This window comes from Lissotriton vulgaris, chromosome 7 (assembly GCF_964263255.1).
Source record: "Lissotriton vulgaris chromosome 7, aLisVul1.2, whole genome shotgun sequence".
NCBI classification, from domain to species: domain Eukaryota; kingdom Metazoa; phylum Chordata; class Amphibia; order Caudata; family Salamandridae; genus Lissotriton; species Lissotriton vulgaris.
The window spans coordinates 852,182,543-853,327,542 of record NC_141695.1 but is presented as its reverse complement, the minus strand read 5'-3'; the positions used below and the strand labels follow the sequence as shown (position 1 = coordinate 853,327,542).

Below are 1,145,000 nucleotides of genomic sequence, written 5' to 3'. Positions count from 1 at the left end.
TATATAGTAGAGTATTTCCGTGTCCCTTTCTTTAGAGTAGGGCTTATGAATTTGAGTTAGGGGATAGATACATAAGTATTAATCATGATTTGCCTATTTGCTAACGTGTTAGGATATTTTCCATGGAGTTATGCATATTGCGGGCCCCGTAGGCCTTAAACGAGACAGACTCCATCTTGCCCTCTGCCTGGTAGCTCGAGAGGCCTTCTAGGTGAAGTGTAATGTTTTAGTTTCAAGCTGTTGTTCGCTTGGAGAGAACCCGCTCAGGCTGGCCCTTATCGAAGGAATGTATTTTTCTCCACTCCGAAGACACAACTTCAGGCCGGCCGGCTGGGAACGTGTCCTTGGTACGGGGAGGTACAAGAATTTGGTGGGCGGCAGGTTGCTGGCCGTAGCTTTCCATGAAGGAACAGGTTTTGATATTAGCGAAGGTGTTAGTTAGTCGACAGTCAGTCCGTAGGCGGCATCTAGCCGTTAGCATCTCTGCCATTAATCATTTCATGGCGGACAGTCGCCATCTTTGAAGTCCGAGAAAGATTTAAGACCGAAACTCTCTGAGAAAGACTGATGGAGAATTAGCGCGGAGCGCACTGAAACAGAGAGAGAGAGAGAGACGGTAGCTAATAACCAGCAAGGTTCCAGTGGCCTGGAGGGAAGCAGACGAGGTTGAGCCTAGCGGTGCAGACGTGTACTTGTGACGGCTGGGGTGTGACTGCGAGACGAGCCAGGACACAGAGACGAGAAGGGAACCTAGATGACTGCCGAGTCCCGACTTCACGTTAACAAGGTGATATCCGCCCTCTTTATGATAAGCGCGCATTCTAATCCTTACCTTTTCCTTTTCTTTGCATAATTCGTGTTGCATAGTATTGTGTTATATGTTATTGACAATAAATACCCTAGTTCTTAGTGAACGGATGTGTGCCGAGTATTCTTGTTCAATCTTGGTAAACGTGGCTTCTAGGTGGTTGGTGTTTATGTGAATGGATGAGTAACCCCAATCAGGTAAGTGGTGATCACATAAATAGGGAGCGAAGTGGACCTCTGATGCCAAGGATAAGGGGCACATTATACTATTTGGAAACCGTACTAAATTCTATTATTATAGTTTTATCCCAAGTAGACAAAGGAGAAATTATTCCGATAGGTACTCATAGGAATGTGGTCGTCGTTGATATACGGCGTTAGTGAGAGCGCTGGGGTGGATTACCAGCGTGTATACCCACAGGATTGTGGCTTGTGTAAGTGAGAGCGCCAGGGGGGATTACTGGCGTGTAGGTTTGCCGGATTGTAAACCGTTTGGAAAAGAGAGCATTGGGTTCTGCAGGCCCATGTGTAGACGCACCGGATTGTGTGTCATGTCTGCCCTGGGGTAGATCAGTCTGGGTCGGAGTGGCCGCGAGACTAACTGATGTGAATAAGATATAGTAGAAAACTTATGCATGTTTATTGCTATTTCCCCATCCTTAGGTACGACTTGTACATACATATATATATATATCTATATCCATTGTGAATACGTTCTAAGGAGGGAGGTGAGTACGTTTTGGCTGGGTTATAGGCGCCCCTAGGGGCTGATTCCATCTAAGCGGAAAATCCGGCCATTACATCTGGCGTCACGAACTGTTTACGAAGCCTGTGTGCGCTGTATTGTTTTGATCTTGTTGGTTTGCGCTCGGCTCGTACGTATAATATTTTGTGTATAATTGTGTATATAATTTTTGTGTGTCAATATGTTTGCGAAAAAATCTCCGTCGGTTTTTAAACTGCCTATTCAGATTCCCGGCTGGGAGTCTACGCCTTACGAGGCTTTGGCCCGTGAGTGGGCCGATTCTACTGGTTTGAGTGAAAATTGGTCTTCTTGTTTGGAGCAGGCGGAGCCTGCTGATGTGGTTTCGTGCTTGCAGAAAGCGCCAGTAGTGAAAGGTGATGAGCTTCCTATTTTAGGACGCAGAGGTTGGATTGTTCTTAATGCATACAGAATTCTTCATGAGAAGTTTGTTCAGTTGCAGAAGCTGTTCAAGGACATGGAAGGACAGTGTGTTGAGTTGCAAAATGCGCATACTCTTTTGCGCTGTCAAAATAAATTGCTTGCCGACAAACTTGAAACATATCAGACCATAGCCGAAAGAGCTGCGGTCCGCATTGCACGATATAAGTACAAACATCGCCGTGGTCGTGTATCTACACGGAAAGTGCGTCTGGTTGTAGCAAAAGCCGGAATGGACTGGAACCCTGATGAGTGGGATGGTAATATCTGGGATTCAAATGCTTCAGACTCCTCGGTTGAGGAGGGTGATAAGCGTGAATCTTCTCGCTCCGGACGTGATTGTAAATCTACCTCTTATACTGATACGGTTACTCACAGCGACCGTGCTCGTTCTTCCCATTCGGATGACGTATCTTGCCCCGATTGTTCTGCTAAATCTAAGATGCGGGCTTCCTCGGAAGCTCTTCCTGAGGTTTCTGCTCATCCCGTGTTTCGTCGTAAATTACAACAAGCTCCTGGTAATCCGGGTGGTGTTGCTCTGGATAGTATTGAAGACTTTACTCAACAGGAGGTTAGTGACATTTTACAACGATTTCGTCAACGGCCTGGTGAGGCCTTGCTTACTTGGATGGTGCGCCTTTATGAACTTGGCGCTGCCGGTATTATGCTTGATGCTGTTGATTGCTTGCGCTTTTGCTCTTTGAGTTCTGATTCCACTATTCAAGATCATTTTCGGAACTATAATGGTGCTGGTCAAATTACTCTGCTCCAGCTTGCGTCTGACGGCTGTAATCATAAATATCCTACTGAATCGGATTGGCCTGTTAATGACAAGCCATGGTACACTTTGCGCGATGCGTTGCAACGTTTGAAGGAGGAAGTCATGAAAACTGCTATCTTTCTTAGTACTTCTGACAGATTGCTGGATGGTCTTTTAACATCTTCTGTGCGTAATCGCATTATCCGTTCTTCGCCTGTTGCTTATAAGCAGGTCATGATGACTTTGTTGATTAATCAAACTGGCAATCCTTTGTCTACTGTGCTTGAATCTGTTCGTCAGCTTGGTGAGCTGGGTGAGTGGTTTAAACCTGAAAGACAATCTCGACCTGAGGGTCGTGCTGCTGGGGACTATAAGTTCTCTAGACGTGACATGTTTCTTGCTCTTATTGCTGATGGTGTCAAAAGGGAGGACATTGACGGTGAGCCTAACAATCGCTTATGGGATATGTTTCGTAAGCGTGGCTTGGATCGGAAGGAGGGTGCCCGTCGTGTGAGGAAGAATGAGTATGATCGTGGTTCTGATGACAGTGGTGATGAGTCGCCGTGTGGATTCTGATCGCCGTGATGATCGGCGTTATGAACGTGATGTGTCCCCTCATCGTGATTACGAGAGAGGGAGAGAGGGGGAAAAAGAAAGGGGGAGAGATGATCGTGCTTCTAACCGACATAGAGAGGAGAGGAGTTATTCCCCTGAAATGAAAAGAAGGGAGGATCGTAACAGATTTTCTGACCGTAATTCACAGTATTTTGAAAATGACAAAAATCCGTTTCGTAATGGAGACGGATATTAACATGACATTTTGATACCTAAGAAGACAGAGAGCATTTACCCTGATTTGTCCTGGTTGACAGAATGCAGGAAAAATGACTAGGAAATAGGTCAAGCTCCAGTACACAAGTGGGCTCACAGAGACAACAGACCCTATGTAGATATTGAGATTTTTTGGAAACATCGTAATATCCAAAGGGCCCAAGCACTAGTTGATACGGGAGCGGAGGCCACTTTAATTCATGGAAAATCAAAGAAATTTAATGGACAGTTTTTCACAATTACTGGTTTAGGTAGGAAAGAAACCCCCGCAGTACAAACTATACTTGAAATTAAAATTGGTAGGATTCCTCGTAGAGAATACTCTGTGTTAGTTGTACCACTTTTGGAATATATAATTGGAATTGATATTTTAAAAGGAATGACTTTGCATCTGGATGATGGTTGTTATCAGTTTGGAACTAGACAGTACATTTCGACCAGACCCGTACGGGTTGGCCGTTTGCGAATGCCCCCTATTAAAATTCCTTTAGCCACGAAGGTGGTTTCGCAGAAGCAGTATCGTATCCCAGGTGGTCATGAAGAAATTAATGCTACAATTCAGGATTTGGTTGACGCAGGAGTTATTACTCCGGTCACGTCTGCTTGGAATAACCCTGTCTGGCCCGTGCGCAAAAGTGATAATTCTTGGCGCATGACTGTTGATTATCGAGAATTGAATAAACATACACCTAAATTGGCTGTTGCAGTACCAGATATTGTCACTTTGATTCAGAGAATTCAAAAGCATCCGGGTACATGGTATGCTTCTATTGATATTGCTAATGCTTTCTTTTCAATTCCGATTGCCCCCGAGTGTCAGGAACAATTCAGTTTTACATGGAATGGACGTCAAATGACGTTCCGGAGTCTTCCTCAAGGTTATGTACACAGTCCCACGATCTGTCACCGGCTGGTGGCAGAGCATTTGTCTGAAGTGCCCGCTAATCCACAAGTACAGGTGTGTCATTATATTGATGACATTTTGATTCAAGGTGAGACGCAGGATCAGGTACAGTCCCATTTAGATCAGATCCTTGACTGTTTGCGAGCAAAAGGTTGAGAAATTAATCCTGATAAACTACAAGGTCCATCCCAAAATGTAAAATTTTTAGGAATTAATTGGCATGAAGGTCACAGAGAGGTGATCCCACAGGTGAAGCGAAAAATCCTTGATTTTGCAGTTCCAAGGAACAGGAAAGAGGCTCAATGTTTCATTGGTTTGTTTGGCTTTTGGCGTCAGCATATTCCCCATCTGAGTCAGATTTTGGCTCCATTATATCGAGTCACTCGTAAAAAGAATGCGTTTGAATGGGGTGAGTCTCAACAGAATGCTTTTAATTTGGCAAAAGAAGCGATTCAATATGCTTTGGATTTGTGGCCGGTGGGTGAAGGTGATGTGGACTTGAATGTGTCCGTGGAAGGTCTGTATGCCAATTGGAGTCTGTGGCAAAAGCAGGGCAGACAAAAGGTGCCATTAGGTTTTTGGACTAAAAGTTACCTGAGGCTGGTGAGCGTTACTCACCTTTTGAGAAACAACTACTTGCTTGTTACTGGGCTCTGGTGGATACCGAGCAATTGACCCTAGGCCATGCTGTGGTTTTGAGGCCTGAAATTCCCATTATGCAGTGGGTTTTGAGTTCGCCGAAATCTCATCGAATTGGACATGCTCAAGAGGCGAGCGTGATTAAATGGAAATGGTACATTCAGGACAGGGCACGTGTGGGTCCGAAAGGTGTGGCAGTTTTACATGAGCGAGTGGCGCAGGCGCCCTCCAATGAGACTGGAAGTGATTGTTCCGTACCTGTTGTGCAGGAATCTCCCGTTAAGTGGGGTAAATCATTTGATGATCTGTCCGCGGAGGATAGAAAACATGAGTGGTTTACGGATGGTTCAGCAAAATTCATCGGTGAGAAAAGACATTGGAAAGCTGTCTCCTATAATCCAATCACGCAAAAATTATTGAGTACAACTGGTGATGGTAAGAGTAGTCAATATGCTGAACTGTATGCAGTTTACCAAGTTTTGAAACAAGAAATGCCTGGCACATGTCATATTTTTACTGATTCCTGGTCCACTGCTAATGGACTAGCGCTGTGGTTACCAACATGGCATTCTCATAATTGGGAATTGCATTCAAAAGAACTGTGGGGAAAGGAATTATGGCAAGAAATTTGGGGGTTGCTCCCGCAGAGTACTGTAACAATCTTTCACGTGGATGCTCATACTCCGATAGACTCCCTTGATAAATTCTTTCATAATATTGCAGATGAGAAATCTAAAATTGCTGAGTCTGTGGTGGACATGCAAGATTCTGATTTGGCGGGACTGGCGAAATGGGCCCACCAGAAAGCTGGACATTTTGGAGAGAAAGCCACTAGCAGGTGGGCTGCCGATCGAGGAATTCATATTCCTTTTTCTTTGATTAAAGATGTCATTCTGCATTGTCCCATTTGCCAGCATTCTAGAAAGAAGCAGGTGCCTCAAATGGTTCGAGGCCAGTTACATCGAGGAAAATTGCCCGCTCAAATTTGGCAGATTGATTATATTGGCCCGCTCCCTATGAGCAGAAATTGTCAATATGTCTGTACAGTTGTTGATACTTATAGTGGCCTTTTGGTCGCGTTCCCTTGCAAGAACGCTACCCAAGTGAATACCATTAAGACCCTGGAGTTGCTTATTTTGTATTATGGTGTTCCATTCCAAATTCAATCTGATAACGCATCCCACTTTCGTGGAAGATTGGTACAGGGATTCTGTGTGGAAAATAACATTGATTGGGTGTTTCACATTCCATATTATCCACAGGCTTCGGGACTGATTGAGAGAATGAATGGTTTGTTAAAAGAACAATTGCGTAAATTGACGGATGACCATTATAAAAATTGGAGAGATGTGTTGTTTCAGGCATTATTAATTTTAAATAATCGCCCTGTGTTACATGCTGAATCCCCTTTGATGCGTTTGTTTCCTCCAAATGTTGATGTGAAACCTAATTCCTTGTCCAACACTGTCATGTATTGGGAAATTACCCCCGGTGCTCTGGCTCCATGTAGAGCGACCCCAGGTTCCGCAGGCCTAGACCTGCATGCTTTAAATGATGCAAATTTACAAGGAAAAGACCGTATCATTGTTGAAACTGGCATTGGTGTCTGTATACCTGCCGGTAGTTTTGGATTAATTGCCCCCAGATCAGGCCTTGCCCTGAAAGGTATTCAAGTGCTCGGAGGAATAATTGACAGTGACTATCAGGGAGAGATTAAGGTTCTCTTGCTTAACAGCAGTGAGACTGACTTATTGATCAAAAAGTCTGACCGTGTTGCTCAGTTACTGATTATGCCTGTCTTCAGTGGTGAGATCAAGAAAGGCTCTGCCCCAACATTGCTAACTGTGCGAGGACAAAAAGGCTTCGGATCGTCTGATCTTCCTGGAGCTAAAATATGGGTGCAATCGCCTAAAAATCCCCCTGAACAGGCTGATATTATTGCGACCAGTCATGACAACACCGTTTTGGTGATGAAGCCAGGGAAAGATAGCTGGGAAGCTGTCCCGGCTGATAAATGTTACCTACGAGAATGATTAAGGCCTGTGTTTGTGTTTTTTCAGATCATTCTCTGGACTGCTGCTGCAGGATGTGTCGCCGTTGGACTCCTTTTGGCCTGCTACGCCGGGAGAGGAGAGGATCCACCGACTTCGGTTGATTGGAAATCCCGAGTTCTGCGTTCTTTTTCTGCATGGTCCTCCTCTTCCAATTTCTGGATAACTTTGGCTAAGAGAGTGACGAACTCTCCACATTTCTGTCTTACCCCCATGAGGTCTGTGACTGACATTTTGGCGACCTGCCTGGTTGCCGTCCCAGCGTCTACTGAGACTTTACGGCATATTTTTAATATTTCGAATGCCCGACCAAATGTTATTCTGGGCGATTTCGCGGCCCATGAATTTTGTCCCTTATGTACTGCTCTTCCTGACCTCGATATCCCTATTCATTCCCAAATCACTACTTTCAACATTACCCCAGGTGATTTATGTTTTATAATGACATGTGATCCCAAAGCTATCACCGAATGTCTTAGGCTAAAGATACAGGCTGCAACTTCTTTTTCAGCTCATCAACGATTGCTGTGTTTAAAGAGACTTCCGAATTCGTGTGTTTCTGTTAAAAACAATATGACATGTAAACGTTTATTAGTTGCCCCTAGTTATTACCGTTCCATGATATTACCTTCTGGGTGGCTCTTTCCCTGCGGGAATTCGTCCTGGCCATATATTCCCGCAAATATTTCCGGTGGTCCATGTGCTATCACTAGATTGAGTTTATTAATGTTTTCTTCACATCCTAATTCACATTCCCGTATGGTCCGAGATTCAATGTCATTACATGAGGACTGTGATTCCTCCGTTCATCTTTACTCCAAATCGGAATATCTTGGTTTAGCTTTTTCTATTATTGGAGTCCCTGCATTGGCCGTTTATAATGCCAAAACAATCGGCAAGATGGCCTGCTGGATGGTTAAATCCATCAACCAAACTTCTACTGTTTTATCTGATCTGTTATTAGATGCCCAGGGTGAACGTAGAGCTATTTGACAGAATTGCGCTGCTATTGATTATCTTTTGTTAAAACATGGACACGAATGTTCTGATTTTGAGGGCCTATGTTGCTTTAATTTGTCCGACCATTCTAAATCAATCCAAGCCCATATTGACAAACTCCACGACTTGACTGCAGAAATTAGACAACACATAGATCAGGGTTTCTTTGACTGGCTCTTTAATTGGTTACCTGACTTGCATTCTTTACGACAGATTTTAGGGGGAGTTATCGTTGCCATTTGTGTTTTAATAGCTGTTTGTTGCTTTATTCAGTGCATTCCTTCCCTGCTCCAATTTTGTAGACTTAGCAAGAGACATAGGTCAGTTAATTTTGTTTCCTATTATTCTTCTACTGATGTGAGTTCTATATAGTTTGTGGTTAATAGACTGGAGTCAAGGGGTGTAATGTAATGGCTGACCTTTTCTGGCTCCTTTAAGAGGGAGAATGATGGAGAGTGACTCCAGCCTATCACCCCTATAGCATAGGGATTAGGACTATAGATAGGATCCCTGCTTTTTATATAGTAGAGTATTTCCGTGTCCCTTTCTTTAGAGTACGGCTTATGAATTTGAGTTAGGGGATAGATACATAAGTATTAATCATGATTTGCCTATTTGCTAACGTGTTAGGATATTTTCCATGGAGTTATGCATATTGCGGGCCCCGTAGGCCTTAAACGAGACAGACTCCATCTTGCCCTCTGCCTGGTAGCTCGAGAGGCCTTCTAGGTGAAGTGTAATGTTTTAGTTTCAAGCTGTTGTTCGCTTGGAGAGAACCGGCTCAGGCTGGCCCTTATCGAAGGAATGTATTTTTCTCCACTCCGAAGACACAACTTCAGGCCGGCCGGCTGGGAACGTGTCCTTGGTACGGGGAGGTACAAGAATTTGGTGGGCGGCAGGTTGCTGGCCGTAGCTTTCCATGAAGGAACAGGTTTTGATATTAGCGAAGGTGTTAGTTAGTCGACAGTCAGTCCGTAGGCGGCATCTAGCCGTTAGCATCTCTGCCATTAATCATTTCATGGCGGACAGTCGCCATCTTTGAAGTCCGAGAAAGATTTAAGACCGAAACTCTCTGAGAAAGACTGAAGGAGAATTAGCGCGGAGCGCACTGAAACAGAGAGAGAGAGAGAGAGACGGTAGCTAATAACCAGCAAGGTTCCAGTGGCCTGGAGGGAAGCAGACGAGGTTGAGCCTAGCGGTGCAGACGTGTACTTGTGACGGCTGAGGTGTGACTGCGAGACGAGCCAGGACACAGAGACGAGAAGGGAACCTAGATGACTGCCGAGTCCCGACTTCACGTTAACAAGGTGATATCCGCCCTCTTTATGATAAGCGCGCATTCTAATCCTTACCTTTTCCTTTTCTTTGCATAATTTGTGTTGCATAGTATTGTGTTATATGTTATTGACAATAAATACCCTAGTTCTTAGTGAACGGATGTGTGCCGAATATTCTTGTTCAATCTTGGTAAACGTGGCTTCTAGGTGGTTGGTGTTTATGTGAATGGATGAGTAACCCCAATCAGGTAAGTGGTGATCACATAAATAGGGAGCGAAGTGGACCTCTGATGCCAAGGATAAGGGGCACATTATACTATTTGGAAACCGTACTAAATTCTATTATTATAGTTTTATCCCAAGTAGACAAAGGAGAAATTATTCCGATAGGTACTCATAGGAATGTGGTCGTCGTTGATATACGGCGTTAGTGAGAGCGCTGGGGTCGATTACCAGCGTGTATACCCACAGGATTGTGGCTTGTGTAAGTGAGAGCGCCAGGGGGGATTACTGGCGTGTAGGTTTGCCGGATTGTAAACCGTTTGGAAAAGAGAGCATTGGGTTCTGCAGGCCCATGTGTAGACGCACCGGATTGTGTGTCATGTCTGCCCTGGGGTAGATCAGTCTGGGTCGGAGTGGCCGCGAGACTAACTGATGTGAATAAGATATAGTAGAAAACTTATGCATGTTTATTGCTATTTCCCCATCCTTAGGTACGACTTGTACATACACATATATATATATCTATATCCATTGTGAATACGTTCTAAGGAGGGAGGTGAGTACGTTTTGGCTGGGTTATAGGGGCCCCTAGGGGCTGATTCCATCTAAGCGGAAAATCCGGCCATTACAGGTGTTTGTGTAGTAAGGTGGGTTTTGGTACACCGCAATTCACTGAGGTCCTAAGTCTTTATGCATAGTTCTGTGTATGAGGAGAATTCCTGGAACAGTAGTTACAACAAAAAGGCTCATTAAAGGGATTGCACTTTGAATATGAATATAAAATAGAAGAATAGTTGATAATCACAGATAAGGAATGCAGTAATTAGATGTGTGTATGTGTGGATGATGTGTAGATTGAGTGGAAGATGAAAAACGTGAAAAATAAGAAAGGCTGGAGAGACGCAAACTACCCACTGCATTGTCAGTGAAGTGGATCTTTGAATTTCCAGGTCATTACACAGATAGGGTGTTGGATTCCGCAGTGGGAGCAAGAGAAACTAGTACAACAACTAAGGAAGAAAGCTAGTGCATAAAGTACACACAGTTCGGCAGATTTACAAGCTTGTGGGAAAAATGATGCAAAAGTGGCGCAATGGGCTTGCAAACCTGCCCCAGTGTGTGGTAGAAAAGACGCAAGAAAGGACGGAAGTGTGCAAATTAACCACTGCTATTCATGGGTAGTAGTTACCAAGGAGGCTGAATAAATGGCCTGCACTTTGAATTTGAATTAAAGAAGAATAATTGATAAGCTCAGCGAAGAATGGTAGCAAGTAGGTGTGTGTATTTGTGGTTGTTGTGTTGATTGAGTGGAAGATGACTAAGGTGAAAAATTAGAGAGGTTGCAGAGATGCAAACTTTCCATTTCTTTGTAAAGGAAGTGGGTGTTTAGTTTTCCAGTGCATATATGTATATTCACTGAAAAAAACATAGGTTTCAGCCATGTTATAGTTAGGAATTAGCATTTAAAAAACCTTGCAAATTCACTGAAAAAAACATAGCTTTGACACACGTTATAGTTAGGATTTAGCATTTAAAAAACCTTGGAAATTCACTGAAAAAACCATAGGTTTCATATATGTTATAGTTAGCTGGACATTTCACTCATACAAAACCTTTGAAATTCTCCCTTTACAGTTAGTTCAGCTAACTATAACTCACGTGCCCACAATGCACTGCTGATGACGTCACATATATAATCACTCATGACATGGTCAGTGACATCACTCATGACATCACTCATCACATCACTCATGACATCTCAAATGACATCACTGATGACATCATTCAGTGAACTTTTTTTTCTGAAATTTAAATATGTTTTTTATATGTGTATCACAAGGTCGATGGAAGAAGAAATAGATAAATAAATGTCTCGAAGGATTTTTTTTTGTAAAAATGATTGCATAACTGACTTATCAAGTGTATCTTAGTGAATACATGTATTAGCGAGTAATGTTTAAATATGTAAATATCTGTATCAGTGTCTCACTTTGTCTATAATTGGCTGCATGGGTTGGTGAGTAGCTACATGAGTGTCTATATGAGTTATTAGTTTTGAGTATCAGTATGAGTGTCTGTATCGTTTGGTGGTGAGTATTACTTAGCGCATAAATGCATGAATGTGTGACTAACTGTTTGTATGTGTTTTGAAGACAGCATATATGCAGGACTGTATGGGTGGATGAGTGTGTGTATGGGTGTGTTAGTGAGAGATTGACTGTCTCAATAGTATCTTTATGAGTAGCTACATATGCTTTAATTAGGGCTCCCGGTTTAATGGTATTTATTTTTTTGCCATTTCCATCTGTATTCATCCATGTTTATTTTTCGGGCACTTTTTCTGTATTTATCCACATTTATTTTTGCCACAAGCAAAAGATGACGCTACAGGTAATATTTTTCCACATGTATTTAAATTGACAATGCAACGCAAGGAGCTTGTAAATAAGCCCCAAACTGTGATCTCTGTCGAAGACCTGGAGGCAGGCAGGTCACAGCTCATGTTGGGTCATTAGACTCCTGTTTGGGGAGAAAGGAAGATTGCTGTTGGGTAGAACTTAACCCCCACTCTGTTCCTGTTTAAAAGATTTAAGCCTATTGGCTTGAATACCCATAATACAAACGTGCAGAGCTGTGTACAGTGTGATAATTCGTTTTTTGTTTAATACACGCCTGGCACTGCAGGTTGGCGCACACAGTGCACGTCACGCGTGACACGCTTTAGAATCATTTGTAATTATTTAATGCACATGCACTCTGTGTTGTTTAATGAAACATTTAATTTCGCTTCATGCAGCCTGTCTGTTGGAATGCAACAAACATTTTAAGATATTATGAAAGCGTTTAAAAAAATAAATAGGCGGGGGGAGGAGCCAAGCTAGCGACTGAGATGGCCGCATAGACGCTCGGCTCCGTGAGCCCTCTCACCCCGCGCATACATCCTGGCAACTATCCTGAGCCGTAACGGCATATTTAAGTAGGCGAAGGAAAACTTTCACTGACCGTTTGCTCCTGAGGCTTCTACGTGCGGCAGACCCGAAGAAATGTCCCCGACTGTTTGCGGCCCTCACTGAGCTGGGACCGGGGTATCGAGTGAGAAGAACAGCCGGCCGCGACTGTGACAACAGCGGCCATTGGAGGAGGTGAGGAGTCGGCCGGAGGGCACCGGAGGTTTGATGGGCCGATGGCGACAGTGACGACCCAGTCCATCTAGCGGAGTGCCTCGTGGGGATGCGTGGCAAAGCAGGATCGAGGGGAGTGCATGATATTTGGCCCCCTTTCCAGTGTTGTGTCCGGGCATAACTAAGGACTTCCCCCGGAATCGGCGGGCGGCTCCCGGGGAACGGCAGCCCTTTGGTGGCTCTTCTCTGGGAAACCTGCCTTGACTTTCTGGGTCCTCGCTGTGAATCCTGTTGCGCCCTGGTGTGGGGCCCGGTCCCGAGGTGCGGTGAAGAAGGACGAGGCCGGATCAGCTAAGATGGCGGCTGGCACCCTCTTACGCAGACCAGGGTTCAGGGGTCTGGCGGCACGAGAAAGAGCCCACGTCCAAAGATATATTGGCTGCTCTAACGACCCTGCATGCGACCCTGATCCGAAACGCCCGGGATCTGGGAAGAAGGATGGCCGCCATTGTTGTCCCGCCGTTCCACACGGGCACAGTTCGATCTCAAGGAAGTGCCGACGTGCCCGTCTCTATGTCAGAGAAGAGTGCTCCAGCTACGCCTAGGTTCGTGGAGACGCTGGAAGACCCGGCTCATGAGATCGCCTTGGACAGATCTGTAGTACATGTGAGTGACTCGTCGGGGCACATATCTAATCAGCGGCTGGGGAAACAACGCGGATCTATGTCTTGGGCTGCCCCGGCGACGTCTCAGGGCTCGCCGGATGGTGTGACTCTCTCTCCTTGGAGGGTGAGACTGTGTTCGGACTTGAGGATGTTTTCGGGGTCGATACCGACACAGACGGATTTCCGCCATACATATTCGGCTGGGTTTTGGTTGCTGAAGTCCCATGGCGTAATAACACGGCCCGGTCCGCCCGGATCACTTGGACTCTCCACGCCGCTCTGTATGCCGATTGATAAGTGGATGTATGTTGGTACTACTGATAGAAAAGGCCAGGGGTGATACCGTCTAGGATCCAGTGGACTTATTGATGGCTGACGGTGATTTGGGGGACACTCGGTGGGGATTTTATTGACGGTGCTATCGGTGATTAATGTTTTCCATGACTATTCTGATCTTGCTTTTAGGATGTTTACTGGGCACGGGGGTGGGGGGGGTGGGGGGGCTGGGTTGCAAGATCGAGGGCCCTTCTCCACTTTTTTCTTCTTTTCTTCCTTCTCCTCTTTTTCTATATTTCGGGTCTCTTATTTAGGGCGACAGGCACGCTGCTGGGGGGGTAGGCCGTGGCCTTCTGCAGGGGTGCAGGGTGGGGGTAGGGGGATGGGGTTTGTTAATTTGTCCGTTATTTGTTTCTATGGCCCTTTTGTCTTTCTTCCTTTTTGGTGTCGTCGTTTTTCATGTTTCCTACAGTATGTTTCGTTTTGAGGGGTGGGGTGCAGCTTTGCTACGGAACGGGTTTGTGTTCACATTTATCCTGACTCGTATACCTTACCCCCAATACTCCAATTGTATTTGCACTATTTGCGGATTTCCTGATTCATGCTTGTTATTGTAGGACCATGTATGACCGTATGGCATTGATTCTTAGATTTTTCTTTATTGTAAAATGAACCTTCATGAATCCTGAATTTCGGCCAGTACGCTTGAATACAAGTCATATCCTGGACACTTGCTAGACCCCAGTTTCCGGGCTGCTATATTTTCCCACATTGATTTGCTGTACTTACGACTTGACTAGCGGCCGGCCGGGGTGGTTGTAGGCCCTTGCTTGTATTTGCTTGAAGTAATAATAAAGGTTCCCCAAAAAATTAAAAAAAAAAAAAAAAAATGGCACGGTGTGTGATGTGCATAGTTAATTCTTAAAACGCAATTTTTTTAAGTGATTTTCCACACACAGAACGTCGTGTAAAATTTAGAACAAAATAGTGTCTCCCAGTTCACAAGCTCAAGAAACATTGAACCTCGACTTCTCTCTCCTCTTCTACCGCCTCCAACTCTCCCTCAACCACCACCCCTTGCTTCACAACTTCCATTCTCTCTCGAGGATTCCCCTCACATATCATATTGACAGGGCAATCTTGTTGAACCGCCGACAAAGCATTTTACCCAGTGCCCATCATGACCTGTGGAGCGTCTATGCTGTCGATCCCCCAGTGGATCTCTTTCCAGCTAGGCCATCACCCCCAAATCACACACCTACTTATACAAAGGGTTTCTGCTTTCCACAAGGTGTGTAGTGTAGTACTGGTCCGTCATATTATTTACAGTGCTAATCCGAGCACCTCACAATACGAGTCCTAGTAGAGCTAGTCACATATTGATTGCAGTCACATTACACACAAGCCAGTGACTGCTGCTCTCACGGATATCACACCACAGAACAGGGTAGCTGATGTACCCACACTAGTGGGAAAGTGATAAGCTGTAGAGGGACCACGAGATGGGAAGAACAGTTGTAGCTTGCCGTCTAGAAAGGTGGGAGGGTGCGCACTTTTAATATCCACGTGTTAAGTGTTGTTTTTTACACTTTTATGGTTGTCTTGTGGCCTTCTTTCACTGCATTTCTTCACAAAATGTTTTTGTGTTTCTTGGACACATTTTCTTTTCGAGCTTGATGGTACCGATGATGAGAACAGGGCAATCCTGGCGAGTACCTGCCAGGTTCCCGTAGGTGGTGCGCCCTTGAGGTGCCATCTCGCTCTCACACACTTTTTTTAGTTTTCTGGTGTTACTATTTTACACTCACTGTGTGTATTTGTGTTGTCTTGCAATTGGATGTTCACTGTCAGGGAATGGGCGATTCTTAAAGGAGGAACATCATTAGGATATACTGGCTACCCTGGTAACTAATGGATGGGGAGTAAGCTTTGCAAAGATTATGCAAAACACAGTATACCCTAAAAAGAGATGAATGTATAAATGCCTACTATGTCTAGGTCTTTTGTGTATTAGGTTACTGTGAGTGGAGGGCGACCTATGACTAGCTTTACCCTCTAAACTCCTTTGTGTTTTCAAGACTCATTTTTTGACCAAGATGGGGATAAACATAAACTAACGACTAGAAAAAATACATCATCCTCAAAGAAATCGGACATACGGAGCAAACTGAAACAATGGGAAAAACAAAGCAAAAAAGAAATCAATAAATGGTGGGAGTTATTGACATTGAAGAAACATCTGGAAGTGTGGAAAGTTCCCAGGGGACTGCATATATCTTCAATGCCAAGTCAACAAGATGTGACTAATGAATAACTCCAGGAATGGGGGGAGTATGTGCTAGACTCGTCCTTAGGTCTAATCAAGATTCTCGTTAAACAAATTGAGGTGGCACTCATAAAAAACAAAGAGGAGATACAAGAACTTGAAAAAGAACTGGCCATAATAGATATGAATCCAGAAGTGAAAAAATTAAAAGAAGATCTGGAAAGTTTTGTGGACAAACATGAGGAAGTGGTAAAATCGAGGAAGCAGGTGAAGTTCTAACAAGATAAAGATGACTACACACAACAACGCATATTTACTTATGCCAGGAAATTTGACATTTTTAAACAGGAAGGTCATATAGATATAGTGGCTCCAAGTTCAAGCAGCATGACATCCCTATCATTGACAGATGTAAGCGAGGGAGAACCGGAAACAAGTGGGGTTCAGTCTACTCTGAATTTTTTAGGGGACATGAGAATAGTCCTCCAACAAAGACATTGGGAACAAAATCGAAATTTCCAACAAAACCCAGGAGGAAGGGGGAGAGGACGCCATTGGGAGACAAAAAAACAACAAGAAGGGGAAAAAGGAGAAAGTGGCTCAGAAGAAAAAATAGGCACAAAAACAAGGAGCATGCGCCAACAAAAGAAGCCCCCACAATAAATGAAGAAGGAGACCTCAATGCAATGGTGATTGCCAATCTCTCCACACGTAATCTAACCGAGACTGAAATATCCTTACTGGAACACGAGATCAACTACAGTCCAATACAACAAATGGACTTAGCACAGACACAAATTGACATCTACAAATATGTCAGGAAAATTAAGCTCGCAAAAATCTTTCAAGAAAATAAAGAGATGGCTAATTATGCGAAAAAGAAAAAGAAGGAACAAAGTGTCAAACCATCTGAGACAAACTTAACAACAACGAATATGGATGCCTTATTAACATTGATTAATCTTGATAATGTGGAAGAAAGTGACCCTATCCCCGAAGAGGTAGCCTGTCCACAAAAAGGAGCAGGATTAAGTGGAAAAAGCCAACATCTCGATTCTATCCACAATTACCTCAAGGAAACAAAATTGACCTCTTCCAAGAGGTGGTAGTCCAAGATCTCTATAAAATGAAGAAAACTGAATTACGAGACAACTTATCAAGGAATGAAAGGAGTGCCCTAAAAAACTTAATGGAAGATAAGACCATAACCATTAAAATGGCCGATAAGGGGGGTAACATCGTGATATGGAATACTTGCGATTACGAATCTGAAGCACACTCCCAACTAAAAAATAGGGAATATTACCAAAAACAGGAGAAAAATCCAACTCAGGTATATCGGATAAGAAAGTTGAATATTGGCTCTCTAAAAATCTAGTAGACGAAGAGGAGAAACATTTTTTTAACAACGGATCATCCAGTCACAGTTACAATTTATTTCTTAACAAAACTACATAAAAATAAATTGAGACCACCAGGGAGACCTATTGTGTCTGCCAAAGGATCATTATTTGAACCAATTGCCTGCTATATAGATTTTTTCTTAATGCTATTTGTATTAAATTTCAGTTCCTACATCAGAGACACCACCGATCTTTTGAGACATCTCCAAGATCTTACATGGCAGGATTCGTATACGCTAGTAACAATGGATGTAATATCCTTAAATACGAGCATTGAAAATGACATTGGATTGCTGGCATGCAGTTTCTTCTTAAAAGAACACAACATACAGTTCAACCAACATAATTAAATGTTAATGGACATGATTGAAATGTGCTTAACCCAAAATGTGTTCCTATTTGGGGAAGAGATATATCAATAAACGAAAGGATGTACAATGGTCTTTTCCTTTAGTCCCGGATATGCTTGCCTCACAATGGGGTGGTGGGAGCAACAACTGGCATGGCACCCCAACAACGACCGATATGTAAACAAGACAGCAATGTGGTTGTGTTACATAGACAACCTTCTAATTGTGTGGGATGGGACAGCGGCAGAGTTCCATGAGTATTTCGAAATCGTGAACTCAACACAAGCTAATATTAACTTTCCCTACATAATTAGTAAAGAAAGGGTCGTTTGTCTGGACACTTAGATCTATGTCCGTGAAAATTAGTTGCATACAACTCTACATCGAAAGGCCACATCCACTAACGCAATGTTGCATGCGGACAGCTTCCACAAGGCAACAATAATTGATAATATCCCCTACAGGGAGTTCTTAAGGATCCGGAGGATCTGCTCAGAAAATGAAGAATGGTAAAAACAAAGTATGGATATAGCCAGAAATTTAAACAACGGGGATACAAAAATCACATTGTGGAAACAGAGCAGATCAGAAAACAAGAAAAGATACAATAAGAAGGAAAGCCATAGAAAATCAAGCATTCATACAATCAAAGGAAGATCCAGTTAGACTGATTTTAGATTTTTCCAATGAATCTAAACAAATTACAAAAATGTTGAGAACAAATTGGAAATTATTGCAGCTGTATCCAACAGTAGGAAAATTAATGGGCACTCACCCCAACAAAACATTTAGTCGGGCACGGAACCTAAAGGACAAGCTAATTCATAGCCATCTTCAAGGAACTGTAAAATCAAAAGGCTAAAACACAATGGCTAAAAACAAAAGGCTTCATAAAATGCTATAACTGTAAAGTCTGTCAGATAGCGAAGAATAAGACAGAAGTAAAACTGCCAGACAACACCATGTGGAAAATAAGAGACTTAATAACATGAAAGAGTCAGTATGTTGTGTACGCCATAGAATGTCCGTTCCCTTTGATGTACATCAGAAGTACTATATGTGAATTAAAGAAGAGGATACTAAAGCACGTTCGTGCAACAGTAAATGCAGATCGGAGTAAAGCCATTGCCAAACACATGGAAGTAGAACATAAAGGAGATTGGAAGCAATTAACTTTCTATGCCTTGGAATCGATCCCGCTGAATGTAAGAGACGGGGATCGTGTAAAGAAATTACGAAGGAGAGAATCAAGACAGATATTAAATTTCAGGACTCCTGTGCCGTATGGACTAAATCAAAGTGAGGATATATATGTCCATCTGTAAACCGGATGTTAGATTATGTTTTAAGGGTAAAATGGATATGTAAATGTTGAAACGTCAGTTCATATAATCATATAAGTAAATATTAGCACTACACATTATTCAAAATCTCAAACTCCAATCTACATGAAAAGAATGAGAATTCTCAGGAAAGGAATGAGGATATTATGAAGGCCCACTCGAGGGCTTAATTTAAAGCTATTGATTAAATTCCTAAAAAGAAAAAATATTCCTATAAAATTTCCAAAAATAGGTCAACCAGGGATCTTCTATCTTTTTTAAAATAAATCGATGTAAATTCTTAATGAAAGGAATGTAGGGACAAGAGGGTTGCATATTCCCGGGAACTAAATTCAAAATAAAGGCCCAAAAAAGTCTGAAATAAGTGAAAGTGAGAAAATATGCACTGGAAAAAGGGACAGCTATAACCAAGAGTTTAAAAAATAGGTTGCACAGTAAGAAATGTTAGCTAAGAATATACACGCGAGTAGAAGATATAACACACATATTTGGTTTCATACATGTATTAAAAGGAAACTCACAATTAGGGTTAGGTTAGAACAACATATCCCAGAATACAACACAAGGGTTCTTGGTTGAGAACAACGAGTCATAGGTCACCTGTTATTGTGAAAATAGATGAATTGGTTGTTTTTGAACTTGCCATTGTAACCGTGAACAAGTAAACGGTGTTTACAAAACGCGTCGGTTGTTCCTCAAACTGGATACCTTGTAAAAATAAACCAATTGGTGAAGTTTAAACTCTGCGAGTGCGGTTTCCTTAATCGCGTATTAGTGTGTATATATATATATATATATATATATATATATATATATATTGACTGAAAAAACCATAGGTTTCACACCAGTTATAGTTACCTGGAAATTTTACTGACATAAAACCATTGAAATTCCACGTTATAGTTAGTTGGACTCACTATAACTTGCGCGTGTAATGCTCTGCTGATGACGTCACATATTACATCACTCATGACATGGTCAGTGCCATCACTCATGACATCACTGATGACTCCATCCTTGTGACAGAGTGACAGACCTCCTTTCAGTGTAATGTAACCCTTGAAACACATATTCAAAAATAGAAACTAACATTTACAAAAAAGTGGAGATACCTATACCAGTTACAACAACCAATTCAGTAATTCCACCATTTATATACACATCCACTCATTCACCAACAGTTCTATATAGGCATTCATACATTCATACATACTGACTTATCATATGTAGTGAGACACCTTTACATTGCAACAAAACTATATCTTATGGTGAGCAGAGCATCACTTTACTTAATCGAGCTGCAGATAACCATCACTGCAGCAAGCAACCTTCATTTTTTTCTATTTTTTTGCTCCAGTTGAGCTGTTTGCAATTCCCTGTCTTTTGTTTCACCCCAGAAAAACTACAAAAAAATATAAAATTGTTCTGAAAATCCCTCCCTCAAAAAAAGTTCCAAAAAACAAAAAAAAATATAAAACATCAAAAAGAAAAAAAAACAGTTCTTTTCAGAACTACCTCCCATTTATATAAAATGACTTAAATTTTTAAACTCTGCCATTCTCTTTTCTCCCCGGTGCGCTCCCCGGTGTGCGTACCGGGCGCTCCCCCCGCGCAAATCGATTTTTTTTTTTTTGCCCAGCGGGACCCTTTTATAGCCCTCACATCAAACCTAGGGGGTCAGGGGGGGTCTACCCTGCCCCCTTATGGTCAATTCCCCCTTTGTTTTGGCCACCTCTTGTGTCTCGATCCTACCGAGACACAAGATGGCGGCCGCTCCGGACTGTTTCCAATGTTACCGGGGCGCGCTTATAGATATATATTTTTTTTTAACCTAAATTACTCAAAATCCACTGCAGCACATATCTTGAGACAAAGGCACATCGGGCTACCAGTCCCTACAATTTTGCCAAATTTGGTGTGTATCCATTCAGCCGTTCGGGCTAAAAGTGAGGTCGACCGCCCTATGGAACTTAACATGGAGAAAACGCGTTTTGGGACCCCCCTTTTATCTCGGCCCCCGCTTGATGCGTCCCCTCCAAACTTTCAGGGAAGGACCGGAGCTCGACGAGGCCATTTTGAGGAAATTTTCAGGCAGATTCGTCAACCGGCGCCAAAGTTATTCCAAATAGAATTTTGAGATTTAACATTGAAAAAAATCCTAACTATAACTACCTACTGGCGACCGCCAGTAGGTAATATATATATATATATATATATATATATATATATATATATATATATATATATATATATATATATATATATATATATATATATATATATATATATATATATATATATATATATATATATATATATGCAATCCACAATACTGCCAATAAGCACAGTCGCGCACTCAAGGGGATTCAGTTGAAAGTCTTTATTCACCGGAATTCGCTACGCGTTTCGACACACAAGGTGTCTTGATCACACGATATAGATATAGATATATCCTGAACAGCAACTCCAGCTACTTCCACCATATCGCGGCGGCGAAGACAGAGAAACTGACCACTTCTGTAGGCAAGATGATTTATTTTCAACCTTTCACATCCAGTGCAGCATTGGCAGATGACGCGTTTCGGGCCCGAGAGCCCTTGATCACATAAAGACTGACTGAATTATTGCCATTTTTAAATGCTGATTTGCATCCTGCTCAAATCACATGATCTGTTCAATAGTAGTCAAGATAGAAAACAGACTTACAGTGTTTTTGCTTGCAACCTTTAAGTTACAAACGTAATTGTCATTATAATTACAACATTTAGCAGCCATGCATTTATAAATATTAAATAAAATGTATCAAATGTTAAAAAGACAATGCTTATCCATTTTTACCTATAAGATAATATTACCACATAGTGCGCTCACTTATATTAGGTAAAAGAACCTCTCAATTCTTCTGAATCTAATTCATTGGAAACAAAATGTCAATAACATCAAATATCAACTGTTGCTGCTGACATTATAACCGGTTAAATCCGTTAACAAAAAAACATAGTAAAATATGCTTACAGCAAGATTACTAAATACATGATATTCAAGTATGAGCAGGATGTGCAAAGCCATGCATAGCAGCAATCAAAGTATGTGCAAAACGTGCTAGTTAAGATCTCAAATATAGGGAATTGTTTAAAGACCAAAATATGATTTAAATAGGAACATGTGCTATATTCAATCAAAGCAACATAAACTTCATATTATTTAAATGTTTAAAAAACTATTTAAAAATGGCTTAATCATATTGGCCCTAAGGTGCAAAAAAAGTGTTTCTTTGTTTTCTGATATTTAAAATCGGATCAAAATAGCATGATTTTTATGCATTAACTGACGAGAAATTACATTGCAGCTTACAACAAATGCCTCCAATACTTCACTTGTCTGTACAGAGTGTAACAGAGTCCAGGTAAAGACTTATATAGAAACACTAATAGGACCAGATGGACAAACTGCATGTTGGCTTTGAATTTACCATCACCGAACCGGACTGTCAGAGGAAGGTATACATGTCCTCAGAATTATTCAGTCCGTTCGGACATTTACTGTCGAATTTGAGGATGAGTTTAGTTTCAAGTCTCCTTAACAACAAATCTCTGTTGCCTCCTCTGCGTTGTTTAGGTACCGAGGCAACCACGTAATACTACAAACAGTTTAAGTTATTGTCGTGCACCTGTTTGAAGTGACGTGTCACCGGATAAGCGGGGTCACTATGTAAAATTGCACGCAGGTGTTACAAAATCCTCACGTGCACCTGTAGCCTGGTACTCCCCATATAATTCAAGCCACAGGAGCAGGTGACGACATATACTGCGAATTCTGTTTTACAGTTAAAACTTCCAACTATTTTATTCGCCGCAAAGCCAAAGGGTGTATAGTACTCCTTCTTGTTTACCCCAAATTTGCATGCTCTACAAGAAGAACATTTGTGGAAACCAGGAGTGGGTTTCAACCAGTTCGAATTCGTTCTAACTTCTGGACTAGATTGGTCCAGAATGGAGCCCATGTTTTTGCCTCTGCTAAAAGTTATAGTGGGTGTCGGTGGTAAACACATCCTCAGAATTGGATCTGTCAATACAATAGCCCAGTTTCTATTTACTGTGGACCTGATCTTCCGTTCATTTTCACTGTAGGTGGTTATTAATCTAGGACTTTGGTCAACTGGAGAGACAGCATTGGTCGAAGGAGGCTCATACGGCATGGCGTCATCTTCCTCCATTGTCGGTAGTAGACTTTCCCTCGTCCTTGTAGTGGCTTTGGACATAGCAGTTTTCAGCATCTTATCGGTGTAGCCACGGACCTTAAGACTCTGCAGCAATTCTGCTGCACATACATTAAAATCACTATCTACACTACAGATTCTTTTCAGGCGTAAAAGCTCCCCATAAGGGATGCTCGCAATCAGATGCTTAGGATGCGAGCTTGAGGCGTGAAGCGTTACATTCCCAGCTGTCGGCTTCCTAAATAAAGTAGTTTATACTTTATTGTTCTTAATGTATAATTTGACATCTAAGAATTCTATACTGGATTCATCTATATGAGATGTGAAATGGAGATTAAGATTGTTTGTATTGATCTTATTAGTAAAGTCTAATGCTTCTTTTCTACTTCCATCCCACACCATAAAGATGTTGTCAATATATCTGAGGAAGCATTTGATGTTATTGCCAAAGAATGTTTTATGATCTTTCTTCAACACCTGTTCCTCCCACCAGCCCACGTGCAAGCACTCATATATATATATATATATATATATATATATATATATAAACCTTTATTTACTTTGGATCCTCTGCATGCGTCTTCGCTTTCAGAAAAGCCCACTCTAAGTCACCTGCATCTTTCCTATAGTCTTTAGTATTGTATTTCTGCAAATTCCAAGCATCTCATTACAAAGGATTCAATCAAATGTTTACAATCACTACTTTTGGAAGAGTCATACCCTGCGCGCTAACAACACTTAATTTCTTCTAGCCTATCTCTTTATCCCAACAATCATTTGCAATAACTCACATTGCCCCCACTAATACGCACATAACCCCTTTTAATTTAATCTGCCACAAAGAAACTGAATCAATTGCACAGAATTGTTTCAATGAGAGAACATGACTAACCCCATTAGTCATCGGCAATCAATAACCAACAATAACCACCATATTAACCACTAATTTCAGTTCTGAAGCAGTGTGGTACTCGGCTAAATGCGCTTCAGTGCCTCGTCAAGGGTAATACGCGCAATAGAAATGGAATTACAATATAATTTAACTCCACAATGGGCAAACGGAGGAACGTAAATAAACATGCCTTCTAAAAGGGGACAACAAAAAAAGGTATTTATCTTGGCTGAGAGAGCAGGAAAAAAAAAGTGTGGTGTGCTGATGTGGTGCCCTTGTATTCTTTTATTGCTGCTAAGTGATGACAGTAATAAAGGGATATACATAAAACGTGTTCCGCCTTGTTTTTCTATAAAAGAATTGATTATACCCACAGAAGACAGAGTGTGCCTTAGAGACAGACTAAAGCAGCTCTGCAGAGGAGAGCACGCACTGTGCAAGAACGAGAAACAGACTATAGAGCACAGAGAGGGAGAGAGAAATAAAAGGCTTGATTTGGAGTTTGGTGGGCAGGATACTCATTGCAAGTGCAAGAGAGTACCGTCTCCACCAAAATTGTGGTCCTCCCATCTCATTTAGAGATGGGCGGACATTAAGTATGTCCTCAATGCACCCCCTTTGGCTCAGTCAACGTAGACCCCATTAAGTGTATAAATGGAATACTCTCTCCTATGGCTCAATAACAAAGGGGGCGGAAAAAGTAAAGAAATTACACAATCCGCCCTATTTGGGATAGATAATATAATACCTTTTTTTCTGTCTATCAAGGGACAGAAAAAAGACAATAATGACCTCCAGGCCCTGAGAGGAAACTCCCAATGATGGTATTTTACAAGTTGTTTGTAAAACAAACTCCCATTTTACTTGTTTGTTTTGGAAAACTAAAAAGTAAACAGTATTTTGGTTTAATTCGAGTTTTGTTTTTGTTGTTTTTCTAAAACAAAATCCCATTTTACTTGTTAAGTTCGAAAAACTAAAAAAAAAAGGAATAGCCTATCCTGGGAAAAGGGTAGGTTTAATTCACTACTGTGAGAGACTGCTTACTTGGATAAGTTGCTGGCCATGACAGCATGGATAGCCGCGTCGAAGTCAATAAAGCCTGTTAGCCAGCCTCTGTTTTTAGTGTAACGAAACTCTGGATATCCTCATTCATGCTTAGACCATTCTTATGACTATGTGCTCGCATTTTGTTTGTGTTATGTAATGAAAAGAGACTGGTTTAAACATAAACCACTAGTAACTAGTTTTAATAATTTAAGTAGATGTGCTTTGCTGATTATGGAGATGACACAAAGTTAGCATGGTACCTTGTAATTTCTGCGAAGCAGGAGGATAAAGGCTTAGTGGGTCTCTGCTATTAAGACCGGAAAAGTGCCTGAAAGCCCCTTACCTGCATGAGATTCCCCCTACATTCTTGCAGCGCTTACTTTGTTAGAAGAGCAAATGATAAAGCGACAACAATTTTTGGGGGATGTCTGTGTTAGTACAACCCACTGCAATCAATCAATCAATTTATAGAGCGCATGGCTACCCCAACGAGGCCTCCCAGGGCTGGTGGACAAGAGAGGAACTAAAAACTCAAGGCATAGAAAAGCCAGGTCTTAAGCATCTTCCTAAATTCTTCAAAAGAGTTACAGAGGCGAAGATGGAGGGGTAGAGAGTTCCATAGCTTGAGTCGTTACAACCTAAAGGACCTTCCACCTTGTCTAGACAGTCTAACTTTAGGAATAAAGGCGAGATTCTGTTCACTAGATCGAAGCATCCACTTAGGGATATAAATCCAAATCAGGAAGAGAATACATGATGGCCTAGCATGGTGCAAAGCTTTATAAACATAACAGGAAGCTTTGAATTTAAAACGTTTTGTTATTGGAAGCCAGTGCAAGAAATAAAGGTATTGAGCATCTGAGGCTCAGCGAGGAATATGGCATAGCAAACATGCTGCTCCGTTTTGAACAGTTTGTAAACACCTAAAACGGGTGTTCGTAGTTCTCAACTGAGCATGTTGCTATAATCTAGCCTGGAAATTACCAAGGCCTGCATGGTCGTTTTTTGGGATTCCAATGTTAAGAGCCATTGTATCATTCTGAGGCATCTTAGGAGGCCAAAGCAACAAGCAGCAACCTTAATGAAAACCTGTTCCATGGTTGATTTACCGTCCTGCCGCAAGAAACGGTCTTTAATTACCTGCTTAGGGGTAGACCAGTTGCCTAATTCCTCAGTCCAATAGTGAAGACCCCATAGCAAGTGTTGGTTATCCAGGACCAGTACTTATGTCTTGCTATCATTAAGCTTCAAGAAATTAAGCCTCATCCAGTCTGCCACATTGTTAAGACAGTTTTTAAAATTAGACGCAGTGCTGGACTCTGATGAAGATCAGAATATAACAATTTGCAAGTCATCAGTGTAGGAGTAGATCACCAGTCTATGGTTCGCACTAAGGACGCACATAAATATTGAACAATGAGGGCTTAGTGAGGAGGCCTGAGGGACTCCATAAGGTGGCTTGCACATCGAATATTTATGGGATTCAGCAATAACCTGGAAGGAGCATTCTTTCAGGAAAGATTGAAACCAGGCAAGAGATATATCTTGAATACCAGCAGCTGACAGCGGCCTTAGAAGAACCCTATGTGAGACAGTATCAAAAGCGGCGCTTACATCAAGAAGAATAAAGGCTGTGGTACCTCCCCAGTCTAGCTCTTGCCTTTACTCCAAACAAAGCAGACTCTGAACTATTTTCGAGCCTAAATCTTTATTGGGAGGAGTGGTGCAGAATGTTAAATTTGTATTTGTATTTATAGAACGTATTAGGCATCAAAGCGCTAACATTCGAAAAGCAACCCTCAAGAAGGGGGTAAGGCAGGAATGAGAGAACAGCCATGTCTTCAATTGTTTCTGGAATTCCATATGAGAGTCCATATTGGCTATCTGAGGGGGCAACGTATTCCAAAGTTTGGCCGCTGCTGTTGAGAAGGCACGACCTCCCCATCTAGCCTTCTGAAATTTGGGAATGACCACCCTCCTCAAATAAGAGGATCTCAGTTGTCGTACAATGCAATGCCAATGAAATGTAGGCCTTGGAGCAAGTGAACCTTGCTGGTGCATGGCTTTATGTTACATACAGAGGGCTTTAACATTTACTCTCTGTGGGATTAGTATACAGTGCAGGGAGCTAAGGTCCTCAATTACTGACAGCTGTTTCAGTATATTTAAGACCAGCCAGGGCACCACATTCTGGATCACCTGAAGTTCCGAAAGGAGAGATTTATTTGTGTTAAGATAAAGTACATTGCAGTAGTCAAGCCTGGATGTTACAGGAGCAATCAATACTGCAGCTTTAAGTTCAGAGGGAATGAAGGAAAATATTTTTCTCAACATCTTCATGATGTAGAAACAAGTGCTGGTCGTTCTGTTGACTTGTGAGTCAAAACCAAGCCTGTTGTCAAAAAAGATTCCTAACTTCTTTGCAGTGTTAACTGAGGTGGGAAGATGACTGCATGTCTCTGGCCATCACATACCTGACCACACAGAATCCTGGGCAGCAAAGATTAGAATCTCGGTCTTTTCTGCATTAAGATTCAGGTAATTCTCATTCAGCCAGCTGAATGTTCAGCTACTGATGTTTAACATACATTGCTTGAACCTTTCAGCCACAGCATGTTTGTCACCGTCCACTGAGACAATAATCTGAGTATCATCTGCATAAGATTGAACCCAGAAACCGAAAGAGCTCACTAGGGTTGCTAGTGGAGCCACACAGAGGTTGAACAGTGCTGGGCTAAGTGAAGAACCATGTTGGACTCCACATGGTAGTTGGATATGGGAGTCCTAAAATGACTGCAGCTAACTGTATGAGTTCTGTTGGAGAGGAAAGAGCTCAGTAAGGCCAATGTGGTGTCTCCTATCCCTGCCTGGCGCAATCTATGCACCAGGCAGGTAGGAGACACTGTGTCAAATGCTGTAGATAAATCCGATTTACAAAAGGGGGTGGTGATGAACAGAGTGTCTGAGTTAAACAGACCACTCTTACCCAGTCCAAAGATCAGGGCTTGATCCATCACCGTTATTTATCTCACTGTCCCATCCCAGCTCAGAACCTGGCTATATGCAAATCAGTCTGTCCCTGGCCCAGTGCATCATGGGAACAGGGCAGACTAAACTACCAAGCCAATTCTTCACCAGAAAGGAGACAAGCTACCGGGGACCGGTTTCTGGCATTTCAGCCTTCTTCGGCCCGGCTTGCTTGAATCCTGATGGAGCAGTGAGAAAGGGACTCATGTCTGAGTATACCCTGCCACACCTATAGTGGCCAAAAACGATTTACAAAAGGGGGTGGTGATGAACAGAGTGTCTGAGTTAAACAGACCACTCTTACCCAGTCCAAAGATCAGGGCTTGATCCATCACCGTTATTTATCTCACTGTCCCATCCCAGCTCAGAACCTGGCTATATGCAAATCAGTCTGTCCGTGGCCCAGTGCATCATGGGAACAGGGCAGACTAAACTACCAAGCCAATTCTTCACCAGAAAGGAGACAAGCTACCGGGGACCGGTTTCTGGCATTTCAGCCTTCTTCGGCCCGGCTTGCTTGAATCCTGATGGAGCAGTGAGAAAGGGACTCATGTCTGAGTATACCCTGCCACACCTATAGTGGCCAAAAACGATTTACAAAAGGGGGTGGTGATGAACAGAGTGTCTGAGTTAAACAGACCACTCTTACCCAGTCCAAAGATCAGGGCTTGATCCATCACCGTTATTTATCTCACTGTCCCATCCCAGCTCAGAACCTGGCTATATGCAAATCAGTCTGTCCCTGGCCCAGTGCATCATGGGAACAGGGCAGACTAAACTACCAAGCCAATTCTTCACCAGAAAGGAGACAAGCTACCGGGGACCGGTTTCTGGCATTTCAGCCTTCTTCGGCCCGGCTTGCTTGAATCCTGATGGAGCAGTGAGAAAGGGACTCATGTCTGAGTATACCCTGCCACACCTATAGTGGCCAAAAACGATTTACAAAAGGGGGTGGTGATGAACAGAGTGTCTGAGTTAAACAGACCACTCTTACCCAGTCCAAAGATCAGGGCTTGATCCATCACCGTTATTTATCTCACTGTCCCATCCCAGCTCAGAACCTGGCTATATGCAAATCAGTCTGTCCCTGGCCCAGTGCATCATGGGAACAGGGCAGACTAAACTACCAAGCCAATTCTTCACCAGAAAGGAGACAAGCTACCGGGGACCGGTTTCTGGCATTTCAGCCTTCTTCGGCCCGGCTTGCTTGAATCCTGATGGAGCAGTGAGAAAGGGACTCATGTCTGAGTATACCCTGCCACACCTATAGTGGCCAAAAACGATTTACAAAAGGGGGTGGTGATGAACAGAGTGTCTGAGTTAAACAGACCACTCTTACCCAGTCCAAAGATCAGGGCTTGATCCATCACCGTTATTTATCTCACTGTCCCATCCCAGCTCAGAACCTGGCTATATGCAAATCAGTCTGTCCCTGGCCCAGTGCATCATGGGAACAGGGCAGACTAAACTACCAAGCCAATTCTTCACCAGAAAGGAGACAAGCTACCGGGGACCGGTTTCTGGCATTTCAGCCTTCTTCGGCCCGGCTTGCTTGAATCCTGATGGAGCAGTGAGAAAGAGACTCATGTCTGAGTATACCCTGCCACACCTATAGTGGCCAAAAACGATTTACAAAAGGGGGTGGTGATGAACAGAGTGTCTGAGTTAAACAGACCACTCTTACCCAGTCCAAAGATCAGGGCTTGATCCATCACCGTTATTTATCTCACTGTCCCATCCCAGCTCAGAACCTGGCTATATGCAAATCAGTCTGTCCCTGGCCCAGTGCATCATGGGAACAGGGCAGACTAAACTACCAAGCCAATTCTTCACCAGAAAGGAGACAAGCTACCGGGGACCGGTTTCTGGCATTTCAGCCTTCTTCGGCCCGGCTTGCTTGAATCCTGATGGAGCAGTGAGAAAGGGACTCATGTCTGAGTATACCCTGCCACACCTATAGTGGCCAAAAACGATTTACAAAAGGGGGTGGTGATGAACAGAGTGTCTGAGTTAAACAGACCACTCTTACCCAGTCCAAAGATCAGGGCTTGATCCATCACCGTTATTTATCTCACTGTCCCATCCCAGCTCAGAACCTGGCTATATGCAAATCAGTCTGTCCCTGGCCCAGTGCATCATGGGAACAGGGCAGACTAAACTACCAAGCCAATTCTTCACCAGAAAGGAGACAAGCTACCGGGGACCGGTTTCTGGCATTTCAGCCTTCTTCGGCCCGGCTTGCTTGAATCCTGATGGAGCAGTGAGAAAGGGACTCATGTCTGAGTATACCCTGCCACACCTATAGTGGCCAAAAACGATTTACAAAAGGGGGTGGTGATGAACAGAGTGTCTGAGTTAAACAGACCACTCTTACCCAGTCCAAAGATCAGGGCTTGATCCATCACCGTTATTTATCTCACTGTCCCATCCCAGCTCAGAACCTGGCTATATGCAAATCAGTCTGTCCCTGGCCCAGTGCATCATGGGAACAGGGCAGACTAAACTACCAAGCCAATTCTTCACCAGAAAGGAGACAAGCTACCGGGGACCGGTTTCTGGCATTTCAGCCTTCTTCGGCCCGGCTTGCTTGAATCCTGATGGAGCAGTGAGAAAGGGACTCATGTCTGAGTATACCCTGCCACACCTATAGTGGCCAAAAACGATTTACAAAAGGGGGTGGTGATGAACAGAGTGTCTGAGCTAAACAGACCACTCTTACCCAGTCCAAAGATCAGGGCTTGATCCATCACCGTTATTTATCTCACTGTCCCATCCCAGCTCAGAACCTGGCTATATGCAAATCAGTCTGTCCCTGGCCCAGTGCATCATGGGAACAGGGCAGACTAAACTACCAAGCCAATTCTTCACCAGAAAGGAGACAAGCTACCGGGGACCGGTTTCTGGCATTTCAGCCTTCTTCGGCCCGGCTTGCTTGAATCCTGATGGAGCAGTGAGAAAGGGACTCATGTCTGAGTATACCCTGCCACACCTATAGTGGCCAAAAACGATTTACAAAAGGGGGTGGTGATGAACAGAGTGTCTGAGTTAAACAGACCACTCTTACCCAGTCCAAAGATCAGGGCTTGATCCATCACCGTTATTTATCTCACTGTCCCATCCCAGCTCAGAACCTGGCTATATGCAAATCAGTCTGTCCCTGGCCCAGTGCATCATGGGAACAGGGCAGACTAAACTACCAAGCCAATTCTTCACCAGAAAGGAGACAAGCTACCGGGGACCGGTTTCTGGCATTTCAGCCTTCTTCGGCCCGGCTTGCTTGAATCCTGATGGAGCAGTGAGAAAGGGACTCATGTCTGAGTATACCCTGCCACACCTATAGTGGCCAAAAACGATTTACAAAAGGGGGTGGTGATGAACAGAGTGTCTGAGTTAAACAGACCACTCTTACCCAGTCCAAAGATCAGGGCTTGATCCATCACCGTTATTTATCTCACTGTCCCATCCCAGCTCAGAACCTGGCTATATGCAAATCAGTCTGTCCCTGGCCCAGTGCATCATGGGAACAGGGCAGACTAAACTACCAAGCCAATTCTTCACCAGAAAGGAGACAAGCTACCGGGGACCGGTTTCTGGCATTTCAGCCTTCTTCGGCCCGGCTTGCTTGAATCCTGATGGAGCAGTGAGAAAGGGACTCATGTCTGAGTATACCCTGCCACACCTATAGTGGCCAAAAACGATTTACAAAAGGGGGTGGTGATGAACAGAGTGTCTGAGTTAAACAGACCACTCTTACCCAGTCCAAAGATCAGGGCTTGATCCATCACCGTTATTTATCTCACTGTCCCATCCCAGCTCAGAACCTGGCTATATGCAAATCAGTCTGTCCCTGGCCCAGTGCATCATGGGAACAGGGCAGACTAAACTACCAAGCCAATTCTTCACCAGAAAGGAGACAAGCTACCGGGGACCGGTTTCTGGCATTTCAGCCTTCTTCGGCCCGGCTTGCTTGAATCCTGATGGAGCAGTGAGAAAGGGACTCATGTCTGAGTATACCCTGCCACACCTATAGTGGCCAAAAACGATTTACAAAAGGGGGTGGTGATGAACAGAGTGTCTGAGTTAAACAGACCACTCTTACCCAGTCCAAAGATCAGGGCTTGATCCATCACCGTTATTTATCTCACTGTCCCATCCCAGCTCAGAACCTGGCTATATGCAAATCAGTCTGTCCCTGGCCCAGTGCATCATGGGAACAGGGCAGACTAAACTACCAAGCCAATTCTTCACCAGAAAGGAGACAAGCTACCGGGGACCGGTTTCTGGCATTTCAGCCTTCTTCGGCCCGGCTTGCTTGAATCCTGATGGAGCAGTGAGAAAGGGACTCATGTCTGAGTATACCCTGCCACACCTATAGTGGCCAAAAACGATTTACAAAAGGGGGTGGTGATGAACAGAGTGTCTGAGTTAAACAGACCACTCTTACCCAGTCCAAAGATCAGGGCTTGATCCATCACCGTTATTTATCTCACTGTCCCATCCCAGCTCAGAACCTGGCTATATGCAAATCAGTCTGTCCGTGGCCCAGTGCATCATGGGAACAGGGCAGACTAAACTACCAAGCCAATTCTTCACCAGAAAGGAGACAAGCTACCGGGGACCGGTTTCTGGCATTTAAGCCTTCTTCGGCCCGGCTTGCTTGAATCCTGATGGAGCAGTGAGAAAGGGACTCATGTCTGAGTATACCCTGCCACACCTATAGTGGCCAAAAACGATTTACAAAAGGGGGTGGTGATGAACAGAGTGTCTGAGTTAAACAGACCACTCTTACCCAGTCCAAAGATCAGGGCTTGATCCATCACCGTTATTTATCTCACTGTCCCATCCCAGCTCAGAACCTGGCTATATGCAAATCAGTCTGTCCCTGGCCCAGTGCATCATGGGAACAGGGCAGACTAAACTACCAAGCCAATTCTTCACCAGAAAGGAGACAAGCTACCGGGGACCGGTTTCTGGCATTTCAGCCTTCTTCGGCCCGGCTTGCTTGAATCCTGATGGAGCAGTGAGAAAGGGACTCATGTCTGAGTATACCCTGCCACACCTATAGTGGCCAAAAACGATTTACAAAAGGGGGTGGTGATGAACAGAGTGTCTGAGTTAAACAGATAAACAGATAAATCCAACATCACCAAAATGGCAGCATCACTGTGGTGTACTTGAGTCTGAATAATATCTGCGGCTCGACCAAAGCAGATTTTGTGCTGTGTCCACTACGGAAACCGGTTTGAGAAGGAGTTAAACGGTTATGTGTAGCAATGAATTCCATAAGAAGCGGATTCATGTATTTCTCTAATATTTTGGCTGGGGCAGGCAGCAGTGAGATGGGGTGGTGGTTTTTTAAATAATCTGATGCTCCATTTGGCTTTTTCTTTAAAGGAAGAGAATCACCCCTCCTTCCATAGCTGAGGCAATAGTCCTGTACTAATAACTCTATTCAGGACCTTTTCTAATCAGAGCAGGTGCCAATTGGAGAACTTTGGGGAGACAGGGATCCTCCAGGGATCCTGACTTTAGTTGCATTAGAAGATTTTAGTTTGTGTATGGGTTATGAGCGGAAAGGAATCTCAAAAATTCTCCGTCTCACTCAGGAGGTTAACCCCACCTTCAACCAAATACATTTCTGAAAACTTTTACACAATTTTTTCCTTAAAGTGGATTGCTATGTTACTGCAGACACTTTGAGAGTTTTTGAGAGATTGCTGAAAAGGAGAGTTAGATAACTCTTTCACTGTCTTAAAGAGCTCAATTGGAATATTGAAGGCCGCACATATTTTACCTGTACAATAAACAGATTTGGCCTCTGCAATAGCCCTTATGTAGGTGGCACTTGCATCATTACTTTTACTCCTCTCCTCCTAAGACAGGCTTGTCCTCCACCTATGTTCTTAACCCAGACAGTGTCTTCTTAGGGCCCTTAATTCCTCAGAAAAACAGGGTGCTGATGCTTTTGATCTTTGACACTCCTTCCGTTTTAATGGAGCAATCTTTTTTATTGCTGCACTAATCCGGGTTAGGATTCTGCTTGATATTCCTTTCCTCAAGTGACCTACTTAATGAAGCTTCTGGATTGGTGTTAGAAATTCTGTTCTAACTCTTATACAGGAATGGCTTACCGGGAGTGGCTCCTACTTTCCTCTATGGTTAAATTGTAAACATTATTAAACTATGGTCTTCCCAACTGAGCAGGAGAGTTTCTCCAACCTGAAGAATTTGAAACTATGCCATCAAGGGTGTGTCCAACCTTATGAGTGGGGGCATTCACCAGTTGAATGAATCCAAAGTTGTTCATAAGATCAAGGAAAGTTGCGACATCTTTGCACTCCTCCTCCAAATGTAAATTAAAATCACCTAAAATTACAAAATTATGGATGGTAATATGGGGTTCAATAATCTGATCGCATTTTGAAATGCATTGGGTGCGTGGACCTGGGTGGTGAACTCTCTGATTGTCTTTTAGTCCAAAATACGCCATTTCACAAATAACAATTAACTTCTGAATGAGCCAACAGCTGAGTGTTAATAGGTTTCTCCACAATGTTCCGAGGAAGGGGTAGCAAAGAGATGGGGCGGTAGTTGGCCCAATTAGATGCCTATAATTTGGGGGTTTGTTTGTAGCGGCAGAACTAAAGCATGTAGACACGGACGTATGACGTTACCACGCATACTTTTACCACGCATGCATTTACAAGCGGTTTTTACAACGCAAACCTTTACCACGCATTTTAGTTTGGGGTGCTGGATAGTGAAAAGTTTAATTTACTATTCCAACTCCAGCCCCCGTGGACACTAGGGAAGGTGTTGGATAGCAAATTAAACTTATTCCCTATCCTAGAGCGCCCCCCAGAGCAATGCGTGGTAATGGTCTGCGTTGTAAAAGCTGTGTTGTAATGGTAGTGCGTGGTAAAAGATTCGTTGTAAAGGTTGTATACCTGTACACACGCTTTAGAAACTATGTCATAGGCTAACTGTCTTCCTGGTCTGAAGCAGAAATACAGAAACCAAGTTGGAGCATATCCAGTTATCCACAATGGAATTATGTCAATCCAGAGATCCCTCCAGCTTGGGTATAGAATTTTGAAGATGAGAACATCAAACCAGTAATTAAGAAGGGGATGACATAGGGGTCTGGCCAGGTCACAGGGAATGGAGCTTGAGCAGCAAATAGATCAGAAAAGTTGGAAAATGTCTTATCTAATAGGTGGCCTGCTGCATGAGTTGAATCTTTAACAAGAAGATGAAAGTCCAAAGCTTTCAAACATTCAATAATAGTGATAGCAATATTACATTTATAATTATCAACATGAATGTTAAAGTCTCCTAAGACCATGAAATTAGCACAATTAATAATGTGGGGGAATAATGCCTTGGCCATCTGTGAATGTCAGCTCCCGCTGGGCCGGGAGGGTGATAGATTAAGGAGCTCAAAAACTTGAGGTTATTTGTGACACTTCAAGAAAAAAAATCTTTCACAGTCATCGATGGATAGATTAACAAGAGAAGACAAGAGAAATCTGACTCCTAAGCAATAGCAAGTCCCCCACCCCTTTTCTCGATGCAGCCCTGCCTAATTTTGCAGTATCCTGGCGGTAGGGCTAAAATAGTGTCAGGTGTGAGAGCTCATGGGGCCCGGTTTATGTAAGGAAATCCGAATCCGTTATGTGTTCTCATATTGGATCGCATATCTCTAAGTAGTGGCAAGCTAGATCATGACAATTGAGGCTGAGACAGCGTTAGATAGAGTGCTTCCTTCTAAACTTGTAACCCACACAAGATACAGTGTTAGAGTTCTCCGATACATTAAAACAAAAGTTGCAATGGCTACATCCCATAGCTGTCAAATGAGGGTCACAGATAGACCTGCAGATAGGTGTAGCTTGCTGCTGAAGGGAGCAGAGTTGTTCCCTTGACTAAATGATCTTACCTAAAAAAAGGTAGACAAGGATTCCTGGCCCTTAGCCTGTTCGGGCCGGCTCTGCTCTAGACAAATGCCACTGACACCTCCTATGTTAACCATATTACTATGTAAAGTATTCAAGTACTCCACTGACACTAAACGAGATTTGTGCAGCAACACAGTATACAAATACTTGTATTCCATTTTGTCAAAGGGTTGAATGACGATACAACACATACATTTACCACGTATGCCTTTACTATGCATCATTTACCGGGCAACGCCTTTACCAGGCATGGTAAGCTAATTAAAAGTAAGTTAAACCCACACACAAATATATGGTCCAGTCGAAGGCAATCGCCGAAACGCGTTGACCGTCCTCCTTGTCTGCACAAAGGTGTTGAAAGAACAATAAAAAAACTTACCTGAAAACGAATGTTGGACCCTGTTTGTGCTGTGGTGCTTCTGACCCTCTGGCTGCGAATTGGAGCTGGTTGGGTCCGTTCTTCGCTGAAGATGTATATATATATACACACATAATATATATATATATATACACATACATATATATACTTTTTATATATATATATATATATATATATATATATATATATATATATATATATATATATATATATATATATATATATATATATATATACACATGATATATATATATATACACGTACATACATATACATTATATATGTGTATGTATATATATAAAGATATATATTTATATATAAATATACCATGTAGTGCTGTAGATTCACATGCCGTGCATACGCCTGTACTCCTGCCATCCATTGTTGAGCTTGGATGTGTGCTTTTGTTCGAAGCAGTCTTTTTGAGTCTTGAGGTGTGGTGACTCCACCTATTGTAGGCAATGAACATGGGCATCGGCTCCATAGTCGGATTGGTTTTCCCGCCCTGAGAGCGAAGATGTAGATGGCACATAGAGATACAGAATTGAATGACCATAAGGTCAGAAATAAGATCAGGGTATCTACAACAAATGTCAGGTGGCCCAGGAGAGGGTGGGCGCATGTGTATCTACAGCACTTGATGTCACAAACAGATGCTTACAGGGTAAGTAACATTTTCTGTTCGTGCATGTGCAGCTGCAGATACACATGCTGTGGAGAGACTATAAAGCAGTCCACCCCAAATGTGATGGCCTACGGATGTTGTAGAAGATTGATATAGTGTGCGTAAGACAGCTTGGTCAACTCTAGCTTGTTGCCTAGCTAGCACATGCATACAGTAATGCTTAATAAAAGTGTGAGTAGTGGACCAAGTAGCTGCTTTACAGAAGACAGCTAGGGGTATGTTCCCTAAGAAGACTGTAGAAGCCCCTTTCTATGCGAGGGATGGGGTCTGGGAGGGAGAGGTAGGGATCTTTTAGCATACCAAGTTTGGATGCACTTGACAAGCCAACAGGCATGAGCTGCTTTTGAAATAGCATGCCCTTCCTGTGGTTTGGAGTAAGACACAAAGATTTGCGTTTCATAAAAAGGTTTTGTTCTATCCACATAATAAATTGATGCTCTTTTGACATCCAGAGCCTGCAAGCCGCGTTCTGAAACAGACTTCCGGATGGAAACAATACTGGCATATCATCCCTTTGATTGATATAAAACTGGAAACCTCCTTAGGAAGAAATTTGGTGCTGGTTCTAGGAACCACCCTATCTAGATGAACTTGGAAGGAAGGTTCCTCTAAGTTGAGAGCTTGCACCTCACTGGCTCGTCTGACGGAAGTGATAGCTACAAGGAAGGCTACATTCCGTGAAAGAAACTGAAGCGGGCATGAGCAAAGGGGCTCAAAAGGAGGGCCAACGAGCCTGGTTAGGATAATGTTAAGATTCCACAGTGAAGCAGGAGGCGTCCATGGTGGGATAACCCGTTTGAGGTCTTCCATGAAGGCTTTAATGACTGATATTCTGAAAAGCGAAGTTTGTGGCCTATTCTGTAGATAAGCAACCATAGCAGTCAAATGTAATTGAATGGAGGTGTAGGCAAGGCTTGAGTGTTGAAGACGAAGGAGGTAATAGACAATGTCTTGTAATGAAGGTGGGTGGGCATTGATATAGTTTGGAAGGCAATAGTGCATAAAGCGGCCGTGGCAAACGGATCTATGTGAGGAAACCCCCACCTCCGGAAGTAAAAGAGTAGGGTCTGGGGGTGGAATTCCCACTCATGGAATTTTTGATGCATCCTGTTGAGCAGGTCTTCAAGTTGTTGTCTAGACCAGGAATGTACTGTGTAACTAACTGCACCTTGTGATGTATCGCCCACTTACAGATACACTAGACTAGAACAGACAACTGGGGTGAGTGCGTTCTCTCCTTGCTTTTATAGGTAAAACATAGCCTGATGTTGTCTGTGCAGGCTAGAACGGCCTTGTTGTGAATGAGTAGAAGAGCAAACTGAATAGCTAGTAATTCCAGGTGATTGGTGCGGAAGCCCTGCTGCGGAAGCCCTGCTGTGTAGGTGTCCACAAGCCCTTTATTGGGTGATATTGGAGCTGCACCCTCCATCCAGTGGGTGAGGCATCAGTGGTCAATTTCACCTGTAGAACTGGGTCTAGAAAGGGCCGTCTCAGCACCAGGTTATTGTCAATCCTCCATTGCACAGACCGATGACTATGGACCCACATCAACAATAGATCCTCCCTTAGACCTTCTGCCTTAGACCACCGTGCTGCTAGGCACTGTTGTAAGGGATACATGTGTAACCTTGTAAGAGGAACTATCGTAATGTAAGATACCATCATGCCTAACAGACCAATTACTGTCCGTAGCGTTAACTAACAATCAGTCTTAAAAAGAGGTATCAGATTTTGAAAAGTGTGGACCCTTGCAAGAATTAAACAAGCCTTCCCTACTCTTAAGTCCAGTTAGCCCCAAGGACGGACTGTACCTGAAGGTAGGATATTTATTGTGAAACCCAACCTGAGTAGAAGGTCTATGGTTGTCTGCATGTGTGCCAGACATTGATGCTGTGTGGCACTCTTGATCAGCTAGTTGTCGAGGTAAGGGAACACATGGATGCCACCCCACCTGAAGTGAGCGGCTACCACTGCTAGACACTTGGGGAAGACTCTGGGGACTTTGGACCACAAAGGACACTAACTTGCACTGATAATGGTGTAATTCCCCACAAACCGCCGGAAACTTCGATGGGCAAAATGAATGGGAATATGGAAGTAGGCGTCCTTCAAGTTGAGGGCAGTGATGAAGTCGCTGGTAGCAACAGAGGAATGACATCCGGAATAGTGACCATGTGGAAATGTTCTGATAGGATGTATCTTTTGAGGGCTTGGAGGTTGTGTACAGGTCTGAGGGAGGCACATTTCTTGGAAATTAAGAAGTCCAGGGAGTAAACCCCTCTGCCGTGATGTGGAGGCAGCAATGGCTCTTTGGCCCCTTTGGCAAGTAGTGCGAGAACCTCTTCTCGGTGAAGATGTTGGTGTTCTGAGGATAACTTGTTTGTGCTGTAGGAAAGATGGGTGGTGTTTCGGTAAGTTCTAAACAATACCCCTCCGGTACCATTTCTAGAACCCACCAGTTGAAGGTAATTGCCTCCCATGGGGGCATAAACCCCTGTAGTCTGCCCCGACAGGTTTTGGATGGTCGGGGGAAAGAGAAGAGCATCACTGCTTTGAGGTGGTAGCTCCTTTGCCTCTAACTCTCTCATTAGTCCATTTATACCCCCCTCCCCCTCAGGAAACTCCATGAAGGGGTTTGCTGCTTTTGTCTGGTGTAGGAGGTGGAAGTCTCTGGGTCTGCATCTGCTTTGGCTGCACCACAGTAATGGGAGCGGCGAAAGAGGCCTTGGGCACTAGGTATCTGTAGTGCGCCCATGACTTTGGCCGTGTCAATATCCTTCTTTATTTTTTCAAGCGTCTCATTGGCCTTGGGGCTGAAAAGATGCTTGCTGTCGAAAGGTAATGTAAGGAGGTGTTATTGTATCTCTAGTTTGAAGCCCGAGATGCGCAGCCATGCATCTGGCTGCAAGAGGAAGCTAGAACTCATGCTCCATTTTGCAGTATTGTTCTAGGAGATGTTGGATAAACTATTCCATTTTATCCCATTGGGCTCCATCATACAGAGAGAGGGCAACACAATTGAATTAGTGATGTGCCACTGAGTGGATCACCCTGCAACATGCTTGCCAGCCGCAGCTCTTTTCTTTCTTGCCCGGTGGGGGGGGAGCATCTCCTATACCCTGTGCCTTAGCTCTTTTTCTGGCTGGGTGCCCCACCAGTGAATCAGGGGGGTAACTGACCTGTGATGGTCTGAGGGAGAAGGTATAAACTACTTATAAACTACTTATCGTACCGGGGTATGGTGACTCTGGCTTAGATGGGCTCCATGAAGATGTCTCAGTCAGGCAGAGAATGCCTTTCAGCATGGGAAGTTATTGGAGGGACTTCTGAGTGGGGGAGAGGTTTCTAGAAGGAAAACATCCTCCTCAGGGTGAACGTGTAGCTAAACCTTATGAAAAGCTGCTACCCTGTGAAGTACCTCATGGTAAGTGGCTGTTGTCATCAGGACGAGATGTCTGTCTGAGTACAAATCTGGGTCAGTGTCTACAGGGGGATCTATTTGGTAGTCATCCCAAGGGGCAGGCGCCTTGGGGTCAAATGAAGGGTCATATGGGTTATAAGGTGAATCTGCACTGTCACCACCCGCTGAATGGGAAGATCCTTGTGCGGAATGTGTTTGTGGATCCACAGACAACACAGGTGTGGGTAGGAATAGGAGGAGACAGAGGGGGAGGAGTAAGCGGAGAAAGAGAAGGAGGAGGAGGAGGATTAGAAGGACTAGGCTCTGATGGTGAGGTGCCTCTGTTGTGACGCCAAGGCTTTTTCGGCACCGTCTCCGAGGGAAGGTTGAGGGCCTCTTTGAAAGTGTCTCCTCTTGGGTAGGTAGAATCGATTAGCCATAATCTAGCCTGGGTCCGGCTGTATGTGAATTATCTGCTGCCCTGCGTTGAGCCATTCCTGAAGGCGTTGCAGGATGGGCTGGTCACTTTCCTCCGCTGATTGTCGGCATCCAGAATGCCCTGAGATGGATTTCAACTCGATCTGCACCAAACTGGTGCCAGACGTTGAGGGACTTGGCTTCGAAAAGAACTTCGGCCAAGAAGGTATTCAGGCTGTTGGGTCCGGTCCGGTAGTTCCGTGCCCCCCACGGCCATGAGGCAGTGGAGGCCTGAAGCCATCTGATGAGGCATGGGAGCTTTAGGATGGTGCCTCTGAAGGATGGGAGACAGTACTACTCACTGCAGTCCTCAGTAGAGGGTGTTGACCCGGCGGAGGTGCCCTTCGGTCTCGACATCAGACTCCGAATCACCATCCTCCATGATTATAGCATCAGCATCACGTGGCTGCTGAATGGCTACTTCCTCTTCTTCACTGAAAATGTCCAGAGTGTCCTCCACTCCTCTGCTCTATGTTATTGAAGCTGAGGCAATGAATTGTGCCCTGTTTGTTGCACAGAAATCTTTTCAGTAATCCGGACACAGCCCCAAGTTTCAAACTTCCTGCAAATCTGTCCTTGGAAACTTGGCATGGGAAGCTGGGCAGAACCATCAGTGACATTCTCAGCTGCTGAAGCGATGGGAGTCGTGAGGGGCAGTGCTCGAAAGAGGAGATTCAGTTGAACATGAGACAGCATCAAATCAATACCTGATGTTGGAGACAGAGGAACAATTGGATTGTTTGACCAACAAAAGACAGTGCCGAAGATATGGCGAGAACCCCTGGCGTCGACGCAGAGCTCCCGTAAACATGTCTGAACCCAACAGCAGAGAAAAACATGTGACTATGGAACCAATGCTCATGCGCCTTCGCTACAATTGGTGGAGTCACCACACCTTGTGACTTAAAAAGACTTCTTTGAACAAAAACAGCTTGCATACATCCAAGCTCAACACTACATGACAGGAGTATGCACAGCATTTGTATCTACAGCTACACAAACTATGAACATATACACAATATATATAGGTCGTTTCAGAAGCAAGGTCAGCAATCTCTGCAATAATATTCCAGCAATCCTCTCTGCCAAGAGCCAAAGGTTACTGACACTCTAGAGTTTAAAATATGTTTCATTTTATTTGTGTGCTACCATAACATGTTTTGGCTGCCCTGCAGACTTGATCACATTGAGAGGAGTCATCTTTACTACATGTTATAAAGTGCAAACACATTACCTCATAATGGGCAGTAACAACATACTTCAGAAATTGATCATGCTATTAATCACAATTTAAATAACATACACTGTATAAATCATTGGCACAGTATTTTTGTTAAGGATTAAGTAAAATACTGCACAAATGACACAACAAAAACTGCTTAACGGAATTGCACTAAATTTAATCTTGGCCCAGAAAGCGTGTTTTTTGTGATTTGTTGTGAAATCCGTCCAGTAGTTTTTGAAATATTAAGGTTTGAAAATATTTGTATATCTGGGCAAGTTAGGTGAATGGGTCAGTGACAAAATGTAAGTTTTGAACTAAAAAAACACAGTAATTCACCAGGTATTATTAGCAGAGCTAGCTATAACTTTCACCCCACCATGCACTGCCTATGACCTTAAATATTACATTATTCATTACATTTTCTATGACATCATTTATGGCACCACCGATGACATCTCAAATTACATCATTGAAGACATCATTGATGACAACACCCAAACTTCTTTTGCACACACTGCTCTATAAATGGGCATGACATTAGAGCTATGAAAGTAAGTGCAAAATAGCTCAAAATAATATGAAGCAAGATTACTGCTATCAAACATACAACCCTATAGATGAAGCAACCTTGTGTTATGTGCAATACCGACTTTATACCATACACTTCATGGGTAGCCAAGTTCATGTTGACTATCAACCACAGATAAAAAGGTAACCAGTACTGCACACAATGTTCAATCTGTATACAACTGTTCAGGAAAAAACAAGTTCCTCCAGATACTCAAGCCCTGTTACATAACTAATGCCTTAATCCTGACAGGCTTTAGCTGTATCAAACCCCTCACAGTTTCTGAACTTACATTGAGAAGTGAAGTGGAAATTAATAGAAAAGTGGGTACTGTGAACAGTATTTGCTCTATGGCGAGAGTTTACTCTGTACCACACTGATTGCAGACAGTGAAACTCTCATGAGAAATACACCACAGAGTATTAAAAAGTATGTACTAAGAACAGTTTACACTCTATGCAAATCTTGTTCAAAGAAAGACGATTCGAGTAAAATAACTAAGGTTGAAGGTGCTAAGGATAATGCTACCTGAACAATTCATACTGTTCTGAAAACTTTACAGATAACCCATCTTCTCAGGCAAAGCAAGCACATGTAAATAGGTTATGACCTGGTGCACACAGTCTTCTATATTATGTAGAAATGTTCATGCTGAGACATTTCTGCCTAATAACTCAAGGCTGCTTACAATACTTAGTATGTAGAACACAGAATCTTTGCCCTGTTGGAAACTTTTTCAGCAGAGACTAAAAACCTGCGTGAAACATGCTGAACACAAGTCGCCAACTGTCATCTGCACATAGAAATACTCTTCAATACAAAGATCAATACCTCTACACACCTATGATGCATTAGGTGCACATGCATTTTGCAAAAACTTACATCCATTAGCTGGACACAGGCTGAACAAAATTAGGTAGAAAAGTAATATGGTAGTTGTAAGAAACTAGGGGGCATATTACCAACAACTAGCGATATTTATCGCTAAATAGGCTTAGCGACAATTTTTCTATCGCCAAACATCGCCGGATTTCATCGCTGAGATAACGTGCTATTAGCACAGCAGCGATATTAGCACAGCAGCGATATTCACGCATTATCGCTAACAGGGTCTTAGCCATTATATCCACCTCCCATTGGATATAATGGCTAAGAACTAGTCTGAGCAGGCGTTAGATTTGGAGATAATCGTGCTTAGCGCGAATATATCCATCGCTACGCCTGCCTTGCTAATAGGCGATAGCGATGTTAGCGGCTGTTTTCAGTCGCTAACAGTTTGGGTACGCCCACTTTGCATGTCATTAGCGATAAATATCGCTGACATGCAAAGCGGGCCCCAAACCGCTCGCTATCGCCTCAAAGCTGTCGCTAACATCAGTTAGCGACAGCTTGCTAATAGGGCGATGTAATTATCGCCGCTTAGCGGCCGAAAACGGCCGCTAAAGCGGCGATAATGACATTTCACCAAGCTTTGTAATATGCCCCCAGGTCCTTATATAGTATACCAAAAAGAAGTATGATATATAAGGAGTCCAGGTATCCCTTATGAGTGGACAGAGGCTCGCTCCAGTAATTCCAAGGTGCTCTATCTAGGGTAGTGTGGTTGAGCAGCCTTATGCTTATCAGAGAGGAGTGTTAGATATTTGTTGCACACACAGATTCAGTTGATGATGCACACACTCAAACAGGAGATCCACACCAATTTAGAAAAATAACAGGTATTTTTATATTTTGAAAACAAGAACTTCATCCTCGCTGACACCCCCTGGATTTGCCGAACCAGCAGCGGAGGATGTTCCTTCGCATACCTGGCAGCCAAGGCATGGAACAGCCTACCCCTGCAACTCAGGACTGCCACATCGATCCAGCATTTCAGAAAATAACTCAAGACCCGGATGTTCGAATGAACAAACCACAGTACAGCAGCCAGCTTCTCCAGCCCCCTCAGACCTTCCCTGGTTATTTGCTGTGCTATATAAATGATTGATTGCAAAGAGGTAAGTACTTTTTCGTAATAGACTTTTTACAGTTTTAGCAATGTTAACCAGTGCATTTCTATCTGTAATGCTTTCCTACAAGAAAAAGAACATTCACTGCATGCATATGTTTGGAATACTTTTCCATGCCATCTCTTTCAGTCAGGAGGTGTAGAGTGACAAGAACCAAAGTTTCAACAGAAAATCGGTCTTATCTGCCCTGGTGAGTCCGGTTGCAGAGGTGATGGACAGTATGGAAGCCTTGCGCACTACGCGGTAGAAAGGAGAAGGGCACTTGGAAATAGGTTGCAAAGGGTGGCTTGGGGACATCTCTGGGAGCTCCCAACAAGGGGATGAGATCGTGAGGAGACTGAGAGTACGGGGGGAGAAGTCGGTTTCCCTAGTCCCAGGTGGGGGGGCTCAGGTGCAGAGTATTTGTACTTGGCTGGTCTTCGTGCGTCACGGCCAGCGAGGGGGACAAAAACAGGACAGATGGGACACTCTCAATCCTGGCCTCTACGGTGCTGACGTCTGTCGTTGGCTGGTCATCGGTGATGTTCAGGTGGGACTTTCAACAAGCTTTGGTCGCGGCAATGGTCCAGTACCCCGGAATTGGTACAGGAGGGCTTGTGGAGGTCCTGGCATCTTCAGGCTTCGCAGGAAAATGATTATGACCTCCTTGAGTGCACTAATGTCATTCTGGGTGGCTACTGCTAGGTGGACCCTGTGGACAGCAGCGTCTTTAAACCGGGCGCCGCAGTCAGTGCCAGCAGGCTGCAGCAGAGCAGCTCCCCTACTCCAAGTGAGATGCTGGCTGCTTGACCAAGTGCTGGCAACACTCTGGGGCTTTTGGAGGGTGCACAGCTGCAGGACAAGTCAGGTCTTTGTAATTGTCAAGTTTCTGTGCAGCAGGCAGGGTTTGCCACTAAACGTCCACAGCAGTCTTCTATTCTTGCGGGGATCCTCTTTTCAGGGTCCTCCTCTTCTTTGCAGTCAGGGGAATGTAAAGTTCTGGATTCAGAGGGCCCAACTGAATACTAAATTTAAGGGTGTTAGGGAAGGGAAAATTAGTGGCCAATGGGCTATATACCCTTGGGGTCACTACGCCCCGTATCTGACCCCTTCCTGTAGGAAGTGGGTATAGCCCTGTCCCAGTTTACTAAATTCTGCAATCACCAAGATGGGGGAATTTTCCTCAAATAGGGCACATCAGGCAGCTCACCTTAGGGGTGGGTCTGACCTGGGTGTGCTCCACACCTACTCGCATACTAGTTTCTCAACTGTCCTGGTGCCAAAGGGGCCTCCCACGTGGCCTGGTGCAAATGGGCCTCAGGGCAGGATGTGGCATCTCCCAGGTCTGGGAGATGATGGGGTTGCATATCAAAGGGGGTGGAGGCCTTTGAAGCCTCCGGCCTTGGTATGCTGATTGCTAGCTGTCCTGTTTGGAGGACGTGCAAACACCTCCTTCTAGAGCAGGCATTGTTCCTGACCTCTGAGAGTGGGGCTCTCACCTCCTAGGGGGTCACAAGTGTAGCTGTGGTGGTAAGCTGGACTGTACCAGTCAGCCAGCACACTTGTGGAATAGTAGTTTTCAAGGGATACTTCGAAGGTATCCTCTGGTTTCATGTATTAATAAATCCATAACTGGAATCAGTGTAGGTTCATTAAAAAGAGATGTTCTATACCAAACATCTTTGGGTTCAGTGAAGCCATCATGTAGCTGGGGAACGCGTGATCACCAGTGCCCAGTACATATACTTACGATGGCTTAACTATTCACTGGCGACATCTAAGAATCGACTTATACATAACAATAGCATATCTGTTCCTGCAGATATATCTACACATATAATATAAGTAGGGCTCCCGGTTTCATGGTATTTATTTTTTAACATTTCCATCTGTATTTATCCATATTTATTTTTGTCATCTTATCTGCATTTATCCACATTTATTTTTGTTGCAAGCAAAGGCAGATGCTGCAGCTAATATTTTTCCACATTTATGCACACTTGCACTCAGTTGTTATAGCTGTTTTTGAAATTGGAGCCTATGCTAAGTGCACTTCACATATCGGGAGCAAATGTGTTCTCTGACCTCTATGAAATGATGCATGAATTAGTGGTATTGATTTGGTCTCGTTTGCACAGCTGTATGAGAAAAAGTCAAAGCATTACTCCCTCTTTTACTTACATTTTATAAACCATCACAGAGAGTGTCTGCTTGAAGAATATCAGGTCATTCTTAGTGTGCGCTAGGAGACAACTTACCCCGTGAGACATTGTGAATCACCGAAATATCTAAAGAATCCTGCATATTTATCTGTACAGAATAATGGAGAATGGAGAATTCCTCAAATTAATGGATATTATGCAAAGCAAATATACCACACTATATAATTTTTTAGAATACCTTGTTTTATGTGATCTATAGAATAGCCGTTTTTTGCGTTTACAGCTCTTGAACTGAACTGCGACCCAAGTGGACCTGAGATTCTTGGCACCTTAACTCCACTGCTGATTTTACTGGGGTTGGACCCTTGTTGTTTGGCTGGTGCTTTTTTTGCGACCAAGGAATTTACTGTTTTGGACCACTGAAACAGGAGTTCTGGTCTCAGCCTACCAAATTGTTCAGAATGAACTTCGAGCCGAAGGTTGTTGAATCAGACAGCCAGACAAATCATAGCACAGCAAAGCTGCTACACAGTACACTCGTACAATCTCTATAAAAACCATGTGGTGAATACAAAGAGGTTCAAGTCCTGAGTGCTCCTAAACTAAAATCCAAAGAGATGCACCCAGGCGTTATGCTGATAGCTGTTGGAGGCCCCCGTGCCTAGCCCCCACTGACCTCCTTCACTCTCCCATACAACAAGAAACAAAAGGCTGCTGGGGCTGGAGACGATGTCCTGGGGTGTTTCCACTCCTCTTAATGGACATGGGCTGCTTGCACTGCCCAAACAATATAACTTGCTTGAGCACTGCAGTGAGGGGTGTTGCAGGGTCTCTGCAGACATGGCGCTCCCAGCTGCACTTGTTCACCCCTCTCCAGAGCGGCAGTTTAAGGCCAGCAGTTCCAGATTTCTTTTTGCAGTTCCTGTGCGCCTCAGACATGGATTTTACAGAGGAGCACAGAGTTTGCATAAACATTTGTTTTGTATGTATTTTTCTATATATAAATACAGACAAAAAACAAAAGGTTTTCCATCTGTATTTATATGCAAAATCTCAATTTAAACAGAAAACCGGGAGCCTTAGGTGTAATGCATCCTGCTTTAGGGCTGTAAGGCACGCTGTAGGAGTGGCTTACACATATTGCATGCAGTGTTTGCAGACATGGAACAGAGGAGGTGTGCCATGTCGTGTTTTTAGTTTTGTCTGCACCATATCAAGCAGCCTGCAATGGCAGTATGCATGAGTGTGGTGAGGGGTCTCTTAGGGTGGCCCAATACATGCTGCAGCCCTTAGGGACCCTCTTTAGTACCTACACACTAGGTATCAAGGTTACCATCTACTAGGGGCTCATAGGGTGCTAAAGGTATTACCAATTGAGGAACAATTGTACAGTTTTAGGGAAAGAGATTTGGCACTGGGTGGAAACCTGATTAGTAGCAACCCAGTACACATCTGTCAAAATTGCATAAATTAACGGGCAAAAAGGGGGGGAGAGGGTCACCATGTCAAAAAAGGGCACTTTCCTACTGTAGTTATCCCCCTCTATGTAAACTATAAACCAAACGAACACACTCATTGGATGATGTCATCAGTGATGTCATAAATGATATCACAGAACATATTGTGAGTGATGTAATATGTGAGGGCATAAGCATTGCACGGCAGGGGTGCAAGCTGTAGTTAGCTCTGCTAACTGTAACCAGTGAATTTCTGTGATTTTTTAGTTCACAACATTAATGCTCTCACTGGCATTCACCTAACTATAACATCACTTTAACTTTTGTTCTTTCAGTATATTTCTGAGGTTTTTGTTTAAAAAAGCTGACTTTTTTTTATTACACCTAACTATAAGGTTACTTGATGGTTACGGGGATTTCAGAGTATTCAGGCATTTATGAATATCTCGAAATGGTATGAGGGAGGATGCATCTTGGCAGGGCATTTGTACCACAATGGAAGCTTCCTGACTTTCGACGAGGCTCGGGATTACTTTCAGGTACCAGCAGGGCATTTCTTACAGTACGTGTACGGTCTGTGAGATGTGGACCACCTTCCCAGAGGAGCCACTGGAATTGCACATATTGGCAACACTGTTAGATCCCAGTTCTAGTAAGGCCCTGATATCCCGTATATACAAATCCCTTAAGGGAGACCGTTCAGTGGATTTATCAGTAGTCAGGAGAAAATGGGTTAAAGACTTACTCTTACCTCTGACTGACAGGGAATGGAAGAGAGCTCTGGAGCAGGTGGCTGAAGCAACAAATAATGCCAGATTCAAGCTTATCCAATTCAATTATTTGCATTGCACGTAACTGACCCCACAATGCCGTGCGCTGCTCACCCCCGCGGCTAGCCTCATCCTGTCCTCGATGCGGCACGCACCCTGCCACATTCCTTCATATGATATGGACTTGCACATGACTGTAGCAGTATTGGAACCAGATGGTATAGACTCTCCGTTCTGTTACAACGGAGTGAATGGAATTCTCTCTAAAGCAGTGTCTGTTGGGCTTATTCCCAACTCCAAAGAAGGGGACACATATACGTTTTACGTTTGCAATGTTAGGATTGGTTCTGGCAAAAAGACGAATTGCAATCAATTGGATCCGTTCAGCACCTCCTGCACCAGATAAATGGCGCTCAGATATGCCTGAATGGGGTGTGGTGGAAGAATGTTGCCTTAGGGCTGTGAGAGTTGCAGAAAATGCTAAAAGGGATCTGACTGAATGGGGACAGATGCTGATAGAAATGTCCTCGACGATAGCCCAGAGCCAAGACGTCTCTGAGCCCGCACAATCAATCACCCTTGACAGGTTGACACCTAGCATAGATAGTGCTAATGCCTCCTCCACACCTATGCCACATTAACATTGCCAGTTCGCCTGTCAATCTAGATAACGAGTGCTAGTACTGCTGTCCGCTGCTGGGGAGGGGGGATGTGGAGAGGGGTTTAATATTGTTGCTTTTTTATTGCGTCTCTATTAGGTTTGATATATATAAATATGTTAAAACACATTGCGATGTACAGTATATTACGAGGAGTGTGGAGCTGATGATGGGTAGCATGGATATTAGTAACACAAAAGTAGGACAGTTTTCCATGTAAAATGTGTGCTACATGTCAAAAATGTAATGCGATGCAATGTTGCTAATAAAACCAAGTTTTAAAAAAAACTAGAAGGATTCCTTTTTCAGTGAATATATATATATATATATATATTTATAATAATAATTGTAAAGCAATTTCTCCCCTTTTTTCATGAAAATAAATGTACTTTATTCCTTTAAGGAAGGGAGAACCATCCAATACCCCCCTTTTTCATTTTTTTCTTAATTTACATTTTTTTAATTTAGTGGTAAACCTCCCAAACCTCACCTTTTTTAACCTTAGCCCCCTGTACCCTTACTTATCCCCAAACCCCAAAACACCCCATGTGTGGTTAAAGCACCACATGTTAAATGATGTGTGGTAAAGACATTGTGTGGTAATGCCTGTGTCGGGAAGGCTGTTTCCTGTTTAAAATAAGCAGCATTCCACATTCATGCACAGACGGGGTGATCTTCAGTGGGTCTATATATGATGTGAGTAGCATGTCCAGTACTGTTTTTTGTTTGCATTCTAGTATTAATAGTGCAGTATTTCTATCAGAAAGCAAAGAACCAAAAACATGATTGGATAAGCAACTGACTAACAATAGGTCAACTTTAGATCCAGATTCCTGTGTGTTTTCGCTATAGTTCTAAACCTGGCATTGCCAGTGCCCTCCTGGCGAGCCAGCCCTATGCTGCTGAATGGTTCAGCAGGAGCAGGGGCGGCTCTAGGCTCATGGCGGCCCTGGGCAGGGAGCGTAGGTAGGGGGCCCCGTAAGAGGGGGTCTGGGCGGGGCGGAGCGCGTAGGCCAGTGAAGAGGGGGGGTCAGGGTGTTTGGAAGTGGAACAGAGCCCGAGGCCACCAAATCCCTGCCAGGGGCCGCCACTCAAATATGTATCCATCCTCAGAGGATTATTATATTAAGGATATATATTGGCATGGCGGCCCCGGGGTTTTGGCGGCCCTGTGCAGGTGCACAGCTTGCACATGCCTAAGGCTGCCCCTGGCAGGAGGCACAGCTCTGCACCACCCTGACCCACATCAGCTAATGGCAGACGAGCCAGCGGCTTTCCCGGTTTAGGATGAAGAGGCCTTGTGAGCGCTTCACGCCACTGACCCTTGCGGTGGTACCAGTGCGATTCTAGAATTACAAATGTGTGTGTGTAACAACAGGTAACGCTGCTCAGCAGTAGCAGCTCCTTCATGCAGTATGCATACCTATCCGGCTCTGCACCGTTAGTACAGCCATGAATCCAAGCAGCTCTATTAGGTAGAGGTGCTCTAAAATAAATCTCAAGGGTGGGTCCTGGAAAACACCCCCTCAAATTAAACATTGCCCCACTGCACCATTCCCACTGTACCCAAGTCTTACGTGATGAGCTGAGCGTTGTCATGTTTCTTGATAGACAGCAACTTCCGGCGCCAGGCAAGGAAAGACCAGAGAGTGGAGTAGGGGTTCTCGGTCACGTTGCACTTGTTGCCATCCGTCCAGATCTCGAGGCCCACCAGAGCCACTCGGACGTTCAGCGACTTGTAAAACTAAAAAGAGGGCAACACAAGAACAGAATATCATTGATGACGCCTAGGGAGGGGCGAGGCCAGGGATCGGGAGGTGTGGGGTGGAGGGCAGAACAAGAACACTGCAACAATCTCACCCTGGGTTTGTAAGGGGGGCCACCTTACGGGATGCGGTGCTTGCATGACCTTCAGATAAACAATACATGCCAAAGTAGCCACTTGTGCCGGTTTGTGTCTCTTTTGTAACGTAAACCGGCCCAGAATGTTAGCTACTCCCTTCTAAATAAGATTAAGGACAGATTAACAGCAGTTCCATCCAAATAAGCCACTATTTGTTATTTTCATAACTATCGGCTGTTATGCCTTTTTTGTTTTACACGAGGAACACAAGATGATGGGATGCCCAGAAAACTGCATAACACAAGATCAGCAGCCCCCTGGTAGCTCCATTGAGATGTCTTCGCGTATTACCACAAGTGCCTTATTCTGATGCTGCAGGTTTATGCTAAGTATTAAAGGCATAATAATAACGCCACTCAGCAGCATTCCTCGACGTACAATCATAGAGGACCAAGCAGTAGAAAATTCACAACAGAAGAACTGAGCCAGAAACATTCACAGGACAAGGCCTAGAACCAATAGGAATCAGCGCACGCTTTGGAGAGCGTTCACCTTATCATTGAACAGATTACAAACCAGGATAATTCCACTAATAACCGACCCATTCGATTGTGGCTGGAGGTGGTATTCTTGGGTTGGAGCAGGCATCTTTACTATGTAAAGCAGATTCTCATTTGGCAGAGTGGGCGGCTCTGCCCTAACCCCGGGGGGAGGCGGGCAAGCCCCAACAGCTCTGGCCCGCTGTGGGCAGGAAGTGTGAAGCTGGGAATAGACTTTCCAATTTCAGAGATTCCTCACATGCCAGAGGCCATATCTACAAGAAGAAGAGTGAGAGGAATTTATACACCACAAGGTCCCGGGCCGAAGCAGCTGTCCGTGGCTTTCAGGGTGCCCGGGCTGACCTGTTTCGGCCCCCATACTTCCAGTGTTGGACCAGCTGTTGCTTGGACTCAGGATTCGGCATGCTGGTCATGCAGCATGCAGCATAATGGTCAGAGCAAAGCATTCCGTTTCACTTACACTGACAACTGGGTATCTGACTGTTGCACGAAAAGAAAAAAATCAGTGAAAGCGGCTCAGAGCTGTAAATGCTAGGAAGCCATGTGACTGCCTGCACCACCTGATGCATCAGCCCCCAACCTCAAAACATGAGTTTCAGAAAGAAATACCTCTACTCACATGCTCCTGAATCTCAAAAAAGTCATGAGATATGCACAGAAGATATCTAGAGTACAAATGAAAGAGAGATAACCAGAGGGCTGCTGGACCCTATAAAGACTATCCCTAGGGAATCCGTTACCTCCACTTTCAGAAGGAAAATCCTCAAATGCTACTTGATGACAATCATGATGTGCAGTCAGAGAAGCAGAAGTTCCTGTTGGCGGGCTCAAAGCGGTGTGTGTCACAAGCAAGTAACCTTGACAGTGCTAGTTGGATTTATTGTTACTGATACAATGGTGCACACTGCAAGATAAATGGCCTTTTAGCACCCTGGGACAGAGAATCATACAAAGGCAACAGTAGGCTTTAACAATAAAAAGCACACTGACGTGCAGCTGGGAAGGTCATGCCACAGACGTATAGGTTCTCATCCGGTCCAGCAGAAGGTGTCTGGAACCACTCTAATATTCATTAAAAGGGAAGTCCCAAGATGTGGCGCCTCAGCTGCATATCTGCAATCTTCTTTGTTCTTAGCCAAGGCTTAGCAACCAAGAACAGTGTTGGGTGACTGGAATGAAGATTACGTATGGTTATATTTTATCATTCTGTTAATATACTACAGGGCCCTTAAGGCACCTGAAGGCTTGACAGAGTTGCGAAAATAAATCTCTTAACCATTGAAAATCAGTGCAGCCAAGCAGCTGTACTAAATGATTGTCCTCCAAATATATAGTGGCCATAATATGGTGTAGTTAGGAATATAAAGGTAAGTATAAAGTTACTGTTCTCGACTCACTATCTACACACCACATATTTGTTGAGTTAGGCCACGATTATACCCTGCTTCTCTGTAAGTGCAGTTCTGGTGGAGCAGAAAGGCGTGTTCAGTGTTCCTGCTCCAGTGGCAGCAGGTCTTGTACTGGGGCATGATCTCTACATTCAAGATGTCTCCCTCCTCTCTGCTTTGAAGTGCAGCATTCTCTAATAGGATAGTCCTTTCCTTAGACCTTCAAGAGAGACAAAGTTTTTATCTTTGGTACCTCAGGTGCCAGACTTTCCCTAACACAAAGTATGCCACATCCACATCCACTCTCAGTGGACTTCCGTCCAACCCACTAGGCCAATTGAAAGTTAGCACCAAACTTTTTGGAGGACTCAGACACTACAAACAGCCTTCCCGTCAGGTTCTCCATAATTCCACAGCAACCAATCTCCCAGAGAAGTCTCTTTCTCAGTTTGTGTTTTAGAAACCAGAGGATGTCTAGTAATTAGGGTGATTTTATTGGGCACAGGTCAGGCTTCCATGCTTTCAACATATACCACCAAAAGTGATTGCTCATCTGAGAAATATTAACCACATAAGTGGTGTCACCTTAGTGAGCCTTTTTGTTTTTTTAACTGAGTTTTATATAGCATGAGCTTGACCCAAAGGTATCTGGTATCTGAGCGCTTTACACGAGCATCAGTTGCGTTACATGAGGACACATTCATTTTTGTTAGACACAGGGAGATTAAGCGGTTTGCCCAGAATCACAGGATGTTACATATCCTTGCTGAGACTCGAACCCGGTTCCCCGGATTTGATGTCAACTGCCCTAGCCGTTAGGCCAACTCCTCTCCCAAGCCTATGCAAGGAGTCTACTCTACTGCATGTGAAAGGGTAGAGCATGTCCACAATTCTGGAATTGGATAATTCTGCAGCAGTTAAATGGGAGGTACCATGCAAGCAGCATCAAACAAATATGTTATTACAGAGCAGGATCCTAGATGCAAACAGTGAAACCACCACTCAGAGCATTAAAGGCAGTTCTGCTGCATGCCCATTTATGGTTCCTCTAACTGGAGATGGGACTAGGATCTTCAGCCAGGCCACAAGCCTTAAATGAACCCATCCCAGACTCACACTATCACCTATCCTTTATCACATCTACCTGTCTTAGTGGTTGATGTTTAAGGAAGGTCTCCTTTTGTACAACACCTTCAAACTGCCTGTAACTATGAGAGGTGTCTGCTAATGCCAGAGCCTGCTTTAGATCCATGCAATTTTGACTGGTGCGTTTGATAAAATGTAATTGAACTGTCCATTATTGTTCACAACCTTATAGGGAAATTCATGGCAGGAATGACCCATGTAAAATGAAATTTACATTACATTTAGCTTTCACCACTCCTAAAATGTTGAACGCACACTGTTCGCCACTAATTTCCCAAGATATTTTTCATGTATATGCTCCAAGCTCTCTGTAAAGTTATTCTGAATTAGAGATGGGTTAGATTAAAACTTCGCTTACGAATTTGCCCACAATTAGGAAACTCCACATCCTTTTTGGCCTCCCAAGTATGCTAATTTACTGAGGCAGAATGTCCCAGGTAAGACATCCTTCAGCAAAGAAATTTTGAGTGTGGATGCTGGACATTCACCACTGATGTAAGAGGTGTGGGAGAAAGGCCAGCTGATGTTTTTTGTAAATAACTTTTTATTGCACAAGGCTTGAATAATTTAGAAAATATACAAAGATGAGAGTCAGCCTACGATACAACTTTACACCCATATACTTTAAATCCCATCTAATTGATAGGATTTAAAGTTGGATTGTGAAATGTTGATTGAGTGTGCTTTATTATGAGCCTTAAAAAAATCCATATATATCCTTCACATAGAATAACATGGTGTGCACTGGAAATATGGAATTCAAAATATCGACATCGAAGTACAGTTTTTCTATACCTAACACCATATATATATATATATATATATATATATATATATATATATATATATATATATATATATATATTTTTTTTTTTTTTTTTACAAGGTACATAGATGTGGAGTTCGGAAAAATAAATCTATACTTCCTATATACATTTACCTTTCCATATTCAGTCCTTGATATTCTAGTCCCACGATATTCTGGGGGATGTTATTTAGTAGTACAACCCGTATTTGAGAAAAAAATGCATCTATAATGCATAGCTTTAATGTTTGGTCATAGCTTAGGGCCATACCCCTCTAAAAATATTCTTCTGGCTACGATCCTGGCAGTTAGCCCATGCCTGTTTTTCAAGGTCAAGAGCTTTCTTTATGCAAATATTTTGCTTCTCAGATCACATGCTGACCTGCTGGAACTGGCTTAGCCCAGACGAGGTAAGACTAGAATCTCCTTGCTCCTTTCAGTGGATGTAATTTCATCCTGGTACACACACTTGAGTATACAATGCTTTCTGCACTGAGCCAAATGGATGCAAGGGCAGGGGGGCAGGTGTAGAGAGAGAGATAGCACCACTGACAACCACTAAGCCTGTTCAACATCCTACAAAAGTAAAAACTATATACAATCAGGAGGGGCTTATATATAAATTCACTCAGGAGAAGACGTTAGGCTGTCTCCATATTGGAGTGCAGGTAAAATCACCTGCACTCAACAGCTTACTATCATCTGCTGCTAACCATTAGTTGTGTCATGGTCATGTTATGGGTAATAACACTAGAGATCCATGTTAAAAGGACTACCGCTTTGCATATACCACTATCACACAACAGTACTGTATGAATAAGGAACAGCAAAAATCATGCAGAATGCCTGTCAAGGTATTTGTGAAATGAGCCTCTTGTACAAGAAAACATACTGAGCCAGTCGGAATGAGACAATTAACAGCTGGATGACATGAACACTACATCAAAGACTTATGACCCTTCATCTTTATTGACTGATTATGGCATCCTCAACTGTGCACTGTATCAGTATACCAAAAAAACAGAGCTAATGGCCCTTGTTTAGCCTATTCACTGAAACTAACCAACATCTGGATTCACAATCTTTAGTGAGGGTGAGGGATTTTTGGGTTAAAAGTGATATATTTACAAGGCAAACACACCACAAATGGACTCACCTTGTCAATGTAGTTGGCAACTTCTACCATTTTCTGTTTTGTTCTCACAAGATCGTACTCATGTTTCTGAAACTGGAAAAGAGAGGCAGGTGAATAAGTGAGTAAGTCATTTGGCATTCCTGTTGGCCACAAAAAATTTTTTGGGTACACCACCGGCTCAAAGAGGGGGGTCAGTTGGTATAACCTCCCAAGAGACAGGTGATGGCCAATGGTGGTAGAGTGTCACAAACTACCCATCAATTTAGTTAGTGGGTGACTGATTTGCAGTGCTGTGAAAAAGGGTGTGTGAAAAAAGTGAGTGAAAGTATATAAAATTGGGTGAGGGAGCAGAAATAAGACAACTTTATTAGGTTCTATGCTCACTCCGCCAATGTAAAAAAAGCAGCATAGGTAGATTTAACAAATATCTACTCTGATATCAAGATGGTCAACATGTTTCAGCAATATACTAGGGACTATAGAGTCCATTGCTTTCATCAGGACCGGTGTATGTTGTAATGCTACTGCAAATAGTGAAGTGATGGATAAAAACAATGACTGAATATTCGCATTGCTGCAACATGAAAAAAGATCACCTGATGTTCTAGGTGTATTCCTTTGTTTGCAGAAGGTATATTCGTCACTACAAGACAAAAAGGGGGAAGACACAGACTAATACATGTAAAATGACCAAATACATATAGACTAAGCATCATGTTAGTATTACACATTGAGCTATAAATCATTGTTGATAATTTGATCACACATTGGTCTCACATTTACTACACATGTGGACATATAAATATGATGTTCTCATGTTGTTAAATTACTCCATCTTACCATTATAGTTAGAGCAAATAGCTCCACCCCGCCAGGCCACGGCTCAGGACACGAGGGATGTGTAATGTGTAATACTAACATGATGCTTAGTCTATATGTATGTGGTCATTTTACATGTATTAGTCTGTGTCTTCCCCCTTTTTGTCTTGTAGTGACGAATATACCTTCTGCAAACAAAGGAATACACCTAGAACATCAGGTGATCTTTTTTCATGTTGCAGCAATGCGAATATTCAGTCACTGTTTTTATCCATCACTTCACTATTTGCAGTAGCATTACAACATACACCGGTCCTGATGAATGCAATGGACTCTATAGTCCCTAGTATAATACTGAAACATGTTGACCATCTTGATATCAGAGTAGATATTTGTTAAATCTACCTATGCTGCTTTTTTAACATTGGCGGAGTGAGCATAGAACCTAATAAAGTTGTCTTATTTCTGCTCCCTCACCCAATTTTATATACTTTCACACACCCTTTCTCACAGCACTGCAAATCAGTCACCCACTAACTAAATTGATGGGTAGTTTGTGACACTCTACCACCATTGGCCATCACCTGTCTCTTGGGAGGTTATACCAACTGACCCCCCCTCTTTGAGCCGGTGGTGTACCAAAATTTTTTTTGTGGCCAACAGGAATGCCAAATGATGAAGGGCGGTTCCGTGTGGTGACTGATGGATATCCTGTGAGTGTTCACTGGTATCCACCAATATTCTTTATCACTGTTAGATGAGTTGACACTGTTCTGTTAGTTCAATGAACCACACATAGACCTTATAGACCCTCTGACACTTTTTGTTTTTCTGCACTTAGTTAGGGAATGTGTCTTTGTCTGGTCTTTAAAATCCCTCAGGCCCTCCTCCAACCTCTTTGTTCTTTCGTTAAGTGAGTAAGTTGCCTGGGCATAGACAGCAATAGGATTTAAAAGCTGACTGTTCCATGAGTGGGATCAGAGCAACACTGAAGTTACGGGAGTTGCTCAGCAAGCTCATGAGAAAGAATAGAAATTGTCAGGACACTATATTCAAAGGCAAATCACCAGGTTCTATGCACATCTACAGCTATACCATATACTTACACATATAAGCAGAGGTACCATATAGATACATACATAGGCAGCACTCTGCTGTCTTTTGGGCATGTTGGAGCTAAACATATGCCACATAAATAAATATAACGTTTGGGCGCAGGAGACTGTGAAATATGGAAAATAGTTCACAGTTCACACTGAAATATGAATTTCATCATTATATTTGCAGCCCCCAAGCCACACTGTATAGCTTTACCATTGCCAGGGCTATTAGGACTACTGCATAGAGGAGCAATTTATACAGCAAGGTTATCTAAAGTATAGAGGAAAAACAAAACTCTAGCAGTATTATTTTTATCCATTTAAGCTTCTAAGCTAGAAACTCTTGATGTCAATAGTTGATCAGGAAGAAAGGAAAGGTATAGTACAAATTTTAGGCTGTCGTTCTGTCCAATTTGGTGGATTACTCAAATTTACAGTTCTCCCCACAGCCTGTCATACAGGTAAGGAAGAGATGAAAATAGAAAAGGGCTTTCGCTCCCGCTCCACAACACCTGGTGCAGACCAAGAGACATTAGAAACAAATTCCAGCTTTGGCATAGATCCAAGTACAAGAGTAAATCCTTGTTAAGTGGCTCCCCCGAGTGATTACCCACACATTGCTCAAAAGCAGGCTCTTTTTCTCTTCCAATCCTCCCCTCAGGTTAAAGGAAGTGTCTATATGCCCCCACCTTTCCCCAGGGTGAGGGATATTTGATTTCCATCAAGACAGCTTTCAGCTGAAACCTTGTTAGTTGACATGCGGAATTGTCTAATAGCCAGGATGGGTGGTTGTGCTGCCCTCTGCGTAGTTTTTACCCTTTTGGTCTTCTGCCTTGCCAGTGGGTCCTACTCCCATCGCCTTGCCCAATGCTAATGGTGAAAGAGGTGGCTAATTCTTCCCTAGAAAGTGTGTTCTAAGTTAGCTCACAGCTGTGCCGGCAGCCTGTCTGCAACTGCAAACCAGGCATTGTCACAGCGGTCCCCTTCCAGGTTCCTCCTTCATCCTTAATAAAATGATGGTGAGGGATGACTGGCAAAGCTCGCAGTTGAAATGGTGCCGTGATCACAATTTAACCAGGGTGGCCGTTTACTGTACCAATCCTCCTTAATCCTCAATAAAAAATGAGTGTGAAAGAAAAGTAGGGCATGGAGCTGTGAACTGCCCCTGTATACTTTTATTTCATAAAAAAAATGAAATATCCATTGAGTGAGGCTGTGGAACGGAGGTAGAGAATCCTTCAAGATCTTGGGCAGGGAATAAAAACCCAAAGGAACAAACTAGAACAATATAACTTTACAAAAATAACGTTTTTTTTAGTCTTTCATATAGTATGAGAACCTTGGGAGCGAGTATGGAAAACATTTACAAATGCTTTAGAAGAGACGAACTATCCACTTTTGTTAACGTTGTTAATTCAGCGAACATTTTTTCATTTCTTCCAATGTTCCTGACAATCAGAAGAGATGTATAATATAGCTCTTCATTATTATATGTTTAATGCACTAGGAGTGTGAAAGGGGTCTGGGACAGCTAGCAGTTGGCCCAATGTGGTGTTCCCTGTTGCAAAGAGAACACCGAGAAAGCCATTTGATACCCTAATAAAACAATTTTTATTTTTTGAAAATGGGACAAATCACCTCATTCCTTTATTGCAATGTGTGACCATGGACATCCCTTTTAGAGCCTATGTGATTCCACTGCCACAAATTAGACCATTCCTGAGAGAGGAGATAGCCCCTCTTTATCAAGGTCTTGCCAGCTGCAGTGAGCTCCCGTAACAAGATGTGGGTGGAGCGGACCAACTGGATAGTGAAAAATAACACTTTCACCAGAAAGGTGTCATGCTCAAATTGGGTGGTGGTACTGGCTGCTGATTTCCCGCATGCCTAGACAGTGAGGCTGGATGGAGGCGGAGCCTCTCGGGTCTGAACTGGCAGAAGCCTACTCTCTTAGCCTCCCGGGGCTCAGGGGTCCCGAGGGAGGAAATCACAGACGGCTACCACCAGATAAGGGCTGCTGCAGGCAGCCGTACAGGTGGGGAGCTCCTAGGATTCCCAGTTTGACAAAGGGGTGTTCAGAGCCCGCAAAAGGTAATCCTAGAGATTATTATAGTCCTCTACCCTTGAAAATCCCCAAGTTCGACCCATCCACCGACTGGAGTGCACAAGGCTGTGCAAATTATTTTTTTTTATTTTTTTTTTTATTTGCATTTTAATGCGCACAGCTGCTCCAGCGAAGGAGCGTCCTGGCGCAGGGAAAGGAAAACACAACACAACACTAAGTCCAGTAACAAAAAAGCAGAACAGTAAAAGCAAGGAACATTTAAAACAGGAAGGTTTTCAGAGCCCTACGAAAAGATATTAGGTCGTTCGAGAGGCGGATTTCCAAGGGGAGCGCATTCCAGAGGGTTGCAGCTTTCACGCGGAAGGAGCGACCCCCCATCCGACTAAGTCTAAAACGGGGGACGACCACCAAGGACTGACCAAGGGATCGTAGAGAGCGGGTTGGAACATAGGGAGAGATCAGTGTATTGAGTATCCTGGGTGCCAACTCTCTCAGAATTTTAAAAACAAGGCAAAGAGCCTTGAATTGGATACGCTTGCTTATCGGGAGCCAGTGCAGGGACCGCAGAGTGTTAGAGGTAGGGCACGTTCGAGGCAGACCAACCACCGCCCTAGCCGCCGCGTTTTGGACTCGCTGTAAACGAAGAATCTCGGCTTGGTTCGCTCCTAAAAGGAGTGAACTGGCGTAATCCAACCGCGAGATGATCATTGCTTGAATGACCAGCTGTCTTGTAGGAGCATCAAAAAATCGCAGCAGGGGTCTTAGCCCGCGTAATACTCCAAAACAGCAGGCCGCCACTCTCTTCGTGTGAGTCACAAAGCTTAGCGTGTGGTCAAGCCATACTCCCAGATTCCTGAGTTCCAGGACGGGGGCCGGCGCTGATCCCAGCTCCGGAGGCCACCATTAGTCCCCCCAGTGGTCCGCTTCCCTTCCAACGATCATCACCTCTGTTTTTGTCGCGTTCAGTTGGAGACAGTTGTTTGTTCATCCAGCTGGCCACCTCTCTCAGTCCACTTCGACACCTGGGGGCATCCTGCTTGGCATCCCCGCTGATCGTAACCGCCAACTGAGTGTCATCAGCATAGGAGACCATGGTTAGGCCCCATTGCCTGACGACCTCAGCCAGCGGCTGCACGTACAGATTAAAAAGCGTGGGACTCAGCGAGGAGCCCTGAGGGACCCCCAGGTCCAAAGGATGGTACTTGGACTGAAATGGAGGGGTGGCAACGCAGAAGGAGCGATCACTGAGGAAGGAGCGGAACCACTGCAGAGCTGAACCACAAATGCCAATGTCCTGCAGGCGGTGTAGCAAGATGCGATGGGAAACAGTGTCAAAGGCAGCGCTCAGATCTAATAAAATAAGCGCTGCCGTTTGACCTGCATCGAGCACACTCCGCAAATGCTCAACCATTGCCAGAAGGGCCGTCTCAGTGCTGTGGCCAGCACGAAACCCATTCTGCGTGGGATCCAGGACATTCACTAGGAACTATAATGGGAAATGGGAACTATAATGGATTCCCTTCTCCCAGGATGAGCAGACAGTCAATTCATGTTGACGACAAGTCATGTGTTTTCTGATGGAGTGTCGGGTATCAGCATGGGGGTGCTGGAAAAGAGATTTGATGTGTGAAGTGGCGTCTTGAGACCCTCATGGGTGAGTAGCCCCTCTTTACAAACCTCTGATTGATTGATTCAATGGTACGCTTCCCTGCTCTCTCACCATGCTCTGGTTGCCTCCCATAGCTGAAAGATAATCCTTTGCAACTTAATGTGAATGCACGGGCGTCAGTGCTCCAGTTGGAGTAGCAAATGTGCATCTTTCCACTTAAAATGTTCCAGAGAATAGCAAGGAGGGAGAGAGATGGTGGCCTCCAACTTTTACCTTTCCGCCTTTCAAGTTGCGAAAACTGACAGAAGTCACACTAGTCATAGTAAAATGACTGGATGATTTTGCTATTGTGTATTGTGTATTGCAGCCGTCTAATGCCCAAGAAAATGTGTTGGTTAGGAATTCACCCTTAAAGTGATCCTGCACCGTATTCTGGATCATTAATGTTTTATCGCTCACAATTTAGGTTGATTTCTAGGTCTTCGGTTATGTATTCGTCATCCAGGTCTCTCTGCGCTCGTCATTCAATTGCATATCATTGTGACTGGGAAATGCTGGCACAAGGAGGTTAGCTGTATTTGAAGGTTCTTGATATGACATCATTAAATGCAGTATGCTGTATTACTACAGCATACTGCATTTAAATTTCTTTTTTTGCCAGCATTAAGTTTGTTGTGCTATAGTTAGGGTTACTCGCTTTACGGTGTCACAAGGAACTGCTGTATATGAGGTTTTTGCTCTACAATGTCAGTGACAATCACTGCAGAAATGGTCACTGTCTGTACAGTAAAAATAGAAATCGCTGTAAATAGGGTTTAAATAGGGTTTTCTTTACAGAATGACTAACGGTTGCTCAACATTTAGTTTATCTCTTTCGGACACCTAACAGGCCCACCTCTTCCCAACCTCCCCCTCCCGCCCCCCAAAAAAAGTTGCATATGTTTGAGAAACCATAACAAAAACAGATAAAAAGCAAAGAACATAATGAAATGAGGTTAGTGGAAAATTGAGGTGGTGTGGCAAAGCTTGCCCATAAATTCTGGCTTTTTCTTCTATCAACTTGATGTTTTATTGTAGTAGACACCCTAAGTACAACGAGTATGCCCAGACCCTGGTCTCGTGCTCACTGGGCTCAAGTTATACCTCACTGATGAGACTTAAATCAGGTCAAAACAGGTCTGGGATTGCTTGTGGTCACATCTGGAGGGAACTTTGCTTGATAGTTTGGGCTACACTGTTCCCACTGGAGCAGGACTGAGGCTGATGTGCAAAGGCAGGTCTCTGTCTAGAATGGCGCAGTGGGCGAAAAACAATGATCTGGAAAATGGTCCTAAGTAATCGCTAGTGGCTGAGATGAATTCAAGCATCCCTTCTGTCACCTTTTTGTTGTTTGTACGAATTCAACTGGCCAACAAGTCCAGCTCATGATAGAGCAGGCCCCTCTAAGAGCATCTTACTGATTGGCCATAGGAGTTAGTGAAAAACGCTGGGGCTTAGAAACATTAGTTCCCCAAGAATAGAAGTTTGGAAGGGGCAGGAGATAAAACCAATTTATTTCTGCACCTGTAGTTTGTAAGCAAATACAGTACTGGGACTACAGTCACCCTTTCTCAGTTTCAACAGGACTCCGGCTTCAGAGTATAGGACTCATACTAGACTAGAGACAGCAGAACCAGGAATCCAAGATAAATTGGATTTTCCCCATACTGAAGCCATATGGAGATATATAATTTAACTACAGTGACACCATGCAGTAGTGAAAGGCACTGAAGAATACAGGATAGCAGAGCGCAGATATTCCGGCGCTATTTGCACGCTCTCAAAAATGGGTTCTAGATCTATTTCAAGATAATTCCACACAGCTTGGAAAATACTATCCTCCCTTTATTTGAAGGCTTCGGAATACACGTTTAAAGGAAATGTGTGTTCTTTTTCTAATGGATTGTGAGATTTATTTACCTAAAATGCGTACAGTCTTATGCTTAATGATGAAGGGAAAGGAACTTTTGCAATGCTTCAACTGTGAAGATGATTGACTTTGCCCCAGTCTTTCTTTTCTCTAAGACTCGACCATTGATGTGGGTTGGAGAAGTGATATGACATAGAATCTACCACCAAAATGAATAAACCCTACACTCTATGTTAGATTTAGTGAACATTGAAGGTGGCTCTAGAATTGCGGACAATGTGAAATAAGTGAAATTGTGTAGAGAGAATGGCTGCTAAGGGTGTGTGATTGCAAATCTATTCTTTGGCCAGTATTCTAAAATATAAACTTTTGCCATGCCTAAAGCAATTGAGACATTTTAAAAGAGTGATGTTTACTTCTTGTGCTTCTGTCAACAAACATGTAGTTTTCAGGGCGCTGTACTGCCAACACATGACAGTTATTGATGGATGGGAATATCATTCTTACCTCAGCATAATCAGCCACCAGGTAAAGCTCCACATATTTCCAGTTGTCAAAATCCTCCCTTCTCACCTATAAGAAAGGAATTAAGATCAATTACTAAGATCACAGAATTTTGCATAGAGTGTGAGAACATCAAAAGTGAGGTATGCCTTAAAATAATACCCATCAATGGATGTCAATCATAACACATGGGGGTAAACAGGATAACACACATAGATGCTGGCAAGAACCATTAAATGGAACATTTTGAATGGGACTGATAAAAGGTAGGGAACATATAATCCCTCGAAAAAGTAATCATAAGGTAATTTGATTCATACAAGTAATTTCCATTGGAGAATTCTCCCCTCATGAATTACCAAAGCAATATTGCAATACTATGATGGTAATACTGCTGATGAGGCATGGCAGTTCTGGACAGGGAAAACTTACAACGTTCGTATGCTCAGCATACATTCCTTTGAATAAGGTGACTGGTTTGTTGCAATAGAGAAATACATCCTAGTTAATGAAAATACAGATAGGCCAACTTAACAGAGTGGTCAACGAGCATGAAAATGTGCCAATAGAGTTCAACCCATACAGGAAGCAATCCACAGAACACATGGAGAACCTCGCCCAGTGGGCAAGAAAGATACCAGGTTAGGCGGGACTTTCATCCAAATGCTCTTCAACGTCAATCTAACTTTGCCTACACCAAACTCCTACTTTCTTACCAATAAAGGTTGTGTCCCAGGTAGTCAATGACACACTTCACTTCACCTACAGAGGAGGCTCCTGCTTCCTTATGCTGCTGAACCGGGCAGCTTTTGTTACTGTTAAACATGAGACTCGCCTCCAGATGGTCCTTGCTCTATATCACTTGCAGGGTTACACGAGGCTCAACGTGCACCCATTCTCTTTAATAATTTTAATAATTACCAGTTCACCTGCTAACCCTAAGAGCCGTTATGGCCCTGTACACAAAAAATCTGGATTCAAGTAAAACTAGAAGATGACAACATCTTAACTGACAAAAAACACATCAAGGGTTGAAAACAAGAATGTGTCCTGATGCAGATATTAGAACTGTATTAAAAAACAGGGATCTTGCTGACTAAATGCGAGTAATCAACCATTATATATAAGTCACGATGTAGATGATACAGTTGTGCTGGACCAAATTTGGGGGTGGCCTCCAAAATACTTGCTTTGGGGAAATACTGTTGAATGAAAAGGCTGGTGTTCGACCATGACAAAACAAATATAGCAGCTCTAGCAAACCACACTAGCTCTAATTATGTATGGGAAACTCTGGAGAAACAAAATAAAATGCCTTGAAGATCTTGGGATCATATTTCAACCAAGGCACACCTTGGTTCAGTGGAATTTGTTTGAGGCAAGTGGTTCAACCAAGGCACTCCATGATGCACTGGAAAATAAGGGGCTCATTAGGATGGCGGACGGACCTGCATCCATCCGTCACCCCAGAGGAGGAGGGATCGTCCGCAGGGGCAGCAGCGGCCCCTCCGTGCAAATTAGGATGTGACCGTCACCCTGGCGGTCACATCCTGTATTTTTAACATTGCGGCGGGTGCTGCTTGAAGCAGCACACGCCGCAATGTTAAAAACACCATGTTTTCCTTTGCGTGCACGAAGCTGCAGGCACCGCATGGTGCCTGCCGCTTCATGAACGCAAAGTCAGGGGGTACCATAGGTACCCCCCAGAGCTTTTCTGCCGGGGTCGGAAGCCGACCGCGGCGGAAAAGCGGCAGACGGAAAAAAGATCCCCCAGCCATCCTAATCTGGCGGGGGTCTTTTTTCAGTCCGCAGCGGTTAAACTGCATCTCCGGGCCGGCGGTGGCTTCTGCCGGCCCGGAGGATGCGGATTAACCTCAATCCTAATGAGCCCCTAAGATTGTGGAACCAACAGTTGCATTTTATAAAATACACCGAGATCAGGCAGGTCTTCAATGAAGTAACTGATTCAAGTTATAAAAGCAAAGTTCCTGCCAACTTTATCCTATGGGCCGAAAGACTTCCTATGAGAACATTCCAGCTGGCTGCATGAAACAAAAAACAATTTAGTTAGCTCAGTGCTCCGACTTTCACGATCTATGAGCCAGGGCCAAATCCGATCGGAATTCAAGCTGCGAGAGCAACCTGTAATCCAGAACACGGCAATCCTTAAACATGGGTTCAGACTGCAGCATATTGATGAGGGAAATGAAATAGGTTTTAATGCGAGAATTTGAATCCTCTTTTTATGAAAAAGCAACACCATGACACAAAACAACAAACAGATAAAATACAGACGGCTTGGGAGCATGGTCAACCTTATTCGTGCTTTAAAGAATAAAAATAAAACAGAGTGCTGTATTATGGACTGCAAATGATCTGCCCCTCAGATCACACAGCAGTCTCTGTATATCTAGTTATGACTCCATACAACCCGATGCTTTCCAACATCTGGCCCTATCACTGGAGTTAAAACTGCAGTAACTCTGGGGCATATTAGCAAGGGCGTCTTCGCCGCTTTAGCTGCGCTTTTTGCAGCTAAAGCGGCGATATTTTAATCGCCCTATCAGCAACTTGTTGCTAACAGCTGTTAGCGACAGCTTTCTGGCGAAAGCGACTGAAGTGGGGCCCGGTTAGCATGTCAGCGATATTTATCGCTAATGACATGCAAAGTAGGCGTTCCTGACCAAAAGACCATGGAAACAGGGGCTAACAGGCCTAATGCCTATTAGCAGTGAGGACCCGGCCCCGGCTAACGATGAAAAAAGTTGCGCTAACCGGGGTTATCGCAGGAATTTTTACACCTGTTTAATTCCTGACTTAGCCATTGTCCTCAATGGGAGGTGATTCTAAGGCTGAATCCCCCCTGCCTATTAGCAAGCTTTACATTAGCGATTAAAATTTTATTGCCATTTCACTTGTATTTTTCGGTGGATTTTGCCGCTATCGCTGGATTTTCTATCGCATTGGGGCTACACGTTGGTAATAACGTGCTATCTCTGCAATAGGATCCAGCGATAGACGGCGATAAAACAATATGCGCTAAGCGCAATTTGCAATATTTATCGCACGCTCTTGCTAAGATGCCCCTCTGTTTCCATTTTGGGCTCTTTGACCTAGGTGAATTTCTGCAAATATGACATATAAATTAACAGCAAGAAGACAGTTGCCGTTTCTGTGGATGTAGATAAGAATGGTTGGCACATCTTATCTGTTGCTCTCCTACTTTCTCCATTGACGGCAAAATGGCTGATACCGCTTGTAAGTTTGCTCGGCCTCCAGTCGTGCAAGGACACGATTCTTTTATGTTTTAGCTGCCCTGATGGACGTTTATTGAGTGAGTTTGTGAAACTGGTGAAGATAATAATTATACACCTGGACCAGTTGGAGAGTAGATTATAGCGAATGCAGCGGGGTGTCATTTTCCAAGGGTATGTGAGCAACATATCCGGATGTATTGTAGAGGGGATTCGGAAGAGACATGACAATGTAAAAAGTTGTCTAGGCGCTTAAAAAAAGTTACTGTTTTTATTGCGGATTAGTTGGCAAGGTTTAAATTAACTGTCAATAAAAACATTACTTAAACTAAATCATCTGCTAGCCACTGAAGATAGTGCGGTCTATCAATTTATAAACCAGGGTGTTCTGCACATAATATTTGCTAAGTAAGAATTTGTTTCACTCTCAACCAATTCCGGTTGTCTTCAAATTAAATTCACCAAAAAAAAGGCACTGCCGCCAAAAAGCCAAACAATCGTGGCTATCTGACACAAACCTAGAGGGTTCACAAACACACATAAACTGTGATATCAGTAGAAAGCTACATTAAACAGACCATTGGCAAAGGACCACAGGACCAAGAAGACACAAACAACTTAATTCCAAACCTTTACTCCCCTAGACAAGTCTGCATCATTGTTTAACTTCTCATACTGTCCTTCATTGATAGCAGGACTGCCACGTCGATTGACTTCACACTTTCACTATCAAAGTCCCGCCCCTTGTTCACATATTACACTGGCTTCCATTGACAACTTATGCCAACTTTAAACGACTTTATTTTTGGTGAAGCCTTCAACACCAGCAAAACGAACTATGTATATATATATTTACAGGAACCTCCCTCCATATTTACATATATGTATGCATGTATGTAGCATTTCCATAGTGCAAATCTGGCTAAAAGGAGTAATGTACTGTGCCAAAGGCAAGGATACAAGTGCATCACAAAGTAGTATTCTTCAAAGAGGTGTGTCTTCAAAACTCCTGGGAGAATAATTGGACAAAGCCAGTTGCCTTGTGTTTTTCCCCTTACACTTCTTAGTTTCCAGTGATGGAGTCCATGTTATGGGTCCGCTGAGAACCAGACAGTGAGCTTGTTAGCCAGACAGATAGTCGGTGCAGGTCCTGATGACTTTGTAAATGATGCAGCTGGTTTTGAAGTTGGTGTGGAGTGGCAGCGGAAGCCAGTAGATTTCTTTCAGGATGGGGGTGAAGTGATCATATTTCTTCAGGGGCTGGATAAGAACTGCTGCAGCTTGTAGGATGCTCTTAACGGAGAAACTGTGGAGTTTGGAGGATTATGGAGAAAGGTGTTTCCACCAACCAGGTGCAAGAGGACAAGGCCCTGAACAGCAGTTCTGAAGTCTCTTTCTGGGAGAAACAGTTTCACTTTCGCAAGAGGAGAAAGCAGGTAGCAGGAAATGTTTGTTTTCCTTGCAATGTGTACCGTGAGAGTGTGAAGTTGGTGTCTATGGCAAATCCAAGTGTCTTGAATTTGGTTGAAAGGTGGGGTTCTAAGCTGTCAAGGTTCATGTGATTGAGCCAGTTGTGCACTACATCTTCCTTGTTGTTGTTGGCAACCAGGAATTCTGTCTGGGTCGGGTTAAGCTTTATTTAGGGACTGGACATACAGGCCTAGTTGAGGATTGAGAAAGTAGTGATTGAGGTAATGGATGTCTGGATTGGAGTACTTGTACATAGAGGAACAGGGGTTCTGTCTCAAGGGCATCCTGGCCAGAACCAAAGAGGTTATTCTCTTCTCTTTGTCTGTCCTTCACTGGGGACACCCAGGCAGTGGGACACCATGGGGAGTTCATTGAAGCAGGGAGAAGACTGGAAGTGATGTCATATCCTGAAGAGGCGGATGCTAGGAAAAACAGTGATGTCACTCCTTTTAGAGGTGGATGATAGAGTATGAAGACCACTTGTCTGGCTTCTTCTTTTAAATATGGTTTGGTAGGAAACTAGTGATGTCACTTCCTGAAGGAAGAAGTGTGTGCGTGGAAAAGGAGCAATGTCAATTTCTGAATGCTGGAAAATGCAACAATTTCACTTTCAGTGAAGAAGGATGATAGAGAATGAAGTCCACTTGCCTGGCTTCTTCTTTTAAAGATGGTCTGTGATGTCACTTCCTGAAGAGGTGAGGGCAGAAGTACTACTCTCTATTTTTGAGGTGTGCACACTTTTACTTGGACCTAAGGTGGTCCTATTCTTCAGTTCATCATTGTTCAATAAAAATCCATGAAAAAACGTTTTTTCTGAGGCATCTTCCAATGCAATATCTTTTATTTAATGATTTTTCTCATTAAACTCATATTTTCAAATATTTGCAGATTTCATTGTTTAAAGCATTTCACATCAACCCAATGCATTTCGGGTACAAACGGACCCTTCCTCGGGGGTCTCTATGGAAAAACAAAAAAACAATTTTGAGCCCAAAGCTGTGTTCACAAATGTATATAAACTAAATAATTGCATGGTGCAACGCGCTACACGATTTTAACTCAACATTTTAAAGATTTGTGTAGCATACAAATATATGCAAAGCAAACGTGGTTACCCCTCAATGATTTCAAGACTCTTGGTTGTGGATTAGTGCACATTGCGTACAATCAGTAAGAAAATATTTATAGTCTTACACTAGCAATAAATGATGACGATCCCAGCCTGACTCGATCATTCTGACAAACGAAATACATTTAAATAGTCTAAAGAAACTGTCTTTCAAGCATTTTCAGGTCGGAACGACTCGCGTTCCGTGTCAGTTACTTACAGAAATGCTCACTCGCGTACCGCTTCTCTTTTCCACCAATGCCGGTCTAGCTAAGATAGCGTGAATGATTCTTAGCTCTTATTTACATGCTCATTGGCTGGTTATGCGGTCACATGACCGCAATGGTTCAAAATATACGAAAATAATGCGAGCAGAGTTGTAATATTCCCGTATCACGCAAAACAAAAAAACATTAATACATTATAAAAATAGCTTCAAATACCTTAAAGAAAATGGTATACATAAACATTGTGTGACAAGTAACTATTATCACGGTAATGACGTGTCGGCCATGTTGGAATGGGATGTAACCAAGGTACACAATACATATTATCATGATGTTTAACATGTTGATCGTTTAGTAATCAGATGTAGCCACGGATCAACACTGTCAACCGAGGTCAATACAGGACAAGCAAAATGACTTCCTGTTAATTTATAAAAAACATGCTAATTCCAGTCTGTCATTGAGCCCATACGGTTGGAGGCTCCCCATCTTTTTTATCCAAAAATATTCTGCTCTTAGTCTCATTTTATGTGTGTCCATGTCTGGGCGTGTTTCAATCACCTCAAGTATGGTAAAGCGTAACTGAGAGATGTTATGTCCTGTTTCTGCCCAGTGTGCTGCCACTGTGGATTTCAAATTTTTTAGCCGAATGTTACTCTTATGTTCTGTTATTCTTATCTTAATTTTTCGTTCTGTTTGCCCAACGTATAATTTACCACAAGGGCATTTAATGCCATAAATCACACCTTTGGTGTCGCAAGTGCTTGAATGTTTTAATGGAATTATTTGCCCAGTTCTAGGATGTGTGAAGGACGACCCTGTTATTACATTGTTACAATGCGTACAGTTCTCACACTTTCGCATTCCTTTGTGGATTGTCTTGCTTTGATTCATTTCTTTCTTCTTCAGCAATTCTTTTAAATTTTTAGATCTGTTGTAGGCAAATGTTATGCGTTCTGCGAACAAAGGTTGAAGATCAGGTTCTTGAATAATGATAGGCCAATGTTTTCTCATGATATTAGTGATTTGAGGTGACTGCATAGAATGTTTTAGAACACACACTGTAAGTTTTTGGTTAGATTTGTCCTTTTTTGTCAATAAAGACTCTCTCGTCATGGCCATGACTTTGGTTTTTGACTCTTGTAGTAATTTATTTGGATATCCTCGTTTTTCAAATTTTTTGATCTGTCTGTCGATAGTGTCTGAAACCTCATTGGAATCCGATGTGATCCTTTTATAGCGGATGAACTGGGATATTGGTAAATGACTCTTGAGAGTATGATGATGAAAGCTCGAATAGTGTAATCTGCTGTTGCGGTCAGTTTCTTTCATATGTACATTCGTGCATATTTGACCCTGTTTTATAGAAACGTTTACATCCAAAAAAGATAGTTGATGCTGATCAATCTCATGTGTAAACTTAATTCTTTCATGTTTCAAGTTCAATGTCTCAATGTTTGCTTCCAGTTCTTCCTTCTTGCCTCTCCACATGATGAAAATATCATCTATATAGCGTACGACGGTGCTCCAGTATCTTTTACTACCGCATTCCTAAGTATTTTACAGAATGTTGAGATTCCAAAAAATGAAGAGATATGGCTTAGTTCAATTGATGTAACTGCACTGTACACCTCAATCCCTCACAACGAAGGATTAGAAGCAATGGAGTGGTGTCTACTACAGAATGAAATTGAGGGACCAGAAAAAATTTTTTTGATGGAAATCTTACATTTTGCGCTTTTTCACAGCTACTTGGAATGGGAACAAGAGTACTATGCACAATGCAGTGGGACCAGCATGGGCTTTGCTGGAGCACCGTCGTACGCGAATATTTTTATGTCCAAATTTGAGAGCGATCATATACTTGACAACCCAGATTGGAAAACAGGACTACTGGTCTATAAACGCTATATAGATGATATTTTCATCATGTGGAGAGGCAAGAAGGAAGAACTGGAAGCAAACATTGAGACATTGAACTTGAAACATGAAAGTATTAACTTTACACATGAGATTGATCAGCATCAACTATCTTTTTTGGATGTAAAAGTTTCTATAAAACAGGGTCAAATATGCACGAATGTACATATGAAAGAAACTGACCGCAACAGCGGATTACACTATTCGAGCTTTCATCATCATGCTCTCAAGAGTCATTTACCAATATCCCAGTTCATCCGCTATAAAAGGATCACATCGGATTCCAATGAGGTTTCAGACACTATCGACAGACAGATCAAAAAATTTGAAAAACGAGGATATCCAAATAAATTACTACAAGAGTCAAAAACCAAAGTCATGGCCATGACGAGAGAGTCTTTATTGACAAAAAAGGACAAATCTAACCAAAAACTTACAGTGTGTGTTCTAAAACATTCTATGCAGTCACCTCAAATCACTAATATCATGAGAAAACATTGGCCTATCATTATTCAAGAACCTGATCTTCAACCTTTGTTCGCAGAACGCATAACATTTGCCTACAACAGATCTAAAAATTTAAAAGAATTGCTGAAGAAGAAAGAAATGAATCAAAGCAAGACAATCCACAAAGGAATGCGAAAGTGTGAGAACTGTACGCATTGTAACAATGTAATAACAGGGTCGTCCTTCACACATCCTAGAACTGGGCAAATAATTCCATTAAAACATTCAAGCACTTGCGACACCAAAGGTGTGATTTATGGCATTAAATGCCCTTGTGGTAAATTATACGTTGGGCAAACAGAACGAAAAATTAAGATAAGAATAACAGAACATAAGAGTAACATTCGGCTAAAAATTTTGAAATCCACAGTGGCAGCACACTGGGCAGAAACAGGACATAACATCTCTCAGTTACGCTTTACCATACTTGAGGTGATTGAAACACGCCCAGACATGGACACACATAAAATGAGACTAAGAGCAGAATATTTTTGGATAAAAAAGATGGGGAGCCTCCAACCGTATGGGCTCAATGACAGACTGGAATTAGCATGTTTTTTATAAATTAACAGGAAGTCATTTTGCTTGTCCTGTATTGACCTCGGTTGACAGTGTTGATCCGTGGCTACATCTGATTACTAAACGATCAACATGTTAAATATCATGATAATATGTATTGTGTACCTTGGTTACATCCCATTCCAACATGGCCGACACGTCATTACCGTGATAATAGTTACTTGTCACACAATGTTTATGTATACCATTTTCTTTAAGGTATTTGAAGCTATTTTTATAATGTATTAATGTTTTTTTGTTTTGCGTGATACGGGAATATTACAACTCTGCTCGCATTATTTTCGTATATTTTGAACCATTGCGGTCATGTGACCGCATAACCAGCCAATGAGCATGTAAATAAGAGCTAAGAATCATTCACGCTATCTTAGCTAGACCGGCATTGGTGGAAAAGAGAAGCGGTACGCGAGTGAGCATTTCTGTAAGTAACTGACACGGAACGCGAGTCGTTCCGACCTGAAAATGCTTGAAAGACAGTTTCTTTAGACTATTTAAATGTATTTCGTTTGTCAGAATGATCGAGTCAGGCTGGGATCGTCATCATTTATTGCTAGTGTAAGACTATAAATATTTTCTTACTGATTGTACGCAATGTGCACTAATCCACAACCAAGAGTCTTGAAATCATTGAGGGGTAACCACGTTTGCTTTGCATATATTTGTATGCTACACAAATCTTTAAAATGTTGAGTTAAAATCGTGTAGCGCGTTGTACCATGCAATTATTTAGTTTATATGCATTTGTGAACACAGCTTTGGGCTCAAAATTGTTTTTTTGTTTTTCCATAGAGACCCCCGAGGAAGGGTCCGTTTGTACCCGAAATGCATTGGGTTGATGTGAAATGCTTTAAACAATGAAATCTGCAAATATTTGAAAATATGAGTTTAATGAGAAAAATCATTAAATAAAAGATATTGCATTGGAAGATGCCTCAGAAAAAACGTTTTTTCATGGATTTTTATTGAACAATGATGAACTGAAGAATAGGACCACCTTAGGTCCAAGTAAAAGTGTGCACACCTCAAAATAGAGTGTAGTACTTCTGCCCTCACCTATGTTGAATTAATAGACAGTGTTCCGAGACAAAACACTTCAAGAGGAAGTTGCACAACGTTAAGAACATTTCTAAATATAAGTTTAAAGTGGAACTACAAGAGTGCAACTGATGGACATATAAAGATTACTTCCTGAAGAGGTGCATGCTGGGAAATGCAATGATGTGGCTTCCTATGGAGGTGGATGACAGACTATGAAGTCTGCTTGTCGGCTTCTTCTTTTAAGGATTGTTTTAGTAGGAAACTAGTTATATCACTTCCTGAAGGGTATAGATGCTCTGAACTGTAGTGATCTTAGTTCCTAACATCTTGCCAACCATGCTTGTAAATTTGGGAGGTCAAAGATCAATACTACACGATCTCTCCAATCGACCCAGAAGTGCGGAAAACTGAAGTATTTTTGGACGCTGAAAAAGCATCTGATTCAGTTGAGTGGGGGTTCATGCTGGTGGTGTTACAGCAAATCTGGGTGGGAAACCTCTTTTTACAGTGCTCTATATGAGGTTGACTGCCCATATCTGTGTTAACGGCATAGTCACGAATGTCCTTGATATCACAAGGGGCACAAGGCAGGTCTTTCCTTTATCACCCCTATAGTATGTCCTGTTGGTTGAGCCACTGCCTGCAAACTGCATGAGTACCACCCACATCAGGGGATTCAGTTCCTGTATTACAATCTGATTATCTCTTCCCCTGCAGATGATACACTTCTCTATGTGCGAAATCCTGACCATAATTTATTGCCCATTCTCTGTGAGTTTGTGCTGTTTGGTGGGCCCTCTAGCTTTTATATTAATTGGGACAAATCTCTGATATTCCCACTCACCGTGGCCACTGTGCTAGTGCGGCTGGAGTACCGATTGCAGTGGATGACCAAACTCAGTGCAATACTTAGCTATACAGGTCCACACTGACTTGTCAGTGGTGTTGCTGGACAATTATGTCAGGGCCATTCAATGGCTTATGGAGGCTGCTGACCCATGGATCAGACTATGTCTTTCGCTCATTGGGTGCATTGCTATAACGAAGATGGTGGTGTTGCCCCGTTTCTTGTTCTTCTTTGTGCATATCCTGATCCTTGTACCAAGTGCAGTATTCCGTAACTAGCAGACACTTTTGGTGTGCTTGCCCTGGGCTGGGAAGAAACCGTGCATGCATGAGCTGAGACACGTTAACTCTCCCCTATGGAAGGACTAAACGCCCTGGATTTGGAGGCTTATTACAGAGCTGTGCAGTGTATGTTTGCCCATTACTGGCTGCACGGCCCGGTCGACCTTCATCATTTGTGGCTTGAGAGAGATGCTGCACCTCACTTTTGCTGGCTAGAAAGTTGTCTGATAAGCCAACACACCACTACAACACCACACCTTCTACTTGTTAAATACCATGGCATACTTGGGGAAGAGGCTTGCCAAGCTCCATTCTAAGCCTCTCTCCTTTATTGAACACTGTTGCCGATGGAGTGGTGCATGTGGTTTCCATTGGGGCAGGAGAGAGGGGCGGCGGGAGTACTGCAAGGGTTGCATCTGAGGCACACGAGTGACTTCTTTCAAGAAGGAGTATTACGCATCTGGGAGAAATCCAAGAAACTCTGTCGCTCCCTTGAGAAGACATGGAAAAAAGACCCAAACACCAGCACCAGGGACGCTTTCAAAAACGCGATCCGCATACACCACCAACTGATCCGAACCGCCAAGAAAGCCGCCTTCAAAGACCGACTTGATAACAACGCCCACAACAGCAAGGAATTATTCAACATCGTCAAAGAGTTTACCAACCCCAGTGCCAACTCCAACGACATCACTCCCTCTCAAGCCCTTTGCGACTCCCTAGCTTTGTTCTTCCACGACAAATAGCAGACATCCACAACAGCTTAGACAACCATCCTAGAGACCAACCCACCCTACCTTCTGCCTTACCCCAACCCCCCTTGAACATCCTTAATGACTGGAACCCAATCTCCACTGAGGACACAATCCGCCTGATGAACTCCATCCACTCAGGTTCCCCCACAGACCCATGCCCTCACCACAACTTCAACAAAGCTGACTCCGTCATCGCACCCCACCTCCGAGATGTCATCAACTGCTCCCTTAACTCCGCCACCTTCCCGGAAAGCTGGAAACACGCCGAACTCAGCGCCCTTCTGAAAAAACCCACAGCTGACCCCACCGAACTCAAAAACTACCGCCCCATCTCGCTCCTTCCATTCCCGGCCAAAGTCATCGAGAAAGCTGTCAACAACAAGCTCGCCGCCTTCCTCGAAACCAACAAATCCCTAGACTCCTCACAGTCTGGCTTCCGAGCCAAACACAGCACTGAGACCGCACTCATCGCAGCAACAGACGACATTCGAACTCTACTGGACAATGGAGACACAGTCGCCCTCATCCTCCTCGACCTCTCCGCAGCCTTCGACACAGTCTGTCATAGCACCCTGTTACAACGCCTCAGAAACATAGGAATCCAAGGAAAAGCACTGGAATGGATCACCTCGTTCCTTGCCGGAAGAACCCAGAGAGTCCGCCTCCCACCATTCAAGTCAGAGGCCACTGAAGTCATCTGCGGCGTGCCACAAGGATCTTCACTCAGCCCCACCCTCTTCAACGTATACATGAGCCCCCTCGCGGCCATCGCACGCCAACACAACCTCAACATCATCTCCTACGCTGATGACACTCAACTGATCCTCTCACTCACCAAAGACCCTAACACAGCCAAAACAAACTTACATAAAGGAATGAGAGAAGTAGCCGAGTGGATGAAGCTCAGCCGTCTGAAACTGAATTCCGACAAAACAGAAGTCCTTATCCTAGGTACCTCCCCCTCCGCCTGAGACGACTCGTGGTGGCCAGAGTCCCTTGGAAAAACACCCATCCCGACGGACCACGCACGGAACCTGGGCTTCATTCTGGACTCCTCACTCTCGATGACCAGACAGGTCAACGCCGTTTCCTCATCTTGCTTCAACATCCTTCGCATGCTCAAAAAAACATTTTGCTGGATCCCCACCGAAACTAGAAAAACGGTCACCCACGCACTGGTTACAAGCCGCTTGGACTACGGAAACACCCTATACGCCGGTACCACTGCAAAACTTCAGAAAAAAACTCCAACGCATCCAGAACGCATCAGCCAGACTCATACTAGACATTCCGCGTAAAGACCACATTTCTGGTCACCTGAAAAACCTCCACTGGCTCCCCGTCAATAAGAGAATAACATTCCGCCTCCTAACCCACGCACACAAAGCACTTTACGAACTTGGACCCGAATGCCTCAACACACGACTTTCGTTCTACACCCCCTCCCGCCAGCTACGCTCCTCCCACCAAGCCCTTGCTGCTGTACCTCGCATCAACAAAACCACCATGGGAGGAAGATCCTTCTCCTACCTGGCAGCAAAAACCTGGAACTCACTTCCCACTCACCTTCGCCTCACTCAGAACCACCTAGCATTCAGAAAGCAACTTAAAACCTGGATATTCGACAAGTAATTCCCCACCCTTCTCCAAGCGCCTTGAGACCCTCTGGGTATGTAGCGCGCTATATAAATCATTTGAATTGAATTGAATTGAATTGCACAGAAGGACATTCCCACCTTGATAGCTATGTTTCATTACTATAACTCGCAACATAGACTGCGTGTTGTATTAGGAGACAGTTTGCAGGAAAATATCTAGAGTTACCAGCCCTGACATATTTGCTGCGGACAGCGCCTCCCCAGTGCACCATTGCGCTGGGGAGTCGCTGCGTTTTCCCAAGACGTGCGGTGGCCGAGTGTGACTCTAGAATTAGATTGGATTAGCAAGAGGAGTTAGATATAATTATCAATAATAAACAGTGGACTTATTGCTGTTCTGTTGTCAAAACGATATCCATGAATAGCTGACACCAGCTAATACATGTTAAATATCTTAATCGAGTGTATTACACTCCAGCCTGCCTATTCCGCTATGGGTTGAGGGACAATTCATGCTACTTTTGAGGCAGAGAAAAAGGGGCAGGCTTTGCTCATGTGGCATGGTTCTGGCCAGGGATACAGCACCTTTGTTATACAATACTGGGAGAGTTTTGGGAAATAACGGTGAGTGTATTGAGCCATCTCCACTTTTGGTGCTGTGGGGCTACGACAGGGACAGCCCAAAGTCTGTACGACTTCTGGTGGATTGAGACTACTGCTTGCGAAGCATAAAATAGCAATACGATAGGCGAAGGGACCGCTGGCGACATTGCGGGAATGGCATGTGGACATGGCATATTGCAACACCCAGTCTGAAGCATATCATGACCGTATGCTGGTTCAAAGCCACCCGAAGGAAATCTGGAGACCCTATCAGACATACCTGGCTTGGACAGAGAATACTAAAAACCGACAGTGCTGGGGAGGGCGATGTGGCGATGGGTGAGGCAGCTTCGGATCGGGTGGTACAGACTCCTGTGCTGCTCATGGTATGAAGAGGATCTGTGGACTAGCCTGGAGCCGGTGTCAGTATGTGATGTCGGCCCTGCCCTCGCCCCAGAGTAGCTATAGTGGAAAAGGGTACCCAGTACCCCTGTCCCAGTAAAATGACCTGTAGATGTTCAGGGCCATTGAGTGTGCGTGGCTTCGCTTCAATTGTCATAGATATATTGTGCTGCAACCCTGAGTGTGTATTAAGTAGACATGTAATTTGAACTGCTTTAATGTGCTCTGTACATACAATGCTTATGACCCATATGCCATTGTACTTTGTATGGTTGTCAAAAATGAAAATAAAGCTTTTAAAAAATGAACACTAAATTTCAACATCACCTATCTGGAAATCTGGAGACAGAATAAGGAAAGGACTCAAAAGCAGACATTTTGTGCTTTCTCTTGAAAGATGTGCACTGATGTCTCCTCTATTTTTGGATGTGTTAGACGGGGACCCGGAGGGTCGGCCGAGTACAGGGGGAGAGGCCTCCGGTGAGGGCCGTCTCCGGCGATCGTACAGACAAGTAACTCCCCCCCCCCCCCACAAATGGACACCACACAAGGATGCGATCTGCACACTTTATATAGGATTCTTGAGGCAAGGTTATCAACGATACAGTGGGGGGGCAGGACACGAGGATCCTCCCAATTCTAGTCTCTGTGGGGTAAGGGGTAGCGGGACAGTCATGGTACCGGTCCGGTACAAGGGCGGCCAGAAGGAGCTCACAATCCTCGAGCTCAGGGGTCTGTAAGGTCGGGCCGCGGCAGCGCCAGCAGGCTAGGATGATAGTTCTCGGCAAGGAGGGCCGCGGCAGCGCCAGCAGGCTAGGATGATAGTTCTCGGCAAGAAGGGCCGCGGCAGCGCCAGCAGGCTAGGATGATAGTTCTCGGTAAGGAGGGCCGCGGCAGCGCCAGCAGGCTATGACGATGATTTCTTTGCAGAGGGGCCGCGGCAGCGCCAGCAGGCAAGAGCGATGATTCACAAGGATGGGCCGCGGCAGCGCCAGCAGGTCCAGACGAAGATGCACGTTGCAGAGGGCCGCGGCAGCGCCAGCAGGCTTCGGAGATGGCTCACAAGGCAAGGCTGCGGCAGCGCCAGCAGTCCGTCAGGGATGAGTTCTTCAAGGTGTCTCTCGACTCCAGGATACAAATGCCTTCCTGCTCTGGAGCTGCCCCAGTTATAGGTCTGGCCTCCTTTGATGTCTGGACCCTCGCGCTTGGAGGTCGGGAGGTCCGGGATGAGGGAGTCCAGACACCCAGCAGGGGGGTGGAGCCAGCGCCCGGGGAGACCGGGGGCGATCGGCACCTGGCGGGGGAGAGCCATCGACACTCCTTTCTCCCATTGACCTGCCAAGTGGTCTCTTCACCTCCTGGGTGGATGGTGGTGCCTCGATGTCGGGGCCTGGCCAGGCCCAGGGTTGGGGTCGCGTCGAGGCCACGCGGCCTCGTGATGCAGTGTCCAAAGATGGCGGCTGGGCCGGGGCAATGGTGCTGACGGGGGCCCGGGTCAGCCGATGCTGGGATGTTCGGGAGCAGGCGTCCCGTTGGGGACGGGTTGCGGGTTGCTTCGGTGGGTTGCCGGGATGGTTCTTTCTGGGGACACAGGGAGAGCCAGCATCCGGGCCTTATCATGCGGGGAGGGAGCGGGCCTTTCACGAGGCCTGTCCAACATGCGTCCCCCCCAGCTGAAGGCAGGGAGAGTCACCCATCCTCTTGGGTACTCTCCTCGCCAAGGCGGAAAAAGCGTGACAGGCCGTCCGCGTTGGCGTGGTCCTGGCCAGGACGATGCTCCACAGTGAAGTCCATCCCCTGCAAGGAGATGGACCATCGCAACAGTTTTGGGTTCTCCCCCCGCATCTGCATCAGCCATTGCAGGGGTCGGTGGTCTGTCTGTACCCTGAAATGGGTACCGAAGAGGTAGGGCCGGAGTTTCTTGAGGGCCCATACCACTGCGAAGGCCTCCCGCTCGATGGTGCTCCAGCGCTATTCTCCAGCCAGCAGGCGTCGGCTGATGAAGGCCACTGGCTGATCGACTCCCTCGGCGTTGAGTTGAGAGAGGACTGCCCCAACGCCATGATCTGAGGCGTCCGTCTGGACTATGAATTCCCGGCTGTAGTCGGGGGCCTGGAGCACGGGGGCGGTGCACATAGCGGTCTTCAACTTCTCGAAGGCCGCTTGACAGTCCGGAGTCCAGTTGACTGTTTTGGGGTTTTTCTTGGATGTGAGTTCTGTGAGGGGCCCCACAATGCTGCCATAGTCCTTTACAAACCGCCGGTAGTATCCGGTGAGCCCCAGGAAGGCTCGGACCTCAGTTTGGGTGACAGGTGGTTGCCAGGACTGGATGGCAGCGATCTTGAGCTGAAGGGGGGCCACCAGACCGCTCCCCACTTGGTGTCCGAGGTAGGTCACGGACCCCTGGCCAATCTGGCATTTGCTGGCTTTGATGGTGAGGCCGGCCTGCTGGAGGGCGTGCAGGACTTCTCAGAGGTGGTGAAGGTGGTCTGCCCAGTGGCGACTGTACACAGCAATATCGTCCAGGTAGGCGGCGCTGAATTCTTCGAGGCCCGCCAGTACCTGGTTCACGAGTCGTTGGAAGGTAGCTGGAGCGTTTTTCATGCCGAATGGCATCACTTTGAAGTGGTAGTGGCCATCCGGGGTAGAGAAGGCGGATCGTTCTTGGGCCCTTGGGGTGAGGCCGATTTGCCAGTAGCCCGCTGTTAGATCGAAGATGCTCAGGTAGCGGGCAGCCCCCATGCGGTCAACCAGCTCATCCGCCCGGGGGATGGGGTGAGCGTTGGTTCTGGTAACGGCTTTCAGGCCCCGATAGTCCACACAGAACCGGAGCTCGGGGGCAACGCCCGGGGCGGCAGCCTTGGGGACCAGTACGACTGGGCTGGCCCAGGGGCTGTCGGATGGCTCGATCACTCCTAGAGCCAGCATTTTGGTGACTTCGTTCTGGATGCAGGCGCGCACCCGATCTGGCACTCGGTACGCCCTGTGTCGAATAGGTGGACTATCCCCGGTGTCCACGTCGTGAAGGCACCAGGGGGTGACCCCGGGGGTGAAGGAGAACAGGTTTGCAAATTGTACCAGGAGAGCTCGACAGTCTTGGCGTTGCTCCGGGGACAAGGTATCGGAGAGTCTGACCCCTTCCACTGAGCCATCTTTTTCACGGGTCCTCAGTAGGTCAGGGAGGGGCTCGGAGTCTTCTTCCGTCCCACTATCTGTTGCCATCAGTAGGCTGAGTTCCGAGCGTACGAAGTGGGGTTTGAGTCTGTTGGCGTGGAGGACTCGTAGGGGGTTCCGGGAGGACTCCATGTCTATTAGGTAGGTGACAGGGCCCTTGCGCTCTATCACCTTGAAGGGTCCTGTCCATTTGTCCTGCAGGGCACAGGGTTCGACTGGAGACATCACCCAGACTTGTTGTCCTGGTTCGAACTCGATGGAGGAGGCATGCTGATCGTACCATTTCTTCATGTCCTCCTGACTGGCCTCAAGGTTGGCTTTGGCGAGTTCCCTGAATCGCCGGGTCTGGTTGCGAAGGGTCAGGAGATACTTATATACATCTGGAGGAGTCTTCTGGGTGGCCATCTCCCATCGTTCCTTGACCAGGCTGAAGGGGCCCCGGACGGGGTGTCCGTACAGGAGCTCAAAGGGACTGAAGCCGAGGGATTTCTGGGGAACTTCTCGATAGGCGAAGAGGAGGCGCGGGAGCAGCACGTCCCATTGGCGACGTAGGGGTTCTTCTAGGCCCATGATCATTCCCTTGAGAGTGCGGTTAAACCGCTCGACCAGTCCATTTCCTTGCGGGTGATAAGGGGTCGTGAATCTGTAGGTGACCTTGCACTGTTGCCAGAGAGACCTCATGTACTTCGAGATAAAGTTTGTGCCCCTGTCGCTGACGACTTCCCGGGGGAAGCCCACTCGAGAGAAGATCCCCATCAGGGCTCGGCCTACCACGGGCGCTGTCACGGTCCGAAGAGGAATGGCCTCGGGATAGCGGGTGGCGTGGTCCACCAGGACTAGGATGAACCGGTGCCCCTGTGCCGTTCGGGGGTCCAGGGGCCCCACAATATCTATTCCCACCCGTTCGAACGGGGTGGTGACAACGGGAAAGGGTTGCAAGGGTGCTTTGATCTTTCGGCCGCTCTTCCCGCTGGCCTGGCAGGTGGGGCAGGCCCGGCAGTGGTTGGAGACATCATTTCGCATTTTGGGCCAGTAGAAGTGAGTTACCAGGCGGTTGTACGTTTTGTCTTGCCCCAGGTGCCCAGCAAGGGGGACATCGTGTGCCAAGTTCAAAAGGAAGTCTCTGAAGCGGAGTGGCACCACCAGCACCCGACTGGCCCCCAGCTCAGCAATTCTTTGCTCACCGTAGAGCAGGTCATTGTCCCAATAAATCCAGTGGGTCCCTGAGGTGTCTCCTGCGCTCTGGGCGAGGGCTTGCTGCCGGAGTCCCTCGAGGGAGGGACATGTCCTCTGCTCCTGTCGGAATTGTTCCTGGGTGGGACCACCCTCTTGACGCCACTGGGCCAGTTCGGGAAGGTCCTGGAGTTGAACGGGCCCTTCTTCGTCTTGCTCTGGGGGATTGGCTCTTAGGGCGGCTCCCTCCGGGACGATCGGGGGAGGAGGTTCTGGCCATTCGGGTTCTTCGGGACTGGGGATGGCGCGGGCGGCCATGGACCGGGTCGTTATGCAGGCCCATTCAGGGAGGCCCAACATCCCCAGGTGCTCTCTTCTTTCGACGGCTGCCATGGGGGAACTTTCGAGGTCGTTCCCCAGGAGGCAGTCCACTGGTGCATCATCGCGGACAGTCACCTTCAGCATTCCGGACACTCCTCCCCACTCGAAGGGGACGCAGGCCATCCGACACAGGCTTTCTGAGTTGTCGGCCGACCGTACGGGGCAAAGGATGTTTGGCAGGATCTGGTCCGGGGTCACCAGATGACAGCGGACTGCGGTCACACTGGCCCCGGTGTCGCGGAGGGCTTCAGCCCGGCGCCCATTAATGTTGACCCACTGGCTGTATTTCTGCGTGTTGGCGGGCAGGGGGGCCCGCGGGATCATGTCTCTCTCCCCTAGGCAGACCAGGGACATGGCGACTGGTTCCCACTCGGGCTGGTTGGGCTCGTACTCCTCAGGGTATTCTAGGGTTTGCTCTTCCCCCAGGGCGGCGGCAGCGACCTGGCGGGGCATAGGGTTCTGGTTCTTCGGGCAGTTGGGATCATTGGCGTAGTGGCCGGGTCGCTGGCATCGGTGGCAAGTAACGTTGGCTCGAAACCCTGGACGCATCGGGGGGTTTCCCCTGCCGGCCGGGGGTGGGGCGTTGCTGGTGGGAGCCGCTGGGACTGCGTCTCTGCCCCGACCCTGGCCTCCTCCTCCCCCTCGGGGGCGATGGGGTCCTTGGTTGGTTCTGTTCGGTTCGCTGGGCCCGTTTCGGGCAACTCGGGTGCTTTCCCATCGGTCAGCTTCGGCGGCGAGTTGCCGGGGTTCAGTCAGTTTACTGTCGAGGAGGTGCTGCCTGAGCTCGACGAAGCAATTGTTAGAAAGATGCTCCCACACAATAAGGTCAAAGAGTTGCTCGTAAGTTGTCACCTTGCTGCCCTTGATCCACCCCTCGAATGCTCGGCTGAAAAAGTTCACGTACTCCACCCAAGTTGTACCCGGGATCCGTTTGCAGTCGCGGAACCGCTGGCGGTACATCTCGGGCGTGAGTCCGTATCGAGTGAGGAGGGCGGCTTTCATGTGGTCGTAGGATGTCATCTGATGGTCCGGGAGTTGCAGCAGGGCGTCTCGCCATTCGTTGACGAACCTCCCCCATAACCCGGCTCCCCAGTCGCTTCGGGGAATCCGGTGGGAGGTCATGGCTACCTCATAGGCTTTGAACCATTGCTGGATATCGTCGTTCCGGTAATACTCTTTGACGACATCCTTGGGGATGTGGACTTTAGGGTCTGTAGCGACAGGAGTGTTCGGACGCTCGGGAACCCCGAGATCTTTGTTCTGTTTCCGAAGCTCTATTTCTTTTAGGTTGCGCTCATGTTCGTAGGCTAGCTTATTCTCTTCTAACTCTCTCTGTCTTTGTTTCTCTTCCCGCTTCTCTCGGAGCCGCAAGTGTTCCAATGTTATTTTTTGTTCCGCCAATTTCAGTTCTCCATCTAAACGAAGTCGAGCCAGCTCCAATTCATGGAGCCTGCTTTTTTCCCGTTCTCGGATCTCCTCTGGGGAGAGACCCGATCTTCTTTCTTCCGTCGGAGTGGTGTTCGTTTCCGGTGCCTCAAGGCTTTGGTTTTGGGGTACGGCCGTACCCGTCTCTGCCCAAGATTCCAGGGCCTTTTTGAAGTCTTCTTTCGTGCACAGTCCTGTGGTAGCAATGCCTAGTTCTATGCAGAATTGCTTTAGTTCTCTGTGGTTGTACTCTTCTAGTTTCTCCATCTGGAATTTTTCTGTGGTTCCGCTCTCTTTTGTTGTCATTGTGGTTGTGTCGTGGGGTGAGTTACTCTCTGTACGATTACGCGTTGGTTCGGATCGCGCCGCTGGCCACCAATGTTAGACGGGGACCCGGAGGGTCGGCCGAGTACAGGGGGAGAGGCCTCCGGTGAGGGCCGTCTCCGGCGATTGTACAGACAAGTAACTTCCCCCCCCACAAATGGACACCACACAAGGATGCGATCTGCACACTTTCTATAGGATTCTTGAGGCAAGGTTATCAACGATACAGTGGGGGGGCAGGACACGAGGATCCTCCCAATTCTAGTCTCTGTGGGGTAAGGGGTAGCGGGACAGTCTTGGTACCGGTCCGGTACAAGGGCGGCCAGAAGGAGCTCACAATCCTCGAGCTCAGGGGTCTGTAAGGTCGGGCCGCGGCAGCGCCAGCAGGCTAGGATGATAGTTCTCGGCAAGGAGGGCCGCGGCAGCACCAGCAGGCTAGGATGATAGTTCTCGGCAAGAAGGGCCGCGGCAGCGCCAGCAGGCTAGGATGATAGTTCTCTGTAAGGAGGGCCGCGGCAGCGCCAGCAGGCTATGACGATGATTTCTTTGCAGAGGGGCCGCGGCAGCGCCAGCAGGCAAGAGCGATGATTCACAAGGATGGGCCGCGGCAGCGCCAGCAGGTCCAGACGAAGATGCACGTTGCAGAGGGCCGCGGCAGCGCCAGCAGGCTTCGGAGATGGCTCACAAGGCAAGGCTGCGGCAGCGCCAGCAGTCCGTCAGGGATGAGTTCTTCAAGGTGTCTCTCGACTCCAGGATACAACTGCCTTCCTGCTCTGGAGCTGCCCCAGTTATAGGTCTGGCCTCCTTTGATGTCCGGACCCTCGCGCTTGGAGGTCGGGAGGTCCGGGATGAGGGAGTCCAGACACCCAGCAGGGGGGTGGAGCCAGCGCCCGGGGAGACCGGGGGCGATCGGCACCTGGCGGGGGAGAGCCATCAACACTCTTTTCTCCCATTGACCTGCCAAGCGGTCTCTTCACCTCCTGGGTGGATGGTGGTGCCTCGATGTCGGGGCCTGGCCAGGCCCAGGGTTGGGGTCGCGTCGAGGCCACGCGGCCTCGTGATGCAGTGTCCAAAGATGGAGGCTGGGCCGGGGCAATGGTGCTGACGGGGGCCCGGGTCAGCCGATGCTGGGATGTTCGGGAGCAGGCGTCCCGTTGGGGACGGGTTGCGGGTTGCTTCGGTGGGTTGCCGGGATGGTTCTTTCTGGGGACACAGGGAGAGCCGGCGTCCGGGCCTTATCATGTGGGGAGGGAGCGGGCCTTTCACGAGGCCTGTCCAACAGGATGGAATGGTAGAAGTTGTGTTCCAGAAATTGCAGCCACTCTCACCACCTTCTAAGGACTCTCCTCAGTGGATGCCCCCTTACAACCACCAAATAATCTACCCAAACCTCACATTGATTGATTAACAAATGTGATCACAGAATAAGTGGAATATAAATTCTGCAACCTTTGAAATGTTCTGGCATGATCACAACTGTACATATGCCTCCTCATATCTTAAAACTTAAATAATCGACTTGCTAACCTTATTGGCTCCAAACCCATCTCCTGACTGGTCATCATTCTACTTGCTTTTCAATTACCTTAATACTTGCCTAGAAACCTTGGCGGTCTCCATTGATCCCGATATGTAGTAACACCACATCATTACGTCCTCAGTCGCTGCCAGTGAACAATAGCTTCCTAATATCAGAATATTATGTTAGCGCCTCCTCCACTATTAAATCATAGATACACAGTTAGCACATTGGACTATTTTAACAACATTCTAGAGCTGTAGTTCTTAATCAGTGGTCCAGGGACCCCTGGGGGTCCAAGAACCCTACTCAGTGGGTTCATTTTCTGCTTAGAAAATGAAATCTTGACAGATTAACAAAGTGTATATACATAAAGAAGCAAAATGTAAAGTTAAAAAACGTTAGAACATTCTGTAAATGTGAAGGAATTGGAAATTGCAGGCTAAAATGGAATTAGTATCCTTAGACTGATTTGTAGGGACAGTGCAAGTGCATCAAACAGACTATAGTATGGGTGGTGAGAGCACTATGTTGAATTTAAAAAAGGCTCCAAACTTCCCATTAAAATCAAAATACTGATGTTGTTGTTTTTGTGAATTAAATAAAATATTCCAACAGTTTTGTATTTGTTTGTTGCATGTTTGTTTCTGTATTTGTTATGCATTGCGGTTCAGATCATCAAAAATGCTTACACAGAGTCCCAGGCTTCCAGTTTTGACTCTGTGAGGGTCCCCTGATTCCTATAATGATTCAATTATGCTTCCAGTAATGATTAAGTGGGGACTACAGAAGTCAAAACGTTAAGAGCAACTGTATTAGAGGGCCACCCACATTCTCACCCCTCAATAAAGTTATCAATATTGCTACCCCTACAAGCTTCAACTTATCTTGCATACCAACCACCATTTTACACTTTCATGAAGCTAGATATCTATCAAGCACAGCTCACACTAAATACTTCTTGTCTTTGTTTTCAAAATCATCCATAAAAAAATGTATGTGGAGAGGTTGTTTAGTTTGTTTTACATACCTAGTGCCATCTCAGAAAAAGACGTGCATCTATTACTTTGCCTTTTTCTTAGTCCAAAGGCTAAAATATTGAGTGCTACAGAACAATACTATAAAAACTGACAACAATATTACATATTTCCTACCAAATATCATTTGTACTTTTTATATAAACCTATTGCACTTCCAAATAATCAATCAATAGTCGCAGTTCTGATATCCTAAATCCGGAGAGATGCATCATGGCTTATTCAATTAGGGCAGCAGCGTTATCCATTCTACTCTTGTAAGAGGAAAAAAAGTTGAGTTTAACCACATTTGTAACAGTCAAACTGCGATATGTTAATTTATGTAACAAGCTAGAATAAGCTAGTATTGGAAGTGAATAGGCCCGAAGCTCAGTGGGTAGTCACATTTTACCGAAGGTTAAAAGATGATCCAGTGGCATCCAGCTCAAATGGCACTTAAACTGAATATCTGTCAAGCATTAGTAGATGTAATGTTATAATTAAGTTATTGACTAGTGGAAAGGCAAAGAGGAAAAAAGAAAGAAAAAGTGTCCAAGATAAACAGCTGGATAATATACAAGTTGGAAATTTGGCCGCAAGACTATGGAAAGAGATATCCTGACTAATGAAAATAGGAGGGAATTAGAGGCCCTTGAGGTAAAAAAAGGAGAAAAAAGACAACAGGATATTGTGTGCTTATTTTGTTAATAATCTGACATTTTGAGTAAATGGGAGACATGGTGACCACAACTATATTTTGTTTATAGTCACGTACGCTACTTTGCTATCGAACAAACTGTTGATCATGGGATTGAATTGATGATGTAAACTGCATGATCAAATCATGTAGGGTTAGTTGAAAGATAATTACCTCAACAATATCAAGATTACAAGGATTTGTTTGATCAGAACGTAGGCAGGCATCTTGTCAGAATATCAGGCTGTTCTTCAGTCATAGGTCTCATTCCATGTACCACATGATATCTCCTATGTAGGAGATGCTTCCTTTGTAGCTCAGAATATTTCCTCTAGGTTTGAGTTTCTTTAAGGTAATCTAACTTCTCTCAGAAATTGGAGTAGGTAACCAACATAAAAAATTGAAAACAATGGTGCTACAAGGCACCCTTACTTTATCCCTGTAACAGATTGGAATCTCGGTGACGGTAGGCCCGCTTTGTCATAATGAACATGTACTGTTGAGCAGTAACACAACCTGTAGGAGTCGATGAAGGTATCGGCTCCTCAGAGAAAGAGCCATCAAAGGCATGTAGGTCTCGCAGTTGTGTAAGCAAAATTCAACCATGCTTTAAGTTGCATACTCCTGTGTAGCTCTATTCCTAGTACTAATTAGACACAGAAGTAGTTGTACATTTTTATATTTAAATAGGTGGAACCTGACATACTTCTTTACAGAAGGGTCTAATCAAAACAAATCTGCTTTCAATTTTTTTTAAATCCGTTTTAGAAGTACTACTTTCTTTTGTGCAGTGGATCAGTCACAAGCTCCTCAGATGACCAACAAGACCCCTCTAACATGTTGATAAAAAGAATGCAGCCTGCACCAAGACTGCGCCAGGACCCAAGCCGTTTGCAGTTAAAAACACTTAGAAGCCATTGCTGCCATTCCAAGGGGGATCTCAAGTTATGACTAGTTTTCCACTTAGAGTTCCTAGGAGTACCAGGGTCAGCTTGCAGATGGCAGGACAGTCTGGACTCCCTATAACGGACTTACAGCTCCTCGCTCCTGATACATAGCGTGGGAGTCCCTTGGCCATGACCTCTTTGGATGGATGTCCAGCCATCCTGCAACATAGCATGGTGGCTAAATCCTAAACGAATTTCCTCCCAATCCTAAATTCTTCGTTTTAGATAATTCCAAATGGCAGGGGAGTTTTGTTGAAGGTATCAGTCTTAGAAAAACTGCAATGGTGATAAAGGTTTCCTCACCTATTCATGACAGGAAATACATTTTTAACTATATTCTCTCCGTTCCTGTTGGGGATTAAAAGGTACTCTCAAAGGTAATTTGGTGTTTGTGACTCAACCCTCCCACAGGGACATCAAACACTCAGAATCAGATTATTGTTTGTATTTAGAAACTTGGCTTTTGTATGCAAAGGTTAAAAAGCACAGATATGCGGCCAACACATTATATACACATGAAAAAGGTGCCATAAAGTGGGAGGGAAAAGGGAGAGAAAACATCCTTAAAAAAGAAAAGAAGCAAAAAATTGTTTGCTTTACATTATGCGGCACGGCCAACGAATGACATGATGCTTCCTCGAAAATTGGGGAGGGGTGGACTAGAGGGGAGGAGGAGAGTCTTAACCTGCCATTGAAAGAGAAAATATCTATGTAAGAACAAAAGAGCAAAGTGAGGGATGACATCATGTTATTTCTCTGATAGTGTCCAGAGTGGGTGTGGGCGCATTCCTTTTTCCTTTTCCTGGAGGGTACTTTTCCGGGAAAGATACCTGGTCTGTCCTTGGGAAGTTTTTTCCCATTCTCACACTCACTTAATTAGGGAGGAACCACCTTGTAAGCAAGAAACTCATTGCAGGCTCCTGGGAAAGTAAGTGTGGTGGCTCAAGTGGCCATACCAGGCCATTTCAGGCCTGCAGATGTGAATTAAGCGTTCACCTCTGGATGCACTTCTCTTCAACGCATAATGCACTGCGGTCTTTCTTGCTGTTAATGCTAGCAGCTCATCAGGGAGGAGATGAGGGGAGTGCTTCCTTTGTGTTGCTTCTACAGTTGTGGTGGACTCGTTCAGTTCTCAGAATTCTGCCCCGTGGACAAATACGGAGCCAGTTTTACTTCAAAGAGGTTTTTAAGTTGTGTTAACATTCCTTCTTTGTGTTTCATTGCAAGTCTCAAGATGTTTACCACGCTGGAGGTGTGCTATGTCGAGCCTTACAGAGAAGAGTTGTTGATCCTCAAATGTTAAAAGTGCATCGTTTTTTAAGGGAACCCTTCTGCGTGTAACTTCTTGCTTGCATCTTACTTTGATTGTGGATCCCAGACAGGAGTATGGCTTTCTCCTTCTTTATCATTATTGCAAGTTGTCATGAATCAGAAGCCATAGGAGGGTGTTATCAACTTTTTCCAAAATACATAGCAGATTATTCGACAGGCATCAGCAGCGGTATTTACATCTTATTTTTGAGGCTGTCCTATGTCACTTCTCTCAGGATTTGAAGAAGGCAATCAACAGCAAATAAAAAAAACTGCTGCTACAAGGAACCTTTACTTTATCCTTGTATCAGTTTGGAATCTCCATGACGGTGGGCCGGCCTGCTTTGAAATGATGAACATGCACTGTGGAGCAGTGAAAGGATTCCGAAATCATGGGGAAAAGATTGGGATCCCTGCTAGCCATCCTCAACTTTCTCCATACTTGTTATCTTTGAATCAAGTTAAAAGCTTATGAAAATGTACGAGATGGTAGTGTAGTGATGGAGCCTCTTTCTAGTTGCTTATTTATTGATCAGAAATTGCCTGATTAATGGAGAAAATTCCTATGCCAAATCGGCCTTGCACAGATGAGGCAAACTTTTTATCCTGTTTTCATGCATTACCTTCATCCAGCATGAATCTATCTTAAAGAATGTTGTAATCTTGTCCAACCTGTCCTCACTTGTTGTGGATGCAACATCTCCTTTAGCATGGCCAGATAATTATTTTATCCCTTATTACTTTAATCTCCCTGTCCTACAGACTTTTAAATCAAATCAAGCACCACGGTATCGTCCCTGGCATGTAGTCTCGAACACAGTACTGAACATAACATGTCCTCAGTCAAGGTGACCACTCCAGTGATATAGACACAGCCATCACGAATTTTTAGTGTGACCTAAAATCACATTTTAACACAATTGCACCTCTGCAACCTACTAATAGGGAAAGAGTTTCGTCCTCAGCTTCATGGTTCTCTGCAGAACTAAAGAAGGAAAAATGCAAGTGCAAAAAACTTGAGAAGAACTGTCAATGTAATTTTTCAGAGGAGGATAAACGCAGCTATAAATATGCTTTGAAACAGTTTAGGAGAAACATCAGAAAAGCCAAACAAATTGAGGAGGCAAGAATGTTCAGCAGACCATATTTAAAATAGTAGACTCCTCCCTGAATCCGAAATCAAGTAAACAATGCATGTCTACTTTACAAATATTTGTTGATACTCTCTCCTGCTTTTTCCACAACAAAGTGTTTAAAATGTATTCGCAATTCAAAGATAGTCCGAATACTGATATCTACCAAAACCTCAAGACATCCGAACACAGGAAGTCTCTGGAGGTCTCAGAAAAGACTATTATACAATCCAGATCTGGCACCCCACTAGATGTCTGTCCACCACAGATAATGAAGGAGGAATGAGTGGTCTTAATCCCCAAATCAATAACTTGCTTAATCTTTACTTAGAAATCGGAACTGTACCCACAAAATGGAAAAAGCAATATACAGATGGCACACAACTAATGTTAGCCTTTAGCAACTTAGACAATTCTACTATAACCAATTTTCAAGTCTGCCTTTTGACAGAATGGATTTTCAAGAACTGCCGCTGCCTGAACTCAGATAAGTCAGAGATCTTTTGGAATCTGCTCTCCATTGGACATAGAAAGAATTTGGCGGTCTGTGCTTGAGGTTCCCCAGCCCCAAAAGCCTGGGCGTCAAAATAGACACCTCACTGTCCTTTAAACCACAAGTCACCGCCACGACTGGAACATGCTTTACATTACTGAAATCTCTCAGAAATATCTTAACATTTTTACCAGCAAAACTCACAAATGTATCACTCAAGCCCTAATAACATCCAGACTGGACTATGCAAATGTTCTGCTCCTTGGGGCCCCTCTAAGGCTTGTCCAGGTCCTGAATAGCCTAAAATATGGCAATTCGAAAGGGACTGAAAACACTTCACTGGCTTCCTATCAGCGAAAGACTTACATTTAAAGCACTCCTATTCACTTCTAGAGCTGTGAATTTGACAGGCCCAAGCTATATTCAGAACAAGGTCAAAAGATACCAGCCTCGCAAAAACTGACGGTCGGCCCACCAAAATCTCTCAGTCGTCCCCAGAATACACAAACCCAGAGCTGGAGACAGGGCCTTCTCCTGTCTGACACCTAAAGTATGGAACTCGCTTCCGAATTATCCTAGGAATATATCGACAGAGTCCATGTTTAAAAACTCATTGCTTTAAAGATCTGTGAAAGCGCCCTTGTCTCACTCTTAAACAGTATGACTAGCCTTCCGGCTTGATTACATCCGCATTTAGTGCTCCTACGGGAGCAGCGGTTGTGCTTTATAAAACCACGTCATTCAATCACTCATTCCAGTAAACGTTTTAGTTTCCAAATTGATGAGGTTTATTGGCTTATACGACCACATCATATTTTTTCATTTTGCTTTTTTGTAGGGACACTGTAATGCTACTTCTGCAAGAACTGGGAATATTACGTTTGAGAAACACAGCTGCAATACTTTTCTCGATTTATGGGCCACTAGATGGATTTTCATTAAAAAATGCATTTGGCATTCAGCTTTTTCTGTATTGAGTCAAGCCACAGCATTCCTTATGTATCTCTGTGAAACAGTTAAACACCTCTTCCTTCCTGTAATATGGGGGATTCGTCGACTGTTCAGGGAGTCAGGTAGAGTAGAACTGTCTTCCTCCTTCAGTAATGCTTCGACTTTCCAGAATACTTGGGGGTATTGTCAGTGATGCTGACACTAGGGGTGTGGGAGGTGCTGCAGCACCCCATAAAACTTGAAAGCGTTTAGCTGAGGAATGAAAAATAAAGGGTCCCTTTGAATATTTACTTTCTGGTAGCATTTGTTGAGTTTTGAAAGACTGACACATGTCCGCCATGACTTTATTGAGGTGACATAATTAGCCAGCACCCCCACTCTGTAAATTGTACCAGCAACACTGGGTAATGTACCATTCAACTTCCACTTGGTATTTTGGCTTCTATACAAAGGTGACATAACCCGCCATAACCCACTATTTAACAGAATTTCTTAAAGAGTCCACCTCAAAGCATTTCTAGCCTTATGAAACGCAGGTCTTATCTTATGCCAAGACAGAATGGTTTTTTTTTACGTCCTGGAGGCATTCTTTCTCAAATGACATCAAGGCATTAAACAGTCTCACAAGAGAAAGAGTGGTACTAAAAATTTTGATTTCCAGGGCCTGTAAATCAAATGCTGGTGGGCTTGCAGCACTGATTGTGCCACCCACAGAAGCAGCTTGTAAAATATGGCTCAGGCCTGCCATTGCAGAGCTTGTGTGCAGTTTGGGACTGGCATGTTGACTTGGCAAGTGCACCCACTTGCCAGTCCCTAAGCCTTCCCTTGTCTACATGTTTGTCACCCCTAAAGTAGGCCCAAGGGACACCTATGGGCAGGGTGAATTGTATGTGAATGGTTGGGCATGCCCTGGTGTGTGTGGCATGTCCTGCTAGTGAATTACAGACAATTTCGTTTTTCATTATTGCCAGGCTACCTGTTCCCATAGGCCAGAATGGGCAGTTTGATTATAACATCTTATAATCCTAACTGACCCATGGAACAAGGTCGAAATACGAGTTTAGTATGCCTGAACTCAGAATGTTAAAATACATCTTTTAGTATGGGTGATTTTTACATTCTGTGTTTGAAAATACCACTTTCAGAATGTAGGTATTTTCTTGCCTAATCATCCAGTATGCCTCCGCTGGGTTTGTGTACTACATGTCTGGTTTGTGAGTGACAGGGGGCTGGAGAAGACTTTGGCTCCAGCAGTCTGATGAGTCAGGGCTGGGCTAAGCAGGACCTGGGTTGAATAGAGAGTAGGGGGAGGAGATTTCTTTTCAGCTACCTGGGCCAGGTCTGCTTTCAACAATGCTGTCTCCACCTCCTGCCAGGAAGCTGCACAAGGGAGAACAGAACTGGTTTTGATTAGGTACAGTCACTCTCTGCCTTCAGAGAACAAAGGATTTAGTAGTATAAATATTGGGACCCAGACCCCAGAACTTTAGATCACTTCTGGGAATCAAGAAGAACCTTTTCCAAGGAGAAAAACCAAGAAGGCTGAAGGAGGAGACTGACCGTGTGCTGTTTGGGGTTGGTCTGCAGTGGTTACTTATTGCCAAGGAAAGGAGAAGAGGAACTTGTGTGTACTTAATCATCTAGAGGACGATCTCTAAGGGCTTGAAGCTGAGCTTGCCTCCTGTTCTGAAGTCTCAGGGGTATGAAGACTTCACCACCAGATCCCCTGAATTTCCTTACTGGGAATTCTACCTGCAGAGAGGTGCCTGATGCTGTTTTTGGGACCTCTAGAGACTGCGTGTCACTGGGAGCTGGAAGCGTGATGCAACGAGGAAGAAGCGTGGTGCCGCCGCAGCTGTTGCTGTCGCATCACCCAAGAAGTGTGCCGCCGCTGTTTGCCGACGCATCGCCGAATAAGCTTGTCGCATCGTCGGAGAAGCGTGTCGCCGCCGCAGAGGTTGTCGTTGCATCACCAGAGAAGCATGTCGCAGGGCCTGTTGCGGCTTAAAAGTCCACCGAGATCGCAGCACGGCTGTCAGGCGTGCATGTATCACATCCAAGTTGTTGCGTAGCATCAAAGATGCCATTTTGTCTCATCGCACCGGTTTATCGCATCGAGGCGCCATCTTGTCGCATCGTAACCGGAACGCAGTGAGAAACCAACGCATCACCTCCCCTGCGCTGCAGTAAGGAAGCGACGCATCACCTCCCCCGAAGCAAGGAACCAACACATTACCTTCCCTGCGACCCTTTTATTTGTTTTGCGTTACGCATCTAAGGGACTTTGAAAGTAAAGTGTCGCATTTACCATCTACATTGAACTAAGTTATTTCTAGTCATATTCTTGATATTGTGTTGTGGATTTTTTTCATTTGGGCTTGTGTTAGGTCTAGTAAAGATTACTTATTTTTCTAAACTGGTGTGGTGTCCACTTGTAGTGTTTTCAGTGCTTCTGAGATAAGCCTGTCTGTTCGTGCCAAGCTACCAAGGGGGTGAGCAGGGGTTATTTTAGGAGTGTATCCCCTTTTCCCTGACTAGAATCAAGGGTCCCTATTTGGACAAAGGTACAAATCATGGCAAACTAGAATCCCCCATTTCTAACAGTGAGTTAAACATATTATCGTCAATGTTATATACAAGCAGTATTTACATTCCTTTAGTAACAACACTGGCACCTCCACATAATCCCAACATCTATTTTAGTTGCTTATCTCAAGAGATAAGTGGAAGGGCAGTCACTCCCTTTAACACAAGTGTTACCATCAATGACAATCCCAATTATATCAACATTCGTAGGATATAATCAGCAATTAATGACATTTGGGGTTTTAAAGGATGTGGTGTCAATGTTTCGGTCATCAGAGCCCAATTCGGTCCATGAGGCTATCTTCAGGACTCAGCGTTGTGATACGAATCACTCCTGTAAATACTTTCTCCTTAAGCATCAATAGTAAATACCCAACTAACGTGTGAGTATCACAGATAGCAACTGTATAAGCATTGTCTCCTTCATATTACTTAACAGCCAGCCAACAGCAATGTTCGATCCCAGCGAGAGTTACAATTTACACACGCCGACTCGAGAGACTCTCAAGACGACATGTGTGAATTGTATCTCCCAGCATGTGTGAATTGTATCTCCCGCTTGGATAAGACATGGAGATGTTTTGACTTGATGCGACAGCTGCAGCGCCGACACCCTTGTTCAGTGATGCGACGACAGCGGCTTTGGCACCGACACTCTTCTCCGACGATGCGAGACGCTTCCGCTCGATGCGACAGCTGCAGCGGTGACACCCTTGTTCAGTAATACGATGACAGCAGCTGCGACGGTGGCACGCGTCTCCGTAGATGCAAGGTGCTTCTGTGGTGCAATGCGACTGCTACGGCAGCTACTGCGACAGCGACACGCTTCTTCGATGTTGCAATACATTTCTTGCCATGTGGTGCAATGCGACAGCTACAGCGGTGACATCCTCGATGCGACGGCAGCAGCTGCGACGGCGACACTCTTCTTCGTGAGTCGCGATTCCAGCTCGTTGCGACACGCAGTCCCTCAGAAGGCCCAAAACAGCTGCAGGCACTTCCAAAGAACTCTTGGGGAGCTCGTGGTTGAAGTCTATTGTCCCTGAGACTTCGGGAAAAAACAACAGGAGTATAACCCGTAGACCAGATTGAGATCTGGGTGTACATATGCATAAAACAACAATATCTCAATTGGATTCACTTGAGCAACAGATATATGTGCATGTACAAGACATTATAAAGGATCTGCCATAAAGGAAGAGAGACTCAAGACTTTTTAGTTTTTGCAACTGCATATTGCATCATATACTAAGGGACAATATTTACAAAACAGTCAAAAAGTTTAGAGAAACAGCACTTAAGGCATATAATGCGGTGGCAACCCAAGGGGGCTTTGTGCACTAAGTGGTAGTGAGACAAACTGTGACGGTGCGAGTGACATATGAGTGAGAAACAGCGATAGGTGCAGAAAGACAAAAATGCAAACACTATATACAAAATTGTTGGTTCCTCCTTGATGAATGGGTAATTGTAGTTAGTTTGGGAACCAAAGTGGGTAATGCGCCATGAGTTGCGCTGTGGTGCGGTTCGACGGCGTTTCTATCCTATTCATTTAGAATCTTCATTAGGATCGGGTTGCCGATTAACGGAAGTGAGGGTAAGTATAAGCCCAGGAACGAATCCCCGTTCTGGTGGGGACGTTGGTTATGTCGTCGTGTAGTAGGGAAGGTCAAGTAGCAGGATCCAAAGGGATATGAAAAAGGGGGGCGGGCACAAAAGCGGGGCCCCGTTAATGCCAGGATGACTATAAATTCGGCAGTATAATTAGAAGTGTGTCCAGTGGTTACGTCGGGGAATGCGTCTCATGCGAGGGTGGGAATAGGTTCGAGGATACACCCCCCGTCACGGTCGAAGCGAGACGGAGTGCGGGAAAATGTGGAGAGGCCGGTCTGGTTCAAGTTATTGGTGAGCCCGGTGGGTCTTAGGAGCGCGCTGAAAACGGAGCCCCGTATCCGGCGGGTATGCTGATTTAATTTAAGCAAGGGTCAGGGATTCCACTGTCTTCTCACGGTAAGGGCACCGTGAGGAAGTGCTGCGTGCCGACAGAGTCCGGCGGTCAGAGGGCGGCGTGGGATCTGTTCCAGCAGGAGGCAAGCTCTTCTCTCAAGCCCTTGGCGATCCTTCACAAGTTGACTAAAGCAAAGGTTTCTTCTTGTTGTCCAAAAGTCAACTAATTCTCTGGGGTTTGGGTCCCTTCTTTTATACACAGTTTTTCTTTGTTCTCTGAAGGCACAGAGGCCTTTGCCTAGTCCAAACCAGTTCTGGTCAATCCTGGAGCACTCTGTTGACATGACTCCTTCTTTCCTTTCACAGTGCAGGACAGAGACCTCAGACGCACCACAGGAAGTGGAGTCAGTATTGTGGAGGGAAGGCACAGCCCTATTCAGGTCCCAGGTGCAACTCCTCCCACCCATCTAGATGCAGATCCCTCTATTCACCACTGGGCTGACTCACCCTGTCTCCTGGAATCCCCCAGCTCCTGTCACTCAAAATCCAGACAAGGAATACACAACCTAGCAGAGGCAGGCTTGGATAGTTAGACAAGAAAATACCTACTTTCTAAAAGTAGTACTTTCAAACACAGAATGTTAAGACCAACTTCACGAAAATATGTATTTTATCATTCTGAGTTCAGGCATACTAAACTCGAATTTCTACCTAGTTCCCTGGGTCAGTTAGGATTATAAGATGTAATAATCAAACTGCCCATTCTGGCCTATCAGGAAAAGGTAGCCTTGCAATAATGAAAATGAAAATGGCTGTAATTCACTATTAGGACATGCCACACGCATCAGGGCTTGTCCTACCTTATACTTACAATGCACCCTGCCCTTGGGCCTACCATAGGGGTGCCTGTTATGAAGAAAAGGGAAGGTTTAGGGACTGGCACGTGGGTGCACTTGCCCAGTCATCATTGCAGTACCAGACTGCACACAGGCTTTGCAATGGCAAACGTTAGACACACTTTTACTGCTTCTGTGGGTGGCACAACCAGTGCTGCAAGCCCACCAGCAGCATTTGGATAACAAGCCCTAGGCACTCCTGGTGCACTGTACTTAGGGTCTGACAGGTAAACCAAACCAGCCAATCATGGAATCACTACTCTATACATCAATTTACAATAGGGAGATCATATGCACTTTAGCACTGATCAACAGTGGTAAAGTGCCCAGAGTCATAAAACCAACAAAAACAGGTCTGACAAAATACAGGAGGAAGGCAAAATTTCAGGGACGACCCTGCAAAAAGGGCCAAGTCCAACAGGACCTATATTAAACATGGAAATAAGTTCTGATGAAAATAATTCCTCAAGGAATATTGTTTTGGATGACTAGTATTGTACCTAGTTCCTTGGGGAAAATTGGGTTGCCCTATTTTGTTAGTAAAGTTGTAGACCCAACATTTTACAGGTCATTCATATAGAGAACTTCTGGAGGACCTTAGAAAACCTACTACCCCCCTCTTGTAGCACTGGGTATATACCACAAGAGGAATTGTCAAAGCCTATCAGACAAGTAAATTTACATTTCTCCCAGTGACTCATACATAATGTTTATTCATGTATTACTAGGCCTACAGGCCTGGAGTTACATGAATAAACCAGTAGCCATAGCATGCATCAAAGGGAGGCTTGTATAGCGAATCCTACAGGGTCTGCTATATATTACGTTGGCTCAGATACTATCTTGCATAATTTACGCATTTACATCTCTCAAAATGGCCTGGGGAGCCTGCCTCTCTTCAAGTCTTTGCATTCACACACACATGTTAATAAAAATTAACAAAAAGCTGGGAATGTGATTCTAACTCATATGTACACACACCGGAGAAGAGTTCGTTATGAGGTTATATATTTCTAAAAGAGATGAGTGAAATATGACTTTTAGGGGCAGAGTTGGTTTATGTCATCATCGCATGATGGTTTGGCTTGTGTAATGCTCTAGCAACTTTAGGCATTCTGTGGCGTGGTAGAAAGCACCAACTCTCTGCTAAACTACAAGGGTCTCAACTTCACAAACATCTCAGCTTCACAAACAGCATTTTTATCACAGCAGGTAGAATCTACATTGTGTAAAAAAAAGCATGTCCAAACACTAAGGACAACATATCTCCTCATTTTTGTCACATACAATCAATCAATCAATCAATCATATCATTTGTAAAGGGCACTACTCACCCGTGAGGGTCTCAAGGCGCTGGGGTGGGGAATGCTGTTACTGCTCGAAAAGCCAGGTCTTGAGGAGTTTTCTGAAGGTCAGCAGGTCTTGGGTCTGCCGTAGGTGGATGGGGAGGGTGTTCCAGGTCTTTGCGGCGAGGTGAGAGAACGATCTGCCGCCTGAGGTTGCTCTTCGGAAGCGGGGGACTTTAGCGAAGGCGAGGTCGGCGGAGCGGAGCTGGCGGGTGGGGGTGTAGAAGCTGAGTCGTCTGTTGAGGTACGTTGGTCCGGTGTTGTGGAGTGCCTTGTGTGCGTGGGTGAGGAGCTTGAAGGTTATCCTCTTGTTGACCGGGAGCCAGTGCAGGTCTCTCAGGTGGGGTGTGATGTGGCTGCGGCGAGGGATGTCGAGGATCAGGCGTACAGAGGCGTTCTGGATGCGTTGGAGTCGTCTCATGAGTTTGGCCGAGGCTCCTACGTAGAGGGCGTTTCCATAGTCCAACCTACTGCTGACAAGGGCCTGGGTGACTGTTCTTCTCGTTTCAGTGGGGATCCACTTGTAGATCCTACGGAGCATGCGGAGGGTGTTGAAGAAGCAGGAGGAGACGGCATTGACCTGTTTAGTCATGGAGAGAGTGGAGTCGAGGATGACCCCTAGGTTGCGTGCGTGGTCGGTGGGTGTTGGAGCGGTTCCCAGTTCGGTCGGCCACCAGGAGTCGTCCCAGGCCGAAGGGGTGGATCCGAGGATGAGGACCTCCATCTTGTCCGAGTTCAGCTTCAGTCGGCTGTTCCTCATCCATTCAGCAACGGCCTTCATTCCTTTGTGAAGGTTGGTTTTGGCGGTGTGGGGGTCCTTGGTGAGGGAGAGTATAAGTTGGGTGTCATCGGCGTAGGAGAGGATGTTGAGGTCGTGCCGATGGGTGACGTGGGTGAGCAGGACCATGTAGATGTTAAACAGAGTTGGGCCGAGGGATGAGCCCTGGGGTACTCCGCAGATTATCTTGGTGGCTTCGGAGCGGAAGGTGGACGCTCTGTGTTCTGGCGGAGAGGAAGAAGGTGGTCCAAACCAGGGCCTTCTCTTGGATCCCAGCGTTGTGGAGGCGTGTTCGTAGTGTGTGGTGACAGACCGTGTCAAAGGCGGCTGACAGGTCCAGGAGGATGAGGGCCGCTGTTTCTCCGTTGTCCAGCAGGGACTTGATGTCATCGGTGGCGGCGATGAGGGCAGTCTCGGTGCTGTGGTTGCTGCGGAACCCGGACTGGGAAGGGTCCAGGATGTTGTTCTCCTTGAGGTAGCGGGTCAGTTGTTTGTTGACAGTCTTCTTGATGACCTTTGCCGGGAACAGGAGCAGGGAGATGGGCCGGAAGTTCTTGAGGTCCTTGGGGTCTGTCTTTGGTTTCTTGAGTAAGGCGTTGATCTAGGCGTGCTTCCAGCTCTCAGGGAAGGTTGCTGTCTCGAAGGAGGTGTTAATGACTTTCCGGAGATGGGTTGCGATGGATGTGCTGGCTTTGTTGAAGATGAGGTGTGGACATGGATCTGACGGAGATCAGGAGTGGATGGTGTTCATGATTTTGATAGTGTAATCGTCATTGATGTTGGTCCAGTAGAGCAGGCGGTTCGTTCGGATGGTGGTCGTGGGGGCGGAGGTCTCAGTGGTTGTCGGGGCGGTCGTGGAGTTGAAACTGTTGTGGATGTCTGTGATCTTGCGGTGGAAGAAGGTGGCCAGCGAGTCGCACAGGTCTTGCGAGGGTGGGACGTCATTGGTGTTGGAGCTGGGGTTGGAGAGTTCCTTCACGATGTTGAAGAGCTCTTTGCAATTGTGCGCGTTGTTGTCTAGGCGGTCTTTGAAGGAGGACATTTTGGCGGATCTGATGAGCTGATGGTGTCTGCGGGTGGCATTCTTGTGGGTGGCATGGCTGTCTGGGGTTCGTTCACAGAGCCAGATCTTCTCCAGCTTTTGACAGGTTTGCTTGTAGACCCGGAGGTCTTCAGTGAACCAGCTGGCTTTCTTGTTGATATGATTGTTGGAGGGTTTCTTGATCGGGGCCTGGGTGTTGGCGCAGTCTTTGATCCACTGTCTGAGGTTGCGGGCGGCTGTGTCGGGGTCGGTATGGTCGGCGGGTGGGCTCTGGGCGAGGGTGGTGGAAAGCTGGTCTTCGGTGACTTTGCTCCAGCAGCGGTGAGGCATTTGTTGGGTGCGGTGGTGCGTGGTGGGTTTCTTGAAGGTGAAGTGGATGCAGTGGTGGTCGGTCCAGTGGAGTTCGGTGGTATGGTTGAAGGAGATGTGGGGGCTTGAGGAGAAGATGGGGTCAAGCGTGTGACCGGCGGAGAGGGTGGGTGTTGTGACGAGTTGTCTGAGTCGAGGTTGGCTAGGTTGTCGATCAGGGTGGTGGAGTTGGTGTCGTCATTGTTCTCGAGGTGGGGAGGTTGAGTCGAGTAGGTCCCAGAGTTCAACAACATGTTTTCGGGCGGAGCGGGTGTTGAGAAGGATGCATCTGAGGTGGTTGGGTTCTTTCCTGGTCGGCAGCATGGTGGGGCGGATGCTTGTGAAGCTGCAGTTCCGGCAGGTGAAAGCTCCGTGGGTGCGCTTCGGGCCGGCCAGGAAGCAAGTGTGTGATCGTCCGGTGTTGAGTGCGTGGAGGATTCTGGCATCGTAGCGGTGCCGGATGTCGTGGCGTTCGTGGTGTCCAGGGGTCCTGGCGCTGGGCGCAGTCCAGGCACGGACTGGCACAGACGGGTTTGCCTTAGGTGCGCCATATGAGGTGATGTGGGAGGGTGAAGCAGCTGGGAGGCGGGAGCGGGGTGGCGAATGGGATTGCAGGTGGGCGGGGCCGCAGTGACGCAGCGACGGGAAAAATGGGCGGGCCGTGGGAGAACTGGGCACAGGAAGGAAAAACAAGTTTAGGCAAGAAAACAAGTACAGGCACAAAGGAATAAAAACAAGTCTGGGCAAGAAAGCAAGTACAGGCACAGGGGAATAAAAACAAGTCTGGGCAAGAAAGCAAGTACAGGCACAGGGGAATAAAAACAAGTCTGGGCAAGAAAGCAAGTTAGGCACAGGGGGAGAATACATGATTAGGCAAAAACAATGCAGGCAGAGCCATGCAGCAGCGTGGGGAACTCGCAGCTGTAAAGCCTTTACAGAAAAAACCTTTAGCTGACCCGGCAACCCTTTCGAATCTCCGTCCCATTTAATTGATTCCAGCATTATTCAAACTGACGGAAGCATTTGTAAATAAACAACTTACCAAGATTTTAGAGGACAATGACATTTTGCATACCAATCAGTCAGGGCTCAGGGCCAAGCACTCAACGGAATCCACCCTCCTGTTCACGGTGGAGACCCTGCGGGTTGCCATGGACCAGGGGAAGAAAGCCGTCCTGATTTTAGTTGATTTATCGGCGGCTTTCGATACGGTCTTGCACTCCATATTGATTGACCGCCTAGTAAAATCAGGGATAGCAGGAGAGGTGTTGGCATGGCTGAAAAATGTTCTCAATCAAAGGCGGCAGGTTTTGCTCCGAAGAGAAAGTCTTGAAGACAGGGGTGCCGCAGGGCTCTAGTTTGAGCCCTGTACTTTTCAACCTGTATATGGTCCCCCTGATCGAACTTATTTCATCTTTTCGGATCAGCACAGTATCATATGCTGATGATACTCAGCTCATCCTAGTGCTGGACAGGGAGCTGCCTGGAGCCGAAGAAGAAAATCTTAAAAACTGCCTTGCCGCCACATTTGATTGGATGAGGAACAATCACCTTAAGTGTAATTCGGGCAAAAATGAAATTTTGCCGTTTGGGCATCAAAACCTGTTCTCACCCAAACAGTGGTGGCCGGAAGATGCAGAAGCTCCCCCCAACACCATTTCCATTGCCCGCAATCTGGGCATTAAGTTTGATGACTCCCTGTCATTTAAACAACAGGCGGTGACCGTGGCCGGCACGTGTTTTAACATCATTAGAGGTCTTAGAAATTTTTTTGACCTTCTTCCACTGGCAGTAAGGCAAATGGTGGCGGTTGCGCTTATTGGCGTAAATAACAAGGACCCCCTGTTAAGGCAACAGAATATGTTTGACAGGGAAAAAGACCAATGTGAAAAAAAGTTACAAATATAATATCACCAGGGAGACGACGGTAATTATGAAGCACACAAATTTTAAAAATGAAATAACAAAATGTTATATTTATTAGGTATATATACTCAAGCTAAAAAACATTAAAATTTATAGCACATAATAAAAGAAAATACAATATATAACCAATTCTAAACAATCAATATAATGCAAACAATCACACCCTTAATTCATAAAACAGTGGCGGACACTAGTAGTCCTCTTCAGAAGAGGACTACTAGTGTCCGCCACTGTTTTATGAATTAAGGGTGTGATTGTTTGCATTATATTGATTGTTTAGAATTGGTTATATATTGTATTTTCTTTTATTATGTGCTATAAATTTTAATGTTTTTTAGCTTGAGTATATATACCTAATAAATATAACATTTTCTTATTACATTTTTAAAATTTGTGTGCTTCATAATTACCGTCGTCTCCCTGGTGATATTATATTTGTAACTTTTTTTTTTTTTTTTTTTTTTTTTTCACATTGGCGGTTGCGCTTATAACATCAAGGCTTGATTACTGCAATAGCCTGTATGCGGGAGCAAATAAATCTGTGCTCCACAGGCTGCAGATGGTCCAGCACGCAGCCGCCCGCCTGGTACTTGGCTGGCCAAGGAAGTCGTCTGCCTCGGCCGCGCTCAACGCCCTTCATTGGCTGCCAATACACAAGCGCATCCTGTTTAAAATACTGATTATCACATTTAGGGCCTTCCATTTGCAAGGGCCTAAATACCTCTGAAAAGGGTTTAGATGTTATTTGCCATCACGGAGCCTTAGGTCCTCAAACCTGAATTTACTGGTGATCCCAAGATTCAAGCTTGTCACCAAGGGGGGAAAATCCCTTGTTGTGTTGGGATCTAAGGCGTGGAACAAGCTTCCACCACAACTCCGGCAAATCCCCGCGCAGAGAGCCAGTTTAGGAAAGCCCTGAAAAGCTGGATCTACAACCTTACGGATACAGCTTGTAAAACTCTAGTGTAAGTGCGCAGGTCCTCTGAACTTCAGCAGTCTGCCGGCCCGGCCCATCTGGCTACGGTACTCAGCGCCAAGATGCTCCTTGGAGTGATAGCCACACTATAAAAATGTGCCTTTACATTACATTACATTACATTACATTACATTACATTACCTGCCTGCGAGCAGGGTCATAGGTCACTGTTTTCTGGGATTGTATTATTTTTGCAGTTTAGTCCCGTTTTCTCTGAAACAACACATCGATCACCGAGCTGCTTTCAATAGGTTACGTTTTACTTATGAGCCCAAAGTATATTGAGACTTACAATTTTTAAAACAAACATAAACACGAGCACCCTTATTTTATGAAATTATGTGAATGGTAATCATCCCTACTTGGTAGAAAGGGACGTTTGAAACTACTATGCAAGACTCTATTTTATCTCAACCTAACCCAGACAGAAAACAGATTCTCACTCTGGCACACTGCCAAGAAACTGTAACGCAACAGACATCCAGTAAAATACTTGAGACGAGGAGGCTCAGTAATCGAAAGAGCATCCCAGGAATGACATAATTATGTATTGAGTACTCATTACACTTTCACAATTTCCACAATTCCCCCCATCTTAGAATCTATCAAACCATCAGAAATTCTTACTGCTGCTCAGCAAAGAAGATGGTCATGGTACTTTTCAGATAATGACTATGCAATGACCTCCATATATCAACAGAACATCAACATCAGCACACCTGTTTTATGGATTTTCTAGTTAATATGTCAGAGGGCAAAGTTCCCAAAATCAAGACTGCAGAGTTTCTCACTAAAACAGGAAATTCTTAGTGGCCTTTTGCGATGCCGGTCTTATAGCCTCTGACCCTACGCCGGAGGCTTTACGACCGACATCGGCTGTTTCAATTCTGACTGGCTGATATCGATACAGCCGGTTTGAATTGAAACTGGCCGGTCATTTCAGCTGGCTTCAGATGGGCTCAAGGAGCCAGTCGGCCAGTCATAACCAGCCCGTAATCCATATAGACAGTGATTTACGCCGTCTGAATTTCGATGCACGGTTTACAGCAGGGTTTCTATGTCGGCGTTTTGGACATGGAAACACTGTCAGAAAGCGTGTTTGGGGGCCCCTAACTGGGCCACCTTTGAATTTTGAATTTTGAATTTTAAAGTATTTATATAGCGCGGCGTACACCATGCGGTTTCTTGGCGCTTATAAGTACAGGCATAGATGGAACATATAAAAAGGACCGCTAAGCTGAAATGGGAGAGGAGTTACAAAAGAAAGACTTGAGAAAAGAGGAAGGTTTTAAGTAGCTTACGAAAAGGAAGATACTGGGTGGAGGATCTAAGGTGAATGGGAAGGGAGTTCCAAAACACCGGGGCCAAGGAAGAGAATTTAGCTCCACCCCATTTCTTGCGCTTGAAACGTGGTACCGTGGGTAAGCAAAGGGAAGATGAGCGCAATTCTCTGCAGGGCACGTATGGCTGTACCGCCGAGGAGATGAAGGTGGGAGCGAGACCCAAACGGGCCATGAAAGTCATGCATCCCAGTTTGAATAATGCTCGCTCACGAACCGGGAGCCAATGGAGTTCCTTTAGCAGAGGAGTGACACAGTGAAATCTAGGGAGAGAGTAGACTAGACGGGCCGCCTGGTTTTGTACCAATTGCAATCTCCGTAGACTATAGGCCGGGATGCCGTTATAGAGGGCATTCCCGTAGTCTAAACGGGAGATGACCAGAGCGGACAAGATAAGTTTACGTGCAGAAAAGGAAAAGAAACGGGAAACAGTGCGGATAGTGCGAAGAGTTAGGAAACAAGCGGAAACAACAGACCCGATCTGAGAATGGAGAGTGAGATGGTTATTGAGTTTAATGCCCAGAGTTTTAACGGAGGAAGAAGGAGAGGGAGGGGAACCTAAAGAAGGAGGCCAAAACAAAGAATTCCAGGGGCTGGATGAGCCCCCCTTCAAGACTAGCTCGGTCTTGTCCGGGTCTTTCCCTTGCAGCCTGTGGTTGGGGGCCAATCCCTGCACTTTATGGAAGGCACCTTGAGGTCCCTGCCATAGGGGACAGGGATTAACACAATCTCCCATTTCTCTATGGGAGCTTGTGTTACGGCCGGTTTACGGCCAGAACACAAGCTCCCATAGAGAAATGGGTTGGTGCGGTCACATCCTAATTAGGCTGTCCCGTTTCCGTCATGGTGTCGTTTGGAGAAAACTCCGACCAACACCGTAATTGGCCCCCTAGTATACGACAGTAGGCACAGCCATTTTCCAAATGACTGAAAGTCATCATGGAGTTCCGGCATGAACAGTGGCTATCTTGAAAACAAGCAAGTGTATAATAAATCTGCCGTGTTAGAGAACCACTTGATAAAGAAGATGTCACGCAGTCAGCAGCTGAGTATTTTTATATCTTCTGGATTACCAGAGGCTAATAACATTATTTGTTTGACTTACTTGAAATTACAAACGCCTCTTCACCTAATATTTTACAGTGCGCAGAAGGAAGGAGACTGGGGCAGAAAGGATAATTGGTAATGAGGATCCAAACCCAGTGTGAAAAGAGGCGCTCAGTTAGAGTTAGAGAGCAGGGGATGGCAAAAAAAGAGGAAAACATACAGATTGCAAGAGAAGGGAAAGAAATGGATAAAGAGAGATGGGAGAAGAGGAGGAACAGAGAAAAAGGGAGTCTGAGTGGAGGGGGGGGGGGGGGGGGGGGGGAGGAGTTCAAGCCCAGTGTTGCAAAAAGTTGAGAAATGTATTAAACTTGCTTTGGGGGAAAAAATTCTCCATAACAAGTTTTCTGCGCGTTTTCGCCTAGACCACATATTAATGAACGCTAAGCCTTTTGAAAGGGGTGATTGAAGATCTCCCATGCAGAGAGTATGCTAAAAGGGCAGGAGACGTGACTGAGATTTTTAAACAAAATTGATGATAAAAAATGTTGACTGAGACGTGAAGCATTGTCAGTTGTTTTCACTGTCAGCAATGGTGGGCTTTCTAGCAAGAAAGATACTGTTCCGAATAAATATTAATGAGACATCTCTTCTGAAAATAATCAGGTGCTCAGATAAAGAGGAATCATTGAAACTGTTACTGACACTGCCTCACTTCTTAGCAGGAACATTTAACAGACACACCCTGTGGCTGAAGAAATGAGCAATGCTTCTTAGCCATATTTTTTTTAATTCTGCATACAAGCCAACATTTGGAAACATGAAAGAGTGAGATAGTTTATAAAAAAAAATGTATTTATCCTATCGAGTAACACTGAAACAATTGTAGGCGGGAGACAGCTACAGTAAAGCCCTTTCTTGGCTTTAAAAATCAGGAGCCTCCCACCTGAAGCTGGTCTGTTAGTATGCAGAGTAAACCAAATTGTAAAGATAGGATGAATTTGTAGGTTATTGGAATTGGATATATAATAGCAGAGGAATTCAGGAGTCAAAAATTCTGAGTTAAGACACATGATTAAGTGACAGAATATACTTCTGAATACGGTTTTTAAACACTTCACTGAAATAAATAGGTGACTAGCTCATTTATTGCCAGAAGCTTTCAGTCCATCTTCCTCCCGTGTAGGATGCAGGGGTCAGCAAGGGTCTTGGGCGAGTATGAAAAAGGGAGCCAGAAGAAATACAGTGCGTCCAGGGCATTTCATTCAATTGCCACACCCTAGTGTCAGATGCCCTTTGTGGTTGTGCCTGACTATTATAAATGAATAGGGGACTTGCAAAGAGATTAGGTGATAGTGACAAATGGCAGCTGGAACTTGTTGAAGGACAACACTATACACTGAAAAGGACAAACTGCTCAACCCCAAGGCGCGCATAGGTATACGGTTTTATTATCAATGGATTGGGTACTGTACATGGTTAGGCCTAGCCCACAGGAAAACAATGCAGCTATGAACAAGGAAGGAGCACCTATATGCAAACAATGCTGCAACGGTTCCTTCTCTTAAACGTTTGTGCTAATCAATGCACAATTGGAAAGCCCAGTTAACTACAATTTGTTTACTAAAATGTGAGTCCTCATGGCACTGCTGCTCCAGTAAAACAGTTTCTATGGGTAAAAAACTAGACCCAGATTTACTAAAAAAAATATTTCAATGCAGGGCAGCAAGTACCTTTGCTGAACTGCGTTGCATGAATGGGAGAGAGCAGAACAGTGGTACATCTTAGTAGATATTAAGCTGTTCTGCCCTCCCCCTGTGCTGGCGCATTTTTGCTTGCTATGCACCAACGCTGACACCCCTTGCGCTATAGTGCAAGGGTGTCTGCATTGTAGTTAGCATTGTTTTTGTGCAAAAAGGGAAAAACGTGGAGAAATGAAAACATTTCTCCTGGTTGCGCTTGCCTCAAGGAGGGGTCAGATATTGTCCCAGATCCCTGTCCATAATTTCTTTTGGATAGGAATTTGTGTTAATACCCATGGGTAGGTTGCATGGGAGCGCTCAGCACCACCCATGGAACCTCCCCCTGATGCAAATCACAATTTACGTTGGATTGTAAATCCCACTAAACTTTGCATCAGGTGTGCATTAAGAAAGTAATGTAAACCCAACACAAAGTGTTTGTAAATCTTGGCCTTAGCATATACACAAACTCATGAATAGCATAGGTAACAACAAAAGGAAGTAAGAATAAAGATATAAGAACCTGGGTCCACACCGCCAATCAGGTAAGGGTCTGGATAAACCAAATCTCTGAGCAGACTGCTACGTCTGATCCATCACAACCAGCAGTGGGTAACGGATCAACCATACCAGCCTATGTTGTAGCAGCGATGAGCCTCTGGTCAGGTTTGCAGAAATGTACCAGCAAGAGGGTAATTCAGAAGTATCAAGTCACCTACAAACAGCAAGCAGGCACATGGTGACCAATATGGGTGAGGGCCAAGATCCTTCCCTTCCCAGAGTCCTCTCTCAATACAGATCGGTCTGTACATTGCTGTTGTAGTCAGCCTCCTAGGTAAAACACAGCCACTGCAAGAACAGCTTGAGCATCTTTCTCTATTTCGGGAGTTCAAGACAGAGCAAGAACCCTCATCATGAGGGCCTTATATAATCTCAGACCTTCAGTGGAGGTTGCAGGTGGTCTACCCAATCCACAGCAACATGTACCTTTCCTGTCTACTGGGGCCCTGAACCCATATCTGTGTTCTCGCCTGAAGTATGAAAGCTTATTCTTCAAAAACCCTCTCAGATGTGATCATTAGACCAGCTGATACCACAAACCAAAACAAGGTATTAGGCAACTCGTCCTTTCCATGCCCATGCACAGCTTCTTCAAGAGGCCTAGCTATCCATGGGCCCCCCTCTATGATGCTGGGTGGTAAAGTAAATCTGTTAGCTGCATAGGGACTATCGCTTCAGATAAAGAGCTCGGTGTCCCTGGACCAAGCTATGAACGGGCACCACAGCCATGGCACGCTTTAAAGTACCACAAGCAGACCAGACCCCAAGATGCCTCACAGCCTACCTTTGTTGTGCAATCAGATCTATTGTAGGTTGTGGTCGTTGTTGCTCCAGCCCAAAAGAGGCCTCCTGTTGCCTATAAGAGACCTCCCTTTCATAAGTTCACTCATTGATGCAAACACCAGTGTAAGTACTAAAGGAAAGAAACTATACATTGTCTTGATTTTTTTATTCAATGTGACTTTATCAAGTAGGTATCAGCCAATAATATCCATCATACTATGTCCAGGAACTAAAGAATTTACTACATGTAAAGACCTCTTCATCATACAAAGGTTTAAGACTAATTTCCGCTTGTTAATATTTTTGCACAATATTTTAACAGATTTTATATACTTTGCAACTGTTTGTTCATTTCTAACACCATGGGTTCCGTGATTATCCCAAAGCCTTTACCCCACTAGTTCTCTTGAAAGTTCTGTTTTTGTTAGATGACAATCCTGGATATTTGTGGAGAGATAGGAAAACAGTGCTACGTCTGTGGACAAACAACGATTTTGAGCATGCCGACTAGTGCTGAGTCCTGAAAAGAGGCTGGAAGGTACACACCTAAGATGAGGTATGAAGCTGGGAATGTGATATATGTATTGATGTTACAACACAAGATTAGAAGCCCTCAGTCTTACTAGGTACGGTTATGTGCAACACATATGTATGCCTTCTTCAGTGGTATAATGAGACATGGTGGAAACCAGGGTAAGCACCTGTTCCAATGCCTGAAACATCGGTGGAATATATGGGTGGGCCTTACTGAGCTGTATCTTGAGGGTAGATTAGAAGCTACAAAGGTTTCTTACCCGAAGATGCCCTGAGTTGGCGGCAGTAGTAATTCCACTGGTCCAGTTGTCAGGGACCGCCTGAGGATGCTGATGTCCACAAGTACCTCCAGGAATCTTGAAATGCTCTGCCCTGTAGATGATGTGCAGCCCTCGGTCCCCTGGTAGAGGCTCTATCAAGTAACTGAGGTTACTACTCAAGGAGATCAGACCCCTGCCACCAAGCACAGAGATCATCCAATTAGCAAACAAGAGATGACAACAAGAGCCAGAATGAGAGGTTAGCCAGTCAGTATACAAAAGGCAGCAAGAGATCAGTGATTCAGAAAACAAAAGACGGTTCCAGACAGCATACACCAGCGACTGAGAAACAAAATAAGGTACGACTCATTAATTGACCACCCGGCACACAAGATAGAGTACAGATAGAGAAAAGAGACAAACATGAAACAATAAAAATCAAAAAGAAAGATCACGCAACCAGCAAACAAGAGACTGTGCCAAAGAACAAGAAAGACACACTGAACAAGAGACAGTGAATTGCATTTGGGTGGTTTCAGCAAGAACTGGAGGATCTAGGCCAACCTCTTTCACGTGGTTGAAAGTAGCATCAACGGGTCTCCCTCTGACAACATCAGTCATTCCAAGAGATGCTTAACATTTCCTGGCTCTGAAAGAATGATGGGCAGTCCTTGGGCTAGCCCAAGATATCCATAGTGCCACAGAGACCGGCTGGCAGGATTATACTGTGTACTGCGCTGTGAAACTGTGTCCGATCATTGGTCTACACAGACAGTAGCACTGTGTCCCAGACGTGAGCCATGACATCCATCTGTGAGCATCTCTAAACCCTGAACTAAACAGAGACTGGTAGCTGACAGTATTAATAATTCCTCAATAGGAGGAGCTTCGCGGGCAACCAAGATGGCCGCGTGAGCTCGGAGCTCCGAAGACCTCCCGATCCTCCGCAATTATCCTGCCACCCATCCTGTCCTATTTTGTGGGAATCTATTGCTGAGCCGGTCCTGAAGCGGCGCCCGCTTTTGGAATGAAAATCCGACATTCCTGGACCTAGCTAGCTCGACGGTGCCCTGGTGGCTCCGCCTGTGTCATTGGGTGAACGTCGAGGGGTACAGCGGTGTCTTCCTGTGGACCTCCCTGCCTGCGCTTCGTCTTCCCGGCAAATGCCACCGGAACCTGAATTCTACTGCTGAGCGCCCTCCTCGGGTGACTTCGGTGTCTCTATCTCGCTTACTGAGTGCACACCACACGGCTTCTTCACCCCCTTGGACCACCCTGCCCGGGCGTGCCAACATGGCGGGCAGAGGGGACTCGGACAAAGGCAAGACTCAGAGAGTCAGCGGAAAACCGACCCAGTCCCAATCCACCATTCCAGAGCGATTCTCCCAGTCTAAGGGATCACCGGGACTGATGGGCCGCACTAAGGACCCGAGAAGGGACGAATCCCCGGATGACTCCGAAATCACGCTTCGGGATGTGATGGGTGCGATAACTGGGGTGAAGACGGAGATGCACACCCTCCACGAGGCATTGTCTAGCAAGGTTGACTCTCTGAAGATCGAGTTGAACCTCATCAGGACTGACCTCGGAAAGACCAATGACCGGGTGAAATCATTGGACCTCAAGACATCGAGCCTGGTCAATGATATGTCCGACATTCAAACCGAGGTCCGCGACTTAAAGATGGCGAATGGACTGCTGGCACGCCGACTGGACGAGTTTGAGGGTCGTGCGCGACGCCAAAACGTCCGCATCACCGGAGTACCGGAGAGGGCCGAGGAGGACTCGGCTGAACTCTTTGTTGAGGAACTTGTGGTCAAGAATCTAGCACCGGGGGGCTTGAGCAAGTTCTTCTCGGTGGAGAGGGCCCACAGGATACCGGGTGGGCCGCCGAAGTTGGGCGCTTCCCCTCGCCCCATTATTGCAAGACTTTTTAACTATAGGGACCGGGACGCTATCCTGCAGGCATCGAGGACCGCAGGCCCACTGCGCTTCCAGAACTCAGACGTCAACTTCTTCCCCGACTTTACTCAGGCTGTGCAGAAACGACGACAAAGCTTTGCTGGGGTAAAACGAAGGCTAAGAGACTTGGGAATGCGCTATTCCATGCTCTATCCGGCCAAACTCCGCATTGAACACAATCATCGGACTCTGTTTTTCGACTTCCCGGACGCGGCAGGAGATTGGCTTGATACCCTATCCCAGGAACGACCAGACCCGGCGGACCAGACGGAGGAGACCACCGGTGGAGCGGACTCTCAGGAATGATTGCCCAGACTTTAGACTTCCTGAAGGGGGGCGGCTGAGAAGGGCATCGGCTGAAGACATTGCTGCAATTGGTTTGAATATCTTTGTTAGTGATATGGGGGGTGACGGGAGGGGATAGGAGGCCTCCTTTCTCCTCTGTGGGACTTCTTGTAGATTAGTTAAGGGGCGACAGGCACACTGCTAGTTGGGGTGGCTCTTAGTCTAATGCAGGGGTGCAGGGTGGGGGCTAGTTGGGGTGTGTTTTTTCTACTTTCCTTCTTGTTTCACTCTCTGTTCTGGCTGAGGTCTCATTGGAATGATGTGATAACATTGTGGGCACCATTGCGGGTGGGGGGGAGGGGGCGGAACGTCCTTGATGATGGGGGGTAAACCTCTTAATTTGTTGAGTTGGAACGTCAACGGGTTAGGGGACCGAATTAAAAGGGGGATTGTATTGCAATTGCTCAAACGTTGTTCGCCCGATGTTGTTTTCCTGCAGGAGACCCATCTTGTGGGAAATGCGTGCAAGGCTTTGAATAGACGGGGATTCAAGATGGTGGCTCATTCGGGGTTCTCCACGGGATCCAGAGGGGTGGGCATCATGGTGCGCATGTCCCTCCTGTTGGAGGTGGAGTCTACACTTGTTGATGAGAGGGGCCGATATGTGGCGGAGGTGGGCAAATGGGAGGGACGCACTCTAGTTTTGGTTTCGGTTTATGTTCCCCCGGGGCTGCAGGAGACTACTTTTCGAGATCTGGGTAGCGCCATCTTAGATCTCCCTGAGGGATTGCTGATCGTGGGTGGGGACTTCAACTCTGTGGTATCGGGGGACTTAGATCGCTCCCCATCCAGAGACCTACGCGCCTCCCAGTCTTGGCTCCCAGACTTCCTGAGCTCCATGGGGATGATCGATTGCTGGCGTCTATTGCACCCTGCCCTGCGGCAGTATACCTTTCTCTCGGGTGCCCACGGCAGCCTGTCTCGTATCGACTACGTCCTCACCCCCGCAGCCCAGGCACAGTCTGTTTCCACCGCCCGTCTCTTGGCCAGGGGCATTTCGGATCACTCCCCGGTTTGGGTGTCCTTCGATTTTCGGATACCCGCGACCTCGCGAGTGGCTCCTATTAATCCTTGGTATTTTCGGGACCCAAAGACCAGGGATCTCCTAGCTAAATCTATAGAGCGGTACTTCACCGAGAATACCGGCTCGGTCGATTCTGCTGTCTCCCTATGGGAGGCCTTTAAAACTGTGCTTCGCGGCGAGGCCTTCTCTCTGATCGCGGAGGCCCGCAGACGGCGGGGTGAGGACGTGGTGCGGCTAGAGTCCGAACTCGCTGACTTAAACTCCCAGCTAGCTCTGGGGCCGACTCCTGAGCTAATACACGCCCTCTCCCTCAAACAGTCCGAACTCCGGGCCACTGCAACCGACGCGGCAAGGGCCTCGAGCAGGGAACAGCAGGGCAGGATTTATGATTCGGGAGACAAGGCCGGTAAGCTTTTGGCTTGGCTGGACAGACGAGAGCTCGCGTCTCGGGTGGTCCCGGAGATACTGGGTGATGATGGCCTGGTCCTCACGGACCCGGCCGCCATAGTTGGGTCCTTCGCGGAGTACTTTGAGGCGGTTTACACGTCTGCGACTTCCCTACCGGAATCTGCTTCGACTTCCCTTTTGGAAGGAATCGAGCTTCCTTGCCTCTCAGATGTCGAGCGGGAGGACATGGATCGAGACCCGACCGTGGACGAGGTGGCGCTGGCGATTCGATCGTTGCGCTCCGGCAAGGCGCCGGGGCCCAACGGCATTCCTGTTGAGCTGTACAAGCTCAAGGCCGACACGGTTGCCGCGCCCCTGCTGGATATGTTTCTTGAGGCCCGCGAGGCCGGAGAGCTCCCGCTCGACCAACGACTCGCCACCATCGTGGTGATACACAAGGAGGGGAAGCCACGTGATCTTTGCCGTTCGTATCGACCCATCTCGCTTTTAAACGCCGAACCCAAGATTCTGGCCAAGTTATTGGCCAACCGGCTGGTGGGGGTGATCTCGGACTTGGTTCATCCGGACCAGTCTGGATTCATACCACACCGCAACACGGCCCTTAATCTGCGACGACTCCACGCAGTTATGGCGCAGGCACACTTACTTACTGAGCCCACGGTACTCGCTTCGCTCGATTCCACTATGGCATTCGACTCGTTGGAGTGGAACTACCTATGGGCAGTGCTAGCCAAATTGGGGTTTGGACCCGCTTACATCGGCTGGGTCCAACTCCTGTACTCGGCCCCGCTGGCTAATGTGGCTGTTAATGGTCGGTTGTCAGCCTCCTTTGCACTGCACAGAGGCACCAGGCAGGGATGCCCGTTGTCACCACTCCTGTTCGCCTTGGCACTTGAGCCTTTGGCGGCGTGGATCAGGACACATCCCGATGTCGCTGGGATACCGTGGTCTCCGGGATTCGAAGACCGGGTGTCGCTCTATGCGGACGATATCCTCCTATATCTCACCTCCCCCTGCCGCTCGCTCATAGTAGTGTTTGATCTGCTGGGTACCTTTGGAACCTACTCGGGCCTGGTTATCAACTGGTCCAAGTCCTCACTGTATACGCTGTGTGGAGACACTCCGCGCCTCCCCCGTGGCTGCTCGATACAGATTGCCCAACAGGGCTTTAGGTACTTGGGTATCTACGTGTCGCGGGACTCCCGAGCACGGTACTCGCATAACTTGCTTCCGCCTCTGGCGCGGTTGCGCCGAGATGTGGAGGGCTGGAAAAAACTGCCGATTTCCCTGATGGGCAGGGCAGCGCTGTTCAAAATGATGGCGTTGCCACGATTCCTTTATGCACTACAAAATACCCAGGACCCCGTACCGGCCAAATATTTTGGGGAGGTCGAATCCTTGCAGCGAGCGCTATTGTGGGATGGTAGACCACGGATCTCTCTGGTTAAACTGACCATACCGTGCTATGACGGCGGCATAGCCCTACCTGACATACGGCGTTATTCCTGGGCGTCCCAACTCGCGGCAATCAATCATGGCCTCTATGGCCCGGCAGTCAGCCCAGGCTACGCCATGGACCGGTGGCTCATGAACGATAGGAACTATTACAGGGCGCTATATTCCAAGTCTCTGGATCGGAAGCTGACAGGTCCCACTAAAACGGTGGTGCATTTGTGGCGGGCGGTCACTAAAACTCTGGGCTGGCAGGGTAGGGTTACCATGGCCACTCCACTGTATGATTCTGACATGTTGGGGAAGCTGTGGCACACCAAAGGCTTTGACAGATGGGACACCATTGGTATATCGAAGGTGGGGGATGTGATGGCCGGGGGAAGGATCAAGCCTTTTGATGCACTGCAGTCTGAGTTCCAACTGGGGGCGACGGAATACTTCCGATATGCACAGCTTCGGCATGCCCTCTCTTCCCGCATTCCGGCGGGGGAGACGGTACCTGAATCGTCACCACTGGAAGACAGGGTGCTGGACGGCCATATGCCGGACAGCGCTATCTCCCTGACCTACAAGAAGCTCATTAATGTGCGTGCTGACCTGCTGATGCGGTTGAGGGAGCTCTGGGTGAACGATGGCATAGAGGTGGATGATGAGGAGTGGCAGTCGGCGGTCTCTTCCCCTAGGGAGGTGGCCATATCGGCGCGGCTCCGCCTTGTCCAGCTAAAGATATTACATAGAGTTTATGTCACGGGCCCCAGACTCATACACATGGGGCTCTCACTGGATGGTACATGCCGGAGAGGATGTGGGATGATTGCGACCTTCATGCACATTTTATGGGAGTGTCCTGAAGTGTCTCGATACTGGGTACGTGTGCACGAAGTGATGAAGGAAGTGACTGGTGTGGCTTTACCCGCAGAGGCCCGGCGCTGCCTACTCAACATTTGGGGCCCGAATGACTATACCGTTGCCCAGACCCGTTGGGTCACTCTGGGCAACATGATAGCCAAGAGAGACATTGCTCAGAGATGGGGCGCGCCAGCTCCTCCCTCGCTGGGTTTGTGGAAAACCAACATGGACTGGTGCATGCTGCGCGAAAAAACAGTATATGTGGCCAGGGGCAAACCGAGAATGTGGAGGTCTGTGTGGGGTGCTTGGAACTCATATCGAGGTGATATCTGTGCGCCCCCTGTGGTGGTAGACCCTGACGTCCATCTGTCTCCGTAGTGTCCCTTACCCGTGGTTCCACGCCGGTCATCCTGCTGTACTACTCCCCACACAACCTGTTGTCGCTAATTACATTGCAAACTGATTAGGGGGTGCAGCCCCTGATCTCTCCCCGTGATGCAAGTCCACCGTCTGTGATCCGTCCTCAGCCTAATTTCTTCTTTTCCTTTCTCTTTCTTCTCTCGTTCTTTTCTCCTCTTTACTTTATCCCTTGCGGCTCTTATTGTTTACCTGGTTTATTTATTCTTATGTTCTAACATACTTGAAAATTAAACCTGATTGCTTCTGCTTACCGTTTGGTACACAAATATAACTGCTACCTCAATGCTGCCTGGCCTCCGGGATGTATGGCTGAATAGCGGTGTACTTTTTTCTACAAATAAAGGTTTTCCAAAAAAAAAAATAATAATAATAATAATAATTCCTCAATACTTGGAATGAACAGCTGCAGGGACGGTATTGCTATGTGAGTCGGAGGTGGCTCTATAGACTTTGTGTGACTACCCTCTCTGTGGCACCAAGAGGGAATTAATGTTAGCTCTGTGGTACTCCAAGGCTACAAGGAGCTGAGTGGAAGTGAGTGGATGCTCTGTGGCGCTCAGTACGAGTGGATATGGCCACTTGGTACCCGAATGTGAATAGTCTATATCACTTTCACACTTAGTGCGTGTGGCTTGTGACTCAATGACACTTCGTTTCTGGCAACCTTGCTGTGAATGGCTATTGGCTCTGTGGCACATAGTGTGAATGACTGGTGAATTTTGCAACTTGTTGATAGTAGCCAGTTATTTCATCCCTTTCAACTTGCCCTCATATGGAAGCTGTTGTCATCCTCCTTGGACGTATCTTCAACCTCCAAAGAAGCGAAATGCATGCCAGATATATCAGTGAGATCACTCACCCACAAAACCATCCTCACTCTCTAAAAAATATTTAATTTCCATTGATTTCAATAGACTCAGCTTACAAAGCCACTCAAAGTCACCTTTCTTTGAGACTCAAAAGGTTTTGATGTATGTTTATGTTCCGCTTTAGTACTTAGTTTGACTCTGTGGCACTAGGTGTGACTAGCTGGGTGTTGTGTGTCAACTGGTTTGTAGAGACAGGCTAAGGCACTGAATGTTCGAGTCAGGCTCGAGCCCGATTAATCGGTCTGGCTCAGATTGAGGTCCTCATGGAACCTTGAACCCAAAACGAGCCGAGTTTTCACGGGAGATGATGCAGCCTAGTGGCTACAGCTGCTAACCATTAACAAGGGGAACCAGGTCCAAATCCGGCCTCGGCTCAGCATCCCGTGAAACCGGCCAAATCTTCCTGTACTGTGAAAAAAATGTGGTATGAAGTCTTAGTGTGCGGTGCAACACAATTATGTACCCGCCCAAGGTTCATGCTATGTAAAACTGTGAAAAATAAATGTGATTTCTACCCGTCACCCATGCTCTAGTCTCGCCCTCAAAGAATTAAGGACAAAGCATTAAAATTTAATGTCAGAAAGATATACCTTTGTAGTGGCTGAATTGCACAGCATGAAATGGAAAATCTGGGGTCAACTCCTGTTCCACCACTTGACCAAAGTGTGTGATCCAAGGCAAATACTTTTTTTCAATGAGATTCCTTTTTTGTTCATTATAACATATAAGAGCACCTTCAAATACTCAAGTTCAGGATTGTGCTGTACAAAAACCTCTTGTATTTAATAGCACACAAAGCTGCCCTATTGATAACAATAATGTAGGCCACATAAAGGGTACACGTGACACGTGACTTGCCTCTTAGTTCAGAAACAGCATTGTTATCAGGGTGGAGCAGAAATGTTTCTCAGTTCATGTTTAAAAACCCTAACTTTTTACAAATACTTCTAACATAACCTGATGTACTAAGGTGAAGACCTTCAATGTATTAAATACAGTTTTGTGAATTCTGAAGACATCCTTTCATAGTCTTACACAATCTTTGCTGCATGATTTACATTATAAATATTGTCAAGGCTCTGCTCTTGCAGGGGCTCTTACAGTCATTGTCGACCCTTGACTCCGCTCGCCCTGTTCTTTTGTTGGCTCTGTTGGTTTGAGCGTCTAGCAAGGATGAATGTAAAGCTTGTGGAGTAAAGGGGGTTCCCGCTGAAATACGCAACATGAGACCAGTAGGATAAACCCAGCCAAGTGCAGCCGTCAGCCAGGGGATTACTTCTCTCCACAGCTGGTCTGGCTCCATCCCAGCTTCCTTCCCAGTATCCGGCATCTGCAGCCACCGCACACGTGGAGTCTACTAACTAAGGTTGGATATTTGGCAGGAGAAATTCCCACTGGACGAGATCCAAAGATCTACTTTTCTGCAAGGGCCGTTGTGACGGTACTACTCCGGAGAAGAATTGTCAACCTTGGTGTCTGTTTTCAGAATGTATTGCATGGTCCCACAGGAGGCCTGTTTCCTGACAGCAACACTGGGCCACATTGGCTGACCTGGGATCTAAACACTGACAGAGGGAGTCAACAACCGCTAAACTCCCAACAATGTCAGAATGCACCATGTGCCAGCAACTACGGTAGAAGAAAAGAAGTCCGCTGAGATTCTTTGTATGGTCACTGTACTTCGATTGGTTGCTTTTTTTACAACAACGTTCACGATAACAATCTACGGGACACATACATGTACATTGTTGGAAGTTGCTTTTTTAGCTTCAACTGCCAAAGATGCACCTTTGGCTTGAACAAAACTTGGTTTGATCCTGTTAAGGCTTATGGTGGGGGATCAATATACTAAACATTGAATAGGAAGACACTCCAATTGCCATAAATCAAGAAATAAATAATATAATACACAAGGAATCGTAACAATGTGCATTTCAGAAATTGATTAGTTATTTAGTGTTCCAGAAACGGTCAAAATAAATGTACATAAATATATCACATGGAAAATGAACCACACAAAAATCAAAGTCGGTACAAATGTGAATTAGTATAGAGAGTTATTCAGTACTTATTAGGGTTTTCCTTCTTTTCAACAAATACATTTGGGAGGGGGGGGGATAGATGGGGTCTGCATTCTGATGGCCCACAAGACATTTCATAAAAAGTAATGTGCCTTCACTCGAAATTTTGGGGAAATATCCTATATTGATCACACACTCCAATAATCTATATGCCTGCCACTGATGCATCTCCACCTTTCTACAGATGGGATGCAAACATTTTATTGAGGCCATCCTTACGACATTAACCTATGTAAATGTGAACCCCAGCATAGTCAACTGATTCGAGAACACGTACGTGGAGTTGCATTGCTCTCCGTGTGCTGCCATGTAATACTTAAGCAGTCCTCTCCTGTATGCAGCCTCAATGAACTAATGACGATGATACTAAGCGTTCCTGTTGTTCTTTAAAGCGCCAGAGCAACATAAAAGGATTATGTCCAATGTGAAGGAGGTACAAACGCGTCAGTGGAAGATACAGAGATTAGAGAAATGTGTAATCAATACAGGACATTTCCCCTGTATGTCAAGTGAATGCGCATTATGTACATGAACTCTCTTGGAGACCATCAGGATGAAAACACCCCTTCACCTGGGAAGGCATGTATTGAAAAGATGGAAACCTCTAATAAGGACTGAATAACTCTCTATGCTAACTGAGGGGACATTGTTATCTCATGTTTGTACTGACTCTGAGTTTTTGTGTCAGTCATTTTGTGTCTTAATGTTATATGTCATGTACTCATGTTTGCAGTTCGTGGAGTGCCTAATAACTAATTAATTTGAAAAAACAAAAAGTAATTTATGAACGTGCATTGTTCCGATTCCTTGTGTACTATATTTATGCTTGATTTATGGCAATTGGGATGTCTTTCTATTCTGTTTTAGTAAGTTTCACCTTTAGCCACAAGAGCAGCCTCTGTGACCGCAGGAGGTTAGATCTGAACTCAGAGTCGTAGCCTGTGTAAGTGATTATCTGACTGATTGGTTGGTGGCGAGCATGTATATTGGTCTAGGCTAGTGGCAGAAGAAGAGAGTTGTGTGTTGTGAAGTACTGCCATCACAGACTGATAAGTCTCACGCAGCACTTCTAATCTCTGCTGCAGGCTCATCACAGAGGTACCAGGTCCCCTAACTCTACTGACACTGCCTGTGCGGACTAATGACCATGACTGGAGGTGGACTCCATTGAACAGTCTGAAAATGATCGCTCTAATTTGTTGAGCGAGTGGAAGAAGCATTTGGGTCAGAGCATGGTCTTATATCCTCGACACTTTCCAGTGTTCCAACCCCCTCCGTCAACTCTGCATTTCTTGTGGCTGGAGTTCCCTCTCTTGTCTTCACGTGAGAGTCCTCAGGTGGATGCTGACGCTCCCAACCCAAACCGTGGCACGAGCTAATTTCCTGCCCTGGATTTAACTATAGCAGGACAAAGCCTTAGCAATCCCTTTATAATACCTGTGCTTGAGCCTTACTCTACCTCTTGATTCATGCATCAGAATGTCCACAGTTGGAATTGGGTCCTCTGCCGGAAGGAGAAATCTTGTTGTTCTCATGATTTGTAGTGGGGGAGAGAGAGGGGGGTCTGAAGCATTGGAGCCTGTGAGACCAGGATCCAGATTCAAGTATATTTAGAACGACTGTGAACCCAGGGGACACATCACAGAAATGCATTGCTATGGAGGCGCCCGACCTTTGGGAAATTGATTTATTTTATCTGCATTCATCAGATTTCAGCAGTCCCTTTACCCTTAAAACTGAAGCTGCATTATAGGACTCAACTCTAACAGGCTTCCAACTTTGGGAACCAATTTAGAGCAAAATGGCTCCCTCTTCTGTCCCAAGAGAAGAAAAGAGACTTCAGCAGACGAGATCTCAGCAGGGGTTCAGTGGCGTTCAGAGTCTACGCTTCAAATCACGTTTCCAAACCACCTTCCAAAAGCAAAAAGCCTAGCTTGCAACTACATTTATAGATGGTCCTGCTAACCTTTCAACTTTTTTTTTAGAGTTTAAATTTTTAAATCTTAAAAACGTCTGCACCTGTTGAATCATTCACTAGGCCCAACAACTCGCAAGAAACAAACGAAACCTTCACTACGTTCACAAACACTCCCAACATTACTTTTATCTTTGTCTCCGGCTTTTAAATCTAGATCTGAAATGCGTCTCAGTCAAGCCGCCATGGTAATGAATCCAAGTCAACCTGTCTCCCCGGTCAGTCAGCGTCTCTTCCTCAATGTGTCTCTCACTAAGGTAGTAGTCACTCTACTCTCTCTGGTCGTTGTTTCTCTCTTTACGGTTCCGGTCAATCAGAATCTATTCTTTCTGCAGTCAGTCTGTCTCTGTGGTCAATCTCTTGTCCGTCAGTGTCTTGGACTAGTCAATGGGACATCTTACCGGAATCCTGAACACGCGCTGAGAACGACGTGCGAGTGCTTCCACCCTGAGACAGCCCCATGGTAATAGCAATGTTCCTGGAGAAGGAAACAAAAGACAACAATACATAGATGTCACTGTGTTTAGTATATGAGGCAATGTCTCATCTCAGGCATCGGGTGCTGTATGGAGCATATGGGCAATGTATCAATAAAGGGATAGAGGGTGATGGTTGGAACAACGGGGCATAGGAGACACTCTTTGGGGAAGGGTTTGAATGGCTCAACCAAGGCATAGAATGTGCCTGTGTAACAGAGGAACAATGAATGAATCCAGGCACACTAGGTGGTGTGTGTAACAGAGGGCACGGTATCAACCCAGACTTAGAAGGGGACTTGTGTAGGAGATGTAATGTGCAATGCATCAACTCATGCATAGAGGGCTCTATGAATAAATAGGGTAGGGCAAGTCATCAACTCGGGCATAATAGGTAATATGTGGAGCTGAAGAGGCAATGCTGTTCACCCAAGGGTAACTGGCTTTGTGTATGGCACAGAGGAAAAGAGTGAATCCAGGCTTAGAGGCCACATGTAGAGCAGAGTGGCAAAGTGTCAATCAAGACATAGAGGTCATCTGGAAAGCAGAAAGGCAATCCATCAAATAAAGCATAGGGTGCTGCGTGGAGTTAAAAGGGCAATGCATCAACCAAGGAACAGAAGGCCTTATATGACACAGTAGGGTAGTGCACCATCTAGACCATAGGCGATAGTTGGTGTACCAGAGGATTAGTGCATCAACTAAGGCATATTGAGTGCTGTGTAGGGAAGTAGGACAACGTACAAATGCGGACTGAGGGTGCTTGTTAATTGAACTAGGGGTGCGTGTATGTAGATGGGAAATACATGAATCTAAGCACTGAGGACGTTTTGTAGAGCAAAGTGAGTTGCATCAATTCAGCCATTCATGGAAGCGCACAGACGTCTTTCTGTGACAGGTATACACCTCAATTGACTTCAGAGAGTTTCAGGGATGATCATCCGTCTCCCTCTATCACTCTCTGGAGCCAAAGCCTTACTGGAGTGAACCCTGCTTGCCGATGTGCATGGTCAGCTCTGCTCTATGCCATTAAAAATGCCATTCTTCATCTGCCACCAGCACACAGAAGATGATGACATACAGGAGCATCCTACAATTCTACCAGCCCATATGTCACAGCTGGATCAACTCTCCATTGTGTGCACGAACAAGGGAGAATGTTTTATTGGTTATTAATCGAATGATTGGGTGGGACAGTGCTGGGGAGACTTCTATGGATGGTGTGACTGAGTCAATCATAACGGTGAATAGTTTTGGGAATGCTTCGGCTAATCAAAGTCTGGTTGATTAAGCCAGTGCTACAGTTTCTTAGTTGCTTTTCATGAGATCTGCTGGGTCTGTTTTGGCAATTCTATTTTAAAAGAGCTAGACAGAGTGAGCATTAGAGTTTCTTTCTCTGCACAGTGATGTGGGCAGGGCCATACGTGCACATTCTGTGGTTCTAAGGCTACTCACGGTGACTCTGAGTCAGTGCTCTACAATCTAAGGTTATTCTGGACAGGTTGGCTGTTCCATTGATATTCATTCTACCAGTGATTAAATCGGCTGGCCCATTGCTGGGAATGAGGCAATTTTAAGTGCACAGTCACACAAATGCTTCTTGGTGTTAAGAGCAATCAACAGCAATAAGGAGAAAATAATTGTTATGACGTCTTTAGCAGTCAAAATGTACCTTCAAGATCTTTCCAAAGCCTCTATGAAAGCTACTTGTCTAAGAGGCAAAGAATCAACCTCATTCCATAGCTGAGCAAAGGGCATAAAAATGTTGGCCAACCAACTGTGCATATTTAAATCAGAGAACAGAATGCAAAAATAACCACTACAGTGTGTGCAAGATGTTGCGTGGCTACATGATTTCAAAAGAACGCTTTAAAAATTATCCCCATGAACAGCTTAATCATCCTCGAAGTGGATTTGATTTTTGATCACAAGACAATGTACAGAATAACACATATCACAGACATGGTCACACTTGCAGAGTCTAAAGAAAAGTCTGACCCACAAATTTTCTCCCCTCAGGAAATGTTGGATGGTGTCACTGGGAAGTCCCAGAAAAAATCTCAACTGGTATAATCAAGTCCCGGCAGGATGGGGATTCTTGGAGTACTCACAGTAAGGTTTGCTAAACTTGTGTTGGGCAGTATTTGCACCTCACAATAGGTTAGCTGGGCCAGCATTGTTGATTCCACACACAGGGAATGGCTATTCTAATCATCGTGAGGTTGACAGAGTTTGAATTGAGGTTTCCTGTGCTGTTCCCAGTGATGCCGTCTGGGTCAGTGCGGAGCCTTTTTTGTCTCCTCGTTATTAAGTTGGGTGGGCCAAAGCTGTTAATTCATTTACTAATAAAATTGAGGCTGAATGAGTCATTGAATATTCTTTGCTACTAAAGATGATTCTAATCACAGATTAGACAATCTCTGACTACTTATACTGAGAGCGTCTGGGCCAGTGCTGAGCATTCTTCATGTATTTACAGTGGAGTTGGCCACGCCAATATTTGGCATTCTTTCACTAGTCGGGGGAGACTGACTGGGTCAGTACTGAACATTCTTGAAGCTCCAAATAAGGTTATTTGCCTTTTTTGGATTACCAGGCATATGCTCAGGAGTCAACAATGAGTGTGGCTAGAACACTGATTGAGATTTTCCTTATGAGGACCTTGGCTGTGGGAATTCTAGGACGACTCACAGTGAAGTTGACTGTTGGATATTCTTTCACTACTAACAGTGATGTTGAGAGGGCCAGTGCGGGAATTATTTGGCAACTTACAATGAGGTTGCCTGCACTATTGGTTGAGATATATTCACGGTCAAGTTGGTTAGGCCAGTATTTGTTATTGTCTGCCTTCTGTTAGAGTTTTGTGCATTTGATATTTTTGTGTATTATTAACAATGTGCAGAACATGGATTCATTTTCAAATGTATGTGTACCCACTGACATGGTACTATTGCATTTGAAACAAATTTGCTATGACTTGTTAAAGTGTGTTTTTCTGACTTATGTTAACTAGGTCTCAATTAGGCTCCAATGCCATCTTGTTCAAAATGGATGCTGAGTCCTCCATGTTCACTGTTCTTTATTTCTGCCGTACACAATTAAGCATGGTTGTGTTTGTTTATTTCCATTGAAGTTGTTCTTGAAGAAAACTTTCCAAAATAGACACTAATGTTGTATTTTTAAAGGCCGTTCCACTAGCTCACTGTACTGCATTGGTTCACAATAGTTTGTTGTTCTTGTAACTAGTTTGTCGTGTCCTGCAATCTCTGGATAACATTAGCATAGAGAGGGCAGAATAAATATTCATTTAGTGGGATAGTGCTTAGACGTTATTACGTTTCATAGAACAGTGCTCTGATTTGCTAAAAGTATAATTCTTTTGCTCACACCATGATGATTTTGCAGAAACTGATTTTCCAATGCAATAAAACTATATCTAAACCCCAGATTGTGGGGCTGAGTTGTTGACTGCCAAATAGTCTGATACCCAAAGTGTTCTTGAATTTTAAGTCAACAGGTTGGGAAATTGTTTCACTACTCAGTCAATAATGTTGATGTACTGTCCTTTCTTCATGATTGGCAGGTCTTCTTGCAGTGAGGGTGGCTAAGTTAGATTTGTAGATTCTTGGCTACTCACAGTGAGGTTGGCTGTCGCACCTTTGGATATTCTTTCACTATTCATAGTGAGAGTTGGCTGGGCCAGTATTGAGCATATTTTGACTTGTTTTGGTTCGATTTGCTGGACAGTGTTGGTCATTTTTTGACTTTGATCAGTAAGGTTGGTTGCCTGTGTCTGTAAGGGTGTTTCTTGCAAGTCATGGTAGAGATGACTGAGTCTGTGATAGGATTTTTTATCTACGCATTGAAAGGATGGTGGCCAAATGAGCAGCACTAGCTACTCACTAAGAAGTTTGTTATGCAAATGTTGGTTGTTTTGTAGCTTCTTTCAATGAGGTTTCCTGGGCCAGCTGCTCGGTGAGGAAATATTGAGCATTCTTTGGCTACTCACAGTGAGGTCAACTGAGCCAATGCTGGGCGTACTTGATTATACTACTTTTCATGAGGTTGGCTGGGGCAGTGTTGGTCATTTTTAGCTGCCACCAGTGAGATCTGGAAGGCTATTGTTGTCCATTCTTTGTCTACTCATTAGCTGAGAGAGTATTGGGGAGTGTGCTAACAATGGGGATGTCTGGGTAAGTGCTGGCAATTCTACTCACTGTGACGTTGGCAGAGTTATATCTGCTCTTACTTGGCTACACATAGGAAGGTTGGCCTGTCAGTGTTGGATATTTTGTGGCTGTTTATGGTGGATGGGACAGTGCTGGTGATTCTGTAGCTATTCAGAATGAGGTTGGAGTGTGTTTTGAGCATTTTTTGGGCTACAGTTGATGAGGCTAGCTGGGTCAAGCAGAGCTTTTTTGGCGACTGAGAATGAGGTTGGGGCAAATGTTAAGCATTCTTTAGATACCTACTGTGAGGATATCTTGGCATTGTTGCTCGCTGTTTCCTCCTCTGGGAGGTTGACTAGGCCTTTGATGGGCATTTGTGACTAGGGTGGCATAATCAGTGTTTTTAGGCTACTCACTGTGAGGTTGGCTGGCCTAACGATCGGGTTCCCACTTCTGCTGTAAAAGGTTTCGGTGTAATTTGGAGCCAGCAGCTGCCTGTTCAAAGAAGAAAGAAATAAAGTGGGTCAGAGTTCAACTCTCGCTTGAGACCAGCAAACAGACATGCTCCCAATTCATTATATTTCTGGTTGAAATTATGAAGATTCTGTACAATACACTGTCTTCTCTGCTATTCTGGCTACAATCTGCCAGGGAAGGTTAGTTACATCAATAATGCAGTACTCGTACATCCTTACTGTTCATTTTAATGCAGTGTGCTGTGGGAATTATGTGGGGTTAAGTGAGCTGATAGAGTAGGTCTGTAGTGGAGTTTATCAAATGACGTAAAATGACATTTTAGACATTTACTATAATCATGAAATTCTACTTTTGTGCTGCTATTGAACAAAAATTATGAAATTTGGATTATGATTATAGAATATTAATGCAATTAATTTTATATAACCTTTTTGTATAAATCTGGAAACCTATAAAAACAAATGTACAAAGCGTGCTTTGAGAGCCTGTCTATTCTGGGGTGGGGAATCTCTCAGCTGCGAGCCATTATATATTGAGATGCACTCTCCTGGGACAGGGCTGTGGCTGGAGACATTAATTCTGAAACACTGTTCAGGGGCACAAGTTGGCCCCCGTCTCTATTTTAAGACATATTCTGCTTCTAGAGATGCTGTGACTCGGGCCATCTATTCTGGGGCATGTTCTGCTGCGAGGCGCGCTCTATTCTGGTGCCCAGCCTATTCTGAAACACCATCTGAACTGAGGCACACCATCCTATGCCTTGTGGCTCTGCATATAATGGGGCACTGTTCATAGTGCATCTCCTTTGTCTGAGACACTAGCTGAACCGCGAATCTCGTGACGTCAAACTATGCCTACTCAAGTCCACAGCCAGAGTCGGGCTGGCGTACAGAGCAATCACGCAGTGCCCAGTGGGCTGGCCTGGGAGGTCAGTGTGTGGGCGGGTTCTTTGGCTGTTTGTGGGCCTGTTATATGGTCTGCTGGGCCACGTTTTTACTGCCGATTTACCTGATACTAAAATAAACATTTCCCACAGCAAGCTCAAACCAGCGTTAGAAGTGGGTGGGGACGGAAGGGCACGGCGTGCCCCTACTTCTTAAAATTATGTTAGTCCGTTCCCCTACTTCTTAGTTTTGAAAGAGCGTACCGGGGACTGTAAAATTGCCATACTTTAAAAGTACACCTTTTTTCACGCATGAGTGGTACAACGTGAATATTCAGAAGGCCTCTGCACTGCGCCCGACCTCCTCCCCTTCCCCGCTGGGTCTAATGGGCCTGCAAAGTGAGACTGAAAGGGCCATCAGTGTAGCATAGTGCGAAAACGGCTACTCTGATGGCCCTGCGGCTGCTGTGAGCCCGTGATCACACCTCATTTGTGAGGACGCTGCCAGCAAATTTACATACCAATTTAAAGCTGCTATTAGTTGGGTTTTGTGGCAGTGATATTCACAGTGTTTACGTTCATCAATGCCTACCAGACTGTTTCCCGGCAATCTCGGCCCGGAGGTGCACCGGGGCCGTTCTCACGCCACTTCTAGTTCTGTTGACAGTTGTCCTCCCCATACAGGCCCCGGTGTAACACACACCATTCCAAAGATGTTTGAGAAACCCAAGGGCACGAGTGGTTTTGCACCCATAACCAAACAAGTAAGCTCATATTTGGAAGCAGTATTTACACCACCTCCTGACCCATGTGCACATGATTTGGCAGATTTAATAATTACATGTACTAACAGATTCGCCCCCCTGCAAAGCCCCATTGAAAATGATGCCATCTGTGCAGACAAATCTTTTCCAACTCAAGCAATGACAGCCCCGGCGTTTGACCCCAGTATTTAGGAGTCTGTTAGTGATTTAAGAAAATATTCCAATGTTCTGAAGTCTATGATTGGTGACCTTATGGGGATGATGAAGGGCAGGAGCAGTGATAGGAGAGGTGACGGGGCAGGAGAGGTGACGGGGCAGGAGAGGTGATGGGCAGGAGAGGTGATGTGGCAGGAGCAGTGAACAGGACAGGAGCAGTGAACAGGACAGGAGCAGTGAACAGGACAGGAGCAGTGAACGGGGCAGGAGCGGTGAACGGGGCAGGAGCGGTGAACAGGGCAGGAGCGGGGCAGGAGAGGTGACGGGGCATGAGCTAGAGCAGTAACCGGGTGTGAGCGGTGAAAGGACAGCAGCGGTGAAAGGACAGGAGAAATGAACAGGGCAGGAGCAGTGAACGGGGCAGGAGCAGTGAACGGGGCAGCAGAAATGAACGGGGCAGCAGAAATGAAAGGGGCAGGAGCAGTGAACGGGGCAGGAGCAGTAAACGGGGCAGGAGCAGTGAACGGGGCAGGAGCAGCGACAGGGCAGGAGCAGCGACAGGGCAGGAGAAGTGACAGGGCAGGAGAGGAGACGTGGAAGGAGAGGCAACAGGGCAGGAGAGGTGACCGGGCACAAGAAGTGACGGGCAGGTGACATGACAGGCAGGTGAGGTGATGGGCAGGTGAGGTGACGGGGCAGGAGAGGTGACGGGGCAGGAGAGGTGACGGGGCAGGAGAGGTGACGGGGCATGAGCTAGAGCAGTAACCGGGTGTGAGCAGTGAAAAGACAGGAGCGGAGAAAGGACAGGAGCAGTGAAAGGACAGGAGCAGTGAAAGGACAGGAGCTGCAAACGGGGCAGGAGCAGTGTCGGAGCAGGAGCAGTGATGGGGCAGGAGAGGCGACAGGGCAGGAGAGGAGACGTGGAAGGAGAGGCAACAGGGCAGGAGAGGTGACTGGGCAGGTGACATGACAGGCAGGTGACATGACAGGCAGGTGACAAGACAGGCAGGTGACATGACGGGCAGGTGAGGTGATGGGCAGGTGAGGTGACGGGGCAGGAGAGGTGACGGGGCAGGAGAGGACACGGGGCAGGAGAGGTGACGAGGCAGGAGAGGTGACGAGGCAGAAGAGGTGACGGGGCATGAGCTAGAGCAGTAACCGGATGTGAGCGGTGAAAGGACAGGAGCGGTGAAAGGACAGGAGCGGTGAAAGGGCAGGAGCGGTGAAAGGGCAGGAGCGGTGAACGGGGCAGGAGCGGTGAACTGGGCAGGAGCGGTGAACGGGGCAGGAGCAGTGAAAGGGCAGGAGCGGTGAAAGGGCAGGAGCGGTGAACGGGGCAGGAGCGGTGAACGGGGCAGGAGCGGTGAACGGGGCAGGAGCAGTGAACGGGGCAGGAGCAGTGAACGGGGCAGGAGCAGTGAACGGGGCAGGAGCTGTGAACGGGGCAGGAGCAGTGAACGGGGCAGGAGCAGTGATGGGGCAGGAGCAGTGATGGGGCAGGAGAGGCGACAGGGCAGGAGAGGAGACGTGGAAGGAGAGGCAACAGGGCAGGAGAGGTGACCGGGCACAAGAAGTGACAGGCAGGTGACATGACAGGCAGGGGATGTGACGGGCAGGTGAGGTGATGCGCAGGAGAGGTGACAGGGCAGGAGAGGTGACGGGGCAGGAGAGGTGACGCGGCAGGAGAGGTGACGGGGCAGGAGAGGTGACGGGGCAGGAGCAGTGAACAGGACAGGAGCAGTGAACAGGACAGGAGCAGTGAACTGGGCAGGAGCAGTGAACGGGGCAGGAGCGGTGAGCGGGGCAGGAGCGGTGAACGGGGCAGGAGCGGTGAACAGGGCAGGAGCGGTGAACAGGGCAGGAGCGGTGAACAGGGCAGGAGCGGTGAGCGGGGCAGGAGCGGTGAACAGGGCAGGAGCGGTGAACAGGGCAGGAGCAGTGACGGGCAGGAGAAGTGACGGGCCAGTAGAAGTGACGGGCCAGGAGAAGGGAGGGGTCGGGGGAATTGACGAAGCAGGAGTGTTGATCGAGCATGAGCAGGAGTACTGACTGGACAGGAGCAGTGAAAGGGCAGGAGTAGGCGTTTCCCAGGGCGACTGGAAGGGTAGGGGGCCAGTTTAGTTTGGGGGGACCGGTTTTGTACAAGTGCAGGAGTTTTAAAAACACTGCAAAGTTATTTGTATATTCAGCAGGTTTCGGTCAACAATATAAGTGCCAAGATAACTTTGGTGATCAATGTACCTGCTGGAGGGAGATGGGAGCATGTTTTGTCTAGTGGCTATTTTACTCATCTAAGGTAGTGCAGAGGGGTAATATGCCTGCTGCAAAGAACATGTACCATGCATATCAAAGAGCAATATGTTATGTGTATAGTTCAGTGGGTACTGCTTTGTGTTCACTTCCCGAATGAAAGGACACTTGAATATATATGGCCTGGCAGTTCGGGCTGGACTGTTCACATTGGGCGCAGGATCAAGACTGATTTGCATATGGCTGGGTCCAAACTGGAATGGCATGGTGAGCAAGAAACGATGGATTTAAGCCCTGATCTCTGAACTGGGGTGAATGTATGACCTTGTTCTGCATTCTGTCCATCAATTGTTCTTTTTGCATTTGTCACCCCGAGTGGGACAGGTATGCTCAGACATGAGTCCCGTGCTGTCCATGCCATTGGAATCAAGATATCCTGGCTGATGAGGGCTGAAAGCCCGAAACCGGTCCTAGGATGCTTGTTTCCAGTCCAGGGAGGACCTGGCCTGGCAGTTCGGACTGGACTGTTCACATTGGGCGCAGAATCAAGACTGATTTGCATATGGCTGGGTCCAAACTGGAATGGCATGGTGAGCAAAAAACGATGGATTTAAGCCCCGATCTCTGAACTGGGGTGAATGTATGACCTTGTTCTGCATTCTGTCCATCAATTGTTCTTTTTGCATTTGTCACCCCGAGTGGGACGGGTATGCTCAGACATGAGTCCTGTGCTCTCCATGCCAATGGAATCAAGCTATCCTGGCTGATGAGGGCTGAAAGCCCGAAACCGGTCCTAGGATGCTTGTTTCCAGTCCAGGGAGGACCTGGCCTGGCAGTTCGGGCTACACTGTTCTCATTGGGCACAGGATCAAGACTGATTTGCATATGGCTGGGTCCAAACTGGAATCGCATGTGAGCAAATAAACAATGGATTTAGGCCCATCTCTCTGCACTGGGGTGAATGTATGATATTGCTCTGCATTCTGTCCACCAGTTGTTCTTTTTACAATATTATGATTGAGCAGCCAGCTGGCTGACATGAATATGAAGGAGCCTTTGTGGGTTTCTGTGAGTCTAGATTCTCCTGAAGAGTCCCTTTCTCTTCTGAGCCCTGCTTAACACATGTGTATAGGAGGAGCCCTGCATTCATGACCTCAATGTTTGAGACAAAAAATAATCATGGATTTCTGAACAATGAGAGTAAAAGCATTAAGGTAACATGTTGTTCCTGCTTATATTTCACATGCTTTACATAAACCTGTATTCCCTATGAGTATTTGCTTTTTCCTGAATTAAACCTCAAATAAACATATCCATTCTTTTAATTAAATAACGTTATAAGCTGTAACTGGTCAGTGAAATGCTAAACGTACTAAAAATTGGTATGTTTTGCTATTTCTAGCCACACCCCTGACTCCGCCCACTGATTCAATCTTCGGTTGTTCCCGCCCCCTGATTCTCCACCCACAGTTCCCCTACTTTTTTTTCCCCACTTCGACCACTGGCTCAAACCCATGCAGTATCCTATAACTAGCAAAAGCATCGCTTAATTTGAGCTGTGGTTTTTGGTGCTCAGCACCCGCACTTATGTCAGCACCAGTACCTGCCACATGGTATCTGCCACATGGTGGTGCTGTTTTTTTAATTCATAGATAAGCACAACAACTGTTGTTTATTAGTTCAATATAAATTAAAAATGACAAATACCTGCTGCCACATCCATCGTTTTAACTTTGGGGTCCTGAAATTGTCAGAATTTTAACTCTTGTAGGAGTGGGACTTCTTAGTTATGCTGCTACTGCAATTGCCAGGGGAAATGGGCAGTGCAAGCTGAAGTTACCTTCTGACTAGAGCTCTGGAACTTTTTTTTTAACAAGTTAAGCACTGTAATTGTACAGCATGTCTTTATAAGTTCAAAACTTCCCCTGTGTGTAAACATGGGCCACTTTTTTAGCGTTCTAATTCACTAATGGGGGGCACTTTTATTTAGGTTCCTGGACCTCTTTTCTGTTCCAGTCACCCTGTCCACAACTCTGAGTTGTTGAGAGTTTGTTCCGAGAGCTTTCAATAAACACCTGTCGGTTCAGAGACTGCGGATTTTAACGCGAGATACGCTGCTCTACTATACTATCTATTCGAAGTCTCTTTCTAATCAACAAGTGTGTCTCTGTTGTGATACACCCTGATACGGAGACACACACAGGCAACTTGCCTCTTAGCTCTCTGGCATGAAACCCCATGAAGCCTCTTCCAAGACTCGCTTCTTCGAGGGAACTCTGAGGCAACGAACATCTTCTTTTCTATTTTAAGAGGGCTGGGCTGGGCCTGGGTAACCCTGCTGCCGGTGACGCTGACGCACAGACGGAAGAGTGCTTGCCTGACCAACACAGGCTCGGTCGGGGTATAAACATAGCGGGTTTGCTGAAGAGAGTGGGACCACACACCGCTCTGGATACCAGAGCCAGGAGCGCCATAGAACGCTCGAGGAGCGCGCGCGAGCTTTAGTTTATTGCACATCCGCCACACGCCCGCACTTCGGCCTTAAGCCAAGACATTTCAGCAACATTTTGATCGCCGTTGGCTTACCCTGTTTCCTCTTCGGCGACATAGCGGGTCACCGCACAGAGGGTTTGGTCTGCAGAGCAGGAAACAGCCACCTTGGTAATTCCTCACTTCCCATCGTAGTTGATTTAATCAGTTTCTTTTTAGTACAACCAAAACAGGAGAGGACTTTCTGGCATTATTTCCGTGTGGGCTGCAAGCAAGGGGGCTGCTTTCAGAGCAGGTTGGGCTGCCATGACCATGACCCACCATGCCCTGCAGTGTTGGGTTGTTTTGCACGTTTGGTATAAGGGATGATTTTAGCGTCCAGCAGTCCGACCCTGACTACAGCTTTGTATAGCGTGGAGCATGCCCAAAAGGCAGAGAATGCAATTATTTGTTAGTTCTGCATATTACATGCTTCCACGGTTTTTATATAGTATATAGCAGATGTTACTAGTGCAAGAGCCCAGTGCTGCACATTTAATTTGAGGTCGATTCAGGAGGATAAATGGCGGAGTCTCCTCCCCTAGAAAAAAACCGGTGCCTGTGCACTCCGCTTGCACAGAGCTCTCTAAAGTAAGTGCATTAACCCACACAGCTATTCCAGCATCACAAATGGGCAGACTCCGAACCCATAGCAACGCCATTATTAGTGCAGAGAGGGCACTTCCACTGCCTCTGCTCTGCAGGGAGGGAGGCGTGCTTTATCCCGGGCTCAGTCATGTCAGCACAATGTCCTGATGTCATCAGTCACTCGACCCCCTTTCACGAAGATGGAGACCGAACATACTGCCCGTCAATGATGTTATCTCATTCACCCGCAGGCTCAATGAACAATGAATAACGTCATCCCTGCACTGCGCTAGTGCAAGCGTGGCTGCGACCGAGTGACCAAAGGCTGACCCTGTGAGCCGTGAGCTACGCCTACAACCAAGTTGGGGTACAACACTGACTTTGTGGGGTCTTATCTCCGGTATGCCCGAGTTTTTCAAAGGTCTTTAAAGACCATTTGCATATTTACATACCTTTGTGAACTGGTTACTGAGGCTTCGTTTTTTTTCTGATTCCAGTACCCCTTGGGCCCCCACTTTGCCTAATCCTTACATTTGTGTTTTACATTAACTGCTGTAGTGTGAGAATTCGTTTAATGAAAAGGAATATAAAGTAGGGTTGCCAAAGGAAAAATGCCAGCCACGTGTTGTATAAAGAGCCTGTAAAGACTTTGTCTTGACACTAAATAGGGTTATAAATAAAAAGTATGTATTCATTTGTAATGCGACTTCTCTGACTTTGCTCCCTTTAATTATCAGCCATGGATCATTCAGGCCGCCCTACAACACAATTAAAAGTGCTTTCTATTTATATTTTCTGTTCGAAGTATGCACAGATAAGTGCTGAAAAAGGGCTTTAGGTGACTGCTTATTTTTGTACATTCTGGAACATCAAAGTAATGAGCTGGCAACCCTAATCATAAGACTGGGAGTTTGTTGCAGGAACAGCACATTATTTATTTCCTTCCCCTTCGATCCCCAATTAATGCCATAATAGCAGGGCTTTAAGTCGGCCGGGTCCTGTCGGCGCTCAGCACCTGCAGTTCTTAGAAGCAGACTTTGAGACGGGTCCCTATCGGGCTCTCCATTTTCACCCTCAAACTCAGAAGGGAATTTTTTTTTTTAACTCTGCAGCAGTTCACTCTTTTGATGTGAATCTTATTTTTTTGTAGTTCTGTATTGCTAAACTCGAGGTTCTTTACATGAGCACCAACATGAACATCTTCATTTATTGTCTGGTAGGCACGTACGATTAAGTTATTTGCCCAGAAACACAGGATGTTAAGCCGGTGCTAAGACTCAAACCTGCTTCCTCAGCTCTAAAGGTGGTAGCTCTAGCCATTACGCCACAGACTCTTGCGCAAGAACTAAAGCATTTTCAATATTATATACAACGAAGCCATAGTTGTATGTATGCATGTAGTATATTACCTTATGCAACTAACAACCTTTGGCAAAGCCAATAGTCCTGGCTTGTTGTAGGTGTAATGTTACTTATGTGAAGGCAATAACAGAAGCAACAAAATACCAGTCGGGCAGCATATTATGCAGAGCGCAGATGTTTAGCATAAATGTTCTAAGCCACGTCCTTAATTATATCGGCCACGCCCCTCCTTGAGAGATCCCCCAGTTTTTCATCCCACTTAAAGCCCTGCATAATAGCAATATTTAACTTATATCTGAAACCATATGCGGCCGCCAGTAACATGCTGAGTTACTTCAAGTGTCTGGGAATGCACCCTGCATTCAGACAACTCACTCCTCATTCCCGCCCTTCACTTTCACGCTCACCCTGCACTCACAGTGATCACAATGCACTCACAATGATCACCATGCGCTCGCACCATTCACCAGCTCACCCTGCACTTACAGTGATCACTCTGCACTCACAATGCACTTGCACTGTTCACTCTGTACCTCACCCTGCAGTCACACGAGCACACTACAAATCCTGTACTCATGTGACACTTCACTCACCTGTCCCCCTCACTGCTCAATCTGCAATCTCTTTCAAACGAGCCCATCACTAACCATGCATTCATTCGTCCCACTCTGCACTTACATCAAACCCAAATTCATATGGTCACCTCACTCACCCCGCAGTCACTTCTCTTACCCTACACTCACACTGTTGCATAGCTCACTGTGCACTAACATGGACACTCCTGCCACCCACAAAGTGCAGAGGGTTAATGTGCCTGCCTGCTACAAAGAACGTGTACCATGCAGATCACAGAACTAAGGGTGAGTAAACTATGAGTATCGCTATGAAAAATAAAATGTTTGTCTTAAGGGTGTATCGAGAGATGAGGTGCATTGGTGGTGAGTGGCACTGAGGGAATTCATGGAGAAAAGGGAAATGGGGGAGGGGACACAAAAAAAGACTGTTGCACCATATGCGACCAGTGCTAGGGCCAGCCCTGGCTGGAAGTGTTAGCTCACCTTCCCCCCCCCCCCCCCCCCCCTTCCATGTTGCACCCCTGCTGCCTCTGCATCTGAAGCTCCGGGTGTAAGTGAGTTAGGAAGACCAAAAGCAGCCCTGCAAAGTTTCCTAGGCTCATGCGTGATGAGCTACTACTATCTAGTTTTTTTCTATGAATTATGGGATTTGTAGTCTTGTTTGTTCTACTATAAAACCAGGATTACAAGTCTCAGAATTCAAAGGTAAAAAGCTGCACTGGAGTAGCTTATCACACATGCAACTAAGAAACTTGAGATCCAAGCAAACGCACCCAGCAGCAAACACCAGCAGGTGGGTGCTTTGGAATCCTGGACCATTCCTGCACCAGACTGGCCTGCATGACGACACACCCTGTACCATCCTCTGGCCACGCTTGGCCGGACGCTTTTAAATAAACTCGGGTAGATGGCAACGGGTCTTCCGTCCGCACCACAGCCACGCGGGTGTTTCTTCATTATTATTCACTGGGGGCCTAAGCTAGGCCGCACATCGTGGGAACTCCCACTTACGACATGGGGGTGTGTCCCCATCGCACCCCGACTCCATCATGCTATGCCATGTGGGACAGGGCTGGCATTCATTCACAGGCAAAGTACCACAGAGGGACATACAATATGTGACTCACAAAATCAAGAAATCAGTCATATCTATTGTCAGAAAGACGCTGTTTACTGTATCTTTTCCACAAACAACAGCGTCTCCTATTGCCCTACAGAATGCAGGTGAACAAGGACGGCGTGTCAGTGGGAGAACGCCTCAAGACACGTGTCTACGCACAAAGGAAGCGTGCCTGCGGCGGTGATGAATTTCAAGAGGACGTCCAACCTCATTTGGCTAAAAGCCGCCCAGGTACCTCCCACCCCTCGTCAACCTCTCTACGTGCGGGCCTGGTCCTCGGCTGCGGCACTTATGAGAAAAGAAAAAGCCTCGGCCTAGCTCCCCGCGGCCGACTGAGGACATTAGCAGCTCTCGGGGTGGGTGGCGCCCTCCCCCCGCACGCCTATCGATCTCATTAGGCTGAAAGCATGGCAGGGGCTGGGGCGGTGAGCTCATCACTGGACTGCAGCCACCCGCGCGCACGCGGCACGCTCCCTCTCTCGCACTTGCCTCGCTCGCCACGCGACCCCGGGTCCCAGTCTGTCACCAATCTTGGCGCCGGCCCAGGAAGTCGGTGATGTAATCGCTACGGCTCCATCGAAAACTTCTACTTGCAAAAGTGTTTCTAGTAGATAGAACAAGGACTACAGATGCCACGTGAGCCTTTGCATCCAGTTAATTACACTACCACTAGGGACAACGAATACTAAATACATAAATACAAAAAAAAAAATCAACCAACTAGCTTACAAATCAGTTCTCGGTGTTTTAAATGGGCAGAGACTGTCCAGAGTACCCGCACCTCTTTAATTTAGAAGTGAGATTATTAGCACTTCTCAGCACTGCTGCAATAGACTAATTCCCGCAAAGGCCTTCCTCGCATACATCGTCACTAGCTCTAGTAGTTTAGCCTTATATGGGACCCATAGTAGCTGCCAAGTTCCCATATTGATCATGTGTGACATTTCCATGGTTTGTGTACAAGTATGAGTGACATTCAACTGCCAAAAGTGTGACACTTTCTCGCGAGCAAAACCAAGCAATGACATGCATGGAAAGAGAAAAATATCAGAAATTACACCCTTTTGAACATTGTGGAGTTCTAAAAATATTTTGAAACTGCAGCAAAACCCCTGAAAAGGAAGGATAACACTTGCTTTGAATTGAGCAATAAATGTCTACATTGTTTGCGGCAGCCTGCATTATAATATGTGTGATGCAATTTTTAAATAATGTGCATATTCACAGTTCTTTCAGTCACAGGCTAGACCTTGTAACACTATAAACGAGTCACTATTTCCCCATTCACCAAGCAGGACTCAGTTCAGTTTCTCTCAGGTTACACACAAAATCTCTTCAGTGTTAGGTGTCCGGGTTGTGGGTTGCTGGTTGGTTCTACCCTTCTTACTTAAAGCTGGAACAGGAGTGGTCTGCACTCCATAATGGGGAAACATCTAAAAATGGTTATCGTAATGGGCAATTTGGATACTGCTGAGGTTCTTAAACCTAAAACACGAACAGCGCAAATGAAGATAGCATCCACAGCAGCAAGAGCAGAGCACAGCCTAAAATCAGGTCATGGGTCAATAATCCTGTCAAGTCCTCTGAGTTCAGAGGAAGATATATTGGACAACGGAGCAGAAGCTGAACCTGCGGGGGCTGCTCAGGAAAATGTACCATAGGAGTTACTGGCATCCAAAGGAGGAATAAGGGAAGAATCTCCCTCACAAAATGAGATAACAAATCCCTGGCCAGAGAATAGTTGGGCGGCAGAGGTCGAAAAAAGGGGAAAGTAAAAAGGTTAAACAAAATTCACCATGTGGGGAGATGGATGAAGGTAACACCAGTTTAACCCAAGTCAAGTTGAAAGAGTACCCACTCTTTGCAAAAGGGAAAACCACATTCATCATGTCCCAGGTGCCTTCCCCTGGAGTCGAAACTGGGCCCCTTCTAGTTATACTGTCCCCTGTCCAGAGCCCTCGCAGATAGCACAGTCGCAAGAAGATGATATCTAGCAATCTTCCGCTGTCCAGAGCAAAACTATGATGGTTACACAGTATCAGCCTCAAGCAGTGGTCTTGGATATGGGGCAGAAAGATCAGGCGCAACTTGAACCAAATGGACCCCAAGAGATGCAATGTTTAAAACAGCAGCAAGGAGAGGAGGCGACTGTGTAGTGTGATATTGAGGCAGTGCTGAGCTTGATTCTCGATGAAATTAGAGAATTAAAAGTAACACAAGCAATTTAAATAGCATCTCTGTACCAAAGACTGTCTAAAATAGAAGAAGCAGTGGCCAGCTTCCGCGCAAGAATGCAGGAAGTTGAGTCAAGGATCTTGCAGCTTTAAGATTAGATGAATGTCATGCAACAAGTAAACCTAGCAAGGACTGAAAAATCTTCATTAGAAAATAAAATAGAGGCGTTAAAATATCATTCACTCCGCTCCAATCTACGTCTAATAGGAGTTCCGGAAGGGTGTGCAAGGGTACAAGTCCTTCAATGGGTCGAGACATTAATTGAAAAGAATGTTCTACTGGAATACTCAGGAGATCTCACAATTACGCGGGCACATAAGGTCCTGGCCCAACCACATCCAAACGCTAAGCCTTGAACAATTTTGGTAAATTTTGCGGATTTCCATATAAAAGAGCAGATCTTGACCAGAGCTATTCAAAAGAAACAATTCTCTACTGATGAAGTACCTTGCTGTTGTATGTTTCCTGATATGTAGGCGGTGGCAGCACGCAGGAGGAATGATTTTGTGAAGTTACTATACTTATTCAATGCTCAGGATGCACAGGCAGCAATTGCCTAACAATCTAAATTAAGGGTTTGGTAAAAGGAAAATGTAATGTGTTTGCTAAATTGAATGATGCCCAGGAGCTTTTGCAAAAGATTTCCAGTTAAATATGTGAAAAGAGTGCTGAAAGTGAAAACTGACAGTTATAATAAATGTGCAACAGTGGGGTCGAGGGGAGGACTAGTTCACCCTGGGCGCACCACCATGGCACCCAACAAGGGCGACTGCCATAGCAAAAGGGGCATTGTTGGTCATTCACCTCTCACATGGGTCTGGGAGGAGGGGGTGTATAGTGAGGGGGGAGCACGGTTAGTAAAAATGAGCAGAATCATAGGTTGCATCGTAATTTTGAGAAATAATGTTATTTCTTTTATTTATTTTTAAAGGAAAAAAGAAAGAGGATTCAAGTGGAAGAAGGGTACAGGGACAATGGGGTTTAGAGTTTTAATAATATTGTGTAATGTAAATGGGATGTCCAATAAGCAAAAGTATGGCGGTTTAATTAGGTGGCTAACTTCCTTTTCGCAATAAGTTTTGTTGCTTCAGAAGACCCATCTACAAACCAATACACCAATGCTTGTTATTCCTAAATACTACTCCAAGGAATATTTAGCATCAGCAGGGTAAGGGAGGTGGAAATCTATTTTGGGCAAGGAGTGACCTGGGAGAATATTCGATTTCAGAGGGATCCCACTGGTAGGTGGGTTTGGATTACAGCCAAGGTGAACTGTAATCCCTTCAATTTGGTGAATTAGTATGCCCTGGAAGTGGATGATCCCAAAACAAATTATACAGATTAATAAGCTGGCCATGGAAGCCACAGGCCCTATAATTATAATGGGGATTTTAACTTTATCCAGGACCTAGTAAAGGATACTTCAAATAAAACTAAAAAACAGCTGAAGGCATATACCAAATAAATATTGGATATAATGAAGCAGGATCAATAATTGATCAACCCGTGGCATAGCGCTCATCCAGGTCTTTCCCAATATACTTGCTTTTCTCATCGATATCAATCTGTTCCCTGCGTATAACTTTTTCTTATCTCCCATCCTCCTAATTGTCTAAGCTCAGAAATTTGGGCAAATTCATTTTCAGACCACTCACTGGTTGGTATTGACCTGGAAGTGGCGGTAAGGAGGAGGGTAAGGTCCAGGTGGCAGATGAATCGTCTCCGTCTTTCTAATCAGGAATGAGTAATAAGTACGAAAAAGGACATAAACATTTTTTTCTGATTAATGAAGGTACTGCATCTTTATTTCCAGTTTGGGGGGGGGGGGCTTTCAAGGCATCAGTGAGTGGCCAGATGGTGGTATTTTTGGCCTCACAAGCCAAGATCAGGCAGGCTCATGTATCTGAACTCCAATCAGCAGAAGATACTGCTCTCCAGAAGAAGAATTGGCTTATAGGGGCACCAATATCAGCAGATGTACAGCTGTCTAAAGCTAAGCGGGAGTTAAGATTTATTTTATTTTAGAGAGAATACAGAGCTCGTGGCAATAGCAGCAGCAAATATACGGGGAAAGCCACATGGTAAGGACATTTTTGGCCTGATCAACTAGAGTTAAACAGGAAGCAGCAATAGTTTCGGGGCTGCAGAAACGAGAGACAGGGAGAATAGTCTCTGAAAGGGATGAGACATCCCAATTATTTTTGCAGAATTAAAATAATTTATATATCACTAAATACGCTGCTTTAAAGAAGACTATACATAATTATTTTCAGTCTATCAAATTACCACAATTGACAAATACACAATTAGAGGGACTGGAAGAAGGTATTATTGCATTAGAAATCCAGCAGGCCTTGTGGAAAGGCATGTGGCAATGATGGCCTTCAAACAGAATTTTACAAAACCTTCTCTAAAGAATTAGCGCCTTTTTTGACCGAGCTTTTTCATTTTGTAAAAGAAGGGGGGGAAGAGTCCATCAATTTTTAAGGAATCAACAATTGTTAGTTTTGTAAAGAAAGGAAAAAAACTCTATGGATGTAAACTCATAGTGGCTGATTAGCTTATTAAACACCGATTATAAAATTTTAATGAAAATTTGGGCTAAAAATGGTATCACCAAGGTTACTCAGAAGGTAATTCATACGGATCGGACTGGGTTTGTGGCTGGTAGGCTGATGTCATCTAATGCCGGGTTCTTAGTTCATGCACTGGACGTTTTTTAATGTAAATCAGATGCCGGCACTGATCATGATGGTAAATGCTGAGAAAGCATTCAACCTGGTGAACTGAGATGCTCTTTTCTATGGCCTCAGGAGATTTGGCCTTCCTTCTCAGTTTATGATTATGCTTTACAATATGTATCAAGGGGCTCTGGCAAAGGAATTTATAAATACAAGTTTAGCCGGAATAGTTTAAATAAATAGGGGAATTCGACAGTGTTGTCCCTTGTCTCCTGTACTATTTACTTTTTGTAATCAAACCCCTGGCTTAGAGGATTAAGACTAACCTGGGTATAGTGCTGCCGATAGTGGGAATGTCTAACCTTAAACTATTTGCTGATGACATAATACTTACCTCCGGCCAGTAAACAAATCATTAGAATAATGGCAGAATTTGAGCAATTCTAATTGATTGGTGGATATTAAATTAACCATAATAAAACAAAATTGATTTTATTTATTACCCCTCCTAATATTTTTCCTTTAGGCTTTCAGCTGGAGACTTCAAATCCCAACCCAATTTATTATTTGGGGATAAATGTAACTTATCGTTATACAGAACTCCATGATGTGATGACGATCAAGATCAAAGATTTATTGGATAGTTGGTCACTTTTTCCTCTCACAATAATAGGGCAGGTCACATTGATAAAAAGGTTGATTTTTCTTTTTACCAATGTGCCGATTAAAATCAGAACGTCTTATTTGAAAGAATTGGAGGCACTTTTCCGACGCTTTGTATGGACTAAAATGTTTAGAGAGTTAAACTTTCTGTGCTCCAGCTAGATATTAACCAGGGGGGCTGGCACTGCCTCAGATACATAAATATTATGAAGCCTCTCTGATAGACATATTAGTTCGGTAAATAGATGCTAAGTGGTCTCAGCTTCTGGTAATTATAAAGACGACCAAAATAAAAAAAAAAACAAGGTCTAAAACAATCCAGAAATATTATTGGAGACTTCCAACATTTTATTCTGCAAAGGCTCATTCTGCAAGATATGAATATTTGAAACTCAGGGAATGCAAAGTTCTGGGCCTACAAATACCAAATAGCCATTTAAGGTTTTGGAATTCAAATGGCTTTAAAGACTTGTGAAATGTTTTGATAAGCGGAAATTGTATAACTTGGAAGGACCTTCAAGCTAGGTGTGGGGATAGGTGAAATTTCTTTTTTTTTTGGATATGAGCAGATTGCGCACCTAGTGAAACAAGCATTGGCATAGCCAAAAGGTCTCACATTTGGGACCTTATATGTGTTTAGACATGCAACAGTTGATGTTGTTGCACCAAGGATATTGTTCTGTAAAACTAAATACTTATAAGGTTCCAAAGGCGAGACCTATTAGCTATGCCAATGCTTGTTTTAAAAAAAAAACTTTCAGCCATGTTGTACATTAGCTGCTCTGCTGTACAACATGGCTAAACTGCACATATATACACAATGGCTATCCTATCCAAAAAAGTAGTTAAGTTATGTTTTACAGCAGCGCGGCTGCTATGCACCATGACTAAAAGTTTGAAAAAAAAGGGCTATGACGCGGCCGGCCAGAGCTGGGGGGAAAAGGGAGAGAAAGAATAGAAGAGCTGAAGGGAGAGAGTGTGAAGAGTCAGGGAGAGAACGAGAAATATAGAGGGGGAATACATGAGGGAAAGGAAGAGAAAAACACAAGGAGAGTAAATTTGACATAGTGAGGGAAGGTGCATGTGTCTGAGGCAAACAGAGAAATGCAAAGGGAGAGCGGAAGGCGAGTTAATGAAGATAAGGTCAGTGGCAAGGTGATCATTTTATAACATGCTTGTACACATGGCCACCTTACCCAGCTGTAGCAGAAAGACTGCGCCCAGGCTCGCGCCGCGGGGCGGGACCGAGCTCGAGCAGTAAGGGCCCCTTTCATGGCTGTGCCATGCATCTGCACTGCTTGCTTGGGCACACTAGTGACAGTGGTTTACGGCGTGGCGCTACATCTGAAGTAACGCATGCTTCCTGGGTCTCCTGCCAGCGCGCTGCACAGATTTCCATGCTCGCACACAGGCACGGATGAAGACATTACTGCAGGAGGCGCAGTGATGCAGTGAACCAGATCGGAGCGGGGCTTGTATCTCTTTAGCCGGGGAGTTATATAAGGAATTAGAGAGATATTGTTCGCCAACCCCCGGGAATTAACATCCACCAAAACACAACTGTTTGGTTGACAGAAGGCTCCCCCGAGTCCCATCAGCGCACAACAATGGGAAGAACATAAAAGGTATGGTGACAAGCATAACAGAGACCCATTCGAGGCCATTAAGTAGGATGGGGCACGGCGCGTGAGTGGCAGGTTTAAGAGGAGCAAAGGGATAAGAAGTGGAGGGGAAACGATTGAGTCAATTAGCACTGGCAAACAGTAACACCGGGGAAAAGGAAAAAGAACACAGCAGCCGCAGCTAGTAAACAAACCTACGCACATTATAACCATGATTTAGAAAAGCAGAAACTGCTTTATATTTTTATCATAGTTCCCTGGAATTCGACTAGTCCCAGAGGTAGTAAAACCCATTGTTACAGTACACAGTCTTTGATATACATAAAATACACTACAGCTGCGCTGTTCGCCATCACAAACCAAAGATGCGAGCTACAGAGAACACAGGCACCACCCAGCAAAGCCCTGCGAGGGGCAGGCTGATAGCACAGGCTTGGATGAAAACCGACACACCTACCGCACGTAATAAACACAAACAGAAACGTTTCACAATAACAATGACATGATAACGGAGGACCAACGAACGGGTGAAGCGTGCTAAGAATCGAATAGTTTTATTTGTATGACGCCATTGGGGGAGCTGGTGTTTATTCTGTAAAATGCCTACACCATGTCAATAAAAGAGAACAAACAAGTAAATCCATAGTCAACAAGGCAACAAGGCAACACCGCAAGGCAGCGCTTCACCCATGTGCACCGAGAGCCGTGCCAGGACCGATTGTAGTGCCAATTATAGTGAAAGGACCACGGGACAGAAGAATTATAAGCCCAGACCACGAAGAAGCACCCCTTTCTTCATCAGGCATTGTCTGTGATCTCCAAAATCCTATAAGTGAATGAAAAAGAATAATCATTCCGCTGTGAAGGGTTGAAGGCTCCTCTCCAGGAGTACACATCAGAATAAGTATTGAAGAACAAGCATTGGCCTGCACGGCCATGAAAGTGACGCGGCTGCGCGGCTGTGACAGTAAAAGTGATCGTGATAGCGATCGATCGGTGTAAGGGTGCCCTGCGAGCGATGCGCTTAATGAGCCATGATGAGAGAGGAAAGCCAGATGGCGCCTGTGTAAAAGCGTGTGGTGAGCTTCTTAAAGCCCCCATACTAAAAGTCTCGCCAGAGCACCACATACCCTGGCTCAGGCATGACCTAAAAATGGTTTTCTCAGTCTAGTGTAGTTTCTTCCCTGATAATGGCCGCTCTGTTTAGGTTAAAGCTAAGAGGGGTGGGGAATTGGTACAGATTATTGCGGGGCCAAGAGGTGTTCCACCTGGTGAAAAACTATTTGGAAAAGGGTATGCTGACAAAAACAACGTACTTTTTCTGAGGTCGAGTGGCATGCAATCTCGCAATTAGGCAAAAAGGCCCTAAGGGCCACAAACTTTAAGATAATGTCTTTTTTATTGGGCTGGATGGCATATTATACTCATAAGGCCCTTCAAAGAATGTATCTAGAATTGGAGGATCGCTGCTTTTGCTGCTAGCAGCTTGGGGTGGGTGACTGGGTACATACTTTTTTTTACCTGCCCCAGGGTTCAGCGGTTTTGAGAACAAATATTTGCAAAGAAGGATTGAATCAGAGGTGGGCGTAGCGCTCTTTGGCTTTTTTAGGCAGAGGCAACATTTGCTATGGGATAAAGGGGCTGATCCATTTATTGTCATTGCCCCTTTAGCCGCTTGATCTCTGATCCTGCAGAATTGGAAGACAACTAGAGTACCAATGTATCAAAAGTGACAAAATAAGATGAGACGAACAAAGAAGTTTGAGGAGGCATTTGCAAAAAGGGTAGGGGGAATTAAAAGATTCAATGCTACATGGCAGTTCATGGAGTGAATAGAAAATGCAGTAGCATAAGACCCAGTTAACAAAATTAAATACCCGTTTTTAAGGTCAGCCTGAAAATTACCAATATTTGTAAATAATTCGTATTTCATACTTGGTAGAAGGTTTTCGTTAACAGGTAGAGACTAGAATCAGGGCTGTTCCACCTTATTTAAATTGCTAAAAATGATTGTGTATAGTAAGTTTAAAATAGATATATCCTAGACATATTTGCACTTTGCCAAAAATAGATCAATGCCTTGCACTTTATTTAAGTATTGTATATTATGGGCATTAGGAATATTAGAATGACCTGAGGCACGGGGGCACTTTGTAGGGGGAGAAAAAAAAAGAGTATTTTCTAATTTTATTGTGTGCTAATCCACTTGAATTTATATTAGGAGTAAAAATCTAGATTAATGTTTAAATCAACCCAATGCCTTAATTAATGATGTATATTGTAGACAGGACTTAAAGGTACGTTTTGCACTTTATCGAAATATTGTGTACCGGAAATATAAAAATAAGCACATTCTAGGCACATTTGCACTTTATTTAAAATAGTTTAATGTTTTGCACATTCCTCAAATATCAAATAACACGGTCGCTAGGCTCATTAGAATATGTGTATTTTTAGACACATCTGAACTTTTTCGAAATGTCCCAATAGGGAAATATTCAGAACAACGCCGGCAGAGCCACTCTTGTCCCGACTACGTAAGCCCTACCACACATGCCTTACCCATGCATATGCTGCAGTAAACCTTACAGGTGTAAGAGTATTAGCTTGAGCACTCCTATAGGCAAAGTTAATTTCTGTGTTAAAGCACAAAATAAGTAATCAAAAGTAATGGGATGTATATTCTCTGAGTTTTAATTCAAAGTTCCGTCCAATGAATACATTGTAGTAGTAGCAGTACAATCACAGGTGTTGAGGTTTGGTCAATTCATCAATTCATCATTTCATGGGAATAACCCTCATGAAATGATGAATTGATGAATTGACCAAACCTCGACACCTGTGATTGTACTGTTACTACTACAATGTATTAATTGGACGGAACTTTGAATCATATGAGGAAATATGACTCGTCCTACTGATTGAATGAAAAATCAAAGAATACACATCCCATTACTTTTGATTACTTATTTTGTGCTTGAACACAGCAATTAACTTTGCCTATAGGAGTGCTCAAGATAATACCCTTACACCCGTAAGGTTTACTGCAGCTCTTTTTATTTGCGCCTCACTGGACAGGAGGTGACCTCCTTGAGCACCCTTACCATCTAGAATCGTCTACAGTTTATCTACATTGTTCAAATTGGAGTGCAGGTGTTTCATCTCTTTGTTTTAGCCGTGCATATGCCTTAACGACGTATATGCGTGGTTAAGGCAGTGCGTGGTCTAGCTGCTGCCTGCAGCTTGGTGGAAGCAGAAAGACGCCAGGAAGAGAGGACGCAGTGAGGTAAGTGGGGCTGTGTTTGGTGGGGTGTAGAGCGGGAATATCGACGGCAAAATATCGTGTTACATAAATATCGCCACAGAAATATCGACAACAAAAATATAGTTTGACCAGAATATCGACTGACAGGTAAATAATATCGATAACAATAATATAGTTGCAATAAATATCATTTACAAAAACATAGTTAACAAAAATATCGATTTTTTAATAATTATAAGTAATTTAGTGTTTTTAATGAGTATTGTTTGTTAATTTATTATATGTTGTAGCATTTTATTAGTTATTAATGTATTTTATGTTGAATTTAGTGTTATTAGTTCCGTAGCAGGTTGTGGGTTTATAGGGGAATAGGGTGGGAAGTAATTTAAATATATTAAAATAATTGATTAATTAAAGTGTTAATTTAATATAAAATGTTTAATAATTATAAGTTAATTAATTTCAATTAGTTAATTGAGAATTAATTATGTTAATTAATTATGTTAATTGTTTAATTAATTTTAGGTGTGTGTAGTGGACTTTTTAAGTGAAAATGTTGTGAAGTAATTACATTTTTATTGAATAATTAATAAGTTAATTATAAATGAATTAGAATTAAATAAATATTAATTGTAAAAGAGTAAATACATTTAAGTTTGTGTTGTGGTGTTTATAAGTGTATATGGTGTGAAAGCTGTCAATTAATTAATTAATTAATTAATTTGAAAATACATTAATAATCATTAATTAATTAGTAAATATTAAATGTAATTGATTAATTATTTTAGGCGTGTAGGTGTTTGTTAATAATAATATATTTAAATGTATTTATTGAATATCTTTATAATCTAAATTAAATTTTATACTAAATTTGATAGATGGTTTAGTATTATTTTTGAGTTCCAGCGCTTTCCCTACTGTTGTATCCTGTGGAGTGGGAATAGTAATTTTTATGCCTACGCTATCCAGCGCTTTCCCTACTGTTGCACCCTCTGGAGTGGGAATTGTAATTTTTACCCCTACGCTATCCAGCGCTTTCCCTACTGTTGCACTCATAGGAGTGGGAATAGTAATTTTTACCCCTACGCTATAAAACGTTTTCCCCACTGTTGCACCCTTTGGAGTGGGAATAGTAATTTTTACCCCTACGCTATCCAACGCTTTCCCTACTGTTGCACCCTTTGGAGTGGGAATAGTAATTTTTACCCCTACGCTATCCAGCGCTTTCCCTACTGTTGCACTCACTGGAGTGGGAATAGTAATTTTTACCCCTACGCTATCCAACGCTTTCCCTACAGTTGCACCCTTTGGAGTGGTAATAGTACATTTTACCCCTACGCTATCCAGCGTTTACCCTACTGTAGTACTCACTGGAGTGGGAATAGTCATTTTTACCCCTACGCTATCCAAAGCTTTCCGTACTGTTGCACCCTTTGGAGTGGGAATAGTAATTTTTACCCCTACGCTATCCAGCGTTTTCCCTACTGTAGTACTCACTGGAGTGGGAATAGTAAATTTTACCCCTACGCTATCCAACGCTTTCCCTACTGTTGCACCCTCTGGAGTGGGAATAGTAATTTTTACCCCTACGCTATCCAGCGCTTTCCCTACTGTTGTACTCAGTGGAGTGGGAATACTAATTTTTACCCCTACGCTATCCAACGCTTTCCCCACTGTTGCACCCTTTGGAGTGGAAATAGTAATTTTTACCCCTTCGCTATCAAATGTTTTAACTATTAATTTTATCATATTTTTATTAAATGTATGTATTTTTATTGTTATATACTTTTATATGTTAAATATATGTATATGTACACATTTATTAAGTTTAAAATGATTAAACTTAGTTAAATAGTTAAAATATAAAAGTAATGTAATGTATTTTGTTAATAATAGTTATATTTTTTAATTATTTAATTTAATTTATATTAATTAATAACGTCGATATTTTTTACATCTATATTTATTACATCGATATTTTTGAGTCGATATTTATGTACTTACCTGTTTAGGTATAGGGAGTCGATATTTTTGTAATCGATATTTATACAACTATATTTTTGTAAAGTATATTTTTGTTAACAATATTTTAACATGGAACCGTTTGGTGGGGGTAGTTTGTATTGGTTGGGGGTTGTTTTTAGGGTTGGGGTCAGTGTCGTTTACAGGGAGGGGGGCAGAGTCGTTTTCAGGGGGGTAGTTTTCAGGGCCTGGGGAATGTCAGGGTAGTGTTCCGGGCTGGGGGAGGGTCCGGTCGTTTTCTGGTCTGGGAGAGGGTCAGGGTAGTTTTCAGGGCTAGGTGGAGGGGGCCGTGGTTGCTTTCAAGGCTGGGGAGAGGGTCAGGGTAGTTTTCTGGGTTGTGGGAGGGTCAGGGTAGTTTTCAGGGCTGGGGAGGGTCGATAATTTTTTTAATTAGGGGTTAGGGTATTAGGCTTAAGGGCAATGGAAGGGGGTGGGGTGCTTTTAGGGACAGTGTGGGGGGGGGGGAAGGGGTCAGGGGACAGAGTTTTAGGCCTCAGGGCAGGGGGAGGAGAATGGGTAGTCAGGTTATAATTTAGGGCTATGGGGAGGGCGATTAGTTTTTTTAAGGGCTGGATGGGGTTGAGATAGTTTTTTTTAAATGGGGGTTAGGGTTTTAGTTCGAAGGGCAGTGGAAGGGGTTGGGATAGTTTTAGGGACAGCAAGGGGGTTTGAGGGGGCCGGGAAGTGTATATTAAGGGTTAGGGACAGTGTGGGGGTGGGAAGAGGTTGGGGTATTTGGACCACCAGGTGGGAAGGCAGGTAGGGGGATTTTAGTTTGGGGAGGGAGCCGCATCCATATACACTTATACCCCTTTACCATTCATGCCTTTATCATGAAATTGCGTGGTAAAGGAATGCTTGTTTAATATGCATTCATGGTTTGGACTGCGTGGTAGAGGCACGCATGGTTTAGCCATGCATGCCTCTACCATACAACTGACCATGGCCTACCCAGGGAGTGTGTTTATGAAACCCAATGGAACTGGAAGCCTAAAATAGAAGAGGATGGATACACGTTTGTAGAATGACCTGACGGTATAGTAAAAAGAGATGCTACATGGTTAGTGCCTGATTATGATAATGACAGCACAGGTTTTACTCTGTCAGGGCGACGGAGTAAAGTACTCCATCGCCCTGACAGAGTACTCTCTGGTAAATTTTGAAATGTCCGTAGTCTCATAGGACATCCCTAGCAAAGGAAGGAACTGCTGTCACAACAGTTCCTGGTAATGCATTGTAAATTAACATGACAAAGCTGTGTGGCAAACTTTCAATGTTTTTATTTTATTTTCCAAAACCAAAAATCCAAAGTGATATTTTGTGTTGGATAATAAAAAAAAAACAACAATGCCCGCTCGCTTTGGCAGTGTTCTCGCCTTGGCAAGATGACATTTTGCAATTTTCACTGCCCCTTACCACCAGGTATTACCTGGCGGCGATCAATAGTGAAAACTGGCAATGTGTTTGCCCACTCTAAATCAGGTGGGACAAATAGAAAAACCTCTGCCGGCCCTTACTCTTTTGGGCCGTCAGAGATGTATGTTTGCGGAAGAGACTCCGTAGTATCCATCGTCAACATACTAAACACCTGTCAAACTCTAAATGAGGCAGGTGACCTTTAGTTTGACGGAGAGAGTGCACCGTCAATATTGTACCAGAGTACCCCATCCGTCAAACTCTAAATCCGGGCCATTCGTGCTCTGCTCCCCAACCTACACAAAGAGATTAGAAACTTGGCAACCAAGACAATTTTTAGAATTGATACAGTTACGCATGAGTGCTTTGGGTTGCCCTATAAGGGAAAAAAACAGGTTATTGAGAATACAATTTTTATTCTGTGACTCATAGTAAATCTGAATAAAGTAGTACTCCACACATAATACAGGAAGTGGCTGTGAATAAGACACAACAAACCACCATGCCTTATAAAGGAAAGTAGGACCCTCTTTGATGTAAGTGGTCTTCTCTTGAATAAATCTTAATTGAATCAGTATGTGGGCTGCAGTGCAAAATATCAGTGGTCATCCCAGACTCATACCGTACAAATGTTTGGCGTGAGACTCTGCATTTTTAGATCTTGGCTGTGACAGCACATTTGCTGCATGCACTCTTGTTTACAAGAGATATTGTATACATTGAGGGCTTGAAGCCCGCCCAGTGCTTGAGATTTGTTTGCTTCGTTGTCTCTTTTACTTGCTGCCTTCTAACTGGAAGGTGTGTATCAACTTCACTTACTCCTCTTTTGATTGGAGCATGGAACAAGTACTGATTGCTTCATCTTGATTACTGTTTTCCATTGACTGTGATGTGATTGAGGTACTACTTTTATTTTTTCTTCTTCCTTGTCATCCTTGTTGTACCTCTTGATATCTGTAGCTATGTTTTACCATGCCACATGCACTTCAAAGAAGCTCTTTTCTCTTTTGAAATGAATCTTTAGTGTGATGACAGGTGTTTTCTGCTTCCAAATGTATTTTCATTAAGAAGTTGATATGGACACAATATTTTTTTCTTTTTCACACATCTTGTGATCAACTGCTTTGTTCAGAATCAGCGGGGAGTTGTGCAGTGACCTAACAAGCATTGGCAAAGCCACTAGGTTTCACCTTTTAGACTATTGGCTCTGCCATGGTCTTTTGTTCATACTGTTCAGCATGGGCATTGCTGACTTTGGCAAGGATGTGTAGTTGTGCTATGTAGTAGTGTGGCTGCTGTGCAGCATGGCTAAAAATAATAATAATAAAGGGCTATGATGCATCCAGCGCAAATTCAATTAAAAGAAAATGCAATAGGTGCTGCCAGGCAATCCATAGCTTTGTGTTGGAAGAAACATCACTCTCCCCCCAAGGCCACTTGGTTCATTCACTTGTGGCACGTTCTAGCCCTTGAATTGCTCACTGCACGTATCAACAATGCAGATGCCAAATTCACCCGGGTTAGGCAGCCCCTAATACAACATCTTTCTAGTATGGAATATCCTCGAGTGGTTCCCCTAGGCTATAAGCCCTACAGTTGTTTGATGACTACCTCAAACCTTATGAGAGGCCTCATTTCTCCCTTTGTGCCAGGACCGCCGCCCCCTCCAATCACAGGTTATCTTAATGGAGCTTCCCTAGCTCCCCCGCTTAGTCGAGCAAATTGATCCCCTCTTCTTCTGTTTCCCCTTTCCCCTTTCCTCTTCTTTCTTCTTGCTAAATGTGAGATATGTGCCCCTGGTGTTGCTCAATTTGACACATTGGGTTGCCTAGTGCACGAGCAAGGGGAGCAGACTATTCCACAAGTTGCTTTATATAAATCACCTGTGTCTGTGGATTAGAAACCTCCATACGATAGCAGCGCTGTCCAATGCCTCCCGTGTTTTTCTCGAACTGTGAGAAGAAGCCATGTAATTGGAACATGGTCAGTAGCATATAGTTGTGCTTCCCGATTTATTTCCTTCCTTTCCTTGGCAATGTGGGCTAGGATGTGAAGGTAACGACTCATTTAGTTCCATTTTATTCGAAATGCTTTGACATCCTACTTGACTGACAATGTTTTTTAATGTCTTTTTGGTGGGGCTACATAGGCTTCACTTGTGTGTTATGTTTTCAATCAACAGATTTGAATTAAAAAAATGCAATAGCCCTGGCCTAGTCTGAGTGGTTTTATAAAATTCGTTTTAACAGCACTGCAAAGCATCTCCTCTGCTGTTCAGCATGACTACAAAACATTGCCAATACCTCTCATATGCAAGCCCTATTGGCTTTGTCAATGCTTGTTTTAGATTGAAGTAGGATTCTTTGATGCTGCTGGATTCAAGGGATTCTCATCCCCGCCAACTACCACACATCAGGGGTTAAAACAGCACATTCTAATGATGATGTCAGCATCACCCCATTAAAATGCATTAGTCACCCATACAGAGCTCCCTGACTAGCTTTGCAGATTTACTCCCACATATTATTATTAATATTATGCTATACTGGGGGTAATAGTATGTTAGTGGATGGACAATTGTAAAGTGACGGCTTCTTGTTATAAAGAACGAATTTGCATTCATAAATCATATCGGTCGCAGGTGTAGGTTCAAGTTACACATTTAAATAGCTTTGTAAACTTGGGCCAGAGAGTCTGAAAGGCCATTTCTGCCAAGTATTTTCACTGCGCATCAAACTGCCAAGATATCAGCAGTTCTCTGAGGAATTTCCAAGTCATTTTGTACTCTAGGAAACCATCTACGTGCTTCATGTGATAAGATGGATTTAATGAGGCATAGTCAGCTGAGGGAATGTGACATACTTCGGAGCCGCTAAAGTGGTTCACAGAACTGCAGCGGTGACCTGCTTTCATAAATCTCCAAGATTTAACCAACCCTACTTGCTCATGTATCAGCTGCGCACACATTCTTAAAAAAATATATGCAATCGGCTGCATGCAGCATACATGCCTAGCTGCCAGTGGCCCAGAAAGGGGGCTAGGGACCCAATGCAAGCAAGGGAAATGGACCTTCCTGCTCCCAGGATCAGTAGTAAAAGATAGACATAACTGGGATGCAGTGTGCTTCCTCAAACCTGCTGCACCTGCTGCACCTGCTGCACTTACCTACACCTCTATAAACAAGCCCCATATGTGTTGTATGAGGCCTTTTGGAGATTCTTCCTGTTTTAAAGAGTCACACTGCACATGAACACGTTTATAGACTCAAACTTTAAAACTATAATTACCAGCATGCTGTTGGCTAAATTGGCATGTTGACACCGGCCCACTTTTTATTTATGTGCACACACAATATCTCTTAGATCACAGCATGTCCTATGTGATTCGGTTGGAAAACCTTTTTAAAGCAAAATGTCACTCCAATGTGATATCTGCACTTAATTTGCTCTCCAAACTACTGGGTACCTACTTAACGCATGTAGGTTTTCTATTCTACAAACAACCTAAAGCACAACTAGCCCTTTAACGTGAATAACGCAGGACATCTACGGAGCAGATCGCAGAAGTGACTGTCTGCTGTGATCAGCAGGAACTCAGAATTTAGGTCTCGGGTGGGTGTTGAATGTATACTGGAATGATTTATCTCATGACAGGCATTGGCATCTCTGTTGACAGGTCTGCCGCTGACATACACTGGGTTCTCTGCTTAAGTGACACAGGCCTTTCTCCTCAGGTGAACTCGGACAGATCAACCCTGTGCCAATACATGCCTGTTGCCCGAGCTCTAAGGGGCAGATTTATGTTAACTGGCGCATCCCAAGGGATGCGCCAGTTAACGTGCGCCACAGTGCGCCACAGCTACGCCACCCATGGTGCAAAAACGGCACAGATGCGTGACGCATCTGTGCCGGAAATGTGGCGCATTGCTGGAGTTGCGTCGCAAGCGCGACGCAGCTCCAGCAAGGCTCGGGGGTGCCCCATCTACGCAATGCTGCATCAAGACCTACGCCTGCTTCAAGCAGGCGCAGGGTTTTGACGCAGCATTGGCCAGAAAGTGACTGAGTGAAATCTCATAGATTTCACTCAGCCACTTTCAGGAGGCGTTCCTGCGCAGGAACGCCCCCCCTGCGCAGGAACGCCTCCCTATGGCGCAGGGGTTTACAACGTGACGCATCTCCTAGATGCGTCACGTTGTAAATAGGGCGCATTGTTTGCGCTGCAGTTGCGTCAAATAAAATGACGCAATTGCGGCGCAAGGCCATCATAAATCTGCCCCTAAGTGTTTGCTTTCTCAGGGATAACCCTGGCTGGCCCTGACCCACGTACAGAAGTGCCTGCTGGTTGGTACACCTGTCTCTTCATCGGCCATACAGTGACCTGTGTTCCCCTTAAAGGCACTAGCCTCTCTGCTCCTGTCACACAAGTGCACTCTTTCTCAATCAGGCACATGCACCTGCGCCCCTGTCGAACACTGACCTTTCTGTTCCTGTCATCCGTTGCTATATTTACTCCAGTTGAACACTCAACATCTATCGGACCTCGGTCATACTCTGCCTTCTTTGTTGGCAGACATGCCTCTATGTTCTACCCCTATCAGATAATAGCATTCCTGAACGATCATCCGTGGGGCTTCTGACAGCAACTGGGTGTTTTGCCCTGTCATATATTAGTCTCTCTCCCCTGTCAAGGTGTGGTCTCTCGGATTCTGTCAAAATTTGTATTCGCTCTGTCCATCAGGCATTAGCTTTCTAGCTGGCACACTAGTCTCAGCCAGTTGCACAGTGGCGTCTATTTCCATCAACCATTGGGGTCTGTCGAGCACTGTCAGCCTTTGTCAGCACTAGCTTTGTTGTCCTTAGCTCTGCCTCGTTGTCAGGCACAGGCCTCTTTCCTGGAAGACTTACTTGTTTTTCTCCAGCTCTAGAATCAGCTCCTTGCCCTCCACCGTCACCTTGAGTCGAGCACGGGATGCAAACTAAAAACAAGAAAATGAATAAATATCAATACCGGGTTGGTTAAACCAGCCTAAGACCCTCAATTTTCCCAGCCAGTGACATGTTCGGAGTGCGAGACAACATGAGGCGTTTACATCTCATAAACCCTCCCATCTTTCCACCATCAGGGAAAACAAGATCACTGTCAAGAAACAAGGAAAGATTACGGCCCCTCAAGGGGTGACGAACAAGGCTCAGAAGAACACCATTGAGCTTTTACACTCTTCAGGCTCGCGGGCTATCTACACAAGTCTAGGATCACAAGAGATCTAGCAGAAGACCAGAAATCACCAGGTTGCTGAGAGAAGTTGGCCTGATATGTGATGTCCACTATTCTAGTGGGCACCCTGTATCAGTCCAAACAACCCTTATGGTGATGGTTGTAAAGTCAACCTTATAGACCAGCTATCCTAGTGGTAGCATGGACAAAGCAGTCTTAGGCTAAAACATCAGAGAGCATGTGAAGCCAGCTGTATTATCCATATGTAACCCCTTGAATACCAAATGAAAGGACACCACACAGGTTATATATAAAATATATATGTATTTATTACTAACACAACCCCTCTGAACTCTTTATGAGGTCAGAGGCAAAAGCACATGAAAAGATACTTAGTTATCATACAATAAGTTGCACAAAATACAGTCGAGCCCTAGGGGCATTTCAAACCATATACTAAAATAGTGGTATAAGAACCACGTCACGAACAAGGGGTGGGCCTAGGGCCTAGGGAATCGCTAGGGCTACATTGAACTACCAAAGGTTAGGAATCAGGAGGCCCACGGGAAGCCTGTGCAGTGTCTTAACACACACGCGAGTTACCATAGGGATACAATGGGAACAAAAGAATTAGAAACTAGTTGATTTAGGACACTTCCGGATGGACTAGGAGAAAGCTACTGAAAACTAGGACACTTGGATAGTCAATACCCACAGGAGCACCAGAGTACTCGCGTTACCTCACACACAGGAGCCGGGTGCATAGGTGTCAATTTGTGTCGGGTTTCGTCGCTAAATCCTATGGAGACCTATGAAAAGATGCTGCAGGCGACCAGGAGAGAAGTGTACGGTTGGATCCAAGGGCGGATCAAGGATGAAGAGTACCTGAAAGCAGAGGGGACAGAGTCTGGGTCACTAGCTAGTGACCAGGAAGGAGCCAGGAAGGAACCAGGCGATGTCGTGAAGCAATCAGGTGATGTCGTGAAGCTTGTCTCTGCAGCTACGTGGACCAGGAGTTGTCGACGATAACTAGGAGCTGGATACGGACTGTCCCACAAAGGATCTCGCTGTCAGCCGTGTTGGCTTCCGGATTGGAGTCAACAAGCCTTGGCAAAGGCAACCCACGCAGGAATCGAAGATGGCTTCTGTTGCAGACCAGCAAGGTCTGGGGGGCTTCTCCTTTTCAGGGAAGCAAGGGCCAGCCTGGAGCAACCAGGCCAGCAGTGTAGATTTAAAGGTTCGTTGTCACAGAGGCCACTAGCCAATGGGCAAGTGACCGATCAGACGCTTCGAGCACAAAAACACTCGCAGGCCCCACGCGGCACTCGTGGAGTGTGGAGGGTTGTGCGTCTGTGTAGAAGGTGCTCGGGGCTAGGGCTTCTCAATCCCCAATGCACAACTTCGAGGGTGCCTTACAAGCTGCACAAGTAGCAATGAGCAAGTTTTTCAAGATGGCCGGTCCCACGTCTCTCGTCGCCTCCACGGGTCTCAGCTTTGGTGTGGCTGTGGATCGAGGTCAAAGATGTCTGGAAGTCTGGTTCTTGTCAGGCTCTGTGCTCGGGTTCCGGCGGGAGCGTCGACAAAGCAAACTGCTTTGACCACAAGGGAGATTCTTCAGTCTTCTAGTTGCAATAGAATGTCAAAGGTCCAGAGTTTCATTTCAAGTTTCAGTTCAGGATAAATCTAAAGTCTCTTGACTCTGCTCCTACATTTATACCGATTAAAGGGGCTGGATTACCTGCTAGGTCCCTCCTATGGGTGGGACAAGGGAAGGGGGTGGTTACACCCCTTTCCCTTTGTCCAGTTTCGCGCCAGAGCTGGGGCTGGAGTGCCCCAGCAACTGGTTTCAACCGGACTATGCATGGAGCACCTTGTGTGCCCAAGGCAGTGTCTCACTTCATTCAGCTTCCCTGCCCCAATACATTATGGCCTGTCTGGGGTGGTGCTAGCACCTCCCAAGACAGGAAACCTATTATCCAAGCGTCCCTCGCTGGAAGAACTCCCAGCAGCAGGAGGTCAGACTTGTGTCTGTGGCAGCAGCATCCATTTCGTGATGCTGAGGCTCTGGTTAACTTTAACCGGGATTAATAGGAACAACATGTCTTCTCCCTCTAGAAGGGTGGAATGCTACCCCCGTCGCCAGAACTGGCAAGGGGGTAGTATTCTAAAGCGTATAACACCTTACACGACATGTTTTGATAAAGCCAAACCAAAGTTAGCATTCAACCGCGAGGATGATAATGCACTTAAGAGTATATGGTATGGCTATATCATAGAACAGCTATAAGGACATGGTTCCAAAAGCTGCAGACAGGCTCAGCTCATGCTAGAGCCTCATCTCACATAAAACCAAGCACTCAGCCTTCAGGATTGTTAAGGCCTGCCAGAGGAGTGACTTACAGGTGCATATGTGTCTATATATATGGTTAGATATAGGAATACTCTATCTAAGCAAGGGGTGATTACACGATCTTGCCCCAGCTGAGTGATCAGCCAGTTGTGTCAATGTGGATGGCCAGCCAGGGGTGGCATAATACATGCTGCAGCCCCTGGCAGGCCTTGGATGCACCTATGCCCTGGGTACCTAAGGTACACTATACAGGGGCTCACAAAGGTGACCCAATTCTCAATTGGATATGTACCTAAAGTATATGGTATGAATTTAGAGAGAGAACAGCTGGGCTGTGGGTCTGATCAGCAGGCCCACAGCCACAGTAAAGTCGAAAAACCAGTAAAGCAAAGCAAAAAGTGGGGGTGACCATAGGAAGCAGACCCTACTCTCCTACAGTTGCATCAACCACTTCTGAGAAAAAAATCACTAACATAAGACACATTACCAAGAAAAACAGAAAAAACTCTAAGCATCCCCAGATCAAATAGTAGTGAACAGGCCCAGTTATAGATGTTACAAAAGATACATTTTCTTTCCAGGAGATTTCGCTTGACAAGGTCATGCACGTAATCAAACTTCTGCACTGTACCTCTTGCCCCCGTGTTCTTGGCCTACCAAATTTATTGAAGAGGATATAGAAGATATCACACTATTAATATGAAAACTAATTATGCAGCCCTTTCCGTCAGCAGCAGCCCGTGTAGGCAGCTGGCTCTTTATATAGTGGACCAAAACGAAGTACACTGTGTACACTGTGTAAAGAGTCCAGGCAAACCCTACTTGGTTTACAGAGGAACAAATGATATCCCAAATGCTCTCTTTTGTGGTAGTGTGGACGAGCAGCTAGGCATATCAGTGGATAGTGCTAACTATTTGTTGACACACAGGCAATAAATGAGACACACACTAGAATAAGGTTGTATGACACAGCCACACATTCATTTTCCAAGCGTTCCTTAACAATGCGGGTATAACAACAAAGGCGTCTGACCCACGCATTCCATTTACAATGCAAGTCATTACAATGGCTTGCCTTTGGGGGTGCTGGACTTTGGAATAGTAGAATTTACTACTCCAACTTTAGTCACCGCTATAACGACTTGCGTTATAAATGTAATGCGTGGTTCAGACGCATTTGTTATTCCACTCGCATTGCAAAGGCAACGCGTTGTTCGGCGTTTGTTCTATTTGCTGTTTCCCAAAGAATAAATCTGAGACCAAATTTGAAAAATAAGTTATATTTTTATATCAATTTTGATACCAAGAACTTTGATAGCAAGTAAGAACTTATTTAGATATTGAATTATGCAAGTAAGTAAAACAGTTACTTAAATGTGCCTTCATGTGCAATGCTATGCGAGAAAAGGCATAGATAGCTATACAGGCATTTATGGTTGGTTTCTGGGGGTCTCCTTTGGTTCGTAAGGTCATAGGGGGCCAAGGTCCAAAGTACTACCAGCAGTTTCTCGCTACCTGCCCTGGGGCATCCGGGTTGCAAGGTGCTAGTCACTTTGGCAGCTGTGCGCGCTATGCTGGTAAAGAGAAGGGGGCCACCTAGAAAAAGGTCGCATGGTGAGGGAATTGGGGACAAGTCCGGGAGCTTCCAATGGTTTCTCTGCACCATGGCAGTCTGTGTGTTGGTGCAGAGGGGTCCCTTTGGGTGGCACAATACATGCTACAGCCCTTAGGGATCTTCTTTAGCATCCTTGCCCAGGTACCGGGGATACCATTTACTAGAGACTACATGGGTGCTAAAAGTTTTACCACTTGAGGAACCAATGGCACAGTATTAGGGAAAGAGATCTGGCACTGGGCACCTGGATAGCAGGAACCCAGTGCACTTCTGTCAAAATTGCATCAAATACCAGGCAAAATGTGGGGGTAAACTGCCGATAGTTGCAGAGGAGTAATTGGCCCGTTCCCCACACTCGGAGGTTGCCGGCCATACACAGAACGCCTTTATACTACGAGGCTGATGTTTAAATACATAATAGCATGGAAAGATTGAAGACCGTTATAACATATTGAAAGAATACTGACCCCTCAAATTATACTTGGAATTTACATTTTAACATCCGTGAACTTAAGAAGGCCCACCGTTCTTGTATCTCGACTTACTGAATCTAGCCTTAGCCCTGAAGAAGTCTTTTGGTTACCATACCAGGACGAAACACGTGTTGGCGGCTAGTGTTTGTTCGTTTGAAGAGGATAGAAATAAACCAAGATGAAATGAGGACTAATCGTCTGATTTAATTGAATTGATGGACTCTAATACTTGGCTTGAAGCTCAGGATATACCCCTTGTTTTTCAAAATGTGGGGGTGACCATGTCAAAAAGGGGCTCTTTCCTACAAGAAGTACCTAAGGGGCTGAAAAAGATATAGGCAACCCATTTATTAAAAAAAAGACCTCAGGCAAAGATGATCAAAAGTTACCCATATATCCACTTTCAATAACATTTTTGAGAGATGGCCAATCTACAACTATAGGCATATGCGTAGGCTCATAAAGTTTTGCAGACAGACTGAGAAGACCTGGTACTGGAGAAAAAATGGCTGCTTCATAACAGGTGACATCCTGAGCACCACCAAGATCAAACTTATCACCACAACCTCTTTAGAGGTTTGTTATACCTCTACACAAATGTCTTGCAGTATCAATTGTTTTCCATAGCCAAAGCCCTATCGAGAGAAGAGTCATCTTCAAGATACTCACCTATGCCTACAAATGCCTACACAACACGGACCCCAGTACCTCAACGAAAGAGTCACTCTCCACGTACCCAAACGTAACCTCCGCTCCGCCAACCTCCTCCTCGCCAAAACCCCACACATCTGCAGAGCCAAAGCAGGGTGAAGATCCTTCTCATAAATCGCAGCCAAGACCTGGAACGAGCTTCCCGCTGACATCAGACGTGCCCCCTCCCTGAACACATTTAGGAAGGCTCTGAAGACGTGGCTTTTCAAATGAAACGGACCGGCTGACCTCCTCCCCCCTCAGCGCCTTGAGACCCTCACAGGTGAGTAGTGCGCTTACACGCTCCCTGATTGATTGATTGATTGATTGATTGAAAGCCCAACTATATCCACCACCTATGCTCACCTAAAGCTCTTGAAAACACAATCACCCCTGCTGTCACTAGAGAATATAGGAGCAATATTTGCTGACTGTAAAGCCTTTATATTTAAACCTGTGAAACTAATATCAAAAATATGCAAGTCCTCCAAAACTCTGAGGCTGTGATTGTAAAAGACACTCACCAAAGTAATCATATAAAGTCAGTCGAGAGAGAAATGGCCAGGCTCCTGTACAAGGCAGAACTACCATGAATTTGGCTGCCCCAGCATAAGCGAATCTTTCATGGAAAGATATGAGGAGGAACACATCCTCACTCAAGAACCATGGCAAACACATACCAAACTCATATTACAATAGTTAGACGATGTATTCATAATATGGAGTGGCTCTGAGAGAAAACTGACAGAAGCAATCACTGAACTCAACAGAAAAGATGATTGAATTCAATTTACATTAGAAATTCACCCAACCAAAATTACTTTTCTGGATGTGGAGATCACGAAAACAGACAAAGGTTTTAGCACCGACATTTATCTCAAAACCACGGATCGCAACAATCTCATGCACTACCACAGCTTCCATCAGGAAAACTTAAAGAGACACTTACCATCCTCCCAAATGCTTCGGATTAAAAGAATTGTACCATCACCTGAAAGCCCGAATATCAGGGACGAAGAAATGGCTACAAGATTCCAAAAAAGAGGGTACCCTCAAGAAGTACTCAATCAAGCTAAAAGTAGGTGTGCACAAAAAACTAGAAACGTTCTTTTACAGAAAACACCTAAAAAAGAGAACACCAGAAGGGTGATCGTTTCAAAACTTTCCACCAACAGTAAAGCTTACAAAGCAATTGTCAAACGACATTGGGCAATATTAGCACAAGAACATGAATTTAATGGAATCTTCAAATATGATCCTATTTTTGCGTATGAAAGGGGAAGAAATCTAGGAGAGATACTCAAAACTAAAAAAATGCAAATTGAAAATACACATAAAGGCACTACACCATGTCACAATTGCAGCAATGGTAATAATGTGATCAGAGGGACAACCATTACCTACCCAAGGAAAGGAACTCCAATAAAATAACAAGTCACAGCCACATGCGACACCGCCAATGTGGTGTACCTGTTAAAATGTCCCTGCGGGGTATGCTACGTGGCAAAAACCGAACGTAAAATCAAAACCAGGATTAATGAAAATAAGTCAAACATAAGACACAGGTCGATCAAATCTACTGTAGCCAGCCACTTTGTGGAAGTATCACATAACATCAGCCAGCTAATATTCACGATACTTGAGACAGTCTCAAAAATGGAAGGGTAAGATAACAATAAGACATTGTTACGAAGAAAAAATTATTGGATTTTTAGACTTGAAACACTCAAACCATTTGGAATGAATGACAGAGTGGAATATAGTTGTTACTTATAAACCTATATCTTACATAAGGACTACACAAGAAGTCCCTGACTGATCTCCCTGAATAATGTTTCATGACTTAAACACTATCGTTTTACGATTTAATCTGTGTCGTTTTTGCTTCTTTTATCAAAAAAAGTTCAATATATTGTATATCACATCGTGATTAAGTTTGCCATACACTTGTGTGAGAAGAGCAGTAATGCATGAATTATCACATTCACACTGACGAATATAGTTGGAACTATATATTGCAACATGGCGCACACTTCTGAAACATAGTCCTTTCACTATGTCCACCGTACTGGAAACAGCACGACTACCGTATATGAGTCCGTCATCATTTTCAACTCACATTGGCGCAGAGCAGGAAAACATACCACCGGTCCAGCATGACAACCTTCCCGAAGTAAGTGAATCGCTAAGCGCGTGAAGCGTTTTTAAATCATGCTTGTAACGTTAGTTAGAGATATAATTATCCACCCTAAAGCAGATCACGGCACAGACTCAGGTAACATATGCCGGAGGGGCACATTAACTAAGCAGAAAGATCATGCTCCCTATTAATGTTTTTCAATCAGCTACTATGCGGATAATTTACCACATCACAGAACTGTACCTATAAAAATGTCACCACCGCATGCTCACTTACACGGAGTATTTGATCGTATTGCGCGCAATGGAGAAGTCACCCACTTTAGCAACTATGAGGATTTTAAACATCACTTCATACATTTTTAGACACACATGCTCAATACCACGGAGCACACTCCTTTATAACGCACTACGATGACGATACAATTAGCAGTTTCACGGCCAGTCTCACTGAAAGGCACCTCGTAGGGACAGATTACGTCGATAAGAGTCACTTAGATGTCTCACCACATACCACCTCACTATGAAAATTGGCAACAATCACCAGAAGACCTGTATGACAATATCATGTTGATATATTTATGCATCCTCTTGTATTAAACAAAAATTTTGATTTATAGATGAATGTTTCCCTGATGAAGGCTGAAATCAGCCGAAATGCATTGGAAGGTGTACTAACATGCATTTAAATATGACAAGGATTTGCAAGAAAGTGTGAATAAGAACTCTACAACACGAAACTAAATGAATGAATGAAAAGAATAATCCAACAAAAAACTGAATAAGGATTGTTATTAACTGTATAAGCCCTGAGGGGTAGTAAGGGGTGACCAGGGGACGTTCCCCAATTCCTAGGGGCAAGCATTTTCTCTGAACTACTATGAAAACATTGACCTTATAGCATACGTATAGTACAGCATAATGAATATTTCAAAAATCAACTATATATTTATAATTCTGATAAGAGGTTTCTGAAATGTAAGAAAATACATATTCTCTTGAGGGAAGGAACTTTGAACTCTTGCTGACATCTGAGAAGTTGTCAAACCCTATTTAAGTTCAAGAAGGCCTTAAAGACATATTTATTTTAAGTGTGGCTTGGGCGTATCCAAACAACAATGTTCCTGGAGATAGATAGATAGATAGATATATAGATAGATAGATAGATAGATAGATAGATAGATAGATAGATAGATAGATAGATAGATAGATAGATAGATAGATAGATATGTTCTAGTTAGGTTCAGATTTTACACACACAAACCCATTGAAATTCAGCAGTTAGAGTTATCTCAAGTAACTATAACCAGTGCTTCGGCCATGCACAGTTATCTCATCAATAATTTTACAGCAAACGTTGCAGTGATATTATCAATGATGTTATAGAAGATGTCATGAGTGATGTAATATGTGGGAGAATTAGCAGTGCATGGCGAGCGCGCGAGCTATAGTTAACTTAGGGCACGAGTTATAGTTACTTGAGCTAACTCTAACTGTAACTGCTGAATTTCTATGTTTTTGTGTGTGTAAAATCCAAACTTAACTATAACGTTCCGTAACCTGTGTTTTTTTAGTGAATTTCTATTTTGTTTTAAAATTCTTTTTCCTGACTATAATATCCCTTTAACCTTTGTTTTTTTCAGTGAATTTCTATGGTTTTATAATGCTATTTTCTAACTATAGCGTCCATGTAACCTTTGGTTTATTCAGTGAATTTCTAGGGTTTGTTTAACATGAAGTAATATTTAATTTCCATATGTTAATCCAACTGCCACCATGCACAGCCTTTGGTCGTGCGCAGCGGATTGGCCGCAGGGCCTGCGGCCAAACCCATGCATTAACCAATCCAACGACATGCACGGCCTTCGGCTGTGTGCAGCAATTGGGCCACAAGGCCTGTATGCCAGCCCCCAAAAGGCAGCAAACCCAGGAGGGGGGGCACAGAGTCCCCATTCCCTGGGGCCCAGCCACTGTCTAAAGGGGAAGGGGGATGGCCCCCCTTCTCAGGCCGATTTCAGCTCAGGGGTCCCCATCCCCTAGGGCCTGGCCAACAAAGCCACACACTCACCCAGGGCACCTACCATATCCTAGTTAGGGGCCTCAGGAGGAGCCCCAAGGCCCCCGGGCCCTAGCCATCTCCCCCGCATCCAACATGACCTGGTGTTGCTCCTGCTCACAGTAAGCAGCTAAAAATACTGCTCCCTGTAGTCTGGAGCAATATTTAGATCTATTTCCCGAAACAGATCTGAAGTCCGCTCCCAGCTGACGGAAGCATTTTTAAAGCTCCCTCCAGGTGGAAAAGGACTTCGTGTTTGCTCTCACTTGGAGGGAGTTTTGACTTTTGTCCTGCCAAGCTAGAGCAAACATATGTTTTCATGCCCACGTAAGTGCAGGCAGGGAAGCCGCCAAGCCCCTGGGTGGGCACCCAGGGACATAGCAGGAGCTGGCTCTGGGGGATGGGGTCCCCAGGCTTTTAATAGCTCTAGGAGAGATCCCCTCCTTTTCTTATGGATGTCCTGGCCCCAGGGGAGGGGATGGGGTCCATGGGGCCATACGCATCCCGGGAAGGGGGGGCCGACCATTAGTTTTTAGGCTAGGTCCCAGGGGACGGGGTCCCAGGCCTGCGCAGACCTCCCTCCCCTTTTTAAAACTTGGCCCAGCCCTGAGGGAGGGGACTCCGGGACCAAATCGGCCCTGGAGGGGGGCCACTCAGCTCCCCTTCTCGTGTTATACTTTGACAGGGCCCCAGGGAAGGGGTCTCTGGGGCCAAAATCGGCCCATGAGGGGGGCTGCATATGCCACACTCCCCCTTAAATTGCAAAGTATTCTCCCCGGGACCAGCCCACCCAGGTGGCTTTCAAAAAAACAAGCGCAGGAGACCTCGCTTGTTTTTGCTTTTTAATTTTTGCCACAGATTTGCAGATCCACTGCAATTTTGTGGCACAAATTAAGGAAAACCAGCACCAGGCCTAGAGTATCAGGGTATTCCTACCCTGCCCTCCTGTGCTTTTTCGTGGTTGTTTTTTTTACTTGGGTTCAGTTTGAGTTCCAAGAAGACTGCCAACACTTCCTGGTTGAAGTGTTGACAGCCAATCCGATCTCACCAAGAGATCTGTCAGATCCGTGGAGGATTTGCGTCCCTAGATATCTATTAAAGAAAATGAAATTCTGTTCAGCGGTTCAGTCTGTAGTTGTGTTCAAAATCCCTATGGGAAACTGCATTAAGGAAATGCATTTAGGGACTGCCCCTTTTTCTCGGCGCCCACTTGACGAATCACCCAGACACTTTCCAGGGGAAGAGTGTGGCAAACTAATTTTGAAAATTTTGTCTACATTCGTCAAAAGTCGCTAAAGTTAGTAGCGAAACAAAAAATACTTTTCCTATAATAAGTAGGTTATAACTGCTGGGATAGATATGTTTATCTATATCTATATATCTATCTATATCTATATCTATATCTATATCTATATCTATATATATATCTATATATATATCTATATATATATCTATATATATATATATATATATATATATATATATATATATATATATATATATATATATATATATATCACCTGCTTCGCCTCTGAACAACCAGTTTCACTGGAATAGACGAACGCGAATCCACTTTATGGTGCAAAATGAATTTATTTGTTACCCTGCACCGGTATATATATATTGGGGAGCTTGTGGGACCTTCAAACACTGAGGGGAACTTTTATTTAGTAACGACACAAACAGACCCACATGGGTTTTGACATTTACAACTACCAGCCCCATGATGCACTGTTATGGCGTGAGTGATCTGCCGGCCCACAGGGGCATGACTATGATGTTCAATAAATTTGGGAATTGCTGGAAGATGTGTTTGGCCGTTTCATGACAGTTTGCCATGGAAGAAGGGCGCCAAGCCCGAAACACGTCACAAGGAACTGTCCAGTGGTTTGGAGGGCAGCAGCTCTCTTGTGACATTGCACCTTCAGCGAGTGCTTCCCAACGTAAGGCAAACTTTTTTCAATTATATATATATATATATATATATATATATATATATATATATATATATATATATATATATATATATATATATATATATATATATATATATATATGTATATATATATATATATATATATATATATATATATAATTATATATATATATATATATATATATTTATATATGCCACAGGACTCGATCCAAACCACCAAACCCCTCGTGAACCGGGTCTCCACGGAGAAAGAAACGAGAGCCGACCCAGGAATGCAGGTGAGAAATTAGTTGTTTAATTCAGTATTAGCGCAGCCTGCCAGCATAATGTTTCGGCCTGCCCAGAGGCCTTGGTCACAAAACGCCAAACCAGAAGCAAACATCTTTTTAAAGTGCACAGTGCAGTAGAAAGCTTACACATGATTGGTTTGTCATAACACACAACATAATAGTCAGTGAAAACAGACTTGCAAGTAAAATTAAAAGGAGCCCGATATAAATGCACAACACATTTGATATATGCACAGGACCAAACTAAATCAAAAGACACCATAAATGTATATCTAAAATCAATATATACATGAATACATTCATTATGTATCTAGCACCAACTTTTTTACTAGTGCAAAATGCAGGGCAAATGTGCAAACAACGCAAAAAACAGACATATCACCCAAGTGGGTTTACTATTCATGTGGTCAAACTATGTCAGACCCCCATGAGGATGGAGAATGTTTGCACACTAAAAAATGCCAATCAGTATGTATGTTTAAAACAAAAGGGAGAAGGAAGTAAAAAAAAACTATTTTTATAAAATGTCATACATGAAAGAATTCCTTGTTTAAAAGCAGGTCCTCCTAATACGATTTTAATGTCAGTGTGCAAAATGAAGCAATGTGCAATAAAGAGCTACCCAAATGACATACTTTGCAGGAATATCCCTGATGTATAATTATGGGGGCCTCCATGCCTAGCTGATGTTGTTGTGCAAAACATGTGCAAAATAGTGCAAAAAAGTGTGTACGTGTATAAATCGTTCATAAAGATAAAAACTCATATTTTATATATACAACCTAGATCAAAAACGGAACCTGAATAATGAGAGTAAATGGAGAGGCCACACACCAAGAGACTGCCCAGGGCCAGATGATCAACAGGGCACTGGGGAGGTTTGACTTGCTCATGATACTAATGTCATAATCTCAATGGTGAAGTGAAACTAAATACTGGGAACTACAGACATGTATAAGAATCTTCAGTCGCATTGAGGCCTAGGGGGGGTCTTACAATGCAATTCCACAATGTACTTAGTTTCCAGTGCTCGCAGAATTGCCTCCCTATTACCTCCCCTTCTCAGGGGGGGGAACAGTATCAATCACAAAGTACTGCAATAGCTGACTTTTGTTGTCATGTTTCTCTTTGAAATGTCGAGCGAGTGGGTAAGCGGCATCATTGGTGTTAATGACCCTGATGTGCTGGAGTATCCGTTTGTGGACCTGCAACTTGGTACTCCCAACATATTGCAGGCCACACGGACACTCCAGCACATAGACCGCGAACCCAGTCTTACAAGTCAACTGTTTGCCAATAGGTCGAGGAATGTCAGAGATGGTGTGGTAAACTTCGTTTTGCTAACTCCATGCTTACATGCTTTACAGATGACACATTTCCTGAAGCCCTTACTAGCGTGCAACCATGTACTGGGGGCTACCACCTCAGGACTTGATTTAACCAGAGCCTCGCTCATGGAACGTGCCTTTCTAAAAGCTATTGCTGGTTTGCATGTCATTAGGTCGCCGATGACCGGGTCATGGAGCACTAAGCTCCAATGTTTGTTGACAATTTTACGTAGAGCTTTGTGCTGTCTGTTGTAAGTCCAGATCAATCTGGTGGGCTGTTTTAAATCAGAGGACTTAACTGCCTGACTTTTCTTACAGACTAGAGCCTCTTTCCTCGAAATGGAATTAGCTTTTCTGATGGCATTGTCTATTGCAGTAGCAGTGTAGCCTCTCGCTAGAAATCTTGTTTTACTGGCCTCATGTGCTTGTTGGCATTGCAAATCAGTGCTGCAAATGCGTCTGATGCGCAGCATCTCCCCGTAGGGGATGCTACGTATCAGATGCGCCGGATGGTGACTTTTGGCATGCAGCACTGTATTGCCCGCCGTAGGTTTTCTGTACAAGATAGTCTCAAGTTTCCCATTGTTTACGACAATCTCCACGTCTAAAAAATAGGCATTCTTCTGGCTGATACCGGAAGTGAATGACAAGTTGAAAGCATTGTTGTTGATCTGCTCAATGAATTCAACAGCTTGTTGTTGAGAACCCCGCCATATCAAGAATATATCATCGATATATCTATACCAATGCACTATATGTTCAACACAGATGTCGTGATAAGTACCAAGGAGCACCTGCTTCTCCCAGTAGCCCATATGTAGGCAGGCATAAATGGGAGAAAAGCAGGCCCCCATGGCAACATGTAATTGTTGTTAAGGCAATAGGCAATCATGGCTAGCTGCATCTTATTGTGTTCTGAAATCTGTATTGGTCTGTTACACAGATAGTATTGGACCGCCCTCAGACCATCTAAATGGTGGATGCTGGTGTATAATGATGATACGTCCAAAGTTATTAGCCAGCAATCTGAGTCCCAAGTAACACTTGTGAGTTTCCTCAGGAAATCGCTAGAATCCTGTATGAAGTATAGCAGATTGCTAACAAATTCTTGAAGAAACAAATCTATGTACATGGTAGTGTTCTCCAGCAGGCCGTTGCGGGCAGAGATAATCGGTCTGCAAGGGGGTTTCTAGGGTTTTTATGAACCTTGCCAATAAGTACATGGGTTACCGGGTGTTCATTCTTAAGGAACTTAAATTCATCCTGGCTTAATAACCCTGAACTGCGCCATCCCATCAGATGTGAATAGAAATCCGCTTGAGCTGTCCTCACCAAGATAGCATCACACCGCTTGTAGCAAAGCGGATCATTTAACTGGAGGTGCGCTTCTTTCATATACAGTGCCCGAGGCCACAAAACAGCATTACCCTCTTTGTCCGACTGGCGGATTATGATGTTACTGTCCCCTTGCAGTTTCTTGACCAGATTGACATAGAGAGATATTTGTGTTTGTCTTTCAATGTTGCGACATACAAAGCTTTGATTTCCTTAATAGCCAATTCATGAAAAATTTCAATATTGTCATGTAGCATTAAGGGGGTAAAAGTAGGCCGAGGTTTAAAGTTGGTGTAACCTGGAGTGTCCAGAACTAAATGTTCTTCCACAAAGTCTGAGCTCTGATGTTCATTACGTTATCTCATATATATATATATATATATATATATATATATATATATATTCCTGTATAGCGCACTCTCAACACCAGCAACACTCTAGATCTGCCTGCTCACCTCAAATGTCTGGTTTGCTATCAAAGTCTTTAAGCATAGGATTAGCACAGTGCCAGCCACACCGAGGTAGAAGGGACAAAGTCTTTTGCCATTTCTACAGCAAAGTCTTTAAGCATAGGACTAGCACAGTGATGTCCATGCCGAGCTGTAAAATGACAATAGCCATTTACCACTCCAGGCACAGTATTACAGCTTTGAATTGGTAAAATACAAACCAAGCCAACTTGAAATGAGTAAAAACAACCCCTGACATATATATATATATATATATATATATATATATATATATATATATATATATATATATATATATATATATATATATATATATATATATATATATATATATATATATATATATATATATATATATATATATATATATATATATATATATATATATATATATATATATATATATATATATATTCACCCAAAAAGCACCCCTTTTGGAAGAACCAAGCTTGCAGGTAGGTAAATTTTCCGTGTTTATTGAGCAGGAAACAGCGCTGTGAAGGAGAGCAAAGTCCAATGAAATCTGTAAGCCTGACGCGTTTCATGCTGTTCTAGCATTTCCTCAGAGGCTTCTTTTTGCAACTCTGCGTGGAGCACCAGCCTAATTTTAACCTTTTACACCTGCCCTAGTGGGCGTTGGCTCACCCAGAGCCTTCTGGTATAGGTAGTGCCATGATATCGCTACAGTGAGCTGCTCCTTCGCATTGTCAATGTTCCAAAATGAAATACCCCAGTGGGTCTGGAAAATGTCTCACAAACTCAGCGCTGCTTATTCAAACCTGCCACACGACCTTCCTGCCCTTTGCACTGCTTGCCAAATAACTGCAGCAAGGTCCACTTTTCAGTAGCAGGGCTCCTTCACGACCGGGAATCGGCCGTTTAATATATATATATACAATAAAAAAACAAAGGTTGCAGGGACGTTATAGCTATGGTATGTTTTTACTCATACAAAACCAGAGAAATTCAGCCATTATAGTTATTAGTTACTAGAGTTAACCATAGCTTTTTGTTTTACTTGCTGTAATTTGACCCATCTTCATGAATTTTCCCCCAAAAAGTGTTAAAGTAGGTTCTGCTTGGCATGAAAAGTTTGGGGGTGATCCGCGCAGTGGGAACCGAGAAATAGGGCATGAAAAAAGGATGCATTAGTAATGATAAATCCCACCTCTATTTCTACTGGCGTAGTTCCATTGGCCTGGAAATGCGCGATGCCAAAGCCCTTCTTAAAAAAAACAATCTTGATCAGGCTAGTTTGGCCAACAACTGCCCCATCTCCCTTCTGCCCTGGGTGAGTAAGATTCTAGAAAGGCACATAAACACTACACTTGTAGCCTTCCTGGAATCTAATAATCTACTTCACCCCTCCCAGACTGGGTTCCGTCCCCAGCTTAGGACTGAGACCGCCCTTCTTGCAATGACAGAGGAAGCAAAAAGGAGTCTAGATCAAGGGGGCAATTATCCTTCTCAATCTCAGTGCCTCATTTGACACTGTTAACCATAATACACTGATTCTCAGACTCAGGAATCTGGGCATGTCCGGTTCTGCCGTAGCTTGGCAGCAGTCCTTTCTCAGTGAATGCTCCTTTAAGGTTTTTGAGGGAGATATTGTTTCTAACCAGCCGCCTCTCAGCTGTGGGGTTCCTCAGGGCTATGCCCTGAGCCCCACGCTGTTTAACACATACATGAGACCCTTGGCAGAGATTGTCCATCCATTTGGCATAAAAGTCATCACCTATATAGACAACACGCAGCTCGTAGTAGCGCCTAACCACCCCGAGGGCTCATCTAGCACCCGAGGCTGCTGCCTAGAGGAGGTTGCCAAGTGGATGGAACTCTCATGCCTTAAACTTAACGGGGACAAAACAAAGCTCATGCTCCTGGGCAACTCCCCCTCCTTCAATCCTGCATCACTTTGGCCCAACTGCCCAGGATCGGTCTCAGCCCCGAAAGACCAGGTTAACAGAAACGGTATCTGGCTCGACCGTTCCCTTACTTTTAATCATCAGGCAGCCAAGCTTTCAGCGACCTGCTTTGACCTACTAAGGATGCTTCGGAATTCCTTCCTCTCCTCCCCTCCCAGGCCAGAAAGATCATGGTCCAAGCTCTTATTCTCTCCTGCTTGGATTATGGGAATGCCTTATATCTGGGAGCTCCACAGTACACCATCAATAAGCTCCAGCTTATTCAAAACTGTGCCACCCGCATACTTCTCCTGATTCCACGCTGGCATTCTGCAAAACAAGCTCTAAGGAGCGTCCACTGACTGCCGATCAGGGAAAGGATTCAGTTTAAGGCCATGTGCCTGGCCCATAACGCCTTCTGGAAGAAAGGCCAACCCGTTCTCCAACCCTGATCACTCCTATCAACCTAGGAGAGACCTTCGTTCAACAGCCTCTTTCCTCTCCCTACAACCCAGAATAACGAGAGATAGATGTGGTGGATGCTCCTTTTCATATAATGCTGCCATCAGTTGGAATGCCCTTCCATTTCATCTGCGGAAAGAGCCCAATCTGCACATGTTCCGAAAGCTCTTAAAAACCTGTCTCTTTTAGATCTGTATTCATCTCTCACTGTTCTGTTTTCTGTACCCGTCTGCAGCACTGGGAGGCCTCCGGGTAGCCATTGTGTTTTATAAATGTCATTTCATTTCATTTCATTTCATAGGAACACATTGTATAACCTACAGCCCGAACCGCTTGACGAAATTACACCAAATCTGGTAGAAAGGTAGATGTTGTTATGCAGATTGTGCTTTTTGTTATTTGGAGCAAATCGGTTCAGTAGTTTTTGAGATATGTAAGGCAAAAATGATAGATATATCTCTGGTTGCAGATAGTTTGCAACAATTTTGTGATTATTCGTGAATGCACGCTCCAACAGGAATGCTCTGATTGGCTGGATGCTACCTGAACAGAAAGTTGCGGCTGCCTTTTTATCGTCCGGTAACAGTTCCTGGGGCTCAACATTTGTGTGAAAGCTAACATAAGGTGTCAGCTTGGAGATCTACCCCAGGTTTGAGAAATGGGTGTGTTAGTGACATAAGTTATGTGTCCAAAATAGATTTTTTTAATCATGCGCGATATTCGGGATGACACAGCATCCGCCAGTGCGGCCACGTCTACTATCACAGGGGCGTCGCAAATACTGCGACACCATTATGAATATTGATGGAATTATAAATATATGTGTACACTCTCCTGTCACTGTTACATACTCATGTACACACTCACAAACTCACTCAGACACATATACACCTATTCACATATCCACTCATACACTTATACATCCAGTCACATACCCACTTAGATACTGATGCACTCACTCGCATACTCATTCAGGTACCTATGCACCCACTTAAATACTTACTTGGAGAGTCATGCACCAATGTACAGACCCACTCAGACTCATGCACCTACTTAGAGACTCAGTCATAGACTCATGTGTACAGTCTCAAACTTTCTTGGAGACTCTTATACCCACTCACAGACCCATACAGGCACACACACTCAGTCATAGACCCTCTCAGAGACTTATGGACTCAGTCACTCACTCATACACTCAGAAACTCAGACACCTACTCACAATCTCACTCAGATATATACAAACCCATTCACTCGCCCAGTCAAGGCTTATGCATTCACTCACAGACCCACCCAGACACTCACTCTCCCTGTCACAGACCCACTTAGATACTCATGCATGCACCCATTCACTCACCTACTCAGAGACTTATGCTCTCACTCACAGACCCATTGTTATACTAATACACACACTCACAGATTCACTCCCTCATACATCCACTCACGGACCCACTCAAACCCCCATACAGTCACTCACACGGCTACTCATAGACCCACTTAGAGACCTATGCACCCAATTAGTTATACACTTGAAGACTGATGTACCCATACACAGTCGCACCACAGACCCACGCATCCACTGACAGAACCACTAAGATAATCATGCTGCAGGCATAGACCCACTGAGAGATTTATGCACTCACTTACAGATCCACTCAGACACTCATGCATCCACTCACTCACCAATTCAGACACCCCCTTAAACACTCATGTATCCACTTACAGATCCAGTCAGACAGTCATATACTTACAAATGCACAACGGCACTCATGCACATACTCACAGATTGAGTGAGAGACTGTTGGGTGTGTATTTGTAAGCACAAACCACTTTATACGAGACACCTTATAGCGCTATTTGCACATAATATACAACGTTAGTACTTGTTGCTCATGACTATACTCACATGGTATGCACACAACCTGTATATTGTAAGCACTAGTCACTTTATTGCGATATTTGCACTTTTTGCCTAAAATAGCCTAGCATAAGGGATTATATCTTGTAGACTGGCTGTGCTTATATAGGATATTACAAGAACTGTATAGCTTTGTAAACTGTGTTGCGAATTTTTACACATAAGTAATATACATAGATTGTTTTTAACAGTCTTTTCCCATGCTAACCATTATTGATTCTAAGAATGTTACGGAGGTTACAATTGTATATTTTATTTATGTTTTGCTTATATGGTTGTTATCATAAACCGAATAAAAGCTTTTGAACTGAACTGAGTGAGAGACTTACGCACCCAATCAGAGACCCATTCTGACACTGATGCACCCACTCATTGATGCAATGAGGCAGTCATGCAGTTTGTTACAGAAGCATTGATAGACTGATGCACCTTCTTACAGATTCACTCAAATACTTTTACAGGGAATGCAATGCTGACTGATACAGTGATGCATGCAGTTATAGATTACACTGAAAAAGTTATGCACTGTGTTGTAGAGATATTAAGGGAGTTGTACCTGCTATTATGCAGTCATTTAGATAGTAATATGTTTAGTCTGTTGGTTATAATCTATTTTGCAGTTATATGTTTTGAACGTGGTGGTGGCTATTGAATGTCTGCATTTGTTTTGTAATTTCGTGACTTATTTGCAGTGACCACAGCTACCAATATCATCGTGGCGCCTGGTGTCACTGCGAAAAAATTGAAAATTGGTTTAAATTATTGTTTTTATACTCTCTACAAAAATATGACTTTAAACAGTACAATAATAAACCCTAGTGTCTAACGTACTGTAAAATGCGTGCATATATGTGTTTTACACCTCTTAAAAAAGGAGCAATCGTCGCAGTTACCGAAGACATTGCGACTTTCGTCCTCATGGTGAAAACAGGAAGTAGGGTTCAAATACAGTTTTTAAAAATTTTATTACAAATATATGTGTACAAACATATTCTTTTAGTTAGTAATAAATGTATTGTAATAGTTAGAATGAATGGTTTAAGTTATAATTTTTTTATGTGATGGTGGTCGTTGAATGTTTGCATTTGTTTTGCGATTTCGTAACGTGATCGCGATCATCGCAATGTTGCTGCGAACTTCAATAATTCCCTCAAAAAACTGTTAACTAGAAAATGAGCAACATTGTGGGATCTTGGGCGGCTCTGACAAGGGTCTTTGTGTTGAGAGTGTGTGTAAGACAGCTACATATAAGACTGTATGCAAAGTTTCAGGTTGCCTAGAAACACCCGATACCCTTTGTCTGTAAAGTGAACTCTGTCACCTCTAGATCTTCCATATGTGGATCATACAATGTAATATGTATTTATATGTGTTATACACTTTACCAAAAACACGCGTTCATGGCGGTTACCAAAATCATTGTGACTTCGGGCAAAGCTGAGCAAAACATCAAGTAAAAGGCTTTTCATATAAAGGGTATATCAATACACAACTAGTGTCAAATGTTTAACTAAATATGTCTTAGTATGTGTCCCAGAGTTTTAAAAAAACACACGCACTACGCAAATACTGATGACGCCGCGGTCTACAGAGTCATCGCAAATATATACACCACATTGAAGAGGTTTTTTCACAAAACCATCACACAAACTAAAATATAAACTCTACATTACTAAGCAAATAGTGTCAGCTATTAAATAAAATCTGTCTATATATATGTGTGTAAGACTTCCTCAAAAACATGCACCTTTCACGACTTCACAGCGGGTATCGCAACATCGTTCCGAATATATTAAAAAAACTGCTATTAAACCACAGAAGAAAATACATGCTTATAAAAATACACCTTATAAAAACCTTCAAAATGTAATTAAAAATCAGGTTACATTAACGTTATAGTTGAGAAATAGAAGTTGAAAAACGTTAGAAAATCACTGAAAAAAGAAAGGTTACAGGGATGTTTTAAGTAGGAAATAGGCTTTAAAAAAAACCATTGAAATTCACTGAAAAAAACAGAGGTTACAGGGGCGTTATAGTTAGAAATTAGCATTTAAAAACCTTAGAAATTTACTGAAAAACACAAAGGTTACAGGGATGTTATAGTTGGGAAATGGAATTAAGAAAAACATATAAATACACTGAAGGAACCAAAGGTAGAGAGACGTTATAGTTAGGCTCAAGTTTCACTCATACAAAACCAGAGAAACTCAGCAGGCATAATTAGATGAGCTAACTATAATTCATGTCACCATAATGTACTGTTTACGACCTCACATATTAATCACTCATGACATGGTCAGTGACATGACTGATAACATCTCAAATTACATTACTGATGACATCATCCACAGAATCTCTGATGAACCCACTCACACCCCAATATACCTTTCATACACCCACTCCAATTTCCAGACTACCATTCTCAGATCCATTGACACACCCATACCAGTACTTACACACCCACTCATAGATTCATAGGTCAAAACACATCCACTCATGCACGTATTGTGAGAAGCTGGCTTGATATATAGTGGACAAAGAAGGTACAATGTTGGGACCAACAAGATCCAGGAGGCTCACCAACAACAGTGGAGTCAGGGCAGTCCCAACAATCAGGGGAGCCCACAGAATTCAAAGATGACCCTCCAGAGTACCAACAGGCAAATGCACTGGAGTCGCAAGAATACCTCGAGTAGCTCACCAAAGATGCAGGCACACGGTGCAAGTGATGTGGTGAGGACGAAGATCTTGGTCACAGGAGATGCTTGAGGTTGGGGCTACTTGGAGACCAAAGATATTGGTGGAAGGAAACCAACAAGCCTTTTCAACTGCAAGTCGACACGGTCATAGGGGTTTGGTTCCTGGAGCTCCAATGAGGGAACTGGCCTCAAACTTGATGAGAGGACAGGGCATGACTTGAGGGATGTGAAGAACCACCACCCATGTTGCTGAGCCTTTCGGAGTCCATGGGAGCCCAGGATCACCAGACCGGTCTGCTTAGTTGCTTAGACTCCTTCACTTCAAGGGAGATTCCTTCATGTGTCTTGGATGCCCACAGACCTTGGAAGGTTCCTGTATGGTGCACAGGCACCGAGTTTGCAGCAGGCGAGCAGGGCAACGAGATCAGGAGCAGCCAGAGCCTGCCCAGTTGCAGCCTTGATGCCCAGAGCAAAATCCAATAAAGTCCAGAGTGCCCAGATGGTTGCAGAAGTGGTATCTTAAATGAATCTTGTCCCATGACAAATCTAGGGAACCACCCTCAGGTAAGTCCTTAAGTACCCTAAGGAAAGGGTTTGGACGATTCAGGGTTCCCTTCCAGGAAAGGATCGGACAGTATTGAGGATACTCCCATGTTCTTTGTTTAGTTGCGCATCAGAGAGGGAGCCAACGGTTCCCTGAGCTGGTTTGAACTGGACTATGCAAGAAGGGCACCAAGTGTGCCCTTCAAGCAGACTGTGTGGCTCTAGCAAGTGCTCCGATCCAGACCCAATACACTAAACTCTATTGGGAGGAGGTTGCACCCCCGTGACAGGATACCTATTGTTTTGCCTTTCCGTGCTCGAGATTGGCTCAGCAGTAGGAGGGCAGAATCATGTCTCTGGTCGGCAGCACCATGTTGTGCTGTCCGGGTCTAGAAGACTGGTACTGGGAGCACTGAGGGCCTCCCAGAGGCGCTTTACAGTGCATGGAGTCATACCCCCACACTGTTGATTCCAACATGTTTAATACCAAACATGATAGAGTACGATACAGCCAGTTTCGAGATGGTCATGGCGTAATGACGCAGTGCCCCTCTATATGTTATATGACTGTCTCACAACCCGGGAGAATGGACTCCGTAGGCTGTAGGGGTGTCCTGCTCATGCAGAGGCACTCTCATACTTAGAACCGAGCACCCTGCCTTCAGGAATGGAAGGCCTGCCTTGGGGGTGACATAGTCTTTAAATGCATTCACCTTAGATATAGGGAAATCTATATCTTTCGTAAGTGGTGCTAGCATCAGCTTACACAGGCTGCAATGGCAGGCCTGGAGTGACAAATTGTGTGGTCTCCCATGGGTGGCATAATACATGCTTTATCCCAGGAGGGACCCCTGCTGTACCTATGCCCTGGGTACCTTAGTAACATATACTAGGGTCTGACAAGTGTACACAAGTGTCCAATCTGAGATGTACCTAGGTACTTACCATACCAATTTAGGGAGGAAAGCACAGAGACGGAGGTCCTGATTAGCAGGATCCCAGTCAGACTAGTCAGGAACAGCATAGCACCAGGCAAAAAGTGGGGGTAACCATGCAGAAGGATCCAACCTCCCTACATGCAAACAGCTACTCATACATCAACTCACTCACTAATACAGCCACTTATATATCCACTCATACACCCATACAGCCACTCACATACTGTCAGTCACCCATACAGCTACTCACACACCTACTCACTCCCCCATAGAGTCAATCACACAGCCACTTTCTCACCTATAAAGTTATACACACACCCAATCAATTATTCATACAGATACTAACGCATACTCACTCACCTATACTGTCAGTGACATGAGCACACACTCACCCATAGAGCCACTTTCACAATCACTTGCTCACACAGTCACTCATATACTCCAACACTCACCTATATTGCCTTTCATATATGCAGTTACTAATCCATATACCACTGACACATCCATTCACTCACCAGCACAATCATACACAGACTCAGTCACCTATACAGCTCCTCACAGACACATTCAGTAACCCATGCAGCCACTGACTCCCCCTCTCGCCCATTCATGCAGGCAGTAACACACCCCTTCACCCACCCACAAAGACATCCATACACCCATACAGGTACTCAGACAACCAATTAATCACTCATAAAGACATTCACATACCAACTCACCAACCCATACAGCCACTTAGACACCAACGGACAGACTGATATAGACATTCAAACAACCTAGTCACTCACCAATACATTCAATGAGACAACTAATCGCTCACTTATACCATCAGTCATGCACCCACTGAATCATCCTTACAGACACTCATACACCCACAGATTCATCAATATACCTTGGTACCTTATATATATTTAACACTAATAAACTTTTTTAAAACACTCACAGTCACTGGATGAATTTCTCTGATTTTGTATGAGTGAAACTTTAGCCTAACTATAACGTCTCTGTAACCCTTGTTTTTTTTCCGGTGAATTTCTAAGTATTTTCAAATTCCAATTAATAACTATATCATCCCCGTAACCTTTGTTTTTTTCAGTGAATATATTTATTATCTTGAGAATAGACCAATTTGGCTATTGCAGCACAGCAAAATGCTAATGAATATGGTGACTTTTTGTTTTAAAAATAACCTGTTTATGTTTCAAAACCTCATTTATCAGTGAATGCGCTGTGTTGCCATGGGAGACAGCTTATCCCCCAGTTTTGCCTGTCTACACATGGGCTGGTGGAAGGAGCTGGTTCTGAGGGGCACACATGGTACAACATTGAAGGGAAATGTAAAGCATTTGGCTACGTTTTATAGACAATTTATTTGTGATCTGGAAAAGGCACCAGGGCAAGTGCATTACATTTTGTCTCATCTACCAATAATAAAGAAATCAATTTGAATTTCAAAGCCACAGTTAGTGAAAACTTTGTAAACTTTTTAGATGTGCAGATCTACATTGAGAATGAAAAAATAGAAACGAAAGTACACTGCAAGGAAACAGCAGGCAACTCTGTGTTGCATGCTACAAGCTTTCATCCCAGGCATTTGATAGAAAGCATACCTTATGGGGAAATGCTTAGGCTGAAAAGAACAGCAACAGACGGGACTTAGAGATGGCCCAACAGGCAAGCAAACTGAGATTTCGAGCACGCGAGTACTCATTAAGAAGTGTAGAATCTGCCATAACCAAAACAAATAATTTAGATGAATCAGAATTGTTATTCAATACCCAATCTGGGATTAACAAGACTGGTCAACCTCTGTCCTTAGCCCCTAAAACAACAAAAAAAACTGAGTCAGCTAAGAATTATATTAGCTTTCAACAAACAGGACAAAGTGCTGAGAAACATCATTAGACGCAATTGGCCCACAGACATAAATGATCCTGTGATTGGCCACCTTCTTCATAAAAATCTCTCCATCACATACAGAAGGGCACCGTCCATGAGTAATTCCCTTGTGAAAAGTAGCCCTGAGATAGTGGATGGCTATACCTGGCTATCACAAAGAAAAGGCTTCTTTAACTCCATGGCTGCTAAGGGTTTTCCCCTCCTGTGCTGATCCTGGATGAACCCCATTGTTCATGACGAGCTCAGCTCGTCATGAGTGCAGCTCCGCTGTGCCTCATGACGAGCTAAGCTCGTCATGAGCATGGAAGGAGTTAAATGTAAAACTTGCAATGCATGCCAATACGGTGTAAATAAAGCGACATATACTACACTGTTTGGTGACAGAGATGGGAAGATCAATAAATCATTGACATGTAAAACAGACCATTTGATATATGTGCTAGAGTGTTCTTGTGGACTACACTATGTGGGCAGCACCAAGCTACAGGCCCACAAACGGATACTCCAGCACATACAGGCTATCACCAACCAGGACCTTCCGTACCCCGTGGCCTGTCATTTCAAGGAGAGGCACAGCAACCACCTTGAACATCTCAAATATTATTTGATTGATGCTGTTCCTTTAAACAGGAGAGGGGGTAACAGAGAGTGGGTTTTGAGAAAATTAGAGGCCCAATATATTTTGAAACTCGATTCCAAACATCCGGGGGTCTAAACATGACGGATGATCTGTTTACATGTCTCTAAAAGAGATCACTGATTATTATCAACTGCAGTAATAAAACCATGCTATAACAAGATAAAACACGGGGGACTATCAACTAATGGTCAAATCTGTAACTTGCCATGTGAGGGAATCATCTGACGTTGTTAGAATACATAGCAACTGTACATAAGATGTATTTAGACATTTATTATACACGGAGTTAAAAACAACATAGACTGCTAGACCTTCATTTTTATACACATAAGATCATTTTTAATAGCATTAGAGCACTTTAGACTGATACTAGCAGGTGAGGTATGCACTTACATAACATAGCACTTTGCACGAAAAGCACTTTAAGCAGTCAATTCAACAATATGTTGGGATTCAATATGATTAATAACATCGACGTGACTAGTGGTGCCCATAATGAATTTGAAGTAATTTTTACTTTATTGAAAGGGCATTTTAAGCATTAATTACCTGTACTGTATTCTTGTTGTTTAAAGTTTTATTCAACATGCATTTAAGCATTTTATGAAAACAGTAATCAGATTTGACAGCTACTTAATTATTATTAAAACCAACTCTGCCGCAGCAGTACTGTGAATACGAGGCAATCTGCATGTCTGTTGTCTATATATATGACTGTTTGAATAAGCACCTGTCACTTTAAAAAGGGTAAAACAGCGACTCAGCTTTTGTCATGTGATCAAGGCCCGCAAGGGCCGAAACGCATAATGGCTGACTGGAAATAAAACATAGATTTGCACATATGCTGCAGTCCGTGTCAGTTCCAGGAGTACTTAGCTATGTATGCATACATATACATATATACTTATGGTCATTGTGTGCGAGAAAGAAAATATATAAAGTTGCACACTTTTGACAGCATCTTGTTTCATGTAAAGCATGGTGTTCAAGTCTGTTTACCATGTCTTTGTTTTAGGTCACATGACTTCCCAACACTCGATTGGTGTATGGTGTTTTAAATTTGTTGGGTCACATGTAGCGTCACTCCAGTGAGCAAGGCGAATGAGTTTGCCGAAGCGCGTCTGGATTTTTGGAGCACTTGCAGTTCACTTATGCAATTTGGGAAAAATAAAATACCTGCTTTTCCAACGAACAAGAAAGTGTCCGTTCTCCGTTTTTGCGCAGCTGTGAATCTGGGAGTGTTGTTGATTTGATATATCACTTTGGTGATTCATATATATATATATATATATATATATATAAACAAACAACCTTTCACGGCTGTTCCTCGTCTCATATCACGGCGAGCCTGTGTGGGTGCCGGACACCCTTAATTTGCACGAACAAAGTTTCTCCCAATCCGAAGAACAGCACAGGCTACTTTCTGGATGCTTCAAAGTGTTTTTATTAGAGGCACGAAATCAGCAGCTCCCTACCGACGCGTTTCGCCACTAAGGCTTGGTCACGGTGAAAGTGATCAATGCAAAGTGCTATTTACATATTCAAACAAGATGCATGGAAAAAGGACTATAGTTGATCCACCCCGACCTGCTTTTGGTCGCCATCTTGGAGTGGTACAAATCAATAAATAAGCGTTTGTCACAATTTACATATTTAAACAATTTCAATCAAAGTATATCTTGCCCCAATGGGCTGAAACTGCGTGAAATGCCCATGAATTCATAAGGGTAAACTTGTCCATACGTGTATGCACTCCCGACCAACTTTGGCCGCCATCTTGGACTGATGTTTATTGCTACGCGTGCATAAATATCTTTTATACATGATTAAATAATATCAAACAAATTAAGTCTAGCCCCAGTGGGCTGATATTATGTCCATGAATTCATGAAAATAATCACATTCGAGTGATTATGTAGGTATTGCCCCAGTGGGCTAAACAATTGTGACAGTATTGATTCAACAAATTAGATCAATTTGATTCTTCCAGTTGTTTGTAGTCCTGTTATCCTATGTAAAAAGAAAATGTGTGTTTTAAAACCAAATATAACAAAATATTTACATGTTAAAACAAAAGATTGAGATATCAGACCAATTACATTTACATATATCATAGATGGACTGCAAGTTCCTCACTGCAATTCATCCCAATAGGATGTAGTGTCTCGAAATCGATAATGAATTTGGATTCCAAGATTCTCAACTGGTGCAGTCTATCACCCCCTCTTACATTCTCTTTGACTGCATCAAGTACCACATATTTCAGTAAGTTGTCATTTTGATTGTGGTGTGTCTTAAAATGTCGAGCAACAGGATATTGTTCGTTGTTATTCCTAATTGCTCGCTTGTGTTCCAATATCCTGATCTTGGCCCTGTGCTTGGTGCTTCCAATATAGAACTTCCCACAGGGACAGATAAGACAGTACACACAATATTCGGTATTGCATTCAAAGGGACCCATGATGGTGAATAATCTGGAACTATTGGGTACTTTAACTTTTTTACAGTTAGAACTTCCCTTACATGCTTTACATTTCATGCAGCATTCAAAACCAATGAGACTCGTGTGTTGTACTGCTTTTTTGGATGAGACCATGTTTTTACTCAGATCATCTTTCAAGGATTTCCCCTTACGAAAAGTAATCTGTGGGTATTCCCTCACATGTTTACTTAAAAAAGTATCTGTGGTTAGAATTGGCCAATTTTTTGTCAGTATTTTTCTCACTTTGTATGCTTGGCTGAGTATGTGGTAATAAACCTCACTGTCTCTTCTTCCTCATTCGTTGGTTTTTGTTTGGGGACTAGCAGATCAGTTCTTGCTACCTTATCAACTCTCTCAACAGCTTGTTGGATGTTTTTTTCAGAATATCCTCTTTCTTTGAAACGGTCTATCATTACGTGTTTTTCCGTTTCAAAGTCAATGCTGCTGCTGTTATTTCTTTTGGCTCTCAGTAATTCCCCATATGTGATGCTTTGAATGAGATTGTAAGGATGAGCACTGGTGGCAAATAATAGGCTATTTCCCGCAGTCTCTTTTCTGTGGAGGCTAGTAACTAGTTTGTTGTTTTTGACCTCCACTTGTGTGTCAAGAAAGATTACCTTCTCCTTACTGTTGTGTGATGTTAATTTAATGTTCATTTCATTGTTGTTAAGGCTAGCAATGTATCTCCTGGCACTTATTTCCTCTCCCTTCCAAATGCAGAAGATATCGTCTATGAAACGGATCCAAAGTATCATCCTTTCTCCCTGGTCACTTTGGCTGCTGGACACCTGCTCCTCCCACCAGCCCATGAATACATTCTTGTAGCTGGGGGCGAAGCAGGTGCCCATCGCCGTCCCTTGTGTCTGCCTGTACAGTTGGTCATTAAAATAGAAAAAATTATTAGTTAGGCAATAGTGTGTCATGTCAACCAACATTTCAGTATGTGTCAAAGTGTTGATTGATCTTGCCCTCAGGAAGTGTCTTATTGCAAGAATGCCAGTTTCATGCTTAATGGAAGTATACAAACTAGTCACATCCATGGTGATCAGAAGGTAGTCAGGTTCCCAAGCTAGATCATGAATCAGGTTCAAGAAATGCATTGTGTCTCTAAGATATGCAGGTAAAGACATTACAAAAGGTCTCAGGTAGTAGTCTATATACTTAGATGTTGTTTCCAATTGTGACCCCATAGAGGACACAATGGGTCTACCTGGTGGAACTAGTGGGTCTTTATGTAATTTTGGTAAAAGGTATAGGACCGGTGTTTTTGGATATTTACAGCTCAATCCCAAATTTTCACCCTTCTCCAAAATACCACTTTCATGCCCACTCAAAAGCATTTTATTGTATACAATTGGAAACAACATCTAAGTATATAGACTACTACCTGAGACCTTTTGTAATGTCTTTACCTGCATATCTTAGAGACACAATGCATTTCTTGAACCTGATTCATGATCTAGCTTGGGAACCTTACTACCTTCTGATCACCATGGATGTGACTAGTTTGTATACTTCCATTAAGCATGAAACTGGCATTCTTGCAATAAGACACTTCCTGAGGGCAAGATCAATCAACACTTTGACACATACTGAAATGTTGGTTGACATGACACACTATTGCCTAACTAATATTTTTTTCTATTTTAATGACCAACTGTACAGGCAGACACAAAGGACGGCGATGGGCACCTGCTTCGCCCCCAGCTACGCGAATTTATTCATGGGCTGGTGGGAGGAGCAGGTGTCCAGCAGCCAAAGTGACGAGGGAGAAAGGGTGATACTTTGGATCCGTTTCATAGACGATATCTTCTGCATTTGGAAGGGAGATGAAATAAGTGCCAGGAGATACATTGCTAGCCTTAACAACAATGAAATGAACATTAAATTAACATCACAGATCAGTAAGGAGAAGGTCATCTTTCTTGACACACAAGTGGAGGTAAAAAACAACAAACTAGTTACTAGCCTCCACAGAAAAGAGACTGCGGGAAATAGCCTATTATTTGCCACCAGTGCTCATCCTTACAATCTCATTCAAAGCATCCCATATGGGGAATTACTGAGAGCCAAAAGAAATAACAGCAGCAGCATTGACTTTGAAACGGAAAAACACGTAATAATACACCGTTTCAAAGAAAGATGATATTCTGAAAAAACCATCCAACAAGCTGTTGAGAGAGTTGATAAGGTAGCAAGAACTGATCTGCTAGTCCCCAAACAAAAACCAACGAATGAGGAAGAAGAGACAGTGAGGTTTATTACCACATACTCAGGCCAAGCATACAAAGTGAGAAAAATACTGACAAAAAATTGGCCAATTCTAACCACAGATACTTTTTTAAGTAAACATGTGAGGGAATACCCACAGATTACTTTTCGTAAGGGGACATTTTTGAAAGATGATCTGAGTAAAAACATGGTCTCATCCAAAAAAGCTGTACAACACAAGAGTCTCATTGGTTTTGAATGTTGCATGAAATGTAAAGCATGTAAGGGAAGTTCTAACTGTAAAAAAGTTAAAGTACCCAATAGTTCCAGATTATTCACCATCATGGGTCCCTTTGACTGCAATACCGAATATTGTGTGTACTGTCTTATCTGTCCCTGTGGGAAGTTCTATATTGGAAGCACCAAGCACAGGGCCAAGATCAGGATATTGGAACACAAGCGAGCAATTAGGAATGACAACGAACAATATCCTGTTGCTCGACATTTTAAGACACACCACAATCAAAATGACAACTTACTGAAATATGTGGTACTTGATGCAGTCAAAGAGAATGTAAGAGGGGGTGATAGACTGCACCAGTTGAGAATCTTGGAATCCAAATTCATTATCGATTTCGAGACACTACATCCTATTGGGATGAATTGCAGTGAGGAACTTGCAGTCCATCTATGATATATGTAAATGTAATTGGTCTGATATCTCAATCTTTTGTTTTAACATGTAAATATTTTGTTATATTTGGTTTTAAAACACACATTTTCTTTTTACATAGGATAACAGGACTACAAACAACTGGAAGAATCAAATTGATCTAATTTGTTGAATCAATACTGTCACAATTGTTTAGCCCACTGGGGCAATACCTACATAATCACTCGAATGTGATTATTTTCATGAATTCATGGACATAATATCAGCCCACTGGGGCTAGACTTAATTTGTTTGATATTATTTAATCATGTATAAAAGATATTTATGCACGCGTAGCAATAAACATCAGTCCAAGATGGCGGCCAAAGTTAGTCGGGAGTGCATACACGTATGGACAAGTTTACCCTTATGAATTCATGGGCATTTCACGCAGTTTCAGCCCACTGGGGCAAGATATACTTTGATTGAAATTGTTTAAATATGTAAATTGTGACAAACGCTTGTTTATTGATTTGTACCACTCCAAGATGGCGACCAAAAGCAGGTCGGGGTGGATCAACTATAGTCCTTTTTCCATGCATCTTGTTTGAATATGTAAATAGCACTTTGCATTGATCACTTTCACCGTGACCAAGCCTTAGTGGTGAAACGGGTCGGTAGGGAGCTGCTGATTTCGTGCCTCTAATAAAAACTCTTTGAAGCATCCAGAAAGTAGCCTGTGCTGTTCTTCGGATTGGGAGAAACTTTGTTCGTGCATATATATATATATATATGGATTGGATTGTGAGTCAATTTCAAACGTGAACTGACCCAGGAAAACTCTCTGCCTAAATGATGGAAGCCAGCCTTTCGAATCACGGGTCCGAGCAAGCGTCTTAAAACTCCAAACCAACATGGAACAAGAACGCCATGGGCAGACGCATGAAAGAAAAGGAAAAGAAACTTGAAACAAATCGGATGGAGAATACAAAAGGACTGGAATAAACACACAGTGCAAACAGGCGCTGACAAAATCAACAGCACAATGCTCTACCCACTGGAGGGTCGTAATTAAAAAACAGTTTCTTTTGGATCTGTAACGCCCTGAACGTCTCAGGATCGTTTAACAGACACGATAATGAGGACGCAACCACTTGTGAAGGGTTAGTTATTTTAATGAAGGCACAAATAATACAAAGAGTAAACAAAAGTTATAGTCACTGGAATCCTCCAGGCTAAGTACGTTACCAGCCCACAGCACGGATGGTCCTAACCGTCCTCTGCATATACGCCGATCCCGGCGTATGCCAACAGAGGGCAGAAATGAAATGGCCGACAATGCCAATCGGTAGGCTGTGAGGGGCACAAAGAGTGTTGGGGAGAATCGAGGAGTCCGGGAAACACCCAGCCGGGGTCTCTACCTGAAGGGAGCAGCCGCTCAACCTCTTCCTCAGACTGCACCGGGACGCGGAGTCACCTCCTGGTGATGCGTCACCGATACCCCAATCAAAAGCAAGAAGACTGAACCGAGAGCAGCCGCTCGATCGATCCTGTGGACTTCCGAGTCTGTAACGCGGCAAACACCTCCTGGTGTGCGTAACAGCTGGCAGTCCCTGTATCTCTGGTCGGGCTGGGAGATACGACTCCAACCAGCATAAGCGCCACTGCGCTTTGACTCAGCCGAGTCAAAAAGCGAAGCTCAATGGTTGACCGGTAGAGCTTCCGGGTCCTTCACAGGTGACGATGGGGCAAGACACGGCCCAGGGAGTAACGACTCGACCTACCTCCGTTCTTGCCTTACTGGAGCACCACTCCGGAACTCTGCTCTTCACGAAGCAGGTACGTCGGTGTAAACACAATATCCGACAGCGTTGTACCTCCCGGTTCCTCCCTTTATAGGGCGTGTTTTCCTTGAGTTATGTAACAGCTCTCCTGTTTACATAAGGGCGTGTTTTCCTTGAGTTATGTAACAGCTCTCCCGTTTACATAAGGGCGTGTTTTCCTTGAGTTATGTAACAGCTCTCCTGTTTACATAAGGGCGTGTTTTCCTTGAGTTATGTAACAGCTCTCCTGTTTACATAACCTCTCAACCGCTAAGCATCCTGGGATATGTAGTCCGTTTTCCTCCCCTCGCATGACAGGAATTCTTGACAGTACATCCTCCCTCTCAGCGGCTCCCCACGGGGCCAGCGCTGGCAGGAAAACGCCGATGGAACAAGGAGACCAACCGCGGAGCATGAACCCCTTCAGCCGGTTCCCATGATTGCTCCTCCGGGCCATAGCCTTTCCACGCAACCAGGTACCACAGCTTCCCCCTGCGCCATTTGGACGCCAGTATGCCCGACACTTCATACTCCACCTCCGACTCCACGCATACCGGCCTAGGTGTCCCAGACGGCTTGGAGGGTGCTGGTTTGAGCAATGATACATGAAAGACAGGGTGTATCCGCAATGACTGGGGCAAGCACACCTTCACGTTCACGGGACCCATACACTTGGTAATTCGATAGGGGCCCATGTACTTGGGATGGAACACACTGTTCTTTCGAAACCTCATGTTTCTTGTGGATATCCAGACGTAGTCTCCAGTGCGGTACAGTGGCCCGGGCCTTCTCTTTCTGTCTGCCGCAGCCTTGTATCTTCTCTTGGCCTCTATTAGGACAGCCCTTGAGCGCATCAACGTGTCTTTTATGTGTGCCACCCTGTCCGCTGTGGCGGGAATCCTGTCCTCTCTGAACGGATGTAGAAATGGCAAGAACCTGGGATGTTGGCCATAGTTGCTATAGAACGGAGATGACTGTGTGGAGCTGTGAGTGGCGTTGTTGTAGGCTATCTCTGCAACCCATAGCAAGTCGACCCATTCTTCCCTGCCCTGGTCCACAAAACATCGCAGATACTGTTTGAGCGTTTGGTTCAGGCGCTCGGTTTGGCCGTCCGTTTGAGGGTGGTAGCTGGTGGACAGGGCGGTCATAACATGCAGCGCAGTGCACCAAGTCTTCCAGAATTGCGCAGTAAACTGTGACCCCCGGTCCGACACGATCACCCCAGGTAATCCATGCAGTCGTACCACATTCTTTAGGAGTAGTGACGCCAATTCCCCGGCCGTAGGGACTCTCTTGCAGGGGATGAAGTGCCCCATTTTCGTCAAGTAATCCACCACCACCAGTATTGCCGTCATCCCCTGGTCTACCGGTAGGCCCACCACGAAGTCCAATGATATGCTATCCCATGGTCTATCCGGGGTTGGAAGTGGATGTAAGAGCCCTTGGGTTCGGCCATGGTCGGCCTTCATGGTAGCACACGTAGGACACTCCTGTCCCCACCTCCTGACATCCACTCTCATGGTTGGCCACCAGAAATGCCGTCCCATGCTAGCCACCGTTTTTTCAAAGCCCAAATGACCTGCGCATGGAGAGTCATGGCACCAGATGAATGCTTGTTTCCTTAGCCTAGGCGTGGGTATCAATAGGAACCTGCCCTTCAGGGGTATCCCGTCCTTCAGCTGCCATTCTCTGTGACTGAGGAGCCACCTCCGCCATGCGAATGACCTGATCCCTCTCTTTATTTCCCTCAGGAAAGTATCCGGTTGGATAACCCCCAATACCATCCTCGGGGAAATGATGGAATGCTCGGTCGCAGGCAATGGTTCCTTAACTGCAGATTGACGGGACAGGGCGTCCGCCTTCCGGTTTTCCGTCCCCGGCCGATATGTGATGCGGAAGTTGAACCCCGCAAAGAAGATCATCCACCGCAGCTGCCTGGGAGAAAGGTGTCACGTGGCCGTCATGAACTTTAGGTTCCGATGGTCCGTGTACACCGATACCACATGTCTTGCCCCCATCAACCAATGCCTCCATTCGGTGAAGGCGTCCTTGATTGCGAGAAGCTCCTTCTCCGCAATATGGTAGTTGCGTTCGGCGTCGTTGAGTTTGCGGGACATGTACGCAACGGGATGAAGCACCCCTGTGTCGTGGTTGCGTTGGGACAAGATAGCCCCCAGCGCCACATCCGATGCGTCCGCTTCCACCACGTAGGGGAGATCCGGATCGGGGTGAGCCAACACCGGCGCCTTACCAAAGGCGCTTTTCAGGGCCTCAAAGGCTGTGTTCGCTTCAGGGGACCAGACAAACTCCTTGGACTTCCTCAGTAGCTGTGCGATTGGGGCCACCAATCCTGAAAATCCATCTATAAACCGCCTGTAAAAGTTGGCGAAGCCAATGAAACTTTGGATGTCCTTCACGCTTTGGGGCACCGGCCATTCTTTCACCGCCTTGATCTTTCGTTCTGCCATCTCCTGTCCCTCCGGACTCAGCATCACTCCGAGGAATTCCACGGATGTGACGTGGAAGTCACACTTGCTGAGTTTACAAAACAGCATGTTTTCCCTCAGCTTTTGGAGCACAGCTTTGATGTGGTGTACGTGCTCCTCCACACTGGACGAATAGATGAGGATGTCGTCGATATATACGACCACGTAGATATCCAACTCCTCTCTGAATACCTCATTCAGAAAGTACTGAAAGGCTGCCGGGGCGTTGCACAGACCGAACGGCATGACGAGGTACTCAAAAAGGCCGAACCTGGTCTTAAAGGCGGTCTTCCACTCGTCTCCGTCCCTCATGCGTACCAGATGGTATGCCCCTTTCAAATCCAACTTGGTGTAGATACGAGCTTTCTTGACCTGTTCCAGAAGTACACTGATGAGAGGCAAGGGGTACCGATTTTTTATGGTTATCGCATTCAATGCCCTAAAGTCCACACAGGCTCTCAGCTCCCCATTAGCCTTCGGGATGAAGAAGAGTGGCGAGGCGGCCGGAGACTTGGACGGGCGGATGAATCCTAGCTTGAGGAGTTTATCCAGGTACCCCCGGAGATGCACGTTTTCAGGCTCCGTCAGGGCATACAGCCTGCCGCTGGGAACGCTGGCCCCTGGCACCAGGTCGATCTGGCAGTCAAACTGTCTATCTGGTGGTAGCACTTCCGCCTTCACCTCATCAAATACATCCTCAAAACTGTGATAAGCCTGGGGGAGAGCCACATCTTTTTCTGCCGCTGTAGCCACCGTCTGACTCCCGCTCTCATCTGCGTCAAGGGATTCCGGTCGTATTCCACAATGCAGGGTGCAATACGGTGACGTCATTTCGATGCGATGTGTTGGCCAATCCACAGAGGGGTTGTATTTCTGTAGCCACGGCAATCCCAATATGACGCCATATTGGGGCGCTCGGATGATGTTAAAATCGATTTGTTCCAAATGGTTCCTCCCATATCTCATCGGAAGGACCCCCGTGTGCTGCCCGATGGGCCCCGTCACCAATCGCCTTCCGTCTACAGCATAGACGTCTTCGGGTACAGCTTTGGGAAGAAGCACTAGCCCTAGCCTGCATGCCTCGTTGTGGTCCATAAACATGCCAGTGGCCCCTGAATCCACCATGGCCACAACGGGTATCCACTGGTCATGCACTCCCACGTGCACCGTGAGAAACAGGTGTTGTTGTCCCTTAGTGACCGAGTTGGAAAGTGAAGGGATGGATGAGTGACTCCGAGATGCCCCTTCTTTGGTCTGGGAGTCCTCTAGTTTTCCGCCGGTATGTCCACCACGGCTGTTACCGACCGGTTGGCCCGATAACGTGACGTCTTCGGTTTGGCAGGGCATTCACGTACGTAGTGGCCTTTTTTGCCACAATATAGGCACAATCCTTGTTTACGGCGTGACTCTTTCTCCGTGGCTGTGAGGCTCGCTCGTATTGCGCCGATGTCCGTGGGTTCTCCCTTGGATGCGGTGGAAGTTTCAGGACTTCCCACCGTCACATAGGATGGAAGGGATTTTCCTTTTCTCCCATGATCCCCCTTTCTTTCACTTAGCCTATGTTCCAGCCGTAATACCAGGTTGATAAGGCCCTCACATGTCTTGGGTTGAGGGTCAATATGAGCCACGGCGTCCTTGAGCTCATCGCACAGCCCTTGATGGAAGAGCGCCGTCTGTTTAGCAACAGGCCACTTGGTTTCCGCAACCAGCCTTCGGAACGCGTTGAGATACTGCACCAGGTCGTTGGATCCCTGTCTCAACTCGAGCATTTCACGGTCCGCCGTGTACGAGTCAGCCCTTCTGTCGAATACCTTCAGGAATTCCTCGCGAAAAGCACCCCAATCACATAAGATGGGGTCGTCCCTGCTCACCAGAGGTACGGCCCATTGTGCCGCGTTTCCAGCCAAATAGGAAATAAGGAAAGCCACACGAGCCTGACTCGTGGGGAACGCCTTTGGTTTGCATGATAAATGTAGCGCCACTTGTGTGAGGAATACCTGCACTGTGTTAGGATCCCCACTGTACCTCTCTGGTGTTGCCAAGGGGATGGCTACCGGCATTTCCACTACTACCGCAGGGGTCTGGTTCGTGAGGGAGGTGCTGGGCGTGAGCGGGTCCAATTGGATAGCATCCAGTCTGGCTTTTACATTGGCTGTTTCTTGCCTAGAGGCAGCCAATTCAACTTGCACGGTCGCTAAAGCAGCCAGCACATCATCAAGTGTTGCCATGTCTGTTATCGACCGGGAGACAGTTAGTGTTATTAAGGTCGGATATTTTGTAACGCCCTGAACGTCTCAGGATCGTTTAACAGACACGATAATGAGGACGCAACCACTTGTGAAGGGTTAGTTATTTTAATGAAGGCACAAATAATACAAAGAGTAAACAAAAGTTATAGTCACTGGAATCCTCCAGGCTAAGTACGTTACCAGCCCAGAGCACGGATGGTCCTAACCGTCCTCTGCATATACGCCGATCCCGGCGTATGCCAACAGAGGGCAGAAATGAAATGGCCGACAATGCCAATCGGTAGGCTGTGAGGGGCACAAAGAGTGTTGGGGAGAATCGAGGAGTCAGGGAAACACCCAGCCGGGGTCTCTACCTGAAGGGAGCAGCCGCTCAACCTCTTCCTCAGACTGCACCGGGACGCGGAGTCACCTCCTGGTGATGCGTCACCGATACCCCAATCAAAAGCAAGAAGACTGAACCGAGAGCAGCCGCTCGATCGATCCTGTGGACTTCCGAGTCTGTAACGCGGCAAACACCTCCTGGTGTGCGTTACAGCTGGCAGTGCCTGTATCTCTGGTCGGGCTGGGAGATACGACTCCAACCAGCATAAGCGCCACTGCGCTTTGACTCAGCCGAGTCAAAAAGCGAAGCTCAATGGTTGACCGGTACAGCTTCCGGGTCCTTCACAGGTGACGATGGGGCAAGACACGGCCCAGGGAGTAACGACTCGACCTACCTCCGTTCTTGCCTTACTGGAGCACCACTCCGGAACTCTGCTCTTCACGAAGCAGGTACGTCGGTGTAAACACAATATCCGACAGCGTTGTACCTCCCGGTTCCTCCCTTTATAGGGCGTGTTTTCCTTGAGTTATGTAACAGCTCTCCTGTTTACATAAGGGCGTGTTTTCCTTGAGTTATGTAACAGCTCTCCTGTTTACATAAGGGCGTGTTTTCCTTGAGTTATGTAACAGCTCTCCTGTTTACATCAATCAAAGACATTTATAGAGCGCGCTACATACCCGTAGGGTCTCAAGGCGCTGGGGGGGGGGGGGGGGGTGCCGCTACTGCTCGAACAGCCAGGTCTTCAGCTTCTTCCTGAAGGAGAGGTGGTCTTGGGTCAGGCGCAGGTCGGTCGGGAGGGAGTTCCAGGTCTTGGCGGCCAGGTAGGAGAAGGACCTTCCTCCTGTAGTCGCTCTTCGGATGCGGGGGACGTCGGCGAGGGCGTGGTTGGCTGATCGGAGGTGGCGTTTGGGAGCGTAGAAGTTGACTCGGCTGTTGAGGTAGCTCGGGCCTTGGTCGTGTAGGGCTTTGTGTGCGTGGGTGAGGAGGCGGAAGGTGATTCTTTTGTTGACGGGGAGTGGGATGTCGAGGATGAGTCTGGCTGAGGCGTTCTGGATCCGCTGGAGTCTCTTCTGGAGCTTGGCGGTGGTACCGGCGTAGAGGGCGTTGCCGTAGTCCAGTCGGCTGGTGACGAGGGCCTGGGTGACGGTCTTCCTGGTCTCGGTGGGGATCCACCAGAAGATCTTCCGTAGCATGCGAAGGATGTTGAAGCAGGCCGATGAGACGATGTTGACTTGCCTGGTCATGGAGAGGGAGGAGTCCAGGATGAAGCCCAGGTTGCGCGCATGGTCTGTCGGTTTGGGTGCGGTGCCCAGGGCGGGAGGCCACCAGGAGTCGTCCCAGGCGGAGGGTGAGGAGCCCAGGATGAGGACCTCCGTCTTGTCCGAGTTCAGTTTCAGGCGGCTGGTCGTCATCCACTCGGCTACCTCTTTCATCCCTTCGTGCAGGTTGGCTCTGGCGGCGGCGGGGTCGTTGGTCAGGGAGAGGATCAGCTGGGTGTCGTCGGCGTAGGAGATTATGTTGAGGTTGTGCTGGCGTGCGATGGCCGCGAGGGGGCTCATGTAGACGTTGAAGAGGGTGGGGCTCAGAGAGGATCCTTGAGGGACGCCGCAGATGACTTCGGTGGCCTCTGACTTGTACGGTGATAGACGGACTCTCTGTGTTCTTCCGTCGAGGAAGGAGATGATCCATTCCAGCGCCTTGTCCTGGATTCCGACGTTGCTGAGGCGCTGTACTAGGGTGCGGTGGCAGACAGTGTCGAATGCCGCGGAGAGGTCTAGGAGGATGAGGGCCGCTGTTTCTCCGTTGTCCATCAGGGCTCGGATGTCATCGGTGGCGGCGATGAGGGCGGTCTCGGTGCTGTGATTGGCTCGGAAGCCGGACTGTGAGGGGTCGAGGGATCCATTCGTCTCGAGGAAGGCTGCCATCTGCTTGTTGACGGTCTTCTCGATGACTTTGGCTGGAAACGGGAGGAGCGAGATGGGGCGGTAGTTCTTGAGTTCGGTGGGGTCCGCTGTGGGTTTCTTGAGAAGAGCGCTGAGTTCGGCGTGCTTCCAGCTCTCAGGGAAGGTGGCGGTGTCGAAGGATGTGTTGATGATGTCTCGCAGGTGGGGTGCGATGACAGCGGCAGCCTTGTTGAAGATGTGGTGAGGGCAGGGGTCAGTCGGTGATCCGGAGTGGATGGAGTTCATCGTGCGGATGGTGTCTTCGGTGCTGATCGGGGTCCAGGCGTGGAGGGTGGTGGTGGGGGGTGGCTGTTCGGTCTTGGTGTTCGTTGGTTGGTTGTTGAAGCTGTTGTGTATGTCCGCGATCTTGTTGTGGAAGTAGGAAGCGAGGGAGTTGCAGAGGTCTTGCGATGGGGTGATGTCGTTGTTTCCTGCGCTGGGGTTGGATAGCTCTTTCACGATGTTGAAGAGTTCTTTGCAGTTGTGTGCGTTGTTGTCCAGCCGGTCCTTGAAAGCAGTTTTCTTGGCGGCGCGGATCAGCTGGTGGTGCTTCCGGGTGGCCAGCTTGAAGGTGGTCCTGTTGTCTGGTGTAGGTTCCCTTCTCCAGACTTTCTCGAGGGCTCGGCAGTTCTTCTTGGAGCTCTTGAGTTCGTCGGTGAACCACGGGGCTTTCTTGCTGCCGGATCTGCTGGGCGGGGTTCTCAGCGGGGCGAGTTCGTCCGCGCAGTTGTTGATCCACTTCGTGAGGTTGTCGGCGGCCTGGCTGGGGTTCGCTGAGTTGGCGGGAGGGTGCTGGCTCAGGGAAGCGGCGAGCTGGTCTGCTGTGATCTTGTTCCAGCTTCTGCGGGCGGCCTGATGCTGGTGGTGGTGGGTCGTCGTTCTCTTGAAGGTGAAGTGGACGCAGCTGTGGTCCGTCCATTGAAGCTCTGTGGCGTGGCTGAAGTCGATGTCTGTGCTGGAGGAGAAGACTGCGTCGAGTGTGTGTCCGGCGAGGTGGGTGGGGGTGGACACCAGCTGCTTGAGTCCAAGATTGGCGAGGTTGTCGAGCAGGGTGCTGGTGTTGCGGTCGTTGTTGTTCTCCAGGTGGAAGTTGAGGTCCCCCAGGAGGATGTAGTCAGCGGAGGGGAGGGCGTGCGGGCTGACGAAGTCGGCGATGTCCTCGCTGAATTGGGTGCGTGGTCCCGGAGGTCGGTAGATCAGGGTGCCTCTGAGGGTGGTGTTCGGGTTGGTGTGAATCTGGAAATGCAGGTGTTCGGCGCTGGTCAGGGTGTTGTCGGTGCTGGTCGTGAGACGGATGGTGTTCCTGTGGATGATGGCGATGCCTCCTCCCATCTGGTTGGCGTTGCGGTCCCTCCGGACGATCTTGTAGCCCTCTGGGATAGCGATGGCGATGTCGGGAGCTGAAGAGGCGTTCATCCAGGTCTCCGTAAGGAAGGCAACGTCCGGGGCAGTGGTGTCTAGGAGGTTCCAGAGTTCGATGGCGTGTCTGTGGACGGAGCGGGTGTTGAGCAGGATGCACTTGAGGTGGGTGCTGCTGGTGTTCGACTTGGCGGGTGCTGGTGCGAGGCAGGTCCGGATGCAGGTGAACTTGCAGGCGTGGCAGCTGAAGGGTCCGTGGGTGCGTCGTGGTGTGGCTTGGTGGCACTCTGGGCGTCGGCCGGTGTTGAGTGCGCTGAGGGTGGCGGCTGAGTACGTCCTGCGGGTCGGTCGGGGTCTTCGGGGTCCAGGGGTTCTGGCACTGGGCGCGATCCAGGCGCGGACGGGCGTAGACGGGCTTACCTTTGGCGCGCCTTCGGCACACAATCGGCGCGCCCGCTGCGCGTGACCGCTGCGCGTTCGCACGGTCGCCATTTAAGGCGAAGTGCGCGGGTGGGCGGGGCAGCTGGGAGGCGGGAGCGGGGAGGGAACAGAAGGGAAAAAGGGGCGTGGTCAGCGGTGGTGGCGGGAAGCGGGGAGCGGGGAGGGAAGGCGGAGGGCGGCGAGGTAGGCGGGCAGACAGGAAGGAGAACGAGAATACGGGCAAAAGTGACCAAAATACAACAGGCACAAATGCTAAACAAGACACTGACACGGGGAGAAAATACTGAGAGAACAAGCACAAATGATTTACAAAAACAGAACAAAACAGACGGCTCAAATGCTAAACAAGACGCTAACACGGGAGGAAAATACTGAGAGAACAAGCACAAATGATTTTCAAAAACAGAACAAAACAGACGGCAGCGGCGTCAGCCGGCAACGAGGCAGGCAGCGAGGCAGAGGGCAAGGCGATGGGGCACACGCAGCAGCTGGTGGCCGTGCGGCGCGGGGGTGTCCCACAAGTGGGCGTGTTTTCCTTGAGTTATGTAACAGCTCTCCTGTTTACATAACCTCTCAACCGCTAAGCATCCTGGGATATGTAGTCCGTTTTCCTCCCCTCGCATGACAGGAATTCTTGACAGGATCACAGGCTCGAACAGGTGTCTCAAAATCAACAGGCAACAAGACAAAAGAACGGGAGAGACACAAAATAAAGGGAAAGCAACGCAAAATAAATCGGACTGTGAAACAAAATAAACGGGAAAAAGGCACAACCACAAGTCCCACAAGCCATTTCAAAACGGAAGTGATTCCTTAAAAGGATGCCATTGGAGGCAAACGAAATGATTTCAAAACATCGGACGGTGGTTGTTCTCAGAGCAAGGCTTACCTGTGAAGAAGTTCCATGTTGGAACGAAACATGTTGGGATTATGCCACAAGTTGCTGTTTTTCCATTAATAAAGGAGCAGAAGCAGAGTTTCCAGGTGTGACCAGCGTTTTTTTCCCTTTGGGAGTTAAACATTGTTGTAATATATATATATATATACGATCTGTGAACAAGGGCGGACGCCCGAAACGCGTAAGATCTGGTGGCCTTGAGCGCTTAATAAATCGTTTTCAGCCCATAACGAACGTTGGAGTGGCGTGGCTTTTCTTTTCCATCATTGCTGTGGCGGCTGCTGCGCTGGTTTGGTGAGAGAGCCTCATTTGTGCATATATATATATATATATATATATATATATATATATATATATATATATATATATATATATATATATATATATTCAAAAGGTTCACACCCACGTCTTTTGGTCAAACGATAGTGCAGAGTACGGACACCAATTCGCGTGTTCTTCAGTTTGTTTATTCAGCAATGACAAAACAGAAACAATGTCTCTCGACGCGTTTCGGGGCTCCTCCCCTTAGTCACGAGTATATATATATATATATATCCAGCCAAACAAAGTCGCTTTTGGATCCCTGCCGCTTCCAGTGGCGGGCCTCGGACGGGGTAGCGAATCCCTTATTATTAAAGCCAAACACTCTCCTAGTGTAAGAAAGAAATCCGGGCCACTTTTGAGTGTTGCAAAGCGTTTTATTTAAAGAAAACGGCTTTTCTCGACGCGTTTCGCAGGTGAAACCTGCTTTTTCACGAGAACGAGCAAACTGAGTTCAAAGCCATATATACACAGTCACTTAGTATTTGTGTCATACCAAAGGAAATAAACAACAGACTCAGCGATTTACCTATGGGCTGAGTTCAGCAAAATCACATTATGAACGCATTGCATATATTTTGAAAGACAGTATTATTTAAATTTGTATCATGTCATATTAGCCTGTTACGTGAAAAAAGAAAGAAGACTCCATTCACGGGAGCCTTTGAAATCTCATGTGCACTGCCAGTAAAAGTGCAGATCATCGGTATTATACAATGGTTTCGGCTAAAGATGCATCCCCCTGCGAGAGTGCACATTGCCGATGAGAGTACACGTCACCAGCATTCAACCGTGATTTCGGCCATACTCGCACCTCCGTGCGAGAGTGTTATTAACCATGCAACAATTCCTGCGTGATCTTTAGTGATGCTGGGACCATTGCCCCCCAGGGGGGAAATAATAAGAACCGCTGGTCAACACTTAGTGCCAATGTCAAACATGAGGGTGCCCATTTCAACGGCAGGTACAGCCCAAGTGGGCTAAAATTATCCAGTTCATAAACAACACACTCCAGCCCCAGTGGGCTTAGGAACACCACCAGTTCATATATTTGGCACCAAGCTTCAGGTTTCAACCGGCCAATTTCATATTCTATCAAGCAGTTCATTCAAACGTGAGGTAATTCATAATGTGCTGAACAGATTCCCAATTGTGTCATCACCACCTTCTGTGAACATAAATAAATATATCAATCAGTGACTTGCGTACAAAAAACATAACATTTCAGTTTGATAAAAACAGAGTTATTAAAAAACGACATGAATGGGGTTGCAATCATCAATTCTAGGTTCCAAGTCTACCCTAGATGCACAGTGAGTTCTTCATGTAAATTGTGACCACCCAGTTGGGTGGTCCTATACTTGATTATTGCCTAGCAATGGGGTATTGCTTATCCCCATGGGTGATAGCCCGCATGTGCTCAAGGACTCTTTTCTTGGCTTGGTGTTTGGTACTACCAATGTAGTAGAGCTGACATGGACATTTTAAGGCATATATCGCATGGTCAGTTAGACATGTAACATGTTTGGTGATCTTGAATTTGTCTGCGTCTCTGGAAAGTTGGACTTCTTTCAGGTTTTTGCTATTGCGGCAAGCCTTACATCTACCGCAAATGTAAAAACCTTGCACCAGATTCCTTTGACTGATATAGTTCGGTATAAGTGTGGAACAAAGGAGATCCTTAAGGGACTTAGGTCTCCTAAAGGTTAACTGAGGGTGCTCCGACAATTCTGGTGCTAGGTCTTTGTCCAGTTTAAGTACGTTCCAGAATCTATCAGTGCTTTTCTTACTTCCCTAGATTGGGTATGGAAATCTGTAATGTATCTAGTGGTCGTACTGGATTCGCAATCTTTAGTCTCCCTGTTTTTGGGTTCCAATAAACTGGCTCGGTCCCTGTTCTTTGTTGTGTTCAAAGCTTTGGAGATACATTTGTGGCTGTATCCTCTTTGTTTGAATCGTTCTCCCATGATGTGTGTCTCTTTGGTATAGTCGACCTCATTAGTACAGTTGCGTTTTGCTCTTAAAAATTCTCCCAAAGGAATTGAATAAATAAGATTGGATGGATGACAACTGTGAGCGTGAAGCAGGCTATTGCCCGCCGTGTCTTTCCTAAAAAGGGTAGTAGTCAGGGCATTATTCTTAATCCCAATTTTTAGATCCAGGAAGTCAATAGCAATCTGGCTAATGTGCCTGGTGAAGGACAGATTAAAGTCATTGTTGTTGAGGGTTTCTACAAAGTCTTTTGCCTCATCCTGACTCCCACTCCATATGATGAAAATACCATCGATATAGCGGAGCCATCTTACAACTTTGTTCAAGAATGTTGGGGACTGGTAGGCCACCCGCTCCTCCCACTGCCCCAGATAAAGACCAGCGAAGCAAGGCGCAAAGCAGCTGCCCATCGCGGTCCCCAACAGTTGATGGTAGATATTGCCATTGAACAAGAAAAAGATTTAAGTGAGACACAGAAATGCCATGTCCAGCAGCATTTCAGTGTGCAGTAAGTAGGAAATGGAACGTGCTTTAGGGAAATGCTTGCATGCTTCGATCCCTAGTTGGTGCGGGATACATGTGTATAGACTATTAACGTCTAGGGTCATGAGCAGCCAGCTAGGGTTCCAGGTGATATCGCTGCTTTTTTGTAAAAAATCGCCAGAATCTCTCAAATAAGAGGGTAACTTTTGTACCAGGGGCTGCAGGAAGAAATCCACATATCTGGAAGTGTTCTCCCAACAGCTGCCTCTAGAGGAAACAATAGGTCTCCCGGGGGTTCAGTCATACTTTTGTGCACTTTAGGTAACAGATAGAGGGCAGGTATCTTAGGGTGTCTATTAAGGAGAAAATTAAATTCTTCACGACTAATCAGGCCTCTCTCTCTCCAGTCATTGAGTTTATCTGAGTAAAGTGTGATACTGTTGTTGTAACTGGCTCTGCTACTTTTTTCGTATTTGGTGCAATCCCCTAGTTGAGATAATCCTTCATTTATATACATGTTACGCAGAAAGACAACCATGTTACCCCCTTTATCCGCTCTCTTAATGACTATATCTTTGTCATTACTAAGGGTCTTAATGGCATTAAATTGCATTTCAGTTAGATTGTATTTCACAAAATTCTTTTGTTTAGACAGTTTGTCAAATTCTTTTATCATGGCCCTTTCAAAAATGTCAATCGGTTCATTTACAATCTACGGAAGAAAGACAGATTTAGGCCTAAAGCCTGCATGATAATTCAAGTCAATTCGTACATCATCGTTGATAAGGTTAAGCAATGGGTTGTCGAGTGTGTTCAAGTCACCCCTCAGCTCATGGATTAGATGCAAGGTTTCAACATCTTCCCCCGTGATACTGGAGGGTTCTTGTGCCACTTCCTGAGTCTCAGTGTTAGATTTGGTGGCATACCATTTTTTTAAACGTAATTTTCTTGTAAAGTAAAAAAGGTCAATTCGACTTTGGATGTAGTCAAAGGAAGAAGTGGGACAAAAAGATAATCCCAAAGACAATACCTCTTTTTCTGCTTCGCTCAAATCCCTCGTGGATAAATTGATAATTGTCAGGGCATCCATTATTTCTCTTTCTTTTGGCCCCTTGTTCTGGATCCCACTGGGCTTGATATGTTGCTGAGGTTCAATGAGCTTGATTTTCCGGCGCCTCTCCCGCCTTGACCTCGTCCTTTTGGTCCTCCTGCGTTGGATTTGTTTTGCCCTGTCATTCTTCCTTGGGCCACCATCGCGAATTCCAATAAAATTTTGTCTTTTGGGCTTAGGAGCTCCGGATTCGGTATTCTCTGAGCACTGGTTCCCGCAGAGGAAGCACCTTCGTCTCTGGAATCACTTGTATTGGGTTGAATCGCTTGCGCCTCACTTGTGCTCTGAGGTAATACTCATACTGGTATTGTAGTGGCAGTGCGCAAATGATCGTATCTTTTGGCAAATGTCAACACTTGGCCGCGCTCATAATCGTTGCGGTCTCTGGTGAATTTGCTTTCCTTTTTGTCACGAATTTCCTTCTCCAGTTTTTCAAGTTTTGCGTCATATTTGGCCATCTCATTGTCAAAATCTTTATCATTCTCATACAGAGCTTTCAATTGGTTGGTTACGGCTTCAATTTCTTCTGCCAATTTCTCACAATGTTTTCTCGCATATTTAACAAGAATTTTCAGCATTCTCATCGAACAGCCATGACTATTCTCAGCCCATTCTTCAACCATGTCAGGGTCTGGATCTGCGAATGTGGGTGTCGTATAAATCCGCAATCCTCTAGGCACTCTGTTGACTTCGATGTATTTTTGGAGGGTGGTGGATTCCAACCATTTGTTCTGTTCGGTAACAAGGAGTTTCCAGGGAGTATTCCATAATCCCTGTTTGTTCGACTCGCTGCTTTTCTGATTACTGTTGCCAGAAGCATTCACGGTTGAGGGAGACCCCAGATCAGCGAAAATTTGATTAGCCGCCTCATTCCGTCGTTGATTTCTGTTCGATGCCATTTTCAGAAACAATAGTTCGTGATAAGTGCGGGGTAAGGTATGCACCCGCTCGCTGAGCTCTCAGGACCATTAACACTCTGTGCGTGTTATGTGTATCCAGCCACTTGCCCTTGATCTCGAAGACGCCTCGTAAAACACTTGTGATAAACGATTAATTAAACAGACTGCCGTGTGAGCATAACAGCCCGGCCCGTTGAAAATATAAAGTTCACTCACCAACTGCCGTTGTTTAGAAACAACAATGGTTCAGGAAACAATGTTCTTTTCAATGAGGTTCCGTCAGCCTGGCTTGTTGCAGTTCCGAAGATGTAATCTCATCAAAACTTAATGCATCAGTCTGTGAAATAGCGTCTCGTCGACACAATGTATCCGTGTTTCAGGGGCGCGCGGGGTTCCTGATATAGTAAATCCAGCCAAACAAAGTCGCTTTCGGATCCCTGCCGCTTCCAGCGGCGGGCCTCGGACGGGGTAGCAAATCCCTTTTTATTAAAGCCAAACACTCTCCTAGTGTAAGAAAGAAATCCGGGCCACTTTTGAGTGTTGCAAAGCGTTTTATTTAAAGAAAACGGCTTTTCTCGATAGAATATGAAATTGGCCGGTTGAAACCTGAAGCTTGGTGCCAAATATATGAACTGGTGGTGTTCCTAAGCCCACTGGGGCTGGAGTGTGTTGTTTATGAACTGGATAATTTTAGCCCACTTGGGCTGTACATGCCGTTGAAATGGGCACCCTCATGTTTGACATTGGCACTAAGTGTTGACCAGCGGTTCTTATTATTTCCCCACTGGGGGGCAATGGTCCCAGCATCACTAAAGATCATGCAGGAATTGTTGCATGGTTAATAACACTCTCGCACGGAGGTGCGAGTATGGCCGAAATCACGGTTGAATGCTGGTGACGTGTACTCTCATCGGCAATGTGCACTCTCGCAGGGGGATGCATCTTTAGCCGAAACCATTGTATAATACCGATGATCTGCACTTTTACTGGCAGTGCACATGAGATTTCAAAGGCTTCCGTGAATGGAGTCTTCTTTCTTTTTTCACGTAACAGGCTAATGTGACATGATACAAATTTAAATAACACTGTCTTTCAAAATATATGTAATGCGTTCATAATGAGATTTTGCTGAACTCAGCCCGTAGGTAAATCGCTGAGTCTGTTGTTTATTTCCTTTGGTATGACGCAAATACTAAGTGACTGTGTATATATGGCTTTGAACTCAGTTTGCTCGTTCTCGTGAAAAAGCAGGTTTCACCTGCGAAACGCGTCGAGAAAAGCCGTTTTCTTTAAATAAAACGCTTTGCAACACTCAAAAGTGGCCCGGATTTCTTTCTTACACTAGGAGAGTGTTTGGCTTTAACATATATATATATATATATATATATATATATATATATATATATATATATATATATATATATATATATATATATATATATATATATATATATCCGCTCTAAACTCCTACCGATCGGCTATGAACGCCGATCCAACGACGCAGGTACAGACCATAACAGCGCTTCAGGGTACTTTCAGAGGTGGTTTATTGCTCCCTTGTCACCAGCATGACGCGTTTCGGCTACGGCACGGTAGCCTTGATCACATGACCATAGGAACCAATAATTGTGCTTAAATACAGTGCATTTACAAAAGGGGGTGGTGATGAACAGAGTGTCTGAATTGAGCAGACCACTCTTACCCAGTCCAAAGATCAGGGCTTGATCCATCACCGTTATTTATCTCACTGCCCCATCCCAGCTCAGAACATGGCTATATGCAAATCAGTCTGTCCCTGGCCCAGTGCATCATGGGAACAGGGCAGACTAAACTACCAAGCCAATTCTTTACCAGAAAGGAGACAAGCTACCGGGGACCGGTTTCTGGCATTTCAGCCTCTTCGGCCCGGCTTGCTTGAATCCTGATGGAGCAGTGAGAAAGGGACTCATGTCTGAGTATACCCTGCCACACCTATAGTGGCCAAAATCGATTTACAAAAGGGGGTGGTGATGAACAGAGTGTCTGAATTGAGCAGACCACTCTTACCCAGTCCAAAGATCAGGGCTTGATCCATCACCGTTATTTATCTCACTGCCCCATCCCAGCTCAGAACATGGCTATATGCAAATCAGTCTGTCCCTGGCCCAGTGCATCATGGGAACAGGGCAGACTAAACTACCAAGCCAATTCTTTACCAGAAAGGAGACAAGCTACCGGGGACCGGTTTCTGGCATTTCAGCCTCTTCGGCCCGGCTTGCTTGAATCCTGATGGAGCAGTGAGAAAGGGACTCATGTCTGAGTATACCCTGCCACACCTATAGTGGCCAAAATCGATTTACAAAAGGGGGTGGTGATGAACAGAGTGTCTGAATTGAGCAGACCACTCTTACCCAGTCCAAAGATCAGGGCTTGATCCATCACCGTTATTTATCTCACTGCCCCATCCCAGCTCAGAACATGGCTATATGCAAATCAGTCTGTCCCTGGCCCAGTGCATCATGGGAACAGGGCAGACTAAACTACCAAGCCAATTCTTTACCAGAAAGGAGACAAGCTACCGGGGACCGGTTTCTGGCATTTCAGCCTCTTCGGCCCGGCTTGCTTGAATCCTGATGGAGCAGTGAGAAAGGGACTCATGTCTGAGTATACCCTGCCACACCTATAGTGGCCAAAATCGATTTACAAAAGGGGGTGGTGATGAACAGAGTGTCTGAATTGAGCAGACCACTCTTACCCAGTCCAAAGATCAGGGCTTGATCCATCACCGTTATTTATCTCACTGCCCCATCCCAGCTCAGAACATGGCTATATGCAAATCAGTCTGTCCCTGGCCCAGTGCATAATGGGAACAGGGCAGACTAAACTACCAAGCCAATTCTTTACCAGAAAGGAGACAAGCTACCGGGGACCGGTTTCTGGCATTTCAGCCTCTTCGGCCCGGCTTGCTTGAATCCTGATGGAGCAGTGAGAAAGGGACTCATGTCTGAGTATACCCTGCCACACCTATAGTGGCCAAAATCGATTTACAAAAGGGGGTGGTGATGAACAGAGTGTCTGAATTGAGCAGACCACTCTTACCCAGTCCAAAGATCAGGGCTTGATCCATCACCGTTATTTATCTCACTGCCCCATCCCAGCTCAGAACATGGCTATATGCAAATCAGTCTGTCCCTGGCCCAGTGCATCATGGGAACAGGGCAGACTAAACTACCAAGCCAATTCTTTACCAGAAAGGAGACAAGCTACCGGGGACCGGTTTCTGGCATTTCAGCCTCTTCGGCCCGGCTTGCTTGAATCCTGATGGAGCAGTGAGAAAGGGACTCATGTCTGAGTATACCCTGCCACACCTATAGTGGCCAAAATCGATTTACAAAAGGGGGTGGTGATGAACAGAGTGTCTGAATTGAGCAGACCACTCTTACCCAGTCCAAAGATCAGGGCTTGATCCATCACCGTTATTTATCTCACTGCCCCATCCCAGCTCAGAACATGGCTATATGCAAATCAGTCTGTCCCTGGCCCAGTGCATCATGGGAACAGGGCAGACTAAACTACCAAGCCAATTCTTTACCAGAAAGGAGACAAGCTACCGGGGACCGGTTTCTGGCATTTCAGCCTTTCGGCCCGGCTTGCTTGAATCCTGATGGAGCAGTGAGAAAGGGACTCATGTCTGAGTATACCCTGCCACACCTATAGTGGCCAAAATCGATTTACAAAAGGGGGTGGTGATGAACAGAGTGTCTGAATTGAGCAGACCACTCTTACCCAGTCCAAAGATCAGGGCTTGATCCATCACCGTTATTTATCTCACTGCCCCATCCCAGCTCAGAACATGGCTATATGCAAATCAGTCTGTCCCTGGCCCAGTGCATCATGGGAACAGGGCAGACTAAACTACCAAGCCAATTCTTTACCAGAAAGGAGACAAGCTACCGGGGACCGGTTTCTGGCATTTCAGCCTCTTCGGCCCGGCTTGCTTGAATCCTGATGGAGCAGTGAGAAAGGGACTCATGTCTGAGTATACCCTGCCACACCTATAGTGGCCAAAATCGATTTAACAAAAGGGGGTGGTGATGAACAGAGTGTCTGAATTGAGCAGACCACTCTTACCCAGTCCAAAGATCAGGGCTTGATCCATCACCGTTATTTATCTCACTGCCCCATCCCAGCTCAGAACATGGCTATATGCAAATCAGTCTGTCCCTGGCCCAGTGCATCATGGGAACAGGGCAGACTAAACTACCAAGCCAATTCTTTACCAGAAAGGAGACAAGCTACCGGGGACCGGTTTCTGGCATTTCAGCCTCTTCGGCCCGGCTTGCTTGAATCCTGATGGAGCAGTGAGAAAGGGACTCATGTCTGAGTATACCCTGCCACACCTATAGTGGCCAAAATCGATTTACAAAAGGGGGTGGTGATGAACAGAGTGTCTGAATTGAGCAGACCACTCTTACCCAGTCCAAAGATCAGGGCTTGATACATCACCGTTATTTATCTCACTGCCCCATCCCAGCTCAGAACATGGCTATATGCAAATCAGTCTGTCCCTGGCCCAGTGCATCATGGGAACAGGGCAGACTAAACTACCAAGCCAATTCTTTACCAGAAAGGAGACAAGCTACCGGGGACCGGTTTCTGGCATTTCAGCCTCTTCGGCCCGGCTTGCTTGAATCCTGATGGAGCAGTGAGAAAGGGACTCATGTCTGAGTATACCCTGCCACACCTATAGTGGCCAAAATCGATTTACAAAAGGGGGTGGTGATGAACAGAGTGTCTGAATTGAGCAGACCACTCTTACCCAGTCCAAAGATCAGGGCTTGATCCATCACCGTTATTTATCTCACTGCCCCATCCCAGCTCAGAACATGGCTATATGCAAATCAGTCTGTCCCTGGCCCAGTGCATCATAGCTTGTTTTCCTTCCCAGTGTAAGAATTGGCTTTTGTAGTTTGGTTTGCCCTGTTCCCATCATGCACTGAGACAGGAACAGACTAATTTGCATACAGCCAGGTTCTGAAACTGGGATGGTGCAGTGAGCTAAAAAACGGTGTTGGATCTAGCCCTGATCTCTTGACTGGGTGAGAGTATTCTGTTTAATTCAGAGACTCTGTCCCTCACCACCCTTGTTGTAAATATTTTTGTCCACCCTAAGCGTGGAAGGGTATACTCAGATGTGAGTCCCTTGCTCATTGCACCATCAGGATTCAAGCAAGCCGGGCCGAAGAGGCTGAAATGCCAGAAACCGGTCCCCGGTAGCTTGTTTCCTTCCCAGTGTAAGAATTGGCTTTTGTAGTTTGGTTTGCCCTGTTCCCATCATGCACTGGGACAGGAACAGACTAATTTGCATACAGCCAGGTTCTGAAACTGGGATGGTGCAGTGAGCTAAAAAACGGTGTTGGATCTAGCCCTGATCTCTTGACTGGGTGAGAGTATTCTGTTTAATTCAGAGACTCTGTCCCTCACCACCCCTTGTTGTAAATATTTTTGTCCACCCTAAGCGTGGAAGGGTATACTCAGATGTGAGTCCCTTGCTCATTGCACCATCAGGATTCAAGCAAGCCGGGCCGAAGAGGCTGAAATGCCAGAAACCGGTCCCCGGTAGCTTGTTTCCTTCCCAGTGTAAGAATTGGCTTTTGTAGTTTGGTTTGCCCTGTTCCCATCATGCACTGGGACAGGAACAGACTAATTTGCATACAGCCAGGTTCTGAAACTGGGATGGTGCAGTGAGCTAAAAAACGGTGTTGGATCTAGCCCTGATCCCTTGACTGGGTGAGAGTATTCTGTTTAATTCAGAGACTCTGTCCCTCACCACCCCTTGTTGTAAATATTTTTGTCCACCCTAAGCGTGGAAGGGTATACTCAGATGTGAGTCCCTTGCTCATTGCACCATCAGGATTCAAGCAAGCCGGGCCGAAGAGGCTGAAATGCCAGAAACCGGTCCCCGGTAGCTTGTTTCCTTCCCAGTGTAAGAATTGGCTTTTGTAGTTTGGTTTGCCCTGTTCCCATCATGCACTGGGACAGGAACAGACTAATTTGCATACAGCCAGGTTCTGAAACTGGGATGGTGCAGTGAGCTAAAAAACGGTGTTGGATCTAGCCCTGATCTCTTGACTGGGTGAGAGTATTCTGTTTAATTCAGAGACTCTGTCCCTCACCACCCCTTGTTGTAAATATTTTTGTCCACCCTAAGCGTGGAAGGGTATACTCAGATGTGAGTCCCTTGCTCATTGCACCATCAGGATTCAAGCAAGCCGGGCCGAAGAGGCTGAAATGCCAGAAACCGGTCCCCGGTAGCTTGTTTCCTTCCCAGTGTAAGAATTGGCTTTTGTAGTTTGGTTTGCCCTGTTCCCATCATGCACTGGGACAGGAACAGACTAATTTGCATACAGCCAGGTTCTGAAACTGGGATGGTGCAGTGAGCTAAAAAACGGTGTTGGATCTAGCCCTGATCTCTTGACTGGGTGAGAGTATTCTGTTTAATTCAGAGACTCTGTCCCTCACCACCCCTTGTTGTAAATATTTTTGTCCACCCTAAGCGTGGAAGGGTATACTCAGATGTGAGTCCCTTGCTCATTGCACCATCAGGATTCAAGCAAGCCGGGCCGAAGAGGCTGAAATGCCAGAAACCGGTCCCCGGTAGCTTGTTTTCCTTCCCAGTGTAAGAATTGGCTTTTGTAGTTTGGTTTGCCCTGTTCCCATCATGCACTGGGACAGGAACAGACTAATTTGCATACAGCCAGGTTCTGAAACTGGGATGGTGCAGTGAGCTAAAAAACGGTGTTGGATCTAGCCCTGATCTCTTGACTGGGTGAGAGTATTCTGTTTAATTCAGAGACTCTGTCCCTCACCACCCCTTGTTGTAAATATTTTTGTCCACCCTAAGCGTGGAAGGGTATACTCAGATGTGAGTCCCTTGCTCATTGCACCATCAGGATTCAAGCAAGCCGGGCCGAAGAGGCTGAAATGCCAGAAACCGGTCCCCGGTAGCTTGTTTCCTTCCCAGTGTAAGAATTGGCTTTTGTAGTTTGGTTTGCCCTGTTCCCATCATGCACTGGGACAGGAACAGACTAATTTGCATACAGCCAGGTTCTGAAACTGGGATGGTGCAGTGAGCTAAAAAACGGTGTTGGATCTAGCCCTGATCTCTTGACTGGGTGAGAGTATTCTGTTTAATTCAGAGACTCTGTCCCTCACCACCCCTTGTTGTAAATAAATACAGTGCAGGCACAGATTGAAAGAGCGTCAGCACAAATAGACATGAAAAACATACTTAAAATCAACTTCCGAGCATACAAATATTCAAGTAAACCAGGTATAATAAATAGATTTCATCTCATTAAAATAAATGGATCATCAATGTACATTTCATATAAGTATCGTACCTTGGCTAATACAACGGAAGTAGTAATAAAATGATCAAAAGTAGTTATATAAACAGTCTATTCATACAATGCCGACTCGAAAAAATTATCGATGAATCAATCTGAATAGGAAAGTGCATGTGCAAAAATAGTTATAAAGTGCAAAAACGTGTAAAGTGCAAAAATCCAAACCCTTAAATAGGAATACAGTTCAAAGATATAACAGACGCACTTGGGACGGCACGTTAGAACCCCTGTAATGGAGGGTTACATGACGTTAAAAGACCAAATGGTAACATAAATCACATTAATATACTATCACGGGGTATAATCAGAGTGGCCAATGGGATTTGAAAACATTATGGCATAGTGCCCTAATACTACACAGTATAGGCAAACATTATCCTCACAGGCAAAAAAATATTTTCTTTTCCAGAAATTGATAAACTACAGGATAACCTACTAGGGATGTATCTAAAAACAGTAGAAAAAATGTACCTCTATGATTATAAAAACAGGAGATTTACAGCACTCTGATGTTAAACTCAATTATAGAAAACACTGCAAATCTTCCCCTGTATTCATCCCATTAGGGATCCTGGTATCTAAAAGTAAAATATATTTACTTTCCAATTGTCTTAGGGTTTTTTCCCTATTGCCTCCCCTGATGTTCTTGGGTACTGCGTCAATGATAAAGTACTTGAGGTCATTTAAGTTCTTTTTGTGGACCAATTCAAAGTGGCGTGCCACCGGATAGTTTGCATCAGAGTTGACTATGGCTCTGAGATGCTGAAGGATACGGTTAAACGCCTGCAACTTGGTGCTACCAATGTACTTGAGTCCACAAGTACACTGGAGCACGTAAACCGCAAAATCAGTACGACAGGTGAAATGGTTCCTGATCTTAATGGGTTTTGAATCAAATGCTGAATGGTACTCACTGGTATTAATACCAAACTTGCATGCTCTGCAAGAAATGCATTTGAAAAAACCACATTTGTCTGATAACCAGTTAGATTTAGAAACTACCTCAGGACTAGATCTAACCAAAGCATCCCTCATAGAGGGTGCTCTTTTGAAAACAATGGAGGGTTCATCTGGTATCAGGGGAGCTAAACTGATATCGGTTTTGAGTAGCGGCCAGTGTTTTTTCAGTATCCCTCTCACCTTCCTCTCTTCACCATTAAAGGTAGTAATCAAACTGATATTATTGCTCGAATCTCCTTCCTCACTGTTACATGGAGATAGGGTGGAAATAACATTAAGTGAGGCCAGATACTCCTCTCTATTGAACTCAATTGCCCTGTTCTTAGCATCTAGTAACAGAGAGGCATCATAACCTCGGCTACAAAATCTCAAGAATGCTTCATTCTGACACCTCTCCAAATCAGCCTCTGAACTGCAGATCCTACGCATCCTCAGAAACTCCCCATACGGTATGCTTCTGATAAGATGGTTAGGATGCGAACTGCTTGCGTGCAGTATCGCATTGCCCGCTGTGGGTTTCCTATGAAGCCTGGTCTGCAGTGTACCTTCAGAGATGTAGATTTCTACATCGAGAAATTGAATCTGTTGGGTGCTGATTTGTGAGGTGAATTGTAAATTAAGTTGGTTATCATTAATTTTTCTCACAAGCTCTGCAGCCGGTTCCACTGTACCATTCCAAATCATGCAGATATCATCTATGAAGCGCCAAAAGTGCACAATACAATTGGGGAACAAATTATTAGTGAGTGTACCCATGAGGACATGCTCCTCCCACCACCCTACATGTAAACATGCGTAGGTAGGGGAGAAGCATGCTCCCATAGCCACTCCTCTCAACTGTTGCTAAATCTCTTTGTTAAACAAAAAGTAGTTGTTGTTCAAACACAGTTCCAACATTCTAAGTAGCATAGTGCTGTGTTGACTATAAGCAATGCTACGTTTCCCCAAATAATATTTGACAGCATTCAGTCCATCTACATGGGAAATACTGGTATAAAGGGAATTTATATCTAAGGCTATAAGCACAAACTCTTTTTCCCATTTAATACCATTGATTTTAGAAAGGAAATGTCCAGTGTCCTTAATGAAGGAGGGTAAGGCTTCCACATATTCATGCAAGAACTGATCCACATATCTGGAAATGGATTCCAATAAGCTCCCCTGGGCGGAGATAATAGGTCGCCCAGGAACAAGGGAGACTTGCTTATGAATCTTGGGGATTAAATAAAAGAAGGGTGTAACAGGGAAATCATTTTTCAAAAAAGCATGTTCTTGTTTGCTCAGTAAACCCTTGCGCTTCCATTGGTTAAGTTCCTTGTGAATGGTGTCTTTGAGACACGTAATGTCATAAAGATGCTTTTCTGCCTCATCCATATATAGATTCCGGGGCCAAATAACGGTATTTCCCCCCTTATCAGCCTTGTTGATTATTAGATTGGAGTTGCTTCTTAATTTCTTAATCAGATTGTTATACTGTTTTTCCATATATCTGATTCTTTTATTTCTGCGTGAAATAGAATATTGTAATCCTTTCAAATCCTCCACCACAATGTCACAAAATGCATCAATATTATCCTTGGGCATCACCGGATAAAAGGTCGAAGGTGGCTTGAACTTGGTTGTACATGGTCGATTCATAGGGATACCCATGTTCACTAAGTTTACCTGTGTGGTGCCAGTTTCAAACTCCTCTTCACGTGCCAGTTCATGTGCAACTCTAAGGGCTTTAGTATCGGAGATCTGGAACACATTTGAAGGGTGGGAATTGTCAATGATGTCAGCCGCCCGAACCTGTGCATTGGATAATTTAAAATGTTTCCTCGATTTGAGTTTGCGGATGAATTTGAAAACATCTACTCGTGTTTGCACATAGTTGAAAGAGTTTTTGGGACAATAAGAAAGGCCTAATGAGAGGAGCTGCATCTCCGCTTTAGATAAAGTAGTGTCCGAAAGATTAATCACAGTGTTATTATCAGAATAGCTGGTATCCAGATTTACAGTTGGTACTAACTCTTCTTCCACAATTTGATTCTCACCATCCCCAGGTTGGGGGGTAGGGACCAACAGAGTAATTACCACTTTTTCCTTTTCCCTCTGCCTCTCTTTACAAAGCCTCTGCCTCCTGAGTTTCCTCCTTGCACTGCGTTTTTTGTTGTTTGTTCTTCGTTTATTTTCCGCTGTTGTCGTGTCAGCGGTCGCAGTGTCTTGAATCTGTCCTCTACGAGAAAACCCAATTCTTCGGAGGGGGTATATTTAGTGGGTACTTTTCCTTGATTAGATAAACCAGCCTCTCCATCATCAGAGTCACAGCTACTGCCCGCTGAACTCAATTCAGTTTCCGATAAATCTACAACATGCTTATCTTTTGATGCAGAATCTGTGTTTTTTAGGTACCAAGGCCTGCCGCTTAGCATTATCAAATTTGCGAGCAAACGTGAATATCCTTCCCGTTTCATAGTCATTTTTATAACGTGCAAATTTGTATTGCTTTCTAGTACTGATTGTTTCTTGGTGTTTCACCAGCCTAGCATCTATTTCTTCTCTATAATTTTTGATGTAGTCCTGATTCACATCATCATCCAACTCTTTATTAAGTTCCTCAATTTCTTTAAGGATCTCATTGCGGTCAATTTCCGCATATTTAATTAGTAGACAGACCATATTCATGGAGGCATCCAAGTTCCCTGCAGCCCATTCTTTCAACATAAGGGGATTGGGGTTCTCAAAGGATGGTGCTATAAGAACCCTCAATCCCCTTGGAACACGTCCCACTTCCTTGTATTTTTCCAATGAACGTTTCTCCCACCATTTAGTGGTCTCAGTTCTTAGTAATTTCTCAAGTCTTTTCAATTTACTTTTCAAATCCGTGGCCACTTCCCCCGGTTTAGCCGTGATATTGCTGGTTTTAACTGCCGGTAAATTCACAAACATGGCGTCCGCCAATGCTTCCCGGTTCCGTAAAGCCTCTGCTGGGATTGACATCTTATCGGGGCAATAAACCTAATAACTCAAGCCAAGAAATACAAATGACCAACTTCTTGGTTAAATCGAATGATCGTAGCGCTAAAATCCTTTCTCCCGCTCAAATGGTATGGTATAACAGCAGCAACCACCCTTCGCCGGCTTACCCTACAGGTGTCTAGCGGCACTTCTTCGACGTCCTCCGACTTCTCTGAAATCCCGACAACGAAACCTTCCGGTGCTCAGACGAAGGGCTCAGCGTGAAACCAATGCGGGGGGCTGTATGCTCAACTACTCCTTCCAGGTCAATTGTTGCTTCGCTTCCGCGTCCGGCCGCATAGCACAACAGCCCATAGATGAAAGGAGGGTCTGTCAAGGCGGCAACGGTCGTAAACCACCCAATAGTAATCCGTTCCAAACTCCTACCGATCGGCTATGAACGCCGATCCAACGACGCAGGTACAGACCACAACAGCGCTTCAGGGTACTTTCAGAGGTGGTTTATTGCTCCCTTGTCACCAGCATGACGCGTTTCGGCTATGTCACGGTAGCCTTGATCACATGACCATAGGAACCAATAATTGTGCTTAAATACAGTGCAGGCACAGATTGAAAGAGCGTCAGCACAAATAGACATGAAAAACATACTTAAAATCAACTTCCGAGGATACAAATATTCAAGTAAACCAGGTATAATAAATAGATTTCATCTCATTAAAATAAATGGATCATCAATGTACATTTCATATAAATATCGTACCTTGGCTAATACAACGAAAGTAGTAATAAAATGACCAAAAGTAGTTATATAAACAGTCTAGTCATACAATGCCGACTCGAAAAAATTATCGATGAATCAATCTGAATAGGAAAGTGCATGTGCAAAAACAGTTATAAAGTGCAAAAATCCAAACCCTTAAATAGGAATACAGTTCAAAGATATAAGAGACGCACTTGGGACGGCACGTTAGAACCCCTGTAATGGAGGGTTACATGACGTTAAAAGACCAAATGGTAACATAAATCACATTAATATACTATCACGGGGTATAATCAGAGTGGCCAATGGGATTTGAAAACATTATATATATTTATGAACAGGAACTCCCCAGACGCCCACGGCGCCTCCAACTATTTGTTCAATTGGAAAATGACGAAGAGTGGAACCCGATTCTGGTGCCAAAACAAAGGTGCCTTTATTTGTGCAGATTAATGCTCAGCATGCCGCCATGACGCGTTTCGACTGTCTCAACAGTCTTGATCACATGATGTGAGTGCATTGTCACAGAAGAGGTATAAATAGTAAACACAGAGGGCGGACTGTTAGTTAACACCCTCCACATGTCATAGGTTTTTTGTCAAGGAAACAAAAGAAAGACTAAGGAAAAAAAATAGTTTTTCCCTTTTTCATCTAAAAATGAAACTCATAGTGACTTCTGTCTCAACATATTACACAATTTATACAATGTAATAAAATGTAATAAAAGTTGTGCAAAGTATTGCAATGGTCATAAATACACATATTAATAAATATATAAATATATGAATACCATAAAAGATATATTGATACAATTTCATTTGAGACCTTATGTTTCCTATTTAAAAGAAAACCTGTGCAATATACCCCAAGTGGGGACCTATAAAAAGTACATGTGCTAATTTCAGATGTAATCGTAGAAATACCTGAGAGTGTGACAAGGAGCAGCAATTGTAGCATAGTGCAAATTATATAAAAGTGCAAAGTGCCAATAATAAATGATTAAAACTTGCAATTTTAATTTTTAAAGTTTAAAAGGAGGAGCCCCTCCCTTTAATAGTTGATAACATAAAAGATGATGCCTAACCAGCATATAAATCGGTTGGCAGCCCATAAATAATAAAAGAGTGAGTACCATGTATCATTGAAAATCCTGTGTGATTTTTGTTTTTGTTATGTATAAATAGAATCACAGGCATGTGTAAAGGTCCTCGCTAGCGTTAAGACCCCTGGGGGTTCGACTATCTAATTCTAATATATAACGGGTCTCAAGCAACCGTAATAGTGCATCTCTGTTACCCCCTCGTTTCAGAGGCATCACACAGTCAATGATATAATACAGTAGATGTCTTGGGTCACTGTCATGTGTACTCTCAAAATGGCGTGCCACCGGATAAGACTGATCTTTAGTGCTAATGGCTCTTATGTGTTGCAATATCCGCTTGTGAGACGGCAGTCGGGTGCTCCCCACATACCAGAGCACACAAGGGCACTGCAACACATAAACCGCAAATTCTGTTTTGCAGGTGAGCTGTTTGGATATTTGTACAGGCGTATCTTTGAAAGGTGTCAGATATTGAGTTTTGCTGCAGCCATATTTGCAAGCTTTACAGCTTGAGCATTTTTTAAACCTTTCCTCAAAGACAAAAAGGTATCTAAAATTGTCTGCTCTAGATAGTTCTTGACCAATCGGTCCCTGAGACCCCATCCCCCAGGGCTGACATCAATATAAAGGGGAAGGGGAATCGTGGCACCCTTCGGAGCCTAAAAAAGCCCCAGAGACACCATCCCCCAAGGCCAAATAGGAATAAAAAGGGAAGGGGGCATACAGCCCCCTCTCAACCATTTTGAGTCCTGGGGTCCCCATCCCCCTGGGAACATCATTACAATTGGGAGGGGCACACAGCCCCCTACAGAGCCAGCATGGGCCCTGGGGTCCCCATCCCCCAGGCCGAACTTAAATTAAAAGCGGACTCGAGCCTGTAAATTCTTCCCCAAGGGCCAGCTCAATCACTGTGTCCTGTGGAGCCCACCCCTGGACACAGTAGTTTGTGGGTGCAGAGATTTTATATATATATATATATATATATATATATATATATATATATATATATATATATATATATATATATATATATATCCAACATAAGAGAGTCATCCCATTTAGGAGAGCCACACGCTGTAGGTTAATTCACGTTTTAATTGTAGGAGCTGTAAATACAGGATGGTGAAATCAATGCCAAAAGTTCGAAGGCCTGACGTGTTTCATGCTTTCTTGCATTTTATCAGAGGCCAAATGTTCATCTAGGCGTTGCACTACTTATGAACTCACGCCACATGCCCCAGTGGGCGTAGACTCACCCAGAGCCTTTTGGTCTTGGTAGTGCAGTCAGTATTACTCACATGAGTTGCAAACGCTGTGATGAAAATAACATTCAAAATAAATCCACAGTGGGTCTGGAAAAGTCACACTCATGCCGCATTTCAAGTAAAAATCCTGCAAAACGACCTCACAGCCCATTATGTCGCATGTAGGTTGACAGCGGCACTGGTCCACATTTTAAGGGCGGGACGCCCCCCCCCCCCCGCACTGGTCCACATTTCAAGGGCGGGCCCCCCCACGACCGGGACACGGCTGTCACAAATCCAACAAAAGAGAGTCATCCCATTTAGGAGAGCCACACGCTGTAGGTTAATTCACGTTTTAATTGCAGGAGCTGTAAATACAGGATGGTGAAATCAATGCCAAAAGTTCGAAGGCCTGACTCGTTTCATGCTGTCTCGGATTTCATCAGAGGCCAAATGTTCATCTAGGCGTTGCAGAGAAGGCACTACTTATGAACTCACGCCACATGCCCCAGTGGGCGTAGACTCACCCAGACACTTGTGGTCTTGGTAGTGCAGTCAGTATTACTTACTTGAGATGCAAACGCTGTGATGAAAATAACATTCAAAATAAATCCACAGTGGGTCTGGAAAAGTCACACTCATGCCGCATTTCAAGTAAAACTCCTGCAAAACGACCTCACAGCCCATTATGTCGCATGTAGGTTGACAGCGGCCCTGGTCCACATTTTAAGGGCGGCCCCCCCCCCACCCCCCTGCACTGGTCCACATTTCAAGGGCGGGCCCCCCCACGACCGGGACATGGCCGTCACAAATCCAACAAAAGAGAGTCATCCCATTTAGGAGAGTCACACGCTGTAGGTTAATTCACGTTTTAATTGCAGGAGCTGTAAATACAGGATGGTGAAATCAATGCCAAAAGTTCAAAGGCCTGACGCGTTTCATGCTGTCTCGCATTTCATCAGAGGCCAAATGTTCATCTAGGTGTTGCAGAGAAGGCACTACTTATGAACTCACACCACATGCCCCAGTGGGCGTAGACTCACCCAGAGCCTTGTGGTCTTGGTAGTGCAGTCAGTATTACTCACATGAGTTGCAAACGCTGTGATGAAAATAACATTCAAAATAAATCCACAGTGGGTCTGGAAAAGTCACACTCATGCCGCATTTCAAGGTAAAACTCCTACAAAACGACCTCACAGCCCATTATGTCGCATGTAGGTTGACAGCGGCACTGGTCCACATTTTAAGGGCGGGACGCCCCCCCCCCCCCCGCACTGGTCCACATTTCAAGGGCGGGCCCCCCCACGACCGGGACACGGCCGTCACAAATCCAACAAAAGAGAGTCATCCCATTTAGGAGAGTCACACGCTGTAGGTTAATTCACGTTTTAATTGCAGGAGCTGTAAATACAGGATGGTGAAATCAATGTCAAAAGTTCGAAGGCCTGACGCGTTTCATGCTGTCTCGCATTTCATCAGAGGCCAAATGTTCATCTAGGTGTTGCAGAGAAGGCACTACTTATGAACTCACGCCACATGCCCCAGTGGGCGTAGACTCACCCAGAGCCTTGTGGTCTTGGTAGTGCAGTCAGTATTACTCACATGAGTTGCAAACGCTGTGATGAAAATAACATTCAAAATAAATCCACAGTGGGTCTGGAAAAGTCACACTCATGCCGCATTTCAAGACAAAACTCCTGCAAAACGACCTCACAGCCCATTATGTCGCATGTAGGTTGACAGTGGCACTGGTCACGACCGGGACACGGCCGTCACAAATCCAACAAAAGAGAGTCATTCCATTTAGGAGAGCCACACGCTGTAGGTTAATTCACGTTTTAATTGCAGGAGCTGTAAATACAGGATGGTGAAATCAATGCCACTAAGAAAAGACACTGAACCTCAGACAAGACATGGAGAAGTATCACATTCTCCCCCTGCCAACCAATATTCTACCCTCCTTTCTTCACCCTACAAACTACTTATGCCACACTTACTTCAAAACAGCTCTCTGTACACTTTTACCACAGCCCCTGCACACATTTACAACATGCTCAGAACAGCCGGTAAATATATGTGCCAACCCCCACAGAAGAGGGAATATCATACTCAAGACCACCTGGTAAATTCAAGTCTGATTAACAATCCCCTAGACTTACAAGGGCAGAGGGAACAAGTGGGTGGCGGACTGTCGAGAACTGTACCCTCTCAGATATAGCAATATACTCCCAAACAATAAATTGAAATAATTTATAGGGGTTCATAGGGCGAGCCCTCACACACCAACCTAGATGCTATGCTTCAGTATGGGAGAAAATTACAAAAAACAATTTGATGGACAGAATGTAGATCAATGTCTTACATTCACCCCAGTACAATGATCTGGGCCTAAATCCATCGTTTTTGCACTCCACACCACCCTGGGTTAGATAATGGCTTTATGCAAATCAGCTCTGACCCTGTGCCCCATGGGAACAGTCCAGTCCGAACTACACAGCCATATCTTTCCCAGACCGGAATCAAGCATCCGAGGACCGGACCGGTTTCGGGCTAGCTTGACTCCAGTGGTGTGGAGGCTCTGGGACCCACGTCTGAGCTACCCCAGTACACTCAGGGAGAAAATTACAAAAAACAATTTGATGGACAGAATGTAGATCAATGTCTTACATTCACCCCATGCTTCAGTATGGGGCCACCCCATTTATCAGAAATGGATACAGTGATGAATGGGCTCCCTGATTTACAAGGAGTAGTTCTCTACAAAAAAGATGAGCGGTACAGGATCCAATGTAAAGGTTAAAAATCTAAGGCTCCTTCCAGAAATACTTCTTTCTTAAATGAGGGTCCAAGAGATTGTTAAAACACAAATTTGGCTATGTATGTGAACAATCTTTCCTCCGGCATGATGTAGGTCGACAGGTTTCAGCCAAAATGTGTCTCCCTGTGTTTCATCAGGACCAGGATCCCTAGTTCGATGTCGATTTCTCACTCATACAGCACCCATCAATCACTCCTTTTTGATTCATGCATTAAGTGCTGGATATACTTGTGTTTTTCTCGCCTTTTAAAAGGCAGTCCTGTAAAATATTAAATAAAATTACCAAATACAAAAAGTCAAAAAACAAAGAACATGTAGCGAGATACCTTAAGGCTGCATGCAATTGTTTTTGGTGCCTCCGCAAAATACATTTGAAGAGTACACAGCAAACAACTCAGAAAGTGGGTGTCAAATATCAAGTGTTTCAGGTTATAGCGCCTGAACACCACAGTTACTTTTACCCTATATTAAAGGGATATGTGCCCCATGGAGGTACACACAAGAGTAACCTTGTAGTCACACTCTGGTACCGCATCGTACTGGTAATTACTTGTGCACAATTTGCATCCTGCAAGTGCTGTGCAACTTTTAATTGGTGTCAAGGTGTGCGTTACTTAAGAGGCCTCCGATAGAGCATCATGAATAAAAAAAAAGAAATGACATCCAACATCATTTACAGATACACAGCAGGGGTAGTTCATCACACTTCAGCTTCAGCAAAAGGTTTCACCAGGATGCAATAGAGAGCTAGGGATATTGCATTGTATTGTATTGCCATTTACATTGCTCTTTTCTGATCCTTGATAAGTCCAAAGCCCAGATATGGGAGAAATGTTGTTTTGTTTTGTTTTCTTAATGCTCTGAAACCATTCGTAACAGTGGGCACTATTTAAACAGAAACTAAACATATATACTAAACATATATATATCTACTAAACATACATATATATATTCACTGAAAAAACCATAGGTTTCACACCAGTTATAGTTAGGTGGAAATTTTACTCGCATAAAACCATTGAAATTCCCACGTTATAGTTAGTTGGACTCACTATAACTTGCGCTTGCAATGCACTGCTGATGACTTCACATATTACATCACTCATGACATGGTCAGTGACATCACTCATGACATCACTGATGACATCTCAAATGACATCACTGATGACAACATCCTTGTGACAAAGTGGCAGACCTCCTATCAGCATAAAATAACCTTTGACACACTGTTAGACATGTCTGGCTTTTGGCGTAGTCCCTCCAATTTATTATTTATTTTGTCCCCTTTTTGCCCCTCATACCCTTAATAATTTTTGTGTCCACTAGTTTTTATAGGTGTTGGCCAAGGGGATAGGTGTTCTTTTGTCCCTCATAGTTTTTCACCTCAGGCCCAGAGGCCTGTTCTGTCAGGAAACTGCTGTAATTCACAAAATGGAGAGCCCTAACTGTTTCCAACTGCCACATCTTAGACAGCCCCATAGGATAACCTTAGGCCTTCCAGAACCTTCTGGACCCTACTGGACTCTGTGGGGGTTGTCTATAAAAGGGCAGGGGTTGGGAAGCCATTTTGTGTTGACCAGAGAGTGGAGGAGTGAGGCAGTGGTGAGAGGAGGAGGACGCACTGGGAGCAGTTAGTTTGTCCTTGTGACAGACAGCCACTACAGGGAGACGTTCCCCCTTCAACCCCTGACCAAACCCTCCCAACCACCTTCTTCTGCTGAAGAGATCGATCTACTTGTGGTGGAAGCCCCCTCTAAACCTTGGCCCCATTGATCCCTGTCGGGACGCTGTTGCTGGGAGACTTCCCTAATTTCCCTCTGGCAGTGCTTCACCTACCAGCGTTGTGGAGGAAGCAGCTTCAAGCCCGGTGTTGTGCCCTGTGTTTCCCTCGAAGCTCTGAGGGGGAGACGAGTGACTGCCGAGCCTTGGTGATCTGGGGGAGTGATCGTTCCGCTCTGGAGAGTGCTTCCTGTGGAGCCAGGTGAGGGGAGAGACTGCGGCATAGGAGCGGTGACAGCGCGGCGCCAAGCGGGAACACTAGTCCCTCGCGCCCGCGCTGCCTTGCTCTGTGGTTGTGGAGGCGGATCCAAGGAGGCGAGGCCCGCGGGAGGCGAGGCCTGCGGGAGGCGTGGCTGAGTAAGGAGTGCGTGTCTCTGAGGCGAGCCGCCTCGGTGAACAGGCGGCCTGAGACACAAAGCGGGAAGCGTCTAGGAGACGCGCAGGCCCAGTGGGAGGCCGACGAACCCCTTGAAACGACCCGGCGGGAGGCGGAGAAGCTCCCCTTTAGCGGAGTAGGCGGAAAGCGCCCTCGGCTCTTACCGCTACAGGAGCCCCTCGCCCAGCGCTGTACTGAGAGAGCGTGGCTGGACGGAGGGGATCGGCGGGGAAAGCGAACCGCCCAATAGAAGCTCTTCCTTTGCTTCTTTTTCCCCCTCTACCTCCAGCATTCCTGTCCAGCGTGACTAGAAGACCCACACTGAAGTAAGGAGAGTGGGGGTGTGGGAAATCAGAGGGCAGGGAGCCTCTACTGTCAGCATAGAGTCTCTGAAACAGGAGGGGATTTCCAGAAGCCTCACAGATTGTCATCAGGGATTACAGGCCACAGGAATCCAAAGAGCTTGGTAATAAGGTGTCAGAGGAGTGTTCCTAGCCATCTTACTGGGTGCCATCTTTGGGATTGACTGCTTGGAAGAACCCTACCTCGTTTTGACCTTGCCTGGGTGTCCCTAGCGTAACTGACGTTATTGATCTTCCCTACTCTAGTCAAATGCTCAGGAGTTGTACCCTCTTTACTGTAAAGTGTATGGAGCAGAGGGGTATTCGTGGAGGAAGTTAAAGAGGAAGTCTTCAGTGTGCAACTGTTCTGCTTCCCCCTCTTTATTGAACTGTAATGTATTGAAATTGTGATTCCTACTGAAGCTGAATATGTATTGAAATTGTGATTCCTACTGAAGCTGAATATATATTGAAATTGTACTGTTGATGCAAGTAATGTATTGATTTGGTAATCTGGAAAGTAATTTCATCTATTCTCAAAGCAAGCTGTAAAATACTAAACTGCATTTCTGAACCAAAGAGTAGAGCTATATTTTTATAAAGCAGTGCTTATTTTTCCACATTTTGGTGTAGCGTTATCTTTTTGGTGTGTTATTGCGTGGTTTTACTATTGGGTGGTTTGCAACCTTCACACTTGTGCCTCTGAAATGCATGTCTTGCCCTAGGCCAGGCTACTCCAGGTTCTAACAGTTTGGTGCCTAGCGGTGGGATACTGACTTGGTTGCAGCTACTCAATAGTAATTCAACGTAATACACTAAACCTACACCAGGAGTTTTCTCCTTGCGGCCCTCCTAATTTGTCTTTTTATTTTTCCAAATTTGTTCCTGGTGGTGGGTGGAGGTAGCTTTAGGTTGCCCTTGCAACTCTACAATTTCTGGTGTGTAATCTAGGTTTGCCTATCTCAAAATGGAGTTTGCCTTGGAAAACCTAGAGGTCTATTCTGTGGCTCAGCTGAAAGTGTTCTGCCAGCAAATGGGGGTATTTTTCAAGCATGGTGCCAGGAAGGGGGAGCTCCAGACCAGTCTCAGGGCTTGGGTGGAGGCACACCAAGAAAGGAAGGAGGAGGATGAAGGGGTAGACCAGGACACGGTGGTGGCGATAGATGGGTTATTCCACTCTGAGGGGGAAAACTTACTCCCAGGACCAGTGTCCTACTCCAGAAGGGGCAGTAGCGCCTCTGGGGGAAGCTTAACTGAAGCCGACCTCACTGATAGGAGGGAGAAAAGACAGTTGAGATGGGAGTTGGCTAAGTTGGAGCAGGAGAAGGAGGAGAGGAGGATGGCCCATGAGCTCAGGCTGAAGGAATTAGAACTTAGAAGACTGCAACCGGGGTCCTCTCCTGAAATGAATGGTGGCAGCAAGACAAAAGAGACAACCAGGGAGACCAGACCCTATTTGCCGAAAGACCTTACAGCTAGCTTCAGTCAGGGGGATGACATAGCTAAGTGGCTGGCTGCTTATGAGGTCTCTCTAAGAGCCCATGGGGTGCAGGAAAAGCACTGGGGGGGTGGTTTGTATAAATACATGCCTCCTGCTGGTCGGGACACCTTGCTGGCCCTGGAACCAGAGGAACAAACCAACTACCCCACCATGAAGCTGGCGTTGTTAAGGAAGTTTGGGCTTACCCCAGAAAGGTACCGTCAGAAGTTCAGGGGGAGCCACAAATTAAGCACCCAGAACTGGGTGGACTTCCTTGACTACGCCAGAAAGGCCTTAGAGGGTTGGGTCAAGGGCAGTGAGGTGAAAGATTATGAGGGGCTGTACGATCTATTTTTGAAAGAACACCTCCTCGAGAAATGTTTTCCCGAGCTGCGCCAACACCTGGTGGACAGCAAGCTGACCAATCCCCGGAAGCTTGCAGAGGAGGCGGACATCTGGGCAAGTACCCGGGTGTCCTCAAAGGGGACTGGAGGGGATTCTCAAAAAGCCGGACAGGGCGCCCCCCAGAAGAAGGAGGGGGGAGAGAAAAAGAAGGAGTTCTCTAAAGGTCCCCAAAATAATTTCCAAGGGAAGGGAGCAGGTTTCACCCCTAGGGCAAACCCGCCCAGAAACCCTAATCCTGGCCAAAGCCAGCAGCCAAGGGTTCTCCACTGTTTTGAATGTGGTGGTGTTGGACATTATAAGGGGGATGTCAGATGCCCAAAGAGACCACCCCCTCCCACCGGAGGAAAGTCACCGGGAGTAGCTAGTGTAGCGCTCGGGGAGGAGTTGCCCTTAGATAAGGGGGGTGAGTGGGCGGGTGTCACCTTAGTGTCCCTGGGAGAGCGGGAGATGGTTCCAAAGATCCAGGTGCCCCCAAATACTACAAAGTATGGGCAATGGGTCACCATCAATGGCCAGAGAGGGGAGGCTCTGAGAGATACAGGAGCCAGTATGACTATGGTGAGAAGTCAACTGGTGTCTCCAGAGCAGGTTGTTCCTAATATACTCCACCCCGCCGCGATGGCTGATGGCAGAATGGGCCACTATCCAGTGGCTGAGGTTCCCTTTGAGTGGGAGGGGGTTGCAGGTTCACTTCGAGTTGCCGTAAGCCTTGCCGTGCCAGTCGATTGTCTGTTGGGAAATGACATGGAACACAACACTTGGAGAGAGGTGGAATACCGGACACATTTTGCGATGCTGGGTACACCTGACTGGGCCTGTGCAAGCACACGGTCTGCGACTGCCCGGAGAGGGAGTTCGCCTGGGTTGGAGCCTGGAACAATGGCCCAACCCGCTGTTAAAAAGGGACAGACCCGGAGGCAGGGAGAGCCTGCTCTGGCTTCCACACCCCATATGACAGATCGGCCACCTGCGGTGGTGGACCAGGAGTCCGTGGAGGGGGAAGTAGACTCTCTGGAGGATTTACTCATCCCTGCTGAGTGGCATGTGGAGGGAGGTCCTACCAGAGAGGAATTCTGTAAGGGGCAGAGGGAGTGCCCCACCCTTGAGGGACTGAGGCGACAGGCTGAAGCCCAAGCAGCAGGTGATGTTACGGGACACTACCATATTTACTGGGAGGATGGACTCCTCTACAGTGAACCCAAGGTACCCTTGCCTGGTTCATCAAGGGCCTTGGTAGTCCCGCAACAATACCGAGCCTTTCTTTTGGAATTGGCTCATGCCATACCCCTGGCAGGACACTTAGGCCAGGACAAGACCTTTGCACGGCTTGTCCTCCACTTTTACTGGCCTCAGATGAAAGTGGCGTCCAACACTTACTGTCGGACATGTGTAACCTGCCAGGCCAGTGGGAAAACAGGGGTGAAGCTAAAGGCTCCCCTGGAACCACTTCCAGTCGTTAGCACACCCTTTGAGAGGGTGGGCATCGACATTGTAGGGCCTTTAGATCCACCAACAACAGCTGGTCACAGGTTTATCCTGGTTCTAGTGGATCATGCCACACGGTACCCAGAGGCAATTCCTCTGAGGACAGTCACTGCACCTGTAGTGGCGAGAGCCCTAATGGGGATCTTTACCCGAGTGGGATTTCCCAAGGAAGTTGTGTCCGACAGGGGGACCAACTTCATGTCAGCTTACATGCGGGCAATGTGGAAGGAGTGTGGAGTGACCTACCGGTTCACCACTCCTTATCACCCCCAGTCGAATGGACTGGTTGAGAGGTTTAATAAGACCTTGAAGGGCATGATCAGAAGTCTGCCCGAAAGCCTGCGGAGGAAATGGGACGTCCTCCTACCCTGTTTGCTCTTTTCCTACAGGGAAGTGCCACAGAAGGGAGTGGGCTTCAGCCCCTTTGAACTTCTGTATGGGCACCCTGTACGCGGTCCTCTCAGCCTGGTGAAGGATGGTTGGGAGAAGTCTCCCAGGAAACCCCCCCAGGATGTGGTGAGCTATATGCTGGCCTTCAGGAGCCAAATGGCGAAGTTGTGGAAGCAAGCTTCTGACAACTTGGAGGCCAGCCAGGCAGTCATGAAGGAGTGGTATGACCACAATGCTCACCAGGTGGAATTGGAGCCTGGCCAGAAAGTGTGGGTGATGGAGCCTGGAGAGCTTAGTGCCATCCAGGATCGCTGGACAGGCCCCTTTGAAGTGTTGGAGAAGAAGGGTAAGGCCACATACCTGGTGGACCTTAAGACCCCTCGACAGCCCCTACGGGTGCTGCATGCCAACCGTCTTAAACCCCACCATGAGAGGCCCGAAGTCATGTTGATGATGGTGACTGACGGGGAAGAGGAAGCGGAAAGCGAGCTTCTCCCAGATCTATTCTCGTCTCAAGAGAAGGATGGGTCAGTGGAGGGAGTGATTCTCTCTCCCACTCTAACTCCTGAGCAACGGGAGGACTGCCGCCAGATCCTGGAGCAGTACTCTACGTTGTTCTCCCTTGTCCCGGGAAGGACTCACCTGTGTACCCATGATGTGGACACAGGGGACAGCCCACCAGTGAAGTCGAAGACCTACCGGCTGTCCGACAAGGTGAAGGCTAGCATCCATGGAGAGGTTGCCAAGATGCTAGAGCTGGGAGTTATTGAACCTTCCAACAGCCCTTGGTCCAGTCCGGTGGTGCTCGTGCCAAAAGCCGCACCACCAGGCACCACACCCGAACTGAGGTTCTGTGTGGATTACCGACAACTGAACTCAGTGACAAAGACTGATGCTCATCCGATCCCTAGGGCGGATGAATTAATTGACCGGCTAGGAGCTGCCCAATATCTGAGTACCTTTGACCTCACCTCGGGGTACTAGCAGATCTCCTTGACAGATGAAGCAAGGGAAAGGTCAGCCTTCTCCAAGCCAGAGGGACACTTCCAGTTCTGTGTAATGCCCTTTGGGCTCAAGAACGCCCCTGCCACATTTCAGCGGCTGGTGAACCAGGTCCTCTCTGGAATGGAGAGTTTCTCTGCTGCTTACTTGGATGACATTGCTGTCTTCAGTAGCAGTTGGGAGGACCATTTGCAGCATTTGCAAGCAGTTCTCCAGGCCCTGAAACAAGCTGGATTGACAATCAAGGCCAGCAAATGTCAGATTGGGCAGGGGTCGGTTGTGTACCTTGGACACTTGGTGGGTAGGGGGACTGTGCAGCCCCTGCAGGCGAAGATTGAGGCAATCATGGCCTGGGAACCCCCCAAGACACAGACTGAGGTCCGAGCTTTCCTGGGCCTCACAGGTTACTACCGTCGCTTTGTGAAGGGGTATGGCACTATTGTAGCGCCCCTCACAGAGCTCACCTCGAAGAAACAACCTCGACGGGTAGTTTGGACGGGAGCTTGTCAGCAAGCTTTCGAGAAATTGAAGCAGGCGATGTGTGCGGCACCGGTCCTGAAGGCCCCAGACTTCTCCAAGGAGTTCATTGTCCAAACAGATGCATCAGAACATGGCATTGGGGCGGTATTATCGCAACTGAATGAAGAGGGCCTGGATCAGCCTGTAGTCTTCTTATCCAGGAGACTGCTTCCCCGGGAACAGAAGTGGAGTGCAATTGAGAGGGAAGCTTTTGCGGTGGTGTGGGCTCTGAAGAAGCTGCGGCCATACCTCTTTGGCTCGCACTTCCTGGTTCAGACTGACCACCGACCCCTTCGTTGGCTGATGCAAATGAAGGGGGAAAATCCCAAGCTGTTGAGGTGGTCCATCTCCCTACAGGGAATGGACTTCCGGGTGGAACATCGGCCTGGAGTGGACCACGCCAATGCAGACGGTCTCTCCAGGTATTTCCGCCTTAGTGATGAGGACTCCCAAGGGGTTGGGTAGTTCTCCCCACTTTCAGCTGGGGGGGACGCGTGTTAGACCTGTCTGGCTTTTGGCGTAGTCCCTCCAATTTATTATTTATTTTGTCCCCTTTTTGCCCCTCATACCCTTAATAATTTTTGTGTCCACTAGTTTTTATAGGTGTTGGCCAAGGGGATAGGTGTTCTTTTGTCCCTCATAGTTTTTCACCTCAGGCCCAGAGGCCTGTTCTGTCAGGAAACTGCTGTAATTCACAAAATGGAGAGCCCTAACTGTTTCCAACTGCCACATCTTAGACAGCCCCATAGGATAACCTTAGGCCTTCCAGAACCTTCTGGACCCTACTGGACTCTGTGGGGGTTGTCTATAAAAGGGCAGGGGTTGGGAAGCCATTTTGTGTTGACCAGAGAGTGGAGGAGTGAGGCAGTGGTGAGAGGAGGAGGACGCACTGGGAGCAGTTAGTTTGTCCTTGTGACAGACAGCCACTACAGGGAGACATTCCCCCTTCAACCCCTGACCAAACCCTCCCAACCACCTTCTTCTGCTGAAGAGATCGATCTACTTGTGGTGGAAGCCCCCTCTAAACCTTGGCCCCATTGATCCCTGTCGGGACGCTGTTGCTGGGAGACTTCCCTAATTTCCCTCTGGCAGTGCTTCACCTACCAGCGTTGTGGAGGAAGCAGCTTCAAGCCCGGTGTTGTGCCCTGTGTTTCCCTCGAAGCTCTGAGGGGGAGACGAGTGACTGCCGAGCCTTGGTGATCTGGGGGAGTGATCGTTCCGCTCTGGAGAGTGCTTCCTGTGGAGCCAGGTGAGGGGAGAGACTGCGGCATAGGAGCGGTGACAGCGCGGCGCCAAGCGGGAACACTAGTCCCTCGCGCCCGCGCTGCCTTGCTCTGTGGTTGTGGAGGCGGATCCAAGGAGGCGAGGCCCGCGGGAGGCGAGGCCTGCGGGAGGCGTGGCTGAGTAAGGAGTGCGTGTCTCTGAGGCGAGCCGCCTCGGTGAACAGGCGGCCTGAGACACAAAGCGGGAAGCGTCTAGGAGACGCGCAGGCCCAGTGGGAGGCCGACGAACCCCTTGAAACGACCCGGCGGGAGGCGGAGAAGCTCCCCTTTAGCGGAGTAGGCGGAAAGCGCCCTCGGCTCTTACCGCTACAGGAGCCCCTCGCCCAGCGCTGTACTGAGAGAGCGTGGCTGGACGGAGGGGATCGGCGGGGAAAGCGAACCGCCCAATAGAAGCTCTTCCTTTGCTTCTTTTTCCCCCTCTACCTCCAGCATTCCTGTCCAGCGTGACTAGAAGACCCACACTGAAGTAAGGAGAGTGGGGGTGTGGGAAATCAGAGGGCAGGGAGCCTCTACTGTCAGCATAGAGTCTCTGAAACAGGAGGGGATTTCCAGAAGCCTCACAGATTGTCATCAGGGATTACAGGCCACAGGAATCCAAAGAGCTTGGTAATAAGGTGTCAGAGGAGTGTTCCTAGCCATCTTACTGGGTGCCATCTTTGGCATTGACTGCTTGGAAGAACCCTACCTCGTTTTGACCTTGCCTGGGTGTCCCTAGCGTAACTGAGGTTATTGATCTTCCCTACTCTAGTCAAATGCTCAGGAGTTGTACCCTCTTTACTGTAAAGTGTATGGAGCAGAGGGGTATTCGTGGAGGAAGTTAAAGAGGAAGTCTTCAGTGTGCAACTGTTCTGCTTCCCCCTCTTTATTGAACTGTAATGTATTGAAATTGTGATTCCTACTGAAGCTGAATATGTATTGAAATTGTGATTCCTACTGAAGCTGAATATATATTGAAATTGTACTGTTGATGCAAGTAATGTATTGATTTGGTAATCTGGAAAGTAATTTCATCTATTCTCAAAGCAAGCTGTAAAATACTAAACTGCATTTCTGAACCAAAGAGTAGAGCTATATTTTTATAAAGCAGTGCTTATTTTTCCACATTTTGGTGTAGCGTTATCTTTTTGGTGTGTTATTGCGTGGTTTTACTATTGGGTGGTTTGCAACCTTCACACCTGTGCCTCTGAAATGCATGTCTTGCCCTAGGCCAGGCTACCCCAGGTTCTAACACACACACATTCAAAAATAGAAACTAACATTTTCTTAAAAAAGGAGAAACCAATACCAATTACAACAACTTATTAGGTAATTCCAACATCTACATACACATCCACTCATTCACCAACAGTTCTATATAGTCACTCATGCATGTACTTGCTCATCATATGTACTCATACACCTATACATCCTGTTACACACTAATACTCATCCATATAATTACTCACACACAAATTCACACATGCAAATAAACCATTTACTTGATTATACTGCTATATACACACCACTACACATACTTCTACAGAAACGGAAACATATTTACTCTCTTAAACAATCAATTATAAAAACACATACTCACTAACCCACCCATACACACAATCATCCACCCATACAGTCTTGCACACATGCTGTCTTCAAAATACATACAAATAGTGAGTCACTCATTCATGCATCTGTGCTCTAAGTAATATCCCCCACCGAACCATACAGACACTGATACTGATACTCAAAAAAACAACTAATAACCCATATACACACACATGTAGCTACTCACCAACCCATGCAGCCACGTATACACAAAGTGAGACACAGATACAGATATTTAAATATTTAAACATTACTCGCTAATATATGTATTCACTAAGATACATTTAATAAGTCAGTTAACCAATCAATTTTACACAAAAAAACATCCATTTAGACATTTATCCACACATTTATTCTTCCATCAACCTTTAGATATACATATATAAAAAATATATATTTTTCAGAAAGATACACATTCACTGGATGATGTCATCAGTGATGTCATTTGAGATGTCATCAGTGATGTCATGAGTGATGTCACTGACCATGTCATGAGTGATGTAATATGTGACGTCATCAGCAGTGCATTTCACGCGCAAGTTATAGTGAGTCCAACTAACTATAACGTGGGAATTTCAATGGTTTTATACGAGTAAAATTTCCACCTAACTATGACTGGTGTGAAACCTATGGTTTTTTCAGTGAATTTAATAGGTTTTTTAAATGCTAATTCCTAACTATAACTGGTGTGAAACCTATGTTTTTTTCAGTGAATATAATAGGTTTTTTAAATGCTAATTCCTAACTATAACTGGTGTGAAACCTATGGTTTTTTCAGTGAATATATATATGTATATATATGTATTTATATATATATATATATAGATATATATATATCAGTCACACAGTGCAGGAACCCTTTTGGAGAGAGACCACACACGAAATGGATTCAATGCCTTTTTATTTTCGTTAGCTTGCCAGCAGGTTTCCAGCATCAGTGTCAGCCAAACAGAATTTGCCAGACGCGTTTCGAGAGCGAAGCTCTCTTCCTCAATGGCACGGTTGCAGTCACACGAGAATGCTGTGAATAACGCACTATTTTTAAACAGTCCCCGCCCACTGGGCGTGTTTCATCACAGCAGCGTTTTATGGGATCTGTAGTGCCGGTATTTTCCCAGTGGATGCATTCTCTGTTCAATAAAACCCTGATAAAATCCAAGTGGAAAGGAGGACACACAAATGCGAGATTCCTGCTCCGCTTTGTAGCTGACGATAAGGTGACACGGAGGCCCCCCTGCAGGGCCCCTGGTCGGTTCGTGTCCATGTTGATCCTGGGTAGGTATCAGCGTTGGTTCTGCAAACGCAGCAGGTCTTTTCTCCACGACCGGGACGGCCGTCATAACATCAGTCACACAGTGCAGGAACCCTTTTGGAGAGAGACCACACACGAAATGGATTCAATGCCTTTTTATTTTCGTTAGCTTGCCAGCAGGTTTCCAGCATCAGTGTCAGCCAAACAGAATTTGCCAGACGCGTTTCGAGAGCGAAGCTCTCTTCCTCAATGGCACGGTTGCAGTCACACGAGAATGCTGTGAATAACGCACTATTTTTAAACAGTCCCCGCCCACTGGGCGTGTTTCATCACAGCAGCGTTTTATGGGATCTGTAGTGCCGGTATTTTCCCAGTGGATGCATTCTCTGTTCAATAAAACCCTGATAAAATCCAAGTGGAAAGGAGGACACACAAATGCGAGATTCCTGCTCCGCTTTGTAGCTGACGATAAGGTGACACGGAGGCCCCCCTGCAGGGCCCCTGGTCGGTTCGTGTCCATGTTGATCCTGGGTAGGTATCAGCGTTGGTTCTGCAAACGCAGCAGGTCTTTTCTCCACGACCGGGACGGCCGTCATAACATCAGTCACACAGTGCAGGAACCCTTTTGGAGAGAGACTGTGAGAAGTTGGCCCGATATGCAACGTTCGCTATTCTAGCGACCGCTATGTATCGTTCCAACGACCCTTATGGTGTTTGGTTGTAAGTCAACCTATAGACCAGCTATCCTAGTAGCGTGGATACGAGCAGTCTAAGGCTAAAGACTCGAGAGGGCGTGTTAAGCCAGCTGTTTACCACACATGTACCCCTTGAACACCCAGTGAAAGGACACCACACAAGTGTTATGAAAATAAACAGTATATTTATTAAGAATCACAACAGCCCTGTACTCTTTATGAGGACAGGGTACTAAGCACAAACCAAATCTCTTTAGCAAATACTTCAAGTGCACAATTAGGAACAAGTGTCCGAGGACACAGAAAGATTAAGGTCTCGGGCGGACCCGATAAGGCAAGTCGGAAGCGAGGGACTCGGGACCCTAGAGTAAGGAGGCTATGCAGGCACCGAAATGCCGAGTTACCTAGCCACGAGGGCTGCGGCTGCACAAGTCTTACAGGCGTCGGGGTCTTCGCTGACGAGCCAGGAGCCGGAAGAAAAGGAGTTGCTGGCCGGCGACCAGTGCTGAATAGTTCGTAGAGATCCAAGCCTGGATCGGAGATTGAAGAAACCTGAAAGCAGAGGGGACCAAGTTCGTACTACTAGCCAGTACTCAGAGGGTACCAGGAAGGCACCGGTTGGCCATCACCTCGACCAGGTGAGTGGGCGACGCTAGGCTCTGCAGTCTCACGGACCAGGAGGCGTTATCGGCGACCACGGTGGAGGTGCGAGCTGTCCCACGAAGGATGATGCTGTCGGCGTCGCTGGGCCCAGGATGGGGCAACAAGCCTTGGCAGTTCTCAGGGCCACGTGGTGGGCCTAAGATGGCGTCTTGAGTGGACCAGGAGGGTCCGGGGTGCTTCTCGCAAAGATGGAAGCAAGGGCCAGTCTGGAGCAACCAGACCAGCAGTACTGATTCTCGGTTGTCGTCACAGAAGGACACAAGCCAGCGGCTAGTGACCAGACAACGTGCTGAGCAGCGAGCAGAAGGGCCCCACGCAGATCGTGGAGATGCTGGGAGACTGCACTTCGGTGCTGGAGCGGCTCAGGGTCGGGGCTTCTCGGACCCCAGAGCACTCACCAGAGGGTTACCTCGATGGTCGTGCTGGTTTTAAGAGCGTGCAGGTTCTGATGATGGCCGGTCCCTCGAGGTCTCGTCGCACCCACGGATCACAGCTGAGCTGATGATGTGGGTAGAGGTCAGAGGTGCCAGGGAAGCCGGTTCTCGTCGAGCTGGGCCGTCGGATTCCTTGAGGAAGGACTTACAGCAAACCGCAGAGTTCTTAGTTGGTGCCCGCTGATGCAGGGTGACTACTCCTTAGTCACAAGGGAGAAATCTTGAGAAGAGTCTTGAATGTCCTTTCGTAGAAAGTAGTTCTTGAATCAAAGATGATCTAATTTGGAAGGGTCCCCGCTCCGGTCTTTATTCTAAAGAAAGGGGTGGGTACATGACTAGGTCCTGCCCTAAGGGTGGGACCAGGAAGGGGGCAGTTACACCCCTCTCCCCTGCCGGACTTTCCCCAGGCCAGGGCTGTCGCCCCTGGAACTGGTTCTAACCGGCAGATGCGTAGTGAGCACCGGGGTGCCACTCCGCAGTCACCTTCACGCCAAAAGCCCTACCTACCCAGAATACACAAACCCTGTCTGGGACGGTGCGAACACCGCCCTCGACAGGAAACCCTTTGTCCAAGTGCTCCTCGCTGGAAGGACTCCCAGCAGCAGGAGGTCAGACTCGTGTCTGTGGTGGCAGCATCCATTTTGTGGAGCTGAGGCTTCAGTTAACTTTAACCGGGGTTCACGGTTACGTGCATGTCGTGTCCCTCTAGAAGGGTGGGATGCTAACCTCATCGCCAGAATTGGTGAGAGGGCAGCACCCCGATTCGTATGACACCTTACTCGACATGCCTTGATAACGCGACACCGGAGTTACCGATGTGGTACGCGTTATCATGGAACAGCTATTGGGTCTTGATTCCGCAAGCTGCAACCGGGCTCGGCTCGGTCCTGAACCTAGCTCACACGAGCCCACGCACTCTGCCTTCAGGATTGTTAAGGCCTGCCATAGGAGTGACTGAGAGGAACTCGGGTGTCCATTGTATGGTTAGATATAGAGCTACTATACCTAAAGCGAAGGGTGGTTACACGGCTTCGCCCCAGCTGTCGTGCAGCCAGTTGTGTCAAATTTAGGAGGCCAGCCAGGGGTGGCATAATACATGCTTCAGCCCCTGGCGGCCCTGGGTACACCTATGCCCTGCGTTACGGGGTCTGATAAGGTGGCCCAGTACCAATTGGTAAATGCACCTAGGGTACATATCGTAATTTAGAAAGAGAACAGCCAGGCTGTGGGTCTGATTAGCAGGCCCACAGCCAGAGAAAGTCGTAAACCAGTGAAACAAAAGCAAAAAATCTGGGTGATCATAGGATTGCAGACCCTACTCTCCTACATGACCCCCCCCCAAACGTCGGAACAATAAGCTAACCTTGACCAGGTGAGTCTTCTTGTTCTAAGTGGAAATATCTGGAGAGCCCATCGGCATTGCCATGATCAGTACCAGGTCTATGTTCCACTGTAAAGTCCATCCCCTGTAGGGAAATGGACCACCTAAGCAGTTTGGGGTTTTCACCCTTCATCTGATTTAGCCACAAGAGGGGCTTATGGTCGGTCTGAATCTTGAAGTGAGTACCAAACAAGTATGGCCTCAGCTTCTTCAGGGCCCAAACCACAGCAAAGGCCTCCCTCTCAATAGCTGACCAATTCTTCTCTCTAGGGGTCAGCCTTCTGCTTATAAAAGCAATGGGCTGGTCTTGACCATCAAAATTCAGTTGAGAAAGAACAGCTCCCACACCCAACTCAGAAGCATCTGTTTGGACAATGAATGGCTTGGAGTAGTCCGGACTCTTGAGGATAGGCGCCGTGCACATGGCCTGCTTTAGGTCATCGAATGCTTTTTGACAGCTCGCTGTCCACTGAACCTTTTTTGGCATTTTCTTACTTGTCAGTTCGTTTAATGGTGTCACAATTGAACCATAGTTCCTGACAAACTTCCTATAGTAACCAGTCAGGCCCAAGAAAGCTCGAACCTGAGTCTGGGTGGTTGGAGGAGCCCAGTCCCTGATTGACTGTATCTTGCTCTCCAGTGGCTGAACCTGACCTCCACCTACAAGGTGGCCCAGGTATACAACCTGTGTCTGCCCTATCTGGCACTTGGTGGCCTTGATAGTGAGACCTGCTGCTTGCAGTGCCTCTAACGTCTTCCGCAGGTGGACCAGGTGATCCTCCCAGGTGGAGCTAAAGACAGCAATATCGTCAAGATACGCCGCACAGAAGTCATCCAGCCCAGTAAGGACTTGATTCACCAACCGTTGGAAGGTGGCAGGTGCATTTTTCAGACCAAAGGGCATCACCACGAACTGGTAATGCCCACCAGGGGTTGAAAATGCGGTTTTAGGCTTGGCGTCCTCAGCTAACCTGATTTGCCAATACCCAGCTGTCAGGTCAAACGTACTTAGGTAGTTGGCCGAAGCCAATCTATCGATAAGCTCGTCTGCCCTTGGTATTGGGTGGGCGTCAGTCTTAGTGACTGCATTGAGACCCCTGTAGTCTACGCAAAACCTCATCTCTCTCTTACCACCCTGGGTGTGAGGTTTCGGCACTAGAACTACGGGACTAGCCCAAGGGCTATCCGAGGGTTCAATGACTCCCAACTCCAACATTTTCTGCACTTCACTTTTGATGCAGTCTCTAACGTGATCAGGCTGCCTGTAGAGTTTACTCTTGACTGGCAAGCTGTCACCAGTGTCAACCTCATGGGTGCACCAATCGGTCTGACTGGGTGTTAGAGAAAACATATGCCTGAACGACTGAAGAACCTGTTTACAGTCGCTCTGTTGATGTTCGGAGAGGCTGCCACAAAAGACAACACCATCTACCGAGCCATCGTCAGGATTCGGGGAGAGGGTCACTCTCCTCTTCCTGTCCCTCATCTAGGGCCATGAGCAAACTCATGTCCTTCCTGTCAACATATGCTTTTAGCCTGTTGACATGAAGCACCCTGTGGGGGCTCCGGGGAGTTCCCAGGTCGACCAGGTAGGTGACCTCTCCCTTTTTCTCCAGGATGGTGTAGGGCCCGGACCATTTGTCCTTGAGTGCTGCTGGGGCCACTGGCTCCAACACCCACACCTTCTGTCCGGGCTGGTAAACAGTCAAGACAGCCTTTTGGTCATGCCAAGCTTTTTGGAGTTCTTGGCTGGCCTTAAGGTTTTCAGATGCCTTTTCCATGTACTCAGCCATCCGCGAGCGGAGGCCAAGCACATAGTCCACTATGTTGGTTGCAGGCTTTTTGAGAGGTCTCTCCCATCCTTCCTTCACCAAACACAGGGGTCCCCTTACAGGATGCCCGTACAGAAGTTCAAAAGGGCTGTAGCCAACCCCCTTCTGTGGGACTTCTCTGTAGGCGAACAAGAGGCAGGGGATCAGGACGTCCCATCTACGCCGAAGCTTTTCCGGTAGTCCATGAATCATCCCTTTTAGGGTCCTGTTGAATCTCTCAACAAGCCCATTGCATTGTGGATGATAGGGTGTAGTGAACTTGTAGTTAACACCACATTCCTTCCACATAGCAGTTATGTAGCTCGACATGAAGTTTGCACCTCTGTCGGAGACGACCTCCTTAGGGAAGCCCACTCTGGAGAACACTCCAACTAGGGCTCTTGCCACAACAGGTGCTGTAGTGGTCCTAAGGGGAATAGCTTCAGGATACCTGGTGGCATGATCCACTACCACCAGTATAAACTTGTGCCCTGAGGCTGTAGGTGGTTCCATGGGACCGACGATGTCGATCCCCACCCGTTCAAAGGGCACCCCCACCACAGGCATTGGTATAAGGGGGGCCTTTGTCGTGCCACCTGACTTACCACTGGCTTGGCAAGTGACACAGGAGCGGCAAAACTCCTTGGTATCCTCGTTCATGTGAGGCCAGTGAAAGTGTGAGACAAGCCTGTCCCACGTTTTCGTCTGGCCTAAGTGACCTGCTAAGGGAATCTCGTGGGCCAAGATAAGTAGGAAACCACGCTGAGACAAGGGTACAACCAGCCTCCTGGTCATGCCAGGCTTGGGGTCTCTTGACTCAGTGTACAGGAGTCCATCTTCCCAGTATACCTTGTGGGTACCTGTGGCGTTCCCAGCAGCCTCAGCAGCAGCCTGCTGTCTGAGGGGTTCAAGAGAAGGGCAGTCTAACTGGTCCTTCCCCAGGTCTTCCCTTGAGGGTCCCCCTGAACCCAAGAATTCAACTTGATCAAGTTCGAATTCCCTTGGCTCAGTTTCCCTCAATTCCTGTAGGTCAGCCTCCTCTGAGACTTGATCCTCGACCTGGGGCAAGGGGGAAGGCGCAGCCTTAACCCTACTGCTCTTTTTCTTGGGAGGTGTCTGGTCCGTTGTTCCAGGATCCAGCACCTGTTCAGTGGGGCATTTCCTGACCTGTGACCTAGTCACAGCGAACACATGTGCTGGCAAACCTAACATTTCCATGTGAGTCCGGTGCTCCACTTCTGACCATTGTGACGACTCCAAATCATTGCCCAACAAACAATCCACTGGGAGGTCTGGACTAACTACAACCTTCTTGTGGCCAGTTACCCCTCCCCAGGAGAAAGCTACAATTGCCATACTGTGATTGGTAGTGACATTGCTTGCATTGGTCACCAGGAATTCTGTACCTGGCATGATCTGTCCAGGGTCCACAAAGTTAGGCGTCACCATGGTGACGCTGGCACAAGTGTCCCTATAGGCCTGAGCCATCTTTCCATTTATGAAAGGCGTCTGTCGGTATTTGCCCAAAGTATTGGGGCTTACGTCAGGGGATACGTCTGCGTCCCCTGTACTGACAAGGACAGCCTGAGTGAGTGTGCCAACTAAGTTGTCACGCCCCTCAGAACCCAGGGTTAACCCTACTAAACCCTTGGGAGGCGCACTACCACTGCTGACTGTACTAGGGGGCACAGGTGCCTTAGGGGCTGCAGTGGCAGGAGTCTGCCCTCCTCCTTTCTTGGTGCACTCACTAAACCAGTGAGACTTACTTTTACAGTACTGGCACCATCTTTTGGATTGGCCTTCTTTCTTCTTTTGGGGAGCCTGACCCCCACCCTCTTTGGGTTGTTGGGGACCTGTCGAAGCCTTCTGGTCATTTTGTTCCCCTTTAGAATCTTTACCCTTCTGGTCTGCTTTCTTCTGACCACCTTGATTCTGGCCCTGGTTCTGTTTAACTCTTGTACGAACCCATCTGTCTGCCTTCTTTCCCAATTTTTGGGGAGAGGTCAGATCCGAGTCGACAAGATGCTGATGCAACAACTGGTTCTGACAATTGTTTAAAATTTGTTCTCTCATCATCAAATTATACAATCCTTGATAATCAGTAACCTTACTGCCCAGCAACCAGCCCTCAAAAGCCTTAGTGGCACAATCGACGAAATCAGACCAATCTTGAGACTGCGTTTTCTGGGTATCCCTGAACAGCACCCTGTACTGCTCAGTGGTTAGGCCGAACCCTTCAACGAGTGTATTTTTCAAGATTTGGTAATTGTTAGCATCCTCCACCCTTGTGGTGAGGAGCTTGTCTCTTCCTTTTCCTTCAAAGGAGAGCCACAAGATAGCTGCCCACTGACTCTGGGGAACACCCTGCACAGTGCAGGCCCTCTCCAAAGCAGTAATCCATTTGTGGATGTCGTCCCCTTGTTTAAAGGGGGGCACTATCTTACCAAGGTGTTTCGTATCGAAACTCTTTTCCCTATTACTAGGTACATTGCTGCCACCAGTGGGGACTGCCCCACTTAACTGTTGCTCTCTAGCAAAGGCAAGCCTTTCTTTGGCCAGGGCAAGTTCTTCCCTTTCGATCCTCAGATTGGCTGCCCTTTCCTTAGCTTCGTACACTCTCCTCTGAGGGGATGTCATCCCTCTTTGAGAAGAGTTGTGAGAGCCATTGGTTCGAAGGGATCCGCCAGAGTCTCTTGACAGAGATCGGGCTCGTCCATTCCCAATGTTAAGCTGACCTGATAGTGGCCCCAGGGGTCCCCCAGTACCGCTATCATGTTTGCTTAAGTTGGACCTGCTTAGTCTGACGACTTCTACCTGTCCCTTATCTGCCTCATCCCCAGAGAGATCCTCATCCTCATCCTCCTCCACATCCTCGTTCTCAGTTGCGAGGTGGATGAGGTCAGGATCGTCTCGGGTTCCCTCGAGGGGAGGCATGTCTCCTTCTGGATTAGAAGAGCTACGAAGTTTCTCAGCTCTCCTGGCATCATAAGTCTCCAAGAGACCAATCAGAAAGGACGTTGTGGGGTTAGACCCCTGCTGAATCTTCCTGGAGTGACACAGTCGTCTTAACTCCTTGAAGCTCAGCACAGTATATCCTGAAGGGATGACCTGTGGAGGGTCAACTGACACAAGGGGAGACCCAGAGTTTCCTCCTTTGTCCGACATACTGGTTCTAGTGTGGTGTAAGTGATGCACCTACCTACACTACGTGTTTACCTACTGTACCCTTGCTAAGAGTTGTAGCCAAGGTGTGCTAAGCCTTGAGGAGCTACAACAGCTGGTTCAGTAGAACTCAGAGTATTCTAAGCTTTTAGTTATATGTACTACCAGTACTTTGTGCGATCTTTCAACAAGATATTCTTAGGATACGTGTGGTAAAACAACAGCAAGCTCAAATCCCAACCGCTGCTCACCAATGTGAGAAGTTGGCCCGATATGCAACGTTCGCTATTCTAGCGACCGCTATGTATCGTTCCAACGACCCTTATGGTGTTTGGTTGTAAGTCAACCTATAGACCAGCTATCCTAGTAGCGTGGATACGAGCAGTCTAAGGCTAAAGACTCGAGAGGGCGTGTTAAGCCAGCTGTTTACCACACATGTACCCCTTGAACACCCAGTGAAAGGACACCACACAAGTGTTATGAAAATAAACAGTATATTTATTAAGAATCACAACAGCCCTGTACTCTTTATGAGGACAGGGTACTAAGCACAAACCAAATCTCTTTAGCAAATACTTCAAGTGCACAATTAGGAACAAGTGTCCGAGGACACGGAAAGATTAAGGTCTCGGGCGGACCCGATAAGGCAAGTCGGAAGCGAGGGACTCGGGACCCTAGAGTAAGGAGGCTATGCAGGCACCGAAATGCCGAGTTACCTAGCCACGAGGGCTGCGGCTGCACAAGTCTTACAGGCGTCGGGGTCTTCGCTGACGAGCCAGGAGCCGGAAGAAAAGGAGTTGCTGGCCGGCGACCAGTGCTGAATAGTTCGTAGAGATCCAAGCCTGGATCGGAGATTGAAGAAACCTGAAAGCAGAGGGGACCAAGTTCGTACTACTAGCCAGTAGTCAGAGGGTTCCAGGAAGGCACCGGTTGGCCATCACCTCGACCAGGTGAGTGGGCGACGCTAGGCTCTGCAGTCTCACGGACCAGGAGGCGTTATCGGCGACCACGGTGGAGGTGCGAGCTGTCCCACGAAGGATGATGCTGTCGGCGTCGCTGGGCCCAGGATGGGGCAACAAGCCTTGGCAGTTCTCAGGGCCACGTGGTGGGCCTAAGATGGCGTCTTGAGTGGACCAGGAGGGTCCGGGGTGCTTCTCGCAAAGATGGAAGCAAGGGCCAGTCTGGAGCAACCAGACCAGCAGTACTGATTCTCGGTTGTCGTCACAGAAGGACACAAGCCAGCGGCTAGTGACCAGACAACGTGCTGAGCAGCGAGCAGAAGGGCCCCACGCAGATCGTGGAGATGCTGGGAGACTGCACTTCGGTGCTGGAGCGGCTCAGGGTCGGGGCTTCTCGGACCCCAGAGCACTCACCAGAGGGTTACCTCGATGGTCGTGCTGGTTTTAAGAGCGTGCAGGTTCTGATGATGGCCGGTCCCTCGAGGTCTCGTCGCACCCACGGATCACAGCTGAGCTGATGATGTGGGTAGAGGTCAGAGGTGCCAGGGAAGCCGGTTCTCGTCGAGCTGGGCCGTCGGATTCCTTGAGGAAGGACTTACAGCAAACCGCAGAGTTCTTAGTTGGTGCCCGCTGATGCAGGGTGACTACTCCTTAGTCACAAGGGAGAAATCTTGAGAAGAGTCTTGAATGTCCTTTCGTAGAAAGTAGTTCTTGAATCAAAGATGATCTAATTTGGAAGGGTCCCCGCTCCGGTCTTTATTCTAAAGAAAGGGGTGGGTACATGACTAGGTCCTGCCCTAAGGGTGGGACCAGGAAGGGGCAGTTACACCCCTCTCCCCTGCCGGACTTTCCCCAGGCCAGGGCTGTCGCCCCTGGAACTGGTTCTAACCGGCAGATGCGTAGTGAGCACCGGGGTGCCACTCCGCAGTCACCTTCACGCCAAAAGCCCTACCTACCCAGAATACACAAACCCTGTCTGGGACGGTGCGAACACCGCCCTCGACAGGAAACCCTTTGTCCAAGTGCTCCTCGCTGGAAGGACTCCCAGCAGCAGGAGGTCAGACTCGTGTCTGTGGTGGCAGCATCCATTTTGTGGAGCTGAGGCTTCAGTTAACTTTAACCGGGGTTCACGGTTACGTGCATGTCGTGTCCCTCTAGAAGGGTGGGATGCTAACCTCATCGCCAGAATTGGTGAGAGGGCAGCACCCCGATTCGTATGACACCTTACTCGACATGCCTTGATAACGCGACACCGGAGTTACCGATGTGGTACGCGTTATCATGGAACAGCTATTGGGTCTTGATTCCGCAAGCTGCAACCGGGCTCGGCTCGGGCCTGAACCTAGCTCACACGAGCCCACGCACTCTGCCTTCAGGATTGTTAAGGCCTGCCATAGGAGTGACTGAGAGGAACTCGGGTGTCCATTGTATGGTTAGATATAGAGCTACTATACCTAAAGCGAAGGGTGGTTACACGGCTTCGCCCCAGCTGTCGTGCAGCCAGTTGTGTCAAATTTAGGAGGCCAGCCAGGGGTGGCATAATACATGCTTCAGCCCCTGGCGGCCCTGGGTACACCTATGCCCTGCGTTACGGGGTCTGATAAGGTGGCCCAGTACCAATTGGTAAATGCACCTAGGGTACATATCGTAATTTAGAAAGAGAACAGCCAGGCTGTGGGTCTGATTAGCAGGCCCACAGCCAGAGAAAGTCGTAAACCAGTGAAACAAAAGCAAAAAATCTGGGTGATCATAGGATTGCAGACCCTACTCTCCTACAGAGACCACACACGAAATGGATTCAATGCCTTTTTATTTTCGTTAGCTTGCCAGCAGGTTTCCAGCATCAGTGTCAGCCAAACAGAATTTGCCAGACGCGTTTCGAGAGCGAAGCTCTCTTCCTCAATGGCACGGTTGCAGTCACACGAGAATGCTGTGAATAACGCACTATTTTTAAACAGTCCCCGCCCACTGGGCGTGTTTCATCACAGCAGCGTTTTATGGGATCTGTAGTGCCGGTATTTTCCCAGTGGATGCATTCTCTGTTCAATAAAACCCTGATAAAATCCAAGTGGAAAGGAGGACACACAAATGCGAGATTCCTGCTCCGCTTTGTAGCTGACGATAAGGTGACACGGAGGCCCCCCTGCAGGGCCCCTGGTCGGTTCGTGTCCATGTTGATCCTGGGTAGGTATCAGCGTTGGTTCTGCAAACGCAGCAGGTCTTTTCTCCACGACCGGGACGGCCGTCATAACATCAGTCACACAGTGCAGGAACCCTTTTGGAGAGAGACCACACACGAAATGGATTCAATGCCTTTTTATTTTCGTTAGCTTGCCAGGAGGTTTCCAGCATCAGTGTCAGCCAAACAGAATTTGCCAGACGCGTTTCGAGAGCGAAGCTCTCTTCCTCAATGGCACGGTTGCAGTCACACGAGAATGCTGTGAATAACGCACTATTTTTAAACAGTCCCCGCCCACTGGGCGTGTTTCATCACAGCAGCGTTTTATGGGATCTGTAGTGCCGGTATTTTCCCAGTGGATGCATTCTCTGTTCAATAAAACCCTGATAAAATCCAAGTGGAAAGGAGGACACACAAATGCGAGATTCCTGCTCCGCTTTGTAGCTGACGATAAGGTGACACGGAGGCCCCCCTGCAGGGCCCCTGGTCGGTTCGTGTCCATGTTGATCCTGGGTAGGTATCAGCGTTGGTTCTGCAAACGCAGCAGGTCTTTTCTCCACGACCGGGACGGCCGTCATAACATCAGTCACACAGTGCAGGAACCCTTTTGGAGAGAGACCACACACGAAATGGATTCAATGCCTTTTTATTTTCGTTAGCTTGCCAGCAGGTTTCCAGCATCAGTGTCAGCCAAACAGAATTTGCCAGACGCGTTTCGAGAGCGAAGCTCTCTTCCTCAAAGGGTTCCTGCACTGTGTGACTGATGTTATGACGGCCGTCCCGGTCGTGGAGAAAAGACCTGCTGCGTTTGCAGAACCAACGCTGATACCTACCCAGGATCAACATGGACACGAACCGACCAGGGGCCCTGCAGGGGGGCCTCCGTGTCACCTTATCGTCAGCTACAAAGCGGAGCAGGAATCTCGCATTTGTGTGTCCTCCTTTCCACTTGGATTTTATCAGGGTTTTATTGAACAGAGAATGCATCCACTGGGAAAATACCGGCACTACAGATCCCATAAAACGCTGCTGTGATGAAACACGCCCAGTGGGCGGGGACTGTTTAAAAATAGTGCGTTATTCACAGCATTCTCGTGTGACTGCAACCGTGCCATTGAGGAAGAGAGCTTCGCTCTCGAAACGCGTCTGGCAAATTCTGTTTGGCTGACACTGATGCTGGAAACCTGCTGGCAAGCTAACGAAAATAAAAAGGCATTGAATCCATTTCGTGTGTGGTCTCTCTCCAAAAGGGTTCCTGCACTGTGTGACTGATATATATATATATATATATATAAAAAATTTCTATGGCAAAATGAAACCCCTCATTTTGTTCCTTTTCAAATTAAATGTATTAAGTGTTACCACTTTATTCCAATCAAGATGACTTCAGGTGAGCCATACTTTTGTCATAAGTAAGACTGTTAGCGCTCTAGTTGTTCTTTAGAACACTCTGGGTCATTCTGTCATTGGGCTATAGTTGGGCTACATCTGGCTGATATTTGGGCTACATTTGTTTTTTTTGTCTCTGGTGGCCATCTTTGGGCTACATTGGGCTACATTTGGGCTCTAACATAAATATAGCCCAATGTAGCCCAATATATATTTTTTCAAAGTTAATTTTCGTAAAAATCACTGGAGCACATATCTTGAGACATAGCAAAGGCACATCGGGCTACCAGTCCCTACAATTTTGCCAAGTTTGGTGGAAATCCATTCAGCCGTTCGGGCTAAAAGTGAGGTCGACCACCCTATGGAAATTAACATGGGGAAAACACGCTTTGGGACCCCCCTTTTATCTCGGCCCCCGCTTGACGAATCCCCCCGAAACTTTCAGGAAGGACCGGAGCTCCGCGAGGCAAATTTGAGGACATTTTCAGGCAGATTCGTCAACCGGCGCCAAAGTTATTCACAATAGAATTTTGAGATTTTGCATTGAAAAAAATCCTAACTATAACTACCTAGTAAGTTTTATATATATATATATATATATATATATATATATATATATATGTTGCCACACGAAGGTTTGTCCCTGAGAATGAAGCCCCTTAGCCACAGGTTTGGTTTCAGCATTTTATTGGACGCAGAGACAGCAGCCTGTCTGCCAAAACGTTGTCTTCCAAAGTGAAACGCCCGACGCGTTTCGTGCTTCCAGAGCACTTGTTCACGGGCCAAAGTCAATAAGCACACCCAGAGTCATTAATAAGCAGTGACGTGCGCCCCAGTGGGCGTGGCAGCAGGCACTGCCTGCTGGTTCACGTAGTTTATCCATAGTATCACTCCAGTGAGTTGCTCATAGGTTGCAAAAATAAACACCAATTAAATCCACAGTGGGTTGAAAACAAAAGTTCAGTGCTCGAAAGGCTGCGTAGTGATGCCTACATCCATGCTTCTGTGGCCCTTCAAAATGCGAGCGTAGTAAACACCAGCGAAGATCCTTTGCGAGGCGGGGCTTCGTTCGCGGCCGGACCCAGCCGCTTAAATGTTGCCACACGAAGGTTTGTCCCTGAGAATGAAGCCCCTTAGCCACAGGTTTGGTTTCAGCATTTTATTGGACGCAGAGACAGCAGCCTGTCTGCCAAAACGTTGTCTTCCAAAGTGAAACGCCCGACGCGTTTCGTGCTTCCAGAGCACTTGTTCACGGGCCAAAGTCAATAAGCACACCCAGAGTCATTAATAAGCAGTGACGTGCGCCCCAGTGGGCGTGGCAGCAGGCACTGCCTGCTGGTTCACGTAGTTTATCCATAGTATCACTCCAGTGAGTTGCTCATAGGTTGCAAAAATAAACACCAATTAAATCCACAGTGGGTTGAAAACAAAAGTTCAGTGCTCGAAAGGCTGCGTAGTGATGCCTACATCCATGCTTCTGTGGCCCTTCAAAATGCGAGCGTAGTAAACACCAGCGAAGATCCTTTGCGAGGCGGGGCTTCGTTCGCGGCCGGACCCAGCCGCTTAAATGTTGCCACACGAAGGTTTGTCCCTGAGAATGAAGCCCCTTAGCCACAGGTTTGGTTTCAGCATTTTATTGGACGCAGAGACAGCAGCCTGTCTGCCAAAACGTTGTCTTCCAAAGTGAAACGCCCGACGCGTTTCGTGCTTCCAGAGCACTTGTTCACGGGCCAAAGTCAATAAGCACACCCAGAGTCATTAATAAGCAGTGACGTGCGCCCCAGTGGGCGTGGCAGCAGGCACTGCCTGCTGGTTCACGTAGTTTATCCATAGTATCACTCCAGTGAGTTGCTCATAGGTTGCAAAAATAAACACCAATTAAATCCACAGTGGGTTGAAAACAAAAGTTCAGTGCTCGAAAGGCTGCGTAGTGATGCCTACATCCATGCTCCTGTGGCCCTTCAAAATGCGAGCGTAGTAAACACCAGCGAAGATCCTTTGCGAGGCGGGGCTTCGTTCGCGGCCGGACCCAGCCGCTTAAATGTTGCCACACGAAGGTTTGTCCCTGAGAATGAAGCCCCTTAGCCACAGGTTTGGTTTCAGCATTTTATTGGACGCAGAGACAGCAGCCTGTCTGCCAAAACGTTGTCTTCCAAAGTGAAACGCCCGACGCGTTTCGTGCTTCCAGAGCACTTGTTCACGGGCCAAAGTCAATAAGCACACCCAGAGTCATTAATAAGCAGTGACGTGCGCCCCAGTGGGCGTGGCAGCAGGCACTGCCTGCTGGTTCACGTAGTTTATCCATAGTATCACTCCAGTGAGTTGCTCATAGGTTGCAAAAATAAACACCAATTAAATCCACAGTGGGTTGAAAACAAAAGTTCAGTGCTCGAAAGGCTGCGTAGTGATGCCTACATCCATGCTTCTGTGGCCCTTCAAAATGCGAGCGTAGTAAACACCAGCGAAGATCCTTTGCGAGGCGGGGCTTCGTTCGCGGCCGGACCCAGCCGCTTAAATGTTGCCACACGAAGGTTTGTCCCTGAGAATGAAGCCCCTTAGCCACAGGTTTGGTTTCAGCATTTTATTGGACGCAGAGACAGCAGCCTGTCTGCCAAAACGTTGTCTTCCAAAGTGAAACGCCCGACGCGTTTCGTGCTTCCAGAGCACTTGTTCACGGGCCAAAGTCAATAAGCACACCCAGAGTCATTAATAAGCAGTGACGTGCGCCCCAGTGGGCGTGGCAGCAGGCACTGCCTGCTGGTTCACGTAGTTTATCCATAGTATCACTCCAGTGAGTTGCTCATAGGTTGCAAAAATAAACACCAATTAAATCCACAGTGGGTTGAAAACAAAAGTTCAGTGCTCGAAAGGCTGCGTAGTGATGCCTACATCCATGCTTCTGTGGCCCTTCAAAATGCGAGCGTAGTAAACACCAGCGAAGATCCTTTGCGAGGCGGGGCTTCGTTCGCGGCCGGACCCAGCCGCTTAAATGTTGCCACACGAAGGTTTGTCCCTGAGAATGAAGCCCCTTAGCCACAGGTTTGGTTTCAGCATTTTATTGGACGCAGAGACAGCAGCCTGTCTGCCAAAACGTTGTCTTCCAAAGTGAAACGCCCGACGCGTTTCGTGCTTCCAGAGCACTTGTTCACGGGCCAAAGTCAATAAGCACACCCAGAGTCATTAATAAGCAGTGACGTGCGCCCCAGTGGGCGTGGCAGCAGGCACTGCCTGCTGGTTCACGTAGATAAACTACGTTTTGGCAGACAGGCTGCTGTCTCTGCGTCCAATAAAATGCTGAAACCAAACCTGTGGCTAAGGGGCTTCATTCTCAGGGACAAACCTTCGTGTGGCAATATATATATATATATATATATATATATATATATATACACATACATACATACATACATACATACATACATACATACATACATATATATATATATATATTTATATATATATATTCTGTCATCAGGTTTTAGCAATTATCCTAAATAATGCCCCAACCCTCCAAAGGCTGTCCACTTTCCTGATCTCAAGTAATTGTTTACTTACGCTAAGTTAATTGTGGGTGCTGTGGGCCCTGTTGTACTGAGATGTTCATAGGGCTTTTCCTTCCATAGAGGCTGTTTGGGGTTGATTGTTTGGATGTACTCTTGGGCCTCGTAACTGCCAGAATCCGTAAGTTTGCACCTCCCAAGGGTAGATCCATTCATCTCTGTGCAGTTTGTTATTCCCATATTCTATGTGGTTTGGCCTGTATATTCACTGACCACTCCGTAGATGCCAGATATTGGCTAGTCTATCTTCATATATATTTCCTATACCCAAGAGTCAGCTCGGCTACACACTTTATGACACAGTTTCATCAGCTTTTGCACCTTGATGTGAGTATGAGGCACTATGTAAATACAACTACAACACAATACAGCATATTCAAAACCTACAGCACTGCAAGGCCGTAATAATGGAAATACAATGCTAGGCAAGTCTCTATTGACATACCTATTCTACCCTTCTATAAACATACAGACTTTACTTAGACTTTGATTCAAAGCTGTGTTTTACATTTCTATCCATGTGCAAATGGACGTTTGCACACGGGTCGTAATTCTGAGTTGTGCATCAGTACCAAACTCCACAACTTTCTCCTGACAGATTTCACCAGAAAATCCTGAGGAGATCTATGAAGATAAAATGCTAAGGCATAAATGCAAAACATACAGCAATTGGTAAACACTGATTCCATATGTAAGGCTTCAGTGGAAAAACTCAGGACAAGTTAATTATGTTATATGTGTGATAAATAGAAAAGCATTGGAGCATATTATCAAGGGCTTTATCTCCGCTTTTTTGGCTTTAAAAGCAAAGATAAAAATATCACCCTATCAACAGCAGGGTGCTAACATGCAAATTCGCATGTTAGCACCCTTTTCCACTACGCTTCCCTTTGCATCTCTAATGAGATGCAAAGTGGGCGTTCCAGAGCAAAATAATAGGAGAAATGTCGCTAAGCAACATTTCTCCTATTATCAAGCTTCACGCTAACCCTGTCAGAGACCAAAAAAGCAGCACTAACCACAGTTAACGCTGCTTTTTTATGTCTGCTTATTTTCAGACTTAGCCATGTAATCCAATGGGAGGTGGATTACATGGCTAAATTCGCCCTGCCCTATCAGCAAGGTTTCGCTGGTTGCAGTGTGATTATAGCTGGATTTCCACCGATAATCACACTTTTTACCAGCTAACGCATGGATTCCTATCACTTGGGAGATAAGCTTTGCTGATAGCACGCTATCTCTGTGATGGAATCCAGCGTTAGCCTGCGGTAATTATCCTCACGCTAAAAGCGCTAAGCAATAATTATCGCAGGACCTTGCTAATATGCCCCATTGTTCTTTAGCAAGAAGGACAGGCTGGAGGTAGGTTAGGCATATCTAGCTGAGGTCAGAGGAAGAGAAATAGCGCTGCAAACCCTCCAACTATGTATGTAAAATAGGGATCACTGACATAATATAGAATGACAAAATATAGACTTACCAAAATATAGTCACCAAAATATAGAATGCCAAAATATCGAATTCCTATCTACAAACAGGTAAGTACAAAAATATCGAATCCAAAATATAGTCTGTAAAAAATATAGTCAGTCAAAATATCGAATTTTTTTAAATGTCTTAAAAGTAATTTAAAATTAATGAAATATTAAATATAATTAACTAAAACATACTTAAAAATACTCAAATAACCTTAAAATTAAGATATAATTAATTTAAGTTATTAATAAAAAATTTACAATATTTTACCGTAGGATAGCAGGAGGGTAACATTTAATATTACAACTCCAGTGAGTGCAACAGTAGGGAAAGCGTTGGATAGCGTAGGGGTAAAAAATACTATTCCCACTCCAGTGAGTGCAACAGTAGGGAAAGCGTTGGATAGCGTAAGGGTAAAAATTACTATTCCCACTCCAGAGAGTGCAACAGTAGGGAAAACGTTGGATAGTGGGAGGGTAAAAAATACCATTCCCACTCCAGTGAGTGCAACAGTAGGGAAAGCGTTGGATAGCGTAGGGGTAAAAAATACTATTCCCACTCCAGAGAGTGCAACAGTAGGGAAGGCGTTGGATAGCATAGGGGTAAAAATTACTATTCCCACTCCAGAGAGTGCAACAGTAGGGAAAGCGTTGTATAGCATAAGGGTAAAAATTACTATTCCCACTCCAGCGAGTGCAACAGTAGGGAAAGCGTTGGATAGCGGGAGGGTAAAAATTACTATTCCAACTCCAGAGAGTGCAACAGTAGGGAAAGCGTTGGATAGCGTAGGGGTAAGAATTACTATTCCCACTCCAGAGAGTGCAACAGTAGGGAAAGCGTTGGATATTGGAAGGGTATAAATTACTATTTCCACTCCAGAGAGTACAACAGTAGGGAAAGCATTGGATGACGTAGGGGTAAAAATTACTATTCCCACTCCAGAGAGTGCAACAGTAGGGAAAGCGTTGGATAGCGTAGGGGTAAAAAATACTATTCCCACTCCAGAGAGTGCAACAGTAGGGAAAGCGTTGGATAGCGGGAGTGTGAAAATTACTATTCCCACTCTAGATAGTGCAACAGTAGGGAAAGCTTTGGATAGCATAGGGGTAAAAATTACTATTCCCACTCCAGAGAGAGCAACAGTAGGGAAAGCGTTGGATAGCATAGGGGTAAAAATTACTATTCCCACTCCAGAGAGTGCAACAGTAGGGAAAGCGTTGGATAGCGGGAGGGTGAAAATTACTATTCCCACTCCAGTGAGTTTAACAGTAGGGAAAGTAATGATTTAATATATTATTAAAAATAAATGAAATATCAATACCAATAAAACATTAATTGAAATGAATAACCAATGTAATATTATGTAATAATTAATTAGAAATACAACTACATATTAGTTATTAAAAATTAACAACCTATTCATAATTATTCAACAACGAATTAATTTTAAATAACAAAAACTAATTAATAATAAAAATTAATACCAATTAAAAACTTAACAGTAAATTAATTATCAATACACAAAAAGTATTTTTAATATATAATTAATTACAATTACATTACTTCCCACCCTATTCCCCTATAAACCCACATCCCACTACAGAAAATACATTAATACAATTATCATAATTATCAAATATTTAATTAATACAAAATAATTACCAAGTAATAAAAATTAATTGCCAATTAATAGAAATTAATTACCAATTAAAAATTAATTAACAATACATTTAAAATCAATACGAATAAATGAAAAAAAATATTTACTTTATTACAATTAAATTATTTCCCACCCTATTCCCCTATAAACCCACAACCCGCTACAGAAAATAAATTTAGAAAATTAACATAATTAACAATTAATCAATTAATACAAATTAATTGGCAATTAATACAAATTAATTACCAATTACAAAATAACAATAAATTCAAAATGAATACCAATAAATAAATAAAAATATTTAATTAATTACAATTAAATTACTTTCCACCCTATTCCCCTATAAACCCACAACCCGCTACAGAATTAAATTACGCAAAAATTAAATAAAACAAAATTCATTACTTAAAATACATTAAACATACATTACAAAAATTAATATACACTTTTCACACATATACTAACATACAAAACACTTTAAAAAAATTGATATTATTAAAAAATCAATATATTTAATGCCTATATTGTATATTTCGATATTTTGACTTCTATATTTTGAAAATCGATATTACTTACCTTAAATTCGATATTTTTAACCACTATATTGTGTCAATTCGATATTTTGTCCATTCTATATTTTTACTTCGATATTATGTCCATTCTATATTTTGGAATAGATATTATGACTGTTTACCGTAAAATAGATACCATTTTGCATTTAGCAAAACACAAATGTGTATGTACGCACACACACCATACTATGAATGCACAATAAAAATCTCAATATTACAGATTGTCTTTTACTGCTATTAAGATCTCTTTTGTTTTTTTACATTCTATTTCTCTGGCCTCCAACTCCTCCCGGGCTCTATTCTGGACAGTCTCTAATCCCACCAATCTAACCTGTGACAAAATGACTATTGTCTCTCCCAAGTTTGTGACTATTTGGCCGCTTTTTTCTATGAGAAGTCCAAGATCATTCATGACTGTATTGCCACTCTTCCAGTTTCGTACTGTATCATGCGGCATAATTACTATCCTGTGCCTTTTTCACTCCTATAACAGCTCTCCCAAAGATTAAGGAGGAGAGGTTTACTCCTTGGTTGCTCCCCTAAAGTCAGGCACCCGGATGTTGTATGTCCAGTCTGAACTCTAAATTGTTAGACCTGCTTTCACCTTCATCCTTAACACTGGGTTTCATCCGTCACTATCACTAGTGAAGGGAAGAAAGGGGTCCTCAAACCCCTTTTACAGAAGACAACTTGGGCCCTCGGACAGAAGCTTACTACAGGCTCATCTTTCTTTTGCCAGCAGTCATTAACATTGATGAGATTCCTGTCTCACCAGCTTTCTGTACATTTTAAAGCGCACCAGTTACTAAATGCTAGCCAAACGAATTTAAGACCTGGTTTAGGCACTGAGACTGCCCTTCTGGCTGTATTTAATGACAAGATAACAATTAAGGCATCTCCACCTGCCTCATCCTTGTGTCAATCTTTGTCCTGTTACCTCCAAGCGAGGATCTCGAAGAAAAATCTTCTTTTTATTGTGTGCCATGTGAAAGCTCGTGTCTTTAATGCTCCCATCCTTTCTGGTTTGAACTATTCCATTGCTTGCAACATTGGCCTTCCTGAGTCCGCAATCTACAAGCTTTAAGGCGTTCAGAATATGGCAGAATGACTTGTCAAAAAGTTCCTTGCCTTTTGTTACTTTCTTTATTTAGAATGCCGTCGGCCTTGGCAAAACAGAATACCAATCTGTTTAGGAAAGCTCTTAAAACTAATCTATTTTATTGATTGTTTTCATATGATTTCTGCTGCTGTTACTCAGCTCAGCACTTAGGTGCCTAAGGTGGTTTGTTGCACTCTTTAAGTTAGAACTCAGTTCATATCTTGGATATGTTTGTTTTTAATATATGTTTTTGGTGGGTGCCTACAGGCACTAAATACAGGACTGATGACAACTTTAGAATAAATTGAACCGAGATTATGGTTTGTGGCTCTTTCCTTTGGTTATGGGGTGTTGTCATCTGAAGTGTAGCTCGGGTGTCTGGCACCTCACCTATCTGTAGAGTGAGACAGCTCAACTATGTGAAGCCTGAAGACATAACTTATGTCTAACCAGTCGTTTCTCAGAGTGCATTGTAAGACATATATATCATGTTCTTTAATGCAGGGCTTGTGTAGTTATCTCCAGGATAGTGTCTATGCAGATGTAATCCACCAGTGCTTCCCTCATGCAGACAGTGCATCACGGCGTCCTGTCTCTTCATACTAGTGTAGTTTGTCAGCAAAATGCTTGAAAAACCTATGTCAGCTGTCACACTAAACCTGGATCTGTCAGAAGCAGCACAACTCTGATATTGTGTAGAACAGATTTTAAATGCAAAAGCAATGCACTGTAAAAACACTGCTTTGTGCGCAGCTTGTTCTAGTGTTACAATAACAAACTGGTAACCATGTTGTCTGCCTGGTGTCTCTCTTGTGCCCCATTCAACAACGTCCCTTTTGCTACCCAGGCTGCTTAATTGCTACAATTAGTAGAGACACTTAGGAACAAACATTATAGAGAGTATGTTCATTCTTCTCAAAGGAATTTTGGAGAAATTTGTAACTAATTTGGCATTGTATAGTGCACATGCCTACCTGTGGGAAGGAACAACAACGTTGATATTTTAGTGGATTTTACACTTTATGTGCTGGTGGCTTCAGAATAGAATTGATGGCATGTGTTTTGTTATTATATACTACTAAGAGGTATGATTTCAGTTTCTGTGGGAGTGACCTCTTTGCCAGATATTGTCCATAAACCACACGTTCCATGTGTTCTGGAAATTGAAGGGATAGTTGCATTCTTTGTGTGCTAGTACCATTTGCTGCAAAGTTATGTAAAGGCAACTACATTTTCGCCAGTTCTTTAGGCCTGGTGGCTTCCTGCATTCATCTCATATGATAACTGCTCACTGTGGAACACAATTTTGCTAGTTAATTTTGATTAGAATAGTGCAGTTTCCTGGCATAGTAATTACCAGGCAGTAATATTGCCAACTGATTGACACTTGCTCATGCAATCGCAGGAGTAATGGAAGATGCATTAGGAATGAAGCCTGTGACTTGCCGCTTCCACATCCTGCAATCAGGGGCATTAACTCATTAATCTCAGTACTGAGACCTGGACGTGTGCGGCCTCAAAGAAGCATATGTTGCAACGTCCCAATGAGCAAACTGAAAATGTACCTTTTTGGCCAGCAGTGCCTTTCTGAAGATGCAATTAAAAAAATATATTTCATGAACTAATTGTCATTTCACAGAAGGAATCTTGAGAGTATTAACAAAAAGATGCATTGTCTAGAAACAGGTTTGCTAAAATTAGCTTGAAAGGAGTTTGTATTGAAATCAATAGATGCTGCTTTTTTCTGTAAAGTCATTCATTGCCTTTTTGAAGCATTAAAAAATTATTTCATGAACTAATTGTCATGTCACAGAAGGAATTTTGAGAGTATTAACAAAACGGGTCATTGTCTAGAAACATCTGTGCTAAAATTGGCTTAAAAGTGGTTTGTATTGAAATCAGTAGAAGCTACTTTTTGCTGTTAAATCATTCACTTGCCTTTTTAAAGCTCTTGGTCAGTAGCCAGCCTATTAAACGAGTCAGTAGCTTAAGAAGCGTAAAATCCACTAAAATGTTTGTTGTTATGGTATCGGGTGTGACCGACATGTGCACAATGTATGCCTATTTTCATGTAGTGGATCCAATGATTGCTCACACACTGCAACGGCTTCCATCAAACTAGGCCTCGGTTGTGTGCTTGCGGGACTCCTTTCTGCTTGAAAGACACCAGGCGGAACTTCCGGAAACGACGAACAGCTGTTATCCGTCAGGGATGCTAAATCGATTTCCAAGCAACCTGCATCACTCCTGGCTACAGGCCCTCACGGGACCTTCGGGGAGCGAGGGGCGGTACCAGCGGGCACACACGGTCCCCGATCGCTATGCCAATGCCATCTAATTCGCTATTCTAGGAATAATGAAAAACTGGCTGTGGAGGAAGAGCCAGTCTCCTTCATGTACCCTTCAGAGCTGGGGTCGGCTAAGGGCAGAAAAGGTGGGGTATTCGTTCCAAAGGGGGCGCTTTTCGCGAAATTCCGATAGCCTACGCGCAATTACGCCTGCAGCAGGCAATGTGTATCTTTTCGGACTTTTTTTTAACCTTCACATATTTTGTGTGCTATGAAAATCGAGAATGTAGCTGAGCAGTTAGAATTTCGGTCACGCGTACTTAAGGCGGCAACAGGGCATCTGTCTCGAGAAATGAGCCCATCTCAACGAGCGATAAAAGTAACTAATAAAGGAACAGAGAGGAAATGCTGGTTACCAAACACAAGGTCGCCATCGCTGCTCGTGTCACCAAAATACAGGTTTTCAGGTCTGGGCTTTTCCGGAAACAAGTGATCAGGTGTGTGGAAATTCAATAGACTTAGACTATGACCTCAACTCCCACAAGACGGAGGTTGTCACATTACTTGTAAGGGCTGAGAACGCGGAGTCCAAACCAAATGGACCAATGTGTCCACCCTGTCTGTGCCTCTTTGGGTAGAGTCCATTCTACCTAAAGTTAAGGGCTGTTACCCTTAACCCTCTCGGGCTAAAATAACGCGGCATGTTTGGTATATAGCTGCCCGAAGCGTCCGCATAATTCACCCGAGAGCCTCGACCACCCACCAAATAGTGCACAGGGACGATTTAAGAATATCCGGAGTCCAGGAAAAGATAGCTTCATATGGCAGCGCTTGGTTTATTTTGTAAAGCGCTTAAATGGTTATGTGAATATGTTAACCCCTCTGTAGGGCTAAATGACTTGCTGAATTCGGGAAATCTCGATATGCATCACCGGCGCCCTGAGACCCAGAGTGGCAGAGAGCCTCTGCTGAAACATCCGGTGCCAAATTACAGCGCTCAAGCAGAAATAAAACAGACGCTCACCAGAGCCGCGCACGGACTCCGGCATCCCACACATATAAACACAACCTCCCCATCACACTGCTGGGCCCGAGTCAAGACCAGCCATCTCTACACCCCTCACGCTTTACCAATGCTTGTTGGACCCTCTCTCTCACCGTCTCGTGCTCTGCTCGCCCAGGAAGCGCCGAAGCCAGCCAGGAAGGCGCTGTCACTTCTTGGAGATAATTCCCCTGACGGCCGAGAACACGTGCGTCTCCAAAGGTTTCTCCTGGAAGACAAGGGCGTCAGCATGAAGGAAAGACACGGCGTGATGCCGAGACGAGAGGGTGCAGCGGGGAGAGACTGGCCCTGCCCGAACCACTCCTTAGACTGCACCGGTCCCGGTGAGGTCATTGTACAGAACATTGCCATGCAGCCCATAACGCCCCTATCCCCAGTCACCCTATGCTTACCTCTGTGCCCTGATACAGCGGAGGCCAATGTGATCGCCAAAAAGACCAATAAAAGCGGGAGATACAGCAAGGGAGACGGGAGCCGCGTCCCCGAGAGGTGAGGCTCCCATGGCCGAGGCGGGATCTGGGCCTCAAAGAGTGGAAGCCCCACAGAACGAGAGGTGGGATGTGTCCTGAGAAGCGAGCATCCCATGGGCAATCCAAGCCAGGCCTTCCAGGACCGGGCACCTGCCATCTCCCAGAGCCTAGAGCATCATGTCTCTTCCTGAACACAAAGCCCCATGCTCAGTCTGACCTTAGAACAACGTCCTACCTCCCAGGCCAGGCAGCAGCGAGGCTGGCACTCGGCTAATACAAGGAGCCTACAAACGTCTGCGCCCTCCACCGAGACTAGACCCTCGCGCTCCCATTGGGCCCGGAGTTTCTTGTCTGGAACCCCTGACTTCCACTCTGATCCTACAAATTAATCCTCACTCCAAGACCAGAACTGCTACTGCCACGCCGACCATAGACCCACTTCCTACCGCCCAGGGGACGCCCTCGCCGAGCCAAGACCCCACAGTCACTTCCCCGAGACTACCATCCGACACCCGAGCCTTGGAACCCTCTCTCCCTCCCCTCAGTCTTAATACTATTTCCTTGTCAATAACCGCTGGGCATGCTTCTCCTTCTAAGTTACTCCTGAACGTTATGCTCCCCCTGCATACAGTCTCTGTAGCTCCTGCTTAGCTCCCTCCTGCCCAGTCACTGCAGCTTCTGCTTAGCTCCCTCCTGGCCACAGTCCGTGCAGCTCCTACTTAGCTCCCTCCTGTCCACAGTCTATGCAGCTCCTGCTTAGCTCCTTCCTGCCCAGTCACTGCAGCTTCTGCTTTGCTCCCTCCTGGCCGCAGTCCGTGCAGCTCCTACTTAGCTCCCTCCTGTCTACAGTCCAAGCAGCTCCTGCTTAGTTCCCTCCTGTCCACAGTCCCTGCAGCTCCTGCTTAGCTCCCTCCTGTCCACAGTCTATGCAGCTCCTGCTTAGCTCCCTACTGCCCACAGTTTTAGCAGCTCCTGCTTAGCTCCCTCCTGCCCAGTCACTGCAGCTTCTGCTTAGCTCCCTCCTGGCAACAGTCCGTGCAGCTCCTACTTAGCTCCCTCCTGTCTACAGTATAAGCAGCTACTGCTTAGTTCCCTCCTGTCCACAGTCCCTGTAGCTCCTGCTTAGCTCCTTCCTGTCCACAGTACCTGTACCTCCTGCTCCTTCTTCCTGTACACAGTCTCAGTAGCTCTTGCTTAGCTCACCCCTGTCCACAGTTACTGCAGCTCCTGCTTAGCTCCCTCCTGTCCACAGTACCTGTAGCTCCTGCTTAGCTCCCTCCTGTCCAGTGTACCTGTAGCTCCTGCTTAGCTCCCTCCTGTCCACAGTCCCTGTAGCTCCTGCTTAGCTCCCTCCTGTCCCCAGTCTCAGCAGCTCCTGCTTAGCTCCCTCCCGTCTACAGTACCTGCAGCTCCTGCTTAGCTCCCTCCCGTCCACAGTACCTGTAGCTCCTGCTTAGCTCCCTCCTGTCCACAGTCCCTGTAGCTCCTGCATAGCTCCCTCCTTTCTACACTACCTGTAGCTCCTGCTTAACTCCCTCCTTTCTACACTACCTGTAGCTCCTGCTTAGCTCCCTCCTGTCCACAGTCTCTGTAGCTCCTGCTTAGCTCCCTCCCGTCCACAGTACCTGTAGGTCCTGCTTAGCTCACTCCTTTTCAGAGTCTCAGCAGCTCCTGCTTAGCTCCCTCCTGTCCACAGTACCTGCAGCTCCTGCTTAGCTCCCTCCCGTCCACAGTACCTGTAGGTCCTGCTTAGCTCCCTCCTGTCCACAGTCCCTGTAGCTCCTGCTTAGCTCCCTCCTTTCTACACTACCTGTAGCTCCTGCTTAGCTCCCTCCTGTCCACAGTCCAAGCAGCTCCTGCTTAGCTCCCTCCCGTCCACAGTACCTGTAGGTCCTGCTTAGCTCCCTCCTGTCCACAGTCCCTGTAGCTCCTGCTTAGCTCCCTCCTTTCTACACTACCTGTAGCTCCTGCTTAGCTCCCTCCTGTCCACAGTCCAAGCAGCTCCTGCTTAGCTCCCTCCTGTCCCCATCTCCTGATTGCCCCCAGTCCCCGCTGCTCCTCTGGTCCTTCTGACCGGTAACTGCAGTCCTTGCTTCGCTCCTCTCCCAGTCCCTGCAGCTCCAGTTCTGTCTCAGCGGGTTCTTGCAGTTCAGTCTCTTCTTCAGCAGTTCCTGCACCTCAATCGCTGTCGCTCTCCAGTCCCCGCAGTCCTTCTGCCCTGGCGAGTGCATGAGGGTCCTGCAGTGTCCCCTCTCCAGACTTAGGCTCCTTGTCTGTCCCCTGCTTCCCCGCTTGAGTCCTGCAGTTCTTGCCCTCCCTCTTTCACCCCTCTCTCCAGTCCCGGAAAGTTTGAACACCTGCTCTTCCGGCCCCCTCTGTCCTGCTCACGTCCTGCGGTCTTATTTCGTGACCCCCGGTGCCCAGAGGTCGGCCCCACACTCAGCCCCTGCTCCCTTCCTTATGCACTCCTCTTCGTGTCTGTAGCGCCTATTCCTGCACTGGAATCTCCAGCCCAACCCCACTGCCCCCGTGGGCTATCACCAGCCTCCCTTCCCATTCCCCCTTCACCGGGCCACGGAGATCCCGTCCCTAGCCGAGCCCCACCCGCGCCTGCAGCGCGCCCTCCTCGGTCCCTGCAGCGCGCCCTCCTCGGTCCCTGCAGCGCCCCATGCAGCTGCCCGCGCCCGGCCGGCTCTCATCTGCAGATCATCCCGTGTCCATTCACTCGCAGCGACCAGTGAGACGTGGGAGGGCCGAGAGCTGCACGGAGCCCCGCCCAGCATTACGGGGCATCTCTACACGCCTTCAGATCCTCACTAGGCAACAGCCTCAGCTCATCTCCCAGATACACCTCCCACCCCCGGCATTACCTTCTCACTCAGCGACTCCTCCCCGGCCAGCTCCCGCATCCCCAGCTGATCCTACACACCTCTCGAACACCCCACCGCACAGTACGCCCTCAGCTGAGCTGCTCTATAGACATGTCTCGCGAACACCAAGCTCCCCGAGAGGGCGTCCCTCCACACACCAGGCCACTCCGCAGGCACTACCACCTTACTGACCCACTCCACACAGCTCCATCTGAGACCCCTCTCCACCCCACCGCCACACCCTATCTCCACCATAGTCATCTCCCTCTCACAACCGGCTCTCCACCATAACAAATGATTCTGTCGGGTCATGCAATTGCTATGATTTAAGTAACTAATACACTGCCACAAATACATTTAGATAGCATTAGACAATTGAATTTTGGAGAAAAATGATATGATATGAACACACTTAAGGAATAATGTTCATAGGAAAAGGAAGGTGCACTCCAATAAAGTCAGTTACGCGAAAGGTTTGTTTGAAAGTTCTTCTCTTTATTCATTCTTTTAATAAAAACGGCACAGCCAACGCGTTTTGTTCCCCTAGTGCCACGGGAACTTCGTCAGGTCTTACGTAGAGGTCACATAAAAAGTGGTAAACTTGAAACAGAAAGATGATAGTCCTCACTAGGTTCCATCACCACGGTTGGGTCATCCCATACATTCATGTTCTCGCAGCTAGTCACAAAGGTCAGCACTGTTGATGCTTCTGAAAGAAGTATACTTATTCGAAAGTCAATAATTAATATCCTCCTGTAAAAGGGGTCCTCCTATTTATGATCACCGTATTCAATTAAAGGTACTAGGATTTATACGATGTTACATCAGTATTGGCGAATCGTATCTATGATAGGGCACCGTTCCAAAAAATGGAGTTAGGAGATGAAGGATGTACTTCGCCCTCAGTGTAACCCGACGCCCACCCTATCGGTGTTTCACCCGTAATGCGGATGAAACAAGTCCCCGTGGACGGAACGACTGCTCCTTATCACAGGTGCCGGGGACCTGTTTCATCCGCATTACGGGTGAATCACCGATAGGGTGGACGTCGAGTTACACTGAGAGCTCCTTTTGAGGAGACCTACCTCTGGATTGAGAACGCTTCTCTTTAGGAAGTGTCTGTCTAGTACTTTCCCATTTCTTTTTAGAAGTAGTGAGAGTGTTTTTAATAAAAACCTTTTCAGGATTTTCTGTTAGTTGGGGCTTTACTGGTTTCCCACCCAAACTATCTCTACCTAGTTCTTCATAGGATTTTTCTATTATTCTGGCCAGATCATATGGTTGCTCAGTTACATCAAGTTCTTTTAATTTTGGCGAATCACCACGGATGCTGCTTCACCTTTAATATTATCTAATATTATATCTGAGACCTGTTTGAAATCTTTAAGTAATTTCATACCCAGATTTAAAGCAGGCTCTGCCCCGTATTAATTTTGAATTTGTTTCAGGACATCTTGTATTACCGCCGTAGATGGAACACCATGAGTTTTTGTGTAGATTGCAGCAAATACTATACCCCAAGTGTCGCAGTCCTTCAGGTGTGGTGCGATCCCCATTGGTAAACAGATTGTTAAAATTCTGTGTTTCTCATGAGGTGTACTATCTGGAAATACTGCCTCTATTTGAGTAATTTTTTGAGCTATCCCGAATGGAATGTGTTCCCTTTTTGCGGGCAATTTACCAATAACTGACTGTATAGTCTGTGGTGTAATTTTATTTGTGTTCCCCTGGTAAGGGGTTTGCTTTGGAATCCTCATAGGAGGTTGGACTGTTAGAGTCTGCATGACATATTGAACCAATTGTATATATATATTTTTATTAGTTGTTTTAGTTGAACTAATAGTTCTGGACCTGACATTTCTTCAATGGCAGGATGTGGTGTATAGCTGGCTAGTACCGGCCATGTTGCTCCTGGTCTACCTAGTGGACCGAGCCTGGTAATGTGAATTTGATGTTGTAAGGCGCCTTTAAACCAGAGCGCATGCTCTTGGTATGTTAATGGAATTTCAATGTCCTCAAAAGGAACGTATTCCATTGGAAGTTCCTCTACTTTGTAGAAGTGGAACAAAGGGGTTACTGGATTTGCTTCAGGTAAGAGACTCCATGTTTAGAATACCTCTGTCTGCCGATATTCATGTGCCTCTATGACAAAGATGACCCTACCACCTCTTGATGATAGGCCATTTGTTATAAGCTTTATAGTGATGGTTTTCCTTAAATTTTCCAGGATGATTACAGCATCTGGGTCATTTTGTTGGAAACCTGTAACGTCTAAACCCGGTTGGGCTGCAGATCTTGCAGCTCCACCGTTCTCGTCGTCACTCATTTTGTTGACTGAAAGTTTGCAGAGCAAGTTTCAAGGAAACAAAGATAAGGTGAACAATATTTTGGAACACTGTATCCTTCAACGTTGAACAAACCAAAAAAACGAATACATATGATTTTCATCCTACTGAGTAATGGCGGATACTTTATCCTTTTACCCACTCCAGACGTCTATTGGAGTATTTTTTCGGGAAAAAGGGGTCTCTGAGAAAAGCACGACTGAGTTACTCTAGTATCTAGCGTTAAATTAGTGCCTTACCAAACGTTGGGTTTAGGTCGCCTAGGTCTCTATCGAATATATTAGACTTAATTGTGAGTGCCAGCTAGCTCAGAGGTCACTAGAAACTTTCTCGAATACACAAGAAGGGATTAGTTTCTGACAACCGCATAAACATGAAAACTTTGTGTGCTGAGAAATAGAGAGACGGGCGTTTTCAATAAAAGTATTCATTGAACAGTCTTCTTTCACATGCAGAAGAAATGAACTGCTACAATCGTAATACTGGCTGTAAAGTATAATGCGTACAGCAAGAAGAGTATTATGAAACAATACTGTAAAAGCATGGTATGGTTTCTAAGCCATAAAATACATACATAAATAATAAAGACTAAAAGTACTCAACAGGTGCTTCTAAAATACGCCTACCCCGATGTACGTAACCTAGGTCTTAGTACAAGGGAAGAAGTAAGTGAGGTGTAGCATAGGTTTAGTTTTCTTTGCCAAGAATCTATCCAAGATTTCTCTTAGAGTCTTATCAGCTCAGTACCTTAGTTTAGAATGAAGGAGGTCTGGTATCTCTGTCTCGGGACTCGATTTCTCAACATCCCGCGAGGGGAGCTTGGAAACACTGGAGCTGGATTCTCAGCGAGAGAAAGGCAGCCTCTCTGTCAGTGCGTCAGCTGGAGGGTCGGCTTCCTTCGGCACTTGCTGTAGCGAGATGCGTCGGACAAGTAGATAGTCGAACGGCTCGAAACCACCGTGTGTTTGTTAGGGCAAGTGTGGGCATATTTATACCTTGAAGGTGCTTGGTTTGACGTAAAGTCGGACATAATAACGTTACCAAAGAACCCCAAGGGAATGGTAGTTCTTTGAAAACGCCATGATTTCTAGGACAAATCAATATTCAAGAAAGGGGATGTCCCTGACTGCTGAAGCCAAGTTTTCCAAGAAATCGTTGTGGCTTTTTAGAACTAGTGGAAGTAGCCATGCCATATTTGGACTAGATGGGGTATGTCGAAATATGGGTATGATTTCTATGCCTATATAAGGGTAATGTGAATTACACCTATATAAGGGCATGAATCGGAAAAATTACACTAGGGTCCTAAAACGCTATACACTACTAGAGTTCTTTGGTGGCTATCGGGTGGACGGAACGACTGCGCCTTATCACAGGTGCTGGGGACTTGTTTCATCCGCATTACGGGTGAATCACCAATAGGGTGGACATCGGGTTACACTGAGGGCGACGTATATCCTTCACCTCCTAACTCAATTTTTTGGAACGGTGCCCTATCATAGATATGATTCGCCAATACTGATGTAACATCGAATGAATCCTAGTACCTTTAATTGAATACAGTGATCATAAATAGGAGGACCCCTTTTACAGGAGGATATTAATTATTGACTTTCGAATAAGGATACTACTTTCAGAAGCATCAACAGATGTACTTCTCAACCAAACCTGCTGACTGGTGGTGATTCGCAGTATGAATCTTCTGTCTGATGTGTAGTCCCTCACAAACTAACTGAATAAGCTTGGCATTCAAATGACTTCCGATATCATTCCAGATCAAACAGGGCAAGCCGAAGTGAAGAAAGAACTCCTTAAGGAGTATCTTAGCAGTCGCAATGGCTGTATTATCTTTAGTGGGGTAGGCCTGAACCCATTTACAGAACGCACAGACAACCACCAACACATACTTCAAAATATTGAACCTGTCCATCTCTATGAACTCCATTTGCAGTACCTCAAAAGGGGAAGTGGGAGATGCAAAATTACCGGGTGGTGTAGGGGTACCCTTGCCAGGATTGTGCATCATGCACACTATGCAGTATTTCACTAAATGTGTAGCTGTCTTCGAGATGTTGTCATTTTGCCATACAGGATCTAACAACTTGCAAATACCCTTAGCACTGATATGAGTCCGGCCATGGGCCATTGTCACTACAGGAAGAACATATATATCTGGCAACATCCATCATTGCTTCCTTGACTTATCAATCCAACATCCCTCATCATTCAAGTTTGCTGTACTTTCTTGCCACATTGCTAATTCCTCCACCATGGCCTCACTCTGTATCTACTTCACATTGTCAAGCGTATCCTCAAACATGGAGAACTCGAGCACCCATCTGGTGGGACCTGCTACAAACATTCTTTTCATCTTAGTTCGGGCTGTTTCCTTAGCTGTCTGATCTGCAAAAGCATTCCCCTTACCCACAACGTCAGTAACATTCTTATGGTTGCTGCACTTTACTATCATCAATTTCTTAGGGAGTGCCAAAGCAGACAACAAAAACCTATATATGAGAGGTCTGTGCTGTATTCTCGTCCCATGAGAAGTAAGGAACCCTCTCTCTGCCCAGAGTCCCCCAAAATGATGCGCAACCCCGAAGGCATATTGTCTGTCAGTATAAATATTGACAACCAGTCCCTCACTCAATTCACAGACTTGTATGAGGGCCACTAACTCTGTAGCTTGGGCTGACTGATAGGGAACTCATGATATCTCAACTAGTGTGCACAGAATAGTGATTGCATACGCAGCTGTTGTGGTGCCATCTGTCAATTTAAAACAAGAGGCATCGACATATAGTTTCCCTTGGGTTCAGATAAGGGAACATCAGTATGGTCTACCTGTCTTTAGTCTCTTCTTACGTCTGGAAGATACAATCATGTACGTTGATTTCCTCATTCTCTGAAGGGAAGGATAGTCATTTTTGTATTATTACAGAAAGCGCACAACCACCCATCTTTTGGACGTACAGTACAAAGCATTTAGCATAGTTAGGGTTACCAAGCACTGGAGCCGAGCAAAGCACAGTTTTTTAAAAATTCTTTTTATTAGCAAAAGAAATCAACAATACAACACACAAACAATGACCAGGGTGTATCGGGTGACCACAGTTACATATTTATGGATGCCGCTCCCGACAATGACAGCGTAAGATTAGGAAGAAAGGAAACGGGCCTAGGCGTCCTCCCTGTCCATCTCTGTAGGTTCCAGTTCTGGCGGCTCTCAGATATCACCACGATAGGCATTCCAGGCTCCCCAGATCTTGACCCATTTGCGGGGTCGCCCCCTGGATAGATACACTGACTTCTCACGAAACATACACCAGTCCAAAGCGCAGTTTTTAATTGCTCAAAATACTGCTGACACTCTGGCATCCAAGGCAAGGGTTCATGCACAAAACACAGTTGATGGACAGAATGCAGAACAATGTCTTACATTCACCCCAGTACAAAGATCTTGGCCTAAATCCATCGTTTTTTTGCACTCCACACCACCCTAGGTCAGACAATGGCTATATGCAAATCAGCCTTGACCCTGTGCCTCATGGGAACAGTCCAGCCCGAACTACCAAGCCATGTCTTTCCTAGACCGGAATCAAGCATCCAAGGACCGGTTTCTGGTTTTCAGCCTTCTTCAGCCTGGGTAGCTTGACTCCAGTGATGTGGAGGGCCTGGGACTCACGTCTGAGCATACCCAGCCCACTCGGGGTGAAAATTGCAAAAAACACAGTTGATGGACAGAATGCAGAACAATGTCTTACATTCACCCCAGTACAAAGATAGGGTCTAAATCCATCATTTTTTTGCACTCCACACCACCCTAGGTCAGACAATGGCTATATGCAAATCGGCCTTGACCCTGTGCCTCATGGGAACAGTCCAGCCCGAACTACCAAGCCATGTCTTTCCTAGACTGGAATCAAGCATCCAAGGGGTTCATGCACATCCTTTAGTGTTAGCGCAAGCAGGGGCTTAATAAGCAACGAATAGCCAGGTATCCCTTGTCTGCAATAGAAAGTGATGCCTATGAAAGCATGCACGTCTTCCTGAGTTTGCAGGACAGACATTTTAACAATGGTACTGATGCACTCAGAGGTCCCTCTCCTACCCTCCTTCGACAGTAGGTGACCTAAGTAGGTGACCTCCTGCCGACAATACTGAAATTTGGAAAGGGATACTTTATGGTCATGTTGAGCTAAATGGAGCAGTGGGAGAAAGCCTCTATCTATGGGAAAGGAATGTGTTAATAAGAACAGTGTATTCATTAGCAGAACAAGGCCTAACCTTGGAGAAATTAACATTTCCAAAGCATGCTTCTCGAGTCAGGGAATACGTAGCTGACAACATGATTCAAAATGGCGGCTAACCATAAAATGGTGCCGGGAATGCTACCTTAACACAAGAACGTAGCACAAACAAAATAGCAAAACTTTTTCATTTCATCATTGGCATGCTGACACACTCGGTGCATCAGGTGAGGAAGGAGCGGATCCATTGGAGAGCTTGTCACACATACTGGCTCTGTGGAGGCAATGGACAAGAATAGGGTGGGCAACAGTGTTGAATGTGATCTCGTGCTGTAGTTGGGCTTTAAACAGGATTGTGGAGGATCAAGGAGGTAATTGTTGTTGAGATGATCAGCCAGTTGTTTACTGATAAGCTTTTCTGGACTTTAGCTGGATAGGGAAGCAAGGAGATCAGTTGGTAGCTAGACAGAATCTTCTGGTCTGCTGAGGGTTCTTCAGAAGTGGTAGCATGGTGGCATGTTTTCAGGCATCTGGGAACATGGCTGTGGTGAGAAAACCATTGAGTACCAGGGTGAGTTCAGAGAAGATGGTATTAATCTTTTGGTGAAGATGAAGTATGGGCAGTGGTCCCATGGGAATCCCGAGTAAATAGAGCAGATGGTCGAAGCAGTTTCTGTCATGAATATTATTTATTTATTTATAGTGTTTTATAAAGCACGAACATGACCATCAAGGTATCAGAGCGCTATACACAGAGAGCTGAGGATGGTTGCCGTACAGTAAAGACACCTGTCACTTAAGATATGCTGACTGTAGAGTTAAAGAGCAAGGTATAAAACAATCTTATACAATATCGAATGTGTTGAATGACAGTTTCACAAAAGTTCTCATATTTAGAATTCGAAGAACAAAACATAAAAAAAGTATAACATTTCCAATTGGGTGAATGCCAGTTACAAAAGAATTATTTTATGACACTTGTTTTTTTCTAGTTGTAAGGCTATAACTTCCCTCTTGAAAAGCCTGAATTTTTTTCAGGATTTCAGTGATTGCTTCCATGTAAAGATTGACGAGAAATTATATAATTGTAGATCCCTGCAGCAGCCCCCGACGATGTCTGCTACCTCAGATAGGGTGTTGCCTATTTTGACTCTTTGTTGTCTGTTCTGCAAAAAGGAGATGAAGCAGTTAAGGATGGCTCCTGAAAGGCCCATTCTGATTTAAAGAGTTTCTCTGAGGCGTTTGTGGCTAACTGTGTCAAATGCAGCTGATAAATACTGGAGTATTAGGAGACAGGATTTGTTTTGCCTAGAGAAATTTGTATATCATCTAGAATGTTTTGCATGGAGACCTTAGTATTGTGTCCAGGTCTGAAACCAGATTGGTGTTTGTCTAATAGGTCAAAATTCTTGATATGTGCACATAGCTGATTGTGGGAGTATTTTGCTATCAATTTAGCAAGGAAAGGCAGACTTGTTATTGTGGATTCCCGGGTGCTTGTTTAATCATTGGAAGCCAGGGAAAATGGATGGGTCTGCTTTGAGCGCAAAATTGTTGTAGATGTGTTTTTTTGTCACTGAGGGAGAGTTAGGTGCAGAAGTTCTGCGATGGAGTGATCATGGAGATGGTAGTGCAGGAGGTGAAACCCTTCACTATTGCAAACATTTCTTAGGCGTTGTTGAAGTTGTTCTCAATTTGTTCGGCCAGTGCTGGTCATTTGGTGGATCAACGTTGCTTATAGTAGAACTGGCGGACTGCTTTATAAAATGCATTTGTAATTTTCATCTTGGATGTTGCTTCATCAGTGTTCAAGTTGCTTGCAGTAGTGTAAGAAATGGAGGTGTTAGTTGAGGGGATAGGCATCCACTTTGGGTAGTAACTTCGATCCTTGTGAATTCTCAAAGTCACTAAGTTAATCTGAGCTCAACACAAATGATAGCTATGCACAGAGCAGACAGGCTTAACTTAGAGACAATGTATAACGTATTTATGCAGTACTAAAACAGTAATAATGTTAAAATGCAAAACAATAAAAATCCCAAAACAAAATAGAAAAATAGGGTAAAATTTAATAAACAAAATTACACCAAATGGCAAAAAATCTAATAAAGGGAACCAGAGAAATACATGTTTGAAGTTTTATGTAGAAATTGTGCCAAAAAGCACAAACTGACCATAACTGTCAATAATTGACATAGAACAGGATCTAGGCACAATTTGACGCTGACACAATGGAACATTCATCCTGATCAATGATTTTACTTTTTGACTTCAGTCTTTTTAGGCCCAATCCACTACAGGGGTACATTTCAAAAGCTCCCCAGGATCTCAGGGGAAACCCTTAGAGACTCAAAGGGTGGCAGACAGAGGCTAAGAGAAGGGGCCAGTTCCCACTGGTTAGATGGGCAACTGCAGGAGAAGGCTTCTTGTAGCTTGTTGTGTCCTTGTTGTTTCAATAGGAGGTCAGCGTTATGACTCTTGGAATCCACTTCTTTGTCCTGAGGGAGAGGAGGTCCCATGTTGTAGGCTCTTTAGAGGTCTCAGACGGCAGGCCATTCCTCTTCTGATCTTTCACCGGTCCAGGAGTATCGTGAAGGGGGTGCCTGGATGCACCACATTTTTGTCTGGCACAAACATGGGTGGTAATGAGACCTGGGGACCCTCTAACCTCTGGGGTAAAAGTTCCCAGGGGTAACCTTTCCCACGTTGAGAACTTTCAACATGATTGAAGTCACATTAAACATTGGCTATGAGGGCTGGCTGTGTGTATGACAGTATACTATGATAATTCTAGTGTTCTCTCATATATTACACTAAAATCCAGTTTCATGCAGTCTCGGTGCCACCAACAAACTCAGAGACAGAAGTTTGGTAGAACAATCAGACAGTGGACATACAAGAATTGTTTTGGCACCTTGTTTCCCTGCTATGAAGTACGCCTCAAATATTATATGAAGAACCCTAGCAGACCTGTAAAGCTGGTCTTGACACTCCAGCAGGATCTGACATTGTGCTGTCAATAAGAGGCCCTCTTTGGTTGGGGCCGGTCTGGCTGGGTGAACAAAAGAGGATGTGGCCTAGTGGCTAGAGCGGTCGACCTCGAAGCTGGGGAACCGGGTTCGAGTCTCAGCAATGACGCTCAACATCCTTTGATTCTGGGCAAATCATTTAATCTCCCCATGCCTAACAAAAATGAATTTGTCTTTTTGTAACAAAACCGGTGCTCATGTAAAGCACTCTGATATCCGATGTCTCGGGTCTAGTTTGTGTTATATAAAACTCTAATAAAATTAAAAAAGAAGAGTGCAGGCTTAGGTGTTAGCTACATCTGCTTGTGACAGGATAGACCTCTTTGAAGTTAATAAAGTCATTGGGCCCAGCCTACAGATCCTTTTGTCAGAGCTCAAGGATATTCCCCACACCCAGGGGCTTTTGTCTCTATCCTGGGAGAAAATGTATAATTCCTTTATGCCCATCGAAATGATAATTATTGACTGTCAAAAGGGAGAGTGCCAAATGCAGATTTAGCTTCCAGTGGATTCAGGCAGGGCAAACTTGACTTTTTAAAAGTCATCTTTCCAAAATATTTGTTCGAAATCAGACTTCGCCAGTGAATTGGGCGTGTAATAAATATTTTAAACATCCAAAAATTAAATTTGTAGTTGTTTTCTAGGCAGAGATAACATATAGTAAACCTAATAATGCATGCAAATGCTTTCCTTTGGATCAGCCATCCCTGGTACAGTGGAAGTTACTTTTAGGGCTTTTTACTCCAGGGGCATGCTAACATGAAACTTTTACAAGCCCTTCTTTTAAACACCATACATCCTGTCTTATGGACTATGAAGCTTACTCAGGGGTGACTTATTAATATCTAAAAGGGAGGGTTAAGGCTGGGCTTGCTTCACTGGGGCACAGAAGATGGAGTCAGCACATGTGCAGACAGGACTTCGCTAAGAGAGAGTCCCGCCGCCTGTCCCTGAGGGAGAATAATCATCTCGATGACAAGTTATAGACAAAAGGTGCATCTATAACTCACGTAAGAAGATGAGCAAGTGGACTCATTGATGAAGAAGGGTAAGTGAACTACTTACTCTCAACTTGCTACCGCGAGGTAGCTTTTTACAGCTCGGTACTGGAGAAGGCCCACAGACCCATAGGGGCTCCAAAGGGCCGAAATATGTCGACCTTCACTAGGTGCTGTGGAACAGTAACTCTTCCACCTAGCACCACCTACCCTTTTAACCTTACCCCGTCCTTGAGAAATTAAAGATTGCACTGAGGAGCAGAGGTAATTTTAACCACACTCCACACACCTCCTTGCACTTTCTAATCACAACTGTTGGAAAAACCAGATGGCCTCCCTCCAGGTGGAGGAAAGCTATCACTTGGAGCACCAAACACTCAAGTGAATGAAAAAGGCCAAATAATAATGCTTTTCACATAACCAAACAGGGCGGAGAACCAATATATACCGCACCGAATGTTTAATGTGAATGAGGGTCTTTAAACGATGAGAACCCGAGACCCTGGCAATACACAGGACAGGTGTCCCATTCTCCTTTGATATCTATTATGCCTGACGGAAGCCAAATGAATCTCTGCTTTTCCCTCCCTCTCTGCACAGTCCTCATCTCTCAGCCCAGGGTCTCGCATCATGCTTTTTGGTTATTTTGAAACATTTTGTCATGGGTGTGGCATATTTCACTGTGGTTATCGCAGCTACTTTTTCACCTCTTCCTACCCTTCTATCGTCGATTATCACTGTCTTCTCACAATCACCACCCCATTCCTTCCTTTGTCTTTTTCAAGCCCAGCTACATAGTCTCATTATTCTATTTACTCACAAAACCACAACCAATATGACTATTACCATGGCGATCAGCAGTAGACTCGAGGAGAGGGAAGGGGACAAGAGAGAGAAATAGAGACCAGGGATATTTTCACACTGCCGGGCTCTTTCCCTTGGTGATCATATAAGTACTTTTATCAATTATTTCATACCTTACTCTTCTCTTACCAATACTTATATGCCAATGTAAATCCACTGAATTTTCTTATGAAAAGTCATTGCAGCAATATTTCAGTTCCAAGTCCAAAAGGTTGTCTCTTTTTGAGAATAATATTGTGTAATGAATTAATAGTCCTAACATAACTCCTGGTGTCAAAACATAGAGCAAAATAAAGTTTTAATCCTAACGGGTGACTCTTGGTGAAATGACAAGGGGCCTCATTTATGAGAAATGACGCATCGCTGCGTGAAAACAGCGATGCGTCACTTTTCACTGCGCACTCCTTGCGACATTCCTGATGCGTCATATTTAATGTATGACGCATCATGTCGCAAGGAGTTACAGATACGTCAGTATTTCTGACGTATCTGTAAGCGCAAAAGTGACGCATTGCTGGAGTGTGTCACAAAAGTGACGCAACTCCAGCAATACGTCCTTTCACATGGGGCAACCCCATGTGAAAGGGCCTGCGTCAGTCTTACGCCTGCTGTGAGGCAGGTGCAAGATTTTGACGCAACGGCGTCCTAAAAGTGACGCAGTGAAATCTCATAGATTTCACTGCGTCACTTCTACGACCCTTCATTGCGTCAATAAGCCCCCCTTGCATACATTATACCTGGCGCAGGTATAATGTGGCGCGGGGGTTTACAAAGTGACGCATCTACCTAGATGTGTCACTTTGTAAATATGGCGCAACAAGGTGCATTTTTTACGCCACGGGTGTGTCACAAAAAGTGACGCACCGGCGGCGTAAAAGGCAGGCCCCAAGTGCAAAATAGATCTATTATTAGTAGTAGTAGTATTAGCTTTTTGTTTACATTTCTTAAAACTTGTATACAATAAATTGCAAAGTACAATACATTTCACACTATAAAGATAATTTTTTAAAACAGCAGGACTAATAAATACAAATAAGGTTACATGTTTAAAGCGTCCCTGCGTAATAGATATCACTTTCATGGCACAACCAATGATTTTGCCGACGTTCCCATAAAACAAAATCTAGTCGCATCATTAATTGTTCTCAGGCCGTTCTTTCTGAACAATGGTCTCAAATGTTTTTTCCAAAAATGAAGAAATTTAGGACAGACACAGAGAACGTGTTAATTGTTGCCTTACTTAAAAGACACAAAGGCCATTGTTTCATTGATTTATTCCAAACGCCCTCAAATTGGGTGAGAAGGATATATATAGGAAAATAAACCTTACTAAAATGTTAATCACAAAAGGATCAATTGACGAATCTAAATATCCTGTCTTATATGTTTGTAGGAATCAAGAACATAACAGCTGTTTTTAACCGCGAACATTTCTCAATATCAGCTTCAAATTGGAAAAAAATAATTGCTTGCTTAATTAACTTTTTATTCAGCGGTCTCTTCATGAAGGGAGTTTGTAACTTGTCAGCAAAGCAGATACATTGTAGTTAGAAAACATATCTTTATACCTACTTGTGGAGAGAATTTAGGATTTGATCAAATGTTTTACTGAGTTCTCTTTAGCCAACGCACACTCACAGATGTAATTGAGCAAATTAATGTTGATCTCGGACAAAATAGATGGTAACCCTATTTCCAATCACAGTTTGGCATGGGGCATAGATTTTCTGAAACAAGGGCCTTGTTATTTATGAGTTTGGTCCTCCTGCAGCACCACCACTGCTGCGCTTGCAAGAGGACCGCCAAGACTGTGGTGCGCCTACTTGCTCAGTGGCGGCTGGTGACATTTGAAAGTGGTAGGGCGTAACTATATTGTCCTAATGAACCGCAGCGAGCGAGCGAAGCGAGCAAGCCGGAACAACTTACGGAGGGTTCGGGGGAGAAAATTTATGAAAAAAGAGTGGTCAAATGGTGCATTTTCAAGCAAATTTGAGAAAGCAGGAAGGTTAATAAAGCAATTGTGAAAGTGCAGTTATTACATTAAAAAAGAGATGTCATATAACATAGGTAGCTGCTTATTCAGTATGTGTGTCTTTGCTCTCCCTGTGCCCTTACATATCACTCCTCTGTGTCTTTGCTCTCCCAGTGCCCTTACATATCACTCATCTGTATCTTTGCTCCCCCTGTGCCCTTACATATCACTCCTGTGTGTCTTTCCTTTGTCTGTGTCCTAACATATCTCTCATCTGTGCCTTTGCCTCTCCATGTGCCCTTACATATCACTACTGTTTGTTTTTGCTCTCCCCCTGTCATTACTTATCACTCCTGTTTGTTTTCCTCTTCTTGTGCCCTTGCATATCACTCCTGTCTGTCTCTGCTCTCACAGACCCCACTAGCTGGACACAGCAAGAACAATTGTCACAGTTAAAATCGGAGCAGAACATTTCATACGTAAATGGTATTATTGCTGCTGATATTAATCTTTTACATCACACATAACAAATAGCATTGTATCTCGATGCTTCATCGTCATACCTGATATACACCGTCACTAAACAGCAGAAGTGCGAGAATCCCTAACCGTGTCCCCAGTAATGATCGTCATGTAGCAGCAGCATATTGCTTCGATTTGAAAAACGAGCTGCCCCATTGAAGGAAGGAGATAACAGCCACAGAAGCCGTCAGTGCATTGTTTATTTTAGAAAGCACTATATCGTGATAAACCAGTTCAAATGTCACTTGTGCTACTGCTCCTTATTTTTTACATATGTGCGTCTGTTTGTTATTAATTAGAGAGTGGCAGAATTCTATACAAAAGAACAATCCGTGGCTTAGGCCCTCATTACAGAGATGCAGTTTCACTCGGAGAGCTAACTCGGAGTTCTATTACTCCGCCCACAATCACAGTGTCTCCAAGTGTGCCCCCCCCCCGCTCATTTTACTGCGGCAGGACTGTAGACTCTGGGCAGCAGCACAGTCTGCCACCCACAAACAGTCTCCCCCCCCCCCCACCCACCAGCAGACTAGTACCGTCAGAAACCCAAGACTCCCACCCAAGCCACCCGCCTGACTGCAGCTCTCCAACTAAAACTTTCTGCCTGCTCGGAATTAGTTAGTAGTAGAAAAAGTCTGCCGTTTTCTCCCTGGAATGGGGGGAAATTCATGGCAACACATCGTGTCTTTCACCCGGTATATTCGGTTTTGAGCCTACCGCAAATTTGCTCCTCGCTACCCCCCCTCCCCGCCCCCGATATCCCCTCACCAAGTTCCAGCCAACTACTAATGAGTATTTATTTTAGTGGTTTAATGTTCACTCTTCTCGGCTGGAGCGCCCAAACGCCGCATGGAGGATCCGCCTCTGCAAGAGAGTTAGAATGACTCATTTCTTTCCCCCTCTTTTAGTTTGTTTTACAGGCCATAACTGTGCTATGTTCCACAAACATGTACATTTTAAAATCAAGCATATATACAGTTGCTCACTGTGTAAGTGGGCATGATAACCACTTGCTAGAGATTAGAAGATTGTTTATCTGTGGCTGAATAATATTCCATAGACCCAACTGAACAGGCTATTAGCGAGGGGAAGGCAGTACGAACCAGGCTTGGATTTTCAGTTGAGAAAAGTAAATAATAAACTTTTACTTAACTTACCTATACCATCCCAAGTTCCCGCCTTCAAGTTCCGACTCGGACTCCAGCAGACTCCCGTCGTCCTGTTCAACTCCCATGGTGCTCAATGTCGTCACGCAGGAAGGCTGCAGGCAGCCTCCCTCCACCACAGCACAGCGCTGGGATTGGTTCGGCCGGCTTCCCCAACACCACGTGATTTCTCTGTATGCTGCAGCATACAGAGAGCAGGGAGAGTGGGAGGGGTTACTCGAGGGCAGGGGGGAGCGGCTTTCTTAATACAGTTAATACTGTCTGTTTGGACAGCCTATGTGAGGCTGCCCAAACAGACAGTATTTACAACAGAAGGAAAGCCACTCCCCCCTGCCCTCGAGTAACCCCTCCCACTCTCGCAACCAGGAACTTCATCTTTCTCGTCGTGCGAGAAGGCAGAAACAAATGGTAGTTCTCTACTATTTGTTTCTGCCTTCTCAGCACGGCGAGAAAGCAGTGGGGCGGCGCCCAAACGCCCCCATGGAGGATCCGCCTCTGTACTTGCTGAATTATACATTTAATCCAGGTCGGGCAGGTGGGAGGTGCTGCAGGGGTCTCAAGGCGGCAGCTGTGTTAGGCTTACAAGGCAGTCTTAACAGCAGACCGCTGCTGTGACAGAGCCTGCAGCACGTTCCTGCACGGTGTGGCATGCACCATGTTGTGCATGCCACAACATGGTGCACGGTGTGGCATGCACCATGTTCCTGCATGCCACAACATGCAGGAACAGAGGTGCAGTTCCAGGGAGGCACAACAAGTGCTCCCCGCATACAACCCCAAGCCCACAAGCGGCAGGGGACCCTGTTAGGGCCCGGATAGTTGTATCATTGCCACCCTTCTCATGGCGGGCTCACCGCCATGAAATGAGCAGTGGAAAAGCAACTCAGAATATGCTCAGTGGTGCCGCAGCGGCACCACCAGCTTATTCCTGCCCCTTACTGCTGTGCCATCACCGCGGGATCCTATATCCTGGCAGACGCTGCTGTTCTGTGACGGTCCGACCACCACACTCGTAATACTGCGGGCAGACCCGTAGCGGTGGCGGTGGTCCTAGGACCGCTGTACTTATAAGTTACTTCTTCAAACATTTGTACAAAATAATACATAATTTCTTTTTTTTTTAAAGTAGCATTCATTCAAATAGAACCGTACATAATTGAGGAAATTGTCTTTGACTTAATATACAATAATTGTCAGACCACTAGCACCACCTTCATATTTGGAAGCAAAGCGTTTAATTGCCATAGTTTATTTACTACATTTATTTTTTAAATTCGCAGTCTGCTGACACCAAAGTAGTATGTCCTGTATATTTATTCCCATTTTCTGCAGATCAATTTTCTATTTAGAATTAATCATGTTTATTGAGTGGTATCCAATAGACAAGTACAGAACGTGATGCAAACAGAACACACAGCATTTAGGTCTACAACCCGGGGGTCGACCTCGCGATTGTTCTTAAACGAACAGCTTGGCCAAATCACCCATCTGAAACCACCACATTTTAAGAAGAAAACAAACAAAACAATGAAACGTCCCACCCTCCCTCATCCACCCCACCCACCCACTCTGCATAAGTTCCAACGTTTAAATATAGGACCCATCCCCAACCTTTTGGGATATCAAGACATCAGCTCACCTTCCTATCCTTAGCTGTACCGAGAGGTTCTAGGGGTATAAGTTGGAGAATTTGCAAATATTTAGGACAAGTCACCTCCCTTAAATCTTTAGTGAGAATCTGAATATAGGGGGCCCATAATTTATTAAACTCCTTGCCCTTCCCTTCTAAGCTGAGCATAAGGCGTTCCATGGCTAAGAGCTGCCAAAGACGAAGTATCCAGTCAAGTGTCTCAGGTAAAGACGGCGACCCCCAGCGCACTAGGAGAACAACTCGCAGCAAGCAGTGCCAGTGCAATCTGTCTACCCCTCAACGACTTGAGGGGAATGACTGAGGGTGGGGAAGACCCAGTAGCGTGCATTCTCGGGAACGCGGCAATGTAATCTGGAATGCACCATCAATGTCATCGAGGATCTCTTTCCAGTAGCGCACCACCAGCTTCAGACAGTGCCAAAGCACGTGGACTGGAGTACCTGTTGAGCCACACCCCCGCCAGAAGAGGTCTGACCTACTCCCATCCCGGAGATGATTGCCCTGGTGGGAAGTCGGGATGGTCCATGATGGGGGACATGGGCGAGGGGAACGTTGTCCAACCTTTCAAAGGTGCCAACCGATCCCGGACCGTTAGCATGGGTGAGGTGATAGGCGACGAATATAGCCCCCAAGCCCTATGTTTGCGCGGGAGCTATAATTCCCGACATATATTCTTATCTGCCACTGCTTGATCCATAAAATTCCAGTGTTTACTGGAGAGAGATCTATTCCATTCTACAAGGTAGCATAAACACGCAGCCTGATAGTACGTGCGTAGTAACGGGAGCCCCAAACCACCCTGAGCTTTCGGGTAAGTAATGTGCGTTAATGAGAAGCGCGGCTTCTTGCCCTCCCATATTAACCTCATGAGGAGTGATTTCAATTTCATGAGCGCACCGGGCGGCGGAGACAGTGGCAGCATCTGAAAGATAAAAAGGATACATGGCAGTACCGCCATTTTCACCGCAGCTATTCTCCCGAACCATGCCAGTTTGAGCCGCGACCAGGCATCCAGTGCCTTGGTCGTTTGCTCCAACAATAAGGAATAGTTGAGGGAGATCGTCTTGTCAATGGTCCCAGCCAACTTAAGTCCTAAGTAGGTAACATCTGAATGCGCCCAGTGAAATGCAAAATCCCGCTGCAAGTCCAACACCTCAATGGATGGAATCAAGATGTTAAGGATCTGAGATTTTGCAAAATTGACCTTAAACCCCGCCGCATTCCCAAAGACAGTACGTTCGCCAGTCAAAGACTGCAAAGATAGCCAGGGTTGAGTAAGCAAGAGAATCACGTCATTGGCATACATGCTAATTTTGTGTACATCTGCCCCAAATGTCACTACTACTATGTCAGGGTTTTCCCAAATCCGCTGGGCAAATGGCTCCATATAGAGCGCAAATAAGAGTGGGGATGATGGACAGCCCTGACGTGTTCCCCTGGCCATGGGAAAGAGAGTTGATCTACAACCATTAACCTGTACCAAAGATCTGGGGCAGCGTATAGGAATCGAATCCAGCTAATATAGTTTTCCTCGAGCCATACCTGCGCAGCACTATGAACAAGTAATTCCAATCGATGCGGTCAAAGGCCTTCTCCGCGTCGATGGAAAGCAGGAAGGCCTGTGTCCGCGAGCGATGCACTAGATCAACGATGTGCAGCAAACTTTTGGAGTTATCTCCCCCTTGCCTAGTAGGAATGAAACCCGACGGATCTGAGTCTATTATGTCGGCTATAAGAGTGAAGCGCGCAGCCAGAATACCTGCAAACAGCTTTGTGTTGATGTTTAAAAGTGAAATGGGCCGATAAGACCCACACTCCCTGGGGTCTTTGCCGGGTTTAAAATAACCGAAATCGATGCTTCCGACATTGATGGTGTTACTTCCCTCGTGTCGAGAAAAGAGTTGAATAGCCAAGTTAAAAAGGGAGCCAGCTCCACACCAAATATTTTATAACAAACTGCCGGGAAGCCATCCAGTCCAGGCGACTTAGCTACCTTTAATCGCGAAATAGCTGATATCACCTCTTCTATGCGTATTGCGGAGTCTAGGCTATCTGAGGCATGCTGAGATATGGGGGATATGTCACAGGTACTCAAATATGCACTAGGATGATGCAGGGGGGTATCATGACCAGTGTATAGTGACTGGTAGAAGCTGCGGAAGTCTGCTACAATTCTGTCACATGTGAAGTGCTCCGTACCATCCCGCCTCGCACTGAGTGAATTATAGACATCTGTGTCTTAGCCCGCAGTCTATGTGCAAGCATTTTCCCGCATTTATCACTGCCGAGGTACAATTTGTGCCACAGCCGTAGGAGAGCATGTTCTGCCCTATCTAAATCTAGGTGCTTCAACATCCTTCGCCTTTCTCAAACTCCCGCCACACCCTTGGAACACCCGTACGTTTGTGTACCGCTTCCAGTTCACCCACCTCTCTCTCCAGATCCGCTCGCTTCTCCCTACACAGGGTTGCATACGAAGCTGCAATCGCGACAAACTCTCCGGGTGTCACCATCTTCAATGCCTCCCAGACCGCTGCAAGTGGGGTGGTTCCCACATCGTTGTCTTGGAAGTAGTGCACTATAGTATCACGTATCCTCTAATTACTTTCATCAGAGTGAAGGAGAGACTCCCGCAGTCTCCAGCCTGGTGGGACTGAACTCAAGTGCTGCGCAGGTAAAAGTACCAAAATGAGGGCATGATCAGAGAGAGAACGAGGAGTAATCTCAGCCGAGTGTAGGTTGGCCATAGGGGGTGGGGGCTAAGAAATGATCAAGTTGTGCATATGCCTTGTGTGCTGCAGAGAAGAATGTATAGTCGCGCTCATGAGGGTGTTGTGTTCGCCAAACATCCTGCAAGCCACAATCTGCCAGTCATTCCCTCCCCGCCGGTGAGAGCGCCCCGGATTGATGGGACCTCTGCCCCGACCTGTCCATATCCGGGTCCATCACTAAGTTTAAGTCATCCCCAAGCATAATCACAGCATCAGGGGAGGCAAGAACCTCCGCCAACGCGGAGCGTAGGAAAGGTTCTTGCTTTTCATTAGGGTCATATAAAGTGCCTAATGTAAGGTGTGTGTCTCCCCATTGAACTCTAATGGCCAATAGTCGTCCCTTAACCTCTGCAACTGTCGAAGTAACCTTACATTGGCTGCGCCTGCTGAACAGTATAGCTAATCCATTTTTCTTGGACGGCCCAGTGGACCAGAATTGTTGCAGAAATCGTTTATCACGCATGCGCGTGATGTCGTTAGAGAGGAAATTAGTTTCTTGGAGTAAGCAAATATCGCTATTGGTTTTTCTAGAAGGGAGAGCACAGCTGAGTGCTTAACTAGATTATTCAAACCCTGTACATTCAAACTAATCACTTTCAGATCTCTACCCATTGGAACGTTGAGGGATTGTGAAGCTGAGCACTCTTAGATGCCTAAGCAGGACCTTCACAGCCATTGCAGCTGAAGAACTGATGCGGAGCCCCCCAAAAAAACCATCCCCCATAACAACAGGTAACTGACAATTGAAAAAGCAAAAAATATAATCTAGCAAGCAAGACAAAAGTTCGTCCAGGTGATTAGAGTCCAGAGGGTCGTAGCAAGGAAACAGTCAAAACAAGAGTAGAGTGTCTCTCAGCACTCCGATGCCAGGGGAAAGGTGAACCTGTGGCACAACCGCCCCTCCCCATCCCTCCGGTGCACCTAGGTGAACCCAATTGAATACCATGCAACAAAAGAATCAAGGGGCGTTGGGGTGCTCTGTGACTTGCGACAGTGATGTAAGAACTGCTTCCCTCTTGCTTGCTTGTGGCTGGGTTGGGTTTTGTACTTGAAGACAGCTTCCCAACCCACTGCCATTCTGAGAAGCGGCGTCTTCGTCGAGGTTTCGATCTATCTTCCCCTTCCGTAGACGGGCTTCTTTCAATCCCCAAGGTTTCCAACGCTTCTTCCAAGGACCTGATCTGGAGGAGTCTGCCTTGATGTTTGAAAATGAGACGAAACGGGTGGCCCCATGAGTAGGGGATGTTCTTTTCATGGAGGTGATTGGTTACAGGCTTGAACGCTTTGCCCTTGATGAGGGTGAAGGCCTCCAAATCCTGGAAGAGAGCAGGTTGGTGCCCCCGGAACTGCACTGGCTGTTGATCACGTGCCCTCCAGAGAATGCGTTCTTTTAACTGAAAGTCATGGACACAGACAAGTATATCCGGAGGGGCAACTGTAGCTCCACGCGGAAGGCCTACCCGGTGAATCCGATCCAACTGGATGTCTGAACCCTCCTCATCCACAAGAATCTGATGAAATAAGGCGCTGACATAGGCCCGAAGGTCGTCACCTTCTCCTTTTCATGGGACCGCTCTAATCCGTACATTATTCCACCTGGAGCGGTTCTCCAGGTCCTCAGCATGGGCCTGTAGATCGATATTCTGCTCACGGAGGGTTATCATCTCCTGCTGCAGTTGGTGAAGGTCGTCCTCCCGACTCAAGTCATGTTCCTCTAGGGTCGCCACTCTCTCGCCGATGCCATCAACATTGCGTCTGACCTCCCGTAGGCCAGCAGTTAGCTGAGAGCGAAGATCTTGAATATCTTCTTTTATAGCCAAGAAGAGTTCGACCATGAAAGCTTTAGTCACAGGTGAATCGTCGCCATCCATGTGACTGGCCTTCAGATCAGACTGGGGGTTTGCCGGACCCCTCGCTTTCTGGAGGAGTTCTTTCAGTGACTTCTCTCTACGTGCCTTCGCCGTCACCATGATGGGCCTGCGGGCCCTCCACTCAGCTCAATGCCACGCACTACACCTGACAGTAGGGTAGCGTTAGATTGCCTGTGCTATAGCCTGGGTCCCCGCATCCGCTGTCAGAGGCCAAATCCTGTGTTCAGGGCACCACTCTGGAGCGCACGCCAACCCCAACGATCACTTCTGCGTGCAGGCAAGGCCGGCGAACTCTTCACCCACAACAAAAGTGGGACCGTTCACACTCACACTGTCCGCCGACCAGCGGACCGTCTAGCGCCACCACCAGGTTTGTTCCTCCTCTCACAGATTTCCAGAACACAAACCAGGCCCCAGCCAAATATGGCTTATGGCAGGGCCATTCACCCCCGGGGAGATCGTCAGCGCTCCTCACATACTGCCGCTCAGAACACTTTCAAGGGGGGCGCCGATGCGATATCACTCAATGCGCACAATAAAGGCCCACCCAGGCAATACCTCATGCACCACACTTGCACACTGTCAGCTCTTGAGGAAACAACTTGTGCGCAGGCGGCTCTGCAGTACAAATGCTCAACCCCGCAGGCACCTGCCAAAGCCCCAAAGCCGCTGCTGGCCACGTCAGGGAAGACCCACACTCTGCGCAGGAAGCAGGCCGGGGGGCAAGCACAGCCTTCAGTACATGCAGTCTGCCGAGCTGCGGAGCGAGACCAGTCTCCCACACCGCTGCTCTCACTACCAAAGCTCGCACCTCAACTCAAGGCCACCTTGTCAACTCCAATGGGTCTGGAAAGCACCACAGGGACCCTGCAAAGTCCACTGTTTCCAGGAACCCTTGTAAACTTGAAACACTGGGAGCTGAGCTGCAGCAGTCTCACCAGGCTGCTAGGCTCAGGTCCATTTGCGCAGGCTCCCCCAGTGATTCAGCTAGGCAAACCCAGCAACCCCTTAGATGGTAGTAAATGTAGGCCCGTCACCACCGCTGCACCACCTGCCGCAATTGCTGCTGCTTCAAACACCGACCTTGCAGGGGGAAGCTCCCGAGTGCAGCACTCCTCCACCCAAGAGACCCAACGAGGCTCTGCCCAGCTGAGACTCCCTGGGCCGCACTAGAGCTCCGTCGTCCCCCTAAACAGTTCCCAAGGCGGGGGCGCCACTCCGCCTCGGCGGGCAGATCCACGAGCACCAACTGAAGCCCCAGCGACTCCGACAAGCACACAGGTAAGGCTCCACACTGCTTGCGGGGCACAGCATGCCACGGGCAGCTGCAGTTTCCAAAGTGTGCCGCCCGTCAAGCCGTGGAGCGCCACCCGATCTCCAGGCTGATGCTCGCTCCCTGGAGCCGCACTTCTCACCTCCCAGCTTGCTGTCAGAAAAAGACACTTCAGCTACCCCCTCCGGGACCCGTTCCAGCCCACAACGATCCCAGTATCTCCCTTGGCTGGCGAAGTGGGGGGCCGGGCAGCGTCGGTCTTGTCAGGCCTCCAGGCCCACGCTCCCTGTTGCGCGGGCTCTGCCAAGCTCCAGGCCAGGCAGGCGGGTCAGACTACACACCGCTGCAATGACGCTAGTCGTCCTGTCCCTAATCCTTACATGAGTCACACATAAGGAAACTAGCCGGTACGGGGAGCCCCATTCCGTATTCCCCCAGCGGGCCTCCGAACAGCCGAGTGCAGTGCCCCAGTGCAGTCCCTGCATACCAGGCCCACCAGGCCCCAGTCGCGCTGCAGGGGAACAGTCTGCAAAAGGGCCAGTGGCTGCAAAAAGGAAGCAAGGGGCTGCAATCCTTTCAGCCACCTGAAAAAATCCGGTCGTAGAAAGTAGTAGATGGGACTCAATTCGGGCTATAAATCAAAGCTAAAATGTGGCAGGGTCGGAAGGACAGGAAACCACGCCCTATCTTGCCACCATCTTGGCCACGTCCCCCTCAATTTTCTATTTAATAGAGACCTTGGATTTCCCAAAGCACATTATTTTACTCTTCTAATAATTGATTTTTTAATTATTTGTTCGTTTATAATCTTGTAAACATGTTAACTGCCACTGAAGGCCTATTTGATTTTTAGATAACCAAACAATATCATCTCTGTAGGCCAAATATGGCATGCTACAATGACCCAGTTTGGACTGTCCCCCTCATTGTTATTAAAAAATAAAAAGAGATCAGCTTGATATGATACATATAGCAATGGGACTAACATGCACCCTTGTTTTAAACTATTTGTGGTTTTAATACGTGGCGTCAAACCTCTGTTATCACTTCTTTGGGCGTGCATAAGGGAAAGAAGTCCAAGGATCACCAGTTAAATTTGGTAAAGTTTCTTTTATTTCATTTTCATAATGAGAATTCTTTACAGTCCAACCAACGCGTTTCGTTCTCCATCTGAGAACTTCATCAGGGCTTAGAAACGGTAAAACACCGTTTTGTACGGTACTTAAAGTTATCAATCAATTTACGGTTGTTCGTACGAGAATATGATCGATCCCAAGCGGAGGGTCACAAAAAAATTATGTTTTTCTGAGTCAGCCCCAAGAAGAAGAGGCGTTGGCCTCGAAACGCGTAGGGTGCATGATGGATGAATAATTTACAGGAGCAGTGGGGTTTCCAGGACACGAGGTGATAGACAGCTGGAAGGCACGGCGCGCTGTGTGTGACTGCTGTAAGCGCAGGTGCGCTCCTTGCTCGATATATATATATATATATATATATATATATATATATATATATATATATACTGAAGAGTTGCAGAAGAGCGCCAAATGTGAGGAATGGTCCTCACAATGATGATGCTTTAAAAATGGAATCGACAATGTAAAAAGAAAAAGGTCCTATGCAGGTCCGTTAGGTTATAAAGGGAAACTGTTCTCATGGGCTTTGATATGCCTGTTCGTGCCGAACGCCAGATTCCTGAGGCGATTCCATTTTTAAATACTAGGGTTGTTCTGAGGTCTACCATCCTTATAAAGTTCTGAATTGAACCAGCCAAGGAGGCCTACAAACTCTTTTCCTTTTGGCAACCTTATACTGATATAAGCATCATTATTGTGAATAATATGAATATGAAATTAAAGATAAGACCTGTGGCGTATGATTAGAAACTGGATTTTTGGTTGGAGGTACTGTTGAAAACAAAGAATATATGCCAGAAAACGAGGCTTTAGACATAACTTCAGACAAAGGGTTGACTTCATTATTGTCTGGAATCCACTCTAGGCCATTCTTTTTGAAGATGTATCTGTTAAAATCACAAGAGTGTTCATAACTACTGAAATGCCTTCAGAAATATTATTCAAAGCCACCGAAGACAAATTCTGATTTAGATCTGAAGTTGGCTGATTTATTACATTTCTATTCCCAGAATTTGTATTAGGTGACACTGGTTCTGTGATTGAGAAACAGATTGGATAATTATCTATAGAGACATCTTTTGAAGTGCACATAGGCTTAAGCAATATATCCTTCATCGACATTAAATCTGTCATACTTGTAACCAGATCTGTAGACTACCTAATTGCTCGGCTACTCACATTAGTCAAAGAAAATATGAAAGCACCTTTAGCTCCGGGTTCAATTGAGGGACAACTTCTTTAGCTGTTTGCGATGGTGATAAGACAGGAGGCTTATGAGTGCTATGTTATTCAAAGCTAGGAAATAATTTTGGTTTGTCCACTCCTTCAATTACTCTGATGTTATTATTTGACTTTTAATTCCTCCGCTTTGTTAATCTTCTTTTACTCATGTATGGCTATAACCATTCTAAATGATCAGCAGCAGTTGACTCATTTGCCACTACGGCTGACATATTAGCAATAGACGTTATATCAGATTTCGAGAAATTAACAACCTTTGGAGATATATCACTTTCTTCAGATGCATCTGAAGCCAATTTCAACAAAACACCACTGTCCTTTTTCTTCGACTGTATGTTTTTTTTGCCAGAAGATGGGTTTTCTAGAAGCAAACAACCATTACTGTTATTATACAAAAGATTGACAGGGGTTGGTGTGACAGCATAATTAACACCCTGAAGGGACTCCTTTCGCTTCTGCGTGATATTTACACTAAACAAGCTGCAAGCGTTTTCGACAACAATTGTAAAAAGTCAACACAATCATCAACTCAAAAAATATTATGAAACTTCATAACCAGAGGAGAATAAGGATTAGTCGAAGATACAAGTTCTTTAAAATTGATGCTGCTGCCACATACACAAGTCTGAACTCCTGCTGCTGGACGAAACCCCGGCAGGGGAGGCCTCGACAATAGGTTTCCTGTCCAGAGAGGTGCCAGCACCTCCCCAGACAGGCTTTAGTGTATTGGGGCAGGGTGGGTTGCATTCAGTGAAGGATTTTCAGACAGTGCCTGGGGCACACAAGATGTCCCCGTGCATTTCCCAGTTCAAACAGGTTGCTGGGGCACTCAGCCTCAGCTCTGGCGCGAAACTGGACAAAGGGGAAGGGGTGTACCACCTCCTTCCCAGGTCCTCCCATAGGTGGGACCCTAGAGTTAGTCCAACCCCTAAACTTAGACTAAGTTTAGGAACCCAGTCCCTAGGACTTTAGATTACCCTGGATGAAACTCTGAAACAGAAATCTTGGACCTTCAACATTCCATATCGACTGGAAGACAGAAGAAATGTCCCTTGGGGTCAAGGAGTGACTCCCCTGTTCAAACAGGCACCAAAGAAGCATCTTGCCGGTCTGCACTTTCAAAGGCTGCTGATGGATCCCGAACAATCTGTTACACAGGACACAGACTTCCAGACATGTCCAAGGCTGACACGAGTCCCCAGCAAAGCTGAGACCTGTAGCTATCACGAGAGACGTGGGACCAGAACTCCTGGACATCCTGCACATTTGCTAGTTCACCAACTTCCCGAGCTTACCCGAAGTTGTGCATTGGGCTACTTGTAGTCCAAGCCCTGAGCACCTTTTGCATCAAAGATTGTGGGCCTACACTCCACGAGTGTTCCGTGGGCCCGCTTTCAGCATTTCAGCTCAATGTGCCTTCGCAATACCTAGTCTCTCGACTGGTGGGTCCCCACAAAGGACAATCCTTTGTTTCTTGGGATTCCCTGGTTGCTCCAAACGTGCCCTGACTCCCCTCCAAAGGGTGAGTCCCTCAGACCTTGCTGGTCTGCTATAAAGCCAATCATGTCATCTTGCGTGGGCTGCTGTTGCCAAGGTTTGTTGGGTCCAATCCAGATACCGGCCCTGCAGCACTCGACATCCGACATGAGACAGCTCGAATCCAGCTCCTGTTTGTCGTCGACACCTCCTGGACATCGTGGCTCAAGAGTCAAGCTTCACCTACATCACTTGAAAGCATCCGACATCTGCTGGCATCTTCTTGTCGCCTTCCTGGTCACTGGCTAGTGACCCAGAATCTGTCCCCTCTGCTTTCAGGTTCTTCAGATCTCCGATCCACCCTTGGATCCATCCGGACACTCTTCTTCTGGACGCCTGCAGCACTTCTTTGCAGCACTCCATTAAAAACGACAACGAAACCCGACACGAAAAGACACCTATGCACCCGGCTTCCCTGGGGGGGGGGTAACACAAGTACTTCGGTGCTCCCGTGGGTCTTGACTCTCGAAGTGTCCAGTACTGAAAAGGTTTTACCGTAGTCCACTCCTAAGCGTCCTTATTCTTTAAAATTGTAACTCTAACTTTCGCCATAGAAGTCAATGGTGATTCGCAGCTGTGTTTAGACACAGCACGCGTCCCTGTGGGTCTCCTGCGTCCCTACCTTGAGTGGTTCCTGGTTGCCCCAGCGATTCTACAGGCTCTAAACCTTGTCTCTATGTTGAGAGCGGTACTTTTACCACTTTCTTAGTATATGGTTTGTGAGGCCCCTAGAGCAAAACGTATACTGTGCTAATTTACTGTGTGCTATTTAAGTTCTTTGATTGTACTTTTGCCTCTAGCCTCATAAAGAGACTAGAGGGGTGTGTTTAGAATAAATACATATATTTTATATATATACCTGGTGTGGGTCTCCTTTCATTTGATCATTCAAGGTATTATAGACCGGTAAAACAAGCTGCTTTACATTCCTTAAACACTTAGCCTGAAGGCTGCTATCCACAGCTACCACTAGGATAGCTTTCTATAAAGGTTATCTTAAACCTACCATCAATAAGGGTCGTTTGGACTGGTGCAAGGCGCCCTCTAGAATAGTGGACATCATATACCAGGCTAACTTCTCACACTGTGTTTTTTAATATATAGTGTGACCTGCCTTTTTTCTGTGTCATGGTGAGTGCAGTCTGCTGACCCCACTCGTGTAAAGTTGTGCTGTGATGTGAAACCCAGAACCTTGCAGTAACTTCCCCTGTGCATGATAAGTGCATCTTTGTGTGCAGTGCACATGTAGCACATGTAGGGTAGTAAGACTATAGTTTGTGTGAGTCTGAGTATTGGGGCAGTGAGATGCATTTTTAATGCACCTGATTTAGCAAGGTACAAGATGGAGGGTGAGAACAGCTTCACCCTGACAGTGGTAGTGTATTGGCTGCATTCCTGTGGCTGCTGGATGGAGACCCAGTCACTGAAGTGAGGGAGATGGATCCAGGGCTCCGTTTATACATGCCATAAGTTCCTTGTTAGCACAGGACTACTCATTAGTACCTCCTGATTAATGCAATTTGGTAGATGGTAGAAGTAATGGTGAGTGTGCAGTTTTTGTTTCTAATTCTAATTTAAAACATTTGTAGAGCGCAACGTTCACCGAGCGGTTTCTTGGCGCTAACAGGGTCCGAGTTACTGAGGGTTGCAGGGGTGAGCGAGTTTATGAAGGGAAGGCCTGTCTAAACAAGAACGTCTTGAGGTCTTTTCGAAAAGAGCCATAGTGTGTGGCAAAACGTAAGTGATCAGGCAGAGAATTCCAAAAAGCAGGGGCCAAGGTAGAGAAATTGGCACCACCCCACTTTTTTCGCTTAAAGCGTGGGGTTTGAAGGAAAGCTTTGGAGGAAGACCGGAGTTCTCTGGAGGGAACATATTCGCTTATCAGCGAGGAAATGAAGGCCGGGGCCGTGCCTTGCCGGGCCTGGAAGGTCATACAGGCGGTCTTAAATAGGGAGCGCTCCCTGATAGGCAGCCAGTGGAGCTCCCTGAGAAGGGGGGAGGAGTGATGGTAGCGTGGGAGACCGTAGATAAGCCGGGCCGCGTGGTTCTGCACCACCTGGAGCCTCCGTAAGCTGTATGCCGGAATGCCATTTTAGAGGGCATTAGCATAATCCAGCCGCGAGATTACCAATGCGGCCATAATCAATTTGAGAGCCTGGGGGGAAAAAAAACAGGAAACAGTACGGATTGTTCGAAGGGTGAGGAAGCAGGAGGAGACAACGGAACTGATTTGGGAATGAAGAGTGAGGTGACTGTTCACTTTCACTCCCAGTGTTTTTACTGTGACTGAAGGGGTAGGGGCGGGACCAAGAGTGGGGGGCCAAAAGTGGGGGTTCCAGGGACTGGATGAACCACCAGTGAGAACCAACTCGGTCTTCTCCGGGTTTAATTTGAGGTGGTTGTGGTTCATCCAATCCCTGATGAAAGTCATAATGGACTGAAAATTGGAAACGGAGAGAGAGGAAGAAGAAAGGTCGAAGATGAGCTGGAGGTCATCTGCATAGTTAAATATAGTGACCTCCAGCTGCTGAAGAGCAAAAATAAGAGGAGAGATATAAAGGTTGAATAGTAAAGGAGAAAGAGAAGAGCCCTGGGGGACACCACAGGTGACGGGGAGTGGGGTGGTCGTGAAGGCTCCCAGCCGAACTGCCTGGGTACGGTCCCTCAGAAAGGAGGAGAGCCAAACCAGGGCTGTTCCCTGGACTCCGGCCGCCCTGACACGGGACAAAAGGATGTTGTGGTCAACCGTGTCAAAAGCGGCGGAGAGATCCAGGAGCACCAGCGCCTGGTGTTGGTTATGATCCATTCCCTTCCTGAGTTCGTCTAGGACCGATACCACGACAGATTCGGTCGAGTGCCTGGGACGAAAGCCAGCCTGGCGGGAAGCCAGTCCCCCATTTGCCTCTACGTGGGCACTGAGTACCGTGGTGACGTGGCGCTCTAGTACCTTGGCCAAGTAGGGCAGTAAGGAAATGGGGCGATAATTGGCTGAGATGGATGGATCCGCGCCAGGCTTCTTCAGTATAGGCACTATGGTAGCAGATTTAAGTGCAGGTATCAAGACTCCCTGGGCCAAAGAGTTATTCAGGAAAGTAACGGGGGGTTCAGGGCAAGAGGAATATATTTGTTGCAGAATGCGTGCAGGACAGACATCTGCAGGGGAGCCCGATTTAACCTTAGGGAGAATCTCCAAGAAAGCTTCCTGGGTAAGGGGGGGAATAGAGGTAAGACGACATGGGACGGTCGGAGGGGGAGGATCGACAAAGGCAGATGAAGGGGGAGGGATATTGGCCTTGATGGTAACAATCTTATCTCGGAAATAAGAATTGAGTTGGGCACATAAAGACTGGGATGGAGGGATTTGGGGTGTGGCTCTGTCAGAGAAGGCTAAATCATTCACTATGTTGAAGATCTCCCTGGGCTTGTTTTCAGCTGACGTGATTTTGGCAGAGAAATGGGCGGTTTTGGCATCAAGGATTGCCGTTTTATATTTGGCAAGTGTAGAGAGGTAGAGGGTTTTTAATACAGGACAATAGTCCTTCCTCCAATGTCTCTCTGCTTGACGGACGGTCAATTTGAGTTCTTTTAAGTTGCCATCAAACCATCTATTTGAATCCTTGGGTCGACGGATGGAGATACGGCGCAAGGGGGCTTCAGAGTCACAGCCTCTAGCTAGCCAGGCATTAATTGCCTCGGCTTGAGAGTTTGACGAGAGGCCAGCGAGGGTCGGGGTGGAATTCCGGAGCAGGGAGGTCAAAGCAGGGAAGTCAACTCTGTTCCAATTTCTGGCCCATGTGTTTTTGGCGTGTGGGTTTTTAGGCGCTGGTTCAGTAGAGATGAAAAAGGAAATGAGGGCATGATCCGACCAGGGGCAGGGGGAAACAGTCACCGGGGAGATTGGGAGGTTGAGAGACCATACCTGGTCGAGAATGTGACCGTGAGAGTGGGTGGGAACCGAATTATGCGACACAAAGTTCAGGGAGAGAAGAGATTCTGTGAATTCTTTCGAAGTGGCGCACTCGGAAGGATCGGAAGGCCAATAGTTAAAATCACCGAGGACCAGGACTGAAGCGTAATTGACCACCAGGGTGGCCAGTAAGTCCTGGAACGCAGGTAGGAATAGGGGCGAGGGCTGGGGTGGGCGATACATCAAGAGACAAGTGATGGGGGGAGAGAAATAGAGGGATCGGGCAACAAGGAATTCAGAGGAAGGAATAGAAGAAGATGAAAGAATTTGAAAATTTAGGTCTGCCCGAGCAATCAATGCCACACCACCGCCTGTCCTGCCCGCTGGGCGGTCAGCGCGTAGGGCAACATAGGAAGGGGGAAGGGTGGCCAGGAGGACGGGGAGGGACGAGTCACAAAACCAGGTCTCGGTCAGGAGCAATAGATCCGGCTTCTCCGAGTCGAGGAGGACAGATAGCTCATGATGGTGTTTGACCGCAGATCTGGTATTGAGTAAGATGACAGATAACGGAGGAGTAGGGGGGGAGGGTTAGATAGGGGGGGACAAAGCGAGGGTGGAGCCGACAATGGCGGCAGCAGTGTAAGGGCAGAAGAGGAGATGAGATCTAACGATGCAATGTGCCTTACAGTGGATTCTGAGAGTGGCCAGCGGCCCTGGAGAGAGGTCAGCTCCTCAGAGGAGTAGCACATAAAATTGGCATGGGGACATGCCCCTGGCCCCGTCCGGTCGCGGACGGGCGCAGACGGGCTTGCCTTAGGCGCGCCTTCGGCGCGCAAACGGCGCGCCCGCTGCGCACGTCCGCTGCGCGTTCTGGGGTTGCATATTGAAAAAGGAGTTCTCTGGGACGGAGAGGGGGCGTGGCCTGTGGGTGGGCGTGGCCAGGCGCGAAGGGAGCGGCGTGGAGGGTGACTCGTGAGCGCTGGATCCGCTACACGGCGCCCTCAAGGAGCAAAGTGCAAGGTGCCAGCAGCAGTTGAGGTAGGCTTTGTAAAATACACAAAATACACAAAGATACAGTTTTAAAATCAAGCTCCCGGCTGTTTTGCCTCAGGAGTACGAACCAACTGGGCGCTTGTAAGTCAGCGCTTTAAGTAGGGCGGAGGGGGCGTGGCCTGTGGGTGGGCGTGGCCAGGCGCGAAGGGAGCGGCGTGGAGGGTGACTCGTGAGCGCTGGATCCGCTACACGGCGCCCTCAAGGAGGACATTCAGTTCAGGGGAGGACATTTCTAGAAGGGCCCTGCCCTTTTGTCTAACTTTGATTACTCCTTCAGGAAGGCGGCCAGATGCTGAGAACACTTCATTTTGTACATGTTGTGGATATTCTTGCAAGGATACAACCCTATGGCTACCTGCAGTCAAAGACATAGCCTAACAGAAGGTATGTGTTCTGGAGAGCAGTCAGAAACTGATATTTAAGAGTGAACCAACCTAAACTGGTTCTGGAGCTTCAGACAGTGGGTCCACATCTCCTGTCTAGAAAATGTGTATAAAAGTGGGATCCTTTGTTCCAGTCCATTGTTCTTCTGAGTTCACAAAGAACCTGTAGAGCTGCTGTGGAGCCTGTGGCTGGTGGTAAGAAGGATAGAGAGTAAGTACCGGCAATGAGAAAGAGCAGGTAATTACAAAAGGTATGAAAGTATATCATTATTACTATTTACCACATCTCTCATCACTTCTTACAAGTTGAGCACTGAGCTCAGCTAAGAGATATTGCACCAATTTTGACATATGAGTAGAAGAGTGTAAGTGTTGTGAGAACTGTGTTGTATGTTGCCCATACCATTAAACCACCCCTTTTCTGTCTGGCCATTGATTTCGTCAGTGCCACATATAACAGCAGCTCTGGTAATGTGAAATTATTCAAACATCATGTCTGCTTGCTCCCCTCTGGAAATGTGGAAGTTGGCTCTCTAAAACACTGATAGCTTAGCAAACCGCACTCTCCCCAGTGCCATGACAGTACTGGTGGTTCAAGGCCTGCTTTGCCATTGTTGACCTTTCACATTATCTGTCATTATCATGATATTTGCCTATACTAATCCACCACTAATCCTTTAGAATCTGGAGTAGCGTGCTACTCACAGAAAGCGCTTCAACGCCTTGTTAGGGGTAGTAAGCGCTATATAAATACAATTACAGTTTCTTGAGGTCCTCCATACTTCTATGGACCATAGAAGTCACATCTTCCAATCTGCTCCCCTTGTCTCTGACCGCGTCACCTCCTATACCTCCCTTCTTCTTTCTGTAAGAAGGCATGCATCCTCCAGGCTAAAACTGTTAGTTGTTATACCTCACTTAGGGTTGCGGTCTTTTGCTTGACCAGTATGGTACTTAGGTAGAATTTGTGGTCTTATGCATCCAAAACAATAGAACTTTGCTTTTTCTGCCATGCTTCCTGTAAGCTATATAAACAAATTTGTTATTTTGTAATGTGCAATTTAAGAGTAGGCATTTTATGTTTGCTTTGCTACTACTGTAAACAGTAGAGTTACTCTAACATGGCACTGACAGACATATTAACATGGGCTTTATCTCCACTTTTTTGGCTCTAAAAGCCAAAGAAGCGGCATTAAAAATATCGCCCTATCAACAACAGGGTGCTAACACGCAAAATTGCATGTTAGCAACCTTTTTCACTACGCTTCCCTTTGCATCTCTAATGAGATGCAAAGTAGGCGTTCCAGAGCAAAATAATCGGAGAAATGTCGCTAAGCGACATTTCTCCTAATATCAAGCTTCACGCTAACCCTGTTAGAGACAAAAAAAGCAGCGATAACCATAGTTAACGCTGCTTTTTTACGTCTGCTAATTTTCAGATTTAGCCATGTAATCCAAAAGGAGGTGGATTACAAGGCTAAATCCACCATGGGCTATCAACAATGATATCCCTATCCTTGTAGTTTTATCGCTGCATTAGCGAAAACCTCCAAAAATGCTGCTATCGCTGCATTTTTTATCGACTAGGCGGTTAGCGTTGTTAATAACGCCATAACCAGGCGATATTATCCAGCGATAGCAGGCGTTAAAAAATATGAACGCTAAGCACCCTTAGTGTTAATTTTCCCTGTGCCTTGTTAATATGCCCTTCAGTCCACTATTTAAATCACTTCCAAGTGAGTAAAAACATCCACCAATCAACACACAAATACATAAAAATGATGTGATTCTAGGATGTTGATGCTTTTATGCATGCTTGCTTTTTTTGTTTGGACGTGTTTTAATTCTGATTAGGAGTTGCTATTGTCGTATTTTATGCCGGGTGTGCACTTAAATTCTGTTTGTTTCCCAGCACTGCATACTGTGGCCTGCTGCTGCTTCCTCTCTGATTATACTAAACCCTGAAAGTTCAAGTTGAAGTTCAAGCTATATAAGAATATATATGCATACATTAAAAAAAATCCCCACAAAACCTCCGAACACCCAAGATGATTTGCCTACCGCATTTACGACCATTGCAGACACATCGCACCCCCTATACATGTAAATCTAGCACGAATGAAACTCTCATCCCCACACCTCATATTATGCAGCACTTGCACAAAAGGCAACCCACGAACATATACATGTTTTTTTACCCCACACTACATACATCTGTTCACACGTACATACAAGCCAACCCTTTCAACCAGACTTGATTATCTATTTCAAACCTTGTCATTACAGACATGGGTGCGAATCTTTGGCTTTAGTGTGCAACCTAATGCATTCTGGGTAGTAGTGTTGGCGTACTTCCGTTGACATAAGTATTCAGACACATCTGATAGCAATGCTGTACAAGTGAAAAGTCTGTGTAGAGGTTGGTGATGACATAGCGTGAGATGGCCACCTTATTCCAGACAAACAATTCTATCATCCAGAAAACAGGAAAAGTCCTTAAAAATGTGAGCCAATGAATGCAACAAATAGGAAACCCCACAAAAACGAGCAGTGAAGCCACGCACGTGAAGCTTTATGTTTACCAAGCAGAATATATTGTTGATGGAGCCTGGAAGAGACTGTCTGGATGCTCCCTCCCCCCCACCCAAGGTGCCCTGTGTCCATGTCGGAAGCCATGTGTGGCACGCGGTGGCATGTGCGGCATGCACGGCAGACGGAAACCATCCTGCAGCTGATGGCTGCGGCATTCCTGGGAGGAAATTCACCCGCGCAGGCCCTATTCCTGGGACAGAGAGGCAGGGGGCGGCTTGAGCCTGCACGCGGGTTAACCACAGACATCCGCGGTGACCTCTGATTGCGCCTCCTAGCAGAGGCAGATCTGAAGAATACTGACAGCCGGCTCCCCTGGAGGCCAGCACGACAGGGACAGAGTCAGTTGCATGACCCAATGCTAGGCATCTGCTATCTCGTGTTTACTAATAAGGAAGCCTCTTTAATAAAGCAATGTTAAAATCTCCTTAGGAAACCTCGGGAAGTGTGAAAGCTGACAGTCTTTGCGGAAAAGGACAGAAAGCTCGTAGCACGATCCACATGTGTGTCTAGCTGTCCTGGGTTCAATAAAGCAAAAGGCGGGAGGGGTAGGGCTAGTCCATGCCGCACCGGGGGAGGGCCGTCAGACAGGGCTTGTCTTTATTTATTTAAAAGGTTTTATATAGCGCTGGCTAGACCCGAGGTATCAGAGCACTTTACATGGGTATCAGACAATAAATTGCAGGTTACAGCTTTACAAAGGTTACACAGTTATTAGAGCATTTTATTTTATTTTTATTTTTATTTGAGTTTTATATAGCGCTGGCTAGACCCGGAGGTATCAGAGCGCTTTACATGAGGAACATGGTTACAAAGTTACATCAGTTGCTGGAGCTTAGTTACAGGAATTACATGAGTACAAAAGCATAGCATAAACATGAGGAAAAATAGGCATGGGGATAGAATAATAGGGTAGAGAGGGAAGGAATAGGGGAAGGAGGGGAGAATAATGGAGGGAAGAGGTGGGGAGGGTACAGAAGGCACAACGGGGAGACAAGGAAAAACAGTGTCCGATGTCCGGATGGGTAGGTGACAGCCGAGGGGTGTACCAGAGCCAAACTCCTCTATAGCTGCATGGGACAGCTCCACCGTTCATCAGCCAAAAGTTGCTCGGGCACCACAGTACATACAAAAAAGTTATAATTTCCACCTAGGGGGGCATAGTCCAAAGAGCTCCATCGAGCGGGCCGGTCTCGCTGTATGGTGCTGTGCTCCCAGCGGTAATGGGGTAAAAACCCAGGCCTCCGCTGTGTGAGACTACCTTGTCCCTCTGCATAATTTCTTTCAAAGAGGCCAAGTGTAATGAGACCCCAATGAGGGGCAATGCGTCAGTGGCATTGGTTTTCTGTGGCAACCATCTCCCAAACAATGTAGGTAAGTTTGCCACTAGCGTACTATGCTCCGTAAATATCCCCCTCCTTGCCTCGCATGGTAGACCACTGCATAACCCCTGAGAGCAGTTCATGGGCCCATGATTACTAAATCATGTCAGTACAGAGATAGAGGCCATCTGCTGCTGTAACACCAACAACAATCTTTACGCCCATTTTACTTTGGGCTCATCCATCCTCAGGTGTGGAGGAACAATTAAACTCCATTCCCACAATGCACTATGTTTGTTTTTCATACTGTCTCTCCCAAGATTAGTATTTTCACACCTATGGTCGGTTCCAAAGGTTGCTATGAGTTTAAAAGCCGAAGCCCCTTCCTTCTCTTATGTTGGGTACTTCCCTGCCTCACAAAGGCCATGAAACTTCAGTATAAGAGACAGAAGCGAGGAACGATGGAGGCCAATTGGCTGCTGTGAAGGCCACCCACCCATTGAATGCTACCTGCCATCATTCGTCATGGTGGTGTGTGCGCAGTCACTCTGTGGCGTCCCAAGAAAAATGCATACAGGATGTTCAACATCAGGGAAGAACTGCTATGCTCTAGTAGGTTCCACAAAATCTATTTGATTAAGTTGCCATGGCAACAACCAGCGCAAAGCACCTGTGTTACCCTCCTAACAATGGTCCTAATGATGAATAGTTAAGGATTCACTTTAGGAGAGAGCCACATTCCGGTGTGCAACATTGTTTGGGAAATGGTGCTACACTTTATGTGACCTTACGAGGAAGAACGAAGGAATTAAATAAATCCAGTACTAAAAGAAAACAAATGAACTAGTATAAAGAAGCATAAGAGGTCTCTTGTGGAGATTTCAGATCCAACCATTCAAATAGGATCTTTAACATGGCCCCACAGCATGGTGCCCAGAAGCGAGGGCAGAGCTAAACCCAAGGAAGAATTGATCAGCATGAGATGTCTCATCTTGTTCCTCATGATCAGATCAGAACCTGAACAACCAACCAAGTTTAAATGTGTGCAGTAGGAACAAATCAGCATCTGTTTCTCATTTCTCAGCGATATCTTGTAATTCTCAGGGAGGAGGCAGTGCCATGCACTGGGGAATCTGTGGTCAATTCCACAGATCAACAAATCACTGACTATGTTTTAGGGAGGAAATTAGAGGGAAAGAATGACCCGGAAAAAAAAAACTTGTACCAAAGGTTATGGGACGATTATAAATGCCTGTTGCGACCTTCTAATAGGAAGGTATTTGTACCAATGGAAGGCGCTACCCCACCTGAAAAGAAGCTAACTGCGATGGCTTGCAGGAAACAAATGAGTGACAAGTGCTTGCCGGTTGTGGCTTTTACCAATCTTAAGCACTAAACACCGGACTAAGCCATACCTCAAGTGACCCTGGCTTATGCATGACAATGACTAAAATGGTTTCATAGGATTTATTCATGGGGAGTGTAGCACAAAATCATACATACAGCCTTAATCAAGTTTGAACAACATCTTTGAATAAAATATGAAAAAAAGGAGACCGACTATTATTTGTACCCACTCGCATTGTTTTAACATACAACTAACACCAGACAGACTAACCATTAGTTGAAATAATGCTTAAATGAAAACTCGCCGATGCAGTCATAATAAATTCCTATCGCTCCGTTTTTTTCCTTCTCTGCGCCCCACTCCACCTCCTTCTGACTACATTTCTCTCTCACTTTCTCTAGCTTTCTTACCTGTTCTTTCACTCTATTTTTCCCCCTGAATCTGTGTTTCCCTTTCTCCTCTATCACCCAAGCTCCGTCTTGCTCTCATTCGTTTGACTCGATCACAGCATTCCTCTCCCCTGTGTGCTGCGTTTCTGTGGCTCAGGGGAATAGCTCTGGGGCAGGCACCGATGGATCGCGTGCCTCGACTCACCCCTCTTCCCCACCTGGTTCAACTCACCGGACTCTCTTCTCCCGGTCATACTGCGGCCCGCGGGGCTCCCTCTTCACCACGGGAGCCCCGCCTGGGTTGTCCCGGCCTTCTCTGGCCGCCTCTCACCTTCACTCGGGCTGCCATTGACGGCGCATGACAATTTTAGTTGCAAGTAAGGTTGAGACAAACAAAAAGGAACATATAGGTAGGGGAAAATGCTGGCAAGGGAGATATTCCGGGGAGTGGGGGAGGGGGGGCGGGTAAGAGCAGGGGAAGTAGACTGAGGGTGGAGGAGGGAAAGAGGAGGGGAGGGTTAGAGACACGGCATGGCAAGAGGAGGGGGAGGGTGACAGGGGCACAAACCGGTAGACGAGTCAATGCTGCGCCGAAAGTCCAGAAGCTGTGATCCCAGGGAGAGTGGTATCATTTCACCATCTCTGTTGCGAGAGGCTTCCTAAGCACAGTGGACTCTCTCAGAGGGGTCTCTGAGACTCCAAGGCCTATTCATGGATCCTTCCCCAAAAAGGGGAGAGGGAGTGCTTTGGCAAGGGGTGCCATACCTTACCTCAATTGTGAGTGGCTCCCTTGGCACTGTGGACTCTCTCAGCAGGTATTCTGAGACTCCAGCGTATATAACTTGGATCTTCCCCCAAAAGGGGAGAAGGAGAGCTTAGTCAAAGGGCACAAAAGGAAAGGGGGCTAGGCGGTGAAAGCAGGCAAGGGGAGATATTCCGGGGAATGGGTTGTAGGAGCACGGGAAGTAGACAGAGAGTGGAGGAGGGAAAGAGGAGGGGAGGAGTAGAGACAAGGCAAGGCAAGAGGATGGTGAGGGTGACGGGGACACAAACCAGTAGGCAAGTCAAAGCTGCACCCAAAGTCCAGTAAGCTGTGAAACCACGGGGAGTGGTATCACTACAAAGATGCAAAACACTGTGTGGTAACACATGGAGGTCATAGATACATGGAAGCGGTATAGACAGAGAAGAGGTCGCATGTATGATACAGGAGAGACGAGAGTTTTCAAAGGTAAAGTGATTTTTACAGGTAGGGGGGTTTCATAGGATGTTTCCTAGGGAGGTTACACAGACAACATGTTGCTTGACATTCCTTCTCTGGGGCCATGCCACATTTTGATGTTGATAGATTTCCAGGTCCGTGGAGCATAGCAGAGATCTGCTTTTAATCTTTTTTAGGTCTCGCATCTGCGATACAGGGCGAAAGCCTTGTCGCTGCGAGGCCTATTGTCGGCGGTTCTGCTTAAAAGGAGCTAAGGGAGACAAGAGATGTGCACGCGCTGCCTGCCGTAATCGGATCAGGTCGCGCGCGCGTTTACCATCTCCTGTCTCCTTTAGCCTCCAACACACAAAGGCACACCTCCCCCTGCTTAGGCACACGCACACGTGCACACACACACACACGAGCGCACCTACTACACGCAAGCACACACACGAGCGCACACATACAGACACACACCACACCACACCTCTCCCACACTGCCCCGCCGCCGCCCCCACACACACAAGCGCACACACGTACACATACAGACACTCCCCCCCCAAACCCCACTCACCACATCAGGCACACTCCAGACTCTGCAGCCTCCGCGGGGCTCTCCCTCTGGCATGGGAGCCCTGCATCACCACTGCTCCTCTCTGGGCCAGCCACTCCGTGGGTGCGGGCTTCAAAGACGGAAGTCCCGCCCCACGACAGGTTTCGGTTTCGCTCACCCCTTGTTTTTTTCGCTATCCCATCCGTGTCATTCAGAACCTGGTTCCCGCCAACTCCCGAGCTGAGTTCGTGGAGTTGCCACACTGCGGCGATTTTCGGGAAGACCTTTTTTTAAAATTTGTTTTAACATTTCTTTCAAACCGAAGTCCCGAACGCTCTGAACTCGCTACCCGGTCCCGGTGTTTGTCTGATAGCATGCTGTTACTCCCATAAGTCTTAAACTTTGCTGCTCCTTGTTTGTTTTTTTCTCTTTTCCCCCCTTTTTCTTTCCCCCTTCCCCCCTTGTTTTTGCACCCCCATTTCTCCCTACCCTTAAGCAAAACCAAATATTCAAAAACGGCGACCGGAGGGGCCCAGGCACGAAAGGGGCCGCTTCAAACCAAGCAGGGCAGGAGCCTCGGGGGGGAATGGCTGGGTAGTGGAGAGGTGTGGCTCACTGGTTAGAGGCGGCAGACCCGAGTGCAGAGAACGGCCCGGGACCAGGGTTCGATTCCTGACGCGGCAGGGTCTTGGACCAGGATCAGCGGACTGATAATTCTCGCATCGGTGCCTACTCCGACCAGGGAGCACACTCGGCAACTCTGGGCATTAGCTTGCCTCATCTCCACAACGGCCCCACACAAACGCCGGGGATGCCTGGTTTCACCTTGGAGACCCCCAGGAGGGACTATCTCACGGGGAAAGCCAGGACGGGTTCCCCAGCGGTCTATAGCGCTACGAGGCCTCCGGGTAGCAGTGCGCTTTACAAGACACAACAATTTACAATTTACAATTTAGTCCGTCATCACCCAGGTCAGCAGAGAGGAGGTGAACAGCCCCCTGCAGGAGAAAGGTGAGCGACCCTACAACCCACCAATTTTAGGTGGGCCTTTTTTCACACGCCTACCACACCCCGACCAGTCCTCCTCCATACCAACTTTGATAGCCCACTAATCGACAAGCCCACCTGACAATCAGGGGTACTTTTTTATTTAATTTATTTTTATTCGTTAGATGGGTGGGCATGGGTATAACTTTAATGCCCTTTGTCTTCACGTGGATTTGTAATGTGTCCCGCGTTGGGCTTGAGTAAGTCGCCCGTTCCTTGAGTGATTTTTTTTTTTTAAATGTCTTCATTGCATTTTCATTAAGTACAGCAATATCTAACAACAGTCCCACTCAAAGACCCCCCCTTCCCCCGATCTGACCTTGCTGACTTTTGATAAATACAGTTATATTGCATCTTCATAAAAAGGGGTATACACAGCCATTTAGCCAACAACCCGTACCAGGGCAGGCGGCACTTCACCACATCTGTAAATTGTACATTCATTGAGAGACGTTCTGCAAAGTTCGCTACAGCAATACAAGTGCACTTCTTTGGGTCCTATCCCAGCCACTCCTGCCTGCGGGCTACACCATAATCTAGTCTCGTGTGGCTACATCTGAGCCCTCTTTCCTTGCCAAGTAATTTTGATATAAACCCCAGAAGTTCTTAGGTCTACTAGTGGGGGGCTGCAGTTTGCTATAAATTTCTGATTGAGTGCAGCAGTAGAGCATTTCATGCGCCCAGCGTTTTGGTGTTGGCAGCGGGCCTCTCATCCAGCAACAAGCCAGCACTCGGCGGGCCACAAGCAAGCCCATGTCTACTAGTCGTCTAAACTCTCTCTGCAGTTTTTTAGTGTACCCCAACAAGGCCACCAGGGGGTCGGGTGTGACTGTAACCTCCGTCAGCTCACTAAGATTAGCAAATATTTTTTTCCAAAAGTCCCAGACACCAGGGCATTGCCAGGCGAGATGTAAGAAGTCTGTTTCTGGGGCGCTACACCTCTTGCATCGAGCAGAATCCCTTAAGCCATACCTGCATAGTCGGTCTGGGGTGTAGTACACCCGATTTAGGAATTTAAAGTGGACCAGCCTGTGTCGGCCATTGAGCGATACTTTCTTAGTGTTAGTGCAGCAGTATCGCCACGTGTCATCGTCCAGTGCAGTGTCTAAGTCTGTCTGCCAGGCTAATCGAGCCTTAGTGTACGATTGTCGTGTGCTTGCCTGTGTCAGCTTGTATAGGTTGGACAGCAGCTTCCGGGGAGAAGCAGTTTTAATGACATGTGTAAGCTCAGGGACCTCAGGTCGCGTGCCTCGACTCACCCCTCTTCCCCACCTGGTTCAACTCACCGGACTCTCTTCTCCCCGTCATACTGCAGCTGCCGCGGGGCTCCCTCTTCACCACGGGAGCCCCGCCTGGGTTGTCGCTTTGTCGCAAAATGTGGCATGGCCCCAGAGAAGGATTGAGCAATACTTTCTTATTGTTAGTGTAGCAGTATCTACAGCAATAGACAAAAGACAGCAATATCGTCAAGATATGCCGCACAGAAGTCATCCAGCCCGGTGAGAACGTGATTCACCAACCGTTGGAAGGTGGCAGGTGCATTTTTCAAACCAAAGGGCATCACCACGAACTGATAATGCCCACCAGGGGTAGAAAATGCGGTCTTGGGCTTGGCGTCCTCAGCTAACCTGATTTGCCAATACCCAGCTGTCAGGTCAAACGTACTTAGGTAGTTGGCCGAAGCCAATCTATCGATAAGCTCGTCTGCCCTTGGTATTGAGTGGGCGTCAGTCTTAGTGACTGCATTGAGACCCCTGTAGTCTACGCAGAACCTCATCTCTTTCTTACCGCCCGGGGTGTGAGGTTTCGGCACTAGAACTACGGGACTAGCCCAAGGGCTGTCCGAGGGTTCAATGACTCCCAGCTCCAACATTTTCTGCACTTCACTCTTGATGCAGTCTCTAACGTGATCAGGCTGCCGGTAGATTTTACTCTTGAGGGGCAAGCTGTCGCCAGTGTCAACCTCGTGGGTGCACCAGTTGGTCTGACTGGGTGTTAGAGAGAACATATGCCGGAAGGATTGAAGAACCTGTTTACAATCCTCCTGTTGATGTTCGGAGAGGCTGCCACAAAAGACAACACCGTCTACCGATCCATCGTCAGGATTCCGAGTGAGCAGGTCGGGGAGAGGGTCACTCTCCTCCTCCTGTCCCTCATCTATGGCCATGAGCAAACTCATGTCCTTCCTGTCGACATATGCCTTGAGCCTGTTGACATGAAGCACCCGGTGGGGGCTCCGGGGAGTTCCCAGGTCGACCAGGTAGGTGACCTCTCCCTTTTTCTCCAGGATGGTGTAGGGCCCGGACCATTTGTCCTTGAGTGCTGCTGGGGCCACTGGCTCCAACACCCACACCTTCTGTCCGGGCTGGTAAACAGTCAAGACAGCCTTTTGGTCATGCCAAGCTTTTTGGAGTTCTTGGCTGGCCTTAAGATTTTCGGATGCCTTCTCCATGTATTCAGCCATCCGCGAGTGGAGGCCAAGCACATAGTCCACTATGTTGGTTGCAGGCTTTTTGAGAGGTCTCTCCCATCCTTCCTTCACCAAACACAGGGGTCCCCTTACAGGATGCCCGTACAAAAGTTCAAAAGGGCTGTAGCCAACCCCCTTCTGTGGGACTTCCCGGTAAGCGAATAAAAGGCAGGGGATCAGGATGTCCCATCTACGCCGAAGCGTTTCAGGCAGTCCATGAATCATCCCTTTCAGGGTCCTGTTGAATCTCTCAACAAGCCCATTGCATTGTGGATGATAGGGTGTAGTGAACTTGTAGTTGACACCACATTCCTTCCACATAGCAGTTAAGTAGCTCGACATAAAGTTTGCACCTCTGTCGGAGACGACCTCCTTAGGGAAGCCCACTCTGGAGAATACTCCAACTAGGGCTCTTGCCACAACAGGCGCTGTAGTGGTCCTAAGGGGAATAGCTTCAGGGTACCTGGTGGCATGATCCACTACCACCAGTATAAACTTGTGCCCTGATGCTGTTGGTGGTTCCATGGGACCGACGATGTCGATCCCCACCCGTTCAAAGTGCACCCCCACCACAGGCATTGGTATAAGGGGGGCCTTTGTCGTGCCACCTGACTTACCACTGGCTTGGCAAGTGACACAGGAGCGGCAAAACTCCTTGGTATCTTCGTTCATGTGAGGCCAGTGAAAGTGTGAGACAAGCCTGTCCCACGTCTTCGTTTGGCCAAGTGTCCTGCTAAGGGAATCTCGTGGGCCAAGGTAAGGAGGAAACCACGCTGAGACAAGGGGACGACCAGCCTCCTGGTCATGCCAGGCTTGGGGTCTCTTGCCTCAGTGTACAGGAGTCCATCTTCCCAGTATACCTTGTGGGTACCTGTGGCGTTCCCAGCAGCCTCAGCAGCAGCCTGCTGTCTGAGGGGTTCAAGAGAAGGGCAGTCTAACTGGTCCTTCCCCAGGTCCTCTCGTGTGGGTCCCCCTGAGCCCAGAAACTCAACTTGATCAAGTTCGAGTTCTTTAGGTTCAGTTTCCCGCAATTCCTGGAGGTCAGCCTCCTCTGAGACTTGATCCTCGACCTGGGGCAAGGGGGAAGGCGAAGCCTTAACCCGACTGCTCCTCTTCTTGAGAGGTGTCTGGTCCGTTGTTCCAGGATCCAGCACCTGTTCAGTGGGGCATCGTCTGACCTGTGACCTGGTCACAGCAAACACGTGTGCTGGCAAGCCTAACGTCTCCATGTGAGTCCGTTGCTCCACTTCTGACCATTGTGATGACTCCAAATCATTGCCCAACAAACAATCCACTGGGAGGTCTGAACTAACAACAACCTTTTTCTGGCCATTTACCCCTCCCCAGGAGAAAGCAACAATCGCCATACTATGACTGGTAGTGACGTTGCTGGCATTGGTCACCAGGAAATCTGTACCTGGCATGATCTGTCCAGGGTCCACAAAGTTAGGCGTCACCATGGTGACGCTGGCACAAGTGTCCCTATAGGCCTGAGCCATTCTTCCATTTATTAAAGGCGTCTGTCGGTATTTGCCCAAAGTATTGGGACTGACATCAGGGGATATATCCACATCCCCTGTACAGACAAGGACAGCCTGAGTGAGCGTACCAGCTAAGCTGTCACACCCCTCAGAACCCAAGGTTAACCCAACTAGTCCCTTGGGAGGCGCACTACTACTGCTGGCTGTACTAGGGGGCACAGGTGCCTTAGGGGCTGCAGTAGCAGGAGTCTGCCCTCCTTTCTTGGTGCACTCACTAAACCAGTGAGTTTTACTTTTACAGTATTGGCACCACCTTTTCGATTGGCCTTCTTGATTCTTCTTTTTCTGGGAAGCCTGACCCCCCCCTCTTTGGGTTGTTGGGGACCTGTCGAAGACTTCTGGTCAGTTTGTTCCCCTTTCGAATCTTTACCCTTCTGGTCTGCTTTCTTCTGACCACCCTGGTTCTGGCCCTGGTTTTGCTTAACCCTTGTTCTGACCCATCTGTCTGCCTTCTTTCCCAATTCTTGGGGAGAGGTCAGATCCGAGTCGACAAGGTGCTGATGCAACAACTGGTTCTGACAATTGTTTAAAATCTGTTCTCGCATGATCAAATTATACAATCCTGTGTAGTCAGTAACCTTACTGCCCAGCAACCAGCCCTCCAAAGCCTTAGTGGCACAATCAACGAAATCAGACCAGTCCTGAGACTGAGTTTTCTGGGTATCCCTGAACAGCACCCTGTACTGCTCAGTGGTTAGGCCGAACCCATCAATCAGTGTGTTCTTCAGGATCTGGTAATTGTTAGCGTCCTCGACTCTAGTAGTGAGGAGCTTATCTCTACCTTTACCGTCAAAGGAGAGCCACAAGATAGCTGCCCACTGACTCTGGGGGATGCACTGTACAGTGCAGGCCCGCTCCAAAGCAGTAATCCATTTGTGGATGTCGTCCCCTTGCTTAAAGGGGGGCACTATCTTATTCAGGTGCTTAGTGTCTAAACTCCTGGGTTCCCGTGAGGGAATGCTGCCACCAGTGGGAATTGTCCCACTCAACTCTTGCTCTCGAGCAAAGGCGAGTCTCTCTTTGGCTAGGGCAAGTTCTTCCCTCTCGATCCGCAGATTGACTTCCCTCTCCTTCGCTTCGTACATTCTCCTCTGAGGTGATGTCATCCCTCTTCGAGCAGAACCTCGAGAGCCATTGGTTCGAGCGGATCTGTTAGAGCCTCTCGACAGAGACCTAACTCGTCCGTTCCCAATGTTAAGCTGGCCCGAGAGAGGGACCAGGGGTCTCCTAGTACCAATCTCGTGCCGGCTTAAGTTGTCCTGAGTTAGCTGACTAACTACGACTGGACCTTGGTCTGCCTCGTCCCCAGATGTCTCTGGCTCCTCGTCCTCCTCTTCACCCTCGGCGGAGAGATGGATAAGGTCAGGGTCACCTCGGGTTCCCTCGAGGGGAGGCATCTCCATTTCTGGATGAGAAGGGTCGGTGTTACCCGCTCTCCTAGCATCATAAGTCTCCAAGAGACCAATCAGAAACGGAATGGTAGGGTTTGCACCCTGTTTTAACTTCCGAGATGTACAGATCTGTCGCATCTCGTGGAAGCTAAGTGCAGCATATCTGGAGGTGACCTGTGGAGGGTCGACTGACACAAGGGGAGACTCAGAGTTTCCTCCTCTGTCCGACATGCTGCTTCTAGTGTGGTGTAAGTGATGCACCTACCTACACTATGGGTTTACCTACTGATCCCTTGCTAAGAGTTGTAGCCAAGGTGTGCTAAGCCTTGAGGAGCTACAACAGCTGGTTCAGTAGAACTCAGAGTATTCTAAGCTAAGTTATATGTACCTGGAGTACTTATGTGATCTTTCACAAGATATTCTTAGGATACGCGTGGTAAAACAACAGCAAGCTCAAATCCCAACCGCTGCTCACCAATGTGAGAAGTTGGCCCGATATGCAGCGTTCGCTATTCTAGCGACCACTATGTATCGTTCCAGACGACCCTTATGGTGATTGGTTGTAAGTCAACCTTAGACCAGCTATCCTAGTAGCGTGGATACGAGCAGTCTTCGGGCTAAACTCTAGAGGGCGTGTTAAGCCAGCTGTAATACCATCACATACCCCTTGAACACCAAGTGAAGGGACACCACACAAGTGTTATGAAAATAAACAGAATATTTATTAAAATCACAACAGCCCTGGACTCTTTATGAGGACAGGGTACTAAGCACAGAACAAAAAGCTCTTAGAAAATACTTCAAGTGCACAATTTAAAACAAGTGCCCGAGGGCACGGAAAGTTTAGTGGTCTCGGGCGGACCCGATAAGGCAAGTCGGAAGCGAGGGACTCGGGACCCTAGAGTAAGGAGGCTATGCAGGCACCGGAATGCCGAAGTTACCTAGCCACGAGGGCTGCGGCTGCACAAGTCTTACAGGCGTCGGGGTCTTCGCTGACGAGCCAGGAGCCGGGAGAAAAGGAGTTGCTGGCCGGCGACCAGTGATGAATAGTTCGTAGTGATCCAAGCCTGGATCAGTGATCGTTGTTACCTGAAAGCAGAGGGGACCAAGTTCGTGCTACTAGCCAGTAGTCAGAGGGTACCAGGAAGGCACCGGATGGCCGTCACCTCGACTAGGTGAGTGGGCGACGCTAGGCTCTGCAGTCTCACGGACCAGGAGGCGTTGTCGGCGACCAGGAGGGAGGTGCGAGCTGTCCCACGAAGGTTGGTGCTGTCGGCGTCGCTGGGCCCAAGATTGGGGCAACAAGCCTTGGCAGATCTCAGGGCCACGTGGTGGGCCTAAGATGGCGTCTGGAGTGGACCAGGAGGGTCCGGGGTGCTCCTCTCGAAAAAGGGAGCAAGGGCTGATCTGGAGCAACCAGACCAGCAGCGTTGGTTGTCGGATGTCGTCAAAGAAGGGCACAAGCCAGCGGCTAGTGACCAGACAACGTGCTGAGCAGCGAGCAGAAGGGCCCCACGCAGATCGTGGAGATGCTGGGAGACTGCACTTCGGTGCTGGAGCTGCTCAGGGTCGGGGCTTCTCGGACCCCAGAGCACTCACCAGAGAATTGCTTCGATGGTCGTGCTGGTTAAGAAAGCGTGCAGGTTTTGATGATGGCCGGTCCCTCGAGGTCTCGCCGCACCCACAGATCTTAGCTGAGCTGACGACGTGGGTAGAGGTCAGAGGTGCCAGGGAAGCCGGTTCTCGTCGAGCTGGGCCGTCGTAGGAAGGACTTGCAGCAAACCGCAGAGTTCTTAGATGGTGCCTGCGGATGCAGGGTGACTACTCCTTAGCCACAAGGGAGAAATCTTGAGAAGAGTCTCGAAGTCCTTTCGTAGAAAGTATTCTTGATTCAAAGATGATCTGATTTGGAAGGGTCCCCGCTCCGGCCTTTATCCTAAAGAAAGGGGCGGGTACATGACTAGGTCCTGCCCTAAGGGTGGGACCAGGAAGGGGGGTAGTTACACCCCTCTCCCCCTGCTGGACTTTCCCCAGGTCAGGGGCTGCGCGCCCCTGGAACTGGTTCTAGCCGGCAGATGCGTAGTGAGCACCGGGGTGCCACTCCGCAGTCACCTTCTTGCAAAGCCCTACCTACCCAGAATACACAAACCCTGTCTGGGACGGTGCGAACACCGCCCTTGACAGGAAACCCTTTGTCCAAGCTCTCCTTGCTGGAAGGACTCCCAGCAGCAGGAGGTCAGACTCGTGTCTGTGGTGGCAGCATCCATTTTGTGGAGCTGAGGCTTCAGTTGACTTTAACCGGGGTTCACAGTTACGTACATGTCGTGTCCCTCTAGAAGGGCGGAATGCTAACCTCGTCACCAGGAATGGTGGGAGGGCAGCACCCCGATTCGTATGACACCTTACTCGACATGTCTTGATAACGCGATACCGAAGTTACCGATATGATACGCGTTATCATGGAACAGCCATTGGGTCTTGGTTCCGCAAGCTGCAACCAGGCTCGGCTCGTGCCAGAGCCCAATTCACACGATTCCATGCACTCTGCCTTCAGGATTGTTAAGGCCTGCCATAGGAGTGACTGAGAGGAACTCGGGTGTCCATTTTAAGGTTAGGTATAGGGATACTACACCTACAGCAACGGGCGAGTACGCCACGTTGCCCCAGCTGTCGTGCAGCCAGTTGTGTCAGATTTAGATGGCCATCCAGGGGTGGCATAATACATGCTTTAGCCCCTGGTAGGCCCTGGGTACACCGATGCCCTGAGTTACAGGGTCTGACAGGGTGGCCCAGTTCCAATTGGGTAATGCACCTAAGGTACACACAGCAATTTAGCGAGAGAACAGCTAGGCTGTGGGTCTGATTGGCAGGCCCACAGCCCGAGAAAGTCATAAACCAGTGAAACAAAAGCAAAAAGTCCGGGTGATCATAGGATTGCAGACCCTACTCTCCTACAAGGGGAGCCCCCGGTCGTGGGCGCGGGCCCAGCGTGCGGTGTGCTCTCTCCACAATGAACATTGGCGAGAACTCGTCGGCTCCCAGCAGCGTGATCAGCAGCTTCTCAACAAATAGCTCAATTTTCCTGGTTTGGGTAGTTTCAGACACTCCCATGATGCGTATGTTCGATCTTCGGGAGCGGGCTTCCAAGTCTTCCGATTTATCTTGAATTACCTGCAATAGTCTGTCATGCAGCTTCCGATCTTTATCCTGCGTCGACTGCGCTTCCTTCACTTCTGTTATGCGCCTCTCCACCATGTCCAGGCAATCCGCATGGTTATCTATTCTTTCCGACATGCGGTCCATGCGATAGGAGAGCGCATCTATTTTGGAGCCCAGGGATGTCATGCTGTCTTGTAGGCCCTTTTCCATTGTCACCAGCAGTGCTTTGATGCCTGCGTAAATCGAGCCTTCCGCACCTCTGGTCTGTGGGGTAGTGTCCATGTCCTGTACTTCTGGGGCCTTAGTGCGGCGTTGTTCGAAAGGCAACTTCGTCTGGGTTTTATCTCCTTTGCCCATATTGCCGTCGGGTCCCTGAGCAACTCCTGGTCAAAACTCTCGCAGCACGAAGTCTACACCTCTCCACGTGGTCAGCCACACGACACTCTGGCCAGTCAGCAGCAGCTACTTCAGCCGGGTCTTGCAGCAGGCTCGGGCCTATTGGGCGCTGCCAGACCGCTCGACCGGGATTATCTTCGCTGGGGATCTGGGTGTGTAGCGCTTCTCTCTGCTGCTCCTCTGGGCCAGTACCACCCTCTCCGCTTACGATCATTCAATGCTGCCAGGGCACCTCTATGACTACTGCTACGCCGTCCCCCCGTGAGCTCATCAAGCTGCCGCTAGTTTTAAGGCTCCCGAGGGCCCCACCGCCCAGCTCCAGAGGTCGTGTGTTGCCTCCACATAGGGTCTGGGCCTCTTAAAGGCTGTCCGGAGAGTTCTGCAGCAGCAGCTGGCCACCACGCAGTTCCGCTGAATGGGGGGGAGGGCCGGGGGTCCCCTGTATTCCGGGTCCCGGGGCCCACAATCCAAGTCCTATTTTATGCCTTCAAACTGCCCCTGTGAGGCTCTCCTTCCGAGCATGTAGGGCAATGCAGGCTTCACTGGGTTAACCCGGACTTCTCCTGTGCCTCCGTTTCCGCCCCCGGACTCCCGCAGACCCTCGTCGCCTTAACGGTCCGACGCCTCGCCAGGCAGCCGCACGTCAGGGCACGCACGCCGGCAGATGTATTAATTCAGGCCAGGGATGAGCGGCCTAGGGTGACGGCCCCGTCTCTCTCGCCGCCGACGATCTCGTGCGCCGTATCTTCTTCCCTATGGCTCGCACCTGGCTGCAGTGGGCTCCGGGCGCGTGTGCGCTCCACTTTTGCTCCTCAGACTTCGTGTGAGCAGGATTTTGGAAGGATTATTGAGGCGATGGCGTGGAGCCTTGTGATCAAGAGTCCGCCATTGGCGCTGGCAAGCTCCGCCCCAACCCTTGAGTGATTTGTAGTGTGCACTAGATGCACTGTAGAGCAACACTACAAGTTCCAGAATGCACTTGTTAAATCTGTGCCATAATGCACAGCTCCCACTGGGACAACCCGAGAGTCTTGCTTTTGGAGGGGAAGAAAGGGGTGTGTTACGGTGGGCGATGGTTCATTGCCGCTCCTCCCCCCCCCCCCCCCCCCACCCCTTCCGAGGCATGACATTTGGGTAAATAGTGACATTCGTCGGTTGTTTCTGGAAAGTATATGACATTTTGTTTTTATGGTTAATATGTTGCAGAATTTTCATGTGTGTGATGCCGCCGCTTCATGGTGAGTTTGCGATATGACCGAGCTGGCCACCGCCTTTTCCAGTCCGTGAAGAAGCGCTGTACTTCATATAGCGCTGCCGCTTTAAGGCGCTTCGCTGTTGACCAGGGCTGTCACGTTTCTTTTAATGGCTTTCCCATTAGATAAGCGGGCGGGATCTTGGGCAAATCGCCCTTTATGAGTCTTCAGGTTGTCATCCCCGCTTCTGTTGGTTTATGCTTGCGTATATTTCGAAGGTGCTTAGAAGCACCCTGGGGCAACTACAGGTACTTATGGTGACCCCCCCCTCTCCCCCTATGAGAAAGTATAAGCATTGCCCCAGTAGCCTGGAAAGGAAGGTCCCTTCGTGAAGCTTTGGGGGTCCTGTGTTGTGATAAAATGAGGGGCTTCCCGTGTATTTCATGTTGCTTTTCTTTGTTTAAGTTTCGATTCTGCATGGTGGTCGTTGCGGGAGGGGTTTGAAGCCCTTTCTATTTGTTTCCCCCTGGGGGGCGATAGGAATACTGTTCACCTAGTTTTAGTCATTCGGCAGTGGTGCCAGGTTTCCTAGCGCTTTCTTTACATTTTTAGTGCCTTTCTAATGGATTGTCGCACTTGCCACTTAACCCCTAACTGGCCGCTTCACTCGTGTCATACTTGGCACCTGCTGCCAAATAAATCAACTGAATGTCACACTATTGGTACATGTATGTTCACTGTAAACATTGCCCACCTGGGCTCCAGAGTCCCTGCATGCAAAGCAGCACGAGTTAAAGGGCCAGTCCAGCTCGAAGGTGTCCCTGTGTGGGGCTGCGGGAACATCTGTACCAATGTTTGTTTATTGTTTTCAGTCCGGTCCTGACAGGAGCATGGGACACACCCCCTTTGGGAATGCGAGCCGGCTAAAGCCATTGGGGCGTGTGTGTTCACCATGCTGGATGGTGCTTTTAATTGGGTGTGTGAGTGTGTTTGAGGGGGGGGGGGTCAACTTCACGTTCAAGACTCGTTGTCCATTTGCTTAAGGTGGCAGGATTTTTTTCATTTAAAAAGAAAAATACGTGAAATGCTGTTCATCCAATTTGCACAACATCACTATAATAAAAATTCATGAAAATCGCAATATTTTAAGAAAAGTATTCAAAAGTACAATAACACTATTTTAAAAACAAAATTTCTGCAAACAAAGTAAAAAGGAGTAAAATAAAGGTTATTTGTGATATTTTGTAGCGCACTGAAATGTCGCAGCTCACTAGTCGCTGCAAAGATTTGGAGCGGCGAGGGGACCTCTGATATAGCTTTGTTGCTTCTGTTTAAAGGGACCCTCTTCCTTGCACATCCATCTTATGAATCGAAATTTGCCTAGCTTACGTAACGGTAAGTTTCAATTCTATTAAGGACACGGAGGCGAGGATTATGCTATATCTTCCTTCGCTTTATTAACATAAAGAAACCACAGCAGCTTAGGAAAAGATATAATAAGAACAAAAAATGCTTTAAACATAAAGCATTGACGCAATGTTCAACAAAAAATCAACAACAACTCCCAAGAGTCTCTTTGTTATAATCATAGTCCACAGTCCTTTGTCACTGTTCATCATCCCTATATAACCGGACTTCCCATCATCTTCCTCCTCTTTCTTCGCGCAGATCACGCTTAAGCCTCATTGGTCCTGTTTAGCACCGTCGTTGCCTGCCAAAAAAGGAACAGCATCAGCGAGGTGGCCCAGGAAAAGCTACAACAAGGCGAGGAGCATTCAGTGAACAACACAGTATAGACAACGTAAAGGAAAACGCTTTACTTACTGCCATACGGGTGGGTAGAGACACCACCGTAGTCCGGGTGGGATAATCCTCGCCTCCGTGTCCTTAATAGAATTGAAACTTACCGTTACGTAAGCTAGGCAAATTTCGATTCTATGTCAGGACCGGAGGCTTCAGATTTTGCTAGTTTAAAGCTTACTTACCACCAACTGAGCTAAATCCACCACCGGCTTAAAATAAAACCTCTTGAAGGTGGAATCCGAGGACCAGTCCGCCGCTCGCATAAGGTCCTCCAGACGAGCACCCACCGAGAATGCCTTAGAGGCCATGGCCCCCCTGGCGGAGTGTGCTCCAAAGAGAGAAGTATTGATGCCCGCTTCTTGCATGACCCAACGCACCCACCTAGCGATAGTGGGGGAGGAGACAGCTTTGTGTGGCTTCCGCAGGGCAATCAACAACTGACGCTCGCCCGGAGGGCGTAGATCCAAGGTCAGGTCCTCATATGCTTTGAGGCATTGCACGACACACAACTTAGGAGTGTCAGTAAAGGCTGGATAAGAAATGGAACGCGACGACGTCTTAGTGCGTCGACCCACCGTAAAAGTAACCCCCTCCGGGGAAAAAATGCGTGCAGAAACATCCAGCGCGCGCACGTCCGAGACGCGCCTACAAGAGACCAGACATAACAACATGGCTAATTTCACCGAAAGCTCCTTCAGAGACAGATAAGAATTCGCTGGCCACGATAGGAACAGGTTCAGGACCAAATTGACGTCCCAAAGGACGGAGTACCTGGGCTCTGGCGGCAGCGCGAGGCGAACCGCTCGCAGAAGCCGGCACACAAAAGGGTGTTCCCCTACCGGATGGCCATCGATGTTATCATGGCCTGCAGAAATCGCCGACCGGATAGCATTGATCGTTCTATACGCCAAACCCTTGTCGGCCAAATGAGCCAGGAAATTCAGCACGGGAACAAGGCCGGCGACCATGGGATCCAAATCCCTTCGTAAACACCAACGCATCCACTTAAGCCAAGCGGATCTGTAACGCTTCGTCGTACTATCGGCCCATGCTTTGGAGAGCAAGTGCTCAGCTGACCCCGAAAGGCCCGGGAGCGTCCAGCGTCTCCTGAGAGCCTCCACGCCACGAGGCGGAGAGTGTTCTGCATGACGAGAGGGTGAGGTTCCCGATCCGGGCTCGTCAGGAGCAGAGGAAACAGGGGGAGTAGGATTGGAAAATCCCAGGAAAGTTCCAGAAGAACCGGAAACCATACTTGAGACCTCCACAGCGGTGTAACCAACACCAGGTCCGCACCCTGGCGGCGTATTTGAGCCGCCGTCCGCATGATCATGGAGAACGGGGGAAACGCAAACGGCTGCTCCCGACTCCAATCCTGCAAGAACGCGTCCGTGGCCTCCGCCAGAGGGTCCGGCCTCCAGCTGTAAAACCGCGGCAGCTGGTGGTCGAGACGGGACGCGAAGAGGTCCACCGAGAAGGGGCCCCAAAGGGAGTGTAGCCACCGGAAGACTCCCGGATCCAGTTTCCACTGGCTGGCATCCCTGAGATGTCGAGAGTGCCAATCCGCTACCTGATTGGACTGGCCTGGCAGATACTCCGCCGTCACCGCAATGTGACGAGACAGGCAATAATCCCAGAAGTCCTTCGCTAAATCCGCCAAGGCGCGGGACCGAGGACCTCCCAGGTGGTTCACATATCGGACCGCCGAAACATTGCCCATCCGGAGCAGGACACAGGCCTTGACCGAATCTTTGGTCCAACAGCGAACCGCGAAGGAGCCCGCAAGGAGCTCCAAACAATTGATATGCAATTGTTGTTCTTCTGACGACCAGGCGCCGCCGGTGGAAAAATCCCCGCACCGGGCGCCCCAGCCCGACCTGCTGGCGTCGGACTCTATGATTAAGTCCGGAGCCGACCCGAAGATCGCTCGCCCATTCCATGCCTCCATGTGAGACAGCCACCATGACATCTCCTCCTTCACTTCGTCCGTGAGGGGAACCCACTGATCGTAACACATCCCACGGCGCAAATGCTGCGCTTTCAGGCGCTGAAGAGCCCTGTAGTGCAGCGGGCCTGGGAAAATCGCCTGGATGGAGGACGACAGAAGACCCACCACCTTGGCGACATGGCGCAGTGACGTACGATCCCTCGCGATCGTCTGCCGAAGCAGGTGCCGTATCTTTGCGACCTTCCGGCTCGGTAGGCTCAAGACCGCCTGCACCGAGTCCACCACGAAACCTAAAAAGGTGATCTGCTGAGTGGGAACCAAGACCGACTTGGAGCCGTTGACGACGAACCCCAGTCTCTGAAGCAGGCCGACCGCTTGACGCAGTTGTCCTGCCAGCACCTCCGGGCACTGCCCCATGAGGAGGATGTAGTCTAAGTATACTATCATACGGACCTCCTGGCTTCTGAGAAACTCCACTACCGGGTGAAGGACCTTCGTGAAGCACCACGGGGCCGAAGAAAGGCCGAACGGCAGGGCGGTGAATTCGAACACCCGGCCGTCCCACAGGAATTGTAGGAAACGACGATGAGGGGGGTGGATGGGAACGACCAAGTAGGCATCCTTGAGATCCAGTCGCACCATCCAATCCCGAGGGAGGAGCACGTCCCGAAGGAGGTGGATCCCCTCCATCTTGAAGTGACGGTAGACCAACCACCCATTGAATTCCTTGAGATTGATCACAGGCCTCTTGCCCCCATCCGTCTTGTCTACCAAGAAGACGTTGCTGAGGAACCCATGCGGGTGGCGCGTTGATAGGCGGATGGCTCCCTTGCGCAGCAAGTCCGAGACCTCCCCGTCTATCAATCGCGCGTCGGAATCTGAGAAAACCATCGGGCGCGGGGGCCTCACCTGAGTTGGCTGGTCGTGAAACTCTATATGGAAACCTCTCACAGTTTGCAAAACCCAAGCATCGGCAGTGAGCAACTCCCACTCCCCGTAAAAGCTTGCCAGCCGCCCCCCAATCGGAACTTGATCCAAGCAAAGTACACTTACCGGGGGCATTTCCTTGTCCGGACTTCTTTTGGAATCCTCTTCCACCATAGTGTTGTCCCCTCGTGGGGTAGAAATTGGTGTAGTTGGCCGAGGTCTGGTACTGACCTCTTCCGGAGCCTTGTCCACGGTTGTTGGTCTGCTGACCACGGCCGATCGCGCGGCCCCTGCCGTGACCGGCCCCTCCAGAAAAACGCTGGTGAAACACCCTCTTGATGCTGGACTGGGCCTTGTCCAGCGACGTGAACGTGTTCACGAACTTTCCAAGCTCGCGGATGAAAGGTTCACCGAAGAGGCCACCCTGGGCCACGGCACCTGCCTCCGACGAGGCCAGGTCCCCCAGCTTCGGGTCCAGCTTAATAAGGAGCGACCGCCGCCGCTCCGTGGACAGGGCACAGTTGGCGTTGCCCAAGAAGACGATCACCCTCTGGGCCCAGTTGGAGAGCACCTCCGGTGAAATGGCGGTGCCATTCGCTCGAGCCTCCTCCGCCATATCGAGGATCTTCGTGGCGGGCCCGACCGCATCCAACAGCTTGTCCTGGCAGGCCCGCCAGGACCGATCGATCCCCTTCCTGGGGTCCTTCATGAATTTCGCCAGGAAGGTGGCCATCTTGGGGTCCAATTCTGGGGTCATAGCCACCTTCCCCTCCAAAGTAGGCCGAGGGCATTCCCCTCGCAGGCAACCCCTCGCCTCCTTCTCCAGGGGCTTGCGCAGCCGGCCCGCGACAAACTTCGCCACCGTCTCCCCCGGGGCCCAGGCCGCGGATCGGGGGTGGACGATCTCGTCCGGGTCCAGCATGCCCGACTCATCTCGGGGCATCTCCTTTCCCGAAGGCGCCGGGAGCCAAGACCGTGTCGACTCCCCGTCGTCATCCGTGTCCGGAGAGTCGTAGATCGGGGAGGCGGGCGCCGTTGACAGACCGCCCGAAGTGCCAGGGTCCACCAAGGGCGTCGGAGGCACCGCCGTCGCCTTGGCCAGGAAGGCGTCACGAAGACGCTCGAAGGCGCCCTTATCCACGCCTTGGGCCTCCGATGAAGGCTCCTCACCCCGGGGTCTCTTCGGAGCGGGCGGCAACCCGCCGGACGTCCCCGGGAGCTCGGGGGGCGGCGGCACCTGCGCCGCTGCCAGCTTGGCACACTCCTCTACGATGCGGGCCGAAAGGCGGTCCTCCATGGGCCCTACCACCTCCGTCACACAACGATAGATGGAGCTGTCCACCGCCTGATAAAACTCATCATCCTGCAGATAGGGGCAGGCCTCCTCATCATACTCCCCTTCCATGTCGGAACCAAGGGCAAATGCGGGGCACCCAAGAGGGCGGCAACCGAGAAAGTTCTCGAATGTGGGCAGGCCCAGCGGCTGCGATCACGTTTTGGGCCAGCTGACGTGGCAGGTGGGCTGCACCAACCCCCAAGCGCGCAGACCCTCCTCGCCGGGACCGGGTCTACGTACCCCTCAAGCGCGCTAGGCCACACACGAATAAAGAGGTGCACAGATCTCGCCCGAAGGCGATTCACGCGGTCAAAACCGCCATACAGACCCCAAAGGGCGTCAATTTGTGAAGTACAGACCCGGAGCACCAGGTGTCAGAGTGGTACGCGAGGGTCGGCCCCTGCGCAAGCAGACCCCACGGCGCGGCTCCTCGCACCGCGGAGGCGCGCCGGAGGGTCGGCGAGGCGACAGGCCGCCCCCTTGCGGTCTATGTACACACCGCACACAAGTGGGAAAAAAGTTGCGTAGGAACGGCAGAACGTTCCCGCAACTAAGGGACTCTGAAAGGAAATAAACCATGCAAGGAGTCCCCAAAGACCGCAAGACATCAAGCACAATAAAAGAAGACAAATAGAAAAGCACTTATCTGGCTGCGGGAGCAGCGAAGAAAGAGGAGGAAGATGATGGGAAGTCCGGTTATATAGGGATGATGAACAGTGACAAAGGACTGTGGACTATGATTATAACAAAGAGACTCTTGGGAGTTGTTGTTGATTTTTTGTTGAACATTGTGTCAATGCTTTATGTTTAAAGCATTTTTTGTTCTTATTATATCTTTTCCTAAGCTGCTGTGGTTTCTTTATGTTAATAAAGCGAAGGAAGATATAGCATAATCTGAAGCCTCCGGTCCTGACATAGAATTGGATTTTGTTAATAGGGAAAGTTTCCTTATTTGATTCATGTTAGGAATAAGACTAATAAATATAAGTACATTTTTAAGGGAGCATGGAGAGAATTGTGGCGGAGTTCAGTGGTGTCAGGACCTGTGATTGTCATGTTATCACTTCTTCAAATGTGCATTAGGTAGGGGACTGTTAAAGGTTGAGGCCACCCTGAGGAGATCCTGTGGCTACTTTACACACTTTATTTTGTTCAAGTTGTGTACGTGGCCGGGTGTTTCGCAATGGTAATCTCATTTACCATTAATCAAGGCTACTAGAGGTATGCAGCATCTAAGAGCCAAATACTGGGGTGGGGGTGACTATGCAGCAAGGACCCTTGGATTATGTGCTGCGCCACTGGAATATTGCAGTGACATAGAAACACATAGTGGTATAATTATATGGTGTAATTTAACACATTGTGTTGCAGTCTAATTTCACTATTTCGCTATTTTATCACACATACTGGGAGCAAAAGCTTCCCCCTCTACCGGTTTAACTTATGACTACTGGTGAGGTAACAAGGACCCCCTGAAAGGGATAAATACATGTGCAAGGGTAAAAGCCCAGGCCAAAAATACAAAGTCTGACAAAAACAGAAAAAAGGACACAACATAAGGAGAAAAGGACTCAAAAAAATATATTATATGATAAAGTAGAAAGTTTAATTACATTAATAAAAATGGATATAAACATATTCCTTGATACACATAATTAAAACAGAGAGGATAAAAAATTGATTTTCATAAAATAAACTTTTGCTACAAAGAAATATACATAGGTCACGAAATTATTGTCAACATAATGATAATGCCCAGAAAATTTTGAGGTTGCTGATTTCTGTCAACGCGTTTTGACACACCCTTTTGTGTCTTCCTCAGGACAATATCAGAAAAATTCTAAAGTTTAAACAAACAAAGAGTCACAACATCTCCTTATGTCAGTCACAATTAATGCCTTATTACAGTACACAGTGGTATTACCATCTGTCGTCAGACATAAAAAAAGAAATTACATACATATATATATAATATGATACATCGCTGGAGAGACCATCTAGACAAATATTTTTCCTATACACATAGATTTCTATATACATATATACATACTATGTTCCATGGCTAGAAAGAGGAGAACGGGAAAGAAAAAAAGAGAAAAGAAAAAAAGACAAAAGACAGAAAAGAAGAAGAAAAATGAATGAAGAAAAAGGGAAGAAAGAAGGGGGGGAGGAGGGTTGAGAGGGAAAGGGGGAGGAGAAAATTATTAGAGGGAAGGGAAGAAAAAGTTTCGATTTATGCATTTTTCTTTCCCGTTCTCCTCTTTCTAGCCATGGAACATAGTGAAAATGAGCTATTGATTTGTTTAGACGAATGTTTTGGCTAATTCTGATGTAAATATATGTATATAGAAATCTATGTATATAGGAAAAATATTTGTCTAGATGGTCTCTCCAGCGATGTATCATGTTATATATATATATGTATGTAATTTCTTTTTTTATGTCTGACGACAGATGGTAATACCACTGTATATAGTAATAAGGCATTAATTGTGACTGGCATAAGGAGATGTTGTGACTCTTTGTTTGTTTAAACTTTAGAATTTTGCTGATATTGTCCTGAGGAAGACACAAAAGGGTGTGTCGAAACGCGTCGACAGAAATCAGCATCCTCAACATTTTCTGGGCATTATCATTATGTTGACAATAATTTCGTGACCTATGTATATTTCTTTGTAGCAAACGTTTATTTTATGAAAATCAATTTTTTATCCTCTCTGTTTTAATTATGTGTATCAAGGAATATGTTTATATCAATTTTTATTAATGTAATTAAACTTTCTACTTTATCATATAATATATTTTTTGGTACACAGACAAAATATCGATTTTTAAATATCGATATGCAAAAATATCGAAGTTTAAATATCGATATACAAAAATATCGAAGGTAAGTAATATCGACAGTCTAAATATCGATATTGGTATGATATCAGTAATATCGAAGTTGTAAATATCGATGTCAATAATATCGAAATTAATAACTTTGATGTTACTAATATCAATTTTTAAATAAATTTAGTGTATATTATATTGTATTTATTATGTTTTATTATTTATTTTTAATGTTATTTTATTAAATATTGTCTTTTACTACTGTAGCGGGTTGTGGGTTTATAGGGGAATAGGGTGGGAAGTAATTTAATTATGTTAAATTAATTATTAATTAGTAGGAATTATTAATTAATTAATTGAGAATTAATGTTAAATAATTTTTAATTAATTTATTAATTGATAAATATGTTCTGTAGCGGGTTATGGGTTTATAGGGGAATAGGGTGGGAAGTAATTTAATAATAATTAATTAATTGATATATGTTTGTACATATTTTAAAAAATTAATTGGTAATTAATTTCTATTAATTAGTTAATTAATTATTATAATTTTTTTCATATTTATAATTATTAATTAGTTGGTAATTAATTATTATTAATTATTTAATTAAATTAATAAAAGTAATTTTTATATATATTATTTATTGTTATTAATTAATTAATTGTGCAAAATAATATTAATTATTAAATTAAATTAATTACAGCAAATGTGCTAATATATTTACTTTATTGTTATTGTTAATTAATAATTAATTGGTAATTAAATAATATTAATTAATTTTGGGTACAGGGGTATTTTTAGGGTTCAGGGTCAGTTTTCAGTTCATGGGTAAAGGGGTATTTTTAGGGTTCAGGGTCAGTTTTCAGTTTTTGGGTAAAGGGTTATTTTTAGGGTTCAGGGTCAGTTTTCAGTTCATGGGTAAAGGGGTATTTTTAGGGTTCAGGGTCAGTTTTCAGTTCATGGGTACAGGGGTATTTTTAGGGTTCAGGGTCAGTTTTCAGTTCATGGGTAAAGGAGTATTTTTAGGGTTCAGGGTCAGTTTTCAGTTCATGGGTAAAGGGGTATTTTTAGGGTTCAGGGTCAGTTTTCAGTTTTTGGGTAAAGGGGTATTTTTAGGGTTCTGGGTCAGTTTTCAGTTCATGGGTAAAGGGGTATTTTTAGGGTTCAGGGTCAGTTTTCAGTTTGTGGGTAAAGGGGTATTTTTAGGGTTCAGGGTCAGTTTTCAGTTTGTGGGTAAAGGGGTATTTTTAGGGTTCAGGGTCAGTTTTCAGTTCATGGGTAAAGGGGTATTTTTAGGGTTCAGTGTCAGTTTTCAGTATTTGGGTTAAGGGGTATTTTTAGGGTTCTGGGTCAGTTTTGGGTTTTTGGGGTACAGTCGTACAGGGTAAAAATTAAATAAATTTAAATTAAATCAATTAAATGAAATTACAAAATATAAAATTACATTACATTATTACGTTTTTAATTTATTTTAAATGTATATGTATTAGTTTTAATTTTTTAATTATGTTTTAATATTTTTATTTAATATTTGTAACATTATATGTATTTTATAATTATTTTAACATTATTATTAATACATTTAAAAAAACGATATTTTTAATTCCGATATTTTTGTACTACGATATTATTTTTTCGATATTTTTGTACTTACCTTGTTAGGGATAGGATTCCGATATTTTTGACTTCGATATTTTTGTCCCGATATTTTTGTATGTCGATATTTTTGATTTCGATATTTAGTCAGACATTCATATTTTTTTGAGTCCTTTTCTCCTTATGTTGTGTCCTTTTTCCTGTTTTTGTCAGACTTTGTATTTTTGCCCTGGGCTTTTACCCTGGCACATGTTAACTTATGACTACTGCAGCAGGCAACTAAAAGTCGACTAACCTCTGCAAAGGACCTGCCAATGTTCCACAACATATCAGTTGTGTGGCACAGACTTAAATGATATTTGTAGCAATGTTAATACTCAGTGTAGCAATGCAATTACACATCTACCTGCCTGTAGTAGGTGGTACATAGGGCTTGGCTTATGTTGGAGCATATTGGCCTCTTGTCCATGTTGATGATTAATGAAAGGCTCATATCTGCTAAAAAAAAAGCATTTGCAATGCAATAGGTTTTGCATTTACGTGAGTTTAAGCTATTTGCATTGTAAATGGCAATGCCTTTTTTCTTTTTTTGATTTTTAATAATCAAAAAAAGAAAAAAAAGGCATTGTCATTTACAATGCCAATAGCTCAAACTTGCGTAAATGCGAGACCTATTGCATTGCAAATGCTTGTCTTACACTTTCTGATCTCCAGCCTGGCTATGCTGCTGCTACTGTAGTGCTAACAGGGGATCCCTTCATCTGGTTTGCAGGTGCACTGGGGCTCTTGAGAGTATGGTATGACCTTGAAGACAAAGCAGCAGACCTCAAAGGAGATGTGGGGGTAGAGATAGTCTGTAAATTGTTCTAAATTGTAATTATAAGTAGGGCTCCCGGTTTTATGGTATTTCTGGTTTTTAACATTACCGTCTGTATGTAGCCATATTTATTTTGGGACATTTTATGTGTATTTATCCATATTTATTTTGTGTTTTGCGTAAAAATTAAGTTGTAAAACTACATTTCCATATTTATTTAACTGTTCGATGTGCACTCATACTTTGATGTCTGTCATGTTTTCGCTATTTAAGCTACCAAATATTACATACCAATACAACCACTAGTAAATATTACCATTATACCACAAATGCATGTTGACATATGCCATTATTTAAAGAAATTTCATCCTGTTTTTTTTCATTTTCCATGCTGTCCATTTGCTCAGCTGTTGGGCTATAATTCATGAAAGACAGCTCAGAGGTTCACTTAAAGGAGCACAGTTTTCTTTATTTATCCACCTTTAATAATAAATGCAGACAGAAAACACATTGTTTATCTGTAAGAATCCGTAAAAACTGAAAACAGGGAGCCTTAATTATAAGTTGTATTTATATAGCACTCACTACCCCTGATGAGGAATTGAAGCTCTTTGTGTAGTATGCTATTCTGGAACCCAAGATTATAGGTTAGTAGTAAATTAGTAAAAATAGTTTTTTCTTTTCTTTGTGCATTAGTTGTGTTAGGTTTGTGCGCTTGATTTCTCATGTCTTTAGTAGAATTTAGAGTAGAGATAGAATGATGGGAATTAATTTGGAAAGGGAATTAGTAGGTTGTTTATGTAAATAGTGGTCCTGTGTGGCTGTTGGGTGATATGGGTAAAAAGGAGGGGAAAGTTTGAGAAGGATGTTTGGGGGTTCATAGTAGTCAGAAAGGTTTGGGAAGAGTCAGAGAGGGGGCGGATGAGACAAAAAGGAGGGTGTTTTTTATATAAAAAAAGTCTGTAATTAACATCTACGTACACATATGCGCATGCCACTTGGTAAGGTTGTATTGGTTGGAGAAAATACCTCTATATAAATACCCATAGGTGCATCAAAGAAGTAATACTTACATGGTGTGATGTGCACAATTATCTTGTAGAGAAATATGAACATTTATTTAACAACAGTTTTTAAAGTTTTAATAACTGGAATAAACTCTTCCCTATATGCACCTACATGTACATAGAAGCAGCTGTTATGGCAAATGATTGATAGTTTAAAAAAATATTAACAATAACTGTAATTTGTTAAAAATGTCCTTGACACTTATTTAATTTAGAAAATGTGTGCACTAGAAGGCTGCAGACTATTCAGAACTCGTCAGCCAGAATCACTCTCAACCCCCCACACCACACTTGGCCAATTGTGAGCTGAAATCTGTCACAATGGTAAAGACTTCTTTGCTTCTGTTGGTACTGGCATCAATGCGATCTGCCAGAGCTGCATGTTTGGTGGTCCGGATCATTTGGTGGTAGAGTCTTATGGTGGATTTAACCATGCTCCTGACTGCATTTTCTTGGCTTATTCTCCATTTGCTCTCCAGTTTGCAGTGGTTTATCATCAGTCTGAGTTCCTCCAAGTACCACCTGGCCATGGGTCTGGATCTTGTGTTGTTGTGTTTGAGGGGGGCCAGGGAGTGGCGCAGGAGGTGATCCAGTTGTTGAGATTTTGGAAGGCTTTGGAGAGGCTGCTACTCTGTTCAGGTTGGTGGTTGTTGAGAGCGGTGTTCCAGTCTTGTCAGTGATGCAGTTCCAGTTTTGACAGGCTTGCCTGGCTGTGGTACATGTGCATTGGACTGGGGCCAGGATGCTGAACTTGACAATGGTGCTGGAGCGGAAATCAATTTAAATAAAACAGTTTATCATCTCTAGCTCACACCAAAACAGGGTTGATCCCTGCACTCTTTTCTTTCTCTCTGTGAGTTTCCTCTCACTTCTCTGCGGCAGACCTTTGCCATCAAATATAAGAAGATCAGGAGCTATACATCACAAAAATCAATAATCACAATACGATCTCTAGGTTCAGTCAATAATGAGAGTTTTAAATTAGTTTAAGGGTTTTATTTTCATTAAGAAGCTTAGTAAAATCTTTTTTCTTCATTCAAGTAGTTCAAAATGCATCAATCAGATTACAGAATTGATAGGAAAATACTGGTTAGAACAACTGATCGAATAAGCAATACAACACGTTTCATAATGGAATGAATCCCTATTCTAAAGAATGGGGTGAAATGGGTGTTAGCAGGAACATATAAACTGTTCAAGGTCAAAAGCCACGAGTAAGAGAAAGCATGAAGCCCACATTCAATCAATCACCATCAGTTGAACTTCCCATATAGAGAGGCTTGGTAAAGCAAAAATAATCATGCATTAGCAGTATCGACTGCAATCAGCAATAAGGTCTGGTAGGATTAGCAAACAGCATTCAGCCTTCAGCATAAATCCGTTAACATTCAGCTTCAATACGACAAGTGGTAGCAGCAAGACTATAAAGCATCTCGGTTGTGGGGCGTGCAAAGGAAGTGTTGGTAAAATGCATGCTAACCTACGCTAGGAACACACACTAATATAAACAGTTGAATGAAAATGTTGCAGTTTGTTCTGTATCATCTCCTTCCTCTCTTCGAATGAGCTTTCAATTCTTCTTCAGAACAGTCTCATACTGTCCTTTCCCACATTCCTTCACCGTAAGTCACAAAGAATTACCTTGAAGTATGAAACATTATTAAACATTGTCTATGTATCAGGCCTTTCGATTCTTAGACCTCCTTTCCCATGGGTATGAGCACATTCTAACCTTCTAATGAAAGAAATTGTATGTTAGGCTATATATTAGGCATGTGGAATACAAACATCAATTGCAACAAAGATTATTTAGCACCACATTTCTTCATTTTATACGAAAATACATTGTTTAAACTATTAACATTCTCCATTCATTCATTGCATTTAGAGTGTGAAATTATATGGTCATTCTATCATGATAAAGTGTTTTTAACAATACCTTTCATACACATTATTATTAACCAAGTACCTACTTTAATGCAATGTGGTGTGAGGCTTAAAAAAAAACATGTCAGGGTAAGGTCAAATATCAAGTATTTTGTACAACAAGAAGGGTAGTGGTGTATATACGGGTCGCACATCAAAAAAATATTTAAATGTATACAGAGCTAATACGTTGAGATATACATTTTTAACGTAATAATGGACAATCAAGTAAATTATGGTGCCACTCAGGATTGTTAGCATCCCCACTACCATAGGCGCAAAAAGACACTGGTTCAATCTCTTTATTGATTTAAATATGCTTCTCATATAAATCTTAACCTGTTTCCTTGAATCACTTATTGGCACTTTTTGGTGTTTCGGGATTTTTTTGGTTAATCTTTTACTTTGGGTTAGCTATGTGGCAAATGCTGATCACTACTTGGGTACACATTCTGAATCTTGCTTTAACAATTCATTAAATATGTATTTCTATTTTTTCTTCACAGTTTCTTTCGGGCCTTTAACCTGTGCATGCAATCTATGCACATGAAGTTTTCTGGCTTGGTATTTTTCTTTTATAATGTAACCTAACAGGCTGGTTGGGATGAATGATTTATGTTTATTTCAATGTTTTTACAGCCTTGAGTAAGTCACTGGATGTGACAAAACACGTATCAGCTGTTTCTGTGTCTGCTCACTTGAAACTGATGCACATCATCCCCAAGGAAATGTAATGCCATCTATACCTATAGAAGGACTAATCTTTGAGTGCATCTGATTTTATGTAATATTTGTTACAGTGATGCTTTTTAGCTTACATGTTGAAAGAAAGATACTTTTTGTATGTAATAAATTGAAGATAATTTTTTTCAAAGATACTTTGTTGAAATCCATCTCTGAGTTCCTACTTGTGATTGAATAGAATTTGTCCATATTGGTGTGAAACTTCTCAAGGTTACATATTTGCAATTCCTCAGAAAATTCTAGGAGTGCCGGGATTCATTCAGTTGCATCAAGTATTTTGTGTGTTTCAGAACATTTAACTTTGCTGCTGAAATAATGACGCTGGTATTAACATTTTGAGGTCTAGTACTAATAGATATAACTAGGTACTACAAACTTTGTACATTTTAATGTCATGCCATTTCATAATAAATTGCACGTTGTCATTGCACAAGTCTGTTTAACTCTATTAATTTGACATTTTAATAAAATTCTTTATCAATGGTGTAGTCTGACCAGGGGACTAATGTGCACTCGGATGTTGCTGATACTGATGAAAATAGGGTTCAGGGGATGTTCGGCAACATAAGTAGCCCCCTTTACTCGGGTGAGACCCAGGATTCCAAGGTCTTCGATGAGTGCTCTTAGTTGGGTTCAGCTTGGCCTTTCAGGTGTAAGTTCAGGTTTCTGAGTAGGATGTGATTGCTAGCCTTGATGGCGAGTGGTGTGATGAAGTCCGAGATGGTGTCGGTGAAAGTGGTGCACAATCCTGGTGAATCCAAAACAGAAGTGGGGTGAAGTGTTCAACAGATGTTGAAGCACTCAGTGTTTTGTAAAATACCCCTCACACACCAAAAGGCCCCTTGGTGTCATGCTTCATCATCGGGGTCTTCGCACCCCTCTAACGGGATGCGGCGTGCTGCGACCAACGACTACGCGGGAGCACTTATAGTAAATGACTATATGTGGTGCATGTGTGTGGGGTGTATTTACAAGTGAGTGGTGGGATGTGGTGAAGATTTAAAAAGTATCTGGCACATGAGTATATAGGAAAACATTTTATTCTGAACTCTGGCTGGTACTATTAAAAGGGTGCAGTGTGAGGTCGGATCTGTTATATTAAAGAACAGGTCCTGAAATCTAGTGATGTCACTTCCTGTGCAGATGGAAGATGGAAATGACTCCTCTTCCTTGGCTTCTTCTTTTGAAGAGAATTGTGGCGAGAAACAAGTGATGTCACCTCCTCTGCAGATGGAAGCTCGGAAATCTAGTGATGCCACTTCATGTGCAGATGGATGATGGGAATCCAGAGATGTCAGTAAGTTTCTATAAAGATGATGGAAATATAAGTACAAAGCCTCCAGGTTAGTATGGTAGGTTACTTTTATCCCTTAAATCTCATTTCCTTTCATAATGCCAAATGCAAGACAATGTGTGATATATTCCTTTATTTAATCAGGTCAAGATTGTCCACTGGCCTTCCTGTGTGACATATTTCTTTATTTAATCAGGTTAAGATTGGAAAGGGGCGACCATTCGGTCCCCCCGAACGTATGGCGGAGTACCACGATCCCCCCGGGAAGCCATCTTGGGCGGGAGGCGAGTCTCGGCTGGTATGCCCGAAGCGGCGTAGCCGGGGTGCGCCTTTTCCCGCCCTGGAGTGGGCTGGCCTAGACACTGACGCGGCCGGGCCACGCCCTCGGGGCAGGCCGGGGCGGGTTTACGCCCGCCCTGAAGACGGATAAAAGGAGCAACAAGCCAAGGAAGCATCCTCTTGTTCCTGTGCTCTGAAGCTGCACCACCTCGCTGCACGTGAGCTCGAGACGGAACGAAGAGCCAATTTTGAGCGTTGTAATCTTTCTTGTTTGTTTTACAGATACTCTGTAGGAGAATGCCTAAGAAGGCGGGAAAGCGAATGACTACCGACCAGATGCTGCGTGTTCTCATGAAGGAGGTGACCGACCTAAAGAAGCGAATGGCGGAGAAAGACGAGGAAGGGGGGCCGAAACGTCCTCTGGCAGGAGCAGCTCCAGGAGGAAAAGGCAAGAGGCCCAGAAGGGGAGCAGCTGGGGGAGACGTCCCAGTTCCCTGTACCCCACTCGAAGCACCCACTCCTGTGCCGGAGGAAGGGAATCCGATTCCCGTGGTGGTCACCCCCGTGTCCGGGGAGGATATGCCGCCCGAGCTGGCAGCACAATTAGCAGCGTGGTTGGGTAAAGGTAGCAAGGGCGCCACGGCTGACGATGCGCAGGTGTTGATGAAGCAGCTGCGGGAAACAAGGGAAGCGACGAAGGCTCCATCGCCGGCTGCGGCAGTAGAGAAACCACCTGGCTCAGGTCCAGTCGCAGATACAGCTTCCGGTTCAGGTAAGCGGCCATTGCCGATTGCGAGGGATGAGTCGGCACCCTCTCGAAGGGAAAAGTTGGGTCAACATGTCCCTCTGGCTATCAAAGAGAAGATATGGGCAGGGGAGTATATAAACATCTTCTCGTTGCTTACTGATCATTATGAGATGGAGCATGTTAAGAGCCAGAAGGAGCTCATGCATCCGAGTGTTTGGCGCGCAAAGATGGCCGCCTTTAAGGTAAATGAAAACATTGGTAATTGGGGCAAAGCATGGGGGGTGTTTACATCCATCTTGGGTGAACGTAGGCCTGAATTGCTGCCCGAATTGCCGATTTATCAGTCACGGATCATGGGGTATTCAGTATCTCACGAGGGCAATCATTGGTTTTGTTACGACAATATTTTCAGAAAGGCGAAAGAGCATGATAAAAACTTAACTTGGGATTGTTATGATTCTGTGTCCTGGTCCAAAATGGAGGATTCTGGTATGTTGAAGGTGCCTTTGGTAGGGAGTAACATTGGTGAATCTTCCCGCCAATATGCGGGGACGCCCTTTCGATCAGGTACGAGTAACGACAATCACTCGAGGCCAATCGGCAACGCAGGTAAAAGGGGGGTTTGTTGGAACTTTAACAGGGGGAAATGTACGAGGCCCCAGGGGTCATGCAAATTTAGGCACGAATGTGGGGGGTGTGGGCAATCATCCCATCCTGAGTCCATGTGCAGAGCCAAAACGGGTGATAACGGGGGTAGAGGAGGCGCCAAACAGGTCTGACATAGTCCGAGGGGCGCCTTTACCTACTCCGATTGATACCATGGCAATGATTCCCTGGCTCAGCGAATACCCGGATCACGCTTCCGCTGGGGTGTTGCGGAACGGATTTTCATATGGTTTCCGCATCCCAGTGGGGGAGTTTCAGGGTATAGCAAAATGTAAAAATCAGATATCAGTCTTACAGCATACGACCGTGGTACAGGAAAAGATCGGGAAGGAGGTGGCTCGAGGTCGAGTCGCCGGTCCATTTAATGTGCCACCAGTTGCTAACTTTGTTTGTTCCCCTTTAGGGGTGGTCCCCAAGAAGGACCCGGGTGAGTTTCGGCTGATACATAATTTATCAGCCCCACGTGGTCTTTCCGTAAACGATGCGATAGACCCGGAAGTGTGTTCGGTGCGGTACGCATCCTTCGATGAGGCCGTAGCCATATTGAATCGCCTGGGGCCCGGTGCGCTGATGGCAAAATCGGATATCGAGTCAGCGTTCCGGTTGCTCCCGGTACATCCAGACGATCAGCGTCTCCTTGGTTTCACGTTTCAGGGTCACTATTACATGGATAGGTGTATGCCGATGGGGTGCTCTATATCGTGTGCATATTTCGAAAAGTTCAGTTCCTTCCTGCAATGGGTCTTCACAAAGAAGACGGGGTTTCAACATGTTATGCATTATCTCGATGACTTTTTGTTTCTGGGGGCAGCCGGGGATCCTGAATGTGGGCAGGCATTGACTGAATTTTGTGTCTTGATGAATCAGTTTGGCGTGCCATTGGCACCAGGTAAGACTGTGGGTCCCTCGACTTGCCTCGAGTTTCTGGGGATCGAGCTCGATTCCGAAGAAGGTTGTTTTCGTTTACCAGGTGACAAAGTGTTAAGATTCAGGGCATCCCTACAAATGTGTATAAGTGAGTCTAAGGTTAAGCTACATCAATTACAGCAATTGGTGGGACAGTTGAATTTTGCCCTAAGAGTTATACCGATGGCCCGCCCCTTTTCTCGCTCGATCGCTCAAGCCATGGTCGGCCTGAAGGAGGGCCATCATCGCACAAGGCTCTCGGCTGAGGTTCGCCAGGACATGCGCATTTGGTTGGCATTTCTGGCGGATTTCAATGGTCGAATTGTCTGGAACAAACCGGCCGTGTCCTCTGAGGAGCTGGGGCTGTGGACAGATTCGGCAAGGAGCATCGGTTTTGGTGCCATATTCGGCACTCAGTGGTCGGCACAAAAATGGCCGTCATGGTGGCATGATAGTGGTCTGACAAGTAACATTGCTTTCCTAGAACTTTTTCCCATTCTGGTGGCCCTGAGAACTTGGCCCGATGGGTTCAGAGATCACTCTGTGGTATTCTGGTCTGATAACATGACCGTTGTTGAGTGTATCAATAGCCAGGCAGCACGATGCAAATGGATTCTGAGATTGCTCAAGGAGATTGTGTTATTGTGTATGCAATTGAATGTCCTATTTAAGGCAAGACATGTCCCGGGGGTGATGAACCAGGCGGCTGATGCGCTTTCTCGTTTTCGTATGCAGGCCTTCTGGGGTTTTCTGCCCACAGCGGACCCGGTGGCAGCACCCTTTCCCGAAGCTCTCTGGTCTCTCGGTGCCCCGAACTACAGAACCTCGTGGGAGAGAGTTTAGCACCCAGGACGAGGAAGGCATATGAAGGGGCGTTCCGTTCCTATTGGGCCTTTTTGGGGGCGGCTAGAGGGGAGCTTTGGGGCCAGGAGGAGTTGGTAGTGAAATTCCTGCTGTCTTTACGTCAGGCAGGCAAATCAGTGGCTACGGCCCAGAGGCATCGGGCCGCCATTTCCTTTGTGGCTAGGGCTCATGGGATCCAGGACCCGACAGCGTCTTTCGTTGTGCAAAAAGCGCTACGTGGGTGGCAACGCCTTGAGGGTCGCAGAGTAGATGAAAGGCGCCCGATAGGTTTGGATAGGTTGGCCCTGTTATTATCTAGACTCCCTGCAACATGTTCATCCCAGTATGAAACAGTGTTATTCCGAGCCGCTTTTACGCTGGCATTCCATGGGGCTATGCGGGTAAGCGAACTAGTGGCGAGGAACAAGCAGGATGTGATGGGGGGACTGTGCCAAGAGCACGTTCAGATCAGAGGGGAGACAATGACTGTCTCGTTCGTCAGGTCCAAGACCGATCAGGGTGCGATGGGTGATTGCATAATCATACAAAGGATCCCCGGGTCCTCCATGTGCCCGGTGAGTTGTGTAGAGGAATATTTAGCACAAAGGGTGGCATCATGGGGGGGGACCTTGTTGAGACACGCTGACGCCACCCCACTGACGAGGTTTCAGTTTCAGCGGGTGCTTGCGATGTCGATTACTGCTGCGGGCCTGAACCCGGGCGAGTTTGGGACCCATTCCTTTCGGATAGGGGCTGCTACAGAGGCTACAGCCAGGGGTCTGAATGTTGAACAAGTTAAACGTGTGGGGCGTTGGTCCTCCAATTGTTATAAGAGGTATGTGCGGTTGCACATGTTGTGAAGCTGTAATGATGTACTCACGCTTCTTGTTTTTGTTTGGTTTCAGTTGCGCAAGCCTACGAGGCGGGGCGGACTATGCAGTCGACCCAACACCGGGCCAGCGGTCAGACTTCACCGGCTGTGAAAAAGGAGGTGTGGGTCGTGGGCCACTCATACGTGAGGCGTGCCGCGGACGTATTCAAAGCAGGTGACATGATTCACGTGGCTGGGGAATACGGGTACAGTGTGTCCTTCTACGGAAAGGGCGGACTCTGTATTGACCAGTTTCAATCATTTTTTGAGGGTTTGCTAGGGCGGACGAGGTCACCGCCGTCTATAGTCATAGTACATCTTGGGGGCAATGATTTGGTCACCACTGGTAGACGACTTCTTCTTGAGGCGATGCTTTCCACTGTAAGTTGGTTGGCGAGGAGAGTTCCAGGGTGCACGATTGCATGGTCACATATGATCCCACGAAAAGTATGGCGGGGGGCTATTTCTGTTTCTGCTCTGAATCATTCAGTAAGAAAAATTAATAACAAAGTGAGTAGATTGTTCCGTTCCAATACACTGCATTCTATTTCGCATGGTTGTATTACTGGTGACAGTATGTATTTGGGGGATGGTGTTCATTTGTCCCGGGTGGGGAACGAGTTACTCATAGGAGACTGTATAGCGTGGCTAAAGACTTTAAGACATGACCTTTAGGTAGGAGTGTTGTGGGGGGTCCGGATAGCCGGTCAACTATCCGGCCTGTGGCGGTAAGGTCATGATCGGTGAGCACTAATTGGAAGATCCCTATGAGTGGGCGTCACCCATTACGGATGGGAGCGCTCGAGGGAGGTGGCCATTGGCCCCTCCACGGGGAAGGCGGTCCCTTCTAAGGATGGGCCGCCGAAAGGAAAGGAAAGGCGGTCAAGGCCCCTTCCTGGGTAGGAGGGGCTACAGCCCCCTCCTGGAGAATTTCCCGGGGCCAGGACATCTGCGACGGCAGATGTGGTAAGTTGTGTGGGGTTTGAGGGGGGGTCTACGCTACCTTCTAGATTCCTCACACGAGTCCTCGAACGACCTTTAAGTGGCGTCGAGTTTATTGGGGCCCCCGTCAAGTCAAGGGAAATTGGTAGTTGCACTCGAGGTACACCTCTGTGCGGTCGCCCCTCACAAGTGAGGGGGATATTTCTGGTTAGGGATCTTGACACCGGTTACGACCTTGCCGTTGGCCCTTAAACGTTAGGATGTACAATTTCAAAATTTCAAGTTAGATGTTTTGTAGGATGTTAGTTCGGCTAGGAGAACCTTTGTATTAGAGAATATGTTAAGGTTAGCCAAACATCGCAATATGGTAATGAAATTGTACATAATATGAAACTGTTATTTTAATGTTTTAATTTTGTTTCATATTTTAATAAATACGGCCGGGAGGGTCACTCCCTCCCGTCTTCCAAAAGTTCAGAACTGTTTCCGGTTTCCCATCCTTGGGGATTGTGTTGAGAGGGGGTGGCGGGTATCTCAGCCATATGGAAAGGGGCGACCATTCGGTCCCCCCGAACGTATGGCGGAGTACCACGATCCCCCCGGGAAGCCATCTTGGGCGGGAGGCGAGTCTCGGCTGGTATGCCCGAAGCGGCGTAGCCGGGGCGCGCCTTTTCCCGCCCTGGAGTGGGCTGGCCTAGACACTGACGCGGCCGGGCCACGCCCTCGGGGCAGGCCGGGGCGGGTTTACGCCCGCCCTGAAGACGGATAAAAGGAGCAACAAGCCAAGGAAGCATCCTCTTGTTCCTGTGCTCTGAAGCTGCACCACCTCGCTGCACGTGAGCTCGAGACGGAACGAAGAGCCAATTTTGACCCACCCACTAGCCCCTGAGGACAGCAAGTGGTTTTGAATAAAGTTTGATGTAGTAACTCTTTTTGTTTGCAGGTCCGGATTATTATCGTGATGACTTTGAATATGCAATAAAGAAATAGTCACTTTGTGGTATGTTTTGCAAATAAAGTAATCCTGCTCTAGTGTTGATCAGTAGCATGTTTTAATAAAGTTGTTGCTTTTAACTGTCTTTTAAGTAATTTAGTCATTTAGTTTAGAACTGTCGTATTTATTTTGGTCGGGCGGTAAGGTCATGATCGGTGAGCACTAATTGGAAGATCCCTATGAGTGGGCGTCACCCATTACGGATGGGAGCGCTCGAGGGAGGTGGCCATTGGCCCCTCCACGGGGAAGGCGGTCCCTTCTAAGGATGGGCCGCCGAAAGGAAAGGAAAGGCGGTCAAGGCCCCTTCCTGGGTAGGAGGGGCTACAGCCCCCTCCTGGAGAATTTCCCGGGGCCAGGACATCTGCGACGGCAGATGTGGTAAGTTGTGTGGGGTTTGGGGGGGGGGGTCTACGCTACCTTCTAGATTCCTCACACGAGTCCTCGAACGACCTTTAAGTGGCGTCGAGTTTATTGGGGCCCCCGTCAAGTCAAGGGAAATTGGTAGTTGCACTCGAGGTACACCTCTGTGCGGTCGCCCCTCACAAGTGAGGGGGATATTTCTGGTTAGGGATCTTGACACCGGTTACGACCTTGCCGTTGGCCCTTAAACGTTAGGATGTACAATTTCAAAATTTCAAGTTAGATGTTTTGTAGGATGTTAGTTCGGCTAGGAGAACCTTTGTATTAGAGAATATGTTAAGGTTAGCCAAACATCGCAATGTGGTAATGAAATTGTACATAATATGAAACTGTTATTTTAATGTTTTAATTTTGTTTCATATTTTAATAAATACGGCCGGGAGGGTCACTCCCTCCCGTCTTCCAAAAGTTCAGAACTGTTTCCGGTTTCCCATCCTTGGGGATTGTGTTGAGAGGGGGTGGCGGGTATCTCAGCCATATGTCTACTGGCCTTCTTGCCCATAATAGATGTGTTTTGTGCACAAAAAATAAAACACCCTCCTTCCCACCCTCTCCCAGCGATGATGAATGGTGGTTAGTGGCTGTGTAGAGAGTAACTTAGCATAGGCCTTTATCTATTCCCTAGGGGTGTGGCAGTCAAAAAACTCCTTTTCAAAACCTAATCAGGTGCACATGTTATTTGTTACTGGCAGACCTATGTGCAGTACTTATGGTGTCCTATGTTGAAACACGCATTTGCAATGCAATAGGTCTCGCATTAGGAAAGTTTGAGCTATTGGTATTGTAAATGACAAATATTTTATTTATGTGTTGGTTTTGAAAATTGCGAAATTAATAGCTTTGTCATTTACAATGCCAATAGTTTTAACTTTCGCAAACGTGACACCTATAGCATTTGTCTCTATAACATGCAAACTCATCTTGAAACAAACGTACACTGCTAGGCTAAACAGGGACTTACAGGACAACTTTCACATAATGCAATCGCAGGTCCAAATGCAATTCTGACTCAGTAGCGTCAAGAAGGAAACGCTGGAAAAAAATCTGATAGTTTCACTGACAATTACTGCAGGCAGAAAGAGTGCAAGAAAAGACACGCAACAGTTGATTCCGCACTGTCAGGATGGGGCGGGTCTAATGCGCTGATGATGGGGAATAAAAAAACATGTATCAACCTGGCTTGTTCTTTTACAAAATATTATTTCTCAAGAAATATAGTTTGATAACTAGTTTTAAATGCGTGCATGCTGTTTGCGAGGAATGCAGCTAGAGAAAGCAAATTTAAAATACAAAACACGTGTGCAATGTTATCAAGTGGATTCTTGACGTAAAAACAGTGTTCGGTAAGTGTCAAATACTGACCAAAGACAAATACTGCAGCTTTCACATAGGACATGCAAAAGAATTGTCAATGGCAACGGGCGCCGACTAGCAGGAAATGCAGCAGGAGGTGGTGCGGGACAGCATGCAGCGTCCAAAAAAAATAAATAAATAAATACCGCCTTCGGGTAAAGTCCGCGCTATATAAAAATGCATAAATAACTAAATAAATAAATACCGCAAATCACTGCCGTCACTCTGCCGGCCTGCGACCAGGAAGTCAGGCAGGCCGGCGCGACAACAGGAAACAGGAAGTAGGAGGGCGGGAGCCTACCCCGCCTCCCACGGAAGAGCCGCGATTGGATGGAGCCGTGTTTGGAGCACCGGAGCAGGCAGGAGCCTACCCTGCGCCCCGGTGCCGAAGGAGGGAAGAAGAGTCCTGCTGCCGGGCCCTGCAGCTGAGGAGAGCCGCCGCACGAAGGAAGCCGGTGAGTGGGTTGCTGGGGGGGGGGAAGCATGTGCGCGCGCACGAGTGCGGGGGGGCGGGAAGCATGTGCGCGCGCTCGAGTGCGGGGGCGGGGGGGAAGCATGTGCGCGAGTGCGGGCGGGGGCGGGCGGGCTTTGTATATATGTGTGCGTGCGTGTGTGTGACTGTGGGGGAGGGGGGTGTGTGTGTGTGAGCGAGTGCCTGTGTGCCTGCGTGTGCATGCGCTCGCCTGTGTGTGCGTGCGTGCATGCAGAGGGGTGGGGGCTGCCTGCCTGCGTCTGTGTGAGCAAGGGCTGTGAGTTACTCTGCGCATGCGCGGGTACTCTGCGCATGCGCGGGTCAGACGCGCGCTCCCGCGGTGAAAACTGCGAGGAAAAACGCTCGTAACAGATTGGTGTCCTCATTCCCAATAACGGACGACAAAAGGTCTGAAGCAGACACTCTCAATGCTCACGCATTGAGAGTAAGGTCTGCTCGACCTAAAAAGCGTGCTACATAAATCAGTGGTTCTCCTTCAAATTGTCTTTCTGGTTATGTGACTATGACCAAAGGCATGTTTCTGCACCTGGAGCTAAGCCTTAGAGTGCTGAAAGATGTCTGGATTGATGATAATATAGATTCATTTCTTAGTTGGTCAAGATATATGTTCATCAACATCACTTGAGCCCCTCACCCCATTTGAGGTATGTATTATATGATATGAAGCCTCTGCCTAGACCTGCTCAGTACAAAGCTTTAAATGCTTGGGAGCGCGCTCCTCATGCCACAGACAAAGAGACATATCAGAACAAAGCTAAGAAAACTAATCGCAGTTATATGGATGCTCAATGGGAGGCAGAACAGCAAAAGTGGAGAAGGGTAGTAATCGAGGGAGCAAGGAGGTACCCTGTTTTAACAAGTGAGAAACCTAAGAAACAGAAAATCCAAACAGAGAAAGATGTGGAGAAACCAGACAAATCTAGTTTGGATAATGACTCCAGGGATGATTCCTAGATGACTTATTGTCTTCCTGTCCTCTAACTTATAATGCCACCCCACCTTAAAATAGTAATAGCCGAAATGTTACTAGGGTCCCTGTTGACCCCAGTGTGGCACAAGCTGGTGGACCCTCTCCAACTCTTCAAGTAGCTCTGTGATCAGTTTGCCTGCTGTTACTAGAACTATCCCAGTTACCTTTGGGCCTGCTGTACCTCTTTTTGGGCTGTCACTACCTATGTTGCATGCACAGCCCGTGGTTGTCCCGACAACAATTTCCCCTGTGGTTAGTGCTCAAATGCCCACAACTTTAGAGCAGTGGGAGGAGTGCCCATGGCCGAGCTTACTCCTACATATGGGGATTTCCAGCTAACCATTTGGAGTCCACCACAAAATGTCCAAAGTAAAAGACTTGGAACTAAGCTAGTGTTCAGCACCCCGACCGCAAGGCTTGATGCGAGTTTAACTGAGATTGACAAATTGATTTGTTTCTTTAATGGATCTCGAGATAGTGGTGAGACTGTGGAAGCAACTAATCACCATCAGTCCCCACTAGATGAGAGACTATTGGATATTATTAGGCTGTGAAGAGAATTAGACAAGTTAATTTCAGGGAATCTTGACCTTTCTCACTTAGATAATTACCAGGAAAATTAACTCCTATACGTAAGCACATTACCCTGTTGTGTACGATTTTAGATTCCAATCGAATTTCCCGGCTCATGCCCTTATATAGGTACAATTCGCGCTGCCCTTATACAGGCATAGAAATCCAGTCCTTATTTAGGCATAGCCTATGTAGCCCAAATACAGGCATGGCTACTTCCATCCGTTCATCTACATCACAACGATTTCTTGGAAACCCAGACGCTTAAGCCGTTACGGACTTCCACTTGCTTGAATATTGATTTCTCCAAGAACTCAGTTATTATACATGAACATGTATTCCTTAGGGGTTCATTCATGACGTTCATATGCCCGACTTAACGTCAAAGCTGGCATTCCTAAACACCTTCAAGGTATAAATATACCTTCACTTGCTATGGCAAAGCATGGTGTGGTTCGGTGCAGTTCGACTATCTACCTGCACGACTCAGCTCACTACAGCAAGTGCCGAAGGAAGCCAACTCTCCAGCTGATGCACTGATCAGAACCGGTCCTCCTCTGCTGAGTAATCCATCTCCAGTGTTTCTGACTCCCCTTGCGGGGTGTTGGGAAATCGAGTCGGTGAAAGAGATACTAACCTCTTTCATTCTAAGGTATGGAGCTGATTAAAACCTAGAGAAACCTTATGCAAGTCTTGGCTAAACTAAACCTATGCTAAAGACCACACTTACTTCTTCCCTCATTCCAGACCTAGGTTAGGTACATCGGGGTAGGCGTATTTTAGAAGCACCTGTTGAGTATTTTAGCCTGTGTTATTTATGTATGTATTTTTATATGTCATAGCACCCGACAATGCTATTACAGTATTATTTTATATTACTGTTTACACTGTACGCATTATACTTTGCATTCTGTCTAATGATTGTAGCAGTTCACCTCTCGTGCATGAGAAAGAAGACTGTTCAATAAACCCCTTTTATTGAAACGCCTGTCTCTTTATTTTCTCTGCCACTCCGTAGAAATGAAGCATGCACGATTGACTGAGTAAAATAGTTATCTATTGTTTCCACGACTCTGAAGACATGTTTCGATTCTTGGGGAAACAAAGTTGTCATGTTTATGCGGTTGTCACTCACAATTAAGTTTAGTATACTCGATAGAGACATACTGACCTCAGTCCTATGTCATATGTATAGGGTATAATATTCCAATGCGCAGAAATTAGGAAACTACACTACATGGCGCCCAACGGTTTGGTAAGGCACTAATTTAACGCTAGATACTGGAGTAACTCAGTCGTGCTCTTCTCAGAGACCCCTTTTTTCCATAAATACTCCAGTAGACGTCTGGAGTGGGTAAAAGGATAATATTCGCCATAGCTGAGTAGGACGAAAAATCCTATGTATTAGCTTTTTGGTTTGTTCAACGTTGAAGGATACAGTGTTCCAAAATATTGTGCACCTTATCTTTGTTCCCTTGAAACTTGCTCTGCAAACTTTCAGTCAACAAAATAGCGACAACAACACAGAGAACGGTGAAGCTGCGGCTTATCCAGCAGTTTTTAACATAACAGGTTACCTAGAAACCGACGAGGATGCTATATCCATTCCTCTAAATTTAAGGAAAGCCATTTCTATAAAACTTATAAAACATGGTCTATCATCAAGAGGTGGTGGGGCAGTTTTTGTGATAGAGGCACATGAATATCACCAGACAGAGGTATTCTATTCATGGATAGTCTTCCCCGAAGCAAATCCAGTAACACATGTGTTTCACTTCTACAAAGAAGATGAACCACCAGAGGAATACATTCCTTTCGAGGATATTGAAATTCCACTAACTTACCAGGAGCATGAGATCTGGTTTAAAGGCACCCTAAAACATTTAAATCACATTACCAGGCTCAATCCACTAGGTAGACCAGGAGCAACATGGCCGGTCTTAGCCAGCTATACACCACATCCTGGCATTAATGAAATGTCAGATGTAGAATTACGAACTCAACTAAAAGAGTTAATCAAAATGTATAGACAATTGGTTCAATATGTCATGCGGACTCTTACAGTCCAACCTATAATAATGATTCCACAACATACCCCTCACCAGGGGAACACACTAAAAATAACACCACAGACTCTACACTCAGTCATTGGTAAATTACCTGCAAAGCGGGAACAAATTCCATTCTGGATAGCTTAAACAATTACTCATATCGAAGCAGTTTTTCCCAATACTAACCCTCATGAGAAACACAGAATTTTAACAATCTGTTTACCACTGGGGATCACACCACATCTGGAGGACTGTATCACTTGGGGGGCAGTCTTTGCTGCAATCTACACTAAAACGCATGGTGTTCCATCTATGGCAGTAATACCTGACGTCCTGAAACAGATTCAAAACGAATATGGGGCAGAGCCTGCTTTAAATTTGGGTATGAAACTACTAAAAGATTTCAAACAGGTCTCAACAATAATATTAGCTAATATTAAAGGTGAAGCAGCATCCATGGCAATCCTCCAGAAGTTAAGGGAATTTGATGTAACTGAGCAACCACAAGAACTAGCTAGAATAATAGAAAAATCCTATGAAAAATTAGGTAGAGACCGTCTGGGTGGGAAACCAGTGAAACCCCAACTGTCTGAAAGTCCTGAAAAGGTCTTTATTGAAAACGCTCCCACTCCTTCTAAAAAGAAGTGGGAAAAAAACTAAACAAACTTCTAAAGAAAAGCGTTCTCATTCCAGAGGTAGGTCTCCTCAAAAGGAGCCCTCTGAAAGGAGGTACAACCTCTGGAATAGGGATAATTTGAGAAAACCTGATAGATATCAAGATATTGATACACATTTCTCTCGTACCTTTCAGACTTCGTCACAGAAATCCAAAAGAAGAGGACGGTCAGAAAACAAGGAAGAATGCATGAAGTCCAAAGACGATCAACACGTTCAGAAAAACAAGAAACCTCAATTCACCAAAAAGAAGGTAGCAGTTCTAAAAATCAGACATGCTGAGGATCTTGATGACACAACTCATGAACGGAAAATGGGATCAGACAATGTTGGACAGCGCAGCTTGCAAGAACCTGAAGGGTCTTCTGAATACAGTGGACTTGGGTGAATTCATTCAAGTTGAAACGGCAGATACCAGGGTTAGCTCTCCACATAGGTTATATGAAATAACCCTCCAGTTGGAGGGAGACATACCAAGAAAAGTGAATGCACTCTTTTGGGAGCTACTTTCTAAGGGGTAGGACATTCTTCTAGCTGAACAAGACTGGCCATCAGCATTTGTCAGGGAGGGCCCACATGGCGAAGACATCAGTATGCCAGCCTTCTCCAACCACATTCCAATTCTTTTAAAATATACCTACGCCTGGAAATGGGCAGTTGCCCAGGCTGCTGCATTATACAAAAATCATGTAAGATGGAATGAGGACTCACCTCACCATAAGATCCAATTAAAGAATCAACCAACTGCACAACGGCAGTATCCAGTAAAACAAGAAGCTAAAAACAGGTCAGGGAGATCTTTGATCGACTTGAATACCAGGGGGTAATTAAAACATACGCCTCATCAATGAACAATCCTTTGTTACCTGTCTCCAAACCAGACAATACATATTGTCTAGAATTGGATTGCAGACATCTAAACTCTTGTTGCAAAACATTTGCACACATTTGCACACAGTACGGATGAATGTAATGAATAACATTGTGCGTAAAAAATACAAAACAACATTAGATATTTCTAACGGTTTCTTCTGTCAAAACATTGCACCAGAAAGTAGGTATTTGACCGCTTTCTCAATTTTGGGGACACAGCGTCGCTTCTGTCGTCTCCCTCAGGGATTCAAGAATAGTCCTGGGTTATTTTCAGCAAGGGTAACAGAGTTACATATGTAGATGACATCTATCTGACAGATGATGACTTGGATAGGCACTTGAACAGGGTGAACACAATTATACTTGGATTCGCCTCTGAAGAGTACAAATTCAGTTTCAAGAAATCAAGAATTGCCCATCTCAACGTCCTTTTTCTAGGATATGAATGATCAAGTAAAGGCAAAAGCCTGGCAGCCAACTTTTTAGGAAAGTGTGCACTGCTCCAACCTCCAAAAACGCTGAAAAACTTAGTTGATTCTAGGTTTCCTAAATTTCGGAAGAACATACATTCTAAATTACGCAGAAAGGGTTAAACCTCTCTACAAATTAACCATACCTGATTTTAAACAGTAAATTCGACACAAAAGCACACTGAAATTTTGCATTCATAGCAAACAGATATGTTAGCAACTAAACATTTGCAAACACGCGTAAACTTACGTAACTTAGTGATCCGGATCATTCCAGGATAATGCGGATTCACGTACTTAACTTTTAACGAAGGTGAAAAAGTACCAGCAGCTTACAAATCACATATGTACACACAAGCCAAAATGAAATTCACTTCTACAGAAAAAATTCTGACAGCTGTTCAAACTGCGGTAGCAAAAGAGAGAGCCATCGCACAGGGTAAGCGCATTATGGTTGTTACACCTCTACCTGCCTTAGAGGCAGTGACAAAAGTAAGCATTCCAAATACTAAAGCTTTACATACGAGATGGATACAATGGGTTAATTCTCTTGCAGCAACAGATGTTGAATACGTTTTTGATCCTTATCTGAAAACACAAGCATTTCTACAATATGAACAAGAATGTCCTCTGCCTACTGAAATTCTGCCTCTAGAATAATATGAATGTATAATTTATACTGACGGATCAGCTCAACCCGCTACTGGGTAAACAAGCCTATAGTGCAGCGTGCGCGATCGTTAAAGGTCGTTGGCGCGGTGGGAAATTCCGTCCAATGGTCACTAAAACGCAATCTCTAGGAGATTGTATAGCTCAGCGCGCTGAACTACAAGCATTCAAGATGGCACTTGAGAATACGGACCACGGCCTAGGGCCTCTCTTTTTAATCACCGCTCATCCATTGGACAATTTAAAACCTTACAACATGATCCACATGCTGCACCACCACCTCTAACTCATACACCTTCCACCCTAAACAGACGCAAACTAAATAAACAACATGCCACTCTTCACAACTTTGCTTTTCCATGTCAACTGCACAACAAGGCTACCCTGGAAAAACAAAATAGCCCACCAACTCAATCTCAACCATCATCTCCACCACCTACACATGCAGACCCATCAAAATCCCTTCTTAGCCTGCTTAATGGGGAACACAATACAGAACAGCTACACTGCTATCCTCATACAGCTAATACCAGCACTAAGGATCTGCTACAAGTCCACAAAACACAGCTCACTCTTCTACAAAACAAGGTCACACCATCACCAAAATACATTTTCTAAACTTGCTACTAATAAATGGTTGATCGCTCTAAAAAACACAAGCATCACTTCCACGACCTTCTCACTGACACGCAACCTGACTTACTCTTCATAACTAAATCATGGCTGGGAGATGACATGGCTCCAGTGTTGCATTAAGCCATTCCTCTAGGCTATCAAACTATCGCACTAAATCGTATAGTCAATAGAGGAAGTGGCCTAGCTGTTGTATTCAAGCAAACATGAAATATCACTAAGTTTGTATGACGGAACCCTGCAGCCATTTGCCCCGCACGCCTTTATAATGCAGCCACTAACCCGCATGCGACGCTACCATGCATTACTTTAGCACGCAAGTTGTTACAACGACTTGTATTAGGGGGTGCTGGACTTTGGAATATTATACATTACTATTCCAACTCCACTCTACGAAACAGTAGGGAAAGTGTTGGATTTATAAATCCAACACCAATCCAACAAAGCGCCCCCTACAGCAAGTTGTTGTAACAACTTGCATGGTAAAGTAACATGTGCTCTGACTTCTTCCTAAAGGCTGGTCATTGTAAAGACTGCGGGGTAGAGGATGTAAATGTTAATGTAAATGTACAGGAATTTATATAGCGCAAATCACCACTGGTTTCTAAGCGCTTGCTTAGGGAACCCGTCCTGGTATTCCCCTGTGAGATAACCCGGCAGGGTATCCGCAAGGTGAAAGCCAGGCATCCCGCGGCGAGGGGCCGTTGTGGAGATTAAGCAAGCTATTGCCCAGAGTCGCAGAGTGTGAACCCATGAATGGAGTAGGCACCGGAGCGAGAATTGTCGAGTCCATGGACATTTTAGGACTCAAGACCCGCCGAGCCGGAAATTGAACCCTGGTCCCGGGCTGACCTCTGCTTCCAGGTCTGCCTGCTCTAACCAGTGAGCCACACTTCTCCACATATTCTGTCACATATCACTAAAGCTGACGTCTCCGTACAGGGTTGTGATGCCCTCTTTATTAGATGCAACCCTACACCATCTTCCTCCTGTAACTCCTTTACAGACCTCCAACTAGCAATGCAGCATTCCCAGACACACTTCTAGAGACAGTTTCAAACCTGATAACACTACACTCCAACCTATGCATTCCTGGTGCCCTAAACATTTGGTTTGACAAACCCAATATGCCCCATCCAAAAATAATCCTCATTGGCCTAAGTACACCAAACCCACATCAGTGATCGTCCACAAACCCACACACATCGCTGGACACATCCTAGATGTAATTTTTGCAAATCCAGAACTAGTTACTTTTCAAACAATTACTCCAATCACATGGTCAAACCACCGTCTGCTTGCTTTACAACATAAAACAACACAAAGCAACACACCATTACCTTACATGCATCCGCCTATCGACCTTGGGACAAACTCAATTTTCAACACTTAGAAACACAACAAACATCCAATACAGATCTAGGCAGAATAAATTCCATTCAAAAATTATATGAATGAGTATCCTAATACCACTAAGAACACAACAGAACAAAAGAAAACAGGCACCGTGTAGAAATACAGAACTAAAAGAGATAAAACAGCAAATTAGAAAGCTGCTATGTCCCTGGCTCAGAACAAACACCAATCAAGACAAACTTCAACTACAGAAACTTTACAGATTATACAAGTCAGCAATAAAAAAAGCTAAGAAAAGATACTATTTGGAGAGCATTCAAAATGCTAAATGTACAAATAAAGATTCTATCAACTTCTCACAGAATTTCGCAAACCAAGTTGCCTAGAAGGAGCAAATCAGTACACAACCAAAGCAGACGCGTTGGACTCTTATCTAAAACAAAGAAAAACCACCAGCACTAACCCTTTATCAAAAAACCCATCCAAGATTAGATTAACCCAGCATCTGCTTTCCTTCCAACAAATTTCACACAATGAATTTTTGGACGTGGTCAAAGCAAGTGGGCCTGCTGGCAGCCCTTCTGATCCATGTCCTCCACAAACCTACAGGAATATTTATCTAACTACCTCTGCTGCCACACCATTAAGAATCATCAAAAATCCCTCAACCAAGGGAATATTTCCAGAAGACCTAAAAAAAGTCATGCATATACCCATTACTAAAGAAAACAAACCTGGACCCCTTAACCCCGACAACTACAGACCAATTACAAATGGACCTTTCCTGGGCAAACAAATAGAAAGACCAGCATTCAACCAGATGTCACAGTTCATTGAATATAATTCCATACTTTCAGACTTCCAAATAGGATTCCGTTCAGGAAGAGGCACAGAAACTATTCTCATTGCCATCTGGGATGACCTTAAGAGCACAGTTGACCAGAATGGGGTTGCTGTACTACTTCTCTTGGACCTCTCAGCTGCCTTTGATACAGTTGGCCAAGACATTCTAATACAGAGACTCTACAAAGCCAGCACAGAGCGGACTGCTCTCAACTGGATCACATCCTACCTTCAAAACAGAACTAATGTCATCCATACTCCACATTCTCATCCAAGCCATACTTCACAAAAGCAGGGGACCCTCATGGCTCTATCTACTCACCCATGTTTTTTAGCATCTACATGAAGTCATTACCGGCACTGATCCATTAATTTAATCTCACATGCTATCACTATGCAGATGACACACAAATACTGCTTCAACTGGAAAATCCCAAAGACATTGGAAACCCACAAATTTTCAATTGCCTCAGAGCTGTTGATTAGTGGATGACCTAGAGCGATCTCAAATTCAATGCTTCCAAAACGGAAATACTTACATGTAGCGATATAAAAAATTATGACCCACAGGTCGCCTGGACTTACGATCTGGGAAGACCACTTCAAGTTTCAAAGGAAGTAAGAAACCTCAGAATTACCATGGACTTCAAGCTATCAATGATTGCCCAAGTAGAAAAACTAGCAAGATCTAGTTTACTTAGTATAAAAACTCTGCAACGCATCTTCCCCACCTGGGATTTCCACACAAGGTCCAGGCTACTATCTCTCTTGTTCTGTCTTAACTTGATTATGCCAATAGCCTCTACCACGGATCCTCTTTAATAACTATGATAAAGACTGCAACGGATTCAGAACTCTGCTGTTAGACTACTCTTACATATAAAGTCACAAGCCACATCTACCCTTCCTTGAAGGCCCGTCATTGGTTACCGGTTGCCAGAAGATCCACATTCAGGGTGCTTTGTTTCACCGAACAATCTCTAGGGGTGGAGGGGGAGGGGAATCGGTAAGGCAGCCCCCCACAACACAAAAAGAGGACCGTCGGAAGCGCCGGAGGGACTCGGCAACAGTGGCTGCGACTTTTTCCGGTCACATCTGGGACACGTGAATATTTGGCACGGTGTCCTAATGAGTGGTGCTGGTACGTGCTGACGTAGCGCCCTCAAGGTCCACATTTGTCTGAAAAGACTGGGAATAGTTAACCCCTCCTATGCCCTGATGAAATCGCTAAAACGTGGAGCGATGAAAAATGTCGGCTTGAGGACATAAATCACCATGGTATACAAGTAACCATTTTTAAACAAGTGGGGTTTGCTGCGTCAGAATAAAACGGTAAAGCAAGCAAAGCCCTGCTACACATTATCTTTTTGTGTTTGGTTAGGGGTCTATGTATTTGTTTCTGTACACTACAAGTGGGTGTCAGTGTTGATACGTTTGTCACTATTTGTGTTTTTCACCACTATTCTCACGTCCGCACTATCATTCTTTCTAGTGCACGTTTGTCTTTTCACATAGAGAGAGTGGCCAATGATGAGAAGTGGGTAAACTGGCAATTGCTAACCGGGAACCCCCTCGGGTTGTTCTACCGTGAGGTACTCTCTCTATTTTTCACACCTTTTCTTGGGTGAACTGTATGTGGTCCTGTGTGATTTTATATTTTATATTGAAGAAGCACGCATCTTGACCTAAGGACTTATGTTATTGGACATATTCCGGGGAGTATTAATGACAAGTAGTCCCTATCTTGTTGGTCTTTTATATGGATGCAGTTGCATGTAGGTGAGGCTCTAATTGTTTGAATGCTTTGTTTCACCCACAAAGCGATACATGGAACAGGGCCACACTTCATCAAGAATAAAATCACCAAATACATTCAACTAAGTAACCTCCACTCTAGATTGGCACCTCGCTTCAAAATCCCACCATACAAGAAAAACACCATAGCTGGAACATCCTTCTCTGTTCAAGCAGCTTAACTATGGAACTCTTTACCCCTGAACATAGGATCCGCGGATAACTACCTTATCTTCAGAAGACTACTCAAGGGTTGGCTCTTCCCCCTATAACCACCGTACTCAAACATAAATATACAGAATATCCCTGTGTCTATAAGCATTTATTTAGATTGTATATCTCTACCTAGATATGTGTATTCATTTGTATAAATGTGTATACTAATTATGTCTATAAACATGTAGATATTTGTTAGTTCTGCTTAAGAAATGTACATACTACTTATGGTTATATTATTCTATGTTTGACATGTATATTAGTCATTGCATGAATAAGTAAATTATCATCATAACTATCTACAGTTGCTTCACTATTTAATATGAAAACAAATAAATGAGCTTTAAGTACAGCAACACTTGAAAGTCTGAGTTTATTAAATACAACTTAAATCTAGAAATATTACCTTCCATGTACTTATGATTCTTTTTATTTATTACTTGTCTCCCAATTCATCAGCTCCGAGGCACTACCCTATAAGTTTCCCTATAACTCTTTCAATATATCCTCTACCTCCACTCTCTGACTCATCCCAAACTTCATTCTTCTATTATGATCCCCAAAATAATCTTTTCTATACTCCTTCCTCTTCAACCTCTTTTTACATCATCTAAAACCTCTTTTACTATTGAGATTTTCCAAACAAGCCTTTTTAAAGCCTTCTCTCAATGACACTTCCCCTCCAACTCTCCTTTACTCATCCCAAATCTCCTCCTTATGCTGATTTCCAAATAAATACTTTCAAGTTCCTTTCCTCTTCTATCTCTCCACTATCCTTTTCAATCTAACTAACAGACTTACATGTCCACAGCTCAAATAAATGTCATATTTCCCCAAACTAATTCACCACTAATCCTGTTTTTGGGTTAAGTAGAAGCATGCTACTCACCAAAAAGTGTGACTACTTCTCATCAGGCGTAACAAGCGCCTAATAAATGCAAACCCTTCCCTCTCCTATCCCCCCACTATAAATTTTCCATCCAAATAACAGACTCACATGTCCACCGCTCAATTACATTTAATATTTCCCTATACCAATAATCCTTTTTGGGTTTTGGAGTAGTGTGCTACTCACCGAAAAGCGCTTCAACACCTCACATGTCCACCGCTCAAATTAATTTCATAAATCTCTACACTAATTCACTACTAATCCTTTTTAGGTTATGGAATAGTGTGCTACTCGCTGAAAAGCGATTTGAAGCCTCGTCAGGTGTAGTAAGCACTATACAAATGCAATTGCAATTACTATTACAATCGCACTAACCTAAGCGTGTGTGTAGCGGCATAGCTTGTGCCTGATACCCAGAGGGGCACAACAAGTGTGCCCTTGGTACTTAGAATGGACTTATGTTGCTGTCATGGGTACTAAGCATAAAGGAGTAGCATAACGTGATTAAAGAAAATCAATACCATGACCAGATCTTTTTGCCTGGGTCGTTCCGGTTGAGGCCTACCTGCCCTCCTGTGTAAAACTCTGCTTTTATGTGTATGCCTAAACCCTTGCACTGACTTCCAGAATGTGTGTTAAGCTGAACTGTGTGCGTAGCAAGTGTAACAGATGAATGGTGTGAGTAAGCCAGAGTAATGCAGGCTAGTGGGATCCATTTTGAAAACCTCTAGCCTGGCCAAGCTGGAAATGGATTGTGAGGGCTGTGCTCACAGTCACTGGAATTGAACTGCATACATTCCTGCAGATGGAGGAAGCAGACCCAGATACTGAAGTGAGAGAATGGTACTGCCTTTCGAAATTTAATGAGACCTTCTGATTAATCCTCCTGAACACTGGAATTTGGTGGGTGGTGGGTGGTAGGAGTAAGAGCTGGAACTGCAGACTCATGTGAAAGGTGAGGAAGTCTTAAGGTGAGGTCTTTCTCTGATTACTCCTTCAGTTGGGCTGATGACAGCTAGGTGCAGAAATCTAACACCTCTTTGTGTTTCTTTTGTGGGTGCTCTAGGATGGAGACAGCCCTAGCACACCTCTTGTGACAAGCCTCACTCTAAACCAAGTCTGTGTCTGGACAACAGTCTAGAGTCAGATCTGAAATGCAAACCCTCTTGGTTGTTTCTGTTGGTTGATAGTTGTATTGAGCTTGAACACCCATTCTACCTTAATGAGAAGCCCGTGACTTCTCGTCCTTGCTATCCTGTGCAAAAGGGGTTTTGCTTGGCCCAGTTTGCAGAGACATAATAGGGAGGGCACTGGGACATGAGTGGCAAACCATGTCAACATCCACAGTTAAGGCCCAGTAGCCCCTGTCTGCTCTGTGGTCCTCCTAATATGGTCTGACACTATATAACCCCAAAGTTGACGAGGAACTGTTTGGGCTTTCTATCTTTTTTACTTTTCTTTGAGTAGTATCTACATGTCCTCATAACATCTATAGTATGACGAGTACTCTCTGCTGAATTGCAGTGGCATGGAATGAAAGAGCAAGAAGACATGATTTGGTTCAAATGAAAATCTGAAATGACCCCAGAAGTAAGTATGGGTACGCTGTGAGAGACTGATTGTGATTGTGGAAAACTGGGTAAGACAAATGGAAACAAATTGTTTGAATCACAGTAACCCTCTCAGCTCAAGCAATAGTTCTTACAAAGTCACTTTTCAGTACAAATGCTGCCGATCTGTCTTCTGTCTTCTGTCTTCTGCAGCAGTTTAAAACGTTGTTTTGTGCCCATGTGAGAGCACGTTCCCTTACTGGTTAGCTGACTTTTCTCAGTGTTTCTATGATATCTTTCATCATTGAAAGAAAGATATACAAAAAGACATCTTTCCATGAACATTACGTCTCACAATATGTGCGTTTGATAAGAGAGCAGGGGGCTTACTAATGAAAATAACTCACTACATTTAGATCCCTATTCCTGTTGAAATATCAAAGGCATAAAATTCACAGCTGCTCCTTTTGAAAAGTTCTTTTGGCTTTCTTAGAAATGTTCATACTGTAAGGAATATGTCAAGGGTCCTCCCCTGTAGAGGAGGATGGATGTCCACAGGAGCAAAGATGAATATCCCACACACTTCCAAACAGCAACGACCCAAGTGAGACGAGATAACTCACTCAAAGTCAGTTGCTCGCTAAAAGTGTGGGGGGAATTTCCCAGGGAGTATACCACTCTCCCCCAGCAGGAACGATGTAGTTGCAGTCTCGATGGCAGGAGATGGCTAGAATCAAACATACAACAGTACTAAACTCACCAATAGTTTACAGGACTAATACATAAGTGTTCAACATAGAATTCCACGTACCTCACCAGGTGAGCGTCAGGGCTTTAAGCGAGCAGTCAAGTCAAGAACAAGGTGGTAATGAAGGGGACCTGGAAGACTACTCTGCAAAGAATACCTCCAAAGAAGAAGGTGCACAATTCCAGCCCTGTTCCTAAACTGAAGACAGAGCAAGGCTGGGCCACAAGAGCAGCTGATGACAAGCTCGTATCACTTATAGAGCGAAGGACAAAGTGACACGGCAATAACTCCCACTTCCTACTCTTAAACTAAAGACAGAGCGGAGTGAGTAACATATAACACACAAGACACACGATACATGCACCACGCCCAGCTCTTGAAACTTATGACGGAGCGGAGCGGGTGTACACACAACGAGACAATCCAAGACGTATGCACAACGCGTCCCACTCGTAAGCTGAAGACGGAGTGGAGTGCAGAGACAAACACAACGTCCCACTCATAAGCTGAAGACGGAGTGGAGCACATAGACAAACACAACAACTCGAATGCACAAGGAAAGCCTCCGTCCACTCAATAACAAAGCTGGAGTGGAACGGAGCGGAAAGAAGGGCTCAAACACAATCCTCCCAACAAACACAGGTCGAGACAGACCGGAAGTCAAAAATACGGAAAAAGGGAGTAAGGCACCGGGGAAGGAGAAGCAGGGCAGGAGTAGGGAGACTGAGTAACGAGAACAGGCTAGATCCGGAAAGTCGGAGAAGGGAAGAGATACCGGGAACCTTACGAGGAATCGAGGGCAAGAATCACAGGCTCCGGAATCAAGGAGCAAACGGGAACACGAAGGACAGACAGGTACCAAGAACGCTACGGGAACCTCACCAAGCATGACGCTGAGTAAGGGGGCGTGGTCACTAACCAAACAGTAAGCCAAGCAATGATTCGCGGGTGAGACTCCCTTTTCAGTTAGTTAGGGAGCGTCTCAAAATTCGGAAACACAATGCAGCATGCTGCTTAGGGAATGTCACAAAAGGCTACATGGCTTTCATTAGCGAATACGGAAAGGAGAACTCTTATCCCTGGGGAATCTACGTTGAACACTCATTTATGTGGTCAGATCCGACCACCCCTAACAGTTCTCCCCCTCAAACCCTCACCCCCCCCCCCCCCGGGGCCGGGTTTCATAGGATGCAATCGATGGAACCTCCTTATCAATCTAGGAGCATGTACATCCTCAGCAGGTTCCCAAGTTCTGTCTTCAGGGGGATACCCAACCCAGTCTAACAGATATTGGAGTTTTCCTCTCTGTCTTCTAGAATCTAGGATCTGTTGTACTTCGAATTCTTCCTCGCCTTCTATCACTACGGGAGGAGGAGGTTGTTCTGGTTTCAGTGGGGGAATGTATTTCTAGGGAGTAGGGAACAATAAAAAACAGGATGAATCTTGATGTGTGAGGGCAACTGCAATTTGAGCGTAACTGGGGTGATGACTTTGCTAATTGAATAAGGGCCTATGAAGCGAGGTAGTAATTTCTTTGATCCAGGAAGTCTGAGGTTTTTGGTGGATAGCCATACTTTCTAACCTACATCATAGTGTGGTTCCTCTCTACGATGTTTGTCTGCCTGATGTTTCATGCTTTCTTTGGCCTTGTTCAATTCTTGAATGGCGTTTTCCCAAACCCTTTTTATGTGTTGATGATGTTCTTTTAATGCAGGAATCTTGTCAAGATCATTTAGGAAAGGGATAGGGAGGAACCCTGGATGTTGTCCATTGTTGAAATAAAAAGGGGACACTCCTATAGAGGAATGTGTTGCGTTGTTGTATGCAAATTCTGCCAATGGTAGGGCTTCCAACCAAGTGGAAGGTAAACTAGTCAGGAGGCAACGTAAATATTGCTCCAATGTTTGATTGGTTCTCTCAGTTTGTCCATCCGTCTGGGGATGATAGGTTGTGGAAATATGTGATCCATTTGCAACACTGAACACACACCTCTCCAAAATTTGGAAACAAATTGGGGGCCCCTGTCCGAAAAAATAACTGCTGGAGTACCATGTAAGTGGATTACCTGCACTAGGAAGATATGTACTAACTCTTGTGACGATGGAATCTTTTTCAAAGGGACAAAATGGGCCATCTTGGATAACATGTCAACTACTACCAGTATGGTGTTGTATCCCTTACTGCTGGGCAGTTCGGTTATGAAATCCATACTTATTGTATGCCAAGGTTTAGGAGGAGCTGGTATGACCTTTAGCAGTCCTGTGGGAGCGCAATGGGAAGCCTTTTGTCTGGCACACACTGAACAAGCTTTAACATAAGCCGTTGCATCTTTGGTTATGTGATCCCACCAGAACCATCTCTGACATAAACTAACTGTCTTAGCTGTTCCTGGATGTCCTGCAAGCACACTGTTGTGACACCATTCTAGGACTTGTGTTTGTAGGGGCGGAAAGGGTATGTACAATCGGTGGTCATGGAAATATAATCCTTCTTTGACTGTATTCTGTGAATTCTTCATCCAATCTTGTTCGTTGATCAATGCATATTGTTCTCTTAAGAGATCCAAAAAGGACTTGGAATGGTTTTCTTCTGCTCCAATAATTTTATGTTCTGGAATTATAGGAGGTGCAATGTTTGTGTGCTCTATACTAGGGCTGTTTATTCTTGAGAGTGCATCGGCCTTGCCATGTTGGGCTGCAGGTCTATAAGTGATTATAAAATCATATTCACTAAAGAAGGACACCCAACGCATCTGTCTTGGTGTAAGGGCTTTGGCCGATTTGAAGAACTGTAAATTCTGATGATCAGAAAAAATAGTGATAACATGTGGAGATCCTAACAGATAATGTCTCCATTCCTGAAAGGAAAACTTGATGGCAAGGAGTTCTCTTTCACCTATGGTATAATTTTGCTCGGCAGGAAGCAGCGTCTTAGAGAAGTATGCCACAGGATGTAGTTGCCCAGTTCCCGGGTCTCTTTGTGATAAGACAGCTCCAACAGCTGCTTGTGAAGCATCAGCTTCCAAGAAAAACGGTAAGGTGTTGTCAGCATGCCGAATAATGGGGGCAGACATGAACTTAATTTTGAGGTTGCGAAATGCCTGTTCCGCTTCTTCATTCCAAGAGAACTTGGTACCCTTCCTGAGTAGTTTAGTTATAGGGACGATGGTCTCCGAGAAGTGTTCTATGAATCTTCTATAGAAGTTAGAGAATCCTAGAAAGGACTGCACTTCCTTGATTGTGGTTGGACTGGGCCAATCCATCAACGCCTTAGTCTTCTTAGATCCATATGAATCCCATGGGGCGATATCACATAACCCAAAAATTCGATGGTATCCGTGTGAAAAGTGGTTTTGTCCAACTTGGCGAACAAGGAATTCTCTTGCAATTTTCTCAACACTCTTTTGACATGTACCACATGTTCTTCTTCAGTTTGTGAATATATTAAAATATCATTAATGTATACGATGACGAAGACATCAAGACATTCTCGTAGTACTTCATTGATGAAGTATTGAAACGCTGCTGGCGCGTTACATAATCCGAAGGGCATGACACAGTACTCATATAATCCGAATTTAATGCGAAACGCAGTTTTCCATTCGTCACCTGATTTCATCCGGATTAAATGATATGCTCCTCCTAAGTCTATCTTAGTCAAAATGTTTGCTCCTCGCACTTGGTCCAACAGAACAGGGATGAGTGGCAAAGGGTATTTATTCTTTATGGTGATCTTGTTTAAAGCCCGATAATCAAGGCATGCTCTCAAGCCACCCTCCCGTTTCGGGATGAAAAACAAAGGAGAGGACACCAGGGATGTTGATTGTCTGATGAACCCTTTTTGTAACATGTCATCCAGATAGTTTTTTAAGTATTCAGTTTCGGATGAGGTCAGAGCGTATATCCTACTGTTAGGAAGTTCTGCCCCAGGTATCAAGTCAATACGACAATCGTACGTACGATGTGGGGGTAACTTAGTGGCTTCTTCCTCATTGAAGTCTGCGTTGAATTCTGCATAGATATCTGGTATCACCGATGCCACCGCTAAGGAATGGACGGTGCAACACAAAGGGTGTAAACTGTCACTGGCTTCTTGATAGCAATGAGTCATGCAGTAGGGTGACTTCAGCGTCACTGTTCTTTCTATCCAATCAATCGTGGGATTATGGGTTTGCAACCAGGGCACTCCTAAGATTGCTCCAAAATTAGGAGTGTCTATTAAGTCAAAGGTTATCTGTTCTGAATGCCCATTACCACATACCAAGAGAAGGGGAGGTGTCTGGTGACTGATCAACCCCGATGAAAGTTCAGAACCATCCACTGACTTAACGGGTTCAGGCCTATTTTTTGTCACGAAGGGTATGTTCATCTTATGGGCTAGCTGTATGTCAAGGAAATTTCCAGTTGCTCCTGAGTCTAGGAGTATAGACATGTTATGTCTATCTTGATTGCTGATCACGAGGGTAATATTCAATAAGAAATGTTTCACTGGTCTCATTAATGTCTTTTGGTTTTGAGAGATCTGACAAAGAGATGTACTTGAAGAATCGATCCCCTCATTCTTCAAGCTTGGTAGTTTTCCTGAACACTGGCTATCTTCTTGGAAGTAATAGAAGGACGATTGGGACAATCTCTAGCGTAATGGCCACTCTTGCCACAATATAAACACAAGTTGTTCTTCCGTCTTCTGGTTTTTTCTTCCTCGGAGATAGGACCTCTCACCCCACCGATTTGCATGGGTTCTGGCATGTCCTTAATCTCCTTCTTGTCGGGTCTCTGTATTACCAACTTAGGAAATCCGATACAAATTTTTTCTCCTCTTCTCTCTTGTAGTCTATAATTTAGCTTTACCGTAAGCTCAATAAATGAGGGACAATCTTCAGGTGGATTTAATATTTGTGCCAGTATGTCTTTCAACTCATCAGATAATCCTCTGTAAAATAACGATGTTCTTTTGTCTTCAGGCCAATATGTTTCGGCCAATAACCGGTTAAACTGGGTTATATATGTGAGGAGAACTTTGGACCCCTGTTTTAGATTAAGCAGGGCATTGTCACTGGCTTGCATATATGCATGTTTGGAAAAAAGACTTCTAAACTTGAACTGAAAATCATTGTAATTGTATAACAAGGGATCGTCAGTTTCCACCAGAGGGACTGCCCATTCTGAAGCGTTTCCTCCTAGATAAGAAATAATAAAGGCTACTTTTGAGGCATCGTCTGGGAAGTCAGCCTGCTTACACTTAAACTTGAGATGACACTGAGTCATAAAACTATTGAACTTTGCACTGTCTCCTGTGAATCTTTCTGGCATGGCCAAGTGAACGGGACTAGGTGTATGAACGGTGACTTGGACAGGAGGGACCACATTTGAAGCCTCAACAGGGGGACTGACCATGGTTGTCTGTGCAGAAAATCGGGCTGGTTAATATAATTTCTCTTGGGAACTGCACCTGTCCCACCCACAGCCCCTGTCTCTTGCGCTTGTAAATGGGTTACTTCTGCCTGTAACTTCATATTTTCTGTTCTTAACATGGCCACTTCCTGTTGTAAACTTGTTACTACTGCACTGATCTCTTCCATTGAAGGGGTATGTTCAGTGATACCCGTGCTCGGGTCTGTATTCATCTTTGCTCGGGTGGAATATATACGTGGGCTTGGCTTTCTGTCAAGGGTCCTCCCCTGTAGAGGAGGATGGATGTCCACAGGAGCAAAGATGAATATCCCACACACTTCCAAACAGCAACGACCCAAGTGAGACGAGATAACTCACTCAAAGTCAGTTACTCCCTAAAAGTGTGGGGGGAATTTCCCAGGGAGTATACCACTCTCCCCCAGCAGAGACGATGTAGCTGCAGTCTCGATGGCAGGAGATGGCTAGAATCAAACATGCAACAGTACTAAACTCACCAATAGTTTACAGGACTAATACATAAGTGTTCAACATAGAATTCCACTTACTTCACCAGGTGAGCGTCAGGGCTTTAAGCGAGCAGTCAAGTCATGAACCAGGTGGTAATGAAGGGGACCTGGAAGACTACTCTGCAAAGAATACCTCCAAAGAAGAAGGTGCACAATTCCAGCCCTGTTCCTAAACTGAAGACAGAGCAAAGCTGGGCCACAAGAGCAGCTGATGACAAGCTCGTATCACTTATAGAGCTAAGGACAAAGTGACACGGCAATAACTCCCACTTCCTACTCTTAAACTAAAGACAGAGCGGAGTGAGTAACATATAACACACAAGACACACGATACAAGCACCACGCCCAGCTCTTGAAACTTATGACGGAGCGGAGCGGGTGTACTGTACACACAACGAGACAATCCAAGACGTATGCACAACGCGTCCCACTCGTAAGCTGAAGACGGAGTGGAGCGCAGAGACAAACACAACGTCCCACTCGTAAGCTGAAGACGGAGTGGAGCGCATAGACAAACACAACAACTCAAATGCACAAGGAAAGCCTCCGTCCACTCAATAACAAAGCCGGAGTGGAACGGAGCGGAAAGAAGGGCTCAAACACAATCCTCCCAACAAACACAGATCGAGATAGACCGGAAGTCAAAAATGCGGAAAAAGGGAGTAAGGCACTGGGGAAGGAGAAGCAGGGTGGGAGTAGGGAGACTGAGTAACGAGAACAGGCTAGATCGGGAAAGTCGGAGAAGGGAAGGGATACCGGGAACCTTACGAGGAATCGAGGGCAAGAATCACAGGCTCCGGAATCAAGGAGCAAACGGGAACACGAAGGGCAGACAGGTACCAAGAACGCTACGGGAACCTCACCAAGAAGGACGCTGAGTGAGGGGGCGTGGTCACTAACCAAACAGTAAGCCAAGCAATGATTTGCGGGTGAGACTCCCTTTTCAGTTAGTTAGGGAGCGTCTCAAAATTCGGAAACACAATGCAGCGTGCTGCTTAGGAAATGTCACAAAAGGCTACATGTCTTTCAATAGCGAATGCGGAAAGGAGAACTCTATTATCCCTGGGGAATCTACGTTGAACACTCAGTTATGTGGTCAGATCCGACCACCCCTAACAGAAGAAGTCTCTTGTACAGTAGCCGGGGTTATTTAGGAGCCAAGAAGTCAGATCAGTCGGGTATACTGTGGTGGAAGTCATTGCAATTTGTCTTGGACAGTAGATGCGGCCCGCATCACAGCCTCACTTATAGACCTTCTGGCAGCGGAAGCGGGTTCAGAAAGAAAAGACTAATCTGTGTCTCTGGAGTTCTTCTGCTCGATTCATTCAACTTGAGTAGTAATTTTAGAAGAAGAAGCAACGGAGAAAAGTCACAAAGAACAGTAGCTGGCCGGTCTATCAACAGATTATTCAGCAGGAACTGGTATCTGGATCCAGCCTAGGTATAGGGGCCCCTAGTTTGAAAACGTCTAGATATCATCGGTGATGACTCAATTCTGACATTCTGCAAAAGTCCTCCTTCGAGAATCTGCTTCACGGTTTTTGTTTAACTGGCTGACATGATTTTTTAAAATTGAGTACACAAAGTCAACCTATAATCTAACTGGATGGTTGCACAGCCAAACATCAAAACATAGACTACCCTTATTCAATTAAAGAATCCCCCAGAAGTAGATTTCCACACATATGTCTGCGGCTCTGAAGAGAGACAGAAGAAATAAACTAACAACTAAGCTTGCAATAACTACATTTCCAGAGAGACAACCGACAAGCCCACACCACTACTGAGGGCCAAACACAGACCACAACCCAAAACCTTTTTTGAAGCCCAGGATGTGAGTACTTATGCCAGAACATCATGCTTGACATTCAGCAAAGGCAACCTCCTCACCCATTTTGTATAATTAAAATCTGGACACTGGAGTAAACACTGGTTCCCAGCATCACAGTTTTTTTCCAGATGGCCTCTCAAAGAATCTGATTTCTCCATTCCATCAAGACAACTGCCAACATCATTGTGCTCAAGAGCTCCCTTAACTTGTTTCTTAGTCGCAAACCTTCAGATCTTTCGTACCGGTCCAACCACATCTTCCAGCTGTAAGGCCAGCAACTCAGTCAAAATCCTAACCACCTTTCCCCTTAATGCCTCTTAAGGAATCTTTGCTGAAATTCTCAGTGTACACAGAGGAACCCCCCCCCCCATAGGTTGTCAAGCTACTCAAAGCATTCTGTGGGAATAATTGAGGCAGATACCAAGTACAATCTCCAACAGTATCCGAGTACAGTCTCCAACTGTCATATCTCAGACCCACATTCTAGAATCCAACCACACGATAGCCAGCTAACCAGGATACCACACATCCTGCCTAATTATAAACAAAATAAAACACTAAAATAAACAACTTCAAAAGAACAAAATAAAAATAAACTCTACTCTTTAAATAGCACAGAACCCCAAAGTGCATAAAATAATTCAACATCCTATTACAAAATCATAAAATATTTTTGGTAAAGCAACAGATCACTCCGCACGTAGGGAGGGCACTGGGACATGAGTGCACAGCTACAACCACACCCTCACCTCTTACATAAGCAGGATTTTCCCCTGAATTCCCACTGTCATCTATATCATTGCTAGGATGACTTCCTCACTGCAAAACACACTATACTTAAACAACTCAGTGTCTTTCACCACATGCTCATCCTCATGCCACAACCACCAACCACCGATCAGACTTGGCAGTGTCTTCATGGAACCCCACATCACGTTTCCAAGTCAACAGTTTGCTACACTTTGCCATTCTTCCAAGGTGCCAAACCTTCCTTTCAATCAACAATGTAGACTTGAAGAAAACCCTCACTCAATCACCAGATACCAACCGCACCTCTATCATGCCATGTTTCTTATCATAGTATTCCTTGCATACTCTCTGCACCTTCAACAAATTCCCCTCGACAACAGAAGGTGACCATTTACTTTACAGCTTCAAATTCATCCATGCGAGTTGTCCCTTGTAAACGGTTCTTTACCTCTGAGTACCCTAAAGGGACTATAACCTGCTAAGGTTGGGGTGACTCTGTACACCCAAACCATGCTTTCCAATTCCTTCTCCAAAACAAGGCCTGCGTTAATGGCAGATCACACTCAACCCATGACCACATTGTTGAACTGTTCCAATGCACCATTCCCGGCAGGATGATAAACTGGTGTGTTCTTCTCTTTCATATTATTCCTGGATAAAAAAAAATTCCACTTGCAAACAATAAACTGAGGACCATTATCACTCAACAAGGACCTGGGAATACCTTTACTCGAGAAAACGTTCTCTAAGAAAGAAACTAAAGAGGGAGTGTCCACCTTATCCCAAATTTTAAACACAGGCCACTTAGAGTACAAATCCAGGAGAACCACTACATACTTACGCACTCCCCAAGAGTCTAAGATTGGCCTTAGCATATCCACACTCAAATCTTCCCAGGGATTCTCTGGACACCTTGCATTCCCCAGAGAAGTTCAGAAGACAGATGGTATTTAAATACAATGGTGGTACAAACCTGTCTCCACTAAGGAGGAATCCATCATTATTTTATGGATAACTCATACTTTTGTTCCCAAAACGTCTTGCATCAGTCAGTTAATTTGCCTTTGCTAGGCTAACCCTTTGTGATAAATGGCATCCTTATTGTAGCGGAAATCCAGTGACCACCACCCCCTCCCTTTATTACCTCATCCTTATCCTCAATCATGGACACACTATACTCATCCCAATCACTCCCACAATACTTATCCAAAGGAAAAGGTAAATGACTTAACTAATCAGCCACTTCATTCTTATTACTCGGCAAATACTCAACATTGTACACAAAGTATAGAAGTTTTTATGTCATCTTGTCAATACGAAGTGTTGCCTTTACCATCCCACTAGAAGTTAAGGCTTTCACTAGAGGTTTATGGGTAAACCATGAACCCCATAGATACTGTCTTAATTTTTCGATGGCCCAAACTAAACGTTTGCAAGCATTTCCTTCTCAATTACTGAAAATGTCTCCTCTGCCAGAGTGAAGGAACGAGAGGCGAACACCACAGTACTCTCATACCCATCACATGAGTTCTGCATCAAAACCAAACCTAGGACCTCCTTTACAAAAATGAGGCTCTAGTTATGGTTTTGCTGCGCGGAGCTGCGTCATTTTAAAAGCATCACAGAGATGCGTCGTAGTAACAATACAACGCATCCATGTGCTTTCCCCTCTGCTGGCCATTTTCTCAACATTATTATGACAATACAGAATCCATTACTGAGTAGGTAATGGATTCTGTATTGGTCCCAACTCATGAGCTTAAGCTTCTGCTGGAACCACCAGGAGACACATTCAAGGGATTGTGAGACAGCATTATCAAGTCCTCCTACTCCTTGACTTCTAAGCCCATGGGTCTTCTAAGCACCCCTGTAGTGGGTCTTTATATTCAGCAATTCATTTGAAAATATAAATGCGGGCCATAATTGCCAACATAAAGATTTGTGGAATTGGAACATTATTTACTTACCTTTCGTTTTGTTCATACTCAGATACCTCATCGCAAATAGTTACCCCAGACTTCAACCTGAATCCAGGGATTGCCAACAATGTCACTTCACGGGCACATGATGGTACTTTTATAACATCAGCTGGGGATCAGTCATGTCATACCCTGATTCAATGACACATACAGAGATGACAAGAAGACAGAACAACAAAAATACCTTTCGTCAGATTGTTACTGGATAGTTAACAGGCTTCCAGCAGAGGGGAGATGATAGGTTGATATGCAATCTGCTGAAGAAAATCATCTACTAGGAAAAACCTTATCACCTGTAAGTAAGCTAATATTCTAATGAGTACTCCTTGCCACAAATGACTCAAACAGAATCATCACACAAAGAGACAAGGACAATTTTGCTGAAGGTTAGTTATTAAACCAAACAGTTCTGTAGAACTGCTCTGTCAAACTGCAACTGGTTCTTGTTGCTGAATTCAAGGTAACAGTGCTTGGTGAACAAATGGAGAGAGTACCAAGACGCAAACTGACATGTTCCACAACAGAACTCCTCTTAATAAAGATTAGGTAGCAGCTTCCTATCATCAAATGTTGTCTGATTGTCTTTGGTGTATATTTGTTAGCTGTGACCAATATTGCTTACAGACATTTTGTCAAATCTGTATTTTCACTATATTTCTAAATTTGGACAATTGTGAGATATCATTAAAATTAGCAATCTACTCAGTTGATCCAATGTTATCTTTATTCACACTTATTGTTTTTCACTCACTTTTTGCACTGCTTATTCAGTAACCACAAATATGCTTACATTCTTTTGAAATACCACCCTTCTTGATAACACATTTTCTTAAGATCTGCACAAAGCCTTGGGAACATCAGTAGGCCGTGTTGTGTTGTCTTGTCTCCTGGGCAAGGAGAACCCAAATGATGTTTAAAAAGGGGGGTACAGAATGGCTACTGATGGGAATATTTGCCCATGCCCTTGAGTCTTAACTCAGTAACTATATGTCACACTTGTTTGCACTTTGGGTCTCCACTGCTTTATTTGTATTTTGTTGAGGTCTGTGTCCACAGTTGAGTCATATGGCTATTTGACCCCTAGATACATAAGGCCCGATTCACAGAATGAACTTAAGACTCAATCCAAAACTTACTACTGTTTTGGTATTCACAGATTGCATTTACTACTTTTGGTATTCACAGAATGAACTTACTACTTTTGGCATTCACAGAATGCACTTACTACTTTTGGTATTCACAGAATGAACTTACTCATTTTGGTATTCACAGAAGTTAGGACTCCTAACTTTAGGACTCCTAAATGCCTTCTGTGAATACCGAAAGTCTTAAAATTAGGATTTTTGCTAGGATGACTATTACGATTTTTTTCAATTTAGTAGTAGTAAAGTTAGGACTACTAACTTTAGGACTCCTAAATGCCTTCTGTGAATACCGAAAGTCTTAAAATTAGGATTTTTCTCAATTTAACAGTAGTAAAGTTAGGACTCCTAACTTTTGTGAATACCGAAATGAGTAAGTTCATTCTGTGAATACCAAAAGTAGTAAGTGCATTCTGTGAATGCCAAAAGTAGTAAGTTCATTCTGTGAATACCAAAAGTAGTAAGTGCAATCTGTGAATACCAAAACAGTAGCAAGTTTAGGATTGAGTCTTAAGTTCATTCTGTGAATCGGGCCCTGGTTGTGTTAGGACTATTGAATATTTGTTAGCTAGCCCATAACTTTCCATGATGCACCAGGATATCCATCAAGAGATCAATTTCAAATGGATGTATCCAGATTAGTTTCAGTGAAAATACTGAAAAGCTAGTCATCAATCTGAAATGATTTAGCTTTCCTTAAGTATTAACTAGGAGCTCTCGTAGGACCTACCCTCTGCCTTGGATAAATGATGAGGTGGATAAAAAGATGGAAGTAAACTGTTCTTTGTGAGACAGAACTCTGAGATGGTTTTCAGCAAAGACAAGTGTCAAACTCGCATTTCATTACTGCGGTAGTGTGAGTGGAGCAAAGAGACCTTTAGGCTTTATATGATTTTTCTCAGTTTATTCTAGGATTCCACCTTTTTTCTTTTTACATTTTCATTCCACTCACATTTTATACACAGTACAAATGCTTAGTTCTCCTAAGATTTCTCTTGCTAACAGAGATCATCTTTTTTCTTCTTTATCATTTTTTTTTGCAGATGACTGATGTTTGACTGGTTCCAGTGTTCCTCAGGCATGAGAAGTGACCTTACCCCTCAGACGAAAACGTTCAAGGGAAACAGGTAAGGTTTCAAATGTGTAGCGATTCATTCTTTTCCTGTTTCTTTCTTTCTCTATGATCCTCTTTATCTTGTATTTAGCCATCAGCTACTGAGATGGACACCACTATCTTATTCCTCTTTCCTCTGTCTTCCTACTTTCCATAAAAACAAAGCTCCTTTTATATAAAAAGAAAACTGTAAAATTTAGAAAAACCACAAATAAAACAGGGTTTACTCATTTTCTCTTCCCATTGGGTTCCCTGCCTCCTACTTGCATGGTGTGGTCCATCCTCAGACTGCATAGAGAGAACTGGCATCTTATAGATTTCTTGAGGACTCAGGAAACCACCAATTGCTATCACCGGCCGGGTCACTGCTGTATCATCAGGGCCTTCCATTTTCTTGACCTTTTTGCTTTGGCTTCTTCTCCAGAGTCGTGGTCTCCCTTTCCTTGTTCACTGATCTCCCTTTGCACCACGCTTGTCTCCTTCCTGACCATGTCCCTTATACTCTTCTTTTTTCTTTCTTCTAAAATGGCCCCACCCCATCTTCTGGGTCCATGCTTCTCATCGGATGTGACTCATGCTATCCTCACAGGCTGTGAGGATATCATTGGCTGCAAGGACCGTATTGCTCCATTAAGGTAAGTCAGCACTTTACATACTCATTATATAAACATTTGCTGCATAGACAAAATATTGAATGGGTATCTGGCTACAAAGTCCACATTTTTCTGCCACTAGTTAGGCTAGGGTCTGATTTGTCTTTCCCCAAGGACAGACCACAAATATTTTACCTGTGTAGCTACAATCTAACTTTTCTTTGGATTTATAGGTAAGCCTGCCTGTATGATTGAGGAGAGTAACACTTTTATATATAAAAGATGTTCCAACCAACTGGAACTATAAAAAAATATTTAGTCAATGAAGACCACTGGGTAACCCCAATCATGTTTCAGTAAATTACTTATTAAATGCTAGTAAGATGCAGGCACCCCAGGTCGCCTGAATATCAATGCAGCACATTTATATATGCCTATGGAAGTGGAGAACGCAGTTTTTTCTTTTTCTAAGGATTGAGTGATTGCTGCTAGTATCCCTTTGTGAGGTCTAAAATAGAGAGACATTTGGGGGGCGTGGTTTGGACGTCGGCGAAGATGGCGGCGTGAGCTTTCACCTCCTTCCATGGCACAATTTCTAATCGCCTTTCTGTGCACTGTTTAAAAGCAGCAACATTTCTACTACTAAGAAAAGGTGACAGAATGCGGGGTGCACCCACAGCTTCCTTTAAAGAGAAATCCCCGCGCTTCTGGAGGCATTACCAAGCGAAAAACAGCCTGGCCTTTGACCTGATCTCCCCGACCATGCCAGAGCTCGGCTGCAGAAGTGGTGGTCGCAGACGAGAACTCTCGTTGATGCAATGAGGCGGAAAAGACATCGGAATGTAATGGTATGCTGTTGAGCTGACTTGCACGACGGCGGGATCGCTCGGAGCCACTGGTAGACATCTAAACTGATTCCTGGTATGTTGCACGTGTTCGGGCCTAAAATACCGGGCGTACTCGGCACTTCACAAAGGATCCTACCGCATTAACTTCAATGTTTTCCCTTTGAGCGCACCGTAAATCAGCTGCACAGGCCAGTTAGCCCGCACTGAATCTCGGCAGCTGCACCCAATGAGCATTTCATGAAGCAGCATTTCACTAGCTCTGTAATGAATGTGAGAGCTGTCATTTAGTATATTAAACAGCAACTCGATCGCTCCCTGGCATACAACACAACCCGAATAGCAGCAGATCAGCGTTATTAGTGCAATTAACATATTTGGTAATGAGCTGCCAGTATGAGCACCTTTTCAATGATTAAATCATTAACTCAGCAGTTAAGGAACTGTGCAGGGAAACAAGCTAACAAGCTAACAAAACAGCAGCAAACTGCTCTGTGCAAACCTCTGCTGCCTTTCGACTGTCACACAGCTGAATAATGCGTACCAGCCAGGGTCCCAGCGCTTATGCGTGATGCTGATGTTAATTGTGATATACTTTACTTTATAATCTTTATTCCTGATGCCTGATTTCAAAATGGCTGCCGCCTAGGGATGCCTATATCTAACCTCAGCTTTGCCTGACCCTAAGATGACCGCTAGTGTGGAAAGTGGAAAGTTAAAGTTCTTTCAGTCCTGATTCACTACCTACTATCACTTTACCAACAAGTTACCACTAGGAGACTAGCGCCATATAATATCTTCCCTGCGGGACACTATCTACAGGCCACAGTGTGTACAGATTACCAGCTCCTCTACAAGATCCATGCAAGGAAAGAAAGTTCCCTTCCTACGACCTACTGCCTGCAAAATACAGTTTAGTGCCTGCAGCCTACAAACTACATAAGTACTACGACCGTCACGTGTGTGCAACATGGGAGAAAAAGAAGCCAAGAACCTCAAGAGACTCAAGGTCGACCCACCGAACCCTGAATAACCTACTAAAGGCAAACGAGACATTAATGCGACAATGGACACAATACTGAACAAGCTGGCAGAGGTTCATTATTTGACAAAACCAACTAAAGAGGAAATCTCTGCAATCAGACAGGATATCAGAGATACCAATATCAGGCTTTCCGAAACAGAATAAGCCATTTGGAAGACACAGAGACAAAAGTCTGTAAATCCCTCAAACATCTGTCTACCACAACGGACTCTCTGACAAAAAGACTGTCTGAACTTGAAGACAGAAATCGAAGAGGGAACCTGCGTATTTTTGGAATTCCAGAGGGATCAGAAGATCCCGCTGGTTCATGCATCTCCTTCCTGGAATCCTAGTTCACACAAGCAACTAACCGGTCCTTCAACAATCCTTTGGAGTTTGATCGGGCCCACATAGTCCCATCAAGAATTACACCAAACCAAAAAGGTCCAAGGCCAATTGTATGCAAACCTCTCCGCTACCAACATGTTGAGCAGATCCTGGCCTTCATGCGTAAGAACAATCATATTCTTTGGAAAAACAAAAAAATCTTTATCTCCCAAGACTACAGTAAAGAGACGGTGGATGTTAGGAAAGGTTGCTCTCAGACCTAGACTACGCTCTTTGAACTACCAGTTTGGATTTGCAGGCCCAGCAAGATTCCGAGTGATGATTCAAGGGGTCCCTCAAGTCTTCACGGACCCTCTGCAATTGAAAAGATTCCTCGACGGCCCAGATGATCCCTCAATGGACACTGCAGCGCCAGGTTCATCCAGTGTAGGCACCTGAATGCCTTTCCAACTGCCTTTCTTAATTAATCTAAGTATTTGAATTAAGCATGGGCGGAAAATCCGTTCCGCTCGCGGATTTTGCGGATTTTCGGTAAATTCGCAATCCGCGAACGCTCGCGAATTTACCGAAAATCCGCAAATTCGCACGCAGCAGATTTTTTTTTCTTGGGGATACAATTTTGCGCGTGCGGTGTAAGTTCGCAATTGCGAACATGTAGGTGTGGCGGGCAGCAACAATCTCGCACTCGCGAAATTACAAAATTGCAATTCCGCACAAGAAATCTACTAGCAAGCAGCATAGACCTTCTGAAAATGATGATTTTTATCAGAATAACTCCTCAGGTTGACATTTGCCTGCACTTTTTTGGATTTGAGGCCTTTTGATTTTCTTTGGATAACTTTTGGATTAGAAATCAACTTTCTCATATAAGCTTGTTTGGGGCATTACAGTTGCTGTAATGCTGTTCTGCAGAAAAACGAGTTTTGCAAAAGTGAAAGCGTTCAGCAGGTTCAAAAGTTCAAACTCATCATTAGTAACCATTCCCTGTAGTGCTTCCTGACAAGGGCCCCTCCAGAGTTCAGTTGCTAGTTGCAACAATTGTATGACCCAGCTCTGACCCTCACAGCAGGCTCATAGAATAGCTACAAGTAGGCCACAAAGGTCCTGGAAAAAAAAATTGCACTGCAACAGAAAGCAAATTACAGATAAGGAAGCAGGTGCCAGTCTGGAATTTTAAAACAGTGACACATTAATAAATCAACCCCAAAATAATTCATGTCAGTTGAAGCAGGCAGGTGTGCTTGCTTCCCCCCCCCATAATCTACAGTGATGATGAACCAGAGGGTGGCATTGATGTACCAGAGGGTGGCATGGGTGAAACAGAGGGTGGCAGGGGGTGAAACAGAGGGTGCTGGGAACCTGTGATGATGAACCAGACGTGACCGTTGTGAGCCGGCGTGTAAGTTCGCAATTGCGAACTGGTACAAAACCCTCGCAAACTGGCAGAAATCCTTGCGAACACACAAAAAAAATCCGCAAATTCGCGAGAATTCGCGGATTTTGCGGATTGCGAGTTCGCAAATTCGCGAACGCCAGATTCGCAAAATTCGCCCATGCTGATCTAATGTTTTGTAATAGGTTCATATCACTGTTCATTTGCAGCAGTTTCATAATGCACGATGCAGCTCGTTAAAGGTTCAAATAGGATATTTATCCGCAAATGTACCTGTTCAGTTTAACCATATTCAGCAATTTTATTTAGATTACAGTACACATGTTCTACTTGCCAGCGAGCCAATACTAACTTCTGACTACCTGCTCACTAATGGCTAATGGCCCTTTACTAGCTCATTTCTGGTTTATTTCTAGCTCCGCGCTTTTAGGCTAATATCTTAGTAAACGCTTAAATGCCTTATATCTTGTTAATGTTCATATTAACACTCAAATGGGATAGCTCTAGAAGTTTCCGTAATAGTGTCTGTACAATAGGAGTACCGTGAACCGCTCCTAAGATAAATTCAGCTCTTATCAAGCACTTAAATTTAGCTCTAGTTATGTAGTTAGAGTTCGCTGTTCTCAGAATAAGAATTGGTTCCATATGTTTAACATGACTTTGTGAGCTGCCATGGGAGGGGAGCTATTTTCCCCTTGTCACCATGTCTACTAAGTACTTTCAGGGTGGGGTGGGAGGGATTGGGTGAGGGTGGGTAGGGATGGGATTTTGATCGTGATTTCTCATTTTTTCTTTCTTTTTATGGTTTGTTCCCTGTTTTTCCGCATATGTCATTGTTTTCCATGCTCAAGTGCCAGATTTCAATTCTTGACTGTAACTTTGTGCGTTGAATCAAAAGGGTTTATCTACACACATAATATTTTCACGGTTGTCAAGAGAATACTTATAGTACTAACGTTCGCCTTGCTACATGTGGTCTTATACAGTCATCACATGAGACTGCTTAATAGCAAATCACTCTGTTACCTTTTTGCGTTGAGGCCCACACTCCAAAATTCTAATGACTATACTCTGGTATACAATACACCACTCACGGCTCATTGGGAGGTCGGTATCACATACTACATGAACATAATGATCTCCTGTCAACGCTAACCTCACTTGGTGCCTTGGCACACAAAAACTGTAGTCTTAAAGTTGTCTCACTAAACGTAAAAGGCATTAACCATCGGATCAAACGGAGGAAGATGCTTGATTATCTTCATAAACAAAAAGGAGACATTATTTTACTCCAGGAGACGAAAATCGACTCAACACAATTCAATTCACTTAGAAACAGATCATACAGCGACGTTGTGGGTTCTGACGCACTAGGGAAAAAGAATGGAGTTCTGACCTTAATAGCAAAGAAATCTAATATTGGCATACTAAATAGTACTTCCAACACTAAAAAGCAAAGCTATTAAAGGACAATAAAGAATTTTATGTCACTAACATATACTCCCCTAACAAGGACAACCCGGACTTCTGGAATGAGTTATGTTAACATATCTGCACGATCCCAGATATTGCAATACACATATTGGCCGGCGATTTCAACGAGCCTTTGGGCCCGACACTAGACAGGGATTCCTGCTGTCCTTTCTTCCGCCCCAACAAATCTCACAAAACCCTTCTCAATCTTTGTTCACGTTTTAATTTGATAGACTCCTGGAGACTACAAAACCCCACAGGGAGAGACTACACTTTCTTCTCGACACCGCACAACACCTACTCACACATTGATTATATACTCGTCTCTGGGAACGCTTCCACTAATATCGAGGAAACCTCGATTGAACCAAGAGTGATCTCGAATCATTCATGTATCACATTATCATTAGCCCTGGTGAATAGTGTCAAGAGAACAAATCTTTGGATGCTTAATAATGAAGTGTTAGAGAAAAAGACACCCATAAGCATGCCATCGAAAATGCAAAACAGGAACACCTTATGTCCAATAAAGAGGGCGAAACATCTGACCATACACATTGGGAAGCTCTTAAATGTGCCATCAGAGGCGAGATCATTAAAATAAGGGCGGCTATGAACAGAGATGCAAACAGCAACCTTATACGTTTAGAACAAGAAATTGCTACACTAGGGAAAAGACATATAATCACTAAAGATACCCTCGTCATGAATGAAATAATGAATAAAAAATATGAATACAATACGATAGTCAGTGAAAGAGCGGGGATATGGCTGAAAACACAAACAAATACCAAATTATGTGAATCCAATAAAGCAGGCAAGAGCCTTGCCTATTACCTGAAGTGTAAACTGCAGAAATCCATGATACAGAGCTTAACAGACCAGTCTGGGGTGTCTCACTCTCGCAGACGTTTTTAAGGGTTTCTATAACACTTTGTACAGCAAAAACCAAGATCTTGACAGCTCTAAAACACATGATTATCTAAAGAATTGCTCGCTTCCCTCGTTATCGGCCCAAGATCAATCAGAAATAATAATCCGATCACTAACCCAGAAATTGAAATCGTACTAAAAGCACTTAAATCTGGAAAAGCCCCTGACCCAGATGGGTTTAATGCAAAGTTCTACAAATGCTTCACTCCGTTACTGACTCAGCTTATATAATGAATTCGCCAATACCGGTCAAGTTTGCGGTACTCCAGCTGAAGCCATCATAGCAGTGATTCCCAAGGAGGGGAAAGACCCATCAATCCCAAAAAATTACAGGCCAATATCGCTAATTAACTTAGATTGCAAAATCTATGCTATGATTCTCGCGAAACGCGAAACGTATCCAGAAATTCTTACACAAACTCATCCACCCTTCACAAGTGGGCTTCTTAAAAAACAGACTTTCTAGCGACAATACGCGCTCTACTCCAATCCCTAAGCCAGAGTTAGAGTGGGAGGCTGTCTCTCCTCCTTCTTTAAGCTAGAACAAGGCACTAGGCAAGGCTGCCCCCTTTTCCCCTCTCTATTCCTGCTTCCTATTGAACCCTTCCTTTACCATCTTAGGAATAATGATCGAATTAAAGGGATATGCTTTGACAACTACTCGGTCAAAATAACGGCCTACGCCGACGATGTCTTAATGATATCTGAAAATGCTGAGACCGCAATACCGGCTCTAATGTTCTCTATAGCGGACTTTGCCATAGTGTCTGGTTACAAATTAAATAACGATAAGACGGAAGTGAAACTCTTGAATAACATTGGTGACAAAGACATTATTGGTGACTCAGGCTTACTTTGGCAACCTAAATGCTTCAAGTACCTGGGCCTGGACTTCGAGAAAGATCTGATCACCACCTTAAAAACTAATGAGAACTCCCTTCACAAAAAGATATCTACTCTGCTGGATTGGTGGTCCCCAAAATTCTTATCATGGTGGGGTAGGGCAGCGACATTGAAAATGATGATAACCCCTCTAGTTAATTACCTTGCCAGCATGCTCCCAATGTTACTATTGTATGACTTCCTGAAGAAGGTTTATAAAATTATAATACGTTTCTATGACAAAGCAAGAAACCCAGAATCTCATTGGGTAAAATTCAACTGCCCAAGGAAAAGGGAGGTATAGGTCTCCTGGACTTTATACTATCAGACTGCGTATTTAGGTAAACAGGGATCTAACTGTCTCCTCCTACAAACAGACTATACCCCTGTCTGGTTGGATATAGAAAGATCGATCATTAATAACATTTCTCTCTCCACTATTCTAACAGCTGGCGTTTCTGCTTTTCCTCACTCAAAATACATTCTGCTCAATACTAAGAGAGCCCGGCTCAGAATGGAACGGGTATCCAAAGCCAAAATCAAAATTAATAAATCTAACCTAGCCTCCTTATGGTACAACCCAAGTTTAAAGATAGATGACAGGTCCCTTTACTGGGATCACTGGTCTAAAAACGGAGTAAATCTAGTCAAAAATCTCTTTACAGGTTCATTACCTCTACTCTTCTCCGACCTACAGAAACGACATGGGCTTAAACCTTTAGACTTTTATAAATTCCTAAAACTGAAATCGCTCCTTTCATTACGCTTCATCACACCCTCTGACCCTTCGATAGCTGGCAAGCTAGCACAACTCGTAAAATCTGGGCACACCGTCTCCAAGATATATAAACTTCTTTCTCCTAACTCACGAAAATTGCAAAGGAAATGTGAGACGACATGGGAAAACTAAGTAAACACCAACAAGATCCCATTTGACTGGGAAAAGATTCACCTGACCCCATTCTCTAACAAGATTTTGCGTATACTTTCACAAACCAAGATAATGTTAATAAATAGATCGTACTGGATACCAGAGAACATTTTTAAGTTTAAACTCAGTGATAGCCCCACATGCTGGAACTGTAAATCTCACATAGTTAACTTGGCCCACATGCTTTTTTATTGCCCTTCCTTACAATCCTACTGGGACAAGATCTATAATTAATGTGTCTCTCCATACTTCTCCATGGCACAAATCGCACAGAAAAGTGTGGGGTTCCCTTGACTCTTCGTACTCATGTTATGACCCTCCATAAGTTCGCAACCACTGTTATGCCTAGAAGGCCTTATACTCCTCACAAATTGGAGTAATACTTTGCTTTGCCTACTGTGTGAATTGGCTGTCCTGACCACCTAGATACTATTAAACATGCGCTCGGCGAAGAAGTCTTATTTGGCACTAGAGCATTATTATTCTTATGATCATTATTGTCACTGTTATTATTCTTATTATTATAATTTATGTTTAAAGTATTTTTATTGTGCTGCACACATAGAGCAAAGACAATATCATGCGACATTCACTGGTTCAGCGTCAACATTCGGCCTACCCAGTACAGATGCAGTTTTTAAATGCATAATACAATAGTAACCATGCGGGATAGCCTTATCGAGGTACATGTATATCGGGGATCTTGGCCCATGTCGGGGGAGTGGGTGACAGAGGCTCCCGAGGATCATCAGGAGATAAGTGAAAAGGGAACCCAAAGGTTCAGTGCAAGGCAACTGCTGAGCTGGCCTAGTCCCTCTAATGCTGCAAGGTAAAGTCCCTCTCAACAACCCCCCCCCCCTCAAACTGTACACCCTAAACCCCGCCCCCCCCCCCCCCACTACCCACCCCCCACCCCAGTTCCAGGTCCAAGCATTATCCATTTTAGGTGCTATTGCCTAATTCGTCGACTCCGTGGCAGGACAGTGTGACAATCGGAGAAGGCGCAGAAACCTGGGACAGGTCACCTCCCTGAATTCTGTAGCTAGGAGTGTCAAAAAGGGCCGCCATAGATCTGGGTATTTGTCTCCCTCTCCTCTAGCCACCAGAGACAGCGTTTCCATCCCCAGAACATTCCAAAGACGGTGCAGCCAGCCCTGAAAGGTGGGAATGTGAGCAGTGCGCCAATGAGTGAGAACATTTTGTAACGCAGATCCCAGGGCTATGGCTATCAATCTGCCCCTATGAGAGCGCAGCGGGTAAGTGATAGGGTTGGGGGAGCCCAGTAACACGTATGCGGGGAATCTCGGAAGTGTAGTGTCCATATGTAGGTCCACCTCGTCCAACACCTGGTTCCAATAAGCCTGTAGGTGCGGACAGTCCCATAGGAGATGCACCAGCGTACCCCCCCCCCCCGCAGCCCCTCCAACACTGTGCCTCTCATGTGTAATCTATCTCATGAAGCTTTTCCGGGGTGTAGTACAAATAGGTGGTGATTTTTGTGAGGGTGTCCGTCAGCCCCATGTGGTGTGCGGAGTGGCGGGCTTTATAGCAGATTCCCTCCCATTCCTTGTTACCCAACGCGCGGCCTAGCTCCCTTTCCCATCTTGCTCTCCCCGGGTTGTGGATGTGTGTGTATCTCTCTAACAGCATAGGGTAAAGGTCTGAAAAGAGTTTGCGGTCCGACTTCCTCGAAAGCAACCAATATTCATATGTGCTAAGTTTGCGATCTGCCCCGTCCTTCGTGGTCGCATGGAGAGCCCAATGTCGCACCTGGAAGTATCGGAGGCGCTCTTCTTCAGGCATATCGTATTCGCGCTGGAAAGCATCAAAGGGAATGACCCCCTCTGCTGCATACACATGTGCAAGCACTCTGCATACCGCCGGGGCCCACCTCGGGAATGCCACTGTGTCCATGCCAGGACCGGAGTCCGGGTTGTTAAGCAAGGGTGTTAGCGGGGAAGGGAAGGATGTCAGCTCGTGTGCCACATTCACCCGATCCCACAACTCCAGAGGTCTCCTCGTTATGAACGAGGCGTAGAGGTTGGGTGGGCGGTGCCGCCGCCGCATAAAGGGAATCTCCTGCAACGTGCGGCCCGCTACCGCCTGGTCCTGGAAGAGCCAATGTTTTTCCGATTCCCATTTACTCCACTCAACCAGCGTTCGTAATTGTGCCGCTTGGTAGTACAACAATAGATCAGGGAGGCCCAATAACCCACTCTCAGGAGGCAGCATCGCCAGGCGAAGTTTCATCCACGGGCGACGCCCGTTCCAGATGAATTGTGCCAGCTCAGATTAGACCTGGCGGATCCACCCCTCAGGGGGCCGCATCGGGATGGCTCGGAACACATAGAGGATCTGCGGCAGGATGGTCATTTTTATCGCGGCCACCCTGCCCAACCATGACAACGGGAGGTGCCTCCATCTGCCTAGTTCTGACCGGATGGTTTGCCGCAGTCTCGTGTAGGTAAGGCAAACTGTGGCCTGTAGGGTGGACGCCAGCTGTATACCCAAATACGGGACGGCCTCAGACGCCCAAGGGAAGGGGAAGAACCCCTGCAGGTGCGCCCTCGTGGACTCCTCCAGGGATAGATCAAGCGCCACTGATTTGCTGAGATTTACCTTAAATCCTGCCACCTCTGCAAAGTCGTCTAGGATGGCCACACAGGCAGGGAGCGAGACTCGGGGGAGGACAGAGATAATAAAACATCATCTGCGTAAAGGCTGATGGTATGTTCAAAGGCGCCCATTTTGATCCCACAAACCTCGGGTGCGAGTCTTATCGCCTGAGCCAAGGGTTCCATGTACAAGGCGAATAACAAGGGTGACAATGGACACCCCTGTCTCGTGCCTCGTTCTATGGAAAAACGGGGTGAGGAGCACCCATTGACGCGGACCGTCGCTGAGGGTCGTGAATAGCAATTCAGAACCCAAGTGCGGAATCGGTCCCCCAGTCCCGTCTTCACTAAGACCCGCTCCAGATATGGTCAATGGACGCGGTCAAACGCCTTTTCTGCGTCAATGGCAAGTAGCATATACTCCCGCTCCGTGCGTGTGGCCTTTTCGATGAGGTGGAGCGCCCTGTTCGTGTTGTCCACTGTTTGCCGCTCCGAGATAAACCCAGCCTGGTCTGGAGCTATCAGTTTCGGCATCAATGGTGCCAGCCGTGCGGCCAGGATGCTCGTGTACAATTTCAAGTCAATGTTGAGCAGTGAGATGGGTCGATAGGCTTCACACCTTGACGGATCCTTACCCGGTTTGGGAATTACGAATATGGCGGCGTCTAGGAGATCCTCCGATATCGCTTCCGGTTCCGAAAAGGAGTTAAAGAGGGTAGTCAGGAGCGGCACTACCTGAGTACAAAAGGTCTTATAAAAGATGGCCGTGAAGCCGTCAGGCCCCGGGGCTTTACCCAGCTTAAGCCTGGAGATGGCCGAGATGACTTCCTCGGGTCTTATAGTACTCTCGAGGGCCGCCGCTTGATCCGGCGTGAGGACCGGTTATTATTATAATTTAACTATAATCACTTTAGTATCATTATTGTCATGTATTGCGTTACTGTGATTATTACTATGATTATTACTGTCACCTGTTTATTGTATGATATTGTTTGTCCTTTGTTTATCCTCAATAAAAGCGATTTTAAGTAAAATAGTGAGACATTTAGCAGCTCCTAATTGTTCAAGCATTTCATCCATCTGAGACATCAGGTACGTATCAAACTGAGACGTTAAACTGATTTTTCAAATTTCTGTGCAGAACCTGATGCTTCTATCTGCTTTAGGGATGAAAAATTCCTCTCACTTTCATATGGTTTTATAAACTCCTCCTAATCTGTCTTCCATTGTGCTTCAGGAATTATGTATGGATATTGTCTTATTGTTCTTTTGGGGTTTGGTGATGATACAGTGAAAAACTAAATTGATGCGCCTAGGTTCCTCCCTAAATATTTGAGGTAAACCCTCAGTCATTTGACTTAACTCCTCCCTTTACTTCTGAGTTAAAATCTCACCCAAATCCAGATTTGCTACGTTGACCTGACGGGTGATTGTGAAAATCTGCAAATCCTGTTTCTGGGCTTCTGACTCTTTCAATTGTTTTAGCAAACTCACATGCTCTATCAGAGATTTTATTTTATGATTTCATAGGTCACTTGAAATTTCACTTATCACTTTTCCTTGCTTCAGAAACACATCACTAATACTTGAGACCCTGGTTGGAAAACCCAGAGCTTGGTAGCCTTTTACAATAGCGTGTTTCTTCTGAGCCTCCTCCACGTTACCTTCTGCTATGTGTCTCAGTTTTCCTGAAGTAATTTTCATTTAGAAATCATTTTCAGTGGGGTGGGGTAAGGGGGTGTAGTTTTTTTTCTACATTTGCCTACTCCCCCGAATGTTTTTTTTTACCAATTGCAACAAAGTTCTACAAGCAATAATAAAATGAGAATAACCCACGGAGGCCTTTTCAGTAGTTTTTAACACTGATCTAATAAAGCAAAAGGTGAAAATCATAGCTTTTAGTCTCTGTGGACACGAGAAGAACACACCTCTGATTCTTTTTCTAGTTGTTCTTCCTAACTAATGGACCTCTCATTATAGACTGTTTACACCCTAAGTTAAATAAGAGTTCAACATTTCTCCCAAGGGCTATCAATAGATATTTAAATCCCTTAGCTATATTTCTCATGTATACAACATACCCAACTTGATTGGCTCAACTACTTATTTCTTTCCACTCTGTCAATCAATATGGCCCCATCCCCCACACTTGAAGCACTAAGGCCTAGATGTAGGTAATTCTCATTTAGCGACTCTAGAATACCGAATTTTACCGATTCGGTATCCTAGATTCGGTAAATGAGATGTAGTTAAAAATTCAGTATTTTTTACCGATTCTGTAGGATTTGGTAATTACCGAATCGGTATTTACCGATTCGGTAATTGCCATTGATTCCTATGGTCCTTGAGTCCCATAGGAATCCATGTCACTTTGACACCCTGTTGCACCCCTGATTTTGACTTGTGTGCCATGTGACACACATACATGCCCTTAGGGCATGTATGTGTGCCACATGGTACAGGTGTACATGCACAGATGTGCATGTACGCAGGAATTCGTTATTTACCATGCAATAGTATTACATGTTACATAACGAATCGGTAATGACCTGTGGCACTGTTTGAAGTGCCACCTACATCTGGATTTACCGATTCGGTACATTTACCGATTCGGTATTTTACAGAATCGGTAAATTTACCGAATTGGTAAATATACCGATTCAGTAAATATAAGGCCACCTACATGTCAAATCCCAAATACCGGACGGTAACGGCCGAAATCGGCCGTTACCGACCGGTATTTGGCGAGCTACATCTGGGCCTAAGTGACTTGTGGGTGTAACTGAGATGAGGGAGTAGCAATTAACGTTATTCCAGGCGATCACGCCGGCCCTTTGGAACTCCCTGCCCCTCTCTAATAGGAGTATTTCCAATCACTTGGCCTTCAGCAGGGCGGTAAAGACTTAGCTTTTTGCTGATCGTTAGTTTCCTCCACTCACTCACTCCTCCTGCTCTGTTAGCGCTGGGTTTTAACATAACAACTGCTACCTCTTTTATCATTTTCGCTGGAAGTAAATCTCTTTTGAATTTTTGCCCAAATTCAGATTTTTCCCCAGTGAGATTGATATTATCTCTTCTGTTTCTCCTATAACCTCTCCTTGTACTCTAAAATAAGGTTAGGCAATATCTATGGCATACTGTAACACCACCCTGTGATACTGTTTTCCCCGCACCTGGGTTGCCATTGGTAGGAAATTCAGAACTTGCTCTAAATTCTTCGTGTTTCTAGCCACACTTTCCCCAAGTTTTTTAAGGTCAAAAACAGGGTCCAAAGAGTTTCCCCTACTTCCATCTCTGTATTCAAAATGGTATGCTGCTACCTTCATCATCCAACATTATTCTTTTCAGAATTAATTTATTTAAATCAATATGAAGAGTCATCACAGTACGCTTTACAGTCTAGTATGCCATTTTCAAATCCCGAGGCAGAAAGGGAGCAATATATTGACTCCAAATCTCAGTGGGCCATGCTGCATTTTAGACTACCCTTTCAAAATTAATAACAAAAAAAAGGAACCTCTCCCGGAATATATGTCTGGAGTATGCCTGCTAGCACATTAGAGTGCATTTTCTATTTTGTCTGTAGCTCATACAATATCATTATCCCGGTCTTGGTAAGCCTCTGCCTAAGTATGTACGGTGTTTCTCTTGTTGCACATTCTTCACATATTGCTCTAGAGCAAGTTTAAGTGTATCTATTCCCCAGCTAACTGCTGAACAATTTCTCCCATGATGGCGTATTAATATGCCACTTCTGATTATCATATGTAAGTTGGTTGAAGAACTCTTCAGACTTCCTGTGGGTGTTCTAAGCTCATTTGTACGAGTTGTCTATCTTCTTTTCCTTTTACATTTTAATTCCATTGATTGTTTATAATATACTTAGTCCTCCTAAATTTTCTCCTTCTCACAAAATTTCCTCTTCACTTTATCTCTATAGAGCAGTTGATGGTTGCTTCTGGATCGCTGTTAATGTTCCTCTGTGTCTAGGCCTCTCTGTAGAACACACATAATTAAAACAGGTAACTATTCAAATGTGTTAGTGATTCCTTCCTTTTACTTATAACTTGTCTTTCTTTCTTTATCCAGCTAGATTCTCTTTATTGTGTATTTAGCTATGTCCTGCTGAGATGAACACTTTAATCGTCTTCTATCGTCCTTCCTTTTTTCAGTAAAAAGAGGACTAACTTTAATTCTTTTTCCTGCTTCTTTCTTTCTTTTTCGGTCTGTGATTCACTTTATCATGTATTTACCTATCTTGTTCTGAGATAAATACTTCTGTCATCTGGTCTTTTCCTCTTCCTTCCTTTTTACCCTGACTTTCCTTTCACTTGTCAAATCCCTTAAATCTGACTTTTTCTTTTGATTTCTGTGCAATCTGTATATAAAAAGCAAGGTGAAATATTAAAAAAAAACTTCAAACCAGCAAATCTTTACTACTTTTCTCTTCCCAGTACGTTCCGTCTTTTCTACCTTCCTGGCATGGGTCCTTTTTAGGTCTCGCCTGTCAATGCGCATGCGCATTGAGCTTGCGAGACTATAGGGGCTTAAACAGAGTTTAACTAGACAGGCGATTTGATGCTGCGCCCGTGCGCTTTTAGGTCAATGCGCAAGCGCATTGAGCTAAAATGCGCGTGCACATCATCAAATCGCCAGCCATCTGTTCCCCAGCTTGGCGACTCTGCTCCTGCTCTCTCCTGGCTGCTCCTCCCCTAATTATGCACGGCCTACCGGCCGTACTTTCACTTTCACGGCCGGGAGGCCGTGTCTCGTTTTTTTTTTGTGTGCTTGTTTTGTATTACAATTCAGAGGCTCTTTTGTCATATTTTACATGATGTTATAAGGTAAATATTATGAAATCTTATACATGGGCTCTTAGAGCCAAGAAAGACCGACTTCCTCTGCTCGACTCTCCCTATTAGCTCTAATGCTGTCAGTGGTTTTCCCTATCATCTACATGAATGGGGCCACCCTGGACCAGTTTTTTGAACACGTATCCGCCTACTTCCCTTACTCCTATAGAAGACGTCTCTGGGTGGAAGGCTAGCCCTGTTTACCGTGATACCCGAGACAGCGACTAAAATCTCCCGAAAACACTCACCAGCAGAAGGAGGCTGTTCTTCTTTTCTCGCTCTTCTTGTGCGGCCCGACATTGTTTCTCCCGCCCGAAGGTACCTATCAGCCGCTCCCTTACTGCTCTGCGCGCCGCTTCCTGAAGAGGCGGAGAGTGGATTGTAGTGTCTGAGAGCCTCGGCGCTAGGGGCACCGCACCTGCAACACCAAACATGCGCTTAACATAATATTGCTTGACTCAAGGAAACTCGCAATGATGGAACGAACATCACAAGAGGGAAAACAACGAGAACCCCCGAAAATCAACGCTTTTCCTGAACTATCTTTTTAGAGGAAAGCCCCTGTACAGACAATAATTAGTCACAATCAGGTGGACATATAATTAAACGTTTCTTATTACTGATAGTTTCCAATACTGTTTTCAAAAGTTGTTTTTTATTTGCCCAGTGTGAAAAATATCCACATTTTTGCAGAGGTAAACCATGATTTATATAAGTGACACTGCGAATCCTTTCAACAAAAAGCAAATCAAAACCCAATACATTGATGTGGAGCTTTTCAGAGACGACAAGAGAATAATCCACAGAGAGTCTTAATTGTAGCATGTTTTTGTACCGCATATGTCAACGGCAAGAATATATCGCGTCTTGACATATACATCTTTATAACGCCTTAAAGAGAGAGAAAAATTGTTTCAACTTTGTAACCCGATAATGTTTTGGGACACAGTCCAAAATGTCCGCCTTGTTTCAAAGCGCTTGCTAGTTACAGTCGCCCCTGCTTACTTTGAACACCTTTCCAAGATGTCCGTCATACTCGTTAGCTAAATAACGCCGTGCGTGCTAGGTTCCCCTAGGCATGCGTTACACATCACAGCTTTGTAGAAAATCTCTTTCTATTCCTGTGCTTAACAAAAAAAGTAAACCGGTGCTCAAAATTGAATGGGCGGCAGCCATTATCTAGGTACCTTTACGTATGAAGGGCACCGTTTTAAAATGGCCACCGTAGATTTTCTGCTCTGGCTTTCACTTTGTCAATTTTTCAAGCCGAGAATGAGGGAGAGTACGTAGTTGTCAAGTATTGACGACTAATGGTATTTTCTCTATGCTCTGATCTCGAAGCAGAGAGGGGTGGGGTGCTGGTGCACACACATTACCTAATTGAGATTTTTCAACACTTTCTTTGATATTTATTCATACAGTATATTTGATTGAAGCAAACACAATACTTCTTGACATGAACTCATCCTTCTGGGGGCATAGGAGGCCCGGAGAGTCAGAACGTTGAAAAGGTATAGCTGCAAAGCAGTAATAAAGAGACACAAATGCTATAGGTGTCCCATTTGAAAAAGTTAAAAGTATTGGCATTGTAAATGACAAAACTATTAATTTTGCTATTTTCAAGACCAACACATAAAAAAATTTGTCATTTACAAAACCAATAGCTCCAACTTTTCTAATGCGAGACCTATTGCATTTCCAATGCTTGTTCTATGGGCTGTGTTTTGCCAGCTGGTGCCGACTTGAGCGTCTCCCATTTCGCAGACCTACTCGGTGCGTTGTTCTTTCTCCTCATTGCTATTTAACATTGGGATCTCCACTTCCGTCTTCACTTGCAGCCTCCTTTTCTCTTTTACCTACCTGTCTCAAGTCTTATTTTTTGTCACACCTCTTTCTCCAGGTCACTGATTTCTCCTTTCTTATCCTGTCCCTTCCCTTTCTTTCTTCCACAATGGACTGCCCTCATTCCGGATTTACGTTTGTCGTTTCCTGTGGGGACACCACAGATTGCGAGGACAGCGGTGTCCCATCAAGGTAAGTGACCCCATCACACTGAGTAAAACATGGCATGAGTATGAGATGAAAAAAGCACTTACACATTTCCCCCTCTTGTTGATCGCATTGAGAAAGCAGGGTTGATAAATGTATGTATTCAAAAGGGAGACTCAGAAGGAAAGTCAATACTACATTAGAATCCGAGATAGGATTACAAAGGTTTCAAAGGGAAGGAATTCTAAGGCACTACCAGAATCAGTTAATGATGTGGAGACAACACAATTCCTGCAAAGCTTGTTAGCCTTTCCTCTGATTTCAGCGGTTATGGTTGCAAAAGTGGACCCTGCACAATTTGCATGGAATCGCCCACGAATGATAGGAGACCTTGCTGGGCGCAGTGTGACATACCCCAGCTGGGATTGATAGAGCAAGCTTATGAAAGGTGAGTAGTGTGTATTGAATCTGAACTTTTTAAACTACAGAGCCACATGCCAGGAATTAAGGAGGTGGTGAACTCTACCATGAGTGGCCTGGTGTCATGGGATGACATGCACTAAACTTTATGGTGCCACTGTTGGTCTGGAAAACAAAGGTTAGGGAGGGTCAAGGGGACTATGTTTAGAGACCTACCAGACTCAATACCCCTAATCAAACTACCAAGAACAAAAAGAGTCGGAAGGTCTGTTAAGCTACGTAGCTGAGTTTATAAGGTCCTTCTAAAATGACCCTTTTGGATTGCACTGAACCAGACCAAATGGTAACATGACACGATAATGTATTAGATATCCTATCAGCCCACCCATCTGGCGGAGCCTCGTCATGTAGGACGTCTGACCAGGTGGTGAGTCCAAGCCCAGATGTATTGGCTAGACACCACACACTACTGGTTCATCATATGAACGTGTCCGTGCCACTGAATGGTGCTGAGAAAATGCAGTGCAAAACAGGGAATAAAGAATAAGTGATCTTAAAATGACGGTCGAGGTAAAGAAAAAATGTTTTTATTGAAGATATTCACCAAGACGCCAGATTAAAAAAGAGTGTGGGACAGTGTGAAATAATCACTGTGATGCTTGGTTGTGTTAAGGATCAGGCCAACATGTTTCTGCCGAAGGTGAAACTACACCGGCATTCTTCAGGGCCGAATACACAAAGATGTTGCTACTGCAATGATACACTCAGACAATTAATACAAAGTGCAGACAAAAAAAGGACAGACCAAATGATTTGTTAAAGTACTGTCCAAACTACTGGTGTGGTCTGATAGACCATCCTACCATCTCCTCCAGATCAGTAGTTAATAGAGGTAGAGATCCTAAAAATGGAAACAAAAAAAGACAACTAATATTGTTTGTTCTGCCATCATTATGGACTAATCACAATATCAGGACCAACATATAAACTCAGCTAGGCTAGTCCCTATTAGGACGGCCACATGTTAATAAGGTCTCATATTCAAGTCAACCACCAGACATTGCTGAACATTAATTATGAACAATGCTTTCAAAGACTTACCCAGCAATATGTGGGAGTCGAGCCTCACCTCACCCGGCGACGGCTCGGAGATTGAGGCCCCGCTCTGTGCACAGAACAAAAAATTTAACGTGTCATCCTGAGTTGACTCAGAGGTCTGTGGTCAGTGTCAGGTTATACAGTCTGTGCATTTAAAAACTGGTTGTGTGATTGTCCTCACTGAACGCTGCCCCATGGAGAACAAAGAGAAGGACTGGCTGTCTGACCAGATCAGAGTCTAGTCGCTGGCTAGTACAATTACCCTAGAATGATTACCTATGTTCATCTAGTGCCCATTCGATGGTGGTACAATCAGTTGTAAATACCCACCCTCCCTAGGCCAAGCAATGGATGTAAAAAGTGTGGCTCAGGAATAGTTATCCCGGAATTAGGGATCTGATTGGGAAGATCCATGTAATGTGCTCATCTAGAAGAGTACATGGAATGAAATAAAGTAGAGCATAAACCAATCCCCTTAGACTGCAGGTGAAGAAGGAGTAAGTTAAATGCTCAAAATTGCAAGACTGACTAAGAAAGCGTCTGCCCCAAGTGAATATAGTTTAACAATAAGCTATATGTGAAAATAGGGGCCACAGCAAGACCACAAAGCCTAGAAATGCGCGTTCCAATCAGGCTAACTCACCTCTCCGTCGGTACCTCTCGGCTGACACCTAAGCCGAAGGGGAGGCAACGAGGAGAGGTGAGGCTAATGTATTTATACCCCTTCTGATTGGTAAAACGGCAGCAGCTGTGCTCCTATCGCTGCTGCCGATATAGCGATCGTCTTAGTTATGCGCATGCGCGGAAAGGTGGCACTGAACAGCGCTGTCTTTAATATGCGCATGCGCGGCAAATTGGCACTAAACAGCGCTGTGTACCCAAAGGCGGGCATGCGCAATGATGTACCCCAGCGCCTCCATGTCGGCGCCGGAATTAGAGCAGCGCACGCGTTTAGATAAACGGGCTGTTTGCAAACAACAGCAGAGATCCTAGCTAGTGAGCGCATGCTCTGTGATGTGCATGCTTGTGTTGTATGTATAATGCGCGTTGTCGAGAGTGACCATTCGGCAGGAGAATAACGCGGTATTCTACATTGAATGACCCTGCCCCTCGAGACTAACACGCAAGGAATGCATGAAGGTGATCACATTGGTGGCACAGTACATGACAGCTCCCAGTACGAACATAGCTACATTAGCTGGAGTCCCTAACAAGACATAATGCATCCTAAGGGGACAATGAACACCAACATGCTTATAATGGCAATGGTGTAGTTAGATACAGACCATGGTCAATCAGTGTAATCTGTAGATATAGAGAGAATGGGTGTAAAAGTGTGCTAGATGCCAGGACCCACAGCAAATTAAGGCGGAAGGGTACGAGACATGGTAGATGTTGTCACTATAAGATAAGGGGGTTCCAACACATGGCAGTAATCGCTGGTTATACTCAAGGGTGAGTCTACCAGGAGCAGAGACAACGGAGCTAACAGACTCTAGCCTAATGGTAGTATCGTGTTGGAAGTGAGATAAACCGTTTACTGACGTGTATTAAATGATGTCTGGTTGCTGCAGAGGTCTACATAGTGTGAAGTATGGGTAACACCATCTAATAGTGTGTTGAGTCATTAGTAGTAGATGGCGTCTCCGGAAGCTCGCGGCTGATTAAATGGACACCCAAGGTATGTTGTCATTCAACCCTGAGGTGTCAGTTTGCAATTTAAAAATCCAGCGTTGCTCCTTGATGAAAAGAAACCTTGAAATGTCCGTTATATGTGGTGGGATGAATGGTTGTTCCAAAACAACCCACCTAAGATCTTCAGCTTTATGCTTTTTAATCAAAAAGTGGTTTGTGAGGCAGGTGGACTGTTTATTACACCGTATTGTGCTCTTATGTTCACTAATACGGGACTTCACTTTCCTGGTGGTATGTCCAATGTAAGCCATGCCACACGGGCATGTAATCCTGTAGATCACTCTCTCAGAGTTACAGTTAGTATGTTTCAGCAACTTCCACGGTCTGTCGGTTCCGATGTCAACGGAAAGTGTCTTACAGGTCTGCGGGCATGACGCACAGTTACCACAGGGGTGGTGCCCTTGAACCGGAGTGGTATTCCAAATGGTGTCGAGGGTGGTGGTGATTTCCTTCCTTGGTGTCCGTGGTCTAGTGTGGACCAGTGTATCCCTGATGCTGGATCCTCGTTTGAAAGCAAACAGGGGCCTGGGTATATCCCCTGACACCGTGTTCAAGATTTTCCAATGTTTCAGGATTATTCTCTTGACCCTGTTGGAGCTGGTGCTGAAGGTATGTACCATAGTGATCCTTTCGGAAAGTGTCTTCACATTACGGTGTTCCATCAGAGCCTCCCGGTTATTGTTAAAGGCTCTCTTGTTAGCCCGACGTATCAATTGTTTTGGGTAATGCCGCTCCTTCAGGTTGCATGCTAGTTCCCTGGCATGTTGTTCATATAGCTGGTTAGAAGAGCAATTTCTCCGTACCCTGAGAAACTGACCCACTGGCAAATTGTCACGTAGTGACTGTGGGTGAAAACTCTGGTATGACAAGAGGGAGTTGCGTGCCATTGGTTTCTTGTACAATCGGCTCTGGAGTCCTCCCTCTTCTGGAAAAATCAGAAGATCCAGAAATGGTAGTTGCTGCTTACTATACTCCACTGTGAAGCGGAGATATTGGTTCCTGGAGTTGAGCCATGCATGGAAATCGGTTATCTCCCCACAGGTGCCTCTCCATATGACGATGATGTCATCTATGTACCGTCGCCAAAGCAACACCTTACAAAAGTAAGGGTTGCTGTTGTTCAGGACGTGGTCTTGCTCAAACTGATGCATATAGAGGTTCGCCAAACTGGGGGCGAAAACGCTCCCCATTGATGTCCCCGAGACTTGGAGATAAAGGTCATCCTGGTACTGGAAGTAGTTCTCCATCATAGCCAGCCTGGCACACTCCATGATGAAAGGTATCGGAGTGATGGTCTCAGGTGGTTTAGATTCCAGTAGATGTCTTATGCAATCAAGGGTCTCCTGCTGCGGGATGCATGTGTACAAGGACTCAACGTCGAAACTCACCAATAGGTCGGTCTCGACGTTGAACTCAGTCCCTGCAAGAAGACGAAGGACATCGCCAGTGTCCTGCAGATACGTGGGAGTCTCTTTCACCAGAGGTTTCAAAAAAACATCCACAAATGTTGAGAGCGGCTCCAGTAGAGACCCTATACCCGATATTATGGGGCGACCCGGAGGTGGTCTCTTCTCCTTGTGTATTTTAGGGAGGCAATAGAAGTAAGGGACCACCGGATGGATCGTGGTCAAATACCTTGCTTCTTGAGATGTAATCCATCCCTCACAGGATGCTTCCTCAACGAGACTCTTAATATCGTTGGAGAGCCTCATGGTCGGGTCTTCAGTGAGTCGACGATAGGCCTGCACGTTGCTCAGTTGTTGTAGGCACTCTCTGTGGTAGGTGTCTGTGTCCTGTATGACGACGGCACCGCCTTTGTCAGCGGGCTTGATGGTGATACTGGTGTCCTTGGACAGGGTAATGAGTGCCGATTTCTCCATTCTAGTCATGTTGGAAAAGGACTTGTTGTTGTCACGGTCCATGTTCATGATATCATGAGTAACTGCCTGCTCAAAGGCAATGACCCTAGCTGGCACCTGGTGACTGAGAGGTGTGAAAGTGGACTTGGGTTTAAGACCAGTATTGTGATCTATCGGGTCCACCGAATCGTTGTTTTCATTGGTTAGTTTAAAGAAAAAATGCAAGCGGACCTTCCTATAGAAGGACTCTAACTCACACCTCAAATTGAAAGGGTCTCCTACATTTGTAGGGACAAAGCCAAGTCCTTTGTTCAAAACTGAGGTCTCCATAGGCGTGAGTGTGCGACTGCTGAGATTCACTACTAAGTCGCTATCTCCTTCTAAGACTGTTCCCCTCTGCTGTTTGCGGGGTCTGGTGCCCAATTCACTGTCTGTTGACCTCTCTTCCTCCCCCGACTCCTGCCTCGGCCCTGCCATAAAAAAGACTGGTCGTAGTAGAAGTTAGGGTTTGGTGGGTAATTAGGCATTTGGTGACCCATGGGGGGTCCCATCGGGGGTTGATGATAGCCCCAAGGAGCAGGGGGCCACCAGGGTCCTGGACTAGGATAATATTGAGCCGCACGGCCCCTGTTGGATCTTCTCTGTGGGCCCCTCCCTCGTCCTCTGTTTGTTGAGCCTCTATTTGATTCACCTTGGTCGCTAGACCCTGATTCAGAGCCTGAGGAAGAGTAGTTGGATCCATATCTCTTCCCCTTGGAGTTATACACAGGGGCTACATAAGAATCACTCATGTACGGGTATGTGTTTTCCATTGAAAAGCGTGCAAGATCTTTCTTAAACTTCTCAACTTTAGTGGCGAGGATGTTATCATAATACTCTTTATTAGTTTTATTGGTTTCATCTAAAGTTTTTTTGAATGGTACTGACCTAATGGCTGCATTGATTTGACCTTCAAGGACCTGGATTTCAACCAAAAGAGCATCGGCTGTCTTCTTTGCGGTCTTAATAATCAGGATGAGCCAATCACGTGTACAGCGCCACGCTATAAGTGCCCAATCCCTTAGGAAGCCCTTGTCAGTTAGAAAGAGACGTGGTGTGTTGGTCACTATTAGGCCAGAAGGTGCACACTTGCCATGCAAGTACTCATTCATGATTATGCCGTGTATTGTGGTGCGAGAATGGTTTTTCTTCATGTTTAATAAAGTTACCCAATCATCCTCTGTTGTTGTAATAGTAGTAGAGGATGTTGAGGCCAAACTTTCTAGAATACTGGGGTTGTCAGATAGAAGTGTGTTGAGGTCTTCGTCGTCAAAAGCCAGCCCTCCAAAGTCAGCCATGGTATGCGATCGGGGTGGGACAGAACAATCAAACAGTGAGCGAGAGTAGACCACACAGTCTCGTGTCGTCAAAAATTATAAAAGACCCGCAGTGGAAGCTGCTCAGAACTGGAAAACAAAGGTTAGGGAGGGTCAAGGGGACTATGTTTAGAGACCTACCAGACTCAATACCCCTAATCAAACTACCAAGAACAAAAAGAGTCGGAAGGTCTGTTAAGCTACGTAGCTGAGTTTATAAGGTCCTTCTAAAATGACCCTTTTGGATTGCACTGAACCAGACCAAATGGTAACATGACACGATAATGTATTAGATATCCTATCAGCCCACCCATCTGGCGGAGCCTCGTCATGTAGGACGTCTGACCAGGTGGTGAGTCCAAGCCCAGATGTATTGGCTAGACACCACACACTACTGGTTCATCATATGAACGTGTCCGTGCCACTGAATGGTGCTGAGAAAATGCAGTGCAAAACAGGGAATAAAGAATAAGTGATCTTAAAATGACGGTCGAGGTAAAGAAAAAATGTTTTTATTGAAGATATTCACCAAGACGCCAGATTAAAAAAGAGTGTGGGACAGTGTGAAATAATCACTGTGATGCTTGGTTGTGTTAAGGATCAGGCCAACATGTTTCTGCCGAAGGTGAAACTACACCGGCATTCTTCAGGGCCGAATACACAAAGATGTTGCTACTGCAATGATACACTCAGACAATTAATACAAAGTGCAGACAAAAAAAGGACAGACCAAATGATTTGTTAAAGTACTGTCCAAACTACTGGTGTGGTCTGATAGACCATCCTACCATCTCCTCCAGATCAGTAGTTAATAGAGGTAGAGATCCTAAAAATGGAAACAAAAAAAGACAACTAATATTGTTTGTTCTGCCATCATTATGGACTAATCACAATATCAGGACCAACATATAAACTCAGCTAGGCTAGTCCCTATTAGGACGGCCACATGTTAATAAGGTCTCATATTCAAGTCAACCACCAGACATTGCTGAACATTAATTATGAACAATGCTTTCAAAGACTTACCCAGCAATATGTGGGAGTCGAGCCTCACCTCACCCGGCGACGGCTCGGAGATTGAGGCCCCGCTCTGTGCACAGAACAAAAAATTTAACGTGTCATCCTGAGTTGACTCAGAGGTCTGTGGTCAGTGTCAGGTTATACAGTCTGTGCATTTAAAAACTGGTTGTGTGATTGTCCTCACTGAACGCTGCCCCATGGAGAACAAAGAGAAGGACTGGCTGTCTGACCAGATCAGAGTCTAGTCGCTGGCTAGTACAATTACCCTAGAATGATTACCTATGTTCATCTAGTGCCCATTCGATGGTGGTACAATCAGTTGTAAATACCCACCCTCCCTAGGCCAAGCAATGGATGTAAAAAGTGTGGCTCAGGAATAGTTATCCCGGAATTAGGGATCTGATTGGGAAGATCCATGTAATGTGCTCATCTAGAAGAGTACATGGAATGAAATAAAGTAGAGCATAAACCAATCCCCTTAGACTGCAGGTGAAGAAGGAGTAAGTTAAATGCTCAAAATTGCAAGACTGACTAAGAAAGCGTCTGCCCCAAGTGAATATAGTTTAACAATAAGCTATATGTGAAAATAGGGGCCACAGCAAGACCACAAAGCCTAGAAATGCGCGTTCCAATCAGGCTAACTCACCTCTCCGTCGGTACCTCTCGGCTGACACCTAAGCCGAAGGGGAGGCAACGAGGAGAGGTGAGGCTAATGTATTTATACCCCTTCTGATTGGTAAAACGGCAGCAGCTGTGCTCCTATCGCTGCTGCCGATATAGCGATCGTCTTAGTTATGCGCATGCGCGGAAAGGTGGCACTGAACAGCGCTGTCTTTAATATGCGCATGCGCGGCAAATTGGCACTAAACAGCGCTGTGTACCCAAAGGCGGGCATGCGCAATGATGTACCCCAGCGCCTCCATGTCGGCGCCGGAATTAGAGCAGCGCACGCGTTTAGATAAACGGGCTGTTTGCAAACAACAGCAGAGATCCTAGCTAGTGAGCGCATGCTCTGTGATGTGCATGCTTGTGTTGTATGTATAATGCGCGTTGTCGAGAGTGACCATTCGGCAGGAGAATAACGCGGTATTCTACATTGAATGACCCTGCCCCTCGAGACTAACACGCAAGGAATGCATGAAGGTGATCACATTGGTGGCACAGTACATGACAGCTCCCAGTACGAACATAGCTACATTAGCTGGAGTCCCTAACAAGACATAATGCATCCTAAGGGGACAATGAACACCAACATGCTTATAATGGCAATGGTGTAGTTAGATACAGACCATGGTCAATCAGTGTAATCTGTAGATATAGAGAGAATGGGTGTAAAAGTGTGCTAGATGCCAGGACCCACAGCAAATTAAGGCGGAAGGGTACGAGACATGGTAGATGTTGTCACTATAAGATAAGGGGGTTCCAACACATGGCAGTAATCGCTGGTTATACTCAAGGGTGAGTCTACCAGGAGCAGAGACAACGGAGCTAACAGACTCTAGCCTAATGGTAGTATCGTGTTGGAAGTGAGATAAACCGTTTACTGACGTGTATTAAATGATGTCTGGTTGCTGCAGAGGTCTACATAGTGTGAAGTATGGGTAACACCATCTAATAGTGTGTTGAGTCATTAGTAGTAGATGGCGTCTCCGGAAGCTCGCGGCTGATTAAATGGACACCCAAGGTATGTTGTCATTCAACCCTGAGGTGTCAGTTTGCAATTTAAAAATCCAGCGTTGCTCCTTGATGAAAAGAAACCTTGAAATGTCCGTTATATGTGGTGGGATGAATGGTTGTTCCAAAACAACCCACCTAAGATCTTCAGCTTTATGCTTTTTAATCAAAAAGTGGTTTGTGAGGCAGGTGGACTGTTTATTACACCGTATTGTGCTCTTATGTTCACTAATACGGGACTTCACTTTCCTGGTGGTATGTCCAATGTAAGCCATGCCACACGGGCATGTAATCCTGTAGATCACTCTCTCAGAGTTACAGTTAGTATGTTTCAGCAACTTCCACGGTCTGTCGGTTCCGATGTCAACGGAAAGTGTCTTACAGGTCTGCGGGCATGACGCACAGTTACCACAGGGGTGGTGCCCTTGAACCGGAGTGGTATTCCAAATGGTGTCGAGGGTGGTGGTGATTTCCTTCCTTGGTGTCCGTGGTCTAGTGTGGACCAGTGTATCCCTGATGCTGGATCCTCGTTTGAAAGCAAACAGGGGCCTGGGTATATCCCCTGACACCGTGTTCAAGATTTTCCAATGTTTCAGGATTATTCTCTTGACCCTGTTGGAGCTGGTGCTGAAGGTATGTACCATAGTGATCCTTTCGGAAAGTGTCTTCACATTACGGTGTTCCATCAGAGCCTCCCGGTTATTGTTAAAGGCTCTCTTGTTAGCCCGACGTATCAATTGTTTTGGGTAATGCCGCTCCTTCAGGTTGCATGCTAGTTCCCTGGCATGTTGTTCATATAGCTGGTTAGAAGAGCAATTTCTCCGTACCCTGAGAAACTGACCCACTGGCAAATTGTCACGTAGTGACTGTGGGTGAAAACTCTGGTATGACAAGAGGGAGTTGCGTGCCATTGGTTTCTTGTACAATCGGCTCTGGAGTCCTCCCTCTTCTGGAAAAATCAGAAGATCCAGAAATGGTAGTTGCTGCTTACTATACTCCACTGTGAAGCGGAGATATTGGTTCCTGGAGTTGAGCCATGCATGGAAATCGGTTATCTCCCCACAGGTGCCTCTCCATATGACGATGATGTCATCTATGTACCGTCGCCAAAGCAACACCTTACAAAAGTAAGGGTTGCTGTTGTTCAGGACGTGGTCTTGCTCAAACTGATGCATATAGAGGTTCGCCAAACTGGGGGCGAAAACGCTCCCCATTGATGTCCCCGAGACTTGGAGATAAAGGTCATCCTGGTACTGGAAGTAGTTCTCCATCATAGCCAGCCTGGCACACTCCATGATGAAAGGTATCGGAGTGATGGTCTCAGGTGGTTTAGATTCCAGTAGATGTCTTATGCAATCAAGGGTCTCCTGCTGCGGGATGCATGTGTACAAGGACTCAACGTCGAAACTCACCAATAGGTCGGTCTCGACGTTGAACTCAGTCCCTGCAAGAAGACGAAGGACATCGCCAGTGTCCTGCAGATACGTGGGAGTCTCTTTCACCAGAGGTTTCAAAAAAACATCCACAAATGTTGAGAGCGGCTCCAGTAGAGACCCTATACCCGATATTATGGGGCGACCCGGAGGTGGTCTCTTCTCCTTGTGTATTTTAGGGAGGCAATAGAAGTAAGGGACCACCGGATGGATCGTGGTCAAATACCTTGCTTCTTGAGATGTAATCCATCCCTCACAGGATGCTTCCTCAACGAGACTCTTAATATCGTTGGAGAGCCTCATGGTCGGGTCTTCAGTGAGTCGACGATAGGCCTGCACGTTGCTCAGTTGTTGTAGGCACTCTCTGTGGTAGGTGTCTGTGTCCTGTATGACGACGGCACCGCCTTTGTCAGCGGGCTTGATGGTGATACTGGTGTCCTTGGACAGGGTAATGAGTGCCGATTTCTCCATTCTAGTCATGTTGGAAAAGGACTTGTTGTTGTCACGGTCCATGTTCATGATATCATGAGTAACTGCCTGCTCAAAGGCAATGACCCTAGCTGGCACCTGGTGACTGAGAGGTGTGAAAGTGGACTTGGGTTTAAGACCAGTATTGTGATCTATCGGGTCCACCGAATCGTTGTTTTCATTGGTTAGTTTAAAGAAAAAATGCAAGCGGACCTTCCTATAGAAGGACTCTAACTCACACCTCAAATTGAAAGGGTCTCCTACATTTGTAGGGACAAAGCCAAGTCCTTTGTTCAAAACTGAGGTCTCCATAGGCGTGAGTGTGCGACTGCTGAGATTCACTACTAAGTCGCTATCTCCTTCTAAGACTGTTCCCCTCTGCTGTTTGCGGGGTCTGGTGCCCAATTCACTGTCTGTTGACCTCTCTTCCTCCCCCGACTCCTGCCTCGGCCCTGCCATAAAAAAGACTGGTCGTAGTAGAAGTTAGGGTTTGGTGGGTAATTAGGCATTTGGTGACCCATGGGGGGTCCCATCGGGGGTTGATGATAGCCCCAAGGAGCAGGGGGCCACCAGGGTCCTGGACTAGGATAATATTGAGCCGCACGGCCCCTGTTGGATCTTCTCTGTGGGCCCCTCCCTCGTCCTCTGTTTGTTGAGCCTCTATTTGATTCACCTTGGTCGCTAGACCCTGATTCAGAGCCTGAGGAAGAGTAGTTGGATCCATATCTCTTCCCCTTGGAGTTATACACAGGGGCTACATAAGAATCACTCATGTACGGGTATGTGTTTTCCATTGAAAAGCGTGCAAGATCTTTCTTAAACTTCTCAACTTTAGTGGCGAGGATGTTATCATAATACTCTTTATTAGTTTTATTGGTTTCATCTAAAGTTTTTTTGAATGGTACTGACCTAATGGCTGCATTGATTTGACCTTCAAGGACCTGGATTTCAACCAAAAGAGCATCGGCTGTCTTCTTTGCGGTCTTAATAATCAGGATGAGCCAATCACGTGTACAGCGCCACGCTATAAGTGCCCAATCCCTTAGGAAGCCCTTGTCAGTTAGAAAGAGACGTGGTGTGTTGGTCACTATTAGGCCAGAAGGTGCACACTTGCCATGCAAGTACTCATTCATGATTATGCCGTGTATTGTGGTGCGAGAATGGTTTTTCTTCATGTTTAATAAAGTTACCCAATCATCCTCTGTTGTTGTAATAGTAGTAGAGGATGTTGAGGCCAAACTTTCTAGAATACTGGGGTTGTCAGATAGAAGTGTGTTGAGGTCTTCGTCGTCAAAAGCCAGCCCTCCAAAGTCAGCCATGGTATGCGATCGGGGTGGGACAGAACAATCAAACAGTGAGCGAGAGTAGACCACACAGTCTCGTGTCGTCAAAAATTATAAAAGACCCGCAGTGGAAGCTGCTCAGAACTGGAAAACAAAGGTTAGGGAGGGTCAAGGGGACTATGTTTGTCGGTCTTGCAGGAGTGAGGTAGAGCCACCACTTCCTCGATAGAGATTACGGCCATGAAGAATCATAGGAAACTGACATATGTGAGTGGGTGAAGGGGTTTGGGAAAGAGGGAATACATTTCTTGTGTTGCTTACGCCACACCCATTATGTTGGTATGCATCATGAAACTAACTAGTTAAGCTCTGTGTTCCAGATATGATGCATTGAGAATGACACTGCTAAGGTGCAAAATGCCACTGGTTATACAGACGTCATTTGGTTCACCTTTTGATAGGCAAATGCTTAAGGTGTTGTTGCATGGCAGTATCTTTAAGGGATGTGTCACATCAAACCCAAGCACACATGGGTAGTACAGTTAATAGCAGAAGAAACATGAGAGCTTTTTGTTTATTGATCCAGATAACTGCTCTAGTGCTTAACATGTTGTTGTATTCATATTTCTTCTTGACAATCTCATTTAGCATATGCTTCTCTTAAGAGGTGATATGGCACTTCTCTGATTCAGCGATTTGTTTCTCTAGCTCCACAAGCTTGCTGTTAGCCTCTTTGTTCATATTAGATTTAATTATAATAGTCACACCTCTTTATGTCACTTTATATGCATCCCATCTACGGAGATCAGAGGACTATTTTTTGTTGTTTTATTTGAGTATGTCTGTAGTGATTTTTCAATAATTTGTGCATTAATTTGGAGTTTAAGTATTTTGTCATTAAATTGCCAATGCATATGTTTTGTGTCCATTGAAGTCTCAGTGATTGACAGCCCTTCTAATGGAGTGTCCTGATATTAGTAAGTAATCTATTCGGGAGTACGAGTTGGGCAGTGTTGAGTAGAAGATATTATTCCCTACTTCTGGATTTTGTGTCCTCCAAGTGTCAATTAGATTGTGTCTGGAGCAGAGGTTCCTTAGGGCCATATGGCTTTTGTTAGGTCGGTAGGTACAGTATGAATTTCTATCTAGTGTTGGGTCCTTGGGAGATTGAAATCATCTGCATAAATAATCATAGCAGCATCTGAGATTGCTTTAAGTTGGGTCGAAAGATCATTTCAGAAGGTTGGGTCATCAGCATTGGGCACACAGACATTGACCACAAAAAAAGACATTGTTTTTGCTAAGTTTTGAGATAATCCATCTCCCTTATTTATCAGAAAGATTGGAAATCATATCTATATTTTTTCCCCAACTCCGGAGGAGCATGGTACATTGCTAAATTGGTTATTTTTGAATGATGAGCTGTGCGTGGAGTCAACCTGGGTTTCCTGGAATAGGATGATGTCCCCATATCATTTGTATATAGGTAGTCAATGATTTTCCTTTTTTTTAAGAGGATTATTGATCCCTTTTACATTTAGTGATTTTACCTTTATGTTCTGGTTAGAGTTTGCCTCAAGTGTAGGTCTTGTTTTTCAAAGCTCCTTTACGGGACATGATGGGTTTAGCTAGAACGTTGAAGTGTTGTTTATAAGTGAGAGGGAGACGGTTAAGTGTATAGTGTGATTATTTAAAAATGCATGATGATAAGAGGTTGTGGTATATTGGACATAAATGTTGACCCACATGTGGTACCCCATATTGCGTGTGGAATTCTGTTATGGCCATTTTGGTATGGAATACTAGCTCGTAAGCGGTAGGGCTCCTTTTGAAAGTGTAGACAAATAATAATGGTAATAGTAAAGGCAAACAATAGCAACCCAAGAGCAATTAAAACCAAATAATCAAACAAACCCTCGCATATATTAACCCTCTCTGCCCCCAAAGTGTACAACAGGGAGTGATGAGAGGAGAAAACACTCCCCCAGGCAAACCGATAGTCACGAGCACAACAGCAAAGAGTAAATACTACTACTATTATCAAAAGAGGTGCACAAACTTCACATAACTTAGAACAAAATGAGTAGGAGTGATTAGGTCATGTTTCAGATAAATAAAGATATTGCAAAGTTTACATTAAACAATGTGAGTAGCTGATATGGGAGGATCTCGTAGGTGGACTTCTCTAGCCATAATATTAGTGGTTGCAGAACAAGCAATCTGACAAAGTGCACATTTAGTATAAAATAACCTAAGAAACCTTAAAAATAGACAGGATACCATATCAAGGCATTGATTTAGTTAAGACTCACCTTTAGTTTTGTACGTAAATCCTCATACCTTATTTTTGCAGTCAGCAGTTGGAATAATGATGTAGCTAATTTTGAATCTGCTAAATAGAAGCAATTACATAAGAAAGAGTATGTTGGTTAGAATACTTGCAATTTTTAGGCTCCTATACATCGAAATTAATCCAACAGGACATCAACATTTCTTCTTTGTGGGCATACGCTTTTGGAAAATGGCGACAGGAAGAAAGCAGAAGTAAAGACTGTTGGTTGAGAAATTTCAGCATGAGGCAGAAGGAGGTACTCAAACGTTAGCGATTTCTAGGACAGTATTGAGTTAGTGCTTGTTTGCTGAGGATGCAGCTTTGTGTGATAAAGTGTCCATCTCAGCTTCAGCTTTGTCATCCAGGAATTTCATGAGGGCATTACAATGGTGAAGATGTGAGAGATACCCTTGTAGTTTACTCAGAATTTGGCTGGACCTGTAAAGGAAAATTGATAGTTCATTGCCTTCAGTCTTGGTTGCACGGTGAGGGGAAGCCTTAGTCTTGTGAAAAGAAAACATTGCTGCCCTGTTGTACGGCGTTTTAAGCTCTGAGTAAAATTTCCCGGTTCATGCCCTTATATAGGTACAATTCACATTGCCCTTATATAGGCATAGAAATAAAACCCAAATACAGGCATGGCTACTTCCACCCGTACCAAACGTCACAACAACTTCTTGAAAAACCAGCTTAAGCAGTCAGGGACTTCCCCTTGCTTGAATATTGATTGGTACAACAACTCAGTTACTTTACAAAGAACAACTATTCCCTAGGGGTTCTTTCCTGACGTTCATATGTCCGATTTTACATCAAACTGGGTGAGAGTATTCTGCTTAATTCAGAAACTCTGTCCATCACCACCCCTTGTTGTTTAATTATTTTGTCCACCATAAGCGTGGAAGGGTATACTCAGATGTGAGTCCCTTGCTCATTGCACCATCAGGATTCAAGCAAGCCGGGCCGAAGACGGCTGTAATACCAGAAACCGGTCCCCGGAAGCTTGTTTCCTTCCCAGTGAAGGAATTGGCTTTGTAGTTTGGTTTGCCCTGTTCCCATCATGCACTGGGACAGGAACAGACTAATTTGCATACAGCCAGGTTCTAAGCTGGGATGGTGCAGTGAGCTAAAAAACGGTGTTGGATCTAGCCCTGATCTCTTGACTGGGTGAGAGTATTCTGCTTAATTCAGAAACTCTGTCCATCACCACCCCTTGTTGTTCAATTTACATCAAACTATGGCATTCCTAAACACCTTCAAGGTATAAATATACCTTCACTTGCTCTAGCAAGATACGGTGGTTCGGAGCAGTTCGAAGACCTACTTGCCCGATGCAGCTCGCTACAGCAAGTGCAGAAGGAAGCAGAATCTCCAGCTGACGCACTGATCAGGAAGCTGCCCTTCTCCTGCCGAGAATCCAGCTCCAGTGTTTCCGGCTCCCCTTGCGGGGTGTTGGGAAATCGAGTCCCAAGACAGATATACCAGACCTCCTTCATTCTAACAAGGTATGGAGCTTATTAGAACCTAGAGAAACCTTTGGTAGATTCTTGGCAAAAACTAAACCTATGCTACACGATACTTACTTCTTCCCTCGTATTAGACTAGGTTAGGTACATTACATTGAGGTAGGCATATTTTAGAAGCACCAGTTGAGTATTTTAGTCAATGTTATTTATGTATGCATTTTTATATGGTTTAGAAACCATACAATTCTCTTACAGTATTATTTCATATTACTGTTTACGCTGTACGCATTTTACTTTGCAGTCTGCATAACGATTGTAGCAGTTCACCTCTCTTGCATGAGAAAGAAGACTGTTCAATAACACCCCTTTTATTGAAAACGCCCATCTCACTATCTCTCTGCAACTCTGTAGAAACGAAGCATGCACAATTGACTTAGTTAAATACTTATCTATTGTTTCCGCGACTCTGAGAGATATATTCTTATTCTTAGGAAACAAAGTTGTCATGTTTATGAGTTGTCAGAAACTAATCCCTTCTTGTGTATTCGAGAAAGTTTCTAGTGACCTCTGAGTTTGCTGGCACACACACACAATTAAGTTTAGTATTTTCGATAAAGACCTAGTTGACCTCAGTCCTACGTCAAATCTATAGGATATATTATTCCAATGCGCAGAGCCTATTAGGAATATAGGAACTACACTACATGGCGCCCAACGTTTGGTAAGGCACTAATTTAACACTAGATACTAAAGTAACTCAGTTGTGCTTTTCTCAGAGACCCTTTATCCGTAATACTCCAATAGACGTCTAGAGTGGGTAAAGGGATAATATCCGCCATAACTGAGTAGGACGAAAATCCTATGTATTATTTTTTAGTTTATCAACGTTGAAGGATACAGTGTTCTAAAATATTGTGCATCTTATCTTTGTTTCCTTAAAACTTGCTTTGCAAACTTTCAGTCAACAAAATGGCCGACGAAGATAATACAGGGGCCAGTGGAGCTACAGGCGACAATGCAGTACAGGCTTTAAATTTTACAGGTCTCCAAGAGACCGACGAGGATGCTATAAGCATTCCAGAAACTTTAAGGCAAGCCATCACTATAAAACTTATACGAAATGGCTTATCATCAAGGGGTGGTAGGGTAGTTGTTGTGATAGAGGCACACGAATATCACCAGACAGAGGTATTCTATTCTTGGATAATCTTCCCTGAAGCAGATCCAAGAACAAAAGTGTTTCACTTCTACAAAGAAGATGAACCACCAGAGGAATACATTTCTTTTGAGGACATTGAAATTCCACTAGCATACCAAGAGCATGCGCTCTGGTTTAAAGGCGCCCTAAAACATATAAATCACATTACCAGGCTCGGTCCAGTAGGTAGACCAGGAGCAACATGGTCGGTATTAACCAGCTATACACAACATACTGCCATTGAAGAAATTTCAGATGCGGAACTATTAGTTCAACTCAAAGAGCTAATTAAAATCTATAGACAATTGGTTCAATATGTCATGCAGACTTTTACGTTCCAAACGGCAATAAGGATTCCACAAAACACCCCTTACCAGGGGAACATAAATAAAATTACACCACAGACTCTTCATTCAGTCGTTGGTAAATTACCCGCAAAACGGGAACAAATTCCAGTGGAGAAATGTGGCTCAATGATTAGAGCGGCAGACCCTGATGCAGAGGTCTAGCTCGGGACCAGGGTACAATCCCCCGCCTCAGCGGGTCTTGGGCTCAAAAATTCCACGGACCTGATAATTCTCGCCTCGGTGCCTATTCCAATCATGGAGTTCCACTCTGCAACTCTGGGCAATAGCTTGCTTAATCTCCACAACGGCCCCCACAACGCTACGGATGCCTGGCCTCCACCTTGGGGGTACCCAGGAGTGGACGCCTCACAGGGAAGGCCAGGATGGGTTCCACAGCGGTATTCGTACAAGCGCCTTGAGACCCTTGCGGGTGAGTAGTGCACTATACAAGTATCAATTTACATTTACAATTTACATTCTGGATAGCTAAAAAAATTACTCAAATAGAGGCAGTATTTCCTGATAATACCCCTCATGAGAAACACAGAATTCTAAAAATCTGGGGATCGCACCACACTTGGAGGACTGTGACACTTGGGGTACAGTCTTTGCTGCAATCTATATTAAAACACATGGTGTTCCGTCTATGGAGGTAATACCAGATGTCCTGAAGCAGATTCAAAATGAATATGGAGCAGAGCCTGCTCCAAATCTAGGTATGAAATTGCTGAAAGATTTCAAACAGGTCTCAACAGTAATATTAGCTAATATTAAAGGTGATGCAGCATCCGTGGCGATCCGCCAAAAGCTAAGGGAGTTTGATATAACTGATGAACCACATGAACTGGCTAAAAAAAATCTATGAAGAATTAGGCAGAGACAGCTTGGGTGGGAAACCAGTTAAACCTCAACTGTCAGATAGTCCTGAAAAGGTCTTTATCAAAAACACTCCTACTCCTCCTAAAAAGAAGTGGGAGAACACTAAACAAACTTCTAAAGAGAAGCGTTCTCAAACCCGAGGTAGGTCTCCTCAAAAGGAGCCCTCTGAAAGGAGGTATAACCTCAGGAATAGGGATAATTTGAGAAAACCTTATAGATATCAAGATATGTCGCGTTTTAATCTAGGACCCTGATCGATACTGTGACCTTATGCCCCTATACGGCTATAATCCCCTTGTACCCCGATATTGGCATAACCGATCAAATGCAATATTCAGAAACTCATCTCTGGCCTCACACGAACAGAGCCACATTTCAGAATCGCTTCCTCTGCAACTTCCTTTGCAGCTCATTAGTGCAAATGACACAGCAGAAGACACTATCTAAGATTCCTAGATTAACACTCCGAGTTCTTCAACAAGATAAAAACTCAGCAACCTGGGAAAGCCCTGCTTGCTATGTTTTGATTAGTAATAAAACTCTAATGAGCACTGATAGACGATCACTTCCTAGTGACATCTTTATTGACATCTTATGTCCAAAAACGTACGTCAAACCAGGCACCTTTCAGGTATAAATATTACCAACGTTGCCTTAAGCAAACGCTGAAGCTGCTGCTGATGATACCATCACTGATGCTACTATTGCTACTGCTATCGCTGCTAACGAGCGAACGATGGTGTGGTGAACTTAGAAGCTGAACAGCTGTCCCCCTGCAAGAGCCCAGCAGATGCAAGCTGCCCGCGGACGCTGCCCCTCCTCTTCCTCGACGCGCTGAGAGAGACGCTGTCTTTTCTCCTGCCGAGAAATCCAGCTCCGGCGTTTCCAGGCTACTCTTGCGAGTGACTGGGATATTGAGTCCCTGGAAGGAGATACCAGACCTCCAACATTCTATTCCAGAGATATGGTGTTGACTAAACCCTTAGAGAGAATTCTTTTTTTTTTGAAAACCTTTATTGTGCATCGAATCAGAACAAATACGGGCCTACAACCTGCCGGCCGGCCACGAAAACAGTTAAGCACCAATGCAGCGTTACGGCGACACAGTAATATCTCTCATTGTAAGCAAGCATTAAAAAGGTTACACTGTAATTACCATATTACCATGTCCCAGAATCGGTGAAGGTTAATTTTCAAAAGTTTTCATCGCAACCATTAAGATCAGGTCATATTACTCCGTACTTATACAAATAAGAAAAAAGAAACTAGGTCCATGTAGGTGGAACTCGACAATAGACACCCTTACCAATCAGTACAGTTCGCAACATGCAGGTTCCAGCCAGAGGATGGCCACAAATTATACACACCCCTAGAGAGGACGGGACATCCCAACTAATACCGCGCTACCACCCATCCCCCAGTATGCCTAACACGGGCCAAGAGAAAAAGAAGAAATTATATAATAACAAGAAGGCACCATAGAAAGAAACACAAACTAAAATTTACCCCCCCACCCTACACACATGCAGAGGCTACGGCCTACCCCCCCCCCCCCCTAGCAGAGTGTTTGTCTCCCCATAACCCGAAATATAGCGAGAGAAGAGAAAATTGAGAAGGAGAAAAAGAAAGGGAAAAAAGGAGAAAGAAGAAAGAATACAATTCACATAAGACCGGAGGAGGGCCAATGAAATATATCCAACACAATTAACATACAGTTCCCTGGCCGCCCTTACCCCGACCCCAAGACCAGTGCAATACCAGTATTCAATATCCCCGGCAGTCCGTCAGCAACCCAGCAGTACAAGAGAGACAGTCCTGATTCAGGAGGGGGCTTCCTCAACCCTGTCCCCTACGGTGCGGTGTAACGGTACAATCCAGCTGCGCGATAGACCTCTTGGAAGGTGGGAGCAAACAAAGGGACCACAGCTGAGTGAGGGGACGATCACCAAAGTCCATCCAAGACGTAGCCATGTGGTCCACAATCATAGCAGAAGATCCATAGCGCGACAATGGTCCACCAAAGGCAGCTAGTCCACACGGTAATGGCCGCTTCAAGATGGGAAACGGAGGTCCGCCAGTAGTCCCCGAGGAAGCCCCCAGGCGTGGTGTCTCGCGGCGTCTCCCAAGCCAGTTCGTCACCCCAGAGAGCTTGCGTTCCTTTGGGGGTGCTTCCGCCAGCACCTCAACAATGACTGGGTCTCGCGACCACAGCGGTTCAATGGCGACGCTGGCGAGTGAACCATGGAAATCAGCCATGGGGTGTGGCGCAGTGTCCCGCATGCGGACAGACTGGGGGGCAGCAAGCAGAGTAGCATCCATCCGAGCCCCCAATTCACAAGCAACAGTACGCATGGCGGACCTAAGGTCGTCTAGGGCGCTCAGTATGTCACCAAGTTGCAGAGGCGCCTCAAAGGGCAGGGACGCAGCCCCTTCCAGCACTCGAGTATGGCAGACGAGAGGCAGTCCCACTGGTCGTTCGTCATCACCCTCAGCAATCCTTCGGGCACCCTGCCGGGTCGAGGCACGATGGAAGCAGTCTAAGAGCACAGGGGCAGTATTTTCCATCCCGGCACAGTTGCGAAATGGCACGGGCTAACGCCCGCGTCCTCACCGGCAGCTCTGGGTTCACAACTGTAGGAGCCGAGAGCAGGCAAGAAGATGGCGCTCGCAGCGGCGTCAGGGGAAACAATGTTGCGGAGGAGCCGTCCCGGGGCTGGAGAGCAGATACTTTGTAGCTCCGGTAGCGGCGGCGCCCAGGATCAGAATCAGCGAAGCCAGGTGCAGGGATTCAGGCGCAGCCGACGGGGTACAGCAGCCGGCTCTGTCCGACCTGTAATGGCCGCCGTCTTCGTGTATAGGGCCGGCCGTCTCCGCAGGACAAAGACTCGGGCTGCGCTAATCGGCGTCCGGAAGGGTGAGGGTGTCCCGGGGATGCCACTGCCGGGATCGATGAAAAAAACACATCGGCGTGACCGGGTTTGCCTCCCGGTTCCGCTGTCGTAGCGCAGTGCTCGGATAGGAGGCAGGATGGTGCGGAAACCGGGAGAATGGCTAAAGGGTCAGCGGAGCCGAGAAGTCAGGCGGCCATCGCGGTTGCGAGCTAGGCTCCTCCCCTAGAGAGAATTCTTGAAGCAAACATTGGCAACACCAACTTAACTAAAGCTACTTACTTACTCCCCTTCCAAGTATTAGGCTTAGGTCAGGTACACTGGGGTAGGCGTAGTTAGAAGCACCAGTTGAGTACGATAGCTAATGTATATATGAATGTATATATGTTTTATTCATTTTAAACCATTGTATGGCTAAGAAACCATATCAATGCTTTTACAGTATTATTTCGCAATACTCATTTTACTGTACGTACTTTTTATAATAACAAGTCTTGCAATTGTGGCAATTCATTTCTCTTGTATGAGAGGAAAGACTGTTCAATAAATGTTACCTTTTATTGAAAATGCCCGTCTCTCTATTCTCTACATATTGTGAAAGTAATCTGCACAACAACTGACTGAGTAAAATAACTGTCTATTGTTTCACACGACCCTAGAGATTGACTCTTATCTGAGGAGCAAAGTTGTCATGTTGCACGGTTGTTGGAAAACTGAATCCCTTCTTGGCTGTACCAGGGAAGCTGATCACTTCCTATTCAGTCAAGAAAGTTTCCAGTGACCTCTGAGCTAGTTGGTAACAAACCCAATTAAGTTTAGCATAGTCAGTAGAGGCCTGGAAGATCCGCACTTCTACGTCGATACTACTGTTTATGTTATTCCAATGCGCAGGGCCTATTGGGAAAATAGGAACTACACTACATGGCGCCCAAACGTTTGGTAAGGCGATAAACTAACGCAAGACGTTATAGTAACTCAGTCGTGCATTTTTCACACAGACCCCTTTCTCCCGTAAATACTCCAATAGACGTCTGGAGTGGGTGAAAGGTTAAAATCCGCCCGACCTTAGTAGGAAGAGATTCCTATGTAAAGCTCTGGTTTATTCAACGTTGAAGGATACAGTGTTCCAAAATATTGTGCACCTAATCTTTGTTTCCTTGGAGACCTGCTCTGCAAAACCTGCATTTATAAAATGTCAGTAGAAAACAACGGAACTGATGTCGCAGTAGATGCGACTCAGCAGGGTCCCGACAGGACTACTAAACTGGGTGCGATAATCATCCCGGCACATTTTTAATTAAAATACATAGGCAATTAGTCCAATATGTAATGCGGACTGCTACAGTCCAATCAGCTGTTAATGTACCACAGCTGACCCCTCATCAGGGGAATACTAATAAAATTACACCACAGAACATACAGTCATGTCTTGGTAAAACACCCGTAAAACGGGAACAAATTCCTTTCTGGTTAGCGCAGAAAATCACTCAAATAGAGGCAGTATTTCCGAATACCACCCCTATTGAGGAACACAGAATCTTGACCATCTGCCTTCCTATGGGGGTCGCACCACACGTGGAGGACTGTGACACTTGGGGTACAGTCTTTGCTTCCTTTTACACAAAAACACATGGTGTTCCGTCTATGGCGGTAATACCAGATGTGCTAAAACAGATTCAGAATGAATACGGTCCAGAACCTGCTTTAACTCTTGGTATGAAATTACTGAAAGACTTCAAGCAGGTCTCAGCTATATTACTAGCCAACATAAAAGGAGAAGCAGCATCTGTGGCGATCCGCCAGAAGTTGAAGGAAACAGATATAACAGATCAACCAATTGAGCGTGCCAGAATCATAGAGAAGTGCTATGAAGAATTAGGTAGAGACAGCTTGGGTGGAAAAACAGTAAAGCCCCAACTGCTCGAAAATCCTAAAAAATTATTTATTAAAAATAATTCAAACACTCCTAAAAAGAGCTGGGATGGAAATAAACAATCCACTCCCAAGGAAAAAGTTTTCCAGTCCAGAGGAAGGTCTCCGACTCGAGAACACCAGTCTCCCCAGAGGGAGCCCTCTGAGAAAATATATAACCTTAGAAATAGGGATAATTTGAAAAAGCCTGATAGATATCAAAGTATTGATACACGTCCCTCTCGATCTTTTTCGCAGAAATCGGAAAGAAGAGGACGGTCAGACCCAGGAGAGCACACCAAGTCCAAAGACAAGGAACCTGCTCAGAGTAAAAAATCTCAATTTCCGAAAAAGAAGGTAGCCAGTATTAGAGTAATCAACCATGCCGAGAATACTGAGGACACAGTTGAAAAACGGGGAGTGGGCACAGACAATGTTAGACAGTGCAGCAGAAATCACTACAGCCCACAAGATCCTTTTGAGTCATCTGGAGACAGTGGACACGAATGAATACATTCAGGTTGAAACTGCCGACACCAGACTTAGCGAGCCCCATAAGATATACAAAATAACATTGCGTATAGAGGGTGATAAGACTAGGAAAATAAGGGGTCTATTTTGGGATAAACTCTCAAAAGGCAATGATATTCTGTTAGCTGAAAAAGATTGACCCCCAGAGTTTGTCAGGGAGTGCCCTGGTGGCGAAGAAATGATTATGCCTGCCTTCTCGAATCATATTCCGATTCACAAAAAATATACTTATGCAAGGAAATGGGCAGTGGCCCAGGCACCGGCAATATATAAAAATCATGTAGGATGGGATGAGGATTCTCCTCCTCACAAAATCCAGTTAAAAAGTCAACCGACTGCACAAAGGCAGTATCCCATTAAGCAAGAAGCTAAAAAACAAGTCAGGGAGATTTTAGATCAACTTGAATACCAGGGGGTGATTGAAACATGCACCTCTCAAATGAACAATCCTTTGTTTCCTGTCTCCAAGCCAGACAATTCATATCGTCTAGTCTTGGACTACAGATACCTTAATGCATGTTGCAAAACTTTTGCAGAACAAAATTCGCATAGTGCTGCAATAATGAATAACATAGTTAGGAAAAAATATAAAACGGCATTAGACATATCTAATGGTTTCTTTTGTCAAAACATTGCACCAGAAAGCAGATACTTGACCGCTTTCTCAGTAATGGGGTCACAGAAAAATTTCTGTAGGCTCCCACAGGGGTTCAAGAACAGCCCAGGACTATTCTCAGCTAGAGTAACAGAGTTACTACAAATATATGATGATGAGGCATTATCTTACGTAGATGATATCTATCTCACAGACGATGATTTGGATACTCACTTGAAAAGAGTGAACACCATAATACTTGGGTTTGCGGCAGAGGGTTACAAATTTAACTTTAAAAAGACTCGAATTGCCCATCTGACAGTATTATTTTTAGGATACGAATTATCAAGTGAAGGAAAAAGCCTAGCGGACAACTTCTTAGAGAAGTGCGCTGTACTCCAAGCTCCAAAAACGCTGAAGAATTTACAATCGATTCTAGCTTTCCTGAATTTCGGTAGAACTTACATTCTAAATTACGCAGAGAGGGTTAACCCACTCTACGAACTAATTAAACCTGATTTTAAACAAATCAATTGGACTCAAAAACACACAGAAATTTTGAGATCACTGCAAACAGACATGTTAGCAAAAACAAAATTAGATACACATGACAACACACGCAATTTTGTAATCCGAGTCATCCTAGGAAGATGCGGATTCACGTACCTGACCTCTAATGAGGGAGAAAAGGTACCAATTTCAATTAAATCTCACTTGTACACACAAGCGGAAAAAACATTCAGTCACACAGAAAATACTGTGAAAGCAGTGCAAACTGCAATAGCAAATGAACGAGAACTAACACACGGCAAAAGGATTAATATCCTCACAGCGGAATCTGCCTTCGAGGCGTTATTCAGCCCAGTAAACCTGCCTACAGTGTCACTGGATCCGAAATGGATACAGTATGTAAATTCTCTTGCTGCGGAAGATGTGAAATACTATTTCGCCCCGCAATTCGAAGAACTGAATGAATTGACTTATGAAGAAGAATTTCCTCTGCCAATCGAACTTCTGCCTCTCCCACAGTACGCCTGTATATTCTATACAGATAGATTTGTACAGCATTTCAGCGTAGAGACCAAATCCTACGATGCAGCCTGTGCGATTGTTAAAGGTTGTTGGCTATGCGGTAAATTCAGACCGAAAATAACAAAAACTGAATCAGTAAGAAACTGTTCGGCTCAGAGAGCTGAAATCAGATCTTTAAAGATGGCGCTTGAAAATGCAGAACGTGAATTCCCGACACTAATCGTGTGCGATTCTCATTTTTGCGGCAACTCTTACAATAATAAGTTGCAGAGCTGGATTGAAAACGATTACAAAGATGACACAGGTGCCACAATAAAGCATAAATTGCTCTGGAAACAAGTAGCCCTTTTACAGAAAGAACTACAAAAGACTCACGTGGTACACGCACAGAGTCTTCAATGTGATGGCGTTCACGTAGCAGGGAATTCATTGGCTAATACAGCCACAGCAGAAGCAACTAAACCGGCTTCCGTAGCCACAAAACAGCGTGAAGAAAAATACATAGACGGGGAAACCATGCTGGCAGTCAAAACGTCCGTAAAAGGCGACTGTGCAGCACTATCCGTGAACTATCCACTCAATTATGCAAACGTAATCGATGCAAACTCTGTTCCTTTTGCTCGAATCCCTGGAGTGGGGGATAGGGTAATTCCAAACAGGAACTGGAGAGGTTTCCTAATACAGGAAGCACATATGGGGTTGGGTCTGAGACACTAAACAATCAGGGACTCTCTGAGAGAATTAGAATCAGAGTACTGGTGGTCGGAAATGAGTGAAGATATTCATGAATTTGCAAAAAACTGTGAAGACTGCAACAGAGATCGCAGTGGAGAACCGGCCAGTATAGTGTCAGAAGCCCTAATAGAAAGCATTAGGCAATCTATCCGCGCTATCAAAAAAGAGAAACGCGTCCCATTGTACATCATTAAGGCTAAACACACTTAAAAAATGTGGCTTCCAGCGCTCGGCTGACGCCAGAACGGTTATAAAAGATCTGCGAGTCTTTATCGGCACATACGCAATTGCCATGTTCCATTCTGACCAGGGTCCTGCTTTCAGCTCTCGAGCTTATAAGGAGGCCATAGCTAGCATGGGAGTTGGGTTGCGGTATTCTTGTCCGTCACACCCCGAAGGGAACAGTGTGGTAGAAAGAAAAAACCGGGACATAAAGCGATCTATAACAGCGAAGGTATTAGGTTCGGGTGCTGGGTGGGTTAAACATTTAATAAGTGTCCAGATCAGTCTTAACAATTTGCCAAGAAATTCTCTAAAAGGTTTCAGCCCATACGAACTATTGTTCGGAACTAGAATGCGAATTCAGGACTTAGATAGTCAGGTATCAGTGGTACAAGATAAGAAAACAGGCTTTGACATCAAAGACCGTTTGGCTGTTTTACAGGACTTGAACGAAACAAGAAAATCCTTAAGCAACATAAAGTTAAAGCAACAGCCAGCTACCACTGACGAGGCACCACCAGCACCAGCCCCAGCAAGGCCTGTCTGGATTCCAAAGATTGGGGATCTAGTCAGAGAAAAAATAGCGGTGAAGAAGGAATTTGGGCCTTCTTACAGAAAAGCAGTACCTGTCTTGGCAATCAACAGAACAAGATCAGTAGTACTACCGCCCCTTGCTGGTAAAAAGGAGAACAGAGTTGTATCAATCGACCTGGTAAAACCACAAGCATGTGGCCTATAATCAACAGTAGGCCCAGTGGACTCCCAAGAAACAACAGAATACCCAAACTTGCAACAATCCAAGAGGTTCAAACTGAAAGACTAATCACATTCGATCAGCCTGCAGTGCACAGAGAGGGACTATGCAATAATGCCATGGAACTCGTGCCTCTTGAGACACAGATTGAAACAGTTCGTCAAGAAACACCAGTCTACAATGATGTGGCATCTGAATGTGCTACCGAAAGACAAATTGAAAGAACAATTCCAACAATTGACAGAACTGCCTCTGGCTACTTCATCAACTTCGACAACTGTTCCGAGGATCAAAGCAACCCCGAAGTGATGCCAGAAACAAAAAAGACTTTTAAAGAAAAAGCAACAGAACTCTTTCATCAACTCAAGGAAATTTACCTTATTTCTCCATGGTTAGAGTTCTGGTTCGGTTTAGGTATATTTTTCCTCCTGCTTTGGCTCATCATGGTACTTTGTTTGGGAAAATTCTTTGAGGGAAAATATAGTACAATGGACACAGCAAGTCAGAACATCAACTTAGTTCTCAAACCACACAGATCATCCCACGTGAAGAAAAGAGAACTGTCAACAGTAAATGTCACAGCCATTCCAATACCCGGTGGGGTAGTATGGGAGAAAATTGACTATGAGATCTATGGTCCGGTCGAGATCCTGAAGTATCCTCATCAATTCAAGGTTTCATTAAGTGACTTTGTACATTCTCTGATGATTGGGACTTTGAAAATATTAATAATAGGATGTCTGATTTGGTAATGTCAGCTAGATTCACAGAACATGATTTTTTACAAGGTTCATCTAGTTATGAAGAGATGTTCTGCTTCACACATTATGGTGATCATTACTTGCATAAATCTGCACAGCCTAGAAATGTTTTTAAGTATAACCAATGGGAACATTGTGCTACACCACCTAAAAGCAGTTCTAAAACATTCTTTGAGAAATTCAAGTACTTCTCAGGGTTTAACACCAGTGATGCAGAAACGTTTTATTATAAACTGTTAGATAAAACAGGATTGAAAACAATGCTGACAAATACTAAATTGATATATTCAGAAGCATTTTATGAAAAAATGATGACATTTGGTTTTGATTATTGGAAAAATAACATTGAAACAAAAACCATCTGGGGTACAAAAGAGTGGCAGGTACAAGGCCTAGAAGCATTATTCAGAACCTGCATGATACCAGAAAAAATGATGTTTTTAAATGACACAATTCACCAAACATCCTGTCTTGGACTAGCTAAGATTAAAGACCTTAACAAACAGTCTATTCCGAAGCCAATACCTGAAAATGCAACAACAGATATTGAGATAGATGTAACTAAAATGTTACATTTAAACAGAACACATCCTGATTGGAAAAAGTGGTTAATCTGGCCTACTGACACAAACAACTGTGAAGATAGATTCCTGAATAAAACACAGGGGTTAAAAATGACCAGACAAGACCCTAGATACTCCCAGAGACAACATCCAGGGATAGTAACAACATACAGTGTAGGGAAACTCTGCCTCGAATGGCTAGGATCATCCACACTGGCTGAAATTAAGCAACACTTGTCTTTGCTTAAAGATGGTACTGATTTGCGCGATTTTATTATGGGACCACGCAAACAGCGTCAAAAGCGTTTCATAGCGACCAGTATCTATGCGGTATACAACGAGGCTTGGAAAGTCACACAAATTGAAACAGCTGAAAAAATACGAGAAATTGATCATATTAATTTGGAAAAATCACTTTCTGTAGTGGACAATGGGTTAAAGACTCTGTCCTCCAGAATATATTCGTTGGACAATATTGTATCATCTGCCTTTGATATAATAGACAGAGACTTGCTAATGTTACAGCATGGCCAGTCACAATCACGTTCTATTGTACAGTTAGGCTGGACGCTGCAAAATCTTCGTTCAGGCTATGTGCCTTGGCGTTTAATCAACACAACGTCATTGTTTTCCATCTTTAACCTTACTGATAAACAAATCAGCTTGGCACAGAAAGGAGCAGACTATACAATCCTGAGCATCGAAAAACTTGAGAGATTACCTTTGACAATGTCAGAAAGTCCTGTCATTGAATGGATAATACACGGGATGATCACGAATCCGATAACAACTTTCCGATTTAAAAAGTGCCTTGAATACATACCTACTGGCCAGTATGAACGATTGGGTAAAGGATACGTTAAGTCAGCATGGAAATTACCATACACACATTCATGCTATAGTGACAGCAACAAGAATGTATTTCTTAGTGGTGAAAACTGTAAACGTTCACTAAGCGGTATACTTTTGTGCCAGGGTATTAATTTACACGGAGCCTGTGAAGGTAATTATAACAACCTTTCATGCCACCAACATGTCACACCTGCAACGCAGATAGAGCCTTTCTTTATGCAACTCGCAAATGGGAGTTACATTCTAATAACGGATCACAGCTGTTGTGAACTTTTGCCAGGGAAAGCCTATCTCGTAAGCTTAACTTCCATGGTCAAATGCTGTATGCAAGCATTGTTTCCGAGTGGCCCTGGAGACATAGAGTCTCCCATCTGGCCTCAATTGAATTTCTCTTCTATAGGCATTGATACTTTAAGCAGAATGAAGTCTGTGCTTTTGCAGACAACAGTGCCCATCACGTCATCAAAAGAGACGTATGATCTCCTAGTTGCAAGGACAGCTACGGAGATTCATGACCTTTTATCAACAAATTGCCCCGTGCATTTCACAGAAATGCTTAGCCAAATTCTTAACATGTCTAGTGTCATAGGCATCCCAGGCATATTTAAGACGATTTTTACGGGACTGCTAACACCATTCAAAGCAATTCTGGGAATCATTCCTAATTGTGTCCATTCAGTCTTTGGCGGCATACCCCTATTTTTGGGACTTGTAGCAGGCATTTTATTTTTGACCCTCCGATATGGCAAGCCAAAGCTCAGACATGACTCCTACGAGGATGGAAGAAACAATCCTAGCAATCCGCTACCGGGACAGAATAACTAGAGTCCTTGGATTGGCCAGGCTGAGAGATCTAAACATGACCTGGTTCCTTTCATTCAGACCTATATGGCAAAACTGCATCTTACCTGTGCTACGATGTATGCTATGCGGAGATGAGTGCGTGTTGGACATCTGTCTTGCACTTCCATCAGCAGTACCAATGGATATCGATACTTTGCTCAGTCCTATAACGGCTCACGCATTGTGTTGTCCCCAGCGGATACCAATCCTGATGACGGCATTCGTTGAGACTCCTGTACTACGACTAGGTGGTAACAGTGGAGCGAGTGACAAAAGCAACATCACCCAGGTACGACCTTCTGTGAGCATTGCTGATCCAGACTTTGATGACAGCAATCATTCTCACACCTGCCAAGTTACAGCACTATCGAATTTGGTCGAACTGTCACCTGATTTTGTAGACCAATTTTTTGAGAGCCTGTCTGATATGATGTTCTCACCCTAACAGAAACAATAACTATAGAGAAGCATTCCGACACACAGCGTTCCCATGAACTCTGAATTCGGCCTTCAGTTTTGAACAACAAAAACTGCTAAAAGCGTTGGAACTCTATTCCCCCGTTCAACAAGAATTTTTTTGAATTGAACACTTTTTAAAAAAAAGATATTCACCTTTTTCTGGCACGAAAATTATTTGCTTAAAGTAGACCTATTCATAAAGAACAGAAGCTTTTACTTCTATTTTTAGATAAATCTAAAGTCATAATACCTTTACACCAGCCTCTAGCACATTTTACTGCAATGCATTTCTATGTGATGAAATTATCTCGCCTTTCTTTTCTGTATTAAGAGATATTTCATGTGTAATTGTTTCGCAAAATCGTTCATTGATTACATATGCTATCATTTTTGAATGATTCCTATGCTTAAAGACGTACAGTACCTATATTTTCACGTATTTCGAATACGCCTATTTCAAATGCAAATATGTATTTTGGGGTGGGCAATGTTACACATGCATCTTATTGCTCTAGTTTTAGCAATTTGATGGACATAAATTCGTGAAGTGGGTGTCGCGTTCTAATCTAGGACCCTGATCGATACTGTGACCTTATGCCCCTATACGGCTATAATCCCCTTGTACCCCTATATTGGCATAACCGATCAAATGCAATATTCAGAAACTCGTCTCTGGCCTCACACGAACAGAGCCACATTTCAGAATCGCTTCCTCTGCAACTTCCTTTGCAGCTCATTAGTGCAAATGACACAGCAGAAGACACTATCTAAGATTCCTAGATTAACACTCCGAGTTCTTCAACAAGATAAAAACTCAGCAACCTGGGAAAGCCCCGCTTGCTATGTTTTGATTAGTAATAGAACTCTAATGAGCACTGATAGACGATCACTTCCTAGTGACATCTTTATTGACGTCTTATGTCCAAAAACTTACGTCAAACCAGGCGCCTTTCAGGTATAAATATTACCAACGTTGCCTTAAGCAAACGCTGAAGCTGCTGCTGATAGCATCGCTGATGCTACTATCGCTACTGCTATCGCTGCTAACGAGCGAACGATGGTGTGGTGAACTTAGGAGCTGAACAGCTGTCCCCCTGCAAGAGCCCAGCAGATGAAAGCTGCCCGCGGACGCTGCCCCTCCTGTTCCTCGACGCGCTGAGAGAGACGCTGTCTTTTCTCCTGCCGAGAAATCCAGCTCCGGCGTTTCCAGCCTACTCTTGCGAGTGACTGGGATATCGAGTCCCTGGAAGGAGATACCAGACCTCCAACATTCTATTCCAGAGGTATGGTGTTGACTAAACCCTTAGAGAGAATTCTTGAAGCAAACCTTGGCAAAACCAACTTAATTAAAGCTACTTACTTACTCCCCTTCCAAGTATTAGGCTTAGGTCAGGTACACTGGGGTAGGCGTAGTTAGAAGCACCAGTTGAGTACGTTAGCAAATGTATAAATGAATGTATATATGTTTTATTCATTTTAAACCATTGTATGGCTAAGAAACCATATCAATGCTTTTACAGTATTATTTCGCAATACTCATTTTACTGTACGTACTTTTTATAATAACAAGTCTTGCAATTGTGGCAATTCATTTCTCTTGCATGAGAAGAAAGACTGTTCAATAAATGTTACCTTTTATTGAAAACGCCCGTCTCTCTATTCTCTACATATTGTGAAAGTAATCTGCACAACAACTGACTGAGTAAAATAACTGTCTATTGTTTCACACGACCCTAGAGATTGACTCTTATCTGAGGAGCAAAGTTGTCATGTTGCACGGTTGTTGGAAAACTGAATCCCTTCTTGGCTGTGCCAGGGAAGCTGATCACTTCCTATTCAGTCAAGAAAGTTTCCAGTGACCTCTGAGCTAGTTGGTAACAAACCCAATTAAGTTTAGCATAGTCAGTAGAGGCCTGGAAGATCCGCACTTCTACGTCGATACTACTGTTTATGTTATTCCAATGCGCAGGGCCTATTGGGAAAATAGGAACTACACTACAGATACTGATACACGTTCCTCTCGTACCTTTCAGACTTCATCACAGTAATCCTGAAAGAAGAGGACGGTCAGAAAACAAAGAAGAACGCGTGAAGTCCAAAGACGATCAACACGTTCTAAAAAATAAGAAAACTCAATTCACCAAAAAGAAGGTAGCAGGTCTAAAAATCAGACATGGCAAGGATCTTGAGGACACAACACAAGAATGGGAAATGGGCTCAAACAATGTTGGACAGCGCAGCAGAAGTCACCATAGCTCGCAAGAACTTGAAGGATCATCTGGAGACAGTGGACTTGAATGAGTACATCAAAGTTGAAACTGCAGATACCAGGGTTAGTGTCCCACATAAGTTATACGAAGTAACACTCCGGATGGAGGGGGACATAACTAGAAAAATAAGAGCACTCTTTTGGGAGCGAATCTCTCAGGGTTATGACATTCTTCTAGATGAACAAGACTGGCCACCTGAATTTGTCTTTGTCAGGGAGTGCCCACATGGCAAAGAAATCATTATGCCAGCTTTCTCCAACCACACTCCAATTCATTTAAAATATACCTATGCCATGACATGGGCAATTAGCCCAGGCTCCTGCATTATATAAAAATCATGTAGGATGGGATGAGGATTCTCCTCACCTTAAATTCCAGTTAAAAAATCAACAGACTGCACAAAGGCAGTATCCAGTTAAGCAAGAAGCTAAAAAACAAGTCTGGGAGATCTTAGATCAACTTGAATACCAAGGGGAGATTGAAACATGCATGTTGTCAATGCACAATCCTTTATTTCTTGTCTCCAAACCAGACAATACATATCGTCTAGTTTTGGATTACAGACATCTAAACTCTTGTTGCAAAACTTTTGCAGGACAAAATACACCCATCGCAGCACTAATGAATAACATCGTGCGTAAAAAATACAAACCCACATTAGATATTTCTAAGGGTTTCCTCTGTCAAAACACTGCACCAGAAAGTAGGTAATTGACCGCTTTCTCAATTATGGGGACACAGTGTCAATTCTGTTGTCTCCCCCAGGGATTCAAGAATAGTCCAGGGTTATTCTCAGCCAGAGTAACAGAGTTACTACAAACCTATGATGATGATGCATTATCATATGTCGATGGCATCTATCTAACAGATGATGACTTGGATAGGCACTTGAACAGGGTGAACACCATAATAGTGGGCTTTGCCTCTTAAGGGTACAAATTTCCATTTTAAGAAATCACGAATTGCCCATTTAAACGTCCTTTTCCTGGGATATGAACTTTCAAGTGAAGGCAAAAGCCGGCCAGCAAACTTTCTAGAGAAATGTGCGCTGCTCCAACCTCCTAAAATGCTGAAAAACTTACAGTTGATTCTAGGTTTCCTGAATTTCGGAGATCTTACATACTAAACTACGAAGAAAGGATTACACCTCTCTACGAATTGATCAAACCTGATTTCAAAACAGTTAATTGGCTAGCATAAGGGGCTTCACTCCGCAAGTTATATGGAGACAGAACCATGAATGTAAGAAAGAAATCGAGAAAACAATTGCAAATATACTTTTAATAGAGAGTCAATTAGCCAAGGCTCTACTTCAGGGCTCGACAAACGCAGAGGAATTGGGTTATAGCTGGGTGGACCTTAAGTCTGCTTTAAAAAGTACATTCAGGGAAAAAAGTATTGCAAAACTAAATAAATATCATTTATCTCAGGATGAGAGCGGAAAGAAAATAGGCAAGATCCTGGCATATAAAGTTGCAGACGATAAAGCCAAGACCCTTATAAAAGCAAATAAGGGTCCTAATAATTTGGTTTAAAATCATCCTGGGCAGATTTTGGAGCAATTTGTCAATTATTATCGAGAGCTCCGTACCCCAGAAAACTGCCCTGATATGGATGATATACTTAGATACATAGATACTAGCACAATAAAATATATGAAGAATGAAAAATTTGACACACTAATAGGGGATGTCACGCTAGCGGAAATTAAACTTGCAATCACTGCTCTCCCATCGGGTAAAGCAGCGGGAGAGGATGCAATACCCCTAGAGTTATATAAGACATGCATGGATGAGTTACTCCCACTTTTCAGCCAGATTAGTTTTATTGGGGCAGGAGGAAAGGCTCCAAAATCATGGAATACCACACAGATTGTCTTTTTTTCTAAAAACAAATAAACCAGCTGATGAGTGTGGGTCTTACAGACCCATATCACATATAAATACTGACGGAACAATATTTGCTAACATTTTGGCAACTCATCTAGCATCAATAATGCCTAGTTTGGTATCCCCACAGCAACATGGGTTCATTTTAAGAAAAGATACTACGGCCCATGTAAATATGGCTTTTGACCGAGTGGGGTGGGACTTTCTCTGAGCAACGTTGTCAGCATTTGGTTTTAAAGGCCGTTTTTGCAATGGATGCAAGCTTTATATGATTACCCGACTGCTAAAATTTGTTATGCGGGACTGCAATCTTCTAAGTTTTTAATATCTTGTGCATTATTAATGGAGCCATTTCTCTTGGCTTTACAAAACCAACCCCGAATAGTTCCTTTTGTCTTAAGCTCGAATTCTCTTAAAATTACTGTATATGCAGACGACATCGCAATATATTCAACAGATGTTGCTGAAGCCATGAAGGGGATAAATCAGGAGGCAAGGAGATTCGGGGCTATGTCTGGATACAGACTGAATACTAACAAAATCCAAATATTAATTAATTATAAATCCTTGGTTCCAATACAGGGAGTCTGTAGTGTTGCTACTTATCTAGGGGTCAGAGTCTTTGCAAAAAAAAATGAAATGGCAGCATTAAACTATGTGGTTATGCTGAAAAAAACAGCTATTTCACTAACAAAATGGTATAAGGTGGGCGGAAAAATCTAATAAAAATAAAGATTCTGCCTAAATTTCTCTATCTGTTTCGGTCCATTCCTTTACGTGTTGATAATTGTTTTTTTAAACGTCTAGATTGGATTCTTAGCAGCTTTATCTGGGGTTACAAAAAAGCACGCCGAGCGATCGTTCTGTTACAGCTTCCATTTAATCAAGGGGGCCTTGATTTCCCAGATTTTAAATTATATTTTTGGTCAGCTTTTCCAGGCCGTTTCCGTAGTTTACTAAACCCTAGTAATAATTATTTTTTTCACATATTTATGTTAGGCAAAGATTCCAATATGCTTCTTTTCAGAATTAAGGGCCCAAATTATTTTAAAAGGGTCAAATTTAAGACTGCGCGGGATAGTGTCATTATTTGGCACGCTATTCTTATCAAGTGTAAGACATTGTCTTATCATTCTAAACTTCCCCTGTGGGGTAATCCAGGCATTCCAGAAATCTTTCACGACGGGGCTGGTAAGCATTGGTCTAGCTTGGGCATAAAAATCCTTGGGATCTATATGATCACAGTGGGTTTATGACATTTGAAACACTGAAGATTCTATATAACCTCACAGAAGGTATGCGGTTTAAGTATTATCAAATCCGTGATTACTTCATACGTAGTATGAATCTTACAGCAATTTCAGATTCTGATATATAGAGTTGTCTATATGTGGACAAGAATAAATCATTGATTAGCGTTGGGTAGCGTTGGGTATAAAAGTCTTAATTCTAATAAGGTTGTTCAATGTGTGAGATTAGCAGAGAGATGGAGCCGAAAAATGGGTACTAATATTATAGCTAATACTATTTCCTCTGCTCTCAGTAGCATTAGCAGATCGGTACACTCTTCTAACCTGAGACTACAACAATATAGAACAATATGTCGTGGAAGGGGAGATGGAGTGTGGAAGGGGAGAGGAAAGATGGCCGCGGCTAGTCTGTAGCGGTCAGTCGCATCAACCCTGGCTCCCCTACAGACGGATCTAGCTCAAGCCCAGCAGTGAATCGTAAAATGATTTTTAACACCGCAGGAAAGTGAAGTATGGAAACGACCCAGCTTATGTACATTTTGAATATTGTGAATCTACAAACACTCAGCAAAACCCCTCAAAGAGGCGAAAAAAGACCCCCAGAGAGGGGAGGCAGATTTGAAGGGTACCGGATTGAATGCTGGACAACACACGAGTGGCATGGCGCACAGTTCAGTACGAAAAACCCTGAAAAAGAAAGGCGGCGAGCAGAAGGGAAAGAATTCTGAAGTTCAGACCCCAGCGGCAGCAGGAAATAATAGCGAGATGCATCCCGACCCTGGACAGAAGGGACTAGGGGCCAGACCCAAAAACAAGGATACCCTAAGGCAGCCTACCTTGGTAGAAGCCTTCGGAGGAAAATCAGTAGAAACCCAGCCGTCAGGAGAAGCGTCAGCGGTCAGGATCCAAGGATTGACGGCTGCTGCACGCGCAGAGAACACCGGCGTCCTCGTGGATGCAGAAACCGTGGTTGCCAGGCAACACCAGGAGACGGTGCAGGCAGCGCCAGAGCAGGAGAGCGCGGCCGAAAAAGGATAAACAGACATGGATCGAAACCTCCAGCAGCAGTTTGGACCCGAGGGAGCCCCCAGCGCTGCTGGAAATACACAGCTGACTCTAGAGGGAGTACGTATTCAGCAAAGTCAGTCGGGCGCTGGGGGGGGAGAGAATAACTGTGAGGCGGGAAGTCAGCTGGCTGTGGAGGGTTCCTCGCAAGCGATGCATAAAGGCACTAACTCAACGTTTGGTGCGTCGGACTCTGGCGGGGAGGGGGCTCAGGTGCAGGTGAGGGCGGGAGGAGGATCACCTGAGGCAGACAAATTTTACTCAGTGAATGAGGACTCCGGGTCTCTCCCCTCAACTGAAGTGGACTCAGGCAGCGATACAGATTCTGCCAGCAGTCTCTCGGCCCAAAAATCGACGCAAATAAGGTGCAGGTCTAGGAGGAGAGACAATTCATCAGTAAGCCCCTCTGACCCCTCTAAAAAACTTGATTGGGACTACTCTGCAACCTTGTTGACATATCAGGAACAGGGAAGCCCGCAGCTAGAGGCTACTTGCCCCAGCCCCCCGCAACCTGCTACATTAGATCTTCTGTTCGGAACGCTGAAGCAGATGCAGAGTGAAGCAAGAGCAGAAAGCCACAGAGCTAGGCAAGGAACAAAAAAAATACAGAGCTCATTGCGCAAGATGAATAAACTGTACGAAGAAGTAGCAGTAAGAGTAACACAAGTAGATGAAAGAACGGGCCGTTTGGAGGACAACTTTAATTCCTTTCAGTCTTTCAGGCAAGAACAGCAGAAGATGGCGACGGACATAAAATGGAAGCTGGAAAACTATGAAAATCGCCAGTGAAGTAACAATATAAGACTGTTGGGAGTGGAGGAAGGACTGGAGGGGCAAGATACGAGATGTTTTGTGGTTGGTCTGTTGAAGGGTGCTTTCCCGGAGTCAACTAGCTGGCAGTGGGAGACCAAAATACAGAGGGCGCACAGATTCCCTTTGGTTAGGAGGTACAAGGAGCAGGCAGGACTGACAGACCCAGGGCTTTCTTAATATATATCGGCAACTACTTGCTTAGGCAGGAAATCCTGAATAAAGCGAAACTCGAGGCTAAGAGGGCAGTTAATAACATCACGTTTTCGCAAGGCCTGACTTCTGTCATGTGACCGTAGAGAGGAGATGGAGGTTGAGGCAGCTTCTAGCCCCCCTGCAGGCCCTTGGTTCAGAGGCTTTCTTATTGTATCCTGCCAAACTAAAAGTTCTGACTAGGGGGCAAACAAGAATGTTCTTTCGGAGATAAAAGCACAGGAATATGTGGATGAGCTACGTAGTGAACTAGGGTATTGACACGCTGGGAATTGTAGGTTTCTTTAAAAAAAAAGGGAGAGAAAATGGGGAAAATAGGGGATGGAAATGCCCGAGCTTGGGCAAACATTAATAATTGAGTCAATAGAGGGGTGGTGGGCCAGGGTGGTGTGGCACATATAGACTGAAGCGGACACACATAGGTCATGCTTGACCTATTTGCCGGTATGGTGGGGGTGGGGGGGGTCTCGGGGAGGGGTGGGGGACAAGGGGGGAGGGGGAGAGGGGGGGCACATACAGCACACACAGCACAGCACTTGTGTTCTTTCTTTAGCAACAGAGTTAGATAGATACTTGGAGGAACCTTTTGATGTATTTTAGATGATTTGCAGAATAGCCTCAATCAATGTCTGCGGTGTGAATGACCCTCAGAAAAGGATTCGGCTGACCGCACTACTTAAAACAATGAGATTACATATTGCATGCCTGCAGGAAACACGTGTCGAGGGAGGGAGGACATTTCTCCTAGATCAGCTGGGTTTCAACATGTTGGCTTGCACAAGGCAGGGTTCCAGGACTAGGGGCGTGGCTATATTAGCCAAAGGGAGGGATAGTGTAGTGATTAAGAAACTTGAAGACCAGTGGGGTAGGTGGGTGATTGCTGAAATAAGGCACAAGGGGGTGAAGGTTACAATTGTTTCAGTCTATGGCTCGACGGAGGATGATCCAGAGTTGTTTGAATTCCTTGACACAGAGCTGGCACACTGGCAAGAACCAATAATATGCTGTGGGGACTTTAATATCAGCATGGCCTCTGGTAGTGAGTACATGTAAGACAGGGATATACTGGTAGGAAAAAAAGGGTACTTCAAGCAGTCACAGCCATGGAGCAAAATAACTCACTTTGTGATGTCTGGGGAGCGCTTCACTCGCAGGTAGATGGCACCACATTTTATTCCGCACCTCACAGAGTTTTGGCAAGACTAGATTACTTTTTAATTTCCAATTCTGTGCTGGCAAAATCTAGAATTCAGAAATATCCAAGGATCATATCAGACCACAGTTCGTTGGTCCTAGCGAGTAATTTGGAGGGGGTGACATCTAGGTATAACGGTTGGACATTTGAGAAAGCTCTCCTGAAGGATTCAGAATATATTACACATATGAATAAATGGATACAGGAGTTTTGGGAGTTTATTAGAGAGAGTGCGTCAGCGGGGGTTGTGAGGGACACGTTTAAGGCAGGGGCCCGGGGGGAGACAATGAGTTATACTTTGCTCAAGCAGAAATGGGAAAGAGCCAGGGTAGAGCAGATAGAGAGGACAATTGGACAGGCAGAGGAAGAACTGAGGGGCATATTACCAAGCAATAGCGATAATTATCGCTATTGCTTGGTTAGAGACAAAATTTACCGCAGAGCTGCGGCGATTTTTATCGCAGATAAAGCTTGGTATTACCAAGGTTTATCGCAAATGCGATAAAAATCGTCCGCAATGCATGAATATCGCTGAAAAGTCAGCGATATTCATGCATTACCGAGCTAATGCTCTTAGCCATGTTATCCACCTCCCATTGGATAACATGGCTAAGAACTGCTCAGGGCAGGTGTTAGCTTTTGGAGATATTCCCGCTTAGCGCGAATATCCCCAAAAGTTGGTAATAGGAGATAGCGATGTTAGCGACTGTTTCCAATCGCTAACATCTTGGCACGCCCACTTTGCATGTCATTAGTGATAAATATCACTGACATGCAAAGTGGGGCCCAAGATGGTCGCTATCTCCTACTAGCTGTCGCTAACTGGTGTTAGCAACAGCTCGGTAATAGGGAGATCATTTTATCTCTGCTTTCTTGGCTTTTAAAGCCAAAAAAGCGGAGATAAACCCCCTTGATAATATGCCCCTGAGTTCTTTAATACAGCAGAATATGCCTCTGGAGCAGCAGTTATTTAGAATTATCCAGCTTAAAGCGGAGGTGGTAGAGGATATTAGCAGTAAGGCTGCGCCGAAATATTTAGTTAAAAAAGAGCAAGCGTTTGAACTAAGCGAAAGTGTCAGACATATCCTGGCAGTCCGGACCAGGCAGCAATTAGCCTCGGGCGAGATTAAAGAGATTATGGATAATCATGGGATTCTCACGAGGGACGCAGAGGGAATTAGAGAAATCTTTAGACAATTTTATGCAGAGTTATATAGTAACGGATGTGGAGGAATAGGAATAGCGGAATACCTAAATCTGAGTATAGATGGAACTGTTCCGCACCTCCCGGCTGAAGAGAAGGCAGCTTTAGAGGCCCCGATCTGTCTAGAAGAAGTGCTCAGAGCAGTAGGAGACCACCCAGCTGGGAAGGCGGCAGGCCCGGATTTATTGCCAGTTGAATTTTACAAGGTATTTCAGGGGGTGATTGTCGTAGAACTGCTGAATGTGTTGCTGCAGGCCCAACAGGGGTACTCTATCCCGAAATCTTGGGGGGGGACAGATGTCATTGTCATCCTTAAAAAAGGGAAGATATCTACAGCCCCAGGCTCGTACAGGCCAATCACCTTGATGAATGCCGACTCAAAAGTGTATTCAAAGATCCTAGCCAACAGGCTAGCAAAAGTGATCGAGGGCTTGGTTAGTGGTACTCAACACGGGTTCATTCCGGGGAAGGGCAACACGCATCATATTAGGCAGGTCATCACTCTGTTCGACGCCAGGGAGGTCCCAGGGGATCCTATCGCAGCTCTCTTTTTAGATGCCGAAAAGGCGTTCGATAGGGTTTCCTGGGACTATCTATGGGCGGTACTTCTTTACTATGGGATTGGTGAGGGTTATGTTCAAGCGATCCATGCACTTTATACGGAGCCAACAGCTAGGATTAAGATAAATAGGGGGTATACAGCCTCTGTGCAGATTTCCAGAGGGACAAGGCAGCGGTGTCCAGCTTCACCACTATTGTTTGCATTGTATATGGACCCCCTGCTTAGGAGGTTGGAAGCCAATAATAACATTCCCGCAGTAATCATAAACCACAGGCAATACAAAACGTTCGCCTACGCGGATGATGTGGCAATTGTTTCACCTAATCCCACACTGGCCATCCGCGAGATTGAAGCGGAAGCTCAGCGGTATGGGGAGGCTTCCGGCTACAGGTTAAATAGAGAGAAGACCCAAATAGACAAGAACCCGCACGCAATATGTAGAGACCATCGGGTAGTGAAATCAGCAATATACCTGGGGGTTGAGATCTCCGCAGAACTAGAGGAGATAGTAGGATGCAATATGACACCACTACTGGCTAAAGTATCCACAGATTTGGCACGAATGAACAATGTACATTTAACTTTGGTAGGATGTACGAACGTGATCAAAATGATTATTCTGCCCAAATTTTTATATTTTTTTAGGGCAATTCCATTGTTTTTCGAATCTAGTTGGTTTGGTAAGCTAGAGGCAGTGCTCAATAAGTTCATATGGGCCCATGGAAAGACAAGGCGGGCATACAGATATATTTCCCTTCCGAGGGATAGAGGAGGATGGGGAGCCCCAGATTTTAGGCTGTACTACTGGGCAGCCACTATGCAATATATCCAGGGAATGATTGGAGGTGGGGGGCTGGATTCTAGCATTACGGCTAATTCTACAGAGGTCTATGCAACTGTTCTTGGGACCGAAGCAGAGAATGCATTTCTCAACTGTCAGGACTCAACATATTTCAAAAGGACACGGTTCAAGACAGTAAGGGCTGCTTATAAAATATGGGATGCTTTTTTAAAGAGAGCTGGATTAGGAAGATATAACAGATACACTCAGCACTATAAAAAAAATTCCTCCCCACAGAGATTTTTTCAGACTCTGTTATGGCAGAATGGACAGAGAAAGGGATTGGAAAACTGGGCGATCTAATGGCCCCCCGGGAATTGCTCAATTTCCGGAACTACAGGCTAAGTTTAATATAAGCAGGAATAGTTTTTTTAAATACCTGCAGGCCCGCAGTTTTTTGGGTAATAAGCGTGGGGGATCGGCAGGATTGAACAATTACAGCATATTGGATCTGATAGAAAGGGGAGAAAGGGTGTTGATTCGCAGTGTCTATGCAAATCTGATTATCACTAAGCCAGACAACATGGAAAAGCATGGTGACAAGTGGGTGACCAAACTAGGGATTGAAATGGTTAGATTTCAAGATTCTCTGGAGCTAGGATGTACAGTGTTATGCTCAGCCCCGTTGCAGTCGCAGCATTACAAAACACTCTTCTCGCTGTATTACACACCGGCAAAAATTGCTCAATGGGGGGGGCACTTCAGGGACGATGTGCTTCCGCTGTGATACACCAGAAGCTGATATCATACACATCTTTTCTACATGCCCACAATTGAATATGCTAGTTAAAGATATCGAGCGTTTACTATCACAGATCATAGGGGTTAGGATTATTCTTACCCCAGAGTAAATATTGCTAGGGGTTGCTGTGGAATATACCGGTATTTATACAGAATTCCTATTCCTAGCTTGGCAATTCTAAGATTATTGCTTGCCAGGGCATGGCTGGATAAACCCCCCCTGTGATGCAGCAATGGTTTACCAGGTTGCTGGCAGTTTACAATCTGGAAAAAGGAATATATGATAGGAAAGGTAAAAGGGGGGAGAGCACTAGGGAGAAAGATTTGGAAACCACTAATGTTGTGGAAAGGGGACAGGGTGGAGGTATAAAGGAGGGTTGGTAGTAATGATGTATAGGTGCTACAGAAACCTGCTAAAGATGTTTTCGTTTATCTAAACTTTTGTTTGTTACCTTTTGATGCTCTGTTTGCTAATTCATCTCTTTGCTGCTTCAATGCATTTTGATTGTATAAATACAGTACGGGTATTTTTTTTGTGCTGTGCTGTATGTGATAACATTTTCTTAATAAAAATAATAAAAAAAAAAGAACAATATGTTCGCTATACTATACACCTGAAAGGATAGCAAAATGGTCTTCAAATAATTCTACTAGTGACCGGACAAAGTGCCCAAAAGGCGATCTAGTGGCAGCTGATCTGAAACACATGCTTTTTTCCTGTCCTGAATTAACAGAATTTTGGCGAGGAGTAGCTCAAGTCTTGACTCAGAAACTTGGGATATTCATATCATTTACAGTTTTGGAGGTAATGCTGGGAGGGCGTAATTGGAATACTTGCCAGAAAGATTTAATAACTATTCTATTAGCTTGTGCCAGACTGTCAATAGCTCGGGTCTGGATATCAAGGAGCCCACCGTCGGTTTGGGAATGGTGGGGTCTGGTCAAAGAAACATATGATATGGAATCTGCATTATCTAAAATGAGGGGGATCCAATCACTACGCAAACTAGAAAAAATTTGGGGTTAATTTATCTAACATCTCTGGGACACTTATTTGGTGTTAAAAAAATATCTTATGAGTTACTTATTTATTTAATCCCATCCCTTTTTCTTCTTTTTTTTTGAATGAGTTTCCAGAAATTTATATTTTTTCTCCTGTTTATTCTGATGCTATGTGTTTGTTGTTTAGCATTATCTCATGTTGCTAATAAAAACAATTAAAAAAAACAGTTAATTGGACTCAAAAACACAGAAATTTAGCGTTCATTGCAACCAGACATGTTAGCAACAAAACATTTACAAACACGCGTAAACGTACGCAACTTAGTGATCCGAATCATTCCAGAACAATGCAGATTCACATATTTAACCTTTAATGAAGGAGAAAAAGTACCAATAGCTTACAAATCACATTTGTACACACAAGCGGAAATAAAATTCACTTCAACAGAAAATTTTTTGACAGCGGTTCAAACTGCAGTAGCAAAAGAGAGAGCCCTCGCACAGGGTAAGCGCATTATGGTCGTTACACCTGTACCTGCCTTAGAGGCAGTGACAAAAGCGAGCATTCTGAATGCTAAAGCTTTACATCCAAGATGGATACAATGGGTTAATTGTCTTGCTGCAACAGAAGTTGAATACGTTTTTGACCCTTATTTGAAAACAAAAGCATTTGTACAATACGAACAAGAATGTCCTCTGCCTACTGAGATTCTGCCTCTAGAACAGTATGAATGTATAATTTATACTGACGGATCAGCCCAACCCGCTACGGGGTAAACAAGCTTATTGTGCAGCGTGCGCGATTGTTAAAGGTCGATGGCGTGATGGTAAATTCTGACCAATGGTCACTAAAACGCAATCTCTAGGAGATTTACAGCTCAGCGAGCTGAACTACAAGCATGCAAATGGTGCTTGAAAATACAGATCGCAAATTCCCCACACTCATAGTGTGCGATTCGTATTATTGTGTTCAATCTTACAATGAATACTTGCAAAACTGGATTCAAAACGATTACAAAGATGAAAAAGGCAGCACAATGCTTTGGGAACAAGTAGTTCAGTTACGACAAGAACTACAAAAGGCTCATGTGATACATATACTGAGTCATCAACTTGATGGCGTTCACGTTGCAGGGAATTCATTGGCTGATGAAGCCGCAAAAGCAGCTGTGCAAACAGCTTCCGTAGCTGCAAAACAAAACAAAAATAGACGGCAAAATAATGCTAGCTGTCAATGCGACAAGCAAAGGCAGCGGTGCAGCGTTACCTCAAAACTATCTACTTAAATTCTCATACATAATTGACGCAAACTCCGTTCCTTTTGCTTGAATTCCTGGAGTGGGGGATAGAGTGATTCCAAACAGGAACATAGAGTAGCTTTGATACACAAAGCACATTTGGGAGAGGGTCTGATACATCAGGGGATCTCTAAATCTATACTAGAATTAAAAGAGACGTACTGGTGGCCAGGGATGAATGGTCACATTCACACATTCACAATTAACTGCCAAAACTGCAACAGAGATCGCAGCAGAGAACACCGCCAAATACCTGACTACAGTGTAGCCAGCCCAGTACAGACACCCGTGTTAGGCAGCATTAGACTTTATACACGCAGACGTCCCTATGGACAAATGCGGTCCCACAAATATTAAGACAAGATTTAATTGGATGTGGCATCAGCGCTCGGCTGATGCTCGAACTGTTATAAAAGATTTGCTAGTCTTTATTGGCACATACGCAGTTGGCACGCTACATTCTGACCAGGGTCCTGCGTTTAGCTCTCGAGCTTACAAGGAGGCCATGGCCAAATTGGGCGTTGCATTGTGGTACTCTAGTCCATTCCATCCTGATGGAAATTCGATAGTGGAGAGAAAAAACCAGGACATAACGCAATCTATAACAGCTAGGGTATTAAACTCGGGTGATGGGTGGGTCAAACATCTAATAAATGTCCAACGTAGTCTTAATAATCTGCCAAGAAGTTCTCTGGTGGGAATCACTCTATATGAAATCCTTTTTGGAACATGAATGTTTATTTCGGATCTCGATTGTCAGACTTCGGTGGTAGAACAAAAACCCTTTGATATCAAAGATCGTTTGGCTGTTTTGCAGGACTTAACACCATCGATGCTAGTGTTATTTTCCTCCTGTGCTGGCTCTTCTTCATTCCCATTGTTCATGACGAGCTCAGCTCGTCATGAGTGTATGGAGGTGTACATCATGACGAGCTGAGCTCGTCATGAGCGTCCAAGGAGTTAAATGAAATAAGGAAAAGCCAAAGTAACGTGTTCCTGAAGCCAACAACCACTGAAGAGAAACCGACGGTCCCAGCAAGACCTGTCTGGATTCCAAAGATTGGGGATCTAGTCAGAGAAAAGATTGCTGACAAGAAGGAATTTGGGTCTTCTTATAGACAACCAGTACCTGTCCTAGCAATCCATGGATCCAGAACAGTATTACTGCCAAGCCTTGGTGATAAAGGGTTTGTGTCCATCGACCTGGTAAAACCACATCATGTGGCCGATCATAAGCAGTAGGCCAAGTAGACTCCAAAGATGTAGCAGCGCCCTAATCTGGCTACTATTCAAGAGGTTCAAACTGAGAGACTCATCACCTTTGAAGAATCTGCAGTGCGAAAAGAAGGACTATGCAACAAAGCCATGTAACAGGTGATGAAGTGGTTCCAGCGATTTTAACGAATCCTGATGCAATCCCTACAATTGACAGACCTGGCTCTGGCTATTTCATTAACTTTTATACGTTTTCCGAGGATCCCAGCGAACCTGAAACAACACCAGTAAAAGGAATAGGAAATAGACCTTTTTCATCACCTGGAAAAAGACTTACCTGGTTTCACCATGGATTGAACTTTGGATTGTGTTGGGTGTACTTTTTATTCTACTTTGGTTGACTCTTATAATAACTTTGGGAATGCTGATAAATGGAAGATTTGTTAAAAAGTACACAGCAAGTAAGAACGGATCACTGAAACAATATCGAGGTCAAGAATATCGAGTTACAAAAATATCGATGTAAAAATATAGAATACCAAAATATCGACCTCCTATCTCCAAACAGGTAAGTACAAAAATATTGAATCAAAAATATTGATGTAAAAAATATAGTTAGTCAAAATATCAAATTTTTTAAAATGCTTTACATTAATTAAAAAATAATGAAATACTAAATATAATTAACTTAAACATACTTAAAATACTTAAATAACCTTAAAATTAATAAATAATTAATGTAAGTAAAAAAAATAATACAAATTGATTTGTTAATACATATATATGTATATATATAAACGTAATATTAATAAAAAATTACAATATTTTTACCGTAGGATAGCGTAAAAGGTAAAATTTACTATAACCACTCCAGTGAGTGCAACAGTAGGGAAAGCGTTGGATAGCGTAGGGGTAAAAATTACTATTCCAACTCCAGGGAGTGCAACAGTAGGGAAAGCGTTGGATAGCGTAGTGATAAAAATTACTATTCCCACTCCAGAGAGTGCAACAGTAGATAAAGCGTTGGATAGCGTAGGGGTAAAAATTACTATTCCCACTCCAGAGAGAGCAACAGTAGAGAAAGCGTTGAATAGCGTAGGGGTAAAAATTACTGTTCCCACTCCAGAGAGTGCAACAGTAGGGAAAGCGTTGGATAGCGTAGGGGTAAAAATTACTATTCCAACTCCAGAGAGCGCAACAGTGGGGAAAACGTTGGATAGCGGCAGGGTAAAATTTACTATTCCCACTACAAAGAGTGCAACTGTAGGGAAAGCATTGGATAGCGTAGGGTTAAAAATTACTATTCCCACTCCAAAGAGTGCAACAGTAGGGAAAGTGTTGGCTAGCATAGGAGTAAAAATTACTATTCCCACTCCAGTGAGTGCAACAGTAGAGAAAGCGTTGGATAGCGGGAGTGTAAAAATTACTATTCCCACTCCAGAGAGTGCAACAGTAGATAAAGCGTTGGATAGCGGGAGAGTTAAAATTACTATTCCCCCTCCAGAGAGTGCAACAGTAGTGAAAGTGTTGGATAGCGTAGGAGTAAAAATTACTATTCCCACTCCAGTGAGTGCAACCGTAGGGAAAGCGTTGGATAGCGTAGGAGTAAAAATTACTATTCCCACTACAAAGAGTGCAACAGTAGGGAAAGTGTTGGATAGCGTAGGAGTAAAAATTACTATTACAACTCCAATCAGTGCAACAATAGAGAAAACGTTGGATAGCGCTATGGGTTAAAATTACTATTCCCACTCCTGAGAGTGCAACAGTAGGGAAAGCGTTGAATAGCGTAGGAGTAAAAATTACTATTACAACTCCAATCAGTGCAACAATAGAGAAAACGTTGGATAGCGCTATGGGTTAAAATTACTATTCCCACTCCACAGAGTGCAACAGTAGGGAAAGCGTTGGATAGCGTAGGGGTAAAAATTACTATTCCAACTCCAGGGAGTGCAACAGTGGGGAAAACGTTGGATAGCGGCAGGGTAAAATTTACTATTCCCACTCCAAAGAGTGCAACTGTAGGGAAAGCATTGGATAGCGTAGGGGTAAAAATTACTATTCCCACTCCAAAGAGTGCAACAGTAGGGAAAGTGTTGGCTAGCATAGGAGTAAAAATTACTATTCCCACTCCAGTGAGTGCAACAGTAGAGAAAGCGTTGGATAGCGCGAGTGTAAAAATTACTATTCCCACTCCAGAGAGTGCAACAGTAGATAAAGCGTTGGATAGCGGGAGAGTTAAAATTACTATTCCCCCTCCAGAGAGTGCAACAGTAGTGAAAGTGTTGGATAGCGTAGGAGTAAAAATTACTATTCCCACTCCAGTGAGTGCAACCGTAGGGAACGCGTTGGATAGCGTAGGGGTAAAAATTACTATTCGCACTCCAAAGAGTGCAACAGTAGGGAAAGTGTTGGATAGCGTAGGAGTAAAAATTACTATTCACACTCCAGAGAGTGCAACAGTAGGGAAAGTAAATACTTCATATATGAATAAAAATAAATTAAATATTAATACCAAATACAAATTAATTAAAAGTAATTAACAATGTTATATAATCTAATAATTAATCAATTAAAAATACATTTTTTTTACAAATAATTACCTATTAATACAAATTAATTAACTAACAATTAAAAAATTATTAAAAATTACAATACAAAACCAATAAATAAATAACAATATTTAATTATTTACAATTAAATTACTTCCCACCCTATTCCCCTATAAACCCACAACCCACTACAGAAAATAAATTAATAAAATTAACATAATTATCAATTAAACTATTAATTAAAATTAATGACTAATTATATTTTAATTAATTAACAATTAAAACTTTATATATCAAATAATTCCAAATAAATACCAATAAATAAAAAATTGTAATTAATTATAATTAAATTACTTCCCACCCTATTCCCCTATAAACCCACAACCCGATACAGAAAATACATTAAGAACATTTACATAATTATCAATTGATCGATTAATTAAAATTAATTACCAATTAAATTTTAAGTAATTACCAATTAAAAATGTAAATATCAATTAATTCAAAATAAATACCAATAAATACATTTAAAAATTGAAATAATTATATTTAAATTACTTTCCACCCCATTCCCCCTATAAACCCACAACCCGGTACAGAAAATACATTAATAAAATTAACATAATTATCAATTAATCAATTAAATAAAATAATTAACAATTATATTTTAATTAATTATTAATTAACAATTAATTCAAAATAAATAAAAATAAATAAACATATTTAATTAATTATAATTAAATTACTTCCCACCCTATTCCCCTATAAACCCACAACCCACTACAGAATTATATTACGCAAAAATTAAATACCATAAAACTAATTAATTAAAATAAATTATAAAATAAATATACACTTTTCACACATATACTAACATAAAAATACTTAATTAATATTAACTTACTTACCTCAAATTCGATATTTTTGTTATCTATATTCTGTCCATTCTATATTTTTGTTGTCTATATTCTGTCATTCTATATTTTTGTTATCTATATTCTGTCATTCTATATTTTTGTTGTCTATATTCTGTCCATTCGATATTTTGTCCATTCTATATTTTTGATTCGATATTAATGCTATTCTATTCGATATTTTTGTAGTCTATATTCTGTCCATTCGATATTGTGTCTATTCTATATTTTTAACTCAATATTAATGTAACTCGATATTAAAAACTCGATATTTTGAGTGTGTACCGTAAGAACATCAACTTACTCCTCACGCCACACAAATCATCTCATCGAGACTTGTCAGCAGTGAACATCACAGCCGTTCCTATACCTGGTGGTATAGTTTGGGACAGAACTGATTATGACATTTTCGGTTAGGCAGAGCTGTTAAAGATTCCACACCAGTTCAAGATTTCCTTGAATGACTTTGTTTCACAAAGTACCTTTTCTGATGATTGGGACTTTGAGACTGTTAATAATGTGATGTCAGACTTAGAAATTTCTTCTGTATTTACAAATCAAAAAATACTTAGAAGGTTCATCAGATTATGAACACATGTATTGTTATAATCACTATGGTCATCATTTCTTGCACAAATCTGCAAATCCTATAAATTTATTGAAATATAACCAATGAGAACATTGTCCAACGCCACCAAAGGGTAGCTCAAAAACATTTTATGGTAAATTTCCATACTTTTCAGGTTTTAATGTTTCAAATCCAGAATCATTTTACTTTGAAAATGTTAATAGGACAGGAATTAAAAGTATGTTGAAAAATACGAAGCAAATTTATTCTGCGGCCTTTTATGCTCAGCTGTCTTTGTTAGGTTTCGACTTTTGGAAAGACAACATTGAGACAAAAGACTGGCAGGTGCAGGGTTTAGAAGCTTTATTTAGAGCCTGCATCATCCCAGAGCAAATAATGTTTTTGAATGACACTGTCCAACAGACATCTTGTCTTGGGTTAGCCAAGATAAAAGATTTAAACAAACCGTCAATACCTACACCTACGCCTGATAGCAGTAACACTTCAGAGGGGGTGGTCGATGTACATACTATTTTGCTTCACAACAGAACAGATCCAGATTGGAAAACATGGTTCATCTGGCCCACAGACACAAACAACTGTCAAGATAGATTCCTGAATAAGACACAAGGGTTCACATTCACTAGGCCAGATCCAAGATATGTTCAGAGACAGCATCCAGGAATAGTAACAACATACAGTGTAGGGAAACCGTGCCTTGAATGGCTACACAAGTCTACACTAAAGGAAGTAAAACAACACTTATTTTTACTTAAAGATGGCCTTGATCTGAGGGACTTCTTACAAGGACCTACTAAACCGCGTCATAAACGTTTTATATACGCCGGTATCTATGCTGCTTATAATGTAGCATGGAATAATACGCAAGCAGAGACTGTAGAATGAATACGAGAAATTGATCGTATTAATTTAGAGAAATCCCTCTCTGTAGTGAACAGCATAGTATCCTCTGCCATAGATATAATGGAACAGGACTTGGTCATGTTGCGACATGGTCAGTCATAATTACGTTCTATAATGCTATTAGGCTTTGTTCAGGCTATGTGTCTTGGCGTTTAATCAATACCACATCACTGTTTTCAGAATTCAATCTCACTGATAAACAGATCAAACTGGCACAGAGGGGAGCAGACTATACGGTGCTTAGCATTGAAAAACTGGAACGATTGCCATTTACTGTCGCTGAAAAGCCAGCCATTGAATGGATAATACATGGAACAATCACTCTGCCTGTTACAATTTTCCATTTTCAGTATTGCTTCAAACATATACGAGCAGGCATATATGAAAGGCTGGGTAAATAATACAGCAAGACTTCCTGGAAATTACCATACACACACAAATGTTGGAGTGGGGGGAAAGAAGTGTTTCCTAGTGGTAAAAATTGTGAAAACACACTAAGCAGCTCTCTCCTTTGTCAGGGTATTAATTTGCACGGGGCCTGCAATGGTTCCTCTAACAATTTATCCTGCCACCTGCAAGGTTCACCAGCTGCAGTCATTGATCCAATTTTTAGGCAACTTTCTAATGGAAGTTGCATTATGTTGAATGATCACAGCTGCTGTGGCATGTTTCCAGGTTTAGCCAATCTCGTAATTGTGTCTTCCAGGGTCACTTGCTGTATGCAAGTATTGTTTACAAAAACCAAGACAGACCGGGAGTTGCTGTTATGGCCTTCACTGAACATCTCTTCTATACGAATTGATAGGTTTAGCAGAATGAAAGCCATTCTTTTACAGAAAACTGTGCCACTGACCTCAGCCAAAGAGACCTATGATCTGCAAGTCGCAAGGACTTCTGCAGAGATACTCACCCTATTAACTACAAATTGCCCTGTACATTTCTCAGAAATGTTAGGTCGTATCTTAAACATGTCTGATACGAGTGGTATTGTACATGTATTGCACATGTATTGCACTAGAATGATGAGAAACATCACCATGTTGATGAAATGAATAGCATGACAAATGAAGGACAGTTTGCAACCACAGGATGGGACTGTATGGAAGACAGTCTGTAACCACAGGATTTAACTGTAAAGGACAACAAGACTGGAACAGCATGACTTGCGGCAAGTGACCACTAGTGCGCAACAACAGAGAAACAGAGAATGTGCACAGCACCCCCCCATAATGACAAATGGGCTGTAGCATAGTCAAAGAGATCTCCAACCCAATCGACTGCAGCACAGACAAGGAGACCCCAAAGTAACAGGGAGAAACAGATGAGAGCAGAGGGAGGGTAGAATAACATGAGAATCCCCACCCGGAAGAACCAGGGTGGAGGAGCTTGGAAGGGCACATAACCTAGCCACCCAAGAATGAGAATAGGTAGAGAGCCAACGTGCGAAATCAGAATGATACATCCTGCCCCGGAGGGAGGTGAACTAGAACACCCCTCAGGAAGACCAGGGACACCTGTAAGGAGGCAAGTGGGTAGAACCCAACCTGGAAAGGTCCTTGCAGAATGGGGAGGATGGGCGGTCATTAAGGAATCTGCGGCTAGACAGTGTCTCTACCAGATACATCGTTACCGTAGGTAGGTAATTCGTTCATCTGATAGAGCTATCTAGCTGCAGATTCCTTTACTTAGACTAGATACCAAAGCTATGCCCCATTGGAGGAGGGTCTGCGACTGTAAGCCACCAAGTTCTCAAGGGAAGTAATTCGTCAATAGCATTAACTAGAACAAGGTGGGAACATCAATGCCATCATGGCTGACACCAGACCCATGAGCCTCAGCAATGCCAGTGTGGATGACACCAGACCCATGACCTCAGGTGGAAGCATGAGCAAGGAACCACAATTCATCAGAGGACGGTACAAGCCCACTTTCGTCCAGAAAGGAACAAAACAAAATCACAGGGCCAGAATGTTCAGTGCATAATGGCAGAATGCCACAGACTTCTGCAAAAAAAATTAAACAGAATAGAATCCCAGGATCCGCAACAGACAAAGTCCCAGAGAAGGGACAAAATAGCATGACAGAGTCAGAACATACAAAGTGAGGGTACACAACAGCGGATTCCAAAAAATTACATATATGGGGCAGATGTCATCATTTCGAGACATACAAACTACGACTACCAGGAGGTACAGAGATGATAAGAATACATGTAAGCAGACATTGTGCACCATGAGAACCACACCACACAAATGCACAAGCCCAAAGAGATGTAACAGCATGTGTGTGTCAACAGAGAAAACCAGGCACATCACCAGGGAGTTAACCAGCCAACCGTACCCACAGGTTCAATGACCAAAGGCCACCAGTAAGACAGACACACACAAAGCTATCTCCCATGAGGGAAAGAGGGAGAGAGAGAGAAAGAGAGAGATAGAGAGGGAATCTGGGACAATCCCCAGAAACCACAGCAGGGTAAAAACCTGTATGCTTGCCCTCTCGTGTGTGTACACCTCATGAATGAATGAATGAATGATTACAGCAGAGTTTTCAACGACTTCCTGAAGCTAAGATGGTTGCTTTCCATTCTGATATAGAGTGGAAGATTATTCCAGAGTCTTGAGGCCTGTAAGGAGAAGCGTCGGCCACCCTTACGCACTTTCCTAATTATTGGGATTGACAGGAGGTTCTTATTAGAGGATCTTAATTCCCGCTTAGGAAGGTAAGGGCAGAATAATGCTTGTATCAGTAAGGGTGCTTTTTTGTGAATTACTTTATGGACCGTGACCAGGGTTTTAAATTCGATCCTCTGCTGCACTGGAAGCCAGTGCAACTGGCGAAGTGCAGGTTTGGCAGATGTTCTTCGCGGGACGTTCAGCAACATGCGTGCTGCGCAATTCTGAACAGTCTGCAGTATCCTAATTGTCCCTTTGGGGGAGCCTAGATATAATGCATTGGAATAATCTAGGCGTGATAAGATCAGCGCCTGCACTAGGATCCTTCTGGCTTCGAAGGGAAGAAGGATGATAATTTTCCTCAGAAGCCTCATGAGTGCATAGCATGCGGCAGCTACCTTCCGGGCCTGCACTGAAAAATTAAGAGCTGGGTCCATCCATACCCCAAGGCTCTTAATTTGGCTCTTAGGCTTGGGTGGTTGGCCCAGATTGTCCGGCCACCAATCCTCCACTGTGGTGGGTGCCTTGTATCCCAGCATCGTCACCTCAGTTTTTGCCCCATTAAGTTTTAGGAAGGATTCGTCCATCCATTCCCAAACTTTATTTATTTATTTATTTATTTTTAAAAACCTTTATTGATGCATTCAACGTATTACAAGCGCCGGCCTACAACCACAGAGGCCGGCCGCAAATTAGCAAATCAACGTAAAGTTTATGTATCTATCATCGACCCTGGCGACATCTGTAAAGAAAGTGCAACATATGATAGGATGCGTCACCAGTACAAAGGACATATCAAAGGTTTTTTTTTTTTTTGAAGAAGCAGTAGTGGCAATACTTCACGCCATACTTTAATATGCAATGAGAGATGAGGGGATATACCACGCACTGCAGTCGAGAACAGGTAACAAATAATACAGCCTTAGTCACGTGATAGATCAGGAATAAAAATAGATCTATTAGCAAGCAATCAAGTGCTTGTACCATCCAGAAAACCCACTCTCAGGAGACAATGAAGTAAAAGCTGGTATAGACGCCCCATAAATCAAGAAGCGGCAGAAGGAGGAACAGCCGACCCTACTGGAAGAGAAAGGAAAGAAAGGGACCATAGAACAAAACAAACTAAAATAACAAAACCCCCCCGAACACCCGCCACCCTGCACCCCTGTAATGGCTACGGCCTACCCCACTAACAGCGTGCCTGTCGCCCCGGAACTACCCTAAAGAAAGGAAAAGAAAGCGGAGGAGGAGAAGAACATATACACTCCCGATCTCCCTTACCCCCCGCCATTGGCGACCTCCCCAAGACATCTTTGCCACTGTTTAAAGCAAGTATAGAACCCCAACTTGGGGAGGACATAAGCAAAACCACCCAACCCCCGTTACAATATGAGGTACAATCCCAGCTTGTAGCACATGACGCAGCAGACCCCAGAAGCCAAATCAACCCTGACCAGTACGTGTCTTTACGATAGTCCTTGTCGCCCATTCCAGAGTCCTCATAAGGAAAGCGAAGCATTCAATACAGTACAAGTCAATGGAGTCGGATCGAAGACAGGATACACGATGGCGGCATCCACAATTCCGGCAAGGAAAAATAAAGAAGGAAGGCGAACCTCTCCGATAGTCACTGAAGAGCTGTTCATGGCAATCAAAACTTTTAGCAACGGTGTTCCGGCGAGCAAGGATTGAGTAGGGAAAGTCAGCAATGATCATAGGTACGCCATCCATGGAGCCAGATGCATCAAAGCGGGCGAAATCAGGCTTCCGCCCATGGATCTCAGAATGGTAGGCAGAGGACTCCACAGGAACCACAGCTTGCTGATAGCATGTCGGAGCATCGCGCTCCAGTCTCAAACAAACGTTATTCAGCGGTACTCACATCCGATCGTACATGAGAGCAAATTGAGAGTGGAGCGCCCCAATGGCGGCCATTATGGACCTCAACGATATTGTGCCGTCCATCCCCTCCATCCCCTCTCTCAAAGAGACGATACAGGACACGAACCCCGAACACAACTCCGAGGCACCAGGCACACACAAGGCCGATGACAACAGCTGGCGCTCACAAAACTGGCAGAATCGACACCTTCGCCGCCCGCGGGGCCAAGCCCGTCGACCCCGGCCCGGAAGGGCCTCCGGGCGTCGGACCCCGGACCGCGGCTGCCGATCTTCACTTGCGTCACTGTATCACTTCCGCAGCATAAGCCGGTCACTGAGTTGCCATTCGAAAATGCCAAGAATGGTCCAAGATCGGGAGACCGGACGCAGCCCTGGTCCCACAGCCGATGTTGTGCAATTCCAACCCGGATGGGCTAGAAATCGAGGTCCCGGCTTCAGCCCTGGAGTAGGCCAAGACTAGTACTCGACGTAACTTCGTCACCCAAAAAATTGGAGAGACCGGGATTGCACCGCAAGAGTCAGGAGCACTTCATGCGCATGGGAGTCCGGTGTGAGGAAAGGATAATCAACAGGATATACGAGCCGCCGGCGGAGGTTGGCGGAGCCGGGAGCCTATGCGGCCATCTTGGTTCGTAGCGTAGCTCCTCCCCATTCCCAAACTTTATTAAGGCAGATGGAGAGGCTTTCAAAGGGGGCATCATGCGTAGATAGTGAGATAATCAGTTGTGTGTCATCTGCGTATGTGACGAGTTGTACTCCCCAGGGAAGCACCACTTCAGCCAAAGGCCTCATATAGATATTAAATAAGGTGGGGCTGAGGGACGAGCCCTGGGGTACACCGCAGTTAAGACACATTTGGGGGAGGAAGCCTCATTTTCAAAGACCACAAAGGTCCTATCAGACAGAAAGGAGTGCAGCCACTGTAGTGCGCGACCCGAGACACCAACTTCCTCCAGCCTGTGAAGCAGAATGGAGTGGTTCACGGTGTCGAAGGCCGCGCTAAGATCTAATAATAGTATGGCCGCATGATTCCCACTGTCTACGATCTTCCTGGCTTCCTCAACCACTGCAATAAGCGCTGTTTCAGTGCCCTGATTTCTCCTAAACCCTGTCTGCGTGGTATGAAAAAGGTTGTTATCCTCCAGAAAAGTAGCCAACAAAGAATTGACATACTTCTCTGTGAGTTTGCTAATGGTGGGCAAAAGAGAGCTGGGGCGATAGTTTGCCCAATCTTCAGGGTTAAGGTTGGATTTCTTCAACAGGGCCTTAACTTTGGCCTGTTTCCAAGTCGGCGGCACCAGGCCTGAAGTCAGAGAGGCATTGATCACCTCCTGAATAACTGGAGCCACAGTTTAATAGGGTGGGGGGTGCAGGGTCATTCGGGGAGCCTGATTTTAAATTTCTTAAAAGACACTGAGTAGTAGGAAGGTCTATAGGATCGAATTCATTAAGTTGGGTTAGAGCCATGTGGGATACAGGGGAGGATCCAGTGGGAAAGTTATGGAGAGATGAATATATGGTGGCTACTTTGTTAAAGAAGAATTTGGCCAGTTCCTCGCATCGTACCTGGGCAAGTCCTGGGTCTTCAATAGGGGCAGGGGGGGGTGACCAGAGATTTAAAAATTTTTTAAATTTCTCTTGGGGAATTGGCAGCCGTGCTAATTTTTGTCTGAAAGTAGTTGGATTGGGTGATTTTAATCTCCTCCTTATACTTTTTCAAGGCAAGTTTATAATTGGCCTTATCACTTTCGGAGTAATGTTTTCTCCACTGTCTTTCCTGTTGTTTGCAAGCAAGCTTCAATAATTTCGAATCAGGCGTGTACCATGCCTTCTTGTTCTTCCCACTTCTATGGGATAATTCCATCTTAGGAAGGGAAAGGTCCAAGGAGGCCTCCACCCACTGGGTGAAAGACATATCAGCTTGCAAAGGGTCAGAGAAAGTTTTGGGTAGGGTGTTCTTAAGATTAGTATCCCAAGTTTCAATAGGGAGTTTAGACCAGATCCGACAAGACTTTTTCGTAAGTTTGGCATGTTCTGGTTGTTTCTGAGAGGGCATGGAAAACAATAGTAGTGAGTGATCAGACCAAGGGATCCTAATCACATTGTCATAACTGAGGGAATCGACGTTGGTGTAACAATGATCAAGGATATGTCCTGCAGAATGTGTAGAGTCAGTGACTAATTGTTTCAGATGAAGAACTTCCAAACCGGTGGTCAGATTTATAGAGGCCGGTGCATCAACTTCCTCTGCGTGGATGTTAAAATTTCCCAAGATGGTAAAATTGGGGAAGATGCTAGAATAGTTTATAGCTGTGCAAGAGAGATCTTCACAGAATTGACCGTATGGGCCAGGGGTCTATAGAGCAGGATTCCAGAGAAAGTACTAATAGGAGAAAAGGAGATGGCAAATTTAAGGCTTTTAGCTCCAGAGATAGAAAGATTTTCTATTCGACACCCAAGGGCATTCCTATAAATAATGGCAATCCCTCCCCCCCGACCATCAGGTCGATCTTGTCTGTGTATAGCATAATTGGGAGGTAGAGCCCGTACAATATCCGGTTGGGAGATATCATTTGTCCACGTTTCCGTGAGGAAGAGTTCGTCTAAATCTCGTTCCTCCACTAGCATAGCGAGCTCAGTCGCGTGTTTGGGTAAGGAGCGGCAATTGAGTAAAGCCAGACGGTATTTATCAACGCCGACCCCCATGCGGTTTAATTTGTCAGGGAAAAGATTATATCTGCATCCAGTGCAGGAATTAGGGGCGCAAGTGTGACATATATAAACCATATAGAAATATATGAAAAAGTCATGAAAGTGACAACTAAGGAGAAACTCGAAGAGCAGCCATAGAGAATAGGAGGTTGCTCAATTGGTACCAACGGCACCAGTGTGAAACATAGTGGGACATCCAATGTCCATCCACTAAAAGGGGGCGACACCAACTCCTTGCTCGGGAAGGAAAGACTGAGCTTCACCGATACAGACTGTGACACTGACCACCACATTAATGAAGAAGAAGTCAGTAATATCCAGACCCAGAGTGTCAGAAAAAGTATATATACAGAGACCGGATGTTGCCAGAAATCAGCTGGAGACAGAATACATCCACTGAAAATTGCAGCAGGGGCCAGGAGGAGAAACACATGAGCCGTGTGCAACAATGAACAGAAGAACTTGAGCAACAACCGGGGAAGGGCAGGGGGAAGCAAAGGGCACAAGTCATCACGCAGCAGACATCTGCCTGGTGAAGACTCCACTGCCCATAGGCAAACCCCAGACAGGGTGTGTGCCATGCGAAAAGCCTAAGCCCTCCCAACACCAGGGAAAAAGACAATACCACAGGAAGAGAACGCAGCCAAGACAGTGGCGCAAGGAATACTACAGGCCCCTGGGCCAGCGCACACACCCAGTGTGGATCCACATGTGGTGCCCGCCTAGAACACAAAAAAGAAACCATTCTGGAGCAGAACGGAACAATTCGCCCACATGGACGCGTACTCATGCCGAAGACAGCCAACGTTGCCAGGGGCATAACAAAGGCTGAAAGAGTAGCCAAGGCAAGATAGGAGGACGGATGTGGCAGAACAACAACAATACACTGGAGCAGGCTGCCTCCACAGACGCATGAGAGTGCTACGGAACAACCGCAGGCTGCAACACCGAAGCTCCAGGAGAGGGCCAAGCCAGTCTGTGGGTCTCCTCAGAGGAGGCGTCGTACCACAGCAGGAAGATGGAAGTAATTGAGAAGCCTACATTATACCACATAGGAAAAGGCCCTAGAAAATATACGATCAAGACTCCACAGGAGCCTCCTGTCAGATGTTATCGCGCCTCAAGGAACCAACGGGTACCGCGGGGAAAAGACTACATTTCCCAGAAGGCTTAGCGGCCGAGAGGCGGAGCATAAATAGACGCTACTTCCTGGAGCCGGTGTCGGATATTCCGGTTCGTGTTTCCTGGCGTTCCTGTCGACTTTGCGGTGAGGTTTTGTCTGAGCTGTTGGTTAACCTCGGCACCCAGTTGTGTGATATTCCGGCGCTTTTGCGTCAGTCCTGTCCTCCGTTGGAGAGCCTTGTCACCGGCTATTGCGGAGGACGGTCTTGTGTTCTTGGCATTGTTTCTTCAGTACTGTCCGCCGTTGGAGAGCCTTGTCACCGGCTATTACGGAGGACAGTCAGTGTGTTTTCCTGGTTTTGGTACGCGTGTCTCCGTTGGCGAGCCCCCCCATTGCTCAGGCTCTTGCGGAGGACACGCTTTTGCTTCTTCCCGTTTCCTCCGTTGGCGAGCCTTTTTGCTACGGCTATTGCGGAGGAAACTGTTGTTTGTTTTCGCATTATTAGAGTTACAAGACCCTCTGTTGGACAGCCTTCTTGCACCGGCTATTGCAGAGGGTCTGCATTATTTAGTTCCTTGCTGGGACGAAGAGTTTACTCCACCTGAAATCACTTGCCTTCAGGTAACCTTTGTCTCCTTTGTTTGTGGGTGACGTAACCCTTATATTACTTTGTGGGAGTTACTGTATGCATACTACGCAATCCTTAGAACCTGGTCTACGTTTCTTCAGGGCTCTGAAGCTCAAAGATTAGGGTACGTAGTGTCATTCCTTCCCCATATAGATATTGCTATTTGCAGGGTCTTAGGGGGTGTTTTACTGTTAAATTTTGTGCTTACAGGGGAAGGCAATTACAGGCTGATTTACGTAACCTCAGTATAGAGAGGCATCTTCTGAGTTCAGGCGGTCAGCTTTCTACATACAGGTATAGCATGGTAGAGCCTGATTGGTAGCTTGAATAAGAGAGTACTTTCATGAGAATTGACACCAATCCCTTGTTTGTTTCTGTCTTCGCAGCTCTCCCTCCCTGCAGTCCCCTTCCTTTCCTTCCTGTTTATTATTTTTGCCCTCACCTGATCCTTCTCTAGCCCACGGCTATTACAGCATTCGGGGCTTGGATAGATCTGGAGGTGGCCTACTTGTACCACAAGCTGATCCTGAGGACGGAGAGGATAACAGAATATCCGACCCAAGCTATTTAGTCCTCCCGATCAGTTTAGGGTGATGGCAACCCTGGACGAGGTGATGGCAGCGTTAGTCGTGGTGCAATCTGAATTGATAGCATCCAGACAAGAAAGCACTGAATTACGGAATCGGTTGGATAACATCCAGAAAAACCCCTTTAGCGCTGGGGCTTCAGGGTCTGGTACAGCCGGTTCGGTAGTGGTGGAGATACCCCTTAGCATTCCGTTAGCACATCCAGAACGATTCAACGGCGATGCTGGATCAGTGCAAGTGTTTTTGACGCAAGTCCTGATGCATTTTTCATGCAAACCCCGGTCCTTCCCTACCAATCAGTCAAAGGTGGCATTTGTCATCTCGTATTTAGTAGGAGACGCGGCTCAATGGGCGGTTCCCATGGTTCAGAGAAATGACCCGATGTTACATGACTGGGACGCATTCCAAGCAGAATTCACAAAGGTATTCGATAGGAGAGCTGATACATATACGGCAGATAAAGAACTATTAGGCCTACGTCAAGGGAATCAAGACCTGGTAACATATTTGAATAATTTCAGACGTTTAGTTGCTGAAACTAAGTGGCCGGAAGCCAAACAAGCGTCAATCTTTCATCAGGGTTTAACTGAAGAAATGCAAGACATAATCGCTCAAATCGACCCCCAACCGGTGTCATGTGAAGATTTGATTAATTTGGTATTAAGACTAGACCATAGGATGAAGAATCGTAAAGGGGGTGGTGGAGCAAAGAACCGACCAGTACCCTCTTCCGTGGCGGTAAAGACCCCGGATAGTTCGGTATCGCATGCCGCCGAGCCTATGGATATAGGAGCAGTTCGTGCCGCTTTGACCGCCACTGAAAAGGAACAGAGGCGCAAGTTGGGCCTTTGTCTTTATTGTGGCAAAAAAGGCCATTATGTTCGAGAATGCCCTGTCAAACCCAAATTTTCCAAATTTCGCTTGAATAGGGGGGTGTCAGCGGCCACTGAGAAACCGGCGGAAAACTGAAGAGCTCTGGGGGTGTTGAAGGGGTTCCCTGGAGTCAGATTACTATCCCTTCCATGTTGAGTATGGTTGTAGGAGCGCAACATTTATTCGTTAAGATAGTCTTGATGATAGGCATGATTGAGGTACATACACAGGCCATGGTGGATTCCGGGGCTACGGGTTTCTTCATGGATATGAAAGAAGCAGAAAGGTTAGGCATTCCTCTAATCCCCAAGGAAGACGGTACTGATGTGTTTGCGGTAGATGGGAGGAAACTGAACACAGGACCCATAAGTTATCAAACGGCCTTAACTGAGATGAGATTCGGTCGTCATAGAGAACGAGTGTCTTTCAGCATCATAGAGGCACCGCAGTATGGGGTGATTTTAGGCATTCCCTGGCTGAAAAGACACAACCCTGACATCAATTGGGAAACAGGCAATATTTCGATGAATTCTGCACATTGTGAAGAGCATTGTTTTAAATATGCACAATGTCCTTCGTTCGCTTTGGCCGGTGGGGGTGTGATAGCCACGGCCGCAGAAACGGCAGTATCTCTTCCAATGGCATATCAGGACTTTGAAGGGGTGTTTGACGAAGTAAGAGCTGAAGAATTACCCCCACATAGGCCATACGATTGCCAAATCGAGTTAGTTCCAGGGGCGGTGATCCCTAAGGGACGGCTGTATGCACTGACAGAGCCAGAGAACGCCTACTTGAGAACCTATTTAGACAAGCTGTTAGAATTAGGGTTCATACGTCCTTCAAGATCACCAGCAGCATCCCCTTTATTTTTCATCCCTAAGGCTAACGGGGATCTGAGAGCCTGTGTAGACTTTCGAGCCCTCAACGCGGTAACAATCAAGAACAGATACCCTTTGCCATTAATACACGTCTTGCTGGAGCAGGTGAAGAAAGCCAAGGTATTCACCAAATTAGACTTAAAGGGAGCATACCATCTGGTTAGAATGCGGGCAGGGGATGAATGGAAGACAGCATTCCAGACCAGGTATGGGTTATTCGAATACCTGGTCATGCCCTTCGGGCTCTGCAATGCCCCTGCTGCATTCCAGTTTTTCCTGAACGACGTGTTAAGAGAAATCTTGGACAGACATGTCATTGTATATATAGATGATATCCTCATCTATTCAGAATCAGAGGACATGCATATACAACATGTCAAGTCTGTTCTAAGGATACTACAGAAAAACCATCTCTATTGCAAATTGTCCAAATGTGACTTTCACGTCACTACAGTTGAGTTTCTGGGGGTTATGCTTACCCCTCAGGGACAGGAAATGGCGGAGAGGAAGATTCAAGCAGTACGAGATTGGCCAAGTCCTCGAAACATCAAGGATGTCCAATGCTTCCTAGGATTTGCCAATTTCTACAGACGTTTTATTAACCAATTCTCGAAAGTGGTGGCTCCCATAACTAGACTGTTGAAAAAAGACCAAGGGTTCATGTGGGATATGAGGGCTCAGGAGGCGTTTGCTGCTTTAAAGGAAGTGTTTGTCACTGCTCCGATATTGACACACCCCAATACGGATGTCCCTTTCATAGTCGAGGCAGACGCTTCAGAGGTAGCTACCGGAGCCATTCTTTCACAAAGAAACGAAACCACAGGACAATTGCATCCAGTGGCATTTATGTCACATAAACTTACGGGGGCGGAACTTAACTATTGCATAGCCGAGAAAGAACTCTTAGCTATCAAGCAGGCGTTCACTGAATGGAGGCATTTCCTTATGGGGGCAAAGCACGTGGTAACGGTTTATACCGATCACCGCAATCTACAGTTCATGTCAGCAGCCAGACATTTGACCCCCAGACAGTTGAGGTGGATGCTTTTCTTTTCGGGATATAATTTCATTATCACTTTCAGACCCGGAGCAGACAATCGAAAGGCGGATGCCTTGTCTCGTCAATCATCTACAAAGGTCTCGGAGGCCAGAGCAGAAACTTCGATAGTGGACCCTGTCAAGGTGGTTTGTGGCATCCAACCTGATGCCTTTCTGCAAGGTATACGATATGGGATTAGAACTGATCAGTGGAAGAGATGGCTGCAGTCACATCCTGAATGGCAACTACATCATGGCTTTCCAATCAACCAAGGACGGATGCTGGTACCCTCTGAACCATTGCGTAAACAAATGTATGAGTGGTGTCACGCTTCACCCAGTGCTGGACATGTTGGATTAGATAAGACTATGGATCTGATTCAGCGTAGGTGTTGGTGGCCTACGATTAGGGTTGATGTACGAAAATGGGTGGCTGAGTGTGATGTTTGTGCTCGCGCCAAGTCTGATCATCGTCGGCCTGCAGGACTATTGCAGCCCATGCCTACCCCTTCTACTCCCTGGGAACATATTTCTTTGGACTTTGTGGTAGGTCTTCCAAGGGATCAGGGTTGCACCACAGTGTTGGTGGTCATTGATTATCTAACGAAGATGGGGCATTTCATTGCTTGTCCTCAGATACCGACAGCAGGTCAATTGGCACAGCTTCTTATGAGACATATCGTTCGTCTGCACGGCCTACCATCAGTCATAGTGTCGGATAGGGGTTCTCAGTTCACCGCCCAATTTTGGAAGGCGTGGTGCTCCTCTCTCCACATCAAGACAGCGTTATCCACAAGCTTCCATCCCCAGACCGATGGACAGACGGAACGGCTCAATCAGACATTGAACAATTCTTGCGATGCTATGTTTCCCAGGGGAAAAAAGATTGGGTGGAGCACCTTTGGCTTGCGGAGGTGGCATACAACAATGCGACTCATTCTGCCACGAGAGTATCGCCATTCTACTGCACTTATGGTCATCATCCCCGATTTCTCCCTTTTGTGCAGCCGTACAGAGAGGAGACCGTGCCCGAAGCCGCCAGAAGGGTTTCTCGACTCAAAAGAATACTGGAGCAGGTACAGGACTCCCTGAGAACCTCCAAGGTGGCGTATAAGATCACGGCTGACAAAAGACGCCGTCCTGGTCCTTTGTATCGTGTGGGGGATTGGGTGTGGCTGTCCACCCGGAACTTCAGGTTTAGACATTACAGTGTGTTTAACCCTCGATACATAGGTCCCTTTCGTGTGGTGCAGCGCGTCAATCCAGTGGCAGTGAAGTTGCTGTTACCTAGACATCTGCGTATTCATCCGGTTTTCCATGTGTCCCTACTCAAGCCTGCCGCTGCGGTGGTGCGACGCTTCCCTCCCCCTTTGCTGGTTTCTGATGGTCTGGAATACGAGGTGGAGGGGATTCTAGACTCCAGGTGGCGGGGACGTGGCCTTCGGTATCTGGTGGCCTGGAAAGGATACGGTCCCGAGGAAAACTCGTGGGAACCTGCATCGGGTGTTCATGCACCAAGTCTGGTGGCTGCTTATCATCGACGTTTCCCTGAGCGCCCTGGTCCCCTTCGGCGCTCTAGGTGAGGGGAGATGTACTGTCAGATGTTATCGCGCCTCAAGGAACCAACGGGTACCGCAGGGAAAAGACTACATTTCCCAGAAGGCTTAGCGGCCGAGAGGCGGAGCATAAATAGACGCTACTTCCTGGAGCCGGTGTCGGATATTCCGGTTCGTGTTTCCTGGCGTTCCTGTCGACTTTGCGGTGAGGTTTTGTCTGAGCTGTTGGTTAACCTCGGCACCCAGTTGTGTGATATTCCGGCGCTTTTGCATCAGTCCTGTCCTCCGTTGGAGAGCCTTGTCACCGGCTATTGCGGAGGACGGTCTTGTGTTCTTGGCATTGTTTCTTCAGTACTGTCCGCCGTTGGAGAGCCTTGTCACCGGCTATTACGGAGGACAGTCAGTGTGTTTTCCTGGTTTTGGTACGCGTGTCTCTGTTGGCGAGCCCCCCATTGCTCAGGCTCTTGCGGAGGACACGCTTTTGCTTCTTCCCGTTTCCTCCGTTGGCGAGCCTTTTTGCTACGGCTATTGCGGAGGAAACTGTTGTTTGTTTTCGCATTATTTGAGTTACAAGACCCTCTGTTGGACAGCCTTCTTGCACCGGCTATTGCAGAGGGTCTGCATTATTTAGTTCCTTGCTGGGACGAAGAGTTTACTCCACCTGAAATCACTTGCCTTCAGGTAACCTTTGTCTCCTTTGTTTGTGGGTGACGTAACCCTTATATTACTTTGTGGGAGTTACTGTATGCATACTACGCAATCCTTAGAACCTGGTCTACGTTTCTTCAGGGCTCTGAAGCTCAAAGATTAGGGTACGTAGTGTCATTCCTTCCCCATATAGATATTGCTATTTGCAGGGTCTTAGGGGGTGTTTTACTGTTAAATTTTGTGCTTACAGGGGAAGGCAATTACAGGCTGATTTACGTAACCTCAGTATAGAGAGGCATCTTCTGAGTTCAGGCGGTCAGCTTTCTACATACAGGTATAGCATGGTAGAGCCTGATTGGTAGCTTGAATAAGAGAGTACTTTCATGAGAATTGACACCAATCCCTTGTTTGTTTCTGTCTTCGCAGCTCTCCCTCCCTGCAGTCCCCTTCCTTTCCTTCCTGTTTATTATTTTTGCCCTCACCTGATCCTTCTCTAGCCCACGGCTATTACAGCATTCGGGGCTTGGATAGATCTGGAGGTGGCCTACTTGTACCACAAGCTGATCCTGAGGACGGAGAGGATAACACCTCCAGAAACTTCCTGGGCAAGTAAGAGCAGCTACATAATAGCTAACAAATACTCCTCATAGGGTACATCACAGCCCTATAAAAGGCAAGGGACACCTCTTCAGACAAACTCAAAGGCAGAGGTCAAAAAAGAAATGCAAAAACCGCTGCCCCTGCTGTACCAAAGGAAGAGAAAAACATGGCTGATCAGCCATACAACCTGTCTGGGAAATAACGTCTTCAATCCAGACAAGCTGTGACAATACTGCATACGAAATCAAAAGTCCGCCATGAGGACTGAAAACCATGGGAGTCATGGGAACCCAGAGGGAGGCGCTGGACATCCGAGTCGGCATGCCCATCAAGCAGATTGACCCCATCAAAGGGCAGATCCCTGAGTCGCTCCCAAACATTCTCCAGGAAACTGCCATTGTGTAGCCATGCATGGCGATTCACAGCAACTGACCTGGCCATAGCACGACCCACGGAGTCAGAGGTGTCCATGGCTGACTGGATGGAAAACTGTGCCATGTTGCGGCCATCTCAAATAAGCTGGCCCAGGTCAGCACGAGGGCCCTCCGGCAAAGAGGTAAGGAGTGGCTCCACTGAGTCCCAAAGGGCAAAAGTAGCCCAAGCAAACACTCAGGACATGTTCAGGGACCGAAGACCCGAGCTGGTAGATGCAAAGACATCACAGCCAAATTACTCCAACCAACTAGACTCCTAAGTGGGAGGCAGCAATGGAGGAAGAGAGGAAAGGAGCGCTGCCTGGACCACAAGTCCTTGAGCCCTAGGATGGAGGGACAAACAGGCAGGGTCACCTGGAGCCGGGCGATGGTGATGTGCCATAGCACAACCCACAGTGTCCCCCGATGAGGGCCTGGCCCAAGTCCCCAGAAGGACATCATGTAAGGATCTGCCAAAAGCAACAAGGTCTCCACGTCCACCGTGCCCTAGTGGAAAAGATCCAACAAAGGATCCAAAGGCAGCGAGACAGCGGGTGGTTGCATCTGCAAGATATCTGCAGCCCTGCAAAACGCCCCCGCAAACGCTGTGCTAGCCTCTGTGGCCAGCCGAGGCGGTGACAGCAAGTCATCTGTAGGGGACGGCTGCAGGCTAATCCGTCCACTAAACGACAGAGGCTCTGCAGAATGACGAGCCGGCCAGTGCACCATGGGGACCTGCTCCGTGGAGCAGTGAAACAACCCTCTGGAGTCACATCCTCTACCAACAGAGGAACAGTCGGGGATGGAACGGGTGTCGACTGATGCCAAAAAGGCATTGGATCGATGGCGACAAAGCTGAAGAGGACTTGTCTGCCCGGCGTCGAACTGGCGTCGACTCGACCTCCACCTAGGTGGGAACCTGCGGAGAGGAAAAACGTTGACTCGGAGTCGTGCTCTGTGTTGCAGCCGCATCCAGCGATGCTGTAGGGAGCCTCACAGGGCTGTTCAAAGACACTGCAGGAGGGTCAGACGTCAGAGTGGGATGCCCCTCCTGGCCGTGTCCCTTTGTTGCAGAGACTCTGGAACTGGAGTCAAGGCACTCGGTCAGAGCCGAGGGCGAACCCGCCGGCAAACCCCCGACCTGAACCCCTACCCCCACTGTGGGCCCGAAGGCGCGCCAGGGAGAGGGGCTGACCCAAAAATGGCCTGCAGGGCCCTGGAATAGGCCTCCATCTTGGTCCGAATCGCCCCACCACCAGGAAATGGTGGGTAGGTGGGGGTTGACTCCTGAGGTCCCGTGTCCAACGCAGGAAAGAAGAAAACTGACATCAGCGCGCTGAGGGCGGGGACTTATATCAGTCAGTCAGTCAGTCAGTCAGTCAGAATATCTTTATTCGACTTATTACAAGTCATACAAAGAAAAGAAAAACAATTCCTTTACAATGCAATGCATACTATACATCTATTTACATTTCCCAAAAAGAAGATCCAAATAGACAAAGCAAGAAAATTTTTTAAACATGGATAAAATATTTCTATACAGATCTAGCACATAAACATCCTAAAACGACTAAAAGAGATTTTTAAGGTAAGTTTTGGCTGACAGATTTCGCCCGCATTGCGGCTACCAAGAAGTTTGCCATACAGAATGTAATATGTATGTTAGGTAGAAGTTGTAGAAAGAGCAGGGCTGGTCTTACTTGGACAAAACCAGCTTTTTTCAAAATAGGCAACAAATATTTCTTTCTCTGCTCGTGGTATATACTACAAAACATAACAAAGTGCAGAGTATCCTGCACCGAAAAGTTATCACAGCAGCACGGTGGGGCCTGCTCAGGCTTCTGCCAACTCTTAAAAGACCCTAAATAAAAATGTATCAAATTAAATCGAAACTTTGTTAATAAAAACCTGTGATATGGGAATGTGACAAAGTTCAGGTAGGGGGCGAGTGAGGATGTACAAACCAGAAGGTTATGTGCCCTTACTGCAGGTTTCAGCAATTCGAGGTCCTCCCTCCGTGCTTCCTGCCTATCCCTAAATAACTTTTTGATGATTACTATATCCTGTCTCCTAATATTTTCCGGAGATGAAAAAAGGTCTGGGCGACCCAGATCTGCAAGGGTTTTCGCTACGTATGCCAACCATGGGATACTGGTGTGTTTATCCAAGGATAAGACATCGTGCAAAATCTTGTGGTTCAGAGGTAGGTCATCATTTGTCCACAATTTCAGCCACAAAGTTAGCGGGGCAAGGCTCAGGGTATCAGACAGATAAGGCAAACCCACCTCCTTATGGATAGAATATGTTGGGGTGGATTGCGGGACTGAGAGCAGAGATCTAATGAATCTATTTTCTGCTCTCTGAATTGGATCAAGATTTACGTATCCCCACAGCTGGGAACCATAAGCCGCTATGGCCACTGGTTTACTCTTGTAGATTTTCAAGAGAGCTTGCATGGGCCTAGCCCCTAGCTTCCTAGCAAAGCCCAATACCGCTGAGGAAGATCTTATTACAGCCAATCTTTTTGCTCTTATCTGAGGGCCCCAAGTTCCTTTCTGGTCAAACATTACCCCCAGATATGGAAATGTGAATACGTTGGTGACAGGGACTCCCCTACAAAAAAATGTTTTGTGTCTTTTTTTGTTACATTCTCGCCCCATTACCATCGTATGTGATTTAGAGGCGTTGACCTTGAGGTCCAGAGTCTCCATGAAGCTACCAAAGGCGTCCAGGAGATGCTGTAGGCCTACCCCAGTACGGGCTATCAGCACTGCATCGTCCGCATACAGGAGCGCTGGGATTTTGACGCCTCCTGCATGCGGGACGTCGGCTGCCTGACCCCGCAGGTGACTGCCCAACCCATTGATGTAAATGGTGAATAATACAGGGGCTAAAATACAGCCTTGCCGCACCCCCTTTAGGGATTTAAACAGGGGGTGCGTTTACCATCGTTTGTGACTCGGACAGCTGCAAAAAGCTCCTGGTGCAGTTTAGCCATAAACACAACCAAAGACTCATCAATGCCCATCTCCAACAGTAACTGCCAAACTTTCGACCTATTCACCAAATCAAAGGCAGAGGAGAGGTCCATAAATGCAAGAAACATGGACCCCCCCTTTGCCACTGTATATTTAGAGATTAGTAGATGTAGATTTATACATTGTTCGATTGTCCCCTTTCTTTCTCTGAATCCATATTGTAATTCAGACAGCCCTCCACGGCTCTCAACGTTGCCATTAAGTTTAGCTAGGAGGACTCTGCCTAGTATTTTTACCGTTGAGTCCAAAAGAGATATGGGCCTATAGGAGGCGGGATCATCTCGCTGGCCTTTATTTTTATAGATAGGAACTATGGTGGATGTAGACCAGGAACTAGGTGCATGATTATTGGCTGCATTAAACACTTTCGACAAAACTACCGCCCACAATTTAGGAGAGTACATGAAGAAATCAGCGGGAACGCCGTCAGGGCCAGGAGCTTTATGTCTTGTTGTGGCCATCAAGGCTTTTTCTACTTCTTCGGGGATAAAGACCATAGGATGTGCCGCTATAGCAGGCACTGAAGCATCTACAGTTCCTTTGGCCCCACCCTCATAGACATTTTTGAAGTGGTTTAGCCATTTGTCGTCGGTGATCACACAGTCCATAGGGGCATTATTGTCATCAGAGAATAAAGGTTGTCTAATAATCTCCCAAAATCTCCTACTGTCCTTCAGTACTGAAGCTGAGAGGAGATTTTCCCACGATTCGCGTTTAATGGATTCTTTGCGATTCTTAATGGCAACCTTGTAGCATTTCCTTAATCTGACAATGTCAACCCCGTCCCTGGGAGAGGTTTTTAGCGCTGTCAACAATGCTCTGTGGGCTTTTGAACAAGCAGAGTCAAACCAACGTTTTGTTCCAGAAAATCCTTTTTTTGGTTTGACTAAAAGGTCCTTGGCCACCTGGCCACAAATTTCCTCAAAAGCCTCTATTATTTCTTTACCTTGCGCACCCGATTTTTGACAGATGGCCACTTTGTCTTTTATTTTTGGAAAATTTATTTCGTAGAAACTGGCCGGGATTACTTTAGCCCATTTCAGTCGTCTGTCTTGGTCGCAAGGTTTCAGGGGGTGTGCTGGTTTAGGTGCTCTTGGCGGTGCTCCCATCTGGCCACCCCAGGCCACTTCAAGTAATACGGGGTTGTGGTCACTGTAGGGTGTTATGACTGTGCAATAAACCATAGACCGATTTAAGATACCTTGTGAGACAAAGATATAGTCTATCACTGAGCCATAATGACTGCCAGTGAAGGTTGGCGCCCTAACGCCCTTATCGGGTTCATATAAGTCATGGTTTGCTAATAGTTCTTCTAGCTCGAGCTCCTCTGTAGAGTGTTCAAAGTGGGGACCCCGCGGGGCCTCCTCGCCCACCTCAGTTACATTGTCACCTCTTCCCATACAAACCAAGTTACATAAGTGAATGTTAAAATCTCCTAATAGGATAAACTCATATACTAAATAGATATTCTGAGACACTTTATTTAAAATGCTATCTAGGTTGGCGACATTACTCCCACTGTGTTCGCTGTTCCTAGAGTTATAGAAGTTGATATATATCGTCCTGCAATTGTTACTAGTCATCCTTTCAACCATTGGGATGTTTACGGAATCGGTATTTATCTGCCTATAAGTGCCCTTCAGGTCTAGGGAAAACATAATGGCCAAACCTCCTTTGGCTCTGCCCATACGGCTAGGAACGGCAGGAATAGAGAAGCAAGTGAATCCATCCCACCAGAAGTTAGCCGATGTGTCCCACGTTTCTTGCAGGGCAATTATATGTTGCTTAGAAATAAAGCTCAAACAGGCTTTGTCCTGTCGTTTTGCATTTGAGCCAGCAATGTTCCAAGTTATGATTTTGCAGGCGTTGGTAAGTAACCTCAGCTCTTTTTCCCCCAACAGACACCCCTCAGCTAAGCTTGGGGATCTGACCACCTCGTTCTGATCTACCTCAAGGGCGCTCTGTGTTGGAACGGTATTCAGGGTTGACAATATGCCGCCCTCCCCCTGGTATGATAGCCCAGGGTTATCCAACGGCACATAACTCTCCGATGTTTCATAAAATGTGGGCAAGCGGAGATCTTCATCAGGTAACACTGGCTACGATTTATTTGGGGTATAAATATGGACTCACTTGCTCGGACATTGTAAGGTTTAAGTCAATCGCAGTTGTTTAGGTCCGATAAGGGGGCATACCTATTCCCCATTCCGCCCCCCCAATCAAAAGGGGTAGCTACCTGACCTTGACCCATAGCTGCGATGTTCCACATAGGTAAAGGGGTATTTGGGCGTATCGGAAAGTGGTCGTTTCTCACCCGTGGTATAAACCGGTTGATGCGCCCAGTGGGATCTTGGCCCATCCAACCCGGGCCCCAACCATTGGCGGCAGGGTCTGGTGGCATGGGAGGCCAAAAATTTGACTCATGCGCATGGTTAGATCTTCCGTGCTCAAAGTTAAATATAGGCCCAGGGCGCTCGTTGGGATATCTATGTCTAAAACCACCTTCCCAATTTGGGGCATTATGCGCTCTCCTAACTCTAGGGGAGTTAGAAAAAGTATGGAGCTGAGCCTCACTATAGAAGAATTTTAAAGTGAGCGGGATTATAGAGCCACTCCGCCTTTGGGGTGGGAAGATGTTGTTCAGAATTTTTGGGAGGACTTCTGTGTTGGCAAAATTTATAATCACACAGTCCCCCTTAAATTTTTTTGGTTTAGACCCGATCCAGGGTACCCTCCTGGTCATAACAATATCCCTTGCTAGGCTATCCATCCCTTGGGGGGCCATGGTCATGTTAGTGGTAAGCCAATGAAGTGCTTTATCCTTCAAGTCCTGTTTCGATTCTGTTTTATTTTGTACTAAAACTGGGACATTTGCTAATACTAGCCCAACTGGGGAGGCTTCCAAAATGAATTGGGCTGATACATCCTCATGTGTTGCCCCAATTATGTCACCTGATGATGATGTCGACGCGACTCCGCCTGCTAAGTCCTGACTAGGAGCCGTTAATGAAGTTGAGGCTACTGCTAGGGGCCCCTCTGATAGTGTGGGCTGTGGGGCACTCTCATTTGGAGAGGCATCTACGGGTCCCGATGCCAATTTTGTGACAAGGGCAGATAAATTAGCCACCTCTACCACCAGATTGCTTTGTGCTCCCCCCGCCTTCTTAACCTCCGAAGTTAATTTGTCCAGTTTCCCAATCAGGGGCTTAATGATTGTCCTGATTTTTATATCAATCATATCTTGAATCCGGTTGAAAAGTTCGTCGTCTATGATGCGTCTGGATTCTGCTTCAGCATCGAGGTCAATTTGTTGCCCTTCACGTCTTAGGGGTGGTGTAGCTACCTTTCTTCTGCCTTGTTGTTTCCCCCCTCTCTTTGAATGAGATTTTCTACAGGTTCTCACTGGCCGTGGAACGGGCTGCCCCGGTGATGGTACTTCCTCAATGGAAAATGACTGGTGATTTTGCTCCGAGGCATTGCCGTTATTGGCCGACGAGTTCACCAAAACATGGGGATCTTCTACATCGCTGACCAAGTCTTGTGGGGTGTGAACTAAGCTATTCGACTGGGGAAACTCTGGTGGTGTGGTCAGCAACTCTGGAGCTGGTGCCCTTGAGGGCGGGCTTTCTAACGGCAATACTGGAGATTGGCTCAGGCCTAGCGATTGCCTCCTCTCATTGTTGATCTTACTAACTTTTTGAACCACATATGAAAACATTGTATTGAGGGGCTCCGTCGCGGCAGGTACGGGCTTTTTTCCTTACCATAATGCCTACCACTTGAAACGACCGAACCAAATGACCAGAATATGTGTCAGGATCGACAGGCAAATGGCAAATGGCCTGAGGGTGATAGGATTATTATTATTCTGTACCTTATTATTCCCAAACGGTGAACCTCAGGGGGGTGGCCTCGCCTCGCCTTCTCGTGCCTCTGAAGGCCACAGAGGGCCCGCCCTTTGCCCGGGCTTCGCCCCGGGCACTCCCGCGCGCTCCCGCGCAGCGAGGAACGTCACTTCTTATAGGCGTTGGTTGGGAGGATCATGCGGGGCGGGGCGGTCAGGGAGAGCGGGCCAGGTGACTTGGCCTCGGGATCGCCGGGGCTCCTGGGAGAGTGAGTCCCGGTTCCCAGCGCTCGCAGCCCTGTCACTCGCGCACACACCCCGCAGGTGTCAACACTCGATTAGGCAACCTTGACAATGCGGGACCCGCGAAGCGGGTTCCGCGAGGTGTAGATAGGTCCTTCCTTCTGCAGCAGCGATTCCTCCTTCCAGGTAACAGCGCAGCAGTCTGTAACACGTCCCGAATTCCTGCTTGGGCGGGCTCCTTTTCTGCTGCTTTGCGGGGCGGGGCGGTCAGGGAGAGCGGGCCAGGTGACTTGGCCTCGGGATCGCCGGGGCTCCTGGGAGAGTGAGTCCCGGTTCCCAGCGCTCGCAGCCCTGTCACTCGCGCACACACCCCGCAGGTGTCAACACTCGATTAGGCAACCTTGACGATGCGGGACCCGCGAAGCGGGTTCCGCGAGGTGTAGATAGGTCCTTCCTTCTGCAGCAGCGATTCCTCCTTCCAGGTAACAGCGCAGCAGTCTGTAACACGTCCCGAATTCCTGCTTGGGCGGGCTCCTTTTCTGCTGCTTTGCGGGGCGGGGCGGTCAGGGAGAGCGGGCCAGGTGACTTGGCCTCGGGATCGCCGGGGCTCCTGCGAGAGTGAGTCCCGGTTCCCAGCGCTCGCAGCCCTGTCACTCGCGCACACACCCCGCAGGTGTCAACACTCGATTAGGCAACCTTGACGATGCGGGACCCGCGAAGCGGGTTCCGCGAGGTGTAGATAGGTCCTTCCTTCTGCAGCAGCGATTCCTCCTTCCAGGTAACAGCGCAGCAGTCTGTAACTTATATGGCTCCATTGACATCACTTCCGTGGACGACGTCAGGACAGAGCCAGACGCTGCAGCCCCGTGGCGTGCAGAGGAACTACTGGGGAAAAAGTTTTCCGGATGCAGTCTAAAGCCTGGGGGATATTCTAAGTTAAGGGATCTCTGGCGAGATGTCTCTATTAGATAACCGTTTGCAAATGATGATCTAGGTTAGGTTGATCTCTTTTAAATGGGTTCATATGTGTACCTGAGATAGTGAGAAAGAGGATAATTCATTTGTTATAAGCAAAATGACAATTTCAGTTTTGTTTTGCTTGTTGTGACTTGTAGACTTTCTTACTGGCCTCCGTGGTGACACGTTTTGGTGGTTTTGCAATGTACATATAGGTTAATTTACATGAAAACTGGCCTTCTGCATATGCACATCCAGGATCTGCAACAAGATCCCTAAATCCAACAGGAGCAGCCCAACCCCGCTCCAATTTATGAAAGAGCTGAAGGATCACCTCTTCAAAGTGCACTGCATTCATGACGCAGTAATAGTATCCTTCAACTCCCTGAATTTGGCTCCCCTCACATAACTTGTTAATTGTATCTTTGCCATTAACACTGTGCAGTGCTCTACTGCTGTTAGGTTTAAGCTACACAAACAGCATATTCATACATAATGAGTAAATTCAATTTAAAGAGGGTGCCGCAATGAATACGATAAAATCTCAGTTCTAATGTGACATCACAGTTTTGTGTAAACAATTGCAGCCTTCATTTTACTATTTGTCATTCCAACATCAGAGTGCTCTGGGAATTAACATAATGTACTTTTCAGTGTCCCTGTACTGTATCATAGCTATTAGGCCAGGTAAGCATATGGAATCTAGATAGATGTAGTTATCTATTTTAGTGGTTTTCTTCAGTGAAAACCAGATTCACTGAACAACAGAGCACTGTACATGCCAGTTGTGAAACGCTGTTGACTTGATAACAGGATGGATTAAACATTTACATTAAAATTGTGTAAAACATTACATAATATTTTCTGCGACCAGGCAGAACTCCAGAATTCACCTCAGAATTCACTTGCCTGCCTAACTCTGTTGTATAGCAGATAATTAGGCAGGCAAGTGAATTATGAGGTTTGTAAACACACTTCGAAGTGATGGAATTTGATAACAATTAATAAGCCTCTATTTAATAGAAAATACATACCTGTGATTTATTGTAGGAAAGAAAGTGACCCTTTTTGCATGTTTACCCCCCACTTTTTGCCTGACATCTGATGCAACCTGACTTGATGTGCAGTGGGCCCCTGCCAAACAGGTTCCCAGGGCTGTGTTCTTTCCCAAGACTGTACCTTTGTAACAACAATTGGCACCTTCCTGGCCACAGGTAAGCCCCTTGTAAAAAAAATACCATAGATACCAAGGGCACTGTGACCAAGGAAGGCTTCTAAGGGCTGCAGCACCTATTGTACCACCCTTAGGGGCCCTGCACCTTAACATATACACTACCACTACAGGCTGCGAGTTTTGGTGCAGAGAAAAGTGAAGTCGACATTGCACACATCCCTGTGTGCCATGCCTGGAATCCACTGCCTAATGACCTAGGTAAGTCACCCCTCTGGCAGGGATCACTAGTCCTAAGGTGAGGTTACAGAGGCATGATACCTGTACCCATACAGTGTTTAAGTCCATTCTTAGAAATTGTAAGTGTAGTAAAGTCATAAAGAGTATATGGTCTGGGAGTTGGTCATTACGAACTACACAGCTCCATAATGGCTTTACTAAAACTGGGAAGTTTGGTAGCAAACCTCTCAGCACATTAAACCCACACTGATTCCAGTGTGGGATTTACTGTCAAAGGCACTCAGAGGGCATCTTAGAGAGGCACTCTGAAAATAGACCAGCCCTGGTGTAGTTGTTGTATAAATGCCAGCCATTTGCCACCACAATATCTGACATGAACTTGAAAAAAAGCCCTGAGGAAGCCCTGGTCTGAATGACCACGTAAGCGCCAAACACGTGTTGGCTGTTTGAAAGCTCCTGTTTTAACATGTAATGAATATTGAACATATAAACAAGTAAACCCACACCCTGGATCCAGAAAGCATTTCTTCACCTAGAATGAACTGAGAAAAGGAGGAGGGGGAGGTACTCACTCCCTCCCCACTGACACCTGCAGCCTCAACCTGAAGGGTCCCCCCGACCGGAGCTGGTAAGGAAAACCTGACGCCAGAAGAAATCCCTGCACCCAACGCCTCACAGCCTTGGGTGGTCCAACCAACGGTGTCCATGCATCCTCCAAGATCCCAACTTACCTCTCCAGCCTGTGGTCACCTTCAAGATATCTCCCTGTCCAAGCCTGCAGCATCTTTCCGAAACCAAAGTTCTCCATTGGAAAGTACAGGGTCCACCAACGTCTGTTTTGCACTCTGTACATGGCCCGCCAAGTACCACTGGTGGTGCAGCTCTTGTGCTGGTCGTTTCCCCCTGAAGTGCTGACCCTAACCCCATGAGCATGGCTCCCACAACTGAGTGGCCTGCTCAGCAGCAGTCCCTAACTAGAGACCCCATTAGCCCTATTGGCTAACATTGAGACCTTGCACTGTGCACCCAGCCGCCTCAGTTCCACTGTTGGTACAACTTGAGTGCCCGTCTAGACCTTGGGGAACCTTGGTTCTAACCCCCAAAACTTACCCTCATGAGTAGAGTACTTTCCTCCAAAACCGATAACCATTTTTCTCCCATCGGAACCCATGTTATAAGATTTTGAGCCTAAAATTGCTGTGTGGAACTGCTAATGTATAGAGAAAAGTGAACTCAATTGCAAAGAATAAAAAGTTGTACTTACCTTGTATGTAGAAATCTTAAGGTGTGGTATCTAGGCATACCACCCCCAGCACTTAAAGTGATCTAAAGTAATTCAGAAGTAATCTAAAGGTGTTTACTGAATGATAGAAACAGCATTTAAAAGTGATACAAACCTGTAACAATTATAATTTCAAACACAACTGCATTACCTTTAGCAGTCTTGCATTTTGAAAGTATCTATTACTCACCTGTGCCAAGCAAGTCCTGCTTGGTTCTAAAACAAAACATATGTATATATTTTTAGGTCTCGCCTGGCGTTGCAGTGTGCATGTACTGCTCGCTCTGCGAGGGCTTCTTGGAATCAATACAGTTTCAGAAGTTGTATTTCGGCTCCGCCTGTAATTTCTATTGGTGTGCGTCATTTCGCGTTATTGATTATGCTAAACGGAGTGTGATGATCGTACCCGAGGCTTTTTAGTCCCTCCTGGTTACCACCCTGTCCACTTTTGGCCACGCCCACCTGGACTGGATCTTTTACTGGCGGCGTGACACGGAGGATTTTATAATTACTGTTGGCATTTTTTTTTACCATTAATGGGCTGTGCATTTGTTCTTGTTTACGTCAACACTGAGCGCAGCGCCTGCTTAAAGGACAACACGCTCGGTTTCTTTATATTTTTTTAACTTTAACACCGAGGGCGGCCCCCGCATTACGGAAACCGCGCTCAGTGTTAAAGTAAAAAAAAAAAAAGCAACCAAGCGCGGTGTCGTTAAAGCAGCTCCACGCTCAGTTTTAAACTGCTCGGTGGGTGTTCATCTCTGAAATTCTTTTCTTTGTATTTTGCGTATTTGAAACAAGGTCCTTAAATTTGAGTAAAGCATACACATCGCGCGAGGCCATGCTTAGTAAGGGCACATTGTTATTATTGAGTTTAGTTCCTTCTCAGTTGTTTATTTCTTCAGCTTTCCACTCATTCTCCACATTATAATTCATAGCGTTATACACGGAGCACCCTTTAAACATGGCGCACGTTTCGGGTATTTATTTTTAGTCCCTTTTCCATTTTCAGGGCATTTTAAAATTCCTGGCGTACCTGTTCTGTTTACTCTGTTTTCCTAGGAGTGAGTTTGGCGCGGCTGTCTTGGTGTGTCGAGGTAAGAAGAATGCCAGTACTTTGGATCGAGAGTTAATATTGTTTCTTTGCGCGCGTCAGTGCTAATATTGAGACTCTACTAATTCTTCCCAGCAACCTTTGAGACCATTCCACCGGGTGACAGTGCGGTCACCGATCAAGTTTCACTGGCATTTGGTCATATGAGGTAATTACTTGACGTTTTCAAGCTTATATGTTTTACGGACTTCAGTTAGCAGAGTTTACCAGTGCTTTCTACCATTTCTTAACAACAGGGTAAGGAAGAATTTCAGTGTTACTGCACGCAGCAATTTAAATTTGGGGTTCAACTTCGAGCTTTTCAACATTGTTCACGGGTGAGAGATACTCATCAGCTACTGCTTCCATTCAAAGACTATGTGCCTTTAACAAGCTCAAGCACGAGGTTTCGGATACAATATGATACGTTTTGTCTTTAGATCACTCCAGAAGAAGTGCTGTGGTTATATATTGTTGCAGAGCCGTTCTGTATGTGGTTGTCTTTCTTGAGCAATGGTGATCAGCGTTTTTATTTTTTCTGGGATACTGTTGGATTATGAGAAAAACGTTTACACTGTCTGCATGGATCGCCATCTTATCACGTCCCTTCACTGAGCATGAGTTTTCAGCTTTTGACCTCTTGTCTTCTTTTGCTTCGTTGTTCTTTACCCTTCACTTTTGCACATCCTGGCATCCATTCAATCAATCAATCACAGCATTTATATAGTGCACTACTCACCTGGAGGGTCTCAAGGCGCTAGGGGAGGGGGGGTCCGCTACTGCTCGAACAGCCAGGTCTTCAGCTGCTTCCTGAAGGCAAGGTGGTCGCCCGCTAGTGCAGCGGGGACGGGGACGACGAGGCAGGCTCAGCGAGGCTAAGTGCAGCAGCGGGGCGGGGTGGCACACGCTACAGCTGGTGGTCGTGCGGCGCGGGGTTGTCCTGAGAACAGGTCATCATTGGTAGTACTATTGCCATGTCTATGTGTTTGTTTGGGTGCTACATTCAACACCCCTGTATGTTTGATTGTTCTATCATTTCACTGAAGGTAATTCAATAACAGCACAAATATATAATGGCACGGAGTCCTTCAAAGTGCGTAGGTATCTGCAAAAACTCTGTTCCTTATGCCTCATACTGCTCTCCACACTTTCCTGCATTAAAGATAACGCTAATGAACTACAAACTTTCTTCCTTCTCCCTATTTGCTCTCCCCCCGCCCCATTCGTCTGCCTCATGCTATTCTACTCCTCACTATGCTTCATTAACACACATGCTATTCTTCTAATCATTCACCTTCCCAAATCTTAAACACTGCTCTTTTCCTACTAACGCTATGCTTTAACCTACTACACAGCTAACAAATACAATTCTAACAACATAGAACCACAACATATCACAAACATACACGAAATAATACAAAGCTATAATACAATACCATTAGCAAAGCAAATGGCTTTAACTTAATCAAAGGCGAGACCTATTGCATTTCCAATGCTTGTTTTTATACTAACCTAATTGGTCTGGATTCTGTCTCTGAGTGTGTGTATTAGTCCTTGATTGAGTAAATACAATAAATGCTAACACACACTCTGAATAAGATTAAGTAATCGACCACACAACCACAAAGAGAGCTGTTTGTACTTACATAATGTAGCCTCTTCTATACCTCTGGAGACTCCCTGGTCTCTGTGCACACTATACCTTACTTTTGTACAGTATATGCAGAGCAAGCTTCCTACAGATATCTATCGAGCCTCCTTACCCACCGCTTTTTTTATCATTTGCTTTGAATTTTATAAATGTGATGCACTTGCACCCACAGTAAGCATTGCTCATGCTTTACATTGGTTCTGCTACAGCATGGTTTATTTCATTCTCCGTCACTAGTTTGGTTGTGACAACACTAGTGCTTTGTTTAAGGAATTTGTGTAATACAGGGTTGCATACCAATTCCCTGAAATGCATAAACAATTTATGGCCCTTGTAACAAGACTAATATGGTCTGCCACTGGGAGCTCTGGCAGGTTGCTCTTTCTGGTCTGTGTTAGGGTGAGAAAAAAGAACTAGGAATAAGGGGTAGGGAAGAGGAAAGAGAGAAGGGAAAGAGCTGATAAAATGGGAGAGAATAAGACACAACAATGAGAAAGAGTGAAAATGTAAGATGGAGAGAGAATTATACAAGGTAGGAAATGAGTGATGGAAGTGAGGGGTGCAAGGAATTAGAGCTGTGGAAAGTAGAGGTAGGAGGAATGCCTCAACACTCGACTGTCCTTCTACAAACCCACCCGCCAACTAAGATCGTCCAATCAAGCTCTCGCTGCAGTCCCGCGCATCCGAAAATCCACCATGGGAGGAAGATCCTTCTCCTTCCTGGCGGCCAAGACCTGGAACACACTCCCCTCTCGCCTCCGCCTTACTCATAACCACATCTCCTTCAGAAAAGACCTTAAAATATGGCTATTCGACAAATAAAGTACCCCTTCCCTAGCGCCTTGAGACCCTCTGGGTGAGTAGTGCGCTTTATAAATGCCCGAACTTGAACTTGAGGAAAAGCTGCAAGAAAGAATAAGGCTAAATATAAGAGCAATACCAAGGAGTGGGCTGAAGAAATAAGGATTCAGAGAGGCAGTCACAAAGATATTGCTAGAGAAAGGACAGGGAACAGATTGAAAATAAATTGTGATAGTGCAAAAAGAAGGAGAAGGTAAAAGAGGAGGGAAAAGGACAGTTTTTGATTTAAGAAAGTTACAAATGCATAACTTTGAGGAGATCTCACTTTCATGAAGAAGGAGCATGGCTCCAAAATTCATTGACATGCTATTTTTCTCACATAAAGGTAGATGCTGAAATGAAGGAAAGACTATTTATATTTTTAAAAATGCACAGAATTAACAAAAAATGTGTTGGTCCCATTGGCAAGGCCACCCGCAGAAGCACCACCTAACAGGTTAGCTGGTACATTGAAGACCTCAGAACCGCTACACGAAACTGTAAACCACTGGAAAGGAGATGGTGCAACAGCAAAGACACAACTGATAAGACCAACTTCAAGACAGCACTCAACCTTTATCACAGACAAGAGAATCAAATAAAAAGGCCTTAGTCTCATGCACCGAATCAAGCCCCAATAACAGCAAAGAACTCTTTAACATTGTCAAAGAATTCTCTGACCCATCAGCTGCAACAAACAACATTACCACCTTACAGGAACTCTGCGACATCTTGCAAACATCTTCCACAACAAGATCGCCAACATCTACAGATACTTCAAACCCCAGCTCAAGGCCACTGACTTCTTCAACCAGCACGACTCCACTGCCACCACAGACATCTTCCCTCACCACATCTTCAACCTAGGTGAAGCCAGAATCAGTCACCTACTCACCACCTTGTTCAACAACTCAATTGCTATGGCCACCTTCCTGGAGGACTGGAAACATGCATACATCAATGCCTATTTTAAAGAAACTATTGGCAGACCACAGCAGACTCAACAACTACCGACTGATCTCCGTGCTACCGTTCCCGGCCCAAGTATTAGAAAAAGCCATCAACCAACAACTCTCTTCACATCTGGAATGGAGCCTCCTAGTCAACTCCTCCCAATCGGGATTCCTCGGCAATCACATCACTAAGACAACCCTTATTGCGGCTACCGACGACATATGAGCCCTACTTGACAGAGAAGAGACTGCTGCTCTGATCCTTCTAGACCTCTCGGCAGCCTTCTATACTGTCTCCCACAACATAATCATCCAAGGAGCCGCTCTCAGACGGATCACTTCTTTCCTCACCAGAAGAACGCAAAAGGTCTGCCTTCCCCATTCACCTCCAAACCCAAAGAAATCATCTGTGGAGTACCCAAAATGATACTCGCTCAGCCCCACCCTCTTTAACACTTATATGACACTTTTGGCCAGCATCATCAAAACCCAAGGACTTACCATCATATCCTATGCCGATCACACACAACTCATCCTCTCTTTACGAAGACACCATCAAGACCAACTCCCACAACTGCATGACAGACATCGCCAAATGGATGAAGGACAACTGCCTGAAGCTCAACACGGACAAGAAAGCGGTACTTCGGAAACAAACACTCTCCATGGTACGCATCCTTGTGGCCATCGGAACTCATGCATAGTCCTATCACTCCACGCGCTAGGAACCTAGGCATCGTTCTGGACACCAAGCTTACCATGATGACTCAGGTCAACTGCATTTCCTTCTCCTGCTTCTTCATCTTCCGCATACTTTATAAGATATTCAAATGGTTACCCCAAAGCTGAAGACCCACCATCACCCAGGCCCTCATCTCCAGCTGACTGACTACAGCAACATTCTCTAAGCAGGGATCACAGCTCGCCTCCTCCAATGACTACATACCATTCAGAATGCTGCAGCCAGAAGAGCTCTGGATCTTGGTAAACAAACCCACATCACCCTCTCCTTTGGGGAACCCTACTGGCTCTCTGTACACAAAAGATGCCAGATCAAGCTTCTGACCCACACATACAAGGCCCTATACAACTGCAGGCCTGAACCACTGCCTCCAGTTCCATCAGCCCATCAGACACCTCTGCTTCATTTCCCTTTCACTAACCCTCACCCCTACATCTGACTTAGCAGATGCCGAGGTCGTTCCTTCTCCTAGCTAGCAAGGAAGACATGGAACGAGCTACCCTTTCATCTCCGAACCTCCCCATCTCTTATAGAGTTCTGAAAATCTCTGAAGGCCTGGCTATTCGGCTAATCAACTGAACACTGCCAGCGCCTGGATACCCTCATGGGTGACAAGAATCACTCTACAAATCTACTGATTCATTGGTTTAAATTTTGCCACCCTGGATGATTCAAATCATCAATCCTTCATTTCCTGGCCATCACATGGATTTTCCACAACTTTTGTTTTTGTTCTTCAAAGACTTAACAGTAGTGTACTTAATTACACTACAAACTACAAATAGTACTTTAAAGGAACTGCCACTGTGGGATACAAATGAAAAGTATAAATGATAAGTAGATGAGGCCTGCTGGAATTTCTGTCTGTCAAAAAGAATAGGATCATAGTATATGCATGCCAAGGGTTCTCTCAGGTTGTACACAGTATCCAGTATTGTGCACAATGTGCAAATTCAAATGTTGATGGCTAATCAAGCTGCCTTCGTACTTCTTGATTTGTCTGCAGCAATCAATACTGTATCCTATTCCACCCCTTTAATCAGACTGGCGGAGGTAGGGATAGGAGGATCTGCACCACAGTAGTGTAAAGCTTACTTTAAGGATAGACATCAAGCTGTGTACCTTCCTACATATATGGTGGCTTACAAGGCTTTGGAACAAGGTGGTCCCCAGGGGTCTGCTTTCAGTCTGACCCTGTTTAATATTTATATCTGTCCTTTGTCCTTAACGGTCAGATCTTTTGGAGTCACCTGCACGAATTATGCATACGACACTCCGCTTGTTAAAACCTTGGAAAAAACCAGGCCGGCTCCTCTAGATAATTCTCATGTGTGTATGTCATCTGTCGCCTCTTGACTGCGACTTAATGCCTTAAACTTCAACTCTAACAAGACTTAGGTACTCTGGCTTTCCCAATCCTCTCTGTATTTATATGACCCTCTTCTTGGCTTTAATCCCGTCTGCCTGAATACTTAGGGCTCCTATTTGGAGGAAACTTTGTCCTTGGAGAAACAGGTTAGCCATCTTACCTCCTTCTGTTTCCTCCTATTAATGGTGCATAGGAAATTAGTCACTTGTCTCCCTTCCTAGGTGGGCCAAATAGTGGTATAGGCTACTATCCTTACTCATCTTGACTATTGCAACTCAATATATCTAGCAGTCCCGCCCAGTGTGCTGAAGAAGCTGCATAGGATCTAAAATGTGGCGGCCAAAGTAGCCCTTGGATTACTATGTTTTTCAGTTAATCAATCAGGATCCCAATCAGGATTTATAAAGCACAGCTAGTCACCCAATAGGGTATCTAGGCGCTTGAAGGTCCCGGAAGTGGTCCGTTTGGAATTCTGGAAGTGAGGTGATAGTCTGGGGATGCATGGGGAGGCGGTTCCAGGGTTTTGCAGTGAGGTAGAAGGAGCATCCTCCACTTCTGTTTCTGTAGATTTAGAGAGTATGGGCAAGTGAAAGGGAGGTGGAGTGTAGTCTTCTCAACAGTTGATGGAGGTTCATGCAGGCGGGTCCTTGGTTGTGTAGAGCCTTGCCTGTGTGGGTCAACAACTTGAATTGGCATCTCTTCTGCATGGGGAACCAGTGGAGTTGCCTGAGGTTGGGTGCGATGTGGGTTTGTTGGGGAAGGCAGAGAATGAGTCTGGCAAGAGCGTTCTGTATGGTCTGAAACTCAGTAGCAGGCGTGTGGTGATTCCTATGTAGAAGACGTGGCCATAGTCCACTCAGCTGGTGATCAGGGCCTGTGCCATCGTGCATCACATGTGTACGGGTAGCCATTTGAAAATCTTACGTAACATGCGCAGAGTGAGGAAGCAGGAGGAGAAGATGGCGTTGATCTGTGATTCCATTATGAGCTTGTTTTCAATGATGAGTCCGAGGTTTCTGGCATGGTCAGAGTGGGTGTGGTTCCTAGGACTGATGGCCACAAAGAGTCCTTTCATGAGTTGCTGCTGTGGATGAAGATCAGTACTTCTATCTTGTCTGTGTTCAGCTGCAGGCAGTTGTTTTTCATCCAGTTGGTGATGCTTGTGATGCATCTGTGGAAGTTGCTTCTGGTGGTGGTGGGGTCATTGGTGAGTGAGAGGATGATTTGGGTGTCATCTGCTTAGGAAATGATCTTGAGATCATGGGATCTGACGATCGGGGTCATATATGAGTTGAAGTGTGTTTGGCTGATAGATAAGCACTCAGGGACACCTTAGACGATCTCCTTGGAATCTGAGGGGAAAGGTGGGAGGTGGATCCTCTGGGTTGTTCTCATGACAAAGTAGGTGATCCATCTGAATGTGTCCACTTGGATGCAGATGTGGTGGAGTCTTTCAATTAGTGTATGTTTTGAAACTTCCATGCCCTGTGTGCCAGGCACTATGTGGTACCTGGCACACGGGTCAAGAATGTTTGGGGGCACCACAGGTGCTCCCCCAGGCCTCACAGCAGACTCCCACAGGGGATGGGGGCTCTACTAGGGTTCCCCAAAGTCCCTGTACGGCAGCCTTTACATGGAGGTGGAAAAGCAGTCGGAAAGGGACATTGTGATACCTACAGCAGTGCCTGCTCAGGCATCGACCCTATTGTAGGTAATACGATCTGACCAACGGTACCATTGGCTCTTTGAGAGAGTGTGAAGAGTAGGTCGATCCCTCTGACCGATGCGGCATGACCAACCACATCATAATTCAACAGTCGGACCGCTCTGCTGGATGTCGGTGGGACAGCCACTGAGTGGTGGTTGTCACACTGACATCCTGTTGAGGCCCTTTATATCTCAAATAGCTAACACCAATACATTTACAAATAGATAAAAGACTCTGAATATTATAGACTGCAACATAAAAATGGAATATGTGAATCTATTATGTAAGTGGACAAGCAAAAGCTTTCTCATTAAAGTAATTTCTGCATATGTGCACTGAGTTACTAGCTCTAATTTATCTTGTGTAGTCACTGCTTTCAATGGATAAGCAGCAGGTAACATCAAAATAATTGCCTTACATCGTCTACTCTTACTACCTGTGGAGCATGAAAACAAATTGGAATACTTAACATTAAATTCCGATACATGCCAAGAACTTTGTCGAGTTCTTAAAAAAATAAAAGTTCATGATGACTACTTCAATATGATCATCTTGAACTGTAACTGATCTAAATGAGGACATAGTAGTATAACAGAAATGGTAGTTTTGTTTGAAAGCACATACAAATTAAAACAATGATGGATTGTCTTTATGGTATGTTTATTAAATACAATTAGATACCACTGTAGTAGTCTATTATTAACTTACCATCTACTAAGAAGCCGGCATAAGGCACATGTTTAATGTACCTTGCACGTACCATCTCTTTAACCATCTCTATATGTTACAATTAGGTATCTTTGATACCTGAATAAACATGGTTAATATTGGCAGGAGATCTTTATCTTTTGACGCATTTGGTTAGTTCTGAAAATAACTTTTTTCCCCCTTCTTTCGTGTTTAGATTTTTTCTGGAAGTTTTTATTTTTTGCAAGGTCATCATGACCAACCAAAACAATAGTCTGAAAAGGAAACAGGAGGACAATAACATTAAAAAAACACAAAAAACTAAGGGTATTGGAGAAGACACTGGTGAGCCATGAGAAGCTCACAAATGATGGCCATATCTCTCTCCCGCAACCATCACAGTATGGCGGAGGAGACACTATGTCGCTGTATTGCCATATTGTTCTACTATTTCAGGATCCTGCCTCAAAAGATGTATTGGCACCTCGCTACAAAAAGCAGGTACATGTGGAGGGACAGATGTACTGGGTGTTGATGTAGGTAGTGATGGAGTAGAAGAAGTAGAAGTTGCTACTGAAGGGACAAAAGAAGTGGGTGGTGATGGAGCAGAAGAAGTCAAAGGTGTTGCAGTAACCAAAGAGGTTTTAAAGGGGTACTGTTTAATGATCCCACTGGAAATTACTCTGTTACATAGATTGCATGTAAAAGGTTTGGTATTAATTTTTTTCTCTCTGGGGGGAAATGACATAAAATCCCATAGAAAGGATTCCTTGAATTTCTTCCTCTGCTCCACATCTTCTTCCTTATACAATCGCGCTGGATGATCTTTTTCCTCTATTGCAGTTACCTAAAAGTTGCAAGGTGGCTTTTGAAAAAAAAGATATTCCCTTTTCCAAAGAGCACAACCTTTTCCTTTGAAGATATCAAATTGAATAAGAATAAGGAGTACACACTTCCTGTTTCCAACAATTTACAAGAGTTGTAAGCTAATGAAAAGCCTTTTTTGGAAAAGCAAATGTACTGCGATAGTATGGTGCCCAATCATTATCGCATTATCCATATAGTAAACAAATGCAAAAATATAGTTACAAAACTAACACATATATACCATTCAAAAATAAAACTAGCCAAAAAAACACTGAAGAACAAGTTACTTACTTTGGTAACACTTTTACTGGTGGATACTGTGTCTGTCTGTGGATTCCTCACCTTTTGAATTATCCTATGCACAGCATTCCACAGAAACTTTTCTCATACTTTTCCCACGTCCATGAGGACGTCACAATGGAACGGATGGTGCATGCGACTCAGCGTGAGGTTATCAGAGCCATAAGAAGACCTTATTGGCGTGCTGACGTCAGTTCCAAGCATTTTTTCCGTGCCTTCGAGGCAAATGGGTGAACCGAGAACATTTTTCAAAGCTGGAAATTCTAAAATAGACATTATCCCAATTATTCCAACATTAAAAGGAATAAATTGCATGTCAATCATTTTTTGGTATAAAAAGGCAGGCAACGTGGAGGTGGATGGGTCAGTGAGGAATCCACAGGCAGATACTGTATCCAGCAGAAAAAGCGTTACTAAAGGTAAGTAACTTGATCTTCTGATGAATACAACTGCCTGTGGATTTCTTACCTTTTGCTAAAGCAGAAGAAGAAGACTTAGCTCTGGTGTAACGAGCTCGAATACCTTCAGGAGGCTCCTTCTTGGACAAGGCGTAGCAAATCTTGAGACAAAGGATTATCCACCTGTACCACGCTCTTTTGTGGACAGCCTTGCCCTCCATTGGGCCCACATATCCAATGAAGAGTTGGTTGTCCAACCTGAAGTCCTTAGTACTGTCCAGGTAGAAGCTGATCATCCTCTTAGGGTCCAGGTGTTGAAGTCTCTCCTCCTCCTTGAGAGGGTGGATAGAAAGTAGGTAAAGTGATAGATTGCCCTAGGTGGAAGGGAATGACCACCTTAGGTAGGAAAGCAGCTTTGGTCCTAAGAACCATTCTATTGAAGTATGATGAAGTGAGTGGGAGGAAACCTATTGGCGAGACCCTTAATTAATCTCATAACTATGCAAGATTTAAATAAAGAGAGCTGGTAAACAGAGAAAATCGGACAAGGCAGCAAGTAGCCTTTCACAGTAGCCACTGTACAACCCTGTTGTGCTAGGGAAAGAAAGAAACTCAGAATATCAGACAAACGGGCTTGCAACGGATCAACCAATGTCTCTCCATACCATTTAACAAACCTGGCCCACCAACCAGAATATACAGATTTGGTGGAGTGTCTTCAGGCTGATAAAATAACACGTCAGGCGGGAGAGGGAAACAGCTCAGGTTCAATCTCCAGGAATGAAGAGTTCAATCTGCAGGTATGAAGGTGCAGGCTCTAGGGGTGTGGGTGTAGAAACTGCGCCTGCAAATGCGAGAGGAGGTCTGCTCTGAGAGGGACACGGAGCGGAGGGTGCAATGAGAGGAAGATGAGGTATGGGTACCACACCTTTCTTGGTCAATCTGGGGTGATCAAAATAACTTGGGCCTGATATGGCAAATCTTCCTCAGGACTCGAGGAATCAAGGGTATGGGAGGAAATGTGTAAAGAACCGGTGAGCCCCAATGTAACTGAAATGCGCTGCCTAACGCTCCCCGCATCAGATACTGGAGACTGCAAAACGACGGGCAGTGTGCATTCTCATGAGTGGCGCACAGGGCCAACGAGGAAACCCCCACATCCTGAAAATGTGACGGACCACCTCCAGATGGAAAAGCCACTCGTGAATAGCGGAGTACTGCCAACTGAGACTGTCAGCAGGCACATTCAGCACTCTGGCCAGATGATTAGCAGTCACGCAAATCAAATGGTCCTGAGCCCAGGACCAGAGTTGCAGAGCCTCTCTGCAGAGGCCATACAATCCCACTCCTCTCTGTTTCTTGATGTACCACATCGCTGTAGTGTTGTCCGTCAGGACCTGAATCGACTGACTGCAAAGGGAGGGAAGGAAGGCCTTGAGAGCCAAATGTATTGCCCGTAATTCCAGAAGATTGATGTGAAACAATCTTTCCTCTGGAGACCAAAGGCCTTTCACCTCCAGATCCCCCAGATGAGCTCCCCACCCTAAAGTGGACGCATCCATTATTACTGTGGCCACTGGTGGAGTAGGTTGAAATGGCTTTCCTTGAGACAGGTTTTCTGAGAGACTCCACCATAAAAGCTCAGCTGCAGTATCTCTGGAGATTCTGACCACCTCCTTGAGATCTCCGTTGTGTTTGAACCACTGCCTGCGCAAGCACCTCTGGAGAGCCCTTTTGTGCCAGCCCGCATGGTTGACCAACAGTATACAGGAAGCAAACAGACAGAGCAAGCGTAAGTAAGATCTGGAATGGAACAACCGCTCTATTGTGAAAAAGTGGAATCATAGCCTGGATGTTTTGAATCCTCTGCAAAGGCAGAAATGTCCAGTACTGCCCCTATGAACATGTTGCACTGAGAGGTTGCAGGTGAGGTTTGGGTACATTTATTGAAAAAATCAAGTCAAACAACAGACACGTTGTTACTTGCCAATGATGCATCGCCATCTCTGGCAACTTTGCCTTGAGCAGCCAGTTATCCAGGTAGGGGAAAATAGGAATACCTGACCTTCTGAGATGTGCTGCTATCACCGCTATCACCTTTGTGAAGACCCGAGGTGCAGAAGTAAGACCGAATGGAAGGTATAATAAAAAGAAAGTGACTCTTAAACCCGCAAGGTAACTGGGTAAATCAACAGAATAAACAGAGTGTTCCCCAGATGTAATACTGTACGGTATCAAACTATCAAGAGAGCTATCTTCCTCTCGTTCTCTATCACTCAATCTCTATTCAACAACACATTCACACTCCCAGGACCTTATTTATACTCCCCGCCTGGTCAGAGGTAGAACCAAAAGAGAAAACATATATTTCTACAATGTACAAAATGTAACCTGACAATGTTAATTGCGTTTACTCTCTTATTTATTAAAACCAGTGTTCAATTTTCTTTAGCTCATAAAAACAGTCAATGTGGAGTCCCTTTGTCTTACATAATCCAACATTGATAACTCACAATCAAGACACAATTTCCACAATACATTTAAAACCACAATCTTATATGTATGTCCAATCTAAAAAACCCAGAGGGGTTTTTCTATATGTCGACGTGTTTCGGTGGGTCTGGCCTTTTATGCACCACCTTCCTCAGGACAAGATTAAAAACACAGTATATTCTGTATATAGAAATTAAAAATACATATTCACTAATACATTCTGATATATGTTACATCCATATTAACATCAATATTCACTTTTACATGCTTTACATTGTCAGAGTTAGATACCCCTGGTTCCTTTTGAGTCTAGCCTCTCGGTGTTAAGCGGTCCTCATATATTCATAAACCTCCAATCGTATCCACATTCTTCTAAGTACGTGACTCCAACATTTTATATTATGAAATGTATACTACCTCTCTCACGCTTAAACCATTGCACTCAAATGTCTCAGTTTATCTATTATTTGTACCTTAAAAGAAGTTATATATCTTCCCAGTTAAAATTCTTGGAATGCCGTACTTTGCTTGACATGCTTTTAATTATCTAGAAGGAAATGGTGAATTTATATTTATATTCCCTCTAGTAGTTGTATACTTTAAATCATCCTTCTTTCGTTAGATAATGTACACTTACCCTGTTTTATTAAAATTCAATCACAGGTTTTTGGGCACTCCTGGTGTAAAAATCTGGCGTGATTTGATTCAACGCTCATTTAATTTGATTGCCTAATATTAAAAGAGAGGGCGAGCCAGTAAAAACAATTCTCCTGTTTTTTTCCAAAAAATATGGTTAGTTAGAGAGGAAATAGGCTTACCTATCTCCAGAGGTTGCCTGCTTTTCGACAGTAAGTGCTTTATTTGCTTGTCATGAGGATTTTCCACACCCTGTTCAATATTACAGGATTGTTCAATTATCCTGTGGTGTTTGTCTGAAAATAAGCACAAATACCTCTGCTTATAGCGACTGCATTGGCACCTCTATTCTATTAACTTATCATATTTTTAAAACCTAATTCCACTACAACGGCCACTATTGCTGGTTATATGATGTAGCCATTTAAATTGCGGCATGTATACTCGCCGTGTTTTATAAAAAGATTTTTATAAAAAAGACCGAATGGAAGGACTGCAAACTGGTAGTGTTGTGACCCCTCCATAAATTGGAGACACTTCCGATGCGACTCCAGGATGGGAATGTGAAAATACACATCCTGCAAATCAATCGATCAATACCATCCAGTCTGCCTGCAACTATGCCAGAAGAACCTTAGCTAGGGTCAACATCTTGAACTTTTCCTGCTTGAGATAAAAATTAAAGGTCCTGAGGTCTAGGATCAGCCTCAACCGGCCGCCCTTTTTGGGAATCGGGGGGTACCGAGAGTAGCAGTGCCTGACCCCTTTACTGCTCCAGATCCACCTCTATCACACCTTTCTGCAGTAAAGATAGAACTTCCTTCTTGCAGTAGCAACAGATGCTCCTCTGAGCACCAACCCTGGGGAGGGGGGGGGGGAGATTGGGAAACTTCTGGAAGGGAAGGGCATACCCATTTTCCACGAGAGCCAACACCCAGAGATCTGAAGTAACAGACCTCCAATTTCATAGAAAATGGGACACTCATCCTCTCACGGGACCAGCATGCTCTAGGATGGAAGAGCTAGAGCTTCTTCCCTGCTGTACCAGTTGGAGGGGCAGGAGAAGAGGAGGAGGAGCAGGAGGGGCAGGCTCGAAAGGATGAAGTCCTGCCAAAACACCAAAATCAGTAGTACCCAAAGCCCCTAGGTTGCGGCGCCAGAGACCCTGGAGCCGGGGGTGGAGAGGTTGGAGGTGAAGGAGTCGTTTCTCTGCCCATCGGTGAGACTCTCGGAGTCGGACACAGCTGGACTCACCTGAGGAAAAGGGGAAGGAGAGATTTCATCCGTTGCGGTGACGTCGGAGTACCGGAGATCCCGACTTCGGAGTTTCAGCCTTCAATGACCGACGTCTAGATCCGTGGTGCCACTTCTTTTTATGCTTCCTCAACATCTTCGAGGTATGCGAAGTCGGCGACTTGGTCATAAGGATAAGTTACTTACCTGCGATCCTATTTCTCTTCCAGGGGTATCCTCATCAAAGTCATAAGCACATGAATATTTCCGCCCATGCGCGGGACCTCGGAAACATATAAAACATATATGTGGAAACCATATCATATATGTACCCAAATATATATATATATATATATATATATATATATATATATATATATATATATATATATATATATATATATATATATATATATATATATATATAACAATAAACACACAATGTAGCCTTGAAAACACATTTGAAAACAATTTTAATGCACAGCAGAAATCATAATCCTGCAAAGAGGAATGAAAGAACATTGCCAGAACATTGGCCACATTGTAGAAACATCAGTGTAGAAAGCTGAAATGCTAACCCACAGAAACAACACACAGAATAAACTGGCACCGTGCCTTTAAGGCAGTCATGACCCCTAGCTTCCCATCATGCCTCAGGTGTGACAGTTAGGTCAGTTGTTCTTTGCGGAGACCCGAAGGCCAGGGCACAAAGAGATTACATGTATCTTGATCATTTTCCCTGGGGGGGTGGGAGGAGGGGGTTTTTGGGGGTGTGCTTATGACTTTGATGAGGATACCCCTGGAGGAGAACTAGGATTACAGGTAGGTAAGTAACTTATCCTTCTCTTACAGGGGATCCTCATCAATAGTCATAAGCACATGAATAGAATAGCAAGCCCATTCCCTCATCCTGCGGGCAAGTGACAAGTGTACAATAAAGATATATTGTTAAAAAAACATTACAAAGATTCCAATTAAGTTAGCATTGGAACAGATTCCTCAAGGAGGCTTGGCCTACTTGGTTAACTGCTCTGGAGTCAGAATCCAGGCAGTAATGCCTGGTAAATGTATGAACCGATTTCCAATTTGCTGCCTTGCAAATCTCGGGCATCGGTACATTGTGTAAGAAAGCTATTGTAGCAGCCTTTCCCCTAGTAGTGAGCTTTAGAGGAGGCTAACAGAGGCTTGTTCGCCAATTGGTAAGACAATTTAGTACAGGACACTATCCACCTTGAAATGGATCGTTTGGAGTCTGGAAAGCCTGTTCTAACAGAGCCGTAGTTTACAAACAATTGATCAGCCTTTCTAATGGATGTTGTTCCCTCCAAATAGAATTTGAGAACCCTCTTGAGGTCTAATGAGTGAAGAGACCTTTCTGCGGGTGTACCAGGATTTGGAAAAAAAGAGGGGAGAGAAATTGTCTGATTGACATGGAAGTCAGACACCACTTTGGGTAGGAAAGAAGGATGAGTTCTAAAAACCACCCTATTGTAATTGAAAACCGTATATGGTTCTTTAGAACAGAGTGCTTGGATTTCACTCACTCTACGTGCTGAAGTAATAGCCACCAGAAAAGCTAATTTCCATATAAGGTGTTGTAATGTGACCTCATGAAAGGAGGACCCATCAATTTTGACAAAACCAGATTCAACTCCCAAGGAGAAGGAGGTCGGACAGGGGGATAAACCTTCTTCAACCCCTGTAGGAAGTCCTTGACCACCTGAAGTTGAAAGAAAGAAGATTGGTTAGGTGATTTTCTATAGGTTCTAATGGCTGCCAAATGAACTTTTATGGACGTGTATTTCAAACCAGATTTGGCCAAGTATAGCAGATACGGCAATATTACCTCTTCTTGCCCGCTAATCGGACTCCAACCATTACGCATACATTACAAGTAAAATCTTTTCCATTTAAACGAGTAAGAAGTTCTTGTGGATCGTCTCTTTGACTCCTTTAAAAGGGAAGTTCAAATGTCCGTACTGCAGGACCTCAGGAGCCATGCTGCCAAGCTCAGCGAGGTAAAGCTGGGGTGCAGAATCTTCCCTCCCATTTTGGTCAGAAGGTCCGACCTGCACAGGAGTCTCCAGTGCGCACAGATCGAGAGCTGTAATAGGTCCGGATACCACCATTGGCGAGGCCAGTCTGGTGCTATCAGGATCATCTTCATCCTGGATCGGATGAGCTTGGTCACCACCTTCGGGATGAGATGGTGGGGCGGTATGGCGTATACAAACGTCCCGGACCAGTCTATCCAAAGAGCATTCCCTCTTGTTACTGGTCAGTAAAATCTGGACGAGAAGGCGTGACATTTTCTGTTTAGATCGTCTGCAAAGGGGTCGATGGATGGACGTCCCCATTGATACAAAAATGGCCGCCACCACCTTGTCGTTGAGCACCCTGTCTTCTTGTTCTTCGAAGTGTCGACTGAGAGCGTCTGCTTGCATGTTCTGTTCTCCTGGCAGGTGCACTGCTGTGATCAAGAGGTTCCTGGCCAGCAGCCAGTGCCAGATCGCTTGAGATTCCGGAGACAGAGGGTGAGAGTGTGTTCCACCTTGTTTTTTTAAGTAACACATGGTGGTTGTATTGTCCTTTTGTATGAGAATCAACGGATGGAATGGCTTGTGGGCCAAATGAACCGCCCGCAGTTCTAACATGTTGATATGATAGGTCTGCTCCTTGCTAGTCCATCTGCCCTGAGTCTGTAGTAGACCCGGATGCACTCGGCATCCCTAAAGAGACGCATCTGTGATCAGGGATTGTTTTGGCAGAGGTTGATGGAATCGAACTCCCACTGGAAGATTCTTTGGCTTGAGAGAGGAGAATTCGGTCTTCCCAGTAACTTGAGGATTTTTCCCATTTGTCCTGCAGATCCTGCTGCAACGGTCTAATTCTTAATCTGGAGTTGGGTATGAGAAATATGCAAGAAGCCATCGAACCCAGTAGAGACGCCACCTGCCTTACTGATGGTTGATGTGCTTGAAGGATGAGATTGCATTTGTTTCTCATTGATATAACAGTCTCTCCTCTGAAAGAAACACTTTTCCTAGGCCAGAGTCCAAGGTGAAGCACAGATAGTGGGGCGATTGAGTGGGCTGATGAACTGATTTTTCCATGTTAACATGAAGGCCCAAGCGGTGAAGGAGATCAAGGCATTTGTGGTAGTGGCTCTGCACCATGCGAGGAGATGATCCCTTCAACAGCCAGTCGTCCAGGTATGGATACAGAAGCAGGCCTAGGCGATGTAATGCTGCCACCACCACAGTCATGCATTTCGTGAATATCCGTTGGGCAGATTTGAGGCCGAACGGTGAGACTCTGAACTGGTAATTCTTTGCGCCTACCATGAATCACAGGAACTTACGATGCCTTGGGGCAATTGGAATGTGAAAGTACCCATCTTGAAGATCCACCAAACAAATCCAATCTCCTTTCCTCAGATGTGGAAGTATTTGATGGAGCGCCAACATACGAAACCTTTCCTTTCGGATGAACTTGTTCAGAGATCGAAGCTCTAGAATAGGTCTGAACTTGTTTGCTTGTTTTTTTTTTCGGAACAAGGAAATATCTGGAGTAGACTCCTTTTCCTCTCTGGACAAGAGGGACCTCTTCAATGGCTAGTTTCTTCAGAAGGGTCGACACTTCTGACGCATTGGTTCCAGGTGTTGAGGACATGACCTTACAGGAGGAATGTCTCTTGGAGGCGCGCAGAAAAGTACAGCGTACCCATTGCGCAGTATATTTAGCACCCACTGATCTTTGGTGATGTTGCACCACTTTTTTATGCAATTTGAAATACTTCTTCCCACTGGAGTGTGCAACAGTGCTAGAGGAAGAAGAAAATCATTGCTTGCCTTGAGCTTTAGCTGTGGAAGAGAACTGTTGTTGATGTCCTCCTCTGCCTCTCGAGGAACTACGGCCTTGGTATTGAAATTTGTTTTGTTTGTTTTGCAACCATTAAGGGGTTTGAACCCTCTGTTGGTAATTTTTGCGATTTTAGGGCCTGCAGCGTTGTTTGAACTCCTTTTTCTTCTCAAGGGCCACAGCCTTTAGTGTATCCAACTCAGCCTTCATTCTGACCATTTCCTCATCAGTGTGCGATCGAAAAAGGGAGTTCCCATAAAATGGAAGGTTCAAAATACGCTGTTGAGCTTCCGGTTTCAAAGCTGTTAGGCGCAACCAGGAGGAAGACCTCTGTGCACATATTCCATGTGCAAAGATTGTGCAGCTAAAGAAGCCCCATCCACTGCTGTGCTGATCACCTGATTGGCTACCAGCGCCCCTTCTTGGAGAATCTCTGAGAAGTCTTGCTCTTCCTTTGGCAGTTTCTCTTTAAAACGCTCTAGAGAATCCCATAAGGACCTGTCGTAATGGCCCAGCAGGGCAGCAGCGCTAGACACCTTAAGAGAAGATGCTGCAAAGCCGCAGGCATTTCTCCCCCAAGAATCCTGGGCTCTACTTTCTTTGTCTGGAGGAAGAAGCCACCGCGTGTGTCTTCTTTGCTGCTGTGATGATGACAGAATCTGGTGGAGGATCTAATATCTGAAAGAGAGGATCCTGCTGCCTTAATTGAGGATGGGGTGAGAGAGATGTCCGTTACCGGTTCAAGGAGACCAGGGACTAGAGGGAGTAATGGTCTTGCCGCAGACCTCTGATGGAGGGTCTCAAAAAAGATTTAAGTGGTGGTCTGAGGAGCCAACAAGTCCATGCTTAGCTTCTGTACTTCTCTAGCAAGGACATCATGGAAGGTGTTAACTTCATCGATGAGTGACACTCTAGAGGGAGGGATATCCGTAACGGTAGGAGTAGTCCCTTTTGGATGAGTGCATCAAAGACAACAACCAAGATGGTGTTTTATGCCTTTTGCGATGAGGGAGCGATCCTTGACCCTGTCCACAGGCAGGTCGCTCCTCCACGCTGCACAACACCACCTGTGTGCACGTGTTCACTGCTCGCAGCCGCTCCTGTGACTCGAGGCCCTTCTGCCTCACCCGCCTGGTATTTTTCCTTGTGCCTTGATTTCCTTTGTTGTTATTTGTCTTGATTTTTGTGCTGTTATTTGCCCCTTTTTATCTTCTGTGCCCTGTGCTTGCCCTTTTTTGCCTACTGTGCCCTGTATTTTGTTCAGTTTTTGATTTGTGCCCTGTACTGTGCCCCTTGACTTCTGTGCCCTCATGATTACCCCTCTTCCCTTCTGTGCCCAGTACTTTGCCCCATTTATGACTGTGCCCTTGTGCTTGCTCTTTGGCCTGCTCTCCTCCCGCTCTTCCCGCTGTTTCCATGCCCCTGCGTCCCCGCCCACCCATTCACTGCCCCACTCCCGCCTCCTAGCTGCTCCTCCCTCCCACCTTCCCTTATATAGTGGCCGCTGCGCAGTCGTGACGCAGGCGCGCCTAAGGCAAGCCTGTATGCGTCCGTCCGCGCCTGGATCACGCCCAGCGCTAGAACCCCTGACCCTCGTGGACGCCACTACACCTGTCTCCGCTACGACACCAGCACCCTCCACACACTCAACACCGGACGGTCACACACCTGCTTCCTGGCTGCCCTGAGGCGCACCCACAAACCCTTCTGCAGCCGGAACTGCAGCTTCATCAGCATCCGATCCACCAACCCATCCAACGGGAAGGAACGCAACCACCTCAGTTGCATACTTCTCAACACCCGCTCCGCCCGCAAACACGCCGTTGAACTCTGGGACCTACTCGACTCAACCACTCCAGACGTCGCCTTCCTGAAGGAGACCTGAATGAACCCCTCCTCGGCACCCGACATCGCCGACGGCTACAAGATTACGCGCAGGGATCGCACCAACGGAGTTGGAAGAGGAATCGCCATTGTCCACAGGAACACTCAGAGTCGCGACCAACACCGACGACACCCTCAGCACCGCCGAACACCTTCACTTCCAGATCCACGCCGATCCCAAAACCACCCTCAGAGGAACCCTCATCTACAGACGACCCAGACCACAGTTCAGCGACCCCATCGCCGAATTTGTCAGCACACACGCCCTCGCCTCCACAGACTACATCCTTCTCGGGGGCCTGAACTTCCACCTTGAGAGCAACAACAACTGCAACTCCACCACACTGATCGACAATGTCACCAACCTCGGACTTAGACAACTCGTCACAACACCCACCCACTCCGCAGGCCACATGCTTGACCCTATCTTCTCCGCAAGCACCCACATCTCCTTCAACCACACCAGCGAATTCCAATGGACTGACCATCGCTGAATCCACTTCACCTTCCGGAAAGCCACCACGCAACACTGCACCCAGCAGATTCCCCGCCGCTGCTGGAGCAAAGTCACCGAAGACCAGCTAACCATCACCCTCGCCCGGAGCCCACCCGCCGACCCCACTGAACTAGACACCGCCGCCCGCAGCCTCAGACAATGGATTGACAACTGCACCAACACCATGCCCCGATCAAGAAGCCCTCCAACAGACACACCATCAAGAAAGCCAGCTGGTTCACTGAAGACCTCCAGACCTCCAAGCAAACCTGCCGAAACCTAGAGAGGAAATGGCACCGTGAACAGACACCGAACAACTACGCAGCCCATAAGAACGCAACCAGCAGACACCATAACCTCATCAGATCCACCAAAAGGGCCTCCTTCAAAGACTGCCTAGACAACAAGGCACACAACAGCAAAGAGTTCTTCCAACATCGTGAAAGAACTCTCCAACCCCTGCTCCAACACCAACGACATCCCACCCTCACAAGGCCTGTGCGACTCCCTTGCCACCTTCTTCCATCGCAAGATCGCAGACATCCACGACAGCTTCAATGCCACGACCACCTCGACAACCACTGAGGCCCCTGTCCCCACGGCCACCATCCGCACTGACCCCCTGCTCTCCTGGACCAACATAAAGGACAACAACACCATCAAAACCATGAAAACCATCCACTCCGGATCTCCGTCAGACCCATGCCCACACCACATCTCCAACAAAGGCAGCACCACCATTGCACCCCATCTCCGGAAAGCCATCAACATCTCCTTCAAGACAGCAACCTTCCCGGAGAGCTGGAAGCACGCCGAGATCAACGCCTTACTCAAAAAACCCAAGGCTGACCCCAAGGACCTCAAGAACTTCCGGCCCATCTCCCTGCTCCCGTTCACGGCGAAGGTCATCGAGAAGATCCTCAACAGACAACTGACCCGCTACCTTGAGGAGAACAGCATCCTGGACCCGTCTCAGTCCGGGTTCCGAAGCAACCACAGCACCGAAACTGCCCTCATCGCCGCCACCGATGACATCAGGGCCCTGCTGGACAATGGAGAAACCGTGGCCCTCATCCTCCTGGACCTGTCAGCCGCCTTCGACAATGTCTGCCACCGCACCATACGCACACGCCTCCACGACGCTGGGATCAGAGACAAGGCTCTGGACTGGACCAACTCCTTCCTCTCCGGCAGAACCCAGAGCGTCCGCCTCCAACATTTCCGCTCTGAAGCCACAGAGATCATCTGTGGCGTACCCCAGGGCTCATCCGCCAGCCCGACAGAGTTCAACATCTACATGACACCGCTTGCCCATGTCGCCCGACTGCACAACCTTATCATCTCCTACCCCAATGACACCCAGCTGATCCTCTCCCTCACCAAGGACCCCCTCACCGCCAAAACCAACCTCCACGAAGGAATGAAAGCCGTCGCTGAGTGGATGAAGAACAGCAGACTGAAGCTAAACTCGGACAAGATGGAAGTCCTCATCCTCAGCCCCACCCCCTCAGCCTGGGATGACTACTGGTGGCCGATTGCACTGGGAACAGCTCGAACACCCACGGACCACACTGGCAACCTGGAGTTCATCCTCGACTCTACAATTTCCATGACAAAACATGTCAACACCGTCTCATCCTCCTGCTTCAACACATGCCGCTAGCTCCGCTAGATCTACAGGTGGACCCCACCGAAACAAGAAAAATTATCACCCAGGCCCTCGTCAGCAGCAGGCTGGACTACGGAAACGCCCTCTATGCAGGAGCCTCGGGCAAACTCCTGAATCTACTTCAACGCATCCAAAATGTCTCTGCGTGCTTGATCCTCGACATCCCTCACCACACCCACATCACACCCCACCTGAAAGACCTTCACTGGCTCCCCATCAACAAGAGGATCACCTTCAAGCTCCTCACCCACTCACACAAGGCTCTCCACAACACAGGAACAGCATACCTCAACAAATGACTCAGCTTCTACACCCCCACCCGCCAGCTCCGCTCCACCGACCTTGCCCTCACCACAGTCCCCCGTATCTGAAAAGCGACCTTGGATGGCAGATCGTTCCCCCACCTCGCCGCCAAGACCTGGAACACTCTCCCCATCCTCCTACAGCAGACCCAGGACCTGCTAACCTTCAGAAGACTCCTCAAGACCTGGCTATTCGAGCAGTAGCAGCATCCCCCCTCCCCTTCCCTCCAGTGCCTTGAGACCCTCACGGGTAAGTAGTGCTCTTTACAAATGTTCTGATTGATTGACTGATCTATGCTCCGGAGATTTGCCTCGGCGATCCCTGGTCCGAGTAGTGGGGGACCTGTACACCTCTTGCACCTAAGGTTGAAGCGGGGATCTGTGCAGTGGACTGGAATAGTCTGTAGGCCGCTGAGCATGACCAGAAGGTTGTTTCTGCCAGTGATGGAGAGGTTGAAGCCATCTGGGTGAAAGATGAATCAAAGGAATTTGCTGTCTCCTTGGAGAGCCTCTTGGAGATGTTCTTGGTTGCTCTGGAGAATGAGCAGAAGAGCTGCGTGACGTCAAGAGCCTCTGGGGAGAGCTCACAAAGGAATGAGAGGACTCTGCAACTTTTGGAGCAAGATCGGCGTCTTGATGAACGATGCGGAGTGTCTCAGCGTCAACCGACTCTGCGTCACAATCACTGGTGAATCCTTAGAGCGGGATCTTCTCCTCGACATCGACCTCTCCTTGTGTTTAGACGTTATATGATGTGACGTCAAACACCTAGGTCAAACAGACTTCGCCATCGACGTTGAGGGTGCAGGAGACCCCAACAAAGTACGAATCAACAGAGAAATCCTTCTTGACGTTGTGTCTTTATGCCTTTCAGATCTCTCTCTCGACGCTTATTGTTTACTGGAAGCCAGCGAAGTCCAGATCGGAGCACTTCTCGCCATCGATAGAGATTGCCGTCTCGACGTCGAACGACGCCTAGTGTACTTGACTCTAGGTCTTGACGATGAGTCCTTCTTCGTCAACGACGAAGATCTAGCTCTCAACGTTGAACGTCGCCTGGATGACTATAACGGAGGAGTTGAGTGCCTTGCCTCTGGTGACAACAAGGTACGTCTCAACGTTGACCGCCGCCTGGTTGATGGCAACGGAGACGCCTGCTTTGACGCCGCGAAGCATGTTTCGACGTCGAACGCCGACGACAGAGATCTATCCCTCGACGTTGGACGAGCCCGCACCAACAGAGAACAACTCCTCGACGGCGATCGTTGCCGGGTTGACGACGGCAGAGGATCCAACATACCTGCAGTCTTCGTCAACGACTGGTGTTCTCTCGACGGCGAGCCCGCCGCAGATGGTCTCTTTATCAACATTTTCGCTGCTGCTGAAGGTTTTTGGGGGGCTGAGCCAGACGCCGATGGAGAGCAGACTGGAATCTTACTTCTAGAGGAAGATCTGGCTCTGTCTTTTCTCTACTTCATCGGAGACCTGCCTCTTGAACGTGATTTTCCCTCTCAACCTGCCCATAGAGGTGAATCCTCTCTCTGTCCTTCAGTGTTCTTTTGGACAGCGACTGGCAATGCTGGCAAGTCTTAGGAGCATGATCAGAAGGAAGGCAAAGAATACAGACAGGATGGGAGTCTGTTTTAGCCTTCTTCTTGCCACAGGAAGGACAAGAGTCAAAAAAGAGGGCATATTTAGTAGAAAAGTACTTCAACAGCAAAAAACACGTAGAAGTAAAAGCTTTGTGATACAAAATAAGTAGTAATTTCTGACAGAAAAAAAACTGAGAGCTGAAGTTACCAGGGTCCTGACAGAAGGAGCTGGAAAAAACAACTGACCTAACTGTTACCACTGAGGCATGATGGAAAGCTAGGGCAGGGCTCTAAAAATCCAAAGAATGGTACTAGTCCTGCAGGTTTAGTACCTTGAAAAATCTCCTCGACCTAACTGCAACCTACTTGACCTCTGTCTCTGAAAGCGGAGCAAATGTGACAAGATAACAAGATTTAAAGGTATCTTTATTGCTCATTCGCTTTGTGAGCAATAAAAATGCATTTAAATCTTATCTTGTCGCATTTGCCCTGTTTTCAAAGACAAATTACAAAAGTTAGTTTGTTTTCCTACTCGCCAGAAAGGGCGAGTAGGACCTAAAAATAGCTCGGCCACATTAATTCTACCTTGCAAATGCGAGGGGGAAAGTGGATTTGTCGAGCCCTGTAGGGGTCATGACTGCCTTAAAGGCACAGTGCCAGTTTATACTGTGTGTTTCTGTGGGTTAGCATTTCAGCTTTCTACACTGATGTTTATACAATGCAGCCTATGTGCTGGCAATGTTCTTTCATTCCTCTTTGCAGGATTATGATTTCTGCTGTGCATTAAAGCAGTTTTCAAATGTGTTTTCTTTCTCCCTGCTTTATTGGAATAGTATTTATGAGCAAGGGAAATTCTTACAACATTGCTCAGCGTTTCTAGTATATGGAAGGCTGCTTTGTGTGTTTATTGTTTTATATATATAAAAAAAAAATTCTCATGTTGTTCATGCACACACGGGCACCTTATTTATGATTTTTTATATTATTTTGGAGTTCACAGCTGCTTGCAAGGGTCATACACATTACTTAAAAGGATGGTGCCTTAAATAGCCATGATTTGATTTTGTCCAGTCGTAACGGTATAAATCTTTTGATAAAAAAAGCCAATTCTTTCTAGCATTAAATCGTAAAGTTTTCAATGAAATTATACTTCAGCGAGTTATACATGAATGCACATGCTTTTATAGATCCTTTATGTAATGGGAAATCTGTCCAATGTGTAAATAGGTAAATACCATTTGTTGTATATATATGAATTCATAATATAGTGATATATTTTGTGATAGTTCTCAAGGAACACCGTCATATAAATAGATTGTATATAGTATGAAATAGTCACTTGTATATAGAGATATATTTTTGATAAGAGGGGACAACTCATTTCCTTTTTCTATGAATTATGCTTGGAGTTTAAATGCTTTTCTTTAATGTATGAATTGAATACTGACAGATATACGTTATACCGTCACATGGATATGATTGGAATATGAAAATGTTGGGCACTTGCCCTCAATTTTGAAAAATTGAAAAAATGAAAATATGAAAGTATCATGCTAAATATGCACTTGTCACTTTAAGCGCATAGCCGCTCCCATGTCTTGGTGTATTTAAGACCCTTGTTTGTTTCGATCAACGTCATGTGATCAAGCCTCGTTTGGAGGTGAAACGCATTATGGCAGATGGCTGGTGGAATATTTGAATAAATCACCGAAAAAATCAGCACTAAATCTGGGCTCACTCTCGTTATTCTACTCGACTTTTGGATGAGAATGGCGTTTTCTTCATTCATATATATATATATATATATATATATATATATATATATATATATATATATATATAAATATAAAAAGTTTCATATATGGTTTCCACATACATTTTAATATGTTTCCAGGGTCCCGCACATGGGCCTGAATATTCATGTGCTTATGACTATTGATGAGGATCCCCTGGAAGAGAAACAGCTTGACCTCCCTCTCCTTCAAGGCCTTTGGGTTCATGCGCCTGCACGACAAGCACCCCTCGATGCCGTGGTACGACGAAAGGCACCATTAACATTCCTCATGGGGATCAGTGATCGACATATGACCTCCACATTCCCTGCATGGATTAAAACCGAACTTCTCTTGGGTAGCCATGATCACTGCTACAATTACACATAGATTGCAATAAAGAAACTCCCAGAAATGGAGAGCCCTTGAAGAAACCGTTACCCGTAGATGGCGCACAAAAAGGGAACTGACAGCCCACCACGAGGTCTACTTATGGCTCCGATGACGTCAAACAGAGTAACGTGCATAGCCATTCCATGGTGACATCCTCATTGATGTGGGAGAGCTTTGGAGAAAAGATCTGTGGAATGCTGCGAATGGGGTCATTCAGAAGGTGAGGAATTCACAGGCAGATGTATCCATCAGAATCCATGTTAGTTAAAAAATAATAAACTTCACAAACCTTATCAATTCTAAAGTTATAGTTATGACTTAAAGTTATAATTTGCGCCCGCCAAAAACTTACTATAATTTGTGCACCTCCATACTCGCTAGCCAGGCTTAATTAACTATAACCCAGTCACTGTTTATACCCTTTCGTATTACATCACATACAGCATGTTGAATCATAGCACTCATAACACACACTCATAACATCTCAAATTACATCTTTTAAGACAATAGTGTGCCTGGTAGAGGGCAGAGTTTTAGTTAATTTAGTCTACCTAGTGAGTTGACGACGCTCTGCACGAAGGTCACAAGTTAAAGTATAGTTTTGGTTGGAGTGTAAATTGTAACTTTAAGTTCTAAATATGACGTTTGAATGTATAAGGTTTGTGCAGTTTAAATTGGTTTTGTGTACAAATAATAAATCACGTTTTCTTAACTACACATAAAACGTTGTATGTATAGATATATATATGTTTTTCTTTAGCTTTCTTGCTCCTTCTGCCTTCCCCCGCCCTTGCAGAGGATCGCACGAGGTTGGAGAAGCGTGCCAACATAGACATCCAGTTTGCCACAATATAATAATGCGATCACTCAGAGATAAGGCATACACCAATGATGGTATTTTATTCCAGGTTACATGTTTCGCTCGCCAAGCGAGCTTGGTCACACAATGAAACCGGGGAAAGTGAAAGCATTACATAGGCATGTTAGAAACAAATGTAGGACCAATATGAGGTACACTTCAACATAGCCAAATGGCATCTTTCTTGTAAAGTGTAGCCTATAGAGAAATAAGGCGGTGTATTGCATCATACTCCCTCCTTCTCAAGTACTGGTCACAATAACTGACAATTAAAAATCAATGTCAATCACAAAGAAAAAGGCTAGGACCCAGGGAAACAATAAATGAATTGTGCAATTAAACCCAGGCGCCATATTATAGCATATATACTGCCATATTGTAACGTGTATACTGTAGAATCTGGGAATATACCAGGAGATAATAAGAGCAGTGTCATAGTCTCTCCAGACTCGGTCACAGCACGTGGTGCGTCATTTCATTAGGACTAGTGCCTAATTAAGAGATATGTGGGATATTAAACATGTGATATGTTCCAATCGGCCTGGTGCCAGTTGGCAGGACTTGTTAAGTAAAATCAGGTATCCCTCCACTGTGTGTGAAGCACAAAAAATATTCGGACTAGTGCCTATTTTTCCAATCGCTGGCAAGCCTCCCCATCATGCCATGTATATATGCCTGACTTCCCCGTAAATCAGTGCTACACAAACATCCAACAAGGAAATAAAGTGAAAAATGTGCGTGAAAACAAATAAACAGAGTTAAAAGAGATTCGAATAAAGTCTCTTATCTGTGCAGTCGGGCTCTCCACCATTGCAAAGAAGGGTTTAATTGCACAATTCATTTATTGTTTCCCTGGGTCCTATCCTTCTCCATTGTGATAGACTTTGATTTTTAATTGTCAGTTATACATACATTGTGACCAGTACTTGAGAAGGAGGGAGTATGATGCAATACACCGCCTTATTTCTCTATAGACTACACATTACAAGATGGATGCCATTTGGCTATGTTGAAGTGTACCTCATATTGGCTCTACATTTGTTTCTAACATGCCTATGTAATGCTTTCACTTTCCCCGGTTTCATTGTGTGACCAAGCTAGCTTGTCTAGCAAAACGCGTAACCTGGAATAAAATACCATCACTGGTGTATGCCTTATCTCTGAGTAATCGCATTATTATGTTGTGGCAAACTGGATATATATACATATATATATATATATATATATATATATATATATAGAATACCAATGACTCGCTGCACACGCCTTGATGTTGGTTGCAGTTTCTTTATTTCAAAACGTGACAAACACCTACGCGTTTCGACCCGTAGTTCGTGATCACGGTAGCTTGCATGTGTGGTCCCTTCATTATTTCTATACATTTCGGCCTCTTGGCACGCCCCTATTTGTTTGAGGCATGCTGGGACATGTAGTGTTAACTAATATTTGTGCCATCGCGTTTAAATTGATGTCGTGGGTTTATGCAGCATTGGGGCGGTGTTTGGCGTTACTGCATGTAAAAGCGTGTCCCCAGTTAACTAGGACAATAGCGCTTTGTGACGCACGTGATTACACGTGCGTGTATAATCAGCTCTCTGTTTACCTGAGAGTTGATTGTAATGCGTAACTAGGTGGACAAGAGTCCATTTGCAATAAAGGGCTGAGTGCCCTACGTCCCCAATGCTTGCAGCTGCTCACGGCATTTTTAATTTAGCTTACATTAATTGGCACCATTAACTTGTCAAGAAAAAAAGTAACAAAATACAACTCAGTTGTGGTAACTGTGATTTGCAGTAAGAGACTAGTTTTGCAAATTATTGGATTGGGTCATTCATGGGAGTCTGTCATGATCAAAAGAGGGATCTGAGATGCTGATATAATGCTGGGTGCAGATTCAGTCTGTGTCATAGTTCTCATAGGTGTACATAAAGTTCCTCATCGCCATTGAGGCCAGCGGGCTGTTTGGTTTTGAACCTCATGATTAATTTTGATTCAAGCCTTCTCAGTCTTTGAATGCGGTTGCCTCCTCTTTCATGTTGAGGTACAATTGCGAGTCCGAAATATCTCACATCCAGCCACGTTTTGTTCTCATGATTGGCCAGATGTTTCGCAATGGCATAGGAGTGGTCATGATTCTGAATGGCTCGAATGTGTTGGAGTATGCGTGTTTTTATGGAACATGTTGTACTGCCAATGTAGGATTTACCACAGTAACATTGGATCATATACACCACAAAGGACGAGTCACAGTTAATGTTACTTTTGATTGCAAAGTTTTTTCCAGCCGCATCTTTAAGATTTTTCATATTGCGTCCTATTTTACACGCCTTGCAGACTGCGCATTTATTGAATCCTTGTTTTCTAATGTCAAGCCAAGATTCTGTTTTCTTGATTTCAAAATGACTTTGAGTTAGCTCGTCCGCTAGGTTGCGTGCCCTCCTGTAGGAGACAAGGGGATGGTCTCCTATTGTTGTTCCAATGTCTGGGTCTTTGCGTAGTACATGCCAGTACTTCATCATCGCTTTTTGTATTCTATAGCTTTCTTTACTGAAAGTCATTATCATCCTGGGTTGATCTGTTGTTTTGTTGACTTCAACTTCTTGTGTGGCAGCAGAGCTTTTCTTACTGATGAGAGTGTCTTCTCTTGATTTAAATCTTGCCCTTGTTTCACATGCATTCAGATCTGTTCGTTTGTATCCTCTCTGTTTGAAGCGTTCTATTGTTTCTTTAAATTTCAATTCCATCTCTTTGTCCTCAGAGCAGTTCCTTTTCATCCGTAGGAGCTCACCATACGGAATGCTTTTTATCAGTTTCTGTGGGTGAAAACTCAGACCGTGAAGAATGCTGTTGGTTGCTGTTTCTTTTCTGTGAACAGTTGTTTGAATCTTACCATCTGCTATGTACACCTTTGTGTCCAAAAATACAATTTCTTTAGGACTGATAGTGTATGTGAACTTTAGTCCCACTGAGTTCTGGTTGAGGATGTTGAAGAATGTAAGGAATTCTGTCTCAGTGCCTTTCCACAGGAGGAACAGATCGTCTATGAAGCGTAGCCAAAGGGCTACCTTAGCCATGTGATGGTCGTTTTCCTCTCCCCAAGCTACGCTCTTCTCCCACCAACCCATGGTGAGATTCGCGTAGCTTGGAGAGAAAGAACCTCCCATGGCTGTGCCACAGCATTGCTTATAGATGGTTTTGTTGAAGATAAAAATGTTGTTGTATAGACACAGCGTGATCATTTCCATGATCATTTTTGAATGTTCTCTCCGGGTGATTGGTTGTTGGTCCAAAAAATATTTAATCGCTGTTAGTCCAATGTCATGATTTATTGACGTGTACAGCGATACCACATCGATGGTCACTAGCAAGTAATCTGGCTGCCATTCAGTTTCCATTAAGGTGCGAAGGAAATCGCCCGTGTCCTTTATGTAGGAGCTAAGGGTTGGTACAAGTGGAGCTATAAAGTAATCCACATAGCTGGATACGTTCTCATAAAGGCCCCCACAACTGGATATTATGGGCCTTCCAGGGGGCTTGTTAAGGGTCTTGTGTACTTTTGGTAAAAAGTAAATGGTTGGAAGGATTGGATTTTCGACCATTAAGAATTTTCTTTCTGTATCTGTGATTAGACCATTTGCGTGCCAGCCATTCAACTTTGTTTCTAGTTCATATTTCATAGTTTCAGTTGGATTTTTGTTAAGTACTGTATAGTTGTTGATGTTTTTTAACTGTCGCATAGCTTCCTCTACATTGTCCTAGTTAACTGGGGACACGCTTTTACATGCAGTAACGCCAAACACCGCCCCAATGCTGCATAAACCCACGACATCAATTTAAACGCGATGGCACAAATATTAGTTAACACTACATGTCCCAGCATGCCTCAAACAAATAGGGGCGTCCCAAGAGGCCGAAATGTATAGAAATAATGAAGGGACCACACATGCAAGCTACCGTGATCACGAACTACGGTTCGAAACGCGTAGGTGTTTGTCACGTTTTGAAATAAAGAAACTGCAACCAACATCAAGGCGTGTGCAGCGAGTCATTGGTATTCTATGCAAACGGGACACTGCCCTGGTCCCTTCGCTGGCACCGGCTGACGAGTGCTCCCGCTGCGACAGGACAATTTGTATGCGATATATATATATATATATATGGTCCAGTTGAAGGCTAGGTATAGCCGAAACGCGTAGGGCGGTCTGCAATTTGCACTTCTTGCACATGGTGTTGTAAAAACAATAAAAATTAATTAAATCTACCTGCTGAGATGCCGTGCCTTTCTTGCTGGAAGGAGAGGAGGCAGAAGGATTCAAAGTTATATATATACTAGCAGCCCGTCCCGATGTTGTCCGGGAGCAATTAGGCTTCAGAGCCCCCGCCTGCACGTAGAAAAAGGGATCGGTTGGGCTCTGGGTGTAGTTAAACCTTTTCTTTCAGACCATGTTTTGGGTTTGCATAAGAGCCCACTTTTCAACCTCCTGGTAACCTTTTTATATGCTAGGGCAGAATTCTTTTGACTTTTGTAGACACATCTGCATCATATCCACTCTTGTTAGTTTGCTCACTGACTTTCTGAGTGTGCTGAAGGATGATCGTACTGCAAAAGCCGCTATTTGGTTCTCTCTACACATACCAGCCCTCTCAAGCCTTCTGCCATATCCCTTGCGCTCCAGCTGGCTGTATACATCATACCTGTTCCCTTACCACGCGGCATCTACGACACCTTGTCACCTGTTCCCTTCCCACGCGGCATCTACTACACCTTGTCACAGCACCACTTCCCGTGCTCTTGGTCTTTGTACCTCAATACCTGCTCCCTGGCCGCCTCAGCATCACGTCACTCCGCCCCCTTCCTAGCGATGTTGCCTTGTGACTATCACACAAGTGAGTGACCCCTTTCCTGACCCTCTCTGCTACTTGCCACACGTCTCTCGTTTATCGGGTCCCCCTTTCTTCGCCTCTCGGTTGCTCCAATCACGTCTCACCAGTCCTCCAGTCTCCGCTCTTTGCAATCAATGCTCGGACGTCAGCGTCGGTTGCTCCAATCACGTCTCACCAGTCCTTCAGTCTCCGCTCTTTGCAATCAATGCTCGGACATCAGCGTACGCCGCTCCTCCCCTCGCTCCTGATGTCATGACGCACCTCGTGGCCGGCGCTACTTTCAAGGGACTACTTTTTTTTATGGTAATTTTTTCTAAATACGTTTATTTAAATTTTTATATAGCCTATGTCGATCTCCTGGACCTCCCCTTTCCAACGCTGTATTGGGTGTTGCGATTGATGGTGTACTTTCTGAGTTTACCTGGCTCAAAGGACACAGTTCTCTCTTTATAATAGTAGCATAGATATATATAAAGAGACATGCCACGCAAGCACCACATGCCCCACAATGCAACATGTATATAAAGTCCATCTGGGGACGGAAAAAAAGATGATTGAAAGGCAGTTTGGCAGTGGTTGCTGGCGGCGTGTTGGGTGTTGGCTCCTCAGAGGAAGTTCGAGTAACGAACGAAATGCATAAGGAAAAGGCCACATGCTGCCCGACAAAGTAATTAAAGACCTGCAAACAGAAAAGTCAAGTGTGCGACTTGTCTTTCCCTCGTGCGGGGGAGTGTTGGAGAGTATATATGACGGCTTGGTTCTGCCGTGGAGTTAACGCACCACCCAAAGAACGCCACAACGTTGCACAAACGAACCGGCTTTGGCAGACGTGGAAACACATAAAGCAACGAGGTGTCACCAAGGACCGTCTTTGGTAAGGGCTTTAAATCCAGCTTTGAAAATGGGTTGGATTTGAATTGACTTATTGCACGAATAATACAAATGAACTATGGAGAATTAAATCAGCAGCAGCATGTTTTAAGACACCGCCCATTGGAGGGTTTTTCAAAGAGACATGCCACGCAAGCACCACATGCCCCACAATGCAACATGTATATAAAGTCCATCTGGGGACGGAAAAAAAGATGATTGAAAGGCAGTTTGGCAGTGGTTGCTGGCGGCGTGTTGGGTGTTGGCTCCTCTGAGGAAGTTCGAGTAACGAACGAATGCATAAGGAAAAGGCCACATGCTGCCCGACAAAGTAATGAAAGACCTGCAAACAGAAAAGTCAAGTGTGCGACTCGTCTTTCCCTCGTGCGGGGGAGTGTTGGAGTATATATTTATATATATATATATATATATATATATTCAACACAGTGAGGGAACCCATATAGGAAACTGCCACACACGAACTCCATAAAGAACTCTTTATTTTGCAAGAACCTGCCAGCAGGAATTCAAAGGCGACGGTCTTCAAGGTAAGTCAGCTGCCAAATGCATTTCGAGAGACTAGCTCTCTTCTTCAGTGGCTTGTGCGTCATCTGCCAGGATTCACACTAATTAATTACACAGTCCCCGCCCCCTGGGCGTTAGCATCTGCGGCGTTTTTGTGGGAACTGTAGTCCGAGTCAGGTAGGGATAGTATCCTGGCGAAATGGATCCAAATTTAAAACCAAGTGGAAGAAGACACATCACGTTCGTCTCCCTGCCCTGCTTCCAGTTTCTGCATAGAGTGTTCAAAAGGGCAACCCCTGCAAATGCCCTTAAGCTCGTTCGTGTCCATTTGCCCCCACAAGACGGAGAGCTGGCTCTGTTGCTGCAGCGAGCAGTTTCCACGACCGGGCGGCCGTTTAAATTCAACACAGTGAGGGAACCCATATAGGAAACTGCCACACACGAACTCCATAAAGAACTCTTTATTTTGCAAGAACCTGCCAGCAGGAATTCAAAGGCGACGGTCTTCAAGGTAAGTCAGCTGCCAAATGCATTTCGAGAGACTAGCTCTCTTCTTCAGTGGCTTGTGCGTCATCTGCCAGGATTCACACTAATTAATTACACAGTCCCCGCCCCCTGGGCGTTAGCATCTGCGGCGTTTTTGTGGGAACTGTAGTCCGAGTCAGGTAGGGATAGTATCCTGGCGAAATGGATCCAAATTTAAAACCAAGTGGAAGAAGACACATAACGTTCGTCTCCCTGCCCTGCTTCCAGTTTCTGCATAGAGTGTTCAAAAGGGCAACCCCTGCAAATGCCCTTAAGCTCGTTCGTGTCCATTTGCCCCCACAAGACGGAGAGCTGGCTCTGTTGCTGCAGCGAGCAGTTTCCACGACCGGGCGGCCGTTTAAATTCAACACAGTGAGGGAACCCATATAGGAAACTGCCACACACGAACTCCATAAAGAACTCTTTATTTTGCAAGAACCTGCCAGCAGGAATTCAAAGGCGACGGTCTTCAAGGTAAGTCAGCTGCCAAATGCATTTCGAGAGACTAGCTCTCTTCTTCAGTGGCTTGTGCGTCATCTGCCAGGATTCACACTAATTAATTACACAGTCCCCGCCCCCTGGGCGTTAGCATCTGCGGCGTTTTTGTGGGAACTGTAGTCCGAGTCAGGTAGGGATAGTATCCTGGCGAAATGGATCCAAATTTAAAACCAAGTGGAAGAAGACACATCACGTTCGTCTCCCTGCCCTGCTTCCAGTTTCTGCATAGAGTGTTCAAAAGGGCAACCCCTGCAAATGCCCTTAAGCTCGTTCGTGTCCATTTGCCCCCACAAGACGGAGAGCTGGCTCTGTTGCTGCAGCGAGCAGTTTCCACGACCGGGCGGCCGTTTAAATTCAACACAGGGAGGGAACCCATATAGGAAACTGCCACACACGAACGAGCTTAAGGGCATTTGCAGGGGTTGCCCTTTTGAACACTCTATGCAGAAACTGGAAGCAGGGCAGGGAGACGAACGTGATGTGTCTTCTTCCACTTGGTTTTAAATTTGGATCCATTTCGCCAGGATACTATCCCTACCTGACTCGGACTACAGTTCCCACAAAAACGCCGCAGATGCTAACGCCCAGGGGGCGGGGACTGTGTAATTAATTAGTGTGAATCCTGGCAGATGACGCACAAGCCACTGAAGAAGAGAGCTAGTCTCTCGAAATGCATTTGGCAGCTGACTTACCTTGAAGACCGTCGCCTTTGAATTCCTGCTGGCAGGTTCTTGCAAAATAAAGAGTTCTTTATGGAGTTCGTGTGTGGCAGTTTCCTATATGGGTTCCCTCACTGTGTTGAATTTAAACGGCCGCCCGGTCGTGGAAACTGCTCGCTGCAGCAACAGAGCCAGCTCTCCGTCTTGTGGGGGCAAATGGACACGAACGAGCTTAAGGGCATTTGCAGGGGTTGCCCTTTTGAACACTCTATGCAGAAACTGGAAGCAGGGCAGGGAGACGAACGTGATGTGTCTTCTTCCACTTGGTTTTAAATTTGGATCCATTTCGCCAGGATACTATCCCTACCTGACTCGGACTACAGTTCCCACAAAAACGCCGCAGATGCTAACGCCCAGGGGGCGGGGACTGTGTAATTAATTAGTGTGAATCCTGGCAGATGACGCACAAGCCACTGAAGAAGAGAGCTAGTCTCTCGAAATGCATTTGGCAGCTGACTTACCTTGAAGACCGTCGCCTTTGAATTCCTGCTGGCAGGTTCTTGCAAAATAAAGAGTTCTTTATGGAGTTCGTGTGTGGCAGTTTCCTATATGGGTTCCCTCACTGTGTTGAATATATATATATATATATATATATATATATAATTTGTCCAAACGCCCTCGCACTCGAGAGTGCACTCAACGCTGTTCTTTTCCTCAGGGATTTGTCACTCCACTGCAGCTCGCCACCTTCTCATCCCCGATTGTCACATGTTCAACACGTTTCGAGGCACCCCCCTCTTAGTCATGAGCCAGCATACAAGGCACTGAAAGACTTTACCTATGTTTTCATTTGATTTATTGAATTGGACAATGTTCCCCTTCTAGAAGCACGCTGTTCAATGCGGAAAATAGCCCACCTTCCTTGGCACCCTTTTCATACTAAAGGTGTTTTAATTAAGCTTCAAGATCATGCAGAGGCACAGAGCCTACTATAGGAAGTGCAATTTAATTACCTGTGGAACTACGATATGCAGCATGCCATGAACTATCAATGGTTCACCAAAGGTGGTCCAATTGTGTTTATTCACAACGCGTTTCGCTTTCCCAGAAAGCTCAACGCGTTGTGAATAAACACAGCAGTGAATTTGATGGACACAGAGTCTTCCTTTACTGAGAGCACACCAACAAGTGGCATTTTTCAAAGATTGGTATAGCCGGTGTGCTCCGCCGGCGTGTGGGCCACTCTCCATGGGTCCCATGTAGTCCGGAAGGGGTGCGGGTGGATTTGATATTCATATTTTCCATTCAAAATGCACTACTGGGTCACTGCGGCTTAACACAGAAATGGATACGAAGTCATGCCCTAGATACTGCTGCAGAAGGGGTTTCTCAAATGTGCTAAAACACCGGCATCAACGCCACGAATTTTCAGAAGCCTTTTGATTTTAGTGAATGGATACCACAGGCCAGCACCACGCTCTGAAAAGTGTTTCAGCTCCAGGCCCAGATTCCAGTTCAGCGCACCATCTGCCACTTTTATAAGCCGATCTGTGTCTTGGCCACAGTCTGATAACTAATGGCATGGTAAAGGTTGTGATGTTTAAAAATATTTGCTGATATTACTTTATAAAATCTCCCGGCCTCATGTCCATTAAAGCTAGGTGGGTTGTGAAAGTTTGTTGTTTCTAAAATATTGGGCCATTATTCTAAAATATTTGGGCAGCACTGAGCTACTGTCACTGGTAATGCTGACAGCCAGCCTCCTAGAGGAAAGGGGGGACATCAACTCAAGTATAATATAACAAAAAATAACCTAAAGTATGAACATCATATAGGAGTGTTGTGGGACAATATGAGACCTGGGTACCAGTCTGCCTCCTGATAGGAGAGAAAGAGTGGTTGGTCCTGCAGAAACTGTCTGCCTGAGGAGAAAATGAACTGCAGTCGAATTTGGAGAGACGATTGGCCCAGAAGAGAGAAGACCTCTGTTTGAGAATCCATAGAATTCACCTGAGAGTGCCCAAGGGCCTCTCAGGCTCCCTACATGCCCTGAAAAAGCCAACATGAACTTGTGTCTTTCAGTATGCTGGATCAAGACACTACCACAGAGGAAAACGAGAAGACCTGGGCTGACTTGGGCTTTGCTGCACCTCCGAAACTGTGACCCTGCACCATGGACCAGAGGAAGGAATCCCCCAGGTGCAAGTGGCAGACTTGTCTGTGGGAAATAAGACAACATATTTCAATGTGTGAAGGAACGGATACATTTTCTGATGGCATATTCTCTACCAGCAGAGAAATCCACTGTGGAATAACTTTCTCAATAAGGATACCACGAATGAAATTATTCTACCAGAGAAGCCTCTGATGTAGTATTTATCATTTTCTTCGTAAATCAGAGGATTTTCGATTACCACCCAACACTACACAATCTCATCTAACCGATCAACAACAGTGTTTTACTGACTTTTTACTCTGATTCACATGTCCAGACCACAGTCACACCAGCTTAATATTATGCTAGTTTTTCACACGTTCTTTTGTACTGACTAGCAAGTCTTCCAAACACAATACATAGGGCTCCTATGGATCTTCACCATTATACCACCAGAACATTCAGTTCATTTCATAATTGTTTCCCCCGTAGATGCATGCCTTATTCCAACTATTATACCACAGTATACGATACAGATGTTTGAATATTCTCGAATGTGGCTTACACAAGGTTGGACTGCAGCAATGACTATGTTTTACACCCAGTAGGTCTGATATTTGTGCAGCAGAAACCTTTATTTTGGAGGAGAAAGGATGCATTCTTTACATTTATTACGTTCCACGACGCAATCTACTCTGCTTTGGGTATATATAGACTTTGTAATATTAGAGAGTTTTAGATCATATGGTGTTACTCTGTATCGTTTCACCTAACTCGGGGGACACTTCTACTGTGTATTTTCAGCATGTTAGATTTATGTGACCTGTGGAATAGTTAAGATGTGCAATACTTGGGCCATTGATAACTGAGCAGCCTGTGGCTTACTTCTGTTTTCCAATGCCTGACCATCAAAGACTGATGTAGCCTCTTGGTTAGTTTTGTTGTCTAATGCTTGAGCCCCTAGATGTGCAGAAACCAATAGATAACTCTAATCACAAAAGCCTAACTAGTCTGAACTCTATGTAAACTGTGATAGTTCTTCTACTAAATAGTACATCTGTTAAATTGTTCCTAATATGTTTGCTTCAGAGGTGGCTGGAGGTACGTTAGGGCTTACCTTTCCCCAATTTCTTAGGCATAAAGTGAAAAGAAATCAAGTCAAAACAGAGCAAACTACCTGGTTACATCGCAGAATAGGAAGGTAAAAATTGGCAACACAATAGTCTAAGTAGAAAAATATTATATTTGATTAACTTTATTACAATGAACACTGAGGCTCGAACGATTCCACCAAAGCAAAGGAAAAAGGGAACAAATGCAGGAATCAATGACCCCAAATGAATTGCCTTACCTACATTCTAGCAATTAAAAAAGAAAATCAGTGAAAGCTCAGCAGAGGCTGAACCCCCCCCCCCTCCCCCGCCCCCTCCACCCCCCAAAGCAGAGTTACAGTTATATACACACCCATACAAATAAAACCATAAATAAATACTTTGCAATGTTATAAATAGTAAAAAAATAAATATATAAATACGTAATGGGCAGTTGTGATTTACTGCATATGATCCCTGGTTTCTCTGTAAATAAATAGAGGTCCGAATCGGGAAACTTGAGGCTATACGCTTTGATAAGAGGCCCAGAGGGGGATCGGAAACTGAACAAGATACTTCACTAAACTCAAAAAAATGAGTCTACAAAGTGATGCTTCCGTGAACTCTGCACTACAATACTTCCTGAAATAATCTTTGGATCTTTGATTCCAGGCACTTCTGAATTCTGTGAAACAAAACTGACTGAAATAGAAATTACATCCAGGTTTATTTTATCTACGTTCTCAGAAATTTGAGTTTATGTATCTCTAGCGGAGACCTATAAGTCCCTGAGAACTTTGCCTTCCTCCTCTTCCTCGCTGTCAGTTACATTGACCTGCTGGATGCGAGATGGTGCAGCGGTGGGGGCTGAGAAGACATTCTCCAGAGCCACAATATCTAGCTGGGGCATAGAGTTAAGGTAGTCTTCCCCACTGTGGCTGTTGTAGTAGGACATTCCTTCCAGACTCTCACAGCTACGAGAGTCCTCGCTCTGAGGACGCTCATCACCATACTCTCGGAAAGAATAATCACGGTTCAAGGCTGAAAACATGGCTTCATGTTTCTGGTAGCGATCTTCATAGAAGCCCAGACATTCTGGCACTGGGTTTGCAAAATCTCCATAGCCAAAAGGTGGCCGGCTGTAAGGACAGGTGCTGAGGACAAGAGATAAATGAAGGCAAAATACATTAGCACAGTTATCATTTTGGACTTATGCTTTATCTACAGTCATTTATAAAGCCCAATCGGTATGAATTGAATTATAAAACTTGTCTAGGACAGGTGCAAATGGGCTCAACTGTGGTGGTTGAGGCCTTTTACTACTGATGTCCCAGGGCCCGACCTTCTTTGGATCCTGAGGAACTGGGCCAATTACCCCTCTTGCACTTGACTCTCAATTGTAGCCGCGGACGAGCAGTCAAAGGCTTTCTCGGGGGGGGGGGGGGGGGGGGGGGGTAGGGGGAGTGTAGATACAGGTTAGTGAACACAATTCAAAACTCAAGGGTCAATAAATCAATGCCCAGTCAAATACTTGTTTTTATATTAAAAGTATTTCATTTCTAACTCTATGCATTCAAAGAAGTACTATGACATTCCTAAGTAATACCACAATCCCCATGAGGTTGATAGAGAGTCATGTTATTCTGAAATTTGTAGGGGTGCATCATAATCCCGTTAGTCCACACCCATATATATTTTGGGTTGAACTAAGTTTTTAATCATTAGAAAATGTGGTTGTAATAACGAATAATGTGTGTATAATGTTAGAAAATGAGTTCATGTTAGTAGGAAAATGTAAAACGACGTTTAAAAGTAACTGCTTATTGCAGTAGTTTTGTGAATCATTTGTGTGTAATGTAATGCATTATATTTAAACGTGCACTATGAAGTCTGCATGTGTAGACCTAATTAATTGTGCCTTAAAGTAGAGAAATGTAATGCTTATAATCACAAGATTTTAAATGGTAGGTTTGATGTGTAAAGACCTGAAGTGAAAATTTCGTTTTGTAACGGAAAGGCCGGTTTGTGGTTTCCTATGTTAGCAAAATCAAGTAGGCAAAATAAAGAGCCTTCCTTAGGAAGGCTCTCAGTTGAATGTAGTCAGCAGATTTTATGTGCAAGTTTGATTTCTTCACATGCTTTCCGTTGCAGGTGTAAGGACATATTCCTCATTAGCTAGACTGATGCTGTTTGTTTTAGGAGTTAGGTATGGAGGAGACCTGCTACAAAGTTGCAGTGGAATTTGATAATTGGAAACTCGCTGGAGAAGCCTGGGACCCAAGGACAACTCAAACGTTCTTGGACGAAGCACAAGTTGTGGAAAGTTACCTGCCGAAGATTTCCATTTCGGGCGTGTACTTTGAGTTGACTGTTTTGTATTTTGTATTTTGCATTAGGGACAGTGCCCCGAGGGAGGAGAGGCAGATGAGGGAAGAGAGGCAGATGGGGCAGAGAGGGCTGATGAGAGCAGAGGGCCATTAGGAGGGTAAGAGAAGGGATCAACTCTAGGATGAAGACTTGGATAGTTTCTGACCTATTCCAAAGTGAATGTAGGAAGTCGTCACAAGCGGACACCTTTTTTCCTAGACTTTGCCTGCAGGATGTTATGTAGGGATGTCACCTTAGTGTTAGAGTAGGGGCAGAATTAACCAATTAATTTTCTTTTTCTGTAAACTGATGAAGGCACCGAATTGGGTTAATCCGTAGAATGAATTTTGTACTAGTGCCTATGTATTTTTTCAACCTCGTTATGAGGTACTTATATGTTCAGTTATTTTTGGCTGTGAGGCATAGTCAAGTGTTCCTTCCTGAGTCTGAGTTAATATATTCTTTTGTTAGAGGTGATTGTATTGGTTTTCCCCCCTTTACACTTCTCAGCAGATAAAAACGTCCAGTAGACCGAAGAGCCTTATGAATGGTAAAATATGATAAAATGAGATAAGGATCAGGTGTAATCAAGGTCAGGGCTCTAGTGTTCAACTGGCAAATCCCTGTCCCACCCTCTTCCTTGTAATGTAGTTGGGGATAGTCCACATTCAATGGTGGCCACATCCAGGGAATACTTACTAGTAGGCCTTTCTCAAGAGTTCGCTCTGACTCTTGAGAAATAATCAATTGTGTCTTAGGTGCCACAGCACCTTTAGTGGTGAGTCCCCCGGGCCCGACAGGCTGGTATCAGGTCTTACCCACTCAAGCAGCAATGAAGTATTCAAAGTGTGTTCCGACCGCAGGACCTGCAATGCTTAAGTCCTGCTTGGTTGAGTCAGTCTGCACGTGGGAAGGGCAGCAGCACCCGACAGGCTCAGGATCTCTTCTGAGCGGTGCAGCCAGTAACAACAGGGATCGGAGGTTCTCCAGGCTTTGGTTGGTGCAGTAACTTCAGCCTTTTCCAACATGGTTTAGGAGGTTGATCTTCATGCTCCCAACTGAGTTTCAGCGACAGAGCAAAGTCCTCTGGAGTCCAAAGGGCAGGTGAGGGGGTACGTCTCAGTGCTTAATTCAGACCTGCAAGTCACAACTTCAGTTTTTCCAGGCAATGGCCTGCACTTCATAAGAAAACAAGTTACTTACCTGTAACTTTGGTTCTCCAGTATTGGTAACTTTCATAGATTCCCATAGCTTGTATCATTCTCCGTCGGCGGAATGGGAGCCTCAGTAAATAAAAAATAACATAGCAGTAGGTACAAAAGAGAAAGAAAGGCCTAGGCCTCATCTCATTTTGTAGCACATCCACCTCTTTTTGCAAAAGAGACCAAAATCATGTAACAACCAATCAGATTAGCCTTGCCTCATAGAACCTTCCCTAGGGAGCCTCAGATTTTCGTAGCCGTTGTGTAACAGTAACCAAATATGCTGAAGGCTGAGCTTTCCCAGGGGAGGAGGGTGGGCGCATGGGAATCTATGAAAGTTACCAATACTGGAGAACCAAAGTTACAGGTAATTAACTTGTTTTCTTACTCCAGTATTGGAACTTTCATAGATTCCCATAGCTTGTATCAGAGTAGCTAGCAGTTAGCAACAAAGCACATTTTGTGAAATAAATACCGGAATAACACTGTCTCCATATTTTCATACGAAATAAACAGACATTGAAACATTAGTCAGTAAACATTACCAGATACAAAATGTGCAATAATAGGAAGGAGGGATAGAAGGGAAAGCTCACCGCTTACTGGAAGAGGTTCCTCAGCACTGCTTGTCCCACTGCTGCCTCACTCCGTGTGGAAGAATCCAAGCAGTAGTGCTTTGTGAAAGTATGGGCACTGCTCCATGTAGCTGCCCTACAAATATCCTTGATAGGAACTCCAGCGAAAAGAGCAGTCGACGATGAAACTGTTCTTGTGGAGTGAGCCCGGACACGTCCTTCTAGTGGCTTACCCGCCGCTTGGTGAAAGTAGTGAATTGCGCTGGCAATCAAACGGGAAATCCCTTGCTTCGAAAGAGTAAATCCTTTTCGAGGAGCACTAAAAGCGACAAAGAGTTGAGTAGATTTCCTGTAATCCTTGGTGCGCTGAACTAGAATTTCAAACACCTCTGGACATCCAAGGAATGAAGAGACCTTTCTGCTGGAGTCGTAGGTCGAGGGAAAAAAGATTTTAGAATGATCGACTCATTCAAATTGAAATCCAAGGAACCTTTGGAATAAATTTCAGATTTGTTCTTAGAATCAGAGTGTCCTCTTTGAACTGTAAAAAAGGTTCCTTAATGGTGAGAGCTTGAAGTTCTCCAACTCTCCTGGCTGACGTTAAGGCCAAAAGGAGAGCCACCTTCCATGACAGAAACTTAAGATCTGCTCTACGAATAGGCTCAAACGGAGGTCTCATGAGTTGAGCAAAAACCAAATTGAGATGCCACATGGGAGGCAGAGGTCAAACTAAAGGGAAAACCCTAAAGAGTCCTTTCAGAAATAGTTTGACAATTCTTGCAGACCAGAGGGAAGGGCCAGAGGCCATCCGTCTGAATCTCGATATAGCCACCAGGTGTACCTTGATAGAAGAATGGTCGAGACCTGACTTTGGCAGAGACAGAATGTAAGGTCATATTTGATGAGGAGCAGAAGAGAAAGGATGAATGTTTTCCCAGTGGCACCACAAACATCATTTTGAATGATAGGTTTTATTTGTACTTGGTGCACGGGCTTGAGCTAAAACCTCTTCACATTCCTGAGAGATATCTAAATTCTGAAACTCTCGGTGTTCAGGAGCCACGCTGTCAACTGCAGTGAGCTCGGATCCGGATGTACCACTTGGCCCTGGGACATCGTCAATAGAGAAGGAATGGGTTGCAGGTGAACCGGCTGATCTTGAGAGAGTAGGAGAAGCTCCTTGAACTAGAACTAACGGAGCCACGCTGTTGCTATTAGAATCATTGTGCAGGGTTCCATTTTGAGTTTCCTGAGTAATCTTGGAATCAGGGCAATTGGAGGAAAGGCGTATACAAATGCGCCTGACCAGGCCATCGAAAAAACATTCCCCAACGACCCTCAATGGTGATCCCTGTTTGCGTAAAAGTGGAATTTCCTGTATTCTGGGGTAGTGAACAGGTCTATGGACGGAGTGCCCCAACGATTGAAAATACTGTCGAGAGTGCCTTGGTCCAGTTCCCTATCATGACAGACTGACTTCAGACGACTCAAAGTATCTGCTGTCGTGTTGAGGGTACCTGGAAGATGTTCTGCCGAAAGAGTGACGTGGTGAAGAATTGCCCATTCCCAAATGTCTTGGGCCTCCTCGGAAAGAAGTTGAGACCTCGTTCCACCTTGTTTGTTCACATAGTGCATGGCCTTCGTGTTGTCTGTATGGACCAGGGCGGTGGAGTTCCGAATCCTCGGAAGGAAAGCCTGTAAAGCCGGACGAATCAACTTGAGCTCCAGAAGATTGATGTGGAGAGTGCGTTGTTCGGGTTTCCAGTGATGGCTTACTCTAGAGAGGCGTCCGTGGTCAGTATCAAGGGAGCTGGAGCAACGGTGAAAGTGAGACCATTTGAGATATTGTCTTTGATTGTCCACCAGCTGACAGTCTCTTTCATCAGAGGAGTAACGATTATCTTGTTGTCGAATGAGCCTTCCGCCTGGCACCATTGCATGTCCAGTTGTTCCTGTAATGGGCGCATACCAAGTCTGCAATGCAGAATTAAGGGAATGCAAGATGAAATTGATCCTAGGAGAGATTTGTATGGGCGGACAGACAGGGACCGTCTTCTTTGCAACTGACAGGCGGAAAAAAACTGGCTTTTCAGTCTTTCTTCTGATGGAAAGCCTTGCAACAAGTTGTGTCCGGAATGGCCCCCAGAAACTTGGCCTACCTGGAGGGAAGAAGGACTGACTTGAAGACCCAGATGAGTGAAAAACTGAATGCAACTTTCGACTGCACTTGTAGTTGCTTGAGAAGATGGAACTTTTATCAACCAATCGACTAGGTAGGGAAAAACCTGCAGTGACTGTTTTCGGAGAAACGCTCCAAATGGGGCCAATACCTTCGTGAATATCCACGGTGCGGATCTGAGTCCGAAAGGCAGGACCTTGAACTGAAAGTGGCTCTTGGCTACTGTGAAGCGTAGAAATCTCCTGTGGGCTGGGTGGATAGAATCATGGAAGTATGCGTCCTCGAGATCCAGAGTTGCCATGTAATCGCCTGGATTCAGAAGACGCAAGATGTCCTGAAGGGATACCATCCGAAACAAGAGTTTTATGAGATAGGTGTTGAGCTCCCTCAAGTCTAAGATTGGGCACCATTTTTCTTCTGTCTTGCGAACCAGGAAAAACCGGTAATAGAACCCTTTGCCTCATTGGGATAGAGGTACTGTTCTATCGCTCCTTTGATGAGCAGTTGATGAGCTTCGAGACGTAGAAGGTGTAGGTGTTTTGATTCAGTGGCGCGAGGGACTCTTGAAGGTGGGAGGTGTTGAAACTCTAGCGTGTGGCCAAACCGGATGATATTGAGGACCCACCGATCTGATGTTATGATCTCCCAGCTGCGGAGGCATTGTGATATACTGCCCCCCCACTGATGTTACAGGGGGTGAAGGTACAGTAGACAGAGCCGGGAAGCCTCTATTGGCGTTTAGAGGAATCCCTCCCCTGACGCCCGTGTCGTCCTCTTGAAGGCTGGCGAGAGAAAGACGCCGATTGGCCCTGGCGTTGAGGGTACTGGGGTTTGTATGAATGTGAAGACTGTGACTAGGAGGAGTAGCGCTGCTGTTGGTATCCTCCTCTATTCGTAGAAAAACCTTTCCCTCTTGCACCACGGAAAGGCACTTTGTGGTATTGCAAAGTCCCAGGAGACCTTGCCGTTTCTGTGTCTTTCTTGATATCCTGCAGCGCGTTGTCCACATGCTTTCCAAAAAGATCTTATTTTGAACCTCCGGGCGAAACCCGGTGTCCCAAAGCCAACCGTGCCGTCTTAGAACAGCCGAACCCGCCAATGCGCGGAAAGCAGTAGTGGCAATGTCCATAGCGCAATCGATGATCTCTGAAGAAGACCGCTCTCCTTCCTCCAGGATCTTCTTTGCGTCAGCCTTGGAACCGTCTGGCAGCTGATTCATAAATGGTGATAAATCGCACCACATTTGGCGAGCATATTGTCCCAAAATGGCTAGTGCATTCGCAGCCCTAACAAGGAGGCTGGACATAGAGGAAAACGTCTTTCCTACATTATCTAGACACCTACCCTCCTTATCCAGTGGTGTGGAAAGGGGCGCCAATGGAGTTTTTGACTTCCTTTGAGCCGCCTGAGAGATGACAGAGCCCGGCTTTGGTTGACCAACCAGGCAAGTGGGGCCATCTTCTGGAGCCTTGTATTTCATCTCCAGTCGCGGAAGAACAGGGATGACAGTAGCTGGAGACTGCATCACCTTTATTCCCTCACTCCACACATGTTCCACAATCGGGCTAGAACGGACAGATTTTTTGTAAGGCTCCTTAAAATCATAAAGAAAGCATTCCGATTCTACAGTTGGAATGGGAAGATCAAACCATTTGGAAGCCCTCTCAATCAGATTATGGAAACCTCTGATGCATGCTGGATGAGAATCTATAGGATCCGGCGATGGTGAAGGGGGATCCGGAATGACATATTCGTCCCATTCCCTATCTGGATTCGGGACCTGTTCCACATTCTGATGAACATCAGATGAATCATCATCATCATGCACAGTGACAACATTCTGGCGACCTTCTGTTGGCTCCGGAGGTTGAGAAAATTGAGTAGCTGCTGTGGCCGAAGAATAGGTTGGAGGTGGCGGAGGAGGCGCTTGCATTGATTGTTATTCAGAGGTTTGTGATGGAAATCTCCTCTTATAATCTAACAACATGATTTGTAAGTCACTTAGAAGTGAAGACGGCATGGCCACCATACCCTGTTGCGGTTGTTCTTCAGGTCTCTCTTGTGGAAGGTATTGCTGTAGTTCCATGTAATAGTCCTCAGAATCCGTGTCCTGGTATTTTACTTGAAGTTGGGATGGACTGTGTGCATCCCCATAAGGACCCTCATCTTCCTCTGAAAATTCCTCATCCAAGAGCAATGCTGGAGGTAATGGTGCCACTCTACGAGGAGATGTCATTTCTGGTGTTAAATGACGTCTTTTTATTGAAATTTGAACTTTCTGTATCGTCGACGAGGTCGTTGTCGAAGGAATCGTCGACGGAGAGTGGATTTTCGACGACGATGGATTGATCGTCGACGGTAGCGTCGACGAGCTTGACGTCAGTACCATTGTAGATGGCGACGTCGTCTTAGTCGTCGACACCATCGTTGGCATCATCATCATCGACGTTGTGGTGGTAGAACATCTGAGGCTCTCTCGGCAAGGTTCTATGGGGTGAGGCTAATCTGATTGGTTGTTACCTGCTTTTGGTCTCTTTTGCAAAAAGAGGTGGATATACTACAAAATGAGATGAGGCCTGTCTTTCTCTTTTGTACCTACTGCTATGTTATATTTTATTTACCGAGGCTCCCATTCCGACGACGGGGAATGTTACAAGCTATGGAAATCTATGAAAGTTCCAATACAGGAGTAATACTAGGTACTGGTAGCCCTTCCTGGCATACAGGTTTGATGTGGTAATCGCTGGTAAGGCATCAACCTTTTCTGTACAGGCACTTATGACATAGCGACCCCTCCTGGCATACCGGGTCACCGTTAAGGTGCACAAAAGTCTTGGTGCTTTGTTGGCAGCAATCACTTATTTCTACGGTGGCCCCTCCTCGCATACGGCGCTATGTGCTTCATGCTCCCTGCATGGCACTTGATTCTTGGGTTAGTCTACAGAAGCACTCTCCTGGCAATAAGGGTTACTGTTTCAATCCTGCACACGGGCAAGGACCCGTTCAGTGCACAACCGTCTTCTCACACCTCGCACCAGGAATCCTCTCTCCAGGCTCCCCACCTGACTTTGCTTCCTCCAACACTCTCCTGTTCCTCACAGGAAACACTGGTCTTCACAAGCAGGCAGGTAGGTGCTGGTGCTCCAGTCTCAAGGACAAGTGGTCTTGATTTCCTTGGGTGATATTCCCTCACCTAGCAGAGAGACAAGCATGCCCTGTCCCCAGTCCTGCTCACAGGCAGAAGTCCTGAAGAGTTTCCTCTCCTCTCACAGCCCGTCTGGCTACTTGGCAGATTACAAATTTTGGGGTCTCAACCTGCCATTATAATAGTTTATTTCCAGACACCAAAAGGGATTTAGGGTATTGGGTTTTTGAAATTTGTTGCTGGGGTTCCGTTTCCTTTAAAGTGTACACTTTTGTTCTGACCGACTTTTTCGGCCCTCCTTTGAGGGAGGATGATTGCATATGACTCTAGTCTATTATCATTCTAGTGCAGGGATTAGAACCACAGACAGGGCCTATTCATCAGGCACAGTAATGCACTTTCGTACCCTTTTCCTTAGATCAGGGCTTATAAACTTACGTTAGGGGATAGATTCATTAGTATTAGTGATAATCCGTCCTTTTGCAAGAGTGTTAGTATACCTTCTATGGAGCTATGCTTATTTCGGGCCTTGTAGGCCTCAAACGGGAGAGACTCCATCTTGCTTTCTGCCCCGGCAGCTTGAGAGGCTTCTAGGTCAAGTGTAATGTTTTAGTTTCGAAGTGTTGTTCGCTTGGAGAGAACTGGCTCAGGCTGGTCCTTATCGAAAGACTGTATTTTTCTCCATTCCGAAGACACAACATCAGGCCGGCCGGCTGGGAACGTGTCCTTGGTACGGGGAGGTACAAGAATTTGGGGGGCGGCAGGTTACTGGCCGTAACTTTCCATGAAAGGACAAGCTTCCATATTAGCGGAAGTATGAGGCAGCGAGTCAGTCAGTCTGTAGGCGGCAGCTAGCCGTTAGCATCAATGCCCGTAATTATTTCCAGGCGGACAGTCGCCATTTTGAAGTCTGAGAAAGATCATGAAGCTGATACTCTCTTAGAAAGATTGAAGAGAAGAGAGAATTAGCGCAGATCGGCCAGAGAGAAAGAGAGAGACGGAAGCCAATAAAAGAAAGGTTCCAGTGACTTGGAGGAAAGCAGAGAAGATAGAGCATAGCGGTGCAGACGTGTACTCGTGACTGCTGAGGTGTGATTCTAAGACGAGCCAAGGCACAGACGAGAAGGGAACCTAGATGACTGCCGAGCCCCGACTTCGTGTCCATAAGGTGACGTCCACCCCTTATTCATAGTGTGCACATTCTAACCTTTCACTTTTCTTTGCAGGATATATGTTATAGTATAGTATTGTGTTTTTATGATTATTGTAATAAAATACCCCAGTTCTTAGTGAACCAACATGTGCCTCGTATTCTTGTTCAATCAGGGTAACCTGTTCTTCTAGTCAGGCATTGTTTTCATGAACTGAGGTAATTCCCGGTCAGGTAAGAGGTGACTGAGTAATGAGGGAGAGAGGGACCCCTTAATGCATAGAATACCGGATACATGCTTTAATCTGGCAAGTTATGATAATTCCTGTTATTGTAGTATCATATCCCGAGTAGCCAATGAGAGATTCCTTCCAAAGGTATTCATAGGAGAGTGATCGTCGTTGGTAAGCGGCGTTAATGAGAACACTGGGGGGGACACCAGTGCTTAGGTCCGCCGGATTGCGGATCGGGCTGTGAGTTAGAGAACACTGGGGGGACACCAGTGCTTAGGTCCGCCGGATTGTGGGCCGGGCTGTGAGGAAGAGAGCACTAGGGCTGCAGACCAGTGCGTAGGCACGCAGGATTGCATAGGTGCCGAGCGAGCACTGACTGTGGTCAGTGTGTAATGGTAAGTAATCAGAACTGCCCTAGGGTAGACTAGTCTGGGCCTAAATTGCCGTGAGACTAACTGGTATGAGTGGGATATATAGAAAACCTATGTGTGTATATTGCTATTTCCCCATCCTTAGGTACCAGATATATATATATATACCTATATACCTATTGTAAATACGTCCTAAGGAGGGAGGTGATTACGTTCCGACTGGGTTGGAGGTGCTCTAAGGAGCTGATCCCATCTGGTTCGAGAATCCGGTCGTTACATCTGGCGTCACAAACTGTTTACGAAGCCTGTGTGCGCTGTATTGTTTTCATCTTGTTGTTTGCGCTCGGCTCGTACGTATTTTCTTTTGTATATTATTTTGTTTATAGTTGTGTATATCTTTTTTGTGTGCTAAAATGTTTTCGCGCAAATCAACATCTACCTTTAAATTGCCTGTTGAAATTCCCGGCTGGGAATCAACGCCTTACGAGGCTTTGGCCCGTGAGTGGGCCGATTCTACTGGTTTGAGTGAGAATTGGACTTCTTGTTTGGAGCAGGCGGAGCCTGCTGATGTGGTTTATTGCTTGCAGAAGGCACCGGTAGTGAAGGGTGATGAGCTTCCTATTTTAGGTCGCAGAGGTTGGATTGTTTTACCTGCATACAGAATTCTTCATGAGAAATTTGTGAAATTACAGCAACGATTTGTGGACATGGAGGAAAAGTTTGTTGAGGTGCAAAATGCGCATACTCTTTTGCGATGTCAGAATAAATTGCTTGCCGACAAACTTGAAACTTATCAGACTATAGCCGAAAGGGCTGCTGTTCGCATTGCGAAATATAAGTATAAACACCGTCGTGGTCGTGTTTGTAAACGGAAGGTACGTCTGGTCGTGGCGAAAGCCGGACTGGATTGGAACCCCGACGAGTGGGATGGTAATATCTGGGACTCAAATGATTCTGGCTCCTCGGCTGAGGAGACTGATCGGCGCGAGTCTTCTCGCTCCGGATGTAATTGTAAATCTACTTCTTGTGACAATGATGATGATTCTGGCGGCCGTGGTCGCTCTTCCCATTCTGATGACGTATCTCGTCCTGATTGTTCTTCTAAATCTATGGATCGGGCTTCTTCGGATGCTCGTCCAGAGGTTTCTGCACACCCGGTTTTTTGACGCAAATTACAACAAGCTCCTGGTAATCCGAATGGTATTGCTTTAGATAGCTTGGAGGACTTTACTCAACAAGAAGTTAGTGACATTTTGCAACGATTTCGACAACGGCCTGGTGAGGCCTTACTTACGTGGATGGTGCGCCTTTATGAATTGGGCGCTGCAGGTATCATGTTAGATGCAGGAGATGCCTTGAAATTTTGCTCTTTCAATTCCGATTCTACTGTTCAAGATCATTTTCGAAATTTTAATGGTGTTGGCCAAATTAGTCTACTCCAGCTAGCGACTGATGGCTGTAACCATAAATATCCTGCTGAATCTGACTGGCCTGTTGATGACAAGCCGTGGTATACTTTGCGCGATGCGGCGCAACGATTGAAAGAGGAGGTGATAAAAACTGCGATTTTTCTCAGTACTGCTGACAGGTTGTTGGATGGTTTATTGACATCTTCTGTGCGGAATCGCATTATCCGTTCTTCTCCTGTTGCTTATAAGCAGGTTATGATGACTTTATTGATTAATCAAACTGGCAATCCTCTATCTATGGTGCTTGAATCTGTTCGTCAGCTTGGTGAGTTGGGTGACTGGTTTAAACCTGAGAGACAGTCTAGACCGGAGGGTCGTACTGCCGGAGATTATAAGTACACTAGACGTGATCTGTTTCTTGCCCTATTAGCTGATGGTGTGAAAAAGGAAGACATTGATTGTGAACCTAATAATCGCTTGTGGGACATGTTTCACAAGCGTGGTCTGGATCGTAAGGAGGGTGCCCGACGTGTACGTAAGAATGATTGTGATCGTGGGTGCTCTGATGACATTGATGATGATAAGCGTCGTGTTGATTCTGATCGTCGTGCTGATCGGCGTTATGAACGTGATGTGTCCCCTCGTCGTGAGAAGGAGAGGGGGAGAGAGGGGGAAAAAGAAAGGGGGAGAGATGATCGTGGCTACAACAGATATAGAGATGAGAGGGATCAGTCCCCTGAGTTGAGGAGGAGGGAGGATCGGCACAGGCTTTCCGATCGTAATTCACAGTACTATGCAGATGACAAGAATCCATTTCGTAAGGGAGATGGATATGAACAAGATATTTTGATACCCAAGAAACATGAGAGCATTTATCCTGATTTGTCCTGGTTGACAGAACGCAGTAAGAATGACTAGGAAATAGGTCAAGCTCCAGTACGCAGGTGGGCTCATAAAGACAATAGACCCTATGTAGATATTGAAATTTTTTGGAAACATCGTAATATCCAAAGGGCCCGAGCATTGGTAGATACAGGAGCGGAGGCCACTCTAATTCATGGTAAATCAAAAAAATTCAAAGGTCAATTTTTCACAATTACTGGTTTAGGTGGAAAGGAAACTCCCGCAGTGCAAACTACACTTGAAATGAGAATAGGTAGAATTCCCCGAAGAGAATATTCTGTATTAGTTGTACCACTCTTGGAATACATAATTGGAATTGACATTTTAAAAGGAATGATTTTGCATTTAGATGACGGTTGTTATCAATTTGGAACTAAACACTACATATCGTCCAGACCCGTACGGGTTGGTCGTTTACGAATGCCCCCCATAAAAATCCCTCAGGCTACAAAAGTTGTTTCTCAGAAGCAATATCGTATTCCAGGTGGCCATGAAGAGATTAGTGCCACTATTCAGGATTTGGTTGATGCAGGAGTTATAACTCCGGTTACTTCTGCTTGGAATAATCCCGTTTGGCCGGTGCGCAAGAGTGATAATTCTTGGCGCATGACTGTTGATTATCGCAAGCTGAACAAACATACACCCCCTTTGACTGTTGCGGTACCAGACATTATTACCTTAATTGAAAGAATCCAAAAGCATCCAGGTACATGGTATGCGTCCATTGATATTGCTAATGCTTTCTTTTAAATTCCGATTGCCCCTGAGTGTCAGGAACAATTCAGTTTTACATGGAATGGACGTCAAATGACGTTTAGAAGTCTTCCCCAAGGCTATGTACATAGTCCTACGATCTGTCACTGGCTGGTGGCGGAACATTTGTCCGAAGTATCTGTACACCCGCAAATTCAGGTATGTCACTATATTGATGATATTTTGGTTCAAGGCGAAACTCAAGATCAAGTTCAGACCCAATTAGACCAAATCCTTGAGTGCTTACGTGAAAAAGGTTGGGAAATTAATCCTGATAAGCTACAAGGTCCATCCCAGAATGTAAAGTTTTTAGGTATCAATTGGCATGAAGGTCACAGAGAGGTGATCCCGCAGGTTAAACAAAAAGTTTTAGATTTTGCAGTACCAAGGAATCGGAAGGAAGCCCAGAGCTTCATTGGCTTGTTCGGTTTTTGGCGTCAACATATTCCACATTTGAGTCAGATACTGGCTCCTTTATATCGAGTCACTCGCAAAAAGAACGTGTTTGAATGGGGTGAACCACAACAGAATGCGTTTAATCTGGCAAAGGAAGCAATTCAGTATGCTTTGGATCTGTGGCCCGTGTGCGAGGGTGATGTGGATTTGAATGTGTCCGTGCAAGATCTTTATGCTAATTGGAGTCTGTGGCAAAAGCAAGGCAGACAAAAAGTGCCATTAGGTTTTTGGACTAAAAAGTTACCTGAGGCTGGTGAGCGTTATACACCTTTAGAGAAACAGTTGCTTGCATGCTATTGGGCTCTGGTGGATACCGAGCAATTGACTTTAGGTCATGATGTGATTTTGAGACCTGAAATTCCTATTATGCAGTGGGTTTTGAGTGCGCCGAAAACTCATCGAATTGGACATGCTCAAGAGGCGAGTGTGATTAAGTGGAAATGGTACATTCAGGACAGGGCACGTGTGGGTCCGAAAGGTGTGGCAGCATTACATGAGCAAGTGGCGCTGCCGCCATCGAATGAGACTGGGAGTGATTGCTCCGTACCTGTAGTACAGGAATCTCCTGTCAAGTGGGGTAAGCCATTTGATGATTTGTCCGCGGAGGACAGAAAACATGTGTGGTTTACGGATGGTTCAGCGAGGTTCATTGGAGAGAAACGGCATTGAAAGGCAGTGTCCTATAACCCAATCACACAGAAATTGTTGAGTACAACTGGTGAAGGAAAGAGTAGTCAATTTGCTGAGTTATATGCAGTTTACCAAGTTTTGAAACAGGAATTACCTGGCACATGTCATATTTTCACTGATTCCTGGTCCACAGCTAATGGACTGGCGGTGTGGTTACCAACTTGGCATTCTCATAATTGGGAATTGCATTCGAAGGAACTGCGGGGAAAAGAATTATGGCAAGAAATTTGGGAAATGCTCCCACAGAGTACTGTGACAATCTTTCATGTGGATGCTCATACCCCGATAGACTCCCTTGACAAATTCTTTCATAACATTGCAGATGAAAAATCTAAAATTGCTGAGGCAGTGGTGAACATGCAAGATTCTGATTTGGCGGGATTGGCGAAATGGGCTCACCAGAAAGCAGGACATTTTGGAGAGAGAGCCACTAGCAGGTGGGCCGCCGATCGAGGAATTTATATTCCTTTAAATTTCATCAAAGATACTATTCTGCATTGTCCTATATGTCAACATTCTAGACAACGAAAAGTACCACAAATTGTTAAAGGCCATTTACATCGAGGAAAATTGCCCGCTCAAATTTGGCAAATTGATTATATTGGTCCGCTCCCTATGAGCAAAAATTGTCAATATGTTTGTACAATTGTCGATACTTACAGTGGCCTTTTAGTGGCCTTTCCCTGCAAACAAGCCACCCAAGTGAATACCATTAAAACATTGGAATTAATCATGTTATATTATGGCACTCCATTTCAAATTCAATCTGATAATGCATCCCACTTTCGTGGAAGATTGGTACAGGAATTTTGTGTGGAAAATAATATTAAATGGGTGTTTCATATTCCATATTATCCACAGGCATCAGGCCTTATTGAAAGAATGAATGGTTTGCTTAAAGAACAATTGCGAAAATTAACTGATAATAAGTACAAGAATTGGAGAGATCATTTGTTTCAAGCATTATTGATTCTGAACAATCGTCCCTTTTTGAATGCTGAGTCTCCTTTAATGCGTCTGTTTCCCCCAAATGTTGATGCGAAACCCAACACCATTGGCAATACTGTAATGTACTGGGAAATTTCCCCCGGAGCCCTGGCTCCTTGCAGAGCAACCCCAGGTTCCGCAGGCTTGGACCTGCATGCCATGAATGATACTGTACTTAAGAGTAAAGACCGAATCATTATTGAGACAGGCGTTGGTGTCTGTACACCAGCTGGAAGTTTTGGACTGATTGCCCCTAGATCGGGCCTTGCCTTAAAAGGCGTTCAAGTACTCGGAGGAGTGATTGACAGTGATTATCAGGGAGAGATTAAGGTCCTCCTGCTGAATAGCAGTGAGGTTGATTTATCAATTCAAAAGACTGACCGAGTTGCTCAATTGCTAATTATGCCTGTTTTCAGTGGTGAGATTCAGAAAGGCACTGCCCCAACATTGCTAACTGTACGAGGACAAAAAGGCTTTGTCTCTACGGACAATCCTGGAGCGAGAATATGGGTGCAATCGCCTAAAAATCCCCCTGAACAAGCTGAAATCATTGCAACCGGTCATGACAATACCATATTGGTAATGAGACCAGGGAAAGAAGCTGGGAAGCTGTCCCGGCTGATAAATGTTATCTACGAGAATGAATAATGCCTGTATTTGATTTTATTTCAGATCATTCTCTGGACTGCTGCTGCAGGATGTGCCGGCGTTGGACTCCTTTTGGTCTGCTACGTCGGGAGAGGAGGGAACCCACAGACTTTGGTTGATTCGAGAACCCGAGTACCGCGTTCCTTCGCTGCGTGGGATTCATCATCGAACTTTTGGACAACTCTGGCTAAACGAGTTACTAATTCTCTGCATTTCTGCCTGACACCTATGCGTTCAGTAACTGATATTCTAGCGACCTGTTTGGTTGCTGTCCCTGCCTCAATGGAAACCCTGAAGCATATTTTTAATATATCAAATGCCCGACCCAATGTAATTCTCGGCGATTTCGCTGCTCACGAGTATTGCCCTTTATGTACTATTCTTTCAGATTCCATTCCCCCAATTCATTCTCAAATCACTACCTATAATATCACGCAGGGCGACTTGTGTTTTTTCTTGACTTGTGATCCTAATGCAATTACTGAATGTGTAAAGCTTAAACTTAAATCAGCCACTTCTTTTTCGACTCATGAACGAACTTTGTGTTCCCGAAGACCCCCAAAATCATGTACTTCTGTTAAGAATAATATGACCTGTAAAAGTATAGTAGTTGCCCCTAGCCATTACCGTACAATGTTGTTACCTTCTGGTTGGCTATTCTCCTGTGGCAATACCTCATGGCCCTATATTCCCGCAAATATTTCCGGAGGTCCATGTGCCATCACTAGACTGAGTTTATTAATGTTTTCCTCACATCCTAATACTTATTCCCATGTTGTTCGTGATGCCATGATGCTACATGAAGACTGTGATTCTTCCCTACATCTTTATTCTAAATCAGAATATCTTAGTTTAGCTATTTCCATTGTTGGTGTCCCAGCATTGGCCGCTTACAATGCCAAATCGATCGGGAAAATGGCCTGTTGGATGGTCAAATCAATTAATCAAACTTCTACAATTCTATCTGATATGTTATTAGATGCCCAGGGTGAACGCCGTGCGATTCTGCAAAATCGTGCAGCTATCGATTATCTTTTGCTAAAACATGGACATGATTGCTCTGATTTTGAAGGTTACTTTAACTTGTCCGACCACACTAAATCAATTCAAGCCCATATTGACAAACTTCATGACTTGACTGTGGAGGTTAGAAAACACATTGACCAGGGTTGGTTTGACTGGTTATTCAATTGGTTACCTGGCTTACATTCCCTACGACAGATTTTAGGGGGTATTATGATTTCTATTAGTATTTTAGTAGCCATTTGCTGCTTTATTCAGTGCATTCCTTCATTACTTCAATATTGTAGATGCAGCTCGAGGGCTAGATCAGTTAGCTTTGTTTCCTATTATTCTTCCACAGATGTTAGTTCCATATAGCGAATGATTAATAGACTAAAGTCAAGGGTGAAGTGTTCTGACCGACTTTTTCGGCCCTCCTTTGAGGGAGGATGATTGCATATGACTCTAGTCTATTATCATTCTAGTGCAGGGATTAGAACCACAGACAGGGCCTATTCATCAGGCACAGTAATGCACTTTCGTACCCTTTTCCTTAGAATAGGGCTTATAAACTTACGTTAGGGGATAGATTCATTAGTATTAGTGATAATCCATCCTTTTGCAAGAGTGTTAGTATACCTTCTATGGAGTTATGCTTATTTCGGGCCTTGTAGGCCTCAAACGGGAGAGACTCCATCTTGCTTTCTGCCCCGGCAGCTTGAGTGGCTTCTAGGTCAAGTGTAATGTTTTAGTTTCGAAGTGTTGTTCGCTTGGAGAGAACCGGCTCAGGCTGGCCCTTATCAAAAGACTGTATTTTTCTCCATTCCGAAGACACAACATCAGGCCGGCCGGCTGGGAACGTGTCCTTGGTACGGGGAGGTACAAGAATTTGGTGGGCGGCAGGTTACTGGCCGTAACTTTCCATGAAAGGACAAGCTTCCATATTAGCGAAAGTATGAGGCAGCGAGTCAGTCAGTCTGTCTGTAGGCGGCAGCTAGCCGTTAGCATCAATGCCCTTAATTATTTCCAGGCGGACAGTCGCCATTTTGAAGTCCGAGAAAGATCATGAAGCTGATACTCTCTTAGAAAGATTGAAGAGAAGAGAGAAATAGCGCAGATCGGCCAGAGAGAAAGAGAGAGACGGCAGCCAATAAAAGGAAGGTTCCAGTGACTTGGAGGAAAGCAGAGAAGATAGAGCATAGCGGTGCAGACGTGTACTCGTGACTGCTGAGGTGTGATTCTAAGACGAGAAGGGAACCTAGATGACTGCCGAGCCCCGACTTCGTGTCCATAAGGTGACGTCCACCCCTTATTCATAGTGTGCACATTCTAACCTTTCACTTTTCTTTGCAGGATATATGTTATAGTATAGTATTGTGTTTTTATGATTATTGTAATAAAATACCCCAGTTCTTAGTGAACCAACATGTGCCTCGTATTCTTGTTCAAACAGGGTAACCTGTTCTTCTAGTCAGGCATTGTTTTCATGAACGGAAATAATTCCCGGTCAGGTAAGAGGTGACTGAGTAATGAGGGAGAGAGGGACCCCTTAATGCATAGAATACCGGATACATGCTTTAATCTGGCAAGTTATGATAATTCCTGTTATTGTAGTATCATATCCCGAGTAGCCAATGAGAGATTCCTTCCAAAGGTATTCATAGGAGAGTGATCGTCATTGGTAAGCGGCGTTAATGAGAACACTGGGGGGGACACCAGTGCTTAGGTCCGCCGGATTGCGGATCGGGCTGTGAGTTAAAGAACACTGGGGGGGGACACCAGTGCTTAGGTCCGCCGGATTGTGGGCCGGGCTGTGAGGAAGAGAGCACTAGGGCTGCAGACCAGTGCGTAGGCACGCAGGATTTCATAGGTGCCGAGCGAGCACTGACTGTGGTCAGTGTGTAATGGTAAGTAATCAGAACTGCCCTAGGGTAGACTAGTCTGGGCCTAAGTTGGCGTGAGACTAACTGGTATGAGTGGGATATTGTAGAAAACCTATGCGTGTATATTGCTATTTCCCCATCCTTAGGTACCAGATATATATATATATATACCTATATACCTATTGTAAATACGTCCTAAGGAGGGAGGTGATTACGTTCCGACTGGGTTGGAGGTGCTCTAAGGAGCTGATCCCATCTGGTTTGAGAATCCGGTCGTTACAACTTTTTTCTTTTTTCTTACTCTTGAAAGGCTGTCTGGCTCCAATTCTTATAGTCCCACAACACAGGCCATGGGAGTGACTAAAGGTCACACCTGGATGTCAGCCACAGTGATATGTGCATCAAAAGGTTAATCCCAGGCTCCCAGCCCTACTCTTTATGATTCCGTTATATGACCCATCTCCTTCCTGAGATGCGTGCAGGCCCTTTCCCTGTGATATATCACTGAATCAAAGAGCACCTTTCGAAGTGTACAGTGGGAGTCTCTCTCTCTCCCTTCTCAAGTGTGTCCCACCCAGCTCACAGGAATGTATCAATACACAAATCTGTCTGTGGGGATTCCTCTACTCCTCATGTCTTCACCAGGTAGGCCTGGGCTTCCCAAATGGAAACCAGGGTCCTCCATGCAATGTATTATTGCAGGCACACTTGCACTAAGTGTATGGACACAGCACATAAGCTTTCAGTACCATTACTTTCATGCTTTGTGTCCTCACAGACACATATGTTCAGCACATGCATTCACTCTGTGCACTGTTGAGAACTGTAACCATTCTGTGTTGTGCCATGGTGTGCTACTTGCAAACACAGACACTGCCAGTACACACATTCATCATGCCCATATTGCCCAACACTTAACCTTTCAGGTATTGTACTTTTCGCAAGCACACACACACCCAGGACATGCTTCTACTGTGCATGCACTGTACAGCACTACATCTCTCATGTAATGTATTTCTCATAGCTACATGTAAACTCAGTACGTGCACTCACCATGCAGGTACTGCACAGCACTGCTCAATCCTTGTACTGTACCCTTTCCAAGTACACATACATTAAGCGCAGATCTACCACTCCTGTGCTGGGTAGCAATTTCCATCTAACTGATGTAGGGCAAGGGTGAGTTATGCCTGGAGCACTAGAGCTTAAAAAAGGTGAGTGAGCCTGTAGGCCTCACTCCAGTGACACAGGGTAAAAGGACTTGTACACTTCTACTGATCACTGCTCAGTATTCTGCAACTACCATGCGTGTGCTGCCTAACACTCCGGTTGAAGGCGGCAGCCTTCTACCACTACGAGGGTAGTGCTCTGGGTGACCCTCCCGGTCCAACACAAACAAAATCCGTGAGACAGGCCTATGTCATGGTGCACATGCATGACCTGTGTTTACCTATGACAACAGATATCCGCATTAAGGATCCAAACAACAGAATAGCTGGACACTAAACGTAGGGGTACACGTCCTTTACCATGCAGAAGACTTTTCGGTCTCAACACTAGCATTATAAATGCAGTTTTGTCCTCTTGGAACTTTGGCTTTCATAAATCAAAGACATGCATAAGGAGTATTTTAACATGTCTGTAACAAGCAGCTATTAAAAGGGCTATATTTGGTTGTTCGGTTTCCGTGAACAACACTATGCTGCCTTTTCTATAGGCTATATGCACACGATAAACATTACATTAATAGTTAAAGTCAAAATCAGCTTTATTTGATTTAATGTTTCGATAATCATAAAAGCATACATAGTAAATACATTAATCAAGATTTCTAATATCAGCGATACAATCTGAAATTAAAAACACATAGTACAAACCAGTATATCTACAATGTAAAAGAAACAATACTGTCTAATATATATATAAAATAAAAAGACACAATGTATACTGAAACGACTAATCATATTCATGCACCATTTGTTATACAAATAGAGGGGTATTCCTTCTGTTATAGCACCCCTAAGAAACGGAAACAGCATGGCAAATATAGTTAGTCTCAAGGCTACATAAAAATGATAGGCTTCCTGGTGCATTGTAAAATTGTTTGATAATAAAGCCGGCTATAAAAAATACATTAATAGTTTGATCTCATAGTGCACAAGTTAACCTTCTGGTACACCGAAGCCGTATTCTTCATGTTCCTGACAACATCATATAACCAGGATTAGCTTATTATTGTACAAATCAGTTCATATGATACGATGTGGTTTCTTATATTTCATGGTCAAGCCAGGTTCCCAAGAAATAAGCTGAAGAATTCAATAGGTTTTGATACCTAGGCCCAAATGTACAAAGTTTCACATTTACATTTTTATTAAGCGACTCAGTAGGAATCGCTACTTAATAAATACTAAATTTGGAACCGCAAACAGAATGCCATTCCAGTCTATGGGAAAAATAAGAAATGGTTTGCATTTCCTAATAGAACTTAGCAATTTAAGAAGTGAAAAGCAGAGGGTGCCTTTAGGTTTAAGCCCCCCTGGATGCACCCTGAATTTCCTAGTGCACATGCAAGTGCCCATATGCCCTAGGAGCATATGTGCACTTCATCTCACATTAAAACACCCATTTTTAAATGCACTTTCTAATTTTGCACATGTTACCACCAACTTCAAGATGATGGTAATAGCACTGGCTAAATTGCAGATATGCAATTAGGAAATCCTACACACATGTGCTTTAGGAAGTGCAAATTGGCTGGCGTCCGCTGCTCCGGACGTGTGAGCTGGCTGCTCCCAGGTGCTCAAACCCCCACATTATAGCTACGTTAACCGCATCATTGCTACCGTACATTCCCGTGCTGTGCTGCAATTTTAAAAATCCCTTGTTATGTGACAAGGTCAACTCGTCATAAGCACAGCGCAGGTAACACCCATGACGAGTTGACCTTGTCACAAGCATCGAAGGGGTTAAACTAATTACATAAGAGAGAAAAGATGAAGGAAATATCTTACCGGCGTGGTATGTTGATCGTCGCGGCCGCAGCAATCTCGGCCAGGCTGCGCCGTCTGCATCGCTGAGGTTGGTGGAGTTACACCCGGAGTTGGCGCTGGTCTTCTCTGCCGGCGTTTTCGACACTACGGCGGCCGCAAAGGGCTCGAGAGGGTCGCGCTAGCAATGCCTCCCAAGGCAACAAGAGGGAGGAATCGCCCTCATATGGACAATGCTGGTATTCCTGGTACTGGATCAAAGGACAAAGCGAGCACCGAGACGGGTCTAAAACGCCGGATTCTATGTTAAAAGGGCGAAAACCGACGGAGAAAGCGGGTAAGCGCACCATACCACTATTAGTCTCAAAGTCTCATTGCAGGACATATAATCTGGGGACTATTTTTTCTCATTATCGGACCAGTTCAAATCGTCAAGTGACGACCTCAAGTCTATACTGATGGCCTCAGCTATGATTGGGGCGTGGGGTGATGCAGGTAGTGATTGTAGCAGTATACAATTAGAGGATTCTGACAATATATCAGATGGTAGTCTGCGAACAGTCCGTAAAAGACAGGATTTGAAAGGTGGTGCCAAAAAAGCGCACAGTGGCAATGGAAGTAATGCTTTACAATGGGACTATTCCTGCTTAACTGATCTAAGTACTCACAACGGACGTAGCTAATGTAACCGAGGACATATCACTAGCTTTGATTTATCATACCATGGTCACCCATAGAGAGGAGGCACGAGTATAGAACCAGAGAGTCCAGGGATCATGTCGTAAATTGCAGAACTCTGTGCGGCGCATAGCAAAGACCGGTTCAGAGTTCACAACGGCGCATAGCAAAGACCTGTTCCGAGCTCACAACAAAATTTAATGAAGCAGAAGCGAGAATCTCATGTCTTGCAGACAAATTGGTTGCTCAGAAGGCCTTGACTGACTCTCTACGGTCTCTAAAAGATAATACGCAGTGGAAACTAGCTGATATAGAAAATCGCTCTCAAAGGAACAATCTGAGAGTTCTGTACGTTCCAGAGGGGGTCGAAGGAAAGGACTCTCATAAATTCATCATTGACTTGTTTATGGAAGCCTTTCCTGAGCTGGGTAGATGGGATTGGGTGAGAGAAGTAGAGCGAGCACATCGCTTCCCATTTAACCTCCTTCCAAGATCTGGTCAAACTGTAGATAGACCCAGGGCGATTTTGATAACTAAATAGTTTTCTGGCTCAGGAAGATGTGTATTCTCTGGCACGGCCTGTTAAAAAAAGGGCAGGGAAACGGCTTGAATTTTTTGTTAGGCCTGACTTTTGTCATCTAACCGTGGAAAGACGCTCGCATCTACGCCAGCTCATCACTCCATTTCAGGCCAAAGGGGCTCAAATCTTTTTATTAAACCCAGCTAAACTTAAAGCAATTGTCAAAGATCAAACCCAATTCTTTTACTCTGAGGTAATTGCGAAAGAGTTTTTTACAATCTATATAAAAGATGGTTAATACAGGTGCCTGCAGGTAGAATCAATGCCAGAGTCGGTATCAAGATATAGATCCGTAACTATGCCTTCTTTGTGTTCTTCTTCTGGCTTTTTCTTCCTTTTTTCTCTTCTCTCTCTCTTCTGTACTATCTCACCCTATGTGAGATTTGGTCATTTAAATAGGATAATTGGCATTGGCAACATATATATGGTTTAAGAATGTTTGGAATTCTAACTTTTTCATTATACTTTCATGTTTGGCCCATAGGGTGAGGGGTGCGTTGTGGGGGTGATCACCTGGGTGGCGGGAGCTTGTCATCACAGGGACCAAGGGTAGGGGTAGGGTCTGTTGGGGGATCGGGGGGCTAGGTTGAGGTGGGGTAAAAAAAAAGAAAATAATACACAGTATTGGTCAAATCTTTAGTTTAATAGATCTAATGTTCTTTTGTAAAGAATTGAGCATTGGTTTGTCCCCTTATTTTTCCAATGGCTAGATCTGGACTGTGAATATGCTCCTTAAATGTATATGGCCTAAATAGCTATATTAAGAGACAAAGGGTAGCTGCTGAACTTCGGGTGGTTCAACCAGATCTGGTTGGTTTACAAGAAACTCATTAACCTTGGGGAAAGCGGAAAATCTTATATAAATAAGGTTTCGTGCTGTTAGCGCCCTCTCAACAATCATCAATGACTCGGGGGGGGGGGCGGTGTTAGCCACCCCCCGAGTCATTCTGCAGCGCACATAGAAAAAGCAAAAAACGAAGAGAAATAATTTCGCAATTCTAATGCCTGCTCTTGCATGGCATTCGTTTTTGATGCTACCTCACATTGACACCTCCTTGCAAATCTGGGACAGTGTCAAAAGCAATGGGTGGTGTGTGTAAGAAACAAGTTACTTAACCTGTAACTGTAGTTCTCCAGTATTGGAATCTTTCATAGATTCACATGCTTGAATCATTCCCCGTGGTCGAGATGGGAGCCCCCGTTATTGGTAACATAGCTCTGTCCTTTAACAAAAAAGGACCAAACTTAGAACTAGTCAATCAGTAGACATCACCCTGTAGAACATGTAGAACCTTCCTGGGAGAAACTCAAGTCCCTAAGATTTTCCAAGCACAAGTGCGTACATATAGAAAATAAACAAGCTATCTAAGTGAGCCTTCTCCAAGGAAGGCGGGCAGGTCGCATATGAATCTATGAAAGATTCCAATAATGAAGAAGAACAAGTTACTTACCTTCGGTTACGCTTTTTCTGGTGGATACAGTATCTTCCTGTGGATTCCTCACCTTGTGAATAACCCCCTGCGTCAGCAACATTCGGAAATTCTTTTTGTAGCTGTGCGCCGACGTGGACGACCTCACAGAAGCACGGCATCGCGCGTGGCTCCGCTGACGTCACCGACTCCATAATAGGCCCACGTCGGCTTGAGGACATCAGTTCCGCCCTTTTTTCCGTGCCTTCGAGGCACACGGACGGATCAACAACAGTAGATATACACAAAATGTACATAGTACCAAATAATCAAAATAACACACACAGTGCGTAGCCAATGCAGGAAAGCAATTATAATAACACATATCCTTTGACAATAAAATACTTTCATTATAGGTATAGAAGAGTGGACAACGGGGAGGCGGGTGGGTCAGTGAGGAATCCACAGGCAGATACTGTATCCACCAGAAAAAGCGTTACCGAAGTAAGTAACTTGTTCTTCTGATGGATACATCTGCCAGTGGATTCCTCACCTTGTGAATAGAGTCCCACAGCAGTCCCCACTCCCGGAGGAGGGTGTCCACTCTACTATACCAGAAAATCCTGAAGGACAGAACGTGCAAAGTGGCCGTCCCTCCTCACTTCGAAATCCAAGCAGTAATGCTCCGCGAAAGTGTGGAGGGAAGCCCAAGTCGCAGCTTTACAAATGTCCTCTACAGGTACACCCCTAGACAAAGCAGACCTTGCTCTAGTGGAATGAGCTCTTAAACCTTCAGGAGGTTCTTTACCCACCAGAGAGTAGCATATCTTGATACAAAAAGACAATCCATCTCGACAGCGTGCGCTTGTGCACCGCCTTGCCTCTTCTGGCTGCAACAAAACCTACAAAGAGCTGGTCATCCACTCTGAACTCTCTGGTTCTGTCCAGGTAGAAGCTCACCGCCCTCTTCGGGTCCAAGCGGTAAAGTCTCTCTTCCTCCTTGGAAGGGTGAGGGGGGAGGATAGAAGGTAGGGAGGGTAATGGACTGCCCTAGATGGAAGGGAGTTACCACCTTAGGCAGAAAAGCAGCCCTGGTCCTAAGTACCTTTCGTTCAGCATGAATGGTCAAGAATGGGGGCTTTGAACTAAAAGCTTGAAGCTCACTTACCCTCCTTGCCGAGGTAATTGCAATCAGGAAGACCATTTTAAAAGACAACAGTCTCAAGGGACACTTGTGCAAAGGTTCAAAAGGTGAACCCATCAAGAGAGTGAGCACAAGATTCAAGTCCCATTGAGGTACAATAAAGGGAGTAGGAGGAAATTTATTTGTAAGGCCTTTTAGAAACCTCAAAACGTCAGGAGATTTAAATAAAGACGGCTGATCCAGCAAACAGAGAAATGCCGACAATGCCGATAGATAACCTTTGACTGTAGCTACAGCAAAACTTTGCTGAGCCAAAGAAAGCGCAAATCGAAGTATGTCAGATAAACGAGCCCTCAAAGGATCAATGACTTCTGTCCACACCAAGCAACACATTTAGACCACCTATAAGAGTAGATAGACTTGGTGGAGTCACGCCTGGCCGATAAGATGACATCAACCACATCATGTGGGAGAGAAAAGGAATTCAGGTTGCCCCGCTCAATCCCCAGGCATGAAGGTGTAAGGTCTGGAGGTGGGGTTGTAGAACCTGCCCCTCCATCTGAGAGAGGAGATCTGCCCTGAGAGGGAGACGGAGCGGCTGGCACGAGGAGAGGTGGAGAAGATCTGTGTGAGCCTCAACTCATTTGAAATGCGTTCCCCAAGCTCCCTGCATCGGATACTGGAGACTGCAGAATGACGGGCAGTGAGTGTTCTTGTGAGTGGTGAAAATGTCTGACTGAGGAGTCCCCCATGATCGAAAGATGTGACGTACTACCTCTGGATGTAGCCTCCACTCGTGGTCGGCTGAGAACTGCTGACTGAGACTGTCTGCACGTACGTTCGGAACTCCGGCCAGATGATTTGCCATCAGACAAATCTGATGGTCCTGAACCCAGGACCAGAGACGCAGAGCTTCTCTGCAGAGACACTGCGACCCCACTCCTACCTGCTTGTTGACATACCACATTGCGGTAGTGTTGTCCGTCGGGACTTGAACCGACTGACCGCGAAGGGAAGGGAGGAAGGCCTTGAGCGCCAGACGTATCGCCTGCAACTCTAGAAGGTTGATGTGAAGCAACCTTTCCTCTGGAGACCAAAGACCCTTGATCTCCAGATCCCCCAGATGAGCACCCCACACTAGAGTGGATGCATCCGTTATTACTGTGGCCACCGATGGAGGCAGATGGAAGGGCTTTCCTTGAGACAGATTGCCCTCCACGCTCCACCAAGACAGATCCGCTGCAGTTTCTCTGGAAATCCTGATCGACTCCCCGAGATCTCCGTTGTGCTCATACCACTGCCTGTGGAGGCACCACTGGAGTGCCCTCATGTGCCAGCGTGCCTGGTTGACCAACAGAATGCAGGAAGCCATCAGACCGAGCAGACGAAGGACCTTCAGGACTGGAATGACCACTCCATTGTAAAATAAAGGAATAATTTTCTGAATGTCGAGAATCCTTTGAGGAGGAGGGAATGCTTGACATACAGTTGTGTCCAGTACAGCCCCTATGAACAGGTTGCGCTGAGAGAGCACCAAGTGAGATTTGGGCACGTTTATCAAGAAACCCAACCTGTACAACAACTGAGTTGTAACTTGCAGATGGTGGAGCACCTTCTCTGGCGACTCTGCTTTGATCAGCCAGTCGTCCAGATAAGGAAATACTGGTATTCCCGATTTTCTGAGATGTGCTGCCACCACACCCATCACCTTGGTGAAGACGCGAGGTGCAGTAGTAAGACCAAATGGAAGAACCGCAAACTGGTAATGTTGCAAACCCATCCTGAAACGGAGATACTTCCTGTGCGACTTCAGGATAGAGATGTGAAAATACGCATCCTGTAAGTCGATAGACACCATCCAGTCTTCTTCCAGCAGCGCTTGAAGAACATGCGCAAGGGTGAGCATCTTGAACTTCTCCTGCTTCAGAAAAAGGTTCAAGACCCTGAGATCCAGGATTGGACAAAGTTTGCGACCCTTCTTGGGGATCAGGAAATACCGGGAGTAGCATCCCTGACCCCTTTCCTGCTCCGGAACCACCTCTATCGCATCCTTTCTTAACAACGCCAGGACTTCCTCCTGCAGGAGTAGCAGGTGGTCCTCTGAGCAAAACCCTTGACAAGGAGGGTAATTCGGAGGGAATTCCCGAAAGGGAAGTGCATACCCATTCTCCACGAGAATGAGAACCCAAAGGTCCGATGTGACCAATTCCCAATCCCGTAGAAAATAGCTAAGCCGACCCCCTACAGGACCGCATGATCCAGAATGGCGAATCTAGGGCTGCTTTGCTGATGTTGGAGGGGGGAGGGAAGAGGAGGAGGAGGAGGAGGAGGCTTGACATCCTCGAGGACAAGCTTTTTGGCTACCCCTGTATGACTTATACAGTTGATTTTACTGGTGCTGCTGCTGTTGAGGCTGTTTATAGGGACAAAAGGAGGACCTTCCAAAACCCCTCTCTCTGTTGTTCACAGTTATTCTGGACTGTAGACCCAAAGACCTGGCTGTATCCCTGCTGTCTTTAAATCTCTCAAAAGCTGCATCAGCTTTTTTTCCAAAAAGACCGCAGCCATCAAAGGGAAGATCTAACAAAGCAGCTTGGACGTCCACAGAGAACTCAAAGACTTCAACTAGGCTGCTCTTCTGGTGGCAATTGAAGTTCCCATAACTCTTGCTACAGAGTCAGCAGTGTCTAGTCCACTTTGTATGACTTGACGAGCAGCAGCTTGTGTGTCAGTCAGCACCTCATTACAATTTTTCCTGTCCTCCTCTGGAATCTTAGGGGCCAACTGTTTTGCAGAGTCCATCAAGGCATGTATGTACCTCTCCAAGAGACATGTGGCATTAGTTGACTTAAGAGCCATACTCGCCGATTAAAACACTTTCTTCCCAGTTTGATCCTGCTTTTTCGACTCTTTGTCCCCAGGCACCTGAGGGAAAGCCCCCAAAGATTTCTTTGAACAGGCTGCCTGTATTACTAAGCTCTCCGGCAAAGGGTGCAATGATAAAAAGCCTGGATCACCAGAAGCCACCCTGTCTCTTCTTGCAACACCACTAGCAACAGCAGGAGCTGTGAGAGGTCTATTCCATACTTACAAAATAGGTTCCTTCAAAGCCTCATTGAAAGGAAGCATAGGTTCCACAACAGAGGACGGGGAATGGAGGACTTCTGTTAACAAATTAGACTTGAACTCAGCAGTAGGCAGACTTACATTTAAAAGTTCAGCTACCTTCTTTATGACTTCATGGTACGGTGCAACGTCCTTTGAAGGGGCATCTGAGACAGAGGAAAGCTCCCAGTCTGGAGATAGCGTCAATCCGCTAGCCTCCCTCAGGTCATCAAAGTAATCATCCTCCTGCAGCTCACCTTCTTCGACCTCAGCCTCTCTGTACCTTTGTTCTTCGAGAAGACGCTGAGCTTCTCGTCTCGACCTCTCCTTCAAAAGCGGCGTCGGCGGATCCGCGATCGGCTCCGATGGAGCTGGAGCCAGCGTCGAGATCGGATCCGGAAGCACAGGTTGATGCCCTTGAGGTCGAGCCGGCGCCTGTGACTAGTCGAGCCGGCGCCTGTGACTAAGGTAACGGCGTCAAAGGCTTCGGCGGCACCGAGAAATGCCAAGGCGTAGTCGACCCCGGCATAAGCGGCATAAACAGAGCTGGAGAATAAGACCGGCGGACTCCCAGGTTGTATGCCAAAGGACCCATGGGACCTGCCGGTGCGCCAGAGGGGCACATAGCTCTCGGATAGACACCATACATTGCGTTTAAAAACTGTGTAGGGTCTTGACCTGGGCCTGGAAAAGGTGGGTAAGGACCCACAGGTTGCCCTCGAGGAGGAACCGGGTTCGTCTCCTCTTCTTTGGGTTGGTGAGCCGGAGTCGTCGAACCCTCAGGCAAGGGAGCCTTTTCTTCCTCTCGAACAGGAGGTCGAGACGGCGCCGGAGAGGAATTCGACACCGGAGCCGGTGAATGCTCCGGCGACTCCACAGGCGAAACTTCAGCTACCAGATCCACAACTGGAGAAGGGGATATCTCTTTACGACATCTCCTACTTGGTGACTTCGGTCTCAAATCCGAATCCTTCCCAGAGTGATGTCGAGATCCGTGCTTTCTCTTCTTGTGCTTCCTTTTTGCTGATCTAGAAGCATGCCCCGAAGATTACTTCGAAGGCGACGCCATGCGAGACCTCGACCGTCTCGAGCGCGATCTCGAAGACTTCTTCTCTTTTTTACCTTTCAACTTGGCAACCAAAAGCTTCGCCTCTCTTTCCCGAAGGGCCTTTGGGTTCATCTTCTTGCAGGAAGAGCACCCTTGAATATCATGGTCCGAACTCAGGAACCAAATGCAATCCTCATGCGGGTCCGTGATCAACACTATCTTCCCACATTTTCCGCACGGCTTGAATCCGGTCTTCTTCGTGGACATCTCGACAGGAGACAAAGAAGACACTAATAGAAACAAACAGTAACAAAGTTACTAAACAGCTACAGAGGATCCCTTGAAAACCGTTAGCGTCGACGACGCGGAAAAAAGGGAACTGATGTCATCACGCCGACGTGGGCCTATTATGGAGTCGGTGACGTCAGCGGAGCCGCGCGCGATGCCGTGCTTCTGTAACGTCGTCCACGTCGGTGCGAAGCTACAAAAAGAATTTCCGAATGTTGCTGACGCAGGGGGATATTCACAAGGTGAGGAATCCACTGGCAGATGTATCCATCAGAACTACACTTACAGGTAAGTAACTTGTTTCTTACTCCAGTACTGGAACTTTCACAGATTCACATGCTTGAATCAGAGTAGCGAGCAGTGAGTGACATATTTTTGTATCATATAGTAAATGCAGATAGACACACAAAATAGTATTGCCTGCAAACATTAATATACTCATATTAATACACAAGTAAAATCATTCAAAGTATGCATAGATATAAACAAATATCTATATATCATAAGTCTTGAAAATGTGAGACAGTACAGGATGGTTGGTGGGAAGGAACCAAAGAAAAGAAGGCTCACCTTATTGAAACCGATGTCTGAGAATTGCTTGTCCCACTGCCGCATGTCGCTTATTCTCAGCGTCCAAGCAGTAGTGCTTGATGAATGTGTTCGGCTTCCTCCACGTTGTTGCTCTACAAATGCCAGACAGGAACACACCTGCAAACAGTGCTGTAGATGTTGCTATTGCTCTAGTAGTGTGGGCACGGACCCTTGACGTCAGAGGGTGGCAAGCTTGCTGATGACAGAACACAATGGCACTCGATATCCATCTGGAAATGCTCTGTTTAGTGATTGAGAAGCCTTTTCTAGGTGCACTGTACGCTACAAGAAGCTGATTTGACTTGCAAAATAATTTTGTTCTGTTCAGGTAAAATTTTAGGCACCATTTAACATCTAGAGAGTACAGCGCACGCTCAGCTGCAGTCTGTGGGTTTGGAAAAAATAATTTCAAAACAATTGGGTCATTAAGGTGAAAGTCCGAAGGAACCTTTGGGATGAACTTAGGGTTTGTTTGTAAATTTAACTTTGTAATTTTTAAATTGTAAGAAAGGTTCTTGAGTAGTAAAAGCCTGGAGTTCACCAACTCTTCTGCTCAAATGAGTGATAGGAGGAGAGCCACTTTCCAGGATAGGAACGTCATGTCTGTCTTGTGAATAGGTTCGAAAGGATGCTTCATTATTTGGCTCAGCACTGTATTCAGCTGCCACATAGTAGAACGTGCCCTTACTGGAGGGAACATCCTGTAAAGACCTGTAAGAAACTGTTTGACCAGCCTGCAGGACCATAGAAATGGAACTTTAGCTGAACTGCGGAAACTCGAGATGGCAGCTAATGTACTTTAATTGATGCATGAGCTAAGCCAGAGCGAGCCAGGCGAAGTAGATAAGGTTGAACCTCCTCTGGAAGTCAGTGTAGAGCATTGACTTTAGAAGATGCACACCATATGCAAAATCTTTTCCATTTAAGCGAGTACGTTCTGTTAGTGCTGTCTGCTCTTGCTTGAGCCAGCACCTGTCTACACTCCTGTGGGATCTTTAAGTGTTGAAATTCCTGGAACTCAGGAGTCAGGCTGACAATTTCAAGGAACTGGGGCTCAGATTGCATACTTGTCCCTGGTTCTTCGTCAGAAGGGACAGGAATGGTCTGAGATGGATCGGAGGCTTGATTGAAAATAGGTGAAGTTCTCTGCCACTGTGAATCTTAGAAATTTCTTGTGCTTTTGGCGAATGGGTATATGAAAAAATGCCCTTGGAGGTCCAGAGACGCCATGTACTCATTTCCGTGAGGAGGTGTAGCACATCCTGAATAGAGATCATGGAGAACAATTGTTTTTTGAGGAAGATGTTTAAGTTTCTTAAATCCAAGATCAGTCTCCACTTCTTTTGGATCAAGCAGAAATGGGAGTAGAAACCTTTTCCTCTTTATTTGAGGGGAACTCGTTGTATTGCTCCTTTCAGCATCATGATGGTAACTTCCATCTTTAAGAGATGCCAGTGATTTTGAAAACAGGGCAGAGGAGGAGATGGTGGAGGGATCTTTATAAATTCCAGAGTGGGCAAATTAGATTAGGTTTAGGACCCATTGGTCCAATGTTATGTCCCGCCACTGCTGAAAATAATGGGATATTTTGCCACCCACCGAAGATGGAATAGGCGGGATAGAGGCTAACAGCAGTGAGAAGTCATTGGCGGCGACCGGTCTCCTTATCCTTGGGTCCTGATTTCCTCTAAAGGAAGACTTGTTGTAAGCCGCTGCAGGTGGTTGGCGGTGGGTAAACTGGGGCCTGTATTGTTGAGCGGTGGAAGAATAGGCTGGGTAGCGAGATTGTTGGTAGCCTCCCCTGTACGATTGGTAATACAAAAGGTAAGGTCACAGTGGAAGACAGTCACAATAAATAAAAAGCACAACAAATGATCTATGTATTCAATCAAAGTCAAACACCACCATTAACTCATTGCACCAATGATTGTGATTTTATTTCATCACACTATTGAAACAAATCAAATTATACAGTACAATGTATTGGACATTTCAATGTTTAAGAAGCAGGTGCACACAAGGTGAAGTGACAAGTATATAAGAGGGATTTGTGGAAAGTGATGTGAAGGGAGGACGGTAGTACTCGTATATACATCTGTAAACAATAATAATAGCCTATCCAGTCAGATGTCTGGCATATAATCGAATGATAAATCATAACACAACTGGTAGATACAGATATACACGCTCTGTCATCTAGGTTTGATAATAAAACAAAACACTGCTGACGTTTCGACCACTATGAAAAACTGCAAACTTTGTGCCTTGGGGGTGGGGTCTTCATCAGGACTGGAGTGAGGGAAGGTAGTGGGCTCCAAAAAAACTGCGAGAAAACTTCAGGCTGGGAATTTTGAAGCCTTGAGTGCTCTCAGAATAATTTTTGCAAATGGTCGCAGTCCGAATAATGCAAGCCTGTTGTATGGCATTTTAGATTCCAAATGACTTTTCCAGATTCATGCCCTTATATGGGTACAATTTGCGTTGCCCTTATATAGGCATAGAAATCAAGCCCTTATTTAGGCATAGCCCATGTTACCCAAATACAGGCATGGCTACTTCCATCCGTTCATTAACGTCACAACGATTTCTTGGACAATCAGACTCTTAAGCAGAAGGGACTTCCCCTAGTCTGGATATTGATTTCTCCAAGAAACTCATTTATTATGCATGAACAACTATTTGTTGGGGGTTCATCCATGACGTTCATATGCCCAACTTTACGTCAAAGCTGGCATTCCTAAACACCTTCAAGGTATAAATATACCTTCACTTGCTATAGCAAAGCACGGTGTGGTTCGGTACAGTTCGACTACCTACTTGCCCGACGCAGCTCGCTACAGCAAGTGACGAAGGAAGCTGACTCTCCAGCTGACGCATTGACAAGAAGCTGTCCTCCACTGCCGAGTATCCAGCTCCAGTGTTTCTGACTCCCCTTGCAGGGTCTTGGGGAATCGAGTCCAAGACAGAGATACCAACCTCGTTCATTCTAAGGTATGGAGCTGATTAGAACCTAGAGAAACCTTTGGCAATTCTTGGCAGAACTAAAACCTATGCTAAATAGCACTTACTTCTTCCCTCGTACTAGACTTATGTTAGGTACATTGGGGTAGGCGTATTTTAGAAGCACCAGTTCAGTATTTTAGTCTATGTTATTTATGTATGTATTTTTATGTCATAGCACTAGACAATGCTATTACGGTATTATTTTATAATACTATTCTCGCTATACGCATTATACTTTGCATTCGGTCTAACGATTGTAGCAGTTCACCTCTCTTGCATGAGAAAGAAGACTGTTCAATAAAGCTTTTATTGAAAACGCCCATCTCACTATTTCTCTGCCAACTCTGTAGAAACAAAGCATGCACAATTGATTGAGTGAACTAATTATCTATTGTTTCCACGACTCTGAAGATATTTGTTCCAGTCCTAGGGAAACAAAGTTTTCACGTTTATGCGGTTGTCAGAAACTAATCCCTTCTTGTGAATTCGAGAACGTTTCTAGTGACCTCTGAGCTAGCTGGCACTCACAATTAAGTTTAGTATATTTGATAGAGACATACTGACCTCAGTCATACGTCACATCTATAGGATATATTATTCCAATACGCAGAGCCTATTGAGATATAGGAACTACACTACAAGCCAAGGTTGGTCAGTAACCTATGGCTGGAGGCTGCCAGAGAATTTGGAAGAACAGCTAGCACAAATTTTTTCTCACTGTTTTTTAGTGCCCACTACCTTCCTCCACTCCAGTCCTGATGAAGACCCCAGGCACAAAGTTTGCTGTTTTTCACAGGGGTCGAAACGTTTGTTTTATTATCAAACCTAGATGACAGAGTGTGTATATCTGTATCTACCCAGTTTTGTTATGATTTATCATTCATGCATATGCCAGACATCTGGCTGGATAGAGTGTTATTATTGATTACAGATGTATATATGAGCACTACCGTCCCTCCTTCACATCACTTTCCACAAATCCCTCTTATGCACTTGTCACTTCACCTTGTGTGGACCTGCTTCTTAAAAATTGAAATGTTTAATACATTGTACCGTATAATTTAATTTATTTCAATAGTGTGATTAAATAAAATCACAATCATTGGCGCGATAAGTTAATGGTGGTGTTTGACTTTGATTGAATATATAGATCCCTTTGTTTTTTTAAATTAATTGTGACTGTCTTCCAGTGTGACCTTACCTTTTGTACTACATATTACCCGGGTCCAGTGGCCTATTGGGTTGCCCCAGTGTTCCATAACTCAGTAAGATTGGTAGCCTCTTCCTCAGGAGCCACGAAAAGTCATTTTTCTGTACTGTAAAGTACCCAAAGACTTAGCTGTATCTGTGTCTTTTTTAATAGCTTGTAAAGCTTCATCAACGTGGCTGCCAAATTATTATTCTCCATTATAATGTAGATCAAGAATCTTCGTTTTGTACCTCAGGCCTGAATGAAGTGGCTTTCAGCCAACCTTGATGCCTCAAGATGGCTGCTCCCACTAGCTGCCGGAAACAAGTGGACGCTACATCCATTGCGCAGTCTATTACTTCAGAGGCGGTCTGCTCACCCTCAAGGAGAATTTTCTTAGCTTCCTCCTTGTCTTCTGATGGAAGTCTGTCCAAGGATGGTGCCAAATCCGACCACGTTTGCCTATTATAACGGCCCAGTAAAACAAATTCACAGTGGTCGAAAAACGCTTCTTAATGTCAAGCAATCTGCCTTCTTTATCAGGAGGAGTAGAATTAGGAGGCCTAAATCTACCATGCCTCCTATATGCAGACGACCTGGTGTTAATAAGCCATACCAAAGTAGGGCTTCAAAATCTCTTAAATACAACCCAGAGATATTCCGAGCTAAATGATTTAACAGCGAACCTCGAGAAGGCGCAAACAATGACAATCAGCAAGAACAAACATAAGAAAAGCTTCTTGTGGTTCTGGAATAACATCCGCATTAAAGACACCTCGCCGTATAAATATCTAGGTGTGAAGATTGACAGGGGTGGCCAATTCAGTGAACAAAGGGCCAGCATAAGAGGTAAAGGCCTCGCTCTGGCAATCGCCTTAAAAACACTAAATAACAACCTCTCTGGCCCTTCTCTGACCCCTTTACTACATGTCATACGTGCAAAACTATTACCAACACTAACTTATGGGAGTGAGGCCCACCGAGGCAGAGATGCCGTAACACTTGACAGTACAATCGTGTCGGCATACAGAATCATCTTCGGCCTTCCAAAGCGATCCTCCCCAGCACAGATCAGATTGGAGTTTGGATTTGGTCACAGATTTTTGCACGACAAGGGGCATATATCTGCTCACGGGACAAAGTAAGAAAAACGACTGAAGGAACGTTGAACGCATACTTATGGAGAGAACTAGAGCAGACCCAAAATTCACCAGCAGCAAAATATTTGGCAAAGAGTATAGTGAACACCGGGCTGGCAAAACTCTGGGCGTCCCCGGCAGATCACAAATCATTCAACAAACTGGTGAAGAAATCGATCAAGCTTCAGTCATGGGTCCAGGATAAAGCCACCCTATCAAAAAGATCTCACGCATGGATGGTATTAAATACATACCTGATACAAGCCTCCAAGCCTTATCTTGGTCTAGGTTATACAAAAAAAAACAAATTGTCCTTTTTAAGATATAGACTGGGCCTGCTACCATGTATCCTATACCTCCCTCACTGGCTGAGATCGAAAGCAGGAACATTATGCAGGCTATGTGGCATTGGGGCTGCAGACATGATGCACTTGCTATGCACGTGTGAAGAATTGCAAGAAGAAAGAAAGCTCCTGCTGAAACGCCATTTTATTTCACAGGGGGTACGCACAAGAAGGAGTGCAGTGCTAACCTGCTTCTCAGCACAGGATCCTCAGCTCAGCTGTAGTTTCGTGAAATTTTTAAAAGTAGTGGGGAAAAAACTACCAAAAACTGACCCATGAATTATCTACTAACAGGACATATGATTTAATTTACGAATTGCCTGAAAACTTTAATGAAATTTGTGGAAAAACATGAATAGACTAACAGGCTACAAAGTGGATGAGAAGTACAGAAGGCCTAACGTGGGCGGCCAGCAAACAAAATCATTTTGTATGCTGAACTGTTTATGTTTTCTGCAAGATAGAATTGAATCGATCTTAAACGCATGTTTTTATGAGTATTTTAATCCTGCTATTGTGTACTGTATCGCATTGGTTTTAATTAACTGTGCAATAAATTTCTAAACTTCAAACTTCAGGAGGAGTAGTCAGAGGAGTTGAAGGATTCTTAGGTCGTCGCTGCGCTGTTTCGAGATCACTGAATCTGGTTTTGGATGACCTATTGAGCAAGTGGGAGCGTCATCCGGAGCTTTATTTTTTTTGTCCAGCCTTGGCAACACAGGTGGAACAGTAGCTGCATTTTGCATGATTCTCAGACCTTCTTTCTAAATATAATCAATATTAGGCATAGCCCTTACCGATTTTCTGTAAGGTTCTTTCAAATCGTACAGGAAACAATCCTGCTGATGTACAGACATCTGTAAATCAAAACACTTTGCTGCTCTCTCCTGAAGAATATGGAAACCTCCAATATCTTCTGGAGGTGAATCCGCTCGTGGCAGAGATGGAGATGCCTGATTGGGAATGATGGAAGAACCCCATTTAATCTTATGAATCACCCCTTTTTCTCCCTCTATTTCCTCATCAAAGGACGACAACTGTTGCACAGGCGCAACTTGACGAGGAGGCTGAACAACTGGAGACCCCTGCTGGAGAAGAGGGGAGTGAACCTGTCCCTGTGGAAGGGGTGGTGGAGAAGGAGGAGACTGTTGGAAACTTTGCTCCGGAGGAAATCTCCTCTTGTAGTCTGTCAGCATAAATTGTAGATCCATCATGAGATTTGAAGGGAGGTACATCACCTCCTTCTGTTGCTATTGTTGTGAATGGTAATATTGATGACCATAATCATCATCATCCTCATCAGAATCCTTCTGGTATTTGACATTTAGGTCTGATAGGCTTAAAGCAGCCCCCAAAAGGCGGTCATCTACAGAATCCTCTTCCTCATCATCTTCTTCTAAAAACTGTAATAGTAAAAGAGACTGGTTAAAGCTGGACTCAATTGAATTTTTTCAATTTTAAGTTTTTCTTTCCTCGTCCACGAGCCCGTAGACGATTGCAGCTTCACGGCCAAGTCTTGGTTAGTCGATGGAATCGTCTTCATCAACAAGGGCTGCTTCTCTTGGTCCGTCGACGGAATTGTCTTCGTCGCCGATGAACCGTCAGAGACAAAGATCTTCGTCCATGATAACACAGATGTTACTTCTGTCGTGGTCTCCAATGAGGAGAGTGATTCTTCTTCAAAATCTTCCTCTAAAACACCTAAAAAATGACCTTTAGATGACCCTGCTGGTTCATCGTCACAGCAAGCGTCAAGAAAGTCATCTGATTCTTGTCAAAAGCAGGCTGAGTCTGTTAGCAAAGTTACTAACAAAGAAAAGGACATTTTGTCTTTTAAAAAGCCAGCCTCAGAACATTCACCTCTACCTATGAAGCTAAAACATACCTTCAAGAAGCATACTTCAGCTCCGCCGATGAGCAGCTCACCGACGACACTTTGGTCAACGAGAAAATCCTCGCCTAAAGTGATTTTGGTCACAATGACAGTGTCTACAGTCTACAGTCACTGTGTCTTCGGCGTTGATTTCTTTGTCGACAAACACATCGTCGACAGGTAGTGCTCCGTTTAGAAGAAGAATCACTCTCCTCATCAGAGACCACTGTGTTACTGTTTTTAAGCCTCTGAAGCACCAGAAGAAGCCTTCCTTCACGATCTATCAGAGTCTTAGAAGAGAAAGTCAGACTCACCTTGCAATCCTTAGATTTGTGTTCAGGATACAGGCAGTAAAGGTAGTCCTTGTGTTGATCATCAATATGTTACAAAAAATGTAAGGCCTAGGGCCTTATGTTCCATGTCTAATAGGACATTTCTTTTAATAATACCAGGGGCTCCCATCCTGACGACGGGGAATGATTTAAGCATGTGAATCTATGAAAGTTCAAATATTGGAGTAAAGAGGCCTTATTTACAAGGCGGCATTAAGGCACAAAAAGTGGCTTAACAGCGCTTTGTAAATATGGAGAAGGGCATATCGCCATCAGAGCATTGCTGAAAGTGACATTCTGGTGGCGATATCCCCTTATAAATATGCCACTGCTTTGCTGTTGTCAGACTAAGAGAGCTGTACAAGCTCTAAATGGTGCTCCAGCTGAAGTGGGTCCATCCAGAAACCTGCTGCTGCCACAATTGGCAGCCCAGTACCATCGGAATTCCATAGTTGATGAAGACAGGTGTTCAGTCTTGGAGACAGCAGCGTCCCTTCACACCAATGGCTTCCTGTGCACCCCAAAAAAAACAGCGCCTACGAGCGATGATGACTCCTCAGCATTCTCAACCTCCTTCTCGGAATCCCTAGCTCGGCCAGATGTTACCCCCCCCAACCTCTGATGACTTGTAACGTTTTCATTACCGAGCTACTTCACTGAGTCTCAGGAGAATGACCAGGCCCTGATGACTTCTGATCCACTGCTTACACCCTGGCATGGAAGGACGCCTGTGGCCTATATTTTTGCCAGTTCACCTCTCATTTCTCAACTAGGCCCTGTCAGCAGTTGTTCCACACACTACCTGCTGCCACAAGTTTAATGTCATGATACAAAGGCTTCTTTCCCTAATAAAGGGTCTCCTGGGCTTTCAATTGCCTCACTAGCAAGATCTATAACAACCCATCCCCACACAATTGGATCTATAGTATTTGTATGCAGTTTGGATGGGAGGCATTTTGCTCTCTGCCATTTTCATTCTTGTTAATGTTATTGTTAATGTTTCCTTTTTGCAGGCTGTCCCATAACCTACAAATGATACCAGTGTGGACTCTTTGTTATTGCATCATGCTAGGCTATTTCTACATATTGCCGACCCAACTAGAGCACCCTTTTCATACAGCATTGTAAATAAGCTGCTTACTGACTACATCTTCTTTACAAGGGAACATAAGGGAATGTGGTCTGCTATCAAACGCTATGCAATCTTTTCTTACTTAAGGCATAGAGGGATACAAAATACGTACTTAAGGCATAGAGTGACACTAATAGTGTTCTGGCAGGAATCGCACACGATTGACCTGGAATGCAAATGCTACTTACCAGTATGCATCTGTTCTTGGCATGTAGGGCTGCTGACATTCATATCTGTGCATAGATCGCCGCCTAGTGTTGGGTCCGGATGATTGCACATTGTTGTCCTGGAAGAGTCTTCGAAGTATCACGAGATAGGTGGCTCCTCCCCTGGACTACAGTGCGCATGGGCATCGCCTCCATCCCCAGATTGTTTTTAGCCATTGGCCGAGATGGAGTGAACTATGTGAGTGATGCCCATGCTATGAGCATATATAAATATGAATACTGCAGCTGCTACAGGCGCCGGGGAGGAGGGCGGGCGATATGAATGTCAGCAGCCCTACATGCCAAGAACAGATGCATACTGGTAAGTAGCATTTGCAGTTCGAGGCATGTGGGCTGCTGAATTCATATCTGTGCATAGAATACATAGCAGTCCTCCTATCATTGGCGGCCGCCCGTGCCAGCTGCAGCAGTTTGAAAAAGTGTTTTGAGAACAGCCTGACCAACAGCTGCCTGTTGTTTAGAGTGCACGTCTACACAGTAATGTTTAGTAAAAGTATGTGTGGTAGACCATGTGGCTGCTCTACAAATATCCTCTAAGGGAATGTTCCCAAGGAAAGCCATAGAGGCCCCCAACTTTCTGGTGGAGTGGGCTCTTGGTGGAATTGTGAGAGTGCGTTTAGCCTTAGCGTAACAGATCTGAATGCATTTCACGATCCACCTAGCAATACCAGCTTTGGAAATAGCGTTACCCTTGTGGTGTGAGGCAAATGCAACGAAAAGTTGCTTGGTCTTTCGAAAATCCTTTGTCCTGTCAATGTAGTACATTAGCGCTCTTTTAACGTCAAGGGTGTGGAGCATCCGCTCCGCCAGCGATTCAGGGTTTTGAAAAAACACTGGCAGCTCAATTGTCTGGTTTATGTGGAATTGAGATACAACCTTGGGTAGAAATTTAGGGTTAGTGCGGAGCACCACCCTGTTAGCATGTACTTGGAAAAAAAGTTCTTGGATGGTGAGTGCCTGTAACTCACTAACCCTCCGTAGCGATGTAATTGCTACTAAGAAAGCCACCTTCCAAGTCAGAAACTGAAGCTCACAAGAGTGCAGTGGCTCAAAGGGAGGACCCATCAGCCTTGTAAGAACCACATTGAGGTTCCATTCCGGAGCTGGTGGTGTCCGTGGTGGAATGACCCTTTTGAGTCCTTCCAGAAATGCCTTGATAGCAGGAACCTTGAAAAGTGATAGGTGTTGCCTATTCTGGAGGTATGCGGCCATTGCAGACAGGTGAATGCGGATGGAAGAATACGCCAAATTGCATTGGTACAGATGGAACAGGTAACAAATGATGTTCTGAATGGAAGCATCCAGCGGGTCAATGTCGTGGTTTACACAATAAACGACAAACCGCTTCCATTTAGCCGCATAACATGCTCTAGTAGGGGGCTTCCTTGCCTCCCGAATGATGTCCATGCAATCGGGGGGAAGATTGAGGTAGCCAAACTCTAGGACTTCAGGAGCCAGATCGCCAGGTTGAGCTGTTGCGGATTGTAATGGCAGAGTTTTTGGCTTTATTTAGCAGTGATATAGATCATTAATCTTGCTCGCATCTAGTATAGGTATTCTTAGCCTGTGTTGGCCCTTTTAAGCCCTTTTTCCAGACCTAGAAGAGGATAGCTGCTTAATATGCCTTTATTCTTGACTTTAACCTGTCTATTGCCTATTGGCTTTGACATATTAGACACATTGGTATGGTTTATGTAGGTATTCTGACAGAGCTAAGGAGCATTTCACCCCTTTCAGGCCTACAGGCCTAGAGCTAGAGGGACTCCATCTTGATGAAGCTGAGAGGCTTTTCAGGGCAAAGGCAAAGTTTATAGTTAAGGCTGTTGTTCGCTTGGAGAGAACCGGTTCAGGCTGGCCCTTATCGAAGGAATGTATTTTTCTCCACTCCGAAGACACAACTTCAGGCTGGCCAGCTGGGAACGTGTCCTTGGTACGGGGAGGTACAAGAATTTGGTGGGCAGCAGGTTACTGGCCGTAACTTTCCATGAAAGGACAAGCTTCCATATTAGTGAGCTACAGGAGAGGAGGAGTGGTCAGTTCAGTTTGGTGGTTCAGTTCAGTTTGGAGTGCAGCTCAGCATGGTGTGCAGTTCAGCGTGGTGCTCAGAACAGCTTGGAGCACAGAACAGCTGGGAGCTCAGTCAGCTTGGAGCTCAGAACAGCTTGCAGAGAGAGAGAGGATGTCTGCTGGAGCTGCAGAATAGAGTGCAGTTCTTAAATGGAGAAAGAAGGCAGACGATTGCTGAAGATGAGGAGAGAGAAAGCAGTGCAGAGAGCATCAAAGAAGGCTGTCAGCTGGAGCAACTGAACCAGAGGCGTGGTGATGTGGTGAAGGAGGGAGAGACAGAGAGAGCCCTAATCCCACCAGAGGCAGAGAGAGAGCCCTAATCCCACCAGAGGCAGAGAGAGAAATCTTCCTTTTAATAGGTGAGGTAGTCTGAATTAGTTACACTTACACTTTATGTCTAATCTTTTCCCTTTCTGCGGAGTGTTCCTGTTATGTTTAATCTTTTCTCTTTCAGCGGTGTGTTCTACCTATAGTCTTTGTCAGTTCTGTGTAAAGGTTTATATTGTACTAATAAATGACCCCCATTAATTAGTGAATTAGTGTGCATGAGTTCTTTTATGATAAAGTTATCCTGGCTTCTAGCCAGTTGCTGTTGAGCCACTGATGGATCAAAAGGGAGTAGGAGCGCTTAAATCAAGAAATAACTCAATCACATAGTGTGTATATCTTTGTCCTCATACAGTGGGGGTAATCTTTCCTGGTAGGTATTGCTGTTTGAACAGATGCTACCCCTGATCAGGTAAGTAATAGTGAGGGAGAGAGGAGACTTGCAACTAAGGGACTAAGTTAGTACACCATCCCATAATATTATTGTAGTAGCAGACCCTTAGTGAAGAGACTTCCCAATATATATATATATATATATATATGTATAGGTGTTCATAGGAATGTGGTCGTCATTGATATGCGGCGTTAATGAGAGCACTGAGTAGGAGATCAGTGTGTATACCCACTAGATTGTGGCTTGAATAAATGAGAGCGCTAGGAGGTCGAACTAGCGTGTAGTTTTGCAGGATTGCAAACAGTTTGGAAAAGAGAGCATTGGGTTCTGCAGGCCCGTGTGTAGACGCACCGGATTGTGTGTCATATCTGCCCTAGGGTAGAACGGTCTGGGTCAGGGTGGCCGCGAGACCAACTGATGTGAATAAGTGTGGTGTAGGGTATGGATATCCCTAGTAATCAGTGAGTATTCTTAGTATCCCTATAGATTTAGTGGTGTTTTTAATAATATGAGCTTGTATATTGCGAGTTCCCCATCTTCAGGTAGGTACCAGGTGCCTGGATAATTGGTCCTGAGGAGGGATGTGATTACGTTCTGGCTGGGTTGGAGGGGCCCCTGGGGGCTGATCCCACCTACTCAGAAAATCCAGCCATAACACGGATCTGGGTGCTGAATGTCGCCATGGCTCTGCGTCAGAAGGCTGGGTGTGAGATGAAGCCTTTGATGCGGTACCACGGAAAGTTCCAGAAACGTGGTGTACCATGGCTGGCGAGCCCACGTTGGAGCAACCAGGATGAGAGTCATCGAGTGCTGCCTGAGCTTCGTGCCACCAGCGGTATCAGAGGTGCTGGGGGAAAAGCGTACGCAAATCTGCCTGACCAGTTCATGCACATCGCATTGCCCTGTGATTGCGGGTGTGGGAACCTGGCGGCAAAGCTTTGGCATTTTGCGTTCTCCCTTGTGGCGAACAGGTCTATCTCTGGATGACCCCACCTTTGGAAGTACGGTTGGAGTACTGATGGATGTATCTCCCACTCGTGCATTTGGTGGCTGTGCCTGCTGAGCAGGTCCGCCATCTGATTGTCCTTGCCTGGGAGATGCTCCGCCATGAGGAAGATGTTCCTCTGAATGGCCCACTTCCACATGCTCTGAGCCAGATGAGACAGCTGCGGAGAGTGTGTGCCTCCCTGCTTCTGAATGTAGTACATGGCCGTCATGTTGTCCGTCCGGATCAACACGACCTTGTTGCACAGATGTACTTTGAATGCCTTCAAGGCCATGAAGATCGCCATCAGTTCCAATACATTGATGTGCATCTTCCTTTGCTGTAGTGTCCATAGTCCCTGCACTGTGTAGTGGAGTACATGCGCTCCCCATCCTTGGAGAGAAGCGTCCGTCGTCAGGATAATCTGTGGCACAGGCTCTTGGAACGGTCGGCCCTTGCAAAGGTTTTGTGGATTCCACCAATGCAGAGAGTTGTACGCCCGACCGCTCACCAACACTAGGTCTGTTAGTTGCCCGTGAGCCTGAGTCCACTGACGTGCTAGGCACTCCTGGAGCGGACGCATATGTAACCTCGCGTGCGGGACGATGGAGATGCAGGAGGCCATCATGCCTATCAACTGCATGAACACCTTCGCTGGAAGCGAGTGCTGAGGTCTGAATCGTTGGATCAGAGTCTGGATACTGGCGATTCTCACTGAAGTTGGCTGCGCAGTGGCTGCCAGAGTGTCTATTGTCGCGCCCAGATACTGCCGTATATGGGCGGGTTGGAGATGGGATTTTGGGTAATTCAGCGAGAATCCCAGATCGTGCAGGAGATGAATGGTGCGGGACACGTGGTCGGCGCACTGCTGTTCTGACTTTGCCTGAATGAGCCAGTCGTCCAGATAGGGATAAACGTGGATGTTCTGGCGTTGTAGATGCGCCGCCACAGTAGCCAGGCATTTTGTAAAAACTCTTGGCGCTGTGGTGACCCCGAAAGGCAGAACCCTGAACTGGTAGTGCTGGTCTTGAATTGTGAATCTGAGGTACTTCCTGTGTGAAGGATGCAGGGGAATGTGAAAGTATGCATCCTTGAGATCCAGCGTAGCCAGGAAGTCCCCTTGCTGAAGCAGAGGGAGAACCTGCTGCAACGTGAGCATATGGAAGTGTTCTGACAGAATGTACCAGTTGAGGGGCCTGAGGTCCAGGATGGGCCTGAGGGATCCGTCCTTTTTGGGGATTATTAAGTACAGAGAGTAAACTCCTGTTCCCCTTTCTTGCAGTGGCACGAGCTCTATTGCCCCTTTTTGCAGCATGACTATGACCTCCTGCTGCAACAAGTGCAAGTGCTCGCCGGACATAGGACGGTTTTTTGGAGGTATGTTTGGTGGAGTGGAAGTAAGTTCCAGACAGTAACCGTACTGGATAAGAGATTTGACCCACCTGTCCGTGGTGATGGATTTCCAAGCGGGCAGGAACTGCTGGAGTCTCCCCCCGACCGGTGTTGTGTGGTCGGGGGGCAGTGACAAGGAGTCACTGTTTGTTGGTGGTGGAGGACCTGGAGCTGTTGTTTCCACGTCCCCTGCCTTTGACGTTGTTGCCCCTGTAACCACCTCTACCCTTGTTGGTGTATGAGGTCTGGGTGTTGCTTTTATAGTACTGCGTGGATTGCGATGCCTGACCCCTTGAGGTGCCTCTGTTATTGGAGCGGCGAAAGGAACCACCCCGAAACTGCTGGGACTGGAGGGCCCCCATAGACTTGGCAGTGTCCGTGTCTTTTTTAATTTTTTCAAGGGTTGCATCCACTTCAGGGCCAAACAGGTGGTCTGGATTAACTGTTTGATTTAAGATGGTTGTCTGTATGTCTGGTTTGAAGCCTGATATTCTAAGCCATGCATGCCTACGGAGTAACACGCTAGTGTTTATAGCCCTTGAGGCGGTATCAGCCACGTCCAGTGCACACTTAATGGAAGCATTGGTGATTAGCTTCCCCTCCTGAATTAACATTTCAGCTCCCTCTTTGTACTGATCAGGTAAGTGCTGCAGAAGTGTTTCTAGGGTGTCGTAGAGCGCCCTATCGTAGCGTGCAAGTAAGGCCTGCGTGCGCCAAATATTAGCTGCCTGCGCAGCAATACGTTTTCCTGAGGCTTCAAAGATTTTCGATTCTTTGTCTGGGGGAGGAGCATCACCCGTGGTCTGCGAGTTTGCCCGCTTGCGTGCGTTGGATACAACCAAAGAATCCAGTGGCAAGTGTCCCTTGATGTACGTTGGATCAGTGGGCGCTGCCTTGTATTTTTTGTCAATACGAGGATTGATGACTCGCGCCCGAGTGGGCTCCCTGAAAACCTCTGGCGCGTGCTTCAGCACTCCCTTGAGCATAGGCAATGTCTTGACCGACTTTACAGCCACTGAGAAAGTGTCAAACAGAAAATCGACATCCACTGGGTCCGCATGGAGGTCGACATCATGATTAGCCGCAGCTCTGTCAATTAGAGCGTTGAAGGCTGCAGAGTCCTCTGTTGGAGAAGTTTCCGCTGCAAAAAGCTGCGGTTCGTGACCTGACTGAGGGTCCTCAGGGTCGCCTCCAGCAGACCAAGGTTCATTGACCTCCTCTGGATCCGAGTACGCTGGATAATTGTACTCGTCCTCCTCATCTCCGTCACCTTCCCCAGCGTTGGAATGAGTTGGTGAGAGTTCTAGATTTTGTGGAGATGCAGGCTCCATAGGGGCAGAAGTACCCGCAGAGTCCAACTTCTTTTTGAGTGGAATACGAAAATGTTCTAACACTGGCTCCGGGGTAATCTTCCTTTTAAGGAGAGAGAGTTTGCCTGTGTTGGCGTCGATGACAACCTCTCGACGCTCCTCGTCCGCGAGTGGCTGAAGCCGAGGCTTCGGCACTACCAATGACGCTTTAGGCGTCGACACCAGCTTCAAGGGCACCCCGGCCCCATGTCCTGGAGCGAAAGCCTTCGGCGTCGTCTTCGGCGGCAGCGTGAAGCGGATCGGCGTCTGCGCCTTTGCCGGTTTCTGTGGAGGCTTCGGCACCACATCCTTCGGTTCGGGAGCCAATGCGTCCTTCCGAATACGGTAAAGGGATTCCGTGACCTTTTTGGTTAAGGACGGGGAGGGCTGGCCCGGCCCGAGCGATTCCCCCGAGTCCGGAATAGGGTCGGCGATCAAAGGCACGGTCTTCGGAGCCGACACATCACCACCCTTGGCCTTGACAACCGGAATCGGCGCAGCCAGAGCTTTGGGGTCGTCTTGACGCTTCTTCGAGGCTTTTTTCGGGTCATCGACCTCAACCATCTTCGGCGCCGACGCGGCCGCATCGGTCGTCTTCGCCTTCGGCTTCGACACCGGGGTCTTCGGGTCGGCCATCTTGGCTTGGCTCTTGATGTCGGCGGCCATTTTGGACCTTTTAGGCGCTGAGGCCTCAGGAGCCTTCTGTCCCACCAGTGCGACTTTCACTTTCGGTTTCGATACCGTTGGTGTGGACCCTGACGGCTTCACTTTCGGTTTCTTTACCGGGAGTGGCGCATCACCCATGTCCGTGGCCGGGCCCGGAGGCGGGGCCGTGGGACGAGTATTGAGGTCTTGGGTAAGGCCCGAAGGCGATCCCTCGACCTGGGCCGTATAATGGGGATTGACCCCTGAGTCAGTCTGAGGATGCTCCTCCTCTGAGCTATCCTCCACGGTGGCAATGGCCCCGTCGTCGTCCCCTACCTCTCCGACGACTTCCTCAAACTCCTCGTCCCCCGCGTCGTAGTTTTCATCCTCTGACGCCGGGCTGGAGTCCGAAACTTGTAAGACGGTGTCGTCATCAACGTCTTCCTCGAAGATGTTGTCTGGCGGGGGTGCTGATAACTGGGCCTGGAGTCTAGCGGCCCGACGAAGCTTGAGAGTCTTCTTACACCGGAACTTGGAGCAGGCCATACACCTGGCCTCATCGTGGTCCGGCGACAAACACTTGTTGCACACTGGGTGCACGTCGAGGTGTGAATACTTTGAGGTGCACACCGGGCACCTCTTAAACGGAGTTCGTTCCATGTTAAGTAGTCTGGAGCGTCGTGTAGGCCCGTCCTCGCCGACAGCACGCGGAAGGGCAGCAAGTGTTCGGAGCCGAGGAATAAACAACCCGAACGATGGACAATACCGACGCTAATCCTAAAGACCTTTTGGTCTCAAGTAAGGAAAGTTAAACAACTATCGATTCCGACAGAGGGAACCGAAACACATCCAAACCCAATGGCGGAAAAAAACAATCTGGGGATGGAGGCGATGCCCATGCGCACTGTAGTCCAGGGGAGGAGCCACCTATCTCGTGATACTTCGAAGACTCTTCCAGGACAACAATGTGCAATCATCCGGACCCAACACTAGGCGGCGATCTATGCACAGAAAATGAATTCAGCAGCCCACATGCCTCGAACATAGTTCACCTGCAGAGACACTGCAGGGGCCAAGTCTTCTTCACAAATTACTAAGCCTACACCCAACGCACGCTAATGTGGGTAAGCACTGGGGTTCCCTTTCTACTGTGTTCAGCTGTTATTGATGATGGGGGGGGGATATGTCTTGGTGACGAGGAATCTAGATGGTAAGCCGATTGTGCTGGGTAGCATTTACCCCCCAACTCTGCCACTTTCTGGGATCACTCATTGGGGGCATTGGTGCAGTGGGTGACAGTCCCATGGATAGATACTTGACGGGGATTCAATACTATGTACTATGGACAGGTGATCCCCCTCTCCCTCAAGTGTCAACTGCACTGAACACTTAATGCTTGGCCTTATGGCTACACCGATGGTCCTCAGAGGACATTTAGCAATTTCAGAGTTTATTCTTTCTTCTCACCCTCGCACAGCCTTCATATATGGCTTAACAGGATTGTCTGCACCTCCCCCATGAGTTTGCTGATTACAAGGACTGGCTACTGGAGCAGAATGTTCTCTGGTAGTGTGGTTCAGTGGGGACGGTCACTACTTTCCCAATGTGGAAAATAAAGCCTTCACTCCTAGACAATCAGTTGTTTCATTCTAGAGTTTGGGATAGCCTAGTAGACTATTTCAAGCGCAACTCTAACATGACTTCTACCTGGGTCATTAGATGGCATGCGTTCCAGTTAGAGGCTTTTGTACTGCGTCTGAGGCGGGTGCTTGTGGAGCACTTGATGTACAATTACATTCTAGTGAGTAATCCTTGATCTGACTAGAAGAATGACATCCAAAGACATCTAACAGCGCTACTTGTTGCCAGGCACTTCTGACTGCCCAAGCTGAACACTCACAACTGCTCAACAATCGCGCCATGCAAGGAAATGCCTCTTTTTGTATGCACAGCCAAAGTTTTTTGACTGATGCCACTGGTTTTGCAACTTTGAGAGTGCACGGAGACCTGTTAATTAGATCTCAGCGCCAGTGTCCTGACCCAAAAGTTGTATGTTGAATTGGCTGTACTCATTTGGAAATGGCTAACTTACCTGCAACTCCCTAGTATATGGCACCCTAGTTCCCAGGGCATGGAAGTTAGTGGGGTTCCCAGGGCTTGCAGCGCTGGTTGTACTGCCCTGGAGAACCCCCAAGTGAAACGAGTCCCCCAGTCCGCCAGCGTGACTGGCAGAGCAGTTGTGCATGCTAGCCCAACTTTGCCATTGATTATGGGTACAACACAATATTGCTTAATAACACGTGGTTGGTATGCCCTCTTTAAATCTGTAAAAAACACAGTTGATGGACAGAATGTAGAACAATGTCATACATTCACCCCAGTACAAGGATCTGGGCCTAAATCCATCGTTTATTTGCACTCCACACCACCCTGGGTTAGACACTGGCTATATGCAAATCAGCTCTGACCCTGTGCCTCATGGGAACAGTCCAGTCCGAACTACCAAGCCATGTCTTTCCCAGACCGGAATCAAGCATCCAAGGACCAGTTTCTGGCTATCAGCCTTCATCACCCTGGATAGCTTGACTCCAGTGGTGTGGAGAGCCTGGGACTCACGTCTGACTATACCCAGCACACTCGGGGTGAAAATTACAAAAAACACAGTTGATGGACAGAATGTAGAACAATGTCATACATTCACCCCAGTACAAGGATCTGGGCCTAAATCCATCGTTTTTTTTGCACTCCACACCACCCTGGGTTAGACACTGGCTATATGCAAATCAGCTCTGACCCTGTGCCTCATGGGAACAGTCCAGTCTGAACTACCAAGCCATGTCTTTCCCAGACCGGAATCAAGCATCCAAGGACCGGTTTCTGGCTATCAGCCTGGATAGCTTGACTCCAGTGGTGTGGGGAACCTGGGACTCACGCCTGAGTATACCCAGCACACTCGGGTTGAAAATTGCAAAAAACACAGTTGATGGACAGAATGTAGAACAATAGCGCTTTGTTGGTTGTGATTTTGCTCCTTTAGCCCTGCTTATGATTTAAGGGATTTACTTCAGGATTTTTCTAATCATGGTAACATAAATGACCTCCTCATCCAGCTCAGGCTTTTACTAGCGGATATTGCACTAGACAACTTATTTTTCGGTGATAAGTTAAATTTTTCAGGAAATTGACTATGTGGCAACCTAAATACCAATGTTAAGATTGAACTAGGAATTACTTCTTTATGAACATAATGCTTACTTGCTGCATATATTTATTTTTGCCTAAATGAAACTTACAAAGACGACTGAGCCTTGTGCTTCAATTGATCTACGTTGGATAGTAATATGAGCCACAAGTGTGAAATATATATTGTACCTTAAGTAAGAGGTATCCTGTTTTGTTTTGACTTGATTCCACATTTCTCCTCAAAGAACATGTTTTTGCAGCCACTACAGGTATGAGGGTTCTTCACCTCACTTCCTCACATCCTCATCAACAAACCTTCACTGTAAGTCATGGCCAGAGGCACTTATATAGTTCTCTCTCTCACATAATTTTCACTACGAGTAGCTTGCCAGCACTACTTATCAGAACTAGACCTTGACTAATGTCGCATGTTTGGACTTTGTAAGATCTTGATTAATGCTTCTTTCCTGAAAAACTGTATATTAACAGCCTGGACACAGATATACCCTGGGAAGTACCTGAAGTCTACGTCAGGAAGTCTAGGAAGTCACAATGTTCCCTTTGTCCCTACCTCACACACGGTGAAGGGCACACCTAATTAAAGACTTAATTCCAATCACTCACAGCAACCTATGTAATTTATTTTTGCAGCCTTGAAAAATCTCCAGGCCAATGATCCTAAAGTGGGAAAAGATGTGTCCGCTGCCATTTGCACTTGTTACTCTGTGGAACACTTCAATATTGATATATTAATGGAAATATTCAATGTACATAAAACGAACAACTGAAAGAACAAAGAAAGGAATTGATATCGCTTTATTTTAATGGGTGGACTTACTTCACCCTTCTTCTACATACGTTGATTTATTATTACTTGTGAAATCCATATCTCTGGAACCCTCCAGTGGATCTTTTTCGTTTTGGTGTCTCGATTTATATACAAATACAGTCTATTTTTATAAATTGTTGACTCATTTCTTGAGTGCTAAGTTGATTTCCTCTTCAATTGTTTTGTTTCTGTTTAAATGCTTTACATGTGTTCCTCTGTGTAAGCCTTGCTGCTCAGTGCCACAGCTATCCAGGGCTGAGCTAAAGTTTTGATAGACAAACTCTAATGGACCTAAAGGGGGTTGGTAAGTGTATTGCACAGTGATGTTGTACAACCACACCATATTATACATCCCATTTCCTCATGCACTGCATCAATTTTTCAGTACATAGTTCACATAGTGAAAACCCGCCATACTTTGTAACCTGCCAAACAGTGAAATCTATCCACTGCTGGAGCATTTGCGGTCGGGTGCCACCTTGACCTGCCACAGAATTCCACTTAAAATTCTACCCCGTTGTAGCATGGCCCTCTCCTCCCTCTCCCATATAATACCTGCTATGGTAAACGCATCTAGCTATGCACCAGTCGCTTCCCTGTTGCATTTAATGTTGTGACACTGCTTTAGTCCCTACACAACTTATTGGATGTAACCGCCAGCACAGCCTGCTTTTCACACGTCTTAATAGATGTTTCTCTGTTACGCGCTTCTCTAATAGACATACTCATAGGATGTACAGAAAACACTTCAATAAGTAAATGTTGCAGGATGTAATGGTTAAAAGCCTCCAATTTCTGTGTAATCGCCAATACCTAGATTTGTTATGGCTACACTGTTAATTTGTTGCTGTAAAAAAAGAGACATATTTTAAAGCTGGTACCTGTTTCAAAATGCAAAAAAGAGATGTTAAAAAAACCTCAAGAATGGTAGGGTGTGGTGTCAAGCCTGCCTTGGAGTTTGAAGATATGATCAAGCATTCACTGCAGCTTCATGTGTGGACTTTAGAACGTAAGGAGGATGTCCAAATTCTAAGGGGGTTATTATAAGTATGGCGGTCCTTGGGACCACTGTACTCGCGGTTATGTTATGTTAAGTTAATTGTACTTATAAAGCGCACTGCTACCCTGGGGTGTCCTGGCGCTAAGTACTGACTACCTGGAGGGCACTAGTGAGTTAAAGTGAGAACAACCATGTTTTCAGATCCTTGGGAAAGGAGGCAAGGTTTGGGGCATTTCTGAGGTGAAAGGGGAGCTCATTTCAGGCTTTGGAGGCACAGTAAAGGAGACTTCTGCCTCTCCAATTCATGTTCTTGAAGGTGGAGGATTGGACTAATTTAGATCCAAAGGAACGCAGAGTTCTACCTGGAGCATAACAAGTGAGCCTGGATTGAAGGAACTCCGGGCCAACCCCATTAGCACCTTTAAAGACAACACATAGGGCTAGATGTAGGTAAATCAGATTTACCGATTCATAAATACCGGATTTTACCGATTCGGTATTCATGAATCAGTAAATCTGATGTAGGCAATTATTCGGTAACAAATACCGATTCGGTAGGATTTGGTATTTACCGAATCGGTAATTACCGAATCGGTATTTGCCATTGATTCCTATGGGCCTTGAAGCCCATAGGAATCAATGGCAAACACCGATTCGGTAATTGCCGATTCGGTAAAAATACCGAATTGTCAAGGGGGACAGGGTGTCACTTTGACACCCTGTTGCACCCCCGATTCTGACTTGTGTGCCATGTGACACACATACATGCCCTTAGGGCAGGTATCTGTGCCACATGGCACAGATGTGCATATACACAGGAATTCGTTATTTACCACCCAATAGTATTGGGTGGTAAATAACGAATTCTTAAGGGCCTATGGCACTGTTTACTGTGCCACCTACATATTAATTTACAGAATCGGTATATTTACCGATTCTGTAAATCAAAGGACCCCTACATTACAAAACCCAAATACCGGTCGGTAACGGCCGAAATCGGCCAGTACCGACAGGTATTTGGTCTCCTACATCTGGCCCATAGTGCCTTAAAGCGTGATCTAAGAGGGACAGGAAGCCAATGCAGTTTCTTAAATTCTCCTTTGATCGAAGCAAACCTAGGGGTTCCCGTCAGCATTCTTGCTGCCGCATTCTGGACCAATTGCAACTTGTTCATAAATTGTTTCTGGACATTGAGATAAAGCCCGTTGCAATAGTCCAGACGGGACATGATGAGTGCAGTGATGACTGTCCTTAGGTTGTCTGCTGAGAGAAAATATTTGATTTTTTTATGATTCTAAGGACCATAAAACATGCTGAGGTTACCTGATTGACTTGGTCCCCCATAGAGAGTTTGTTATCAACCAGAACTCCCAGATTCTTAGCTTTCCGTGATAGAGTTAGACATGATCCCAGGTCCTCAGGCCACCAGTCAGGAGTCCAGATTCGCGGATTGTTTCCAAATTGCAGCACCTCAGTTTTAGCTGAATTGAGTTTTAAGCAATTGGATGACATCCAGGTAGAGATCGTACTCATACAATCATGGAACCTCGCCCCTACCTCCCTTTCTGCTCCCTCCGGGGTCCGACCGCTGTAATTCGATGGTGGCGGGGGACTACCACCTCCACCGGGATCAAGGATCGCACAACGGTGGCTTTGCAGAAAGAGGCCTGAATATGCTGGCGGTGCCGATGCCGGCACCATCGAGCATATTACAACTTGCATTTCCACCGTCCATTTCATGGCAGGGAGCCCACCATGAAAAGGTTGGCAGAAATGCACGGGACAAATCTGCCCATGGGGGTCCGAGTGGGGTGGCACACATTGGACCCTGTACAATTGCACTTTTGTGTGTGTACGGTGTGGCATGCATGACATGGTGCATGCCACACAGTGCACGTACATGCAGCAGGCTCTCTAACAGCAGAGGCATGCTGTATAGGATCTCCTATGAGCCTAACATACTCGCCACTGTGACACCGCCCCAGCAACGCCCACCTGCCCTGGACTAAACTCGTAATCCTAAAGGCGGGTGCACCACAAGCTTGGCGGTCTTCCTCGGATTGCGGCAGTGGTGGTCCCAGATGAAGACAGCCAAACTCGTAATAAGGCCCTAGGACTGACAGGTCAAGCCAGGGGCCAATTGGAATGACCCTGACTTTGACTGAAGGTGATGTTCGTGAAGGGGTGCAGAGATTACTTTTCCTTGTTCATTGTCAGGCCCAACTCAGCAAACAGTCTTGTACATGCCACTGTGGACGACCGAACAGCTGCGTGTCAGGGTGCTTTTATTAGCCAATCGTCCAGGTAAGGAAACACTAAATGCCTTTGCTTCCTCAGAAAAGCTGCTATGGGAGCCAGACATTTGGTGAAAATTCTTGGAGCCGACTCCAGGCCAAATGGCAGTACCTTGAACTGGTAATGGCTTCTGGCTATGGCAATCGAAGGTACTGCCTGTGGGAGCGATAGATAGGGATGTGAAAATATGCATCTTGTAAGTCTAAGGTGGTCATTCGATCGCCTGGGTTTAGAAGTAATAGAATGTCCTGAAAAGAGACCATGCGGAAGGACTTCATTTTAAGTTAAGTGTTTAGAGTTCTCAAATCCAGGATCGGACACCATTGCTGTAAGTTCTTGCGTACCAGGAAAAATGGGAATAAACTCCCTTCTCTCTCTGAGAGTTTGTCACCGGTTCTAATGCTCCTTTTCGGAGCATTGTAAGAATTTCCAAATGCATGAGATGTAGGTGTTTTACCTCTTGCTGTCCTGGAGGAGTACGAGGTGGAATATGGAGAAACTCCAACGTATGAGAGAATTGTATTAGATTGAGGACCCATAAGTCTGTGGTTATTTTTTGCAACTGGTGTGGGTGAAAAGAAATGTGCCTCCCTAGGGGAATTTGGGGGGAAAGGGGGGAATAAAAATAGCAGGAGCCTGAAGTTCGTCATTGGGGTTGTGAGGTGTCCTTTCCCTGATGTCCTGCTCTTCCTCTGTGGGTAGATTTAGAATACACCCCTGACTGTGGCTGTTTTTGAACATACTATTGTCGATATGGCTGAGAACATGTAGCATACGAGGGGTATCTGTACTGATGAAATCCTGCCCTGTAGGAAAGAAGGCCCCTTCCTCTATCTCTTCTAAAGGGCACTTTCTGATACTGAAGCGTCCCTAGAGCCTTCGCTGTGTCAGTATCTTTCTTAATATCTTGTAGCCCATCGTCGATGTACTTCCCAAATAAAGCCTTTCCATCGAATGGAAGGTCTAGGATATTATTTTAAACTTCCGGTCTAAACAAAGTTGCTCAGAGCGATCCTTGATGGAGTAAAACCACTGGACCCCCCAGCGATCGGAATGCTGTAGTTGCGATATCCATCACACAATCTATAACCTCTGCAGATGCTCTCTCGCCCTCCTGTGGAATCTTCTTAACTTCTGGTTTGCTCTCTTCCAGGAAGCTGAACAATATATGAATCCAGGTCACACCATATTTATAACCCCAGGAGGAGACATCCACTTTGCCCGAGGAGTGTGTGGAGATTTGCCTACTCTGCGTTCTGCAGAGAACGAGGAGTAGGAAAAATCTTCACACACTCCGCGACAGAGCGGAGTCGGCCAGCCCCCGCCTCCCACCCCCCCTATTAACAATTTATTTGTTAATAGGGGTTGGGAGGCGGTGGTGTAGCAGAGCTCCACGGAGTTTGTTCTCAACTCTGTTCTCACCTCTGTGGCCCTCTGCGTAGCCCCCCTACGCCCACTACAACCGGGGTTACACATTTGTCTATCATATCTGTATGGCAAGGGCATTAGCTGCTCTGACCAACAGAGCTGACATTGATGGCGATATGCAGGCGCCTACCTTCCCTATCAGGAGGTGTGGCAATGGGCGCTGATGCGTTTTAGGATTTCCTGCCTGAGAAATAACTGAATCCGGTTTGGGATGGCCCACCAATCCTCTGGGGCCTTGTATTCCTTCTCCAACCTGGATAGTACTGGTGTCACAGTCGCTGGTGTTTTCATGACTTTGAACACTTCCTCCTATACATGACCTATAATGGGAATAGACCTCACTGACTTCTTAAAGGGTTCTTTTAAATCATATAAAAAAGACTGTTTGAGTAGCTGTCATAGGTAGATCAAATCTCTTTGCAGCTCTCTCTAACAAGTTATGAAAACCACCAATATCCTCAGGTGGTGAGTCAATGGGCACCGGAGAAGAAGGAGTGGGAATGAGGTGGTAGTCCCACTCTCTATGTGTATCTCTAAGCTCTCCCTCTTTCTCTTTCTGATCATCATCCGTAGTAACCGGATCCTGTAGAGGGAGTGATGGAGGTGATCTCTGTAGAGGTTCCGCCAGAATAGTTTTAACCCTCTTTGGAGCAGATGGAATAGAACGTGGACGTGGAACTACTGATGGTATTTCCTGATGTACAGGAGTTGGGTAGAATCTCTTCCTGTAGTAATAACGGCGTTGACATCATACACAAAGGTGACAAAACCTTCAATGATGGAGCCTCCAACAGAGCCGTCAACGCTGACGCTTTCTTTGAAGACAGGCGAACTTCAACCTTTGTCGTTGACAACAGAGATGGTTTCTTTGTCTACGTCTTTCCTTCAGGAGGCACCGAAGAAGGCTTTTTGAAGGAGTACCTACGTGAGGGGGGTATTATGGCGGCTCAGAACTCCCCTTTTTTGTTGTTTATACCCCGAAGAATGTCCCTTCCTCTCCTTTTCATGTTTGAGAGGAGATTTTGAGGGACTGCGCCCATGCAACACATGAGAGGTCTTTTTAAATGCCTTCCGGGACGCACACCAGACAAATGGGCGTGAGGAACAATAGTTACTTACCTGTAATCTGTGGTTCTCCAGTATTGGTGTCTTTCATAGATTCACATGCCTGAATCATTCCCCGTCGTCAGAGTGGGAGTCCACGGTACATAAAAAAGCAGTAAAATATACCATTTGTACATAACAAATAACAGTATACCCAACCAGGAAGTAAAGTAGCCCCAGCTACAGCATATAAAACTTCCACATTAGTGACTATCCAAGTCATTATGTATAGACCAAACTGCAGCCAATCAGGCCACAGCTCCCACCAGAATGCTCTCCCCAGAGACCCAGGCTCTCAGATTTTGTAGCACCGGAGTGTACCAGAGTAAAAGTATAGATATAAATAGCCTGAGTGAGACTCTGAGGGGAGGTGGGTGGGTGCATGTGAATCTATGAAAGACACCAATACTGGAGAACCACAGATTACAGGTGAGTAACTATTGTTCTTCTCCAGTATTAGGGGTGTCTTTCATAGATTCACATGCCTGAATCAGAGTAGTTAGCAGTAATACAATACATAGCTCTTGGACGCCAAGGTACACTGTTTGTATGCAAGAATATAAAGAAAAGCAATATCATAATAGGCGTCAAAAGAGCAAGAGGAGGTGGGAGAGAATAGCAGAGGCTCACCTTATTGAAAAAGATTACGCAGGACTGCTCTTCTCACCGAGGCATCGGTATCGCTTGAAGAATCCAGACAGTAATGCCTCGTGAATGTGTGCCTGCTGGACCATGTTGCAGCTCTGCAGATTTGCAGGAGAGGCACTCCAGCAAACAAAGCAGTTGAAGAAGAGACTTCTCTCGTAGAATGAGCTCTGGGCAAGGTCTGTAAGGGTTTACCTGCTTGTAGATAGCAGAGCCCTATCGCTGAAGAGACCCACCTAGCGATTGTCTGTTTTGTCACTGCACAGCCTTGTCTCGGTCTGCCATGCGCAACAAATAGCTGATCCGTTTTCCTGATGGCAGCTGTCCTTGAAAGATAAAACTTAAGACATCGTCTGATATCTAACGAGTGTAAAGTCCGTTCAGCTGGAGTCTGCGGATTTGGAAAGAACGTCTTAAGTATTACTGGCTCATTCAAATGAAAATCCGATGGTACTTTGGGCATGTACTTCGGGTTGGTGCGCAGTATCACAGAGTCATTTGTAAATTGTAAGAAGGGTGGTTTAGAAGTGAACGCCTGCATGTCACTAACCCGTCTGGTTGATGTTAACGCCAGCAGTAATGCGACTTTCCAAGTGATGAACTTCAGATCAACTTTATGAATCGGCTCAAACGGATGGCGCATGAGTTGAACTAGTACTATATTCAAATGCCAGGAAGGAGGTGGCCGACGTACTGGTGGAAACATACGAAATAAACCATTAAAGAATTGCTGGATTATTCTTGAGGAGTATAGCGAATTCGTACCATCTTGACGGTATCGGGATATAGCCGCTAGAAACACCTTAAGTGTTGAGTGTGCCAAACCAGATTTAGCTAAGTGTAAAAAGAAGGGCAAAATCCTGTTCGGTTCAGCATACATGGGATGTAGATTCATAGTTTTGCACCAAGCACAAAAACGCTTCCATTTAAGCTTGTAAGTTCTGTTAGTTGAAGGCGCTCTAGCATTGGCCAGGACCTCTTGACAGTCTTGTGGAATGTTCAAGTGTGCAAACTCATGGTGTTGAGGAGCCAAGCTGATAATTTCAGAGAATGAGGGTCCGGATGATATATCCTGCCTTCTTGAAGTGTCAGAAGATCCGGAATTTGAGGCAGTTGAATTGGTTCGCATTCTGAGAGGAGTAGAAGCTGTGTGAACCAATACTGTCGGGGCCACCGTGGAGCGATTAAAATCAGTCGACACGGTTGCCTTCTCATTTTCTTGACGACCTTGGGAATTAATGGAATTGGAGGGAAGGCGTAGGCAAATAGCCGTTCCCAGTTCATTGACAGAGCGTCCCCGCAAGATTCTTTGTGGGGAATCCAGCTCGCAAAATGAGTACATTTCTTGTTGTGGTAGGTCGCGAAAAGATCTAGATCGGGGTGACCCCATCTCTGGAAGATTCGATCCAGTGCTGGTTGATGCAGTACCCACTCGTGAGTGCTGCTCTTGGATCTGCTCAGGGAATCTGCTAGCACATTGGCTACTCCTGGAACATGCACTGCTGTTAAGTTGATGTTGTGATCCAGAGCCCAATTCCAGATCTCCTGAGCCTGCTGGGACAACCGGGCTGATCTTGTGCCCCCCTGTTTGTTCAGGTAATGCATGCTCGTCGTGTTGTCTGTGGGGATTAACACGGACGAGTTTTCCAGTGTCGCCTGAAAAGATTTGAGGGTGAGGGAAATGGCCCGTAATTCCAACAAATTGATGTGCCATTTCTTTTGCTGTCTGTCCCACTTGCCACTGATCGTCATCCCTTGAAGGTGAGCGCCCCAAACTTCTAGCGAGGCATCCGTGGTCACGATGTAACTGGGGACTTCTGCGAGGAAAGCACAGCCCACCTGCAGGTTGCGTTCTTGACTCCACCACAGGATTGCATTCTTCATTCGAGGCGTTAAGACGATGACATCCTCGAAAGAACCTGACACCTGCACCCATTGGTGACTGAGTTCCTCTTGTAAGGGCCTCATCCTCAGACGACAGTTCGGAGTGAGGAGGATGCACGATGAGATCATTCCTAGGAAAGATTTGAATCTCCGAACTGAAACGCACTCTCTTCTGAGGAGTGCAATCGCCATCTCCTGAATCTTCTGTTGCCTTTCGTTTGAAATGAAGACGTGAGCGAGCTTGGAATCCAGCGTTGCTCCTAGGAAAGACTTCCTTTGCGATGGTAACAGATCCGACTTTTTGTAGTTTATTGAGAAACCTAGACTTTGAAGTAGGCAAAGGCATTTTCGAACATTTTTGCTTGCCGTGGCGTAGGAATTGGCCTTGATAAGGCAGTCGTCCAGATATGGGTATATCTGAATACCCTGTAACCGTAAGTGGGCCGCTACAGGTGCCAACATTTTTGTGAATACCCTCGGGGTTGAGCGTAGCCCAAAGGGAAGGACCTTGAACTGGAAATCCCTGTCAGCCACTCTGAGCCTTAGGAACTTCCTGTGCCTGGGGAAGATGGGTACGTGGAAGTAAGCATCCTGAAGGTCGAGTGTTGCCATGTGGTCCCCTTCCGTCAGAAACTGGAGGATCTCTTGGAGTGATAACATTCTGAACGTTAACTTTTTGATATATTTGTTGAGGGCACGCAAATCGAGGATGGGGCGCCATTCCCCCGATTTCTTGCATATCAAGAAAAAACGAGAGTAAAATCCTTTTCCTTTCTGATGTTGAGGTACTTTCTCGATTGCCTCTTTTCGAATCATTGCATTGATTTGGATGAACAGCTCCCTGAGATGTGCTGGGGGCGGTCCTTTTGGGGGTGAATTTGGAGGGGTTTTTATAAATTCCAATATGTGGCCCTTGGAAACCACATCCAAGACCCATCTGTCTGTGGTAATTTTTGACCATTGTGAGCAATGTAGGGATATTCTTCCTCCAATTTGTTTCTGGCTGGGGCAAAGTGGTGGCAGGATGCGTTTCTCACTTCTTGTTAGCGTTGTCTCTGCCCCGATATGTTGTTTTTCCCCGGGGCTGTGAATAATTATTTTGTCTTTGGCCGTAAGGTTGTTGTTTATAAGGCTGGTACCTTTGGTTGCTTTGGTTGTTTGTATATGGGCGTTGCTGGTAATATCCTCCTCTATTTGAGAAGTTACCCCTTCCTTTAGCACCACGAAAGGAAGATTTACGGTACTGCAGAGTACCTAACGACCGTGCAGTTTCCGTATCTTTCTTAATGGCTTGCAAAGCTTCGTCCACATGTGAGCCAAAGAGAAACTCGCCATCATAAGCCATATTTAGTACCTTGGCTTGTACCTCTTGTCTAAAGGATGTATATTTCAACCATCCCTCTCTTCTAAGTACTGCAGCTCCCGCCAATTGCCTGAATCCTGTGGCAGCCACATCCACTGCCGCATCGATGATTTCGGACGAAGCACACTCCCCTTCTTGCAGAATTTTCGTGGCCTCGGAGCGGTCCGGTTCAGGCAGTTTCTGAATGTACGGCGATATGTCGGACCACATTTGCCTATCATACCTGCCGAGAATTGCCAACGAATTAGCAGCTCTAACTGTGGTCGCTGCAATAGTAGATACCTTTTTGCCAATGGTATCGAGTCGCCTCCCGTCCCTGTCCGTAGGAGTCGAGATCTGAGATGACGGGTTCCTTGCTCTCTTCTGAGCTGCTTGCGCAATAACTGAGTCCGTCTTTGCCTGACCGATCAGGCAAGCAGGTGAAGAGGCGGGCGCCCTATATTTCTTATCTACTCGCGGTAATACCGCAGGCGAAGAATTTGGCGTGGCCATGATCTTGAGACCTTCTTTCCAAATAAAGTCTATAATAGAAATAGACCAACTTTGCCTCTGAGACAGACTCTTAAAATCGTACAGAAAACAATCATCCTGTTTAGCCTCCATGGAAATGAGAAACCTCTTAGTAGCCTTGTCCATAATTCTATGGAAATTCGCAATATCCACCGGTGGTGACTCAGCCTTTGGTTGTTCATCAGGGGAAGGTGTGTCCGCTTGATAATCTTCATACTCCGACGAGTCCGATTTATCCAATTCCCCTTCATCATGAGTTTCCTCATCAGTATTGTCATCCTCCTGTTGGTGGTAGGAGACCGGTGTTGAAGGCCGGGCATGTTCTGCCCCTTCCGTCATCGTAGCCCCTGAAGTTTGAGTTACCCGAGGCTGTGGAGAAGCGATTCGAGAGTCGCCTGACTCCGAAGGCGGGAAACGGCGATAATAATCGCTCAACATATACTGCAAATTTTGGAAAAGTTCCATTGGCATTTGCATCCCTGGCGCTGGTGTATTCACCAATGTAGACGCTTGTATCTGCTGTTCCTCATCCTCCTGATCCTTTACTCGTATAAGTAAGTCAGATGGGCTCTCAGCTGCTTGAAATAGCTCATCACCAGATCCCTCTTCCTCAGAATCTAAGAGCCTGTCAGGCATTTTTAGTGGCGACATAGATGTGGACTGTGATGAACGTTTTTGCAATAGAGCCGCAGTTGTGGCTGGAGATGGTAGTGGTATGGCAGTGCTCCTTGCTGACCATACCTGAAGATCTGTGCAAGACGACAGCTTTGGTGTTGTTGGATTCTCTTGTTCTAAGGTTAAATCCGAGTCTTGTGGTGTTTTCTTCGTCGTCGAGGACAATAGCTCCGTCGACGTCAGAGGCTGTTTGATTTTCGTCGACGTGGCAGATTTCGTCGTCGACGAGGGAACCGTCGACGGGGTTACCTTCCTCGTCGACGGGGCCGTCGACAAGACAATCTTCTTCGTCGACGAGGCCGTCGACGATGACTTCGTCTACGTGTCCGTCGACGGGGTCTTCTTCGCCGCCGATGAGATCGTCGACGGCAGCTTCGTCGACGACGATGTCGACGTCGGCAAGGTCTTCTTCGTCGACGGTAAGGCTGCAGTTGAAGCCAGGGGTTTTGTCGACGCTGGTTTCATTTTCGTCGACGTCTGATCGTCGACGAGAGGTGTGACAATCTTCGTCGACGAGATGGGACGAATTTGGACATGAACATAAGTTGGAGAGGAGGCTGAGGACATCACCATAGACGGTTTTGGTGAGGAGAAAGTCATAGTAGAAGTCATCGCAGAGGCTGCCTGACTGGAAATCGGCAGAGCAGTTGGTGCCTTAGTCACAGGTCTCTGAGGAGACACTAAAGACGCAGTCTTTTTAGAGTCTGTAGGCTTCACAGATTTCTCAGAGGATTTCTTACTTTTAGAAGTAGAAGGCTCACCAGCATCTGAAGCGAGCTGGGCCTGCTTCGCCACTTTAGCCTTAGGAGTAGGCACCTTACTCTCAGCCATCCTTTTTCTTGATCCCATAGAAGACCCTGAGGCAAAACTTCCTACCTCAGAAAGTGGCGCATCTTTATCCTTAATTCGCTGAAGCCACAGCAGCAGGCGACCCTCTCTATCCCTGAGGGTCTTAGGAGGAAAAGTGCGACAGATCTTGCACTACTTAGCCTGATGATCAGGGTACAAGCAGTAGATGCAGCGAGTATGCGGATCCTCCTTAAACAGCCTTGCTTTTCCGCAAGAGTCACAGGCCCTGAACAGGGACTTTGATTTAGACATGTTTAAAGCAAATCCTTCACAAGTAGAGAAAAAACTGAGCAGAGCTCAGAGGGACTCCCTATCACACGACGTGCGGTAAAAAATCTGAGAGCCTGGGTCTCTGGGGAGAGCATTCTGGTGGGAGCTGTGGCCTGATTGGCTGCAGTTTGGTCTATACATAATGACTTGGATAGTCACTAATGCGGAAGTTTTATATGCTGTAGCTGGGGCTACTTTACTTCCTGGTTGGGTATACTGTTATTTGTTATGTACAAATGGTATATTTTACTGCTTTTTTATGTACCGTGGACTCCCACTCCGACGACGGGGAATGATTCAGGCATGTGAATCTATGAAAGACACCCCTAATACTGGAGAAGTGATCTTCTCCTCTCATGGGACATCCTGGATGAAGAAGAGGATGCCTCATCAGTGTCCTCACTTGAAATCACCTCCTTTCTGGCTTTGAGTTTCTGAAGCCATATAAGAAGGTGTCCCCTCACGATCTCTTAAGGTTTTATTAGAAAAGGTACGACATACAGTGCATTCCTTTGCGTTATGGTTGGGATATAGGCAATAAATACAGTGTTCATGAGGGTTATCTCTATAAAGCCTTTTCTTCGAGCAGGTAGCACAGACTCTAAAAATACCCTTTTTTTCCTTTTCCGACATACTTATGCCAGAATGTTGACAAACCAGCACCGTACATGGATCCTGTAGATGTAGAATGTTAAAATGAAGCCAAAAACTCTTTCTAAAGTCACTAAGAATAAGAGAAAACGGAGCAGAGCTCAGAGGAGACTCCCTAGCACAACGTGCGGAAGAAAATCTGAAGGTCTAAGGCTCTCTGAGAGTGTTCTAGAGGGTGATGAGTCCTGATAGGTTCAAGAATTACTTTTAGTCTCTTTTACAAAAAGAGATATATGGGTTACAAAACTGAAATGGGCCGAGGACTAGTTTCTACTAGTATTGGATTAGCATTGCTTTTTTGATGTACCGGGGACTTCCATCTTGACGACGGGAAATTATCCAAGCATGTGAATCTATGAAATTTCCAATACTAGAGTAAGATACAAGCCTCTATCCTAGTGCACAGATTGGCTTCAGTCATAACCTCCCTCATCCATGCCGACCAATCAGGGTTTATGCCCACGAGAGTGACAAGGTTTAATCTACGTCGTTTAGCAAATTGGCTAAGCATGGTTAAAGACAGAGCTGAACCACCCTTGTTGCTCTCACTTGATGCCGAAAAGGCCTTCAATGCCGTACATTGGCCGTTCATGTGGCAGACGCTGAAGTGATTAGAACCTAGATTCATGGCATGGATCGAGATGCTCTATAAGTCACTGCAGGCAAGGTTGGGGGTCAATGGAGAAATGCCAACAGGGTTCCCAACAGAACGAGGCACTAGGCAAGGGTGCCTGCTGTCCCCAATGCTATTCGCCTCTGACTTTGAAGTCACTAGCAGGCTTAGTTAGAAATCACCCGAGGGTGACGGGATTAATGTAAAACGAGGGCGAAGAACGAATTTCACTCTATGCCGGCAACATACTTTTATACATCACTAACCCCTCGTCCACAATACCTACCCGTTCCCAGGTGTTTGGAGTGTACGGGGAACATGTAGAATATAGGATTAACTGGGAAAAAATTAATTTTATATCCGGTAGGAGGGCCTTTAGAAATGTGAGAGCTTCCCAGGGATCTACACATATCCACTGAAGGGTTTAAGTACATATCAACACACATCCCCCAGAGCCTAGCTCACTACATCCAGAGAATAGTTACAGAACTTCCTACGGATGTTGAAAGGTGGAGACGCCTGCCCCTAACATTATTAGGCAGAACAGCTATGTACAAGATGATTACACTTACCCAAGCTACTATATATCCTACACAACACACACTGTAAGATTCCGGAACAGATTTATGAGACAATAGATAAGGAGCTGAGTACACTTCTGTAGGATGGAAAGCAACCAAGGACTGGCAACATCTTTATTGGTGAGTGTTAGACCTGTCTGCCTTTGGGTAGTCCCTCCAATTTATTATTTATTTTGTCCCCTTTTTGCCCCTCATACCCTTTATATCTTTTTGTGTCCACTGGATTCTTTTTACGTGGTTGGCATAGGGGTTAGATGCTCTTTTGCCCTCATAGTTTTTCACCCAAGGCCTAGGAGCCTTTTCTGACTGGAAAGTATGGGACCCACAAAATGGTCGCCATTAACTGCCATAACGGTCATCCCTGGGAAGGACCCATAGCCTAGAATAGGGGCCTTCCAGAACCTTCTGGTCCCTTCTGGACCTTCTGAGGCCAGCCTATATAAGGTCAACTGTAGTGCAGCCATTTTGTCTTGCCAGAGAGAGTCAGTTGGAGTATAGGCTGTAGCATAAGTTGGGGGTAGGATATCCAAAGGGTTGACCTCCCAGATTAGGGACGCTTCCTTATTGTTTCACCACCCCTCCTCCCTTGTAGTTACTGGCTTGACCCCGCTTCGTGGGATTCCTGGAGACCCTGGGCGCCTGACCAACCCCTAGCCTAGAAGTAAGGGTTATGAGTGGTTGAGGGTGACTGATCTACCGAGGAGTTCAGTCCATTGCCCAGTAGGGAAGCCCTCGCTAAGCTTCTGGAGGTGTGATGCCAGGAAGACTTGAAGTTTGAGACTGTGGGGTAATTCCTCTGACCTACCCTTTTCAGCCCTCCATGTGAGCTGGGTAACTGGTTGCCAACCTGCCAATTTCCCCACCGGATTTCCCTTCCCCTGTACCTGGGTTAGCGGACTGCCTTCGTAAATGTAGCAGCACACCCGGAGGGAAGGAAGGGTCCGAGTGACTGGGACAGGGCTCACTGGTGGAGTTGGCGCGTGAGACAGGAAGCCTCAATCTTCCCTGGTCCGGCGAGGATGACCGAAAGCTTGTGAGAGGAAAGCCTCTTCTCCCATCTGCGCAGGCTTGGTAGCGTGAGCTCCGGTCTTGGAGCCGCTTATCCCTTGCGCCTGCCCATTCAGATCGCTTCCCTCAGGGAAGCGGAGCGAAGGAAGAGGAATCGCCGCTGCGGAGCAGCCTCAGCCTTGGAGCCGCTAATCCTTTGCGCCTGCTCAGTCAGGCCGTTTTCCCCAGGAGAGGCGGAGTCAGCGTCGACGAGGAAGCGGGTGCGAGTCAAGCCTCTGCCCTCTTCAGCCTGTGTGTCTTTCGTCCTCCCGCGCCAGCTCTGTCTCCAAGCGGCTGGTTCGGCGGGAAAGGCGGGTGTGGCGAGCCTCGGCCCTCCTCAACCTGTGTGGCTCTCTTCACCCCGCGCCAGCTCTGTCTCTAACCAGCTGGGTCGGCGGGTGAGGCGAGTGAGGCAGTCATACGCTGACAGAGATTAATGGTGAGGACCTACTCACCCCTGGCGATCCGAGACAATGGCCTGAGGGCCAAACTCTGAGAAGTAAGGAGAGTGTTGGGGGAGCTAAAGATCGGAATACTACCAATCAAGGGGCTAAAGAGCAGCTTTCTTCTAGGGGTCTAAGTAAGAGTGGGTGATTCAGGCTAGAAGCCTTCAAGACTTCCACCATTGACCTGGTCATCCCAATGCAGAGATGGGAGGCTGTTAATCGACCTGTTGTTAAATAATCCTCATTGTTCAGGATTAGAGGAGAGCTTTCGTGGGACAGTAAAGTAGGGGTTAACAGCCATTGTACTTTGGTGCTGCCAGAGACTAGACAATAGTCTCTGCTTATGGTAAACAGAGGTTACCTGAATTCCCAAAGAAGTGAACCACTGTTACTCACTATGAGTTTTTGTATTGAATTCTTTTGTTTGTGAGATGGAGATTTGAGATCTTAACCTCAACACCTGGTAATTTGCAGAAACAAAGTTTAAATGTGTATTTCTGTACTGTCAATGGCTATTTAGTGAAAGAGAGCAAAGTATTATTTTTATAAAGCAGCACGTATTTTCCTACAAAAATTTGGTGTAGTGTCGTTTTTGAGTGGAATTGCCTTGAGGTACTGCTGGGTGGTGTGCAAACTTTACACTTGTGTTCTGGAGTCTGACTGTCTTACCCTAGGCCAGGCTACCCTAGGTGGCTTAGCAAATCTAAGTCCAACATATTGGTGTCTAGAGGTGGGATACTAACTGTGGTTGCGACTACTCTGCAGTAACTAAGTGTAATCCACTGACCTACACCAGGAGTTTTCTCCTGGCAGACTTCCTAATTTTTACTTTTGCTTTTTCCAAATTCATTCCTGGTGGTGGGGTGGAGGTAGCTTCAGATTGCCCCCTTGTAAAACTACTCTTTTTGTGTGCTTGTCCCTAAATTGCCTTTAGCAAAATGGAATTTGCATTGGAAGAACTGGACACTTATTCTGTGGCCCATCTTAAGGACTTTTGTCAACAAATGGGAGTGTTCTTTAAGCGTGGTGCCAAGAAGGGGGAACTCCAGCCCAGTTTGAGGGCTTGGGTGGAAGCATATAGAGAAGGAAAAGAGGAGGATGAGGGGACAGACCGGGACATGGTCATAGAGGTAGAGGGATTGTTCCACCCTGAGGTGGGAAACCTACTCCCAGGACCAATGACCTACTCTAGGAGGGGCAGTAGTTTCTCCGGAGGAAGCTTGACCGAAGCGGAACTCACAGACAGGAGGGAAAAAAGGCAACTGAAGTGGGAGTTGGCCAGGCTAGAACAGGAGAGGGAAGAACGGAGGATGGCTCATGAGTTTCAACTAAAAGAGCTAGAACTCCAGGCCCTGCAATTAGGACCCTCTCCTACTCCAAATGGTGGCAGCGAAACCAGAGAACCAACCAGGGAGTCCATGCCCTACCTGCCTAAGGACATAGTGGCCAGCTATAGTCAGGGGGACGATATAGCCAAATGGCTGGCTGCCTATGAGGTCTCCCTAAGAGCCCATGGGATCCAGGAGAAGCACTGGGGGGGTGGGTTGTACAAATATATGCTTCCTACTGGTCGAGACACCTTGTTAGCCTTAGAACCGGAGGAGCAGACCAACTACCCCACCATGAAGTTAGCATTGATCAGAAAGTTTGGGCTAACCCCGGAAAAGTATCGCCAAAAGTTCAGGGGGAGCCACAAGTTAAGCACCCAGAACTGGGTGGATTTCCTGGACTATGCGAGGAAGGCATTGGAGGGCTGGGTACAGGGCAGTGAGGTGAAGGACTATGAGGGGTTGTATGACCTTTTTCTTAAAGAGCATCTACTTGAGAAATGTTTTCCCGAGCTGCGCCAACACCTGGTGGACAGCAAGCTGACCAACCCCCGGAAGCTTGCAGAGGAGGCGGACATCTGGGCAAGTACCCGGGTGTCCTCAAAGGGGACTGGAGGGGATTCTCAAAGGGCCGGACAGGGCGCCCCTCAGAAGAAGGATGGGGGAGATAAAAAGCGGGAGTTCTCTAAAGGTCCCCAAAACAGTTTCCAGGGAAAGGGAACAGGTTTCACCCCTAAGGCTAACCCGCCCAGAAACCCTCCTCCTGGCCAGAGCCAGCAGCCAAGGGTTGTCCACTGCTTCGAGTGTGGTGGTGTGGGACATTATAAAGGAGATGTCAAATGCCCAAAGAGACAACCCCCTCCCACCGGAGGAAAAGCCCCGGGAGTAGTGCTCGGGGAGGAGTTGCCCTTAGATAAGGGGGGTGAGTGGGCGGGTGTCACCTTAGTGTCCCTGGGAGAACGGGAGATGGTTCCTAAGATCCAGGTGCCTCCAAATACTACCAAGTATGGGCAATATATCACCATCAATGGCCAGAGAGGGGAGGCTCTGAGAGATTCAGGAGCCAGTATGACTATGGTGAGAAGTCAACTGGTGTCTCCAGAGTAGGTGATTCCCAATGTACTCCACCCCGCCGCGATGGCTGACGGCAGAATGGGCCACTACTCTGTGGCCGAGGTTCTCTTTGAGTGGGAAGGGGTTGCAGGTTCACTTCGAGTTGCCGTAAGCCGTGCCGTGCCAGTTGATTGTCTGCTGGGGAATGACATGGAGCACAATGCTTGGAGAGAGGTAGAATACCGAACGCACTCAGCGATGCTGGGTACACCTGACTGTGCCTGTGCAAGCACAAGATCTGCGACCGCCCGAAGAGGGAGTTCGCCTGGGTTGGAGCCTGGAACAATGGCCCAACCAGCTGCCAAAAAGGGACAGACCGGAAGACAGGAGAAGCCTGCTTCGGCTTCCACACCCCATGTGACAGATCGGCCACCTGCGGTGGTGGACCAGGAGTCCGTGGAGGGGGAAGTAGTCTCCCTGGAGGACCTACCCATCCCTGCTGAGTGGCATGTGGAGGGAGGGCCTACCAGGGAGGAGTTCTGTAAGGGCCAGAAGGAGTGCCCTACCCTTGAGGGACTGAGGCGACAGGCCGAAGCCCAGGCAGCAGGGAACGTTGCGGGACACTACCACATTTACTGGGAGGACGGACTCCTCTACAGTGAACCCAAGGTACCCTTACCTTGTTCATCAAGGGCCTTGGTAGTCCCACAACGGTACCGAGCCTTTCTGCTGGAATTGGCTCACAAAATACCCTTGGCAGGACACTTAGGTCAGGACAAGACCTTTGCTCTGCTTGTCCCCCACTTTTACTGGCCTCAGATGAAAGTGGCGTCTGACACCTACTGTCAGACATGTGTCTCCTGCCAAGCCAGTGGGAAAACAGGGGTGAAGCTGAAGGCTCCCCTGGAACCACTTCCTGTCGTTAGCACCCCCTTTGAAAGGGTGGGCATCGACATTGTGGGGCCATTGGATCCACCAACAACGGCTGGTCACAGGTTTATCCTGGTTCTGGTGGATCATGCCACACGGTACCCAGAGGCAATTCCTCTGAGGACTGTCACGGCACCTGTGGTGGCTAGGGCCATGATGGGGATCTTTACCCGAGTGGGTTTCCCCAAAGAAGTTGTGTCCGACAGGGGGACCAACTTTATGTCAGCGTACATGTGGGCAATGTGGAAGGAGTGTAGAGTGACCTACTGGTTCACCACTCCCTATCACCCCCAGTCAAATGGACTGGTAGAAAGGTTCAACAAGACCTTGAAGGGCATGATCAGAAGTCTGCCTGAAAGCCTGCGGAGGAAGTGGGACGTCCTCCTACCCTGTTTGCTATTTTCCTACAGGGAAGTGCCACAGAAGGGAGTGGGCTTCAGCCCCTTTGAGCTTCTGCATGGGCACCCTGTACGCGGTCCTCTCAGCCTGGTGAAGGATGGATGGGAAAAGTCTCCCAGGAAACCTCCCAGGATGTGGTGAGCTACATGCTGGCCTTCAGGAGCCAAATGGCGAAGTTGTGGAAGCAAGCTTCTGACAACTTGGAGGCCAGCCAGGCAGTAATGAAGGAGTGGTATGACCACAACGCTCACCCGGTGGAGTTGGAGCCTGGCCAGAAAGTGTGGGTGATGGAGCCTGGAGAGCTAAGTGCCCTCCAGGATCGCTGGACAGGCCCCTTTGAGGTGTTAGAAAAGAAGGGTAAGGCCACATACCTGGTGGACCTTAAGACCCCTCGACAGCCCCTACGGGTGCTACATGCTAACCGACTCAAACCCCACCATGAGAGGCCCGAGGTCATCTTAATGATGGTGACTGATGGAGGAGAGGAAGCGGAAAGCGAACCTCTCCCAAACTTGTTCTCGTCTCAGGAAAAGGATGGGTCGGTGGAGGGAGTGATTCTCTCCCCATCCCTAACTCCTGAACAACGGGAGGACTGCCGCCAGATACTGAAGCAGTACTCTACGTTGTTCTCCCTTGTCCCGGGAAGGACTCACCTGTGTACCCATGATGTGGACACAGGGGACAGCCCACCAGTGAAGTCAAAGACCTACCGGCTGTCCGACAAGGTGAAGGCTAGCATCCATGGAGAGGTTACCAAGATGCTGGAGCTAGGAGTTATAGAACCTTCCAGTAGCCCCTGGTCCAGTCCGGTGGTTTTAGTGCCAAAAGCAGCTCCACCAGGCACCACTCCAGAACTGAGGTTCTCTGTGGATTACAAGGGACTGAACTCAGTTACCAGAACTGATGCTCATCCGATCCCTAGGGCGGATGAATTAATTGACCGGCTGGGTGCTGCCCAATACTTGAGCACCTTTGACCTCACTTCAGGGTACTGGCAGATCTCCCTGACAGATGGAGCAAAGGAAAGGTCAGCCTTCTCCACGCCTGAGGGACACTTCCAATTTTGTGTGATGCCCTTTGGGCTCAAGAATGCCCCTGCCACTTTCCAGCGGCTGGTGAATCAGGTCCTCTCCGGAATGGAGGATTTCTCCGCTGCTTACCTGGATGACATTGCTGTCTTCAGCAGCAGTTGGGAGGACCATTTGCAGCATTTGCAAGCAGTTCTCCAGGCCCTGAAACAAGCTGGCTTGACAATCAAGGCCAGCAAATGTCAGATTGGGCAGGGGTCGGTTGTGTACCTTGGACACTTGGTGGGTAGGGGAACAGTGCAGCCCCCTCCAGGCGAAGATTGAGGCAATCATGGCCTGGGAACCTCCCAAGACCCAGACTGAGGTTCGAGCTTTCCTGGGCCTCACAGGTTACTACCGTCGCTTTGTGAAGGGGTATGGCACTATTGTAGCGCCCCTCACAGAGCTTACCTCAAAGAAACAACCTTGACGGGTAGTTTGGACAGAGACTTGTCAGCAAGCCTTTGAAAAATTGAAGCAGGCAATGTGTGCAGCACCGGTCCTGAGGGCCCCAGACCTCTCCAAGGAGTTCATTGTCCAGACAGATGCATCAGAACATGGCATTGGGGCAGTGTTATCGCAACTAAATGAAGAGGGTCTGGATCAGCCTGTAGTTTTCCTATCCAGGAGACTGCTTCCCCGGGAACAGAAGTGGAGTGCAATTGAGCGGGAGGCTTTTGCGGTGGTGTGGGCTCTGAAGAAGTTGCGGCCATACCTGTTTGGCTCGCACTTCCTGGTTCAGACTGACCACCGCCCCCTTCGTTGGCTGATGCAGATGAAGGGGGAAAATCCCAAGTTGTTGAGATGGTCCATCTCCCTACAGGGAATGGACTTCCGGGTGGAACATCGGCCTGGAGTGGACCACGCCAATGCAGACGGTCTCTCCAGGTATTTCCGCCTTAGTGATGAGGACTCCCAAGGGGTTGGGTAGCTCTCCCCACTTTCAGCTGGGGGGACGCGAGTTAGACCTGTCTGCCTTTGGGTAGTCTCTCCAATTTATTATTTATTTGTCCCCTTTTTGCCCCTCATACCCTTTATATCTTTTTGTGTCCACTGGATTCTTTTTACGGTGTTGGCCTAGGGGTTAGATGCTCTTTTCCCCTCATAGTTTTTCACCAAAGCCTAGGAGCCTTTTCTGACTGGAAAGTATGGGACCCACAAAATGGTCGCCATTAACTGCCATAACGGTCATCCCTGGGAAGGACCCATAGCCTAGAATAGGGGCCTTCCAGAATCTTCTGGTCCCTTCTGGACCTTCTGAGGCCAGCCTATATAAGGTCAACTGTAGTGCAGCCATTTTGTCTTGCCAGAGAGAGTCAGCTGGAGTACAGGCTGTAGCATAAGGTGGGGGTAGGATATCCAAAGGGTTGACCTCCCAGATTAGGGACGCTTCCTTATTGTTTCACCACCCCTCCTCCCTTGTAGTTACTGACTTGACCCCGCTTCGTGGGATTCCTGGAGACCCTGGGCGCCTGACCAACCCCTAGCCTAGAAGTAAGGGTTATGAGTGGTTGAAGGTGACTGATCTACCGAGGAGTTCAGTCCATTGCTCAGTAGGGAAGCCCTCGCTAAGCTTCTGGAGGTGTGATGCCAGGAAGACTTGAAGTTTGAGACTGTGGGGTAATTCCTGTGACCTACCCTTTTCAGCCCTCCATGTGAGCTGGGTAACTGGTTGCCAACCTGCCAATTTCCCCACCGGATTTTCCCCCCCTGTGCCTGGGTTAGCGGACTGCCTTCGTAAATGTAGCGGCACACCCGGAGGGAAGGAAGGGTCCGAGTGACAGGGACAGGGCTCACTGGTGGAGTGGGCGCGTGAGACAGGAAGCCTTAATCGTCCCTGGTCCGGCGAGGATGACCGAAAGTTTGTGAGGGGAAAGCCTCTTCTCCCATCTGCGCAGGCTTGGTAGCGTGAGCTCCGGTCTTGGGGCCGCTTATCCCTTGCGTCTGCCCATTCAGATCAGGGAAGCGGAGCGTAGGAAGAGGAATCGCCGCTGCGGAGCAGCCTCAGCCTTGGAGCCGCTAATCCTTTGCGCCTGCTCAGTCAGGCCGTTTTCCCCAGGAGAGGCGGAGTCAGCGTCGACGAGGAAGCGGGTGCGAGTCAAGCCTCAGCCCTCTTCAGCCTGTGTGTCTTTCGTCATCCCGCGCCAGCTCTGTCTCCAAGCGGCTGGTTCGGCGGGAAAGGCGGGTGTGGCGAGCCTTGGCCCTCCTCAACCTGTGTGGCTCTCTTCACCCCGCGCCAGCTCTGTCTCTAACCAGCTGGGTCGGCGGGTGAGGCGAGTGAGGCAGTCATACGCTGACAGAGATTAATGGTGAGGACCTACTCACCCCTCGCGATCCGAGACAATGGCCTGAGGGCCCAACTCTGAGAAGTAAGGAGAGTGTTGGGGGCTAAAGAGCAGCTTTCTTCTAGGGGTCTAAGTAAGAGTGGGTGATTCAGGCTAGAAGCCTTCAAGACTTCCACCATTGACCTGGTCATCCCAATGCAGAGATGGGAGGCTGTTAATCGACCTGTTGTTAAATAATCCTCAGTGTTCAGGATTAGAGGAGAGCTTTCGTGGGACAGTAAAGTAGGGGTTAACAGCCATTGTACTTTGGTGCTGCCAGAGACTAGACAATAGTCTCTACTTATGGTAAACAGAGGTTAACTGAATTCCCAAAGAAGTGAACCACTGTTACTCACTATGAGTTTTTGTATTGGAATTCTTTTGTTTGTGAGATGGAGATTTGAGATCTTAACCTCAACACCTGGTAATTTGCAGAAACAAAGTTTAAATATGTATTTCCGTACTGTCAATGGCTATTTAGTGAAAGAGAGCAAAGTATTATTTTTATAAAGCAGCACGTATTTTCCTACAAAAATTTGGTGTAGTGTCGTTTTTGAGTGGAATTGCCTTGAGTTACTGCTGGGTGGTGTGCAAACTTTACACTTGTGTTCTGGAGTCTGACTGTCTTACCCTAGGCCAGGCTACCCTAGGTGGCTTAGCAAATCTAAGTCCAACAGTGAGTTACCCAGGACTTAGTCTGACAATCGTTTATCCTAATTAGGAGCATGTTTGTTGTTTTCCTAGTGCTTCCCTTCAGGGCTCCTTTCTTGGAGCCTCTATACTGCCATGGTTGTATCAACTATTTCTTCCTCATTTTGGTCAGTCCTGTGCTCTGTTTGACCATTACCTATAATTTACCTTACTGTCCTGTGGTCTGCCCAAGGTTGCAATTGCTGGCTGTTAATTAGTTTGTTTGTCTGCTCTGGTTTACTAATCTCCGCTCAGGTCAATTAGGTTCCAGAAGAAAGCCAAGAACATTTATGACTTTTGCAATCACCACTAGGATAAAGGGTGTAAAGAAATGTCTACAACCAGCTCAACAAAAGGAAATATAGAGACATCCAAGTACCTAAAACTAGAGTGAACTACAGCTTGAGGTACCCGGACTTAAGGTCTGGGCATTATTTGTTTCTTTTATTTGTGAATAAGTCTTTTGAGGATGTCATCAGACTTGGAATAAATTATGCAATATTTGCTCTTTCAAGTATAAACTTACAATTTACTCAAAAAGGTATTTTAATATATCTTCCTAGACTCTATTAATGCTAGGTAAGCTGTAATTTTAAGGTTTCTGGTTTAAACTCAATGCCATCTGGTTTGAGCTTTCAGCAACTTCGATCTTATTTCTCTCTGTGTTTTTTAGGTAGTACTGGTTTTGCTTATCTAAATTAAAATACAGCTAGTTATGAAAGATGTAAAGTACTACTGAGGGCCGTCAAAGACAGTTTCCGACTGCCAGAAACCCAGGCAGGAAAAGGCAGTGGAAAACTGCCATCGTACTCCCTCGACGGAAAGAGGCGGCCAGGGGAGTACTAAAGGGTTTCCGGATGGCGGATGGGCTATCCGAGCGCGTCGTAAACCATCCGGAAATCAGAGTCGGATTCCTTTATGACAGAGCCCATCGAAAGGGCTTGGTCGGAAAGGAATCTGAACTGCACTTTCCGATGCGGGGCGGAAGCTCTTCCGTCCGACATCTGAATCGGCCCCTTTATTGAGAAAAACAAATATCATTATAATAAAATCAAAAACTTAAACAACGCAATCATATACTATTAAAAAGTAAACACAAAAATATCTATGACAAGAATAAAGCACAAAAGAATTTCCAGAATACAATATCGTAAACAAAAATGATCAAATAACAAACATTTCCTACACATTAAAACTAAGAAAACATAATAACAATTAAGAAAACCAAAATATGGAACATTGAACAACTGACATAATTCTAAACAATACACAATATTACATAAAATATATTAAAATAAAATTCATATACATTAAATACATGATGAAAACACTAATTAACATTTAGCTTTAATGGTTCAAAAATAAAACAAACGGTAGTCTCCAACCAACCTATCAAATGAACTGAAAAGCAGTCAATACAGTATAAGAAGTCCATAAAGAACCATAAAAAATGATTCCTAACGAAGAACCTCAGAAGGACAGTGTCACTTTGTCACATAGCAAACTGCAACACTTCAATGAACCACTAAATACTACAAAGTATGTTTGGCAATACATGAAAGCTAACCAGGTTACTAAATAACTAAACATATGTTAACACCTTAGCTGCGTCGAACGTTCAGCACCCAGGGCTGAACGTTCGAATAACGAGCTATGGCCCATCGGCCAACAGTCGTTCGCAGCACTGGGGAGGTAGCGTTGCCGTCGGCCGTTGGCTGATGGCAGCGCTTAAGGGGTTAAGCTAACAAATAATAACAAAAATAGCTACATCTTTATTTCTCTAAATTACAGGCACATTCTCTACCAGAATAAAAGACAGTGAAAAAAATAATAAAAGACAAGGACACTGAATTACTTGAGGTAAGAAAACTGCAGCTCACCAAAATGGGAGATGTGTTCCCAGAGGGTTACTTTATTGAGCTGGTGCAGGAGGGGGAGGAATTCACAATATTGGAACAGGTGACTTACTACCAACTGTGAGCGGCAATGCGTGATTATCTTCCCTCCTTCTCAGCTGTGCCACTCACGTTCAATACGCTTGAGTGCTTCTTGGGAAACCCCTCACGGTTACGCTTAATATACAGCTATGCAAGACATGGCGCCTATATGTACGCCGTAAACTCGACTGGAGTGGGAGGTCTCCTTGGCATCTCCATCACGTTTGAGCAGTGAACCTTCTGCTGCGGGCAGGCAAGAGCACTCTCCCCAAAACTAAGGGTTCCGTCCCATTCACTTCAAATTTCTCTGTGGATATCAGACCCCAGTCTGGCTCCACAAAGTGAGACCAATAAAGGACGTGCGCTGCCAGTGATGCAGTTGCTCAGAAGGTACCTTCCGCCGCCTACCCAGGGACTGTCCCAAAATTCAGTATTATTGGACTATTATTTTCGATGCCATAGACCAGAACGTTGTCCAGAAGAGACCTGAAGAAATTGACGGCGTTTGCTTTCCAATAGAGGAGTCATCATTAATGAAAACGTGTTGAATGATTCAGAAGCACATTGCTAATAGGACTATCTCTAAGTGTATCACTCAGAGAGTATGTATTGCAAATTTCTTGTTAGGGTACTGGAGAAACTGTGATTTGTATATATATGTGTCAAGTTGGATGATATTGGCTGGACAACAGGAATTTGAAGTAGAAAATCTACTAAAAGAATTATTTTCAAGTGAAGGAGCAGTTGCAAACTACTACAGCTCGACAACTACCAAGACCAGAGTGCAACTTGACCACGCCCATCATGGCGATTTGCATATATTACGCGCTGCACGTATGGCACGAAACTGAGCAACTTCACCTCCATGAAAACCCCAGTGAGCAAGGGCTGTCCAAGCCCGAAACATGTTTGGGACTGAATTTATTGTGTGAAGAACTGCCGGTTTTCTTGCTGCCTCGGAGAAATAAAGATCACTTAAACGCTGCTGTGGGTGTCTCAAGCGTCAGAGCAACTTTGTTTTGAATATATATATATATATATATATATATATATATATATATATGTATATGTATATGTATATATATATATATATATATATATATATATGTATATGTATATATATATATATGTATATGTATATATATATATATATATATATATATATATATATATATATATATATATATATATATAAAATTTACTCCAATGATGCGCCACTTCAGACTTGGGTTCAGCGTGGTTTATTTTAGCAACAACTCAATCAACGCGTTTCACCCTAACCTCGGCTTTGTTCACTGTAAGTGAGTGATCATCACTTTCTACTTTTATATCCCATATGCCATTATGGGGCATTGTGGGATATGTAGTACAGTTACAAATTTACAACGTATTTACAATTTTTAGACAGACCTCGGGTTATTGCATGCATGATTTTTTATGGCTTTCATTTGTATAATGTAAAACGAATCTTTGCTGTGTGACTGAATAATAATTGCACTGCTTAGCCCCTGACTCTTAATGCTACCTGTTTGGACCTGCGCTGTATAACGATCTATGTTAGAGCGCAAAAATAATTTTTAGATACACTGCGGTGATTGATTTTAAAATTGCACTGTGTGTTGGCCTTTTAATTATATTTGCACCCACTCACCATTGAGGCACTCGTCACCCCTGTAGCCCCGTTTCCACCGCAAGCGCTAGGCTTGTTTGTGTGGAGGGTGCAGGGCGGGACCTTCTTCCGGCTTCCAGGCCGGGGCAGGCACTGATTGGGCGAGCGTGTAGAGGCGGAGCTGATGACTAGCCCGTCCTCTACATCAGCCCATTAACTTCCCTGCTCTCCCTGATGACATTCGCTGCGCGAATTGTATTGTATGGTGAAGCGCTTTGTGGTAAAACGAATCTCTGCTGTGTGACTGAATAATAATTGCACTGCTTAGCCCCTGACTCTTAATGCTACCTGTTTGGACCTGCGCTGTATAACGATCTATGTTAGAGCGCGAAAATAATCTTTAGATACACTGCGGTGATTGATTTTAAAATTGCACTGTGTGTTGGCCTTTTAATTATATTTGCACCCACTCACCATTGAGGCACTCGTCACCCCTGTAGCCCCGTTTCCACCGCAAGCGCTAGGCTTGTTTGTGTGGAGGGTGCAGGGCGGGACCTTCTTCCGGCTTCCAGGCCGGGGCAGGCACTGATTGGGCGAGCGTGTAGAGGCGGAGCTGATGACTAGCCCGTCCTCTACATCAGCCCATTAACTTCCCTGCTCTCCCTGATGACATTCGCTGCGCGAATTGTATTGTATGGTGAAGCGCTTTGTGGTAAAACGAATCTCTGCTGTGTGACTGAATAATAATTGCACTGCTTAGCCCCTGACTCTTAATGCTACCTGTTTGGACCTGCGCTGTATAACGATCTATGTTAGAGCGCGAAAATAATCTTTAGATACACTGCGGCGATTGATTTTAAAATTGCACTGTGAGTTGGCCTTTTAATTATATTTGCACCCACTCACCATTGAGGCACTCGTCACCCCTGTAGCCCCGTTTCCACTGCAAGCGCTAGGCTTGTTTGTGTGGAGGGTGCAGGGCGGGACCTTCTTCCGGCTTCCAGGCCGGGGCAGGCACTGATTGGGCGAGCGTGTAGAGGCGGAGCTGATGACTAGCCCGTCCTCTACATCAGCCCATTAACTTCCCTGCTCTCCCTGATGACATTCGCTGCGCGAATTGTATTGTATGGTGAAGCGCTTTGTGGTAAAACGAATCTCTGCTGTGTGACTGAATAATAATTGCACTGCTTAGCCCCTGACTCTTAATGCTACCTGTTTGGACCTGCGCTGTATAACGATCTATGTTAGAGCGCGAAAATAATCTTTAGATACACTGCGGCGATTGATTTTAAAATTGCACTGTGAGTTGGCCTTTTAATTATATTTGCACCCACTCACCATTGAGGCACTCGTCACCCCTGTAGCCCCGTTTCCACCGCAAGCGCTAGGCTTGTTTGTGTGGAGGGTGCAGGGTGGGACCTTCTTCCGGCTTCCAGGCCGGGGCAGGCACTGATTGGGCGAGCGTGTAGAGGCGGAGCTGATGACTAGCCCGTCCTCTACATAAGCCCATTAACTTCCCTGCTCTCCCTGATGACATTCGCTGCGCGAATTGTATTGTATGGTGAAGCGCTTTGTGGTAAAACGAATCTCTGCTGTGTGACTGAATAATAATTGCACTGCTTAGCCCCTGACTCTTAATGCTACCTGTTTGGACCTGCGCTGTATAACGATCTATGTTAGAGCGCGAAAATATTCTTTAGATACACTGCGGCGATTGATTTTAAAATTGCACTGTGTGTTGGCCTTTTAATTATATTTGCACCCACTCACCATTGAGGCACTCGTCACCCCTGTAGCCCTGTTTCCACCGCAAGCGCTAGGCTTGTTTGTGTGGAGGGTGCAGGGCGGGACCTTCTTCCGGCTTCCTGGCCGGGGCAGGCACTGATTGGGCGAGCGTGTAGAGGCGGAGCTGATGACTAGCTCGTCCTCTACATAAGCCCATTAACTTCCCTGCTCTCCCTGATGACATTCGCTGCGCGAATTGTATTGTATGGTGAAGCGCTTTGTGGTAAAACAAATCTCTGCTGTGTGACTGAATAATAATTGCACTGCTTAGCCCCTGACTCTTAATGCTACCTGTTTGGACCTGCGCTGTATAACGATCTATGTTAGAGCGCAAAAATTATTTTTAGATACACTGCTGCGATTGATTTTAAAATTGCACTGTGTGTTGGCCCTTTAATTATATTTGCACCCACTCACCATTGAGACACTCGTCACCCCTGTAGCCCCGTTTCCACCGCAAGCGCTAGACTTGTGTGTGTGGAGGGTGCAGGGCGGGACCTTCTTCCGGCTTCCAGGCCGGGGCAGGCACTGATTGGGCGAGCGTGTAGAGGCGGAGCTGATGACTAGCCCATCCTCTACATAAGCCCATTAACTTCCTTGCTCTCCCTGATGACATTCGCTGCGCGAATTGTATTGTATGGTGAAGCGCTTTGTGGTAAAACGAATCTCTGCTGTGTGACTGAATAATAATTGCACTGCTTAGCCCCTGACTCTTAATGCTACCTGTTTGAACCTGCGCTGTATAACGATCTATGTTAGAGGCGAAAATAATTTTTAGATACACTGCGGCAATTGATTTTAAAATTGCACTGTGTGTTGGCCTTTTAATTATATTTGCTTCCACTCACCAATTAGGCACTCGTCACCCCTGAAGCCCCGTTTCCACCGCAAGCGCTAGGCTTGTTTGTGTGGAGGGTGCAGGGCGGGACCTTCTACCGGCTACCAGGCCGGGGCAGGCACTGATTGGGTGAGCGTGTAGAGGCGGAGCTTATGACTAGCCCGTCCTCTACATAAGCCCATTAACTTCCCTGCTCTCCCTGATGACATTCGCTGCGCGAATTGTATTGTTAGGTGAAGCGCTTTGTAGTAAAACGAATCTCTGCTGTGTGACTGAATAATAATTGCACTGCTTAGCCCCTGACTCTTAATGCTACCTGTTTGGACCTGCGCTGTATAACGATCTATGTTAGAGCACGAAAATAATTTTTAGATACACTGCGGCGATTGATTTTAAAATTGCACTGTGTGTTGGCCTTTTAATTATGTTTGCACCCACTCACCATTGAGGCACTCGTCACCCCAGTAGCCCCATTTCCACTGCAAGCGCTAGGCTTGTTTGTGTGGAGGGTGCAGGGCGGGACCTTCTTCCGGCTTCCAGACCGGGGCAGGCACTGATTGGGCGAGCGTGTAGAGGCGAAGCTGATGACTAGCCCGACCTCTACATAAGCCAGAGGCCCCCTATGACGTGCAGCGAGTACGCGCAGCGCCCGTGCCAAACCCGCGCCGAAGACGAGCCTAAGATCAGCCCGTCTGGGCCGGTCCGGGCCCGTCCGGGTCACAGGGCAGGGAACTATGCTACATCAGCCCCATCAAATACAGGTATGATGACCTCTGAGCAGCTAAGGGCCCTTCGTCCAAGGAAAAATGTTGAATGCACTACACTCATGGTAACCTTTCCTGTCCTAAATGCTCGCTTACTCTCACTGATTTCCAACCCTATCCAGTGATAAGCGACGGTACTATCAAACAGGGCCACCCCCAAAACCGAAAACGCTTGAGTTTACGTTCTACAGTGTTAACTGCCTATCTTTACCGCAACACAAACTCGATATTTTCAACCTACTACTGGACAATAAACCCAGTGCAATCTTCTTGACAGAAACCTGGCTCCATGATGGCGCAGGGCCTGATGTGGCTACCGCTCTCCCTCCTAACTATGCCATTGTTAGAAAGGACAGATTTGGGCAAGTTGGCGGGGGCATTGCAATCATTTACTGTAGGGATCTCACGTGTAGCCTCGAATCGGTTGACATTCCTGACTATGAAGCTGCGTTTTTTAAAATCTCCCTTAACCCGAATTTTACATTCTCCGGTCTTTTGATCTATCGGCCACCGGAAAACGCTACCTCGTGGGCCGCAAATTTAGCAAGCCATATTACACCTTTTCATCTCACCTCCAAAAACTTCTCATAGATAGGAGATCTTAATTTACACCTCGACGACCTAGCCAATGTCTCCTGTGTGAACCGTTTAGACGACCTCACAGCACTGAATATGACATTGCTTAATACAGGGCCAACACACAAAGCAGGCCACCTTCTAGACCCAAATTTTTCGAACATGCAAGAATTGAAATGGCTAAACACGACCCCTATTTGTTGGTCTGATCACCATCTAATTCTTTTCAACCTCACATTAGCAGCATCCTCCCAACCATACCCCATCCGTCCAGTTACCTTCATGAGAAACTGGAAAATGCTGAACATTGAAGAAATGAATATTACCCTGGCCAAAAACCCCCCTGTCCATGGCCACGACATGGAAAGTATTGCCTACGCAACTCACACGTGGCTTGGGAACGCAGCAGATGTTTGTCTGCCTCCTTCCCACTTTAAAAGCAATATTCATCCCCCCCAGCTCCGTGGTTTAACGAGTCTCTGACAATGGAAAAATCTAAGTGTAAAGCACTTGAAAGGCAATGGCGGAAAAACTATGACCCCATAAAGAAAGAGTTATACCGAAAGGCTAGGAATATTTACCACACTGCCTGCATCAAGGCCAAAGCCCTCTACGTAGCTAATACTATCAACTCAGCTCCCAATATGGCCCGGACGCTTTTCAATACCGTTAAAGAATTGGCGGGTGAAAAATCTATTGCTGCGGCCTGCCCACTAAACCCCCAACAATGCCAAGATCTGGCCTTCTTTTTCACAGAAAAAATTGAGAAAATCATTACTGACGTTAATAAGAATATCAAAGTAAATGACCCACAAGAAGAAGATACCACTCCTGTGATAACAGAAAGGTGCATGTTAGAACACTGGCCTTCTATTACCCTCGAGACTCTGAAGTTCCTCCTCAAATCCATCAAGTCAGGCTCCCCTCGTGATCCGATTCCCATTAGTGTCATAAATCAACTGGACAATCCTTCCTTAAACATCATTGCCGACACGCTTAATTCTTCCCTTCAACTCTCTACGGTCCCCTCGCTGTGGAAACACGCCATGGTCAGCCCATTATTAAAAAAAACAACTGCCAATCCTGAGATTTTAGCTAACTATCGGCCCATATCCCTTCTCCCGTTTTTTTCGATAATCCTTGAAAGACACATCCATTCTGCGCTCGCCACATTTACTGAAGACAATTCCCTCCTACACCCCTCTCAATCCGGTTTCAGGGCAGGTTACTCCACCGAAACTGCTCTTCTTGGAGTAACTGAGAGGATTAGGAAACTCCTAGATGATGGCCAAACGGTCGCACTCATTCTGTTAGATCTAAGTGCGGCCTTTGATACCATTTCTCACAATAAACTACTAGCCACGCTCAGGAGAAATGGTATCGGTGGTGCAGCACTGGAATGGATCAGGTCCTTCATTTCACAACGCACGTTTCAGATCGCTTCTTCCCTCGCCTGTTCTGACACGTTTAGTGCCCCACATGGGAGTGCCCCAGGGCTCGATCTAGAGCCCTTTGTTAGGTCTGGACTTACCCTTATGACTTATGCGGATGATTCGCAAATCGTTTTTTCACTGTCAAAGTCCGATCCCCTTGCCCCTTCTCTACTTAAACAAGGTCTCCAAGAGGTCGTCTGCTGGATGTCTAACAACCAGCTGAAGCTAAATGGGGAAAAAACGGAGATTCTCCTTTTAGGGAAAAACAAAGATTTATGGAGTTCTTCCCACTGGCCAGCTATTTTAAGCAACCTCCCCACACCAGCCACTCAAGTTAGAAATTTGGGGGTTACCATCGACAATGCACTTTCTATGAAGCAACAAGCAAAGTCGTTGGCCTTTGCTTTACCATCATGAAATGGCTGCGTAAAATCTTGTGGATGTTGCCCCCTGCTACCCAGAAGACCGTAGTCAATGCATCTCGCCCCCCCCCCCCAGTGACTCCTTGCTCCTGGTCAGATCATTATTTAATTTCTTTTTCTGTTGACTTATCTATCCCCTGTCGTCCCCCTCCTTCGACTAACGTTCTAGCCCGTAACTGGAAGAAAGCTAACCTGACGGAACTTCACTCCACGCTCGCATCTACAGCTCCCCTGCTCTCCGGGTCACTCACTTATCAGGCCTCTGCCCTTGAACAATGGCTGTTGTCTGCATGCAACTCAGTAGCCCAATTGAAAACTATAAAATCCATGCGCCCTCACGACGCCCAGCGGTGGTTCACCGATCAATTAAAACTTGACAAAGTTGCTCTCCGCCAGGCCGAGCGCCGATGGCGTCGCAACTATAATCCTCATCTTAAGTCTGAATTTGTGAACCGCCTAAAATCTTACAAATCCTCTATCCTCTCGGCCAAGACAACCTATTTTTCTCACAAAATAATGGAGTCTGCCTCCAAGGCAAAAGACATATTCTCCATAGTGAACGAGCTCTCCCTTCCAGACTGGGTCACCCTTCCACCATTGCCTACTCAGGCTCTATGTGACTCATTAAATACTTACTTTCTGGATAAAATCATCACTATTAAAAACAACATTCCTCTGCCCCCATCCCCTCTTCCATTTCCTTTACCACCTAATAATCCACAGCATCTAGATGCCTTCCCCCCTATTTATATTACTGAGTTTCAGAGATTACTGCATAAAGTTAGATCCGGCTCCCCAAATGATTGCTGCCCTCCCCAGATCCTCAAAGAAATCTTCTTGGCCTGCCCTGACCCTGCCTTGGCACTCCTTAACACCTCGTTGGCCACTGGAGTAGTTCCCGACTCCTTCAAACAGGCAGTGGTGATACCAATCTTAAAGAAAGCTAATGCCGACCCCACGGTCCTAAGTAATTACAGGCCCATTTCCCTTCTCCCCTATCTAGGAAAGATCTTGGAGACCCATGTTACGCGCTGTATGAGCGCCTTCATCGAGAGCTCGTCCTTTTTAGATCCCCAGCAGGCCGGTTTCCGCCCCCTTCACTCTACTGAGGCGGTCATTGTGGCTGTCATGGACACTCTAAGAACAGGTGCTGACAACAACATCTCTCAAGCCCTCGTCCTGTTGGATCTGTCGGCGGCTTTTGACACGGTCGATCACTCTATATTGATCGACCGTGTCACTAACGCCGGCATTCAGGGCGTTGCCCTCGATTGGGTCATATCTTTCCTAGACAAACGCTCTCAAGCCGTACATCTCTCCACTTTCTCTGCTCCTTTCTCTTCTCTCTCTTGCGGAGTCTCTCAGGGCTCCGCTCTATCCCCTTTGCTTTTTAATCTGTATATGCAGCCCCTTATGGTTTCTCTTCGCAAATCCCCTGCAACAATTTTCAACTATGCAGATGATTTGCAGCTGATCTTCCCTATCGACACCTCTCCCTCCTCCCGCATTGGTTTTCAAACCACTATGTTAGACATCTCAGACTGGATGACTCACAGCCAGCTCAAATTAAATCCTACAAAGACTGAGCTTGTGCTGGTGGGTGGATCTGCCAACCCATGGAAAGACAGCTTCTGGCCCCACTCACTTGGGATCCCCCTCCCGCCCTCCCGCCCTGTCAACTCTGTGAAAAGCCTCGGCGTAGACATCTCTGGTGATCTATCTATGAAGCCTCAGATTAGTGCTGTAACATCATCCTGCTTCTTCCACCTACGTAGGATACGCAAAATCTGTGGATTTCGCACCAGAGATGCACTTATCCTCGTCATCTTGGCTCTTGTTATGTCCAGAATCGACTTTGCTAACATCTTATACGCAGGGATCCCCGCCTACCAGCTCCATAGGTTACAGCTGATACAAAACCAGGCTGCTCGCTTAGTATATCATCAGCCTAAGCACCAGCACGTCTCGCCGCTATTACGGAGCCTGCATTGGCTCCCGGTGGCCAAACGTTGCACTTTCAAACTCGGCTGCACAACATTCAAAGCCCTCTCCAATCTCGCGCCTGCTTTTATCTCCTCCAGCTTGAAGCGGTATATACCCACGAGAAACCTACGCTCTTCCGCTGATAACCTCCTGCTCACCCCTCAAATCCATCGCAAGAAACATAGCGGCCTCCGCTTCTCTTTTCTAGCCCCTACATTTTGGAACTCTCTTCCTTCCTCCTTCCGCCACTGTCCCTCCTATGAGTGTTTTCGTAGGACACTGAAGACGTTCCTCTTTAAGTTAGCATTTGAGTAAACTTCTGCCCTTGCCCTCCGCATCTGTTATGAGCGCCAAGAAACCGTTTCGGTGAACGTGTGCGGTATAAAACTTTTTAACATAACATAACATAACAATGCACTCATTACATCTCGGCTTGACTACGGCACCATACTTTACCTGGGCTCAAATCAGGCGGTCCTGAGACGGCCTCAACTTGTCCAAAGTTGCCCCGCAAGATTGCTGTGTAAAATCCCGAAAACCGCCAGGGTATCGAAATACCCTAGGGAACTACACTGGCTCAGGGTCGAGAACCGGGTCAGGTTCAAAGCCCTGAGCTACATGTTTAGGATCAAAGCCGGCACGGGACCTAAATATCTGCAAGAGCTAGCCAGCCCCTACCTTCCTACACGAAATCTGCGCTCCCTATCAGCAGCCAACTTTGGGGTGCCCAGATTTAAACTGGCAAGAATGGGAGGGAGGTACTTCTCCCATCTAGGGCACACCCTATGGAACTCACTCCCTTCTCACATCTGTAAAGAGGACAACTATGCAAGATTCAGGAGAAACATTAAGACCTGGCTTTTTGAGAAATGATTGGTCCACTTCTTCCGCTTTCTACACCTTTTGCTCAGCTATAATGTCTCGTCGCCGGGAAACCCTTTGTGGGTAGCTGCGCGCCTTATAAATGCTAAAAATAAATAAATAAAATAAAATAATTCATGGGTATAGTACCCCATTTCTCCATTATTCGGCAGTCTCAATATTATTTATACTAGTGGATGTGGTTGTTACAATGTCTATTGGATGTAATGCTACGCTTTGGTCACTGCCAATGCATGTTTTACTCTTGTTTACTGTCTTTTTCTCCTCTTCTTTGTTCTTGGTATTTGATTGATTCTATAATATTTTCGATTACATTATTCCCATTTTATTTTATTACTCAATTGTTTTCTAAGGGTATAGTACCTTATCACTCTACCAAGAATCCTGTAATTGCATGTTGTCACTGTTCTTTAATCACTCGAGATGTACATAAAGTTCTTCGTCATTATTCATACCTCTTGGCACCTTAGTTTTTAATCTAATGATGAGGCGTTATTCCGCTTGTCTCAGCTTTTTCCGTCTATCGCCTCCTCTTTCATTTGGTTTTATCATGAGAATTCCATAATAAGCCATGGCTTTCCAATTGCTGTTTTGACAGGATGCCATGTGCTTAGCAGTTGCGTAGGACATGTCCTTGTTCTTAACTGCCCTTATGTGCTCCAATATTCTCTTTTTCAACATGCATGTTGTACATCCAATGTATTGCTTCTTGCATTCACATTCAATGATGTATACCACATGTGTGGATGTGCAGTTGATTTTTCCTTCTATTGTGGTAATTTTACCATTTGGTTCTTCAAAACTATTTTTATTTTGTCCAATTTTGCAGGCTTTGCATACGTTACATTTTCTGAAGCCTTCCTGTTGAGTGGTGAGCCAATTTGATTTTCCTTTAGGATTTCTTGTATCAAAATGGCTTTTGACTAATTGGTTTCGTATTGATTCTGTTTTTCTGTAACTAAACAACAGGCCATCCCCTAGCATTTCTCCAATATCCGGATCATTGGATATGAGATGCCAATATTTCCTGATTTTCGTGGCAATGATCCCACTTTCTTTGTTGTACGTGGTTATGAATCGTGGTGGACTTTGTGTATCTTTCTGCATGTTTTCTTTCTGTTTTAAGATCTCCGATCTCAATTTGTTTGCTACTCGTTTTTTGCTTTTCTCCAGACTCCTTTCATTCTAGCCTCTTGCTTTTAATCTGGTATGTGTGTGAAATGAAATCTTCTTCAAAGTGTGTATAAAACTAAATATTAACGCTAGGGTAAGTAATTGTATCCTAACTGAGAATAAATATGAGATTCATTCCTCTGTACTTTTCTGTTCCTTCATCTATTGACATGCATTTAGAGCAATCCCCCCTTACTGCGCTGCTTGGTTATGTGGAAGACCTGCCATAGAAAAGCAAACAACTTGTGTCTATACTCCTACAGCTTGTAAAGAGGTGCATAGTGATGAACTGGGGAAGAAGCTGGGTCCCACTAAGAGACGAGTGGCTTAGGGAGGCAGTGTTTTGCCATAAGCAACTGACAGGGTATTGGGACCCCCCCTCCCAACCCAGAGACATATGAGGCCCTCTGCAGCTCTACATGAGGTCAAGGAAGGGTAATAAGACACTTACTCACTCCCAGGCCTTGAGCAGTGAGGACTAGCATGGCGATCAGTAATAAATTGAACTGGTGAAGACCGTGGCCATCTCAATATCCAGAAATAGAAGCCGGTGACCCTTCCAATACCGGAGAACGACAGTTACGGGTAAGTAACTTGTTTTCTTACTCCAGCATTATAGCTTTCATAGATTCACATGCCTGAATCAGAACAGTGAGCAGAAAAACATAGCACATTTTTTGTTACCTAAGACCCCGAACTAGGCAATGTATGTAGTTTGATAATAGCAGTGTTCATATATAAATACATATAGGGAAAACTTCACAAATTGCATATAATACAACATACAACAATAACATGTGCATATGTCACCAACAAAGGAAGGAGGGATGGTAAAGAGGGGTCACTGTCACTGAAAAAGGTTCCTCAGTACTGCTTATCCTACTGCCACATCCTTCTCTGCTCTGCAGGTGCATCGAGGCAGTAATGTCTGGTGAAGGTATGCATACTCTTCCAGGCAGTAGCTCTGCAGATATCCTGGATAGGAACTCCCGCAAAAAAAGCAGTAGAGGTGGAACTGCTCTTGTAGAATGAGCACCAACACGAGCATTCAACGGCTTCCTGGCCGCCTGGTGACAATATTGTATTGCACTTGAAATCCATCGGGCAATTCCCCTCTTTGACAAAGGAAACCCCTTCCTGGGGGCACTATAAGCCACAAACAGTTGGGAGGTCTTGCGGAAAGGCCTTGTCTTTTGCAAGTAGAACTTCAGACAGCGTGCGTCCAGAATGCGCCGGCCAAGTTTGTGTTAGATTTACTCAAACGTGCGTCAGCCACTTCCGCAAGGAAATCTCTACACTGGCTCCCAATTGAGGACAGGATTTCCTTTAAAATTATGTGCCTGATCTATGGAGCCTTAGCTAGAAATTGGTCAGCCGGGATTGGAGCTCTCCTGGCTCCTTACAGCCCTTCTAGAAATTTGCGTTCCGCGAACAAGTCTCTGCTATCAGTACCCCGCATTCGCAGAGCTAAATGGGGTGGCAGAGCTTTTTCTACCGTAGTACCAAAAATGTGGAACGCTCTACCTGTGAAAACTAAGTCCCTTCCCACTATGCAGTCCTTTAGAAAGGCCCTGAAGACTCGGCTATTCGTGAAAGCCTACCTGTAGTTCTGTTTTGCCTTCTTTGTGAATTATTTTGATAGGCGCCTTGATGCCTTCGGGTTTTAGTTGCGCATTACAAGTTTTCTTTCATTCATTCATTCATTCACAGCGTTGAACATCTAATGAGTGAAGAGCTTTTTCCGCTGCTGTTGGCGGTTGAGGGAAAAACCTCTTAAGGATCAGCGGTTCATTCAGATGAAAATCTGTTGGCCCTTTCGGAATGAATTTCGGATTAGTCCTGAGAACAACCCTGTCCTCTTTGAACTGCAAAAACAGTTCTTGTATCGTGAGAGCCTGTACTTCTCCAACTCTTCTAGCTGAAGTGAGACCTATGAGAAGAGCTACTTTCCAGGTTAAGAATTTTAGATCTGCCCTGTGAATAGGTTTGAAGGGCTGCTTCATCGATTGAGATAGAACAATGTTCAACTGCCAGAGAAGTGGAGGAGGTCTTATGGGAGGAAAAGTCCAAAATAATCTTTTTATGAACTGTAACTGTTTGATAATTTTTTCAGACCACAGTGATGGCCCTGAGGAAGTTCTTCTATATCGAGAAATCGTAGCGAGATGCACTTTAATAGAAGAATGGGCTAATCCAAATTTTGCTAACTGTAAAATATATGGAATAATTTCATGTGCCGCTGAGTTTTGAGGATGAATATTACGTTCTTGGCACCACAAACAGAATCTCCTCCATTTCATCCTATATGTCCTGTTTGTACTTTCAGCTCTGGCATTTGCTAGTATATTTCTGCATTCTGATGAAATATCTTGGTGTTGACATTTGCAGTGTTCAGGAGCCAAGCCGCTAAGAGTAGCGATTTCGGGTCTGGATGAAGCACTTGTCCTCGAGACATTGTCAAGAGTGATGGTATTGGTTGCAGACATTTCGGATGATCCTCCGACAGTAGGAGCAACTCTGTGAACCAGTGTTGCCTGGGCCACCACGGAGCTATAAGTATTACTTTGCACGGTTCCTTCTTTATCTTTGTAAGATCTTGTGGAAGGAGGAGAATCGGAGGAAAGGCATAGGAAAAGACGCCTGACCATGCCATCAAAAACATATTCCCCCAAGATCCCCGTTGGTGATGCCAACGTCCGAAGAACTGGCATTTTTTGTTCTGAGCTGTCGAAAATAGATCCACTGTCGGAACTCCCCATTTGAAGAAGATGGTTTGCAATATGCCCTGGTTTATTTCCCACTCGTGGCAGGTCGACTTCAGTCTGTTTAGAGTGTCCGCTTTGACATTCTGATCTCCTGGAATATGGTCCGCTTTTAGAGACACTCCGTGTTGAACAGCCCACTCACATATTTTGTGCTTCCTGCGACAGGGAGAGTGATCTTGTACCTCCCTACTTGTTGAGATAATGCATTGCAGTTGTGCTGTCTGTTCTTATTAGTACCGATGCTCCCTGTATTCTTGGTAGGAAAGCCAGCAATGCCAAGTGTACCGCTTTGAGCTCCAGCACGTTGATGTGAAGCTGTTGTTCCTGCAATTTCCACCGACCGCTGACCTGTAGGTCCTGAAGGAATTCCCCCCCATCCTTCCAGGGATGCATCGGTGGTAATTACCAATGGAGCCGGTTCGTTCAGGAAGGAAAGACTTCCCCCCCCCCCTCCCCCACCCCCCCGAAATGTTCCTCTTGTGGGTCTATCATGCTACTGCTTGCACTATAGCCGGTGTGATCTTCACCTTGTCGTCAAGGGATCCCTCTGCCTGGTGCCATTGACGATCCAGTTCTTCCTGTAAACGACGCATTTTTAGTCGGCACAAAGGAATGAGAGGAATACAGGAGGAAATGGTCCCTAGTAGCAACTTGTAACTGTGTACTGAAAGACACTTTTTTCTTGTGAAATCCTGGGAAAGAGACATGAGACCCAGTTGCCTCTCTATGGAGGGTAATGTCTTGTTTAAGGAGGTATCCAGAATCTCCCCCAGGAACGTGATCTTCCTTGAAGGGTGAAGGGATGATTTCTCTATATTCAAATTCAGCCCCAGTTCGGCAAACAATTGTATGCATGCCGTTGTTGACACCTGTTCTGAAGTTTCTGATGGCACTTTTAACAACCAGTCGTCCAGGTATGGAAACCACTGGTGTCTTTGCTTCCTGAATAAAGCTGCCACTGGCGCCAGACACTTTGTAAAAATTCTCGGGCTGATTTGAGGCCAAATGGTAGTACTTTGAACTGGCAATGGTCTCCGGCTACTGCAACCCGAAGATACTGTCTGTGGAAAGGATGAATGGGGATGTGAAAATATGCATCTTGTGAGTGGTCATATGATCCCCTGGGATTAAGAGCAGCAGAATGTCTTGGATGGTTACCATCCGAAAAGATTGCTTCTTGAGATAAGTATTCAGAGATCTCAGGTCTAGAATAGGATGCCATTGGAGAGCATTCTTCAGGACTAGGAAGTAACGGGAATAAAACCCCCTTCCTTTTTGGGAGATCGGCATCTGTTCTATTGCTCCCTTTTGGAGCATTGGTCGAATCTCCCGACGCATCTGAAAAAGATGTTTGACCTCTTCACCTGTCAGTGGAGTACAAGGGGGGAACTGAAGGAGTTCTAGAGTATGTCCGTATTGTATTATACTGAGGACCCATCTGTCCGTTGTTATTTTCTGCCAATGATGCAGATGGGAAGCAACTCTTCCACACAGGGGAACTTGTGGAGGGGAATGTATACACGTAGCCGGATTCAGAATGTTGTCATTCTCTTCTACTATTGTCCTTTCCTTGACAACCTCCTCATCCTCTAGGAGCAGACTTTGCATAGCTCCCTGCCTGTTTTTGACCATATTGTTGACGGTATGGGTTGCGATGAGGAATAAGAGGGATATCTTCCCTGTTGGTAACCTCCTCTATAGGATGATTGGCCTCTACCTTGGACTCCCCGAAAGGGTACTTTATGGTACTGTAGTGTCCCTAGGGCCTTTGCAGTGTCTGTATCTTTCTCGATACCTTGAAGTGCCTCATCCACTTGTTTCCCAAACAAATCCTATCCATCGAAAGGGAGATCCAGAATTTTATTTTGGACATCTGGACTAAAAGCAGTCGCTCTTAACCAACCCTGACGCTGTAGCACCGCCGCTCGTCCAAGCGACCTGAAGGCCGTGGTTGCGATATCCATTGCACAGTCAATGACTTCAGCCAAAGCCCTTGCTCCCACCTGAAGAATCTTTTTTGCCTCTCTGCTTCTAACTGGAGTAGTAGGGATGGAACTTGGCTGCGAGGCAAGGATTTCCTGAGAAGCTGGTGTCGGCAGAAATCTCTTTTTATAGTCTGCCAGCATAAACTGTAGATCCATCACCATGGACGATGGCATGCCAACCATCTCTTCCTGGTATCCTTGGTGATAGTTTTGTTGTGGAGGATATTGATACTCCCCGTATCCCTCCTCATAGTCATCATCTTGACATTTACATGTAGCTGCGAGGGACTACTGGCGTATCTAAAGGGTCTGTCAACCTCCTCTTCTTCTAATTCCTGCTCCTCTAGTAGATGTGATGGCACCAGAGGAGTAATGTTGCTTTGGGAGGTGATCTCTGGTGTAATCCTCCTCTTCCTGACAATTTCCAGCTTTTCTAGTATTTCCCTTGTCGACGAGCCCATCGATGAGATCGCTGTCGACACCAATGTTGTCAATGCTGACACCAGGCGTAGAGATGTATCCGCCGTCGACGACACTGTCGTCGTCGCTGTTGAAGTGACGCCGCCATTGATGTAACTGACGTCGACACCACCATCGACGATGACACCGTCGACGGAGAGGAAACTGTTATAGGCAATGATGGTGTCTTTGACAATAGCTTTACCTCAATCTTTCCCGTCAACAATGATGACTTCTTCGTCGACGATCCCGTCGACGATGTAGGTTTTTTGGTTTTACCTCAGGAGGATTAGAAGAATGGCTTCCTGAAGGGTTCCTTGACCTGAGGAGGTGATTTTGACAGCTCAGAATTCGTCCTTCTGATGGGTTTTCTCCTGAAGCATGTCCTTTACTCTTCTGTCCCACAGATTGAGGAGATTTTGAAGGACTGCGCCCAGAAGGCCCGTGAGTGGTCTTTTTGGGGGCCTTCTCAGGATGTTCTTCTGAGGAATGAGTATGAGGAGATTTTCTTCTCTTTTGAGATCCCCTAGATGTTGAGGAGGATGCTTTTCTTCTCCTTTCCAGACATTCTCTAAAGAATGTAGTTGAAGACAGTCCAGAGTAGTACAAAATCCAGATGAATTTCTAAGAACAAAGTTCTCAAATGAGGTTGAAAAAGCAGAATTAGAGCAGAGCTCAAAGGAGACTCCCTAGCACAAAGTGCGGTAGAAAATCTGAGGGGCATAAGGTTCTCTCAGGAGTGTTCTAGAGGGTGAGGAGCTCTGATTGGTTCAGGGACAAGTTTGGTCTCTTTTACATAACGAAGGTTATGGGTTGAAAAAGGGAAATGGGCCTAGGCCTCTTTTCAGTATGCTTGCCAACTAAGCATTGCTTTTGTATATACCGGAGGCTCCCGCCTCGACGACGGGGAATGATGTGAATCTATGAAAGCTCCAATACTTGAGTAAACAATGTTCCACGATCCCCGCAGAAGCATGGGAATATTCTATGTTTATGATTATCAAAGAGGATCCTAAGATTTAGAAGACTTAGCACCTTATTACGAATTTGGCAGTCCTCCAACGACACCGCTGGAGGACCGCCAAAGCTGTGGTGCCACACCATGCAGGAAGGTATAGTTCTTATCTCATAAGGCTATTTCCATGATAGTCATAAGCGTTGAATAGTCCAACCCATCTGTGGGGACCCAGGAGCACTTTATCCAAAATAGCTTCTTAAGTGCTGAAGTTTGCCTTTCATTGGGAAGGCCTTAAAAAGCCACTGAGGAAAATCATCATGCAGCCAAGGACAAGGCTACAGTGACCAGAATGTTTCATCTTTGAGTGGCAAAAGACAGGTTGCAATGAAATATGCACCCAGTACCTGAAAAATGTTGTACGGGCAGAGAAAAAGAACCCCCACAAACCCTTTTGCTATGTGAGAAACAGAGATGAAGAAGTAAAAGGAAATGTAGCCAATAGGATGCCATTATAAACAGAAGAAGGCTGAGAGACCTCAAATATCCCATCATGCTCAGCCAGAGGCCGTTACCTCAGCTCTTTTTGAAAAGCTGTACTAGATGAGTAATAAGGGAGAATGGAAATTGTCTGTCTGTCAACTCCATTGGGGAGGAAGGAGGTTTGCTTAAGGCTATCATGGACATACCCCTACAAGAGAACTGGAGTTACAGGTAAGAAACTATACCTTCTCTCGTAGGGGACTTCCATATATTGTCAGGACCGTTGAACAGAATAGCAAGCTCAGCCCCCCTGAGGCAGTGGAGTAGACAGAACCACAAATGCATGTTCACAGCTAGGCAAAGAGACAGGGAGAAGAGACTTCTGAGGGATGCATGCCCTACTTGAGCATCTGCTCTACCATCTGTGTCAAGGCAGTAGTGTCTAGTGAATGTGTAGATTGATCTCCACGTTATCTTCATTGCCGATATCCGCCATGGGGATAATCTGCATCAAAGCTGTAGTAGCTGCCTTTTCTGTAGTAGAGTGAGCCTTGGGACTTGGAGTGAGAGATTTATTAGCCAGAAGATAACAAAAGAGGATGCAAGAAACGATCCATCTGGAAACTGACTGTTTGGGAGTAGCTAGACCAGTGCGAACTGGGCCATAATTGATAAATAGCTGAGGAGATTTGCAAATTGATTTGGTTTTATCCAGGTAGAATATTAACACTCTTGTAACATCCAGTGAGTGGAGAGCTCTCTTCTCTGGAGAAGGGTTTTGAAAGAACATGGGTAAAGAGATTGTCTGATTTACATGAAAATCTGAGACCACTTTAGGAAGGAACCTGGGATTGGTAGTAACACTACCTTGGAAGAATGGACTACTGTGCATGGCTCATGAGCGCAAATGGCCCATATCTCTCTAACTCTCCTAGCTGAAGTTATAGCCACAAGGAAGGCAGTTTTCCAAGTGAGATGCTGAAGTGAAGCCATATGAATCGGCTCAAAAGGAGGAAGCATGAAGAGAGAAAGCACTACATTTAGCTCCTTCTCCCCACCAGGAAATGTTAATAACTGGAATCCTAAAGAAAGAGGCTTGTGAAGGACTTTTCCTTTATGACGTTAGTGTAGACAGGTGGATTCTGATTGACAAGTATTGGAGGCCAGATTGAGCAAGGTGTAGTAAATACGTTGAGAATGACATCCTCCTGGCAAGAAGTGGGATCGATCTGCCTGGAAGAGCATCAAATGCAAAATCTTCTCCATTTAAAGGCGTGGGCCAATTGGGTAGCTTCCTTTAGAATGTCCAGACAGTCCTGAGGTAAGTTTAGATGGCCATACTGCACTAACTCAGGAGCCATGGTACCATACTCAAAGAGGAGAGGTTGGGGTATAGAAGTTGACCTCTGAACTTTGTGAGAAGGTACAGCCTGCATGGCAGCCTGAGATGCAGACCAGTGTTCAAAGTTTTGTGACTCCAAGGGCAGAGGATATTTCATTTCCTCCTTCGGCCATTTGGTGCGGGAAACACTCACATTTTTTTTATTGCTAAAATTCAGCTGATGAATCCAGTTTTGATGTTTCGAACTCTGACCATGAACTGCCTATCATGCAGAATGTGATCAGCCTTAGTCACGTTGTTGCTAGTTCCTCCTTTTCCCTGTCAGAATTCTCTGCTATTGCTTACCATGATACACTAACTATTTTGAAATCATAGAAATCAGGTTCTCCAACTGACCCTTGTCAGGCCCGGTTACTGGCAGCTGTGGCAGATGTTGTTAATCCAGAAGTGAATGCCCTTATCAATCTGTCCATCCAATCTGCCACAGTTCCGCCCGAATGGAAGCAAGCTAAACTTCTCCCCTTGCTAAAAAAGCCTTCCCTTGATCCAGCCAATCCTGCCAACTACCGCCCCATTTCCCTCAGTTGGGCAATTTTATAGAAACTTCTTGAGCTCTACACCTGCTCAGGGTTTCGAGCTACCTATAGCACTCAAACGGCGCTTGTGGAAATATCTGAAGCCATCAGAGTGTCCTTAGACAGGGGCAGGAGAGCGTCTCTGATTTTATTGGACCTCTCCGCCGACTTCAATATGGTGCCACATTCTCTGCTATTAGTGTGCCTGGCCAACATTGGTGTCGTAGGCCTAGTGTGGGACTGTAACAAATCATTTTAAGAAGACCGATCACAACAAATGTGGTTACCTACTTTGTTATCGACCGCTAAAGGTGACCACCAGAGTCCCCTCCTTTTTAACTTATATGTCACCCCTTTGGTATATTTGGCTGAGGAGCTGGGAGCCAAGATCATCGCTTATGCTGATGATACCCAGATCCTCTTCACATGGAAGGACTCTGATACCACTCCAACGAAAGCAAAACGCTGTCTTATAGCCGTATTTAAATAGTTTGCAGCTGCTCAGTTAAAGTGCAATGAGGACAAGTCTGAAATCCTCTTGTAAGTATCCTTTCCCCCACAATTTAGGGAAGCCCTATGGCCGCCTGAATACCCCCTCCCTAGTTCTACGGGACAGGCAGTTAAGAACTTGGGTGTCTGGTTTGAGGAAAACCTCAGATTCTCTACGCAAGTAAAGAAACTGGCAGGCCAATACTTTGGCACACTGAAGTCTCTTAGGAAGTTCCTGCATCTTTTACCTAGGACTGCCAAGGAGATGGTCACGCGTGCTTTGATTCTCAGCCACCTTGACTATGCCAATGCACTTTATATTGGCTTACCAGGTTACCAGCTCAAGAAACTCCAAGTAATAAAGAATGCGGCGGATAGAGCGCTGATGGGCATTTTGGGCAGGTCTAGCGTAAAACATCACTTGCGTGATCTGCACTGGCTCACGGTGGTTCAGAGTCAAATTTAAGGCTCTTACAATGGCCCATTCAGCCCTCTATGGATCAGGGCCCCTCTGTGGAATCGGTTTAGTTTTTATGGTGCAGAGGAAGAATATCGATGGTGAAATGTCGACATACCTAAATATCGAGGTAAGAATATTGTTTGTTTTAAATATCGATGTAATTAATATCTATGTTAAAAATATCGATTTGTTAGTTGTGTCAAAATATCGACCGTGTTAAATATTGTTGTAAAAATATAGATGTAAAAAATATTGATCAAAATTATATCGCTATTATGTTTATTATGGGACTATTATTTAGTTGTTTAATAGATATTTTGTTATATTTTCTAATTTTCAAATTTTTTATGGAAAGAATAAATATTGATTTTTTTAAAAATAATTTTTATATACATTTTTAGGAGCGGGATGTTTATTTTATAGAGGATAAGGGGGGCAGTAATTTAAAAATGTAAATGTACTTGTTAATTTAAAAAATGTATAAATATTTTAGGAGCAGGATGTTGGGTTTATAGGGGATAAGGATGGGTAGAAATTTAAAAATGTTAATGTCTGTTGTTATATAAAAAATGTGGAAATATTTAGGAGCGAATGTTGTGTTTTTAGAGGATAAGGGTGGGTAGTAATTTAAAATGATTTGTGAACATTTTCATGATAAATTAAAATTGGAAAAATATAAATTTGAATTTAGAAATTCGAAATTTTGAATCAAATATGCTAAATTTGTATAATAATTTCGCAAAGATAAAACTTTAAATGTAAATTAAATAATTTGGGAAACACTTAGGGGCCCATTACGATGTCGGGCGGATTGCCCTCGCCAGGCCGGCGGTAGCCACCACCAGCCTGGCAGGGGCAATCCGCCCGACATCCACACTTGTTTTCCCCCCGCCATAGTAGTATGGCAGGGGGGACCTCGGCGGACGGAAAGACCGTCCGCTGCTTTTCTGCCCCTGTTGCAAGGCGACCGGAGCGGAAAAGGGTTTCTATGGTGGCAGTGTCTGTCAGACACCGCCTGCCATATTAGGATGCCTTTTTACTAATGCCTTTCTGTGGCGGCAATGTCGCCATGGAAAGGCATGCGGTCTTCACTTTGGGGCCCCCCTGAGGGCCCCCAGAGTGAAGGAGGGGTGGAGGTTGCACACGGGGGGTACCAGTGGTACCCCCTTCATTTGCATAAACAAAGCGGCAGGCACCTCGCGGTGCCTTCCGCTTTGTTTATGCAAATGCATTTATGCATTAATAGCATTGTGGCGGGCGGTGCAGAGAGCACCGCCTGCCACAATGCTATAAATGCAGGATGTGCCCGCCACTGTGGCGGGCACATCCTAATACCCCTCCCTAATGGCGGGCGGTCCCGAATTCCGACAGGATGGCGCGCAAACAAAGACCGCCCATCATCCTAATGAGCCCCTTGGTAATTAATTAATAATATATTTGAAAAGTACAATTTTAATTATGAAATAAATGAAAATAAAATTATAAGAAAAAATACATTAATGTTAATTTTCTACAGAGATTTATTAAAATATTATTGTAAATTCATATAAATATTATTTATATTATTTACATCATGTTTTGTTAACATTTGTGAAAATTAATTCTTTTTCAATTTTTCGATTTTTAATGAACTAATCTGATATAAAAGATTTAAATATTTGTTAAATTTTATTTATTAATTGATATTTTTATATTTGTTGTTTTGTGTTTTCTATTTAAATGTAGATTATTATATGTATTTTTAAGGGTATACATATTTAAAAATACTGTTAATGAAATAGTGTGAATTAAATATTTATTGGTTATAGTTTATATGGATTTGTTGTTAGAAAAGGAATTTACCATAGTTTACTATCCAGCACTTTCCCTGAGTTTTATTGGGGTTGGAGTTAGAATAGCAATTTATTATGGTTTACTATCCATCACTTTCCTAATTTTTATTTGGTTTGGAGTTAGAATAGTAATTTATTATGGTTTTACTATCCAGCACTTGCCCTGATTTTTATTGGGTTTGAAGTTAGAATAGCAATTTATTATGGTTTACTATCCTGCACTTCTTTGACATTAGTTGTAATTGGTGTTAGAATAGTAAAGTATGCCATTTGAATTTTTTTTATTTTATTGCAATATTAAAAAAAGAATACACAGTTGTTTTTTTATATTTTATTAGGATATTATAAGATATATTTAGACATGTTCAACAAATCATATTTTATAACATTGATGTACAAATGTTTACTATCCAGCACTTTCCCTGAATTTTATTGTGTTTGGAGTTAGAATAGTAATTTATTATGGTTTACTATCCAGCACTTTCCCTGAGTTTTATTCGATTTGGAGTTAGAATCGTAATTTATTAAGGTTTACTATCCAGCACTTTCCCTGAGTTTATTGGGTTTGGAGTTAGAATAGTAAATTATTGTGGTTTACTATCCAGCACTTTCCCTGATTTTTATTGGGTTTGGAGATAGAATAGTAATTTAGTATGGTTTACTATCCAGCACTTTCCCCGATTTTTATTGGGTTTGAAGTTAGAATAGTAATTTATTATGGTTTATTATCCAGCACTTTCCCTGAGTTTTCTTGGATTTGGAGTAAGAATAGTAAATTATTATGCTGCACTTTGACATTAGTTGTAATTAGTGTAAGAATAGTAAATTATGACATTTTAAATATTTTTCATTTTATTGCAATGTTGAAAAAAGAATACTGTTATTTTTTTTAAATATTTTATTAGGATGTTATAACATATATTTAGATATGTTCAACCAATCATATTTTATAACATTGATGTACAAATGTATTTGACAGTTATTTAGTATTTTACTATTTATTTGGTATGCATGTATAATGGTAAAGTAAAATACTATAATTTTTACATGAATATACAGTATTTTTTGTAATGTTTAATATTTTTAAATGAAAATATTTCTATATTTTTATCAACTTTAATTACATTTCCATATAATTATTTATAAAAGTCAAATCGTTGTAATATATATACATTGTACATTTTTTCACATTATATTTTATTATATACCATATTAAATTTTATTTTATTTAAATACAATTTAGTATGTTAAATAATTTTTAATTTTTTTGTATATTTCGAAAAGTATATATATATTTTTTTTAACATTTGTATAATATTAGGAAATAAAGAGTTAATGTAATAAACATATTTTTAAATATACATTATTATAGTATACATTTTTTCCACATAGAATAATTCATGTATATTTTAGAATATTAATATGTTTATTTTAAACATTTCCCAAAAATTATAAAATACATTTTTATACTTTTTGCAAGCATTTTTCTACTTGTTTCCATTTATTTCTATGGGGATTTAGTCCTGTTTATGTTTTAATTATGCCGCCTTTTTGTTTTCCTTAGTTCAATTTTTAAACTATCTACTTCGTTGTTTAACCCCTTCGATGCTCATGATGAGCTCAGCTCGTCATGAGGCACGGTTGAGCTGTGCTCATGACGAGCTGAGCTCGTCATGAACAATGGGATTCAAAGATTATCAGCACAGGAGGAAAATATCTCTAGCAGCCAAGGTGTTAAGTCATTTGTGAAGACGGAACCTCGCGGTTGGGAGCTGCTTTGTCTATGTTCCTGTAAGTTTATTTTTAATTACTTTTAAGTTAGTTTTAAGGTAGTGTTAACTTAGTGGCAGTGTCGATGTCTTAGTAAAAGTGTTATTTAACCGTTTTTGCTAATGTAACGTATTATTTACGTAGGTTAGTGATGTCATTATTTATTTACTCTATAATGTTATTAAAATGCAATGTTATTTGAATTATTATTTTACTATGTATGTTTATATTAATAATATGTTGGTATTAGGTATTGGATACAGGAGGATCCTGCCCTAGCAAACCAGGCCTATACCAACTGGATCACTCACACTCTTGACTCTACTCTCCCAATGAGCAAGACTGTATAGAAGCGACCCCACAAAACCGCCCCTTGGTATACCCAGTCTCTTAGGGAAAAAAGCGTCTCAGTAGAAGGGCGGAAAGACGCTGGCGTTTAGACAATTCGGCAGACAACAAAACCTGGTACCGTGAAACCATCAACGAGTATAAAACCCAAATAAAAGCAGTTCAGTCGACGTATTTCGCCGACAAAATCTTGAAGGCTAAATCTAAACCCAAAGAGATCTTCCAGATCATTAAAAAGTTAACGAACCCATCCCCTGCAATGCATGTCGAGAAATCTGTCACCCAATGTAATGACATTGCCGAGTTCTTTTATCAGAAATTAACAAAATCTATTCAACATTTTCCTCCCCAAACATTGGCTCATCTAATCAACCTAATAACCTCCCTAGCCCGCCACACCCCCCAACTCCATACAGCTTAACCCATTTTCCCCCACTAAATCTCTCCACTCTAGAATCACTAGCCCTCAGTGTCAAATCAGGTTCTCCGGCCGACCCTGCCCCTCCTGACATCCTAATGGCAGCATCCCATACCACCTTGCCCGTCATCAGAGAGGTACTAAACTCTTCCATCTCCTCTGGCACTGTTTCAACCGTCTGGAAGCAAGCCCTGGTTAGGTCATTGATCAAGAAACCCAATCTGGACCCGTCTGACCTGGATAACTATCGCCCTATTTCTCTGCTCCCCTGGTTGAGCAAGGTTTTGGAGAAATATGTGAACCAACAGTTAGTGAACTTTCTAGAAGACCATCACATACTGGATCCTACTCAGACGGGTTTCAGACCTAAGCACGGGACAGAGACCGCCCTCCTCATGGTCATAGAGGAAATGAGGAAAATCTTGGATCAGGGAGGATCAGTGGCAGTGATCCTCCTTGATCTAAGCGCGGCATTTGACACGGTCAGTCATGCCACATTACTGAGCCGCCTGTCCTGTGTGGGGATTAAGGATAAAGCCTGGGCATGGTTTGAATCCTTTCTGGGGAACAGATCTTTCAGGGTTTTTGATGGCGATTCCGTTTCCTCCAGCAGACCTCTAAATTGTGGAGTTCCTCAGGGCTCCTCTCTGAGCCCCGCTCTATTCAACCTATGTATGAGACCGCTGGCTAGTGTCGTCCGCCCATTTGGAGTCAAGATCATCTCATATGCGGACGACACGCAGCTGGTGGTCTCACTGGCGCAGGAGGCATCCCGAACTGCGCCAGGCGGGCTTAGAGAATGCCTGGAGGAAGTGAGGAACTGGATGTCGTCATCATCCCTGAAACTGAACGGAGACAAAACTGAGCTGATGCTCTTAGGACCCTCAGAACCGACACTTCCCCCCTCCCTATGGCCAACATGCCTAGGACCCCCCCCCCCCAATCCCAAAAAACACCATCAAAAGCCTCGGAGTGTGGCTGGACAGTTCTCTATCTTTCAATGTCCAAGCCACAAAACTTTCAGCCACCTGTTTTGGTATTATGAGAGTGCTAAATAAAATCGTTCCTCTTCTTCCTATGGAAGCCAAACAGGCAGCCATTCAAGGTCTCATTCACTCACGCCTTGATTTTAACCACGTACTTTATCTGGGCGGACCAGGATACACCCTTCGCAGGCTACAGACTGTACAGAACTGCGCAGCTCGCCTTCTACTCAAAATCCCTCACAGACACTCAGTGAGGACCGGACTGACTAGCCTTCACTGGCTACCGGTCCGGCAGAGAGTTCTGTTCAAAGCGCTATGCATAGCCCATCAAGCCTTCTGGGACATGGGACCCATCATCGCCCGTGATCTGGTCACCCACTACATCCCAAATCGAAGTCTTCGTTCCAGCCAGACTCTCTTAGCAGTAGTCCCAAGAATAAAAAGAGCTAGAACCGGCGGAAGGACGTTCACTTACAACGCTTCCAAGGCTTGGAACACTCTGCCACTCCATCTCAGAGCCACTCAGAACCTCACTATGTTCCGCAAGCAACTGAAGACTTACTTATTCACATCCGCTTGCTAACTGCTGTTCCTCCCTCCTTGTTCTCTGTAGGTCACGGCTATCCCAGCGCTTGGACGCCCTCGGGCAACAATTGCGCTCTATAAATCCCCAAGTTTACAAGTATTTCGATTTGTGGGTTTATATATTTGTTATGGGTGGGTGTTTGATTTTATTTACAGGTTCGGGCTTTGGTAAACAGATGGAATTGTCCACACGTTTTTTTTTTTAATAAAGGAAATTGTTCTTTCTTGTTTTAAAACAAGTTGCTATACATTTCCTTTTTTATCGGGTTTATGTAGCGTTTCTTAAAGTTAAATATTTTCGGGTTTTTATGGTTTCTTTATCAAGAGGATTGCTACGTTGGATTTTTTTTCTACAGTTGTATTTTTCAATTTTTGGTTTTTTTTCGTTACTATAAGGCAGAGGTCTTCAAACTTTTTGATGCCGAGACCCCCTTGTAAAACCTTTTTAGGCGTAAGGACCCCCTACCGACAAAAGTTTCTAGAAACTGGTACTCCTCATCATCAACTTTTGACAACCATAGATGCGCCTGTTAGACCTCATCACATCCATCCATCATTCATCCACCCACACTTTCACACATCAATCCATCCTTTCATCCTTCCTTTCATCCTTCCATCCATTCTTCCATCCCTACATCCATCCTTCAACCATCCACCTTTTCATCCTTCCATCCATACATCCATCCTTTACCCATCCACCCTTCCATCCATCATTCATCCACCCACCTTTTCACACATCCATCCATCATTCATCCATGCAACCTTTTATCCATCCACCCTTTCATCCATCCATTCATCCTTCATACGTCCACCCTTTCATCCTTCCATCCATCCGCCCTTTCATCCATTCATCCACCCTTTCATCCTTACATCCATACATCTATCCTTCATCCATCCACCCTTTCATCCTTCTATCCATACATCTATCCTTTACCCATCCACCCTTCCATCCATCCACCCATCATTCCCCACCCACCTTTTCACACATCCATCCATCATTCATCCATGCAGCCTGTTATCCAAACATACATCCATCCACCTTTTCATCTTTCCATCCATACATCCATCCTTCCTCCATACACCCTTTCATCCATACATCCATCCACCCACCCTTTCATCCAGCCATCCACCCATCATTCACTCCCCACCTTTTCACACATCCATCCATGCATCATTCATCCATGCAATCGTTTATCCATCCATACATCCATCCACTCTTTCTTCCATCCATCCTTCATCCGTCCACCTTTGCATCCTTCCATCCATACATCCATCCTTTACCCATGCACCCTTCCATCCATCCACCCATCATTCATCCACCCACCTTTTCACACATCCATCCATCATTCATCCATGCAACCTTTTATCCATCCATACATCCATCCACCCTTTCATCCTCCCATCAATACATCTATCCTTCATCCATCCACCCTTTCATCCATCCATCCACCCACCCTTTCATCCATCCATCCACCCATCATTCATCCCCCCACCTTTTCACACATCCATCCATGCATCATTCATCCATGCAACCTTTTATCCATCCATACATCCATCCTTCATCCACCCATCCTTTACCCGTCCACCCTTTCATCCATCCACCCATCATTCATCCCCCACCTTTTCACACATCCATACATGCATCATTCATCCATACAACCTTTTATCCATCCATCCACCCTTTCATCCATCCTTCATCCGTCCACCCTTTCATCCTTTCATCCATCTACCCTTTCATCCATTCATCCAGCCTTCATCCATCCACCCTTTCATCCTTACATCTATACATCTATCTTTCATCCCTCTATCCTTCACCCATTCACCCATTCACCCATTCACCCTTTCACCCTTTCACCCTTTCACCCTTTCATCCTTCCATCCATACATCCATCCTTCATCCGTCCACCCTTTCGTCCATCCATTCACTCATCATTCATCCACCCATCTTTTTACACACCCATCCATCCATCATTCATCCATGCAACCTTTTATCCATCCATACATCCTTCATTCATCTACCCTTCCATCCTTCCATCAATCCTCCCTTACCTCCATCCATCCACCCTTTCATCCTTCCATCCATCTACCCTTTCATCCATTCATCCATCCTTCATCCATCCACCCTTTCATCCTTACATCCATACATCTATCCTTCATCCCTCTATCCTTCACCCATTCACCCTTTCATCCTTCCATACATCCATCCTTCATCCATCCACCCTTTCGTCCATCCATTCACCCATCATTCATCCACCCATCTTTTTACACATCCATCCATCCAGCATTCATCCATGCAACCTTTTATCCATCCATATATCCTTCATTCATCTACCCTTCCATCCATCCACCCTTTCATCCATCCATCCACCCTTTCATCCTTCCATCCATCCACCCATTCATCCATCCATCCACCCATCATTCATCCACCCACCGTTTCACATATCCATCCATCCTTCATCCTTACATCCATCCATCCACCCATCATTCATCCACTCACCTTTTCTGTGCCTCTCTCATGGGGGGGTCAGTATCTCAGCTTCGTCTTCCTTCTTTCCTTGGAAGGGAATCTCTGTGCCTCCCTGCTGGGGGCGGGAGGGGGGACGTTCCACGGGACCCACAGCTCCAGGCGCGCAACATCCATTATACTCAAAGGGCTACACTACAGCTTGCTCCTCAGACCCCACCCCCACCCACTTCCCCCCCCACCCTCCCCCGTCCCCCAGCTCGTGTTTGTGAGCCGGGCTGTAACAGCTTCAGGGACACACACAGCCACACCAGAGTACTTGACATGTCTTTAAAAGACCTTCTACTTCTTAATGAGGCATTGATGTTTTTCACACCTCGGTGTGAATTAGGCCTCTGCCACGCGCACCCACCCAACGCCAGGAATTGCATGCCCCTGACAGAATCTGCGACCCCCCTCCAAGGACTCCACGACCCCCCTGGGGGTCGCGCCCCACAGATTGAAGACCTCTGCTATAAGGATTGTTTTTTTCCCTGGATTGTGTTTTAATTCATCTATTTCGAGGATATTCTACAGATACAAAACCGTAAGTTATTTTTTACATTATTGAGGGTGGGCAAAGTCTATTTGTGATTTTTGTTATTAGTTATATTATGTCATATGATATTGAGTTATATAGTAAATTTCATGAAATAATTTAACTAATATAAAATTAAAATAATTTGTTTGTGTGTTTAATATTTTTTTAATGTTTCCTATTTGGATTATATTAAAGAATAGATTTTGCTATTAGGTCTATATATTCTAGACCTTGGATACATTCTTGTTTTTTGTTGGAGGTATTCGTACATATTAATTGTTTGTTTACTTAGGGGCTTATTAGGATGACGGGCGGTCGGTCATAACGGGGCCCCGCAGGGAGTCTCCGCATGCCTTTCCATTGCGGCATTGCCGCCACGGAAAGGCATTCCCCAAAGCCCATCCTGTAAGACATTTTCCACCCCGGTCGCAAGGCGACCGAGGTGGAAAAGCGGCGGACGGTCTTTCCATCCGCCACGCACCCTCCAGCCATCTTAATGTGGCGGCGGGTCATTTCTTTGCGGATGGCGGGCGGATTGACCCACCAGGCCGGCGGTGGCTACTGTCAGCCTGGCAGGGGCACTCCGCCCGCCATCCTAATGGGCCCCTCAGTGTTGGTCCTGTTTTTGTTATAGATTGTTCTATTCTGAGCTCTTGGTAACTTTCTTCTTTTTTCATTGATTGTATAAGTTTCTGTAGTATTAGTTGTCCTCTCCCTATTGTGGCCTGGAAGGCATTATGCCATTCTTGTACCGGGTTATTAGTTTTTGCTTTTTGTGCAATAGTGCTGACATAGACATTCCACCAGGGAATGTGAAATTTTGGTTGTCTACGGTAACCTGAACAATGTAACCTTCCCACCCAGGTGTCCTCAAAGTAATCCAACAAGGGTTTTAATTTATTTTCAATAATGCGGTAAAAAAGACTGTCAATTAATAAGTTATAATAATTTGCTACTTCTTTTGTTGGTACGTATGCTAGTGCAATTCTTTTTTTATTTGGTAGGCAAAGTTGCTGCTAGTAGAGTAGTCAATACTTAAGGTAGATTTTTGGAGATGTCTCCACATACTTTGATTACAGTGGTAGTAACACCCTTGGATTGCAGTATGAGGGTATATTTTTAGAATATATTGTATCATAGCTAGATCAAAATCTATTATGATTCTTTGGGTATAAGAATTATCTGTTAATTCTTTTATTGTTGTTATTAGTTCTATATAGGTGGGATTAGTTTTATTTGGCAGCAATGCATAAATGAAGGGTATATTAGTTTCCTGAAATTCACAGTGAATGGTGTAAAGTTGATTAAATGGTTTTGGGCACACTTTAAACGTTCAGTCCATCATCCATGTTTCACAGTCTTTTCATTTTTGCAAGTTGCTAATAGATGCAAAAATAAGAATTATTTTTCTTTGTTGGTTATTGTATATTCTGGTAGTGTTTCAATTTCTTGGAACTTTAGGGGGGTGGGTGGAGTTTGATCAGAGACACTTTTAGTTTTAGCTATTATGCGTTTCAGGTTGGGGATGGAGAGCAATTGTCCCGTGACGTGTTCGGGTACTTTTGTCAACACATTTTTCAAGATTTCAGTGCTTGTCTGTTGGGAGCCTGTGCTTGCTTTGTTATAGTAGTTTCTGTAGATTTTCTTTCTCTTTCTCTCTCCAGCAAAGTAACAGTCTTCCTCCGTGTTTGGCCTATAAACAGTAATTTTCTTTAAGTTAGGTAATCCTTTTTATAGTTGTTAGTTAAGTAGATCAAAATTTTAATTGGTTTGTGGTCTTGTAGTTTAAATTCATTGGTTGAGATACATTGTTTGAATTTGATAGCAGTTACTTTTTAATTAGGTAATTATAATTGTTGTTTGTTAGTTGTTTATATATTTTATGTTTTAGATATTTAAAAATTGGAGTTAATAATTTCATTTAATTATTGAGAAAATTGCTGTGTATGATATGTATATGTTAATAAATATGTGTTAGTGAGTATATATATTCTGTGAATGTATATTTTTATTTGCGTTTATATAATTTATTTATAGTCATTTTAAATGTATTACATTTATATATATTAGTATTATAAGATTGTAATTGTTTTAATATATTAAATTATTAGATAGTTGAAAGGAGTGTTTATTTGGGGGTCCATTCCGATTCCGTAAAATCACCTACGAATCACCGTACAGCGCATTTTTCCCATACAAATCGTACAGCTTCAACGTCCCCGTACGTACGATGAAGTACGATCTGAACCCATAGCAGATCACCGTACGATTAGTACGAAAGACCATGCGACTTAAAAATACGTCCAATTAGCATTCGGAACACGCAGTACGCGATGTCCGTACGGATTGAAGCAGCTTTTCACAAACCAGCAAGTCGATTCGTTACGACAACACCCAATACGACTCTTTTCCTACAGGAGATTCAAACGTTCGTAAAAGCATATTTCGACGCGAACCGCGTGTGACACGGACCCCACCCGGGTACACGAGTGCACCCCATGATTGCAGTGGTACGGTGAGTAGGGGTACGGTGCATGGGTGTATGGTGCATGGGTGTACAGTGCGTAGGTGTACGGTGCATCGGGGTACGGTGCGTAGAGGTACAGAGCATAGGGGTACGGTGCGTACCCCTATGATTGAAGGAGTACGGTGCGTATGTGAATGTGTGGTTCTCCGTACGAATTGCTCATATGACGTTTTCCGTACGAATCGCGTTCTTGTTCCCCGATCGGGATGGTACTTGTTAGGTCGTACAGCATGTTTACGATTCGTACGGTTCACCGTGAGGGTCCTGTATCGTATAGATTTTCCCTTGATTTTCGTACGGTTCGCACACATTTGTACCTTATGTTCTTTTAGTTTATTTTGCACCATTTTAGTTGATCATAAATCTAGTGTGTGTGTTAGCTAGCACCGCCAGTAGATCGTGAATCTAAATCTGTGTGCAAATTTTTAAAATCGCCATTTCTGTATTTGCACTTGTATTTTTAAACATAGCGCCTAGCCCTACCTTTCTCCTTGCTCGCCCACAGAGTCCGCGCTGTTCTCAGCAGCCGAGTGAGGGCCCCTGGAATGCGGGACTAGGCAGGACCGAATTCACTTTAGACGCCATATTGGGCGTACCGTAGGATCAGCGGGCTAGTGTTTAGGGCGATTAGGCCCTCCACTACAAAATGCACCTGCCATCTCGGCCGCGCAGCGGGCGCGACGATGGCGCGCCGGAGGTGCGCCAGAGGTAAGCCCGTCTGCGCTCGTCCGCGCTAGGCAGAGCTCAGAGCCAGACATTATAGAGAATGCTCTTCACCCCACACATAGATACTCGAGAGATGCATTGCTACACTTGAAAAGAGACATAACGGGCCCTTGCTTACACTAAGTGCTTGGGGATAATTCCTCCAATCACTGCCTTTACTGCCCGTACAAATTTACGCCAACTGAGCCTCCGCAAACTACTCCCATCTTAATGCGCATGGCCCTGGTTAACTGCAGATCACTCCCCAAACATTCAATAGAAATTTATCACACTCTAGAAAATCTTCAGCTAGATGTTCTTTTTCTAACAGAAACTTGGCTGGGACCAGACTCCGACCCGGACATCGTCAAGTCCCTTCCTCCTGGCTTCTTAATCCAACATGTAGACCGATCTAAAGGGAAGGGAGGGGGAATCGGCATAATTTATAAAGACCATCTGTCCTGCCGCTTGCAAGGTAGCCCCCTCCTAGACTGTGAAAATGTCCTATTTTCTATTCAAATCTCCCCATGTAGATCTCTGTCAGGACTTCTTATCTACCGCCCGCCAGGACTCATAGGACAGTTCAGTGAATCACTCATGGAACACACCTGCACACTGGCTACCACCCACTCTACTTTTATGATCCTGGGGGATCTCAATATCCATTTCGACAAAGGTGAAGACAAACTCGCCTCTGATTTAATAGCAGACCTGGAAACCCTCCAGTTTAGGCTACAAAGTAGACAACCCACCCACTCATTGGGTCACCTGTTGGATCCCATTTTTCCAACATTGATGATCTCACAACCTTAGATCACACCCCATTACCATGGTCTGACCATTTTCTAATATCACTGAACTAGGGGCTATATAACACCACACGCCCTAAACCTCTACCTAACAAGCCCACTCGCCCTTGGGCCACACTAGACCCAGAAAAATGGAAGCTAAATCTAGAGCGTTCCCCTCCTATACTTGTCTCCAACCCCGTTCAAGCCGACGCCGAGTTCTCTAAATGGATCGGAGAGACATTGGATAAAACTCTACCTAAAAAATCTACCTGTAAACCGCGAGGTAAAATTACCTCCCCATGGTTCACCCAGGAAATGCGTCTTCTGAAAAAAATCTGTAAAAAATCCGAAAGAGACTGGAGAAAAAACTTCGATCCTATTAAAAAGATAGAATATGAACATACTATTCTTAATTATAAAAAGGCACTCAATATTGCCCAAGCCAACTATTTCGAAGAAAAAATAAAATCATCTGCCAACTCATCCAGGGAGACTTTTCAAATCGCTAAAAAACTTCTCAAAGCACCAGACCCTCCCCCTCCGGTGGAGCCCTCAGCTAACCGGTGTAACGAACGTGCTGAATTTTTTGATTCTAAGATTAAAAACATTCTCAACTCCCTCCCGTCACAAACATCCGACGCTCTCCCCTTGTTAGCCCACCTAGTTCCATTCCCCAAACAGCAGTACATCAATTGACCCATTTCGCCCCCTTGACAATAGATACTCTCTCCCCAATATTACACTCAATCAAAAGTGGATCTCCAGCTGACCCCGCACCCTTTAACATCTTAAAATCAGTTGCTCCTACCATTCTTCCTTATTTGGCAACCCTGATTAACACCTCGCTTCTCCATTGTGTCGTTCCACCTAGCTGGAAAAAAGCAATTGTCAAAACCCTAATTAAGAAACCGCATTTAGATCCACTAGAGCTAAGCAATTTTCGGCCGATTTCCCTGCTCCCAGGCATCAGTAAGATAACCGAAAAATGTGTCAACCATCAACTCTCTGAATACCTTGAAACCAACGGCCTTCTGGAACCCTCTCAGACCGGATTTAGGCCTGGCCAGAGCACAGAGACCGCGATGTTGGCGGTTGTCGAAGAGGCAAGAAAGATCATCGACTCAGGAGGATCAGTGGCAGTGATCCTCCTGGACCTGAGCGCAGCCTTCGACACGGTCAACAACTCGATATTGGTACACAGGCTTAGGGACCTTGGAATCACAGGGACGGCCCTATCCTGGCTGGAATCCTTCCTGAACGATAGGTCCTTCCAGGTAGCAGATGGTAATTTCATCTCCAATCCCACTGCCATCCACTGCGGGGTCCCTCAGGGGTCATCCCTGAGCCTGACCCTTTTTAACGTTTACATGTCCCCCCTTGAGAAAATCGTCGCCCCATTCGGGATCAAGCTTTTAACCTACGCAGACGACACCCAATTGGTAGTTTCCCTAAGTCAGCAAGACCAATCTTTCACCAATCTCTATAAATGTCTTAGTGTCATCACTAAATGGATGAACATCTCACATCTTAAACTCAATAGTCACAAGACAGAGATAATGGTTGTAGGCAATCAGTCACACTTTCAACCCGAGTCCCCGGGCCCCCCTGTATGGGCACACCATCTAACCCTAAACAGGAAATCAAGAGTCTAGGAATTTGGTTGGACGAAGGTCCCAACTTCTCCACCCAAGCAAGGAAAACAGCCGGCGTGTGCCATGGACTTCTACGGACCGCCAGAAAAATTCTGCCCTTACTCCCAGCACAATCCCCAAAACTCCTGATTCAGGGCCTCGTGATGTCCCGTCTAGACTACGGCAACGTTCTCTACCTGGGGCCCCCCAAAAAAGTACTAGCAAAACTTCAGACAGTACAAAATACTGCCGCCCGTCTTCTCACAGGAACTCATCGTTGCTGTTCAGCCAAACCAGCCCTGAACGCCTTGCACTGGCTGCCCATCCAGGAGAGAATACATTTTAAGGCACTATGCACAACACACAAAATTCTTCAGGGAAAGGCTCCACCTATTTTAAAAGACCTTATCACTCCCTACAATACCAATAGAACTCTCCGTTCCTCACACTGCAACTTGGCATCTGTACCCAGAATTAAGAAGGCCCGCTCTGGAGGTGGACTCTTTGCTTATAATGCTTCCAAGTTGTGGAACTCATTGCCCCCAGACATTCGGGCCCAGCCCAATCTTCTCTCATTTCGTAAGGCACTCAAGACCTGGCTGTTCCCATAATGCTTCCCTCTCGCATCTTTGTTATTCTATCACTAGCGCTGGGACGCTTACGGGCAGCCATGCGCTTTACAAATCTGTAAAATAAATAAAAAATAAATAAATAAAAATTCGTACGTATTCTTTTCCCACAGATCGTATTACGTGATTCGGACGGATTTGTACGATTCGGACGGAAAAGGCTACGAATACGATTTATCGTACGGATTTGTTTCCCAATTCAGAATCGACCCCTTTATGTTGAATAGTATTGTCGATATTTTTAGTATAAGTTATAATTACATTTGTAAGTCAATATTAGTGTTACCGATATTTTTGTAGGCCTTCTTTTTTTTTTCAATATTTTTGTGTTCGATATGTTTGTAGTCTATATTTGTTGACAATATTTATTGAACGCGATAATTAACCCGTTGACTGCTGCCGTCGGCCAACGGTTGTCGCAAGCACTACCTCGGTATTGCTGCAAACTTGTATATTGATAGGATGACGATATTTTTGTTTACGATATTTTCATTTATTTTTTTATTGAAATCGGAGATATCATACAGACTTATCACATCTTTAACATACCATTGAAAGTTTCCCTCTAGGCCAGAAACCGTAAAGTTCTTTGTAAATCCGTATATGTACACAGTTTTTCCCCAAAAATCAAAATCATATTTCTTCTACCCAATACCTTGCCGCCCCTTTTCTTTCATCCATGTTATAAGAGGTTCCCATATGCTCTCGCCTTTCCTCCTGGCCCTTACCCCTTCACATTTATACAAAGCAATTTCCTGGTGGCCGAGATATAGTAGCCTATAAAGCCATTGAGAATATGTAGGCGGTTCACTATCCTTCCAACCTGTGGCTATCAATAGGCGTACAATCACCATTGTTAAAAACACAAAATCCCGCTCGCTCAAGATTAAGTTTAATCGAGCATCGAAGCCTAAGAACATTGCTGTTGAAGTAATTTTTAATCTCTCTATTAAATAACTGAAACCAAAATTTTCCAATACCCTCTTTTAGCGGGTTCAGCTTTTCACATGAAAAAAACATGAGTATGCTGTCCGCTGGACATCTTACCACCATCTGGATGCATTTATACCAGGGGGGTTTTATATATTGTGTCTGTCTGTCGTTGTAGCAATCCCATTGCGTCATTACCGACAGCCAGTTGGTATATAGTGGATATTTGAGATTGTTCCACCTCATCCCTTTGAAGATGATATAGTGTCCCAGATTGTTGCAGGGCCGTAGCCCAATAGTACAGCTGTATGTTAGGGGCTCCCCAACCGCCCCGGTCCTCAGGTAACGCCAGGTATTTATAGGCTAGACGTACCTTTTGATACCCCTAAATAAGTTTAGAGAACATTACCTCAATTCTATGTATTTTAGTAGAAGTAAGCTGCAGTGGTATTGCCTGAATAAGATACAACATTTTAGCGAAAATCTTCATCTTGATTACATTTATTCGACCAATAATTATGAGATGTAAATTATTAATGCGTCTTAGGTCGTTATTTATTATTTGCAGTACTGGATCAATATTAATAGCCCAAAGTTCACTAATGTCTGCTGTTATTTTGACCCCTAAATACGTTGCTGTCTTGACTACACGAGAATCTTGAAAAAAACACTTTGAAGAACAATTAATTTGCGTTTTAGTTTTGCATAAGAGATACCCAGATTTTTCCCCAAATTCAGCTGCCAAGCTTTAAATTTCTTTAAAAATGTTTTTTTGGTTCGGCTGTGATAATCGCAATATCGTCTGCGTATGCTACATTTTTTGTCTCATAATCACCAATTTTAACTGGTTTTATCAGCTGATTATGTAAAATGCGGTTAATAAAAGGATCAAAATACTACGCACATGAAATAGGGGAGCAGGGGCAACCTTGACGCGTCACCCTGGCTATCTCTATCCTCATAGGAGTATGACCCATAATTTGAATCTTGGCATGAGGTTTAAAATACATTGCCTGGAGAGCTTTTGCAATTCCTGGATAGAATCTTCTTTCTACCAAGCTCCTCCATAAATATCGCCAGGCCACTTGATCAAAGGCCTTCTCCGCGTCCAGGAGGACCACAGCCATTTCAACCTCATCCACCTCTGCTATATCCAGAATTGAAATAACCCGCCTTGTATGGTCTGTGGTTCCCCTGCCGGGAACAAAGCCATGCTGATATAAGAGCAGAAATGGTCTTTTGTAATCGGGTGGCCATTATTTTTTAATACACTTTAGCATCCACATTCATGAGCGATGTTGGGCAATACAATATGGTACTTCTGGAGATTTATCTTTTTTCAGAAAGACAACCACATCCGTATCCTGCCACGGAACGGGCGGGATCCCTCTATATTGAATACAAACAAATAGATCTTGCATAATAGGAAGTATTTGAGGCAAAAATAGTCTATAAATCTCTAAGGGGATTTTATCAGGGCCTGTAGCTTTCCCCAATGCAAGGGATGCCAGTGCCTCCTGAACTTCCTCTATAGTTATTTCACTTTCCAATTCTATGGCGGCATCAGGATCTAATTGTGATAGAAGAGGGTATTCATCTGCTCTTTCAACATTTTCCTCGACTCTCAACAACCTTTCTTCTGAGCGATAAAGCTTAGTATAGAATTCCTCAAATACCTGAGTTATTTCTCGTGGTCCAGATACTAGCTGGTTATTTCTGTCCCTCATTTTGACTATGTTATTTCTGACAGATTTCTGACGTGTTCTTATTGCTAAAAGTCACCCCGTAGCCCCCCCATATTCGTAACGCTCCCCACGATACGCTTGAAACATCTAGGCAACTTTATTCTGAAAGTATGCATTTATCTCTGATTTAGCTATGGCTAGTTTAATCGTTTGTTCAGCTATTAAGCCCTCCGGACCCCCCTTGTTTATTATCTGAGTATGCTCTGCCTCTAATTTAGATAGTTTGTTAATTAGTTGATCAATTTGCATTTTACGCTGTTTCTGAATGCGAGCTACATACCCTATTACCTGACCTCTCGGGCAGCTTTAAAGGTGTCCCAGACTATCTCGCTGGGTGCACTATACCTATTGCAATCAAAAAATTCCTATGCCCACTGCTTGATAAAGATACAGAATTCCTCATCTAAGAGCAGCTTCTTATCAAAAGACCATTGAGCCCTTTGTCTACCTTTCATGGGCACTCTTAACTCTAATATCAAGGCGTTGTGGTCAGAATATAGTTGAGGCAGTTTTATAATGTCTAAACTACCTATCAATACATGAGAGGCAAGAAAATAGTCCAACCGCACGAATTTCCTATGCGGATGGGAAAAGTATGTAAATCCAGGATCTGCTTGCTGTTTTTCTGCCCCTACATCACAAAGACCATGAGTATCTTTGAATGCTCTAATTGCTCTATATATCCTCTGTTTCCTGCCTAGATATATTTGCTTCTGGACATTCTTCACATCCTGATGTATATTGAAGTCACCACATACTATCATCCGCGGAGACCAGTTAGCTAATTCCATTTCCAATACACTCCAGATATCATCGTCATCTAAGTTAGAGCCATAGATATTTACAACTGTTAGACCGTTGGGCAGTTCTACTATTGCTCAGTGCCCCCACTTATCCATGGCTGATCGTATAACCGGCCCATCCCGTTGTCTAAGATATATCGCTACCCCTCTAATCATCGTATCCTGAAAAGAACATCCCGCTAGAGAATAGCCCCTGATCTCTAGGAAGCTCCTGTTTCGCCATGGTATATGAGTTTCTTGTAAGCATATTAAGTCTGTATTCAGAGTTCTGATTATTTCAAAAACCTTTTCCCGTTTTTTTCTGTCATTTAAGCCGCCCACATTAGATGAATAGATCCTGAATGTATCCATATTTTATACTGTTGGTTCCCTTATCTGTCAATTGCCACTCTTGCACCCCAGTTTGATGGTTTCCAATAAGAATGGATAACTCTGATTTCAGTTTTTTTATTTGTTTACGATATTTTCAACTCAATATTTTTGTACGTCTGTGTTTTTGGGATCGGTATTTTAACAGGGATCCAGTTTTTATACCCCGCAAAGGTATCTGCGCGCTACTTCACAGTGCCTCGCTCGGTTTCAGCTGGGCAGAACTGGAGGTAGTTCTTTATCCTTCAAAGCGGCCGTAGCCTGGAATTCGCTTCCCCTCGAACTGCGCAGCATTCAGGACCCCTGCCTGTTCAAGAAGGCACTAAAAACACTGTTGTTTATCTCACTGGTAATCCTTTCTGTTCCTTAATGTCTTCTGCATTGGCTTTTCGCGCCGGGACACTCACGAGAAGCCGTGCGCGCTATAAATCATTGTAACATAACATAACATTTGTTAAAGAGATTTTAACTAGGGAAAAAGCCTTTTTCCTGTCAGGAAAAAACCTCACTCAACAAAGAGAGCCAAAAGACGTAGAGTGAAGCAAAAAACACTTTATTTTAAAGTTCAATGCTAAGAAAAAGGCTAGAAAGGTTGAGTTCAACTCCAAGGGTCCAGTCAGAAGGAGCCGGAAAAAAGAACCGAGGTAACTGCCGCTGGCTGAGCATAATTGAATATTGTAGGTGTCTCTGCTCTTAAACACACAGCCTTCTTTTTCTTCTGATTATAAAGGCAGCCTCTGGGCTACATTGCCTTGCACTTCTTCATTTCTGTTTCTCACATAGCAAAAGGGTTTGTGGAGGTTATTTTTCTGTGCCCGTACAAAATTATTCAGGTACTAGGTGCATATTTCATGGCAACCTGTTCTTTTGCCACTCCAAGATGAAGAATTCTGGCCAATGTAGCCTTGTTATTGGCAGCATTATGACTTTCAAATGTGACTTTACAAGGCCTTCCTGAAGAAAGGCGAATGTCAGTACTTAAAAAGTTATATTGGATAAAGTACCTGTGGTACCCGCAGATGGGCGGGACTATTCAATGCTTATGACTATACATGGAAATCCTCTATGAGAGAACTTGGATTCCAAATCCAGGTTGGCACAACATGTGCCCCCACCTGCATGCACCCCTAGGAGCGGCACATGGACCCTGTGCGGCCACCTTTGTTGCCTCTACACCACTCATTTCATGGTGGGCTCACCGCCATGAAAGGGGCAGCAGACAGATAACTCGTAATATGTTCTGCAGTGCTGCAGCGGCACTGCCAGCACATTCCAGCTCGCTGACCACTGCGTGACTTCTGCAGGGTTCTGGATCTCTAGTAGAGGCAGTGCTCCTGTGGTGCTCAGACTACCCAACTCATAATACTGGAGCGGGGCCACAATGTGGCGGTGGTTGGGCCGCCCCACAAGTACTGCGGTTCTATGGACTTCTGTGCTCGTAATAAGGCCCTTAATCTCTCCATGCATAAAAAAATAACACCACGTTGTGTAATGTTAACTGTTGCTTCTTTCAATGCGCTCCAATACCTTCCCTCTGAATGGTGAGATGTTCGCCTCTCCCAGTTGGCTCTCCCAGACCCTGCATCCCAGGCTCCTTCTGTCACTCTTTAAGAGTGGATGTGCAAAAGTAATTAAAAGAGTACCTATAGGAGCCTGCTGGCCAGTGGAAGGACACTGGTCACAAGAAGCAGTACTTGGTCCAGGCTCAACAGCATGGACGAAGACTCCTAAACCAATAGCGAGCAAGGACACAAGAGTGATGTGGGAACCAATGGTAAGTCAAGGTAAGTAATATGAAGGCTCTAAGCCCCTTTCAACATTTTTTTTAAATCAGTAACGCTTTTTCTGGTGGATACAGTATCTGCCTGTGAATTCCTCACCTTGTGAATATCCCATGCGCCAGCAGCATTCCAAGCTTTTTTTTAGCTCTCCATGCCGACGAGAACGACATCACAGAAGTCCGGCTTCGTTCGCGACTCCGCTGACGTCACTGGAGCCATATGAGAGCCTCGTCAGCGTGATGACGTCAGTTCCGCCCTTTTTTTCCGTGCCTTCGAGGCACACAGATGGACCAACAGAACAAGTTACTTACCTTCGGTAACGCTTTTTCTGGTAGATACTATATCTGCCTGTGGATTCCTCACCTTGTGAATATCCCCCTTGCGTCAGCAACGTTCGGAAATTTTCTTCGTAGCACGCCGACGTGGGCGACGTCACAGGAGCACGGCATCGCGCGCGACTCCGTCTGACGTCACCGACCCCATATCAGGCCCACGCCGGCGTGATGACGTCAGTTCCGCCCTTTTTTCCGTGCCTTCGAGGCACACGGACGGACCAACGATAGCAAACATGCAAATATACAATGTACACAGTACATATAGAACTAAATCAATACAATAGTATTATAACCATATATACAGAAAGACCAGGTATAGCAGAGTGGACAACGGGGAGGCGGGTGGGTCAGTGAGGAATCCACAGGCAGATATAGTATCTACCAGAAAAAGCGTTACCGAAGGTAAGTAACTTGTTCTTCTGATAGATACATCTGCCGTGTGGATTCCTCACCTTGTGAATAGATTCCCACAGCAGTCCCCACTCCCGGAGGAGGGTGTCCACTCTGCTACACCAGGAAGTCTTGGAGGACAGAGCGCGCGAAGTGGCCATCCCTTCTCACCTCGGTATCCAAGCAGTAATGCTTCGCGAAAGTGTGGAGGGAGGCCCAAGTCGCGGCCCTGCAAATATCCTCAACAGGTACACCCCTAGACAAAGCAGATGTTGCAGACTTTGCTCTAGTTGAATGAGCTCTAATACCCTCAGGAGGGTCCTTACCCGCAAGGGAGTAGCAGATTTTGATGCACAGGATTATCCACCTGGAAAGAGTGCGCTTGTGCACCGCTCTGCCCTTCTTGCAGCCAGCAAAGCCAACAAACAGCTGGTCGTCCATCCGGAAGTCCTTAGTCCTGTCCAGATAGAAAGACACCGCCCTCTTAGGGTCAAGGCGATGCAGCCTCTCTTCCTCCTTAGACGGGTGAGGGGGAGGATAGAAGGTAGGAAGGGTAATGGACTGCCCAAGATGGAAAGGAGTCACCACCTTAGGCAGAAAAGCAGCCCTGGTCCTAAGAACCATCCTTTCAGCATGAATGGTCAGGAATGGGGGTTTGGAACTTAGAGCTTGAAGCTCACTTACCCTCCTTGCCGAGGTGATTGCAACGAGGAAGATAGTTTTAAAAGAGAGAAGCCTCAATGGACACTTGTGCAAGGGTTCAAAGGGAGAACCCATTAAAAAGGTCAGCACAAGATTCAAATCCCAATGAGGAACAATAAAAGGAGTAGGAGGAAACATATTCATGAGACCCCTCAAGAATCTCAAAACCACCGGAGATTTAAAGAGAGAAGGCTGATCCGGCAAACAAAGAAACGCCGATAAGGCCGAAAGATAACCCTTGACCGTGGCCACAGCCAAACCTTGCTGTGCCAGATAAAGGGCAAATTGTAAAATATTAGACAAATGAGCCTTCAAAGGGTCAATATCCCTCTCCCTGCACCAAGAAACAAATTTTGTCCACCTATAGGAGTAAATGGACTTAGTGGTGTCACGCCTGGCAGAGAGAATGACATCCACCACCTTGTGAGGGAGAGAAAAAGAACTCAAGTTGCCCCGTTCAATCTCCAGGCATGAAGGTGTAATGTCTGGAGGTGGGGGTGTAGAACCTGCCCCTCCATCTGAGAGAGGAGGTCTGCCCTGTGAGGGAGACGGAGCGGCGGGTGAGAGGAGAGGTGGAGTAGGTCCGAATACCACACCCTTCTTGGCCAATCCGGAGCAACCAATATGACTTGGGCCCGGTCTTGACGAATCTTCCTCAGAACCCGAGGAATCAAAGGTATGGGAGGAAACGCGTAAAGGAGTTGATCTCCCCAACTCAACTGAAACGCGTCCCCCAGTGCTCCTTGCATCGGATACTGGAGACTGCAGAATGAAGGGCAGTGAGCATTCTCGCGAGTGGCAAATAGATCCACCCGAGGAGTCCCCCACATCTGAAAGATGTCGTGAACAACCTCCGGGTGAAGCCTCCACTCGTGGTCGGCAGAGAACTGCCGACTGAGACTGTCTGCACGCACGTTCAGAACTCCGGCCAGATGATTTGCCACCAGACAAATCTGATGGTCCTGAACCCAGGACCAGAGACGCAGAGCCTCTCTGCAGAGACACTGCGACCCTACTCCTCCCTGCTTGTTGATGTACCACATCGCAGTCGTGTAGTCCGTTAGGACCTGAACCGAACGACCGCGAAGGGAAGGGAGGAAGGCCTTGAGCGCCAAACGTATCGCCCTCAATTCCAGAAGGTTGATGTGAAACAACCTTTCTTCCGGAGACCAAAGACCTTTGACCTCCAGGTCTCCCAGATGAGCACCCCACCCGAGAGTGGATGCATCCGTTATCACTGTGGCCACTGATGGAGGCAGTTGAAAAGGCTTTCCTTGCGACAGATTGCCTTCCACGCCCCACCAAGACAGATCCGCTGCAGCTTCCCTGGAGATCTTCACTGACTCCCTGAGATCTCCGTTGTGCTGATACCACTGCCTGCGGAGGCACCACTGGAGCGCCCTCATGTGCCAGCGTGCATGACTGACCAACAGAATGCAAGAAGCCATCAGACCGAGCAGGCGAAGGACCTTCAGGACCGGAACAACCGCTCCATTGTAGAATAAAGGAATCATTTCCTGAATGTCGTGAATCCTTTGAGGTGGAGGGAATGCACGACATACAGAAGTGTCCAGTACCGCACCTATGAACAGGTTGCGCTGGGAGGGCACCAGGTGAGATTTGGGTACGTTTATCGAAAAACCCAACCTGTGTAACAACTGAGTTGTCTCCTGCAGATGATGGAGCACCATCTCCGGCGACTCTGCTTTGATCAGCCAGTCGTCTAGATAAGGGAATACAGGTATCCCTGACCTTCTGAGATGCGCAGCCACCACTGCCATCACCTTGGTGAAAACTCGAGGCGCAGTAGTAAGTCCAAATGGGAGGACCGCAAACTGGTAGTGCTGCGATCCCACCGTAAAACGGAGATACTTCCTGTGCGACTTCAGGATTGGGATGTGAAAATACGCATCCTGCAAGTCGATCGACACCATCCAGTCTTCTTCCATCAGCGCCAGAAGAACCTGAGCAAGGGTGAGCATTTTGAACTTCTCCTGTTTGAGATAGAAGTTCAAAATCCTGAGATCCAGGATCGGCCGAAGCCTGCCATCCTTCTTGGGAATCAAGAAATACCGGGAGTAGCACCCTTGACCCCTCTCCTGCTCTGGAAGCACCTCTATTGCACCCTTTCGAAACAGAGCCAGGACTTCCTCCTGCAGGAGAAGCAGGTGGTCCTCCGAACAATAACCTTGGCAAGGAGGGTAATTGGGAGGGAACTCCTGAAAAGGAAGTGCATACCCATTCTCTACGAGATTGAGAACCCAAAGATCTGATGTAACCGATTCCCAATCTCGTAGAAAGTGAGTAAGCCGACCCCCTACTGGCCCTACATGATCCAGAATGGAGGATCTAGGGCTGCTTTGCTGATGCGGGTGGGGGTTGGGCATTATTGGAGGAAGTGGAGGAAGAGGAGACTTGACGTCCACGACCCCTCTGTCTACCCCTATAGGACCTATATAGAGGGTTCTGCTGCTGCTGCTGTTGTTGTTGTTGGCCCTGCTTGAAGGGACGAAAAGAAGATTTACCAAATCCCTTGAATTTTCTAGTCGTCGACCCTCTCATCTGCAGACCCAAAGATCTTGCAGTGGCAGCGCTGTCCTTAAACCTCTCCAAGGCCACATCAGCCTTCTTACCAAAAAGGCCAGTTCCTTCAAAGGGTAAGTCCAGCAATGTAGACTGCACATCCGCTGAGAAATCAGATGACTTTAACCATGCGGCTCTCCTGGTCGCAATGGATGAGCCCATAGTTCTAGCAACAGAATCCACAGTGTCCATGCCGCTTTGAATGACCATGCGGGCCGCAGCCTGAGTGTCAGAGACCACTTCATTAAAGTTTTTCTTATCCTCCTCAGGAAGTTTTGATGACAATTGCTTCACTGAGTCCATTAGCGCGTGCACATATCTACCTAAAAGGCAAGTAGCATTTGATGACTTAAGAGCCATGCTCCCAGAAGAGAAAGTCTTCTTCGCAGACTGATCTAATTTCTTAGACTCTTTGTCAGCTGGCACTTGAGGGAAAGAGCCTGCAGCCCTATTAGAGCAAGCCGCCTGAACCACAAGACTTTCCGGAGATGGATGCGTAGAAAGAAATGCAGGGTCATCAGGACCCACCCTATAGCGCCTTGCAATAACCCTTGAAACTGCAGGAGCAGACAACGGCCTCTTCCAAATCTCCTTAATTGGATCCGTCAAGGCATCAGTAAATGGCAGTGTAGGCTCCACAATCGAAGAAGGAGAATGCAAGACTACAGTGAGGATGTTGGGCTTGTACTCCACTGTGGGCAGCTTTAAGCTAAGAAGGTCAGCAGCCTTCCTAATAACCACGTGATAGGGTGCCACGTCCCTTGATGGTGCATCAGAAGTCGAAGGCAGACCCCACTCGGGAGAGAGTTCCAGACCACTAGCATCCCGAAGCTCATCGAAATCATCATCATGATCAGGAAGCTCGCCTTCTTCCACATCAGAACTTTCATCATCCTTTTGTTCGAGAAGACGCTGAGCTCTTCGCCTCGACCACTCCAAACGAATCGAAGTCGACGGATCCGGTAACGACTCCGACGGAGCCGGTTCCGACTTCGATCGAGGAGCCGGAGCAGGAGGACGAGAGTCATGAACAGGTGTGGTACCTCGATCTCGACTGCGAGGTCGATCCGGAGTCGGCGAAGCCGCATGCGGAGTCGAAGACCTCGGTGGAGCCGTACTGAGCCATGGTGAAAGAGGCGCCGGCATGAAAGGCATAAATGGAGCAGGGGCGTACGACTGAGGAATACCCAGATTGTACGATAATGGACCCATGGGGCCACCAGGCGCTCCAGTGGGGTACATTGCCCTAGAATATACTCCAAACATCGCATTGAGAAAATGCGAGGGATCCTGTCCAGGACCAGGAAAGGAAGGGCACGGACCTACCGGATGTTGCAATGGAGGCCGCCCCGACACATCCTCACCCTGACCTTCTGGGTTCACAGGAGTCTCCGCTGAAGCCGGTTCTTGAGGAGTCACCTCTTCTTCCTCTTCATGCTCCGAGGAAACCGGCTCCGGCGCCGGAGAACCTTCTCTTGACAAAGCAGGCGAAGGAGAGACAAAGTCTTTACGATGTTTGTGAGACCTTCTCTTCGAGTCAGAGGATTCCTTCTCCGAATGATGTTTCGAACTGTGCTTCCTCCTCTTATGCTTTCTCCTCGAGGAGCTCGAAGCATGACCGGAAGCCGACTTAGATCTAGACCTAGATCTTTCTCTGGACTTTGACTTCGCTTTAGATCTCGACTCCTCTCCAGACCTCGAACCCGCTCTGGATCTCGACGCCGATCCCGACTTCGACCGAGACCTTTGCTTCGACTTCGATCTTCGTGACGTCGATCTCGAATGTCGTCCAGAATCCTGTTTCACTTTCGCCAAAAGTAATTTAGCTTCACGCTCTCGAAGCGCCTTTGGATTCATTTTAAAACAGGAATCGCAGTTCTTGACGTCGTGACTCGAACCAAGACACCACAAACAATCCTTATGTGGGTCAGTGATGGACATCATGCGGGCACAAGACCTACATGGCTTAAAGCCTGTTTTCCTCAACGACATCTCCGGAGAAGAACCAAGTCGTAAGAGAGAAACAGTGACAATTATTAAACAGAAAGATACTAGGTATCGCTGAAGATCCCGAAAACCGTTAGCGTCGGAGACGCGGAAAAAAGGGAACTGACGTCATCACGCCGGCGTGGGCCTGATATGGGGTCGGTGACGTCAGACGGAGTCGCGCGCGATGCCGTGCTCCTGTGACGTCGCCCACGTCGGCGTGCTACGAAGAAAATTTCCGAACGTTGCTGACGCAAGGGGGATATTCACAAGGTGAGGAATCCACACGGCAGATGTATCTATCAGAATCAATATGTACAGTATACATAGTACACAGGATTTCAAACAATACAGAGAGTGTAAAAACAATTCAGAAAAACACTTCCATTGAAAGTACAATTAAAGAATATCGGCATTGCAGGTATACAAAGGTGGACAACGGGGAGGCGGGTGGGCCAGTGAGGAATCCACAGGCAGATACTGTATCCACCAGAAAAAGCGTTACCGAAGGTAAGTATCTTGTCCTTCTGATGGAAACATCTGCCAGTGGATGCCTCACCTTGTGAATAGAGTCCCACAGCAGTCCCCACTCCCGGAGGAGGGGGTCCACCCTTCTATACCAAAATGTCCTGTAGGACAGAACGCGCAAAGTGACCATCCCTACCCACCTCGGAATCTAAGCAGTAATGCTTCGCAAAGGTGTGGAGGGAGGCCCAAGTTGCTGCTCTACAAATGTCCTCTACAGGAACACCTCTAGACAAAGCAGATGTTGAAGACGTTGCTCTAGTAGAGTGAGCTCTAATACCCTCTGGAGGTTCCTTACCGGCCAAAGAGTAACAGATCTTGATGCACAAGATAATCCATCTTGAAAGGGTGCGCTTGTGCACCGCTCTGCATTTCCTGCAGCCAGCAAAACCCACGAAGAGCTGGTCATCCACATGATAGTCTTTAGTCCTATCGAGGTAAAAACTCACTGCCCTCTTAAGAAATACAACTTTTAAAGACAATAGTCTCAAGGGACACTTGTCTAAAGGCTCAAAAGGAGAATGCATCAGGTTAAGACAAGATTTAAGTCCCATTGAGGCACAATAAATGGAGTGGGCGGATATTTGTTGGTAAGGGCCTTATTGAATCGTAGTACAATGGGCAACTTAAACAAAGACGGCTGGTCCAGCAAGCAAAGGAACGCTGACAAAGCCGATAAATAGCCCTTCACAGTAGCCACAGCAAAGCCCTGCTCGGCTATAGAAAGAGCAAACTGGAGGATATTGGATAATCGAGGGGTCAAAAGACTTCTCTCCACAGCATGAGACAAACTTGGACCACCTATAGGAATAAATAAACTTGGTGGAGTGTCGTCTGGCCGAAGAATAACATCCACCACATCAGGTGGGAGAGAGAAAGAATTCAGATTGCCCCGTTCAATCTCCAGGCATGAAGGTGTAAGCTCGGGAGGTGGGGGTGTAAAACCTGCCCCTGCGACTGCGAGAGGAGGTCTGCCCTGAGAGGGAGACGGAGCGGAGGGTACGAGGAGAGGTGGAGAAGATCTGTGTACCACATCCTTCTTGGCCAATCCGGGTGATCTTGGGCCCGATCTTGGCGAATCTTCCTCAGAACCCGAGGAATCAAGTGTATGGGGGGAAACGAGTAAATGAGTTGTGAGTTCCAACTCAACTGGAACGTGTCCCCCAAAGCTCCTCGCATCGGATACTGGAGACTGCAGAATAACGGGCAGTGAGCATTCTCATGAATGGCAAACAGGTCCACCCGAGGAGTTCCCTACGCCCGGAAGACGCGTCAAACTACCTCCGCATGAAGCCTTCACTCGTGGTCGGCCGAGAACTACTGACTGAGACAGTCTGCACTCACATTCAGATCTCCGGCCAGATGATTTGTAATCAGACAAATCTGATGGTCCTGAAACCAGGACCAGAGACACAGAGCCTCTCTGCAAAGACAATGTGTTAGACCTGTCAGCCCTGGGATGGTCTTTCCCTATTTTGTTTGCCCTTGCCTCATTTTTCCCACCTTCTTTTTTGTTGGCCTTAGGTCCCCGAGCACCTTCCCATTGCTAACCAATGCTAAGGTGCAGGTTCTCTCTACTTCAAACATGGCTGCCATAGGCCCCTGCTACTGCAGCGTGGTCTTTTTAGTAGCACCCTAGTTGCCAGGAGCTGGCTGGAACCCTTAAACATTTTTGCAATACCAACCTGCCTTGCCTGCCCATAGTTAGAGTAGGGAAGCTCCTGGAACCTTCTAGAAGAGGGGCGGGGTCTGCTTTTGCCGCCTTAGAGTGTGGTCACCTGACCTGAGCGTATATAAAGAAAGGAGGGAAAGTTTTTAGTCAGTTGGGGCATCACTGACCTGGGGGACCCTACGCAGGAGACTTAGGCGGTAGGGCCTAGTCAGGAACCTATACCACTGGGGGTGACAGGGTTTAGACGCTGCCCACCAAGCTGTGTGATGAACACTGAACTAGCCCACTGACCTGGCCCGGCGGGAGGGGAACTCAGGGACCACCTGCAGTGACCTACTGAGGAATCCTGTCAGCAGCCTTCAACTCAACCCCCCCCCCCCCCATAGGAAACTATCTACAAGGGGCGCGAGATCCATCAAGCGCCAAGAAGAAACCCACCTGCTCTAACCAGGATTACTGGGGATCATCCAGGTATAGGCGCGGTGTCACTCCTTCGCTCCATGACTCCATCTGGGTCCCCTTTGCTGAACTGCCACTGTTGTGTGGCCTGTCCTACCCCGGGCGTGTGGCTTGAACTGACAAACTGCCTGATTAGCGCTCCCCCCTCCTTAGCGATGGAACACTGGCCTGTCCTGCCCTACCTACCCAGCGCTCTCCTACTGTGTCCTGAGAAGCGCTGGAACCTGCTGCCTGCCCCAGCGCTACCTCTGCAAGCGCTGCTCTAATTGGTGCCCCAACGCTGTGTCCCCCAGAAGCGCCACCCGATTTACCACGATACTGCGGGAGCCCTCTGAGCCTGCCTGTCCCCGCTGTGGCCCTGCACTCCGGGAGGCGCCGACATCGTCATCAATCGCCCAGGCGGCCCCCGTGCCAGGAGAGGGCCGCCGTTGTGTTGCTGTGGGCCGCGTCCGGCCCGATTGTGTGAGGTCCCTGCAGCGGCCCCCAGAGCCTGAGGGAGGCCGCAGCGGATTCCGACTAGGCCGCGCTGGGCCCGAAGAGACCATCACCCCTGTCACGTGGTGGGGGGACGCCGGCCGAGTCACTGGCCACGCCACCGACTTTCACCGCACTGCTGATTGGTCCGTGTGATCGCGCCCTGCGCTGCCATTGGCGGCCGGCTCCACACCCACACGGGGCCGCGACTGGATTGGTCCCGGGCCCGAGAGGCGCACTGAGAGTAACCCCGAACGACCGGAGAAACGTCGGGCTGTAGGGAGGCCCAGGAAGAGCACCGGAGCCGCGTGGGCCTCCCCTGATCGGCCTACTCCCTGACAAGGCCGGAAATACCGGCGAGGGGGGCTTGGGAGTCAGAGTGAGCCCCCTCCCTCTGCCAGCATACCAGAAACCTCCGCAAAGGCTCCCAGAGGAACCGAAGAGACCAGGTAAACCTCCAGGGAGGAGGGTTGAGGGCCGGAGGAGGCCCTGAGTTCGCCCCTCCCCTGGGGAAAGCTGTAGTTGGGCCCCGTTGGCCCCATTTAACTCTGAGAAGGCCCCCCCTGAGCGAAAGGGGGGGGGGGGAGAAGTACCTGCAGGCCTGCCAGGCCTCTGAACTGGGCCAGGATATCAGTTAGGCCCTGTGACTGGTGAATGCTCGAGTTAACCCCTGGCTAGGGGCCTGTTAATGCTTTTAAATGTTAATTCAACCTGCTTCATGAAAGTAATGCCCTGGTTGTTCCTGATTAGGGAAAGGTTCAGTCTGACCTAAGGAGATGTTTACCTAAAGGGATGCTCATTCTTCCACATGAAATGCCTATGCTTGCCTGTTGGGAGGTTTTACTCCTAATTAATTAAATGGTTATCCCAGCCCCTCGAGGATAAGGAAATGATGATTAATTGCCGAGAGTTATCTAGTGAGGAATGGAGTTACGACTACATGGATTATTGATTTGCCTGATCTTTAATGGAATGTTTTAATCCTGTGAAATGCGGTGTCTCCCTGAACGCCTACAGGTATATGATGAGATGTTTACTGCAGAGTAATGAAGCCTTTATTCCCTGATGCAATGGTTATTGATACATACGTTGATGAAATGCTCTGATGAAATGCTTTGATGAAATGTACTAAGGAGATGCTGATGCCTTGATTCCTGATTTCCCTGAACCTTGATCTAGATAAAACGTATTGATTTGAATCAAACTTACTGGTGTGGTCTCAGTCATTGTGTGCGCTTCCTGCCTCAGTGGATGTGTGTGCTGTATGGTCACTTGACACCTAAGCTTTCGGGTGCCTACCTGCTCGTGCCAGGCTACCCCTAGGGGACCTGGTGACCCCAGTTCCTACATTTGGTGGCGAGCGGTGGGATCAGGACCTGTGGCTATACAGCACCCTCCAGTGAGACAGAGTGCGCCGCAATTGGAATAGACACCTGTTGTGTACGCAAGCCTACTCAATTGACCCCCCACTGTTTAACCTGAGTGTGTAGAGTCCTGTTTTGCCCAATACTGTTACCTACGTCCTAGTGCTTTACCTTTACTTTATCTGGGTCCCCACCAGTCAAAATGGAGTTCCAGCTAGCCAATCTGGAAGAGTATACCGTGGTGTAGCTAAGGGAATTTTGTCAGGAGATGGGGGTGCCTGTTGGGCTGAGAGCCGCAAAGGAGGAGCTCCGTAAAGCCTTGAGGGCATGGTTAAGGGCCCACCCAGAGGGGAGAGGGGATGGGGAACAGGAGGGGCAGGTCACACAAGGGGAGGCAGGTGCTCCAGGAGAACTAGACCTACTCAATATTGATGTGAGTGAAAATGTGTTGCCAGGAAGAAGTTCCAGGGCAGGCAGTAGCGGGTCTAGAAGGAGTACGTCGTTACAGGAATATGAGGACAGGAGGGAGAAGAGGCAATTGAAATGGGAGCTTGCTAAGCTAGAACACGAGAGGGAGAGAGAAAGGGAAGATAAAAAGTTCGCAATGGAAGAAAAAGAGCTGGCGCACGAGCTTCAGCTTAAGGAGTTGGAGCTGCAAGCCTTGCAATTAAGTGCGCCAGGAAGTCCTAATGGTGGCAGCGTACCAGGGGCACAACACAAGCCTAAGTTTTGGTTACCCAAAGAGGTGATAGCGAGTTACACTCAGGAGGATGACATTGCCAAGTGGTTGGAGGCGTATGAGGTGGCCTTGACAGCCCATCGGGTGCCTCAGAGCTACTGGGGAGTTGGCCTGTACCGATACATACCCCCCAATGTCAGGGACACCCTCCTGTACATAGATAACGCGGACCAGTTCAGGTATCCCCCCATGAAGGAGGCACTACTTTAAAAGTTTGGCCTCAACCCCGAAAGGTATCGCCAGAAGTTCTGTGGCAGCCATAAGCTGTCCACACAGAATTGGGTAGATATTTTTGATTATGCCCGTAAGGCTCTGGATGGTTGGATGCGTGGCAGCGAGGTGCATGATTATGAGGGCCTGTACAACTTATTTTTGAGAGAGCACCTCTTGGATAAATGTTTTCCAGAGCTGCGCCAACATCTGGTGGACCGCAAGCTGACTGATCCCTGTGAGCTTGCGGAGGAGGCGGATACTTGGGTTTCCCCCCGGGTGTCTCACAAGGGCCCCGGGGGAGATGGCCCAAAAGGCGGACAGGGTTTCCCCCAGGAGAAAGAAGGGGGGAAAAAAAGGAGTACTCATGAGGCCCACAAAACAGACAGTTTGGGAGAGGAGTAGGTACCCCACCTCAGTCCAGTTCCCGAAAACCCACTTACTCTGACAAGAGTCAGCAGCCAAGAATTGTCAGTTGCTACGAATGCGGGGAGGTTGGACACTATAAGGGGGATCCCCAGTGTCGCAAGAGACCCCCAGCCCCCACAGGAGGCAAGAGTCCTGGGGTGGCTAGTGTAGCGCTTGGGATGGAGCTGCCCCTTGATAGGGAAGGGGAGTGGACAGGCCTGACCCTGGTTTTACTCAGGGACAGAGAGATGGTCCCAAATACGTCCTTCGAACACTGCTAAGTACCAGCAGAGGGTGAAGGTTAACGGGAAGGAGGTGGAGGCTCTGAGGGACACAGGTGCCAAAATGACCACCGTAGTGAGGTGGCTGGTGTCCCCTGAGCAAGTGGTACCTGACGTATTCCATCTGGCCGTGTTGGCTGACGGCAGTCTGAGTTACTATCCCGTGGCTCAGGTTCCCTTTGAGTGGGGAGGAGTGAAAGGCCCATTGAGAGTTGCTGTGAGCCCTGCCTTGCCTGTGGACTGTCTGCTAGGAAATGACCTGGAACATACCGCCTGGAAAGAAGTGGAGTTTAAGGCCCACACTGAGATGCTGGGGTTACCAGGATGGACTTGCATGGTCGCGAGGTCCATGGCTGCCCGGCAAAGAACTCAAAGCGGGTTGGAGCCTGAAACAAGGGCCCAACCCAATGCTGGTCGTAAAGAAGAGGATGCTGTGGAGAACACACCCCGTTTGATGGATGGGGAGCCCGTGGAGATACCCCCGGAGACCGTGGAGGTGGATGTTGTTCCCGTGGGGGACTTGCCGACCCTTGCCGAGTGGCATTTGGAAGGAGGGCCTACCCGTGAAGAATTCTGTCGGGCGCAGAAAGAGTGCCCCACGCTTGAAGGCATGCGGCGGCAGGCCGAAGCCCAAGTGACCAACCAAGAGACCGGCAGTTATCACGTGTACTGGGAGGATGGCCTCCTTTACAGTGAACCTGAGGTTCCGGTGCATGGATCCTCGAGGACCTTAGTGGTCCCCCAATGCTACCAGGCCTTTTTATTGGAATTGGGGCATGAAATACCTTTGGCTGGACACCTGGGCCAGGACAAGACCTTTGCGCGGCTAGTTCCACATTTTTATTGGCCCAGAATGAGAGTTGCCTCTGACACCTACTGCAAGACCTGCAAGACTTGCCAGGCAAGTGGCAAGACTGGGACTAAGGTGAAGGTCCCTTTGGAACCGCTCCCGGTTGTCGGGACCCTTTTGAGCAGGTCGGAATTGACATTGTTGGGCTGTTGGATCCTCCGACCTCTTCGGGACCCCAGTTCATCTTGTTGTTAGTGGACCACGCCACTCGGTACCCGGAGGCTATCCCTCTGAGGACCATCACTGCACCGGTGGTGGCACGGGCCCTGATGGGGATTTTTACCCGAGTGGGGTTCCCCAAGGTTTTGGTGTCAGATAGGGGCACGAACTTCATGTCGGCCTACATGAAGGCCATGTGGAAGGAGTGCGGAGTGACTTACCGGTTCTCCACTCCTTACCACCCCCAGACTAACGAGCTCGTAGAGCGCTTTAATAAGACTCTGAAGGGGATGATCCAGAGCCTGCCAGAGGACTTGAGGCGGAAGTGGGACGTCCTCCTCCCTTGCCTGCTGTTTTCATACCGCGAGGTACCACAGAAGGGAGTCAGGTTCAGCCCTTTTGAGCTGCTGTACGGCCACCCGGTTAGGGGGCCCCTCAGCCTTGTCAAGGAGGTGTGGGAGAAGACTTCGAAAAAGCTTCCGCGTGATGTCGTCAGCTACATGCTGGCATTACGCAGCTAGATGACCAAGCTGTGGAAGGAAGCCTCAGACAACCTGGAGGCTAGCCAAGCCGTCATGAAGGAGTGGTATGACCGCAACGCTCGGACGATGGAGTTGGACGCTGGACAGAAGGTGTGGGTTATGGAGCCTCGGGAGCTTAGTGCCCTCCAGGAGCGATGGACTGGTCCGTATGAAATTGTGGAGCGTCGAGGCCAGACAACCTATGTCGTGGATTTGAAGACTCCCCGACAGCCCCATCGGGTGCTCCACGTCAACCGCCTGAAGCCGCACCATGAGCGATCTGAGCTTGCTCTCCTCATGGTGACGGATGGGAGCAAGGAGGAGGAGAGTGAGCCTCTTTAGACCTTCTGGCGGCCCAAGAGAAGGATGGATCGGTGGAGGGAGTGGTCCTCTCCCCATCCTTGACCCTAGAGCAACAGAGGGACTGCCGCCAGGTGTTGGAGCAGTACGCCTCGTTGTTCTCCCTCACGCCCGGAATTACACATCTGTGTACCCATGATGTGGACACAGGGGACACTCCGCCTGTAAAAACCAAATCTCACCGGTTGTCCGATAAAGTTAAGAACAGCATCCAGGGTGAGGTGGCCACAATGCTGGAGCTGGGGATGATCGAACCATCCAGCAGCCATTGGGTTAGTCCGGTCGTGTTGGTGCCGAAAGCGGCCCCACCGGGCACCACACCAGAACTTCAGTTCTGTGTGGACTATCTGGGATTGAACTCTGTCACCAAGACAGAGGCTCACACGATCCCACGGGCAGATGAGCTGATTGACCGGCTGTGAGCAGCCCGGTACCTCAGCACCATTGACTTAACATCAGGGTACTGGCAGATTGCCATGGCCGATGGAGCAAAGGAGAAGACAGCGTTCTCCACCCCAGAGGGCCACTTTCAATTCAGAGTGATGCCCTTCGGGTTCAAGAATGCTCCGGCCACTTTCCAGCGGTTGGTGAACCAGGTGCTGTCTGGCCTGGAGTCCTTCTCAGCGGCATACCTGGATGACATAGCTGTCTTCAGCAGCACCTGGGAGGACCATCTGCAGCATATCCAGGAGGTGCTACAGGCTCTGCAACGTGCTGGCCTGACCATCAAGGCTAGCAAGTGCCAGATTGGACAGGGATCTGTCGTTTACCTGGGATATCTGGTGGGCGGGGGTAAGGTGCAACCCCTCCAGGCCAAAATTGAGACCATCATGGCCTGGGAGCCCCCCAAAACCCAAAATGAGGTCCGGGCTTTCCTCTGCCTCACTGGATATTACCGCCGGTTTGTCAAGGGGTATGGTACCATTGTAGCCCCCTTGACAGAGCTAACGTCCAAGAAGCAGCCACGAAAAGTGATTTGGACGGCTGCTTGCAAAGAGGCATTCGAGACACTGAAGCACGCGATGTGCAACGCTCCGATGCTTGCAACACCTGACTTCACGAAGGAATTCATTGTGCAGATGGACGCCTCTGAGCATGGCATAGGCGCTGTGCTCTCGCAACTCAACAACGACGGCCAAGACCAACCTGTGGCCTTATCTCCAGAAGACTCCTCCCTCTGGAACAACGGTGGAGTACCATCAAGCGAGAAACCTTCGCTGTGGTCTGGGCCTTGAACAAGTTGAGGCCATACCTTTTTGGCTCTCACTTCCTGATTCAAACTGACCACCGACCCTTCGCTGGCTCATGCAGATGAGAGGCGAAAATCCCGTTGCTAAGGTGGTCCATTTCCCTACAGGAGAGGACTTTAGGGTGGAACATCGGCCCGGAGTTGACCACGCCAATGCTGACGGTCTCTCCTGCTTTTTCCGCCTTAGTGACGAGAACTCCCTAGAGGTTGGCTAGCTCTCCCCACTTTCGGCTTGGGGGGGCGCATGTTAGACCTGTCAGCCCTAGGGTGATCTTTCTCTATTTTTTTCGCTCTTGCCTAATTTTTCCCACCTTCTTTTTTGCTGGCCTTAGGTCTCCAAGCACATTCCTATTGCTAACCAATGCTAAGGTGCAGGTGCTCTCTACTTCAAACATGGCTGCCATAGGCCCCTGCTACTGCAGCGTGGTCTTTTTAGTAGCACCCTAGTTGCCAGGAGCTGGCTGGAACCCTTAAACATTGTTGCAATACCAGCCTGCCTTGCCAACCCATAGTTAGAGTAGGGAAGCTCCTGGTACCTTCCAGAAGAGGGGCGGGGTCTGCTTTTGCCGCCTTAGAGTGTGGTCACCTGACCTGGGCATATATAAAGAAAGGAGGGAAAGTTTTTAGTCAGTTGGGGCATCACTGACCTGGGGGACCCTACGCAGGAGACTTAGGCGGTAGGGCCTAGTCAGGAACCTATACCACTGGGGGTGACAGGGTTTAGGCGCTGCCCACCAAGATGTGTGAGGAACACTGAACTAGCCCACTGATCTGGCTCGGCAGGAGGGGAACCCAGGGACCACCTGCAGTGACATGCAGAGGAATCCTGTCAGCAGCCTTCAACTCAACACCCCCCCCTCAAGAAACTATCTACAAGGGGCGCCAGAACCATCAAGCGCCAAGAAGAAACCCACCTGCTCTAACCAGGACTACTGGGGATCAACCAGGTATAGGCGACGTGTCACCCCTGCGCTCCCTGACTCCATCTGGGTCCCCTTTGCTGAACTGCCACTGTCGTGTCGCCTGTCCTGCCACGGGCGTGCGGCTTGAACTGACAAACTGCCTGATTAGGGCTCCCCCCTTCTTAGCGCTGGAACACTGGCCTGTCCTGCCCTACCTACCCTGCGCTCTCATACTGTGTCCTGAGAAGCGCTGGAACCTGCTGACCTGCTGCCTGCCCCAGTGCTATCTCTGCCGAGCGCTGCTCTAATTGGTGCCCCGGTGCAGAGGCCCTTGAGTGCTGCGTCCCCCAGAAGCGCCGCCCGACTTACCGCGATACTGTGGGAGCCCTCTGAGCCTGCCTGTCTCCGCACTCCGGGAGGCGACAACATCGCCATCAATCGCCCCAGCGGCCCCCGGTGCCAGGAGAAGGCCGCCGTTGTGTTGCTGTGGGCCGCGTCCGGCCCAATTGTGTGAGGTCCCTGCAGCGGCCCCCGGAGCCTGAGGGAGGCCGCCGCGAACTGCGACTAGGCCGCCCTGGGCCCGAAGCCACCATCACCCCTGTCACGTGGTGGGGGGACGCGGCCGCGTCACTGGCCACGCCCCCGCCTTTCCCGCACTGCTGAATGGTCTGTGTGATTCCGTCATAGCCGGCCTCGCTGCCATTGGCGGCCAACTCCACACCCACACGGGGCGGCGACCGGATTGGTCCCGGGCCCGCGAGGGGCACTGAGAGAAACCCTGGAAGACCGGAGCAACTTCGGGGCTGTAGAGAGACCCAGGAAGAGCGCCGGAGCCGCGCGGGCCTCCCCTGATAGGCCTTCTCCCTGCCAAGGCCTAAAATACCGGCGAGGGGGCTCGGGAGTCAGAGTGAGCCCCCTCCCTCTGCCAGTACACCGGAAACCTCCGCAAGGGCTCCCCGAGGAGCTGAAGAGACAAGGTAAGGCGGGCAGCGGGCCGGAGGAGGCCCCGAGTTCGCCCCTCCCCTGGGGAAAGCTGTAGTTGGGCCCTGTTGGCCCCATTTAACTCTGAGAAGCCCCCCCCCCCCCCTTGAGCGGAAGGGGGGGGGGGGGAAGTACCTGCCGGCCTTCCAGGCCTCGGAACTGGGCCAGGATATCAGTTAGGCCCCATGACAGGTGAATGCTCGAGTTAACCCCTGGCTAGGGGTCTGTTAATGCTTTTTGAATGTTAATTCAACCTGCTTCATGAAAGCATGCCCTGGTTGTTCCTGATTAGGGAAAGGTTAAGTCTAACCTAAGGAGATGTTTACCTAAAGGGATGCTCATTCTTGCTACATGAAATGCCTATGCTTGCCTGTTGGGATGTTTTACTCCTAATTAGTGAAATGGTTATCCCAGCCCCTCGAGGATAAGGAAATGATGATTAAGGGCCTAGAGTTGTCTAGTGAGGAATGGAATTACGACTACATGGATTATTGATTGGCCTGATCTTTAATGGAATGTTTTAATCCTGTCTAATGCGGTGTCTCCCTGAACGCCTACAGGTATATAATGAGATGTTTACTGCAGAGTAATGAAGCCTTTATTCCCCTGATGCAATGCTTATTGATAAATGCTCTGATGAAATGCTCTGATGAAATGCTTTGATGAAATGTACTAAGGAGATGCTGATGCCTTGATTCCTGCTTTCCCTGAACCTTGATCTAGATAAAACTTATTGATTTGAATCAAACTTACTGGTGTGGTCTCAGTCATTGTGTGCGCTTCCTGCCTCAATGGATGTGTGTGCTGTATGGTCACTTAAGGTTAACCTAAGCTTTCGGGTGCCTACCTGCTCGTGCCAGGCTACCCTTAGGGGAACTGGTGACCCCAGTTCCAACACAATGCGACCCTACTCCTCCCTGTTTGTTGACGCACCACATCACGGTAGTGTTGTCCTTTAGGACTTGAACCGACTGATCGCGAAAGGAAGGGAGAAAGGCCTTGAGCGCCAAAATTATCGCCCGTAACTCTAGAAGGTTGATGTGAAACAACCTTTCCTCTGGAGACCAAAGACCCTTGATCTCCAGGTCCCCCAGATGAACACCCCACCCTAGAGTGGATGCAGCCGTTATCACTGTGGCCACCGGTGGAGGTAGATGGAAGGGCTTTCCCTGCGATAGATTGCCTTCCACGCTCCACCAAGATAGATCCGCTGCAGCTTCTCTGGAGATCCTCACAGACTTCCTGAGATCTCCGTTGTGCTGATACGACTCCCTGCGGAGGCACCACTGGAGCGCCCTCATGTGCCAGCGTGCATGGTTGACCAACAGAATACAGGTAGCAAACAGACCGAGCAGGCGAAGGACCTTCAGGACTGGAACAACCGCTCCATTGTAAAAAAAGGGAATCATTTCCTGAATGTTGAGAATCCTTTGTGGAGGAGGGAATGCTCGACAGACAGTAGTATCCAGTACCGCCTCTATGAACAGGTTTCCCTGAGAGGGCACTTAGTGAGATTTGGGCACGTTTATCGAAAAACCCAATTTGTACAACAGCTGAGTTGTCACCTGCAGATGATGAAGCACCTTCTCTGGTGACTGCTTTGAGAAGCCAGTCGTCCAGATAGGGGGAATCCCCGATCTTCTGAGATGGGCTGCCACCACTGCCATCACCTTGGTGAAGACTCGAGGTGAAGTAGTAAGCCCAAACGGGAGAACCGCAAACTGATAATGTTGCGAGCCCATCGTGAAACCTCAGGATCGGGATATGAAAATACGCGTACTGCACGTCGATTGACACCATCCGGTCCTCTTGCTGCAGCGCCTAAAGAACCTGCGCAAGGGTGAGCATCTTGAACTTTTCCTGCTTCAGAAAAAGATTCAAGATCCTGAGATCCAGGATGAGACACAACCTGCCATCCTTCTTGGGTATCAGGAAATACCGGGAGTAGCATCCCTGACCCCTCTCCCGCTCTGGAACCACCTCTATAGCACGTTTTTTTTATAAGGATAAGACTTCCTCCTGAAGGAGAAGAAGGTGATCCTCAGAGGAAGCCCCTTGGTAAGGAGAGTCATTTGGAAGGAATTCCCGATAGGGAAGGGCATACCCATTCTCCACAAGATTGGGAACCCAAAGGTCTGTAGTGCCCGATTCCCAATCTTGCGGAAAGTGAGTAAGCCAACCCCCCCACAGGACCAACATGATCCAGAATGGTGGATCTAGGGCTGCTTTGCTCTGGTAAGAGGGGGGGGGAGGTAGAGGAAGAGGAGGAGGAGGGCTGACGGCCTCGTGGGCGACCTCTGTTTTTTCCCCTGTATGATTTGTATAAGGTGTTTTGCTGCTGTTGAGGTTGTCTATATGTCCGAAAGGACGATCTCCCAAATCCTCAGTATCTCCTGAAGGAAGAGCCACTAGTTTGAGCTTGAAGACCAAGAGACTGGGTTGTCGCCTTGCTGTCTTTAAATCTCTCTAGAGCAGCATCAGCCTTTTCCCCAAAAAGTCCTGAACGATCAAACAGTAGGTCAAAAAGCGTAGCTTGAACATCAGTCAAGAACTCCGAGGACTTCAGCCATGCACTCCTTCTTGTAGCCATAGAAGATCCCAATATTCTAGCTACAGAATCAGCAGTGTCTAACCCACTTAGTATCACCTGCCGTGCAGCCGCCTGAGTATCATGTAACACTTCCTCAAAATTCTTTCTTTCCTCCTCGGACAACTTAGGTGCGAGCTGTTAAACCGAATCCATTAAAGCATGGATATATCTACCCATAAGACAGGTGGTATTAGTTGACTTTAGTGCCATGCTTGCCGAAGAGAATTCTTTCTTGGCAGATTGGTCAAGTTTCTTAGACTCTCTGTCTGCCGGGACTTGAGGAAATGCACCTGATGATCTTTTTGAACAGGCAGCCTGAACAACAAGGCTCTCAGGAGAAGGGTGGAAAGATAAAAAGTCAGGATCCCCTGGAGCCACCCTGTATCTCGGAGCAATGGTTTTGGAAATGGTAGTAGAGGTTCAATTACAGAAGAAGGTGAATGGAGAACTTCAGTTAAAATGTTCAACTTAAACTCAGTAGTGGGAAGTTGAAGATCCAAAAGTTCTGCTGCCTTTTTGGTCGCTGTGTGATATGGAACGACATCCTTGGAAGCAGTGTCAGATGCAGGCGAAAGCTCCCACTCTGGAGAGATATCAAGGCCACTTGCTTCCCTTAACTCAGCAAAATATTCATCTGAGTCCTGAACCTCACCTTCCTCCATCTGATACTTCTGTTCTTCTATAACACTCTGGGCTTCTCTCCTAGATCTTATTCTAGGAACAGGCATTGATTGAGCCAAGACCGACTCCATCGAATTCGGAGTTGGCTTCGTGCACGGATTCGAGGTCGAGTAGAAGGCGCCGGTGAAGATGGAAGCGGCGTCAATGTCCTCGGCGCCGGGAAATGCCAAGACGGCGCCGCTGGAAGAAAAGGCATGAAAGGGGCCTGGGCATAAGCCTGAGGAACCCCCAAATTAAAAGCTAATGGACCCATGGGACCCGAAAGTGCACCAGAGGGGTACATAGCCCTGTTGAAGACTCCGTACATAGCATTGAGATAATGCGATGGATCTTGACCCGGACCTGGGAAAGGAGGATAGGTCCCCGGGACTGAATCTGAGGGAGGCCTTACTGTGTTCGGGCCAGCTGGCGTCGACAGCGGAACCAATGGATTCGCCTGCTCCTCCGGCACAGGAATCTCTTCTTCTGGAACCGGAGAATGAACCGAAGTCGGTGAGTGAACCAGCGTCGGAGATCCAGGTGGAGAAGCTGCAGATGAAGCCAATTTTTCAGGTGAAGCTGGATTCGAGGGAGAAGGAGACACGAAGTCCTTACGGCGTCAACGAGATGGCGAGGTCAACTTCGGCGCCACTTCTTTATCAGAATGGCATCTTGATGAATGCCTCTTCTTCTTCTTGTGCTTCTTAGCTCTCAAAGCATGCCCCAACGTCGACTTCAAGCCCGACCTCGACCTCAACATGGAGCGCGACCTCGACCTTCTCATACCTCGTTTTTCCTTTCTCATCTTCACCATGAAGAGCTTCGCTGCCCTCTCTTTCAGTGTCTTTGGATTCATTTTATTGCAGCAGCACATCCCTCGACGTCGTGGTCTGACGATAAACACCAAACATAGTCCTTGTGTGGATCAGTAATGGACATATGTCCTCCGCACTCCCTGCAAGGCCTGAACCCGGACTTCCTCAACAACATCCTTAAAAGGAAACAAGAAGAAGAACAGGAACACAGCCAGAAAAACAAAGAAAGAAGCGTAACCACTGAGAGTCCTAAAAAAGCCGTTGGCGTCGACGGCGCAGAAAAAAGGAAACTGATGTCATCACGCCGATGAGGCTCTCTTATGGCTCCAGTGACGTCAGCGGAGTCGCGAGCGAAGCAGGGCTCCTGTGACGTCGTCCTCGTCGGCGTGGAGAGTTACAAAAAATTTCAGAATGCTGCTGGCGCAGTGGATATTCACAAGGTGAGGAATCCACTGGCAGATGTATCCATCAGAAAAGATATATATCTAATGCTTGAATTATTCTCAGTCACCAATAATTATTCAGTCTCGCATTCCAGGCCATTGTTATTTTGCGCACCATGCCACCTCAGTTTGGAACCAGCTATGTGCAAATCAGTCTTGAGCATGATCCAACAGGAACAGTCCAGACCGAACTGCCCAGCCAAGTCTTCTCTGAACCAGAACACAAGCAACCCAAGACCAGTTTAACCCTCCTTATGGATCATCATTCAGAAATAGCTTAGTTTCAGTGGCACACTGTGTACGGGATCAATGTCTGGGCATACCCGTCCCTCTTAGGGCATCAGACAGAAATATACAAAAAAGTGATGGATGGAATTTTTTGATTATTATCAGTCACTAGAAATTACAAGGGGTAGCATCCCAGTCCATTGTTATTTTGCACACCATGCGACCTCAGTTTGGATCTAGCCATAAGCAATTCAATCTTCACCCTGTTCTAATCGGAACAGTCTAGCCCAAACAGGCGGGTCAGGCCCTCCTTGCTGTGATGGTGGAGGGTGGTAATTTTAGTTTTGTCAAACGTTCGTCCATCTAGTTCCATTTATTTAAAAAAAATGTATTTATTGTTTGACTACAGATTTTATCTCTTGTAAAATATGTTCCAAGGTCCAATGTAAGGCGATGTCTACACTGTGTTTGTGGCTATCAATGAAGATCCCATAAAAGAGAACCTAAGTTCACAAAGGCACCCTAAGGGCATTTCTGTCCCTAGTTTCTGGTGCACATGTCCACACACTTAAACTACTATCATTTGTGCACTAATTCAAACATCACTGAACTCTCAAGAATGACCAGAGTTTACTCCAGTAAAATCAACTTAGACATAGCTTTCAGCACAGTAAATGTAAATGTTTTTGTACTTGTATAGCGCACAGCTACCTGCAGTGGGTTTCCCGGGGCTTGTACGAATACAGCAAGGGAACCCTTCCTGGCTTTCACTGTGAAGTGTCCACTCCTGGGCACCCCCATGGTGCAGACCAGGCATCCCTCGCGTTGTGGGGGCCGTTGTGGAGACTAAGCAAGCTATTGCCCAGAGTTGCAGCGTGGGACCCATGATCAGAATAGGCACTGAGGCGAGAATATCTGGTCAGGGGAATTAATGAGCCCGAGACCCGCCGAGGCGGGAATCGAACCCTGGTACCTGGCCAGAACTCTGCATCGAGGTCTGCCTGCTCTAACCATTGAGCCACACTTCTCCACAGTCAACGGGCAAAATATAAAAGCTGCTAAAAGTTAATGAACTCATAATTTTAACTTAATAATCGACGGAAACTCACCTTGAAGGGAAGTAGTGTGGTCCTGGTAAGAAGTATGGATGGTGGAATGAGAACCGTGGAGGTGCCCCAAACAAGCTGGCAGGATGACTCAGGGGTGCTGGTTGGTACATGTGGGGATGTGGGATGGGCGTCCCTCGTGAACATGTAGTAGTACCAGAATACTCCTTGGATGAGTGCATGTCAGGGGAAGTAAACCTGGGATGCAGAGAACTGTCATTACTGGTATTCTTGGCAGTATTGTCCACCGTCACCGGTACTGATCGCTCTAAAGGTCGTGATGGTGCTGAGCAGGGCACTGGAAGGCTGTGGTGTGGCTCTGCCTGTGCCTGGATCACAGAACGCTGCGGAGTCATTTGGGGGCGAAGAGACAAGCTTGGGGCTTGCGCCGATATCTGGCCAGAGTTCCCAGTATTCGACTGGAAAAGCGTGATCGGAGCGGTACGCTGAAGAGGTGGGGTGGACAGAGGCATTGGAGGTGGAGCTTCACCTTGGAAAAGGAAAGAAAAGCAAAAGTCAATCACACACAAACACCTGGGAACGTTCTAAAATGTAGCCACTATTCCTATAGTTCTTTGAATTTCAATGATTTACAAGATAGAAATATTATCTGCTTTTCTCTCTCCCCTTCTCCCCTCTCAGTCGATTTGCTCCGCTTCGCCACATACAAGGATTCTCCCTTCTCACTGTCTCATTACCCCACCATTTGCTCCCTACTTCCTTCTCCTTTTCAGTCTTCCACTGTCTTTTCTCTTATACCCTCTATATGGCTTTCTCTGTTTTCTCTCACCAGATCACTAAAAGGGGAGTTGTATATTTTCCTTGCTCTTTCACAGTTCATGACTCTGATAGTTAAAATTCATTTGTTTATGATGTTCAGACACATTGAAAGTGTGGAGCATGATCATGATTTGGGGGAGCGCTTGTCTTTTTACAACGTGCCTCTGTTCACTCCACACCCCTCGAGAATGAAGTCACAGATATAACACCCTGAGGTAGACACAAGTCCAGGCAGAGCCCAAGACAGAACTCAAATAGCACCCTGGGGAGCAGTCACCATCACGGCCAACAATACCAGTTAAGGCCTCAACAAATATGAGCAGAGAGCCCCTGATAATAGACACCAACTCCTCAGAAAGCAGAAACAGGCAAAGTCAGAGGCAGAAACAACAAGAGGGGGGAGGAGTAGGTACGGAAAGAATTGACATAAGGAGCTCAAAGAAAGTTCACAGACAACAAATACGCACAAATGAAAAGACACATGAGAAAGCAGATACAGCTCAATCGACTGAACACAGGCCAAACCAAGGCCCAGACCCCAAAGTGGACTCCAATATATTCCCAGAAGGAGCAAACACAGACACGGGGGTCAGACACTAACAATACACAACTTCAGGATTCCTAGCTCTTTGCCCTAATCCTCAGAGCCTGGTCTCAGGTATAAGGACAGCTTCTCTTGAGATCAATTCAGTTGTTCTGTGCGCAGTGTTCATGGGCTCACATTACAAGTTAATCCAACCTATGCAACATGGAAGCATTTCAAGTATAACTAATACAAAAACTCACCAACACTGTGTGTGAGAGTGGGAATTACCACAGAGTATGCCGGTGATCGGTATGGGTACAGTGCTGTGGCGTTCGTGGTGATGATGTTCTGGGTGGTGCCAGAGAAAACTGTGGAGACGTTTAGGGGGAAGCGTTTCCTTTTTCCGGGTCGGGGCTGGTAAACCCAACCTGAGGACACAAGCCACAAATAAAATTTACCTGAGGATAGAAGAGATGTCTAAATGTTTCCATTATAGAAAGTCAGTGGCTCAGAACTATATATGAGTACAGAAGTCATGAAATTAATTCTAACTTTTAAAAGCTGAAACATGATTCCTTATTAATAATGACATTTTTATTATTCTATAACCAGATAAAAAAAATCATCATAGTCCAAAGAAACTACATTGGACGAACTGTGCTAAAACTAAAAGAGTGCATGATAACAAAGAATCATTTCGCAGTGTGAAGATTGACAACCACTTTAAAAGAACTTTATTACCACTGAAAATGCTTACTTAACTTTCAAAATGAGAAGGCTTCTACCAGAGTGCAAAGGACACTAGCAGCTGTGGGGTTCTGGATCGTCGAATGTAATACTGTGCATCACAGAAGCTAGGAAGAAGCTCCGAACTGACAGAGGGGGTAAATAGTGTGCTCCGCGGAAACGAATGATATAGAAATCGAGGGGATGTGAGCATATGGGACCCTAGGATTTCAAGTAATGGAGTACAGTAACTACGCCAATGCCAAATGGGACAGGTGGTAAACATTTGTGTTGAATATGTACAAGAATATACAGTTCCACAATGTGTCTAACATGCGTGGGTTTCAGATTGAAAGGAAATGTAAAAAATATTCCAATACAATTATATTGAAGACAATAACAATTATGAATACAAATAGATTGTCCATGCTAATAGGTGTGGCTTTAATGTGCTACACCCTGCACTCACAATAGCATGAAACTCACTCAGCATTCCCATGGGCACATCTTTTACCTTGCACTTATACAGACATACCACTCATTCTGCAACCACACAGGCCCACACTCACCCTGCAGTCATACAATACTCACACACACTCATACTACACCTATTGAAGTGCTTGCGGATGCCCTTGCCAGAGACTAGGGCGTGCCCGCTGAGCACACCCTGTTGACAGGATTTGGCGCTGCATTCTTATTATTATTATTAAATTGAATTTGTAGGGCACAAAGCTACCCCAAGGGGTTCCTGGCGCCATCCTGATAAGGAAAGAAGTAGCTACTAATGGAGGAAATTAGAGATTGAAAAGTCAAGTCTTCAAACTTCTGCGGAACACACCATACACGGTTTCATTGCGTAATGGGACAGGTAGGGCGTTCCACAGGGATGGTCCAAAATAAGAAATGGATCGACCAAGCATGCGAGAAATTTTGATTTTTGGCACAGTAAACCCAGTCTGCTGGGCAGACCTCAAAGGACGCCAGGGTTGATCACACTGAACTAACTCTCGCAAATATTTCGGGGCCACTCCAGTTTTGATTTTAAACATATAGCACAGGGCTTTAAATATGACTCTGTTTCCCACCGTCAAACAATGTAGATTGCAAAGGAAACCTGAAATAGTAAAGCACGTAGAGGACACCTTGATGACTTGTTCTTTCATCGATAGATCCAAAAAGAAGTGGTCAAAGAGAGCACAATCCTGAAACGCATGTAAATATAAGACTAATGAGTCATATGGTGACAACAGTATTTAAACTGTATATGATCTATAACTTCCAATTTTAGGACAGGACAAAGGAGCAGATAAAGTTCATATTCATATTATCATTTTCTTTATTAGGAGATCCATAAGATTTGAAGTTGATAAAAAACAGCCAACACTGGTTTCGTCAGTACTATCAATAAGTACTCAGACTTTTTCAAGGCCATGAGTGTCACGGCGCATGTGACCTCTTATCTTGGTCATGTGACAGTAACAATGAGACTCAGGAATCAAAGTAAAGGGCAATGGTCCAAGATAGCCAATAAGATCCTCCACAGTGTAGTAGGTATAGAATATGACAGATCAGATTGCCATCTCAAACTCAGCTAGAGTTAAACATTCCCCTCACGTAAATATTGGTGTGTTCAGTAAGTTTAGACAGCACAGACTCCCTGTAGGAGATATATGAGTAACGTTCCAAAGATGGTATGTTGGCCCAATCCTGAGTCGTGATATTATTAGGAAGAGGAGCACAGCGCAAGCGTGCTGTAGTGTGGCCTCGAAGGAAATGGAGGCGAAAATGTAGTGAGCGGCACCACCAGATAATGACGCCTCATCGATAGATGTTCATCAACGATAAAGCCCAAATTATAAACATGATGTACCGGCAAGAGTAAGGTATCCATTTCAGAGGGCCTTTGTTGAGGTCCCCAAAGGTCATGATTTTTTCCTAAGATGATGACTTCAGTCTAGTCCCCATTTAGTTTGAGCAAGTTGTTTTACAACCAGGACGCAACTTTACTCCGAACTGACTGCAGAGCTGAGGGTTCCGACCCTTTATAAGTGGAGAGGGAAAAGATAATTGTCAGATTACAGATCGAAATACCACTAACCTGAGATCCACTGCACAGCAGGGGCGATGTACGATAATATATTAACCTTTGCCCCCTTCCTGATATCTCCCGAGATTACGTCATATACTACTTAAGCAAATAACACCATTTAGGGGAAAGGGTAAAAAGGGACAAAAGAAACAAAACTAAAAGAAGACTCAGCAGTGTTAAATACAAGTCAGGAGGACTTCCCTGATTGGATGTGCTTCAGCTCTAGCCTCTCTACCCAGAATGCTTAGCCTCGTGAGACGTTCTAGACTGCCACATTCACTCCATATGTAAAGGTCATCAAGGGATTGCGGGAAAGAAGACACTCCTGTGTCAAGCAAAGAAAAGAAACTGTCCTCTCAAACACGATTCTTAGTATAGACTCTCCAATGGCAAGGAAACCAAGGAATCATTAAACTCAGGTAAACGTAATATATGAAAAGTACTTATCTAAGTGATGCCCTTCAGATATTCTCCAGAGAACTAGCGGTCCTGTGCTAGTATACGTAATGAACGAGGAATTGTTCACAACAATCTTATGTTTCCCAAAAATATAAAATCCATCACAAAGTGCTCCTGCCCTATAGAAGCCAATGCAGACCTAATGTGGACAAGCCTAAAAAAACATAATAAACCAAGGCACCACCGCGTGCTCCTGCGCTGAAACTCCACATGAAATATAGATGTCCAGTAAAATAAGAAAACTAAAACTCTGTGAAGGTTCACCCTCACGATGCACACTTGCCTGGAAATGTACAAAAGGCAAAAAACAAGGCTTCTTAATTGCAACAAATAAAGAATATGTTCCAGTTCCCTCCAACGTGCTCCAGCGGGGAAACAAGGAAAGCAGATTAGGCTTGACGAGCTTTATCCAGGAAATAGCTCAGCTCCTAATCGAAGCCGCAGTGCGGATGAAGCAAGGCAGCTTCACTCTGGCTCGAATTGTCAAGCACTGGGCAATTCGAGTCCGGTGATATTTAAACCCTAGCAGCTGGATTCCAATCACGGGTCCCTCCTCTATAGGTTTTCTGGGTGATTTAGTCCTTGATGTTCACACCCGACACACACCAAGTTAAACCTCATTTATACCCAACTTAAAGGCGGTGTTTGCTCTTACGGCCTACCAGAGTCATAACAATGATCTGTGTATCGTCAGCGGAAGAAAAAAGGGACAGACCAGCCTCTTTAGCTACCTCAGCCAAAGGACGGACATACACATTAAATAGAAGCGAGCTCAGCACAGAGCCCTGTGGAACACCAAAATGAGACGGATAAGGGTTCGAACTAGCCGACGCAGAGATGACCTGAAAAGCTTGGTCCGTTAAAAAAGAGCCAAGCCTCTGCAAGGCAATGCCCGCCAGGCCCAGAGTCTCCAAGGTTCTCAGCAAGATGAAATGAGACACCATGTCAAACGCGGCACTGAGGTCCAGCAAGATGAGTTCCGCCATTTCACCCTCATCTAACCGGTGCCCTAACATTTCAGTGATGCTTAGGAGAGTAGATTCAGTAGAGAAACTAGCTCTAAACCCTGATAGTGAGGGTGAAAAACATTTTGAGACTTCACAAAAGAGGTCAACTGGTCATTAACGTGCTTTTCCAGAATTTGGGAAAAAAACGAAACAGTGAGATGGGACAAAAGTTCGAAAGTATAGCAGGATCAGCATTGGCTTTCTTTAGAAGATGGAGCACCATAGCATGTTTCCATTCCAACAGGACTGAATCCTCCTGAAAAGATCCATAATTATTAGACGTATCGAAGAGTCCAGCTGCTTAAGGACATAAATAGGGAGTAAACCACGGGGGAGCCAGATTTAATATTAGCCAGAAGACGGTTAAAGGAACTGAGGTCCAGAAGGGTCAAAGTTTCCAATTTGCAGGGGGTAAAGGTATTATTATTGAGGCCTGTCAACACATGATCCTGAGTAGTGGTAGGAGTAAACTCGGTCTCCTTTTGAGACTTTTTACTCTGCAGCGCATAGTGTATCTTTCCAACTTTGTCCATGAAGTAAACAGCATGTTCTTCACATTGAGTGCTAGTAAGAGCAAGGGGAGTAGTCTGGGTATCAGAACCGGCTAGTTCTTTTACTACCTTGAAAAGCATTTTAGAGCAATTTAGTGATTGAGACATTTTATGTGAGAAAGCACAAGCTCAGCACAGAACGCTGTGGAACACCATAATGAGACGGATAAGGGTTGGAAGTAGCCGACGCAGAGATGACCTGAAAAGCTCAGTCCGTTAAAAAAGAACCAAGCCACTGCAAGGCAGTGCCTGCCAGTCCCAGAGACTGCAGATTCTCAGCAAGATGAAATGAGACACTGTGTCAAACGCGGCACTGAGGTCCAGCAAGATGAGTGCTGAATGAATGAATGAATGAATGAATGAAATGGCATTTGTAATGCGCAGCTATGCCCAATGGGCGTCAAGGCGCCTAAAAAAAAATAGCTAGCTGTCAAAAGTCAGAAATAGAGCTTACTGGTATGCCTTAATAAAGAGCCAAGTTTTCAGTGACTTCCTGAAAAGGTCAAGAGATGGGAGTGACTTAATCTCAAGGGGGAGTGAATTCCACATCTGGGGTGCCAGAATGGAAAAAGCTTTGCTCCCCCATCTAGCCTTCTTGGCTCGAGGAATTACCAGTTGATTGAGCTCGCTGGAGCGAAGGCATCTATTCGGGACATATCTGGTAAGTAGTGATCCGAGGGCATCCGCCCAGCCTGCACTTAAAGCATTAAAAGTTAGACAAAGAAGCTTGAACGTGATCCTTGCGGGAATGGGGAGCCAATGGAGATTCTTCCTCGCCAAGGTCATAGATGACAGCCAAGGCAGGGCAAGGGCGAAACGTGCTGTCGCATTTTGTATGACCTGTAGGCGCTGCAGAAGGCCCTTGTTGGCCCCGACGTAGAGTGAATTACAATAATCAAGCCTTGAGCCAACAAGGGCGATCACCACTTGTTTCCGTGCCTGTGGGGAAAGATAATGGACAATCCTTTTCAGGGTCCTGATGACGCCCCAACAGGTAGCAACCGTTCGGTTGACCTGAAGCTCCATAGAGAGCTGAGTGTCAAAGATGACACCAAGGTTCCTGGCAGATTGAGTAGGTGTGGGGCAGATGCCCAGAGAAGGAGGCCACCATTCACCTGACCACATGTCCTGGTCTTTGCCAAAGACCAGGACCTCTGTCTTGTCCCCGTTCAGCTTTAGGGAGTTGGAAATCATCCACTCTGCAACTAGTTGCATGCAGGCCCTAAAGTTTGACGCGGCTTCATTCACAGCGTGGGTCAGGGATACCATAATCTGCGTGTCGTCGGCATACAACACTACCTCCATCCCCTGAGATCTTACTAGTCTTGCAAGGGGGGCCACGTAGATATTGAACAGGGTCGGGCTCAATGCCGACCCCTGTGGCACCCCACATTGCAAAGACTTAGCAGGGGAGAGGTACTCACCTAGCATGACACGCTGCTCTCGTTGATGTAAGAAGGAGCTCAGGAGACTGAGGGCCGGTCCTTCTACCCCTGCCTCCCTTAACCTGGACGTTAAGGTAAGGGGAGACAGGGTGTCGAAAGCTGCTGTAAGTTCCAGCAGCACCAGCACAGTAGTTTGACCTAAGTCAACTTTCCTGCGGATGTTATCCATGACCATAGTCAAGGCAGACTCCGTGCTATGCAGCTTTCTAAAGCCGTGTTGGGACCCATCCAAGAAACCTGAGGCATCGAGGAAGTTAGAGAGGTGGAAGTTCAAGTGGGTCTCCAACATCTTTGCAGGGGCCGGCAGAAGAGAAATGGGTCTAAAGTTCTTCAGCACTCCTGGGTCTAAGGTGGTCTTTTTCAGCAGCGGCTTTACAATGGCTTTCTTCCAAGGTGATGGAAAAATGCCTTGTTCCAAGGCTCCATTCATTACTTCCAACATCGGAGGAAGAATGATTTCCCTACAGTTTTTTAGTTGTTTCAAAGGAACTGGGTCCAATGGGGAAGATGATTTCGTTTTGTCTAACAGGCTATTAAGTCCCTCCAAAGAAAGAGCAGGAAACTGTTCGAAGGACAGGGGAGTTTCTCTGCTCCAAGCCTCCAGCAGTTTGATACGGGAGGTGCCTTCAGAACTCAGAGAGTTCCTCTGTGATTGTAGAGCTATGTAGATATCATCTATTTTTTTTTTTTTTTTTTTTTGCTGCCGTTTCACCCTCGTCTAACCAGTGCCTTAACATTTCAGTGACACCTAGGAGAGTAGATTCAGTAGAGAAACCGTCTGGAAACCCTAATTGTGAGGGGTGTAAACACTTTTGAGACTCCACAAAAGAGTTCAACTGGCCATTAACATGCTTTTCAGAATTTTGGTAAAAAATTAAAACAATGAGATGGGATGAAAGTTACAAAGTATAGCAGGATCAGCATTGGCTTTCTTTAGAAGAGGGAGCACCATAGCATTGTTCCATTCCAACGGGACTGAACCCTCCAGTAGGAAGGCATTTAAAAGATCCATCATTATTAGAAGTATTGAAGAGTCCAGCTGCTTGAGGACATGAATAGGGAGTAAATCATGGGGGAGCCATATTTAATATTAGCCAGAAGATGATTAAAGGAACTGGGGTCCAGAAGGGGCTAAGTTTCCAATTTGCAGGAGGTAAATGCATTATTATTGAGCCCTGTCAACACAGGATCCTGAGTAGTGGTAGGAGTAAACTCGGTCTCCTTTTGAGAGTTTTTACTCTGTAGCGCATAGTGTATCTTTGCAAATTTGTCCGTGAAGTACACAGCATGTTCTTCACATTGAGTGCTAGTAAGAGCAAGGGGAGTAGTCTGGCTATCCGAACCGGCTAGTTCTTATACCACCTTGAAAAGCATTTTAGAGCAATTTTGTGCTTGAGAGATTTTATATGATAAAGCACAAGCTCAGCACAGAATGCTGTAGAACACCATAATGAGACGGATGAGGGTTGGAACTAGTCGACGCAGAGATGACCTGAAAAGCTCAGTCCGTTAAAAAGGAACCAAGCCACTGCAAGGCAGTGCCTGCCAGGCCCAGAGACTGCAGATTCTCAGCAAGATGAAATGAGACACTGTGTCAAACGCGGCACTGAGGTCCAGCAAGATGATGCTGCCGTTTCACCCTCGTCTAACTAGTGCCTTAACATTTCAGTGACACCTAGGAGAGTAGATTCAGTAGAGAAACCGTCTGTAAACCCTGATTGTGAGGGGTGCAAACACTTTTGAGACTCCACAAAAGAGGTCAACAGGCCATTAAAATGCTTTTCAGAATTTTGGGAAAAAATTAAAACAATGAGATGGGATGAAAGTTACAAAGTGCAGGATCAGCATTGGCTTTCTTTAGAAGAGGGTGCACCATAGCATGTTTCCATTCCAACGGGACTGAACCCTCCAGTGGGGAGGCATTTAAAAGTTCCATCATTATTAGAAGTATCGAAGAGTCCAGCTGATGAGGACATGAATAGGGAGTAAATCACGGGGGATCCATATTTATTATTAGCTAGAAGATGATTGAAGGACCTGAGGTCGCGAAGGGGCGAAGTTTCCATTTTGCAGGAGTTAAAGGTATTAATATTGAGCCCTGTCAACACAAGATCCTGAGTAGCGATAGGAGTAGACCTGGTCTCCTTTTGAGAGTTTTTACTCTGCAGTGCATTGTGTATCTTTCCAACTTTGTCAGTGAAGTAAACAGCATGTTCTTCACATTGAGTGCAAGTAAGAGCAAGGGGAGTAGTCTGGATAGCCGAAACGGATAGTTCTTTTACCACCTTGAAAAGCATTTTAGAGTAATTTTGTGCTTGAGAGATTTTATGTGAGAAAAACTCTGCACTGGCTAATTTACAAAGAGTATGGTATTCACTTAGAGCTTTTTTAAAAGCCACTTCAGCCTCTTTATTGTAGTTTTTCCTCCAGCATCTTTCGACGGTTTTACATATAGACTTTACATTCTTAAGCCTCTCAGTGAACCAGGGAGCTGGTGGTAGATGTGTGTTAAAGCGCTTTTTGGACAAAGGATGGCAAGTGTCTACCGCCTGTATAATCCAATTTTGGATAAGACCGAGATCAGTAGTTGAAGTGTGTTCAGTAGCTGGTCTGCTATCAATTAAAAGTTTACTAAAAGTAGTGACATCGCGCTGAACCCATCTTCTCGTCTTTTGTTCAGACACCAGGCACATAGAAGGAGAAGAGGACATAACTTTCAACATGAAAGGTACAGCAACGTTATCTGACCAGCACAGTGAGTGTTAATACTAAACATTTTATAATGGAGGAATGGGTCACATTTGAGGTGGCTGAATATGATTATTATGAAGAACAGCAAGTGCTCTACTTAGAGGACAAGTTAGTGGATGCCCTAGATGCCGCTGTCCCGCTATCTGTTAACAGGGCCATTGAGACGGCCGTACCTAATACTGTTAACCAGGCTCTGGCTGCTGTTCTAAAACCGATTATTGGAATCCAAACAAGGGTTCAAGTATAACACTCAAATAATTAAACCAACCAAAAAGGAGACATATAAGAAAAAAGGGGGAGAGAGAGAAGAAAAGACAGCCCAATGTTATTTGGGCACACGATACCTCTTTGGACAAGGGTTTTGAGTATATTCCCTAGAATATCTATTTTTCTGAGCAACAAGCGTTATGTACTCTGAAAATCAATCAGGACTTAATTATAAAGCCCGCCGATAAAAGCGGTTGTATAGTGATTTTACCTATTGACAGATATAAGATCGAAATTCAAAGACAGCTCTCTAATGTAAATCATTATACCATGTTGAGATCTAATCCACTCCCTGAAAGAGTTTTAGCACTTCATATGATTTCTCATCTGTATTAGTTCCTGGATAAATCATTTAGTAGCTTTCAATCCATTAATTTTCTCTTTGGAAATGGATTGTCTGACTTGACTGAATCTTTTGTCGCACTGTTGGACTTTGTACCAGTTGTGGGTCTTTCGGTTTTGGCTTATCCCTCATTTTTCTTTGGATCTTTTTCTTTGCACATTTATTCTAAACTTTCTTGCACTATATTTTGTAAATAATGACTGTTACTATTTTAAATATTCCCTATACCCATGTACATATTTTCTTTTTTAGATGTTTTATTGAAAATTGCTTGGATGCTCCCAAGTTTATTGTCTTGTCCTGATGATGACCTTCTAAGTTCATTTTTAGTTGAAAAGCCGTTGATGCTTTAATGTGGCCCTAAATGAAGAGGACGCATTCTTTTGCTGTGTGCTGTTCTGTTTTTTCTGAACCCCGCCCTTGTATTTTTTCCCTCAGCCACACTGTATTTTTTGTACTCTTTGTGTAAACCTATGAGCTCCATTATTGTCTTATGACTGTTTGTCTAACTTTGTTAATAATAATAAACAAAAATGTTCTACTTCAATGAAATATTGTATATATGGGTATCCTGTGCCCAAATAATATTGGGCTGTCTTTTCTTCACTCTCTTCCCCTTTTTTTCTTATATGTCTCCTTTTTGAGTGGTTTAATTATTTGAGTGTTATACTTGAACCCTTGTTTTGATTCCAGTGTTACTTTGCCACTGGTTCAGGTAATATGGTTGCCCATGTTGTATGTAACTAAAACCGATTACAGCACAATTGGAGAGCTTCACCAAGCGCCATGGTCTCCAAATCCGGAGGTTTCCTGGTCTTTGTCAGGTTCTACAGACGTAGCTATGAAAGAAAAAGCCAAGTCGTGTGCATGGCCCCATGCTCAGGCTTTAGCTAAGCTCCCTCAGGCTCCTTTAGGGTACCATGAATACGCAGCCCCTTCTGCCTCCTCAAGTGCACAACAAAAAAACAATGCAGGTTGAGATACTGAAACGGACACTGATACCGACTCCTCGGACCATAATTCTCCCCCTAAAAAGAAGAAGTCTTAAAAATCGTCTGTAGTCAGACCTTCAATTTCTGCTTTACAGTTCACAAACCCATTTAATTTCAATCCCGAGGTCATCGTCCATCCTAGGTCCTCCAATTGGGCTCTTGCTGAAGTTGCAGAGTATCTCCATGAAAACCTGCATAAAAGTTTTGATAAAGGGGTTTGCAGCCATTTGTGGGCTGAATGCCCCATCGTGGCATTCCTGACAAAGTAGTTGAGACCCCAGAAATCGAGTTTTACATGTTGGCCGTCTTAAAGAAATTAGCCAAGGATCCTAAGGGTATTGGCACGCTTGTCAGGAGAAATGATTGGATCTAGCTGGACTTCTTGCAAAAATCCTAGAGATGGCATCTGAGCCTCTTCCGCACCAACAAACCCAAAGTCGCCACGAACAACTTCCACGATGGAATGAAGGCTTGAGGACATCTGCCTCAAGTTAAAATCAGAGAAGACTAAAGCCCTCATCCTGGGCTACACCCCCTATGTCTGGGACAACTCCTGGTGGCATGCAGATCCTGGACCCTCCCACACCGACAGACCATGCACACAATCTAGGCATCATCTTGGACTCCTCGCTCATCATGAACCGCCAGTTCAATGCCGTCTCATCATTCTGGTTCCACACGCTATGCCTGCGCCGAAAAGATCTTCATGTGGATCCCCACCGAGTCCAAAAAGACGATCACCCACGCACTCATCAGCAGCAGATTCGACTACGGCAATGCAATCTACGCCAGCATCACGCAGAAACTCCTCAAACTGCAAAGCATCCAGAACGCCTCTGCTAGACTCTTTCTCAATATCCCCCATCACAGTCACATCACCAGCCACCTGAGAGACCTCCACTGGCTCCCAGTCAACAAAAGAATCACTGTGAAGCTCCTCACACAGGCCTACTAAGCCCTAAATGACACTGGACCTGCATACCTCAATCACCGCCTCGTATTCCACGCACCCACCAGAGACCTCCGCTCTGCCCATCTGACCCTGCATGCCACCCCACGCATCCGCAAGACCACATCTGAGGGAAGATCGTTCTCCTACCTCTCAGCAAAGACCTGGAACACCCTGCCTCTCCACCTAAGTCAATCACTGTTGCTTCTCCGATTCAGGAAGGACCTCAAGATCTGGCTCTTCGGCTGAATGACAGTGCCTGCGTCAAATCAGCAGTCCTAGCGCCTTGAGACCCGTACGGGTGAGTAGTCGCGCTTAACAGGTGAGTAGTCGCGCTTTACAAGTCTCTTGACTGATTGATTGTAGCTTAGGACACTGATTCGCCAGTGGACCCTGACAATCTAGCGGGCTGGACACAGTGAGCTATCTGTTTGTTAGGGAACACCAACTGTGCAGTCTCAACCGAAAGGTGCAAATTTCTACTGATGAGAATGGAATCCAACCTGACAGAGCTTGTCTCTGTGGAAGCGGACCCTTTAGCTGAAGGTCTCCTGTTCAGGAGCAGGTCCAAATATGTGGGTACCTAGTTGTCTAACATCAAAAAGTTTTCCAAGTTGGCTTTTTCAGCAGGGCCCGCTTGCCAGGCTGATATTATTATCAAGGTCCCCCATAAGGCGACTACGGTCAAAGGCATAGGAGAACGGCAGGACACTACCAGAGGTGGCACGTTCTATCCCACCAGCCAGAGGTTCTGCTGCTGTCGCTTCAAACGAGTCGGTCATAGAGCGGGCTTCCAGTCCCAAAATACTTCAGGTAAGGATTCTCAATACTTTTTCCATTCCTTTGCGGGTCGTGTGCGATATTTTCTACATAGTGTATGTCCATACACAGGATGAGTGGATTCTGTAAACAGTTCAGGATTTCCACATAAATTTCTATCAGAATCCATATCAGGAGTACTATCACCACCAGTTACATTTCTCCCAACAAGACAACTCTTTTATAGACGCAAAAATAGGAGACTTGCTGCAGAACAACGCCGTGGTATATTGCGACAACAGCTCCAAGGGTTCCTGCAGCAACATATTCCTGGTGTAGAAAAGGGGAGGTGGACACAGATTGGTCTTGACTTTGAGAGACTTCAAACATTTCATCACATACAAACATTTCAAGATGGAAGGTATCCATCTGTTGGCAGAGTTACTGCTGGAAGGGGACTGGATGGTCCGGCTGAACTTCAAAGACGCATACTTATCCATTCCCATCTTTACTCCACATCAGCTTTTTCCGCAATTACGGTGGAAGGACAGGTGGCTGGAATATTTGGCCCTTCTTTTTGAGCTTTCTTCGGCTCCATCTTGCTTCACCAAGCTGATGAAGCCAGTAGTGGCCTATCCTAAGGGAGTCACTGTCTCTGGCCTCCCTTCCTTTGTAGATGACGATTTCCCAACTGCAGGAGCTGGGGTTTGTCATTAACAAGTCCAAATCGTTTCCCTGTCCCTTCTAGTCGATGGAATTTCTGGGGTTCGTGATCGACTCGTAAGCGGCACAGCTGAAACTTCCCAAATCCAAGTTGCGCGACTTGAAGAAGGAATTGAAGTTGACCCTTTCCAAACAGGTGGTATCCTTGCAGGCTATCTCACGCCTAGTCGGTTTTCTGGTTTCATCGATCCAGGCCCTTTTTTTCGGGCACCCTTCCTTATTGGGCCCTCCTACACCTGAAGATAGGTCATCTTCAGAAGGGCTTGTCATACACTGATCAGGTTTCGCTAACAGAGGACGTGAGGGGCGAGCTCTGTGGGTGGTTGGGACACGTGGATGCCTGAAATAACAGAGCTATCATCGGATCCCTTCTGGAAATAGTGATAGAATCCAATGCCAGCCGTTGGAGGTTTGGGGCTCGTTGTGGAGACGTATCCACAGGGGGCAGACGGGTACCTTCAGGAATGGTCTCTTCACACCAATTGACTGGAGCTTTTGGCAGTTTTTTTTGCAATTCAGGCCCTCTCTCCCAAGTTCTTCGGATTAACAACATCTCAGCAGTGAGATACATCAACAAGCTAGGGGGACACAAGGTACCCGCTGTTGGAGGAAATTGCCAAGGATTTAACTATTGGCAATTTTATTGGCACTGTTGTCTAATTCCCTGGTCTCTGTCTAATAGACTGGTTCGCCTCCAGCTAGAGATTTTCTTCTGCTGGAGGGCGGACCTTCTAGTGAAGGCCAACAATGATTTTTTGCAGAACTGGTCTGCAACTCTGAATGACTTGTTTCCTCCATTTGTCCTTATTCCCAGGGAAGCAACTTAGATCTCTCGCCAATTGGCGGAGGAGATCTTGGTCACCCACTTATGGAAGCTCAGTCCTGGTTCCCGATGGTGTTGGCGCCAACGTGTGACTTCCCTCTCCTCCTTCCTTCATCTCATACAGTGCACCAGGGCTCTCAGGGGGAATTGCATCCAGTATTACTGTTGGGGCAGTTATCCCTGATGGCAAGGAGGCTTTCAGGCAACAGAAGACCTCCTGGGTCAGAGACCTGCTCTCTCTCCCTGCAGCTTCGTTGTGATACTGCCGCTGCCCTGTGTAGGCAGGGTTCAAGGTCCCTCTTCGCTCGTCTGCCGGTCTGCTCTTGATATTGTATTGTGCCTTTTTCTTTATTGTGCCTTTTGTACTGTGCCCACTCCGCCGCCCGTTTTCTCCGCCGCTGCTGCTCCCGTGGCCCCTCCCCTTTGCTGTTTTCCGCTCCTGCCTCCCAGCTGCGCTTTCCTCCCCATCCCCTAATTAATGGTAGCCGTTGTGCCAAAGGAAAGACCGTCTGTGTCGGACCGTGACGCAACCAGCGCCAGGGACACTTGATCTCTGAGCATCTACTGTAATGACTCAGCTACCCTCCTCGCACTTAACCCCGGAAGAAACAACAACTGCAGGCTGTCCATGCCTAACACTACCCATGGCCAGTACTCCTGCGGTCACTGCCACCAGACCTTCACCACCCTCCATACTCCAACGAACACCACCCCCACGTCAGACGCTGATGCCACCGAAGCCCTGAAATGCATCCTCCTCAACGTGCGCTCCCTGCACAAACACGCTGTAGAGAGATTTGGAACCTCCTTGACACTTCACAGAAACCTGGACCAATGCTGTCTTCAATCCCGAAATCGCCACTGCCGTCCCTGACGGATACAAGATCCAGAGGAAGGACTGCCCCAACCGCCCAGGAGAATAAAGGAATAAACGAAACATGATGATGGAGGTTTAGCTTCCCAGAGAATTTTCATGCATTCTTGTGGAAGATTCAAATGCCCATATCGTACAAGTCCATGAGCCATGCTGCCAAACTCAGAGGAGAGATTGAGATGAACCATCTGAACTCTGAACTTCATGAAAAGATACAGACTGTACTGCAGCATAGTTGTGGCCACTCAGGAGCTATCAAAATCAGTATGCCCTTCGAGTAAGACAGTTTGATGATTACTGATGGAATTAGGGGTATCTGAGAAAAAGTGAAATTTGTCGGACCAGTCGATACATAGGGACTTTCCCAATGTCTCTGGTTAGTGTTACCTCAAGGTGAAGTTTGGGCATTTTTTGTTTTCCGTGGTTGGGTGGCACTAGAAGGTCAAGGTTAGACGAGTAGGCCTCATTTACCCATGTTTCAGTCAGGATTAGTATGTCTAACTCATGTGTGAGGATGAGGTTTGCAATGTTTGCCGCATGTGTCACTGCAGATCTACAATTGAGTAGCATGTATTTCAGGAGTGGTTTGGTGTCATCCACATTGTATGAGTAACGGGGGTGATGAACTTATATTTTATAGCAAATGATAAAAATGTGTTACAGACCTTGCACCATAAAGGCTTGTTGAGCTGGAATAAATATAATAGGGGAGCAGAATAAAAACCATTACACAATGGCCCCTTATTATAGCAGCTTAGTCCTTCTATGCTTCCTATGGACTACATGGCCTTAGTCCTACCTTAGGTTTAGATGGAGTGTAAGGGGAACGCAATCTTGTGCGTTGGTCCTCATAAGTATATCAAGGAGAGGTAGCTCAAAATAATATACTTATATCCTCTGACTGGTCTGCTTCCAGGCTGTGGCAGCGCTGGAGTGAGGTTTGTGGTGCCTCGGGTAGCTCCCCGTTGCAGAGTCCAGGACACTGGACAGGCTGTAGATGTAGTGGTCCCTCAGTGAATTTTAGTCTGGTGGAACTGTGAAAAAGGAATAGTAGAATGCACTTAATTTGCAGCTAGGATAACCACTGAATCAGAGGGAGGATCTGATCACTGGAGTAACAGGTCCTGCTCTGGAGGCCTATATTTTTTCTGAACCCTAGACAGAACTGATTTGGCTGCAGCTGGCGTGAGGAACAGTTCCAGGGATGATTCCAACAAACCTGAAACTATGGGTAGGAGAAGTCTTGATGCTGCAAGATGGTGAATACTTTCAAAGATCACCAATGTTGTTGATGGGGCAAGAAAGTGAAAGGTTAGTTTTGTTGCTCCTCGCACAAGCACCTCTTGGAGGGTGTTGATATAATTAACTGGAGAAACCCTTAGCTGGAGAGAATCTGTCAGTATCGATAAATATCTTCTAGCACTGGGGGAAGAGGTAGAATAAAATAATCTGTGTTTTGATTGTGTACTAAATGGGGAACATCCTTTACCACGCAGATTTTACTCCGCAGTATCTTTACAACACGTTTTTTACAACGCAAGTCGTAACCACGACTTGCGCTGGAGGGCGCTACAGGACCAGGAATAATTTAATTTACTATCCAACACCTTCTCTACTGTATGTAGGCTGGTGTTGGAATAGTAAATTAAAAAATTCCTAAGTCCGCACCCCTCCAACGCAAGTCGTGGTAACGACTTGCGTTGTAAAAAACGCGTTGTAAAGGTACGCGTGGTAAAACCATGCGTGGTAACGTCGTACATCCGTACAAGATATGTACTTAGGACGATGGTGCTGAGTGCGACAAGAGGAGCATCTTGATGAGGAATGCCGAGATCTATGATGTCTCGAAGGTGCATGTGCTCTCAATCTATGATGAGATCTGGATTGAGGAGATCTTGTTCTCTGATGGGAAGCAAAACAGGATGGTATTTGTATTGGTCTCAATTTTCTGACTCTTTGCACAGGTCTACAATGTCATAAAGTTAACAGACTTCTCAATGTTGATTTTCCCCTGTGTCTCAACGTCAACAGACTTTTCAACGTCGAACGTCTCCTTCATCTTGACGTCGTGGAATCCTTCGACATCGACCCCCTATGTCTCGACGTCAAACTTCGTCTCCTTTTTGACAATGATCCATCTCTCAAGGCGAGCATGTAGGCACTGTACCTTGCCTCGACTTTGATGTCCTTAACATCGAACTGGAATGACATTGTTTTTGAAGATGTTCTCTATTTTTGGATCTCTCTCTTCTGGAGTCCTGAGAGGAAGGGGGAAGAGCCCTGGTAAACGACTGACCCTCTCCTTGCTGCTGCGACATGCCACCTTCAGACTGTGCCTCCTTATGCATGCATCACTCTTCTGTTCCATGAAGGCCAATCTTCCCCCTGTCCATCAGGGTACACCTTGAGAAGGTCCTGCAGAGTGGACATCTTCCAGGGATGTGGCTGTCAGGTAGGCAGATGAAACAGACATCATGAGGATCTGATTTGGCCTTCTTTCTACCACAGGCAGGGCATTGACAAATAAAGATGGCATTTTATTTGACTAAAAAACTTTCCTTTCAGAAAATGAGAGAAAAATCCGAGAAATGTTGAAACCAGTCAAATGAACTAGTTGTAAAAAATGCTGAGAGAAAGCTTTGAAGAAAAAGCCAAAAAGACAGAGGTCGGGGGAGGAGCTACGACAGCAAACAAGATGGCCGCTTAGTCTCCCGGCTCCGCCGACCTCCGCCTTTCGCTTGAAGATCCTGTCATCTATCCTGATATTCCGCCACATATCCGTGTCTATGAACTAATCTGCAGCCCGATGGAGGAATCCCGAGACTTTTCCGACATTGTGGAGTGGAGTAATGTCGAGGTTTGACTCGAGGCCTAACCCAGTCTGGAAGCCGGGGTCTCGAGTGCTGGTCCAGCCGGGTCCCAGTTGAACAACAGCGGACTGGTGAGGGAGGCAGGGTCCGGACCATGGAACTTTCGACATCTTTTGGACTGCTTTGCTGCCGATTTGCTGCCTGGTCTCGTATCGAAGGTGAGGAGACGAGTGACGCCCGAGGCGGTGTGGCGGGGGTTCCTGACCCGGAGGCCTAGTGTTCGCATCGCTGGTGCCTTTGGATTGGGGACTTGGCGCGCACGAACGCATGTTGACGATCTGTCCCTCACGGTTCATCCCTACTCCGCCTAATCTTCCCCCGGGAAGAGCGGCTCTCCGAGGGGATCACTATGCCTGATGTCATGCGAGACCCGGCGGAGCGGGCTGAGGGCGGCCCGTCATTGCGGTTAGTGCTGGCAGCCCTCGAGGCACTTCAGGTGACTATGGAAGCCCAGGTCTGTAAACTGATGTCGGCAGCAGATGGGATTAGACGATTGGGACCGGACCCTGATTTGTCGCTCGGGACTCGCGGCCAGCTCTACTCCCGATAGACACCCCAGCAGTGCATTCAGACCCGGTGCATGGAGCTGTGCCTGCCCCTACTGAAATGGAACTGATTGAAGATGCTGAGACATGTGTATCGACTGTATGGTCGGAATCCTTGGTTTCGCTACCAGTGGAACATTTAACTGCTGTTCCCACTCTGGAAACTTTTGGTCGAGACTGTGAACTGCGTTGGATTGTGTCGCACCCCCTTCCCAGCTGGTTCATCAAGATGGCGGAAGAGACAGTGTCTGGCCTTGGAGTCGGGGAGGGACATCGTTGGAACCAGCCATATACTTTGGGGTTTGCCATCCTTTCTCCATCTAGCAGACTATATCTCGGCAACTTCTATGTATATTTTGACAATTTGTGGATGGAGCTCTACTTACCAGAGGGAGTCAGCAAGTTTGATCAACGGGGTCAAGGCTGAGACTGTTGTTTTGGGTTTACTATTGTGGTTTCATCGGTAACGGGATTTGCTTTATTAGGTTAACGGAGACCGGGCGGGGTTTATAGTTTCCTCCGGTGTAATCTTCTATTGTGTTCTGCTCGATTGCGTCAGCTTTGTGGGGGATTCTTTGTTAAGGCTGTGGGGGGAGACCGGGAATGTGTACGACATTGCCCTCCTCCATTTCTACTTTTAGTGTAGGGGTTTAGTTCTTCCTTTGTTCTTCCTATATTTCGGGTTTCGGTTATTTGGGGCGACAGGCACGCTGCTAGAGGGGTAGGCCGTAGTCATCTGCAGGGGTGCAGGTGGGGGGTTGGGGGAGGGGATTTTTTGTTTTGCCTTCATTGGTTCTATGGCCTTTTTTTCTCTTTCGTATCTTTTCTTTTGCCTTTTCTTTCGTTTCTTCATTTTTCGGGTCAGCGTAGTGGGTCCACTCTTGTGTCTATTATCGATTTTTCCTTATCTGTGCCTATACTTTCTACAGTATCTCAGTATCAATGGGCGGGCACTTAACTGGTGCGAACTGTGCTTGTATGCTTGTTTATCCTGAATTGTATGCCTTAGCACCACTGTTCTAAATGAGATTGTTCTAACTGTGGATGTCCTACTATTTTGCCCGCCCTTTATGCAAATCTGTGTTATTGTATGGCACCTGATCCTTTCATTTTTATATCATAAAATGGAGCCTTTAGAATCCTGTCATTTGCTTGGTATGCTCAATAGCCAGTTTCAACCGAATTTATGGAACCTTCGCTTCTCGGGCGGCCGAGTCGTGTCCTAACTGACTTGTTGTGATGAAACTGATTAACGGCCGGTATTTGTAATTGTTTGAAGTAACAATAAAGGTTTTCCCAAAAAAAAAAAAAAAAAGACAGAGGTCAGTGCTCTAAGATCTGGGCTGGGCTGTGAGCCCTTAAAGGCACCGACTCTCTTTTCATATATGCAGAGGTGCCGCCTTTAAGTCTACACTGTCCTCTTACTTCATCATCTTTTTCCTTTAAAAAAGGTTTGTGAATGAGATTTGTAAACACAAATATCGCAATTCCAGGTACTTTTTACCTTGTTCTTTAAGTAAACATTTAACACTTTTTTAAATGTAAATTAAAGCAAAAGGGCAAAATAACCTCCTTTATAGATGGCAAAATATTTAGGGCCTGATTTAGATCTTGGCAGGTGGGATACTCCTTCACAAACGTGACGGATATTCCGTCCATCATATTACAAGTGCATAATATCCAATGGCACTTGTAATATGGGGGACGAGATATCTGTCATACATGTGACTGAGTATCCCATCCGCCAAGATCTAAATCAGGCCCTATATATATATATATATTAAAAGCTTTTCCAGGACTTACCTAAGAAAGTCGAACATCAAAACTTAAGAAGATATATTGTAAAGTAGTGTTCGGGCATCCCCGCACGTGGGTAGGACTATTCTGTGCTTTTGATTATCAATGGAGATCCCCCTGATAGAGAAACATGTTTACAGCCCTCCAGGATGCTGCCTACAAATATCTTCAATAAATACATTCTGCATGCAATGGTAGCTGCTTTCCTACATGCTGAATCAGCCATAGAATTACGCACAAAAGGCGTATTCACCTTTTCATAGCAAGTAATGTTGCAAGAAATAATCGATCTAGCTTTCATTTGCTTTCGAAGACGCCAAAACTGTGCAGTTTGCACCATAGTTTATAAAGAGTTGTCTGGATTGTCATGTTGATTTAGTCCATATGTAATACTTGAAAGCTCTCTTTACATCAAAGATATGGAGTGCTATTTCCACCACAAAAGAATGGTCTGGAAAAGAGCATAGGTAGAGAGGTCATCAAACTGATATGAAAATTTGAAATTATTTTATTGAAAAAGGCAGGGTGGTTCCTTAAAAAGCTCTGGGCCATTGGCAGACAGCCTGAAGCTCACTCCTTCTTCTGATCGATGTTATGTCTCCAAGAAAGGTAGTTTGCCTTGAAGTATGCTTGTGGCCTGGTTCGAATGAGAAAGCCATCAACTTAGAAAATACAATGTTAAGCTTTTAAGGAGGAAAAACGTTTTCCAACTCTTCTAGAAAATCCTTTATCACAGGAATAGATAAAAGGATGTCTGACTAGGACTTGTCCTATAAGCCGTGATCGCAGAAAAATATTACTCTATGGAAGAGAAATGAAGGCCAGGTGTAACTTAATAAAGAAAATAAGGCAGTACCATCTCTTCTTGACAGGGACTCTGGTCCAAATGCTATGAGTATCATCTTCAATTTACACTGTAAAAAAATGTCTAATGCTTGTAAGAAGCAGCTGTATTGGCAGGAAAGCGTAGGTGAATGACGTCAGTCTACCAAAAGCCCTGCGTATGGATTTTGGCTCTGGGTTCCTGGTTACAAAGGAGTGGTATTTTGCTTTTTCCCCTGTGACAAATAGAACTATTTCTAGATTGCCTAATTTGTAAAAGAAGTTTTGAATCATAGCCTCATCTGAAGAATTATTTGAACATTGATGACAAACAAGGCCCTTTTTAGGGTTTCATTCAATAGTTTTTTTTCTATGGAGTCATAGACAAAGACATTCTTTGATGCTGTTACCCGGGAAATGAAATATATGTAGAGTTGTTAGGAGGTTCAGGAAAGTAGAGGGAACATATTCAAATGTTTATAACTATCAGAGAAGGTGTAATCACATATATAATGGTAGGAGATGGTCGCAAAACATGTCATATCTCTGAATCGCCAGTCACCAGCTGAATTATCCTAGGCTCTTCTCATTAACCACTTGTGAAGAATCACAGTTTACTGATACACCATATTCAAGAATTGTACCTAAAGCTTTGAGGACTGAATAAAAGTTACTTTTACTTTTGCAACATTGAGGGAAATGAGTAAAGGCAAAATTGAAAGTAAATGCACCCCTGAACATTAAGGACAGAAAAGGTCCAATTAGATGACATACAAGGCTCCAGGAATACCTCTGAAATAACTTTTTATCTGGAATACAAATTGAGAGACCACTTTGATATCTTAAATCTAGGCAACATAATAAAATTGCGTACAGCACATCCTGACCTTTCACACTTAAGGCTCATCCCATATTGTCTCCATACAGTTTCAAGTGCCAATATACACCAAAACACACAAATCCGCCTAAATGATCTGGTCATCTAATGAAATAGAAAATTATATATTTACATGAAAACGTATACTTGCAAACTGGGGAATGATGTCATTTAGCCCTACAACCAATCCTCTACCTAGTTTATTCTAACACACAAGACTCATCACAATGAGTTAGAGTGCAGACCAAATCTTAGAACTGCTATGAACCCTAATCCGAACTGTACATGTATTTCAGTTCTAAAGCATGCAGGAGACAACAATGGTTTACAAACTGATTACATCTGAGCTTTGTGGTAAGGTACAACAATGGCCTTGGAAGATTTTGCCGCGCCTTGAGACCCTACGGGTATGTAGCGCGCTTTATAAGTGTCACTGATTGATTGATTGATCATCAAAAGGGGTCGCTAAGAAATTCCGAAAGCGTCACTGAAGTTGGCTTCCATGAGCATTACTAGGAGCAAACAAAGATTGATTAAATTCTGCAGACAAGAGTCTGAGAACCACTTCCCAGCCAACTATTAAAGGGGAATTTTGCTTGTGGAATGTAGGCGCTCTGGTACGCATAGCACAAGATACTGATGTCATAAAATTAGGAGGCAACATTATTTAATCCTATTCAAGAAACAGGGTTTTAACATTAAATATCATAGTTGTGCTAGCTGAACAATAAAAAGGACCCATAGAGGGTGGGCTAACCATCTACATTTCAGTTCTCTATGACCTAAAGGACAAAATGGTTCAAAAAGGAAACATCCCAGTTTAAGCTATAATAATAAATAATGTTGCAATGGCCAATGGAAAAGTACCACTGTGATTGTTAAATGTGCATATCAATCCGTTGCATAACATAGAAAAACAACTGTCAGTGAGTTGAAGCTGGCCACCAACCAATTGAAATTAGAGTTCTCTGACATTATACGGCTGGTATCCAGGAACCATTTTAAACTGATGCACAAACTGTGAGGATGACATGGTCAGCTGTGAGGTTTATAAATGGAATATCATCTACCAACTGATAATTATACAGAGAATGGCCAATTTAGGCAATCATTATGGTGAACTAGTCCTACATTGGGACTTAGGGTTCTAAAAGGTAGGTCCTGAACAGATTAACCAATGTCCCCAACTGGCGTTTCTTCTTGTACAAATACAGTTTTAGATTATTTATTGACCAGTCTCTTCCTATTCAAATTTGTTGGTAATTTTGCAGTTCTACAGAGATGTTAAAATTATGACCTCCACCATGCTTTGACAGTAGTTATTAAAAAATCGCAATTAGTTTGGGAGAACTGTAAATTCATTTGACTGGCCATTGGTAAAGAGGGTGAAATGGGTGGGGAATATAAACACACTCTTTGCCTCTTGCAGGAAGACATGAGGTCAAAATTATCTGATAATTTAAATTATCCTCAGTGAGAACTAGGATACAGTAAAAAAGCTGCTATTAAAAAACCTTGGTAAAGGCCTGCACAGAAATGGAGTTCCAGTTGGCTCATCTAAAACTAAAAGGTGGCAATCCTGAGCTTGGGCACAATATGTCGGTGGACATTTGAACTAGGTACATCCGTCAGTTATATAAGGGTACTCTCCAACCCCATGGCTAATGTGAAAGCATATCTGACTATAGCTGCCTTTTAATGCAAGTAGTCAAGTATTTCATAGTAGAGAAAGTGCTGGATTAGATGGGGCCCCAGAACACAAAGGTCCACCCACCAGTCTCTTTAAGAATGATGTTGAATTTTGCTAAAGTGTTTCATGTCCATTATACAATCACTGTCTACAAAAACAAGTTATACCTGAGATCTGGGATTGGTCAATACTACATCAAATTAGCTCAGCTGTGGACATCATGGTATCACATAAATAATAAACAGAATGTCAGGTGGGAGGTTGCTTCGAAATCCGGAAAAGCTATTCACAATCTTTCCAGTATTGTTGTTAGTGAACTGGAAGTGTTTGAGTCGCAGATCTTGATTCAATCCCAGGTCAGGAGTCTCCATAATAGTCTTTTTGATAAACTCAGAAACATATTTATAAAAGTCTGCAAAAAGAGTGGGACATTATACAAAAAGAGTGCAAACTAACAGTTTGATGAGTCATGTAAAACCGCTAAGAAGGTACTGATTGAAGCCTTGAGGAGTAATCAAAGAACAGAGATCATAGTTAAGAGACAAGACTATGGCAATACTATTAGAACTAACAAAGCTTGTTGAGAGGCTGGCATCTGTGACGAATTGCTGGCTGCTGCTAAACAGAGGGACAACAAGTGCTTTTGGCAGTTGGTAGCACACAATGGATGCAGAAATCCATTTCGTCCCGATTGCCATGTTGTGCCAGAAAATTGGGCAAAACACGTTTTAATCTTGTAGGCAGATGATAATACTGCTCAAGCCATACCAGTTATTCCACACCAGAGATGGAATAATCCCCAAGAGGATGTGTTGTGGGCCTTTTGTCAATAACAATGTACCTGTACTTGAACTGCCACAGGAACAGATGCTGATTCTGCAAACATTATACAACCCTGATAGCAGCATTCAAATTGATCTGCTTTCTACAATCAAGAGGGGAAAGGGGATTGGGATATCAAAAAGAGAGACTGCCACTGTACGTGCTACTTCCTTGCGCTACGCTACTAGCCCCAACTGGACTACTTCTTGGCATCTGAAATATAAAACACTGTTGTAATTTGTAATACTCTATATTCATATTATTCTAATGGACTAGTTTCTGTCCTGTAACTCCAGTTCTGTAGTAGGGGTATCTCTGTTATAGTCATAATCTAGGGAATAGTCCCGCCCATGTGCGTGGACCCCGGCAATCAAAAATAATCTCTTAAATTGTCAAAAAATGCAGAACTGCAAAGACACTTAAGAGAGAATTTAAAGATAAATAATGCAGCCTATATCCACAGGCTACACTGTCCAGTACTTCAACTAGAAATTCCACCAAAAAAAACACACAAACAGCACAGCCTGCCCAGTTTCCTCCATAGAGAAACTTGCCTCTACCAGTAAAAGCCTCTGGAATGATAGAGAGGAAGGCATGGACAGACAAGCCCGATAGGCTGCCATTATGTGGCTTAAGTAGGATACTGTGCCTTTAACCCCTTCGATGCTTGTGACGGAACCATTCCGTCATCAGTCACGGTTGGGCTGTGCTGATGACCGAATGGTTCCGTCACAACCACACCCATTTCAATTAGGGGCAGCACAGGAGGGAAATTCCATTAGCAGCGATGAGGTTAAGAGAACTTTCCAGAACTTCTCCCACTATCCCAGAATGCACAGCAGGTCCCTTTTACTTTCAGTTCTTTTTGAAGGCATAACACGCCAGACCTGTAGCATTCCTTACATGAATATCTTTCTCCACCGGAGAGGAGGGCGGGCATTTATGACTATAACAGAGATACCCCTACTACAGAACTGGAGTTACAGGACAGAAACTACTCCTTCTGTAGTAGCGGATCTCTGTGTATAGTCATAATCTAGTGAATAGAATGGCAAGCCCATCCCCACACCAAGCGGCGGTGGAGAACAAGAATTAACACCACTATTGTGCGAACAAAGTTCGCAGCAAAGCCTGCCCAACCTGAGCGTCTGCCTTGGCATCAGTGTCCAGGCAGTAATGCTTAGCAAAGGTATGGACTGACTTCCAAGTGGCCGCCTTGCAGATTTCTGCAATTGGAACATTACGGAGCAAAGCTGTCGTGGCAGCTTTGCCCCTGGTGGAATGAGCCTTAGGTTTACCCCCTAAGGTCTTATTAGCTTTTTGGTAATATAGCTGTATGCAGGACACAATCCACCTAGAGATCGACTGCTTAGAGGTAGCAAGACCCGTCCTGACCGATCCATAATTGATAAAAAATTGGTCTGACCTACGAATATCTTTGGTTTTATCCAGATAAAATTTCAACACCCTCCTAACATCCAGGGAATGTAAAGACCTTTCCGCTAGAGATGAAAGATTCTGAAAAAACATAGGCAAAGTTATGGTCTGGTTGACATGAAAATCAGAAATAACCTTGGGAAGAAATTTAGGGTGAGTACGCATAACAACCTTAGCAGCATGAAATACAGTATAAGGTTCTTGGCAACACAACGCCTGAATTTCACTCACCCTGCGGGCCGATGTAATGGACTGACTTCCAAGTGGCCGCCTTGCAGATTTCTGCAATTGGAACATTACGGAGCAAAGCTGTCGTGGCAGCTTTGCCCCTGGTGGAATGAGCCTTAGGTTTACCCCCTAAGGTCTTACTAGCTTTTTGGTAATACAGCTGTATGCAGGACACAATCCACCTAGAGATCGACTGCTTAGAGGTAGCAAGACCCGTCCTGACCGATCCATAATTGATAAACAATTGGTCTGACCTACAAATATCTTTGGTTTTATTCAGATAAAATTTCAACACCCTCCTAACATCCAGGGAATGTAAAAACCTTTCCGCCGGAGATGAAGGATTCTGAAAAAACATAGGCAAAGTTATGGTCTGGTTGACATAAAAATCAGAAATAACCTTGGGAAGAAATTTAGGGTGATTACGCATAACAACCTTAGCAGCATGAAATACAGTATAAGGTTCTTGGCAACACAACGCCTGAATTTCACTCAGCCTGCGGGCCGATGTAATGGCCACGAGGAACGCCGCCTTCCAGGACAGGTGCTGCAGGAGGGAATACTTTCTTCAGACCTTCCAGAAAATCTTTGATCACAGGGATCTGGAAGAACGAAGTCTGTGAAGGGCATTTCCTGTAGGCAGTCAATGCAGCGAGATGAACCTTAATGGAATGAACATTAAGGCCAGACTGCGCCAAATGTAGAAGGTAAGGAAGGATGACATCTTCCTTGCACGTCTTCGGGTCATAGTTCTTGGACTTGCACCAGATACAGAACCTCTTCCACTTGTAACCATAGGAAGTCCGAGTGGAAGGTCGCTTAGACTCCTTCCGTATGTCCATGCAATCTTCGGGCAGATTCAAATGGCCATATTGCACTATCTCAGGAGCTATGCCGCCAAACTCAAAGACGAGAGGTTGGGGTGCAACATCTGCCCCCCGAACTCCGTGAGAAGGTCCGGCCTGCACGGCAGCCGTATGTGAGGAAGGAGAGACCGGTGAAGCAGGTCCGTGAACCACCACTGCCTGGGCCATTCCGGGGCAATAAGTATCATCCGCGCCCTGGACCGGGCCAGCTTGATGAGCACCGCCGGAATCAGGGGAATGGGTGGAAAAGCGTACAGAAAGCTGTTCGACCAGTTGATCCATAGCGCATTCCCCAGCGTCCCCTGTTGGTAGTACCTGGAGGCGAAGTCTCGGCATTTGCTGTTTTCGGTGGTGGCGAACAGATCTACGTCTGGAGTCCCCCACCTTGCGAAGACTTCTCCTAGTACTTCGTCGTTTATGACCCATTAGTGGTTTTCCTGAATCAGTCTGCTCAGTGCGTCCGCCTGAACATTCTGCACACCTGGCAGATGGGTAGCCGTTATCGTCAGTCCTCTGGCCAGAAGCCAGTGCCAGATCGCCTGCGCCTCCTGCGACAGACTGCGTGATCTCGAACCCCCCTGCTTGTTGAGGTAATACGTTGTGGTCGTATTGTCCGTCTGTACAAGCAGAGAGTTGGTCTGGAAGGACGGATGAAAGGCCTTCAGTGCCAAGTGAACAGCTCTGAGTTCCAGGAAATTGATGTGATACGTGGCCTCCATCGGGGACCACGTTCCTTGAATCTGTAAGTCTCCGGAGTGCGCCCCCAACCGTGGAGAGAAGCATACGGTCTGAGTGGGAATGTCCTTGTGGAAGGGAACCCCTCTGAGGAGATTCTCCGCTGAACACCACCACTTCAGAGACTGAAGAGCATGCAGAGGAAGTCATATCTTGTCGTCCCAAGATCCTTTCCTCTGATCCGACTGGTCCTTCAAGCACTCTTGCAACGGTCTCATGTGCAGTCGTGCGTGTGGCGTTTGGAAGATACAAGAGGCCATCGATCCCAGTAGAGAAGACACCGTCCTCACTGTTGTAGATGGAGTGGTCATAAGAGCCTGAGCCTTCCGATGGAGTTATAATCGTCGCTCCTCCGAAGGAGACATGCTTGCTGACAGCGTATTGATGGAGGCTCCCAAGTACTATATGCATTGGACCGGAGTCGGGACAGACTTGGACATGTTGATGGAAGTGTGCTCGACCTGCCGAGAAGGAGGAGGCCTTGATCAACCAATCGTCCAGGTACGGGTAGACGAACACCTTGTTCTTCCTCAGGTGTACTGCTACCACCGCCATGCACTTCGAGAATGTTCTCGGCGCAGACTTCAGTCCGAATGGCAGTACTGTGTATTGATACTGATTAGCGCCGACTTGGAATCGCAGGAACTTCCTGTGTTTGTGTTCAATGGGCACATGGAAGTACGCATCTTGTAGGTCAATAGCACATAGCCAGTCTCCCTGTTGCAACTGAGGATAAATCTGATGCAACAACAGCATGCGAAACTTCTCTCTGCGTATCCACTTGTTTGCCTGTCGCAAGTCCAGAATGGGCCTGAACTCATTCTTCTCCTTCTTGCGAACCAGGAAGAACCGGAAGTACAGACCTCTTCCTCTTTGAGACAGAGGTACGTCTTCTATCGCCCTTTTCCTTAACAGGATATCGGCCTCCGCCTGGAGCTCGCGCAGCTGAAACTGCGAGATGACCGGTGGAATTGCTGGAGGCGGGCTGGTGAACCGAAGACTGTATCCATTGCAAACAATATTCAGCACCCACTTGTCCTGAGTAATTTTTCTCCACTCTGCCAGAAAAAATTGAACGCTTCCCCCCACCTGAGTGGGTAACGGATGCAGGGGAAGTAAGCGCTCAGGGCCTAGACCCGGCCGGGCCTTTGGTCGCTGGTGCCGACTGTTGGCCGCCTCTGCCTTTCTGGCGCTTCTGGAACGGTCTTCGGAACTGCTGCTGTTGTTGCTGCTGCTGCCCCGAAACCTGTCCACTCCCTCTGCCCTGTCCACCGAACCGTCTCTGGAACGGGCGGTACGATTTTTTGTTATCCTTGGGATTTTCAAGACCCACAGCTGTGAGCGTTTCGGCCTCCGCCTTCAAGTGGGCCATTTTGTCATCTGCGTGTTTTCCAAACAGGGTTTCGCCAGAGAATGGTAAATTGTGAACCCTTTGTTGTGCGTCAGGTTTCAGCGACGTGAGGCGGAGCCAGGCGTGTCTTCGCTGGTTAATCCCATGGCAGAAGCCATGCGCCGCCAGGAGGGAAGAATCGGCTGCAGCACTGATGACCTGATTCGCCACCAACATCCCCTCGTTCAATACCTCCTGGAAATCTTCTCTCTTGTCACGAGGCAGGTGTTCTACAAACTGCTTGAGGGATTCCAAGAGGGCTCGGTCATACCGCGCCAACAAGGCCGTGGCACTCGCAGCCTTCATGGAAGTCGTGACGTCCCACAAACCTTCCTCCCAGCCGAATCCAGCCATCTAGATTCCTTATCTGGTGGGACTGTGGATGACGGAGTGGTGGCATGCTGTTTTCGAGCTGCCGTCACTATCACAGAGTCTGGAGGAGGTTCCGCCCTTAGAAAAGCCGGATCCGAGTCGGGAGCCCGGTATTTTTTCTGTAGTCTCGAGGGGGCCGCCTTAGTCACCGCCGGGGTGAGAGAAAGGTCCATGGCTGGATCCTCCAGGCCCGGTACCAGTGGCAGTAATGGCCGAGACAGATGTTCCTGGTGCAGCGATCGAAGATCACCGGTGTCTTGGGCGTGGGCACCGTCAACGAGATGCCCAATTTTGCTGCACCTCTTAACAGGACATCATGAAAGGACACCAGATCGTCAACCGGTGACACCCTTGTCTTGGGTGACTCCGATAAAGACGGAGAATAGTCCCTGGTCCCTGAAGACCCGTATGGGAACGAGACCTGCGCCTCCTGTGGCGTCGTCTCGACTGTGTGGATGACCTTTTGCGCGATCGTTCCGTCCTCCAGGAACGAGATCATGATCTCACAGTTCGTGGACGCTCCGCAGGTCTCCGTGGAGGCGTCTTCCGTGGCCTATCCTGGGGTTTTGGTTTAGGCGTCCCCTTAGGCGGTATAGGTAGTGGAGGCAGTGACACCGATCTTGGTGGAGGAACAGGTGGTACCTCCGACCGAGGAGCGGGCCCATGAGGCGGAAGCGGTGGCGGTGGTTGTCACGAGGGAGGAAGTGGTGGAAGCGGAGGGTTGATGGGAGGATCCTCCTTAGGTACAGGAGGTGGGGGCGCCTTTGGCCGAGGTGGTGTATAAACCACAGAGCCCGGTGACTTCTTCTCTTCGGGGGAGGGGACTGCGAACCCGCCCCTCCAGTAGGTGATCGCCGTCTCCGGCGTCCTCCACCAGACCCAGCGTGACTTCTGATGCCAGAACTCCTTCTGCGCCGCTTAGGATAGTTGGAAAGTCTCTGAGACGCCGATCTCTTTCTTCTCGACGTCGCTTTTCCGGCGTCGAACGTCGCCTCCGCGACTGCGGCGTCGAACACCGCCTCCGCGACGTCGAACGCTTCTTCCTCGACGCCGAACACCGCCTCCGCAATTTCAAACGTTCAGTCCTCGACGATGAGCGTCGACTCCTTCTCAACGCCGACCGTCTTCTCGACGGCGACCGGCGGTGTCGCCTCGACGGCGAGCGCCGACGCCTGTCGCTCTTTTTTCGACGTCGATGGCTCGCCGCTGACGTCGACGAAGAATCCCTCGACGGCGGCCTACCCAGGCCCTTCGACGTCGATCTTTCACACCGTCTCGACCCAGAGCCCCGGGGAGACGGGGAACACACCGTCATCATCCCTCTCGACGTCGTCGTCGATGCAATCGACGCTGACGGAGACCGGGACCGTTTGCTGGGTTTCCTGCCTCTGAGGAGCCCCCCAGAGGCTTCAGCAGAGGCAGAGTGAGCCTTCCCAGCGTACCCAGACCCACCTGCAGCCTACAGTCGTCTCTCCTCTAGGCCTTGAAACTTAATCTTCAGCCTTTCCCTCAGGGTCCTTGCTGAAAAGTTCTGGCAGATGTCACATTCTTCAGGGACATGTGCATCAGGGAGACAGAGTATGCAGACGTCGTGTGGATCAGTCTTGGACTTCTTCCTTCCACATGCTGGGCACTTGTCGAAGAGAGCAGGCATTTTAGAGCCCTAAACAGCCTGAATAAATACACAGGAGTGAAGGGAAACACCAAGTACACAAACTGAAAACACTTTTAAAACAAAAAGTGCACAAAATTCCAATAAACCCTTAAAAAAGGGCGAGCTCAATGCACCAGGGTCCTGTTAGCAGGAGCCGGAAAAAAGAACTGAAAGTAAAAGGGACCTGCTGTGCATTCTGGGATACTGGGAGAAGTTCTGGAAAGTTCTCTTAAAGGCACAGTATCCTCTTTAAGCCACATAATGGCAGCCTATGGGGCTTGTCTGTCCATGCCTTCCTCTCTGTCATTCCAGAGGCATTTACTGGTAGAGGCAAGTTTCTCTATGGAGGAAACTGGGCAGGCTGTGCTGCTTGTGTGTTTTTTTTGGTGGAACTTCTAGTTTAAGTACTGGACTGTGTAGCCTGTGGATATAGGTTGCATTATTTGTCTTTAAATTCTCTCTTAAGTGTCTTTGCAGTTCTGCATGTTTTGACAATTTAAGAGATTATTTTTGATTGCCGGGGTCCACGCACATGGGCGGGACTATTCCCTAGATTATGACTATACACAGAGATCCCCTACTACAGAACTATTCTTCCTAAACTGTTACTTTTTTATTATTGTGGCTTAGCTGCTTTCTTGTTATATTACTATTTTCTGCCCTGTTGATAACTAAATTGTACTTCTATTTTGTCTTGCGCAAGTCTTAATTTCTTCTCTGCTTTTTCTTCTTTCAGGTCTCGATTTCACTGAAGGTAAATTCTATATGTTTTGAATATATATATGTATTTCGTACTTCAATTTTGAATAGACGTTTTTAAATATCTTCTTCCGTTTGCCGCTGAATTTGGTAAATAACCTTCTCACATATGACTCTTACGTAATTGTTACTTATTCTCTTGTGTTCCAGTAATTATGTCTACTAAACTAGAGTCAATATCTTGCTAAGAATTTGACTCATCCGTAATGTATTTACAATCTTGATATTTTGTGCCTTCTTAAAACTAAGAACTTTGTACTAGTCCTTTAACATTCATAAAGTCTGTATCTTGTTGTCTAACTACTTTTCAAGATGAGAATTATTTAAGTAACCTTCACTCACAGTTGCATAGTTTGACGGATTGAGGAACTTCTCTGGAAGAGACAGAAAGTGTTCCGTGAACCCTGCTGATACAATCTTACCACTCAACTTGCAGATTTGTGTCTTCAATGGTATGCTGGGAAAATGGGAGTTGAAGAGCGAGACACTACTAACAACGTGAAGTCTATTCCTGAATGCTCCGCAACTCAACTACGACACAGAAGCTTTCTTTGGTTCGGAAAAGCTACGCTTCATGTCGAAATCACCAAATTGACGAAGCGCCAAATAGGAACACTGCTTCCTCCTAGAAAGAGTCAGTTGAAATGCACTCATGTTTGAACGCGCAAGCACATTAATGGATTCACTTGCATCAGGACTTAAACAATTAGACTGCTAACTACTACTCAGATTGCCTATCAGCGGCCGCCATTTTAGTTTTCCAACAAATGAGACCTTGAATCCATTTAAATAGCTGCTTCATAAAACCGAAGGACAAGCTTTCCTGGCCTTTCCCAAAAGGATACTTAAACAATTTATAGTAAGTTAACAGAGGAAAACACTGCCTGTGTTTTGATGCAATGTTAACCAACTGGACTATGACACCTTTCGCTTTAGAATAAACTATTGTTTCCATTGAGGCCCAAGGAGCAGGGAAGGCACCAGGGTTGGATAGAGTCCCGGCTAATTTATTACACTCTGAAGCAGAGATTTGGGGACCGTATGTAAACACCTTGTCAAATCCTTTATTTTTCTGGGGCCCCAGTACCGAGCTCTTACAAAGGAGGTGTAATAGTTCCCATACATAAAAAGGGAGATAGATTAACCACGGGGAATTACAGGACCAAAAGACTAATTGATAATGTCAAGAAAGTTTATAGCAGGCACATTCTGAGTAGGTTGTGTGAATGGATTTACACAAGTCAAGTGTTTTGCCATCTGCAGGAGGCCTTTGGCCCAAATACTAGTACAATTGATCAGACAATGTTGCTTCTAGCAATTAAATGGAAAAATGTAGACATTGACTAGGGGTCATTATTTGTTGTTTTGTGGCCCTCTGTGCAGCATTCAACCTTGTTCCAAGAACAAAGTTATGGGAAGGCCTGCAAGGTGCAGGAGTCCCTATGGCCATTCCTATGAAAAGTGGAGTTAGACAAGTGTGTATCCTGGTTGTCACTCTTTTTCTTTTATTCATAAATGAATGCATCCCAAATCTGTTTCATTGTGAAAATGACTCTCTCAAAATGGGGGGACATAAAATACCAGGTCTCCTCTTTGCAGATGGCACCTTGCTTCTCTCCAAAACTACAAAGGGACTTTCCAATGTTTTGGCCAATTTTAACATGTTTTGTAAGGTGCATGAGCTAGAGATTAATAGAGATAAAACTAAATTCACTGTTTTAGTCACAAGAAAAATATATAGGTCAAGGTATCGTGTGAGGGCAGGATACTGGACAGAGTAAAGGTATTTGACTATCTGGGAGTTAGAACAAGTGTTTGTCACAGTTGGCATGCCCAGACAGAACAAAGTGTGCTAACCTTGAAGCAAAGGGCTGGGTTCATTTTAGGTTTGCCAACAGGGCATCCACTTTTGCCATTACCCTCCCCCATCGAGATGTACAAGAGTCAAGCTTATGGGGCTGTTTTGTATGGGGCAGAATTGTGGGGACACTGCAGACTTCGCCCAAGCGCTCCAACGCTATCAATAAGACTAGATCTTAATCTTCAATCTATTTTGGCTGTGGCTACCTTAAAATCTATCTTGTATTGGATGAGGCTGTGGACTTATGAGGACCTAGACCCCTATTAGGGCTATGTAAGAGTTTTAATAGTGGGCCCTTAAGCAAGTAATATCCCTTGCCTATTGAGTATAAAATCGTGGCTCCTCAAGTTGGGCCTAAAGGATGATTAGTATTATAATAATACACTAACTTGTGCTGCTAGGGAAAAGGTGAAAACAACCTTTTGAAATTATGTGTTAAGAGCAAAGATTTCTACAGCCAGCGCGGCTAGTTTGGCAAACTCTTATCTGAGGTTCAAATGTGAACTTGAATTCAAGCCTTTTATGGATTTTTTAACTAATCCTGTTGCACAAGCACTTTATATCAAATTCCGTTTAGAAGTGTTGCTTTCGGCTGGTTTTAAATACTCTTAGAATAAAAAAGATACCACTTTTAATGCCCGCCCTACGGGTTGTATGTCAATTGGGAATGATTAACATGTTTTGCTCTTTTGTAAAGCTTATTCTAAACAGCCTTCTCGTTGGATCACTCCCCTTTGCTGCTAGTTGGGTGTTACTGAGCGACACACAGCGTTAAGATTATTCAGGGCGAAACTGCATGACTGTATGTTTTTTTCTAACTACTGCTCTTGTCCTTTATATGGTTTAGAAGGATGAAGGCATTGAAATGAGTTTTATGGAATTACTTTTTACATAAACTAACTTGTACCAAACTCTATTGAACGTGGTTTGGGATTGAATATGAAAGGCCATTGTTTTAAGGATTTAAATAATTGGTACATTGAGGATAGTCGTTTTTGGAATTTTACTACGTAATTGTACTTGATAATGTTGAATGTATGTATTTAAAATTGTAGGGCTGTGAGGGTATTTTATATTTTCCTGTACTTTTTATGGTTTATGAAGCCAAGCAAAGGACTTTGATTGAGTGAAACATCAAATCTTTAAAAACTTCAATCCCAGCATTTTTAAATGTGAAAGCAAACTTTTTTCAAAAATATTACTAAACGAGTTATACGGTTGGGTTTCCATTTCTTGGACTTTAAATATGATTGGGTTTTGGCCAGTCAGGGTAATGAATACTTACTTACTGATAATCCTAGTTCTTCTCCAATAGAATCTTCATTATGGTTGTGAGCAGTGAAGAACAAGTTACCAACCTTTGGTAATGCTCTTTTTGTTGGCGACTGTAGCACCTATATAAGACCTACAAGTAATTTCAATGCACTTTTTTAGTATTACATATGTTTATTGAGAGTACAGCAGGTGGTGAGACAATTACTGGCATTTTCCGCATGTCAACAAAAAGAACAAAATAAATGTTTTAGAACTGCCTACAACGGTCTATTTTGGGCAGTTTTTCAGGTTTTTACTTTACAAATCGGCTATTATTTTAACTAGAGAAAATCCCTATAAAACATCCTAGTGACCTGAAAAACACTTTCACAAACCATTTTAAAGAAGGATGAGACAAAAAAGGATACATGTATCTTAACAGGCTGAAGCCTAAATGGATGGGTACACTGTGCTGCTCCTTCAAGACACAGTATACTATTAGCATCCCATCACACCCTATAAGTGGCATTTGAGCCATTTATTTTGTATGGTACTGTAGAAAGGGACACCAAGGGAATGCAAATACATTTCATTTAGAGAAGAGGGATTTTGGAAGAAAATTGGAAGAGAAATTGTCTGAAATCGCTCTAACCAGCCACCGACCTAAACACTGCAAAAGCTCCCCAAAGCTATCAATAATTTAATCAATTGGATCACCTCCTGCACAGACTCCCCAGCCCACATCAAATACAGCAATACAACAAGATCTAGAACCCACACCAGTTGGTACAAAGAGGGAGTTAGACTAATGAAACAACACTGCAAACAACAGGAGTGCAAATGGAGAATGAGTCGGGACAATGCCAATAGGAAGTTCAAATCCGCCCTGAGACACTACCACCAATTGATCCGGACCACCAAACGCTCCGCACTGAAGGACAACATTAATGCCAACACCAATAGAAGCAAATGCATGTTTACCATTAGGAAGGTTTTCATCTCACCAGTTGTCAACTTGATCACTCCATGGTGGGACCGCTGCAAAAATCTCTCTCAATTATTCGGCGACAAAATCACCGCCATTTAGAGCAAATTCAATCGGCAACTGGACCAAAAACACCTCTCCAAGTGCCTCCCGGTCTGATACAAAGAAGCAATGCTACCCACATGGCTCATCATTACCCCAGAAGAAACTTCCATCATTATGAAGCCCTTCCACTCAGGGACCCCCTGGCCCCACCATGTCAATTCCAGAGCACTGGCACCCATCAGCGCCATGCTGACACCCACTGTTTATGCCTTCCCCTCTGCTGCGACCTTCTCATATGCTTGAAAACACACCACTGTTTTCTCATTGATGAAGAACACTCCACTAACCCTTCAACGCTCGCCAACTACAGACCGATCTCCCTGCTTCCAATCCCAACCAAGGTCTAAGAGACAATCATCAACAGACACCTCACCAAATACCTCAATGACTACCAACTCCTCAACACCAATCACTCTGGTTTCCGAACCAAGCCATAGCACGAAAACTGTCCAGATTGCAGCAATGGATTACAACCGCATAACTTTGGATGGAGGAGACACGACAGCCCTTATCCTTTGGGTCCTCTCTGCAGCATTTGACACATTCTCCCACACCATCCATATGCAACACTGTAGGAGGGTGGATACCTGAATATGTTTGCCCCCAACTTTTTGCCTGGTGTTTTGCTGGTTTTCCGACTTAGTTGACCTGGGGCCCTGCTATTCAGGGCCCAAGGCCTACTGCTCTCTCTGCAAAATGGATTCCATGTAACTTAGGTACATATCTAATTGGATACTGAGTCACCTTATCAGTCCCTGTACAGTGTACCTTAGGTACCCAGGGCATAGGTGTACCCAGGGCCTACCAGGGGCTGCAGCATGTATTATGCCACCCCTGGCTGGCCATCTAAATCTGACACAACTGGCTGCACGACAGCTGGGGCAAGGTGGTGTAATCATCCTTTGCTTTAGATATAGTATACCTATATCTAACCCTAAAATGGACACATATATTCCTATCAGTCACTCCTATGGCAGGCCTTATTAATCCTGAAGGCAGAGTGCTTGGAATTATGTGAGATGGTGCTCTGGCATGAGCTGAGCCCGTCTGCAGCTTGCGGAACCAAGTCCTAATAGCTGTTCTATGATAATGCGTACCATATACTCTTAAGTGCCTTATAATCCTCGCGGTTATTTGCCAACTTTGGTATCGCTTTATCAAAACATGTCGAGTAAGGTGTCATACGAATTGGAATACTAACCCCTCGCCAATTCTGGCAACGGGGTTAGCATTCCACCCTTCTAGAGGGACACAACATGTATGTAACTGTGAACCCCGGTTAAAGTTAACTCAAGCATCAGCATCACAAAGTGGATGCTGCCACCACAGACACAAGTCTGACCTCCTGCTGCTGGGAGTCCGTCCAGCGAGGAGAGCTTGGATAAAGGGTTTCCTGTCAGGGGCAGTGCTAGCACCATCCCAGACAGGGTTTTGTGTATCCCAGGTAGGCAGGGCTTTAGAGGAAGGTGACTGCAAGTGGCACTCCGGTGCTCACTGTGCATATGCCGGCTTGAACCAGTTCCAGGGGCACACCAGCCCCTGAGCTGGGGAAAGTCCGGACAGGGGAGAGGGGTGTAACCACCCCACTTCCTGGTCCCACCCATGGGCAGGACCTAGTCGCGTACCAGCCCCTTTCTTTAGAATAAAGGTAGGAGCGAGGACCCTTCCAAATTAGATCATCTTTGAATCCTGAAACTACTTTCTACGAAAGGAACTCAAGACTTCTTCTCAAGATTTCTCCCTTGTGACTAAGGAGTAGTCACCCTGCAGCAGCAGGCACCACCTAAGTATCTTGCGGTTTGCTGAAACGTCCTTCCTCCAGAACCAGACTGCCCAGCTCGACGAGACCCGGACTCCCTGCCCTCTCTGACCTCAACCTGCCTCTACAGCACAGCTGAGAATCGTAGGTGCGACGAGACCAGAGGACCCGGCGACCATCAGAACTAGCACAACACTGACCTAGCACGACCACCGAGGGACCCTCGAGTGGGTGCACTGGGGTAAGAGAAGCCCCAACCCCAAGCAGCACGAGCACCGAAGACCAGCCCCCCAGCATCCACCAGATCTGCGTGGGGCCCTTTTGCTTCTGTGTCGCTTGCCACATTGTCCGGTCACTTGCCCGTTGGCTAGTGACCCTCCAGACGACGTCCTACGTTTGTTTCACCGCTGGTCTAGCTCCTCTAGACTGGCCCTAGTCTCCTCCTGAAGGGGACCCTCCTCGGACCCTCCTGGTCCACTCAAGACGCCATTTTGTGTCGCCACGTGGGCTTGCCGTAGTCAAGGCTTGTTGCCTCCTTCACCGGATCCAGCATCGCCAGCAGCAGACATCCGACGTGGGACAGCTCGCAGACCTCCAGCCTGGTCGACATCAGCGCCCCTGGTCCGTGTCACCTCTTCGCCTGGCTGAGTGACCTCGTCCGGTGCCATCCTGGTGCCCACCTAATCACTGGCTAGTGATTCAGAACTTGGTCCCCTCTGCTTACAGGTACTCTTCTTCACTGATCCAGTCCTTGGATCAGCCCGGAACATCTTCACTGGTCGCCTGCCAGCAACTTCCACTTCAGGCTCCTGGTTCGTCAACGAGGATTCCCGACGACACTTGAACCCTATGCAGCCGCAGCCCCTGGGCTAGGTAAACCGAGTACCACGGTGCTCCAGCGTAGATCCACTCTCTAAGTGTCTAGATCCACTTTCGTTTTTGACCTACCTAGTCGGGTTCGCCCGAGAACACTAACTTTTGCATTTACTAGTATCCATAGACTTTGTCCCGCATTACGCGTGAGAGTTCCCACTCTGCACACGACGTCCCTAGGCCTCCTGCTTCTAATCTAAGGGTTCAGCATTGTAGGCCCAGCGTTTCTAAAGTCTCTGAGAGTAGTACTTACCTGCTAGTAATTTCGCATTCCACTTTTGTAGTATATGGTTTTCCGTGCCCCTCGGGCATTTGTGTAAATTGTGCGACTTTCAGTATTTTTTTAAGAGCTTTGTATTGTGCTTAGCACCCTGTCCTCATAAAGAGTCCAGGGTTGTTGTGTTCTAAATAAATATCCTTTTATTTTCATAACAACTTGTGTGGTGTCCTTTCACTTGGTGTTCAAGGGGTATATGTGATGGTATAACAGCTGGCTTAACACGCCCTCTAGAGTTTAGCCTAAAGACTGCTCTTGTCCATGCTACTAGGATAGCTGGTCTATAAGGTTGACTTACAACAAATCATCAATAAGGGTCGTTTGGACTGATACATAGTGATCACTAGAATAGTGAGCACTGCATATCAGGCCAACTTCTCACAAACACCTACATGACATCAGGATCCATGGATCTACTCCTTCCTGACTGAAAGGAGTCAGTCAGTCTGGCACGGTACACATCAGATTCCGAAGACCTCATCTTTACACATGGATTCTCCCTGAGCTCGACCCTCTTCAACACATACCTGATCCTTCTAGCCAGCATCATCTGCTCTCACAAAATCTTCTCATACACCAACAGCACATAACTAATTTCCACCCTCACACACAAGATGCCCAGTACAGAGATCAAGTTCAATGCCTGCATGACTGAACTCACCCACTGGATTAACACCAACTGTCTGAAGCTGAACACTGACACGACCAAAATTGTGATCTTCGGAAAGCGTATTTCACTGTGGGACTTCAACTGGTGACCAACAGGGCTATGACCAGCACCCACCCCCACTTCCCTCACTAAGTACCTCAGGATAGTCATCAACAGCTAACTTTACATGACCGCCCAAGTCAATGCCATCATCGCCTCATTCTTCCATACTATGATGATTCTGAGGAAGATTTTCAAATGCCTTCCAATATTTACCCAGAAAAAAGTCATGCACTGCCTTGTCACAAGCAAGCTGGACTAAGGGAATCCCCCCTATATATGCTAGGACTAGGATCAACAACAAAAAAGTCAATAGAAGACTGCATACCATTTAGAACATGTTAGCTAGAATCACTCTCAACTTCCCATACCAGGCTCACATCACACCACACCTTAAGGAGCTCCAATGGGTACTCAAACACATGCAGTACTTAGGTGGACAAAGTGGGACTGGGCCCTGGCAGCTCAGACTCTGCTGTGGTGGGGAACATTGCTCTAATATGCAGCAGCCGTCAGTATCTTTCATGGCTGGAATATTATTGGAATCTCAAAGTTGGGGAATATATGGGAAGGCAATAATGTGAAGGGATATCTCAAATATATTGTTCATTGGTTGTTAATACCCTGGATACATTAAAGGTGACACGGGAGGTAAGCTGTTTTGAACGCCAGTCACTCACAGGGATTTTAGTCTACCGTGCTCCAGGTTCTCGCCCCAAATTCCTAGCAAACATCAACAGCCTCTTAGAGAATGCTGCTGGGAAATCTAATTTCACTATTCTAGGCGACTTTAATTTACACCTAGAGGCCAAAACTGACACCGACACGAACTTACTCCTGGAAGACATGGCAGCCGCAGGACTTATCCAACTAGTCATGGCACCCACGCATACTGCAGGGCACACCCTTGACGGGATATTCAGTAACAACACAGACATTGCCTATTCCTCACAATTGCCCCTTACCTGGACTGACCACTCAGCGGTACTGTTCCACATTAATTTTAAATCACCCACGGTCCCTCCATCCAAACCCGTGGCACCAGTCACGTCCAGGAACTGGAGAAACATTAATATTCCCGAACTAGCGGCTACTCTTGCAACTGCATTAGACTCTTCTGACACCGATCCAGTCACATCCTCCAGTAACTATCTTACGCACCTTAATACTGCAATAAATTATCAGGCACCACTGAAAACAACCTATCCAAACCTTACCTCCCCGTCAGCACCTTGGTTCTCCGAAAACCTGCGCCTGCAGAGACAATTCTGCAGGAATTTAGAAAGAAACTGGCGCAAACATTACAACCCCACTGACCAAATCACATATAAAAACACGCTTACTAAATGCAAGCAGCAGCTAGCCACTGAGAAAAGCAGTTATTATGTTACCCAGATCACCTCAGCAGAAAATTCCACCAGAAAGCTCTTTCAGGTGGTCAACCATTTGGCCAACCCTCCCGCCCCACCTGAAAACACCTCACAAGAACTTTGCAATTCTCTGGCAGACTTTTTTACTGATAAAGTCACCTCCATATTCTCTGCATTCACCCCTCAAACCATACCCATGGTAAACACTTCTGTCCCTACCCCTTCCTCCATCACCCGATCTTTTCCACTTTTCCAGCCTGTCACACTTGAACAAATCTCCCATCTTAGTACAACCACCAAATCAGGCTCACCACTAGACCCATGCCCTCCCTCCATCCTCAACCTCATTCCTGAGGCAATTTCAGTGAGTTTTCTAACGCACTTCTAGGTAATATGCCCCTATGTGTTTGACAACTGATACTCAAATAATCAAAAGAGTAAAAGTTGTCCATGAGACATTAAGGCGCAAGGGAGTCCAAGCAGAAAATGCGCTAAAGGTAAAAAGGGTCTGATATATCTCAAGTTAAAGAAGGAGCTGTAAAAAATCCTGAAAAACAAACTGCAAGAAAAGCAGTATCTTACTTGACTAGATATTAACTGTCAAAGTAAGAGTAAAAATTGTCAAAAGTGAAGAATTTTTCTGTCAAAAACCAGAAAAATAGTGGAGCTGTGTAACCAGGGTCCTTCTCTGAAGGAGCCGGAAAGAACAACTGACCTAACTGTCACCCCTGGGGCATGATGGGATACAGGGGGTCATGAGTGCCTTAAAGGCACGGTGTCAGTTTGTTGCTATTCAGCTACAGGTTAGCTTTTCAGTCTTTTTAGACTGTGTGTATGCAATGCAGCCTGGAAGCTTCCTATGCTTCCAGTGAGTTATGAGAATTTCTACTGCTTTCTAAGCATTAAAACAGTTTCTAAACAATCTTTGGTGTTGTTTCTCATGTTTCTAATGCTTATTATTACATGTATGGTGGAAATTCTTCACAGCATATTTCAGCTCTGATGTTATTTTGGCTGCTATTGCATCTTTTTTATATATATATATTATTTATATATATATGTATATATATTCAACACAAATGCCCCAGCTTTCGAGAGGTCACACGCAATGCTCTGCCCTCCGGCAATGTTCAAAGCAGCCCGCTTTCCTGCTCCATATTATAATTAATTAGCCAACGCGTTTCACGGCACACTCGCCGCTTCTTCATGGGCTGCGGCGTCAAAGCACATTAACTCACCACTGATTGGTTGAAGCTTTTATTGCATGCTCGCACTGGATTGGCGTTTGGTTAGAGTGTGATGTGCATGCTGGACCTTAGAGTCCGTTCAGCGATCAGTTCGTGCCTTGTCCTGGTTTCCGCAATGTTTTTAACCTTTGAGTAAGGTAAAAGCTCTCTGGCGGGTTTCGTTGTTGCTAGAGCAAGGTGCTGTTTGTGTTGGAAAAGTTCCTCACAAATTGCATCTCCCAACAGGCTCTCCATTCGCCACCCGCTGGGGACGGTGTTCCTCTCCGCGGCAGGACGGCCGCGCATAACATTCAACACAAATGCCCCAGCTTTCGAGAGGTCACACGCAATGCTCTGCCCTCCGGCAATGTTCAAAGCAGCCCGCTTTCCTGCTCCATATTATAATTAATTAGCCAACGCGTTTCACGGCACACTCGCCGCTTCTTCATGGGCTGCGGCGTCAAAGCACATTAACTCACCACTGATTGGTTGAAGCTTTTATTGCATGCTCGCACTGGTTTGGCGTTTGGTTAGAGTGTGATGTGCATGCTGGACCTTAGAGTCCGTTCAGCGATCAGTTCGTGCCTTGTCCTGGTTTCCGCAATGTTTTTAACCTTTGAGTAAGGTAGAAGCTCTCTGGCGGGTTTCGTTGTTGCTAGAGCAAGGTGCTGTTTGTGTTGGAAAAGTTCCTCACAAATTGCATCTCCCAACAGGCTCTCCATTCGCCACCCGCTGGGGACGGTGCTCCTCTCCGCGGCAGGACGGCCGCGCATAACATTCAACACAAATGCCCCAGCTTTCGAGAGGTCACACGCAATGCTCTGCCCTCCGGCAATGTTCAAAGCAGCCCGCTTTCCTGCTCCATATTATAATTAATTAGCCAACGCGTTTCACGGCACACTCGCCGCTTCTTCATGGGCTGCGGCGTCAAAGCACATTAACTCACCACTGATTGGTTGAAGCTTTTATTGCATGCTCGCACTGGATTGGCGTTTGGTTAGAGTGTGATGTGCATGCTGGACCTTAGAGTCCGTTCAGCGATCAGTTCGTGCCTTGTCCTGGTTTCCGCAATGTTTTTAACCTTTGAGTAAGGTAGAAGCTCTCTGGCGGGTTTCGTTGTTGCTAGAGCAAGGTGCTGTTTGTGTTGGAAAAGTTCCTCACAAATTGCATCTCCCAACAGGCTCTCCATTCGCCACCCGCTGGGGACGGTGCTCCTCTCCGCGGCAGGACGGCCGCGCATAACATTCAACACAAATGCCCCAGCTTTCGAGAGGTCACACGCAATGCTCTGCCCTCCTGCAATGTTCAAATCAGCCCGCTTTCCTGCTCCATATTATAATTAATTAGCCAACGCGTTTCACGGCACACTCGCCGCTTCTTCATGGGCTGCGGCGTCAAAGCACATTAACTCACCACTGATTGGTTGAAGCTTTTATTGCATGCTCGCACTGGATTGGCGTTTGGTTAGAGTGTGATGTGCATGCTGGACCTTAGAGTCCGTTCAGCGATCAGTTCGTGCCTTGTCCTGGTTTCCGCAATGTTTTTAACCTTTGAGTAAGGTAGAAGCTCTCTGGCGGGTTTCGTTGTTGCTAGAGCAAGGTGCTGTTTGTGTTGGAAAAGTTCCTCACAAATTGCATCTCCCAACAGGCTCTCCATTCGCCACCCGCTGGGGACGGTGCTCCTCTCCGCGGCAGGACGGCCGCGCATAACATTCAACACAAATGCCCCAGCTTTCGAGAGGTCACACGCAATGCTCTGCCCTCCGGCAATGTTCAAAGCAGCCCGCTTTCCTGCTCCATATTATAATTAATTAGCCAACGCGTTTCACGGCACACTCGCCGCTTCTTCATGGGCTGCGGCGTCAAAGCACATTAACTCACCACTGATTGGTTGAAGCTTTTATTGCATGCTCGCACTGGATTGGCGTTTGGTTAGAGTGTGATGTGCATGCTGGACCTTAGAGTCCGTTCAGCGATCAGTTCGTGCCTTGTCCTGGTTTCCGCAATGTTTTTAACCTTTGAGTAAGGTAGAAGCTCTCTGGCGGGTTTCGTTGTTGCTAGAGCAAGGTGCTGTTTGTGTTGGAAAAGTTCCTCACAAATTGCAGTTGAAGGGTATGAAGACTTCTTTTTTGAAGATGTATGAACCTTCTTGGAGCCCTTCTTCACCGGTGATCTTCCTCTTGAAGCCCTGTGAGCCAGGCCATAAATGCGAATCCTCTCCCTGTCTTTGAGAGTTCTTCCAGACAGGTGCTCACAATGAGGACAGGTGCCTGGATCATGATCTTCAGGCAGACACAGGATACAGACGTCGTGGTTGTCTGATTTTGCCTTCTTGTTGCCACAAGAAGGACATTTGTCTAAGAGTGAAGGCATTCTCAGAAGAAAATGTTCACTAAACTGAATGGAAAAAGCAGTATCTTACTTGACTAGATATTAACTGTCAAAGTAAGAGTAAAAATTGTCAAAAGTGAAGAATTTTTCTGTCAAAAACCAGAAAAATAGTGGAGCTGTGTAACCAGGGTCCTTCTCTGAAGGAGCCGGAAAGAACAACTGACCTAACTGTCACCCCTGGGGCATGATGGGATACAGGGGGTCATGAGTGCCTTAAAGGCACGGTGTCAGTTTGTTGCTATTCAGCTACAGGTTAGCTTTTCAGTCTTTTTAGACTGTGTGTATGCAATGCAGCCTGGAAGCTTCCTATGCTTCCAGTGAGTTATGAGAATTTCTACTGCTTTCTAAGCATTAAAACAGTTTCTAAACAATCTTTGGTGTTGTTTCTCATGTTTCTAATGCTTATTATTACATGTATGGTGGAAATTCTTCACAGCATATTTCAGCTCTGATGTTATTTTGGCTGCTATTGCATCTTTTTTATATATATATATTATTTATATATATATGTATATATATGTGGGCACATATAATATAGTGTTTCCGGGGTCCCGCACATGGGCGGGAATATTCTAATGCTTATGACTATTGATGAGGATCCCCTGGAAGAGAACTAATTGTATTTCTCTCACATTGCAGTCACTTCACAAAAATATGTCATGGAACAGTAAAACATGAGAAAAGGGAAAGGGAATTCCCAAAAGTACAGTTTAAGATATAAAATGACTAATGAACAGTTAAATTCAAGAAAAAAGGGTAGAGAAGATTGGTTTTGTAAATTCACAGCGGAGTGCAGAGAACTGAATTGGAGACTAGCTGCACAGAGCCATGCCTCACGGGAACCTGAATTTGTTCTTTTATAAGAAGATTTTTCTCTTGTATAAAAGTGTTCTGGGAACCCATATGGAGGCAGAGATATTCAGTGTTCACAAATATCAATCACCAAGGATCTTATGACAATACATCTCTGTGGTGTTCTACTACTCTGAGAGGTACTTTGAGGGTGTTCCCTCACTGTAATGTCAGGCATGGGAAAGAGTAGAGAGGAGTCATTGTAATGTGTATGACATTCTCTGATTTTGACCTTTTGCCCATTATGAAAGCAACTTCGTTTGTAGGGTCTCATCATCGGTGTGCCTCCTGGTTAAATGCCAGTGAAGGGAAGGCTTCTAATTTTCTCTTATGCAATGGTTAGGTCGTCTCATGGGTACACATACTATACCAGTTTAAGTGAACATCCACATTCGGCAAATCCACTGCAACACTGCTGACTTCATCTGAAATCAAGAATCTGTCTTTTCAGACTCTAATGGAAGTCTTGCCTCTTATCTCTTGATTGGGTCTACCAAAGTACATCTCATATCCTGGAACTTAGCTGGTCTCAGATCTAAAATACCCTTTCCAGGCTGGAATACTGGAATGGATAAACATGAATTTGTAGGTTCCAAGAAACCTGGTTGCAGGACCCCATTCATACACTGGGATGTCTTAATTTCTTTGTTCCTGCTATCCTGAGTCCAAGGGGCATGACTGCCGGGTTTCTGGTTATTTGGATATGTGCCACACTAAATTCTAAAATCCAACAGCTTAAATCTGATTCTCCTGACATCTTAGGTATTCAGCTGGATGTTGGTAGCAACTATCAATTAACCATATTTAATATTAATGTAATGAGGGCCAGGAATGGGTGAGCCTCATGCACTGGAGAATTTTCTTAATCAACACTCCCGCCAACACTTTCTCATTTTAGCTGGTGATTTTAACCTCACATTTGAGCCACTTGATGCTGAGGATGCCCATCTAACTGAGGATGAGGATGCGGCTCGGGCAAGTCCGCTTCTGGATATTCCACCAATCCGTAGCTGGACTCCTGTGGCGGTTGCCTTAGAACGGGGGTGGCAGGGCAGGGGGAGGGAGGAAAGGGATTACAAAAAAATAAAAATATTAAAAAAAATTAACTTACCTTTCCCTTCGCCGCCGCACATTTCTCCTCCGTCCTCTTCCTCATGATCTGCAAGAAGCACTGGAAGCACTCAGGCTTCTGGACTCTCCCAGCCAATCAAGACGCTGCAGCAGCGTTGTGCTTGGTCAGAGTGTCCTGTTTGGATGCTTAGGTAGTGCCTGGGGAGGCTGAACATGTTCTCCATGGGGTTGCCCAATGGAGAACATGCCAAGTGCGCATGACAATTTGGCCAACCCAACCGTTATGCTGACCTAGAGAAGTGCAAACCACTCATCACTCTGCTTGGCATCACAGAGCCCAGCCACACTCTCACCTGGCTCCGAGCACCACATTGAAAAATAAAATGCTAACAATATTTTGAAACCTTAATTTTCTTTTTCCTTTGTGCAGTGCTGAATTAGCAGTGTGGCGGCGTTTTTCCGCCTTAGCGGAGTAGCCGTCACTGCTGGACTCGTTCAGTGGTTTACCTAGAACCAGTTACAATTAAGCATGGCTTGAAGATTTTAAATGGCCACACCAAATCAGATCTAAAGGGTACTCATACATTTAACAAATCTATCCACACAAGTCGTATAGATGACATACTTGTTGACCTGGGATTATGGCCAGCAGTCGACAAGTCAGTGTTAGATAGAACTGAGAGCGACCACAACCCTCTATCTGCCATTTTACATCTTCTAGATAATTTGTCAACACAAATATTAATTAACTGACTACTTTTTAGATAATGCTTGTATAGTTTTAAAGATTTTAACTCTGGAATTTATTTTCTTGATGCTGTAATATGAATGTTTTAAAAATGTTATGTTTTTATAATGGTCTACTTTTATGGCCCTGATGGCCAAAATAAAGTAATTTGAATTGAATGGACTTTGGCAAATTTCAACATGGACCACGATAGACACCTGTTATGCCTCTTTAAAAATGCTGATGCAGAGGCAGCCTTCATAGTGGTGGCGAGCAAACTTTCATTAGGATTTAACAGATACACATAAGTCCTCCACATACTACAGGTCCTAGAGTATGCTATTGTAAAAGTCACATTAGTTGACTTAAGAGGACGCACGCTAGTTGTTTCCTCCTTTTTGCTATTGGCGGAAAACAAGTCATATTATTTGGCACAGGAGTGGAGCAATACAGTAATCTAAAAAACCCAGAGCTGTGCATTATGGGCGTGTGTTCCCTTTCTATTTTTGGAGGGGTTGCTTAACTGGGCGAATCCTCATGAAATCCTGAACAACACCTATTTCTAAAAGTAGTTTAATTTCCAAATCTGAATTGTCTATTGTTTTTTTAAAATCCAAATATATTTTGTAATATCCCCTCAGTGGTGTAGCGCGGCACTTTGCCGCCGGCGGCCTCGCTGAAGAGTAGGGGGGGGTTGCTGGAGATGAATTCTGCATTTGCCACCCCTCAAAATGCTCAATGCGTTCTTAAACAAATGGGTGAATTATGCAACCATTAACATTTTCTGTAACTTAGGGCCAGATAAACAAAAGGATTTGCAAAATCACTGGGCTTTCAACGGCAAAATCCCTTTCTGTAATGTACAAAACCCATTTTGCAAGTCGAAAAACTTTTTCCTGGCTTGTAAAATGAGATCTGTGGTACATTAGAAATCGCAATTTGGAAGCAGCATTGCAAACAAATGTGTGACTTGGTAACTCACAAACCACAGATCAGTTACCCATTCCTAAGAGAAGTTGTTAACTGAAAAGGGGGTTAAGCCTCTTGGGGAGTAGGTGTTCCTACAAGAAATCCGAACAGCTTAAAAAAACGTTTTCTGTTTTGGAATGTAATCACAGGGATGCTGACTTGCAGGCCCTTGAAGCTCAACTAATTTGTGGTTCTTGCCATATGCAGGGGGTCGCAAATTGATACCTGCCGAATAAATATTAATGAAGCAAGTCGTTCTGCTACCTGTGATTCATTAAATTGTGGGCAACCCATTAGTACATAGGCTGTTTCGCAAAAGCATATTCAGTTTCAAAAAGTCAACGCACAATCTGTGCCAATTGTTTGCAAATGCTATCTTTGTATATCAAGCCCTTGATCCTTAATGAGGGGTTGAGGGCAATCAAAAGCCAGCACCTGAAATATATACACCTTTTATAAATGTGATTCTTCTTGCCCTGGTCAAATCAAACTTTTCTGTCCTAAATTCTTACCAGGAAACTCCTCTCTGTGCTTGTCTTTGATCTTCTGAGCTTCATCGTAATAAGGTTTCTTCTGATCTTCGCTCAACTTGTTCCACTCCAGCCCAAGCTGAACACTGATCTCTGCATTGTTGGCGGCTGGATTGGCTTTGGCAAGTGCTGGACGGTGAATACGAGCCCAAACCATGAATGCATTCATTGGACGCTTCACATGCCCATTTCGATCCTTGCTGAATGGGGTATCGGGCATCCCTGCACCAAAGTCAACAAACAAAGAATTAGAGTTTAGGAGCTGATCAAGTTATCCCAGAGGCCTCACAAACCAATCACTACATCCCATGGACACACATCACCAGCTAATGATGTAGTAATGATGGAAACAAAATTCAAACTGATTATTCAATCCAACAGAAACAGCACCTCACAATGACTCAACATCAATTTATGATTTTCTTTGCACAAATACAGATATGAAACTGAGTGGTATAAGACCACTTTGACAAGGTTTTCCGTTTAAAGCACAGCGGTTTGCACCACCGACCAACCTATTAGAATTTGATATACTGGACCTAAATGGCTGGGCCAATACTACTGGCAGACCCAGTCAACAGAATGTTTTCTAATTAATTTATAAGTGCACAAAACTGTTTCTGATGTTTGGTCTAGCAGATTTTGTGACTAAGGAAAAATTACTTTAATCCTAGTTCTCTTGTAATGGGTAATTTCTTTGAATCTATAAAGAGAAGAGCACATGTGGGAGCCTGAAAACACTTTTATAAACCATTTTCCTCCTGAAACCCAGAATAACAAACATGCCACAGGGAAAATGCTGAAAACTCCATGACTTCACTACGTGGCTAAGGAGGCAGAGTCATGAGTTTTTAGGGGATGGTGTCTCATGGTGCAGAGCCAAAAGGAACACGAGGGAGGAGACAAGCCGTGCAAGAGGGGTAGTGGCGACCAATAGATATCTAGAAAGAGGAGTTAATTCCTATAACAGCCATGGAGGAATAACTCAATTGAGGATGCAGAATGGGGCCCGCTTAGTTTTAGGAAAGTGTGGGAAAGGTAGAGTGAGGATGAAGGATGGACAATGGCAACAGGACTAATCCTTATCTGAGAAATCTCTGTATTTAAAATGACTGAATTCCTTACCCACTTTCGGAGAGAGTAACCTCTGGGTCTAACTGTACTGTTGGAAGAGAGACCAGAGACTGAAATGGAGAATTTAACTCTTTAAAACTGGCGATATAACGCTTAATAACTGGAATAACCGTTTAAACAGGACTCTATGTTCAATACACAAAATTTAATTTTGAATACATTTAAAAGTGTGTTGGGTTACTCCTGGAAAGGGGCTTTGGATAAATACTTACTTGACATACTGAATAAACTTGTATTCAAATGGAAAACACGTTGTGCACCAAGTGATTCCTTACACCTTTATTTATCCTTATGGCAGCAAGTTGGATCTCCTCGTCTGACGTTGACCGCCAGATATTGTTCATTCATTAGCTAAATAGATGGGAGTCTTGTTGCAGTGGGCCTTGTAATTGATGAGCTGACCTTGAATAGGATCTGGGTTTGCAGGAGGATCCAGTGTAGATCTATTAGCGCAAGGGTAAAACAGTCAGATTTCTTCATGAACCATCTGCTGCGTAAAGAGTGCATTTGAAGGCTGATACGAAGGTCTAGGTGTGAGAGTGTGAATGGTATATGTAGCGGTGTTTCAGAGATACATGATGATGAGCAACTTATCTTGGCAGCACGGGTCCTGCTCTAGGTCCTTCAGGTCCAACATGTGTTTTATTGTCTTGCTCACTCTTAGCCTGTGATATCCGGGTGCGAGACACCCTGAGGCTAGACCTTAAACATCTATGTATACTTGGAATATGCAGTGATGTTACTTCCCACACAGATGGATGCTGGGAAATTCAGTGATGTTACGTTTTGTTGAGAGTGATGCTGGAAAGGCCAGATGTCTTCTTGTTGGGATGGGTGATGGGAAATTAAGTCTATTTCCCTTTTAAAGATGGGTTTGGTAGGAAACAAGTGTTTGCCATATTTACAGAAAAAAACATTTGGATGAAAACAACATAATAAACCGTACACTAAAGGAAAAACTACAGAAACCCGCAGCATCTAAAAGGCTGATTACTGACTGGACCAGCATAATACTGTATCTTTAAGAATTCAAGAAGCTGCCAGCCTTCCCATCAAACAGTGGAGGGTCATTAAGGCAGTTCATTTTGGACAAGTACAATAGAAGGATTGCTACTCCTTAATCATTCCCATACACCCCTCTAGAACAGGAAGGTCACAGGATTGTTCTTTATAGATTTGGAAAGATTATCCATTACAGATAACTAGGATTAGAGTTAAGTACGTTTTCCTTTTCTGTCATGGGATTCTCTTTGAAATCCGTGACCAGCAGAATCGAGGGGCCATGAAAGAAAGCTAGAAGCAATATTTTCTGATTAAATTGGAAAATCAGAAATTACTTTTGCTGTAAGAAACCAAATAAGGATATTCTGAAGAACGTGCATGAAGCTCACTCATACATTTGGAAGATGTAACTACCAATAGAACGGCTACTTTCCATGTATGATGGTGAAGATCTGCTTTGTGCAAAGGTTCAAATGGAGAGCCTATCAATTTGGAGAGAACAATAGTCAGTTTCCAGAGCGCATTGGTTGACTTCATAGAGGAAATAACTTTCCTCAGGCCTTCTAGAAAATTCCTTCTAGACAAGGCCTGAGGAAAGTTTAGTCATTGCCACAGTAAAGAATGATGTTTAAGAAGGAGGTTTTCTGTCAACAGTGATGACAATCACATGCACTGGAACAGAAGAGAACTGAATATGCTTTTGCCAAGTAAAGGGAAGAGATAGTACCATCTGTTCTTGACACGTTCTTGGATCCATATTGGACGTGACTTTATTTTACCAACTCAAGAGCCAGGTGGTCAATTTAAGCCAGTTCAAGCTGGGATGTAGAATCTTGCTTGACAACCTGAAATGCAGCTAAGGTCTGCACAGAAGCCTCTTGTGAGGTTGAAGTGACAGATGAAATGGGTCCTGATATCGCAGCTGCCTGGGTTGGTCTGGAGCAATAAGGACTATTCTAATTTCATCCTGCATCACACTGGAGTGGCGTGGTGAGCAAAAGAACGATGGATTAAACCCAGATCCTTGTGACTGCGGGTGAATGTTTGCATTGCTCAGCACTCCATCCATCATTTGCTCCTTTTGCTTTTGTTGTCCTAAGTGGGAAAGGTATACCCAGACATGGGTCCCATGCCTATAGCACCATTGGATTCAAGGTAGCCTGGCTGATGAGGGGTGATGCCTCATAACAGGTTCAAGGGTGTTTGTTTCCGGTCTAGGGAGGACCTGGCTTGGCAGCTCCAGCTTGACTGTTCCCATGAGGAACAGGGTCAAGACTGTTTTGAATATGAGTGGGTTCAAACTGGGGTGGCGTGGTGAGCAAAAGAACGATGGATTAAACCCAGATCCTTGTGACTGGGGTGAATATTTGCATTAATCAGCATTCCGTCCATCATTTGTACCTTTAGATTCTGTCTTCCTAGGTGGAAAGGGTATGTACAGACATGGGTCCCGTCCTCACTGTGCCACTGGATTCAAGTTAGCCTGGCTGATAAGGGGTGATGCCAAGAAACTGCTCCCAGGATGCTTGTTTCCATTCCAGTGAGGACCCGGCTTGGCCGTTCCATCCGGACTGTTCCTATGAGGAACAGGGTCAAGACTGATTTGCATATGCCCGGGTCCAAATTGGGGTGGTGTGGTGAGCAAAAGAATGATGGATTAAACCCAGATCCTTGTGACTGGGGGTAAATGTTTGCATTGTTCAGCGTTCCGTCCATCATTTGTTCCTTTTGCATTTTTTGCCGTAAGTGGGAAGGGTATGCCCAGACGTCGGTCCCATGCTCACTGCACTACTGGATTCAAGCTAGCCTGGCTGATGAGGGGTGATGTCTCAAAACCGGCCAAGGTTGCTTACTTCAGGTACACAGAGGACCTGGCTTGGCAGTTTGGGCTCGACTGTCCCCATGAGGAACAGGGTCAAGACTGTTTTGCATATGGCTGGGTCCTGGGGTGGCATGGCGAGTAAAAGAACGATGGATTAAACCCAGATCCTTGCGACTGGGGGTGAATGTTTACATTGTTCAGCATTCTATCCAGCATTGTTCTTTTTGCTTTTGACACCCTAAGTGGGAATGGCATGCCCAGACATGGTTCTGGTGCTTACTGTGCCACTGGATTCAAGCTAGCTTGGCTGATGAGCGATGATGCCCCGAAACCAGTCCCAGGATGCTTGTTTCTGGTCCAGGGACGACCTGGCCTGGCAGTTCGGGCTGGACTATTCCCATGGGGAATATGGTATAGACTAATTTGCATATGGCTGGGCCCAAACTGGGGTGGTGTTGTGAGCAAAAGAACAATAGATTAAACTCAGATGCTTGTGAATGGGGTTGAATGTTTGCATTGTTCAGCATTCCGTCCATCATTTGTTCCTTTTGCATTTCTTGCCATAAGTGAGAATGGTATGCCAAGACATGGGTCCCCTGCTCATGCGTCACTGGATTCAAGCTAGCTTGGGTGATGAGTGGCGATGCCCCAAAAATTGTCCCAGGATGCTTGTTTCCAGTCCAGGGAGGACCTGGATTGGCAGTTTGGCTGGACTGTTCCCATGAGGAACAGGCTAAAGACTGATTTACATATGGCTGGGTCCAAACTGGGTGGCATGGTGAGCAAAAGAACCATGTACTAAATCCAGATCCTTGTGACTGGGAGTGAATGTTTGCATTGTTTAGCATTCTGTCCATCATTTGTTTCTTCTGCTTTCATCAATTTCAGAATCAAGGCAACTAGAGGAAAGGCATTGTTGGGTGTTAGCCAGTAATCAGGTCAAAAGAGCAATCTCTTTTGATCCGATCTCTGGAAAACGGAATGTAATGGCTTTATTTCCTCAAGACCAAAAAGCCTATTTTGAATCTTCGCTAGGCAAAAAAGCTGTCTTGAAGAAAGTCATCATTTAGCACCCACTCATGGTCTTCTAAAAGACAGTTTATCAAAATTGGCAATCACGAGAAAGCAGGGCACACTCTAGCCATGTAATTTCACCAGTTACTTGAAATCATAAAGTCTTAGTGCTTTCAGGTGGAAGGAGTAGCTGCCAATCATTCCTCAGCACGTAAGACTCCCATATAGTTTGATAATGGTTCCTCGAAGTCATCCAAAAATAAATCACAGTGTAATTCACGGAGTATTCTGGAATTTTCTTTTATTATTCCTTCATTCTAGCCGACACGTGTTTCGACATTGCTGATGTCCTCAGGACTAGAGAACCATCTAATATAAATTACTATACAATAATTATGTTACATGTATTGCTAAATCTGATCTCAAAACAACAAGGAAAGAGAAACAGAAGACCCTTCCAATCACGTGCTTAGTGAGTGAAACTCATCTTAAAGAAAGAGCGAAAGCAAGACAAATAAACCACAAAACCTAATGTGTCGCAATAACCAGATTCATCTCTGTATAGTGAAGACAATATCCACCAGTCATGCATGTGATTATAAAATAAAAGCAACTTCTATACAATTGTTCAGTGATTCCCTACATATATAACTTCCTCATAATAATTCAAAATCCCATGAAAAACCTGTGTTTGTGGCGCAAAGCGGACCAACTAACCATGCAAGTAAATGTGAATTTTGCCAGCATAGTACCACACTCACCTTCTTTGTAAGTATGTAACTCAGTTTCCAAAAGCAACAGTGTAGAAACACTATGGCCCCCTTGCAACCGGACGGAAAAGGGTTCTCTATGGTGGCGGTGTCTATCAGACCCCGCCAGCCATATTAGTATGGGCATTTTCCAATGCCTTGCCACAGAAAGGCATGCAGAGTCTGATTTGGGGGCCCGTTGCGGGCCCCCAGGGGGATGGGGTTGCACATTGGGGGTACCTATGATACCCCCCCAGCATTTCAAAGAACAACGTGGCAGGCACCGCGCGGTGCCTGTCACGTTGTGCTTTGACATGCAATACATGTATTTTTACCATTGCGCGGGTGGTGCTTTCAGCACCGCCCGCCACAATGTTAAAAATACAGGATGCGCCCGTCACTGTGGCGGGCGCATCCTAATTTTCCCCACAGGAGCCCCGCCCTTATGGCGGGCGGTCCCTTCCCACGATGGGATGGCGGGCGGGGAAAGTCCGCCCGCCATCCTATTGGGGGCCTACTTGTTTATATGAAATTCGAAAAAGACAAATTGCAACCTAACTATAATAATACAAATCATGTTTCTAATGAACTTGAAATTCACAGAAGCTATTGAGGACTTACCATTTAGTATTATCTAAAGAGAACCAAAATTCATATTACTTTACGCTACACCCAAGAGATCTGAAATAAAACCATATACAAACTTTGTTAAAATCAATTATGCCCCAAGGCATAACTTCTTCCATAACATCAAATTCATGTCTTCCATATAGGAGACTCCTTTCCTTAATACCTTATAGAAAAAAGTAGTCCGATTCCTCACAAGTATATGGCCTTCTGCATGAGCACCATCCTTCTTGGGTAATTCATTTCAATTCAATGTTAGACCACAGACTACCACCGGAACTCCAGATCACTACGTCGGCACATTTAAGACTAATTGTGTGACATCTTAGAATAGTGATTCTTTTCAATAGGCAGTGCTGTACCTGTGTTTGATTTCAATACCTACATGCAACTATCCCATGAGTATCATCTATGTGCATATATGCCCCTCTAATTATATTACTCCTCCTTATGATTAAAGCGCTTTACAACAAAATTGCATCCTAAATTAATATGAAATTCAAATTTAGACTTGGGATGTTCCCTATTTTCACATCTCTGATGACCCACCAACTCATCCTTAGTGATTTTTTAGAACAACCTCAATCAAGCAATCTCAAAAGAAAAAAACGAGACTGTCAACCTTTTTATGATCCTAATTGTTTTGTGATGCAATCATATTATACCATAATTATTCATCTTCCAAGAAATATTATAACTCAGGACATGCGTTCAACCCTTTCTCAACAGCTCTCAATTTTATTATCCATAGCCCGACATAGATGTAATTTTCGATTACCCTCCTCATGGTTAGCTCCTACTGCATCAATCACATGAAATTTGAAACTGAAATGTGAGATTCCAGTATGACATGATACTATGTTTCTTTTTGGACGACTGGAAAATATCAGTACTTGGGGGACCATTATTTAATTATTTCGGAGTTTTCCAAAAGACGCTTGCTGTGCTCAACTTTTTTCCAATGCTGTAGACCTAAAAGACGAACACCCATCAGAAAGCAGTTTTTAGTCGGAGCCCACTGCAAAATAACCTGAGCCTTTCTTGATTGAACTCTCAATTTTGACCCTCCTTGATTGGTCATATATTACATTGTTATTGTACTGTTGATTGATGGAGGATCGAGGACAATGATTTGAGCGGCAGACCCTGATGCAGAGGTCTAGCCCGGGAGCAGGGTTCAATTTCCCACCTCGGCGGGTCTTGGGCTCAAAAATTCCACGGACCTGATAATTATTGCCTCGGTGCCTATTCCAATCATGGAGTCCCACTCTGCAACTCTGGGCAATAGCTTGCTTAATATCCACAACGGCCCCCACAACGCTAAGGATGCCAGGCCACCACCTTGGGGGTGCCCAGGAGTGGACGCCTCACAGGGAAAGCCAGGATGGGTTCCACAGCGGCATTCGTACAAGCGCCTTGAGACCCTTGCGGGTGAGTAGTGCGCTATACAAGTAACAATTTACATTTTTACGCTGATATTGAAGAAAGTTAATAATTCCGGGCCAGATGTACAAGGCTTAATTCCAGCATGTTGATGCCGTTTCTCAGTCAAAGACTTCATGCCCTGTGATGAGAGCTCTCCCATATCACATATTCCTATTGAGGTAATTAGTGTGTTAAAGATTAGACTGCAAACGTCAACATTATCGGCGCCATCTTGCCCCTTTCGAGCCCATTCGTGCGCGTAAGCGGCAGCCATTTTGAGCACCATGGCCTCCCTGCCCCTCGCTGATAGCCAACGCGTCTCTCTCTCTCTCTCCTAACCTCGCAAGCATCCCCCGCACGCTGACAAACCCCCGCTCTCTCATGCCTTGGGTCATAAACCCCTCTTCAGCGCAGCTCCGCCACAGAATCCCATCCTGTTCCCAGCGCGACACCTCCCTTCATTCCTTTCATGGTCTCAGACCCTTTTGATGCAAACCCCCTTTTCCTGTGTCCCCGTTTGTCTTCCTTGTTCCCAGGCCGCCACCTGGCCCTGCGGATACTGTTTATTACCCCGTACAGTAGGAAGCTTCCCCTCCCCATCAAAAGACCCTCGAGCCGATCAAAGCCCCCACCCTATGAGATCCGATCAACCCCACGCATTCCGTGAATCGGCGGAATGCCCTGCTGCGCGACAATCATCACCTGTTGTGACCGGGGTGGGGAATTCAACTGTAAATGTATGTGGGAACGGGCCTGAAGGGGAGATTCCGAGGATGTTCTTTCAAATATCAAAGTGTTGCGAGAATGTGTTACGTGCAATAAAGGTCATAAACCCTAGTATAAGAGGCCAGGCCTCAGAGATGTGGTTAGAGCACCTCGTGACGATACTTGCTGTCTGAATTGATGTGTTCTCCGGAGAGAATAAAATCCTCGTTTCCTGCCTTCCAGTCTCCAGCGCCTGCTTCTTCATTGATTAATATTGGTGGGTCATAGAGGTGACACCGCCGGGCAACATAAAAGGGTCTTCGGTTACTGGTTGTCTTTGAACCCCTTTTAACAAGTGAAGGTTTAGGGAAAGGAACTTCGCGGAGCAGTTCAAAGTCTTGCACGTCAAGTCAAGTCAAGTCATAACATTTATATAGCGCACTACATACCCAGAGGGTTTCAAGGCGCTTAGGAGGGGGAGGAGGATTATTTGTCAAATATCCACGTTTTAAGCTGCTTTCTGAACGCTAGGTGATTCTGGGTGAGGCGAAGGTAAGCGGGGAGAGAGTTCCATGTTTTGGCAGCCAGGTATGAGAAGGATCTGCCTCCCATGGTGGTCTTGTTGATGCGAGGTACAGTGGCGAAGGCTTGGCTGGAAGAGCGAAGTTGGCGGGAGGGGGTATAAAAGGACAGTCGAGAGTTGAGGCACTCTGGTCCGATGTCGTAGAGTGATTTGTGTGCGTGGGTAAGCAGTCTGAAAGTAATCCTCTTATTGACGGGTAGCCAGTGGAGGTCTTTAAGGTGACCAGAGATGTGTTCGTTGCGTGGGATGTCTAATATGAGCCTGGCTGAGGCGTTTTGGATTCGTTGTAGTTTCTTCTGGAGTTTTGCGGTAGTACCTGCGTAGAGGGTGTTTCCGTAGTCCAGTCGGCTCGTGACCAGAGCGTGGGTGACTGTTTTCCTTGTTTCGGAGGGGATCCAGCGAAATGTTTTTCTGAGCATGCGAAGAATGTTAAAGCAGGAAGAGGATACGGCGCTGACTTGTCTGTTCATTGAGAGTGAAGAATCCAGGATGACGCCTAGGTTCCGTGCGTGGTCTGTCGGGATGGGTCCTTTTCCGAGGGCTTCCGGCCACCAAGAGTCGTCCCATGCAGAGGGGGATTTACCTAAGATGAGGACTTCTGTTTTGTCTGAGTTCAGTTTCAGACGGCTTTGTTTCATCCATTCGGCGACTTCTTTCATTCCCTCGTGTAGGTTAGTTTTGGCGGTGCTGGGGTCCTTGGTGAGAGATAGGATCAGTTGAGTGTCATCCGCGTAAGAGATGATGTTGAGGTTGTGTTGGCGGGCGATGGCCGCGAGGGGGCTCATGTATACGTTGAAGAGGGTGGGACTGAGTGAGGATCCTTGTGGTACGCCGCAGATGATTTCAGAGGCCTCGGACTTGAATGGTGGGAGGCGAACTCTCTGGGTTCTTCCGGTGAGGAACGAGGTGATCCATTCCAGTGCCTTTCCTTGGATTCCGATGTTTCTGAGGCGTTGTAAAAGGGTGCTGTGGCAGACTGTGTCGAAGGCTGCAGAGAGGTCGAGGAGGATGAGGGCGACTGTGTCTCCATTGTCCAGTAGAGTTCGAATGTCGTCTGTTGCTGCGATGAGGGCGGTCTCAGTGCTGTGTTTGGCTCGGAAGCCAGATTGTGAGGGGTCGAGTGATTTGTTGGCTTCGAGGAAGGTGGCGAGCTGGTTGTTGACAGCTTTCTCGATGACTTTGGCCGGGAATGGAAGAAGCGAGATGGGGCGGTAGTTTTTGAGTTCGGTGGGGTCTGCTGTTGGTTTTTTCAGAAGGGCGGTGAGTTCAGCGTGTTTCCAGTCTTCTGGGAAGGTAGCGGAGTTGAAGGAGCAGTTGATGACGTCTCGGAGGTGCGGAGCTATGACGGAGTCTGCTTTGTTAAAGATGTGGTGAGGGCATGGGTCTGTGGGGGATCCAGAGTGGATGGAATTCATCAGGCGGATGGTGTCCTCAGTGGAGATTGGGTTCCAGGCGTTAAGGGTGTTAACGGGGGGAAGATGGTCAGTTGATGGTAGGGTGGGTTGGCTTCCGGGTTGGTTGTCAAAGCTGTTGTGGATGTCAGCAATCTTGTTGTGCACCACCGTATGAGGTAGTATGCGGCTGCTGTGGAAATATAACTTTTAAGGGGTACACTGGTGCATGGTCACCCTTTTGTCCCGGGGTTCAAAGACCAACAAAATAGAGATCAGCACTGGAGTTGGAAATAAATAACAAGTTTACTAATCACTCATGAGTGGGACCACATCCACACAGCACTCTCAAGTGGTGGAGGAGGTAGTACACTGGTACACTGGCCTCTCAAACCAGTACCCTTTTATACAGGTTTTGTGCAGTGTAAGCACGTGAACAAAAATAGGATTACGTTTTAGAAATAGTTTTCAGCAAACAAGGGCAGATGAATAACTACGTGGTCAGCAAAATGGGAGGGGGAGCAGAAATGCTTATGGCAGCAGTAAATGGTTGACAGTTAACAGTTGGCAGCTACAAACTCGCAGCACGTACATTGCTTTTAGCTGAATCAGGAAGTTAACTAAAATAGATAACACAAGCACAGTAAAAAGACGAGCAGCAGAGGACGGGAGAATTACAAAGGAAACTAAATGGACACCACAGCCAAAATGGCTGCAGCTTATGCCAAGTAAAATATTACACGTTTTCCACACTGCAACTGTATATTTTCTTCACAGTGCCCCATCTTCTAGCACCACTGGTCTTCTAGAAACACCTGTAATAGGCACATGTTAAGTCTTTCACTGGTCACCAGGAATATGTACACAGCCACACTGGCAGATGAGACAAAACTTGCCTGATCAATGGCTACAAGGATGCTATCAGAGAGAAGCTTCATAATTATCGTAGATAGGGTGCCCTCCAAAGGGACACTCTTTCCAGAACTGTATGTAGTACTGCTCACAGGTATTGCATTCTTTGTACTGGAAGAAGAACAGATTTCGCTGAATTGATGTGTAGGTTTAAGTTTGATAAGTGCTCTTAAATAATCACCATGCCCTTTTGAAGTTACAGGGAAGAACTGGCCTTTACAACCAGTTTTTCAAGTATGGGTAGACAAACAAGCCATTCTTGTAAAGTGCTTCTGCAGATACAGCCAAGCTCTAGGAAAGAAAAACCCTCAGAGCAGACTTTAAACCAAATGGAATGCAACAAACCTGGTATTGCCACACCGACCTGAAACCTCAGTAATGTTCTATGTGACTTTGAGATGGGAAGGGGATGTCATCACAACCCCTGACGGAGATGAAGGAACCACACAGAAAATCACTTCCTTTTGACACATTTGTTGTCATACTTTAAGTCCACTCAATATTCCTTGCTAGGACTTCATTTCTGTACCAAGAATACTGAGAAAAGATGTCCTTATATTTCTGAAGTTTAGGAAATCTCTCTACTATTTGTTTTGTAGATTGGGACTTCCTGAATCAACTGTTTGAGATGACAAATCCTGGACTTCTTTGGGGGAATGGAAGGTGGAGAAAAAATGAATTTGATTTTATCCCCAGATTTGACTATACTCAGCACACACATGTCTTCTGTTTTCTTCTGCTATGAGTGAAAATGGTTCGCAATGTTCTCCCCACTGCAGTAGTCAATAGTGGTAGCAGAAAGGAGTAATTATTTAGCAAGAAGGGCCTTTCGAGCAGCTGCAAAGGTTGCTGTGAGCACCTACATTTCTCAGATTTCTGCTTCTCAGAAATGCGTTTTGAGGTTGTTGCTCTTTCCACTATAATTGCTCTTGCCTTTTTCAAAAAGGAATATGGGCATGCTGTTTGTCTGCATCATATACCTTAAACTGGCTATTGTGAATAACTTCCATTTTCTTACAAATTATTTTAGGGTTTTAGATTCTATTCTCAAGAGTCGGGGGTCAGTGCAGTGGAGCTTGCAACTCTCAAAACTGTAGCAGAAGTTGGATATACTTTCCCTCCCATAGCATCTAATATTTGCAGTCTTAATGGAAGGAGCTGAGAAAGTACAGTTAGAGGCACTGTAGCACTTTTAGGTGACTAACACAACCAAGGAGTCCAAAGGTGGATTTCACCTTAAGAACAAGGGGTCAGATCCTGGAGTCCTGTATTTCTTCACTTGTTAGGGAATGCCAGAAGTATGGACACAGGAGACAAATACATATTCATCAAGGTTTCCAAAAGATCCAGAACCAGAGCTAACAGGGGTCGTTTTGGAAGGAGAGTTAAAAATTGCTAGAGGTCTCTAAACAGAGGTAGAACCTTCGATATTTAGATTTCTAGTTGCTCTATTTGTGAAAAGAAACCACAAAGCATACTGGGGAGATTCTGTGAGGTAGAGTGCTCAGATATGGCAGGGAGAATTCACTCAAGTCTGACCCTGATTAAAACAAGACCTACGTCCGGCAAGTGTGGATCTGGATCTGTCAGACCTGTCAGATCGTCTCTACACTGAGCATCAAGAATGGTAATCCTTCTTATTCTTCTTTGCGGCGTCATACCCTGTTGACCAGTGATGAATATGTTCTTCCTTTGCTCTTCGCTGGAGCCTTTGCAAGTGGCCTCAAAAGAGGACTAGGATCTACAGGAAGCAGTGCAGATGGTCTCCATGGAACCTGTAGACTGCTAAGTAATTGCACGCCATCCTCAGCCAATGGTAATGGTATTTTTAAGTTTTTACAATTATTATGTAAGTACAGCCCAGTAGATCCCTTATGGCTCTTTGGTACGCGCAGGTACGGAACAACTTACTTATTTTGGGCTGAGGGAGAAGACAAGTTATAACCCATGCATCTGCCTTAACTCAGGTGGAGAAATAATGCATATCAGGCACATAACAACACCAGGGATTCTCAGGCATATCTATTTATTACTGTTATGAGTTCTGGCATCTTTGAGTAACAAGTGCATAAACAAGAAATCCATACTGTTTTTTAAAGGCTTTATTTTCAGCCATTCTTAGAGCAGAATAAATGAAACAATACTAGCTATTGTATAACAATCTAGCATTTACTTTTAGAGAAAAAACGTTGGGGTTTGATGTAGAGACAGTGAAATGGCATGATAATTCCCTTGCAGACTTGTGTGAAAATCTAAACTTTGTCTACTTTCTCCCAAGCACCATATGTTCAAATAAATACATGAAACTAGAAGCATATTATTAAAATCCATGATAAATGTATTACATGTAATGCACATTGTCATATAAAAAATGAAAACTAAATCATCAGTTAATGCAAATTAATAATGACTTAGTGGGCTTAAGCAAATGAGCAAATACGCAATATGGGGAAGCCTCAAAAGACAAATAAGGTGCTCTATGTTACACCGCTGGAAGAATACTAATCTTTTCTAAGGAATAAGTTAATCATATTTCACTATGCACATTGAAAAGATGATCAAGCAAGGCAACAGTTCTCTCTAATTCAACTATACAGCAAGGTGCAAAAAGCAAACAATTAGGTGAAAAAGCCAAGTAGGAAGGAAAAAAGGCTATATGAACAACAGCAGCAGCCACTGAACACCCTTTAATTTTTTTACTGAGTTTTTTGCCATAGAAATGCCTGCAACCTCCATATCTGACACTTCAAAGGCTGACTGGATGACGGAAGGTGAGGCTGAGAGACAAGTAAACAAAATCATCAAGAACGTTGGAGGTGACTTAGATTTTGCAAGCAGTTTTGGTGCTGGAAGAAGAGGATTGAAGCTTGCAATTAAAGGTGTAGCAGGTGAATAAGGCATCAGATTAAGTGTATATGCCTAGGTCATGGTTGATGTTGGCTATGGTGGCATATAAGTAACTGAACCTGGAAAGCCGAAAACCACTGAATATTATGGAGATGTCAACGACATAACATATGTTGATGGCACATTTGATAAGCAGAAAGGTTCAATCTAGCAATCAGATGTGATGATGAAACAGCTACAATGGCAAGCAAAATGAATGAAGAATAATCAGCAGCTACAGCCAATCCGTAGGAAGCACTGCTGGATGTTCTAGTGGAATGTTCAGAGCAGTAATGTGAATACTGCAGATGGTAGAAGAAGGTTATGAAGCCCCAGATCCCAGTTCTTAAAGCTTTAAAGCCACATTGTACCGTGCAGAAAGCCACTACATGATGACAGTGCTACTCACATGAATAGAAATTCGTCGACTTAACAGAATGATCAAGATGGCCGCACCTACGAGAATTAGAACTGCTGTAAATCCACCAAACAGGTGCAAAAATAGTAAACCAAAAAATGCAGGTATATCTTTAAGTGTACAGGAAGGGGTGGGAGCACACTGCTGACCTCCCAGTACAGTTCGCCCCTTAGCATTATGGTAAATGCAGTTTGTAGTGCATGCTTACTTGGTATTTTGCTGGAGTGTTCCACCAAAGATGGTGCAGGTTAGTGCTGTACATCTCTAGACACATGTGTTTCTGGATTATATCCTTAATCAGTAGAGATAAAAAAATAAACGATTTTCATCTAGGGTGGCTGAGCAGGCTGCCACAATTCTTACAGGTCTCAGTACCTCTCACAGGCGCACAGGTGCATCTCCACAAGCTCGTCAGCTCAATGGCTCAAGGGAGACTTTTCAAACAGGAAGGGGTGGGAGCACACTGCTGACATCCCAGCACAGTTCGCCCCTTAGCATTATGGTAAATGCAGTTTGTAGTGCATGCTTACTTGGTATTTTGCTGGAGTGTTCCACCAAAGTCGGTGCAGGTTAGTGCTGTACATCTCTAGACACATGTGTTTCTGGATTATATCCTTCATCAGTAGAGAATAAAAGAAACGATTTTCATCTGGGGTGGCTGAGCAGGCTGCCACAATTCTTACAGGTCTCAGTACCTCTCACAGGCACACAGGTGCATCTCCACAAGCTCGTCAGCTCAATGGCTCAAGGGAGCCTTTTCAAACAGGAAGGGGTGGGCGCACACTGCTGACCTCCCAGCACAGTTCGCCCCTTAGCATTATGGTAAATGCAGTTTGTAGTGCATGCTTACTTGGTATTTTGCTGGAGTGTTCCACCAAAGTTGGTGCAGGTTAGTGCTGCACATCTCAAGACACATGTGTTTCTGGATTATATCCTTCATCAGTACAGATTAAAAAAAAAAGGATTTTCATCTGGGGTGGCTGAGAAGGCTGCCACAATTCTTACAGGTCTCAGTACCTCTGACAGGCGCACAGGTGCATCTCCACAAGCTCGTCAGCTCAATGGCTCAAGGGAGCCTTTTCAAACAGGAAGGGGTGAGAGCACACTGCTGAACTCCCAGCACAGTTCGCCCCTTAGCATTATGGTAAACCAAAGTTGGTGCAGGTTAGTGCTGTACATCTCTAGACCCATGTGTTTCTGGATTATATCCTTCATCTGTACTTCAGCCACCCCAGATGAAAATCGTTTTTTGTTTATCTCTACTGATGAAGGCTATAATCCAGAAACACATGTGTCTTTGGTGGAACACTCCTGCAAAATACCAAGTAAGCATGCACTACAAACAGCATTTACCATAATGCTAAGGGGCGAACTGTGCTCGGAGGTTAGCAGTGTGCCCCCACCCCTTCCGGATATCTTTAAGTCTCTGCTGAAAGGGACTAGAAATATTTAGGGGATGAAATCATATCATATGAGGACCTGGAATAAGATAACTTTTATTCATTACTGAATTGATTTGCTCTAGCTAAATCTACCTTTAGGTCAGTGAACATGGAAACAGATAAATTGACCACAACAAATGAATGAAACAGAATCAGCAGATTAGTTATCTCAGTTGGTATCTTTATCACATTTTAAGGAGATTGCATGCCAATCTAATTTACGACTTAAAGAGATTTATTACACATTAACAAAGCTGTCAAAACCAAGTTTGAAGGGAATTATCTTGCTCAGCCGAGGTAGATTTTATCATAAAAAGTGAGTCCTTTAAAGCAAATAACCCTCACACAAACCCTATAGATGAACGTTCAGTAATCGCCAAATGACCAGTAGCAATTCATAGACAAGATTTGTGTGCCCTGGTCTGCACTGCAACATCAATGCCACAGCTGTTGTCGGAAACATTCTAGCCAGAAAGATTCCACCACGCAAGCATACTAGCCGGCAACAAAAGCAGTATTTCATCACAGTTCGTGTTAGTTTCTGAAAGTCCAGATCATCAGTCGCTGTACCCCAAGGTGGGTTGAGAAGGTGGACAAGATAAGAAAAGCCCTTGGCCGCACTTTTGGCAGTTATACTCCCATCTAGTTATGGTATGCAACCCTTGACATCATCAATTTGATCGTACCACTCTGTCCCACTGGTCAGTTTCAGTAGGATGGGATGATGTAGGGAGCAAAAAGTATACAAGTCCGATAGAATGAAGTAATCCATTACACTGATTTTCCTTAAGACCACTGTCATTTAGTCATATGATTGGTTGTGTCATCTATAAAATAGGCAAGTCCATGCTCTCATCTTTTGTCAGTCCGTTCCCAAGCAAGTGCTCTAGGAAGTAACAATTTTGTTGCAAGTCTAGTCGAGTGAGCTACAAACATAAAAGGAATCATTCATTGTTACATCACAAGTACCAACTTTATGAAAGGCTCTCATAGGCTTCAGACTCTTCAGTTCATAAGATCATACTAGGAAAGGAAAGCAAGTTTTGAGGCCTTCATAAAACTTCTGCACAATGAATTATGCTAAATTATGAATTTCACGTTATTAGAAACCATGCATTAGTTTTTCGCTTAAGCAAATTAATGATTCACGTCTACATCATGTAAGTATAAAGTACCCCTAAAAAATAATAATTTAACACTTCATTTCCATTTCACGTTCTATTTAGCAATTCTCTATTTCATGTTGTAGGTTACATCATACCCAAGATTCAAAGGCACATTTAGAATAAACGTTATCATAATGCAAATCATTATGGCATCCCTTTCTCTTCATTGTTAGTGTTCATTATTACACGTGCTAAGGTTGACGACCATGTTCATAACACATTAGTTTTAATTTTTTTCATGGCGTTTTCGATGTTATCGTTTGTTGATTACACTTATTTACGCATAGAGAGAAACATCTTAATACATTTGTTAAACTTTTCATTAGTTTGTTTATATTTGAAAATAAACGCCACAAATAATTTTTCATGGGTGAATTCATAGAGAAGACGAAAGATAACATCCATGCTCTATCAATTTTTAGTAGTATTATAGTATTATTATTAATGTACTACAAAATGCTATTCATAAAAATCTAAGTGCAAAGGTCTCCTACCTTTTATAAGCAGAAATCTCCACACATGCATGTCTACATTTAAGTAGGAGATGTCAGAGGGACAGGGGAGTGGCTGGAAACTAAGGAATAATTACGAGTAAAGGGGAGAGGTTTAAGGAGGAGTAAAAAGGGGTTAAGGTAGCGGCTTAGGGAGGGAGGGATCTGCACCCACCCACAAAAAGGTAAGCCAATTTCTAAGCATAAACTGTACTTCTATAGATACTAAAGCCAAAAAGGACCCGAAATAATCCTAAATATACTCCAGCTTTGAGATGGAGTAAGTCCAGCAGCATCTATGGTCACTTACAGGTACTGCAAAACCCTCTCATAGAAAATAATGGAGGTAGGGACTTAAAACTGTAAAGGAAATAATGTTAAAATAAATTAATTAATTTAAACTAGTCAATGGCCCAGAGCTTATTTTTTTTAAAGCAATTGCAATGCCAGAGGCTTAGAAAATAGAATCAAGCAGGTCAGTGGAACGCATCAGACTCTGAGAAGCCTATTCACAAACTATAGAGGATGTTTAGTAGTACTATAGTATTATTAATGTACTACAAAATACTATTCACAAAGATATAGGTGCAAAGGTCTCCTATCTTTTATATGCAATAATCTCCGCACACGTACCCCTACATTTTAGACGGGAAATGTCAGAGGGACGGGGGAGATGCTGGAAAATAAGGAATAGTAGATACAACACCCAAAAAGGACCCAAAATAGTTCACAATATACTCCAGCTTGGAGCTTGAGTAATTCCAGCACCCCCAGCGGTCACTCATAGGAAGTGCATCACCCTTCAATAGAAATCACGACAGTAGGGACTTAAAATATAACTCTATAGGAAATAATGTTAAAAGAAATTAATTAATTTAAACTAGTCAATGGTCCAGAGCTTATGTTTAGGTTTCGCCTATTACCATTCGCTTGCGAATGGAATGGCGAAAATTCATGGGCTCGATCGAATAGTCAAACCACTGCGGTTTCCACTGCGGTTTCTTTACAGTGCATGTGAGGTCACGTGACCACAAAAGCGGGTCACGTGACCACACACGCACGAGCATCTCCCTAATCCGCCTGCCCCCACCAGGCTCTCCCGCCCCCATCCGCCTTCCCTCCGCGCATCTGCCTATCACACTTCTCCCCTCGCACGCATTCCCGCCCCCCCACCAGGCTCTCCCGCCCCCATCCGGCCCATCTGCCACCAGGCTCTCCCGCCCCCATCCGGCCCATCTGCCTATCACACTTCTCCCCTCGCACGCATTCCCGCCCCCCCACCAGGCTCTCCCGCCCCCATCCGGCCATTTGCTTTTTCGAGCCGAGCATGGCGGAATAGTCTTGCTTTCCCGGTTTTCTCGTTTTCTCGTCATTCTTCTATACCTTCCCGCCCCCCACCAGGCTCTCCCGTCCCCATCCGGCTTCCCTCCGCGCAGCCATCTGCCTGCCACACTTCTCCCCTATTCCCATCGTTTTTTTGTTTTAAATGTAGAGATGTGTGCGTTCGGTACATCTTTGTCAGTGGCACGAAGGAAGGGTGTTGGATGCAGCATACTCGAGAATCCTTTATTGTGGACCGAGATCAAAGACCAAGTGCGAGTTCGTGGACATTACAATGGAGGACACATCAAAGGTGGGGACATACACCCTAGTACCATACTGTTGGGTTACAAGCATACAAGCCTAACTATGAGAATACATTTCTCTGCCATTTTGATTACACTACTGTTGCAAAAACATGATGTGTATTGCATTTTACTTGCAGACCATGCACACAGACACTGTCAAAGAAGCCCGCGACAGACACACATCATACCACATTCTTACAATGCTCTGTTCTCCCTGTGTGGTGTCCTGAGGGTAATGGAAGCTTGCACTTTTGTGCTGTAATGTACCTTTTGTGACTGAAGCTTATGTGCTGTTGTCTGTGTTGCTTTTTTTTTTCTGTGTGTGGTGAATTAAGTTTCCACTGATGCTACCTAGACTACGCATCTCCCTAATCCGCCTCCTCCCCTCGCTCGCATTCCCGCCTTCCCACCAGGCTCTCCCGCCCCCATCCGGCTTCCCTCCGGCCATTTGCCAGCATACACTCTCCAAGCGCATGGCGCTTTCGCACACAGGCTAACCCTGCTAACTCTTTACCCTCTGTTCTGCGAGCCCTACTTTCTCTCTTCACTCATCTCTTACCTCTCTCCCCTCTCTCGCGTTGGCCTTTCACCCCAGCCCTTCTTGCCCTTTCCCCGTATTTACCTCTGTAACCAGCATGTTTTATGTGCGGCATCACTTGCACTGATTGTCGTGCTGTTTCTTGTTAAGCTAGGTTAGATGTTACTAATGTTTGTTTCCACGTCCATAGGTAAACAGGACCATCTGCTCGTGAATGCTGGTACGCTTGCCCAGCCCCCTCACAGCGCTCATGGAACATGCATTCTTTTGTGTCAATTTTTTTTCCACCCTTGCGGCTCCCATTTCACCGCCACGTTTATGCTCTTAACATTTCCCCACAGCTCTCACTTTCTTCTTAGACGCCGCGGCAGCGCGTTGGCTGTTTTCTACTTCTTGTGACCCCGGGGCTGCATTCCGGGTTTTGGAGTACTTCTTGTACTCACCACACCGCTAACTTCACCCCCAACGGCGTTTACTAAACACCGACATGGTTGGCTTCGGCAATGTGAGAACTGCGCTAACTCTTGCATATTCACTTGTTTGGAGCAATGTGTTTTCACCGATCACTTTCGGTCACCCGTATTTAACTCGGTAACCAGCAGGTTTAATGTGCGGCATCACTTGCACTGATTGCCGCGCTGTTTCTTGTTAGGCTAGGTTACATTTTAATAATGCTTGTTTCCACGTCCATAGGTCACTTTTTTTTGGTCCGTGTCACACATCTAAAGAGACGTTTGCTTTTTTCAGCAAAATTCCTTCTCTTTGTTTCGAGAGCTCACTCACTGATTAGTGTCTCAGATCCATTCAAGTTCTTAACCCTCACGTTCGTGTGTCCTAAGCCCATTACGTTTTCTCCTGTTTTCCGCGCATAAATGCCTCTGAACACGTGAATTCACGCGGGTATTTTTTTAGATCTAGTATTTTCACCCACACGCTTGGCGCATCACGGGGCGCCCTACTCTGCACCTTCTCCTAGAGTCTTTTACTGCTGTAGTTTTGTTTTCTTCACCCCAGACTTTGCATTTTGCTACAGTTGATTATTTTTGTCTTGCTCGCAATCTGTCTTCTTGGATTCAGACACGTATTTCATTTGTTTTACTTCCCAGAAAATCCCCCCCCCCCCCCTGATGAATTAGCATCAACACATGTGATGAACTGTCCTATGATTTAATCGGGCTGTATTTACAAGGATTAAACATTTACATTTACATTAACTCCCACGAGCAGAAGGCAGCTATAGAGCGACGTCTGGCATCCATCAATGAGGCCTGGCAAAATTCTTGCTGGTGTTATCTTATCTCGAGTGGTTGCTTGTCACTGTAATTCACTTTCGAAAGTGCACACACCCCAGCACAGCGTGAAGGATGCAAAAATCAACTGCCAAGGATAGAGGATGACCATGCCAGAGATTCAGGTTACTACTACCATATTATCCACAAACACAGTTTGCCACTGCAGCACCCTAAGTGTTCTTTCTGTGTTTAAAGTTGTTTGTCCTCTCCCAAAAAAAAGATGTATCATGAGTCGGATCAGATGTAAAAAAAACGCAGTGGAATACGGTTTAACAACTAGTATGTATTGTGGCTAGATTAGTGTTGAACTATGTGATACTAGGGTTCAGCTCAGGCTTGCCCCTGCATGCACAGCCAATTCATAGTCACAGGCAAGGCAATCCTAAGAGCTGTTCGTGCAGCGCTGCCTGTGCACGTATAAAAAACAAGCACTGGTTTTTAGAACAGTTGCAATGCCAAAAAGTTGTTAAAGGCATAAAAGATAGCACCAAGGAAACAATGTTAAAATAAAATAATTAATGTAAAGTCAATATCAGTAGTAACTTTACAGTCATAAATGATGTTTTTACTAACTCCCTCCTTGAGGCGGGGACATGTAAGTCTACCATTCTGAGTAAATTTACAAGTACATGGCGAAGAGCCAAAAACAGTAAAGTTTCTCAAAAGTGTCAGAGTAAAGTGACATGTGTAGATTTACTCACCCATAAATTTACCATTGTGCACATGCTCCAGAGTGTTTAAAATACATTGTATCTCCACCACATACCTTCTATTTGAAGGTTAAAAGTCAGCAATGCAGATTTCAAACTAACTTCCTTTTGAGTTAATATTGAAAAGAGCTTATTTACTTTATCAAGGCTTGTAAAATTTAACGTAACCTTCGGATAAACAGGAATATCGGAAGCCTTGTTTGGGTGCATAGAGTGTTGCACTGCAACATCGAATAGTAGTTTGCAGATAGCTTTAGCCTCGAACCAGGACAGAACAGAGATATTAGTTCTAAAAACATTGCTATCATTGTCCGGAAGAGAATGGTAAAAAGGAAAAACAGATACAGGAGCAGCAAGTAATTTGCAATCAAGGCCAGGTTTCTGCAGTCATGTGAGTTCTGCACTATGATAGTCACATGAGAGTGCTAAAAAAAGGGTTAATGCACAAAAATGTGCTAATAAGGAAAGTGGCATGATTTCTTAAGCAATGGAACTGGAATCAAAGTTTCCAGTGAAGTAGGAGACACATTTGAAAGAGCTTTCTAAGACTATAAGAAGGAACAGAGATGGGTTACCATGTAGGATTAGGATTAAGCCAATCATCAGATGGACCAGAGTTTTAAGAAACATTCTTTGCACTATCTGGTTAGCAAGGATCAGCACAGCGCAACTTCACTTGAAGTACATGATCATATAGTACATGTACCATTCTTACTCAATTTATCAGTTTCATCATTATATAAAGTTCTTACCTATTTCCAGTCTGTAAAGTGTGAATAAACAGCCTGTGGTGCTAATGGAATTTTCATAAATTTAAGTGAGATAAATCAAAGGCATGTTGTTTGCTGTACTGTTTAATTTAAAAACATATATTTCTTGAATACAGACAAGTAGGAGAAAATGTGTCATATGCCTTAATTTGACATAATTAAGGGCCTAAACACCTTTCACAAAAATAGTATCATGACAACATAGGTAACCTTATTCTAAAAATATTATTTAGGAAAATACATGACTTTTTGCTGTATAGCCAAAGCTAAAAAAGTTACTTACTTGTACACCGTGGTTCTCAAGTATTGTATCTTTTATAGATTCACACGTTTGAATCAGAATAGCAAGCAGTACCAAAGGGGTCAGAGGCAGCGGGTAAGGTGAGTCATCCCACCATGCCACCCAGAAACTAAAACACAAATGATAATCATAAAGAGCAAATAACATGAGCTCATAACAATATATACTTATATTACAACATAAAATTGAAAAATATTTGAAAAGATATTAATTTCAGACCCTGAAAAGTTCTCTCATGAACTCTTTTATCAGTCTGTTAGACCACAAGGACAAACAACCAGAACATCGCCTGTATCTGGAGATTGCCGCTAAGTGCACTTTGATGGATGGATGTGCCAGACTAGCTTTGACAAGAGACAAAAGATAGTGCGAAATGTCCGCAGGCAGCAATGAGAAAGGATCGCAAGAGTGCGCAGTACACCATGTACAGAATCTTTTCCACATGGCCGAGTAGCATTTGATCATAGAAGGAGCTTGAGCTTTCTGTAGTATTGCCTGACATTCCTCAGAAATTGCGAATTATCCGAATTCTGTGTGGTGAGGAGCCAAGCCAAAAATTGTAGTGTGTAGATTTGAGGATGAAGTACTTGGCCGTGGTGCAGGGAAAGAAGATTTTCTGTTGGATGGAACAGAATTGGAGAAAACCTTGATAGGCGATACAGATCTGTGAATCAGTACTTTCGCACCCACGCCGGGGCAATTAGAAGGACACAGCAAGGCTCTCCTTTGATTTTTTGCAGAACCTTTGGAATGAGAGGAAACAGAGGGAATGCGTAAGCAAACGTTCCTTCCAATCGATCAATCAATCAATCCCGGCATTTGTAAAGCGCGCTTCTCACCCGGGAGGGTCTCAAGGCGCTGGGGGAGGGGGAGGTTACTGCTCGAACAGCCAGGTCTTGAGCTGCATCCTGAAGGAGAGATGGTCTTGGGTTCGCCGAAGGTGGGTGGGGAGGGAGTTCCAAGTCTTGGCTGCCAGGTAGGAGAAGGATCTTCCTCCGGCGGTGGCTCTGCGGATGCGTGGTACGGTGGTGAGTGCATGGCTGGTCGATCGTAGCTGGCGGGTGGGCGTGTAGAAGGTCATGCGGTGGTTGAGGTACTTTGGGCCCAGGTCGTGGAGAGCCTTGTGTGCGTGGGTGAGGAGTCTGAACGTGATTCTCTTGCTGACGGGGAGCCAGTGCAGGTCTCTCAGGTGTCCGGTGATGTGGCTGTGTCGGGGGATGTCCAGGATGAGTCGTGCGGAGGCGTTCTGGATGCGTTGGAGTCTTTTTTGAAGTTTGGCTGTGGTTCCGGCGTAGAGGGTGTTCCCGTAGTCCAGTCGGCTGGTGACGAGTGCCTGGGTGACGGTCTTCCTGGTTTCAGTGGGGATCCATCTGAAGATCTTGCGGAGCATGCGCAGAGTGTTGAAGCATGAGGATGAGACGGCGTTGACTTGTTTGGTCATTGACAGGGAGGAATCCAGGATGAAGCCCAGGTTGCGTGCGTGGTCCGTTGGTTTGGGAGCGGTGCCCAGGGCCGGGGGCCACCAGGAGTCATCCCAGGCGGAGGGTGATGATCCCAGGATGAGGACTTTCGTCTTGTCTGAGTTCAGTTTGAGGCGGCTGTTCCTCATCCAGTCGGCGACGTCTTTCATCCCTTCGTGTAGGTTGGCTCTGGCAGTGGTGGGGTCGTTGGTGAGGGAGAGGATGAGCTGGTTGTCGTCGGCGTAGGTGATGATGTTGAGGTTGTGTTGGCGTGCGATGGCTGCGAGGGGGCTCATGTAGACATTGAAGAGGGTTGGACTGAGTGAAGATCCTTGTGGTACGCCGCAGATGACTTCGGTGGCCTCAGATCTGAACGGAGGGAGGCGGACTCTCTGGGTTCTTCCGGTGAGAAATGAGATGATCCACTCCAGCGCTTTCTCTCGGATTCCGATGTTGCTGAGGCGCTTCACTAGGGTGCGGTGGCAGGAGGATGAGGGCCGCTGTTTCCCCGTTGTCGATCAGGGTTCTGATGTCGTTGGTGGCTGCGATGAGGGCGGTCTCGGTGCTGTGGTTGGCCCGAAACCCGGACTGCGAGGGGTTGAGGGATCCGTTCGTCTCGAGGAAGGCGGCAAGCTGTTTGTTGGCGGTCTTCTCAATGACTTTGGCCGGGAAAGGAAGGAGCGAGATGGGACGGTAGTTCTTGAGGTCGATGGGGTCCGCCGTTGGTTTCTTCAGGAGGGCGGTCAGCTCGGCGTGCTTCCAGCTCTCCGGGAAGGTGGCGGTGTGGAAGGAGGAGTTGATGGTGTCTCGGAGATGGGGTGCGATGATGGCTTCGGCTTTGTTGAAGAAGTGGTGTGGGCACGGGTCGGTTGGTGATCCGGAGTGAATGGAGTTCATCGTGCGGGTGGTGTCTTCGGTGCTGATCGGGGTGCAGTTGCAGAGGGTGGTGGTGGCGGGCGTTGGTTCGGTGGTAGGGTGCCTGGTCTGTGCGTCGGAGCTGTTGTGTATGTCGGCGATCTTGCGGTGGAAGAACGAGGCGAGTGAGTCGCAGAGGTCTTGCGAGGGAGTGTTGTTGTTGTTTCCGGCGCTGGGGTTGGAGAACTCTTTGACGATGCTGAAGAGTTCCTTGCTGTCGTGGGCGTTGTTGTCCAGTTGTTCTTTGAGTGCCCAAGAGAAGTGGAAGGCATTTCCTGGAGAGCGTGGCTGAGGAAACCTGATGGCGTAGAATCAGAAATTTTTGTTGAGTGACATAGCAAACAGATCTAGAGCTGGAAACCCCCTGCAGCGAAAAACCCTATGAAGATGCTTGTCGTTTAGCACCCACTCTTGACACTGCTTTTTGTCCCTGTTGAGGGAATAGGCCCAATAGTTTTGGGCTCCTGGCAAATGTTGAACCTGTATCGATATTCCATGGACTATCAGCCATTCCCAGATCTGCTGAGCCAGAATTGAGAGGGCCTTAGATCTTGTCCCACGTTGCTTCAGCAGATAGAACATCAATCAATCAATCAGGCATTTATAGAGCGCGCTACTCAGCCGTGAGGGGCTCAAGGTGCTGTGGGGGAGGGGGGTGGTGGGTGCTGCTACTGCTCGAACAGCCAGGCGTTCCAGGACTTGGCTGCGAGGTAGGAGAACATGGTGGTGATGTTGTTCATGCAAATCAGGATCAATGACTTCCTGACTCTTGGCAGGAGGGCTTGGAGGCCCAGAAAAAAAACCCTTTCAGGTTTATGTGACACTATGCTTCCTGCAGGTGGGAACCCCACCCGTCCATGGAAACATCCAACATTATAACCAACGTTATCTTTGTCGGGAGGAAAGAGAGACCTTGAGAGACATTGTCTCCGACTGCCCACCAGGACATTGCTGAAAACCATCACCGGTGTGATTGGAATGATGTCCTTGAATGAGCCTCAAGATTGAATCCATTGAGCCGTGAGCTCCTCCTGGTGAGGTCTCATCCTTAGCGACAGTGCGGGATACATGATGACATCATCCCTAACATTGGCTCGTATGTCCTTACTGAAATGCACTTTTTTGCAGACAGACCCCGCATTGTCTTTTGCAGTCATAATATCCTTTCTTTTGTGGGAAATGCTTTTGAGAGCTTAGTGTCCAAAGTTGCTCCTAAAATACTATCAACCTCGAGGGAGCCAGAGAGGACGGTTTCCGGTTGATTCTGGGCCCAAAGGAGCGAAAGAGACGAACACAGGCGTCTGTCGTTCTTCTGGTCGCCTGGAGCAATGGGGCCTTGAATAACAAGTCGTCCAGATGAGGGTGACTGGCTCATCGTAGAAAAGTCGCACTGGAGCCAAGCACTTGGTGAAGACTCTTACTCTGAATTCATAACGGCACCCTGACACTTTGAACCTGAAAAAACGAGAATGCTTTGGGTGAAAGGGAGCATGGACATAAGCGTCCAGAGAGAACATATCCATGAGAAGCAGAATTTCCTGGAGCAACAACATTCTGAAGGGTTGAGATTTGATGAACTTGTTCAATTACCTGAGATCCATTATCTCCTCCATTTCCACGTCTTTTTCATTATCAAGAAGAAGTGAGAATAGAACCTCCGATTCTGCTGATCGGGTGGCAGCTCTTCGATTGCCTGCTTGGCGAGGAGCACTTGGATTTCCATCTTGAGGACTAGGAGAAGACGATGGGAAGTTCTTCAAGTAGGCAGAATCAGGGGCTGTTGAACAAATTCCAGGGTTTGACTGTGGCAAAATATGTCTAACACCCATTTGACTGACGATATAGGCTCCCATTGACTGAAGAAGTTGAAGCAAGGGGGGCTGCTGAAGTGACCCCTTACTAGGGGCGGAATGGTCAGGGTGCTGTGGGTTCATGGCGGTTCCTGAGGGGGGAGCGAAGGTGGTGCTTCTGCATACTGTCAACTCGGACAGCAAATTCCAAAGTGTGACAGTTGCAAAATATGTCTAACACCCATTTGACAGAAGATTTAAGCTTCCATTGACTGAAGAATTTGGAGCAAGCGGGGCTGCTGAAGTGACCCCTTACTAGGGGTGGAATGATCGGGATGCTGGGGGTTCATGGGGGTTCCTGAGTGAGGAGCGAAGGTAGTGCTTCTGCATGCTGTCAACTCGGGACAGCAAGGTAGTGGGACTATGCAAGCAGGGGCCTGCGGATCCTTATTGTCTCTTATTAGAGTTGTAAGCCCTTCCCCCTGATGGTGTGCGTCGACGTGCTGCTGCTCTAGAGCAGGCTGGTGTAGAGGTTTGCCAAAAGGGCTGCGCTGAGTACTGAGCACGAAAGCCCTGTTGATAATATGTGGCCGTGAGAGATATTGACCTCTGGCTCTGCCTCACAAGGAAGCAACATTTTTAGGCTGCAGATTAGCCAAAGACTTAGGTGTCTCAGTATCAGATTTGACAGACTGCAGCTCTTCATCCACATGTTTACCAAAGACAAATTTGCCATCGAACGGCATGTCTAAAACCTTGGCCTGAACTCCGAATGGAACGTAGTAGCTTTTATTCTTCCTTGCCGGCTCAGTACTGCTGCCCCTGCCAACTATCTGAAGGCTGTTGCAGAAATGTCCAGAGTCACATCAATCATTTCGGAAGAGGCTCTCTCTCTTTCTGACAGCTTCTGTCTTTTTATCCTCAGGAAGGAACTCCAGCAAGGCTGAGAAGTCGGACCAGATCTGGCGGTCATAACTTCCGAAGATAGCCTTTGTATTAGAGGCTCTGATGGCAGTGGATGCCAAAGTGGAGAGCCTTTTGCCGATGTTGTCCAATCAGCGCCGTTCCTTGTCAGGTGGAGCAGCATATGGAGAAGAAGGCTTCTTCGACATCCTTTGAGCCACTTGCATAATGACTGAATCAGGTCAGGGGTCTACAATCAGGCAAGTGGGAGAGTCCTCGGGTGCCCTGTACTTTTGTCCAATTTCAGCATCACTGCAGGAATGGATGCTGGCATCTACATCAGTTTTAGGGCTTCTTGCCATGAGAAGTCTACAATGGGAATGGATAAAGAGGAGCACTGCAATGTAGGATTAAAATTGTGTAAAAAGCACTCTGTCTGCTGGACAGGCATAAGAAAGTCAAAGCCCAAAGAAGCGAGTTCCAGAAGATCGTGGAACCCGCCGATATCTGCAGGCAGAGAGTCAGCTGGTGGCGTAGTAGGATAAATTTGAGTAGGGGCTACTTAGTCATCCTACTCATCATGGACATCCTGGTTCAACAGCAGTTCCCCTTCCTCTAGCTGCTGGTCGTCGTCGTCCTGACTTTGCACAGGAATTTCCACAGGTGGTGGAACGATCTTTCTCTTCTGCAACGGGGGTCTAGCCAGCTATCCAGGAATGGGGCCTCCTGAGTGGGAGGCAGCTGTGGAGCAGACTTCGCTTCAGGAAATCTCTTATAATAATCGTTCAGCATTAACCGAAGATCAGTTACCAATAATACAGGGATATTTATGAGGGTTCTTGAGCTTGTTCTTCCTGTTCCTCTTAAGGATAGTGCTCCTGAAATGCATCCAAACGTTGAGAACTGGGACGCCCCCAATCCGAGAAAGAATAGTTCCCCTCCAAATTAGTAGACCATTGTCTCTTCTTGCACTTAACCCTGAATTGTGAAGAACTGTAAGCAGGACCATAAGGCCCATCATCTTCAGACTCCTGAAAATCAAGAAGACGAGTAGGGGGTAGAGAAGAAATTTCTGAAAAGTCCTGCAGAAGGGAAGGCATCAGTTTTAAAAGTAGACCGACTTTTTCCCTCGTCGACGGGGTCATCGAAGGGATCGCCGATGGGATAGTCGACGGCACAAACAACTGCAGCGGTTGAAGAATAGTTGACGGTGAATGAACCTGCTGAACTGTTGATGAAAAAACCCTTGCCGACAGAGATGGTCTAACCGCAGCCGACGATGGTGACACCACCACTGCCGTCATCGACATGACCGTCAACGTTGTTTTGACCTTCGGCGTAGTAGGCGTCACTGATGAAACCGTTGAGAAAGCGCCAGCTGCAGTGGAGATGGAGGCTGTAGACGGAGAGTTCTTCATCGACGGGGCCGTCGACGAATGTTTTCTGTCACATGAAGAATCTCTGGAAAGAGTAAGAGGCGTCAACGGAGGAGCAGAAGAAGAGGGAAAAGGATGGTCTTTCTTGGCTCTTTTCTCCTCCCCAATCATGAGATCTGGATTTCTTAGGGTCCTGAAGCAATGAGGAAGACCCATCTTCTTTTCTCTTGCTAGAGGAGGAATGGGGCTTCTCCTCAGCCTAAGAGTCAGAGTCTTCCGATGCTTTTTTACTTTGTAGCCAGAGAAGCAGACTACCCTCACAGTCCTTGAGAGTTTTGAGGAGAAAGTACAACAGTTCTTGCATTCTCTGGGCTTGTGGTCTGGATACAGACAGTAAAGACACTCCTTATGTGGGTCCTCAGAATAAAGTCTGGACTTTCCATAAGTCTTACTGGGCCTAAGAAACCCTTTTATTAGACTCTGACGTTATGAAGGAAAATAGGTACTCACATTCCCGACCTGTAACTCAGAAGAAATATGAAGTGAAGAGATGAACAGCTAGCCGGAGTTCAAACGGGCAAACGTAGAAACACTGTGACTGAGCAGATCTCAGGGAGACTCCCTAACACACATGCTCTAATTGGCAAGTGTTTGGATGCTTTAGAAAAATGGTTGCTAAAAAATAGTTAATTCTTAGGGACCTTTGAATGTTAAAGTTTTAATACTGCTATTTTACTGTTACAATGGGATGCTCACCTTGACGGCGGGGAAGATTAAAGCATGTGAATCTATAAAAGATACAATACTGGAGAATGGCAATAATTCAGAATTTTGCAAATAAAAATAATTAGATTAATGTCCAAATACACAAATCTCTTGCCGTGTCATTCCATTGGGTCCAGAAATCATAGTGGTGTGTTGATTGATCAATGTAATGATGTCCGTAATGATGAAAACAAAACATCTCCTCATAGTTATCTGCAGCAACATAAGGATCTTCATTGTCTAAGGAAGCAAAGGTATGCAAATCATCTAGGAGACAATTGAGTATATTTATATCCTGTGAGCTTGCAAAAGAACCTGGCATAACAGTGTCATCCAATTTAATGCACAAAAAATGCGGTATATGTACCAATCGCATTAATGCCAAAATCTGATAAAGAACACTTTTCCAAAAATGCAGTCACACAAAGGATAAACAGTGTTATGTTAATAGCATTATACATTACATTACAACGTGATGTGAGGATGAATGTGGCTGTAATTGTTTTGTAACAGGACACACTGGAGGATAATCCACAAAATAGCGCCCATGCACCATCTTCAAGATGATAATCAGCACTTTAACCCACATAAGGAAGGCTGATCTAACCAGAAAAATTAAACTATAGGACCATAGTAGATGCATGTCCCAGCTACTATTTCAGCAAAAGGTTATTATCCATCTACATCTCCGTCTGTTGACTTAATTTGTGGGTATTTCCAGGGAAAACAGCTCTCATTTCATAAGGTTCAGGATCAAGGTTTGATATTACAAATGTTTGCAAGGGAATCAAATCTTTTACTGGTTTGAGATTCTTGTAACAGTGGTGTGGATGATGTTGATACTGAAGAAGGTTCAGTCACTGAAGTTGCTGCCTGTACCAAATCAGGATTGCGTTTGACTGGCTTCTCTGATGTAAAGCAGAAAGATCAGCAGTCCCTCCAAATCGACAGACTATCTTCACCTGTAACAACTTTAATATCAGTGGGAAAGGGGGGCAGAACAGAATCGGCCGCATTATGCTTCCTAATGTGGTAAATTGAGACCTTTTTGTTTTTATTAGCAGCAGGCTATGTTGGCAAGATTACAGTGCAAGTGGCTTCAACCCCAGGAACTAGTACCAGTGTTCTGTATGATAGTTAAAAGGGTACTTTCTCAGAAATCCTTTTTTCTACTAGTTTTCTGACTTGTGGTAGCTACTAGTCAGCTCCTTGTCTTGAATAGTCAGAAGAACTCCTTTAGTTTTGTAAGTTTTCTTCTCAAACTATTTTGCACCCCTTCCTTGCCAGGGAGCAAAAGGTCTGATATCTGCATGGTTCTACAAAGAGAAGCTGCTACAGCCTCCAACCATCTAGTACTGCTCTTGGCAAATTACTCAGTGTACACTGAGCATGATAATTCACTGAAAAAAACCTAAGATTGCAGGGACGTTATAGTGAGGTTCACGTTGTACCCACACAAAGCTATAGAAATTCAGAAGTTAGAGTTATACTTATGCTAAGAAACCGAAACATGTGGCCTAAAGTTACTTAACAGCATGAGTTATACATTCTTCAGATAGCTATAACTATAACTGCTGAATTTCTAAGGTTTTGTGGGTAAATAGTTAATCCAAGTGTAACGTCCATGTAATCTTTTGTTTTTTTCAGTGAATATGTATGTTTTTTAATGTAAAGTAATATATAATTTGATCTGCGGATACCCATGAGGGCCACAGAGGATCTGCGCCAAAACTACTAAACAGATTCACACCAAATTACAAAAAGAGCTAGCTTTCTGCCAAATTTGGTGTAAATCTATTCAGCGGTTCGACCTCTAGCCGTGTCTAAATACTGCAAAATACCCATAGACATTGCATGGGAAAAAACGTTTTAGGCCTCCCCCCTTTTTTTCCGCCCCGCTTGACGGATCACCCTACAACTTGATATGCAGAACTACCGTATTTTCCGGCGCATAAGACGACCCGGCGTATAAGACGACCCCCTACTTTGCTTGATAAAATGTAGGTTTCGTGTTATACTCGCCGTATAAGACTACCCCCACTTCCAGTGCAGTCCAACGCAGTCCTGCATAGCAAACATGGTAAAGAGGCAGAGGTGAAGTGCAAGCAGCAACATGACACTTGCCATTTCAGGTAGTGTCCTCCTGATGCACTTCAGTGTCTTTTTCATCAAAGAAGAGTTCTGCAGAAGGAAGAAAGGTCGAAGGATCCTCCTCACCCGGACACCCACTTTACAAAGCAAACAAAGCGATGCAGTCCAATCAGCAAACGACACTGCAATGACCAGAATGTAGGCCATCAGCCACTTGTTTTTCCTAAATTCCTCCAAGCCTATTAAATAACTCTTCATAGACACATCGGTGATGAAGATCAGGAAAGTGAGCATTTCAATGCTCTCCGTGAGACCGCATGGAGGCTGCCAGGCCAGGCCACGGTAACGCACATCAGAAGTACTGGTCAGCGAGGAAGGCCTTTCAATGAAGGCCAATGCCAGGTTCACAAAAATGATGACATTCAAAATCCACTGGTAAATGCTGGAGTAGTACCATCTGTACAGCCGCAGGGAGTTTGCATCAACGCGGTGGTTTATGGATCGATACTGGATTGCATCTTCAATGAATACTGCTGCCTGCTTCATGTATAGATCCTCTGCATCTGGCTCCAGCACGCACGTCACCGAGCAGCCCGACGATGAGTAGGAGCAAGTCCTGGCTTTGGCGTCCCGCTCAGGCGCCTCGAAGTCCGGGTTGGCGCACCAGCTGCGCTCCACGGTCGGCGGGAGCAGCGGCTCGGTCTCCATTCTGGCTGTGGACCGACTCAGCCAAGCAGGTCCGTACCACGAACCCCCTGGAGTCCTCCTCTACAGGATCGCAGTATTGTCAATAATTTATTTAAAAATATAGTGCTTCTATATCTTCACGCTGGAAAAGTACGCGGAGAAGAAAAATAATTTTTTTTAAACGACTTCAAGTCTTTCTGGTCTGTTTTTGCTCAGCCGGCAAAGATGAAAGTAGTGATGCAACATCTAACTTTCTGTTAGCATGTCGCACGAAAAAGCCCATGGAAACTAAAATGGTAGCCGGTCAGACTGGACCAGTCCTTCCTTCGCCCTGTGGGGCTCGTGGAGTGCGGGCGAGCAGCGTAGAACTTTACCCCGGGTTCAGCAAAGCCAGCACTTTCTCCCACGGTTTCCTGGACCTCACCTCCTGCATAGCCATTTTGAGAATTTATTTTATTTTAGTTTGGCTCGTACTTTGTACGCTTTTGTAACTTGCACACTTATCACTTTTTCTCCAGGAATGTACCGATTGCTACCTCATGTATTTTGGTTGCTCACTATTGTCACTTTTGATCCATGTAACTTAACGTTTGCTTCTGTACCATTTGTAATTGTTCCTCTTGTATCAATACTGTTCCTACTGTAAAGCGCTCTGACACCTTCGGGTAAAGTTAGCGCTATATAAAATCGCATAAACCTTTTAGGGCATGATTGACGCCTGCGCTAGTGACATACCAATATCCCCCACAGCCCCCGAGGTGCGGGGGGAGGGGGAGCTCCGGCACTGGGCACGGACGGCAGATTAGAGCCCCTGGCTGGGTCCGAAGCGTGGGCGGGAAATGGTGCAGCTTAAAAACACAAGACAAACACAAGATCAGCCCCTCGCCAGCCAGTGCGGCCAATACGCCTTAGTGTTTTCACTGCTTGAGCAATTTATGTTACAGGGGGATTTCTGTAGAAAACCAAGCACATCAGCCCATTGTTTTATAATGCAGAAGCAGTCTGACACCTTCGGGTGTAGTCCGCGCTATGTAAAAAACGCATGAAAACATACCATCAAATTTGGCACCCGGCGTATAAGACGACCCCCGACTTTCCAGAACATTTTAAGGGGTTAAAAAGTTGTCTTATACGCCGGAAAATACGGTAGGCAAAGAAGGGCACTTGTTTTGGGAACTTTCAGGAAGATTTGTCAAATGGCGGCAAAGTTATAAGTAAAACAAAAAATTACTTTATCTATGGGAAACTTTGGTTCTAACTAGAACTACCTACTGCCTATTGCTATGAACATAGAAAAAGTACTGCCACTTGTAACACTGTATATATTGCACCCTTCCATCATTGCAAGCGCTATGTGATCAAGGCCGCATGCCTGGTGGCCAAAACGCGTCATTTGGACATTTGATGCATTAAATAAACATCATTAAGCAACAAGTCTTGCCTGCAGAGTCTATTTCCCGGTACTGCGCCGCTCCCTGTGAAGGTTGCATCGCTGGGATCCTGATGTGACATATTATGCAGAGCAGGCTGCATCTGCTACACAGACCCCCTCTTCGTAATTGACTGAAGGGTCAACGTGCTTTCCAGAAGCCGAAAATCTACATGAGCTCTGGGAGGAGAAGCAATTAATCACGGCCCCCTGACAGCTTCACGACGCATGCCTTGAATACCCATCGAGTTGGAGGTGCAAGACGAGTCTCAGGACCCGGCTGGACGTCTCCATACACCCGGTGGTGAGTACGAGTTGCAGCACAAGCTTATGTCAGGTTAGAAGAGGAGCAAGCACCAGCCCCGGTGTACACTCACAGAATTGGGTGGAATCCGGGAGCATCATTACACCATAACTTTGCACATACATCATGTCCAACAAAGCGCTGTGTGAGAGGGAAGCAGCCGCTGAAGCGCTCTTCGATAACTTACCGAGCACTTCAGGTCAAACCAAAAATGTGGAAACTAATGCAGGCATGGCTGACGACAGTTACAAGACCAAGCTTAAAGTGCTTGAAAAATTGATGCGCACGGAGATCACCAAATGGTGAGAGGCCAAATCGCTGCATAAATACCGAGAGGCAGAGCGGGTCCCAAGGGGGCTCAGAATAATGCTGGCGCCCAGGTTTGAACAACTGAACCCTGAAATGCTGAAAGAATGGGCTGCGATTTTGAGGCCTCAATGCGCATCGTTAACATACTAATCAAGTATGCCGAAATCGAAAGGGAAAGCACACAATGTAAAATTGACCAATTGAATAGTGAATTGGATGCCATGGATCAAAAGGATGCACTTGCAAAGGGAAGAGAAGAAATTGACAACCGCCTGAGCAAACATGAGGACACAATAAAGGCCTGCAAAGTATTTAAATTCGCCCGTGACAAAACGAATTACGAGTGTGAACAAATTTTCACATTTGTCAAAAAATAAGACTCTATCAGGACACAGCGCATGAATAAACAGAGCCAGCAAGGACTGTCCAGACCGCCAACCGGCAACACTGAGGAGGCAGACTCAACATCACTGTCTGATTTAAGCTACTTGGCTGAAAGTGGAACCGACTCGGATGATGGGGCCAGATGGAGAAGTAGCAATATGCCAGGCAGAGCCAACCCTAGCCCAGGAGAGGAGATGGATTTTTTAGTCTACGACAGGCTTCCGTGCAAAGAAAACACCGGCGCAACAGAAGAAGGCGCAAAAGGAGGAAACGCAGGAAAACCAAAGCAAACGAACAGAAGAAGAGGCAATTGGAGAAAGAAATAAGTAATGACACCAAGACCATCATCAATCTGAGTACTATGGACTTATCCAAGGCAGAAAAACAGCTCCTCACGCTGGGACTCACCTATTGTCCCGAAAGCACTTTTGACTACAGCAATACCCGGATTGATGTTTTCAAGTTCATCCGTAAGCTCAAGTTGATCAAATTCTTCAAGCTCAAACAAAAGAATGCAACCGAGCCTATCACTGCATATGTTGTCACTATGGCTGAGCAACCTCTCACTGTGGCTGATATCCCTACACTTCGCACCCTGGGGGAATTAGCAGTGCCCTGCACTCGTAGGCCTACACAGCAAGTCCTGGAGGATGAAGGCATCGTGAGTCCAAGGCGTATTCCCAGCCTTTTCAAACCGCACTCCACCTTTACCCCAATGATGAAGAGAGACGCTATAGACAGCTACAGTGATGTCATCACCGATGAACTAAGGGCATTGCACCTGCAAACTAAGAGGCAATCCAGAACAATTGGCAAACACAATTTGAGGTACAAGGAGCTGATAAAAAAGTTAAAAAATAATAAAGAGGTCATCATTACAAAAGCGGAAAAGGGAGGGAACATTGTGCTTTGGCCACGTCATCTCTATCTGGAGGAGGCCAACAGGCACCTCAACGATATCACTTGCTACAAAATCTCTAGTCAAAAAGAAATAGCCAGGAGCAATAAGGACCTCAAGGGCCATCTTAATGACTTCAGAACACAAGGATAATTAAGTAAGGAAGAGTGTGCTTTCCTCAACATTGAGTCACGGGCTCTACCAATTTTGTATTTTCTGCCAAAGGTGCTCAAAAATGTGACCCCTATCCCAGGTCGGCCTATCATCTCGGCCAAAAAAAGTGTCTGTGAGAATATCTCCATGTATGTGGACTTCTTTCTGCAGGATTTGGTGATGAGCCAGAAATCCTATCTAAGGGACACCAGCGATTTCCTGCTCAAGGTCCGAGACGTCCTCTGGCATGAGAACTATCTGTTAATTTCAATGGACATCACATCGCTGTACACCAGCATTCAGCACTCAGATGGACTGGCGGCCTCCAAATATTTCCTCAGCAAAAGACCTATTAACTGCCATAGACACAATGAACTCATTCTGTTCCTCATTGATTGGTGCCTGACACATAATTTCTTTCTGTTTAATAAAAAGACTTACCAGCAACTAAGAGGTGTGGCCATGTTAGCCTGCTTCTCACCCAGCTACGCATGTTTACAAGTTGGCTGGTGGTAGGAGCGGGTTCTCATGGTCAAACATCAGGCATTCTAAAGTACCAACATAGTGTCGTGGCTGAGGTACATAGACAAAGTCTTTGTGATTTGGCGAGGGGATGTGAGCAGTGCAGAGAGTTTCATTGAAGAGATCAATAATAACGATCTCAATCTGGAATTTAATGCCAGTATCAGCGCCACCTCTACTGAATTCCTAGATGTCAGTTTGTATATCACCAATTGCACTCTCCAGACCAAACTCCACCGTAAGACCACTGGAGGAAATTCCACTCTACACGCCTCTAGCTTCCACCCTAGACACCTAATCACAAGCATTCCATTTGGGGAGATGTTGCGCTTGGCCAGAATCTGCAGCACAAGTGATGATCTCCTAGTTTGCCAGGCAGAAGCAACCAAAAGATTTAAAGCACGGAGTTTTCCCACAGCAGTCATACGCAAAGCCATAGACAGAGCTAATGTCATACTTAGAGACAAGCTTTTAGTGGGTCCAACAGCAGTTGAGGTTCCCAGTGCTACCACTATTCTCTTAGAGCCCAGTGGCGTGGTCGTCCCCAGATTGATCATCACACATAACACCGAGGAGAGAACCATCAGATCAATGATCAATAAACATTGGGGAATTATAAAAACTGACCCCACAATGGGGAGTTTGTTAGCACAAAAACCAGACATCACATGCAGGAGAGCGTTCTCCGTGAGAGATGCCTAAAGCACCTGCAATATTCTGTCATTGATTGTGTTCCGCCACTTAAGTGAGGTGGCAACAGGGAAAGGCTCTTGAGACAGTTGGAGAGTAGATATATTTTACAATTCAACATCAAGGCACCTGCAGGTCTCAACACCACGGAGGATTTACATCACTTCCTATAACCCAGCGCAGGTGGCTGACACGAACATCTCGCACCACACAGCTGAGATTACACCTACACATGACACACCATTCATTGTTGCTCTCTCCTGCTGGTTTCTATTTGCATCAGAATTGTACATATTGTATTTATATATATTTTCTACTGTAACTGTCGATATCTATGTTTGTACTTAGTTTCCTCACTGTATTGTATCCATATGGATATGCATTATGGTTTGCGTCATTTGAATTAGGCCAGAGCTATGAGTCACCACTGAGTATTTATACTGCTATTTTTTTGCCATTTGTGGACTGCTAGCCTAAAAACTACTAGCACATTTGTGAATATTGTGATATGACATACGTTTCTTCTTATTCCTGTCAGGCATCACACATCTTATGGTTTATGTAGTCTACACACAGCCTCAATGCACTTGTTTAGTGTGGCATCAGAGTGGCTCACCAGCAATACTTTTGTTAGTATGGGTAGACAGCTCATAATTAGGTCGCTAATTCTTTTGTTTTAGTTCACCCACTAGGCATTCATGATCTGCTCTAATGCCTGTGAGGTAGAAAGCACATCTATCACACTCACTGTATATTCGCGCATTGAGCACCTTCACGCCTACCTCACCTTTTATATACACACTCATAAGGCTCACGTAACCACTGTTACCCCTTCCCTCACAATCACTACTTTCAAATTCAGTGGCAAGCAGCATTCATGCAGTTAGTTTCTTTGGCTTGCAATGTTAGTAATGTGCTATTTTTTACTTTACAGCATGAACAGAACTACACACAACAGGTGCCATCTGATACACCTAGATCAGTGTCAGGTCCATGCCGGGATCCATTAAGAGACCTCTTTCAGTCCCTACGCATAAAAGAAGATTTACTGCATTGCAACCATTTCCACTCTGGGGCTCCATTCAGAAATTAGTTCATGTCCGCAGTCAGAGGGAGGATTAGTTGCGCTTCCTGATTGTGCCACCGAGTGGTAAGGTTAGCGTTCTAGTCTTTCCAATTCAGTCCGCCATTTCCTTATCCCGCGCGTTCTATGTGGCGCACTTCAACTGTTCAATTCCGGCAGTTCGCCGCCCTGATTTTGGCTCCCGTCAAATCACTGCGTAATTCCAAGTTTTGTCCAAATTCCAGTCAGAATCTTTTGAGACTTTAGTTTGGGGCTTTGGGAGCTCGTTCCGCTCCAGTTCCAGACTGATTCCTGCATTCCGAAATCTACCGCAGCTCCGCTTTTCCAGTGTTCGGCAGAGTCGGCTCTATTCTTGAAAGCGGCAGTCTTCTGTGGACATTTCCAGTTGGCAAGTAATTCTTCCGCATCACCTCAGTCCACCGCGGTAAGAATATTCTTTCCTCAAAGACTTTTGTGGCGCAATCTCAGTCCAGTTCTATTGGGTACTTCAGCGCCTGAGTTTCCATGGTCTGGAAGAGTAGCTTGGTTTCCAAATAAGACTGTATATTTGAAAGGTCAAATACTGAGCTTCAGAAAAGACTCTTCAGAGATTCAGCCTACGTCGTGAAGTATAGACTTTTATCGCTGTCCAGCGTCAGTGTGATTCAACAAGTAAATGAGAGTATATATTATATGCATATGGTAATACTGTTGTTTACCACCTCTATTAACCTCATCTCAACCAATCACCTATTGACACAAACATCAACAAGAGTCCTCAATCTCCCCTAAGAACCTTTACGGGCTCTGCAAGAGAGCGGCAATTTCCACACAGAATCAGGTATGAGAGAAGTGAGCTGAGAGAGAGTGTGTGGTGTTTTTCCCAGAAATAGGTTTGAACGTTAGTAATGATCTGTTAACTGTTTCAGGTGTTCACCAGCTACTCATCCCCGAGGTAGTGACGAAGACACCAGTGTGGAAGTCTCTCTTTGTTGTTTGTTATCCACTTCCCCTGTCCCTTCCATTCCTGGGCTTGGAGCAATCCGGGTGCAGGGGTGATTGGGAATTTGGAAATAATCATCATAGAAGCCTTGGTCACTCGCTCCCACGGAAACCAGGACAATTCAGGTACTGCTTCTGACAGATTGAAGTGCCTTTATTACCTTCCGTCTGGGCGAGATGGCAGAAGGATTGGATGTCAAAGCCTTGGCTTCGGTGTTAGAGGGATTACAGAAACAGTTGAGTGAAACTAGGGAGGAAGTTAGGAAATCTAATCAGGAGGCTAGTTATTTGCGTCAGAGATTAGATGAGCTTGCTGAGAGTCCTCGTCCAAATTTTGGGAGTATTAAGTCATCAGCCTTTGGTTCCACGCCTTCTTCCTCTTCCTCTACAGAGTTAACCACACAGGTAGTGCACGCGATGTCCCCTACAATCCCATTGGCCCCCCCCGAGAGATTTCAAGGAGACCCCCATAAGGCCCAAATTTTCCTTACCCAGTGTTCGTTACATTTCCTTTGTAAGCCCATTTTGTTTAAGGAGGATCAGTCTAAAGTGGCGTTTGTGCTGTCCTACCTGAGCGGAGATGCAGCAGCGTGGTCATTGCCCCTGGTGGCTTGCAACGATCCTGTGTTGTATAAATTTGAAGAATTCAAGGCCGAATTCTTGCGAATCTTTGATCGAAGAAACGTCTCACAGACCACAGACAATGAACTTCTAGAGTTGAAGCAAGGAAATCGAGACTTGGTGGCCTATTTAGCACAATTTAATAAATTAATTGTTGAAACCAGTTGGCCCGAGTCTAAGAGGGCGGCCATTTTCTACAGAGGTTTAAAGGATGAGCTGAAGGATGGATTGGCCCAGATCCCCAAAAGACCTACCGATGTATCTGAACTTATTGATTTAGTGTTACAGATTGATCAGCGGCAGGCGGAAAGACGAAGTGAACGTCGGAGGGATGTTCGTACTCTCCCACCACGATTTGATCGGGCTAGGTCGGAGTTTGCTAAGAACCTAGAAGGCCAAAGTCAAGAAGAACCCATGCAGGTGGGAATGATTCGAGGTCCTCTTACCAAGGAGGAAAGAGAAAAGAGACGTCAATGCAGGTTGTGCATGTATTGTGGTCAGTCGGGCCATTTTGTCAAGGAATGTCCGAAGAAACCAAAGGCCAATACGTGGGTAAAAGACCGGCTCCACCAGTAGACGGAGTTGCACTGGTGGGAGCGAGTGAAGAGACAACTCCAAAGCCACAGTTTTTAGCAAATACCCTGCAATCAGCAGCCCCGCATCTGAATTTGCCATGTAGAATTGTGTTTGAAAAAACTCAGATGGAGGAAGTTTCCGTGATGGTTGATTCGGGGGCTACAGGGAATTTCTGCGACATCCAGTTTGCCAAATCTTTAGGAATTCAATTCGAAAGGAAGTTAAGACCAGAACCAGTTCGAGCGGTGGATGGCACCAATTTGTCTTCGGGGCCTATAGCCTATGATACTGAACTGATAACCGTAGTGGGAGCAGGAGAGCATCGGAGTTACATTCGATTCAATCTCATTGATGCTCCGCAGTTTCAGCTAATACTGGGTTTGCCTTGGCTCACCGAGCACAACCCCAGGATTGATTGGTCTCGACGTTCAGTTGAAATGAACTCTGATTTTTGTCTAGAGCATTGTTTTCAGTCCACACCAGTGAATACCAGTTCCACTTTGTCATTGAATTTGGCCAATCAAGTTCAGATGGTTTGTGCCTTGGAGGCTCCAGAGATTCCAGAAGAATATCAGGACCTGAAAGAAGTTTTTAATGAGAAAGAAGCTCGAAAATTACCACCTCATCGAGAGTATGACTGTCGGATTGAATTGGAGCCGGGGGTTTCTCTACCATGCAGTCGAATCTATGCACTATCGGAGCCCGAGAACATCCATTTGAAGGACTACATAGAACAAAATTTAGCCAACGGTTTCATCCGACCCTCACAGTCTCCCGTGTCTTCGCCCCTCTTCTTCATCCCGAAGAAGGATGGGACCTTGAGAACCTGCATCGATTATCGAGCCTTGAACCTAGCCACTAAAAAGAATCGTTATCCACTACCCCTCATCTCAGAACTTCTTGATCAGGTCAAGGATGCGTGTGTATATACTAAGTTGGACTTACGTGGGGCATATCATTTGGTGCGCATGGCTGAGGGAGAGGAGTGGAAAACTGCCTTCCGAACCAGGTTTGGTTTGTTCGAATACCAAGTGATGCCCTTTGGGCTTTGTAACGCCCCAGCAGCCTTCCAGCATTTTGTGAATGACGTGCTTCGAGAGTTCTTGGACCGCTTTGCGGTGGTTTACATTGATGATATCCTCATCTATTCAAACAGTCGAGAGGAACACGTTGGCCATGTACGGGCTATTCTGGAACGGCTGCTGGAGAACCATCTGTTCGTCAAGCTGGAAAAGTGTGTCTTTCATTCCTCCAGGGTGGAATTCTTGGGTTTCGTTTTATCCCCGGAAGGAGTATCCATGGATGATTCCAAGTTACAGGCGATCAAGTCTTGGCCTGCGCCAAGGTCAGTGAAGGAGATACAGAGCTTTTTGGGATTCGCCAATTTTTATAGGCGTTTCATTTTGAATTTCTCTGAAAAAGTGAGCCCCATTACCCGTCTTCTGAAAAAGAATGTACGATTCATCTGGGAACGTGAATCCGAGGAGGCTTTCCAACAGTTAAAGGAAGCATTTGTTACAGCTCCAGTTCTGCAACACCCTAACTTGAATGAACCATTCTTCATCGAAGCTGACGCCTCCAATTTGGCGATAGGAGGAATTCTGTCTCAACGTCAGAAGAACACCGGTCAACTTCATCCAGTGGCCTATCATTCTCGTAAGCTATCCCCTGCTGAGGTCAACTACTCCATTGCAGATAAAGAACTCTTGGCAGTAAAAGAGGCCTTCAAAGTGTGGAGACACTACTTGTTGGGAGCGAAACATGTGGTCACAGTCTTTACAGATCATCGGAATTTGCAATTCTTAAAATCAGCTCCCACATTAACTCCCAGGCAGCAGCGCTGGTCACTCTTTTTTGCAGACTATGATTTTGTCTTAACCTATAAGCCAGGTTCTTCAAATGGAAAAGCTGACGCCCTTTCACGTTTGAGTATGGGAGAAGAAGCCGAAACCAAGGTGGAGGGATTTATCATTCCAGAAGAAAAAATCGTAGCTATTGCAGTTGAAGATAAATTGGAGAATCGGATTAGAGAAGAGTTTGCTAAAACAGAGTTTTCTAAGTGGGAATTGGAAGGTCCAGATCGCAGTGTCAGAGACGGGAAACCATTTTTGCAAGAAAAAATGTTTGTTCCCAGTGAAGAGTTGCGAAATGAAGTCATTCAGCAATTCCATGACCATCCATTAGCAGGCCATAGAGGAGCCAAGAAGACTTTGGAGTTAATCAAGAGAATCTTCTTCTGGCCAGGCATGGATGCTCAGGTGAGGCAGTACATCGCCACTTGTGAACCGTGTGTTAAGGGCAAGAGTTTGAGACAATCCCCGCAGGGCCTTTTAATGCCTTTACCAGTAGCTCCATCCCCCTGGCACTAGGCATGGGCGGAAAATCCGTTCCGCTCGCGGATTTTGCGGATTTTCGGGAAATCCGCAATCCGCGAGATTTGCGAATTTCCTGCAAAATCCGCAAATCCGCGAGCAGCGGATTTTGCTCGCACTGCTCGCACTGTTCGCGTGAGTTCGCGCCCCGCGAATAAGTGCGAAATTGCAGAAATACGATTTAAGCAAAACTGAAAGTAACTACTTACCAGGTTCAAAAGTTCAGGCACATCATTAGTAGCCATTTCCTGTAGTGCTTCCTGAGGGGCCCCTCCAGAGTTCAGTTGCCAGTTGAAACTATTATGTGACCCTGCTCTGAACCTCAGAATAGTTACACATATGCCACAAAGGTCATGAATTACAGCTAAGGGAGACAAGCAGGAGCCAGGCTGGAAGTTAAAATCCATTAATCAGCCCCTAATTCATTATTGTCAGTTGGGGCAGGGCAGGTGTTGTAACTAATTTTGCAACAATGAAAGCACTTAGCAAGTGCAAAAGATCACTAATCAGGGCGCACTAAGGAAGCAGGTGCCAGCTAAAAAAATATTCTGTGACACATTAATCAGCCCCAAATTAATTCAGGTCACTTGAGGCAGGGAAGGTGTGCTTTGCTTTGCCGAAAATAATGTACACTGGACAACCAGAGGGTGTGGTGATGAAACAGAGGGTGGCATGGGTGGGCCAGAGGGTGGCATGAGTAGTCAGAGAGTGGCAGTGGTGACAGAGAGTGGCAGTGATGAAGAAGAGTGTCCCAAACAGGTTGGACACGTAGAAACAACAAGTTCGCAAAACTTGCGACCCGACAGGTAAGTTCGCAAATTGCGAAATTGTAAAAACCCTCGCGAACTGGCAGAAACACGGGCGAACACAAAAAAAAAAAAAAATCTGCAAATTCGCGGGAATTCGCGGATTTTGCGGATTGCGAGTTCGCAAATCCGCAAATTCACGGATTGCCAATCCGCAAAATCCGCTCATGCTTACCTGGCACACGGTCTCCATGGATTTCATTGTCGACCTGCCTACTAGTCAGGGTTATTCAGTGATTTGGGTGGTGGTGGATCAGTTTACGAAAATGAGTCATTTTGTCCCTTTGAAGGCGCTCCCCACTGCATCTCAGTTAGCTACATTATTCATTGAACACATTGTCAAGCTGCATGGGGTTCCAAAGGTGGTTATCTCAGATCGGGGACCCCAATTTGTCTCTCGATTTTGGAAGTCCTTCCTTAAAGGTTTAGGAGTCGACTCTCGTTTGTCCACCAGTTTCCACCCAAAAACGGATGGACAGACGGAAAGAGTGAACCAGGATTTAGAACAATATCTCCGGATATATTTGATGGATCAGGAGGGGGAATGGCCCTCTTTGTTGAGCACTGCAGAGTTTGCCTACAACAATGCAGTCCATTCCGCTACAGGTTTTTCTCCATTCTTTTTGAACTCTGGCCGTCATCCCAACATGCTAGTGGGACGGGTGGATGTTGAGGTCCCTGCAGCTGGGGAGGTGATACAAGAGTTACAAAGATCCTATCAGTTAGCCTCTTCTAATCTCAGGAAGGCAAAAGATGCTTACAAGGTGCAGGCAGATAAGAAGAGAAGAATGAGTCCCATGTATGAGTCCGGGGTGAAAGTTTGGATTTCCACTCGACACATGCGGTTGAGGGGGAATAGGAAGTTCCAACCCAGGTTTGTGGGTCCTTACCCTGTGGTTCGAATGGTTAATCCGGTGAGTGTCAAGGTAGCTCTCCCAAAGTCCTTGAAGATCCACCCAACCTTTCATGTCTCGTTGATTAAAAGAAACCCTCCAAATTTCAGACGTGTCCTACCTCCAGCTCCAATCCAAGTGCAGAGTTCGGAAGAATTTGAGGTCAAAAGAATCTTAGATTCTAAGTTTAAAGGAGGGAAAATCTTTTATTTAGTGGACTGGAAGGGTTATGGTCCAGAGGAAAGGTCGTGGGAACTCAGCAGTAATGTTCATGCTCCCCGATTGGTCACCGAATTCCATAAGACTCATCCTCTGAAACCCAGGGAGGGGGCTTTGGTGGGGGGTACTGTCAGGTCCATGCCGGGATCCATTAAGAGACCTCTTTCAGTCCCTACGCATAAAAGAAGATTTACTGCATTGCAACCATTTCCACTCTGGGGCTCCATTCAGAAATTAGTTCATGTCCGCAGTCAGAGGGAGGATTAGTTGCGCTTCCTGATTGTGCCACTGAGTGGTAGGGTTAGCGTTCTAGTCTTTCCAATTCAGTCCGCCATTTCCTTATCCCGCGCGTTCTATGTGGCGCACTTCAACTGTTCAATTCCGGCAGTTCGACGCCCTGATTTTGGCTCCCGTCAAATCACTGCGTAATTCCAAGTTTTGTCCGAATTCCAGTCAGAATCTTTTGAGACTTTAGTTCGGGGCTTTGGGAGCTCGTTCCGCTCCAGTTCCAGACTGATTCCTGCATTCCGAAATCTACCGCAGCTCCGCTTTTCCAGTGTTCGGCGGAGTCGGCTCTATTCTTGAAAGCGGCATTCTTCTGTGGACATTTCCAGTTGGCAAGTAATTCTTCCGCATCACCTCAGTCCACCGCGGTAAGAATATTCTTTCCTCAAAGACTTTTGTGGCGCAATCTCAGTCCAGTTCTATTGGGTACTTCAGCGCCTGAGTTTCCATGGTCTGGAAGAGTAGCTTGGTTTCCAAATAAGACTGTATATTTGAAAGGTCAAATACTGAGCTTCAGAAAAGACTCTTCAGAGATTCAGCCTATGTCGTGAAGTATAGACTTTTATCGCTGTCCAGCGTCAGTGTGATTCAACAAGTAAATGAGAGTATATATTATATGCATATGGTAATACTGTTGTTTACCACCTCTATTAACCTCATCTCAACCAATCACCTATTGACACAAACATCAACAAGAGTCCTCAATCTCCCCTAAGAACCTTTACATCTCTGCAAGAGAGCAGCAATTTCCACACAGAATCAGGTATGAGAGAAGTGAGCTGAGAGAGAGTGTGTGGTGTTTTTCCCAGAAATAGGTTTGAACGTTAGTAATGATCTGTTAACTGTTTCAGGTGTTCACCAGCTACTCATCCCCGAGGTAGTGACGAAGACACCAGTGTGGAAGTCTCTCTTTGTTGTTTGTTATCCACTTCCCCTTTCCCTTCCATTCCTGGGCTTGGAGCAATCCGGGTGCAGGGGTGATTGGGAATTTGGAAATAATCATCATAGAAGCCTTGGTCACTCGCTCCCACGGAAACCAGGACAATTCAGGTACTGCTTCTGACAATCAGTTTCTTTATAACTGCAAGTCGCACCTCTACGTGAATTGCATACTTCTATTATATACCACACCATTTCACAGTGATTGCCTCAGCCCCCGACAGCCTCACACTTGTGAACATATGTCGCATTTAACATTTTTATTGGCATAACATGCCGCCCTTTATTTATTTACCTTGCTTCTTTAATACGTTTAGCGAAGTCTAGGTGGAGACAGGCATTCACTCGTGGTCTCATGCTCTAACACAGGAAACTGCCAACATTCTTACTTATCTTGACACATGGGGGATATTAGATTCCTAGGAGCCTCTTTGATCAGCACACCTTGCTTGTGGCCATCACTGGCTCTGAACCATGTGCCCAGTACTTATAGTCTCTTTACTATGTTTAGTCACACTGTAGTAAAATGTGTGCAGTAAACCTGTAATGTCACACATGTTGCTTTACCACATGTTGCAAACCTGTTGAATCACTTCAATGAACATAGAAAAAATACTGCCACTTGTAACACTGTATATATTCCATCATTGCAAGCGCTATGTGATCAAGGCCGCATGTCTGGCGGCCGAAACACGTCATTTGGACATTTGATGCACTAAATAAACATCATTAAGCAACAAGTCTTGCCTGAGGAGTGTGTTTCCCAGTACTGCGCCGCTCCATGTTAAGGTTGCATCGCTGGGATCCTGATGTGACACACATATATATATATATATATATATATATTTATTTATTTTTTTCACTGAAAAAACATAGGTTTCAGGCACGTTATAGTTAGAAATTAGCATTTAAAAAACCTAAGAAATTCACTGAAAAAAACATAGGTTTCAGGGACGTTATAGTTAGCTGGACATTTTACTCGTACAAAACCACAGAAATTCCCCCGTTACAGTTAGTTCAACTAACTATAACTCGCGCCCCAGCAATGCACTGCTGATGACGTAAGCCCCCGCTTGTGAATCACACCAAAACTTTCAGGATAGGAGCTGACCGGAACGCCCCACTAGTTTTGAAAATTTCGCGAAGATTTGTCAACCGGCGCCAAAGTTATTGGGAAAAGAAAAAACGCTTTTTGAATGGAAACAAGGTCCTAACTATAACTACCTACTGGCGACCGCCAGTAGGTAATATATATATATATATGATTTACTCTGATACTTTTAATGACAGAGATGTAATGACCCATTATGAAACCAATGTGAAAATAAGTTAAAAACTGAAATAATATATATTTAATATATATATTTTTTGTATAAAGGTTTCATAGCAATTGATGCGGTATTCAATTGGAAGATGTGCCCAAACAGGAGTATTTCCACTATGTCTACTGATGGCTGCTTTGCACATGCACTTTATAAAGCGAGTGGTGATGCCTTTGGGTTGTCATGTGATCAAGGGAGGGATCTCCCGAAACGCGTTATGTCAGCGATGGCTGAATAAAATGAATGCACAATATTACTGGGTCCACGCTCGTTTTTTCGTAAGAGGATTGTGATTGTAAGCGAGGAGAAAAGGATTTATATATATTTATATATATCTTCAAATACATACATTCAAAATATTTTTGGGTAACTATTATTTGCGATCAGGGGCAACAAGGTGGCAAAAAGAAAATATTTGGCCAACAATGCCGCTTCCCCACAAATGTTACTAGTAACTGTTGAAGAAATTGCATCAAAGTGACTTGTTAATTTTATACTCATATCAACCAGCGGTCTCCCATGTTTGTTTTGTATTGTTTTTACAAACAACTGGCTAAATCGCAATATACGGTGTACCATTTGTAATGGTGTACATGCTAGACAATATGGTTCCCCAGGCAGCACATTCTTCTGTGAGTATCACAATTACCAAGGGAAGACACAGTCATTATTCTGTTTATCTTTTGAGGCTGTATGAGGATAAACAGCGTCTAATTGGTTAGTTATGCAAGAATTAGATACAGACCCGAATGGTAGATTTACTATCTCCAGGTGCCATAAAGAAGGGCTGAATGTCAATCTGGTCAACATTTATGGCCCAAACCACGACAACCCACTTTTTTTACCAGACACTAGCCTCCCGCTGCTTCAAGGGACTTACCTTCCACAAATCTGGGGAAGTGATTTCAATTATGTCCTCAACCCATCCCAGGACCGCTTCAGGGGCCCTCCTAAACGACCTTCCGCTGCTGCTAGGGCAATAAAGGACATCATTGAGCAACGAAGTTTGCTAGATGTATGGCACGAGCGCTCCCTCAACACTGAAGGGTTCACTCACTACTCCCAAGAAGACCACACCCTTCACATGGAGGTTCCCCCATTCTCCATACTAGACCCAGTTTTTAAGGCAGAGCTAGTACCTCAATTGAAGAGTTTTTCGGGAATAATATTGGCTCAGATGCCCACTTTTACACAGTTTGGGAGACGTTCAAGGTGTTTATTGGAAGGGTCGCCAATTCAAAACATGCAAGAGTGCTATGCTCCTTGAGAGGCAGACTGTCTTTCCTGGAGAGTAGGCTGGATCACCTGGAACAGGCTCATCAACAAGTGGGTATTGCACAATTGCTTGAGGACATTAAAAAAACCCTAGAGAAATATCAGGAGGCCGCATGTAGTCATGTGGAACATTTGGACAAATACGCTATACCTAAAACGTATGGCGAGGGTGAACATCCCAGCGAAGTTCTGGCTCCACTGCAACGCCACAAAATGGAGACTATCATGATAGTAGAGATATGGGGGGAGGATGAGAGCTTGTTACACGAGACATCACTGATTGCTGAAAGATTTAGCAGAAATTACACAGAATTGTATAGCTCCTGTGTGGTTCCAAATGAAGATGTCACGAAAGACTACTAGGAGCATATCCAAATGTCATTGCTCACCAACTCACACATAGAGCCCCTTCTGGCTCCTCTCGATCCCAATGAGATTCAAAGTGCACTCAGAACAATGCGAGATGGTGGTGTGGCACCCCTGTCTCAGATGGGCTTACGGTGACCTTCTACAAAGCATTTAAAGAGTTGCTCATACCACATTTAGTCACCCTGTACGAAGAGATGGTTAAAGCTGATGTGATGCACCCCACCATGAGAGAAGCTATGATAGGTACTCAACTTAAACCAGGGAAGCCTCCAAATGAATGTTCTCCCCATAGACCATTATTACTACTGAATGTGGACACAAAACATAACTCCAAAATATTAGCTAACGGTCTAGCCCCGTTGGTCCCGTTGCTGGTGGTCCAGAGCAGGACAGCTTTGCCCCATGGCGTAGCTTAACATATATTCTTAGAACTCTATTTGGACCCATACAGCATATTAACTCCCAGGTCATAGGTGTTGCCATCTTCCAAGACCCAGAGAAGGCGTTTGACTCAGTGGAGTGGGCATTTATGAAAGCTGTACTTCAGGGTATCGGGGTGGGTGAAGTCTTTCTCAGACTCGTAGCTCTTCTAAATAATACTCCGGTCACCAGAATCAGGTTAGGCAACACTGTCATGCCTCTTAATACAATTTTGAGAGGTTCTCGGCAAGGTTGCACGCTGTCGCCTCTGCTATATGCCATTGTGGTGGAGTCATTGACATGTGCACTGAGAGAATACAGTGGGCACAGAGGACTGCGTTTCCCTGGATATTGTATAATTATTTCTGATTCTTGCCGTTCTACACACGCTCTGTCCTGGGGTTGCTGAGACGCTGTAGATTGCCTTCCTTGCCTGAAGACTACTCGCGGAACCCGCTGCGCGGGTCCCGCTTCGTCGGAGGCCATCGCCCATCAGCGCTACAGAGGAAATCTTGCCTGTGACTGCGGGGACCTGCAGGGCTGCGAGCGCGTTGTGGGCGCAGGACTTCAAGTCCCATGAGCGCCCACAACTCCCAATTCCCAACACCTGGGACGCTCTCCCTGCAGGCTCCTCCCTTGGGCTTTCACTGCGGTAAAAGCCGCCTTTCTACTGCTACCAGCGGATTACCCTGATTCTTGCCGTTCTACACACGCTCTGTCCTGGGGTTGCTGAGACGCTGTAGATTGCCTTCCTTGCCTGAAGACTGCTCGCGGAACCCGCTGCGCGGGTCCCGCTTCGTCGGAGGCCATCGCCCATCAGCGCTACAGAGGAAATCTTGCCTGTGACTGCGGGGACCTGCAGGGCTGCGAGCGCGTTGTGGGCGCAGGACTTCAAGTCCCAGGAGCGCCCACAACTCCCATTTCCCAACACCTGGGACGCTCTCCCTGCAGGCTCCTCCCTTTCCTTTTCCTCATTGGATGATTTATTTACAATAGCAGATCCCCGTGGCGCGGGAGCGCGCGGGAGGGCGCCGGGAGAAGCCCGGGACAAGGGCGGGACCGTCTGTGGCCGTCCGAGGACGGGACGGGCTACCCCACTAAAGTTTTATTTTGTTTGGTTTTTATTGGACCCAGACTGTAAGGTAGGCTCTTATTCATGGCAGCTAACACTGAGAACTCCAGTATGGTGGGGACCAGCAAAAAAACACTGGATAATTATTTCACAAGGGTTTCTGTGGACTTGGACAAGGATGACTCACTACTTGAACGTAGGATTGAACGTCGTTGTTCTATTGAGTCCCTGAAAAATAGACCATTAACTGATCTGGCATCCCCATCCATTACGTCGGACACTATTATTGACACACCCTATGAAGATCCATTGTCTCTGGACAAATTTCCTTTACTCCTCAGAAGTACTCCACCGCCTACGGGCTCTCTATTGATTGTGTCTTCACCTAATGTTCTGCTTTCATCTGTCTCCAGTCCCTCTCCCAATGTAGACAATGCATCCTGTCCTACTCTTAAGGAGCCGCCCAAAAGGTTAGGCAGACCTCCTACTATGTCTAAAGCTCATGGTCCACCGCCTTCTAAAAAGAGGAGGGGGTTAGGAGCTCCTCAACGAGGTAAGCTTAGTCATACTGAGTTTGGCAAGCCATCAAAATTTAAGACCACTGGCGTCACTACATCTAAAACTTCGGTACTAACTGATATCATGCCCATAGCAGTACCAGTCCCAGACAGACAACCTATACAACCCGTTAATACCCGAGGGAGGGAAAATGAGGCTGTCTCCATTCCAAGTCTAGTAACTACTCCTTCTATTGATACCGAGCAGAACACTGTTGAGCAGTTGCTTAGGTCCTTTATGCTGCCTATTCTGGATATCCTAAAAAGGGTGGAGCACCGACTAGGTAATCTGGAGGCACTGTATGCTGACAAGACAAGTGTTCTTATGACCTCTCCAAGGCCTACTATTGTGACGACAACTCTACCCCAGATTCAAACTGTCTGTGCTCCCAACCCGCCGGCTCCAAGCGGCTCTAACAGTGGTAATAATGGAGCAACTAAACCCCCTGTTAGTAACAAACCGAGCTCGGTAGACCCTACCAAGATTTCTGCTAAGGCAAATACTGTAACTAGTAAGCCCGTGAATAACAACCAGCAGAAAAACTTGGTCCTTCAACAGGTCCAGGCTCCTGTCCAAACAGCAACAAAATCTACGGCCCAGGTTGTAAGAGAACCCCAGAAGGGTGACGCTAATTCTATCACTAAGAGCCAGCAACTGGGTAGGGGGAGGTTTGCAAAGCCGACAAATGATAAATTATATGGACCCAATGTTGAATTACCCCCAGAGTCGCTACCCTTTGTAGTTGTACTAACAGGTGTCCCCCAATTAGAAGCAGGCAGAAAGGAGGGCTATCCCCAACTCAAGAATAAGATCTTACATTGGTTAGGACAAAACAGACCACTCCCATACTACATCGATGGTTAGATAATCCATGTTAGACGCCTGCCCTGGCTGGGCACTAGGGAAAAAAACATTGAGGGAGATATAGTTGTTATCAATTTCAGGAACCCAGAAGCAGTTAGGTCCATACTAACAGGGCCCCCTAGGAATCTGAATACTGCTATAGTCCCATACGATCTAACCTATTTCTATCCAAGGTCGTATGTGACCCCTGTTCTTTTCTCCGGGGGGTTAACTAACCCCAAAGATATCAGGAATATTCATATGCCTTCCACTAATAGTTATATGTGTCACCTTCAAAGGCCTTTGCCTACCAGGAATAATTCAGAGTGGAATATAGTCCCTGCTAGCGGTCACAGTTTGCCCCTTGTGGGGCTAGAGCATTTGCAGGGGACTAGAAATATGGAGCACCTGATTCCCTTTACCCCACTGGAAACCTCGAACAGATATGGCGCCCTTTCTTGCCTTGATGGTTGCGATTGACTCCTCGTTATGGCTGCCCCCCTTGCTAAAGATTTAAGAGTTGGTGGAGGGGGGCCAGTAGAGGAGGATATTCAGAGTGGGACAAGGTTTTTGACTACACCCCTCCACTGTGGTAGTCCCCCTTCAAGTATAAATGAGGTTAATTGCACCGCAACCAATCATGAGATCACTATGGTGCAGACGAGGCCTGAAGTGGGTGACCAAATTGTAGAAAATGCTATACCCCCTAAGCAGTTAATTGACCAATTGTCTCGCAGTAATAAAAATCTATTGTTGATATCATGGAATGTGGCGGGCTTGGGTGCTAAGCTAGATAGTATGGAGTGGTGTGACTATGTGGACAACCATGGTATCTGTATATTCCAAGAGACATGGGCCAGGGCTATTCATCATAGAATGGGTTTTGTTACTTATGCTGAGCTTGCAACCAAGGGACCTAGAGGCAGACCATCTGGTGGACTAACCATATGGGTGGGTGTCCATCTTGGGTTCTCGGTTAAAAGGATTAATACCAATACTTGCGATATACTATGTATCCTCCTAACTCGCCCTAACACACCCAAAATAGCGATTATTAACATCTACCTACGCCCTGTCTTGGGGGGTGCGGTTTCTCATACTCTAGAGTGTTTAACTGCTCTATTAAACACCCTCTCAAGCGATACCAAGGTGATAATGGGGGGGGGACTTTAACTGTCATTATGAACCACTTGGGGGGGTTTCTCAAATAACAACAGACGAGGATGATGCTTGCCGGATCCCGCCCCCAAATGTTTATCAAACTAAATCTTGGACACCTATGGCCATGCAGCTCACTTCATTGACATATACATTCTCACTTAGAGCTTGCAATGGTCGCTTCCCGGGGGATAGCCTAGGAAGGAGTACCTACAATGGAATGGGCCACTCATCAATAATAGATTATCTTATGGTTAGTATGTCTCTATGGCACATGATTCGATATTTCCATGTACCTGACCGCTCGGAAAGTGATCACAACCCCTTGGTAGCAGATCTGGAATTGCCACTTCCCGACGGGGAGTACCAAGAGGATGATATGCCCTCCAGTAACATTAGGATCTTACAGGGTGGTAAAAGAATCCGATGGGCCTCAATTAAATCATCACCAGATAATCTGGCATCATTGTATAAAAGTGTCACTCCCCAGTTTGAGCGACTAAAAACAGTGCTTGAAAGTGCCTATAATCTTGATAAAGACGCTGAATCTTTAAACATACACAATGACTTAATGCTCGCCCTAGCGGTAAGCTTCTATAAATCGGCAAAGCAGACTAACCGACAGGCACGTGTCACAAATCCCTGGTATAACCAGTCTTGTAGGAGGGCGAAGACTATTCTAATTTCTGCCCTAAAACAAGGCCATAGAGCAACCATTATGGCCGCAAGGAATGCCTATAAGAATCTCCTTTCCCATGCAAAATCCGAATGGGAAACAGAGAAGTGGCAGGCCATTAAACAGGCATTAATAACGAAAGATGCCCGAACCTTTTGGAACCTGGTTCATACCGGGAAACCAGAAGGTAAGGCAAAGATCGATCCCAACATCGCCGAGGAAGCCTGGTGTGCATACTTTGGTGAACTTTATTCTAGCCCTGCCTCCCAGCATAAAGTGCCACTAACCATGTCTTCGAGATTGGCCCCTGGATGTCTTCCTCCACCCTTTACCATGTCAGAAGTTACACTTGCAGTTCAAGCATTAAAATGTAACAAGGCCGCAGGGTTGGACAAGATCCCTGGTGATCTTTTTAGAGAAGAGCCGAAGATCTGGGTCCCCTACCTGACCGTCATATTTAATGCTATTCTTGACGGTCAAGAGATTCCAAGTACCTGGTTGGGGGCCGAAATCATCCCGATTTATAAAAAGGGATCACCGTTAGACCCGTCAAATTATAGGCCAATTAGTCTTATTGATGTTACCCAAAAAATCTACGCCAAACTGCTTTTGCAACGCTTGCAAGATTGGATTAGTGAGAACAACATCCTCTCCCACCTGCAAGCAGGGTTCCGTGCCAAAACATCCACCATCGACCAACTACTACGGCTCCAGGTACTTTACTGGAAGCATGTGGTCTTGGAAGGGGGTAGTCTCTACCTGACATTTGTGGACCTCAAATCCGCATTTGACATGGTGGACAGGAACCAATTGTGGAGTATATTAACAACAATGGGGATTCCACCCTACTTATGTCACCAACTTAAAAGACTCCACGAAGGAACCTATGCAAAGGTACGCTATGGCAAATATGGCCAGCTGACAAGAGCTTTTCCTATTGAGAAGGGAGTTAGGCAGGGATGCGTACTTGCCCCTACTTTATTTTCCCTTTTTTTAAATGGTCTTGTCGACGACTTAATTAGCGTACACAACATTGACGCCCCTAACCTAGCTGGCAGTAAATTCCCTGCACTTATGTTTGCGGATGACACCCTGCTGCTCTCAAAAACATCTATGGGAATGCAGCGGGTGTTAGACCAATTCACCAAATTCTGTAGGAACAGGAAATTGGTGATTAATATAGACAAAACAAAGTATATGGTGTTCAATGCCAGTGCAACTAATTGTCCACACCCGTTAATGGATGGACGACCCCTGGAAAGGGTAAATAATTTCACTTACTTAGGCCTGACCTTAAATGATAAAATGAGTTGGGTAACTCAAATGACCAAGGCTAATTTAACCCTTTCTCAGTCTACGGGAGGGATCCTCAAAGTGCAGAAGTCTTGCGTCCATAAAGTAGTCAGTGTACCACTGGAAATATATAAAGTCCAAACCAGATCATCCACCCTTTATGGGGCTGAACTCTGGGGCCACTGTCCAGCGAGTGAGATTAGTATAACAGAGAATAATTTTATTAGACATCTGCTCTCTTTACCAAAAAACACTCCTTTAGTTCCTTTAAGGTTGGATATAAATCTGAGGCCTATTGCAGAAGCAATTGCCTCACGCCCGCCCCTTTACTGGCGCAGATTGTGGAGTGTCCCGGAGCTTGAGTGTTATAGAGAAGAATTGAAGAAAATGATGGCACGCCCGAGTGCAGGGAAGATAAAGTGGTTATCCTTTATAAGGGGGCAGGCGTCTAGGATTGGCATGGAGAACCTCTGGTCTAATCCGGAGGACACATGCAAATCTATCTCAAAGAAAACCCTGGCTGAGTCTATAAAATATTACAACTTAGAAGAGGTCCTTCGATCAGCCAGGTCTTCTAGTCTCACTGACAGCTTTCTGGATTTCAAGAATGTCTACAGCTTTGAGAAGGAATTAGACATTATAGAACCGGTCTTAGCAAAAAAACTGTATTTACAGTTCAGATATGGTACACTACCCCTCCACTCTTACACTGATAAATGGAAAATGGGTACAGTTCGTCCTTGCCCAGGTTGCAATGATCCAAAGGAATCGCTAATTCATGTGATCTTGTTTTGTCCTGCTTATTCTGCTAGCAGGAAAAAATGGATTATACAGCTATGTGTGAACCTAGGAGTCAGGAACCATATAGAGTTTTTTAGAATTTTAAAAACTGATACTAATGCACTAATAGTTACTGCTATTGCTAAATTTTTGTTTTCAATGTGGTTAATTAGACGGAGATTCATTCGGTAGTACCAAGCTACTCTAATGTAGGTAGATAGCTTGTCCTAGTAATACTAGGCTTCCACCGTGTTTTGAACATTTAATCAAAGTATTTTCTTGTTTTAGTGTTTTTATCATCACTCTATAAACCACATGCTAACTGTTTTTACTGCAAAAAAATGAGATGCAAATGTGTATTAGTTTATCATTGTAAATGTATTTTTCTACTTTTGATGTACTTTTATGGTTCTTAAACAAACCGAAATAAAGTTAAATTGATGATGATGATGATAATTATTTCTGCATATGCTGATGATATGCTCCTATATACCCAGTACTTAAGGAGGCCACGCACTTTGGTGCTATATCAGGCTTAAGATCAACTGAGCTAAATCTATTATTTTTCTTCTGACTCCATCCATGACACTAGTGGAGTTGGATTTCCCTTTGCAATGGACCACTGATCCTGTACGATATTCAGGTATTTAGTGCATTTAGTGATATTTAGTGCACACTGACCCTGAGTTAGTACTCTCTGGCAACTACGGAAGGCACTCTACAAACTGGAAGAAGATGTCGCTCATTGGATTTATCTGCCACTTTCGCTGATAGGTCGTATTTCTCCTATGAACATGATAGTGCTTCCTAGATTTTTGTTCCTGATTAAAAACATTCCGATGCTGCTCCCAAGACATATATTTAACGTCCTCTGTACAATATTAATAAAACTGGTTTGGGCCGTGAAGCAACCTACAGTTAAGTGGGACATTCTTACATTGCCCTCCTCTATGTGTGGTCTGAATGCGCCAGACCTAGAAATATATTATAGAACAGCGCTGAGCTCCCATGCAGACTACTGGATTCATGGGCCACAGAGTTTACCACACTTACACATTGAAAGGGTAGCTGCCGATCCCAACACTCTTCCCCATATGTGGTTTCATACCCCTACCAATAGACAGGCAGGTGCTCTCATGTAATCTCCTTTGATCCCTTTAGAATACTGTTCGAGATAGGGAAGTGGTACAAGCATTAAAGAAATTAGACAGCACGAAGATGGAGGACCTATTTCAAAATGGGGTGGCATGCAAGTGGGCAGACATTGTGGCAGAAGGATTTGAATCCTCCCCCCTAACACAATACCGATACCAGAGAGTCAGGCATCCACTAGTCGATCTCCTGGTGAAAGATATGCAGGAGCCCATGGAGATGCTAACGCTTTCTTCCATCTTACGCTCCACCACCCCCGCTAAGTTGTTGACCACTATTTTTTATCTGACGAAGGAGGCCAGACCATACTTAATAAAAGCTCAACAGGACTGGCAGAGAGATCTGGACATAGTCATAGATGACAGCATCTGGTTTTATTGCTGTGAGACAACCAAACATATTTCACTTAATGGGAGGCACTGCCTCATCCACTTTAAATAGCTCAATAGGGTTTACAATACACCTGAGAGACTCTGTTGGTATGGCCTATGGGAATCAGCTGTATGTCCCTGCTATAGGGAAAGCGAGGCTGGGTTTTTCATGTAGCCTGGTATTGCCAAAAGATCGCAGAATTCTGGGATACAGTTTTTCACACACTAAACGAGATCACAGGTCTCTCGCTTACTCCAGAACTACTACTTGCACTGCTGGGATATAACAAAAGAATCGCAGAGTGGCTATGTGCTGGGCTAAAGGTCCAGCTCCGACGTTGGAGTACTGGGCAAATACAGCACACAATCAGACATTTATAATTAGTTATTACCCCCTCAGAATTGACCCAAAGGATTTTGGGGATTATATCAACAATACCTGGTGGGAAAGGAAACTGGAGAGCCAGACGTATGCAATAGTAATTACAGGTTGAACGGTCACAAGCTGTGCTATAACCTGGCAGGTATTACACAAAAGGGGATGAGGTTAAATATTCTCATCTGCATTCAAGTAAAGGTATAATAAAGAGCATATGCTTCTGCTGACTACTACCAAAGATCTATGATTTATAGCTACTCTGGTTGTTGCATACATTAGCGCTGTATGTTTCCGCTATGGGACTGTAGGGTATCCAACTAATTTAATTACGTATAGTATTGTGTTGATTTTACACTGTAAAAGTTTTAAATAAAAAAATTAAAAATAATGATTAGTTATACAAGCAATCCAGGATGGGAATCCATCTCACTTTGTAGGCACATTTCATGTAACAAAATGTATAGTCTGCAAACTTACTGCGTAGCTGGTCAGTGTGCAACTACTTGTGCCCCAACATTAGCCCCTGCCATCTGTAAAAAAAAACTGTCTCAGACATGTAAATGTAGCCACTAATGATGGCTCTGCTACATGTGGTAATTCCCTCACTGAACGACAAAGCATGTACCTGATAACGTATGGAGATCTCATATATTTTGTCTCAACTGGTGATAACTACTTATGAATTCACTATTTCAGAAAGATAAGCTAGACATTGTAGCACTAACGAACAAGTTACATACCTTTGGTAATGCATTATCTGGTAGAGACTCTATCTAGCTGCAGATTTAAAACTTGAAGTCCGTCAAATGGAGCGAAAGTGGCGAATAGCGTATTCAGAACAAGACAGAGCCAACTATTGCAGGTCCCGAAAGGACTATCAAAAACTCATCCAGAAACATAAAACAGACTATTTCTCGAAAAAAATCATTAATGCCCATAATAAATCAAGAGAACTGTTTAACATCGTGGAAAATCTTAGCGGCAGCGACAGAACTTCTCTCCCGGTGGTCCCCACCCAGGAGCTCTGCAACTCGTTAAATTCCTTCTTCTTTGACAAAATCTGCATCATAAAACAAAGTATCCCCACCATTCAGTTTCCCCTTCTCATGGCTGACATCTTTCACAACCCAGCAATTCTGGAATCTTTTCCCCTTATTGATAGTGCTACTCTATCTAAACTTCTCCCCAAGGTTAAATCAGGCTCCCCTGATGACATCTGCCCCCCTTACATTCTGAAAGAAGTGGGAACCAGCATTCCTGCGGGTATACTTTCCACGCTGAATGGATCACTCGCACAGGGTAAAGTCCCAGACAATTTTAAAAAAGCCCTTCTTATTCCCCTGTTAAAAAAAGCCGGAGCCAATCCGCTGGATCCGCTCAACTACAGGCCCATATCCTTGCTGCCTTACTGTGCCAAACTACTGGAGGCTCATGTCTGTGACAGCATTTCCAAATTTCTGGAAGAATCAGAGTATCTTGCACCTAACCAGGCTGGCTTCCGCCCTTGTCATTCCACTAAAGCAGTTATTCTTTCGGTGCAGAATACTCTGAGGCGGAATGCGGATGAGGGGATCCACCAGGCTCTGGTGCTGCTGGACCTCTCAGCAGCGTTCGACACGGTCGACTATACCATCTTGGTCGACCGTGTCGAGCAGGCAGGTCTCAGGGGCCCTGCGCTGAGTTGGATCCGCTCATTCATCACCGGCCGCACTCAATCAGTCAGACTGGGTTCCTTCACTGCCCCTACTATACCTACCATCTGTGGAGTACCTCAGGGCTCTTCTTTGTCACCTTTGCTTTTTAACTTGTACTTACGCCCCCTTCTGTACTCTCTTAGGAAAGCGAAAGTCACCATCTTCAACTACGCAGATGATTTGCAGCTCATCTTCCCTCTAAACACCAAGGACTCAGTGGCAGAATTCCAAAACACCATGTCCCACATTCTGAGTTGGATGAACTGCAATCATCTGAAGCTTAACCCAGGCAAGACCGAACTGGTCTTGCCTGGACAGAGTGCACTTAGTTGGAACCCAAGCTTTTGGCCTTCTAGCAAGGGCGCCCCTCCATCTAAGTCATCCTCGGTTAAGAGCCTGGGTATCTTTATCAGCGAGGACCTCTCCCTAAAAAAACAGGTAGGAGCAGTTGTGTCATCTAGCTTTTTTCAGTTGAAGAAAATTAAGAAAATCGCCTGCTTCTTCTCCCCGGCTGCCCTTACACAGATCGTCATCTCCCTGGTTCTGTCCAGATTAGATTTTTCCAACAGCCTCTATTTTGGGCTTCAAACTGGAGAGTTAAAGCGCCTCCAACTGGTTCAGAACCAGGCAGCCAGACTTCTTTTGAATCTTTCTAAGAGGCAGTCTGTTAGATTAGGCCTGAAACAGCTACACTGGCTGCCTGTCGAGCAGCGTGTAGCTTTTAAAGCCGGGTGCATCCTATTCAAGTCTCTGCACGACTCTGGACCTCTATTCACCAGAGATTTATTCAAGAGATACAACCATTCCCGCAATCTCCGGTCCATCCATAAATCCCTTCTGATCGTCCCTTCCTACAAGAGGAAGCGCCTCGGAGGCAGCTGTTTTGACCATCTTGCAGCTGCCTTCTGGAACTCTCTTCCCCTTCAACTAAAACTGAGTGACAATATCCTCAGTTTTAGACACTCCCTGAAAACCTGGCTCTTCTCTCAGGCTCACTGCTGAGCTGCTTCATTTCTACTTTGACCGTCACGCTGCGTTCCTTCCTATAGCGCCATGAAGCCCCTGGGCGTACGAGCGCTTAACAAGTCCATATTAACATTAACAGATTTCTTAGCTTTGAATCTCCCAGGCGTCAGGCTGGATCCGGAAACTATTTTTTGAGGAGCAATAGTCTTTGTGCGTGACGTCGGGTGGCTCCATTCGGCTCCGCGTGTCGTCGATGATGTCGGTAGCGTCGGTTATGAAGTGCGATGCCTTCATAGGTATAGGTGCCAGCCAGGCGCGCGGAAGTCAGTACTTTTAGTTTTCCTATGCCAGAAGCGCAGAGCCACGAAGTGACTCACGTAAACATGTGCAAAACTAGGGCCCTGAAAGGAAAGAAACTCTGGACCTACAACATCAGTCTGCAAAGCAGGGAGGCATGGGTGTGGCTGTAAGGAATCTGTAGCTAGATAAGAGTCTCTACCAGATAATGCGTTACCGAAGGTAAGTAACTTGTTCATCTGACAGAGACTTGTAGGTACAGATTCCTCACCTTTGAATCAGACACCCAAGCCATACCATCCCTGTAGTGGGTTGTGGACTCATGGACTAGACTAAAAAGTCTTGCAGGACTGAGTGGGCAAAGGGCCTGTCCCTGCGCTATTGACCATCAAGGCAATAATGTTTTGCGAGCGTGTGCAATGATGCCCACGTCGCTGCCTGACAGATGTCTTGGACTGGGACACACCGTGCCAATGCTGAAGTCGCAGCCTTTCTCCTTGTGGAATGGGTTCTTAATCCCTCAGGGGGCAGATTTATGGCCAAGGCGTAAAAGATTTTAATGCAGAGAACAACCCAGCGAGAGATGGTTCTTTTCTGCACAGCCTTTCCCTTCTTTGCCCCCACATACCCCAAAATTTAGGTCCCATTGTGGCACAATAAAGGGGGTGGTTGGAAACAAGTGAACCAGCCCTTTTAGAAATATATTTACAATAGGAGATTTAAAGAGAGAAGGTTGGTCTGGCAGCCGCAAAAAAGCAGACAGAGCAGAAAGGTAACCGTTGAAAGTTCCCAAAGCAGAGCCCTGCTGGGCAAGGGTCGAAATGAATGAAAGTATAGTAGAAAGAGGAGCAGAAAGAGGGTCAATAGACCCTTTCTGTACAGAATAATATACATTTCTGTCAATGGGAGGCGTTTACCGACTTAGTGGAGGGCCGCCTGGACGCCAGAATAACATTACAGACTTCGGGAGAAAGGTCAAAAGCCATCAACTGCTGTCACTCAATCTCCACGCAAAGAGGCGCAGATTTGACAGGTTTGGGTGGAGAACCCTCCCATGCTTGCTGTGACAGAAGATCCTCCTGAAGGGGCAGCCTGATCGGAGGATCTACACTCATGCTCAGAAGCTCTGGATACGAAACTCTCCTTGCTCAGTCCGGCACCACAAGGTGCCCGGTCGCTCCTGATCTTCTTCAGAACCCTGGGTAGGAGTGGTATGGGCGGAAAGGTGTACAACAGGCCTCTGCTCCACTCGTGACGAAACGCGTCGCCAAAAGATAGCCACCTTGGAAACTCCAACGCACAGTACTGCTGACATTGCGTGTTCTCTTCAGAGGCAAACAAATCTAAGCAAGGCTCTCCCCACTGCTGAAAGAGACCTTGCGCCACCTCCGACTGGAGACGCTATTCGTGATCCACTAGGCATCGACGGTTGAGTTTGTCTGCCCTGGCGTTCAGAGAACCGGCCAGGTGCGGAACCACCAGGGTTATGCCCTGATGTTCCAGCAACGTCCAGAGACTCAGGACCTCTCGACAAAGGGTCCATGACCCCACACTGCCTTGCTTGTTGCAGTATCACATGGCAGTGGTGTTGTCTGTGGAATACCTGCACCAAGTTCCCCTTGACAGAGGGAAGAAATGCTTTCAATGCCAAGCAAATCGCTCGGAGCTCCGACACATTTATGTGGAGCCAAGTCTCCACCGGAGACCAGTGACCCCTGATCTCCATCTCTCCCAAGTGGCTGCTCCGTCCCAGAAGTGACGCATCCGTCACAATTGTGAAATCTGGTTGGGGAAGGAAGAGAGGTCTGCCTTTGTCCCAATCTCAGTTCATTAACCACTACTGCAGATCCTTTGCAGTTCCTTCTGAGATCTTAACAATGTTGGTTAGATTCCCCTGATGCTGTGCCCATTGGAACTTCAAGTCCCGAAAGCACGTGGAAGGGCAGCAAGAGATCGGAGCTGAGAGTCAGAAAGAAACCCGTACGCAACTATACCGACGCCCAGCCTAAAGACCTTTTGGTCTCGAGTAGAAGTTGAACAACTATCGGTTCCGACAGAGGGAACCGAAACACATCCGAACCCAATGGCGGAAAAAAACAATCTGGGGATGGAGGCGATGCCCATGCGCACTGTAGTCCAGGGGAGGAGCCACCTATCTCGTGATACTTCGAAGACTCTTCCAGGACAACAATGTGCAATCATCCCGACCCAACACTAGGTGGCGATCTATGCACAGATATGAATTCAGCAGCCCACATGCCTCGAACCCTGAATATCCTGCACTCACTGCTCGGGAGGATAAGCCCGAAACTACACTGTGTACAGAACAGCTCCGATGAAAGGGAGTGTCTGAGAAGGAGTCAGGTTTGACTTTAGCATATTTATAGAGAACCCCAGTGAGTGCAGGAGGTCTGCCGTAGGCTGAAGGTGGAAGACGACTACCTGGGGCGAGGACGCCTTCAACAGCCAGTCGTCAAGGTAGGGGAAGACTGAAACCCCTAACCTGCGCAAATGAGCCGCAACCACGCCATCACCTTGGTGCATACCAGAGGGGCACAGGTAAGGCCAAAGGGGAGCACAGTAAACAGAGTGCTCGTGGCCTACCTTGAACCATAGGTAATTCCTGTGGCCCAGCAGGATTGTAATGTGAAAATAGGCATCCTGCAGGTCCAGCGGTACCATCCAGTCTAAGGCAGACAAGACTTGAGCCAATGTGAGCATTTTGAATTTCTCCTTTTTGAGGAAGAGATTGATGGTCTGAAGATCCATAATGGGCCATAGTCCCTTTTTCTTCGTCAGAATCAGAAAGTAGCGGGAATAACAGCCACTGCCTACTTCAGAACCCGGAACTCTTTCTATAGCTCCTTTAGCCAAAAGAGCTGTAACTTCCTCTTGGAGCAGTTTTAAATGAACCTCCACCAGCTGTTCCTGACTTGGCAGAATAGCAGGAGGAAAAGAAAGGAAAGAAAGAGAATAGCCCTCCTGGACGATCTGCAAGACCCACTTGTTTGTTGTTATAGATCTCCAGAAGGGGGGATGATGACGAATTATCCCACCAACTGGAGTAGTGTGGTCTGCAGAATCATCCTAGGATTACTTGGAGGTATGGGCAGTGTGGCAGATGACTTCTGACCTCCATTCCTAGGACAGAATGTACCGTACCCACAACCACGCATGGTTTCGGTAGTTTGTGCTGGACGGTGGCTAGGATAGGGCTGACGCGGCTGGATACCCCTTTTGTTGTCATGAAAGGGGTGAAAGGAAGACTGGCCATGAGGAGTGGAGGAGAGGCCCAAGGATCTGGCTGTAGCTTGAGAGTCCTTGAACCTGACCTGGGCCGAGTCAGCCTTTTCCCCAAAAAGGCGGGTTCCATCAAAGGGCATTTTCATGAAATTGGCTTGGACATCCCCAGAAAAGCCAGTTGTACGAAGCCAGGCGTGGCGCCTCAAGGCCGTGTGGATCCGCAGAGCCAGATCAGGCGGAAGATCGTTCTGCCCCATCGCAACCTAGACCTTGAACAAGCTACTGGTAGATATCAGGCGCGCCCCCTCCCACAGGAAGACCTTCAAGACCTGGCTCTGTGGCTAAACAGAGCGGCAACCCCCCCCCAATCCCCCCCCGCCCCCCCAGCACCTTAAGACCCTCATGGGTGAGTGGCACACTTTACAATGCCCAGATTGATTGATTGAAGGCCACGGTTGATGAAATAGACCCGCCCAGGGAATTGGTGGTATCCAAACCACACTGAATAGTGAATTTTGCTGCATCTCTCCCATCCTTGGCAGCCTGGGAGAGAAAAGCCTGGTCCTCCTCTGGGACTGTGGCAGCACTTGCGCAACCATCTCCCAAAGAGAGTAGGAGAAATGGCCCAATAAGCATGTGGTATTCACCGATGCAATGCCAGACTGGAGGAAGATAACTTCTTCCTCAAAGAGTCCATCTCTTGGATTTCCTATCCAGAGGGGCGGAAGGGAATGCACCTTGGGAAGTAGAGATCTGCACCACCAAACTTTCTGGGGTAGGGTGTTGGCTAAGAAACTTTGGGTCACCTAGTGCTGGGCGATGATGGCGTACAGTTGTCCTGTTCACAGGAGCCTCTGTGCTAGGTTTGGACCAAGTACCTAGCAGGATGTCCGTAAGTGCCCCATTTAAGGCCAAAAGGGGTTCAGAGGTGGAAGCCCCAGGTTGAAGAACTACCGTCAGGAGATTAGTCCTCACCAGCACTGAGGGCAGCTCCAGTTCAAGGACCTCACCTGCCCTCTCAACCACCGTAGCATAAGATGCCTCCTCCTCCGTAGCCACTGTAGGTCGAGAGAGCATGCCAGTATCTTGGGAAGTATCCAGACCACTGGCTTCCCCAAGTTCCCCATACCAATTCATAGTCTCCTCAGAGACATCCTGGTTCTCTAAAGGGTCTCCACACTCCTCCCGTTCCTCTCCCGAGCTTAGCACGTCCACAAAGTGCTCATGCGACAACATAGAATTCCTGGGTTCTGTTGACATGAGAATCAGCGTCGAACGATGCTGTTCTGGCTCCGTGTAGTCAGGGATGAGGATGAGGCTTGTGCCACCAACAGCCGCCGGCGACGCCGCTGGCACCGACTTCAAGTTCAACGTCAGGGAAGGTTGCGTTGGTACGACCAGCGTCGAACCGGATCCGAGATCGGTGCCCTGTGGGGCCCCCTCCGACCCCGTGGGGCCCAAGAGCTCACCAACGGGGTCGTTGCACTCAAATGCGCAGCACATGGCCACGTAAAACTCCCTAATTTGAACGGGAGTTGCTCTGGCTCACAGAAATGGAGGGAGGCGCGAAGTTGGTTCCAGCTCCACAGAACCGTGCCTAGAGCGTCAGTCCTCTCTCGACAACGGACGCCAGTTGAGGTAAAGTCGAAATCTGCTTGGACTTCTTCTTGTGCCGAATGGGAGGAAGAGGACTCTGGGCTCCGAGAGCGATCCCACGGCCTCCTCTGCTTCGAGCGAGATGGTGACCTCCTTGAAGTCTCGCTCAACGGTGTAGACTGCTGGGACACGAGCTACTTCAATGCCAGCTCCCTCAAGGTCTTCGAAGACATCGCTTGGCAGTCTGACTACGACTTTGAATCGTGGTCATGTTAGAGACACCACAGACATACGTGGTGGGGATCGGTAACCGACATTGTGCGGGAACAAGTCCCGCACGGTTTAAAACCTGTCTTCCTACCCAACATCCCTAACATATGAAATTGTCAAAAATACCGACAAAAGTCGATAAAAAAGCCTGCCAAAAAGCGGCAGAGGGGTAGCTCTTCCCGGATCGGCGCTTAACTGGCGCGGAAAGAAAAGAAACAACGTTGCGCGCTTGGGTGGCTACTGACGTTCTTGACCACACGCTGAGCCGAATGGAGCCGCCCTACATCGCGCGCAAGGGGTATTGCTCAGCAAAAGTTTTGGCATCCAGCCTGACACCTGGGAAATTCAACTGTAAGGAATCTGCAGCTAGAATTCTATCAGATAATGAGTTCACCACTGGTAGCAGGACACCCTTGTGTTATTAATAGATCAGCTAAAGGACTTTCAACATTATTCTTTACATACATAGTCCCATCTGCCACATTAATAACAGATTCAGAATCTGATTCAATGAACAATCAAATTATGGGGAAATCGTTTTACTAGTTAAACACCTATTGAACCCTTTAGCAGAATTGGCAGTTCTATCTGCACCTAGGGTGGGCACCAGATTTTTCCATATTAATAATAATTGTTGAGTACTTGTGCATTGCCCCTGAAGATTTTCAGCCGATAAGCTGAATAACATGTCACAATTTTACAAAGATTATGTAAATACGACCTGATAGATCCCTCACGCCTCTCATGGGCACATAGGAACCAACTTACCAATTCTGGGCAGAAGGAACAGACAAGTTATAACCACAGATCTCGCTCTTGTTACCTGGAGATAACACGTAGTAGGGAATGTCACGTTGCGAGAGACGTCTAGCATATCTATTAATTGCCGTTGGAAGTTGTGACATTGCTTTGCCACAAGTGTGTGCACAGAAGAAAGCCACACTGTTATTCTTAAAGGTTTTATTCTAAGCTTGTTTTAGTGCAGAATAAGTGCAACAAGATAATTGCAGAAATCAGTAAATTGTAACAGCAGAATAAGCACGAAGTGCAAATATGATGAAAATGGGCAACATATTATAAACGGTCTATTTTTAAAATTACTACATACCTAATTTTAAGGCATCAAAGAATTGCCATACGAAGGGTCAGTATTTCATAAGAATCAACACATGTTGGCACTTGTACTTCATTTATGTTTACCCAATTTGAAGGCCTGTCTGCAAAGCAAGGCTAAGTTATGTCTCTGCTGAGAAATAGGCAGGGTCATTGGAATTATGCAGCAGGGGAGGACCAAATTATGTGGCAAGGTCGACTAAAATTAAGGCAAATTGTGCGGCATAAGGCAGCACACATTTTGTGGTAGCATTCCTTCATTATTTTCTCATTGTCACACTTGCTAACTTGTCTCAACATAGGTTGTACCTCATTAGTAGCAGTTTAACACCCAATATAGCAAAAAGCAACAGAAAGGTCAACCATTGCGAAGAGCCTTCCACTGCGTGTTTTTTGAATAACTTTTTAACCGGTTGAGCTAGAAACATTTTTTTGTTGTTACTAACGGATTATGTAGCAGATGTGAGTTTGTGGCAAATGTGGCTAATCCATAACTATGAGAAAATGCAGCAGTCACGCAATCGCATAATTCCAGTAGCCTTGGAAAAATGTTATGAGATAACCAGCTTCAGAAAGCACTGGATAGATCACTGCTGCTCTTTTAGCTGGAATGTCAAGTCCCAATCTCTCTGTCTTTCATAGAAAGGACTGTGAATGGCTACATATCATTCTAGTGTGTATTCTGAAAAGAAATGCATCTTGTGTATATGATGTAAGTTTGAGGGAAATAGCAAGAAAATACCCTTGCACACACTTGCATCAATCAAAGAGCCTTGCACAGAAATTCCTTGACACTGTATGCCTCGCATTCAACGAGACGCGGAAGCACAAGTGAATTGAAGAGAGGCCTAAGGGGATTCAGACCTAGTCACACCAGGGCTACAGAAGAGGGTGAAACCACCTTCATACCTCCAGAGCAAGTCCTATTGAAGTGGAACAGCCACTTCTCCTCTAACTATGTGGTGAACTCTCACCCATTTCCCTGATCAACAAGTTACTTCCAATAACATATTACCTGGTAAAGACACAATCTAGCTACAGATTCCTTAACTTTGAATTCTCCCCAGGCATCATACTGGATCCAGAAAGTTTTGATTAGTATCTCTGCGCACAGGGGTGGGGCGGTGCCGTACAGATCCGTGATGACGTAAACTCCGGTCATGATGTCAGTGGAGCCATATAAGTCCCCTCTGGCACACGGACGTCAGTTTCTTCTGTGAAACCTTCCACACCAGATTGCGGAGCCACCACAGAAACTGGTTGTGGAAAGAGCGTGCCAAAAAGATCAAAAATCTTTGAAACTTTACTAAAGAAGTAACATAAAATGGTATGTTAATACCAGACATGGAATTTAAAAGAAAACCCCAAAAGAATCAATGCAGCACAGGGCTACGTGAACCTAAGCTCTGCAGACCATTCGCCAATGGTAATGAAAGGCATGGTAATACTAAAACAAAACCTATAAAAACAACAATAATCTGTTTGTTAATCTCCCCATTACGTGAGATAGTGACAGTAGCAATACAAGGTATGATAATACTAGACAAAGACTTTCAAAGAAAGAACCAAATTAATCAACACTGCTCAATGATGTTTGATCCTGTGTAAAAGAGAAAACACTGCGATTCTATCACTCACCATTGGAAATGGATGGGATGGCAACATCTAAACAATACCCATGTGGCAAGACCACGTAATCTGTTGAGCCCCAACATTACTTGAGACAGTGATCACCGGTATATAAAACCAGTGCAGAAAAGGGTATAACCGTTACCTCATAGGCAGAGTGGGGAGGATGGGCAGGGCTTTAAGGAATCTGCGGCTAGACTGTGTCTCTACCAGATAATACTTTACCGAAGGTAAGTAACTAGTTCATCTGATTGCGACATATAGCCGCAGATTCCTTAACTTGGAATTAAATACCATAGCTATATCCACCCGGAGGAGAGTCTGCAAACGAATCCTCCAAAAGCTCTGAATGAAAACCAGTCTGACATTAGTAAATAACCCCCAAAGGGAAGGAAAACTCCTAGACCAGAAGGGCCAAGGACAAAATGAATGTTGTGCAACTGCATTCTCTACATCAATAAAGAAATATTTGATGTAGTCTGGAAAGAAGGACTTTCAGTACTCATTTCTATTAAAATCAACATGAATAAAACATCATTGCAAGGTCTGAAGATTCAATCCATGTACAAAGAAAGATGAACACTAGTCCACCCCTGGAACAAAAAATATTGCTTAGACAAAATGACCACCCGAAGGTTTACATAATGATAGTAAAGACGTAAAGATGAGATTCAAACAGATTTGAATCTGATAAAGATATGAATCAATGATGCCAGAACTATATAACTCCACTTTAAGCATACACATAGAGCCAAAATCGTACCACATATCCATACACACAAAATATGTATATATGTTAATATATATATTATAAGGTATCACACACCAAAATTAACAATGAAAAGGGAAGCAATCGCATGGTACAATAAAATCTTTCATTCTTTCAGGGAAAAAACATCTTATATATATATATATATATATATATGCCACAAATTTCACTCCGGAAAGGAAAACAGAGGCCAGAGGGGGATCCTTTGGTGAAGCTTTTATTGCCCAGATGCACAGGAAAACAGTGGCGGCAAATATATTTCGGCGATGTCCGTGCCTTCATCAGCGCCCTTCACTGTGAGGAGTCTTTCGAATTAGTCCAATAGTCCTGCTCCTCTGTTTGGTAGTTTTTAAGCCACTACACTCCTCCCACTGAACGATGCCGTTCACCTGTTGGTAGTTTGGGGTAAATGCCGAACTTCAACTCCCAGCTTGCACTATCGTCATGCAGCCGGGCTGGTGATATGCGGGAGTTTTTAAAATGTTCGTTGGTGGTAGTGGCTTGGTGCAGGTATGGCGAGAGGACCCCCGCCGCTGACATTTGAGCTTCCAGACTTCACCTCGGGTCCCCTCGGTTCGCAGCCGCCGTCAATCAAGGTAGGTATACAAACGTGGGCTGCTGAGTAGCTACACAACGCCCTAACTGAAGCAAATGCCTCATATATATATATATCTCAAACATTCGCCTGCGAATGAGGGAGCCCACACAGGTGAGTAATCTTGCCTTCGTTTTATTGAGGAAAAACAGTTTGAACAGCTCGGTGCTTCAAGCTCAAATTCAAGTCTTGCCTGCCGACGCGTTTCGTGTCATATACACTTCTTCAAAGGCACAAGAAAAACCACATTCTGGCACGGGCTGAATTTCGGCACTACATTAAATCATTAGTCCCCGCCCACCTGGTCTTGGCCACCCCTGTGGCCTGTTGGTTAATGTAGTGCCCGTCTTCTCCAGTGAGTAATTTGCCCTGCAGTAGTGTATTGCTAATGAATCTCAAGTGGGTTGCTGAGAACAACGTTGTGTTTCAATTTGTTGCTTGGCTTTCCTTAATGGCCTCACGTTGCCCTTAGAACTCCTCCGTTGAGTGGCGAAGCAGTAGGACTGCACAGCGTGCAGTTGGGCTCTCCTCGCGGCCCAGGCAGAGCCGCAGAAACATCCATCAAACATTCACCTGCGAATGAGGGAACCCACACAAGTGAGTAATCTTGCCTTCGTTTTATTGAGGAAAAACAATTTGAACAGCTCGGTGCTTCAAGCTCAAATTCAAGTCTTGCCTGCTGTACACAAGTTGCACTTGTAAATTGGCTGGCGCTCCTTGGGTGGGTTTGGCGCAGCAGTGACGGCAGTGAGCTGGCGCAACTGTGCCAAGCTCGTAATCAGCCCCAAAGGCTTTTCAGACCCTGCCTCTTAGATAACTTTAGACCCAGGGTTCACATAACCATCATGTTCCAACACTGACCACAGGAATTACATATACCCTCCAATAAAGGAGGAGACCAAGAGTGTGAGCATTGGAAAGAATACAAAACATAGACTCTCAGCTTACCAGCGCAACGCTTCAAAAAAGTGAAGCATCCACAATAAACAGCACTCTGCTTAAGTAGCGAAAAAGGACTGCGCTGATTATCCTGACAAGGAAAATCAGAGTATATGCAAAAACACCCTACTGCTTATGTACCAGGTCTCATAACCGGCATACATTCAGTAAGGAGCATAGAGGGAGAAGGGGAGCCCTGGTCGCCCTCCACTCAAGGAGTCATTAACAACAAAATGACCAGGCTCCTGAGGCTACAGAAATCTTATTCAATAATATTTCTATTTGTAGTCCACGTGAAGCCTTGTAGTCTTCTACATAACCCTCACTCAACTTAAGTTTGTAACAAATTTTAATATGTTACATAAAAACCCTTTTTAACACTTTGTTGACAGTTTTAAATAAATCTGGGACTCGTACAATATATACTTCATTAGAATCTTCTTTCTTACAGTCCCATACACACAACTCTTGTGCAAAAAAAAGTGAAAAGGCAAAATGACCCCTCACGGGCGCACCACCAACAGGGTAACTGGCAGGTACTCACCAGATAAGCCAATTTTTATCATCATTGGCGTTCATTTTGCACAAAGAAACAGTGTCCAAAATAAACTGTAAATGTGTACAAGTGCGTGCAGTTAAGTGACAAGAAATCACACTCCACAGTGTGGCAATAAGTGATTAAAATTGAGGGGATTCACTCAACTCACAACAACTTTATTCTTTTCAAAGTGAACCCAATCAAACATAAAAGCACAGTAGGATGCTATATATGCATACTGGCATAACAATACGTCTCTATAGGAAATACAGAAACTATGCTAATTCAGCATACCAAACTGCTTTAAAGAAGCATGTGAACAGATAAGCTTCCTAACAAGAAAACACTTATTTTCAATAAACTTCTTGAGCAAGGGGCCTAACCATCCTTTTGTCATCCACAATAAAGATGGTATTGAAACAAAAACATCTTCTCCTCGCAGGAACACCATCTGGTGCACCAAAAGTGGACATGACAATGCCCTGACAAGTCTTAACCCTTGATAAAGAAAGAGCTTCTATCGCCTATACAATTCTAGTATAGGCCAAATAGCATATAAAAACAAAATGAGGAATAACAACTCCATCGCTTATCATGAAGGCGTCTTAATGCTGAATCTGCCTGAGCCCCAAAGAGATGAGCACCATCAACTGCCCTGTTGACCTAAGTTGACTAAACAGCCTCCGAAAAACCTGAAGCTGCATCCAAGCATGAAACACCATTGCAGATGCCATGGCTTGACCTGCAAAATAAGTAGTGTCCATGCCACACCTAACTGAAACTTAGCTACCTGTGTCCACCTCTTATCAAGCCACCAACCACAGAACGGAGGTTATCTGAAAGAGAATGCAACATATTCTGCAAAGAATCCCACAAAAAATGGGAAAAATGCCCCAGCATACAAGACGTGATGGTTGCTCTCAAGGCAGAGCTGACAGAAGCAAAGATGTGTTTGCCACATGCATCTTGACTCCTAGAATCCTTATTCACTGGAGTATTAGGTTCAGAATCCACATCATGTGACGATGTTGCAGCCTGAAACACCAGTCTATAAGTGGAAGAATGTCTTTGGAGGCAAACTGGGTCCCCAAGTGCAGGCAAATGTCTGCGAGCAATATCCCGATCCACTGAGACCCCTGACTCAGGCTAGGCTCAAATTCCTGATAAAATATTAAACAGGGCCTCCCTGTATGGAAGAACAGGCACTTCTCCTATCTGTCCTTGGTAAAGGACCACAATCATAGGGTCGGTAGACCTCTGCTCCGTAGGTAGCGGCAAGTCCAAAACTGCAGACATTCTCCTCAGAATATCTGTAAAGGCATAACTTGCTTTACTAGTGAGACTAGGGGAGAATTTACCCCAAAACTGGTGAAGATTCTAGCCCATAGCCTCTCCAAGAGCATCAGAGATATAAAAGTATCAGAAATGGGTTGAAAAAGCTGTGTCTTAGATGACACAAGCTGACTCTCAGACGTCTCTCCCTGTGAAGGAACCAGCAACAGCACATTCCCCTCAGTCTCTACTGTACAACGTCTAATAGGCGACGCCTCAACGTTGGTAGGGGGTGGAAAGACGATTTCAACCACCGCCGACATAAGAGTTGGAGTCGGCTGATCGAAAACAGGCATCGTAGGTGGAGATCCTGAAGGACTGTATACCTGTGCTGGAGCAGACCAGGCGGACACTGATCAGTGCCGACCCAAATACTCTAATGGACCAACTGTCACCGAGGTTGAACCCTCTGACAGCGACCCACTCACTTCCTTGGGTCCCAAAGGCGATACAGAAGGAGATGGTGTCTCAAAGATGAGGTGTAAGGAGTTATAAAACTCCCTCATCTGGGTCATCAACACCCCGGCTCCAAGGAAGATGTGCAGAAACCGTGCAGAGTCGCATAAGGCCTCCTCAACCGTCTAGTGGGAGGAGCCGTGAGAGATAGTCTCCCCACGTTGAAACTGGGGAATGCCGCAACTTCAACTGCTTCCTACCTTTTGACATCATTTGAGAATAACGTCGTCAGGACCGGCTCTGACTTCTAGACCGACCATGCAGACAGACCTCTTTCTGGGACATCGAAGATAAGTGCTAAAGATCATGACATACACGCTACTCGCAACTTCATATCAGAAGCGCCTTCGGTTCAGCTTTTGGCAGGATCCACAATCATCGGTTTTGTTGTGTTCCCCAAACACCACAATCAAACTGTATGTGTGTTTGCAACCGACATTTGTCGACTAGAGAACTCACAAGCCTTAAAGCCTGAAGACAAGAGAAAAAGTGGGCCCACTGTTCTCAACAACAAAAAGCTGTCGAAGAAACCTAAAAACAGCCTAGGAACTGCTTCCCCGGTTCCAAGTTGCAACATGTAAAAGAAACTGACGTCCACACGCAGGAGGTGACTTATATTTAAGGCTCAGAGTTTTCAGTTTTTACGGATTTTTACAGATAATTACAGACAGAATCAGAATCCACTTCATTCAATTTAAAAAAGTTTTAAACCATAAAAGCACAATACATATTAAAAGAACATACATTACACCAAGATAATTGAAGTAAAAAATATTAAAAAGAGCTCATGCAATTCCAAAAAGAGGAGGACCATCTATTGTCGTCCGGTATCTAACCACCCCTTTCAGGTATTTGGCTATATAATCAGTCACGGGTCCATCATTCAGATTTTGCAACTCTAAAAAGGCAGGTCGACATTGTCTCAGGCCATACAACTTTAAAATAGGTCAAATCCATTTTCTCCTAAGCATAGAGTAGAATTTGCAAAAAATATTACATGAATTTTCGACGCAGAGATATTGTCGCTCTGACATAAATATAGGGTGCAAGATCAGTTGTTAGTATTTTGAAACGTGACCCTAATGTGAAAAATTCCAAGGCTTAAGGGGTCAGTAACACCCTATCATAGGCTCCTATGGTATCTAGTAAGTATGGTTGTGTTCCTGAGGGAGTCAGGAGTAGTTGGTGTGCTCTTACTGACGGTTTCACAATATTAGTAACTAGATTAATAGACTCCAAATGATCTAGACATAATTATTTTAATTTGTTTCTGGTAACGCTATTCAAACTGTCAGGATTAGCAAAGTACTCAGGGTGTCCTAGATCCTGTAGGAAATCTTTAACGTAGGTCAACCAAGGAATACGGTCTGACCCATCAAGAGACGGGCAATCGCTGATCAAGCTAGTAGTGCCGGTCCAAACCTTATCCCACAGCAGGATAGGCTGCATTTTAATCTGATCGGACAGATAAGACAAACCCAGCTCAGCGTGGCATATGAATATGGCTGTGCTGTTTGGGACCGCTACGAAATATCTTAAACACCTATTTTCTACTAGCTGCAGGCACTCAACGTTAGCATGAACCCAGATGCCCGCTCCATACGTAGCAATCGGTATACATTTAGCTTTGTAGATTGTTAATAAATCAATGATTGGGTGCCTTCCTAATTTTCTGGCAAAGTGAATCAATGCACCAGTTGCTTTACAAAATAATAATTGTCTAGATTTTATTGCTTTAGACCATAGACCCTTTCAAATACAATGCCCAAGTATGAAAAGGGAGTAGTGAATTCGAGTTTCCTATTAATAATGAAGAAATCTCGACATTTGATACTAGGCTTACAGCACTTCATTGTAAATGTTTTGTTTATGTTTACATGGAGGGCAAGATTTGACATATAGGCAGAAAAGCTAGAGATAACTTTTTGTAGGCCATGGGGGGTACAAGCCAATAGGACAGTATTGTCCGCATATAACAATGCTCCAATTGGTCATCTATCAATACATGTTAGATCCTGACAGTCACTACTCAGTTTTACTCCCTGGCTGTTAATATAAAGAGTAAACAGGAGGGGTGCTAGCACGCACCCCTGCCTCACCCCATTTTTTACAGGGAAGCTGTGGCTGAGTTTGTCGCCTCTTCCATAGCACAACCGGGCCCTGGCATCTAGGTAGTACTGTTTTAAAAATTTAGGATGAGTAGATCAACCTCCATGGTCTCTAAAATACTCCATAGCTTCTGGTGGTTGACACAATCAAAAGGTGAACTCAAATCAACAAAACATAAAAATAAACTCCCCCTTTTGGCCTGTAGATATTTTCCCAGCAGGAGATTCAGGTTCAGACTCGGTTTGACGGTGCCCAGACCTTGACGGAAACCATACTGTAGTTCTGAAATTATGCCCTTTTCTTCCACCCAAAGCTGGAGGCAATTTAAGACAACACGCCGGCCACCTTTGCAAAAGAGTCCAGTAATGATATTGGTCTATAACAGGACGGGACATCGCGATTGCCTTTCTTATAAATAGGGACGAGTATGGACTCAGTCCCGGTGGCTGTGAATCCCAGGGTACAGCAGGCCTTTAGGACCAAAGCTAACAGAGGTGCCCAGAGAGCTGGACTTTATTTAAATAGATCCACTGGTATGCTATCTGGGCCCGGGGCCTTACCGCCTGTACTCGCATTTATAGCTAAAATCGACTCCTGGGCATCAAAATCAATCTCAATTGGAAGATAATTTGAGGAGTTTACGCTTAAAACGACTTCGTTTTGGGGATCCACCAGATTGTTATAAAGACCAGAGAAGTGAGTCACCCATGTATCCTCCTCTTTTGTTATTTCAATGCTGGGCGTATTACCAGAGGCAATAAAGGGGGCATTCAAGGCCTTCCAAAAACCTTTCATATCTTTCAAATCTGATGCTCGTTTTAGATTTTGCCATAATTCTAGCTTTATGGCAGACTTACGTACCTTAAGGGACATCTTGTTTGCTAATCTAGACCTTTTTAATGCTCCTCAGTCTTTTATGGGCTTATGCAAGGCAGTTATCAGTGCTGCATAAGCTTTTGAGCATTTGGAGTCAAACCAGCCACTCCTCTTATCTGCCCATTTTTTGCTTTTAATCCGTAATCTATTTTGTATAGACTGAGATATGTTTATGAAGGAGCTAAGAAGGTCAGACTTGTTAGCGGTTTCATCGAGGCAGACCACAAAGTCGTCTTTACAAATAGTTATAGAGGTGCTTACATAATTGAAATGTGTTGACGCCTGCCCATTTGACTGTATAGCCATTTTGTCTATTGATAACAATATCTTCTGCCAAGTGGGTAGCCAATGTTTTACTAGTTAGAACGTTGGCAGGAAGATTTAAGAGATCGCTGATAGGGTAGTGGTTGCTAAAAGGAACGGGATATACTTTAAAATAGTGTATTCTGTCAGCGCATCTATTTGATACTAGTATGTGGTCTATAACTGAAGACAGGCCATGGCCATTAAAAGTGCTAAAAAAGGAATTGAGAAAAAGCATACATTAATAGCAAAGCTCAGATCCAAAATAAATTTTAACAAATTGAATAGGTCACCAGTAGCAGAATGTAAAAAATGGGACGGGTCATTATTGTCATCTAGTTCAATAAAACAGACATCTCCTACGGTATCAATCAATCAATCAGTGACACTTATAAAGCGCGCTACATACCCGTAGGGTCTCAAGGCGCTGGGGGGGGGGTGCCGCTACTGCTCGAACAGCCAGGTCTTCAGCTTCTTCCTGAAGGAGAGGTGGTCTTGGGTCAGGCGCAGGTCGGTCGGGAGGGAGTTCCAGGTCTTGGCGGCCAGGTAGGAGAAGGACCTTCCTCCTGTAGTCGCTCTTCGGATGCGGGGGACGGCGGCGAGGGCGTGGTTGGCTGATCGGAGGTGGCGTTTGGGAGCGTAGAAGTTGACTCGTCTGTTGAGGTAGCTCGGGCCTTGGTCGTGTAGGGCCTTGTGTGCGTGGGTGAGGAGGCGGAAGGTGATTCTTTTGTTGACGGGGAGCCAGTGGAGGTCTCTCAGATGTCCGGAGATGTGGCTGGTTCGTGGGATGTCGAGGATGAGTCTGGCTGAGGCGTTCTGGATCCGCTGGAGTCTCTTCTGGAGCTTGGCGGTGGTACCGGCGTAGAGGGCGTTGCCGTAGTCCAGTCGGCTGGTGACGAGGGCCTGGGTGACGGTCTTCCTGGTCTCGGTGGGGATCCACCAGAAGATCTTCCGTAGCATGCGTAGGATGTTGAAGCACGCCGAGGAGACGTTGTTGACTTGCCTGGTCATGGAGAGGGAGGAGTCCAGGATGAAGCCCAGGTTTCGTGCATGGTCTGTCGGTTTGGGTGCGGTGCCCAGGGCGGGAGGCCACCAGGAGTCGTCCCAGGCGGAGGGTGAGGAGCCCAGGATGAGGACCTCCGTCTTGTCCGAGTTCAGTTTCAGGCGGCTGGTTGTCATCCACTCGGCTACCTCTTTCATCCCTTCGTGCAGGTTGGCTCTGGCGGCGGCGGGGTCGTTGGTCAGGGAGAGGATCAGCTGGGTGTCGTCGGCGTAGGAGATTATGCTGAGGTTGTGTTTGCGTACGATGGCCGCAAGGGGGCTCATGTAGACGTTGAAGAGGGTGGGGCTCAGAGATGATCCTTGGGGGAAGCCGCAGATGACTTCGGAGGCCTCTGACTTGTACGGTGGAAGGCGGACTCTCTGTGTTCTTCCGTCGAGGAAGGAGATGATCCATTCCAGCGCCTTGTCCTGGATGCCGATGTTGCTGAGGCGCCGTACTAGGGTGCGGTGGCAGACCGTGTCGAATGCCGCGGAGAGGTCTAGGAGGATGAGGGCCGCTGTTTCTCCCTTGTCCATCAGGGCTCGGATGTCATCGGTGGCGGCGATGAGGGCGGTCTCGGTGCTGTGGTTGGCTCGGAAGCCGGATTGTGAGGGGTCGAGGGATCCGTTTGTCTCGAGGAAGGCGGCCATCTGCTTGTTGACGGTCTTCTCGATGACTTTGGCTGGAAACGGGAGGAGCGAGATGGGGCGGTAGTTCTTGAGTTCGGTGGGGTCCGCTGTGGGTTTCTTGAGTAGAGCACTGAGTTCGGCGTGCTTCCAGCTCTCAGGGAAGGTGGCGGTGTCGAAGGATGTGTTGATGATGTCTCGCAGGTGGGGTGCGATGACAGCGTCGGCCTTGTTGAAGACGTGGTGAGGGCAGGGGTCGGTCGGTGATCCGGAGTGGATGGAGTTCATCGTGTGGATGGTGTCTTCGGTGCTGATCGGGGTCCAGGCGTGGAGGGTGGTGGTGGGGGGCGGTTGTTCGTTCATGGTGTGCGTTGGTTGGTTGTTGAAGCTGCTGTGTATGTCCGCGATTTTGTTGTGGAAGTATGAAGCGAGGGAGTTGCAGAGGTCTTGCGATGGGGTGATGTCGTTGTTTCCTGCGCTGGGGTTGGAAAGCTCTTTCACGATGTTGAAGAGTTCCTTGCAGTTGTGTGCGTTGTTGTCCAACCGGTCCTTGAATGCTGTTTTCTTGGCGGCGCGGATCAGCTGGTGGTGTTTCCGGGTGGCAAGTTTGAAGGAGGTCCTGTTGTCCGGTGTCGGTTCCCTTCTCCAGACTTTCTCGAGGGCTCGGCAGTTCTTCTTGGAGCTTTTGAGTTCGTCGGTGAACCATGGGGCCTTCTTGCTGCCGGGTCTGCTAGGCGGGTTCCTCAGTGGGGCGAGTTCGTCCGCGCAGTTGCTGATCCACTTCGTGAGGTTGTCGGCGGCCTGGCTGGGGTTCGCTGTGCTGGCAGGAGGGTGCTGGCTCAGGGAGGTGGCGAGCTGGTCTGCTGTGATCTTGTTCCAGCTTCTGCGGGCGGCCTGTTGCTGGTGGTGGTGGGTCGTCGTTCTCTTGAAGGTGAAGTGGACGCAGCTGTGGTCCGTCCATTGAAGCTCAGTGGCGTGGCTGAAGTCGATGTCTGTGCTGGAGGAGAAGACTGCGTCGAGTGTGTGTCCGGCGAGGTGGGTGGGGGTGGACACCAGTTGCTTGAGTCCCAGGTTGGCGAGGTTGTCGAGCAGGGTGCTGGTGTTGCGGTCGTTGTTGTTCTCCAGATGGAAGTTGAGGTCTCCCAGGAGGATGTAGTCGGCGGAGGGGAGGGCATGCGGGCTGACGAAGTCGGCGATGTCCTCGCTGAATTGTGTGCGTGGTCCAGGGGGTCGGTAGATCAGGGTGCCTCTGAGGGTGATGTTCGGGTTGGTGTGGATCTGGAGATGCAGGTGTTCGGCGCTGGTCAGGGTGTTGTCGGTGCTGGTCGTGAGACGGATGGTGCTCCTGTGGACGATGGCGATGCCTCCTCCCATCTGATTGGCGTTTCGGTCCCTCCGGACGATCTTGTAGCCCTCTGGGATAGCGATGGCGATGTCGGGAGCTGAAGAGGCGTTCATCCAGGTCTCCGTGAGGAAGGCAACGTCAGGGGCTGTGGCGTCTAGGAGGTTCCAGAGTTCGATGGCGTGTCTGTGGACGGAGCGGGTGTTGAGCAGGATGCACTTGAGGTGGGTGCTGCTGGTGTACGGTATATGGGCAGGGTCCAAAATTAAAGTCCCCTCCCCAGATTATGCAGTAGACTTTGCCAGTTCTCCTTTGGATATTATCCAAGTCTCTCTGCAGATGCGTTAGAGTTTGTTCAATATCCACGGCGGGTATGTTATTATAGAAATAAATAATGATTATGGTCTATATTAATTTTAAGCACCTGATAATAGATATTGGGCTCAACAAAGTCTATCTTACTTGCATTTAACCTATAGGAAACATAAGTACAAAGGCCACCATTATTCCTCCCCTGGTTCGAAGAAACCGCCGGGGTGAAGAATGTTTTATAACCATTAATATGTTGTATATTATCCGCCCAGGTTTCTTGAGAACATACAATGTCAAATTTATGGATAAATTCCAGCCAGGCAGGGTTAGTCAATTTGGCTTTAAGGCCTGCCACATTCCAAAACAGAATTTCCATTTCATTAGTTCTAGGCACAGGCTGAGATGCGCAATCGATAGAGGAAAGGACGGCATAGGGACCAAGGCTACTTGATACGTCACTATGGGAAGTATTTATGATAAATTGAGTTGTTCCGTTCTGAGTATTATAATTATTAGGAATATCTCCTGCCTCAGAGTCAACTTGCTCGATGTTAGCCTCGGGGACTATACATGGCGAGGTTAATCCCGGGGTTTGGGATTGAGCCACATTACTACTGCTATTTCTAAGTCAACCGATGTTCTCCAGGGAAGAAAGCACCTCAAATCTATTAAACAAGGGTAGGCTGAGTTCGGAATGGTTCATGGGGTAAGCTGGGGTCTGCTGTGTTACATAAAAAATATGGTTTGTAGAAGGATACAAATAACCAAGGGGCAGTACATTTATACCATGAATGATCACATAACTGGACCCTGTCGGCGCAAGATCGCTTGTGTTAGATTTGGTGTTCTAAATGTAGGAACAATGCAGTCACCAGGGCACCTTTTATCTCTTTTCCCCGCCCATACTACTCTCCTTGCCATTTTAAACACCCTAAATAGGACATCAGTTAGGCCGGATTTAGATCCGAGCAAACAGAGGGCCTTATTACTTAAGGACTCCCAAGATTCAGTTGACTTTGAGATGAGTTGTGGTACATTCACCAATATTATTGTGTATGGTGTGGCCTCTGGTGATAAATTTAAAGTCACCTCCTCTCCGTTTACCCTGTCCCTTGAAATAGTACAAAGGTTGGGCATCCTTAGGGAATCACTGAGAGCTATTTGGGCTGGCACTGTGTTATGATTTAAATTAGAAGTGCTCTTAAAGCCAACACATGCCCCGGGGACCGATTGTGAGGTATCTGCCGAAGGGAGGTGAGCTGCCCTGCCGTCATTTAGTGAGCTAACTGGGTGGTTATGCTGTGTGGTTTATTAAAGCCTACACCCTGTACTTTACACAACAGGTCCACAATGACCAATGTCATGGCCAACGATTTCCCTAGGGGAACCAGGGCTGACTTTTGATGATCAGAAACATTGAGGACCCCTGACCTTCCCTCAGCACCTGGGGGTTCACAGGGGTGGAAGACAACTCTAAACGTCCGGACAAGTTAGTCAATATGCCATCCAGATGCTCTAGATGACCATCCAATAAAGCAACATTTTTGTCTATGGATTCCTTTTAAAAAAAAATGTTTTTATTGATTTGAAATTTCAAACAGAGGACAATACATCGTCAGTAAAACACATTGTTATCATCAGTACATCCAGGAGGGGCTTACACAGCGTAACACTCTAAATGCAGACTGTATAATAGAAAAAACAATATGTTTGCAAGTATAAGTGCTCAGTTAGTCCATATGTATAGTCCAGGCACTTATAACAGGACAGCGTATTTCCAGAGCAATTAACGGATCATAACATCTTTACCGCCATTAGTTAGCAAGCAGTTAGCTTTACATACAATCGGTAGTGCCCTAAAGTAAAAATCAAAACATAAACACAAAACATCATACCCCCCTGCCCTAACCTCCCCGTGCTCAGATCCTATTATTCCGTGGTAATGTGTATAGGTTCCTGTCCTCCACTGGTGTGAAAAGTGTAGTGTCAGCGGTCGTCACTTATCTGTGTTATAACGATAGTTGCTGTTTACACCCAGATGCATGCTGTGGGATCGGAGGTGCGCGCCTCCGGCTCAAACATTATCCACGGAGCATGCACCACAAGATGGGGCGCGTTCAGCGGACAGTAACATCCAGTGCAGCAAAATCATTCAGCAACGCATGACACTCCAATGAAATAGGCTTGTCTATGGATTCCTTAATCCGTTCTAGGACAGTGTCCACGGTGGTCACACCAGCAGCAATGGTGGCAGTTTTATCCTCCGAAGGGCAAGGCTGCATTAGCGAAAAAGCATCCATAGGCTGTGTACCTATGGAACAGGTCCTCACCTTCGAATTGCATTGAGGATTACGCTGAGGCCCCTTTTGTTGTTTTTGCTTTAGTGGGCCTGCACCCTTCTTGCGATTCACAGATGCCTTCGTCTTAGCCCTTGTGCCATCTGTGGAGACATTGGAAGTCCGGGTCCTAGAGGCTATATGGTGCTATCAATTCATCAAAAGCGGGGGCCAGAATATTCAGGGTGACCAGTACCACCCCCGAAGTGGTGATGGGCCAGTTTGAGTTTAATTTTGGAGAATACCAACCAAGTTATGTGTTCCTAGTGAGGATCGCCACAGCAAAAATGAAGGGTCTAGAGACAGCCGCCTCTCTGTCAATTCAATTTCGTGACAGTGTAGTGATTCAGCCCTCATTATGAAGAAATCCAAAGTCCCCTTGGCTCCCTTGCTCTTAATCACTGCAGGGTTGCTCATGAAAAGATTGTCAGTATAAGTCTCTCCGCCACAAAAATAAGTACCAGTCAGAGAGCGAGCAGAACGCAGAGGCAGAAAAGGAAATCAAGAAACATTACAGTACCTGAGGATCAGAGATGGACTGCGGGCGCCTGTTGTTAGAGAGGGGGCCCAGCCCAGCCTCCTCCGGGCCTGGACGGTCCCGCCCTTGGGCACATCCGCGCGCGTACCACGCTGCGGGAGGGCAGCAGCGCTTTTAACGTGCCTCCAGGCGCGGGTGGAGCGTCACAGCCAGTGCTGTGGCAGTGCCTCTGGGAGATGTGGTCTCCTCCTGGTTACTGTTTACCTCACAGCGGATAAAAGCAGGGCTAATGATGTTCCTCTCACGGCGGCAAAGTATGCAAAAAACAGCGTCCCGCGATGCGGGAGGCGAGCAGCGCTCTTAACGCGCCTTCAGGAGCGGGCGGTATTGTCATGGCCGGCGCCGCGGAAATGCCTCTGGGAGATGTGGTATCCTGGTCCCCTCCTGGCTACCGTTCCCCTTAAGGCAGAAAAAAGCAGGGCTTACGATGGCCGTTCCCCTCACGGCGGCAAAGTACGCAAAAAACCTCCGAAAATAAAGTGTTTACTGTCTGTATTTATTTTTAAAAGCGGAAAAATGCAGAAAAGAGTGCTTTTTATAGGTGACTCTCCCTGCTTTTTTCGTGATTTCTGAAACAACAGCTGAGCTAATAGGCAACATGAGAAGCTAAAAATAGGCTGAGATTTCCCTAAGTGCAGGTGTATGGTAACATATATTTGTATTATAATGCTCACATTTACCTGAAGATGTAGTGTTTTGCTATATTTGCCTGCTTAATTTGCTCCAACTCGACAGGCAGCTAGGTAGGAGTGTACGTTTATCAGTTAAATAAATATGAAAATATACCATTTCATGACTCCATATATTCGCAAAACACAAAATAAATATGGATAAATACCAATAAGATTTGCAAAAAATAAATATGGATAAATACAGATGGAAATGTTAAAAATATAAATACCATAAAACCGGGAGCCCTACTTATATTGCTCCACTGATGTCATAACCGGAGTCAAAGTCATCAAAGAGTCGTACAGCGCCATCCCCCCAGAGGTACTGCTAAACTTTTTCCGGATCCAGTCTGACGCCTAGGGAGAATTCAAAGTTAAGGAATCTGTGGCTAGATGTCTCTATCAAATACGCCTATATGGCATTTCTAGAAAAAATGTAAACTTCTGGATGGACTGGGAATACAGCAGTAAACAACACAAACTTCATGTTCATCATTTAATTATAATTTTCCTATACACAAATGGCATCTGTCAAAAATAACTAGAACAGTGGCTCACAAGGAAGGAGAGAAGAGAAAACATCTCAGGAGTAAATCATGAAAAATAGGCAAACTTAAACATTGCAGGAATCCAAACAGAATGGGAGAAGACATTAAATAAGGTGAAAAACAGAACACTGAGCACACCGGGTTTGCACCCTAAAACACCATTAGAAAGGCAGCAGTGCTGGGGATCCTTCACTGGTGAGCAAGAAACACAAACAGCCTTACCGTACCTGCACTGATTGATGGAAAAGCTGGCATCTTCTGGAATTCTTAAAGGTGTAGTGTCATACTAGCACTGTAAGTGATCAGCCTACTCTCTGTAGTTTCTTTTTCAGTACACGGTTATCACAGAAGCTTTTTCAGCCAAATGAACAAGTTACTTACCTTCGGGTACGCTTTTTCTGGTAGATACAGTATCGGCCTGTGGATTTCTCACCTTGTGAATATCCCCTTGCGTCAACAACATTCGGAAATTCTTTTTGTAGCTTTGCGCCGACGTGGACGTGGACGACGTCATAGAGGCACGGCATCGCACGCGACTCCGCTGATGTCACCGACACTACAATAGGCCCACGCCGGCGGGATGACGTCAGTTCCGCCCTTTTTTCAGTGCCTTTGAGGGACACGGACGGACCAACGACAGTAGAAATATACACAGTACACAAATGTCAAGGTGACACACACAGTGTGAAACGAATGCAATAAAACATTTGAAATAAACAACTCCTTGATAATAAAGTAGATACATCACAGTAACTCTGGTATAGAGGAGTGGACAACGGGGAGGCGGGTGGGTCAGTGAGGAATCCACAGGCAGATACTGTATCTACCGGAAAAAGCGTTACCGAAGGTAAGTAACATCTGCCAGTGGATTCTTCACCTTATGAATAGAGTCCCACAGCAGTCCCCACTCCCGGAGGAGGGTGTCCACTCTCCTATACCAGAAAATCCTGGAGGACAGAGCGCGCAAAGTGACCTTCCCTCCTCACCTCGGCATCTAAGCAGTAATGCTTCGCGAAAGTGTGGAGGGAGGTCCAAGTCGCAGCCCTACAAATATCCTCTACAGGTACACCCCTAGACAAAGCAGAAGTTGACAACTTTGCTCTTGTAGAATGAGCTCTTATACCCTCTGGAGGTTCCTTACCGGCCAAAGAGTAGCAGATCTTTATACAGAGGATGATCCATCTTGAAAGAGTGCACTTGTGCACTGCTCTTCCTTTCTTGCAGCCAGCAAATCCAATGAAGAGCTGGTCATCCACTCGATAGTCTCTAGTCCTATCAAGACAAAAGCTCACCGCCCTCTTAGGGTCCAGACGGTGTAGTCTCTCCTCCTCCTTGGAAGGGTGAGGGGGAGGATAAAAGGTAGGAAGGGTAATAGATTGTTCTAGATGGAAGGGAGTTACCACCTTAGGTAGAAAAGCAGCCCTGGTCCTAAGAATCATTAGTTCAGCATGAATGGTCAAGAATGGGGGCTTGGAACTAAGAGCTTGAAGCTCACTTACCCTCCTTGCTGAGGTGATCGCAACCAGGAAGACCGTCTTAAAAGACAAAAGCCTCATGGGACACTTGTGTAAGGGTTCGAAGGGAGAACCCATCAAGTAGTTTAAAACAAGATTTAAATCCCATTGAGGCACAATAAAGGGAGTAGGAGGGAACTTATTTATGAGGCCCTTCAAAAACCTTAAAACCACAGGAGACTTGAAGAGACGGCTGATCCGGCAAACAGAGAAATGCAGACAATGCCGAAAGATAACCCTTCACTGTGGCAACAGCAAAACCCTGCTGTGCTAAAGAAAGAGCAAATTGTAAAATATCAGACAAACAAGTCTTCAAAGGGTCAACAGACTTCTCCGCACACCAAGAGAAAAATTTAGACCATCTATATGAATAAATGGATTTAGTGGAGTCACGTCTAGCCGAAAGAATGACATCCACCACATCGTGTGGGAGAGAAAAGGAATTCAGGTTGCCCCATTCAATCTCCAGGCATGAAGGTGTAATGTCTGGAGGTGGGGGTGTAGAACTTGCCCCTCCATCTGGGAGAGGAGATCTGCCCTGAACAGGAGACGGAGCGGCGGGCAAGATGAGAGCTGGAGAAGATCCGTGTACCACACCCTTCTTGGCCAATCCAGGGCGATCAGAATAACTTGGGCCCGGTCTTGGCGAATCTTCCTCAGAACCCGAGGAATCAAAGGTATGGGAGGAATGGGAGGAAACGTGTAAAGGAGTTGACTTCCCCAACTCAACTGAAACGCGTCCCCCAAGGCTCCTTGCATCGAATACTGGAGACTGCAGAATGACGGGCAGTGAGCATTCTTGCGAGTGGCAAACAGGTCCACCTGAGGAGTTCCCCACGTCCGAAAGACGTGACAAACCACCTCCGGGTGAAGCCTCCACTCGTGGTCGGCCGAAAACTGCCGACTGAGGCTGTCTGCACGCACGTTCAGAACTCCGGCCAGATGATTTGCCATTAGACAAATCTGATGGTCCTGAACCTAGGACCAGAAGCGCAGAGCCTCTCTGCAGAGACACTGCGACCCCACTCCTCCCTGCTCGTTGACATACCACATCGCGGTCGTATTGTCCGTCAGGACTTGAACTGACCGACCGCGAAGGGAAGGGAGGAAGGCCTTGAGTGCTAAACGAATCGCCCGTAACTCTAGAAGGTTGATGTGACGCAACCTTTCCTCTGGAGACCAAAGACCTATGACCTCCAGATCCCCCAGATGAGCACCCCACCCTAGAGTGGATGCATCTATAATCACTGTGGCCACCGGGGGAGGCAGATGAAAAGGCTTTCCCTGAGACAGATTGCCTTCCACGCCCCACCAAGATAGATCCACCGCAGTTTCTCTGGAGATCCTAAAAGGCTCCCTGAGATCTCCGTTGTGTTGATACCACTGCAGGAGCGCCCTCATGTGCCAGCGTGCATGGTTGACCAATAGAATGCAAGAAGCCATCAGACCGAGCAGGCGAAGGACCTTCAGGACTCGAACGACCGCTCCATTATGAAATAAAGGAATAATTTCCTGTATGTCGCGAATCCTTTGAGGAGGAGGGAAAGCACAACATACAGTTGTGTCCAGACAGCACCTATGAACAGGTTGCGCTGGGAAGGCACCAGGTGAGACTTGGGTACATTTATTGAAAAACCCAACCGGTACAACAACTGAGTTGTCTCCTGCAGATGCTGGAGCACTCTCTCTGACGACTCTGCTTTGATCAGCCAGTCGTCCAAATAGGGGAATACTGGAATCCCCGACCTTCTGAGATGTGCAGCCACCACCACCATCACCTTGGCGAAGACTCGAGGCGCAGTAGTAATTCCAAAAGGAAGGACCGCAAACTGATAATGTTGTGATCCCACCGTAAAACAGAGATACTTCCTGTGCAACTTCAGGATTGGGATGTAAAAATACGCATCCTGCAAGTCGAGCGACACCATCCAGTCTTCTTCCAGCAGCGCCTGAAGAACCTGCGCAAGGGTGAGCATCTTGAACTTCTCTTGTTTCACATAAAGATTCAAGATCCTGAGATCCAGGATTGGACGAAGTCTGCCCTCCTTCTTGGGAATCAGGAAATACCAGGAGTAGCATCCCTGACCCCTTTCCTGCTCTGGCACCACCTCTATCGCACCCTTTCTTAATAGCGTCTGCACTTCCTCCTGCAGAAGTAAGAGGTGTTCCTCCGTGCAAAAACCTTGGCAAGGAGGGTAATTGGGAGGAAATTCCCGAAAGGTAAGAGCATACCCATTTTCTACGAGATTAAGAACCCAAAGATCTGATGTAACCGATTCCCAATCCCATAGAAAGTGGGTAAGCCGACCCCCCACCGGACCCGCATGATCCTGAATGGCGGATCTAGGGCTGCTTTTCTGAGGCTGGGGGGTTGGAAGAAGTGGAGGAGGAGGAGGCCTGGCGACCTCTAGGACGAGCTCTTTGTTTTCCCCTGTACGACTTGTACAAGGGATTGTGCTGCTGCTGCTGCTGTTGACCTTGCCGGATAGGTGTGAAAGGAAGAGCGACCAAATCCTCTGAATCTTCTGGTAGAAGAACCCCTGGTCTGAAGCCCTAAAGATTTGGCATTAGCCCTACTGTTCTTAAATCTTTCTAAGCCTGTATCAGCTTTTTTACCAAAGAATCCAGCACCATCAAACGGTAGATCTAACAAAGCAGCCTGAACATCCGCTGAAAAATCCGAAGATTTCAGCCAAGCTGATCTTCTTGTGGCAACCGCAGTACCCATGATGCGTGCCACAGAATCCGCAGTGTCCAGTCCACTTTGTATCACCTGACGAGCAGCTGCCTGCGCATCCGTTAGTACTTCTTAAAAATCTTTCCTGCTGTCATCAGGGATCTTAGGTGCCAGAAGACGCAGTGTATCCATGAGAGCATGTGCATATCATCTCCCCATAAGGCAAGTGGCATTGGTTGACTTTAACGCCATACTCACAGAAGAAAAGGTCTTTTTAGCAACCTGATCTTGCTTCTTTGCATCCTTATCTCCAGGCACTTGAGGAAATGCACTCACAGTCTTTTTGGAACAGGCTGCCTGGATTATTAAACTTTCACGTGAAGGATGAGAAGTCAGAAAAGCAGGGTCTTCTGGTGCGACCCTGTACCTTCTTGCCACACTCCTGGAAACTGCTGGTGCTGTAAGTGGCTTTTTCCGAACTTCCATAATAGGCTCCGTTAAAGCCTCATTAAAGGGGAGAAACGGTTCCACCACAGAACTGGTGGAATGCAGAACCTCAGTTAGTAGATTAGACCTAAATTCTACTGTAGGAAGAGTCAAATTCAAAAGTTCAGCTGCCTTCCTCATAACCATGTGATAAGGCTGAACCTAATTTTGAAGGGGCATCAGATACAGAAGGTAGTTCCCACTCAGTAGAAACCTCCAGGCCACTAGCCTCCATCAGTTTATCGAAACTGTCATCCTCAAGCTCACCTTCTTCCATTTCAGCTTGAGCTTCTGTATATCTCTGCTCTTCTATGAGATGCTGAGCCTCCTTCCTGGACCTTTCCTTCACACGTCACGCCGTCGGATCCACCAACGACTCTGACGGAGCCAGAACCGACGTTGGTATCGAATCCGATGGCAAAGTGGCTTGGGCTCGAGGTCGACTCGGAGCAGACGAAGTCGGTATCGGTGTCGACGACCTCGGCGGAGCCGGGTATTGCCACGGCGGTGTCTGAGCCGGCATGAATGGCAAAAATGGAGCCGGAGAATAGGAGTGTGGGACTCCTAAATTAAATGTTAGCGGACCCAGGGGACCCGAAGGCGCATCAGAAGGGTACCATGCCCTTGAAAATACACCATACATAGCGTTCAAAAATGCTGATGGATCTTGGCCCGGGGCCGGAAATGGTGGCTGAAGACCCTCGGGTTGGCCTTGAGGTGGTTCCGAATTCGCCTCTTCCACCGTCATAGAATTCTCACCAACCAGAACTTCCTCCTCATCCTCACGGGCCGGGGACGACGCCAGAGATTGTACCGGAGACGGAGACGGAACCTGCGACTCCGAAGGCGAAGCCTCACCTACCGGATCCAATTCCTCCTCCGGATGAACCACCTTCGAACGTACTTTCTTAGGTGACTTCGACCACGACTCCGAATCCCTACCGGAGTGACGTCGGAACTCGTGTCTTCTTTTCTTATGCTTCTTCCTTGACTTTGAAGAATGGTCTGATGGTGATTTTGAAGACGACTCTTCTCAAGGCCTTGATTTCGGCGCCAACCTCGACCTGAACCTCGCACTTATCGAACGAGACCTCGAAGACTTTTTTCCTTTGTCACCTCTCAACTTCGCCATCAAAAGTTGGGTCTCTCTCTCTCGCAGAGCCTTTGGGTTCATCTTCCGACATGAAGCACATTCTTCCACATCATGATCTGAACTCAAACACCAGATGCAATATTCGTGTGGGTCCGTGATTGACATCATTTTCCCACGCTCTCTGTAAGGCTTGAAGCCGGTCTTCTTTGTCGACATCGTGAAGGAAACAAAGAAACAGAAAAGCAAATAAAATAGCAACAAAGTTACTAAGAGGCTACAGAGATTCCCCGAAACCGTTAGCGTCGACGGCGCGGAAAAAAGGGAACTGACGTAATCACGCCGGCATGGGCCTATTGTAGTGTCGGTGACGTCAGCTGAGTCGCGTGCGATGTCGTGCCTCTATGACGTCGTCCACGTCCACATCGGCGCGAAGCTACAAAAAGAATTTCCGAATGTTGCTGACACAAGGGGATATTCACAAGGTGAGGAATCCACTGGCAGATGTATCTATCAGAAGTATTTGTCTGTAAATTTTAATTATTCAGCTTACATGTTTTCTCCCAAACATTCACAAACAAAGATGCTCACAAGTAGTAGCATCAATCATTTTGCGAAATGGTTCAATTACAGGAAATATATATGAATTTCTTGATATCTTCTGATCTGCATTTGTGACATCACGTCTAATATATATATATATATATATATATATATATATTATATATAATAGAAGTGATGTCACAAATGCAGATCAGAAGATATCAAGAAATTCATATATATTTCCTGTAATTGAACCATTTGGTAAGATTTGTTAAAACCGCTAACGAGAGGCGTGTTTTTGGACATACCAGCATCAATTTAGTCAAGGGTGCCGCGAATTGGAGGAAGCGTTTGCTTTGCGGTCCAGGGAAGACATGGCTTGGCAGTTCGGGCTGGACTGTTCCCATGAGGCACAGGGTCAGACTGATTTGCATATAGCCATGTCTGAACTGGGGTGGCAGAGTGGGCTAAAGAACGGTGATGGATTAAACCCAGATCTTTTGACTGGGTGTGAGTGTTTGATTGATTCAGATGCTCCGTCCATCACCACCCCCTTTTGTACTGCTTTTGGCCGCCATAAGTGTGGCAGGGTATGCTCAGACGTCAGTCCCTTGCTTACTTTGCCACTGGTTTCAAGCAAGCCGGGCTGAAGACGGCTGGAATGCCAGAAACCGGTCCTCGGAAGCTTGTTTCCGGTCCAGGGAAGACATGGCTTGGCAGTTCGGGCTGGACTGTTCCCATGAGGCACAGGGTCAGACTGATTTGCATATAGCCATGTCTGAACTGGGGTGGCAGAGTGGGCTAAAGAACGGTGATGGGTTAAACCCAGATCTTTTGACTAGGTGTGAGTGTTTGATTGATTCAGATGCTCCGTCCATCACCACCCCTTTTTGTACTGCTTTTGGCCGCCATAAGTGTGGCAGGGTATGCTCAGACGTGAGTCCCTTGCTCACTTTGCCACTGGATTCAAGCAAGCCGGGCTGAAGACGGCTGGAATGCCAGAAACCGGTCCTCGGAAGCTTGTTTCCGGTCCAGGGAAGACATGGCTTGGCAGTTCGGGCTGGACTGTTCCCATGAGGCACAGGGTCAGACTGATAAGCATATAGACATGTCTGAACTGGGGTGGCAGAGTGGGCTAAAGAACGGTGATGGATTAAACCCAGATCTTTTGACTGGGTGTGAGTGTTTGATTGATTCAGACGTTCCGTCCATCACCACCCCCTTTTGTACTGCTTTTGGCCGCCATAAGTGTGGCAGGGTATGCTCAGACGTGAGTCCCTTGCTCACTTTGCCACTGGATTCAAGCAAGCCGGGCTGAAGACAGCTGGAATGCCAGAAACCGGTCCTCGGAAGCTTGTTTCCGGTCCAGGGAAGACATGGCTTGGCAGTTCGGGCTGGACTGTTCCCATGAGGCACAGGGTCAGACTGATTTGAATATAGCCATGTCTGAACTGGGGTGGCAGAGTGGGCTAAAGATTAAACCCAGATCTTTTGACTGGGTGTGAGTGTTTGATTGATTCAGATGCTCCGTCCATCACCACCCCCTTTTGTACTGCTTTTGGCCGCCATAAGTGTGGCAGGGTATGCTCAGACGTGAGTCCCTTGCTCACTTTGCCCCTGGATTCAAGAAAGCCGGGCTGAAGACGGCTGGAATGCCAGAAACCGGTCCTCTGAAGCTTGTTTCCGGTCCAGGGAAGACATGGCTTGGCAGTTCGGGCTGGACTGTTCCCATGAGGCACAGGGTCAGACTGATTTGCATATAGCCTTGTCTAAACTGGGGTGGCAGAGTGGGCTAAAGAACGGTGATGGATAAAACCAAGATCTTTCGACTGGGTGTGAGTGTTTGATTGATTCAGATGCTCCGTCCATCACCACCCCCTTTTGTACTGCTTGCGGGAAAAATCAGCGAAAGGTCTGTTTTCAAACTTACCGTCTGTTATCACTCCTTCCACACGAGCGGAAGTAACATCGACACCAGGGGATGTTAAAAGTTTGGCAAAGGTTTTGGAAAAACACCATAGAAGTGAAATGACCAAGTGGTGGGAAATCAAGTCTTTAGAGAAATATCACGAAGCGGGGCGAGTGCCAAGAGGCTTGCGCATAATGTTGGCGCCCAGTTTCGACAATCCTAACCCTCAGCTACTAAAAGACTGGGCGGAGAGTAATCTCGACGCGTCAATGTGACTTGTCTGCCTGCTGATAAAGTACGCCAAAGTGGATCGTGAAGTTGATCTAAAAGAAATTGCTAGATTAACTGAGGAACGCGATGCACTCACTAACCCTGACAACAAGAGCATGGTCGATAAATTACTGAAAGATATCATGGACAGAAAAAATAAATTGGAAGATACCATCGAAGCCAGAAAGGTCTGGAAATTTGCCCGGGATAAAAACGATTACGAGAGGGGGCAAGTCTTCACTTTCGCACGAAAATATGACTTCATTAAAAAAACATAGGGCTCTCACTCGTCCTATTCCACCGACGACACGAGTAAATGTAACGGACCCACCAATCAATATCAGCAGTCATGAGTTGGGGTCCAACAGCGAGTGGCCAGCAGTCAGATTCGGTAAGTGTCTCTGGGATGTCGAGTTCATCTCTGATATCGTTGGGTCCCATGACATATGGGGACGAACTGGATTTTATCCGGGAAGAAAGATTGCAGTCCCGCCGGTCAAGGGGCACACAACCACAAACCGGCAAGCAAGGAACAGACAGCGGAAACAAAGCCGCAAACGTTCAAAATTCAACAGACAGAGGACGCCAGAAGAGGAATTGGCAAAGATAATCACAGGTAATGACAATAAAACTATCGTGAATTTAACTGACATTGAACTTAACTCTGCTGAGCAACAATTGTTATCGTTGGGCCTGAGTTTCTGCCCAGAAAGTAATTTTGGCTTTGTTCGTACACATGTAGATGTTTATAAATTCATCCGCAAATTGAAATTACAATTGGTTTTCATGATAACAAAATCAGGGCAGATTCACTATTGTACACATGACCGAATACTTTATTGATCATATTCTCAGAATTGAGGACAGATCAATTAGGATGTAATGTACTGTATTAAGCAGATATAAATATAGATGATTCCATTGCTAGGTATTGTTATGATTTTAATAATGATTCCAATATTTATTGTTTTAAATATGAATAGTGCAATGAAATCACAATGTGGAATTTGTCGTTATAAAACAAGTTATGTGTACTTTGTATGTATTTATACAGATATTAACTCAATTGCGATAGCTAGTACTCAGAAACAGATGAAAAGTGAGTCTGTCTTCTATTGCTATGCAGTGATGACTAATGGTCATGTGACCTATGATAGAAAGTGCTCTAATTGGTGTTTCACTATTTTAAATACTTTTCAATCACAAACGCTTGTATCTGGTGAGCAAGGCGACAGGTTCGCCGAAACGCGTCGGATCGCGGCACCTTTGACACTATGCAAAAGAAAAAAGAGAAAAACTCTGCTGCAGCTACCACTGAACTCGGTGTCCGTTTTTCTCCTGGGGAGTGCTGACTTGTGCGGTGCGCTAGCGCATATATATATATATTTTTTTTTTATAAGAAATTTTGTTTTAAATATTATTTGATATTCCTTGGAATTACAATTATTTGCTTGTAACAATAGACATTCAGGGCCTTTAAACAAAAACTGAACATAACAAAGGTCTCACAGCATTGCACTGACATATTATCTTTATAAGAGATCAACAAGATATATGAACTGGTATAAGATAATTTTGGATTCAACTGATCTTGCACTGCGTGACAACTTTTTTGTATCAAGACTCTGTAGCAACAGCCAGATTGGTATTGATGAGGAGGAGACGGTGATGCGCAGGGGACGGTGATGCGTCGGTTCTTCTCTACTTGGGGAAGTGATGCGTCGGTTTCCTACTGCGCTTCCGTGGTGATGCAACCTGCAATGCTGTGATGTGATGAATATCCGGTGCGATGAAACAAAATGGTGTCTTCTTCTTGATGCAACAACGATGCGTGCACACCCGACGGCGGTGCAGCGACACAAAAATTCTTCTGAGCCATGACAGGCCCTGCGACACGCTTCTCCAGTGATGCAACGGCATCTGCTGCGATGGCGGAACTCTTCTCTGGCGATGCGAGGAGCTTCTGTGATTCGATGCGACAGTGGCAGTGGTGACACCCTTCTTCAGTGATGCGCCAACGCTTCTTCATGTCGCGCTCCTTGCGACACTCAGTCCCCCAGAAGGCCCAGCACAACAGCAGGCACTTTAAAAGAACTCAGGGGCAGCTGGTTGGTGAAGTCTGTTATCCTTGAGACTTCAGCAGGAGGCAAGCTCGATTTCCAAGCCCTTGGAGATTCTTTACAAGTTGGAAAAAGTAGCTCAAAGTTCCTTTCTTCTTTGGCAGTCAGGCAACCACTGCAGGCCAATCCCCCAAACAGCACTCAGCTTAGGAATAGTCTCCGCCTTCAGTTTCTCTTTGGTTCCTCTCCTCAGCAAAGGTTCTTCTTGTTTCCCAAAAGTGATCAAAAGTCCTGGGGCCTTTGGTCCCCTCGTTTATCCACCAAAATCCTTTGTCTCTGAAGGCAGAGAGCGTCTGTACCTAGTCCAAACCAGTTCTGTGCAGTCCTGGAGCACTTTGTTGAAAAGACTCCTTCTTTCCTTTGACATTGTAGGCCAGGGACATCAGAGGCACCACAGGAGGTGCAGTCAGCATTGTGGAAGGCAGGCACAGCCCTATTCAGGTTCCAGGTGCTCCACTCCCCTCACTCAACATGCAGATAGGTCTATTCAGCCCTGAGCTGACTCACCCTGTCTCCTGGAATCCCGCAGCCCCTGTCACTCAAACTCCAGACATGGAATACACAACCTAGCAGAGGCAGGCTTGGATAGCTAGGCAAGAAAATACCTACTTTCTAAAAGTGGTATTTTCAAACACAGAATGTTAAAACCAACTACACTACAAGATTTACTTTATCATTCTAAGTTCAGGCATACTAAACTCGAATTTCTACCTAGTTACCTGAGTCAGTTAGGATTATAAGGTGTTATAATCAAACTGCCCATTCTGGCCTATGGGGAACAAGTAGCCTTGCAATAGTGAAAAACGAAAATGGCTGTATTTTTTTTTGTTTTTGTTTTTGTTCTTTCTTTTAAAGCGCCGGAATCGACCCCCGGAAGGTATCTCCGCGCTCTAGACAGGACGCCAACAGGAGAAACCTAGCTGTTAAGGGGCAGAGGTAAACAGAAAGGTCTTAATCTGTTTCCTAAAAAGAAGATGATCCATACATTGTCTTAGCTGTACCAGGAGCTTGTTCAGTAGCAGGGTCTCAGATATGATAGGGCCTTCCCACCTTGCCTGGCTCGTTTAACTCTAGGTACTGTAAGAAAATGTTTAGATTCTGAACGAAGAGACCGTCGAGGAGTGTAAGGAATAAATTTATCTACCAAGTAACTGGGGCCAGAGTGGCACAAGGCCTTGTGGATTGTACAGTAAACCTGAAACTGCACACATTTCCGTATCGGAAGCCAGTGGAGCTGGCAAAGCAACGGATATGAGGCCGTCCTGGGTGGTGCATTCAAGATCAAACGAGCTGCCGTATTCTGGACAACCTGAAGGCGGTCCAGGGCGGTCTCGTTAGCTGACAGCAGGAGACTGTTGCAATAATACAGGCGGCTTAATACAAGCACCTGGGTAAGCGTCTTCCTGGATGAGTCAGGGGGCAAGGGAAGAATACGGGGTAATAGACACAATACATGAAAGCATGAGCCGGTTGTCTGAGCAGCATGCTCTTTCATGGTAAGGGTCTGTTCAAAGCGCACGCCTAAATTTTTCATGCAGATCTTAGGGGCAGGAGGGGGGCCTAGATCTGAAGGCCACCAGTCAGGGGACCACAATAATTGAGCTTCCCCAAAAAGCATAATTTCCGTCTTTCCCACATTGCACTGTAAAAAATGTCTTCTCATCCACTGAGATATATTTCTCATTCCCGGGAGAAGGCGGCATGCACCGAAGGGATAAACTTAGGTAAAGGAAAGAGCAGTTGGGTATCGTCCGCATAGGAATCAGGGATAAACCCCTAATTCCTCAACTGATTCACTATTAGAACATGCCACACACATCAGGGCATGTCCTACCTTTTACCTACAATGCACCCTGCCCTTGGGCCTACCATAGGGGTGACTAATATGCAGGAAAAGGGAAGGTTTAGGGGCTGGCAAGTAGGTGCACTTGCCAGTTAAAAGGCAGTATCAGACTGCACACAGGCTCTGCAATGGCAGGCCTGAGACACACTTTACAGGCTGCTTCTGTGGGTGGCACAATCAGTGCTGCATGCCCACTAGCAGCATTTGATTTACAAGCCCTGGGCACACGCAGTGCACTGTACTCGGTCTGACAAGTAAACCAAACCAGCCAATCACAGAGTCACTAATCAGTACATCAATTTACCATAGGGAGCACTTGCACTGTGGCACTGAATAGCAGTGGTACAGTGCCAAAAGCATCTATAACCAGCAAAAATACATGAGGCAACAGCAAAAAATTGAAGGGAGTCCAACGCAAAGGTGCCAGGTCTAACAGCGTATTTCATGTTTATCTTGCACAAATAGGAGCAGTCTTTTCTTATAGCAGTACCTTACATTCGTAGTAGAATTAGTAAGAACCCATGAGAAAATGTAGATATTTAAAGTTTAATTGTGTTTAAGTGAGAAGGAATCCATACAGCCCAGTGCATGGTGCGGGCATAGTGGCTGAAAAAAGTGCTTCGGGTTTGGAGTGTATGTTTTACAATACTCTGAAAGAGCACCTCTAAATGTTCAGATCTAGTGTTGCACCCGTCTCCATAAACATGAGCTTCTTGTGAACAGAATGTTACTAAACATACTATTAATTCATAGTGAGAGACAGTAACTCTGAAATGTTTACCATTTAAGGGTTCCGGAGTAGAGTGCTACTCGCCGAAAAAAGCGATTCAACGTCCCATCAGGGGTAACAAGCCCATTATAAATGCAAACCTGTTTCCCTCTTCTATCCCTCCGCTATACTTCTGAATCTACATAACTGACTAACCTATCCACCACTCAAATTTCTTTCATATTTCTCTATCCTAATTCAACACTAATCCTTTATGGGTTCCGGAGTAACATGCTACTCGTCGAAAAAGCATTCAACGCCTCGTCAGGGGTAGTAAGCGCTATATAAATGCAATTACAATTACAATACAATAACGGACGCTGAAATTATGGAACCATTATTATTACTAGCAAATGTAAAAACAACTGGCACAGACTTACTCCTGCAAGAACTTGTGCCGAACATATATGCCAAAAGCTTTGTTCCTCAGTTGCTTAGGTATTTGGTCAAAATATTGAGTTAAAACATTGCTACACAGAAATATGGTTAAAGAAATGTGTGAGTAAAAAATATTGTGATATAGAATATCGTTGTCAGGAATATCAGATTTGTTTATACATAACTTTGTTGTCAAGAATACTGCTGTTTTTAATATGTTTTTTGTAATAAGTTGCAAAAATATGGGATGTTATTTAAGTTAGAAATATGTGTATTGAAATAATTAATTTGTTTTGTTAATTACATTTTAATTGATTATTAATTATATGCATTGTAAGTGTCATATTAAATTTTGAACTTTACATCTTTTTTATTTTAATTATTAGAAATATTAAGTTACATTTTAGAAGTGGGTTTTTGGGTTTGTAAAGTTTGGGGGGAGTTTCTAGGGCGCTCGACCTCGGACCTGAGGATCTGGGTTCGAGTCTCGGTAACGACGCCAAAACCTCCTGTAATTCGGGCAAATCACTTAATCTCCCCGTGCCTAAAATGAATGTGTGTCCTCATGTAACGTAACTGGTGCTATGTAAAGCGCTCTGATACCCGATTCGGTTCGGGTGTAGTCCGCGCTATATAAATCTCAGCAAAAAAAAGAAAAACATTAAAAATTATAGTTATTTAATTTTTAATTATTTAATTGATTAATAATTATGTTAATGCTTTCATACTGATTCAGAGTTTGCAAAAACAACAGGTGATGGACCGAATGAGGATCAATGTCACACATTCAACCCAGTCAAAAGATCTGGGTCCTAATCCATCGTTTTTTTGCACTCCACACCACCCTGGGTTAGACAATGGCGATATGCAAATCAGCTCTGACCCTGTGCCCCATGGGAACAGTCCAGTCCGAACTACAAAAGCCATGTCCTTCCCAGAACGGAATCAAGCATCCGAGGACCGGACCGGTTTCGAGGTAACACCTCTCATCAGCCCGGCTAGCTTGACTCCAGTGGTGTGGAGTGCCTGGGACCCACGTCTGGGCATCCCCAGTACACTTATAGCGAGTTTGCAAAAACAACAGGTGATGGACCGAATGAGGATCAATGTCACACATTCAACCCAGTCAAAAGATCTGGGTCCTAATCCATCGTTTTTTTGCACTCCACACCACCCTGGGTTAGACAATGGCGATATGCAAATCAGCTCTGACCCTGTGCCCCATGGGAACAGTCCAGTCCGAACTACAAAAGCCATGTCCTTCCCAGAACGGAATCAAGCATCCGAGGACCGGACCGGTTTCGAGGTAACACCTCTCATCAGCCCGGCTAGCTTGACTCCAGTGGTGTGGAGTGCCTGGGACCCACGTCTGGGCATCCCCAGTACACTTATAGCGAGTTTGCAAAAACAACAGGTGATGGACCGAATGAGGATCAATGTCACACATTCAACCCAGTCAAAAGATCTGGGTCCTAATCCATCGTTTTTTTGCACTCCACACCACCCTGGGTTAGACAATGGCGATATGCAAATCAGCTCTGACCCTGTGCCCCATGGGAACAGTCCAGTCCGAACTACAAAAGCCATGTCCTTCCCAGAACGGAATCAAGCATCCGAGGACCGGACCGGTTTCGAGGTAACACCTCTCATCAGCCCGGCTAGCTTGACTCCAGAGGTGTGGAGTGCCTGGGACCCACGTCTGGGCATCCCCAGTACACTTATAGCGAGTTTGCAAAAACAACAGGTGATGGACCGAATGAGGATCAATGTCACACATTCAACCCAGTCAAAAGATCTGGGTCCTAATCCATCGTTTTTTTGCACTCCACACCACCCTGGGTTAGACAATGGCGATATGCAAATCAGCTCTGACCCTGTTGCCCCATGGGAACAGTGTGACATTGATCCACATTCGGTCCATCACTTGTTGTTTTTGCAATTGCCGCCCTAAGTGCGCTGGGGATGCCCAGACGTGGGTCCCAGGCACTCCACACCACTTGGAGTCAAGCTAGCCGGGCTGATGAGAGGTGTTACCTCGAAACCGGTCCGGTCCTCGGATGCTTGATTCCGTTCTGGGAAGGACATGGCTTTTGTAGTTCGGACTGGACTGTTCCCATGGGGCAACAGGGTCAGAGCTGATTTGCATATCGCCATTGTCTAACCCAGGGTGGTGTGGAGTGCAAAAAAACGATGGATTTGGGCCCAGATCTTTTGACTGGGGGAATGTGTGACATTGATCCACATTCGGTCCATCACTTGTTGTTTTTGTTCATACTGATTCAGGACATATTTTAGTGCTGCATGGCTGGATATTTTGCTTAATGAAGTTCGTTGGAAAGAAAATAAATATGTAATATTTGTATAATAATTTATATTTATATGCAGTGTATCAATTGGCAATTTATTCTGTATTATTTAAATGTATTAATTTGTTAAAAAGTTTAATTGTATTTATTTAATGGTAATTTTGTTTGTGCAATGATATTGGTTACTTACATTTCATTTATTTTGATGTAATAATTGAAAAGTAAATAAATCCGTATGTATTTCAGAATTTTGTTATTTTTATGGTAGTCAGAGAAGTAGATTTTAAAGTGTAAATTTATGTTTTCATTTATTTTTTAACGTATAAAGGATTTAAAATAATTTAAAAAAATTATATAGGAACAACAGCCCTCCAAACAGGCAAGAGTGTCTCCTCCAATCCATGTGAGGCACTTTGATTTTAAAAGCGGACAGCGAACACATGAGAAAAGGACACGAGACATCTGAGGAAGGCAGGGATGCCGAAATGCATTATGTCAGTCGCTTTTCTCTACAAGCTGTAAATAAAAGGAAAAGGATTCCAACCTACCTGTGTGGCTCTCGTCTCTCCAAAAGTGGGGGACTGTTTGGTCGTGATATATATATATATATATATATATATATACACTGTAATTTAATGTTTTATATTGAGTGTTAACATTTTTTACCAATTAATAGAACTATTCATGTATTTCCCTACTGTTAGTTAGGGCCAGATTTAGCTTGCTGTCTGCCATATGGCAAGTGTAAAATATCCTATGGCACTTGATATACGGCAGAAGGGATGTCCGTCACGTTTGTAATGAAGTATGCCATATGTGAAGATCAGAAACAGACCCTAAAGTGGAGTGGGAAAAGTAAATGTAACTCCTCAGGAGTCGACTGTTTCCCTCCTGTTATTATAACTGGTGTTGGAAATCTATGGGCCACATGTAACAAACTGAATTTTCGGATTTTCTGAGAATCGCAATTAGGTCAATGCGATTTTCAATGTATTCAATGAGTTTCATATCCCAATTTTTAGGGGGTTGCAAATCGACCTACCTCATTAATATTAATGAGGTAGATCACAATTTGCGACCCCCTAGGATTCTCTAAATTCACGGGGATGGCGGCCTGCTGGGGTCAGCAGACCACCATGACCGTGATTGCTTTAAAATAAAGCAATCTTTTTTTCATTATATTTTTTAAATCTTTTTATTAACATTTTATACATAATAAACGCATTCCCTCCTACCCCTCCCCCGACACCCTGACAAGACCATGTCATAAAGAAAAGACTTATTACATTCATAAATCTGAAATTAATCCATTACGATTCGCATTTCCTAAGCATAGAAAGAGAAAAAGAAATGAACAAACAGAATACAATCATGAATGTCTCTGAATCCACAGCAAGAGAGGTGCCCAGATCTGCATGCCCCTTAATCTTTTTTTAGCTCCTTTGTTCCTATAGATTGCCATTTCCAGACTGCAGGTCGCTAATAGTCTAGCCCTCCATTGTTGGAATGCCGGTGGGTTAGGATCTAGCCATGCGGAGGCGATACTAAGTCGGAATATTGACATAGCCACAAATATCAATCCCTGTATGTTTAACTGCTGTTCACCATTCGCTATCCCCAGCATGATTTCCTCTGTTGAAACTTCTACTCTTGTTTGGCATACTTCAGAAAGAAATTCTGACATATCTTTAATCAAGCCAGAGAGCGTGTTACAAGTGGCAAACATATGAACAAAATCAGCCCCATGGAGTGCACAGCGAGGACACGTAGTTCCCTTCCCTGTTCCCCATTTGGCGATTTTCTTAGGTGTGTAATACAGGATTTTTTTTTTTATAAAATTGTGCTTGTAGCTTTATCGACATTAACGAGTTTAGGGCTAAATCATAAGCCATGCGGGGGATTGTAATATGGACTCCCAGCAGAGCCTGCCAAGCAGTGCATTGTTTATCCATATCATCAGGGGGAGGCTAGATTCAATATTTCATAAATTTCCCCAATCCTGGGGGTCATTTTTTTACATAAATTATCAATCAATTGATTATTCTGAAAATTCTCCCGCCTGCCAGAAAGAAACCTGCAGAAACTTAAAGAAGTCCCTATGGCTAATATTATATTCCTCATGTAGGTCTTCAAACATCTTGAGACAGCCTTGTTTATAAAAACAGCCCAGCTAAACCACCCCTACCGAGGCCCATCTGTTCATACAGCTATCGTGAAATATAGGGGGTAGATCGTTATTGCTGTTCACTGGCGTAAAAAAATGAAAATCGCCCCAACCCCAAAATCTTACGGACATTACACCATACTTTATAAACCCCTACAATAGTTTTAAACTTGACTTTCTTAAAGTAGCTATCGTTGGTATGTCGCCAAAAACAACCAGCGCAATCTTCTCCTAGTATAAGTTCTTGAGGTGACGGGATCTCTAGGTTAATACCATCAAGTGAAATCAGTTTAACGCAATATTTCAGGACGGTGGCCCAATAATACAGCTTAAAGTTAGGTAGAGATAACCCTCCTCTTTCCTTTAGTACTACCAGACGATTAAGGGCCCTTCGGGATTTCTTATATCCCCAAATAAAGCTTGAAAGCATAGATTCAATAATCTTAAAGATTTTGGGGGAGAACTCAAGGCAAATGGTCCTGAAGAAATATAAACAAGCATTTGCAATGCAATAAGTCTCGCAGCATTAAAGTTTGAGTTATTGGCATTGTGTATGACAATGCGTTGCATAAATTTTTTAGCATACTTTGAATTGGTGAGCACTTTGAGTGTGTGCAAGAGTGCTGTTGCTCACAGCTGTTATTATTCACGCAGCTCTAATGATGCACCTCACGCACGGGGCTGACGCAGTTATTATACACAAAGCTCTGACGCTCTGATGATGCACCTCATGCACGGGCTCACAGCTGTTATTATTCACGCAGCTGTAAGAAATGCGTTACTTACCTGTAACAGCAGTTATCCAGTATTGGTGTCTTTCATAGATTCACATGCCTGAATCATTCCCCGTCGCCGAGACGGGAGCCTCCGGTACATAGAAAAGTAATGTCGTAAGGACATACATAGAGAACATAGGCCGAAGGGCCTCCCCTTTGGGGCTTTTCCACGTCCTTATGTAAAAAGGACCGAACTCTCATCGTTAGCCAATCAGCTCCGACCTCCCTCTAGAACCTTCCCGGGAGGAGCCTCCGTCCCTCAGATTTTTGTACGCACCCAGCTAGGGTGTCGCAATGTAGACATAGAGGTACGTGAGACCTTACCGGGGAGGCGGGAGGGTTGCATGTGAATCTATGAAAGACACCAATACTGGATAACTGCTGTTACAGGTAAGTAACGCATTTCTTATCCAGTATTTGGGTGTCTTTCATAGATTCACATGCCTGAATCAGAGTAGCCAGCAGTTATACATGCATAGTGGTAAAGCACATTCTCACTTCCAGCAGATCTGCATAAGGTACAGACAACATGAGAGAAACATGGTAATATACAGTCATGCATATAGCAGAAAAAACCATGAAGAATGTGCATACCTGGATGGAGGGACGAGGTAAGGCTCACCTTATTGGAAGAGATGGCGTAGCACCGCTTGTCCCACTGCAGCATCCTTCTGCAGTTCGATGTCCAGGCAGTAATGCCTGGAAAAGGTGTGCGGGGACTTCCAGGTCGCCGCTCTGCAAATGTCTAGGACCGTCACTCCAGCGAAGAGCGCCGCCGACGCGGACATCGCCCTGGTAGAGTGGGCAGCCACTCGGTCCGTTAAAGGCCGTCCGGCATGATCATGGCAAAACGCAATCGCTGATGAAATCCAGCGGGAGATGCTCTGTTTCGTTAGGGGCAAACCCATTCGCGGGTTGCTGTAGGCTACAAACAGTTGAGAAGACTTTCTGACCTCTTTGGTTCTGACCAAGTAGAATTTGAGACATCTTTTTAGGTCCAAGGAATGCAGCGCCCTTTCTGCCGCTGTGGAAGGGTTCGCAAAAAAGGACTTGAGGACAATTGGCTCGTTCAGATGAAAGTCTGAAGGCACTTTAGGTATGAAGTTAGGGTTGGGCCTGAGTACCACTCGGTCGTGCCTGAATTGGAGATACGGTTCCTGAATAGACAGCGCCTGAAGTTCGCTGACCCTTCTGGCTGACGTCAGGGCGAGCAGGAGTGCCGTTTTCCAGGAGAGATGTTTGAGAGAGGCCCGGTGTATGGGCTCGAATGGGTGTTTCATGAGTTGGTTGAGCACCAAGTTCAACTGCCAGGTTGGAGGGACTTTCCGAGGCCTCGGAAAGGATCTGTAGAGCCCCTTCAGGAATTGCTTTATCAGTCTACTGGACCACAGTGAAGGCCCTGATGAGGTCCTGGTGAATCTAGAGATCGCAGCCAGATGAACCTTAATGGAGGCGTGAGCCAGCCCCGATTGAGCCAGGTGGAGGAGGTACGGTAGCAGCTGCACTGGGGTAACCCGTAGAGGGTGTAAGCCCTGTTCCGAACACCACAAGCAGAACCTCTTCCACTTCAGCGAGTAGGTCTTGTTCGTACTGCCCGCCCTCGCTTTGGCTAGGACGGCCCTGCAGTCCTGCGGGATCTCTAGGTCTCCGAACTCTCGGTGCTCAGGAGCCAGGCCGATAATTTGAGCGAGCGGAGGTTCGGGTGGTGTACCTGGCCTCCGGACATCGTTAAGAGGTCCGGGTGTTGTCGCAGGTGAATCGGGGGCCTGATGGAGAGGCGAAGCAGGTCCGAGAACCAGTGTTGTCTCGGCCAGTACGGAGCAATCAGGATCAGGGTGCACGGCTCCGTCTTCATCTTCCGGAGGAGCCTCGGTATCATCGGGAACGGAGGAAAAGCGTACGCAAACACGCTGAACCAGCCGATGGAAAAAGCATTTCCCAACGACCCCTGTTGGGGATGCCAGCTTGCGTAGCTTGGGCATTTGGCGGTCCCTGCCGTCGCGAAGAGATCGATCCTCGGGGCTCCCCATTGCGAGAAGATGTGGGCCACTGTGTCGCCGTTCAGCTCCCATTCGTGGGAGAGAGAGGTCTGCCTGCTGAGGGCGTCCGCGATGGTATTGTCTTTCCCGGGAACGTACTCCGCCTTGAGGGAGAGCCCGTGTGCCACCAACCAGTTCCAGATCTTCTGCGATTCTCGTGAGTGAGAGAGAGATCGCGTTCCCCCTTGCTTGTTCAGGTAGTGCATCGTCGTGGTGTTGTCCGTTTTGACGAGCACCTGGGAAGTTCCGATACGTGGCAGGAATGCCTGCAGAGCCAGATACACCGCCCTCAGCTCCAAGAGGTTGATGTGTAGTAGTTTCTCTTGGGCCTCCCATTTGCCGCTGACTCGAAGGTCTAATAGCACAGCGCCCCAGCCTTCCAGGGAGGCATCTGTCGTGATGACCAGAGGTGCCGGCGGCAGGAGGAACTGCAAGCCGGCCGTCAGGTGTTCCCGCCTTCTCCACCACAGAAGGGCCTTTGTGATGGCCGGTGTGATCGTGATAATGTCCTCGAACGAGCCGGAACTCTGTTTCCATTGCCTCGCCAGAGCCTCCTGCAGGGGACGCATGCGGAGCCTGCAGTGCGGTATGAGGAGAATGCAGGAGGACATCATCCCTAGCAGGGAGGTGAATGTCCTGACTTTGATGCGAGATTTCTTGGCCACCGCCGCGGCCAGAGACAGTATTTTGTTGGTCCTGTCCTCCGAGGGGAAGGCCTTTGCGCAATGCGTGTCTAAGGTAGCCCCTAGGAAGGTGATCCTCGTTGATGGAGTAGTGCAGGATTTTTTGAGGTTGATCGTCAGACCCAGCTGTTGAAAAAGTGCACTGCAGGCGTTGGAGGAAGCGGTCGCGCCCCCCGGAGAGGGCGCCTTCACCAGCCAGTCGTCCAGGTAGGGGAATACCTGGTGACCCCTTTGCCGCAGGAAGGCTGCCACCGGTGCCAGGCACTTCGTGAAGATACGTGGCGCGGATTTGAGGCCGAAAGGCAAGACCTTGAACTGATAATGCCTGCCTGCTACCTCGAACCGCAGGAACCTCCTGTGCCTCATGAGGATGGGGATATGGTAGTAGGCGTCCTGTAAGTCCATGGAGACCATGGAGTCTCCCCTCTCCAGCGCTCCCAGTATCTCCTGGATTGTTACCATCCGGAAGGATTGACTCCGAAGGAAGGCGTTGAGCGCTCGGAGGTCCAAGATCGGTCGCCATTTGTCCCCTTTTTGTTGGACCAGGAAGAAGTGGGAATAAAATCCTGTCCCCTTCTGGGACGCTGGGACCCTTTCGATGGCTCCTTTGACCAACATGGCGGATACTTCCTTGAGAAGGAGGTGCAGGTGTTTGTGAGCACGCTTCAGCGGAGGAGTGTTGGGAGGGGCGTTGACAAGTTCGAGGGAATGTCCAAATTGAATTATCTGTAGTACCCACCGATCCGTAGTGATTTTTCGCCAATTGGGGAGGAAGTGGGTCAGTTTTCCTCCAATTTGAAAGGATTGAGACGGTGGTGGGACTGGCTGGAGTAAATGGTCACTGGCGGCCGCCAGTGCCCTTCTTGGCGGATTTGCCTCTGAAGGACGACCTCCCATAGGACGACTGTTGGTTCTGTTGTTTGTGCTGGGGCTGGTTTCTGTTGCCGTAGGAGTAGGACGACCTATTTTGGTAGGAACCTCTGTAGGAGTACTGGCCTCTGGAGCGGCCACCCCGAAAGGACTGGTTCCGGGACTGGAGGGAGCCCAGAGCCCTTGCCGTGTCGGTATCCTTCTTAATGGCCTGGAGTGCCTCGTCGATCTTCTCTCCAAAAAGAAACTGACCTTCGAATGGCATGTCCAGCACCTTAGATTGGACCTCTTGTCGAAAGGACGTTGCTTTGAGCCAGCCTTGGCGGCGGAGCACGGCAGCCCCGGCCAACTGGCGGAATCCCGTCATGGCTGCGTCGATGGCGCAGTCGATGATCTCAGCAGCCGAATTTTGTCCTTCCGCCAGGAGAGCTTTCACTTCGTCCTGGACCGTGGCTGGCAGGTCTTGCAGGTAGGGGGCAATGTCTTCCCATAGCTGGCGGTTGTAGCGCCCTAGCAGGGCGATGGAGTTTGCCACTTTGATGGCCATGGCGGATGTGGTAGAGAACCGTTTGCCTATGGTGTCCAATTTTCTGCCTTCCTTGTCGGGGGGTGCGGACAGCGGCGAGGATGGGTTGCGGGATTGCTTTTGGGCCGCCTGAGTCACTACCGAATCCGGTTTGGGGTGGCCGGTCAGGCAGGCTGGCGCGGTAGTCGGGGCCTTGTATTTTTTGTCTAGGCGCGGAACCACCACAGGCACCGAGGCAGGCGTAAGCATCAACTTCTTGCCTTGTTCCCACAGAAAGTCTATAAGTGGAATAGACTTGGCCGACTTCTGGCTGTGCTCCTTGAAATCATGGAGGAAGCATTCTGTTTCCGTGGATTCCACCGCCATGTGAAACCTCTTAGCCGCCCTGTCCACCAGCTTGTGGAAACCTCCAACGTCCGTCGCTTCAGTTTGGCGCGGTTGTGGGGATGCCGGGGTTGACGAATGGTGGGATGACACAGCATCGGCCTCGTCGTCTCTCTGGTCCGAGTCGACGTCTTGCACTTCACCTTCCTCCAAGTCCGCCTCCTCCTCCTCGTCCTCAGAGGAGTCCTCTACCTGAGGCTGGGGCCGAGCACGAGGCTGGGGTTGGTTCCGAGGTCGGGCCTGGAGAGCGGAAGGGCGCGAGGCAGACGGTTGCGCCTGGGTGACCGGTACCTGGGTTCCGCTGTCGGCATCCGGGAACCGTTGCTTATAGTCCTGTACTAGGCAGCGCAAATCGTTGACCAGAGACACGGGCAAACATATCATCGGGGTGCGGACACTTGAGTGTACGGAACGTTCCTGATACATGACTTCCTCCTGGTCCTCGTGAACGTCCGATAGGGAGGTGGCCGGATCGGGCTGGTTTTCCTCCTCGGAATCCTCACTCTGCAGAGCTACCTGCTCCTGCTCGGGTGGCAACCCCTTCGTTGGGGGAACCGAGGAAGGCGGAATTGAGTGAATGGAGACCTCGACCAATCTGGATTCCTTCCAAGATGGCGCCGGGGTCCCTTCCGACGACGTGCGTGAAGATGGTGCGCCCGCCGTTTGGGTTGGCGACTGTAACGATTCCGATATTGTCGATGGCACCAAAGTCTGCGGGGACAATTGAACTGTGGACTTACTGGTGGTAGAGCCTTCAACTTGAGATTTCTTGGGCGAAGGCGGGCCTTTTGAACTTGACCTTGACTGTTTAGGTGACGATCCTTCGGTTTGAGATTTCTTCGGCGAAGGCGGACCTTTTGAACTTGACTTGGATCTCTTAGGCGACGATGACGCAGACAGTGGGGACACCGTCGATGGTCCTGTTTTGGTCTTGGACGAAGACTTCAGAGGAATGGTAGAGGAGACCGGTGCGCCTGAGGACGCAGTGGTGGTCGTTGTGGCCGTCGCGGAGGGCGATGAGGCCGTAGTGGTCGACACGGTGGTCGAGACCGAGGTGGTCCGCTTAGTAGATGGAGCGGGTTTCTTGAACCTCTGGTCGTCTCGAACAGACACGGAGGAGGTGGTGGAACGTGCCTCCGAAGGCTTCCTGTGCGCCTTCTTGGGAGGAGTGTCTGTCTCTCCAGGGGACTGCTCCCTGGGTCTCTTCTTGGAGACTTTTGAGGACACGGAGACACTACCCTCGGAAGATTCCAGAGTGTCTCGGTCCTTAAGCCTGTCGAGCCATTCGAGAAGGCGAGCCTCTCTTTCCTTTACAGTCTTCTTTGGGAAGGCTCTACACACCCTTCACTTGTCAGAGACGTGGTCAGGGTACAGGCAATACAAGCACAGATCGTGCTTATCCTCCGCTTGAATCCGCTTCTTGCCGCAGGAGGAACAGGCCCTGAGAAGGGCTTTCTTTTGCGAGTCTGCCATGGATGAAGCCTTTTTATTGGATTCCGACATGGGAGACGGCAGTCGAAGATAGGATAATTATTCCTTTGAACAAAGGGATTTCCAGAGAAGTTTGAGACTTCGAAGCAAAAAACCTGAAGAGCTCAGGTTGGAGACTCCCTAGCACAACGTGCGGTAGAAAATCTGAGGGACGGAGGCTCCTCCCGGGAAGGTTCTAGAGGGAGGTCGGAGCTGATTGGCTAACGATGAGAGTTCGGTCCTTTTTACATAAGGACGTGGAAAGGCCCCAAAGGGGAGGCCCTTCGGCCTATGTTCTCTATGTATGTCCTTACGACATTACTTTTCTATGTACCGGAGGCTCCCGTCTCGGCGACGGGGAATGATTCAGGCATGTGAATCTATGAAAGACACCCAAATACTGGATAATGATGCACCTCACCACGGGGATTACACACAGGTACGTTCATTTTTTGTTTTTAGGCGTGTGGAGAGCAAGTGATTTCCCCAGAATCACACGATGTTGATCCACCTCAAGACACCAACCGGTTCGCCAGTTCCAAGATCGGCGGGTTGTGGTTGCTGCCGTGCAATATGGCTAAAAAGTAGATACACACCACAGCACTATTGTTGCTGGGTCTGCTTCCTAGGAGATAGGAGATGTCACGCGCACGCTCTGCATTTACAATGCAATAGGTCTCGCATTTGCGAGAGTTTATGCTATTGGCATTGTAAATGGCAATGCCTTTTATTTATTTGTTTAAAAAACCAACACATTAATAAAAGGCATTGTAATCTACAATGCCAATAACTCAAACTCTAGTAAATGCGACACCTGTAGCATTGCAAATGCTTGTTTAATTTGCTGGTAACTTTGGCGAGGCTTGACAAAGCAACAGAAACCCTGGCAGACAATTTGGTTTTGCACTGTAGCCACTATTAAAACCATGCTCAACCTTGTCTTGTCTTAAACTTTAGTTTTTTTCAGTAAATGTCATTGATTTCTAAGGATGTATGTTGGATCTTATGGTACTGGTTTGATAACTATCAAGTGTCCTGAAATCCATTGCCCCTACATTTCGAAGACGGTGACAGTACCTCAAAGCATTGTAGGCCAAGAAGGACCAGGACAGCTAAACATGCTCCAGCACCCTATTCAGAAGCAGAGAGGGTGCTACTGCAGCTATCACAAGGACCCTTCACCTCATTTTGTTTTCAATGTGGTATAGAGGACAACTGCCCCAGTGCCCAGTTCACAATTGCAAATGTTGCTGCAGGACAGCAAGTACCCACTGAAAATGTGGGGGAAAATAAATGTACCTCACTGCCTTTGAGCACAGCGGTGGACTAACCCATAACACCACTGCCCTTGGAAAGGACCATGTCTACCCTACCCCTCCTCCTTTTAGGAGCAGATAGCACTGAAGAGGCTACACAGTTATGGAAGTTGCTTGAATACATGGGTTTTCAACTCCGGAGATGGTTGGATCCTGGTGATCTGGGCTTGGATTCGAGTCCTGATTCTGCATATCATAACTATGCAGGCAGTGATCAAACATCTACATCTGCTACTCCAGGAACTCAGCATGAGCAATAGCACAAATGCCATTAATAATTACGCGATCTGTGAAGTGCCAATACCAAGTATTTTTTTCTGTACAACATACCTGCCTTCCTTTATTCTTTACAACCCACAAGTCTACTTCTTCCTCAAATTCTAGCAAGCACCCCAACCTGCCTTCACTTTCCTCCCACTCTGCTCATTCTTAATATCCTTTCCCAAACTTTTGTCCTAGATTTCTATTTTTCTGCCCCCTGCTCTTCATTTGAACTTGCACAAAGCTCACTGGTGGCTTCTTTGAAGATTACACCGTTTCAAGCGCTACAGGACATCCATAATGGTTTGGAGTTTACTGCGCTTTGAATCCTCTCATTCCAATCAATCTGCCTCGTTTCCCGGGCTTCTCTATTTCAATCATGCCCCTCCATTTTCTCCACATTAAGTTTGTCGAGTCCAGGCCTTCATTCCCGCAAGATGGTCTCAAGGGCACCCGGGGGGGCGCTGGGCATAATTTGGGTGTGGGGGTGATTGTCCCTCCTCAGATGACACTGCACAGCACTGCTCTAGGTGCTGCTTGGTTGAGGGCAGTTCTTTGGCTATTTTCTTTTCCTGACTACAATCACAAGCCGCCAGAGGGAGCTCCGATGCGATTAGCCCAGCAGTCAATAGATTAATCTAAACCCACCAGTCACTAGATTAATCTCACCATAAGTGAGGTTAAAATGGCCGGCCCTCATATGACTGAGGAAGGTGCCCAGTGAGTCCCGAGAACTTCACTTCGACCTGCTGAAGGAAATGAAGATCTATTAACACAATCACACAACTACTTTTGTAGCACTGAGTCCCGAGAACTTCACTTCGACCTGCTGAAAAAAAAGAAAATCTATTAACACAATCACACAACTACTGTTGTACCTGTGGAAAATACCGAGAACTGCCTCCGAGTCAATCACTGGCCTCAAACTGTCATCGGAACAGCAGTCTGCAGAGAACTGCCCTCACCCAAGCAGCGCCTAGAGCTGCGCTGCGCAGTGTCATCTGTAAGGAGCTAGCCTTCCAAACATGGGGAAGAGACAGGGGAGGAGGGCGCGCAGCTGCCCTCAAAGAGAGCCCTGCCCCTTCAGGAGACAGAGGAGGGACAATCACCCCCACACCCAAATTATGCCCAGCGCCCCCCAGGGTGCCCTTGAGACCATCTTGCGGGAACTGGAGATGTGGAATTCTGTGATTAAAGTCGACGTAAGAGATGTGGCGCTAGCCCTGCAGACTGTGTGCTCTGTTGGCAGGCATCTCTTTGAAATGTACAGATGGGGGCAGCAATGAGCTTCAGAGGGGTCTGCTGGTGGCAACACAGAACAGATCACACCCACCTTCTTGCCGCGACTGAGGCCCTACATTTCTGTGATTAAAGCCCTAGCAGGTGGGGTGCAAGCACTCTGGACCCTGTACAGAGTCACAGGCTCTGCTTGCTGGAAACTTTGTGAAATATACAGATTGTGGCCACAATAAACTTCAGTGGTGTCTGCTGGCTGGCTGGCTTTAAAGTGCGTCCCGTACAGCAGCACTGGCCTTTGACAAACTACTTTTAAGCATTTCAATGTTAACTTTCATCTCGGGGATGGGTCAAGGTGAATGAATTCCAACGGAGCACGTCTACTTATGAAAACCGAACAGAATTTTGACACTGAATTATATTTTGCGCCGGTCCTGAATATCTCAAAGAAAGTGTGCGCGACTTATTTAACTGTCTTTGAATAAACGCGAGATTCACTGCAAAATTGTCATTTTTTTCCCCCTAGACTTGAAATGTTGCCTTCAATTTTTACAGGTCGCATACTGCAATGTGGAGAAAGAAGCCGTTCCTGGGCTCATTTGCATACCCATAATGCCATAGTGTGCAACTGCTACTTTGGGCTGGGTTATTCTGTTTAATTGTGCTCCTGCTCGTGCAGTGATATGTTTGTAAGTTGGGGATGGAAAGCACAGAGTCCATGAACAGTGGGCCTTCCTCTGCAAAGTCACCCTTGGTGTAAAATATTTCGACATGAGACCTTTATATAGCGCGCGTCGTAGTGAAAACTTTTAGTTCGCCAGCATTGCATTATAGCGTCTGGAGTTTCCTCTCGCAGGTGTCCGGGGACAACACTGCAGCGACTCGAGGCTGCCGCAGCATCTGAGGGGGGCTTCATCAGAGCAACAGCGAAGGGTTTCCGGCTACACTACAATCACAAGCCGTAGCTCCGATGCGATTTGCCCAGCAGTCAATAGATTAATCTACACCCATAGTCACTAGATTAATCTCACCATAAGTGAGGTTAAAATGGCCGGCCCTCATATGACTGAGGAACTTCACATCGAGTGTTTCCGAGCAAACAGTAAACCTTCATTTCTGTCCACCTCACCTTATTAAGAAATAAAGATTATATCAAAGTTACCTTGGCGGGGCTTGCTGGGCTTCCTTGTGTGCTTCCCAGAGAGACAGGAGATTGGGAAACGCGCGCGACCGGCGCCGATCGCTTTCCAGACCGTGCTCGTGACATCTCCTGTCTCCTGGGAAGCAGACCCAGCAACAATAGTATCGCGCCTGCACGATGGCATATGGCTTTGCCATATGCATCGCAGGCGCGCGACCTAAAAACGGGGCAAAAAAAGCATCTTAATCAGATTACAGCGGCCCCCTATCGTCAAATGTAGGTTATCCAGTCGGGCCAACTCTTTCTTAGTACGAGAGATCAATGGGTTTAGGTTGATATCCACAATATTTTGAATTTTTGCACTTATTGTAACACCTAGGTATAAGGCCTCCTCCGTCACTCTTGAATCTACCATCACAATCTTATTATTGAGTACAATCTAGGTTTTGTTGGAGTTCAATTTATATCCAGATACTAATCCGTATAGGTGTGCCTCTTCTTCAATCACTGGCATGGCTAAATTAGGATCTCTAGTGACAACCGCGATATCATCGGCGTATGCCAAAATTTTAGTGTTATAATTACGTATTTGAATCGGTGGTATAGATTCACAATTGTCTAACCACCGAATAAAAGGATCAATATAGATCGCGAACAACAGAGGTGAGCAAGGGCAACCCTGTCTGGTTCCTCTTGTGATCGCAAAATTCTCTGACAGGAGCCCATTAACCAATACTTTAGCACTTGGCTTATTATATAGCCCCTGGGTAGCCATGATGAATCTGTTATTGATTCCACAATGAGACATTGCCGCCCATAAAAATCTCCAGGAGACCCTATCAACCGCTTTCTCCGCGTCAAGGAGGATAAGCGCCATAGGGTCTCCTGTTGACTCTGTATAATCAAATAGCGAGATCACCCGTTGAACGTGGTCAGTTGTTGACCGTCCTGGTATAAACCCAAGTTGATATTTGGAGACTATTTTATTAATTATTGGGGCCAGTCTAGCTGCTAGAAGTTTCGAATACATTTTTGAATCTCCATTAATCAGGGTAATTGGACGATATGAACCTAAATCAAGTGGATTTTCGGGTTTTTTCAGGAAGACCAAAATCTTAGCTTCAAACCATGAAATATATGAGCAAATAAGGCCATCATTATTGTTTTTAATTGATCGGCAAATTTCAGATAGAACTCTGATGGAATCCCGTCCAGTCCTGCCGCTTTCCCACTATTTAGCACATTTAAAGAGAGCAGGATCTCATCCCAGTAAGGTAACTCATCCAGCATTTCCTGATCTTCCTTCTCGAGCATGGGCCCTGGATTTACATCCAAATATAAATCTGGGTCCCCAAGCCCCACAATGGGTTCTGTACAGAGTTCTTGATAGAATCTCTGAAATGCGGCCCTTACTTCGTTTGGTTCAGTCTTTAAGCCTAATCTGGGGTCCTGAATTTCTTTGATAGTGCTTGCTGATGCCACTTCTCTAGTGCGCACCGCCAGCTGATGCCCAACCAATTCGCTCAGCTCGTACACTTTCTCCTTATTAACTGATGCTTTGATGATGGCCTTTTCTACTATTATTTCTGTGATAAGATTTCTCGCGATGGCTACCTGAGCCAATGCATTGTCCAGCACTTGGCCCTATTGGGCTGCAGCGATCAGATCCTCCTCGGCTTTACCCAGGTTATGTTGTAGTACAGCTAGGCGGAGTTTCCCTTCCTTATTAGTCCTCAGCGAGAATTGCAGTGTCTTGCCTCTTATGCCCGCTTTTAGAGCATCCCAAACCATAGCTACGGGAGCACTTCCAAGATTATCTGCTATAAAACCCGGGATCCACCCCCTCATGTGTTGACAATAATTTACATTCTTTAGCAGAGCCCGTTCAAGCGTCCAGGTAGTAATTGGACGTTTATTCAAAGTATAAGATAAGTTCAGAATTAGAGGGTTATGGTCCGATAATAAGCGCGGACTCCCTGTGTCGAGGCAGTGATAAGTTATACCCCAATGATTTCAATAAGAAATGCTGAGAACCTTCTATATGAGTCTCTTGTAAGCAAACAATATTAGCTTCCATTAAATGCAGCCCTGCCGCTACCTTCTGCCTTTTTTTAATATCATTGAGGCCACATATATTAAGTGAAGCAATTTTCAACTTAGCCATAATATCATGAATATTATTATCATTTGCCTTGCATCATATCCATGTCCTATTTTCTTGGTCATTACAAAATTATCTGGCACCATAGTAACAAAGTCTTTTCTATCCTTCATATGCTTGGAATTTCTTGGTCCTATACTTCCCCCCACTACTCCCTTATCCCACCCCTGATTCCCCCCACCTCCCCCCCCCTTACCATCCTATGAGGCATCCTAGGTCCCGGGTCCTAGTTGTGGGCGTCCGTATGTTCAGATCGCCACAACAGACCCCGTGGCCTGAGCAGGTTGATGGAATATAGTGTTTCCCAGAGTCTTTATACTTGTTCAGATAACCTTACAAAATTTTGCTTTATAAGCTTATATACTTCTCCACCCCATTTTACCCTTCTAGTGATTCCCCAAACTTCCAAATCTTAACTCTTTCTAAGGCTGTTTAGGACAGCTAAGTTCAATGACCATCTCTTTCCACAGTTCCTTTAAGTGTGTTTTTTTTTTAATTATTATTTCCCTGAATTTCGTGTCCCAGTTTCTGAAATTTCTCTCAAATAGTCCTCGGCCTGTACTTCTCTAGTAAAGCTTCTTGTTGAGCCCTTGAATATGATTTTCAGCCGTGCCGGGTTTTGTAAAAAAACTGTTGCTCCAATTTTTTCAAAAGGCGCGAAGAGTTGGCGCATTTTCCATCTTCGCTCAACGGTGGTGTGGGCGAAATCTGGTCTTACAAAAAACTTAAACCCTTTGTATTCCCTTTGGCTTGTAGGTCTGGCAAGATTATAGATTGCATCACGAAGAAGGAAGTTTCCAAAATGGACCAGCATGGCCCTGGGATATTGGCGTTGCTTATGGGCGTGTTTTGGTAGCATCAAAGGAAAGCGATGGGCACGCTGGGTCTCTCTGTCCATATCCCAGACTTCCAATTCCGGGAACGCTGTTTTGAGTATATTGATCATTGTCCCTCTAGCGTCATTTCCGTCAAAATTTTCTGGGATACCAAGAAACCTTAGATTATTCCATCTGTATCTGTTCTCGTGATCTTCGACTTTTGCCATGAGGTCTTTTATTATTCCATCCTGCTCCTTTTCTGTTTTTTGCAGTTTGGCGACGTCAGTTTCCAAATTTTCCGTGCGAGATTCTACTGCGGCCATTCTCTATGAGATCTCAGTATATATGTTGCCGAGTTTTTTAACCGCACCTTGCAGTTTTTCAATGGCAGCCCGGTTCCTTTGGCTATCTTTTTTGACATCCATATGAAAACTCTTTATTGAGCTTAACACTTCACTCAATGAGGGCACTGCTGTTATTCCAAGGCTGCCTCTGTTTCCCGTTGTTTTTTGGCTTCCCTCTTCTATCTCATCCAAGCTGTGGTTTTGACGTGGTGTTTCTCCCAATGATTTTGAAATCTGGCTTCTTCGTGCGGAATTCGTTCTGGCTTTGGCGTGATCCGTATTAGTGCCTGGATCTGTTGGCTCTTCATTAGGAGGATTACATTCTCTTTTGCGTCTCGTCCTCTTTTTTCCCTGTTTTTTCCTGGAATTTGTTTCGCTGTGTTTTCTCGATTCATGAGAGCCGGAGACCTCCGAGGATAAGGTCCCGATTTGTAGGCCTGGACTTGCTTTACTTGTGTCACTTAATTCGCTTGACTCACTTGAGATGGACATCCCGGTTTCGTAGATGTCCGAATCAGAATCTTCCTCGGAGAATGATGTATTTCCCAAATGTAGATCTCTCCCTCGTGGAAGCATTTGGGAACTAAGAGAAGAAAAGGGATGTTCGATATTTAGAACGCCCATAGGGTACATCTTGCTTTGGTCTGATTGCTCCCCTTGCTTAGTTTTCACTGGTTTTACCCCTATGGGAGCCCTAGTTCCTTCCATGTCCACACTAGGATCTACGATTTGATTTCCTAAGTCTGGATCTAAAGTGTTATTTTCCTCTACATCGAGGTTCTCTAGGGGCATACCTTGGACATCCACGCTCAACTTGCTCGGATGTTTGATCTGTTATTTTTCATTTTTTAAAGAATTGGTCGGACCATCCTTGGGTAGGGGACTAAAAATATTAGAGATTCTGGGCTGAGAAGTAGCCTGGGAGCCTGTTGTTTTTGCAGCGGCCTTTAAATTTTTTATTGTTTGAAGCCTCCGTGCTTTCTTGGCCATTAACTCAAATTTTGCGTTATCCTCTATATCTCTCCCCTTCTCATTCTCATTCTCATTCTCACGCTCTTTCTCTTTGGCTTTCCGTCTTGCTTTTTCTTTCTCCTTCTCTAGTTTTTTTTCCGCATTTTTATTTTTATTTCTTCCACTCTCATGCGGTTCTTGCAGTTCTAAATCTTTTTCCTTTTCCTTTGCTTTGGATCCTCTTGTTTCAGGGCCTCTCTGGCTATCATTAGTTATTTGCGAAGCATAAACCGTTTCCATTTCAGCGTTTTGTGGGGGTTGATTGTTTTCCAGAATCTGTGAGTTTCTCAAGTCCTCTAGGGTTCGTGTCTGGACCTCACTTGTGTTCTTCAAAGCCGTTGCGTCCTCTTCCCCATTATCTCCGGTAAATGCTGTAGTATACTTCAGCAATCTTTTTTTTAAATGCAGCTTGTTTTCCTTAAAGGAAAACGGGTTGCGTTTAAAAAACCGAAATGAAAAGTTTTCTTTTTATTTATTAACAGCAGGCAGTGGCCCATGGATGGGACCACTGCCTGCCCTTAAAAAACTTTTTACAACCCTTCCCAAAGGGAAAGAGGTACGTAGGGACCCCTTCCCATTTTCGGATGAGTTGCCACCTACTTGAAATAGGTGGTGAAATGCGAATATTTTGTGACCGCATTCACGGTCACAAAAACATTCATACATACCATTAGGATTGGAAGGTACACCCTAAACACATCGCTTCTACTGAATCACAACATGGGTTTTGATACATGTAAAAAGCCTTTTTCGCGTTTGCAAATGGCCTGATTCACAGAATCGGTAGTTTACAAAAGCAAATTTGGTTGATACATGTGACCGACACAAATATGTACAGTATACATAGCACACAGTATTTAAACCAACACACACAGTGTAAAAACAATTCAGAAAAAACACTTCCATTGAAAGTAAAAGTAGACAATATCAACATTGTAGGTATACAAGGGTGGACAACGGGAAGGCGGGTGGGCCAGTGAGGAATCCACATGCAGATACTTTATCCACCAGAAAAAGCATTACCGAAGGTATGTAACTTGTTCTTCAGATGGATACATCTGCCAGTAGATTCCTTACCTTGTAAATAGAGTCCCACAGCAGTCCCCGCTCCCGGAGAAGGATGTCCACCCTTTTATACCAGAAAATCTTGAAGGGCAGAACGCGCAAAATGACCGTCTCTCCTCACTTCCGAATCTTAACAGTAATGCTTTGCAAAAGTTTGGAGGGAGGCCCAAGTTGCCACTCTAGAAATGTCCTCTACAGAAACACCACTAGACAAAGCAGATGTTGAAGACTTTGCTCTAGTAGAGTGAGCTCTTATACCCTCTGGAGGTTCCTTACCGGCCAGAGAGTAACAGATCTTGATGCACAAGATAATCAATCTGGAAAGGGTGCACTTGTGCACCGCTCTGCCTTTCCTGCAGCCAGCAAAGCCCACGAAGAGCTGGTCATCCACACGATAGTCTTTAGTCCTATCGAGGTAAAAACTCACTGCCCTCTTATGGTCCAAACGGTGAAGCCGCTCCTCGTTCTTGGAAGGGTGAGGGGGAGGATAGAAGGTATGAAGGGTAATTGATTGTCCCAGATGGAAGGGAGTTACCACCGTAGGCAGAAAAGCTACCCTGGTCCTGAGTACGATTCTATCAGCATGAATGGTCAAAAACGGGGGTTTCGAACTCAGAGCTTGAAGCTCACTTACCCTCCTTGCCGAGGTAATGGCAACAAAAAATACTGTTTTAAAGGACAACAGTCTCAAGGGACACTTGTGCAAAGGCTCAAAAGGAGAACCCATCAAGTAGGTTAAGACAAGATTTAAATCCCATTGAGGCACAATAAATGGAGTGAGCGGAAATTTGTTGGTAAGGCCCTTAATGAACCGTAACACAATAGGTGATTTAAACAAAGACGGCTGATCCGGCAAACAAAGGAACGCCAACAAAGCCAATAAATAGCCCTTCACAGTAGCCACAGCAAAACTCTGCTGGGCTAAATAAAGAGCAAACTGAAGGATGTTGGATAAACAAGCCCTTAACCCGTTTAGAGCGTCGAACGTTCAGCGCCCAGTGCTGAACGTTCGAATAACGGGTGGGAGCCGCGTCGGCCAATGGACTTGCGCAGCACTACCAAGGTAGTGCACGCGACGACCGTTGGCCGACGGCAGCGCTTAAGTGGTTAAAGGGTCAATAGACTTCTCGCCACACCATGAGACAAATTTAGACCACCTATACGAATAAATAGACCTGGTGGAGGGCCACCGGGCTGAAAGAATCACATCCACCACGTCAGGCGGGAGAGAGAAAGAATTCAGATTGCCCCGTTCTATCTCCAGGCATGAAGGTGCAAGCTCTGGAGGTGGGGGTGTAAAATCTGCCCCTGTGACTGCGAGGGGAGATCTGCCCTGAGAGGGAGACGGAGCGGAGGGCACGAGGAGTGGTGGAGAAGATCTGTGTACCACCCCCTTCTTGGCCAATCCGGAGCGGTCAATATGACTTGGGCCCGGTCTTGGCGAATCTTCCTCAGAACCCGAGGAATCAAGGGTATGGGAGGAAACGCGTAAATGAGTTGTAAGCCCCAACTCAACTGAAACGCGTCCCCCAAAGCTCCCTCCATCGGATACTGGAGACTGCAGAATGATGGGCAGTGAGAATTCTTGCGAGTGGCAAACAGGTCCACCTGAAGAGTTCCCCACATCCGAAAGACGTAACGAACCACGCCCGGATGAAGCCTCCACTCTTGGTCGGCAGAGAACTGTCGACTGAGACTGTCTGCATGCACGTTCAGAACTCCAGCCAGATGATTTGCCATCAGACAAATCTAATGGTCCTGAACCCAGGACCCGAGATGCAGAGCTTCTCTGCAGAGACAATGCGACCCCACTCCCCCCTGCTTGTTGACATACCACATCGCGGTAGTGTTGTCCATCAGGACTTGCACCAACTGGCCGCGAAGGAAAGGGAGGAAGGCCTTGAGCGCCAAATGAATCGCCCGCAACTCTAGAAGGTTGATGTGAAGCAACTTTTCCTCTGGAGACCAAAGTCCCTTGATCTCCAGATGAGCACCCCACCCTAAGGTCGATGCATCCGTTATCACTGTGGCAACCGATGGAGGAAGATGGAAGGGCTTTCCTTGAGACAGATTGCCCTCCTCCCTCCACCAAGACAGATCAGCTGCAGCTTCTCTGGAGATCCTCACAGACTCCCTGAGATATCCGTTGTGCTGATACCACTGCCTGCGGAGGCACCACTGGAGCACCCTCATGTGCCAGCATGCATGGTTGACCAACAGAATTCAGGAAGCAAACAGACCGAGCAGACGAAGGTCCTTCAGGACTGGAACAACCGCTCCATTGTAAAACAAGGGAATCATTTTATGTATGTCGAGAATCCTTTGAGGAGGAGGGAATGCTCGACACACAGTAGTGTCCAGTACCGCCCCTATGAACAGGTTGTGCTGAGAGGGCACCAGACTTGGGCACATTTATCGAAAAAAACAATTTGTACAACAGCTGAGTTGTTACCTGCAAATGATGAAGCACCTTCTCTGGTGACCCAGATAGGGGAAAACTGGAACCCCCGATCTCCTGAGATAGGCTGCCACCACTGCCATCACCTTGGTGAAGACTCGAGGTGCAGTAGTTAGACCAAACGGGAGAACCGCAAACTGATAATGTTGCGACCCTACCGTAAAACTGAGATACTTCCTGTGCGACTTCAGGATCGGGATATGAAAATACGCGTCCTGCAAGTCGATTGACGCCATCCAGTCCTCTTGTTGCAGCGCTTGAAGAACCTGCGCAAGGGTGAACATCTTGAACTTCTCTTGCTTCAGAAAAAGGTTCAAAATTCTGAGATCCAGGATTGGACGCAGTCTGCCATCCTTCTTGGGAATCAGGAAATACCGGTAGTAGCATCCCTGACCCCTTTCCCGCTCTGGCACCACCTCTAATGCACCTTTTTTTAGTAAAGTTAGGACTTCATCCTGCAGGAGAATAAGGTGGTCATCCGAGCAAGCCCCTTGCAAGGAGGTTAATTTGGAGGGAATTCCCGAAAGGGAAGAGCATACCCTTTCTCCACAAGATTTAGAAACCAAAGGTCTGTAGTGACCGATTCCCAATCGTGCAGAAAATGAGTAAGCCGACCCCCCACCGGACCAACATGATACAGAATGGTGGATCTAGGGCTGCTTTGCTGTGGCAAGAGGGGGATAGGTAGAGGAAGAGCAGGAGGAGGGCTGACGGCCTCCTGGGCGACCTCTGTTCTTGCCCCTCTAGGATTTATATAAGGTGTTTTGCTGCTGCTGCTGCTGCTGCTGAGGCTGTCTATAAATCTGAAAGGACGACCTCTCAAATTCTCTGTACCTCCTGAACGACGAGCCTCTAGATTGAGCCTGAAGACCAAGAGATTTGGCTGTTGCCTTACTGTCTTCAAATCTCTTTATAGCAGCATCCGCTTTTTCCCAAAAATTCCTGAACCATCAAATGAAAGGTCTAAAAGTATAGCTTGAACATCTGAGGAGAACTCTGATGATTTTAGCCATGCAATCCTTCTAGTAGTTACAGAAGATTCCAGGATTCTGGCGACAGAGCCAGCAGTGTCTAAACCACTTTGTATTACTTGACGTGCAGCCTCTCGAGTATCTTGTAATACCTCATTAAAATGCTTTCTATCTTCTTCGGACAACTTAGGCACAAGCTGTTTCGCCGTATCCATTAAAGCATGGATATAGCGACCCAAAAGACAGGTGGCATTAGTTGACTTTAGGGCCATGCATGCCGAAAAAATACTTTCTTTGCAGACTGGTCGAGTTTCTTCGACGCTCTGTCAGCCGGAACTTGTGGAAAGGCTCCTGAAGATCTTTTTGAACAGGCAGCTTGAAGCACTAGACTCTCAGGAGAAGGATGGGAAGATAAAAAGTCAGGATCCCCTGGAGCCACCCTGTATCTCCTGGCAATGGATTTAGAAATTGCAGGAGACGAAAATGGCTTGCGCCAGACCTCCATTACAGGCTCAGTAATTGCCTAATTAAATGGCAGTAAACGTTCTATTACAGAAGAAGCTTGAATGAAGAACTTCTGTTAAAATGTTTGATTTAAACTCAGCAGTAGGAAGCTGAAGATCCAAAGGTTCTGCTGCCTTTTTGATCACTGTGTGGTAGGGGACCACATCCTTTGATAAAGTATCAGATGTAGGCGAAAGATCCCACTTTGGTGAAACATCAAGGCCACTTGCTTCCCTTAATTCTGTAAAATAGTCATCTGAGTCTTGAACCTCACTTTCCTCCATCTGATACCTCTGCTCGTCTATAATCCTCTGGGCTTCTCTCCTAGACCTCATTCTAGGTACCGGTGTTGATGGAGCCAAGACCGACTCCGACGGATTCGGAGCCGGCATCGTACACGGATCTGTCGGCACAGCCTGCGCTGAACGAGGTCGAGCTGACGGCGCCGGAGAAGATGGAAACGGCGTGGACGTCCTCGGCGCCGGGAAATTCCAAGACGGCGCCGCCGGAAGAAAATGCATGAAAGGGGCCTGGGCATAGGCCTGAGGAACCCCCAGATTAAACGCTAATGGACCCATGGGACCCGAAGGCGCTCCAGAGAGGTACATAGCTCTATGGAAAAATCCATAGATAGCATTAAGATAATGCGATGGATCATGACCAGGACCAGGGAAAGGAGTATAGGTCCCCGGGACAGATTCTGAAGCAGGATTTACTGTGTTCGGATCAGCCGGCGCCGACGGCTAAGCCAATGGAGTTGCCTGCTCATCCAGCAAAGGAACCTCATCTACTGGAGCCGCAGAATGCTCTGAAGTCGGTGAAGAAACCGGCGTCAGAGATCGAGCTGGAGAAGCAGCAGCAGAAGTCGATCTTGCAGGAGAAGCTGGATTCGAGGGAGAAGGAGACACGAAGTCCTCACGGCGTTGATGAGTTAGAGAGGTCGACTTCGGCGTTGCTTCTTTATCACAATGGCGTTTTGAAGAATGCCTCTTCTTCTTCTTGTGCTTGGCTCTCGAACCATGTCCCGACGTCGACTTCGAGCCTGACCTCGACCTGGAAAGAGACCTCGACCTTCTTCTACCTCTTTTCTCCTTCCTCATCCTCGCCATGAAGAACTTCGCTTCTCTCTCCTTTAATGTCTTCGGATTAATTTTCCTGCAGCAGGCACATCCCTCGACGTCTGTAATGGACATATGTCCTCCGCACTCCCTGCAGTGCCTGAACCCGGACTTGCTCGATGACATCCTTGAAAGGAAACAAGTAGAAGCACTGGAATACAGCCAGAAACACAAATTATCAAGTGAAACTACGGAGAGTCCTAGAAAAACCGTTAGCGTCAACAGCGCGGAAAAAAGGGAACAGACGTCATCACGCCGCCGAGGCTCTCTTATGGCTCCCGTGACGTCAGCGGAGTGGCGAGCAGAGCCGGGCTTCTGTGACATCGTCCTCGTCGGCGTGGAGAGCTACAAAAAATTTCCGAATGCTGCTGGCGTAGGGAATATTCACAAGGTGAGGAATCCACTGGCAGATGTATCCCTCAGAAATGCAGAATTAACTACACGAGACGCGCACGCTGTGAACAGGTTACTGAAAACTGGGCTTAGTCCTTATTGAAGCATTGAAAGGACTTGGACAGGAATCATGTCCGAGTGGCCATAAAGACCATGACCAAGACAATCACTTTAGAAAACTCACCCTTCTCTTTCAAATAGCCTTAAGGAGAATAATAATCATGATAAACAGAAAAAATAAACAAAGAAGATACACTTGGTGAAATTAAGGCACTACAATTCCAATAATGCATTTAAATGGGATTTATATTATCACTAGAGTCACATGGCACTTAAAAGCTTTTTTATGGGGGCGTGGCTAAGATGGCGGCCTGAGAGGACGCGTTTTCGTGGAGCTCCTCGTCCCGATCCCCCCGTTGCAGAGCCACGCCGCGGCATCTCGCCCAATTTTGGGGTACAGGGTGCCCCAAGCTCGCTGAACCAGCCGGGAGGCCGTCTGTCCGTTGATCCGGCCCCGGAAGCCCCGGGCGGACCCACCCGCCAAGGTCGTGCGGCGGCCCCGGGCCCTTTGGCGCCAGAGTGGACGGCGCGGCCGAGTGCGGAGCCGCGGGGCCGGGCCCGCGGGGCGGCACCTGAGATCGGGGAGGCCGGACCGAAGGAGCGGCGCCAGGAGCAGTGACCCGCTCGTGGAGTCAGCGGTGCAAGCGGCGGCCCCGCCGGCGGCCCTGGGAGGACCCCGCGGACGGCCCAGCGGAGGAGCGAGGTGCGGCGACCAGAGGATCTACGCGAGGCCCCGACTTGGGCCTCCCCCCCCTCCCCCTGCAGGGGGGTGAGGTACTACGAGCCCCCGAGACGAGACGACCCCCGGGGGGCGGCCGGTCGGGCATCCTCCACCCCGCGCTCCCACCAGCCGGAGGCCAGAGCCAGAGCCCGAAGACGCTACTCACCGGCCGCTGGGCGGCCATTTCCCACGCGGTCTGGGGTACTGCGCGGACCGGGCTCCCCCGAGATGTCCAATAACGGCCGCCGGAGGGGCCAAACTATCCCCGACATGCTGGCGAAGGGGGCCTCCAAGGGAGACAAGAGCCCGGACAAGCCGACGACGGCCCCCCCACCCAAAGGCAAAGAGCGCGAGGAGGGCGACGCTCCTGCCACCAAGGCCTTCATGGAGGACCTGTTCTCCTCCCTTAAAGCGGACTTTCAGACCCTCCGGCAAGATATGGCGGGGGAATTCAGGGAACTCCGCCGCGATGTGGACGACATTGGTGAGCAGGTGGCGGCCGTTGAGGCATCCGACCAGACCAGGAGCGCGGAGGTGGAGCATTTGCAGCAAGAAATACTCCGGCTCCACGACCAACAGACTCAGCTCCAGGCCCATGCCGAGGACCTGGAAAACCGGTCCAGGCGCAACAATATCAGGGTGAGGAACGTGCCGCTCAAGGCAGAAGGAAGCGATGTTGCCGCCTACCTACGGGACTTATTCCGGGAGGTCCTGGGAGAGGGAGACAGCTTCGACATTCGCATCGACAGGGCCCACCGGGTCGGCGTTGCACGCAAGGCACCAGCCCCCCCGCCCGACATCTTGGCCTTCCTCCCGGACTACCCCCTCAAGGAGCGCATCCTGAAGGCTGCCCGCCAAAAGCAACCTCTCCACTTCAGGGACCACGCCATCGAGCTTTTCCAAGACCTGTCGGCGATCACTCTCCAAAAGAGGCGAACATTCAGGGTGGCGACTACTTTTCTCCGGGATAAAGGTATCCCGTACTCCTGGGGCCATCCCTTTAGATTGATTTTTAAGTGGAATGGCACACTTCACCAGCTTCGGTCCCTACGGGACACTTGTGCAGTGCTGGGCCTCGCTGCAGAGGAGGAGAACCAGGACGACGATGAGGGCCCCGGACCCTCCCAAGCGCGATCTTCCCGCTCCCAGGCGGACGGCTGGCAAACTGTGCGGAACCGCCGTTCCCCCAGGAAGGGGTTCAAGCCGGACCCCTCGGAGGTCGAGATGGAACATGCAGCGGCGATTCAGAAAGTCTCCACGGACACCGCGGCTGTGCCTTGAGGAGTCATGTGCACGAAGGTAGACTAATGCATAGCACGATTTATGGGGGGCGGGACGGGGGGCTCCAGGTCCGCCATTGCCACGTTTTCCCATTTTCAGAGACTTCACCAGGGGCCTGGACAATTGCCGCATAGGCTCCGGACAATGTGTTCTTGTTGGGGATTGTTGGTTTGGGTTTTGGGTTTGGGGGGGGACATGTTCGGGGCTTGGGGGGGGGGGTACTCGGTGTGTTCGGGATGTGCTAAATACTGCAGGATACGGGGAGGGCGGGTGGGGGCTGGCCCCGCGGCGCTTCATTTCCACAAACTCCCATGGCAGTTGAAGGGGTCCGTGTCTTATCTCTTAATGTGAAGGGGCTTAATAACCCGATCAAACGCAGGGCAGTGCTTTCCTTTCTAGAACATTCCGGGGCTGAACTCTGCTTACTGCAAGAGACGCACCTGCTGGCTAAGGACTGGCACCGCATGAAAGCTAGGGCCTTCCCGCAGCAGTTTTTCTCGGCGACTCCCGAGAAGAAGGCGGGGGTGGCTCTCCTGGTATCTAGGCATTTTAAGGGGCAGGTGGGCGGTAAGGTGGCCGAGATCAAGGGCAGACTCCTTGCTTACACTATCCACATTGGCACACTTTCTTTCACACTGGGATCGCTCTACGCGCCTAACGCCCGCCAGGAGGCCTTCCTGCGGGGGGCCCTGTCGGAGGCGCTGTCTGGCGACCTGAGGCATGTCTTGATCGGGGGGGACCTGAACCTGGTCATGGACAATGAGAAAGACAGATCGGGCAAGAGGTTTGGGGACTCAGGGGCACTTTCAGCAGCGGGAAAGCAGTGGCTCACTGATAGGGGGTTGATAGATGCTTGGCGGGAATTTCATCACACTGCCCCAGGGTACACTTTCTACTCCGCGGTCCACCACACTTACGCCAGAATTGACCACTTCCTGTGCTCTACTGACCTCCTTCCCACGCTTACAGACATTGACACTACCCCGGCGGCACTGTCGGACCACGACGCAGTGGTCATTCAGCTGAGCGTTCCTCGCACACCCCCACACAAAGGACGTTGGAGGCTTAGGGAGAACCTACTGTCCAGGCAGGGGACGGTCCAGAGGCTTTCACAGACCATCACTGATTATTTGGGGGTTAACGACACTGGGGAGGTAACCCAGGCGACTCTGTGGGGGGCACTCAAGGCGGTGGTCAGGGGCGACATCATAGCGATAGCGGCCGCAGACAACAAGGAGCGCAGGGACCGCCGGAGGGAGCTGGAAGAGCAGGTAACGACACTGGAGAGGGCCCACAGCCGCACGGGAGCCCCCCGCATCTGGCGCCAGCTTAAAACGGCTAGGGCCCAACTTGCGGGCCTGGACCTCGACAGGGCGGAATATGCAGCGCTTCGCCTCCGCCACACGTACTACGTGGGGGGCGATAAAACAGGTCGCCTCCTGGCCAGCACCCTTAAAGCCAAAACGGTCCGCTCCAGGGTCCCGGTCATACAGGGGGACGGCGGCGAGGAGTTCCGGGACGATGCTAGCATAGCCGAAGCTTTCCGCACCTTTTATGCCCAGCTCTACGCCGCGGACCCGGCCATCGAGAGCGAGGCCGGGCGGGCCTACCTCGAGACCGTGGAAGTCACTTCCCTCAATGAGTCTAACGCCAACGCCCTGGATAGCCCTATCCGGCTGGAGGAGGTGGTGTCGGCCATTGCCAGACTTAAACCCTTGAAGGCTCCGGGCCCGGACGGTTTTTCCGCGGGTTTCTATAAAACCTTTTGCCACCTCCTCGCGCCGGTTCTCATGAAGCTTTTTAACTCCTTCGGGGGGCCGGGGTCGATCCCAGCAGAGATGTTGGAGGCAGACGTCGTAGTCCTGCCAAAGCCGGGGAAGGATCCCAAGAGATGCGCGGCCTATAGGCCGATATCTCTGCTCAATGTCGACTTGAAACTTTTCACGAGCATTTTGGCTTCACGCCTCGGCCCATGCCTCCCGGGCGTTATTGAGCCCGACCAGGCAGGCTTTGTCCCCTCCCGCCAATGCGCGGACAACACCAAACGCATATTGCATGTCATTGACAAGGCCCACTACAACGCCTCGGACGCCGCACTGCTCTCTGTGGACGCCGAGAAAGCGTTCGACAGAGTGGCCTGGCGATTTCTCGACCACACTCTAGCGAAATTTGGGGTCGGCCCCCGGTTTCGCTCTTGGATAGGAGGCTGCTATGCGACGCCCAGAGCGACCATAAAGGTGAACGGGCTCAGCTCAAAACCGTTTGATATCCGACGCGGCACACGACAGGGCTGTCCGCTCTCGCCACTCTTATTCGCCCTATACGTTGAGCCCTTCGCTCAACGGATCCGAGATAATGGGGCAATCACAGGTGTCCGGTTCGGGGGCGCGGAGCAAACGATCAGCCTATACGCTGACGACATATTGGTCGCGGTGGACAATCCCAAGGTCTCCCTGCCCGCCTTCCTATCTGACATGGAGGCCTTTGCCGCGGTGTCGGGTTTTAAAATGAATGTTCAGAAATCAGTGGTCCTCCCACTAGGGCGCAACACCAAGCCTGCTCACAGTCGCGCGCTTCGCATAGGGGGACTGGAAGTTAGCACCACGGTACCGTATCTAGGGATAGATTTGACTCCCGCTACTGCTCAAACGATCGAACTTAACTACACTACACTGCTTTCCCGGGTGCAAGGGGATATTGCTCGCTGGAGGCAAAAACCACTGTCCTGGCTGGGACGCATAGCGGCCGTTAAAATGACTCTTCTCCCTAAGATCCTCTACCTCTTCCAGACTCTCCCGGTCACCCCCCCGCTGGGGATGATCAAGAAGATCCAAGATGCCCTGAACCACTATGTGTGGGCGGGCAAGCGACCCCGACTTCGTCGCGACCTGGCTTTGCGGGTTACTGCCGAGGGGGGCCTGGGAATCCCGGACTTGCGCCGCTATTTCCAGGCTGCGCAACTCCGATACCTGCTGGAGTGGTCCAGACCCACCTCCGAAAAACACTGGTTATTCCAGGACAGGGCCATGGCGGGCATGCCGCTGTGGAAGGTCCCTTTCCTGGCGCGCCAGGACAGGCCGGCATACTTGAGAAAATCCCCTATCACTAGGACCCTACTACAGGTCTGGAACGCCACTGCTGCCCCGAAGGGCCTCACGACTTTTCCATCACCAATGACACCCCTGTTGGACAACCCAGCCTTCCCCCCGGGGCTCCCGCCGGGCTCGTTTCCCCAGTGGCGAGTGTCGGAGTGTCGTTCGGCAGGCCACTTGTTTGACACGGATGGCTTCCTCCCGTGGGACGAAGTGGTGACGGGCTACGCCCTCAATAAGCCCCACCGCTACCAGTATTTCCAATTCCGCCACTGGCTGACTCACCCTGAGGTTGCCCCGCTGGTGGGCCGCCCAATGACTCCATACGAGAAATGGCTCGTGACTAAAAAATCAGACTCTGGGTCCATTACCGAACTGTACCTCTTGCTCTCTCCACCCCCCCTGAGGAACGGTCTGCAGGCCAGAAACGGTGGGAGCGGGAGTTGGGACGCTCGCTGTCCGATAGAGAATGGCGGGACATATTTCACAGAGCACACCACACTGCGCGAAACACAGCTAGCAGGGAGGCTGCAGTGAAAATTGCATGCTACTGGCACCTGACCCCCGAACGCCTTCACCAGGGTAACCCAAGCAGAGATCCCGCTTGCTGGAGGGGGTGCGGACACACCGGGACCATGCTTCACATACTATGGGACTGCGAGGCTGTTAAGGAGTACTGGGAGGTGGTGCTGAAAGACATCAACACTTACTTTGACACTGACATCCCGCGCTTCCCGGCATACACGATTCTTGGGCTCCCCAATGCACTCATGTTCCCTCTTAAGTCATTGCGGGGGCGGCAGATGGGGCTGGCCATGGGGGCGGCGACCCACCACATTCTGTCACTATGGGGCACGCAGAGGAAACCCACACACACGGGGTGGTTGCAAAGGCTATGGTATATCATGGGGATGGAGAGAATCCAGGCCTCGCTCACACAGACCTCAGACGCCTTCCGCGAGACATGGCACCCTCTTCTGTCTTTACTGTCTCAAGAATTCACGGAGCTCACATGCCCGAAATACCTGAGGGTCCTGAGACTGGCGGAGGAATTCCGGGGGGAGACGACCAGGGCAGAACATAAAGTCTAATCCAGCTCTCGCTCGATCCCCGTTATGCTTACTAGTAACACACCGAGGGGGTGGGGGGGGGGAGGGGCTTCGTTGGGGGGGGAGTTGGCTTGGGGGCGGCGGGGGGGTTCAGTTTTGGGGGGGGGGGATAGAAAAGAGTTCTTGCACTTGGAGATGGGCTTGTTTTTGCCACATGATTTTAAATGCCTGCTCAGTTTCTCAGCCGGCTGGACTTTAGCGACACTAGCCTACACCCGCAGCATTTATTTTATTGCCTTGCCAATGATGATTGTATTTTTTGTCTTCTCCCGCTGTATTTTGTTGCACTGTGGAACTCAATAAAATATATCTGATCAAAAAAAAAAAAAAGCTTTTTTATTGGTTGAAACATGCTTCATACCATGATCAAGTTCTCGCCGAGAATGAAACACGTCGGTTGGTATTTCAACCTGGTGGAATTTTGAAAAATAAATGTTTGGAAACTCACCTTTTGTGAGTGTGACTTCATCATCTGTCCCCTAAAAAGGATGGTGTTGTAATATTTATTTATATATATATATATGAGTTTGCAGGTTTTACCGTAGTAAGTATCACACGCACTCAAAGTGGTACAGCTGGTGAAGGTTTATTTTCCAAAGTCACGCTACGCGTTTCAGCACCGAGGTGCCTTGTTCACACGTTTAACCTAACCAGAGTGAGAAGCAGTTTTAAAGTGCAAACAAACTGATCACATTGTGCCATAAACATAAAAAAGTACATGTTACACATTGCAATCATGGAAATCATGGCGGCCATTATTAAGTGTACTCAAAACCAAGGTTCATTATAGACATGATGGCTCATCATTATGGAACGGATACCACATATGTACTCGAATTGTTCGAGCTATTACACTTAATCAAACCATATTCACATTCATAAGGTTTTTAAGGTTGTTGAGAAGCGGGGTTATGATTGACATATGTTACTGTCAAAATTGTTCAATTTGGGTGCCATTTTTCACCGGGAAGATAACCACAGTTGAATTTATACTTGACCAGTTAACGAGTACGTTACTATCCCTTGTTCGAGGACTCACAAGAGAGTTACAAAGCTATGAAATTGCCCTCGGTCTAGTGCCCGATTGAAACAATGTCAGATAAACATCCACGATACTCGCGGTCTAGTGCCCATACGCATTGTGAACATATTAAGGAAACACAACGCGGCGCCCCCCCAAGCAGAGGTACTTGCCAGCTGGTGATGAGAAACACAACGCGGCACCCCCCCAAGCAGAGGTACTTGCCAGCTGGTGAATTACTTTCGTGGTCAGCATTGGTGTTCTATATATATATATATATATATATATATATATATATATATATATATATATATATATATATATATATATATATATATATATATATATATATATATATATATGTGTGAAAACCAACGCCCACTCCAACAGAATGAGCCCGACATATGCTGACTTCTCACCAGGATTTATTCTGCAGAAAATAAAGATAAAGCACCGTCCAGGAAACGCCAGGCAGACGCGTTTCTAGCGAGTGTGTTAGCTTTCTTCAGTGCCGGTTCCTGTTTCCTCTCAGAGCCTCGCACCTGGGGATACTTGCAGTGTCCTGAGCAGTCTCTGGCCACGCTTTTTAAAGAGATAGTTCCTCCCCGCCTCTGCTCACAGCTGCGGTACCTCCTGTGAAGGTGTTGAAACCAGGAGCACGCTGGGACACCGAGTCCAATGTGACAGCTCATACAGTGAAAAGCCGCCAAACGCCCAGTGGCTTGTCTCGATGTCACCGCATCCTTCCAATTCAGCCACAGGGTTATTTTCTGCAGTACCTGGCAAGGCCCCTGCAGACACGCTGCAGCCTCCTTCCCCGAAATAATGTTCCACAGCCAAATACCGCAAAACCACTCGGGGGGGTGAAGCGCTTGTAGTTTTATACGCGGACCAAAGGTTGCTGCATTTGCGCTTCACACCAGATCAGGAGGGCATGCCGGTTGACCAGTACACAGCAAACTGGTCTTTGATATGAAAACCAACGCCCACTCCAACAGAATGAGCCCGACATATGCTGACTTCTCACCAGGATTTATTCTGCAGAAAATAAAGATAAAGCACCGTCCAGGAAACGCCAGGCAGACGCGTTTCTAGCGAGTGTGTTAACTTTCTTCAGTGCCGGTTCCTGTTTCCTCTCAGAGCCTCGCACCTGGGGATACTTGCAGTGTCCTGAGCAGTCTCTGGCCACGCTTTTTAAAGAGATAGTTCCTCCCCGCCTCTGCTCACAGCTGCGGTACCTCCTGTGAAGGTGTTGAAACCAGGAGCACGCTGGGACACCGAGTCCAATGTGACAGCTCATACAGTGAAAAGCCGCCAAACGCCCAGTGGCTTGTCTCGATGTCACCACATCCTTCCAATTCAGCCCATACGCATTGTGAACATATTAAGGAAACACAACGCGGCGCCCCCCCAAGCAGAGGTACTTGCCAGCTGGTGATGAGAAACACAACGCGGCACCCCCCCAAGCAGAGGTACTTGCCAGCTGGTGAATTACTTTCGTGGTCAGCATTGGTGTTCTATATATATATATATATATATATATATATATATATATATATATATATATATATATATATATATATATGGAGCATCCCCTATGGGGAAATGCTCCGCATCAGGAGAATTTGCAGCAATAGCACTGACTGTGTGATAGCACAAAACGCATGCAAGATCAGATTCCTGGATAGGGGTTATACTAATTCTTGTTATGACAGAAAGACTCTGTTGGACCCAACAACTAGTATTCTCAGGGTCCATAAGCAAACAACAAACAACGATGTTCGCTTAATTATTGGATACAGCAACCAACATCAGGCCATACATAAAATCATAAAACAACATTGGTCTCTGATTAAAAGTGATCCGGTAATAGGAGAATTGCTCAATAATTCCCCCAATATCACCTACAGAAAGGCCAGGTCGATGCAAGACAACTTAGTTTCCAGTAGCCCTGAAGTAACCACGGGATCGTTGTTGTCCGGCAGTAGGGGCTTTTTGCGCTGTTCCACTTGTAAAGCCTGCAAAAATGGGGTCAGTAGATCAGAATACCAGTCTCCACTTTTCCCTACACCTTTCAAGATTAAAGAGAAGTTAAACTGTAGATCGGAATACGCAGTTTATGTATTAGAATGTCCCTGTGGTTTGAGGTACGTGGGGAGTACCAGACTGCAGGTGTACAAAAGGATCCTACAACACCTGAGAGCTATCACTAATGCAGATCCAGCGTACCCGGTCGCGAGGCATTTTAACAAGGTCCATGGAAGAAATGCTTCTATCCTAATCTACTTTGTAATAGACACTGTACCCCCACAAAGGAGAGGTGGTGATAGGGAGGCTTTGATTAGAAAATTGGAGACTAGGCATATCATCCTACTAGACACCAAGATACCTAACGGGCTTAATACCAGTGATGATTGCTACACGTATCTATAACTAGTTGGTTTTAAGTAAAATTTCCTGATATTGTACGAGCTAGATAGTAACCAAAAGTGCCATGATTATACTTTACCTTATACCAATCTGTATAAAATATCTTTTGAACTACCCCACTTATAAGCCCTCCACCCGATTGTAAATACATGATATTTAACATCTGTTCCATGTATTTAAATTCACTGGTAGCACTTTAAATGTATTATATAATGGAGTTTTGTTTGCATTTTTGCACTAAGATTATAGCGTATTTTGCACAGAGGGTCTTGCCCACTTGGGCGGTACCGATCATTCCTTGTTTGTTTACAACTGCAAGTTTGCACATGGACTTCACCCAAACAATGCACTTTATGCCCACTGGGGCTGAACTCCGGCCAGTTTTAAAATTCTTATTGCACATTTTTTTAACATCCTGGCACTAGTATGTGATCTTAGATTTTACTGTTGCAGATTTTTATGCATACGGTAGAATTGTGTATTCATTTTAGCAACCGGGGCAATCATTGTGAATATTTATTGTTTTAAAACAGATTACTAGCGTAGGTGTTTTTAACATTATTTGTAATTGCCCCTAAAGATTCTCCTATTTGCATAAGATTTTACAAATCTGAGGGTCAGCTATCTTGAATTTAACAAGTTGCATATAAATATTTTATACTGTTTGTTACTGTAGATCACCTTAACTGGGTCCTGTCTGTATGTTGTGCAATACACGACTTAAAATGTGAAAGTATTTCTTCTATTTCCATTATGTCAATTAGCACTGTGCACTTTAAAAAAGGGTCATCAGCCCCCATGTCAGTGGCATGTGGTCAAGGCTTGGAGAAGCCGAAACGCGTCATGACGGACTGGTGTTGGGTATCTGAATAAAGAAATTCTGCACTACCTATGGGTCTTGCTTAGTCTATCCAGCTGCTGGTTTTGGACGTTTTACATACCGATTATATATATATATATATATATATATATATATATATATATATATGATTCCACAAACGTGTCCAACTTTGAAGAACACTCATGGAGCACACTATGGAGTTCTGATGTTCTTTATTATGCACAGCATGACGCGTTTCGTCTGTTCCGACTTCTTCAGATGCTGTCTGGTAGTTCGAAAAGTTTGTGTTTTTTTTCAGTTCATTAAAAAGACTTGTTGGGCTCCTCCTACCCAGTGTTCAGCAAGGAGGGACTGCATTGAAAGTGCCTTTCCTCCTGATTTTTAGCCGCCATCTTGGAGTGTCTGTTTCTTTGGTTTGTTTTAGCAAATTGTCGTTGTTTGTGGCGATGTTCATTCTTTACAATAAGCTTACATTTCTCGCCGGGAAAAGAAACATGCCTCTTTGATGTTGTCATGTCACTGGGTGGTTGATTATGGAGCCTCACGTTTCGCTTTTCCTCCCATTTCATCAACCGCATAAGGATGTCCTGTATCTGGGATAGCCGGTTTAAGTAATCGGCTTCCTAACGTGTCGTCACATTCCAACTTGTTGGCAGATACTTTCCATCGTAGCGGCGGTTCTGGCAGAATGTATCCTCAGATTCCCTCACAAATGCCGCTCATTCTGCCAAACACTTTGCTTGACGGGTGCCTCCTTTGTGCAAGCAGCATGCACGTGAATAAGATTCCACAAACGTGTCCCACTTTGAAGAACACTCACGGAGCACACTATGGGGTTCTGATGTTCTTTATTACGCACAGCATGACGCGTTTCGTCTGTTCCGACTTCTTCAGATGCTGTCTGGTAGTTCAAGAAGTTTGTGTTTTTTTTCAGTTCATTAAAAAGCCTTGTTGGGCTCCTCCTACCCAGTGTTCAGCAAGGAGGGACTGCATTGAAAGTGCCTTTCCTCCTGATTTTTAGCCGCCATCTTGGAGTGTCTGTTTCTTTGGTTTGTTTTAGCAAATTGTCGTTGTTTGTGGCGATGTTCATTCTTTACAATAAGCTTACATTTCTCGCCGGGAAAAGAAACATGCCTCTTTGATGTTGTCATGTCACTGGGTGGTTGATTATAGAGCCTCACGTTTCGCTTTTCCTCCCATTTCATCAACCGCATAAGGATGTCCTGTATCTGGGATAGCCGGTTTAAGTAATCGGCTTTCTAATGTGTCGTCACATTCCAACTTGTTGGCAGATACTTTCCATCGTAGCGGCGGTTCTGGCAGAATGTATCCTCAGATTCCCTCACAAACGCCGCTCGTTCTGCCGAACACTTTGCATGACGGGTGCCTCCCAAAGTGTGCTCGGTGAGTGTTCTTCAAAGTGGGACACGTATGTGGAATCTTATTCACATGCATGCTGCTTGCACGAAGGAGGCACCCATCAAGCAAAGTGTTCGGCAGAACGAGCGGCGTTTGTGAGGGAATATATATATATATATATATATATATATATATATATATATATATATATATATATATATATATATATGTGTGTGTGTGTGTGTGTGTATGTTTCTTGGAACAAAGGATGCGGCAATCCAAATGGTCTTTTGCTTATTTTATTGATAAGCTCTTCCCCACCAACGCGTTTCAGCCACCAAAGGCTTTGCTCATGGTCAGTAAGTCCTTCTTTCATTTCTACTTATATACCCACTTCTGCCCTTAAGTGGCATTGTGGGATATGTAGTTTGACATAATTATTTCACAAAACTTTACGCACAAACAGAAAGACAATTGCGCTTTTTGAATGAGTTATACATTATTAAATGAAAGCAATTATTCAAAGTATTCAGGGTTAGTACCCAGCATCATACTTCTAAATTACGAATTTGTACTTCTGTAATGGTATAGTACCAATGTTGAAGTTACAATGTAATGCATTCGGGCAGAATTTTTGGGAGAGTACAGTTATTCCAAATGAACAAAAAGTTCCTCATTTTTGTGTGTTATAGTTAGCTGGACATTTCACTTGTACAAAACCATTGAAATTCCTGCAATATAGTTAGTTTTACTCACTACATCTCTTGCTCCCGCAATCCACTGCTGATGATGTCACATATTACATCATTCATGACATGGTCAGTGACATCACTGATGACCTCTCAAATTACATTAGCCATTAATTACAATTAGTCAAGCTATCGAAAGAGTAAACAGGGTACCGAGAGCTGACTTACTGATACCTAAACAGAGCTGTGTGGAGGAAGAAGATAACACTGTGAGGTTCATTAGTACCTATTCTGGTCAGGCTTATAAAGTTCGCCAAATATTAACTAAGAACTGGCCTATTTTAACAACTGATGTTTTTTTGAGTCAACATGTGAAAGACATCCCACAAATCACCTTTAGGAAGGGTAAATCACTCGAACTAAGCAGAAATGCAATAACATCTAAATCTAGAGGGAAAAACTCAGGCTCTGGAGGTTTTGAGTGTTTTATGAAATGTAAAGCCTGCAAAGGAAGCAAAAACTGTACAAAGATTAAAGTAACGAATAGTTCGAGGACGTTCACGATCAAAGGGCCCTTTGATTGCAATACTGAATTCTGTGTTTATTGCCTTATCTGCCCATGTGAAAAATGATATATCGGTAGTTCGATACATAGGGCTAAGATCAGGATATTGGAACACAAAAGAGCGATCAGGAATAATAATGAACAGTACCCTGTTGCACGTCATTTTAAGACAAATCATGATCAGAATGACAATCTGATAAAATATGTGGTGTTAGATGCAGTCAATCAATCCGTGAGAGGGGGAGATAGACTACACAAATTGAGAACACTAGAATCAAGGTATATCATTGATTTCGAAACACTACAGCCAATTGGGATGAACTGTAATGAAGAACTAGCAGTACATCTAGGATAAGAATGAGATAAAATTACAGACTTAGTCTGATTACTTCTTTTTTAAAAAGAGTTTTTATAACTATGTATATAGAAGCGGTTTTTAATTTTCACATAGATTCATCGTTACTTTTCTTGTTTGTTTGTACAGGAACGTAGGATCCATTGAAACACCTTGGGATACTGTTGAAACTTAGAATGGTGGAAGTGATTGAATGTGGCCTGTGAAAGAAGTACCCACTGGGGCGAGACGAACTTTGTACAAATTATGGACATTATTTGGTTAATACAGTAATGGTTTCAGCCCGATAAAGAGTGAAAATTGTATTTAATAGTGGCGGGATTAATCGTACACAAGCCCACTTGGGCGAGAGGCCGATGATTACAATTGTAAATAATGATTATTACTGGCTGTATTGGAATTGTGGCAACAATCGCTGTAATTTTGACCATTCAAATATGTCTGCCAAAACAGATGAACAGAATGTTAAAAAATTCTATGCAAACTAACTTGTACGTAAAAGCACCAAGCACGAATTGATTTTTACCGTGACCAAGCCTTAGTGGCAAAACGCGTCGGTAGGCAGCTACCAGATTTTGTGCCTTATATAAACACTTATGTGATACAAAAAATGGAGTCAGGCCCTGGGACTTGTGGCTGGTTGGGCCGTATGTATTGAGAAAAACAAAACAGATACCAACCACACTGTATTTCAACTCCTGTCGCTGCAGGTATGTCTTTTTAGTCCTGTGTCTTTTAATCCTCGTGGATCAAATGCACCTGGATTAAGATGTTTCTCTTATGGGTGTTTTTCTTTTCTGCAGGGGACCTGTTATGTTGTATCACCCTCGTGCTGGCAGCGCATTCAGTCTTTGTTTTCTGCACAATGTGTTTGCCTTCAGAGTATTCACACGTTCTCTGTTGTTCAGGCGGGGTTCCGATATTAATCACCCTTGCGCTCGTTTGAAATTGTTAGTACTCTCGGGTCGTTCACCAACATCTTAATCCAGGTGCATTTGATCCACGAGGATTAAAAGACACAGGACTAAAAAGATTAGAGAATAGAGAAAGGAAGAAGATGTCAAACCTGTAGACCGGCGGCTGCTGGATAAACAGATACTCACTAAATGACAGAGCCCTGAAGAGAACCTGTGAATTGAGGTCAACTGGTTCGAAACGCGTAGGCACAGAAAATATGACAGACATTGATCTATAGACCTATGAATTATACTATGGTTTATATTGTTTAATCATTTGAATACTTTGTCTTCTACATCAAGCGTTACTTTGTCAAATTTAGAAAAGCATCTGAGTTCATTAATTGGATCAAAGAAGTATAGTGTACAGTTTGTATTTTTGTATAGTGTATAGTTTTGTATATAACTTGTGTATATATATGTGATTTGTGTAAATGTTTTAAAATGTTTTGTCTTCTTTTTGCACATAAAATATATTCTTTAAAAAAAAGTCTAAAAAATAAGTAAAAAGGCAAGATACGCCTTACAAGCCTCAAAATAAAATTGGTTTGTTACCTACCTGCAGCGACAGGAGTTGAAATACAGTGTGGTTGGTATCTGTTTTGTTTTTCTCATTATATAAACACTTAAGCATTCAGAAGCAGCCTGCGTGTATTCTTCAAATGGGGTGAAAAAACTTGGAGCGCAATTTTAAGGGTGTCATGCACCCGCGCAGGCTCGCGCAACATTAAAACCAGGAACAGCCGGGTATCATGGATCGTAATATATACATATAAGTATATATTAATATATTAGTTTTTGTAGTACTGAATTGAAAATCTTACAAAAAGTAAAATTAATATAATTATGTCATACTATATATGTATATTTATATAACTACTAGCAGCCCGCCCCAGCGTTGCCTGGGGCAGAAGGGGGCTGGGGGCAGCATTTATAGATATATAGGGTCAAATAGTTTGAATAATAGGGAAATGATTGAGTCAACATTAATATCTGCCTGAAGACAACCATGTATTCCTCTAAGGGCTTCTATAAAAGTGCATCTATCTAAATCTAACTCGCACATTCTAGCAGACCGTTTTCTAAGCGTCCATCAGATATGTGCCCGCCCAGATTACGTGCATCCTTCTGCTTACACTTTTCACGGTGTGTGAGTTTTGTGTCTCTTGTCCATCATTTCTAGGATTATTGTCGTTAACATGGTACTTGGTGTGGCTTGCCGTGATTTCGCATTTTCATTGGCACACATCGCTTTTATATTGGTTCAGCATTCAAATACAGCCCCGACATTGCCCAGACCGCCTCCTCGCTTTTATATTGGTTCAGCATTCAAATACAGCCCCGACATTGCCCAGACCGCCTCCCGCCACGCCTTTGCCTTACTCTTCCCCGCGGTCCGGACTTCACTGCCACTCCTCGCTGCTCGTTACCGCTCCTCCCCGCCTGTCGTCATCACACACGTTGCAAACATCGCTAGGTCGCGGCCAGCGCTACGTCGCGGCCGGCGCTACTTTTAGGTGACTACTTTGTTTTTTAAGTTGAATTTTTTAATTTACGTTTTTTTTTAACTTTTATGCAGCCTATGTCCATCTACACACCCTGAGGATTACAACAATGTATTGGGTGTGTGGACTGGCGCTGTGGCTCCAGAGTTTACCTTGCCAAAAGGTTTCTGTTCTCTCTTTATAATAGTAGTATAGATACATGTGTGCGTGTATATACACACACACTCATATATGTATGTGTTAATAAACATATTTAAAAATTGTATTACGAGGGGGCGTGGCTAGCGGCCAAGAGCAATGGCCGCAGTCTAGGTGTGCTCCGATCGACCCGTGGCATTAACGGAAGACACAGCCCACGGATCCGAATAAACTTTGGGCGGAGACAGCGTATCATGCTGCCTGGCACCCCTGCGAAGCTCCGGTGAGAAGTTAACGGGCCGTGGACCCTGAGTGGAAGGGGTTGGATTGCCGGAGAGACCCAGGGCCGGACCACGCAAAATGGCGACGCCGGAGTAGGACGGCGATCGGAAGTGCGACCGGCGCCGCATGCGACCTGCTACAATCTCGCCCACCTGTCTGCTCCCGCTGGCTCAGGTCACCAACAGCGGAGAGATACTGTTGCAAAGGGCTGATGAGCGCCTTCTGAGGTGTGCTGCGGAGCGGCGCGGAGGGGCCGGCCCCGGGGGACGCTACAAATTTGGACCCCGGCTTCAGGGCCTACTATCGGCAGATATAGGGCGCGACGTTCTCAGTACCCGGGGCCGGGGTGTTGCGAGTCATCCCTCCCTCCCCCCTCATAGACAATTAGTCACACCATACCTGCACTGAAGGGAGCGGAGGTGCCCCGGGGGGCACGGGAGGGCCCCGAGACTGGCTCCCGATGAACGAAGGTGCCGGAAGTGGACAGTGACCTGGGATGCGGCGGACGCCGCGCACGCCCCCTCTCCGCCTACGTCCTACTGATCTTTCCGGTCTGACCCACCGAGTGTGGGGGGGTGACCCCGAGGGGCGACAAGGGACAGATCACGCACTGGACCCCCCCACTGTAACCGCTATAGCCGCCTGGCTGCAAGATAGAGGCGGCTGTACTGACTCGGACTGGTTTCTGGCCTGCCGGAGCTTGGTGCCCTGCAGTGGAGGTCCCTGGAATGTGCCTGGAATAATGAAGGAGCAGACCGGAGGATGATTAGTGGCAGAGGTCCTGGTGTGGATGTGCACTTCTCCCCCTCTCCCTGTGATCCGATGAAGCCATCGACACCGTGTTGCTTCCACGTGCCATCAGTCTACTATACTAGGGTCACACTACACAGGATAGGGAGAATCACACATCAGTATTGTTTGAGAGGCTGTGGTGAGGTGGGGACATTCTACCATACTATCTGGGATTGCCCATTGATTGTTTCTGGTCCAAGGTTATGCGGACTATATCACAAGTTGTGCACGTTTCGCTGCTCCCGGAACCGCGTCGCTGTTTGCTGAACATTTGGGAGCCTAATGATCTTAGTCACCCTCTACAAGACTGGGCCACGCTTGGAATTATATACGCTAAATGGAATGTGGCTAGGGCCTGGGGGTCTCCCTTGGTGCCGGCGCTCAGTGCCTGGAGTACTGATCTGGACTCAGCGATGGTTGCCGAAAAGGCGGTATATATGAATCAGAAATGTCCGCGAAAGTGGGCCAAGATTTGGGGAGCTTGGAATGAATGTAGAGGGCACATTTGTGAACCGCCTCAGATGGATAGTGATACTGATTCGGAATGAAGGGGAGAAGGGATGAGGTATTCGGGAAGCGGGGTGAATATATTGAACTGTTGTCATGACTGTATTACTGATACATCATTGAGATACTATGCTGTGTCCACTGTGTTTCGCCTTTCTAATCCTGTATTAATGATGTATGCAAAGAAAGCCTTGGAAATGCCCATTGTTTATTTTTATAACAATAAAATTGTTTCTAAAAAAAATAAAAATAAATTGTATTACAATTTTTGTGGAATCTATTTACTATTTTTATATATATTAAAATATTCAACATTTACTACTTTTAACAGTATATATTAGAAGAATGTTATTTTCATATGTTTCTGATTTTTCTCGATATATTTTGCATTTACATTATATGAATATGAACACAATGTGCCTGATTACGATGGCGGTCGGTCGGCTGTCTGCCGCTTGATCACAGGCCAATTCCAACCGCTGAGTCTGGAAAGTCACCGTACACCGTATTACGTTAAATGCAGCCCTAAATGCCAACTGTAGTAGTTGTATTGCACGTTAAATGAGCTCCGGCCATGGGAGTAGCAACTGCATGGACCGTGGGAGTCGTAAGCTATGCCAATAGGGACTCCGATGCCATCTGGTCTATTGTACCGGCGCAGAAGACCAAAATACCCATGAAGTGACGGTCCCTTGTCGGCCGTCCAATGATGGCGCTAGACAACTGCGCAATAGCCAGCGCGAACCACTACAACAGTGATCCTGGTTGCAGAAAATAAACACACAGCTGATGTCCATTGTCAAATTGGACGCACCCACAAATCAAAGTAAAAAACAAATCTCATCCCACATCATGATGCTTTACCACTACGCAGCAAAACAGCCACACACACCACTTGCTGAGTGAGAAGAGCCAAGCCTTACAACACATTTTAATCACACACAATCCACACACGTATATAGCACATTTGTTGCAGCCACTTTTCTTATTTTTTATTTCCATCCCTATTTCCTGCAATGTCACCCACTGTCACATCAATTTGTCACCTAAACAAAATCATTAGAGTTGAGCCACTACTGTTTAGAGCCCAAGTCCAACAAATGTCTGTCGGTAGTAAGAACAAGATGTGGGACAGGATAGCTAGCAAAGTATAGGTACCACCCTGCGCACACAGAACAACATCAGAAAGAGGTGGCAGGACCTCAAGATGAGAGTGAAGAACCTGGCCTCCAGGCACCACCTGGCAGCCCAGGAGACTGGCAGTGATCCTCCCGTGCTGCGCTTACAACTCTCACCCTGGGAGGTGGAGCTGCACACCATCCTGCCTCTGGAGGCCTTGAGAGGAATACCTGGGGATTGGAGTCTGGTAAGTCAATCAATCAATCAGTCATTTGATAGGTAACACCTCACTAACTGTTACAACAAATCAATGTCAAATTTGTACACATAACTGCTCTTGTTATAGTGTTGTCCATCTGCTCAACAAGTATGCAGTACCCAAGGTATCAGAGATGTGTAAATGTCACTGACAATCCTAGCCCTGCAAATCAAACCACATTTCTCCATCTCCATAAAAACCCACATGTGTCAATGTATTTTGCACGTGCAGTACCATCAAATCTGCATCCCTGGACCATAACAATTTGTAAAGGTACAATAGTATGGGCCACCACAACTGAAGTGGTGTAATAGGCATGCAAACCAAAGCAGTATTTTCGAGTATTGGGATGCTTTGCAAGTATCTACAACTACCATGAGGCCCTGTAATGCTCTCTCCCAACAACATCCACCTGTGCTCCTTGTCCACACTCAATGTAAGCCATGTCTTATGTGCTCTTCAGTCAGCTCTCATGCAGTTCCCAAATCCTTAAAGCTGGGCATTGACAGATTGTTAAGACTACAACTACCATGAGTCCGTGTACTGCTCAATCCCAACAGCGGCCACATTTGCTCCTTGACCATATTCACCTGTTAGCCATGTCTCAGCTTTACTTCAGCTCACATGTAGATCTCCAATGCTCAAGGCTGGGCTTGGACAGATTCTAAAGACTACAACTACCATGAGTCCCTGTACTGCTTACTCGCTACAACAGCCACCTGTGCTCCTTGTCCATACTCACCTGTTAGCCATGCCTCAGGTGTACCTCAGCTCACATGCAGCTCCCCAATGCTCAAGGCCTAGCTTTGACAGATTCTAAAGACTACAACTATCATGAGGCTAACTCCCGGCAACAGCCACCTGTGCTCCTTGACCATACCCATCTGTCAGCCATGTCACATCTTATTCCCAGGTCAGTGGAACTGAGCAGTCCATACACAATGCTCAGCTCAGACTCATGTCTGCCTACTCAGCATCAACATACCCTGCTCTCCATAACATAAAAGATTGAGGCCATGAATGGCACCTTAGCAAGTATGAACATGTAGTATCATGAAGGTAGTAAGCAGAAATAACTGATATGAATTCCCTGGTGAATCACTGACACTGCACAGCACACATGAGAACCTATGATAATCCAACTAGCAAGTACTGTGTATGTCTGTACAGTACACAGCATGGCTTTGGAAAGTACCATTACACATGTCCATTATACACTGCGTTGGGTTAAAGTCATCTGGAGATAACATGGCCATCTCACAATCCAACATGAAGCACTTCAGCACAGCAAAGTATCTGGCCATGGTCAATTCATGTAATGGATGTCCCCTAATGTAATTTAAACGACTGTAACACTATGGGAAGAGCTCACTATGTGAGCCTCCATCACTTACCTCCTTCCCAGGATTAAACTCATTACGTACCAAATGATGCTGAAGCACACATCACACTGACTTCAATAACAATGTAATTCTTGTCTGAACAGGTAAATCTGGCACGAGTCAAGACACCGCCCAGACCTCACCCACATGCCTGGGGTCAAGACTTTAGTGATGAGGATTCTCTTGAAGCCACAGATGTGGAGGACCAACCTGGCCCATCTGATGAGCCTTGGTACACAGTCACAGTGAGTCCCTCTGTGCCCACAAACAAACCTTTCACCCCAGCTTCTACACCTCAGCTGATCTCTGCCCCAAAGGCAGCACTATCTCACCCCCCCCCCCTCCAGAGGTGAGGAGGAACCATACTCTCACTGAGGGGTGAGACAGTGGGAGGTTGCAGCCCGTTGCAAGGCCACCCACATGTGGGGGCAGGGGTGGCAGGAAGGTAACTGTGAGGCTACAAAGTGAGGCCACTGGTGGCCATAACGCCCAGGCCCACCTCATCTGTGTCTTGGGTGCCTATGAGGGCACATAAGGAGTGATGGGCCAGGTACTGGAGGAACACAGGGAAATCAAGCAGCTGCAGAGGTCCATAGACCACAGGCTGGAGACACAAAACTACACCATGGACTATTTTGTTGGAGTGCTAAGGGATATCAACTCCATATTCTCCAGGGCATGTACACCATCAACCCCCCCTTCCTGTGGTGCAACTATATCTCGCCCTTCAACAGGTGTGGCTACCACAAGCAGGGAGCCCCTGTCAGACGGGAGTGCTCAGACACCCCTGACCCTGCAGCAGTGGATCCCCCCACAGTTGTGGACCGGGATGTCCAAGGAAGAATCCAGGAGGCCCGGGTAGCAATGCACCCACCATCCCCAGGAAGAAGGGTCACCCCTGATGTCCAACTGTGTGGGGCACACTTGCACTTTGTTAGCTATGTAGAAAATGGGAGAAAAAAGCGGCTTAAAAACCACCACATGCCACTTACAAGTAGGTAGAATAGAAGTACTTCCCGCTCCTATAGACCTATTTACTAGCTTGTGGTGGTGTCAAGGCAACATGTGTGCCATGGATAGCTCCTACCACATGTGGTGTACGTCCTAATCCATAAAAGTCAGCTTTCAAATTGGCCAAAACTTGTTGTCTGCGGAACTGAATGTAGCTGACCAAGTGTCTCAGCAGTGCATTAAGCACATCACGTAGCACCAAATAGAACATAGGCTGAGACATACCTCCAGATATTGTACTGAAAGGAACCTCTGGACAGGAAATGCATTGATGTCATAATTGTAAATGTAAATGTAAAATGTACAGGAATTTATATAGCGCAAATCACCGAGCGGTTTCTAAGCGCTTGCTTAGGGAACCCGTCCTGGTATTCCCCTGTGAGATAACCCCAGCAGGGTATCCGCAAGGTGAAAGCCAGGCATCCCGCCGCGAGGGGCCGTTGTGGAGATTAAGTAAAGCAAGCTATTGCCCAGAGTCGCAGAGTGTGCACCCGTGAATTGAGTAGGCGCTGGAGCGAGAATTGTCGAGTCCATGGACATTTTAGGACTCAAGACCCTGCCGAGCCGGGAATTGAACCCTGGTCCCGGGCTGACCTCTGCTTCCAGGTCTGCCTCCTCTAACCAGTGAGCCACACTTCTCCAAAATAATTGTCACCACTGGTGTCAGTGATGTGGTCCATTAAGGGCCAAAATCAGGCTACAACTAGGCACGGGGATCTTGTATCGTCTACCAGTTGAGACAAATTGTTCTTATGACGTCTCTTTCCTTCATAGTCTGCAGGTCAGGAAAAGGCTGGTATACAGGAGGCAGTTGTCTCCTCCGTCTACCAGGATATCAATGTGTGGAGTGTACACACAACATGTCATTGGTCACTGTATCCACACTAATTCATACCTAGACACAGCCAAATGTGTCATTGACACACATGCCTGCATAAATTAGCAGTACACAGCATCTCACATCATAACTATGTCATGACATAGCATATATAGCAACGTCTTATATGTGGAAAGTGGAAGTGATGCCTCACAATTAATTGGATCACAAATTTACCCCATTGGTCACTGTTGTCTGAGAGGTAAAACCAGGCAGTAAACCGCCCAAAGAATAACACTGACGATCCAGAGAACTACAGGAGTCAACCGGGGAAAAATCGGAACGACTGCCATTACTGCAATCTCCACCCATCATCCTCAATCTGGACTGCTCAAGTGTCTGTAACAGCATTTTGCACAGCAGACAAGCTACAAATGTATGGTGGACACTGTCATGTTGTGGAGTCCGCATTGCACACATAAGTACCATCACTTCTGGTGTGCACTGCAGTATACATGTGTACATACACAGTCCTACACAACACTGACATGAGAATTTTGGAATAGGCAGAGGCATGTGCGCATACATCAGGTGAAATGTTTCTTGAAATTAGTAGTGGTGGCAACATACATATTTAAGTGATATTGACACCCCTAACATGGTGGATGCCATAGCCCAAGTATGGGATATGCTAGTTTGCCGAGTCTAACAGCGTGGAATGCCGAACTGAGCACGGCTGTCACAACCATTGGCTACATTTGTAAAATGCAACCATCTGGGTACACTGCCTGAGGACACCTACAGATGAGACTGCCAAATGTGGAGGGCTTAACTGGTAACTGGGACCTGCTGATACGTCGAACGCCAGCTGTGTGAACCGCGTGGAAGGCGATATAGACCACGGAGTTCACAGCCATAGGCCAACACTGAAAAATGCGACCGCCGTGGTCCACTGGCTGTGTCCATCTGCACTGAAATCAGCCTATGTGGCGTACCTATAGGTGGCTGATTTGGCATGAAATATCTTGCCTTCAGACACTGCTGCTTACAAAACCCTCTCATTGTTAGGTGCTTGTTGTAAAGTGATTAGGTAGGCGGCAGGACACTTCTTTGTACTAGCAAGATAGGTTTATTAAGAACACAGCAGAGCGCACACCTCGCCAGCTGACCAGACATCAACCGACAAGAGTGGAACTCTCAAACAGTACTAGGTAGAATGCACACAGGTTTTCTGGGAGGCTGGGAAGGTGGGAACACGAGGGAAGGACTAATGACCTCAGGTGGCCATCTTGTGAGGATCACAAGTATACTACACATCTCCATCCCTTATTGGGAAAAGGAAATAAAGATACCAAGTATACTACAGTGCTGTTTGCCAAATCTGGGAGCAGTGATGACACGCTTTAGAGGGAGTAGGGCTCTTACCTTCACTCCTGAGTACCTGGAGACCCTGGTGGATGAGGTCCTTTCCCTTTACCGTCAGCTCTCCGGCTCACCAGAAGAACAGGTGAGTACTGCTAATACATTCTGAAAACTACTAAGTTGTTAGTATTCAAGCCCATAGGCCACACAGTGGAGAGCCCCATACTGAAGAGTTGTCTGTGTCAGTAAGTGTGGGCCAAGCTTAGGACTATGATGTAATGCTTTATGTTGCAGTGTATTTTGTGGACATTACATCATAATGGTGATTTGTAAACAGGCCTAGTCTCTCCACCTGTTATATGCACATAGCTATGCATGTTTAGACCGATTGTTGCCTGCGATTAAACAGCTGATCAGTGACTGAAAAGTGTGGTAACAAATGTGTAGGTGTTACACCCTAACTTGTATATGTGTCCTGTGAGTAGCATGTGAGAATTATGCTAGATAGATGCAGTTCCACATTTACAGCTATGACAAATGAGGCCTCACAAACTTGCTGTCAGGGAGATACTATGTCCTTAAGGTCCCCTTCATAGTAACCCATATACAGGTTGGCCACAAGATGTATTTTAAAGTATGGAATATGTGGACATATAATGGTCATGTGGGAACAATATACTTAGCATGCAGAGAGCAAACAATGACACTGATATATGGCCTGTGTGGTCCATGGCCCAGGCTGCAACTGGAGTTGAAGTGAAATAAGAGCTGCTGAACAAACTAAACTTCCTGTAAACATGCTGATTCTCGGATGTGGCATACATCAGTTGAAAAGGAACATGAGTTGGGCTATTTGCACTTAGTATAAACTCACTTGGTTTGCTGCAAGGTGAGAAGGCCACATCCGAGACTACTGTCCATGGACCCATAAGGTCACTGTGTTTCATTGCCTTAGGACGGGGGACTTACTCCAAAATGTCTGGGATCTTACCATCATATGAGTGAAAGTGGCATTGTAGAAGAACTTTGCTCACGTGGAACATGTAGACTGCAGATAGTTGGTTACATCTGCAGTACTGTTCAGAATTATATCACCAGCTGTATCAGAATGACCAAGCATATAGTATGTACGATGGAATGTTTATGGTGTCCATTACATACAGCCACATTTGGCGTGAGGTGTGTTCCGTGATGGCAGGACTTCACACACACAAAGACTTTGATGTAGTATGATCTCCTAATGAGTACATCACATGTCCACTGATCCTCAGAGTGAGAAGTCTCAGTGACACACATGCCAGCCCTCTTGAAATGGTGTAATTACTATGACAGCAGTGATGTGTCGGAGTATATGAATCAAGTAATTTGTATAGCCCGCACAGATGTCTGTACAGTGATGTGTTACTATTCTTGAGGAGGACACAATGGTGTGCTATGTTTGATGGTAAATCCTTACAGAGTACATTTGGGGGGGCCCTGGGCTACGTGATGTCAGTGGGCTGGCCTTCTTATTATTGGCGTGATCATGATTAAGGCAAGGATTCAGATGCCTTAAACAGTGGGCTGTACAGTTTATGCTGTGTTCAGCTTGTGCCCAATACACATGCAGAGTGTACAATTTTGACCAATGGTTATGCTAACTGTCCACAAATGGTTATGCTAACTGTCCACAACCTCAGTGTCACACTTGCAGATTACCTGTATCTTTCATGTCAGCTGAGTTTGTCCATCTATTACATCCATACAGGGCAAAACCCATCAGAAGGTGTGAATGTAGAAAGTCATTGCACAGAAGGTGCGGACCCTGAATGTTGCTCGTTGGCGCAGTATCCACTGCTAAAAACGCTGTGAGGACCTGAGACGATGGACTAAGAAGATCGTTGAGGTCCAGCTGGGGCTGTCCTCCCCATGCAGAAGGGGCACGCCCCAGACCCTGACCCTCTTGATGGTCCGCATCTTGATGGTTGCGTACCCGGACTTTGATGAGTAGTTGCAAGCCGAACAGCAGCTAGGAGGGGATGAGTATTAGCCTGAGGTTACATTTCTGCAATTCTGTGCATCTTCGTTTCAGGCTGCTATATCAAAATGGAAGGCGACTCCTGTCCAATGCAATCTGAGAGTTGTTGCATGTGTAGGTCTTGCATTCAGCGCATGCAGACACACGTAGTTCATTGTCCATGTGACCAGGTACTAAGCAGGGTCCACTCAAACAATAAACAAAGTTTAGCAGCCACAGGGCTGGCTAATGTCATAGATAGCCTACAACATCAGTTGCTGTCTTGAGTGACAGTGGTCCCAAACATCCCACTTGTCAACCTTGTGTCTAGAGTGATGCTTCCCCACAACTGTGGAGCATGTGAAGGTGGACCAGAGAGTTGTGGCAAGCGGTACAATAAACTCTGGATGCAGATACAGAGGATTACTTCCCTTTGGTAAATGGGGAATGATCAGCATTCTGATGTGGCTGACACCATTGGTTCCACCTGTATAGATGCCTACATGCTGGCATGTGTACCTTTAGGTGATGTACTGTCAACTGATCTGAGGGCTTACATGCAATTTATTCAGATTTCAACATATGGTTATGTGTTGGACAATGGGTACATGAGAACAGGTTTTGAATGATAGATATACTGAGTAGGTATAACCACATACAGGGGCGTGGAGACATGGGTGGGTGAGTCACACATACCAATGACATTGTTGGATGTAATTAGGCAGGGCAAACTGTTGTAGCAATGATTCACATGGTGGGAAGACTTGCAGTACTATCTGGCAATGTACATTTGCATGCAATTGAGATGGGTGTATTCAGAGAGGTGTGTGATGGACATGTGCATCTGTGGAGGCTGGTACACTGGCTGGTTACATGCATCAGGGTGATACATGGTGACATGTTGGGGCCATATGAGTGTGTCAGCACTAAGTACAACATTGGTATGAGTGTTTGCAAGACTAGAAAGGTACTGTGAACTCCCTTTCCTTTTGCATACACCTGCTAACATTCTCTGACCTGGATATTTCCTAATCGTCATGTACTTTCACTATTCTAATGGCATTGACATTTACAATGCTCAAAATGTGTGTTGACGTGGGGCAATATGGATTCGGGATGTTCCTAATCAGGTTAATGTATAATGCTTATTCGTAGTGATATCTCACACCACTTGGAGCCATAATGTCTCCATTCTACTCTTCGATGCTACATGTGAAACCTACCTAATGCACTCATGAGCAACTTTCAACTGAGTGCTTCATCTGGAAGTAGACAGAAGTGTAATTGCCATTTAGAAAGAGTGGAGTGTGCACTTCCATGGCACCTCATTCTTAATAGTCACACATTGCTGTGACTGAGCTGTAGCAGTTGCCCAGCTATTGTCTCTGTTATGGGTTAGAGACACCTGATAATTTGCTGATTGCAGGGTCTTGTGTGGATAGCTAGAGTGGGATTACATGAGGACATTCCATTTGATGATATCAGGTAATTAAGGTATGCTACAAGGACCTAGGATTACAGGCTAATGATATCTCCAGTCACACATATGTTGCTTGATATTGGACAAGTTCACACATGCAGCTGGAGCTGAAAGTGGTAATGACACCATTATATGTGACTGTGCACAGGTCAGGTAGCAATCACGCAATGTTTGACCCAATGTAGACATAATTGCAGGTGTTGTGATCTGAGAAATTGTGTAATGTTTTGTGTTAGGATGTCTACCGTGTGTGTTTATGCAATAGCAATTGACCAACTTCTCCAATTCTTGCAGCATCAAACTACGGATGTGAAGGAGACAGGGCAGTGACAACTGAGGAAGCAGGTGGCCAGAGTGGTTACTGTTGCACCAGTGACACCGTGGGGACCACAGACACGGAGGGTGATGGGAGTGCATCTACAACATCAGAGTCATCCTTCAGTGTGCACTCCTTGGTGGCAGTGGACTCCCCTGGACCTGCTTCCGCAACCCTCAGTTCTATCTCCACCCTCCTTGCTGCTCCCTAATCAGCTGTCCACACCCACACCCTCAAGAAGAGGGACGTCTACTTCTCTCCAGGCACCTCAGCCCCTGCCCAGGTCTGCCTGCTGGTCTAAGTGTGGAGGCTATGGACATCTTGAGGCAGATCTCTGAATGTTCTGAATGCCATTCAGGTGCAGGGCCCACAGCTGACGCAGATGGTCTCGTACCTGGAGGGCATTTACTCTGACATGTCTGCCATACAGAGATATTTTCAGGCTCTGGCTTCAACACTCAAGTCAGCCTTTCACCATTTCCAACTTTCCACCCTACCTCATGACTCCTCTCCATCCACAATTCCCAGTCTCATACCTGCCCAAAGCACACACAAACATAAGTATGTAGCCACATCAATATCCACACACCGCACACACAATCATCAGGTAAAACACAGGCATGCACCCACTCTCAAGGCACTTGCACCACTCACCACCGCATCTACTGACACGCAGCAAGACATCACATCACCAGACACTGCCACTACCCACATCACACACCCAGACACCACAACACCACAAGCCAAATACACATCAGACATTGCTACAGACCATTCCATAACCACACATACTCAGAGTCACATGCACACACAGCCACAGTTCAGACCTCACATCCCTCTACCTCGAAAATCCCATTCCTTGTCTCCCATCTTCTCCATCTTGCAAAGTAGCTTGCCTTGTTGCTTTTGACCTCTTCCCTGCCACAGCTGCCCGCCCTCCTCTCAAAACCACATTCCTGTTTTCCTATCCTTACCCCTCCATCCCAGTCCTACGCCAAAACAAATAGTAGGGAAAAAGAGAGGTCCACATCCCCAGACAGACCCACCCCCTCCCAAAAACCCAATGACAGCTTCCCCTCCCCAGTCCAAATCCACAAAAACCAAGAAAAGTAAAAGAACAGCTGCCCCCACCCTCCCAACACCCTTAAGGGCTACAAGATTCCACGATTGGTCCGGCCCAGCCCCCCCCCCCCATCCCGAGCCCAGACCTCTCACAGCCCAAAAAGCCCTCCTCCCATCCCAAGCCCAGACCTTCCACAGTCCAGCCCTCCCCATCCTGGGACCAGACCTCCCACAGCTCAACCCAGCCCTCCCCATCCTGAGACCAGACCTCCGACAGCCCAAACCAGCCCTCCCCATCCCAAACCAAGCCCTCCCCAGCCCACCCACGTGACTTAATTGAGGGGCATGGCCTGCCTACTAGATGCCCTTTCCAGGGGAGGTTTCCCTGGCAGTGTACTAGAAGGCAAGTGTGTGGCACAGAAGTAAGCTGGAGCACACTTTGGAAATTCAACTGGCCATTGGTCTTTGTTTGTGAACTGGACTTCCTTGTCTTTTAATAAAGACATTTTTGTTTTAAATTACCTTTGCCCTGCTATTGATAATGATGCCGTTTGATGTAATTGGTTATTTTGGAATGCGTCTACAGTTGTGTGTGTTTGACCAGGATAGCTGATAGTGGTAAGTATAGTCAGACCTTGGGAAAGGTTATGGAGTTACCAAGGCCGAGGGTGAAGGTTAATTGGATGTATATATGGGAAGACTTCCTATTGAAGCAGACACTGCATTGTGTGGTATCTGCTATGGTAAGTATTGCTGCATGCCTTGGACATTCTCCAGGTTTTTGACTTTGCAGAAGCACCTAGGATTTGGGTGGGGTTTGATGTGTGCCAAGTTGGATTTGTTTATCCACACATGGAAGTTGTTGTATTGTCATACCTCATTAGTACTTGTTTTTTTTATTTGTATTTATTGGCATTTTAAAACAATGCTACCGACTATATAAACAACAAGCCAGTTGCTATTCGATACAGAATTATCTCGACATAGAACCATCATGTTAATTACAAATATTCTTGCATACATGTTCGCTCCACTGCTTTGTATCTAAAAAGAAGAGAGTAAATCCTATCATAAAAAAGAATAACAGCTGACATCTTTCAAAAGACCGTTGCAGAAATATTCCCTGCAGCATCTTCCAGGGTTCACAATTGATTAAGTACAACTACAGACACCTGCATAGTTCTACCTTAGAGACGTAAAAACACCTCATCCCTGACCCCCCAGGCCACCCGCGCTGGCTCACAACGACCCAGTCTATGTCGTCGCATCTCCAGTTGCCTCCTGGTGTTCTCGGGCTCACACAACAAAAGGTTCCTAAATGTACCTGGGCCTGGATGCTGAAGGCATCAATTCTCAAAAGGTGGTCAATTGTGAGTGGCCAAAGGTGACGTCCATAATCCAATCATTTTTAGAGGGAATCCTCTCATGTCGCAAGTGCATGGCAACCGGGCGCATAGCAAATAGAAGCAAAAGGGCATGCAGCTTTCCAACCTTGGCGGGTGTGTCCTTGCCATTGCGCAACAATCCTTTTACAGGGTCAGGATCCCCAATAATACCAGTTATTTGGTGTATTGCAGTAAACACGTCGGACCAGTATGCTGCCAGCCTCGGGCAGCTCCACGCTATGTGTAAAACATTTGCGTGAGCAGTACAGCATCTCCAGCAGCTTTCGTCTTTTTTCAGACCCATGCGATGCAAACTGGAGGGGGACCTATAAAATCTGTGCAAGAGCTTGAAATGGATGAGACAACGTTTATAGTTAGGGGACAATGCTGTGAGTTGGCAACAGCAATAAGTCCACTGGTCCTCTGTAGGTGGAGGCTGAAGTTCTACATTCCATGCCTTGAGCGCCGTGGCTGTGTCAAAGGGGCTGAAGTTTGCATGTGATTATATATCCGGGTAATGAGTCTGCGGGGTGAATCCGATTTAAGCATGTTCTCTAAAGCATTCAAAGGGACGCGCGTCCGGCAAAGTAGCATGTAGAGACCGACACGAAAAAGACACAGGCTGACCCTCCACGGAGGTCGGGGAGGCCGAAACGCCCCCTCTGGATAGAGGTCCACGAAAGTACGAAGGCACATTTTTTGTGCTAAACCTTTTTTGATACCCTCACCTGTGGTGAATACCATAGGGTTATGTGCTAGGTGTATGGACGGGGCGATGAGAATAGGACTGCCAGCTCTCTTTCTTAGCTTATTTCATGCCCATCGCAGGATCTCCACTGTGTCTATGTGTTCTCTGGGACGCCTGTAAGCCTGAAACAAAGCGACCCGCAGGGGGACCGGTGCCGCAGCATCGGTCTCCACAGCCACATGAGGTTGAAAAGGGGTCGGGTGTAACCAGTGGTGTAAAAATTGAGCTTGTGCACTCCATGCGTACAATTGCATGTCCGGAGCCCCCAATCCACCCTGTCACAGAGGGAGTATCTATAGATCCTAACAGACTCTCACCTATCCTCCTGCCCAGACCAAGGAGATCAGCAGGGACCAGAGGGATTTAAAAAAGGCCTTCATGAGGGGGAGAGGAATGTTGACATAACGATAAAGGAATTTAGGCAGAACCACCATCTTGACCAATGCTATCTTCCTGGCTAGAGAAAGCAGATGTTTAGCTCACACAACTACTTTTTCTTCCAGCGCGCCAGTAGTTCATATCCCATATGTCTTGTTCTACTAAGCCATATGGTGGCATTTGTTAAAGGAAAAATAACTAATTTGGCCCAGTTCATTGAGATGCCAGATAGGCCACCGAATCTAATAGCGGATCGACACCGGGTCCGTCACTTATAAGGTGACATCATCAGCATACAGTAAAATTAAGGGACTTCGAGCGCTAAACCCGATCCCCTTGGCGGTGTGATGTTGCCGGATGCATGCTGTGAGTGGCTCCATTGCTACTGTGGAACGTAGAGGGGATAATGGGCATCTTTGCCTCATACCTCGCGAGATACCAAATGGCAGTGACATGAGTCCGTTCACCGTGACTTGAGCCATTGGTTACGTATATAGCAGGCAAGTAAAATTAATAAACAGGGGACTAAATCCCATTTGGCTCTGGATGGCAAATAGATACTGCCACTCCAGAGTGTCAATACCAAAACCAAAAAGGGAGGTACCCTCTGAACCAATAAGGGACAGGGTAAACAAGTTTAAAAGAAAAGAAGTCCCTGAGCATAAGGATATCCCTTAAGTCGTAATACAACCAGCCTCAAAAATATTGTGGAAGGCAGTAATCGACCCAAAAATAACTGTACGATCCAGTTAGAACTATCTTCGCTCACTAAATATGAAAATAGTAACTAACGTCAGTTTGGGAACTCTGTATAAGGTACAATAAATCTATGCAACAATTAAGAACAATCTACTATGAAAAACAGTTAAAACCATCAGTTTATTTCTTAAAAGTTAATATAGCCTTATAGCCCGCCGTAGAGGGCTATACCAGCTATTAAAGGCCCTCTCCAGCGTTAAAGGCCCCGAGCCGAAGGCGAGGGCCTTTAACAAGGGAGAGGGACTTTAATAGCGGTATAGCCCATCTACGAAGGGCTATAAGGCTATTAGAACATTCTGTCACTAGAGGACAGAATGTTCTAACAAAAAAAACAAAGCCTTTTGGGAGCGTGAGGGGATTGGAATCCACTCAGGTTCCCTGAAGCCTTTGTTCACAGCCAGAGCTGTGAACAAAGAAACATTGGAATGTTTGAGCTCCAGGCTTATACCAGCCATTATAAGCCCAGAGCACTCCATTGTTTTCAATGGAGCTCCCAACATTCCAATGTTCTAATAACATATCAAGGCTTCAAAATCAGTACATAATTCAGACATTTGATCAAATAATTATACACAATACACAGTAAAAAAAACAAGAGTCGACGCGGCGTTTCGGTGTCTTATGGGGATGAGCACACCTTCTTCAGGACGTTTTTTTTAAATCACTCGAGTTTTGAGGGATTTAAGGTAAAAGATAACACATGGATGATACGGCTTCTTATTCTTTTAGCGGCGTATCTTGCAGTGTTGGTGATGGTTTTTAAAAAAAATTTCCACCTGGGTCAAAATGTTGCATTAACGTGGATAATTGCTGTACCAACGGTGACCACCGTATGTGTAATAGGATCAGACACAATTGTGCTCTTTTTTAAAATGCTGAATGCAATCCCATCATGGAGTCATTTGTAAGGGAAGTCTTGAGACTGCTGGACAGATAAAAGAGGGAAACGTCTTAATACTTGCTTCCTTCTGCCGTTTTGTTTATCTCCGTATTACGGCTTTTAATCTTCTTATAACGCAGCGGCCTCCCTGTCACCGGATCTTGGTACAGCTTTCTGTACCAAGATCCGTGTCAGGGAAACCGCTGCGTTATCAGAAGATTAAAAGCCGTAATACGGAGATTATCTGTCCAGCAGTCTCAAGACTTCCCTTACAAATGACTCCATGATGGGATTGCATTCAGCATTTTAAAAAAGAGCACAATCTAGGAACACAGCAGCCGCTTGCACTTCGGGGTGTACATAATGCAGTTCTGTGAATAGAGTTCTCAGATTGTGAGAAGTAGACCTCCCGGGGATAAACCCCGATTGATCTGGGCGAGCGATCAGCGGGAGTAAGGGCTGCAGCCGATTCGCAATCAGCTTCGCCAAAATCTTCACATCCATGTTTATTAATGACAGCGGTCTGGAAGAGTCTAATTCATTTTCTGGCTTCACAGGCTTTAACAGGGTGATTATTCTCCCCTCATGCATTGATGGTGGTAGGACGCCTGACTCTCAAGCCTCCTCGTACAGCTCTAATAAATGCTGTGCCAAAATTTGTTTTATAAAAAGCTGTGGTTAGACCATCTGATCCAGGGGCCTTGTTTAGCGGAAAGATCTTGATGACCTGAGCGATGTCTTCCACCGTAAAGGGGAAGTCCAGATACTCCCTAAGCATTTGACCCAGCCAGAACAGCTCCAGGGAATCAATAAAGGCCAACAGGCCCTCTGGGCTAGATCTCTGTGTAGTGGGGTATAGTTCAGAGTAAAAACGGGAGAATTCGTCTAGGATATTTCTCTGTCTTCTAATTATAGACTGGTGTGCGCCTTTCAGCTCAGCTACCTGAGCTGTGGACCTTGGGGCGAGAATCATTGCCGCCAGAGTTCTCCCCAGTCGACTCCCCTACCGGTACCTCCTAGTCTGGGCTTGTTTACCCAAAAATGTAACTTCAAGGTTTGCCTCTTCTAAAACTTCAAGCAGTTTCTCCTTCAGTGAGGGCAGTATCTTAGGATCATCAGAGGAATAGAACTACGATTCAAATTCCTAATCTGATTTTCAAGAGACGCGAGCGTTCCTCAAATGGCTTTCAACACCCCAGCTTGTCGGGCGATGCAGTTACCTCTTATGACTGTCTTAAAAGCTTCCCATAAGGAAGCCACAGTATCTACTGATCCAGTGTTAAGGGTAAAGAAGTCAGTTATGTCTTCCCTAATTTCTTCCTTAACCTGTTAAGTGCTGCCGTCGGCCATTGGACGTCGCGAGCACTACCTTCGTAGTGCTGCACACGCCCAACGGCCGACGTGGCCGATTTGGCATCCGTGAAAAAATGTGCAGGCCCACCGTAAGTGACCGTTAGCTTGGCGGTGTAAAATCTGAATAAAAGGAGATAGTGTTACTTTATGCGTGATAGTCGCTTACCCCGGGCTAGGCGCAGGATAAGATCCTGGTCTTGATAGATCAGAATTCTGGCCAAGTAGCGCCGACTGGAGGCTTGGGTCTCAAGGCGCGGTGTGCTTTGCTCCACTGCGAAAACTGAGTAGAGGTTTGGGTCAAAGAGTTCATGAAGCAGATCCGCTACGTAAGACTCCATTTTGTCGATAGCTGTCGTCTCCGGTATGCCAGTAATTCGTAGGCTGTTGCGGCGGTATCGGGCCTCCAAATCTTCGTTTTCGGCACGGATAATGCCTAACACCTTATCTATATGTAGAAGTTGTTCCTTGATTTCAACTTGGAACTCATGAAAGTCCAAGGACCGGATTTCAAGCACATTGGGTCTGGTCTTGTGCGACCTAACCTGCGTTTTACCAGCATCTAGTTGGAAAAATAGCACATCCAACTTGGTGCCTATGTTCCGAAGACTGGACTTCATTTCAAGCAACAGGGTGTGCAAATCCTCTCCTCGGTCCTTCGTCCGCGATTCTGATGGCCACTCCGCGCCAGCCTCTGGATCCTGCTCCGTAAGTCTTGTGGTACTCCTCTGGTCGAAGGTCAGCTTCGGTTGTTTCACGTCCTGTTTGCCCACGTCACATCAATTATCGCAGGGCCGCCTCGTAAAATCCACCGGTGAGTCGCGGCTCCTGCAGTCTACACAAGACGGGATCTACGATGTTCCACCGTGCCACCAGCTTGTCTACCATTACTCCCTACTCTGGAGTGTGGTCAGCATACTGCATGTGTACTTAGGGACCTTCAGGGGGCAATCAACAATCCAGCATCCAGGTCTCATCCAACTGGGTTCAGCCACCCCAACCTTAACGTTGTCATTGTCTGTGTCGTACATGACCTAGGACTCAGTGAGCAAGAGTATCCTGAATATGAGCGCAACTCCCTGGCACAGTTCGGGCAAATCCCTACATCCGGAGGGGGTAGCACGACCCGCTCCCATGTGCTCTCCCAAGATGTGCTCCCCCGCCAACAGTCCCAATGCACACAGAGTAGTGTTGCAGCGATGGCCTCCCCTCACATCGCGGAGATGAATCACCTCAAGTTTCCAAGATGGTGCACTAGGCCCTCTTTTAACACTGTCACTCCCAGCCAACCGGGCTGCTTCTGATCTTACTGAGGCGGCAGCCCCTCACTCGTTTTCAGCGACGGAGTGGTCGCCAGCGACCAATTTGTCCTCCGGGTCCACACCACTTGCGCCAGCCTCCCGATGTCAATTTCCCTGACAGGCCGCAATACTGAAACTGCTACGGCAGATCCCAAGGGCAGTCAGCTAGCCAGTGCCTCCTGGTGTCAACAGCAGGACTCTGCGCCCCTCTCCCGGTCTCTAGGGTGACTGGCAATCTGTTGTGCAGATTACGGCCTACCACACCTGTGGCGCCACAGACTCGAATTTTGCCGCAGCCAGCCACACACTCATACCTCCAGTGGTGGTGGTCAGGCCCTCCTTTGCCGGGACGCACCTCTTTGCTCCAGGAGCACACCCAAGAATGGGAGTCAGCTTGCTCGGTGCCCCGTACTGCGGTCCATGTTCGGGAGCTTTTTAATGCAGCAAGAGCTCTTGAGTAGTGTGGATGAAGGAAGGATTAATTTTTCGGCCGGTGGAGCTCGCCTAACTATCTGCCATTTTGCAGCTCGGCAGGCCACGCCCCCCATACCTCTTCAGTACTTTGGATGCACATGTCACCATTTACATGTATGTCTCTTCCACATTTTTAGGAAGATCTGTAACTACTACTGTTGCTGCAATATATTTATTCGAAGGACTTGTACTTACCCAATAGCCACATGTGCATTTCACTTTGTTAGAAAATTGTTTAGCCGTACTATATCTTATGCCACAGATCCTGTGCACATGGAGACTGTGAGGCAGATGCAATATGGACTGTGGCATTGGCCTTTCGCCTGCCAAGAGTGCACCTGGTTAGAGTAACCCATTTCTGCATGGGGCCTTTACATTGTGGACTTCAAACGTTTGACAACGTTGTTTGTGAAAATTCCATTTAACTGCCTTCTCTTTTTCATGTGGGTGATTTGCCCCATTCCTGTGCTTTAGCAGTAGAGGTGCGCTTTATGTTCCTCATACATCCATGAAGATGTCTCTTCAATGTATAAACAGGACCTAGCTAAAGAGCAATGTGAGGGTGTCACAGTAGTTGATAGCTGATCATTGATGAGGAGGGATGTTTTGTTACAAAAGTTACTGCACACATAAGTACAAAAGCCTCACAGCTGTTCATTAATTACTCCCCTTCTACATTGAACAACAACAAGTATGTGATACAAGGAGAAGCACTACACATGCAGGTAGCCAAGACGGTTGGATTTGACAATGGTTGTTGCTCGAATTAGTCATTGGGGATGTCAACTGTGGCATCATTGCATTGGATGATGATACTATTTCAGTATTGAGCGGACAACACTGGGAATGGAGTACTGCGAGTGTCTTTGCAGTGACATCTGCCATAGAGGTTTCTGCTGCAGAGTTGAGTTGATGTTGCGCCCTGAGGGTGAGTGAAAATATGGAGTGTCCAATGGTAGCCGTCTCTGCATCAGCTTTTTGGACGTACAGTTGGTAACAACCGGCAGACCCTGTACCATTTCAAGCCCTACTACTCAACTCTCGCTACTCACTCTGTCTACCGTCTCTTCAGGCCCCCTCGCGTCCAGCTTCTCATGCAATATGTATTGACAAGTCTTCCCTGCGTAATGACCAGGGAATATGTTGCTCAAACCCCCACTCAGAGCCGGTTCTATGATATGTGTGGCCCTGGGCAAACCTCAAATTAACTGTCAACCCTCTGGCATTGTGACTCAACATTGCAAAAAGCAACCTTTGTGATGCAATTATCAATATATAATGAAAGCATAAATGACGAGCCTAAAAACATAAGTACACTTATTTAAAACTTTTGCATGAAATGAAATATATTTTGAGAGACACACTGGGTTCTAAAGCTTAGTTCCAGTCCCTTCAAAAGGTCTATATTTACATCAATGTTAATAAAGAGGAGATACAGGGTTAGTATGTTATTATTATTAAACTGGGTGGGATTTATATAGCGCAAACCCTCCCCTTCTGGGCCTCTTAGCAGTACACCATTGCTGTGAGTCCCAGGGAAAGGGCCACATTTCATAGGCATCTAAGCCGCGGTGTCGGAGTCGGAGGAACCAAGGCAGTCGGTAAACTACCTATTCGCATGCATTGTAATACAGCCCTCGGACCAACTGCTTCCGACAGTACCACGGAGCTACAACCCCCACCGACAGGATCGCAGAGGCCGGTCCTACCGGCATCGTAATGAGCCCTATATTTTTGTCAACAATATTGGATAGCAAGATATTGTGTCATTGATCTGTTGCTTAGTATTTATGCTGCAGCTTGGGAGCGGAGTGACCTCCCTAGTACTATGAGTGAGGCAATGATAAAACCTTTTCCTACCCATACACGACAGCATTGACTCACAATGATCAAAATAAGTTCATAACTTATAGGAGTCCAGAACTCAATATTAGGCACCTCATCAGGTTGCAGGGTGAAACATTTCTTACTTCTGACAAACAGCTATGGTCCTAGTTGTGGACCAAAAGACACACTTAATTTGGGTTTTCTTACTGAAACCTTGGAATACCTGAATATGGGGGTGGGTCTTAGATCAGGTGGATAAAACTTTACGGCAATACTACAGCGACGCTTAAAACACAAATGATGATTACACTGTCCTACTCACTCCACCAAGGAAACATACAGGGCTGCTTGCTCTCCCACATGCTCTTTGCCCTCATAATAGAGCCCTTTTTACAGCTCCTAATAAAAATGGGAGAAACCCACTAAAGGATTGGATGCTTGTGATCTTGCTTTATGCAAGCAATATGCAGCTGTTCTTGAATAATGTAAAGGAAGAGCTACCAATTTGGCAACTGGTCTGAAACCTATGTATACCCTCTTGACCAACTCATGTGGCTGGACCCGGGGACATTGACCTCCTTCGGATTTACCTGGGAACAAAACACATTTCTAGACTTGATGGTGGGGATATATCAGAGAACAAAGGATCTCCTGGCTAGAAAGTTGGGTGCAGTACTGAGGAATCTGACTTTTGAAAGTCTTGTAAACTATCAGTAACGGATAGGGTGTTTGATTAAAATAGTTGCCTATCTTAGAGTCCTATATTACTTTGCCAATCTCCCCAATGGGTTCCAGCAAACCAGTTTTGAAACCTGGAGATGTTACAGGGGCTGGGGTTTTTCATTAAACTTGAATAGCTTGCAGCTGCAGATCTCTGGGAGAGCCCAGGGATTACCTAATTTTGAATTATATTACTTGGTTACGCAGATTCGGTGGCAGGCCAGGTGGCTGGATGGTGGATTAACCCAGAAACTGGGTCAAATGAGGATGGCAGCATCCAAGAAAAGTGGTTGTATGTCCTCTAGACCCTAAGATGAAATAGAGTGCATCAAATGCTTTGATCTCAATGGCACTCGGGTATTGAGAGAGATGTGCATGAAGAACTTTGTCTAGATTGTTATAAGCACCTACTGTACCAGTAGTTGGGTTCCAAGGTACCACAGAGCTGCCACTCTGAAGTACTAGACAGAGGTTGGACTAATGACAGTTTGCAACCTATTTCATGATGTGCAATTAATCCCGCTCGATAGACTGACAGACGAGTTTGACCTCCTGCCCTCCGTTTTTGTAGGATGGATCTATTATATACAATGTTAAAGATAGATGGGGCTCAAATGCTACAGAAAATGACACCCACAAAATTTTGCAATTAATCTTCACTGCACACAATGTCATATGTCCCGTACAGGTCCATTGTCAATATCCCTATGCCACATTGCAAACTGCCCTCTGCTTTGCGCATGTTACTATACAAACATATTTTGCATTGAACCACACTGTACTTTCACACAGAACCTGCAGTTGTTTTTGTGTTCTGTTCTTTCCTGGGATTTATCACTGTAGAGGGAAAGTTCCTACTATATATGTTGTGTTTATTGATTTTGTATATATTTATAGCATATTTTGTTAGAACTGTTTATATATATTAAGAAAAAAATATTTTTTCCCAAAAAAAATGCACTTTCTATGAAATAATTTTTCAAATAACAAACTATACGAAATGAAAAAAGAGAAATAAAGTATATATATTTTTTGAATAATGGTTGTTCAGAATTACTTTGTCACCAAGCTTTAATAATAGGATGTATATTGATTTTGTAATACATGGCCATTGAAGGAACTTTCCCTCTACAGTGATGTGTTTTCATTCCCCTCTGTTCCTTGGCCACAACTTAATTCTTTGAGGGGGTCCCATTTTACATGCTGCTTTCCTGGCATTTAGTCTGCACACCGTAGACAAGGTCAAATAACAATGTCCATTGTTATTTTGTTCTTGTCAGGCCTCAGCACCTAGACAAAACACACAAATGTAGCTGCTGTTTGGGAACATGTACTTTGCCATATAGCTATGTACAGGATAGGTAACAAGACACTTGGAGAGGGATGATTTCAGGGAAGAGATTGTGACAGCACCTGAGATGTAGAACATTGATCTGTGCATGCTAAGGTACGGGGTCTGCTGCCAACCCCCAAAGATCTTCTGATATATAATCACTTTGTTTCTGTTAAACGGGAGGGGGTTAGCATACCTGTCCTATGTAATGACAGCTCTATTTATGCTTTATGGACTACTTACTATGCTGACAGTATTTGTGTTAGGCATTTTTTTACTCATTGTAACACGTGTACTCCATACTAGAGCACAAGAGTTGAAATAAAAAAGAAAAATTTTCTTGTGTCTCAGTCAGATCTTATTGTGGACTAGTGTGCGAGTGAGAGCGTTATTTCAGTTAATGGCTCAACCGGTTGCCGTTCTGTCCCTGATAAGACTAAGCATGCCTATGCTTCTAAATGGCCTCTGGCTTTGGTCCCTGCCTAATACCAGTTGGAATAAGGACTCTCCTTTACAGGTTGATCTAATACGTTCTACTTCTCAGTCCCACCTTCAATATCCAATCAAATGTGATGCTAAAGCATCCGTAAAAGAGATTCTTACTCCATTGGAATATAAGGGTGTAATTGAAACCTCTGTCTCTGTAATTAATAATCCTATTTTCACTACTATGAAACCTGATGGTTCTTATTGCATTGTTGTGGATCATAGACATTTGAACAGTCGGACTCTTACTTTTGCAATGCAAAACACTAATTGTCTTACTCATTGTGGCACGTACACTGCATACTAGAGCACAATAATTAAAATAAATACTTTAAACTTTTCTCCTGCCTCTGTCAGATCTTATTGTGGACTAGTATGAGTGTGAGAGTGCAAGGGTGTGTTCTGCCACAACGATTCCTGAGAGTGATGGGAAGGTTGTGTTCTGTGGTGTCTAATCACTTGCTACTCTGTGAGTGAGTAGGAGGGCAAGTGAGACACTACAGCTAGTCAGTCCCGGACACATGGGTACTCAGGTGGTAGGATGACTCAGGCTATGCCTACTAAGGTTTTATAACAAGCATAGTCCTGTGGCTCTGCAGAATCCTTGAAATAAAGCGCTGCCAACGTTTGGTCTGGTACTTATTCACGAGTCCCCTGAGTAGCGCTTGTGCTTGTCCACAATACCGTCGCACCGTTTCACGAAGACGTCTGCAGTGGAAGGGCTTTGCCTCCTCAGTTTGTAGGGATCACCTACTGCTTTAGGTTTGTTTTCAAGCTTAAATTTTAAAAGGTTTTTGACTTGTTTTAGTGCTACCGTTTGAATCCCTTTATTTGACTTAATGGTTGCGATTTCGTCCTCAATGAGATTAAGCATGCTTATACTTTTGAATGGGCTCTTGCATTGGCCCCCTGCCTTATACCGTAATCAGGCTGGTTAGGATAAGGATTTTCCTTAGCATGTTGTCCCAATACGTAGTATTCCACAGCCACAGCCTCAATACCCAATCAAACGCGATGCTAAAGCATCAGTAAAAGAGATTTTTACTCAATTCGAATATCAGGATGTAATTGAGCCCTCAGTCTCTGCAATGAATAATCCTCTTTTTCCTATTTTGAAACCAGATGGTTCATATTGCATTGTTTTGGATTATAGACATTTGAACAGTCATACTCGTACGTTTGCAGTGCAAAACACGCATAGTGCAGCATTAGTGTATAATATTGTGCATAAACGGTTTAAAACTACACTGGATATTTCTAATGAATTTTTCTGTCATAAGCTGGCTACTGAGAGCCAGGATCTGTCTGCGTTCAGCGCCCTCAATTCTCAGAGGCAATACGCGACATTGCCCATGGGGCATAAGAATAGCCCCTAGGTTTCTTCTTCATGTATTTTGCATGATATTGATCCTGATGCTTTCTCTTATGTTGATAACATATACCCTATGGATGATGACTCACAACCCCATCTTGCGAGAGTTGATCTCATTATCACTCGATTCGCTGCTCTTGGCTACAAGTTCAATTCTGCGAAGTTGCATATTACCTTTTTGCCCATCCTTTTTCTTGGTTATGAATTGACAAATGAGGGTAGAGGGTTGGCACCCCAATTTTTGGAGACATGTGTACAATTGCAACCTCCATCTACCTTTAAGAAACTCCAATCACTGCTAGGTTTTCTGAACTTTGTCAGGACTTGCATTCCGGACTATGCACATTGTATTAAACCTCTTTATTCTTTGATACACCCATCCTTTTCTGCTTTCTCCTGGCTTCTGGAGCACACTGCGGTTTTATGCGCTTTACAATCTGGTTACAGACTAGATTGATTACAACCAATTTGGTCATCAGGATTTTACATGGTGCGATCGGCTTCACTTATGTGACATTTAATGAGTGTGACCCTGTCCCAATTGCTTATAAATCACATCTGAATACTCCTGCAGAACTGTGTTTCTTTTCTAATGAAAATCTTTTGACTGTGGTGCAGATGGCCATTCGTAAAGAACACACTCTTGCTCAAGTTGAACACATTTTTGTCTTTTCTCCTGTGCCTGACTTAGAGGCAGTCACGAAAGCAAGTGTTCTAGTTCTCGAGCTCTGCATTCTCATTGGATTCAATGGACTAGGTACTTAACATCCATTGATATCAGCTTCGTTTTAGGTCTTGCGACCTGCGGTGCACTGCGTAGCAGTGCTCACGCAAGTCGCGTGAGCTATAGTAGGTAAAAAACGGGGATTGTGAGCTGACCTAGGAATCGCACACGCTCGTGCGTTTCCTTTTCAGCTCCCTCATTGGCTTTGCGTGCGTATTATTGTAAAAGACTGCATGCAATTGGCCCGAAGCACACGCATAGCTCCTACCATGGCCTATTGTTGTCTATTACGCGCACTAAGCGCGTAAACGACACCACTTGGCCGTGGGAGGAGCTATGATTTTGCCCACACAGGCGTGACGTGCGCGCCACTTGTTTAGTATACCGGAAGCTCTGATTCCCGCTGGATGCGTCGTACAATCTGCAGTTCCTTTGGGTTGTGCAATTGGTAACTTCCAGCCAGAAGCAGCCCAGCTGGTGTCCGCTGCAGGGGTCTCATCCGCCCTTGCTTGTTTTTCACGGCGACATCAAGCATGAGATATCAGGAACGTGTTTTGTTAATTTTTGGCACAATGACTTTTACATTTTTTTTTTGCATACTTTAAGAATCCGAAAAACACAATTTAGAGGCTTACGGGTCAAGTGTTAGGTGATTTTTCTATGAGAGTTGTATTTACTGGGAAGGCACATGCCATCCAAAATTATTTAGAAACTTGTGTCTCAGGCGGGGAGCCAGCGGCACATGGCAGAGGTTGAGACATATATGCATTCGTGGGAATGGGCATGCCTTTGCCCCCGCTCCTCTGAGGTGCGAGCGCACCACTTGTTTGCCATTAAGAATTGCTGAAAGTCACCCATTCAAATAACAGCAGGGCTAACACATTACTCATCCTTCAAACGTCAACATAATGAGTTCTGCTCCATACAGATCGGTTATAGTACTGTCCATCATTTGAAGAATTCTGAACTAGAGTATTGAGAGACTGCACAAATTTTAATTAACACTGCAGACACTCCCCCCGTGTGTATGCTTTAATTTGGACAGTGCAGACAGTACTCTAAATAGTGAGTACCCGCAATTCCATTTCCATTTAAGATACGGCTCCTGTCTATCTTTCCTTGTGCATACTCCTGTCAGTTCTTGCCTGTGTTTCCCTGTGGCTACGTGACCCTTTTAACGCCCTTCCATTTGTCCCTCTGTCCTTGCCATAGTGCCTGTCCCTGTCCTGTTGTCTGTGTGATTTTACCTATATGTGCCTAGGTCTGTCTTTGCCTGTGAGGACGTCTGTCTGACTGCTCGGTGTGTGTCTCGCTATGCCCTTTTCTTTTTTTGTCTGTGCGTCTCTGTTTACCCGCTCTTACCTGTGTGTACCCCTGTCTGTCGTTACTTGTGTCTGGCGGTGTGCCTGTGTCCGTGTGCGTGGAGCGGTGTTTGTCTGACTCAATGCCGTCGTGTGGTGGTGATAGGGTCCGTGGCCTGCTGGTCGCTGATTGGCTGTCCTCTCCCGTGCTACAAGCAGACTCCGGGCTTTAAGCTCTTTTAATCCTAGGAGGTCATTGAAGGCGGGAGATTAGCTGCAGAGAACAGTTTACTCAGGACACCAACATCACCGGGAGGTGCCACCGACACAGGAGTCTGCGGGGGGCCCCGCCGACACCACCTGATCCCCACCACCTGTCACCGGAGCCTAGGGTGTCCCAGCTGTCACCACAGACGTCGCCAGAGCCTAGGGCCTCCTACAGCTCACGTCATGGCTGGTGGCATACTGCCCAGTTCCATAGAATACTCCCTGTCTGCCAGTCTAGAGTGGAATCGTCATGATGGCTTATAGAAAGCACCCTCCCAGGGGAAGGTCTTCAGAAATTCCTATGTGGAACTCCACAGCATATACTGTAGATGGCTGATTAATTTCCATTCGCTTAGGTTTCTCTGCTCCTCCTAGGTGGACCCCCAGAGCACATACTATGACTGGTTGATTAATGGCCAATCTCATGGGTTGCTCCTCTGCTGTTGCTGGATGGGCTCATAAACCTAAGCTATGTAATGGGTTGCTTCTCTCATAATGCATATGCACATGGATTACACCTCTGACAATCCTGGGTATACTCCAAAAGTACACTTTATGGCTATGATACATAGGTTGCTTCACTACCACAGTAGAATAAATCCCCGGAGCACTTACTATGGCTGGTTGCATACATATCCATTCTCTTTTGTTTCTTGTCTGCTACGGTTGTGTAGTCTTCAGGGTTTATAATATGGTTAATGGAAGAACGCACCTCATTTGCAAAACAATAGGTCTTGCATTATTAAAGTTTGAGCTATTGGTGTTGCATTATTTAACAATGCCAATAGCTCAAACTTTAATAATGCGAAACCTATTGCATTGCAAATGCTTGTTTACCCTTCCTTGAGAACGCAAGAGTTTCTGTTCTTCCTCTAGATCAGTACAAATGTATTGTTTACACTGATAGTTCGGCACAACCAGCCAGTGGTTCTAAACAGGCTTAGTCCGCAGCTTGCGCTATTGTTGTAGGTTGAATGAAGGATTGGGTTTTCCACTCTACCTTGGTTCATACCCAGTCTCTTGGGGACGGTACGGCCCTATTGGCCAAATTGAGAGCTCTTCTTTTTGCTCTAGAATATGATGATCCTGAATTTCCCACTCTTGTTGTGTGTGATTCTTTTTATTGTGTTCAGTCCTTCAACGACAATTTGTTTTTTTGGAAACAAAAATGTTTCCATGATTCTAAAGGTAGTACGATTAAGCATAAACCGCATTGGGTTTGAGTGGCTACTCTTAAAGAACGCCTGCCACTTACACATGTTGAACATACATTGGGCCATCAACGTGCGGGAGCACAAGCTGTTGAGAATTTAATGGCTGATGAAGCAGACAAATCTGCAGTGGCCACAGTTAAAGTAGACGCAGTCACATGTTCTATGACTAAAATTGATGATGACATTTTGGTGGCCATAACTGCAACTCAAGATGGTTTTATGAGGGATTTCCTTCTAAATATACGTACCAGTTCACCACTGACAAAGTTAATTTTGTGACCATTCCTAAGGTTGGTGATCGTCTGATTCCCAATCTTGATCGCAGACAACCTTTGATAGTATCTGCTCATGAAGGTATAGCTTCTGCACATGCAGGAGTGGCTGCCACTGTTTCTCTTTTACAGCAATATTATTGGTTACGCGGTTTATACCAGCAAACTCTAAGATATGTCCTTTGCTGTGACGTCTGCCACCAAATTCTGAGTTCTACTGTGTTGCAACTACCAGAGACACATCTTTTTATTCCTAATCAGCAGTTTGGCTGCATTTAACTTGATCATTATGATCTTTTTATATCCAATAATGCTTTCAAATATTGATGGGTTGCAGTAGATTATTGCACTAAGTTCCTCTGCGTCTGGCCACAGTGCTCGGCTAATGCTCGCACTGTTATAAAAGATATACATGTCTTTGTCTGAGCATATGCCTGTGGCCCTTTCAATTGAGACCAGGGTCCGGCTTTCTCCTCTAAGACGTGCCGCGATTCTTTGACGTCAATGGGAGTGCAGGTGCGTTTCTCATCTCCATATAAGCCCGAGGGCAATTCTGTTGTGGAGCTGATGAAACGTGACTTAAAGCAATCTCTAACAGCAAGGGTATTTGGTACGGGCCTTGGCTAGTTAACTCATCTTTATGGGGTTCACTGTGCTCTTAATAACCTCCCTTGAAGATCTCTGGGTGGACGGACCCTGTACAAGTGCTCTTTGGATTCAAGATGTTTGTTTCAGACCTTGATGGTCTAGACGTTGTGGCAGATCCCGCCATCTTTGACGTAGATAACCACTGTACTGTCTTACAGGATCTACAAAAGTGTTGTGACAGTCTGGCTAAAATCCATTTGCTTTTGAAGGTGGTGATCTGGTTTGTGAAAAAGTGGCGGTCGAGAAGGAATTCAGTCCATCCTACTGTGCTCCTGTTCCAGGTTTTGGTCTTTAGTGTACCTGAACTGTGATTTTACCTCCACCTATGGGATACAAAGAAAATTGCTTTGTTACAATTGAACATGTCAAGTTACACCATTTGGCCAACACTCAACAGTAGGCCTCGAGATGTCCCAAGAAGGGATTTTCCTTTGCTGTGAGCTGTGAGCTCGATTCCTACTGATTTTACCCGGCTGCCGGAGGGGGATTTCGAGTCTTCAATTGACCTAATACCTGTTCTACCATCTTCACACTCAACTATGGAAATCATCTATTCGTATCCACCCTTTCGAAGCCCCTTTGGGAGTGCAAGCCTTAGGTCTACAACCAGAATCTCAGCCTCCATTATTCCAGAGGAGTTCTTCTGGTTAGTGTATTCATCAAGATACTTTTTCTACGGACAGTTCTTTATTGTCCTCTGTTTTTAATATCCCCCCCCCCCCCTCCACCCCTCGACCAGTGCACATTTGTGTTTTTGTCTCCTGGTTAAAACGCAACTATCTGGTTCCACTTTTGATTTATATCTGGATCGTGTTTTCCATGGTATTTCTGTTCATGTGGATTTGGTTCATGATAGTTTTTTTCCTTTTGATTAATGGCCACTACCACTCAGAATGTTATGCTGCAGAACTTATTGATGGGGTTTTGGCCCCACATTCTTCACATAAAAGGAAAAGAGACCAGTCTTTTGTTAACATTTCAGTGGTCCAAATCGCTGATGCAATTGTATGGGATAAAGTACCAATCTATGTTTCCGGTCCTACGGAGACCCTACAGATACCATATGTATTCCATGTTTCCATGGGCGATGTAATAGTGCCTGGGTTGCAATCAGACAATTGGGATGTTGATGCCTTAAATTCTATGTTTTCAGAATTACAATATTACACTGTCTATGATACTGAGGATTTATATTTAGATTCTGATAATTATGCCAATGTGTCCTATTAGCAACATTATGGACACCATTTGTTGCACAGAGGTAATGGTTAGCGTCCCTAATTTAACTACACTTAATGGGAACATTGTCCAACTCCATATCAGGGTAGTTTAACTACACAAAAGACGAAGTATTCCTATTTTACCGATTATAATCTTTTAGACCCAGCATCATACTATTTTAAATGTGTTCCCACTCTTTCGAAAGAATATATGCTTACTAAGACGAAATGGATCTATGCTTCCCTTTTTATTGATCACCTAGCACTGAAAGGATATAATTACTGGAAGGACAATATTGACTTGAAATAAGTATGGGGCTCTAAATCATGGCAAGTCCAAGATACATAATCTCTATTCAGTGCATGTCGGATACCTATGCAAATTATCTTTCTCAATGACACGGTCAAAAAGACTACTTGTCTAGAGTTGGCTAAAATTAAGGAATTGAATACTCCCATTTTTCCACCCTTGGCTCTTTTTGATAATTGGCAATCTTCTACAAATTATAGTGAAGACCAATTAAATAGTATGATACAAAATCGTACATTTAATTCTTCTATGATGGCTCTGAGTGGGTGGTCATTACACAAATGTATCTTTCGTGAACACTACTTCTGGGATGAAAATAAATAAACCTTATCGAGAAACATTGCATTCCAACACTGTCACTACTTATGCCGTAGGTAAATTATGCCAACAATGGCTAGAACATTCCCCATTGTCTTCCATGAGACAGCATCTTTCCCTCCTATCAGAAGGTATAAACTTATCTGATTGCCTTTTGGGTCCAAACAACTTCCCTTTACTGTAACGGAAACTCATTCAGCTACATGGGTAATGCGAGCAGTTACCTTGTTGCCCATCTCAATGTTTCAGTTCACTGCCTGTATGAAACACTTCACAATAGTAAATATGAACCCCTTGAGTGCAGCTACATATATGAAGTATGGTCCCTGGCCCTTGCATATTATTGCCAACAAGCTGATAGAGAAGTTTTTCTTACAAGAGAAAGGTGTGACTCCACAGCCGGTCATTCCCTTGTGTGTTAACAAGTAAAAATCCACGACGCTTGTAATGTTTCTACCCCCAATCTGGCTTGTTTTTTAAAAGGAAATCCTGTTCCAGCAATTATTCCCACTCTCACTCTGCTTTCAAATGAAAGTTTTCTTGCACTTAATATTCAAGACTGTTGCTGTCTGCAGGCGGGAATCCCGAATGTGGTGTCAGTTTCCCAGTAAGTTACTTATTGCAACAACATCCTGTTTCTAACCCATGGTTTGGGACAGCCATGAGGTGCAAGTCTTTTGGAAAGGAGTAACTGAGCAAATGGAGTGTAATATGGACATCTCGGGGGACGAGACCTCCGTGCTCTTCAAGATGGTGCCTAAGCAGGGACAGCCAAAGGAGGACGTTAGTGGTACAGAAACGTCGGCCGGCGAATGACTGACGTCACACGCCACAGGAAAAGGAGGCTGGACACAGGCGTGGGAGGAGAAGCCAGCAGATTCCAAGGAGAGGAAGGAGAGCAAAGAAGAGACAGAGACAAACGGCGGAACAGCAGAAGGACGGACCCAGTGCAAGTTGGGAGAGCCGTTAAGTGTAGAGACCCGGTGGAGTCCTGGAGGAGAGGGGCTCAAGAGGGAGGTTTCCCCAACACCCACTGCACCCATAATCGGACGTCCCTATGAGAAGCAGGATGCCGAGATACCCACGGTCCCGGAGGACCTTAGCGTCAGGCAAGTGCCCTTTCTTCAGTTCTGGAAAAGGTTGACTGGGAGGGGAAGCACGGGAGACGGTCTATGTAGGTCGGGCACTATTTAGGACCACTCCTCCACTACACATCCCTATTCCCTCACAGACCGTGGTGCTAGCCTGTCTAGGTGAAGGGTCAGCACATTATACATAGAAATTATCAGTAGGACTGACCGGTGGTTGTTTTGTGTTTCTTTGCTTTTCTTCTGGGGATACCAAGCCATCCGGGGAACCAACATTTATTTGAAAGGAAGCTACCTGAAGACAGGAGACCAGAGGAATTGGCTGGCTGACTGAACTGTTAAATGTTTCTTTGGTGTTCTGGTCATTATCCTGCATTGCTACCATGTCCCAAAGCTAAGACTGTTATTTCAATAAATCCACAAAGGCGTTACCATATCTTTTTCCACACATACGTTCTGGGTTTATGTTGATTTGACTAAGAGTGATCTCGGGTCCTGGGAGGCCTATTTACCACATGGAGACTCTAGTGGATAGGGAAGGATTGCATGCTCCAGAGGCATGTCTCCTGGGCGTGTACCTGAAACCGAAAACTACAAAAGCAGGAAACAGGTTCGCAGACCTAGTACTGGTTCTGAGCAAAATAAGCGAAACCATACACTAGAGGATGTATGACAGAACATCAAGGAAAAAATAGTGTGTGACAAAAAAATGATTGCTGAAGTATGGAGAACCAAGGCATCCAGAAGGTAAGGGCAAATAGGTAAGTATAGATATACTATTCTTAACTCCACATCGCATACCTTGAAGATATGCATATTTTCAAGGTACATAAAGGTGAAGTCAAGTATAGGAAAACTTTTTATTTTTTATTTAACAGTTTCATACCGCGCAAACAAGAACCGGATCGGGTAACAGAGCGCTTTAAATAGCACCAGTTGCATTACATGAGGACACATTCATTTTATTGTTAAGCACAGGGAGATTAAGTGGTTTGCCCAGAATCACAGAATGTTCAGCTTCATTGCCGAGACCAGAACCCAGTTTCCCAGATTCGAGGTCGATGCCCTAACCGTTAGGTCAACTCCTCTCCCCAAACCTTTCTTACCATCACAATATTTTTGTCCTAGATATTTCTGCAACAATATTTCCATTACCCAATATATTTCCTTTGATAATTTGATAAAACACCACACCGTAGGTTCATATCTTCTTCCCCAATTGATAAATGAAGCTATGATGTCAGTGGATGGGCCTAATCTGAAAACCTAGTGTTCCATGCAGAAGAGAATAACATATCTGTAGTAAACTATAAATCCGCTTATGGGACGCAATACTTTTAAACATAAATGCCACTACTCAAACAGAATAGAATGGGCCCAAACAGGGAACCAGACGAACACACGGATTTTGTCTTGCACTTTCCCTCTTTGATGAGACACGGAGCAGCTTCAATCAGTTGCAGTGTTGGACTTTATAAACGTTAGGGAATTGTAAGACGCTTTATCTTTTTGATAGCGAGTTTATGGTTTAATTAGCTGCAGATACAATTTGTGACAATTCACACACCTCACATAACACAACTCTGAAAACACTTTTTGTGAGGAATACTTTCTGGTTTAGTTGAAAATGTGACGTTGTAAACCATAGACTGGTGAGTGGTGTATCCACTGATATTTCAAACGAGTATGTTACCTCACTATACTTCTTCAGAACCCTAGGCAGGAGTGGTATTGGCGGAAAGGCCTACAGAAGGCCTGAGCACCACTCGGGATGAAAGGCGTCGCCAAGCGATACCCACCTTGGAAACTACAGCATGCAATATTGCTGGCACTGCACTTTCTCTTTGGAGGTGAACAGATCTAACCCTGTGTCACTGCCGACTGGAAACAACATTCGTGATCTGCTAAGCATCGATGGTTGAGTTCGTCCGCCCTGGCGTTCAGAGAACCTGCCAGGTGTTAAACCAACAGTGCTATGTCCTGCTGTTCCAGCCATGCCCAGAGATGCAGGGCACCTCGACAAAGAGTCCACGACCCCAACCAACCCTGCTTGCTGCATTACCACATGGCGGTGGTTTTGTCTGTGAACACCTGCACTACCTTCCCCTTGACAGAGGGAAGAAATGCTTTCAATGCCAATCGAATCACTCGAAGCTCCAACAAATTTATGTGGAACCCCGACTCCGCCAGAGACCAGTGTCCCCTGATCTCCACTTCTCCCAGATCTGGTTGGGGAAGAGAGAGGGGTTTGCCGTTGACCCAATCGTGGTTCGTCAACTATCAATGCAGATCTTTCACAATTCCTTCAAAGATCTGGATCACTTCGGTGAGATCTCCCCAATGCTGTGCCCAATGGAGCTTCAAATCTCACTGCAGAGCCCGCATACACCACCTGGCATATTTTACCAATAGGATGCAGGAGGCCATGAAGCCGAACACTGAAATCCAAGATAGAGGCTGAAACTTCAGAATCATAACCTGAATGTCCTGGACTCGCTGCTCGGCAGGATAGGCCTGAAACTGCACTTCTGGCTTCTTTTCCCAGGTCAGAATGAACCACGTCCACGTCCTCGCAAGGCTCGGGAAGCCTGCGTAGAATGGTGGCTGGGATAATGCTCATATGGCTAGAAACCCCTTCTGTTGCCACATAACGGGTGAAAGGTAAACTGGCCACATGAAGTAGAAGAGAGTCCCAAGGATCTGCCCATAGCTCGAGAGTCCTTGAACCTCACTAGGGCCGAATATGCCTTTTCCGTAAAAAGAAAGGTTCTATCAATAGGCATGTCCATTACATTTGCCTGGACATTGCCCGAGAAGCCAGTTGTCCTAAGCCAGGTGTGGCGCCTCAAGGCCACTGTCTTGGAAATGGATCTACCCAGCGAATCGTTCGTATCAAGATCCCACCTTATGGTGAATTTTGTTGCATCTCTCCCATCCTTAAATACTTCAGAGAGCACAGCCCGGGTCTCCTCCGGGACTTGTGGCAGCACTTGCGCAACCATTTCCCAAAAGTAGTGGGAGAAACGACCCAATAAGCGTGTAGTATTCACTGACCGCAATGCCAAGCTGGAGGAAGAAAACATCTTAGTAAACAAATCCAACCTCTTGGATTCCCTATCCGGAGAGCCGGAAGGGGATGTGGAGGCCTGCACCATCAAACTTTCGAGGGTGGGGTGTTGGCAGAGGAACATTGGGTCACCTGGAGCTGGACGATGGCAGTGTGTAATTGTCCCATTCACAGGAGCCCCTGTGCTAGGCTTGGACCACATACCTAGAAGGACATCAGTTAGTGCTTCATTAAAGGCCCCAAGTTGAAGCACTTCAGTCAGGAGATTAGTCCTGACCTGCATGGAAGGGAGCTGTAGTCCAAGGACTTCAGCTGCCCTTTTAACCACCAGGGTATAGAATGCCACCTCCTTCATTGCCACAGTTGGCAGAGAGTGCATGCCAGTAGCTGGAGAAGCGTCCAGTCCACAGGCTTCTCCAAGTTCCCCATACGAGTCCAACTGCTCTACAGAGTCACCCTTGTGTTCCAAAGGGTCAATAGACCAATCCCATTTCTCTACCGAGCCTAAGACATCCTCAAAATGTTCAGGCGACAACATAGAACCCCTGGGTTTAATCACGCCGGAATTGTCGTTGTGCGACGTAATTGGGGAAAAGGATGGGGCAGGCACCGCCGGTGGGCACCGGAGCCACCAAAGGCATCAACTTCGGGTCTGACTCCAGAGGAGGTTGTGATGGCAGATCTGGGATCGGATCCCTGTTGTCCCACCGGCTCTGTGGTCGGAAATGGAGGGAGGCACGATGTCGACCCTGGATCCGCAGAACCATCAATGCTCCTTACGTCCGCTTGGACTTCTTCTTCTTGTGCCTCTTCCCCGAGTGTCCTGAAAACCTCGAGTGGGATGAAGAGGACTTTGGGCCCCAGGAGCACTCCAGCAACCTCCTCTTCTTCTAACGGGAGCGCCATGGAGTCTCGCTGGACAGAGTCTACAGCAGGGCCACTAGGAGCTTCATGGCCCTCTCCTGCAAGTCCTTCACAGCCATAGCAAGACAGTCCGAGCACGACTTTAAATCATGGTTTCGTTCGAGACATCAGAACCACGCGAGGTGGGAGTTGTTAACCAACATCATCGGTGGCAGGCACCACACGGCTTGAAGTAGTCTTCCTCAAAGACATCCTCGCACACAAAGGTGTAAAAAATTCAGAATTTGACAAAAAGTCAAGAAAAGACCTGTCAAAAAGTGACAGAGGGGTCACTCATCCCAGATCAGCGATTAACTGGCACAGAAAGAAAATAACTAACGTCCATGCAACTGGGTGGCGGCTATATAGGTACCGCAACATCGTAACTGATGCTACCGATGCCGACAATGTCACTAGGAGCCGAATGCAGCCACGTGATGGCGAGCAGGATTAGTTACTTACTTGTAATCCTAGTTCTCATCCAGGGGTATACTCATCAAAGTCATAATATATGAATAATCCCCGCCATGTGAAGGATCCCAGAGCATATAGAAAATATATATATATATATACATATATATATGCATATGTGAAACATATAACTGCAGCCTAAAATGTTTCCAATCTGGCAAAAGAAAAGCTGAAAATTACATAGTTTTGCATTGTAGACACCATATCTTCCCAACCCATAAGGAAAAGCAGGAGCAGAAAACATTTGTTATACAAACAATACTTTATTGCCATAGGGAAAACCTGTAATTGCAGGCATTTGCCAGTAGGCTGCAGCAGAGTACTAAGAAACCAAGTAAAACTGGCACCTTGCCTTTAAGTCATTAGAGTAAGGGTACCGTGCCTTTAAGACCTGCAGGAGACCCCTTGCTCCCATGATGCACCGCAGGTAACAGTTGGGTCAGTTCTTTTTGGAGGTGCCTATGCACCTGCGCAGATCCGTAATCATTTAACAAAACGCGTCTAAGTAATGCTAGTCCGGGGAGGTGGGTGGGTCGCTTATGACTTTGATGAGTATACCCCTGGATGAGAACTAGGATTACAGCTAAGTAACTAATTCTTCTCATCCAGGGGATGCTCATCAATAGTCATAATCTATGAATAGAGTAGCAAGCCCATACCTAAAGTCTCGCGGACGAGCAACCAAGTACACAGAAAACATGAATCAATATCACAAAATGCACTTATGCAAACAAATTCCTCAAAGAGGCCTGTCCCACTTGGGCATCGACCTGTGCATCTGAATCTAGGCAGTAATGGTGGGTAAAGGTATGTACTGAGTGCCACGTAGCCGCCTTGCAAATCTCAGATATCGGAATGTTCGAAGGAGAGCTGTGGTAGAAGCTTTCCCTCTAGTGGAATGTGCACGTGGTGTAAAGCTTTGTTAGTTAATTGATAAGACAGAGCTAAATACTCCGGAGGAGTGGCTGGTTAAGGGAAGAAAGTAGGCAGTGTGATGGTCTGATTGATGTGGAAATCCGAGACCACCTTGGGCAGAAAGCTTGGATGAGTTTGCAACACCACTCTATTGGCATGAAAGACCATGTAAGGCTCCTTACAGCACAGGGCCTGAATCTCACTCATCCTGCGGGCTGAGGTGATGGCTACCAAGAAAGCAGCTTTCCAGGTCAAGTGCTGCAAAGATGACTTATGAAAAGGCTCGAAAGGAGTACCCATCAATTACGATGTTAAGCTCCCAGGGAGGAGAGGGGGACCTCACTGGTGGAAACATTTTCTTAAGCCCCTCTAGGAAATCTTTGACCACAGGCATTAGGAAGAATAAGGTCTGGGAAGGAGACTTCCTGTATGCTCTGATAGCAGCTAAGTGAACCCTGGAGGGGTACTTCAGGCCTGACCTTGCCAAGTGTAATAAGTATGGGAGAATAACCTGCTCCTGACCTTGAATCGGAACAAAAGCATTGTCTTTACAACAAATGTAAAACCTCTTCCACTTGAAAGCATAAGACTTTCTGGTGGAGGGCCTCTTCGCTTCTCTAAGAATGTTCATACAGTCAGCCGAAAGGTCTAGGTGGCCATACTGGATGACCTCAGGAGCCATACAGTCAATCTAAGGGAAGGGAGATTGGGATGAAACGCCCTCCCCTCGTCCTTGGTCAGTAAGTCCCGGCGGCAGGGCAGCCTCCGGTGAGGAACCTCTGACAATTGGAGGAGATCCGGGTACCACCACTGGCCTGGCCACTCCGGCACTATCAGGATCCTTTTGGTGTTGGTCCTGTAGAACTTCTGTATCACCGCCAGGATCATAGGGAGTGGAGGAAAAGCGTTCAGCAATGTCTGAGACCAGCTGATCAAAAGTGCATTCCCCCATGATCCCTGCTGGGGGAATCTGGATGCGAAGACGGGGCATTTCGCGTTTACCGCATCTGCAACAGATCGATGTCTGGCACTCCCCACCTCCTAGGCGACGTCTTCGTTGAGCACCCAGTTGTGCACTTCTACGAAGTCTCTGCTTGGACCGTCTGCCTGAACATTCAGGGTCCCAGGAAGGTGAACTGCAACGATTAAGAGACCACTCGCCAGAAGCCACAGCCAAATGGATTGAGCTTCCAGAGACAGAACTTGTGACCTGGTGCCTCCTTGTTTGTTCAGATAGAACATCGTTGTTGTGTTGTCTGTCTGAACTTGAATGTGGCTGGACTGAAGAGACGGCTACAGGGACTTGAGCGCCAGCTAGACCTCCCGTAGCTCCAAGAAGTTGATGTGATAGCTTCTTTCTGTCTCGAACCAGAGACTTTGTACCTGAAGCTGGTCCATATGAGCCCCCCAGCCTTGCATTGAGGCATCTGTGACCACTGTCTGTGTTGGAGGCGACTGATGAAGCAAAACCCCTTGCAGCAGGTGAGAGCGTTTCATCCACCATCTGATGGAGTCTCTGGCAACTTGGTGGAGAGAGACACGATCTTCCCAGTGACCTGACCTCTGAGACCATTGATCCTCGGGTGCCTGCTGCAGAGGTTGCATGTGAAGGCGTGCATTAGGCACATTGTAGATGCACAAGGCCATCGAACCCAGTAGTGACGACACTTGTCTGGATGTAGGACTTTGGGTGTTGAGAAGGGTGCGGCACTTCAGAAGCATTGATGACAATCTCTCCTCCGAAGGACACACGCTTGCCTCTGCGGAGTCCAGGGAGGCGCCCAGATACTGTATTCGTTGTGTGGGGTTGAGGACCTACTTTTTGTAGGTGACTTGCAACCCCAAGGAATGCATCAGGTTGAGGCAGTATGAGAGATGGCTTTGAAGTAGAACAGGTGTGGAGCTTTTCAGGAGCCAGTCGTCTAGATATGGGTAGACGAATATCTACCGTCTGCGGAGGAAGGCAGGCACCACCGCCATGCACTTGGAGAAAGTCTGCGGGCGGATTTGAGGCCAAACGGAAGCACTCGATACTGACAGTGGTGACGAGATATCTGGAACCTGAGAAAAATGCGATGCTTCACTGAGACAGGTATAGGAAAGTAGGCATCCTGCAGGTCGATGGCACACATCCAGTCTCCCTGCGGAAAGATCTGAGGGCTAGCATACGAAATTTCTCCTTTCTGATAAACCTGTTCAGCAGACGCAGGTCGAGGATAGGTCTGTACTCTTTGGCTACTCCTCGCTTTTGGACTAGGAAGTAGCAGGAATATACCCCCTGATTTCTTTGGAGGGGCGGGACCTCCTCTATGGGCTTCTTGGCGAGAAGGATAGATACTTCGTCCTGTAACAGCTGACTTTGGATTTTGAGGAAGGCGCTTGAATTGCGGGGGCACTTGCGGAGGAGGAGACTTGAACCTCAGCAAGTAACCATGCTGCACAATATTTAGCACCCATTTGTCTCTTGTTATGGTTTCCCACTCTTCCAGGTGATAAACTATACTCCCTCCTACCGGAGTGGCGAACGGGTGCGGAGGAAGTAACGACTCGCGGCTTGAGAGGTTGCTTAGAGGTGGACTGCTGTTTGTTATTGCCTCTTCCTCTTCCAGGGCGCTTTTGTTGGAACTGGGATCTCTGTTGGTTCTGGGAGGACCATTCAGGGGTTTGAACCCTCTGTTGAAAAGAACGTTTGTCGCCCTGACGGAAACGTTTCTTGAACTCCTTGCGCTTTTCCAGGCCATCAGCCTTGACAGTGTCCAGCTCTGCCTCCATTTTGTTCATCTCGTCGTCAGCGTGATCCACAAACAAAGACGAGCCATTAAATGGAAGGTTCAGAATCTTTTTCTGGGCATCAGGCTTGAGGCCTGTGAAGTGCGCCATGCTGAGTGCCGTGAACAGACTCATGGGAGTAGCCATGAGCGGCGAGATCTGAAGAGTCTGCTGCAGCACTTATCACCTGATTGGCTACTAGCCCCCCTTCTTGCAGAATTTCTGTGAAATTCTGCCGGTCCTCTTTGGGAAGCTTCTCCGTGAATCGTGCCAGGGAGTCCTAAAGAGATCTGTTGAGAAGGGCTGAGGTACTCGTAATCTTCATTGATGACGCTGAAGTATTGCACATTTTTCCTGCCATACAAGTCCATCTGTTAACTGTCCTTTTCAGGGGGGACAGAGGATTTTGTAGAAGCTGAATGGGACTTACTGGCTGCAGCCACAATGACAGAGTCCGATGGTGGGTCAGCCCTGAAAAACAAGGGGTCCTCTGCTGGAGCCTTGTATTTATTTTGCAATTCTGGATGGAACGGAACCCACAGTCGCAGGGGTGAGGAAGTTGTCCATAGACGGTTCCAAAAATCCCGGAACCAGCGGTAGCAGCGGTCTAGGAGCTGTGCGGTGATGTAAGGTATCAAAGTTGCCGGACGTGGGAACCACTGGGGTATGCAAAGTGATGTGGAGTTTCTTCGCACCCCTACCCAGAACATCTGTGAAAGTCATGATGTCATTGATGGGAAACACCCGTGATGGAGGAGTTGAGGAGAAGGTCGGGGAGTAGTCTCGGACCGAAGATCTCGTAGAGGAAGACCATGTGGGTGATCTCGGGCACCTTCTCTTATGGGGTCTGTTGTGATGATGGCTGTGACAACCCCTGGACCGAGACCTACGTGTAGAGGGTGATCTTGGTCTGGAAGGTGATCTTGGTCTCCTAGGGGTAGATTTCGAGGGTCCAGCAGGAAAGCTTCTCCGAGGAGTGGTCCTGGATGGCGAATAATTGCGTGAGTAATCCGAGCCCGGACTACTGCGGTCACCTGTCCTGGCACCTTGCGGACGGTGAGGCAACAGACCGTAGGCCTTCTCCTCTGCAGGTCTGGGGGATACCTCAGGTAATAACTTCACAGAATGCAGTCCTGGAGATGATGGCCGGTCTCCAGATGACGATCTGGACCTTGAAACCGACTGCAGCCAGGACTCCTCTGTGATTTCTAAAACCTTTTCTCTCGATGTCAAGTGCCTCGACGTCGATGAGGTCTGAGTCACCATCGGCCTTGAGTGAGGTCTCGGCGGTGGTCTCGACGTCGATCGCCTACGGCGATGAGGAGACCTCGACGTCAACCTTTGGTGTCATCTTGGAGATCTCAACGGCGATCTTTCATAGCGTCGTGTCGACGGCGATCTTTCCTGGCATTGTGTCGACGTCGATCTTCTTGACATCGAGTGGTGGGACCTCAACGATGCTCTCGGCGATGGCATGCCCACTAGTGGCAAGATGTTTGCTGACGCTGACCCCCTCGGGGGCGGCGGTGAGTGTCTCGATGTCGACGGAAGCCTCAACATCGACGGAGACTTAGGTCTCTCAGCACCCACAGCCTTCGAGCCCGAAGTATGGTGCCTTGACGCCGACTTACTTGCATGCGGCGGAGACTCTCGACGTCGAGATGTTGTTCTGTCCCTCGACGCTGAAGAGTATCTGGGCCTCTTCGAGGCGACTTCGATGTCGACGGGAAATCTCCTGTTCCCTTCTTCTTTCTGGGGTCAGGAGAGGTGGAATGACGCCGCTTCCGATGTTGTTTGCTGAAAGATGGTGGTCTGAGGCCTCCATGGCCACCACCCTGATGGCTTTTGTACTTTTCCAGCAGTGCATGGCGTTCCCTTTCCCGCAGAGTCCGCCTGGAGAACTTCTGGCAGTGGTGGCACTGGTCAGGATTGTGTGAGGATGGAAGACACACAATACACACAGAGTGTGGATCTGCCAGTGCCATCTTATTGTCACAGGAAGGACATTTCCTGAATAAGGCTGACGTTCTGACGGGAAAATATTTATGGAAAACCACAAAACCAGTAGAAGGAGCCTTTAGAAAGAAGAAAACGTCGAATTTTCTGAAGAAAATCTCTTCAAAATCAGTTTTAGTCACTAAAACTGAAGAGCTCAGGCTCCAGGATCCTCTCAGAAAGAGCCGGAAAAAAGAACTAACCCAACTGTCACCTGTGGTGCATCATGGGAGCAAGGGGTCTTCTGCAGGTCTTAAAGGCACGGTACCCTTACTCTAATGCCTTAAAGGCAAGGTGAGAGTTTTTCTTGGTTTCTTACTCTGCTGCAGCCTACTGGCAAAGACCTGCAATTACTGGTTTTCTCTATGGCAATAAAGCCTTGTTTGTAGAACAAATGTTTACTGTTCCTGCTTTTCTTTATGGGTTGGGAAGGTATGGTGTCTACAATGCAAACCAATGTAATTTTCAGCTTTTCTTTTGCCAGATTGGAAACATTTTAGGCTGCAGTTATATGTTTCACATATGCATATGTATATATATGTATTTTCTATATGCTCCGGGATCCCGTACATGGGCGGGGATTATTCATAGATTATGACTATTTCCTTATCCAGCCTGATGCCTTGGAAATTCAAAGGTAAGGAATCTGCAGATAAGGAATCTCTATCAGATATACTTTGCAGTTGTTAGCAGTATGTAATTCAAAAGGCAGATCAAATTTGTCATGCACATCCATCCATAACTTCTACCTCACTGAAGGTGGTCTCCATTCATGGAAAGCCGGGATGGTGGCATAAAAAAAGAGAGAGGAAGAAAGAAGCACCATAGAAAAAAGCAGATTTTGCTTACCACAAACAATGCGGAAAAAGATGATACTAAGGCAATAGTGGGATCATTCTCTGACAGCTGGAAAAAAACTACCTGTCTTTGGACCGTGCTTTGCATGATTGAAAGACTGGCAGCTTCTGGAATTCTTGATGATGCAATGTCTGTGTCATTTAGCGCTGAGTACATCCAGCCTATTTTCCCTTTAGTTTTTAAATTAAAAAAAAAGTGCAAAAGCGATATCAGAAAAAGTATATGGGATTTAATCTGGCCAATTAGATATGCTTTGTTCAACCAAAAAAGGGAGCAGCGTATTTATTTAATGGTTTTTCCATAAGACAAATGTTGTTTGAAGGGGGCGTGGACGTGCGGCGACCAACATGGCTGCACGGCGCTGAAGCTCTGGTGGACCCATCCCTTAAATACATACTAGATGGGTCGCTAACCAGTGAGTGGAGCATGCAGATTACATCATGACAGCTCCTGAAGGCTGGGGAGGTGACAGCGGTGTTTTTTCTGCAGGCCAGAGTGTTTCCTTGCTGCCCGCAGCGACAACACCTTCAGCACTAGCCGCATGCCTCGGAGGTCCTACTGCAACAGGGGCTTCGGGGTGTCTGAAACATGTGGCTGACAGGGCGCGTGGTGCGGCCTGGTAACCCTACTTTTCTCCTACACACTCTGGGCTCCATTCTACTATTTGGCAGGGAGACTCTGCCAACAAGGGCAGCACGATGGAGGCCTTATTGCTGACTGAGGCGCATATCAACGTTCTGTTACTTTGGATCCATCCTGAGGTGGTGAATTGAAGGTACAGCGCACCAAATCCAAAAAATTGATAGGATGGTATGTACATTATGAGCCATACACTGAGATCATGAAAACCTCACATTAAATTCAGAAGCCTCGCCAGCTGGCCCAGCGATATCAGCCTGCTTCTTTGCTCTCTTGCCAATCAAAGACTTTGCCAACTGCCTCCGCACCTAGAAGCGAACATATTGAGGGCACTTGCTCCTAATACTCTATAAATAGATATAGGGAACACACTGCTCCCCTTCATTCCACGGTGGTCTGCCGCTGCCGCTGCCTAGGCCTCGGCCTTATGCCTTAGCTCTTCTTCTAAATGCACTAAACAGCTAACAAACTGGACAGCAGAAGATAGGCATCAACTTAAAGTCTAGCCAGCCTATATAACTTTCATACCCATGCAGGAGCGTTCCCTGCCACTGAAATGGTGCACGGCAACCAAAAGCAGCACAAACTGACCTACAAGAAGACTAAGGCTACTGACACCCCTGAAATTCCACCAACTATGGAGGGCGGCGCAAAGGGAGGGTCTGTGCCTGAGCAATTGGCAGGCATGGAGGCTACCATGGCCAAAGTTTGGGCTGAATTCCAAGCACAGATGAGTGATTTGATACCCTCATGAGTCGAATTTCAGCTGAAAAAAAAAAAAAAAAAATTGAAGTGCGGACTTCCACGCTTCGTTGCTATTTAGCCAAATCCAGGGGGCAATGTTTTAATTGTTATGGGGGGCCAAAAGGGGCCCCCAGCCCCAGGGACCGCCACCCCCAGGGCTTATTCAATTTGGTTGGGGACCTCCAGCCCCGGGGCTTATTTAATTTGGGTGGGGGGCTCTCAGGGCCCCCCAGCCCCGGGGACCTCCACCCTGGGGCTTATTCAATTTGGGTGGGGGGCTCTCAGGCCCCTCCGCCCCTGGGGCTTATTCAATGTGGGTGGGGGCTCTCAGGCCCCCCGACCCCCAGGGACGACCACCCCGGGCCTATTCAATGTGGGTGGGGGGGGGCTCTCAGGCGTGCCCAGCCCCGGGGACGCCACCCCCGGGGCTTATTCAATTTGGGTAGGGGGGCTCTCAGGCACCCCCAGCCCCAGGGACCACCACCCCCCTGGGGCTACAAAAAATTGGGTGTCCCCCCCTGGGGCTACAAAAAATTGGGTGTGAGGGGGCTCTGAGGCTCCCCCAGCCCCGGGGACCGCCACCCCCGGGGCTTCGAACAAATGTGGGAGGGGGGCCGTGCGGCCCCCCTCCTGGAGCCTTGTACAGTCCCTGGGGACCGCCAGCCTCCAGGGCCAGCTCCTGCAGTATCCCGGGGTGCCCACCCAGCAGTTAAGTCAAATTGTAATAATTCTGAAATACAACATTTCTTGGCATGTTGATTCTACTGTTTTCAGATACAGTGCTTATATGGTTATACTAATAACATTCACAGAATATAATCCGAGCAATTACAAATGTCCACTGGAGGGCTTACCAACGCAGGCATTTGTTATCGGACATGCCCACTGGAGGGTTAGAGTAAGTCATGGTTCAAGCACTTGGAATAATGCTGTAACATGTACTCTTTGAATACGTTGTCTATAATGAGCTCAAAATGTAATATACTGCCGATGTCCACCAGAGGTCTCTATAGGTGATTCTGAACACTGTTGAACCGCAAACAAAAAGTTAGTATAACACTAAGAAAACATTAGGCGTTTGGAAAGAAAGCACTGTATCTGAAAAAAACTGTAGAATTAACATGTCAAGAAATGTATTTCAGAATGACTTACACGTTTGCATTACATGTCCCAAAATGCTTAGTTGTCCCAAAGATGAAGTGATGTCACTTGTGTATCCATTTTTTAATCTTTATTTAAACAACACATGGAACAAAAAATGTGGTTTTAAGCAGTCTTGTGAGCAAGGTCTCCGTAGAGACCGAAACGCGTAGAGTTGTGCTGCTGGCTGGGCTGTTATGATTAAAAGAAATTGAACTACACGAATGGTGTGGATATAGCTAATTTAACTCTGGGAATGCGCGAGGAATGCCCTTCGGGTAAAGGAGACGTGTTATCTATCTATCTATCTATCTATCTATCTATCTATCTATCTATCTATCGATCTATCTATCTATCTATCTATATCTATATGTCAGTCTATATATATATCTATTTTATCTCCATTGGGATTGATGTCACGTGAGGGATTGTAAATGTGCACTTTCACTTTAAAAATGCCTTCCATTGGTCATTTCATTGTCGAGTGAACAAGCGGCGGGAGCCGCGAAACACGTCTTTGACTTTGGGCAAATAAACAACGAAGAAGAAATTTGGGTCCGTGTCCTGTTTTCCGGCTACATGCGCGATTGAGGCGTATGCGCTAGGTTTCTCAGGATTTCATAATATATATATATATATATATATATATATATATATATATATATATATATATATATATATATATATCAAAGCTCCAGGGGAAGGTCCAAAAGCGGGCAGCACTCTGACACAGACAAGCTTTTCCCCAACAGCTTTATTCAGGTACCAACAGTCACTTCAGTCCGTGGGTATAGACAGGAAACTGCTCCCTGACGCGTTTCGAGGATTTCTCTTTATCAAAGGGTGATTGCAGTTTGGAAGCACGCTTGGCGGCCACACCTTCTTTTATCCCGTAAATCGTGAGTCCTTATTGGGCGGCTCTGGATGAGCAATCACGTTGTATTCTGGGAGGTGTGGTTCAATGCTGTGCCTCAGATGGTTTGTGCTTCACATTCACTGTGGCGCGTGACGTTGTACATCTTCGTCTGTGCCCCACACTTGGAGCCCTGCATGACAAAAGGCTCCGTGGTCTTCAGGTTCGAAGCGGTGCAAGCCCTGCGGCAGGACGGCCGCACAAACATCAAAGCTCCAGGGGAAGGTCCAAAAGCGGGCAGCACTCTGACACAGACAAGCTTTTCCCCAACAGCTTTATTCAGGTACCAACAGTCACTTCAGTCCGTGGGTATAGACAGGAAACTGCTCCCTGACGCGTTTCGAGGATTTCTCTTTATCAAAGGGTGATTGCAGTTTGGAAGCACGCTTGGCGGCCACACCTTCTTTTATCCCGTAAATCGTGAGTCCTTATTGGGCGGCTCTGGATGAGCAATCACGTTGTATTCTGGGAGGTGTGGTTCAATGCTGTGCCTCAGATGGTTTGTGCTTCACATTCACTGTGGCGCGTGACGTTGTAAATCTTCGTCTGTGCCCCACACTTGGAGCCCTGCATGACAAAAGGCTCCGTGGTCTTCAGGTTCGAAGCGGTGCAAGCCCTGCGGCAGGACGGCCGCACAAACATCAAAGCTCCAGGGGAAGGTCCAAAAGCGGGCAGCACTCTGACACAGACAAGCTTTTCCCCAACAGCTTTATTCAGGTACCAACAGTCACTTCAGTCCGTGGGTATAGACAGGAAACATCTCCCTGACGCGTTTCGAGGATTTCTCTTTATCAAAGGGTGATTGCAGTTTGGAAGCACGCTTGGCGGCCACACCTTCTTTTATCCCGTAAATCATGAGTCCTTATTGGGCGGCTCTGGATGAGCAATCACGTTGTATTCTGGGAGGTGTGGTTCAATGCTGTGCCTCAGATGGTTTGTGCTTCACATTCACTGTGGCGCGTGACGTTGTAAATCTTCGTCTGTGCCCCACACTTGGAGCCCTGCATGACAAAAGGCTCCGTGGTCTTCAGGTTCGAAGCGGTGCAAGCCCTGCGGCAGGACGGCCGCACAAACATCAAAGCTCCAGGGGAAGGTCCAAAAGCGGGCAGCACTCTGACACAGACAAGCTTTTCCCCAACAGCTTTATTCAGGAGCCAACAGTCACTTCAGTCCGTGGGTATAGACAGGAAACTGCTCCCTGACGCGTTTCGAGGATTTCTCTTTATCAAAGGGTGATTGCAGTTTGGAAGCACGCTTGGCGGCCACACCTTCTTTTATCCCGTAAATCGTGAGTCCTTATTGGGCGGCTCTGGAAGAGCAATCACGTTGTATTCTGGGAGGTGTGGTTCAATGCTGTGCCTCAGATGGTTTGTGCTTCACATTCACTGTGGCGCGTGACGTTGTAAATCTTCGTCTGTGCCCCACACTTGGAGCCCTGCATGACAAAAGGCTCCGTGGTCTTCAGGTTCGAAGCGGTGCAAGCCCTGCGGCAGGACGGCCGCACAAACATCAAAGCTCCAGGGGAAGGTCCAAAAGCGGGCAGCACTCTGACACAGACAAGCTTTTCCCCAACAGCTTTATTCAGGTACCAACAGTCACTTCAGTCCGTGGGTATAGACAGGAAACTGCTCCCTGACGCGTTTCGAGGATATATATATAAACACACGAAAGTTGCCTCCAAAGATGAAGCCCACACGGGTGAATTTTCTCTGCACAATTTATTGAGGACTGCAGCAAAGAAAAGTGCACCGCCAGCAGCACATAGTCTGTAAAAAATTCAAACGCCGACGCGTTTCGGGCTCCCGCCCTTCGTCACAGGGCTGACTTCAACTGCCAAACACAAATGCCATCAGTGAGCACTCATTAATTAGAAGTCCTGCCTTAGTGGGCGTGGCTGCTCCAGCATCCTCTTGGTCTTCGTAGTGCTCAAAGTAAGTATTACTCTTGTGAGTGGGCATAAATGCTGTGCTTAAAGTTATTAAACATCCAAGTGGGTGGCTGTGGTACGATGAAAGAAGCTTTGTTGAGATTACCAGCCTTCAATGCAGCACCTCGTCCTTGTACGGCGACCACCCAGTCGGTATCGCCAAGGTCCGCAGCAGCAGCGGGGCTTTCATCGCGGCATGGGCTTGCCGCTCAATATAAACACACGAAAGTTGCCTCCAAAGATATAGATATATATATATATATATATATATATATATATATATATATATATATATATATATATATATATATATATATATATATATATATATATATATATATATATATATATATATATATATATATCCTACTGGCAGTTGCCAGTAGGTTGTTATAGTTAGAACCTAGTTTCCATAGGAAAAGCGTTTTTTGATTTGCCAACAACTTTGGCGCAGTTTGACGGATTTTCACGAAATTTTCAAAACTAATTGTTCACTCATGTCAGCCCCTGTCTTGGAAGTTTGGGGGTGATTCGTCAAAGGGGGGTGAGGGGGAGAAAACGGGGGGAGCCCCAAAACGTGTTTTCTCTATGTTAATTTCATAGGAAACTTTACACACAGCTAGCGGAACTGCTGAAAGGAATTACACCAAATTTGGCAGAGAGATGGCTCTTGGTCCAGTAAGCAGGCTTCTTTTTAAATGGTGTAAATCCGTTCAGTAGTTTTTGAGATATTTAAAGATTTACAGATATTGATATTTGAAAATTATGAGATCTGATTGGCTGAGACCTCCCGAGCATGAGCTTGCCTCTGATTGGCTGCCAACACTTCAAACCAGGAAGTGTTTACAGTCATCTTGTGACTCAGTACGGAGGGAGAAGGAAAAAGGTGAGAGATGCATTTAAAACAAGAAAAGGGGGCAGGGTAAAAACACCCTGAACCCCCAGGCCTGCTCAGGGGTTTCCATAGGGACTCCCAGGCCCAAAAAAAGCATTTTATTTTATTTTCAGGCGGGGTCGCGCCGGTGCGCGAATCCATCCAAAAATTTCTGACGCACACCCACACAGGCACCCATACAGGTTCTCAGACAAGCAGTCATTCTTCAATATACATTGGCATATATAAATATAACATTTTTTAACTTTTTAGAAACACTAAGGGCCAGATGTAGGTAGGCCGTTTCCGATCGGTAACGGCCGAAAATACCGATTTTGGGCCCTTACCAATCGGTATACTGCCATCGAGATGTAGGGCAAAGAAAAAAGTCCAAATCGGAGCGATAACCGATTCGGAATGAGTACCGAATGGAAAAGAATCCGATACGTACATACCGAAAATCGGATATTTTACGAATCGGTAACACACCGATTCGGATGCAAACACCGAATCGGTCCATGTACCGAATCGGTAGAGACACCGAATCGGAAAATAACCGATTCGGTCCATGTACCGAATCGGTAGTGACACCGAATCGGAAATTATTCGATTCGGTCCATGTACCGATTCGGTAGTGACACCGAATCGGAATTAAGCCGATTCGGTCCATGTACCGAATCGGTAGATACACCGATTCGGACATAAGCCGAATCGGAGAACCTACCGATTCGGTAGAATCACCGATCGGGAAATTCCCCGATTCGGACAGATGGGGAGATGTAGGGAGGCACAGAAACACCGATTTCGGCTCAAAATCGGTAGAATTCACTCGGTATTTACCATGGATTACAATCAGGTGGTAACCAACTCCAACCCATAAAAACAGCCCCAAAATGCATTGCAACTTGCAGGATGGCAGCTTTTTATGTCATTGCGAGGCGGCTACGGCTACAGCAGGAAGGACAGAGGGAATGGCAAAGAAATGAACAGGTCTACAGACAGAGGATAACCCTGTTCATGCTCACAGAGGCAGAGATCCTACAGAGATACAGGCTGGACTCTGACACCATTCTTGAGCTCATCAGGGACCTCAAACCATTGTTGGACCACCCCACCCCAAGGGCACACGGCATCCCAGCACACGTCCAGGTGCTATGCAGCCTACACCTGCTTGCGTATGGCAGCTATCAAAGTGGAGTTGCAGCGGCAGGAGGGATGACCCAGAGCAGCCTGTCAAGGTTCTTCCACACATTCCTTGACGCCATGATACACAGGATGGACCAATACATCTCTTTCCCTGCAACCCACGCAGAACTGCTACAAACTAAAGCTGACTTCTACCAGATGGCACAATTTCCCCAAATCATTGGCTGCATAGATGGCACGCACATTCCGATTTGCCCACCAGCTGACACAGAATACATATACCGCAATCGGAAGTCTACGCACACCATCAACGTGCAGGTGATCTGCAATGCGAAGTGCACCATCACAGACCTGGTAGCAAAATTCCCAGGGAGTACCCACGACTCCTATATTTTCCAACAGAGCGGCATCTATGCACGGCTGATGGCTGGCGAATTTGGTGAAGGATACCTCCTAGGTGAGACACATCATCAGACCCCCATAACACAAAGTAGCTAGGTGTAATACATGTATGCATGTGTGTAATGTTACCCCTTTTCCTTCCAGGCAACAGTGCATATGCCCTCCGCTCATTCATACTCACCCCCTACCCCAACCCCTCCACACCCAGCCAAAGGAGGTATAACCGGGCCCACAAAAGCACAAGGAATGTCGTCGAACGGACCTTTGGCATCTGGAAAAGTAGATTCAGATGCCTGTACAAGAGTGGAGGTGCAAGGCAGTATACCCCCATCACCTGCTGCAAGATCATAGCTGTATGTGCAATGTTACACAACCTTGCGGTGAAGAAGGGCACTGAGGTGGAGTTGTCTGACTACGAGGACCATGACGACGACGAAGCTGTGCCACTAACACAGCCAGCTGGGGTGTGTACGCCAAGTGATGGCAGATACAGACGTGAGGAGATTACAGAAAACTATTTCTGAGTGAGTACAGATGCACAGACAGGTAAATGGTTGTGGTGAAAAGCAAATTTTAATACTGTTGCAACACCGTTACTGCACTGATGTGCAACAAAAAAAAATGTAATAGCTAAGAAAACAAAAGTCTAAGGTCAAGGTTGCCTCACCCGCCCTTGCAAGCCTACTTCTTGGAGCGCTTGGCAGCCCCACTGGGGTGTCCCTCACCCCCTTCAGAATGTCCTGCGGCTTCTGCGGAGCGCCTGGTGCTGGACGGGCTGCTGCGGCTGCTGCTGTCCCCAGCATCCCCCAGGTCCAGGGCAGGATTGGCGGCAGTGTTTGAGATTATCATAGCCTCCATTGCTGTAGTGATGCGGGCCATTCCCCTGGTTATCTCGGCGGTATTCTGGGTTAGACTTGACTCCATATTAGCACCGCGCTGACAAAGTTGCGCCGTTGCAGCAGCAAGGCGGCTAATGGAGCGGTTTTGCACGCGGGCATCCCGCCTGCGCGAGAGCTCATGCTCCTCTAGTCTGCCGCATAACTGGGTAATGGCAGTGGTCAGCCTGCCAAGACCTGCTGCTACCTCCTTGTTGGTATCTACAAAGGCCTTGAAACCTTTCACCATCTCGCCCATCTGCAGGTTATGCTGGCGGAGCTGGCGCTGGCAGGCCATGATGGACTTCGCCTGCTGCCTTTGGATTTTCACCATGTTCCCTTCAAGGCCCAGGAAGACACTGCCCTCCGGTGCCGGCGCTGCAGTGCTGGGAATGGCACGCCGCCGGGTACTGCTGCTGCCGCCCTGCTGAGTGGGCTGGGGTGCCACTGGTGTGGGTGTGGTGGTGGCCGGGGCCTGAGCCCCTGCTCCCAGGATAGGGTTTACTGGAGCCACAGCCATAATCGTGCCAGGAGGTGGTGTAGGTGCATGGTGGTCCCTTGTCGGGGAGTTCTCTGGGGAGAACAGCAAGGGGGGTGTGCTCGGCATTTGTGGGGAATGAAGTAAGTCATAGTCAATTGCCAGGTCTCCCTCAATACCCAGCCCAATGGTGTTGTCCTCCTCCTCCTCGGCAGCCTGACTCGTGCTAGGCCCTGCGACTGCACTGGTAGTTGGTGCTGCTGCCTCTGTTGCCTGTGGTCCTCCGCCTGATGGTGCCCCTAGGTATAAAGAAGCATTTGTAAATTGAGTGCCGATGTATTACAGTCAGTACAATTAAAGCATTGCACATGTCCTTGCATCTCCTTAGAATGTGTTCCACTGTTTCCTATCTTGTGATTCTGCACTGCCATATTTTGCTAACTTCTGTGACTACATATACCATGATGCTTGTCTCTTGTATGTTGGTTACAGTACTGGGCTGGGGTTTGGCTGTGCATTGTGTCTAATGGGGAGGTGTCTGGTAGGGTGTGTCATGATGCGCATGCTTCTTACCTGTAGCTGTAGCTCTGGCTGAGCTGTCCAGGGTCCCGATTCCGGTCACGCTCTCCCTCTCGATGGTGCTAGACACCAGTTCCTCCAGCTCCGCGAGGGGTGGCGCCGGGTTCCTGCCTCCACCTGTCCCTCCAGCTTGCCTCTGGATCTCAGCCATCTTTCGTTTGGTCAGGCTGCGGATATCGTAGAAGCGTTTTTTCAGCTCATCAAGGGACCTGGGGGTGACACCTACAGCATTGACCTTTTCTGCGATCTCACTCCAGAGCCTCCTCTTAGTGCTGTCCGGCACAGTGAGGGACAGCTTCCCGAATAGCTGCCTGTGCACCCTCACCACCTCCTCCACCAACACCTGCAGCTCCTTGCTACTGAACTTTGGCTTTCTCTTCTGGCTGGCCTTCTGGCTCTCACTGGGGTTTGCCATCTTGCTCTCAACAGTTCTCTGCCTCCTGCTCCCACTGCTGCTCACTGTGAGTGTTCAGCTCAGGCTGGCTCTCCAGAAAGTTCTTAATTAGCTGCACCTGCCAGGGTTGCCACTCCCTGTTTGGGTGGGGGAGGGGGGATCCACCTCATTGGCTGAATCGGCTTTTACCGAATCGGCTTTTACCGAATCGGATTTTACCGAATCGGATTTTACCGAATCAGATTTTACCGATTCGGTTTGTTCAATGCATTCCTATGGGCTTTTTGCCCATGGGTGTGTTTTCAAACCTCCGAATCGGTAATTGCAGATTCGGATTTTACCGAATCGGCTATTTCCGATTCGGTGGTAGCCGATTCGGTACTTTCCGATTCGGTCCGTGCCGAATCGGTACGTTGCGATTCACATTACCGATGCCGACCGATTCGGTATTATTTCGCTGTTTATTTCCTACATCTCGTTTTCCGATTTCAGAATACCGATTCGGCCCGCCTCGGTATTTTGAAATCGGAAAATCCCTTTTACCTACATCGGGCCCTATGTCACTGGATCATGTCAGTGATATCATTTGAGAGGTCATCAGTGATGTCATCAGTGATGTCCCTGAGCATGTAATGAGTGATGTAATATGTGACGCCATCAGCAGTGCATTGCGGGGGCGGGAGTTATAGTTAGCGCCACTAACTATAACAGCTGAATTTCTATGGTTATATATGAGTGAAATATCCAACTTACTATAACGTCCCTGAAACCTGTGATTTACTATTCCACTCTAACCTAATCAACATAAGGGAAAGGCATGGACTTTGGAATGATCGGATTTATTATTTCCAGTCAAACCTAGAAAACAATAGGGAAAAAGTTAGAAAAAAGACAATTATTATGATTTAATAAATCACAACATTAAAAATATATATACAAATATTTATTGAAATATTCATATATAGGGGGCGTGGCTTAGCAGTGTATGGAGTGAGACGTGCCTCGTGGAGTCTATGTGAGCGCAGCATTGTTGCACCAGAGACCACCTATGCATTCCAGGGGGCAGAGAGTGACCTGGGGGTTTACCGCCGGCTGCCAAACCTCCTGGAGACCGCCATGATTCTGAGAGGCAGATATCCCCATCAGACGGCATTCGCCATCTCGAGATCAGTGGCAGAGCTCCCGTGCTTGATGTGATCCCAGGCAGGCCTGGCAGGCTCTAGATCAACTCATCCTTCTCTGCCGGTGGAGGTGGCCTGAGTGCGGCCATACCCCTACAGGGGGTAGGGCATCATGAGGCTCCCTATCTACGCATGAGAGGCTCTGTGCCGGAGCTGGAGGGTGCGATATGTAAGACCATGCAGAGGAGCCCGTGAGAAAGGAGCAAGCACGGAGATCCGGAGCAGCCTGTGATGCTCCGAAAGGTACTCTGGAGCATACCACTTCTACACGCATCTCAGGCGGTCCTAGAGGCTGCTGTACAGGGATGGGTCTCCGATCTGGGGGCCTTTGTTGTAGCTGACCGGGAGCGGAACCGACTATTGCACGTCTGGGGCATAGAGGAAACTGGCTCTATGAGACAGGGACTCAGCTTCTCTTGAGGCTCTGGGGACATTGCAGGGGGCTGCGTCAGGATCAAGCACACTATGAATCCCCCTGGACTTTGGCATAACATAATTGTGGCGTCAGCTGTGAATCTCACGGTACCTAGTTGAGCCTCTGCCTAGCTACCAATAATAGGAACTCTGGCAAACACCACCACCTCTCCAGGCAACACAGCAGCTCATTAATCTATAGCTACTGGTTTCAATATCGCCACCCAATGCATCACCCTATGCAATGCTTGTGAGGCCCTCTGCCCCGGCCAGGGATGTGACTGTTTCTTTACAACTGACACACAAGACTGTGCTTTGGGTGGTAATGTCACCCATTTGGCTGCAGCTTTGTCAAGGATAGGATCCTGTTGGAAGAGCTGTGCCCATTGTTGGTCGCAGGTAGCCTGGGTAGCAAAGGCTAAGGCTTCTGGAGTTTGCAATTTTGGTTGTTACACCCTATAGGGGGGTGTTCTGCCCGGAAAATGCTGCGCACCAAGGCAGGCAAAGAAACTACTAATTTTCCGGTCGCCTCCTTGTGGCTAAAGTCCTGTCCTCCAACCATAGCCCTTGTGGAATCTCCACTGGAGGTGCTAGTCGTCCCGCTCACCCTGGCTTACATGAACACCTTCCTCCAAGAAATGTTATCCAAAATTTGCTCTCTTAAAGCTGAATTTAAGACGTGCCTTAAAGACCTGAAGAGAGATATCACGGAGATAGGGAGCAAGTTGAGGACCCTGAGCACAGAGCACACAGTGGACACAAGGACGGAAGTACAAGAAAACCTCTGGAAAATAATGTATGCCCTAGAAGACCAGCATATTGATCTTCAGATCAAACAGGAGGATTTGGAAAACAGAAGCAGACGAAATGACCTCTGAATCAGAGGCGTCCCTAGAGGTGTGGAGGGATCAGACTTTCACTGCGGACATCCTCCACAAGATCAGAGGTGATGACGATACCTCCTGCCCACTCTTGACAGGGCCCATCGAGTAGCCACAGCCCCTAGACTCCCTGACCTTGTCTCAGACATCCTCACAAAGATACACTTTTCACCGAGAAGGAAGCTATTTTGAAGGCTGCACATAACAAGGCAGAGCTGACCTATAAGGAATACACTATACAGATATATCAGGATATTGCTTCGGTAACACTACAGCGTTGTAGGGACTTCAAACCAGTTACGAACAAACTGCGTGAACTGGACATTACATATCAATGGGTCCACCCGTTTGCCTTGATTTGTACATGGGAGGGCAGGCTTCGAGTGAGTGTTGCACTCCCTATGGGAGGTCAAACAGCTCCTACAACTTCCATAAATTTCCCGTGAGGCAAGCCCCACCCCTCCATCTTTATTGTCCAAGGAACCTATTCGCCCAGAATGGTCAACGGTACCCAGGCCACAACGTGGAGGCCAAGGTGAGGAGTAATCCTCCTCCCAAGCCAAGCAAGATATCATACAACACCTTCGGTCAATGAGCTCCGAGCGCTCGCCCACCCGCTCCAATAATATTATCTACTCCCCCAGACTGGTCGAACTCACAGAATGCTTACTTGCTCAGACTGCCCCTCTGCTATGAGTATAACACTAGCATATATGTTTTCTGACTGGAAGAGGGGCACTTTATATCTGCAAACCTAGGAAAGACTACCCAGATGATGGGAATACAGAAATGTTGTAACTCTTCACTGATGTTGGCATTGTCCATATTTGGTTCCTCATGGTTAACACGGAATAAGACATAATGGGAAGGACCCCATCTTGTCCTGCCGTGGGCTGGCAGCGGGGGATGGGGTACATGGAAAGAGACAGCTGCTTTCTCCTTTTTCCTTTCAGCCTAACCTGATCAATCCTACCCTAAGGAGAGTGACATCTCCGGAATGGCCAGTGCTTCGGCCGTGACACTATTCCTAAATTGGATTAGAATTTGTTGGCCCTGTTGGCTCCTATTGTTGACAGTTTCCTTCTATTTTCCTACCTTTCTCCCAATCAAACTCACAGGGGTGGGGACGGAAGATAAGTCTGAATAGGGACCCTATTCGTCTGGGGGTGGGTCCCACATTGAGCACAGCATGGTTTTTGCATGTTGTAACTGGCTTTGGCCTCTGCCCCATCGGGCCAATCCCACCTCTCTTCTTGTATAAAAAGTATGGCGCTCACAGTCCGTATATATTGAGGGTGGTCCCTAGGGGGCGGTGGCCGGTTAACGGGGGGGTATCCCTCCATGGGCCAGCCCTATTCTTCTAGCAGTTTATCTCGTCCCTGACAATAAGTATTACCTCTTGCGTCAAAATCCTCTCGCTTAATATGAAAGGCCTCAATGCACCCAACAAACGGAGACAGGTATGGGGCTTCTTACTCATACAGGATCTGGATATTATCTTTTTACATCTCCTGCAATTAGACATACACCGCATGGCCCACCCTAAATACCCAACACAATATTCGGCTTCCTCCCTGACTAAGACTGCTGGAGTTGCAATCCTATGTAAGGCTGGGATATGCTACGGGAAACCGAGGGTGGTGAGGGACAAGGAGGGCTGGTTCATAAAAGTTGAAATCCAATACAGGGCACAGCCTCTCATTTACTCAACATATATTCACCTGACCAAGCATAAGACCTTTTTCTCAGGAACCTACTGACTAGGTGGCACAGGAAGGGAACCAACTAATTCTGGGGGGAACTTCAACCTGGTTTGGGACACCGACCTGGAGACCCCAGCTCTAACTCCTTTCAGGGCACTGGGGTGATGTCTGCAGCGCTGAAACTGACCCTTACTGACTTGGGCCTTACAGATACCTGGTTCTACCAAGTCACAGATACCCGTGACTACTCTTATTGCTCACAAGCGCACTGCTCATACTACCACATTCGTGACTTTTTCCTTTCCCACACTCTTATAAGGGATCTGGAATCTGCCTGCATTTCGGATATCTCTATTTTCGATCATGCCTATCTAGAAGTAGTGCTCCAAGGGCATGCCAACACAGCCTGCCCTAGACCCGATGGTGATTAGCCCCAACGTTCTGCGCAATCCAGTAGATGTAGAGGAGATACGGAAAGAGATTTCGGCCTATTTCACAACCAATGACCTCCCTGATACCACTTGCTCTATCCTCTGGGACACCGTTTAAGGCGACAACTAGAGGTGTTATCACATCCATTGCGATAGAGCGCAATCGCGAGGCCGAAACAGAGCTGGCCAGAGACTTTAAAGCCCTGGAAAGATTAGACCACTCTGCACCTTCTAGAACTCAAACGGTGCCTCGCCATACTCAGGGGTCAACTGAGGGCACATAGAACGAACAGGGCAGAATGAGCAATATCGTCATTAAAACAGAAATATTATGAGGGAGGGGACAAAGTAGGGTCAGTTCTAGCTCATAGACTGCAGCGGCGGGAGGCAAGGGCTCACATTGCAAAGGTTAAAAAAATAGAGGGCACCTGGTTCACAACTGAGCAAGCCTAACTGCATGCGTTTCATACTTCTCTATACGAAGCAGGGCCCTCCCCCCTGATAAGGCTCTCTCCCTTCTCTCGACCTGCACGTGGACCCCCTTGGGTGAACAATACTCACAGCTCCTTGTAACGCCAATCACACTTGCTGAGCTCCAACGGGCGTTAAAGGACCTACTAGTCAGGAAAACTCGGGATCCGGAAGGACTCCCCATTCTCTTTTACCGCATGTTTTTACCACAAATGTAGGGCTATTTACTGCGACTTTTTAACTCATTCAGAGACAGTACAGGACTTTCCTCCACCATGTCAATGGCTGAAGTAGCTCTCATCCTCAAGCTAGGTAGAGACCATACACTATTCTTGTAATAATGCCCTATTGCGCTCCTCAACACAGATGCAAAATACAAAAATATTGACCAACCGCTTAGAACCTTAACTGCCAGGCCTGATTGACCTTGATCAGGTTGGGTTCATTCCCCAATGGCAAGGGGCGGACAACGTACGCCAGATAGCTCACCTCGTAGAAAAAGCCCACTGTTGGAAAATCCCAGCCTGCTTACTATCCCTTGATGCTGAAAAATCATTTGACTGCATAGACTGGGTCTTTCTCCGGACGGTCCTTCAGAAAATTTGGCTTCGACCCACAATGATCCCTTGAATCTTGGCATCATACGCCGTCCCACAGGCACAGTTGAGAGTCAATGGCCAACTCACTCAACCAATTTCCACATGCAGAGGCACCAGGCAGGGTTGTCCACTCTCGCCCTTGCTTTTTGCCCTTGTGATCGAGCCCCTAGCAATTACCATCCATCAATCAGGAGATATCAGGGGCATTCCTTTTGGGGGCTCAGAGCATAAGTAAGCATTGTTTGCAGATGATCTCTTACTCAAATTGACGTCTCCTAGGTCCTCATTACCGGCATTTATATTAATTCTGAAATAATTTGAGGTAGTCTTGAGACTCAAAATCAATCTGGCCAAGTCATGGGCACTAAATCTGACAATCCCTAAAAACATTCTGGAACTGCAATCCCTTACCCCTTTCCAAAGGGCCTCACAATCGATTTTCTACCTTGGGCTGAACCTGACCCCCTTCCTATCCACGTGGACACAGGCAAACTAGCCTGAGTGTAGGAAGACTGTCCTAGAAAACCTGCAAACTTGGAAATCACTTCCGATTTTGTGGCTCGGATATCTAAAGGCAATTAAGATGTTCATCCTCCCACAGATATTATACCTATTTTAAACGCTGCCCACCCCGATACCACAAACCGATATACAACGCTTACAACAGGACCTCACAGCTTTTATAAGGGGAGGTAGATGGCCGAGATTCCACAAAAAACTCCTCATGCTACCTAGAGATGGGGGAGGGGGGCTGGCATGTCCCAACCTCCTAGAATATTATAGGGCATCACACCTCCGATATCTCGGAAAGGATGGTCCGTGTAAGCGAGGAGCACTGGTTCCACATGGATCGGGCAATGGCCTGCAGGCCGCTTTGGGATTTAGCCTGGCTTCCACTGAGTGCCAGGCCTCACAGTGCCCACATAGATATGCCCACAAAAACAGTACTAGATATCTGGGATAAGGTTGCAATCCACAGGGTCCTCGCCTCTTTCCCCTCTCCCAACACACCATTGGTGCGCAACCCTGACTTACCCCCGGTCTTAAACCACAATCCTTCTCAGCATGGGGGAGAGGGAGTGCCTCTTTGAGGGAGATAGGTTAAAAAACCTTTGACCAATGCAAAAGAAACTACAATTTGCCTGAGGAGTTTAGGCTGCAATACTATCAGATTCGACAGTGGGCACACACACCATTAAATACTCAAGGAGCAACCCTGCCCCTCACCTTCTTTGAAACACTAGTGCGTTCATATGACGGCTCGCTGGGCCTGATCTCCCACACATATTAAGTACTACAGCATTCCACCAAAATCAAACCCCATACTTATCAATTGCGATGGCAGGCAGACACTGCAGAAGGGGTCACCTTGAACCAGTGGGAGCAACTGTGGCGTGTCATCACGAAAATATTCAAAAGCATACCCCAGCGCGAAACAGCTTACAAACTCATGACACAATGGTATATCAATCTATGGTGGGGTACTTCTTACATACTTCGTGGACATGCCTGTCGCTTACACTCTACTGGAAAGAGGTCTTGAGCCATATTAAAGATGTTATTGGCTTTCCCATACCCAACACCCCCACTATGAACACCCTAAAGCTCCTGGCCATGTCTCATGCTGGCTGGTGGTTTATATTGCATATGCTCGGAGCTGCCAAGCAACTCATAGCCCTTTATTGGAAGAAACCAGTTGCACCCGGCACTGCCATGTGGTACACACTTCTTAGGCACACTATGGCGATGGAACTCCTTACAGTCCAGTTGACACACAATGAACCTAAATTACCCACACTTGGCAGCCTCTGCTAGACTACTTCTCTAAGTTGGAACACACATGCTTTATTCCGCCTAAGCTCCAAGCCCTCCAACTGTTTGAAGATGCCACATTAGCCCGAGATTCTGACACTTCCAAGGAGATCCTTCAGAATAACAATGTAGATAGCCCAATGTCCACTCCTTAACCCCAGAGAGGGAACCCAGTAACCTTCTGCTTGGACTGACGCCCTACCCACCTCTTCTTAGTTGATCCCTTTTTCTTCTTTCCAATCTTTACCTTTGTTTTGTGTTACTTATTTCTCATTGCAGCTAATGGCTTTTAGCAAGACACTTCTATGCTCATAACTGTTATTCTTACAGAACTGTGACACCGGGATCAGGCTAATGCCAAACTTGTGTACATCTATGCAGTCAACTGAGTATTACATGCAAACTTGCTAATGTAACTATTCTGTGTTATAAGATTGTATTTTGTTCAATAAAGAGATTTGAAAAGAAAATATTCATATACATTTTAACAATAAAGATTAATTTGTATTAACAACCTAGTATTCATAACCAATTAAAATATTATTTACCAATTACAACCACTAAAACAATATTAAGGGAAAACAATGACTACCATACTCCCCTATAATTCCAATACTCCACAAAAAATGTCAAATGAGACTAAATCTTGTTTTAAAGTCACTCTTATTTGAAACTACAAAAAAATTAATCAATTAGTTTAAACTACATAATTTGCATCGTTATTAACATAATTATCCAATTAAAATGAAAACAACGAAAAATTTACAAGTAATAAAAGTTACTGATGATCTCATTAACCAATTAAAAAATAACAAAAAAGAAACAATTACATAATTAAACTAATTGATCATCTTAACAAAATGTAAAAACGCATAGCAAAATTTAAATATATACTACAAAGACATTGCCACTATACTCCCTTAAAACTCAACAATCCTCTAATAATTATTTTAAAAACTCATATACACAATATCCTAAAACTTTGAAAAGCTCTGCACAGTTGATATTATATCTATATTTAAAAACAATATTAAATACTTAAAAATGTGATCTTCTTAACCTCAAATTTTCTGTAACTGAATATTCTTTTCCTTAGAATATTTTTGGCACAATATTAATGTTGTGTATCTCTACTTCTCCGAAAAAAAGAGGAGTCTATCTTCCTTCTGCAGACATAACATGGACACTGACTGGGACAGAGATGGCAGGCTAATATGTAAAACAAAGCCATTTAAAACCAATTAGAAAACTAATTTGTAAGTGGTATTCTGTAATAGTGAAGAGAAAGCTTTCCCCACAATGAAGCTTATTGAGTCTCTAAGAGTTGCAAAGAATGGCTGGGCCCTGCGGAAGTCGTTGGGACTTCTTTGCATCTGTTGCGGAGGGGCAGACTTGGGCTTTCCCCTCACATGCCTCCTCCTGGAGAGGAAGACAAGGTAGCTGCCTGGGGCATGGAGTGAAAAGACAGATCTGGTTTTGTGGGATTGAAAAATCTATGCCAGCTAGAAAGAACACTGGTCACACCTGTGTCACTTGTATGGAAAGTACTGCAGAAGAACCTTGGCTATTGAAATATAAACAACAGTTGGCTGTCTGTTGAGTCTGTAGTAAACCAAGGACAAAGCTCGAGGGGCTATTAAAATAGACAAATGGTCGATGTCTGATGTATCTTGTACCCATAAAAGTCTGGAGAAATGCCATCTATAGCTAACAATGTTCCCCTCATGTTACTTGCTCTGGAATGGCTGATTCAAACAAACAACACAGAGTACAGTACATCAGTCTCCAAATGTTAACTAGTGTTGTTTTGCTCTGAAAAAAGGGGAAATTATCCTCTAAAAGCTGGACCCACCCAGACAGCTGCCTCCCCGATTGTGACAGTTCTAAGGACATTTACAAACAATACGACAATCAGGTCTTTTTCGCAAAAACCATGAGATAGTAATATAGTGCCATATTACATGTTGCCCATTATTTTGTTTTATATTAGATGTTTGTTTTGGGGCAGCTCTCTTGAAAAAGTTATTTTCAAACACAGAACAAAACATGTTGGGGTTCGGTGGTAAAAAGTAGAGAAAAATATATATTTTTTCTTTTTTAAGTAAACAAGAATAAAAGAAACAAATAAATAACAAACAAACAAGATACACAACCAAGCATTAGGAATATGCATATGCAGTACAACATAAGCTGATGCAGTTGCATAAAAAACATTTAGTCCTTGCAATGCCTTAACGGTACAGTTACATAAATTGTGAAACAGGTACAAAGGGGATATCTCCAATAGAGATGGTCTCTATTTAGGATTGTAGTCAGTTAGTAGCTAGATCAATTACTAATTATATATTCTCTGTCTTTATGGAAGTCAGTAGTACAGAGTAGCGGGCAACCTAACGCAACATTATTGCTGGAACACATGGTGGCCATGGTAAATACCATGAATGTTGTACCACTATATGTGTGGTCCCTAATGTGGTGATTTAGCCAAGAAGTCTCAGATAGAGCACCACATATCATGCAAACGTGATTTAGTCATTTGGGGTCCAGTATATATCTCTGCCGTATTCCTGTTGTATGCAGTGTCTTTCAAGCAACTTGTAGTAGTTTTAAGTGAGAGGGCTTTTATCCATGCACGCATCCAAGTTCGTTTGGCTAATAAGATCAAAATAGATTTAGAAAGGGGCTTCTTGTAGTCCAGAAATAGCAGCTGGGGAGTGCAATCAAATTTCAACCCAGTAATTTCCTCTGGTTTTTATTTTATGTTATGTCTAACCAATAGACTTTGACAGAGGGGCATTCCAGATCTCTAAGGGGGGTCAATTTTATGCAATGTGAATAAAGCACAATGCAAGTGGTTAAGAACTATATAATGAAGTTTCTGTGTATAATCAATGGAGACTGATCTTGTCTGTGAGCAGCAGTATTTCAGTAAGAGTTCATCAAGCTTCTCCCCCGTATCTTCCTCTCAATATGTGCATGCAGTATTCCAGGTAGGTAGCTGGCAGTCTATTTGCATGAAGTAGGGTTGTAAAACCAAACCTTGCAGGCCGAAGGAGTAATCAAGATTGTTAGCGGGAGTAATTCCTTCACTTCATGTTATGTTATGTTACACCATTCTTTTAGAGCGCACGGCTACCCCAGGGGGTGTCCCGGCGCTTTGACAAAGAGGCCTGAAAACCCAGAAACACAAAGGCTACAAAAACGCTACAGTCTCAGGATTACACGGAAAAGAGCGTGGTCTTAAGCTCCTTCCTGAAAGCTAGAAGGCTGTTGGCTTTGCGGAGGGGGAGAGGAAGCTCATTCCAATGGCGAGCGGCCACATATTGGAAAGACCGTCCTCCCATCCGGACGCGTTTGACAGCCGGCACCTCCATTTTAGCCAAATCGGCTGACTGCAACATCCTCCGCGGCACATAGAAAGCGATACGCTTTCTGATGTAATTAGGACCAACAGAGTGAAGGGCTTTGAACGCCAGCGTGAGGATTTTAAACGTAATTCTTCTAGAAATAGGTAGCCAGTGCAACCTATTTAGAAGCAATGAGGCACTGGCTCTCCTTAGCAGGCCAAATATGGCTCTGGCCGCCGAGTTTTGAACAATTTACAGTCTAGCCAGTAGGTACTTAGGCAGACCTGCATATAGCGCATTAGCATAGTCTAACCGAGACCCTACTAGCGCCAGGACAACAGTCTTTCGATACTGCAGGGAAAGCAGTGGAAGAACTTTTCTGAGCATCTTAAGGATGCCGAAACATTTCCCTGATAACCCCATAATATGGGGTCGAAAAGAAAGGTCGTCATCAAACACAACCCCAAGATTTTTCACTTGGGAGGACGCCTTCTCCGGAGGGAACATGTCCTGGGGCCACCACGACTTCCAACCGGGATCAGGGGCACAGCCAAAGAAAAGCAACTCAGACTTATCCGAGTTGCATTTCAGGCTGTGCCGCTGAAACCACGCAAAGACCGCACTCAGACAGTCTTTGATCCTGTCGCCGTCAAAAACCTCTCCTTTCCTGCAAGTAAACAGGAGCTGGGTGTCATCAGCGTAGGATATGACCTGGGCCCCATAAGCCTCCGCTACCATCGCCAGAGGGGCCATATAGATATTAAAGAGGGTGGGGCTCAGAATGGACCCTTGAGGAACCCCTACCTCTAGCGATGGCATTTCAGCAGAGAACGGTGGAGCCCAGATCACCTGTCGACGGCCCTATAGGAAGGATTGAAACCAATCCAACACCGTCCCACGCAGTCCGATCTCCCAGAGTCTTAAAAGGAGACCTGCATGTGGGACGGTGTCGAAAGCCGCCGACAGGTCCAGCATGACTAACAAAGCCTTTCCCCCATGATCGAGCGTCTCCCTGATGGCTTCGGTCACCTCCACGAGGGCTGTCTCCGTGCTGTAATTAGCACGGAAACCAGATTGAGAATCATGGAGAATGTTGTTACTCTCAATAAAGTTGGTAAGTGTATGCTGTACATGTTTCTCAACCACCTTCGCCAGAGCAGGGAGCAGGGAGATCGGTCTATAGTTAGCCTGCAACAAGGGATCTAACAGAGGTTTTTTGATCAGCGGCAGAATCAATGCGTGTTTCCATTCCCGAGGCACCGCTCCGGAGCTCAAGGACAGATTGAGCAGGGGGTTCAGCAAGCTGTTTACTGCCGATGCCACTCTGCCCAAGCACTTTGCAGGACATACATCCAGGGGTGAGCCAGATTGAAGCCGGGACAGTAACTCAAGCGATGTTGCACAGGACATCTGTGAAATGGACTTCACTGGACTTCATCTGGAAATGAAGTCCAGTGTGTGGAGATGGAATACCATCTCAGAAACAAGAGAAGATATCAAGTGCTGTGTTATCTCTATTCTGCATAAACTGTTCCGATGTCAGAAACCTTTCATTGGGGAACAGCTGGCCTACACAGTGGATAATTGCTTTCTCTGGGCTATTAACAACAGCATTATCCAACAACAGAGGAATTTTCAGATTATTAAAATCTAAAGCAAGTATAGTTTGTGGTAGTCCAGTGCTATCAGCCATGTTCCAGATACACCAACATGTACATCTGATGGTTTGTACAAACTGAGATGGTCTGAACAGTCTACTCAATTTAACCATGGCTAGCTTGCTCTTGTCTACCTGGTTCTCTTCAATAAATATGTGCAGATTGCTACGTTCTTTGTCATAGCAGTAAGTGCCATACTGCGCTTATAAAGCAAGGTAGTATGTTTTAAGGACGGGGAACTGTAAAATTCTCTCTGTCAAATGGTAAAATGTGGATGTCCTGTTTAAATTACAACAACTAAAGAGTGACAATTAATGTGAAGCACATATTATGTGTGAAAGATTAAAAAATAATTAGAAAACTCAAATTCAAGAATTCTCAAGAGAAAAGGGGGAGAGCAAAAAGACGAAAGAAAGAAGACAAAATAAATTTTTCTTTTGAAGAAGGACCCTCACTCACCATCGAGTGGTGACATGCTTCTTCATAGGGTCCCCACTGGGGAGACCGAATGTCTCCCCAGTGTGCTACAACGCCTGTGTTACAGCGGAGCTGGATTTTTTGTTTTTTATGTGAAAAACAACAGTGGTGCTAGTGAAAGTGTATGTAAATTAAAAGAAACAGCATGTGCCCGCTATAAACTTTAATAAAGGGCCAAACTGTTTCGTTAAAAATTAGTGGACAAAAATAGGAGTCTAAACATTTCAAAAAACTCCTTGTCCAGTGTAAAAGGTCAACATGTTTCTCCTCTTAGGAGTGAATTCCACTCAGCATTCTTCAGGATCAAAGCGTGTGATTCCTCTGGTGGTATGTGTGCGCTAAGACGCACCCTACAGTGAGGATTGTGTTAAAAATGTTATAACTCACGGGCGCGAGGCCCTGGGGAGCAGCTCTGCATAATTGGTTTATTGCTCCTGAAAATATATTAAATCGGTGAGCCAGTCTTTGAATTTGGGTGCTCGCCCTCTGCCCCACTGACAATCAATACAGCGCTAGTAGGAAGGCGATGGCGAGATAACTGCGGTACGATTTAGCTGTAAGTTTTGTGTAACCAAGCAAGTCGACCAGGGGAGTGCACTCTATGGACAGCAGCGTCATCTGGTCAAGGGCGTTGAACACTTTCTCCAAATATGCGGACACTTCAGGGCAGTCCAAGTTAAATGAAGAAAGACAGCCCCCGGGGTGTTGCATCGTGCACGGCGGTCAGTGTCCCTCAGCTTGTATGTGTGCATTTTGACAGGAGTGTAATACAGTCAATGTAGGAATTTGAAGTGTGTAATGCGTAATTTGTCTATCAGCTCATATCCCAGCTCCAGGTCACAATGCGCTCGGGAGGGGCATGGCGGTGTCGTATGGAGAGTGTGATAAAGTGTGGAGACCATGTGTCCTGGAGAGAGCGCCTGTAGTACCATCTGCAGAGGGGCCAGATTAGGGGCTTCGCAAGGGAACTCTGGGGTGATGAAGCGAATATCCTGCCGTAATCGTACATAGAGGAATGCGTCTAGGGGAGATGGCTGGAACCCCTGAAGAATATGGTCCAGTGTACGAAATTGTCCATTGTGATAAAGGTCGCCCCATGTAGTGACATTAGTCCGCTCTAGTATCTTGCGAAACCCTTTTTTCCTGGAGAAGCTGAATGCGGGGATGATGTCAGTGGGAGAAGTAGGGAGTGCAGTATACGTAAAATGCATTGCCAGGCAGTGATCATGCAGGTTACTATGGTAGGAGTTTTGTCTCTTGGTGGTAAGGCGTCGTATAATGCGCCCTCTAGGGGTACAGGGTTGGCAAGCCAATGTTCTGCCGCAACCTGCGGCATTTTGTCGGGGAGGGTGGAATGAATAATAAGCATAGTGTGCTTGGGCACATGTGTCATAGAGCTCGAAATTCTGACTATCAAAGCCTCCCACCGAATAGGGCCTAATGAGTATGATCCATTGTAATCGTGGCTGTTCGCCCCACATTCAAGTCTAATCATTTCTGTTCGTAAGGCCTTCAAAAAATGACAGCCGGGATTGTAAGGGATATTGAGAAATAAATATAACAATTGTGGGAGGACCACCATCTTGATTAGGGAGGCACGGTCTGTTAGGGAGAGGGGCTGGGAAATCCACCGGGTGACACGGACTAAGGCTCTGCCGTAGTTAAGGTGCATGAGCTCCTCCCTATCTGTATTAATACGGATCCCCAGATAACGTATGTCTGAGTGGCACCACTCAAGCGGATAGTCGAGAGGGAATGGCAAGGCTGCGGAGGTGAGAGGGAATATTTGGGACTTGCCCCATTTGATGTGAATCGCCAACAATTTCCCAAAGATGAGAAATTACCATGGGAGTGGGTTGATGTTGGTCTGCGGGTCACGAACATATAAGATAACATATAAGGTAATGTCATCGGCGTAGAGAGATAGCAATATTTTACGCTGATAGCAAGGCAGTGCTTTATCTTGATGGTGTTTGTGTAGTTTTGCTGCCAATAGTTCGACCACTAGGGCGAAGAATAAGGGGTAAAGTGGGCACCCATGTCGGGTGCCCCTGGTGACATGAAAGGCTGGCGATAAGAATCTATTTATTAGGACTTTAGTCACCGCAAGTTGGTAGAGCAACCTGATCCAGGAAAGGAACAATGGAGGAAACCTCATTTGTTGCAGGATTCCAATTAAGTAGTCTCATTCGACTAAATCGAATTCCTTAGTGACAGCTAAAAATATCGCCGCAAGCAGCAGGTCAGGGTCAACATTGTGGAGGATTGAAAAGAAAATATGAAGGTTATGTGTGGTAGCTCTCCCAGGAATGAAGGCCGCTTGGTCGGGAAGGGCCAACTTATCCATAAGTAAATTCAGTCTATTGGCTATAACTTTGGCCAGTATTTTAGTGTCACAATTGATGAGTGAAAGTGGCCTATACGAGTCGCAAAGGAGAGCGGATTTCCCAAGTTTAAGCAGGGACATGATGGGGGCCTCCCTCATGGACGGGGGAAGTGTGCCATTGTCTGAAGCTTCCTCATATACTTCTTCAAGGATAGGAGCTAAATAGTCTATGTACATTTTATAGAATTCTATGGGGAGCCCATCTAGGCCAGGTGCCTTACCCAATTTCGTGTGCATTATGGCTTCCCGAATCTTGTCCAACTCGAAGGGAGGACTTAGGAATTCTCGTTGGGTGTCACTTAGCCATCTCAACGCCACGTCCTCTAGGTAACTCTCAAGATCAAGATCATCATGTCTCTGCGACGTGTACAGGGATGCGTAGTGTGTCGAGAAGGTGCGGAGTATGTTGGGGGTATCCCTATAGGTAACATCTCCAGACCCTGTGATATAAATTACGTGATTGGAAAAACGGGATTATCGTATTGTTTTGGCTAATGTCTTCCCCGGACGTTCCCCCTCGCCATATCCCCTGGCCACTCAGTGTTTACCCCTGAATTTCACTTCACGGTCAGCAGTGGTAGTGTATACGGTTAGCTTATCTCGGAGTTCCTGCTGGGCGGGGGTATCAAATCCCGCAGCTAATCGTGTTTAAAGCTGCTTGATCTCAGTTTTGAACTTTTTTAGTGTGCCCTGTATGTCACGTAGGACGCCGGAGCGCTTAGATATGCAAAATCCTCTGATGGTGACCTTGAAGGCCTCCCTCACCGTCTCGACGCCGTCTACGGAGCCTTTATTTTTCTGCAAAAACTCTTGGATTTCCTGCCCCAATCCTCTTGAAACACCGCGTCCAACAGCACTCAGGGATGGAGCCGCCAGGCTTTGCGCTGGGCGTCATATTCTGGGGTGCTAGAGCTAATTTTACTGGAGCATGGTCAGAGTATGTTCTTGGTAAATGTGTAACATTTGGGATCGAGGGGCCAAAGCAGCGGGAAAGTAAGAGGTAATCTAGGCGGGCCCAAGATGCAAACTTTGTCGTGTAATGTGTGCCCTTGGTAGTGTGTGGATTGTAGGGGCGCCAGGCATCAAGTAAACCTTGACTTGCTGTTATGCCTTGTAGCGCTCTGTGCAATCCATTGTAATGGTGTGGGGCAGGGTTAGATCTATCTACAGCCGGATTGAAAGCAACGTTAAAGTCCCCTCCCCATATGAGATGAGTAGAACTGACATGTGTGATCTTACCCCAAACAAAGCATGTGAAAAAATTTGGGGGAATCTACGTGGGGACCATAGCACCATGCTAAAGTGACAGAGTCCATGCACAGCCTACCCCAGGCATTGGCCCCTCTCCAGCAGTATTTTCATGTCATTGTCCTGTGCAAGGGATGACTCCATGGTAGGTGTGTCTCCAGCCGCTTCAGATTCATCCTGCTGTGTGCAGCTACTCTTCCTGGCCTCGAACACCAACCTGGGCTGTTTTCGATCTGCCTTCCTCATGTTGGGCTGTTTCTCCCAGCCTGAGGTCTGCAGAGGAGGCAGCGATAGGACTCCAGTCAGTCTTCCCATAGTGTAGGTCTCCCCTGGCAGGTACAAAGCGTTCCTCGCAGCAAGTTAGTGCAGGGCTCAGGGTGGCGGCAAGCTCATTGGGTGAGCGGTATGAAAAACTCACCACAATCGCCTGTGGAGTAGGAGTTATATAGAGTGACGCTGGTGTGGGGCCCAGACGCTGATGTGGGGCCCAGACACCACGTGGCGCCGCAGTGCTCGAGTGGCGTGCTCTGCCCAGTAGCGGCTCCAGGCGCTCAGGTCTTTGGCAGCGGGGACTCTCAGCAGCGCTGCGACTGCAGTTAGGAGTGTGCTCTATGCACCAGACTTACAGGAGTGAGGCACGGGTGTCTAGCCGTTCCAGTGCGACAGCGAATTAGGGTTTGAGGCCATCTGAGTAGGATTTCTGAAAGGATTAAGACGCCGAGTTGCAAAAGCCTCACTCCAGTGCAGCCATTCTGCTTGAGCACCACCTAGCACCCCTTATTCAGATACACTTGAGTTGAGTCCAGTCGGACCAGCCTCCTGGGAATGATGCAGAGGGACTGACTTTAGCAAGCATGGTGATAGATTATGTACAATTCAGAACCAATAAAGACACGCCCGACTGGAAATTTCCAGTTGTTTAACAAAGGAGATACAGAAGGATGGGTTTCAATCCTGAGACCGGGCCCATCCTATCTCAGAGCCAAGGTCACTCTGCCTGCACCCGCCGCGCAAAGGGTGGGAGCAGGCATATCTAGTGGGAAAGGTATGTACAGGCAAGGACAGTGTATTCATTATTACAGCAAAGCTCAACCTTGGAGAAATTAAAATTATCGTAGCTGCTTTCAGCTGGGGCAGAGAGTGAGAGAGACAGAAGTTGGTTTCGATCAAGGCTCAAAATGGCAGCTGAAAATAGTATGGTCCAGCGAATGCTAACTTAAGACATACAATGCATGGATAACTCAGCTAAAACATTTTTATTCCAACAGACCCTCCTTTTAGCAGTCGCTAAACCGTTTTATTACTAGCTAGAGACAGATTTCATATTGCAGAAAATAAGAGCTACCACTACAAGTTCAGGTGTGCATGGTCAATATTCAAAGATACCTTCATCAATCAACATAATGTCGTTGATATCTTTCATCATGATGATCGTGGCATTAATGTCATGTACTGACATCTTTGGCTTAGGCGTCAGAGTATTTCCACAATAAGTGCAAATAGCCGAAAGGCAGTGTATGCAAAGGCAACATGTAAAGATAATTCAAGCAACTGCAACCAGAAAGATAAGAATCTTCCAACCCCAGTACGTGACCATACCCCAGAACCATCCAGGGAGAGTCCAAGTACCATTTTCTCGGTGTTTGTCAGATGAGAGTCTATGCAACTTCTTTATGGCAGTATACCCATTGGGCACAAGGTCAGGAATGTACACACAACAGCAACTTCCAATAACGTGATCGGCAAGGATGACATTTAACACTATCCTGTTTTGTAAGGTGACGAGAGTCATAACCTGGAGCTCAGAAGTGATATTGGTCAGTATCCCTGCTGTTGTTTTAATAACCTCTTCCACCACTCTTGTGAGCCGACGAAGCTAGAGGCTATTAGCCATAGGGCCCTAGTTATGATACCCTTCATGGCATCCCCAAACTGTTCTAAGGTGGTATCGGTCTGATCTATAACTTTTGTGTCAGTGAACATTCTCACTCAGGGTAAGTATACACTCCTAGGCTGTAGCTGATGGTCTATATGGTAATTAGACGGAGCTATATAAACAGGGGGTAGGAGAAAAGAGAGATAACACCTGCCGAACCATCCCTCCGGGAGCCAGACATAAGCTTAGGATCCACAGACAAAATAGACATTAAGGGGTGGTATTATGGGTGGACTATCAGTCGTTCTCAACTCATATGTGGAATTGCATCTGCTCTCCACTACTTTTATCGTCCCGGCGCCCTAGACACAGAAACTAGCTGTTGTGTTAACCACTGACATGGGTATTGGTTTGTCCTCAGTAATATTTCGAGCCTGGAAAGACAGGAAGTCTTCGGACGTGTTGAACCCTAGGAAATCAGCTATTTCCATTCTAGACCATGTCCCGTTATTTACACTTTTGTAAGCATTCATGCAGGTCCTTGAAAACAATTTAATTTACCAAATGCATCTTGGCCTGGCGGACCACCAGGGGGAACCCTATGATGGAAATGCACCTTCTGTACCACAGTGCGAGAATCAGCAGGTGTCCTAACCAGAGTATCGAATTGGGGATGGGGACGCACCATACTGAACAATGGAAACCAACCCTCACAACTACTGATGTATGACAGTGGCATGGACAACAAGTTAATACTTTTATGAGTCACTGAGGGAAGTAATTCACAAACCTAACAATTAGTTGTGTTCGACACCTCATGAGCCTGATGCAACATGTGTACAAATACATTATCCTTATAAGAATTTCAATGCTCTCCTTTGTAAGGGGCTAAAGTGACAAAAATGTGTTCAGGAGGGATCAGTGTTGTACCAACCAAAGAATGCACAGGATACTTCTCATCCAGAAACCAGGGTATTCCCAATACAATTATTAGTGCAATCGCAACTATTGACACAAGAACTATTTTACTTTTTGTTGACCAATCCCGCACTGGGCGCGGAGGTGTAAATGGCTGTTCTTCCTCAGTAATGGGCCGACCAAACGGATACATTAAGGAACAAGGAAAAGGGAATGCAATAAAAACTGATGGCAAGGGGCAAGTGTTTCCAGTGTCCATTTGAGCCTCACAGGTAGACTCCTATTGTTCATCAACGTTACTGCTCTTGAGCACCGGCTGTGGAGCTGCTCCGTCCTAACTCGTGATGAATCCCACCTCGTTCAGGATAACCTACCCCCCTCCAGCACATTTGATTTATCCTGTCCAATGTCAGAACAACAATCTCCCCTCACATCTAAACTAACAGAGTTGGTACTACTGACAAAGTACACCCTGACTTGCACAGTCCATCCCTAACTAATCTGACTTCTCCTTTGGTGAACTGTTCCTCCGTCGGGGGGCAAATTGTACCTATTGACTCCAGGCACAGAAGGGTCAATGAAAACAGGGTCAGGCACAGAGGGGTCAGTGGAAAGGGGCACCTTGATTGCTTTGATCTCCGGGGGAACTGCTGCATTTAGTACATCATTATTTTCTGCATCCATTTGGGTCCACATGAGCTTGGCATCGGAAAAAGAGACGAATCGTGGAACTCTCTCACACTCCGAGTCCCCAATACCTTCCCTCACCCATTGATCATAGGGCAAAGGCAGGGGTACTCTGAGGCAGTGGTGCGAATGGATCCAGTTCTTTCGGCTGCCAATGTTCACAGCTGTGCGGGTGGCAAGAAGGACCTAGACAGGTCCCTTCCAGCGGAGCTTCAATCTCTTTTTCCTATGGAAATGTTTCACCAAGACTAAGTCACCGGGCTGAATATCATGTCCTGGCACCTCGGGTACAGGTGGCAGGGAGTCATGTATTTGTTGGTGAACAGAACAAAGACTTTTAGTTAGCTCACACAGGAAATCTGTCAGCAAAGGATACTTGATTTCCGAAAACGTGCGCAGCCGTGGTAGACAGACATTTGCCAGGCGTCCGAACACGACCTTGTACGGTGACAATACTGTCCTAGAATGTGCAGTTGTTCTGGTGGACAAAACGGCTAATGGTAAAGCATTTGGCCACTTCAACCCTGTGGTCTACTCAATCTTTGCCAATTTCAGGTTTAGCGTACCATTGTACTTCTCAACCAATCCTGCTGACTGGGGGATGAGTCGCAGCATGAAACTTCTGTCTAATGTGCAGTCCCTCGCAAAATAGCTGAATAACCTTGGCATTGAAATGACTTCCGTTATCACTCGAGACCAAACAGGGCGAGCCAAAGTGAGGAAAGAACTCCTTGAGGAGTATCTTTGCAGTCGCAATGGCTGTGTTCTCGTTAGTGGGGTAAGCCTCAACCCATTTACTGAACGCACAAACAACCACCAACACATACTTCACATTATTGACCCTGACCATTTCAATGAAATCCATTTGAAGGGAAAGTGGGAGGTGCAAAATTACCGGGTGGTATAGGGATACCCTTGCCAGGATTGTGCATCATGCACACAGTGCAGTATATTACTAAATAGGCAGCTGTCTTGGAGATGTTGTCATTCTGCCAAACGGGGTCTAACAACTTACAAATACCCTTAGCACTGATATGAGCTGGGCCATGGGCCACTGTCACTACAGGAAGAACATATGCACCTGGCAACATCCATCTCTGCTTCCCTGACGTGTCACTCCAACATCCTTCATCATTTAAATTTGCTGTCCTTTCTTGCCACACCATTAATTCCACCACTGTGGCCTCCTCTGGGTCTCCTTCACGTTTTCTAGTGTATCCGCAAATATGCAGAAATCAGGCTCCCACCTAGCAGTACCTGCTACAAACATGGTTTTCATTATAGTGCGGGCTGTCTCCTTAGCTGTCTGATCTGCAAAAGTGTTCCCCTCACTTACCTTGTCAGTAACCTTCTCATGAGCGCTGCACTTCACAATAGCCAATTTCTTAGGGAGCGTCAGGTTGAACAGAAGCCCATATATGAGAGGACCATGTTGAATGCGTGTCCCATGGGACGTAAGGAACCCTCTCTCTGCCCACATCCGCTTACAATTATGGGCGACCCCGAAGGCGTACTGGCTGTCAGTATAAGTATTAACAACCAGTCCCTCAATTACCTTGCAGGCTCAAATTAGGGCAACTAACTCAGCCGCTTGGGTGGACCGATAGGGAACTCGTGATGGCTCAGCTACTGTGTGCAGCGTAGTAATTGCATATGCTGCAGTGGTGGTGCCACTTGGCAATTTGAAACAAGAGCCAGCGACATATAGTTTCCCTTGGGGGTTAGATAAGTTAACATCAGTCAGGTCTACCCGTCACTTCGTCTCTTCCTCGGTCCGAAAAATGCAATCATGTATGTCAATCTCCTCATTTTCAGAAGGGAGGGGTAGTAATGTGGCTGGATTCAGGGTGGCACACCGTTTGATCGTAATGTGCTTTTGGAAGAGTGTTAGCTCGTAACCGGTCAGACGTGCACTGGTGAGATGTTGCGACTTCTTCTTATTCAAATATGTATCCACAGCATGGGGTACCCATAACTGTGAGGTCAGTATCGAGTACGAGTACTGCCGATTGTCGTATTGAGACAGGCATGGCCTCGACCGCTCTCAGACAGCTCGGAATGGCTCGCACGACAGTCAATCAATCAAGCGAATTTATATAGCGCCCTACTCACCCGGGAGGGTCTCAAGGTGCTGGGGGGGAGGGGTCCGTTACTGCTCGAAAAGCCAGGTCTTGAGTTGCTTCCTGAAGGAGAGGTGGTCCTGGGTCAGCCGTAGGTGGATGGGGAGGGAGTTCCATGTCTTGGCCGCCAGGTAGGAGAAGGATCTTCCTCCGGCGGTGGCTCTGCGAATGCGTGGTACGGTGGCGAGGGCGAGGCTGGTCGATCACAGCTGGCGGGTGGGCGTGTAGAAGGTGAGGCGGTTGTTGAGGTACATGGGGCCCAGGTCGTGGAGAGCCTTGTGTGCGTGGGTGAGGAGTCTGAACGTGATCCTTTTGCTGACGGGGAGCCAGTGCAGGTCTATCAGGTGGACGGAGATGTGGTTGTGGCGGGGGGATGTCCAGGATGAGTCGTGCTGAGGCATTTTGTATGCGCTGGAGTCTTTTCTGTAGTTTGGCAGTGGTTCCCGCGTAGAGGGTGTTCCAGTAGTCCAGTCGGCTGGTGACAAGTGCCTGGGTGACCGTCTTCCTGGTTTCGGTGGGGATCCATCGGAAGATCTTACGGAGCATGCGCAGGGTGTTGAAACAGGATGACGAGACGGCGTTGACTTGTCTGGTCATCGAGAGGGAGGAGTCCAGGATGAAGCCCGGGTTTCGTGCGTGGTCCGTTGGCTTGGGGGTGGTGCCCAGGACTGGGGGCCACCAGGAGTCGTCCCAGGCGGAGAGGGAAATGGTCCCAGTTCAGTTTCAGGGGGCTAGTCTTCATCCACTCTGCGACGTCTTTCATTCCTTCCTGGAGGTTGGCTCTGGCGGTGGCGGGGTCGTTGGTGAGGGAGAGGATCAGCTGGGTGTCGTCGGCGTAGGAGAGGATGTTTAGGTTGTGTTGGTGTGCGATGGCTGCGAGGGGGCTCATGTAGATGTTGAAGAGGGTGGGGCTGAGTGAGGATCCTTGTGGTACGCCGCAGATGACTTCGTTGCCGCGGATCTGAGCAGGGGGAGGCGGACTCTCTGGGTTCTTCCGGCGAGGAACGAGATGATCCATTTCAGTGCCTTTTCTTGGATTCCGATGTTGCTGAGGCGCTGTATTAGGGTGCGGTGGCAGACAGTGTCGAATGCTGCAGAGAGGTCCAGGAGGATGAGGGCAGCTGTTTCCCCGTTGTCGAGCAGGGATGTCGTCGGTGGCTGCGATGAGGGTGGTCTCGGTGCTGTGGTTGGCTCTGAAACCGGACTGTGAGGTGGCGAGGGATCCGTTCATCTCGAGGAAGGCGGCGAGCTGTTTGTTGACGGTCTTCTGGATGACTTTGGCAGGAAAAGGGAGGAGAGAGATAGGGCGGAAGTTCTAGAGGTCGGTAGGGTCCGCTGTCGGTTTCTTCAGGAGGGCGCTGAGCTCGGCATGCTTCCAGCTCTCCGGGAAGGTGGCGGTGTTGAAGGAGAGGTTGGTGATGTCCCGGAGTTGGGGTGCGATGATGGAGTCGGCCTTGTTGAAGACGTGGTGGGGGCAGGGGTCGGTTGGGGATCCGGAGTGCATGGTGTTCATCGTGCGCGTGGTGTCTTCGGTGCTGACCGGGGTCCAGGCGCAGAGGGTGGTGGTGGCGGGCGATGGTTTGGTGGTTGGGTGCGTGGTTGGTGCCCTGAAGCTGTTGTGTATTTATGTATTTAGATGACTTGTAAAGCGCATGACTCACACCACATGGGGTATCTCCGCGCTAAAGAATGTAGAAGCGTAATTTGATGGCTTAGAACAGGAAGGTCTTCAGGTTCTTTCTAAAGCTTAGGTAATTGTGGTTGAGTCGCAGTGTCTCGGGAAGCTGATTCCACATTTTGGGTCCCAAGTGGGAAAAAGCTTTCCCTCCCCACTTTGTTTTTTTAAAGCGGGGTATCACCAGGAGGCCTTTGCCTTCGGATCGTAGTTTTTGTGCAGGGGCGTATGTGATTAGCTTGTTGGCTAGGTATGTTGGGCCCAGCTGGTGTAGGCCTTTGAAAGCTAAACAGCATACTTTAAAGTGGACACGTTTACGTATGGGGAGACAATTGAGCTTGTGTAGAAGGGGAATGGATGGGGAGCGACGAGGGGAGTTTGTAATCAAACCGGCTGCTGTGTTCTGAACCACCTGGAGAGTCTGTAAAGCAGAATCTTTGGCCGAAATAAAGAGGGCATTGCTAAAATCCAGACCGCTGAGTATCAGAGCGTGTATAAGGGTCTTACGGGTGGAAAGGGGAAGAAAATGAAAGACCTTCCGCAAAAGACACAAGGCATGGAAACAAGAGCGCTTAGTTGATGTTATATGCTCGTCCATGTTTAACTTGCTGTCTACCAGTACCTCTAAGTTCTTTACTACTGCTTTGGTGGTAGGGGCAGTTCCTAGTTCCTGTGGCCACCAGCTAGGGGACCAGCTTGTGACTGCCTCTGTGAATAGCATAATCTCAGTTTTGCTCGCATTGAGCTGCAGGAAATTCTGACTCATCCAGGCCGTGATCTTGGTCATGCCCTTAGAGAAGATCTCTTGGATGTTAGGCGTGTCTGCGTCGTAGGCCAACAGCAATTGCGTGTCATCTGCGTAGGAGATCGGGATAAACCCGATCTCCCTAAGCAGAGAAGCTAGAGGGGCAATGTAAACATTAAAAAGGGTGGGACTGAGACAGGAGCCCTGGGGAACTCCTTTGGTGACAGAAATGGTCCTAGCTCTAAATGTGCCGAGGTTCACTGTTTGGGATCGATCCTTAAGAAAGTCTGTTACCCACTCCAAGGCCCTGTCCTGGATACCTATGGAGTACAATCTCTCTAATAGAATGTGATGTGAGATAGTATCAAAGGCGGCGGATAGGTCGAGCAGCGTCAAAATTACTGCTTGACCTCCATCCGCCTGCATTCTGATATCATCAATTACGTTGACCAAGGCAGACTCCGTACTATGATGGGGGCGGAAGCCTGATTGGGAGTGGTCCAAGCAATTGTGAGTTTCAACATAGGATGAGAGATGTTTATTTATATGCTTTTCTAACAGTTTTCTATATGTTGGGAGCAGAGATATGGGACGGTAATTAGTAATTACATCTGGTGGGAGTTTGGGATTTTTCTTAATGGGCATGACGTGGGCGTCTTTCCATTCTTTTGGAAGTTTGGCCTCTGTGATTGATTTATTGAAGACGGCTTTGAGGGGTCCTGCCAATTCTAGGGCAAGAGTTGTTACCATTTTTGCCGGGATAAGATCTTTGGGGGAACCTGACTTGGCCGATTTAAGAAGAATTTCAGTTTCATCTAGGGTAAGCAGGGGAAACATTTTTAGGGATGGTTGGGAAGGGGAGCCTATACCAGTACGTGATATCTTTAGATCTGGCTCTCATGGGCTGGAGGATGGAAATTTAGAATAAATATCTTCTATCTTCTGAGTTAGATGATTAGCTATGTTATCACAGAGTACTTGGGAGGGCTCATCTTTGGAGTTACAGGCTTTGGGGTTGGTGAACGAGTTAAGAATCTGGAAAAGCGTTTTAGAGGTATTGTCCGCCTGCTCTAGTTGTAATACTATATGAATTTTCCTGGTGTTTCTAAGATTCTTATGATATGCTTTCAACATCCCTTCGAAGTTGTCCTTGTCAAATTGCGTTTAGGAGCGACGCCAAATACGCTCCAATGCCTTGCATTTGCTTTTCTCTATTTTTAATTCTTGGGAGTACCAGGGTGTCTGAGGGCGGCGTGCCACAGTGGATCCAGTTTTTATGGGTATTGTGGCATCTAACATAAAGTTGATGGCCTTTTGAAGTGAATGGAGTTGCTCCTCAATCGTGCTATTGGGAGTCTGTTGAGGGGCATGAAATGCTTCGGCAAAAGATTGGGGCGAAAGTTTATTCCATTGTCTGAAGTGGCGGATGCCAGGCTTTTTGTTGTGGGCGTTCATACTCTGTCCCACTAGATCAAAGGTGATCATGTGATGATCTGACCATGTTAGGGGACATGTTTGTTTGTATATTAGATCAGTGGAATTGGAGAGAACTTGGTCAAGAATATGGCCTGCACAATATGTGGGTCCATTATTTTTCTTGGTTAGTCCGAGCGGGGAAATGTCGCTGAGAAAGTGTAAGGTATCAGGGTTTTGGGGATCCTCACTGTGTATATTAAAATCTCCTAACAGAATGAATCTGTTAGTGGAGATAATGTATGGATGTATGTCGGCAATCTTGCGGTGGAAGGAGGAGGCGAGTGAGTCGCAGAGGTCTTGCGAGGGAGTGATGTCGTTGTTTCCGGCGCTGGGGCTGGAGAGCTCTTTGACAATGCTGAAGAGTTCCTTGCTGTTGTGGGTGTTGTTCTCCAGTCGTTCTTTGAATGTTGCCCTTTTGGTGGTGCGGATCAGCTGGTGGTGTGTGCCGGTGGCGTTCTTGAGGGCAGTCATGTTTTCTGTAGTCTGGGCGTGGCGCCAGGCTTTTTCAAGGGTGCGGCAGTTTTTCTTGGATGTTTTGAGTTCGTCGGTGAACCACGAGGCTTTCTTGCTGCCGAGTCTGCTGGGAGGGTTCTTCAGTGGAGCGAGGTCGTCTGCGAAGTTGGTGAGCCACTGTGTGAAGAAGCGAGCTGCTTCGTTGGGGTCCGTTGCGCTGGCGGCAGGATTCTGGCTGAGGGAGGTGGTGAGCTGGACGGCGGTTATCTTGCTCCAACTCCTGCGGGGAACCAGTTGCGGGTGGTGGTGGGTCGTGGTTCTCCTGAAGCTGAAGTGGACGCAGCTGTGGTCAGTCCAATGAAGAATGTGGAGTGGCTGAAGGCGATGTGCTTGCTCGAGGAGAAGACTGGGTCAAACGTGTGGCCAGCGTAGTGGGTGGGGGTGTTGACCAGTTGCTTGAGTCAGAGGTTGGCGAGGTTGTCCAGCACGTTGGTGGTGTTGCTGTCCTTGTTGTTCTCCAGGTGGAAGTTGTGGTCCCCTAGGAGGATGTAGTCGGAGGAGGTGAGGGCGTGCGGGCTGATGAAGTCTGCGATGGCTTCGCTGAATTGTGTACGTGGTCCCGGGGGTCTGTTGTCGTGATGCGGATGGTGTTCCTGTGGACGATGGCGATGTGTATCCGTCCGGGATGGCTATGGCGATGTCGGTCGCTGAGGAGGCGTTCATTCAGGTTTCCGTGAGGAAGGCGACGTCTGGTGATGTTGTGTCGAGCAGGTTCCAGAGTTCGACGGCGTGTCTGTGGACGGAGCAGGTGTTGAGCAGGATGCGCTTGAGGTGGTTGTTGCTGGTGCGTGGTCTTTCGGGTGCGGTGCAGGTCTGGAGGCAGGTGAACTTACAGGCTTGGCAGGTGAAGGGTCCGTGGGTGCCTTTCGGGGTGGCACGGTAGCAGACGGGGTTCCGGTCAGGTTTGAGTGCGTTGAGGGTGGTGGCATCGTAGGTCCGTCGTGTGGGCTGGCAACGACGGGGGCCAGGGGTCCTGGCGCTGGGCGCGGTCCAGGCGTGGACGGGCGCAGACGGGCTTGCCTTTGGCGCGCCTTCGGCGCACAATCGGCGCGCCCGCAGCGCATGCGCAAGCACTAAAGCCGAGCAAAGCGCAGTTTTCAATTGCTTAAAAGACTGATGATACTCTAGCATCCAAGGAAGGGGCTCATGCACATCTTTTAGGGTTAGTGCAAGCAGGGGCTTAACAAGCAGTGAGTTTTCAGGTATCCACTTCCTGCAATAGGAAGTGATACAGATGAAAGTGCGCACATCTTGCTGAGCTTGCGGAACAGGCATTTTCACAATGGTACTGATGCGCTCAGGGGTCAATCTCCTACCCTCCTTCGGCAGTAGGTGACCTACATAGGTGACCTCCTGTAGACAATACTGGAATTTTGAATTCCAGTATTGGTCAGCTAGATGGTCAGTTTGATGAAGCAACAACTTAACCATACTATCTCTACAACCTTGTTCTGTGTCTGAGGCGATGAGCAGGTCGTCAACATATTGGAGTAATACATTACCTGTGGGTAGTGACAAGGAATCCAACTGACTTTTCATTGCTTGACTATAAATACTCAGACTCTCTGTATAGCCTTGAGGAGCGCAACAGAATCTAAAGCTTCTACCATCTAGGGTGAACCCGTACAGATACCTGCTGTCAGGATGAATGGGGATGATGAAGAAGGCATTTTTCAAGTCAATGACAGAAAATAATTTAGCAGAAGAAGGAATCATCGTCAAGAGAGTCGTAATGTCAGGAACCACTGGAAACTGGGGAATCACTATTTTCATAACTTCAGCAAATCAATCACAAAGCGATAAACATCTTCGGGATACTAGAGGGACCCGAAGGTGTCCGTTTGAGAATGGGAAGAATAGGGCTTTTACAGACATTAGCAGACATCTCCTCAACCACTCCTTTCTCAATCAAATCCTGCACAATTTTTATCAAAGCTCGCTCACCTGCCTGCGGTATCTTATACTGAGGAATACAAGGTAAAATAGCACGTTCCTTGACACAAACCGAAACAGGCCATATCTACAACAAACCCACATCTGTGTCGCCCGTTGCCCACAGTGTGGGTGGCACATATTTAAATTCAGCAGGGAGAGGTGCATTTTTAGACAGACAATGCGTAACACAAACATTTGAACCCACTGTCATGTAGACACCCTCCGCCATTGGACTGTGCCGGACATGCTGACCCATTGCAAATAAAAGCTCAGTGCTATTAAGCAGAAATAAATGTACTGAATATTCCAGAGGTCGGCAGTTCTGAAACCTATAAGCTTGTCATACTAAAAAGAGAAGGAAACAAAATAGCCAGAGAAAGAAACACTAGTGAACTGCAACTGCTAGAAAAGAAGTGATAAACATAACACTTATGCCACGCAGCACAGCACTGGAAGAGCCATATTAAAGAGAAGCTTTATTGGGATAGTGAATGCCAAACATATTGCAGAACATTCTCCAAGCAGTATAGGGTATATATGGCAATTGGATAACTGATGGTGATAATACCCCAACATGTATTGCTGAAACATCTGCTGCTTTTTGAAAAGGATAAGAATTTTTGTTCTCCCCCTTCATCCAGCCTGTTAAAAACCTTCAAAGTTATAGGTCCTGAAAAAGATGGCAAGAAAAGAGAAATAGGTCATCGAAACGTGCGTTGATCAGTCTGCATTTAATACCCCAGTTCTCAGCACCGCATTAGAGGGTTGAGTGTCTCCCCCCTTTGGTTCCATCTGTGTATGTAGTCTGGTTTTGGGGTGTATAGTATGTATGTAGTGAGTGCAAGTGATGTGTATGTAGAGTGACAAGAGGTATGAATGAGCATTGGGGACTGTGAGTTTGGATTTTCAAATTAGGTGTGAATTGCAAAGACATTGTGTATTATTTGTGTACAAATTGTGCTTTTTAAAAAGATTGTTATATATCTTCCTTTGTAAAGTTGTTTATATAAAAATTCTTTTTGAGTATTGCGTATAATGAAATTGTAGATTGATTCACAAATTATAACTATGTAACAATATAAGGAAACAAGCATATGCAATGCAATATGTCTCGCATTTGTTAAAGTTAGAGCTGTTCGTGTTAAAAATTACAATGTTTTTTACTTTTTCTTTTTTATAGTAATGGCAACAGTGCTATGTAAACATAATTACTCAACTGCAAATAAACAAACATAAGTAAAAAAACAGTCATTTTCAACACAGACAGCTCTAACTTTAACAAATGCGAGACCTTTCAGAATGGATTTTTCGCATACGTACCAGCTCTATAAACCCCGGAGAGCGCTAAAAAGGAGCGAGGACAGTAAGGTAAGAAAAAGAGAACATTTTACTAGCGCTACAGCTCAAACGCCTTGAGGCAGTTCAGCTCGCAGTGCACTATATGAAAAGTATACTGTGAAGTGTTGCATTTTGTGCTGTACTGTACTGTCACAGCACTGGTTGAAAATACTGCTGTAAGAAAATAACCACATTCCCGCCCCGTGAAAGTCTGGATAGCGAGAGGGACTTCCACAGGAAACATCCCCAGAACTCCCCACATGACAGCACTTCTTTAACACTGTCAATAGACTTCTCACCTGTGGAATTAGTGGATTATGGAAGATTGCTGTTGTATATTGGCCACTCTTATAGTCTGAATAGTTGCACGTTCGGCAGATGATGGAACTGGAGAACGGGGTGATAGCGTCCTTTGCCCAAGATCACACATTTCGGACACATTTAGAAACCCCTCATTTAAACCCAGAGCTCCTGGTCACGGAGTCTGCAGTTTCCACTAGGACACACCTCTGAGGGCCGCTTCTCCCGATAGTATAATATAGTTATCAAAGTCCAGTTGTTTGCAGTCTAGTTACCTTTGGGGCAAATGGGGTGCAAACGGTTCACACTTCTCAATACAGGTCTCTTTTTGTTCACAACCTTCAATTAAAAAGAGCTTTGAAGTGGAATACTAAGTGGCATAGAGTTGTTTTTTATAAAAAACTTCAAAATTAAAATTAGTTTTTATGGAATATTGTTAACATAAAAAACATGGGTTAGAGACGAAAATACAGTTTTAGAAAAAAAGGTCTTCTTGCATGGATACATTCACTTGCCGAACACCTGTTTGTGGTTGCTCTATTCCAAACTGGCACACGCCCTTCCTCTGGCACATTGTAATGTATATTACCTCAGTTGTGACTGTGCCGGTGGGTCGTCAGGTTTCTATATGCGACCCCCATGTACGCCGGAGTGTTTGCACGTCACATGTGTGAATCCGAGGGGGTTCCTGTCTGCTCCACCTGTCCTTGAGTGCCTGGTGGCTCTGTGTGATGACACATTGTGGCAGTCTAGTGTATACGTTTTGCTCGCATAAGCCCTCTCTGTATCTGCTCAGAATAGGTTGTGTCCTGTTTGTTGGAATTGCTGGCTTTGCTGTTTTTGTGTGCGCACCACTGTGCATATGTTTATGCACCTGTGTGGGTGTGTCATGGCCCCTGTCTGACTGTATACATACATGTCTTGTCTGTGTGCACACTTCCTGCTGGGTGTGTGGTGCATGGATTTGATAACAAATGCTCACTTACTGATATCTGATCTCAGTGAAATCCATGTGGCTCTATATTCATTATTATTTATTTATTACAAATGTATCACCACTGCGGGGTGGTTCATTGGCAAATGAACCGCGTTCATTGGCACAAGCGTGCGTGCAGCACAGTCTGCAGTGTTTAAATTGCCCCAGACCCATGACCTCTGTTCCTTGACCCCGGAGGGCTCCAGTTTGGGACTGGTGAACTTTGGGTCAGACGTGAACCCCCTAGTGCAGAGTACTGCTGCCGTGGTTTCTTTGGGCATCGGGCACTAAGTGTGGCGGTGAACAGGGGAGTGTAATAGTGTATACCGGAAGAAGCTGCAGTCTTAGATTTTACCCCAGTGTATGAAGGGAGGATGATTGGGGCATTTAAACCGGTTGTGACTAGGGTATGGGAAAATGTGGTTTATGGTTATGGGAATATGTGGTAACAGTGTATTTACATTTGACTAATGTGTGGAAAGAGGTAGACTCGCATGTGTTATGTCCTGCTGGGCATCACTCAGACCGTCATCCTGTGTTGCGCTGCCCTCATCCAGCCACCCTCTCTAAGCGCTCTCTCCTTCCGCCCGCAGGACACCTACAAGCTGTCGCACCGCCTGATCGAGAAGAAGAGGTGGGACCAGATCAGCAAGTGCATCGCTCAGTTGAAGGACCTCCTCCCAGAGCACCTGAAGCTCAATGTAAGAGCCTCGAGGGGGGGGGGCACGCCTAGCGCTTCACGCGACTTCTGTGAAATGTTCCGGAACAGCCAATGTGCGCAAGGCACTTCTAGTGAGGGACTGACCTGTGCCCTTTCTGACCCCAAATACCTCTTCCCCAACAGTGTAAACACGTACCCGCTCTGACAAGTCTCCGGCTCCAGCCCTCAGTGTGGCGTGCGTCCTCCCTGTCATAGCGCTTTAGCCAAATGCTACATTGAACAAGAAAATATAATGTTCAGCCTGCCACACGCGCGCTCTACGTAACAAGACGCTCACTTCACACACTCTCTACCAGCATGAGGCACCCGTTCTGTGACGTCTGTGCGCCTCAACGCTGTACACTATATAAACAAGCTTTCTTCGTGGAGCCGAGGGGGGTGGAGGGGGTGAAAGCACGGGTGCATATCTCCTGTTCTGCGTGCGCGTAGACAAAGAGGGAGAGAAGTAGAGAGCTGAGCCCTAGGCACGTGAACAGCTCCTGTTCACGCGCACGTCCACATTTCCAGTCCGTATTTTGCGCGTGCCCATCTCTTGTCTCGCATGAGAGGCAACTCAGTGACAATACTTCTCGCTGGCGCTTCGTGCTGCGTTCGCCAGGCTCGACCTAAAAAAGGAATACAATAGATGAACGTTTCTTTAAAAAAAGGGTAAAAATATGAATAAAATGAGAATAAATGAAACATCAGTTCTATGTGTAGTAGAGCATTTTTTGTGTACCCCAGGTATGAGCTAATAATAAGCCTTATGCAGAGCTATATAGGTCAAGAGGGATACAATCCTTGTATAGTTTGATTGTTGTTTTTCCCCCTTCTCCCTGACCTTGCAGTTACTCTTTAGGGGGGTGCCTTTATTAATCTGACACCCTCCTGGGAGCAATATATTGTTGCATGCAATTTCTTCAATAGATCAAGACCCATTAAATTCTCTCCACAATTAGACGTCAACAAAAATGGCGAATCCACAGTAAAAGGACCAATAGTCAACGCAAGAGGTTTGGAAGTGGATCTTATAACCAGTACACCAGAAAATCCTTCCGAAACATTATTATTGCCCCAGGGACCAAGGAACGAGAAATAGAGCTGTTTGTCACACCTGTATCCACCAAAAACTCCTTAGTCGAACCATGCACGTCCGCACTAACGTACGACCTCTCTGGTCTACAGGTATCAAAACTGGTCCCTCGCCCTGTCCCTGGCTGTCCTAGCTGTAAGACATCCCGGTCACAAGATCTGTATCATAGTCATCATGATAGTAATGTTTGCCTCGAGGGTTGTCAAAGTAGTTCTGATCAGTACGACCCTATGATGTCTCAGTTGTCTGAGCCCTGGCCTGACCACCATCTCCACGACCCCGTACACTAGACCCCCGTCTTCTTGGGACCGCCACCTTTTGCAAAAGCACCAGACACTTGCTGTGCCAGTGTCCCTCCTCCTTACAATATGCACACTGATTCGGCCCTACTGGCGTAGTATTCCTGCTAGTACGAGGAAGTTGTTTGGCCGGACCACCACGTCCTTCCTCTACCATTCCCTCGAGAAGCCTGCTGCAACAATAGCTTTGTCTTCAAATCCTTATGCTTTTTCTCTATCTCTTCCTTATCCTCATTTTCCCTGTGCTCGTAGTACTGCGCCATGTTCAAGATAACAAAAGGAGAAGAGGTGGACTAGGTGCTCTTGGAAGCCTGTAATCGAGTTGCGATCTCGGGGAGTAAATTTGAAACAAATCTACTAACAAACAATTGCATACCACCCTCAATCGACAAGTCCTGTCCACTATAATCCAAAAACACACTTTCAAACTGAGTGAAAAAATCAGACACACTCTCATCTTTCTTCTGATGACAGGCCGATAGCTTGTCCCAATCAATCTTTCGGGGTGGGATAAGGGAATGCATTTAAGTGATAATATGACCAGGCAAGGCAAGCATCTCTGCCTTAGGCTTCACACCAGGCTTCCTTTCCTGGTCCCACACCTTAATTTTCTCCCAGGTTCCACCCAATTTGGGAACATGATCCTGTGTATGTTCCTGTCTCCAAATATCAACAGGAACCAACAAACCAAAGAAGATTTCAATATCCGCAAACCTCATCACTGTCGAAGAAGTGGCCTCATCAATCCCTTATAACATGTTGTAGGATTTTTCCTAGGATCAGGTAAGGTGAGTTTTAAGAGATAGGGCTCCACTCCTTTTCCATGGAGTATAAACCCACTGTTCCTGGAAACGGGCTCTACCCTTGGCCTAGTCACATGATCATGCTGATCCCGTATCTCTGGTATCTCAGGAAGATATATGGGATGCACCTCCCTAATCGGGTACTGAGATACCAGGGTGGGGCTCTTCTCCAGTAGCCTTCCCCGATAAGCAACCAATGTCGCAACATTACCAAAGACATGAGCAGGCTCCATGTCAGTATCAGCAACATACACATGATCCCTAATAATGTATATAATCTGCATTGCTGCACCCTTGAACTGCTGCTCCCAAAGACCGATCAGAGTAGCCGACATGTGCTTAAGGGCATGTTGCAGTACGAAAGGGTCATAATCTTAGCCACCACCTTTTTCTCTGCATGACCAATGTCCGCCCCATGTGCTCTTTAAATTTCCTCGACTCTCTATCCTCAGGGCCCCGCATTGGTGTTTCACTACTCAGTGATGTCGGGGAATGGAGGAACACAGCGGAGGTGAAAACAGAGGGAGCAGGCACTAACGTAATTGTTGGCTGTGTCGTAGTGTAAGAGCTGGAGAGAGAGATGCCAAAGCAATAGGCGTTGCAGGAGTACTAACTGTCACAGTTGCCATAGACGGCAAAGACAAAGAAAGGACAGGAGGTGCTGTGGCCAAGGCAGTCTGATCAACAGTAACAGAAGAAGTAATAGCAGAGGCAGCAGAACCAGGTAGCAGAGCCTGTTGGGGAAGGGCGGGATATACCCTCTGCGGGGCATACAGAGGTGGGGGTCGAGCATCTGTGGAATTTTAGTTTGCGATCTAAACATCTTCTGCGCCAGCTTGTCACCCACGTACGACGTGCACGGCAGCCATTTTAGGTATCATGGTCTCCCTGTCCACGATCGATCGCCAGCGCGCCCCTCTGACCCAGCAAGCATCCTCCGCGCACCCTGGCTCCCCCTCCCTCCCCCTCATGAGCATAACCCTTCTGCATGACCCTGTCCTTGGGAGTCACGCCAGCGCCTGACCAGCACCTCCTCTCCTCCCATGAATGCCCCTCTGTTGATAAACCTTCCCTCCGCGCTGGATTGTCCACGCGGCATGAATACCACTCCTTTGATGACCCCTTACCCCATGTCCGACTGTCCACACAGGTCCGAGGCCATTGCCTAAGCCGGGAGATACCATTTACTGCCCCTCATTGTATGCAATCGCCCCTCTTCAAAGGACACACTGTTGATCAGGGCCTCCCCACCCCCTGGGATATGATCAGGCACGCACATCCTAAGACTTGGCGAAACACTCAGCTGCGTGATGACCCCCTCCTCTTATCAGCAGGTTGAGGACCTCTATTGTGAAGGTATATGGGGGTGGGATTGACACGAGGATTATGGGGATGTCTTTTTCCTTACTTCACAATGTTCTGATTGTAATAAAGAAAGGTCACATGCCATAAACCAGTGTATAAGAGGCCAGGCCTCCGAGAGGCTGTTAGAGCACCTCGAGACGATACCTTGTTGTCTGATCTGATGTGTTCTGCTCCGTCGGAATAAAACTTCTGTTTCCTGCCTTCTGGTCTCCGGCGCCTGCCTCATTGCTTGGTAATTTGAATGGTACAAGGGCGGTTAGCGCCGGGCAAATCTTGAAAAAGGTCATAGCCCTACCTTTTTTCCACAATTGGCGTCCCAAAGCGTGGGGCCCATCAGCGACACGTGGATCCAGTGGGAGAGGTCCCGACGACAGAGTGAACGACTGCAACGATCGGGAGAGCTCGTGTCCGATAGACCCTCGTCTGACAGCCGATCATCCGACCTTCACTAGTTCCGAACAGACCTCTCTCGAGTGATCTACGGTCCTGACTGGGAACCATCAGGAGTGCCACGAACATCACGGAGAAGAGAGGACGATCGGGCGCTGGATTCAGAAGACAGGAAACCGTCCATGCGGTTCGGGTAAGGTCGTGTAGACACGACGAACTGAGAAAAGATTGTTTGGTTTGGATAATACTAGTATTACGCTTTGTTGAACCCTCTGGAGATTCACCGTCTGCAAACGGAGAAAATAACAGGCTCTCTCTTTGCAAGCAGTGAAGGATAGGTAACGCAGACTTTTGTCCCCGTTGTAATCCGCCGTGCCTATCTTCCTCCCCCACTGTTTTCCCGAACTATCGTTCGGGGATTATTGTCTGGAGATTCTTTGTCTGCAAACAGGGAAGAACAAGGTCTCTCTTTGCAGGTAGAGAAAGGGTGGGTAACGCAAACTTTTCGTACCCACTTATTCTCCCCACTGATTATTTGATTGACCGAACACTGATTGTTCGGTATTGGTTCTTTTGAGGTATTCACCGCAGGCAAACAACGGAGAATAGAAATATTCTGTCTAGTCTTTGCCCGCCGTGATAAGATAGGTAGTGCAGACCTTTGTCCCCGTTGTAACCCGTCATGCCTATCTTCTCCCCACTGATTGGTAGCCTGTACAGCCCGGACCGTTTATTAGAGATGAACCATCCGGCTCCACTGGAAGGCACCCCTAATAAGGACATGTTCACTAAGCATGGACTAGTCGCTATAGCTTATACTAAGCTATGGCATAAATATACAAAAAAGAACCCTGAAAGTCAGTGGCCACTGATAGGTTCCTTTGATGAAAACAAAATAAAAACATTGGAAATAGCGCTCCAGAAAAATAAGACCACGCCCACTATGCTCGATAGTATAGGCATGTGGCGCAAAGAAACGGAACAACGAAAGAAAAGAGAAGAAGCAAAAATAGGGAAAGAATTACGAAAGGCAGCCCACCTAGCCGCTAAGCAACTAGAAGAAGAAATAAAAGAAAGAAAGAAAGCTACACAAAACCAAGAATCAGGGTCGACAGGTCAATGTCCTGTTAGGACCCCCTCTGCGCTCTACCCTGAAGTGCCCTCCAAACAACGGGCGAACGATGAGTTACTGCTAGGTCCCCCAATCATCTACATGCCCCCTCCATATGCCCCCTGCCAACAAAGTTTGCAAGCCCCGAGTACGAGCGAAAGTGACCTTAGTGCTAGTGCACCAGCCGTCACGGCCTCTGCACCAGCCACATTAACAACATCGTCAGACGACCCTGAGGCTAGCAAACAACCACCAGCCAGACCAAATAGGTTGAGCAAAGATGAGCGGGATGGGATCGACAAAATAGCAAAGACATTAGTAGAACGAAGGGAAAGCGAAGAATACACAATGAACATATATAATTCACATACCGACGGCCACAGACGGCATTTCATTTTGCGATTCAGCTACCACACCCTGAACGCATATGAAGATAGGTATCAAAGTAAGGGCCCCGCTAAACTAACAAAGCTGTATAGGAAGATTGATGTTGGAGATGGGACTGAAGGTGAGGCGACGGAGCTCTTCATGCAGATGCTTGAGGTCTTCCGCCACCTCATGGAACAAAAACCAGAAACCAAGGTTACAGTCCCTGAAACGACCTCAGTAGAAGTAGCCAATACTATGATGCCCATCAGAGAGGCGGCCCCTTATTGGATCCCACCACGTGGCCTGGGAACAAGCGATGATATTAATCATGCAGATGCAAAAGGGAGAGTTGTGTATAATTGGGTTTACCAACCATGGGACCGACAAGATATCCTAACCTTTAAACAAACTCTGCCCGATTTGAGAAAGAACCCGACAGCATTCTATACCGAATTAGGCACAGCTTTGGGTTCGACGATAATGACTTTAGCGGACATTGACTTGTTCTTCGGGTTATGCCTGCCAGCTGACGTGTGGAAGCAAATCCGGAAGGCTGACCACACGGATCTGTTTGGACATACCTGGGACCAACTCGGTAAACTAGATAGACAGCGAGAGCCAGGAAGGAAACCAGTGAAGGACATACTGGAGCTCCCAGACAAACTAGTTCAGAAGTTAAAGACACTGATCCCAGAAAGAAAGGTAGACTGGTCGATAGTCACGGCCTGTCGACAGAAACCCCAGGAAGACGTGTCCGAATACTTCTCCCGATTCGAGACAGTGTTCTCCGACTACAGTGGCCAAGATAGGACCACTGCAACCGGACAGCACCTGTTTGTACAAAATTACGTAAAGGGCCTAACACAAGAGGTCTCCCAAAAATTGCAGACAAGTGAGAGTAGTTGGGGGGCCTCCAAACCCGCAGCTATCCTTCAGATGGCTCAGTATTACGAGCACCAAAAGAATGAGAATGATAGGGCGTCCGAGAAAAAGAAGAAAGATTTAAAAGAAAGGGTAATGATAGCCCAGATACAAGGTATAGCGGTGGGACAGGAACGCAAAAGGGGGAACTACCAATCAACCCCCCCCAGAGATCTATCTCCTAAAGATCACACCCCAACACCCCACACTGGACGTAGAGACATTAGCAATGACCAATGCGCCTTCTGCAAAGGGTTCGGCCACTGGAAATCCGAGTGTCCGGTTCTGCTAGAGATGAATAGAAATAGGGACCCCAGGGATGTGGTGGGTGGACAAAGAAACAGAGGACAAGGACGAGGGCGCACAAACGACACCAACAATGACAGATCAGGGAGATTGAACACATTTGACCGCCCCCGACAGAACCAATATCAACTATCCGATGGTGAGAATGCCCCCGATTTTGCATAGGACTGCCAGGGGCAAGGGAGGGATCCAGTCGAGCTCTGTGTTGACCAGCAAGGTCCTTACGTCACCGCTAAGGTCCTGGGTACAGAGTCTCCATTTTTGGTAGACACTGGGGCGACACGTAGTGTGTTATCGAAACGACTGATTCCAAGGGCACCCTTGTCTGGCTCACACATTACATCGATAGGTTTCGATGGGACGCCCTCCACTAACCCCCTGTCCGTACCTATCACCTTTGACCTAGAAAGCAACACCACTGACACAACATTTCTGCTCTCCTCCAACTCCCCAGACGCCATTATGGGCATTGACTTACTGAAACATTTTCGAGCTACCATTAGATGTTCCCCGGATGGAATCCGAGTCATCCTGTACGACAACCCAGGCATGCCCAGACCCTTCCCCTTACGACACATGTGCTCCATAACTGACGCTGACCTGTCCTTGCTTGACACCCTGCCTCCGTACCTGTGGGCCAAAAATGACTCTGATGTGGGACGAATGATGATTGACCCTATTCATATAACTGTAAAACAGGACGCTATGCTCCCGAAACTCCCGCAATATCGGATATCCCCAGAAGGCGAGAAGGCACTGGTAGCGATCATTCAGTCTCTGGTAGATGCAGGAGTGGTTGAAGAGGTGGTTAGCAACGTCTGCAACAGCCCAATCCTACCTATTGTTAAGAAACAAGGTGAAGGAGATGAGAAAGCGTACCGCTTTATCATCGACCTGCGAGAGATTAACAAAGTGGTTGTACCCCAATACCCCGTGGTCTCAGACATTACCACCATTCTGACCCTCATCCCGTCCACTGCCACCACCTTCACTGTCATCGACCTTAAAAATGCGTTTTTCTCTATCCCGATCCATCCAGACAGCCGTTATCTCTTCGGCTTCACTTTAAAATCCCGCTGGTACCGATTCTGTAGAGCTCCCCAGGGGTACACTGAAAGCCCCAGCATTTACAGCCAGGCCCTCAAAAGACAGCTGGATGCCTTCCAGCTACCAGATGGAGTGGTGTTGATCCAATATGTTGATGATATCCTTTTGGCGGCCGACACCACCCCACTTGCCACGACAGCCACTGTCCAACTCCTACACTTTCTTGCAGAAAATGGCCATAAGGTCTCCAAAAAGAAGTTGCAGTTTTGCCAGCCACAAGTGACTTACCTAGGCCATCTCCTGTCCAAAGAAGGAAGGAAACTTACACCCGACCGAATCCAAACCATCCTAGACACCCCCATCCCAAAAACACAAAAGCAAGTCCGCTCTTTGGTTGGCCTAACCTCTTTTTGCAGACAGTGGTTACCTAACTTCAGCCTCATTGTAAAACCCCTACTTGCCCTATTAACCAAAGATGCCTCCTTCCCGCTCCCTTGGACCCCTGAGTGTCAAGCATCCTTTTGTGAATTACGAAATGCACTCTGTTCAGCACCTGTCCTAGGAACCCCGGATTACTCCAAACCCTTCTCTCTCTTCACCCACGAAAGGGAGGGGCGTGCATTGTCTGTCCTGACTCAATCAATTGGTCCTAAGCAGCGCCCTTGTGCCTACTTCTCCGCCACTCTTGATCCTGTAGCCAGAGCTTTGCCTGCCTGCCTTCGAGCAGTAGCTGCCGCTGCTGTCTCTATCCGTCAGAGCGAGGGAATCGTACATTCCAATTCCCTCACTGTGCTAGTACCCCATGCAGTCGACACCCTTCTGAACCAAACCAAGACTCAACACCTGACTAGCGCACGACTGACAGGGTACGAACTGACGCTACTTGCACCCCACATCACACTAAAGAGATGCACGACTTTGAATCCTGCCACATTGTTGCCCTTGCCTGAAAATGCCCCAGACGTTCCTCCCATACACGACTGTGTGACCCTCACGGACGAACAAACCAGGAGTAGGGTTGACCTCCGAGACACCGCTTTCACTGACCCCGATGGAGAGCTATGGGTAGACGGCTCATGCATCAAACTCCCAGATGGCACCACTTCAGCTGCCTATGCAGTTACGACAGCCCGAACAGTAGTTGAAACAGCCTGCATCACACAACGGTCTGCCCAGGCAGCAGAGCTGATAGCCCTCACACGAGCATGCATCATAGCCACAGGGACCACCGCGAACGTATATACAGACAGCCAGTATGCCTTCGGGGTGGTCCACCATTTTGGACTTCTGTGGAGGGAGAGGGGATTCCTGACGTCCCACGGCACCCCCATCCTTCACGGAGATTTGGTTTCTGCCCTGATTGAAGCTGTTCTCCTCCCCAAACGACTAGCAGTGATCAAATGCCAGGCACACAAGAGGGTGACAGACTTAGTCGGACAAGGGAATGCACTAGCCGACATCACTGCACGAACAACAGCTGAGAATAGGACGGTGACACGCATGTATGTGACCAGGTCACAAGCAGAGAAATGGACTGACGCAAGGGAAATGATCAGAGACATCCAGTCGGCCAGCACCCCGCACGAACTAACTAAATGGGCCGGGGTGGGTCTGAAGGATGATGAGGGCTGCTGGCGAACAAGAGATGCAGACAAATGGTTACTGCCTGACTCATACCTGATCCCCATACTGACTATGGCCCATTCCCCCGCACACATAGGATCTGCACCCATGATCGAACTAATTTCCACAGTCTGGCACAACGACAAAATCCCCGACTCAGCCAGACGCCTAGTCCAGCAGTGCCTTATCTGTCTGCAACACAACCCCGGGAAAGGAACTGTGGTACCCCGGGGAGGGTTTGGGACCCCCAATCACCCCTTTGAGGTCCTTCAGATGGACTACATCCAACTAGAGAGATGCCAAAGCTTGAAGTATGTACTAGTCATCGTATGTGCCTTCAGCAAATGAGTAGAGGCCTATCCAACCCGTGACAACACTGCCATGACTACTGCTAAAGTACTGCTGAAGGAATTCTTCCCTCGCTATGGCCTTTGTCGAATTTTATGGAGCGACAACGGCCCCCACTTCATAGCTGAGGTTATCCAACTAATCCTAAAGGGGTTGGGGGTGAAACAGAGATTTCATGCAGTCTGTCCTGGTGGAACGCCATAATGCCACATTGAAGCTGAAATTGTCAAAAATAGTGGCAACCACCGGACTTAGATAGCCAGACGCTCTCCCTCTGGCCCTACTATCGATGCGCTCCACCCCCACCAAACACCATTTGACCCCATACGAGGTTGTATTCGGGCGACCGATGAACCTCTGGACCGCTCCCAAACCGACCTCCATTCATGACGTCCCGGACGTCCTACTGTCTGATTATTTGTGCAAATTAACTAAGACGTTGTCTGTCATTCATCAACAGGTGCAGCAGGCCATCCCCGATGCTTCCAGGGGCCCCGGCCACGACATCCAACCGGGAGATTTCGTTCTAATACGAAATTTCCAGCGGACCAAGAGTCTGGAACCCCGGTGGACGGGCCCCTGGCAAGTGCTGATCACCACACGAACGGCGCTTCGAGTGGAGGGGAAGAAGCACTGGCTGCACGCACATCATTGCCGGAAGGTCTCTGCGAACTTGGCCACGACAGAAAACGTCAACACCCAAGAAGAGCTCCTGAACAAAGTCCGACCGACATTGAACTGTTATCCCGATACTGAGGCACTCGAACTTGCAAAATTCTCTGATCCCACTGTGCCATCCAGAGAAGGGTATTTCCTGCGTCGAAAGGAGGGAGCTTCGGCTAAGTAGACCTCGGACTAAGTTGAATCTCAGAACGGTGACCTAAGCACAACCAAGGGTTGCCGGGAGAGAAGCTAAACGAAGTCCGTGGTTCTGCCCACTACCGAGCCCCTTGAAGGTGATGGAAGCGCCAGATAAGAAGATGATGGAAGCGCCAGATAAGAAGATGATGGAAGCAACAGGAAATACCCACTATAGAAACCCAAAGACTGACAATTTGCACAAATCAAAGACAATCGCCCTGTTTATTGTCTTCCTCTTCTGCCTCCTCCTCATGACCTCCTTCTGGATTCTGGAGGAAAGCGCACCGGCTCATGAGGCATTGCTACCTACTGCACAACCAACACCCCTGAAAGAGCATCACCTAATCTCTCTGTCGCCTCAGCTCCGAGAAAGGCAGAAGGAGTTCTGGAACAATTCTTTCGTGCAACTGTTGCACCAACACAACCTTGCTGCGAATGCTACGAACTGCTGGATCTGCGGGTTGCTCCCGCATGCCACTGGACACTCCATCCCCTTCATCCCTTCTCCTTTCTCAGTTCACGGCTCTTGCCTGGTTGATCCTCATGCAAGAGAGCCACAAGGACAACGCCACCTCCAGCCAGACAGTGTCGCACTTCTACTCTGGTTTCTGGCTGAACAAAACCGAAAAGACCTCTGCTGCCCTGTGTCCTGCGCTCACAGGCGCCACCTTCCTTAAAAACATTCCAGCCAAAGAACGTGTTGAAGTACAGGTACTCCACAATCCAGCTAGATCCACGTTCTCTCATCTGCAGAAACAAACTACCGCCACTCTGACCGTGGCTCTTTCAGTCATCAATGTCACAGGTCTCGTGTGTCTCGAAGGCCAGGGATCACAGCCGGTGGGTCGCAGTTCCTGCCGAATCATTAGAACATTGGACTCAGCCGACCCCCCTTCCTTTGTTGCTTCTCCAAATATGTACTTTGTGTGTGGCACCAAAGCTTACACCTGGCTCCCGAAAGGTTGGAAGGGTATCTGCTACATTGCCTTCATTCTTCCTCCCACGTATGTAGCCCCTGCTAACCATCACCGGCAGAGGCGTGCAGATGACATAGAACAAGCCGACTCCACTGGAGCTCAGTTCCTGGATGCAGCAAAGGGACTTGTTCCCCTGTGGGGCCCAATGGCAAACAGCCGCGCTATCCGACACCTGACCCAGGCAGTAGAAACGACAATCAACATCACGGCTGGCATCCTCGCTAACAACACGGCGGAGCTTCAGGCGGTCCGTCTTGTGACCCTTCAAAACTGCCTTGTCCTAGACGTGGTCCTAGCCGACCGAGGAGGAGCATGCCGCATCATCGGATCTAGCTGCTGCACCTACGTGCCTGACAACTCGCCTTCCGTCTACAAGGCAATTGAACACCTCCACAGACTTTCCTCAGAGGTTCACCAAGAACAAGAAGGATGGTCGCTTGGAAGCTGGTTTTGGGACACTTTGAGGAACTGGGGTTGGAGGTTGTTTTCCTTCATACTGATACCTGTTGTAATATTATGTGGGTGTTGCTTAGGTATCCAATGTCTGCCATCTTTGTGCGGCCTTGTTTCTAACTGTATGTGCCCAAAGACTTTGGACTTCCGAAATGAGCACATGAGTCCCCTCTATGAAGTAGAGATACGTGGCCTTATGGGGATAAATCCAAACTGACAAGTTGGCGAGACATGTTAAAAGGGAGGACTGTGGAATTTTAGTTTGCGATCTAAACATCATCTGCGCCAGCTTGTCACCCACGTACGACGTGCACGGCAGCCATTTTAGGTATCATGGTCTCCCTGTCCACGATCGATCGCCAGCGCGCCCCTCTGACCCAGCAAGCATCCTCCGCGCACCCTGGCTCCCCCTCCCTCCCCCTCATGAGCATAACCCTTCTGCATGACCCTGTCCTTGGGAGTCACGCCAGCGCCTGACCAGCACCTCCTCTCCTCCCATGAATGCCCCTCTGTTGATAAACCTTCCCTCCGCGCTGGATTGTCCACGCGGCATGAATACCACTCCTTTGATGACCCCTTACCCCATGTCCGACTGTCCACACAGGTCCGAGGCCATTGCCTAAGCCGGGAGATACCATTTACTGCCCCTCATTGTATGCAATCGCCCCTCTTCAAAGGACACACTGTTGATCAGGGCCTCCCCACCCCCTGGGATATGATCAGGCACGCACATCCTAAGACTTGGCGAAACACTCAGCTGCGTGATGACCCCCTCCTCTTATCAGCAGGTTGAGGACCTCTATTGTGAAGGTATATGGGGGTGGGATTGACACGAGGATTATGGGGATGTCTTTTTCCTTACTTCACAATGTTCTGATTGTAATAAAGAAAGGTCACATGCCATAAACCAGTGTATAAGAGGCCAGGCCTCCGAGAGGCTGTTAGAGCACCTCGAGACGATACCTTGTTGTCTGATCTGATGTGTTCTGCTCCGTCGGAATAAAACTTCTGTTTCCTGCCTTCTGGTCTCCGGCGCCTGCCTCATTGCTTGGTAATTTGAATGGTACAAGGGCGGTTAGCGCCGGGCAAATCTTGAAAAAGGTCATAGCCCTACCTTTTTTCCATACATCTAGCAGTTCCTCTACAAAAGTATCATGTTCTTCTTGTGCTACATATGATTTATCAATATTCAGACGAAACATTCGATCTTCACGTTTAATTCCTATCTCTTGCTTCTCTCTATCAATTTTTGCATCCTCCCTTTCCAGGCCTCTTTTTCTGCTTTCATTAGCCTCTGTTTAGCCTCTTTTTGCCATGTTCAGAGGGAATCAAATATCAACTGCCTACTCCTTTTTGCAAACAACTTCTCCTGTAAAAAACAAATTTTTGTTCATCAAAAGAGCCCGACAACTGCAACTTGTATATTTGTGCCATAACATACTAAACATAATAGGGCCACTGCGTTTTACATACATGTCTAAATTCGGAGTGCCTTACAGAGGTGCTGGCTGACTTTCTTCCAGTCGAGCATCAGCAGAACAACGACAACAGGAAAACTAAAATTTACTACACCCAGGCATATTCAAAAATATACCAAATTCGTTATGTTGCCTGGGGAAGTGCTCACAGTCACTTCGTGCCAAAAGCGGTCCTCAAAACCACACCAAATCCAAACTGAAATGGTATCATATTTACAAAGAACCAAACAAACTCACCTGGTGCACATAGGTCAAACAAATTTATTTTCCACTGCCGACTCTTTGGACTAAACGGTCAGATCCAAGGGTTTTGCCTTTCAGGACCGCAGTCGGGATGGGATGATAGCTGGGCGAGGCTCCGACCGGTGAGACAGATGGGGCAGCTGGGAGTTCAGGACTCTCTCATGCAGGGATCCCTTGTCCGCCCGTCCAATCAGACGTGGCCCGACCTCCCTGTCTGCATCGGGCGACGATGGGTAACCTGATGGGGTCCCTGTTCAGGCTCCAACTGAAGGAAGTGACCCGATTAGGGCCACCGGGTCAATGGCGACCACCTCTCAGCCTTCCATAAAAATGAAGAGTCGGTCAGATAGTAGAGAAGACAAACCAAGTATATTTCATTCAGGTACACTCAAGTGGAGTCCAGTCTGACCAGCCTCTTGGGATTGCTGCAGAGGGACTGACTTTAACAAGCATGGTGATACATTAGGTACAATTCAGAACCAATAAAGACACAACCTGACTGGAAATTTCCAGTTGGTAGCTGGTGAACAAAGGAGATACAGAAGGATGGGTTTCAATCCTGAGAGCGGGCACATGCTATCTCGGAACCAAGGTCACTCAGCCTGCACCCGCCGCTCTAAGGGTGGGAGCAGGCCTATCTAGTGGGAAAGGTATGTACAGACAAGGACAGTGTATTCATTAGTACAGCTGGGGCTGAGAGTGAGAGAGACAGATGTTAGTTTCGATCATGGCTCAAAATGGTAGCTGGAAAAAAAATGGTGCCGCAAGTGCTAACTAAGACATACAATACATGGATAACTCAGCTAAAACACTTTTATTCCAACACCTGGGACCAAAAACCTTAGTTGACCCCCCTGAAAAACTAGGTAAGTTTGTGATAAATAGGTGGGCACCTGTGTTTTTAGTCCCAGGTTTGCAGACATCCAGGGGAACCTAAAAAAAAACAGACATTTCTGAAAACTAAAACGTGTAGAAATTAGGGGCCTCAAAGTGGGTCTACAAGGGCAGTTGTTTTATACGTTTTTGGGCTGACGTAACTTTGGGCATCCACACAAGTACGGTATAATTTTTCTCAGGAGACCAAGAGTAATGCTGCGTAGTAGGAAATGTGTGCCTGCACGGTGATCCTACAACTTACCCACAAAGATATGTGAGAAAAATGTGACTTTGTAAGTAAATATGAGGTTTGCGGGGGATTGTGAGTAGGAAAACGCTGGGGGGTCCATGCAAGCCAAACCACCAGCTAAGAATCAGTACATGCACACAATCATCCACACACATCTGCAGCCAAGCGCCATCCACCCACACCACCAGCCAAGCTCCATCCACACACACCACCAGCCAAGCGCCCCCCGTGTAAATAAAACAACAAAATCCCTGCCTCCTAGTGGGCTTTCTGCTACCCGCAGGGCATATTAGGGACTATTGCCCCATCTGCCTCCGGGGGGAGGCAGAAAGGCTGTGGCAATATTTTTGGGGGGTGGAGGCCCTGGCGTGTCCATTTTGGGCAGCTTCCTCCTCTACGTATAAAAAAAAAATCCCTGGGGCCTAGTGGGCTTTCCGTACCCCTCCGGAGGCAGATCAGCGGCTATTGTACCATCTGCCTCCGGGTGGAGGGGGTGGGACGAAAATACTGAGATTTTGGGGGGGGCATGAGTGTAATTTAGTGGAAAAAAAATCCCTGGTATCTTGTGGGCTTTCTGCCCCCGCGGAAAGGGGAGATTCTTTCCATGCCAACAATACCTCTCCTGACTTTCTACAAGCTCAGGGGGCTGAGATAGCCCCCTGAGCAAGTAGAAAGCGAGACTGAAATGAGCCTCTTGGCTTATTTCAGTAACACTGAAAGGACATGCGTACTGATCGTCATTTCAGGGAAACCAAAGCTGCAGCCTCTGGAGGTGGGGCAGCTCTTCTACAGCTCCCGAGGCTGTTGGGGGTGAAAGGGGATCCCTTTGGTCCCCCCAGTGCCATGTATGAGGCTGGTCAGGGGCCGTCCGACGCACATGAGCACTGGTGTGTCCGACGGCCCCCAGCCATCCAACGCACCAAAGGGGTTAATTTACCCAGCATGGTCCAAGCGCTGAAGGTTATCACTGACCAATGTGGGTTGAATGGTAAGATTAAAGTTGCCAACCCAGAAAATATTTCAGCTGATGCTGTCTACAAAAGGCGACAACTTGGTTGAAAAAATCTGTAGAGTCGATATCTGGTGCGTATGTATTAATCAATGTAGCAGAAGGGTCATGCAGTTTTCCCTTTTTGGGTCTCAATAGGCAAATGAGAGTTTCAAACAAGTGGACCATTTTATTATAATCGCTACCCCTACATGAGGAGGTGCTGTAAGAGGCCTATTAGGACACAAAGGTTAGGCAAAACTGTAGATATTTGGTCACTGAAATAGCATAGTTATTTCTATACCAGGACGTTCAAGATATGAGTCTCTTTTTCTTTGGGTACACCCGGCCTCAAAATTACAGTAAATCATTTTGAGTTGCCTCATAATGTACATTCCATTGTCTAAATAATATGAACAGTGAGCTCCCAAAAGTGTACAATGATAACAGCATTAGCAAGTTGTAAAACCCTTATAAAAAATTATCTGTAAGATAACTCTGTTCCCCTAACCTCTCTTCTACACTGTAAACTCCAACTGTCAGTTTATATTTCCACCCTAATCGGAGGAATGCATGCTATAGACATTTGCGTTTAAGCATTGGAGTGAGCAAGCAACACAAACCTGGACTCCAAAGCATGAAATATATTTATGAAACCAGTAATAACCTAATTTAGAGTATGCATTTCAATTACTTCCCCTCTCATGAGGAAATTAAACAGCCTGAAGCACACACCTCGATTCATCTGTCCAAAATGGCACCAACCAAAAAGGAATTTGTTATATCTCTTTATAACTAAATCCAGGCAGAAGAGCATTCAGGTTAAGCACATAACTGCAAGCAACTGGTACTAATAATCTTCTACGCATTTAGCCCCTATTCATTTGGTTCAGCTTCAGAAGAGTCGGGAAGAGCATAGCATATTTTACATTATGAGATCTTAGCAACTTTTTCAAATCTGAATAGGATCTCCTGGCTTTATATACTGCTATTATAAAGAACGCTATACATGATCCTTGGTATTGAAGTGGACACTTTCTTGGTTATTCTGTAGTCTGGGGATCACCAATCAAGTGGGGGCACCTGTGACCTATGCTTCAGAAAAGTCAGACCTCTCAAACCAAGTGCTAAGGAGAGATTGAACAAAACTTTTGACCCATATATGTAGGCTTACGTAATGAATTAATGTGAATATTGTTCCTCTGGGAGCATAATTTCAAGTCTTCGTTTTTTATTTTTAGCAATTATTTTGGCCAAATTATGTGGCATTTAGATGACAGCAGTTTGTAGGGCCGGCATTTCATATTTCATGGACTAAATTCTCCATTCAGCTTGATTGATGCATTCACCATAACCGTCAAGCCACTCGATCATCAGATCCAGCCTACAGGTGAAATTCTTGATTTTCATATCTATGGCTTTAGGGCTCAATTTCATGTCTATCAGTATGGATCTATCGTCTATGTCCAAATCATCTCCAGTGTTGTATGTGGCTGATTCTGTATTAGGTGAGGCAGCTCTAGAGTGAGAGACGGCTGGATGACTCTGTTCAGAGGAGAGTTTTGCTTGTTTGGCATCCACTTTCCCCATTTTGCCAACCCCACAGGTAGGTTCTTGATATGTAACTGGAATAGGATTCAGCTCCGTCATGCCACCAGGGGAGCCGAGTCTGACAAGGTAGTTGTAAACTGTATGGATGTGATGGGTGCCTGCAAACAGATAAGCAAGTCCTCATACACCGGGCACAATGCAGCAGGATCGCCCCACCTACTACAGTGTCCTGCTACTCCTTGTTTATCTGCAACACGCAGTTTGTGTTCAGTCGTAAAGAAGACAACTAACTCCCGTTGAGGTATTTAGCAGTTATAAAAACATACCTGGTAACGTCCAGTATGGGAGCAAAAAGCGTGCAACAGCAGGAACAGGACCCAACATTGAGGTCGCACCAAACTAAGGCTATCCAGCCCTCCGCAAGGGGCAGAAGTACAAGAACAAATGTGCCCGTGATGTGGAAAGACCAGGCACTCCTTTGATTGCAAAGCGCCGCACAGTGCCAACCACTCCGCAGGAGCATCTATCCCACCAGGCCTAGCAGCCAAGAGCCAGAGCACAGCATAGGGTCGGGAACGGGTGCCTTTACCTCTCATGAGCTGTGCCTCTTTGATGCGGTCAGGAAACAAAGGAACAAGGCCACAGCATGCCACTTAAGCAGGCCTCTCCTGCTCCACTAGCGGTTTCCGATCCCAAATTTGGTAGCTCTTCGCAGCTCAATCAGTTTGGCATTCAGATTTGCTGCAGTCATATTCGGATTACAGATGGGTATTCCCAGGACTTTGAGGATTAGGAGCTGGGGCGCAGAGCTCCACTGTTAAGAAGTCATCTTTGAAGGGGGTAAGCCATACCCCAAGAAAAAATACTTACTTGTGTAATTGAGAATGAAGAATGAAACAAATATATAAACAGAATGCTGACTAATCAGACAATGGACAATGATTAAGCTCTGCTGAGTGGTTAACAATGTAGAATTCTATCAAATCAGATTTGATGTCAAGAGTCAGAGGCCAATAGTATGCAATAAATCCTTTATTGGCACCACTCAGCAGCATGTTAAAAGCTTCTAGAATAGAGAATACAGAACTTTTGAACATCATTCCAATAGAATAAAACCCCCCACCAACCAGTGATCTCCCTTTTTTTATTGCTGCTGCTCAATGAGATAATCTCTCATATAGTTTTAATCTTACTTTTTGTGTGTTTTTAATGAGTGCTTAGATTTTAGACTATAAGTGTAAGGGACATATATTTGGTGTGTGTGTCTGATTTCTGGTATTTTGTGACCTTGTCCATGTTTTATTTTCTAAATAACCTTTTGGGGTTTTACCACTTTTATCGTTCAAATTGTAAAGTTTATCCCTTCCACCCTCTTTATCTTTCCCTTTTTAAAACCGTTTTTGTTGTTAACCGTGTTAAGCCTACAACGCACGGGCAATCCCTTTTCAAGTAACGGTCTTGCCTCGTGATGGGGTTTCCATTGTTTTGCAGTGCAAGCACACTCCTCACCTGCTATCTCTCGCTGTGATAGAGACCGGCATCCGAGATTAGTTACGGATTTTTCCCCGGGCTATCATGATGTGGCTAGAGCCTTGTGCGCACGACGTCGCTTTTGCAAACGTGTGTGTCCAAGGTAACTAGACCGCTAAACACATTGTTTTCCATAACGGGCCCATTGCCTTGAACGCTTTAGGTATTTGACATAATTTGTTGTCCATAGCAGGCGCTCTGCTTAGAACGCTTGCTCTGTCAGACTAGTTATACCGCATCAGCGTTTCTACTTTCAGCTGTTCTTCTGTTCTATGGTGTGTTTTATTGTTACCCTGACAGCCTTTGGAGGTATTACTCAGTTACTCAGAGTCTTAGAGATCGGCTCGGAGAGGTATTTTTTGTTTGGGGGGGGCGGGGGGGGATATTTGGTATTGTTAAGCTTCTAGGCTTCAGTTTTCTCAGAGTTTTGGTAATTTTAGTGGTTTTGAGATGAAATCCTAGTTTGTACATAACTTAGCTGTTTACCTACCTTGAGGGTAATTTTTACTTGGCAGTGTTTTGAGGGAACCTTGAGGGCCATTTTGGCAGTTTTGGGTTCATACCTATTGAGTTTTGTGTATTATGGAGCAAGGTGAAGGATCGATGGAGGATAAACTTAATTAGGCCATTGAAAAAATCACCACAGAGGTGTCTCATAGGATGGAAAGGAAGTTAGAGATTTTGGCTTCAAGGTTATCCAGGAAGGATAAGGAACGTTTCTGGTCGGCAACAGAAACAGAGGCTGCGCATGGGTCAGCTAAGAAAGCTTCTCAGAAAAGTAAGCATGTGTTTTTTAATATCCTTCTGAGTAAGAAAAAGAAATCTACTTTAGTAGAACATGTATGCTGTATGGACAGGCAAGAGGAAGATGCCTCGGGAGTGCGGAGGTAGAACTGTGTTGTTCATCCGATTTTGATTTAGAAGATGATTCCCATACAATAAGAAGCTGACAATGGATGGCACATTGAACAAGGACAGTGATTCTCTGGTAGACTCCCTGGGTCAGAACATGTTCGACCCTTTTACTGATTAAGCACCCCCTGTCACCAGAATAGACTCCTTCAGATCAGGTGGCTGATTATTCAGCATTGGATCTGACGGGAGATACCTAAAGAGGTGCGTGTAAGACTGAGAGGCATATGTGGGTAAATCTGAAATTGCGAATCGGAAAATGTGATTTTCGGCAAATCGCACTTTCCCAATCGCAAAATCGGATGTAGATAAAAAAATCGCTAATATTTTGCGATTCTCAAAAATTCGCAGAATATTTGTGCGATTACTCAAATAGCGATTCTTTAATAGCGAATTCGCTATTAAGGAATCGCAAAAACTTGAAAGAGCAATTCAGGTGCAGAATGATGACATCACAACCAGGAAGTGTGAGTCTGCATGCTGCACCTAATTGCCTGCACCTGTCCCAGAGTCAGTTGCTGGCTGAGAGACAGAGTGGAGCGAGTGTGTTTTTGGCTGTGACTTGCAACACTGCAAAATGGAATCTCAGGCTGCAGAAAATCAAGGAGGAGAGAAGCAGGCAGAAGAACAAAGCAGGAAAAGGAAGCAGACATTTTCTGAGAGGGAGTTGGAGGTTTTAACAGAAGAGGTGGTGAGGCAACATGACCTTATTTTTGGAAAAGCCTCACTACGCGTGCCTGAAGCCAGGAAGAGAAAAATCTGGGTAGATATACAAGAGAAGGTGAATGCAATTGGCGTCACCCATCGTACCACCGATGACCTCAGGAAGCGGTGGTACGATATGAGGCAAAGGTCCAAAGAGAGGGTGGCCACGAGATTGGCAGAAGCCAAAAAAACTGGAGGTGGGAGCGCCACTACACCTGAGCCGACGCCCATGGAGGAGCTGGTGGAGGCAACCCTATTGCCTGAGGCAGACGGGCGTGGCTGACCTGGACAGCTCAGAAACCAGAAACAACACAGAAGGTAAGATGCATGAAAAAAATCACCCAATGCATTCCCATCCCACCCAAACCCCAAAATCCACATGCATAATTAGGAATCCGGTCCATGTTTCTAGTAATACCCAGTGAAGCATCTTGGGAAATGTAGTCCTATGTCATGTTAAGATGTGCGGATACACTTACAAAGGGCATATAGGGATCAAACCCATAAGTAAATGCAAAGTACACAATAAAGACCAGCAGCCATGTAAATAGTGTAGTCAAAAAACTTTATTGAAAAAAAAATTACACACATCTCTTGTGTGAATTTTTATTTTTTTGCAGATGGACCAACAACACAGGACACTGTTGCAGCAGTGGGAGAGTCAGCTCCAGCAGAGGAAGAGGCAGGGCAGGAGAGGCAGGGTGCCACAACTGACACACCTGCTGTGCAATCAAAAAGGCGCAAAACAGGACCTGCATTAGTACAAATGCAATCTGGGTCCACAGATGTCGAAGATGAGACACAGGCGGAGGCATCAGCTAGCACAGTTCAGGCCAGATCACAAACGCCAACATCCAACACGAGTGCCAGTGGAGGCAGACAGAGGGCACGGAACAACCCCTGCAGTGCCACAACAGGTACAGAGTCTGTTTTTGCTGGGCTGGAGGGCCACATGCTTCACGTGCAGCGCCTACAAAGCAGGGGAATCTCATCCATCCAGCGTCAGATGGCACAACATAATCGACACATGGCAGAGGTGAGAGTAGGCATTAGACAAGTTGCAACAGCAACAGAGGCACAGTTAAATAAATCAAGGATTGCAAGGCAGGCCCAGCATAGGGATCAACAACGTCTGACAACATGGCTAGACCAATTTGCAAGGACTGTGAGCCGTCAATCAAAGCCATTTCCCTGCTTTGCAGAAGAACAGTGAGCATGCACCACGAAATGACACACTGCTGTCAGGATGTTGCCAGGAGCCTAGTGCAAGAGACCCATTCTCTTGATCAGCTGCGTGCTCCTGTAACAGGGGGGATTGTCACGCCGGGTAGCATCGACACCGATGGCCAATCAAGCCGAAGTACACCTACTCCACCAATACCAGCTGAAAGGTGCAGTAGTGGAAGTCAGGGCAGAGGCGTAGACAATCAAACGGAAAATATAGAACAGGCTGATGGGGGCGCATCTGGGCGTTCGCGCCGTAGATGAAGGGGCAGAATGCTCAATGGCATGTTGTGGTGAAACGCATCCCTTGAGGACTTGCCTTACTGACATTTGGTCACTTTGTGGACATGAACACGTGCACCAATTTGTCTTTGTGGCATTGCATATCCTGCATTTAAGGAATTAAAATTTATTTTGAACAACAACATTGGTCTTTGTGCATTATTCTGTTACCTAGAAGTAGTTCTGTGTGATGTCATCACGTCGCATGCGCCCTGTGGCTGCCCCAGCTCCTCCTGCACGTCTGCGTTATGGGGGCTGGTTCCTCCTCATCGGATGTGTCGGAGTCAGTCAGATCCACTGGGGTGCCCTTCTTGTTGGCAATATTAAGGAGCATAGCGCAGGCCACCACTATCTTGCAACATGTTTCTGGACTGTACTGTTGAGTGCCTCCACTCTTGTGGAGGCACCGGAAACGGCTTTTCAGGATTCCAAAGGTTCTCTCTACGGTGGCTCTTGTGGCTCTGTGGGCAGTGTTGTATCTCCGCTCAGCAGCTGTGGTTGGATTCAAGTAGGGTGTGGGTATATAGTCACGCACAGCATGTGCACTGTCTCCTGCATGACAAAAAAATGGTGAAGTTAGTAAGATGTCCACATTTAAAAAATTTCATACTACTGTTTGTGTGTGCCATGTAATTACCTAGCAGGTATCCCTCTCCAAAATCACCATTTGTAAGTCTACGATGTAAAGCACACTGTCTAAAAATGAAGGAATCATGAGTGCTCCCTGGAAATTTAGATACAATATCGGTGATGAGACTTTTAGCATTGCAGACTACCTGGATGTTTATTGAATGGTATGAGTTTCTGTTTCTGAAAACATACTCATTGTGTGATGGGGGGACAGTGCGACATGTGTTCCATCTACACAGCCAATCACATGGGGGAATTGGGCAATTTGATAAAAATCCTGTTTTGTTTGGTCAAGTTCCTGCTGTGTGCTTGGAAATTTGATGTGGGCATGCATCCTCTGCATCATAGCATTGAGAAAAGCATGGAAGAAATGTGAACGTGCGCTCTGGGACACCCCTCCCACTGTGGCAATTACCCCCTGGAAACTCCCTGACGCTAGGAGGTGCAGTGAGCACAACACCTGTATGTGTGTGGGAATGGTGTGGGCCCAGTATGTGGGGTGCTGAAGCATGGGTGTCAGCTCCTCAATCAGCTCCAGGATACTTTCAGGATGAAGCCTGTAGTGCACATGGATGTCCTCCTCAGTGCGTTGGAAAAGGGTGAAACGTGTCCTGTAGATCCTCTCCTGGCATCTCCTTCCCTCTTCAGCCTGTCGGATGCGCAGCCTTCTGGCAATAACATAAAGCCCAGCCATTGTGAGAAGCCACTGAGGCATTATGGGCGACTTTGTGTAGGTTGCACCTGGTTACCACCTGCTCAGAGTTGGTGGTAATTGAGAAGTGCAATTTTGCGATTTTCGTTAATTCGCAATTAGCGATTTTTACCTACATTGGAAATTGCGAATTCGCATTCTGCGTCACGGTATTTGCAATTTTCGCAATTCAAGATACGCAGATTGCGGATTCGCAAATTTATTCGCAGAACCCATTTGTCGCAAAATTGCTAATCGCAAATTTTGCGATTAGCAATTTTGCATTGCACATTTGTTACCTACATAGCACCACACACTTTTGCGTTCGCAAACACCAGTAATTCTGCGAATTACGGAGTTTGCGCTTCGCAAAAGCATACCTACATATGCCTCTGAGGTCTGAATGCCCACAGCCCACTATTGATAATAAAGTTTTGGTGACTCCAGAACTTGATTCTTAGAGTATTGCCTTTATCGCAAAAGGAGGCCGCGACCCTAGAAAGGGTATTGATAGGGGTCTTAAATCCAGTCAAGACAGGTTGTTGGATATAGTTGGCTCACTTACTAAGATTTTCGACATGACTGAGGAGGCCTATGCCTTTAAAAACAATGTTGACGTGGAAGAATTGCGTCAGTGGGTCCAGAGAGCCTTTTTCTTGTTAGGTAACGCTAACACTGGACTCTCTACTGAAAGAAGGAAGTGTATTTTACTCAAAAAAGACACAAAGTTAGTCGATCTGGCAACCAAAGAGAAGGGGCCTTCTGGCAATGGTCTCCTTTTTGGTGAAGCTTTTATTAATGACATTTCGAGGTATGTGGGGGCCTTTAGCTCACTACATAAGTCTCAAAGAGAGATTAAAAAGGTTTTCAACTATGGTGTTTTTCAGTCGGCCGGGAGAACACAGGACCGGTTCCCAGGCCAAGGCATCAATAGAGGTTCCTTTTTACACGCAGTTACAGGGGATACCAGGGGCAACAGTCATTCCGCGGTGGCAGATTTTACCCCAAGAGGCAGAGAACAAAGGGAAGATACAACCGCTGGATCAGCAGAGGATCAAGTGGTAAGTCTAGATCTTTCTGTTATCCCCTTCAAATTGGGCAGCAGACTTGCCCAGTTTTATCAGGGATGGTTTTTGATAACAAGGAACCCTTGGGTTTTCGAAACGGTGCAGGGGTTTCAGCTAGAGTTTATTGCTCATCCAATTCAGAACGTTTTACCAAGACACTTAGTCTTCCCAAAGGAACAAATTAATCTGAGGGGTATAGAGGTTTAAGAACTAATGAAGAAAGGGGTGATAGTAAAAGAGGGAGATCAAGTCAACGGTTTTGTGAGCAACATCTTTCTGATAGAAAAGAAAAACAAAGGTATGCGCCCAGTTATAAACCTGCGAGAGCTGAACAATTGGGTGGTTTACCATCACTTCAAAATGGAGGGGATACACTTGCTGAATGATGGGTTGATGAATGGGGATTGGATGACTAGACGGGACTTAAAAGATGCCTACCTTACAATTCCGATTTGCATGAATCAACAAAGGGTTCTGTGGTTTGTGTAGAAACATCATTTGTGGAAGTTTGTTTGCTTGCCTTTGGACCTATCCTCGACAACCTGGTGTTGTATGGCGTTTTAGATTCCAAATGAATTTTCCCGATTCATGCCCTTATATAGGTACAATTTGCGTTGCCCTTATATAGGCATAGAAATCAAGCCCTTATTAAGCATAGCCCATTCTACCCAAATACAGGCATGGCTACTTCCATCCATTCACCAAATGTCACAACGATTTCTTGGAAAACCAGCTTAAGCCGTTAGGGTTTTCCCCTTGCTTGAATATTAATTTCTCCAAGAACTCAGTTACTTTACAATGAACAACTATTCCCTAGGGGTTCATTTATGATGTTCATATGCCCAACTCTATGTCAAACATGGCATTCCTAAACACCTTCAAGATATAAATATACCTTCACTTGCTATAGCGAAGTACGGTGGTTCGGTGCAGTTCGACAACCTACTTGCCTGACGCAGCTCGCTACAGCAAGTGCCGAAGGAAGCCGACTCTCCAAGCTGAAGCACTGATCAGGAAGCTACCCTCCTCTGCCGAGAAATCCAGCTCTAGTGTTTCTGACTTCCCTAGCGGGGTGTTGGGAAATCGAGTCCCGAGACAGAGATACCAGACCTCTTTCATTCTAAGGGATGGAGCTGATTAGAACCTAGAGAAACCTTTGGCAATTCTTGGCAGAACTAAAACTTATGCTAAACAATACTTACTTCTTCCGTCGTACTAGACCTAGGTTAGGTACATTGGGGTAGGCGTATTTTAGAAGCACCAGTTGAGTATTTTAGCTTATGTTATTTATGTATGTATTTTTATATGGCTTAGAAACCATACAATGCTATTACAGTATTATTTTATAATACTATTCTCGCAGTACGCATTATACTTTGCATTCTGCCTAACGATGGTAGCAGTTCACCTCTCTTGCATGAGAAAGAAGGCTGTTCAATAAACCTTTTATTGAAACGCCTGTCTCTCTATTTCTGTGCACCCTCTGTAGAAACGAAGCAAGCACGATTGACTGAGTAAAATACTTATCTACTGTTTCCACGACTCTGAAGATATTTGTTCGAGTCCTAGGGAAACAAAGTTGTCATGTTTATGCGGTTGTCAGAAATGAATCCCTTCTTGTGTATTCGAGAAACTTTTTAGGGACCTCTGAGCTAGCTGGCACTCACAATTAAGTTTAGTATATTCGATAGAGACCCACTGACCTAAGTCCTAAGTCATATCTATAGGATATATTATTCCAATGCGCAGAGCCTATTGGGAATATAGGAACTACACTACATGGAGCCCGACGTTTGGTAGGGCACTAATTTAACGCTAAATACTAAAGTAACTCCGTCGTGCATTTCTCAGAGATACTTTTTTCCGTAACACTCCAATAGACATCTGGAGTGGGTAAAAGGATAATATCTGCCATAGCTGAGTAGGACAAAAAATCCTATGAATTAGCTTTTTGGTTTGTTCAACGTTGAAGGATACAGTGTTCCAAAATATTGTACACCTTATCTTTATTTCCTTGAAACTTGCTATGCAAACTTTCAGTCAACAAAATGCCGGATAATGACAACAACACCGAAGCCGGTGGAGCTGCGGCTGATCCAGCAGCTTTTAACACAACAGGTTTTAATGAAACCGACGAGGATGCTATAAGCATACCTCTAAATTTAAGGAAAGTCATCACTATAAAACTTATAAAACATGGCTATCAGCAAGAGGTGCTAGTGCAGTTTTTGTGATTGAGGCACATGAATATCACCAGCCTGAGGTATCCTATTTGTGGATAGTCTTCCCTGAAGCAGATCCAAGAACACATGTGTTTCACTTCTACAAAGAAGATGAACCACAGGAGGAATACATTCCTTTCGGGGATATTGAAATTCCACTAACTCACCAGGAGCATGCGCTCTGGTTTAAAGGCCCCCTAAAACATATAAATCACATTACCAGGCTCGGTCCACTAGGTAGACCAGGAGCAACATGGCTAGCTTTAGCCAACTACAGACCTGACCAAGACATTGAATCAATGTCGGATGCAAAATTACTTAATATTATACAAAGATTAGTAGAATTACACAGTTAAACCGGAACTTTCTGAAAGTCCTGAAAAGGTCTTTACTAAAAACGCTCCTACTCCTTCTAAAAATAAGTGGGAAAACACTAAATAAACTTCTAAAGAGAAGCGTTCTCAATCCAGAGGTAGGTCTCCACAAAAGGAGCCCTCAGAAAGGAGGTATAATCTCAGGAATAGGCATAATTTGAGAAAACCTGATAGATATCAAGATACTGATACACGTTCCTCTCGTACCTTTCAGACTTCGTCACAAAAATCTGAAAGAGGACGGTCAGAACACAAGAAAGAATGTGTGAAGTCCAAAGACGATCAACACGTTCAGAAAAGCAAGAAACCTCAATTTACCAAAAAGAAGGTAGCAGGTATAAAATCAGACATGCCGAGGATCTTGAGGACACAACACAAGAACAGGGAATGGGCTACGACAATGTTGGACAGCGCAGCAGAAGTCATGATAGCTCGCAAGAACTTAAAGGATCATCTGGAGACAGTGGAGTTGAATGAATTTATTCAAGTTGAAACTGCAGATACCAGGGTTAGTTCTTTACATAAGTTATATGAAGTAACACTCCGGATGGAGGGAGACATACCAAGAAAAGTGAAAGCACTCTTTTGGGAGCGACTCTCAAAGGGTTATGACATTCTTCTAGCTGAACAAGACTGGCCACCAGAATTTGTCAGGGAGTGCCCACATGTCGAAGACATCATTATGCCAGCCTTCTCCAACCATATTCCAATTCATTTAAAATATACCGATACCAGGAAATGGGCAGTAGCCCAGGCTCCTGCATATATAAAAATCATGTAGTATGGGATGAGGATTCTCCTCACCATAAAATCCAGTTAAAAAATCCACCAACTGCACAAAGGCAGTACCCAGTTAAGCAAGAAGCTAAAAAACAGGTCAGGGAGATATTAGATCCACTTGAACACCAGGGGGGGATTGAAATATGCACCTCGTCCATGAACAATCCTTTGTTTCCTGTCTCCAAGCCAGACAATACGTATCGTCTAGTTTTGGACTACAGACATCTAAATTCATGTTGCAAACCTTTTGCAGTACAAAATGCACATAGTGCAGCATTAATGAATAACATTGTGAATAAAAAATATAAAACCGAGGGGGGCGTGGCTAGCAGCCGGAGGGAATGGTCGCTTGTTAACGCGACTCCCGGCCCTCGCCCGACTATCCGCAAAAGAGATCCGTTTATATGCTGGGGGCTCCCTTTAAATGGGAGGCCCCCCGTCCTTGACCACCTGAGCACGACTGGTCTCGGTGCTGGACCGATTGAAGGAGCTCTGCCGGAGACAGGGCTGCTTATACAGAGGTCCCCCCGGAGCTCACAAGATGGCGCCTATGATCGAGTTCCGACCGGAGTGCTCCCTCAGATGCTGGGGGTGAGACAGAGCCTACTGGAGCCCTAGCTGCCCTACCGCTCTCCATCGAGCCTGTGTCGCGACCTTTTGCTGCTGCCGGAGCTTCCCCTCTGCTGACTTGGAGCCTGTGGGTGACCTGCGGGCTGCCCGGGAACACATCGCCGGCCTGCTGGGGCGTCATTCACGCGACGCCCCGGCTTTGAGGCCTACCATCGCGGAGCTCCGGTGAGGAGCTGTTTGACGGCCCGCTGACTGCGACGGACTTATCACCTGCAACCCGTGTGACACCAGCACCCTGGGGGCCAAATCCTGCTTCTCTGTCGAGCTGGGTCGCTGACCATCGAGCTGGGCCTTCTGCTGAGCCTGAGCTGCGACCTTTTACCATTGCTGGTACTCCCCCCCCACCCGATGTAATAGAGCCTGTGGGCGGCTTGCGGGCTGATCGAGAGGACATCAATGCCCTGCCGAGGCGTCATCTACGCGACGCCCCGGCTTTGGGGCCTGCCACCGCTGGAGCTCTGGTGAAGAGTCCCTTGGCCCACTGAGAGCTACGAACTTTCCACCTGTGGCCCCTGCAACGCTGACATCTTGGGGGCTGACTCCTGCCTATCTGCCTGGCTGAAGCGCTGGGCCCCGGACCTACCAGCGCTGACCCCAACTACGTATCGCCACATCTGCGGCATGGAGCCGGCGAGGCCCGGAGGTGACTCTCTTGCCTGCAATGGTGGGTGATCTGTCGGGGTGGCGGTGAGTGACTTGCTGCAGATCCTCTCCCTGGGCCGTAGTCCACGTCGCGTCCTGCATTCTGAACCCTTGCAAATTGCATTCCTAGCGCATGACCGCCCGGCCCTGTTCATTCCGGCTATCCCAGGGACCTCAGGCGGCACAACTGCCTAGATATGGTCGGAAGCTCTACGTCCCTGGCGGGGTTTGGTCCCTCCCCTGAGGGTGCTCCACTAACGGTGACTACGTTTGGACGCTTGGGCCCGACTGCAGCTCTGAGCGCATATAAGGAGGGTTGGTTTTTCGGCGAGTGGGTTCTGTTTTGGCGCTGGGGGCCCGGAGGTGGGGTGATTGTTGGACCTCACGTGTGACGCCCGAGAGAGTGGGGGAAGTTTAGACCCCATATTACTCACAACACCACTTTGTTCTGGCCGCCCTGGTGGCCCGCTCTACGAACTGTGATGTCGTTTAGCAAGGGTGGCAGGTCCTCGACCCAGAGACAAATAACTAAAAATTCCTGGGGCTCCAGAGGCGACAACAAAGACGCGGCCCCCCTACTGACCCAAGAACTGTGTCTCAGTCGCAGGGAGTGATGACGCTTAAACTGGAAGACGTCATGGAGGCGATTGCTGGAGTCCGCTCCTCCCTGGAAACCCACATTGATTCTGTTAATATTGAGGTGACCCTCTTGCGAGCTGACCTGCGCAAGATGGACACTAAGGTCAAAGATGTGGAGGTCAAAACTGCGGCCCTCATTGACGACACCTCTACGCTCCAACAGCAAGTCACCCAGCTTCAGAAACAACAGAAGCAGATGTCTGACTTGCTGGATGACTATGAAGGGAGGGCGCGACGAAACAATGTCAGAATCTTGGGAGTTCCGGAGAAATTGGAGGAGCCGTCGGCGGACCTATTTGTTGAGGAATTGGTCACGAAACATCTCCGACCCAAACAACTGTTGAGTTATTTTTCCATCGAACGGGCACACAGGGTTCCAGGGGGCAGAACGAGGCCGGGGGCCCCCCCTCGCCCGATCATCTCAGGGTCTTCAATTTTAGGGATCAAGACGCTATCCTTCAAACCGCCAGATCTGGGCCGCTTCTTCTCCTTGAAAACGCTCGCATCTCGATGTTCCCGGACTTCACTATGAAGGTGCAGGCAAGACGATGCAGCTTTCTTGAAGTCAAGAAGGCCCTGCAAAATCAAGGCATTAAATACTCCATGCTTTTCCCTGCGGAGCTCCGCCTAGAGATGGAAGGCAAAGCCTGGTTCTTCCTGTCGCCGGAGGAGGTTTGGCACCGAGCAGGGGGATGTCCACTCGACCGTGGGGGTTCGGCGGACTCCGAGAGAAGACCACATGCCAGGGAGCCAGGACTTATTTACCGTAACTACTGACGATGAGCAGGGATGATTCCCGGTCCTGGGGGGGCCACTTGAACAGTTGTTGACTGGTTATCTGCCGGCTCCCTTTTGTTTCTTATTATTGCCGGGGGCGGCGGCCCTCTGTATTTCCCTGGATATCTGCTCTTGAGCAATGCCCTATTCGGCCCCGATCGGGCTGCACCGGCTGACCAACAAGTAATTTTTCTAATTTGTGAATGTTGTACGTGGTCTATTTGTAGTATTACACATGTATATCTCTTGAATCGCTTTCCCGATCATGGTGGGGAGGGCGACAGGCACTCTGCCTAGTTGGGGTGTGGATAGTTCTAAGTCCACGGGCAGGGAAGCAGGGAGGGGGGAACGAGGATGGGGTGGAGGGTTGTGGGGTTGTTTTGTTGTCGTTTTGATTTTTTTTGTGTTTTCAGCGGAGTCCTCTTTGGTCGTGATTTTCTGCCCACACATGGTTCCTTCCTGACAGATTGCCACCTCGGTTGGCCTCTGGCCCCCCTGGGACCGGAGATCCTTCTATTCCTCTGCTCCGATGTGAACCGGGGTCTCGCCGCCACAAGCGGTTCTCCTCCAGCCGTCACTCCTATCATTTCCATCACTCCCGCAGCTATGACGCACACTCTCTCTAAGACCCTTACTATCCTGTCATGGAATGTCAATGGGCTGGGTCACAAAATAAAAAGGAGTGTGGTCCTCCAGTTTCTTCGGCGACACTCCCCCGATATCGTCTTGCTCCAGGAGACACACTTGGTGGGTAACACCTGTCAGGCGCTCCAACGAGGGGGTTACAAATTATTAGTCTATTCTGGATCCTGCGGCACCGGGATTCTGGTCCGCAAGACTCCTGCACTTACCCATACTCGGACTTGGGCCGACCCACTGGGCCGTTTTGCGCTAGTTGAGGCCATCTGGGAGGGGTGCCCCTTAAATATTATCTCAGCATGTCTTCCGCCGACTTTGGTCCGAGACTCCCTTAAGGAGCAAGGTGCTCAACTGCTAGGCCTTTCCCCGGGTACTCTCCTGATTGGCAGTGATTTTAATGTGACGATGTGTGACAACATGGATCGTAAACTCAAGCAAAGTCCCCATCGGCATAGCTCGGACCTTGCAGACTTCGCGCACGCCATGGGGCTGGCAGACATTTGGCGCCTTCACTTTCCAGACACGCCGTACTAAACACACATAACAGTATGCCTAGAATCGATTATCTATTTTGCCCCACAGCGGATGTCGGATACTTCGTCCGCCCCAGAGGCCTCCCCCGCGGCATCTCTGACCACTCGCCACTTAGTGTGGACCTTACCTATAATCGCCAATTTGCACGGGCCCCATTGTCATTAATCCCTGGCTAATGCAGATCCCTGATATTAGAGAAGCGTTGCAGAAACAAACTGAACTCTACTTCGCTGAAAATGTTGGGTCTGTGAATTCGACGGTCACACTCTGGGAGACATTTTTGGCGGTGATGAAAGGAGAAGCACTGGCCCTTAAGAGGGATTTCCTGCGGAAGCATAATGAGCAGGTCCTTCAGGCTGAATCGGATCTCATCAATCTTGAGACATCCCACAACGTCGCCCCGTCAGATGCTACTGCTGCTAGGCTCCGTGCCCAACAACTGGCCTATAAAGCCCTGTCCCAGGAAAAGGCGCAGGCGCGCCTGCTCCACACGCGCCACCGGGTTTACGAGTTTGGAGACAGCGCGGGTAAGATGCTTGCCTGGCTGGAGCGTCGAGACCAAGGGTCCAGATGGGTGTTGTCCATAATTAAGCCAGATGGCTCCACAGACACGGACCCTCAGGACATCGCGGAGGCCTTTGCTGACCACCTGGAGCGGGTTTATACGGCTGGCGTTGGCTACACGTCTGACGAGTCCAGGCAACTCCTGGACGAGATGCGTCTTCCAACTGTGTCAGACGAGGATAGGCTGGCCCTAGACGCCGACATCACGGCGGAGGAACTAACTGCAGCACTATTTGCCGTTAACTCCGGCAACGCTATTGGCCCGGATGGGGTCCCTATTGAATTTCTGAAGGGCATGGTCCCGGACATTATCCCTCCTCTTCGAAATATGTTTATAAAAAGTCGGGAGATCGGGATCCTTCCGCTTGCTCAAAGACTGGCCTCTATAGTGGTCATTCTCAAACCCACTAAACCACCCACTGACTGCGGTTCGTCCTGCCCTATCTCCTTGATTAGTGCGGAGGCAAAGGTTCTTGCTAAACTTTTGGCGACGCGCCTTCTCCTAGTGCTCCCCTCCCTGATACATGATGATCAGTCCGGTTTTCTTCCGGGTCGCAATACAGCATTAAATCTTAGTAGAGTGCATAATGTAATGAGCCGTCGATCCATTTTGCAGCAAGATGCGGTCATTTTGTCCCTCGATGCCACAATGGCATTCGATTCGATCGAATGGCCATATCTATTCGAGGGCCCCCGCCGCTTTGGGCCCCAGTTCATTAGCTGGGTGCGACTTCTTTATACGGACCTTTGGGGTCAAGTCCGAGTCAACACTCACACATCCAGGAGGTTTCCGCTTCATCGGGGCACCAGACGGGCTGCCCCCTGTCCCCGCTACTGTTTGCCCTCACCCTAGAACCCCTAGCTCAGTGGATCCGCACAGAAGCCTCTATCAGAGGTCTGCATTGGACCAAGGAAGTCACGGATACAATTTCCCTCTATGCGGACGACATTTTAATATACGCGCCATCCCCTCAAGCCTCTATTAACAGCCTATTTCAAGTTCTTTCCAACTTCGGGAAGTATTCAGGATATTCCATAAATTGGACCAAATCTGGGCTATATATGTTACACGGTCCCCTGCCCCGACTGCCCAGAGGGTTTACCATTGCAGTGTCCACGGAGGGCTTCATGTATCTTGGCATATATGTCACGCCTGATTCCAAGATGTTCTATGATCGCAATTTGTTGGCCCCCCTGCGTAGGCTTCGCAGCGACGTTGCCCACTGGCGCTCCCTCCCGCTATCGCTTCCAGGTAGAGCTGCGCTGTTTAAGATGTTGGCACTCCCGCGCTTCCTACATGTTCTGCAGAATTGCCCCTTCTCGGTTCCGGATTCCTATTTTCGGACAGTGGAAAGCGAGCTTCGGCTCTTGCTATGGAACGGGGGGACCGCTACGTTTGCCCTCTGTAAACTTTTCCAGGGTTGGTATGACAGGGGCATTGCCCTCCCTAACCTCCACCTCTATTACTGGGCTTCGCAGTTAGTGGCTGTGAACCAATGGGTACACGGCTCGCCCTTGAACCCGGCCTTCCTCCTGGACAGATGTCAGACTGGTTGTGAGGGATACCTGGGGACTCTCTATGGTAAGCCCTCTAGAGCTTGGTATGTCGGACCGATGGCACACACAGTGGCTGTTTGGCACAAGGCTCCTAAGTGTCTGGGGTGGGGAAATAAACTCACTAAAGCAACGCCTCTGTGGTCCACGCAAAGTCTAGGCTCCCTCTGTTTCCTTCAGGGCTTTGATAGGTGGGACATGCTTGGGATTTCGGAGCTGGGGGAGACCTAGTTCATAAAGGTAAATTGTTGACCTTTTGCGACCTCCAGACTAAATATGCCCTTGCGCTCACTGAATTTTTCCGGAATTTGCAAATTAAGGATGCTATTCTTGAGGCATTCCCGGATCTTGCCAACCTTCCTATGACTTCTCCTCTAGACGACAGGTTACTATTGGAGCCTCTCCCTGATAAGGCCATCTCCCTCACCTATCGTAAACTATGCAATAATCTCCCTGATACCTTTCAGTCACTGCGATCCAAATGGGAGGTTGACTTGGGTCCCTTAGACGAGGAGGAATGGCGCTCGGCCCTAATGTCCCCGAGGGAATCGGCTATCTGCCATAGGTTTAGGCTGATCCAATTGAAGGTGTTACACAGAACATATATGTCTGCCCTTACCCTGGCCAGAATTGGGAGGCGCCTTGATACCCTGTGCCTGCGGGGGTGTGGCCTCCCTGGTACCTTCTACCACGTCTTATGGGAACGCCCAGTGGTGCAACAGTTCTGGAGTGGAGCAATCCGAAAAATGAGTAGCTCCCTGGGTAAACCGCTGACGCCCAAGGAATGTATCCTTAACATCTGGGGGGCTAACGATCTGACTGACCCTGAGCTGCAATGGGCAGCTCTAGGTTTCCTGCTAATCAAGTGTTCTATAGTGATGAAGTGGGGTTCGCCAGACACAATATTGGTGGTGAGCTGGGTGGCTGAAATGGATCGCTGTATGATCGCCGAAAAAACAGTGTACAAGATTCGAGGATGACGCAAAATGTGGGACAAGTAATGGGGGCACTGGAATGCTTATCGGGGGGAACTATGTGACTCTCCTACGGCGGAACTGGCCATATCCCGGAGTGGCTCTATGGGAGGACCTGTACTGTAAAAAAGCAATTATGTTTGGTCTGTGTATGACTCTATGTGCAATGCAGTGCTCGCGACTGATTTTGGACTCTGCTTCTTTGTTTCAGTTTAAAAAAACAAAAAAAACAGGTCGTTAATATATCCTTGTGGGGACTGATAGTTCTGTATCTACCTTACTCTGCTACGCCGCCAGACCCCAGGGTTGTCGGCTTAAGGGCTGTGTTGCTTTGACGCGGTTGTGATTATGCCTGCCGGCCCCTGGGTTGTAGGCTTGCAACTGTGTTTTACAGAACTGTATAATAAAGGTTTTTCAAAAAAAAAAATATATATATAAAACCACATTAGACATTTCTAACGGTTTCTTCTGTCAAAACATTGCACCAGAAAGTATGTATTTGACCGCTTTCTCAATTATGGGGTACAGCGTCACTTCTGTCATCTCCCACAGGGATTCAAGAATAGTTCTGGGTTATTCTCAGTTAGGGTTACAGAGTTACTACAAACTTATGATGACGAAGCATTGTCATATGTCGATCATCTAACTAACAGACGATGACTTGGATAGGCACTTGAACAGGGTGAACACCATTATACTTGGATTCGCCTCTGAAGGGTACAAATTTTATTTTAAAAAAAATCTAGAACTGCCCATTTAAACGTCCTCTTTCTAGGATATGAACTTTCAAGTGAAGGCAAAAGCCTGGCAGCAAACTTTCTAGAGAAATGTGTGCTGTTTCAACCTCCAAAAACGCAGAAAAACTTACAGTCGATTCTAGGTTTCCTAAAATTTGGAAGAACACACATTCTAAATTGCGCAGAAAGTTTAAACCTTTCTACTAACTAATCAAACCTGATTTCAAAACAGTTAATTTGACACAAAAACACACAGAAATTTTGCGTTCATTGCAAACAGATATGTTCGCAACTAAACATTTGCAAACACGCGTAAACATACGCAACTTAGTGATCGGAATCATTCCAGGACAATGCGGATTCACGTACTTAACTTTTAACGAAGGTGATAAAGTACCAATAGCTTACAAATCACACTTGTACGCTCAAGCAGAAATGAAATTCACTTCAACAGAAAAAATTCTGACAGCGGTTCCAACTGCGGTAGCAAAAGAGAGAGAGCCCTCGCACAGGGAAAGCGCATTATAGCCTTTACACCTGTACCTCCCTTAGAGGCAGTGACAAAAGCGAGCATTCCAAATGCTAAAGCTTTACATCCAGGATGGATAAAATGGGTTAATTCTCTTGCTGCAACAGACGTTGAATACGTTTTTGACCCATATTTGAAGACACATGCATTTCTACAATATGAACAAGAATGTCCTATGCCTACTGAAATTCTGCCTCTAGAGCAGTATGAATGTATAATTTATACTGACGGATCGGCTCAACCCGCTACGGAGGGTAAACAAGACTATAGTGCGGCGTGCGCGATCGTTAAAGGTCGCTGGCGCAATGGCAAATTCCGACCAATGGTCACAAAAACTCAATTTCTAAGAGATTGTACAGCTCAGCGAGCTGAACTACAAACCTTCAAGATGACACTTGAAAATATAGATCGCGAATTCCCCACACTCATAGTGTGCGATTTGTATTATTGTGTTCAATTTTACAATGAATACTTGCAGAACTGGATTCAAAACAGTTACAAAGATGCAAAAGGTGGCACACTCAAGCATTAAAGGCTTTTGGAACAAGTAGTTCAGTTACGACAAGGACTACAAAACACTCATGTGATACATACACTGAGTCATCAACGTGATGGCGTTCACGTTGCAGGGAATTTATTGGCTGATGAAGCCGCAAAGGCAGCTGTGCACACGGCTTCCGTAGCTGCAATCACTCGTTCAAAAACAAAAATAGACGGCAACATAATGCTAGCTGTCAATGCTTCAAGCAAAGACAGTGGAAAAACATTACCTAAAGGGTTTCCACTCAAATTCTCGTACATAACTGATGTGAACAATGTTCCGTTTGCTCGAATCCCTGGAAGTTACGTGATGTTGAACGATCACAGCTGCTGTGGCATTTTGCCAGGTTTACCCTATCTAGTAACTGTGTCAGCCAGGGTCACTTGCTGTATGCAAGTATTGTTTGCAAAGACCAAGTCAGACAGGGAGTCGTTGTTATGGCCTTCACTGAATATCTCTTCTATACGAATTGATACTTTAAGCAGAATGAAAGACATTCTTTTGCAAAAAACGGTGCCACTGACTTCGGCCAAAGAGACCTATGATCTGCAAGTCGCAAGGACTTCTGCCGAGATACATGCCCTCTTAACTACAAACTGCCCTGTACATTTCTCAGAAATGTTAAGTCGTATCTTAAACATGTCTGATACGAGCGGTATTGTCCATATATTTAAGACAGTATTTTCTGGACTGTTAGCACCTTTTGAAGCAATCCTAGGATTATTTCCAAACTTTGTGCACTCAGTGTTTGGCGGACTGCATCTTATTTTGGGATTCGCTGCAGGGATACTATTTTTGCTCCTACTGCTGCGATATGGTAAGTCAATTCACCAGCGACACCCAGTTCTCCATGGAGACAACTCTACTGGCGATGAAGTGTCGTGAGCGATATTGTCAACATTTTGGGACTAACTCGTCTAAGAGAATTGAATACCACATGGTTTCTATCAATCAGACCAATCTGGTAAGATTGCACCTTACCTGTTCTACGGTGCCTGCTATGCGGAGAAGAATGCTTGTAAGACTTATGTCTCACACTCCCATCAGTCAAGCCAACGGATGTTGATACTTTGCTTGAACCAGTAACGGCCCATGCACTGTGTTGTCCCCAGCGGCTACCAATTCTGATGACGGCATTCATTGAGATCTCACAGACACAAAATGCGGACGGTGAGGTACAAGAGGAAACAGGCACACAGGTATCATCCATTACGAACATTGCTAATGCGACCAATGCTGACGGTGATGCTTAACATCTATGTGCGGTTAATCTTCTAAACAAGGTCATCCAACTTTCACCTACAATGGTAGATGACTTTTTTACAGACTTAGAAGATTTATTGTTTTCTGCAAACAATAACACTGACTTTTGATTTGGCACACAGTGTTCTGAGAGACTTTGAATTCGACCTTCTTTTTTTCAAAACAAAGTTCTAACTTTGGGACTCTTTTTCCTATGATTATTTTTTTTTCTCCAAATTTCTTTTTTACACTTTTTTGGCACAAAGTAATCTGCTTAAAGTAGAACTATTCATAGAGAACAAGAATGCTTTGAAAACTACCAGAGACAATATTTGGCCTTGTCCACATACACAAACAGTTTTATGTAATCTGTCTTGAAATTGTTTCGGCGCCTTTTTTATTCTGTGTTAACGAGCCATTTCATAAATTTATTTTTGTGATTCATTCAGAGAGCATTTACAAAAGGTCAATTATATGCTTAGAATGAACCATTGCTTTTGATACGTACAGCACCAATGCGCTTTTGTGTACAACCAGTACCATTGCATTTTTATGTGTATTGGGGAGGTTTTAACACATCATGTTTAGATACGTTTAACATCTTTAGAACTTAGTAATATCGTACATAAGAAAGTGGAGTGGGTGTTGTATGGCGTTTTAGCTTCCGAATGAACTTTGACGATTCATGCCCTTATATAGGTACAATTTGCGTTGCCCTTATATAGGCATATAAATCAAGCCCTTAACCCCTTGTATGCAACATACATCTCTCGGGTGCTCATGACAAGCTGAGCTTGTCATGAGCCCCACCCACAGGGGGAACACTGGCGCTCTCCCCAATGGGTGCCCGATCTAGTTCGATTTCACGGGGAAGGCAGGGGAAGACCTTCCCCTGCCTCCCCCCGCCCGCGTCATCAATGACGTCAGCGCGCCAGGCGCGCTGACGTCATAGGAGGTTCCCCTTTCTCCTACGACTCGCAGGGAAGCCATTTGCTTCCTGCTCGTCGGAGGAGAAACAGGTAAGTTTGGGGGCTGGGGTGGGGGGGATTCAAACTAAAGAGGCATCGGGGGAAAGGAAAGGGTTTTCCTTTCCCTCAATGCCTCTTTTGAGCATTCCTGCTGCACGATCGTGCAATCGTGCAGCAGGAATGCCCACTAGACGCCAGGGATTTATTTGGGGTGTTTTCCCAATGTTTGTTTGCTCGGAGTGCGGCCCCTTGGGCAAGGGTCGCTCCACTGTTTGGGGACAATTTCAGAGGCTTTGTCTGCCCTCTTGGGGGGGCAGAATTTAAATAATTCAAGTTTCGACCCACAGGGCGAAAGCGTTCCTTGGGCAAGGGTCACTCTCTTTTCGGGGGCAATTTTACGAAGCCCTATAGTTTATTTTTGTTTTGGGGAGCGACCCCTTGGACAAGGGTCACTCCCCTTTTGGGGGTAATTCGGTTGGCTTTGTCTGCCCCCCTGGGGGGGGGCAATCATTTTATAAATTTGAGGATGTCCTGGGGAGTGGCCCCTTGGGCAAGGGTCACTCCCCTAGGGGGCCACTTTAGGAAGCCCACAATGTTTTTTATTGAGTAGGGGAGCGAACCCTTAGACAAGGGTCGCTCCCTTCTTGGGGGCACTTAGGAAGGGTTTGACTGCCCACCGGGGGGGCAAATTTATTGTTAATTTTTAGGATGTGCTGGGGAGTGGCCCCTTAGGCAAGGGTCACTCCTTGGGGGCCATTTAAGGAAGCCCTCAAATGTTTTTTGTTTTGGGGAGCGACCCGTTAGGTAAGGGTCACTCCCCTTTTGGGGGCCATCCTTTTTGCTTTGTTTGCCCCCCTGGGGGGGCAGATTAAACATGTTTAAAATGTATTTGGCACAATTAGTAAATGTAGTGGGGAGTGGCCCCTTGGGCAAGGGTCATTCCCCTTTTTGGTGCATATATTTTGCCTTTGTCTGCCCCCTGGGGGCACATTATTATTTGTTTAAAAATAATCTGCGTCCACTAGGCTAATGTTATAAATGTACTGGGCAGTGGCCCCTTGGGCAAGGGTCTCTCCCCTTTGGGGTCCATTTGGTATGCCCATGATGTTAGTTTTTGGTTGGTGTAGCTCACTCCAGCACCCCAGTTCAGACATGGCCATGTGCAAATTAGTCTGACCCTATGCCTCCTGGGAACAATCCAGCCTCAACTCCCAAGCCATATCTTCCCTGGCCCGGAAACAACTATACTGGGACCGGTTACTGGGTAATCAGTCGTCATCAGCCAGTTTAACTTGAGTCCAGTGCCAAAGTGAGCATAGGACCCACGTCTGCCAACTTAGGGCAATCAAAGTGCACAGGGTCAGTCTGATTTGCATTTGGCCATGTCTGAATTGGGGTGGTGAAGTGAGCAAAACAATGATGATGGATTAAACCAAGATCCGTTGACTGGGGGTGAGTGTTAGATTTGCTCAAGGGCTGCCTCCATCATCCTCTTTGGTATCACCTTGTAGGGCAGTTCTGCTGGTTTTTTTTTATGGGCCACTAGGGCACCCAGGTTTATTTTTATGTTGGGGATCCGCCCCTTGGACATGGGTCGTTCCCCTTTATGGGAGGATGATTGTGGCCTTTTCTGCCCTCTTTGAGTTTGAGAGTAGCAGTATGTGTTTAGTCCCATCTGTCCCCAAGGGGGGCAGAAGCCACTAGACACCACAGTTTTTTAAATTTTTCTTTTGGTGGGGGTGGCCTCAAGGTTTGCTCCCCTATTGATTTTATACTGTTAGGCCCACCTACCCTTTAGCTTGGCAAGTGGACTGGTGCATTTTTTGTATATGTGATTGTAATGTTTTATTCTTCTTTTTAAATCTAGTGTAAAGTTTTTGATTCCTGTTTGCAGTTTCGACAGTGGTGTTCTGCAGTTTTGTGTAGTTGCATTTTTTAGGTAAGAAAAACATTTTGTTGTATGTACTCCAAATGATATTGCAATGTATGAATTATTATTTTTGTAAGTGGTGTCATAGTGGCATTTAGTTAGGATTTTGAGCATGAAAACCTTTGTGATGTGTTTTGCATTGTCTTGTGTGTTTTTTTTTCTCTTTCTTTTTTAGTGGGATATTGTTGATCCATACTGTGTCTGTGCAGAGTACGTGGTGGTGAGTTTATCTGCTTCTGGCAAGTGAGTGGTATTGTTTTGCAGTGTATTGGTATTTTTGATAAAGGTGAATTTTGTCCATTGCTTATTTTACATAGTGTTTGTTGTTGTTGACTTGTGTGACAATTTACCTTTATTAGTAATCATTATGGCTAGCCATAGAATGACTGCTCAGCAGGTGGTTGGTATGCTTCTTAAATCTTCCTCTGAGCCGGATTATGACACTGACAGTGCGTCTGAGGGAGAGGAGGGAGGGGAAGATTCTAGCAGTGAGTTTTCTCTCCACATGGAATCATCGGATGATGAAGGTTCTCTCAGTGCAGATGAAGGGCCTGTTTTAATGGAGGATACTGCTGTGCCGATGGTGCAAGAAGGATCTGGATTGCAGCCTGAGGCTGCTAGTCTTCCTACTGGAAGAGCTGGACTCTGGGTTGATCTTAACATGGTGCAGCCGGTGTTGCCTGCCTTTAGCGGTGATGCAGGGTGTAGAGTGGTTTGGGAAATTTTTTGGCCTATACAGTATTTTCATTTATTTATGGATGATGTGTTTTTGGGTGAGATTGTTGAGCAGACTAATTTGTATGCTGAACAGTTTTTACACTGCTGTGCAATTGTTTAAGGAATTGTTTAAAGTGGACACTTTTGCACGTGTCACAATCCGCTCTAACCGCAAGGTTTTCCAAAAGAGCTTGTTTGCAAAACACTTCAGAGGGGTCAGTGCAGTTCCTTGCGTAGTGAAGAACTACTAGTTCCGTTCCTCCCGCTGAAATACTGGTAAAAACTTGCAAAAGCATCAAATCCGGCTCTCCACGAGATCCTGCGCCACCTAAAATCTTAGCTGTTAGCCTCTCGGTCTTAGAGCCCCACTTCAGACATATCCTCCAAATATCTTTTTCCACGGCCTGTCTACCCGCAGAATGGAAAAAAGCCATAGTGCTCCCCATCAAAAAAAAACCTAACATGAGTCAGGACATATTGGAGAACCTACGCCCAATCTCCCTGCTACCCTATCTAGCAAAACTAGCTGAGAAAGTAGCCAATGTCCAACTTGTGGCCCATCTTGAAGCCCAGAATGCCTTTCACACATCGCAGTCGGGCTTCAGATCAAGCTTCTCCACTGAGACAGCTCTCTTGAGAGCGACTGAAACTCTGCGGGAAGGAGCTGACGAGGGCAAGACCATGGCTCTCATCATGCTGGACCTCAGTGCCGCGTTTGACACTGTAGCACATTCCATCTTGCTACAGTGTCTAAACAGAGCGGGGGTCACCAAAGAGGCTCTGGGATGGCTGAAGGCCTTCCTTACCAACAGGAGTTTTCAGGTCCAAAGAGGGACCTTTCTCTCGGACAGCATGACACTAGAACAGGGGGTACCTCAGGGCTCTGCCCTGAGTCCCACCCTGTTCAACCTGTACATGGCACCGTTGGCAGAGGTGGTCCAATCGTTCGGCGTAGAGCTTGTCTCTTACGCCGACGATACTCAACTCCTGATCTCCCTGTCTCAAGCTCCCTCCTCCGAGGCTGACAATTTCAAATCCTGCATGTGCAAGCTTGCTGCTTGGATGACCGAACACTGCCTCAAATTAAATGGCACAAAAACTGAGGTACTCATAATAGGAGGAAAAGACACAAAGTAGACTAAAGACTGGTGGCCTACCTGTCTGGGACCCTTACCAACTCCCAGTCAGGAAGCTAAGAACTTGGGTGTCTGGATAGACAACAAGCTCTCCTTCGACAGCCATGTCAAAAAAACAGTAGGTAAGTGCTTTGGAGTCATGAAAACCCTTAATCGTACCCTGGACTTGCTCCCGCTGAACTCCAGGCGCACCATGACTCAGGCACTCATTACCTCCCGAATAGACTATGGCAACGTGCTGCTGCTGGGCACTTTGGAAAAAAACATCAGAAGATTACAAGTCTTGCAAAACTCAGCTGCACGCCTAGTGCTAAGACTCCCCTGCAGAGCTCCTTCCAGACCTTCCCTGGCTACCCTCCACTGGCTGCCTATCAGTAAGAGGATACTATTCAAAGCACTCCTCTGGTGCCACAGGATTATTCACCAAAAAGCCCCCTCCTACATGTCCGATCTGGCTTTACTGTATGAGCCCAACAGATCCCTCCGATCCAAGGGAATGGGTCTGCTTAAAACATCGCTCCCAAAAAAAGCTAGAATGGGAGGTAGGTCCTTCCGCACTCTTGCAGCTAAGAAGTGGAATACCCTCCCCATGAACATCAGACAAGAAAAAAATGAGGCATCCTTCAGAAAATTGCTGAAAACCTATCTATTCACTCTCTAGTTGCCTGTCTCTTTGTCTCCTCCCTCCTAAGACTCTCTCTCCACAGCGCGGGGACACGCCGGGAGGCGTCACCAGGCGCTTTACAAACCCCTTTAATAATAATAATAATAATAATAATAATAATAATACTAGCTGTGAAATTTGTGGACAGGAGGGATGTGTACATGCTGACTACCATCCATGATGAGAGTACTTCACCTGTGCCTGTTTGGGGTCAGGTTGCTGATGTGCACAAACCTGTGTGCATTTTGAACTACAATAAGCACACGGGTGGTGTTGACAGAGTAGATCAGAGGTTGGAACCTTACACTGCTATTCGGAAGGCTTATGTTTGGTATAAGAAGTTGGCCATCCATTTTTCAACTTAGCAACTTTCTTTTGCTTGTTTTAATGTGTTCAAGGAGTGTTCTCCTGCGTCCAAGTTGACATTTGTTCAGTTTCAGCACTCTGTGATATCTAGCCTTGTTATTGTGGAGCAAGTAAGTGTTCCTAGATTTGGAGTGGTGGAGGATGTGGCTCGATTGAAAGATCGCCACTTTCCTGATTACATTCCTCCCACATCTACAAAAGACTTTCCCACTAGGAGATGTAGAGTCTGTTGGCGAAGACGTTTGCGGAAGGAGACTCGTCTTTTCTGCCCTGGATGTCCTTCTAACCCTGGGGTGTGTGTGCCTGCTTGTTATAGAGCTTACCATACACAAAATAATTTTTGGGAGTATCCATGAGTGGTAAAATGAACTGCCTGGTCTGTATTTTTTTTAATTTGCATTCTGTTTTAAGGTTGGCATTAGTGCAATGTATTTAGTTTCAGATTTTGTGTTAATAGATTTGTATCTATTTGCAATTTTTTTTTGTTTTGTAAAAAAAATTCAAATGTGATGATGGTGTGTGTAGGCTGGAGCTTGGCTGGCGGTGTGCGTGGATGGCGCTTGGCTGACGGTGTGCGTGGAGTGGCACTTGGTTGGCGATGTGCGTGGAGTGGCGCTTGGCTGGCGGTGTGTGTGGAGTGGCGCTTGGCTTGCGGTGTGTGGAGTGGCGCTTGGCTGCCAGTGTGCATGGATTGGCGCTAGGCTGACAATGTGCATGGCCTGGTGCTTGGATGGTGGTGTGGGTGGACTGGCGCTCGGCTGGCGGTGTGTGAGTAGTTACTTTCTGTTGGTCACTACACACACTGCTAGCTGAGCGCCACTCCACGCAGTCCATCACTTTGTGTACTTGCTGTGTCTGGAATGTGGCCGTGTGAAAGTGATGGGCCCTTGTATGGCGCTGTCTGCTGGTGTGAGTGTTGTAATGTGATGGGCCCGGGGCTGGCGGTGTGAATGTTTTGTATGAGTCACACATATGAAAGGTGTATGAATGGCCTGTAAAGAGGTTGGTGCCTTGACATAGCTTTACAGCTCACGAGCTGTGAGTCAATGGTTCAGTTTCCCACTCTTTCAATTATTAACAGTGCATTTCATTTTTGTGAAATTACTTGCTAATACAATTGTATATACTGAATCATCACTCACCCTCGTGCCAAATCCAACCAGTATGTGTGTGTGCTTGAGGATTAGATGGCTGTACAGTAATATTTGTCTTTTTTCTCTTTCTGAAGCAGGGTGTACCTTGTCCCTTTTTGTGAATGTTGTAATGTGTTGTTTTTGCTCCCGGATGGTGTGAATGGTCTTGTGTGTATCAGGTATGAAAGGTGCGTGAATGGCCTGTAAAACGGTTGGTGCCTTGTCGTGGCTTTACAGCTCACGAGTTGCGAGTCACTGGTTCGGTTTTTATGCATTTAATTATTGACAGAGCATTTCATTTGTGTGAAATCTCTTGTTAAATAAATTTTATGTACTGAACCATCACTCTACCTCGTGCCAAATCCAACCAGTATGTTTGTGTGTTTGAGGAATAGATAGCTGTGCTGGAATGCTTGACTTTTGAGTGTCTCTGTTAAGGTGTACATTTCAGCTAAGAATAACCTACTAAATGTAGATATTATTGTTAAACCATGGGAGTATATGGTGATGTCTCTCTTGTGAATTCCAAGTAAATTTTTTATCCACAATGTCCTGCAAACTTAAAAATGTCTGTCTTAATTTTCATGCAATATTGTCCCAAAAATCTCACGATCTAGAACTGAACACATAATTAAGTCAAAACAATTTGATTTTGCAAGGAAGGTCACCTGGGTTTTTGGCCCCGTGCTCTACGGCCTTCTAGGGAAACCTACCAAACCCTCACATTTCTGAAAAGTAAACACCCGGGGGCTTCCAAGGGAGTATGGCTTGTGTGGATCCCCCATCATTCTCTAACCCAGAATCCACTGCCTCAATTTTAGCTGAAAAAAAAATCAGTTTTTTCACACATTTGTGTGGTAAAGCGTGGCATCACTGGGTTCACACAAATTTCCTACCACCCAGCGTTCCCCCAGGTCTCCTGATAAAAATGGTACCTCACTTGTGTGGGAGGCCCAAGTACCCGCGACAGGCAAAGGCCCAAAACGTAGTGTGGCGACTTCAAAATTGCCTATGTCAAAAACACCTGCTTTTGCAAGGGGGGTCACTTGGGTTTTTGGCCCCGTGCTCGACGGCCATCTAGGGAAACCTTCCAAACCCACACATTTATGAAAAGAAGAAACCCGGGGGCTTCCAAGGAGGTATGGCTTGCACGGATCCCCCAATGTTCCCTTACCCAGAATCCCCTGCAAGTCTCAATTTTAACTGAAAGAAATCAGTTTTTTCACACATTTTTGTGTGGGAAAGCGTGGCATCACTGGGCTCACACAAATTTCCCTCCACCCAGCGTTCCCCCAGGTCTCCCGATAAAAATGGTGCCTCACTTGTGTGAGAGGCCCAAGTACCCGCGACAGGCAAAGGCCCAAAACATTTTTTGATAGGCAATGTCGAAGTTGCCTCAAAATGTAGTGGGCCCTTGTCTGTCGCGGGTACTTGGGCCTCCCACACAAGTGAGACACCATTTTAATCGGGAGACCTGGGGGAACACTAAGTTGTAGGAAATTTGTGTGAGCCCAGTGATGCCACGCTTTCCCACACGAAAATGTGTGAAAAAACTGATTTTTGCAGCTGAAATTGAGGTTTGCAAGGGATTCTGGGTAAGGGAACGTTGGGGAATCAACGCAAGCCATACCTCCTTGGAAGCCCCCGGGTGTCTACTTTCCAGAAATGTATAGGTTTGCTAGGTTTCCCTATGTGCCGGCAGAGCTTGGGTTCATAAACTACAGCTAGGCACTTTGCCAAAAAAGGGTCATTTTTCACTGCGAAATTGAGGTGTGACCACGTTGCGTTTGGCGACGTTTCCTGTTGCAGGCACTGGGCCGACCCACACAAGTGGGGTACCATTTTTCTTAGAGAACTTTGGGGGACGCAGGGTGGAAGGACATTTGTGGATCCACGCAGATTCCAGAACTTTCCACCACAGAAATGTGGAGAAAATTTGTTTTTTGTCCATTTTCTAGGTTTGCAAGGGATTCTGGGTAACAGAACCTGGTGGGAGGCAGTCAGGTAACCCCATCCTGGATACCCCTGGGTGTCTAGTTTTAAAACATGTATAGGTTTGCTAGGTTTCCCTAGGTGCTGGCAGAGCTAGGGTTCAAAAACTACAGCTAGGCACTTTACAAAAAAAAAAGGCAATTTTTCACCCCGAAATTGAGGTGCAACCACGTTGTGCTTTGCGCGGTTTCCTGTTGCAGGCACTAGGCCGACCCACACAAGCGAGGTACCATTTTTCTCAGAAAACTTTGGGGAACGCAGGGTGCATGGAAATTTATGGATCCACTCAGATTCCCGAACTTTCCACCACTGAAATGTGGGGACAATGAGTTTTTTGTCCATTTTCTAGGTTTGCAAGGGATTATGGGTAACAGAACCTGGTGGGAGGCAGTCAAGTCACCCCATCCTGGATTTTCCAGGGTGTCTAGTTTTCAAAATTGTATATGTTTGCTAGGTTTCCCCAGGTGCGGGCAGAGCTAGGGTTCAAAAACTACAGCTAGGCACTTGCCAAAAAAGGGTAATTTGTCACTGCGCAATTGAGGTGTGACCACGTTGCGTTTTGAGCCGTTTCCTGTCGCAGGCACTAGGCCGACCCACACAGGTGGGGTACCATTTTTCTCGGAAGACTTTGGGTAATGTGGGGTGGGTGGAAATTTGTGGATCCACGCAGATTCCAGAACGTTCCACCACATAAATATAGGACATATGTGTTTTTTGTACACTTTATTAGGTTTGCAAGGGATTCTGGGTAACAGAACCTGGTGGGAGGCAGTCAAGTCACCCCATCATGGATTCCCCAGGGTGTCTAATTTTCAAAAATGTATAGGTTTGCTAGGTTTCCCTAGGTTCTGGCAGAGCTTGGGTGCAAAAACTACAGCTAGGCACTTTGCCAAAAAAGGGAAATTTTTCACTTCAAAAATTAGGTGTGACCACGTTGCATTTTGCACCATTTCCTGCCGCGGGCACAAGGCCGACCCACACAAGTGAGGTACTGTTTTTATCGGGAGACTTAGGGTAATTCAGATGTGTAAATCAACTGTTATTACCTATTGAGTTTTCATGCATTTGTCCCTTCCAAATGAAAGACATTGTGTAAAAAAAAAGTCATTTTGAAAAATGACCAATAATTCTCATGCTAGTATGAGTATTCCCAATTTTGAAAATGTGCAAATATATACTGTTTCTAAACTCTATATTTGTACCCAATTCAGAAATACATAGTGTCTTTCATACCGATTTTTCCGTGCATACATTTTCCCATAATAATTGCTCCATACCTGGTACATAATAAAATACCATTGCAAGTTGCTGCTCAGTTTTTGGCTCTTGGTTCGTCGGGTTCTTGGTGAACCTACAAGTCCTATATATCCCCACAACCAGGAAGGTCCAAGGATGTAACGGTATATTGCTTTCAAAGAGCTGTCATAATTACAAGAAGTTACAGGTGAAAACGTTGAGACAAAAAGCTGTTTTTTTCAACTAATTTTCAATTTTTCCAATATTTAACTGTTCGTTTCTATAAAGAAACCTTCAGGAATTTAGACAAATGACCCCTTTCTGGATTCAGAATTTTGTCAACTTTTGCAAAATGTATAGCTTTCCAGGATCCATTATTGCTTTCATACTCATTTTTACCATTAACTGGAAGGAGGTTGAAAGCACTAAAAATAGCACAAATAGGCTGTGTCCCAGAAAAATGCCAAAACTGTGTAACAAATGTTGGTTCTCTGACAAAAGACTGTCATTCCCTAAAAGCTGCGGAAATTATGGTTTCAGCCCCACAAACCCTTTTTTGATAACATTTGCAGGGAAAAACCCAGAGGCTTTCATTTGAAGACCATTTTTCCCATTTTTCTGAAAAAAACTAAATTTGTACTGTATTTTGCTCAATTTCTGGGACCCCTCCAAGGGAATCCACAAACCCTGGGTACCTTTAGAATCCCCATGATTTTGGAAGAAAAGGACGCAAAATTGGCGTCAAAAAGTTACAGGGGCCTAAGCACCCACTACCCCAAATAGTCAAAAAAAGGCTTAGCACAGGAGGGGAAAAAGCCTAGCAGCGTACGGGATAATTAGGCAAAGCCCATGCTACCCAAATACAGGCATGGCTACTTCCATCCATTCACCAAACGTCACAACGATTTCTTGGAAAACCAGCTTAAGCCGTTAGGGACTTCACCGTGCTTGAATATTGATTTTTCCAAGAACTCAGTTAATTTACAATGAACAACTATTCCCTAGGGGTTCATTCATGACGTTCATATGCCCGACTCTACGTCAAACATATCATTCCTAAACACCTTCAAGGTAAAAATGTACCTTCACTTGCTATTGCAAAGTACGGTGGATCGGTGCAGTTCGATGACCTACTTGCCCGACGCAGCTCGCTACAGCAAGTGCCGAAGGAAGCCGACTCTCCAAGCGGACGCACTGATCAGGAAGCTACCCTCCTCTGCCGAGAAATCCAGCTCCAGTGTTTCTGACTCCCTGTCACCGGGTCACAAAAGCATCAGGATCGTTCCCCGTGACTGACTTTCCGTCTTCCCTGCAGGAGTGGTCATGGCCCTTTAAGGGAAGCCTGGATTCCCTTGGCCCCGAATCCGCCCCTCTGACGTCAGCCAATCCCCAGGTGATGACACCAATGAAAAGGAGGATCCGGAAGACGCAGAGTTGCTGTTATGCCGAGGAGACATCGAGCCCCGAAAAAGAAGCAGACCTGGAGAAGAAGGAACCGAGGACGCCGAGTCGGACCGGAGAAGCAGAGGACCCGGGACGAAGCCAACCGACAACGGAACGTCGGAGAGGAAGAGGGAACCGAGTCCCCGCTGAGGGAGAAGCCAGGAGGCCACCGGTCCCACGCACCGCCCAGCCACGCGCAGGAAGACGCGTGGCTCAAGCAGGTACGGGGTCGTTTCTGCAACCTTCTCCAGTTTAATAAAGCGGGAACCGGGTAACGGAGGGAGCGGGAGGGACCAGGACACACCAGCCGCCTTTTTGCACTTCACCGCACTTCGGGTTCAACGCTTGGGTATTCGTTGTTGGTGACGGTGGTTCGCTTTGACATGTTCACACGATAGTTACCCTCACTCCCTTCCCCGTACATATTGAGACGTAGGCAGTGAAGTAATTGCCACATTTCTTTTATTTTCCTGCATACACCGGGCAAGCTGCGACGACCGGGCCAAGGAGACCTCCCGAAGACCAAAAAGCAGGAAGTTACTCCAAGACCCCTGGAACTATATACCGGACTTAAGCAGCTCTCTTGTATAAAAAGCCTAATAAACATCTTGTACAAAGACCTTCTTAGTGGCTCCTTCCCTCCTTGTATACCCTTGCGGGGTGTTGGGAAATCGAGTCCCGCAACAGAGATCCCAGACTTTCTTCATTCTAAGGTATGGAGCTGATTAGAACCTAGAGAAACCTTTGCAATTCTTGGCAGAACTAAATCTTATGCTAAACAATACTTACTTCTTCCCTCGTACTAGACCTAGGTTAGGTACATTGGGATAGGCATATTTTAGAAGCACCAGTTGAGTATTTTAGCCTATGTTATTTATGTATGTATTTTTATATGGCTTAGAAACCATACAATGCTCTTACAGTATTATTTTATAATACTATTCTCGCTGTATGCATTATACTTTGCATTCTGCCTAACGACTGTAGCAGTTCACCTCTCTTGCATGAGAAAGTAGACTGTTCAATAAACCTTTTATTGAAACGCCCATCTCTCTATTTCTGTGCACCCTCTGTAGAAACGAAGCATGCACGATTGACTGAGTGATATACTTATCTATTGTTTCCACGACTCTGAAGATATGTGTTCCAGTCCTAGGGAAACAAAGTTGTCATGTTTATACGGTTGTCGGAAACAAACAAGTTACTTACCTTCGGTAACGCTTTTTCTGGTAGATACTATATCTGCCTGTGGATTCCTCACCTTGTGAATATCCCCCTTGGGTCAGCAACATTAGCCTCGCGCCGACGTGGACTTGGACGTCATAGAGACACATCATCGCACGCGACTCCGCTGACGTCACCGACGCCTAAAATAGGCCCACGCCGGCGTGATGACATCAGTTCCGCCCTTTTTTCCGTGCCATCGAGGCACACGGACAGACCAATGACAGTAGAAATATACATAGTATACACAGCACACAATAGCCAAGGAGAAACACACAGTGTGAAACATGTGCAAGAAAGCAATGGAAACCTCTCCTTAACATCGCAATATATATGCACTACATTACAGTAACTCTGGCATAGAAGAGTGGACAACGGGGAGGCGGGTGGGTCAGTGAGGAATCCACAGGCAGATATAGTATCTACCAGAACAAGCGTTACCGAAGGTAAGTAACTTGTTCTTCTGATAGATACATCTGCTGTGTGGATTCCTCACCTTGTGAATAGAGTCCCATAGCAGTCCCCACTCCCGGAGGAGGGTGTCCACTCTTCTAAACCAGGAAATCCTGAAGGACAGAGCGCGCAAAGTGGCCGTCCCTCCTCACCTCAGTATCCAAGCAGTAATGCTTCACGAACGTGTGGAGGGAAGACCAAGTTGCCGCTCTACAAATGTCCTCTACAGGAACACCTCTAGCCAATGCTGAGGTAGACGACTTAGCTCTAGTAGAATGAGCCCTTATACCCTCTGGAGGTTCCTTACCGGCCAAAGAGTAGCAGATCTTTATACAAAGTACGATCCATCTTGACAATGTTCTTTTATGGACCGCTCTTCCTCTTTTGCAGCCAGCAAACCCAACGAAGAGCTGATCATCCAAACGACAGTCTTTAGTTCTGTCCAGGTAAAAAGACACCGCCCTCTTAGGGTCCAGACGGTGTAACCTCTTCTCCTCCTTGGAAGGATGTGGGGGAGGATAAAAGGTAGGGAGGGTAATGGATTGACCAAGGTGGAAAGGAGTAACCACCTTAGGAAGAAAAGCAGCCCTGGTCCTAAGAACCATTCGGTCAGCATGAATGGTCAAGAAAGGGGGCTTCGAACTAAGAGCTTGAAGCTCACTAACCCTCCTTGCAGAGGTTATTGCAACGAGGAAGACTGCCTTAAGAGTCAAAAGCCTCATAGGACATTTATGAAGAGGCTCAAAGGGAGCACCCATCAGAAAGGTCAAGACAAGATTGGTCCCACTGAGGCACAATAAAAGGAGTAGGAGGGAACATATTTGTGAGGGCCTTCAAAAACCTTAAAACTACAGGAGACTTAAAAAGAGATAGCTGGTCAGGCAAACAGAGAAAAGCTGACAGCGCAGAAAGATATCCCTTAACCGTGGCAACAGCAAGCCCTTGCAGCGCCAGAGAAAGGGCAAACTGCAGAACATCAGACAAACGGGCTCTCAAAGGGTCAATAGAATTCCCACCACACCAACTGACAAATTTTGACCATCTATATGAATAGACAGACTTAGTGGAGTCACGCCTGGCTGACAAGATGACATCCACCACGTCAGTTGGGAGAGAAAAGGAAATCAGGTTGCCCCGTTCAATCTCCAGGCATGAAGGTGCAATGTCTGGAGGTGGGGGTGTAGAACCTGCCCCTCCATCTGAGAGAGGAGGTCTGCCCTGAGAGGGAGACAGAGCGGCGGGTGAGAGGAGAGGTGGAGAAGATCTGTATACCACACCCTTCTTGGCCAGTCCGGGGCGACCAATATGACTTGGGCCCGGTCTTGGCGAATCTTCCTCAGAACCCGAGGAATCAAAGGTATGGGAGGAAACGCATAAAGGAGCCGTCTTTCCCAACTCAACTGAAACGCGTCCCCCAAGGCTCCTCGCAACGGATACTGGAGACTGCAGAATGATGGGCAGTGAGCATTCTCGCGAGTAGCGAAAAGGTCCACCTGAGGAGTCCCCCACGTCCGAAAGACGTGACGAACCACCTCCGGGTGAAGCCTCCACTCGTGGTCGGCAGAGAACTGCCGACTGAGACTGTCTGCTCGCACGTTCAGAACTCCAGCCAGATTTGCCATCAGACAAATCTGGTGGTCCTGAACCCAGGACCAGAGTCGCAGAGCCTCTCTGCAGAGACACTGCAACCCCATTCCTCCCTGCTTGTTGATGTACCACATCGCGTTCGTGTTGTCCGTCAGGACCTGGATCGACCGACCGCGAAGGGAAGGGAGGAAGGCCTTGAGCGCCAGACGTATCGTCCGCAATTCCAGAAGGTTGATGTGAAGCAACCTTTCCTCTGGAGACCAAAGACCCTTGACCTCCAGATCCCCCAGATGAGCACCCCACCCTAGAGTGGATGCATCCATTATTACTGTGGCCACCGGAGGAGGCAGCTGAAAAGGCTTCCCTTGAGACAGGTTGCCTTCCACGCCCCACCAAGATAGATCCGCAGCAGCTTCTCTGGAGATCCTCACCGACTCCCTGAGATCCCCGTTGTGCTGATACCACTGCCTGCGGAGGCACCACTGGAGTGCCCTCATGTGCCAGCGTGCATGGTTGACCAACAGAATGCAAGAAGCCATCAGACCGAGCAGGCGAAGGACCTTCAGGACTAGAACGACCGCTCCATTGCAAAATAAAGGAATCATTTCCTGAATGTTGCGAATCCTTTGACGAGGAGGGAATGCACGACATACAGTTGTGTCCAGTACAGCACCTATGAACAGGTTGCGCTGGGAGGGCACCAGGTGAGACTTGGGCACAATTATTGAAAAACCCAACCTATACAACAACTGAGTTGTCTCTTGCTGATGATGGAGCACCTTCTCTGACGACTCTGCTTTGATCAGCCAGTCGTCCAAATAAGGGAATACGGGTATCCCCGACCTTCTGAGAGGAGCTGCCACCACCGCCATCACCTTGGTGAAGACTCGAGGCGCAGTAGTAAGACCAAACGGAAGAACCGCAAACTGGTAGTGTTACGATCCAACCGTAAAACGGAGATACTTCCTGTGCGACTTCAGGATTGGGATATGGAAATACACATCCAGCAAGTCGAGCGACACCATCCAGTCTTCTTCTAGCAGCGCTTGAAGAACCTGAGCAAGGGTGAGCATCTTGAATTTCTCCTGTTTCAGATAGAGATTCAAGATCCTGAGATCCAGGATTGGACGAAGTCTGCCATCCTTCTTGGGAATCAGGAAATACCGGGAGTAGAATCCCTGACCCCTTTCCTGCTCTGGGACCACCTCTATCGCACCCTTTCGTAACAGAGTTAGCACCTCCTCCTGCAGAAGAGACAGATGTTCCTCGGTGCAAAAGCCTTGGCAAGGAGGGTAATTCGGAGGGAATTCCCGAAAGGGAAGGGCATACCCATTTTCTACAAGATTGAGAACCCAAAGATCTGATTTAACCGATTCCCAATCCTGTAGAAAATGGGTAAGCCGACCCCCCACCGGGCCCACATGATCCTGAATAGCGGATCTAGGGCTGCTTTTCTGAGGCAGGGGGGTTGGAAGAAGAGGAGGAGGAAGAGGTCTGACATCCACGAGGACGCGCTCTTTGCTTTCCCCTGTACGACCTGTACATAGAATTTTGCTGCTGCTGCTGTTGTTGCTGCTGCTGCTGACCTTGTCGGTAATTCTGAAAGGAAGAGCGACCAAAGCCCCTGAACCTCCTGTTGGTCGAAGAGCCTCTGATCTGGAGACCTAAAGACTTAGCTGTCGCTTTGCTGTCCTTAAATCTCTCCAGGGCCGCATCAGCTTTCTTCCCAAAGAGACCAGAACCATTAAAAGGAAGATCCAGCAAGGTTGCCTGAACATCAGCCGAAAAGTCCGAGGATTTCAGCCAAGCTGACCTTCTAGTGGCAACAGCAGTGCCCATGATACGCGCCACAGAGTCCGCAGTGTCCAGACCACTTTGTATAACCTGGCGAGCCGCCGCCTGAGTATCAGAGATCACTTCCTCAAAATCCTTCCTGCTGGCATCAGGAACCTTAGGAACCAGTACACGCAAAGAATCCATAAGGGCATGCACATATCTCCCCATCAGACAAGTGGCATTAGTCGACTTCAACGCCATGCTTGCCGTTGAAAAGGTATTTTTAGCAACCTGATCTTGTTTCTTTGCTTCCTTTTCACAAGGAACCTGGGGAAAGGCACTAACACTCTTCTTAGAACAGGCTGCTTGAATGACCAGGCTCTCAGGCGAAGGATGAGAAGACAAAAAAGCAGGGTCTTCAGGTGCAACCCTGTACCTTCTCGCCACACTCTTAGAAACTGCAGGAGCTGACAATGGTTTCTTCCACACCTCCAAAATGGGATCCGTCAAGGCATCATTAAATGGAAGCAAAGGTTCCACCACGGAATTCGGAGAATGCAAAACCTCAGTGAGGATATTGGATTTAAACTCCACCGTTGGCAAAGTTAATTGAAGAAGTTCAGCAGCCTTCCTCATAACCAAATGGTAAGGTTGGACATCCTTAGAAGGAGCACAAGAGCCTGAGGGCAACTCCCACTCTGGAGAGAAATCAAGGCTTCCTGAATCAGCCAACTCCTCAAAACAGTTCTCCTCCAATTCACCTTCCTCAACATCAGAATGTGAATCCAAGTACCTTTGCTCTTCCAAAAGGCGTTGAGCCTCCCTTCTGGACCTCTCCTTCACACGCCTCGCAGCCGGATCCACCAGCGGCTCCGACGGATTCGGGATCGACGCCGGTATCGAATCCGATGGCACAGTGGAATGCCCTCGAGGACGACCTGGAGCGGGCGACGCCGGAATCGGTGTCGACGACTTCGGCGGAGCCGGGAATTGCCAATGCGGCGTCGGAGCCGGCATATAAGGCATAAACGGAGCTGGAGGATAGGAGTGAGGAACTCCCAAACTGAAAGCCAAAGGACCCATGGGACCCGAAGGTGCACCAGAGGGGTACCACGCCCTTGAGAAGACGCCATACATAGCGTTAAGAAACGCCGAAGGGTCCTGGCCTGGGGCAGGAAAGGGCGGCTGAAAACCCTTAGGCCGGTCCTGAGGAGGGATCGGATTCGGCTCTTCGACAGGAGCGGAATCCACATCCTCCTGGGCCTCTTCCTCTTCTCGGGCCGGGGACGGCGCCGGAGACGGATTCGGAGCCGGAGAAGGATTCGGAGCCGGAGTAGGAGACCGCCCATGCGACTCCGAAGGTGAGGCCTCACCTTCAGGCTCAGAGACATCCAGAGTAACCACCTTAGAACGTACCTTCTTCGGTGACCTCGACCTCGAGCCCGACTCCTTACCGGAACGACGTCGGGACTCATGTCTCCTCTTCTTACGTTTCTTCTTCAACTTCGAAGCATGATCCGAAGCCGACCTCGAAGATGACCCCTCTCGAGATCCAGACCTCGACTTCGTCCTCGACCTCGCCCTTCGAGAACGAGACCTCGACGATTTCTCTTTCCCAGCCTTCAGCTTCGCAACCAGGAGCTTGGCCTCTCTTTCCCTCAGGGCCTTCGGGTTCATCTTCCGACATGAAGAACAATCATCCACATCATGGTCGGAACTCAAACACCAGATGCAGTCATCATGCGGGTCGGTAATAGACATCATTTTACCGCACTCCCTGCAGGGCTTGAAGCCGGTCTTCTTAGATGACATTGTCGAAGAGACAGGATACAAAGAAGCAGAAAATAGCAACAAAAAGGCAACAAAGTACCAGTTGGCTACAGAGATTCCCGATAACCGTTAGCGTCGACGACGCGGAAAAAAGGGAACTGATGTCATAATGCCGGCGTGGGCCTATTGTAGGCGTCGGTGACGTCAGCGGAGTCGCGTGCGATGCCGTGTCTCTATGACGTCCAAGTCCACGTCGGCGCGAGGCTACGAAAATAATTTCCGAATGTTGCTGACGCAAGGGGGATATTCACAAGGTGAGGAATCCACACGGCAGATGTATCTATCAGAAGAATCCCTTCTTGTGTGTTCGAGAAAGTTTCTAGTGACCTCTGAGCTAGCTGGCACTCACAATTAAGTTTAGTATATTTCCTAGAGACCTACGTCATAGCTATAGTATATATTATTCCAATTGGGAATATAGGAACTACACCACACTGGTGCTTCACGAAGATTCTAAGGCTTGTGGCAGCATATCTGAGAGAGAGAAGTATACGTCTGATAATCTATTTAGAAAACATTCTGTTGATGGATGAAGACAGGAGGACTCTGCTTTCGCATACAAACTCGCAATAGGTTTGCTGGAATGCTTGTTTTTTTTTAGTAAACAGAACAAAATCTCATTTTGTACTGAGTCATTGAACCCAGTTTTTAGGTTTTGTAGTGGACACGGTGGAGTGGGTATTGAAGTTACCCAAAGAGAAGTTAAAAAGGATTCGAAAGAAAATAAGGAATACTCTCATGTCAAACTGTGTCTCTGTAAGAATGTAAGTTCACATTGTTGGCCTCTTTTCTTCTACAATTCAAGCAATTAATTTTTTTGGGTCCTTTGCATTGCAGGGCCTTACAGAGACTACAGGCTTTTCATTTGAGGAATGGATTAAAATATTCGGAAAATGTATGGCTGGCCCTAGAAGCAAAGCAAGAATTGACTTGGTGGTTGAGAAATATGGAAGCCTGGAATGGGTGTGCAATTTTTGGTGTGAAGGCGTATCTGGTTATAGAAGTTGATTTTGGAAGGTTGGGTGCAAGATGCGGATTGCAGAGAACTGGCAGGTGATGGACAGAGTAGGAAAATAAGCTGCATTTAATTGTTTAGAGTTATTAGCGGGCTCTTTTGCGATGAAATACTTTGTAGATCAGACTGCCAGATGCTCTGTAGTTTTGAGGATGGACAATGTTTCTGCTGTAAGATATGTAAACAGGTTGGGAGGCCCTCGCTTGAAGGGTCTAGCACATTTAGCTAAAGTTTTTGGGGAGTACTGTATGAAGAGAAACATTTATGTCCAGGCAGAACACATCCCAGGGAAAACGAATTCAGTAGTAGATTGGTACTCACGAATTGGTTTCAATTCAAGCGAAAGGACCTTAGACAGGACTGTATTCTTGAAAATGAACCTTCTATGTGGCCCCTTTCGGGTACAGAATCAATACTCAACTGGGAAAGTTCTTCAGTTAGCACCCCGATCCGGAAGCGGCGGGGTTAGATGCTTTTCTGCAGGATTGGAGGGGTCTCCAGCCTTATGCTTTCCCCCGCTTTGCAATGATCAGCACAGTAACAGGGATGATTTGCAAATGTAGGGAGACTGTGGTAGGGATAACCCCCTTTTGGAGTTGTTGTTGTATGTTGTTAGAGATGAGTGTGGACCTCCCAGTACTTCTTTCCATGTTTCAAGGGATCTTACAGAGTCCACAAGGAGAATAAAATGGTCTCGTAGAGACAGGACAACTCTAACTTGTGGCTTGGAGACTTTCAGGAGAGTCTGGAGAAAGCCAGGGCTTTCATCAGAAGCTTCAAAACTCATTGTGGAATCCTGAGCACCTGGAACTAGGAAGGCCTACAGATTGGCATGGACTAAATGGAAGGGTTGGTGTGTGGAAAGGGGCCTGGATCCCGTATCAGCAGATGAAGTTCAGGTGTTGAATTTCTTAGCTGTTTACTTTTCTAAGAGCTTAGCTTACAAGTCGGTAAATTTATACAGATCAGCTATTTCACCAGGTCATGTTCTGGTGAATGGCAATACAGTTGGTCAAGAGATTATGGTGAGAAGAATGTGAAGGAGCATCAGGGTGGCTAAACCAGATATTCTGCCCTCTGGGATGTATCACATGGTCTTCTCATTTTAGAATCTTGGAATGATAATGTGGGGTTAAGTTTAAAGGCCTTGTCCTTCAAACTAACAATGTTATTGTGCCTTCTTTCTTTTCATACAGTCTCAGATGTTTTTGCTTTAGATATCACTACAAGGTGTTTTACTCCTGAGGGTATCGGTTTCCATACTAAAAAAAGAACTAAAACTAATTCTTCTACTATTTTTTACCCCTATTTAGATGAAAAGGAAAAACTTTGTGTGGTGCGTTCTGTAAAGAAATATAAACGTAGAACGATGTTGTTAAGACCTCATGGGGTAGATCAATAACTCATTTATTTTAGACATCCCTAAAAGGCAGTTTCCACCCCCACTCTGGCGAGATGGTTGAAAGAATTGATGAAAAAATCAGGTATTGATATAAGTGTGTTTGGAGCGCATTCAGTACGAGGTGCAGCTGCTTCTAAAGCATGTGTCATAGATGGAAGCCTGCAAGACATACTACGTTTTGCTGATTGGTCTATGGATTCTGTTTAGACTATTTTACTTCAAACCTATTGATAGTGTGGCAAGATATTAGGTTAATATGCTTTGAACTTGCATAATATTGGCCTCCTAGTCTTGACATAAAATGTAGATTTCCCACAGCCTTGGTAGGCTGAAAATCTGGATTTTATTAAAGATACGGAGGCTAATATTATACCTCCGATTTGTTTCCCAACCCTAATGTTATCGGTTTTTTGTCAATAGGGGTCAAGCCAAATTAATTGGAGCTTCTTGGATTTTTTCAACTTCTCTTCAACAAGGTTAATGAAGAAAGAAGTCCATTTTCATAAACATTTGGTTGAACAAGAGACTTAACGATTTCTAAAATTCATAAGATCTACTTCACTTCGTAGCCCATAAAAGAAGGAAGAGGATTGCTCTCTAGGGTTTTTTATTCTATTGGAATGTTGTTCAAAAGTTCTATATTCTCTAATTTAGAAGCTTTTAACATGCTGCTGAGTGTTGGCAATAAAGGATTTATTGCATAATATTAGACTCTGTATCTTTAACAAAATCCAGATTTTCAGCCCACCTGTGGAAAATCTACACGTTACTTAAAAGCAGAATCTGTCTTTAAGTACAAATATCAATGGGAACAGACTGGAATTGGAATTTTTGAATGTTTCATGAGTAGAATCTTGTTTAAACAATGGATATGATAAAACTCAGCAGTGTGTTTTGGGCTTGCTGTGATTTCATTTGCATAGAAAAGTATAACGTAATGGATGGGTTACTCTCAACTATAGGTTTTATAGTAGGGGTGGGTGGCAAATTCCGTTCAGCTTGCGGAACTTGCGAAATTTCGGCATTTGTGTGTTCCGAAAATGTCGAAAATTCCACGGTCCACGGTGGAACGGAATTCGGGGGCATGACATGGGCTGTTCCTCGTCATAAAACTGTGGTGGGTCCTCGTGGCTCTTTCTTTCCATCCGTCTCTACCTCAATCTTGATCCTACTGACTCGCTGGAAACTTCCTCCATGTGTTACCCAGTGAAATGGATCCAAAATCGAATGAAACTCTGTTGCTGGATAAGCAGTCTGTTTTTAGGTCGAGCTCGACCTGCATTCAATGCGAAGCATTAATTGCTGTCTGCTCGGAACCTATTGTCAGCCGTTTCTGGGAATGAAGACACGAGTCAGACGCGCGCTTTCCCAGTCTCAGTTTTGACCGCGGGAGCGCGCCTCTGAGGCGCGCTTGCGCAGACGCACACACAGCCCTGCTTTCGCTTGGCTTGCATGCAAACACGGCGCACACACACACACACACAGCCAGCCCCCACCCCCTGCACACACACACACAGGCGCGCGCACACATACACACGCTGCCGCCCTCCCCACCCCCCCTGCACACACACACACACACATACAGACACACAGACACGCACGCATACACCCGCCGCAGCCCCCTACCCCCCCTGCACACACACACACACAGACACACATCCCGCCCCCCCTTACAAGTAAGCCCCACTCACCACATTGCCGCCAATCCTGACTTCGGCAGCCACCGCGGGGCTCTACTTCAGGCATGGGAGCCCCGCCCGCGCCACCAATGCTGCTCTCTGGCACTCCGTGGATGTGGGCTTGACACAGAAGGCGGAAGTCCCGCCCCACGACCGGCTTCACGCTGCCGAACTTCCGGTTACAGTAAACAATTATTTCCTGGTTTCTTATGTTCAAATCGCATGTAATTGTAAATTGTACTTAATAGCACTTACTACCTGGTGCGAGGTCTTGAAGCGCTTAGCAGCAGGTAGCATATGTGAGGCAATAACGACTTTTCAAAATAAAGAGCCAAGCTATGTGACAAGTGGTGGCTTCGCGTCGAACCACATGGATCAGAACTCGAAGCTGTACCAAAGTAAACAGTGCGCCGTGCTCCGGGAAACAATGGGAGGAAACGCGCTGCTCGTCGCTTCCTGCGCCGCCCTGACTTTCCTGAGGAATTGGAAAGAAGCAACCTGGGGCCCTGGAGAATTCCAGCAGCACAGATGGCTGCATTTGCGGTCCAAATCCACAGAAAATAGCAATTCATGTGAACGTTTAAAAGACGTAAGTTTAAGGTGTTATTACTATTTTTGAAACTTTTTTTTTTCAAATTCCTAACACGTTTTCGCATAACATCTGCCACTATTAATGAAGTAATCTTAGGGGAGTGTTGACACCCCTTGCCCCCATTCCAACAGAACAGACATAAGTGCCCTAACACCCGAGCGCACATTAGAAGCCCTGTGCCTAGTGGAGAGACTTGGAAAATATTTTCAAACGTTGGTGAGGAAATGCATTTATTCGGAAATTCTGAAGCCTTCACACATTTTCTCTCCCCCATCCACCAAGTCCCTTTTCAGCTGAGCTTCAGAAGTTAGACTGACCCACGCCTCTGGAGCACCTGTGAGGAGTAAGGGGTAACTAGAAGGGAGAGAAGTGGTGTGAAGAATTGCGGTTTATTAGTTGGCGACCCCCACCGTGTAATAAACTCACAACCCTGTCTTCTGTCCAGTCAGGCTTGTCTGTAAAACCTTGGCTCAGTCCTGGGTGGCCGTGGCTTCTCACAGTCTGGCTTTATCAAAGGAACATGTGTAATTCATTTAGCAATGTGTGGCATCTAACTATCCTAGAGTGATTTATTCCTCACACTCCCAAGATTGCAGTCCCTTCTCTTGGTCTGTTGAGCTTGGTAGCCCAACCTAGAGGTGTGGCTACCCGAGAGTTACATGTAGACAGGAAAAATGGTTTGACAAATCATTTCCCCTCTCTGTCCCCAACACCAACATGTCTAACACAACAAAAGTGCAGCCCCTCTTATATGTGTCACCATTTGTGTTTCAAAGGTGGCTTACCCTTTGACATTTGCCTTTAGCGCTCATGTTTCAAGCTTTATTACAAATGTCACAAAAAAGATGTTAATATTTCACTCTGTACTTGGATTTCCATCACAATAAAATACACTGAACATTATCTTCACAACAGGTATTTACAAAAGTTTAAGCTATTGCCATAAATTACAATAACTTTTATTTAAGTATTAATTATTTAAAAAAAATTAAAAGCCATTATTTGTAATATCAATACATCTAAGTCACGTAAATACAACACATATTGCATTGCAAATGCTATAGGTGTCACGTTTGCAAAAGTTACAACCATTGGTAATGTAAATGACAAAGCTATTAATTTCGCTATTTTCAAAACCAATACATAAATAAAAAATTTGTCATTTACAATACCAATAGCTCAAACTTTCCTAATGCGAGTCCTATTGCATTGCAAATGCTTGTTTTCATTTTTCTCATTCAAAGTGTAGCGTCTGGAATTCTCACGCAAATACAGTAGCGCCACTTTACAGGCGATACTTTTGACGGGCACATCAAAATCTCCGCAAGCACACGAAATTTTGCATGCTCGCGGAGATTTCTTGCTGTTTCGCGATATTTTGCAAAAGGCAACGTCGCAAATTCCGCCCACCCCTATTTTATACAACTGCATTTTGTGAAATTAAAGTAATATGATGTGTATATTTTATTCAGTGACCGAACCCAATGGTTACCTCTGAGTAGGAGTTTCTCGCATTTGAAACCAGTTCTTTTAGTTTGATTATAACTTTGGCACAGTTTGATTAATCTACCACAAAACTTTCCAAAACGTTTCTAGTACACTAATATTGGACATGCCAAGTTTCACTAGGACTCACTAGGAGCAAGGAAATGGAATCAAATGTTTTACACTTAAATGTTAATTTCCACAGAAATCCTTGCTTTCCAGTCGAGCAAAAATGACAGAATGTCATTGTTTTGTCTGGTGTAAAAAAAAACATCTGTTCAGCAGTTTTTAAGATAACATTTTTACAAAACTTTGTTAGGCGAGCCTCAAATGGAAGCTAACTAAACTACAGCTATGGTTATGAAATGTATTGTCCATTTTGTATACAAACAATAATACATTCACCAGCCACGAAAAACATACTATGCACACCAAGCGCACTACTTACAACCTCACAATATTTATACCAATAACAACACTTCTTTAAACAAAGAAATGATGCTGTATCCATAGTGGGATCATTCATATTGTAGCTAAGGTAGCATCAAATGACAACAACACAGCGGTAGAAGCGGGCGGGGACGGAAGGGCACGCCGTGCCCCTACTTCTAAAAATTATTTCAGTCTGTTCCCCTACTTCTTTCTTTTAAAAAAGCCTCCCGGATAACTTTTTTTTCAGCTTCCAGGGGCTGCTCGCACTTCTCTGTTGAACTCCAGAGGCTGCAGCAGCCCCTCCCTGAGATAGCACAGACTGCGGGCAGGCCCATTGTCATTCCGATTGAGGCTTATTATCCCCTTTTGAATGACAATGCGCCCGCCAGCCCGCTGCCTGCCGTTAGCATATGCCAGTGAGATCTGCATGAGGTGTCTCTAGTATCTGGGTGCAGGCCATGGCTTGTTGTGCAACAAATATACCAATGTACACTCAACTGTGATTGGAACCAAAACAAGGGCTGTTTTCCAGTGCCTCTGTAAGCAGGCAAGAGATTGAGAGCGAAAAGGGGAATAAATCAACTCATAGCCAAGAACAAATATTGGGAATTTCTGCTGTGTGCATATGTGCTGTGGTGTGTATGCTGCTGCTGTGTGTGCTTGGTGTGTCTGTGTGTGTGTGCTTTGTGCCTTTGTATGTCTGTGTGTTTTTATTTTGTGTAACGTGATTGCGTTTGTGTTGTGTTTATATGTGAGCACATTCTTGTTTTTATTGTGGGTGTATTTGCGTTGTTTATGTTGTGCTTTGTGTGTGAGTGTGGATAGTGTGCATTTGTGTGTGCGTAGCACATTATACAGCAGTACAAAATGATGTGGGGATCCTTCTGCCCCCACCTTCCTCTTCACCAGCATCAAGCTATGAGTAATGAACATCAACCAACTTTTTCTCCTGCTCCCAGGGCTCCACTGCTGCCTTCCCCTTTGTGTGGGCACGGCTCAACCTTAAATGCCCCTTTTTATGCAGCATGAATGAACTTCATTTTCCCAAAAATAACTTTGTATTGATGGGGAGAAAAAAGGCACGTTGTTTGGCAAGGAAGGACAGACAATTGGGACAAAATGAAGAGGTTTCTGTTTTCATTATGAGCATATCGCTCCTTTATTCTCTGTTGTTTATACATTCCCAGCACAATAATGCCTCATTGCAGTAATATGCTTTCCCTTTTACACTAGGAGCATTCTCATGCCCACACATCATGACCATGGCAATAAAATACTAAATGTCGGTATAATGTCGATTGGCATTCGGCGAAAACGCTCAAGGTACACATATACAGGCAAAGAAAATATTCGGCTAATACGCACTTATCATTCACATGAGGAAAACTAGAGTATACCTGTGAAAGAAGAGCATCGGAGGAGTTTGCCAACGGCAAGCAGTAGGCGGGATTCCACGCCAGTATACTGCTTACTCCAGGTCTTGCAACAGCGCATGCGCTGTCTAGCCTCGACCTAAAAAGTATCTGTACGTTGCCGAACATAAGTGGCAGCCCTCGCATATGTCTAACTCGAAGTCATCGGCATGGACTCAGTGCTGCTCCCAATGCTGTTCCTGCTAGAAGGTTACCTTCAGAAAGTCAAAAATGTAAAGTCCAAATGCAAAAACAGTAGGACTCAACCCTACCACACCACTGTTCAAAGAGAAGGTACATGGGCGCCACAATGTTAAGTCAGTCTACCTTAAGGACCTTGGTCGTGAAGCCGATTCCCCAGCTGATTCCGATTCACCCCGAGTTTTCTGGGCTATCGATAATGCCTCAACAAATTGATGCCTTAAAGAAGGCTATGCTGCAGATTTTTGGCACCCTCTGTTTGGCATGCATTCAGACCCCAAGGAACATCAGGAGCCTCCAGTTCGGTTTCTGTCAGCAGATTTGTCTTCAGCAGCAACTGACATTTTAGGAGCCACGTCAGGCCACGTACTAACTTTATTACAAACATCAAATCCTTCTCCAAGACATGCACCGGGCTATCATGAACGACTCTGGTGCCTTTGTGGCCAGCGTCGGGAGAGAATCTGGTGCTATTTCTGATGTCAAACACTGTACTGATTCCAGTTCGATTCAGCCGATGTCACAATTTAAGATTTCAAAAGAGCTCTTCATATAGCTTGACTCTAAACCAGTGTATGTACCAAGGCGGACGCAACAGCAGAGCCTTCATTATCTTTATTGGCTCTCATTCCGTGCCCCAAGAGGGAGATGATGATGGGGATGTTTTTGATGGGCACTTGGTCAAAGCCCTGTTTCTGCTCACAGATAGATAGGGAGGTGTCCAGGCATCACAGACCTGTTCCTGACAATCCTGATTTTTTTTTCACTAAACATACTACTCCAGAGGAGAGGATTCAGTCAGCAAGAAGAATCGTATTTTCTCCCCTACAACTCTTCTGGACTGGGTGAATTGGGAGTCTGAGATGAAAGCAGCTCTCCGAAAACATATGTTATCTTCTGCTAGCCAGGCATTGATATCAGTCAACGTTGTTTGTTTATAAGGTCGCTACACGCATGTTCTCTGGGACATGGCCATTGGAATCTTACTGGGGGTCCTGGAAAACCTTAGGAACTCTCTTGCTCAGACAAATCATTGCTGACAAAACGCAGGCAAGTATGTGATTCATGCCGTCCAAGATACTTCTGATAACTGACGCTCTTGAAATGTTTTCTTGTAACTGATGTAAATTGTAACTGATGTAATTTTGTGGAACCTTATGTAAAGCGCTCTGATACCTCCGGGTCTAAATAAAATCCTAGTTAGTGATTACAGAGCTTTCCCCAAGCAGAGTACTGTGGGGAACTTGCCACCTTGTGTAATTTGTCAATGTTGAACACAGAGTGAACTGGGCAGGAGCAGTGATGGGAAAGAAGAGGTGACTGAGCAGGAGAGTTGACTGGGCAGGAGAGGTGACTGGACAGCAGAGGTGACTGGGCAGGAGAGTCAACAGGGCAGTAGAGGTGACTGGGCAGGAGAGGCGACTGGGCAGCAGAGGTGACTGGGCAGCAGAGGTGACTGGGCAGCAGAGGTGACCCGGCAGGAGAGGTGACCTGGCAGGAGAAGTGACGGGTCAGGAGCAGTGACGGGCCAGGAGCAGTGACAGGAAAGGAGAGGCGACAGGAAAGGAGAGGTGAACGGGCAGGAGCAGTGAACGGGCAGGAGCAGTGAACGAGCATGAGCAGTGAACGGGCAGGAGCAGTGACGGGGCAGGGGAAGTGACAGGGCAGGAGAAATGATAGGGAAGGAGCGGTGACAGGGTGGGAGAAGTGACCGGGCAGGAGAAAGTGACAGGGCAGGAGAAGTGACTTGCACTTATGTTCCTTGCCTATTTATTTATATACTATTGCATGACATCTACTGATGTGTCTGCAAAGCATACCTGTTGCCCCAAATTTTTGTCCTGAATTTTGACCCCTTGTCCTGAACTCGTACACTCACCATCCTGAATTTGCACCCATGTCAGTTGGCCACCCTAGTCTGGAGTGCCCACAACCTCTTCCCCCTTCCCTTCTATCTACAGGCACACAAACTAGTTTATTTTAACAATCTGACTACACTGAACTGAGTACCTGTGCGCCCTAAACTGGAAACACATTGAATAATACAAGAGACTTGGGATTAGACAGTGCCGCCAAATCTGGGACTAGTAGAAAGGCCATGAAGAGGCAGAACACACGGTTCCTATTCTAAAGAGCTGGGTGATCCTCTGCCTTGACAAAGGACCGTCTGGGTCACGCTGCATCCAATCCACTTATGGCAAGCGTGTCTCTGAACCAGCAAGAGGAGAGTTTAGCCTCTGGAACAACACAGGAACCTCTGCCTCAGCAAGGGTTCGGCTGGGAGTTTCCCCGGTCTGGACCCAAACCCATCTCTGCACAATACAACTTCTCTTCAACTCAAAGTCACAAGACTGCAGATGCCATGAATGCATTCTGCCTTTACTTCTGTTCTGTTCGGCATGGCCCTAAAAAATTCACAAAATTGGCTAGAAGTTAAAAAACATTATATTGCTTGTTAGAAAGATTATGTTAAAGGTGCAAAGTTTAAAACATCTGCCAAAAGACTATGCATAGTTAAGCACAGGCAGGAGTTGTACAGGAAGATCAAAAGGGTAAGTGGTCCTGTGTGAGAGTCATTATGAATAACATTAATGTGCTTACCTCAGAGGTCTACCCAGATACCTTCTTTTGTGTACCAAACATGCTCATGTGTTTCATTCAGGCAGGAACCCAATTCAAAGGATATTCAGGAAGAATCTCTATCTTACACTAACAGTGATCCATGACGTTTATATCTAATAAGTATACATATCTGCAGTATTGCATTAAAAAAGGTAACTATGCCGGACTGGCCATTCCAGGCATCAGGCGTTTCCCTGGGCTACTGGAAGAGTAGGGGCCAGTTTAGTTTGGGGGGAACGGTTTTGTACAAGTGCAGGAGTTTTAAAAACACAGCAAAGTTCTTTGTATATTCAGCAGGTTTTGGTCAACAATACAAGTGCCAAGATAACTTTGGTGATCAATGTACCTGCTAGAGAGAGCTGGGAGTGTGTTTTGTCTAGTGGCTGTTTAGTCATCTAAGGTAGCGCAGAGGGGTAATATGCCTGCTGCAAAGAACGTGTACCATGCATATCAAAGAGCAATGTTTTATGTGCATAGTTCAGTGGGTACTGCTTGTGTTCACTTCTCAAATCAAAGGACACTTGAATACATATGACCTGGCAGTTTGGGCTGGACTGGTCCCATTGGGTGCAGGATCAAGACTGATTTGCATATGGCTGGGTCCAAACTGGAATGGCATGGTGAGCAAAAAACAATGGAGAGTAATTCCAACGCGCTGAGGAGCAGAGGAGACCTACTACCTGGCGGACAATGACTCCTGGGGCCCTAACACTGTAGTCTCACCGCGCCGCATAGCTCCATCTCGCGGCCGGCGGCTGGAGACTACAGCTCCCAGGGAGCCTAGCGGCGACTTCCGGTTTGCCTGTATTTCAGCAGGACGCTTCCTCGGTGGAGCGGGGGAGAGTAATTCCAACGCACTGAGGAGCAGAGGAGACCTACTACCTGGCGGACAACGACTCCTGGGGCCCTAACGCTGTAGTCTCGCCGCGCCGCATAGCTCCATCTCGCGGCCGGCGGCTGGAGACTACAGCTCCCAGGGAGCCTAGCGGCGACTTCCGGTTTGCCGGTATTTCAGCAGGACGCTTCCTCGGTGGAGCGGGGGAGAGTAATTCCAACGCGCTGAGGAGCAGAGGAGAACTACTACCTGGCGGACAAGGACTCCTGGGGCCCTAACGCTGTAGTCTCGCCGCGCCGCATAGCTCCATCTCGCGGCCGGCGGCTGGAGACTACAGCTCCCAGGGAGCCGAGCGGCGACTTCCGGTTTGCCGGTATTTCAGCAGGACGCTTCCTCGGTGGAGCGGGGGAGAGTAATTCCAATGCGCTGAGGAGCAGAGGAGACCTACTACCTGGCGGACAACGACTCCTGGGGCCCTAACGCTGTAGTCTCGCCGCGCCGCATAGCTCCATCTCGCGGCCGGCGGCTGGAGACTACAGCTCCCAGGGAGCCTAGCGGCGACTTCCGGTTTGCCGGTATTTCAGCAGGACGCTTCCTCGGTGGAGCGGGGGAGAGTAATTCCAACGCGCTGAGGAGCAGAGGAGAACTACTACCTGGCGGACAAGGACTCCTGGGGCCCTAACGCTGTAGTCTCGCCGCGCCGCATAGCTCCATCTCGCGGCCGGCGGCTGGAGACTACAGCTCCCAGGGAGCCGAGCGGCGACTTCCGGTTTGCCGGTATTTCAGCAGGACGCTTCCTCGGTGGAGCGGGGGAGAGTAATTCCAACGCGCTGAGGAGCAGAGGAGACCTACTACCTGGCGGACAACGACTCCTGGGGCCCTAACGCTGTAGTCTCGCCGCGCCGCATAGCTCCATCTCGCGGCCGGCGGCTGGAGTCTACAGCTCCCAGGGAGCCTAGCGGCGACTTCCGGTTTGCCGGTATTTCAGCAGGACGCTTCCTCGCTGGAGCGGGGGAGAGTAATTCCAATGCGCTGAGGAGCAGAGGAGACCTACTACCTGGCGGACAACGACTCCTGGGGCCCTAACGCTGTAGTCTCGCCGCGCCGCATAGCTCCATCTCGCGGCCGGCGGCTGGAGACTACAGCTCCCAGGGAGCCTAGCGGCGACTTCCGGTTTGCCGGTATTTCAGCAGGACGCTTCCTCCTTCCTTCCTGCCTCCGGAGCCCGGGCAGAGGGCGGGCCGTCTGAGGCCGTCAGAGGCAGGAGGAGGCTGGGCTGGGCCAGACACCCTGTGAGTACTCCATTGTGCCCTTCTTTTACATGGTAAAGTGACGGATAAGGCTGAGGGTCTTCTTGTTCAAACTTTGAAATACTGGGCGCAGAGTTCTTTGTGACATCTACGTTTAGGCCCAAAGAAGCATTGTATAAACTAATCTCATGTCGGGCTCAAAGAAAGATAAGGCTGCCACGGGGGCAGGTCCCATTGACAACTTCTTAGTAAAAATGGTGAATAAAATCAACAATGACAGAAGGGCCTCATTGGGTAAAGGTGGTTCATCAGACCATGATCTTTCTTTAGTAGGTCTAACTCCAATGGAGGCTCCAGCAGAGATTGAAAATAGCACTGATTGCGGGCCAGGTGTAGTCAGTGTAGCTAGTGCAGTAGAAGCACTGATCCATCAGGCCCCCGACATAGTAACGCTCGATAAATCATCTTCGGACTCTGAGGAAGAGGAGGTAGTAGAGAATAAAAGCACGAGACCTGTCAGAACCTGCAGAAAGCAGCAAAGTAAAAGGGGGGGCAGGATCACCCACAAGAGAAGGGGAGACATTTACTTGCCTGATAGCCATATCTCCCCAAAGGCGACCCCGAACTTGGAGGGCAAAAAAGAGTCAAGTATTACCTTGAGCCCTGAGCAGTTTGGCTTGCTAATTAAAACTATAGAAGCCAAAATCGAATTGAAACTTGAGGAATCCCTTAATTCCTTAGCGGACAAACTGGATACTGCTAATGCTGAGATAAAAAGATTAGGAGGCCTGTTAGAGCTCAGCTGGCCCACCCAGATAAGGATAATCCCCCACTCCCTTCAACTAGTACAGTGAACGCAGAGGCTGTGGGGAAAAATGTTGTAAAGGTTTCTAAACCATCCCACACAACCCGACAGAACAGCAGAGCCAATAATGAACCTATTGCCCCCTCAGCTTCTTGTCCCTTGCCAGTAGATACCTCTGTTATACACCCTAAGCCAGGCATCGTACAAAACCCAAATGCCATACCATGTAGGGGGAAGTAATTTTATCAACTTACCCCTTGACTGTGCTCCCTATGTAGTGGTGCTGGCAAACGTCCCGGCCTATAACCCGGCTTCACCCGAGCCCCACGAGGAATCTCATGATTCTCTTAAAAACAAAGTGGTGGGCTTGGCTAAGTTCAAACTGTGGTTTTCCCACAAAATTTGCCGGAGAAATCATCACGACCAGGAGGGTAAATTGGATCGGTCCCTCGAGAAAAACATGTAGGAGGGATTGTGTGGTAGTACATTTTAAATACCCACAACACGTGGCCACAGCGACCGTTGGGGTATTTTTACAACCATCTCACTATAGCCTCTACCCCTAGACAAGGACTAAGTCCCTTTACTCCGGTTGGGCCCAGGTCGGTATGTCAAAGCCAGAGAAAGGGAAGTGATAATCTCTTTATTTTTGGACCCCCCATTGCAACTCACAATAGATTTGATGCTCTTTCAGGACTCAATCTTTGCGACTGACGGGGTGCCGGAGAGGGTACAGTGGATGAAGTTACAGTGGAATTTATCCCCACGACTCCTGTACCTTCTTCCGGTGAGGATGGTAACATTCCAACTGAGGTCAGCACTGTAAAAGGGGACATGGTTAGGCTGCTATCTTGGAATATTGCTGGCTTACGGTCAAAGAAGGGTGACCCAAACTGGTCGAACTTTGTAAAGCTTTATGACATTATTGCTATCCAAGAGACTTGGGACACGGAGTGTGATTATTGGTTGGATGGCTTTACTTCCTTTTTTGTACCTGCCTTGCCCTCCCCAGCAGGCCGGAATAGAGGAGGTCTTTTGACGTTGGTATCGGTGAATATCAAGGGCAAAATTACTATGATTGACTGTACCACTCACAATTTTCTTGTCTTAGAGATAATTTTGGATGATGGCTGTAAACTGCTTCTTGTCAACTGTTACAATGCACCGAACGGATATCCAGAAACTGTGCACCTTACATGGTTAGCAGACTTTTTAACCCTTTACAAGGAAAAGCAAACCACTTATTGCCATTTTATTTTGTTGGGCGATTTTAATGTACATTTATGTTCAAATTGTGCTCTAACGGATGAAGATGGGCCTGATAGTGTTTCCCCCCCCCACCTAGAACATACTCAGAAGGGATTGGTCCTCGAAAATCTATTAATGGAAAATGAATTGTATGAGGCAGAGTTTTATGATAACAGTACACGGGTTGCTACATACACGGGAAGGGCAAGTGACTCGATAATTGATTTTATCTTTGTTTCATTAGGTTTCCTTAAGTATGTGATTTCCTACAATGCGATCGCTATGCCAATGAGTGCTCATAATCCTGTGGGTATGGAGCTAGCAAACAGCTCTTTGCGGCTAAAATCATTTGTTACCCCCCAGGCTATATTGTCACTAAAGGTTAAGGATCAGGGGAGAAGAATTAAAAGGGGAAAAGGTAGTTCCTGATGAATTTTTCTTAAACCTAACCTCTTTGGCTGCTGAAGATTTGAATGTTTGTGCCAATCCCCTTGCTAGTAGCGAGGAGGTTATATCCTCCTTTGAAGGTGTTTGTCGGTCAGCGGCTATAAACTTAACAGCTAAAGGTCAGGGGGGGTAAACAGAAACCGGTGAAGGGCTGGTTTGATAACAACTGCAGTAAAGCCCATAACCGCCTTAAGAAAGCACTCAATTCTCGCCCAAGGGACAAAGCTCTAGTTGCGCAACTAAGAAAGGATTTTACTATGGCAATTAAAACGCGTAAAAATGAATTAAAGAGCGATGCCTGGGCAGAACTTATGGACAAAGCCACCTTAAAAAACAGTGCAAAGTTTTGGTCAATTATTAATACTCCTCTGTTTTCAGGTGACCAAAACTCTGTGCTGGAACTTAATATATCCGAGGCAGATTGGCTTAACCATTTTGAAAAAATTTATGGTAGCAACATGGAGCTGGAACCCTTTTTAGTCCCTACTTCTGATATCCCCCTGGAGCCTGTGAGTTTTGACATAACTGAAGTGCTCAGAGCAATAGAGGACACTGCGGGACGAAAGGCCCCGGGTCCCGATGGGGTACCAGCGGATATGTTTAAGGCAAATCCGCTGTTTTGGGCTAATATCTTAACCAAAGTTTTTAATGCTTCTGCAGTAGTTGGATTCCCTTACACCTGGTCCTTAGCTACGATAATACCAATATTTAAAAAAGGGCAGAGAGGAGACCCTAGATGCTATAGACCTATATCTCTGCTGGACTCCTCGGTTAAAATTCTAGGGAAGGTTGTCCTGGCGAGAATAGCATCTTGGGCCGAAGGGAATAATATTCTGTCCGAGGCACAATATGGATTCAGGACAGGGAGGAGTACAGAGGATCAATGCCTCAATCTCCACCTTATAATCTCCAAATATACAAGGGCAAAAGGGGGAATGATATTCCTAGGCTTCATGGACTTGTCCACAGCCTTTGATCTTGTCAATAGATCTAGGCTGTGGGCAATGCTCCTGAAGTTGGGCCTTGATAGCTCCTTGGTACATTTTCTGGCGGAGCTCCACAAAGATCTGAGAGCCTGCATCAGAATGACAACAGATGTGAAATGTACGGCAAGCTTCAGATCAACTAGAGGGGTCCGTCAGGGCTGTATACTGGCCCCAATGTTATTCACGTTATATGTGAATTCATTGGAGGATGACCTAACGGCAGTCACGCAGGATATCCCGAGCATGGGGGGTGCACCAATTCCGGTGCTCCTCTATGCCGATGATGCGGTGCTAATAGCCAGGACCCCAATTGCCCTACAAAAGCTACTTGATTTATTTGGAAATTTCATGTCTAGTCTTGACTTGGTGGTTAACAAGAGTAAATCCCACACTATGTCAGCAGGTTGTAGTAAAATTAAAGAAAAAACCTTCTTCTGTGACGGTGAGGTTATCACAAGTGTTAAAGTTTTTACCTATTTAGGGGTTATTTTTGATCGAAGGGGTACTTGGTCACCGCAGATTACATCCAAAGCAAACGCGGTGAGAAGCTCATCCTCTGCAATTCTGGGGTTCGCAAAGAGATTAGGGGGAAAACCAATCGAGGCTATCTTGGCCATTTACAAAGCCAAGACTGCTGCTATTGCTAGATACGGGGCTGCAATCTGGGGTTATGCAAAATCTGACCGTATCCAAATAGAGGAAAATAAATTCTTTCGATCTTTGCTGGGCCTACCTCAGTCAACTGCTACCTATTCCCTACACCTGGAGCTAGGTCTGGGTTACATTCTAGACACAATAAATCTAGCTCCGCTCCTGATGTGGATCAAGCTCTGGCTAAATCCGAACCTTAGCCTTAACCACAGGATCATTAAAGACTGTCTTAATCTAGACCACAGGAGGGATATTCAGTGGCTGTCCAATGTTGAGTCCTTGGCTGCGAAGCTGGGACGCCCCGAGATCTTTGACAGCCCAGAATCCCTGTGTAAAGCAGACCTAATGTGGGTGAAGACTAACTTTATTAGGCTATGTGTTGCAGAGCGTGAGGCGGTTGAGCTATGCAAACCCTCTGTGAGGGCTCATGTAATGATAACTACATCCCTTGAGCTGGCTCCTTACCTGGCAGTGGTCACAAATTTCTTTCATAGGTGGCTACTGACCAAGTTCCGCTTCAATCAAATTTATATGGTCCTGTGGGTCGAGAAAGACTGGTGCAGGCTTGAGGAGTCGTCCCCATGTAAATGTGATGGTTTTTCCACCCAGGATAATGCGCACTTCTTGTTTTTTTTATTGTGAACCTCGGATTCGATTCCTAAAACCAATTCTGAAGGAGATGGGTTTTACGCAGTACAAGCCCGCACTGTTATATTTACAGATGTTGGTTTCTCCTGTAATTATGTATTGTACTGCTAGTTTCCTGGCTGCATCTGTAAGAAGTAAGAGACTAAGGTCAAGATTGGATTCCCAATGATGAAAGATAATGAATTCCTGTCTACTGTACTGTTGAGCGCAAACTGAAATGAATTTTGTGTAATTACTCTTTTTTAAACTGTTTTTTAAATCTACGTCATGTTTAATACTGTATTAATTGATTTTAATATGTTTTAACTGTCGCAAATGTGTCTAGAATACTTTTATGATTTTAACTAATCGAATAAAGTGGTTTTGACTGACTGACTGACAATGGATTTAGGTCTAGATCTCTGTACCGGGGTGAATGTATGACATTGTTCTGCATTCTGTCCATCTTGTTCTTTTTGCTTTTGTCATCCCGAGTGGGACAGGTATGTCCAGACGTGGGTCCCGTGCTCTCCATGCCACTGGAATCAAGCTATCCTGGCTGATGAGGGCTGAAAGCCCGAAACCGGTCCTACGATGCTTGTTTTCAGTCCAGGGAGGACCTGGCCTGGCAGTTCAGGCTGCACTGTTCCCATTGGGCATAGGATCAAGACTGATTTGCATATGGCCGGGTCCAAACTGAATGGCATGGTGAGCAAAGAAACAATGGATTTAGGCCCAGATCTCTGTACTAGGGTGAATGTATGGCATTGTTCTACATTCTGTCCATCAGTTGTTCTTTTTGCTTTTGTCACCCCAAGTGGGACGTGTATGCCCAGACGTGGGTCTCGTGCTCTCCCTTCCACTGGAATCAAGCTATCCTGGCTGATGAGGGCTGAAAGCCGAAACCGGTCCTAAGATGCTTGTTTCCAGTCCAGGGAGGACCTGGCCTGGCAGTTTGGGCTGGACTGCTCCAATTGGGCGCAGGATCAAGACTGATTTGTATATGTTGCACACTTTACATAAACCTGCATTCTCTTTGAGTGTTTGCTTTTTCCTGAATTAAACCTAAAATAAACATGTTTATCCATTGTTTGAATTAAATAACGTTAAAGCTGTAACTGGTCAGTGAAATGCTAAACATACTAAAAATTGGAATGTTTTGCTATTTCTAGCCACACCCCGACTCCGCCCACTGATCCAATCTTCGGTTATTCCTGCCCCCTGATTCTCCACCCACAGTTCCCCTACTTTTTTTCCCCACTTCGACCACTGCTGAACAACATGACCTGTCAAATTTTGTTGAAGGTTGTGAGTAGTGCATTATATGGGCAGGTTATGTTTTTCAGGGCAGCGAAGCATGTTAACATTTGTGTAACTAAAAATAACTGGGCAAATTCAGGGCTTTTTATTTGGTAACCATAATCTCATATCTTCAGCACTGTATTTCCCTAGTGGGTTCTGTCGATCTGCCACTCATTAAAAGTCAATAAAACAAGCAGCAAATCTGGAGGGCTCTGCCCCTCTCAGATACTTATTCCAAGTTCTCTGGGTCATGCAGGAGGTCACTTCTGACCAATGGGAGCAGGGCAACTCCTCAAATTGATGACCACATCCAGTTAAGTGTGGCATTATTTTGTCCCAGAGTGCATCAAATCTTCCAAGTCCATAATGTCTGATTTTCCAGCAAGGAGGTAAGAGCTGGCTAAACACACCCCCTAGGATGGCCTGTTTTCATAGACTCTCCCCCTACCATCGTCACATACCTTCCCTAATCCTGGGTCTGGTGGGGGTCAAAAGTGTAAAGTGGAAACTGACACTGTGGCCATCCTTCTGCTTTTGAAGACCATGGATAATGACCCTTCCTCCTGGCCTGGCATTCGTATTGAAAAGCACACCGCCCTGCCAGTAGAGCCGGTTAACCCCAGGGGCTCTTTATCACCTCTTCAAGGCAGCCTGGCTAATCCACTTAACTCTGACCAATCAGGGCAGACCACTGGAAGGCTGAATTTGGATCCACAAACAAGAAAATCTAATAACTTCTTGTCTGAACATTTTAGGAATGTTTTGCTATTTCTAGCCACACCCCTGACTCCGCCCACTGATCCAATCTTCGGTTATACCTGCCCCCTGATTCTCCACCCACAGTTCCCCTACTTTTTTTCCCCCACTTCGACCACTGCTGAACATGACCTGTCAAATTTTGTTGAAGGTTGTGAGTAGTGCATTATATGGGCAGGTTATGTTTTTCAGGGCAGCGAAGCATGTTAACATTTGTGTAACTAAAAATAACTGGGCAAAATCAGGGTTTTTTATTTGGTAACCATAATCTCATATCTTCAGCACTGTATTTCCCTAGTGGGTTCTGTCGATCTGCCACTCATTAAAAGTCAATAAAACACCCCAGTGGGCCTCCCGACAGGGAAAGCAGGTTATGTTCCTGTCCGGAGGCCCAGCCCCAGTGGGGTGTTTTATTGACTTTTAACGAAATACATGAATAATGAAATTTAGCGCTGATTATTAGGACTAAAGGTACCAGCATGCCAGGAGAATTAAGCACACCTGTGAATAAGCAGCGCATGTGTTTTAAAGTTCTTTTGCTGCATTTGTCAATTGACCGCTGCTTTTCTTCTGATGAAGAGGCCGCGAGGCCTTAAATCGCGTTAGGAAAGTGATTAAAATGAACTTTGGACTGTGCAAGATTGGTGGTATTTTATTATTGGTGTTTACCATCCCGCTTGCGGCAGCCTGGCCACAGACAGCTTGCCACTGCAATGGTGTATTTCGGAGCCTGACAACGAAGGATGTTTTTCACGTCGGATTAGCAGGCACATCGGGACTCTCATGCTAATTACCTGCTTTCCCTGTCCGGAGGCCCACTGGGGTGTTTCATTGACTTTTAATGAGTGCCAGATCGACAGATCACACTTGGGAAATACAGCGCTGGTTATTAGGACTACAGGTACCAGCTTGCCAGGAGAATTAAGCACACCTGTGAATAAGCAGCGCATGCGTTTAAAAGTACCTTTGCAGCATTTGTTTGTTGTCTGCCTCTTTAACTCTGATGAAGAGGCTGCGAGGTCTTGAAACGTGTTAGGAAGGTGTTTAAAATTAACTTTGGAATGTGCAAGCTTGGTGACATTTTATTATTGGTGTTTACCATCTCGCTGACAGCGAGCTCTCACAGCAGGGCAAGCTTTTGATGGATATATATATATATTTAAAGAATATGTAGCCATGAAAAAGAATATAACAAACAGTTGGAACTAAAGAAGGTATGAAGGGAAGATTCTTGAAAAGAAGAATCCAGTTCCAAAACAGTGAATATAGCCACCAAAATAATCGAAGTCTAACTAGGAATCAGCTACTGTATCAAAATGCTACATAAGAAAAAGTAAAGCCTGTAACCCGATTGTTAACATGCTTTAATTCCATGTCGCAAAAAGTGAGCCAGGTGAAGGATGCTTTTCACGTTGGATTAACAGGCACAGCGGGACTCTCATGCAAATAACCTGCTTTCCCTGTCCAGGGGCCCACTGGGGTGTTTTATTGACTTTTAATGAGTGGCAGATCGACAGAACCCATTGGGAAATGAAGTGCTGGTTATTAGGACTACAGGTACTAGCATGCCAGGAGAATAAAGTACACCTGTGAATGAGCAGCGCATGCGTTTAAAAGTACCTTTGCAACATTTGTCTGTTGTCTGCCGATTTTCCTGTGATGAAGAGGCCGCGAGGCCTTGTAACGCGTTAGGAAGGTGTTGGAAAGTAGGTTATTTGTAGGGGCAAATGTAGGTCTGCCACTGGCAATAAGGACCCACCATAGGTCTTAGAAAATTATTCCTATGCTCAACTCTTGGCAACGTGGCTGCGAGCAGACAGGCTTAACTTCAAAGACAGGTATGGAAAGCATTTAAAAACACAATTTCAGTAAATAATTAAGACACAACACATAATAAAACTCCAACACCAATTTATAAGAATAGGAAATATTTGTATCTTTAAAATGACACCATAACGACAAACATCTAATGAAGGACACCAGAGATATGAATTTTGAAAGATTGAATAAAATATAGCACTTAGAAGATTATAGCACCATATTGTGATACCTGCTTGCGATAGACTGGGGCAAAGTCAATGTTTCCGGCGCAATGGAGCCCTGAGGGGCTACAGCCCCTGGCAGGTCCCGGTCTCAGTTTCTACCTTCACACTTAGAAACTTTTCTGAAGCTTTTCGTCTCAAGGCCCATCAAAGCTCCCAGCCAGTCCGAATTCAGTGAGGGTTCGCCGGCTTGACTTATAGCAGGCTTAGAAAATATTTCAAGATTGCTTCAGCGCCACAACCCAGGAATCAAGGCTGACACGCGATGGAATGCAGGCAGCTTGGCTCTCGCAGTTGCTACTGGTCACCTTTTCTATGAGCGGACTTAGACATTTTTCTGGAGCTTTTTCTCTTGCGGTCTCTCGATGCTCCTCATGTAGCCAAGTCCGGTGAGGGTTCGCCGGCTTCAGATTTTCACTAGTCCCAGTCAATCTCTGGAAGTTGAAGCTATGGAGCTTTTAGCGGGACGAACATGGTTGGCTGGGCCAGCTCGCGGTTGAAGGCAGGTGGCCTGGCTGGCCAGGTTGAGTAGGTCCCTCAATGGAGCTTTTTTCCAAAGTTGGTCCAAAGGTCTCCAAACTTCTTGAACTTCTTCCTGAAGTTCCCCAAGGGGTCCCAAAGTGTCTCAAATTCACTCCAAGGGTCTGGAAGCTCCAAGATGGTCCTTGAAAGTTAACAAATCCACTGATGGGTCTACAAGGTATAGATTTAGTTGGTGATGATGTTCCAGTTGAGCTCTTTCAACCAGTAGCTTTAAGGGAGTCCACTCTTTAGTTCTTTTCCAGCAAGATAATCCACAGGGCTGTAGTTTCAGAGGTCAGGCCTTAGAATTCTATGCACATCAAAATCTTCTAAGCAGGGCACTTCTTGCTTCAATAAGTTTCAAGCAGCAGATCTGGAGGGCTCTGCCCCTCTCAGATACTTATTCCAAGTTCTCTGTGTCATGCAGGAGGTCACTTCTGACCAATGGGAGCAGGGCAACTCCTCAAATTGATGACCACATCCAGTTAAGTGTGGCATTATTTTGTCCCACAGTGCATCAAATCTTCCAAGTCCATACTGTCTGATTTTCCAGCAAGGAGGTAAGAGCTGGCTAAACACACCCCCTAGGATGGCCTGTTTTCATAGACTCTCCCCCTACCATCGGCACATACCTTCCATAATCCTGGGTCTGGTGGGGGTCAAAAGTGTAAAGTGGAAACTGACACTGTGGCCATCCTTCTGCTTTTGAAGACCATGGATAATGACCCTTCCTCCTGGCCTGGCATTCGTATTGAAAAGCAGACCGCCCTGCCAGTAGAGCCGGTTAACCCCAGGGGCTCTTTATCACCTCTTCAAGGCAGCCTGGCTAATCCACTTAACTCTGACCAATCAGGGCAGACCACTGGAAGGCTGAATTTGGATCCACAAACAAGAAAATCTAATAACTTCTTGTCTGAACATTTTAGGAGAAATTCAACAATATAATATTGTTGGATTTTTCACTACCATTCTAGGAAGTGTTTGAACAGTAGCTCTATCTCCTTGCTATCAGGAGTTATTATTTAATAATTTCCTGTAATGTTAACCTAAGTGGCCTGGGATTTGCAATGGGGAAAAGGAATAGGGCCAGATTTATAGCACCCAGGCTTATAAAAACATATTTTATAAGTATTTCCCTAATTTCTACAGGACTCCCCACCGCCTGTGCAACTAGGTGGGACTTTAGGGTTCTGAATCTGCAGAAATATTGCAAATCCTCCTTCCACAGTGCTTCTAGCATCAAAGTCGAATTTGAGCAGCACTTTAACACAATGTGGGGAGTGAACTGTGAAATTTCACTTAACCCAGGCATATAAAAAACTAATTTTATAAGGGTGTACCTTAAAAGATACCTGACCCCACCCCTGGGATATTAGGGACCCCCAGGGGAGACCCTGGGGGTCCCTAATATGCCACAACATTGTAGGTTATCCATTTTTAAGTGCCCCTACCACAAAAGTCGAGTTTGGGCAAAATGTACTTTTTAAAAGCAGTCCTGGCACCCAGTGCTGCTTTTAAACTGACCTCAGGCTTCAGCAGTGCACAAATGCGACTGCAGATAAAGCTGCTGGCCTCTAAATTGCCATTCCCCAGGTTACTAGGTAGTTTCAATCCCTTGCCCTATTATATACTAGGGGCTTATGGGGTAGGTCATGCCAATTACAGGGGTACCCCACCATACCATAGTGTACTCTAGTGTATGTTAGGTGTTTTAACTGTACCCTAATGTGTCTCTTTCAGCTTAGCACTGGCCCTGGGCCTGGTTAGGCGGAGCCCAGGGTCAGTCAAAATCAGTTACCACAAGTATCAGCAAAAAGTTGGGGGTGCCCAGGGCACAGGATGATTTTGCAACATCGACCCCCCATCCCCAAACGAAAGGTGATGGGTTACTAACCTACACCCTGGTAGTCCTCATCGGCTAAGTGGAAAAACCTGGAAAGTCCATCTGCATTTGCATGGGCAACCCCAGGTCTGTGTTCCACTGTAACGTCCATTCCTGTAGGGAAATGAACAACCTTAACAGCTTGGGATTCTCCCCTCTCATCTGCATGAGCCACCTGAGAGGCCTGTGGTCAGTTTGAACACGAAAGTGAGTCCCAAACAAATATGGCCTCAACTTTTTCAGGGACCACACCATAGCAAAAGCCTCTCTCTCAATGGCACTCCACCTCTGCTCTCTGGGAAGAAGCCTCCTGCTAATAAAGGCAACTGGCTGATCAAGGCCCTCTTCATTTAGCTATGACAATACTGCCCAATCCCTTGCTCTGAAGCATCTGTCTGAACACACATTCCTTTGGGTAGTTAGGGGCCAGTAGTACTGGTGCTGAACACATAGCAGCGTGCAGAGTGTCAAATGCCTTCTGACACTCTGGGGTCTAAATCACCTTCTTGGGCCTCTTTTTAGAAGTGAGTTCTGTTAGGGGCCCCACAATGGTCCCATCATTTTGAACAATCCTTCTATAATACCCTGTCAGTTCAAGGAATGCCCTGACCTTAGCTTGGAGAGACTGTACATGGCCCCCACCTACCAGGTGGCCCAGGTACACCACAGAACTCTGCCCTATTTGGCACTTGCTTGCCTTAATAGTCAGGCGTTCTTGCTGCATGTCCTGAAGCACTTCCCTTAGGTGGTTTAAGTTATCCCCCAGGTAGAACTGTAAATAGCTATATCATCTAGGTGCGCTGCACTGAACTGTTCCCACCCAGACAAGACTCTGCTCACCAACTTTTGGAAGGTGGCAGGTGCATTCTTTAAACCAAAGGGCATTACATTGAACTGATAATGTCCCTCTAGTGTGGAGAATGCTGACCTCTCCTTTGCTCCATCAGTGAGGGCAATCTGCCAGTAACCTGAAGTCAAATCAAAAGTACTCAGGTACTTAGCAGGCCCTAATCTATCAATGAGCTCATCAGCTCTAGGTATAGGGTGAGCGTCAGTCTTTGTGACTGCATTCAATCCTCTGTAGTCCACAGAGAACCTTAGCTCCCTGAGGATTAGGTTTAGGTACCAGCACCACTGGACTGGCCCATGGACTCTCAGACGGTTCAATTACCCCCAGTTCCAGCATCTTAGCAACCTCAGCTTTAATGCTGGCTCTGACATGGTGAGACAACCTGTACAGTTTATTTTTGAGGGTAGGCTGTCACCAGTGTCAATGTGGTTCACACACCACTCGGTGATGCCTGGGGACAAAGAGAACAGGCCTGCAAACTGCTCCAGCACCTGCTTACAGTCTCTGTGTTGCTGGTCTGTCAATTTGGGAGAGAGTACCACTCCCTCCACTGATCCATCTTCCACGTTAGTAGAGAGGAGGTCGGGCACAGGCTCAGTTTCCTCCTCCACACCCTCATTGGTGACCAGTAACATGGTCATGTCTGCCCTGTCATGGTGGGATTGCAATCTATTCACATGCAGGACCCTATGAGGGTTCCTGGGGGTGCCAAGGTCCACCAAATAGGTAACCTCACCATTCTTGTCTAAGATTGGATAGGGCCCACTCCACTTGTCATGGAGGGCCCTGGGAGCCGCATGCTCCAACACCCAGACCAATTGTCCTGGAGTATACTTAATCATAGTAGCCTTTTGATCATACCAGTGCTTCATGAGCTCCTGGCTGGCCTCCAGTTTCCTTTTTGCATTGTACATGTACTCTGCCATTCTAGATCTAAGGCCTAGCACATAGTCGAGCACATTGTCCTTGGCTTCTTTAGGAGGCTTCTCTAAAGACTCTCTTGGCAGGCTTAATGGTCTCCTCACCGGGTATCCATAAAACAACTCAAAGGGACTGAAACCAACCCCTTTCTGTGACACCTCCCTGTAGGCAAACAATAAGCATGGGAGGAGAACATCCCATCTCCTCCTGAGTTTCTCTGACAACCCATTTATCATGCCCTTCAGAATTTTGTTGAATCTCTCAATGAGACCAATTGTCTGTGGGAGATAGGGGGTGGTGAACTTGTAGTTAACACCACACTCATCCCACATAGCAGTCATATAGCTGGACAGGAAGTTCATGCCCCTATCTGACACCACCTCTTTTGGAAATCCCACTCTGGTGAACACACCATGCAGTGCTCTAGCTACCGCAGGAGCATCAAAGGTTCTAGGAGGTATGACTTCAGGGTACCAAGTATCATGGTCAACAACCACAAAGATATACATATTCCCTGATGCAATAGGTGGGTCCAGGGGACCAACAATGTCCATCCCCGCCCTTTTAAAAGGAACCCCAACCACTGACAGTGGTATTAGGGGAGCCTTTGTCTTGCCCCCTGCCTTGCCACTGGCCTGACAGGTGATACAGGAGCTGCAAAACTCCTTTACCTTTTCAGACATATGGGGCCAGTAGAAATGGTTCACTAACCGGTTCCATGTCTTTTTCTGTCCCAAATGTCCTGCCAAGGGGATATTATGACCCAAAGTCACAATGAACTCTGTACTTCCGGGGCACCACCCACCTCTTGGTGGCCCCCTCCTTCAGGTTTGTGGCCTCAGTATAAAGCAATCCATCTTCCCAGTAGAGTTTGTGAAACCCACTGTCACCCCCCTCCTCTTGCTTAAAAGCAATCCACCTCAAGCTCTCAAGGGTGGGACAGTCACGCTGTCCCTGACTGAACTCCTCTCTGGAGGGTCCACCTGCTCCAAAGAGGACTCCAGGAGACAGACCAATCGAATTCTGTAGTAATGCTTAGAATTAGATGATGCGGTCATGATGCAGTGGAATTGCATCAATGTGAATGTTCCAATTTAAACCAGTATTTGTGGGTTTGCTGATGGTTGCTGTACTAGACTTGTACTGAATAAAACTCATCTCATTTCAACATTTTGTGTGGATTACTACAAATTCCTGTTAGAATGTTTGGAAATAGTCCTTATGAACAACTTTTTCGAATTTAATGGGGAGCTATACCAACAAATAAAAGGTACCAGCATGGGAGCTTCCTGTGCTCCCAGAATCACGAATATTTGTATGGGAGAGTGGGAATGAAGAAATGTCTTCAATGAGATGGCTCCATTTTATGACAATGTTGTAACGTGGAGACGTTTCATTGACGACATTTTCTTTATTTGGAAAGGTAATAATGACTCCCTGCAGGAATATATCATTTGGCTTAATGCAAGCAATTGTAACCTTAAGTTCACAGCAAAGAGTAGTGCCCAATGTGTTGAATTTCTGGATATTATGATCACGGGGTCCAATTCGATCCTTGAGGTCAGTTTATACAGAAAGCCCACTGCAAAAAATACCATTTTACAGTATCAGAGCTACCATCCCAATATTCAAAAGGACTTGATCCCATTTGGAGAGTTCCTACGAATAAGGAGAAACTGCACCAATATGGTAGAATTCCACAAACACAGTGATGCCCTGAAGCAGAGGCTAATATCAAGGGGCTATCCCAACAGATTGGTCCGCCATGCATACAAAAGAGCGAAATATTATAATCGAGATGCCCTATTGGAAAAAAAGAGTAGAAGTTCTAAAAAACAAGTGGTATGTGTGATCAACCATTCTCCTCTTAATTTTAAGATCAAGAATATTATCCAGAAACACTGGAAAATTCTAAACAGTAATGAGGAAGAACTCCCATTAGATCAACCTCTGGTGGCCTTTCGTAGAAATCGAAACTTAAGGGATTTTTTCACTTGCTAGCCCAGATCTATGTTTTTTCACCGCAACCTTCATTTTAAAATCTATTAGCGCAAGAAAAAGTATGGTTTTCTAGTTATACATTTATTATAACTACTGCTGCTAGTGTATGTCTACATATTAAGTAATGTTATGATACGCACTTCCCCTGTGTAATAATATAAGTGATTTGTTTTAACTTGCATACTTTTATGATGTTTTTACAACAATCGAATAAAGTTTATAAATGAAATGAATGGGACATTCTTGTACATACAAGGCCGGATGTACCACAGGTTCGACAATCGACCATTACAGGACTCCCATTAATTTTGGGCAATCATAAATGTGGCTCGTGCCATGCATGTGACTCAGCTATAATCACAGATTGCTTTGAACACCGAAACAAGAAATTTAAGTTAAGGGACCTTACGAATTGCAGGAGCACCAATATCATTTATGTCCTGATTTGCCCGTGTAAAATGTGTGATATGGGTGAAACGTCACGAGAATTCATAGTACGATACAGTGAGCACAAGTCCTCAATAAGAAATAGTAGGACAGAAGCCCCATTGACCCAACACTTTCTAGCTCATGGACACTCGGAAAAGGATATCAAATGGTGTATCTTAGAAAAGGTAAAAGGACAAATGGAAACGCCAATGGAAGAAATCCGGAAAAGAAGATAAACCTACTGGATATTTACTCTGGATAGTGTCAAACAAGGATTTAACATGGAAATCCAATGGAATATCACGAAAACATGGTAACCCGATTTGGTATTACCATAAGTATAGAGAGGATGTGATATTGTGAATTATTCTGTATGCCTCATTTCACACAATTGGTTGCGGCTTTTAACTCAGAGATATGAGACTAAAAATCGCAGGTGAAAAATTGGTAATGAAACGTTGACATTGTAGTGTATAATATCTCGTGCATTATTAAAAGATGACAATGGAAATTAGATAATGATATGTCCCTCTGTGGGTTGGTTAGGCCAAAGGAATAAAATTGGTCGGTCTTGATCATGTGATCACGCTGTAACAGGAAACAGGGAGGGAGCACACTCCTGACCTCTCAGCCGGGTCGCCCCTTCGTATTCTGGTACATGCAGTTCATTTGAAACAGCAGAGGTCGTTAGTGTGCTCCCTCCCTGTTTCCTGCTTAGGGCTCCCGTGAGCCTCCGTAGCTGACGAGCTATAGGCGAAGCACCTCCGCGCCCGAGAGGCAACAAAGCCTGGATTTTTATTTATTTATTTTTATTTTATTTCTTTCGATTTATATAGCGCGTTATAACCCAAGGGTCTCTAAGCGCTTGTCCGATAAGCACCGCAGGAAACCTGAAAAAGACCCTTCCCAGAAATTTATAGCCCACCCCAGGCCTTCTGGAAAAGAACAGTCTTCAACCTCTTCCGAAAGGACAGCAAATTAGGTTCTTTGCGCAAGTCCGCCGGTAGACTATTCCAAACTGCTGGGAGGGTGTTCGAGATGGCACGACCGCCCACTGTCGCCAATCTAAAACGTGGTTGTGTGAGAAGGGTTGCCTCAGCAGATCTTAGCACCCTGGCCGGTTTATATGGAATCAGGCGGGTCTTAATGTATCTTGGTGCCTTACCATAAAGAGATTTGTGTGCAATACATAACCCTTTGAAGAGCACCCTCTGCCTTACTGGGAGCCAATGTAGCTCATGCATAAGTGGGGACACATGGGTGCTCCTGGGTTTCTTATGAATGAGCCTGGCGGCATCATTCATCACCAGCCTCTTAGCCACCCCAAACTGATCTCTACTGATGAAGGATACTATCCAGAAACACCAGCCATGTCTCGTGTCTAGAGATACTTTATACCAAGCACCGACTTGTACCAACCTTGGTGAAACACTTACGAATTTTGTCCTGAATCAAACAAACTGCATGTACCAGAATGCGAAGGTGCGACCCGGCTGAGAGGTCAGGAGTGTGCTCCCTCCCTGTTTCCTGTTTAGGGCTCCCGTGAGCCTCCGTAGCTGACGAGCTATAGGCGAAGGACCTCCGCGCCCGAGAGGCAACAAAGCCTGGATTGTTTGGCAGCCTCTTAGCCACCCCAAACTGATCTCTACTGATGAAGGATACTATCCAGAAACACGAGCCATGTCTCGTGTCTAGAGATACCTTATACCAAGCACGACTTGCACCAAACTTGGTGAAACACTTACGAACTTTGTCCTGAATCAAACGAACTGCATGTATCAGAATGCGAAGGGGCAACCCGGCTGAGAGGTCAGGAGTGTGCGCCCTCCCTGTTTCCTGTTTAGGACTCCTGTGAGCCTCCGTAGCTGACGAGCTATAGGCCAAGCAACTCCGCGCCCGAGAGGCAAAAAAGCCTGTATTGTTTGTCAGCCTCTTAGCCACCCCAACCTGATCTCTACTGATGAAGGATACTATCCAGAAACACAAGCCATGTCTCGTGTCTAGAGATACCTTATACCACGCACCGACTTGCACCAACCTTGGTGAAACACTTACAAAATTTGTCCTGAATCAAACAAACTGCATGTACCAGAATCGAAGGGGCGACCCCCGGCTGAGAGGTCAGGAGTGTGCTCCCTCCCTGTTTCCTGTTTAGGGCTCCTGTGAGCCTCCGTAGCTAACAAGCTATAGGCGAAGCACCTCCGTGCCCGAGAGGCAACAAAGCCTGGATTGTTTGGCAGCCTCTTAGCCACCCCAAACTGATCTCTACTGATGAAGGATACTATCCAGAAACACGAGCCATGTCTCGTGTCTAGCGATACTTTATACCAAGCACAGACTTGCACCAACCTTGGTGAAACACTTACGAACTTTGTCCTGAATCAAACGAACTGCATGTACCAGAATGCGAAAGGGCGACCCGTCTGAGAGGTCAGGAGTGTGCTCCCTCCCTGTTTCCTGATCACGCAGTAACAAAGTTTTTATCTGTGCTGTTTGTTAGAAAAGGCAGAGTATGCCAATTAGTAGGGTACCAAGGAAACTAGGTAATATAACCATACATCTGGTTAACAAATGGTTAACAAATGCCAAAAATATACATTGCGTAACGATATTTGCCCCTTCTAGGATGACCAACGGACATACATTAGTCCTTTTAGGTCCTTAACACCGCCTTAGGAATCCAATAGGCTGGCCCTGAACATGTGATCACGCAGCAATGGACGATATATCCGTATCGTTTATCAAAAGAGGAAGAGTATGTCTACTAGACATCCTTGGTCAAATAAGTTGGGCACTAAATGGAATTAGGTGAAATAACTACATAATAAATTAACAAACGCAAACATATACGTTACGCGCCGATTCTAGCCTACTCCAAGATGGCTGACGGACTAATCTTAGTCCTTCTTTTGGGTCTCCAATGCCGCCTTAGAAACCTAATTGGTGAGCCACATACATGTGACCATGACTAAGTGAGGCCCGTCGTCTTTCACGATAGCAATACGACAGGTGTTGCTAATTAGATGATCAAGAAAGAATCGAGAGCTGTGAGGAGAAGTATAAATAGCAGTAGTTCGGTGGGTGCATCTTGACGGTGTCGACGTGTGCAGTGCTATGGGACTTTGATACGGAATACAGCTGAAAGAGACAAGTAAGTGGAGGGCACCGGTTTGGTCGCTGTTGTGAAAACCAAGGGGAGGGAATAGAAAGGTGTGGAGACACAGATCTAATAGCCACTATCGATAAATAGATTTTATAAACAAAAGCTTTTAAAAAAGAAATGGGTTGGAAGGAACTGCCTTATAGGACACATAGGGGATGACAATAGGATCCACTATGTAATGGAGACTAATAGAGATCAACTTATTGTATATTTTCAGTGGCCAATGAGCAGATTGGAAGAAGTACTGTATAAAAAGGAAAAAAAGAAAAAGGAGACTGATTCCAGGAATACGCTAAAAGAGGAAGTTAATATAAGTAATAAGGAAGATACACTTTGAATAGGTATGCTAATATCAATAAACAACAATATTAACATCCTAAGAAATAATAGATTAATGGGGTTAACCCAGTCTCATTACAATTGCATCTTTTATACAGAGTGAACATTTTAAGAAATTTAAAAAAGAAAAGCAACCCGTGTCCATCCATGATCAAACAATGAAAAGTTTGTAAAAGGTAAGAAGGTAGTCTAATTGGGATCTTACAACTCTAAAACAAAATAGAATTGCGTGATACCACTATTAATGTTGGCAACTTCTCCCTCCTATTAGTTATAAAGCACACAGTCATGAAGCAATTGTTAGCATATGGAAACATTATGTACAGATTCCCTGTTTGTAAGAATACAGAGGCGAAGAGCAAAATAGTAAGTGTGACCTATATTACTGATATGGCTTGGAAATGCTTAAATCAAAGATGTATGTATGGGCATACATATAGATTACTCACTACAAGAGAAATTGCTGTCTTTGCCCAGAGTAGGTGTGGGCAACCGGTAATTGTGTTTTATAAAGAACATGACAAAACTAACTTAGAGATTGAAGTGACTTAGGAAAACTGAGGAATATATATGCTAATTAGTTTAATTTGTTGCCTCTGATACACCAACATTCCTTTGACCCAAGTAAGTGGGGTCAAAATAATAGTATATAAATAGAAGAACCATGAATGCATTGGTAATAACTGTGTAACGATAATACAGATGACTAGATTCATCACGAGTGTTTCATAAAGCACGGGTGTTTTGATATATACTGCATAGAACATGTGAGATTCTTAGGTCCAAACAGATATCTCTGATTTTAATTGTTAGAATATGGGCAGTTCATTAGTGAAAGATTTTCTTACGTATATACTTTTCTTGTAGATACTCCTGGGTGTAGAGTTTTCTATGCAATACTCTGACAGGTCCTGAAGAAGGTGGCTCCAACTATCTTATATCCCAACGAAACACGTTGACCAAGTCTATTGTTGAATCCTCCGCAAAGTAGTGAACCAACTGTGATTACTAGACAACCAACTGAAACGTGTTAACTCATGCAGATGGAGTGTGTTGTGTGAATAGTATGTGTATGTAGTGTGTATGTATGATGTTGGTTGCATGATTTCTCTACCCAGGTGTGTACAAAATTTATTAGAAGTATAAATATAAATATATTTTTTGTAATATTGTGTATTTTTTGATAAAGTTTGTATGTTTTAAAATATTTAAAAAAAGAAGAGAATGAAAAAAGGAAAAAAAATCATCAAAATGATTATACAAGTTAACTAAATAAAATGAAATAAGAAAGTAAATACATTAAATGGCTTTTGGTATTTGTTAGTGCCCTTGGTGGAATTCGAGAAACGGATCCTTAAAATAAATGGGTTGTGAGGGAGAGTTCTTAGAGTACTGATTGCTGTTTTCTCCTCTTCTCCCTGACCCACAAATTAATTGTTTCAGAGGGGGTCCCCTTTTCCTTTAGGGTGCACCTGCTCCAGTCAGTTCTGCCAAATCATTCCAGCTCTGGCAGGGATGGAGTCCCTCCCTCAGAGGCCAGAACCTCTCCATCAGGGTTAGATTATTCCTGCACCTTTGGAGTTCTCTGGGCTGGCTCACCAGGCCCAGTGCCCTTGTCCTTGGATGCTTGGACCTTTGTTCCAGGGTCCAAGTGTCCAGCCCACCCTTCTGGCTAGTCTGTGACCTAGTCACAACACATACCCACACAGGGAGCTCCACTATTTTCATATGGAGTCCTCTCTCCACCTCTGACCATACAGAGGCTTCAAGATCATTGCCCAGTAAACATTAGACTGGAAGCACATTTGACACAGCTACCTTCATAGGGCCTGTCCCACCTCCCTATTCCAAATCCACCAAAGCCATAGGATGGAGTTTGACAGTGTCTGCATATGTCACCTGGTGAAACCCACCAGGTACCAACCTCTGTGGAAGCACCAGTACATCCAGGACCATAGTTACACGAGCCCCAGTGTCTCTGATAGCCTCAACCTAAGTCCCACTCACTTTAGGCCTCTACCTGAACGTGTCCATGTTTGGAGGTAAGGAAGCAAGGGTGGCAATATTCACCCCTCCCAGGGACAATTAGGTTGCTTCCACCACCTGACTACCCCTCTCTGGGGCACCACTCTCCACCCCTACACTGACACTGGCAATCCCCGTGGATGGCCCCTTAGGGAGGAGCTTCTTGGCGCAGACAGCATCTCCCTGATTATGCCCTGGCTGGTTACAGTCAAAGCACTTAACCACCTTTGAAGGATCAAATAACCTACCAGACTTTCCCTGAAACCCCCTACCTTTAAATTTGAGTTGGCTCGGCCCCCCCCTCGAGGTGCAGGTTTTTGTGGGTCGTTGGAGGGCTCCTTAGGTTTTTGACCTTCATTTCACTGGGCTTTCCCTTAGGAAGGCAGGGCTCAAAAAATCATTAAAAATGGACTAGACCTGCAGGTCTAGTAAACTACAAAATCTCCTCGACCTAACTGAAAGGCACTTGACCTCAAACTCTGAAAACTGAGCAAATGTGACAAGTTAACAAGATTTAAAAGCATTTTTATTGCTCATTTACTTTGTGAGCAATAAAGATGCCTTTAAATCTTGTTAGCTTGTCATATTTCCTATGTTGTCAGAGGCAGAGGTCAAGTGTCAGTTTGTATTCCTACTTGCCAGAAAGGGCGAGTAGGACCTAAAAATAGCTCTTCCTTCAGCGCATAGCCAGCAGCAATGGCTGGATAGGACGTGAGCCTGCTAGCTCCGGCCACTCACAAAGATCCGACAAGAATAACAGCGACCTTGAGTCCCGAATGCTAATTACGATCGATAATTTGGGGCCCCCGCTCCTTTTGGATGCCAGTGAGAGCGGCCCGGTGGAGTGAGTGTCCCGTTTTGGGAGCAGACGAGGAGCAGCCCAGATGTCTGGCGACAATCCCAAGATGACACCGGCTCCGTCCTAAAGGGAGCTGCGGCGCTGCAGGAGGCCCCCGCAGTCTGCGGAGCAAGCTGTGTCCGGACCGGAGCTTCCCGGTCGGCCGATTTGAGGCAGCGGGGGGTGCCCACGACCCCCGCGAACCACTGGGCTGCCCTCGAGGCGTTGCGACATGCCCAGAAGGAGAGAGAAGGAAGGCGGAGGCTTCGGAGCCTGATTACGGCCCGCCGTGTACAGAAGCCCGGCTGAGTGAGAGCGGCTCTGGAGGCCGGTGCGGGCGGACCGCGCCCGAAGTGCAGGGTGCCCGAGGTAGGCGGCGGGGCAGCTAAAGGGGCCTAGGACACATCAGTGGGGCCAGTGGCTGGTGAAGGGGGATATCCGGGAGATGAGGCGGATAGTACTGGAGAAGAGCCGGCCCTGCAACGAGGCAGTCGGTAGCGGGGTCCTACCTTTACCCCCCCCGCATGCTGATTGGTACATGGGGCGGGAATCTGCCAGGATCAAGGTTCCCTGGAATGCTGATGAGACCTAAGTGGGGGGATTTATGTGGAACAGGCTCAAGCTATGCCCAGGGTGATACGGGCCAGACAGAGGAGGAGAGCCGGCCTTGAGGAGAGCGAACTGCACCTGTAGAGCCCTGATGGAGGTGGGTTGGTCGATGGGCATGTTGAAAGTTGTCCATCCCTGACTGCAGCTGGTGAGGAACTCCGGGAGGCTGCAGAGCACTGGGACAGCGTGGGTGAGTGGGGCCAGCGGTGGAGCAGCAGTGTGGAGGAGCTCTGATTGGAGGCCCGGAGTGAAGGTTGAAGAAGGGTCTCGCTTTTGGGGAACAGGACGTCCCCCTCCCCCCCTGACAGGGTGGCGCAGCTGACGGAGGAGAGAGAGGCCCAGTGCACAGAGACTGGAGAGGGCTGGGGTGTGCTGCACTGCTAGGCGTCCTAGACTGCGAGAACCTGTGGGCTTGGGAGTGGCGAAGAGGTGGGTCCCTTCCGCAAGGGCCCGGAGGTTGGGAGCCCCCCTCGCGCTATCTGTGGTCCCTGGGTTAGAACTGGTCTTGCACAAGAGACAACTGGGGGCCTGAGCCGGGGGAGCCCTGAAGGCGTTAGTGTGTGGCAAGAGGAGTGAGGCGTGCACCAGGACTCCGGCCCTTATAGGAGCCGTCCCTGTGTGGGGGAAAGTCAGACACGCAGAACACGATGGGCAAAAAGACTCTGGACCCCAAGCCCCCCAAACAGGGCACACTGGATCGGTTTGTAGTGGCCCCTCACCTGGCCGACAATGGCTTGGGGAGAGCGCGATCGGACACAGACCTCCTGATGGGTGCTATACAGGCGTCTGGTGAGGCCCTGGAAAATAAAATTGGAGAGGTGGGCACGGAAGTGACACTCCTGCGGCAGGATCTCCGAAACTTAGCCGAAAGAGTGACGTCTCGGAGACCAGAATAGGGGAAGCAGAAGATAGCATACAGGACCTGAAGAAGGGCCTGGTGGACCTACAGGCCTCACATAAGCAGCTTCTGTGGAAAGTGGACGATGCGGAAAACAGGGCGAGACGCAACAACCTCCGCTTTGTGGGCTTTAGGGAAGGACTTGAAGGAGCAAACATGGCGGAGTTCCTTCAGTCCTGGCTTCTCTGCACATTCCCGAAAGACAAATTCTCCACGTGTTTCGTCATTGAGAGGGCGTATAGAGCATTGCTGGCGAGACCTCCGGCTGGAGCATGGCCACGGCCGGTCATTGCCCGTTTCTTGAATTTTGTGGATCGGGACATGATCCTTCGAGAGGCTAGGAAGCTTGGGGACATCCGGTTCGAAAATGCCCACATAATGATTTTCCCGGATTACAGCCAGGAGGTACAAAAGCAGCGGTTCTCCTTTTACTCAGTTAAGGCAAAGCTGAGAGATCTCCGAATACAATATATGCTGTTATTCCATGAGAAGCTGAAGGTGATGTACAAGAAGAAAACCTATTTCTTTCAATCTCCAGAGGAGGCTTGGCAGTGGCTGGAGGAGCGCCCTCCTCTATCGCGGCAGCAAGCGGGGGATCGGAGGCCACCAGAGATGGATCGCTCTGGGGGGGCCTTCGAGGATCAGCGAAGACACAGAGAGGGAGGCAGCGACGCGGCACTCGAGATGTGGCGACAACCCCATACCCCACAGCGGGATTGTCGCGGAGGAAGCGGCGGAGTGCGGTCTCCCCTGACCCGATTCGCCCGACGGGCTCTCGGTTTAGCAGCCTGGCGGAAAAGACACGGTTAGAGGGGGGGAACGAGCCTGTGGTACCTCATCCGAGGGAGAAGAATTGGAGGGGAGCTCCTTACACCCCTTGGTGGCTGCCATAAAGGACATGGAGCAGGGAAACACGCAGGACACGGAGGCCTCACAGGGGGACCCTCAGGACTCTAATTCGTGAGGATGGGACACTAATGGTCAGCTGAATGTGGACTCTGTGGCCAGAAACACGCAAGTTGAACACCCCCCTTTTTTACTTGTTTATCTTGACTGTATTGGTCTTATTTTCTTTTTCATTTTTTCCTTTTCTAAATGACTGTGATTATGCCTTTTGAACGTTTCTTTGTTAGAGGTGTAGATCAGGATTGTTACTAGTTGGATTTGAGGTGGGGTGGGCGACAGACCTCCTTCACCTGGACAGCTATATCTCTGTCTTTAGGATGGCGATGGGCCCGGAAGGGAGAGAGGGGTGGGGAGGGGGGAGTTCATGGGGTGATTCTGAAGGGGCGTTGGGGAGGGGAGGGGGGACCACTGGGTTATAGGGTGGGGGGGGTTCACGGTTACTGTTCTCTTTTTTAAGCATGTCGCAGATAGAATTGTTCGATACACCTGTGCACCCTACAACCGGGGCCTACCGATGCATGTTCTGACTAAGCTCGATGTCCCATGAAGTGGAGGGTGGCCTTGGGATGGAGGCACAAAACTCTGGTACAGTCAAAATCCTTACATGGAATGTGAATGGCTTGGGTACAAAGATAAAGTGGGGGTTGGTTATGGCCTTTGTTAAGAGAACGACCCCAGACATACCCCTACTCCAGGAGATACACTTACAGGGTACACAGTGTGGTTTCTTGTCCAGAGTGGCGTATAGGGTAATGGCCCACGCTAGGTACACATCGGGCTCAAGAGTAGCCATTATGGTTCGGAAGTCCCCCCCGTTCACAGTCGCAAAAACATGGTCGGCCCCACAAGGTACATATGCTGGGGTAACAGGGACATGGAGACGCCGGAAGTATACGGTTTTGTCAGTGTACACGCCTCCTAAGCTACAAGCTAGAACCCTCACGGGGGTGGCCGACATCATTCTCAACAACCCTGACACTTTACACGTGGTGGGAGGGGATTTTAACGACATTGTACACCCTCCTCTGGACAGGTCTGGGGACCGGGCGGAACCCTCGGTGTAGTCCCCTCTGGCGAGGTTCATTGACACAGTGGGGCTGACGGATACCTGGCGATGGCTCCATCCAGAAACTAGGACTTACTCGTATTTTTCGGGGGCCCATAAGGTATACTCAAGGTTTGATTATGTCTTCCTGCCCCGTCGTGCGCTTGATGTTACTAGCAGGGCAGAATACCTGGCGCGAGGCATTACGGACCACTCGCTGGGGTTGGTGACGGTGGGGACGAGACGTGGGAAGAAGGGTAGGAGCTGGCGACTGATGGCTAGAGATCTCCAGAATAAAGACCTGTTGCGGGGACTTATGGCTGATGTGAAGGTGTACCCGGTAGACAACCTGGGTTCAGTGCAGTCTGGAGTGACAATATGGGAAGCTCTAAAGGCAGTTATGCGAGATAAAGTGCAGAATAGGCTAGCGGAAGGAAAGAGGAGAGTGCAGGGTGACCAGCATGACCTTGAGGCCCGCATTTTGGAGCTCGAACAGAGACATGTCATGGATGGGGGGACACACTCACTAAGACAAGTGCTGGATTCTCAGCAGCAATATAAGGCTCTGACACATGACGAGGCCAAAGTGCAGGCGCAGGCGACCTTACACAGACTGTACGATGTGGGAGACAAATCAGGGAAACTTTTGGCATGGCTGAGTCGTAGGGAGCAAGAGGCGAGGTGGGTTGATCAGGTACTAGATGCTACGAGCCAACCAGAAGGACTGATGAACAAATAGAGCAGACATTCGCAAACTACTACGAGAAATTTTACAAGGCTAGGGATTTAGGCTCGACTGGCGAGATAGGGCAGTATTTGGATAAAGTCGAGACCCCTAGTCTAGATGAGGAGGTTCAAGAAAGCCTTGAAGAAGAAATTATAGCAGCCGAGGTTACGGAGGCTATAGCTAAACTCCGCCCGGGGAAATCTCCTGGTCCCAATGGGTTCCCAGCCGAATTTTTTTTTAAACGGCGGTCCTACTCACTACTCACATGCTGGCGCTGTTCCAGGGAGCGATGCAGGAGGGAACTTTACCCCCGGATCTCCGTATGGCCACGATAATGCCGATTTATAAGCATGGCAGGCCGCCAGGGGAGTGCATGTCTTATCGCCCCATATCATTGTTGAACGTAGAGGTAAAACTCCTGGCAACGATTCTGGCACTGAGATTGAGAAAGGTGATAACAGATCTGATACATCTGGACCAGACGGGCTTCCTGCCGGACAGGAAGACTAGACATAACTTGAGGAGGACCCATAACTGGCTGATGGAAGTGTGTGCTCGTGGGGAGCCCCATGTATTTCTATCCCTCGACACTGAGAAAGCGTTCGACGCAGTACACTGGCCTTTTTTGGACGGAGTTTTGCAGAAGTTTGGATTTGGCCCGAAGTTTCGAAAATGGGTTAACCTTCTATATACTGACCCACGAGCGAGGGTCACGTTAACGGGGTGTTATCAAGGGACTTTCGGACCCGCCAGGGGTGTCATCTGTCGCCACTATTGTTCGCCCTCACTAATGATGTGGTCGCGTGTGAAATTCGACAAGACAGGGAGATAAAGGGATTCTGAATAGACCGAACTGATGACTATGAAGAGAAGATATCGCTTTACGCAGATGACATCCTCTTGTATATCACTAACCCGGAGGTCTCAGTGCCGCGTCTGTTCACTCTGCTGGGCCGGTATGGATCCCGCTCAGGATATACTATAAACTGGCACAAGTCGGTCATGTACAGCCCCCGGGGAGAGAACTTGGGGCTTGCCCTACCTGAGGCGCTCTGGTTGACGACGGAGGGGTTTACATACCTTGGGATATATATGACAAAGGACAGAGCAGTTTCTTTTAAGAAAAATATCCAACGAGTACTCGCAAACTTTGAGGAGGATGCGCTCAGATGGAAGGCTCTCCCCCTCACAATACTGGGACGGGCGGCAATGTATAAGATGATTACCCTACCGCTGTGCAGTTTTTATATGCATTGCAGAATGAGTATTTCCACCTTCCCCGGCAGGTTTTTTAAGAGATCAATGAGGGGCTTCGGACGTTGCTATTGTTGGGGAGACAACCTAGGATAGCCCTGGAGACGGCAGAGGAACCAATATGATGGGGGGATTTCCCTACCTAACATTGAGGCATAATTTTGGGCGAAGCATCTGGCACCGATGAATGACTGGCTCCATGCCCCGGCAGATCACCCCACGTATAGATTAGAGAGGGGAAAACTGGAGCGCCGCACATGGCTCCACTACATATATGGAGGTAGGGGAAGAGAAACACTACTAATCGCGACGCGGGTGACGGTGAAGTTGTGGGACAGGGTGACACGTCGGATTGGCTGGATGCACAAACCGTCGAGACAAACCCCAATATGGCACTGTACGTGGCTGCGCGAGCTCCATAAGTTGAAAGGCTTTAAAAGGTGGGATGACTAAGCATGGGCGAATTTTGCGAATTCGCGGTACGCGAATTTGCGAACTCGCAATTCGCAAAATTCGCGCAAATTTGCGAATTCGCTGTTTTCGCCAGTTCGCGAGGGTTTGTACAAGTTCGGGAACGCAAACTTACTTGTGTGGTCGCAACGGTCGCGACCATGTTGTTTCTACGTGAGCAGGGCCAAACGGGCTGGGCTTCCATGCGAGTTCACATGCCTCTTGTGTGTATAAAACAAGGTCAGAGACCGATCAGAGCAGCAGATCAAGAGAAAGAAGCTCCTGGTCACAGGAACAGCACGAGGATTGCGATCGTGAAAGTCAAGAATGCAAAGGCCTCTATCCAACATCACAGCTGATTTTCGACTGTAGATTTGAGAAGAAGGCACACCTGCCCAGCCTCGACGACGCTCACGATTGTTTTTGGGCTGATGAATGAGTCACTGAATTTGAGCTTCAACTAGTTCCAGCGGCCATGTGTGTGTAACTATGCAATCGCACTGATGTGCGCAGGGGTCCCTTGAGTGAGCTGTCCATCCATCATCCTGTAACTATTTTAGGATGGTGCCGGCAAGCTGCCGGTGCCATCCTAAAATAGTTACTAAATTAGCTTAATCAGGAAGCACTAATAGATAAAATAAAGCAGGTGCTCGAGCACCTGCTTTATTTGATCTATTAGTGCTTCCTGTTGAAGCTAAATGAAGCTAACTTAGTAACTATTTTAGGATGGCGCTGGCAGCTTGCCGGCGCCATCCTAAAATAGTTAGAACTTCAAGCTTGAAGGCTTGAACTTTTGCCCCCCGGATCCGCCGCTCGCAGATTCGCGGAATTTGGATTGCACCATACGCAGTTTCTGAAATAAGCACAAGTACGCCATGCTTGGCAGGCAGAAGGGCCGCTCTCAGGCCCGTTGCCGGAGTACGCTCCACTAGAGGGCCGTCTGCTACAGGAACAGGTCCCGGAGAAACTAGTTTCCTTGACTTATAAAACTTTGCTTAACAACATGCCGGACAAACTGGTGAAATTGAAAGATACGTGGAAATCAAATCTGGGGGAGATGGACGCACTTGACTGAGAGACTGCCCTGATGCATCCTAGGGAAGTGGCAATAAAATCCCGACTCCGATTTATCCAATTTAAAATTCTTCATAGGGTCTATTATGATAGATATCGTTTGCATCAGATGGGACGGGCCAGCGATCCTAATTGTCTGCGATGTGGAAATGAAGAGGGAAACTTCTATCATACGGTCTGGGAATGTAGAGTCATCCAGAGCTACTGGGCCAGGATAATGGGGGAACTTGGTGAAATACTTGAGACAGCACCACCAATTGAGCCTAAATTGATACTATTGGGGATAACAAATGATGTGGACTTGACCCGACCTCACTTAATTTTTCTAACATTGACCTTAGTGGTAGCTAAGAGGGATGTGGCACGGGCCTGGGGAGCTCCAAACCCCTGAGACCAGGCGAATGGAGGAGGGTTATGGATATATACATGGCAGCTGAAAAGGTCACATATAAAGCTAGAGGTTGCCCGGAGAAGTTTAATAGAGTGTGGGGGAAGTGGAGGAGATATTATGGTTTGGATGGGGGGCTTTAATCAATCTGACTCGCAAATGCGAGCAGTTGAGTGAATTTTTCGAGCCCTGGAAGGGACCTGTCCTCCTTTCTCCTGGACACCCCCCTGATGCTGAATCGGAACCCGGGTTCTCACCCACTCATCAGATGATTCCCCCAACTCTCTGGGGTCTGTCAGCTTAGAGTCCACTAGATACTGGTGTAACTTCTCTTCTGCACAATGAATCAAAATATGTTCCTTCAAAAACAAATAATACAATCCCTCATATGTGTCAACTTTGTTACCTACACTCCACCCTTCCAGTGCCTTCACTGAAACGTCCACAAAGTCTACCTAAGACTTTGAACTAAATTTCTAGGTGCCTATAAAATTCACCCTGTACTGCTCTGGAGTCAGACCAAATCTCTTGACTAAGCAAGCCTTCATCTGCTAGTATGATTCTGCATCCTCTCCCTTCAGGGTCAGGAGCCTATCCCTCCCAGCTACTGGAATCAACTCCCATAGGAGTGCACCCCATACCTAGAGTGGAACCTACTCATTTTAAGGGCCCTCTCAAAAGCTGCTAGCCACCTGTCAATGTCACCCCCCTCAGTTTACTTGGATACTATGTCCTGTCCTTGGGAAGTTTAGGTTCAAATCTACCACCCATGGACATCTCAGCATCTTCACTTTCGCTGCCACCATTCCTATTCTCCTCCTCTTCCTCTCTCTCCCCTCTCTTCTCAGCCAAGTCCAGTTTCCTTTGCTCTAAAGCTATCAAAGCTAATTGAGCCTGTAGCTGTCTCTCTGCAAGGGACGGTAGTGGTTCCTGAGTAAGGGACCCTTCCCAACTCCCACTACTACCTTGATTCACCTGGCTAACACTAGTCACAATGGAAGAGGTCTCATCCTCACCCCTCTCTTGGGTGAGGTTGGGCGAACATCCTCCCACCCCCATAGGTTCTCCTCAGCTGTCCTGGCCCAGGCCTTTAGGGACTCAAGCAACCCTTGTGTCTTCAACAAAGGGAAAAAGGGGGGAGAGAGAGGAGACGAGTTCCACTCGGGCTAAGTGGGAGGTCCAGCAACAGCGGTTGCCCCCGAGAACAAAAACAAAATGGTGCTGGGCTGTTCCTCCGTAAGGATTGCTGTATGCGTCACAATGGTGTGTTGGTGTTACTGGTCCCAGTACGGTCACAGTTGGGCATCCATTTTGCTGGATGTAATGCCCTCACACACCTTTGCAGGTGTCATGCTTCATCATCTGGGCTGCACCTCGTTGGGTCAGCGCTGCAATACCCAACGGGCTCACCTCTAGGAGGGGCTCCTTATCGGAGATCTTTTATCCAACAGCCGTTTTGTGAAGTGCGGGTGTGGGGCCAGAGTGGTGTAGACGGGTAAGTGAGTTTAAAATAAGGCTGGGAGTACCTGAAAGAACCTTTTTATTCTGGGGGTCTCATGTCTTGGTTAAAAGGTGTATTTGACAAGCACTGGAAGGAAAGTGATATTCCTATTGCAGTGCTGATCAATGTGAGTTATTCATGGTCAACATGTTTCTCGCGTTAAGGTTTAGTCAACTCGCGATTCTTCAGGACCTAGAGTAATGACGTGTCTACACTAGAGGACCTAGTCAGTATCCAATAGGTTAAGGCAGTATCACACAGGAAGGAGGTACTTCTTGTGTCAGTGAATCTGTACAACTCTGGAACTACCTGTAGTAATGAGAAGAACAGGGCATAAAAACAGACGTAAACTTCCAGGCTGTTTATATTTGTGACGTTATACAGTTCTCCAGAGCATGCTCTATCTGTGCAGGTAGCGTGCTTAAGTTTATAAGGGTGGTTTAAAAACAACTTTCAGACATCATGGCAACAGTGATCAGGTCGTGCGCTACATGCCCCTGTGAAAGTTCAAGGAGAGCAAATGGTGGTTAAAAAGTATTATAGGACTCACCTATTATGTGCAGAAACCAGGCTTCATCAGTACCCAGCGGTATGCACATTAATTAGTCAGGCTTCCATATAGTATGGCTGTGTGCAGAAGGAGAAAATTTCAAATGTTCTAAGCTATTAAATGGATGTTCGCATGTTCTTGTGTTTGAATTACCATTATGTCAAGGGCAGTTGGTGGTGCCTCCTCCACTTGTTGTATTGTGTTGTAATCCTATGTAGGCAATTTGGGTAGGTATATCAATAATGGTCTGGACTGCGCTCCGCATCGTGCACTTCGTAGGGGGCATTGAGTTGAGAATTCATTATTCTGTATGAAGTGGGCGTGGTAACACCTAGTTGCAGCAAGGCGTAACACATTGATGGCTTTACCGTGTGTCTATCCCCGTTCACAGCTATGATTTTACTCTTTTTAAACCACGACTATAGCGGTGTCTAACAAGGGGGACCAAAACACCAAGGATTTTTAATGTAGTATCAGTGTCCTCATAAAGCTGGCTGTTTAATGCGTCTACAGCGGTGTCTCACACTGAGGACTGACAGAGCATAGTATAGCCTCGTGTTTACAGCGAACTAATAAGGCTGGCTCAAAATATATGCTGGCTCAAAATTTTTTCTTGGAAGCATGCACCCCCCTAAGCCTACACTGTTCCCTAAGATCAGCTATCTTAAACAGTTTAGCCAGGTCCAGCTCTATGGCTCCCTAGTTTTGATTCATAAAAAACTAGGAACAACAGACTTGGAACAATGTGGAAAAATCAAAACAATGGATTAAAAACTGTTTAGTCCAAATTCCAAATATCAAACTTGAAAGTTTTGTTCTAAGGCAGTTTAGAGGATTTTTATAATCTTAAATCATTCACTGAAAGGGTTACTTTTTCAACACAAGTCCTCATTCACACTGCTGAGAACCAAATGTTGGAAAGTGGGATATTGGTAGGGGCAAATGTAGGTCTGCCACTGGCAATAAGGCCACTAACACATGGTAGGACCAAGCGTAGGTTTTAGAAAAGTATTCCTATGCTCAACTCTTGGCAACTTGGCTGCGAGCAGACAGGCTTAACTTCAAAGACATGTATGTAAAGCATTTAAAAACCCAATTTCAGTAAACAATTAAGACACAACACATAATAAAAATCCAACACCAATTTATACAAATAGGAAATATTTTTATCTTTAAAATGACACCAAAACGACAAAGGTCCAAGGTGGGAAACCGGAGATATGAATTTTCAAAGATTTAATAAAATATGGCTCTTAGAAGTTTATAGCACCATATTGTGATACCTGCTCGCGATAGACCGGGGCAAAGTCAAAATTTCAGGCCGGGCACGATGGAGCCCCGAGCGGCTACAGCCCCCGGCAGGTCCCTGTCTCAGTTTCTACCTTCACACTTAAAAACTTTTCTGGACCATTTCTTCTTGAGGCCCCTCGAAGCTCCCAGCCAGTCTGGATTCGGTGAGGGTTCCCCGGCTTGACTTGTGACGAGGGCCCGGTCAACTTCCCAGGAGCAGAATAAGAAAATATTTCAAGATTACTTCAGTGGGACAACCCAAGAACCCAGGCCGTCACACAATGGAAGGCAGGCGGCTTGGCTCTCGTGGTCGCTCCGGTCACCTTTTCTACGAGCGGACTTAAAAACTTTTTTTTTTCTCGCGGGGTCTCTGGAGGCTCCTCATGTAGCCAGATCCGGTGAGGGTTCGCTGGCTTCAGATTTTCTCTAGTCCCGATCAATCTCTGGAAGTTGGAGCAATGGAGCTTTTACTGGAACAAACCTGGTTGGCTTGGCCGGCTCGCGGTTGTGTCGGTCCCTCTATAGAGCTTTTTTTCAAAGTTGGTCCAAAGTTCTCCAAACTTCTTGAACTTCTTCCTGAAGTTCCTCAAGGGGTCCCAGGGTGTCTTAAACTCACTCCAAGGGTCTGGAAGCTCCGAGATGGTCCTTAAAAGTTGAGGACTTCAGTTCCCACAATACACTGGTACAAAACCCTTACAAAACCACTGATGGGTCTCCAAGGTGTCGATTTAGTTGGTGATGTTGCAGTTGTGCTCTTTTAACCTGTAGCTTTCAGGGAGTCCACTATTTAGTTGTTTTCCAATATAAGAATCCACAGGGATGTAGTTCCAGATGGTGCAGTCTTCAGCGGTAAGGCCTTAGAATTCTATGCACTGCAAAATTTTCTCAGCAGGGCACTTCTTGCTTCAATACGTTTCAAGCAGCAGATCTAGAGGACTCTGCCCCTCTCTGATACTTATTCCAAGTTCTTTGGGTCATGCAGGAGGTCACTTCTGACCAATGGGAGCAGGGTAACTCCTTAAAGTGATGACCAAATCCTGTTAAGTGTGGCATTATTTTATCTCAAAGTGCATCAAATCTTCCAAATCCATAATGGCTGATTTTCCAGCAAGGAGGTAAGAGCTGGCTAAACACACCCCCTAGGATGGCCTATTTCCATAGACTCTCCCCCTACCATCTGCACATACCTTCCCTAATCCTGGGTCTGGTGGGGGTCAAAAGTGTATAGTGGAAACTGATTGTGCCATCCCTCTGCCTTTGAAGACCATGGTTTACGACCCCTCCCCCTGGCGTGGCATTCCTATTGAACAGCACACTGCCCTGCCCAGGGGCTCTTTATCACCTCTTCAAGGCATCCTGGCTAATCTACTTAACTCTGACCAATCAGGGCAGACCACTGGAAGGCTGAATTTGAATCCACAAACAAGAAAGTCTAATAACTTCTTGTTTGTACATTTTAGGAGAAATTCAACAATATACTATTGTTAGATTTTTCACTACCATTCTAGGAAATGTTTGAACGGATAGCGCTATCTCCTTCCTATCAGAAGTTATTATTTAATAACTTCCTGCAATGTTAACCTATGTGGTCTGGGATTTGCAATGTGGAACATGACTTGGGCCAGTTTTCTAGCACCAGGGCTTATAAAAACATATTTTATAAATATTTCCCTAATTTCTACAGGACCCCCACCACCTGTGCAACTAGGGGAGAATTTAGGGGTCTGAATCTGCAGAAATATTGCAGATCATCCTTCCACAGTGCTTCTAGCATCAAAGTTGAATTTGAGCAGCACTTTAACACTTAACCCAGGCATATAAAAAATAATTTGATAAGGGTGTACCTTATAAATACCTGACCCCCCCACCCCTGGGATACCTAGGGGAGACCCTAAGGGTCCCTAATATGCCAAAACATTGTAGGTTATCCATTTGTAAGTGCCCCTACCACCAAAGTTGAGTTTGGGCACAATTTACTTTTTAAAAGCAGTCCTGGCACCCAGTGCTGCATTTAACCCCTTAAGTGCTGCGCACGACCAATGGTCGTCAGCAGCGCTACCTCCCCAGTGCTGCGCACGACCATTGAACGTCCATTCAGCACTAGTTCTAATGGACAGCGCAGCACTGGGGAGGAATGTGTAATAGCAGCTATGGAGTTAAACTGACCTCAGGCTTCAGCAGTGCACACAAGCAACTGCTAAACCACTGCTGACCTCTAGGTAGTTTCAATCCCCGGTCCTATTACATACTAGGGTCCTATGTGGTAGGTCATGCCAATTACAGGGGTACCTCAACATACCACAGTCTACCCTAGTGTATGTTAGGTGTTTTAACTGTATCATAATGTGTCTCTTTCAGCTTAGCACTGGCCCTGGACCTGGGTAGGCAGAGCCCAGGGTCCGGCAAAATCAGTTACCACCAGTATCAGTCAGCAAAAAGTTGGGGGGTGCCCAGGGCACAGAATGACTTTGCAATAGAAGGTGATTAAAATGAACTTTGGATCGTGCAAGTTTGGTGGCATTTTATTATTGGCGTTTACCATCCCTCTGACGGCAAGCTCTCACAGCAGGGCAACCTTTTGATGGATTTCATTTGCGGCAGCCTGGCCACAGACAGCTTGCCACTGCAATGGTGTATTTTGGGGCCTGACGACGAAGGATGCTTTTCACATCGGATTAGCATGCACATCGGGACTCTCATGCAAATTACCTGCTTTCCCTGTCCGGAGGCCCACTGGGGTGTGTTATTGACTTTTAATGAGTGGCAGATCGACAGAACCCACTTGGGAAATACAGCGCTGGTTATTAGGACTAGAGGTACCAGCATGCCAGGAGAATTTAAGCACACCTGTGAATAAGCAGCGCATGTGTTTAAAAGTACCTTTGCAGCATTTGTCTGTTGTCTGCAGCTTTTCCTCTGATGAAGAGGCTACGAGGACTTGAAACTCGTTAGGAAGGTGATTAAAATGAACTTGGACTGTGCAAGTTTGGTGGCATTTTATTATTGGTGTTTACCATCTCGCGGCGAGCTCTCAAAGCATATATATATCGTCGGAGAACATTTTCATGAAATGCTACAGCTTGTTTTCCAATTTAAATAAACCGAGAGGTGCTTTTGAAGTCGTGTGCGCTTCCAATGCTTTTGGGCACTTTGGATTGAACATATTTACACGGCAGCCCTGCCGTGGGAAGCTGCACCATCCTTAAAACACAGTGAGGCTGCGAGGGGGAACCTTACCTGAACTCGTGCTAAATTGCAAGGAGGCTGCGAGATGGAACTTTGCCAGAACTCGTGTTAGCACTTCAGAAGCGGAAAAATCGAACTTGCTAAGCATCATGGCCCACTGAAGGGAAACAAGGTATTTAATTTCATGCACGAAGCAGAGCCCACTTTAGGGTGTAAATTAACTCTGAACTTGACTACAAGTCCCAGCCTGCATTCACGGACTGAAGTAATTAATCAGGCCCACTGAGGGTATTTAAATGAGCAGGCTGTGAGAGACATCTGCAGAATGCATGCTGAAACTCCATGATTAAGAGGCAGACAGCCTTGAAACGCGTCGGAGAACATTTTCATGAAATGCTACAGCTTGTTTTCCAATTTAAATAAACCGAGAGGTGCTTTTGAAGTCGTGTGCGCTTCCAATGCTTTTGGGCACTTTGGATTGAACATATTTACACGGCAGCCCTGCCGTGGGAAGCTGCACCATCCTTAAAACACAGTGAGGCTGCGAGGGGGAACCTTACCTGAACTCGTGCTAAATTGCAAGGAGGCTGCGAGATGGAACTTTGCCAGAACTCGTGTTAGCACTTCAGAAGCGGAAAAATCGAACTTGCTAAGCATCATGGCCCACTGAAGGGAAACAAGGTATTTAATTTCATGCACGAAGCAGAGCCCACTTTAGGGTGTAAATTAACTCTGAACTTGACTACAAGTCCCAGCCTGCATTCACGGACTGAAGTAATTAATCAGGCCCACTGAGGGTATTTAAATGAGCAGGCTGTGAGAGACATCTGCAGAATGCATGCTGAAACTCCATGATTAAGAGGCAGACAGCCTTGAAACGCGTCGGAGAACATTTTCATGAAATGCTAAGGCTTGTTTTCCAATTTAAATAAACCGAGAGGTGCTTTTGAAGTCGTGTGCGCTTCCAATGCTTTTGGGCACTTTGGATTGAATATATATATATATATATATATATATATAATGAATATGTAGCCATGCCATGAAAAAGAATAACAGTTGGAACTAAAGAAGAAATGAAGGGAAGATTCTTGAAAAGGGGATACAGTTCCAAAACAGTGAATAAAACCACAAAAAAAATCAAAAAGTCTAACTAGGAATCAGCTAATGTATCAAAAATGCTAGATCAGAAAAAGAAAAGCCTGTAACCCGATTGTTAACATGCTTTAATGCCATGTCGCAAAAAGTGAGCCAGGTGAATAAAATACACTGGCCTATAGTCAAAGGGGATGCAGTGATAGGGGTAAGAGTTACCAAGATCACCACCCAATACATAAAGAAAAGGGAGGACGCTAGGGGACTATTCAAATCATAGCTATTTTACAAGTAATCGCAAGCAAGACACTTGGATATCTACAACAAAGGGATTTTTTCTAATGTAACCACTGCAAAGCATGCAGGACGGTTAAACATACATCAGAGTACACCTTCTCAGAAGGTCAAAAGAGAAGGGTGTATGGGTTTAATAACTGTAATACAGACCATTGTGTATATGTGCTGACTTGCCCTTGCTCCCTGATGTATGTAGGCAGTACTATCTTTCCCCTAAAGAAACGTATATTAGAAAATCAACGGGCGATAATGAACCATGATTTTAGCTATCCTGTGGCAACACATTTTAAGGAGAAACATGAGAGTTACCTGGAAAAATGTACCTACTTTGCAGTTGATATGGTCCCCGAATGTAAGAGGGGGAAATAGAGTGATGAAACTAAGACGCCTAGAATCTATATAAATTCCTGGTTTACATACAAAATTATCCTCAGGCCTGAACAGAGATGAAGAAATGGAAGTGCATATGGATGACTGCTTACAATCAGATGCCTTTTCTTCTATCGTACAGGTTGAACGGAGGTCCTTGAAATCTTAACTGGCTAAAGCATTTCAAATTACAATTGGCGAAGTATGAATTATATGAATTACAGTCCTTGTCACTTTTTTTTATTAATTCCTCTTAATATGTGCTTATTTATGAATAATGTATAGACATTAAAATTAGCGGATAAGATTTGTGATGTTAATACTCATCCAGTTCACATTTTGCAGCGTTTTGCACAATAGGGAGAGGTTTGTTTACAGTTAAATCTATAATGGACATATTAAGTGACAAACAAGTTACTTACCTTCGGTAACGCTTTTTCTGGTGGATACAGTATCTGCCTGTGGATTCCTCACCTTTTGAATTATCCCTGCACCAGCATTTCACTCAAACTTTTTTCCTAGCTCTCCCACGTCGACGAGGACGTCACAATGACACGACTCCACTCGCGATTCCGTCTGACGCCATAGGAGCCACAAATAGACCTTGTCGGCGTGCTGACGTCAGTTACACAGTTTTTTTCCGTGCCTCCGAGGGGAACGGGTGGACCGACAACATAATTGAAATATACAAAGTATACAATATAAACACAAATATACAAAGTATAAAGAATCATTGGAAACGCTAAACAAACTAAGCATTTCCTATAAACGAAAAGCAAGGCATTCAAAAGACACAGGAAAACAATCATGTCAAATAAACAATAATACCTTTGGCATACGAAGGTGGACAATGGGGAGGTTGTTGTGTCAGTGAGGATTCTACAGGCAGATACAGTATCCACCAGAAAAATCGTTACCGAAGGTAAGTAACTTGTTCTTCTGATGGATACATCTGCCTGTGGATTCCTCACCTTTTTAACTGAATACCACAGCAGTCCCACTCCTGGAGGAGGGTGTCCACCAGCCTGTACCAACAAATCCTGAAGCACAGAATGTGCAAAATGGCCATCCCTCCTAACCTCTAAATCCAAGCAGTAATGCTTCGCAAAAGTGTGGAGGGAGGACCATGTTGTGGCCCTACAAATGTCCAATACAGGAACACCTCTAGCCAAAGCAGATGTGGAAGACTTAGCTCTAGTAGAGTGAGCTCTGATACCTCCCGGCAGTTCCTTCTTGGCCAAGGCGTAGCAGATATTGAAGCACAAGATGATCCAGCTGGAGAGAATCCACTTGTGCACAGCCTTGCCCTTCATTCTTCCAACATAGCCCTCGAAGAGCTGATCATCCAACCTCAGATCCCTGGTTCTGTCCAGATAGAAGCTGACAGCTCTCTTAGGGTCGAGACAATGAAGTCACTCATCCTCCTTGGAAAGGTGAGGGGTAGGATAGAAGTTAAGTAAAGTAATGGATTGCCCAAGATGGAAAGGGGAACCCACCTTAGGCAGGAAAACAGCCCTGGTCCTGAGAACCCTACTTTTCTGCATGAATGTTCAAAAACGGAGGTGTGGAACTAAGAGCCTGAAGCTCACTTACCCTCCAGCCGAGGTAATTGCGATCAGAAAGACCGTCTTCAAAAAAAAGAAGCCTCAACGGACAACTATGAAGAGGCTCTAAAGGAGAACCCATCAGAAATGTAAGAACAAGACTTAAATTCCACGGAGGCATAATGAAAGGAGTGGGAGGAAACCTATTGGTAAGGCCCTTAATAAACCTCTTAACAATGGGAGATTTAAATAAAGATGACTAGTCCAGCAAACATATAAAAGCCGACAAAGCCGACAAATACCCCTTAACTGTAGCTACATAACAACCCTGCAGGGCCAAAGAAAGAGAAAACTCTAGAATGTTAGACAAACGGGCTTTCAAAGGATCAATGGACCTCTCTCCACACCATTTAACAAATTTGGACCACCTAGAGGAATAAAAAGATTTAGTGGAGTGTCTCCTGGATGATAAAATAACATCCCCCACATTCAGTGGGAGAGAGAAAGAACTCAGATTACCCCGTTCAATCTCCAGGCATGAAGGTGCAAGCTCTGGAGGTGGGGGTGTAGAACCTGCCACTGTGACAGCGGGAGGAGGTCTGCCCTGAGGAGGAGACGGAGTGGAGGGTGCAATGAGAGGTGAAGCAGATCTGTGTACCACATCCATCTTGGCCTAACTGGGGCAATCAATATAACTTAGGCCCGGTCTTGACTAATCTTCCTCAGAACTCGAGGAATCAAGGGATGGGGGGAAACGTGTAAAGGAGCTGTAAACTCCAATCCAACTGAAACGCGTCCCCCAATGCTCCCCGCATCGAAAACTGGAGACTGCATAAAAGGCTCGACACACTGTAGTATCCAGTACTGCCCCTATGAACAGGTTGTGCTGTGAGGGCACCAGGTGAGACTTGGGTACATTTATCGAGAAACCCAAAATATATAACAGCTGCGCTGTTACCTGCAGATGATGAAGCACCATCTCTGACGACTTTATTTGAGCAGTCAGTCGTCCAAGTAAGAAAAAACTGGAATCCCTGACTTTCTGAGATGTGCTGCCACCACCGCCATCACCTTTGTGAAGACTAAAGGCGCGGAAGTAAGTCCAAATGGGAGGATCGCAAACTGGTAGTGTTGGGACCCTACCGTGAAATGGAGATACTTCTGATTGGACTTCAGGATGGTGATGTGAAAACACGCATCCTGCAAATCGATCGACACCATTCAGTCTTCTTGCTGCAACGCCAGAAGAACCTGAACTAGGGTCAATCTTGAATTTCTCCTGCTTGAGGTACCATTTCAAGAACCTGAGGTCTCCAAAAGACCTTAACCTGCTATCCTTCTTGGGGGATCAGAAAATACTGGGAGTAGCATCCCTGACCCCTTCCCTGCTCCCGGACCACCTCTATTGCACCTTTTTTGCAATAACACAAGAACCTCCTGCTGTAGAAGCAATAATTGGTCCTCTGAACACCCGCCCTGGCGAGGAGGGTAAGGAGGAGGGTGTGCCCATTTTCCACAAGATTCAAAACACAAAGGTCTGATGTTATATATTTCCAATCTTGTAGAAAATGGGACACCAACCCCCTACAGGACCAGCATGCTCCAAGATAGGGGATCTAGGGCTGCTTTCCAGAGACACCAGTGACAGGGGCAGAAGAGGAAGAGGAGGAGGAGGAGGAAGAAAGTGACAGGCTGCACCCTGCAAACGACTTCTGTTTTTCCCTCTATAAGATTTGTACTGTAGACTCTGCTGCAGCTGAAGTTGTTGGCTGCCTCGAAAGGAAGACATCCTGCCAAAACCACAATACCTTTTAAAACCTAATACTCTAGATTAGGATTGGAGTCCCAAAGATTTAGTTGTGGCCCCACTGTCCTTAAACCTCTGCAGCGCAGAATCAGCCTTTTACCCAAAAAAGCCTGGAACCATCAAATGGAAGATCAAGAGTATTTTGGACATCAGGAACGAAACCTGAAGACCTAAGACAGGCATACCTTCTTGTAGCAACAGAAGAGCCCATCACTCTTGCCACTGAATCAGTAGTGTCCAATCCAGACTGTATATCCTGATGAGCAGCCGCCTGGGTATCTGCCACGATCTTCTGAACAGAGCTCCAATCATTCTCCGGCAACTTTGAAATTAACTGTTTTGCCGAGTCCATCAAGGCATGAATATACCTCCCCAACAAGCAGGTTGCATTGGTGGATTTCAAAGCCATACTTGAAGAGGAGAAAACCTTTTTAGCAGACTGTTCTAATTTTTGTGAAGCCCTGTTACCAGGATTCTGGGGGAAAGTCCCAGTCGATTGCTTTGAACAAGAGTCTGCACCACTAAACTTTCAGGAGAAGGATGATTTGAAAGAAATGCAGGATCATTTGGAGCAGGCCTGTACCTTCTTGCTATAGTCCTTGAACCTGCAGGTGCAGAAAGGGGCTTCCTCCACACCTCCAAAATAGGCTCATTTAAAGCGTCATTAAATGACAAAAGAGGCTCAACCACAGAGGAAGGAGAATGTAATACCTCTGTCAGAATATTCGGTCTGAAATCAGCAGTGGGTAGCTGAAGATCTAAAATTTCAGCAACCTTTATAATATCTGCATGATAAGGCGCAACATCCTGTGAGGGTAAAACCTTTGGAGACAAAAGTTCCCATTCTGGGGAGTGTCTAATCCACTTGCCTTCCTAAGGCCTTCAAACTCATCTTCTTCAATCTCACCTTCTTCAGCCTCATCATGCTGATATTCCTCTTCCTCTAGAATGCTTCTGCGCCTCTCTCCTAGATCTCATCTTCGGAATAGGAATCGATGTCGACGGCGCGGATCAAACAGGCACCGGCGTCAAAGGAACAGCTTCCGCGGAAAAAAGGGAACTGACGTCAGCACTCCGACGAGGTCTATTTGTGGCTCCGATGATGTCAGACGGAGTCGCGTACGGAGCCGTGTCATTGTGAAGCCTCCATCGACGTGGGAGAGCTAGGAAAAAAGTTTACGTAGAATGCTGGCACAGGGGTCATTCAAAAGGTGAGGAATCCACAAGCAGATGTATCCATGAGAATATTTATTTTCACCCTTAGTGTGATGTAGTGCAATCATTTGTATATAATGAATATATATCAGAAATCTCTAGCTGCTTTATTTATATATGTATATATTATATTTGTGACTTTGCACATATTATGTAGGTTTAAATATGTGAAAGAAGATATATTTGTGGCATATAAAATGTGGCTCCGCCTCATATGAGATGTTAGGATGACAAAATGGGAGTATAATAATCAGGAGGGGAAACTTTGAAAGAAATTTTGGTGAAAGATGGTGTAGGTGTTGTGATTTGAGCACTGACCCAATACTGTATACATTTGCGCCCAAGAGCTCAGCACCATGAACAGTAACGTCTCAAAAATATGATAAATAGAAAAAAAGAGTAAAAAGAAAGTGAAAAAATGAACAAATTTACTGTAAGGTGTAAAATTCGATATTGTATGATGTCAATGGTTTTACACTTTATCAATTCCTCTTTTAAATAAAAATAAAAAAGAGAGAGAATAGAGGGAATAAGGTGCTTTTGAAAGTATGTTGGAAGAAAATGCGAATGCACACACACACACACACAAACACACACAAGCACACACACACACATATATGTATATGTTCATATATATCACAGAATGAGAGTAGTCACTCTGTAGTTTCTGTTAGGCTTACCAGAGATAGCAATTCCTTTGATTTTTGACCATTACTAAATAGGAACTATGGGCCTGATGAGGATGGTGGGGAGACCGCCAACGAAAGTCAATGAAGTTATCTTCACGATTTGTGAGAGCCGATCCGACCGGCGCACTACCATGCCGGTCGGATCAGTGGCAGTCAGAAAGACCCTCCATCCCCTGAATGGTGGTGGTGCCTGTAAGGCACAGCTGTTGGGATTGCAATATCCCTTTCTTCCGGTCGTTCTGCGGCAGTCAACCCCTGTGAGAAAGTGACTCTGTATATACTGGATCAAAGTAAGGTACAGTGTGCACAGAGTCCACAGTCCCAGAGGTATGGCAGGCAGAGGTTAAAGTTAGATATAACCTTACTCTCTAAAGTGGTAGCTTGATCGAACAGTAAGGCAGTATCAGAGGACAGTGTAAAGCATTTGTTGTACACACTCAGTCAGCAAATGGTCTCACACACTCTAGAACTGAATTCTAGGCCAATTGTTTTGTATCAAAACATACAGTTATTTTTATTTTACAACCAACAAGGTATCAACATATACTTTCTCAGAATGAGTTACTTTAGTTAAATACTTGTCAAATAGGCAATAGACTTTTTGATTACAATAGTTACAGTTGTTGCAATGGGCAACACAATTTCAAACACAATGTTACATTGAGCTCAATGGGAATGTCTAGTTAAATGCAATTAGTTACTTTATAGATTACTTTTCTAACCACAGGACTGGATCCTAGATTCACTCCTGGGACATCTCCTGTAATCAATTCAATAAAAGCGTTTTGGTTACAGTAGTGATTTTTAAAGAATATTATTGCATTTTAAAAGTTGACACTTTGAAACTTTTTTACATAGAATCACCAATGTTATCCTATGGGAGGAAATTCACTTGGCAGGTAAGTACTGTTATCGTTATTTTTTCTTACTCAGTGTTGGATCCTGGATCCAGCACTGGTGTATCTCCTATAAACAATTGAAAGAATGCGTTTAAGTCATACAGGCGATTTTTAAGAAATATCTGTAGTTTTTGAAAATCTACACTTAGAAACTTTTCTGGTGAAAACCAGACAATAGATTCCTGTGGAAAGAAATTCAAGTTACTGGTAAGTACGGTTAAAGTTACTTTTCAGGGTCAGTGTTTGGATAAATGATGCAGCACTGGGTTCTCTCCTGATAACAGGTGAGAAAATTGGAATTCAATGTTCGGTTGATTTAGATGAATATTTTAAAGTTTCAAAACTCAACGCTTAGAAGAATTTCCAAGTGAAACCAGTCAATGTACCCTATGGAAGAAAAGTGAGTTATTAGCTTTTGGGTAAGTACTCGACTGGCAGAGTTAGGGTTCTGGGCATAGACTCAGGGGTATCCCAGGGTCAGGTAGGTACAGTTGGTACACCCTCAGCGGCACAGGGGCAGCCGGGTGCAGAAGTAGTTAGACCCAATGTTATCCTATGAGAGGCAGGGGGCCTTCGGTTAGTGGCTGCTGGTAAGCAGGCCACGCGGCTGTGGGGGCTGGGCTCCAGGTCACTTGTTCAGGGCAATTGGGGAAGTAGATTTGGACAAAGGTTGCACCGCCAGGGGCACTCGGGAGGCTGGGTGATGAACAAAGGCTGCAGGCTCGGGGAAAGAGATTCTTCAGGAGCAACTAACACTTCGAGGGATAAGTTGGGATCTTGGAGGATAGGTAGGCACCCAGGAGTTGGGCACAGGGGGCTGAGGGGTGCCAAGTGCGGGGTGTCCTCTGACGTCGGAAAATCTTACCCCCTACTGGTCGCGGTTGGAGGGTTCCTTGTTGTGAGGCTGCAGTAGTTGTCTGGGCCGTGGAGGAGGGTCCTTGGGCACTGGATTTCAAGTCACAATGCTGGGGAGACGTCCTCAGGGTCTTTGTCCACTCAGGCACAGGCCAGGCTTGGGGGTGCAGACTGTGCTGGATTCGCGGTTCCTGGCTGGCACCAGGGCTCTTGCTTTTTTAGCAGAACCACAGTTCGTGGGAGTTCCAATCTTGGTAGAGTCTCAAGGCAGTCAGGTCCTCCGGGGTTTTTGAGGTTGCTGACCACGGAAGGCGCCGGAGTTTCGCAGGAGCAGGTTCAAGGATCAACAGGCCGGTAGGGCTGGGGCCAAGTCAGTTGATGTAGTCCTCTTGTTAGCAGCTGCATGGCAGGTTTTCTAGTTTCTTGATCTTCTTGCTTGTTTCAAATCGGGATATGAGGAAGGAAGGTTTAGGGTGCCCCTAAATACCAAATTTAGGGGCGTTACAGGTAGGGTGGGTCCTTGTCCTGGGCTGAGTACACCCCCTATCCGGCTCCTCTCCTGTGGGAGGGGGGGCAGGAGCCTATCTCTGACTGGGCAGGGCTCCCCATCCTCAAGATGGCGAGAGCCCGGAGATGTGCTTCACCTCGCCTCCCCCACCTGAGGGGTGGGGTTGGCAGAGGCTGGCACACCCCCTTTCCTTCCTTGGGGTTTCCCGCCCGCCTTCCTCCCAGAGTGGGGGTCAGAACTGGTGGGGGCCAGTTGCAGAGTACAGCAAGTGGCCTGGAGTAGCTCAAAAAGGTGGCATGCCTTTGAAGCTTCCCCTGCCAATCCTGGGGGAGGAGACCTAGCACCTCGCCCAGGACGTGCATTGTTGCAGCCCCAGGAGAGGGGATGGCTCTCTACCCAGGGGTCCAGCAACATGTCTGCTGTGTGGCAGCCTAGGCAGCCTCTCAGACAAGACGTGGATTGTAGTTAGGTTCAGGGGGCAACTCTAAGTTGCCCTCTGTAGTGCATTTGGCATTAAATCCCACACTGGCATCAGAGTGGGTTTAATGTGCTGAGAAGTTTGATATCAAACTTCTCAGTCTTCAGTGTAGCCATCATGATGCTGTGGAGTTCGTAATAACAATCTCCCAGCGCCATATACGCTTAATGGCATCACTGCACTTACAATGTCCAGGAATGGCACTGTGTACTGTAGGGGCACAGTGCTCATGCACCTGTGCCCACACCACTGGCATAGGGCACCCAGCTAGAGGGGTTACTGATGTATAACAGGGCAGTGTGTTTTGTGGGCATGGCACACAGGGATGTGTGTCATGTTGACTCTTTGTTTAGATCTGCTCAGGACACTCAGCCTGCAAAGGCAGTGTGTGGCTGTCAGGGTACAGGGCCCCTAAGGGTGGCACAATAAGTGCTGCAGCCCTTAGGGGTCTTCTCTGGTCACAATGCCCTGGGTACCTAGGGTACCATTTACCAGGGGCTGACATGTGGCCAGAGATGCCAATTGGGTTTAGGCTTTAGTACAGTTTTTAGGGAAGGAACATAGACCCTGGGTACATGGTTGGCAGGGACCCAGGGCACACCAAGGAAAAGTGCATCAGTTATCAGGCAAAAGGTGGGGGGGGTTACTGCATTGGAAACCCACTTCCTTACAACCCCCCATGAAACGGCTGGCAGAAACGGATTTAGGGGCCCGTAGATGGCCCCATTTAACAAATGGAGCTGCTACATATTCCTGTTCCATGTGGCGTAGTGCAGAAATATGTAAACACACAATTTTTTGTATTGCAGCAGGTGCTACTGACCGCATCCCCACCGCAAAACAAAATATAGCCAATGTGTCTGTGGTGGTGGCAGTCACATTGTAATTCGGAGTGTAGGTAGGCTGCCTCGTGAGCGGCTGGTCCCCGTTCCGAGACGATCACCATCGTAACAAGGCACTATGTGCATGTGTAATGAATCTCCACAAATGTATGCAGATCTATTGCTCTTTCTACATTGGCAGATGAAGGAAAAGTTTTGCAGTGACTGGTGACGAGGGTGCAAAGAAAAACAGTGGGCCCCAACACAGGTATAGGGACCAATGCGTTTTCCATGGACTGTGTACTCATGCCTAGTGCCAAACAAGCATTTACAATGCAATAGGTCTCGGATTAATTAAGTTTGAGCTATAGGCATTGCTAAATATTGCAACACCAACTGCAACAAAAGTCTATAAATTGTAGGCCAAAAAAATGTGTATTTATTTTTGTAGCAATGGTGGCATGCTGCGCTTTAGATGAATATGTTTAAAAGTAAAGTGTGCCATACTGCGATTGCTACAATAGTTAATTGTGGATGCGTTTACAATTGATGTGTGCACTGATGGCTGGTGGTGTGTGTGCCTGTAGAAATTGTGCACTGACGGCTGGTCGTGTGTGTGCCTGGTGGAAGTGTGCACTGCCGGCTGGTGGTATGTGTGCCTGGTGGCAGCGTAAACTGACGTCTGGTGGTGTGTGTGCTTGGTGAAAGCGTGCACTGGTGGCTGGTGGTGTGTGTCTGATGAAAGCGTGCACTGACAGCTGGTGGTGTGTGTGTGCCTGGTGAAAGCGTGCACTGATGGCTGGTGGTGTGTGTGCCTGGTGAAAGCGTGTACTGACGGCTGGTGGTGTGTGTTTGCCTGATGAAAGCGTGCACTGACGGTTGGTGGTGTGTGTGTGTGCCTGGTGAAAGCATGCACTGACGTCTGGTGGTGTGTGTCTGGTGGAAGCGTACACTGATGGCTGGTGGTGTTTGTGCCCGGTGAAAGTGTGCACTGACGCCTGGTGGTGTCTGTGCCTGGTGAAAGTGTGCACTGACGGTGTGGTTGTGTGTGTGGTTGTGTGTGTGTGTGGCTGTGTGTGTGTTGTTGTGTGTGTTGTGTTTGTGTGTGTGGTTGTGTGTGTTGTGTTTGTGGTTGTGTGTGTTGTGTTTGTGTGTGAGGTTTTGTGTGTGCCTGTGGTTATGTGTGTGTGTGCGTGTGTGGTTGTGTGTGTGGTTGTGTGTGTGTGGTTGTGTGTTTGTGGGGCTCCTCCATACACAATGGATCCTATCGCCAGCCCAGCTGTCCGTGCTGCCCGCTGGCCAAGCCCTGGCACTCCAGTGATAGGGGGAAACTGGAAGGCAGAAACACAAGCTCACATCCCTGGAGTGCCCTACCTCAACCTCATACTCACAGGTGCTAAGGACGCCTCTTAAAATAGGATATGTAACCATTGCACAAAAAACAGCTTCCATGGATTGCATTGTGACAAGACTTTACAGCAACTACACTAAAGTTCCTTTTCTGCGTCATGCCATCTGGGTGCAGTGGTTTTCTCCACGCTGAGTGTGAAAGTATAGGTTTCGAAAGTGCGCCGCGGCCACATCCGGCCCAAGTTGCTGGTGACTCAAGTCCTCCCTGGCAGCGAGAACTGCAGGGCCAGCCTGTTTGTGAAGAGTCGAGCGGAGAAGTCAACCTGCGGGTGGGCAAAATTACATCCGTGCAATCTGAAACTGAACGCAACCACTTTTAAATGCATTTAGTAGCAGACGAGCATGACTGCACTCTGAGAAGTCACTTGGGGTGTTTGATTGTGGGCCAGAAATAGAGACATGTGTCGGCCGCAAGGCCCGGCTGCAGAGGCTCCTATCTGGGAGCAGGGAGGTGAGCGGTGTCACAGCATCTCCCGAGCCCTGCGGAGGCCGGTCCAGCGCGGGGGAGGGGGCAGGGAGGGAGTCCTACGGCACAGCAGCAGAGAGGAGGGGGCAGAGGGGAGGGGGCCAAAGAGGAGTGGGGAGGGAGGAGAAAGGTGATCGCTTTCGGTTTCGCGATCGCCTTTTAGATGTGCGCATTGGCCTGTGACACGCTACATCAACCTTGCTGTTTGGGCCAGGGCGAGGCTGCATTTGCCTGGCCGTGTGTGTCAGTGAGTGTACATGTCAGCCCAGAAGCTGGCTACGACTGCCAGGACTCCTTCGTCCCCTCTATACCAGTACAATATGCCCTTCAGAAGCACCATCCAGTCCTCTGCTCCAGTCCAGGACTTGTCTGCAAGTGCAACTGGCTACCCTCCCCTGCAACCGACCCCACTTCCGGCCTGCATCAGAGCACAGCACCACTCAATCCCCACGGCGTACAGCACCACTCAATCCCCAACGCGTACAACACCACTCAAATCCCCACCGCGTACAGCACGACTCAATCCCCACCGCGCACAGCACCGCTCAACCCCCACCGCCTACAGCACCGCTCAATCCCCAAAGCATACAGCACCACTAAACCCCCAACGCCTACATCACTACTCAACCCCCAACGCCTACATCACCGCCCAACCCCCAACGCCTACAGCACCGTTCAACACCCAACGCCTACATCACCACTCAATCCCCACCGCGTACAGCACCATTCAATCCCCACCACGTACAGCACCACTTAATCCCCACTGCGCCTCAATATTCCACTCCACATTACATGGCTCTCAATGCTCCATGACTACCTCATTCTTCTCGGATTACCACCACCAGCTTTTTTCCCCCACACCCATCAACACTGAGCACGGCAGATGTTGCATACCGTCCCAACTACTCTTGGCACCAAGTAGTTAGTCTGGGAAGAATGTCCCCAGAAGCCGAGGTGCCCCATGGAAAAAAAATACAAGGAAAGGCAATGCCGACATTCCCAGCCACACGTAGAAATAAGCAGCAATGATCTTGTCCATTTGACAGTGTCCTAGTACTCGTCTCCCTTATTCCCACCATGAACCAACCACAATAGAACTCTCTCTGTGCAGCCCACTCAACCCCCAACGCCTACATCACCACTCAACCCCCACCGCCTACAGCACCGTTCAACCCCAAACGCCTACATCACCACTCAACCCCTACAGCATAGTTCAACCCCCACACCCCCAACGCCTACATCACCACTCAATTCCCACCGCGAACAGCACCACTCAATTCCCACTGCGTACAGCACCACTCAATCCCCACCGCGTACAGCACCACTTAATACACACTGCGCCTCAATATTCCACTGCACACTACATGGCTCCCAGTGGTCCATGACTACCCCATCCTTCTCGGATTACCACCACCAGCTTTTCCCCCCACACTCATCAACACTGAGCTCAGCAGATGTTGCATACCGTCACAACTACTCCTGGCACCAAGTTGTTAGTCTGGGAAAAATGTCCCCAGAAGCCGAGGTGTCCCATGGAAAAAATACAAGGAAAGGCAATGCCGACATTCCCAGCCACACGTAGAAATAAGCAGCAATGATCTTGTCCCTTTGACAGTGTCCTAGTACTTGTCTCCCTTATTCCCACCATGAACCAACCACAATAGAACTCTCTCTGTGCAGCCCACTCAACCCCCAACGCCTACATCACCACTCAACCCCCACCACCTACAGCACCGTTCAACCCCCAACGCCTACATCACCACTCAACCCCTACAGCACTGTTCAACCCCCACACCCCCAACGCCTACATCACCACTCAATCCCCACCACGAACAGCACCACTCAATTCCCACTGCGTACAGCACCACTCAATCCCCACCGCGTACAGCACCTCTTAATACACACTGCGCCTCAATATTCCACTGCACACTACATGGCTCCCAATGGTCCATGACTACCTCATCCTTCTCGGATTACCACCACCAGCTTTTTCCCCCCACACTCATCAACGCTGAGCTCGGCAGATGTTGCATACCGTCACAACTACTCCTGGCACCAAGTTGTTAGTCTGGGAAGAATGTTCCCAGAAGCCAAGGTGTCCCATGGAAAACAAGTCATGTAAGGACTATCGCAAACATATGTTTGTGACGGACCCTCGTGAAGATTGCTTACTGTGCCTGGGGCGGAGCACAATTCTAGGGCCTGCATCGACTGCGCTCAGTTGAATCTGAAGGTCATGCAGGACTGTGAGGTGAAGTTCCATGTCACCAAATATTGGAACCCTTCACACCGTGACATGTCGGAGCGTTGTGACACCACCTACCGGTGCGCAGGAGTCCTGCATTAAAGTTTCCAGATCCATTCTCAGACTTGGGGAACATTCCTTCAGTTAGTAATCTGTGGGTAGAAGTATCCATCAGAAACAGGCTACGTTCATAACAGGAGAAATGACACCTCGTAACAGTGACAAAACAGACCGAGAAGAGAGTAGGCCGAAGACAAATAGGGGACTGACAGAGGCACGGAACAGACGTATGGAACATGGGAAAGGAGATTAAAGTCACCTGGGACAGAGGGAGACTGAGCGAAGTGGCAAAGAAGAGACTGTGAAACTAAAGGACACATAATCCAAAAGAACAGCTACACCAGGAGACCTACAATAGACGCAGAGAGACAGAAGGGGTCAGAGAGAGGGAGATCATACTGTGGTGCAGAATTGAACACAATGCGACATGGGACACACATGGGAAATGTAACGAAGAAGAGATGGGGAGATCTTGGGATACAGACTGGCAGAGAGTAGACACTCAGAATAGAGACACACCAGGGGTCGGACACTGGGAATACAATCAGAGGAGCAGCAGAGGACAGACTATAACAGAACAGAAAAACAAACCTGAAGACATCTTGACAGAAGCAGAGATTAGCACACACAGTGACAACATACTCAGGAAATAGAGAAATTAACAAACTAATTGGCAGGCCGGTGCCTCCAAGGCCAGTCGAATCTGGTGAAACTTATGTGGAGTTGCAGATTTAAATTGACACGAAACAATGTGCACCAGCCCTACCTGCCTATCAGATGGCACGCCTTTTCAGAATCAGCCCATTTCCAAGCAGGTTTCCCGTCAGACACACGATACAGGGTGCACTGAAGCAGAATGCTGAATACAGGGCATCCTCTCCACAAAAGGTGCTCGGCGGGGGGCACTCTCCCCACTTCTTACCTGAAACTTCACAGCTCCCCCGTTTACGATCTCAATTTTGCTTCTTCGCTGAGCAGTCAAGGACAGGAAAGACTTTTCCACAGAACTGCCCTTTGCATACAAGAAGTGCAGTATAGTGAGTAGCCCTGGGAGTGGAGTTTCCTGACACATCACCCCTCCCACTCTGACCTTATCTGCCTGGCATGTGACAAAGGTCACATGAACCAATATGTTGTGAAGGGGGACATGACCCAATAGAAACCACGCATCTACTATTTTGTAAACATACTCTTGTGGTGCACAGGAATATGCCCAACAATACATGCAGAGAAAGGCTTCGGAGATACCTGGGGGGGGGGGGGGCTTTAAAAAAATAATAAATAGAGCCGATTATTTCAAAGGGCCGGAAGTGGAAAAACACAGAAAACTGGATATCTGCATAATGAACCAGACCAACTATCCCCCAGATTCATCAAAGTCCTGTTTTGCGAGTCCTTAATAGCGATTTTTAAGGAATATTTTTTGCGATTTCAACAGCTTCCTTATTTGCGATTTGCTAATTGCGAATCACAAATAAGGAATGACTCCCCATTCATTCCGATGGGCCTAAAGGCCCATAGGAATGAATGGGGAGTCATTCCTTATTTGCGATTAGCAAATAGCGATTCGCAAATAAGGAAGCGATTTCAAGGGTGCCAGGGTGCCCAAAGGACACCCTGTAGCACCCCTGAAATAGTAATGTACACTGGTGTTGCGCACACACATGTCCAAAGGACATTTTTCTAAGTTTTCACTATTTACCACGTAGTTAGACTTCGCGGTAAATAGCGGCCCCAGATTGCGAATTCGCAATTTTAAAATTGTTCATGTATTGCATTTAAGGAATCTCAAATTGAGATTCCTTAAATGCAATTTTTCGCAATTTAGCGATTTCTAGAATTGCGATTTTTGCATTTGGGATGATGAATCCCAAATGCAAAAATAGCGCTCGCAAAGGGCCAGATTCTCAAAATCTGGCCCTTTGCGAGCCGATTTGGCTTGATGAATCTGGCTGTAAGTTTCTAACGGTGGCAAAGCGCAAGATGAAATGCTGATTATCATTAAAGTGGGGTTGGGAAAACTAAAAGACAGACAAAGACCAATCACATGGACTGCAGATGCAGACAAACCTGAAAGCCGGACGAAGACCGGATGTGGGTGTTATCGACAAGAATCTTGCACAAGAACCTCCCTTCTACGCACTGGAACAAATATGCAGCGACAAACAATCACCTGCGAGGTTTGGCGGGGAGAATCACTTCCAACAACAAATTGATGACCAAAATCTGAAAAGCCTGCTAGGCGACACCATGAGATGGCAGACAATGCTGCAGAATGCAGTGCAGCATGAAACAGCACAAGGCACCCAGAGCCCAGACATACAGTTAGCTACGATGCTGCCTAGGCTAGAACAAACTGTTACACAATTAATGTAGAGGCGACACCCTTCCTTCTTCGGGTACAATGTTGAAATACAACACACAACTAACCGATCGCAATCACTGTACTGTTAAGTCAGAATTTATTGGACTGCAGTGGGCAAGGGGCCTTGTGCAGCAAAGGCGAACTAACGCTTTATGACGGGTTTCAGCTCACACAGGACTCCGCAGGGCAGAGGCCCGGGCAGGATCTGTGCACCTGCACCCAGCGCATAAAGGACACGGGGCGATCACCAAGGCCCTGGCCCCGAGAGGCAGGCCCCCAACACCCATTGGGCTCACGGGGCCCGTCGTGTGTGTCAGCCCGGGCGGAGACAGCTGCCCGGGCTGGCGAGCATCAAATTGCAGCCGCACCAGAGTACTTAACAGGTCTTTAAAAGACCATTTACTTATAAACGAGGCTTTTAGTTGTAAATGAGGCTTTTGTTGTGCGTTCACCCATTCTTACAGTCACTCTAAGTATGGAAGAATTAGCCCCCCTCCCCCAATATTTTTCAGCCGCCCCCGCCCCCCCACCCTGACCTCCCCCGAAATGTGGCTCTAGTTGCCCGCCTGCCAGGAGGTCATATGCACCTGTGCACTTCAGTGCGGCTCATACAGGGCACTGCAGAGCAGAACATGGACCCGGGCAGATCTATGCACCTGTACTCAGCACATAAAGGACACGGGGTTCTCACCCAGTCAGGCCGTTCGCTCATGCCCTGGCCCAGAGAGGTCATATGCACTGTGCACTTCAGTGCGGCTCATAAAGGGCACTGGAGGACTCAGCGCCTATACAGGGCACAGCAGAACACGGACCCAGGCAGATCTATGCACCTGTATGCAGCACATAAAGGACACAGGGCAATCACCCAGGCCCTGGCCCAGGGAGGGGATATGCACCTGTGCACTTCAGTTCGGGTCAAATGGCAATGGAGGGCTCAGAGCTCATACAGGGCACTGCAGAACAGAACACTACAAAATGTAGTTTGAAAACAGTAATTTGTAAGCACAAACATGCATAATGTACAGCAAGATGTCTCACTTAAATAAACTATTGCTGCTGACATCGGTTTTGATCAGAAGAACCAGCAAAGCCAACTTAAATGTCCATCCTTCCTATGTATGTAAACTGCGTACGTATTTGTTGGTTAACTGTAACATCTTTTGTTGCAACGCTTTGAAGTCGTAAATGTGGTTTGCAGTGCTAAAAACTAATTCTTTCTCTCTCACACACACTTTTCATATATTTTGGATTCTGGAACCGTTGCCACATTCCTTTAACCATCTGCTGCTATTTCGAATACGTTTCCTCGGATTTTCTCACTGCAGACTCTGCTGCTACTTTTATTTATGTGTGTTACACACACATGTCAGCATCTGCTCCACCACTAAAGTAGCTTCTTGCTGTTGCTGCGGTGTCTGTTCATACTTTCGTTTTAGTGTTTTCTGGCACTTACCATCAGGAGCCTGCAGCTGATTGTCATTTCACTTTCAGCTAAAACGTCATTTCCGTGTCTGCAGTGCTGATACTTTCCACTGTATTTCTCCAATTTCAATGAAGTTAATTATAATTAATTTCAATTCTGTGTATGTGGCTAGCCTCCTATCAGCATTTAATAAACTTTTATTTCATTGTTTATTCCTGTATTTATTTCAGGGTCTGCGGACACTGGTTATTCCACTTAATACAACAGCGTTACCTTCAGAGTGCACTGACACCTTGCCGCCAGTGTCTGCAATCACTAAATATATATATATATTTTTTATATGTTGGATTCCTCGGTGTGCAATTTCTTAAAAGCGCTTCTGGAGCGGTTCTTAAAACTCCGCGCAAAGTGAAGCGTGAAAACCCATCCCCTGCTGGTGCAACGCGAGCTAATGTCACACTTTCCAGAAATGTGGAGTACTGGTGACATTTATTACAACTGACTTTTTGATACAATTGTGCCGCACTAGTGTGATGCTTACTCGTTCTGAGGCTCTATCTCTTTAACACAAGCACACACACACACAGAGTAATTTCTTTAATTTCTTTTTAAAAAATAGAGCCTCTTGTAACAAAAGATTTGACTTTTCAATGCTGACGCTTTCAATTTGTGATCCTAGCACATTAATATTGGGGCAGAACCATGCTGAGTAACTTGACGCTGCATAAGAATACATGTTCATTAAACGCGAAGAGAGGAGTGAGATATTTAGTTTGAAAAGCGTGGGGCGGTGGCCACTACTCCCCCCAGCCCAGGCCATCACAGGAGTAAGATTCTGGGACCCGATGCGCTGAGGAGATGCAAATAGAGCACATCTCACTGGGCACTGCTGATCCAGAACTGACGCCTGCAGTGGGGGCACGCACAGGGAAGTGTTTGATTGTGTTGTTTTGCTGGATATCCATGACACAGACACATTCAAACAGTCTCCTCTGATTATCCAGCGTCAATTCCGTGTGTATCAGGGTTTCCACGGTGTGTTTAATTAATACAAGACGATGGTCTGGCGGCGGCCCCGTTATTTCCCTGCTATTTTTAGATATGAACTAACAGTGAAAAAATAAAGACGAAGGCGAAAACAGTGGACACGACTCACGTGGCAATCCCCACCCTTGCAAAACGTAACAACGAACCATTCCTAGTACAAACGAGCAGCACAAACCCTCCCCGATCTCCTATTGCCTCCCTCCATTCAGACAGCACTGAAAGCGATTGCTATCGCTATTGTTAAAAAAAAAAAAAAATGCCAGCGAGTGGTGCGCGTGTGCGTCACTGCAAGCATATGTTTTCAATTATCGTGCCCGTGTCTGGGCAGGATAATTGAAAACATATAGGCTTTGGTGCGCGTAACAGACACCAATAGGCCATGGGCGGAGCTACGCAACCGCCTATGGCCTATTGAGTGTTCTGTTAAAAACAACAGGCAACCAAAGCCCAATCAAAATGGATCACAGGAAAATGAACACGCACGAGCGTGTGGAATTTCCAGGTCCATTTTGAAAACCTGTATCTCTTGGCCGAGACCTAAAAAGGGTTAGCAGACTGTAATAAAATTTGGCATTAACATTAGAATGTGCATACGATCCATTTTGGTGTCTGAATTGAATTGCTTCAGTAGTAGTTATAAGGCAAAACAACGTATTGATATATGTAGACGCTGCAATTCCGCTGTACCACCGAGGTTGTACAGTCGTACAGGGCAATGATAGAATGTGATTGGTCAATCCTTTCCTAACTAAAATGGCAGCCATTTTTATTGAAGTACACTCTGAATGTGTTCTGTAATGACATATGAAATACTCCAGATTACTTATGATGAAGAGTACAGCAACAAATAAGGCACTCTAACACACTATATAGTGGTAGGACAAATTTGTTTTTTTATATATATAAAATTATATTAAACATAATATAGGGTGGATCTCACATTTGCCTTTAGTTGTTTGGAACAGAAAATAAACTTGAATATGTTGGATAACTCAACATTTCGGGCTTGGAAGGAAGATATGGTTACCGTAGGTGATGAAATGGACTATAGACTATAGTGCTGATTCAGAAAATTAAAATTGTAACCGAAAAATAGAGGAAATTCGGTGTTCTTGCAGGAATGCAAACACTGTCTTTTTGACACGTATGCAAGCTTTTCAAATATTGCAGCATTTACAGAAAAGCTCTTCCACTTTTTGTCTCTGACAAATGATGATAAATACAAAATGTGAGTTGGGAAACTGAGACATTAACTTTGGAAATGCATCCTTCATTTTTATTTCTAGTCTTACTACTGTTAACGGTCCAATATCCCTTTTCACCACAGTGGATAATCATAATGGGTGGATGTTCACATGCATTAAGAGAGGAAACTAGAGGAGTACCATCTCAAGCCTCTTTCCCTAATCCACGTAACCTCTACTCCTTTCACACTTAAATTTCCTTCAAAATATGCTTTATTTGCAGACTCTCTGGTTCAAAAAAATAAAGGCTAAACCCAACTACCCAAACACAAACCATCTTGCTCCGGCGCTCATAGAATAGTCACTCACAGAAACAGATATAAGCAGATTAACATAATTGGCCAATATGAAACAATTTAACAATCAGACAGTTTGTAAGATGGACAATGATTCGGTGGCATACATTTTAGGCTACATATGTAGTGCAATACTACTAACTTCTGCAATGATTTGGCTACAAAATTAGACTGCTGGTATGAAGCTCTACATGTACTACAAAGCCTCTTAAAACACACATGTATTATCACATTGATAATACAAACCAATACAGCACTACATAATAAACTGAATAAATAAATAAAGCAGTATTTAATAGGCTTCTCATGCAAACATGTATACACAAAGACTAGTGATACTACATACATAATTTATATCATATGACACTACCAATACAAAATTGGATAACACAATACTATACACAACTTTTCCTCATCGCATAGGTTGATATTTCTAATTGGAGAATAAAAAAGTACAATTCTACCAAATAACAGTCTACACATATTATTACATTGATTTTGGATTACAAACAGCATCAATTACATCAACATCTTTCTACATAAAAAGGTGTGTACCTTACTTTCATATTGTTTTCACACTAAATTAGTAGAACTATTGACAATTTCTTAAGAAATATATTACAACCATAACCAAGAAAACCCATTTTTCAAATATATTTTTGCAGCCAGATCTACTCCCATTGAATAAAAAATGCCTAGAAAACAATACCTCTAGAAAAATTGACATTTGATAACAGGGAGGGAACATTGAAAAACAAGGTAGACACAGAAGAAGGACAAAGGACGCCTACTCAAAGACAACACTATTGGTAAGAAAACTGCAAAAAAAAATACAATTTCAAAAATTGTTCTGTAAATAGTAAAACGTTTTGTCCTAAACAATTGCCAAACAAATATCTAGTCACAGTTATTCATTGTGAACGAACATATGATATACCTGTGAAAAAAATATTGACTTTTACAAGAGACAAGATTAGAAATATGCCAGCAAAGCACTACAAAAATCGTTTCCTCAACAATCTCCTTCGAACAGTTCCATTCCAAAACAGGAACAAATGATTATACAAAGCATATTTTCTACATATTATTGAATAAAGCATTTGTTGTGAAAATATTTTTTACATTTCATTATGAATCGCACCAAAAGCCTAGACTGTTTAATTTTAACATATCAGATAGATATATTGAATACAACTAAACAGAGTAGACTCAACTTCTGTAACATTTCCAAGGCACATGGAGGCATAAGCACTGAAGTGTACTTTCATGAGGAGAGTTACCATTAACAGAATATCTGTGTCCTCACAGTCACAAATGAAAGCCGGTGTTATGAAGTTTTACATGGAAATGTGGTAGAAATAGAAAAAGAACAAAAAATAAAATTACTATTTAATGATGATTTGGGTGAGGAAAAACATGTATATGGATGGAATTGTACTTATTTGCAATATTCGAGAAACATCCATCGGGACGCGGCGGCATTTAAGGTACTGCAGTGGATTGGATTAAATCATTTCTCACAACCGCAGACAAGCGGTGACTCTGGGTACCTTCCCTTCGACAGAGAAAATCATAACAACAGGAGTTCCACAAGGCTCTTCACTGAGCCCATTGTTGTTCAATATTTATATGGCCCGCTCATCTCCGTCATAAGCTCCTTCGGAATCGAAGTAATGTCCTATGCAGATGATACTCAAATGATCGTATCTCTTGATAAAAACAACACAGAGGCCAAACTGAACTTTAAATGCAACCTCTCGAAAGTTATTATCAAGTGGATGAGGGATAACCATCTTAAATGTAACACCAACAAAACAGAAATCCTTCCCATTGGGAAAGACATAACTTTCTATCCGGATATGTGGTGGCCAGAGGGAACTACTCCCCCACCAGATATGGTCAAGCTAGCAAAAAATCTAGGGGTACAGTTTGATAATGCGCTCTCTTTTCTCCCGCACGCGTCAGCCACAGCAGAGACCTGCTTCAGCCTTATCAGATCATTAAAGAAATTCTAAGATCCGATACCAATCCCTGCAAAGAAATCAGTAGGAGTGGGAGTCCCACGGTATATAAAAAAGCAATAATATGCCTGTAATAACCAAAAAACCTTGGTACTAACCAACCAGGAAGTAAAGTAGCCCTCAGCTACAGGAGCAAAAGCTCCCACACTCATGACTATCCTAGTCATTTTGTATAGACCAAACTGCAGCCAATCAGGTGACAGCACCCACCAGAATGTTCTCCCCAGAGGCTCAGGCTCTCAGATTTTCTCGCACAGGAGTGAAACCAACATAATTGCCTGAGGGAGCCTCTGAGGGGAGGTGGGCGGGTTGCATGTGAATCTATGAAAGACACCAATACTGGAGAACCACAGATTACAGGTAAGTAACTATTGTTCTTCTCCAGTATTTGGGGTGTCTTTCATAGATTCACATGCCTGAATCAGAATAGATAGCAGTACTCATAACATAATGCTCATAGACGCTAATAGTATCATAGTATACATGCATAATGATAAAATGCAAAAGACAGGGTAAAGCGTCTAAAAAGAGCATAGAGTAGGCGGGAGAACAGAGGCTCACCTTATTGGAAAAGATTGCGAAGAACTGCTCTTCCCACCGAAGCATCTGCATCACTTGCTGAGTCCAGACAGTAGTGCCTCGTAAAAGTGTGCCTGCTGGACCACGTTGAAGCTTTGCAGATTTGTAGAAGAGGCACCCCAGCGAACAGAGCAGTGGAAGAGGAAACTGCCCTTGTAGAATGCGCTCTTGGTAAGGCCTGTAAGGGTCTTCCTGCCTGTTGATGACAGAGTCCAATTGTTGGCGAGACCCATCTAGCGATAGTCTGTTTGGATACTGCACAGCCTTGGTGCAGTCTGCCATAGGCTACAAACAACTGATCTGTCTTGCGCACAGCTGCTGTTCTTGAAAGATAAAACCTGAGGCATCTCCTGATGTCCAAAGAGTGTAAAGCTCGCTCAGCCGGTGTTTGTGGATTTGGAAAAAATGTCTTGAGGATTACCGGCTCATTTAAATGAAAGTCCGATGGGACTTTGGGCATGTTTTTTGGATTGGTACGCAGTACCAACGAATCAGAGGTAAATTGTAAAAAAGGCGGTTTAGACGTGAATGCTTGAATGTCACTGACCCTTCTGATAGATGTTAAAGCCAATAACAAGGAGACTTTCCAAATAATAAACTTAAGGTCAACCTTATGTATTGGCTCAAAGGGGTGACGCATGAGCTGGGCTAGCACCACATTCAAATGCCAAGCAGGAGGTGGTCGTCGAATCGGAGGAAACATACGGAATAGACCCTTGAAAAATTGCTGGATTATTCTTGAAGAAAACAGAGAGTTCGATCTGTCCTGACGGAATCGGGAAATAGCTGCCAGAAATACCTTCAGGGTTGAATACGCCAAACCTGATCTAGTCAGTTACAGGAAGAAAGGTAATATTTGTTCTGGTCTAGGATGAATGGGATACAGGTCAACAGTCTGGCACCAGGCACAGAAACGCTTTCTCTTGAGTTTGTAGGTCTTAATCGTTGACGGTGCTCTGGCGTTAGCTAGAACCTCTTGACAATCGTGAGGAATGTCTAAGTGGGCGAATTCATTGTGCTGAGGAGCCAAGCTGATAATTTCAGAGAAACTGGGTCTGGATGGTACACTTTGCCCCTCTGAACTGTCAGGAGATTCGGTATTCGAGGCAGTTGTATTGGCCTGCACTCCGAGAGGAGGAGAAGCTCAGTGAACCAATATTGCCAGGGCCACCTTGGAGCAATCAGGATTAGACAACATGGTTGACTCCTCATCTTCCTGATGATCTTGGGAATTAACGGAATTGGCGGAAAAGCGTATGCAAATTTTCGACACCAATTCATCAAAAGGGCTTCCCCGCACGAGTCTTTGTGGGGAATCCAGCTTGCAAAGCGTCGGTATTTCCGGTTCTGATCTGTCGCAAACAAATCCAGGTCGGGATGACCCCACTCTCAGAATATCTGATCCAGGGATGGTTGATGTAGCTCCCATTCGTGATTGCTTCCGGCGGACCTGCTGAGTGAGTCCGCTAGGACATTGGCAACCCCTGGGACATGGACCGCCGACAGATTGATGTTGTGATCCAGGGCCCAATTCCAAATCTCCTGCGCCTGATGGGACAACCGGGCCGATCTTGTGCCTCCCTGCTTGTTCAGGTAATGCATGCTGGTTGTGTTGTCCATTCGTATTAACACCGTAGAGCCCTCCAAGATCGCCTGAAAGGATTCCATGGCGAGAAAAATGGCTCTTAATTCCAGCAGATTAATGTGCCATTTTTTCTGTTGCATGTTCCATTTGCCACTGACTGTCATCCCTTGGAGATGGGCGCCCCAGCCCTCCAGGGAAGCATCCGTGGTCAGGATGAATCTGGGTCCTTCTGCCTGGAATGTACATCCCACCTGCAAGTTGCCATCTTGCACCCACCACTGGATGGAGTTTTTCATCCGAGGAGTTACGTTGATGACGTCCTCGAATGAGCCTGTTATTTGCACCCACTGACGACTGAGTTCCTCCTGTAAGGGTCTCATTCGCAGGCGACAGTTGGGGGTGAGAGGAATACAGGACGAGATCATCCCGAGGAAAGACTTGAACTTGCGAACAGAAACGCACTTTCTTGTTAGTAGTGTTGAGGCCATCCTGTGAATCTTCACCTGCCTTTCTTTTGATATGAACACTTGTCCAGCGTGGCTCCCAAGAAAGACTTCCTCTGTGATGGAGTCAGGTGAGACTTTTTGAAATTCACCGAAAAACCCAGGCTCTGGAATAGTGATAGACATCTCTGAACGTGAGTTTTTGCCAAGTCGATGGAACTGGCCTTGATAAGGCAGTCGTCCAAATACGGATAAATTTGAACTCCCTCTAATCTCAGGTGTGCAGCCACCTGGGCTAACATTTTTTTGAAAACTCTGGGGGCTGAACGTAGTCCAAAGGGGAGTACTTTGAACTGGAAGTCCCTGCCAGCCACTCTGAACCGTAAGAACTTCCGGTGTCTGGGAAAAATGGGCACATGGAAGTATGCGTCCGGAAGGTCGAGTGTTGCCATGTGATCCCCTACTGAGAGAAATTGAAGGATTTCTTGAAGCGTCAACATTCTGAAAGATAATTTCTTTAGGTACTTGTTGAGGGCACGCAGGTCGAGGATGGGGCACCATTCCTCCGACTTTTTGCGGATCAGAAAAAATCTTGAATAAAATCCTGTTCCCCTCTGATGTTGAGGTACCTTCTCTATTGCTCCTTTCCAAATCATTGAGTGTATTTGGGAAAACAGCTCTTTGAGATGAGCTGGAGGTGGTCCTTTTTGGGGAGAATTTGGAGGGGCTTTGACGAATTCGAGAATGTGACCTCTGGAAACCACGTCCAGAAACCATCTGTCCGTGGTAATCTTGGACCAATTTGAGTAATATTGGGATATTCTTCCTCCAATTTGCTTCAGGCTGGGACAAAGTGGTGGCAGGATGTGTCTCTCACTTGCTTTTGTTGTTGTCTCCTCCTCGATAAGAGGTTTTTCCTCTTGATTGAGAGTAATTATTTCTCCTTTGGCCATATGTTTGTTGACGGTATGGCTGGTATCTTTGATTTCCCTGGGTGTTATTGTAGGAGCGTTGCTGTGAATAACCTCCTCTGTTAGAGAAATTGCCTCTTCCTCTTGCGCCACGAAAGAAAGACTTTCGAAATTGGAGAGAGCCCAGCGACCGTGCAGTCTCTGTGTCTTTCTTTATGGCTTGTAATGCCTCGTCAAGATGTTGTCCAAAAAGGAACTCCCCATCATAGGCCATGTCCATGATCTTTGTCTGGACCTCTAGACGGAAGGATGTAGTTTTTAACCAGCCTTGCCTCTGGAGAACAGCTGCTCCCGCCAGCTGCCTGAAACCTGTGGCTGCCACGTCCACTGCAGCATCAATTATTTCAGATGAAACGCTCTCTCCCTCTAGTAGGATCTTTTTTGCTTCAGATCTATCTGGTTCTGCAAGCTTCTTGATGAAAGGCGATATGTCAGACCACATCTGCCTGTCAAACTTCCAAGTATTGCAAGTGAATTTGCGGCTCGGACCGTGGTTGCCAAAATAGTTGACACCTTCTTCCCTATTGAGTCAAGACGTCTACCATCTTTATCAGGGGGAGCAGAGACCAGTGCAGATGGATTCTTGGCCCTTCTTTGAGCTGCCTGCGTAACTACGGAATCCGTTTTAGCCTGACCAATAAGGCATGCCGGTGACAAACTAGGTGCTCTATACTTCTTATCTACCCGAGGTAGTACTGCGGGTAGAGAATTTGGTGTAGCCATTATTTTCAGACCTTCCTTCCATATAAAGTCAATGATTGGAATAGACCAACTCTGTCTTTGCGGCAAATCCTTAAAATCATATAGGAAGCATTCGACTTGTTTAGCTTCCATTGTGATGAGGAACCTTTTCGTAGCTCTATCCATAATCTTATGAAAGCTGGCAATGTCCACCGGCGGAGAATCCGCCGTAGGCGGGCCAGCTGGAGAAGGGGTTTGTGCCTGATAGTCGCCCCACTCCGACGATACTGACTTGTCGTCCAATTCATCGTCTTCTCGTTCGTCTTCCGAAGAATTCTCCCCCTCTGCCTGATGAGATGGTACTGGTAGAAGGACCTGTGGGCCGTGCTTCCTCAGTTGTCATTTGAGAAACTGATTCTTGAGGTCCTAAAGTTGCCGTAGATGTTCTTGGCCTAGGCGTAGAGACATGAGAATCACCCGATTCTGAAGTTGGAAACCTGTGATAATAATCGCTCAACATATATTGGAGATTCTGGAATAAATCCATAGGCATTTACATGCTAGGTGCAGACACTGTCTCCCGACTAGAGTGTTCCAGGAAATTTTCCTCCTCCTCCTGATCCAAATCTTGAATCTTTATGAGCAAGTCAGAAGGGCTCCTGGCTGCACGGAAAGTGTCATCATCATAGGATTCCTCTTCCTCAGAATCCAATAATTTATCTGGCAGCTTTAATGGATACAAAGTTGTGGAGGATGAACCACGCTTCTGTAGGACAGAAGCAGTGGTAGCCGGTGATGGTAAAGGTATTGTGGATGTTTTAGCTGACCACACTTGCATTGCCGTACAGGTTGACAGTGGAGGCGTCGACGGAGCCACCGGCGCTGATGACAAGCCTGATTCTCTCTGTGCTGTCAGATCCGTCGTCGACGGAACGCCCGTCGACGGTAGCGGCTTCATCGACAATGAACTCGTCGACGGGGTTGTTTTCTTCTTCGTCCGCGGTGTTGACGGAATTGTCTGCTTCGTCGACGGGATCATTTTCTTCGTTGACGGTAACTTCGTCAATGAGGGTGTCGTCGACGGTAATTTCGTCGACGAGGGTGTCGTCGCCGGTAACTTCGTCAACGAGGACGTCGTCGACGATAACTATGGGGATGTCTTCAGCCTCCTCACCGTCGACGTTGGTTCAGGTACAAATTAGACCCATCCCGTCGACGAAGATAGTTCCATCGATCGTCGACGCTCCACCGTCGACGGGAATCCTGAAGGTACCGTCGATGAGTTCTTCGTCGTTGACTCAGGCGTCGACGAATATCTTGCCGTCGACGAAGAAGGCCTTACCGTCGACGACATCCTCGGAACTATCTTCGTCGACGGGATAGGTCTAATTTGTACCTGAACCAACGTCGACGGTGAGGAGGCTGAAGACATCCCCATAGCTGATTTTGGTGAGGAGAAAGTCACTGTAGAAGTGGAAGAAGTGGAAGAAGTGGTCACATGAAGAGATTGCGACGATGAGGCTGTCTTTGACTCTGCCATGGCATGAGGTGTAAACTGAGGTGACATTTTTTTGAGTAGCTGCTTTGGAAATAGTAGATTTTCCAGTTTTCCCTGAGGGCGCAGATTTCACAGGTGGAGACACCTTCTTGGAAGTAGTAGGCAAACCAGAATCCTGAGTGGATAGGGCCTTCTTCAACACTTTCGCCCTAGGAGAAGTCACCTCAACCTCAGTTTTTCTCTTCCTTGAGGAGACAGAAGACCCTGAGGCAATGCTTCCTACCTCTGAAACAGGATTATCCTTGTCCTTTATCCTCTGAAGCCACAGGAGAAGATGACCCTCTCTGTCCCTGAGGGTCTTTTGAGGGAAGGTTCTGCAGATCTTACATTCCTTCGCCTCATGATCCGGATACAGACAGTATATGCATTTTTTGTGAGGATCCTCCTTGAACAGCCTTAGCTTTCCACAGGAATCACAAGCCCTAAAAAGGGATTTAGAAGTAGACATCCTTTGAAGGTTAAAAAACCAACCAAAGTAAGAAGAAACTGAGCAGAGCTCAGGGAGACTCCCTTCACACGACGTGCGGTAGAAAATCTGAGAGCTTGAGCCTCTGGGGAGAACATTCTGGTGGATGCTGTCGCCTGCTTGGCTGCAGTTTGGTCTATACAAAATGACTAGGATAGTCATGAGTGTGGGAGCTTTTGCTCCTGTAGCTGAGGGCTACTTTACTTCCTGGTTGGTTAGCACAAAGGTTGTTTGGTTATTACAGGCATATTATTGCTTTTTTATATACCGTGGGACTCCCACTCCGACGACGGGGAATGATTCAGGCATGTGAATCTATGAAAGACACCCCAAATACTGGAGAACTATGTATCCATGCTTCCCGGATGAACCATCAACCCTGGGTGCTTTGCAACTCATTTACACCACGCAAACTAAAACTAAATTAGTTTCACGTTTGTACACCACCTCGCAATTAGATGAAGGTAATGGTGCAGTGTGATCTATGGACAAATGGAACACTATTTTACCCCAGCCACTTACAGAAGAGGAGTGGGAGGAATTCTGTGGGCTCAGGAACTATTTATCCTTAGTAGGTGAATTAATCACGACAATAGGCAACATCATGTAACCATTGGGCCAGCGTAGGAGCCGGCCTACCGTCCCAGTTCATTGCAACCCTACGCTTGGCCAACTGTATCGTTATTGCCACCAGTTTTCGATTACCAGATTTAAATTTCATTACATTACCCAGCAATCTAATTAATAAGTTTCGTAAGGAATAAGATACAAACGAAGCAAACAAAGGAGGAAAAGAGAACGGACCAATAATTGTGTTGGGGTGCATTTAAATTCCGGTCAGCAGTTTAACAAAGACCAAAGTTTAAAGTATCACCCAAGTAGAGGAGAAAACCTAGTAAACCAGTAGTTTAATGATGAGCAAGGGGCCACAGGACGCAATTCCAAGTATTGCAGCCTTATTAATATCAAACAGCAAGCTCACCATATAGATCAAATGTCTCAACGGTATATATACGCCAGTTCCATAATTGGGATTTAAATGCACCCCAACACAACTATTGGTCTGTTCTCTTTTCCTCCTTTGTTTGCTTCGTTTGCATCTTATTCCTTACGAAACTTATTAATTAGATCACACTTGGCAATCTTTTCTGTTTTTCTAGTGTAAATCACACTGGTAGTCCTTTTTGTGACTTTCTCACTATACACAATTTTTGGGTTCTTTGATTTCTAAATTTGGCTCTTAGGTGGCATGTCCACTGATTGGTGATGGTTTGACTGAGAACTAAAGATCATTGCTTATACTTTGTATTGTTTCATTTTCATTTGTAGCCCTGAAGAAGTCATTTGGGTGACTGTGCCCCATGATGAAACACGTGTTGGCATTGTTTTTTCATTGGCTACGTTTTATGTGAATTTGATGAACATTGGAAGACTGACGAAGAATTCTCAGATGTGTGACGAGAAAAGATAAAGAAAATAAAAAGAATTAACTTATTGGACTCTTGAAAGAATATTGATTCAATAGTGGACATCTTTTCTCTAAAGACTATAAGAAATCTATTTGTGCTCGGGAACTATTTATCCTTTGCCCTTGAATCCTCTGGTTCCACAGAAGATTCCCCTTGGGGACGCAGGTGGCCGCTTTCCCCTGTACCCTTCAGCCACCATACTTGAAGAACACTATACCGGTTGCAATTGCGCAAACATTACCCAGCCACCCTTTGTTTTGTGTTGTTAATTCACCTACTATGCAGAGGAGCTACCGAGCGCATCCAGACCGCTGGATGTTTGGGCTTCCTTTACTGCCTATATGTTAAATCATACTTCGGACTGATGACAATCAATTTGTGGATAAGTACTGTATTTCCGGATTGCGATGTTTCCCTGAACCAATGTGGAGCTCTATCTGTATACTGCTTTTTATTAACTAAGACCATGTATTGTGTACAAACTGTATTTATGATATACTGTCACATTGCTGCTCATGTTTGAAAATCTATAAATAAAAAATTAAAATTAAAAAATAAAAAGTATCTCAGCATGTTTCTCCCCTATAGCACTACTAGGACTTTTAGGTCCTCCACAGCCAATTTCCTTAAACTTCCCACCTTCAGACGTATAACAAAAGTAGGAAAAACTGTTGCCTTTCTGGGGACCAAAGCCTGAAATGCACTTCTAATCAATCTAAGAGGACAGAAAACTGAAACTCAATTTAGGAAGGCCTTGAAGACATAGATATATAACACCTCCGATGTCAGCTGTCTTGCGCTGATTTAACAGGGCTACGAGCTAGTACATTTAGGACCCCCTCTCACCGCCAATCCTTCAGCGCCAGGATACTCCTCGGGGAGTGAAGTTTGCGCTTTATAAATGCTAATTTACATTACATTTACATTACATTTCTGAAGATAATTAGAAAATCAAGACTACAAAAAAATTTGCAAACTACAGAAAAAAGACGCCTGCCCATTTCAGACCATTACTAACCTCCAAGGACATTCCCTAGCTAGCCTCACAAATCACAAGTGTAGCACCAGAATTGTTCACATTAAGATCTTTTCAACACATCATACATAAATCAGAAAACATGTGTGCACATTAAAATTTGAAAAAAACTCCATGATTGCAATTAGAACAACTACATTTTGCATTATTGCACTGAAATGCAGCACAAATCAGTACTAAACAGACTACATACAATCTAAACATTTAGATGACCTTACTGAAACCAACGTTATCAAATGGATACTCAATTTCAAGGCAAAATTACAAAAATATCAAAAAAGGTATGCTTTTGTTGCAGAAAAACACATTATAAGAAGCAATTTACAATTAATGAACGTAGTGATAAAACTGAGAGTGAGGAAAAAAATAGCATAGAGAAATATAACTCTATTTTGGAAGAAAAATAGGATTGCGAATATCGGATAATCTGCAATTATTATCTAGGATAACTAGACCATAACTGGACTCCTTCATGTGTTATTCACAATAATTTGAAAATTTGTCCAATTCTATAAAAAATAAGCCAACTCAATTTATATGAATACATTTTAATTTAAACTGTACATTCGTTTCAAAATATTGTTAGAGCACAACCAAAATCTGAAACATTCCAGCCAAATGAATTAGTACGAGCAATTAAAGGAAAAATTGTTTTCTTCCATTAGATTTCACAAACAATATGAACACTTTCGGGATACAATGCAAAATAGAGGAACCTTTAGTGGTTTTGGTCAATGGAGAACTTACAAAGGACAGAACATTTATGCGGCAACTAATAGGCATATACAAAGTTCAGTAAGCTGGCCCTTACCTTAAAAAAACATAGAGTACAAAATGTTGGACATTTCTAACTTCATCTCTTCAAACAACTTATCCTTTGACCAAGAAATTGAAAGTGGACAATTTTAACCAATTAACCAGGAAGAAGCTGAACACATATATGAACATTACAGTATAAACCCACTACATGCATGAGAAATGTGGGTGATGCCGTAGAACTTTATCAGATGAGAGAAGCTAGAGGAGCCTATTAGTGTCTGGAAAATATCTTTATAAGCCAGATGTTATCCACATTTAATCCCCACTGGGAAAGGTGGGAGATATGATGGTTGTCCTGACAAAATTTCAGCATTAAAGTACCAAGTAACCAGATTATATTCAGCCGATACAAGTTTTCATAAAGAATATTGTTTACATTTTCACATTCCTGTATGAAAGTGAATTTTCAATCACTTTATATGCTGTTGCATGTATGTGCACTAGAACAGGGTTTAACAAAATAACAGTGCAGAATTTTATTGAAATGACAAACATGAGAATCTGGAATGTAACTTGATCAACATTATGGCATGTCAGCAAGGAACAAATTAATATTGGTTTAGAAGACATGGAGAGCTCAAATGTATGTTGAGACCACCAACATGGTTTATTACTTTAAGGGGCCGATTACGATCCCGTTCAGAAAGCATTCCTACCAAAAAGGTCCCAGAATGCTTTCCGGACGACTCGGTCCAGGTGAGTCCGACCAAGCGATTGGGATGTATCCTGATGCTTTGATTTGACTCCCATTGACATCAATGGAAGCCTGTATTCTGAATGAGAACACAGGCTCCCATTGAAGAAATTGGTGACTGGGGAAAACCTTGCACCCTGTGGCAGGTACCCCATTGTGCCTGCCACACTGTGCATGGTTGGAAAAGGTCTGGAGGGCCCAGGGTGAAGGGGGGCCTGATACGGGCCCCCAAAAGAAAAATTCCAGCAGCAAATTTGTTCGGGAGAAACCAAATCAGAACAGCTATCTGAATCAGTCATTGTAATCGCTCGCTCGGAAACCGAGTCACTAGAGCTGTATGATTCGGCTCCAAAAGACAGCCCTACCTGGTTTACAGGCATCGTAATCGGTCGGTTCGTAGCCCTTCCGAACGGGATCCTAATCGGTCCCCTAAATGTACAAAAAACCCACAATCAACACTATAAGTAACCTCTAGACCTGTTTCCAAACAGCCAAACTCTAATGAGAAATACACCACAGGGTATTAAAAAGAATCTTCTGGGCACAGTGTACACTCTATGCAAAACTTATCCAAAAGGCAACTACTTACTTAAAATATATAAAAAGTTCTGAAGGTGCTAAAGATTATACTACCTGCAGCCTTCATAGTATGGTGAATACTTTACACATCGCACATCTTCTGAAGCAAAACAAGCCAATGCGCAAAAAGTTAGTACCTGGTGCACACAGACTTCTATGTTAAGTAGACATTGTCATACTGAGACGATTCAGACTAATAATTCAAGGCTGCTTACAATACTTTGTATGTAGTATGTAAAATCTTTGTCCTGTTGGAAACTTTTTTTTGCAGTACCAGAAAACTTGTGTGGAACATGCTGTCATCTGCACCCAGAGTTACTCCTCTATACAAAGATTTATAACATGTTCAATACCTCTAAACACCTATGATGCATTGGGAGCACATGTGGTTTGTAAACACTTACATCCTTTAGCTGGACACAGGCTGTAAAAAAAGTGGGTAGAAAAGCAATATGCCAGTTACATGCCATTATGTAAATTATAAATCAAACTAACACACTGCTCGTTTGGTGACAATTTCTTGCGACCCTACCTGCTGCTGGCCATTTCTGCGGATCCCGCTGCCTGTTCTTGCCGCGATAGCCCGCCTCCCGCTGGAGCACACTAATTCCATCATAGTGCAGCCGCTGTGTGGAGGGGGGCCCGTGGCACGTAAGGACTACAGATCCCAAACAGCCCTTGCGGCCGGAAGCCGCACGCGGGACAATCGCGCCAGGAGGCGCTTAAATTACTGCCTCATCTCCAGTGGAGCGGGGAACTCTACTCGTTTGGTGACAATTTCTTGCGACCCTACCTGCTGCTGGCCATTTCTGCGGATCCCGCTGCCTGTTCTTGCCGCAATAGCCCGCCTCCCGCTGCCGCACACTAATTCCATCATAGTAGTGCAGCTGCTGTGTGGAGGGGGGGCCCGTGGCACGTAAGGACTACAGATCCCAACAGCCCTTGCGGCCGGAAGCCGCACGCGGGACAATCGCGCCAGGAGGCGCTTAAATTACTACCTCATCTCCAGTGGAGCGGGGAACTCTGCTCGTTTGGTGACAATTTCTTGCGACCCTACCTGCTGCTGGTCATTTCTGCGGATCCCGCTGCCTGTTCTTGCCGCGATAGCCCGCCTCCCCCGGCCGCACACTAATTCCATCATAGTGCAGCCGCTGTGTGGAGGGGGGGCCCGTGGCACGTAAGGACTACAGATCCCAACAACCCTTGCGGCCGGATGCCGCACGCGTGACAATCGCGCCATGAGGCGCTTAAATTACGGCCTCATCTCCCGCGTCGCGGGAGCGCGCCGGGAGACGCTCGAGATAAGGGCGGGCCGTCTGTGGCCGTTCGTGGCTGGCCAAGGCTGGGCTGGGCTAAACCCTTTTCGATTTTCAAGTTTGCTTTGGTTTATCCGGGACTCTCCTTTAATGTTTGAGAATATTTTTGTGTATCAGATATTAAGGTACTTGGTACATTTTTTCAGTTTATTTTTGCTATTTTTGCTGTTATAACATTGGTAAAAAATGAATACCCGGCTAAAAACAGGCAGAACTTCTTTGGTGGGAGGGACCGTCCAAGAGACATTAGAACAGTTCATAACAAGGGCTGCTTCAGTTTTAGAACGCGAAATCGCGTTCACTGAGCGGCGCTTGTCTACTGAGCTGCAGAATAAACGTTCTTCCCTAGGTCCCATCCAGTTGGCTACTACTCCATCTCATCATGCCACAGGTACAGAACTAACGAGTGACATTGGCATCCCCTTACTACTACAAGATTTACCAGAGTCACCGGTAGGGAGTAGGGTACCTAATCCCATAGATATCAGTATGGGATCACAAATAGAAACTCCCATCGAGGAGCATAGAGTAGCGACATCTAGTATATCTACAACTAAGAAGACCATTATAAATACATTAGGCCCAACACCCTCAACAAAAAGAAAGCGTGGTGGGAACAAGCAAAAGGGAAGTCGAGCAAAAAGTCCCAAAGTAGTCACAATAAATACTAAAGACCCTGGGGAGCCGATATCTGGCCAAGAAAATCTTACCATAACACACCACCAAGATCTAATGAGTGATATAGAGCATCTGGTTAAATCTCTATTGTTACCGCTCATAGAAAGGGTAAAAAGAATGACAGAACAATTGGGGTTTATTCAAGACACGGGTACTGCCAACACAAATTTACTTAAGGAACTGTCAGCAAATCGTTCTGACTTGTTTCCTACTGTCCCGAAGACGGCTTCAAATTGAACCAATCCTGTAAATAGTACAGAGATGTTATGTTCTGCACGTGATAACATCTCGGCCAAACAAGTTATGACCATTGATCCTGAGCCTATACAGTCCAGGGAAGTAAAAAACAGAGGGCAAGGAAATAAGCAGGAACATGAAGAGGGACATTTTGAAAGGAGACCTCATCTGGTTAAAAACTCAAAAGGGCTTGTGCAGCACATTGATCTTCCACCAGAGGCTGCACCCTATGTTATCGTACTTACAGGGGTACCAGAGTTAGTGGAGGGGAAATTTGAAGGCCATCAGAATCTTAAGAACAAGGTAGTGCACTGGTTAAGAGTGAACAGACCACTACCTCCCAACATAGATGGCGAAATTTTACATGTCAGAAGATTGGGATGGGTGGGCCGAAGATCAAAGGATTTACAAGGGGATATCATCATTATTATTTATTAACTTTAAGGATCATAGGGCGACAAGCCATATCAGAGATTGGTATTCAGAGGGCTATGAGGGTGGCATATCCACTCGAGGCCTAAGTTACTTTTACCCAAGGGCCCTAGTAGGAAACCCACCGAGACCAGGATACTTGAAAATACGGGCCACCGCAGGCCCCTTGTATAATATTACCACCTCCAATACCTTTGCCCCTTTATCCGGATTGGATGGTGTAGTCTGACTTCTTAGCGGGTCCGAAGAGCTCGCCAGGGAAAATGAACCATCCGTAAACACTGCTGATGATACAATAAATAGGGCAGAAGGACAAACTGATATAATCTCTAGGGTGGGACAGCCTGATTTCAAATTTAAGACTACCCAAAAAGGCCAATGGATTCTGTTGTGGAATCTAGCAGGCTTAAAAGACAAAGAGGAAGGTCCAGAGTGGCGCGAGATAATAAATAAACACAATATTCTGTTCCTCCAAGAAACCTGGACGGCCCACGAGATTCACTTAATGGGATACCAAACTTTTAATACACCTGCCATTGTTAGTAATCATGGTAGAAATAAAGGGGGCCTATGCACCTATAACTCTAGCGCATCAGGGATTACAGTTATTAAATTCATCTCGGCAGAGTGTTATCAGATCTTACTCGTAAGGTGGCCGGGCATAAAGAATATGGCTATTATAAATTTCTACAATAATGCCCATGCCTACACATGGGAAGGGATAATTATTACTCTTCGAAGATCATTAAGGGATCTGGAAAAAATATGTGATGGGGACTTGGCACTCCTATGGGTGGGTGATTTTAACTGCTCCTTATGCACCAGTTATGTCACTGGTACTTGTCTCCTGGCGGAGAATAGGGAAGATATACCAACTCATTTTGTCCACTCAAAGCTGGGGGACTTGATAAATTCTCTGATATACAAGTTTGATCTTGGTTATATCAACGAAAATCGCTTACCAGCTGTAGAGTTTAAACCCACATTTAACGGGAGAGGGGCTAATTCTATAATTGATTTCACCCTTCTATCCTCTAGATATCGGTCACTAGTGCTGTCTTGGGAAACACTAGATGCCGCCCGTAGCGATCATTATCCCATTTCTTTTTGTCTGATTAAAAAGGGACTTGAACCAACCACGAGGTGCTTTATAACACCTCAATTAATCTGGCAAGTACTAATGGCTATTATATTAAATGGGCAAAAGTTGACCCAGAAATCGTTATGCATAAATTGGTGACCAAAGCTTACGACCACCTGCAAATTTGTCTTTCATTACCTGAAAACAATCAGCTAGTTTTGGATTCCTTTGGGGAAATTACGAGTGAAATTAAAAAACTGCTGTCTAGAGAATATAAAACCCGCACCCATAAAGTGAAGGGTTGGTTCGATAAAGAATGCTCAAAGGTGCACCAAAATTTGATGACGGCCCTACATGAAACCCCCAGATCATTAGAACTGGTAAGGCAGACCCGAAAATTGTATCGGATGCTTTAGCCAGAAGAAAAAAAGAGCTAAAAAATGAAATCTGGCAGAATCTCCACCAGGCTTGTTTAAATAAAGATAATATAGCCTTCTGGAGAGCTGTAAACGCTCCTTTTTTGTCAGATAGAGATACGGACATTATTGACATAGCAGTCTCAGGGGATACTTGGGTTGAACATTTTTCGAATTTATATAAGAACCCTAACATGCCTGAGAATAATAATGTCAAAGAAAATCAGGAGCGTTCGGAGTCATTCCCACTGGGGGTCGTCTTTGAGCATGCGGAGGTTATTTAGGCTATTATGGACAGTGCCTCGGGGAAAGCACCGGGGCCGGATGGTGTCCCAATCGACCTATATAAATCTGAGTTATCATTATGGTCGCCCCTTTTAACAAACGTTTTAAACTGTGCCAACGCTTCTGGCTTTATTCCAACTTGGCCAGAAGCAGTTGTTATACCAATTTTCAAAAAAGGGGATAGGAATAACCCCGCTTGTTATCGACCAATATCCCTTCTGGACGCCTTAATGAAGGTCGCTGGCAGGATAATTCTCAATAGGCTCCAATTCTTGGTAGAGGATAAAGATATTATCTCAAATTTACAATATGGATTCCGCAGTGGTAAAGGGACGATTGAACAGGGTCTAAACCTTGCACTGCTGACCGCAAAGTACACCCAAGTTAAGAAAGAAAGCCTATTTATCACATTCGTAGATCTAAGTTCTGGTTCGATTGTGTGGATCACTCCTTGTTATGGAAGACGCCGAGTGATATGGCATAGACAACAGATCCTTTTATTCATTAGAGAATTGTATAGGGACGCGGGGCCAGGGTACTGTATGGGAAGGGGGGGGGCTTTGTTCTGATAAATTTAATATCAAGAGAGGAGTGAGACAAGGGTGCATTCTGGCACCCTTCCTCTTCATCTCATATATCAACAGTGTGGGTGAACACCTTAAGGGCTTTCAATTTGATTACCCTGCTGTTGGCGGAATACCCATCCCCATCGTTTTGTATGCGGATGACGCAGCAACAATGTCACAAACACTTATTGGCCTACAAAGGGCTGTGGTCGAATTTTCAGACTACATGAGTACCCCCGGGTTGGTAATCAACGTCTCTTAAACTTATTCAATGACATGTAGCACCTTAAAAAACCAAGTAAGGCAATTTTTCTGGAAAATAATAAGATTAAAAACACCAACAGCTTCAGCTACTTAGGAGTAAATTTTGATAGCAGGAGTAGTTGGAAAGAGGCAGTGTTTGCTAGAAAATTGGCCTTTAGTAGGGCCAATAGTGCCCTGGTTAATTTTTCTAGGAAACTAGGCGGGCGTTAAGGAACTTATTCAAATTTACAAACCCAAATGCATTCCCACCGGAACCTATGGGGCCAGGCTTTGGGGGATTGTCAAAGTAGAGCAGATTCAACGCTCCGAAAATGATTTTATCCACTACCTTTTGGCAGCCCCCCAATGCATGCCTATATATTTTGGTCATAGCGAACTGGGGATACCCTTTATTGAGGATACGATTAAGTCATCCCCATTGCTCCAATGGCATAAAATGTGGTTAACTCCGGAAGCTTCGTTAAACAGGAATGTTATTACAGATTGTTTAGCGTTAGACGGCGCTATAAAGATCAAGTGGCTAAACTACATCAAAACCATGGCATCTGACATAGGGCACAAAGAATTTTTTGATAACCCAGCGTGCCTAGAATCAGTTCCAAGACGTACGATTAAAAAATTTATCTTGGAATCTTTACACAATAAAAGGTGGCTCGTCGAAAAGGACAAATGTACCACTTTGGAGAACCACACACTTATTACTCATGTCGGCATATTTTATTTATTTATTTATTTTATTTATGACATTTATTGAGCGCGACGAATACCCTAAGGCGTCTCGGCGCTACAACCTTATTTATTGATGGAAGCCAGTTCCTTCATGAGAATGTTGCTGACTAGGTTCCGGGTGGATACTTTTTTTCGTTTGGTAACATTTCCAAACTGTAATGATTGGTCCAAATTCTTAGAGAAGTGCCCCTGTGATGATTCAATAGATCAATCTAATATTCACTGCATCCTGTTCTGTAAACTTTATGTGATCCCCAGGAAAAGGTTTTTGAAGCCGATCCTTACAAAATGGGGTATCAGGGGATGCAGAGCAGTTTTTTGTAGATTGAAGCAATTGGAAACAGAATATGTGGTAAAAGCAGTCTCCTTATATTTGAGATTAGTAATCGGTTTGAGGAATACCATGTGACTTGGGTTAATTTTGACTGCAGCACTTGTTCCTTTTTATCCTTATTATCAAAAAACTCATGAATTTTATGGAACTTAACTGTTTAATTGTTTTAATCGGAGTTCAGAAAAGGCTTATTAACAGGGATGTGTATCTTTGTGTCATTACATCAGCTGTTTTTTAATCCTGGAGTTACAGAAGAAATTCGATCGTTGTTGCATATGACTATTTTTATCCTGTGTACATATTTTCTGAATCTATTTTTAATTTTTTTAAACGAAATTGAATGTTTATGATATTTGTGCTTTTATGATTTTGCAACAAAAATCGAATAAAACTAATTTTGAACTTTGAACACACACATTGGATGTTGTCAACAGTGCTGTCATAACCTTGTCATGAGTGATGTCATAAGCAGTGCATGGTGGGGGCACAAGTTATAGTTAGAAATGGTGATTTGTTTTTTTTCCCGTTCACAACGTTAATGTTGTCACTGACAAATTCACTTAACTATAACATTACTGTAATCTTTTTTTTTCAGTGAATATACACACACACACACACACACACACGTGAGCAGGGCAGAAACGTGTTTCAGCAAAAGAATAATAAAAAGAATAATAAACGTGTGAAAATTGAAAAATCAAGCCCTCGTGACAGTGTCTGGTTTTGATTGTGTAACTGGAGTTGGAGTTGATATATATATATCTATATATGTATATAAATATAGATGTATATAAATATCAACATATATACCTATATTACACAGTGGAGGTGAACTTACAGTGTTCCTATAAGTTTGGCTCCCATGGACGGATAAGACACAAAAAAAACTGTTGAAAGCTGAGTTATTGTTCCGGCTCCAACACGTAAAACAACAGAAACGTTCCAGTTATGGTAATCAATGCATACGACACATGGCATAACTTGCACCATTCACCAGTTATTCTCTTGCTAGCCCTTTTTTGTTTCTGTGCCATTGACAAATTGGTGCTTTGAGTATGGTGGTCAGAGCAAGTTACTCCAATGCATTTCAGCTGTGATCGAGGCATTTTGGCCAAAACACATCTAAGTTGGTATCATATCAGACACCTATTGGACTGCAACCATCCTGAAAGAACACATCTTATGTATGATTTGCATGGATCTCCTCCAGTCAAAGCACTACACCCCCATAGAGGTTAGGGTGCAACGCAAGCGCCTTAGTAAAATAATATATATGCATGTACGTAAGAATATATGTGTGTGCGTGTATATATGTGTATATATATTTCGAACCAAAACTCCAGCTACTTCCTCCATAGTGCGGCGGCGAAGAAGGAGAGACGGACCACTTCACTTAGGCAAGATGTTTTATTTAACCTTTCACATCCAAATCAGCATACAACAGATGACGCGTTTCGGGCTCAAGAGCCCTTGATCACATTAAGACTGGATTGGGTTTAGCCATTTTAAATGCAGCTACACATCCCGCCCAAATCACATGGTCTGGTTGTCATTAATCAAGCTAAAAAACAGACTATTCAGTAACTATTTACATTTTCCTGTTGTTCAGTCGTCTGTGCATTATTGCAAGCACAATGCGGTATGTTATTTAAATGCACTATAAATGATACGAATGTTTAAACAAAGAAAATAATAATATTAATGAACAAACAAATTATGTCTGCAGTAATCATTCCTGCATAATACTTTAGTAAAGTCACAAGTGACCTCTACTTGTTGTGACATAACTTGCATGAAAATAACAGTTTGCTTTATCTTTCCGGATAAATCCGTTCACCGTGATCCATAAATTCTTCAGCCTGAATAAAAATAACTTGTTTTGTTTGGGATACAGTGTATTCCAGTATGTGCAAAACTATGCATAGCAGCAATAACAATATGTGCAAAATAGTGCTAATAAGATCTCTGTCGAGAAAATGATTGTACCAAAGTATGAACCAACATATAAATAAGTCAATAAATATTTCCTCCTCTACGTTGTTTGGGTACTGAAGCAATCACATAATACTGCAGGCAGTTTAAGTCGTTATCATGCACTTGTTTAAAGTGACGAGCCACTGGATAAGTGGGGTCACTGTGAAGAATGGCACACATGTGCTGTAGTATCCTCACGTGCACCTGTAGCTTGGTACTCCCAATATAATTTAAGCCACAGGTGCACGTGAGGACATATACTGCGAATTCTGTTTTGCAGTTAAAATTTCCGACTATTTTATTGGGTGCTAGGCAAAACGGTGTATGGTATTCTTTCTTGTTTACCCCGAATCTGCATGCATGACAAGAAGAACATTTATAAAAGCCAGCAATGGGTTTTAGCCAGATATAATTTGTTCTTATTTCTGGACTAGCTTGGTCCAGAACAGAACCCATTATTCTTGCTCTACTGAATGTTATAGTCGGACTTGGTGGTAGACTCATCCTCAGAACTGGATCCGTTAATACAATTGCCCAATTTTTATTGACTATGTCCCTGATTTTCTGTTCATTCTCACTAAAGGCCGTTATTAACCTCAGACATTGGTATCTGGGAAATCAATTGTAGTGGGGATAGACTTATCAGAGTCAATAATTTCTTCCATTGCTAGCGGCAAAAGACTCTCTCTAGATCTTAAAGCAGTCTTCGCCAAGGCTGATTTAAGCAATTTTTCAGAATAGCCCCGGACTCTCAGCCTTTGCAACAAATCTGTCGCACAGGCGTCAAAGTCGCTGCCTACACTGCAAATTCTTTTCAGGCGTAGGAGCTCTCCATAAGGAATCAAGTGCTTTGGGTGCGAGCTAGAGGCGTGGAGTGTGACATTTCCTGCAGTGGGCTTCCTAAATAGAGTACTTTCTACTTTGTTGTTATTGATATAAAGTCTGACATCTAAAAATTCTATACTCTAATCGTCTATATGAGATGAAAAGTAGAGATTAAGATTATTTACATTGATGATATTAATAAAATCTAATGCTTCTTCTTTACTTCCCTTCCACACTATAAAGATGTCGTCAATATATCTTAGGAAGCATTATATATATATATATATATATATATATATATATATATATATATATATATATATATTGACGCTCCTGTGTTTAAGAAAACACACCACACTCGCGGGGGTAACTGGAGACAGGTGTTATTCAACAGCAGCCTGCTGCATAGCTACAGGGTCCATGAAAACCTCCGAAGATTCAGAGGCCGAGGGTTCGTCAAAAGTGTTCCGACGCGTTTCGAAGGTTCTCTTCCTTCTTCCTCAGGGAAATGACGAACAAACACATGTGGTGTCAGGAACGAGTCCAGTCTATATACATGACACGCCCTCTTGGGCGGGCTGGGCTGATGCCGCGGTGTCTTCTGGAACTTGTATGCTGCTTGATTAATGCACGTATTGCAATCCTCGTCAGGGGTCCTGTTTTGCTGCTGGAAAACACCCACTCCGCACCTCCTCGCCTGCCACATCACCATCCGAGCATGGAGAAGGAGTGGTGTATGGCCGCTCTCCTTGGAATCTGTATGACCCCCATTCAAGGCTCCAAATCAGGCAAGTAGCGTGGCGGTGCTAGGCATGTGCAGGGTCACTGCTACGCTCCGGTTTCCGCCTGGATGCCCATGCACTCTTGAGGCGGGTGCGGTAAACGGTGGCGGGGCCGTTGAAATATTGACGCTCCTGTGTTTAAGAAAACACACCACACTTGCGGGGGTAACTGGAGACAGGTGTTATTCAACAGCAGCCTGCTGCATAGCTACAGGGTCCATGAAAACCTCCGAAGATTCAGAGGCCGAGGGTTCGTCAAAAGTGTTCCGACGCGTTTCGAAGGTTCTCTTCCTTCTTCCTCAGGGAAATGACGAACAAACACATGTGGTGTCAGGAACGAGTCCAGTCTATATACATGACACGCCCTCTTGGGCGGGCTGGGCTGATGCCGCGGTGTCTTCTGGAACTTGTATGCTGCTTGATTAATGCACGTATTGCAATCCTCGTCAGGGGTCCTGTTTTGCTGCTGGAAAACACCCACTCCGCACCTCCTCGCCTGCCACATCACCATCCGAGCATGGAGAAGGAGTGGTGTATGGCCGCTCTCCTTGGAATCTGTATGACCCCCATTCAAGGCTCCAAATCAGGCAAGTAGCGTGGCGGTGCTAGGCATGTGCAGGGTCACTGCTACGCTCCGGTTTCCGCCTGGATGCCCATGCACTCTTGAGGCGGGTGCAGTAAACGGTGGCGGGGCCGTTGAAATATTGACGCTCCTGTGTTTAAGAAAACACACCACACTTGCGGGGGTAACTGGAGACAGGTGTTATTCAACAGCAGCCTGCTGCATAGCTACAGGGTCCATGAAAACCTCCGAAGATTCAGAGGCCGAGGGTTCGTCAAAAGTGTTCCGACGCGTTTCGAAGGTTCTCTTCCTTCTTCCTCAGGGAAATGACGAACAAACACATGTGGTGTCAGGAACGAGTCCAGTCTATATACATGACACGCCCTCTTGGGCGGGCTGGGCTGATGCCGCGGTGTCTTCTGGAACTTGTATGCTGCTTGATTAATGCACGTATTGCAATCCTCGTCAGGGGTCCTGTTTTGCTGCTGGAAAACACCCACTCCGCACCTCCTCGCCTGCCACATCACCATCCGAGCACGGAGAAGGAGTGGTGTATGGCCGCTCTCCTTGGAATCTGTATGACCCCCATTCAAGGCTCCAAATCAGGCAAGTAGCGTGGCGGTGCTAGGCATGTGCAGGGTCACTGCTACGCTCCGGTTTCCGCCTGGATGCCCATGCACTCTTGAGGCCGGTGCGGTAAACGGTGGCGGGCCGTTGAAATATTGACGCTCCTGTGTTTAAGAAAACACACCACACTCGCGGGGGTAACTGGAGACAGGTGTTATTCAACAGCAGCCTGCTGCATAGCTACAGGGTCCATGAAAACCTCCGAAGATTCAGAGGCCGAGGGTTCGTCAAAAGTGTTCCGACGCGTTTCGAAGGTTCTCTTCCTTCTTCCTCAGGGAAATGACGAACAAACACATGTGGTGTCAGGAACGAGTCCAGTCTATATACATGACACGCCCTCTTGGGCGGGCTGGGCTGATGCTGCGGTGTCTTCTGGAACTTGTATGCTGCTTGATTAATGCACGTATTGCAATCCTCGTCAGGGGTCCTGTTTTGCTGCTGGAAAACACCCACTCCGCACCTCCTCGCCTGCCACATCACCATCCGAGCATGGAGAAGGAGTGGTGTATGGCCGCTCTCCTTGGAATCTGTATGACCCCCATTCAAGGCTCCAAATCAGGCAAGTAGCGTGGCGGTGCTAGGCATGTGCAGGGTCACTGCTACGCTCCGGTTTCCGCCTGGATGCCCATGCACTCTTGAGGCGGGTGCGGTAAACGGTGGCGGGGCCGTTGAAATATTGACGCTCCTGTGTTTAGGAAAACACACCACACTCGCGGGGGTAACTGGAGACAGGTGTTATTCAACAGCAGCCTGCTGCATAGTTACAGGGTCCATATATATATATATAGAATCGGATTTCTAATACTTTTTTGACGAATCTCCAACAAACTTTCCCAAGAAGTGCACATTTTCTACTAGCTTGGGTATGGAAAGTTTCGGAGTGATCCATTCAGCAGAGTCCAAGAAAAAGTGTGGGTGGTCCCAAAACGCTACAGCCCGAATCATTGAACGGATTGACATCAAATTTGGCAGAAAGCCTGATTCTGGTCCAGAAAGAGTTATTTTTGTGATCTGGTGTAAATCCGTTCATTGGTTTTTGAGCTATTAATGCTCAAAAAGTTTGTATATCTAGAAAAGCAAAGCCTACACAGAGCTGACAGATCTCAAGCTGAGATCTGATTGACAGCCACCATATCAACCAGGAAGTGGTAGCAGCTATCTTAGGCCTCAAACACAAAAAGGTAAAAACACAGAAACATGACATAGGGGGCAAGATTGAGGAGCCAACCTAGGGCTAAAACCTTAGTTTTAAATGTCTGCTGTGAAATTGCAAAGAATCCGCAAATTCACAGTAACATTTAAAAAAAGAATCCATGCTTTTTTTTAAACCCACCGGGGTGAGCCAGGGTCTGGGTGTAAATGTGTTTATGTTGGGGAGGAGGTGCGTAGCCCCCCCTCCCAAACCCCTAAGGAGTGCCACCCCTAGGTCAGAAATATATTTTACAAAGGAGGGGGCTGTGTGGTCCGCCCCCCAACCGAAAAAGGCCCCAGGTACCCCATGCCCCAGGGCCAAGTAATTAATTGAAAGAAAGGGGGTGCGTGGCCCCCATCCGTAGCCTAATTAAGCCCAAGGGACCCCATCCCCCGGGGTTGAAATGTAAATAAAAGGCAAGGGGAGCCACGCAACCCCCTCCCGAGTCTTAAAAAGGACCTGGGAACCCTACCCTCGGGCTGTCACAATGAATAAAAGGGAGGGGCTGAGTGGCCCTTAGCCTTTAAAGGTCCCAGGGACCACATCTCCTGGGGCCAGTTCAGTGGCTGTGTCCCGGGAAGCCCATCCCTGGGACACTCTAATCTCAGATTTCATGCAGCTACAAAAAGCGAGGGTCAGAGTTAAATAGGGGTGATCAAAAAATCATTCTAAATTTCAATACCTTTGGTGCAGTTTTACAGATTTGCACAACACTTGGCAAACACTTACCACGTTCAGATTATTTTTGATATTTTGAGCATCATGCAAACCCAAAAGGGGTCGGTACACTGAAAGAGGTGGTCAAATAAGCAGCAATTCCCATTTTCCCTCCCACAGGAATCTTTGTTCTACGTTATAGAAAAAACCCAGAGGAGAATTATAGAAATCTTGAAATGAAAGTAAGTTTACTCAGAGAAGTGCAGCTGTTTGGTTTGGAGTAAATCTGTTTAATAGTTTTCAAGAAATCCTGTAACGCATTTTGGTGCACACGGTCGTTAAAGAAAAGGGTTTGCACCTGTAGTTCTGGTTCTTTATTGTAGGAGTGTCCAGTAGAAAAAACTGTTAAAATTAGTCACAGAACAACATTGCAAAATCTTTCAATAGAGAATATAGCATAATGAGAGTTTTAATAGGGGAAGTTTAATGCAAAAAATGCAGCCTGTTGGCTTACTCTTAACGGAGACAGAAAAGAGGAGCATATTACTTTAAGACCTGGGAGACACCTCTAACCCAGAATGCCTGGTACTGGCCCTTGCTTCTCTCACCCAGTTCTTGTTTTCAAAGTAGAGTGTAGAGAAAATATCTATAATCACAGGTATAGAACAAAAAATACCCCAAGCAGCCGGGAGGTGGGTGGGTCGATTTTTTTACTTCAATGACGAATCCTACGATGCAGAATCAGGAATACAGGTACGTAAATTCACTGAAAAAGGACTACCATTAAAAAAACTAAAAAGTAGGCACATTTTACAGCTATTTGTAACACAAGTATAACTTGTACTGCCATAGATAGCATCAGTGATGCAATATGTAAGGACATAAGCAGTACATCACAATGGTACAAGTTATCCTTATGTCAGTTATGTATAACTAGGAATTTTTCCTGCTTTTTAGTTTTTTTAAACAGTAGTACTTTTCAGTGAATTTCTAAGGTTTCTTTAACGTACGTTAGAATCTTACTACCTTACTCATGTATAACTTCACTGTAAAATCTTTGCGCCTAATGGAAAGCTTTTTCTGCAGTACCAAAAAAACAGCTGAAAATGTCAATTATTTTAAATATGAAAAGTAATATGTTATTATGATATGTTTGCCGCCAACCCCACATCGTGCACATCTGCGGGGGGCTTTTTGGTTTTATTTTTTTATCCTGCTGGACTACTGCGAGAATCCAACGGGACCACACGGAGGGCTGGGCTGTGCTGGCTCCTGCCGGATACAGTGGGAATTCGGCAAACCCAAAGAATTTCTTTGGGGGGGGGGAGGGGTTTGCTCCATGGGGGTCGCCCTCAGGTGCTAGAGGGTCAGGTTATCCCTCCCCTGTCCTCTAAAATGGTGGCTGCAACATTTTTCTTCCTTTTTGCGGCCGCCATTCACATCGCCCAGTTCGCCCAGTTCCCCAGACCCGACCAATCAATGATGATGCCATCAGATTATGGAAAAGTCAGTGTTACTACCTTTACTGTAGCAAGGAGTTAAATCATTCTCTTCTGCGCTCTATAAACGTCCTGGAACTAGAGGCAACAATGGTTTGGGCGCTGCCCGAGGTTACAGAGTCTTCAGGATAACAGACACCAATAATTGTGGTGTCTCTGAACAAATACTGAATTTCGCTGCTCCTCTAGCTAACACGTACTGAAACGTGATGATGTCATCAACTATAGACATTCGAGTTGGTAAATGAGCCGAGGAAGTTGAAGTATAGAATGTCATATCTGTATCCTTGTCTGTATATGGAGAATGAATTCCCTGATTCTGGAGAACCATCACGAGAAGATTGTCTACTACTCTGTGGCTCTTGCAACTTGCGTGGAGATGGAGGTTTTCACTTTGTAATAGGAGACACTGAAGTTGCCTCTAATGCTTTTTTTTGGTGAATAAATATTTGTGGTGTCAGAGGTGTCTGTACCAGATCTTCAAAAATAATAATTGGAGGCATAGGCCAATGCAGTAACGGAGACAGATCTGGAGATGAAGCTTGATGATATCTGTTTGGAGGGGTATGTCTCTTTCTGGATTGATAATGATAATCTGCTGCAGAAGATCATATAGCTTGAGGTGGTTATTAATATATGGTTTTCACTGCAGATGGTGAAATAGGCCATGTTCTGGAAACTTATGAGAGAGATGCGAACAATCAACTTTTTTTCAGCAAAGTCTCTTCAACGGCCACGCAGCTGGCAGCATAGTATGTGTCTTCAAGTATATGTTCTGCGACGACGACCGGTACGTTCTCGACGCTGACGGTGATGAATGATGCTGTTGATGTTTCGACACTGACTGACTTGAACATCTCATAGATCCTTTTCTTGACGGCGAGTAGGTTGGCACCAATGTATTCGACATCACAGTGATCTTGACGTCGTCTTAAGGTCACGATGAATATGATGTAATTTCTTCTCTCTTTATGTACCTCCGTGAGGTTTTACCGAGGATGAATGGGAAATGGAAGCTGGTTCAGAGGCACACCTTTCTAGTCTCTTCCTCTTCTTCTTTAATTTTCTGCCCTCATATTCTCCAGCATGCCTCTTAGGCTTATGCCATCTCTGTTAACTTGACAGTGAATGTTAGAAGATATCTAGTGAAAGTACATGAATGATTTTTCACTCAAGAAAAACTGTCAATTTTTAGGTAAAAACCCTATCAGTGTTTCTGGGTTTCTTCTCTCACGATACAGAAAAACATCTGGGGAAAGAAGCAAATGGCAGTACAAGGGATTCTTAGTAGAAGTGCTTCCCAGGTTCTTAAAAGGAAGGCTGCCCTTTTCGGTCTCATTAAAAGTAAGTCAAAAAGCAGGTTGCATTCATGTTCCCTCATTAAAACTCTCACTGCACTATGTTATCTATTTAAAGATGCTGCAATGTAGTCCGATTAATAATTTTGACAGGCCTTCTTCTACTGGACATTCATGACAAATGTGACTTTTTTAGGCTTTAATTTACCAGATTTATTTCAGATATTTCATGAACAAAGACATTCTTTGAAACGGTTTCCTCGAAAACCATCTATTTAATGTTGTTCCATGGTCAGCGCAAATAGAAGGGAATTATTCAAGCATTTATGACTATTAATGAAGATTCTATGATGCAGAACCATGGTCTGCAGATTTTCCATGGATCACCATTTAAATTTTAAAAGCCACCATGGGAAAAAGAAGCTTTTAACTTCCCGTTGTCCACTTCGAGGCCAAGGTACCAATATTTGATCTGTGAACAAGATAAAAAAAACTATAAATGAAATAGTAGGCTTAGATGCAGATAACGCCTTAAGAGTCAATCTGTGGTGTTTATGTTTGAAGAGCATGTTTTCGGGATGGCAGTCATAATGCAAGTGACTAAATTATTTGCAAATACTTTTGTGTTCCCATTACCACCCCATGGAACTATGTCCCCCGTTTATGGATTTGTATGAAGCTCAATATACAAAGGGTAAGGTAAACAAGCTAAGACCCTGCCAAATTTCATACTTATTCATCATGATATAGCACCAAAGATAATAGCAAATAAAATTTATTTTTATGCTCCGCTTTAACTTACCCTTTTGTCACATCTCTCTTTAATTTGAGATTCCTGCACTGGGCTCAACTTGCTAACAGCCTATCAAATCAAATTAGCTTTATTCGATTTTTGAGAATACAGACCATAAACGCAGGTGTAATATCAAACAGCATGCCGATTTGTTAACCGGCACCATTTGCACATGAACACTTTTTTGACCCTCCTCATTTAGGTCTGACCCTCCCTGATCAATATGCATGAAATTCAATATATTAAGAGTTAGCTGAGCATAAGGGTCTACCAAATTTCATGCAGGTCTGGGATAAAGTACTAAAGTTATTAATATATCAAAGATTTCGTAACAAATATATATATATATATATATATATTCATGTGGGTTTGCCCCGAAGAGCGTTTGTTAACCGTGCACTCCCAAGCACACAAATAGGTATATCCATTCAGTACACACAACTCTACATCGTAAAAGTACAGCCACCAATGCAGTTTTACGTGCCCAAAGTTTTCACCAACCAAGTTTAATCAAAAACATCCCTATGGGGAATTCCTCAGGATTAAGAGGATCTGTTTAAGGGAGGAAGAATGGATCAAAAACCACAGACAAGCAACAACAAGCTTTGAGCAGAGAAAATCCAACCCTGGAATTATCAAAACTGCCCTTCAAAGAACGTGTTTAGTAAACAGAACAGAATTGTTGAAAGAAAAACAAGTGGAAGAAAAGAATGACAAAAAAATACGATTGATTACCACGTATTCGACGGCCAATCAATAACTGATAAAAATTATGAGAAAGAACTGGCACATACTGCAAATGGATGAAACAACATCATCAATTATGGGAGACCACCCTGAGATCACCTATTGCAGGGCAAAAAATGTAAAGGTCCAGTTGTTCCACAGTCATTTTCAACCACAGAAAAAACAAGGAACATGGCTGAAACCTAAAGGTTTCTACAAATGCAGTAGTTGCAAAGTATGCAGCATCGCCCAAACTCCTAAAGAAATCATCATGGCCAACAAACAGGTGTGGACAATTCAACAATTGAACAACTGCAAAAGTCAGTATGCCATATATATTATTGAATATCCATGCTCCTTGAAATATGTTGGGAGCACTAAATGCGAACTGAAAAAGCGCATTTTGGAACATGTTCATGCGACCATCAACACTGACAGAAGCAACGCTGCTGCAAAACACATGGAAAAGGAACATGGGGGCCACTGGAAAGAATTCAAATTTTATCCAGGGAAGACTGTGGGAATACACCCCAGAGGGGGTGATAGTGAAAAGATACTGAGGCAAAACGAATCAAAGCATATCCTGAACTTCCGTACCTTAAGCCTGCATGGATTGAACGAGTTACATTACCACCTATAATTTGAACAATTGAAGGCTCCCACAGATGTATTTTATAATTATGGGCGTGACAGTTTGACTATCCCTTTGGTTTTATCACACAGTTTTACCTTTAAAAAATCTTTTTTTCATTAATTAGGTTCACACAATGATATTCTATATAAGGGACATTAGTAAATATGAAGCTGGGGGCGATCATTCTCCTAATCAAATAAATTAACAAATATTGGGACAGAAATGAAGGTTGCATTAAGGGGCAGATTCAAAGGGTTAATAATCATACTATCTTTCACAAACCCGCCGGAGGATCATATAAGTGGACCAATGAATACACCAGAAGTTAACCAAAAGCCCACCAGAGGGCGAGATTGAAGTACATTTTTCTTACAATATTGGTCAGATAAATACCACGTTTCCCTTTTGAAGAACAATTGTACATGGATTAGCACTTATATTAAATTTTTCATGCATGCTTCCCTCAATGTTAGCTATAAGCAATGTGTTCCTATGCAATTCAGCCAAAGTGGGCTTTAATACCATGTTGAACCAATTTCATAAGAAAAGAAGAATCTAAATCATTTGTTGCACCATATTATTGGAAAAATGATTTACAAACATTTATTCATTTAATTTGGGCTGTTCTTGATTGTTCATCCTTTTTGTGTGCTGACATTATGTCTCCTACCAAAAATAATAAAATGTGGGATCACTGTGATGTTCGTGCATGTTAAAACCAAACTGTAGCTTCAAATCTTACAGAATGCAATAGTATCATCATATTGATATCATATCTGAACTTTTCAGTACACAGTAAACAGATCATTCAACATGTTCAACCTAAATGGATAGACATGTCCTCATCCTTATTTAACCCTAAAGGTTGTGCTGTATCATGATCATTCTAGACTCCAGCTGTCGCAACTCTTTGACTCAGTCCCCTCCCCTCACCGATTTTGGAATCCTGTCAAGGGCACAGAACTGCAACAGGTTGACATTCTTATGATGCAGTTCCTTGAAATGTCTTGCAATGGGGTAATGTTTATCCTCATTGATAATTGCCCTAGTATGCTCTAAGACTCGTTTTTTGACCTGGTGTATAGTGCTTCCAATATATACAAGTGGGCAGGGGCAACGTACAGCGCAAACACAAAAATCTGATTTGCATGTTAAATGTTTTTGAATCGTGACCGGTTTCTGATTTTTGGACAAGGTAGGTTTTTTCCTATTTACACTGTTTTTGCACGCCTTGCATGCCTTACAGGTAAAGAAACCCTATATCGCTCTTGAATTCTCTCTTTCCTTTATAGTGTTGCTGCAAAGCATATCTTTCAATGCCGAGCATTTTCTAAAGGTGATTTGTGGTTGACTCCCTACTGACTTTTTTAGTATTGGATCAAGGTTTAAAACGTGCCAATATTTCTTAAGGCTCTTTCTCACCTGCCATGATTGATCAGAATATGCAGTAATGAACCTAATGGGTTGGATGTCCTCTCTTGATAAAGGTTTTGGATTCAGGAGATCTTCCCTCAAAACAGTTTTAACTTTGGCGCAAGCTTGTTTTACCACCTTATTTGAGTATTCCCTTCCCAAAAATCTTCCCTTCATGTTTGCCATTTCTTTTTCAAATTCAGATTCTGTGCCACAATTTCTTTTTGCCCGTTATAGCTCCCCATACGGTATGCTACAGATCAAGTTTTTTGGATGGCAACTTGCCGCATGTAGCAAGCTGTTCCCATCTGTTGGCTTCCGAAACAGCTTGCTTATAAGTCTGTCTTGTTCAACATTGACCACTACATCTAGAAATTCAATAGTTTGTTTGTCTATAGTGCTTGTGAATATCAAATGACAGTAATTTATGTTCAGATCAGCGACAAATTGCATGGCTTCTTCTCTTCCGCCCCTCCAAATGCAGAAAACGTCATCGATATACCTTGCCCAGAGGACCACATTCTGGGTAAAGGCCGCGATGTTAATGGCCACCTGCTCCTCCCACCAGCCCAGGAATAATCCTGCGTAGCTGGGGGCGAAGCAGGTTCCCATCGCGGTCCCCCGGGCCTGGCAATAGATGACGTGGTCAAACCCAAAATAGTTGTTTGAGTGACAAGTTTGCATCATGTTTAATACCATTTGTGTGTGCAAAAGCCCTGGTCTGCCTTGTGCCATGAGCGAGAATTCCATTAAAATGTTGGATTTTACTCCATCTGTGTCACTTGACCTTGCTGTTGTTTCATCCATGTCCAACGGTCTGGTGCTAGTCCCTGGTGTCACATCTTCTTTACTTTTATCATGGATTTCCACAGTTTGTGCCAGTTGATGTGTTGTAGGAGTTCCTAGTATTTTCTGATTTAGTTATCTTAAATAATAAAACTTTCTTCCACTGGTAAAGACTTCAAAATCCCTCTCAGAATATTGGTCTGATCTATTTCTGTCACCAATGTTGAGCATTTTTATAACCCCAACATTTAGCGACCCAGACCCGGAGTTGATAGAGGAATGGGTTCAAAACAACCATGACTGGTCAACAGTAATGTTGAAATTACTGATTAAATATGCCTTAAGAGACACTGCAAGATTGGCGACAGAAATAGATCAGATTACATCCCAGTTAAAGGATCAATATTCTGAGAGTGATTTTGAAATTGAAATGAAGAAGTTAACTTCAAGATTACAAAAAGCGGAAGATATAAAAATCAAGAAACAAAGTTAATTCCATCGTGACCAATTAGACTATGAACGGGGACAGATCTTTACCTTTGGAATAAAGTTTGATTATTTGAGAGAACTAAATCAGAAAATACTAGGAACTCCTACAACACAAAAACTGGCACAAACTGTGGAAATCCATGATAAAAGTAAAGAAGATGTGACACCAGGGGCTAGCACCAGACCGTTGGGTGTGGATGAAACAACAGCAAGGTCAAGTGACACCGATGGAGTAAAACCCAACATTTTAATGGAATTCTTGCTTATGGCACAGGGCAGACAAGGGCTAGGCAGCCCAGGGCCCCAAGAATTGCTAAGTCGAGATCGTGGTCGAGTCGCCAGAGGCGGAAGCAGTCGAGGCGCAAAGAAACAAGGCGTTTTGGACGCCTACTTGGGAATAGTGACCAGAGGCAAAACAGACAAAAAATGAAGGACAATCACACTCTGGTAAATTTATCAAATTTAGTTTTAACGTTTGATCAAATCGAAGTTTTGTCACTAGGACTCACTTTTTGTCCGTCTAGCCATTTTAATTATACAGAAGGCAGAATTGACCTTTTTTATTTTTTTTAGGAAGTTAAAATGAGGAAATGGTTTTGTAATAGAAAGCAAAACTCAGTGGTACCTCCAGTAGATTCTACCAATTTAGCAATTGGTGATATAGACTTCCTACAAACAATGAAAGGGCTAGAAAGAGATAATGATGGGGACATGAGTGTAACTAACTGTTTAACGGAAGATAAACTAATTTTTGACTGCAGTGTGGCAGTAGTTTTAGGCCAAAATCTAGATTTGTGCCACAAATCCACAGTGAAGTAATTGAAGTGTTTGAGAGGAGAGTAATCAAGGAATTCAAAAGATTAGATGAATCAAGTAAACCCACACACAATAATCTAACTCAAAAAACACAACAGTCATTGACAGAACTAAAAAATAATAACGAGGTTGTTATCAAAATGTACGACAAGGGCGGTAACGTTGTTGTATGGCCAATAGACATGTATATCAATGAAGGCAAAAGACAGTTGGAAGATAAGGAAAGCTACGTAATTAACAGTAACAAAATTAGCTATGAGAAAAGCAACAATGATTACCAGTTGCAATTGTCGATTTGGAAACATGAAGGGTTACTTTATGATGATGAATATAAATTCCTTAAGTGTGATCATCCGAAACTTGCAGCACTAAATTTACTCCCCAAGCTACATAAGAATAAGGATAATCCCCCAGGACGACATATCATGTCCGCCATTGGGAGTACTTATGAGAACACTTCGAAATACATTGATCATTTCTTACGCCCTTATGTTCAGAAACTACCTTCCTATCTTTAAGATACACAGGACTTCTTAAGAGTCATTGAAAAGATCCAGTGGGATGACAAGATGTGGCTAATGACATTAGATGTCAATAGCCTTTATATATGCATACCACATCATCTAGGAGTGATGGCCAATCAACATTTCTTAGAACAGCGGGATGTAAAATATCTTTTGCATACACAAATGTTATTAGGTATGATAAAAACTTGTCTCTCAAATAACTATTTTGTGCTTGACCACGTCATCTATTGCCAGGCCCGGGGGACCGCGATGGGAACATGCTTCGCCCCCAGCTACGCAGGATTATTCCTGGGCTGGTGGGAGGAGAAGGTGGCCAGTAACATCTCGGCCTTTACCCAGAATGTGATCCTCTGGGCAAGGTATATCAATGAAGTTTTCTGCATTTGGAAGGGACGAAGAGAAGAAGCCATGCAATTTGTCGTTGATCTGAACATAAATGACTGTAATTTGAGATTCACAAGCACTATAGACAAACAAACTATTGAATTTCTAGATGTAGTAGTCAATGTTGAACAAGACAGACTTATAAGCAAGCTGTTTCGGAAGCCAACAGCTGGGAACAGCTTGCTACATGCGGCAAGTTGCCATCCAAAAAACTTGATCTGTAGCATACTGTATGTGGAGCTATTACGGGCAAAAAGAAATTGTGGCACAGAATCAGAATTCGAAAAAGAAATGGCAAACATGAAGGGAAGATTTTTGGAAAGGGGATACTCAATTAAGGTGGTAAAACAAGCTTGCGCTAAAGTTAAACCCGTTTTGAGGGAAGATCTCCTGAATCCAAAACCTTTACTAAGAGAGGACAACAAACCCATTAGGTTCATTACTGCATATTCTGATCAATCATGGCAGGTGAGAAAGAGCCTTAAGAAATATTGGCACGTTTTAAACCTTGATCCAATACAAAAAAAGTCAGTAGGGAGTCAACCAAAAATCACCTTTAGAAAATGCTCGGCATTGAAAGATATGCTTTGCAGCAACACTATAAAGGGAAAGAGAGAATTCAAGAGCGATAAAGGGTTTCTTCACCTGTAAGGCATGCAAGGTATACAAAAACAGTGTAAATAGGAAAGAACGTACTTGTCCAAAAATCTGAAACCGTTCACGATTCAAAAACATTTAACATGCAAATCAGATTTTTGTGTTTACGCTTTACGTAGCCCCTGCCCACTTTTGGAAGCACTATACACCAGGTAAAAAAACGAGTCTTAGAGCATACTAGGGCAATTATCAATGAGGATAAACGGTACCCCATTGCAAGACATTTCAAGGAACTGCATCATAAGAATGTCAACCTGTTGCAGTTCTGTGCCCTTGACAGGATTCAAAAATCAGAGAGGGGAGGGGACAGAGTCAAAGAGTTGCGACAGCTGGAGTCTAGAACAGGGCTCGAAAAATCCAAAAAATGGTACTAGTCCTGCAGGACTAGGACTAGTACCTTAAAAAATGTCTTCGACCTAACTGCAACCTACTTGACCTCCGTCTCTGAAAGCGGAGCAAATGTGACATGATAACAAGATTTAAAGGCATCTTTATTGCTCATTAACTTTGTGAGCAATAAAAATGCCTTTAAATCTTGTTATCTTGTCACATGTGCTCCGTTTTCACAGACAGAGGACAAAAGTTGGTTTGTTTTCCTACTCGCCAGAAAGGGCGAGAAGGACCTAAAAACAGCTCGACCTTGTTAAATTTAGCTCGACTATGCGAGCGGTCGAGTGGAATTTTCGAGCCCTGTATAATGATCATCAAATATGATACAGGACAACCTTTAGGGTTAAATAAGGACGAGGAAATATCTATCCATTTAGGTTGAAAATGTTGAATAATCTGTTTTACTGTGTACTGAAAAGTTCAGATATCAATATGATACTATTTGCATTCTGTAAGATTTGAAGCTACAGTTTGGTTTTAACAAGCACGAACATCACAGTGATCACACATTTTATTATTTTTTGTAGGAGACATGTCAGCACACAAAAAGGATGAACAATCAAGACCAGCCCAAATGAAATGAACAAATGTTTGTGAATCATGTGGAAAGTAATTTTATTTTTGCAATAATATGGTGCAACATATGATTTAGATTCTTCTTTTCTTATGAAATTGGTTCAACGTGGTATTAAAGCCCACTTGGGCTGAATTGCATAGGAACACATTGCTTATTGCTAACATTGAGGGCACAATGCACGAAAAATTTAATATAAGTGCTTTATTAACAAAGAAAGCGTCAGGCATGCGCGATTGCCCACTGAGCGGAATTGAATTGTAATGACGGTAGCGCTTGAGCACTTGATAATTTCTAGCAGGGTGCTGTTATTCGCGAGATTGCCGAAAATTGCATTTTATTTCATTTTATGAAATTTAATAATCAAATTAACCTTTTTGAAACAAGTTTGTTAGCACAGATATTCGCAAGACTGTATATATCACTAGCACATGTACAATACTTCTAAAGTTTTTGTGACATTCCAAGATGGCTGCTAACTTTTATAAGCATCAACTTGTGTTGGGACAGGTAGTCCTACTTCTATTTTTATGTTTATTGAGCACTTTAAATTTCACAATGTACAAAACAAAGGTACCCGTGACCAAGGTGCGGCTGCACCGAAACGCGTCAGGCGTTTGTGTGTCATTTTTGTTTAAATAAACTTCAAGCTGAATGGAATTGGGCTTGAGTCTGCTTCTTTTGGAGATTTTGGGGAAGAAAAAGCTGTTGTGTAAATTAATAGAGGATTGCCTCCTCGTTCAAGCCCGCCATCCCCAAGCGGCCAGGAGATATATATATATATATATACACATAGTACATGAAGATGTGCAGAAGATTATGTGCAGTGTGGGGAGGGGCAATGACTCACGAGAGACAAAGCCTCAAGTTAGTAGTGATGCACTTACTTTCCTTCAACAATGGTAATAAAATGCATATTATACTCTATATATCTACATATCTGGTGTATGCCCTGGTATTTTTCATGTGTATTTGTTTTAACAAAAGGCATTTAACCAGAGTTAAAATGTGCACAGCACAGTAAAATCACATTGAAGATACTTAATGGCTATTAGAAAAGTTGTTTCCCTGTCTACAGTAATTGTTACATGCAATGTGCGAGGCAGTAAAACATGTTTTGTTATGTCAATTTTGTTGTACTGTAGTAATAAACTCAATTTTGACCTTTGCACTGTAGTAAAAAATGTGTGAACGTACATGTATTAGAACATTTGCTCTGAAAAACATTTGGTATTGGGTCAAATACATTTGTACGGTCATGATATATTACCGTGGTGGTTGCCACGGTCAGTTATTAGTATCTTGTTTTCATAGGACAAGCGTTTTTTTTCCTAATAGCTTTGGCGCTGTTTCTCGATTCTTCACAAAACTTTCCAAAAAAGTGCTCATATTTACCTAGTTTGTGCATCAAATGTTTTGAGGTGATCCGTCAAGTGGAGGATAAGAAAAGGGGAGGAGGGGAGTCCTAAAACGCATCTCTCCTATTCATTTATCCATAGGAAAGTTAGACATAGCTACAGCCCAAATGGCTGAATAGTTTTAAACCAGATGTGGAAGACAGCTGGGATCTTGGTCCAAAAAGTGGACTTTTAGGATTAATTTTCAGTAGCATATTTCATGTAGCTGAGAATCTGTGGCAGATCCCTGAGGAATCTGAATGCTAGTGATTGGCTGACCTGCAACCTAAAGGAAAAGTTGTAGCTGCCATCTTAGGTACCTGAGTCCTAACAAATAGAGGCCTTCGTTTTATTTGTTAGAACATTCTGCCCTCTAGTGGCAGAATATTCTAATAGCCTTATAGACCTCCCTAGTTGGGCTATACCGCCATTAGAGGCCTGCTCCAGCGTTAAAGGCCATAGCCAAAGTTAAAGAAATATTGCCTGATTGTTTTAAAACACAGGGAAGTTGTTGAAGTATATATAAGAACTCAAGTAAAGGTGAAAAAATGGTTTTCTGAAGAAACAATCTCAGAAAAAGATGGTTAAAAAAACATGAAGTGTTCAGAGATTCAGCATTATCTGGAAAAAAGAACTCAGACTAAGAGACAAACTGCCAGTACAGCGGGTAAATGCAACTGCTGATTTCTCTAAAGCTTCAGTGCATGCTGAATGCAACTAGTACACTTTTGACCTGACATTTCTCTTCATTTTTCACTGCAGACTGAGCAAGATCTCAGGTGGTCTAACTATATTGCACACTTCTATAACTTTGGCTTCAATGTGATTTTTTTAAATTATGATACTGTAGTTTTATGCAGCAAAATGCAGAAGAAGCTACCTTAATACAGACTTATTGAGTTGTCAAGTTTAACATTGAGGTGTCTACCTGCGCCAGATGGATGAATTTATATATATATATATATATATATATATATATTTCCGGCAATTGAATGCTCCATGTCAGGTTTTCCAAGGAGCTAGGAGGCGGCAAGATGATGGATTGTGGGGGGCAATAGATATGCTTGGGACTAAGATGTGACTGGTAGGAGTGAGAGGACCTCCCACTTGGGGGAGGGTACTTACCATGTCCCGAATCCCCGCCACGAACACCTGAAGTCTTCTGCCCATCGAAGCGGAGCAGGCATTTAAATCGGACTCCAGCAGCAATTGAACACTGGAAGGGCATCTGACGAAGGAATCATCTGAAATGCATCATGTCATTACTGATTAAAACTGCTGCCTGAAGCAATCCTGTGTGTGTGCCCGGTTCTTCCATGAGGGGCCTTGGACTGTGTGTTTCGGTGCGTTGCCACTATGCACCTGGGCGCCCCATCTTACAAGCTGTGCTGCAGTACGAGTGGCAAACAAACTTGGATTTATTTTTAATGAACTTGAAATACTGCAGCGCCACCGCTTTCCGGCAATTGAATTCTCCATGTCAGGTTTTCCAAGGAGCTAGGAGGCGGCAAGATGATGGATTGTGGGGGGCAATAGATATGCTTGGGACAAAGATGTGACTGGTAGGAGTGAGAGGAACTCCCACTTGGGGGAGGGTACTTACCTTGTCCCGAATCCCCGCCACGAACACCTGAAGTCTTCTGCCCATCGAAGCGGAGCAGGCATTTAAATCGGATTCCAGCAGCAATTGAACACTGGAAGGGCATCTGACGAAGGAATCATCCGAAATGCATCATGCCATTTCTGATTAAAACTGCTGCCTGAAGCCATCCTGTGTGTGTGCCCGGTTCTTCCATGAGGGGCCTTGGACTGTGTGTTTCGGTGCGTTGCCACTATGCACCTGGGCGCCCCATCTTACAAGCTGTGCTGCAGTACGAGTGGCAAACAAACTTGGTTTTATTTTTAATGAACTTGAAATACTGCAGCACCTCCGCTTTCCGGCAATTGAATGCTCCAAGTCAGGTTTTCCAAGGAGCTAGGAGGCGGCAAGATGATGGATTGTGGGGGGCAACAGATATGCTTGGGACGAAGATGTGACTGGTAGGAGTGAGAGGACCTCCCACTTGGGGGAGGGTACACACCTTGTCCCGAATCCCCGCCACGAACACCTGAAGTCTTCTGCCCATCGAAGCGGAGCAGGCATTTAAATTGGATTCCAGCAGCAAATGAACACTGGAAGGGCATCTGACGAAGGAATCATCCGAAATGCATCATGCCATTACTGATTAAAACTGCTGCCTGAAGCAATCCTGTGTGTGTGCCCGGTTCTTCCATGAGGGGCCTTAGACTGTATATATATATATATATATATATATATATATATATATATATATATATATATATATATATATATATATATATATATATATATATATATATATATGTAAACAGCATATTACAGACTGCGTGTGGAATCACGTATGGCATATGACTAGTGATTTGGTCATATATTAAGATTATGTGAGCAGTGCTCCTTATATTATTTTGGAGCCTAGCACTTAAAATGTCTTTATTTATTGAGAGATGTATATATATATATATATTTTTTTCTATTGAGATTTATATGTGTATTTTTTTAATCAATATGAAGGTGTACATTTATGAAATAACTTGTAAATATGCATGTTTTTAATTGTACATTCTATCGGATTTTTCTATATATTCTATTAGCAGTCTGGTCCATATATAATTTGTACGTTGCATAGTCTGTTTTTCAGTTTCATTCTGCAATGTTACAGCTGTTTACAATCAAATGTTACTTGTCACTTTAAATTTGGCATGGGTCCGTGAGTAACGCGTCATGTGATCAAGGTCCAGGTCGGACCGAAACGCGTCATGGCGGCATACTGATGCGTGGCGAAATAACTTTAAATAAATAATGAATAGCACGAAAAAATGGGTCCGCGTTTGTCTATCTGAGTCCTGGCTGGTGATTGGATTCTGAAGGATAGAGTACTGGAATATTGGTGTCAACTTGCTTCTTTGACACGAGCGGATAACCCCTCCTTGTTCTGGGTGTTGCGGCATTGGAAGCAGCTGGTCTCGTCTCGGCGGGACGTACTCAATTGCTCTGGTGAAGAGCGAGCCGCACGGAAGCCCCTGGATACTGTGGAGAAGTTCCTGCCTACGGTGCCGGAATCGTGGTGGCCGGAGTGTTTGAATCCGTGAAACCTGAAGATATCTGGCGAGGTAGGAGCATATCGGACTATCCAGTGGGGAGAGTGCAAGGCGCGGAGTGACAAGTTTGATTCAAAACTCCCGCTGTTTGAAATTTAATCGCCCGTTATTGCATCATGGCCGCGGAGGCGTTACGTAGCCGAGAAGAGGCGGCGATCGACATTTTTGATGATTCCCCGGCTGGGGGATCAACTGTGACGGTGCAGGAACAGAACACTGCGCCTTCAGTGAACAATAGCGCGAGAGACCTATTCAGGCGCATGGAGAAACTGATGCGTGCCGAACAGTCTAAGTGGTGGGAGGAAAAGTCATTGACTCGCTACTTGGAGGTGGGCAGGGTTCCCAGAGGGTTGCGGATCACTCTAGCGCCCAGCTATGAGAACCCTGACCCTGCCATGCTTGGAGAATGGGCGGATGCCAATCTCGAATCATCGGCTAAGCTGCTAAGAATATTGGTGAAATATGCAGCGAGTGACAGATGAAATTACAAGCACAAATCAATGCATTACAGGTGGAAATATCTGCAATTGAAGAGACCGAAAATACCAAAAAAATGAGAGAAGATATGCTAACCATATTGCGAAAGGACGAGGATGCGATAAAAAAGCGCAAAGCTTTTAAATTTAATAGAGACAAACTCGATTATCAAAATGGTAACGTTTTCACATTTGCCCGAAGGTACGGCGCTGCCAAGAAGAAAAGCAACATTGCCACTCAGCGTAAAAAACAAGGTACTGCAAGTGATAGCACACCCTCGCTCACCTCCACTTCAGAACAAAGTGTTGTCAGTGGGAGCGAAAACGAGGAGGAAGCTGGCCCGTCAAATCAGCCAAAAGAAGGAATTTTAATCATGTCTCAGGCAGAGGAAATGAATGTGCTCTGCCAGGATTGGAGAGACAAATTAAGACCCCGGAAGAAACAGCAGCAGCAAAAAGGCGCGCTAACGCCAAGCGGGGGGCCAGGAGACAGCGCAACAGGCAGCGCAAACGAAAGCAAGCCTCTGAAGAAAAAAACTACGAAGGGCAGATGGAACCGCAAATAAATTTAGATAATTTTGCCAATACTGTGATCAATTTGTCTGACATTGCATTAAATAAAGCGGAGTGTCAGATACTATCCCTTGGCCTTTCTTTCAGTCCCGAAAGCAATTTTAATTATTCAGAAACCCGAATGGATGTGTTCCGATTTATTCGGAAATTAAAATTGCAAAAATTTCACAAAACGAAGGGCAATAAGGAAAGCGACAAAACTCCTCAATATGCTACTAGTCCACCTTTAATTTCAGCTGGTGATGTGAATTTATTCTTTGACTTACAGCAACTTCAGGAAGAACAAACTGAACCCACTGATGCCTTGGGGTTGGAAGGTATGGATTTTGGTTGTACTATTAAAACCCCATTCAAACCTAAATCGATTTTTTTGCCTATTATGATGCATGACAACTTAGATCGTTTTCATGAACTTGTTGCCTCGGATTTAAAGGATCTGTACAGAGTCATTAATCAATGTAGCACCAAAATGAATTGCAAGCAAAGGTGCTACATAGAACTGATGAAAAAATTACAGGCCAATGAGGAACTTGTTATAAAACATTCTGACAAGGGGGGCAACATTGTCCTTTGGCCTAGACTAATGTACATGGACGAGGCTTACAGCCAACTCAATGATGTTTCATGTTACAAGCGTAGTAACTTTCAAATCATGAAGTCATCTTGGCTGGACTACTATGGCAAATTATTAGCATGGAAAAGTAGTGGTTTAATCAGCAATGATGAATATCTTTTGCTGCATAATGATTACCCTGCTCTACCTTCGATATATTTTCTTCCCAAGGTGCATAAGAATATGAAAAAAACCCTGGCAGGCCCATAATATCGGGTATTGGTAGTTTAACTGAGAACACCTCCAAATATGTGGATTTTTTCTTACAAGAATGGGTGCTCAAACTTCCATCATATGTTAGGGACACCTCTGATTTCTTGAGAAAAATCAGTGACAACAATTGGTCTGATGATCTAATCTTAATCACCATGGATGTTACATCCCTCTACACTTCTATTAGTCACAAGGATGGGATCAGGGCGATTGAATACTATCTTAATCGTAGACCTGCATGCTTTTCTCTCCACAATAAGATGTTGGTAGATATGGTTAAAATATGTTTAGAACATAACTATTTTACCTTTGACAACACCATTTTCCAACAAATAAGGGGAGTAGCTATGGGGCCTGCTTCTCCCCCAGCTTTGCCTGCCTTCATATGGGTTGGTGGGAGGAGCAGGTCTTGAAAAGGGAGCATGAAACCATCTTGAAAGCTCATGTCCCCCTATGGCTGAGGTACATTGACGACCTCTTCATTTTGTGGAGGGGATCAGAGGAAAGAGCCAGGGAGTTCATTGAAAAGTTAAATGACAATCTACTGAACTTACAGTTTACTGCTCATATGAGTAAAACTTCGGTAGTCTTCCTAGATGTGGAAGTGTACGTTAAAAATAACAACATATGTACTAGACTCCATCGTAAGCCTACGGCTGGAAACTCTGTTCTTCATGCCTCAAGCCATCATCCCCAGCATTTGATCAACAGCATCCCCTATGGGGAGATGCTGCGGATCAAACGCATTTGCAGTGATAATGAGGAATGTAAACTGGCACAAAGAAGTTGTAAAGAGCGGTTCCTTCAAAGGGGATACAAACCTGCGATTATAGAAAAAGCTATCAAGAAAACTGAATCTTTGAGTCGTGAGAGTGTCTTATCCCCCAAAATCCCTGCCATGGCCAGTGATGCCAACAAAAAGGTGAGAGTTATTGTGACCTATAACAAACAACAGGCGGCCATTAGAAAGATATTTAGGAGGCATTGGGATTTGTTGTTGAAGGACCCTGTCATAGGCAAGGATTTGCTTAGAGACAACCCTACCCCTCAAATAACTTTTCGAAAAGCCCGATCCATGGGAAATAGTTTGGATAAATGCAATCCTGAAATCAGACCCCCCTCTAACTGGCTTTCCAAGCAAAAAGGTTTTTTCAAATGTTTTCATTGTAAAGCCTGCAAACATGCCAAAAATGTGAAGGAGTACAGTACTCCATTTTTGTCCCAACCAGTTAAAATCAAGCGACGTATTACGTGCAAAACTGAATACGTCGTTTACGTGTTGGAATGCCCTTGCGCATTGCGTTACATTGGCAGTACTAAGCTACCCGTGCACATGAGGATCCTGCAACACCTCAGGGCCATCAATAACAAGGATCAAACATATCCGGTAGCACGGCATTTTGAAGCTAAGCATGATAGTGATAATACTCTGCTTCAGTACTTTGCCATTGACTGTATACCTCCATCTCGCAAGGGCAGCAACAGAGACAGTGCCCTGAGAGTGTTGGAGACCAGGTACATTTTGGAATTTAATTCCAAAGTCCCAAACGGTCTCAACACCACGGAAGACTTATACACTTGCATATAAAACCAGTCTTACTGTCCCTGTAATAACAGATAACATGAATTTGGCAGGCTTTACATTGCTTAAGAGATTTGATTAACTGTTTGGATAATAATTTTTACTGGTATGGCACGTTTCTTAATCTCCATTTAGTTTAAGTACACAATGCCTCTCTGCATGTCTCTCTAAACATACATCTGAAATGAAATGAAAAATTATATTTATATAGCGCACACATACCCTAAAGCCTCGCGGCGCTTGAACTGAAAGTGTGGTAAGCAAATAGCAAGATTAACACAATTTGGCAAACAGGTAAGTTTTTAAAGTCTTCCTAAAGACCATCAGATTGCTGACTTCACGCATGCTTGGGGGGAGTGAGTTCCACATCTTCGCTGCTAAGTGTGAAAACGCTCGACCACCCCAGCGAGCCCTGTTGACTTTAGTTGTCGTGGCAAAATGGAGGGTGCTGGAACGAAGGGTTCTCGATGGGACGTAGGGTACAACCAGAGGGAGCAAAATGGCTGGGCCTGTTCGGTGAAAGGCTTTGTGCACAATGCACATAGCTTTAAAATGCATTCTGGCAGCTATTGGGAGCCAGTGGAGTTCTTTTAAAGCCTTCCTAGCTGATTGGCCCCGGGGAATGCCGAACAGGAGTCGAGCAGCACAGTTCTGCGTAACTTGGAGTCTATTGATCACTGCTACCGGAGCACCCAGATATAATGCATTTCCATAGTCCAGGCGGGAGAGTATCAGGGCCTGAACCATGATCCTCCTCGCCTGGAAAGGAAGCAATGGGAGAATCTTCCGGAGCATTCTCAACAGACCAATGCAGATGGAAGCAGTTTTGGTAGCCTGCACAGAAAAATCCAATGATTTATCCAGCCAGACTCCGAGGCTTTTGATGTGGGGTTTTGGCAGGGGGGGAACCCCCAGACAGGCGGGCCAGATGGGGGCCAGAATGGTAGGTGCGGAATTGCCCAGTAGCATAATCTCCGTCTTCTCCCCGTTGAGTCTGAGACAGGAGGAGTGCATCCACTTGGCTACTGCCTCTAGACAGGGCCCTAAGGTGTTGGATGAACCCTCCGTGTGATCCAGAGAGACCACAAGTTGGGTGTCATCCGCGTAGGTGACAATACGCACACCGAAGGGCTGTACTATCCCTGCCAGAGGACTCATGTAGACATTAAAGAGCGTGGGGCTCAGGGCCGAGCCCTGAGGAACCCCACAGCTCAGAGGGTGTTTCGAGGATGTTACCTCGCCCTCAAACACCTGGAAGAAGCGCTCATCCAGGAAGGAGGTCAGCCATTTCAGGGCCGCGCCCGACACGCCCATGCCTTTGAGACGATGTAATAGTGTGGCATGGTTAACCGTGTCGAACGCGGCACTAAGGTCTAATAATATAATGGCTGCCTTCCCTCCCTGGTCCAGCACAGATCTTGTTTCTTCCGTTACTGCAAGTAGAGCAGTTTCGGTGCCATGTTGAGGGCGGAATCCTGTCTGGGAGGCACAGAGTAGGTTGTTGGACTCCAGATACTCTACCAAGATGTTATTGATGTGCCTCTCCAGCAACTTACTCATCCAAGGGAGAAGGGAGATGGGGCGGAAGTTAGCCAGGTTGTTCTGGTCTAACGAAGGTTTTTTTAGAAGGGCCCTTACCATTGCACATTTCCACTGGGCTGGAACCATGCTGGAAACAATAGATGAATTTAGGACATCTATGATGACAGGACATATTGCCTCGCTGGCCTTAAGGAGGGTCTGAGGAGGTGCAGGATCGTTAGGAGATCCTGAGGTGACTTTCGAGAAAATTTTCTTCAGTGCTGTTGGATCAAGAAGAGGGAACTCCTCAAGCGAACTGTGGACTGGAGTGTTCACTTTAAGGTCATCAGTGATGTCCCGTTTCTCTGTATCGGTGGGAAAGGAGGAGTAGATGGTCAAAATTTTTTGAGAGAAAAAAGTTGCCAAATTGTTGCAACGGGCTAGTGCCCCAGTAGGGGAGACGCACTCAGGGGGCGGGGAGATTAGTGACTTAGCTATTTTAAATATTTCTCTAGGCGAGTTAGCAGCTGACTTGATTTTAGAGTCATAAAATTGAATTTGTGCGCTTTTCATTTCTCTCTTATATAATTTAATCGCAGCTCTGTACTCAGATTTCTTAGATTGTGAGTATTCTCGCCTCCAGGCTCTCTCCAGCTTGCGACACAATTGTTTCATGGATCTCAGGGTGGGGGTGTACCATGGGGCCACTTTGCATCGCTTAATGGACTGTAGAGATTTTTTAGGGAGGACCTGGTCCAAAGTATCCGTGATCCAGTTCTCATAGTTATCCGTAGCTATACTGGGATTCATGGATTTGGAGGGTGCACGCTTCTTAAGTGCCAATTCCCAATCAGACAGAGGCAATGAAGCCCATTTCCTGCCCTGGTGCTTATTCTTATTTTGAGACCTAGGGGGAGTATTAATCGGCCATGTAAAAGGTACTAAGTAATGATCGGTCCAAGGCAAAGGCCTAGGAATTTCCACTGTGAGACTGTCCAGGTTACTAAAAATATGGTCTAGAAGATGGCCTTTATTGTGTGTTGGGTGGACACCTTTTTGCAACAAATTGATGGCTTGGAGATTGAGTCGAAGATTAGTAGCTGGAGTGTCTAGGGGGTCATCTAGGTGCAGGTTTAAGTCGCCTAGCAATGTAAAATTTGCAGCCAAAAGCAGCTGATTAGCCGCCGCATCTGTCAGCTCAGTGATAAAGTTATTCAACGGGCCCGGGGGACGATAAACTAAAATGCCCGAGAACGTAGATGTTGGGGAGAACTCAAGAGTAAAATACAGACTTTCACATGCTCGCATGAGCGGGATGGAGATGCGGCAGCGGAAGATATCTCTGTAAATGATGGCCAGCCCTCCACCTCTGTGTATCTTACGATCTAATCGTTTTAGGGTGTAACCATGGGGAATGGCCCATACTACGGTGGGATCCATTTCCAGCTGGAGCCATGTCTCAGTTAAAAAAAGGACATCAGGATTGAGTTCCTCGATCAACATGGCTAATTCAGTACAGTGTCTGGGTAATGATCTGCAATTAAGTAGATACATTTTCCGGTCATGACCAGGAGGTTGTATTGGTGTGCTTGAGACAGATGTAACCCAATTGCAACTTTTACAATGAGCCTTAGGATTCGTTGGGTTAACAGAGTGCAGGCATGAGGGGCTGACATGAGGACGTACATTCAGCAGAGATGAAGCGCTATAAGTAATACAAGGGCCTACCATGGTGCTTGGTATGGCAGAGCGCCAGGAGCGTCTGGACGCGGACTGGCGCAGACTGGCTTCTCTTTGGCGCCTCTTCGGCGCTTCTATCGCGCTTCCGCTGCGCGTCACCGCTGCGCGGTAAGATCGATTTATATAGATTAAGGGATGTTAAGAACTAGAGCGTCACCCTCCTAAAGATGGCCGCCCTGCGTGGGCTATTCAGGAAGTAAGAAACGCTTTCCTCCCTCCACATCAAACAGCATGAGAGCTGCGGTGGACCGGGGAGTCAGCGCGTAGGTAGGCACAGATTAGCGGTATTTAACAGTTTTAAAAACAGCTTCCATAAATGACACAATTAAAAATTGCCTGCTAGCAGAAATGCTACTATCCCACTGAGCGCTAGGCACAACGATGTTTCAAGTTCAGCATTTGTACACGAATGCACTGAACCCTTTTGTAGTCCGAGGGACGCTAAGAACTAGAGCGTCACCCTCCTAAAGATGGCCGCCCTGCGTGGGCTATTCAGGAAGTAAGAAACGCTTTCCTCCCTCCACATCAAACAGCATGAGAGCTGCGGTGGACCGGGGAGTCAGCGCGTAGGTAGGCACAGATTAGCGGTATTTAACAGTTTTAAAAACAGCTTCCATAAATGACACAATTAAAAATTGCCTGCTAGCAGAAATGCTACTATCCCACTGAGCGCTAGGCACAACGATGTTTCAAGTTCAGCATTTGTACACGAATGCACTGAACCCTTTTGTAGTCCGAGGGACGCTAAGAACTAGAGCGTCACCCTCCTAAAGATGGCCGCCCTGCGTGGGCTATTCAGGAAGTAAGAAACGCTTTCCTCCCTCCACATCAAACAGCATGAGAGCTGCGGTGGACCGGGGAGTCAGCGCGTAGGTAGGCACAGATTAGCGGTATTTAACAGTTTTAAAAACAGCTTCCATAAATGACACAATTAAAAATTGCCTGCTAGCAGAAATGCTACTATCCCACTGAGCGCTAGGCACAACGATGTTTCAAGTTCAGCATTTGTACACGAATGCACTGAACCCTTTTGTAGTCCGAGGGACGCTAAGAACTAGAGCGTCACCCTCCTAAAGATGGCCGCCCTGCGTGGGCTATTCAGGAAGTAAGAAACGCTTTCCTCCCTCCACATCAAACAGCATGAGAGCTGCGGTGGACCGGGGAGTCAGCGCGTAGGTAGGCACAGATTAGCGGTATTTAACAGTTTTAAAAACAGCTTCCATAAATGACACAATTAAAAATTGCCTGCTAGCAGAAATGCTACTATCCCACTGAGCGCTAGGCACAACGATGTTTCAAGTTCAGCATCTGCGCTATAATATGTATTTAAGCATTGTCTTTTTTAATTCACGCAACACACTGATGGTTATCCATAGTAATCGAATGGAGTATCTTGGGTTTTATTTCATTCGGATTGATTCACTGATTCACGGTTATGTTATCACACAATTTCTCGCCCATACATTTCAGGCAGCTGATAATATCGATCTTTCTATTCTAGGATCCTTTGCCTTACTTTTGTTGAAGTGTTCGCCCACTTGGGCTGTATTAATGTAAACAGCATATTACAGACTGCGTGTGGAATCACGTATGGCATATGACTAGTGATTTGGTCATATATTAAGATTATGTGAGCAGTGCTCCTTATATTATTTTGGAGCCTAGCACTTAAAATGTCTTTATTTATTGAGAGATGTATATATATATATATATTTTTCTATTGAGATTTATATGTGTATTTTTTTAATCAATATGAAGGTGTACATTTATGAAATAACTTGTAAATATGCATGTTTTTAATTGTACATTCTATCGGATTTTTTATATATTCTATTAGCAGTCTGGTCCATATATAATTTGTACGTTGCATAGTCTGTTTTTCTATTTCATTCTGCAATGTTACAGCTGTTTACAATCAAATGTTACTTGTCACTTTAAATTTGGCATGGGTCCGTGAGTAACGCGTCATGTGATCAAGGTCCAGGTCGGACCGAAACGCGTCATGGCGGCATACTGATGCGTGGCGAAATAACTTTAAATAAATAATGAATAGCACGAAAAAATGGGTTCGCGTTTGTCTATCTGAGTCCTGGCTGGTGATTGGATTCTGAAGGATAGAGTACTGGAATAATATTAATATATATATATATATATATATATATATATATACTAGCTCCACAGCTTTCTACCCAGGTCCCTAGGTCAAAGAAAGACTGCAGCACTCTCTGGTTTCTTGGCAGTTTCCAACAAACTTTATTCAAGACAAACGCGTTTCAGGAAGCGTCCCTTCCTCAGTGTCACAAGGGAACGCGATGCAGGGCGCCATTTTTAAACATTCAAAACAGTGCAATACCAATCAACAAGGGACTACACTCTGCACAATCATAAGAGCCATCTTGGAGTGTGTTTTGTTGCGCTTTAAGCAAACATTGTTAGTATTTAACCAAATACATACAGTTCTACTTCGATCATGCCGTGTATCGGCATTAATGTCTCACCATAGAGAGACATATCCCTTGTAACCATGGTTTTTGCAATTACTGTTTATATGACTAAAATCACAAGGGTGCGTCCAGTACATGTCTCTCTTCATGATCTAAATATATGAAGATTATGTGTCACTCATTGAGTTGTTGAGTGACACTTAGGCCAGTAAAGCCTAATATTATTTTATTGCACATAACGTGCTTCCAAAAATGTAAATCTTGTCGTGGATCGGCAATTGCAGCCAGACGGCTGCCTTTCCTCATATATGTTCAAGAAACAATTCAAGAGACATGTTCTCCAGACACACACAAATTATTCTGTCAATTAAAATTCTTTTTGGAATTCTCAAAAATATACCTTCGAATTATATAGCATTTGTACTACAAATTTCATCTTGTGACATAAAAAGAGAGCTGTCGTAGTAAACACATCTTGAAACATTCGAAAATCAGGTCCAAAGCACCATTTTGTTCTAGATTCTCATACAGAAGTGGTTACGTTCACATAGATCACATTTCATTCCTGTTATCCAAGATGAGAAGCCATCTCTTCCCCTGTATTCAATCCCTCCGGTGTTTTTGTTTCGAGATCTACTATATATCGTGATTCGAGTCTTCTTAATTTCTGCAATTTGTTACCTCCCCTGATATTTTTGGGGACACAATCTAAACAAAAATATTTTAGAAGACTTCTATCACTGTTGTGCTTGATGGCAAAATGGCGAGCGACTGGATAGGAAAAGTCTTTAGTGAGCTGTTACTGTGTTATAGTATTGAAAACACGCAACACCATCCCTGCATACTAGATGTAAACACATTTAGAATGTGGGCGAGTGTGCCTGTGGACTGTCAGTGACCTGGCCAAAGCAGGTATGACAGAGCTGAAACTGGGGAGATCAGACACCACACCAATTGTAATACATCCCATTGCATTTACTTACTAAAGTGCCCGTGCGATCTCCTTTACATCGGGATGACTTCCCGGCCAGTGAAAACAAGAATTATTGAACACCGGAGCAACTTTCGTTGCAAAAAAACGCATACGAAGATGTGCAAACATTTTGTGGAACAAAACCATGATGAAGATTCCATGAAGTGGGTGGTACTTGAAGCCAGTCCTAACTGCCCAAGTACTGCCCTGTTTCGTAAGGAGCAAAGATGGATCCATCGATTATCCACAGACAAACGAGGTCTCAATGAGGATATCCCTTGGCACTCGTTGTAGGATACCTGGGTCCATTCTCCTTTCCTGTTCCCACACATGCACTACCAGCCCTACATACGGGCCATACTATTGACAATTGCCCAGCTATATCACTCGAACACTAATCCCTGTTGCCACTGTTACACTTAAAACAATGCAATGCCACACACCAAGCGACATGTCCCATGTTCCATGTTGAGTACCTAATGGTAGCATCCTTTTTCACGACAAAGCTTTCCGCAATAATATTTTTGTGACCATACTGTCACATGCATAACACACTCTATGTCCAATATGCAAGTGTTCCCTGAAAACTTATTGGAATTTCATCCTGGCATATCTGCTACACAGACATAAGAGAGGCCACACTCTAGAGGTCATAAGGGGCATTTCATCAAACTTTTAACTCTGTCCGTATGCGACTAAAAGGCACCACCTTTCGTGTCTCCCATGCATATCTAGCACCTTACACATGGGTAAACCGACCTAAGATGGCCGCCGAATTGCGCTCCATAACCACGTGACCGAACAGTAGGGTTGTTACTACACACGCCCACCAAATGGGTCGCGATATGATCAAACAATTGGGAGTTTAACCATTTACTCTAGCCCCTCAATAATAACATCTGCTGGCACCATTAAGTTTCAATCACGATGCCTTCATAGTATAACGCGTTAGTAAACGCCACTCCAACATGTCCGCCACAAAATGCGCCCCGATCACGTGATCTAAGCGAGGAGGCGGAGTCGCGCCAGAGAACGCTGACTCAGTTACACGCTTTATATTCCCCCGGCTGCCGAGCTCCCACATCTACTCGAGCTCGGCGGAGAAGGGTAGGTCGTACTACGCGGACACGGCAGGATAGAGGTAAGCCCCACTTGACAAGGATTTAACCATGGGTAACACCAGGGTAGCCCCACGCTGCTTGTGAATACAATGTATGCACTGCAACCGACATCCAACCCCTGGCACCTTCTCATTTGTTATACCTAGCATACTGCCTGGGCTCTCCCCCGATGTCTAGTCCCGCCGACCCCTCATGTGGCATGTAGTCCTCAACCTTTAGGTGAGTGGAACATGTGTGTTTGTCCATTATTTCACCACTTTGGGACACAGTGTGTGCTTTGGTTTGTGTCTATATGCATGTCTTTTCAAATGGTGTAACAATCTACATACCTGCTCGTTCTCCATTACTGGAGCAGCCAAACCCTCAGAATTTGCTGCAATAATGAATATAATTTTTTAATCTGCAATATTTCTCAAAGTCCCTCCTGAGAAATTAGTTTTTAATTATTATTTTTAGCCCACACTTCCTCACCACCTCCTCACCACCTCCTCACAGACTCAACAGTTGTCGTGTGTGCCTCTCACTACGCACAGTGCACACAGACTTTGTTGCAAAGCATGCTGTCTCGAACCGTAAAGGCATGCTTTATTATTATATAAACACCCTGGCACTGACTGCATTTACCAATTTGCGTAACAGCAATTAACGCTTTTTCTTTTTTCTCCCACCATGTCCAGGCATAGGAGTACCCACAGAGGTAACATAAGACACACGTGACACTAGCATGTATGCCACTTCACATTTACACGGTCCTGATGAATCGCGGGTGAATAGACCCAAAGCGTGAAACATGTCGACCCTCATCACCTTTAGCCTCAACTAGGGTCACCTGACCTAACTTGCTGACATCCTAGTGAGCCTAACCCCTCTTTTTAATTGTAACCAGGGGACCCCCAGAATAAATAGAATTCAGGTACCCCTTGCTACATTTTAATACCCCACACACCACCACTTCTAGCCCGGTCCACACACCCCCACCTCACCAAAAGGCAGTTGGAAAAAAGATCTCCGCTAAAGAGCCCCTCTTTGAGGTGAGCCCGTCGGGGATTGCACCGCCTCCCCGACGAGGAGCAACTGCCGATGATGAAGCATGACATCCTTCGGGGTGTGTGAGGCCATTCCATCCAACAAAATGGATGCCCCAGGATGTTACTCTAACATCTGCGGTCATGCCAGGTAAACACTTTCCACACTCCCCATAGGAACAGTACAGCGACCCCGCTTGTTTTCTCAGAGCTGAAACTGGACCATAAATTCAAAGCTCTTCTTAACAGAAGCCCCCAAAACAAGTTTGCCCAGGGCCCCCAAAATTCTTAAGATGTCCCTATGCTGGAGGAAGCTCGAGCTCATCCCCCTCACTTCACTATAAAGCAAGACAACCGCTAACTACAAAGTTCCAATGAGCTACTGCATTTGATACAGATAATTCTCTGAAGATCACAGGTTTTAAAGCAGCAGGGCCCAATGGGCCCACTCATCCTTCTAGATGGGTAACCTCAGTGAGTTAGTGCTCTTAAAAAGACCTATACCGGTTTTCTAACTCTATTATTATGATCTCGCTAATTGCAAATCTAGGAGACAGGATAGTAGATAACAGCATGACAAAATAGCAGTGCGGATGGCTGCCCCAAGAAGTCAATACTTCATGCAACAAAGGTTTCCATAGCCCGCCTTCTGCAAACCAGCAGCTTCAATTCTGTAGAATGATTTTTTGGAGTTGATTCGAGTTTGGGCAAATTGTGGACACACAAACTATTCTTGTGAGTGTTTTTTTTCTCTTTTAGCCAAAAGGGTTTCTCTTAGTACCCACCATGCTCTCTTCATCATTCTTTTCAGGAATGATGAACATTTTGCCCAAACTCCTATCAACTCAAAAAAATAATTCTACAGAATGGCACCTAGTAGAAAATGTAGATGCATCGCTGAAAGAAAAACCATTATTCGCATTTAAGAAAGACCAAAGCGTTTCAAACCATCTAGTGAGGGCAGCAATGCAACAGAAAAAACAACCAACGGTATGTTCTCTATTGGGATTACCACCAATTCAAGGGCACCACAAATGTGGAACATGCGTGTGTTGTGAAAGTACAGAAGAAGGAACACTCTTCCAACACAAACATACATTCTGGAAACATGAAGTATTCTCGAATTGTAAATCGCGATATGTCATTTATGGCATTAAATGTCCCTGTGGGATGTTGTACATAGGGAAGACTAATCAAGAGATCAGGAGCCGAATTATCCAGCACAAATCCAGAATTAAAATCAACATAACGACAGCCCCATTAGTGAACCACTGGCACACACACAAACATAATCTAAATGAACTGAGGTGGACTGTGATTGCAAAAATTGAAAGAGACAAACGTGGAGGCAATATTGAAGAGAAATTGGCTAGAAGTAAAGCCATGCTGATTATTAAATTTAACACCGCCTGCGACGGGCTGAATGAAGCTTCAGAAATATACAGACTCTAGAGTGCTATTGAGAGCAAGCAAATTAGGAGGAGGAATTGCATCATAGCATCTGAGATAAGATTGAAAACATGCGATCCACCCCCTTTGTAGCTGTATCCCACAGCAAGCCTGCTGGTGTTAAGACAGAAAAATGAGGTCAAATAATTTAGGAAACTGGGCACTGGCAGCTGCGGAATGCACAGTAATCGGCTGAGGCAAGAGGGCCTGCTAATACATAAATGGCAAGAGGGCCTGCTAATACATAAAATGCGAAGCAACTGGGTTCGCCACCCGGAAATATAGGGAGGAGTGCGCTGTCTATAGTCAAGCTGCAGAGCCTGAAAAACCAGGAATACAATGGGACTACAACTCCCATAAGTCTAATATAGAACACGTGGCGTCACGTCTCACATCTTCCGCGAGACGCAGGTTACAAACACTGAAGCCGGAAGGAATGGTGAAACAACAGCGTTGTTCGCAGAGGACCGGACAGCAAGATGGCCTGGTGTCAAGCGGAAGCCTCACTCATCGAGACTAAAAGGTAAATAACGATGCCCTGATAATAGCCCGGAGCTTGGCCTTGATCCAGAAGGGTTTGCAACCGAGCACCATTTAACACGATCCTCTTATCTCCTGTAGGCACAAACCTGCTTTGCCTCTCCATCACCCACCGTTGTTCCCCGCCACACATCAACAACCAAGTAAGTTTGTGGCAACATTTAGACTCCTTGCCCCCCCTTGCACTATTAGCGGCAGCCGACATTCTCTCCAATTAATAGTGTCCAGCACATACTCATAAAATTTCACCGGATTCACCCTACAGGATTTACAGCTCCATAACCGCAACACAAGACATAGTGAGTGCTTGCGACACAGCGAATGTAAGTATGAAAGACCATTTGCCTGGTTTTCAATGTCCATGTGTCCCCCCACACTGTAGGGCCAACTTATTTATTATCGGCCAGTTGTCCTCTTGTGTCTCCCTTAGAGCCCAAGAAAAGAAATTGAGCACTTAAGGTAGGAATATGTCACTTTTAAATCATAATGGAAATAGGGTAGGCTCCTATCAGACTGACATATACGTGTCACTTCATTTACAGCTACGTGGTCCTGATGAGGGTCCCGCACATCCAAGGGTGCCCGAAAGCGCCTTGTCCTTTTCTACAAACAGCTATAGTATATTTTTCGACAAAGCAACCAAAGTGTCTAAATTTTGGAAATGAATCCCAGTGCTGTTTTTTTGATATCATGCTTTGTAAATATTCACTATAATAATTGATGTAAATAGAGTCGAGATATAGTGGTTGTATGTATGTTTGAATGAATGTTAGGATTGCAAGACAGAGTTTGTGAGTAAAAGTGGTAGTTGGTAAGCAATGTACATAAAGGTTTGAATTAATTGAAATATGTTGTGACAAATTCTACTGATTAAAATAATTGATTTGTTTCAGACAAAAACGCAGTCTATAGGACTTATTGTTTAATTCAATATGTTTTAAGGAAAGTTATCCCCAAACTTAATAAGGTGGCAATATTGGTGCTCGTATTGGTTTATAGTTGAAGTGAGGCCTGTCCTTATTGCCCGTGAGCCCAGATCTAGTTTTGGATCCGGTTATTATAAAAGCAGTCCCAGACGTGGTGGTCTGCTGGGTAAACATCGTTTACCACAAAACCGGAACATCGCATGTCATTACAACGTGGTCGTTACAATGACCGCTTTGTTACAGCGCATGCCATTACTCTGCAAGTTGGAACAACGACTTGCTCTAGGGGTCAGAAGGTGTTGGATTTAAAATCCAAAACCTTCCCTACTGTTGTACAGACTGGAGTTGGAATAGTAAATTATACTATTCCAACATTCAGCACCCCTCAGAGCAAGTCCTTGTTCCAACGTGCGGAATAATGGCATGCCTAGTTACAACGCGGTCGTTGTAATGACCGTGTTGTAATGTCATACGTGAAAAAAGCATGTGAGAAAACGTGGCGTATTTGGTCTGCTGACCCCAGCAGGCCACCATCCCTATGAGTGCAAGCCATTTCCAATGGGTCGCAAATTGCGACCTGCCTCATGAATATTAATGAGGTAAATCTCTTGGAACCATCTGGGAATCGCAATCAGTGTCTCAAACACTCTTGTACATTCCATTTTGCAAGTTCCAAAAAGAAATTGCAATTTGCGACTCACAAAATGGAATAGTCCTACATCTGGTCTAAAATTCTTAGCGTCACAAACACTGTTAGCATTATTGTGTAGCAATAACAATTGTTTGGCAGATGTAAACATTGACAGATCTACACCTCCACTACCAGACTTCCCGATGGTCAGGTTTTCGACAGACTTATGGGAATTGGTGGGACATTGGGGCTGGAAGATTTATGGAGGGCGAGATGCAAGATATTGTCAAAACAATGTTTCACATGTCAATGGAACAAAAGTGCGGACATCACATACATTAATGTCAGCAAGAATTATATACATATTATTGCAAAATGTCCATGTGGAAATACACTACATTTGATTTTCATCCTACAAGATTTTTACTAGATTCTTGCAGAAGATGGAAAGAATTTTCAAAATAAGTGATTATCTATCAATTCTGGGAGGAACAAAATGTTACATAAGTTGCTTCTTTGCGAAGTGTGTAATCTTCTAAGGATCTAAACAGAATAGAGTTATTTATTTATTTTCAAGTTCCCTAAACCTGAGCAGAACTAATTTTGATGGCTGTTAGGGACTTAATGTTACAATGTTTTGTTTTGAAATAAAATTACAGCACGTTTTGAAACAAAAATACCCAAAGTTGAATCAAAACATGTATCAAAGATTTGCTTCCTTATTGAGAATGATACACCTAATTTTACAAATAGGCAAAGAGCTTTTGATACACTGATAACACTTGTGCCACAAAGGATATCGAAAACAAGTGCAGCAGTTGGCTCAAGGCACACATTAATGTTAACAGTGGAAACTGTTTCGTAAAGTTCAGTTACAATTGTGAGTAATCTACATATGTAACTTAACTCTTCAAAAAATGTACTACTTTTGGCTATTCCCATAATCAGAGTGTGAAGTTGTTCAAAAGTGTAGGGTTATACATCTGCACCCTGTGAGTGTGAAGCCTAACTTACGAGGGAAAGTTACTATTAAAAAATTTAACAGTAAAAAGACAAGCACCACACATAGCCAACCCCTGATACTTCAACACCTTTCCATAGAAAATAATAGAGGCAGAAACTCAAAAAAAAAAATCACAGGACATAATGCTAATTTAAATTAAAAATGTAATGATTTAAAATACCTACAAACATATATGATTACACAAACACAAACACACATATATATAGTACATATTTTGTATTCAATTATGCATTTTAAAATAAACATAATAAACATTAAAATAAAAGTATGTTACTTTTAATTATCATTTTTATTAATTATTAATGCATAATATTTTTTAGTTACTGTGGAATTTTTTTTATTTAAACCTGGGAATTTAATGTAGTTTCATATATTAAAACTAATTTAAGATTTATTACAAAATGTTGTTCTTAGTGCTATACCATTTTTTCCTTCAGTTCTACATTTTAAATAAATATATAAAAAATACTTTACTTTAATATTCAAAATTAAATTATTTTTGTGGGGGCATGGCCTAGCGCCAGCCAAGATGGCAGCTTGAAAGAAGAGCTTCGCCGGGGCAGAGCCCTTAACGCGCTAAAATCTGTCATAAATCCAGCAGAAGGGACCTAAATCTATCCCCAACATCTACACAACAACTCTGGAGCAGTTTGCCACAAAAATCGGCCTGCGGTGGGATGCTCAGGGGCTGTGCCGTAACTCTAAAGAGCAGCCGTGACTGCCACTGAAGGCCGCGCGCGGCCTGAAGGTAAAACCCACCGCCGCCTCCAGATCTGCTCACTGCAGAGGCCCCCGCATATGTAACCCTATCGGCGCTGCCCCTACATACCCACACTCCCAGTATCCCGAAATAGTATCCGGCAACCCACGTCCCTCAGCGCCGGAGGCCTGCGTGAGTCTCGGTGGCCGCACTGGGGAGCAGAAGCGCACACTGACGGAGTCCCCGGAGCCGTCCACGACACTGCATAGTGCTGGGCCAGAGGACTAGAATGGCTGCGCTACCACGCAACATCGGAGCCAGCGGCATAGACGGAAACAGCAGGCTTTTTCCTGGGTTTTCCCACTCGCAATCCCATGGGCCTTTAATTACTCAAGGTCGGGTGGGGCCCCGGCGGGGTGCTCACACCGAGGCGGACGAGAGCTGCGGTGTTTGGGAGCAGCAGACTCCTTACTACATCACCAAGGACGGGTAGTCGGCCATCAGCGGGCCCAGGGGGACGGTGAGACCCATGTCAAGACACTTGTGCACCATCTGACAAGTGGCAGCCACTAAAGGCAAAAGGCTTATTTTCCCCAGATATAACTGGGACAACCAGGCCGGAATCGAACGCACACCGGCCTACATTAAGCCACCCGCGCTGGAAACTGACAAAATCTACAGTATGCCTCTTACTGATCTCCTCTGGTGACTGCGCAACCAGCACTCGCTCATCCCTACTGTGCAGACTGAGACATTCGTGGAGCGACATCGCAACGCAGCTGAGACACTCAGGCTCTACGAAGGCGGAGACACTACACTCCTACTCGGTGGACTGGACATGTGCACTCTCACAATGAAGCCCAAGGGCAGCGCAGCAGTTCAAACGAATAAGCTTGATGAATATGCAGTCCCAAAACACAACCCCATAGAAGAGGGAGCCCAAGGTGGGCAACCTGGAGAAAATGACCCGTCTCTCACATCCATCATGGCGGCCATCCAGGTGCTGAGTGCCAGACTCGAAACTAAAATTGACAAAGTCTCCATAGAGATTAACCTGCTGAGGGCGGATATGAGTAAAACTTCAGACAGAGTCAAGGTCAACCAAGCGAATGTTCTGGAACTTCACACCTCCACAAAAAAAGCTTGAAGAGAGGATACAACAGCTAGTCCACCAGCACCGCCAGATGGCACTGAAACTCAAAGATCAGGAAGAAAGAGCCCGCCAAAACAACATAAGAGTGGTCTGGGTCCCGGGGGGATCAGAAGGGCCGAGTATGGACCTCTTCCTGGAGGAATTCATCTTCAATCACCTCAAGCCGAAGCAGCTCTCCATCTTATTCACAATCGAACGGGTGCATCGGGCACCAAGCCCCAGTTCCAAACCGATAGCAGCACCCAGGACTATAACTGCGATAATTCTTAACTATAGGGACCATGACGCAATTCTACAGGCAGCTCGAGCACAAAGAGATCTACAATATGAAAATGCGACAGTGCAATTCTTCCCTGACTTCACGCTCAAGGTTCAACAGGAACGGCGCTCCTACGATGGGGTCAAGAAAGAGCTCAGAGAAAGAGGAATCAAGTACATGATGTTCTTTCCAGCAAAGCACAAAGTCATAGCAGATGCTAATCCCTTTTCTTCACGGCCCCATCAGAGGTGCAGGGCTGGTTGGACAGGGTGGCCACTCGGAGAGCAACTGCGAATACGGGTGAGAACTGGAGAGACACCCGCACCCATTCGCTAGGTTCGGCGGATGGCAGATCAGACATCGACAGGCAGAGTCAGCGTTCCTGGAGATCGAGGTCCAGTAGCCCGGGGACACCAGTGGTTCAAAGAGACGGAGCAATCTGAACTTTGTGGTATTGAACCCACGGATCCACCTCAACAAACTGTAATGTATAAACTTTCCAACAATGAGGTGGGCGGGGGATATTTAGTGAGACGTGGGGTTGACATGATCCTGGAGTCCTTTAACCTCACAATTTTTTCTCTAAGGAGGGGGTGGGGGGTATGCCTTTTGCGGCCGGAGTTGATGGTATTCCTTGGGCGGCCGGAGTCGGTGCTAGCCCATTTTTCCCTCGTAAATTGTTGACTTGTTCTTGGGGCGATAGGCACTCTGGCTAGTTGTGGATGTGGGTAGTTTTAAACCTACTTGGCAAGGTAGCAGGGAGGAGGGGATGACTTCAGGGGAAGGGTGCTATTTTCAGTATTAATGTAATTTTCTTATGTCAACGTGGGAGGGGGGATTGGAGGGCTTCTTCTTGGTCATGCAGGAAACGTTATTTCATGCTTTGGTTGTGTTACATGATGCGCAGGTGCGACAATTCCCTGGTTTTTAAAAGTGAATATGCAGTGGGATAAGGGTCTAAAACTCAACAGTAGGAACGTCAATGGGCTTGGGGACAAGGTGAAAAGAAGCATAGTGCTCCAACACATAAAGCATCTCTCCCCACATGTTGCACTGCTCCAAGAGACACACCTAATTGGTAACAATTGTAAGGCACTAAACAGGTGGGGATACACAATGGCGGCACACGCTGGCTTCCCTTCCGGGTGATGCGCGGTAGGCAGCCTACTTAAACGTACATTCCTGCTGAACATCAAAGACACATGGACAGACCTACTGGGGCGCTACGCAGTGGACTCAGGACACTGGGAAGGGCAAAGCCTTACGCTACTAGTGGTATATATTCCACCAGGTCTCCAAACACAATTGTATAAATAACTTGGGCAGCTTTTACTCTCCCTTCCTGAAGGGCAACTCATACTGGGTGGGGACTTCAATGCGGTTGTCTTAGGGGTTCTCGACCGCCACCCGCCCTGGGACATTAGTACTGGGCACAACTGGCTCTCCAACTTCATTGAGGCCTTCGGCCTCGTGGACCTCTGGAGAATGCGCCATCCAGACCTCCAACAATACACTTTCTTCTCAAGGGTCCCACCACACATTCTCTAGATTAGATTAGATTCTCATGCCCATACAATAAAACACTATTACATAAGAAGTCAAGTACTTGGCGAGGGGTATCTCTGATCATTCTCCTCTGTGGGCTCACCTCACGGTAGGTGAAAAAATGGTAGGCTGGGTAGCACCCATGGTATCTCCGCAATCCGGAAATTAAAGCTGCGCTCACCCAAAACCTCGACCAATATTTTCAAGAAAACTAAGGCACAGTAAACTCCTCCACTACCCTATGGGAAGCGTTCAAAACAGTGATAGGGGCCACGCCCTCTCAGCCATAGCTGGGCTGCGCAAGGAAAACACAAAACAGATGGTCGCTTGTGAGCACGAACTCCTTCGCCTTGAGGAGGCAGTGAAAGACGGTGAAGATCAAGCCGCTCTCCATAGAATGCAGCTCAAGGAAGCCGAGTACAAAGCACTAGCAACCGATGCTGCCAAACCCTAGCGAGAGACAAAGACAGACGCCTGTACGACCAAGGAGACAAAGCAGGCAAACTGATTGCTGGTTGGACATAAAAAGAAAGGGCAAGTAGGCTAGTGCTAGAGCTTAAGAGTAGTTTGGGTGCTGTGCTAACAGAACCCCACGACATAGTACGCGAGTTCGCTACTCACAAGTGTACCGGAGTGGTTCGGCGCTTCCGGAAGAGGCCTCCTCTGCACTGCTAGCAGACACCCCATTACCCTCCCTCGCTGACTCAGAAAGAGAGGCATTGGAGAGTGCATTTACAGACGTCGAACTAGCGACGGCGATCAGAGCGCTATGACCAGGAAAAGCCTTGGGCCCAAACGGTCTGCCCATTGAACTATACAAACTCAAACCTGACAAACTGGACCCCTATATAAAGAGCATGTTAGAAGACAGTAAAGAACTGGGTATACTCCCACGTGACCAAAGTATTGCCACACTAGTGGCCATACCCAAAGCAGGGAAACCAAAAGATGAATGTACCTCATACAGACCCATTTCCTTATTGAATGCTGAGCCCAAAATACTTATGAAGCTACTAGCAAACCGGCTAAGGCAAATAATAGGGCCAGAGAGGCTTCCATTGGTTGGGATGGATTCCTCTGACTGGTTCCCAGGTGAGTACTCAGACAGAGCCAATAAGTGGGCCTGAGTGTCGGGCTCCATTATTCAGCCCATGGTGCCACAAACTGCACACAATATGGTGCTGATGGCCCTGGGTACGTTCCACTGCTCCAGCAGGATGGAAAGATCCAGCTGGGTTCCTAGTCAGAACTCTGGTTTGGCTATAGGAGCAGCACCCCCACCCTTCAGTCCAGGGCTCCAATCGCTAGCCACCAGTGTCAGAATATACTCAGGATACGGTTCCACAGGTCTGTGGTTGGATGCCCCGCTCCAGAATGGTTGGAACCAAAGTTCTGACTAGTCACAATTAGGGCTCCAGCAGACCTGTGGTGTGTATGTGGTAAGATGCTGAGTCTGCATTATTTTCTGTTTTGCCTCCTGGCACATTCAATAACTTTGGTGGTAGTGTTCAAGGGAGGGGTTCCCCCAGCACCAGCCCATGAATCATAAAGTGCCCAGGACAGTGTTCCGCAGACCCGGGAAGGGCTTCTCAGCTCCAAGGCTCTGTCAGGTCCGGGTGAGAGCTCCAACATTCAAGGGGTGCAAGCCATGGGACTAGGCTCCATTCACTAGCCATGGATGTACTAAGTGCTCCCAAGTTTCGGCACTATGGAAGAATTCCAGCACGCCCATGGTGCATTCCCCTCGACCAATGCTCCAAATGCTGGCCTGTTGTATCACCAGGTGCTCAAGAAGGGGTTCTGCAAACCCGGGGAGAGCTTCTCCGCTCTGGCACAGTGGAAAGCTCTGATAAGTGCTGGTAAGAGCACCAGCAGGCCTGGGGTTTGGTGCCCTCAGCCTGGGCATCCTTTGCTGGCCTATGATGTCACAAAGTGTCTCAGAACCCTTACCTCAGGCCCGAAGAGGGCCCCTAGCTCCAGAAGGTGAAACGCTCTAAACAGGCCCCAGCCAGAGGTTTATGAGAACCTTCCTGCCAACCTGGGTCAGGGCCCCTGGACTTGAGCTCCATCTTCTGCCTGGGGGCCCTGCACCCTCCTAGAAGCTTGGCAGAGACCCCCAAGCATCCTTAGGATAAAAAGCTCTTATTGGATTCCGGACTGAGTCCTAGCTGGACCCCAAGGAACCTGGCTCTAGCTTGGGGTGTATTTCTATGCACAGCTTGCCTCCTCAGTGCAGGTTTAAAGCATGGTGCAACCAGATGTCCAGTTAAGTTCAGCCATCACGTTGTACACCATAATTAATTATTGGGATGACCAGCTGGCTGAACTGCTCAGGGAGGCAGTCAAACATCCCCTTTGTCACTCAGGATCCAAGGATTACAAGAAAGCGTATCTATCTCCCTCCAGTTTAAAAAGAGACAAGTTCAGGGGCTATTTTTCATTTAATTGTTCTCCCAGGTCGATGCAAGAGCCCTAGCCATCCTGTGAAGAGCCCAGGTCTTCAGTCACCTTCCAACCCTTCCTCAGGGGCACTTCCACAAGCCTGACTTCCAAGAGAGCAGGAATGGGTCCAAAGCAGACATCCCAGGCTGGGTGGCCTGCTCGAAGAGGTTCTACCTAGCACCCTACTGTGTTCAATTGGGACATTGAACTCAGTGATTCCCAAGTACGGTTTACAGAAAAAGAGACTCTGCAATAAGTGTTTGGAATGGAGAAGCAAAAGAAGTATTATTTCAACATAAAAAAGTATTTTTAACATACCAACTAGAGCCAGTGGAATTATGCAACAGGGAAGGATAAAATTAAGGCTCAGGGCTTACTAAATTATACATTTAGAAAAGGTAAATTATGTTGCATGAAGCAGCACATTTTGTGATAAGATTAATTCATTATTTTGTCATTTTAACATTTAACACTATTCAAGCAAGGGTTTTAACTTACTAGAAACAGTTTAACACCCAAATACAGCAATAAATAACGGAAAGGTGACCACTCAACTTTTGCGATGGGCCATCCACTGCACAGCAACACATATTGCTGCATTTTAAGTAACCTTTTATCTGTATGAGCTGCACATTGTTTTGTTAAAATCTGCAAATTATGCAGCAGATATTGGATTATGTGGCAAATCCATAACTATGCAGAAAACACAGTGGCCATGAAATCGCATAATTTCAGTGATCTGAATTATAACCACCAGAAATGTGGATGAAGAGTGTTCCTTGTACAGAAACCATGTGACTGATCATTCAGCCAAGTAACACTGTCTTCTAGAAAAGTTGCCAGAAACACAGAAGTAGAAGAATGATTACATTGGATTATAGAGTTTTCTTGTATATACTCATCTTATACTTCATTCAATCTTGTCCAAACAGCAGTCATTTGGACTCTTTTTCCACAGCACCTGTTACATATTTCCACTTATAGCAATTTTGAAAACTTCAACTATAATACACTGTATGTCATCCTGGTAGGTGCCAGACTCTGAAATGTTCTACAAAGGGAGAACTAGAGCATGCATCTGAAAGGTGAAATATGTTGCCTATCCTTACTGTTGTTTCCCATTTTCCCAATATATATCTTATAGCATATACATAAAATATGGTTACAGAAACCAGGAAATGCTGCCATATGTGAAATCAGTACCATCTTCTGCAAATTGATAGCACATGCAATTTTCACTGGTGGCAATCCCTACATCTATGTGATTTGGATTACTACCATGGGGATTTATCATTGTATGGCCTGTTTCAATGAGCTTCTCTCTTTTTTTCAAGGTAATAAGTGGTCTAGCACTTTGAAGGTGTCAGAATGAATGTTGTATTCGTTTTTATTGATCAAAGCTTAATGGACAAACAGCAGTTACACTAAAAATTCTGTCCACCGGAGCCGTCTTGTGTGTAAAAAGTGTATTTCTATCTATAAACCAGTATGCGTTTGAAGTTCAACTCAGTTCATGTGATAGAATGTGGATGCTTGATGCTCTAAGCCCTGTGTTTTCAGAACCTAATGTCAATCAACACCCTGCACACCTCTCTTGTAGTTAAAACAGTGCTGGAATATTCAGATGTGGATGATGACACATCTACCAGTTAGGTTTCTGCACCCCTCCTACCCCCGCGCAGCCACATCTTCAAGCTACTCTAGAGCCATGTGATTAGGCTATGCTACAGTCCTGTCTGGAAATCCAGTCACTGCCTCAGCCGCAGCCTATAATTGTACCTCTCCCCTCTGCTTCCTTCTCCTTCATTGGAGCAAAAAGATGTAAGCCAGAAGATGTTGCGTCAGCTGAAAGAACAAGCTTTCCCGAGTGTCATGATGATGCTGACCATATCCCAGTGTTGGGGGGTGAGCAGAGGAGGTGGCTTAGAGTCCCTCTTCCTCTCATAGCAGGGGGATACAGTGATTTCTATTCCTGCTCCCTTCCAGCCATAGGGCAGGGTGGCATTGGTGCTGCAAGGCTTTGCATAGAGGAAGGCCACCAAGGAGGCAGTAGATGCAGCATTCCTGGTGACGTACCAGGAGTTTACCAACTTCACTGAAATCGTCATGAATATCAGATACTCAAAGAAAGCAGGTAACTATGATGCAGAGGGAGAACAGGTCAGTAATGCCAGTCCAGGTCAGCACAGCACCATTTTGTTGATCAAAGGCATCCGTTATCACAGGATGCGAGTGCTCTTGTTTTGGGTCAGTGAAACACATAGGAATAGGCTATCATCTTTGTAGAGAGTTCTTTATCGGTTGAGTGCCAACAGACCTCTATACAAAGATGATAGTCTACCCTTTTGTGTTTCGCTAATCCAAAACCAGAGTACTCACTGCTTGTGATAGTTATACAACTCCCAAAAAATACATTTTACCATATTGTTTAACATGAATGAACACAGGGTTTCTAATATTTCAGTGGTATATGAGGATGTGGGTTTTTAGATTAGAAAAGGTTTTGTCCAACAGTTCTGTATTCCTGAAATGGGCAGGTGAGGGTGTTTTCAGAAAAATAAAATATAGAACAAAGTCATAACCATAGTAAAAAAAAAATGCATGTGGCAGCATTGGGTAAGAGAGGGAGTTAGAACGAAGTTTTGGGTTAGGTTTGGATTATATTTTAGAGGTTACAGTTAGAGTAAGGACAGTGTAAGTGATGAAGTAATGTAAGGGGTTAGTGTAGGAGAAAGAGCTAGGGTTATGAGTGGGTAAGAGTGAAAGGTGGAGTAAAGGGCAGGAGTATGGTTACGTTCCATTTGGGGTTAAGCTATAGTTAGGCTTAGAATAAGGGTAGGTGTAAGGTATGTGTAACAGAAGAGGTTACATTTGGGGTTAGAGTATGGTTCAGGGTTGGGGTTTAGGTGATTATATAACTAATGGTATAAAGAGAAGATGCAGAAGATTTGTGGCCTGTGAGGTGGAACAGAGATACGAAGGAGCATCCAGCAACAAAGAGACAGCAAGGTGTATGCGAAAAAAGGTAAGAGTTAAAGTTAAGTAGGCAGTAAAAGGGCTTAAGGGTTAACATATGTATATGTTTAATTCACAAGCAGATTGATAAAAGGGTTACTTTTTAACTCAATTTTTTTGTATTTTGCATAGACCTGCATAATATTTAAACAATTTTAACCTCTACTTTTTAAAATCTCCTTTTCTATACTTGAATTTTTACATAGAATCCTGGAAAATTCAGATGGTTGTGGAAGAGGCTTAACGTGACAGAAAAGACTTCCTTTGACAGAATATAGGCATCCATCCTAAATAGCCGGAGATCACGCAATTAAAAAGAAGATGGATGTTTGTTAGATTCATGAAAAAAGCCATTTTGACGGGGACAAGTGGGATGATTATAACAGGGTTGTAGAAAATGTACACTTACTTGACAGAACTACACCTAGTTCACAACTTCATGAATGTGCAAAGTTTAAGAACTTTCCACAACGTAGCCACAGAATTTTTTAACTAAAAGTGGCTTGCATGACTAACGACACTCCAGTTACTTGTTATTGCAATATGTTTTATGCATATAACCCTTTTTGCATATTTGGCCACAAAGTGTTGACATCAATATTTGTACTATGTACACTTTGCTGTTATGGCATACGGACTTCACAGGCGTATTTTGGCTGTTGACAATAAAATTGTGTTGTGAAAAAAAATGTGGATGCATGGTGTTGTCTCCCTAAAAAACTACTTTTGTGTACTTTTTTAAGCTGCGCATTTTAACACCAAAAACCCTTAAGAGTATTCACTTTTGCAATTTTTTCATGTTCCTTGTACTGTTTGGCTAGAAAAATGGCATCTTCTTTTTTTTGTTTGCTTTAATGCTATCCGAATATTTCTACCTCCCACTAGGGGAAAAGGCCCTAAATCAAAGAGGGAGAAACAAAAGCCAAGCATTAGAATGTTGGAGGAAAAAGTATATACCAACAACTACTGTCCTTCTGCCTCTTCATTGAAGTTCTTTACATGCCAATCTCAAAATCTTAGGAATCCTTAATCAGACCATAAGAATACTTGTGTTGAAAAGTCAATTCTTTCACTAGTCAATGGCTAATAGAAAATATGTCTGGATGATCAGCATTTTCAAAGCAATCTTTTAACTGCATATTCTGAACGCATTACTATGAGGTTAGTAAACAACGCAGTCTACTTTGTCATGTTGTAATAACAGAATTTCAAACTGATCAGGTGGTAGCACAGTATCATCTGGGCTATCATAAAAAAGCAACAGCTGCACTCTTGGCATATAACATTCAAGAGGGCTTCCCGATGGGGTCCACTGCCTATTTAAGGAAGAATGTGAGTACTCTAATGTGCACAATGTTGTTGGCTGTGCTCCATAAATGCATATTTAATGGATGAATGAGCTGAATAAGCATCACACTAGGCACTCTGAGGTAATCCAAGAACCTAATCGACACCGAATTATAAAATATCTGTTACTGGTTACGTTTCCAAACCTACAAGTTAGACAAAATCTTGTAACTTAAGTGGATCCGTAGGTTTATCAATCTGTAAAAGGTTTTGGCACCTTATTTACAACAGCATCATATAGAGATCGCAGCATTTTTTGTTTGCAAGCATGATACACATATATGTTTCATATTTTAACATTGTTAACAAATAAATTTACCAAATGGTAAAAGAGCTTGATAAAGACACAATTCACAGACAAGAATATTTTTTTTAGAGATGATGGTAGTGCATCTTTTTTTGATTGATGGGAGAGCGGATACATTTTTAGAAGGACCATTAATGAGAATTCTGGAGCCAAATGGTTGTTGGAATGAAGGGTGTTCCAAAGTCTATGGTCCTTACTACGAGTTGGCTCCTAAATTTTGATATGTGCGGTAGATACTAATGCCGCACACATTGGAATTACAAGTATTACAGTAAATATCGTAATCCCTGGTTAAATTTCATAATGTCAAACCTGACAACATTTTTTAGTAGAAATTCCTTACACCCTCTTTTTTCCACACTGGAAAAAGTTTGACTCAAGCTGTTGTCAGGAGTACATTCCCAAATGTTTCTTGTGTAGCAACAGACTAACGAGGACTGGTTAGTTTTCATGATGCCGGTACGCAATTAGCACCAGTAAAAGCCAGGATGGTTTAGGGAATTAATTGCAAGGGCAGAGTATTTTTTCATTGACTGGTAATGGTAAGTCATCTTATGAATGGATGTTGTGCTGGCCAGTTCATTGCCAAACAGTTAAATATGTGCATTAAACAGGATTGGCTGATCCATGAGATACATCACAGAGCATTGTTAAGGGCTGAAAAGAAAAGTAAGAACCGTTAAGGACTTTGCTGTAAAGCCCCTTTATTGTTTCAGATGAAATATGTAGCTAGATCAGTGAGGCTTATCAAGCACTTCTTGCAGTCTATTCACATGTCAACAGCATTATTCTTAACTTAAAATGTATGTCCCACTGTTGCATGCACCAGTCAAAAACCTGGATTGGTAGTATCACAGGAGGCTGAATAATCAGCTTTAAGACTGAAGTTGAACAACAGTACATCTTTCAGTAACTAAACTGTGTAGGCCAGGAGAGACTGAAACATTCCTGTTATCAGGCAACATTTTGTTAAAATAAAGGTCACTGTGGAATGTTCCTGTTTACTCTGGGTTTCTCCTTAGCATCCATACCGTCGATAGTTCTTTGATCTTACCAAACAGTATTGAAAACTTATAAGACACTATTTGTCACAAGTGGCGAAACATGTTTCAGCATGGACCTGATTCTCAACCAGAATTTTGTAGGATATGTTTATATTATTCAAGGAAAGATTACAATTATCATCCGAAAGGTAAAATATGATGTATGATCAACCACTCAAGATTATAACATAACATATTTATTCCTAAACGTTTGGTGTTTTACTTCTCAAAAATTATACCCTATCTGAATTTCAGGAGGCCAGTTATCTAGTGATATTTCTAAAGCCACAGGTGTTGAGGGTAGATTTTGACAGGCATGAGCAGTCATGGCATGTTCTTATGTCAGCAGGATAGACATGATGTTGTAAATAAAACGTGTGATAAAAATTCAAAACTAACAGAGAAAACATGTTTTATGTATTGATGGGTAGGCTGCAAGCTTAGTGTACGAAAATACTGAGAAAAAAAATCTGAGACTTCCCAGTTGGATTAAGAGTGAAGGGTAGTGGGGAACCAACAGTTGAATTTCAATGCTAGTTACTTTACTTTTTTAGAGAAATACAAACTGAGTGACATGTATTGGAGAGCGAGATAAAATCACAAATATTGGTTCTTTTGAAATACTCATGAGGGGATTTACTTTGGCTTGGTGAAGATGAGTGTTTTCTGTGTGTTTATTCATGGAGGCTGGGTAATAAAGGAGTATGCAGTCTGTTTTCTTCTTCTTGGATCTGTTAATGAAAGAGATGAATTATTCCTTGATTTAGAGGATTGAAAAAGAGAGGTTGGTCACCCCTGTGGCAGTTGAGTTGAAATAAAGTGTGTGGTGGAATACTGGGATTTTGTTTCTGCTGGTGCAGGTGGGGATTTAATGAAGTAAAGGAAGTGGAGAAAGATTTTTTGCACCAGACTTTTTGGCGAGCCTCCTGACAGTGAATTGGGTTTTTAGAAAATGGTGAGATTGAGGACTCTATCCAGTCTGTAAGCAGGATGGTGATGAATAGCTATGCTCAGCAAAATTTAGGGATTTTGAAACAGTGTGATATTTGTTGTTATTGTCAAATTACAAACACAATGGTAAAAATACCCATTTAAACAATGAGAAAGTTACTCATAGCAAAAAGGTTAACTCTAATGTAATGTTAATGTTAAAAACCCTGAACGTTAGCTCAAATAATTTGCCACCCATCCATTACAAACATGCTGTCTGCTACCCTGGCTTTAACTTACATTTCCTAAACTAGATCTACATGCTGCATTTTTTACTAATTACCTCCAATTTCTACCATCCTGGCCATTGCCACAATAAAAAACATGGGTGAGCTACAAATACAAAGAGAAGAGTATATCCCTTCAAATACACCTAGCAAGTCCAAAATCTGCGACGGTGCTCAGTTGTTTCCAAACAAATAACTCTTTATTTTTGACTTGCTAGCTATAAATTAAGTCGGAACAAAACATACAAAAAATAGGTCTTAGCATAACCAAGAAAACGTTTGTCATTGGATGGAGAGATGGACTCTGTCTGTGGTGGCAAAATACGGAAGACGATACGGGAATAGGCCCAGTGCTCTCCCTTAAATGCAGTCTATTCAAGCTCTGCTTTAAAATATATTTTTGCTATACTGTCTAGTTTGAAATGCTGTTATTAACATATATGTTACTCCTTGATTATGTTATTTCTAACTTGTTACATTTGTTTTGTAATATTTTTCCACTGAATTTTTTCAGACAATTTTTTGCAGCTATAGGGCAGAGTTTATAAGAGATGCCATTTTGGAAGAGTTAAGGAGAGCGATTATAACGTTCTCAATAGATGGAAAGTTTATAACCTATTGAGCTGAAAAATAAGTAGCTAAAATAAATGAAGCCACACCTCCATGAAAAGCTATTTAGTGTGGATGAATGTCAACATTCATTCAATAATGGGAAGTGTGGTAGCTGTAGAACGAAAGTAAGCTTTGTGACATGTCAACAACGTGATAGTATTTTTCATTAATGTTTTTTACAATGATCTGACAGAGTTCATCTTTAAGATAGGGTAGGGGGGATTTGAGAGGTTCTTTCTTTTTACATAGGAAGATTTTATAATATAGCAAGATTATACTGCACCTCTTTACCCTTGTTCACTCAGGTCCTCCTTTTGGTTTTTCATGTTTGATGCTTTCTATATCTCTACGATGCATTGCCTTGTTTGTTTTGCACTTCTCCGGGAATTCACCCTACCTTCTACTATTTTATGCTAAATCAGCAATATAACCCCTGCGTTGGAGCCCAAATTAAAACAAAGCAAATTTAGGCACATTAACCTCATAGATGCTATTAAACATTCCTCCCCAGTGCTGCGCTGTCCATTGGAACTAGTGCTGAATGGACGTCCAATGGTCGTGCGCAGCACTGGGGAGGTAGTGCTGCCGTCGGCCAATGCACCGAGGCAGCACTTAAGGGGTTAACACACTGATGGGGAGTACTTGGTGAAAGAAAATGATATAGTGTATCTGTCAATTACTGTTTGTTAGTTTTGATTTTATCAGCATTTTATGTTGATTTTGTGAAAAATATGAATATGACTAGGGTTTTTAGTTATTAAATGCATTTTTGACATGTGTACTACATGATGGGAACACAGGTTTCTGACTGATTGTTATTGGTGTTTGGCTTAACACTGATTTTTACAACATTGATTTAGCGCATTGGGTACTCGCAAACATGTTCCTAAGGGGCCACAAAATATGGTCTGTGCTGTGCCCAAGGGCTGAATTGATGCCAATGGGGTGGGGGTATGGTAGGCGTTGGGGAAGCAAAGCATGTTCATGGTGTGGTCAGTGAGACATTAAAGTTATTTTGAGGGGTGAATTCCCACTGCCCTCCAAATGAATCACCTAATCTCTAGAAGAGTCATACTGTGTTATGCTGTATCTGAATCACTATCCCTCTACCAGCCTTCTCTACCTGCTAACACAACCTCGGGAGAGTCAAGTGTGAAAAAAAGAAGTAACTTCATTACTGAACTGGAATGAAATAGAATTGCACGATGTGTAAGCCAAAAAACCTATAATCAATTCCAGCTTACAGGCTTGACCAAATTGTGTGAACCTAGGCAATTGTTTTATTCCACTTTGCCACTCTTTTTCTCATCTCATATGTAAGAGCACCTTGAAATATATGTGTTTAGCAAATACACTGTACAAACCTTCTACTGTGCTTGATATAATAAACTATAATGCTGCCCATGTATAATAACAATCCAAGTCACCCAGAGGGTTTGATGTCACAACTGTCTTGCCTCTTAGTTCACTTTTGGCATTATCAGGCTGGGAGTAGGCATGAATGTTTCTATGTTCATTTTTTAAATATACTTCTAAATGCCCAGATAAAATCTGATGTCCTGAAGGTCAAAAGCTTCTGTCTGTTAATGAATACACTTTTTGAATGTAGAAGAGACTTTGTCGTGTTTATACGTTTGTTGCAAGATGCAGCGGCGGTCGGCACAGGTAAATGCAGTGAGCCGGGGAATGAGTCGACAGATGACGGAATAGGTATGATTAAATAAATAAATAACACATTCCGTTGTCTGTCCGCTCCCCCCTCTTGCCCTGCATCACTGCACTTACCTGTGCCGGCCGCTGCTGGCACAATGTTTTAAAAGTGAATGTGTTCTAAAGTTAAGTGGTTCAGGCTTCCTTTTTTAAATTATTTTCTTGTAAATAATTGCTTGCCTGTTTATTTAACATCTTTCTGAAAGTTAGTGCTCTCTTAAGTAAACAGCAGCCCAGTGAGGTTGTTGAGCATGGGTCCTCATGTGAAGGTAGGATTGGCGCAGCAGAGTACGGATTTTTTTCTTCAATAAGAAGACAGCAGGTGTCTTTGTTCGATGTTGAGCGTTTTATTAAATATCTTCTGCTCTAGTAAACAGGCACCTGCCTTGTGTAGGAGACTGAAGCTTCTTTTATTTTTACAATGTTTACCCCAGAGCCATAGCCAGGAAAGAATTGATAGCAGTCTCCAAATAATTCCTAATGGAGATATCACCTGAACTTTCTTTTCTGCAAAGATTTATTCAGAGAAAAAATAGTATTTGCATGGTCTTTGCAAAGGAAAAGACTGTGCTGGTATTACTAATTACCTGTTAAGTATCCCCAGTCCTAAATTATGTAAGAATCTTGCGTTATCTCTTCTGGGATTATAATTAAAGCAGCAGGAAATTAAAGCTAGGGTACCTATAACTGTACTTTCACATTGAGAAAATCTAATAGAATCGCATATGTTATATTAATGCGCCCAGCCACCTTTTTCAGAAGAAATTCTTGAGACCTTTGTTTATACAAGCTGGATTTTAAACAGTAGTCCAGGCCATAGATTTTTTATTTGCCCGGAAGTTTAAACAGGTGGCAGTAAGGATTACTTCATTTTTTAGGAGTGTATTTAAAAAAATTAAAATGTTTATTGTAATTGTAAAATATATCACCTTTTTTAAATGTACTATATTTTATAGTTTACATATATTTTCGGGTAGAGTTATTTATATGTTTCTTGCGTCCACCCAGACAAATGGACTTTCTTTTGAAATTATTGCAGGGGACACTTAATTTGATGTTTTTTGGGTGGTTGGGTGACAGATTTTGTAAATAAAGTGATTTTGAAAGAGTTAATAGCAGTGGAATGAGAAATCATTATGAACACACTCTGTGAAAAGTTTTAAGATGTCACTCTTCTTCTTCAGTACTTTAAGAGAGTACGGCTACTGCGAATGTGTGGATGTGAGAGGACAGCACAAGTTACTGGGGTGGTTATGTATTCACGTTAATCCTTTCTACTCAGTCATGCACGTTTCCTTTGGGGTTTGAGGTGATAACTAGCAGGTAACACATTAGAATGCACCTACCCCAGTATCTCTCTCTCTCTCTCATGCACACACACACACACACATCTAAATATGACTTGAGTCTTTGAGAACCTTATATTTAACGTTCATCATCTGTAACAATAACAAATATGTTGGGAATGCAAACTTAGTGATTAAATCGTATGCATCTTGCATGCCCTTGCCATTAACACAAGTCATAAAATCTTCAATCCAAAAGAAGTACAGTAAGGACAGTGAGAAATGCATTAATGATACCTGCATCCGATGGCAGCACAGTCAGAGGGACATCCTTAGTCTCAATTTTCACAGATGGCTCCATCAAGGATTGCATTTTGATGGGTACTGGTGTCAGAGGCATCTTGGTAATTCGAATCACTTCAGAGGAAGCTGGAGGTGCCTGAAACTGGATCCTTGTGCCTGGAGGCACAGGGTGGAGTGTCAGGGGTATTCTTAGGTCCTGAGAGGAGGTCCCATAGACTGCAGATTCCTGTGCTAAGAGCATCTCTTTGCTCTGAGGATGTAAATATCCGTTGGGCGTTGGGGGTTTTGTTACACCAGCATTCTCTCTTTGTTCCCTTTCATGCTCAGCCACAAGCTTTTCGGGTTTCGCTTCCTCCATGTGCTCAGTTTTAATAGCTCCGTCTTTGACAATGACATACACTCCCTTAGTGCCATACCCTCTGTTTTCCTCTACAGCTCCATTAGCCTTGCTCTCTTCTGCTCTAGTTAAGGTTCCTTGGCCATCCCCACATGTTCCCCATGAACCAGGGGATGAGAGCATTCTAAGGTCTGCATCACTATGAACTTTACTCCGGTCTGTGTCTTCCCAACAACCTCTTGCAGAGATAACCGCTTGGTTATTTTCAATGTGGCCCTTGCTCTGGTCACTGGTCTCCCAACATCCTCTGGAAGCAATTCGGTGGTCAGTATGATGGCCCTTGCTCTGCTCATTTTCCCACAATCCTCTGATGGCTATCCTGTTGTCTGTTAGGCTCTTCTGGTCACATTGTGCCTCCCATGAGCCTCTGCAGGTAATCTCCCGATGGTCAATATCATTTGGACAGTTTGGCTGGTCAGTAGATTCCCATGGCCTTCTTACTGACCTTAAGTCACAGTGCCCCCCACTTTGGTCAACTGCTTCCCACGATGGCCTGGTTGACCTGTGATCAGCGAGACTCCCCCTGTGACTAGTTACTTCCCATGGAATCCCTCTCTGGTCGGTGTGGATCTGCCACTGGCCTGTTGCTGCCCATGATCCCCGGGCTGTCAGATGGTCAGTGGGGTTATCCCTTTGGTCACTTGCCATCCAGGGAGCCCCTCTAGAGGAACTGTGGTTAAAGTAAACATTCCTTTCTTGTGCAGCATCCCAGGCCAAACCCCTGGTGGTCCTTTGATCTTCCCGCTGATCGCTAATATCCCATGGTGACACTCGCATGGTCCTGTGATCTGTGTGAACCACTCTTTGGTCACTAGAGTCCCATACTATACCTCTGGTGATCCTGTGGTCATGGTGGATCTGGTCACTTGTTTCCCACGACAATCCCCTGGATAATCTTTGGTCCTCTGCATGCCCACTAGTCACCCACATTGAATCTCTAACTCCTATGTGGTCAGTAATGCTATCACTCTGGTCATTGGAACTGCCCCTACTAAACTCTTGACTCTCTCTCTCATCATTTGTGGATGTTCTACTGTGCCTAACACTCTCACTTTGTTCACTCGTGGTATCTCTAAGACCTTCATTCTGATCATTTATGGGCACAATGGTGCTCCTCAGACACACTCTCTGATCACTCCTGAGTGTCTTGCTGTCCCTGTGAATCTCAAATTGATCACTTATAGAGGCCATGGAGCTCTTTTGATCCACTGCATGTTCATTCGTACAATCTCTAGTATCATGAAAGGCATCAATCTGGTCATTTGTGGAACCACAGGTCTTTCTTTGGACCTCGCTTTGATCATCTCTGCATTCCATATGATCTTCACTTTGGTCTCTGATCTCACCCACCACCATCCTGGCCACCTTACCAGCTTGATCTTGACTATGTTCAACTGCAGGTGCCTTGACTGCTCTGTGGTTATCAAGGCCCTCCCATGATACCCTTCGGATTTCCTTTGGCTCTGTGGGTGCACCATTATTTTCCTCCAGGAGGCCTTTGGCAGGTGTGCTCCCCTTCCCCTGGAGGAGGCTGACATTAGGCGCCCCCTCTCCCTGTGGTCCTCTTCCTGGTTTGGTACTCTCGCCCCAAACCCCTTTGCAAGGCTGAGGACAAACTTCAGAATGCGTAAGTTCTTGGGGGTTTAGATCCGACTGCAAACCTTCCCCCTGAGGGCCCCCGTCAGTCTGCAATCCTGCTGCTCTGGGGCCACTGTGTTGATCCTCCGGGCTGGGAAGCCTGTGACTCGCCTCCATTGCGTCCGATTATGAGATCAATCAATGCGCACGCACGCTCCGCTCGAGGGGCGGGGCTTCATCTTAGTTCGTTAATAACGTTCTCAGAACTCGGCCTTTATTCAAACCCTTCACCGCCGAGCCAGGGAAGCCCCGCCCCCTCCGCTCGTGCGCATTTTCCCATTGGTCTGGACTCGTCGAGAAACAACATGGCCGAACCACCTCGTGTCTCTCGCGTGGCAAGGTGAGCCGCTGCTATGGAAACTGCGATTTAGACAATAGGGACTGTGGCCACGGCAAAACGTCACAGGCCGGGAGTTTTAGGATTGGCTGCACATACTAGAAAGGCGGGATAACGGGTGAGCGTAGCCGCCAGGGAGTTTGTCAAAGGGCAGGTAGGTAACAAAAGGACCATTTTGAATATGTTTGGGAGCTTAAGTTAGACACGGAACAACACGTGTGGCGAAAGGTAAAGAGGCCTATAGTGTCCAATTGGCTGGCTGTACTAGAGGACGGGGCGATAACAAAATGAACTTTTAGTCAGTTAATTTCGAACTAAACGTGGAAGTTTTCTCTGTGCATCATTAGTCAGAACAACCCACAACAGTTTTTTTTTATGTGCGCGAAGTGGACAAGGAGGTAAAAGAACGACTTATTTCGGTATGTGCGAGTTGCGAGGCACAGACTTCTAATAGAAGCATTGTTAAGCTCTGAAGAATTGAATTGAGCATTTTTACAGAACACTTAATGTTCCGCTGAGTTAAAAACCTTATGCACTGGTGGCCCCGAGCATTTTCAACGCACTAGGGATGGGATTGCACACGGCCTGATTCATGTGCATTCAACACCTTTCCGAAGAGGTTGACGTATGAGTGCCTATCTATCTAGTTCATACTTTACTTACTACAGGACTTTCAAGGCTGTTCCAAATAACAATGACCTACTAGGTTACTGCAATTTCTCATTGCATAGAAAAACAAAGAATCAATGAAAACAGGTCTCAAAATGACAGCACCCAGGGTTTTCAGAGTGCTGACATTGAATATCACCTAAGTGAGAATGATGTCAGAAATCGCATATTCACTCACTCATCCACCTATACATTCCTATCAGTATGTTAAGCACTTGTTCAAGAAACCTGTCTGTAATCTGCATGTCACTCATACCGTAACCATGATTCATGTTCTGTGAGTGATGAAAGTTTGTACAATTCTGTGCTGCTGGATCTGTTCTAAAGAAATGAAAGATGTACTGCCTTTTCTGAGAAGGAGAAGCTTGCTTTGCTATCGCCATGCTGTCCCTGTTCTGTGATGAAATTAAACTTGCACTGCTGTTGCTCAATTTGGGCAGGGGACTGGTGGCCCTGAGCATTTTCAACAGGTGCAGCACTAGGGCTGGGATTACACACAACATGATATACATGCATTCAACACCTTTCCGAAGAGGTTGACATCTGTGTGCCTAACTAGTGCATAGTTACTACAGCCGTTTTAAAGCTGTCACAAATAAGAATGGCCTGCTAGGATACTACAATTTCTCATTACGTAGAATAAGAAAGAATCAACAAAACAGGTCTCAAAATAACAACATCCAGGATTTTAAGAGTGCTGATGTGGAATATCACCTAAGTGAGAATGATGTCAGAAATCACATATTCACTCGCTCATTTACCTATACATTCCCAGCAGGGTGTTAAGCATCTGTCTAAAACATCTGCCTGTAACCTACATGTCACTCGTGCCTTAACCATTCATATTCTGTGCGCGATGAAAGTTTGTAACTCAGTAATGCTGGAACTGTTGTGAAGAAATGAAAGGTTGCACATTTGCCTTTTGTGAGAGAGGGGAGCTTGCTTTGCTTCTGCCATGCTTTCCATATTCTGTGATGAACTAAAGCTTGCACTGCTGTTGCCCAATTTGTCACTGCTTATGCTGATGCAACCCTAACTGTACCTGATCCCTGAAGGAGGGATGAATGCTTGAACTGCTCCTGCCTAAGGGTGCTGTACTATGAACAGGGATGTTTACACTGCTGTTTCCCCTTCTTTTAAAACAAGCATTTACAATGCAACGGTCTCACCTTTGCAAAAGTTAGAGCTATTGGCATTGTAAATGACACATTTTTTATTTATGTGTTGGTTTTCAAAAAAGATGAATGAATGGCATTGTCATTTATAATGCCAATAGCTTAATCTCTTGCAAATGCGAGACCTATTGCATTTGCACCCGCACACACACAGAGCCACACACACACCAATGTGGTGGTGGTGGTGGATGTGATGGTGGTGGTGGATGTGGTGGTGGTGGATGTGGTGGTGGTGGGGGTGGATGTGGCGGTGGTGGATGTGGTGGTGGTGGATGTGGTGTTGGTGGTGGATGTGGTGGTGGGGGGGATGTGGTGGTGGATATGCTGGATGTGGTGGATGAAGTGGTAGATGTGGTGGATGTGGTGGTGGTGGATGTGGTGGTGAAGTATGTGGTAAATGTGGTGGATGATGTGGTGGTGGAGGTGGAAGTGGTGGTGGTGGATGAGGTTGATGGGGTGGTGGTGGAGGATGTGGTGTTGGTGGATGAGGTGGTGGTGGATGAGGTGGTAGATGTGGTGAATGTGGTGGTGGTGGATGTGGTGGTGAAGGATGTGGTGGTGGTGGTGGTGGATGTGGTGGCGGTAGAAGTGGTGGATGTGGTGGTGGTGGAGGATGTGGTGATGGTGGATGAGGTGGTGGATGTGGTGAATGTGGTGGTGGTGGATGTGGTGGTGAAGGATGTGGTGGTGGTGGTGGATGTGGTGGCGGTAGAAGTGGTGGATGTGGTGGTGGTGGAGGATGTGGTGATGGTGGATGTGGTGGTGGTGGATGAGGTGATGGTGGAGGTGGTGGATGTGGTGGTGGATGTGGTGGTGGTGGATGTGGTGGTGGTGGATGTGTTGGTGGTGGATGTGTTGGTGGTAGATGTGGTGGTGGTAGATGTGGACGTGGTGGTGGTGTATGTGCTGGTGGTGGATGTGGTGGTGGTGGATGTGGTGGTGGTGGATGTGGTGGTGGTGTGTGTGGTGGTGGTGTATGTGGTGGTGGTGGATGTGGTGGTGGTGGATGATGTGGTGGTGGATGAGGTGGTGGTGGATGTGGTGGTGGTGGATGTGGCGGTGGTGGATATGGTGGATGTGGTGGATGTTGTGGTGGGGGATGTGGTGGTGGTGGATGCCATATTAAGAAATACCGAGTCATAAAACGATAGACAAACTCCATGCCAAGATAGAATCTATCATATAGAAAAAAATAAGGTACCATAACATAACGTACTGAAGAGTAACATAGCATAACACACCATAACATAAAACAACAATACATAACATAAAATGATACATACCATTATAGGATAAAAAGAATATTATCAGTTAATACAACGAAATGTAACGCAATGTAACATGACGCAACGTAACGGAACGCAATGCAACATAACGTAATAGTGTAACATGATAATATTACATAAAATAACATATAATGTAAGAACATAATATAAAATAATAATATAAAAAATATAAGAAAACATACTGTAACGTACCATGAACACATAACATAAAATAATATATAACATTAGAAGATAAGAAAAATTAATAACATAACACAATCTTATATAATGTAACGCAACGTAACGTAGGTAGAATAACACAATATAACATAATGTAACATGACAACATAACATAGAATAGCACATAACATAACAACATTACGGAAAATAGTAACGTAACATTACATAACGTAACATGACCACATTAAATAAAATAACACATAAAAAGTACATATCATAAAATTGTAAAACATAAGAGATCATCTCACTAAACAACACACTTGGGCACGAAGTGACATTGCACAAATACCGTAGCACATCATTCACTATTTATTTGTCTTGCGGTGTGGTTTCTGCGTGCAGGGCACAGTGGTTACTGTCTGAAATGCCCTGAAAATAAATTAAACGGTCTATTTTCATTGTTACTATTAAGACCAGCCCTCCCCCTGCCTTGCTCGCATGGGCGTCCGCACGGGGGGGCAAGGAGGGGCGCTTGCCCCTCCCTGGAGCGACCCTCCTTGCCCCCCCTGCAGACGCCCATGATGGGGTTCTCACTCTCTTTCCTCTCCTTTCTTTTATTTGCTTCCCTATGAAATGGATCCAAAAAAGAAAGACGCTTTTGCTGGAATGTAGTATTTTCTGACATTTTAATTCCAAAGTGCAGCATTTGAAATAAAAGGCTAAAAATATGAAAAATAGATAAATAACTAAATAAAGTAAGACAGAGTGGTAGCAAACTGGCCAAGCTGATTTTATTCACACTGAAACACATTTGCGCCACTTTTACAGAGTTTGCCAGTGAAGCGCTATTTTTGTTTTCTTGTCTTTGTTTTCCCTGGACTTGGAACTAGTGCACCAATCCTGGAGGTACCAAAATGTGTGGATTGGAAAACAAAATGTGTGCTGCGGCTCTGCGTCCAGGGAAGTGGTCTTTTTACCATACTGCTTACGTTTTGTAAGGATATAAGCAATGGCCATTGAAATGGGTCCATTCAGGGCCCTGTAGTCGTGTCCTTAACTTTTCAGGCAAAAGCACTCACTGATTTCTGAATAGTGAGTGTAAAAGCATTAAGGTAACCATGTTGTTGCTGCTTACATTTCCATTGGTTTGCTAAATTTTGCATTCCCTATAAGTGTTTGCTTCTTCCAGGATGTTGTTCCTTTTTTTTTTTGTAGGCCGCATATTGATCTTGTCTAGTGCGTAATTTAAATTGCGCATCCAGGTGTTTATAGCGGGCAACAATTGGGTTGCAGTTGAAAACAGTGGGAGTTTTTCTCAGTGGGGCAGTACGGTGTTCAGTGGGGGAGAGGATGTGGCACTATGGTCAGAGCTGCTGAATTTGGAACTGGGAACCAGGTTCAGCCTTAATAAACACCCCACCAGACCACTCTCCTGCGAGAGCACAATCACATGCTAGACCTTAGAAGGCTTTGCAACGCCTTAGAAGTCCTGGTGTCTTCGTACCAGCAGGTGGACCCTAGCATGACAAGTGTAGGTTAACCTTCAAGGCTTGTCCACCACTATCCATACTAAAGTTCACCTCCAGTCTTGCGGGCAGGCCTATGAAGCAGCACACCCTAGAACAACAGTCACTGAGGTCACAGGACCCTTGAGAATGGCGAGCTCTAGGGCGGTGCAACCAGTGTGACCGCACCGGGTGCTGACTTTAGGTGAAGGTATCATGTTTACAAGTATATTATGGTTTTAAAAATGCTTGCTGCCTCCTTCCTTGCTTCCAGCTATTTTCGGCAACAATAAAAATGTCATGATGATTCTGGTGATTAATGTTCTTCCTAGAGAGAGATCAGAATTTTGTCTAGTGGAAGTTTTGACTCATGGAAAGGTAGCTCAGATGGTTAATGTACCGGCTGCAAAGAACATGCGCCATGCAGATCACAAAGTGCACATAATGTAAATAGGTCAGTGGGCTACTGCTTTTGTCAGAGATCCTTTTGTTACTTGCAGTTTATAAGTTAAAATCCTAACTTAGAACAGTGAGCTATTAACTGTCATCTAAGAGCTGCATACAAACTGCAAGGTATAAATTTGAGCGTTATGTTCCCCCGCGTCTTTGATTATCCTAATGTCCCAAAAAGTGTTCTTTTGGACAGAAATCAATTCTCATTATTAAGAAGAACCCCCAACCATGGTATTACGTTTTAAATTCCGGGTATTGTGTTTCTCCAGACCAATCACTATAAAACTATACGGGCTACTAGTATGGCTGTCATGTGACTCCTACACCTTGTAGTCCTTAGTCTTATGCATCATTTTCTATACAGTGATTTACACACATATTGATTGTCTCTGTGTAATGTGTGTGATGTAAAGTGCTCTGACACCCTCTAATGGTATGAGTGGCGCTGTAAATCAAATTAAATGCATCTGAGAGAGAATGGTTATGGAGACTTTGGGGGCACAGTTAAAGGGTTGTAGTGAGGGAGTCCATGGCAGAGGTGGTCATTGAGGGGCACTAACAAACATTAATGCACAGGACATCACCAGTGCTATGGCTGGCCCTGCCCTTGAGGCCAGTCTGCCTCACCCAAAGGTACCTCCATTGCTGCAATTAACCAGGGATTGGTAATGCAGGATTTTCACTCACCAAACTAAGTTCTCAAACTTCACAGTCTCCCTGCTTCATTCACAAGCACTTTTAACATGTGCTGCCTGCTGTGGGGCCACTGGAATTAATTATGCAGCAAAGGATGATAACATTTTGTCGTAGAGTTGACTAAATTATGCATAAAAAAAGGCTGCAGCGTAATGCAGTATATTTTCAGATATGTTATTATTTTGACGTGTGTATCCATGCTAACAGTCTCTGGAAAGATTTTGCCTTATTAGTACCAGTGTAACATACAAATGCAGCAGTGAGAAAGGTGACCAGTCAACCTTTACAATAGGCCATCCACACCGCATCAACACAAGTCACATTTTATATTAACTTTTGATATGTTTGAGCTACAAACAATTTATTAGTTTAAATGGTCAGATCATGCAGCAGATCTTGCATTATGAGGCCAATATGGACGAGCCATAATTTTAGAGAAAACATTTGCAAACTAGGATATTTTGCCATTCATGTTTGAACTGCTGTTGTTGAAAAGGGGTGAAGTGCTGATGACAGAAACTCCATGGCTCGGAGACAACGTGCTTGTGTTTCCACATTTTATCATATTTGGTACATTCTGTGATTAGAAGCATATCCCACTTTGTGAATATATTTGAATGTAAATAACTCATTATAACCTTAAATAATCATGTGTATCCATTGGTTGATTAAACTGGGCAGTGAAATGCCAAACAAATACTAAAAATTGGGATGTCTGCGCATTCTAGCCACACCTAAGGCTCCACCCACAGATCCAATCCTTGGGTTATTCCCGCCCTTTGATTCTCCGCCCACTGTTCCCCTGCTTTTTTTCCCCCACTTCGACCACTGTGTAAGACTCAGCATCCCTGGACCTGTGATGTGGCGCAGCTGCGGGCGCCGCATGTGCCACACATTTACGGTGCCGGGCTTCCGCATAAGGGAGCCGGCCATTATTGTATCCCTAAACGTGCGCACAATGTCAGTTTGACATTGACTACACGTAGAGGGACTCTAAGTTTCTTTTCAAAAATATAGCTAGCATTTGGACCTAGACATTTTATTTTGTATAAATTAATTGAATGTGTGTAAAATTTAGCAATGCCCGGGGAATTCTAGTAAAGGGAGCACCCACTGTCAAATTACTAGCGTGTGTGATTGCTGCATTATTTATTACTAACTTTGACGTTGTGCTTTAACTTTGGATAAAAGTTATCATGAATTCTAGCACCAAGAAGCCAATATTGGTAAATATGTGTGCTACAAATAATCCCTAACATACACTGTGCATACAGTATATTTAATCTGGTGCTTTAATCATAGGCTGTTTTAAAGTAATCTGATAAAAATCTAATCGTGCTGAAGATAGCCTTGATTGGTGTTGGATCGAGGACCCAGAAGTCTGCACATCTAGCAGACAAAGATAAAGCACCTTGTCAGAAAGTTTAGCGTTTTCCCTACAGGTGGTGTTTGTTGGCCCGTGGCAGGGTCAGTCACATGTCCTGGATTCCTGGCATTTAATTGAGTCTATCCTAGTTCTGCGCCCCAGTGTTTTGTGTGCCCCACCTGGCACACATCATGTCGGAGGATGGTGATGACGTTAACATTTTGCCCCCCCCTGGAAAAATTTCTGCGGACACCCATGCCTGCTCGTTTCTCACCCTCCTCAACACGTCACCACTGCGCTCTCAGGGCTCTCACGTCTCCGATGCAAATTCCTCCCATGCCCTGCCTGCCCGTGCTTCTGCTGAGATACACACTTCTGGCTTCGCAACCCTAACATTTGTCTGTTAGGCAACTGGCGTCTAAAATACCACAAAGTGTTACACCGGACAAAAGCCCACTGGCTCGCAGGCAGTGTGTGCCCGTGGGCACAACGCCGACGGAGGAGGTGTTTTAACACAACAAAGTCAAGAGTTAGTAAAGGGGAGTATCCGATGTATCATTGCTGGATTTCCTTCAAAGTAAACAGACATCTCAGCTCAACGTAAAAACGTTTGATAAAAAACACAAAAACCAATCCCATTACAAGTATATATGGATCGCTTTGCAGTGAATTAAAATAAAAAGTACACAAAGATTGCAGCCAAACTAGAGTACCTTAGCTGAATTTGTATTAAATTCTACCGAGATCACAGCCGAAAATGAATACGACCGATAAAGAAGCCAACAAAAATCATCACAAAAATGCGCACTCGGTTTGCATTATAGTAAAGAAAGATCGCAGATACACGTTAATCCCTTAGCTCAGTGTTTCCCAAACTGGGGTCCGCGGACCCCCAGGGGTCCGTGACACATTCCCTGGGGGTCCGTAGGAAACAGTTTCAAAAGCACAGAAAAGTTTCTTGTATAATTAGCAGCTTTCCAGCAACAATAAAAGTGTCAAGATCAGGACAGTGATTAATGTACCTGCTGGAGCATGAGGAGAGTTTTGTTCAGTGGCAGCTTTGACTTAACTAATGTAGCACAGAGGGTTAATGTGCTCCCCGCCATTTTCTCTGTATGTCTCGCCTCTTCTTTTACCTTCCTCCTCCGCCTTTTTAGCGATCTCTGACCTCCCCCTCTGTCCTTTCGACTTTTCTATTGTCTCTCCTGTTGCCTCTGACACACTCCTCACTGTCTTATTCACCACTATCTGCTTCCCTCTCTCGTTTATCCCATGTGCCTTCCCTTCTCTGTGACTCTTAGAGTATATCCAGTCCTATCCCTGTAAAAGATTAATGGTATCTGCTTTAGACCTTGCACCATATACCATTCCTATGTGACTCTTAGAGCTTATCCAGTCATATCCCCTCCCTATGTGTATAGAGATAACTCTAATCACTAGTGTATGCAGTAGGCCTTTGACCGATTGCAATAATGCTAAGCTTTGGTATTCGCTGAAGTCCTTACACCACATACCACCCCTATGCGTCTCCTAGAGTTTAACCAGTCATATCCCTTCCTATGTGTATGTAGTTGACTCGTATCACTAGTGTTTGCAGTGGACCTTTGTACTCTCTACCACCCCTACGTGACCCTTAGAGTGTTGCCAGTCATATCCCTCCTGGGTAGATAGAAGATAACTCTAATGACTAATTTCCTATGTGATTCTTAGATTGTATCCATGTGTATCCCCTCCCTGTGTTTAGAGTTATAGCTGTAACGACTAGTCGCCTGTGTGACTGTTGGAATATAGCCAGGTATCCCTTCCCCCGTGTGTTTAGAGTTATAGCTGTAACGACTAGTCGCCTGTGTGACTGTTGGACTATAGCCAGGTATATCCCTTCCCCCGTGTGAAGAGATAACCCTATTCACTAGAACAAAAAGAAACGTGTTCTTGAAATGTGTAACGTAACTGATTCTATGTAAAGTGCCTTGATAACATGTAACGGAACTGGTGCTATGTAAAGCGCTTGGATAACCTAATCGGTTCAAGTTCCTGAAATGTGTAACGTAACTGATTCTATGTAAACTGCTGTGATAACATGTAACGGAACTGGTGCTATGTAAAGCGCTCTGATAACCTAATCGGTTCAAGTTCGCGCTATAGAAAACTCTAAAAATAAATAAATAAATGTGCCTACTGCAAAGAACTTGTAACATGCATTTTAATCATCAAAGAGCTGCTTGCAAACTGCATGGTACCAGTTAGTAACTTATGTTTTTTCCCCAGTTATTCATTATCCCGATGCTGCTAAAACGGTTTATTTGGGTGGAAATACATTTTTAATGTTAAAGTCAGTGCTAGCCACCGTGTTATGTACTGAATGCTGAGTTTGTGCTTTTCCAGACCAAGCACTCTTTAAACATTTTATATACATCCTGATTTACATGTATGATTCAATGTCTCTATATGTGTGTGATGTAAAGTGCTATGGCATCCTACAATGGTATGAGAGATGCTATAAAACAAATGAAATGCATGTGACAGAGGGGCTATTACTTCAATATAAAATACTAAGGGCCAGATGTATGATCCATTTTTATATGTGCGAACGGGTTTGCGAACCCGTTTGCGCATGCAAAAACCTATTGGGCCATGTACATTGCCTATTTCGCGAGTCATAATTTGTTTGCGACTCGCTAAATACGTTTTGCAACTTGCTATTTGGAAGGGGCATTTCCTTCTAAATAGCGAGTCTCAAAACCATGTACAAATGTTTTGAGGTCGCAAAACATTCGTAATTACCACCTACTTCAAGTAGATGGTAATGCATTTGCAAATGGGAAGTGGTCCTCAGGGGACCCCATCCCCTTTGCAAATGCATGCAAAAAAAAATTTAAGGGCAGGCAGTGGTCCCAGGGACCTCTGCCTGCCCTTAGAAAATGAAATGAAAATGTTTAATTTCCTTTTTCTATAAATACATGGTAAATGGGCTACATTTTCTTTTTAAAACGTCTTTATTTAAAAGCAGTCCCAGGCATGGTGGCCTGCAGAGCCCAGCAGGCCACCATACCTTGGGGGGCTGGCATTCCCAATGGGCTCGCAAATTGCGAGAGTCTCATTAATATTAATCCCTTGCATGCTCATGACAAGGTCAACTCGTCATGGGTTTTACCTGCCCTGTGCTTATGACGAGTTGACCTTGTCACAAACAATGGGGATCATGCAAGTCCAACGCAGGAGGGGGAAAACCCCTTAGCACCCAAGGTGTTAATGAACCTCGCAATTTGCGACCCCATTGGGAATCCCAAACAGTGTTAAACACACTGTTGTACATTTCATTTAGCGACTCACAATTTGCCACTTGCCATGTGTCGCCAATTGCGAGGCACTAAATGAAATGGTCGTACATCTGGCCCCAAAATCCTTAGTACTTTGAGTATTTGTTTTGTATGCACACGTGTGTATTTTTTTCAAATTACTGTTTTAATATTTGAAATTTAACTCATACAAATTGCTTGGGGGTCCCCGGCTTCCAGTGGTGACTCAATGGGGGTCCTCAGGAGTCAAAAGTTTGGGAACCACTGCCTTAGCTAGATTTGCTTCAAACTGAACAGACATCTCAGCTCAACATAAAAGACGTTTGATAAAAAAAAATGAAAACAAAGCCCATTACAAATATGCGGATCGCTTTGCAGTGAATTAAATAAAAAGTACACAAAGATTGCAGCAAACTAAAATACCTTCGCTGAATGTGTATTAAATTCGGCAGAGATCGCAGCCAAACATGAATATGTCTTATAATGTAGCAAACAAAATTTATCACAAAAAAGCATTATAGTAAACAAAGATCGCAGCCAAACATTAATCCCTTAGCTGGATTTGCTTTAAAGTAAACAGAGATCTCAGTTAAACGTAAAGCCCTTCAAAAACAAAAAATAAAACAAACCCCATTACAAATATGCGGCTCGGTTTGCAGTGAATTAGACAACAAACTGCACGGAGATCGCAGATAAACTAAAATACCTTTGCTTAATTGTGCCATTAATAAAATTGTCTCAGCAGAAAGGGTGGTTCACGAATTTTAATAAAGGTCGCTCAGAGAAGTGATACAATCTAAGGTGTATTGTAAAACAATACAAAATACACTTTTTTAATGTAAATTTTTATACCTAAGCAATAAATAAAGTAGCAGTCACTGACATTTGCAGAAGAGCTGGTGTTCCTCACTGAGGCAAAAGCTGTTCCTGTAAACCTCCCCAGCCCAGCTTTTTCAGACAGGATGCAACACAGATGGAGTGGCAGTGAATTATGGGGTCCTGCAAGCACTGCCTAACTGTCACTGCTCTACAGGTGCTTGCAGCAAGACAGGAGGTGCTTTTGTGTTAGAAGTATAGTTTGAGGTCACAAGGCCTATGAACTCCCACTGCCCACTCACAGTCAGTTGCGAGTGTGGCTTGGTAGCATGTACATGGCCTGTTTCATAGTGCAGGCTGCAATTACAATTTCTTGCCCTTGTAAACATGCATGATATGCAAACAAATGATGGACGGAAAGCTGAATAAATCATACATTCACCCCAGTCAAGAGATCTGGGTTAAATCCATAGTTCTTTTGCTCACCATGCCACCCCAGTTTAGACCCAGCCATATGCAAATCAGTCTTGACCCTGTGCCTCATGGGAACAGTCCAGACCGAACTGCAAAGCCAGGTCCTCCCTGGACAGGAAACAAGCATCCTGGGGCAGGTTTCTGGGTATTACCCTTCATCAGCCAGGCTAGCTTGAATTCAGTGGCACAGTGAGCAAGGGACCCACGTCTGGGCATACCCATCCCACTAAGGGTGAAAAGTGCTATGCAAACAAATGATGGACGGAATGCTGAATAAATCATACATTCACCCCCAGTCAAGAGATCTGGATTAAAATCCATTGTTCTTTTGCTCACCATCCCACTCCAGTTTAGACCCAGCCATATGCAACTCAGTCTTGACCCTGTGCCTCATGGGAACAGTCCGGACCGAACTGCCAATCCAGGTCCTCGCTGGACCGGAAACAAGCATCCTGGGACCAGTTTCTGGGTATTACCCTTCAAACATGCTGCATACTGACAACCTTGACAATAGCCCTTTGTGAGTCTTGCCCCAGTTCTCCCCCTCTCTGAGGCTGTTAAACATGCTCTATGAAGCAGGGGCTGTTTACAAATATTTGATGTCAGATATCTATATTCTTGGCGAAAACACCTGACAATATTCAAGCACTGAAACAACTTGATGGAAAAGAGAAATGTTTTGGCCCCTGTTGCTAATCTTGTGGCAGGGAGACACCGAAAAAAAATATTTTGCGCTCACCCACCTGGGTTTTTAATATATGTTTAGCAGTTTAACAAAAGTAGACAATAAATGTCGATATAAGTGACATAACCTCACCCAAACTAGGGAATCCTGTAACTGGGAGACTGTACAACAAGTGAACAGTAGTACTCTTGAATGTGTTCCAGTGCAAGATATGGGACCCACTGACTAAGCCTCTTCACATGGTAGGTGAGGGTCCATCCTATATGAATACATACATTTAATGTAAATCCATACTGGGTTTGGCTATTTCTTCCATGAGGTTTGTATGTCCCATATGTTTATGAAAACGATACAACATTCCTTTAATACCTCTCACACTTTTGTATGTTAGCTACCTGTGTTATACCTGTACTGTATGCTTGAGAGAATCGTATCATGTTCTTTCAGATGCTGCCATCTGTCATTATTTGTGTCAGGCAAGTTGCTCTGCATGCTATCCATGTTGCATGCTCATTTTGTTGTGAAGCTCAGTATAATATGTTTCAATCCATATTGTCAATGCTTGCTTTAAAGCATGATGTACGTGAAAGAGTGAATCTTCACAAAATACGTGAGCAGACTTAACTTTTAGTTTTGAATCAACATCTTTTTAAAATAGAGTAAACAACTTTGTCAAATTTTAAAAGGTAACTGACAAGGGGCTTCATATCATGTATAACACTTCTAGCCAATTTTAGGCATCAGCACTTTGCATTCTGGAGTTTTGAAAAAATATATGGCGATATCCTATGTTGAAGTGCCAAAGTGCAGAATTGTGAAAATTGTTGGACTTGGCCCTTTTTGCAGGGCCATCCCTAAACTTTTTGCCTTTCTCCTAACCTTTTTTCTAACTTGGTGTTGGTGGTTTCAGGACTCTGGGCACTTTAGCACTGCTATCCAGTGTAAAGTGCGTGTCCTCTCTGTTACATCTGGGAAGATTGGTCTACACCTGTTCAGCATATTTAATTTACCTGTCAGTCCCTTGTAAATTGGTCTCATATACCCAAGGCTGGTAACTTAAATGCTACTGGTGGGCTTGCAGCGCTGATTGTGCCACCCACCAAAGTAGCCTCTCAAACCTATCTCCGGCCTCTGTCATTGCAGTGGCTGTGTGCGCAGTGCAACTGCTCCTATGACGTGGCACCTAAAGTGTGTGCCATGTCCGTGACCACCCTTTTCCGGCATGTCAGTCACCCCTAAAGTAGGCCCTAGCTAGCCCTATGGGCAGGGTGCATTGCAGGTACAAGGTAGGACATGTACCTTAAGTGTGTGACATGTCCCGGTAGTGACAAACAGCCATTTTTGTTTCTCACTACTGGGAGGCTGCCCTCTCATGGGATGCATTGGGGATTCCCTGATAGGTGTTTCAGTGGTAATTCCTGATATAAGAGGAGCAGTGTGGAAAGGTTAAGTATGCCGGAAATCAGAATGTAAGGATGCATCGTTTTGTGAAGGTGATTTTTACATTCTGTGTTTGAAAATACCACTTTTCGAAAGTAGGTATTTTCCTGCTCAGTCATCCCGTGTGCCTCTGCTGGAACGTGGATTGCCTGTCTGGGTTTTGGATGACAGGAGGCTGGGGGGTTGGAGTGGCTCCTGACAGCCTGGGGGGGGGGTAAGGAAATGTCTGAAGGACCAAGGCGGCAATCAGGAAAGGGGAGGAGATCTCCTTGCCCCTCAAAGGGCCTGGTTGGCCATTGACCCTGCCCTCTCCACCTCCTGCCAGGAAGTCCCACTAGGGAAGGCAGAACCGGTTCTGGCTGGGGGCAGACCCTCCCTGCCTTGGAGATCAAAGGACTGGAGAGTATGATTACTGGGGCTGTGACCTCAGGAGGGTTGTTGTTCCAGTACTTGTTCTGTCGCTTGGGGCTGCTGCTGGTGGGCCCCAGGAGGGACCACCATGAGAGACTGCCTCCCTGCTGGAGGGCCCTGGGGGCTGGCCTGCCTGAGCCCGGCCTTGTGACCCCGACCTGTACTGAGGACTTAGCTCCTTGTGTAGTGATCAATTGTGGATTTTGCAGCACTGGGCTGCGACCTGAAGCTTCCACTGCACAGCGTTGGACGTGGGTGTCCACCCCGCGTTTCTGCCCAGTTCTAGGGGGAGCGCACCCTGCTGTTTGGTGCCTCCGCTAGTGGGTGCCAACCTCGCGTCTCGCCGCGAATCCGAGTGGGAGCCCACCCCGCTGGTTGTGCTGAAAATAGCGGGTGCCCACCGCGCTTTCTGGTTTTTATTTGATGGTGGGTGCCCACTCCCCATCTGCCCGATAAGTAAATCACTGCTGCAACCTGGGGGAGAGGAGCACCGAAGAAACCGGGAAGTCCGGCGCCCGTGCCTGGCTGTGTTCGGGGGCCGATCGGAAGTGAGGCGGCACTGAGGGCTGGAGGGACTCTCGGAAGAGGACAGAGAGCCCAAGTGTGCCGGAGAGCCGGGGGGAGCTGGTCGTTTAAACGTAGAGGAGGATGGGAGCCTACCCCGCCTCCGTGACCTCCAGGCAAAGGACCGACCAAGTGAGAAAGGAATCTCCGTTACCCGTAGCCGGAGGGAAGGAGCTGCAGCCGAGAAGTGGGGCTCCCGTGGTGAAGGGAGGACCCCGCGTCTGCTGCCCCACCCAGAGGAAGCCTCCCCCAAGAGCAGAAGACCCGTGCACCGCTACGAAGAGCTCCTCACTGCTGCTTCCCGCCTTGCCCCAGTGAGTGGAACCACAGAAACCCTGGTGAGTGGGGAGGGGCAGCAGAAGGCACCAGTGGGGGCCCGCGCTGATCTTCTCTCAGGGAGCTGAGGCGTATTGGTGCCGAGAGATGGCACAAGGGGGAGCCCAGTGAAACAGGGCTCCCGGGGCACTGAGAGTGCCAGCGCTGTTCTTTTCAGCTGCCCCGCTTGACAGAGGGCATCTGCCACGCTTGGCTGCATTTTTGTTAAAGATTCCCAGAGGGGGGATCAGACCATTTTCCTCAGCTGCGCCGCCGTAGCGGGCAACTGCAACATCAGTGCGCATTACTTGGAAGAGCCCCAGTGGGGGCCCAGAGGGCACAGTGAGTGCCAGTGGCCACAGAATCCGCCCAGCTGCACCGCAATTAGTGGCAGCTGCAACGTTTAGGCCAGTCCAATGCAAAGAGTCCGGATGTACCATGTTACAACGCATACCGTTACAACTACCTACCATTACAACGCGACCATTACAACGCATACCATTACAACGCATAGCGCTTTGGGGTGCTGGATAGTGGTAAGTATAATTTACTATTCTAACTCCAGTCCCCGTGGACCCTAGGGAAGGTGTTGGATAGTAAATTATACTTATTCCCTATCCTATAGCGCCCCCCAGCGCAATGCGTTGTAATGGTATGCGTTGTAAAAGTCGCGTTGTAATGGTAGTGCGGAGTAACGAATGCGTTGTAACAGGTGCATACCAAAGAGTCCCAGTGAGCACCCAGGAGACACAGTGGTGCCAGCGCAATTGTGCGTTGTGACTGCTGCTTTGTCAGCCAGCCCTGACATTTCGGGACATAGGGCATCTCATTTGTGCCCCTTGAGGCCAGGTGGCCTGGGGGGTCAGTTCGATGCTGGTAGGGCACCAGGCCCTCATGTGATGGCGTAATGTAATTTATGCTGGGGATGCCTATGACATGTGTTTATGTTTAAGATGTGTTTGTGTAGTGTGATTTATGCTAGTGAGGCCTAAGACATAATGTGATTATGTTTAGGATGTATATGCATAATGTGTTTATGCTAGTGAGGCCTATGACATAAGGTGTTTATGTTTAGGCATAATGTCTTTATGCTAGTGCGGCCTGTGACATAATACAATTATGTTTAGGATGTTTATGCATAATGTGTTTTATGTTTCCAGTGATGCAGACGTAATGTGTTTATGTTGCAGGTGATAACACTGAGGTCATTATCTAACCAGTGGATACTGGTGGTGTTTATAGCTACTTACCTGTTCTGATGGTTCTGACAGTGGCCCGATTGGCCCCATCCTGTATATAACCCCCTGTGAATATTGCCTAGTGCCAGTTGGCGTAGTGTAAATGTGTGATTACGTTTCTAATGTGTTTATGATAATACAAAGGCTATTTTTATATAACCTTGTGTGGATTTTCCTTTGTGGCGTGCCTAGTGGGTTGCTGCTGCGTCTGTTGCGCAAACGCTTTACACATTGCCTTTGGGATAAGCCTGACTGCTCATGCCAAGTTACCAAGGGGGTGAGCAGGGGTTATCTTCAACGTGTAACTCCCTTGCCCTGACTAGAGTGGTGGTTTCTGCCTGGCTTTGGCGCACGCCTTAGCCAACCAGAAATCCCATTTTTAACAGAAATGCATAATAAAACAGACTCCCTGGCTTTGTGTCAGTATCTTTTCTTGTAGGCACTCATGGTTAAAGAGCCCAGTGGGCAAGATAGCAAAGAAAGCCTCTCAGATGCAAATGACAGCATCTCCTGTTAATTGGGTAACATTTACACTCCATGGAATACCAATTTGCTAAAAGGATCTATTTACCAGAACAATTCCAGCAGTTAGACCTTTCTATAAACACTTAAAAAAAGAAAGAGCTTTCACCCCCCTATTCTTTGTCTTATTTGGGTGGAGTGCTCAAAACACTTCTGTGGATGTACAAACAGTTAGACAGACTTTGAAGTCACTTTCTTATTTAAGTAGATATTACACTGGAGACTTCTGTAAGTCTCAATTCTTTTATTAAAATAATTTTGTAAAAATTCAAATCTTTATCTCTTAGAGCCAAGAGCTTTTATTGTCAAAATAGTTATATTCTTACATTATTATATTTCAGGACTTCAGGGCCAACAGGTGCTCCGTGATTATGTAATGTTGCTTCATCAGGGCCATAATGGTGATTACAAGACACTGTTAAAACAGAGATCTTTTACACAAATAATACTCAGGTCGAAAAAAGTGCCATACTCCAATTAAAAATAATATATTCAACTTCCTTAATAATCACTTGTTGAATCACTTCAAATATAAATATAACTTATAGTTCATGCTTGTTCGAGGTTGAATTACACCTAGATAACCAGCTACACCATTCTTATAGTTCTGCTCTGAATATAATGCACCTTGCGTCAAACAAGTGCAGCACAGGCTGCGGGTCCTGTGCCGCAAGTGCCACTAGTGCTCGTATGATCTATATTTCCTTTGCAGTTACCCAACTAGGAAATTGTTGCCCCCCATCCTGTCTGTCTATTGTCCCCTCACCCCAACTCTTCTTAAAAAGTATATTGCTGAAAATTAGAAGAGGTATTAGTCATGCAGATAGTCCAGCGCTAGATGTTTAAGGTGATAGTTACTTGTGTAGCACAATATCCAAGATAGGGATCAATCCACATTTAGAGGAGGCACCATTTTGGTGCCTCTTCCAATAATTCACTGATCATAATTTACTCAAGAGCAATACAAAGGAAATGACTACATACCAAGATGATTGTTATGAAAATATTTTTACTGCTTAATAAATACATCAAAAACGTACATAAAATAGGAATCTATGTAATGCTAATTTCAATTATTTACATTGTTATACAATAGTTTCAAATAGACAGAACTTCATTGATTTTACAACTGACATCTTAACAATCATCATTAATACAGTCTTATTACATAAATCTTTTCCACTACAAACTGTAATTAATATATGCACATTTTCATACTTAGGACACCTAAATACAACATGCCTGCTAGACTGCTTCAATAGAGCATAGTCAACGTAATGGTCTTAAGGTGTACCTAGCTTTCAATTTGTCATGTAGCAACAAACGAATCCTAAACGGCTCTAGCTTGTTACGTTTGTTGGGGCAATGAAATTGATTCAGATAATGTGTCCGTGCATCGAAATCAGAATCTAAACAAGCATTTGCAATGCAATAGGTCTCGCAGCATTAAAGTTTGAGTTACTGGCATTGCCTCTGGCAATGCTTTGCATAACTTTTTTTTAAATTTACAATTGGTATATAAACATTGTTTGTGAGTGGTTAGCTGTTGCTAACAGACACCCTCACAGACCTAGAGCACTGCACTGCTCATATACTCGAATTTGCACTGAAATCGGAAGGCTGCAATGCTGATTGAATGCATAGGGCCCAGGGCCCATGCACTCCTGATGTGCAGTCGAGGCCTACCTTACAGAGGGCCCCACCGACTAGCCTTGGGTGTCCACATTAGCGAGCAGCATGGTGTAAAGCTCTTCCAAGCATCGGGAGGGCTAGTATACAAAGATCGTTCCTGATGGTCCTCGTTTAGGCCATTTCATATACCATCTAAACGTAGAGGGCTCTACCCGCTGTTCTTTACGAGCATCAGGTAGCCGGCCCGGGAAAAAATAGCTGCCTGCATTTCGGTATTTATTACCCCTCTTCGCCCGCTTATCCTCCACCACCAATGATGGACCATCTTTGCCCTCTCTAAGCAGCCCCGGAAGCCCTCTGATAACGCCAGCAAATGCCCCTCAAACAAGTATCCCCTCCCGTCATCGAGCTATAAAGAATCACAGCAAACCCACTTCCAAACTTACCTGAACGCTCATACTTTACACATCCCGGGCCTCGCCTGCTTTCAGTTACGTCCCGGTTGCTGCGCAGCCAGAGGTAGAAGAGAGCCTACGCGCCTTCCGATGCCTTAGCCAAAGTTGGATTGTGTAGCGCCGCAGCCATCTTGGAATGTGTATCGCCCCTCTCATTGACTGCACATTGAGGAGCACGTATCTAAATGGACACTTTAGTCTACGTTCCCAAGTCCTGACTCACAACAATGCTAGACTCATTCTACTTTCCAAGGTAGTCCTTTTTTTTTTTGCTGTAATGTCCGTCTTAAAAACCTGCCCATGGAACGCTAATATAACCCTAACATGTCAGCACTGGAAGACGTGGCTGCAGAATAATTGTGTGATGGAAAATGAGCTTTTCTGGTAAATTGGGTAATAACGCCTGTCCGCCTGTCAATATCGTAACAGCGTTCTAGTCTCAGACTCTGGGTGACGTCACGTTTTGTGCGACAGAAGATGCCAAATGCCGGCAGAGCGAACAGCTAAAGGAGGATCAAAATAAGGGTAAAGGGAACCAGCAGTGGAGATACTTAGGGCGGGAACGGAGAAGGTGTTCTCAATTTTTCTTAATACTCGCGGGTCACGTAACGTGCTCCAGTTTCTGGGCAGTGGAAGTGCGCGCGCAAAACGAAACCTACCGTGGGGCGGGACTTCCGTTTTGTGAAGCCCGCGCCCACGGAGTGCCTGGAGGAGCAGTGGTGACCGAGGGAGAGCCCCGCAGTCGGAGGCTGCACAAGTCCGGAGTGCCAGTGAGCGCAGAAGGGGGGGATGCCTGTATGTGTGCGTGTGTGTGTGTCTGTGTGTGTGTGTGACGGCGTATGGGGGGGGATGTCTCTCCGTGCGTGTATGTGTGCTTGTGTATGTGTGTGCGCATGCGTGCAGGGGGAGGTGTGCCTGTGTATGTTTGTTGCGCTTCCCAGGAGACAGCCACGGCGAGCGCGTTCGCGCGTGGCCTGCGCCGACCGCCTTTTGCGAGATGCGCGCGGCCAGGTGCTGTCTTCTGGGAAGCACAGTCAGTAACAAAAGATCTCTGGCGAGACAGCGCTTACGCGCTGTTTTGGCTACGAGACCTAAACATGACATTATCTTAGGTTGGTCCTTGCTGATTCAAATCTCATTAAAAGAACCATTCTAATACACTGCATCCAATGACCTCTGGCTCTCGTTCAGGAGGCCTTGCATTCTTTGTCTAAATGCCTAAAGCCTGGAACTCACGTTGTCACTAAAATCTTTTGCAGGCTATTTTCTCCTTGCTAATCCACCACCATGGACTGATCTCTTTTTACAACCTCCTTACCTCGGAGCCTGTGGTAGAACAATCTGTTATAAGACAGCAGACACGCTTTACGGATCTGTATCTATGTGGAGACCCACTAATTTGTGATCCATCAGTGCATTATAACTAACAGGGTCATTCATGTCTTGGCCAAGGGCAGAGCTGCAATATGTACATTTTAAAAAAGAGTGGCAAATCACAGCAGATTATACAAAGATATTTGGCCGCTAAGGCTTGAGAAATGTTCATCATCTAATAATGTCCCTGCTGTCAAAGTCTTCTTTCTTTAATCTTAACTTTTTAATAGTACTGACTATCAATAGCCCTTGGCAAGGCTGCTGTCTTTCATCTTTAATAGATGCATATAGAAAAACCTCATGGCCAGGCAAAGATCTACGGTCAACATAAAAACCTGTTGCTTAACTTTAGGACACCCTGCATGTATGTGTGTGTGTGTGTATGAGTGTGTGATATATACATGTGATCAAGGCTGCTGCTACGCAACCAAAATGCGTCATGCTGGCATTGGAGACAAGAAAAGAAAGCACTAAATACTTTCAACAACGCACATTTGTGGTCTGTACCTGATTCCCTACTAAGGAAGCCAGTAGTTCAGGACTGATGGTGATATATATATATATCAACACCACCTCGTACTTCTCAGTACCGATGCACTCTTAACAATAATCTCCGCCACACGATGTTGTGGTTTAGGAAGACTTTATTCCATATCCAGCCAAACTTTTAGAAAAAAAAAACAAACGCGTTCCGGCGACACACTCGCCTTGGTCACGGGTAATCAGTTTGTATTCAGCCGACATTAAATAAAGAAAAAAAGTGCAACATAGTTCCCAGTGTGAACATAAACATAGGACTCTACACACCAACAAAACCCTTTTCGGCCATCTTAACATGGTAAAATGTTTTATCTTTTAACTTATTTACCTTGTTTACCTAATCTTTGCAGATATGTACACATTCACAAATCTAATCCTGCCCTGAATGTATATATCGCAATGTATATATTGTATATACATTTTGTTATGAAATGCTGTATTAAGGTGAGCCCATCTATGGGCACTATTAATTGTGCACTCGTCGCGGAATCATGCTATTTATTGATTTGGACGTTCTAAGATGGCGTTTCATTAGGAAGGACTTCTTTGTTATCTACGAGTCCTTCTTTGATTGCAATAACACGCATCGAGGTTAAAACTGTGTCTAAGATGGCACTACGGTAAACATAGATGAAGGTTTTTTACCGAAACGCGTCTGTTGATAGAGTGTCTGTTTGCTGGTGAAAAATAAACAACCCCAACGACCCCCCGTGAGTGCTTTTTTCCGTAGGATGGAAGTCCAAAGTTACGGATATTGGAGCGGATATATAAATATATATATATATATATATATATATATATATATATATATATATATATATATATATATATATATATATATATATATATATGTATATATACACAAAAGCAGAATTCAGGTCGGAGAATTCAGACGAGCCCGTAGTTCTTCCAAAATAGTGTTTATTCGGCAAATCAAAGAGTCGAGGGATAACACGTTTCGAACAACAAGTTGTTCTTGGTCACATGACCTGCGTTCGTCTCATACTACCTTTTAAAGGTGTAACCACACAAATCCATAGAAATAGAAAACATCTTTTCCTATATGTGCAATAATTCTTGATACATAATAATTCTAATATCAGTTACTGTCACTGATATTAAGTGAGACAATCAATTCTATTCGTTGTGATTGTGTGTGTGCATACATTATTTCATAAGTGAAAAATATAAAATCCCAGCTTATTATTTTAATACAATTCAAGTGTTGCAAAATTCATTAGTTGGTCCAAAATTAAGGTTTAGTACCAATGCAAAATTATAGAATTAGCTATCAAAACTCAAAGACAAATTACGGCATAGTACCATATATCCAGCTTGAACAAACCAATTTATACATTTGTGTACATTTACATTAAGCCAATATTAGTACAATGACACAAAAAAATGAGTAATTTGCTAATTGTATAAACATGTACAGCTGAAGGTTGGTTAGGTTGTCTCCTATTCCAAACCTAAGAAAAGGAAAAGAAAAAGGAAAGAATATTGGTTTGCTATAAGCATTCAACTAGTCTTTAATATCCGTATTGATACTTCAAGGACCAAAAGGGACACGAGCGTCCTTGCAGAATATTTTTTATAGTTAATCTAGCTGGTATAAGTAACAAAGGTGTGAGGGTGTGCGGGACGGGGAAGGTTAAAAATTAAATCTATATGATGAGAATATATCTTGCCTACTACCAATTCCACTGTCTACTTGAGTTGTACATTTTTAAAGGTGGGAATGTAACTCATCGTCCATATTTAAACCATTGGGAAAGAACGTGCCTGCCAATAAAATCAACGTGACTCTAATTTGCGTAGCGCTCCCAATCTGTCTCCACCTCTGATACTGTTTCTAATCGTGGCAATCCCTATATAACTTGCTTTTGATGCATCATTCTGGTGGAATCGGCTAAAGTGTCTCCCAGTGCTGTATGAGAAGTCCTGATTGGTAATTGCACGCCAATGTTCTAGAATGCGTTTTATTACAGATGCTGTGGTTGACCCTATGTACCATAAGTTACAAGGGCAACGAATAAGGTACACCACAAATGCCGTAGTACATGTGATTAGAGTATTAATCTTCATTTTCGTTTTAGGTAGGAAGATCTCATTACAATTATGACTGTACTTGCACGCCTTGCAATTCCCACATTTCCTGAACCCTTTCGTAGTTTTCAACCAGTCAGTTTCTTTTGGGGATAAATGACTTTGTACTAGACAGTCTTTCAAAGACTGACCTCGTCTGTACGAAATGCCCGGAGTTATACCGATGACATTTCTCAAGATGGGATCTTGCCTTAATATATCCCATCTATTTTTCAGTATTTTCCGTATTTGATTGGACTTGCTGCAATACTTTGTTATGAATCTTACTTTAGGGGTTTCAGGACTGGTTGTAGAAGTGCAGGTTTTGGGAGTTAGAGCCTCCTCTCTTGACATCTTGTTAACACTGTTTCCTGCCTCCCTGAGTGACTTGTTAGAATACCCTCTAACTCTAAATCTCTCTTTCATCTCCTCCTTAGTTCTTTGAAAATATATTTCAGTAGAACAGTTGGGTTTAGCTCTTAAGAACTCGCTGAAAGGGAATACCCATTGAAAGCTTGGGGGTGAGCGCTGGAGGAGTGGAATAACAAGTTCCCTGCTGTCTCTTTGCGAAAAAGTGTAGTGGTCAGTTGGTTGTTTACCTTGGTAACTCTTATGTCTAAGAAATCTACAGTGTCTGCTATAGTGTCTTGTAAATTTTAACTTAACATTGTTGATATTTAGACAATCGATAAAACAATTCAAATTATCCTCAGACCCACGCCAGATAAAGAAGACGTTGTCTATGTATCTCATCCATTTGACTACATTCAATGCCCATTTATCCGTGAGGTCGTTCCAGAGCACCTGCTTCTCCCACCAGCCAACCATAAGGTTGGCATAGCTTGGGGCGAAGCAGGTGCCCATGGAAGTCCCCTGTTGTTGTCTATAATGTACTTTGTCAAATAAAAATACATTTTCGTTCAGACACAGCCGGATCATTTCCAATAACATGAGGGTATGCTCCAAATACTCCAATTTGCGCTGTTTCAGAAAAAACTGGCATGCCTTGATGCCGTCGTTATGCCTAATGCTCGTATAAAGGGACTCGACATCAAGACATACCAGCCAGCAGTGCTCATCCAATCTGATTTCAGAGATTTTATTAATAAAATCAGTGGTGTCTCTCACATAGAAAGATAGTTCCTTTACATATGGAAAAAGAAAATTGTCTATATAGATACTTGTGTGTTCGAAGAGGCTGTCTATGGATGAAACTATGGGCCTCCCTAGTGGCTTAGACATGTTCTTGTGCACTTTCGGCAATAGGTAAAAAGCTGGTGTTTTGGGATTTTCTTTATGGAGATATCATTCTTCATCCCATGTTAGTAACCCTTTGTCTCGCCAGTGCTCTAAATGTTTGTAATATATCTCCTGTAGATTAACTAGATACCGGTTGTCTACTTTGCAGTAACATG

The 1,145,000-nt window shown here is 45.7% G+C and overlaps 2 protein-coding genes and 1 pseudogene across 2 annotated transcripts in view; 1 reads left to right on the top strand and 2 right to left on the bottom strand.

The window, feature by feature from the left end:
• Positions 1-259,630, bottom strand: part of ADAM19 (ADAM metallopeptidase domain 19) — a 451,105-nt gene extending 191,475 nt beyond the window's left edge. Inside the window, exons 1-9 of the mRNA XM_086931224.1 lie at positions 259,255-259,630; positions 258,958-259,070; positions 157,679-157,749; positions 128,583-128,661; positions 123,923-123,999; positions 112,137-112,329; positions 64,898-64,963; positions 56,910-56,981; positions 51,589-51,755 (exon numbers count right to left, since the gene is read on the bottom strand). Coding sequence (XP_086787350.1) covers positions 51,589-51,755; positions 56,910-56,981; positions 64,898-64,963; positions 112,137-112,329; positions 123,923-123,999; positions 128,583-128,661; positions 157,679-157,749; positions 258,958-259,070; positions 259,255-259,489 — 1,073 coding nt within the window. The 5' untranslated portion in view covers positions 259,490-259,630. The remainder of the gene's footprint in view (positions 1-51,588; positions 51,756-56,909; positions 56,982-64,897; positions 64,964-112,136; positions 112,330-123,922; positions 124,000-128,582; positions 128,662-157,678; positions 157,750-258,957; positions 259,071-259,254) is intronic.
• A 240,245-nt stretch (positions 259,631-499,875) lies between these two features.
• SOX30 (SRY-box transcription factor 30) lies at positions 499,876-1,120,203 on the bottom strand. Its single transcript, XM_086928803.1, has 5 exons — positions 1,118,046-1,120,203; positions 691,115-691,354; positions 642,813-643,010; positions 641,250-641,736; positions 499,876-500,251 (listed from the first exon to the last, which is right to left on the bottom strand). The coding sequence occupies exons 1-5, from the start codon at positions 1,120,201-1,120,203 to the stop codon at positions 499,876-499,878; spliced, it is 3,459 nt and encodes a 1,152-aa protein (XP_086784929.1).
• On the top strand, positions 833,923-843,367 carry LOC147702559 (uncharacterized; annotated as a pseudogene).
• Positions 1,120,204-1,145,000: the final 24,797 nt, after the last annotated feature.

Coding starts and splice junctions, on each gene's coding strand:
- SOX30 (XM_086928803.1), bottom strand. CDS start 1,120,203: ATGGAGGCGAGTCACAGGCTTCCCAGCCCGGAGGATCAACACAGTGGC. Junction 641,737..642,812: donor CACTCTCACACACAGTGTTG/GTGAGTTTTTGT, acceptor TCCTTTTCCAAG/GTGAAGCTCCACCTCCAATG. Junction 500,252..641,249: donor CCACACTACTTCCCTTCAAG/GTGAGTTTCCGT, acceptor TCTTGTCCTCAG/CACCTGTCCTTACAGCCGGC.